The 1,153,433-nt window shown below is 35.8% G+C and overlaps 2 protein-coding genes, 2 long non-coding RNA genes and 4 pseudogenes across 7 annotated transcripts, besides 8 other annotated features; 3 read left to right on the plus strand and 5 right to left on the minus strand.

Moving 5' to 3' along the window:
- Positions 1 to 81,922: 81,922 nt before the first annotated feature.
- Positions 81,923 to 644,160, plus strand: CNBD1 (cyclic nucleotide binding domain containing 1). Of its 4 annotated transcripts, none has more exons than NM_173538.3 (11): positions 81,923 to 82,091; positions 103,050 to 103,119; positions 120,589 to 120,702; positions 155,104 to 155,262; positions 421,501 to 421,646; positions 452,427 to 452,620; positions 500,186 to 500,323; positions 502,047 to 502,179; positions 567,193 to 567,302; positions 569,144 to 569,294; positions 598,128 to 598,367. In NM_173538.3, the coding sequence occupies exons 1-11, from the start codon at positions 82,004 to 82,006 to the stop codon at positions 598,133 to 598,135; spliced, it is 1,311 nt and encodes a 436-aa protein (NP_775809.1). In that variant the 5' UTR covers positions 81,923 to 82,003; the 3' UTR covers positions 598,136 to 598,367. The 4 variants fall into 4 exon arrangements, with proteins under 4 accessions (NP_775809.1, XP_047277367.1, XP_024302850.1 ...); XM_017013149.2 differs by lacking the exon at positions 598,128 to 598,367 and adding an exon at positions 644,054 to 644,160 and having other exon boundaries at positions 81,947 to 82,091; XM_047421411.1 differs by lacking the exons at positions 103,050 to 103,119; positions 567,193 to 567,302; positions 569,144 to 569,294; positions 598,128 to 598,367 and having other exon boundaries at positions 502,047 to 502,634.
- Positions 184,061 to 184,562: an enhancer, noted in NCBI's record as "NANOG hESC enhancer chr8:87980781-87981282 (GRCh37/hg19 assembly coordinates)". NCBI's record gives its function as "activates a minimal SCP1, AML or CMV promoter by ChIP-STARR-seq in naive H9 embryonic stem cells {active_cell/tissue: H9 hESC(naive)}" and the evidence as "EXISTENCE:reporter gene assay evidence [ECO:0000049][PMID:30033119]".
- Positions 356,114 to 356,615: an enhancer, noted in NCBI's record as "NANOG hESC enhancer chr8:88152834-88153335 (GRCh37/hg19 assembly coordinates)". NCBI's record gives its function as "activates a minimal SCP1, AML or CMV promoter by ChIP-STARR-seq in primed H9 embryonic stem cells {active_cell/tissue: H9 hESC(primed)}" and the evidence as "EXISTENCE:reporter gene assay evidence [ECO:0000049][PMID:30033119]".
- Positions 411,923 to 412,424: an enhancer, noted in NCBI's record as "NANOG hESC enhancer chr8:88208643-88209144 (GRCh37/hg19 assembly coordinates)". NCBI's record gives its function as "activates a minimal SCP1, AML or CMV promoter by ChIP-STARR-seq in naive H9 embryonic stem cells {active_cell/tissue: H9 hESC(naive)}" and the evidence as "EXISTENCE:reporter gene assay evidence [ECO:0000049][PMID:30033119]".
- Positions 558,101 to 558,616: an enhancer, noted in NCBI's record as "OCT4-NANOG hESC enhancer chr8:88354821-88355336 (GRCh37/hg19 assembly coordinates)". NCBI's record gives its function as "activates a minimal SCP1, AML or CMV promoter by ChIP-STARR-seq in primed H9 embryonic stem cells {active_cell/tissue: H9 hESC(primed)}" and the evidence as "EXISTENCE:reporter gene assay evidence [ECO:0000049][PMID:30033119]".
- Positions 641,147 to 641,648: an enhancer, noted in NCBI's record as "H3K27ac hESC enhancer chr8:88437867-88438368 (GRCh37/hg19 assembly coordinates)". NCBI's record gives its function as "activates a minimal SCP1, AML or CMV promoter by ChIP-STARR-seq in primed H9 embryonic stem cells {active_cell/tissue: H9 hESC(primed)}" and the evidence as "EXISTENCE:reporter gene assay evidence [ECO:0000049][PMID:30033119]".
- On the minus strand, positions 791,317 to 792,040 carry VTA1P2 (vesicle trafficking 1 pseudogene 2; annotated as a pseudogene).
- On the minus strand, positions 813,989 to 817,127 carry IARS2P1 (IARS2 pseudogene 1; annotated as a pseudogene).
- Positions 823,195 to 823,919: an enhancer, noted in NCBI's record as "NANOG hESC enhancer chr8:88619915-88620639 (GRCh37/hg19 assembly coordinates)". NCBI's record gives its function as "activates a minimal SCP1, AML or CMV promoter by ChIP-STARR-seq in primed H9 embryonic stem cells {active_cell/tissue: H9 hESC(primed)}" and the evidence as "EXISTENCE:reporter gene assay evidence [ECO:0000049][PMID:30033119]".
- Positions 825,281 to 883,939, plus strand: LOC105375626 (uncharacterized). The gene is made up of 3 exons (XR_928380.2): positions 825,281 to 825,362; positions 826,047 to 826,086; positions 883,878 to 883,939. It is a non-coding gene; the product is annotated as an uncharacterized LOC105375626 (long non-coding RNA).
- Positions 840,642 to 841,214: an enhancer, noted in NCBI's record as "NANOG-H3K27ac-H3K4me1 hESC enhancer chr8:88637362-88637934 (GRCh37/hg19 assembly coordinates)". NCBI's record gives its function as "activates a minimal SCP1, AML or CMV promoter by ChIP-STARR-seq in naive H9 embryonic stem cells {active_cell/tissue: H9 hESC(naive)}" and the evidence as "EXISTENCE:reporter gene assay evidence [ECO:0000049][PMID:30033119]".
- Positions 966,870 to 967,371: an enhancer, noted in NCBI's record as "NANOG hESC enhancer chr8:88763590-88764091 (GRCh37/hg19 assembly coordinates)". NCBI's record gives its function as "activates a minimal SCP1, AML or CMV promoter by ChIP-STARR-seq in naive and primed H9 embryonic stem cells {active_cell/tissue: H9 hESC(naive and primed)}" and the evidence as "EXISTENCE:reporter gene assay evidence [ECO:0000049][PMID:30033119]".
- On the minus strand, positions 1,003,732 to 1,005,218 carry SOX5P1 (SOX5 pseudogene 1; annotated as a pseudogene).
- Positions 1,083,118 to 1,083,937, plus strand: LOC100419762 (zinc finger protein 773 pseudogene; annotated as a pseudogene).
- Positions 1,086,255 to 1,089,523, minus strand: DCAF4L2 (DDB1 and CUL4 associated factor 4 like 2). Its single transcript, NM_152418.4, has one exon. It carries the CDS (start codon positions 1,089,477 to 1,089,479, stop codon positions 1,088,292 to 1,088,294), a length of 1,188 nt encoding a protein of 395 aa, NP_689631.1. The 5' UTR covers positions 1,089,480 to 1,089,523; the 3' UTR covers positions 1,086,255 to 1,088,291.
- Positions 1,089,524 to 1,141,188: 51,665 nt separating this feature from the next.
- Positions 1,141,189 to 1,141,809, minus strand: LOC124901972 (uncharacterized). The gene is made up of 2 exons (XR_007060995.1): positions 1,141,654 to 1,141,809; positions 1,141,189 to 1,141,565 (listed from the first exon to the last, which is right to left on the minus strand). It is a non-coding gene; the product is annotated as an uncharacterized LOC124901972 (long non-coding RNA).
- Between the last annotated feature and the right edge of the window lie 11,624 nt (positions 1,141,810 to 1,153,433).

The raw sequence follows: 1,153,433 nt of genomic DNA on the forward strand, positions 1-1,153,433 counted from the left end.
GGAAATCTTACGTGGAAGAGATATATAACAGCTATTGAACACAGCTCCAAAAAATTTTTACTCTAATAATATATGATCAAAGCTATATTCTTAGTAACATTCCTAGTAGAAAATAATTATAATTTTGAATGGAACAACAAGGAATGGAAGCAAATGGAAAATTCAACATCAGAAGCTAGACAAATAAGACAAAGTTCAATAAAGAAGAAACAAAATGTAACAGATAAAATAATGAATTATGTTCCTAAGTATTTTATTATTATCATGCTACTGATTTGTGTACATTGATTTTGTATCCTGAAACTTTACTGAATTTATTTATCAGATTTGGAGGCTTTTTAGGGTCTTTATGGTTTTCTAGGTATATCATCAGCAAACAGCAACAGTTTGACTTCCTCTTTTCCAGTTTGGATGCCCTTTATATTTTTATCTTGTCTGATTGCTCTGGAAGGAGGAAAAAGATCTCTATAAGAAAAACTACAAAACACTGCTGATCATAAATGACACAAACAAATGGAAACAGCTTCCATGCTCTGGATGGGTAGAATCAATATTGTGTAAATTACCATACTGCCAAAAGCAATCTACAGATTCAGTGCAATTCCAATCAAAATACTATCATCATTCTTCACAGAACTAAAAAAAAAAAAAAAAAATCCTAAAATTCATATGGAACCAAAAAAGAGCCTGCATAGCCAAAGCAAGACCAAAAAGAACAAATCTGGAGGCATCACATTACCTGGCTTCGAACTATATAATACAAGGCTATAGTTATCAAAATAGCATGGTACTGGTATAAAAATAAGCACGTGTAATTTCCCTATTAGAGAAGTTTTCTCATTTCTTTTTCAGGGGCTTGTGGTCTCTTGCTTCCTCTGTTGTCTGTCTGTGGTACTGCAACAAGCTGATGAGCTCTCTTTTGTTTTCTGAGGTTCTAGGCATCTAAAGTATGCCAGTTCTGTAAGCAATCCGAATCAGACAAGACAGAAACCAGTTTGTTGAACAGCCCTTCAGAAAGTTGGAACATTGAATACTTGTTCCACTCTTCTCTTTTGTTCCCAAGGGAGAAGCTACTAGCTGGGTAATTTCTCCTGATCTCAGTGAGCTGTGGCAGCTTCTGTCTGTGGCATTACAATTTTTCCGGTAGTGCCATAAGCTGCTGAGCTCTGTGTTGTTTTCAGCAGCTCCAGGCATCCCAAGTAATAGCAATTCCTTATAATTGCTGAGTCAGGCGAGACAGAAACCAGCACCTCAGGCACCCCCTTGAAAATTAATTTCTACTCTTCCTTTCTCTCTCAAGGAGAAGTTTCAAATTGGGATTTTACTCCCATTGCCCTGTGCTAGCTTGGGGAAGGGGCTGGCATGGCTGAAATAAAATGACTCTTCTTACCCATTTTAATGCAGCTATTCTTGGTTTTGGGCTTGTCTGGGGTACTGTGACTTCCTAACTCGTTTCTGCAGTTCTCATAGAGGTTTTTTGGGGCACATATTGTTGTTGATTTGGTGTCTGTATGAAGGAATGAGGGCTTGGGTTTCTTATTCTTCCATGTTACTCACTTTGTCCTTATTTTTTTTTTCAGCTCAAATCTTAGTAGATATATTTGGCTCTCTTTATCTTTCTTTTCTGAGATTCTCAATTCCTTTCTTGCTGGACACTACGAACTCCTAGGTGTCACACTTCTCTAAGCACTGCTTGTTTCCCTTGTAGAATTCCCTTGATCTTTTAAAATCTTACCTGTTGGCATTGTCTCTTTATACTCTTCTTCTTTTGGAATTGGACATTTATGCTTGAAATCTTAGTTCAGCTAGATACATAGATTGGGGGGTTGTAATTCTTCTCATAGGCTTTCTTCTTTCTCACCATCATGACACAGTGTATTCTATCTTAGCCTGAAATGCCATTTCCCTTTAAGTCCCTGCTTAGTGTTCCCTCTCTTCCCCACCATATGCACTTTCCTTTTTGCCACCAGCCAAATTCTAGGCTCAAAGTAGCATTTTATAAATATGAGTCAAACAAAGAAGGGAAAGAAAAATAAATAAAAGAAAAAAGAGAAGAAAGAGAAGGTGAGAGCACAGGTAGCAAATGGCAGAGTTCAAGTTTAAATCTAGATCTTCCAAATACAAATATTGCTCTTTCCAATATGCTATTCATTTCCTAGCCCAAATATGCCTCCTTGGGGAGTGGGTTTTACTTTTTATATTTCTAATATCATTCGATGTATATAATTCATTATTGACTTTAGTTTTTCAGGGAGACATTTTCTAACCTCATCCTGGAAGTCTGAGATTACATCTTACCTGAATTTTTTAAATCTTCTATCAACTAAATAAATTGACTGCCTTAACAAATTTTGTTGACTATGCCCCTTAATTATATCAAACATTTCTTAGTGATTCTAGCCAGATCAGCTACCATATTGTGCCTCAATATAGTCAGCTAGCTCTTCTTTCTTTCTTTCATTCATTAATTAATTCAACTGATATTGTATACTTTCTAAGTGATAAGGAGATAATGAACACTGAGTGTCACAGGAAATGAAACAGAGCCAATGTCACCATTTAAGGAGTTAAGATTGAGTTTGGTGGAAAGTCAGGCAAACCATTTTTAAAAATACTACCAGATGGTGGTATCTGCTATGGAGAAAAAAGACTAGAACTTGGAAATAGAATTTGAGGTTGGAAACAGAAGGCTGCTCACTGAGATGGGAAGGGCCAAAGACCTATCTGAAGGTAACATTTGAATTGGGGCTTGAGTGAAGTAAGGGAGGAAACTGTGGATTTCTTCATGCAGGAGGAATAGCAAATGCAGTTAATTAGTATGCTTGGTATGTCTGAAGATATGGAAGAGATCAGGGTGTCTTAAATGAAGTAAGTGAAGGACAGTGGAAGTTGAGGGGTAACCAAGGGCCAGAGCAAGCAGTAAATGGTAAGCCTCATAAGGGTTTTGGATATTTCCAACATATCAATTTTCCCTCCCTAATGGATGATTTTTATTGGCATACAGATATCTTCCTTATTAACAAAGAAGCAAAACAAACAAATGATTTTCCATTGACCTCACAGTTTTCTTTGTTTTTTTTTTCTCATTTTTAAGTTACCATTCAGTACAACATTTGTTTAATACACTTGCTCCTATCTCCATTAATACACCAGAGGTCAAGCCACCATATGTCTTACCTAGCTGGACTACTACAATAGTTTCCATTTGGTCTTCCTGACTCCATTCTTCCCAATACATTGGCCTGAACCATCACCTTCTTCTATTCTCTACAAAGCAGCCAGATTAATTGTATGCATTTTCTAGTCCTGCTGTAACAAATCAACACAAACTTAGTAGCTTGAGACAATACAACCTTATTATCTTATAGTTCAATGTTTTAGAAGTCTAAGATGGGTCTCACCAAGATGGTGAAAAGACTTTGTTCAGTTTCTCTGCATTTTCCATCTTCTAGAGCCCACCTGCATTCCTTGGCTCCTGGCCCCCTTTATCTGTCTTCAAGGCTAGCAATGGTGAGTGAAATCCTTCTAGTGTCAAATTACTTTGACCTCCTTTTCTGCCTCCTTCTTCCAGTTTCAGGGATCCTGTAATAACACTGGATACCCCTGGATAATCCAAGTAATCTCCCTATTTTAAAGTCATCTGTTTAGCAGCTTTAATTCCTTTATACCATTTAAGATAACATATTCACAGGTTGTAGGGATTAATGTGTGGTCATCTTTGGAGGCCATATTCAGCCTACCACATTAATCTTTTTTTTTTTTTTTTTTGAGAAATCATCTTGCTCTGTTGCCCAGGCTGGCGTGCAATGGCATGATCTCAGTTTACTGCAGCCTCTACCTCCTGGGCTTAGGTTATCCTCCCACCTTAGCCTCCCAAATGCCTGGGACTACAGGTGCTACACCAGCATGCCCAGATAATTTTTGGTACTTTTTTGTTGAGATAGGGTTTCACTGTGTTGCTCAGTATGGTGTCCAACTCCTGGACTCAAGTGATCCACCCGCCTTGTCCTCCCAAAGTGTTAGGATTACAGGCGTGAGCCACTGCACCTGGCCTATATTAATTCTTTGAAATGTAAGATAGATCATATCACTTCCCTGCTCAAACCCCTCAGGACTTCGTAGAAACTCACAAGTCTTACAATGGTTTAGAAAGTTCAACATGACCTGGCCTCCCTGGCTGCAGGGTGGGGACCAGGGTGAGGTGAAGGAGGTATGTAGGGCACAAATTTGCAGCCAATGCAGCTGATGCTTCTCTCAAGTTATATTAGACTTGGATTTCTCACCTCATCTGCTGTCTTTCCTCGAGCTAACTCTACTCTATCCATAGTGGCCAGTATGTTGCTCCTTGAGCAACCAAGCACATTCTTGCTTCAGTGCCTTTACATTGCTGTTTCTTCAGAGCTCTGGGACATTCTTCTAGGCATTGGGCATAGCTTAATTTCTCACTTCATTTAAATCTCTTGTCAAATGTCACCTTCCCTGAAAAGCCTTTTTTGACAATTTCATTTGAAGTACAGCCTCATCACTTTCTAACCCCCTTACTCTGTTTCATTTTTTTCCCTCTTAGTGCTTATCACCCTGGGTATCATATTATTCTTTATTTGTTTTTCATTTTTTCTACTAGAACAGAAGTGCCATGAAGACAGAGTCTTTGCCTTACTTACTGTTTTAAAATTACCAGGGTCTAGGACAGTGTCTGGCATATAGAAGATGCTCACTAAATATTTGTTAAATGAAAACAAAGATATGGAAAATGTATTTCTATGAATGACAATGGAAACATTCAAGTGCTTTCTGTGAGCCAGGCACTGTTCTAAAAACTCTAAGTGTATTAACTGATTTTATCTTCTCAATGTTTTCAGATGAGAAAATGGGCATGGAAAGACCAAGTAACTTGACAAACTCACACAACTAGTAGTTAGGACTGCATCTGAATCAAGATATTGTGGCTCTAGAAGCCAACGCTTTTACATGTGTATGTTCTGATTGTATTTTTACTCTTTATGATTACTATCGGATGTTAAAAATGAATATATACTGCAGTATACTATTAAATTTTACAATTTGATGACTGCTTTAAACATGTTAACAACTTATTTACTTGAATAATCTTTAATATTATTGAAAGTTTTATTAGGAGTTTCTGGGTAAAAGTATGGGAGAGGGAAAATTTACTAAGCATTTATTAATTTGTCTAGCTCAGATTGTTAAAGCAGATTAAATATTGCTTTCATTCGGGTGCATTCATTGGAAATGTACTTTTAAACTGACTATTCTTTTTTCCAGTAAATTTAGAATTAGGGAATAGTAGGAGCAACTCATGTAGATAAGCTGTGCAAGGTGGCACAGGATGGCAAACCAGGCAAGGGCTAATTTTATAAATCCTTAAAAATATGAAATAAAATTATTCTCAATAAGTAAGAGTGTTGAATTTAAAGAGATGTGTGCCAGATGGCCTGATGGAAATTCAGCACCATTTTCCCTCTCCTGTGTTTTCCCCTGAATTCTTGGTAATAACATTTTCCCAAATCTGTGCCAGTAGGGTTCTGGATTAGATTCCACCTAGGAGAGGCTCTTGAGCAAGATTTGGAAGGCAGAAGAGCACCAGAAGCCATGAATGTTCCTGCAGGCAGGTTCATGGGTCTCAGCAGATGGGATATGTGACATTCTGCCAGCAGCTTCCCAGCATCCTCTGGTGCATCACAAACTTTGAGGCTTCAGGCAGCTGAGCTCACTGGTGGTGGTGGCCTGTGAGCCTGCACGTCCTCATTTCTGGAAAATCAGTGGAGGTTTTTTCTGACTTTTGCTGTCCCAACCCTGTAACGGGTTTTATAAACCTCTAACTTACTTTATTAAATTTATTTCTGCATGAACTACCTGCAGTGGCTTCCGTTTTCCTGACCTGAATGCTAATTGCTACACATACATTTTCTTAGGAAAAATATTTTTTTATAAAAAATGTGTTTTATAGTTTTTCTTCCATCATCGGATATTAATTAATTAATTTATTTATTTATTTATGTTATTTTTTTTTTTTTTTGAGACGGAGTCTCGCTCTGTCGCCCAGGCCGGAGTGCAGTGGCGCGATCTCCGCTCACAAGCTCTGCCTCCCGGGTTCACGCCATTCTCCTGCCCAGCCTCCCGAGTATCTGGGACTACAGGCGCCCGCCACTACGCCTGGCTAATTTTTTTGTATTTTTAGTAGAGACGGGGTTTCACCGTGTTATCCAGGATGGTCTCGATCTCCTGACCTCGTGATCCGCCCGCCTCGGCCTCCCAAAGTGCTGGGATTACAGGCGTGAGCCACCGCGCCCGGCCCAGATATTAAATTTTTTTTCAGAAAATGAGTGGAATCATTAGTGTCAATTATTGCCTTAAAATATTCCACTGGGGTTGTTAAAATAGGTAAAGCAAATCAGTTATTCAATAATTAATATTTATTATTAATATTTAAACTTGTTTGGTACTCTTAGCTTGTGAAATAAAGTTGAGGGAGATTTCCTTGGCAGGTAAGCATTGGCAGATTTGCAACCCAAAGAAGTGGAAGTACTCTTCAGAATTATTTGGATACAAATAATCTCTTCCTCAAACGCAGATATCTGCTCTGTCTCCCAATTCTTCTGGCCACTCCTACTTTCTACCAAGTTCTATGCTAGTAAACAAAGGATAGAATCATACAGACTCATCTTTGTATAGCGCTTTCAGTTTACGAGGCATGCCCCATACATTGCATCATTGGATCCCCACAAATTTAAGCTCAATTCCTGTGGGTTTCCACAATTTCCTATACTTTCCCTTATTATAGCACTTATGCATTACATTTAAAAATTTCATGTCTCTTCTACCACCCCTAGATTTCAAACCCTTTGAGAACATGAATTCTGTCCTTTAAATTAATATTTAGTTTTTTGTTGTTGGTATAAATCATGTCCTAATGATCATTGTTAGCCCTATCCTAGGGCCAAGCTCCTAGCAGATGGTCAGAAAGGATATATTTAATAGCTGAATGTAAGTGGCTGAGACTGAGTTGATGTGAAACATTTTGGATTCTAAAACCCATAACTTTTTAATGATGCCACTTTACTTCTCATTCAAAATATATTTATAATACCCCAAAGAATGGGTAAAATAATCGAAGAAAAAATAAGCTCCTAACATATTTTATGTAAACTACTTGGCATAACCAAAAAAAGCAGAGGGAGGAATCTGGTTTTATTATTGTTTTTAACAGGTATTAACCCCAGTATACCTTTTCAGTCACATGTTCCTTACTTCTCCAAGTATTCCATGCTATCCAATCACTGAATTATAGGGAAATGAGTAACAAAAATAATTCATGTTCTGTGCCTGGAAGACTTGACACAAGCTTTGTTTTAAATGGTTTGTCTGAAAAATTCAAGGAAGCATAGAAAAAGTGGTGGCAGATGGAGTGGTTTATTTTGAGCCGAATTTTAGGCAATCTTTGTGTTGATGAATAAAAGTTATTTATTCTGGAACACTACTATGTGAAGAGTTATACTAGTTTCGAGGAGACGAATATGCATTAGATGTGGTTTTTATCCTCAAGGAGTGCACCCCCTTGTGGAATAGTCGGTTATTTGACAGGTACAGGAAGGTGTGAAGTGTTGAAGAGCGAACAAAGTAAATGATGGATTTTGATATTTAAAAATGCTCTTTATACTAAGATTGTGCTGGAAGAAATATCCCCTGGATGTCAGGCCAACAGAGACAGAATCAAGGAATAGAAGAGAATGATGGTCCTTCTACCAATCACCTGCTTCTAGGTATAAAGTACAGCTTACTGCAGAGGTCATTGCCTTCAGAGTTAGGCATCAGTTCTGAAAATTGAAGACTCAGAGGTGAAACGGTGAAGTGATAAGTGAAAACTCAGATATAAGTAGCAGAAATAAGATTAAAATCCCAGTTTCCAGAGTACCAGTTTAATGTCATTTCTAATACTTTGCACTCTTTGGACTTTTTTAGACTTCAGGCGTAAGAATTTCAATTCCCACACCTACGTTTTCCCCAAGCAAGATTAGCAAGATTATTCCACATACAGAGAAATTCATTACTAAGTCAGCTGCCCAACTTCTTTTTAAGGTAAAGATAAATTAATGTAAATCTTCCTGTCCTTCTTATTGCAGATAAGAATGAATGCATATGAAAAGTATGTTTATTCATTTAAATGTTTAGTTTGTAGGCATAGTGTCCAAGAATGGGCATTGGAGTGGGTGGGAAATGTGTTAAAGTAAAGGTGACTTGGATTCAGGAATAAGATTCCTTCATGAATGCAAGGCAATTTGATATTTTTCTCTTATACTGAACTGAATTCATGCAGGTGTGTATGCTAATATTACATATTTTGGTTTATATATCTAAAGTATAGAAATTTTAAAAATTAGACATCATCTTAATTATACCAGTCAAAAAAATTTGCCTAATTTAAACCAGTATATTTTTTTCCAAAGCAGAGTGACTTTTTATTTTGGTAGATGTTTCTTACCAGATAAATCACACATTCATCAAGAATTGCTGTGATTGCCTCACAGAGATGAAAAAAAAAAAAAAAACTTGCCCTAAATTAAAAATAAAATCTATCTACTTTAATTGTAAAATGGGAATGATTACTACTATTTACTGATTACTTAAATATTCATGAGAAAGAGTCTCCAAATTTAGATGGCTGTATATTTAAAGATAAGGGTGTGCTCATATTTCTTATAAGGAGATAGAGTTAATTCTTATCCCCATGGTGGAGCTCCCAGACAGCGTGGCAGATGCCTTTGTTGATTTCTGTACATTTAAAAGGTAATGAGTAGCAGTGAGGGAGTTTCTCTCTGAGTCAAATGGAGTGGATCAGGATGATTTGCCTTGGATGCACAGAAATAATTTATTTTGTTACTCCTTTTCATCGGACATGACACCTCAAATATTGAATGTATGAATTCTGAAAATTGATATATCTATTTAGGCTTTAAAAAATCTCCACATAGAGAAGAACTGAACACTGCCAGGTGCCTGGGGGAAATTCTGGTATTACTTGGAAAATATTGGAAGGAAGGGCAGAAAGATCTCCTTCTACCCGACACACCATGGATGGCTTGTTGTTTCGATGCCTGAGTGTCAGAGCTGGAGTGAACTCTGGGCATAATCAAATCCAAGCTATAATTTTACTGATAACGAATTGAAGACTCAGAGAGGTGAAGTGGTGAAATGATAAGCAAAAAGTCAGGCATAATTAGCAGAAATAAGATCAAAATCCACGTGTCCAGAGTCCCAGTTTAATGTCATTTCTGATACTTTGCAGTCTTTGGACCTTTTTTGACATTAGGCATAATAGTTTCAAATCCCACATCTAGCTTTCCCCCAAGCAAGATGAAAAGATGTGTCTCTGCTCACAGAATCCCTTCCTATGACCTTTATCCCAGTCTACTTTCTGACCCTGTTGGCTTACTCCTCTTTCCCTTGGAAAAAAAAAAAAAAAGAAAACCTGCCACCTCACTATAAATTTGCCTTAGAGATTGCCACTTAGTTCATTTACAAATAAGATGGGATGGGATGAGAGGGATGGAAAGGTGAAAAGAAGAGAAGGCCACTCATCCTCTTACTGACATGGATGTTTTGTCATTTTTTGGTCAGTATTTTTTTTTTCTGCATATTACTCTCACTTCTCCTACTAGGTTTTGTGCATTTGGAGGGCAACTGTGATGACATTTCGTCTGTTTTCTGTTTTTTTTGGCAGAACACCATGAATATAGTAAGTTTCGGTACATTTTGGGGTAGTTCCTTCAATCGAGGCAGCAGGCAGAAGACATAACACTGCTGAGACAAGCTCAGTATGATTCTGTGGTCTAACCAAGTCATAAAGCAAAGGACACATTTTAATTAATCTACCTTCCAGCTGATAAAATCTTCTAATGAGCCATGTGCCATCTCAGAAAATTATAGCATGTATGGTCCAAAATTTGATCAGGAACACAAACAGACCACTCAACATATATTAAACAGAAAAGGACTCAATACAGGTAACTAGATGCTTTCAAAACCATTGGCAGGGTTAGAGGCATGAAACAGAATGTGACCACTTACTCTCAAGTGTTCTAGTTTCCAGAAAGTCTCTGGAATCATAAGAAACTATTGGTTATGTTCCGAGCTGCCTCCACAACTGAGCTAGGTGATTCTCGAAAAACCACCCAGAAACCGATGCAAAATATCCCATTTGCTGAAGCCCACAAGTTTGTGACTGTCTTTTCTAATGGAGAAACAACAATACAGTTTCTGTTTCTTTTGCCTCTCAAACTTCATGCAAGCGCCTCTGGCTGGCACATTCTAACCTGGAACCCTGATGATAAGAATTTTGAAAAAAATGCTGCTTCCAGGCTTCTAGTGTCTAGAAATAGAGAGAGCATTGGGAAAGGTGGGTAGAAATGGTGTCATTTCTAAAGACAGTCCAATACATACACGTTTCTTCAGCTTTTAATTCTTTTGTTTTCACCATTTTTTTAATCTACTAATTAAAAAAAAAAAATCCTTGGGTGTGTGTTATTTATTCATCTGATGAGTTCAGTATGTAACTGACATACACATGACATAGTTGTTTTTTTTCAGGAAGAGTAGTTTGAGGAACTGTTTATCAGTATATTGTATAAGAGTGAACATGGTATTTGGGTAATAGAACAAATTCTTCAAATAAAAAAATGTTATGACTATACTCTGACAAAAACTTACCTCAGGGATATATTTTGGCTTGAGAGAATTTTATTTTTAAATGGAAAGTGTGAAGAATGCAAATCACTTTTTAAGCTATTCAATTTGCTTTTGGGAGAGACTGACTTTGGGGTCAGAGTTTTAGAATAACTTAGTAGTATGCTTATAAATGTATGATCTTTCTTTACTTATACCAATGACAATTATCTAAACATGATCCATACGTCAAACACTTACACAGTAATAAATAAAAAACTGCTGATACTTGATGAAAAGAAAAAGCTTTTTTTGTAGAAATGATACTGTTTTCCACCCACTAATAATTACCTCCCTTTGCAAATATTTAGAAATCTACATATTTCAATATTATCAACACATGAAAGTTAAACATGTTTTATTTCCTAGAGATTTTATCATTTTGGCCAGGGATAGTGGCTCATGTTTGTAATCCCAGAACTTTGGGAGGCTAAGGATCGCTTGAGCCCAGGAGTTTGAGACTAGCCTGGGCAAGATAGTGAGATCTTGTCTCTACAAAAAATAAAAAATTATCCAGGTGTGGTGTCGTATGCTGTGGTTTCAGCTACTCAGGAGGCTGAGGTGGGTGGATTACTTGAGCCTACAAGGTCGAAGCTGCAGTGAGCCGTGATCGCACCACGGCACTCCAGCCTGGGTAATAGAGCGAGACTATGTCTCGAAAAAAAGACAGAATATGTCATTTCATCATGGATTTAGGAAGAGAGCCACCAAGAAAGGTGAGACTACCTTTATGAATAACAATTATCTGTAAATAGGGAGGGAAATAAAAAAATGATATCCTTCTTTCATTGTTATTCTTGGAAACATTTTACATTTATAGGCATGATAGGATAAAATGTATTGATATTTTACTGATCACAGCACACCACATTGGCTGGCCTCTAATTGTCAGTAACAGGTTAGGGAGATTATGTCTGTAAATACTGCATAGGAGGTCTAGATACAAGTTCAGTAAATGGTGCTGGGATAACTGGCTAGCCATATGTAGAAGATTGGAGCTGGACCCCTTCTTAATACCATATACAAAAATAAACTCAAGATGGATTAAAGACTTAAATGTAAAGCCCAAAACTATAAAAACCCTGGAAGACAACCTAGGCAATACCATCCTGGACATAGGAACAGGCAAAGATTTCATGACAAAGCCACCAAAAGCAATCACAACAAATGCAAAAATTGACAAGTAGGATCTAATTAAACTTAAAACTTCTGCACAGCAAAGAAAACTATCAACAGAGTAAACAGACAACCTACAGAATAGGAAAGAAAATGTTTGAAAACTATGCTTCTGATAAGAAACTTAATCATATTTACAAGAGAAAAACAAGGAACCTCATTAAAAAGTGGGAAAAGGACATGAACAGACGCTTCTCAAAAGAAGACATACATGGCTGGGTGCGATGGCTCATGCCTGTAATCCCAACACTTTGGGAGGCTGAGGTGGGTGGATCATGAGGTCAAGAGATAGAGACAATCCTGCCCAACCAACATGGTGAAACCCCGACTCTACTAAAAATACAAAAATTAGCTGGGTGTGATGGTGCATGCCTGTAGTCCCAGCTACTCGGGAGGCTGAGGCAGAAGGAACACTTGGACCCGGGAGGTGATGGTTGCAGTGAGCTGAGATTGCTCCACTGCACTCCAGCCTGGCAACAGAGCGAGACTCCATCTTAATAATAATAATAAAAGACATACATGCAACCAACAAGCATATGATAAAAAGCTCAATATCACTGTTCATCATCAGAAAGAAGCAAATCAAATTGACAATGAGATATCATCTCATATCAGCCAGGTTTGTAATTATTAAAAAGTAAAAAAATAAGAGATGCTAGCAAGATTGCAGAGAAAAGGGAACACTTATACACTGTTGGTGGGAATGTAAATGAGTTCAAACATTGTGGAAAGCAGTATGGCGATTCCTCAAAGAGCTAAAAGCAGAAGTACCATTGGACTCAGCAATCCTGTTAGTGGGTATATACCCAGAGGAATACAAATCATTCTACCATAAAGACACATGCACGCGAATGTTCATTGCAGCACTGTTCACAATAGCAAAGACGTGGATTAACCTAAATGCTCATCAATGACAGATTGGATAAAGAAATATACACCATGTAATACTATGCAGCCATAAAAAAGAACAAGATTATATCTTTTGTGGGAGCATGGATGGAGCAGGAGGCTATCATCCTTAGCAAACTAACACAGGAACAGAAAACTAAGTACTATAAGTATTTAGTTTTCTATATAACTGGGAGATAAATGATATAAGTGGGAGATAAATGATAAGAACTTATGAACACAAAGAAGGAAACAACAGACAGTGGGGTCTACTTGAGGTGGGAGGGTGGGAGGAGGGAGGGGAGCAGAAAAGATAACTACTCGGTACTGGGATTAATACCTGAGTGATGAAATAATCTGTACAAGAAACCTCGTGACACAACTTTGCCTATATAACAAACCTGCACATGTACAACTAAACCTAAAATAAAAGTTGAAACTAAATAAGTAAAAACAAAGTAAAAAGATAGCCTGTGATTATGTTAAAGATAGCAATAGTAAGTGGTACTATACAGAGGAAATATATTTAAAAGATAATTTTCCTGGAAAGAGGCAAGAATTACCAAATGGCTATTGGAATCAGTAGTTGCAATTAGCATCGATTTCTTCATCAGATCAAAGTTTCAGTCCATTTTCTTTTGCAAAAGGCAAAGTCCCCAGTTTCATGATCTATACATTTGTAATAATAATAGCTCCACCTAACCTGTGGAGCTATTGTGAGGATTAAATGCATGTGAAGTAATGGTACATAGCGAATAAAACCATCATGACAGACACAGAAACCAGAAGAAAGGAAAAAGTCTTATGCTTTAGTACTTTTGCTGACACTTCTTTTCTGCTGTTTGAACAAGTAGCCCCACGTTTCCATTTTGCACTGAGACCCACGAGTCCCGCTCATATCCACTCTTTCTCTTTCATTGCCATTGCCACTCTCCCTGCACCCGCGTCTTTGTAGCAGGTTTCTACCTGGCCTCCCTGTCACCACATTCTTCCTTATCTCCATGGTGTACATCATTTGTCATTTGCCATTAATATAAGTGGATATTATTATTATAACTACTAGTAGGACTTTCAATAATATGATAAAATAAGTAGCATTAATAACGTGAGTTGCCAAGAATAACTATGACTTATGTGAATGACTACTATAGTGAAAATAAGTTAAATGTTATGGTGCTAATGTGCTAATGCAGGGTTTAGAATGAATTTCTGTGCAAATTTGTAAGTATATGTAAAAATGTACAAGTGAAGAGTATTCTGAATAAAAGCACCAATATTAAATTCATGACATGTGCCCTCAAAGTGCTTTGGATGTTGCTTGGGTGTTAGGCCTCTTAAATCAAGATATAAACCAAGAAGATAACTTGAGATCCAAGGAGAGCCAGTGCAATATGGTAAGAAACAGACTTCAGGATAGGAAAGGTTAGTGCTTAAATCCCCTGCTCCACCAGTACCACATGATGACCTTGGAGGAATTGCTTAACCTCTGAATGTCAATTCTTTCTTAAATTTTTTTTCCAAAAAAAAACTTCCTAAAAATTCCTACCATCTCCTTCATAGAGCTATTTTAAGTGCTGTGTTAGATAACACATGCAAATTTACAAATATGTTGCCTGGGAAAGAGAAAATGCAATAAACTGTAGTTATTACCACAGCAACAATGATGTAAAAAATAACTGGTAAATTTTTGACATTTTCCTGGATGTTGGGATATTAGACCATCCGTATAAAATCATATTTTTAAAACAGCTTAGCAAAGAAAAGGTTTTTGCAAGATGATAGATCTTTACGTGCAAGAAGGAATGTATGTCACATCTCTGGATTATGAACAAAGATCCTGGAAATGGAATTTGATGACAGCATGCTATTGAAACTATAAGTGGAATTTTCTTTCCTTTCCCTTTCTAAAATACCTAGTCATTTCAGTGAATCCACCAATCTGGACAACTTATTAATTCAATGTAGCAATGGGTATATATATGTGAGGAAGGGGTATATATAAGTTTACATGTGTGTTTGTGAGCAATAGTATTTCTCCATTTGGCCCTTTCCCCTTCCCCTGATGATTCTCCACTCTTCTCTGTCTCATCAGGGATGCCTGAATTCAGCTCCAAGTACCATATGCCTGAGCTTCTTTCCCTCTAGTTTTCATTTGGTTCAGCCAGTGGTCTCCCATGGCAGGAGGTGGAAGAGTGGGAGAAGAGTGAGGTTGAAGTATTTATTTTCTCCCACCCTTCTCTTCCTACAGACATTCTCTTTGGTCTGTTTAGCTGTGGCTACTTTCCTTTACTTATGGACACAACTCCCATTAGTCTCATTCCTACTGTAACAGATATCACCAAGTTCAAATAGCACAGATTTTCATTTTGCCCCTTCAGGACTAAGGTGGTTAATGACTTTCTTCTGTTGCTGGTCCCTGGGTTCCCTATACTCTGCACTGGTAATTTGTCCCTTTGAAGACTATTTATACCCTGAATCTGTCATCTGTTTTCTACTAGGTCCCTAACTGTTAAAAGTGTTTGTGTGTGTTTATTTGTGTGTATTTCACAAAGAAAGAGAGGGGAAAAGGATGATAATTAACTTATCTGTAACCAGTCGAAGTCTGTGGCCTTTTGAGACTTGCATTAATCACTTCTTACCAATATGTCACATTGCAAAGACTATCAGAAATAACAGGGAAGAAAGAAACAGAAATATAAAAAAAGAGGGAAAAAAACAGAAAAAGGAAGGGAAAATGTCTTACATTTTAATTAAATAAAAAAAACCGCTCACTATTTGACTTTTTTTTGAGTTGCAGAAATTCTTTATATATGTTTTAGATATATGCTGGATACAAACTCTTGGTAAGATATATATTTTGTAAATACTTTCTCCAAGTGTATAGTTTGTCTAGTCATTTACTATTATTTTACTTTATTCAAGGGGTACTTGTGCAGGTTTGTGACATGGGTATATTGTGTGATGCTGAGGTTTGGGCTTCTAATGATACTGTTGTCCATGTGGTGAACATAGTACCTGACAGGTAGTTTTTCAATCCTTGCCTCCTCCCTTCTTCCCCACTTTTGGAATCCCCAGTGTTTATTATTCCCATCTTGGTGACCATGTGTACCCAAAGTTTAGCTCCTACTTATAAATGAGAACATCTGATATTTAGTTTTCTGTTCCTGTGTTCACTTAGGATAATAGCCTCCAGCTGTATCCATGCTGCTGCAAAGGACACGATTTCATATTTTTATGGCTGCATAGTATTCCATGGCATATATGTACTACATTTCTTTTATCCAGTCCATTGTTGATAGTCACCTAGGTCCATGTCTTTGCTGTTGTGTATAGTGCTGCAATGACCATGGGAGTACCTGTGTCTTTTTGAGAGAACAAATTATTTTCCTTTGGGTATATACCCAGTAATCGCACTGCTAAATCAAATGGTAATTCTATTTTTAGTTTTATGAGAACTCTCTGACGAACTGCTTTTCACAGGAGCTGAACTAATTTTTATTCCCATCAGCAGTGTACAAGTGTTCCTTCTTCTTCATAACCTTGCTAACATCTCTTATTTTTTGACAGATGTTGAAAAATAATAGCCATTCTGACTGATGTGAGATGATATCTCACTGTGGTTTTGATTTGCATCTCTCTGATGATTAATGATGCTGAGCATTTTTTCATGTTTGTTGACTGCTTGTATGCCTTCTTTTGAGAAGTGTCATTTCATATTCTTTCCACAATTTTGATGGGGTTATTTGAAAAAAACACTTACAATTCTAATAATGGGATCATTAATAGTTAAAGCAACAATATAAAGATGTTAGATTGGAAAAATACTAGGTCTGTTCATTGTCAGAGAGGTCTCCAGAAGAAATGGTGAATTGCTATCTTTTTCAAGAGATTTTTCAGTAGCAAACAGCATCTTAAAAAAAAAAACAAACCAAACAGTTAATCTTTCCCATGATTTTCAATCTTTCCGTGATTGAAGAATTGTGAATGAGAACAGTAGTAATCTTTAGTCATTTAACTTCTGGAAACAGTAGGAAAAATCTGGATATAACTCTTCAGGTCAAGGTGGTCTTTATTTGTTTTGAAATACATTAACTCACACAACTGAGCTCAGATTAATAAGTGATTTCTAAATAGTAGAGGCTCCATTTGTTAAGAGGATCATGGAAACAAAAAGTATGTTTAATACATTTCACCTATACCCTGCTGCCAGAAGCTGATTAGAAAAACCTAAATGATAATATAAATACAAACGAAGAAGTAAGCATACCTTGCCTATCCACATCACATCTCATGAGGGAAAATGTATATTCTGTGTAAGAATACTTTCTTGGAAGAACAGACTAAGAAAATTTATATAAACAGAATCAGATTTTCCTTTCAAGACACTATAAAAGAAGGTTGATTTACATAAAATATTTTTGGTCCAAGATAAAAAAGATATTTTAGAATACAGACTTAGAATATAGCAATAAATGCTATGCAGAGATTATTTTTCCTTAAGTCTAAATGTTTTGTATGGGTAAATGGGACTGTGGGTTTGTGAGATTTTTCATGACCAAACTTCAAGTCTTTCTCTGTGCCAAGTAAATGATCCCTAGCCTAGGAATATTTCTGCTTGAAAAGTTCATTTTAAGCGATATTTTCTAAGATGTGAACCCTACTTAGTCCTGGATAAGGCTATACAGTGACTACTGATTTGTTTTTGTTTCATCTTTGATAAAGACTGATTTAGAAAAGTGGAAAAGATATCATTAAAAGGAGAGATAAATTTGTTACAAAAGACGCTTTGTTGCATAGAATCAATCTCTCTCTCTCTCTCTCTCAAAATGAGTAGGAAGGTAAAATTTGGTTTCAAACACCTCTTTCTCTCCTTAATAGTCCACAAGGATTTAGCCTCTAAATTTCTGTTGATGAAATTTTAGCTGTACCAAATTTTAATGGAAATGGAGTCTTCAATATGACACTTGATTAACTATTTTTCCCAAAGCTTTGTCTTTCAGTCTTGGTAGAGTTTGGAGGAGAAGAGTTTACCAGTGTTGAAGTACATTAGAATTTGGAAAGTCAACAGTCACCATACCTATCTCCTTTATGATTTTATAGATTTCTATTACATTCCTTTTGGCTTTCACTTGTCTAATTAGAAATTATTCATTTTTTAAAAATATAAATTTTGCAGAATAATTTTTATCATTCACTTGAAGATTTTATTTGATCTTCTCTTTATTCAATTTATTAACACCCTACTTATACAGCATTATAGGGTGTTTTATGTTTGTTTCTGATTATTACAATTTTTGAAGAGTTAGATTTCTGCTTGGTTGTCTTTTTCTGATTAGAAGAATATTTACTTATGAGATATTTTTTACCATGTATTAATTGAACATTATGTGCTATGTATATTTTTAATATATTGAAAATTTCCATAATATAATAATATATATTTTATATTATAATCCATTAAAAGTCAGAAAGTATTCTTATATTGAAAATTTCCATAATATAATAATATATATTTTATATTATAATCCATTAAAAGTCAGAAAGTATTCTTATTTAGCTCTAAATATACAATTTTTGCAAGCATATATTTTTATCTACATGTTTAATAGATTTTTTTGGATGGTAATACTGTATTGTAATGTGGATATGAAAGTATATTTCTACAACTGAAAGGAACAAATTTGAAGACATTTTCTACAATGATTCAGTTAAAATTTACCTCTAGTTAGATTGTTTTAAAAAGTCTCTTGCGCACACCAACATGGCACATGTATGTATATGTAACAAACCTGCACGTTGTGCACATGTACCCTAAAACTTAAAGTATAATAAAAAAAAGCCTCTTGCATATTTCTTCAGTTTTGTCTGTGTAAACATAGCCTCAGTTTAAGAATTTTGGTCCTACTTTTCCTTCACTTTTCATAATGTATATACAAGCAGCACTACAAAGAAGTTACAAAAATATTTTCTTCTTATGTGCCTAATAAAAAGTAGAAATAATCCCAAGAGTCTGATTTTCAGAGCCCGTGTTACAAGGTGCTTTTTCTTATTTGAACATAAATTAGATTGTGTGTGTAAAATTTTTCTAAACTTCTATTTCATTCCTTTTTGTTACCTTGAAAATGTTTGTTTGTTTTTACAATTTCAGGTACTTTAAGCCTAGTTACCAAATGATATGAGATTTTCCTAAAATTTATTATATTTACGAACTCCATATCTTGAAGATATAGAAAACCAACCTTATAGGCACTTTAAAAAGGAGTTGCTTTATCACAGCCTTTAAAGAAGAAACTTTTCATTTTTAGAAGATTGAGAACATAGCAACCACTTGAAATATTTCAGTTTACTCTCATTATATTATTTTTCATTTAATTCACATAAAATTATAATTCTAAAATTATTTTAATTTGATGCTCAGTTATATTATATTTAACAATCTGTAGTATGTTTTAATTCATATTGGATAAATCATGTAATCTTAATTTTATTTATCTTATAACATTTTCATTAAAAATAATACTCATTAATTGTAGAAAATTTGGAAATAAAGGTTACTGGGAAAAATATATAAAAGGTTGATAACATTTTAATTCCTGGGTATACTTGTTAACTTTCTGTCTCGTTGATCTGTCTAACGTTGACAGTGGGGTGTTAAAGTCTCCCATTATTATTGTGTGGGAGTCTAAGTCTCTTTGTAGGTCACTCAGGACTTGCTTTATGAATCTGGGTGCTCCTGTATTGGGTGCATATATATTTAGGATAGTTAGCTCTTCTTGTTGAATTGATCCCTTTACCATTATGTAATGGCCTTCTTTGTCTCTTTTGATCTTTTTTGGTTTAAAGTCTGTTTTATCAGAGACTAGGATTGCAACCCCTGCCTTTTTTTGTTTTCCATTTGCTTGGTAGATCTTCCTCCATCCTTTTATTTTGAGCCTATGTGTGTCTCTGCACATGAGATGGGTTTCCTGAATACAGCACACTGATGGGTCTTGACTCTTTATCCAATTTGCCAGTCTGTGTCTTTTAATTGGAGCATTTAGTCCATTTACATTTAAAGTTAATATTGTTATGTGTGAATTTGATCCTGTCATGATGATGTTAGCTGGTTATTTTGCTCGTTAGTTGGTGCAGTTTGTTCCTAGTCTCGATGGTCTTTACATTTTGGCATGATTTTGCAGTGGCTGGTACCGGTTGTTCCTTTCCATGTTTAGTGCTTCCTTCAGGAGCTCTTTTAGGGCAGGCCTGGTGGTGACAAAATCTCTCAGCATTTGCTTGTCTGTAAAGGATTTTATTTCTCCTTCACTTATGAAGCTTAGTTTGGCTGGATATGAAATTCTGGGTTGAAAATTCTTTTCTTTGAGAATGTTGAATATTGGCCCCCACTCTCTTCTGGCTCGTAGAGTTTCTGCCGAGAGATCTGCTGTTAGTCTGATGGGCTTCCCTTTGTGGGTAACCCGACCTTTCTCTCTCGCTGCCCTTAACATTTTTTCCTTCATTTCACCTTTGGTGAATCTGACAATGATGTGTCTTGGAGTTGCTCTTCTCGAGGAGAATCTTTGTGGCGTTCTCTGTATTTCCTGAATCAGAATGTTGGCCTGCCTTGCTAGATTGGGGAAGTTCTCCTGGATAATATCCTGCAGAGTGTTTTCCAACTTGGTTCCATTCTCCCCATCACTTGCGGGTACACCAATCAGATGTAGATTTGGTCTTTTCACATAGTCCCATATTTCTTGGAGGCTTTGTTCATTTCTTTTTATTCTTTTTTCTCTAAACTTCCCTTCTTGCTTCATTTCATTCATTTCATCTTCCATCACTGATACCCTTTCTTCCAGTTGATCGCATCGGCTCCTGAGGCTTCTGCATTCTTCACGTAGTTCTCGAGCCTTGGTTTTCAGCTCCATCAGCTCCTTTAAGCACTTCTCTGTATTGGTTATTCCAGTTATACATTTGTCTAAATTTTTTTCAAAGTTTTTAACGTCTTTATCCTTGATGAACATTGATGCAAAAATCCTCAATAAAATACTGGCAAAACGAATCCAGCAGCACATCAAAAAGCTTATCCACCATGATCAAGTGGGCTTCATCCCTGGGATGCAAGGCTGGTTCAATATACACAAATCAATAAATGTAATCCAGCATATAAACAGAATCGAAGACAAAAACCACATGATTATCTCAATAGATGCAGAAAAGGCCTTTGACAAAATTCAACAACCTTCGTGCTAAAAACTCTCAATAAATTAGGTATTGATGGGACTTATTTCAAAATAATAAGAGCTATCTAAGACAAACCCACAGCCAATATCATACTGAATGGGCAAAAACTGGAAACATTCCCTTTGAAAACTGGCACAAGACAGGGATGCCCTCTCTCACCACTCCTATTCAACATAGTGTTGGAAGTTCTGGCCAGGGCAATTAGGCAGGAGAAGGAAATAAAGTGTATTCAATTAGGAAAAGAGGAAGTCAAATTGTCCCTATTTGCAGATGACATGATTGTATATCTAGAAAACTCCATTGTATCAGCCCAAAATCTCCTTAAGCTGATAAGCAACTTCAGCAAAGTCTCAGGATACAAAATCAATGTACAAAAATCACAAGCATTCTTATATACCAATAACAGACAAACAGAGAGCCAAATCATGAGTGAACTCCCATTCACAATTGCTTCAAAGAGAATAAAATACCTAGGAATCCCACTTACAAGGGATGTGAAGGACCTCTTCAAGGAGAACTACAAACCACTGCTCAAGGAAATAAAAGAGGATACAAACAAATGGAAGAACATTCCATGCTCATGGGTAGGGAGAATCAATAGTGTGAAAATGGCCATACTGCCCAAGGTAATTTATAGATTCAACGCCATCCCCATCAAGCTACCAATGACTTTCTTCACAGAATTGGAAAAAACTAAAGTTCCTATGGAACCAAAAAAGAACCCGCATCACCAAGTCAATCCTAAGCCAAAAGAACAAAGCTGGAGGCATCACACTACCTGACTTCAAACTATACTACAAGGCTACAGTAACCAAAACAGCATGCTACTGGTACCAAAACAGAGATATAGATCAATGGAACAGAACAGAGCCCTCAGAAATAACTCCGCATATCTACAACTATCTGATCTTTGACGAACCTGAGAAAAACAAGCAATGGGGAAAGGATTCCCTATTTAATAAATGGTGCTGGGAAAACCGGCTAGCCATATGTAGAAAGCTGAAACTGGATCCCTTCCTTACACCTTATACAAAAATTAATTCAAGATGGATTAAAGACTTAAATGTTAGACTTAAAACCATAAAAACCCTAGAAGAAAACCTAGGCATTACCATTCAGGACATAGGCATGGGCAAGGACTTCATGTCTAAAACACCAAAAGCAATGGCAACAAAAGCCAAAATTGACAAATGGGATCTAAGTAAACTAAAGAGCTTCTGCACAGCAAAAGAAACTACCATCAGAGTGAACAGGCAACCTACAAAATGGGAGAAAATTTTTGCAACCTACTCATCTGACAAAGGGCTAATATCCAGAATCTACAATGAACTCAAACAAATTTACAAGAGAAAAACAAACAACTCCATCAAAAAGTGGGCAAAGGACATGAACAGACACTTCTCAAAAGAAGACATTTATGCAGCCAAAAAACACATGAAAAAATGCTCACCATCACTGGCCATCAGAGAAATGCAAATCAAAACCACAATGAGATACCATCTCACACCAGTTAGAATGGTGATCATTAAAAAGTCAGGAAACAACAGGTGCTGGAGAGGATGTGGAGAAATAGGAACACTTTTACACTGTTGGTGGGACTGTAAACTAGTTCAACCATTGTGGAAGTCAGTGTGGCGATTCCTCAGGGATCTAGAACTGGAAATACCATTTGACCCAGCCATCCCATTACTGGGTATATACCCAAAGGACTATAAATCATGCTGCTATAAAGACACATGCACATGTATGTTTATTGTGGCACTATTCACAATAGCAAAGACTTGGAACCAACCCAAATGTCCAACAATGATAGACTGGATTAAGAAAGTGTGGCATATATACACCATGGAATACTATGCAGCCATAAAAATTGATGAGCTCATGTCCTTTGTAGGGACATGGATGCAATTGGAAGTCATCCTTCTCAGTAAACTATCGCAAGGACAAAAAACCAAACACCGCATGTTCTCACTCATAGGTGGAAATTGAACAATGAGAACACATGGACACAGGAAGGGGAACATCACACTCTGGGGACTGTTGTGGGGTTGGGGGAGTGGGGAGGGATAGCATTAGGAGATACACCAGCATGGCACATGTATACATATGCAACTAACCTGCACATTGTGCACATGTACCCTAAAACTTAAAGCATAATAAAAATAAAAATTGAAAAAAAAAGTTGATAACATTTTAAAGTGATTAATAAAGTGAACATTTATTTTAAAGAAAAATGTTTATGTAATGGATAATAGATGGATGCAGATCCAGGCTTTTTAAGATAAATGGACATGACCAGGTTAAGAACACAGGTGGCCTTTTTGATTTTCCATTTTTCTAATGTGTCTTATAATGGCAATTAAACAAACTAAAATGTTTTAGTGTTGGTTTGATGCAACCATAATTAAGTAAACTCCATTTAAGAAAGCTTATATAATTAAAGAAAAGATCTTTTAAAAACCTTTATTATGTTAGCAAAGAAATCATGGGCTTTACTGGTTCAACAACTTTGATATTCTAACTCATGGAAAATTCTACATTATATCATTTGTAGACCATTATGCAAATGAAAGTAAATCTTTTGTAGTAGGTTCTTAGAAAGCAGATGAGGACAAGTATTGAACAGGAAAATTAAAAAAACAAATCCATTCACTTATCTAATAAAAGAAATAATAGAGCATCTCTTATGTTGTAGATTTTGGTGGATTTGTGCTCAAGTTTAAAGCTTCATTCAAACAACAAAAAATTCAAAGTCAATTCTAATATGATACATAAAAAGAAGAAAGTAATTCACAGCTAAACTTAATATGAAACAATGGAAGACTGCTATGAAGACTCCCATCTATTAATATTATAAGGATAAATTCTAATTTCTGTATATAAAAATGTGTACATAGCTAACAAGATGACTAATAACTAATTATTTTTAATTTGCTTATGAGGATTTGCTAGAAAAAAATTAAAGTTAAACTCAAACATAAGTTCAACAAATTTTCTCCACAATAAAGGCAATGAACCAAAGAATAAAGCTGTGGTCAGTAACGTATTAATTAATGGGATGATTGTTCAGTACTGAACAATTGTAAATGTTCATTGTAAATGTTCAATATGATACTAAAGACAAAATATGAAGATACGATATTCTCTTAAAAACTCAATAAAAGCTATGTAGACAGAAAGTTGTTACGTAGTTACCAGTGTTAATTTCCTCTTTAATTCTCTTCACTAGAGAGGAAAGAAATACCTTCTTGAGGGACAAAAAATAACAAGTTAAAAGAATAGCTTTGGTCATCCATAATTATGGCTATCTATAAGGGATGAATGTTAAATTCTTTAAAAAATGTAAAAATGAATTTTTAATAATTTCCAAATATATTTTGTTGGAACATTGGATGCAGTTCGATACATCATGAATTTTCCCTACCAGTCTCATGACTATACTATGAAATGTCAAGCCAAAGAATTACACTGTAAATGTGAACATGTTCAATAGTAGCCCATCTGAGATATGAAATCCTTATGATTTTCTTCTTTTACCCTCTTTGATTAGTTTGGAATTGGGGGAGAAAGTTGCTGTTTCTCATTGCCGATTTTAAAAAGTAAAATTCCCTATTTTGCCAATGGAGGACATTAAGAATAATTGTGTATTTTCTTATTTTTTCTTTCACATCGTGGTTGTGATTTTTTTGTTTTGTTTTATTTTGCTTTGATCTGTTGCTGTCCATTCAAAAGATTGGTTTTGGTCATTTGTTCTCCAGAGATTCAGGAGAAGCAAAATAATTCTTTAAAAATCTTCATAGGAAATCATATATGCATAAACTTTTAGAGTTGGATGCAGACATGCTACCAAGCTATTCACCAAATATGTAAGTCCTCTCCAAAAGTTTCCATTAATTCATATGGTTGCTCAAAAACACTGATTAAATATTTCAGATGACGTAGATGCTAGTGAATCAGTCAAGATATAACCCCTGTTCTAAATGAGGAGTTTCCAGTCCAATGGAAAGACAGATAGTTACTGCAAATGTAATAATGTGTAAAAAATGATTAGCATTAGTTCCAGGGTATTATGATGGCATTAAGAAAATTACCTAATCCTCTATGTGTCTGGTGATGGGAGGGCTTCTGCATTCAGTTTTCAATAGAAATATTTAAGACTATCAATCTTCCTCTCAGCACTACTTCAGCTTTATTACATAATTTCTAAAGCAAGTTATTTTCATTGTTATTTTCCAGATGGCTTGCAGTTTATTTTTTATGTATATTTTGACCCAACAGTTCTCAAGTGGTATGTTTTTCTTTTCTAGTTTTGTTATTAATTTCTAGTTTTATTTTTTGTGATAAAGTGTATATTGCTTTTACTATTTCTACTTTTCAGAATTTGAGTTTTTGCCTAATAAATGAACAAATTTTATTAATATTTCATAGCTGTGTAATAAGTAGGTATTGTCTCTTTTCATGATATAAAGGTTGAACACACAGGGATTCTATGCTACATTATTAACAATGTTTTTTAGGATTCCTATATTTTTACTTATTTTTGTCCACTTGATATATCAAGGATGAGAGAGGTGAATTCATACTCCTTACTACTGAGACATTTGGCTATTTCTCTTTATATATCCTATACTTATTGTGTATATATTGTTGCTATGTTATTTAATCATAACTGTAATTCTGAGTTGTGGATTGCACACATTTTGTTATTGAGCATACTTCTTTGTATAGTTTATGCTTTTTATATTTGTGTTTCAAATAAAAATGATCAGGATAACTTTTCTTTTTGTTTTCATTTGCCTTGTATGTATTTGTCCATCTTTTAAATTTTTACCTCTCTGATTCATTGTAGGAGTCTTTGTGAACCAAACTAATAAGTGGTCTTAGCCATTGATGTAAAAGATATATTTGATGCTATGTATTTCATCATATTTTTGTAATTAAATTTTTTTTGTTTTTATTTATTTTTATAACAATTTTTATAACTCTTGCAATATGGCTTGAATTTGTTCTTTGCTGCTTTCTTTTTTTGTGTAATTTATAATTTGTAATAATTTATTTGTAATTATTATAATTTTTCCCCTAATAGTTACAGTTCTAACCGTACATTTATACAATGCAATTAGTTTGCTATTTCTTAGTAATGTCTACTGACTCCTTACTTGTGATTAATAATAGCATTATAATAAAATAATCAAATTATATTTCTACATTTTCCCACCTTAGCTCTTTCCTTTCCACATTGATTTTCATTAAGAATATTACTTTTCTTTGTTTTTATATTGTATTTTTAATTATTTTCAAACTTCAGGTATAAGTACTGGGTTTATCTATTTTAAATGACTCTTTCTTGCCCCTCCCCAGCTACAAAAGATATGAAGATCATCTTGATATTAGCTTGATTAGCTTAAGAAATGCCTTGGTGTTGAATGTGTTATCTTTATTTTTTTTCCCCTGGGATACCTTGTGTGACTTCATAGATTTAAGCCTTTTTAAATTTTGGGGTAATTTTCTTAAATACATTTATTTTTCTTTGTTGTTATGTTGAATTTCTTCTTCAATATAAATTTCTTTTCCACATCAATTTTGTATATATTGGGATCGCATTTCTCTTTCACGTGTTATGATTTTCTGTCTAATCACTTAACTGTACTTACTTTCTCATTTCGCTTCCTTTTCCTAATCCTGTTTTCCGTGTCCTTTACTGTGTTTGTGGCAGCATTTACTGCTTTTGTCTGCTTCCCCTGTGGACCTCATTTCTATGATGGAATTGCCTTTTTCCCCTTCTAAGTTCTGCCATATTGTGTTTTACCTTTTACTGTTTTTTCACAATTTCTCCCCTGAGTTCATTTCTCTGTTTTGAGTTTTTATATTTATTTATTTATTTATTTATTTATTTATTTATTTATTTTTGGGACAAAATCTCACTGTGTCGCCAGGCAGGAGTGCAGTGGTGCGATCTCGGCTCACTGCAGCCTCCACCTCCTGGGTTCCAGAGATTCTCCTGCCTCAGCCCCCCAAGTAGCTGGGATTACAGGCATGTACCACCACACCCAACTAATTTTTATATTTTTATTAAAGATGGAGTTTCACCATGTTTGCCAGGATAATCTCGATCTCTTGACCTCGTGATCCGCCCGCCTTGGCCTCCCAGAGTGCTGGGATTAAAAGGCATGGGCTACCGCACCCGGCCATGTTTTGATTTTTTGGAGCTATTTATTCATTACATTAAGAAATTCATAGTGATACTTATAATTTTCATTTTGTTCTCATCAATACTTTCTGGTACATTACTCATTTTTCTTGTTCTTTCAGTTTTTAAATTTTCTTTTGGTAGGTTAGTAAAGATCTTGTACAAAGTCCTTGCATATGACTACTCATTTTATTTATAGAGGTAGATTGTACTTGGACTACATATTTTCCAGGGGTTCATACGAGAGAGACCAAGGTATTTTTTTTTATTTTATTATTATTATACTTTAAGTTTTAGGGTACATGTGCATAATGTGCAGGTTGGTTACATATGTATACATGTGCCATGTTGGTGTGCTGCACCCAGGAACTCGTCATTTAGCATTAGGTATATCTCCAAGGTAATTTTGTACGCTGGTAGAGCTTCTCACTACATCACATGTGTGTGAGCAAGGTATTTTATGGCCGACTTCTTCCCAGTCATCTAAGATTGGCAGCTTCAAGGTGACTCATGATTCAGTCTCTTTATTTCAACCTTTCTCAGCAACAGACTCTGCCTCCTGAAGATACAGTCTGCCTGTGCAATTCCTCACTCTTCTGTGCTTCCAGCCTCTCTTTAATGACAAGCCATTTTGGAGATGCTCCGACAGTGTTCTATGTGCTCTGTTTTTGTAGCCCCCAGATTTCTCTTACTTTCAGACAGAAGGAGTTGTCTTTCAAGATTATTTTTCCTCCTTGTTTTTGAGTAATTTCTGAGAAGAGAGGGGGTAAGCACCATTTTAAAGTCAGAAGTCTCGTGTTCACTGTGGACCTTCCTTATCTAAACCTCCTGCTTCACTTTTTGCAAATCTGATGCCATGATTACTTGTCTACACTTATTGATCCATCAATGTATGCACAGTGTTGTATTGTGAAGCAGTTATTAGGTTGATGCAAAAGTAATCGCTGTTTTTGCCATTACTTTTGATGGCAAAATGTAAACCTTTAGAGTGTTTACAGCTGTGCCTGGAACAGTAGATATTTGACAAATGTAGCTATCATCATCATCAACAACAACATCATCATTTCACTCTTGCTGTGTGTGTTTCCTTCATTAATAATGAGTATAAATACTAATAGGAACCTCTGTTCACTGGGAAAGCTTTTGAAGACAGCTAAAAAGGGGGTGATCAAATTATAAATTCATCAAATTCTAAAAGGTTAACATTTATGAATCTTTTTAACACTTTTTAAAGGCCTTCACAAGTCCTGAAATAACAAGATCTATGCAGAGGTCTTTGTGCTTCAGTCTTAGTCTAGTTCTACCTGGGGCTTATATCTAGCAGTCAATGCTTCCTTATTGTTTTCTGTTTTTCATTTTCATTTTGAGAAAGCATAGGTACATGTGGAAATCTGAGGCCAATTGTGAGAGGTTACTGATTACTTTGATTACTTAATCAAAAGAGGAAAACAAATATGAAAGCGTGTTGCTTGGGAGAACTATTTTATAATTGCTACGGAAGTGAAGTCTAAAGTTGTCATATTGCATTTTAAAATCTAGTTCTTCCTCCTAACAACTTTAGTTCCTTTAAAATAGCTAACTCACAGGAATGGTGCAAGATATAATTGAGAGGTAATTAAAATCAAGTTTTAATGTAAGGTTTTGAAGAAATGATGTTGAATACTAATTTGCTATAGAATATTCTGAGCATTTAAAAGATGCTTAAGAAAGCCAAATGTTTCAAATTTACCCTTGATTTGATAATGTCGAAATGGAATACATCAACAAGGAAGATTTTTAAGTAAGGAGTGACAGGGAAACTTCAAAATTAAAATGATTAATAGAAAGACAATCATATTAGATGAATATCCAAGCATTTTAGAGTAGAAGTTACATTATTTATTCTTTTTGAAATGATTTTATTACACATCTCCTGGTACAGGGATCATCAATGTTTATTGTGAGTTCAGTAATCACATTACCTATTGAAGAAAGTCATGGATTAACTGACTCTTAAAGTTATAAAGTTCCCTAAAATCATCCAGTACAATAATTCTCCTTACAATACTCCTAGCAGGCAGTAATTTAGCCTTTGTTTAAATTTCCATGTGCAAAGCAGACCAGTCTAATTTAAGGCATTTGTAATTGTTACAGAAATTCATTGGATTAAAATTTGTGTCCCTATTACTTAAACCCTTGCAATCAATCTTTTCCTCTTCTGCCACGTTAAGTACAGTCACTTTCCCACTGACACAAGAGGCATTACTATGTAATAAACATGAGCTTTGGGTCACTCAGTCCTGAATTAATACGTTCTATGTTCTGTTTGCTAGTGGCATAATGGTTCATTAATTATTCTGTCTCATATGACTCTGTGGCTATCTTTGATTGAAGTATGTTGTTCTTATTTTGCCACAGTGGAATCATGGCTGTTTTTGCTCAGAGTGGTGAGCATAGTACTTGGCAAAATGTAGGGTACTCATGTAATGTCTGTCCACAGTAGATGATCAATTGATTCATTATTAGTTCATGGGAATCATTTGAAGTTATTTGATGTACAACTTGACTTCAACCTGAAGTCTCTATCTAGAGATATTTGCCATGATATGCAATCCATATTCATTATGAGACAACCTTATTCTTGCCATTTTCCTAACATGTAATAACCATCTCCTTCTCTCTACCTTCTCAGATACTGTTTTTCTTCAAGGCCCAATTCAAATTCCATTATTTTCTCAGGCCTGTCTTTAGTGCTGACATTCTTAGAACTCTCCAAATTGATAGCACTTTTCTGGATTGGTTCTCTAATTCTTAATAAGCTAGCTTTTAAAATTTAATATTCTAAGCGCATTTGTTTTCTTTCATCTTTCAAGTGAGAGATTTTGTGTGATATAGCATCTTAATCTTTAACACTGGAAGGTCCTGAAATATCATCTTATTTATTAAAGAACATTTCAAGAATATTCAATTTAGTTTTCATTTAATTATAAGTAAAGATAGCAACACTAACCACATCTCACCTTAGTGGGCTCAAGCTTGTGCAGCTGAGCCCCTTCTGATGCCTTTGCAGACTTGTCTAGGTTTATAGAACAGTTGCACCTTTGGGTTTAACAGTTTTTTAGGTCATTGTGGAGGCTGATCATATGGCATGATTAGACCAGAACCAAATGAAATCTTGTCATATACAGTGCCATATTGATGGGCAGCCAGTAATTGAGGTGCTGCCTGGAGATAGAGTGAAGTCCTCTCCAACACTGGTGGTTGGATCACCTGGTTTTGATCCTGAGGATGCAGGTGGTAGGAGGTTTTGGGTGAGTGAATTCCAAGCAGGCAACATGTAAGAACTGAGCAACTGAAATAGGGACTGTTTCTTGGCCCACAAACTAGACTCTTTCCTAGTAGTAGGCACTTTTCCTTTTTAGGCATCTTCTCTGGAGTGAATTCTGTGGTTTACATGGCTCCTTGTGGTGAACCCCAATACTTGCTCTCTGCTTCCATTCCCATTCCCTGTCACTTCAATTTTAATATTCTTTTATTATTTTCCCCAGTAGATAATGAAGACCCCAGTGGATTATTATTAGCAAATGAAAACTGGATATCAAGAAGGGCAAAATCTTCAACCTTATCAGCAGGTGAGGGGAAATAATTACACTCTATTATTCTAATGCAGTAGACAGAAGAACAACTAAAGCAATTAAGTTTCCATCTTACAGAAAACTGAATAAGATACTGCCACATTTTTTGATATGCTTATAAATTTAAAAAATTAAGTTCATGAGTGTTATGTATCTGTTATCTAACTCTATGTATCTATGTATCTCTCTATCATCTACCTATGTATCTAAACTATTGTCTTTTAGTATCTACCCTCTGATCATACAACATAAGAGTGTACTATATGTATTTTTGGAATATAATTTTTAGATTATTTTCATTAGCATTAGTAGCTTCTGCCTGTCAAGGAAACTGGGAATTTTGGCATAGAAAAATATCTTAGAAAGCACTTTATAACTGTTTTACATACATAATCCATATTAGTAGCAACTGTTCCCAATGGCCATCCAGAATAATTTGGGTCATTTATTTATAATTTCAATGAAACAGACATTATTTTTTAAGAATACAGTCTGTTTAGATCTCCTTGAATCATCCTGATTTCCTAAGATTGTATATATGGGATTCAAACAATTTTTTGTTTGAGTTACTTATCTTGAGCATATCTTCAACTTCGAAATATCAGTTGCTGAAGACAACACAAACCGTGGTGTTTTGACCTGGTTAATGGTGGTGGCCCCAGACTCACATCTTAAGAAACTGAGAAGACAAACTTTCTGTGATCAGGCCACAGCTTTCAAACTTTCTCTGGCTTCCATAAAATATTTCTCTATGAACTTCTGGACATAAAGGAAGATACTATATATATTATATATATTACTTACATATAATATTATATATTACTTATATATAATATTATATATTACTTATATAATAATACTATTTATATAGTACTATTGGCTATAGTAGTACTAATATAATATATAGTATACTAACTATATGCTAATGTTATTTATTATATAATTACATATTATATGATATGTATAATATTTTATATATTATATATTCACTTTGGAATTCAGTCATGGTTGATTAAAATTGTGTTATTTTATTTGGGATTTAGTTTTCTATTTCTTTTTATATTTTCTTAAGGCTTTCATCAGTGAACATTTTAAAATAAAATTTATATTCAAGCTTAAGCAAAGATTGATACATACTTAAAAAATTTAAATATTGGATTTGAATGATCTAACCTAATTTTTCTTTTTCCAGAAAGAGTTTATGTAAAAATATACCACATAGAATAACTAAAAAAATAAGCAAGTGATACCTTATCTGAGCTCAAAATATCTGTTTCTTTGCAAATGGATAAAGGATTTATTATGTAAGTTTGATGGGTTTGGGGGCACAGAACTCAAAAAGGTTTTGTTTTTTTTTTTAATATCAGAAGGCAATACTGTTTCTGAAAACTGTAGGAAAAGGATTTATAATGCCTTGCCAGAAAGCCTTTTTCCCTGAATGTGCACTTATGTGCTTTGTTGTACAGCAAATCTCCAAGAGTGTCTCTTAATGCTCATTGACATACTAGTTCTCAACAGCACAGGCATACTTATCATGTTTTCTGAGTAAAACCTTGGTTTTATAATATATCTGAAACCAAATATATGTCCTCATGATGACTTGCAGTGGCTTATCTGTAATGATTGCAATTTTTTTCTTGTAAAAAATATCATTTTGGGTTGGGTGTGTTGGCTCACGCCTGTAATCCCAGCACTTTGGGAGGCCAAGGTGGGCTGATCGCCTGAGGTCAGGAGTTTGAGACCAGCCTGGCCAACATAGCAAGACCCTGTCTCTACTAAAAATACAACAATTAGCCGGCATGGTGGTGGGTACCTGTAATTTCAGCTACTTAGGAGGCTGAGGTAGGAGAATCGCTTGAAACCCAGGCAGCAGAGGTTGCAGTGAGCTGAGATCGCGCCAGTGCACTCCAGCCTGGGTGACAAAGTGAGACTCCATTTCAAAAACAAAACAAAATAAACCTTATGAATCTTTAATATATTTATGCTACATGTTAGTTCTTGTTTTTGAAGTATAATGCATATTTGTGAGCAAATGTATTTTAAAATGCCCTTAGAGTTAGTGGTAAGCTCATTCCCAAAATGCCTATTTGTAAGGTTTGATATAGTCTTTAAAATTTGTATCTATAGAAATGTGAGGATAAAAATATATTTTAATACTTTTTTCTTTATTTTTGACCTTTAAAAATTCTCAATGAATAAGCTGATGAGACATAAATTAAAGGTTTTGTTGGCATATAGCAATGAATGAACAGATGTGTAACCTAAAATAGGGAGTGACATTGTTGGGTCCATTTAGTCACCATGGAAAAACAGATTTACATGTTTAACTTCCCCAAATGGAACAAATTCCTTCTTCTCTCACTGTGACTTTTAATTATCAGATTCCAGCTCCATTTTCACTAACGTTGGGCTCCGCTTAGGGCATTGTCCCTACAAATGCCTGAGGGGATTGGAAGCTTGGGAGTTATTATAGTCATTGATCAATGTAGTCAAGAGTTTTTCCATAAAAGAGCAGCTTTTGACTGGTTTCATTACTAAACTTTGTTTCTATGTAGGGAGCAATGCCTTAATCCTTTTCTTTGACTGTCACTTTGAAACACATCAATTGAAAAATATTTTTTTGGAGTCCCTCCATGTTATAGAATTTATCTATGTGGATAAGAAGCAGGGAAGGGAATGATGGTATGAGGAAACCCCAAGTTGAAAAGGGTGATTTTCCTCCTTTTTATGGATCTCACAGGATGGAGGGGAGACAAGGCTAAATGAATAGTTGCCATCCACTGCAATTGATAAGTGCTATAATAGCAACATGCTACAAGTGACCTCTGCCTGGGGGAGAGAAGAGAGGATCCACAGGGGGAGTTTTTCCTGGAAAAGTTTTGTATTAATAGTAATTTAAAAGTGAGTCAGAAGCAAATTGAGTCTGCGAAAGAAGACACAGAATCTTCTACATAGTTTAACAAGAAATGTATTGGCAATAGTTACTAATAATAGGTGTAAAATAATAGATTGGGATGTGATCTATTTCTCTTTTTGTAAACTTTACAATATTTCACATATTTAATATGGTGCTTGCCTATCCCTGTGTCTTATGATTTCTGTTTGTTTTCTTTCTTTTATAGATTATAGCACCTTGAGGACAGAGACTTTATGTTTCTAACTACCCATCCCAGCATCATCTAGTTCATTCCTATGCTGAACAGCCCCTAACACATTGCCTAAATAAATACTAACATTATATGTGTGCAATGAAGTATTCTTTTGCTAAAAGCAAAACTTTCATATGGTCTTACAATAAGCCACTTGTAAGACTAGTTTTAAATAATTACTGATACAAATGCTGCCACTGCCCCCAAAGAAACCTGAATAAAATTATGTTAGGCTGCACTAATTTCAGTGTCAAGCTATTTAACTCTGCTGATAGTCATTTTTTTAAAGATCTTTTGATCTTTAAATTGAGAGAGTTGAACTAAATAATCTTTTAGATATCTTCTAGTTTAATATTCTAAGATTCTAGTAAATATATTGTGTTTGGTCAGGTGTGGTGGCTCATGCCTGTAATCCCAACATTTTCAGAGGCTGAGGTGGGCGGATCACTTGAGGTCAGGAGTTCAAGACCAGCTTGGCCAACATGGTGAAACCCCATCTCTACTAAAAATACAAAATTAGCTGGGCATGGTGGTGCACACCTGTAATCACAGCTACTCGGGAGGCTGAGGCAGGAGAATCACTTGAACCTGGGAGGCAGAGGTTACAGTGAGCTGAGATTGCACCATTGCACTCCAGCCTGGGTGAGAGAGCGAAACTCCATATCAAAAAAACAAAAACAAAGGAACACACACACACACACACATATATATATATAAAATATACATATTTATATATAAATATATATTATATATATTATATATTATATATATAATATATTATATATAATATATATTATATTATATATAATATAATATATATTATACATTATATATAATACATATTATATAATATATAATATATATTCATATATTATATATATTTATATAATATATATTATATATTATATATTATATTATATATTATATATATAATATATATTATATATTATATATTATATTATATATTATATATATAATATATATTATATATTATATATTATATTATATATTATATATATAATATATATTATATATTATATATATAATATATTATATATATTATATATATTATATATTATACATTATATATAATGTATATATACATAATTTACATATATTATTTGCTTTGTGAAATTTAAATTATAGCTTAAAAAATAATGTGAAAATAACACACAGATTTGTATTCTCTGGTGTTTATAAGAAAGAGAAGTGTGAATCATCTTAAAAATGAATGTCTATAGTGCTTTATGAATTACTTTCACAAAAGTGACTTCATTTCTCATTGATGTAGATATTGTTATTAAGTGTGGCTTTATATGTTAAGTAACTCATACAAACTTCCTCTGTAGAAAGCAGACAGGTTTTTTCCTGTCAAACCAATGCTGGTGCCTCAGATGACTAAACCCTAAAGATACTGTAAGTCTGCCTTTACTGTCAGTGAAAGCTCTTGTTTTCCCTTTCACTTCTTTTTTCTCTTTTCCAAAGTGAATATTCTGCTGTGAAGAATGTTTAGCTCCCATGGTGATTTCTAAATGCAGTGTCTGCTGCACTGATGTGGCTGGATGCACACAGGATAGAGGATGCTATCAAGAGCTGATAAAACCCTTTCTAGAAATAGAGAAGAAATATTTATAAGCTTCTGGGGATATCATCAAGAAATTCTTCCAGGGCAGGGAATTAGGTCATTGGTGAAGAACAGATTTTGCCAAGACACAGTTTACTGCGGGGTGGGGCACTGATAACAATATTCTGAAACATTATAAACTCTTTTCCCTAGAAAAGAATTGTATATTTTAACAGATTGCTGGAGCAGATGGAGATATGACATTCACTACTATAATTTACATTAACATGCTACAAGACAGATTTGCCTTAATCAAAAAAAGCCTAAACCACTTCAAAGATTCAGAAACAGCTTTTCATCAGTTCATTTCATCTCATTGAAACTTGATTTAATTTAGTCAATTTTGAAAAAAAAAGACACACTATAAATGTACACCAGGTACAATGATATACTGTAGCAAAATCCTTTGAAATGTTTCATCTTCTAAAAATTTAATTCATAAAAATGATGATGTCTTGTTGCCAAATATGTCTGTTTATTTCATGATGATGTTGCCTGCTTACTGAAATAGAACAGTAAATGATGTATTGCATCTGCTTCAGGAAACAGTAACATTTAAACATCTGTCTAGTATTGTCACATATGTTTACACCTGTACTAATTTTTTTCTTTAGTCCTGTGTCCTCATTTTAATGGAGTTAAAATGTTTGTTTTGTGTATACTCCATCAATTAAACACAGAACTTTCTATACTTGACTTTGATTATGTATGCCTCACCTCCGAAAACCCAATCTAATTCAAGCAAATTATTTGGCCAGCATTAGTAGCCTGTTTAGACCAAAATTAGTTGTTCTATATAATTGTGTTTCTTATAATACATTCTCAATACATATTAGTTGATTTTGGTTTACTTCTTTTTGATTGGGCATATCACCTAAAGTTTAGCTAAATGAAGTTTCTTGGACTTTAGAGTTAACGATGGGCTAGGAATACATTTCTCAGTTTAAACTTAGAATATAGTACACACAATGTTTGGGGGGTGTCTCAGAAATATGTAGCTGTTTCATAGTGTAGTTTTAATTGCTGTTTCACAATGACCTTAAATTAATTTGCACAATAATGAACTCTGGAATTTATTAAGTTGAAATACGAAAATCCATTTGTAGTAGTTGATTACTATCAAAAGAAAATGTATATCCAAAAGTCACATGCACTTTTATTCTCTATTGCATACAAACTCATTTTTATTCAATCAGTTGAATCTTGTATTTGCATTATCTTTTTTAAAACAAAGCAAGATTTGTGAACTTTGATGCAAACAATGACAGGTGGTGAGTCAGAATAAGACTAAGTAAATTAGTGTGTCCAAGTCAATTTCACATATGGTCTGAGCTTTTATGAAGCTGTGCATAGCTCCACGATAATATGTAAAAACTTCTAGCACTTTATATAAGGAAGCTATTAATTATCACCAACCAGAGGAAAATGTTTTCATGAAACAAAGAATTAACAAGATGACAAAACTCACAACTCTTTCAAGGACTTGGATAGAAAATGAGGTATGTTCTGAATAATCGTTAGGCGATAAGGAAACATGGTTTTCCTGCCTAGAGTCACAGAATATTTCTGTTTAAGAAGTCATATTTTAAATGAGTGAAAGAGAAAAATCCCTGAAGTATCAATTAGAGTAGCAACATTACTTTTTATGGCATATGCTAATAAACTATCTTTAAGTGCATTTTTTAAGTATAACCAGGACATCAAGGATTGGAGTCAAACAAAAATCTGTTTTTCTAAGCAGTGGAACCTAGAACATGATCAAAGAAAATATGGAAGGGAAATGATTTGGGGCTTTATAAGGAAATATGGACCAGTGTAAGGATGATTAAAGAAAGCTGCAAGGCAGAATCCCCAATTAAATCCTTTAATTTAAAGGAGAAATGTCTGAGTTAATGTTATAATGATTGTGGTGAGACCCCGCCCCACAGACAGTGAATTAAGAAAGGCTAGAGAAAGGAGAAAAAACAATTTAGTGGTACAACCTGGTGCTTCCATTGGCTAATCCTCTCCCATCACATTTATTAAGCACAACACAAATTGTAGTCATTATTATTGTTAAATAAAAAGAAGACTTCATATAGGGATTGTATGGATGATTACAGATAAATGGGTAAAATTTTTGCACCATATGTAATGTGTGTCCGTGTGGGTGTATGGGGTGTATATTGGAAACAGGTGGGTTGGAAAGAAAAATGGGTGGAGGTTTGATATGGTTTGGCTGTGTCCCTACCCACATCTCATTAACAATTGTAATCGGACCCGTAATCCCTACCTGTGGAGGGAGGGAGATGATTGGATTATGGGGCAGTTTCCTGCATGCCGTTCTCGTAACAGTAAGTTCTCACGAGATTTGATGGTTTTATAAGACGCCCTTTTTCCTTCGCTTCTTCCTCTCTCTCTTGCAACCTCGTGAAGAAGGCGTTTGTTTCCCTTTCACCTCGCACCGTGATTGTGAGTTTCCTCAGGTCTCCCTAGCCATGTGCAACTGTGAGTCAATTAAACCTCTTAAACCTAATTTTATAAACTACCCAGTCTCTGGTATTTCTTTGTAGCAGCGTGAGAAAGGTCTAATACAATTTAAAGGGTGAGTACCCTGGGGCTCTATCTGCTATAATATTTGGGGTAAATGAGAGCTATGGTGGATGTTATATGATAATCATTCTCTTCCCAATGCACAATTCCTCTTTCTGTAAAGAGCCAGAGACTGAAGATGCATTTAAGCTGTTGCCTCCTTATTGGCATCTCTGCAATTTCTCCGTTTTTTCATTGACTCTGATGTTGGACATGATAAAAATTTCTTGTGAAATGCTTACCATTTCTTCTTCTATAGCTGCTTTAATGTTTGGCTAAAGGTAGTTATTTTGTTATCCCCGGAAGAGTAATACATAATTCTGAACTGGGCGTATGTCACTTAACCAAGAATTGTTTCCAACTGTCAACTAAATACAAACTGATTTAGGTATACTGCTTCTTTAAAGTGTTTGTCACAGCACATACAATATCTCAATTGTTATTTATTTTATTGCATAAGTATTCTGAATTTTTAGTTTTTGGTCTGAAACATTTGGTTTAGTCCTTCACTGTCGATTTCTCCTCCAAAGCTGCTAATGCTAACATTACAATAGTAGGCTATCCAAATGGTGATGGTGATCTATCTATCTGCTTATCACCTACCTATCTAATATTCAATGTGAAGAAATCCACACAAATATCACTATAAATTAATGCATGAGCTGTCCATTATAAAGAATATTAATATTGATTAATAAGAAGGCAACAGTCAAACATCCTGCATTTAACTAGTTTGTAGGTTTGTGTTCTTGGGAAAATTGCTAACCCTTTGTGGGCTTTGGTTTTAAGAGTGTAAGAAGGTACAAGATAGTAGAATCATGATGATGTGGAAATGGGAAAAAGATGACTTAAGGAAGGTTTGGTAAACTTGATTGGATAGGATTTAAAGATGTTAGATAAGGAATAGTTCACGGGAGGTGTGTGTTTATGTGTGTGTCTGTGTATTTCCATGTGAACATGGATAGGGTTGGGATGGAGAGAAGGGTCATGGGAATGGACATAACTATCTTCAAATGTTTGAAAAACTGGTACCTGAATGAGGGATTAGATTGTTTTTGTAGTAGGAAAAAAAAAACCCAGCTTTTCCCAGTAGGTAGAATTAACAGAGATAACTCGTTGTTGTTGTTGTTGTTCAATATAATCACTGACAGACTTATTCTTATCCTAAGATAGAATGTTCAGATATAAGCTGGGCAAGCACTTGAATCATTGATAGTGGGGCACTTGTGAGTATGGACTTTGGTTTAGACAGACGTCAATTTGAAAACTAGCTCTAATACTCACTAGTTTTATGACTTTTGGCAAATTCCTTAGTAGCTCTCAGGTTTATTTTCCAATTTTATAACATGAGAGATGACATATATATTAACCACTCGACTTTTTGTGAGATTTAAAAGAGGTAATTACTCAGCAAAGCAAGTACTCAATAAGTTTTTATATTTAGGAATGAGTGACTTAAGGATTGCATGGGAGGGTGTTTGGCTGTCCTGTAGATAAATAAGAATAAAACCCAAATATGGCCGATCTCACCACCCTAAAGATTCACATCAATATGAAAAAAAGTAATTTAATGCACATTTTTAGATAACTCAAACAATACAAAAAGACATAATATAAAAAATAAGTTTCCCGTCTCTTCAATTCTTTTACCTATGGTACCCACTAACATGAATCCTCCCAGAAAACTTTTAGGTTTTGCATAGAAAGTTTAGGATGCTTTTGGATGCCTTTGGTTGCAAGCAACAGAAAGCTCAGCTTAAACTGGCTTAAATAATAGTTTACAAATGTATAAAACTAAAATGTTTAGAAGAAGGAGAAGTTTAAGGCAAGGGTTTAAAATGAGGGCCCTGGGTCTCAGCTTTTGGGGTTCTCAACTTTCTTCTTCATATATTGGGCCTGTTTTGGGTTTGGCTTCCCTTATGGTTAAAAAAATCAAACAACTGTAGCAGCTCCGAATTGTTCAGACAGAGAAAACACCTTTTACAGAGAACTCTAAGCAAAAGTTGTAATATTCACCCTGATTGCTAGAGTCTGTTTTAGTTCAGATGCCCCTACATGAACTAGTCTCTGTGGCCAGGGGATTGGCATTGCTCATTGGATGATACTAAATTATCTATTGTACCCATGAAGTTGGGGGACAACTTAGCTTTTCCAGAACAACATGAGCCCCACATTAACTGGGGACATTTGGAAGGTGGAAAGTAGGATATGGAAGATGGTAAGGTGTTCTAGTTATATATTACTACATGCAAAACCGCCCCAAAGTTATGTGGTTTAAAACAATTGCCACTTTATCAGGCTCACTGATTCTGTGTGTCAGGAATCTGGAAAAGTCAAAGTGAGAATAGCTTTTCTTTCTAATGTCTGCAGTGTCATCTGGGAATATTTAAAAGGCTGGGGGATGAAATCTTTAGAAGGTTTCTTCACTTATGTTTCTGGAACCTGGGCTGGAGAGAAAGAATTCCAGGGAACGAAGTAGAAGTTTTATGACCTTTTCTGACAGAGTCACAGAAGTCACAGTCCACTTCCATTGCATCATTGCAGTGACTTCTGTTGGTCACTAGCAAATCACTAAGGAGCTCAGATTTAAGGGGCAGGGGATTAGACTCCACTTCTTGATGAGAGATGGCAAGGTCACTTGTCAGAAGAATAAATAGGATGGAAGATAATCATGAAAAGTTTAGGTAATAAATCTGCCACCAGAAACAACCAACTAATGAACATTACATGCATTTGTTATTCTTTAAAAAGCTTACCAATGCAACAATGCTGCACAATGTGCTTTTTCCCCCTTAATATTTAATCTTAGAAATTTCTCCCATATTTACTCTAGATCAACCTTATTCATTCTAATGGCTTCAGGGAATTCTATTTTATATATATATATATATATATATATATATACATTTTTTTTTTTTTGAGATGAAGTTTTGTTCTGTCACCCAGGCTGGAGTGCAGTGGTGCGATCTCGGCTCACTTCAACCTCCGCCTCCCTGGTTCAAGCAATTCTTTGGCCTCAACCTCCCTAGTAGCTGGGATTACAGGCACATGTCACCCCTCCTGGCTAATTTTTGTATTTTTAGTAGAGACAGGGTTTTGCCATGTTGGCCGGGCTTGTTTCGAACTCCTGACCTCAGGTCATCCACCTGCCTCGGCCTCCCAAAATGCTGGGATTACAGGCGTGAGCCACCACGCCTGGCCAAATCTATCTTTTTTTAAAAAACTACTTTCACACTGATGAACATTTAGATTATTGTAATTTTTTGCTACTAGAAACTGTGCTGCGATGAAGATCCTTTCAGATATTTTTACATACTTCTGCAAAATTAACCTTAGGATAAATTCTTAGAAATGTAATTGTTGAGTCAAAGCATATGTGCTTTTAAATTTGTGATAGATATTGCCAAGTTGCCTTTCCAAAGGCTGTGTTAATTTACATTTTCATCAACAGTGAATGAAAGTACCTTGTCCACTTTGATCTATGTTTGGTATCATCCAACTTTAACATTTTTACCAGTCTTATAGATGGAAAATAGTATCTTATTGTTGTTTTGATTTAAATTTCTTTATAGTTGAGCGAGGCTGAGAATTGTTCCCTGAGTTTATTGGCCTTTAAAGTTTTCTTTTTGTTGGGCAGTGGGGAGGTGATTATCTGTTCGTATTATCTTTTCTTATTCATGTGAACCTTGTTCAAAATAAAAAGAAATTAACCTTTGGTCTGTTGTATATTTCACACTTTCACCCATTCTGTCATCTGCTTAAGGTATTTATTTGCCATAAAATGCTTTTAATTTCCTATAATTTAAGTTATTAATCTTATACATTTTAATGCATGGGTTATATCTAAGTTTTTCTTATTAAAATTATAAATATATATATTCCCATTTCTTCTCTAGAACATTAATGACTTCATTTCTATGTTTAAATTTTGATACATCTACAATTTGTTTCTACTACTGCTTCATTGATGAGGAAAACATAGCCCAATGAAAATAATTGACTACCTTTAGTTACACAGCTAGTGAGTGGCAGAGCCAGAAAAAGAACCACACATGTCTAGAGTCTACTATTTTCACTAACAGAAAAGACAGAATCCATTTTGGAAAGTTTAAGTGGCAAAGGAATTTATTAATGAAGCTTGCATAGCTCACAGAATCTCTAGGAGAGCCACAGAGGTGCCATGGAAATTTGGCGGTCATGATTGCCCAATCATACCTTGGGGCTTCTGTAATGATGACACCATTGCTATTGCTGCTCTTTGCAGGTGACAAGTGGGGCCGGACACCAGAGGCTCTTTTACTAATGCTCCCAGGAACCAAATGCTTTTGCTATGTCACCATCCAGAAGATCAGTTCCCTAAAGTGCAGCCTCTGTCTTACCTTGCTTAATTGCAAATCTAACTGCATATGGTGCATTTGATTGGCAAAACCTAGGCCACATGGTAATACATTAGGTGCAAGGGAGCCTGAAAATGCAGAAAGTTGGACTTAAAATATGGGAAAATACCAAAATGCAACAAGGGTGTTAAAAGATTTTTGGCTGTTGCCTTTAGGATGCAGATGAGACAAATAGTCCTCATGATAGACTTTTTGAGCTGAATAACTTGGCTGAGGTTATGCTTTTAGAATTTAGCATGAGGAGAGTTAATTCACATATGATTTAGTTATTTTTACCCAAAGCTAAATATTTGAAACTTAGATCCAATTTAATACACCCTTGGTAAGCATCTATCATGAAGCAAGCCCTGTGATGCTGTCCACATTCACTGGAGTTGAAAGAATTCTTTTATATCCTGTAATAAAATTTTCAAGTTATATAGTTTAGTATTCAGGGAGAGGATGAGAAAACACAATTGTTCATATTAAAAGCATCTAATTTTGGCAATTTCCTACTGGTCTTTTGAACCAAAGTATATTTACTTGCTGCCATAAAATGATTGAAAACAGCCATAAAGAGAGAAATTACACATATAAAATGAAATAAAAATGATGAATCTCTTAAAGCAGGCTACCTGTATATTGAATTATTGAATGAAAAAAAGTACTGATAGTATACATAACACCTTTAAACAATACTTTGTAGAGCTTTGTAGAACTACTGAACACGAAATATTTTTGAGAATTTTTAGCCTCACAGGTCATGCTTCAGACATTCAGTTGGCATATGAGGTTTTTTAACCTTATATTTATTACTTTGATTACTTTCATTTGCTACTTTGAGTACTTTTCTGTAAACATGAACAGTTCTTAAAGGGCATCACATCCAGGTACATGGAAATAGAAATAGTCTGAATGCGATAAGAAGCTCTAATCACCTTTGGCTTTCCTTAATCTTCATGAAAAGCTATTTCAGAATTGAATATCTTTTGATTAAAAATGATTCTAATCAACTCTATTACCAACTCTAACATAGAAGTATTTCAAAGTAGATGAAATAAAACAAAATAATTCCACATATCTCTTTAATTTCCAGTTGTATATATTTTTATTGGGAAAGTGTACAGATGTGGGTCTGTAATGATCAGGTATACAGCTGGATGTAGAGGAAGGGGAGGAGGAGAGGAAACAGAATTAAGTCACAACATGTAACTTATAAAAATCACATTCTACCTTTAACATAAAATCATTATCTTAATAAGGATTCTGGCAGGGTGCAGTGACTCATGCCTACAATCCCAGCTCTTTGGGAGGCCAAAATGGAAAGATTGCTTGAGGTCAGGAGCTTGAGATCAGCCTGGGCAACAAAGCAAGACCTTGTCTCTAAAAAATAATTTTAAAAATATTTTAAATCTGTCAGAGTGTCACAGGTAGGAAGTGGATGCCACATAAGCCAAGCAGGGCTGTGTATTCATCCAGCCTTGTGACTTACATTCCAGAGAGATGTGTCAGGCAAAATGGTGACAAAGGGTCCAGAATTACTACTGTTTGAGTAAGACTGCTGAAATGGTTTTGGATTTTGTCCATAGTACAACCATTTTGGTGGTATTTCCACATAGTAGCCTGTGATGAAAGTGTTCCAGACACTGAGAGCACCTATTTGAAATGACTAAGGTTGGAGAAAAGGGAAGAGTGAGTCTACATGCTCAAAATACATTAATCATTCAGAAGGATAGGCTAGAACTGGATAGTTCCAATTGCATTCCACTGCATAGCTCTCAGAAGAGTGATAATACATAGTCGTAGATAAAACGGACTGGTGCTTTTTGCGTTCTAGATTCTGTGGCCCATCTGCAGGTCCATCTACTCATTCAGTCCTCATAGTGACCTTATAAGAATGGTGCTTTTATTATTCTTGTTAAAGAGATGGGGAAACACATTATTCAAGAGTTTAAAAACACATGATCTTAGTTCATTCCTTCTGCTGTGACAAAACACCACAGACTGGGTAATTTAGAAATACTAAATTTATTTCTCACAGTTCTGGATGTTGGGAAATCCAAAATCAAGGTGCTGTCAGGTTGGGTGTCTGTTAAGGGTCTAAGATGCTTATTATCTCTGCTTCCAAGATGGCGCCTTGAATGCTGTGTCCTCATATGGCAGGAGGGCAAAAAGAGCTTAGGGTGGCCGGCTGTGGTGGCTCACGCCTGTAATCCCAGCACTTTGGGAGGCTGAGGTGGGCGGATCACGAGGTCAAGAGATCGAGACCATCCTGGCCAACATGGTGAAACCCTGTCTCTACTAAAAATACAAAAATTAGCTGGGTGTAGTGGCATGCACCTATAATCCCAGCTACTTGGGAGGCTGAGGCAGGAGAATCATTTGAACCTGGGAGTTGGAGGTTGCAGTGAGCTGAGATCGCGCCATTGTACTCCAGCCTGGCAACAGAGGAGTGAGACACTGTCTCAAAAAAAAAAAAGGTTCCTATCCCATTTATGAGGGCTCTACTGGGATTTAAATCCAGCTTTATAAAACTGCAGAACTCTAGCTCCAAACTACTAACTTCACTGCTCTTTCAAAAGCATACTTTTATGTAATAAATGTATCATTACTCTAAATCTCAAAAAGTAGGACAGAAAAAAAAAAAGAAATAAAATGCTTCCACTTGGAAAGCTAAAAAGTTAGTCCCTGGAAAGAATAGATTATTCTAAATAAGCTGTCTTCTGTACTGAGTATTTATTCGTTTATTCATTTGATTAATATTTACTAAACATACACTATATGCCAGATCCTCTGCATAAATTTGATAATTTTTTTTTCAAGGCTTAAAAATCACTAGTTGCTCTTTTTATCATAAAGATTAAGATCTAAAATTCTTGGTTTTCATTGCAGGTTTATCTTTCTCTAACTCTTTTCTGTTTTTTACCTTTTAAAACAACCAGTTCCCGGATATTACGGTTCCCATAACATTTAGTGCTCTTCCATTCCTCCACACATTGGCAGATTCAGCTTCCTCTGCCCAGTTCCTTTTCTCAAAGAGATTGTAGTCTAATAGACATAAAAACAAATAAGTATGATTGAATGTCATAGATAACATAATGCAGGTCTAATCAGAGAAAAATGAGACCAAAAGTAAAAAGTAGTCATAAGTATCAGAATACAAGTAATAAGGGCTGGGGATGAGGTTGGCATTTCCTGAAAAGAAAATCTTCATGAGATAGAAGCTTGAATTGAGTCTTCAAAGGCAAATAGATCCTTCTCAGGAAGACTGAAGGTAGTGAATGCGCGGAGACACTAAGCAGTGCTTGTGTGGGATATGCACAGGGCTAGGGACAAGGTCCTGGGCGGAGGCAGCTGGATCTGAAAATGTGCAGAGGCATAGGCATGGAAGATCACTCAGTGTTATGGGAACTGTGAAATCAAGGAACTGGATGTTTTAAAAGGTAAAAAAAAAAAAAAATAAAAAAAAGGAAAGACTGAAAGATAAACTTAAAAGGAAACCAAGAGTTTGGAGCTTAATCTGTATGATGAAAAGAGCCACTGCTGAGTTTTAAGCCATGAAAAAAATATGATTAAATTTATCTTCCAGAAATATCACTGATATATGAAGGATGAATTTGAATTGTGGGAGAAGTAGTATGGAAATTTAGCCTAGAAAGGAGAGGATAGATGGGAGAAATATTCAGTAAGCATAAAAATAAATGGATAAATTCACTCTCGCCATGCTCTTCCCTGCCAAACCAAACCAAACCAAACGTTGTGACTGTTCCTCACCTAACTATAATTAATGCAGCACAATGCCTGGCAAATAATAGATGCTCAGTTTGGCTCAGAATTATGACCTTGGGGGTAATTTGAAGGAAAAAAATAATTGTTTAGTGGAATGAATTTTAAAATAATCTTGAGGCATAGTGAAAACCTTAACACATTATTCTGTACAATCTTTATTACTTATTCCTGAGAAGTATACTATCAAGATGAAAGAGAACAAAATGACAAACAAATATATTACATTGGTTCTCCAAATGTCACTATAGGTGTCCAATAATAAGAAATAGAAAGGAACTTAAAATAATCAATTTGTGACTTTGTTTGCAAAAGAATCCCTTTGAAAATAGCTTTTGAGTAAATAACCTTTTATAGCTAACCACTTTGGGAAATATTGTTTTCTATTACAAAATCACTTTTGGACCTGAGAGAAATAAAAGATTTAACCTATCTTAGAATCATAATTGTAAGTCTTCATATGGTACTAGTTGTGTTCTCGAAATGTATCCCCCAGCTATGTCAAAAATTGTATTTGTTTTAAAAGTGAAAAATGCCTCTGAATTACAATGGAAAACCTAATTCCAATTCTCACTTATAAATGCCTGCATATCTGTTATTGTACTGTTGTTTATCAGTGAGAATGATATTGCATTGTGGGAAAATAGGTCAGGGTTTTTAGTGAGTACATAACAGCTAAAAAAGAATAAAGTTTACTAATTGTTATCTACATTCAAGTTATGCTAGCAAATAATCATTGCTTGGAGCGAATACATGACTCCCTCTGGACTCAAAGGGTATAGCCATTCAACAAGTGGGAAATTGAGCTTTTAGGTCTGCTTTCATATAATGCATAATGGAACCAAGAAGCAGCAGTATTCCTGCCTTAGTACTTTCTGAAATCACCTCAAAATTCTAATAATTCGTGATTTGAAACTAATGGTCTGTTCACGGTGTGACCTTTTTCCTATGTTGCAAGCAGATAAAAAAAGTTAATTGTAAGAAACCAGACATATTTCCATAACAAAAGAATAAACATATTTATATAGTCACCTGACCAGGCTAAAGACATTTTCTCAGTGCTTATCAAGGTCGGGATTTTATCTTGCTTTTCCTTTAGGACTTTATGTTAACAGGTTGCATTTTGAATTTTCATCTTTAATCATTCTTTCTTACCTGACCTACAGATACACTCATGTTTTGCCTATCTCAAATTTCCTTCCCCAAAGATTTTTCTTCTATTACCTACAGTTAATATTGCCCCCTCTCTTGTTTTTCCTTTACTGCCACAATTTTTCCCTCTGACTCCTTATTTCTGGGAGAAACAAGAGTTATCTGTCTTTGAAACATCAAAACTGAGTCATTTCAACTTCTTCACCTTCAAGATTTACTTCCAATCAGTCACATAGTTTATACATGTTTACGTATCAATTTTTTCATGCCTGTCCTCTTATTTTTAACCTTGCTGTCCAATAGACAACATTCCTAATGTGGGATCTGGATTGTTGTAATTGCCTCCTAACTGGTTTCTTTTCAGAAATCTTTCCCTTTAATCCTTTCTAAACAGAGCTGTAGTAATAATCCTCCTAAAGGTCGGCTTTGAGAATGTAATCTCTATGTTAATAATAATACTACTCAACAACAAAATCCAATCGATTCTTATTTACTAAGCATTCACAACCCTTCAAATTCTGACCCAAATTACACCCACTGCTGTTTCCCCGACTTTTCTCCTTTCTACTCCTATGTGCCAGTTTTCTCATGTTATTCACTCTGTCCCACACCACAGGCTTTTCCATCTCTATGCTTTTCTGTATGTTCTTTTCTTTATCAGAAATCCCATCAACTCCAGTCTTTGCTAGTAGAAATATTATCTATTATTTAAGGCTCAACCTAAATCCCATCTTCTCTATAATTCTTTCTTTGGTTCCCTGATAGGTCACCTCTCTCCTATGAACTGAGTTTTGAAAAATGTTTTTTGTTTGTTTGTTTTTTGTAAAGGCAAGGTATCCGGACAAAAAATTTCTTCTGATTCAGTTATTTTCTTCTGTATAAGTTCATTAATTCTTAATGTTAATGCCCATTAAAGTTCATTAATATTTATTTGTAGAGACAGGCTGATTGCATTTGGTTGGACTAAAAAAATTTAGTTGTAAATGGAATTTTTTGGATACATTATAGTCATTGATCTACATAAGCTCCTGACTTGTTTTCTTTATTACTCTTCATCCCCATTTCCTTTTGCCATTTTCCTGTTCTCCTGTAATGAGTGCAAAGTATATCTTCACTAATGTCTTCTTAGAAGGTATGTACTGCTGCTCATGTGCAAATATATTTAATTTTAATAGATTCTGCTCTACTTCTTGTTTTCTTATGTTTTCATCTATATTGCTCTGTGAAAATATAGTTCATTTATTCTAACTAATGCCTAGTACTCCATGCAGGGTTGTTTTTCAGTTGTTATGCATGTGCATGGTCATACAGGTTGTTCAACTATAGAACTGACTTCATATGGATTGGCAAATATCTCTGCTTAGGGTCTCCTAAAGCCTCCTCCACTGGATCTCTGGATCTCTCCACAATCCAGCATCTACAGGGTTAACACTAAACCCTCCCCCACTTTTCTTTTTGGAAGGGGAGGTGAAAGGTGTCCAGGACGCTGCTTCAGTGCCAAGGCTGGTATTCATTTTGATTGCTTTGAGCATCATTCCTGACTGCTGTGAATCCACCACATTCTGATGATTTGTTCTTCTAGTGACAGACAGCTAGATTGTCTCCAACTGTCTGCCACCTCAACTTTCTGCCACCGCCAACTTTCTGCCTGATGAACATCTTTCTGCATATCCCTCTGGATATGTGTGAGAATTTGGGATATATCATTAGATACAGAAAGTCTGGGTCATATGTTACACTTATCCTTAATTTGATCAAATAATGTCAAGTACTATGGAGGTGTAAGGATGTGGGAACCCTATGTGCTACTGATGGGGATGGAGATTAAAAGTTTATTTCTCTCTCCTCTAGCAATCTTGTAGCTCTGCTCCCCAAGGCTATTCAGGAATACATTTTTATTTCGTTTCAGTGCTCAGTCACCAGCTAGGGACAGTGTAGTTGAAACTGGGTTGCTGACCCATCTGCATTCTCATGAAAACAAGGAAATGAAGGCAGCCCAGGAAAAGCAACTTTCTTTTGAGCAGTGCGGTGGAATTTTTACATACAGTCATGCATTGCTTTATGACAGGAATACGTTCTGAGAAATGTGTTGTTAGGCAATTTTGTCATTGTGCAAACATCATAGAGAGGACTTACCTAAACCTATATGGTATAGCCTACCACACATCTAGCCTATATGGTATAGCCCATGGCTCCTAGGCTACAAACCTGCACTGCATGCTACTGTACTGAATAATTCGGGCAATTGTAACACAATGGTAAATATTTGTGTATCTAAGAACATCTAAACATAGAAAAGGGTATGGTTACAATAAAAATACACGATAAATAATAAGAAAAAGGTACACCTGTAGAGGGCACTTACCATGAATGGAGCTTGTAGGACTGAAAGTTGCTCTAGTGAGTCAGTGAGTGAGTGGTGAGTGAATGTGAAGCCCTACAACATTACAGTATGCTACTGTAGACGATATAAACGCTGTACACTTAAGCTACACTCACTTAATAAATTTTTTTAATAATAACCTCTTACTGGAACTTTTTACTTTACAAACTTTTGAATGTTTTTAACTTTTTCACTCTTTTGTAATAACACCTAGCTTAAAACACAAACACATCGTGCAGCTGTACAAAAGTATTTTTTCTTTCTATCCTTATTCTGTAAGCTTTTTTTTCCTACTTAAACACTTTTAAATTTACCATTTGCTTTCTAAACTGTTCATTAGAAACTGAGACACAAACACAGACATTAGCCTAGGCCTATGCAGGGCCAGGACCATCAGTGTCACTGTCTTCCAGCTCCACGTCTTGTCCCACTGGAAGGGCTTCAGGGGCAATACCCATGGAGCTGTCATCTCCTATGATAACAACGCCTCCTTCTAGAATGCCTTCTGAAGGAACTGCTTGAGGCTGTTTTACAGTTAACTCTTCTTTTAATAAGTAGAAAGAGTACACTCTGAAATAATAATGTAGTATAGTAAATATATATTTACTTGAGTAAACCAGTAACATATTCACTTATTATCATTACTCCACTTATTATATACCATACATGATTGTATGTGCTATATTTTTATATGACTGGCAGCACGGTAGGTTTGTTAACACAAGCACTACCACAAACATGAGAGTAATGCATTGCACTACAATATTATGATGGCTGCAACACCACCAGGTGGTAAAAATTCTTCACCTCCATTATAATCTTATGGGACTACTGTCATATATGTGGTCCCTCATTGCTCCAATTGTTTTGCAGCTCATGACTGTATATTCTAATGGAAAGAACTTAGTCACATTGTCACAATTAACTGTAAGAGAGGATAAGAAATGTAATCTCTAATTGTCTTGCCATGTGCCCAGCTAAAACTATACTATATTTAAAAAGGAAGTAGATTTCATATATTAATTAGAAATCTGCATGCCAATTTAAAAATTGAGGTTTCTCTTTGCTGATTTTCAGAAGTTATTTATATATTAAATGGGTGGGTACTTTATAAGATAATGCTGAATGAGCTTTAGTTGTAGAAAGTTGGTAAGTCTCTTATGAAGAAATACAGACCCTGTGCAGGAAAGAGCTAACTCAGCAGTCCAGGATGGCTCACACTTTGCACATTCCCAAGAAAAGCTGGTTTCTAGGAAAAACCTTTGGTCAGCTCTTAGGAGATGAGTTCAGAGCACTTGGAATAAACTGCTGGATATGAGTGTTTTTGTATGCCTGAGGCCATGGGCCATGAGATACTAGTTTGATCAGACAATTTATGCAAAAATATGATTTATGGTGAACATTTGTGGTCACTCTGTTGAGTGCTACAGTCTGAGTAGCTGAGGTCAGTTATACAAGTATTGTGTGCCTGTGTTACTGACTGCCTCTAAAAATCCTGTACACTGGCTGGGTGCGGTGGCTCACGCCTGTAATCCCAGCACTTTGGGAGGCTGAGGCGGTGGATCACCTGAGGTCAGGCATTCAAGACCAGCCTGACCAACATGGAGAAACCCCGTCTCTACTGAAAATACAAAATTAGCCGGGAGTGTTGGTGCATGCCTGTAATCCCAGCTACTCGGGAGGCTGAGGCAGTAGAATTGCTTGAACCCGGGAGGTAGAGGTTGTGGTGAGCCAAGATTGCGCCATTGCACTCCAGCCTGGGTAACAAGAGCGAAACTCTGTCTTAAAAAAAAAAAAAAAAATCTTATACACCAAGGCTTGAGTGAGTTTCCCTGATTGGAAACACTGAATACATGTTGTCACACATTGCTGCCAGGAGAATTAAATGCATCTGTCAACTTCACTGAGAGAAGACACTTATAAGCTTGTGTTTTGTTTCTCCTAGAGTTTGCTTCATAAGCCTTTTTCTTTTGTTGATTTCAACTGATGTCCTTTTGCTGTAATAAAGAGTAGCTGAGTATAATATCCTTTCTGAATCTAGTGATCTTCCTACTGAATCATCAAGCCTGAGGGCCATCTTGGGAACACCTGACACAGACCCAAATTTCATCTCTGAAATAAAAGAAGTTCAGTACTTTAAAATACTTATAACCAAATGCATAAATGTATACGATTTCAGAAAAATGTCCTCCCCCATCCTTTTAAAAAAGTTTCTGAGAATAAATTGGGTATCTGAGAAAGTTGCATTAAGTCTTTCAAAACACAAGAATACTCTGTAACTGAGTGAATCTGTCATTGAGTCACATTTAAAATGTTTACAGCATTAAATATATCAATTGATCTTGTTTAGAGTCAAATTGATCAAGATTCAGCAACTGAAGTTGTAGGGGTTGGGGGGGTACACTGTCAAGCACCACTTTGCCATACTTGATAAGACCTATTGTTCACTGCTTGAGAGAGCTACCTCAAGGAAAGAATTGGAAAAATAACACCCTTTTACTATGACAAGTAGAGTTGGCATGGAAACATTGTTATAATATGTTGGCATGGTAACCACCCTCTCCATGGTCCTGAAGGACCAGAGGAGTAGGGCTTGACATTTTGGCACATTATTTAGGACGTTGCTGATCCCTGATTCAACTCAATACTTTTATTTTGGGTTCTTATTTATTTTTCTATTTATATTATCCTGAAAAAATTCTGCTTATGGATATTACTCTTAACTTGATCATCTAGCACAATCATTTTTCCATGGAAATTGCCTTAGAAGTCATTGAATTTATTTATATAGTGGTCATAAAAAGTTTTTCTCTTGAAATAATTCCCATTGGCCAAATAGTCTACTTCCTATTATCCATGTTTATTTTCACTCCATTAAAATGTACTCATTTAATGATATCAGATATAAAACACACTGCACAATTATTGTGTTTAACTTCCAGGTACCATTGAAATTTTATTATTTAGGTAGCAGAAATAAAACTGAATGCTTGGGTAAATAGAAGCCAGTACTGGCAAACACTCATTGCACACTCAGTTTATCATAACTATTAAAAATTTGGGAGTAATGGAGGGAAATAAAAACAGAATATAAGCTGCCTATTAACCTTCAAGATGATAATTTAGTGATTTATTAGCTGTTTAGTCTGTTTTAGATTGAACCATATAAAATTACCATTTTTGTAAGTAAAAAATGAGTGATTATTAGCAATTACAAACAGTTCAACCCAATATTTTTCTGATCCTTTTTAGGGTGTAGTGATACAGTGTGATTCTTAAGCAATTAAGTCATCTGATTGACAGAATTTATATCTGAGTCATCTTTAATACCTACACTATGTCTTGAAGATGGTGTTTCATATAATACATATTTGTAGAAATATTTGTGATTTATCTGGCTGTCAAACATCAGTTTCCATTTCTAATGGCACTCTGTCTTTGTTTTGTGAAATTACCTCTCTCTCATTATGGGCAATCTTGGTGGGAGGTAATACTGGTGATGACTGCACACCGTGAAGCTGAAGTATTGAGACTCTCCTTCTCCTTGCCAGTTAATGGGCCCATGACATAAGCCAGGTCAAATGAATGCCTGGAAAACTAAAAATCTAGATAATAATGTAGGAGTTGGAAGAGTGGTCAGGTTAGCAACAAAGTAATCACCAGACATTTTATGCTCTGACTGAACCTTTGGTTTCTGCCTCTTGTTCCTCTGTAGCTCCTTGGCACCTGCCCACTTTTCAGCATGACCTTCTAGCAATTCTGTGAGCTTTCCAATATACTTCCTATGAGTTACTTTTATTTTAAATTTGAATTTGTTTCAGTTGCATATAATAAAGAACCATACTGATGGAATATTTATTGTTTTACTCATTGACTCATATGCATAAGTCAGAAATAAAAAATGCATAAATAAATAAATCACTATGAAGTGTAAAGAAAATGCTGATTATCCAATAGCCCTCCCCAAATGCCAACTTTCCCTCTAAAGCAATCCTTACAGAAAAATCTCAGAGGAATAAGCTACTACTCAGCTATTTTGAAGAATAATTTTTTTTGAGATTTTTTACAGTGACCTCTTTTTGCTATCTACTTCTGTCAGCTAAAAATCGACAAGAGATAGATTACAAATAATTCAAAACAACTGAATGATTAATTCCTACTTCTTAACATACAATTAATCATTTATTAGACATTTATTGAGTACTTACTATGTGCCCAGCATTATACTTTGCCCTGTAGAAACAAGGTTAAATAAATAATAAATGATTATTACAATGTATCTGCACTAAGGAGAAATCAGTCTAGTCATGGGGAGAGAAATACACAGAATGAAATAGAGTAAGTTCTGTGTTTGAGTTTTGGCCAATGCAATGAGAGTCTAATGGAGGAAAACCTACATGTCTGTGAAAGAGGAAACTACATATGTCAAAGCAGAGAAAATGATACTTGGGTTCACTATTGAAAGAGAGGAAATTTTTACAAATGGGAGGAACAAGAGGTAAGAGGATAAAGTTGATTAGTCATAGGAGTATGATAAAGTTGCTCAGTCATTGCATGTAATAGGTATATCATCGATACAAAATTTAGTGACAATACAGAAATTTTTAAATGGATAAGAAGGTTGATAAGTTGTGCAGGTTACACTGACATTTTAAATTAACTATGATTTTTGAGGATTCTTACTCTCCCTTTTATTAATCCAATAACCAAATTGTGAATTTAAGTCAAGAAATTCTTTTGGCTATGTTTTACAAGAACAACGCAAACATTCCTGCAATGAAAAGAAACCCTGCAATGTAAATAAAACTCAGAAGCTTACTTAATCTGAAAATGGAATTATCTGTTTTGAACAATACTGAATTTGAATGTGACACTTGACGTTCCTTTTCTGTTTTTATCTCAGAAGACACACTTGTTCTCATACTTCTATCGTTTAGGCTAGCTAAATTATCAATTTTACATGGTTTGTATATCTATCCCCAGCAAACTTGAGCCAAAGAGGAGTCATTTAAAAATAAGTGTGGTTCATTTCCCTGAACTCAGCCTTGAGTATATGTAATTCTAGAGCAAGAGGGAGGGAACTAGGAAGCATTGATTCACAGATGTTGCTATGCTGTCATCATGATGCTTCTAATGTTCCAATGCAGTATTTACTGAGCAATCAGAAAATGCCTATCTTTCCCCTTATTTAATTCACCTGGATCAAACATATGTAAGGACTGTAATGTTCTTCATTATTAACAGATACAGTCTATACTCATTTTTTTTTTACCCTGTTCCTTTCTGCCTTCTGTGATGTAAGAGTTTTGTCTAGCGAAAATCACCTTTAACTTCAGCCTTATTTAAACCTTTGCATAAAACACAAATCATATGAAGAGACTGTAAGACTTTTGTCAGTAAGAATGGAAAGCTTTAGTTACAATGACTATATTAAGTACAGCTGTTCACCTTGGGAAAGAGGAAATTAGATGAGGCCGTGGTGAGAAGGACAGCTCATGCGAAAATGTCTCAGATAATTTTTATTTATACTCTAGTAATATGGGACAGCTCTCCTCTTAATTATGGGCTACATTGGAATAAATCCTCAGACTGGAGCATTATGGTTATTGTTGGGATGCCAATTGTCACCCTTACTCTTAAGAGTGTTGCGGATCCTGTGTAGAACATAGTTATTGAGCTACAAACATCCAGCCATGAGGGGAGAGTGGGATGATTTACTCCAAGTGGGATGATTTCCAAGGGTCACGAGTTAAGGGAGAGAAAACCACATCAATCAATGGCCACCCTGTAATTTGTTTATTGTCCAAGAAAGAACTGAAGCTTTTTATTACACCAGTTTTATTCAGTTGAGTTTAACACTATTGTATTAGGCCGTCCCTCTGTTCAAATGATAGAAAAGGACTAGTGACCCTAGGAAAAGAGAATTATTAGCTTCCTACTGGGGACAGAGGAGGATAAAAAGAACTGTGAGAAAAAAGTAGTCACAGTAGGGTCTTTTTGGAACAAACCATCTAAAGGTATCTTTCTTAGCTTCCACATTTGCCTTCATGGGGGAGCTTCATGTGTGCAATATTTACCCAATGTTGGTGTTTGGTGAGCATGCCCTAGTGAAAGGCAGTTAGAGTTTCAGTTACCCAGAGAACCAACTCTTGGGCAGAGACAATATGGATCTATGTTTAGATAGATGTTGATAACTCAGCCAATAACAAAGACAGAGGGGATTTCTAGAGAGAGTGATATAGTCTAGACTTGATCACATATTTGGGGAATAGGAGAGATATTGCAACCTTGCCATCTTCTAATAGAGATATCTCTTCCATTTCTTTTTCTTCTGGAGCAATGTAATATATTTTCACTGATCATCTTACAAGATTAGTTAGAAAAAACTCTAAAATAGATTTTTCAAACACTTCTCTATGAAAACTTTCAATTTGTTCTGAAACTTAGACAACCTGTCTCAATTTGTTCTAAAATTGCTAGTATCTTCCTTTTGAATGCAAAATTAAGAAAAAACAAATCTAACATTTAGTTTTTTTTAAATTTCTGGTCAAAATTGTCTTTAAAATTTTACTTACAATTCATTTATTTTAGGTTTTATGATTCTACTTTTGTCATGTTGTAATAAAGAATATAATAGCAGGAAATTAAAGAGTTTTTGACAAATAGAATTTCTGTACTTTGAGTTAACAAATAAATGGTCTCTTGTTTTCTTCTCTCTCACTTATTTTTTGGAAAACATGCTGTATTAGTCTGCTTGAGCTACTATAACAAAATACCATAGACCTAGTAGTTAAACAACAAAAATTTACTTCTTTACAGTTTAGGAGGCTAGAAGTCCCAGATCAAGGTCCAGCAGAATTATTTTATAATGAGGACTTTCTTCCTGTCTTCTCTGTTTCATCAAGTATCAGTGGGAGAGAGACAGAGAGATAAAGAGAGAAAACGAGAGAAAGAGAGAGCAACAGAGAGCAAGGAAGAAAGCTCTCTCTAGTGTTGTCTTATAAAGGCACACTGGGAATTAGGGCTTCAACATATAAATTCATGTAGGACACATTGAGTCCATGACACGTAGTATACCTTCATATCTTTATCTTAGATGAAATTCAGGCCTATTCTGATCCTCTTTAAAACACCTTTTCTCTTTGATTCTTTTAGCAAATGCTTATATTAATTTAACTTTCTGCATTCTTTTGCTAGGCCGTTCTTGTTTGTGCTTTGCATTATACTCGATGTTGGTTGGAAGACATGGTCTCTGTTTGAGAAGAAGTTGCATCAGTTGAATTATTATAATTAACATTTACTTCAGAATTACTATGAAGATAGAATAATTTAATGTTGGTGGAAGCACTTTGTAAATTGTCAGGTGTTATATGCAGATGGTTCCCAGTTTATGATGGCTTGACTTTACATGGGTTTGTTTGATTATAACCCCATTATAAGTAAAGGAGCATCTGTGCATGTAAAGCAGTACTGCTATATTATTTAATAAAGGCCTGTTGATATGAACAATGATTTTTTGGATATAATTTCAAAAGTATAGGCAAAAAAAGTAAAAATAGACAAGTGGTATTACATTAAACTAAAAAGCTTCTGAGTAACATAGGAAACAATCAACAGGGCAAAAAGACAACCTATGAAGTGGGAGAATATATTTACAAACCATACATCTGATAAGGAGTTTATAGTCAAAATAAATAAGGAGCTCAGACATTTCAATAGTAAGAAATAAACAAACAAAAAACAATTAAAATATGGGCAGGACGGGCAGAGCAAGATAGCCAAATGGAAGACTCCACTGATCATCCCCCTTGAAAAAACAGCAAATGTAACAACTATCTACACACAAAAAATTACCATCATAAGAACCAAAAGTCAGGTGAGCTCTCACAGTATCTGGTTTTAACTTCATATTGTTGAAAGAGGCACTGAAGAAGGTAGGAAAGACAGTCTTGAATCACAGATGTCATCTCGCTCCCATTCTGTGGCAGTGGTTGTGTGGCATGGAGAGAGAATATGTGTTTCGGAGAAGGAGAGTGCAGCAATTGTGAGACGTTGCATTGAACTCAGTGCTGCCCAGTCACAACAGAAAGTGAAACTGAGCTGAACTCAGCTGATGCATGTCCACAGAGGGCATATTTAAAACAGCCCTACCCAGAGAAGAATCATCCATCCCAGTGGTCAGAATGTGAGTTCCAGCAAGCCTTGCCACTTCAAGCTAAAGTACTCTGGGACCATAAATAAACTTGAAAGGTAGTCTAGGACACAAGGACTGCAACTTCTGGGTTAGTCCTAGTATCAAACTGGGCTTAGAGCCAGTGGACCTAGCGGGGGTTGGCGGGGGGGGGGGGGTCACATGACCTACCGAGACATCATCAGGCTGGCTAAGGGAGTGCTTGCAACCCCCCCTTCCAACCTCAGGCTGCACAGCTTGTGGCTCCAAAAGAGACCCCTTCTTCTGCTGAGCAGAGGAGAGGGAGACAAAAGAGGACTTTGTCTTGCATCTTGGATACTGGCTCCACTACAGTAGGATACAGTACCAGTCAGAGTTGTGAGGTCCCCTTCCCAGGCTCTAGCTCCAAGATAGCATTTCTAGACACGCCCTGAGCCAGAAAAGGGAAGGACCTACTCCTGGCAGGACCCAACATCTGCTGACTAAAGAGCCCTTGGGCCCTCAGTAACCAGCAGTGATACTGAAGTAGTACTCAGTGGACATTGTATGAGTCTCTGAGACTCGCTGGCTTCAGGTGAGACTCAGCTGTTGTGGCTATGAGGAGAGACTTCTTCTGCTTGAGTAAAGTAGAAGGAAAAGTAAAAGAGGATTTTGTCTTGTACCTTTTGTACCAGCTCGGCCACAGAGGTGTACAGCATCAAGTAGGCTCTTGGGGTCCCTAATTCTAGGCCTTGGCTTGTGGATGGCACTTCTGGACCTGCCCTGGGTGAGAGGGGAGCCTACTTCCCTGAAGGGTGAGTCCCAGTCAAGGCACCATTCACTATAATCTGACTGAAAAGCCATTTGGCCTTAAGTAAACCTTGATAGTAGCCTGGCAGTATGCCCCATGGGCTTGTGGTGGTGGTGGCCATAGATGAGGCTCCTCTGCCTGTGGAAAGGGGAGGGAAAAGTGGGAAAGACTGAATGCATCTCGTGGTTTGAATGCCAGCTCAGCTGCATTTCAGTATGGAACACGAGGTAGACTTTTAAGATTTTTGGCTCCAGTCTCTGGCTCCTTGAGGGCACATCTGGACCTACCCAGGGTGTGGGGCAACTTGGTTCCCTGAAAGGAAGGACACAAGCATGGGCTGGCTTCACCATCTACTGATTGTAGCAACATAGGTCCCTCAGCAAACATAGGCAGTAGCCCAAGTGGTGTTCACAGCAGGCCTTGGGTGAGACTTAGTGCTATGCTGGCTCAGGTCTGACACAGTAAAGTCCCAGTGTTGATGGCCACAAAGATGCTTCTGTATCTCTCCCCAAGCTCCAGGCAGCTCAGCACAGAAAGAGAGACTCCATATGTTTTGGAGAAAGTAAAATAAGAGAACAAGAGTCTCTGACTGGTAATCTAGAGAATTCTTCCAGATGTTATCCAAGGTACTGCTATGAATCTGCAAGAACCACAGCATTACTGGGCTTGAGGTGCCCCATAAGGCATACATGGCTTAGATCACAATACTGAAGTCCTTTTTGAATACCTGGAAATCCTTCTCAAGAAGGACAGGTATAAAGAAGCCTAGACTATGAAGACTACAATAAATACCTAATTCTTCAATGCCCAGAAACAGATGAACATCCGCAAGCATCAGGACCATCCAGGACTACATGTCCTCACCCAATGAAGTAAATAAGCCACCAGAGGCCAATTCTAGAGAAAGAGATACGTGACACTTCCGATAAAGAATTCAAAGTAGCTCTGTTGAGGAAACTCAAAGAAATTGAAGATAACCCAGAGAAGGAATTCAGAATTCTATCAAATAAATGTGTGAAAGAGATTGAAATAATTAAAAAGAATTAAGTAGAAATTCTGTGGTTGAAAAATGCAATTGACATAGTAAAGAATGCATCAGTCTTTTAATAGCAGAATGAATATGCAAAAGAAAGAATTAGTGACTCTGATGACAGACTATTTTAAAACACACAGAGGAGACAAAAGAAAAAAAAAAGCACGCCTAGAATCTAGAATCTAGAAAATATTCTCAAAGGGTAAAACTTTTTATTATTATACTTCTAGGGTACATGTGCACAACGTGCAGGTTTGAAACATAGGTATACATGTGCCATGTTGGTTTGCTGCACCCATCAACACATCATTTACATTAGGTATTTCTCCTAATGATATCCCTCCCCCAGTCCCCACCCCCTAACAGGCCCTGGTGTGTGATGTTCCCCGCCCTGTGTCCAAGTGTTCTCATTGTTCAATTCCCACCTATGAGTGAGAACATGCAGTGTTTGGTTTTCTGTCCTTATGATAGTTTGCTGAGAATGATGGTTTCCAGCTTCATCCATGTCCCTGCAAAGGACATGACCTCATCTTCTCAAAGGGTAAATCTAAGAACTATTGGCCTCGAAGAGGAAATAGAGAAAGAGATAGGGGTAGGAAGTTTATTCAAAGGTATAATAACAGATAACTTCCCAAACTTAGGGAGATATATCAATATCCAAGTACAAGAGGTTATAGAGCACCAGCAGATTTAACCCCCCAAAAAACTACCTCAAGGTGTTAAGTAATCAAACTCCCAAAGGTCAAGGTTAAAGAAAGGATCTAAAAGCAGCAAGAGAAAAACAGATAATGCACAATGGCACTCCAATATGTCTGGCAGCAGAATTTTCAGTGGAAACCTTACAGGCTGGGAGAGTGTGGCATGACATATTTAAAGTGCTGAAGGAAAAAAACCTTCACCCTAGAAAGGTGTATCCAGTGAAAATGTCCTTCAAATGTGAGGGAGAAATACAGACTTTCCCAGACAAAGAAAAGTTGAGGGATTTCATCAATACCAGACCTATCCTACAAGAAACGCTAAAGGGAGCCATTCAGTCTGAAAGAAAAGGACGCTAATGAGTGATAAGAAATCATCTGAAGGCACAAAACTCACTGGTAATAGTGAGCACACAGAAAAACACAGGATATTATATAAGTGTGTAACTGTAGTGTGTCAACTACTCAAGTAGAAAGACAAAAAGATGAAGCAATCAAAAATAACTACAGCAACTCTTCAATATATGTACAGTACAATAAGATATAAATAGAAACAACAAAATGTTAAAAAGCTGGGGGACAAAGTTCAGATGTAGACTTTTAATTCGTTTTCTTTTTGCTTGTTTATGCAAGCAGTATTAAGTTGTTATCAGCCTAAAATAATGGGTTACAAGATAATAGCAAGCCTCATGGAAACCTCAAATCAAAAATCATATAATGGATACACAAAAAATAAAAAGCAAGAAATTAAATTATACCACCAGAAAAAAATCACCTTCACTGAAAGGAAGACAGGAAGAAACAAAGGAAGAAAGAGAAGACCAGAAAACAAATAAGAAAATGGCAGGAGTAAGCTCTTACTTATCAATAATAACAATGTAAATTGACAAACTTTCCAATAAAAAGACATTGAGTAGCTGAATGAATTAGAAAACAAAGCCTGACAATCTGTTGCTTACAAGAAACACACTTCACCTATAAAGTCGCACATAGACTGAAAATAAAGGAATGGAAAAAGATATTCTACGCAAATGAAAACCAAAAGAGAACAGGAGTAGCTATACTTATATCAGACAGAATAGATTTCAAAACAAATAATTTTAGAAGAGATAAAGATCATTATATAATGATAAGCAGGTCAATTCAGCAAGAGAATATAATTGCAAATATATATGTACCCAACACTGGATCACTCAGATTTATAAAGTAAATATTATTAGAGCTGAAGAGAAAGATAGGCTGTAATACAATAACAACTGGAGACTTCAACATCCCACTTTCAGCACTGGAAAGATCTTCCAGACAGAAAATCAGCAAAGAAACATTGGATTTAATTTGCACTGTAGATCAAATGGACCTAATAGATATTTACAGGACATTTCATCCAATGGCTGCAGAATACACAATCTTATCCTCAACACATGGATTATTCTCAAGGACAGACTATATGTTAGGTTACAAACAAGCCCTAAAACATTCAAAACATTGAAATAATATCAAGTACCTTCTCTGTCCATGGTGGACTACCACTAGAAATCAACAAGAGGAATTTAAATGAGAGGAATTTAGAAACTACAAACACATGGAAATTAAACAATATGCTCCAAGAATAACCAGTCAGTCAATGAAGAAATTAAGAAGGAAATTGATCAATTTCTTGAAACAAAAGATAATAGAAGCACAACATACCAAATCCTATGGGATACAGTGAAGGCAGTACTAAGAGGGAAGCTTATAGGTATAAGTGTCTACATCAAAAATAGGAAAAACTTCAAATAACCTTATGATGCATCTTAAAGAACTGGAAAAGCAAGAGCAAATCAAACTCAAAATTAGAATAAAGATCAGAACAAAAATAAATGAATTTGAAATGAAGAAAACTATACCAAAGATCAATGAAACAAAAAGCTGCTTTTTAGAAAGATAAACAAAATTGATAAACCTTTAGCCAGACTAAGAAAGATAGAAGACCCAAATAAATAAAATCAGGGATGAAAAAGGAGACATTACAACTGATACTGCAGACATTCAAAGATCATTAGTAGCTATTATGAGAAACTATATGCCAATAAATTCAAAAATCTAAACGAAATGGACAAATTCCTAGTCACATGCAACCTACCAAGATTGATTCATGAAGAAACCAAAAACCTGAATAGAACAATAACAAGTAAAGAGATTGAAGCTGTAATAAAAAGTCTCCTAGCAAAGAAAATCCTGGGAACCAATGGCCTCACTGCTGAATTTTACCAAACATTTAAAGAAGAACTAATACAAATCCTACTCAAAGTATTCTGAAAAATAGAGGAGGAGGAAATACCTTCAAACTCATTCTATGAGGCCAGTATTCTCCTGATACCAAAACCAGGCAAAGATGCATAAGAAAGAAAGGAAGGAAGGAAGGAAGAAAGAAAGAGAAAGAAGGAAAGGAAGGAAGGAAAGAAAGGAAAGAGAGAAAGAACGAAGGAAGGAAGGAAGGAGAAAAGAAAGAAAGAAATAAAGAAAGCTAAGGCTAATATCTGAGAGGGAGAGAGAGAGAGGGAAGGAGGGAGGGAGGGAGGAAGGAAGGAAGGAAACAGGAAGGAAAAAAGTAAGGAAAAAGAAAGGAAGAAAAAGGAAGAGGAAAGGGAGGGAGGGAGGGAGGGCTAATATATCTGATGAATATTTATTCAAAGATCTGGCTGGGTGCTTTAGCTCATGCCTGTAATCCCAGCACTTTGGGAGGCTGAGGTGGGAGGATCGCCTGAGGTCAGGAGTTCGAGATTAGCCTGGCCGACATAGTGAAACCCCATCTCTACTAAAAATACAAAAATTAGCTGGGCGTGGTGGCAGGCGCCTGTAATTCTAGCTACTCAGGAGGCTGAGGCAGGAGAATTGCTTGACCCTGGGAGGTGGAGATTGCAGTGAGCTGAGATCGCTGCCACTGCACTCCAGCCTTGGTGACAAGAGTGAAACTCTATCTCAATTAAAAAAAAAATTGATGCAAAGATCCCCAACAAAATACTATCAAATCACATTCAGCTGCACAATAAAAGGATCATATTTCATGACCAAGTGGGATTTATTCCAAGGATACAAGAATGATTCCACATATGCAAATCAATCAATGTGATACATTGTATCAAGAGAATAAAGGACAAAAACCACATGATCATTTCAATTGATGCTGAAAAAGCATTTGATAAAATTCAACATCCCTTCATAATAAAAACCCTGAAAAAACTGGGTATACAAGGGATACACCTCAACATGATAAAAGCCATAAATGACAGATCTGCAGCTAATATACTGAATGGGGAAAAAACTGAAAGCCTTTCCTCTAAGAGCTGGAACATGACAAGGAAGCCCACTGTCAATAATGCTGTTATTCAACATAGTACTGGAGGTCCTAGCTAAAGCAATCAGACAAGAGAAAAATATAAAGGGCATCCAAATTGGAAAGAAAGAAGTCAAATTATCCTTGTTTGCAGATTATATGATCTTGTATTTGGAAAAACCTAAAGACTCCACCAAAAAAACTATTAGAACTGATAAACAAATTCAGTAAAGTTGTAGGATAGAAAATCAAGATACAAAAATCAGTAGCATTTCTATTTGCCGATAGGGAACGATCTGGGTGGGAGGATTGGGGAGATGTTGATAAAAGGATACCAAATTTTAGTTAGAAGAAATACATTCAAGAGATCTATTGTATAACGTAACTAGAGTTAATAATTATCTATGTATTTGAAAATTCCTAAGAGAGTAGATTTTGTCTTCTCACTGCAAATAAATGTAAGGTAGCACATAGCTTAACTAGTTTGATTCAGCCATTCTACAGTGTATGCATATTTCAGAACATTATTTTGTATACCATAAATATAGATAATTTTTATTTTTCAATTGAAAATGAATACATAATAACAAAAAGCCAATTCTGAATAAAATTATACAATTTTGAACCCTTGGGAGCAAAGTTATCTTTGGTCTGTAGATGCGTTCTCGATGGGTTAAGAATTTTTTTTTTTTTTTTCATTTTAGAGACAGGATCTCACTCTGTTACCCAGGCTGCAGTGAAGTGGTGCAATCATGTCTTACTGAAGCCTCAAACTCCTGGGTTCAAGTGATACTCCTGCCTCAGCCTCCCAAAGTGCTGGGATTAAAAGCATGAGCCACCATGCCTGGCCGAGGGAAAATATTTTTAAAGTGTCCATTATGTGCTATGCTTTGTTTTACGGACTAGAGACATAATAAGAAATAAGAAATGCCTTCAAAGAGTTGTAGGCAAGATGATGTGGGCCTAATTGCCTATGAGGTATTGGAAGTGATTCTTTTGTCCCATAGGGGTCCTCCACAGAAAGGGATCAGTTCAATTAGGCCTTTGAAGATAGTGGTCATAATCTGTTCTCTTCATTTCAGAACAGATATTCTCCCAGAGACAAGCTAACATTCTACATTTTCCTGTGGGCTTGTTTTGTACCTAACTTGGCTCTTTGGGTGCAGTGAAGTTGTTCTCCTGACTGCAATACTAGCTCTTTCTCTATGCCTTATCTGCTTTTGATTCTCTCTCATGTCAGTTGTGTGCTTTTGTCTGCTAATTATTTGGCTGTAATTAACAACTAAGTCATTTTTTCTGATTTATGCCACAACTGACTTTTACCACATGACCCACCCCCATCATCCCAGGGACCTAATCTTGTTCCTGATCTTACAATAATGAGTGGATTGCAAATTCGCTATCACTTTTTCCTTGGTGGTGCTTATTTCACAGTTCAGTTCTTGACCCAAAGCATCAGATCACCCCAAAGAATAATTGTAACTGTGGAGATAACACATACTCATGTATTTAGGTAGTGATGGTTCCTTGAATACTTAAGCACAATTTTATTTTCTTCACTTTACTGTGTCGTAAGATTATAATTTAAATAGGTACATATATTAACCGGAAGCCAGATTATGTACAGAAAAGAGTATATTACATCTTTTATTTAATTACATTATTCTGAAAGTTCAGATGCTTATTTGTGTTTTATTATGTTTGTATTCACTTATGAAAATAATCATATAGTAATTGGCATAAGAAGTATATTTTTTAAAGAAATACATTCTCTATCAAATTCTTTGAGGACATGCCTAACCATTCCTGAATAATAGCTTTTTTATCTTAAATTTATTCCAGCCTTCTACTCCTACATGAAGAATGTTGCTTAGAATTGGAGGAAGGCTGATCTGTCTTCTAGGATCAGAATCATACATTGAAAACATAAAAGAAGAGAGGGGCCACATATTAAAGTGATGGACATTGTTGATACATATAGTTAATTAGAGCTATCATTCTCTTGGATACTTTCAGTCACTCCAACAGTAGTCATAGATGGCATCATAAAATCAAATATTTTCAGTAGTCCATTACACAAATGATAGGGAGTATGTCAGTGTGTGAGTCGGCCTCAGTTGGACTGGCGTGTAACTACTACACAGAGAGCAGTGTAAACTTGGTTATAATAAGTTCCTTCAGAAGTCTTGGGTTCCATTGGTGGAACCTTGTGCTAGTAAATAAATCTATTTGACTTGTTTTGAGTCTTTCTGGTGCAAACTCTTGTCTGGATACCCATTCCCTTCTAGCCTGCTCATCCTGCAAGTTTCCATATCTTTCTACCTCAACCCATGGAAAGAACTTGTGATGACTATTCTCCTCATTTAACAACTTTCCTGCTATAATGCTCCCTGGATTCTACTGAGAAAAGAAGACTTACTTATCGTATTTAATGTTTTTTCCATCTATATAATTTCAATTCAAAAATTAAGTACTTCCTAGGTATATCTTTGTTATGAAGATATTCCAGTGCTGAAGAGTGCTGCAATGCCTGTTAAATCAGTTTGTCCATAAGTAGTAATTCTAAAACCATTAAGTCTTATAACATAATCTCTTTTAATCTAAAATTATATATTGTTTGGATTCTCATTTGCCTTAGATATTTGTTCTGATGCTTTCAACCCATTCTGAAACTTGCTATTATTGTAGTGAGTGTAATACTGACAATTCACTAAAACTGTAAATGCTCTTGGGAAAGAAAAAATATACAATGGCTTCTTTTTGATAAGAACTCAAATTCAGTGGCCTAAATTTATCGGTATTTTTTTTGTTTTTTAACTTTTTATGAATAGACAGATGTGGCTGGAACCTAACAGCAATTCCAGACAGTTTTGACAATTTACCAGGAGACTGTAGAATGACTTTGATGCTTTTGAAAATATAGCTAAGAACAGATATCTCAACTGGGGTCATCATCAGTCAACTGTTCAGCTTGACAGTCTTTTTCAATGTTTAGTCAAGACAGTATTGAACTAGCTTTTTTCTTTGAAAAATTTTTATGATATTTTCCCCAGAGCACCTGCTTTTAAAACTTAAAAATGTATGTGGTATTCTAAATTTGGGGCTCAAAACATGTCTTAGATTTGATTTCAGTTCAATAAGGATAATTTAATATGAAGTAAGTGAGTATAAAATTGAGAATCTGTTTAAGATTTTAAATGATTCATATAGTAATACATTCTTAGCAATGATTGGTGCTAATACAGGCTCACTTATTTTTTCTTTGCTATGTAGCTCTTTCAAAACATTTATAGCCATCATCATCATCATCATCATCATCATCATACCCAAGAAACTTTAAGATCTAATTACATGCAGCTGTATGTAAAACTTTTAAAAGCAAGTGAGGTCAGGCATGGTGGCTCATGCATGTAGTCCCAGCACTTTGGGAGGCCGGGGCAGACAGATCACTTGAGGCAATTTCAAGACCAGCCTGGGCAACATGGTAAAACCCTATCTCTGCTAAAAACACAAAAATTAGCTGGGCATGGTGGTGTGTCCCTGTAGTCCCAGATAGGAGGCTGAGGTATGAGAATCATTTGAACTCAGGAGGTTGAGATTGCTGTGAGCCAAGATCACACCACTGCACTCCAGCCTGGATGACAGAGTGAGACTCTGTATCCAAAAAAAAAAAAAAAAAGAAAGAAAGTTAAAAAAAAAAAAGCAAGTGATTTCTCATTTTTTGAGCAGTTAACAATCTAAGAAAAACATTGCTGTAGGTTATTTTAATGCATCTGCATTGCAATAGGACAATAGTGATGGGTGCCAAGTGTCTCCCTCCATTTCACTGTGAAGCCACACCATGGCTAAGTGGAAGACAGCAAGTTTCAGTACACAATTCATTTTCATTGTTCAAGAAAGAAGTGCATTCAAGTTTAAAGATAAATCTCATAATCTTGGTTACTCCTTAAAAAGGCATAATAGAATATTACTTACATCCTTTGAATTTGCTAAGAAGCACCTGACACAAAAGCATTGTGATGAAACTACATACAAAAATAGTAGTTACTATCTTTGAAAAGATAGATTTCATCAAGTATGATAAAATACAGCAAGGGTTCTGGTGAGATTTGGAGATCCTTAGGGAAGCTTTCTTCTTAAACAACTAACCAACCATTTGGAATGATGATATGTCATATCTCACACACACATATATATGATATACATACATACTATATCCATATACAGTAGTCCCCCCTAATTCATGGAGCTGGGGGGAACTACTGTGTATGGATTCCAAGACCCCCAGTGGATCAAACCACTGGTAGTAACCTGTATATAGTAAGTTTTTTTCCTATACATACTTACCTATGATAAATTTATAAACTAGGTATAGTAAGAGATTAACAACAATAAGTAATATTTAAAACAATTATACTATAATCCAAAGTTATGTGAATGTGGTCTCTCTCTCAAAGTATCTTATTATATCTTACTTACCCTTCTTCTTGTGACTGTCTATCTGATAACCAAGATGGCTACTAAATGACCATTGGGTAGGTAGTTTATACAGCAGAGATATGTTGGGCAAAGGGATGATTCATGTCTTAGATGGAATGGAGTGGGATGATGTGAGATTTCACTACTCTATGCAGAAAGACCTGCAATTTAAAATATATAAATTGTTTATTTTAGAATTCTGGAATTTTCCATTTAATATTTTTGTACCACAGTTGCCCATGGGTAAATGAAACCATGAAAAGCAAAAGTACAGATAAGGGTGGACCACTGTGTGTGTGTGTGTGTGTGTGTGTGTGTGTGTGTGTGTGTGTGTGTGTGTGTGTGTGTGATTGGACATAAGCTCCAGGAGAACAGTGTGCCCTTGGGAAAGGCAGCATTTTCTGTCACTAGACTAAACCTGTTGCTGGAGCAACAGGTCTTCCCTTGAAGGAGGATTGTGGTTGTGGATCTTCATGTTCACAAATGTAATGCTAGTGAGACAATTTAGCTCATTATCTTTGGACAGTGCTGATTAGAAGAAACAAATGAGAAGGGAAGAGTTGCCACATTAACGATGCCATATAATCACTGACCAAAAATTTTTTAAAAATACTAAAATCAGAAAGAATTATGTCAAATTAAAGAATGAGTCCATTTGATAAATTCTGACAGCTGTATACACCTTAAGAGCTTCCTAAGGCACTATTGTAGCCCTGTAGTATAATGTTCTTGATGATAATCCTGAATCAAGAAGTCAAAAACATCTATTCAGCAGCAACTCCCCTCAACAAATTAATTAATTAGTTAATATTAATTAATTAGCTAATATTTTAGAAAGACTTCCATTTAAAACTGTGAAACATTTAAAAATGTTTTGGTGCTTTACAATGTAAGTTAAATTACCTAGATAAGTTTCATATTGGGGTCTTTCTATCTCCTTATGATGCTATTATCTGAACTAGGTGTCCCAGCTTTGTGGTACACAGAATCAGTGGACAAAGTAGCCTGTCCTTAGGAGCAGAGCAAGAACCCAGGGCTGGGGTAAGATTCCAGAGCTGAGCTACTTGTGAAAGTGCCAAATTCAGACTGATAATCTAGTAAGGGGAAAAAAATAGAGAAAGAGAGAGAGAGCGATCACGCAGAACTGATGAAGAAAGGGATGGGCGCTCATAGGGGCCTCTGGTACAGTTTGCATACCAAGCTTGCATAGGATGCAGAATACATTAACAAGAGCTGGATTAAGAACATATTATAAATTATGCTATGAAATGAAGCAAAAGTAGTATATTAATGTTTTAGGGCTGCTATAACCAAGTACCAAAAACCAGAGGGCTTAAAACAACAGATGTTGGCTGTTTTATAATTCTGGTCATTAGAAGTCTGAAATCAAGATGTAGACAGTGCCATGCTCTCTCTTTTGGCTCTAAGAGAGTCTCTTTTTGCTTCTTCTGGCTTCTGGTGTTTGCTAGCAATCCTTGATGTATGTCGGTGTATAGTTACATCACTCTAGCCACATGGTTAATTTTCTCCCTGTGTACCTTTTTTTTTTTTTTTTTTTGAGACAGGGTGTCACTCTGTCCTTCAGGCTGGAGTGCAGTGGTGTGATCATAACTTACTGCAGCCTCACACTCCTGGGCTGAAGTGAGGACTGCAGGTGTGCATCACCTTGCCTGGCTAATTTTTTAAAAATTGTAGAGATGGGGTCTTGCCCGGACTGATCTCAAACTCCTTGTCTCAGGTGATCTTCCCACCTTAGCCTCCCAAAGTGCTGGGATTATAGGCATGAGCCACCACACCTGGCCATCCCTGTGTGTCTTCATGTCATCTTCCCTCTGTGACTGTCTCTATGTCTAAATTTCCCCTTTTTATAATGACACCAGTCATATTAGATTAGAGACCACATGACAGACCTCATTTTAACTTGAGTATCTCCTTAAATACCTTATTTCCAAACAAGAAGGTCATATTCTGAAGTACCAGGGGTTAGGACTCAACAGGATTCTCATCAGTCCTATTCCACATGCTTTAAATTTTGCACAGAATTCTCTCAGATTTTGCCATTGTGTTGTCTATCACTATTAATTTTTGATACTAAACATTTTGTCTTTTAAAGTATTTTTATGACTATTTTACTGAGAATTTGGAAGAAATATACAGGAGTTTGTATTCAGATACTATTTTGAATGGTGTTATTGTTCTGTTTTCCTGAATGTGTTTTGGATGGTGATTTGGTAGTTTCCCTTAATATGTTTAGGGAGTCTATTTAGAAAAAAAGTGGAAATTGGATAAGTTAAAAGATCAGCAATGAGATGATGAGATGGATTTGTACTGTGTTACTGTGTAAGTTCAAATCCCTATAATAAATCCCTTATTCCATATATCTCCTACTGGTTTTGCTTCTCTGATCAAACCCTGACTAATGTGGAGGATAGAGGAAGCAGCAGTTCAAGCTCTGAAAAACAGATAGATGTTTTTTTCTAGAATCATGCACAATTTTGAAGGCCAATTTGATATATCACAGAAAACAGATAAAGCATCAGAGTTGATGTGTTCCTAAGCTATGTTTCCGCCAGATTTCTGTGGGTAGCTCTTCCTTTATTTGACCTAATAAAGTCAGATATTTGCTTCAACTAAGCCATTTGCCATTGCCTATAAATCTGTCCTATGTTTGTTGCAGATACCATGTAACAAAATGATTAATAAAAATATTCAGGCCGGGCGTGGTGACTCACGCCTGTAATCCCAGCACTTTGGGAGGCCAAGGCGGGCGGATCATGAGGTCAGGAGATTGAGACCATATTGGCTAACACGGTGAAACCTCATCTCTACTAAAAGATACCAAAAATTAGCCGGGCATGGTGGCAGGTGCCTGTAGTCCCAGCTACTTGGGAGGCTGAGGCAGGAGAATGGCATGAACCCAGGAGGCAGAGGTTGCAGTGAGCCGAGATCATGCCACTGCACTCCAGCCTGGGTGACAGAGTGAGACTCTGTCTCAAAAAAAAAAAAAAAAAAAAAATTTAGATGATCATTAGTGACCTTTTACCACTGGTATGTGACCTATAGTTTACTAACACATAAACACATAGGCATGTTTTTTTGTTCAAAGATATTGTGTCTAACAAGTACTAAAATAGAGTTTCAAACAATAGCAGCAAACAACAACAAAAACCTGGAAAAGTATAATGGTAACAGGCTTTTCTTCTGAACCATAAAAATGTAACTAATAGTTCTCTGGTGAAAAAATGCACTACAATGGATATTTACCTAAGTAACATTTTATGCCAAAACAGCACAATGATTTATAACATTATAGGCCATCTCTGAAGTTGTCACAGGACACCTCGTGAAGATAGTGTACTGTGTGGTACAAATTATAGTGATTTGTGGAAGTGTAGAGAAGAAGACTAGAGCAATAAAGAAAGAAGAATAATGTTCTTCCTTGAATCATGGGGGAAAAGCACAGCTCAGCACTTGTCCCCAGGCAACTTTGAGTAATAGCACAGTGCATTGAAGTTCAAGTCTCTGAAATGTCGAGAGTCTAAATGACAATGGGATTACATTAGAAAAAAAAAATCAAGATGACAAATGGCTCATTTGACGTTGTGAATGGTATCTTCATTAAAGTCACTTATGGTGTAAACTGGGAAGCACTGCAAGTGGTTGGGTGAAGAGGGAAATAATATTCACTCATGAAATAAGTGAGGAAAAGGATACTAATCAAGAGGCAGAAAAACGATTTGTGATCAGGGCTTCAATCATGACTCCTACACTAATTTATTATTTGACTTTCAGAAAATTGAACCTTGGTTGGATGAAGTAGTGAGTCCAATTCTGTTTGTTGCACAGGAGAAAATGAGAATTATATTCAGAAAACAGAAGGCACACATCAGTTTCACCCGAAGAAGGAGAAAATGCCTTAGGCCATTTCCAGGCTCTGCGAATGCTGCCATGTCTGTATCTTACTTCTCTGGCCACATGCTCCCACAAACTATAAAGTGAGAATATGTAAGGAATGGGTAGGATTGTACAAAACAATTACATGTCATGCACACCTGTGTGATACTTCTAAAATGCATCTTTAGGCAGTTGTGAATATAGTTAAGTGCATCTTTGAGAATGTCTGTGTCATACTAAAGAAAATGCAAGAAAGGGAGAAATGAAAGAGAAAGGGACGTTAATTTTTGTCCTTGTATGGTTCACATCCTCCCAGGTATAAAGCAGATATTGTGCTTTTAAGTTTAAATGAATTTTAAGCACTTGCAGAGCAAACTGTTGTGAATTCAAAGTAACGTATCTGCAGAAATGTTGAGGGAGAAAATAGATTATGAATCTTAAGAACGCATGCCAGTCAGTATTCACAGCATACAAGGGCAATCAGCTAATGTACTTCTTTGTAAGAACACGTACTCTCTTAAATAGGGGCTTCCTTCTAACAAGAGACAGTGACATTTAAAATAGGCCTGAGAAAATAATTGTTGAACACATTTTCCTTTGCTTGAACTATGCTGAACCAACAGGCTATGGAGTCAGCCCAAGTTTGAATGCTGAAACTGCATTTCAATGCAGCTGGAAGATCTGAGAAATTATTTTAACATCACCAAAAATTTATTTCCAAATTTATAAAATGGGAATAGTATCAATTTCTGCCTCATAGACTTTCATGAAAATTAAATTAGAAGATAATGCATGGAAATCACTTGGCTTGGCAATTAGGTTATAGTCTACAGATGTTATTGATCATTTGATTATTACTCTTATGAGAAGGAAAATTTGAAGAGAAATGCTATGAATTAGCTTTCTCTCAGCATGTTCTTAAGGTTAATTTTGATCAAATATACTCAAGCTTGTTTATAAGTAGAGCACAAATGCTTTCGTGACTTTCTGAGTGAATTTTGAACACATATTAAAATACTAGGACACTTCAGAATCTAGTAAAATGCATGGCTTAATGTACTGTCGTGGTTAAAATTCTTGGTAATGTAAACATTTTGTACTCTTTATTTTGTTTAGGAAAAAGCCAACTTCAATAAGGAGACTCCATCTGTTTGTGAGTGTCTATAGAGGGAAAGAATTTTAAAAGTCAGGAAGAGAAGATATTTTAAAAGTTTTGTGATATGTTGAATGTGTTTCAAGTAATTTTATCTAAAAACCAGCATGGGATCTGCTAATGCCATCAAATCTGACAAGAGTTTTTAATCTCAGTAGTTACCCCAACTACATAGTTGTTATAATGTTTAATTATTCCCTTGGACAGTAGATTTCATTTGGATGTTGTTTTCGTTTACAAACATCTACAGTTGATAACATCCTGAACATTTTAAACAACCATCCTCTGGTATTAATATACTCTTTCTTTCTTGCTGAATACATTTCTCATAAAAAGGGTTTATCGAAAGTATTATTTTGATTCAGTTGGTTAAGACTACTAAGAGTCACTGAGAAAGATAGTTTATTTGCATGCTGTAAGAAAGCACTTGGTATTATCACATCTTTTGGAAAATACCCTCAGTTTTAAAAAATCACATTGCATCTGGTTACATCTTCATGGCACTTTTTATATTAAAATGACACTCTTACTTATAAATGAGATACCAAAATTCTGGGTACTTCCTAAAGGATATACACAGGAAAAACAATTGTTGGGATTCATGGGTAAAGCACAGCTTAATTATTTTGTGGAAGGAGAGATGAGCAGATATCCTATTTCTTGTCTTTTCCTAATCTACTTTCATGAACTCCCAAGAATCCCTTTTCACATCCTCTTTTGGTCCATTTGTTACAGGTTAAAAGTAAGACCTTCTCTGCCCTTTATGATATTTTCAAGTTAATTACCTCATTGTACCTCAATTTTCTTATCTATAAAATAGGAGTAATAAATTGTACCTGCTTTATAGGGTTGTGAGGGCTAAATATGTGTGGAGTATCTAAATCACTGCCTTGCAAAAATCTACCCAATAAATATTGGCTGAATTCTTATCTTCATTATCATCATCATCATTAGGGTCTCTGTTTTGGTTAGTGTACCTGCAGCTATTCCAACACGGAAGGCAGCACCCAAGGAATCTTGTAACTCATTCTTCTCCCAGCCTCCACTGTTCATCAACCATTCCCTCTTGTTCTTCCCTATTACCCAGCCCTAGCTGAGACCATCATCATAACACCCTTGAACTATTCTAACAGCCTCTGGAAGGGTCCACTTTCTTTCTTCAATTTATGCTTCACTTTGTCCCAGAGTTCCAGCTCTGAAACAGAATAGATGATCCCGTCATGAGATCCAGGCAGGAACCACCTCACTGGCCACCTTCCTTTACATATATAAATCTTTCCATACTTTAGATAATTATTTCCCAATGGCTTAACCTGGAGTCTTTAAAATACAGACAAATGAATTAATGCAGCTCTGATCCTCCACATGTATTCGTTACTGGGAAGACCAGATCTCACCATCTTCTGAATGTTATTTTCATTCAGAAAATTTCTGTACTACAATGCAGGCAGGGCACGCAGTGTCATTTTCAGCAACATCAGTGGAACATGAGGCCATTATCTCAGTGAACCAACTCAGAAAGACAAATACTGTATATTTTCACTTATAAACAGTAGCTAAATAAGGGGTATACGTGGATATAGAGTGCAAACTAATAGACACTGGATACTTGGAAGGGTGGAAGGGAAATGGATGATGAGAAATTACTTAATGAGTACAATGTTTATAATTTAGGTGATGGAATATACATAATTAAGGTGATGGACATGCTAAAAGACCCGACTTCATACTATGCAAAATATCCATGTAACAATATTACACTAGTACTCCTTAAATTTGTACAAATAAAAATGAAGATGATTGCACATCTTTAAGTCAAGGAATCAGTGTGACCAGGACAAACTTAGGTTCAAATTCTAGTTTTACTGCATTCCAACTCTATAGTTTTCATTTTCAGAGCCTCATTTTCCTCATCTGTAAAGTGGGATCATAATAGCTATCTTCAAAATTATTGTGAAAAATATCTGAAAATTTGAAATTGCATAAGCCATTAGCAAACGCAAAAATGGATTGTTAAGCAGTGTCTCAGAAAATAAAGACGAAAATACTAAACAAATTAGGAGAATTTATAATGAGGATTTCTGTAATTTTGTAATAATAACAAGGGGATTTTTTCTAAGTATGTAATAGAAGTCAGAAGGTATGAAAGAAAAAAGTTGATAAATTTAACTACAAAATAATTTTTTAAATAACCACAAATAAAAAAGCATAAATCCAGAGGTCAAATGCAGAATATGGAAAAACTGTTAGCAACCTACAAAGCGTTCATTTCTTTACTGTGTAAAGGCTTGAAAATCAGTAAGAAAAAAATAACAATTCAAGAAAAAAATAGGCAAAAGATATGCGTGATAGTAAACCGACAAAATAGAAATGGCTCTTAAACATTTAAGATGCTCATTCTTACTCCTAACAAGACAAAATGCAAATTAAAGTAACAAGTTGGCTGGGCGTGGTGGCTCATGCCTATGATCCCAACACTTTGGGAGGCTGAGGCTAGAGGATCACTTGAGCCTAGTTTGAGACAAGCCTGGCCACCATGGCAAAACCCTATTTTTATAAAAAACACAAAAATTAGCCAGGTGTGGTGGCATGCACCTGTAGTCCCAACTACTCGGGAGGCTGAGGTAGGAGGATTGCTTAAGTCCAGGAGGTCAAGGCAGCAGTTATTTGAGATCATGCCACTGCACTCCAGCCTGGGCAACAGTTGGATCCTGCCTCAAAAAAAAAACCAAAAAACAAACAAACAAAACAAACAAACAACAAAAAAAGTAAGTCACAAGTTGGATACCAAGGATTAATAAGGTGGCTATTGGTCTAGTGTTGAAGTTGTAGACAAAGAGGCCTTCTCACACATCGCCACCTTTGGGATAAATTGGTACACCTTATAGAGAGAAATGTGGTAATATTGATCAAAATTTACAATGCACATTTACTTTGACCCAGCAATCTCACTGCTAGAAAAATGACCTATAGATATATCCATACACATACAAAGTAAAATAAATACACAGATAAATATTAACTGTCACACTACTAACAATTTGGAAACAACTTGAGTATCCATCATAATGGGATTGATACCTCATGATACAGATAAATATAAGTATTTTATAATAGCACTTAACTAAGAAGAGCACAAAGATGGGCATAATAGCACTTAACTAAGATGAGCACAAATAAATATTTTATAATAGCACTTAACTAAGATGAGGCAGGCCTATATATACTGCTGTGAAAAAACTGTTCAAGATATATTAACTATGAATATATATATATGTATCAATGTATGGAATTTGTAAAAAGAGAAGTATGCAGGTTTATGGTTCTGTATGCATAGATTATATCTGAGGAATGAATTTATATAGCTGGATAATAAGAATAGAAAGATTTTTTACTATGTATAAATATCATTTTTAAACTCGGATTTCTATTATATGCATGTATTGCCTAGTCAAAACATAAATAAAAATAAAAGCAACTTAAATGTTACAAAAACTTTTATCAGCAGCCCATCTGAGGAAATGTGTATCCTGCTAGTACTTTTTGGTAACATTTGCTGATATAATATGTCTGCTTGTGTCTTCTGGATACTTCATAGGATAATAACATACATGTAAAAATACTGTGGAGTCTGCTATACTCAATTAATTGTATCACATCAGTTGTTGCTGGAACCCTTAGTCAAGAATGTCTAATGTATTTTCTATGTCCTGGTTATTATTTTTTTGTTGTTGTTCTTATTTTCTAGTTTCTGAATCACATGCTGAGCTACTTCAGTGTTCCAAGTGAGTCCTCATCTCATTTTGGTATATGCCAGTCCTTGTTGCACTGGCTGCTTTCTTGTACCTTAGCTTGATATGCCAATTGCAGAGAGAAAGGAAAGGAACTGGAATTCTTTTCGGAATGTATATTATATGTCAAGCACTGCAATAAATGTTTTGCATGTTTAATGTGATGTAACATTTATAATCATCATCATAATTAAGTAGTCACTTTACTTATTTACAGTCCTCTCAATAACGCTATGAAGTTATTCTCACTCCTATAATTTTAAAAATGAGAAAACAGGGCTTAGTTAAATTAAATGACTTAACCAAGGGGTCACACCAAAGAGGTCTGGCTCAATATGGCTTCAAAGCCTCTCAGCTCTATCCTGTACTGTGCTGTCTTCCGCCTCACACTCTAAGTACTGACATACTCGAAATTCTATTTTAAAAATACAATGACTTTCTAGTATAATATTTCAGGCTTTTATCAAATATATTTTATATAGCTAATTCTATGTAAAATTTCATTGCTTTATAAAAAGCAAGGATATCAAAAAATGTAATTTTCCTTGGATGTGAATATACTCTGAAATTACTCTTTCAAAATGCCTTCTGTGTGTGAATATCTTCTCCATTAACCTCAAAGTGACCAAAACCCTCTTGCTTTTGCTAGGACTTTTTGAAGCCAGTCTTAAAATGTTCTTGTACTCCCCCCAAAACTTAAATTTAACTAACATTTAATTTTTACTGAAAAAAATCTATATTTTTGGAGTGATGGAGTGATTTTTTATATTGCAAAAATCGCTAGAAATCCTCTCCAAATAATTTGTTTCTTCCCCTAAAAGCCTGTCTATGATTACTGCCCACTTTTTCTCTCACTCTCTTCTCCTACTCCTTATTCTCTAGGCTGACCTGTCTTTTATATTATTTCTAAAAAGTATCTCAACTTGTCTACCCTACTTCACAAACTAAAACTGCAGTGTGTACAACTTCAACAAACTAAAAGCCTCCATTTTATACCCTTTTTTTCTCCTGCAGACCCCAGAATGATCTAAATTTACCTTACTCCATCTGTATTGATTATATTGTGAGATTGTTTCCTATTAATAGATTTCCACAGTTTTAGGATTCTGAAATATCTTCTGGGATATGTCTCCTGAGAGCCTATCTGCCAGTGCTCAGGAGAAGTTTTGGACTTTTGCTTGTTGTCTCTTTGGGCTTTGCCATTTAAACATTACATGCATCAGCTACGGGTTATAAAAGCATTGGAACTATGCTTAGTTAACATTTATCCAGTGAAATGACTTGGGTATAACATATGTTATACTTGTGTATCTTCAGACCAACAGGGACATTGTTTTGGAAAATCTTTTGAGATCTCTTAATAAAATTATGCCAGTTATCTTAATTTGACATATCTTTTCTAATAAATAGAGTTAAAAATATAATACCAGAATTAAACACTCAAAATCAAAATAGGGCATATTTGATATATTAAATATGTTAATAGTGTCTAGAAATGTTAATAGACACTAGAATAGTATCTAGAAATAGTGTCATGGTAAATTTCGTTATTATTATTATTGGTTTTTGCAATACAGAATGAATACTTAAGGTACATCCTGAAAAATGAACCTGTAATATACTACTGGTGACTGTGTAGCAGGAATAAATGGAACTCATATTAAATATACTTTTAAAAAAATATTTAAAGTATTAAAAATATTTATGCTCTGGTTTCTCTTCAGAATGACTTTATCTTTTTGTCTTTTACTAAAGTATTAAAAATATTTAATCCATATGAGTTTTTCAAAGTTTACTTCAGCAATAGTAATATTACTAATAAAAATGGAGTTATTACTATAGGTACTGTGCTAGGACCTTTTTTCATTATTTAATATTCATAATATTTGTATGAGGTATTATCATTACCCCTGCATAGATCAGGATATTGAGGCCAAGGTGGATTAAGTGACTTCTCCAAGATAATTTTGTAAGTAAGTGGTTGGGAAACAATTAGACTTTACTGTCCAGGCATTGGTAAACAATGTAATACAGCTATCTCTCAAAGACAAATTGTGTGATTATGTTATTATTCTTTGAATGAATTTCAAAAGAATTCAGAATACATTGAAAAGCCTAGCAAAAAACATTTAGGAGAGCTGAATTTGTGATTTGATGGATTTTCTCTGGACATATATCAGCAGGTACTAGCAGATGCTCACACGCAATTATGAATATTACAGAGACTTAGATAAAATTCAGTAAGCTATTTTAGTTGTTTATTTTGCTATTTACTCCTTAATGTTCTTGTTTACTTGCATTGTCACTTCTCATTTTTTCTTTAAAATTATTTTCAAGCAAGGTCCAGGTTGATATGAACTACGATATTATATGGCATTCAGTGTGTAAAGTTTATTACATATGAAATACAGAAAAGAGAAAGGTGAAAATATGGAAAAGCAGGAAGATAACTAGAAAATAAATAAAAATAAGAACTGCTAACTTGGAATCAGAGAGGAAATCGGTCATCACAATTTTAGGGCCTTAGGAAACTTCCTCTCTTACATTTGTTTGATTAGAACTGTTCGTCAGAGAAAAAAAGCATTTTATATAGTCCCTTCTGCTTAACATCCATGAAAAATTCACGTCTTCATTTCTTTGGGTTTTAAATGTGCGACTAGGAAGAGAATGGATCTAGAAAACCTGTGGAATGATGGCAGTAGGGATTACCAACAAGGGGACAGTTGGAATGGCAAGGAACCATTCTGAAGTGGGAGCTAGGCAGGTGGCTAGTGTGGAAGGAATGCAAGATGAAGAATAGTGATGTGGCCGGGTGTGGTGGTTCATGCCTGTAATCCTAGCACTTTGGGAGACCAAGGCAGGCAGATCACCAGAGGTCGGGAGTTCAAGATCAGCCTGGCTAACATGGTGAAACCGTGTCTCTACTAAATATACAAAATCAGCTGGGCGTGGTGGCACCTGCCTGTAATCCCAGCTACCCGGGAGGCTGAGGCAGGAGAATCACTTGAACCCGGGAGGTGGAGGTTGGAATGAGTCAGAATTGAGCCACTGCACTCCAGCCTGGGTGACAGAGTGAGACTTGGTCTCCAGAAAAAAAAAAAACAATAGTGATGAGACTCAACAACAAAATTGAGTCTATGGTGAGTTTGGAGTTTGTAAAACTGGAAATAGGAAAATACATTCAATTGAAAAGTTATAACCTGAGTAAATTTATTGTGCAGATATAATTTAATAGAAACTGTTGCAAAATAAATTTGTTACTTTTGTAACATAATTAATGTTTTCTATTCTAGTTATTAATGTTATCTAGATGAAGTTGCTCCAGAAATGGTTGGTTTACACTCTGCTAGTCCAGTTCAGGTATCAGACAGCCACAGTCCTTTTGTATATTACCTGATGAAATGGGGGAGTTCCCTGATTCCCCTCACAGAATGTGTGACAGGGCTGTGGTTTGCCTGCTTGGTTGGTCATCGCTGCTGCTCAAACCCTGTGGGGAGGGGGAGCACACAGACGGACAGGTGCAGGAGCCCAAGTGGGCATTGTGTTGCAGTGTGCCCTTGTAGCCCTACCCTCCATGGATGGCTTGATGTTAACAAGCTCAATGGACCCTCTGCCTTTTCACAAGGGTAGAGGGCCAGTGTGATAGCTTTCTGTATCCTGAATTCTTGCCCAGCATCCCAGAAGTACTGGGTCACACATGGGCTTGAAGGAAGAACTCAGGGTTTTATTGAGTGGTGGAGGTGGCTCTCAGCAGGATGGATGGGGAGCTGGAAGGGGGATGGAGTGGGAAAATGATCTTCCCCTGGAGTTTGGCCGTACAGTGGCTGAACTCCTCTCAGTGTTCAGATGTTCCTCCTTTTCTCACTTTCTCTGCCTGTCATTCTGCCATTCATCTATTTGTCTCATCTCTTCGTCTGCTTCTGGAGCCTGGGATTCAGGGTTTATATGGGTACAGGATAGGGTGTGTTGCAGGCCAAAAGGCAACTTTTTAGGTGCAAAAACAGGAATGCCTGTCCCAATCTAGGGCCGCAGGTCTCCAGGCTTGAGGGTGGGGCCTTTACTGGGGAACTGCCCTCTTCTACCCAGTGTTTCCCTGTCTCCTGTCCGTATCACTCTAACAGTTATGATACCAGGACCCTATTTCTAAAGGCCTTGGAAGATAATACACAGCATCAAAAGATACATTAGTTAGGATTGTAAACCCTAGCCATTGTAACTATCCTTAATTATTGTGAAGCAGCAGAAAATAACAAAAAAACATGTTCCACACTCTAGCAGAATATAGTTAAATGTAAGCTGGGGTGGGTTTATTGGTGTATGATAATTAGAAGGGATGGTTTACCCTATAAATGTGGCCATGAAGAACAGTATAAATATGCTATCTCTGTTACTGCTGGTACAGAAAGGGCCTGTGATACCCAGTGTAAACATTTGGTAGGCAGGAAAAGGGCTCTGGACTATGGAAGACCAAGGAAGTGAATACTTTCATTTCACCTAGACTCATGAGTGCTGTTGATTCTGCTGTATCAGCCTTGTGGGCTACAGTTTCCTTCTTCATTATTGCTACTCTCTATAGCTCATAAAGTCCTCCTTATGATTTCCACTGGACTAAAATGTAGCATAGTTCTTCCTGGTCTAGATGACACTCTTGGAAATGCACAAACAATGGATAAGAACTATGAACAAGAAGATTCCGTAGGATTCAACCTATCAGAGAGGACCTTGAAGTTCTGCTTTATGAGCCTGCAGGCAAAGAGTGATCATTTGCCTCTCAAGCAGCCTCTGGTCATCTATCTGCCTTTGAGCCATCAAGATGCCGATGTCTTCTCTTCCAGCAGCTATTTTGTCTCACATGACAGCTATTAACAATGTGCCTCCTCCTCCACTTCACAGTATACCAAGTGAGTGGGAAATACTTTGATGCTCTTATTCACCTACCATTGTTTTCAGCGGTTCTTACCCCAGCTATGAAAATTGGGGGTATTTCAGGGTTGATAGGGACATTGGGAATCTTATTGACAGTGCTGAAGAATGGAAAGAACATAGATGTGTAAATCCTGCTTGGTCTACTTGAAGTCATTTCAGTACTCTAGGTCTTAAGTATTTTTTCTCTGTAAAATGAGGATCTTTACGAACTCTTAGAGCTTCAGATACATTGAAATATTTCTAAAGATGAAAGAAAACAAAGATTTAGAGAGGCCACATGTTCCACCAGCTATCAGGTTCCTTTTTCTAGCAGATCTTCTACTCCCTACCAAGAGTTGGTCCTACTACGCTTAATGGGATAATTAATACTTAATATTCTCTAGGAGAATTCTCATTTCAATTTGACAAGGAAAAAAAGATAATTCCTACTATTCTGACTGTGAAATTTATTCCTATTTAACTTTTTTATTTTCTAGTCTTACTTATAAGAATTAAGTATAGAACTAGATATTTCAAAGTTTATATAATTGACAGTATTTTCTCATTTTATGTAATTAGTCTAAACCTATAACGTTTTCTTAAGATTGTAAACACTTCTCATGGCCATCGAATTTATAAGATCTATTATTTGAACACCATCATTCTGACTAGCAATATGTATGAGTTCCAGTGTTAGTTAAGATTTTTAAAAAATATCTGGATAACAAAGGTAATACTTGTGATCCTTTTCAACTTCAATAAAGCATTAACTCTTATTTTATTATTCATTGGGCAGATTTATAGTATTGATTTGAAGAAGCTAAGCCATCCATCCTTTTCCCTTCCTGTGAAAGTTAATTTCTCCAAATACATTTTAAAAAATTAATGCTCATAGTCTCCAGGTTAAAAGGTATAACAGGTGGCAGTTGATACTCCTTGAAGGGGTACACTGATGTCTTGAATAGTGTTAGACAAAATCCTTATGTTAAACAAAATTAATTCCATTTGTATTATAGTGAAAATAATCTTGCATCTGGTCAAAGTTTTCTATTTCTACTTGAGTGGAAATAAGAATTAAGTGCAATTTTGCTGAAGAAACACAGCTTCTACTATTCATGTTTTATTTGTGAAAAAGAAAATAAAAGTCACCATAAAATAATATTTTTAAAAAGCCCAGGAAACTCGGTAGCTGGGAGTTAAAAGATCAAATTAATTTAGAATCAATGAGATGAGATTTGTGCTACCCTCTGTAGTGCCTCCCAAGGACACTTAACTTCTGTGAAGTGATTAAAAGACGAAAAATCAGCAGCAATTTAGATCTCAGAACTGAATAGAGCATAATGGAAAGCGGTGGAGCTCCCAGTGTTCCTTTAGAGGTTCGCACTTGATGTTTCTATGTCTGCAACTTCTCTTTGAGGACGTGCCCTGCTTGCCTTAATAACTGTGTCTTTTTGCTAACTGTAGCAAGACAATAATTTTCCTTAGCAAGCACTGATTGTCTCACTGCTGAAACAATGATCTCATGGAAGCCAATGTGTAATGAATGCTTTCAATTTATGAAATGACTGAACCTGAATTACAAAGGATATATAAATGAGTTTTAAATGCAGTGGGCATAAATAGGAATGCACATTTACATACCTAAAAAGAAAATCCAGCCATTGTATACATCCTTGATACTTTGTATTTGTTGAGTTAGGTTGGATTTAGTGACTCATATTCACCTTCTCTGTAAGTATTTATTTATTTATTTATTCATTTTTATTTATTTTTGAGATGAAGTCTTGCTCTGTTGCCCAGGCTGGAGTGCAGTGGCACGATCTCAGCTCACCACAACCTCCGCCTCCTGGGTTCAAGCGATTATCCTGCCTCAGCCTCTTGAGTAGCTGGGACTACAGGTGTGCCTGGCTAATTTTTGTATTTTTAGTAGAGATGGGGTTTCACTGTGTTGGCCAGGCTGGTCTCTATCTCCTCACCTCGTGATCTGCCCCCCTCAGCCTCCCAAAGTGCTAGGATTTACAGGCGTGAGCTACCACGCCCCGGCTGTCTGTATTTATATGTGAATATTGTTAATTGAGTGCTTTCTGTAGTTAGTATGTAAACATTTAGCACGTTATGTTATTTCATGTATTTCTTACAAGAACTCTATGTCTTCGGTGGACAGAATTAACGGTCCCAGTGATATCCATGCCTTAATTCACAAAACTTATGAATAGGTTATACTACATGTTAGGGGGAATTGAGGCTGCACATGCAATTAAAGCAGCTAATTGGCTCCACTTGAGATGGGAGAATATTCCGGTTTGTCTGGGTACCAGCCACAATTGTGAGAGCCCTTATAAGCAAAAGAGGAAGGCGAGAGAGTCAGAATGATATGTGAGAAAGACTCGACTGGCCCTTGCTGGCTTTGAAGATGGAGGGGGGACAAAAGCCAAGGAATTCAGGCAGCCTCTAGAAGCAGGGAAAGGCAAAGAAATGGATTCTCCCCTAGCGTCTCCAGAAGAATTGCAGTCCTGCTGATGTGATTTTAGCCCAGTGAAATCAGGTTCAGAGTTCTCATTTCCAGAACTGTTAGATAATACGTTTTTATTTTTTTAAGCCACTAAGGCAGTGGCAATCTTTTACAGCAGCAATATAAAATTAATACGTGTTCCAGTTTACACTTAAGGATAATAAGGCTTAGGTTTCATACTAAGGTTCACACAGATGTTAAGTAGCAGAGGCTCCTCGTAGCGTCATCTGTGTAAACAAACTCTACTCACAACAACAACAAAGCTGGCAGCATTCCGGGTTGCCCCTTACCTCCTGCCCTGAATTTCTTGCCCATTTGGCTACTTAAATGCTATTAATATATGGGAGGCAACATGTCACACATCTTCAAACCCTCCTCCACTGCTATCTTGTTGACTCTGAAATTCAGACTCAGACACTTCAAGTAGTTAAGCTTCTTGAGCTAGTTTGCTGCTTGTGGTTCTTTCTTCTTTGAAACTTTCAAGTCTTTTCCTTCTCTGGTCTCTTTGACTTCTGTCTCAGGATTCTTCACAGTTTGCTAACCTTAAGGGAGGAATGAATGTTCTCAAAAGCAGAAGAGCTGTTCCACTTTTCATTCTGGATGAGAATTATTTTAAAAACATCATAGCTAACAAACTGTACAGTTTTACCACCTAAGTGAAATGGCATCTGGTTTAAGTACACACATGACCCATTATTTTTATAAGTTGATTTCCTGAAGAGATAGAAAAAAAGAAAAAAAAATTCTTATTTTAAAAAATTTTTAATGGAAGGCAAGAAGCTGTCCTTCACCGTTTGGTTTATGGTCCAGTTAACTTCCTTTGTTGGGATAAATTTGCTGCTACTCTATTTTCTTCACACTAATTAGGCTTATTCTTCTGAGGAAGAATGGGTTTAAAAATATGCTTTACATTTTGACTACTGGTTGACTTGAAAAAAAAATTTCTGTGCTTTTCCAGTTCCAAAAATGTTTTAATTCACCAGACATTTCTAGGTATCTTTCATTTATTCCAACATATGAGTTGGAAAAAAAAAAGCATTCAAGATAAGACCAGAGACACATCAAGAAATTTAGAAACAAGATAGTACTCTTTTTTTTTTTTTTTCTGAGACGGAATCTCGCTCTGTCGCCCAGGCTGGAGTGCAGTGGCGTGATTTCATTTCACTGCAAACTCTGCCTCCTGAGTTCACGCCATTCTCCTGCCTCAGTCTCCTGAATATCTGGGACTACAGTATATGTTAGTCGCAGCCACGCCTGGCTAATTTTTTTGTATTTTTTTAGTAGAGACGGGCTTTCACCGTGTTGGCCAGAATGGTCTCGATCTCCTGACCTCGTGATCCACCCGCCTCGGCCTCTCAAAGTGCTGGGATTACAGATGTGAGCCACCGCGCCTGGCCAACACGATAGTACTCTTAAGCGAATGTTTTTCTTCGCTCTTTTTCATTTTATGGCTTTACATTTACTGCAAATCTGAAAACACTGTGTCATCATTCCTAAGCGTTCAAAGGCGTTTTCTATAATTTGAGAGTTTTTCAGTTCTTTGGTAGCCAAGGATTAAAGGTATATATTTGAAAAAGTGAATATTGTACCATTTAAAAGTTTTAAACCATTCAAATCCTAGGAATGCAGGTAAGAAAAAAAGGAGGCTTGTCAGTGACGAAGAAAAACAGGGAAGTGGGTTGTATAATGTATAAAGAAACCAAGTTTAAGGAAAAGAAAGAACTAAAATAAATAAGAATGAAAATTCCAAGAAGGAGTAAAAGGTGGGAAAAAGGTTGAATGTTTGTGTCCATTTCTGTGTCTATATAATCAATGATAGTCCCAATGGAATGTGCCATCATAAAATTCAGAAGTATTGAAAAATTTTTTTCCTCACCTTAATTTTTTAGGATAAAAGTCAAATTTTTAATCCCAAGGAGAAAAGATGGATGTTTTATTGTAAAGCAAACATTTAGTATTTTTTTCCTACTACTGTTATAACTATTTTGATGTACTTTTTGTCAAACCATTTTGAGTGGCGTTTAGAAATTAAGCTATGGGAACTTAAATGTGAGCTTGATGGTACCTGGGACTTCAGGCAGGAAACAGGAAATGGTGAAGTAAATTGCAGTGCCTTGCAAATCACATCTCCACTAGATGTCAGGCTAGGTCTCCTCTGAGTCTCAGGCTACTGCTCTATCTGCCTATATCAGAGATTAGTCCTGTTATTAGTTCCATGTTACCAATCCTTCAGACAACTGAAGATGCTGGTCCTCCAGCATCTTTCACAGAACTGATCTCTGGTCTTCCTTCCAACATATACTGTGAACTAGATTTACTTGTCTGATAGGACGATTAAACTTTTTGATAACTTTAACTCTACACTCAAAAGCTGTCAGGGTCCTACTCTCCTTTAAAACTTACATTACAATCTATTTTCCACAATCTGGCATTTAAATCTTTCATGATTAAGCTAAAATCTGTCTCTTGTGTTCTAGATCTCATTCTTCCATCTATGTAACTCTCCACTACAGCTAAAACACTTTGTTATTCCTTAAGCCTATCTGCCAATACTGATTAGAGGTACAGGAAGATTTCAAAGGTTAAACATTCAGATGGACACACTTGGCAAATATGTAAAGTTACAGCTTTCCATAAGGACACTGTTAGGGGTTCCCCTTCTGTGGAAGAAGTCCCCAGATGCCTAGGCTGCATCCCACACAGCCAGCCCTCTTTGGCCACCTATATAGTAGCTCAGGTTCAAGGTAGTGAGAGTCACATAGGGCAGATGCTGAATTGCCCTGGCTTAAAACCCTCATAAACCATCGTTTTTAATAAAAATTCCAAAGGCACTTCTTCCAAGTTTCCTGTAAGAAATCTCTCAATTACTAGAGTTAAAGTACTCAGCGTAGCTCATTTCAGTGACTGCTCATCAGGTATTCGTACATCATCTGTAGTGCTTTCTAGTCCAAATGCAAGTCATCAATCCAAGATCATTGTTATCATAAGCAATGTTGCCTAGCAACACTGTTAACTCTACCTTAATCTGGCCTATAAGGAACAGAGCTGGAGAGTTATCATGCTGACAGGAAAAATATTCCCTTAATTACACCATCATAATCTTCACCATATTGTCATGCCTTAGCTCATGTTTCCTGTGTTTGGGGTTCCCTTTGCTCTTCCTTTATTTGTTCTTATCATTTCAGTTCTTCAGAGTTTTCCTAAATTACTTTAATCTCCACAAAGACTCTCCTGGCTTTTCCAGTATGAAGAAATTATATATACTATTTTAATGTATTTGTATTTATTAATTATAATCACATTTTATATAATCACATTTATAAAATTTTTATGTAGTCACTATAGAGGCAGAAGTAGGATTATTGGATCATATGGTAATTCTATTGTTAATATTTTGAGGAACTTTCATACTGCTTTCCAAAATGACTATATTAATTTACATTCTCACCAACAGTATATCAGGGTTCCCTTTCCTCCACTTTCTCTCTAACACTTATCTTTAGATTTTTGATAGTAGCCATGTTAACAGGTACGGAGTGGTATCTCGCTGTGGATTTAATTTGTATTTCCCTGATGATTAGAGATATTGACTTTTTTTTGTTGGCCATTCATGGGTCTTATTCTGAAAAATGTCTGTTCAGGCCCTTTGCCCATTTTTCAAGTTGGACTATGTGTTTGCTTGTTACTGAATTGTTTGAGTTCCCTATATATTTTGGATATTACCCCCTTATCATAGGTATAATTTGCAAATATAGTCTCCATTCTGTGGGTTGTCTCTTCACTCTGTTGTTTCCTTTTCTGTGCAGAAGCTTTGTAGAGTGATGTAATCTCATTTATCTACATTGACTTTTGTTCCCTGTGTATATGAGAAAGCTGAGGCAGGAGGATCGCTTGAGCCCAGGAATTTGAGGTGAATTTCAGTAAGCTACGATCATGCTACTGCACTCCAGCCTGAGCAACAGCACAAGGCCCTGTTTTTGTTGTTGTTGTTGTTGTTGTTTTAGTTTTTTTTTTTTTTTGAGATGGAGTTTCACTCTTGTTGCCCAGACTGGAGTGCAGTGGCACGATCTTGGTTCACCGTAACTTCTGCCTCCCGGGTTCAAGAGATTCACCTGCCTCAGCCTCCCAGGTAGCTGGGATTACAGGCATGCGCCACCACACCCGGCTAATTTTGTATTTTTAGTAGAGACGGGGTTTCTCCCTGTTGATCAGGCTTGTCTCAAACTCCCAACCTCGGGTGATCTGCCCGCCTCGGCCTCCCAAAGTGCTAGGATTACAGGTGTGAGCCACCACACCTGGCCAAGACCCTGTTTTTTTTAAAAAAGGATTAATTTGTGGAGAATTGACATATTTATAATATTGAGTCTTCCTACTCAATAACTGGTATCTTTACAATGCTCAGTCTTCCTACTTCTCAGGCTGAATGGCTCACACCTGTAATCCCAGCACTTTGGGAGGCTGAGATGGGAGGATCCCTGGAGGCCAGGAGTTTGAGACTAGCCTTGGCAACATAGTGAGACCCTGTTTCTACCAAAAAACAAATCCATAAGTAAATAAATCTTCCCCTTGAATTTATGTAAGTGTTCTTGCATGCCACTAAATAAAATTTATTCCTGGGTATTTTATCTTTTTTCTATTATGAATGATATCTTTTTCTAACTGTAAAGTCAGTATGTGAGAAATATTAAATTTAAATTTTTAAAAAGCTTTTGAAATAATCATAATCTTACAGATGTTGGAAGTTCAGATTAAAGGAACTTATTTTTCTAGAGCAATTTGACATTCCGTCATCCCCATATTTCAGTGTGTATTTTTAAAAAAACATTGTTACATAATTACAATACAACTATCAAGATCAGGAAAATTAACATTGATACATTACTGTAATCTAATCCTTGGACCCCATTCAAATTTGGTCAGTTGTTCTGATAATGTCCTTTCTAGTAAAACAATCCAATTCAAAATCTCATGTTTTTCTGGTCAATGTGTCTGTTTTATGCCAGCACCATACTGTTATGATAGCTTTGTATTTTGAAATCAGACAGTGTGATAGTTTTAGCTTTGTTCTTTTTTCTTCAGATTGCTTTGACTCTTTAGGATCTTGCTGTCTTGTCTCTTCAATTCTTTCAGTCTGGAATAGTTTCTCAGTTTTCCTTGACTTTCATGACCTTGATACTGGGAGACAACAAAGCAGTTATTTTGTAGAATATCTTTCAATTTGGTTTGTTTGATATTTCCTCATGATTAGATTTGAGGTAGACATCTTTGTCAGCAATATCACAGGAGTTATTTCATGTTCTCCTTCCATCTTATCAGGGGCCATATGATCTCAGTTTGCCCCACTCTTGATGATATTCACTTTAATAATGATTAAGGTATTACATAGAGAGCTTTCCAGTTGTAAATGTACTCTTTTCTCTTTTTAAATTAATATGTTTTGTGAAGATGTATTTTAAGGTGTATAAATATTCCATTTCTCATGAAATATTAAATTAAATACATTGACCGTTCTTTATTTGGGTTAAAAAATAAAAATTAAATATAGGAACTCTGGGGTTTCTATTTTATTCAAAGAGTTTTAAGGAGTTATTTTTATTATATATTTTGATCACATTGTTCATAGTTTGGACAGTGGGAGCCACTTCAAGTTGGTTTGAGCATTTCTTTGCTTCTGACACAATGGGATTTTTCAAGCTCTTTTCATACTTTCTTTGTCTTATCCCTGGAATCAGACATTTTCCCTAAGAGCCCTGTTTTGTTTTAATGAAAATTTAAGATCTGGGTGCTCTGTGCATCATTGATCTTAGGATGCCATTACTCCCAGGCCCTCTCAGTGGACAGATCTAGGGAATACAAATTCACATTTATATTTGTTTGTAAATCAATTTATATATATATATATATATATATATATATATATATGTATTAAAAATTGTGAGTTTACACTGATTTCTTTAATCCTAATGCAGCACCACAGGCTCATTCTTATCTTCTCCCTTTCTGTATTTCTAACTCCCATCTCTGAAGTGATAAAGCTTTCTCCTATTAGCTTTAACATAACACTTTTGAGTAGTTTCCTTGTTTGTAATCTATCTTCCATATTCACTGCCATCCATTCTGACATTTAGCTCTGGGACACTCCCTCTGTCTCACACCTCGCAGCTGTCCTCCTTACCTGGTTGTTCTGAGACTCTGCACAGTCCCACCTTAATGTGGATGCCCTCCACACCCTGGTCTTGGATGCTGTGATACCTTACCTTTCACCCTACCTACTCCTGGTATAGATGTCTACCATCTGCTGCTGTCACATTGGTTTTAGGACTCACTGTTCGAGGAAAAAGGCAAGCTATTGAATTAGTTACTTCTGGAATAAGCCACTTTGGCAAGTACTCTAATGGGTTTCTGGTCTATGTACTTTTTTTAAATCTATATAATTACAATAATAGCAAACACTGATTTGTATCTTTCTTTCTAATTTCTAAATCTTGTGCATTTCTTTTATTAAATTGTGTCCTTTGGTACTTTCAGAAATTTGTAGCACTAGTATATATCTTTATCTCGTTCCTGAATTTATTGCTATTGCCTCTGGTGTTTCAACATTAAACATGATTCTGTCTTTTGGTTTGATCTACTTACCAGCTTAAAAAAAATAAACTTTTTTCAATTTAAGCTGCTAAGAACTATGTTGAATTTTACTGGATACTTTTTCTGTATTTAGGGAGATTATAATTTTAAAAATTTCAACTTATTGTGGAAAATTATATTGCTATATTCTCTAATTGAATTTTCTTTGATTATTTGGATAAATCTTACTTTGTTGTATGATCTTTGTTAATATGTTGCCGGGCACTATACCCTCGTATATATTTTTGGAAAATATTCATGTGTATTTGTGAGATTAATCTCTGGTTTCCTTTTTCATGTTTTGTCATATTTGCATCTAATTGTTTTGCTTGCTTCATCAAATAAATTTGAAAGCTTTTCTATGTTTCAATATTTAACAAGCATATGTATTGTCTCTTCCATGAAGATTTGATGGAATCCACTGTGATAATGCCTTGTTTGATACCTGTGTGTGTGTGTTTGTGTGTGTGTGTGTGTGTGTGTGTGTGTTTGTGGTGGAGGAAAACTGCTTTGAGATTATTCCCCATTTTTTTCAAGGCAATTAATTTACTTAGGCTTTTCTCTTTTTTCTAATGTCAAATATAAGTAATATACATTTTCCTTAAAAAATCATTTTTGTTTAGTTTCAGTTTTTTTGACCTTACATCTTTGTGTAAAACCTTCTTTTCTGATTTCTTTTTAATGATATATACTGTTAGTTAGTTCCCAGTTTTCTTATGTTGAGTACTTAAGCTATTCTTTTTGTTTAGATATGCCTGTGGTTTACTTTTTCCTTTCCAAAGAACCAGCTCTTGATTTTTACTTTCTATATTTTTTCTGTTTTATAAATTTATTCATTGCTTTTCTTTGTTTTCTCCTTTCCATTTTTCTTATGTATTTTAATTTTCTTGTACTACTTGAGTTAAAAGCTAATTTTTTATTTTATTCTATCTTCTTGTAATATCAGTCATTTTTTTCTTCAGAGAAATACATATTTTAACTATATTCCATAGGTTCATGAAAGGCTTCACTATTTTTACTTTATATTTTATAGTTTTAGTTTTAATATCCTCTTTTGATTTAAGAATAAAATTTGGTACATGATTAATATATGTAAAATCTACATCCTTAGTGATTCATTTCCTATTTGATTTTTGTTTGACAACAAAGGGAAGTTATTGGGGTTTATTTTGCCTCCATTTATACCTGCAATTTTTGCTTTATGAATTTTGATGGTATATAATCTGAGAACAAAAATGTTTAATAGTTTGATTCTATACCTAAATCAAATGTCTATTTCTTGATTTATCAACTTTAGAAAATGCATATTTATAACCTAGTATGAAATGAGAAAAATTTCCCTCTTCACATGTTGATTTTGTTGCAACAAATATTTAAGTCTTTGGTCAGTTATATTCATATCTTTAAATGTTATTAAATATTATTTTTAATATTTCTTAAACTGTAACTATTAATTATCTACTTTGTAAGGGAATATGTACAGATATATATTACATTTTCTCCTCTGCTGAAACTTCACATTTGTTACTCATTATTTATACTATCTCCATTATAATCTATGAATAAGTTATTTATGTTAATGTTTACAAAATTTGCCTACACTTTATTAGTACATTTTGCATCCTATTTAAGTCTTAGTTGTATGGGTATGTGATTTCTTCACCCAGTGCTTACTAGGCGAAATTTGATATCCAAATAATATCTCTGAGGTTTCATATTTATTAGTTGGGGAATAAAATTCATGAGTCACATTTTTTTCTTCCCTGAGGTTGCCCTACTCTTTGCCAGGACATTGCTGTGGAGAAGTCTGTGACCAAAGTTTTTCACACTTGGAGAAGGCTTCCTCTTTTGGCTTGCTGCTAAAATAATTCTTTATCTTTGAAATATGGTAACAATTAGCTGCTAATCGAGTAACACCTAGAACATCTAATCTTTTTGTAAATCATGTATCATGATTTCTCTTTGCCTTTCTGGGTCATCGTATTATATTTAATTCTCCAGATTCAAGTGTTTATATAAGAAAAGTATTATTGCATTATATCTTTGAGCATTTTTTGTCTACTCTTATTTCTGTTTGCTTACTCAGAAATCATTTTTACATATAGTATCTGCTCCCTATTTTCATTTGTTATTTTCTCCTTTCTTTATGTGTTTCCTATTTATTTGAATGTGTTAGCCTCTGTGTCTATGGCTATATTTTCTTAAATCTTTGTCATTTTTGCAGTTTCCCATGTGGATTTTATTTCTGTCATTATTTTATCTTCCTCTTATTTCCTGAATATTGCCTGCTTGTAATTTCTTTCTGTTTTCCTATTTATGGTTAATGCCATGTAATTTTGTTTTTCTTTCATCAAAGCTGTGTGTGTGTGTGTGTGTGTGTGTGAGAGAGAGAGAGAGAGAGAGAGAGACGGAGAAGCACAGATTTTTGCTTATTTCCTGGCATAATTATTATTCTAGTGCATACTGCATACTATTTGATTTTTATTTGCTATTATAAATTAATCATTTTTACCTTTTCCCTTAGAGCATATTGTGCTTAGGTTCCAGGATTATTAAATAGTGGTTATTTTTTGAAGATAGATTACTTGTTAGAAAATAAATGGTGGTGGAGAGTGCACTAGTTCAGCAGACAGATTGAATTTTCTTGTATGTTAATGTTGAACACTTTTCATCAACTTTGTTCTGTTCTCTTCCCTAAACAATATGCTCCTAATTTGTGCTGTCATCGTTTAAATTCCAAAGGTTCTGTGTAGTTATTTGGCCATGATCTATTTCTTTTCAGTGACTGAGATCAGCTGCTTCTATGTTGATTGCCACTTAACATTGTCCTCTGTATTATCACAACTTTATTCTGAAAAAAAAAAAAAAATGAGTGTTATGTGGAACCGTTGTTTAACCCCGCCTTTCATGAATGTCACTGGTTCAAGGATATCCCCTTAGTCTGTCCATGTCTGAACATCTTCCCATTTCAAGTAAGGTTTAGTGGCTGCATCCTTCAGAGCTGTATCAGCTTCCCCTGGAGAACTCTTCCTATTTCCTCAAACAAGACCAGTATGCATTTTCTCTTGTACCTCTTTTACAGTTTATTGATGTTTCACTATTTGGTTGATATTATTCAGAATTCATAGTTAGAAAATATGGTTAATCCTCAGTTTTACTGAAGATCAGGCTTCTTCCTCTAACTTTTATGTTTTACTCTTTATGTTATTTAGTGGGCTGTTTGTCATGATGAATAGATTTTTAATGCCAAAAAAATGACATTGACTTGATGTTCAATCTCATGTAGATGGGAGATAAAATAATTAAAATATGATCTTCTGCAAGAAGCAGGGTGTTTTTAGATTTTTGAAAGTATTCCTTTAATAACATTTTTACTTCCACTTATCTGTCTTTGTTATTTTTTCTTGATTTGATTTTCATTGCATACAACTGATTCTCACCTGACAAATTAGAGTCACATTATTATTATTTATTCATTATAATTTACTAAATATTATTTAAATCCAATCATTATGATAAGTTCTAGTGTTTTGGTTCAAGATGAATAGAAAATGGACCCTGTTCTAAGGGGAGCATCATAAATCTGAAGAAACATAGATATAAATTAAAAAGTCATAAAGAAAGATATTATTTGCTTTAGTGCAACTATTCTTGTGGTGCTGTAAGAGCACAATGGAAAAGACATTTACCTTTTTCTATGGAAGACGAGTTTCAAAAAGTGTCACTGGTTAATTTCTGAGGTGGATCTAAAAGTATGGATGAGTTTTTTAAGTTGAGTAATGATCCAAAGAGAATATAATATCAAAAAGACAAGATATGTTCATGGAGCACCCAGAACATGCGTTGTTGAAAGATGGCGAGAATGAGGGCAGGTGCTGTGGCTCATGCCTGTAATTCCAGCACTTTGGGAGGCCAAGGCGGGTGGATCATGAGGTCAGGAGATCGAGACTATCCTGGCTAACATGGTGAAACCCTCTCTCTATTAAAAATACAAAAAAATTAGCTGGACATGGTGGCGGGCGCCTGTAGTCCCAGCTGCTCGGGAGACTGAGGCAGGAGAATGACGTTAACCCAGGAGGCGGAGGTTGCAGTGAGCCGAGATTGTGCCACTGCACTCCAGCCTGGGCGACAGAGCGAGAGTCCGTCAAAAAAAAAAGGAAAAAAGAAAGACGGAGAGAATGGGGGAGGAACTTAGAGGGTGGTGTTCAATGAGGTCACAGAAGTTAATTTAGGTACAATTATAAAAAGAATGTATTACATACAAAGGGATTTAAAGCAAGAAAGTTTAACAATCACATTAGAATTTTAGAAAGTACTGTGAGAGTAGACTGGAGGATGTGTTGGGGAGGAAGAAGCTGAACTCAGGGACATTAGTTAGGCCATTATTGTAGTATTACAGATGAGATTCAAAGAGAACCTGAAATAAGATATTGAGCTGTGGCAAGCATGTGAATAATACTACTTCACAATGTACATGTCACACAGCCCTACTTGGTGACTTCTGATTAACGATCCTTATTGTCATTGGGATTACAGGAGACACACAGTCAGTCTTTTGTTTCTGAGGTTTCCCTGTGCAGACTCAACCAACTTGGGATCGAACATATTAGAAAAAATAAAAAAAAACGTAATACTACAATAAAAATAACATAAAATACAAAACAATACAGTATAACACTATTTAAATAGGATTTATATTGTATTAGGTATTAAAAGTGATCTAGAGAAGATTTATACTATATGGGAAGATGTGCATAGGTTATCTGAAAATATTATGCCATTTTATATGAAAGACTTGAGCATCTATGGATTTTTGTACTGGAGGGGTGAAAGAGGTGTCCTAGAACCAACACCCCATGGATATTGATGGACAACTGTATTTTGAAAATATTTAGGATATATTTCAAAAGAGATGGAATTGACAGTCTTTATAACACTTTGGTCCTGAAGAGGAAAGGGTAGAATAAGATCTCAAGATTGGTTATAGATACAACAACAAAAAGAGAAAACTTCAGGCCAATAACCTTTATGAACAGCAATGAAAAAATCCTCAACAAAATATCGGCAAACCCAATCCAGCAGCACATCAAAAGCTTATCCACCATGATCAAGGAGGCTTCATCTCTGGGATGCAAGGTTGGTTCAACATATGCAAATCAAGAAATATGATTCATCACATAAACAGAACTAAAGACAAAAACCACATGATTATCTCAATAGATGCAGAAAAAGGCTTTTGATAAAATTCAACATCCCTTCATGTTAAAAACTCTCAATAAACTAGATGTTGAAGGAACATACCTCAAAATGATAAGAACCCTATATGAAAAACCCACAGCCAACATCATACTGAATGGGCAAAAGCTGGCAGCATTCCTCTTGAATACCAGCACAAGACAAGGATGCCCTCTCTCACCACTCCTATTCAACACAGTATTGGAAGTTCTGGCCAGGGCAATCAGGCAAGAGAAGGAAATAAAGGGTATTCAAATAGTAAGAGAGGAAGTAAAACTATCCCTGTTTGCAGATGACATAATTCTATATCTAGAAAACCCTGTTGTCTCAATCCCAAAGCTTCTCAAGCTTATAAGCAAAGTCTCAGGATACAGAATCAATGTGCAAAAATTGCTAGCATTCCTATACGCCAACAACAGGCAAGCAGAGAGCCAAATCATGAGTGAATTCCCATTAACAATTGCCACAGAAAGAATAAAATACCTAGGAATACAGCTAACAAGGGAGGTAAAAGATCTCTACAAGGAGAACTATAAACAACTGCTCAAATAAATCAGAAATGACACAAACAAATGGAAAACCATTCCATGCTCATAGATAGGACAGATAAATATCATTAAAATGGCCATCTGCCCAAAGCAATTTATAGATTCAATGCTATTGCCATTAAACTGCCATTCGCATTCTTCACAAAATTAGAAAAAACTATTTAAAAATTCATATAGAATCAAAAAAGAGCCTCAATAGCCAGGCAATCTTAAGCAAAAAGAAAAAAGCTGGAGCCATCACTCTACATGACTTCAAACTATACTGCAGGGCTACAGTAACCAAAACAGCATGGTACCAGTACAAGAACAGACACATAGACCAATGGAACAGAGTAGTGAACCCAAAAATAAGTCCACACATCTATAACTATCTGATCTTCAACAAGCCTGACAAAAATAGGTAATGGGAAAAAGATTCCCTATTCAATACTGGGAATAGGGAAAACTGGGTACTGGGAAAACTGGCTAGCTATAAGCAGAAAATTGAAAGTGGACCCCTTTTTTACACTATATTCAATAATTAACTTAATATGGATTAAAGATTTAAATGTAAAACTCCAAACTATAAAAACCCTGTAAGACAACCTAGGCAATACCATTCAGAGGCATGGGCAAAGATTTCATGATGAAGATGCCAAAAGCAATTGCAACAAAAGCAAAATTGACAAATGAGATCTAATTAAACTAGAGTTTCTTCACAGCAAAAGAAACTGTCAGCAGAGTAAACACACAGCCTACAGAATGGGAGAAAAATTTTGCAAACTATGCATCTGACAAAGGTCTAATATCTAGCATCTATAAGGAACTTAAACAAATTTACAAGAAAAAAACAACCGCATTAAAAAGTGGGCAAAGGACATGAACAGACATTTCTCAAAAGAAGACATAAATGTGGCCAACAATCATATGGAAAAAAGCTCAACATCACTGGTCATTAGAGAAATGCAAATCAAACCACTGAGACACCATCTCACACCAGTCAGAATAGCTGTTATTAAAAAGTAAAAAAATAACAGATGCTGGTGAGGTTGTAGAGAAAAAAGAACACTTACACCCTGTTGGTGGGACTGTAAATCAGCTCAACCATTGTGGAAGACAGTGTGGCAATTCCTCAAAGACCTAAAGACAGAAATACCACTGAACCTAGCAATCCCATTATTTGGGTATATACCCAAATGAATATAAATCATTGTATTATAAAGACACATGCACATATATGTTCACTGCAGCACCATTCACAATAGCAAAGACATGGACTCAACCTAAATGCCCATCAATGATAGACTGGGTAAAGAAAATGTGGTACATAAATACCATGGAATACTATGCAGCCATAAAAAAGAATAAGATTATGTCCTTCACAGGGACATGGATGGATTTCGAGGCCATCATCCTTAGCAAACAAACTCAGGAACAGAACACCAAATACCACGTGTTTTCACTTGTAAGTGGGAGCTAAGAGATGAGAACACATGGACACATAGAGGGGAACAACATACACTGAGACTTACTGGAGGGTGGAAGGTGGGAGGAAGGATAGGACCAGAAAAAATAACTAATGGATACTAGGCTTAATATCTGGGTGATGAAATAATGCATATAACAAACCACCATGATACACGTTTACCTATATAACAAAACTGCACAACCTGCATGTTCCCTGGAACTTAAAAGTTAAAAAAAAAAAATAGATTGGTGACAAAGTTATTATAATTGGTAGGGATTTTCTTAATCCAGACAAAATTCAGGAGAGGATCATGTTTTATATGGCAAAATAAACATGGGAGAAATTTTGAGTGAAGTTTTGGTTATCTTGAGTTTGCTTTTCCTGGGCAACATTCACGTGAATATTAGTGGAGCACTGGTTAGAGATCTGGGCTGGAGAGTTTGATTTGAGAATCTTAAGATCAATGTGATCATTGAAGACATGAATGCAGATAAGATTATGCAAAAAGAGGATCTAAGCTGAGAAGAGAAGACAAGGGTAATGAGAATGGATTCTTGGCCAACGTCAATGCTTAACGGAAGAAGATAGCATTCAATGGAGCAGTCTAATAATGGGAAAGCAAGAAAGGAGAGAATGGTGTCACAAAAACCCAGTAAGAAGAAACTTCAGTATCAAACATCACACAGGGCGTAGTAAGATGAAGACTGAAAGGAGGTTATTTGACTAGAATCTAAAAGGTCTCTGATGATCTTAATGAAAAAAATTTCAAAAAATATGAAGAAGATTAATTATAGTAGATGGAAGAGTAAATTTGGGTTGGGGAAATAGAAAAGATAAACGTAGATTATTTTTTCCAAAAATGCTGGGTATAAAGAGAAGTTATTTTGATAATTTGTTGTAAAACATTGCCCCTTTCGGCTGGGCGCGGTGGCTCACGCCTGTAATCCCAGCACTTTGGGAGGCCGAGGTGGGCGGATCACGAGGTCAGGAGATCGAGACCATCCCGGCTAAAACGGTGAAACCCCGTCTCTACTAAAAAATACAAAAAATTAGCCGGGCGTAGTGGCGGGCGCCTGTAGTCCCAGCTACTTGGGAGGCTGAGGCAGGAGAATGGCGTGAACCCGGGAGGCGGAGCTTGCAGTGAGCCGAGATCCCGCCACTGCACTCCAGCCTGGGCGACAGAGCGAGACTCCGTCTCAAAACAAAACAAAACAAAACAAAACAAAAAAACCTTGCCCCTTTCCGTTTCATGTGTCCCCACCACTCCCCCACTGCCCCCATTTTCTCTTCTCAGGTAATACAGTTCTATTTTAACATCTTAACCCACCCAGTCAATGAACAGGGACAATCTAGGCCCACTTGGGAATTGTCTCTGTCAGTGTGCCAGCATTTATTAATAGAAAACTTTGACTGGGCATTATTCTTTTGCCTCTGAAGGTTTATTTAGTCACCCTTTTTGGGTGCCTTATGTCTATCTAATATTATATTATTTAAAGAAAAATTACCTTTGAGATTTTAGAAAACAAAAACTAGTTGAAAAATGGGTAGATACACTATGAACCATTAACATAGGTATGTTTAGTGACCTCACTAGATAGGTTTAGACTTATTTTAAAACATACTCCTCCCTGTAATTAAATCACTAATCCAAGTATATAGGAAGACTTAGTCATGCTTATTGTCTCTGAAGGATCCTTTTCTTTATTTTCTCCCATCCAGCTTCTTGTTCAGTACTTCAGTCCTATGCTAGAATTCACCTTCTGCTTATTATTGTATAAGGGTTGCTATTCTTACTACAAAAGTTTGTTGCCAGTATTTCTGTTGCTATGGCTGCTGAACTGCTTCTTTGTGCTCTAAAAATCATATTAAGCAAGGTTCCATTTATCATTGGATTAATTATTAGAGTATGTACTCCAACTACTTTGAAGCCATTTTACACTGTGTTTTCCAGCTAACTCTGCTCTGACATTTCCGCAGGATCATTGTGATATTTTTTTCTAGGGCTATGCTGTCCATCTCTTTCTTGCCTCCTAGCCACTCAGATAAGCCTGGTCTCTGAGTAAATTGTGGCTATGTATTTACAGAATTTCTAAGCCTTCACTTATTCTATTGCTTCCTCTTAGCTTTTTGCAAAGGGTATTTATATACCTCTTAAAGGAAAGCTTGTTGGGGAAAAATAGTTTAGTTACGTTTAACACAAAAAACATTTCTAACTTCCATCACATGCATACTTAATTTACTATATGCACACATATGAAGATATATCTACCTTAAATAATCATTAACACATATAAATGATCATCAATATAACATTCAAACAAAACATTGGAATTTAGTTCTTCTATTCCAATAATATACAGTGGGCCTTATATCAATAAAGATAATCGGTTTTTTAATTTCTCAATGGGTTCCTAGTTAAAGATTAATTTTCTAACCCCTTTCCAGCCCTCTTTCAAATATACTCTAGTCTAAACCCTTGATTTTAACCGTGTTATAGGGTTAAGTCTTTTCTGCTTCTGTCAAAAGCCAGGCTAAGGCAAATCCATCAGGAAAAACAAGACTGGAAAACAAATGTAAACTTTATACTCTTTGAACCTCTTTAAACTTTATCCCTGTATTAAATTTGATCACAAGAAAAGCTCAACATCTGGTCTTTACAAAGTTACAATTTCATGTTGAAACCTTTGGCTTTTTTTCTTTTTAATGAAACTGCTTTCAAAGGCAAGATCCATTATGTTGCTCAACACCCTCCACGGAAAGAGCCTTGCAACAAATACCTCTCAGAACTGAGGATCAGCAAAGAGATGTTTTGATGAATTAAAGTGTTCTTCTACTAGGCTGTGAGTGCTATCCAGCCCATTCTATTTTTGAGTTTACTTGGCTGTTCCAAGCCTACTATGAAGCCTTGACCTCTACTGCTATAGCTTTTCTCAGGCAATGTTAATGTTAGATAAAAAGCAAAGTAGTAGTTTAATCCTTCTATTCTTTGCTAGCAATTCTTAATCTTATCTTCTCTGTTCTATAAGTCTTATTTTTTTGTCACCTGCTTTAAATGAAGGATAAAGAATATTTACTTTTTTAAAGCCTCTCTTTTTTGGTCAGAATTCCTTAAACCTTGACCTTTTTCCAAATCTCTGTGGCACCATCTCCCTTTCCTGTCCCTATCATTCATCAGAGCTATTACTGACACTCTTCTTGAACACCATTAGAAAAACAGGCTAAATGAATACTTCATAGAAGTTCCTTCCTAATCTATGTATATAAAAATCTATGATTAAGATTTTATATATCAGAAATATTACTAGACTAAAAGGTAGTTTAGATATATGTAAGCTGACAGCTTGGTTCATTTAAAATAAATTATTCCATATGACGCTAACACACAATTTGGTAACTTTTTTGTTTCTTAAGGCTTACCTGAGCAATGTGGGTAAGAAAATGCCTAAATCATGTAATCAGTATTTCCAAGTTTATTATGATATGATTTATATGATATGATATGGATATATATGATATGATATGGATAACAATCAGTTGTCTGCTTAAATTTCCCTTATTTCAATTTCTTATTTAGAAAAGCAGTATTTGTTATTGGTGATTAAAACCAATTTGTTATTGGTGATTAATCTAAAGGATCACAAAATTTTTATACCAAGTCAAATTTAATGATTCAGAAAACTAGAAGTAAAAACAGATAAGTTTGGATGTCAAATTCCAATTCTTCATAATTAGAATGTGGTCAATGAATGCACTTTTTAACGTTTGAGAAATACATTAAACCACTGATTTTCTCAATAACTTTTCACTAAAGAAAGGAGTAATATGCCTAAGTGAGTATTTATTATTTTTTTTTACAACAGTTCTAATAGCACTCATTCTTCTGCAGTAAGCAGAAGCCCATCACTGTAAAGATGCTATAATATGCAATGCTCTATCTTCCTTTCCATCTAATTTGAAGGATGTCCGCCCATTCTGGCACTGAAGAAGAATGACAATTAGTTTGCTTTTTGGCTATGATTACTATCTTTCTGCTCTTAAAGACTCCTTTATGATTTGCTTACATTTGATCTTTAGAAGGAATTGCAAACTGAATCCAGACACTAGAAGGTGCTCTGAAGAGGGGGAACAAAAGATGGGGACCTGCGTAGGATTGAATAGGCCGACATAAGTAGGATTGAATCGAAGGGCAAGAGTGAAAGTGAGAGACCAAATTAAGAAAACTCTTACTCGAATTGTCATGTCTGAAGTTCTGGAACCAGTTCATCTTGTAACAGTGTTGGATAGGGATTCTGCATGGCTTGCTTTAAGAGAAGTGACATTATATGAACACAGACAAACTTCAGCATTTACTGGAAATAAAAAAAAATGCCAGACCAGATTTGACATCAATAAAAAACATTAAATTCTTTCCTCACCTTAATCACCCTATGCAGTTCTACTTGTGTATTAAACAAAGACTGTTAATACCTCACTTCCATAGTCACTGAATTCTTTCACTATGATGAATGTTTGCAATTAAACTCTATTTACACACTTGCTTAATAAGATTATGGAAAATTACTCAAATTTTTAATTGATTTTTTTTCAGACTTGAAAAAGTCTAAGCACATTAATTATGGCCAGTTGAATGCATTATGCCACATTAGAGGACAACACAGGTAAGCTATTCATGCATTTCTTTTTCTGTCATTCAAATGAATATGAGTATTTTTGTTTTAGGGATAAAGTATAGTAATAAACCATTGCTGGCTCTCAGAGGTACCTGATTTATCACACAGATAAAAACAGTTGAAAACCTGGGGGTTATTTCTTCAGATTGAAGGGGCAGAATATATATGTCACATCTTAAGGAAACAATTTAGTGTGAAACAAACATAACTCATTCCTAGCTGGCTCTTTGTAGTACTTAAAAAGCAGTCATAAGGGGAAAAAGCCTTAAGTGGTTGAAAACACACATACTGAATGAAATAAGTACCTGAGCAGTGAATAGGGAATGCCTCATTGAAATATACTGGAACCAGAGAACTAGGAAATATCACTGTTCAAAGCTCAGGATTCCTAAGATGTGTAATACTTGAAGATTTAATTTTAAGAGATCTATTTCCTTGACAACTCCTTTCTCCAAGTTGGGTTTTTGGAATTATAAAACTGGTTATTTCCTTCCATATGCATCAGTGTCCATCCACCCTCTTACCTTCCTTCACTCATCCTTCATGGGACTGTTGAGGAAGGCCTTAGGTTTACAGAGTTTTCTCTCTCTACTTTAAAACATCTCCAAGTCACATCCTTGTACTTTGCAATCCATTTCAAATTATTTTTATACTGTTGTCTATTTTCTCATTTCTTCTGTCTCAGAGAGAGAGAAGAAGGCATGCAACTTTGATATTGCTTGGATTTCTGTCAAGAGGGATCATTTTCCCCTGTGCATTGCTGCCTCCTCCTTGCACCCAGTGCCTTTCGACATGGAGTAAAGAATGAAGTCCACACACTCCCGAGACCTATTGCCTGATGTGAATCCTGTCTCAGCCACTTACCCTCTGTGTGACTTTAGACTGCTTACTACATTTCTCTGCCTTGGTTTTTTCATTGGTAAAATGGAGATAACAGTACTCACTTTAAAGGGTTACTAGGATGATTAAATGAGCCTAATATATGTAAATAGCGTCTGGCACATAGTAAGGGTTCCAGAAGTGTTAGTTATTTTTATTATTTTTGTTATGCAAAAAAGCTCATCCAATATTTTAAGTGTCTTGAAAAATTTTAACATCCAAGCTTTGAATCTATCTTATATGTTGGTCCCTTTTCTAATGCATGAGATGCTAATCAAGGCTTTGAATGTCCTTTTTGCTTTCATTTTCGTTTTGCTTTCTGGCCCAGACGCATTTCATTTTTCAAAATACTTCTAGTTTTTTTTTCTCTTTGGGGGGTCATAATAAGAGAGCTTGAATCATCTAGAGCTAGTTCTCTCAAAGTATCCCCTCTAAATAAATGTGATCAGCCTTACTCTTCCTGGATTGAATCATTCCTCTTGGGTGGTGTCGTCTTGTGAGACAATTATCTCATTCAGGTCCAATCTGGCTGTACTGCCTGACTCCCTCTAGTAAGTCTTATGTTTACTATGTCTTTTGTTAGAAACCCAAATCCTGAAATTGTTGGATGTGTTCTTTTGGAGCACTGGTACACACCAGGGGCCTGGGGGAACAGGTTTTAAGGTATGTGTATATAGGTTTTGCATCATTCTGTTAGAAATACAATATATAGTTACAAATACAAAATCAGATAGGAAGATAAATATTTATTTGGAATGAGGATAAAATTACAACAAATTAATAAAAGCTTGGAAGTTCAGGTCCCTTTTCTCACTTGACATTTCTTTAGACAATTTACCAGAAATACATTCACAGGAATTATTTAAAAACTTCAGAATTCAAGTGATGTCAACAAATTGAGAGGCAATTTAGGAAAAATGTATTTCTCCATATTATTAGTTCTTTATGTATTATAGATGAAAAGTGACCAATAAATTACACTTTTCCCCTATAATAAAAATAGAAAGGCTGAGAATTAAATGATTCAAGGTTTTAAATTTTTGTACATAGAACTCACAAAGGGCATTAGTTTTGATTCTAAAAAGTTTCTTCTGTTAGAATAAAGGCAGTAGGTTGGTATATTATCCTGGGATTTTTTATTGAAGATAAAATAAAAAATTAATAACAAAGGGGGGATGATATCACTTTGGATTTCTAAATTTTTGAGTGCAAATTTTTCATCCTAGTAGACTACAAGCTCCATGAAGGCAGATTTATTTTATTTATTTTAGTGCTTCCTACTCCTTGACATTTGGCATAGAGTTCAATGTTTTGCACTGGATTTTATTTTGATGTTCAGTAGAAATAAATATCTTCTGATGATTCAAAAAAATGTACAAGAGTTTTCTGTGTTGATTATAAATAAGTTAGGATAGATATGGATTTATAGTGTTTTTTTAACTATTGTCTGGAGAGCGGATTATTTTTAAATATTTTAATCGGGAAGTCTTAATTATATACATTTTTGTGATAAAATATGTTTTTGTATATGTATACAATGTGGAATAATTAAATCAATATGTTTAATATATCCATCACTTCTCTTACTTTTTTGTGATGAGACATTTGAAATTTGCTCTTCTGGCTATTATATAAACAATACATTTTTATTAACTTTAGTCACCCTGTTGTGCAATAGATCTTAAAATCTTTTTACTCCTGTTTAATTGAATCTTTATACCCTTTCGTCAACATCTCCACATTCCTCCCCAGCAACCTGGCTCCTAGTAACCACCATTCTACTCTCTGCTTCCACGACTTTCATGTTTTCAGATTCCACCTCTATGTGAGATCATATGGTATATGTCTTTCGGTGCCTGCTCTATCTTACTTAGCATAATGTCCTTGATGTTATTCATGTTGTTGCAGAAGAATTTTCTTCTTTTTAAGACCGAACAGTATTCCACTGTGCATAAGTACCACATTTTTTTAGCCGTTTATTCACTGATGGACATTTAGGTTGATTTCACATTTTGGCTATTGTGAACAGTGCTGCCATAAACATGGGAATGCAGATATCTCTTCCACATATTGATTTCAGTTTCTTTGGATACATACCCAGAAGTGAGATTCCTGCATCATATGTTAATTCTATTTTTAGTCTTTCTGAGGAAACTCCATACTGTTTTCCATAATGGCTGTACTATTTTACATTCCCACTAACAATGTACCTGTATGAGGGTTCCTTTCAGTTCAGGTCCTCATCAGCACTTACCTTTCTTTTTGATAACAGCCATTCTAACAGATATGAGGTAATATCTCACTGTGGCTTTAGTTTTCATTTCCCCATTGATTAGTGCTATCAAGCATTTGTTATTTTTTTTTTCATGAACACATTGGCTATACATATGTCTTCTTTGGTAAAGTAGGTGTTCAAAAACTCTGTCCATTTTTAATTGTTTTTTTTTCCCTTGCTACTGAGTTGAGTTCCTTGTATATTTGGATATTAATTCCTTATTTGATATATAGTTTGCAAATATTTTCTCTCATTCTGTAGGTTGTTTCTTCACTTCGTTGATTGTTTCCTTGGTTGTGCAGAAGCTTTTAGTTTGATGTAATCTCATTTGATTGTTTTTGCTTTTGTTGCCTGTGCTTTCAGGTCATACTCAAAAAATCGTTGCTTAGACCAATGTCATGGAACTTTTCCCCTATGTTTTATCCTAGCAGTTCTATGTTTAAGTTTTAGATCTTTTGTATTTAATCATTTTGAGTTTATTTTTGTATATGGTGAGAGATAAGGGTCTAATTTCATTCTTCTGCTGTGGATATCCAGTTTTTTAAAGCACCACTTATTAGACAGACTGTCCTTTTTCCATTGTGTGTTCTTGGCAATTTTGTCAAAAATCAATTTATTATAACTGTGGGTTTATTTCTGGGTTTTCTATCCTGTTCCATTGATCAGTATGTCTGTTTTTATACCAGCATCATACTCTTTTGATTATACTAGCTGTATAATATATTTTGAATTCAGGGAGTGAGATGCCTTTGGCTTTGCTCTTTTTGCTTGAGACTCTTTTGGCTGTTTGGGGTCTTTAGTAGTTCCATGCAAATTTCAGAATTGTTTTTTCTATTTTTGTGAAGATGACATTGGAATTGTGATACAGTTTGCCTTGAATCTGTAGATCACTTTTGGTAGTATGGACATTTTAACAATATTAATTCTTCTAATCAGTGAACATGGATATCCTTCTATTTACGTTTTCAATTTCTTTCATTAGTGTTTCAGTATACAGATCTTTAAACTTTTTTGGTTAAATTCACACCTAAGTAATCTATTTTTGTTGTTGCTATAGTAAATAGAATTATTTTTCTAGGATTTTTTTGGGTGGTTTGTATATAGAAGCATGACTAATTTTTGTACGTTGATTTTGTATATCCTGCAACTTTACTGAATTTATTTATTCTAATAGCTTTTGGTGGAGTCTCTAGGCTTTTATACTTATAAGATCCATATTGTCTGCAAATAGAGAGTTTCCCTGCTTCCTTCCCTATTGGGCTGTATTTTTTTTCTTTATTTTGCCTAATTGCTCTGGCTAAAACTTTCAATACTGTGTTGAAAAGAAGTAGTGAAAGTGGGCATACTTGTCTTGTTCTTGATCTTAGATGAAAAATTTTCAACTTTTCACCTTTGAGTATAGTGTTAACTGTAGGCTTATCATATATGGCCTTTATTGTGTTTAGGTTCATTCCTTCTGTTGAGGGTTTTTATTATTAACAAAGGTCAAATACTTATAAAAACTATAACCCATGAACAGTTGGATACTTATAAAAACTATCACCTGTGAACAGCTTTTAGCCCAAAGTCCATTTATAAATTAATTGTCAAGCATTCAGAATTTTCCAAAGACACAATATGATAGAATCATAGAATTGTAGAACAGGAAGTCAACTCAATCATCTAGTGGAAACTCTTTAACCTAAATATGATTGTTAATCATCGTTATTTAAAACAAAAGAACTAACTGACAAAGTCATAGAGTACCCAATTTTCCCTCATTTGCTCAAAATATATCTGAAATGTTATGCTTTTATAATAAAGAAGAAAATAACATTTTAAGATTTATAGTAAATCTTTAATGAAAAAATTAAAAATTGAGTAGTTTCTCATTGTTTCAGTACATTTAATTAGAAAAGTATTAAGAGTTCGATAGAGACAATTATGATGATTTTAAGGAGGTTCCTGGAAAACCCTTTACAGTATATTCGTTATTAATTTTTGTTTCAAAATATCTTACTTTCCTTTTTCTTCCCTTTTTTCACTCACAGGATGTTGGTGAGAACCTTTCTTTTTCTTAATGAGAATGTTTTGATAATTCTGTTGGCTTTCCGGACATAATTAGACATGTATTTTTGTCTTAAGAAATAAAGAAATGAAGAGATAGGGGACTTTTATTTTTATGGATATAAAGTTTGGAAGAGAAAGGAAAGGGAGGAGAGCTTTAAAAGGATGGTTTATGTACACATAAAAGAAATGATCTGAGCTTCGAGCCATTAAACATTGCTTTGTCTGGAATGAAGCCATTTTTTATTTTGAGGTTTCCTCTGATGACCACTAGCTGGCACTCTCAATCCAGAACAGCCCTGTCTTTTGGGATGGCAGAAAATGTGGGCAGAGATAGGTGGGATCTTACATTTATTCAATAGGTTGTTAACAAGTTGGAGGCTTATAATTCAAGGCATGCCTATTCATAATGTTTTACCTAACGTGTACACTCTTATAGCCAATTGTTTAGGCGGGATTTTCTACCTAGGGCAGTACCTTCACTAGGGAGCATTTGAAATGTATACACATTTATAGTTATTACCACGACTAGAAGGAAGTGGGGGATTTTAAACCTTTAGTGATGTGAAGTAAAATCTTGCACACTGTCCCAACCAAAATGTCAATAATCCTCCTTCTCCCATCTTCCCTTCCCCTTAAGGAACACTGGTCTAGATGATATTATCTTAAACTTACTCAAATTAGAGGAGTTGCTATAGATAATCGCTAGGATTTCATTAACCTTCAGATTTCCCTAGATCTTGATTTCAGAAACAAATCATTCTTTCCTGAAAACTTGCTTTCTTTCTCTATTTCTATCCATATCACTACAGTTAGCCTGTAAACTCCTGGAAAAAAAAGCAACCCTATTAGTTTGGTGCTCTTGAGAGTTTTTATTGCTTATTTCAGTGCATGATACATAGCTGACATTCAAAAAATACTTGTGGAATGCCTGCATTTACCCAGTAATTAAAGTATGAAAATCTTGCAGGCATGTTTTGTTACCTTTTCTCTTTATTTCTCCATGTGTTATAATTAGATTCTGCTGTTCCATTGTATCTCTATTGTTTATCACTCATTTTTTAATCTACTACTCCACTCTAGCTTTTATTACCTGAATCCAGGACTACCAAACTTATAAGTGGAATTACATTCTCAAATCTCTTCTCATCTTAATTCCACATTATGTACTACAAGTTAAATCTATTTTATTCATATATTTTAATAGATTAATTTTTTTTTTTTTTTTTTTTTTTTTTTTTTTTTTTTTGAGACGGAGTCTCGCTCTGTCGCCCAGGCCGGACTGCGGACTGCAGTGGCGCAATCTCGGCTCACTGCAAGCTCCGCTTCCCGGGTTCACGCCATTCTCCTGCCTCAGCCTCCCGAGTAGCTGGGACTACAGGCGCCCGCCACCGCGCCCGGCTAATTTTTTGTATTTTTAGTAGAGACGGGGTTTCACCTTGTTAGCCAGGATGGTCTCGATCTCCTGACCTCATGATCCACCCGCCTCGGCCTCCCGAAGTGCTGGGATTACAGGCGTGAGCCACCGCGCCCGGCCAATAGATTAATTTTTGAATAATTTTGGCTTTACAAAAAAATTGAGTAGAAAGTATAATTTCCATACATACCTTGACCCCTCCTTCCTAGTTTCCCATATGATCAATATCTTGCAGAAGCATGGTATATATGTTGCAATTTTTAGCCGATGTTGTTATTTACTATTAACTAAAGCCCATTTACATTAGGAATTACTGTTTGTGTTGAACATTGCAGGGCTTTTGACAAGTATATAATGACATGGAACAACCATTCCATGTAATGACGTGTGTTCAATGTTACAGAATAATTTTACTACTCTAAAAATCTTCTGCTCCATCTCTTCTCCCTCCCTTCTCCCTATCCTCAACCCCTGACAACCACTGATTTTTTTCCTCTGTTTCCATAATTTTGCCTTTTTTAGAATGTCATATAGTTGGAATAATACTGTATATATTATTTTCAGATTGCCTTCTGTCTTAGTCTGTTTTCTATTGCTATAAAAGAATATCAGAGATTAGATAATTTATAAAGAAAATAAATTTATTTCTCACACTTCTGGAGGCTGGGAAGTCAAAGGGCATGAGACTCGCATCTGGCAAGGGTGATCTAATGGTATAAGAGTGGAAGGCGAAAGCAAGCTTTTGAAAGATAGAGAAGATAGAGAAAGACACCAAGGACTAGACTTGCTTTATATCAATCTCATGATAATTAACCTTCTAATGTGATAATGGCATTAATTCATAAGTCATACCCTCATGACTCAATCACCTTTATTAAGCCCCACCTTACAACACTGTGGCACTGGGGATTAAGTTTCAAAAGCATGAATTTTGGGGGGCACATTTAAACCACAGCAGCTTCCTTCACTAAACAATATGTATTTAAATTTTTTTCTCTGTGTGTGTGTGCATGGTGTGTGTGTGTGTGTGTGTGTGTGTGTTTGGCTTGATAGCTCATTCCTTTTATTGCTGAATAATATTTATTGTATGGATATACCACAGTGTTTTTATCCATTCACTTATTGAAGCACATCTTGGTTGCTTTCAAGTTTTAGCAATTACAAATAAAGCTGCTATGAACATTTATGTGCAGGTTTTTGTGTGAACATGGGTTTTTGGGAAAATACCAAGGAGCATGCTTGCTGAATCATATGATAAGCTTATGCTTAGCTTTATAAGAAACTAGCAAACCGTTCCAACGTGGCTGTACCATTTTGTATTCCCACCCAAAATGAGTGAGTTTCTTTTGCTCCATAACCTCATCATCATTTGTGTTGTTGGTGTTTTGAATATTAGGCATTCTAGTAAATGTGTAGTGGTATCTTGTTGCTTTAGTTTGTAATTCCCTAATGACATATGATGTTTATCATCTTTTCATAAGCTAATTTCCACCTGTATGTCTTCTTGGATGAGGATCTGTTCAGATTCTGTCTGTTTTAAAATTGGTTTCTTTGTTTTCTTATTGTTGAGTTTTAAGAGTTCTTTGTAGATTTTGGATGCCAGCTATTTATCAAATATGTGTTTTGCAAATAGTTTCTACTATTTCTATGTCATTTCTGTGTCTTCTTTGGAGAAATGTTTATTCATGTCCTTTGCACATTTTTTAATTGTGTTGTTTGGTTTTCTATTGAGTTGTATGAGTTCTTTATACATTTTAAATATTAATCCCTTATCAGATATATTTTGGTTTTCAAATATTTTTCCCAAGTAGAGGCTACTATTGAGTTTATTTTTGTGTATGGCATAAGATAGGGGTACAATTTCATTCTTTTCCCATTTTAAAATTCATAAGGAAACATAAAGGACCCCAAATAGTAAAAACAATTCTGAGAAAGGAAAACAACGTTGGAGGCATTCTATTTCTAATTTTAATTATTTTTTAAAAATTATTTTTATGTATTGTTTTTAAATTGGTATATAATAACTGTACATGTTTGGGGGTACATGTGATACCCCCAATCTTTATAAAAGTACCAATGGCATTCTTCACAGAGTACCAATAGTACTTCGTTAAAGATTGCATTGAATCTGTATATTGGTTTGGATAATATGAACATTCTAACAATATTAATTTTTCTGATCCAGGGATGTCTTTGGGGCAGTGTATATCTTTCTATTTATTTGTGTCATCTGAAATTTCATCACTGTTTTATAATTTTCAGTGTACAGATCTTTCACCTTCTTGGTTTAATTTATTACTAAATTGGGTTTTTTTGATACTATCATAAAGGGGATTGCTTTCTTGATTCCTTTTTCATTTGTGTTGTTATTTGTGTATAAAAATCTACTAATTTTTTATTGACTTTGTATCCTGTAAATTTACTGAATTCCTTCATTAGTTAAAAAATCATAATTATTAAAATTAAAAACTCAAGACCACTCTTTGCAGCTTCCTGTCAGCTAGATTTGGCCATAAGACAGTGAGTGTTCTTGCCAACAGAATGGGAAAAGTAGTTGTAGAAATTCTGCAACATGAGTTAATCACAAAAGAAGATTGATACCTAAAGTATGTAAATAATTGCTACAAATAACCCAATAGAAAAATGGGAAATTGCTATGAATAGAAAATCATCAAAAAAAATTAAAATGGCCAATAAATTCATGGAATACAAATTAAACAAGACACAAATTTCATCCATAAAATATCAACTACTATAAAAGTTTGATAACTTCAAGTCTTGGTGAGAATGTGGGAAAAGATCTGCTCTCATATGCTGCTGGAAAAGTGGCAGATGTATAGGGAGAATCACCAGAACCAATTTCGTGGGCATGTGACTTATGCTCCAAAGGGCCTCATGCTCTGCTGTCATCATCTTGAAATGCTTAGTAATTTTTGAACAAGCTGCTCACATTTTCATTTTGCACTGGGCCCCGCAAATTATATAGCTGGTCTTGAAACTCACCAAATCAGCCATGATGCAATGAAAAAACAAAAAGTACCTCAATATTTGAAACATATGGGTGTTTAATACAGAAATCTAGTTACCAAAGAGTTAAAAGATCCAAAAGAGGAGGGTGAGTTAACACAAATAAGTAACTGCGCAAAGTGGCTACTACCCTAAGACGGGGGCCTTGAAAGAGCAGACATGGTATGGAGTATGAAAAGAGGCTCTGGGATTGTCTAGGAGGAACCACCCAGATAGGCTAGAACTGCTAAGAAGGGACCAGAAAGCAGATAGTGAGTCTACCCAAGAATGGCTAAAGATAGTGGGTCTACCCAAGAATGCAGATAGTGAGTCTACCCATGAATGGCTGAAGGCAGAGGAACACAGCCAATTCCAGAAATGTCACCAGTAACAGGATAAAGAGAAAGCAAAAATATAATGTTTTTTTCCTCTTCTGATTTCTAGTCTACTACCTGCGCCTTCTATTGGCAAAATCTAATAGGATAAGACAGTTGGCAAGGAAGCCTATGAAGTGCAGTTTGCTAATTCCCAGACTCAACATTCCAGAACGGATAGAGAGTGCATTATGTGTTTATAATTAACTATTACATGCCCAGTACCCTAAAAGTACCTCTTAGTATTTTACCCCAGAGAAGCACCCACACATAAATAGGAAGGCATTTACAAGGGTGTTCACTGCAGCATTTTTTTTGAGATAGAAAAAAATGAAACAACTTTAGTGTTCATCATTAGGGGAATAGTTAAATAAAGTATGGCATATTAATACCATGAAATATTATGAAGAAGTTAAAAAGAATGACATATCTATTTGTTCAAATATGGGCAGGTCTCTAAGTCATGTTGTGGATGGGAAAAAAGTAAGTTGCAGATAGATTTTATAATATGGTATATCTTTTGTATACAAAGACCACACACGTAAACATAAATCTGTAAATATCTACTGGTTCACTGAAATGTATATAAAGACACAAAAAAGATTAAAAGAATATTCACTGATTTAACATGGGTTTTCTCTGAGGGTGGTGAAAAAGTTCAATGTTAAGTGATGGTCAGAATAGTGGTCAAAATAAAATTCAAAGTAACTTACATTGTTTTCAATTTTACAAGAGATTTTTCTCTTGCTTGTATACTCTTTGAATTACTAATTTAAAAAGAAATGAATACTCAGATTCAAGACTTACTATAAAGCTACAGCAATCAAGACAGTGTGGTATTAGCAAAATAGACAAGTGGATCAATTAAACAGAATACAGAGCTCATGAATAGACCCACACAAATATGTCAACTGATCTTTAACAAAGGAGCAAGCCAATTGAATGGAGAAAGTTTGGATTTTCAATAAATGATACTGAAACAACTGGATATCCATATCCAATAAATATATGTGTCTAGGCAGAGACCTTACATTATTCACAAAATTAACTCAAAATGGATCATAGACCTAAATTTAAAATGCAAAAGTATAAAACCATATAAGATAACAAAGAAAAATTCTAGGTAACGTTGGGTTTGGTGATGACTTCTTAGGTAATACACCAAAAGCATGACTGATGAAAGATAAAATGATTAAGCTGAACTTCCTTAAAATTTAAATCTTCTGCTCTGTCAAAGACACTGTTAGAAGAATAAAAAGGCAATGCAATTTACCTGTGTAACAAACCTGCACGTGTACCCCTGAACCTGAAATAAAAGTAAAAAAATAGAAATAAAAAATGTGGTTTATATACCCAATGGAATACTATTCAGCCCTAAAGAAGAATGAGATCTTGCCATTTGCTACAACATAGATGAACCCAGAGGCCCTTATGTTAAGTTAAATAAGCCAGACACAGAAAGTAAAATACTACATCATCCCACTTATATGTGAAATTTAAAAAAACGCAAATACAGAGATAGAGAACAGTGGTTACTAGGGGCAAGGGTGAAGGGAGGAAATGGGGAGATGTAGGTCAGAGGATACAAAGTAGAATATATGTAGGATGAACAAGTGAAGAGATCTAATATACGATATGAGGATTATAGGTAATAACATTGCACTGTATTTGGAATTCATGCTAAATGAGTAGATTTTAGCTGTTCTTGCCACAAAAAAAAAATGGGTAACTATATGAAATGATGGATATGTTAATTTGCTTCCCTATAGAAATCTTTTTATTATCTGTATGTATTCTAGAACATCATGTTGTACACTTAAATATATACAGTAAAAATAAAATTTAAAGATACTAAAAATATATGTAATTTTCAATTTGAGAATTTTCACTTAGTTCTTCAAGTTTGACTGGCTATTCCTGATATTCTCTTGTTATTAATCATCATTGTGATTCCCTCCTTTATTTTCATAAAGATTTTATATATAACTTTTATATTTTATATCTAACATAGAGTAATTTATAGGCTTAGGGATATAAATCTGATGTTGTTGCTGCTGGCTTGCGCTTATGGCAGCTTGTCTTTCCAGGTGATCTTTCTGTGAAAGATTTGCTTATTAACATGTAATAGTAACATGTGGCCTAAATTATGAAAAATTCTTCAACAGAGAATTTATATCTATCTCTTCCTAGGGTCAGTGTGCACCATCAAGCTAAGCTACTCCATTCTCCTTCAAGAGTCCTTCCACAAAGATGGCTGGGCTCCCCTCCTTGTTCCTTGGTCATGGCTCAATTCCTCCCACCCATGCTCCTTCGTATCAGTGACTGCCTTCAGCACACCCTACCCCTCCTCTCTGCCCATTGGTCACATCTCAAGTATCCACTCACTTTCCCCCCTCTTTTCTTGCAATGTGGTGGGCCTTTGAGACCTAGGTCACCTTTCATAAGACCAATAATGCACCAGAAATTTGTTATGCAGGATATGTGCAACAACAGGGCTCTTTAGAGAATTAAGACTGCCATGCTGCAAAAACCTTGAAGATTTTTTTTCTTTTTTTGCATTTTGGCATGTGTGCGTATAAGGTATGTTCTAAGGTATAAGGTATGTTCTTCTAAGGTATAAGATACGTTCTACACTACAGGAATATGAGTGCCAGATATTTCCTTTTTAATAGTTCTGTTCTCATGATAAAAGTTTTTCCTGAGTCTGTGTCTAGGTAGTTTTTAATAAAGAAATCTTTCTCATAACTAGATTTTTTCAGTCTTAATCGCATTTAACATGACAGGCATTGCATTTGTATGTATTGCTACAGGAAGATTTGATCGTGACTCACATTCTTGTCCTTTTTTCCATTAAAAGTGAGGCTTCTAGCCCTGTGATTTTAATAAAATTTTTAAACTGTCTGATATCTAAATGCTGTACATTCTGTACCTGGATTTACATTAACAATTAACATTTTTACTTGCCTAATAGACTATAAACAGTGGGCCTGAAGTTTTACTTTTATTATTTCTAGCTACTATAACAATCCTAAAGATAGGAAGTCCTTTTCTAAAGATAAAAAAAAATGAAAGGTTTAAATACTTCATATAAGGTTACAGGACTTCAGTTTTATATGCAAATCAGATATTGATTCTCAAAGTAGGGAGAACTTAAGTTAGTTATTTCAGGGGAAGTAAACCTTTTATGACTGATCAATATCTCTCTAAGAGGTTTACATTCAATCTTGCAGTTAACTTTGTCAAACAGATCTTTAAATTTTCCTTCAGAACTTTATGAAAATGAAAAGTTTGAGATTAATCTTAATATTTAATTGCAATGGCATGTGGAACTTCTTTGAAAAAATATAATTTTGAAGGCATAAAATCATTGGCTAATGAGCTTTGTCCATGAATAAGGCTAGAAACTCACATTTCCAAAAAATTTTTAAATAAGAACAGAAGAGACTGAATAGCATGAAACTTTGTAGTGGCCTAATGTTAAATACACTGACATTTTTATGGAATGTTTATTTTTCAACTCATTGTAATAAAAGGATGACATACATTATGAAAATGTGTTTATATATGCAATATGCATATTGTATATATAAAATATAGAGTCAGCTTAATTCATACCAAATTGTACCTGCCTCCTTTATCAGGATATCACTTATATTTCTTTTAATTTTCATCAAATACATGTGTAGATGCTATGATATTTGTAAGACAAATTCAGGAGGAAACAATATATAAGTGAATGAATATATTCAACTTTTATGATTTGCCTTAGTTAACTTAAAATAAAAAATGTGAATTGCCTCGGGCAAACACATAAATATAATTAATCAATAAATATCTTATTAAAAGCTTATTATGTTTTCAGACCTGTGAGCAAAACTGAATGAGATGCAGAAGAAATATTGTATTAGGGTATTTCGGGCTGCTATAGATAAACACTAAATCTCAGTAGCTTTGCACAATATAATTTTATTTCTTTCCCACATAATGCTATAAAGGGGTGCTTTTCATTGACAGTTTGTTCTTTTAGTTTAGGAACTCAGGCCTCTACCAAACATTTGCTCTTCAGTCTTTATTGTGTGGCTTCCAGGGCCACCTTGGTCCTCTGCATCAAGCTGGATGGGAAAAGGACATTGAGAATCTTATGTGGAAGGATCTTTTTTGGCACATCCTTCTGCCTTCTCTTTCATATTCCACTGGGTAGAACTCAGCCATGAGAACATCGAGTAGACTAGCCTAGACCAGGGGAAGGGTGATCACTTAAAGCCTTTGGTAGTATTCCCTGACTGTATGACGTGTTACTTCCTGCCTTCTCTAATAGATTTTGCCTCTGATGAGAAATGGAAGACCCTTAATCTTAGAGCAAGACAATTGGAATGTGTTCACTCATTTTTCTACTTTATATAAGCGTAGGCAGGTAATTTAAACTTTATATGCATCATTTCCTTATCCATAAAATGACAAATACATTTCTAAATAATAATACATCCAAATCTAATATAGTCAGTGATTTTATATCTACCTTAAAGTCTTCTGTATGCTCCTCCAAACTTTATCTACTTTTTGGGTACACAGCTAGACTACATTTACCAACCTCCCTTGTAGTTAGAGAGACTGCATTTATCTTCAAATATAGTCACATTGGGTGTCAGAGCTTTAATATATACCTTTTTGGGAGTTGGGGGGGGAGCCATACAATCCATAGCAGTTATTAACATTTAAAAATAAGTCATTTTTACATGAGAGTACAGATCTCTGACTTCTGTAGAAAACTACAGGATCTGAATACACTGAACTTCTTTTAATACATGAGAAAAATGGTCTTAAGGGTGAGGTCACAGGTCCCTCCATGTGGGCATGCTCTTTTCAGCTTACCACAGTTCCCACCTTATGACACTTGCTTGGACACGATAAGCATTTAATTTTATAATCCCTGTATATAGAGAATCCTGAAAGTGTTCTAGAGTTCTGCTGTGTAAACCTATATATTTTGAATGTATTTCCCTTTCATCTGCTTGAGGAAGTTGGAGTTATTTTCTTATAGATGAGTTTATTGCAGGTAAGCTTCAATGAAGTGGCAACTTCTTTGTCCATGGGTAGGATTTACTCATAGCCTGGTAAATCACGAAAAACATCTTCAGGACAGAATTGAAGGGTCAGATAGGTATTTAGGTCCATGATCTACTCTCCAACTCTACCATAATGCTAAACATTTCTTTGTCCCTAGCATGCTAATTATTTTATGTTTCCCCTCAGCTACTTCTATATTCCATATTTAGATACATTTATTTACAGATTTCACATGGTTTTAGACAATAATACTTTTCTACTGAACACACAGACATATGTTGTTGTTTCAATGAGACCCTCAGAAGTAGGAATATGTTCCACATTACATTTTTGGGACATAGAATATAAATTATAGCATTACAGGCCATTTAGGGGCTCAATCTGAAAAATCATGTCATCTCTAGCTCTAGCATTTGACTCTTCCATTTCAACCTTCCACGTATTTCACTTCTTGGACACACTACTTTTGGAGACCCAGATCATAGACACTGAATCCATGTACATTACCCACCACATCTTGGAAATTCTTGAGAATTAGGTGAAGGAGGCAGCTAACTAAGGTTATACACATAAAGTGTATAAGTGTAACTAAGGTTATACACATAAAAAATGACTTGGGTAAAAGTCTTAGTATTTGGAAATAAATTTTTTATCCACTCCAAAGATGATCTATCCAGAGCACAAATTGGAATAGGATTCCAAATTTTGTAGTATAGGCTGCATATGTCTACACTTTTGTACTTCTTTGGACCTCAGTATCTTTTCAGGAACAAAATGGGTAGGAGTATCTAGTTAATACAGTTATGTAAGATGCATATACATTACTTAGAAGAGTGCCTGGCACATAGCAAGAACTAATGTGTTTTATTAAATGGGGGACAGAATATCCCAGAGGTTAAAATAATGGGTTTTGGAGTCAATTTAGTTTTCATTTGTACCGTATATCCTCCACTTCTTAGTTATATGAATTAGGCAAATTATTAAGGTTGCAGTTTCTTTTTGTGCAGAAGGGTCAATAAAGTATCTCAAATAAAGTATATTGTCAGGTTATATAAATGTGCAATAATACAAAACAGTGTAAAAGATCTTAGTACAATGATTCGAATATAACAAGTATCCAGTGAAAAACAGGTAGATGTGTAAAACAGATGATTGTAGAATGTGAGTTACAAACAGAATTTTTTTTTTTTTCCTGGGAAGCCTCTAATAAATCAGTGGTCAGATTTTAAAAAGATTCGATGCTTGGTGAATGTATCTATACACTGTGAGAAAGTGAATAAAAATGCCTAATATAGAAAATTACATCATATTGTGTTGTTTGAATCAATTATGTTACATGAAATAAGATTTTTAAAGTCTATAGAATTTGTCTTGTGTAAAGCATCAATATGGTGTTTTAGGAACATTATCCAAGAGAAGAAAAAGCTGTTATAAATATTTCAGAATGTGTTGTTATTATTTACAATGAAAATGAAAAAGACTTTTTAAAAAAGCCTTCTCTTGAGGATTTTGTTGTTCATTGTCATGCGGCAACTATTGGCTAAGATGTTTGTCAGTGTTCAATTTGAAGTATGATAATTTTTTATAATTATTGAAATAAGCTCTCAAGATGAATGTTTAGCATTTTTTAAAAAATTGACCAACTTTTCATGGTGTTGTCAATTGAAAATTGAATTAGGTGGATTTTCCAGAAACAAATATCATTACCTAACATTTAATGACAATGCTATTCTCTGAATCTTGCTTATTGGCATTTTTGGTATTTGCCATGAATCAAGGTGTAGCTACATATAAGAGTCATCCTGAGGAATAGATTTAAAAAAGAGAAGCCCACCCAGGGCTCTACTGTTGGAGTTTATGATTATCAATAAATGGATCAGAAATTTTTACTTACAAAAAGCATCGTAGGTAATTTCAGTGATCTGAATTTGGAAAATGCTCATCTTTTGTTCTTGTAACATATCTTTATTCTAGACCTAAAAAATACTGCCTGCGATTTTAACACATGATGGCAAAGATTCAAATAAATACTCTCTCTAGTAATGTAGATGTAAACTATTTTAAATAATTTCAGGGGGATTTTAATTCTGTAGTACATTATATAAAACTTTAATCAATTATAGAAATATGAGTTTTAAAAAGACTGAACTTCAAAAATTAAATTTTTGACATTGACATTATCATACATTATCATACATTTTGTATTTCTTAAAATGTTTCTCACTGAGATTTGGATATTTTTAAAGCACAAAATATTTATATTTTATATTTTTGTTAGTTGCTTCTTAGACTAAATAGTATAGAATTGATACGTATATATTGAGTTAAAAATCTTTCTCTTGGAAGCTGTTATCCTATGACACTTACAATTTAATTTCTCTCTTCTTTTTAAGCCGGAGTATGAGCAATATCTTATCAGCTCACGATACATTTATGAAGCAATATCCTAAAGTATTCCTGCACCAAAAACCCAGACTTCCTAAACTTTTCAAACAGGAGGAACAAAGGTAATGATACCTTCTTTTGAAAGCAAGGTTGATGGGTGTGTATGAGTGTGCTTGTGCTCACACAAGTTGAACTCAAAACTGAAAATATTTGACCAGTTTCAGTCAAATATTTAGTGTGGAGGGCTAGGGAGCAGCCAAGGAAACAGAAATTAGTTGGTAAGGGTAAATTCAATTTTTGTTCAGCAAAAATACGTGTCCACTGCTAAAGATCATATTTATTTAAACTTTTTATCAAAGAATTGTTGCCTTTTACTAATGAACGGCAGTGTTTATGAAAGGGATTAAAATATTCTACAGGGTTTCATGAGAAACTTCCCAATGGAAATGATTAGAGTGTTTGTGGGTGGAGGATATTTGGAGGTGTGTCATGTATCAAGGTATAAATCACAAAGTCATGGGGCACTGAAAGGCATTTGTGAAGCCTTTTTTACTGGGCTCCTGCTTCTAGGTGGACCTACATTTAGATGTGCTTTATGTATTTTTAAAGTCAAAGAATGAGATTACTTAAGGGTGTTGCGGAAGGTGTAACTGCCCTCTCAGTAAAGGATGAAGGTAGATTGCCAGATCACATTGTGATGCAGCTCCTCTCAAATTGTCCCTGGCTCCAGTGGAACTGTAAGTGTCTTATATCAGTGCAGTACCAGATCTAGAAAGGCATTTTCACTTCCTGGATATAGTTGTCTTTGTTGTTCCTTAAGTATCTTATAGTGGATATGGAAACCTCCTACTCCATACTATTCAAGTAGAGTTGATCTGTTCACATCCTTGGCTACCCCACTGCCATACTCCCTAATAACTTCTATTGCCATATCTGTAAGACTGTATTTTGCTTGTGTGTTTGCTAGTCAGTATTTTTATTTCTGACATTTAGCAGAGGGACTGACCTGTAATTGTGAATAGTAGATGTGTGTTGCCCCATGGGCAAACTGCTTACTGGCTGTGTAAGGGAGCTGATCAAGAATATGTTTTCATTTATTTATATCAATGATACAAATGTAAAAATTCAAACAAAATTATTGTAACAAATATGTCTCCAGGGGTTGGAAGATATCAGCATGAGAGACATAGATCTATTTCATTATCCTATACCTTTCTTTTCTTTATAGCCATAGGGCAGTATTATGTAAAACATACCATATTAGTTGACTGGGAAAAATCTCTGGGAGATGGAGTTGCTCTGCCTTTTCAAGAACAATTCTGTTAAATTAATAAAATCTTTTGAAAACAGAGATTCAAATATAACTTTTTCCAAGACTGTATCTATCATGTAGATCAAACTACATCCCTAGATGTACATACATCTGGAATGATCATACAATGCTTATACTGTGATTTATCAAGTTAACATCACTCTAAAAATATCTGATAAAAATACTTTGTACTTTTTGATTCCAAGTATACTCAATTTCTATTCTAATCTTGTTGATTAGAAAGAGACCTGTAAATGTAGCTCTGTCTATAGAATAAGGGACCAAGAGCTTTTATGGATAGCTGATATGATCATCTTGCCCTCATATTTATTCATTAATCTACCAGCAGTGGTCTGCTTCTTTAGTTAAGACATTAAACTTTGAGAGGACTTCAGGGAGGCACCCAGTGGCTGTCAACATACTTGGTAATGAAATACCATCTTCATATTTTTAAGAAAAGAGACAGATCCCAAATGTGTTTTAACAGTAAAACTGTGGTTTAAATGTGAAAATAAAGAGTGGACTGCCAAATACACAAGAACTAGGACGATACACTATACTAATTAAGATTTGTTTAAGTGTCTGAAAAGCCAATAAAATTAGCTTAAGAATCAAGGGGAATTTTAAGAATCACATTTTAGAAATGTTTTGCTGTAGAGCTAACTTCACCATTAAATGATGGCATTGGGACTCAGTTTCCTCTGTATCTCTGCCTCCTCTTTGCTGGGTTGGTTTCATCGTCACACATCATGTAATAGGTCTGGGAAGACCACATTCATTTATTTTACTGTTCAGGTGAGAATGGAGGTGTTCTGAAACAGGCCCAGCAGGAGATTCACTGAAATCTCTAAATTATATCATATCCCTGTATTGTCACTGTTGTGAATTTGCCAATCTTGAACCACATGCCCACCTGAAGAGTGGGGAATATTGTTGACACTATATGAAGCACATGGGATAAGATTAGAAGAGAGAAAGTGGAAGCTCAGAAGAAAATTAGGGGCCGGGCGTGGTGGCTCACACCTGTAATCCCAGCACTTTGGTAGGCCAAGGCGGGCAGATCACCTGAAGTTGGGAGTTTGAGACCATCCTGGCCAACATGGTGAAACCCTGCCTCTACTAAAATACAAAAAATTAGCCGGGCATGGTGGTGGGCACCTGTAATCCCAGCTACTTGGGAGGCTGAGGCAGGGGAATCACTTGAACCCAGGAGGCGGAGGTTGCAGTGAGCCAAGATTGCGCCACTGCACTCCAGCCTGGAGACAGAGCATGACTCTATCTAAAAAAAAAACAAAAACAAAAAAACAAAAAAAAACCCCTTAAACTGAATTAAATAGAATTTCCTAAAGTATATTAAGAAAATTGTGAATTTTCTTCTAAGCTTAGTATACATAGTTCCCACATTCAGTGTGATATATCTATAGATACCCTGATGATTGAAACTCAGCTTATGTAAATCCAAGAAATTTTTAAAGGAATAAAACTGATGAGGAAACTTTCATGTTAGCAGACATGAAATACCTACACTGTTAACATTTACACTATTACAGTTATTGATCAACAATATTTACCTGTTATCATTGTCATATATTTAACACTGTAATTCATTTAACACAAATATTATGTGACAGCTACAACAGCAAGTAAGGCACCTGCCTGGTTGTGGGCAGCTGGTGATGCCAGGTCATTTGATAAATATTGAAGGAAGACAGTCATGTTCAAGGAGAGTAGGAGAAATGCTACATAGAAATGTTAAGTCCATGTGGAGCAAGGCACACAGATGAAAATAAGCAGAAGACCTGGCTGAGACGTTGAGAAACAATTCTATATGGGCAAAAATTGAAGAATAGGATAAGAAGATGAAGTATTGCTTGGGACTTTGATCATTATTTAAAATTTATTTTATTCATGGATTGATAAGAAGGTAAAATTTTGGTATATTCATATATGTAGGAAATCAAATAGAAAAGAATCTGTGTTGTTTTAAAAAGAACACTCAGTGTTGACCCAGAAGACTTGGTTTTGTGTTTTTGTTTCACTCAATAGCAGAAACATGACTTTGAAGAAAGAAGTCTGTTAACTCACACTCAGGTTTTACTCAGAAAAGGGCAGACAATATTAATCCCCTACTTCAGAGTTATGCATTGAAAAAACTTTTAAATTGTGCTAGTTTTCATTATTATCATGCACTATAAATGGCAATGATGTTTTATGTACATTATACCATCTGTCAAGAAATTGACCTTTTTTCAAACAGATTAAACAACCGCAACAAAAAGAGGCAAACTTCACCTTATATAAAGTACCAGTATGTTTAAAGGGGGCTGTGAAATGAAATGATTTCCATATTCCAATGGCCAGATGAAATTAACAATGTTGTGATTATCATCATAAGAATTCTTTTTTTTTTTTTTTTTGTGCTGAGGGCAGGAGTGCAGTGGCCTGATCTCGGCTCACTGCAACCTCCGCCTCCCAGGTTCAAGTGATTCTCCAGCCTCAGCCTCCTGGGACTACAGGCACCCGCCACTACGCCCAGCTAATTTTTGTATTTTTAGTAGCGACGAGGTTTCACCATGTTGGCTAGGATGGTCTGGATCTCTTGACCTCGTGATCTGCCCGCCTTGGCCTCTCAAAGTGCTGGGATTACAGGCGTGAGCCACTGCGCGGGGCCAAGAATTCTTTTTGATGATACTGTACAATAATTGACTTACCTGTTCCCAATAAACATAATGGTCATTTTTTTTAAAACAACAACAACAAAATGTGATTGCCATTTTGAGCCATCTTAACTCATTACAGAAAGATGGGCCATAATCCAGATTTACATCTATATCTTATATTTAGAATACATAATTGTAAAGGTACTAATTTAAACAAAATGCTAGTTTTTATGTAAATAGGGAGCCCTTTTGCTTTCCACATATTCTATGCTTATTTTAGAACTTTCTTTTTCACAAAAATTATAACTTCACTAACTTTTGATATTTTCATTTACTTTTTAATGACAGTCTTGGAAGTATCGTAAAGCTAGATGGTTTCCTGAGAATAGTGCAGTTAAAGGGAATTTGGTAAATAGTTTACATTTTTTAAATGTAATTGTAACTTTCTACACTTGAAAAATTCCTAAATAAACATTGCAGTGTGGTTTTTTTTTTATTATACTTTCAGTTCTAGGGTACATGTGCACAACGTGCAGGTTTGTTACATATGTATACATGTGCCATGTTGGTGTGCAACATTGCAGTGATTTTTACTCAGAATATGTAAACTGCAGCTCAATCTGTTTGCCTTTGAACATTTACTCAAATTTATACTCTCCAAACTTTATTGTCAGTACTATGATGAGAAATATTTTTAAAATCTGAGAACCCTGGCTTAAGATAGAAAGTTATGATGCTTGTAGTTTAAATACATAGAAGAGAAACATTCTGCCGTCAAGAAATCTTCCGATTTTGTGTTAAATTGGACAGTATAACCACCCTTTTCTATATTGACATCCAACTGTTTCTTTTATTAATTAATCCAATTACTTACCAAGTAGCTATTATATAGCAGGCACTGTGCTAGTGTAGAGTAAGATGAATGTGGTCCTTGCTCCTCTAGAGTTTATGAGTCAGATCTTCTCAAGGGAGACAGCCTTAAGCAATAATCCTGCTAATAATAATTTAAGCACGATTTGTCTTCATGAATTCATCTTTCAGTTTTTAGATCGGATCATGAATTAGTCCAGGCTTTTAGTTGTAATCGAAATTGGACTCAAAGGAACATAAGTTCCTCTGAGGAACATTAAAAAAAAGTTGCCTATTGATTCGCCTAACCTACTGGAGGATGGGAAAAGCCAGCCTTAGAGAAAAGGGATACAAGATCTGGAGTGCTTGTCGGACTCTCTACTTCTCATCCCTGCTCATATTTGTAGATTATCCCAATTCCCTCTTGGTGATTGTGACCTTTCTCCGTGTGGCAGGGAACATGGTTACCAGGAACTTTGAACTTGTAACACCTGTAACACTGGAGAGAAAAAGGAATTTTTTTCAACCAGAATAATCCTGAAAAAGGATTGAGATTGGCTGCCCAGTGGCATAGAACCTGTTAGCAAAAGAAATGGGGGAGGGGGAGCATCCTGCACAAAGAAGATAGCCACTGTAAACAATGAGTGCTTTCCTAGGTGTAAGATAAATTAATACATATAGTCACAGTAAAATTGCTACATTGTTTACTTCAATACATTTAATATCTACCCTTTAAGCAATAAGAAAAGACATAGATTTTTAATCAATGTGTGTTTAGGTCAGTTTATGTCAGGAGTGAAAAAGAAATGAAGTGGAGTCATTGTCTGGGGTAATACCCAAGGTTTGTTCCATGACCACGGAAAACTAGGACGTGGACACAACAGAGTGAGGTTAAGAGCAGAGGTTTAATAGACAAAAGAAAGGGAAAAGTTCTCTCCTGCAGAGAGACGGGGTCCCAAGTGGGTCTTCTGGTCCCCAGTGAAGTGCAGGAGGTTTTATAGATGAGCTTGAGGAGGTGGTGTTTGATTTACACAGGGCACAAAAAATTGGTCGGATCAGGTATGCTATTTACATAACACGAAGAACTGGTTAGGATTAGTTGTGCTGTTTGCATATCCCACGAAGAAGCTGGCTACCTCACCCTAATCTTTTATTATGCAAAAGGATTCTCTACCTCACCATGTTGCCTGCTTTTCTACTGTACATGTGGTGACAAAGAAAAGGGAAGATGGAGCCTCCATGTTGAACATACCTGGTTTCCAGGTAGCCCTTTTCTATTGGCACAGCTGTTGGCATTCACCCATGCAAGCTTTTAGCTTGCTTATCTATGTTTGCAGCTGGATTACTTTCAGGCTGCTCTTTGTTAGAAAAGAAATTATTTGGGGGCTGCTTTTTGTTAAAAGGCAAGCCTTGCTGAGGACTCCTTCACCCTCACTATCTGCCTAAATAATTTCTTTTTAGCTCCCATATCAAAAGTTTAAGGAAATGTTAGTAATTGAGGAAACAAATAGTAAGCATCCAAAGAATTATGGAAACCTTTGTTAAAAATGTATTTATTCAAAATGTGGCTTTTTATTGATACATAGTAGATGTATGTATTTTTGGACATGTGATATTTTGATAAATTTATATTGTGTATAATAATCAAATCATGGTAGTTGAAATATTTATTACCTTAAACATTTATCTATGCTGGGAACATTTGAATTATTCTCTACTAGCTATTTTGAAATATACAGTAGATTATTGCTTACTGTAGTCACAAAGAAAGAAGTGATATTATCCTTGTTCATAAATGACATGAGCTTATATTTAGAAAACCTTAAAGATTCCATCAAAAACTGTTAGAAATGATAAAATAATTCAATAAAATTGCAGGATACAAGAGCAACGTAAAAAATCAGTAGCATTTATATATGCCAACAGCAAACAATCTGAAAAAGAAATCAAGAAAGCAATCCCATTTACAATAGACACAAAAATTGTAAAATGCCTAGGAAAATATTTAACCAAAGAAGTTAAAGATCTCTACTAGGAAAACTATAAATTTTAATGCTGATGAAAAAAATTAAAGAGGACACAAAAAAGTAAGAAGATATTCCATGCCCCGGACTGCAAGAATAATATTATTAAAATGTCAGTATTACGCAAAATGTGACATTTTTATGGGGGTGGAAATTGAAGTATTTACAAAGAAGGCTGCTTACTTGTTATAATTTTATTTGACTTTTATAAAAATGTTATCAGATTTTGACCATTTTAGTTCCAGAAGGGGTTAGTCAGCATTAAAATATCAAAAAAATTTTAAAAAATTCAGATTAACTTTAACAATGTATAGTATTTGTACTAGATTGGTAGATATTAGGCAAAATGTTTATCAATGAGGGGTACATTTTTCTAAAGGGTGCAGACCAAAAATAATGTGGCAGAAGCTAAGGGGAAACCAATGATGTATTTGAATTATTAGCTATAATACTTCTTCCAATATGCAGTCATGCACTGCATAACAACATTTCAGCCAACAGTGGATCACATATACCATGGTGGTCCCATAAAATTAAAATGGGGCTGAAAAATTACCTATCACTCAGGGACTTCATAGCTGCCTGTAATGTCATACTTTAACATATTACTTATGTTTTTATGATGATGTCAATGTAAACAAATCTATTGTGCTGCCAGTTATATAAAAATATAGCACACACAATTATGTATAGTACATAATACTTGATAATGATGACTAAAGACTATATTATTTATGTATTTACTATAACTTTTATTGTTATTTTAGAGTGTATTTATTCTATTTATATTTTAAAAAAAAGGTTAATTGTAAAACAACCTCAGACAGTCCCTTCAGGAGGGATTCCAGAAGAAGGCATTGTTATCATAGGAAATGACAGCTCTGTGTGTGTTATTGTCCCTGAAGACCTTCCAGGGGGACAAGACATGGGTGTGGAAGACAGTGATATCAATGATCCTGACCCTGTATAGGCCTAGGCTAATGTTTGTAATTGTGTATGTGTAACAACAACAAAAAGAGCTTAAAAAGTAAAAATAAAAATAAAAAATTTTAAAAATAGAAAAATGCTTATAGGATAAAGATAGAAACAAAGAGCATATTTTTGTACAGCTGTACAATGTGTGTTTTAAGCTAAGTGTTTTTGCAAGAGTAAAGACATTAAACACAATGAAAAATCTTATAAAGTCAAAATGTTACAATAAGCAAAGGGTAATTTGTTATTGAAGAAAGAAAAATATTTTACAAATAAATCTAGTGTAGCCTAAGTGTACAGTGTTTTTAAATTCTGTATTCACATACAGTAATGTCCTACTCACTCACTGACTCACCCAGAGCAACTTCCACTACTGCAGGCTCCATTTAAGGGAAGTGCCCTTTACAGATATACCATTTTACATTGTTAATCCTGTATTTTAATTTAGCTCTACCTTTTTTGTGTTTAGATATGCTTAGATACGTAAATACTTACCATTGTTATCGGGGGAACCTGCCCCCGATAATTCTTCATTATTTCACATAGGTTATTTTCTATTTTCCCTAAGTGTTGGCTGGTCTGAGAAATAAAGGGAAAAAGCACAAAAGAGAGAAATTTTAAAGCTGGGTGTCTGGGGGAGACATCACATGTCGGCGGGTTCTGTGATGCCCCCTGAGCCATAAAACAAGCAAGTTTTTATTAGCAATTTTCAAAGGGGAGGGAATGCACAAATAGGGTGTTGTTCACAGAGATCACATGCTTCAAGGGCAACAAAAGATCACAAGGCAGAAGGTCAGAGCGAAACTAGCATCACTAATGAAGTAGACTTGTCCCGCTGTGCACGCATTGTCAGGGTTCAAGAGCAGAGAACCTGTCTGAGTAGAATTCGCCAGGCTGGAATTTCCTAATCCTAGCAAGCGTGGGGGTGCTGCAGGAGACTAGGGTGTGTTTCATCCCTATCTACATCTGCATAAGGCAGAACCTCCCAGGGCAGCCATTTTAGAGGCCCCGCCCTGGGAATGCATTCTTTTCCCAGGGTTGTTAATTATTAATATTCCTTACTGGGGAAATAATTCAGTGATATTTCTCTTACCCGTTTTCAGTCATAAGAGAAATATGGCTCTGTCCCACCCAGCCCACAGGCAGCCAGACTTTAAGATTATTTCCCTTGTTCCCTGAAAATCGCTGTTATCCTGTTCTTAAGGTGCCCAGATTTGTTATTGTTCAAACACACATGCTTTACAATTTGTTCAGTTAACGCAATCATCACAGGGTCCTGAGGCGACATACATCCTCCTCAGTTTATGCAGATGACAGGATTAAGAGATTAAAATAAAGACAGACATAGGAAATCACAAGAGTATTGATTGGGGAAGTGATGAATGTCCATGAAATCTTCACAATTTATGTTCTTCTGCCATGGCTTCAGCCAGTCCCTCCGTTCAGGGTCCCTGACTTCCCGCAACACATTGTGTTGCAATTGCTTATAATATTTGGTACAGTAACATGCTGTACAGGTTTGTCGCCTAGAAGCCATAGGCTATACCATATTAGCTTAGGTGTATAGCAGGCTATACCATTTATGTTTGTGTAAGCACGCTCTATGATGTTTACCCAATGACAGAATTTCCAAATGATGCATTTCTCAGAAAGTATCCCTATCATTAGTCAACATATGACTGTATTCAGATTACTCAATTAATCAAAATGAAAGTTGGTTAATTTTGAAGAAAATGTTAAATTAAAAGTCAGATATATAATATTAAGTGAAGAAGTTTCTTTTTGTAAAGAGTTAAAAGCAAAAATGAAAAAAATCTTGAATGATATCTACCTAATCTACACTTCCCTTAAGCTATATACTTAACAAAATCAATATTATTTTATCTAAAGTGCACTCTCAGAAAGAAAAAAGAGCAGAATAGTTGATTAATATGAATTGAATGCTTGAGCAAATGTATCAAATGGAATAGTAAAGAAGAAACATGCTTAACTCAAAATGGCACATGTCTAGCATAGAAAAAAGATTGTAATTATAACCGCCCAATGGGTTCTTCTTGCCTGTTGCCCAGATAGAGCCAATTTATCAAGGCAGGGAAATTGCAGTAGAGAGTTTAATACACGCAGAGCCACCTGAACAGGGAACCACAGTTGTATTATTACTCAAATCAGTTTCTCAGAGAATTTGGGGGCTAGGGTTTCTCAAAGGTAGTTTGGGGGAAGGGTTGTGGGTGGTTAGGAAATGAGTGCTTGCTACTGATTGATTGTGGATGCAACCATAGGAATGTGGGAAATGGTCCTCCTGTGTGCTGAGTAGCTTCTGGGTGGGGCCACAGGAGCAGTTGGTGGGTCCTGGTAGAGCCATAGGTCACTGGACATGCAAAAAGCCTGAAAAGACATATCAAAAGGCCAATTTTAGATTCTACAATAGTGATGTTACCTTCAGGTATAATTGGAGAAGTTGCACGTCTTGTGACCTCCAGCATAGTGGCTGGGAATTGCTTATGTCTACACCTTAGCTGAATTCAGTCTCCTCTATCCTCCTAGGTTTGTGGTCTCCCATTAGCTTTACAAATGCAGTTGAGTTTTGGGGAAGGGCTATTATCATTTAAACTATAAACTAAATATCTCCCAAAGTTAGCTCGGCCCATGCCCAGGAACAATTAAGGGCAGCTTGAAGGCCAAAGGCAAGATGAGTGTTGCCCAGATCAAACTTCCTTCAGTGCCATAATTTTCTGTTATAATTTTTGCAATGGTGGTTTCATAATGATATATTCATATACAATTAACTTTCCAGACAAGATGTGTAAGAACTCTTTGGAAATTCAGATGAGTACTGGAATCCAGCTAATAATTAAGAGTGCATTAGAGTGAATGTGCATTGCCTTGACATATAGTGTCTATTTTGCCACTCAGTAACTATATGACTTTGGAGAAGTCAATCTATCTGGGCATTAGTTACCTTATATCAAAAATAAAATGCTCGGGTAGATGACAGTCAATTCTCCTTTTAGCTCTATTAATCTAAGGTTCCATTTTCTAGTTGATGTTACAGATACTGTAGGGAGAGAAATATATGTAATGAAGATAATATTTTTGTATTAACTTTTGATGTATCTTCCCTTATGAGTATTTCCTTCCCTGTATCCCATGTGCCATCATGGTCTCAGAGAAAAGAGCAGGAAAAATATTACTTTAAGTAGGAGGAAGATATAAAATGGAGGTGTTACTGGTGGCAAATCTGTTCGGGTCTGCAGCAACCTCAATGCTTGTCTCCTCAGGAGAGAGAATTTGACTAAGGGGCATGAGGCAGAAGGAGAGACTGAGGCAAGTTTTAGAGCAGGAGTGAAAGTGTATTAAAAAGTTTCAGAGCAGGAATGAAAAGACGTAAAGTACACCTGGAAGAGGGCCAAGTGGGCAACAGGAGAGATCAAGTGCACTGTTTGACCTTTGACTTGGGGTTTTATACGCTGGCATACTTCTGGGGTCTTGCATTCCTTCTCCCCTGGTTCTTCCCTTGGGGTGGGCTGTCTGCATCCACACTGGCCTGCTAGCACTTGGGAGGTGAGCATGCACAGTGTGTTTACTAGAGTTGTATGCGTGCTCTCTTGAGGCATTCTTCCCTTACCACTTGAGTGTCCCTAGAAAGTCATATACCTGTTAAACTCTGCCATTTTACCTCATTATGTGTACGTGTAAGTCTACTTCACCCAATTCCTGGGATCTTATTGGAAAACTGCTGATTACTAGTTTCAGGTTTTTTTCTATCTTTTGGGAGCCTGCCTTTCTCTGGTGCTGGCTGCAACATTATTATTTTATTTTTTATTTTTTTTTTGAAATAGAATCTCACTCTGTCACCCAAGCTGGAGTGCAGTGGTGCAAACTTGGCTCACTGCAACCTCTGTCTTCTGGGTTCAAGCCATTCTCCTGCCTCATCCTCCTGAGTAGCTGGGATTACAGGTACCCACCACCATGCCCAGCTAACTTTTTTTTTTTTTTTTTGAGACAAGATCTCACTCTGTCACCCAGACTGGAGTGCAGTGGCACAATCTTGGCTCACTGCACCCTCCACCTCCTGGGTTCTAGTGATTCTCATGCCCCAGCCTGTCAAGTAGCTGGGACTACAGGCAAGCACCACCGTGCCCAGCTAATTTATGTATTTTTTAGTAGAGATGGGGTTTCACCATGTTGGCCAGGCTGGTCTTGGTCTCTTGACATTGTGATCCAGCCTGGTGACAGAGCGAGACTCTGTCTCAAAAAAGAAAAAAAAAGAATATCTAGATAGTTATTGAGGAAGCTGCACCTTCTAGGACAATGATAATCAACTTGAACTACATATTAGAATCACCTTAGGAGTTTTGAAAAATACTAATGCCAGATCTGTGTCCACTGACATTATGTAAATTGGAGTCCTTGGCTTCAGGCTAGGACCTTAGTAATTAAAAAATAACTTTTAGGTGATTATTGAAAATTACTGCTGTACAGGAAGACCTAAATTGGGCTCAACAGAACATTCAACATGAAGAGAGAATAGTACAGAACTGGTGGAGACAGATGTCTTGTGATCTACCTCGAGTTAGTGCCATTAGATCCACTTGGTCTGTGTCTAGCTTGCACTGAGGGGGTCTAGAATTTCCCATGAACACTGGTAAGGGTAGAGTGAGTTGCCAGTAGGACTGATGGGTGGTAGGACTCTGGGGAGGGGAAGACCAAGCTGCTGAGTCAGGAATCTGATGACGTGAGGAGAAGAGAGTTAAGAGTGGATGCAGAAGCAGAAAAATCCATTCATTCCTAAGTAGATACCAATCCAGAGCCAACCTGCTGGCCACTCTGCAACAGGAACATGATGATGATCAGCTGATAGCTTCCTCTCTCCAACTACAATCATGTAAGCAATCCAGCCCTCCCCCAACACACACCCAAACCAAGTCCAGAAAAAGATATGAAATTTACAGAAAATTGTTAAAACAGCCTTTATTTACCTGACAGAAACAAAGTTATTCTAAATTATACTTTTTCAAATTAGTGAGACTGAGATACCATAAAATGGTATTGGAGGAAGAGGATCTGTGAGCTCATGAGAAAGTTTTAGTTTCTTTATAGAAAGTAAACTATTTTCTTTGTACATCTTAGCATTTAAGTAAATTTTCAATACCACTAATCTATTTAGCTATTAAAATACTTATTTAAACTATATCCTTTTAAAGGGGAATAGAGTAAAATGCCTTTTAAATATGAGAAGCTGCAGAGGATACTGTCTCTTTAAAACATGCAATCCTAATTGCCCACCTCTCAGGATGCATAATGGTTGTAGCATAGTTAGCACGGATTCTGTCATGACTTAAAAAAAAATTTGTAAACATGCTTTCTTAAAGATGCATCATACACTCTTCTTTTAGTGAATGGAAGTGTTTGACAGAAAAACACCTGTGTAAGCAAACTTTGAGAATATGTTATTAGAACATGTTTCTTTCCTCACTGGTTCATATTACACAGGTTTACATCTGCTGCTACAAAAGGTAAGTGTAAGCATGCTGATATGATTTGGTTCTGTCCCCACCCAAGTCTCATCCTGAATTGTAGCTCCCACAATTCCCATGTGTTGTGGGGAGGACCTGGTGGGAGATTATTGAATCATGGGAGCCGTTTCCCCCATACTGTTCTCATGGTAATGAATAAGTCTCATGAGATCTGATGGTTTTATAAGGGGTTTCCCCTTCTGCTTGGCTCTAATTCTGTCTTCTGTGCTGCCACATAAGACATGCCTTTTGCCTTCTGCCATGATTGTGAGGCCTCCCCAGCCAGATGGAACTGTGAGTCCATCAAATCTCTTTTTATTTATAAATTACCCAGTCTTGGGTATGTCTTTATCTGCAGTGTGAAAACAAACTAATACACATGCTATCTTTCTTTAAAAAAAAAAAAAAAAAGATTTAGGGAGTAAAAGTGCAATTTTGTGTAGGCATCACCCACATAGTGTACACTGTACCCATTACATAGTTTCTTTTTCCTAGCCCCGCCTTTCTGAGTCTCCAATGACTATTATTTCACTCTATGTTCATGTGAACACATTATTTAGCTTCTACTTGTAAGAACATGTGGTATTTGATTTTCTGTTTCTGAAAATATCATGCTTTTTTTTTTAAAAAAAAAGAGAAAGGCAATTGGAACTTTAATTTTGCCCCTATAAAAATGAAATGTCATGTATCAACAAGACTGAAAAATAAACAATCCTCTCATGCCCTCAGCAGTTAACCCTAACTATAGAAGACAAAACGATGTAAACAAAGAAATACACATAGGATTCATTCATATTGGGATCCAGAAATACATATTGTGGATGACAGTGGCATACACACTCCTTTTGGTGTTAAGAGGAAACCTTTAGACAAATTAAATATGTAACAGTTTATTTGAGCAAAGAATGATTCATGAATCAGGCAGTACTCAAAACTAGAAGAGGTTTGGAGAGCCCCAACCAGCCATGTGAGCAGTGAGTTCTTATAGGCCAAACAAGGGAGCAAAGTGTAGAAATTACCTGATTGACCAGTAAGGTATCTGCCTTATTTGCAAATGGTGTGATAAAACATCTGCCTTTATAGCACGATTCAATCAGTTGACTCCCTGTGATTGGCTGAAGCTTAGCTGTTTGTGATTGGCTAAAATCCAGCTGTTTGTTACAAAACGTATACTCCTGAGTTAGGTTTCTGTTTGTTTACACACAAAGTTAAGTTGTGGTTTGTTGATTAGGAACTCAAAGTACTGAGACAGCCTCAGGCTAGTGGCCTCCTGCTTGTTTAATTTAACAATGGGAATTTATTATTAAAAGGTAATTATTAACTATTTAGAGGTAGAATTACTAGGCAGTCAATGACAGAAAGCTGACTTTGCTGTCAAAGTGACTTTCAATAAACTTCAGATTAGTGTTTTTCAAACTTTAATATGTGCACAGATCTCCTGGGGAGCTTATTAAAATGCAGATTCCAATTCAGAGGGTCTTGAGTGTGGCCTGAGATTCTGTGTTTCTAACAAGCTACCAGCTGATCCTAATGATACTGGTTCATGGACCACAATTTGAACAGCAAGTTTACTGTTTGATATGTTTCTTTTTCTTTCAGAATGTGAAAAAAAAAAGTCACCAAACTGTAACTTTTCTATTGGGAAAAGTTTCTACTGGGAGAATTTAGCCCACATTTTAAAGCATTAATTCATTCATCTAAGGGCTTATTTCAATGAGATAAACTACAAAGCTGTGTATGATCTTTGGTCATAATATACTTGATTTATTAAATTTAGCAACCAATCGCATGTTGCACTTAATGTGCATAGCATGTCTGTTTGAAATTTTTTTGGTATATTTTAATTTAGGATCTTTTAAAGAAGTCCAACCAGTAGTTATTATCTTAAAAAGTTCCATTTTAATTAGGTACTAAATCAGATAAGAAAAAGAGAGAAAGAGGTAGCTTGCTAAGTTTAGGAGTTTCCAGGCTTGTAACTTAACCAGGTAATGGTAGTATTTTGTAAAATCATTTTCTCTTAGTTTGTGTTATATAACTTACAATAATTTGGAAGGCAGCTATGGCCACCACTATACCACCAACACAGAACTTAATAATTTGAACAGAGGAGAACAAAAGAATTTTGGCAATGTGCATATTGTATGCTCCCTCTCCCACTAGCCCCAGAACTCCACTGGCTACTCTCTAATATGCCAAAGGCAGCCTGACCCAAGGAAGTCTGTTGGGAATGTTTCTCATGGGCTCAGAAGTCTGTATGCTCAGTCACCCAAATTGCCAGTCATACCAAAAGCTGTCAAAGTACGTTTTAGGCAAAAAATTGATACATAAGTTTGGATTTTAGATTCTAAAGAGGCTAGGACATCCCAATTGCTCGAATTAAAGAATTTTACTGAGAATTTTACTTCTGGATCTAAAAGCAGTAAACATGTAGCTTTGATCTGGGTTAAAATGATGAAGGGCTTCTCTGTAATACTCATTTTTTTTTCCCAAACACATTTTAAGACAATCATTGGTATAGTGTATGCATAGTCTAGATGGCCTATAAATTCTCTCTAAATGTGTGAGAGCAGAAAATGTTCAAAAGTAAAGATGAATATTTGGAGATGAAGCAACTGAAAACCTAGAGCAAATGGATTCTGATAGACTTAAAAAAAATCTCTGCAAAATTGCATTTTGAACTTGTGAGTCCCTTTTGAGTTTTTGCACTTAATTTCTTTCTCTAGCATAGCTGAAATTACCCATATGATACAGCTACATCTAAGTGTACTTATTTCATGCTAGTGTGGATCTGGCCTCAGGATAAATAATAAATGTTTGAACCATAGGCTCTTTGAAAATATGTATTTAACATTAGAATAAATGAAATTATTCTTGTTATGACTATAAAACCCATATTTTCTCTGAGCTCCAAGGTCTGTTGAATGAGATGCTCCTTGTGTTTTTTTTTAAGTCAGCCCTATAGTTATTGTTTTACCAATTTATTCTAAAAAATAAAAATAAAACTTACACTATCTGAAAAGAAACCTCACAATAATACTGTATTAGTCTGTTCTCACACTGCTAATAAAGACACAACTGAGACTTGGTAATTTTTAAAGCAAAGAGTTTTCATTGACTCACAGTTCCACATGGCTGAGGAGGCCTCATGATCATGGTGGAAGATCAAGGGACATCTTACATTGTGGGAGGCAAGACAGAATGAGAGCAAAGTAAAAGGGGAAATGCTTTATAAAACCATCAGATCTCCTGACACTTATTCACTACCACAAGAACAGTATGGGGGAAACTACCTCCATGATTCAATTATCTCCCACCAGGTCTCTCCTACAACACATGGGAATTATGGGAACTACAATTCAAGATGAGAGTTGGGTGGGGATTCAGCCAAACTATGTCAAATAACCTGTCATTTGTTTATTCAGTAAGACAATATACACTGAGCACCAACTGTGTGCTAAGTGCAAGTCAGAGAGGGCCTCTGTGCTCAGAGCTTGGTGGTGCTGACAGGGTCTGAGTAAGAGGTGGTAAGTGCAGTGTAGGGGGTGTCAGAGGAAGACTTCAGGGCAGGGGTAGTTGCATTGAGAGTGCTTACATTGAGGGCAGATGGTGTACTGGAAGATCAGAGAAGCAGAGGAGGCTTTCTTGAGGAAGGAATGTTTAAGTTGAAGGATAAGAGTTGTCCAGAAGAAGAGAAAGATTATCTGAGGCAAAAAGAACCATATCTGATAATTCTTCATGTTGTTGATTATCTAAATGCTGTCAAAGCCACCTTAGCTGATACTCTAATTGCCCAAGTTGGTAGTTGTCACCAGAAACTTGTTGAAAAAATTTTTTTCAAAACCTTTAAATGATCTCCCCCATGGGTGTCAAGATGGGAGTGATGGCTTGAGGTGGGAGAGGAGACAAAAAGGAAGAAAGGAAGAGAAAGAGAAGAAAGAGAAATAAAAAAGGCAAGGCGAGGGAGAAGTGGACATGCCAGGTCATAGGAGCAATATTTGGACCTTTTGGAAGTTTTATGAAGGAAGGAAGAAGAAAGTTTGTATTAATAGAAATCTAACATTGTCTCTGCCATGCTTTGGTCTTGTCCTTTGTACCCCAAATTAACCCCTCTACCATGACATAAAAAGGAAAGCCTGGATGGCTTGGGGTATTATTGTAGCCAAGTGATGACAATTTGTACAAATTGGCTACAGGCATAAGATTTGCTTGCAGTAAAGTGGAAAGTTACAAGAAAGTTTCAAGTCTGAGTTAAAAAAAAATCCACTTATGATGATAACTGCCACTGAGTAATGGTAGATTATGCTAAAAGGAAGGTACTTTCGTTTTATGCTTCCTTCCTGATTGCTTTGGTTTGAAGCATCTGGGTATAGGTGCTGAGAAGGGGTGAATTGCTCTGCCTGGTAGAGATGTTCTAATTTAGAGTCACGGAGCAACCAGGAGTGAAGAAATTCAGAGAAAAAGAGGACAGGAAGGAAGCAAGAGGAGCCAGGAAATGATTGAAGAAAGGTATGCACTAAGTAAGGAGAAACTACAATGTTGGGGATGGGGGTGAGAACATTTTAAAAAAGAACTGTTAATGGATTTCAAGTATGTTGTAATATGTGATACTGTTACCAGAAGGAGGGCCTTGAGAGTGAGTTCTCCAGGTCCTTGGCGTTTTTAACAAAGAATTGGACAAAACACACAAATAAGGTAACAAAGGAACAAAACAGCGAAGGCAGTGATTTAATAAAGCGAGAAAGCACTCCACAGGGTGGGAGTGGACCCGAGCAGGCGGCTCAAGGGCCCAGTTACAAAGTTTTCTAAGTTTGAAGTACTCCTTTTGAAGTCCCTATCAGTTATCCTTGTCTCGATGAAGGTCTTGTCTGTGGCTAATTAAAGGCTGAGGTGAATTGGAGTCCTATGCAGATGAAGGGATGGTCCCCGCTTGGCCCACAGCCATTCCAGGGCACCTTCCCTTTCTATCTGAGACATGGTGGAAGGGAGGGTTGTAGGGAGAGTAGCCTTTGATCCTTGCTACTTGGGCATGGGGAGATACGGTTTTTCCTTTTAGTTTAACTTTTGGAAGCTGGTGTTAATTGGTCTTAGGGTCCCTGCCCCTAGACCCAGGTGTTTTCCTTTTGACCCAGCTTTGGGAAATCAGCACAGATTGGACTCAGATTCCCCGCCCCCAGCCTTTGGTGTTTTCTCTTTTAAGAAGTCAGCACAAATTGGCCTTAGATTCCTTGCCTCCAGACCCCATTCTCCTGCCTCAATGCAACATCTCTTCAGGATATCCTCAGTATTTGGTAAATTCTAATTTCAAGTGCTCTGCATGGTTGCTTTCATTTAGTTCAGTTTTGTTGAGAAAATATTAGGAAAAGTTGGATTCATTTCTGGGTAAACAAGCCATAGAATAAAGAGAGCATTTAAAGAAGAATCATAGAAGGACAGGTGACATCAGAACAGAATATTCTGGGGAACTGCTGAAAGGGAGAGCTTTACACTTTCATGGATTTCCATGGGACTGTATCAAGACCCTAAGGGACCAATGAGTCCCAGCTGGCATGACCATATGCAATGAAGGGAGAAAAGCCCATCTTTGATTTAAAAGTAGTAAGTTCCATTCAATTCAATTCAAAATGATATCGTTCAAAGTTTGTAAATTTCAGGTTTTGTTACTATTGGTGGCAGGAAATGTACCTCCCTATGTCCTTAAATTGGAGCTTCTATTGTCCCAATTAGATGCCCCATTCATTACTTAGCACTATGGGACTAAAATCTACTTGAGAAGTTTGCAATGAAAGGAAAAAGAAATTCTGAAAATTCACAGGCCATATTTTCTGTAAGTCTTGCTTGAGTGACCATATACCTGAATGGCTAGAACGATGTTTTTTCATTATTTCTCAACAATTAGTAATAATTGTAGGTAGAGAGCATTTGAACCAAGGCAAATTGTCTACAGAATGTGGAAATGGGGTTGAAAAAGGAGCTAGATGAGAGTCATCAAGATGAGGGTGTAGGAACTCCACGAATAGCTAATTTAGGAATGCTAAACAAAATCAAAGATCCGTTAAAATTAGATAATGTAGATTTGTAATTATCCAGGTGTGTCACTAATTCAGCAATGTTCTGTGGGTGGAAAAAGTAGAGTGGTTAAAGTGGAAAATGGAAATTATTCATTCCTGGGAGCTGAGACAGTGAAGACAATGAATATTTTTTTGCCTGACAGGAGTTCAACAAATGTTTCTGAATTGAATTATAAATAGAAGGAATTTAGGCTATAAGTGAAAATGGAACATGATATTTGATGATTATTTTATAAATACTTATTAATATATTGCTATATATTAAAGCTTGTCTTAAGATTATCCCAACTCTTTAATTTGCTTCTTTAATTTGAATTTGTACTTAGGAAGTAAATCTGTATCGTAATAATCATCTCTGAACAAGTTGACTTTCTTGCATGTTTCTATAGCTTGTCATATATTCTGGAAAATGTATTGCTACTTTAGCCTAAAGAATACATGTAAGTCCAACTGTTGATTTTTAGCTGTATATTTTTCTATTGCATTTTTGGAAATGTAAAGAGAAGACCTTGAGTTTGGCACAGACATTAATTTAGTAGAAACCGGGGAAATATTGCTTACCTCTCTCTAACCTTAAAATATTCTTTCTTATATTATAAGAGATGACAGGATTTCAATATTGACTGTCAAGAGTTTATGATGGAACTTGTCTTGGACTCCTCAATTTTAACCTTGGATGTGTTTGGGAATGTGTGGGACAAAGTCAGCACTCTTGGTTAGCAAAAGACAAAGCCTGGAATTTGCCAACTTATATCCTGGAGCGAGAATTTACCCATAGTTATTTCCCTCGTTTGGTACTAGTGATAATTAAGCTAAGCTTAACAGATGGAGTTAACTTAGTGTACTTAGTGTGACTGAATTTAATTAGTATTTTTATGAGTGAGGCTCACTTCAGTTTTTATTTTTAAAAATGATGGAAGAATCTTACAGCAAACATCTTTAGAAAGAGTCTGTATATTACTCTGGTTCTAATTACTACCTAGTAAAATATATACGGGCTTACCAAAAAGTGTGTGTGTGTGTGTGTGTGTGTGTGTGTGTGTGTGTGTGTGTCCCTGTCTGTATGTGATGGTGGGATTGGGGGTAAAGGCAGTAAAGAAAGATTTTGGGAACTGATAAAGGAAAAAAGTTTGTAAGAGCTATAATACAGGAATATATGCACTTTGGGAGGCCAAGGTGGGTGGATCACTCGAGGTCATGAGTTTGTGATCAGCCTTGCTAACATGGTGAAACACCCTCTCTACTGAAAAAAATACCAAAAAAAAAAAAAAAAAAGAATTAGCCAGGTGTGGTAGAGGGCACCTGTAATCCTGTGTCTGGAGTTGGTTCCTGCTGGTGGGTTCGTAGTCTCGCTGACTTCAAGAATGGAGCCACGGAACTTGGCAGTGAGTGTTACAGCTCTTAAAGATGGCAGGAACCCAAAGAGGGAGTGGTAGCAAGGTTTATTGCGAAGAGTGAAAGGACAAAGCTTCCACAGGGTAAAAGGAACCCAAGTTGTTTGCTGCTGCTGGCTGGGGTGACCAGCTTTTATTCCCTTATTGTCCCCTCCCATGTTCCATTTCTGTCCTATCAGAGTGCGCTTTTTTCAATCCTCCCCATGATTGGCTACTTTTAGAATCCTGCTGATTGGTGAGTTTTACAGAGCGCTGATTGGTGCATTTTACAATCCTCTCATAAGACAGGAAAGTTCTCCAAGTCCCCACTTGACCCAGGAAGTCCAGCTGGCCTCACCTCTCAATCTCCCCTCTCAACTGCTGTTGAGAACTGGGCAATGACTGCTCTAGCTACTTCCTGCTGGATAGGGGTGAAGAAGGGGCCCTGCAGTTGTAGTGTCCTCCAGAGGGGAACTCTTTAGACCAGTCAAAGGGCCAGTGGGTCGGTCCAGGTGTCCTCAGTAGAAGTTTTGAGTTGAGCTCATTTGGGGTTCCAGTTGTAAGACCATCTGTAGCTTGATGGCCTTGATCCTGGGGGAAACAAATTTGACAAGGAGGTTAAAAATACAGGGCCTAAAGGCAAGTAATACCAAGATGGCTGTCATGGGACCTAGAAAGGGGAGACGCCATGTCACCCAACTCCAGAGGTTGGTGTCAGAGTTTGAAAGGCATTGTCTGATTTCAGAAGCCTTTTCCTGTAAACACCAGGTGGGTCTCATACTATCCCTGACTGGTTGGTGTAAAAACAACACTCTTTCCCCTAAGAAGGTGCAGAGTACTCCCCTCTCAGCAGTGAGGAGGTCCAGGCCCCAGCAGTCTTGGAGAGTCACCGCTGCCAAAGACTCCACCTGGGATTGCAGAGTAAGGACAGACCCTGTCATTTCCCATAAACTGTATGAGAAATCCTTTGAGAGTGTGTGGTAGTAGGATAATGAAGTAGATAAACTGGCTATTCTGGCTTCTGTAGCAGTAGCCATTCCTAACTGTGTAAGTAGGGGTATTAGTTTTATGGCCCTCTACTGATAGACTTGAGCTTTGAGGGGCACTGATAGGGTCTGATTTCCTGGGGCAATGTCAATGTTGGGACTTAGGAAGACTAAGGTTCAGGTGCCTGTGCAGTTGGTGGGGAGGAAGATATAGGCTGAAGTTCCACATAAGAATATGCCTTGGCTGGGTAGACAGAACTGGTTGTATATGTTAAAGAGGTGTGTGAGTTTGTTGTTTTCATTTTCCCATACTCCTAGAGTACTTGCCAAGGTAGCTCTGGTGAGCAGCTGGAAAGGGGTGTTGGGAGCAAACTGAGTGGCTCTGTATTCTATTTTCCCATTGGAGAAAAAACCATTTTGTATTTACTAGGAACCATTCAAGAGAGTAACTGAAAGAGGGGATAAGAAGGCATTCATTAGTGGGGGAGGCGCTGCTGCAGGGGGTCCAGGGGTGAATGGTCATGCAGGGAGTATGCTTGCCATTACAAAACCCAGACTGTTTGTTAAACAGGGAGAAGGTGATGATTTTTGGGGGCCCTGAGAAGCAGACAAGCTGTTTGAGTGGACCTGTTTAGGTGACTCTGAAGTTACTATGATCAGTTGGGGCTTGAAGTTGTAGGGTGTAATTACATTGATGGGATAGTAGGTGCCCCAGGGGCAGGCCTGGTAACAGGTTGTGTTGGATGCATAAAGGGGCTTGGAAAGTTAAGACAGTAAACATGGTTGATGTGATTAGGATTTTCGTCCTGGCAGGAGCTACAGTATATAGTCCTACTGCAAAGAGTATGGTTAGTATACTGCTTAATAATGTAATGATACAATAAAATGATTCCATCAAAGGGACAAGGAGAGGTGTTAAAGATTACATAGGTTTTCACTTATATTTTTTAAGTAGGAAGGGGTTTTTCCTCAGGATAAGCTGTAGGAGCCTTTTGAGTCTGGGATATTTCCTTCTGAAATAGGAGACGTAAGTCCTCCAATAATTCACAGGTGTATCGAGGCTGGTCTGGCTGATTTTGGGACTCCTGAGCTGATGGTCTTGCAGGTTCCTCAGGGGGTGTCCAAAGTTTAACTCGGGTGTGGTGAATCCAAGATTCCACTCTTGCCACCTTAACTGCAGTGGAAGTAGAGAGGATTACTGAGTATGGTCCTTCCCACAAGTAATCCATAGATGGGGAGGTAGAGGGAAGGGACTTGACCAATACTAGATCTCCTGGTTGGAACAGCTCTGTTCCCTTGTCTCTGTGACATCCTTCATTTAGGGTTTTAAGGTTTTGTTGATATCTTGCCAAAGAAGTTATATCCTTGACCAAGTTGGCCGTTTCCTGATCAAGTAGGAAGTCATTTGTGAGAAAATGTCATCCATACAGCATTTCATATGGACTTACCCCCATTTTGTGAAGAGAATTTCGGATTCTCGACAAGGCCATGGGCAAGAGAATAGGACATGGGAGATGAGTTTCTTGTGTTAGTTTCCTTAAGTGCCTCTTGAGTATTTCATTTACCTCCTTGACCTTCCCTGAGGATTGTGGTCTCCAGGCACAGTGAAGGTTATATTGTATCCCTAGCGCCCTGGAAATTCCCTGAGTTACCATGACTTTAAAAGCCAGACCATTGTCACTTTGTAAGCTTTGGGGGAGCCCAAATCTAGGAATTATTTCATGAATTAGGACTTTAACTACTTCCTGAGCCTTCTCTGTTTGCAGGCTTCTATCCAATTTGTGAAGGTATCAACGCAGACCAACAAGTATTGAAATCCCCTTGACTTAGGCATATGGGTGAAGTCTCACTGCCAGTTGTCTCCGGGATAGTGCCCTATTTTTTGTTCCCCTAGAGGGGCCTTATGAGGGACCAAGGGATTATTGTTTTGGCACACATCACAGGCTTTGACAACTTGTCAGATGGTCTGTAGGAGATTTGGCCCTGTAAATAGGGATTTGGCCATTTGATGAGTGTTCTCAATACCCATATGAAAAGTTTGGTGGAGAGTCTTAAGTATTTTCCACTGGCTGGCTTTGGGTATGAGTACCTTACTCTCTTCTGTCATTAACCACCCTGAGGGGAGAAAACTATCCCCCTGTGAAAGTCCCCATTCTTTTTCAGTCGGGAAATACTGGGGCTTAATCTCTTGGAGAGGGTTGTTCCATACCAAGGGTCCTTCCATAGGTATTTCTAATGGGAAGTTCTGCCTGGCAGCAATTTTGGCGTCAGCGTCTGCCCAATGGTTTTCTTCTGCCTTTTCTCCTTCACCATTTTGATGGCTTTGGCAGTGTAAGACTGCCACCTCTTTGGGTTTTTGCACTGCATGCAATAACTCCATGATTTCTTTGTAGTATTTAATGGGGGTTCCCTCAGAGGTAAGGAACTCCCTTTCTTTCCATATTGTACCATGGGCATGTAGGATTAGAGAAGCATACTTGCTATCTGTAGACACATTTATTCTTTTTTCCCTTCTCAGTTCTAAGGTTCAGGTAAGCACCAGTAGTTCTGCTAACTGGGCGCTGGTCCCTGGGGGAAGAGGCTTACTTTCAAGTACTGTTACATCACTAACTATGGCATAACCTGCCCTTCATATCCCACTCTCCACAAATGAACTTCCATTGGTATATAGGTTAAGGTCAGGATTAGCTAAAGGGACTTCTAAGAGATTCTCTCAGGCAGCATAAGTCTGGGCAACAGTTTGTTGGTAGTCATGCTCGATTGGTTCCCCATCCTCTGGGAGAAAAATAGCAGGGTTGAAGGCTGCACACATGCGAATTTGAAGCATCAGTCCCTCAAGGAGTAGTGCTTGGTATCTAAGCAGGCAGTTGTCTGATAGTCATAAATTTCCTTTGGCAACTAGTATGCCATTTACATCATGAGTAGTCTAGATGGTGAGATCCTTTCCTTGTATTATTTTGATAGCCTTTGATACTAAGATGGCCATTCCTGCAACTATCCGTAAACAGTGAGGCCAGCCGTTTGCTACTACATCAATTTCCTTACTTAGGTATGCAACTGGCTGTGAGGTTGTCACACAAGTCTGAGTAAGGACTCCAAGAGCTATTCCCACTCTCTCTGTGACATATAAAGAGAAGTTTTGTCCTGTGGGAAGGCTTAAGGCTGGAGCTTGTACTAGGGCCTACTTTAAGGTTTTGAAGGCTGTTTCCATCTCTGGTTCCCATTCTCCTAGATGAGTATTTGCCCTCTGGGTCTCCTTGATTAGAGTATAGAGTGGCCTGGCCATCTCGCTGTATCCAGGGATCCATAGTTGGCAAAAGCCAGTGATCCCAAAGAACCCCCGCAACTGTTTTAATGTCTTACAGCAAGGACAAGCCAGTATAGGCTGTATTTGTTCTTTGCTGAGGTCTCTGCTTCCTCTGGCTAAGATTAGGCCTAGATATTTGACTTGTTGTAGGCAGAGCTGGGTGTTTAATTTAGATGCCTTGTACCCTTGATTAGCTAGAAAGGTCAAGAGATCTAGAGTAGCCTGCTGGCAGGAGGCTTCCGAACTGGGAGCCAAAAGTAATTCATCCACATACTGAAGGACCAGAGTGCCTGGACTTGAGAAATGGCCTAGATCTTGGGCCAGTGCATGACCAAACAGATGAGGGCTATCCCTAAATCCTTGGGACAAGACTGTCCACATAAGTTGGGACATGTGGTCTGTGGGATCCTCAAAGGCAAAGAGAAACTGGGAGTCAGAGTGCAGAGGAATGCAGAAGAAGGCATCCTTGAGGTCCAGAACAGTGAACCATTCTGCTTCCTCTGGTATTTGAGAGAGCGGGGTATAGAGGTTGGTTACAGCTGGATATAGCGGAATTACTCCCTCATTGATGAGTCTAAGATTTTGCACTAGTCTCCATTGACTGTTCAGTTTTTGTTCTCCTAGAATTGGGGTGTTGCAGGGACTCCTGCATTTTCTTACTAAGCCTTGAACTTTTAAATGTTTAACAATATCCTGTAATCCTTTACAAACTTCAGGGCTTAGGGGATATTGCCTTTGTAAGGAAAAGCGGTGGGGTCTTTTAGTCTGATTTGGATTGGGTGGGCATTTTTTGCCCTTCTGAATTGTCCTTCCAAGTCCTAGACTTCAGGGTTGTTTCCCTCCTCAAGTAGGGGACAACAAATGGGTAACTTATTCCCCATATTCATGTAGATAATAGCTCCAGCTTTGGCTAATATGTCCCTCCCTAATAAGGGTGTGGGACTTTCAGGCATAACAAGAAAGGCATGTGAAAAGAGCAAAGTCTCCTTACAACTGAGGAGGTGGGAGAAATACCTGGTTACAGGCTGTCCCGGGATTCCTCAGATGGTAATGGACCTTGAGGACAAGGTCCAGGGCAGGAGATTAACACTGATAAGGCCACGCCAGTGTCCAGGAAGAAGTCAATTTCCTGGCCCTCAGTGGTTAAACTTACCTGGGGCTCAGTGAGGGTGATGACATGAGCTGGCACTTGCCCTGAGGACCCTCAGTCCTGTTGTTGGATCATCTGGTTGGGGGCTTCTGGCCCAGAGAACCTTTGTCCTCTTGGGCTGTGCACCTTCCAGTGATTGCCTCGGCATAGTGGACATGGGCAAGGGGGTGGCTTATTTCTCATTGCACATTTTTTTTTAAGTGTCCTTGCAAGCCACACTGATAACAAGCCCTACTAGGTGATTGGCCTACTCCGTTTTCTGTCTTTTCTGAACCACAAAGGTTTGTTTGTCTGAGGGCCATGACTAAGGCTGTGGCCTTTCTCTTATCTTGCTTTTCCTTTTCAGCCTGTTCCTTCCTCTTTGTCCCTATTATAGAACACCAAGGTTGCCAGGTTTAATAATGCCTCCAAATTTTGTTCAGGGCCCAGGACTAGCTTTCGGAGGTTTCTCCTGGTACCTGTGGCTGATTCGGTAATAAGCTTATCTTTTAGGATCAATTGACCCTCAAGGGAGTCAGGTTACAGGGGAGTATATTTTCTTAAGGCCTCCCCTAGCTGCTTGAGGAAAGCAGTAAGATTTTCTTCCTTTCCCTGAGTTATGGTGGACATCATTGAATAATTCATGGGCTTTTTACTAATTCTACTTAGTCCTTCTAGAACACAGGTCAACAGATGTTTGAGACTCCAGTCTCCATGATCTGAGTCTAGGTCCCAATGGGGATCAATACTGGGGACAGCTTGCTGACCAGTAGGGAGTTTGTCCCTTTCTTTGGCTGTCATTCTGTCATTTACTTAAGATACCAGGTATCTCCAAAGTCTCGGGCTGCAGCTAAAGCCACATTCTTTTCATTAAAGGCCAGGGTTTGATCTAATAATAGCATGACACCTCTCCAAGTGAGGTCGAAGGTTTGCCCTAGACCCTGTAGGACATCTATATCCCTATCAGGATTATCTGAAAACTTCCCCAGGTCTACCTTGATCTGCTTTAAGTCAGAGAGGGAGAAAGGGACACGTATCCATGTTGGGCCAAATTCCCCTCCCCCTACAGCTTGAAGGGGACATAACCGATAGCCCAGGGGGTTTTTTGGTCCCTTGGAGATTTCTTTGCTTGTCTCCTTCTGGGTGGGGGAGATTAGAGGAGGCTTATCACTAACAGGAAGGGGAGCTGTAGGGAGGCTAGGATATGAAGGTAAACTGAGAGGTCCTCCTGTGGGATGTAGATTGCAAACTTTGCATAGTTGTGGATTATCCTTCAATGAAAGGAAAGCTTGGACATAAGGTATTTCACTCCATTTGCCTTCCCTCTTACAGAAAAGGTCAAGCTGCAGGAAAGCTGTAATTTATACTTCCCTTAGGTGGCCATTTTTTTTCCATCAGAGAGAGAATATTGGGGCCAGGCCATAGTGCAGAAAAAAAATAAGCAGCTTCTTTTTCAGGGCTTGAGGGTCAAATTGTTCCCAATGGATTCATTTCAAGGGTGAGCTTCTTGATGCCTGAGTGTTTCCCATCTGAAAGAAAAAAAACTGCCTATGGTTTTGTTCTGTTTTTTTTTTCTTCCCCGCCCAATAACCTGCAATGGTCCCTGGACCCTGCTGTTTGGAATAGTTGCGCTCACTGAAGCAGCAGCGGAAACACTTGTTTTCCTCCTAGATCACAAAGAGGACCAAGGAAGGTCGTATTTAGTGGCCCTTACCGACACATTCTCGAAAACCTGCACCCTTGCCTTTCCTCTTAGACCACAAAGAGGACGGAGAAAGGTCGGAGTGGAGGGCCATACCCTGAGGGAGGGAAGGGATCTCCAGCATTGGAAGAGTGATGCCTTTTGTCCTCACTTCTTATCATATGGATAGGAAGGATATACCCCCCAATTTTGGAGTCTATAATTTCTGAGGCTCTCCATATCCTAGCTTCGGGAATAACCTTTTACTCTTAAGCATCTCTTGGAGAAGTCTTACTTATATAAGACTGGTCATAGTAGCCAAGTTTGTATACAAAACAAAAAACCGAACAAACTTAACAAAAATCCAATTCACTACAGACTAGAAAAATGAAAAAACAAAACACACAAACTCCCCCCAAAGTCTTTGTGGTACATACATATAATGAAATCTCATAAAGCAGTAAAATGAATGAATTAGTCATTAAATCTCATGTACACAATGTTGAATACAACAAGAAAAGCAAGTTACAGAATCCATAAGAATCACTTCATTTCTATAAAGTTTAAAATATAAAAAACTAAAATGGTCTTTGTAAATGAATACATATATCTTTGATAAATCTGTAATGAAAACCAAGAGAATACTAGCAACAAAATTCAGGATAATGGTTACTTATCTTGGAATGAGGGACATGTCACCTAGAGAAATAGTTGTACAGTAGCTGGTAAGGTTCCATTTTTAAAAACCTGGGTGGGTACATTAAGATTCATTTTTGTTACTCTTTAACTTGCAATATATTATGAATATTCTTTTTTATTTGTTTAATAATTAATATAAACAATACCAAAAACCTTAAAATGTCAACATCAGAGAAAGGAAAAATTGCCTTTTTAATTACTAGTTCTATAGTGTAACAATCCAATTGAGTACATTATTTTATGTATCTCTATTATTTATCTGGAATAAAAATTAATCCATAAATAATTGGATGTTATGCCAAAATGCATGAACAGATTCATAGTCTATTCATATATTGTACAGTGGCTACTTGATAGGATAAAAACATTTTTAAACAAAAATTTAGTATCTATAGAAGTTTATTTTACAGGAGAATGCCTGATACCTTCTCCCTGGAATATTCTTTGTCTAGCTCCTTTTCATTTTTTTATGTCTCAGCTTAAATCCTTCTGTCCCTGACATATAACATCTTTTCCTGGCAAGCAAAGTAGGTCCCCCATTTTTATATTGTAATGGTACCTATGATTATTTTTCACAACACATATAAATTTTCATATTATTTTTAACAGCTTTAAATTACATATTTATGGAACTGATTATTCTATCAGTGCCTTCGTGCATTCATATGTAAGGAACATAACGACAGAAGTATGGCTGATTTTTGTATATTGAACTTTTATACCAATTTTATTGTCAGTTATAATATCTGTGGATTCTTTTGGATATTCCATATATAAGATCACGTCATCTGCAAAAAATAACAGCTTTACTTGTCCTTTCCAATTCTTACATTTTGTAGTTATTTTAATTTTAATGCTTAGGACCTTCACTAGAATGTTGAATCAATTAAAGCAATATCCATGACGTTTCTGATTCCAGGGGCAAAGTTTTCAAAATTTCACCTTCAGTATAATATTTGCTGTATTTTGTGTAAATAATTTTGTCATATTAAGTTTCATTTCTCTTTCTAGTTTGCTAACAGTTTGTATTACAAATAGATATTGAACCATATGAGGTGTTTTTTTAGATACCCATTATTTTTTCCTTACGTATTTTGTTAATGGGTTAAATAACAATCCTGGAATAGTATTCCTGATATATTCCCAAATAGCGTAGGCTTTGTTATCTTCTAAAATTATCCCTGGATTTAGTGTTAATATTTTGTTTAGAAATTTTGCATCTATAATCAGTGACACTGGCTTGTAATCTTCCTTTCTGGTAATTTCCTTACCTGCTATTGATATCAAGGCTAGGCTGGCCTCATAAAACTTGCTGGAAACTACATATGACTTTTGTATTTTTCTGGAAGCATTTGGGTTTGTTTGTTTGTTTATTTATTTATTTATTTATTTATTTATTTATTTTGAGACAGAGTCTTGCTTTGTTGCCCAGGCTGGAGTGCAATGGCGTGATCTCAGCTCACTGCAAGCTCCACCTCCTGGGTTCACACCACTCACCTGCCTCAGTGTCCCGAGTAGCTGGGACTACAGGCACCCACCACCATGCCTGGCTAATTTTTTTGTATTTTTAGTAGAGACAGGGTTTCACTGTGTTAGCTAGGATGGTCTCGATCTCCTGACCTCGTAATCCACCTGCCTGGTCCTCCCAAAGTGCTGGGATTACAGGCATGAGCCGACATGCCTGGCTGGGTTTATTTATTAAGAGTTTGTTAGAATTCACCAATAGGACCATTTTGACAAGGAGTTTTCTTTGTAGGAAGGTTCTTAGTTGTATTCTTTAAAATATTTGAACAATTAAAATGTTATATTTCTACTTGTGTCAGTTTGGTAATTTGTAGTTTTGTAAGTATTTGTTCATCTAAATTTTCAAATTTATTGGCATGAAGTTTTCATAATATAATCTTTCTATCTTTTTCTATCTGTGGGATCTGTGTTGAAGTCTTCTTTTCCATTTCTGATGTAATTTATGTCTGCCTTTTCTGTTTTTGTTCTCAAAAATTTTTTGCCAAATTTATTATACATTATTTTTGCAAGATTATTAGATTTCTAAATAACTAAATTTTGGTTTTATTACTCTAACAATTTTTATCCTTTATTATATATTTCCTTATACTTATTTTGAGTATAACTTACTCTTTCTTTTTCTCATTTTTTGAGATCTGATCTTAGCTCATGAATTATCAGCTTTTCTTTTTTAAAAAACATGCATTTGGGGCTGAGCATAGTGACTCATGCCTGTAATCCTAGCACTTTGGGAGGTGGAGGCAGGAGTGGATCACTTTGAGCTCAGGAGTTTGAGACTAACCTGGCCAACATGGCAAAAACCATCTCTTAAAAAAAATTAGCTGGGCATTGGTGTTTTGCACCTGTAGTACCAGCTACTTGGGAGGGTGAGGTGGGAGGATTGCATGAGCTGGGAGGCAGAGGTTGCAGTGAGCTGAGATCATGCCATTGCACTCCATCCTGGGTGACAAAGATCCCTTCTCAAAAAAAAATGCATTTAAAGCAATATATTTCTTTCTAATTTGTTTTATCTGTGCCTCTTTATTACTAACTGAAAAATCCTTAAGATAGCCAACTGAAAAGGGAGAGCTACGTAATATAGCTTATTACTAAAGAAAAAGGGAAAAAATTTTTCTATGCAACCACAGTGATCATTCAAATTATAAAATTAAAAACTCCTAATTACATTAGATACAGAAATATTATCACACATACAAGTAACATGACAATACAAATGTTATGTATTTTGGAAAAATCTTATCATGGAACATGTAGAATTTGTTTGGAAAAAAATCTATATGGATTGAGGCCAGGCATGGTGGCTAACACCTGTAATCCCAGCACTTTGAGAGGCAGAGGTGGGTGGATCACGAGGTCAGGAGAACAAGACCATCCTGGCTAACACTGTGAAACCCCATCTCTACTAAAAATGCAAAAAACAATTAGCCAGGTGTGGTGGTAGGCGCCTGTAGTCCCAGCTACTCAGGAGGCTGAGGCAGGAGAATGGTGTGAACCCAGGAGGCAGAGCTTGCAGTGAGCTGAGATCGTACCACTGCACTCCAGCCTAGGTGACAGAGCAAGACTCCATCTCAAAAAAAAAAAAAAAAAAATCTATAGGGATTAAGAATAATCTAAAGAATTAGGTTACCAAATTAGACTTACAGGAATCAGATTTTACCCAGTATCAAGTTTTATTAAAAATTCAAAGGTACAGGTAATTGTGAAAAGCAGAAGGATGCAAAAAGTTTTTCCAGCTCTACTAGCTGTGAGAGTTTAGAAAATTTATATAAACTCTTTTAGTTACAATTTCCTTATTTTATAAACTGAGGATAATATTGCCTACTCACATGGTGTATTGTGTATTCATCTGTTCTCACACTGCTAATAAAGATATACCTGAGACTGAGTAATTTATAAAGGAAAGAGGTTTAGTTGACTAACAGTTCCACATGGCTGAGGTAGGACTCACAATCATGGTAGAAGGTGGAGGAGGGGCAAAGTCACATCTTACATGGCAGCAGGCAAAGACAGAACTTGTGTAGGAGAACTGTCCTTTATAAAACCATCAGATCTCATGAGACTTACTATCATGAGAACAGCATGGGAAAGACCTGCCCCCATGATTCAGATACCTCCCACTGGGTCCCTCCCACAACACGTGGGAATTAAGGAGCTACAATTCAAGATGGGATTTGGGTGGGGACACAGCTAAACCATATCATTCTGACTCTGGCCCCTCCAAAATCTCATGTCCTCCCATTTCAAAACCAATTGTACCTTCCCAACAGTCCCCCAAAGTCTTAACTCATTTCAGCATTAACTCAGAAGTCCAGAGTCCAAAGTCTCATCTGAGACAAGGCAGGTCCCTTCTGCCTATGAGACTCTGAAATCTAGGCAGAGGTTCCCAAACCTCAATTTTTGACTTCTGTGCACCTGCAGGCTCAACACCATGTGTAAACTTGCACCCTCTGAAGCAACGGTTTGACCTCTACGTTGGCCCCTTTTGGCCATGGCTGGGACACAGGGCACCAAGTCCTGAGACTGCACAAAGCAGCAAGGCTCTGGGCGAGACCCATGAAACCATTTTTTCCTCCTAGGCCCTGTGGCTTGTGATGGTGGGGGCTGCCATGAAGATCTCTGACATGGCCTGGAGACATTTTCCCCATTGTCTTGGAGAGTAACATTTGGCACCTTGTTACTTATGCAAATTTCTGCAGCCACCTTGAATTTCTCCTCAGAAAATAGGTTTTTCTTTTCTACTGCATTTTCAGGCTGCAAATTTTCTGAACTTTTATGCTCTGCTTCCCTTTTAAACATAAGTTCCAATTCCAAACCATATCTTTGTGAATACATAAAGCTGAATGCATTTAATAGCACCCAAATCAGCTCTTGAACACTTTGCAGCATAGAAATTTCTTCTGCTAGATACTCTAAATCATCTCCCTCAAGTTCAAAGTGCTATAGATCTCTAGGGAAGATGCAAAATGCTGCCAGTCTCTGCTAAAACATAGCAAGAGTCACCTTTATTTAAGTTTCTGACAAGTTCCTCATCTCCATCTGAGACCAACTCAGCCTAGACTTTTTTGCCCATATCACTATCAGCATTTTGCTCAAAGCCATTTGACAAGTCTCTAGGAAGTTACAAAATTTCCCACATCCTCTTGTCTTCTTCTGAGCCTTCCAAACTGTTGCAAACTCTGCCTGTTACCCAGTTCCGAAGTCACTTCCACACTTTACTGGTACCAATTTACTGTATTCATCTGTTCTTACACTGCTAATAAAGACATACCCAAAACTGGGAAATTTATAAAGGAAAGAGGTTTAATAGACTCACAGTTCCACATGGCTGGGGAGGCCTCACAATCATGTTCAAAGGCAAATGAGCAAAGTCATGTCTTACATAGGAGCAGGCAAATAGAGACCTTGTGTAGGCGAACTCTCCTTTATAAAACCATCAGATCTTGTGAGACTTACTCACTATCATGAGAACAGTCCAGGAAAGATCTGCCCCCATGATTCCTTTATCTCCCACTGGGTCCCTCTTGTGATACATGGGAATTATGGGAGCTACAATTCAAGATGAGATTTGGGTGGGGACACAGCCAAACCATATCACATGGTTAGTGTTAACAGGATGATGTGCATATAAGGTTACCAGAGTAGCCAGCACATTTAAGAATGCAACAAGTTATATATTAATGTGATAATTTAGTATTGCTGTTATGATTCCACATATCTTATATTTAATTTTAATCTTCCTATGTATATAATTAAAGGTCTATTATCAAGATGTAATCCAGATTCATTTCTGCAACCTGCCTTACTATTTTTTTCTTAAACACAGACAGCACTTGTTGTATTTCTCGCCTATGAGTTTTCAATGACCTTTTAATAGAAATGCTTAATTCTAGAAATATGAATGGAAAATGGTCATTTATTTGTACATCTCTTAGGGATTTAGGTGTATAACATACCATAGCACAAGAATAAGATATGGTGGCTATCTTCCAAGATGTTTATAGATTACCAGTGGTAAATAAAAGTTAAATAATATAATTTTATCCTTGGTGCTAAAAAAAAACACTGAAAAACAAATGTGTGAGTATAAATGATGTTAGCCATTGACTTGAAATATTTTCCTAAATAACATAAGCCTAATATATTATGAAAGGTGTTTCAATTGCTCAGGACAGTTATAATACATATAATCAAATTCTATACATTGAAAATATTTCATATATTCCAAGTTCTACATGTAACAGAATGACATATATAACTGTACTATGGAGATTGAAACATTCTAATGCATTTAAAAAGAATATGTTCTGAAAATGACAAATTTTCTCAAAACAGTGCATTTATACTCCTGCAATATAGTAAAAGTCCCTGTAAATAATTTTTATGCAGTATACAACAGCATAAAATACTATATTTTCTTGTTCAGGGAACTCAATGAAGGCAAAGAGGAAAGTCAACATCAACAACCTGATGATTCTAACAATATAGCTGTCCATGTTCAGAGAGCACATGGTGGCCATATTTTATATAGACCAAAAAGAGCCACAGAGAAATTTGAAGAATTCCTAGCTATCTTAAAGAAATTGTAAGTATTTAAAATATATTCCTTCTTCTAATTGAGTAATTCTTTTGAATGGCTTTATTTTTTAAAGTTTATTGTTTGTGGGTAAGTGTACTTTAGTTATGATACAGCACTCATGGTTGATTCAGGAGAGATGGACACACTGGAGACTTTGTTTCTATATAAATACAGTCTTCATGAATTCAGTCTTCAATGGTGTATCACGGATATAATGCTAAACTTGTGACCCATTATTTTAAAATTAAACTGCAAGCAAAATATATATTATTTACTGATATTTCAAAATTCTGTTAAAGATGTCCTTAGCTTGGGTTATCGGAAGGCTCTTCACAAACTGTCTTCCTCATCCAGGAGTCTTTAAATAAACTTACCACATGTTACTTTTTTTTTTTTTTTTTTTGAGACTGTTGCTCTTGTGCCCCAGGCTGGAGTGCAATGGCACAGTTTCGGCTCACTGCAACCTCTGCTTCAATGGCGCAATCTCAACTCACTGCAACCTCCGCCTCCTGGGTTCAAGTGATTCTCCTGCCTCAGCCCCCCAAGTAGCTGGGATTACAGGCACCTGCCACCACGCCTGGCTAATTTTTGTATTTTTAGTAGGGACAGGGTTTCACCATGTTGGCCAGGGTGGTCTCGAACTCCTGACCTCAGGTGATCTGCCTGCCTCGGCCTCCCTCGGCCTGGGATTACAGGTGTGAGCTTCCGCACCCGGCCCCATTCCTTTTAATTTTCTAGAATACTTTGTGCTCTGATAGGGACACAACTGCCTGAAGAAGGAGGGGTGTGGAGGAGAAGATTAAATCTGAGTGTAGGCTGATTACCAAAGATGGTATTGGATTTGTGAATAAAATTAAACGAGTACCATGAAAATTATAGAAGAAAATCTTAACCACCTGTCATAGGGGAGTAAAATTAAACTTGTAAGCTGAAAAAATAGGAAATTCAACTAGAATATGTGATATTAGAATTGAGATTGATAACAGGAACAAAACCAAAAGTGTCAAGACTAGGAATGTTTTCAGAAAAAAATCAATAGCAGGGAATGAGTAATTAAAAATTTGACATTTATGTTCTGAAGAATGAACTTTTTCTTTGTTTAGATACAAAAATACCATTGTGGTATAACTGCCTACAGTATACAGTACAGTAACATGTTTTGCAGGTTTGTAGCCTAGGAACAACAGGCTATACCAGCTGGCCTAGGTGTGTAGTAGACTACACGATCCAGGTTTAAGTGTACTCTATGATGTTTACAGAATGACAAAATCGCATGATGACAGATTTCTCAGAATGTATCCCCGTTGTTAAGTGACACATGACTATGATTGCAAATTTGAGGAAATATGATCAGAGCTTCCAGAAAATTTGAGAATGGTCAGATTTTTATACTCTTAACTTATAATAACAAAAAGGAAACAATGAATACTAATCACTTTTTAGTAAAGCAGGTATGAGGGAATTATAGAAGGAAATCTTAACCACCTGTCATAGAAGAGTAAAATTAAACTTGTAAGCTGAAAAAATTAGGAAATTCAACTAGAATATGCTCACTAAATTCGTTAAAAATATTCTTTAAGTGGTAGAAAATCGCTAAAACACTGAAAGTGATCTAAGGCATACTATGCTACAATCACTTTAATTCCATTAAACTCTAATGTTGATTAATATTGCATCAGATTCCAAAATTTTAGTTTCCAGAAACCCATGAATCACTCTGCTGATTTCAGGTTGTGCTGGGCTGTAAGAGTTTTAATGGCAGTGGTAATTCCTGTCTTTTTTACTATAGTGAGATAGCAGTTTCCAGATAACAAAGTTTCTGATCTGAGATGTGGGAGGTCAGTAACAGGGACTTCCAAGCAGCTATGATTCTGCACTGCAATGTCAAAATACCAGGAGGTAAATCTAGGTCAATGTCAGGATGGAAACTACAAATGGGTAAGAAGCCTAGTACCTTCTTAACAGTGGACTACCGCGAAAAGCAGGAGCCATGGTAGAAGGTGGTCCAAGCACAGTGAATAATAGACAAGTTACTTTACTTTGCTACATTCTTTTGTGGACCTCCATGGATGCTATTTAATGGCCTGTTTCCAAACACCCAGGACAATAGATGTTGGGTCAGTATCAGTTTCCAGAACCCACTTCCTCACTCATGTGTGAGAAAATGGATGAGTAGAGAAGATCCTGATGTACTATACGTCCCCCCTTTCAGTGGCTCAGAATTGGGCAGCCAGGACTTTGACATGGCAAAACTCACTGCTGTCAATGGGTGGGCTGTGACAGCCACCAAATTACAGTAGGAGAGTAAATGAGAAGGAAATTCATTTTTATGAGATGTTTAATATTAACAGAAAGCCTTAAGCTCTCTATAAAAAATTTGTGATTTAATCCTCACATCAATGCTTTGAGGTAGCTATGACAAACTATTAATAGTAAGTAAAAGATCAATGTATGCACTAAATCCACAATCTATGTTTGTTCTATAGCACATGCCTTTTCTCTCCTCTTCTCCTTGGGACACTAATGTATTAGCTTCTTATTGTTCTGTAATTAATTAACATAAACTTAGTGGCTTACAACAACATAATTTAGTATCTCTCAGGGTGAGGTTTATCTGGTCCTCTGCTCAGTGTCTCACAGATCATCAGAGTGTCCACTGGGCTGTGACCATTTCTGGAGCATAGGATCCTCTTCCAAGCTCAAATGGTTGTTGGCAGGATTCAGTTCCTTGTGGTTGTAGGACTGACATCCCCACTTTCATGATGGCTTTCAGCAGGGGGCCCCTCTTTCTACTAGAGACTCCCTAGATCCTTGCCATGTGGCACTTTCTCAAGCTCTGTTAGCAACACAAAAGCTTAAATTTTCAAAGCTAGCAAGGGAGAGTCTGTTTCTCTCTCTGTTATTCTGACTAGGTGAAGTGTGATATAACCTAATCAGGGGCCTATATATCCCATCGGGTTTTGCAGTATTCCCAAATCATAGATTCTGCCCCCACTCCCAACATTTAAGGAAAGGGGATTGGGTGTTCCCTTAGTCACATTTAGTAACATCATCAGTCTATTTCTGACTCTGTTAATTGCATTAGCAATGGGGTTGTATGCTTTATAAACACAACACTAAAGTAATTCAATTAAAATCTATTTATTGATGGATAAGTTGTCAGGTCTGTGGCCTTTTGTTTATCTCTGACTAATTAAACCATGATCAGATTGACGGGCTGTTTAAGTGATGTTATCTAATGAACTTTTGAAAATGTTACCTTCTATACTTTAAAACTTTTCACTTTGTCACCCTGACTAAAATTAAAAAAAAAAAAACATTTTGAGTCACAGTAACTTTTTAAATAAATGCAGGCTGGGCGCAGTGGCTCACACCTGTAATCCCAGCACTTTGGGAAGCCAAGGAGTGTGGATCATGAGGTCAAGAGATGGAAACCATCCTGGCCAACCTGGTGAAACTCCATCTCTATTAAAAATACAAAAATTAGCTGGGTGTGGTGGCATGTGCCTATAGTCCCAGCTACTCGGGAGGCTGAGGCAGGAATTGCTTGAACGCGGGAGGCGAGCCGAGATTGGGCCACTGCACTCCAGCCTGGTGACAGAGCAAGACTCCATCTCAAAAAAAAAAAAAAAAAAAAAAAAAGAAATGCAAAGATATCTGATAAGATTAAGATACTATTACCTATTGATAACTTGGTGTGCTATAGCTTAATCATGTTAATTACATCTTAACTTCCACTTCATGTCAGCAGCTCTGAGTAAATACTGATAGATGGGAAAAATAATAAATAATTTTGAAACATTAAAATCATTGGGAGAGGCATTAAAATCATGGGGGTGGTGCCACCATAAAGGAGAGATTTGAGCAACCAGAGGATTACTAAACAGACAGTGGGAGGGAGAGAGGAGACAGAGTGAGAAAAAGAGAGTTGGGAGGCCCCTTTTTAAAATTTTGTTTTTTAAGGCATATCAGATTGAATATAAGCTTATCATGTGTATTAGTTAGGATTTTGGATCATAAGCAACAGAAACTGACTCTGGTTCATTAAAACAATCACAATAAACAAAAAGGGAAGGGGGGACAGATGGAAGAATATCAGGTAGCTCTCAGAATAGAAGAACAACAACTAGATGCTGGAGATACAAACTCTAAGGCAACTCTGGAAGTCTCTTCAAGGTACAACACTGGAATCAATCAGTTACAACTACTTGCATTTGGGAGTTACTAGGCTCACAGCTTAATTTCAGGGATAGGGAGTCAGATTGTTGTAGTTTATTTTTATACCCACCCTTGAATAAATGCTGAGGGAGAAGTGCCCTTTGACAGGCAGTTTTACTGAGTTTACATGCAATTGGCAAAGGGGCAGCATTTCAAAAGAGAAAATATTTCAGAAGAAGGGGGAAATGATGATAAGTAAAGAATATTAAAATCTAGGAACTGAAACATGACTTAGAATTTTAGTTTCTAAATAATTTTGACTCATTTTATTTTTCATCCATTAATTAATGAATCCAACATACACTTTTGAACTCCTCTATGTTTCTGTCAGTATTCCTGGTATTGGGACTGTGGGAACACACAATATCTTTGCCCTCATGGAGCTTACATTCTAATGTAAGAGATACTAAACACATATGTATTCTGTCAGTTAGTGATAAGTGCTAGGAAGAAAAGCTAATGCAGAATAAGGGGATAGAGAATGATGGAAATGATCAGAGAAGTCAGATTTTATGAAACAGGAGAAAGAGGAGAGAGAGACAATTAAATACCTTGAAGAAGTGCATTCTAGGGAAAGAAAACACAAGTGCAAGAGCCCAGGTATTGCAACATGGTCTGCAAATAGAAAAACAAATTACAAAAAATAAAAACCATAATAATTGGGAAGAAAGTCATTGTTGTGAAAGTGCATGAGTCAAATGGGAGACCTGGTGGAAATAGTGCTTCAGAGGTAGCCAGGGACCAGATTATCATTTAGGGTCTCATAGCCCATGAAGGGATTTTAACCTTGGTGTGACTGGCATGTTATGATTTACATGGCAAAAGGTCATGTGTGGATGCCAAAAGGAGTTTCAGAGTGACCTGTTAGAGTGCTGTGAAATTTGTCTAGGTGAAAGATGACAGTGGCCCATATTCTGTGTTAGGGATTTAGATTTGACATGAAGAATTTGATTTTCTCTCTCTTTTTAAGACATGAGCAGGACTGAACAGACAGTCCTTGAAGCAAATCAGGTTCATTGCTCAGTTTGACCACTAACATGATGGAGAATCCTGGGCAAATCATCTGATGCTCTCACATGTTGGTATTTGATTGCAGTGCTTATAACAACACTGGCTTTTAAAATGCAATTATAAAATACTATGGTAAAAATAATTGGTTTCTTCATAAATGACTAATTTCTGGGGAAAAAAAGTTATGTTTGTATGTATTTGTGGGAGCTGTGGAAAGGGTAGGAGAAGAGAGGGACTTATAAATGAGCTGTGAAATGCAGATTAAGATCCTCTGAGAAAACTTGGCCCGATTGTTTTTTCTTCTACTTTCTCCAATTAACGATGTTTCCTTTGAGCGAATGAGGCATCTGAAGATCATTATGTTTCAGTAGAGCAGTGATGCAAAGCCACTTCTCAGGAATGACTCAGAGGAATTGCTCCCTGGAAGAACATCAGGGTTTTTGCCTTTTAGATTCAGGCTGTTTAAAATCCAAATGCAATATGGTTCTTATGCTGTCGTCCTCTGGTGAAATGGCACATAAGATGGGGAATTGCAGTCTCAAACTATATTTAAGGGCTGCATGCTGATCAAAGAAAAACACTTTGTGGGGCTATTAATTTGTGAAAAATACAGTATTTTGGAGGAAAACCGCACTTCAATGGAGTGGAAGGGGGATTCATATCTAGAAAAGAAAGTTTCCATTTGAACTTAAAAGGGAACATAGGTTAATAAAGAACGGTGTGGATACTGAAAGTAATTTATATTTCTGACACAAATGGTGATCATTTATGACAGAAGAATGGGAAATAAAGGAAGAGAATTATTTGTGTTAAAATGAGTTAGCAAAGGACAGAAATTAAAAACTCATTGACAGTAGACTGGTATTCTAAAAGCGTGTCACGCTGAATCTTCTTGTTCTGTCTGCGGCAGCTAGATTGAAAGTTACATTTGGGATGTACATGTTGCAAAATGCCTGGCCTGCAGAGTCAGAAAGAACTGTGTTCTCAACTGGACTCCTCTAATCATTAGTTGTATGATCTTGGGCAAATTTCTACCTCCAAAAATTTTATTCACAAAGTTAGAATGTAAAGCCCCAAACATATTACTTCGTCCATTTTAGGCCCTATGTGAATGTCAATCTCCCCTCTCCCAAAGAATGTTACATACTGTGATTGCTTTTTAACAAAAGACTTTGCTATGTTCTTGCTATAGTTGAATTATAAAGGGGTTCCTTGTGTCTCTGAATAATAATGTGTTTCATTTTTAATATATTCAAGAAAGAATATTCAAATTTCTCCTACAACTTATGAATAAATAACAGCTATTACTTCTTTATCATATATTTGCATTAGTTTACAAAGTTGCCCGGAAAATTTTCATACAGCAGTTTAAGAAACTACTATTTGATCATATATTAAGTAGTATTCAAAAACAATTGTATCTTGATACCTTTGTTCTATTGTTTAGACATAAGCAAACATCTATTATAATATTTCTTATAAAAATTATTTTTTCACTGTATAGATGTATTATTTCAGCATAGATGTGACTATTAAAGCTGAGGCTTCTTGTTTTCGGTGACATAGTTTTGCCTCTTATTTTTCCATAGAAATGTCTTAGTAAGTATTTAGTGTAAGTTCTTTCTTATTAATACTAGGTTTATAAGTGTAACAGAACGTACTTGTCATGCAGTGAGACTTGAGAATCTTATGACTCTATTGGGAATTTTTATCATGTGTTGTATTACAGATTTAATAACAATGGAACACAAAGTCTTTTAAGAATATTTCTTGTAACAACTATCTGTTGAACTATCACAAAAATCCATGATTTCATTAAAAGATTTAATGTCTGACTGTACAAAAATATTACTTGCCTTCCTCATGCAGTTATTCTTATAGAGTATTAAAGTCATCTTGAATGGTAGTGCTACATTTATCAAAATGACTTAGTTTCACATACATGCAATTGTGTTTTATATGTATGAGCAGAATGCTTTTGTACTCGAGGATTTACCTCATGATATGAAGAACCATTTTAGAGAAACATAGATAATTAAGTCCAGGCTCAAGTCATACAATATCTAGAAAATTTTGGCAAGATTTGGTTGTTTCTAGTAGAGTGTGGGTCTGCATGGTCACTGTTCTCAGTCAAACCCTGGGTCTATCTGCAGAGAAGTAATAAACAACTTGGCAGTCTTTAAAAACCTGGAACATAATTCCTTATTTGTCTCTCCTCTTTCATCCACTGAACATTTAGTCTAAGAAAATGGTGGTTTAGTTGGTTTAATATTCAAAGGTGATATTATAATAGGCTTGGTTTGGCTAAAGAGATGAAAATGTGGTCAGATGTCCTTAGTACGTTTGCAGTATCCATTTGTGGTTCTGAGGAAATGTGTGTGTGACTCTACCTATTTGATGGCTTACATAAAATTTGGTTTCCAAATGAGCCACTAAATTGGGCTCATTGTACAGCAAGGTCCATCAGTGTATGGTTAAATGTTCTTTCTTCTTCATTAGATATTTGTCAACTAGACTGATGTGAAATCTACGTTGGACAAAAATTCTTCCCTGGAGCATTCATGCTCAATTTCATTTTTTTGTAAACTGATAATATTACCATATTCTTGTTAAAAGTTTCCAAACACTACTTTTCACTTTTTATTTTTTTATTTTTGTGGGTACATAGTAGATGTATATATTTATGGGGCACATGAGATGTTTTGATACAGGCATACAATGAATAATAATGACATCATGGAGAATGGGGTGTTCGTGCCCTCAGGCATTTATCCTTTGTGTTACAAACATTCCAATTATACTCTTTTAGTTATTTTAAAATTACAATTAAATTATTGACTATAGTCATCCTGTTATGCTATCAAATAGTGGGTCTTATTTATTCTATTTTTTTGGTATCTTTTAGCCATCCCTACCTCCTCCCAACCACCCTGCTACCCTTCCCAGACTCTGGTAACCATACTTCTACACTCTATGTTCATGAGTTCAATTGTTTTGATTTTTATATCCCACAAATAAGTGAGACCATGTGATGTTTGTCTTTCTGTGCCTGGCTTATTTCATTTAATATAATGACCTCCAGTTCCATCCATGTTGTTGCAAATAACAGGATCTCATTATTACGTATGGATGAATGGTACTCCATTGTGTATATGTACCACATTTTCTTTATCCATTCTTCTGTTGATGGACACTTAGGCTGCTTCCAAATCTTGGCTACTGTGAACAGTGCTGCAATAAATGTGGGAATAGAGATATCTCTTCAATATACTGATTTCCTTTCTTTGGGGTATATACACAGCAGTGGGATTGCTGGATCATATACCTCTAATTTTAGTTTTTTGAGGAACCTCAATACTGTTATTCACAGTTCTTGTACTAATTTAGATTCCCACCAACAGTATACAAGGGTTCCCTTTTCTCCGCATCCTCACCAGCATTTGTTATTGCCTATCTTTTGGATATAAACCATTTAAACTAGAGTGAGATGACACCTCATTGTAGTTTTGATTTGCATTTATCTTATGATCAATGATTTTGAACATCTTTTCATATGCCTATTTGCCATTTGCATGTCATTTTTTTGAGAAACACCTATTCATATCTTTTGCCCAATTTTAAATCAGATTATTAAATTCTTTCTTACAGAGTTTTTTGAGCTTCTTATCTATTCTGGTTATTAATCCCTTGTCAGAGGGGTAGTTTGCAAATATTTTCCCCCATTCTGTTGATTGTCTCTTCACTTTGTTGATTGTTTCCCTCACTGTGCGTAAACTTTACAACTTGATGTGATCTCATTTGTCCATTTTTGCTTTGGTTGCCTGTGCTTGCGGGTTATTACTGAAGAAAATTTTTGCCCAAACCAACGTCCTGGAGTTTTCCAATGTTTCATAGTAGTTTCATAGTTTGTGTTCTTAGATTTAAGACTCTAATCCATTTTGATTTGATTTTTGTATATGGGGAGAAATAGGGGTCTAGTTGTTCTGCATGTGAATATCTAGTTTTCCCAGCACATTTTGTTGAAGAGATTGTCCTTTCCTCAGTGTATTTCTTGGTACCGTTGTCAAAAATGAGCTCACTGTATATATATGGATTTATTTGTGGGTTCTCTGTTCTGTTTCTTTGGTCTGTGTTTCTGTTTTTATGCCAGTAACATGCCATTTTGTTTACTATAGCTCTGTAGTATAATTTAAAGTCAAGTAATGTGATTCTTCTGGTTTTGTTCCTTTTGCTTAGGATAACTTCAGCTATGCAGGATCTTTTGTGGTTCCATATAAATTTTAGGATTATTTTTTCTCTTTCTGTGAAGAATGCCATTGGTATTTTGATAGAGATTGCATTGAATCTGTAGATTGCTTTGGGTAGTAAGGACATCTTAACAATATTGATTCTGCTAATACATGAACATGGAATATCTTTCCATTTTTGGTGTCCTCTTCAATTTCTTTCATCAGTGTTATATAGTTTTCTTTATAGATATATTTCACATATTAGTTAATTCCTGGGTATTTAATTGTATTCGTGGCTATAGTAAATGGGATTACTTTTTTGATTTGTTTTTCAAATTGTTGATTTTTGTATTTTGATTTTGTATCTTGCAGTTTTACTGAATTTGTTCATCAGTTCTAATCATTTTAGGGGGGAGTCTTTAGGTTTTTCCAAATATAAGATCATATTGTCTACAAATAAAAATAATTTGACTTTTTCTTTTGCAGGTTAGATGCCCTTTATTTTTTTTCTTTTGTGTGATTGCTCTTGCTAGGACTTCCAGTACTGTGTTAACAGTGGTGAAAGTGGAGATCTTTGTCATGTTCCAGATCTTAGAGAAAAAGCTTCACTTTTTATCCCATTCAGTATGTACCAGCATGGGTCTGTCATATATAGCTTATATTATGTTGAGATGTATTCCTTTTATACCCAGTTTTTTGAGGGTTTTTTATTATGAAGAGATGTTATACTTCATCAAATGCTTTTTTTTTTTTTTTTTTTTTTTTTTTGAGATGGAGTCTCGCTCTGTCCCCCAGGCTGGAGTGCAGTGGTGTGATCTCAGCTCACTGCAACCTCTGCCTCCCGGGTTTTTTTTTTTTTTTTTTTTTTTTTTTGAGATGGAGTCTCGCTCTGTCCCCCAGGCTGGAGTGCAGTGGTGTGATCTCAGCTCACTGCAACCTCTGCCTCCCGGGTTTAAGCAATTCTCTGCCTCAGCTTCCAGAGTAGCTGGGATTACAGGTGCGTGCCACCACGCCTGGCAAATTTTTGTATTTTTAGTAGAGACAGTTTCACCATTGGTTTCACCATTTGGCCAGGCTGGTCTTGAACTCCTCACCTCATGATCCACCTGTCTCAGCCTCCCAAAGTGCTGGAATTACAGGCATGAGCCACTGTGCCCAGCCTATCAACTGCTTTTTAGGTATCAATTAAAACAATTATATGATTTTTGCCCTTCATTCTGTTGATATGATGTATCACATTGATTGATTTGCATATGTTGAACTACCCTTGCATCCCTGGGATAAGTCTCACTTGGTCATGATGAATGATATTTTTAATGCATTGTTGTGTTTAGTTTGCTAGTATTTTGTTGAGGATTTTCACAGCAGTGTTCATCAGAGATGTTGGCCTGTAGTTTCTTTTTTTAATGTGTCTTTGTCTGGTTTTGGTATCAGAGTAATACTGGCTTTGAGAATGAGTTTGGAAGTGTGCCATTGTCCCCTGTTTTTCAGAATAGTTTGAGTAGGATTGGTACTAGTGCTTCTTTAAATGTTTGATATAATTCAGCAGTGAAGTCAGGTCCTGGGCTTTTCTTTACTGGGAGACTTTTTATTACAGATTTGATCTTTTTACTTATTATTGATCTGTTCAGTTTTTGGATTTCTTCCTGTTTCAATCTTAGTAAGTTTTATGTGTCTAGGAGTGTGTTCATTTCTCCTAGATTTTCCAATGTATTTTATGTGTTCATTTATTCTGTGTTCATTTATTCTATATATTCCAAAGGATCATAGTGACTACTAATGATCCTTTGAATTTCTGCAGTATCAGATGCAATGTTCCCTTTTTCATCCCTGATTAAACATTACTTTTCTACTGTTTGCTTTTTGATATCACAAATTTAATAACTTTACAGTAAATTCTTGTTTTTAAGTTTTCAGCACTTAGGATTCTTATTTGAAAGCAACAGAAGCTGATTCTTAAGCTAAAAGAAAAATTATTAAATTCGTAGTTATTTACAATGATTTTCTTAAAATAGATTTAATATCAGGTAAAAGTACAGATAATGCAACTATTCTTGATCTTTTTAGCTACATTCAGTTTTGGCAAGAATATAATAGATAGGCTGGGCACGGTGGCTCATGCTTGTAATCCCAGCACTTTGGGAGGCCGAGGCAGGCAGATCACCTGAGGTTAGGAGCTTAAGACCAGCCTGGCCCACGTGGTGAAACTCCATCTCTACTAAAAGTAGCTGGGTGTGGTGGTGGGCACCTGTAATCCCAGCTATTCTGGAGGCTGAGACAGGAGAATCACTTGAACCTGGGAGGCAGAGGTTTCAGTGAGCCGAGATCATGCCACTGCACTCCAGCCTGGGTGACAGAGCGAGGCTCCGTCTCACAAAAAAAAAAAAAAAAAAAAAAAAAAAAAAAAAAAAAAGATATTGCCCCTACCAGTAAATATTAGCTTTTAAATTATTTTATTTTTAATTTTATAGAACAACAAAAGACATCTTGTTTAATTTACAGTTATTTTAATTTGCCTTTCTTTGTTTCCTTGTTAAGCTAAATTTTCTTTAATCATTTATTAGCTATTTGTATTTATTCACGTTGCTGTTGTGAAAAGAAAAAAAAATCTTGGGATTCCCAAATCACTAAGCCAAAGGGAAAAATCAAGCTGGGAAGTACTTAGGGCAAACCTGCTCCACTGTATTCCTAAAAAAGATAGCTACTAAGATTAAAAAGCTGCATACCTCCCTCACAATTGGTCCACAAGGAAATTCCTTGCAGACAAAGGACAAACAGAACTCAGCAGAAACCCTTTGCTCACTGAGATAAATGCATATCTAATTGCTTCCTTTGGAAAGGAATCAGAAATTCAAAATAATATAACCATTTGTCTTCCATCTACCTATGACCTGGAAGCCCCCTCCCCACTTTGAGTTGTCCTACTTTTCTGCGCCAAACCAATGTCCATTTTAACACATATTGATTGATGTCTCATATCTCCCTATAACATACAAAACCCAAGCTGTTCCCTGACCACTTTGGGCACATGTTGTCAAGACTTCCTGAGGCTGTGCCACAGGTGCATCCTTAACCTTGGCAAAATAAACTTTCTAAATTGACTGAGACCTGTCTCAGTTATTTCGGGTTCACAGTGTGAATTATCTGATAGTGGATTTTGCCTATATTTTCTACTGTGCTTTAATTATGTACTGCTGATATACAGAGCTATCTATATTTTATATAGATATATTACAGTATAGACATAGTACCATTTATGGAATGGAGAATAAAATTTTTCAGAAAAATATTTTACCTAATATATTTATCCAATATATATTTGCTGGTCATGTGAAAATTTAACAAATATCAAATGAAAAAGAAAGAATATATATGTGTGTGTACCTATATATCATATATAACATGTTATTAAATGTATAAGCATTTTTATTAAAGTATAATTTATATATAATAAAAATGTATATTTTAAACTGTGCAGTTTGATAACTTTTGATACATGTATAAAGGTGTGATATAAACCATTTGTGATATAAACTGTGCGATGTGATAACTTTTGACACGTGTAAATCTGTGGTATAAACCATCACCGCAATTTAGATAATGAACATAATCAAATTGCTCCCAAGAGTTTCCTTGCAACTTTTGTCATTCTTTCCTCTTGTGTGTCCTTGTGCCCACCCTCTGTTCCAAGCAACCACTTATCTGCTTTCTGTCAGTAAACTTTATTTTATATTTTGGGAGGGAATTAAATAGCATTAATTAATACATGGAATTAAATAGTATTATTATTTTTTAGTCTAGCGTTTTTCACTCGGCATAATTATTTGGATCTTGATCCATGTTGTGTTGCATAACAATAGTTATTCCTTTTTCTTTCTGAATAGCAATCCACTGTATGAATATACCATAGTTTATCTAAGTATATGTTGATGAACATTTGTGGCTATTATGAATGAAGCTGCCATGAACATTTATTTATAAGTCTTAGTGTGAGCATGTGCCTTCATCTCTCTTGAGTAAATACTTAGAAAAGAAACAACTTAATAATTGGGTAGGAAAAACTTAATCATATGTTAAACTTCTGAAGCAACTGCCAAACTGTTTTTCAAAATGGTTGTATCATTAGGTATAGATAATAATTGTCTATGAATGTCAAAATGTCCTATGGTAGTCACAGTGAAAAACACAATTAACAAAGAAATTTGGTCACCTCTGTGATTTACAATGACCTAACACAATAACCCTAATTATGATTGATAACACAACCTCAGACATCAGAACTCTAGAAATCCCGTACAATTTTGGAACACATTTTAACATTTTTCACTAAAATATGGCCTGAAGATCAAACACCACCTTACTCCAACAATCCTATGCAGGCCGAGCACGGTGGCTCATGCCTGTAATCCCAGCACTTTGGGAGGCCGAGGTGGGTGGATCGCCTGAGATCAGGAGTTCAAGACTAGCCTGGCCAACATAGTGTGACCCCTGTCTCTACAACAATACAAAAATTAGCCAGGCATGATGGTGGGTGCCTGTAATCCCAGCTACTCAGGAGGCTGAGGCGGAAAAATCACTTGAACCCAGGAGGTGGAGGTTGCAGTGAGCCAAGATCGTGCTACTGCACTCCAGCCTAGGTGACAGAGCGAGACTCTGTCTCAAAAAAATAAAAAAATCCTATGTAACTAAACATGTTAAATAATCCTGTTTATCACTCCTTTGGACACTCCAGGGGCTCTCTTTAGCATTGAAATGCTAGGGATTAGGAAAGACAATTTCGAAGCTTTATAGGCTTAACACACTTAATAGGATTTCAGGTTATTATAAGTCATCCATTTAAATCATGACTCAAAGTGAAAAACTTTATTCACTAAAAGGGAAGACTTAGTCTTCCAAACAATTTATCTCATGTCCTTCCCTTCTTTTGTCAGTATTTTATTCACAAAGCAAACAAAAATCTTTCATTGCATGAAAATCTTGACAAAGAGAAAGCAACATTTCACCCTTGCATTAGTCTATTAATGTCAACCCCAATTCTTTAAAAAATAAAACCTTACAGACAAATCCATTTAATCTTAATCAGTTTGACCATGAGCTGAGATTCTTATAAATCTTTTATAACACTTCATAAGTTTTTGTTAAAGAGCATATTAGTTCCTAAGGAAAACCTTGTTGTGTTTTTATTTTAATGTTCAATTTACAGAAAAACCAAATAATACTCTTTTGAATTTAGTCAATATGTTCACACACAGATTTTCTCTTTAAAAGATCAATTTTTACAAACCTTGCATAACTTGTTTTAGCCATTAGCTTTATCTTATCTAATTTAAAACAATCCTTTAATCCTCTGAACGAGATGAAAATTTACATTCCGTGTTCTTATATTCTTTTACTAAAGACACATTTTACTCTCCTTACACACTTTGTATGTAAATCTATTTTCAGTAGACTCCACTACATGTTATAATGGTAGCTCTTAGCAATTTTTAATTTTGAAATACCTGGTAAGTTATTTTAGTTACATACTTAGATGCAGATAAGGTCTGACTATTTTCAGCATAGCTAGGAGCATGGCATATGTCCCCAGGCCTTACCAAACTGTAAAGCAGGAAAGTTGAACAATTTTCTTCTTTTTCTTTAATTATACTTTAAGTTATAGGGTACATGTGCACAACGTGCAGGTTTGTTACATATGTATATATGTGCCATGTTGGTGTGCTGCACCCATTAACTTGTCATTTACATTAGGTATATCTCCTAATGCAATCCCTCCCCCCTCCCCCCACTCCATGACAGGCCCCAGTGTGTGATGTTCCCCACCCTGTGTCCAAGTGTTCTCATTGTTCATTTCCCACCGATGAGTGAGAACATGCGGTGTTTGGTGTTCTGTCCTTGCAATAGTTTGCTGAGAATGATGGTTTCCAGCTTCATCCACGTCCCTACAAAGGACATGAACTCATCATTTTTTATGGCTGCATAGTATTCATGGTGTATATGTGCTACATTTTCTTAATCCAGTATATCATTGATGGACATTTGGGATGGTTCCAAGTCTTTGCTATTGTGAATAGTGCCCCAAAAAACATACGTGTGCATGTGTCTTTATAGCAGCATGATTGATAATCCTTTGGGTATATACCCAGTAATGGGATGCCTGGGTCAAATGGTATTTCTAGTTCTAGATCCCTGAGGAATAGCCACACTGTCTTCCACCATGGTTGAACTAGTTTACAGTCCCACCAACAGTGTAAAAGTGTTCCTATTTCTCCACATCCTCTCCAGCACCTGTTGTTTCCTGACTTGTTAATGATTGCCATTCTAACTGATGTGAGATGGTATCTCATTGTGGTTTTGATTTGCATTTCTCTAATGGCCAGTGATGATGAGCAGTTTTTCATATGTCTGTTGGCTGCATAAATATCTTCTTTTGAGAAGTGTCTCTTCATATCCTTTGCCCACTTTTTGATGGGGTTGTTTGATTTTTCCTTGTAAATTCAAAGTTCTATGTAGATTCTGCATGTTAACCCTTTGTCAGATGGGTAGTTTGTAAAAATTGTCTCTTGTTCTGTAGGTTGCCTGTTCGCACTGATGGTAGTTTCTTTTGCTGTGCAGAAGCTCTTTAGTTTAATTGGATCCCATTTGTCAGTTTTGGCTTTTGTTGCCATTGCTTTTGGTGTTTTAGTCATGAAGTCCTTGCCCATGCCTATATCCTGAATGGTATTGCCTAGGTTTTCTTCTAGGGTTTTTATGGTTTTAGGTCTAACATGTAAGTCTTTAATCCATCTTGAATTAATTTTTGTATAAGGTGTAAGGAAGGGATCCAGTTTCAGCTTTCTACATATGGCTAGCCGGTTTTCCCAGCACCATTTATTAAATAGGGAATCCTTTCCCCATTGCTTGTTTTTCTCAGGTTCGTCAAAGATCAGATAGTTGTAGATATGCGGAGTTATTTCTGAGGGCTCTGTTCTGTTCCATTGATCTATATCTCTGTTTTGGTACCAGTACCATGCTGTTTTGGTTACTGTAGCCTTGTAGTATAGTTTGAAGTCAGGTAGCATGATGCCTCCAGCTTTGTTCTTTTGGCTTAGGATTGTCTTGGCTATGTGTGCTCTTTTTTGGTTCCATATCAACTTTAAAGTAGTTTTTTCCAATTCTGTGAAGAAAGTCATTGGTAGCTTGATGGGGATGGCATTGAATCTATAAATTACCTTGGGCAGTATGACCATTTTCACGACATTGATTCTTTCTATCCATGAGCATGGAATGTTCTTCTATTTGTTTGTGTCCTTTTTTATTTCACTGAGCAGTGGTTTGTAGTTCTCCTTGAAGATGTCCTTCATATCCCTTGTAAGTTGGATTCCTAGGTATTTTATTCCCTTTGAAGCAATTGTGAATGGGAGTTCATTCATGATTTGGCTCTGTTTTTCTGTTATTGGTGTATAGGAATGCTTGTGATTTTTGCACATTGATTTGGTATCCTGAGACTTTGCTGAAGTGACTTATCAGCTTAAGGAGATTTTGGGCTGAGATGATGGGTTTTTATAAATATACAATCATGTCATCTGCAAACAGGGACAATTTGACTTCCTCTTTTCCTAATTGAATACCCTCTATTTCTTTCTCCTGCCTGATTGCCCTAGCCAGAACTTCCAACACTCTGTTGAACAGGAGTGGCGAAAGAGGGCATCCCTGTCTTGTGCCAGTTTTCAAAGGCAATGCTTCCAGTTTTTGCCCATTCAGTATGATATTGGCTGTGGGTCTGTCATAAATAGCTCTTATTATTTTGAGATATGTCCCATCAATACCTAGTTTATTGAGAGTTTTTAGCATGAAGGGCTGTTGAATTTCACCAAAGGCTTTTTCTGCATCTGTTGAAATAATCGTGTGTTTTGTCTTTGGTTCTGTTTATATGATGGATTACGTTTATTGATTGCTGTATGTTGAACTAGCCTTGCATCCCAGGGATGAAGCCAACTTGATTGTGGTGGATAAGCTTTTTGATGAGCTGCTGGATTCAGTTTGCCAGTATTTTACTGAAGATTTTTGCATCGATGTTCATCAGGGATATTGATCTAAAATTATGTTTTTTTTGTTGTGTCTCTGCCAGGCTTTGGTATCAGGATGATGCTGGCCTCATAAAATGAGTTAGGGAGGATTCCCTCTTTTTCTATTGATTGGAAGCATTTCAGAAGGAATGGTACCAGCTCCTCTTTGTACCTCTGGTAGAATTCGGCTGTGAATCCAGCTGGTCCTGGACTTTTTTTGGTTGGTAGGCTATTAATTATTGCCTCAATTTCAGATCCTGTTATTGGTCTATTCAGGGATTCAACTTCTTCCTGGTTTAGTCTTGGGAGGGTGTATGTGTCCAGAAATTTATCCATTTCTTCTAGATTTTCTAGTTTATTTGCATGGAGGTGTTTATAGTATTCTCTGATGGTAGTTTGTATTTCTGTGGGATTGGTGGTGATATCCCCTTTATCATTTTTTATTGCAGCTATTTGATTCTTCTCTCTTTTCTTCTTTATTAGTTTTTCTAGCAGTCTATCAATTTTGTTGATCTTTTCAAAAAACCAGCTCTGGGTTCATCGATTTTTTGTAGGATTTTTTTGTGTCTCTATCTCCTTCAGTTTTGCTCTGATCTTAGTTATTTCTTACCTTCTGCTAGCTTTTGAATGTGTTTGCCCTTGCTTCTCTAGTTCTTTTAATTGTGAAGTTAGGGTGTCAATTTTAGATCTTTCCTGCTTTCTCTTGTGCGCATTTAGTGCTATAAATTTCCCTCTACACACTGCTTTAAATGTGTCCTAGAGATTCTGGTATTTGTGTCTTTGTTCACATTAGTTTCAAAGAATATCTTTATTTCTGCCTTCATTTCATTATGTACCCAGTAGTCATTCAGGAGCAGGTTGTTCAGTTTCCAGGTAGTTAAGTGGTTTTGAGTGAGTTTCTTAATCCTGAGTTCTAGTTTGATTGCATTGTGGTCTGAGAGACAGTTTGTTATAATTTCTGTTCTTTTACATTTGCTGAGGAGTGCTTTACTTCCTACTATGTGGTCAATTTTGGAATAGGTCAGATGTGCTGCTGAGAAAAGAGTGTATATTCTGTTGATTTGGCATGGAGAGTTCTGTAGGTGTCTATTAGGTCCTCATTGCAGAGCTGAGTTCAATTCCTGGATATCCACATTAACTTCCTGTCTTGTTGTCTGTTTAATGTTGACAGTTGGGTGTTAAAGTCTCCCATTATTATTGTGTGGGAGTCTAAGTCTCTTTGTTGGTCTCTAGGGACTTGCTTTATGAATCTGGGTGCTCCTGTATTGGGTGCATATATATTTAGGGTAGTTAGCTCTTCTTGTTGAATTGATCTCTTTACCATTAGGTAACGGCCTTCTTTGTCTCTTTTGGTCTTTATTGGTTTAAAGTCTGTTTTATCAGAGACTAGGATTGCAACCCCTGCTTTTTTTTGTTTTCCATTTCCTTGGTAAATCTTCCCCCATCCCTTTATTTTCAGCCTATGTGTGTCTCTGCACATGAGATGGGTCTCCTGAATACAGCACACTGATAGGTCTTGACTCTTTATCCAATTTGTCAGTATGTGTCTTTTATTTGGAGCATTTAGCCCATTTACATTTAAGATTAATATTGTTATGTGTGAATTTGATCCTGTCATTATGATATTAGCTGGTTACTTTACTCATTAGTTGGTTATTTTACTCATTAGTTGATGCAGTTTGTTCCTAGTGTCAATGGTCTTTACAATTTGGCATGTTTTTGCAGTGGCTGGTACCGGTTGTTCTTTTCCATGTTTAGTTCTTCCTCCAGGAGTTCTTGTAAAGCAGGCCTGGTGGTGACAGAATCTCTCTGCATTTGTTTGTCTCTAAAGGATTTTATTTCTCCTTCACTTATGAAGCTTATTTTGACTGGATATGAAATTCTGGGTTGAAAATTCTTTTCTTTAAGAATGTTGAATATTGGCCTCCACTCTCTTATGGCTTGTACAGTTTCTGCCAAGAGATCCACTGTTAGTCTGATGGGCTTCCCTTTGTGGGTAACCCAACCTTTCTCTCTGGCTGCCCTTAACATTTTTTCCTTCATTTCAATTTTGGTGAATCTGACAATTATATGTCTTGGAGTTGTTCTTCTTAGTGAATATCTTCATGGCGTTCTCTGTATTTCCTGAATTTGATTGTTGGCCTGCCTTGCTAGGTTGAGGAAGTTCTCCTCAATAATATCCTGAAGAGTGTTTTCCAGCTTGGTTCCATTCTCCCCGTCACTTTCAGGTACACCAATGAGATGTAGATTTGGTCTTTTCACATAGTCCCATATTTCTTGGAGGCTTTCTTCATTTCTTTTTATTCTCTTTTCTCTAAAGTTCCCTTCTCACTTCATTTCATTGATTTGATCTTCAGTCACTGATACCCTTTCTTCCACTTGATTGAATCGGCTACTAAAGCTTGTGCATGCATCACATAGTTCTTGTGCCATGGTTTTCAGCTCCATCAGGTCATTTAAGGTCTTCTCTATGCTGTTTATTCTAGTTAGCCATTCATCTAATCTTTTTTCAAGGTTTTTAGCTTCCTTGCGATGGGCTCAAACATCCTCCTTTAGCTCAGAGAAGTTTGTTATTACTGATCATCTGAAGCCTTCTTCTCTCCACTCGTCAAAGTCATTCTCCATCTAGCTGTGTTCCGTTGTTGGCGAGGAGCTTTGTTCCTTTGGAGAGAAGAGGGGCTCTGATTTTCAGAATTTTCAGCTTTTCTTCTCTGGTTTCTCCCCATCGTTGTTGTTTTATCTACCTTTGGTCTTTGATGATGGTGACCTACCGATGTGGCCAAATGGGAACAGCTCCAGTCTACAGCTCCCAGTGTAAGCAATGCACAAGATGGGTGATTTGTGCATTTCCAACTGAGGTACCAGGTTCATCTCACTGGAGCTTGTCGGATAGTGGGTGCAGCCCACAGAGTGTGAGCCAAAGCAGGGTGGGGCATCGCCTCACCCAGGAAGCACAAGGGGTCAGGGAATTCCCTTTACTAGCCAAGGGAAGCCATGACAGATAGTACCTGGAAAATCAGGACACTCCCACTCTAATACTGCACTTTTCCAAGAGTCTTAGCAAACGGCACACCAGGAGATTATATCCCGCTCCTGGCTCAGAGGGTCCCACACCCACAGAGCCTCACTCACTGCTAGCACAGCAGTCTGAGATCGAACTGCAAGGTGGCAGTGAGGCTGGGGGAGGGGCGTCCACTGTCACTGAGGCTTGAGTAGGTAAACAAAGTGGCCGGGAAGCTTGAACTGGGTGGAGCCCACCTCAGCTCAAGGAAGCCTGCCTACCTCTGTAGACTCCACCTCTCGGGGCAGTGCATAGCTGAACAAAAGACAGCAGAAACTTCTGCAGACTTAAACGTCCCTGTCTGACAGCTTTGAACAGAGTAGTGGTTCTCCCAGCACGGAGCTGGAGATCTGAGAATGGACAGACTGCCTCCTCAAGTGGGTCCCTGATCCCTGAGTAGCCTAACTGGGAGACATCTCCCAGTGGGGGCCAAGTGACACCTCATACAGCTGGATGCCCCTCTGAGACGAAGCTTCCAGAGGAAGGATCAGGCAGCAACATCTTCCATTCTGCAATATTTGCTGTTCTGCAGTCTCCGCTGGTGATACCCAGGCAAACAGGTTGTGGAGTGGACCTCCAGCAAACTCCAACAGACCTGCAGCTCAGGGTCCTGACTGTTAGAAGGAAAACTAACAAACAGAACAATTTTCAAAAGCCAAAGCAGTTTATGACCTTAAAGCCTTTCACCAACCTAGTTTCTGACTTGCATAATTTAGACCATGTCTACATTTTGAAGACATTTCTACTTTTATTTTACCAATAATTTTAAAGCTAGCCTGTTTATATATAGCAATATATGTTGTTATAACATATGACAGTAAGTGTACAAATAAACACATCTAGACATGTATACATACACAAATGAAGATCCAATAGCTTGGAACCCTAGCCATAAGATAGCACTACAAGCTTACCAGTTTTACTTTGTTTGCCCCAATAGACAATCCAATGAAGGCTGTGAACCAAAATTTCAGGTAAATTGGTTTCTATGACAGTTTGATTTTTAAAAGCCAAACTTCCCCAGACTCCAAAGAACACTGGGGCCAAACAGCACCAAAGGAGAACATCACAAGTTAAAACAGGCCCCCTGCTTAGAACAGCAGCACAAAACCCTGGATACATGCAATGCAATCTTACTTTCCTATTCAACAGTAAACTCCAGATTCCATACAATATTGGGGCCAAACAGTATTGTAACTGTGAGAGAAAATTCTAAGGAGGGTTTAGTACTAGACCTCAGAACCTCTGCCAAGGGCATCCCGTTTGGAGAGGTGGAGGTCCAGAGGATCCCCTGGGATGTCCCCCTGTGGGATCCAACCTTAGAGTGTCAGATGTCTCTGACCTTAGGTAGGCACTAGTGCTGCTTTGTCTTCTCCCTCCAGAGGCAATGGCCTACCACGATCTTTGTAAGGCCATGCTTTCTCAGGCTTCCTGTTCCACCAGAGTGACAGCCATGAAGTAAAAGGCATTGCAGCTTTATTTTTCTTTCAAAATAGTTGATCTAAGCACTTGATTTTCTTTAAGCCAATCAGAGCTCTTTTATATAAACATCATACACATAACACATGTGTAACTACACAGACTGAAGGAGATTCAGTACTTGTAAGATTTTTCATGTGCCAATCTCCTATTTGCATTGCTAACCCTAGGGGTGGAGCACTTCAAGAACCAGGTCTAGGAAAACATGCAGGCAGGTTCTATGGCCTAATAAGTAGGAATAGCTGGAAGACAAGAACAGATTTTGAGAGGGATACATCCACTTGTAATCCCTGGCACTCCATGAGGAAAACAGAGGTTTTTTTCAAAAATGAATCAATGATGCCTCCTTTGTTTTCCCAAGAAGTCCCAGGACTTCAGAGGTTATCTTGGGGCCCTTCATGTGTGCAATAAGAATGGTAAGACAAAAATGGAGACTAATTCAGTCGACTGATAAAACCTTTTTCCAGAAAAAGAAGATCCATGAGAAAAGACATACAGGCCTTTTAAATATACCTATAGCTTTGATAACCATGGACATCTACTTTTAAATAAGCTAACTTTTAACTATAGCACCCCTTTTTAAAGTCATTTTAAATCTCTTATTTCCTGACTTTAGCCATGCCAAATGGCCATTTGAATTCTTGGAGGGGCAGAGAATACAGTGATTTTTATCCTTCCTGCTACCAGTTTGCACAGAGAAAGAGAAGTCAGAGGCCGGGCACAGTGGCTTACACCTGTAATCCCAGCACTTTGGGAGGCTGAGGCGGGCACATCACGAGGTCAGGAGATCAAGACCATCCTGGCTAACACGGTGAAACACCGTCTCTACTAAAAATACAAAAAACTTAGCTGGGTGTGATGGCAGGTGCCTGTAGTCCCAGCTATTCGAGAGGCTGAGGCAGGAGAATGGCATGAACCTGGGAGGAAGAGCTTGCAGTGAGCTGAGATGGTGCCACGACACTCCAGCCTGGGCAACAGAGCAAGACTCCATCTCAAAAAAAACACAAAAAACAAAAAACAAAACAGAAGCTAGAAATCTGACTGGCAAGAACCTTTACCCTTTTGCTGGCATGTCAGGCTTCTGGGTTCCCTTCCCCTGAGACATGGAGTGCTTTGACCCTGGAGTCCTGTGAAGGGGAAAAAGCTATTTTCTTTCTCCAGCCTGAGGGTCAAAGGAGTCCAGTGATTTAGGATACACTTGAGGAGTGCAGGCTGAAAATGATTCACTGGTTACCCATCTGGAAAGAGGAGTAAAAGGCTTCCCTTTGTTCCTCTCTCTTCCTAGCGAATACCCGGGGTATGTGACAGGGAGAAAAGGCATCCCTCTTAATTATTTCGACCTTATATCCCTGAGTTCCGGTGACCTGTGCAGGTGCTGACCATGGGTGCAAGTGCAACCTTCACCCATGAAGTTGGAGGCATAGCTGACAGGCATGCACCTGAGCAGAGCCTAAGCCTCCCACTCTCCGTCACATTTGAGTTCCCTAGACCCTATCTATGCCATGTATGTAAGCATGATATTCCCATCCATGAAGCAGGAGGCCTAATTGTCAGGAATTAGTCATGCTCACCTGCACTGTGCCCTTCGACTCCCGCTGTCATCTGCCTCAGGTCTATTGTTCCATTCCAGGGCTTCAAACTGAAGCTTCGGAGAAAAAGGTGCCTCAGGGGGGTGTATGAACCCATTAAATTGGTCCCAGATAGCCCTTGCCAAATTGCAGCTAGCAACTGGCAGGGGCTGCTCTACCATTGCCTCCCTATCACAAGTAGGTGAAGCTGTGGGGCCAAGTCCTCCTCAAACAAGGGAGAGAGAAAGGGAGTCCCAGTAACTGGGGACCTGGCCTACGAAGGTGACAACTAAGAGATTGGGTTTTTCCTGAGATGCCCTTCACGGTCATGCTAAGAGAGGAGGCGGACCTAGGTTGGAGAAGAGAACTGAAAGGCCTGCTCAAGTCCAGGAGGAGGTCCAACCTCCTTTCCTTGATCCCTAGAATCACCCTAGCTCCTGGATGGCAATGACAGTCTGAACCACCAGAGTCAACGAAAGGAACCCTGGGACCAGTCAGTCCTGCTGCACCATTTGGGAGATGGCAATCTGGACCTTGCCACCCATGTCTCAGGGACAGTCTGCCCTCCAATGATCTACATTTGCAGCAGTTGACAGGTGCATTGTGAGGACTCTGAGGTTTGTGAGCCTGCAAGTTGGTTATTAGAGCCTCTGTCTTTTTCTTGTGTCTCCTTCCCTCTCTTGGGCCTCCCAATCCTATTTTAAAAGGCCAAGGTGGCCACTTCCAGAGGTCCTCTATAGTACTCTCTGGTCGTATGGCCTGTTTCTGTAGCTTCCTCCTGATATCAGGGGCTGAAGTCCCCTCTTAGATTTCTGAGGAAGGCAGTGGGACTCTCATCCAATCCCTGGTCTACCATGGATAGCCCAGTGCAATCAAGAGGTCTAGTCCCAGTCCCTTGCAAGCCATCCAATATGCACACCTGTAAGGGCTTCCTTTTCCATTCTCCCGTTTCATCATTGGGGTCCCATTTAGTGTTCTCCAATGGTACTGCTATTCTTCCAACTAGATAAGGCTCATCCCCTTCCCTGGTCCTATATAAGATGTAAAGCTTATCCTAAAAATTCTCTGCCACTTGCAGGGTGGCCTGCTTTTCAGCAGTGGTCAGGGTTTGATGCAAAAGTAACATGACATCCTTCCATGAGAGTTCAAATAGTTAGGTTAAGTTCTGGAAGGCCAATATATGCCTGTCAGGGCCATCTGAAAACCTGCTTGGATCCCCCTTAATTTGCTGTAAGCCCTGAAGAGAAAAGGGGACCCGAATCTAAATGGGACCGTGTTTACCACACATCTGTTGTAGGAGCAGGAGTGAGACTGGGACCTGCCTAAAATGACTTCTAAGATGAGGCAAGCTTGGAAGAGAACCTGGATAGGGAGGAGTGAAGGGAGCTGATTCCCCTGCTGAAGGTACCACTGGGGTTTGTTTCCCCAGTTCCCTGGGATTGACCCTTGCAGCCTCTCCTGAGATGGTCACTAGGAAGGCTGAATCAATCCCACAACGTTGGCAAAGATCTGGGTTACACTACAAGGCAAAGAAAAATAGTCCAAGGTCCCTTCACATAAGGGACGTTGGACTATTTGCCCTCGTGTTTATGGAAAAGCTTTCTTCTTGAGGCAATGCTTCTTTTCTGTGCCTCAAGGTGCTTAGACCTAAGTTGTCAACCAAGTAAATTACAAGAACATTTTTACCACAAGTTTACATACAGATACCAAGACATACTTTTCTTTGTCTGTGCTACTCTTAACCTTATATTATATACTTTCAATGACTAAGCCAAATGCTCATTCTACACAGTAGTATCTTTGTTTGGCAACATTCTTAACATTTTAATATTGTATATAAAAGAAGAACCATGACAGCATGAGAAAAAAGAAAGAAACAATAATAGGAAAGACTAAGGTCCTAGCGCGGACACCCTAATGGGCAGTCAGGGATTGGAATTAGTCCAGGGGCCTTTGGATAACACCAAGGTGTAGCCTCAGCCAGATACTCTCAGTTGCTCCAGGACCTCCATCCAGTCCCAAGTGACTGCTAGACCTCCATGAAGTGAAACTGGGTTGGAACAAAACCAACATTCCCAACACCAGAGAGTGATGGGGGATTAACAGTGTCCTCCCCAGCAAGCCTGTCCTCCTTAAGTCTGGCAACCATGCTAGTCATTTTTAACTGGCTAAGAGTCCAGTGTTTTTTCTTCATTTTGGCTATTATGGAGTTTAGAGACTCCAAAAAAAAAGGACAGAAAGCAAATTCACTTTTACTCACCCTTCCTGCAGATGAGCCCTCAAAATGTTACGGGATCTTTGGGGGGTGGATTTTCTGGCCGGAAACCTCTGTGGCTGCGGGTGGCTTTGCCTGACTTCTTGTTCTGTATGCAGGAAGAAAGAGGTATGAAGACAAGCGAAGGGTGAACAAGATGAAGATGAGCTTTATTGAGTGTTCCAACAGCTCAGAGGAGACCTGCAGCAGGTAGCTCCTCTCATAGGCAGATCATCCGTGGAGCCTTCAGTTCTCAACAGAGAGGAGGCCCTGGAGAGGGTGGCTTCTCTCTGCTTGTGGTCATCCCATTGTCTCCAGCTATCAGCAGAGAGGGTACCTCCTCTCTGCAGCTGGTCCTCCTGTCCTGTCTCTGCCTTCTTCATCCTCTGGTTGTCCTCTGCCCTTCTCTGGCTGAGCCCAGGGCTTTTATGGACCTCAAAGGGGAGGAAGTGCCTGCTGATTGGTCCATGGTTGGCCATGGGTGGGCCCAGAAGAGCCATAATGAGTCCCCACTCTGGTCTGCAGGACCAGCAGTCTGGCCCCCAGCCTTCGGGACCTCCTTGGCCTGAAGGTGGGGGTTCACTGGGAACCTGCCCCCTTCTACCCAGGAATCAATCTGCCTCCAGGGGCCAGGCCAGGAATTAATCAGCCTCCTGGTGCCAGTCATGGCCCAGGGGCTCTTCCCCAACTCCCACTCCAAGACTGGAGCGGGTGCTGGTGTGTCCGGAATTGGTTGCTTCCGGTCGGTTCTTGGTCTCACTGACTTCAAGAATGAAGCCGTGGACCCTTGTGGTGAGTGTTACAGTTCTTAAAGATGGTGTATCCGGAGTTTATTCCTTCAGATGTTCAGATGTGTCTGGACTTTCTTCCTTCTGGTGGGTTCTTGCTGACTTCAGAGGTGAAGCCGCAGACCTTTGCAGTGAGTGTTACAGCTCTTAAAGGTGGCACATCCAGAGTTGTTCATTCCTCCCGGTGGGTTCATCGTCTCACTGGCTTCAGGACTGAAGCTGCAGACCTTTGCGGTGAGTGTTACAGCTCTTAAAGGTGGCGCGTCTGGAGTTGTTAGTTCCTCCGGATAGGTTTGTGGTCTTGCTAGCTTCAGGAGTGAAGCTGCAGACGTTTGTGGTGAGTGTTACAGCTCATAAAGGTAGTGCAGACCGAAAGAGTGAGCAGCAGCAAGAGTTTTTGAGAAGAGCAAAAGAACAAAGCTTCCACAGCATGGAAGAGGACCCTAGGGGGTTGCTGTTGCTGGCTTGTGTGGTCTGCTTTTATTCCCTTATTTGGCCCCACGCACATCTTGCTGATTGGTCCATCTTACAGAGAGCTGATCAGTCCATTTTACAGAGTGCTGATTGGTCCGTTTTACAGAGTGCTGATTGGTGTATTTACAAACCTTTAGCTAGACACAGAGCACTGATTGGTGCATTTACAATCCTTAGCTAGACAGAAAAGTTCTCCAAGTCCCCACCTGACCCAGAAGCCCACCCGGCTTCACCTCTCACCAGGAGTGGAGAGAGGCCAGGCAGCCAGACCAGACACCCTTGAGCCTGCAGAAAAAGTGCGTGTGGGGGGTCCTTCCTGGGGCTTCCAAGGGTATAAGCTGCAGAGACACCTGGTCCTGTGCCTAGGAGGGTGGCTGAAGCCACACCCAGGAAGGCAGATCTTGCTTGCTGCGGGCCCTACCCAAAGAGCACAAGAAGGCTCGGATACACAGCTGCAGTTTGGATGGCTATAGTCCTGCCCAGGAGGGCCAGGCTCCTGTCTGCTCTGTAAAGCAGGAGACTTGGGTTTGCAGCTGTGGTTTGGGTGCAACCCGGGAGCTCTGGTCCCAACTCAGAAGGGGCGGGGCTCCCACTGGCTTCATGGAGTGTGCAGCACCAACTGAGCCTCCCTTCTGCAGCCAGTGTCATGTCTTCTGCCATCAATGTCTTCTATCTCAGAGATTCTTTCCTCAGCTGTCTGCTAATGAGACCATCAAAAGCATTCTTTCTTTTACAGTGTTTATTTCTAACATTTTTTAAATTCTTTCTCAGAATTTTATCACTTCTTATATTTTCCATCTGTTCTTGCATGTTGCCTACTCTTTTTAATAAGGCCATTAGCATAGTAATCATAGTTTAAAAAGATTCCTGGTCTGGTAATTCCAACATTCCTGTCATATCTCACTCTGAATCCGTTGCTTGTTCAGTTTTTTTTTTTTTTTTAACCTGCAGTTTTGTTGTTGTTGTTTTTGCCTGCTAGTAGCTCTGTAATTTTTTGTTGAAAGGTAGATATTGAGATACTGGGTAAAAGAAACTGCAGTAAATAGGCCTTTGATAATAGCGGTAAGGTGTAGGGAGAAAGAAAGTGTTTTATAGCCCTGTGATTAAGTCTCAGTTTTTGGTGAGCTTGTGGGCCTGGACTGGGAATGTTACATGTGCTTCTGAGTATTTTTCCCCCTCCCCTTAGGTGGGACAGAATGGCTAGAGTGGGTTGAAGTTGAGCATTTGCCTTCCTCCTGGTGGATTTGGCTCGTCTGACAAAACCCTATTCTGTTAGGCTTTTGTAAAATAGTTTATTTTGAGGACACACCTTGTTAAGAAAACCGTATTGCTCTGGGTTATTTCAAACCATTTTTTTGTTTTGTTTTGTTTTTTACCACTCACCCGGTTGGAAGCTTGAAAGGATTTTTCTCCTATACTCATCATGAGGGCCTGATAAGGTTCTGGGGGTAAAATTCACAAAAATGTGAATTGCCCCCACCCTTGCTCAAGCATGAGTGGGTCCTCTGGAGTTTCTAATACCTAAAGAAAGAGTAAACACTGAATAAAAATGTATTTTCTCTTTTAGAGACAAGACAATCAAAATCTGAATTTTACTTTGTAAATCAAAGAGAACGACTAAGGCAACTCTCAATCATTTTAGGAGGTTTATCCGCCAAAGTTAAGGACGTGCACCAGGGAGGCAGGTCTATGCCTTTCTCCAAAGATGATTTTGAAGGCCTCAGTATTCAAAGGAGAAGGGCAGATATTTGGGGAAGAGAAATATTTTTTAAAAGATTCAGTAGATAAAAGGACAGAATGGTTGCATCCTTTTGAGTCTTTGATCAGCCTTTCACTTAATATACAGTTTTCCTGTGAGAGGGTGGTAGAGGAAATAGTTACTCATAACTTAGTGTGGCTTAGTGAATCTGCATTTTTTGTAAGACAACATAGACAATAGGGCAGAGGAAGCAATCAGATACGCATTTATCTCAGGTGAGTGGAGGAATGACTTTGAGTTCTATCTTTTGTCCTGCACCTGTGAAGATAAGCTATCAATTTACATTGACAAGGTGAAATTCAGCAGAACTGTTTGAGGGTAGAGATCTTGGAGCCCACAAGGAATTTTCTTGTGGGCAAATTGTGAGGGAAGTATGTAGCTTTTTATTTTTGTAGCCATCTTATTTAGGAACAAAATGGGAGACAGTTTTGTGTGATCCAGTTCCCAGCTCGAATTTTCCTTTGGTTTAAGTGAGTTTGGGGTCCCAAGATTTATTTTCCTTTCACAACTTATTTACTGTTTTTTTTCTCTGCATTTTCTCATTTTCTTTTAAATGTTATGTTTGCTTTATGTTAACTGTATTTATTGAGTCTTATTGTGTTTTTTAAAATCTAACTATAAAGCTCATTTAAAAACAACTTTTCCACAGATAAATAATACATTAAACAAATAAGAACGCAGATATTTTGATTGAAGAGATGAAATTTGTAAACTTTTCTATTCTGTTATTTCCCCATTTTTTGCAGTGTCTTTATAAACACTCCTTCAGAACCTTCTTTGAAAACCACTACCAGTGGCAAATCCATCAATCCTTTTCTTTGTGATTTTGTCCCATGTTTTAATGTTTAGGAAATTTTACTTAACAGTGAACTAATTGGTACTACTGTTAAGCTTTTCCTTATACCACTGAATGTTTGATACTTTGAATCTCTGAAATAAACTGAGAATGGACAGATTACCAGTAGAAAAGGCATACAAATTTATTATGTGCATACACATGGAGTCTCACAAACTATAAGGCTCAATATTATATTATAATATTACCTATTACAATATGTATTTTTGAGTTATTGTCTAATACAAATTAATAATGTGGAATACAGTCATCTAAATTTTTTTCTCCTATTCAACTAAGGACTAGTGTTTTATATATATATATACACACACACACACACACACACACACACATATATATAGTGTGTGTGCGTGCATGTGTATAAATCCTAAAATCAATATCACTAGTACTTTAAACAATCATTTTTAACTTAGATTTACTCCTATTTTTAAACTTGCATTTCTTTTCATTTTTTTTCTGCCTGAAATATATTAATATTTTCATTATTGTGGTCTGCTGATGGCAAATTCTTTCAGATTTTATTTGTTCAGAAAATGCCTTTATTTTCTTTTCATTCTTGAATGTTTTTGCTGAATATAGAATTCTAGTTTGGCAGTCATTTTTATTTACAACTATATGGCTTTGTTTCAACTACAAACTCAGTTATCAGTCTTTCTGTTATTCCATTGAAAATAATAAGACTCTTTAACCTAGCTCATTTTTAACCCAGTTGTTTTGAAAAATTCTTAACCATTTACTTACTAAATATCCCTCTAATAAGCTATCTTTCCCTACTCCTTCTGGAATTTCACTTAGTAATATGTTAGCACTTCTAATTATGTCCTATGTGTCTTATTTTTTTCTGTTCTTATGATTTTGTCTCATCATGCTTCAGTTTATGTTTTCTTTTGCTCTTATTTCTTGCTCACCAATTCCCCTTTTAGCTAGGACTTATCTGGTGTGTTAATCTCATTCACGGAGTTCTTTTTTTCAATTTTTATTTTAGATTTAGGGGTAAATGTGCAAGTTTGTTACATGGGTATATTGTATAGTGCTGAAGTTTCAGGTATGAATGATCTGTCACCCAGTTTTACTAAGCATAGTAATCAATAGGTTTTCAACCCTTCCCCTCTTCTCTCCCTCCCACCTGTAGTAGTCCACAGTGTCCATTGTTGCCATCTTTAAGTTCCTATGTATGTAGTGTTTAGCTTCCTCTTATAATTGAGAACATGCAGCATTTCATTTTCTATTCCTGCCTTAATTCACTTAGAATTTATGACCTCCAGCTGCATCCATGTTGTTGCAAAGGACATGGTTTCATTCTTTTTTATGGCTGTGTGGCATTTCATTGTTTACACATACCACCTTTTCTTTATCCAATCCACCACTGAAGGGCACCTAGGTTGATTCCATGTCTTGGCTGTTGTTGTTCACAGAATTATTAATTTCAGTTATACGTTTATCATTTCTCAAGGCTTTCAATGGATTCTTTTTTACAGATTACAGTTCTTTGCCAAAAATCTTCATGTTATCTTTAATGTCCTTGGACATTTCAATTATAATTATTAATTTGTGATGCAGTTTTATCACATTTTAAATATATACTTTATTCTGTGTATTAGTTTGTTTTCATACTGCTATAAAGAACTATCTGAGACTGGGCAACTTATAAAGAAAATAGGTTTAATTGTCTCATACTTCCACATGGCTGGGGAGGCCTCAGGAAACTTATACTCATGGCAGAAGGCAAAGGGGAAGGAAGGCACATATTACATGGCGGTGGGTAAGGGGCCAGGGAGTGGACTGCCAAACATTTTTATACCATCAGATCTTGTGAGAACTCACTCACTATTATGAGAAGAGCATGGGGAAACCATGCTCATGATTCAATTGCCTCCCACCAGGTACCTCAACAAATGGGGATTGCAATTTGAGATGAGATTTGGGTGGAGATGAAAAGCCAAATCATATCATTCTGTTTCACTGAAATTTGTTTAGTCTTATGCTGATTTCATATTGATTTAAAAATAGCTTTAGTTTTATGTTATCTTTGGATAACTGATGAGACAATTTATTACTATTCCGAAAATGTATTATATATTTAAAATAGAAACTTCCTCACTCAAGAACATGGTGTATATTTTGCATTTATTTTAGTCTTTTTTACTCAATACAGTTCCATAGAGTTTCTATACTTTTTTTGAGGTAATTCCTAGTTTTTATATCGTTTTGTGAATATTTTGTGAATAGGATTATTTTCTTATTATATTTTCTAACTAAGCATTGTTAGGATATGTAAAAGCTATTTCACTAGCTCTCTCTATATTTGTAACCAACTGCCTCAATGAACACATATTAATTCTAAACATTTCAATTGTTTTTCTTTTATTTATTTTTAAGTAAACAATGCAATCTGGGAATAATTATCATTTTATCTCTCACATAGATATATTTTATTTTCATTTATTATCTTAATGCATTAAATAGAACTTTTTTTTTTTGAGACAGGGTCTCATTCTGTTGCCCAGGCTGGAGTGCAGTGGCATGATCTCGGCTCACTGCAACCTCTGCCTCCTGGGTTCAAGCAGTTCTCTGCCTCAGCCTCCCAAGTAGCTGGGATTACAGGTGCCCGCCACCATGCCTGGCTAATTTTTGAATTTTTAGTAGAGACGGGGTTTCACCATCTTGGCCAGGCTGATCTTGAACTCCTGACCTCGTGATCCACCCACCTCGGCCTCCCAAAGTGCTGGGATTACAGGCTTGAGCCACCGTGCCTGGCCTAAATAGAACATTTTTAAACATAGTATTAAATAATTATGACAATAGTGAGCAGTTTTTTAATGTATTTTGTTTTAATAGTATGCTTCTAGTGATTTACCATATTGTGTGATGTAGGCTCTTGGTTTAAGGGAAGAAAAATGTAAGAGTAGAAGCATACTTGTCAAAAAGTCTTGAGTTGAAAATCTAAAATCTAACTTGCAACTTTGTAGATATAACATCATGAATAATTTATCTAACCTGAGTCTCTTCATTTTTAAAAAGGTGAAGCATTTAGCTAGTTCTTAGGATGCTTATGAAACTTAAGGAGATAGTGCATATGAAGTACTTAAATGTACAAAATTATGCACATAATAGGTAAGATACACAGACACACACACACACATCTTCACCATTTTTCACTCTGCTTTATGCCTCAACCATGTGACTTTTACAAACTGCATCAGCTGTACTTTCTGACCATCTAGTTTCTGGTTGGATTTAATACAATGGAAGACACCAGAACATATTACAGGTGAAAAGAGGGTGAGGTCTGAGTTATTATTCCCTGGTTCCTTTCTTGCCTGTTAGACGAGGTTGGCTGTTATCCTATTGCCAAATGCCATAGTAGTCCCTCTTCTGCAACTGTAGCCCTCTCAGGACATCAAGGACCCATATTTTCCGTTGTACTTTCAGGCTTACAGACAACTTCTTGCTGTCCCCTCATCCCCTCGTTGACTTCCCTCACCACTTCCTATTTACTTTTGTAAATAATTTCTTCATTAAAAATCCACTTAAGTGTCCCTTCTGAGGGTGTAATCATCTTGTTTGATGAATCTATGTAAGCATATATAACATTTCCAAACAACCCTAGAGTGCTAAACCAGATCCATACTGTTTGGCTCCTACCTACTCTAGAATTGTATTCTGACCACTGGCCTTGACAAGTCATCTGTAGTTTTCTGATTGGGCTGCTATTTCATGTGCCTGTGCTAATGCTCTTTCCTCTGCTTTGAATGTCTCTTCTATCCACTTTTCAATTTCTTCTCTGAAGTCTTTTCTGATACACTAGGTAAAAATTTACAGTTATCTTTTAAACATCTATCTATACATGGAATTTTATATAGAATTTTCTCATAGTAATGCAGTAATAATTTATTTTATTTGCATGATCAAAAGTTGTACTTTTGTTATTAAACTGGAATCTCTGTAAAGGATGTGGCCTTGTCTTTTCATCATTGTTTTTGCCATGGCTTACATATAATTCATGGCACAGTAGGTACTGAAGAAATGTTTACATAATAAATGACTCTAGCTATTATTATTAGGAGTTAGCTCATACAATTTATGTTAGAATTGAAATATTGTGAGAAAGGTTGTAAGCTTCATCATGCAGAAGTTGTGTTTAGTGTGAAAGTAGGGCTTATGTATTTTCAATGCCCTGACATGTTTTTGTAGCAAGTTGACACATTGCTTTTGTACTACCAGGTGGAATTCCACAGAGCTTAAACCAGACAGGGATTAACAACAGTTTGAGCTGTCTGAGAGCACTATTGACTCTTTTTCCAGTAGCATTGAAACAGGAAAAGGAGGGGATAAAAGAAAATTTAATTATTGCACTATTTTAAAAGCAGTAATTTGCTGATTTCGGAGAGTGACTTGATACTGTGGAATTTTGATTTTCTCCAGTGCTCACATAGAAAAGAGTAAGGCATTAATAAATATTTATTGACTATTGTACAAATAAAAATTTAATCTTCTAATAAAAATTTAATCTTCTAGGAGGATTTTTTTTACAATGGAAAATATACCCCAAACGGTTACTAAGAGGATGGGGAATGTTTTGTCCTGTAATTATAATGATAAATGTTCAAAAATGTAATTACAGTTTTATTTTATAATTATGACAAATGTACATATGAAGAAATATTCAGCTTCATAAGTAGTCAAGGAAATACAAATTAAAACTATCAGGAAATATGATTATATGCCCAACAAGTTGAAAAAAAATTCAGAAGTGGGAAAATAAAAATTTTTGTTAAGGATATGATGCTATAGCTGTTACATGCTAATTTTGGGAGTATAAATCCATACAATTACTTTGAGAAACAACATTACCTAATGTAGATAAACATTCCCATAGTTATAATTCACCCTTATGCCTGTAGTACCACAGAGCAACTATGTATGTAGTTGCATATGTGTGCTATACAATACTTGTGCATATATGTACCAAGAGACACAAGATTATTCACAATAGCATTGTTTATGATAAATTGCTATTCACAATAGAATGGTTGTAAATTGTAGCCTATCCACACAATAGAATGCTATATTATGGTGAATGGACTAAGACAATAATACATGCCTATCATCATATTTGAACCTCAGAATGTTACATGTTAAATTTAAAGGTGAGAAGCAAATTATGGTTAATAATGTGCAACATGATTCCATTTGTATCAAATTTGAAAATAAGTAATACCAAATATAATATTATTTAGGAATATAAATACACATGATGAATTATAAAGAAAATCAAATTTCTTGGAAATGTTCTATTCTTAAGCTGGATAATGTATGTTTATGTTCGGTTTCTTTTTAGTTTATTATTTCAAATTTACATGTGCATTATGTTTCATCCATATCTTTTACATATCATATAGGATTTTTAAAAATTATGTAAATAACCTTAAAATAAGTCTATTCCCATTTACAAATGCAAACACTAAAAATCCATTAAAGGCAGGGCTAATGTGTTTGGAAAAAATCTATTGGGAAACTCCTTTAGGCACAGATAAAATGAAAATATTCTCTGTGTTCAACAAAATTACCTTAGTGTATACAGCAGATTTTCTTGTTTACATTTTAAAAAATATTTTATTTTTAATTGACAAATAATAGTTGTATTTTGTATGGCTTACAGTGTGATGTTTTGAAGCATGTATACGTTGTGGAATGATTGAATTAGGTAAATTAATATATCTGTCATCTCACATAGTTATCATTTCTTTGTGGTAGAACATTTAAAACCACTCTTTTTAGCAATTTAAAATGTACAATACATTATTATTAACTGTGCAATAGACAACCAGAACCTTCCTGTCTAATGAAATTTTGTACCCTTTGATCAACATCTCTTCCTGTCTACCACTGTCCCCATCCCCACCTTCAGCTTCCAGTGACCACCATTCTACTGTCTACTTATATGTTTGACTTTTTTAGATTTTGCATATAGGTGAGATCATTGAGTATTTAACTTTTTGTGCCTGGTTTATTTCACTTAGCACAATGCACTCTACATTCACCTATGTTGTTATAAATGACAGAATTTTCTTCTTTTTTTAAGGCATAATAGTGTTCCATTTCGTGTATATACCACTTAAAAAATTCATTTATCCATTGATGAGCACTTCAGTTGTTTCTATATCTTGACTATTGTGAATAATGCTGCAATGAATGTGGGAGTGCAGTTATCTCTTTGACGTGCTGATTTCCATTCCGTTGGAGATATACTCAAAAGTGGGATTGCTGGGTCAAATAATAATTCTATTTTTAGTTTTTTGGAGAACCCTCATCTGTTTTCCAAAATGTCTGTCATAATTTATATTACCACCAGCAACGTACAAGGAGTTCTCTTTTCTCCCCATTCTTACCAACACTTGGTTATCTTTTTTCTTTTTGATAATAACCATTTTAACAGGTGTGAGGTGATATTTCATTTTGGTTTTAATTTATATTTTTCTGATGGTTAGTAATGCTGAATATTTTTTTCATACCTGTTGACCACGCATATTTTTTTTGAAAAATGTCTATCCCAGTCCTTTGCCTATGTTTTTTAAATAGGGATACTTGTTTTCTCATTGAGTAATTTGAGTTTCTTATATATTTGAATATTAGCACCTTACCTGATTTATGATTTGCAAATATTTTCTCTCAGTCTGTGGGTTGTGCATTGACCTTTTTTTTTTTTTTTTTTTTTGCTGTGGATAAGCTTTTTAGTTTGATGCAAGCTCATTTGTCTATTTTTGCTTTTGTCGTCTAGACTTTTTGGGTAACATTAAGGAAATCACTATCCAGACCAATGTCACGGAGCTTTCCCCTATATTTTCTTCTTGTGGTTTTATAGTCTTAGTTCTTACATTTAAGTCTTTAATCCATTTTGAGTTGATTTTCATATAAGGGATGAGATAAGGGTTCAACTTTATTATTCTGCATGTGGATATCCAGTTTTCTAAACACCATTTATTAAAGAGACCTTCCTTTCTCCAAGATTGCTTTGGCTGTTGGAGATCTTTTGTAATTCCACATAAATATTAGAATAGTTTTTTTCTATTTCTGTGAAGAATGGCTTTGTAATTTTGATAGGGATTGAATTTAATCCCTAGATTGTTTTGGGTAGTATGGATACTCTCACAATATTAATTCTTCCCATTCATGAACATAGAATATCTTTCCATTTATTTGTGTTTTCTTTCACCAGTGTCCTGTAGTTTTCAGTATATAGATCTTTCATGTCCTTAGTTAAATTTACTTCTAAATATTTCATTTTATTTTCTGATGCTTTTATAAATGCTATTGCTTTCTTAAGTTCTTTTATAAATAGTTTTTAGAAAGTAGAAATGATACTGATTGCTTTATGTTGGTTTTGTGACCTACTAATTTACTAAGTTTGCTTATGAGTTTTAACAACTTTTTTTTGGAATCCTTAGGATTATCAATAAGATCATTCTATCGGCAAACAGAAACAATTTTACTTTTTCCTTTCCTATTTCAATGTCTTTTATTTCTTTCTCTTGCAAAATTGCTCTGTCTAGAATTTCCATTACTATGCTGAACAGAAGTGGTGAGAGTGGATATTCTTGTTTTATTCCTGATCTTAGGGGAAAAGTCTTCAATTTTTCACCCTTGAGAATAATATTAGCTGTTGCCTTGTCACCTATGGCCTTTATAGTGTTGGGGAACATTTCTTTAAAAATTCCAACAAATTCTTTGGGTTTCCTGGATCTGGATTTCTATTTCCTTTCTCAGGCTATGCCATTATTTCTTTCAATATAATTTTTGTGTCATCCAATCTTTCTTCTCATTCTGATACACTAATTATTCATATGTCATCCACTTGATGGTGTCCCATAAGTCTCTTTCCTGTTTTCACTCTTTATTCTTTTTCTCTTCTTTGCTCCTCAGATTGGAAGATTTCCAGTGATCTATCTTTGAGTTGACTGATTATTTCTTCTGCAACTGACAAACATTTAACTAGGTTAGCTAAGAAGCAATGAGAGAAGACTCAAGTAAAATCAGAAATCAAAGAGGAGACATTACAACTGCTAACACAGAAGTAAAGAGAATTAATTTAATTATGAGACTAGTATAAAAATTATACAACAAAAAATTGGATAACCTAGAACAAAATTCATCAGATAAATTCCTGGAAAAATAAAACCTTTGAAGACTGAATCATGAATAAATCAGAAAACTGAACAGACCAATAATGAGTAAGTAGATTGAAACAGGAATAAAAGGTCTGCTATCAAAGAAAAACTTAGGACCAGGTGGCTTCATGGCTGAATTTTACCAAACATTTGAAGAACTAATACCAATCATTCTCACACTCTTTCAAAAACTAAAGAGAAGTGAATACTTCCAAACCATTTTAAGAGATGAGTATTATCATGATACCAAATCCAGACAAAAACACAACAATAAAAGGAAGCTACAGGCAAATATCCCTGATGAACATAGGTGCAAAAATACTCAACAATATACTAGTAAACTAAACTCAACAGTACATTAAAGAGATAATTTACTATGTCCTCTTTATATTAAAGTAATCTGTATGGCTTATGAATTACATTTTAATGTCTACTTTCAAAAGATTGGAATGTACTGTATCACTCTCCTTATTTTCTTGCCATTTGACCTATGCTTATCACTTATGTGCTTTTTCTTATATTTTAGTAAATAATTTATAGGAAAAAAATCCACTTTTTACTAAAATCAACTTCAAACCATTAATCTCGTTTACAGAAAGCCAATTTCTATGTTGACTTTTATGTGTCAGTGTGGGTGAGCTTTCCATTGAGAAAACAACAACAATATTATTCAGAATAAGGAACACTCTTTAATCTTACCCTCTAAAAACAAAGATAAATGAGATAGCAGATAATTTAGACAGTCTGAAAAAATTTTTGTCTCTAATTTAAAGTTAAGATTGACCACAGCTTTTATGTGAAATTTGATTTATAAAATATTGTGGATTTGATACTCCTAATAATGCTTTTTACATTTGTAAAGGACATGCTTTTATCTTTTTTTTTTTTTTTTTTTTTTTTTGAGGCGAAGTTTCGCTCTTGTTGCCCAGGCTGGAGTGCAATGGCGCGATCTTGGCTCACTGCAACCTCCGCATCCCGGGTTCAAGCAATTCTCCTGCCTCAGCCTTCAGAGTAGCTGGGATAACAGGCATGCTCCAACACGCCTGGCTAATTTTTGTATTTTTAGTAGAGATGGGGTTTCTCCATGTTGGTCTCGAACTCCCGACCTCAGGCGATCCACCTGCCTCAGCCTCCCAAAGTGCTGGGATTATGGGCGTGACCCACCATCTCCAGCTGGACATGCTTTATATTTTAATAACTGATTATAACACTCAATGTAGCAAATTAATGATTTTTTTCTGGAAAAAAGTATAATCTATGCCACAGTCTAGGCATATTTTAAAGTTGACTGTATATAGCTGAACATTCCAAGTAATGAGTTATACAATGTAACTTTTCATGGTAGTAATGTTAAGATTATGTCGTAATGTTAAGATTATGACTTGTAATGTTAAGACTAGTAATGTTAAGATTATGACTTAAAAAATTTACATTTTGAGTCAATCAGGGAGTTATTCACAAAATCAAAATTTTCAAAAAGTTTATATTTTCCCTTTGTAGTCTCCATTTTTCTTATTAGTCACTGAAGAACAAGAGTATTTGTCTTCTTGTGTAGTTTTATTATGGGCAATATATTTTCCTTTTTTAAAATTAAAAGAATAAAGACTATAATAAATAACACTGAGGGCTGGATGTGGTGGCTCATGCTTGTAATCCTGGCTCTTTGGGAGGCCAAAATTGGCAGATCACTTGAGCCCAAGAGTTTGAGACCAGTCTGGGCAACATGGAGAAAAATCATCTCTACAAAAAAAAAAAAAAAAAAAAAAAAAAGGCAAAAACAATTTAGCCTGCCATGGTGGCACTCACCAGTTAATACCAGCTACTTCACAGGCTGAGGTGGGACTTTGCTTAGCCTAGCAAAGTCGAGACTGTAGTGAGCCGTGATCTACTTCAGCCTGGGTGGCAGAATAAGACCCCATTTCCAAAAAATAAAAAAAATTAAAATTCACACTGAGTATGTAATTCCAAATGATTTCTCTCAAAGAAATATTTCTGGATAAATAAATATTACAGACAAATTAGCTGTTCAGTATAAAAAACAGATTTTTATTTAGAAATAATATGTCCCCATATAAGAAGTCCCATAAGGTATGTTCTTCTACAAACATTATGTCAAAGGCTACCTGTGATCTCAAAGCATCAGCTTGACCACCTGTCATTTATTTCTCAGGTTAAATGCTGTTTTATGAAGAAATGATGATATAAGAGCAATATGATAACATCGTAGATCCTTTCAATGTTGTTGAAAAATGTGACAGAAAAAATATTTTAGATTGAATTACTTTACTTATAATAAAGAATTGAGCTTCTACAAATGCATATTAATCAGTTTTTGCTAATTTAAGTGATTTTGTTACTTTTAAGTTTTAAAAGGCAGATTTATCAACAGCTCTCAAATACTTGCTTTTTTCTGTTATGACTACTTTCTTTTGGTCATCTTCATGCATGCTTGAAGTTTTAGGATTCATAACATTTGGAAATGTATCACTTTAAAGAATGAGGGAAGTCACACAGTGTACCATAATTCTTTTTGGTGCTTCAGTGACTAATATGGTGAGTGTTTCCCAGACCTCCAAGGTGCTTATTTCCTTGACTGGGAGAAGTATTGCTTGCTGCTGGCTTTCAGCCACCAGCTCTGAGCAAGAGTACTATCCAGCCAAGCTTATGCCCTCTCTGACATCTAATGACTGGGTCACAGGGTGAGTGGTATTTTATGCCATATTTACTGTACACATTTATCCACTTCCTTAGTGCATATCTGGCTCACTGCTCTGTATTTACACCTCAATGTGACTTTATTTCCAGATTTAAAACATATTTCGAGAAAGCATACAAAATTCACCAACTCAGGTGAATACACAGTTTGATAGAGTTTATTTTAGAGATAAAGTTTATTCTAATAGCTTTGAAAATGACTTCACTCATGTATTGTAGAATCATTAAGAGTCAAAGGGATTGCTTACTTTTTTTGGTTACACTTTGCCGTGTTTTAGGAAGCAAATTATTTGCTGTACTGGTATTAAGGGATTTGCAAAAATCTCAGGATGTAGACTAATAATAAAAGCTGACATTTATTGAGCTTTACATTTATTGCATTTAATATTCATAATCATGTAATTAGGTAGACATTATTATTTTTACCATTTTAACAGATGGGTAAACCCGAGTTTGCTAATATTTACTTGGGACTTAGATCTGGAGCACAAACTTAGGATATTCTGGTAGCAAAGACTCTTCTCTCAACCACTGCTTCTTAAATAATAGTGATCTGCAGAACTTAATACACATATGCCCATAACCTCCCACATACCCACACATGGAGACAGACTTTCACAGTGTGTGTACAAGAGGGGTGTGGTTATAGCAATTTGGTTGGAAAATTGGGCAAGCTTTGGAAGCTTTTTACAGAAAGTTAAGAAACATCAACATTCTATTTAAAAGTAGAGAATATAATTTGGATATGACACAGACTATGGAAAGACTCTGGCATTATTCTTTGTGTGTGTGTGTGTCTGTGTGCGTGCGCGCGCGCATTGTGTACTCACACACATTCAAGAATGCCCAAGTATTATGGCAGAGATTCCAAGTTACATGGGTTTTAGATACCACTGAACTGTAACATCACTATATTTTTCTTATGAAGTCCTCTATGGCCTTCATTTGCTATATTTTCCCCAAATTTCTGGTTTTTCCCTCTCTCTAATTTCTAGAGTTTTTAGTTTCCTTTTTACCATGTTCTCTTGGTAACATCACAATTCTCTTATTACCCAGATTCTGGTCTTTAACCTAAGAATTACTGAGCTATAATTTATATAAAGTGAAATCCCCCTTTAAAGTGTCCAGTTTGATGGATTTTGGCAATGTGTACAATTATATAACCATCACCGCAATCAAGAGACAGAGTTTTATGCCCCTTTGCAGTACATCTTCCTGAAACCTTGGCCCTTTTTGTCATCAGAGTTTGACCTTCACTAGAATTTCATTTAAACAGAATCATATAGTGTGAAGTTGTATGTGCTAGACTTCATTTTAATCATAATATTTAAATTTATTCCTGTTGTTGCATGCCTCAATATTTCATTCCTTTTTATTGCTTAGTAGCATTCCATAGTATGGATATACTGTAATTTGTTCATCCATTAGACAAGTTATGGTCATTTGAACTGTTTCTAGTATCTGACTATTGTGAATAATGATTTTATGAACATTCTTGGACAATTTTATGTGGACATCTGTTGTCTGTTCACAGTTGTACTCTGGGTTAACACACAGAAGTGGGATTCCCGGGTCATACTATGTTATGTTTTACTTAATAAGAAACTGACTTACCATTTTCTAACGGAGGTGTACCAAGTTTCACTACTGTTGGCAATGTGTGAGAATTCCAGTTGCTCCACATCCTGACCAAAACAGAATTGCCAGTCCATTAAATTTTACCCATTCCTGTGAATGGATATGTTATTTTACTATGGATTTAATTTTCATTTCTTTAATAATTAATGATGTTGAACATGTTTTATGGGCTTATTTGCCACTTATATGTCTTTTGTGCCCATTAAAACTTCTTTGTATATCTTCTTCTTATTGACTTTTATGAATTTTTTATGTACTCTGGAAACAAGCAATTAGTCATGCATTTTCTGCAAATATTTTCTATCAGTTTGTGGCTTGTCTTTTTACTTCCTTGTGTCTTTCAAAGAGCAAAAGGTTTTAATATGTCACAAAATTTTCTCTTATATTTCATTCTAGAGATTTTAGGGTTTTAGCTCTTCATGTAAGCCTGTGATCCATTTTAATTGGCTATTTAACTTTTGTGTATGGTGTGGATAAGTGTTGAGGTTCCTTTATTTCCATGCAAATAGGCAGTATGATTTGTTGCAAAGTCTATTTCTCCCCATTGAATTATCTTTGTAAGTTTGTCAAAAATTGATTCATAAAAGAACTATGAGTCTATTTCTGAATTATATTTTATGTTATGTAAATCCAAATGTTGATTCCTATGCCAGCATAACATTTTGTCATGATTACAATGGCTTTTATTAAGCTTTAAAATCAGGGAGTGTGAGTTATCCCATCTTACCTTCTTTTCAAAATTGTTTTGCCTTTTCTAAGTCCCCTCTGTCTATGTAAGTATTAGAATCCTCTTGATGATTAGTACACAACAAGCCTGCTGAGGTTTTGATTGGGATTATGTAAAACTGGGATTAATTTTTGGAGAATTGACATTCTAACAAAGCTAATCCATTAGCATATTATCTTTCTCCACTTATTTAGATATTATTTAATTTTGTGTTTTATAACTTTAAAAGTATGAGTTTCTTAAAAAAAGTAATTTTGACATTTATTTTAGATTCAGGGAGCACATGTTCAGGTTTGTTACATGGGCATATTGTATGATGCTGAGTGATATGGTTTGGGTGTGTCCTCACCCAAATCTCATCTTGAATTCTCACATGTTATGAGAGGGACCCCATGGGGAGGTAATTGTATCATGGGGGCAGGCTTTTCCTGTGCTGTTCTCATGATAGTGAATAAGTCTCACAAGATCTGATGGTTTTAAAAAGGGGAGTTTCCCTGCACAATCTCTCTTCTCTTGTCTGCTGCCATGTCAGACATGCCTTTCACCTTCTGCCATGATTGAGGCCGTGTGGAACTTTAAGTCCATTAAACCTCTTTCTTTTGTAAATTGCCCAGTCTCAGATATGTCTTTATCAGCAGCATGATGCAGTAAATTGGTACCAGTAGAGTGGGGCACTGCTGAAAATATACCCAAAAAAGTGAAAGCAACTTTGGAACTGGGTAACAGGCAGAGGTTGAAACAGTTTGGAGGGCTCAGAAGAAGACAGAAAAATGTGAGAAAGTTTGGAACTTCCTAAAGACTTGTAGAATGGCTTTTCCCAAAATGCTGATAGTGATATGGACAATAAAGTCCAGACTAAGGTGGTCTTAGACAGAAAGGAGGAACTTTTTGGGAACTAGAGCAAAGACAACTCTTGTTATGTTTTAGCAAAGAGACTGGTGATATTTTGTACCTGCTCTAGAGATCTGTGGAACTTTGAACTCAAGAGAGATGATTTTGGGTATCTGGCAGAAGAAATTTCTAAGCAGCAAAGCATTCAAGAGGTGAATTGGGTGCTGTTAAAAGCATTCAGTTTTATAAGGGAAGAAGAGTATAAAAGTTTGAAAAATTTGCAGCCTGACAATTTGATAGAAAAGAAAATCCCATTTTCTGAGGAGAAATTCAAGCCAATTGCAGAAATGTGCCTAGTAATGAGAGGTTTAGCATTTGTTCATCACCAAAACAATGGAGAGAATGTCTCCAGGGCATGTCAGAGACTTTTGTGTCAGCCTCTCCCATCACAGGCTCAGAGGACTAGGAGAAAAAAACGGTTTCATGGGCTGGGCCCAGGGTCCCTCTGCTGTGTTCAGTTTAGGGACTTGGCACCCTGCATCCCAGCCTCTCCAGCCATGACTAAAAGTGGCAAACATAGAGCTTGGGCTGTGGCTTCAGAGGGTAAAAGCCCCAGGCCTTGGCAGCTTCCACATGATATTGAGTCTGTGAGTGCACAGAAGTCAAGACCCAAGGTTTGGAAACCTCCACCTATATTTCACAGGATGTGTAGAAACACCTAGATACCCAGGCAGAAGTTTGCCACAGGGGTGGGGCCCTTATGGAGAATCTCTCTTAGGGCAGAGGAAGGGAAATGTGGGGTTGGAGCCCCAACACAGAGTCCCTACTGGGGCGCAATCTAGTGGAGCTGTGAGAAGAGGGCCATCATCCTGCAGACCCCAGAAAGGTAGATCCACCAACATCTTGCACTGTGTGTCTGGAAAAGCTGCAGACACTCAATGCCAGCCTGTGAAAGCAGCCAAGAGGGGGCTTATACCCTGCAAAGCCATAGGGACAGAGCTGCTCAAGGCTGTGGGAGCCCACCTCTTGCATCAGTGTGACCTGTATGTGAGACATGGAGTCAAAGGAGATCATTTTAAAGCTTTAGGATTTGACTGCCCCACTGGACTTTGGACTTGCATGAGGCCTGCAGCACCTTTGTTTTGGCCAATTTCTCCCATTTGGAATGGGTATATTTACCCAAGGCCCATACCCCCATTGTATCTAGGAAGTAACTAACTAGATTTTGATTTTACAGGCTCATAGGCAGAAGGGACTTCCCTTGTCTCAAGTGAGACTTTAGACTGTGAACTTTTGAGTTAATGGTGAAATGAGTTAAGACTTTGGGGGACTGTTGGGAAGGCATGATTGGCTTTGAAATTGGTGAGGACATGAGATTTGGGAGGGGTCGGGGTGGAATGACATGGTTTGGCTGTGTCCCCATCCAAATCTCATCTTGAATTCCCACATGTTGTGGGAGGGATCCAGTGGGAGGTAATTGAATCATGGGGGCAGGTCTTTCGTGTGCTTTACTTGTGATAGTGAATAAGTCTCATAAGATCTGATAGTTTTAAAAAGGAGATTTTCCCTTCCCAAGCTGTCTTCTCTTGTCTGCTGCCAAGTGAGACATGCCTTTCACCTTCTGCCATGATTATGAGGCCTCCCCAGCCATGTGGAACTTTAAGTCCATTAAACCTTTCTTTTGTAAACTGCCCGGTCTTGGGTATGTCTTTGTCAGCAGTGTGAAAGCAGGCTAATACATTAAGGTTTGGGTTATTGATCTCATTACCCAGGTAGTGAGCATATTACCCACTAGCCAGTTTTTCAACCCATGGTGCCTTCCCTTCCTCCTGCCTAGTAGCTGATAGTTGTTTCCATCTTTACATCCATGTATACTCAATGTGTAGTTTCCATTTATAAGTGAGAAACATGCAATATTTTATTTTCTGTTCTTGCATCAATTCACTTAGGATTATGGGCTCAAGCTGCATCCATGTTGCTACAAATGACATGGTTTTATTATTTCTTTATGGATGCATAGTATTCCATGATGTGGGTGTGTACTACATTTCCTTTAACCAGTACACCATTGAATAACACTGCAATGAACATGTAAGTGCATGTGTCTTTTTGGTAGAATAATTTGTTTTCTTTGGGTATATACTCAGAAATGGGTTTGCTAGATTGAATGGTAGCTCTCCTTTAAGTTCTTTGAGATATCTCCAAACTACATTCAACAGTGAGTGAACTAACTTGCATTCCCACCAACAATGGTTAAGCCTTCCCCTTTTTCCACAGCCTCACCAGTACCTGTTATTTTGGTACTTTTATAATAGCTATTATGACTGGTGTAATATATCACCTCATTGTTTTTTTGTTATTGTTGCTTGTTTTTTCCTGAGATGGGAGTCTTGCTATGTTGCCCAGGCTGGAGTGCTGTGGTGCAATATCGGCTCACCGCAACCTCTACCTCCTGAGTTCAAGCAATTCTCCTGCCTCAGCCTCCCAAGTACCTGAGATTACAGTGCACACCATCACGTCCATCTAATTTTCCTATTTTTAGTAGAGATAGGGTTTCACCATGTTGGCTAGCCTGGTCTCGAACTCCTGACTTCGTGATCTGCCTGCCTCAGCCTCCCAAAGTGCTGCGATTACAGGCATGATCCACCATGCCCAGCCCTCACTGTGGTTTTGATTTGTATTTCTCTGACAATTAGTGATGATGAGCAGTTTTATATGTTTATTGGCCATTTGTATGTCTTCTTTTAAGAAGTATCTGTTCATGTTCTCTGCCCATTTTTCTAATGGGGTTTTTCTTTTTTGCTTGTTGAATTGTTTAAATTCCTTATAGATTCTGGATATTAGAACTTTGATGGATGCATAGTTCACAAATATTTTTTTCCCATTCTGTAGGTTCTGTTTACTCTTTTAGTAGTTTCTTACGCTGTGCAGAAGCTCTTTAATTTAATTAGGTTCCAGTTGACAATTTTTGTTTTTGTTGTAATTGCTTTTGGGGACTTATTCAAAAACTCTTTGCCAAAGCTAGCATTGAAAAGGATATTTCCTAAATTTTCTGGTAGGATTTTTATAGTTTGAGGTATTACATTTAAATCTTTAATCCATCTTGAGTTTATTTTTGTATATGATGATTGGTAGGGGTCCAACTTTGTTCTTCTGCTTATGGATAGCGAGTTATTCCAGCACCATATGTTGAACAGGATGTTCTTACCTATTGCTTATTTTTGTCCACTCTGTTGAAGATCACCTGGTTGTAGATGTACAGCTATTTCTGAGTTCTCTATTCTGTTCCATTGGTTGATGTGTCTGTTTTTGTGTAGTACCATGCTGTTTTGGTTGCTTTAGCCTTATAGTATAGTTTGAAGTTGGGTAGTAGGATACCTCCAGCTTTGTTCTTCTTGCTTAGGATTGCTTTGGCTATTCCACTTCATTTTTGGTTGCATATAAATTCTAGAATAGTGTTTTTCTATTTCTATGAAAAAATGACATAGGTAGTTTGACAGGAATAGCATTGAATCTGTAAATTATTTTGGGTAGTGTGGCCATTTTAATAACATTGATTTTTCTAATCCATGAACATGGAATGTTTTTCCATTTATTTGTCTCATCTCTGATTTCTTTCATCAGTGTTTAATTCTCCTTGTAGAGATCTTTTACATCCTTGGTTAGCTGCATTCCTAGGTATTTCATTTTCTTTGTGGTAACTATAAATGAGGTTGTGTTTCTTATTTTGACTCTCAGCTTGAACCTTATTGGACATAGAAATGCTACTAATTTTTGTAGACTGATTTTGTATCCTGAGACTACTGAAGTTGTTTATCAGTTCTAGGGGCCTTTTGGCAGTCTTTAGCATTTTGTAGGTATAGAATCATAATGTCAATAAAGAGAGACAGTTGGGCTTCCTTTCCTGTTTAGGTGCATATTATTTCTTTCTCTTGTCCAATTGCTTTGGCTAGGACTTCCAGTACTATGTTGAATAGGAGTGGTGAGAGTGGGCTTCCTTGTCTTGTTCCAGTTCTCAAGAGAAATGGTTTCAGTTTTTGCCAATTCTGTATGATGTTGGCTGTGGGTTTGTCATAGATGGCTCTTATTATTTTGAAGTGTGTGCCTTCAATTCCTCGTCTGTTGGGAGTTTGTATCATAATGGAGAATTGGATTTTATCCAAAGCTTTTCTGTGTCTATTGAGAATAATTTTTTCTTTTAATTCTGTTTATGTTGTGAATCACATTTATTGATTTGTGTATGTTAAACCAGCATTGTATCCCAGAAATAAAGCCTACTTACTTGATCATGGTGTATTAACTTTCTCATTTACTGCTGGATTTGGTTTGCTAGTATTTTGTTCAGAACTTTTGTGTCTATGTTCATCAGAGATATTGACCTGAAGTTTCCATTTGTGTTGTCAGTCTTCCCGATTTTGGTATCAGGCTGACGCTAGCTTAATATAATGAGCAGGAAGGAAACTCTCCTTCATTTTTTGTAACAGTCTCAGGAGGATTGGTACCATTTCTTCTTTGTACATATGGTAGAATTTGGCTGTGAATCAATCTGGTCCAGGGCATTTTTGGTTGATAGGTTTTTTTTTTTTTTTTTTATTACTGATTCAATTTTGAAATTCACTATTGGTCTATTTAGGTTTTCACTTTCTTCCTGATTCAATTTCCAGAGGTTGTATGTTTCCAGGAACTTATCTATTTCCACTAGGTTTTCTAATTTGCGTGCATTCAGTTGGTCATAATAGTCTCTGAGGATCTTTTGTGTTTTTTGGGATCAGTTATAATGTCACTTTTGTCATTTCTATTAAAAATTATTTTTATTTTTTGTGGGTACATGGTGTATATATTTATGGAGTACATGAGATATTTTAATATAGGCACAAAATACATAATAATCATATCAGAGGTATCCATCAGGTGGGGTATGCATCACCTCAAGTATTTATTCTTTCTCTGTGTTACAAACCATCCAATCCAATTATACTGTTTTAATTATTTTAAAATGTACAATAAATTATTGTTGACTGTGGCCACCCTGTTGTGCTATGAAAGACTAGATTTTATTCATTCTATCTAACTATATTTTCGTATCCTTTAACCATCCCACATCCCCCCCTTTCCCAGCCTATGATATTCATTATTCTCTTCTCTACCTCCATTGATGCAATTGTCTTAATTTTTAGCTTCCACAAATAAGTGAGAACATGTGAAGTTTGTTTTTCTGTGCCTGGCTTATTTCACTTAATATAATGACTTCCAGTTCCATCCAAGTTGAAAACGACAGGATCTCATCCTTTTTTATGGCTGAATAGTACTCCATTGTGTCCAGGTATCACATTTTCTTTATCCATTTTTTTGTTGATGGATAATTAGATTGCTTCAAAATCTTGACTGTTGTGAATAGTGCTGCAAAAAACATGAGATCACAGGGAATGATGGCTCATACCTGTAACCCCAGCACTTTGGGAGGCTAAGGTGGTTAGGATTGTTTGAACTTTGGAGTTTGAGACAAGCACAGGCAACATAGTGAGATTGTGACTCTACTAAACATTAAAAAAATCAGCCAGGCATGGTGACGTGTGCCTGTAGTGCCAACTACTCAGGAAGCTGAGGTGAGAGGATCATTTGAGCCTGGGAGATCAAAGCTGCAGTGATCTCAGATCAAGGCTGCAGTGAGCTGCGATCATGCCACTGCAGCCCAGCCTGGGAGACAAAGCAAGACAGCATCTCAAAACAAATAAATACATACATACATACATACATACATACATACATAGGTATGCAGATATCTCTTTGATATGCTGACTTCCTTTCTTTTGGGTATATACCTAGGTGTGGGACTGCTAGAAATAGAATGGTAGTTTCTAGTTTTAGTTTTTATTTTATTTTATTTTTTAATTTTTTTCAGATGGAGTCTCGCTCTGTTGCCCAGGCTAGAGTGCAGTGGCACGATCCTGGCTCACTGCAACCTCTGCCTCCCAGGTTCAAGTGATTCTCCTGTCTCAGCCTCCCAAGTAGCTGGGATTACAGGCACATGCCACCATGCCCAGCTAATTTTTTGTATTTTAGTAGAGATGGGGTTTCACCATGTTGCCCAGGCTGGTCTCTAACTCCTGAGCTCAGGCAATCCACCCACCTCGGCCTCCCAAAGTGTTAGGATTACAGGCATGAGCCACCATGCCTGGCTAGTTTTAGTTTTTATACTGTTCTTTATAGTGCTTGTACTAATTTACAATTCCCATCAACAGTGTACGAGGGTTCCCTTTTCTCCACATCCTTGCCAGCATTCAGCATTTATTATTGCCTCTCCTTTGAATAAAAGCCATTTTAACTGGGAAGGTAGGACAGCCCATTGTAGTTTTGATTTGCATTTTTCTGATGACCAATCATGTTGAGCATTTTTTCATACACCTATTTGCCATGTGTGTATCTTCTTATGATAAATGTCTAATCCGATCTTTTGCCAGTTTTAAAATCAGATTATTAGATTCTTTGCTATAGAATTGTTCAAGTTTCTTATATATTTTGGTTATTAATCCCATGTCAGATGGGTAGTTTGCAAATATTTTATTCCATTCTGTGGGTTGTCTTTTCACTTTGCTGATTGTTTCCTTTGCTGTGCAGAAGCTTTATAACTTGACATTATTTCATTTGTCCATTTTGCTTCGGTTGTCTGTGTTTGTGGAATATTACTTGAGATCTTTGCCTAGACCAGCGTCCTAGATAGTTTCTCCAATGCTTTCCTGTAGTAGTTCCATGGTTTATGTTCTTAGATTTAAATCTTTAATTCATTTTGATTGGTTTTTGTTTATAGTGAGAAGAGTTCAGTTTCATTTTTCTGCATATGGACATACAGTTTTCCCAATACCTTTTATTGAAGAGATTGTCCTTTCCCAATGTATGTTTTTGGCATCTTTATAAAAAATGAGTTCAGTGTAGGTGTGTGAATTTGTTTCTGGGTTGTCTATTCTGTTTCATTGGTCTATGTGTCTGCTTTTATGCCAGTACCAGGCTGTTTTGGTTACTATAGCTCTGTAGTATAATTTGAAGTCAGGTAATGTGATTCCTTCAATTTTGTTCTTTTCACTCAGGATATCTTTCACTATTCTGGGTCTTTTGTTGTTTCATATAAATTTTCTGATTGCTTTTTCTATTTTTGTGAAGAATTTAATATGTGTTTTGATAGAAATCACATTGAATCTATAGATTGCTTTAGGTAGTGTGACATTTTAACAATAATGATTCTTCCCATCCATGAACATGGAATATCTTTTTCATTTTTGGTGTCCTCTTAAATTTCTTTCAACAATGTTTTATAGTTTTCATTTTAGAGGTCTTTCACTCTTTGGTAAATTTCTATGTATTTAGTTTTATGTGTGGCTATTGTACATGGGATTACTTTTTTGATTTCTGTTTCAGATTGTTTACTGTCATTATATAGAAATACTACAAAATTTTGTTCATTTTGCATCCTGAAACTTTACTGAATTTATCAGTTCTGATAATTTGGGTGGTGGTAGTCTTTAGGTGTTTCCAAATATAAGATTATATCATCTGCAAACAATGATAATTTGACTTCTTCCTTTGGAAATTGGATGCCCTTTATTTCTTTATCTTATGTGATTGCTCTGTCTACGATTCCTAGTATTATGTTGAATGACAGTGGTGAAAGTGGGCATCCTTTCATATTCCAGATCTTAAAGGAAAGGATTTCAGTTTTTCCTCATTTAATGTGATACCAGCTGTGTGTCTGTCATATATGGTTTTTATTTTTGTCATTTATGATTGTACTTATTCAGATATTCTCTCTCTGACACACACTCTCTCTGTCTCTCTCTCTCTCTCTCTTTTGTTAATCTAGTTAGTGCTCTGCCAATCTTATTCATTCTGTTGAAGAACCACCCTTGGTTTCATTGATATTTGTGTGGAATTTTGTGTCTCAATATTGTTCAGTTCTTTTCCAGTTTTAGTTATTTCTTTTCTTCTGCTAGCTTTGGAATTGGTCTACTATTTTCCCCCTCCAGTTCTTCTAGGTGCATTAAGTTAGATTGTTACTTTGCAATCTTTCTAACTTCTTGATGAAGGTGTTTAGTTCTGTAAACTTCTCTTAACATTACTTGAGCTGTGTCCCAAAGATTTGGTAAGTTGTGCCCTACTTTCATTAATTTCAATGAATTTTTTGATTTCTGCCTTAATTTTGTTGTTCAGCCAGAAGTTATTCAGGAGCAAATGTTCAAGTTCCATGTATTTGTGTAGTTTTGAGAGATCTTCTTGATATTGATTCTATTTTTATTGCACTGTTGTAAAGAGTGTGCTTAGTATGAGTTCAATTTTCTTGAATTTATTGAGACTTGCTTTATGACTGAGCATGTAGTTGATCTTAGAATGTGTTCTGTGTGCAGATGAGAAGAATGTATATTATGTGATTGTTGCTGAATTATTCTGTAGATATCCATTTTGTCCAGTTGACTGAGTGTAAATTTTGAGTCTAGATGTTCTTTCTTAGTTTTCTGCCTCAGTGTTCTGTGTAACACTCAGGGGAGTGTTGAAGTCTCCCACTATTATTGTGTAGCTGTCTAAGTCTTTTCATAGGTCAAGGATAACTTGTTTTATTACTCTGGGTGTTCCAATGTTGGGTGCATATATGTTTAGTATAGTTAAGTCTTTTTTTTTAAAATTATACGCCTTATCGTTAGGTAATGCCCTTTTTTGTTCTTTTTAATTTTTGTTGGTTTTAAATCTCTTTTATCTGATATAATAATACCAACTCCTGCTATTTTTGTTTTAGCCTGTGAGTATCATTAAATATAACATGGGCCTTTTGAAGATAGCAGACAGTTGGGTCTTATCTTTTTATTCAGGTTGCCACTCTATGTCTTAAATGAAGCATTTAGACCATTTTCATTCAGAGTTAGTATTGATATACGAAATTTTGATCCTATCATCATGTTGTTAGTTGGTTGTTTTGTAAATTTGATTGTGTAGTTTTTTTTTAAGTGTCTGTGGCCTGCGCTTAAGTGTGTCCTTGTGGTAGCAAGTGTCATTCTTCTGAATCCATGCTTAACATTCCCTTAAGAGCCTCTCATGAGGCTGATCTAGTTGTTAGGAATTCTCTTAGACTCTACTTGTCTGAGAAGGATTATCTCTCCTTCACTTATGAAACTTACTTTGGCAGGATATGAAATTCCTATTTGGAATTTCTTTTCTTTAAGGATGCTGAAAATAGGGTCACAATTTCTGGCTTGTAAGGTCTGCTGCTAGTCTGATTGGGTCCCCTTCGTATGTGCCTTGACCCTTCTCTCTAGATGCCTTTAAGATTTTTATTTTCACATTTACTTTGGCGAAATCTGAAAGGCACTATATGCCTTGGTGATAGTCATCTTATATAGTACCTACCAGAGGTTCTCTGTATTTCTTGAATTTGCATGTCAACCTCTTTATTGAAATTATGGAAATTTTCATGGACCATGTCTTCAAATATATTTTCCAAGTTGCTTACTCTCTCTCCTTCTCTCTTAGGAATGCCAATGTGTTGTAGGTTTGGTCTCTTTATATAATCCAATATTTCTTGGAGATTTTATTCATTTTTTAAAATTGTTTTTTCTTTATTTTTGTCTGAGTGCACTGACTTGAAGAACCAGTCTTCAAGCTCTCAGATTTTTTTTTTTCAGCTTGGTCTATTTTTCTGTTAATACTGCTGAATACATTATGAACATTTTTATTGAATTTTTTTCAATTCCAGAAGAGCAATGTTGTTCTTCCTTAAAATGGCTTTCTTTCATCTCTTTTATCTCATGGATTGTTTTACTAGAGTCCTGGGATTGGGTTTCAACTTTCTCTTGAATCTCAATGGGCTTCCTTTTCTTCCTGATTCTGAATTCTATTTTTGTCATTTCAGTCATTTCAGTCTGGTTAAGAACAATCGCTGGGCAGCTAGTGGGCTCATTTGGAGGTAAGGGGACATTGTAGCTTTTTAAATTGCTAGAGTTTTTGTGCTGCTTATAGCTCATCTGAGAAGGCTGGTGTTCTTTACTGTGGTGTAATTTGAGTAGACTCAATTGCTTCATTTCTGGATGCTTTCAGAGGGACAAGGCTCTGTATGGGATCTTTATTTGTGGCTGGATTCTAGCCTTTGGTATCACAGGGGTGTGTATTAAAAGAATATTTTTGGTGTTGCAGCTTGGGCTGTGATCCAGTAGATGCTGTTTTAGAGTAGTGACCAGCAGATAGGCTGTTATTCAGCCACATGGCTCTTTTATATTTCCTTGCATTAACAGCCATGCTCTTTGGTGGAGGAAGAGAGAGATGACCTCATCACTATGTCTGCTCCTGGGCCTTGAGGGATCCCTCTCTGATCACTGGTGCTGTACCTGTGCACTTCCTTTGTTAGATGTTCTGGACTACAGGGCTCTATTGGGTAGAGGTCGTGGCAGGGAGGTAGGCCACACCTTTTCCAGCCCAGCCCAGTACAGGGAGGCCCATCCTGCTCCTGCACCAGTCAATGATCCTGCATGTTTCATCCCTCTCAGTACTCTGACAGTGGAGGCTCCTCCCCAACTCTGGTGCCATCCACAAATCTTTGCTCAGCATTCCCAAGATGCCTGTCACAGCCCTGGGGCAATGGGATCAGGCCATAGCTCCATCCTTCAGACCCTTGGAGTTGAGCTGCAACTGTGCTGAGGAATCTGAAGTGATACTAGGTCACTGGGAAACTACTCGGGGAGCAAATCACCCAGGCTGGACAGCAAAGTCTGTGATGTGCACAAAAGGCCCTGGTAGGGACTGGTGGGCAGGAGGGCCTATAGAACAGATGTGCCACAGTCCTTGGGTAAGCCAGCCCCACTGTCTCCTGGCCAGGTGGACAGCTGGGGCTAGAGCTAATTGGAGAGAGATGTGGAATCCTGGGGGATAGGGTGCCTATGGGCACAAAGGCCTCTGGCTCCATCTGTCTCTGCCTACTCTCTGGGAAGATTAGCCTGCTATTTCAAATGTCCATGAGGGACACTGGTTCCCTTGTAGCTAGCATCCCCATGGTCCACAGCAAGAGTGGGTTCTTTCTCTGTCCCTTGACCCACTCTTTTCCCAGAATCCATTCAGGGCTGGAAACTAGCTCTAACATTTGAGTACCCCAGCAGGGTCCCCAGCTTCCTTTCTCTTCAGCCTCAATGTGTGTGTCGCTTCTCCGTCAACTCTCGGTGTTTTCTGTCTGAAGATCTGCTCAAAGTAGGTTGGTTTTGTTGATATTTTGGTCACTCTCAGTGGGAGTGGCACTTCCTGCCTTTTGTTAAGTGCCATGAATAAAATAAGCCACATGCTTTGATAAAGAATAATAATAGGAGTGGAGGATATAGGTTGTGTGCTACGTATGGGTCAAGGAAGAGGCCTTTTTGGGGCTGTGATAATTAAGCTGGAATCTGAAGGGGGACAAAGAGCCCTCTTCATGAATAGCAAAATGAAGGAACAACTTGTATGAGGATCTTTAGATGAGAATGCTTTTAGAGGCATCAAATAACTGAGAGGAGGCTTATAAAGCTTGGTGGGGATGCAGGTGGAACAAAATAAGTTTGAAGAACTAGGCAGGATTTAGGTCAAGTAGGGATTTGTGGACAATTGTAGGAAACACAATTTCTGGCTTAATGGATGAGGAGATAAGAATACATAAATATTTATGAAACAGAATGGGAAGTTCTACAGTGGAGGCAGAAACCATGAACCAGGGGCAGGCATGCTTTTAATTTAAACGTTAAGATAGTAAATGTCTGTTGCAACTACTCGATTCTGCATTATACTGCAGAAACAGACATGGTAAATCAACAAGTGAGAGTGGCTGTGTTCCCAACAAACTAGTTACAAAAACAGTGAGTGGCTGGATATGGCCCATAGGCCATAGATTCCTGACCCCTGACATAAACCAAGAGTTCTTGCCTCTAATTCTGACTCAGGATAAAAATCACAGAGTTGGAAATTCAGGTAGAGTTTTGAAGGGTAAGAAGTGTTTTAGTAAAAAGAAAAATAAGGGGATTATATACCAGATAGAGCAAAGCACAAGGACATTAAAGGGAATATACTATTATTGCTGGGGTAGCAAAACTGGGGCATATTTGGACAGCAGTGTGTGTATGGGTGGTGTGTGTGTGTGTGTGTGTGTGAGAGAGAGAGAGAGACAGAGAGTCAAAAACACAATGGAATGATAAAAATGAAACTGGTCAGGCTGGCGTTCTGAAAAACATACAAAGACATTGGACTTAACTGAAAGGCAGATTCCTAAAATATTTCATTACCATGCTTACATTTAAATGTTGAGTGACATTCATGTGAAAGATGAATTGGAATTGGACAACAGTAGAAGTATTTTTCTTGTCAAAAATCCCCAATGGCTTTCTGTTTCTTGCCAAATAAGTCTAAATCCCTATCGATATTAAGACCTGCCATGATTTCCACTTATACCCCCAGTCTAATTTTATTTGCTCTCATTTTCCCAAGAGAGAAAGCCCCTCCCTAAGACTGATTTCCACCTGGTAATTTGGCTTCTGTTATCTAAAGGATCAGCTTCTCCTGTTTATTATTTTATTTTTTTTAATAAATTCAGAAAGCATTTCTAGATGTTTCCTAAGGCTATTTTCTCCCACCCTGGATCTCTTCCGTTGACTGTGATTCATGTTTTGGGCACCTAGCTATGCAAGGTCTTATTTGTGCTTCTGTTGTATGTTTCATATGTCTCACCAGGATTGTAAACTTCTTGAGCAGAGAAATCATTGCTTCCTATAAAAAGGGCTTGTTTTAATGCTGAGGATGCTGAGAATTCTCAATAAACATTAATTGATGTAAACATCAATAACATTGAAAATTCTATCTGAGCACAAACTAATGCAAAACTAGTTTATAAACCTGATCAATGTTTTCATTAGGATTTCTAAAACATTCCTCACATTGCTGTTTAATATTTATACATCAATTATTTGTACCTTACAATATTATAGTAGCAGGCTGAATATTAAGTTTTACACTTTCTGTTTCCAGTTTTTAAAATCGACATATTTTTTACCTTTGGGCAGAAAGAAGTGTTCTGTCTTAAATAGTGATGAAGTTATAGTGGGAGAGGATATTAAGCAGAATAGCAAGTGTCACAAAGTTGGTACAATGAAAGCACAATGAGTTCAGAGTTTAAACAACTATGTATTTACTACTTTAGCCCATTTGGGCTGCTATAACAAAGTACTATAGACTGGGTTGCAGATAAACAATGACAATGTATTTATTACTACAGTTCTGGAAGCTGGGAAGTCCAAGACTAAAGCACTGGCAGATTTGGTGTCTGGTGAGGACCAGCTTTATAATTCATAGATGGTACCTTTTTGGTTGTGTCCTTACATGATAGAAAAGGCAAGACATTTCTTCTGTAAGGACATTAATCCCATTTATAAAGATTTTGCCCTCTGACCTAATCATCTCTAGAAAGCCCTACCTTCTAATCCCATCATCTTGAAGATTAGGTTTTAGATTATTTATTTGGAGGGGATCACAAACATTCAGACCATAGCAAAATTTACAGCTGAAATACTTGTTCTAGGACCCTAAGTTACTTGCTACCTTTAGAATGGAGTACATACTGTGTAATTAACAGACATGAACAGTGTTGTTTCTTTTTACCTTTGTGGGGATTGCAGTGCCATATTTAGAGAAGACAGATTTAAGCAGAAAATTATGAAGACTCCTTTTGGAACACTTAAAAAATTTCCAAAAATACAAGTTGAACCTCTTGAGCATCATTGCTGTTTTCATCTTGCTCTTCAGTCCTCTAGGGTGTACACTAGGAGGAAGTTGTCTTCTATCATTGCCTTGGAAAGGTAATTAGACATGATAAATTTGTCAGTATTCACAATCCTTTGATTTGGTATTTCAGACTTTTAGTCCTCCTTGAAAAAGATTAAGCCATTAATCGCCAATGGTTCCTCATTTATCTGAGAAATAGTGTTCAGAGAAATATCACCTCTGAGGCTGTTTACCTACTGGACATGAAATAGGGCCTGTAAAAGTGGGGCACATTCACTGACTTGATTACCTTTCCCATGGCCCAATGTAGCAGGGCTTGTAAAAACCACAGGAGACAGCAGATGTCTTCTGATATGACCTTTATTGCAGTAGCCTTCAGGTTCCTAAGGAGTTACCACTGGGAGGATTAACAGTATTTTCCCTGCTTATTTGACTTCCTGAGTCACAAATTTCCTTCAGACCCAGCGGGTGGCTGTTCTTTTAGTAGGGCCTAATTTTTCTTGGTGGAAAGGTTATGCTTTCCTTATAGTATGAATTCTCCCCTATAAGAAGCTCCCACTATGTGCAGCTCAGAGTAAACTGGGACAATTTAGTTTAACGTTCCTTGTTAAACACATTTCTGTCCTTTAAGTGCTGAGAGTGAGCCCATAATGTACTCGGGATTCCTTTCTTACATGCCCATGTTATAGCACAAAGGCAAATACATTTCATAAAATACTGGTTTGTTGCAGTTGATTCTTGTTACTTGCAACCATTCTGGTCTACAAAGTCATTGGTGATACTAACCATTGCCCTTAAGGAAAATTCAGGGTTAGGTCCCTTGCAGTCACAATGTTCTCATAACTACATAACCTAGTTTTGTGTGTGTTTCTGTTTTTTTTTTTTAATATATATTGCTGATTTATTAACATTGAACTCACAGCTGGCAACACCATAATTCATGCCTGAATTAAGTTTATGTAATGCATGTACTTTCTCCATAAGGCACATCACGGTCTTCTTGTGCTGAGGAACACTAGGTAGGACTTCAGCACTATGCTAGGGCCATTTTTACACGGTGAAATCACCAGCAAAAAGCACAAAAAATGCAAAAAAACTGGCAGCAAATAGATCTTGAAAAGGACACTTGTTTATGAGAGCTGAAGAAGAAGGCACAATGTTGTTTTTTTCAGCTTCAGCTGGGGTCCTGTGCATTGGGCAATTCAAGGTCTTTCCCTTCTACCTATATCCACAAATCACTGTGAAAACACCTTGTGTATTGATTATGGGGCTACAAATAAATTTTAGAAAGTAGGTGAATTCATGAATACAGAATCTGAAAATAATGAGGACAACTGTATATCACTGGCCCCATGTTTGATTTTAAATTTATAGCACTCTACATCTTTTGAATGATTTGGAAATACATGTTTTTCGAATTGCTCAACCCTGAAACAGATCAACCAGATCAACCAGTGGGTGTGTCCCATCTAGTTTTTATGCCCTTCCATCCACATTTTACAGGTAGATTTATGTCTACAAATGAGTCTTGCCTTATGCTGGACCCTCAAAGCATCCCACAATCCACCTCTGTGTAACTGTGTTTTATTGGAATGTGATTCAATGAACTCATTATAAAATGGAAAACGAATTCCTCATCCCATTTTTGACCTTTTTGCCCACTATCTATGTGGACTTTGGTCAATTGTAATCACAAGAGCTATCTGCTATCAATATTTAAATGTCCATGCCATTGATATCATCAACTTTCTGAACATTCTGAGTTAATGTCAGCTTTCGGAAGAGTGACCGAAGGGCAGGGAAGGTTGACATTCACGGCTTCTTTTTGCTTTGATTTTCTAGCTCTTTTGCCTCTTCTCTCTCACCCAATAGCTAAGGTTCTTCCCCTCTTGGGGTCCAGAAGGAGAGTGGATTAAGAGAAAAGGCAGCCTTGGGCTGGTAGGATCTAGTGACCTGGACTTGTCCTCTGGTTATGGTGACTTCCTATGTTACTTGTTTTCTTCTAGGGCTTCTGTGGGTTTCTCAGATATTTCCCTACTGGGAACCTCCATGCACAGTTACAATAATGTGAGCAATGCATCTACTAGCTGCAGTTGTTGCTTTTAAACTTCAGTCAGATTTTCCTACCTTGCCCATCCATTCCAGATAGTTCTCTTGGCTCCTGGCTGATTTTTTCCTGAAAGAACACCCACTCTGTGGTATTTAAAAAAAAAAAAAAAGTCTTTTATTTCAAAGGGCAGTACTTCCCAAAGTAGTTTAATCTCTTTCCTTCTGCCCTTCCCCCGGTTGAGATCCCACCATTTTGCCTTTAGATTTCTTAAGCACATAGCAGACACTAATCCCTTATTTCCTCAAACTTCAGAGGATACATATAAAACTCTAAAGTTTATCTTTTGAATTCCTTTTCACTTGGCTTGAGATAAAATTGGATATTTCTTTCCTTTTTCTGCAGTGGGGAGAAAGCTGAAAATAGTTCAGTGATGCTCTTCAAAGCATCAGTGTTATTCCTTTATTAATTATAGATGGACATTGGCCCATGGGGCAGAACCAGGGGCACAGTTGCTTAGCGTGTTGCGCCCACATATTCTGCAACATTGCAAAGCATTATTTTGCTGGCCTTAGACTGAATTTTATCAATATTATTTTTTATTTTTTTTCCTAGGAAAAGGTCATGGGTTCTGTATTTATCAGATATTCTTTAAGTTCTTAATTTTTGGTTTTCCATAAGTAAAGTAATAAGGCATTGATATGGTTCGGCTCTGTGTCCCCATCCAAATCTTGTCTTGAATTGTAATCCTAATAATCACCATATGCTGAGAGAGGGACCCAGGTTGGAGGTGATTGGATCATGGGGGCATTTTTCCCCATGATGTTCTCATGATAGTGAGTTCTTAGGAGATCTGATGGTTTTTTAAGGCAATTTTCCCTGTTCTTGTACACTCTCTGTAGGCTGTCACCATGTAAGATGTGCCTCTTCCCCTTCTGCCATGATTATGTTACTTGAGGCCTCCCCAGCCATGTGGGACTGTGAATTAATTAAACCTATTTTCTTTATAAATTACCTAGTCTTGGATGTTACTTTATAGCAGTGTGAGAACAGACTCTAATACAAGTATGGTCTCTGGAACCAGATAGCCTACATGCAAATGAGACTTAGAGCAAATTATATAATCTCATTTTACCTTAGTTTTCTCATATGTAGTTAAGTGAATAACAGAACCTTGCTTATATTATTGTTGTGAAGATAACACTAAAAAAAGCACTTAGAACAGGTTTGGCCCATGATAACATTAAATGTTAGATATTATGCCTGGGAATATATTCTGGTTGTTTGCATAATTGAATAGCATCTTAGCTAGATCTAAGTTAATTATTGGATCTCACTTTCATTCTTTTAGAACTTTTTAATGTTGTTCCATCATCTTATGGCATTTATTGTTACATTACAGATTTGATGTCACCCTAGCTATTTCTCTCCTTTGTAGGTAATTTGCTTTTGCTACCTATATATTTGAAGAATTTTTTTCTTTGAAGTTTATCCATATAAGTAGACTAGGTCTCAATATTGAGCATTATAAATCAAATTTTCCTGCTACCTGCTGTTTTTTATCTATTGTTTTCAATCTTCATAATTAACCCTTCACTTTAGAAACATTTTTCTACATTTTATCTTTGAATATTTTTCCTCTTCCATTTATTGAATTCTCCCATTGTGAACAAACAATTATCATTATATTGGACAGTCCTTGCTTTCTATTATTCTCTATCTTATGTCTTCATTCTTTTTTTCTTAAGCCTTTCATGTGTCATTATTCATTTTTTACTTATGTCTGTTCTGTTATTGCTTTTATTTTATTTACATAGAGATGCTGATTAGGTGATTAATTTGTTTTCTTAGGTCTGCAGTGTCTCCATCTCATTCTCTTTTTTATGGAATCTGGTGTCTTAGGTTGTATTATAGTGTAAGTTAATAAGTAGGACTCTTCTCCAGTTTTTTGTGTTATATTTTCTTCCTGGTTGAATTATTCATATTTATTTAAGTTTTGCTTTATTTTTTGGAAGAGGATATGTGCCTCTACACTCTCTAGATAAGTTACTGTTTCTTTTCCTTTTGACCATGTATGTGCATATCAGATAAAGTAGTGTATTTGTGCTCTAATGGAGCCTATGTGACTTTTTGGTCTTTTTACGCTGTATTTGAGGCCAGCTGTTCTTTCTAATGAGCTAAAGTTGAATGAGCTAAACTTCAGCTAATGAGCTAAAGTTGAATATGTGTTTATTTAATTAATTCAATCATTCATTTCTGTAATCACTCATTTTTTCACTTTTTCAATAGCCTGGGATCATGCATAATTAAGGATGAACTCAGCAGAGGGAATGCTCAGTTTTTTTCTTTGAATATTTCAAAGTGTTTTACCTTCTGAGATTCTTTATTAATGTCTTTAACTGGGGTTCATTTCAATTCAGTTGGGAAGATATTTCCCATTGTGACATATCACAGATTTTTTCCCTCTCTGTGTGTTTCAATCTAATGAGTATCAATGAAGTGTTCACTACTTTAGGAAGTCACCTTTGTCTTTCACTTCTCTGTTTAAACTTATTGTTCTCAGTAGTGTTTTCAAAATGTTCTTTCTTTCATTTTTTCATTTGTTGATACCACTCTTGGAGGCTGAAGTCAGAGGTAGGAACCTCCTAAATGTGCCATTGTACTTTTCTATAGAAATGTTATTTACTTTAATGGAAATTCACATACAAATGGTTTAGGCTCCAAGTCCTTGCCTCTTTTCTCTCATACCTTATATCTAATCTAATAGGAATCCCAGCTGGGAAGACCTTCAAAACAGTGTGTCCAGAATCTAATCCAATCACTTCTTTTTACCTCCACTGACAAAAATTTGGGCAGGGTCACCAGCATCTCTCTCATACTTCATTTTCATAGGCTTCTAATTGGTCCTGGCTTTTATCCTTTATCCCCTATAGATTGTTCTTCGCATAGTGGCCAGGGTGGTTTTTTACAACAATTAATCAGATTATATCTGTCTTCTGTTCCAAAGCCTAGGAGAGTAAAAGCCAGAGTCCTTTCGATATCCCACAGTGTGGTACATGTTTTTCCCTCCCACATGACTTCACACGTAATACTCTGGCAATAACCCAGCCCTTCATTCTATTCCAGGCATGTGGTCTTCTTGCTGTTTCTCAAAAATGCAAAATGTACCATCTCCTTTGCACTTACTCTTACTCATGCTGAAACCTTTTTTTTTTTTTCAAATATCCCATGCTAAGTTCTCATTCAAGGTTTTAATCAAACATCATATGTTCAGTAAGGCCTATTCTTGTCAGTTGACTTAAACTTTCAACCTGTTCTCCCAACTCTGCCTTCTTCATCCCTCTTACCCTTATTTTTTTCTTTTTCCTTATCACTTATTACTAACATACTTATGTAATTTATTTGATTATGTTTCTTGTTTATCTGTCTCCTCTTTCTAAAATGTAAATTCTGTGAGCTCAAGTCTCTATGTCTTTCTTGTTGACTGTGGTATTCCAGGTGACTAGAAAAGTTTCTGGCATGTATTATGTTTGTAAAAAAATATTTATTGACTATTTTAGGTAATTAGTCATTTCTTCCCTAGAAAAGATGATAAGAAAATTATACTCGAACACCTTTTCCCTTGAAGCAATGACCACCAGTTCATGTCCATGAAACTTGGCAGAGGGCACAGTTCTCTTTCTCTTATTTTCATTTTGGAAGAAGTCCAGATCTGTTGGAATGCTTGAAAATAAAAGGAATACTTTTACAGCAGAGATCTGAAAAACAATATTAAAAATCTCATTGGTTAATATTATCTTTTGTAGATATGAAGGGATATATTTAAAACATTTTGTGATTGTTCCATGTTGTATGGTTCTTGGTATTTTAAAATATTTGTCTCACAGGTTTTAAAAATGAATGATAATAAATTGATTAAAAGGACAGAATGATTCCTGATTTTGCAATATCCTAAAATACCTAGATTATTAGAATATGTGATTACTTGTTATTTCATCATGATGATAATAAAAGGGAGGCAGGGGAGCATGGAAGGAACAGTTTAAGACTTGGGTAGGTCTTAGCAAAAAATGTCATCTGCTACTTAATCACTATATGTGTTACCCTTGGCATGTTACTTAAATATTGTGAATTTTGTCAGTCCTTCTTTGTCAAGTAGGAGATAACAAAACTTTATCAGTCAAATAGAAAAGCAGAAACCACTTTATCAAGAAAAGATAAATCCCTTTATTTTATTTTATTTTTTTTAAAGAGGGCGTTTAACCTAGGGCATTGAGAACACAGGTACTAGAGGATATGAGAAGCCAAATAACAAAAAGTTAGCCAACCCAAAAATTACAACAAGAAGGACAAAGGGAGAAGGAGGAAATAGCAGTCTGTGAACTAGGGTCACCTGCTGGCTGTGGTAACAGTGGGCTGGATCACATGGGACAAATGTCAACTGGGAGACTAACCACTGCAGGAGATTGTACCTAAGGAAAAGTGTGGGCAGAAATACTCTGGATTCTCCTTTCTCTTGTACTCTAGTCTCCTACCAGGACCTTTGAAAATCCAGTCCTCACCAGAAGTCTGCTGACAGCAAGAACCATAGGGAAAGAACAAGGAATGAATCTAGTAACACACAGGTCAAGAATCAGCAAAAAAACCTTCAGAATTAAACGTGACATACCGTATATATATATGAAGTGTATTACTGTGCTTTTCACATAGTGAATATCAATGAACTATTGGTGCAATGATTTATAAATTGCTGGAGACCGCATAATTTATAAACAAAAGAGGTTTAATTGGCTCATAGTTCTGCACAGAAAACAGAGTGCCAGCATCTGCTCAGCTTCTGGGGAGGCCTCAGGAAGCTTTCATTCATGGGAGAAGGTGAAGTGGGAGCAGGCACTTCTCATGGTGAAGGCAGGAGTAAGATGCACTCAAAGTTATAGTTTGTTGATCCCCTACTATATGAAAACCACAGTAATGTGCATTGTCTTTTCCTTTGTGTTTGCATGGATCAATTTTAAACACAATTTTAACCTTTAAAAACGTGTAACTTATTTGTAAAATTTCTCATATGTGTAAATATAAACATTTTATATTACTCATTATTGCACTCACACCCTTACTTTGTCCTAGTCAATTCTATTTTTGCAAATTAGTATTTATCTAAAAAAAAAAAACCCTGTAATTTTACTCTGAAATCACAGAGCACAAAAATCTAAGTGCTTATTTTACCAAATATAATTAAAGACAATACTGAGAATCAATCCATATACTCTACCAACACAAGCACAGGATAGATACGCTATCTAGGAGTTGTTTCTGGCAGAAAAATATCATATGCTACAGGAAGGGGTAAGAAGGAACCTAAAACTAGGTTTTAGGTTTTAATTCGAACAATATAATGAATTGTCTTACATGTTATTTAAGCAAGGGTGCTCTTTGTAATTCATACCACTCTCAAGACTGAGCCTTTTGAAATTCAAACCATTCATTGTTGAACTTTGATACTTTAAAATACCACTGAAGTTAAAAAAATGGGTGGTGATAAAATAAAAATCTGTTTCATTTGGGCAGGCATCACAAAAATTGTCTTGGATAATTCAAACCCAAGACACATTCCAAAATGCAATAGTTTGCTGCATGATTTAATTCATGTAATATAAGATACTTGAAGATTTTTTTTTTTTTAATCGTTAAGTCTTAAATATTGAAAAAGAAAGTCTCAGCAGGGCACGGTGGCTCACGCTTGTAATCCCAGCACTTTGGGAGGCCGAGGCGGGTGGATCATGAGGTCAGGAGATCGAGACCATGGTGAAACCCGGTCTCTACTAAAAATATAAAAATTAGCCGGGCACGGTGGCGGGCGCCTGTAGTCCCAGCTACTCTGGAGGCTGAGGCAGGAGAATGGCGTGAACCCAGGAGGCAGAGCTTGCGGTGAGCTGAGATCACGCCACTGCACTCCAGCCTGGGCAACAGAGCGAGACTCCGTCTCAAAAAAAAAAAAGTCTCAGGTCACCAAATCTATATTTTGTGATAAGGAGAAGCAAAATTTGAAATAATTTAACTTAATATTTCTCCTAGTTAAAACACAGTAGAAGTCATGGTTGATAGTGTATTGACTGCTGTCACTCACATCAGAAATGAAACATTAATTCCATAATTCGTATCCATGTTTTTGCACTTCTGCTTGCCTATTTATTAAGAAATATATATATTTCTTTTGACCTAGGAATTCAGTAGGATTATCATGTGAAAAATTGTGCCAGACATGTTAAACAGGCAAGGAAGACTTTATTAAAGATTATTGCAACAAAGGAAAGAAATTGAACTCAAGTCTATTGAAACAAAAAGTAGGAGAGTTTTTAAGTTCTGAGGTGAGCTACTGGAAAAGGACTAAAGGTCATTAGGGATGAGGGCCTGTGTGATTACGCTATCTGTGTTTGCTAATTGGTGCTTATGGAAGAGCCTGGGAGATGGGGTGCTCTATCTTTCCTGATGAATGTAATTCAAAGGGATCACTCCCAGGTGTTTGAAAAATACATTTCTGGGTTGTAAAACTGAAAGAGGCTGGGAGAAGATTTGTATCTCAGGGGGCAGAGAAAGGATTTATGGTTGCAAGTTTTCTAGAGTAAATGCTCTAAGAAAAGGGAGGAAACATGTCTAAAATTCAGTCATGCTGAGGAACATTGAGGCCATCTTGGTCAACAGATTCTACAGGCACCATTTTGGAGTTGAGATGTACATTAAAGGAAAGATGGAGCAAGCATCTCTTTTCCCTAAATTCTGCTGGTTTCTGATTGACCATTTTTACTTTTTCACTCTAAATCGGGGGAAAAAAGTGTCCTCCTCTCCTAAGGTCTCTCTCTTCTCTGTCCCTTCAGCCCTTACTTTAGTTCTAGGTGACCTTTATGGAAGGTGATAATATTTCCAAAACAGAAGGCATCACTTGCCCCAATTTCCTATAATTATAACAAGTATAAAATAAATTAACCAAGAAAAGGATGTATTAGGCCATTTTTGCATTACTATAAAGAAGTACCTGAGACTGGGTAATTTATAAAGAAAAGAGGTTTAATTGGCTTATAGTTCTGCAGGCTATACAGGAAACATAGTGCCAGCATCTGCTCAGCTTTTGGGGAGGCCTCATGAAGCTTTTATTTATGAAGGAAGGTGAAGTGGGAGTAGGCACTCCTCATGGTCAAAGCAGGAGTGAGAGAGTAGGGGGTAAGAGAGGTAGGTGCCACACACTTTAAAGACCAGATCTCACAAGAACTCACCAGGTATCATGAAGCAGCACCATACCAGGCCTCACTTCCGGCATTAGAGATTACAATTCAACATGAGATCTGGGCAGGGACAGATACTCAAACCATATCAGATGACAACTCCTCCTCTTTAATCTCCTCCTCTTCCTGCCTTGAATGTTTCTCTCCATAATGTAAGTTAATATTTATCTAAGGTAAGATAAAGCTATTTAAACATTATGACTTTCTTATGTTAGTACGTAATTGAACATTGTACAATAAAACTTCTTATTGGCCGGGTGCCGCGGCTCACGCCTGTAATCCCAGGACTTTGGGAGGCCAAGATAGGTGGATCACCTGAGGTCAGGATTTCAAGACCAGCCTGGCCAACATGGCAAAACTCTGTCTCTACTAAAAATACAAAAATTAGCCAGGCGTGGTGGTGGGCGCCTGTAATCCTAGCTACTTGGGAGGCTGAGGCAGGAGAATCTCTTGAACCCAGGAGGCGGAGGTTGCAGTGAACCAAGATCACGCCATTGCATTCCAGCCTGGGTGACAAGAGTGAAACTCCATCTCAGAAAAAAAAAAAAAAAATTTAAAACTTATTACTGATTTTCCTAAATGTATTTTCCCCATTTATTTTCACCTTTTCATACTGTAGAGAATGCCAAAATATTAATCTCATTGGAGATTTGATCCTCAACAAACTATAAGATATTTACAGTACTTAAAAAATCCATAAGCTCTTATTTTTATTTTTTTTAACTTGTGCATACCTTTGTATTATGTGATCCATTTTCCATTGGTTTATATTTTATCTTTCAGATGTAAAAAGTATATTTTGAGCCCTCAGTGCTATGTTTTAGCAGCTGAAGTATGAACTTTGCCCTTTTTGAACTGGTAATTCTATTTTTTTTCCCACTAAGATAAGTTTTCTTTGTTTCTTTCCTATGTTACTGATGGTATTTCATCACCTGAATAAATGCTTCCCATCTTGATTTTAATTTTCTTTCAGCAGATGAAATTAAGTCACTTACTATACTTCAGTGGAATTAGAACACTTTTATTACAGACAAATGTATTTTAGATAACATTCTTAAAGTTTTCCTTAAAAATTTACAAAAGAATGTTTAGATTTCTGTTGAGATGTTTGTCATACATTAATATTTGTTTTTACTAAATTTACTATGTATTTATTAAATTTTCAAACATCTAGATAAGAAGTTGAGCAGATTGATTTACTGTTTTTTGTCCTTTATAGGACATTGCTCACAAGATCATTAAATGACTCCAAAAACGTAATTCATGTATGGGTAATTATAAGTGATACTTGAGGTGAGGGATAAAAAAAGAACTAGTCCTAACAAATTAATATTTTTGTCTGCATGCTCATATTGTTTTCATACGGATTTTAAAATTACTCTGGTTTGACATTTTACATTGAAGTTTTGGAATTTTATCTATACTGACTACTTCTATGAAATTGAGATATTTCTCTTACCAAATACTGGTTTGCAATGTATATCATTAATTTATTGTTTTTTCCAGTGCCAATTCAGGGCTAATATAATGGGTGGCTATTAAGTCCTACATGTGTTCTGAGGTTCTCTCAGTTGTTTTTAACGTAATCTTTATCTGAATCTATTTACATTAGTTTCTAAGCATATGCTTTAGTGTTCTGTAAGTTTTATGGGTTCTTTGTTACATGCTTAATTTAGTTTTAGAAGCACTAAATATGGGAATCTGGAAGTGAATATCACAGTACTGATTTTCTCAGATGTTTTACACAGTAATTACTCTTCTTAACTATAACCTTTGCATTTTTTGGCCGGGGTGGGTCTTAGAAGTCCTTTCTGCAGAATTTATCCAGTAAAAGTTAGTTTTTGGATAGCCTGGGGTTTACTTTTAATGCATGTCTGAATGCTCAGTTTTGATAAGTCAAATATATCCTTGCATCTAAGTCCCTGCTGAGTGAAAGGTTTTGCTACAGCTAAAAGTCTGAGAAGAAAAGCAGAAATCATCAGGGAGTTAGCTTGATGCATGAAAGACCCACAGGAAACAAAACTGAGTTGATGTTACCAATAGGAGCAATTAAGAAAGAATGGTTTTGTGCCAGAATGTTCCTGTAAGCTTATTTGAGGAATCACTATTTCTTTCTTTTACCAAACAACCTTTGTTCATCTTCCTTATAAATAAAACATTCTATTCATATTGCTAAAAAAAGTAGTTTGCTTGGGTACAAAAAAGGAGTTTTTTGCTCACATTTTGAATAAACTTAGATACTTTCTTATTCAGTCTGATAATCTTTGTCTTTTCATTGTGACATTTATTCAGTTTATTATTTAATATAATTATAATTTGGGTTGAAATTTTTCATATAACTATTGGTTTTTTATTTGAACTACCATTATTGTTCTTTTTTACTTTACCATTTTCTTGGTTTCTTTCCTGATCATTTTCTGGCGAGCTACATATTTTTTTATTTCCCCAGAAATTACTAAATATCTCTTTAATTTACTAGAGTCTATGATAAATTAGTGCCTTTATACTTCTAGAAAATTATAATAAGCTTAAAATAGTTTAATGCCTTTCAATTCTCTTTGCCTTCTGCTCTTTTTCTGCCATTTAATTTAATTCTACATATATTTTCACACTCCCAAACCATTATTTTTTATTTTATTTTATTTTTATTTTTTTGAGACAGAATCTCACTCTGTCGCCCAGGCTGGAGTGCAGTGGAGTGATCTCAGCTCACTGCAACCTCTGCCTTCTGGGTTCAAGGGATTCTTCTGCCTCAGCCTCCCGAGTAACTGAGACTACAGGCACGTGCCACAACACCCGGCTAATTTTTTTTATTTTTAGTAGAGATGGGGTTTCACCATGTTAGCCAGGATGGTCTCAATCTCCTGACCTCATGATCTGCCCACCTCAGCCTCTCAAAGTGTGCTGGGTTTACAGGCATGAGCCACCACACCTGGCCCCCCAAAACATTATTACTATTGTTTTATACAGTTACTATTCATTTAAATTCACCCATACATTTACCCTTTCTTGTACTCTTCATTTCCTCCTGCATTTCTATGACTTAATATGAGGTCAGTTTTCTTCTGCCGGAAGAACTTTTAGTATTTCTTTATAGCTCACATCTTCTGGTGACAAATTCTCTTGGCTTTTGTTTATCTTAAGCATCTTCATTTTATCTTTATTTCTAGAGGATATAAGAGAATTCTAAGATGCAATAATTTTGTTAAGTTCTTTAAAGATGTCAGCCTACCATCTTCAGGTGGCCTTTGCTGCTGCTTCTCTTTCTTCTCTTCCTCCTGTTCCTCATCCTTCTTTTGTCTTCTTTTTTTGAAATGTCACCTAATAGTTTTATTTGGCTGTTTGAAGGGAATATCCTCTCCTACCTCTGTGGCTACTTTTAGGTTTTTCTCCTTATCTTTAATTTTTGGAATTATTTTTTTCCCAAAATTTGTTGTTTCTTGATCCTTCAAGTTAATAAAATTCAATGAAGTTACAGCTTGTGGTCTTTCATTAGTTTTGGGGAAGAAAACCAGACATAGGCTTCTCAAATATTCTTCCTACCTTTTTCCCCCCACTTCCCTTGGTACTTCAAATGCATGTGTTAGATGTATAGACAATGGTTCATGTGTTCCTGACACGATTTTTTTTTCTTATTCTTTCATCTCTCCAAGCTTCAGTCTGACATTGGTCTGTCTTCCAATTTTCTAATGCTTTGTTTTATATCTAATATGTGGTTAAATCCATCTACTAGGTTCTTTTTTTCTGTGCTTGTATTTTTATTTCTAGATTTTATATTTTACTCTTTAAAAAAATGAACTCCATGCCAGGCATGGTGGCTCATGCCTGTAATGCCAGCACTTTGGGATTCCAGGCGGGTGGATCACCTGAGGTCAGGAGTTCAAGACTAGACTTGCCAACATGGTGAAACCCTATCTCTACTAAAAATACAAAAATCCAGGCCTGATGGTACATGCCTGTAATCCCAGCTAGTTAGGAGGCTGAGGCAGGAGAATTGCTTGAACCTGGGAGGCAGAGGTTACAGTGAGCCGTGATCACGCCACTACACTGCAGCCTGGGCAACAGAGCGAAACTCTGTCTCAAAAATGGAAAACAAAAAACTCCCATTCTGTGATAAAATTCTCCATGTTTTCACTTGTTTTCTTGAACACTGAAAACATTTTTTTTTAAATTGATATCTGAAACTTCCAATGTCTGATTTCCTTGTAGGTGTGTTTCTAGTCCAGATTTTTTTCTTTATATTTGATGACTTGTTTTCTTCTCCTACTAGTATTTATTAGTAAATTGGACATTGAGTGTGAAATGTTATAGAGATTCTGGATGATGGTATCTTCCTTTGGAGAGGATTTAATTCTTTTCTGGCAGAGAGAATGGAAACATGTTATCTTGTTGCAATCATAGTTGGAGAATCTATGGCTCATTGAGCCTTTCTAGGGTCTTGCTCTGTTTATTTTGTCCCTAAAGTGTACTTTTGTAGGGTTTTCAGTTTAAAAAAATGGATGTTTATTAGAGTTTGGTTTTTTTTTTTTTTTCAGTCCCTAAATCCCAATATTTACTCTCACAGCACTGTGCAACTAAAGAATTCTCTGCTTAGATTGTATCCTCTTAGGTTTATTTTCTGCTTGACTCTTTGGCCTCCACCCTCGTGTAGCTTATTAATCATCAAATGCCTTGAGGGGAAAAGTGGCAAAGACCATTTGGGTTGCCTCTGTTAGTTTCCACTTGGCAGCATTTTGACCCATTGTCTATCTTGGTTGTGTTTGATACATTCAAAATATTGTCTTTTGTTTATTTGTTCTTGTTGAAAAATCATAAAAGTTGGATAATTTTATTTTTTCTTGTTTTGGAGGTAGGGGTGTGGGGCTGTTATCTGAGACAAGCCACTTTATCATAAGCAGGAACATAAGTACTTATTAAAATCTTCATCTAAAAATGTTGTAAAAAAATCTTTATAAATGAATTAAATCTTTATTTTATTCTCATTTGAATAATAAAAAGCATTTTAATTTAAGAAAAACATTATATAGAAAGAACACATTTTCTTCTTTTCTACTTTAGGAGTTTTAAGATTAGATATTGTCAGTTTGTTACAGTACACTAATTTAAAAAACAAACATGAGGCTCATATTGTTTTTATGGAAGACTAATTGAAACTCTGGAGAAGATAAACAAAAATATTAGAAGAATAGCTCCGATAATTGATACTAAGAATAATTTTACATGGAATAATTTGTGCTTGAAGGGGGAAAACAGATTAATTGGAGTTTAAGAGCTAAAGAACATCTGGGAACTTTGTTTTGTATAAATACAAAACAATTTACATTTTTATACAAAACACAGAAAATCCTACTATAAATAAAATGATGAAGGTGAAATTCTCTAGGGGACATGTAGCTCTGTTGTAGGACAAGTTCATTGTGGTTTGAATTTATAAGTTAGAAAGAACTAGAAAGTCACTAAGTGAACACTGAAAAATGGCTTCTTTAAGAGCCGATAAATGAGTAGGAAATTTTTGTCCATTTGATAGTAGAGGTCATTAGGTCATTGGTTGCAGAAATGTTGGCAATTTTGTTGGTTGTACTTGTGGTTGTTGATTATTGTGGGAGCAGGGTTGAAGACTAAGCTCTGATTTTTTATCTTACCCAAATTCCTGCCTAAGAGGTCTAGGGAGTCATGCCCCACAAACCACAAATTCTCATCAGATGGGTTTTATTTAACCCTATATATTTTGACTTACTTTTGAACCTAACTCTAGCATAATATTATGAGACAAGGAAAAAAATATTTAACCCAAAATATATTTCCTTACCATACCTTAACATTGCCCTGCAAAGTCTCTGGTGGGAAGAATCCACATTCTATAGAGAAACCCCTACCCCTTTTGTTTTCCGGCCTTCCTTCCCAGATCCAGGAAATAATCAACTAAGAGCCAGTCACCCTTTTAAGTCCTATAAAAAACAATTTACAACCTGCTGTCTCTAAAGTCTGCTATCTAAGAGCTTCCTCTGAACAATAAAACTTGGTCTCCACAGTCCTTTACCTTTAACCTGAACATTCCTTTCTATCAATACCAGGTCTTCAGACAACTTCAACCAATTGTCAACCAGAAAATGTTCAAATTTACCTATAGCCTGGAAGCCCCCACTTTGAGTTGTCCTGCCTTTCCAAACCAAACCAGTGTATTTCTTAAATGTATTTGATTGATAACTCATGCATCCTAAAATACATAAAACCAAGCTGTACCCCAATCACCCTGGGCACATGTTCTCAGGACCTCCTGAGGGCTATGTCATAGGCCATGGTCACTCATATTTGGCTCAGAATAAATTCCTTCAAATATTTTACAGAGTTTGACTCTTTTTGTCAACAATATAAAGAGAGGCTGGCGCCTAATGTGCGGCCTCAGAGAAGACTCAAGACCCCAAAGGAGTTGACTGAAAGTGGAGCTAAGGTACAAGCAGGGGCCCATTGAAGCCCCACTGAATTCAAGCTCCTCCTCCAGTAGAACTGGTAAGTCCTTCTGACCCCAGGACCTCCCTTAGGTTAAACGTCCTTGATTTATTCTAAGCTGGTTTTCCCTAGGAAGTTGTTGTTAAAGGATCCTAATGCAAGTTTGGAGGTGCATTTCTAAAGGGTCTTCTCAATTGCTTTTCTCTCAGAATTAACTAAGAATAAGGAGAAAACAAGTAGAATGACCCCCTTTTGAGCACTTCTCAAAAGGGGTTCTCAAAAGAGGTTTATGGCACCTCCACTTGAAGTAATATGGTCTTTGTGCACAGTTTACTTTCAGAAAAAAAGTCCTAGGGTTGACCTGCAAACTGTAGAGTTTCTATTCTAAGTTATCTTTCTCTATTTTCTTTTCTGCTTGCTTTAAATCTGCTGTTACTTTTCTACTGAGATTAAAAAAAATAATAATAACCGCTGTTTGGATCTAACAGTTTTTTTTTCTTTGTTTTGTTTTGTTTTTTGTTTTTTGTTTTTTTTTTGCAAGCCAGAAAATTTATATTCATCTCATGGCTAAAGTACTAAAGTAAAGCTATAGGATCTTTGTGTTTGTATGTGTATGTATGTATATATGCATGTGTATATTTAAAGGCCTTTATAAATTCTATAATGTTATGTTTAATTGGCAGTTAAATGTTTTAATTTCCCTCTGGCACACCGAACTTTTTCTCCTTATACCTTATCATGTAAATTTTGCTATCTAATCTTCACCTGAGTTATTTCCTTTAATATGCAAATTTGGGGCTATTTAGCTAACTACTGCCTAGGGTGATGCAACATATTATCAAAAATATAAAAGTCTAAAATAAAAAAAAAAGGAAAACAAAAGTCTTTTCTAAATCTATAAAATACTTGTATCAGAATGCCTAATTACATCTACATGTTTATGTGTGTGTATACAATATTTTCACTACTAAAAATATATGAAGAGCTCTAATCAACTGGCTTTAAAAAAGCACTCAAATCAAATACAGAAAACAAAAAAAAACCAGAAGAGTAGTCAAATGTTTTTTCAAGTTCATGTGACTTAAGTAAAATCTTTACTAAATAAACCAGCATTAAAATTATCAGTAAATAATATCAGCAATGTCTTTAGAATTGTTAGCAGTTTTTTTTTTTTGCATCTGTTGATCAAGTAGTTTAATGTTTATTCCTGTAGAATACTATAAGATTTGCCATAAGAGTTATAAACGATAAAACCCAGCCCAAGACAGAATGATCTTTGCTTGTATATGCTTATAAAATATTGTTGGCTTAAATGAAAACAACTGCATACTGAGTTATTGGTATAAATACCCTTAAAACTAACCATAAGCTTTATTACTAAAGTAAATATCTGAAATTCACAGCTATAAAAAGGGTTTATAGAAAAATATATTAAATATTTGCTATCACAGTTTTTTGTAAATAATCTAGGTAAACTACAAGATTAATTGGGTAAGTGTAATGAAATAAAATCTTGTAAACAAACTTGTCATAATTTAGGATCTAAGGTTATTATTTGATATAAGTATCTGGGTAATTTGTAATTTAAAAATTATAGGAATACTTTTTTAACATTCTTATTAGAGGTAAAATATCTTTGTCTAATCCAAACCTTATTTAAGTGTTAGGTTTAAAACAAGGTAAAAAAAAAAAATCAGGAAATAATAGATGCAAAGAAAGTTAAAGATGTAGAAAGATATTTTTGGTAAAGAATGTAAAAAGAAAAATTATTTTATACAAAAAAGAATCTTGTATGGTGAATTTTTGCCCTAAAATAAAATAACTGCGTTGTTCAAGGAAGAAAGATATTTGGGGTAAAACAAAAAGTCTAACCATTGTGAATGATCTATGTAAGTCATAATAAGGTTAGTAAAATGAATTTATAAGGGGCTTGTGTAATTCAGTTGGCTATAATTAAAAAGAAATCATAATCTTTCTAGAAATTGATATTTAATACTAAAAAACGTACATGAATACAAAACTAAATAATTGGTTAAAACAAGATTTTATTACAAATATTGACTTTTTGTGGGGGAGGGGGCGAACGGAGTCTTGCTGTGTTGCCCAGGCTGGAGGCTGGAGTGCAGTGGCACGATCTTGGCTCACTGCAAGCTCCACCTCCCAGGTTCATGCCATTCTCTTGCATCAGCCTCCCGAGTAGCTGGTACTACAGGCACCTGCTACCATGCCCAGCTAACTTTTTTTTGTATTTTTAGTAGAGACAGGGTTTCATCGTGTTAGTCAGGATGGTCTCCGTCTCCTGACCTTGTGATCTGCCTGCCTCAGCCTCCCAAAGTGCTGGAATTACAGGCGTGATCCATCATGCCCAGCGAAATACTGGCTTATTTTTAATGCAAAAAGTTTTTAAGTTTTTAAATTCTATAATCTGTTTAACATTTTTCAGATTGAGATCTTTAAAGCACTACTCTCTTTTAAAAAAGTCTTAAATGATGACTTTCTCCTTCACCTTTTGTTGGCTCCTGTAACTTTTACTAATCTAAGGGAAAAAAATTGTTTTTGAAAACAGGCAAATATAGCATATTTTAGACATGCCTTTTGGCTCACGCCTGTAATCCCAGCACTTTGGGAGGCCGAGGCGGGTGGATCACTTCAGGTCAGGAGTTTGAGACACAGACTAACCAACATGGTGAAACCCCATCTCTACTAACAGTACAAAAATTAGACTGGTGTGGTGGTGGGTACCTGTAATCTCAGCTACTTGGAAGGCTGAGGTAGGAGAATTGCTTGAACCCAGGAGGCAGAGGTTGCAGCAAGCTGAGATTGTAACACTGCACTTAGCCTGGGAAATAGTGAGAATCCGTCTCAAAAAAAAAAAAAAAAAAAAAAAAAGCCTTTTATTCTGCATAGCTGTTATACCTCTATCTTTATATGTATCACGTGGAAGTAATATTTCACTTTCAAACTAAATAAAATAGCTCTAATCAAATAACTTAAAAATGTAAGTGCTTATCAGATTGGCAAAAGCTAGCTCAGATGCCTCTTAATTTATATAACCTTAGTAATCTTTATTAAAAATTAATTTGGTACATTTAATCTCAAAACTCTCCAGTAATTTAAAATTCTTAAAGTCATGTTTAAACCTTCAGGATTTTTCGCACCACTGGAAATTTGGGTTACTAAAAAGTTAAAATAATAAAAGCATAAAATAAGCTTTTGTTAAAATTTTATTAAAATTTTATAAAATACAAGGATGTCAATTTTCAATAAATGTAAGGTTTTTGGTTAAGAAACTGTTTAAAACTTGCTTTAAAATAAAGGAAATTATACAGATAAAATTAAATGAAAAAAAAAAAAAACTATCTAGGGCAACAACACCCTAAGCCCTATGGTTATCAAGAAAATAGTTGATATAGGGAAAGGGCAAAACCATGTAACTATTTAAAAACCAAAGGGTGTAATGTTAAGGAATTGTTTCATTTTGTAGATTAGTATCATTCAGCTTCTTTAAAAAAAACTTTAGTGGATTGTAGAAATAACTACTTTAAAAACAAAATTCTTAATTTCAAATGCTTCAAAATGTAAGCCCTTGTTTGAATTAATGCAGGACCCACAGCTCATTAGTGAACAATCACTGATGCACAGGAAGCTATTCCTAAAAAAGCAATCAGCCTAGTAGGCCAGATAATGCCCATTATAAGGTCTGTTTGCCCTGAGAAGGGGATTGCCCAACGCTCCCTATAAAATACCAAGTAAAGTACCCCAGATGAAGCAGTTGACATGTTTCATATGCAAGACATGTTGGACTAGCTTTATGATAACTGGGATATCCTCCCACCTAATACGTCTGTTACCCACGTCATGGTAAATGTGGGGGTTAAAGGGGCCCCTTTTACATGGGTACCCCTCCCACAGAATCATAGGTTTATTTAAGAAGCCTTATCAAATCTGCTATCCCCCATAGGTCATACAGATGCAACCCCCTGCTGGGAACCCCGACCCTTTTCACCAGAAAAGGTAAAATTGGTCTGGGGGTAAAACGGCTTTCTGGAACCAGAGCACAAAAACATACAGGTTAATAGAATTATAAAATGTAAGATGTTTAAACAAGATTTATGTAAGTTAGTCATAACCACTTTTACTTAAATGCCTTATAAAAATAGGTACTATATCTAACTGGGAATGTTTTCCCCTTTCTAATACTATAAAACCAAAGACATGTAAATCTGCTCATGTAAATTCTCCGCTGCATAGCCTTTTGTGTGGAGCATTTATTGGGGCTAATGGCAAAAACCGTAAGTATTTTTCGGTAACAATGACTGAGCTAGAGAATTTCTACTTGATGGGGCATTTACTGCTTTGCTATGGAATATTAACTAAAGCTATCCCTATATTAATGGAAGTAATGTTTCCCAAAAAGTTCCATAATAAAATAAAAATGGTTTACATGAAATCTTGCTACCTGATAAGCAAAAAGCCTCTTTTCTAAAACTAATTGTAAGGAGTTGCTAAACTCCAGTGCCTAATAGCTCTCGTGAGCTGTTTGGTCTGTAAATGGCATTTCCAAGGTAAACAAACATCTCGTTTCAAAAGCTGCTGCTCTGGTTAAAGAAGGATTAAAATATATGTATATATATTTTCTTTTATTTGGGGAAAGTATGTTTTTATAGGCAAATTTCCCTTTCTAAGTCCTCCAGAATTCAGATTGTAGTTTTATGGCAATATAGTTGTCTGCATAAGTTCAATAATAATTTTTTAAAAAACAAAGGCACTCGTTATTTTATAAAGACTGAAACTAAAATAACCTATTTTTAGGTAAAGTTTCAGTAAAACCAACTTTAAAAAAATTCTGGCCGGGAACAGTGGCTCACGCCTATAATCCCAGCACTTTGGGAGGCTGAGGCAGGCAGATCACCTGAGGTCAGGAGTTCAAGACCAGCCTGACCAACATGGAGAAACCCCATCTCTACTGAAAATGCAAAATTAGCCAGGCATGGTGGCGCATGCCTGTAATCCCAGCTACTCGGGAGGCTGAGGCAGAAGAATCGCTTGAACCTGGGAAGCAGAGGTTGTGGTGAGCCAAGATTGTGCCATTGCACTCCAGCCTGGGCAACGAGAGCAAAACTGTGTCTCAAAAACAAAACAAAAAACAAAACAAAAAAATTGTTGCAAATCAATTTCTTACTACATTTTATACAAATAATCAGGCAAACATAATAAGCCTAAAACTTACCTTGCACACAAATTGACCTTGCTATAATATTCTCTTTAATAAAAAAGGTGGCTAAAAAAAATTGTTTCAAAGGCAAAGCATAACACTTAATACTGGATTTCAGCCTTAACTTTTTTTAAGTACAAATTAAATCATTATTTCTTGGCATAATAATCCTCTAAAAAGTACTACATTATAATTTTTCTTCATATTTTTAGTTGGTACCCTAAAGGAGTAGGTTCCTTTTCCTGGTCTAACATACAAATTACTATTATAGCTGTCAAACTATAAATGTTATTTATCTCTTTTTGTTTTACTTCCAAAAAAACCAAGATCATGGTATTCTAAAGACCAGAGATACAAATCTCCCTCATTTGGCATCCTACTGGGCCCAGATCTGTTCCACTGCTAATGCTCTGTTGCTAAAACTATACAAGCCGCCTCCCTCTAGGCCCAGGGACTATTGCAGAAGAGGTAGGCACGTAAGATTGTAAGGGCCAGTTTTAAGGGATAAAATTAAAACAAAATCAAACCCTCCAAATCAAAAAGGGGGTACTAAAAATGCCTAAACCGCTGGTAAAACAATTTGGTTGCCTTTTAAACTGTTATGTGTCACTTTTGCATCCACCCCAACCATAAAAATTTTCTGCTTACTATAAAATTAAAGGAAAATATTTACTAACAGGATAAAATACCTTGTAACAAAGTCTCCTGGGTATAATACTCCCAATTATGAGTTGTAAAAATAAATCTATCTATATATATTTAATTTTTCAGAACAGTGCTTATGTTTGTATGGCTAATTGCTGTAAGTCTGTAACAAAAACCAAGCTCACACACAACAGCTCAACACATAAAAGTTAAAACAAGTCAGTCTTACAGCTTTTCCTTTTGGTTTTTCTATCTGCCTTTTTACTTAAAACAATAGTTTAAAAAAGTCACAAATGCCTGTCCACATCCATTTTTATCTGGCCTAAAACAATTAATTGGCTATAAGTCTTTTAACTCTTAAGGCCCTCAGCTATAGGAAGTCCTGCCAAGAAAAAAATGACACTGTAGATTTATATAACTTTCCCTGTAACAAAACCTTTTCTCTCCCAAATACCAGTATATGGTGCAATACAAAAGTGGGGAGAAAAATAGATTTGTCTATTGTTAACAAGTCTATAACAATTTAAACACCAAGAACCAGGCATTTCTTGCATTTAATTTATACCCTCCTCAGGATGCTATATCTATAAAGATAAATTAGCCAGAGGAAAAGATTAAATTTGGCTGGGTGCGGTGGCTCACACTTGTCATCCCAGCACTTTGGGAGGCCGAGGTGGGCGGATCACCTAACGTCGGGAGTTCGAGACCAGCCTGGCCAGCATAGTGAAACCCTGTCTCTACTAAAAATACAAAAATTAGCCGGATGTGGTGGCAGGCACCTGTAATCCCAGCTACTCGGGAAGCTGAGGCAGGAGAATCGCTTGAACCCAGGAGGCAGAGGTTGCAGTGAGCCGAGATTGCGCCACTGTCACTTCAGTCTGGGCAACAGAGTGAGACTCCATCTCAAAAAAAGAAAAGATTACATTTATTAAATTCTAATTTAATGTTGGTCCTACAATTCTCAAGTAAGATTTATCAAAAGATCCAAATAACCCTTAATAAGGAAGGGAAACACATTGTAAGTCTAATCAAAAATATAATAATGCATATGGGTTTTTTCTGGCTCATTAGTTTGTTTATTGCCCTCTATTTCTACCTGTAACCTTGGATGCCCAAACCTTCACTATCTTTATCATATTACTATATTAACATTAAACATTTTCTTGTAAATGTTATGCCAAATGCAGCAGAAGAAAAGGCACGATTAAAGACTCGAATCATAATAGCTCAAAAAATCTGATCTAGGATTTTTTTTTTAAACAAACCCTAGGCCTGACTCCATCTCACCCCTTAAACAATTGGCTATTACATCACATCAGACCATGTCCTCCCCCATTATTCAAATCACTAATATTTAAAACTATTACCACCAATCAGACTACATGGGAATAAGCATTCCTAGTGCCATGAAACCTCACCAAATGACCAAATCAAACACCCCTAGGAATAAGCCTCCTAGTGCTGTGGGAACCGATGCTGTTTAGTTGGCCTGCAGGTGCATTCTGTGGAAAGCTTTTTGGCCAAGAGTGGGGACTAAGGACTAAGCTCTTATTTTTTTTATCTTACCCAAATTCCTACCTAAGGGGTCTATGGAGTCATGTCCTACAAACCATAAATTCTCATCAGATGGGTTTTATTTAACCCTATATATTGTGACTTACTTTTCAATCTAACTCTGGCATAACATTATGAGACAGGGAAAAAAAATGTTTAACCCCAAAATATATTTCCTTGCCATACCTTAAAATTGCCCTGCAAAGTCACTTGTGGAAAGAATCCACATTCTATAGAGAATCCCCTTGCCCCTTTGTTTTATTTCCTTCCTTCTCAGATCCAGGAGATAATCAACTAAGAGCTAGACATGATTTAAGTCCAATGAAAAACCATTTACAACCTGTTATCTCTAAAGTCTGCTATCCAAAAAGCTTCCTCTGCACAATAAAACTTGGCCTCCACAATCCTTTATCTTTAACCTGAACATTCCTCTCTATCCATCCCAGATCTTCAGACAACCTCAACCAATTGTCAACCAGAAAATGTTCAAATTTCCCTATAGCCTGGAAGCCCCTGCTTTTGAGTTGTCCCGCCTTTCTAAACCAAACCAGTGTATTTCTTAAATGTATTTGATTAATGTCTCATGCATCCTAAAATACATAAACCAAGCTGTAACCCAATCACCTTGGGCACGTGTTCTCAAGACCTCCTGACGGCTATGTCATGGGCCATGGTCACTCATATTTGGTTCAGAATAAATCTCTTCAAATATTTTAGAGTTTCACTCTTTTCATCAATAATGTTAAATATTTTTTTTTTATTCTGACCAAGTACTTGTATAAATGTTTGTTCAGTAAATTTTCTCATTGTCTGGGAATACTTTTGTAGCAATTCTATTATCCTATTATATTTCAGTGCATTGTTCATACCATATAGATACAAGAAATGTGTATGAATAATAAGATGCTATTTGGGAGCAATCTTTCTTCCAAATTTGAACTAATTTGAACTACTGACATACATTTTAGTTTTTTAGTATTCTGTTGGCTACATTTGCTTATCAAAGGTTAAAATTTGGATTCATTGATTTATACCAGTAGTTCTCAGCTATGGACTAAGTGCCTCCAAGGCACATTTCACAATACCTGGAGACACTTTTTCTTGTTTGCACAAAGGAGAAGTTCCCATTGACACTTGTAGGGTAGAGGCCAGATGCTGTTTTATACTTCAAAGTGCACAGGGGAGCCCATTACAACAAAGCTTTATCCTGCCCAAAATGTCAGTTATGTCAGGGTTGAGGAACTCTGATCTAAAGATAAAAATAATATGAATAAAAATGTAAAGAAAATACACATAAATGCAGTTACTCAAATTAGTAGGCATTATGAGTGTCTAGTATTTACCAGATTTGTGCTTATTCAAAGGTGAATGTAGATCTATGTGAGAGATAAAACACACAAATATACATTTTTAATAGATAAGTATTTTTATGAAAAATAATTTATTTATATCAGAAATGACAGTAACAGATAGGCGAGGAATTTGTGCATGTAAATAGCATACCCATGTTTGAACTTACAGATTAAGCATAAAATGCATCTCATGGAATGTCTTGGGTGGAGATGAATAGAGGCCTGCATCACGGGTAGTAAAAGAATTTACTGAAACAGCAGTGAGTTAAATAAAGCAAGTTTATTAGAGAGAAAGTACTTTGCAAGGAAGCAACGGGCAACACAGCGGAGAAGGGAATGTCTGCAAAGAGGCAGGGGCTGGAGGAAAGTTTTACAGGGTCATGGTGCTAGGACTACTTGCATGGAGTGAGGCATTTGGGAACAGGATATTGTGCCACTGGGTTTTTTGTGGTTAGCTGTCTCCAAACAATTGTTCTCCCCTCCCTGGGGCCCCTCTTTGTTGTTAAGTTATCAGGACTCCACATGAAATATTTAGCAGTCATCTGTAATACAATTTACTGTGGAGAACTGTGAAATGGGAAGGTTATATTTTTCTGTTGGTGAAAAGAGAAATAGGAGATTGCTTCAAAATGGGGTAGCCTACCATAAAGAAATGAAAATACTGGAAGCTTTATGCTTTCAAGTGTGTGCTTGACACTTCAGATGACCTTGATTACATTTTGTTTACTCTGCCCTTAAATTTATTAAATCTACAAATTTCCAATTGCGTACACATTTATACTTTAGCTTTTCTGTAACCACTATTACTGAAACCATGGTAATGAAATCATCTTTGTTAGAATTCTGTAGATTGTCAAATAAACTTCAGAAAAAGTGAGTCTAATTGCAAGTTGATTCTCAAATATCAACTGATAATGGTTGCTGGAAGCATTTTAATATTTTATTAGATGGAGACAGTTTGAAATTTAAAGACAACTTGAACTTGCTTGCTTGAAGTCACAAAATTTGCATTCCAAATTTGAAAGAATGGAGGTAAGAAAGGAGGCAGTTTAGGAAGAGAACACTATCATGAACCCAGGTGCTTTCAACTATCATAGTATTTAAACCTTACTGTAACTATTTTAAGTGGATATTATTATCATCATTATATAAAAGGAAATGAGACTAATTGTTCTCAGTGTCCAGCTCCTAACTAGGGAGGTAGCTTGAATTCAGTTCCTTTGAAATGAAAGTTACTGGTCTTTCCTCATATGCTCCTTCTTTTTGACAGAATTTATACTAATGTTCATGACTTCATTGAATCTATTTTGCATGAGTGATTTTGCTGAAGGTAACAGATGAAAAATACACACACATTGCTGATGAGGGGCTCCTAAAGCAGACTTGATGAATCCATAAGATGGAACACAGTTAACAAGTTAAGAATAAACATAGAATATTCCATTAAAATATACCTTTAAATTTGAAATATGTAAAATAATAATCTAGTGTAATTAGATAATTTAAAACCTCTATTTTTATTTTATTTACCTCGGTGAGGCTTTTGGAATCTGAAAAATGTATCACATCCAAATAGTATTTTACATTTTGACTTTTTGCATTATTTCCTTATCTGTAGAGACCACATCCAAATAGTATTTTACATTTTGACTTTTTGCATTATTTCCTTATCTGTAGAGACCCTTAATACTACTAATTTTTCCAAATGTATAATTATGTCATATATTTCTTTAAGTCAAATTTTAATTCAAGTATCAAATTATCATTTTAACCAGCTCTTCCTTGTGTTCCTGGATACCCATCAGGCTTAATCACACTGAGTTAGAATCCCTAACCACTATCTTAATGAGTGAACCTGCTTTGTTAGTGTGGCTGGATGTCTTGGCTTGCCAGAAAACCTTGGCTTTATCATTTTAAAAGTTTGTTCTGACTTCTTAGAAAGTGTTATTTGAGTTACATGGTTTGATTGTTTATTAAAACAGTATTATAAATGCAGTTTAGCTTCAAATTATACATTTTATTTGTGTTAAAGACTAGAATACCTCTGACTCATTTCGTATTGAAAGAGACCTAGCCGGCCAGGCGTGGTGGCTCATGCCTGTAATCCCAGAACTTTGGGAGGCCGAGGCGGGTGGATCACGAGGTCTGGAGATCAAGACCATCCTGGCTAACACGGTGAAACCCCGTCTCTACTAAAAATTAAAAAAAAATTAGCCTGACCTGGTGGCAGGCACCTGTAATCTCAGATACTTGGGAGGCTGAGGCAGGAGAATGGTGTGAACCCAGGAGGCAGTGCTTGCAGTGAGCCGAGATCACACCACTGCACTCCAGCCTGGGTGACAGAGCGAGACTCCATCTCAAAAAAAAAGAAAAAAAAAAAAAAAAGCTATCCAGGAATCATTAGAGTTTACAAAATATAGGGATTTTTAAAATTTATTTTATTTTATTTATTTTTATAATTTATTTTATTTATCTTTTGAGAGGGAGTCTCACTGTGTCTCCCAGGCTGGAGTGCAGTGGCATGATCTTGGCTCACTGCAACCTTTGCCTCCCAGGTTGAAGCCAATTCTCATGCCTCAGCCTCCCAAGTAGCTGGGATTACAGATGTGTGCCACCATGCCTGGCTAATTTTTTATATTTTTGGTAGAGACTGGGTTTCACCATATTGGCCAGGCTGGTCTCAAACTCCTGACCTCAAATGATCCACCCACCTCGGCCTCCCAAACTGCTGGGATTATAGGCATGAGCCACCACACCCAGCCAGGAATAACTTTTTAGAGTAAAAAAAAGTAATTGATTATTTTTGGTTTTTGTAGAAGTAATAAGACATTTTGATACTTTCAACTTCATTTATTTTCTGTGTTGTTTTAAAGACTTCTTCTCCTAGATAACGAGATAATTTTGTAACTTTGCTGATTCTGCATCAGTTGCCATGGTTTTTGATTGGTGCTTTACTACCTAAGACTGTACAAATAACAATAATCCCAAGAAACTGTTTTTTGAGAATAAAATTTTATTAATTAAATGCTCAAGTTAAAGCATTTAAAAATAACTTTCCTGAGTGCATAGAAACTGACTAAGAATCAGACAAAGAGGCTAACATCTTTCTGTGTATATTAGGCCAAATTGTTGGGTGAGATGAATGAAATTCAGAATAAGGAGGATTGAGAGGTGAAGCCAGCTGGGCGTCTGGGTAGGGTGGGGACTTGGAGAACTTTTGTGTCTAGCTAAAGGATTGTAAATGCACCAATCAGCGCTCTGTGTCTAAAGGATTGTAAACGCACCAATCAGCACTCCGTAAAATGGACCAATCAGCACTCTGTAAAATGGACCAATCAGCGCTCTGTAAAATGGACCAATCCCCAGGATGTGGGTGGGGCCAAATAAGGGAATAAAAGCTGGCCACCCCAGCCAGCTGGGGCAACCTGGGTCCCCTTCCACTCTGTGGAAGGGTTGTTCTTTTGCTTTTCACAATAAATCTTGCTGCTGCTCACTCTTTGGGTCCACACAACCTTTGTGAGCTATAACACTCTCTGCGAAGGTCTGTGGCTTTACTCCTGAAGTCAGGAAGACAACAAACCCAGTGAGTGGAACAAACAACTCCGGACAGGTAACCTTTAAGAGCTGTAACACTCACTGTGAAGATCTGCAGCTTTACTCTTGAAATCAGCGAGACCGCGAACCCACCAGGTGGAACAAACAAGTCTGGATATGCCACCTGTAAGAGCTGTAACACTCACTGTGAAGGTCTGTGGCTTTACTCCTGAAGTCAGCAAGACAACGAACCCAGTGGGTGGAACAGACAACTCCGGACAGGCAACCTTTAAGAGCTGTAACACTCACTGTGAAGAAGATCTGCGGCTTCACTCCTGAGGTCGGTGAGACCACGAACCCACCGGAAGGAAGAAACTCCGGACACACCATCTTTAAGAACTGTAATACTCACCACGACTGTCTGCGGCTTCATTCTTGAAGTCAGCGAGACCAAGAACCCACCGGAAGGAACCAATTCAGGACACAGGATGAATTGATGAGGATGGAGGAAAGGGAAATAGTTCAACTCTGTGAGCTCATGTTATAACTGATATGTTTTCTTCTACAGGAAACATTTTCTAAATTCTCTAAGAGGAATGCCATTATGTTTTAAAATAGGTTTATGGGATGTTAACTTTTTTCTTCCAAATCACCTTCTATTTAAGGTCAAATGTTTTGCTTATTTTTTGAATTAGAAGAAATAAATGCCACAGAAGCATTCTTTTTAAAAGGTTCTTTTCAATAGCATACAAATCAAAGAGATCTACCTATACTGTATTAATGGGAGGACCAAATTCTGTCTTTATACTGATAGCTACCTTATAATCAGTAGAGCTAAAATGGTTGTGACTGAAGAGTTTTTCTTTTCTTTTCTCTCCGTTTCTCCCCTTTTCCTCCCTGCTCCTTTCTTCCTTCCCTTCTTGCTTCCTTCCCTTCTCCCTCCCTCCCTCTCTCCCTCCCTCCCTTCTTCCCTTTCTTTCCTATTGCTAAGAATACAAAGAACCCCTGCTTATTAAAAGTTACTTTGAGGGAAAAATGTGATATTTCTATTCTTAAAAAAAGTAGGTAAGCAAAATCTATTCTAAATTCTGCCTAATCTTCAGATTATTGGTTTATATTTCAAAATAAAATATGGGAATATTTTATGATTTTCTCTTCTCTTTTTAAAAAATAACTAGTCATTTTATATTAGAACAAAAATTCACCAAACAAGATCCTTTCTCTAAAAAAATTTTCTTTTCTTTATAACCTTCCTTATCAAAAATACATCTTTGTTTTCATAACTTCCTTCAAATCTCTTTCCCGTACTTACTAGTTCCTTACTACCTTGTTTCATAAATAACCTTTTCAAGCTGATAATTTGAATTATACGTAGGTATTTTTCCCAATAACTCAGGAAGTTCAGCAAACAACATTAAATTAGTCTCATTTGTCAGAGAAGACACACAAACCAAGATCATTTCATTTTGGCTGGGTTTCTATGCCAAACCTTGACACCTCAAAATATCCAGCAAAGACAAACATAACACCCGGACAAAAATGTATGCTGACAGTTCTGAAGAAGTTTCTATTTTTATTGTATCAATAATTTTAAAGCCACCTTGTTTGTTAAAAATTTCCTTAAGTCATGTGAACTTGAAAAATACTTTGGGCTTAACTTATGAGTGCTTTTTTTTTAATAAGCCAATTTGGTAAACGCAATATATAACATAATAAATGTACGTACATAAATACTTCTGATAGTAATACAAACTCACCAGTTTAGAGGCTACTTTTGTTTGCTCAATAGGTAATGCAATGAAGACTGTGAACCAACATTTTGGGTAAAACAGCTCCCATGGCAGTTTTATTTTTATTTTTATTTATTTATTTATTTTGAGATGGAATCTTGCTCTGTTGCCAGGCTGGAGTGCAGTGGCGTGATCTCGGCTCACTGCAACCACCGTCTCCTGGGTTCAAGTGATTTTCCTGCCTCAGCCTCCTGAGTAGCTGGAACTACAGGCCTGCACCACCATGCCCAGCTAATTTTTATATTTTTAGTAGAGATGGGGTTTCACCATGTTGACCAGGATGGTCTTGATCTATTGACCTCGTGAGCTGTCCGCCTCGGCCTCCCAAAGTGCTGGGATTATAGGCATGAGCCACCGTGCCTGGCCTGGCAGTTTGATTTTTAAAGGCCAAACCTCTTCAGACTCCAAAGACCACTGGGTCCAAAAAGTACCACAGAAGAACATCACCTGGAATCTATTAAACAGGAGGCCCAACCCTTTTTAGTATAGCAACATAAAAGCCTAAATACACGGGACTCCGTCCCACTTTCTCATTCAACAGCAATCTCCAGATTCCAAAGAATATTGGGGCCAAACAGTATCACAAAGAACATCAGTTTACCAAATTCTAATTTCCCATTACTGTATCAAACATAAAGTCATCAAAACACAATCCAACTGCTGCAGCAACAAACAAGCTCCAAGTGTGTCCAAACGGAAACAGTCGGTATGCTTCCTCTCTCTCTCAGTTGGGCCTGATCAGCTGCAAACAAAAATTCCTTACGAATTTCTCAATTGAGAGGAGCCCATCCCAGTGTCTGGTACCCACAAAAGACATTCACTTCCCTGGACACACACACACACACAACACACAACACACAATTACAAGCATGTCCCCAAGTGTATCCATACTGAAACAGCCAGGGTGCATTCCTCTCTCAGTCAGTTAGGCTTGTTCAACTTGCAAATGGAAATTCCTTTAAAAATTTGAGAAATTGAGAGCAGATCCTGCTACCTGGGCCCACAAAGGACACACACACCTATCCAGATGCAGGTGCCAATTTTCAAAGGCAGCTCTTCTGAGGCAATCAGGAATGTGGTTGGGGCCAGATGCAATGGGGCCGGAGAGAGACAGAAACTTGCTTCCAGCCAAAATTGGGCAAGCAGCTATTTAGGAGATCTTCTAAGACTCCCAGTCCTTGGCAGCTGAACCATGAGCAATGCTTTTCAAGTCAGGGAATGAAAATCTATTACCAGAACACCAGGAGTTCAATCTAGGTCCTGCTGCTCACTGCACAGAAGGCCAATCACTGAGACAATAAGTATTGCCAAGGAGGAAGGCTTTAATCAGGTGATGCAGCTGAGAAGAAAGGAGAACAGTCTCAAATCCATCTCCCTGACTGATTAAAACTAGGGGTTTATATAGCAGGTAAGAAATGTAACAATGTGTAAGAAAACAGGAACTAAGGAGGGGTAAGAAAGCAATTATGATAAATGCAGGGGGCCTGATGTCTCATTGTCTGGATGTGGTGATCTGATGATTTTCAATTATTTGGTACCTTTTTTGAGAAGCCTAAGTGTTGTTTCCTAAGGAAGGAACTCAGATAAAACAAATGTAAGTTTCAAGCTTTAAGACCAGCAGGGTCAATTTCTGTTCATCTACAAAAACTGTTTATATACAAAAACCATTGACTTGGTTTCACCAATTTATTTTCTCTGCAACAAGGTGTACAAGGCTTCCCTTTTCTCTACATCCTTTCTAACACTTGTTACATTTTGACTTTGATATTAGCCATCCTAACAAGTGTGAGGTGATATCTCTTTGCTTTGGATTGACACATTTAAAAAGAATGCTTTTAGCATTATTTAAACTTATATTTATTCTAACTTACTACATTAGCAAAACATTTAGTCTTCAATAGAAGGTGATTTGGGAGAAAAAAGGAATTATTTGTCCCTAAATTGTTTCCATGATAATGTGTTTCTACTCCAATTCCTCAATCTCCCTCATTTTTACTCTCCATTTGAAATCTGTGTGTGTTCCAATTAAAAGTATTCTTTCAGACCAATATACGTGAAAAGTGGAGCATAGTGCAGTATTATGTAGGAGAAGCCAAACAAGCAAACAAGTAAACAACAAAGGAATCACAGTCATGGTAATTTTCAGCACTTAGTTGTAAGTAATATTTTCAAAGGCTTACTAATTTAAATACTGAATATAGAGTCAACCAAACTTATTCCAATTTTTGGGTGGTTATCATTTTGTGTAGTTATGTCACATAGACACATTGGGAAATGGGGAGGTAAAGCAGTGTAGAGAAGACAAAATCCCTCATGTGCTCTCATAGAAAGGTAATAAAATCTAAAATTGATAAATTGCAAGATAATAAATTATGTATATAATTTAGAAATCTGGTAATGCCAGAAACCAAAGCAGATAAAGCAGTAAAAAGTGATTGCCTTTTATGAGAGACGAGAGGAGGAGTGAGAAAGGGCCTCACACTATTTTGTTAAAAGTCTTAAATAATATTTGAGGAAAAAAAATGGATCACTGGGAGAAAAGATATTTATGGAAAATAATTATGTTATTATTTTACATCTTTATTTGTTAATTAGATTTTTGGTGTGATTGTCAATATTTATAAGCTTCTGAGGTTTTGCTTTTAATATGTATTTTTATTTTGAGGGTACATTTCCTAAAATGCAAAGGCACATATAGGTGCCTATGACAGGCACATATACGTGTGTTCAGCATTTTATATAGTAATGAAGTCACAAATATAGTCAATTGAAAGTAAAAATGAAATAAATTTAGATATGCTTTTTAAAAGTGAATTCTGTACTCTGTTCATTGAATTTAACACATCTGCTCAGTTTTCAAAATTATTGTAATCACACAACAGAAATGATTAGTAAAGATAAACATTTCAAAAATGTTATTTTAAAATGCTTGATGGCACTAACTTTTTTTTAAAGCAGCTTGGTAACTTTTATGGCTGCTAGATTTAATAGGAGTCACCATGGAAACTGTCTCACAATGCTTTGCAGTTGAATGAGATATAAAATACCCATTTAAAAACATAAACACTTTGACAGCTGTAAGAATATTTACATTTTCTCAAATTATGATGTAATGGTATTGCTAAGGGAATGGAGAAATAAGCATTAAAACAGAAGATACTCTTGGAATTCTTATGAACTACTCAGGAACTTTGGTTTATCTTTATAGATTTTTCCTACTTTTTGAAAGATAGTGAAAGATTAGAAAAAATCATAAAATTCAAGACATTCTGTCCAAGTATTTAGAAATCACTTGCTCCTTTTCACTCCTTTATCTCCATGCTACATATCCTTTTGCTCTTTTTTTAATCTTCTCTTCCTAATCTGCCTGACACTTTATATCTTCTAAAATTTTTTTAAATTAAAAATAGACAGTGTATTTTAATGATCTTCAGGATTTATTCAGGGATGCACTGTATCATTACTGTTCTTAGTAAAAATTGACATGTTTGCTTCATTATCTGAAGCAGGATGTGCAGTGATTCAGCTAGAACTCAGGATAAGATGGAGGGACACACAGCTCCAGCCATAACATCTGTGTTCAAGGCAGAAAGGGAAAGGGTGATGACAGCCATGTCTCCTCCTCCCCTTCTCCCCCCTCCCCTCTCCTCCCTCTCCTCCCTCTCCTCCCCTCTCCTCCTTCCCCTCCCCTCTCCTCCCCACCTCCTCCTCCCCCCCTCCTCCTGCCCCCCTTCCCCCTCCTCCCCCTCTTCCTCTCCCCCCTTCTTTCTCCTTCTTTCTTTCTCCTTTTTTTGTAATCTGGAAAAAAAATTCTTCCAGAAGCCCTCTTCACCAAGCAGATTTCTGATTATGTTTCACAGTTGGGTTTTATAGATGCTCCCAGATTAAAGAAGTTAAAAAAATTAAACACGACTTTTCAGCATCGATATATAATTAAAAATGGCAAGGGAATAGGGGGTTAGAAATGGCATTTCTATAGTCAGTCTGAAGTGTCTTTCTCAGTGAATTAAGGATGGAAAAATGGTGAAGGCAGTGTGTCTTAAACACAAGTAACATTTTTGCAAAAAGCACTTAATTATTGCCTTGGAGTACACCACATCATGGAAATGTTGCACATAACTCGTGTGTGCAACATTGCTTTCATAGTAAGGCAAGTAAAGCATCAAACTGAGGTTCAGAGAGATCAGTGGAGTTGTTGCTACACTTCAGCCTGTTTATCATGCCTCCTTATCAGTAGGGCTCATTTTGATTAGTGGCTAGAATTGAGAGAAGCCTATGCAAGCATTTTCCACTATTTTTTCAGAATTATAATTTAGGAGCTACTCATACTCCAGGATGATCTCATCCATTCCCATTGCTTTAAATTTAGCATCTGTATTCTGCAATTAAATCTGTTCCTTTTCTGGGGTTATCTGTCTCAGTGAATGACAATATTCCTGTTCGTTGGCCCCAGACAGAAAAGTTAATACACTCTTAAATCTCATTCCTCCATTAGTATTGACATCCAATTAGTCACTAAACCCTTCCTTTACGTTCTTATCATTTATTTATTTTTGAGATGGAGTCTCGCTCTATCACCCAGGCTGGAGTTCAGTGGTGCCATCTTGGTTCACCATAAACTCCACCCCCCAGGTTCAAGCCATTCTCTAGCCTCAGCCTCCTGAGTAGCTGGGATTACAGGCATGCACCACCACACCCAGCTAATTTTTGTATTTTTGGTAGAGACAGGGTTTCATCATGTTGGCCAGGCTGGTCTTGAACTTCTGAAGTCAGGTGATCCTCCCCCCTCAGCCTCCCAAACTGCTGGGAATTACAGGCATGAGCCACAGTGCCCAGCCTAACCCTTCCTTTATATATCTCTAAACAAAATTTTGTTTCAACTTTGTTTGAAGACAACATCTTTCTCTTTGAAAGAAGGTTCTTAATGGCTGCATACATTTAATGGTATGGATCTTGCCTAATCTAGTCAGTTTTTTAAAATTTTATTGGAATCCAAAATTATATGCAATTCACCCTTGAACAATGTGGGGGGTAGGGGCGTTGACCACCTGTGCAGTTGAAAATCTGCATAGAACTTTTGACTCCCCTCAAACTTAATTACTAAGAGCCTATTGTTGATCGGAAGCCTTACTAATTATATAAACAGTCAACAAACATATTTTTATGTTACATGTGTTATATTCTATATTCTTACACTAAAGTAAGCTAGAGAAAAGAAAACGCTATTAAGAAGATCATAGGAAAGAAAAAATATATTTACTATTAAGTGGAAGTGAATCATCATAAAAGTCTTCATTCTTACTGTTTTCCCACTGAATGGGCTGAGGAGCAGGAGAAAGAGGAGGAGTTACTTTTGCTGTCTCAGGGGTGGCACAGGCAGAAAAGGTGGAGGATGTGGAAGGGGAGGCAGAAGAGACAGGGATACTCTGTAACTTCACAGAAATACATTGTAATTTTTGTCTTCCTTTTTTCTCCAAAAATGTTTCTATATGTTACCAATCATTCTTCCACCATTTGCTTTAGTTTCATTGCCCATATTGTAGAAAGATCAATGTCATAAAAGAGTAAAAATCAGTCTTGAGTAAATCAGACTCCTTCTGCCAGATTGTCTGATGTTAATTTGTTTTCTGGCACTGCTTCTTTTACATCTTCCTCATTGTCACTGATTTGGAAGCACTTATCCTCCCATCTTCTGTTAATTCTTCTGGTGTGGTGTCTACTAGCTCTTGATTTTCGTCAAGATTCATATCTTGAAACCCTTCATCCCACTCCCTCTTTGCTGTATCGACAATCTCTTTCACAGTTTCCTTGATTGACTCTATCATAAACCCTGTGAAGTCATACACAACATCTGTACACATGTTTTTCCAGCAGGAATTTATTGTTTCAGGCTTGATGACCTTTACAGCTTTTTAAATAACAATGATGGCATCTTCAGTAGTGTAATTTTCCCAGACTTTCCAACATTCTTTATATCAGGGTTTTCTTCCACAGTATTGACAATTTCTTACGCAGAGTACCATGTGTAATAAGCCTTAAACGTCCTGATGAGCCCCTTGATCTAAAGGTTGAATTAGAGACATTGTGTTTGGGGGCAAGTAGACCACTTCAGTGCCTTTGGTGTAGAACTCATGAAGTTCTGGGTCACCAAGGTCATTGTTCAATAACAATAGAGCTTTAAAAGGCAATTTCTTACTGACAAGGTAATTCTTGACTTCGGGGACAAGGTATTGATGAAATCAGTCCAGAAAAAGTGTTCTTGTTGTCCAGGCCTTCTTTTTGTACAACCAGGACTGGTAGCTGATGTTTATCTTTTCCCCTCAGGGATCAGAGATTAGCAGCTTTATAGATAAAGGCAGTACTGATTATAAACCCAAATGAATTGCACAAAACTGTAGAGTTAGCCTGCCCCTTCCTGTCTTAAATCGTGGTGCTCATTTATCTTCCTTACTAATAAATATACTTTCTGACATTTTCTTCCAGCATAGGGCACTTTTGTCTTAAAACCTTTTTCAGGTACATATATCATTTCTCCTCAATGCTTTTCTTAATGGCTTCTGGAATTTGTCTGTTGTCTCTTGGTCAACAGAAGCTGCTTCTCCTGTTAACTTGACGTTTTTTAAGCCAAACCTCTTTCTAAAATATCAAACCATCCTTTGCTGGCATTATATTTATTAGTTTTTTTCTTTCACCTTTCTTTTGCTTTAGGTTGTCACATAATGACTTAGCTTTTTCTTGAATCATATTAGAGCTTATAGGTATGCTTTTCTTATGGCTGTCCTGCATCCACAAAAAAAAGCTGTGTTTTTAATATGATATAAAAAGGTATTTCATAAAAAGAGCAAGGTTTTCATGTTGCTAGTGTGGCTGCAGTGAGAGCTTCAGTAATTTTCTTTTTTCCATTTATTTACAATGATCCTTATGCTGTATTCATTTATCTTGAAATGTCAGGCAACTGCAGCTACAGACCTCATTTTATGATTACATATTGAGCAACTCAACTTTTAATTGTAATAATTTGACTTTTCTCTGCTTCTTGGGAGTGCTCCCAAGGTATCATAATATCATTCAAGGTTTATGGTATTGCACTAAACATGAAAAATGTGCAAGAACTATGACAGACCACTTTTTACTGTGATAAAGCAGCCTACTGGAGAGAACTGCTCATGAGGCAATGGTTAGAATCACCTGGTGTTTTAAGCTAATACTGGCAACTCTTGAGCTCATCTCAACAGCAACAGGAGGCAGCTACACAATTATTACAGTAGCATGGTATGTACTACAGTTAATTTTATACAGTTAAAATTTAATACTGAATCTTTGTATTTATTTACATGTCTATTAACTGTGATGGTGCCATGTAGGTATGATCTGTTCATGTGTGTAAGTTTTGGTAAATTTTAACATTTTATAATTTGTGTATATTTTGTGGTAGTAAATGATAACATAGACTCGTATATAATATCTACATATATTATTTGCATGCATGACATACTTAAACTTTCTTAAATTTTTTTATGTTCCTAGGCTACATAGTTCATCTGCTTTTTGATTTATCACAAATCTCCAGACAAATTTAGTATATTTGTTTTTTAAAACTCATGTACAAGTGGACCTGTACAGTTCAAATTCATGTTGTTCAAGGATCAACTATATACATATATATAGATTTGGATGCGACCTTGTAATTCAGATATGTACAATTTAAGTTCTTAGATGGTCAATGTACATCTCTGGATAATTTTTTTTCTGGAATTTATGCGGATTTTTTAGTTTTTTTGACATTTTTTGCTGTATGTTTACATTTGAACAACTTGACTGGAATAGGATTTGGAAGGGGAGTTGTCATAATTTTTAACCAAATGTTCCTTTTTTATAAATATTATTTTATTGTCTTTTGGCAAGATATGTTTGAAACCAGACTAGTTTTTTCAAAGTTTATGCCATCTTTATTTCCTTAATTAAATGAATTATTTTATGTTTTTATTTTAAATGCAGGGGGTGCACATGCATGTTTGTTACATGTGTATATTGTGTAATAATGGGGATTGGGCTTCTAGTATAACTGTAACCCAAATATTGAATATTGGATACAGTGTTCAGTTGGATAGTCTTACATTTCCTTTCTCATTGGATACAATGTTCAACATTAGATTGGATATTTTTGGAGTCCCCAGTGATGTTAGCCTCATGAAATAAATTAGGAAGATTTTAATCATTGCAATGCTTTAGAATAGTTTAAATAACAAACTTTCTTAAACTTTATTACATATACTTCAATTTTTATTAAAGTATACATGTGCATAGCTTAAAATGTAAAACGGTAGTACAAGGTTCAAAGCAGATACAATCTTTTGACCTTATTCACAAGGGCAATTTCTCAGATGCCAACTCTATTAATGCTGTCTTCTTTTTATTCTGTGTTTCTAAATAAAATACTTGAATGTGTTTGTGGCAGTTATGATGAGGTTTGGCTTTAATACAGATCACAAATGGCAGTGGCTTATATAAAACAGAACTTTGCTTCTCTGTCATATAAATGTCTGGAGGGTGGATAGTCCAGGCAATGTATGGCAGCCCGGCTCCATGGAGTTCTCCATGGATGTTTCTATCTTGTGGCTCAGTAGAACATGTCCTGTATTGCTAATGTTACCTTATAGACCAAGTGGCTGCTTCAGCTCCAGATGTTACATTCCAGCTAGCAGAAAGAAGAATGAGATGAAGAATTCCCTGGCTGCCTTTTAAGGAAGATGCTGGGAAACTAATACCTGACATATCTACAGGCCAGAACTCAGTCATGTGACTGTAAACACCTAGGAGCAAGAGAAGTAGGGAAACGCAGCCTTGCACCTCCATAGCCCATTGCTGTGGAGAAGGGGAGATAGAGATTAGAGGATAGGGAGTGATTTTCCATTTTTATTTCTTGATTTTGCAATTCTAGACATTTTCTATTAACATGTTATGAAAATGTAGGATTGGGATCTCTTACATCCATTAAATTCCAAGTCTTGATCCTTCTCCTCACCATTTATGTTTCTTCCTCGTATTTTAAAAAATTAAATCTCTATTTATTGTTCACTATTATTTTTACAGAGTAAAGATTGGTCACGGCCAGGCACGGTGGCTCACGCCTGTAATCCCAGCACTTTGGGAGGCCGAGGCGGGCGGATCACGAGGTCAGGAGATCGAGACCATCCTGGCTGACATGGTGAAACCCCATCTCTACTGAAAATACAAAAAATTAGCCAGGCGTGGTGGTGGGCGCCTGTAGTCCCAGCTGCTTGGGAAGCTGAGGCAGGAGAATGGCTTGAACCCAGGAGGCGGAGCTTGCAGTGAGCAGAGATTGTGCCACTGCACTCCAGCCTGGGCGACAGAGCGAGACTGCATCTCTAAAAAAAAAAAAAAAAAAAAAAAAAGATTGGTCACAGGTGTTCCGTATAGTTTTACATTTCCTTTCTCATACAATTTTTGTTTTTCCTGGAGATAATAAGTACTTTTCATTTATTCACTTGTTTCTATATCTGTCATTGATTTGTCTTTCAATTGTTCAAATAAAAGTAAAACTCTAATAATAAAGTCCAATATATCAGATAACATATCATTTTTTTCCCTAGAAGCCACCTGGAGGCCTCTGCCCTCTTGCTTTATTCTACACTAGATGTTCTCTAGGCCTGTTACACAGCTGTCATCCTAAGATTTTCTTTGCCTTCATCCTGTGAAGTCCCTTCCAATTTTACTTGTGAAGACAAACCTTTTTGGCAAATGATGTCTCTTCTTCTCGCTTCATTTACTTCTTAATACTGAAGGCAGGATTTCTCTGTAAACTTCTAGGAATTTGTAAATTTTTTGCGACCTCGAATATAAAAATATGTATTTTACCTCTCACATTTAATTATTAGCTTGGCTGGTCATAGAATTCTAGAGTTCAAAATAATTTTATCTTGGAATTTTGTTTCCTTACTTTTTAGGTTCCAGGTTGCTTTTCTGGAGTTTGATGCCATTGTAATTCACAATTCTTTAAAAGTGCCTATTTTTTAAAAAACGGTATTTATTCTGGAAGCTTTTAGGATTTTTTTTCTAGAGTTCTGAAGCTTTGCAGTGATATACTTCTATATAAACTTTTTCCATTCATTTTCCTGAACATTTGATTGTCTTCATCAGTGTCTAAGTCATATCCATGGGTATAAAAAAATTATTATTTCAGTGATAATCATCTTGCTTTCCATTTTTCAGAAACTCATTAAGCATTAGCATTCTTCTTCTGGAATTCATAATAAACATTGGCTCTCCTAAATTGATTATATGATTTTTTCTTATATTTTCCAGTTTATCCTTTTTTGGTTCTCCTTTTTAAGATGAAAATTTTTTCAGCTTTGTCTTCCAACTCTTCTACTGAATTTATACTTCTACCAAAATTTTAAGTTCCAACAATTTTTTGTTATCAAAGTATTTATTAGTGTCCTTTTATTATTTTAAGAATTTAATATTTTGGTTTTTTTGGGCTACTGATAATTAAAACTTTTGTATCCTAACCCTTTATGTAACATTTCTGATTCTTCAAAAACTTTGTTTTGATGTTTGTGTTTTTGTTGCTGTCTTTCACAGTGGAAACTTTTCCAAACTATATGATGTCTTCATATTTAAGAGTGAGACAATAAAATGTTCATTCAAAATTGTGCTTTCAGGCCTCATATAGGATGAAATAGCTGGTTACTGAGGAATTTCAGTGTCTATGTTATTTTCTAAAGCTTAGTATAAACTTTCAGTCTCCCATCTGGTGGTGGAATGGGTCAAAGTCTCACACCAAGTTTTCATGGGGCCTGATGATAGAGAGGTGAATGAGGATCTCACAGTTTGACTTGCACTTAAATCTCTGTCTTCAGTAACATGCCTCACTTTGTCTTCTGCTGTCCAGAGCCTCCACAAATTGTAAATATCTTGGTGTCATCTACAATTGAAAAGGAGGTAGCCATGTTGATATGTGGGTTTGGAGGGGGACTTTAGAGAACTAATATTTAGGCTCAAGTTAATCAATATCTTTTTTATTCAGCAGGCTATAACCTCCTGATGGCTTCTTCCTGCCCAGCACAGACAAAGCCAAGTCACTGAGTTTAATTGACGCGAGACTGGCTACACCATGTAGGAGACAGAGTTATTACACAAATCAATTTTTCCAAAAATTCAGAGGCTAGGGTTTTTCAAGGATACTTTGGTGAGCAAAGGGATGATGATGTGGAAAAATGGTCCTCTTCTGGATGGGGCCACAGGATAACTGGTGGGTCTGGGTGAAGCCATCTCTCCAGACATGCAAAAACCTGCAAAAGACAGCTCAAGAGGCCAATCTTAGGTTCTACAATAGTGATGTTATCTGCAGGAGTAATTATGGGAGTTACAAATCTTGCAACCTCCAGAATAGTGGCTGGTAATTGTATTCAGGCTCCTCACATCTTCCTAATGTATTGGCCATTCATTACCTTTACAAAGGTAGTTTAGTTTTGAGGAAGGGCTATTATTATTTAAATTATAAACTAAATGTCTTCCAAAGTTAGCTTGGCCCAAGCCCTCTAGTAATTAAGAAGAATTTGGAGGTTAAAGGCAAGATGGGAGTTGGTTAGATCAGATCTCTTTCAGTATCATAATTTTCTCACTGTTGTAATTTTTGCAAAGGTGGTTTCTAGGTCACTCCACTTTCCACCATTGCCTTCAGTGATACCCATTGCTGCCTCTGATTCTTAAGCTTCTGTGGCCCTTTGAGTTGCAAATCTTTTACTCTTGCAGGCTTCCTTCCCACTATAGGCTGTTAGCAGAACTCAGAAAGCTGAAGCATTCAATTATTATTATCCATCATCTTTTCATTTTCCAAAACTGTAATGACCTCTTTTTTCTGCTATTAATGTCTCTTCTATTATCTCTGTGTGTTTGGCTTAATATATCTTTTTAAATTCTTTGCCTTTTATTTTAGTATATTTCAGGAGGAGTGAACATAACACATTTCTTCAACCTATGTTTAATTGGAGGTTGATTATACATTAAATATGCTAACTTTAATATTCTATGGTTTTTATGGGTATAAAACATTTTAGAATTTATAAGTATATTTTCTACCCTTTCCTATATTTGCCTTCCTAATTTACTCAGTGGATCATATATTTATTCAGTATGTTTGTACTCAAAAGTTTTGATCTTTTCCTTAGCTATCATTATAGCCCTTTTGTCATTACTGTTTCTGATGATATATTATTTCCCCATGGTTTTTTGGGGGGGTTGGATTTACTAGAGGTTTATCTATTTTATTGTCCCTTTCTAAGAAACTGCTTTTTGGTTTTATTTCTCACTTCCAGTTTCTTTTGTTAAAAAAAATGTATGTGTAGCCACCCAACAGGTTCACCTTGCCAGCTGCCTAGATAGAGCCAATTTATTGAGATAGGGGAATTGCAATAGAGAATGAGTTATTCATGCAGGGCTGGCTGTGCTGGAGACCAGAGTTTTGTAATTACTCAAATTAGTCTCCTCGAGAATTTGGGGATTGACATTTTTAAGGACAATTTGTTGGATAGGGGCCAGTGAACTGGAGTGCTGACTGGTTGGGTTGGAAATGACTCCCTATGGAGATGGAGTCTCCATAGGGTTGGAGATGACTGGTTGGGTTGGAGATAACTCCCTATGGATATCAATCCCTATGATTTCATAGGGAGTCAATGCTGTCTTCTGCACTGAGTCAGTTCTTGGGTGGGGAGCCACAAGACCAGATGAGTCAGTTTACTGATCTGGGTGGTGACAGCTGATCCATCAAATACAGGGTCTGCAAAATATCTCAAACACTGATCTTTGGTTCCAAAATAGTGATGTTATCTCCAGGAGCAATTTGGGGAAGGTCAAAATCTTGTAGCCTCCAACTGTATGACTCCTAAACCATAATCTCTAATCTTGTGGGTAATTTGTTTGTTCTACAAAGACAGTCTAGTTCCCAGGAGGAAGGGGGGTTTTTTGAGACAGATTGTTACTGTCTTTGTTTCAAACTGTAAACTAAGTTCTTCCCATAGTTAATTTGGGCTATGCCCAGGAATGGACAAGGACAGCTTGGAGATTAAAAGCAAGATGGAGTTGGTTAGGTCAGATTTCTTTGACTGTAATTTTTTCAGTTACAATTTTGCAATGGTGAATTCATGTGTATTTACAAATGCATTTACTTTGTGCTTTGTTGTAATGAATTCTTTTTCTTTTTTTTTTTTTTTTTTGAGACAGAGTCTTGCTTTGTCGCCCAGTCTGGAGTGCAGTGGTGCGATCTTGGCTCACTACAAGCTCCGCCTTCCAGGTTAATGCCATTCTCCTGCCTCAGCCTCCCATGTAGCTGGGACTACAGGTGCCTGCCACCACGCCTGGATAATTTTTTTGTATTTTTAGTAGAGATGGGGTTTCATGGTGTTAGCCAGGATGGTCTCCATCTCCTGACCTCGTGATCCACCCTCCTTGGCCTCCCAAAGTGCTGGGATGACAGGCGTGAGCCACTGCGTCTGGCCTGTAATGAATTCTTAACATGAAATTTTCTTAGGTTTATTTTGTGTGTTTTTTAAAATTATTGAGTTGAATATTTAATTTATTTTTAATATTTATTATTCAATAATAAATATAATAAAGCTTTTAAATTTTCTACTAGGATATGATAAAATAAGTGTTTCATTAGGAAGCATTCCTCCCATTATTAATTTATATGTTGTATGTCATTACACTTTCTAGTTAAAATAATTTATTGCCTCAGATTACAAAAGTAATTGCAAACTTGTTTTTAAAATACTTAAATATAGAAAAATGATTATATTAGTCTGGTGCAGTAGTAATTGCAGTTTTTGCCATTTAAAAGTAATAGCAAAAACTGCAATTACTTTTCACCAGCCTAATATATTTTTAGTGAGGTTCCAAGCAATAAAAGGTATGTAAATAGAAAATAGTATAGCCTGAAGCTGTAAGAACTACTATGAAGCCAGATAAAGAAAGATAAACGGTTAGGGAATGACAGGAGGGGTAGGGGAGACATGTTTAGCTATGGTGTTCAGAAAAGGCCTAGGAATGTGACATTTGAAAAGATAACTTATGGATATCCCTGAGCAATGTGAGCATTTGGGTGTAGGGGGTTGTGGTGCAGAACTAAGGGAATAGCCAGTGTAAAAGTCTCAGGCAGAAACTAGGTTATTTGCACAAAAGCAACCACGTCGGTGTGAAATAAGTATGGTGAGGGAGGAGAAAAATGTTCTTAGATGAGAGATAAAAGGTGATTGGGGGCAGATTATTTGACAATCCATAGAAAGCTGGACTTGAAAACCATCTATGGTCACACCTGTAATCCCAGCACTTTGGGAAGCCAAGGCAGGCGGATCATGAGGTCAGGAGATCGAGACCATCCTGGCTAACACGGTGAAACCCCGTCTCTACTAAAAAATACAAAAAATTAGCCGGGCATGGTGGTGGGTGCCTGTAGTCCCAGCTACTTGGGAGGCTGAGGCAGGAGAATGGCGTGAACCTGGGAGGCGGAGCTTGCAGTGAGCCAAGATCATGCCACTGCACTCCAGCCCGAGCGACAGAGCAAGACTCCGTCTCAAAAAAAATAAGAAAACCATCTATGGGTATTGAGCAGGAGAGGGAATGCTCTGACCTAAGTATGGTTAGTGTTGTGTTTGTTACTGGGTGGACTAGATATCATGCTGCAGGAATAAAGAAAGCAGGGACACCAGGTAGAAGAATATTCTAGTAATCTAGGAGAGTGATGACGAAGGTGACTTTATTAAGTTTGAACCTACACTAGAGATGGTGAGAAGTAGTCAGGTTTACCATCTGATTTGTGGGTGGAGAGGATTTGCTAATAAATTGAATTTGGGGCCTATGCAAAAGAGAGTTAAAGTTACTGCTCAACTTTTCGGCCTGTGCTCTTTGGTGCTTTTGTTTACTAAGAGGAAGATGGGTTGGCCAAAGGCAGAGTTTTTGGTGTCAGATAAATCAATAAATCTGTCTTAGATACTAACTTTGAATTTGTCTATTAAATATATCCCAGTGGAGAAATTGCTTTGACCATGGAATATAAGCATCTGGAGCTCAGGTGAGGGCCTGAGGCAAAGATACAAATGAGCCATCAGCCCAGGGATAGTGTTAAAACCACGGTCTTGAAAAGAACTGCCTGCAGGTATTCTGTAGTGGTGTCTGCCTTTCTGTAGATAAAGAAAGGCAGAACGGGGCTAAGTAATAAACTATATACAATGATGCTGTGAGTATGAATTGATTGCCATTTGGGGGTTGATAATTATATTTGGAAAGATGAGGTAGTTGGTGATTTCAACAAAAGTTAAATGATGGGGAAGAAATATTGACCAGAATAGATTAAAGAGCGACTGGACAATCAGGAGCCAGCAAGACCCCTTTTGGAGAGTTTTCTGTGAAATAATACTTAAAAATATTTTATGGTCAACAGAGTGTGTTATATTCATCTGTTTTCAGAGCAAAAAGTTGGAAGTAGATAATTGGTTATATGTTTTCACTAACAATTATGTGTTATAAATAATTATACAATAAACATGTAAATATATAAATATAATATGTAAAATATGGTAGATTGTATTATAAATATGCTTGTTATATTTTTATAAATTCCTCTAAATTGTATAGATATAATTTTAATCTTAGAAATTATATCTATATACAGATTTATAATGCACATAAATACACTTATGTACATATGTGCATATGTGTGCTGTGTGTGTTGTTGTGGGTGGAACTAGCTGGGGCTGATGTTATGGGCAATAAAGGAATTTGCCAAGACAGCTGTAGGTAAGGAAAGGCAGATTTATTAGAGAAAGTATGAAGATATGTTGCAATGCTGCAACAGGCAGCACAGCAGAGAAGGGGCTGTCTGCAGAGGCAGGGGCCAGTGGGAAATGTTACAGGGTCATGCTGGAGGGGGTTATGTGTGGAACAGGTTGTTGTGCCAATGGAATGAGGTGGTTGTACCTGTAGGTTGTTTGCAATTAGCCTTCTCTCAGAGCAATTGTTCATTTTTCTCCCCAATCTAGGACCCTCCCTGACCTGGGCTTCCCTCCTCATAGTTGCTTACTCATCAGGACTCCATGTGTGTATAATACACATATCTATAAAGTCTGATATAATGAGAGAGATTAATGACAATTATTCACAATAATTTTGGTTGTATTAATTTCTCCTTATATTTTGCTATGTATATAGAATTCTTGATTCAACACATTTTGTCTGTAAACCATATATATGTTCCACTAATGTTTCTGAATTTTTGATATTTAGTTCTGATATCAAATGTCAGTCTCACTCCCTTTACTCAGTGGCCTTTGGGCTCTGATACTAGGTCAGTCCCCTGGAACTCTGGTTCCCTCAGCTGCGTGGGAAACAGCTCTGCTATATGCTCATCACATAGGAGCTGTAGCTAACCAGCAGTATCCAGAATCAGAAGACTCATCACTGTCTCTGCCCAATCATTCCTTAATCACCCAGATAACCCAGTTGTTTGCATTCTTCCTTACTCTCTGCCAGTCCCCGGTTAATGTTCTCAGGCTCCCTCTTACCTCTCGATGTTTCTAAAAACTCATTATTTCTTTAGCGTAGCAACAGCAAGAAATCTGGTATTTCATTTCTTTGCTATTTCATCCCTGCCCTGGTCATACTTCCTCCCCATCCCACTGTCAGAAAGAAGTTGGTTTCAGGCTTTCCCCTTCCTCTCTGTGATATTTTACTTCTACCTTGGACTTTATTGCTTTAATGTCTTTGGTAGAAAGAGCCACACATGGTGAAATAATCTCTATGATCTGAGTCATTATTTGTGTCCTTTATATGTTAATGCAAGATAGATGGCTTTAGAAAGGACTTTAGTTTTATTTTCAAGACTTAATATTTCTTCAAAATTTTATTTTGGTTTTCTACAGAAGCATATTTACATTGAAGCTAATGAAAATTGAGCTTCACAGTCTGTTCACATGATCATATGTTTTTGTGGGTTTTTTTTTTGTTTTTTTGCAAAAGTGCATTATTTTTGTATTATTTTTATTAAAGAGAGATAATGTTATATAAGTGTCAGATTCCACAAAATCTGGATATATCCTTGGATAAGTTAAATGGTTGTTTTTTCCTTCCCTCCCTTCCTTCCTTTTGAAATAGTTTAGGGTCATTGGTCATGTTTTCTGGGGTGTTATCTGAGCTTGTGGTCTCATGACCGAGAATATTAAGGAGCATAGACACGGACGCCAGAGTGAGGTTAGAGCAAAAGTTTAATAAGCAAAAGAAGACAGCTCTCCATAGCAGAGGGATCCTGGACAAGTTGACATTTTACAGTGGAATGCCAACTTTTATAAGAAACTCCTCTCATCTCTGTAGCTGTTTGAGTAACTTTTCTTATGTGAAAAGCTGTCTGTACAACTCTCCCCATCTTTACAGCTGTGGGATGTCTCTAGGTAAGCACAAGCATAGCTTTTCTTGTTTATATAATTGTGGGTTTGTTTTAGGTCAGTTCCCCTCCCCTTCCTGTGCAAGCTACTATGAAGCCTGCCATAGTCATGTCTGAAAAAGGGAGGAACATTTTGCCTGGGAGCCCACTAATCACAAAAAGAACAAAAGGCTTCTATGCGGGACCTTGGCTGCCTGGCCTACTTATCTGTACAGCTGCAGCCTGAGTTTTCTTCAGGCTGCTGTATTTTTGCCTGTAGCTGTGATTTTTCAGAGCTGCTTCTCCAACTAGCCATAGTTGTCTGCCTAACTGATTTTTCCTTTTCTTCTCCCTCATTACCCCCCACTTCAGGATAAGAGACCCTAACTGCTGTTAGGAAGGTCAGGCAATGGTATTTCTAGATACTTCCTGATGGAGAGGGGTGTTGTGTCGAGAACACCAGCTAGGGTTTCTTCTGGGCCTGGTTCAAAGGTCCTTGGAAGAATGGCATGTCCATGTGGGGTTCCATTTGCAGCACTACTTGGAGTTTAATAGCCTCTAGGTGAGAGGAAACAATTCCGGTTATAGCATTGAGTATACAGGGTCCAAACTTAACACAAGACATACAAGAAAAAGAGGTCCCAGTAAAGGAGAGCTAACTAGGTCTAAAAAGAAGACTGGAATCTTTCAAGAAGGGATTGTAGCTACCTGGGACTGAAGCCTGCTCTTTCTCTTAATGTGTCAATGATTCTAATTTGATTCTTAAGCACCTGTAAGTTTTATTCCAATTGGCTAGAGGTGTTGATCCAAAAGGAACATGCTTCATTTAAGAGTACACAGGTCTTTGGGAGGCGGAGGCGGGCGGATCACGAGGTCAGGAGATCAAGACCATCCTGGCTAACATGGTAAAACCCCGTCTCTACTAAAAATACAAAAAATTAGCCGGGCGTGGTGGCAGGTGCCTGGAGTCCCAGTTACTCGGGAGGCTGAGGCAGGAGAATGGCGTGAACCCGGTAGGCGGAGCTTGCAGTGAGCTAAGATTGCGCCACTGCACTCCAGCCTGGGCGACAGAGCAAGACTCCGTCTCAAAAAAAAAAAAAAAAAAAACAGTACACATGTGCCGGCCAGGCATGGTGGCTCACGCCTATAATCCCAGCACTTTAGGAGTCCGACGTGGGCAGATCACGAGGTCAGGACATTGAGACCATCCTGGCGAACATCGTGAAACCCCGTCTCTACTGAAAATACAAAAAATTAGCCAGCCATGGTGGCGCACGCCTGTAGTCCCAGCTATTCAGGAAGCTGAGGCAGGGGAATCGCTTGAATCTGGGGGGCGGAGGTTGCAGTGAGCCAAGGTCGTGCCACTGCACTCCAGCCTGGGAGACAGAACAAGACTTCCTCTCATAAAAAAAAAAAAAAAAAAAAAAAAGAGTGCACAGGTGCCCCCCTACTTTGGCTGTAAAAACATCTAGGGCTCATCTATTTTGCATTACCACTGCGGCTAGAGAGTTTATGGATTGTTGTTGTGCCTCTTTGGCTCCTACTGATGTCTTCCACCCTTGTTGCATCATAATAGAGATATTAAGTACTGATCTCTCAAAAAGAGAAATACCAGCAAATCAAAATAGGCCTCTGGCTATAGCATGTCCCATTCCTGGTTTTTCCAGTATAGGATTGTTGTGTGCATGTCCTCCCCAGTCCTCTCTCTCAGTTAGATCTCCATACCATGTTATGGAAGTAATAGACCTCTGTGTTTAGTGTACCTGAGATAGGGTACTTTCTAGAAAGGAGCACAGATTATGAATTCCATCAGATGATGTTGCCATGTCAGTGGAGTTTAAAAATAATAGGTCGGGGACCACTGCCACTATAGTGCATGTTCCCCTCCAATGCCTAGGGAGAATTAGGTGTAACCAGGAACCACAGAGAAAATAAAGCCCTGTCCCTTGAAGGGAGGATTCTAGGTTGTGATGTGTAAGAGATGCAGCTAGTCTTTGCATCCGCTTCATAAAGAGGTTCCCCTTATATCTAATGGGAGCATCTTTGATATAGGGATAAAAATACAAAGTATAGTCATTTATGGTGCCATTTGGGACTCTACACACTAGGTGGGAAGGATCCTGCTGACAGATGGAGCTTTGGAAGATAATATGTCCTGACCAGTATCTCAGTTGATTCTTAATGCAGGCGCTCTCAGTCCAGACATCTCCTTTTCGCCCACTAGTGTGTAGGTTATTACTAGTATCAAATATCTTACAGGGGTCTGGGATTCCCTGAGGTGGCATATTTGGAAAGGACCGTGTGTTATTTGCTATTCTGATGTAATACTGGTAAGAGGAGTTACGCAGGGGCTGCCGCTCAAATTTAGAATCACAGTTAGGAGGCGTGGATGGGTTTTTTAAGTTTTTCAACATTTTATCTCACGTGTTAGATTAGCTTTCTCCTTTTTTTACCCTCCAGACCTCCTCACTTTTAGAGATTGTAAGTGTAATGTTGCAGTATTTGAGATTTCCCGGGTATGGCACTTTTCCTCTGCTTTCAAAGCAGAGGGAGGCATCTGCTATCATTCTATCAACTTCACCTAGTCTAAGGATGTGTCTTATCCCCAGGGGATGTGTGTTCCTGGGTAGAATTAAAAGTGCTCCCATATCAAGTTCCATTTATACCTGACAAGTTCTTGATGGTTAAGGGCAAAGCTATCAAAGGGAACCCCAGGACTATGAGTTAAGGATCATCAAGAAGCCTCCCAGTTTCAGTGTTATTAAACTGAGCAAATTGTTCAGGGAAAACCCAGCAATTAGTCTTGCTGTATAGATGAGCAATGGCTGGTACTGTTCGGGTCAAAGACTAAAAAGCATTCCTGCCTCTAACAGTGAATGCTACTAAGCTTGACAGAAACAAATTTGCCTCTTATCTGTTACTGCCATCCCTGCAATGAAGATAATAACTAAGCAAAATATTACAGAAGTGAGACTGTCTGTCTGCTTTTCCACTCAGGAGGTGCCACAGGGTGTAACCCTACTGCAAAAGCAAAGTAAGCAAAATAATTCCTGCAAGTATGGTGTAGTTAATGATTTCCATCTGAGTTTCTATTTGTCAAAATATTGGATTTTCCTCTGGGGGGGTCTATGGAGTTATGAATTTGGTCCCATGGATAATCAAAGTCCCCCTATAAATTTGCATCAAAAAGAAGCTGCAATACCTGACAGCAGATCTCAAAAGGAAAAGTGGAAATAACTGAAAGAATCTGGTAGGGTAAAGGTGGGATTGAGTTAGATGGGTAGTCCTCACTCATTTACTTATCTTTTCTAATTTTCAGTGTAAGGTGCCTGACTTCTTCACATTGGTACCTGGGATGCTCTTCTGGGATGTCAGGGGCTGCTTTCTCTGCTTTCCAGGCTTTGACTTGAGTGTGATAAATCCAAGAGTTGATACCTGCAACCTTAACCTTTGAGAGAGTAGAGAGGAGGACAGTGTAAGGTCTTTGCAAATCGGGGTCTAGAGAAGGGGAAAGAGAGGGAAGAGTCTTCACTAACACCAAGTCTTCTGGGTTAAATAAGGGCAGTCCTATTTCTTGGGGGTTCAGCTTCCAATGGTTGTTTTCATTCCTATTGGAAGTGGGCAAGGAGGTTATATATTTAGCTAATTCAGAAGTTTCCTTGTCAAATAGAAAATCATTGGTAAGAAAAGGCCAACCACACATTATTTCAAAAGGGCTTAAATCCAATTTGGAGGCAGTGCTTCTCACCTGTAGTAAAGCCACGGGACGAAGAGTAACCCAAGGGAGGTGAGTTTCTTGAGAGAGCTTCCTCAGGTACCTCTTAATGACATCATTTGTTTTTTCTATTTTTCATAAAGACTGTGGTCTCGAGGCACAATGTAGATGGTATTATATGCCCAGTGCTTTTGGGTAACAGACATCTTAAATGAGGGGTCCAATGTCACTTTGGAGGTACTTCAGGAGTCCAAAACAAGAAGTTATCTCATTAATTAGTACTCTTACCACCTCAGAGGACTTTTCTATTTGACATGGAAATGCCTCCACCCAGTTAATCAAGATGTCTATCTATACTAAAAGATATGGAATGCCCCTTACTTTTGGCACATGGGTGAAGTCTATCCTCCAGTCTTCTGCCAGATAACTTCCTATCCTTTGAATTTGGTGGGGAAGGAGCTGCCTGTTGAGGGGATTATTTTTAAGGCAAGTTTCACAAGCATTAACAAGCTGACCATTTTTAGTAGGTTTTCCCCCCAAAACAATCTTTGGGTGCATTGATAAGTCTTATCCCCACCTAGGTGAAAGGTTTGGTGAAGGAGTTTAAGAACTTTTCACTGACTAGAGGCTGGCAAGTGGACTTTACTGTGCTCTGAGTGTAACCATCCCGAGGGCTGAAAAGTGTATCCTTGAGATGTGGCTTATTCTATTTCTGCAGAAGAATACTGAGGTCTTACTTCTCTTATGGAGCCCTCCCAGATTACAGGGGTCTCAAATGTGTCAGATCTCCTGGGTCTTTTTGCTGCTGATTTGGCTGCTTGATCTGCTAGTCTATTTCCCTCAGTTATGTCATCCACACCCTTCTCATGTACTCTGCAATGCATTACTGCCACTTCCTACAGAAGGAAAATTGAGGATGAAGTCTGCCTATTTCCTGATGAATTTAATGGAAGATCCATTAACAGTGAGGAGGTGTCTTTCCTTCCAGATATCAGCATGGACATGGAGAACCAGGAAAGCATAGTTAGAATCAGTATAAATGTTAACTGCCTTTCCTTTGCTTTATTTGAGCATCCTTCTGAGAGCAACTAGCTCAGCTAGTTGAGCACTGATGCCCAGTGAGAGATGTGCACTCTCAATAATGACATTCAGGGTGACTACTGAATACCCTGCCTTATGGGTTTCTTGTTCTGTGAAGGAACTTCCATCTGTGAAGACAGTCCAATCTGGATTTTCTAGGGGAGTTTCTCTGAGATCCTCCCTGGCTTCATAGGTTTGTACTACTATCTGTTCACAATCATGTTCAGGTTCTCTGGTTTCCTCTGAGAGGAAAGTGCAGGGTTTAGGCAAGGGCACATTTTTAACTGAACTGCAGATCCTCTAGCAGCAAGGTTTGATATTTGAGGAGGTGATTGTTTGTTAGCCAGAGACTCCCTTTAGAGGATAGCAGTCCTGCTGTATTATGTGGAGTATAAAGAGTTAAATTATTCTCCATGGTTAACTTGGTGGCCTCTGGCACCAGAAGAGCCACTGTGGCACCTTTAGCCACCAAATCAAGCCCCTTACTTAGGTAACTGACAGACTGCTGGGATGGACCTTGGGCCTGAGTTAAAACTCCCAAGGCTATTTCTTTCCTTCTGAGACATAAGGATTGAATGCCTTTCCTATGGGAAGACTAAGGGCCAGTGCTTTAAGTAAGGCTTGCTTTAGCTAGTTAAAGGATTTTTGGGCCTCAGATTCCCAGGTTAAGAGAGTGAGTTTTAGCACCTGAGTGTCTTTTATAGGGTGATACAAAGGGTGAGCAATTTCACCATACCTGGGTATCCACAATCTGCAAAGGCCTGTAGTACCCAAAAATATTCTTAGCTGTTTGAGGATTTGGGAAAGGGGAAAGGAGGTAATGGGCTTAATCTTCTCTTTGCCCAATGTTCTAGTTCCCTCTGACAGGAGTAAACCTAGGTACTTCACTGAGGTTTGACAAAGCTGAGCCTTAAATTTTGAAACCTTATATCCTCTCTTAGCTAGGAAATTAAGAAGAGCTTCAGTGCCTTCCTGAGAAGCCTTCTCAGATGAGGTACAGTGGAGAATATCATCAGCATTGTAAAATTTTAATGTGAGGATGAGACAACTAAGAGAGATCTCTCAAAATTGCCTGCCCAAACAAGTGAGGGCTGTCTCAGAATCCTTGAGGCAGCACTGTCCAGGTTAGTTGGGCAGTCTGGCCAGAGGGATCTTTGAAGGCAAACAGGTATTGAGAGTCAGGGTGCAACTAAATGTAGAAGAAGGTATTCTTTAGGTCTAAAACCATGAAACATTTAGATCCCTCAGATACTTGGGTTAGCAGAGTATAGAGATTAATAATCACCCAATTAATTCGAACCACAGCCTCATTAATGAGATGTAGGTCCTGAACTAGCTTACATTCCCCACTGGGTTTCTGCACTCCTAATATTGGATGTTGCAGGGGCTGTTGCAGGGCCTAAGGAGGCCTTGTGCTTTTAAGTTATCCATGATGATATCTAGTCCTTTTTCAGCTTCTGGCTGTAGGGGGTATTGTTTCTGCTTAGGAAAAGAAGTGGAATCCTTAAGGTGAATCTGGACTGGTATAGCGATTGTTCAGCCAATCTTTCCCTGAATTACCCATACCTGTAAGTTAATATTGGTTTCCACTAAGAGGAGATAAAGAGTTTGTTCTGAAGCCATTAGGATGGCAGCTCACATATGGGCTAGAATATCCCTGCCTAGCAAAGGAGTGAGACTTTCAGGCATAATTAAAAAGGCATGGATAAAAGCAGGTTCCTCCAACTACAGCTGAGGGTCTGAGAAAAATTTCAAGTTAAGGGCTTCCCTGAGATGTCCATCACAGTCATGCTAGGGGAGGAGGGAATGCCTGGATTGGAGAGGAGAACCAAAAGACTGGCTCCAGTGTCCAGAAGGAAGTCTACTTTCTTGCCTTCCACCTCCAGAATCACCCAGGGCTCCTGGATAGTGAGGGCAGTTTGAGCTTCTGGAGTCAAGGATCTTTGCCAAGACCAGCTCGGCTGGGGAGACCCTAACCCAGCAGCACTAGAGGAATTAAAGACACACACACAGAAATATAGAGGTGTGGAGTGGGAAATCAGGGGTCTCACAGCCTTTAGAGCTGAGAGCCTTGAACAGAGATTTACCCACGTATTTATTAACAGCAAGCCAGTGATAAGCATTGTTTCTATAGATTATAGATTAACTAAAAATATTCCTTATGGGAAACAAAGGGATGGGCTGAAATAAAGGGATGAGTTTGGCTAGTAATCTGCAGCAGGAGCATGTCCTTAAGGCACAGATCGCTCATGCTATTGTTTGTGGTTTAAGAACGCCTTTAAGTGGTTTTCCACCCTGGGTGGACCAGGTGTTCTTTGCCTTCATTCTGGTAAACCCACAACCTTCCAGCATGGGCATCATGGCCATCACGAACATGTCACAGTGCTGCAGAGATTTTTGTTTATGGCCAGTTTTGTGGCCAATTTATGGCCAGATTTTGGGGGACCTGTTCCCAACAGATCTAAGTCCCAGGATCCATCAGTCCTGCTGGACCATCTGTGAGACTGGCCTTGGACTTGGTGATTTATGCCTCCAGGGACAGTCCAACCTCCAGTGGTCCCCACCACAAGCTAGATAGGGTCAAGGTGGCTTCTTTTTGTTGCCTGGGCACTCCCTTTTGAAATGTCCTGGCTTACCACACTGGTAACAATTTGCAGGCGTACCCTGGGGATCCTGGAGTTTATAGGCCTGTAAAGCAAGCACTAGTGCCTGTGTCTCTCTCTTGTACTTCCTCTCTTTTTCCTGGGCCTCTTCCTGGTCCCTGTTGTAAAAGACCAAGGTGGCCATGCTCAGGAGATTTTTCTGAGGTGCTACTCAGTCCTATAGCCTGCTTCCATAGCTTCCTTCTGATATCAGGGGTTGTCTGATTAGTAAACTTGTTTTTTAATATTAACTGCCCCTCAATTGAATCAGGAGATAGAGAGATCTGTTTCAGTAAAGCTTCCCTCAGACTTTCCATAAAGGCCAAGGAATTTTCATCTGGTTTTTGATCTATCATAGATAGCTTAGAGTAGTTAAGCGATTTGGCCCTGATCCTTTATAAGCATTCCAGTATGCACATTAGAAAGTGTTTTCTTTCCCACTCATGTATAGGATCACTGGGGTTCCAATTAGTATTCTTAAGGGGTACTGCCTCACTCCCTGTTGGAAATGGAGTTTCTTGTTCCTGTTATTGTTCTCTAATCCCCCTTCCAGTTTCTTCCAAGTTCTTTAGTTCCCCTTCTTGGATGAGGAGGTTTTCTTTGGCTATAGGAGACATGTTGTTTATCCCAACTTTTCTGCTGCCTGTAAGGTTACCTGTTTCTCCACAGCAGTCAGGGTTTGGATTAGAAGAACATAACATCTCTCCATGTATGATCAAATACTTGGGTTACTTTTGGAAAGCCTCTATATATCAGGGTCATCAGAGAACCTTCCCAGGTCTCCCTTTATTTGCCTAAGTTCTTGTAGTAAAAAGGGAACTTGAACCATAGTGGCATCATATCCACTGGGCATTTCTTGCAGGCATAATAGTGAAGTCAAGGGAGTTGGAGGCTTTGGAGTGGATGGTGCTGGAATGGCCGATGATATAGCTGGAGGGGGCCCAAGATAAGGGGTGGGGGGTTTGAGGGGCTGAGGCACTCAGAAGTTTTCTTTGATGGTTTTCCAGGAATTAGTTTCTCTGATTTTGGGGAATCATCCACTATGTGCCTGCCTGATATGACTGCTTAAAGAGCTGGATCAATTGTGCAATGCTTACAAAGATTTGGGTTGTGTCGCAGGACAAAGAAAGCCAGTACATAGGGAACTTTGAATCATTTGCCCTCCTGTCTGCAGACAAAATCTAATTGTTGGATAGTATTAAAATTAACACTTCCCTCAAGAGGCCAGGCCTGTCTGCCCTGCAGTTGGTAATAAGGCCACGCTCTTGTACAAAAGAATATGAGCCACTTTTTCTTCAGGGTCTGATGATAAAAGCAATCCCAGTGTCTCTGGCTGTACTTGAGAGGAGTGCAGGCTGAGGATGGTTTTTTACCCATCTAGAAAGAGAAAAGAGAAGGCATTCCTTAGTCTCTTTCCTTTCTTTTGGAGTGACCCAGCATGGAGAAAAAGACAGAAGGGGTGTCCCCCCTCTCCCCTTCTCTCTTTGGTTGTCTGGGTCCTGGTAACCTTTGTAGATGCTGCCCATGAATGCAAGTGTGACCTTTTTTTCATGGATCCCGAGGAGCTAGTTAGCAGGAATAGTCAGGCTTATCTGCTGAAGTCCCTAGCTCTCTGCTGGTGCTTCCCCTTTAACTCCCTTGCGTGACTGGTATGGATCCCAGGTCTCCCAGGTATATGGATCCTGGGAAAAAACTGTATAATAGTTGTACTTGGGCAAAGCCCCCTAATGGAGGGAATGTTCTAGCTCTAAATACCTATATTCAGGTATTTTGGCCCAGACTAAAGTACTCATTCCTAAACAATGGGTCCGATTGGCTTCCAAACATAAAACCCCTCTTTCTTTTAGATGCCATTGCAATTGGATGCAGAATGGATGCCTTAAAAGAATGTAGGAATTGAATGGCTGTCTTCCTTCAGATGGAGACAGCGTGGAGGCTAAAATCTGCCTTTCAAGGGCAATTTCCACCACACTGTCAAAGACATAGTTTCTCCATTCACAGATAAGACATGGAGCCAGATGTCTGATAGAAAGGTGCAGATGAGAGAAGAGTTGGGAAATTATAGATTTTGGACAAAGGACTAATAAGTCTCCCCAGGGAAAAATCCCATCTGACTAGTTGGTATGACAGAGATTGGAACACTAAAAAGTAGCTCTGACTCCAATTACTCTCCAGACAAAGGTTAGAAAGGGAAGTTTGGGGCTGTCCCCACAACATGCCTCCCCACAAGAAAAAAATAATCCATCTCATAGAGAGACTGTCTAGTTATGCTGCACAGTGCTGGCTTCTCACATGGAAAAAGAGACAGCTTAATTAATATTCCCCCCATCCAACCCCATTGAGGGCTATCATTGAGAGATAAATAGGTCTTTAGATCCAAGTCTTGGAATCTCCCTGTTTCAAGAAAATCACAGAGACAGCAATTCCTTGAAATACATTCTTGATTACTAAGGCCCCAGCTGACTTTACCCAACAGGATTATATGCCCAGGTTGTAAAAACACTTGCAATATTGCATTCAAAGAAGGAATAGGAGACATGATAGCCGCAAAACGAAAGGAAGAAAATGCAACAGAAAACTCTGGAAGTCCTGGTGCCAATACCCAGCAGGCTGTCAGGGACTGGAGTTAGTCCAAGGGCCTCCAGGTTACACCGAAGTGTAGCCTTGGCCAAAAACCTTTGGTTGCCTGAGGACCTCCTTCCAGCCCCATGCAATGGCTAGGTCCTCCACAAAAGGGAACTTGATTGGAACACAGCCAACATTCCCAACAACCAAGGGTGAGCAGGGTTGATAAAGTCCTCTCAAGAAAGCCTGTCCCCTGAGTCTTGTAAGACTGGAAGTTACCCTATTGGCTTTTAACTGACTGATGGGCCAGTGTGTTTTTTTCACTCTTGAGAGAACAAAACTGAGAACGAGAAGCCTCAGAAATAAAAGTCAAGAGTTAAGAGTTTGCTCCTACTCACTCTTTCGATGGATCCCAGGCAAGCCCACACTAATAAAACAGTATAGGGTCACTGATTACGTTGTCTGGGATGTTATTCAAGCTTGTGGTCTCATGACTAAGAAAATTAAGAAGTGTAGACATGAACACAAGGGTGAGGTTAGAACAAAAGTTTAATAAGCAAAAGAAGAAAGCTCTCCACAGCAGAGAGGGGTCCTGGACGGGTTGCCATTTTACAGTTGAATGCTAAAGCTTTTATGAGAAACTTCTCTCATCTCTGTTGCTGTTTGAGTAACTTCTCTTATCTGAAAAGCTGTCTGTACAACTCCCCCTATCTATGCAACTGTGGGACATTCCTAGGTAGGCACAAAGCATAGCTTCTCTTGTTTATATAATTGTGGGTTTGCTTTAGGTAAGTCCCCCCCTTCCCTCCCTGTGCAAGCTCCCATGAAACCCACCATGTTAATGTCTGAAAAGGGGAGGGAATGTTTTCCTGGGAGCCCACTAATTACACAAAGAACAAAAGGCTTCTATGCTGGACCTTGCCTGCCTGGCCTGCTTATCTGTACATCTGCAGTCTGAGTTTTCCTCAGGCTGCTCTATTTTTGCCTGTAGCTGTGATTTTTCAGGCAGGCTGCTTCTCTGAGGACTAGCCTTAGTTGTCTACCGAACTGGTTTTTTCTTCTACCTCACTTCCTTCCTTCCTTCTTTTTTCTTTCTTTTCTTCCTTCCTTTTCTCCTTCCTTCTACCCCACCTTTCTCTTTCACTCTCTGCTTCCCTTTCTTTTCATCCATCCCTTCCTTCCTTCCCTCCCTCTCTCTTTCCTTCCTTCCTCCCTCCCTCCCTCCTTCCCTCCCTGCTTGACCTTTCCTTCCTTCCTTCCTTCCTTCCTTCCTTCCTTCCTTCCTTCCTTCCTTCCTTCCTTCCTTCCAAAAACTTCAGGATACTAAAACAATAATGATAATGAGAACAACTATAGGTAATATTTGTGGAGCACTTACTATGAGCCAGGAACTGCTAGTTTGCAAAAATCAACAATCAATGTAGTAAGTCCTACTATTATCCCCACTTTACAGATAAAGAGTCCTAGATACAGAGAGATCTAACAGCTTGCCCAATATGTCATAGAATAGGTAGATGTAACAGAAGCATTGTTAGCCTATACAGAGCCTTTGGGCAGTTTATATAAAAGCATCTCTACCTCTAACTGCAGGAATGACAAAAGGCACTCCTTTCCATGGTCATGTGGCCCCATATCAGGGCACACTGCTGGGCTGGGAGATGAGGAATGGCTGCCAGGCTCCTACTGCACTTTTGCCCTGGTTCCATGGGGGCAACACACAACTGTACAGCCTTACAGTCCCTAGACTTAAATACAAGGAATATTAAATGAAAATGTTAATAGCATTGACACTCATATTAAAAATATTATCTTAGAAATTCATTAGTTTACTAAAGCTGTTAGAATAAAACATTTCAGGAAGGTGTATATCATCAATATAAATACGGGTTATAAACCAACAGTATTTTAATATATGAGCAATAAATAATCACAAGATTTAATAAATACAAATCTATTTTTACTAGCCATTATCATCCAGAAATATTCTTGACCAAAAAAGTCCCTCAACTAGAATATATGTGAACTATGTGAAGGTAATTATAATATTTTAAAGAGATAAAATTAGAATTTAATTATATTGACTGATTATATAATACTTCTAATTAGAAAGATTATATATTTTAGAGGTAGAATTTTTTTTTACCAAATTAAAATATATAAAATTTGAACAGATTCACATCACAACTAGAAGACTTAATTTATAAAATAGCAAAACAAGTTTGCACAAATATTTAAAAATATTAAGACAACTATTTGGTAGGTGGAATTCTAAGAAAGCCCTCATGATCTGTCCTTTGTGTTACATCTGTATAACTTCCTCCCTTTGTGTGTGGATGGAACCTGTGATTTGCTTCCAACCAAAAGAGTGTGGCAAAGTTGATACAATGTTACTTCTATTATTATATTTCATAAGACTTAATCTTACCTGACTGGGGAGGAAGACCATCCACCTTGAAGTAGCAACCTGCCATGTTGTGACTACTTATGGAAAGGGCCATGTATTCGTTCGTCCTCATGCTTCTGTGAAGAAATACCTGAGACTGGGTAATTTACAAAGGAAAGAGGTTTAATTGACTCACTTCCACAGGGCGGGGGAGGCCTCAGGAAACTTACAGTCATGGTGGAAAAGGAAGCAAACACGTTCTTCTTCACATGGCAGCAGGAAAAAGGAATGCAGAATGAAGGTGGGAAAGGCCCCTTACTTTAATAAAACCATCAGATCTTGTAAGAACTCCATCAGTATCATGAGAACAGCATGGGAGTCATCACCACCATGATTCAATTACTTCCCACTGGGCCCCTGCCATGATATATGGAATTATAGGAACTACAATTCAAGATATTTCAGTGGGGACACAGCCAAACCATACCATTCTGCCCCTGGCCCCTTCCACATGTCATGTCCTCACATTTCAAAACACAATCATGGTTGGGCGCAGTGGCCCATCCCTGTAATCCCAACACTTTGGGAGGGCAAGGTGGGTGGATCACTTGAAGTCAGAAGTTTGAGACCAGCATGGCCAACATGGTGAAACCCTGTCCCTACTAATAATACAAAAATTAGCTGGGCATGGTGGTACATACCTGTAATCCCAGCTACTCAGGAGGCTGAGGCAGGAGAATCACTTGAACCTGGGAGACAGAGGTTGCAGTGAGCCAAGATCATGTCACTTCACTCCAGCCTGGGCAACAGCACAAGACTCCATCTAAAAAACAGATAAACAAAGACACACACACACACACAATCGTGCCTTCCCAAAAGTACCCCTAATGTCTTAACTCATTCAAGCATTAACTCAAAAGTCCAAGTTCAAAGTGTCATTTAAGACAAAGCAAGTCCCTTTTGCTTATGAGCCTGTAAAACCAAAAGCAAATTAATTACTTACTAGATACAATGGGGATACAGGCATTGAGGAAATACACCCATTCCAAATGAGAGAAATTGACCAAAACAAAAAGACTAGAGGCCCCATGCAAGTCCAGAATCCAAATAGCAGAGTCATTAAACAATAAAGTTCCAAAATGATCTCCTTTGACTCCACGTGTCACAGCCAGGTCATGCTGAGGCAAGAGGTGGGCTCCCAAAGCCTCGGGCAGCTCCACCCCTGTTGCTTTGCGTACAATCCTCAGTCCCAGCTGCTTTCACAGCTGGTGTTGAGTGTCTTTAGCTTTTCCAGGCATGTGGTGCAAGCTGTCAGTGGATCTACCCTTCTGCGATCTGGAGGACAGTGGCCCTCTTCTCACAGCTCCACTAGGCAGTGTTCCAGTTGGGACTCTGTGTGGGGATTCCAACCCCACATTTCCTTTCTGCACTGCCCCAGCAGAGGTTTTCCATGAGGGCTCCACCTCTGCAGCATAATTCTGCCTGGACATCCAGGCATTTCCATACATCCTCTGAAATCTAGGTGGAGGTTCCCAAACCTCAATTCTTGTCTTCTGCACAACTGCAGGACCAACACCACATGAATTCTTCTAAGGCTGGGGGCTTGCCTTCTCTGAAGCAATATCCTCAGCTGTACCTTGGTCCCTTTAACCATGGCTGGAGTGGCTGATATGCAGTCCCAAGGCTGCACGCAGTAGGAAGGCCCTGGACCCAGTCCATGTAACCATCTTTCCTTCCTGGGTCTGTGATGGGAAGGACTTCCCTGTGATGGGAAGGTCTCTGACATGCCCTGCAAACATTTTCCCTATTGTTTTGGAGATTAACATTTGGCTTATTGTTACTTATGCAAATTTATGCAGCAGGCTTGAATTTCTCCCCAGAAAATGGGGTTTTCTTTTCTATTGCATCATCAGTCTGCAAATTTTTGATAATTTTATGCTCTGTCACCTCTTAAACACTTTACTAGTTAGAAATTTCTTCCACCAGATACCCCAAATCATCTCTCTCAAGCTCAATGTTTCACAGATCTCTAGGGCAGGGGCAAAAAGCTGCCAGTCTCTTTGCTAAGCACAGCAAGAGTCACCTTTGCTCTAGCTCCCAACAAGTTTCTCATCTCCATCTGAGACCACCAAAGCCTTGACTTTATTGTCCATATCACTGTTAGCAGTTTGGGCAAAGTCATTCAGTAAGTCTCTAGGACATTCCAAACTTCCCCACAGCTTCCTGTCTTCTGAGCTTTCAAAGTCTCTAGGAACTTCCAAACATTCCAACATTTTCCTGTTTTCTTCTGAGCCCTCTAAACTATTTCAACCTCTGCCTATTACCTATTTCCAAAGTTTCTTCCACATTTTCAAGCTCCTTATAGCAGCACCCTACTTCTGGTACAAATTTACTGTATTAGTTTCTTCTCATGCTGTTATGAAGAAATACCTGAGACTGGGTAATTTATAAAGGAAAGAGGATAACTTGACTCACAGTTCTGCAGAGCTGGGGAGGCCTCAGGAAACTTAAAATCATGATGGAAGGGGAAGCAAACACATCCTTCTTCACATGGTGGCAGCAAGGAGAAGTGCAGAGTGAAGGAGGTTGGGGAAGCCCCTTATAAAACCATCAGATCTTGTGAGAACTCACTCACTATCACAAGAATAGCATGGAGATAGCCACTCCCATGATTCAATTACCTCCCACTGGGTTCCTCCCATAATATGTGGCAATCATGGGAACTATAATTCAAAATTAGATTTTGGCGTGGGCACAGCCAGACCATATCAGGCCACATGGCAGTGCACTGTTGGTGACCTCTAGGTTCTGAGGACAGCCTTTACTTGAGATCCAGTGGGAAACTGGCTCAGTCAAGGGAAGGTACCCCTTGTCCTGATCTCTGTGGCCTCATTAGTTTGGCAGCCTGTGCTAACAAAGCTGAAAGCTGCTAAGAGGTCAGGACAACTCCCAGGCCTTAGAAGCCTGCCCTAGGGGGACACAGCATCTGGACCCTCTGCCCTGGGGTGACTCCTCCCAAGAATAGTTCCTGGGAAGTTGCCCAGCCCTTCACTGGCCACACAGATGCAAGAAAACAAGTTTTGCTGACAACTTGAATGAATCTGGAAGTGTAGTTCTCCCTAGTTAAGCCTCCAGATGAGAATCTAGCCCAACTGACACCTTGATGTTAGCCTTGTGAAACCATGAGCAGAGGATCCAGTTAAACCGTGCCTGAACTCTTGATCTATAGGAACTGGGGCACAATAAATACGTTATTTTAAGCTGCTAAGTTTGTGGCAATTCATTATGCAGCAATAGAAAAAGAATACAGAAATTATAGAAACATTAAAGTCCTATATTACAGCAACTCTTACTGAAAATACAAGTATTGGTGCATGGACAGGTAGATCAATGGAAGAGATAATTTCAACTTTAATTTTATTATAGGAGATAACCTAGTATATTACAAAACATCACAAATTACATTTAAGTATCCACTCATGCCTGGTGTACTATTTACTCCTTTTCTCCATTTGGGAATCACGGATACATCACTGAAATAAATAACAGGCAGATTAGGCCCATTGTATTGTGAAAGTTCAAATCACAGGAAAGCTAAAATAAAGCATTTTTCAAATCTTAGTCCATTCTAAGCTTGAGAGTGATAAAAATAGGTCAGAGAGAAAAAGCCTACATGAATATTTAAAAACCGATCATCACAATTTTACAACTAAAATAAAATTTTTAAAATTAAAAGAATGTTTTCATTAAATATGAAAAAGTTTAATATATATATTATATAGGGAGCAAATCCAATCTGTAAATTAAAGTGGGTGCAGAGCATAACTTACAAATGATAAAATGCAACTAGTAATTGTTATATTGTAGCATTTTTGCTTATGGAGGAAGAAGCTGGTCACCAATAAATATTCCTTACTTTGGTCAAAGCCTGAGGAGCATGAGTAGTGGGCAACTCAGGACTGACCCTCAGAAAGTTAGTGACCTGGCTCATCATGACAGCCCAGATTTCAATGGTAGTGAAAGTCAAATTATTCTTTTAATATAAAATTCCTTTTCAAAATGCCAAGTGCATGATTGTCAAGCTGGTAATCAAACTTTCTGTGGCTGTTTGCAATGAGCAATGTCCTTGCTTCTCTTGTACCATTGGAAAAAATTCTTCTGCTCAACACTCACCAATCGGTGCTGGCTTGCTTGAACTTTGTGTCATGCAAGTGACAAGCAGGATTCTGTGAGATAAGAAGTAACTAAATAAGATTAGTGTCCTTAATCAGGACTAATCAATCATTTCAAGTGGAAAATTTATTTGGATTTGAGTGACCTGAAGTGCATTAACAGCAGATTCCATAATAATACAGCAAATGGTCATATTTTTACAATGCTCTACGATCCCCATAAGGAGCTAATTTACTTTTTTCCTTCTGAATTTTTCTAATCATAAAGATTCAATCCTCTGTCCCCACTGACTTCCCAGAATGGCTTTCATATGCATTTACATTCATGTTAAATGTGTGAATTGTTTTAATGGCACTTCTTTCACAACTTGAAATAATTATTTTGGTTGAGTTCACCATGCTTCAATATGTTGTGTTTGCCCCATTCTGAGATTTGTTTAAGAGTGTAGGGTAAGCTGATGACATTTCAAATAGCCTAATTTGTCTTTGTATACTGTATGTTCCAATCAAGGACATTTCAAAGAATATGAAAATTGTGTCAGAAAATATGTTATCAATATACAATCAATGTGTAAAGTGTAGAGGCACGTTTTTCCCCAATATTAATAGTTATTTTAAAAAAGGAGCTCTGGCAGAGGGTCACATGATTCTCCTAATAGCTTTCTCTGCAGGCGTCTCCATAATTATTCTACCCTGTGGTATGCCCTGTCAGTACAGCTAAGTATGACAGAGCCAATGAAGTGATCAATGCTTTTCAGGATCTCTTTTCAACTGAGCAATGAATGATTGCTGAGTGCAGATAGTTGTCCATTGGTGAGTACTCTCATTAGTGACATTAAGCCTGTGACACCAGTGAATGAAAAGTGAACTGAGGTTGTTGATGGTCAGCAAGTCAGCTCCCGGCAAGTGAAATATTCATTCAAAATTATTAGCCAACTACTGAGGTCTGCAATGACAACTAGGGTTACTTTCAATTTCTATGTAGGTTTATATTTTATTAGTTATTCAAGGTAAAGTTAATTTCAATGAATAATTCTTGACAGTGGCAGCTTTTTTCAGTACTGTCATTTTAGGCTTGAAAAAACAAAAGGACAAATCACTGCCTGAGTGTGTATGTGAGTTTGTTGTATGTTTGCATGTAAGTGAGCTTTGTCATCTTCCTAGGAGGTACTTACATTATTAAGAAAAAATGGACATTTTTTAACAGCTAATATTTTGATTGCTTACTATAAACCATGTACTCTATTAAAATGCTTTGTACAGCCAGATGCAGTGGCTCACACCTGTAATCCCGGCACTTTGTGAGGCCAAGGTGGGTGAATCACCTGAGGTCAGGAGTTCGAGACCAGCCTGACCAACATGGAGAAACCCTGTCTCTACTGAAAATACAAAATCAGCTGGGCATGGTGGCACATTTCTGTAATCCCAGCTACTTAGGAAGGCTGAGGCAGGAGAATCCCTTGAACTCGGGAGGCAGCGATTGCGGTGAGCCAAGATCACCGTTGCACTCCAGCCTGAGCCACAAGAGCGAAACTCCATCTGAAAAAAAAAAAATGCTTTGTACATTATACTTTATTTTCTCCTTAAATTTAATAGGATTTAATGTGAGCCATGGGGCTTTGGTTAAAAGTATATTGAAATTCCGCAATTCAAAATGGAGAAGATAGGTCTTAATAGTAATGCATATTAAAAAAAAAGTTAGGATTTTAGCTAAATATAATCATAGTACAAGCCGTCTACTGGTGTGGTTGTCAAGAAAATTAACATATAGCTGCGTTATTAGTATAACAACTGAAAAATAAGAACTATAGTGCAGATCAGACCCCTGCAAAGCAAGTATTCACTTTTGGTTGTGTATTTTTAATGGGAGACTGGTAAATTGGCCAACTACTGAGGTCTGCAATGACAACTACTATTGTAGCCCACTTGGATGAAAGTAACCATATGGTGGGTACTCAAGCAACCCTATCATATGATGAACAGTTCAAGTAACTTTGGAACTTAGCTACAGAAAATACATATAAATCCCATGAAAGGTATCTTCAAGCACATTTACACCTGTTCAACACAGGGACTGTGTTCCTGGAAAGAGGAGTGTGGATTTCATCAGCATTATAAGAATTGGAACAATATGGTCCATATAGATATCTATGGATATCCAATTGCCCCAGCACCATTTATTGAAAAGACCATGAATTTTTCAATGCTCTGAAGTACCAACTTTGCTCTAGATAAAACAGTGATGTATTCAAGTGTTTAGTTCTGGGCTCTATTTTCTTGCCTGATCTAGTTGTGTAGTTTTATGCTGACATTGTATCACCTCAGTTACTTAACTTTTTAATTAGGCTTGATATCTGATAATATTGTGAAACCTTGTTCTTTGACTCTTGAGAGTCATAGCTGTTCTGGACCCTCGAATCACTATATAAAGGTTAGAATAAGATGATTTTGAGGGGAATATTTGGGATTTTAATCAGGGTTCTATTATCTATATATTTATTTGAGGAAAATTGACATATTTTCAGTATTGAGTCTTCCAATCCAAGTTTATTCATCCATTTATTTAAAACTTCAAAAACTTCTCTCAATAGAGTTTATAATTTTCTGAAAGGAGGATTTACATATATCTTTTGTTGAATTATTTCTAGCAGTTTTATATTTTGATGCTATTATAAATGATATATTTAAAAATTTTTATTTTTTATTTACTTATTGCTACTTTATAGAAATGCAATTGATTTTTGTATACTGACCTTATTTCTAACACTTTGCTAAACTCACTTGTTAAATCAAAAATTTATCTGTCATTTTGTAGGTTTCTCTTATATACAATCATATTATCTGTGAAATGTTGAAAGCTGTATTCCTTCTTTCTAATCTTTATACCCTTTTTCCCCTAGCATTGTTACTACACTGGCTTCTACCTTCAGTAAAATGTTACTCTTGGCAATCAGCATAGAGTTGTGGTTCTCTCCATAACCTAAAAACAACCTTTATTACAGACGTTAGTCTACTGACATTTGCCAATATTCCTAACATATCTGATTTAAATAAATAATCTCGCTTTCTTTTTATCTTTTGTATATTAGATTTTTCTTCCATCTTGTTATCTTTTGTATATTTTTATTATATGGTTATCCAATTTTCAGCTTAAAAATATAGATTATTTTACTATCATTTTGTTTCTGTAGAATTCTTCTCAATTTATCAAAGTATAATGCGAATTGATACTTTTATTTTCTTTCTGAGTAAGGAAGGGGCTTAGAACACATTAAATCCACTGTCTTCTTTGTTGAATTACATGTTACTTTTCTGTCTTTTAATTTTTTTATATTTTAAAATTTAAAGGATGTTATTGTTTTATAAAGTCAATATTACATTTTTTTGACCTTTGTTTCTAGTCATCTCTCCAATTTTATTTGTCTGAAGGAGCACCTTTTTAATATTTCTCTTAGCTCAGATATTCTAGTAACCCACCTTCCTAGTTTTTGTTTGTCTGAAAATGTTATTATTTACTTTTACTTTTAAAGGATACTTTCTCTGGCTGTAGAATTCTAGATTGTGTCCTAGTGTAGGTGCCATATTATTTATCTTATTTTGAATTTAATTGGCTTTTAAAATCTGTAATTTATCATCTTTCATCACTTTAGTACAACAGACATTAATTTAAAATTTGCTTCTGTTCCATTCACTCTCTTTTCTTCTTCTAGAACAAAATTACATGTATGTTAGACCTTCTCAACTTATCCCCTGTGTCTCTTATCCTCTAGATGTTTCATCAATTGTCTCTCCATATTGCAATATGGCAATAATTTTAAAAATAAGTTTTGGCTCAGAAATTCTCCATCTATGTTTATTCTGTTGTTGCTTCAATCTGTTTGGTTCTTAATTTGGTGGTGTCTTTCAGTCTTGTAATTTCATCTCTTCCATATGTTTCTTATAGATTTTCTAGTTCTTTGAAGAAGCTCTAATTTTGTCTTTTATATCCTTGAAACATGGTAAGTATAGTTTATTTTACAGCATATGTCTGTTTAATATTTAGAATTCTTAAGAATTTGTTTCTATTGTCTGTTTTTCTGTTGTTTTGTTTATAATGTCTTTCTTCTCTTGGGCCTGATTATTTATTTATGTGACAAGTCACTGTATTTGAAAAATTCTGGAAATATTTTGATGGCAGTGATGTTATCTTTCTCCAGAGAGGATTTACATTGCTTCTGATGGACTTCAAATAGCACCAGAAATTTGGATTTCTTAATACAGTTTAAGGAATTGATATTATCTAATGTTGGATGTAGTCCCTCTGTGGCATTATTTCTAGTTTGCCCTTATTATGAGAATGCAGTTCTTTGAGGAACCAAACCAATTTGTGGGAATATTTACTAGGCACACTCTTAGCAGGCATGATTTCCAATCTTTGTTCTCCCTTTTCCATTTAAAAACATCAGAAACTGACAGATTTATAAGGGGAAGGCAACTCCGAATAGTGGGTTTACTTTTCTTCATGGCATTATTAGCCCTCTAATGCCTTTATGTAAATATTTTTATGTTTTGTCCAAGTCTTGAAGTTGTCCTCCCAATTTTCTACCAGCCTTAGGAGAAAACTGGGACTTGCTCAAAGACACACACCTATAAATAGGAGAGTTGGCGCTCAAACCCAGTTCACTGTAGCTCTAAAGTCCATCTTCTTAACCTATATGTGATACTTTCCCACTACATGGTTGTTGATAAGTTTCAAAGAACAATGCACAATGATTCCTAGATGTCACCAGAGAAGTACGGATGATTAGAGACTATGAACACCAATATAGTCTTGTAGCAACATTTGACAGTTAATAGTAGCCAGAGTTAGACTTCATTCTTTTAGGTTTAGTGACCCAGTGTTGTCAGCATGACAGTGATTTAAATTCTCAGACATAGTCACAATACTAGGTTCATGAAAGGTAATGTGCAAGTCAGAATGCCAGTGTATCAATGTATAATTTAAAAAATTAAGCTATCCTGAACATTGGAAGGTTTATGTGAGACAACTAGTGATTTCTATGACTGTTGATAAATGATTGAAACAAAGATGAACTGGAATCAGAAGGTTCTATGTAATCAGAATTATGAAATCAGAATAAGAATTATTCAGATGTTACATAGTTACACTACCCCAGTCTCCAGTCATGAGTTCTTAAATCCATGGACCAGGACATCCTCTCCTCTACATGAGTGAGTGCTGCCACCTTATTAATTTTGAAGTTTCCCTTTTCAGTGTGCTAAGATAGCCAACCCCTTTTTAAATCAGTCTTGCCTCTATGAAGAAATATCCAGAACACTTTGGAGATTTGGATATTCTAAAACTTTTCAATTAAATAATGAATTACACTCTTATTTTAGTTTTGGAATAGTCAAATATATTGATTGTGTAGGAAGACTTTTTTTAAACAATAATTCAGTGTGCATCTTTATACAATTCCAGATAGGTGTTATACACATTGTTCTTGTCTGATATATACTGAGAAAATCAAGTATTTAGAATTTTATAAATTCTGTAAAAATTGCTTCAATTAGAATATAATTTAATATTTTGAAAACTAATAGTTTCAAAAATTGTGATTAAAGTCATATGGATGTATATCCTTGTGTAAGTTAAAATTATCATTAAATATTTATTTTAATTTTACTTCCTATAATTATTACAATCACCGATGTAATTACTTCTTTATATATTCAAGTTAGACATTTGGCTTTTCAGGATTTTGTTTGTAAAGAAAAAGCTTTGGAGTAGATGATATTGAAGATATGTTCCTGATCTAAAATTTCACAACTACTTCATTAATACAGATTAGGAAGAAAGTCATTCTACTGGCTGCATTTTAAATTTAGGTACAATGCACATGTGTGCTGCCATCATTAGTTAGGGCTGGGTGTAGAAGCATCGCCTCTTCCATATAATGATGCACTTGAGAGCTGAGCTCAATTGTTTAGAGATAGAATGTTAAATATGTCTACGTCTGGTGCTTATAGATTAACAAAGTTTAAATATTGACAATTTGACCATATTTTTTTCCAGCAAATAAACTTGGAAAAAAGTTGGAGAAAGAATACAAAGATAAAGAACACACATTTTTCTCATGCCTTAAAAATGCAGTTCCACCCTTATAATTGTGCAGTTATTATTATGGAATTACTTATTCTCATGGCAGCCTTTTGACTTTGCTATTGAAATTTTAAATCCCCTGTTGCTACCGGGAAGCATTTATTATACGCAAGTATAACATTTTTCCTTTGATTTTTGAAGATGTTGTTTATAAAAATTTCATGAGATACAGTGTTTCTATACACATTTTAATATTTGAAAACTTTTTAATGAACCAAATACGGAAGGTTTCAGGGCAAAAGCAAGTTATCTTGGTCATAAATATTTCAATCTTTTTTCACCATTTTCCAGTGTAAGTATAAGCATTTCTTTTAGAGATTTTAGAACATTCTTTGCATTTTTCAGTCTTCACAAATTAAAATGACTGAACAATGGCCATCTGCTTTAACTCAGTACTTAACTTATAATCTTGTATTTTTAAAACTTGTCTCTTTAAAGTGCGATTGATCTCCATTAACGTATTATTTCTCTGTGTATTTTTTTCATGTTTCACAATATACTTAGTGTTTCCACCTGAGAAGACCAAAGACTATCCTTTGATTTTCATGCTCCTCTACAATAGCTGAAACTAGTTTGACCTAAGAGTAGTTAGCACTTGAGTTTTTCTTGAAAATAATTATCTAAAAAATAATAGCCAAATAACTTATATTCTAAAAACAGGCACACTTAATCTCCTTTACAACTCTAGCAAATCAGATTTTGAACATACGTTAAGCATTCTGAGGTGTGGGCAAGTAATCATCTGTTCTTTCAGTATTTAATTGCTTTTTTAATTGCAACTGTGATTTTGACCTCCAATATAAAGCAAGCATGACTTACTGGGTTACTCAGACAGCAGCAGAAGTGCTTGTAGATGAATGTTATCTTACTCATCAAATTCTGACAAAGTGTTTAGTTAATTTACAAACCACTTGCACACAGAGAGACACTTAAAAATGTGTTTTCAATGAATGGATCTAATAAAATTTTAGGTAATATATAATTACAATGGTAAAAATACTGTTTTGTTTTTTCATTTCGGAAGTATTAAGGGGTAATGAAAGGAAATATCAATTGCTTTTCCACTTTAACCCAATTTAATCTTTACAACAAATCTTTTAATTGGGTTTTATGTAAAGAAACAATACCAAGGCTCCAGGTGATTAAATACGTCACCAGTATGTCAATGTTTCTCAGTGTGTATGTGTTTAGGCCAAGGTTTGAGCCTGGACGTGTCTTGTTAATAATCTTGCTTGTGTTTTGGTAAGCTAATTTTAAGTATTTTCTAAAAGCAAGGGATATATAGTAAATAAGTACATCCATAAAATTAACAAATCAGAGGAAAGATAATTTGTCAGAATCTGTTTAGGATGTAACCTGTTTAGGTAGAGCATTATTAAAGTACATTTGAGGAATCTACAGATAGAATTGCTATTTTCTCTTTCCTTTCTCAACCAAGTCACCTGCCCTCCATCATTCCTTTCTCCTCCTAAAGCCTCTCTCAGCCAAGAGGGAAGTGCTCTGGAACTTTGTTGTACCCTTGGAGGAGGTAAAGCCTCAGAGCTCTTAAGCTAATCCAAGACACTCTCATACAGAAAGAAAAATAGTAAGCACCTTTTGGTACTTCAGTGCCTATGAATAGAGCAAGTTCAGAAACTATCTTGAACAAAACTGCATGCTGCATGTGACGTAGGAACTAATAGAGATATGGTTGAGGTGAGGAAAAGGGACAAGTCTTTGTTTCTATAAACTACACCTGCTAATTTGGTGCTAAGATGAAGCCATTTTTAGGATGAATAAACACATCTCTGCTTTGTAAACGTACCCGTTTATACATTTTTTTGTATTACTTGATAGCTTTGGTATTATTTCATCATTTATCTGTTATTGTTACCCTGGCTGCCTCTGCTGTTGTTACTGTTTTGAAAAGTAACTTGAATAATTATGACCAGGAAATTTTGGCAATGCCTATGTCAAGCAGTGGCAGATATAGTCATGGCTACATAATTAACATTTTGATCAATGACAGGCTGCATATATGATAGTTGTCCCATAAGGTTTTAACACTGTATTTTTACTGTAACCTTTTCTATGTTTAGATATGTTTAGCTACACAAATACTTACCATTACATTACATTTGCCTACAGTGTTTAGTACAGTAACATGATATACAGGTTTATAGTCCAGGAGCAATAGGCTATACCATATAGCCTAGGTGTATAGTAGGATATACCATCTAGGTTTGCGTAAGGATATTCTATGATGTTCACACAAAGACAAAATTGCCTAACAAGGAATTTCTCAGAAGCTATTTCCATCATTAAGCAATGCATGACTGTATAGTGAACCGTGAAAACTTGGAATATAAAAATGTTAGGAATCTACTGGAGTTGCCATTCTTGCTCCACCTTGTCTTTTTCTTGTAAATTTTTAGTGCTTCTGTAATTTAGCATTTTAGTTATGGATAAATTTCATATGGGCATATAATACATTTACCTTTTTACAATTTAATTTTTGATTTGTTTGTACACTGTGCTCAAATGTTCCAAATACCTTTGTTCATGAATCCAGTTACTCATTCATAATAGTGTGATACATACACAGCTACCCAAATCCTACCCCAAATCCTAGGAGAATTCCCATGTGGTTCTGTTCAGTTTTATTTTGGTTGAAGGCTGAGGTTTTCATCTGGTGTCTAAACAAATGAATAATCCTCCACTCTCATGTCAGAGAGTGTCAGATAGCTGGATACTCAAAGGTTTAATAAATTAGTGGGTATCCACATTTCTGGACATTTGAGCACAGTATCTCCTTTACTTAGTCCTGGTGAGGAAAGATCCTTCTTCCATTGTCACTTCATGGATCCTGCTCCGTTCACTTGTTCCTGTCTGGCTGAATTGTCATTCTGTCACCACCTCTTCCTTTTATAACTCTAGTCCTACCCCGCATATATCTATAATATTCTCTCTTGACTAGCATTAGTGTTTTTTGGGTCTTATTTTTGTGTGGGATGGGGAAGAGGAGAAACCACCTTTGGAATTGTTGAAGGAAAAGGTGGAAGTAAGAGAAATAAACATAAAATACACGGATTGTTAATTACAGATAAGATCCTACACATACTTGTTCAACAAATATTTATCAAATGCCTGTTACTACTCAAAAATATATTTAAATGCTGAGAATGGCACACTTTTAAAAAAGACAAGTTCTCTGCTCTCTCAAAAATACTATGTATGACTTTGAGGGAAATTGTGAGAAAAAGAGATTTTTTTTTCCTAAGTGTAATGGGACATTATTATAGATTTTTGAGCTGTGGAATTATATGGCTTATAGTATGTTTTTGGAGGATTAGTTTAGGCTATAAGGAGCAGAAGTGATAGCTGGATTAGATTGGGAGGGGTGATTAAGGGAAATACAATCAAAGGTAATTACCTTGCTTTTGGCATTTATTAACCCAAGCAGTAAATATTTGTTAAGTAGCTACTATGTACCCCTAGGCACCAGCAGTAAATATTTTAGTGCTGACCTCATTACCCAGAGCCTTGATGTTTTCACCATATTAATAAGGAAGAGCACATCCCTAGTTTTTATTATGATTCCAAGGTATTAAAGAATATTATATTAAATATGTGAAATGGGATAGGATAATGTTTACTGTTCTCATTTGAATATTTATTCTCTTCAATTGTTGATTAGTTAATTATTCTTTGGAAGAGAAATTTCGACTGATGATTAAAAAAACAGTTTTTTAAAAAAGGCAAAGAACTTCTGTGGAATGACTCTTTTCTGTGGTGGTTTTTGAACCAAAATACAGTAGTCCAAATGTTTTAGTGAATGTTTAATCTATTTTATGTATTTTTGCATATTTTCATGGTTATTCAATATATAAATTTCTCAAGGTTTATAAAATGAAAATGCAATTTTTCACCACTTTCTAAAATTTTCAAATATTTATAGTATTTTTAATTCACACACTACTGCATACTATAGTTCTACATGTGGCAATGGAGCCTCAACTTTGCTCATTGCTGCAATTCAGACATTTCTGAGAATCCTTAACAAAACTCTTGAAAAGGCTCCATTCATTAGCAGGCTTTGTGTGAGACACTGAGAGGTTTTCTGGTAAAAGTCAAACATACCCACACAAAAACTAATTCTAAAAGTAGGGAGAATTAGGCAAGACAGTCTTAATATTGATTTCTGGTAATGGCAAAATGCATATTATTCATTTATGTTTTCTCATTCAGACCATTAAAAACTCATGTAACAGATTTCAATGGAGGTGATTTGAGGTAGGGTGGTGGTAGTGGAATGAATATATTAATCTTGACTTCTAATTTGATTGCACTGTGGTTTGAGAGACTGTTGTTATTTCAGTTCTTTTGCAGTTGCTGAGGAATATTTTACTCCTGATTATGTGATCAGTTTTAGAGTAAGTGTCATGTGGCGATAAGAAGAATGTATATTCTGTTGTTTTGGGGTGGAGAGTTATGTAGATATCTATCAAGTCCACTTGATCTAGAGCTGAGTTCAGGTCCTGAATATCTTTGTTAATTTTCTGTCTCAATGATCTGTCTAATATTGTCAGTGGGGTATTAAAATCTCCCACTATACTTGTGTGGGAGTCTATGTCTCTTTATAGGTCTCTAAGAACTTGCTTTATGAATCTGGGTGCTCCTGTGTTGGGGGCATATATATTTAGGACACTTAGTTCTTATTGTTGAATTGAACCTTTTACCATTATGTAATGCCCTTCTTTGTCTTTCTTGACATTTATTGGTTTGAAATCTGTTTTGTCAGAAATTAGGATTGCAACCCCGGCTTTTTTGTTTCCTCTTTGCTTGTTAAATTTTCCTCCATTCCTTTATTTTGAACCTATGTGTGTCTTTGCGTGTAAGATGTGTCCCTTGAAGACAGCATACTGATGTGTCTTGGCTCTTCATCCAGCTTGCCATTATGTGTCTTTTAACCAGTTGTCCTATTTACATATAAAGTAAGTATTATTATGTGTGAATTTGATCCTGTCATCATGATGCTAGCTGTTTATTTTGCAGACTTGTTTATGTGGTTGCTTCATAGTGTCACTGGTTTGTCTATTTTGTTTATTGTTTTTTGTAGTGACTGATAACAGTTTTTCCTTTCCACTTTTAGTGCTTCCTTTAGGAGCTCTTGCAAGGCAGGCCTGGTGGTGAAGAATTTCCTTAGCATTTGCTTGACTGAAAAGTATCTTATTTCTCTTTCACTTATGAAGCTTAGTTTGGCCAGATATGAACTTCTGGATTGGAAATTCTTTCATTTAAGAATGTTGAATATTGGCTCCCAATCTCTTCTGGCTAGTAGGGTTTCTGCTGAGAGGTCTTCCGTTAGTCTGATGGGGTTCTATTTGTAGGTGACCTGGCCTTTTTTTTTTGGTTGCCCTTGATATTTTTTTTTCCATTTGACCTTGGGGAACCTGATGATTATGTGTCTTGGGGTTGATTTTCTCGTGTAGGATCTTACTGGGATTATCTGCATTTCCTGAATTTAAATGTTGACCTGTCTTTCTAGGTTGAGGAAGTTCTCCTGGATGATATCTTGTAGTATGTTTTCCAACTTGGTTCCACTCTCCCTGTCTCTTTCAGGCACCCCAATCTGTCATAGGTTTGGTGTCTTTACATAATTCCATATTTCTCAGAGGTTTTGTTCTTTTCTTTCCATTCTGTATTTTTTTTTCTATTCTTGTCTGTGTGTCCTATTCCAGAAAGATAGTCTTCAAGTTCTGCGATTCCTTCCTCTGCTTGTTGTATTCTGCTACTGATACTTGTGATTGAATTGTGAAGTTCTCAGGTCCATCAGGTCAGTTATCTTCTTCTCTAAACTGGGTATTCTGGCAGTCAGCTCCTGTATTTTTTTAATCATGATTCTTAGCTCCTTTGCATTGGGTTACAACATGCCACTTTAGCTCAGTAAAGTTTGTTATTACTCACCTTGTGAAGCCTACTTCTGTCAATTCAGCCATTTTAGCCTCAGCCCACTTCTGTGCCCTTGCCGGAGAGGTATTGTAGTCATCTGGAGAAGAGGCATTCTGGCTTTTTGAGTTTTTACATTTTTACATTGATTCGTTCTTATCTTTGTGAGCTTATCCACTTTTGATCTTTGAGGTTGCTGACCTTTGAATAAGGTTTTCATGAGGTCTTTGTTATGGATGTTGTGTTGTTGTTGTTTTCTGTTTGTTTTTCTTTTAACAGTCAGGCCATTGTTCCATAGGGCTGCTGCTGTTTGCTGCTGTTTCCACTCCAGACCATAGTTGCCTTAGTTTTTCTCATACCCGGATGTATCACTAGTGAAGGCTGCAAAGTGGCAAAGATGGCAGCCTGCTCCTTCCTCTGGAAGCTCTGTCCCAGTGGAGTACTGATGTGTTGCCAGCCTGAACATCCCTGTAGGAGGTGTCTGGAGGCCCCCAATGAGAGGGCTCACCTAGTCAAGAGGAACAGGATCAGGGACCTTCCTAAAGAAGCAGTCTGGGCCGGGTGCAGTGGCTCATACCTGTAATCCCAGCACTTTGGGAGGCTGAGGTGGGCAGATCACGAGGTCAGGAGATTGAGACCATCCTGGTTAACATGATGAAACCCCGTCTCTACTAAAAACACAAAAAAATTAGCCAGGCGTGGTGGTGGGCGCCGTAGTCCCAGCTACTCGGGAGGCTGAGGCAGGAGAATGGTGTGAACCTGGGAGGCAGAGCTTGCAGTGAGCCGAGATCGCGCCACTGCACTCCAGCCTGGGTGACAGAGCGAGACTCCATCTCAAAAAAAAAAAAAAAAGGCAGCAGTCTGGCTGCTTTTTGGTAGAGCAGGTGTGCTGCACTGGGGGTTGTTGGGAGGGGAGCCATTTGTTGTTACATTTGGACTCTCCAAAGCTGGCAGGCTGGAATGACTGAGTTGACCAAACCACAGAGATGGTGGCCACACCCTCCCCCTGGGAACATGGTCCCATCTCAGGCAGACTCCAGCCTGTTGCCATTGGCTGGCTGGAATTCCAAGCCAGTGGGTCTTAACTTGTGAGGTGCTGTGAAATTTGGGCCTGCAGAATGATGCTGCTTGGCTCTCTGGATTCTTCCCCATTCCTAGGGATATGTACAGACAGATCTCCCACCTTTTTGGGGATCCTGGGGCTGGAGTATGTAAAACTCCAGGATCTCTGTGTGTGCCTAAGCAACTGCTCTGCTGAGACTCCACACAGCAATATGTATCGAATCCAAGGCCCTGGTGCCATGGGCTCACAAGGGGATCTCCTGATATATGGGTTGCAAAGATCGGTGAGAGAAGTGTGGTTTCCTGGGTGAGGTCACACAATCACCTGCTGCTTCCCTTGGCTGGGAGTCAGGGCTCTTTTGGCTGTGTACCACTCCTGGGTGGACTATCACCCCACCCTGCTTTTCTTCATTCTCCGTGGGTCAGCTTGTTTGCCTAATCAGTCCCAAGGTGAGAACCTGGATATTTCAGTTGAAGGCACTGAATTCACTTGCCTCTTTCATTCCTCTCCATGAGTGCCACAGACTGAAGCTGCTTCTAATCAGCCATCTTGCAGAAACCACTAGTTTCATTTCTTTAGCATTAGGAATTGAATTTCAGTATAATTTAGTGGTTAGAAGCAGAGATCTTGGCTCTTTCAATTATTTAATCTGTCTTTTTGGAAAAAGTACATAGCTTCTGTCTGTTTTAGTTTGCTCATCCATATATGGGGTTAGTAGTACTACTTATCTCTTAGGCATATTATGAATATTAAATAAGTTATTTGTAAAACTCCTGGAGCACTATGGCACATAGTGAGCATATATGAAGTTAATCACTCATTTAAAAATATTTTTTCTATGAGAAGAAAAGTCTCTTTTATTTGTATATCCTCAATTACTAGTGAGGTAAATCATATAGGATGCCCATATGTTTACTAGTGAGGTAAAACATATAGGATGCCCATGCAGTTCTTTATTGAACTGCTTGTATGAAACCAACCCAATAGTCCCATAGATAGATAGTTTTTTTCTAAACAAAGAAATCGATCCCACTGGTCTTAAAGCTCAAAACTTGCATTTGTTTTATCTGAGTTCCTTCCTTAGGAAACAAACTTCAGGTCTCTCACCAAAAAAAGTATAAAAAATTGAAACTCTCCTGATTACCACATCCAGACAGTGAGATGCTGGAGTCCTCATTCATCATGATTGCTTCTTTTTCCCTCCCTAGTTCCTGTTTTTGTTGTTTTTTTCAGACATTGTTAAATTTCTTCCCTACTATATAAACTCCTAGCTTTAGTGAGTCAGGGAAGTCAATTTGAAGTTGAGCTTCTATCTCTTTGGCCATAGCACCTGATTAAAGCCTTCTTCCTTGGCAATAATCATTGTGTCCCTGATTGGCTTTCCATGAGATGAGCAGCAGGACCTAGGCTGAACCCCTAGTGTCTTGGTAAAATGTACATGGGTGTTTGGCGAATGTTTTAATCTTTTTATTTTTGTTTTTAATAGCTCTCTCAGCTTTCTGTGAGGTGAGCAATGGTGCCTAGACTGAACCCCTGGGGTTTTGGTAAAATGTACATGGGAGTTTGGGAAATATTATTATCTTTTTATTTTTGTCTTTAATAGCTCTCTGAGTGAGAGAGACTCCTTTAGCCCTTGCATCTAACTTCTGTTTTTCAAATTTCCATTGGCATACTAAAGAAAAATATTATACATACACTAGTGGTGTAAATCAGGATACATTACATATGAAGCAATTTCAATTATGTTTCTGAAATAGTGCAGATGGGATAAGAGTGAGGAAGGCAGAGATTTACCACCTATATAAGAAAAGCTCTAATATATCCAGCATGAAGTGGGTGAGAACTACAGAGGAGGTTGAGTGACAAGGCAGGAAGTAGATTTTATTAAACTTCAGAGGAATGCCCTGATTTCTAGAGTCTGCACAGAGTGTTGATACCATAATGGTAATCACAACCTATATCTGGATGATATGGTAATAGGGCCTGATATAATGTAGTCCTAGCATATGGTCACTCTACAAATAGGACTTTTGACTGGTGCTATTGGTGGCCTATATTTTTTATTACTTAAATTATTTAGGTCTCCTAATTGCAATAAAATATTAAATAGTGTAATGGAACTTTTTTTTTTTTGAGACAGAGTCTCACACTGTTGCCCAGGCTTGAGTGCAGTATCATGATCTTGGCTCACTGCAACCTCCACCTCCTGGGTTCAAGCGATTCTCCTGCCTCAGCCTCCTGGGTAGCTGGGACTACAGGCATGCCCCACCATGTCTGGATAATTTTTTGTATTTTTAGTAGAGATGGGGTTTCATCGTGTTAGCCAGGATAGTCTCGATCTCCTGACCTTGTGATCTGCTTGCCTTGGCCTCCCAAAGTGCTGGGATTACAGGCGTGAGCCACCACACCCGGCTGAACTATTAATTACATTAGCTAACCACTCACCTATTTAAACACAATAAAGCTCTCTGTGTCATATGTCAGGAAAATGTAACTGAGAGATTTATTTGAGAAATTCAAAGGACAAGCATTCATGATAAATAATACAGAAATTATATGAATTGACTTATCCAAGACTGTCTTGCATCATTGCACATGATATAAATGAGGAATTGAACATTCTGAAAATTTTGACTTTGTTGACATTAAAAAGCTATTTAATATTTGCTTGTTGAAAATATCACCAAAATAATTTGTTGACAAAGCAAATCAGAGTTTATTGCTTACCATGGAAAGGGAAACATTTACTTTGATAGAGTTTTAGTAGTGTCTCAGAAGAGGGAGGGCAAAGGAAGGATATTTTTGAGGCCTTGAGGGACCTGGCTTAAAAAGGATCTTTTCAATGTTGGAACTCGCCTTAATCAGTTTGGGCTGCTATAACAAATTACCATAGATGGAGCGACTTAAACAACAAACTTGTATTTCTCACTGTTCTGGAGATTTAAAGTCCTAGGTCGGGCTGTCAGCAGGGTGGGATTCTTAGTGAGGGTTCTCTTCCCGGTTTATGAATGGCTATCTTCTTGCTGTGGCCTCACATGGCAGAAAGACGGCTAACTAGCTCTTAGGCCTCTTCTTCTTCTTCTTCTTTTTTTTTTTTTTTTTTATTATACTTTAAGTTCAATGTGCACAATGTGCAGGTTTGTTACATATGTATACATGTACCATGTTGGTTTGCTGCACCCATTAACTCGTCATTTACATTAGGTATTTCTCCTAATGCTATCCCTCCCCCCTCCCCCATCCCTCTACCGCATGACAGGCCCTGGTTTATGATGTTCCCCACCCTGTGTCCAAGTGTTCTTGTTGTTCAATTCCCACCTATGAGTGAGAACATGTGGCGTTTGGTTTTCTGTCATAGCGAGAGTTTGCTGAGAATGATGGTTTCCAGCTTCATCCATGTCCCTACAAAGGACATGAACTCATCCTTTTTTATGGCTGCATAGTATTCCATGATGTATATATGCCAGATTTTCTTAATCCAGTCTATCATTGATGGACATTTGGGTTGGTTCCAAGTCTTTGCTATTGTGAATAGTGCTGCAATAAACACACGTGTGCATGTGTCTTTATAGTATCATGATTTATAATCCTTTGGGTATATACCCACTAATGGGATCACTGGGTCAAATGGTATTTCTAAAAGGACACTAATCCCATTCATAGGGGCTTCAACTTCATGACTTAATAACCTCCCAAAGGTCTCACTTCCAAATGTCATCACATTAAAATTAGACCTTCAATGTGTACATTTTGGGAGAACACAAACCTTCAGTCTATTGTAGGAGTTCATTAGAATTGGGCAAGCTTCAGGATATAATATTTTAAAAGTGATAGACCCAGAGAAGCAAGGATTTTGAGGCAAGAGTTCCTAAATGAGCCTTGGCCAGTCAATAAGACTAGGTGGGCTGTCCACTATTTTTAGATGAGTACTTTCAAAAGGTTCCTGAAAGAACAATTGAATATTTCTGCAATTTTACTTTCCTGGGAACAGATTGCTAAAATAATAAAATAATGTTAATGTCAGTGTAAAGCTGTGTGAATGTTGCTAGTTTTATTTCTCAAAGCAGTACATTTGTAGATAAAATATCTATTTCAAGCAATGTAACAAGGAACAAATGCCACGAGAATAATTTAACAGACCTAGGAGCCAATGCAGAGACCAGACTCTGGTTTTAATGTCTCCTCTACAAAAATAAACATTATTTGTTTGAGGGGAATCATTGCATTTGATCCATTACTTCCTTATCAAAGATACTCATATGCTTGATTTTCTCCATTTACGAGGAGTTTGCTGCAGTTGGAAACAGAGGACTGAAAGGGACTAATAGAGTCTTGATGGCTTTGGCTCTTTTGTTTGTGTTTAAGAGCATCACAGGAAAAGAAAATTAGGGAGATTTTAGTATTAAAAAGAGCTGTAACTTTTCAAAAGCTATTCAGGCATGATTTAGAGTTGATCCAGAATATAAATAAAGTGATATCCAATGACAGCAGTCAAATAATATGGTCTATAGGTATATATAGTGTTTGCTCTCAGTAGTTTATTAAGAATCATTTTTAATATCAACTTTATGCATAATTTATTTACAATTATTTCATCCAATTAAAGTAAATAAATTGATACACCACCAATATTAGACAAAACTGTGTTACTCCCAAAAAGTTTCATTATGCCCATAGGCAGTCTATCCCCCCCTTTTTTTCTAGACCCAGGAAACTACCAATTTTTTTTTTTGGTCAGTATGATTAGTTTCCAATTTTAAGACATTCTGTATAAATTGAGTCTTACAAAATAATTTCACAGTGTCTAGTTTTTTTCACTCAGCATGCAGATTTTAATGTCATCCAAGTTTTGTGGTAATCTGTTACTTTTTAATAATGAATAGTTTTTTATTGTTATGATAATACAATTTTTTTTCATTCATTGTGCATTTGGGTTGATTTCAATTTTGGATAGTGAATAAAGGTGTTATGAAGATTTATGTAAATGTTTTCATAGAGCCGTAGGGCTAGAATGGCTAGATTGTATAGAAGGAGTAATTTTTATAAATATTTTAAGAAATAATCAAATTGTTTTCTAATGTGGCAGTACCATTTTACATTTCCATTATCAGTATATGAGAGTCTCAGTTACCTTCATATTTTCACCAACACTTAGTATTGTCAGTCTTTTTAATATAGCTATTCTAATAAATGTGTAGTAGCATCACATTAAAAATTTAATTTGCAGTTCTCTCATAATCCTTGATATTGAGAATCTTTTCGTGGACATATTGACATTTGTATATTTTTTCGCTTATTGATTTATCTTTTGTGTATCTGTACAAAACTTTGGCCCACTTTTTATATAGTTGTTTCTTTTTTTATTGAGTTAGAAGGACTTCTTATTGAACACACATATTTTGTCTCACAAATGTATTGCAAATATTTTTCCAATTCTGTGGCTTGCATTTTAATTTTTTAAAAAAGATCTTTTAAATAGCGGGATACTTTTATTGTAATAAAGTTTAATTTTTCAGGGTTTTCTGTTATGCTTTGTGATATTTGTGTTGTAATTAAGAAATACTTGGCTAACAATAGATGCAAAGATTTTTCTCATTTTTTTCTTCCAGTTTTAAGTTTTAAATTTAGATTTCTGTTCCATTTTGGGTTAATTTTTGGATACAATGTGAAGTAAATGTCAGTGTTCATTGTTTCCATATTGATATTCATTAGTTCCAAAAATATTTGTTGAAAACTATTTTCCTTTCCCTATTAACATTTCTCGTCATCCTTGTCAAAAATCAATTGAGCCTACATTTCTGGGTCTACTTCATTTATGTGTGTATCTGTCCTTTCATGAATACCACATTGTCTCGATTGGTGTAGTTTTATAATAAGCCTGGCAATCAGATATGGTAAGTCTTCCACCTTTGTTCTTTTTCAAAATTACTTTGGATTTTCTAGGTCAGTGTAATACTTAAAAATTGATTTTTAGGTCTGGGTATGGTGGCTCACACCTGTAATCCCAGCACTTTGGGAGGCCGAGGCAGGTGGATGACAAGGTCAGGAGTTTGAGACCAGCTTGGCTAACATGGTGAAACCCCGTCTCTACTAATAACGCAAAAATTAGCTGGGCGTGGTGGCACACACCTGTAATCCCAGCTGAGGGATAGCGAATCACTTGAACCCGGGAGGTGGAGGTTGCAGTGAGCCAAGATTGTGCCATTGCACTCCAGCCTGGGTGAAAGAGTGAAGCTCCATCTCAAAAAAAAAAAAAATAGATTTTTGATTTCCCTTTTACTTTCTGCAAATGATTATTTAGGATTTGAATCATTTTTTAGTTAAATATGTTGTAGACTTTGCCAGTGTTGTGAACTTGTTCTGTAGTCTTCTTTATGGAAAGATTTTAAATTATAATTTATTTATCTTAATAGATATTGGACTATATACTTCTCTGAGCTAAGGTAGTTTGAGTCTTTCATTAAGTTTGTCCATTTCACTAAATCTTCAAAATGTTTTTTGGTCAATGTTAATAATATTCACTTAATATTATTTTTAATATCTGTAGGATCTGTAGTGACTATTTTTTCTCTCATTCTTGATATCAGTAGTTTGCTTCTTTTTTCCCCTTGTCATTGTGTCTAAAAGTTTGCCAATTTTTAAATCTTTCACCCATTTTTTTTTGCTTTCATATATTTTCTCTTTTCAATTACATTTATTTTCTTCTTTCCTCTTGTTTTGTGTTTAATTTGCTCTTCATTATCTTATTTCTTAAGGTGGAGGTTTACATTATTGATTTGGAACTTTTATTGTTTTTTAAAATAAGCATTTAGTCTTCTAAATGTTTCTCTAAATACTTATTTAGCTTCATCCTATTGTTTTTGATATGTTGTGTTATCATTTTCATTTTTTCCATAATATTTTCTAATCTTTCCTTATTGATTCTTCTTGACAAATGGGTTATTTAGAAGTGTTTAATTTTTACTTATTTGAGAATTTTCTAGCTATCTTTCTGGTGTGTATTTCTAGTTGAATTCCCTTGAGATAAGAGAACATACTTCACATGATGTGTTTTTTCAGAATTTTGTTTAGGCTTGTTTCATGCCTACAATATCAATTATCTTAGTGAATGTACCATGTGCATTTGAAAAAACAGTGCATTCTGCTGTTATTGGGTGGACTATTTTTTGTTTTTTTTGTTTTTGTTTTTTTTTTTTTGAGATGGAGTCTTGCTCTGCCTCCAGGCTGGAGTGCAGTGGCGCGACCTCGGCTCACTGCAAGCTTCGCCTCCCTGGTTCAAGCGATTCTCCTGCCGCAGCCTCCTGAGTAGCTGGGATAACAGGCGCGCCACCACACCCAGCTAATTTTTTTTCATATTTTTAGTAGAAACGGGGTTTCACTATGTTGGCCAGGATGGTCTCGATCTCTTGACCTCGTGATCTGCCTGCCTCGGCCTCCCAAAGTGCTGGGATTACATGCATGAGCCACCACGCCTGGCCTGGATGGACTGTTTTATAAATGAAAATTAATTCAAATAGGCTGATAATGTTGTTCAGGTGTCAATTTAGTCTCTAATTTTTCTGTCTATGCATTACTTAGATTATTGATAGAGGATTAATTGTAGTTTGTTTATTCCTCCTTGCAGTTCTATCAGTTTTTGCTTCGTGCATTTTAAAACTCTGCTGTTAGATGAATACACACTTAACATAGCAGCGTCTTCTTGGTGAATTGATTGTCAGGCCTCTGAGCCCAAGCTAAGCCATCATCACCCCTGTGACTTGCACGTATACATCCAGATGACCTGGAGCAACTGAAGAACCACAAAGATGACATTTCACCATTGTGATTTGTTCCTGCCCCACCCCAATTAATCAATCGACCTTGTGACATTCCCCCCGGACAATGAGTCACATGATCTCCCCACCCTGCACCTTGTGACCCACACCCCTGCCCGCAAGAGATAACCACCTTTAACTGTAATTTTCCACTACCTACCCAAATCCTATAAAACTGCCCCACCCCTATCTCCCTTTGCTGACTATTTTTTTGGACTCAGCCCACTTGCACCCAAGTGAAATAAACAGCCTTGTTGCTCACACAAAGCCTGTTGGTGGACTCTCTTCACAGGGATGTGCATGACACTGATCACTTTATAGTCATGTAATGTCCTTCTTTATCTTGACAATATTCCTTGTTTTGTTGTCTGCTTCACCTGCATTAACATCTGCCCGAGCTTGCTTTTTATTAATGTTTGAATGGTATAGTTTTTTTCTTTTCATTTTATTTTTAAACTATTTATGTCTTTATATTTAAGTGGGTTTCTTATACACTGCATACAACTGAACCCTGTGTGTGTGTGTGTGTGTGTTTTAATTCAATCAGATAATCTCTGTACTTTAATTTAGGTGTTTAGACCATATACATTTAATGTATCACTGTGGTTGAATTTAAATCTACCATCTCTTTGGTTGTTTTCAAAATGTTCCATCTGTTTATTCTTTGGTTTTCTTTTTCTCAATTTAGGTCTCCTTTTGGATTGATTTTAAAATGATTCCATTTTAAATGATTCTATTGCCTCATTGGTTTATTAAATCTTTACAAAAACTTTTTAGTGGCTACTTAGAATTGACAATATGCAACTTTAATTTATTACACTCTACCTTCAAATAATATCACCTCACATGTTGTGTTTGAAAACTAAGCTCTGATTTTTTCTTATCTTGCCCAAATTCCTATCTAAGGGGTCTGGGGAGTCATGCCCTACAAACCATAAATTCTCATCAGATGGGTTTTATTTAACACTATATATCATGACTTACTTTCCAGTCTCACCCTGGCATAACACTATGTGACAAAGAAGAAAATCAAAATATTTTATTCCCAAACATGTTTCTTTGCGATATTTTAAAATGGCGCTACTAAGCCGTCCTTTGTGGGAACAAATTTGCACCTGTATATAATCTCTATTAACATAGCTAGATCTTTTTCTTCCAGGCCCTCCTAATCCTGAAGAGATTAACTAAGAGTCTAGCACCTTTTAAAGGTCTGAACAGGAAACATTTGTCATCTATTACCTCTATGGGCAGCCACTATAAGACTTCAAAAGAACCTTGGTCTCCACAATCTTTTATCTTAACCTGAATATTTCCTTTCTATTGATCCCAGGTCTTCAGACAAACTCAACCAACTGTCAACCAAAAATTCTTTCAATTTACCTATAGCCTGGACTCCCCACCCTCTTCCCCTGCTTTTGACTTCTGGACCAAACCAATGTATTTCTTTTTTTTTTTTTTTTTTTTTGAGACGGAGTCTGACTCTGTGTCCCAGGCTGGAGTGCGGTGGCTGGATCTCGGCTAAGTGCAAGCTCCGCCTCCCGGGTTCACTCCATTCTCCTGCCTCAGCCTCCCAAGTAGCTGGGACTACAGTCGCCTACCACCACACCCGGCTAATTTTTTGTGTTTTTAGTAGAGACAGGGTTTTACCATGTTAGCCAGGATGGTCTTGATCTCATGACCTCGTGATCCGCCTGCCTCGGCCTCCCAAAGTGCTGGGATTACAGGCTTGAGCCACCGCGCCTGGCCAAACCAATGTATTTCTTAAGTGTATTTGATTGGTGTCTCATGCTGCCCTAAAATGTATAAAAACAACCTGCATCCTGACCACCTTGGGCACATGTTCTCAGGACCTCCTGAGGGCTATGTCATGGCCCATGGTCACTCATATTTGGCTCAGAATAAATCTCTTCAAATGTTTTACAGAATTTGATTCTTTTCATTGACATGTTAAAGGATTACAACAGTATATTTCCACTTATCTATAATTTATACCACTGTTTTCATGTTTCATTGTATATATGTTGTAAAACCCAAAATACTTTAATATTATTTTTGCTTTAAACAGTAGTGTCTTATAAAGACATTTTTAAAAAGTTTTAAAATCTGTATCTTTATTATTTTATCATTCCCAGAACTCTTCATTTCTTTATTTAGATTCAGTTTCTGTCTGGTATTATAATCCTTCTACTGGAAAAAATTGAGTTAATATTTCTTGTAGCACAGGCATGCTGACAATGGATTCTCTCAGCCTTTATCTGAAATTATGTTTAACCTTTGTTTCTTCTTTGCTTTGAGAGATGTTCCCACTAATAAAGAAGTCTGGATGAACAGGTTTTTTTTTCTTCTGCACTTGAAATATGTCATCCCATTGTGTTTTGATTTGCATAATTTTTGATGAAAAGTTACTGTATTGTATGTAAAATATTCCTGTATTGTATGAAATGGGTCATTTTTTTCTGTCTGCTTTCAAGATTTTCACTTTTAAAACCTTTTCTTTAGTCTTCGTATGATGTATTTAGTTTTCTTTCTTTTTTTCTTTTCTTTTTTTTTTTGAGATGGAGTTTCACTCTTGTTGCCCAGGCTGGAGTGCAATGGCACAATCTCAGCTCACTGCAACCTCTGCCTCCCAGGTTCAAGGGATTCTCCTGCCTCAGTCTCCTGAATAGCTGGGATTCAGGCATGTGCCACCATGCCCAGCTAATTTTGTATTTTTAGTTGAGACGGGGTTTTTCCATGTTGGTCAGGCTGGTCTCGAACTCCCAACCTCAGGTGATCCACCTGCCTCAGTCTCCCAAAGTGCTGGATTACAGGCGTGAGCCACTACGCCCAGCCGTATTTAGTTTTCTTTTTAAACAATACTTATGTTGTGTTTTTTTCTAAGCCTTTTAAATGTGTACTTTGATTCCTTTAGTTATTTTTGAAGAATTCCCAGTCATTATCTTTTCAAGTATTTCTTCTGCCCCATTCTCTTTCTCTTCCCCTTTTGAGATTTCAATTACATGTGTATTTGATGGTTTGCAATTCATCCACAGATCCTGCATGCTGTTGATCCCATCAAAGGCATTCTTCTTATCTGTTACCATGCTTTTTATTTCTATAATCACTGCATTAATCATATGGATCATATGTGGGCCTGATTCTTCCTATTGCCTTGTCTTCTAGTAGTGTGCTGTTTTTCCTTGCTTTGTTGTGTTTCTCAAATTTTGTACTTGATAAGCTGATGGTATGTATAAGATACATACACATGTATATGTATATGTATACATATAAATAAAATTTATTGAGTCTTTTTTTTATTTGTGTCTAGAAGTGGGGCTAATTTCTCTCTTTGTTCAGTTTTTATCATGAGGGATTGAGCTAATATAGTCAGAAGTTGAGCTAGTTTTATTTATTTATTTTTATTCTTATGGTTATCCTCAGTGCACTGCTGATTTCAAATTCCTCTAGTGTTGTCTTTTACTTAGAGTGGCAGCTGAGTAGCAAGTTTTCCTCAATATTCCTCTTACAACCTCAGCTTTAGGGTTCCCCTGTGAGTCTGTGCCTGTGAGAGGTTCTTTTCTTTTCCCATGTTCTTGTACTTTTCTCAGCAGGAGACTTCTGTTACTTGCTTCCTGTTGCTTGCTAGCCTTGTGTTGGTGGGTGTAGGGCCATTCTCTGCTACCTGGGTTCAGCCTCAGTCTTAGGCAGGTCCCTGGGCTTCAGAGATGGTACTTTCTCAGTGATTCTGGCCCTAATCCAGCTAGGATTAGGGTTTATTTGTCTCCTTACCTTAGTTTGCAGTTGTAATGGGTCCCCACCTACATGCTTTTACCCTTGGGCTTAAGCTTTTGTTTCATAATAGGGATAGGGCAAAGGGATCATGCTTTCCCTCAGTGTCTGTTCCTTCCCTTTTTCAGGTCTTTTAGTGAGGGAGCTTTTGTAATTTCAGCAATGGGTCTCTCATCTAAGTTCCTGGTGAGATCCCTGGAGAAGAGTTTGTGAATGGGTTTGAATTCTTGAATCTGAGGCTCTGAAGGGTTTTATAATCTCATTCTAGCTCACACTCATCCCCTTTTAGAAATTCAATAATACTTTTTAGCTGGGTTTTTCTTACTGGGTTATAAAGCACCCAGTGCCTCTTCCTCGCATGCTCTGTCTGCCTCAGCTTATGCTCCTCTGTCCTTGGAGACACCTGACTTTTCTTAGGTATCAGACAAGATTTTTGCTGAGTAACCCCAGCCCTCTGATTTATGCAAGAAAAGTTATGCTTTTGAAGATTAGCTTTTTCTGATTGTTAGAAGGTGGGAGAGGCATTCTTTCCAGCTTTTTACTTGCTAAGCCAAATGCAAATACAATTTTGAGAAGTAGAAAAAGAAAGTATATTGGCAAAAGTCTACAGGCTCAGAAAAGACATTATGTTGTAATAAGTATATGAAGATATTGCTGAAACAATGATAACTGTGTTAAGATTTTCAGATGTTTTCCCTAGAGCAATGTGAATATTATAAACCTGCTTTTAAAGGCCAAAATACTATTTATTTTCAAAATGATGATTTTGTGAAAAATGAAAAAAAATTTAAATTATGTGATTATTTACTGAAAATACAAATGATAAAATTGATTTTAATCTATAAAACAAAACAAAATATTATAATGCTATATTTCTTATAGTAGGTATTTAGTTTTTGAGTAATCCTTAAGGGATGGCTAGGTAGATCCTTTACGAGTTCATTAATTATTGCCTTCATTTGAAAGCTTCAGTTGCATGTAACAGAAAATCCAACTTAAACTACCTTAAATAGAAAAGTGAATGTGCTTTCTCATAAAGACAAGAAACTAAAGACAGTAAGATTTTATGCAAAGATTGAACCAGAGGTTTATAATGTTTAACAGGACTCCAGTGATATTCCTCTGAACCAGTCATTGTCCCCAAGAGGATGCAGTGTACTTCTTGGATTGATTTAAATTACAGGACTCTTTCCTGGAAGTGGCAGTTAATTCAACTTCCTGAGAATGAAACATATTGTAAATGAATATCAGGAATATGTATGAGGCAAAAAAAAAAAAAAAATGTTAGTGAGGCACTCCCCAGTATCTATTCTACACACACACACATATATATATACGTATATATATATATACATATATATATACGTATATATATATATATATTTTTTATTGCCCAATACATATAAAACACCAAACTAGACATATTGGGTGTTTGGAGGGGATGAAGAGAAATCACTGTTTACTTTTAAAAACTAGAGCAAAATATGAGAAAGCATTTTGTTGAAGAACGTTGTAAGAAAAATGATTCAGAGATTCCTCTATTGAAGTACATTCTTTTTTTTTTTTTTTTTTGAGTTGGAGTCTCACTCTGTCGCCCAGGCTGGAGTGCAGTGGCGCGATCTCGGCTCACTGCAAACTCCGCCTCCCGGGTTCACGCCATTCTCCTGCCTCAGCCTCCCGAGTAGCTGGGACTACAGGCGCCAGCCACCACGCCCGGCTATTTTTTTTTTGTATTTTTAGTAGAGACGGGGTTTCACCGTGTTATCCAGGATGGTCTCGATCCCCTGACCTCGTGATCCGCCCGCCTCGGCCTCCCAAAGTGCTGGGATTACAGGCGTGAGCCACTGTGCCCAGCCATGAAGTACATTCTTGAGAATCTCAGGATTTTAGAGCTTGGAATTACCTGAGAGATCACTGAGTTTACCTTTCTCATTTTACAGATGAGGTAATGGAGACCACAGATGCTAAATGACTTGCAAAGGTCATGCGGTCAGCAGGTGGTGAATCCTAGGCAAGAACATATTTTTGGCTTTGAGACTGCAGCTCTTTCCATTACTCCATATTTATTTTGAAACAGAGAAAAAAATTCTGATTAGCTTATATGCACATAAAGTCATTTGTCACCATAGAATAGCCTTACTGCAGTAATACATTGATGGCAAAAGTTCCATCCTCCTTTTCAAAGGCCTAGTTTGTATGTGTGTCTGCTTATGAATGTAACTTTAGATTAAAGTGCTTATTAGTTTTTTTCCCCTTTGTTTCAAAGACATTTTTCAAATGTTTTACCTTTGACACTGCCACCTGCCCACACTTATGAATATTAAATAATGTTAGAGGTTAATGCACTACTAATGATAGGTTGTTGTAACTCAATTGGACCCTCTTGGCAAGAAATGCTCAATAAAATGCTCTTTCTACAGCAAAACTAAGTGGTCCTGGTTATATCCTGTGTGATTGAGGAAAATAGGATTTTATTTTGGTATATCTGTGTGACATATATGTCTTTCAGGATAATATAAAAAGAGTATGTATGACTTTTATAAATCATTTATGAGTTTACCACTTTTCATAGATATTACTCTTTTAGTAGTGCTTGTTTTTAAAATATCATGCCAAGTAATTTAACTTTTAATATTGTTAAATTGAAAAATTTTAAAATCACAATGAAATTGTTTTACATGTTAATTATAGTAATAGTAGCTATATTATGATAAAGATTATTAGGAAGAATCTAAATTTTGACATTGGTTTTACTAGTTTTCTATTACTAAAAGGTTTCATTAATTCTACTTCTCTTTATAATAAAGGTAAAAGTGTATTTTAAAAAGAATGGCCTGTAAACTAAGTCTTTTTGAAAATATATCAAAATACAGAATGTGATATAACAGCAGAAATTGAGCACTGTTATTGCTCTTGGAATTTTGGTGTGTAAAAGTAAAACTGAAAGAGAATCTCTATCTTTAAAAAACTGACAATCTGTTAGAAGAAATATGGCATGAACATATAAATAACTATACACAGACAAATGTGATATGAACTGTATGAGTAATACCCAGTAACTTCAGAATACAAAGGAGAAGAGATGACTTTGACTAAGAAGATTTACGGGAAGCTTCATAAAGAATAAACTAGTTGGGCTAGGCTTTACAAATGCTTAGTTGATAAAAAAGAGAAACAAAAGATGTAAAGGCAAGAAAGATCACAGCATTTCAGGGAAAGGCAGAAAATATCATTTGGTGGGAGAGATGGATCTATGAAGTGAAGTCAATGGAATTAGAGATTGAAAAAAGGGTAATTTGACTAGGAATAGTGGACCACAGACATGATTCTGTAGCTAATGCTGGTTATTAAAAGTATGAGCTTGAGAGCTCATAGTCATATAATCTAAATATACTTTAAGAATAATTTTTTTGTAACTAGATATAGGATGGACTTGAATATGTGTGTTAGTTTAGAAAGGCATAGAAAAAAATCTAATGATGTTATCACGTATTCCAAGCAAGAGATAATAAATTCAGTTCTGGCACCAGAAAATGGAAAAGAGGTTAAATATAATTAGCATTATAGAAATTGACTTGGCAAGACATTGTGACTAACTAATGGTTTGTCTGGATTTGTTGGGGATTAAGAGACATATTTGAGAAAAGGTGTCCGTTACTTTAAGGAAGGTTGGAAGACGGAAGACTAAACAAGATATTGAGTTAGTGATTTGAAGATGCTTCTTTCAATAAAGAAATTTTCTCAATTGTATAGAGTCATAGGGGTGAGACTATATTATAAAGAATTGAGGGGTAACTGAAAGGTGAGAAAATGGCTTTGGAATTATACTTTACTTTTTTTTCTCAAAGAATTTAACTTTTTATTTCCTTCTGTTTAAGTTTTTATACTATTGGATTATTAGTGTTGAAATGCTACTTGTTCATACAAAATGTCTTTCATTAGTAACATGTAGGTATTTGATAATACAGCTAATAAATTCCTGAAAAATTAGATATTCAGATACCCAGCCTTAGCTTACATATATGAATAGGGAATTCAGGTTGGACAATATTTCTATTTCTCCTATTTTATTGTATTTCCATGAATACAAATGTAAAAAGAGTACACCTTTATACCATTTCTATTTTTAATTACTTAGTTCTTCTGGCACACCCTTTCAAAGAATGTAATGTTTCTATTTCACTTAATTGCTGTTTAATTAATATGCAGTTCATAAGTGAGGAGGATAAATGTAATAATTCACAAAAGATAAGTAAGCCAAACACTGTTTGTTCATTCCTTCTGGGCTATGATTTGAGAATATGCAGGACAATACACGTTTTATAAAGATTCAAATGAGATTATTTCCTTTGGTGATTCTCTAATATATTGTCTCTTAAGAATGCTAACTTATTTTGAATGACTGTCTTGTGTGGCAAAAATAACCTTCTAAGTTAAGAGTATATAATGATAGATGACTTAATAGTACAGTGTTCACCAATATCCTATGATGATGAGGAAGTGATTGGAAAGACAGTAATCCATCTGGATATAGTCATTTTCAATATCCTACTGAATTAACGACTATGCATTTTTAGTGGAACACATTTATATTTGGATGTAGTGGATGTAAGTGTCTACAACAGCATTCTTAACTTTCTGATCTTCAAAATTAATTTTAGTAGAAGACTTGGTTTTTCCAAAAGCTATCTTCATTTGTCTGTAAAATCTACACTGAATGAACTCGTGTAATAAATTTACTGATTGAATTTGATTAATTTATTTAATTTTTCTCTTTAGAAATTTTCTTCTAAATCAGGTAATTTAAACAATTAGATTGAGTTTGTTACATATTTTTAAAAATAGTTAAATGGAAACATTGTAATATTATCACAATTAATTTGTTATTTAAATGATAGCTTATGACACATTAAACTTTTTCTAGTGCTGGGATTCTTTTTAGAAAGTTAGGCTGTGCACGGTGGCTCACACCTGTAATCCCAGCACTTTGGGAGGCCAAGACAGGTGGATCACCTGAGGTCAAGAGTTCGAGACAAGCCTGGCCAACATGTGAAACCCTGTCTCTATGAAAAATATAAAAATTAGCCGGGCATGGTGCTGGGCACCTGTAATCCCAGCTACTCGGGAGGCTGAGGCAGGAGAATCACTTGAACTCAGGAGGTAGAGGTTGCAGTGAGGTGAGGTAGTGCTACTACACTCCAGCCTGGGTGACAGAGTGAGACTCTGTCTCAAAAAAAAAAAAAAAAAAAAAGTTAATCTAGCCTCATAGAGTCTTTTGGAACCTATCTGGCTTGTAGTTACTTGGCAGATATATTTTCTTTAAGCCAATATGCCCAGTCCTGTATTTAGACATACAGTTTATGGCCTAATTCTTACATAGGTTACAACAAATTCCTTTCCTTAGGACAATTCTATAAAGTCTTCTACCAGTTTCATCTCCCTTTTAAGATGACATAACTGCACACATGTAGCATTGCTATGGAGGAATATACTCAGTATGGTGAGAATCAGTCATCTGGTTACTTCCATCTCTAACATCAACTCCAGAATATATGCTAAACTCTTCTTGTGAATCCTTGTCATCTAATAGCCCTGTGCTCATTTTGTCTCAGGGAACTAGGCTTTTTAAGTCATCTTGACTCTTGAGTCTTTTTCTATAATCCATGTTCAATAGCTCAGCAAACAAATTCTCAGAATTCCATGGATCTTAAATGTCAACCAAGATAAAAAATAAAGGGAGTTCCATTTTCTTCAGGGACTGGGTGACTAAATGTAAATGATCAGGAAATACAGTCTTGAGAGTTGTTTTACTGTTTACTAGCAGAATAGTTATGACTCCAGATCCTGTATCCTTCATGTGTAAAGGAGGTAGAGCAATTTTACATAAATTTTTTTTTGCATTAAAGGTGGCATTTTATGTAAAAGCACACACACACACGTTCAGCAATTATGAAATATATAGGACATGTGTGTCTATAAGTATACCTATAAATATGCGTAGGAAAAAGTCCTCCAAAAATGATAATACTTGTAGAGGATTTATAGTTCATGAAGTGCTTTTCTAAATACTATATTGTTATTATGCGTTATATTAATTTAATTTTTACATATAACAAATGCAGATGGTTATATTTATTTCATATTAATCTGAAGAAAAAACTATGACAAAGAAAATTTAAATATGGAGGAGCAAAGACATAGCAAGAGAAATAGTCAGGATAGAAATTTAGATCTACTTATTTCACCTCTAACTCTAGTCTGCCTTCTATCTGGGAAGAACAACTTGGCTTTATCTATTTCCAGTAATAGGGAAGTTCTTGCTTGTCCCATGTCTTTAGTTCAGTTTTAGTATTTATTTCTGTGATCAATTTATGGCTGCAGATTCCATTTACAATAGGACTTTGATGAACCCAGGGATTCCATAATACTGGCTCAGTGTGTGTGTGTGTGTGTGTGTGTATGTATGTGTGTGTGTGTATATATATGTGTGTGTGTGTATATGTGTGTGTATGTATGTATGTATGTGTGTGTGTATATATATACACATATGTGTGTGTGTGTATATATATACACATATGTGTGTGTGTATATATATGTGTGTGTGTGTATGTGTGTGTATGTATGTATGTGTGTGTATATATATATATACACATATGTGTGTGTGTGTATATATATATGTATTTCCCCTCTCCTATCTATTTTGCTGTTCATTTTTATCTTCTCTGTTGGCTCCTCTTCCTGTATCTGACTGCTAAATATTGGTACTTTTCAGAGCTAATTATTTTACTTTTTAAAAAAAATTCTCTTCAGTTTTTGCTAGGTCACCAATGATTTAGATAAGAATCTATATGTCATCACCTCACAGATTTGTAACGCCAGCTGGTACCTCTCTTCTGAGCTCCAGATCCATTTATCAATTCTGAAATTTGATGTCTCACAACCTCCCACATTCAAAATCTCCAAAACTTAGCTCATGAACTCTCCAAAACCCCTTTGAATTCGAAATTGCTCCTCCCACAGTTGCAAAAGCCAGAAACCTGGGCGTTACCACTATTTCTTCTCCTTTCATATCTACTCCTTCCAATTCATCACTAAGTCTTTGGCTTTTTCCTCCTGATTGTATCAGGGACTAAGGATTTTTAATGTATGAATAAACACAATCTTTTCTTCTCCCTCTGACTTCTAGAATAGATGTATGCTTATTTCTTTTGTGAACTCTTGGCAACTTATTTACTGTATAGAACTTAGGAAAATGGCTAATTCTTGCAGGAAATGCAATAAAGGATCCCTGAGTCTTTCCATTCGTGGGAAACTTGGGTTGTTGAGAGCTAATTTTTCGGCCACCTTTGTGCGGCAACGGACAGATGAGAATGGAAATGCTGATGAACATTACCTGCTAGGAGGAGATGAATAAGTAGCATGGCGTTGTGTGGTGGTTAGGGAGTGGGCCCTGTGACTGTGAGAGAGCTGTGTGTTGAGAGGAAAATCTGGCTGCCAATGTTGAAACTTGAGTTGTAAGGCAGTTTACTGGCAGAATTCGTTCCTACCCAGAGTACCTCAATCTTTCTTTTCACTTGAGGCCTTCAACTGATTGGATGAGGCCTACTGACATTATGAGTATGACCTACTTTTCTCAAAGTCTACTGATATAAAAGTTAATAATATCTAAGAAATACCTTCACAGTAACGCCGAGATTGCTGTTTGACCAAATGACGGGTTACTATTGCCTAGTCAAGTTGACATATACAATCAACCATGACAGAGAGGATCTATTCTATTTTCACCTGATTCAGTTCCAGTAATTATTTTTTTGTATCTTATATCCTAGAGATCTCTCAGGGTTTCTTCCCTCAGCCCCAGATCTTCTCCCATACTTATATATAAGAAACGTCTTCCATTTCCTATGTCTCAGTTTGAATGTAGCTTTATCAGAGGAGTCTCTACTTTTCTAAGGATTAGGTCAATTCCTCTGTTAGATGCTTCCATAGAACCCTCTGCTAATCATTTGTTTAAAATCTCTGTTCCTTTCTAGGAACAGAGAACACAATAGGCATGCAGTAACTATTAAAGTAATGGCTGGATCTACCTTAGAACACACTTAACCTGCACTGTTGGTTCCATAGCTTTCTGCTTTGCTGAGAGTGACATCTATGGCAATTTTCTCTATCCTCCTCACCCCTTAATTACAAGTTGAGAAGCTATGTTTGTGGGTGGGGCAGGTCCACTGAATGACTATGTTGGATATTGAGATAAGCAAACAGACTAAAGGCTTAGGTTGCGCACAACGCTCACTTTATCACTTTTTAGCTTTTTCTTCTCTCTTTCCCGTAGCAGCTGGTACAATTAGAGGGAACAGAGGCTATTGGCATAGCTTGGGCCCCAGGTAGGAGGGGCCCAAGCTTGGCATAAATATTAGAATAAGCTCTTCTGTGAAGCTCTTCTCAGGCTTTAGAGCACATGGTTTTTAAAATTTTTTTATTTTTGTATTATTATTTTTTTAACTCTTACTTTCCTTGATTTTTTTTCTTTAATGCTTTTTTTTTTTTCCCTGTCCAGGTTCATGTTAGCATATGAACTAAAAAATATCAAAAAGGAAGAAGGACTGCTGTATTGTCATGTTGGCAGATTTATTCATTTCATATTGACAATGCTAATTTATTATACTTTCAAACCCATCTTGCCCTCAGGGATGTTAGATGATCTGGTTCCACTGCTATTAAATGCTTGCTCCTGTAAACTTTGTGGACATAGAGGCTGAGGGAACCCAATAATTTAATCCAGAAGTCAAATTATCAGGCGCCTTTGCCCAGTGGTGTTTCTGTTAAATTCACAAAAATAATTTATGGGCCAGGTGCAGTGGCTCACGCCTGTAATCCTAGCACTTTGGGAGGCCGAGGCAGGTGGATCACCTGAGGTCAGGAGTTCAAGACCAGCCTGGCCAACATGGTGAAACCCTGTCTCTACTAAAAATACAAAAAATTAGCTGGGCATGGTGAAAGTCACCTGTAATCCCAGCTATTTTGGAGGCTGAGGCAGGAGAATCGCTTGAACCTGGGAGGCAGAGGTTGCAATGAGCCGAGATCACGCCGTGGCACACCAGCCTGAGCAACAAGAGCGAAGCTCCTTCTCAAAAAAAACAAAGTAATAATTTATGCATTGTGAGGAGATGCCTATAACCTACTAAACATCATATTCACAATAGCATGGCCTCTTCACCTAAAGTGTGAAACCTTCAGATTAAAGCAAGGTTAATTACGTTTTCTACAGTGTCATATTTCTACAAAGTACAAAATGCAAAGCAAAATAACCCAGAAGCTAGGAATGAGAATTTTTATTCTTTTTTTAGGACTAAGACGTTGGTTAGTTTTGATTTGAATTCCTGGAAAACCTAGTGCTTTCTTAAGATAATACACTTGACAGCCTTTATTAAACATACTAAATAGATTAGAAGATAAGTTTGTGCATAAGTCTGTGCTTGTTTTGGATAGTTTCCTATTTGAGTGTTGTCTTTTTTCTAATATTCCTTCACTCTGACTAGATTAGATGTCTCTCTTCTCTCCTATTATAACAATCAATAAATAGCTGTTATTTTTTACTCATGATTTTGCATCATATTTACTAGAGTATGTGTCTACGTCCTCTTTTAACTGCCTGTTGGCAATTGCCTGTTGCATCTTATTCACTGAGCAACTAGGCCTATGGCAAACAATCAATTATTAGCATCTGAATGACCATATATATATATCTGTTCTCGTCTTTTTTTTTGAGACGGAGTCTCGCTCTGTCGCCCAGGCTGGAGAGCCGTGGCACGATCTCGGCTCACTGAAAGCTCTGCCTCCTGGGTTTGTGCCATTCTCCTGCCTTAGCCTCCCGAGTAGCTGGGACTACAGGTGCCCGCCACCACACCTGGCTATTTTTTTGTATTTTTAGTAGAGACGGGGGTCTCACTGTGTTAGCCAGGATGGTCTCGATCTCCTGACCTCGTGATCTGCCCGCCTTGGCCTCCCAAAATGTTGGGATTACAGGCATGAGCCACAACGCCCGGCCCTGTTATTGTCTTTAAAATACCCTGTGCTTCCTTTCTTAACTGAATGTAACCTCAGAGGAAGTTAGGTAACAGATGTTAGGTAATTGGGCATTCTCTGCCCCTGGAATCATCCTTACACTCTGAGGCATTCAGGCCTTTCCATGTACAGGGACTATTTTGTAGGAAATGAAACACAGTGGCTGTATTAGCTTGGGCTGCCACAACAAATACCATAGACTGGGCAACTTAAACAATAGAAATTTATGTTTTCACAATTCTGGAGACTGGGAAGTTTAAGTTCAATGTGCCATCTGACTAGATGAAGTCCCTATTTGTGGCTTATAGCCGGCCTTCTCCCTATGTCATCACATAGTGGAGACAGAAAGAAGAATAGCTCTCTGGTGTCTTTTTTTTTTTTTTTTTTTTTAATAAGAACACTAATTTTATCAGATTAGCACCACCCCCAACCTTATGACCTAATTTAACCTTAATTACCACCCTACTCCAAATACAGTCACGTTGGTTGTTAAAAGTTTCAACCTGAATTTTAGGGTAAACAATTAGATCCATAGTGGGGAATTGAAGAATTTTTAATATAATTTCAATTTTTAATGCTGGAAAGCATGATTACATATGAAGCAAACTCAGCAAAATGGCCAATGCACACCAGGCCACTTTCCTTCCACACATGCCTGCCTTTTAGCTGAGAAGAGGATAAGGAAAGCAAAATGCGTGTTCCATCCAGTTCTAGAAGTTAGATGTTGACTTTCAGAATACAAACCAGAAAACAGGTTCAGGGTGGGAGAAAAGCTCACAGAACAGAGATGAGAGGCTTTGCTGCTTCTGACTCTGCTCATTTTTCTTCCCTTTTTTTTTTTTTACCTTTTCCTCTCCACACCTTTAGCCTGCAAAGCTCTACATGGTAATATTAGCAGATTAAAAGGAAATTTGAGAGAAGACAAGTTTAAATGCCAGAAAGCAGTGAAGCACTGGATAAAGTGTTAATCAAAGCAAGCAAGAAGCAGCAGCTCAGGATATACTTGGAAGCAGACACAGCTTCCTTAACTACATAGCTTTCTCTTCGTTTGACATTTTTATTTCCAGAGTACTACTTGAGCCTCAAAAGCTTGCTTTTTAGTGAGGAAAAAAATTAAAAGGTTTATTCAACCTTTTAGGGTGAAGGAAAATGTTGAGTTCTCTGAGCATTTCCTTGTGCAATGAGTCTTGTATATCTAAACCACTTTGGTTTCCTGTTTTAATCTTGGCTTTGATATCACATGGTCCTTTTTAAAATATATATTTATATTGTTTAAAACTAATTTTTGAATTTTCATTTGGTTTCAAAAATGAATCTAAGGACTGGAAAATTTTCTACAATTTACAAAAGAAGAAACTGAGGTTCGTAGTTTATGTAGTGTGCATGAGATCACGTGTCTCCAAGTGGTTAAGGCCATGATTCATATCCAAGAGTGACTGACTCCAAAGACTGTGTTGTCTTTTCATATAAAATACTTCGATGTGTACCAAGAAAAACATTTATGTTTCTTCACTTGACAAGCACAAGTCCTGTCTTTATAAACCATTAGAAATAATTATAGCCTTCACAGTGGGGCAGAAAGCAGTTTTCTACTTTGATGTATGTCTTGTAGGGAAGAATAACATTTTAACTATGATTTTGACTTTGTTCTTCATTAGTTTACCTCATGTTGAGCATTTTGTCATGCTGATTCCCTCTGAAGATTTTTAATGCAATGCGTGGTGCCACAAATTTGATTAGAGTAACTGGCATTTGATTGTGCCTTGGCTCAAACTTTCCTCCTTAGTGCCCCAGGTGCTAGTTTTTCAGATTCCTGCAGTAATCAGGAACTAAGGAGATTTGCACTCTTGACACCCTAACAGGTAAATTAACTTCGTGATCTGTCAGATTCCACTGGAGTCATCATAATTCTGACTGTTGTGACATACAATCCTTGTAATGTTTTCTAAGTGGTTTGAAGATGGATGGCACATAAATATGTATGTCTAAAGATGAGTATAACATTGTTATGCTTCCCTTTGCATATTTGCTATAGGAAAAAAACACTCATTTTGTCAAAAATTCTCAAGAATGATCAACAACTTTTACTGCAAAATAGTGTAATATGCTATATAATTGTTACTTAAGAATTTCTAAAACAAAGTTACATAACTCATGAATATTTTACGTGGAAGGCATATGATGCTGGAAAGACTTGGGGGCAAATATTGGCTTTTCAACATACTGGCTGTCTAGGCACAAGTAAGTCTGAGTTTACTCACTTTTAGAAAGTTTAAGATAAAGTTTTAGGCTTTATTTTTAACAAATATTACTAGACTACTAACTACACAAGGCACTGTGCCAAATATTTTAAATAAAATAGTGAACAAAATAGAGAGGTAGCCCCACTCTGATATGGCTTACAGTTGTAAATTTTAGTTGAATAAACAAATAAATGTTACACAATGTGACAAGTTCTATGATGTGTAGTATGAGGTGTCCTGGGAGCAAGTGAAATTAATCCCAGCTGGGGTTAAGACTTAAAACATGAGCATAAATTAGCTAAGTAGTGAGAGAGAGTGTATTACCAAAGACATGAAGCTCTTTAGAGGTAGGCAGAAGCAAGATTATGTGGAAATCAGAATACATATTAGGAGTTTGGACTATATCCAAAGATCAAACAGAAGCCACATAGAGTTTGATTTATTCATTTGTTAATTCAACAACTGTTCATCAACAAATGTATTAGACACTACTTTTGGTTCTAGGAACATAGTAATAAAAAAAAAAAAAAAACTCCTGGGCCAGGCGCAGTGGCTCATGCGTGTAATCTCAGCACTTTGGGAGGCCGAGGCGGGTGGATCATGAGGTCAGGAGTTTGAGACCAGCCTGGCAACATGGTGAAATCCTGTCTCTACTAAAAATACAAAAAAATTAGCCAGGCGTGGTGGCACACGCCTGTAATCCCAGCTACTCGGGAGGCTAAGGCAGGAGAATAGTTTGAATCTGGGAGGCAGGGGTTGCAGTGAGCTAAGATCATGCCATTGCACTCCAGCCTGGGACAGAGCAAGACTGTGTCTCAAAAAAAAAAAAAAAAAAAAAAAAAACAAAACTCCAAATTTTGACCCTTATGCTTATATGCCACTGTGAAAAGACAACCTCAATATAAAAAATACATGATTATATTTGAAGGAAGAATATCAGCGCTATTGTAGAAAATGTTGTTGTTGTTTTAAAAATGGAGAAAGGCTAGGGGTTTGTCAGTTTAGAAAAAAATAATCTAGAATGGCTGCAGCACAGTGAGCAGGTAGGAGAGTGATAGCAAAAGAGCCTGAGATGTCACCAGAGGCCTCTGTGGGACAGATCACTGTAAAGACTTAAACTTTTACTGTAAGTGAAATGGAAAGCCTTTGAACATTTTTTGGCGGGTAAATAATATTATCTGATTTATACTTCAAAGGAATCACTTGGCTATTGATTTAGGAACAATAGTAGGGTGGCAATGGTAGATGTCGAAAATCAATTAGAGGGCCGTCGTCAATGCTAAGATGAGTGATGATGACCAGGATGAATTTGACTGGCTTCAAAGGCAAGTAGTGGAAATATTCTTGGATATATTTTTAGGTTAGATCATTTAATTATTTCCTAACATGTTGAATGTGAGTGACAAAATAGAACATTCAAGGAAGACACTCCCAATTTTTGTTTATCTGAACAATTGGAAGTTTGAAATTCCCAATAATAAGATAAGAAAGAAAACAGTTTAAACATGTTTGTATGATATAAGGTTAAGAGTTCAGATTTTGACATAATCATCTTTGAGATGTCTAACAGACTCTTAAGTGGAGAATTTAAATAGGCAGTTGGGTAAAGTATTTGGAATTCAGAGAAAGTAGCTATAAATTTGGAAATTTTTAAAGCAACTAGATTAGATGGCATTGCCAAGGATCATTCTGTGTCCGTATGCTTGTGGGTAGAGAATAGAAGTGGCAAACCCTATTTGTGGCAAACTCTTAATGTTAAGAAGTCTGGAGGAAGAGGAAGAGTCAGAAAAACAGCCTAAAAAGAAGTGTCCAGTTAGGTAAGAGAATACCAGGAGAGGATATTTTCTTGGAAGGCAAGTGTGAACAGTGATCTTAAGAGGAATGAATGTCAAATTCTTCTGAAAGTCTGGGTAACTTGAAGACTGAAAATTAACCATAGCATCGAGCAATTTGGGGCCGTTGGTGATGCTAACAAAAGAAGTTTCAGTGGTGTTAGGGAGATGGCTTCTGGTTCTAGAGCCTTGTTGTCATGCTAGCTAATCTGTGGATAACAAGAATAATATCTAGATAAAATATTTTAAATATTTTAAAAGAAAATATTTGACGAAACTGAATAATGACCAGAAACAGGCAAAAACTAAAGAGCAATTAACCCTTGAAAAATGAAACTATTTCAAATGAGGTGTGTGTGTTTGCTTGTGTGTGTATTGTCTCATAGTACTTCTCAATCTGAATGGGGATAACAGAAAGCCAAGGTTTTGTTTGTTTGTTTGTTTTTGGAGACAGAGTCACACTCCATTGCCGGGGCTGGAGTGCAGTGGTGCAGTCTTGGCTAACTGCAGCCTCCACCTCCCAAGTTCAAGCAATTCTGTCTCAGCCTTCTGAGTAGCTGGGGTTACAGGCACCTACTACCATGCCTGGCTAATTTCTGTATTTTCAATAGAGATGGGGTTTCACCATCTCTTGATGCTGGTCTTGAATTCTTGTCTTCAAGTGATCCTCCTGCCTTGGCCTCCCAACGTGCTGGGATTACAGGTGTGAGCCACCATGCCTGGCCAGAAAGCCAAATTTTAAAGCCTTATTTTGTTAGAGGACTAAGTTCAGAGCTGACAGAGTGGCTGGAAAATTTAAATGGGAAGTTTACAGAGGGAACGGTCTCTAAAATCTGTATAAAAACTACCAAAATCCTTGTCTTCCTATTGAACCACCCATGTAGGGAAGATTCCAATTTTAGTAAAACCAGCATCCAGAAAGAGAAATAAATGAAACAAAACAAAACGAAAAACTTCAGTTCCTGGCCACTGGGGGAGAAAGATTTTAGTTTGAATCTAACTGCCTGCTAGGCAAAATCTCAACACCTTTCAGATAAAAGTTACTAAATCCAGAGAATCTACAATATTTCTAACACAATTTCAAGGATAAAATAAAATTTATTAGGTGTAAAGTAGCTGGGAAAAGTTACTTAATAAAAATATCAGTCAGCAGAAACTCTAAGATGATCAAGATGTTGTAAGTAGTAGACAAGGCCTTTTTATCAGGTATTGTTAACATCTTCAAAAACCAAAGGAAAAACATAATTATAGTGAATGAACAGGTGGGAAATCTTACTTGAGAAAGTGTGGGAAAGAACCAAATGGAAATTCTAGAATTAAAAACAAATATAGAGAAAAAGCAGGCATTTCACAAATATAAAAGAGCCAATATCTGAGGAGGATACAACTATAAATATATATATATATGTCTAATAATTATATACCTAATAACACAACTTGAAAATACATGAAGAAAAACTGACAGAACTAAAAGGGAGAAATAGACAAAACCGTAATTGGAGACTTTACACATTTCTCAGTAAATTATGGAACAACTTGACAAAATGTCAATAATAATGTTGAAGACATGAATGGTTTTATCTACCACATTTATCATATTAACATTTATAGAACATGACAACTGCAGAATTGACAGTCTTTTAAAGCATATATGGAATTTTATAGAGATAGAATGTATGCTAGAATATTAAGAAATCTCAATAAAAATTCATGTTCCTTGTCCATAATGAAATTAAATAAGAAATCAAGGTAATCATAGAAGAAGTATAAGGCAGTGCTTTGAGGGGACAATTTGCTGTTATGATGCAGCTGGAGGTGAAGTGGGATCAGTAGATTTAATTTTTTTTTTTTTTTTTTGAGACAGAGTCTTGCTCTGTCACCCAGGCTGGAGTGCAGTGGTGCGATCTTGGCTCACTGCAACCTCCACCTCCCGGGTTCAAGTGATTCTCCTGCCTCAGCCTCTTGAGTAGCTGGGATTATAGGCGCCCGCCACCATGTCTGGCTAATTTTTATATTTTTAGTAGAGATGGGGTTTCACTATGTTAACCAGGATGGTCTCGATCTCCTGACTTCGTGATCTGCCCGCCTCGGCCTCCCAAAGTGCTGGGATTACAGGTGTGAACCACTTCGTCCGGCCCAGAATTTTTTATGTTGATGGACATAACTGATTGGTGAGAGTAAACTTGGTGTAAGAAAGAGGAGACTTGGAGGTCTCTGAGTGGGCATGGGTACAGGAGCAGACATAGTTTACTTACAGTAACATGAGAAGGAAGGCAGTTTACATGTGTAAAGATACTGGAAGATAGATAGCATGGCGAGAATTCGTATGAATTCACATTTTATGTCTGCCAGATAAGTGATCCAACCAGATTTGTGGTTTTAGAAGGCCATTGTAATTATAGTTTGGAGCAATTATTTTGTGGGCAAGATTGCAGGTAGCCATACTATTAGGAGATGGCTATAAGCCAAGTAAGACATGATGATGGCAAGAAATAGTTAATAGTGTGTAAACAACTCTGACATTTGAAAGACATTTGGAATGTGGAGGCAGCAGGACTTTTTTTTGTTGTTTGTTTGTTTTTGAGACAGAGTCTCACTCTGTTGCCCAGGCTGGAGTGCAGTGGCGCGATTTCGGCTCACTGCAAGCTCTGCCTCCCGGGTTCACGCCGTTCTCTTGCCTCGGTGTCCTGAGCAGCTGGGACTACAGGCACCTGCCAAAACGCCCGGCTAATTTTTTTGTATTTTTAGTAGAGACGGGGTTTCACTGTATTAGCCAGGATGGTCTCAATCTCCTGACTTCGTGATCCGCCCGCCTCAGCTTCCCAAAGTGCTGGGGTTACAGGTGTGAGCCACAGCGCTCGGCCACAGGACTTGTTAAATGATAAAAGAGACAATATAGGGAGAGAGGGATTCAGAGGAACTGAAGAAAATTCCCAGGAGTTTGATTCAGGCAATTTGTTTTAAGGTGGTAGCGTTTACTAAGATAGAATGCTTAAGAAAGAGCAAAGTTGAAAAGAAGATGATGAGTTTAGTCTTAGAAATGATTGGTAAATAGATTTAAAGTTTCACCAAAGGATCTGTGCTGAAGGTAGCATTTGCCAAATATCAGCATACAGATGGTAACTGCCACCAGCTATGTGGTTGTTGAGATCTCCAAGAAGAGGTATGGTGAGTAGGATGGGAAAGAAATGGAAAAAAGAAGGGAATGGAAGGTCTACAAAAAGCCTTGATTTATTAAATAATTATTCTGGGCCATGCACTCTTTAATAAGTTGTTTTTACATCTTAATATATTTCATCCTCACAAAAATGCTATGAGACATGTATGCTTATTCCATTTTACAAGTCACTAAATAGAGAAAGATGATTGTATTAGTCTTTTCTCATGGTGCTAATAAAGACATACCTAGGACTTGGTAATTTATAAGGAAAGAGGTTTAATTGACTCACAGTTCTGCAGGGCTAGAGAGGCCTCAGAAAACTTACAGTCACGGCAGAAGGGGAAGCAAATATGTCCTTCTTCACATGGCAGCAGCAAGGAAAAGTGCAGCGTGAAGTTGGGGAAAAGCCCCTTACAAAACCAGCAGATCTTGTGAGAACTCACTCACTATCATGAGAATAGCATGGAGGTAACCATCCCATGATTCAGTTACTTCCCACTGGGTCCCACCCACGACACATGGGGATTATGGGAATTACAGTTCAAAATGAGTTTTGGGTGGGGACACAGCCAAACCATAGCAATGATCTTTAAAAATGTAGACAAAATGGATCTGAAAGTAAAAGGAACATTACAAGAGTATGATGACCCTGAAGTCACAGACAGTTTGAAGAAGGAGACCAGGTCCTCTGCTGAGAGTAAGAGGAAATTGCTGTGATACAAGAGTCAAGGGAAATGAGAATTTAAATGTGCAGTTTAATTGCTGTGGGTGCTAGAAGATGAGACAGATTGATGAGACATACTATAGGCCCTGTTTATTATAGAGACCATGATGGTCATGGTCAGCCATGATTGATGTTTTGCTAAGCATGTAACCAAATGAAAAAGACACAGTGGGAATATGGACTTTGGCAAAGAATCGGATGAGGTAATAAACTATGTTGAAAGGTAAAAACAGAAAAAGCTAATAAGAATATAAAAATGTTGTCATGGACTGGAGGTCCTAGCAAGTTTAAAAGGCAAGTTTAATGGCAGTTGCTGAACAAAAGAGTCAAGATATTTGGAAGTTGCTATCTGAAGCAGGGTCTTTGCATTTAATATTTTAAAACTGGAGCACTTCTGAATGATGGCAAATTCCAAGAATGGCTGTGAGAATAAATAGAAGTAAAAGCAACAGGAAATGAGGATGTCAAAGACATGCATAGATAGTCTACTGAATTACTTGCTTCCAGGGATCAGAAATGCCAGATTCTGGCAGGACTTGGTATGGAGACAAAACTGGGAGGAGGAGACAAATATTCAGTGATTGAGGTGGAGGCAGAATAAGTTGGTTGATGAGACCAATGAGGTGGAATAAAGATCTGTGCCCCATTTCCAAAGAAAAGAGGCTTTTATGGGAGAGTAAAGGACTGATGGTCTAAAAGAGCTAGTGTGGAGAGTACTAAGCCCACCTCCTCACCTTGGTATCTGGTCCATAGTAAGAACTGAAGAAAACAGAACTATTGTTTCAGTCTTGCCTTTTCTTTGTATATATTTATATGACTTTTCATTTATCTTTTTATAAATATAAACACTATTATGTGCCATAGAGTGAAGCAGAATTTTCTCCCAAGGGAACTAATATGTGCTTGATTTACAAAATAGAAATCATTATGAATTGTATGCCTTACTAAATAATTCTGTAATTATATGTTATGAAACAACTTAAAGGTGTGATGCAAAGGAAAGAATTGTCATCCAATAAATGGAGTTTAATAATTTTTATTTCACGGTATGAAATTTTATATAGTTTTTTATGTTAGAGGTACAGCAGGTGAAAGTAGGTTTTATTTGATTTTAAGGATCTAAACGGTTTTAATTATACAACAGAATGTCTCAGAAAACATGACCATTTTCAAATACTTTTGATGAGGAGATGGGTTTTTTTTAATTTAAAGGCAAATACACAGGGTTTTGGCTATATCAAAATTGTGAAATACCAGTTAGCTTAGGATAACTTTATCATCTTTGAAAATGATGAAAGTAATTAATACACTTCTTTTTAAAACCACATGTAATTTTTGAGAATAGATGACTATTTCAAATAGTCATGTGAAACTTCTCTTAAAATTAAAATAGATATTAGTGAAAGAGTCATAAATGCAGGCTTTCACTTTATTGGACACAAAATATAGAAGACATGGAAATGTGTTGGGATAATGGTATGATCTTAGGGTAGGTAGGAATGCTATAAATATGAAATTATCCCATATCTTTGTCCAAGCTTTGTGGCACTTTCTTCCATATCCTGGATGTCATACTTTTTCACCAGGGTCTTCACAGCTTTTTCAGCCCTTGATAAACCCTTCTGTTTGAAAGCAGGTGGTTGCCCCTCTGTCACCTGGAAAAGACGTGGGCTTTCTCAGTCTGAAGATGGTATTCACTGGGAAAAAAGCATGGCCTCCCACCTGACAAAGAGTATAGCTGCTGTGCCTTCATTCTACAGATTATATATTTAGGCTAAGCCTTTTTTTTTTGGATTGGATCTTGGACATTATAGATTAAGTTTCTTGGACTTATTTTAGTTGTCAGTTCTAACTCTAATGATGCTCAGGCCCAGTTTGCTTCCCTTTTTTCCTGATCCTGAGAGGAGGTCTCGGTATCTTCACAGCTGAGCAGTCATTGTCAGTGCACATTTTGTGATTTTTGTCATTTGGGGATTTTCTTTGCCACATAGTTACAGAATTTGATTTAGCAATTGGGACCACAGGCAAACCATATCTTTGATAACGCTGACCCTTGACAAGTCATCATCCTACAAAATAAATTACAGGGAAAACAGTTCTTATTCCAGTGTTCCCTTATCAAACTCTACATCAGAGTTAGCTGTGAGTGATTTCTACTTTTAGTATTGGAGATGAATATTAGATATTTTCTTTTTCTTTCTTTCCTTTCTTTTCTTCTTTTTTCTTCCTTTCCATTCCTTTCCATTCCTTTCCTTTCCTTTTCTTTTTCTTTTCTTTTCTTTTCTTTCTTTTCTTTCTTTGGCAGAGTCTTACTCTGTTGCCCAGGCAGGAGCACATTGGCATCATCTCATCTCACTGAAACCTCTCCCTCCTGGGTTCAAGCAATTCTCATGTCTCAGCCACCGGAATAGCTGGTTACAGGCACCTGCCACCATGCCCAGCTAATTTTTGTATTTTTGTAGAGCTGGGGTTTCACCAAGCAGGACAGGCTGGTCTAGAACTCCTGACTTCAAGTGATCCACCTGCCTCAGCCTCCTCAAGTGTGGGAATTACAGGCATGAGCCACTGCACTCAGACAATATTCGATGTTTCTATAGATAATTCAGTTACTTTATAATCAAATAATGATTATTAATTTTTCTGATATTCTAGAGCCATCTTGAACTTTTCACTATTTTAATTAAACTTCTGTATCCATGTGCTTCTCTACCCTTTTTTGGTTCCCTCCTTCCTATCTTTGAGCTTCCATGATAAGAATACAAACCACACTTAACTATGTTTTCCCCAACCTCACTGGATGTTCTCCTGGTTTTCATTGTTGGCTTTTATCCTAAACACATACTTTTAATGTAGATGTTCTCCACTACTCCATCCTGGGCTGCTTCTGTTTATTTATTTATTTATTTTTTATTTTGAGACCAGGTTTCTCTCTGTCACCCAGGCTGGAGTGCAGTGGTGTGATCTCGGCTTACTGCAACCTCCACCTCCCAAGTTCAAGCAGTTCTCTGCCTCAACCTCCCGAGTAGCTGGGATTACAGGCACCCACCACCGTGCCCGGCTAATTTTTTGTATTTTTAGTAGAGATGGGGCTTCACCATCTTGGCCAGGTTGATCTTGAACTCCTGACCTTGTGATCCACCTGCCTCGGCCTCCCAAAGTGCCGGGATTACAGACGTGAGCCACCGCACCCGGCCTGTTTTTATGTTTTTATATACTTTTCACTGATGTCTTAAAAGTAGCATGTCCAGAACTAAACTCTTGGTTTTATTCCCAAAATCTAGATTGTGCTTGTGCTTAGAGAGTAAATCTCTTAACACCTGCCTACAAGAAGGCATATAATGTCTCTGCTGCCACCTCTCCTGTTTCCTTCCAACTTTCCACTTGCTCCGTAGGTTCTAGTAACGTTAACCTTTGTTCATTTCTTGAACATTAGGAAGCACATTAATACTTCAGGACACTGTCCATCCTGAACTCTTTGCTCACCATGCTCTTTCTTTAGGTCTCATCTTAAATAAGACGTCCTCAGAGAGCCTATTCCAGCTACTCATCTACATTTATCAACTCACACACCCATTAGTCTCTATTTCAACATCCTTTGTTTCTTAACAGTACTAATGACTCTAGTTTGCAATTATTTTGTTTTATCTATGAGAATATGTTTCAGAAAGGTAGAATCACATTGCTCTAGTATATCCTTGTATCCCTATTACCTAATTTAGTGCCTGGTGAATATACAATAAATATTTGAGTGACTGCATCTTAAGAATTTCTTTTGTTAAAATCACTCCCTTTTAGTTGTCTATGTATGCTGTGGCATTAGCTTCAGTGAAGTATCTGACCAATGGCACTAGTCTAGACTTAGAACTGATCTCCTGGGAAGGCCCAAAACTCTGCCTGGCAACAGCATATTTCAACCTATACCCAGCAGCATACCCATAGGGCCTGATCAGTTTGAATTCCCTTAAAGTCTACCTGTTATCAATTCATTTTAAACTGCATGTGTATCTATCTCTTCAAATAGTATGCTTACCTATCCCTCTATTTGTTTGTTTCATTTAGAAATGAAATACAATCATAATCTTTATAGTATTATATAGTACTCATAAATAATTAGTTTCCTAATTGGCAGAGGGATTCTCCTTCTCTCCATTAATGACATGATAGTTTTGAAAATAGATAGTTCCTGACAGCTGTATATCAAGAGTTTATTTGTGGGTAGAGTGACATTACACTCATATTTCCCATAAAAGTTATATAATATATGTGGTTATTAGGCTTCTCATCTAGTCCTCAAGCTAGTTCTTAAAGCCTATTGAATATTCTTAAAGTGAAATCGTAATACTACAATTTCAAACAATATATTATTTATAATGTTATAATGTTTGGTATTCTATAAAAAATAGGGATCTGAAGTCAAATTTGGATGTACAATATATTACATTCATTCCAGCAGTCAGTAGTTCTCAGGCAGGTATATAACAGAATCATTCATGGAGCTTTTAAAGTATACAAGTTACTAGGTCCAATGTGGGAGATTATAAATTAGTGAATCTGCATTGTGACATGATATTTATGCATTGTTTAAAAGCTTCACAGGTGACTCTAATACACATCTCTTAAGAACCAACATTCAGGGAATTTGCTCTTGAAATTTTCCAAATCCATGAATTAAAAGAAGGTGTGTTGGAGGAAGGGGTTTTAAGGCTTTTCACTATGTGAATGTCAAGGAAGTCCTAATTTGGGAAATGCGATAATTTTATTTTCCTATCTTACTTTACATATCTGGAATTTTCAGGTTACTTACCTTTTCTTTACCTGGAATCTAGACCTATAGTCATGATAATAATGGCTTTCTTGTTTGTAGGGGAATGCTTTATAACTCACCTCGGTTTATAATGAAATATTCTTCTTGTATTTCAGTTCCTTTAATCTCTTGGTCTATATTATGGCCAAACAACTCTCATGGCCTCTACTAGAACAAAATGTAGTCCTTCGTGAATAACAAAAATAGCATTTGGTAAAAGTTATTTATACAGCTGATAAAATGTTATTCTAATTTGCCCTTGACTTTGTTCTGCTTATATACTATTATTTTTAACTGACTGAGAAAGTTAATATATTCAGTTTATCCAAATACATAATCAGAACTAGATTTAATTGCAGGAAAATTTGGAATATAGGAAAATATCAAAGAGGTTAAGATGAATTTTATGACATCTCACCACCGGGAAATAATTTTATATTGTTTCTTATTGAGGGAAAAAAATAAAGGCTGAGATTAAACCCTAAGTGTATCCAGCCGGTAGGGGGCAGTTCTTCTAATTCATAGGACTATTTTGTCTTTAAATTTAGCACTCGGAGGGTCCCTTTCCTTGACCTTTGACATCAGTATTTATGCACCAGATGGATAATATTTTTGTGTGAGGCAGCTTTGGCACCCTTTGGCTAAGATACGGAAATAATATATATTTATTAATACCTGATGGCATAAAAATAGTTACCATAATTCAACTCATCTAACTATTATCATTATATAGACCTCTGTTAGTAACCTGAACTACTTGGAAAATTTAAAAGTCAGGGTTTGTTTCTTTCTTTCTTTCTTTCTTTTTTTTTTTTTTTTGAGGCAGAGTCTCACTCTGTCGCCCAGGCTGGAGTAAAATGGCTTGATCTTGGCTCACTGCAAGCTCCGCCTCCTGGGTTCACGCCATTCTCCTGCCTCAGCCTCCCGAGTAGCTGGGACTACAGGCGCCCGCCACCACACCCGGCTAATTTTTTGTATTTTTAGTAGAGACAGGGTCTCACCGTGTTAGCCAGGATGGTCTTGATCTCCTGACCTTGTGATCTGCCTGCCTCAGCCTCCCAAAGTGCTGGGATTACAAGTGTGAGCCACCGTGCCCAGCCAAGTCAGAGTTTTTTGTACACAGAATCCTGAGCTACATAGGCTTGAAGATAATTCGTACTGGAAATGAACAAAAATATCACTGTCCTGCAATTTGTTTATAGTTTGCCTCTTCCCCAGGCCTTCTTTTTCCTGATATTCCAATTTTGCTTCTTTCAGACATCTGAGAAAACAGCTAAACCATTTGCCACTGCCAGTGAGTCTGTGCATATTCTTATCTTGGCTACTTTTCTTCCCACACACAGTGAATGAATGACCTGATGGACTGAAGCTCAGCCCATCGGGAGGATTATCCCTCACAGTTGTCCTCAGGGGCACCCTGAGTGAGGCTATGATGCAGAAACAGTGCTTTCAAAAGGTGTATCATTTCTGCTACAAATGGCATGCACTTGCTTTATAATGCTAGGGTTCCTCCCTTTAAGTGTCCTATTGGGGCCTGCAAAGATTCCACACTGAATTATACATAAGTGACCTCTACACATTGAATCTGCTGCTGTGTGGCCTAAGCATATTGGCAGCCTGGGCCTGCTACCATACCCTTTCTTGCTCTGGACCCCACCCAAAAATGACCTTCTGCATCACCTAATGAATGGGTCAGAGCAATAATACACGCTGCCTCCAACATCCGAAGAGGCCTACAAGATGTTGAGATTCTTTCTTTGTGATGGGTGGCACGGGTGTAATAGCTTGTCGTTTACATTGGAGGAGTTGTCTCAGCAAGCCCCAGGCCAGTGAACCTCTGAAAACTTTATGCATATAGCAAATATCCCCTGCCCTCCGGAGCATGTTGCTGACCAAGGGCATCCCGAGTACATGCCACTTCTGTTCATCAAGCATAATTTACAAAATATCATCAACATAATGGACTTATTTGATGTTCTTTGGAGTATTCAGTTCCTTTTAGACTATCTTGTGATAGAAGGTTAAACTAAGCCCTGGGGCAAATCAACAAATGTATTTATTATCCACCACATGTGAATGTAAACTGTTTTTAATTCCCCTTCCTAATGGATATGGAAAAGGATGCATTTGTCAGATCAATAGCTTCATGTAACATACCAGAGATTATGGGAATGCATTCTAGTAAAGATACCACATCTGGTATGTCATCTGCATTACAGCTACCATGTTTTCAGTGGCCCATTTTCACTTGCCATGACCTATCTGTATTTTATATATTTTTTTGCAGGTGACAGACTGGTAAAATAAATTGAGATATAATGAGAGCTATCACTTCTGCACCTCAGAGGCTAAAACTAATCTCTGCAATTAACCCTAGGATGTTATATTTTTTGATTTACTAACGTGGTCTGTTTCAGGGACTTGCACTTGGCTTTTCCTGTAACAATAACCTTTATACCACTGGACAAAGAATCAGTGTGAGGGTTCTGACAGCTGTTAAGTATGTCCATCCCATCTGTACATTCAGGGACTGGGGAAATGACAACCAAGTAGGCCCATGTACCCAGCAGAAAATTTTAAAAAACTTAGAACTGAGAAAAACCTAATGGAAAACCGTGGCCAGCACTCTGGTTATTATCTGATCTCATAATGTCGTTATCTGCTCAAATCCTGTATCCTATCCACAACCTTTAAAATATGTAGGTATTCCCCTTTTCTCAGTGTGTACTTACCTTGTTGCACAGCCTCTTTGGAGATGGACTTGGGGAGTCACTTCTGTATGTACCTGCCAGGGAATTGCAGTTATTCCTCAAATAGATCTGACCTCTCTCAGTTGATGCAGCCTTGGTTTGAGAACTGGCTCAGGGTTGAGAACTGGGAAAGGGATTGACTTTCCATTGAGGAAGCTGGTCAGCCTTTTGTTTATTTATTCGTGATCTCTTTGGGTTATATAGTAAGTAGTACTCTCGTTCAGTGCTCATGTATCCTTTCTCTAGGAACACCATAGTCTATGAGCATTTCCATGGATCCCTGTGGGTTAGGACACCCCCCTCCCGCCCCCTGCATCCTGCCATTAAGACTTTGCACTTGTTACAGTAATTACTCCCACCTTGCTGCTGACAATTAAGTACTGTTACATGTCTCTGATATTTGGGGAAGCCATTATCTCCATTACTACCAGGGAGCTCAGTTCTGCAACTTTATCTCCTACCTACAGAGCACGTACAACTACAGAGTTTTCAAAAATGTTGGTACCTCCGTCACCAAGACCTCCCTTATTGTTTCCGTAAACAGATTGTAAACAGATTGTCTCCTGGACACTTCTGCAGAACTGAGTCAGGTGGAGGGTCTTTCAGTCTCCTATAATGGGTTGACTCTAGCATGTCCACTTCTCTGTGCTTTTGATTCTTCCATCATCTGCCTGCTCACTCTTGAATCTCTCCCATATTTAATGTGGGCCATTGTCTTCTCTGAGCTTCTTATGGAGCATTGTTTTTAGTGCATCTCTAAGCATCATTGCCAGGGCGTTCAATTTTGAGTCATGGGATAGTGCCCTGTTTTTGCCAACCTTTCATCTATCCAGTTCCCCTATCTAATAAGGCCTTGATTTTGTCATGTGAGCATTGTCTAAGCTGTGAATCCTGCCTTCTCTAATGTTCTGTAACTTTCACAATTAAGTCCTAGTCTTGGTGTTCAGCTTGATTAGCCCTTCAAGTGTGGTAGATGAGGGTTTCTCTAAACCCTGACAGAGAAGCCCTCAGATTTCCACACTTTGCTTCATATGGTTGATTAGTGATTGGAGCCTGTTGTTTCTCTCTCTAAAGCAAAAGTTGCTCTCAGGAATAGTCACTCAATTGCACACTAATTTTGCAGTTCCTATTTTTTCCCCTTATCTTTCAAACACCAATGATAACACATACACTGGTGCATCTGTAACCTATATCTTGTATCATCCATCACAGGTGAACATTTCAGCAATTGTCCTGCTTCATCATGCCAGGGACTATCAGATGACACTTTGTCCAGTGGTGGGGACTTTATTGCATCTGGCTACTGAGAAATTCAGTTTTAGAATCCCATCCTTAAAGAGTCTACTTCCTAAGGTACTCCTGGCACTAGCTGTCTTATGTCAGGTTTCCTAGCAGGGGGGCTTGATGAAGGGATTCCTTTGTGAGGCAGGGTTCTCAGAAAACAACCTGTAAAGAAGTAAGGGAAGATCAGGATGGGGGAAGAAGCTAGGACATGATATGGTCTCAAGAGAAGTACAGTTCAACCTGATCCCATAGGGAGCTCTGAAGTATAAATTGCATCATAGAGACTGTCCTCTCCAGAAGCAAAAGATCTGGGCATCGGTCAGTCATCAGCCAAGGGCAGCCCACAGGCAGAGGGTGGATGCAGGATCACCTGGGCATCCCTGGGCAAGAGGCTAATGCCAGTCAAGGGCAATTCTTCAGAGAAGAGTTCCAGTGTGAGCCATGGGCAGTAGGTAGGGGATGCATAAGCAGCCATTAAGAGGGATTGGATGGGGACACCTATAGCATCTGCTACACGTCACCTCATGTTAGAATACTGAAAAATAAATTACTATTAGTAGGTCAGCTTTTGGAGTTTTACAGACCTGCATTCATTTGGGCAAGATAATTAACCTTTCTGACTGTTTCCTCTACAGTAAAACAGGAATAATAACTCAGCTTAAATTTGAAAGGGTTTAAGCGAGGATGAATTTGTGAAGTCTCCAGTAGAGTACTTGCTTTATAATGGGTGCTAAATTAATGTTATTATGTTGACAAAGAAAGTAGAACTTGGCTATTTACCAAGAAAATAATATGTATGTTTATCTAATTCTATTTAACACAGAAAGCTAATTGATATCTTTTACTTACCTCAAAAAGAAATGATGGGCCGGGCACGGTGACTCACGCCTGTAATCCCAGCACTTTGGGAGGCCCAGGCGGGCGGATCATGAGGTCAGGAGATCTAGACCATCCTGGCTAACACGGTGAGACCCCGTCTCTACTAAAAATACAAAAAATTAGCCAGGTGTGGTGGCAGGCGCCTGTAGTCCCAGCTACTCGGGAGGCTGAGGCAGGAGAATGGCGTGAACCTGGGAGGTGGAGCTTGCAGTGAGCCGAGATCGCGCCACTGTACTTCAACATGGGAGACAGTGAGACTCTGTCTCAAAAAAAAAAAGAAAAGAAAGAAATAGAAATGATGGCACTATGCCTCTTAGTTCATTTGCAAAATAAATTAATGTCATAATAATGCTGTATTAATCTCACATGTAAGAATAAAAGTATAATATTTAAAATGAGGTATTATATATGCATTAATCAATATGATTAATATTCAGAGAAAGTGAGCTACTATTAGAATTTCCTTTCAACATACTACTCAGTAATTTTTGAAAAGGTTATTGATGAAATGATACATGTGCATTAAATGAAATTGCTCACACACAAATAAATATCTCTATACATTCAGATATATATTGGCACAATTGGCCCAGCATTTGCTGAACATAAGTGATTCAGTAAATTACATTAGAGTATACAATGATTGCTTCTTGACTATTTTTCTCTTCTTTTGTTGTCATTTCATCTCCTGAAGATTGACTAATTTTTTTGTTTTTTTGAGATGGAGTCTCACTCTGTTGCCCAGGCTAGAGTGCAGTGGCTTGATCTTGTCTCACTACAACCTCCGCCTCCCAGGTTCCAGTGATTCTCCTGCCTCAGCTTTCCAGGTAGCTGGGTTTACAGGCACATGCCACCACACTCGGCTAATTTTTGTATTTTTAGTAGAGATGGGGTTTCACCATGTTGGCCTGGCTGGTCTTGAACTCCTGACCTCAGGTGACCGCCCAGTGTGGCCTCCCAAATTGCTGGGATTACAGGCATGACCCATTGCTCCCAGCTGCCAATGATTGACATTTGTCTGTTGATTCTTATTTATCTAATTCCTTTTGGTAGATGAACCTTTGCAAGTACCGTGTCTGCTGTTCTTGGGTTTCTTCATTTAATTCTGAGGGCGTTTGCATTTAGGGAATGACACTGATTTACTTAATTGCTTTGGTATACCCTTTATAACTACTACTTGTGTCTCTTTGACACAAGAACACACATGTTCACGTTCATCAGGGGCATGATTCCTATTGTTAACTACTTCCCTTTAGGAGGTTGTCTTCTAGGTAAGCATATTTCTTTTATGCTTATCAAATATGAAATAAATATACAACCAACTCAATAGAATGTCATAGGCTAATATGGTACCACAGAATGAAGCAATTATAAAGTTAAGCTGCATAATGAGGTTACTTTTGGAGAATATTGGACCTTAATGGCAATTTAATCAACTTAACCTGCTTTACCAGAGATGATATGCAACAGCTAATATATTGAGCCATCAATAGATGGAGATAGAAACTGAATCTGTAAACATTTGCTTTGCAAAACCACATTCATCTCAGGCAAATAACCTTTTTTCACTTAAACAATTACTTTAGACAATAGCAACAATTTAAAAACTGAGATACATGCAGTACTTATCACAATAAAATCAGTATCTCTATTTTTAAAACCATTTCGAACAGTAATGTGAATTTTTTGGGAATATATGTCTAAGCTTGTCTCCATTTGTTGTGTAGATTAAGGTATTTACCATATTTTATGTTAATATTAATCATTTTACAATCATTTTCATTATGTTTGTCCTATAATTACATAAATAAGAATGAAAATGGGCAGATTTTCAAGTTGCTCACTATTTCTATTTTTCATCCAAAAGAATAGTGCAATGAGGAGTCCATACCTGATAGACATGTGGAAATATAGCTGGACACATTTATGGAGTGGCAGTCAATGACAAGGCACAAATACATAGTGTTATGACATGGGAAATAGTTCTTAAGGTTGAAGTTCCCACTAGAGAGCTTGTGGTGTAGACACTTAGAATTGAGAGCCTAAAAAAGATGGTATGATAAGAGCAGGTTTCACCTACTGAGTACTATCTTTTCTCATGTTTTCTGTACCTCGTATCTCTCGTATCTCTAAAAGGTCAAAGATACTGCATAAGCCCTCTGGAAGCTACCTCTTCCCAAGTCTCCATATTCACACTGCTTTTGATTAATCGATCCGTTTACCTTCTCACTGTGCATCGGGCCTTCTGTCATTGTTTCCCTTTATATCCAGCTCATCATTACAAATACCTTCAATGCCAGTACAATCCTTAGATCATCCTAACCTATGAAACTCAAACTCTGAGTGAATCCACTATCTCTTCCCTTGGAACACTCTCTTCACTTGCTTCTGTGCATTTTCCTAACTCACTGGCCATTTTTAAAATTTTAGCCTCTTTTGATGACTTTGTTTTTTCTCTATTAAACCTACAAATTTTGTCCTGGTCTCCTTCTCTTCTTTGTCTGTCTGTCTATATTCCTTTGCTATTTTATTCTATTCTCATGTCTTTTTTTTTTTTTTTTTTTTTTTTGAGACAGAGTCTTGCTTCGTCACCTAGGCTGGAGTACAAGGGCATAAACATGACTCACTACAGCCTCAAGATCCTGGGCTCAAGTGATCCTCTCAGCTCATGCTCTTGACTAGCTGGGACTACAGGCATGCACCACCACACCTGGCTAATTTTTGTGGTTTTTAAAGTCTTTTTGGTAGAGATGGAGTCTCACTGTGTTGCCCAGGCTGGTCTTGAACTCCTGGGCTCAAGTGATTCTCCTGCCTCAGCCTCCCATAGTGTTGGGATTACAGGCATAAGCCACTGCACCTGGTGCTCATGTCTTATATAATCTTTTTTTAAGTTACCAGAGTTATGTATTTAATTGCTTTTTATTGTCACGTTGATTTGGATATCTCACATATTTCAGAATTAACAGGTTCAATTTCATCCTCTGTCAGTCAAATCTGTGTTCCTCATCTCCTCCCCACCTAGTCCTCCAATTTCAGTAAATGACATTAATCTGAAGGCTTGAAATATAAAACAGAGGATGATATTTGAGATTTACTTTTCTTCATGTCTAAGCTGGTTAGGCCTGAGGTCAACTGCAATGTGCCAGGAGAGTTCTATATTAACACTACTCAAAATAACAACCTTTCAACATCTCCCACCTCAGAACAATACACACACACTCCCCTTTACCTCTTCAGGGCCCCTATTTTCTTAACAGTTCTTATTAAGTCTATTATTATATTTCTTATTTACTTACTCTTTCTGTTTTTCTTACCAGAACTTTTGAGGGCAGACAATCTGTCTTTTGGCTATTTGTCTTCATCCCCTACCACGGTGTATGGCACATAAACATCACGAAATAAATAGCTTTGAATGGCGAATTAACCATCTTATATCTACTTGAACATCATTTATAAGAACCACTGGGGCCAGGTGTGGTGGCTCACGCCTGTAATCTCAGCACTTTGGGAGGCCAAGGCGGGTGGATCACGAAGTCAGGAGTTCGAGACCAGCCTGGCCAACATGGTGAAACCTCATCTCTACTAAAAAAATGCAAAAATTAGCTGGATGTGGTAGCAGGTGCCTATAATCCCAGCTACTCAGGAGGCTGAGGGACGAGAATTGCTTAAACCCAGGAGGCAGAGGTTGCAGTGAGCCGAGACCGTGCCACTGCACTCCAGCCTGAGCAACAGAGCAAGATTCCGTCTCAAAAAAAAAAAAAAAAAGAACTGAGAACACATCAGATATGGATAATGAACCTAGGATAGTTGGACATGATGAGAGACACTTACTAGTTATTGACTACAAAAGAGTAGCCAAGAGAAACTGAGAGCAGCCTCACTCTAGGGACATCTTATTTCCAAAAAGACAAGCATGACTGATCAGTTTCCTCTTTTTATTTACTGCTGGTCTTTCATTATATGCTTCACAAAGTACAGGGAAGAACAATGTTTTACTGGCAGAGTTAGAAATCAAGATAAGGAGTGAGAACTAAGATAAATTGCAAAGACTCAACTATTAGTGTAGACCTTGGACAGCTAGCTAAAAGAATACAGCCTGGTGAATTGGAGACAAAAGGTACTCCAAATATTTGGCTAAAATTTTGCAAATATATTTGGGTTACTTAATTCATTTGAAGTGTTTAAGTCAAATTATAAATCACATTCTATTTATTTAAAAATATTTATTGAGGACCTACCATGTAATAAGAACTTAGGATATATCATCAATGAACAAAACAAACTTTTCTGCCCTAGTGGTATTTATATTCTGGGGTAAAGACAATAATAAACCATAAAATATGTTAGAATATGTTAAGCATAATTTAAAAAATAGAGCAGTATGGCTGGGCACGGTGCCTCACACCTGTAATCTCAGCACTTTGGGAGGCCGAGGCGGGCGGATCATGAGGTCAGGAGATTGAGACCAGCCTGGCCAACATGGTGAAACCCCATCTCTACTAAAAATACAAAAAATTAGCCAGGCGTGGTGGCATGCACCTGTAGACCCAGTTACTCAGGAGGCTGAGGCAGGAGAATTGCTTGAACTCAGGAGGCGGAGGTTGCAGTGAGCCAAGATTGCACAACTGCCCTCCAGCCTGGGCGACAGAGCGAGACTCTGTCTCAAAAAAAAAAAAAAAAAAAAAAAATAGAGCGGTACAACGGTATATGAGAATACCGCTGGTATTGTAGGTGGAGGTGCATGGTTCATGTATGTAAATAGGAGGGTCAGGGTGAATTTCACTGAGAAAATATTATTTGAGAAAATTTGAAGGAGTGAACTGTGCTGATAACTGAGAAATTAATCCACCTGGCAGAAGGCACAATCAGTAGAGAAATTCAAAGGCAAGAGCAGGTTTAGTCAGTTTCTAGCGAGAGCAAAGAGGTTAGTAGGTAGCTGGAATACAGTGAACAGGACATGGGATCATAGAGATAAGGTATAAGTACCTTGTTTTTTTGTGCTGAGTGAAGGTACCTTGGCATGATTTGGGATCAAATGAACGTTCGTTATATATTCTCCTCTTAGTGGTTCCACTGGCTAATATTGGAAAGATCTCTTGTCACTTTTGCCTTCACATTTACACTTTATAATTTAACACACCTGGGAAAGGCACAATTATATGCTTCATTAGTTTCCTGACCTAATATTTGGCAGAAGGCCCTACATATTTTTCTTTATACTTTATTTTCATCGAAATTCTTTGAAACTTTATTCAGAGAAGTAGGTAAAAGCCTCAGGCATAGGCTTACACAGTTTCATTTTTATCTTTTACATCTAAACTCACACAATTATCCATAAGCTCTATCATTTATGCACTTTCATTTAACAAACATGTATTCAGCACCTACTGTATGCCAAGTACTGTCAAATGTATATGTGAGAACACAGGCCTTTTTTGGTTCCATATGAATTTTAAGATTTTTTTTTCTAATTTTATGAAAAATGACAGCGGTATTTTGATAGAGATTGAATCAAATCTGTAGATTTCTTTGAGAAATATGGTCATATTAATTCTGATCCATGACCATCGGATGTTTTTCTGTTTCTTTGTGTCACCTTCAATTTCTTTCATCACTTTTCTGTAGTTTTTCTTGTAGATACCTTTTACTTCTTGGGTTAAATTAATTCTTAGGGTTTTTTTTTTGGTAGTTATTGTAAGTGGGATAGCTTGCTTGATTTTTTCTTGTCTAGATAATTATTGGTGTGTAGAAATGGTACTGATTTTTGTACATTGATTTTGTATACTGCAACTTTACTCACTTCACTTATCAAACCTAGGAGTCTTTTTGGTGGAGTCTTTGGATTTTTGTAGATATAAGGTCATATCATCAGCAAAGTGGGACAATTTGATGTCCTCTTCTCCAAATTGCATGCCTTTTATTTTTTTCTCTTGCCTGATTGCTCTTGCTAGGACTCCCAGAATTACGTCGAATAGGAGTGGTGAAGGTGGACATTGTTGTCTTGTTCCAGTCCTTAGAGGAAATAATTTCAGTCCTTTTCCATTAAATATGATGTTAGCTATAGATTTGTCATATATGACCTTTATTATTTCAAGGTATGTTCCTTCTATGTCTAGTTTGTTGAGAGTTTTTATAGTGAAGGGATGTTGAAATTTTTCAAATGCTTTTTCTTTATCTATTGAGATCATCATATGGTTTTTGTCCATTTTGTTGATGTGATATATCATATTTATTTATTTGCATATGTTGAACTATCCTTGCATCCCTGGCATAAATACCACCTGATTATGGTGTGTTATCTTTTTGATGTACTGTTAGTGGTTTGCTGGTATTTTGTTGAGAATCTTTGTGTTTAAGTTCATCAGGAATATTGGCCCATAGTTTTCTTTTTTGTTGTTGTGTTCTCATCTGAATTTGGTATCAGGATAATGCTGGCCTCATAAAATGAGTTAGGGAAAATTACCTCCTTTTTGATAATTTTAAAATAGTTTCAGGAGAATTAGTATTAGTTCTTTGTATATTTGTTAGAATTTGTCTGTGATTCCATCTGGTTCTGGGCTTTTCTTTTTTGAGAGACTGTTACTGATTCAATCTTGCTACTCGTTATTGGTCTGTTCAGGTTTTCTATTACTTCCTGATTCAATCGTGGTAGGCTGTGTGTTTCAAGGAATCTATCCATTTCCTCAAGGTTTTCCATTTTGTCAGTGTATAGTTGTTCATGACAGTCTCTGATGATCTTTTGTATTTCTGTGGTATCAGTTGAAATGCCTCCTTTTTCCTTTCTGATATTGTTTATTTGCATCTTCTCTCTTCTCTCTTGGTTAGTCTAGCTAGTGTTAATGTACATCTTGTTGAAGAAATAACTTTTTATTTTCTTGAGTATTGATTTGTAGTCTATTTTGTTCAGTTTTGCTCTGATTTCTGTTATTTCTTTCCTTCTGCTAATTTTGGGTTTGGTTTGTTCTTGCTTTTCTAGTTCCTTGTGGTACAGTGTTAGATTGTTCGTTTGCCCCAATCTTTTTGCTTTTTTGATACAGGTATTTATTGCTATAAACTTCCCTGTTAGCACTGTTTTTGCTGTATCTCACAGGTTTTGTTATGCTGTTTTCATTTTCATTTGTTTAAAGTAATTTCTTATGTTGAATAACATTTAATGGTTATTTTATTAGGAATTTATCTGTCTATGTTAATGAGAGCTATTAGTCTCTATTTTTGTTTTTGTTTTGTAGATATTTTGTCAGGTTTTAGCATCAGATTTGTGCTGGGCACATACATCAGTTGGCAAGTGTTTCCTCTAATTTTCTGAAAGCACTTGTTATAAGATTTGTGTTAATTGTTTCCCTTAAATGTTGATAATATTTTACTATCTGGGCATGTACTTTCATTGTGGGGAGGTTTTTATATTAAATTCAGTTTGATTAATACATACAGAGTTATTCAGATTTTTTATTTAATCTAGTTTCAAGTTTTATTTTCTTTCAGATATTATAGTAATTTAACCAGTTGTAAAAGGCCCTACAGTTAAAAGACCAAACTTGAAAGGCTAAATATTAAAAACACAAACTACAAGTTATTTCCATGAAATCAGTCAAATCATGAAATAAATTTTGTGCAAATACTAAGGAAATATATACATCTATATAAATATTAGAAAAAATAAAATTAGACTACAAAATTGTATTAGGAAATAAGAGTGTATTTAGCACTCTTAAATAAAAATGTATTTATTAAAATTATTTTTATTGACAGGTCATAATTTTATACATTTATGAGGTACAATGTGATGTTTTGATATATATATGCAATGTAGGATAATTAATTCAAGCCAATTGACATATTAGTCAACTTGCAAACCTATCATTTTTTATGGGGAAATTAAACTTGTAATTTACTCTTCTAGTTATTTTGAAATATACATTATTATTGACTATTGTCACCCTGCTATGCAGTATATCACAAACCCCCCATTCATCTAAAGCTTTGTACCCTTTGATCAGCAATTACCCATTTGTTCCCTCCCTGTACTCCCAATCAGCTCTTGGTAACTACCATTCTATTCTCTACTTCTATGAGTTCAACTTTCTTAGATTTCACATATAAGTAAGACAATGTGGTATCTGTCTTTCTGTGCCTGTCATATTTCATTTATAATAATGTCTTCCAGATTAATTCAAATGTTGTCACAAATAACAGGGGACCCCCACCCTTTTTAAGGCTGTATAGTATTGTGTGTGTGTATATATATATACACACACATATGACATATAATTTATTGTCATATATATATATATGACAGATACTTTATCCTTTCATCTGCTGATGAACACTTAGGTTGTTCCTATATCTTGGCTGTTGTGAATCATTTTGCAGTGAACATGGGAATGCTGGTATCTCTTTAATGTATTGATTTTGGTTCCTTTGGGTGTATACTCAGAAGTAGAATTACTGGGTCATATGGTAGTTCTATTTTTAGTTTTTTGAGGAACCTCCATACCATTTTTCATAACATTTCTTTTAATTTACATTCCCACCAACAGTGTTCAAGAGTTCCCTTTTCTCTGTATTCTCACCAAACCTTATCTTTCATCTTTTTGATAAAAGCCATTCTAAAGGCGTGAGATAATATCTCGTTTTTAATTTGCATTTTTCTATAGTGATGCTGAACATTTTTTCATGCATCTGGTGGAAATTTGTATGTCTTCTTTGAGAAATTTCTGCTCAGGAACTTTGCCCATTTTAAAATTGGCTTTATTGGTATTGAGTTGAGTTTATTACATACTTTGGATATTAACTTACCAGGTGTATGGTTTATAAATATTTTCTCTAATTCTGTGGATTGCCTCTTCAGTCTGTTAATTATTTTTATTTTGTGCAGATCTTTTTAGTTTGATGCCATCACTTTCGTCTATTTGTGCTTTCATTGCCTGTGTTTTAGGAGTCGTAGCCAAAAAAACTGTTGCCCAGACCAATGTCATTTAGCATTCCAGGCCAATGTCATTTAGCATTCCCCCTATTTTATTCGAGTAGTTTTACAATTTCAGGACCTATATTTAAGTCATTAATCCATTTTGAGTTGACTTTTATATAAGGGGTGAGATAAAGGTCCAATTTCATTCCTTTGCATGTGGATATTCAGCTTTCCCAAGAGCATAATCTGAAGACAGTGTTTTTCCCCATTTTGTACTCTCAGCACCTTTGTTGAAAATCAGTTAACCATAGATGTATGGGCTTGTTTCTAGGCTCACTGTCCTATTTGACTGATGATGTAGCTGTGTTATGCTGTTTTGATTACTATAGCTTTGTAATTTGTTTTCAAATCTAGTAATGTGATGCTTCCAGCTTTGTTCTTTTGGGTCAAGATTGCTTTGACTTCAGGACCTTTTGTGATTCCATACAAACTTTAGGATTGTATTTTCTATTTCTTTGAAGAAATGCATTGGAATTTTGACAGAGAATGCATTGAATTTATAAATCACTTTGGGCAGTATGAACTTGAATTACACTTTAGACCAAATATACCTAACACACATAAAGAATATTCCACTCAACAGTAGCATAATATACCATAATGTACTTTCTTCTCAAGTGCACACAGAACATTCTCCAGGCATATATATGTTAGGTCAGAAGACAAATTTTAACAAATTTAAAAGTATTTAAATTATATCAAGTGTGGCAATGGTATGAAACTAGAAATCAGTAACAAGAAAAATCTTGGAAAAATACACAAATATGTGGAAATTAAACACGATGCTCCTAAACAACCTGTAGGTCACAGAAGTAATCAAAAAGGAAATAAATATCTTGAGACAAATGGAAACATAAACATAAACATAACACATCCCCAAATTATGGAATGCAGCAAAAGCAGTCCTAATAAGGACATTTATAGCATTTAATGCTTATATCAAAAAAGAAAGATCTCAAATAAATAATCTAATGTTAAGCCTCAGGAAACTAGAAAAAGATGAAAAAACCAAGTCCATAATTAGCAAAAACAAGAAAATAGTAAAAACCAGAGCAGATCTAAATGAAATAGAGACTAGGAAACAATAGAAAAATCAACAAAATGAAGAGTTGGTTTTTTGAAAAGGTAAACAATATGGACAAATTGTTAGATTAAGTAGGGAAGAAAGATGACTCAACTAAATAAAATTAGAAATATAAGAGCACACATTATAACTGATATTACAGGAACAATTGTGAACAATTAATAACTAATTGGATAATCTAGAAGAAATTGATAAATTTCTAGACACATGGACCCTACCAAGACTGAAACCTGAAGAAATAGAAAATCTGAGAACAATGTAAAATAAGAATGAATCAGTAATAAGAATTCTTCAATTAAAAGAAAACATCCTTGATTGGATGGCTTCACTGCTAAATTCACTCACACATTCAAAGAAGATCTGATGCCAATTATTGAAAATTTCCAAAAAAATGAAATGGAGGGAATACTTCTAAATTCTTTTTATGAGGCTGGAATTACACTGACAAAAAAGACAAGGACACTACAAGAAAAATATTTATAGGCAATTATTTCTGATGAAATAATGCAACTTATTCTCACCTTGAGTTCAGTTTGAGAATTGAACTCAAACACATTACTTCAAAGACTCATTTTCAAGTGCACACAGCACATTCTCCAGACATATGTTAGGTTGCAAGACAAATCTTAATAAATTTAAGAAGATTCAAATTATATCAGGTGTCTCTGTGTGTGGCAATGGTATGAAACTAGAAATCAATAACAAGAAAAATCTTGGAAAATACATAAATATGTGGAAATTAATAATTACCACAATAAAGTGGTATTTGTCATTGGAATACAAAGATGGCTCAACATATGCAGATCAGTAAATGTGATACACAACATTAATAAAATGAAAGATGAAAATTATATGACCATTTAATGGACATAGAAAAATCATTTGACAAAATTCAACACCCTTTTATGGAAAAAGTTTTCAACAGCTTAGATATAGAGGGAGTGTACCTCAACCCAATAAAGGCCATATATGACAAACTTGTAGGTAGCATCATTCTCAATGGTGAGAAGTTAAAAGCTTTTCCTTCAATGTCAGAAATAAGATAAGGATGCCCACTCTCACCACCTGTATTCATTATAGTACTGGAAGTCCTAGCCAGAGCAATTAGGCAAGAGAAAGAAATACAAGCATCCGAGTAGGGAAGAAAGAAGTAAAATTGTCTGTATTTGTTGATGACATGATCTTATATAGAGAAAACCCTAAAGATACCCCTAAAGAATTTGTTACAATTAAAATTGAATTAAGTAAAGTTACAGGATACAATATTATTACACAAAATTAATAGTGTTTGTATATACTAATAACAAATTATCTGAAAAGGAAGTTAGGCAAACAGTTCCATTTACAATAGCAACAAAAATTAAATACTTAGTTCTAAATTCAGCAAAGGAAGTAAAAGTCCTGTACAACAAAAACACTGACGAAAAAGTTAAAGAAGACACAAATAAATTGAAAGATATCCTGTGTTCATGATATATAAAAATTAATATTGTGAAAATGTCTGTACTACCCAAAGTGATTTATAAATTTGATGCAATCTCTATCAAAATGCCAATATCATTTTTCACAGTAATAAAAAAATCAATATTAAATTTGTATGGAAACACCACAAATACCCAAAACAATCTTGAGCAAAAAGAACAAAGTGGAGGCATCACACTTCCTGATTTCAAACCATATTATAAAGAACTTATAATCAAAATAGCATGGCGCCTGCATACAAACAGGCATATCGGCCAATAAAACAGTATCCAAAACCCATAAATATGCCCATGCATTTATAGTCAAAATATTTTTGTGTCAGTTTTGATGGCTACATTTTTCATTAATTTGACCATTCCATCTGAATAGTCAAATTCACTACAAAAATGTTATTCACAAATTTCTTATTTTTTAAATTACTGAAGTTCCTCTTTCCTGATTATTAAAAATTTGTGTTGTCTCTCATTCTTTCCTTTTAAAATAGCTTGTTGAGGTATAATAACCAAACAATAGGCTGTTCATATTAAAAGTATATAGTTTAATAAGTGTTGAGATATATGATAAATGAACACTACAATTCAGGTAATGAACATTCCCATCACTTCCTCATTTCCTCATATCTCTTTTTAATCCCTCCGTCCTAACTGTCCCAATACCACTCCTTTTTCTAGACAAAGCCTAATCTCATTTCTATTGCTATATAGATCAGTTTCCATTTCCTAAAATTTATATAAAGGAATCATATATTATTCTTTTGTTTGATTTCTTTTACTCAGCAAAATTATTATGAGATTTATATATGTTGCTGCATGTATCATTTGTTCCTTCCTTTTTATTTCTGAGTAATATTCTATTGTATGAATACATCACCATTTGTCTATCCAACATATTGTGGGTGGGCATTTCAATTGTTTATAGTTTCTGGCTATTACACATAAAGTGTTCTGAACATTCATGAACAAGTCTATTTAAAGACATGTGCTTTCATTTCTCTGGAGTAAATACCTAGGAGTGGAATAGTTTCTCCTATGGCAAGTGTATGTTTAACTATTTAAGAATTTGCCAAAGAGCTTTCCAAAGTGGTTGTACCACTTTACATTCCAGAAGGCAGTATATAAAAACTCTGGTCTCTCCACATCCTTAGTCTTTTTAAATATAGCCATTCTTGTGATATCCCTTTGTGGTTTGAATTTGCATTTTCCTAGTGATAACTGGTGTTGAGCATCTTTCAGTGTATTCATTTCCCATCTGAACCTTTTACTTGTACAAATCTTTGTCGGTTCAAATCTTATGTCCATTTGTTTTTTAAACTGTTTTTTAAATTACTGAGTTCTGATAAATTTTTATATATTATGGCTATATCTCCTTTATCAAATATGTAATTTGCAAATATTTTCTCCCAGTATGACCTATATGTTCATTCTCTAAATACAATCATTTTTGAAGAGTAGAAGTTTTAAATTTTGATGAAGTTTAACAGTTTTTTTTATGGATTGCACATTTGCATTTTATCATAGCAATTTTTGCCTAACTCAAAGACACAAGGAATTTCTCCAATGTATTATTCTAGAAGTTTTATAGTTTTAGGCATTCCAGTTAGGTTTATGATCTATTTTGAGTTAATTTTTATATGGTGTGAGCTGTGGGTTGAAGTTTATTATTTTGTATATAGATATCCAGTGGTTCCAGAACTATTTATTGAAAAACTATTATTTTCTCTACTGAATTGCCTTTGCATCTTTGTAGAAAATTTGTTCATAAATGATTGAGTCAATTTTGGGGGTCTTGTTGTGAAGACAGGGTAATAGATGAGTGAAACAAATAGTGACGCAAACTCATCTATTCCCCTGTCTTTACAACAAGACTACACTGGCTTGCTTACCATAGCTTTATAATAAATAAGTAATGTTTGTCCTCCAAAATTGCTCTTATTTTTCAAAATCATTTTGGATATTCTAGGTCCTTTGAATTTCCATATGTATGTTAGAATTAGGTTGTCAACTGCTAGAAATCCTGCTGGTATTTTGATTGGAGGTGCATTCAATTTGTAGATCAATTTTGGGAGAATTGAAATATTAATACTGTGGAGATTTCCAACATACGAACACAATATAGCTCTCCATTTATTTTAGGTCCTCTCTAATTTCTGTCAGCAATGTTTTTAGTTTTTAATGTTTAAGTCTTGTACATCTTTTGTCAGATTTATCCCTAAGTATTTTATAAATTTTATGCTACTTTAAATTGTATTAAAAATTTTCACTATCTGGACGTTCATTGTTACAGTATGGAAATAAAATTGATTTATGTGTATTAATCTTGAATTCTACAACCTTACCAAAATCACATATTAATTCCAGTGGATTTTTTCATAGGTTTCTTTGGATTTTCTCCATGGACAATTATGTTGTCTGCGAATAAAGACAATTTTATTTCTTCTTTACTGTCTCTATATCACTTTTTCTTGACTTTATGTCTTAGCTAGAACCTCCACTTCAATGTTTAACAAGAGTGATGAGAACAGACATTTGTTTCCTATATCCTGATATTAATGGAAAAGCATACAATCTTTTATCATTAAGTATTTCAGCTGTAGGTGATACGGACAGGAGGCAGATAAATACTGGGTAGAAGAGGATGGTTCCCCAGCAAAGGCCCCACCTTAAATCCTGGAAACCCACAGCCCTAAATGGGAACAGGCATTTATCTTTTCATGTCCCAAAGTTGCCTTTTGGTCTGCCATGCCCGCCTATCCTGTACCCATATAAACCCCAAACCCCCGGCTCCACGAGGAGACAAACAGAAGAGCAGAAGAATAGCAGAATGGCACGATAAAGAGAAGAGAAGGAGTGTCTGAATGTCGAGAGGAGTTTGGCTGGGGATAGTCAGGGGAAGATAATCTTCCCACTCCATTACATTTCCAGCTCCCTATCCATCCCTCTGAGAGCCACCTCCACCACTCAATAAAACCCCTGCATTCATCCTTCAAGTATGTGTGTGACCTGATTCTTCCTGGAAGCCGAACAAGTACCTGGGTACCAAGAAGGCACTGAGCTGGTTAACACTTAAGCCATCCCGGATGGCAAGGCTAAAAGAGGATACTGTAAGACAGGCCCACTTGGGCTTTGGGAGTTGCAGACACTCAACCCTGGATGCTGCCATAGGGCTGGAGCTCAGGGGCACACACCTTAGCTCCGGCACCTGCCCTCCTGCATGCTCCCTCTCGTGAAGGGGGTTTGAGCAGGGCATGGTGGCTGAACAGATGAGCCACACCCCTGTTGCAAGTTCTGTGAGGGACGTCAGGGAACTCGCCTATTTCACAGGTTTTTCACAGATCCCCTTTATCAAGTTAAGGTAGAATTCTTTTCTTTTGCTAGTTTGTTGAAAGTTTTGAACTGTGATGGATAATGGATTTGACAAATACCTTTTCTGTTTCTATGAAGATAATCGTATAGTCTCTATTCTTTAGTTTGTTAATTTGGTGAATTACACTGATTGATTTTCAAATATTAAACCACTTTGTATCCTTGGGAAAAACCCCACCTGGTCACAGTATATTGTCTTTTTATATATTGTTGGATTTGCTTTCCTAATATGGTGTTAAGAATTTTGCTATGTTCAGCCGGGTGCAGTGGCTCATGCCTTTAATCCTAGCACTTTGGGAGGCTGAGGTGGGTGGATCATGAGGTCAGGAAATCCAGACCATCCTGGCCAACATGGTGAAACCCCGTCTCCACTTAAAAAAAAAAAAAAAAATTAGCCGGGATTGGTGGCATGCACCTGTAGTCCCAGCTACTCAGGAGGCTTGAGCCCGGGAGACTGAGGTTGCAGTGAGCCGAGATCGCCCCACTGTACTCCAGCCTGAGCCACAGAGCAAGACTCTGCCTCAAAAAAAAAAAAAAAAAAAAAAGAATTTTGCTATCTTCAGAAGGATATGAATCTGTAATTTTCTTTTTTGGTAATATCTTTGTGGATGGTATCAGAATCATTCTAGTTTCACAGAGTGTGTTGAAAATATTCCCTCCTTTTCAATGTCCTGAAATAATTTTAGTAAAATTAATACTACTTCTTCCTAAAATGTTGGTAGGGTTTACCAGAAAGCCATCTGGGCCAAAAGTCGTCTTTGTGGGAAGATCTTTAGCTACAAGTTACATTTCATCTATATATCTATGTGTATCTATCTACCTATTTATCTCTCTGTTATCAATCATTATGCAGGTTATTGATTTTTTTCTGGATTGAATTTTGGTACTTTGTGTCTTTTAAGAAATCGTCATTTTTACTCAGTTGTCTCATTTGTTCTTGATCAATCTGCTGAGAGGTTTATTTGTTGGTCTTTTCTAAGACTCAACTTTTGGTTTTCTTAATTTTCTCTTTAGGTTATCTGTTTTCTATTTTATTAGTTTTTCCTCTGATCATTTTTTTCCTTTTTGTTTTTCAAGATGTAGCTTTAGGTCATTGGATTTAGACTTTACTTTTTTAATGTAAGCATTTAAAGATATCTATTTCTTTCTAAGCAATGTTTTAGCTCTATCCATAATTTAGGTTATGTTGTTATTTTTATTCAGTCTCACATATTTAAACATTTCTCTCTCTCTTTTTTGTTTTTTTGACCCATGGATATTTTGTGAAAGTGTTATTGTATTAGTCCATTCTCACACTGCTGATAAAGACATACCCAAGACTGGGGAAATTTAGAAAAGAAAGAGGTTTAATTGACCTACAGATTCACGTGGCTGGGGAAGCCTCACAATCATGGTGGAAGGCAAGGAGGAGCAAGTCATGTCTTAAATGGATGGCAGCAGGCAGAGAGAGAACTTGTGCAGGGGAGCTCCCCCTTATATAATCATCAGATCTCATGAGAGCTATTCACTATCATGAGAGCAGCACAGTAAAGGCCTGCCCCCATGATTCAATTACCTCCCACCAGTTCCCTCCCACAACACATGGGAATTCAAGATGAGATTTGGTGGGGACACAGCCAAACCATATCAGTGATTTTTAAAAATTGTTAAATATTTGATTTTTATCTTAGCTACATTATTATTCTTGATTTCTCAATAATCCCATTATGGTTAGAGCACATATTTTGTGCAATTCCAGTATTTCAAAATATACTGAGACTTATTTTATGGTTCAACATACAGTGCATCTTGATGAATTTTCCATCTGCTCTTGAAAAGAATGTGTACTCTGAAGGCTTTGAGTATAGTGTTGTATAATTTTCAGCCAAGTCATAGTGGATAATAATGTTATTCGGCCCTTCTTTGTCCTTTCTCATTTTTTCTGGTTGTCTTTTAAAAATTCCTGAGAGGCTGGGTGTGGTGGTTCACACCTCTAATTCTAGCACTTTGGGAGGCCAAGATAGGTGAATTAATTGAGCCCAGGAGGTCAAGACCAGCTTGGGCAACATGGTGAGACACCGTCTTTACAAAAAATACAACAAAATGGCTGGGTATGGTGGTAGGCACCTGTTTCCCAGCTACTCGGGAGGCTGAGGTGGGAGGATTGCTTGAGCCTGGGAGGCAGAGGTTGCAATGAGCTGAGATCACCTTACTGCACTGTAGCTCAGGCCACAGAACAAGATCCTGTCTCAAAAAAAAAAAAAAAAATTCCTGAGAAAGGATAATTCAACTATCCAAATATGATTGTAAATTTGTCTAGCTCTCTTTTTATTAATTTTGTCCATTTTTTTGTTTATGTATTTTGGGGCTCTGTTAGATATGTGCATATCTATGATTTTATGTCTTGTGAAATCACTATTTTATCATTATGAAATGTTCTTCCTTTGCCTTAAGTTGCTATATATTATTAATATAACAACTCCAGCCTTCTTACCCGGTTTACATAATATGTATCTGTCCATTCTTTTCCTTTTAATCTATCTGCATTTTAAAATTTAAACTGTACCTCTTGCAGAATAGTTATGTCTTGCTTTTCCAAATATTAAAAAAAATCTGCATTCCTAATTGGAATCCTTAGTTCATTTGCATTCAATGAAATTTTCGTGTGCTTGGATTTTTGTCTACCACTTCACTACTTGTTTTATATTTTTACTACTTTTTATTTCTCTGGTATTTGTTTTCTGACTTTTTTGAGTTAATTGCATTTTTACAAAAATATTTTACTCTAATTTATCTATTTGCTTTAAAATTATACTACTTTGGAACATTTAAAATGGTTGCTCCAAGGCATAAAATACACATTTTTAACTTTTCACACCCCACTGGGAAATGTAAAAACCTTGCAATCATATAGGTCATTTTTTCTCACTCCATTTTGGCTATCATTGTCATATATAGTACATCTATACATGATATACTTGTATATGTCAGATTTACATGTTTTTACTTTTCTCATTAAGCATTTAAAGCTATTTCCTTATAAACATTGCTGTAGTTGTATCTCATTATTTATAATATGCTATTTTTTATAATTCAATATAAAACATTTTGCATCTCTCTTGAGAGTTTCTTTGATTCGTACATCTTTTTGATCCATAGATTTTTTTGTTTTTGTTTTAAAACATTGGAACACACATACACACAATAATTTTTGTTGTAAATAGTGATGTGTTATCAAATTATGAAAAAAAATAATTGTGTTTAACCACCTCAACTCAACTTCTGATGCTCTTATTTTCTCTATAAGACCTGAGATTTCATTTGGTATCACCTCTCTTCATTGAAAAAGACTTTCTTCATGATTTCTTATAGTGTTAGTCTGCTGAGGATGAATATTCTTTGTGCTAGTTTGTTTCAAGACTGACTTTGTTTCCCTTCATTCTTGTAGGATATTTTCACTGGATTTATAATTCTTAGTTCTCAGTTTTATGTTGTAGCACTTTAAACATTGCTACAGTTTCTTCTGGCCTCTATTTTTTGTTTGCCTTATTTTTATATGTATGTAATGTGTCTTGGGGCACTGCTTTTAAGATTTTTATGCCATTTTTTCAACACCTAAAATTAATTACTACATAATTAATATTTGTTTCCATATTATACCTTGCTTCATATGTTAAAAAAACTAACAATATATAATACATATAATTAATGGCACTAATAACTTTTAAAATAGCCATAACAACATTTTAGTAAGTTTGATATCTCTTGGGACATTACTAATTGTGTTAACATTATTACTAATTGTGATAATACCTAATGTGTGTCTAGAAAGCCTTGTTAATTCATTTGACTTTGAGTTAATAAAGTGAATATTTCTTTGTGAAAAAGATTAAATTTATAAGACAGAGAAAAGAAAAAGATTTTTATGCCATTTTGGAAGTTCAGTGGTTTGACTCTGACATGCTTGGACATAATTTTTTTTATTTACCCTGTATGGGGCTTGCTGAGATTCTTAAAACTGTGAATTATGTCTTCCACAAAATTTTGGAAGTTTCTCACCACTATTTCTTATATATCAAGATATATATTTATGTATAATATATAATGTAATATATGATATATGTAAGATATATATCTAATATATATGATATATCTTATATATATCATATATAGTTTCATTTATATATATTTGCATATATATGGAATTATATATAGGTTCATTTGCATATATATGGAAATATATATATCATTCAATTTGCATATATATATGTGTATATATATACATATATATATACACACACATATATATATATAGTTCCATTTCCTCTCTCCTCTCATTTTGGGACTCAAATTACATGAAACACATGGTTTTGATAAAGTCCTACAAGTCACTCAGGTTCTATGAAATCATTCTCAATCTTTTTTCTGCTTTCTCTAAATTGAACAATATTTATTGAGCTCTCTTCAAGCCCACTGTTTTTTTCTTCTGTAAATCTAATTGACTTCTAATCCCTAAAGGATGTATATTTTAAAAAATGATCTTATACTTTTTAGTTCTATAATTTTTATTTGATTGATTTTTATATCTTCCACTTTTCTGCTAAGATTCCTTTTTTTTCATTAATTATAAGCATGTTTTTAAATAGTTTTTGACAATGGTCATACTTGCTACTTTAAAAATTCCTTTCTGCCAGTTCCAGCATCTGTGACATCTTAGTTTCAATGTATGTTGTCTTTTCTCTTGTGTATGAGTCATTTTTTCTGTTCCTCACATATCTAATAACTTTGACTTGTATCCTCAACATTGTGAAGTCACTGGAGTCATTTGCCTGTGTTTCTAAAATATTAACCTTTGACTCACACTCTAAACTCCATCTTTCCTGTAGTAGCAGAAACTGAAAGCTCTGATTGGTGTTTTAGCCTTAGCTATGTGTATCAGTCAGTTTGAGCTGCTACAATAAATTACCATAAGGTAGGTATAATTATCCCCCATCATGGAAAAGTCAAAGCATGGGCCACTCTCCTGGGTTGTTCCCTTCACTCAAGTTTTCTCTTCCCTTCGGGCCCTTCTGTGGGTTCATGTTCATTTTCTACTAGGTGGGGTGCTTGCACTGATTAATAGCCTGAAATATTTGCCTTCTTATTGATTGTTATACAACCTCTTTTAAAGTAAAAAAAAAAAAAGCATATTGCACAGAGAAGTGGATTTAAAATTTTTTTTATGAATGAGCTATATAATTATGTTGATTCAGGCAATCAAAACTCATTGGACTTCAATTCTGATAATTAGGAAATGTTTGATCTTGTATATTGAGAGAATGGGGAAGCTATTTGTTGCGTGTAATTTAACCTTTTGACTCATATTTTCCCTGGAGGCTCTAATGGTAGAGCACTCAGAAGTATTTGGTTTAGTTCCTATCTCAAAATTGCTGTCTAATAAAACACTTCAGTTTCTGCTTTATACTTCCATTGATTGGTGTTAAAATTGGCTTAGGAATACCAAACATTACAGTGTTTGAATTCGAAACATATAATCTTGTTATTGGAAAAAGCATATTTACTTTTAAATGTGTTCATAAAACATATTGGAAAAGGGCTACTAACTGTGCAATTTAGTGTGAACTGTGTGACTAATTTGTTTAAAATGTAAATGCAAAGTATTTGAATGTAATTATTGACTGTCAAATTGATGATTACTGATTAATATTATTCATCAATGCACAATAGTTAACATGGATACCAAATTAGTTATAAAATCAGGAAGCTGTGACTTTGGAAAAGGGAGGAGATCAGTACAGATTGATGTTTTAGGAAAAAAACTTCCAGTTTCGTAAAATGTCGTTAGCAACAAAAAAGAGTATATAGTGTACACCAATATATGTTCTTTCAGTTGCTTTGTTTCTTAATATAACTTTTATTGTTAAGTTCTGCGTTTCTAATTTGACAGTATTCTTCAGGGAAAGAATCAAAAGGAAATTCTAAAAGAATTTCAGAAAACTTTTTTAATTGTTCAGAACTTATTGTAATTGCCTTTTAAAATTCAGATTCACCTTTGTTAATTAGATTACCTTTTTTTTTTTTTTTTTTTTTTTTTTGAGATGGAGTCTCGCTGTGTCACCCAGGCTGGAGTGCAGTGGCTCTGTCTTGGCTAACTGCAAGCTCCGCCTCCTGGGTTCACACCATTTTCCTGCCTCAGCCTCCCGAGTAGCTGGGACTACAGGCGCCAGTCACCATGCCAGGCTAATATTTTTGAATTTTTTTTTTTTAGTAGAGATGGGTTTCACTGTGTTAGCCAGGATGATCTCCATCTCCTGACTTCGTGATCTGCCCGCCTCAGCCTCCCAAAGTGCTGGGATTACAGGCGTGAGCCACCACGCCCAGCCAGATTCCAATTTTAATCTTGAAAACAAACTTAAAAAATTCTGCGCTATTGTTAACAGGAAATTTTGAGGCTTATAGTGTTTATTAATGTTCACACTTAGAGTTAGGTCATTAAAAATACTTACTTTATACTTTCCTAAAAATGTATTTTGATGTTTATTCCAGTACGTAAATTTTCCATTTATAATGAGAAACACAAAATTGAGTCTGATTTCTAGATCATTTTGGTTGTTAAAACTACTCTTATACCACATGTGAATGGAAGTTACAGTAAAAGGTACATAGTGAATAGGGCAATCACAAATATAGTACTGTCTATTAGAACATTTGATAAAGATGGTAATGAATATATATATATGAGATATATAAAATCAAATATACTAAGAGATGGAAAAGCAAATGTATTTAACAAATCAAATATATACCACTGATGTTCTATAAAATGACTACCTACTGAAAATCTTCAAAAATAAACCTCAAAGTAATCTTTTCCTTGCTTTAACAAATTTCATGTAGATATTGCTTTAGCAAATGTCATGGTAGATTACCAAATAAGTATTAAACATGTGTTGCTAGTGTATATTTTGATGATGCTCATCTTTGCCTAATAAAGCAATACATTTAAGGGGAAAAATGTTTGTCATCCTAGATCAAAGGCATCTAATATGTATAATATATATGCTATATAAACACATATATTCTATATATAATATCTATGCAATATATATTACATATTATATATCCTATATATAATATAATGCATATAATATATATGCAATTTAAAATGATTAGCATCCTAAAACTATTTATGATCCAGATCTGATCCAACATATATATAATATAGTGGATATAATATATATGCAATTTAAAATGATTAGCATCCTAAAACTATTTATGATCCAGATCTGATCCAACCTTTCAGTTAAAAGTTATATAATCTTACACCTCCTATTTAGTACTAATGCATTGTGTAGCTCCATGTTAGTGGGTTAAGACAAGGAATACATAGCAAAGCAATTAACTAACAATCAATCAATTAAAGTCAGTGGTATGTATGGATAAAGTTTGGAAGTGCCTGTGTGGTTAGTTGTTCAAAAACCTATAATAGAGTATAGGCTGTTAGCTTCCAACGTCTTGATGGCATAGGTTTTATCCTTCACTTAAAATCCAACTTTTTTTGCTTGGAGAAGATAGAATAGTTGAGAAGGTAACAATTAATACCCAAAAATAAAATCTGAAGAAGCAACTCAAAAGCAATGGAAGTATTCATAAGGGAATACTTGATTCTTACTGAGCTATTGGTTCTCTGCTTTCCATGTCTGTCTAGGCCAGTACTTATTTTCATGGTTAATTTACATCTCAGTGACTCCATATTTTTAGAAGTAATCATAATTTAATTCCAAAGGCAAAATACTAATATGAAATGTGGTATGATTCCTTGAATAACACATGTAATTACTTTTAACATCTCAATTAATGTGGAAGATACAGGTAGATTTTTATGGGAAATTTATAGGCTTAGAAAGCTATAATTCATTTTATTAATAGAATATGTGAGCAAGAAGCATACATTTTGCTTATTTATTGATTTTTTTACTTCCTTATTTTTATATTATATATAAATTATATATTATATTTATATTATATATAAATTATATATTATATTTATATTATATATAAATTATATATTATATTTATATTATATATAAATTATATATTATATTTATATTATATATAAATTATATATTATATTTATATTATATATAAATTATATATTATATTTATAATATATATAAATTATATATTATATTTATAATATATATAAATTATATATTATATTTATAATATATATAAATTATATATTATATTTATATTATATATAAATTATATATTATATTTATATTATATATAAATTATATATTATATTTATATTATATATAAATTATATATTATATTTATATTATATATAAATTATATATTATATTTATATTATATATAAATTATATATTATATTTATATTCTATGTAAATTATATATTATATTTATATTCTATGTAAATTATATATATTTATATTCTATGTAAATTATATATATTTATATTCTATGTAAATTATATATATTATATTTATATTCTATGTAAATTATATATATTATATTTATATTCTATGTAAATTATATATATTTATATTATATGTAAATTATATATATTATATTTTTATTATATATAAATTATATATATATTTTTATTCTATATAAATTATATATATTATATTTTTATTCTATATAAATTATATATATATTATATTTATATTCTATATAAATTACATATTATACTGCTGGAGTTCAGTGGCTCTATCTTGGCTAACTGCAAGCTCCGCCTCCTGGGTTCACACTATTCTCCTGCCTCAGCCTCCCGAGTAGCTGGGACTACAGGCGCCAGCCACCATGCCAGGCTAATATTTTTGAATTTTTTTTTTTAGTAGAGATGGGTTTCACTGTGTTAGCCAGGATGATCTCCATCTCCTGACTTCGTGATCCGCCCGCCTCAGCCTCCCAAAGTGCTGGGATTACAGGCGTGAGCCACCGCGGCCGGCCAGATTCCAATTTTAATCTTGAAAACAAACTTATAACACGTTATAAACACGTTATGTTAGTGTTTCCATGGGAACACCTGAGAGGAGCACCTGGCCAAAACCAAGGAGTCAGGGAAGATTTCCTGAAAGACGTGCCACCTTGTCTCGTTAAATGTTAAAGGAGGAGCAGTGGTTATTGATTTATTGATTTTTTTACTTCCTTATTTAATAAGAAATATCAAATTAAAGCATTATAGTGAATTGGAATGGGAAAGCATATGAACGGGAAAAGTTTGATTCAAAACAGTTATAAGGATGGGATGTAGAAGGATCTCTGCTCCAGAGAGAAGCTATGAAATAATAAGAGGGAAAACTACTTAGGACCTGTGTGTCTTCCATGAGGTAGTGGAATGAAGAACTTTTCAGAGTTTCTGCCATAATTATGGTTATGATTCTTCATTTTGTTCTTGAAGCCCTTGGGGGGAAAAAAGGAGAAGCATAATCTTTATTATATTTCAAATTTAACCTCATTACATAAAACCCCAAAATATCTAATTCGGATTATTTCTTAAAATGTCAATTCTTTTCCCTGATAGTTACCAGATAGGTTAGTTGACCCAGAGAATGAGGAAAGGCACAAAAGTCCTGTTTTTCTTGGTCTCTCATCAATCCAAGAACACAGAGGGATAATTTTTGTCTTCCTATTTGTTCAGTTTTTGAATCAACAACTTTCATTTAGAACTGGAGTTCCTACTATTACACTGAATATAGTGAAGGAGGTTACCAACTGAGTGCAGTACAATTTGAGAACTTTGATGCACAAGAATTCAGGAATGTGGGAATCCAGTTGTAATCTAAGCTCTCTACCCAGATGCCTCATTCAGTGGGCAGTGGTGACCATTTGCTGTCCTTCTGCTGAATTCCTGTCAAAGATCCTTGTCAGCAACCGAAAAGAAACAAGGCAAATTCATTTATGGGTAACTTCTCTGTTTGCAAGCATCACTTCTTACCATCCCTGTGTTACAGATAAACTTACTGCACAAACGCAGTGGTCTTTATCTGCTCCTGCTGTTTAGTGGAAATAGTGTTTTCTCAATCTCTTCTGGGTTAACCACTGCTCCTCCTTTAACATTTAGTGAGACAAGGTGGCACGTCTTTCAGGAAATCTTCCCTGACTCCTTGGTTTTGGCCAGGTGCTCCTCTCGGGTGTTCCCATGGAAACACTAACATAACGTGTTTATAACTATCTGTCTTGGGGACTGTTGTCCACTGAACTATAAATTGCATAAGGTCAGGGAATATGTCTTCACTTTTGGATTTCCATCGTCCAGGATTGATCCTGGGCAATAAAGGATTCACGATAAAGCCCTGGTGAATGAATCAACAAATGAATTTCAATAAATGATGTACTTAAAAGGCAAATTAACTATGATATATTTTAGGAGGCTTTATTGAGTAAAAGTGATTGAGCTTTCCCATGAATGCATCATTTGAATAACAATTTTTAAATTAACAGGTTAGAGAAGAGGAGATAATTTAGCAGCTATTGGTTGGCATAGTGGCCTCTTTTGTCGTAATTTTTCATTCAAATTCTTGTTCTTGTTGTGAAAGGATGATATTGTGAAGGTGTACACCCTTTATTTTTATAATCCCTGCAATTCCTTTGTTTATTTCTTAGTTCTTTATTTTCAAACTAGGCCTTGGCTTTAAAGCCCTGCCATGGAAAGGAAGGTGATAGCAGAAATTCAAAGTAAAACAGAAAAAGTCATAGGTTTTATTACTCTTATTACATCACAAAAATAGATAATAAACTCTCATAGGACTGGTTGAAGAAAGGATAACACCTAACTAGAGTAGGTATTGTGAAACAATTGTGTCTCAGGAAGGAACCTGTTTCTATTTCTATTACATTGAGTTCTAACCACACAAACAAATCTTCAGACTTATTTAGGGATCTGAGGGCAGAAAGAGAACCCAGGAAGCCAGTGCAGTCCTCGTTTCATATTTCCCTGTGCCATGTGATCAAGGTTTGATAGCAGAGGAATACACTGACTAATTGGCATGTATGGGCAGAGAGAACTTGGGAACAGCCACCTTGACTGCTGCTGCCTAGAGTGGTGTCAGGGAGCAGGTGAGGTTTTTAGTTGAGTTGGAGGGCTTGGCTTGAAGGTGTCTCATGGTAGATGGAAGAGGCAGCCATAAATGATAGCACAACCAAGCCGAAGGACCGGAAGAAATGGGTGGAAAAATTGATGCCAGCAAAGACTAGGGGTCAAAGGCCTCCTCCACAAGTTGTTGATGTTGTAAGACAGCCTCTCCTCTGTAGACACTGAATGTCAAAGCTTCCCCTGAGAAAAGATCAAGGAAACTGTGCAGCTTTAACTTGTACCTCAACTGACTATGATGAACATATTGACTTGATGCTATCTACCTTTATTTGGAATGGAGGCTTGAATTACAGAATAATTTTCAGAGAGATCAAAAGTTACATTTGCAGTTCTGACTTCTTAGTGTGACATTATCTTACTCATTATATTAGTTTCACCAAGATCCAGTTCTCTAAAATGAAAAGGAAAAAAAAATTGTAATAACTTCAAGATGGGGATCCATCTTCTGTGTCCCACACAGAATAGTCCATTAATGCTGACAAACATATTTTCCCATTTATTGCCAACAACATGTTATTTCAGGACTTTATATTGTGTATGTTAAATTTCTGTCTCTGTCTCTCTTCTCTCTCTCTCTCTCTCTGTCTCTCATACACACACACCTTGTACAATATAGCTCACCTTACTGAAATAACAAATAATGTGAAAATGTTATGTATTCGATCAAAGCCACAAAATAAATTGCAGAGATAGGTTATAGATTGAGGTCTATCTCCCTTCAGAGATTTTGTACTTCTCATTTATTATTGTGACCTGAAAGAATTGATACTTCCTCAAACATAACCTTGTTACTTTTTTCTTACTAATTGCTGGCAAATGATAAAACCTTCAGCTTGCAGATGACTTCTAAAAAACAGTGAATGGAAAAGAGCCTTGATGGCTTAAGTAATCTGTTAATAGTAAAAAGATTGATTTATTATAATATTGTTATTTATTGAAGTCATGAGATGGCAGGAGAGAGTACAATGGGGTATTGAATTTTTATCTAGAGAAAGAAGGCATTGTGTTATAAATTTTTTAAGTTCAATTTTTTAAATTACAGTACTATATCAAGATTCAGTTAGAAGTATTAAAAATTCAAAGATTCAGCCATTTCAGTTGTCAAGCATGTAGAATCGCAAACTTTAATAAGAAAAAAAGTTTATCAAAAGATGAAATGGCAAGAAGCCCTAGAGTAGGCATAACTGGTGACAGTATGTGTGGTGTCATTACCACATTCCTCTGCAGGATGCCACACATTCCAGTCCCTTGTCTTTCCATCATTAAATAATACATAGTGACTTTTTTGGGTCTCCTAAATCTTTTGTTTTCTTTAGCGAATATTAAGTTGTAAAAAAAGACCATAAAAGGAACATGTTTCCTAAAGTTTTTACTTCTGAACATTAATAAAATATTCTGTCAACGTTGTTAATTATTTTTATTTTTAAACATGTAAAGGTTGTGCAGTTCACACATGGTATTTACTATTGGATTTTGTAGAATCAATTTACTTAGTAGAAATACCCTTAGTTTGTAAACAAGTCATCTAATTTTCATTTAGCTATATAAGTACCACATAAAAATTGATTATTCTCTTATAAAATCCTACGGTGACTTATTTCAGCATTCTATATTTCCAGTGATATGATGTAGAAATCAATGCTGTTGTTACTAACTTAATGGAAGTATAAGAGTTGCATTTGATGTTGATTTCTATGTTCCATGAAGAGGAAGAGACTGTGTAAACATATATGTTCTTACACTGTCAATATATATGTTGACAGAATATTATAAAAGGTTAGTTCAATTACTGTGCAGACCTATATTCTAAATTATCAGCAAATCACAGCACACAGCCAATTCTCCTAACTATAGGCAATGTCCGTTTAAGACAGCTGTTTTTCCAACCATTTTTAATATTTTCTGGGTTTAGGAATTTTCCAAGTCCTCTTAAGTACAGCTTATTTCAGTGGTTGATTTTTTTTTGGTCTCTATGTGTAATATTTTCAAATAACAATAACTCCAAAGGGTGAAGATATAAAAGATTTGTAATAATATTAAGCAAATGAAGAGCAGCAGACGTATTATTAACATGACATATAAAATGGACAGGATAAATTAGAAAAGGTCCTATAGGAGCACTCATAAAAGTTTTCATCTAGCCTTTTGCCCAATTATATTTTATATTCTGAAAGAATGGAAACAATCTCTCTTAAAATTTTATAGCACTCAGGGCCTATACTAAATCTTTCATATGTTTTCAAATTATTCATTTGCAAAAATTAAATTTATACTGTAATTATTTCTTTAAAATTGGGTAGACTCAACCAGTGGCAGTGGTTTTAAAAAGACTCCTTAACTGTGAAACAGAATTCATTGCATAAAATACATTGGAACATTCACATTCAGTTATTACGACACTAGTCTTTCACTTGAATGTGTCTGTTTATGAATTTATTTGTCAAGAAATTTTTGAAATCTATTTGGTGAAAGTAGAGAAGAGAGAAAAAGGATAACAGATGAGGTTACCAGGGAACGTTATGAAAAGAAGGTTGTGTTTGGGAGAGGTGTGAAAATTTGGAAGAGTGATTATGGCAAATAAGAAAGACTGCTATTTGGAGATGAGTAAAATTCTGTGAAGAAAAGTGAGGTTGGGAATAATCAGTAATGAAGTCCTTTGCCACAATTTTATGTATTTTTCCAAAAGCTTCAAGTAAGAGCAGATAAAATGAACTGCAGGTTTTTCCACAGATAACCTGTGAAGGGTAGGATTGGGGACCGTTTGGTTGAAATATTTAGTTACGAGATTTAAGGTGGATATAGAATTACATGAAGACAGGCTTGTTTTAACATTACAATATATAACTAAACTGTAGTGTAATTAGGCTAAATACATTTAACTCTTCATAAGGTTATGAGAATGTTTAGAAATAAAACATAAAACATAAAAATTACATTAAATTGGTACTAAATCTTACATAGTGCCATATTTATCTACATATGCAAAAGTGTACATTGTGTCTCTCTCCTACATTCATAATTATACAGAATTAATCAGTTTGTGATATCTTACTTTTTGCTTCAAATCAATCATTAATTTTGAAGAACTTTAGATTAAAAATGAATAGGCTTCTGTAGATACACTAAAATGTCGGATTCTGGTGAACATTTTCACAATCTTGGCTGTTTGGCCAGTTTTTAACAAACCTGGAGTTTTTTTGTTGTGCTCGTTGTTCGTGAGATTTTCGTGTGTCTGTGTATGCATTCATTCAACAAATGTTGAGTTTCTGTTAGGTAGCAGACATAATTCTAGACATCCTGAATATAGTTGTGAACAAAACAAACCTAGTGTCTGTTCTCAATCTTAGGATCTGATTCTAAATTAGGGGCTCTGTAAATAATTAATCACTTACAAGTCAAACCGTTTAATTACTTGGGTACCTTGTTTATTATAGTTAATAGCTTTTACTTGGCCTTTGCACCTGGGGTCATCCTAGCTCCACTAGAAACAGGCAACTCAATTGAATTACAGCAGGTTCACCTGCTTTTGTAGCTATGGTATAGCTAACCTTTAATTCCTAACATCAAGTCTTCATATTCTTTTCTCTACAGTATGCCAAGGGATGTCTGAAACCTTAATTCTTTGAAGTGGGCATGACATTGGTTCTAAGTTTGGGCTAACTAACCCACCATACCATTATGAATGTAGTGAGCTTTTCAAGCCGGCAGATTGTCTGCTAAGGGCACCTACATCAACACATTTAGTTCACTCAAGTCCCCTCAAACTCAATATGTACAAATATGCTGTAGTGTTTGTTATTAAACATGCACAGATTTCCATTTATATCAGTCTGATCAAAATAATTTACTTCCATATGTGGTTATTTTAGACATTATTTAAAGAATGTAAAGTAATCCTGAAAATGTCAAATGAGTATTACAATAACTTCACAAGGCTATTGATTCTTTCTGATGAATATACTTATTTGTCTTATAAAATTTATACTTATTATTAAGGAATCAGAGCATTTAAAAAATAGATTTTTAATTATTGTACAAAGCAATTAAATATCCAAACCTGTGTTGAATCAGGACTGTGAGTGATCTTAGTATGTGAAATAGTAATGTTTTCTGATGGCCAGAACTACATCATCTCTATTGGGAGTTCACTGTCTTGTTTGTTACATGGAGAATAAAATCTTTTATATGTAATTTTTAAAAAACATTATTTTAAGACAAAACCTTAGTTTTACTTTTTGCAGTGCTGCAGAATAAATTCTGATAAAACAACTGTTAAAGGGTCCCTATGATAAAATAACACTGCGTCCTGGGTAAATTATGACAAATACAAAGTTTACTGCACTTCAAGAATTGCTAAAATAAGTTAAATCTTAAAGGTGCCTAAAATAAAATGAAATGATAAAATAAAGCAGTTTGTTCTGAAGGAAAGTGCATATTTCAGTGGTGTGATGGAAAGATAAATCCATGGGAGTCCAGCAATATAGAGAAGCTGAATTTGAAATTCCTACGTTAAGCTTGGAACCTTGAAGGGACAAAAGTGTTCTCCGGTTGATAAAACCTTCTAAAACCAGAAAGGGCAAATGCAAATTCAAATTCAAGAGAAAACATCTTTCATTTGGTTCCAAACCAATCTCACAGATTATATTTTAAAATGAGTTTACTTTAGGAAACACAATTACTAAGCATGGCAGAGAATAAGTCACCATGGTTGATATATAGGGAAACAACAATAGACTTATTTCCCCCAATGACTTCAGATATTGGAATGATCAAATTTAAGATATAAATTACTTTGAAACATATAAAGGGATAAAAATAAAATGGAACTGATATAATTACAGGAAACAATCAATAATGTCTTGGTAGGTTTAAAAACTATCCCAATAGAAATTTTAGATGCAAAAAAATGTAATTGTAGAATCCCAGCACTTCGGGAGGCCGAGGCAGGTGGATCACCTGAGGTCAGGAGTTCAAGACCAGTGTGACCAACATGGAGAAACACCATCTCTACTAAAAATACAAAATTAGACAGGCATGATGGCATGCACCTGTAATCCCAGCTACTTGGGAGGCTGAGGAAGGAGAATGGCTTGAATCCAGGAGGCAGAGCTTGCAGTGAGCCAAATTGCGCCATTGCACTCCAGCCTGGGCAAGGAGAGCGAAACTATGCCTCAAAAAAAAAAAAAAAAAAATACTTGAGTGAAAAAGATAGATAAAGTTTAGTAGAGAGATAGGAAAATGGATGATAGAGTTTTGGGAGCTAACCAGAATGTAATACAAAACATAAAAGGAAGTAGAATATAAAAGAGTGGTTAAGAAATATGTATGCTAAAAGGAACAGTAACAAATATCTAACTGGAGTTCTAGAGGACAGAATAAAGAAAATGGCAGAATGACAATATTTGCAAATATAATGGGTGATGATATTCCAGAAGTAACAAAAAATTTATAGCATATGCTATTAAGGTGTCAAAAGAAATTTTTATTTAGGTGCTTTTTAGTAAGTTTGAAGAACAAAGACAGAATGAAAATTGTCAAAGCAGCCAGTGAGAAAATACACATCAATTACAACAGAATGACAAATAGATTGGGAGTGGATAGCTTAAGAGTAAAATGAAAACTAAAGAACAATAGATTAATAATCTTTCAAATATGAAGAAAAATTAATGTCAACTTTAGAATTTGTACCTGTCAAAAATATCTTTCATGGATGAAGGCAAAATAAATATCTTTTTAGATATGCAACATTTAACACATGTTAACCAAAGAAACTTTTAAAATACGTATTTTGGAAAGAAATGAAATAACCCCAGATCCCAGGTTTGAGATACAAAATAAAAATCATAGGCAAATAATCTAGATAACATAATGTAAATAAAATACTGTTTGTATAAAGTAATAATGATAAGTATGAGAACAATTATTTTTAATTAAATACAAAAGGAAAGAGAATAATGAAAAACCATAGCATATAAGATGGGATTGATTAGATTTCAAGTGTTGGAAAATCCTTTTACTATTTGTGAGAGGGTTTATAATCCTTCTTGACTTTAAATGTGTTAAACCAAAATATTAACATATCTGCAACAAGAAAGAACAGAACACTATAGAGAAGGGTTGAGGATTTCTGGGTTGTCGACCTTTGGGGATCCTTTTATCCCTATTTCAGTTCATGGTGTACCAGACTTTCCCATTTAACAGTCCCAATTTATACTTAACTGGTGTGTTCAACAGAAGTTAACAGTCTGCAGGATCATATTTTACTTTCTACTTTTGGCTACCTCAGCTATATTATCATTATTATAGAAAAATATTGGTTGTATTTTATATCTCAGGATAAAAATTTAGAGATTAGGACTTATTTTCATTCCTTCTTTGACTCTGCATTGGAAGGTGAAGTCCTGTCTCCAAATATTTTCGAATTCTTTTTCAATATAAATGGTGTTTAGATTCTACGTTGCTAAAACTTAATAGTGCCCAGTGTCCTCTGTTCATTTTAGAATTACATAAGTTTTACAATTATAATTATAGACTTTTCTTTCTTCCAAGTGAGATAAAATGTCTTGCTAGTGCTTACTCTCCTAAAATTATAATATATTTGCATACAAATAAAATTGTTATGACTGTTGGAATTATTTTAAAAATGTTAATCAAATTATCTATACTAGAACTGGTAACCCAGTTACATATTTGTGTCTACACCTTTACTTTTTCAACTGCATAATATGTGTTATGACACTTGCCTTGAGGACACCAATGAAATGGATATTTCTAAGTCGTTTCTCCAAAGTCTTTAGTCCTAAGTGTCAAATTGTGCTCTCAACTTAATTTATTTTGTTTAGTAATTCATTGAGCCCTATGGCTTTAAATATCATCTTTATGCTGGTAAACATAAAAGGCATAAACTTGAATTCCCCTCCCCTACCCATCCTGTAGTACTGACCTCTCCATTTGGTGAGCAGTGCTGAGCCATTATCCTACTTATTCCAGCCACAGCATAGGAATTTTCCATGGTTCCTCTTTTTCTCTTACTCCTGTCCACATTAGCAAGTCCTATTAAGTATGCATTCAAACAAACAATGTCTTGAATCTTTTAATTTTTCCATCTTATTATGACTACCTTAGTGCAAAACACTATCATCTGTCACCTAGCTCACTGTAATAACCTCCTACTGATTTCTCTGCTTCTACTCAGGCTTTCCTCAATCATTTATTTTTTAACCAAGGTATGTGTATATATATGTATCTATGATTTAAAAATACATTAAAGACACAAATCAAATTATGTTCATTATCTGCTTTAAATCTGCCAGTGGCTTTCTATGATACTTAAAATAAAATTGGAATCAGTTGCTTGTCTGCAAAATCCTCCCTTCCATACCATTTCCTCCATCACCACCATGCCATCAGTGCTAGCTGTTCCTTCTTTCAATTCTCTCCCTCATCTTTTTAAGACTGACCCTCTTGTCATTAAGATCTCAGACTAATGTAATTTCTTAGAGGCTTTTCTGACTACTAGAGTTACCTAGTCACTCTGTACTAAATGCCTTATTTTTTCTCTATGTGATATGTTATTATTTATTTTTATCTCTGTATATCTCTCTATCATCTATGTAATACCCCCTAATTTCCAGAATATAACATCCATGAGAGCAGCAGCAACCTCATCACTATTTTTCACACAAGCCATTAGAATACTACCTGGGCTTTTGATGGTGCTCATTAAATATCTCTTGTATACATGAAGGACATACTTTTCTGCTGTTTTGAATTAATACTTTATTTTTTTTTTACTTATGTAGCAAATTTTGTTAATGTGATTGCTTATTGATAATGGCTAGTGGTCTTATCATCCAAGAATTTAAAATATATATATTTCTGACTACATTTGTAAATGTCTTATTCAATATTTAAATTAACTTAAACCTTCTTGAAATAATGCTCAGAGTAATTTCTACTAAATTGGTTGAACTTTGAGAGCTTCTAAAACCTGCACATGAATAGTAATTTATTTCTGTCTAGTCCAAAGTTGTTTGAATATGACATGATTTAGCCTATTTTTTTAGTACATGGGATGCTTCATAACTTCAAGAATAATAAATTTTAATTTTGAGCACCCTAGCCCAAAAAAAGGAAACTGTCAGCACTGATCTAGTTTTTAGTGAATTCCCCTGCAATGAAGGACTGATTGGGTTGTGGTTTTAAAGCTACATTAATTCTGTTTCTAACTCTTTTACTTTCTATTTTTTAGGAGTATTTGTTACAGGTTTTCATATCTTTAGTATAAATTATCTTTCTTTATGCAGGATACCTTTCTGAAAAGGGTCCGTTTAAAATTTCTAGGCAATGTATTTTTCTTTTAGCATGTTAAATTAGAGTTTTTTAAAAAGTGTATGTATTGAAGAAAATACACTGTCAAATAGGAGATATTCATATATGCATTCCAATAGCAATCAGTTGAACTTTTGAATAAGTACTGTAGAAAAATATTTTTCTGAATGGTGCTTTTACAAATTAAATTCATATAAATGATTCAGATTTTTTACCTTCAACCTTGTCAGGATTTAAAGTATTCTCTTTTTCTGTTTCCTTTTGGTTTCATCTTAGGTAGTAGTCTTTATAAAGGCATTTACATTTTTCAAAAACTTTCTTGCCTTAGAGATGGCGTGATTTGTCATTAAATTAATTGGAACTACTATATGTTGAACTTGATCGTAAACATGTGTACAAAATTATACTTTTAAATTTGGTGATTTACCATGGCAAATCCTATGAAGTAGGTTTATTAATATTGTTGTCATTATTTATTTTACAGAACAGAGATTCAAATGGGTTAATGACTTTTCTGGCAAGATATAACTATGAAGAGGCAGAATTAGATTTGCATTCAGGCTGTTCTGTGGCAGAGAAGGGGAATACTAATCTAGAAACAGGCATAGACTAACGTGCTGTGATGTTTAATTTAACTATGGAACACAGAGCTCCTGGGGAGAGCACTGACAGGCAACCCACCAAGCTTTTGTAAGTCATGTGCTGCCAAAATTCCCCTGCCCTGATGAAGAGGGATCTGGATCCAACTCAAAATAATATGGTAGGAGCCTTAGTCACATATTCAGACCTGAGTATAAAGGATAAAAACAAATAAATTTGAGCCTATATTTTCAGAAGTCTCTGTAAGCTAGGTGATAAGTTATGACTGTTATGATACTACAGCTGCTACTACTCATAGGGGATTAGTTGCCAAGAAAAGAACAAACAAACAAACAAACAAAAAACTCAGGCAATCTCCCTATCTGATGAAACAATTCATTTCACTGCAAAAGGAATGAGGTCCCAGTTTTCTCACCATTCCCACCACAGTCATGAGAATTCATATCACAAAGGTGGTGGTCTACAGATTCTCTTACATGCTTTGAATCAATGGGGCACACAACTTGAATACCTAGGCTCAGAAATCTAGAGGTTGAAATGTCTTTTATTTCTTTCTGTACGTAGGTAGGATATGTTATTTCTTTGTTATTACTGCTAAATATATAGTGTGTATTGATGGTGATCACATTTAACATTGAGTGTACTGATTTCATAAAGGAAAAAAAGAATACCTGGGTGGTTTGTCACTGTACTAGAGGAGAGATGGGCCTCCCCTGGATTGAGGATTATAGTCAGACTATTGGCAAGAATTTTTTGAAATGGCATTATGACATTTTTTTCGAGATGAAGGGTTGCATAATTTTGTGTTGTCACGTGATTGGAAGTGGTGAAGATGCATTTATAGTGAATCCAAATAGGAAGGTGATGTTAAATAAGAGGCATCCTTGGCACTCTGTGCACAGGAAGAAATGTATGTGTGTTGGAAATCCAAGGGTAGAATATCCATCATAGTGTCTGCCATTTTCACATGCTGCCCCCTATCCTGATTCAGTTGGTGGCTACAGATAAACATGTTTAAATTTCAGGTATCTTGACTCTCTTGAGCATATATAATTGGACTTGGGGATGAGACCCTGATCTAAGGTAGGGAGTTCATAGACTGACCTACAGAGCATGACGTGGACTCTTGTAAAGGGATATGATGTGTCTTTCTCTTAGCAAGTCAAACTAGAAAAAAAATAGTTTAAATCAGGCTGTAATGAGAATAGAAGGTGAAATGATGGAGCAGATTTACGGAATAAGGATCAATGGCCATTGGTCATCCCAAATCATGAGAAAATAGAAGATAATTAATAAGGAAAAATAATAAGGTAGAGGCTGGGTGCGGTGGCTCACGCCTGTAATCCCAGCACTTTGGGAGGTGGAGGAGGGCGGATCATGAGGTCAGGAGATCGAGACCATCCTGGCTAATACGGTAAAACCACGTCTTTACCAAAAAAATATAAAAACTTAGCCTGGCGTGGTGGCGGGCACCTGTAGTCCCAGCTACTGGGGAGTCTGAGGCAGGAGAATGGCGTGAACCCGGGAGGCGGAGCTTGCAGTGAGCCGAGATGGCACCACTGCACGCCAGCCTGGGTGACAGAGCAAGACTCTGTCAAAAAACAAAAACAAAAACAAAAACAAAAATCAGGTAGAAAACAGCTTTGTAGGATGGAAAAGAACAAGGCAGGTATTTGATTTAGAAAGCCCATATCATTAGGAATAGAGAAACATTTGGTTACAAAAAATGACCGTACAATAGAGTGAAGGTCTATATGGCTTTTCACTGCTGTTGAAGTCTGTAGAGTTCATTGAATCCTAAATAGTGTTTCAGTACCAGTTCCTGTGAAGCTAAACCATATTAGATTAATATTCTTTGTTTCTTTTTGAATGAGCTAATATTCCTTTCCTCTCAAGAAAGAGAACTAAATCTGAATTGCTTAATTTAAACCCACAATTTATTTAAAGATTTTGTCAAAGAAAAAGTGCATTGGATAGAATGAAACAGGCAAGGAACGTTTTATTCAATTGTAATAGAGGTCAAAATTATTGCAGTAATGGAGATTGAACTCAACTCCTTTGAAACAAAAGGCAGGTCGATTTTTAAGCTCTGGGGTGAGCTAATGGAAAAGTACTACAGAATGTTGTGGGGAGGTTGTCAATGTGATTAGCCCATTTGTGTTTGCTAATTGATACTTTTTGAAGTTAGGCCCCTACTCCCAAACAGAGACTAGCAGATAGGGGCTGTGTCTTTCTTGATGATTATATTTCAAAGAGATAGCTCTTGGGTGCTTGAGAAGGACATTTCTGGGTTGTAAAATAACAAAGAGGCTGGGGAAAAAATTACATCTCAAGAAGCAGAGAAAGAATTTACAGTTGTAAGTGTTCTAAAATAAATGCTTTAGGAAAAAGAAGGTCGGGGCCTATCTTCAGGAAGAAGCCTATCTAAAGTTTGGCTAAGCTGAGGTAACTTTAAGGTTAATGCTGTCTTCTTCAATTACCAGAGGAATTCACAGATCTAAAAGGTGTTGCCAACCAAACTTCAGAATGGCAGGAAGCAGAAAGACTGCAGGTACCTTGGTGGCCAGAAGTCTGTATGTTTTCCCCAATACACCATCATTAAGATGTCATCGTTTTCTGTCCTTTGAAAATTACCAGGAGCATCCTTTGACCCAATTTAGATGGGGTGCGTACATATTCATTCATTCATCTGACAAATACCAAGTATCTACAATCTACCAGATACTGTTCTAAGCACTAGGGATATGTTTATCAGTGAACAAAATGTTCAAAATTCTCCATACTAATGAAACTCACATTCTAGTGGGAAAGCAACATATAGTAACCAAAATAAGTAATACAAGTATATAGCATGTAGATGGTGTTGTTTTGTAAGCAATACAAGTATATAGTATGTAGATGGTGTTAAGTTTTGCAAAGAAAATTAAAGCAAGGAAGGGGAATATACCACATCTACAATGTTATAGTCCAATGTATGGACCCCTAGCCACTCTGGGGCTATTCCATGCATATTCTCTGGGCAATTGCTAGGTATGAGACAACACTTATGACATGGGGAAATAACCAAATTGGTGTATGTTACACCCTTTTGACTTCTATTTCTATGCTATACAGGCTCATTATTTACCATTAATTTGCAAATTAACTGTCTTAATTTAAGATAATTAAATGCATATTAAAAATATTTTGAAAGGCTGTATTATAACATACTAGTATTGGTTTACTAATTTAGTTGATTGGAAGGTTATGGGTCATATTTTGGTCTATACTTCTTCATATTTTGTACATTTTCATCAATGGGCATATTTTTACCTTGATAATTAGAAAATTTTTGATACTTTAAAAGTTTAGCTTCTTATATAACTTAATCATCATCATTATAATAATCACTTTTAGTACTAAGCACTTTCTTTTTTATCATCTTATTTAAAACCTCAAAAATGAGTCTAGGGAAGTTGAGGCTAGAATATAAAAGACCTAGTATGCACATTAAAGTTTTGACAATAAGAGAAAATTGAAAGTGTTTAATGTGAAGACTGGCATTATAATATTTATTTTGAAAAAAATTAAAAAAACCTGTAAGTTACACCCAGAGTGGAATGATTTGGGGAGGAACTGGAGTTGACTATGGTATTGATGGAGGGAGACATGAGTATAGTTACAGAGGGAAGGAAATAGTAGGGCTTTGCTAAAGAGAAAGGCTAAGGAGACATTTTGGAACGAATGATAACCAATATTTCATTTAACTCACACTTCTGTAACAGGGGTGTCCAATCTTTTGGCTTTTATGGGCCACATTGGAAGAAGAATTGTCTTTGGCCACACAGAAAATACATTAACAATAATGATAGCTGATGAGCTAAAAAAAAAAAAAAAAATCTCAAAAAAATCTCATAACGTTTTAAGAAAGTTTACAAATTTGTGTTGGGCCATAGTTAAAGTCATCCTGGGCTGCATGTGGCCCACAGGCTGTGGGCTGGACAAGGCTGGTATCGAACCAACCTTATATTCCTGAGTGAGAGGGCTCTAGACTGAAAACTCCCAAGCCCTCTTGATACTGAGCTGTCCATCATCCCCAAATTCCAAATGCCTATATGGATGAACTCCATCCTCACATGTGTTTCACATTTTTACAGTGGGATTTCTATTATTTTTATATATTTATTTTGCAAATTATAGTAAAAATTTATCAGTTTTAAAAACAAAAGGAAATAGTTGAAAAACAAAGGTCTGCAAGTTGATTGAAATACTATACTTTTGCTGTAGGGGAGCCATTGTAGTTTTAGGAAGTTGTGTTATATTAGTTTCACCTCCATTAAGGCTTTTAACCCAGAAATTCCTCTTTTTAAATAATATCAAAACAATTTCCAGTAAATAAACACTAGGTGCAAGGAAAATAATTATATTAGTATGATTTCCTTCAAATTTGTTGAGAAAGGAGGCTCCATAGCCTTCGTTCTACAGATGATCAACTTTGAAAAACAGTGGTAATGTGGCTGTATGCTCGCATATGTCTTTTAATTGACTAGTTAGCTATTTACTTTTCTGCTTGTTGATGACTTTCCTAATTGAATAGAAAAGCTATAGTTACCCACCACAATATAAAATATTGAAAGGTGATGGAGAAAAAGCACTTTACTAGTCTCTTGGGAAAGAAAATTGCATATTGTGTCTGTAATTATTTTGCTCTCTGAAGAAATATATCAGACTGCCATTTCTACATCAATTTTCTGGATATCGTGGGACCCATTATTTTAATGTCAACAGAAACAAGCTCTTGTAGAGTTTCTCTGCCTTTTCTATGCTCCAGTTAACCTGAGGGACCTTTAAGCTATAATTTATAGAGAAAGACAACAGCATAACACAAATGAGTTAGAGATTGATTTGTAAGTCATGTAAGGCATGCAGAGTAACAAATCGTGGACCAAGGCAATGCAGATCAGAAAAGAAAAGAAAAATCTGCACTCATCACACTACCTAAAAGTGGACATGTAATGGGACGTTGATTTAATAAATGTCACGAAATTTCAAATAGACCAATACTTAAAGCCTGTATGAGAAATATAACTAATTGTTTATCCATTCAATGGCTACTTATAGCTCAACTATAATGGGGTCAGACACTGTGCTGTGCAATGGAGATACATGAGTGAGCAGAGTAGATGTGGCTTCTGCACTTACATAGGATTGAAAATGAAATAATCAATGGTGATAACATTTGTAGACTATACTTTGAGAGCTGTACAAGAACATCTCATTTCTTTTTGGGAGACCGTAGAACAAAAGTGCATGAAAAATAAGTAAGGTGGTTAAGTAAGCAGAAGGTTTAGGGAGCATTGGAAAGAGGTAAAATTATATGGGAAGGCCAGAGAGACAAGTAGTGGCACGGAACTGAAGGAAGTTCAGGATGGCTAGAATATGGCAAGTGTTGAGACGAGTGGAGAGCCAGGCAGGCGGCAGGCAGCAGGCTTTGTATGACCTGTTAAATTACAACTGACACCCAAATAAGTCCAAGTGCATTCGTCTTTCTAGGATTATTTATCAAATTCCTACATTTTTTCAAGCTGTTTAAGATACAAAGATTAAAAAAGAACGATTTTTTAACCTATCGCATCTCCAATTTGGTGTAATAGAAAGTGAAATAAAAGGATGACAGTAATACAGAGTAAAAAGTGATATGAATGTAAAAGCCAGAAGCTGCTAAAGAAACAGAAGAAGGAAAGTCAGGAGGAAGGTCTAGAGCCTGAGAAAGACTTAAGAGGTGATTCTTGGGTTGAGTCTTAAAGGCCATCGGAAGCTGGTGAAGCAGAGGAGGGAAGAACAGTTGAGGCAGTAGTACCGACGTGTCCAGTGGCTTAGAAGCACAAGGAACAAGATTTGTTCAGAACTGCAAGGGGAATGCTTTTATTACAGTAGCATTTGTCAAAGTGTGCCTCAGTAAACAATCTGCAAGAGGATCTGGAGACACTCTGTGTACTTCTTGGAAAGTTACAATGCCTATTAGTGCAGTAAGGGATCTGAAAATATCCACAGTGGGGAGTGCTGTTTAACTTTATTTCATATGGTGTTTTTCAGAACAATTTGACCACAGAATTTCCTCTACTGTCTTCTTTTAGTTTAAAACCTATTAACATTCATTAAATACACCTTGAAGTTGATATTAGAACCTAGACTGGGTGGTGGAGGAGGTCAGAGGATGGGGCTACAGAAGGTCAGATCATGAAGACCTTGGTCTGCCAGGCAGATCGTTAGTGTAGAACGCACCCATTTCCTTCCAGGTGAAAGGTACTCCATTGATGTGGCACATCCAACTTTACTCACTCCACGCTAATGGGGTTGTGGGGAGTGATTCATATGAAAGGTAAATTTAGGAGGAGTTAAATGAGAGTATCATAGCTGTACCATTCCTCCTCTTGGAGTGTGCTGCCAGCTGGGAGCACCTGCTCCAGGTGGGAAGATTTGCTCTAGTTCAGCACCACCTGGGTCTGGGAGGGCAATTTTCCTCTTTTGGGATTCAATATTAAGAGGTGCATTTGACTGTAAGAATAAACAATATTTCCAACATAGTTTCATTGGCAATAAGGGAGATGTCTTAGTTAGCCATTCCTCATTCATTGTTTTATTTCTCAATCTCTTCAACATTTTTTATAGGCAAGGAGGTGATATGTGTTGACCTTCATGAGATCCAGATATTGAGGATTTTGTCTTTATCCTGTAGATAATTGGGAACCACTAAAGTATTTTAACAGAGGAGTGACATTGCCAGATTTGCATTTGACGGCTTAGATAGCAGTGTAGAAGATATATTAAAGGAGGAATAAATAGAGTCTGAGAAACCAATCTAAAAGGACAGCAGTAATCCAGACAAGAATTAATCAGATCTTGAACTACATCAATGGTAGCAATTCATTGGAGAAGGGGATGAATATGGAATACACATAGGAGGTTGAATGAACAGAATTAGGAGACTGATTAGATGTATGATATTTGAGAGAGACAATCTAGCACAACTCTCAGATTTCTGAATAGAGCTGGTTTGCATTAATTTTGGTGGAAATGAAAAACTAGTTCTAGCAGACTGAGTGGGCATGCCTTAGGAATCCAACTGGAGATGTCTAGGTGTTTGTTGTATATACCTGTCTGCATTCCAGAGACATTTATAGTCTAGAAATACAGACATGGCAGTTGTTGATTAATTCGTGGTACTCAATGTCATGACATCAATCAGGTTCTTTAGGAGGGTGTGTGGAACAAGAATACTACCCAGTATCAATACTGAATACTTATTACATGCCCACTATGTACCAGCATTACATTAAACACTTTACACACATGCTCTCATTTAATTCTCATGAAAACTTTTTAAGGTGAGCACTATTACACTATTATCATCACTTTCCAAATGAAACTTGGGAAAACAGACGGACTAGAAATGGCATCCTAGGAACACTAACATTTACGGGGCAGTTGAAGGGAAGAAATAAACAGTAAGAAAAGAAAAAGTGGTTGAAGAGAAAATAACTTTTAACACGAAGCATGGTGCTGAAATAAAAGAAGAACTGGTCAACAATTTCAAATACTTCATAGATGTGAAATAGAAGCTGAAGAGTTTCCACTTGATTTGGCAACTAGGAATCATATTTATTGTGTTCATAAACCTTCCCATGATATATAATATATACACACACACATATGTCACTCTGTCACCCAGGCTGGAGTGTGCTGCTATGATCTCTACTTACTGCAACCTCTGCCTCCTGAGTTCAAACGATTCTCGTGCCTCAGCCTTCCATGTAGCTGGAATTACAGGCACGTACCATCATACCCGGCTACATTTTTTTATTTTTAATAGAAGCGGATTTTGTCATGTTGGCCAGGCTGGTCTCAACCCCTGACCTCAAGTGATTAGCCCACCTTGGCCTCCCAAAATGATGGATTTGCAGCCGTGAGCCACCGCACCTGGCCTCCCATGATACTTTAAAAATACTTGATAAAATACACTTGTATTCAGTAACATACACAGATGGTCTTTGTGGTTTGCTATTTTAATTATTTTTTACAGGGGACGTATATTCAGAGAGTTTTGCTATGCAATGCTCTTTGACAAATTTAACTTTATTCAGGGTTGGGGGTTAAGCCTGCTATGGGATTAAAGAACAGAAAACCACAGGGCTCTCATTCTCTTATTGTTTCTTCTATTAAGGGTCAAATTCAGGAGCATAGTGTACAATAGCAATTATTCGTCAGAAACTCAGTTCCCTGTTAGAATTCTACTCAGAAAGTAAATAGAAAAAAAGGAGAATTCTATATGCATTTGGGGGAAGAGACATGGTCGATGACCTAGAATTTGATGAAAATCACCTACCTGAGAGTCAGATTGATTATTAAATAAATTAGCACCAATCAAAACTTCTAAGGCACAGAGCTAAATGAGCTTATGACCCTGTACATTGAGGGAGTTATTAGGATGCTAAATCTTAGAACAAGTCTCTGCATGCATGAGTTTTAATGAAGCAGATGTACAAGCAGATGAACATTATTTTAAGAAGCAATCCTCTCCAAAAAACAAGATAATATTGTAGTTTTATCAGCAATTGTTTACATACCACTTGATTTCTAGATTTAACGCTGATTAACAATGCACTTTCTTTTATAATCTACTTTTTTATCATTGGTCTGGCTAATTTATAAGATTTTGTGTCTGTGTGTTCCTTCTGAAAACAGTAGAAAAATGATATTGTAACAATAAATATGGAGCTTACACAATGGGAAACAAGGAAGAGAAATCTTAACATCAATGGCAGAGTTAATGTAGAATTGCAGAATGCAGGCCCAAAGTAATAAGGATAAGGTGACAATCTTGATCTGGTTAAGAGATATATAGTACCTCACGCATTATGACTGTCCTGTTACTTGGAGTCGTTGACAACTGACTAAACATAGGGACACATTTGGTATTCTTTTGCATTCAGCAGAATGCAGCAGAATAAGCTTGGCAGATATAAAAAAACATTTATGTTCCTCCTTCTGCCCTTCTCCATCCCCTTTTGAAGTGCCTATACACAGGGGCTTTGCCTGGGGATTTCCCAGGGCTCCTCCTGCCAAACAAGCTCAGGCAGGGCAGAGGGGTCTCAAAATCCTGAGGACTTGGTTGTGAATTTGGAGTCTGAATTATTTATCTGTTTTCATTCCTAGCACATTTGCCTATTTTTTTCTTTTATTCAAAACAGTCTATTTAATTTCTGAAATGCAAAAGAATGTTTGGCATGGATAAATAGCTGTGATTTCTCTCTCTGATAAATCTTGCAATGTTAGAGTTTACCAAAGAGAACCCACATATTCTTGTCAGTAGCATGGGCTTTGGAGTCAGGCGACTAATTCTAGATTTACTGCTTATTGCTCATATGAGTATGAGCAAGTTACTATACTACTGATTCTTTTTTTAATGTCTAAAATTGAGTTAATAATGTTTAGTATATATTCATGAAAAATATAAGGAGTTATTGTGTACAAAGTGCATAAGACAGTGTCTAATCCTCAGAAGACACTCAATAAAGGGAGTCTACCTTAGAGTTGAGCTGTCTTGAGTCCAACTACCTGGGATAAAGTCTGGACTCCATACCTAGCAGCTATGACTTTTGCTAAGTTATATAACATTTCTCTGCCTCCATTTCCTTGTTTGCTAAGAGGGATTCATAATAGGGTCTACTGTGTAAGTTCATGAGAAGATTAAGTGAGTTACTACATAAAGCTCTTAGAACAGTGCTAGACATAGTAAAATCTTAATAAATGTTTTTGATGAAATTGATTATATAAAAATTACTATCAGCATGCAGTGCTGTCAAAGGTATAATGGAAAACTATAATGAAAACTTGATTTCTATCCAAGGAGCTTGTGCTAAACAGCAAATGTGTTCATTTTTAAGGGTTCACTTTCCTTTCCTCATTACTTTTGAACTCTGTTCATTACATTTGAACTTTGTCTAGTGCTTTGAAATGTGAAGATCAACATAATTTTAATGATCTCATCAACTTTATGCAGTAGATACCCCTCTGAGCCTGGGGGAGATGGGAGTTTAAATCCAGAGACAGACATGTCTGTGGTCTTACAGCAAAGTAATGGATGCTCTGGTACTGTGTTTATGGACTTTTTACACTGAGTCCACTGCTTAGTCTGATTAGTTCACAGTCCTTCATAAAGAATGTGAGCATGCTATCCATCCAAGGGTTTATATAAACTACAAAGACAGCAAGCAAGAACTAAAACAGAACCATTTTTAATGCACACTTTTTATTGTTAATGCAAGCGACATCATGCAGAAAATAACATATCTCATTTTCCAAGCAATTTAATGGTCTTCCAGTTATCATTTGACAGGATCAAGCTATAAATCTGTTTTTATACAATTTGAGGAAGGCTTATGGAATCCATTATTTATTTCATTTTTTTGTAAGATCTAAGTAATATTTTTTGTAGTTAATGAGCTGCCAAACATTTAGTTTTCTTAGTAAAATCTGAGTATATCATTTTACTTGTTGAATTTTGATGGATACTTATTTGCATTAGATTATAAAAGGTTAATACTGAATTTCAAATCAGTGCAGAGTCAGTTTCTATTAGTACCTGCCATCATCCTTGCTAGTGCATAATCCTTCAGGCTATATAAACACCAGTGGCCTTTCTTGATTTAAATGAAGCAGAGAAACATTGTTTTAGTTCAGCCCTAAAACTGAACCCCTCATATAATTTCTAGGAGTTTTCATGGGATATAAAAAGAGAATGGGGCTGATTCAGATATTCTTCTAGCTCTTATGGAAGGTAAAATTAAAACAATAAAGTTATAATTAATGAAATACAACATTGTGCAATGGAGAGTAGAGCTCTTGCGATAGCTCCTTTGTCTTGGAGGGCTCTCTGTGCCTGGGGTGGGATAGGATGGGAGGGGAAGCTTTTGCACTTAGATGACTTTCTTCACTTTTGGGGCATGATAAATCTGTGTCCCACCTTTTAAGGTAGTGATGCTGGATGACCAGTATCACATCTGCTATAGTTGGACTGCTGGTGTGGAAATTGCTCTTTTGGACTCAGTTTCTGATGTTATCTGAGTAGCACCTCTGCAGCCAACCTAAGGCAAGAGGTCTACCCCTGGAAAGCATCCTGGCTGTGTCAGGGCTGCCAGTTCTTGGGTCTGCATTTCTGCTTCCAAAATTGCTTGTGCACTTATTCCTGGCTGTTGGGAGCTGCTTCTCATCAGACCACTGCACAAGGTGTCATTTCAACTAATGATATAGTAGCATTTATATTTAAAGGGGGTGGATATATTTTTAATATTTTAACAGATACATAGCTTTTTTTTTTTCCAGAAACAACCATACACACCAACCAATACAGACAATGACAACAAGGCTCTCCATTAGGATGAAGCCTCATATCTGATGTTTAAGTCCAGAAAATGTCATTCCTAGATATATATACACAGATGTGTTTTTGTATGAGTAAATTATCAAGTAAACTATAATTTTTAATATTTGGAAGATGATTATCATATCATTTGAAGTGCTTTTCACTGTAAGTTACTTTTATGGAAATAGTATTGTGAAAAAACTTATTTCTTAATGCAACTTATAAGAACAAATTCTTATGTATTTTAATTTTATTTTTAAAAACTATATTTTTCTGAAATATGTTATAAAATATGTTAAAATATGTCTGTCACAGGTATAGATTATTAAAAAATAATAAAGCTTTTATCTGCTTTTTACAATACATTTTTCTTTGGCTGTAGTCTATAATATCATTTTATCATAAAACAAAGCCCATCAACACTATCTAAAACTAGTACTGAAAAAGAAAAACTGGTATATAGAAATTCTCTATGACTTCGTTTGTTTCAGAGTAGCATTTGACATAAAGGTCAACATTGACTAAGCCCTTGCATTATCAATATATTCTTCCAGAAAAATTTTGGCAACAACATAAAACAATAGGATGTTTTAAAATTATTAATAATTTCATAATCTGCTTTAAAGATAGTCTTTGAGGAAGACTTTCTCTAAGGAAATACCTTTAAAAGTCAAAATAAAAATCTGTAATCCTATCTGCATGGTAGAATCAAAAGGCACTGAGTCTTGAACTAATAAGGGATAGGGGGAGGATTCTTGAAGTACATGAAACTTCATTTATACTATTTTTAAAAAAAACAGAAAATACCATAACCAGACACAGTGCCCCATGCCAGTTACAAACTCCAGGATGTATTATCGTGGAGAACACTCTTTGATGATTGGCTATGTAAAGGTGAAAGTGGATTACACATTTTGGAACTACAACAGGGTGTATTTTCTATGACACAAACATCTCGTGTTAAGGAATTGGCTTAACTGTTCTAACAAAAAGGTCTTAAAATGAAGTGGCATCATCAATGTTGTCTTCATTGTTATCATCATCATCATCATCTAGATTTTATTTTTCTCTTGTGTGACAGATTAGAGAAAAGAGGTTTGGGCTGGAGGGAGCCAATTCTTCATGAGGATATTCAAGGACTAAATTTGCTTCCATTATGTTGCTCTGTCATTTCCTGGGATATGGTCCTGGAGTCAAGGGAGAATGACAGGTTACCTTCACATATGTTTTCTAGCCTGCAAGCAAAAAAGAAAGAGTGGAAGTGAAAGGAAAACAGTTTACCCTTTATGCATATAATATGGAAGTTACCCACATCACCTTCATTTAGTGGAATGGCAAGAACTTACAATCGTAGATGCAACCAGCTGGAAGGGAAGCAGCTATGGCACAGCTAACGCTTGCAGATAGTTCTACCACAAAAATTATGAAAGGAAGACTGATACTTCACAATCTGTTCTACACTTCTTAATAACAAAGCAAGGTTGAAGAATATCAAAAAGGACTAATAAAATTATAAAATATGGATGACCTGTTTAATAAAATAAATAGAGAAGGTGGACAGCAAAATTATTAAACAGAACAATTAAGTACACATAAAATCAGTCTAAAGTTTTAAAAATAGGAAAGATAGAGATCTTGAATTGTTAGAAATAATAAATTTGATGAGTTTTAGGTTGACTGAAGAATTCTCTGAAGATTTTAAACCAATTTCTACAGTACTCAGTATAACTTATTCAGACAATGTATTTTGTCAGATATGCCTTACAAAAGTAATTCAACTTATGTAAGCACATATCCACATCTAAGTACTGAAGAAAATAATGTCATATTGTTAAAACAGAGTACACATTTCACTAGTTTATTCAACATGGTAAAGCTCTTGAACAAAAAAGGTCTTTCTAAAACACAATCTTAGATTCTTATTTTTTGCCTACTTCTTTTGCATGAATTAGAAATGTAAAATCGAGAGTAAAACTAAAGACAAAAATATGATGATAATACGATTTCATTAGATTATGAAACAATTTCAAACTTACGTCTTGGTGTGGGAGAATTACTCTGAACAGGGACTCTTCATGGAGTCCAGAGATACTGGGAGTCTTCAAACACATGCAAAGTCTTTCTAAAACATAATCTTAGATTAATATTTTTTGCCTGCTTCTCCTTTTGCATGAATTAGAAATTTAAAATCAAGAAAAAACTAAATAGAGCATAGAAGAATTTTTCTAAATTTGGATAATAATGCTTAGATATAATTAATACTCAGAATATGTTGAAACAGAAAATGATAAATGATTGTACATTGCAGCTAATAGTATTTCACCATTTAATTATTCAATTTATTAAAGCTTTGTGATGGTAAAATTGTATTTAATCACTAAGGTTTATTTTCTTGCTGCTCTCACCATTTTAAATATTTGAAAATGTCTGCTTTAAGTATCTGCATAAGTTGGAGAAATATTAACTAGCATAAAGTTTATTTTTTAATTTTAAAATGATGCTGATGATAATTTTGTGGTAGTTGTTTTCCCTGTTGATCATAAATTGATAAAAACATAGAGGTTTTGGATTTAATAAGAGACAGATGCTGTCTGAATCCATTTGTGCTGCTATAACAAAATATCTTAACTGGATAATTTGTAAAAAACATAAATTAATTTTTCCACAGCTATGTAAGCTGGAAAGCCCAGATTAAGGTGCTGCCTGGTGAAGGCCTGATCTCTCTGCTCCCAAAATTGTGTGTCTTGATGCTGCTTCCTCTGGACAAAAGGAATGCTGTCTTCATGTGACAGAAGGCAGAAGGGCAAAAGGGAGGGAAGTGCTATGGTTTGAATGTGTTGCCTCCAGAATTCAGGTGTTGCCAACGTGATGGTAGTAAGAAGAGAGACCTTTAAGAGGTAATTAGGTCACAAGGACTCCTTCCCTCCTGAATTGGATTAGGTCCCCTTATAAAAAGACTTGATAGAAAGAGTTTGTCTCATTTTTCCTTTCTGCTTTCTGCACCATGTGGGGCCCAGCATTCCTGTCCTCCAAAAGATGTAGCTTTCAAAGCACCATTTTGGGGGCAGAGAGAGCAGCCTTCACCACATACCAAAGTACACAGTCTTAGGTATTAATATTTTGTTATAGCAGCACAAATGAACTAAGACAGATGTTTTCTTGATTAGAAAGATGAAAAAGTAGATTGAACTAACAAATGTACAATATTTTGGTATTAATAACATCTCATTTCTGAGATAAGCTTTGTAACATAATTTGAAATCAGGAAGTGTGATGTCCCCAGCTTTGTTTTTCTTGCTCAAGATTGCTTTGCCTATTCAGGATATTTTCTGCTTCCATATGAATTTTAGAATTGTTTTTTCCATTTCTGTAAAAAAAAAAATTAGAATTTTGATAGAGATTGCATTGAATCTGCAGATCACTTCAGGTCATATGAATAATTTAATATTAATTTCTTCAACCCATGAATACAAGGTATCTTTCCATTTATTTGTGTCTTCTTCAATTTCCTATTCAATGTGTACAGTTTTCTTACCTCCTTGGTTAAATTTATTCCTAAGTATTTAAAATATTAAATATTTTTTTGTTGCTGTTGTAATTGACATTTTTTAAAATTTCTTTTTTTCAGATATTTTGTTAGTGTATGAAAATGCAACTGATATTTGTAGGTTGATTTTGTTTCCTGCAAATTTATTGAATTTGCTTATTAGTTCTAACAGTTTTTTTGTTGGCGTCTTTAGGGTTTTTTTTAAATATAAGATTATGTCATCTGCAAAAAGATAATTTTACTTTCTTATTTGGATGTCTTTAATTTCTTTTTCTTGTATAATTGCTCTCATTAAAACTTTTACTATTATGTTGAAGACAGGTGAGCATCCTTGTATTGTTTTTGATCTTAGAGAAAAAGTTTTCCACATTTTACTGCTGAGTCTAAAGTTAGAGGTGGTCCTGTGATATATGGTCTTTATTGTATTGAGATACTTTCCTCCTGTACCTAATTTGTTGAGAATTTCTATTTTTGAAAGAATGCCTAGTTTTGTAAAACGCTTTTTCAGCATTTATTGAATTGATCATATTATTTTTATCCTTTATTCTGTTACTGTGGTATATTACATTGTTGATTTGCATATATTGAATCATCTTTGCACCTCAGGGATAAATCCCACTTAATTATGTTTTGTGATCTTTTTAATATGCTATTGAATATGGTTTGCTGATATTTCATTGAGTTTTTTTGCATCCATGTTTATTAGTGGTAATGGCCTGTAATTTTATTTTTTTGTAAAGTCTTTGTCTTTGCTATCAGGGTAATGCTGGCCTCCTCAAATAAGTTTGGAAGTGTTGTCTCTTCAATTGTTTGAAAGCAGTTGAGAAAGATTGGTATTAATTTTTTTTAATGGTTGGTAAAATTCACCATTGAAGTCATTTGACCCTAGATGTTTTTTCCTTTTTGTTGGGAGGTGTTTAATTACTGAGTCAATTTCTTTACTCATTGATTAATCTCCTCAGATTTTCTATTTCTCCATGAATCAGTTCTGGTAGGTTCTATTTTTCTAGAAATGTATCCATTCTTGTAGCTTATACAATTTGTTGGCATATAATTGTTTACAGTAGTTTTTTTATGATCTTTTGTATTTCTGTGGTATCAGTCGTAATGTCTCCTCTTTAATTTATAATTTTATTTGAATCTTCTTTTTCTTTAGTCCATCTAAAGTTTCATAAATTTTGTTTATCTTGTTAAAAAATCTCCTACTTTCATTGCTTTTTTCTGTTGTTTTGCTAGTCTCTGTGTCATTTACATATGCTCTAATATTTATTACTCTCTTCCTTCTGCTAACTTTGGGCTCAGTTTTTTCCTTTCCACATTCCTTGAGGTATGAAGGTAGTTTATTTATTTGAGATCTTTTGTTTTACTTAATGTATGCATTGATAGCTACTATTTTTTTTCTTAGAACTACTTTTGCTGCATCTTATAAGTTTGATATTTTGTGTTTCCATTTTCATAAGTCACAAGATTTTTTTTTTACTTCTCTTTTGATATTTTCTTTTACCCATTGGTTGTTCAGGAGTGTGCTGTTTATTTCCACATATTGTGAATTTTCCATTTTTTCCTATTTTCATCCTATCATGATCTGAAAAGATACTTGATTAAATTCAGTCTCCTTAAATTTGTTCATAATTATTTGTGGCCTAACGTATGATTTATTCTGAACAATGCTCTGTGTGCACTTAAGAAAAACATGTATTCTGCTGCTATTAAATGGAATGTTCTGTGTATGTCTGTAACTCCATTTGGTCTGTAATGTTCAAATCTGCTGTTTCTTTATTGATTTTCTGCCTGAAAGATCTATCTAATAGTGAAAATGGGGTATTATAGTCCCCTACTGTTATTATATTGCTGTCCAATTCTTCTTTCAGTTGTTAATATTTGCTTTATATACTTAGGTGTTCTGATGTTGGGTGAATATATATTTACAATTATGTCCTCTCAATGGATCGACACTTTTGTTATTATAAAATGACCTTGTTTGTCTCTTGTGACAGTTTCTGACTTAAAATCTATCTTGCTTGTTACAAGCGCAGCCACCCTTGCTTTCTTTTGGTTAAGATTTGCATTGAGTAGGTTTTTCCATCCCTTCACTTTCAGCCTATGTGTCCTTAAAGCTAAAGTGATTTTCTAGTAGGCGCATATAGTTGGATCTCGTGTTTTATGATCAGCCACTCTGTGTACCAAGACTCATTCATAACTCCTTCTTTACCCTAGCACTCACAATGAATAAGTCACTAAATTCTGTCTAAACTTTTTTATTTTTTTGCATTACCACTTGGTTTTTATTTATGGACGTTCACCTATTGTTTATTTGCCGTCATATATAAAGCATTATTATAAACAAATTTTTTGTCTACATTTTTATGTCCTAAATATATCTCTCTAGAAGTAAAATTTCAAAGTCAGAGGATATGAACTTGTGGAGCAAAATACAGTTTCTAGGCATTGTGAAATTATAAAAATGAATAAACCGTGACTCTGAGATCTACATTCACGTATTGAATTGTCATTTTGAAGGCCTTATAAGGGCATCTTCTACCATATCTGAAATAAAACTAACTCTTGGTTTCCTCTGCTGATCTGTCCCACTAATAAAACCTCTTAAACTGTTCTTTTTCCCTTCCTCTCTCTCAATAAATGAGACTAGGAATTATCCAGATGAGTAAGTGACAAACCTAAGCATCATACTTGATGCTCATACATTCTGTCCCTTTTACACCACTGTATCAGTAAGTCTTTTCAGGTCCATCTCCAATATATATCTTGGATCTGTCTGCTTGGTTCCATTTTTACTGATGTCGCTTGTCTCCAGGTCACCATAGCTTCTCGCTTTGATACTTCAATAGCCTCCTTGGCAGGTTTGTATCTTCCACTACTTCTGCATGCCAGCCTAGTATTTACATAGCTGCTGAAATGCTCTTTTCAAAACACAAACTGATTTCATTTGTTGCCCCATTAATCTGTTTATTGACTTAGCATTGCTCTTCAAATAGAATCTAAACTCCTTAACAATGTTACACATGGCCTGAGGGATCTGGCCCAGCTCAGTTTCTCAATGTTCATTATTTCCAAAGTCCAGCCCTTCTCACAGTTCTCTGGCTCTTTCACTTTCTTGTCAGTTCCTCTTTGTTCCTCAGGTTTTCTGATATTTGCACATGTTTGTTTCTATTTGGACAGTTCTTTCCTAACTAGGCTTGTTACAAAATTTTATGACAGCCTCCGTTGCATATTTTGTTTACCCTTGCATTTCTCTGAGAGATGCCTGCTATGAACACCCTATGTCAGGCATTCTGCAACCCCACCACAAACTCATAATTGTTCTATTTTCCAGTATAGTATGTAACTATATATTTAATTTTTTTATTACAAAGGGAATTATATCCTATGCTCATTCTGTCATTTTGAACAGTTCTCAAAGTTATTGCTGAAGCTTAACCAAAATGAATGTAGATAGCAATGTGACCATATAAAATATTTTACATTTTTGATTGTAGAAATAATATGTTTATTGCAAAAGAAAGTAAAAAATACATGGAAATATTAGGATAAAGTAATATTTACCTTAAATCCCACAACTTTGATATTGTAACCATTAACACCTCTGTGCCTACCCTTTCAAATTTTTATTTTTATATTCAATCAAGCACATTTATACTTAAATAATTGAGGTTATAACAAACATTCTTTGTTTCTACGGACATTTCTTTGACACGTGTATAATCTGCAGTGATCAAATCAGGGTACTTAGTATATCGAACACCTCAAACATTGATCATTTTTTTGTGTCAGAAACATTCAAAATCTGCTTTCTAGCTATTTGAAATTATACAGTAAATTGTTATGATCATCCTTCAATTATACAGTAAATTGTTGTTATGATCATTCTATACATCCTTCAGTGTATAGAACACTAGAACATTTTTTGTTGTTGTTGTTTTGTTTTTAGATGGAGTCTCGCTCTGTCACCCAGGCTCGAGTGCACCAAATATCAAAATTTTAAATAGACAGAATTTTTATGACACTGCATTTTTTTTCAGTGGGTTTAACTTCCTAGCATCCCATGCTTTCTGAACCACCTGGTGGTCTGGTTCTCGCAAGGTGGATTTATAAGAGTTGACAATGGTATGTGAACCAACTGGATAATGCAGGGCTTTATACATACTCATGTTTTTTTATTATATAATTTTTATTAAGAGGTTTTATTTTCCACTTGGATCAAAATATGGGAGGATATTTGGTAAGTAAATATAGTCATGTGTCACTTAACAGGAGTAATTCTGAGAAATGAATTATTAGGTGCATTTTTATTGTGCCATTTTATTGGCATTATTATTGTGCCAATGTCATAGGGTATACTTTACACAAACCTGATAATACAGCCTAATACATACCTAGGCTATATAACATAGCTATTGCTCCTAGATTGCAAATCTCTCCAGTATGTTACTATAGGTTATTGTAACACAATGGTAAGTATTTATGTATCTAAACATAGAAAAGATACAGTAAAATATGGTATTATAAACTCATGGGATCACTGCTATATGTGTATCCCATCATTGACCAAAATGTTGTTATGCAGTGCATGTGCATGACTGTATATGTATGCACAGTTTTATTTTTGCTTCAGTTTGCCTTCTGGATCCACACTGGCATTGCTATGGATCCACATGGCACTGCTAGAAGAATAAATATATGAACACATTTAAACATCCATAAAGTATGATTGCGTATCTATTTAAATTAGTTTTTTATTTTTATTTTATGGGTTCATAGTAAAAGAATGTATTTATGGGTTAAATGAGATATTTTGACACAGGCATGCAACACATAATAATCACATCAGGGTAAATAATGTATCCATCACCTCAAGCATTTATTCTTTGTGTTATGAACAATCCAATATACTCTTTCAGTTATTTTTAAATGTACCATTAAATTATTTTTGACTATAGTCACCCTATTGTGCTATCAAATACTAGGTCTTATTTATCCTTTCCATTTTTGTATACCCATTAACCATCCCTACTTCCCCACCCCCGACTCCCTCTGCTACCCTTCCCAGCCTTTGGTAACCATCCTTCTATTCTCTATCTCCATGAGTTCAATTGTTTTGATTTTTAGCTCCCACAAATAAGTGATAACATGCAGTTTGTCTTTCTGTGCCTCCCTTATTTCACTTAACATAATGACCTCCAGTTCCATCCATGTTGTTGAAAATGACAGGATCTCATTCTTCTTTTATGGATGAACAGTACTCCACTGTGTATATGTGCCACATTTTTAAAATTCATCTGTTGATGGACACTTCAGTTGCTCCCTAATCTTGGCTATTGTAAATAGTACTGCAATAAACATGGGCATACAGATATCTCTTCAATATACTAATTTTCTTTCTTTTAGGTATACACCCAGGAGTGGGGTCGCTGGATTGTGTAGTAGCACCCTTTTTAGCTTTTTGAAAAATCTCCAAACCACTCTCCATAGTGGTTGTACTACTTTACATTCCCATTAACAGCATAACAGGGTTCCCTTTTCTCCATGTCCTCACCAGCATTTCTTACAGCTTTTGGATAAAAGCCATTTTAACTGGGGTGAGGTGATATGTCATTGTAGTTTTGATTTGCATTTCTCTGATGATCACTGATGTTGAGGGCCTTTTCATACACATTTTCCATTTGTATGTCTTCAGATATTGAGAAATATCTATTCAGATCTTTTGACCATTTTTAATCAGATTATTAGGTTTTTACTTACAGAATTGTTTGAGCTTATATATTCTGGTTATTAATCCCCTGCAGATATTTTCTCCCATTCTTTGGGTTGATACTTCTTTTTGTTCATTGTTTCCTTTGCTGTGCAAAAGCTTTTTAACTTGATGTGATTCCGTTTGTCCACTTTTGCTTTGGTTGACTGTCCTCGTGGGGTATTACTCAAGAAATCTTCGCCCACCCTAACCTCCTCGAGATTTTCACCAATGTTTTCTTGTAGTAGTTTCATAGCTTGAGGTCTTAGAGTTAAGTCTTCAACCTATTTTGATTTTATTTTTGTATACAGTGAGATTTAGGAGTCTAATTTCATTTTTCTGCATATGGATATCCAGTTTTCCCAACACCATTTATTGAAGAGACTGTCCTTTCCCTAATGTATGTTCTTGACACCTTTATTGATTATGAATTTACTGTAGATGTGTGGATTTCTTTTTGGGTTCTCTACTGTTACATTGGTCTATGTGTTTGATTTTATGCCAGTACCATGCCATTTTGGTTACTATAATTCTGTAGTATAACTTGAAATCAGGTAATGTGATTCTTCCAGTTTTGTTCTTTTTGCTTAGGATAGCTTTGGCTATTGTAGGTCTTTTTGTGGTTCCATATAAATTTAAGAATTGTTTTTCCTGTTTATGTGAATAATGTCATTAGTATTTTGATAGGGAATGTATTGAGTTTGTAGATGTAGATTGCTTTGTGTATTTATGGACATTTTAACAATTTTGATTCTTCTAATCCAACATGGAATATATTTCAATTTTTTGGCCTCTTAAATTTCTTTTATCAATGTTTTACAGTTTTCATTGTAGAGAACTTTCACTTCTTTAGTTAATTCCTAGGTATATTTTAACTTTATTTGTAGCTATTGTAAATATGATTATTTTCTGGATTTCTTTTTCAGACTGTTCTCTGTTAGCATATAGAAATGCTACTGATTTGTGTGTGTTGATTTTATAACCTGCAACTTTACTAAATTTGTTTATCAGTTCTAATAGTTTTTTGGCAGAGTCTTTATATAAGATTATATATATTCCAAATATAAGATTATATCATCTGCAAACAAAGATAATTTGACTTCTTCCTTTTCAATTTGGATACCCTTAATAAACTTTCTCTTATCTGATCGCTCTAGCTAGAACTTCCACTACTATGTTGAAAAACAGTGGTGAAAGTGGGGATTCTTGTTATGTTCCCAATCTTGGAGGAAAGGCTTGCAGTTTTTCCCAATCTTGGAGGAAAGGCTTGCAGTTTTTCCCCATTCAGTATGATACTAGCTATGGGTCTGTCATACGTGGCTTTCATTATGTTGAAGGCATGTTCCTTCTACACCTAGTTTTTTGGTTTTTGTTATGTTGAGGCATGTTCTTTCTATACCCAGTTTCCTTGTATACCCAGCTTTTTGAGTATACCTATCTTGAAGGGATGTTGAATTTTATCAAATGCTTTTTCAGCATCGATTGAAATGATCACATGTTTTTTCCCATCATTCTGTTGATATGATATATTACATTGATTTATTCTTGCATATGTTTAACCATTCTTGCATCCCTGGATAAATCCCACTTGGTCATGATGAATGATCTTCTTACGGTGTTGTTGAATTTGGTTTGCTAGTATTTACTTGAGGATTTTGCACCAATATTCATCGGAGATATTGGTCTGTAGGTTTTTTTGTGTATGTGATGTGTCTTTGTCTGGTTTTGGTATCTGGGTGATACTGGCTTCACAGAATGAGTTTAGAAGTATTCCATCCTCCTCTATTTTTTGTAATAGTTTGAGTAGGATTGGTATTAGTGCTTCTTTAATTGTTTAGTATTAATAGAATTCAGCAGTGAAGATATCAGGTCTCAGGCTTTTCTTTGCTGGGAGACATTTTAATATGGCTTTGATTTCATTACTTTTTGTTCTGTACAGCTTTTCGATTTATTCCTGGTTCAATCTTGGTAGGTTGTGTGTCTCTAGGAATTTTGTCATATCTTCTAGATTTTGCAATATGTTGGTGGCATATAGTTCCTCAGAGTAGCCACTACTGATGCTTTGAATTTCTGTGGTATTGGTTGTAATATCTCCTTTTTATCTTTGATTTTATTTGGGTCTTCTCTCTTTTTTTCTTAGTCTGGCCAAAGGTTTGTCCATTTTATCTTTAAAAAAAAACCAACTTTTTGTTTTGTTGATCTTTTATATTGTTTCCTTGGTTCAATTTTATTTATCTCTGCTCCAATTTTTATTATTTCTTTTTTTCTATTAATTTTGGGTTTTGTTTGTTCTTGCTTTTCTAGTTCTTTAAGATACATCACTAGGTTGTTTATTTGAAGTTTTTCTTTTTCTTTTTCTTTCTTTTTTTTTCTTTTTTGAGGCAGAGTCTAGCTCTGTCTCCCAGGCTGGAGTGCAGTGACATGATCTCAGCTCACTGAAACCTTCATCTCCTGGGTTCAAGCAATTCTCTGCCTCAGCCTCCCAAGTAGCTGGGATTACAGGTGCCCACCACCACGCCTGGCTAATTTTTCTTTTTTTTGCTAGAAATGGGGTTTCACCATCTTGGCCAGGCTGATCTTGAACTCCTGACCTCGTGATCCACCTGTTTTGGCCTCCCAAAGTGCTGGGATTACAGGCATGAGCCACCGCGCCTGGGCTGAAGATTTTCTTCGCTTTTGACTTACAGCTATACACTTCCTTCTTGGTACTACTTTCACTGTATCCCAAAGGTTTTGTGTGTTGTGTTTCCATTATCATTTGTTTCATGAAATTCTTCAATTTTCTTCTTAATTTCTTCAATGATTCAATGGACATTCAGGAGCATATTGTTTAATTTCCATGTGTTTGTATAGTTTCCAAAATTCTTCTTGTTATTAACAAGAAGAATTCTTGTTAATAATAATAAGAATTCTTCTTGTTATTAACTGGCTTTCTTTCATTGTGGTCGAAGAAGATGCTTGAAATTATTTCAGTTTTTCTGAATGTTTTAAGACTGGTTTTGTGACCTACATATGGTCACATGTCAAGAATAATCCATATCTTGAGGTAAAGAATGTTTATTCTACAGCTATTGGATGAAATGCTCTGTAAATATCTACTGGGTCTCTTTGGTCTATAGTGCAGACTAAACCCGATCTTTCTTTGTTGATTTTCTGTCTGGAAGATCTGTTCAATGCTGAAAGTGGGTGTTGAAGTCTCCAGGTATTGTTGTTTGAGGTCTCTCTCTCTCTCTCTCTTTAGCTCTAATAATATTTGCTTTATATATCTTGGTGCTCCAATGTTACGTGTATATATATTTACAATTATTATATATTCTTGCTGAATTGACCTGTTTATCATTATATAATGATCTTCTTTGTCTCTTGTATTTTTTGTCTTAAAATTTATTTTGTCTGATATAAGTATAACTACTCCTGTTCTTTTTTTCATTTCCATTGGCATAGAATATCTTTTTCCATTCCTTTATTTTCAGTCTGTGTGTATCTTTATAATTGAAGTGTGTTTCTTGTAGGCAACAGATTGGGTTTTTCTTTTTACTGTCCATTCAGACATTCTATGTATTTTTATTAGCGTATATAGTTCATTTACATTCAATGTTATTATTGATAACTAAGGATCTAATTCCTTCCATTTTGTTATTTGTTTTCCGGTTATTTTGTGGCCTTTCTCTTCCTTCTTTCTTTTCTCCCTTTTAGTGAAGGGGATTTTTCTCTGGTCATATGATTTAATTTTTTGCCTTATATTTTTGTGTATTTGTTGTATATTTTTTACTTGAGGTTACCATCAGGATTGTAAATACTACCTTATAACCATTATTTTAAACTGGTAACAACTTAACATTGCTTGGATAAACATACAAATTAACTATGAAGCAAAAAGAAAAGTAAAAAACACTACACTTATCTTTGTCTTCCCACTTTTTAACTTTTTGTTATTTCTATTTATATCTCATTGTAATGTCTATGTCTTGAGAAGTTGTAGTTGTTTTTGATTGGTTCATTATTTGGTTTTACTACTTAAAATAAGAGGAGTTTACACACCACAATTACGGTGTTATAATATTCTGTGTTTTTCTGTGTACTTACTATTGCCAATGAGTTTTATACCTTCAGATGATTTCTTATTGCTCATTAACTTTCTTTTCTTTCTGATTGAAGTACTCCCTTTAGCATTTCTTGTAGCATAGGTCTGGTGTTGATAAAATCCCTCAGCTTTTGTTTGCGTGAGAAAGTCTTTATTTCTCTGTCATGTTTGAAGGATATTTTCACTGAATATACTATTCTAGGGTAAAAAGTTTTTTCCTTCGGCATTTTCAATATGTCATACCTGTAAGGTTTCCACTGAAATGTCTGCTGCCAGACCTATTGGAGCTCCATTATATGTTATTTTTTTTTTTCGTTGCTTTTAGTATCCTTTCTTTACCTTTGGGAGTTTGATTATTAAATGCCTTTAATTAATCTTCTTTCAGTAAAATCTGCTTGGTGTTCTATAACCTTCTTGTACATGGATATTGATAACTTTCTCTAGGTTTGGAAAGTTTCTGTTATTATTTCTTTGAGTAAGCTTTCTATCATTATCTCTTTCTCTGCCTTCTCTTCGGGGCCAATAACTCTTAGATTTGCTCTTTTGATTCTATCTTATAAATCTTGTAGGCATGCTTGTTTCTTTTTATTTATTTATTTATTATTATTATTATTTTTGATGGAGTCTCACTCTGTCACCAGGCTGGAGTGCAGTGGCACGATCTCGGCTCACTGCAACCTCCACCTCCTAGGTTCAAGCAATTCTCCTGCCTCAGCCTCCCGAGTGGCTGGGACTATAGGCGCACACCACCAGGCCCAGCTAATTTTTGTATTTTTTAGTAGAGATGGGGTTTCACCATGTTGGCCTGGATGGTCTCGATCTCTTGACCTCGTTATCTGCCCGCCTCGGCCTCCCAAAGTGTCAGGATTACAGACGTGAGCCACCACGCCTGGCCTCTTTTTTATTCTTTTTTCTTTTGTCTTCTCTGTGTATTTTCAAATAACCTGTGTTCAAGCTCACGAATTCTTTCTTTGGCTGATAAATTCTGTTATTAATAGATTTCTGATGCATTCTTCAGTATGCCAGTTGTATTGTTTAACTCTAAAATTTCTTCTTGATTATCTTTAATTATTTCAATCTCTGTTAAATGTATCTGATAGAATTCTGAATTCCTTCTCTGTGTTATCTTTAATTTCTTTAAGTTTCCTCAAATCAGCTATTTTGAATTCTTTGTCTGAAAGGTCACATATCTCTGTATTTCTGAGATTGGTCCCTGGTGCCTTTTTTAGTTCTGTCAGGTCATCTTATCCTGGATGGTCTTGATGCCTGTTGATATTTGTTGGTGTCTGGGCATTGAAGAGTTGGGTATTTATTGTAGTCTTTGCAATCTGGGCTTCTTTTTTTAACTTGTCCTTATTTGGAAGCTTTTTCAGGTATTGAAAAGGACTTGGGTGTTGTGATCTAAGCCATGCCTTCATTAGGGGAACCCCAAGCCCAGTAATGCTGTGGTTCTTGCAGACTCATAGAGGTACTGCCTTGGTGGTCATGGATAAGTTCAGGAAGAATTCTCTGGATTCCCAGGCAGACTCTTGTTCTCTTCCGTAATTTCTCCCAAATCAGTGAAGTCTTCCTCTCTGTGCTGAGCTGCCTGGTGTGGAGACTAGAGTGACACAAGCAACCCTGTGGCCACTAACACTAGGATTGCACTGGGTCAGGCCTGAAGCCAGCACAGTACTAGGTCTCACTCAAGGCCCTCTGATAACACACCCTGGCTACTGCCTGTGTTTGCTCAAGGCCCTATGTCTCTACAGTCTCAGGTGGTAAAGCCAACTAGGCTTGTTTCCTTCGCTTCAGGGTGTTGAGTTTCCCCAGGCTTTGTTGAGCCAAGGCCTTGAACTGGGGACCACAAGTGCCTCCTTGGTGCTCTGTCTCACTGTGGCCAAGCTGGTATCTAAGGTGCAAGCAAAGTCTCCTTTACTTTATCTTCTGCTTTTCTTAAGCAGAAGGAGTCTCTCTCCAGAGTCACCACAGCTGGGAATATGCTGGGTCTTATCTGAAGTCAGCACATCTCAGAGTCTCACCTAAGACCCATGGTGTACTGCCTGGGTATTATTGCTGCAGTTATTCAGGACCCAAGCTCTCTTCAGTCAGCAAGTGATGAATCCTGCCAGGACTAGGTCACTCCCTTCGAGGCAAGAAGTTCCCTTCTGGCCCAGGGTTTGTCTAGAAATGTCATCCAAGAGCTAAGGCCTTGAATGGGAGCTTTGTAGCTCTGCCCCCTGAGTGGCCATCAAGAAGCAAGACAATAGTCTTCTTTATTCTTCCCTTTCCTCTTCTCAGGCTGAAGGAAGGGGTCTCTTTTGGAGCCATCAGTTGTATTGCCTGGGGTTGGCCATAGCAGTTGTGCATGCACTCTTTTAGCTGCCTTCTGGGTGTCTCAGTTATTGCCTGCCCCCCAAGCTCGCTGGCTCCAAGCCAAGGTCAGTAATTGGAATTTTAGTCCTTGTGTCCTAGACTGTGTTTCAAGTTTATTTAGAGTCCTAGAGCATTTCAGTCTATGGTGGCCAGGCTTACTGGAACTCAAGTTCTGAGTGCTGGGATGGGTGATTCTCCTCTGGCTAGGGCGGGTCTGAATACCCCCTCCATTGGTGGGGGTCAGCTGAGTTCAGCCCAGTTTTGTCTTCTGCTGTGATAGGGCAGCACTGAGTTTAATGCAAGGTCTCACAATCACTGCACTGTACCTCTCCCAAGTGCAGTGATGCCACGTGACCGCTGCAGGGGCAGGGTGGGTGATGGGAGGGGTTGGCATTGACAATTCAAGACTGTCTTTTCTACCCTCTTCTGTGGTTCTTTGAACAATATGAAGTTAAAACCAGGTACTGTGAGTGCTCACCTGATTTTGGTTCTCATGAAGGTGCTTTTTTGTGTAGATAGTTGTTGAGTTTGGTGCTCCTGCAGTGAGGATGATTGGTGGGGCCATCTTGCTCTCCCCCCTCTGTATATCTTTATTATGTTCTTTAGTATTGAATTCAAATAACAAACCCAGTAATAGGCTTAATTAAATCATATTTGCATTCAATATCATCTGCCAAGGAATATGTCAGTTGTTAACTCAGAATGAAACTGATTTTTCATAATTCTTACTAGGGATATTTCCTCACTTTTCAGTTTTAAGTTAGTATTTTTTTTTTTTTTTTTGAGATGGAGTTTCACTCTTCTTACCCAGGCTGGAGTGCAGTGGCACAATCTCGGCTCACTGCAACCCTCTGCCTCCCGGGTTCAAGCAATTCTGCTGCCCCAGCCTCCCGATTAGCTGGGATTACAGGCGTGGCCCACCACGCCCGGCTAAATTTTTTTTTTTTTTTTTCATTAGAGACGAGGTTTCTCCATGTTGGCCAGGCTGCTCAAACTCCCAACCACAGGTGATCTGCCCGCCTCAGCCTTCCAAAGTGCTGGGATTACAGGCGTGAGCCACCGTGCCTGGCTTTGCTAGTATTTTTAATACAAAGGATACTTTTTGTTTATTCTTATTATTTCTGGCTTCATATTTTATGAAAGTAAATCAAGATAACTATAAACAATAGTCATTTAAATAGAATACTTTAAAAATACATTATCTTTTATAATCTTCCTTAGAGAGAATGACAGGATTAGGAAGAAAATGATATCTAGAACCAGGTTTAAGCCATGTCTGACACTGCCAGTATGATCTTGAAATCTGAGGCTCATGTTCTTTAACTAAATAATAAGAAAATACCAACTATATAAATGTACAGAGTTGTTACTAAGGTTAAATGAGGCAATGTAAGTAAACCTGCACTGAAAAATTTAAAGGTTATTCAAATGTTAATTATTTTTATTGTTTTATGTATTCATTTCTTTCCCTTGGAGCAAATAGAGAAAATTAAAGGGATATAAAGTGGAAGAAAAATGTAAAAGGCAACCTTTAGGAAGAAATCATCATGATCCAATTGCAATTGTATAGATAGTTTTGCCACTTACCAAGAATAGACTCTTGCTATATCAGTGGTTTTATTCCCAAGGAATCTCACAGTGTTGAAAACTAATTTATAAAATAATTGTTCCAATATGGAAAAAAATTGGGAGATGGAGAATTTCATCCTCTAAGTGATGGAAGTATTTTTTCTTCAAGAATTTTAATACTGAAGTTTTTTTATTAGCACAATTGCATAGTTCTAAATTCTACACATTACTGAACAAATCGAGCATTGATAATGCACATCAGCATCTGCTCAAAAATGTCTTTTATTTTCCTAAAACCACTGACACAGAGATTAACACAGTGCTGCTTATAAATTCTTTTTCACACATTTTTATGATAAATAAAACACAAAGCACTCAAGATAAATTTTATTTTTACCCAGAAGTTCTAACTTTTTGTTTTAATTGCATTTTAACTAGTACTTATGAGATAGATGCAATTAAGTTCTTATTAATTGATAATGTTACATTAAATAAATATCTATTTTTTAATGTTTTAATGTAGAAGAATTGCATGAATTGTAAAATAATCATAGTTTTCTAACATATTAGAAAGAAGAAAGCTATGAGGAGAATTTTAACAAATAGTAGGTTTGGCTTTGCCTGGCATGAGTGTGGGTAGTTGTGGAAAGGTACATAAAGAAGATATATAATGTAATGTTGTATGAACAGACATCAAAGTACAATTTACTTGCTTTGAGCAAATTGTCATGAAGCTTAAAAGCAATGTGGAGGAACTTACTAGCAAGTGGAACTATCTTAAGAAAAAAGGTGAAATAATAATTCCTTCAATAAAAATCTATTGAGCACGTTCTAAATGCCAGACACTCTTCATAGTACAGAACTTAATACAGACCATCTTCATTCTGTGTTTATTCCAGTGGGAGGTAACTGACAATACAAAGAGGAAAATACGTAATGTATTGGAACATGATTAGTGTTATGAATGAGTTCAGGGATGAGTCCTGACAAGAGTAGAGGTGGATAATTCAGTTGTATTTAGAAATACTCTGAGAAAGCCTCAATGAGAAGTTGACATTTGAGCAGAAACATGAAGGAGGAGAGGGGGCATGCAATGCAGATATCTGGAGAAAGAATATTTGAAGCAGACAAAATTGGAAATGCAAAAATCCCAAGTCGAGAGTTTGCTTGGTATATGAGAGGGATGGAAAGAAGGCCAACATGATGACTAAATGGAAATGGAAAAGTGGGAAAGCTTTAGATGCAGTCGGAGAGATAGTTTGGCCCATTGTAAAACCTCAGCCATTTTTACTTGGAGTCTGATGGAATCTAGCGACAAACCTGACTTCCATTGCCTGGCATAGTACAGTATTGAGCAAAGGTGTAAACAGAGGGAATATTTAAGAGAGTACTACATTAATCCAGGTAAACAGTGAGGATTGAACTAGGCTTGTAATAGTAGCAGGATGAAAAGTGGTAATATTCCCTTGATGCTACCTTCAAAATATGTCCAGAATACACAGGGCTTTCACAGAACCCAAAGGTAGAGTTTCACCTTGATGGCAATAGATACCTAGAACCAAGATCTTGAACATTTCTTCTACAGAAAAGTAACTGAATCCCTGAATAGCTTTTGCTTGTTTGTTTGTTTGTTTGTTTGAGACGGAGTCTCACCCTTGTTGCCCAGGCTGGAGTGCAATGACGTGATCTCGGCTCACCGCAACCTCTGCCTCCTGGGTTCAAGCGATTCTCCTGCCTCAGCCTCCCAAGTAGCAGCTGAGACTACAGGTGCGTGCCACCATGCCCAGCTAATTTTTGTATTTTTAGTAGAGATGGGGTTTCACCATGTTGGCCAGGATAGTCTCGATCTCTTGACCTCGTGATCCACCCGCCTTGGCCTCCCAAAATAGTTTTTATAAAACAGAAGGATTTAAAGACTTCAATTGAATAATTGAGTAAAAATATGCAGGAAACTTCGAAGAAACATTTTTATCATATTTGGAGTTAATTGGAGATAAAAGATATTCATAAAATAATGTATAGAATTCGCTTTAAAAACTGCAGTTTTAAAACATTAGATATAAGTACCATTTAAATATGATTATGACTTTAAAGAATTATCTTGAAGGTATTATTTTAAATGGCTGTCTAATTTTTGCTCTCTTAAAGAAGAGTCTAAATGTAGATCTTCTACTCAGTATAAATAAAAGGAAAACATGGTTAAATGCCCTCTAAAATAAGGAATTCAGAGTATCAACTGAAATTAAGGCTGTTGAAGCAGAAATAACTTGATAAATGTTTAATGGAAGCCAAATGTAAGGATTGATCCAGGAAGGCATAGCAACAAGTCTTGGCACGACCCAGAGTTGGCTACAAGTTGGAAGGGTTTTATTAAAGTTTAAGAGAAGAAACAGGACTCCTTATATTGGAGTTGTCCTTTTACACTGAAGGTGCAATATAGAGTTTATAATCATTCACTACAGATTGCAACATATAGGCTAAAATGTCTACATACAAGATAATCAGTAAAATTTCATGATGCAAAAAATCAAATCAGCATCGTTTTTAATGTCAGGATTTCATACATTAATCAGTATGTCAAAAACTGGAGTAACTCCGATAAGATTATTTACTAACAAACAGGATGTCACCATGAATCACAAGACATTTCCCAGGAGGGCTAATTTGGAAGCTTGCCAGATATGATCTGTAGGTTATCAGTAGTTAATGTAAAGGATTTATTTTTTGTATGAAGAGTGAGACATGTAAATAGAAAACGGTATAAAAGAGTTCAAAGAAGGAAGCACGAAGTGAAAACTTAAATTTCTGAATTGCTTGTCTGCAAATAGAAGCCAAGATACACATGAGACTGCCCAGGAAATGCATATAGAAAAAAAAATACCCAAGCCATGATTACTATATTTCCTGCAAATATTAGAAAAGTTAGTGTGGAGAAAAACTGAAACTATTCATTATATTTTAAGCATGAATTGGTTGTTTGCAGAAATCATGAATAAATATATTCTATAAACATATTTTCCATGTATTTTGGAAAATACATATTATATATTTTTATCACCTTTTACTCAATTATGACTTTGTATCATTTCTGAAAGTAGTTTCACCAAAATAAGCCTAATACGTTACTGTGTGTTGTCTTGTATTATTTTCTCACCTATTATTGGCATACTCCAGTTTTAACTTTAGATAAAACAATATATCATGGCATTTCATGCTTTCACCTGTACAATGACTAAGATAAATAGTTGGATGTGTCAAAAAGTAACTCCGGAGGTGGTGTGAGCCTGAAATTTACATATTTTTGTTATATATTAAAGAATATATAATTTAAAACAATACCTATAATTTAATCACATATTTGATAATGTAAAGATGAATCTGTACCAATTAAAACTTAGAATTTTTTAGCAAAGAAACCTACCCCTTATTCCACCTGGACTAAAAAAGAAGGAAGGAATGGGAATGAGGGAGGAGTGTGTGTTTGACTCTCAGGCAGTCCATATTTTATGTACTAGGGAATGGGGAAGGAAGTTAGGATATAATTTTGCAGAATAGTGCACTTCAACTAACAATATTGTTTGCAGCTCCACTCCTATTTTTTATTGATTTTATTTGCTGTAAACAAGTATCGAGGGTCTTTGGGGTTCCACAAAGCAGATGGGCCACCATCTCTGCTGCAGCTGCCTCTCCTAATCCTGCTCTGGGCTTTGAATTTCTCCACTCTGCAATCTGTCTATGCTCTTCTATTCACTTTCTTCCCCCAGAAACGTGCTGCACACTCATCAACTGATAACGTCCTCCCTTACCTCCTTGATGTTTTTATCATTATTTTTATATTTCTATCATCATTTTAAAGAGTCATTTTGAGAGGAGAGTGATGAACAGATCTATGTCTGCAGGTTGAATCAAAAGCATCTATTCCTTTTTAAAAATATATTTTCTTAAGTTATGAATACACAATAACTGCACATATATACAGTATGCAACTTAATACATTTGACATGTGTACACATCTGTGAAACCATAGTTACAATTGAGATAGTATATAATATACAAATAACAGCTCCATCTCCTCACAAAGATTCCTTGTGCATCTCTACAATTTCAAATTTTATTTCTTTATTAGAAATATGGCCCTGCAAATTATCTGTCTTCTTGGGTGAGACTCAGAAGTTTGTCAATAATTCTGTCCATTTCATTGAATTTATTGGCATAAAGTTGTTCAAAATATTCACTGGTTAATATTTTGATATCCAAATAGTCTGTAAAGCTGTCACCTCCCTCACTCCTAGTGTTAGTAATTGTGTTTTTACTACTGTATGTCTTCTCAGTGTGGCTACAGGTTTTTCAAAATTATTGATCTTCAAAAAACCAACTTATGCTTTCATTAAAATCTGTTGATTTCTGAGGTTTTTTCCTTGATTTCTACTCTGATACTTAACACTCTGTTTATTTTGCTTAATTTAGATTTAATTTTTCTTCTTTTTCTAGGGTTACAGGTGAAAGCTGAGGTCCTTGATTCTTAGAACTTTCTTCTTTCTAATATAGGCATTTTGTGGTATATTTTTCCTTTTCATGTGTAAATTGGTTTACGTGGTATTTATTTTTTCTCAACTTTTATTTCAGATTCAGGGGATACATGTGCAGGTTTTTTCCATGAGTACATTGTGTGTTACTAGCGTTTGTTGTACACATGATTTTGTCACCCAGGTAGTGAGCATAGTATCTGATAGGTAGTTTTTTGACCTTCACCCTGCTCCTAACATCTCACTTGAAGTATGCCCCAGTGTCTACTTTTCCCATCTTTGTGTTCATGTGTACTCAATATTTAGTTCCCATTTATAAATGAGAACTGTGGTATTTGGATTTCTGATCCTATGTTAGTTCACTTAGGATAATGGCCTTCACCTATATCCATGTTACTGCAAAGGACATGATCTCATTCTTTTTTATGGCTGCATAGTATTCCATGGTGTATATATACCATATTTTCTTTATCCAGTTTACCATTGATGGGTATTTAGGTTGATTCCATGTCTTTGCTACTGTAAACAGCACTGTGATAGACATATGTGTGCATGTCTTTATGGTAGAATTATTTATATTCCTTTGGGTATATATCTAATAATGGAATTACTGGGTTGAATGATAATTCTGTTTTAGTTTCTTTCAGATATTACCAAACCATTTTACACAATAGCTGAAATAATTACATTCCCACCAACAGGGTGCAAGAATTCCCTTTTCTCCACAACCTTTCCAGCATTTGTTATTTTTTGACTTTTTAATGATAGCCATTCTGACTGATACGAGATGGTATCTCATCGTGGTTTTGATTTGCATTTCTCTAATAGCTGGTGATGTTGAGCATTTTTTCATATGTTTGCTGCCTGAATGTATGTCTTCTTTTGAGAAGTGTCTGTTCATGTCTTCTGCCCATTTTTAAATGGGGTTGTTTGCTTTTGCTTGTTGAATTGTTTAAGTACCTAATAGTTTCTGGATATTAGAACTTTGTCTGAAGCATAGTTTGCAAGTATTTTCTCCCATTTAGTAGGTTTTCTGCCTATTCAGCTGATAATTTCTTTCTTTCTTTGTCCTGTGCAGAACCTCTTTGGTTTAATTAGGTTACACTTATGTATTTTTGTTTTGTTACAATTGCTTTTGGAGACTTTGACATGAAATTTTTGCTAAGTCCTATGTTCAGAATGTCATTTCCTAGTTTTTTCTAGGGTTCTTACAATTTAGGGTCTTACATTTAAGTCTTTAATTGATTTTGAGTTGATTTTTGAATATGGTGAAAGGGCAGGGTCCAGTTTTAGTCTAACTTACATGGCTAGACAGTTATCCCAGCACCATTTATTGAATAGTGAGTCTTTTCCCTACTGCTTATTTTTGTTGACTTTGTCAAAGAACAGATGGTTGTAGGTGCACAGCTTTATGTCTGGGCTTTCTAGTCTCTTTTGTAGGTATATGTGTCTGTTTTTATATCAGTACCATGCTGTTTTGGTTGCTGTAGGCTTGTAGTTTGAAATCAGGTAGTGTGATACCTTCAGCTTTGTTTTCTTTTGTTTGTTTGTTTGTTTGTTTTTGCGCTGTTTGTTTTTTTTTTTTTTTTTTGCTAATGATGGCTATATTATTTTCCCACATTTGTATTGTTTTACCACTTTCTTTGGATTGAGTTTCAGACTCCTCTTGTATCTCGATGAGTTTTCTTGCCATCCAGATTCTGAATTCTATGTCTGTTGTTCCAGCCATTTCAGTCTGGTTTAGGATCATTGCTGGGGAGCTAATGTGGTCATCTAGAGGTAAGAAGACACTCTGGCTTTTAGAGTTGCCAGAATTCTTGTACTAGTTCTTTTTCATCTGTATGGGCTGATAGTCCTTTAATCTTTGAAGTTGCTGTCCTTTAGGTAGGGCTTTTTGCTTTTGTATTCTATGATACTCTTGAGGATTTGATTGTGGTACATGTTGGGTTTAGTTGATTGGTTTCATTTCTGGATGCTTTCAGGGGGACAAAGCTCAGTTCAGCATTGCTGGGCTGTATGCTCTAACCCTGGGGGCACTAGGACCAGGCCTATCACTTTGTTCTGTGGCACTTTGGGGTCAAACACCTGCTACACTAGAGAGCCTGGGGCATTCCCAGTTCACTGGCGACAACACTCCAATAAGGGCTGCCAGCAAAGCACTGCAGTAGAATGGCAGGGAGTGCCATACACGTGTGCACTGCAGCAGAGGTAATGGGTCTGTGCTCACCACTGGGGTGGCGGGGGCCACAGATGATTGTGGCCAATGGGGTGACAGAAGGGGCTGCACGCATGTGCTCACGGGTTGGCTGTTGGGGGTAGTGTGCACCAGTGGGAGAATGCTGCAGGCAGGTTTGTGCCAGCAGGGATTCATCTGCAAAAGTGCTCTGATAGGAATGTAATAGGCAGTGAGCAAAAGAGCTAGCACCATGGCTGACGGCAAACTTTTTAGTGGGGCAGCTGAGGCTGGGTGGCAAATGGGTTTGGCCAGGCAGGACCTTGGAAGACACCAGCAGACAGAGGACCATTCAGATCAGACTGACCGCATGGGAAAGACAGCCCTGCTCTCTGCAGGCCCAGCTGCTAATAAACGCTAAAGCCACCTAGAGGAGGAGTATGGCAAGCCTTAGTTGTGGACACCCATGACAGTGCTCCTCTCCAGCCTTTCCCACGCCAAACCCTCTGGGCTTCATGCAGACTGGAGTTCTATCTTGTCCATCTCTCCTGGCAGTTTTCCCTGCCAACTCTAATGTCCATGGGGGTCATGGGGTCTCCTGCAGCTAGGATCCTGGAGGTCTATGGCTAGAGTGGGCTGCTCCATGCTTATTTCACTCACCCTTTCCCTAGAAGCCACTGGGGGCCAGGAAGGAGTCTGGTGCTTGGCAACCTAACTTCCTCCCCTTTCAGCCTCCGGGTCTACATCCTCCCTATATCCACTCCCAACACCTGCTTTCTGAAGATCTATTCAGAGTCTGCTGGTGTACTTGATGGCATGGTCTCTCTCAGTGGGAGAAGCTCTTCCTGGCTGTGTCTGTCAGCCATCTTGGCTATTTCCTTGTATATTTTCTTATAGCTACTATTTTAGTTGCATCTCCAAGTTTTAATATGTTGCATTTTCATTTTAATTTATTTTAAAGTATTTTAAAATTATCTTTTGAGTTTTTTATTTGACTTCTGGATTTTCATAAATATGTTATTTTCCGAATATATTTGGGAAATTTTCAGAGAACTTTGTTACTGATTTCTAAATTAATTATATTGTGGTCTAAGGATATACTTTGTATGATTTTTACAAATATACTGAGGTTTGTCTTATGGTATATAATACAGTATTGATAAATGTTCCACATACAATCAAAAAGAATGTATATTCTGCTCTTTTTTGAGGTGATTGTTTTATAAATATCAATGAGATTAAATTCAAGCCTTCTATAACCTTACTGTTTTTCTATTTTTCTATCAATTCTTGAAAAATGATGTTGAAATTTGACTACACTTGCATATTTTTTCCGTTTCTCTCTGCAGTTTTATTAGTATTTACTTCTTCGCGTAGTAATTTTTTATTGGGTGCCAGTTATTTTAATTTTACCTTGGTGGCTGCTGAACATGTTTATATCATCATACATAGTGTGAACTTTGTTCCAAAATTAGTTAAGTTTATTGGAAACACACTGATACTTTCAAATCTTGCTTTTAGATATTGTTAGGCAGGATCAGCACAGCATTTAGTCTATGGCACATTTTTTTCCTAATGCATAGGTAAAACTCATATGTGGTCTATCCTATTTCCTGTGAATTATAAGGTTTCTACTCTGCTTTTTAGAAACAAGAACTATTCCCAGGTCTGTGTGAGCTCCAGATATTGTTCCCTCTAATCTTTTTAGGTGCTTCAGTTTCCGGTCCATGATAGTTTCTTCACATGTGAGCAATGATAAATACTCATTAATAATTCAACAGATTCTTTTTGAAAATCTCTGGTGCTCTCTCTCCCTCTCTGCATTTTTCTCCTCTACAATAATTTTCTCTGGGAACTCTGACCCACGTAAGTTCCTTTGACTGTCTCCTCAGTTATGTCTCCTCAATTAAGGAAACTGTCTGGATTCCCTCGTCCCATTCTTTATCATAGAAATTTTCTCTCTTCTGTATACTAGAGAAATCATAGTTTTTAACTTTATTTGTTCCTCGTTTCCAAGGTTTACTGTTTGTCTTTGCCTGATGTTCAATATCTGCAAAACAATTATTTTGCATATGTTGTCTCTTTTTTAGATGTTTCCAGCAGGTATTTAAATCTATACTTGTTAATCCATATTTAACAGAAACCTACGCCAAAATGTATTTATTCTAATTTTAATTTTTTTCTATAGTAATTTGGATTGACATATAATTAAATACCTATTTGATATTCTTACTTGGCGTATCTCATTTTCCATATCTAAAGCTGAACTCTTGTTCATTCTACTAAAGTTTTTCTTCTGCAGCCTTCCTCATCTCAATAAATTCTGCATAATATTTATAATTTCATAAACCAGTAAACTGGCAGTCTTCAAAGATTTCTTCTCTCTTTAGCCAATCTAATCAAGCACCAAAAATATTTCTTGACCATCTCCTGAATTTACAACCATCATTCCAGCTCCATTCTCTACCCTATTCCTAGTTATTATCCTTTTCCATATCTACTTCAAACTTCTCCAAAGTTAAAAGAAACAATAAACAAACAAACAACAAAAATAAATGAGAGAATTCTTCTAAAGACAGTTGTATACACTGCTGGGAGAAACTAAATATAAGCAGCTCTTTATATCTTATTTTAATCAATGAACCACAATATAATGTACCTACTTATAATTTATTAAAAATTTAATTCCTATTTTAAATTTCTTTTTGAATTCTTATTTTAACTTATTTATTTAAATAAAAATTCCCATTTTAAATTTATTATTGAAATATATAGTGTAAGTAATTTTTTAAAAATGGTTTGAGGGACTACTACAAACGCATGCATATGGCAAGATTGTTAAAATGGAAACAAGGAAGCAAAAGTTATGGACAAAAGGAAGGGAGATATACTAACCACCTTAGCTGACCTAGCTGATCTGTCGTAGCATTAAATTTAGCTTAGAGATTTTTGGGCATCCCAAAAGCAATAGAAGTGGATTAATTATCATTGATTTGATAAATCAATTCTTCAAGTATCAATTTTTCCTACCAAGAAGAAAATATTGAAGTACATAATTGACAATATTATGCAACATATTTGTTTTTCTCTTTTACTCAGTATCTAAGGCATTTTCCCTATATTGCCATTTTAAAAATCAATCTCCAAAAAGGCAACATTTTTATATTGAAAAATTAAAAGATTTATATAGCTATATCTCAATATATATCTGCACATATCTATCTATATGCCAAATATTAAAACATAGCTATATAAATATTTAAATTATGTATATATTTATTCCTATATCTATCTACCTATCTATCCATCTGATCCATGTGATTTTTTTGTCTTTGCTATGCAGATATTTTCCCATAAATGATGGAAGAATAAGAGTTTTTGAAGTTTATGTTTGTAAATTACCATGGTTCTAACTTTATATGAGGATAGAGCATATCTTAAAATATATGCTAAAGAGGGAATAATATATTTCATATATCCTTCTCTTTTTTTTTTTTTGGCTAGCATTTTGACAGTAACTAAATATTGTCACCAGTTTAAGACACCAAACATAACAGATTATTTTGGACTGGAAAAATTTCAAACCAGCATTATCAGTCAGCAATCCTGACAAAGAAAGCCCCTCAAGTCATCATTGTTTGTAATAGCAATGACACCAGTGTTAACTCCTATGGAAGGACAAATTGCTTGCCTAACTTTGAATTGCACTGCCTTTTTCTTGACCCTTAAGTTCACTAAATATATTCCAAACTAATTTTAATAACCTGATCTGGAGTTGCTAATTACATAATTCATTATAATATCTCTCTAACTGATTTCAGCACATTGGTTTTACAATACCCTAATCCATCCTCCTCTCTGTAGCCAGACTGAACTTTCAAAATGTAAATCTGCCCAGTAATTCCTCTTAATAAAATCCTTGGATGACTTTATTTTTCCTAATGACAATGTCTAAAATTCTTAACAAGGTTTATAATGCCTTCTAGGATTTTGCCCTGCCTATCATCTTAGCTTCAATATATGTCCAATTTCCTCATTGCTCTCTCTGCTCCAACCACACTGAACTTTCATTCCCAAGTGTTTCTTGAATACTTGATTCTGGATCTTTGTACAAGGAATTTTTTATTCCTGAAACACTGATATATCCTCTCTTTCCCCACTGCCAACTTATTCTTCAGATGTCAGTTCATACACCACGATCTCTGGGAAACATTTGCGAATGTCTCTGCTCCCCTAGACTAGATTACGTCTCTCCACTACTTTCCATGACACATAGTACTCTGCCTTTTATATCTCTTTCACATGCATAAGTTGTGTTTAATGTATGACTTCCCTTTTGAATTTTAAATTGTGTGAGGCAAGGACAAGGTCTGTCTCTATCTTTGTTATATGCCAGTGTTTGGATTATTACCTGAAAATTAACCATTGCACAAAACTATTTGCTGAATAAATAAATGAAGGAGGCTCGGTGCGGTGGTTCACACCAGCAATCCCAGCACTTTCAGAGGCCAAGGTGTGTGGATCACCTGAGGTCACGAGTTCGAGACCAGCCTGGCCAACATGGCGAAACCCCATCTCTACTAAAAATACAAAAATTAGGTGTGGTAGCAGGTGCCTGTAATCCCAGCTACTTGGGAGACCGAGGTAAGAGAATCACCTGAACTAGGGAGGTGGAGGTTGCAGTGAGCCGAGATTATGCCACTACAAGATCACGATGATCATGCCACTGCACTCCAGCCTGGGCAACAGAGAGACTCCATCTCAAAAAAAAAAAAAAATAAAAATAAAAAATAAGTAAATAAATAAATGAAGGAATGAACAGACAGTAAAGCGTCTTTTTTTTTTTTTTTTTGGTTGATTTAAAACATCTAACATGTAGGTAGAAGCTATTGTTTGACTTCTGAACCTGACATGTAGTTATTGTAAACTTTTGAGCACAAGAAAAAGATAAATAGTGTGATTATATGAAGAATAATTAAGATTTCCAACAGAATGGTGTTCGTTTTTTTTTCACAGAGAAATGCAGCTTATCAACTTTTTTGTGTGTAGTAGAAGCAGCTTCTTCAAATGTCTAAGTACAAAAGATGTAGAAAACCTTCAATAAAATTAGTTCAAAGCATCTGTGTATTTCAGTAATCTGTGATTATTGTGTTTATGGCTGCTGAGTGTGTTCAGGAAGTGAGATTACAGGTGACTTTTGAAGTGTTTTGAGAACTTACTTATACCCTTTTTTGTGTGGCTATTGTTAACCACTCAGATCTTATGAACCGAGTTTGTGATGGATGCTAAGGAAGTGCTCTTTGATGAAGTACCTTGCCTAAGGATTTTCATAATTTTCAAGTTTGGCATCGGAACTATAAACATGTAGATAAAATAAGCGTGTTTTATGACCCAACCCCCCTTTAAAAACTGTGCAGTTGGCAGACAAGCCTATTATTTTCTTCAATTTTCTTCTGCTGAAATGAAAGGAAATATGCTACTATAGTATTCTGGTGGGTATACCATGTCCTTTAATTCCTCTCTCTCTACAAGAAAAAAGCCCAGCTATCCTCCCCAAACAACAAAAGGAAGCATGTAAAAAAATTAGTAATCTATTTTCTAATTATAAGAGGTTTTTTAAGCTTGAAAAGAAGAGTTAAATTTGTTGGCATTAACCTTTCAATTTTCAATGGTGTATAGGAATAGCAGAGAGAACCAAAAGCGTGCTGTGCCTCTGATGTGTGCACTCCGCGAATGACCAAACCCAATTTCTGGAAAAACTGATAATGATCAGCATTTGTCATATGAATCTGGATGATCAAATAAAATCAATTGTTATTCTGTTCATTCATCCTTGACTGATTAGGGAATTCAAATGGAAAGTCAGACAGAAGGTGATGTGCATATTAATGATTAATTATTCAAGAAATACTTCAAGTACACACTGTATTCCAGGAAAAGAATTTTACAGTAGGTTGCTTGAAAACATGCAGGAAAAAGGGATACATAGAAAAAAATGATATTTGAGAAGAAAGTCACATTTTTAACAGTTTTAAATAATTTCATAACAGCCACAATGCTGCTTCTAAAACTATTAAGAAGGTCCAAGAGCTTGCCTGTGTGCATCCTTTAATTAAAATGAACTTTTCAGGTGGATTTTTCTATCCCATTAATCTGTGGCTCATAGAACATTTGGTCAAATGTCACATACTTGCTAAGGTCCAGGGATTTTAGCTGTACAATTTCTGAATATGTTCATGTACCCCCAAACATATGCTATCAAATTTCAGCAAGTTTTTTGGATCCTTGAGGAACTCACATGGCTGGGTGTGCAGGATACATTTTCTAGGGACATATATATCCAAACGTAGGAGACTCCCAGTTGTTCTGTTCCCAGCTGATGACCTAAATTTTCATTTCTACCATTATTTTTCCAGGTTGTAAATCTGAGCTGATTCCTCCATGCCATCTGATTCAAGCTCATAATTTTACCATTCTCTGTGTGCCTTATTCCATATTCTTTTTTGTCCATTACTACCCTCTTTCGCTCCGAGTTCAATGTCTTATATATTTTTAATCCAGCTTCATTAATGGGTCTATTTTCTTACTGTTTCTTTTGTGTAATAACTTGATCTTAACTCAGAGGTAGACTTACCCTGAAGGTAATGACGCTTAAGCTTTAGGCTTGCCATTTAATTTGCATGTGTCACTTTGAAGGCCCTTAAAGAGGCTCTAGAAATATATTCACATGCTTGTAAGTTTCTGTAATATTTGTAAGAGTAAGACATTTTCACTATAGTCATGTGTTTTTCCTTTGCCTGCTGTGTTAGTCAGGATTCTCCAGAGGTACAGAACCAATAGGAGGTACATATGTAGATATAGATACATGTACCTATATCTAAATAGATATAGATACATGTACGTATATCTATTTAGATATAGGTACATGTATCTATATCTATTTAGATATAGATATAGATACATATATGTGTATCTGTATGAAAGATATATATATGTATCTAATGAAAGCTAATTCTCCTTAATAAACTCTGTTATAGTTTATTAAGGAGAATTAGCTTTCACTATTATACAGCAAAGCCCTACCATGTGCCATCTGTAAGCTGGGGAAAGAAAAAGCCAGTAGTGGCTCAGTCCAAATCTGAAAACCTCAAAACCAGGAAAGCCAACAGTGTAGACTTCAGTCTATAGCAGAAGGCCCAAGAGTCCCCAGGAAGATGCTGGTGCAAGTCCCAGAGTCCAAAGGCCAAAGACTGGGAATCTGAGGTTCAAGGGCAGGAGAAGTGGAAGGAAGCATCAGGCATGCAAAGACAGAGAGAACTAGGGGAATCAGCAAGCAAAATTATCCCCATTCTTCCACCAGCTTTGTTCTAGCTGCACTGGCAGCAGATAGGATGGTGCCCACCCAAATTGAGGGTGGGTCTTCCTCTCCCATTCCACCAACTCAAATGTCAGTCTTCTCTGGTAACACCTTCAGAGACACCCCCAGAAACAATACATTGCCAGCCATCTAGGCATTGCTCGATGCAGTCAAGTTGACACCTAATATTAACCATCACACCTGTCAACTTTTTTTCTTATACTCAGTTTTCATGGCACCTGGTGTTGGAGTTGGGTTGAGCATTTTAAGGATCCAGTTTAGGGAAAGTTAAATTAGAGATACATTTCATTTGAGTCTAGTGGGATATAAATTTTAGTTCTTAGTCATTGCTGTATGTGCAATTATTGTTAGCTGTGCTAGTGTAGAAATGCCTATCAAGAAACACCCCGACTGCCCACTGTGTGGACCCAGCAGCATCTTGACACGAAGTAACAGGGCTTATAGCTACCTGGCACCAGAAGCGTTTGGGCACAGAAGTGGCATATACTTTTAAAAGTGGAGAGAGAATCAAAATCTGTGGAAAACCTTTCTAAATCTCCTAGCGCATATATGAAAGAAATTCAGATAGAGATTTTCCTAAATTTGACAAGAATTCTAAAAATTTATATAACATTACCAATAATTGGTTGTGAATCTAAAGGAAATATTTCTATGTTATTGAGAATAATTTTAAAAAATATATCAACCAAGCTAGAGGGAAGAGTCTGTTCTATCAAAATGATAAAAAATTGTTGTCATACAAAGGGGTGAAAATATTTTTAAGTTCAATTTAAAAAGTAAGAAAAATAAGTAGAATGGAGTGACATAGACAACTAATTCATAAAATTATAATTTTTTTCTAGATTTGATGATGTTTTAAAATTATCCAGCTTTTCAAACTTTGTGATTTGTTGTACTTTCTTCTTTTTCTAAATAATTATTCACATTTGCACCAAATTTGTAATTTATAAATTTGTATTCTTTTTAATTTATTGTATGTCAGATCCAATAAACCTGGAACATCTCCTGCCCTAACTCAATTAGCCCCAATAACTCAAAATAAGTGGAAATCACTATAATAAAAATTTGATTTAATGTAGGGGCTAAAGTGGATGGAAATCTACGCTCTGGAATGAGACTCCCTGAGATAAAAATTCTTGCTCCACAACTTATTATTCTGTGACCTTGGGCAAGTTACTCAGCATATCTAAACCTCAGCTTTCTCATTTAAAAAGGAGACTGGATTAGAAAGCGTAATTCCTTGATGCTCTTTATAACTGTGTGATAGTAACATGAAACATAGTGAGTAACCAACTAATTAAAATTAGTATGCATGTTGAAAACCTTGGATTCCCTGTAATTTCACATCAGCCCTATGGATTCCTAATTGTTCTTTCAGGTATGTGTAGAGTAAGAAGAAGTCTAGTGTGGCAACTGACCTACCTGTCCATTCTTTTAACTAGCATAGTCCCGCTTTTATTAACTTCATTTACACTCTAAGCTTTAGTTTGAACAAGGTGCTCTGTGTCTGTATATGTGTGTTCATATGTGTATTTGAATACAACTGCCCTTGCCCAATCCTTCTATCACAAGAATCATGTGATAACATTAGTGAAAATATTACAAACAGAAAATAAGTGGTAATCGCTTCTCTATTTGACTTCAATCTTATATGTAGGAAGGATGGAAGGATATGTTTTTATTTAAAATAAAACAAAATAACCACAGAAAATTCTTCCTTCTAGATCAGAGATTAAGCATTCAATGAAAATAGAAAATTAACAAGAAGTGATTGAGAGAAACATAAGCTTCCCCAAATTCTCAGGGATATTAAAGGATTATCAAGTTTCCCATAGCATATGGGACTGAGCCTCATGTTAATATTTGGTTATTTATATTTGACCAATATTAAAAGAATGTGTAAACTCAAACAGCAGGAGGACTTGGATAAAGAGCTAACACTGGCATTTTATGTATAGCTCCCCAAAGACTTGCTTTATTGATTTAGTATTTTTAATTGTACTTTTTAATTAGAAAAAAATCACATTTTAATAATTGCTACTCATAATTGCCAGACAGAATAATCTTAGTCCGTCTTTAATTTGACAGCTTTTCAAATGAATGAATCAGTTTCATCCCCAAATAAATTCACTTCCAATTAAAAGTTGATTGTTTTATGACAGGACATAGAGATATTTTCTTTGATTCTTACATGTCATTGAGAAGTAACAATAATCAGCATCTCTGAAATTTCCTTTCACTTATAGAGACCCAAGCCTTCTGGCAATTTTCCATGAATGAAGTCTTTCTTGTAATCAAGATATTCCTGTTTTATTAATTTTTTTCTTTTATATTTGTCTGCGTAAGAACAGGGAACTGTCTTAACAGAATTTCTAATACCTAGGTGGTCAGATATTCCTTCAAATTAAACAAATTTGATGTCTTAAAACTAAGTGTAACAAATAAATAAATAAATAAAGAGAATGTTCAGCTCCTTTGCTAAGCTATACCCAGTAATTTAGAATAAGAGTTTAACGGATAAAATAAAATAAGCAATAGTTACTATTTCATGTATATCCTAGTGCAGGGGTCCCTAACCCTGGGCCATAGACTGATACAGTGTCTCCTAAGGAACAGGGCCACACAGCAGGAGGTGAATACCAGCAAGGGAGGGAAGCTGAGCTCCGCCTCCTGTCAAGTCGGCAAATTAGATTTTCATGGGAGCATGAGCCTTATTGTGAACTGCTTACATAAGGGATCTAGGCTATGTGTGCCTTATGAGAATCTAATGATTAATGCGCTTGAATCATCACAAAAAATGGTCTCCACTAAACCAGTCCCTAGTACCAAAATGGTTGGGGAACAATGGCCTAGTGTACAGTTCTCTTGTTTTGAAAGAAGAAGAAACCAGGCAATAGAAATAACTGGTGCGATAAATTGACACTTGAAAAGCAGGTAGTTAAGGGGAACAATGTTTAAGAAGGCAGTGAGTTTTGAATCATTAAGACTTGTAAAGCTGAGTGTCTAAAGTGAACATTTTAATTATGGCATGTTTCAGTTGTAAAAATAGATCATTAAGAATCACTTATAATCTTGGCCCTAGGATAGGTATTTTGGATATATTCTTAATTATGTAACCAAATGCCTAATAATATGTCACCAGTATTGTAGATTTCTGTTGCCACCTAAAATTCTGCATTATATGCCTGATTCTACAATAAACTAACCAATATCCCCTTTGGAAAATATAAGGCTTTAACCATTTCTTTATTACTGAATACTTATTTTTAATTTTTAATATTTTGACTAATGTTAATATGTGTATCTTTCTACATAGAATATTTTAATTCCATTTTAAATGAGTAAATTGTATGTTTCCCCTCCTTATTCTGTAGTTCACTAATTTATCCTGAGGGACTGGAGTTATTTGATTTACATTCAGGTTTTGTGTATGTGTGTTTTGTGTGCATATGTATGTATGTGCATTTGCAACATGATTTGTTCTTCATGTAGTGTCTTTTTTTGTTGTTTTTTGTTTTGTTTGTTTGTTTGTTTTGTTGAGACAGAGTCTCGCCCTGTCATCCAGGCTGGAGTGCAATGGCTCAATCTCGACTCACTGCAACCTCCGCCTCCTGGGTTCAAGCAATTCTCTTGCCTCAGCCTCCCGAGTAGCTGGGATTACAGGCGCCTTCCACCACACCCAACTAATTTTTTATATTTTTAGTAGAGACAGGGTTTCACCACGTTGGCTGGGCTGGTTTCGAACTCCTGACCTCATGATCCACCCACCTCAGCATCCCAAAGTCCTGGGATTACAGGCATGAGCCACCATGCCCGGCCCGTTTAGTATTTTTTAGTGTTTTAATTTCTTTGAGAAAATTGATTTTTTTTTTTTTTTTTTTCTGAGATGGAGTCTCACTCTGTCACACAGGCTGGAGGGCAGTGGCACAATCTTGGCTGTCTGCAACCTCCACCTCCCAGGTTCGAGTGATTCTTCTGCCTCAGCCTCCCAAATAACTGGGATTACAGGTGCATGCCATCACACCTGGCTAATTTTGTAGTTTTAGTAGAGACAGGGTTTCACCATGTTGGCCAGGCTGGTCTTGAACTCCTGACCTCAAGTGATCCACCCACCTTGGCCTCCCAAAGTGCTGGGATTACAGGCGTAAGTCACCATGCCCAGCTGAATATTGACTTTTTGATCCTCAGTTTAAATATTGTTTTTTTTTTTTTTTTAATTTTTATTTTTGAGACAGAGTCTTGCTCTGTTGCCCAGGCTAGAGTGCAATGGTGCAATCTCGGCTCACTGCGACCTCTGCCTCTTGGATTCCAGCAATTCTCCTGCCTTAGCCTCCTGAGTAGCTGGGACTACAGGTATGCACCACCACACCTGCTAATTTTTGTATTGTTAGTGGCGACAGGGTTTCACCATGTTGGCCACACTGGTCTCGAACTCCTGACCTCAAGTGATCTGCCTGCTTTGGCCTCCCAAAGTGCTGGGATTACAGGCATGAGCTACCACGCCCGACTTAAATATTGCTTCTTATAGCATACTTCTTCACTGATTTCTTCCCTTGCTTGTACCTGAGAGTTCTGATTTACTGTTGTTTTTTTGGCACGCATCCTACCCAAGTTAATGGCTTTTTTTATGTGTTCTGTAATATAAATTGATTATGTTACTTCAGAATTTTGAGCATATTCAAATCAGTTATTCCCCTACCCACTGCCACAGGACATAATCAATCCTTTTGAACACTTATACTCCCTCACAGGTAGAAAAATTTGGGGTGGAGTAACTCTGGAAGACTAAGCATCTTTACTAAGAGCCTAAGCCCTTAAGAAAGGCCATGTAAATCAGCTAGGAGGGGGAACTAAACTTTGTGTTAGTCTCAACATTTAAATTGAACAGAAATTGTTTGTATCAGAAGATATGATATTTTTAAGAGACAAGAGCAAAGATTTTTTGGTTTTGTTTTGGGTTACTCTTCAACTGAGCAGATTAGAGATTGTTAGAAAGATTAGATAAGTTGCAGAAAAATGCAAAAGCTCCCTTTCCTTTGTACATCTGAGTAAATGTGAGTAATTAGTATTAGGGGTATAGAAACCTTAAGAGAGTCCTAAGCAATTTTTCATGGCCTCACAGATGTTCACTAAAGTAGTCAAAGTCTCTTCTTATCAGCAAGAAGTGTGAAGAATTGCCTGAGAGTGAAAAGTCAACAGATTTGCAAGAGCTTTAGAACACCAAGGTCATGAGTACCTACAACTGGGAACACTGAGCAATTCAGTGGATGTCAGCACAGATGCCAAAGGCTATACATGATAATTACAGCTCAGCAGATGCCACCCCACATGGATACTAATGATCAGAAGCCAGATACCACTTGGTATGACTATAAGCCCCTAGGTTTGAGGTGATCACTGGGAGAGGAAAGAGAAGAAACGACAACCTGAAATTATTTTGTTTCCCACTGAAATGCCTGAAATCTCTGGAATACACTAAAATTTTGCTTTTGGCCGTCAGCTGGAATTGGGTCTAGAAATAGATAGAAAGGTGAATTAATGAAAATATAAAGGGAATAGTATTTTTTATACACCACTGTATGTGGTCTGATAACTCATAATAAGGATAATTTGGCCGTCAGCTGGAATTGGGTCTAGAAATAGATAGAAAGGTGAATTAATGAAAATATAAAGGGAATAGTATTTTTTATACACCACTGTATGTGGTCTGGATAACTCATAATAAGGATAATTTTAATAATGACACAATTGAAGAAAGAGCTACTGTTAGTAATACCTTGGGGACTGCAGTTTATGAAACACCTCTCAATGTATGACTTTTTGCTAATCTAGTTTTATTCACTGAAGTATTTCCTACAGTGAGAGTGTGCCAGGAAGCACTGGTAAGAAAGGAATGGGTACAATGTGTGTAAACGGTGTGCCTGACAATTTAGAAGACTAGAGGTTAAGAGAGATGTGAAAGCCAAATTTAGAGAAGTGAAAGCCAATTTTTCATACCTGAATGTTTTTATTTATCCTCCCAAGGATGATACACACAGGGGTGTATGTTAGACTCAAGAGGTTTAATTTCAGAGTTGCAGAGTTGCTGCTGATCATTTACCAGAGTGTAGCCTGGGAAAGCCTTAAGACCAGGGCCAAATAAGTTAATACAAACAAGGGAGAAAGGTGGTAACAGGAGGTGAAATGGGTGTTTCTAGCACTTCTGTTTCTCCATGGCCCAAATCAGGCATTCTAAATACGTTCTTGGATACTCATGTAGAAAGTCAGAAGGAAGGTGAAAAATAGAAATTGATCAGGAATGATATTTCCAGAAAAAGATTATAGTAGTTATATAAAATAATATTTTTTATTTTTGAGTTAGAATATGTAAATTACAAGCCCATTCATTCATCAAAATGATAAAGAGCTGTAACTTTTGAGTGACTTTAATCTTTTCTGTTAGTCAATAGTGTTTATCAGATATTTTTATTGTCCCTCCCTCAGGTTTCATGTGCACTTCCCTAACCCCTTGTCATTAGGTGCTTGAGATACAGGTTGACCTTTATCTGTGGGAGAAAATTGTAGGTATTGCTGTAGATCGGAGAGATTCAAGAGTCAATGTTGAGTGCAGGACTTTGAGAATGGTGGAGTGAAAACCTCTGTGAAACTGTTCCTTTATGAAAGCAATGAAATGCTAGAAAAAATTGTCAAAATAAAATTTTTCAAAACCTGGAAATTAGTCAAATGTTTGCAACAATATACATTTATTCAACAAAAGTAGCAGAGCCTAGGTAAGAAAAGCAGAACATTTTTATATTGACTTGTTTTAATCTTCCTTTTTCCAATTATGTGATAGCCTTGAATCATAGCAGCTATGAAAGCCAGCAGGCTTGCAGCCACTGGAGGAGACAGCTGGTGAGGAACTCCTCACAAAGCTCCACTCTGAGAGCATACCACAATGTGACTTATCTACCAGCTCCATGGAAAAACCCCATTCACAGGGCGTTGTTGTTATTTGACCCTGGGAAGGAGAGAAAAGCTTATTTCCAGAGTTCCCCTATTATATTATTCGAAATGTTTAGTTTTCAACAAAAATTATGATACATGCAAAGAAATAGCAAAGGTATCCCATATATGGAAACAAAAAAAAGCAGTTAACAGCAAACAATATCCCGAGGACATTCAAATGCTGAACTTAGCAGACAAAGATTTTAAATCAACTATTATGATTAGAAACAAGTAAGTAAAGGAAACCATGTCCAAAGAGTTCAAGAAAAGCATGACAACACACAACTTTTGCCAATCAGCAGAAGTTTTTATAGAAATATTTGAAGCATTTACAGAAATATTTGAACAATTATTAGATGACAAGTGAGATAAATTAGTGGATATTTCTGTGGCTATACACTGCAGGGAATATGGACTTTACAGAATTAGAGGAAAGTATGACTGTATTAGGCCAGTCTTGCATTGCCATAAATAAATACCTGAGACTGGATAATTTATAAAGAAAAGGGGTTTAATTGGCTCACAGTTCTGCAGGCTTTACAGGAAGCCTGGTGCGGGCATCTGCTCAGCTTCTAGGGAAGCCTCAGGAAGGTTACAATCATCTTGCAAGGTGAAAGGGCAATAGGCATGTCACAGGGTGAAAGCAGGAGCAAGCGAAAATGTAGAGGGGGAGGTGCCCCACACTCTTAAATGACCAGATCTCATGTGAACTCAGAAGGAAAGCTCCCTTACCACTGAGAGCATGGCCCAAGCCATTTGTGAGGAATCCACTCCCAGGATCCAAACACCTCGCGGGGATGACATTTCAACATGAGATTTGGGCAGGGACAAATATCCAAACTACATCAATGGCAATGGTGTCTCAACACGTACAGAATGAGAGAAAGTGCCACAAAATTAAAAAGCGACAAACAGAGATTCTGGAATTGAAAAGTAAGTAACTAAAATTAAAACAAAAAACTACTAGTGGAGTTCAACAACAGATTTGAGTTGCCAAAAGGAAGGTTCAGTAAGCTCGAAGATACATCAGTTAAGATTATCTAGTCAGAAGAATAGAAAGAAAAACAACACAAATTTGGAGGTAAGTATACACTCTTGCAGCCATTACCAAAATCTATGCTATGTACATATCCATCACCTGCAATAGTTTCTTCTTATGTTCTTTATTATTATTTTTTTGTGATAAGAACACTTCACATAAAATCTGCCCTCTTAGCCAATGTTTAAAGTACACAATACTGTATTGTTAACTGTAGGCACTATGCTGTACAGTAGATTGCTAGAATTTCTTCATCTTCCGTAACTGAAAATTTGTACCTTTTGACAAATAACTTTCTGTTTCCTTCTCCTCACAAGATTCCCCTCATTTTAGAGCAGGGGTTTTACACACCAAATTGTCAACAATGAGTATTTCTTGGTGAAGATTTGGTGGGTGTTCAGTCAGTAGGTGTACCTTCCATTTTAACTTTACATATACCTGTATTGTTTTATTTTTAAAAATAATTAATGTAAATAACACTTATAACAAAAATGACCAAGATGAAAACTAGTGGCTCTCAGATGCTGTTAACTTTGGAGAGACACTCTGATCATAGATTTTGGTAATGGTTGCACGAGTGTATACTTACCTCCAAATTCATCAAGTTGTCTACCTTAAATATGTACAGCTTTTTGTATGTCAGTCATATCCCAATAAAATGGTTTTTAAAATAAAAAAAATAAAAACAATACAAAATGTGAATACAGCCTCAGAGACCTGTGGGCTACCATCCATTGTACCAGCACAAAGATAATGGGAATCCCAGATGAATAGGAGAGAAAAAAGAGCAGAGAATATTTAAAGCAAGAATGGCTCAAAACCTCCCAACCTGAGGGAAACTGTTAATCTACTCACAGAAGAAATCAGTGAACTCCGAGTAGTAGAAACACAAAAAGCTCCATACCTAAAAACATCACAGTCAGTGTTCAAATTAGAAGAAACATAGAATACTGAAAGCAGCAAGAGAAAATAACTCATGCTGTGAAATGAATGCTCACAAAAATGGAACGAATTTTCATAACATACTTGAAGTGCTAAAAGAAATAAATGAAATAGAGAATAAAAAATGAATAAGAAAAAACAATTAGTTCTTTAAAAAGATCAACAAAATAGAAAAATTTACCTAGGCTGACTAAGAAAAAAGCAAAGAGAAGACTCAAATGACTAAAATGAGTAATGAAATGGAGGACATCTCTAATTATCCTGCAGAAATAAAAAAGATTATACAGGAATCCTGTAATAAACCGTATGCTAACAATGATGTAACCTAGAATTAAAGGAAACATTTCTAGAAATAAACAAATTACCAAAATTGACTCAAGAATAAAAATGAACTCCAAAGTAACCTATAACAAAGATTAAATTGCCAAGTAAAGAACACTTCTCACAAAGCAAATGCCAGTCCTAGATGGTTTCACTGGTAATTTCTGCCAAACTCTTAAGGAACTAAAAACAATTCTTCACAAAATCTTTCAAAAAATAGAAAAGGGAGAAACACATCCCAACTCGTTCTATGAAGCTAGCCTGATACCAAAACCAAATAAAGGGATCAGAAGAAAACAAAACTACAAGCCAATGTCCCTTATGAATATTGATGCAAATATTCTCAACAAAATAGTAGCAAACTAAATCCAGAAACATATAAAAAACATTCCATCAGGACCAAATGGAATTTATTCCAGTAATGCAGGGTCGCTCTAACATCTAATAATCAACAAATGTAATATACCATATTATTAGAATAAAAAAACCACATGATTTTCTTTATAAATATGAAAAAACTGACAAAATCCAACACCCATTCATGATGAAAAAAAGTACTCAACATAATAAGAACAGAAGAGAACTTCCTTAATCTAATAAACAGCATCAGTGGAAAACTCACAGCTAACTTGAAGAAAGACTGAATGATTTCTGTTGAATAGCAGGAAAATACAAAGATATCTACTCTGGCCACTTATATGTAACATTATAGTGAATGTTCTAGTTAAGACAGTCATTCATGAGAAAGAAGTAAAAGTCATCAGAATGGAAAAGGAAACTAAAACTATCTCTGTTTGCAAATGATATGATTTTGCATATAGAAAATCCAAAAGAATCTAGTGGATTCAATTTAAATAATAAACACATTCAGCAGTGTTTCAGGATACAAGATCAATATACAAATATCAAATCTACACACCATCAATGAAAAATCCAAAAATGAAATGCGGAAAACAAAACCATTTAGAATACCCTCAAAGACATAAAATACTTAGAAATGAATTTAAGAAAAATGTACAAGACTTGTACACTAATAAAACTGTTGAAGGTAAAGACGGTCCAAGTAAATGAAAAGATATGTTCAGAGGTTGAAAAACTTAATTTTTAAAAAAAATTATTTATTTTTTGAGATGCAGTCTCATTCTGTCGCCCAGGCTGGAGTGCAGTGACACAATCTTGGCTCACTGTCTCCCAGGTTCAAGCCATTCTCCTGCCTCAGCCTCCTGAGTAACTGGGTTTACAGGAGCCTGCCACCACACCTAGCTAGTTTTTGTATTTTTAATAGAGAAAGGGGAAAAAACTTAATATTGGTAACAGACATCCAACATAGTTTGTTTGATAGAAGTTCAGCATTTAAAATACAAAATAGACATCATTTTGAAAATGTAATAACAAATATATGTAGGCAAATATATAAGCCAAGAGAAGCTGGAATACGCAAACCCAGTAGCTGACAAGATAAAATTGAAGGAAAATTTTCAGAAGGAATGAAGATAGACTTTATGTACTGGTAAAAGCAACGATTATTTTCATCAGATAACATCAGTTTAAAATATGTTAACACAGTAACTGACTGAATTCTGGGGAGCAATAGATAAGTCCATAATAGCAATATTAATCCAAATACCTCAGAAATATATAGACCAAATTGATAGAAAACATACAATACAAGGAAAGATACAGAAGATTAGAATAATAACCAGTAATAAATTATAATATGGATCATGGTTAAAAACATTGTCAGGAACTTAGAAGAGCTGGAGAGAGAGAACGTGGAGCAGCAAGTATCAGAATAGCTGATAAAACAACAAGCCCAAATGCAAGTAATAGTCAAGTCTTTAATCACTTACTGTGAAGGAATAAGCAAGAATCTCAAACTGGAGGTAGCACTGACCTCATGTTACATCCACCTGCCCCATGAGCGTATGCACCAATTACGGGTCGGGTAGATTAGTACTAACATAATGGCTGTCTGACTGTTGAGGGAGCTCTGAGGAAAGACTTTTGCAGTTTTATAGACCTGGGGGTTGGGGTGAGGTCTGGGGCAAGGCTAGAAGTGGAAAATGCCTGAGTACTGAATGAGTCCGAATGCAGAAAGTGTTTTCAAGATCCTCCAACAAGGAGAATTCCAAATAGAAGGCCTCGACTAGGAATGCAGATGAGCATGAGAGCATGGCTGGCCAGGAAGCTGAGTTCTTGACTGCAATTCCTGTCAGAGACTGCAGTGCACTGGCTGTGTAGCCAGTCTGGTGTGGGGAGGGCAACTTTCCCCCATGAGGCCTGCCAGCTAAAGCCATTATAATTGCTTGTGGTTGTACCTGAAAAATCACAAAAAATTTTTGACCATGGGCTGAAACTCTCAAACATACAATTCAAGGCCAAACTGAACCCTGCCACTTAGTTCTGTCACTGACTAGACATGAGATCTTGAGTAAGTTATTTAACAATTCTGTGCATGAGTTTTTCTATTCGTTGAATGGGAATACGCTTGGTAAAGGAAGTATACTGATATAATATATTTTATCTACAGAAAGAATATCAGACACATAGTGTTATAAATTTGTTAGCACTTGTTTATATGCATACATAGGCACAAACACACATGTATCCATGCATATCTATATTATGAATATATCTGATGTACATACATACTATTATACATTTTTATTGTATATGTGTTTATATATGTACACACTTACACAAACAAATGATTTTTGTACCTAACAAATGCACATACACATTCTTTCAGATTTAAATGAAATATTTACAAAATTTGGCCATTTGATATGCTGCACTTTATCTCTGTGTCAGTTCACTTCCCATTGGCTAGAATTCAGTCACATGGTGACAACAGAATGATTCTGAAATGCATTCTAGCTGTGTAACTAGAGATAGAAGGAACCCATTTTTGAACAGTTAGCATCTCTTCTGTAGTTTGCCTCTTTCTAGTTACCAACTACTATGCATACCCTTTTTCAACACATATATTAACTCTTTCACCAAAAGAAAAAACAGAAAGTTTCACTAGTTACGCATTTCAAAGTCCAGAATTTTAGAGGACATACCCTCCTCCCCATCAAGAATGAATATGTATATTTCTGGTCTGCTAACATAAAAACCAGAAATATGATTATTTGTTGCTATCCCCTTACACGATACACAATAGCAGAGCCAGGAATAGGCTATTACAATAAAAACTCACACTAAGAAAAAAGGAAGAAATGGAAACACATTACAGTCATTGATTCAGAGCAACATTGCTGTTTTGCTGGGCTAGTATTGTAAAATCCTCCACCCTAACAGTACTGGAAGTTTTAAAAATTAGACCTTAGATCTGTTTTTTGGGAGGAACACCTGGCTCCACTACCTGGGAGGTTTTGTCTTATCTTTTGACCTGTTGGACAAATGTAAGAACACTGGAGATCATGTTCCCTTTGAAGGATGAGGAGTGTGGCACAATTTCTTTTGGTTTGCAAGTTCAATGAGTCAAAACTTTTTTTGGAGCATAATATTAGGTATTTCAGTGGTACAGATGCTTCAAAAACATAACAGAATTTGTATCTATTTGTTTTCAGTATCTTCTATGAGGCAGCAGCCAAAGCCAAGGTTATGTTGTAGACATTGTTTTTAAGTTGTTTCTAATTTCTGTGCTTATTCCTTGTGCCCATCTCTCTCTTAATGGAGGCTACTTTAAGGCCTTCTGAAAAGGTAGGCTTGGATGGGAAGGCCAAACTATTTCATCAGACCTTTGCCATAGGGTTAAGCACCTTTATTTAACTGAGAAGACTTTCAAGTCTTTTCTTGCTACATGGGATGAGGAAGTACTGGGCTTTTTATAACCATGTCCCACTTTTCTAGAGCCTCTCTATTCCCTTTCATTTATACTTGAAAACTGATCAAACTTGAATCAGTTAATAATACATTGCTACAAACAAGCAGAACTAAGCAAACAAAACAGAATAACTTTCTGGCTCTTTCCAGCTACTTTCTATGAAGTAGCAAGTTTTCTAGGCACTTGATCTGCCTTACAAATGATTGCAGGCAACTAATAAATGTATTACCACTAAAATAAACAAAAAAAGAAAAACCTCTGTCTTTACAGCCTGTGATATTATTTCCTTGCCACCTCCTGTTTGGCTGCTAAGTCAATGGCACATATTTTAGGTTTTGGTTATGATATCATGCCATTTCTAATACGAATTATTTCTTATTGCATCTGAAGAACAAATTTGTAAATGACATTAGGTAGGGAGCAAGTTTTCTCAAAACTATTTCTCAGGACTGTATACTAAGCTAGTATTTTTAAACTTTTTTTTTTTTGCTACAACCCAAAACAAAAAACACAATTTATATCATTCTATAAACACACACAGACATAAACCTGTATGCATACACATGGATACCAGATGGGCCAACACTATGTCATATCTAAACTGGGACTATTACTGTCAAACCCATATGTGTGGTATGGGTATCTGAAATTCCCTTTATGATGCTAAATTGGTTTTTCACATGAAATTTTAAAAATTTGCTTGAAAACTGCTGAGCATTTTGTATTTTTAGTAGAGACAGGGTTTCACCATGTTGGCCAGGATAGTCTTGATCTCCTGACCTCGTGATCCACCCGCCTCGGCCTCCCAAAGTGCTAGGATTACAGGCGTGAGCCACCACGCCTGGCCAACTGCTGAGTATTTTGAAATGGTATTTATGACAGCTAGGTTAGTCCTTTGAGACATCAGATTGATAGGAATTTTATATCCTGATTTAGTGTTACATTTATTGAAGAGTTTTAATGATTAAAAATAAATAATAAATACCATGTATTATATGATAATCATGTTTCATTTAAAAGTACATACGTATCTTTTCACTTAACGATTTATACCCTTAAGTGTTAAAGTATATTTCCATTTGATCTAACTTTAATAGTACTTAAAAGAATTAAGAATAAACAGTGGAAACAACATTAATCTTTTTAATATCTAAAAGAGGTCTTTATTACTATTATAATAACTACTGATAAGAGATGCAACTTTACAATAGGAGTACTGAGTTTTCTATTTAAAAAGAAGTTTTCTATTTAAAAAGAAATTTTCTATTTAAAAAGGCATTGTGTAATTTCCTAAAGTTTGAAGTATTGTGAAAGCGCATCTTAATGTCGGAAGGGTAACAAATCCTAAAGTTGATTAGTAAGAAAAAATAGAATAGCATCACAGTTCTTTTTTAAAAACCCTTAACTAAACAGAAAATACAAATTTGGAAACTTAAAAATTAAGGATCTGTTTGTTTCTTTGCATTTATGCCATGGTCTCTGAATTTGTATTTTTTTTTTTTTTTGAGGCCCATTCACAGGACGCCATATGAACACAAAACTGTGTGGAAGTTCCTGAAAACAATTCCAGATTTAACCTTTCAGCTAAATGATAAGCATCTGAAAACACTTAGTAAGACTGTCTTTTCCGAAACCTGGTTGAAAGGCAGCACAGGTAATAGACTAATGTGGGATAAATTTGGCGAGATAAAATGCAGGCCACTGTTTCGAGTTCTTTATCATTATAATGCTTATAATTTCACTTAACAATTTCAGTTGACATGGTAAAAATGTACTATTTGGGTGTGTTTCATTTGTAAGTTTATAAGTAGTGAAATGAATAACATCTCACATTTTAGTACTTAGAGTTTAAGATATATACTTGTGTTTCTCTGCCTGGAGCATGACTCAGAATTACCCAGTGATCACATTGAGACCCATATTGTCGGGTTTAAACATCAGAATTTCTGGTTCAGTAGGTATAGGATGAGGCCTCAATTTCATTTATAATACCTCAGGTGATGCCACCAGTGCAGGGACCACACTTGTGGAACCAATATCTGAGATACACATTTAGTAACAATATAGTGTTGATTTTCATAGGTAAAACAGCAGATAGTCAACATGATTATTTGACTAAGTCAGATACTAACCCAGATATAGGGAAAAAAGCCTCTCTAGATAGATTTTCATTTCCCAATTTTAGCTTTTGGTCCCTTCATGAAGGATTTAGTGGATATATTAATAGACTTGTTATATTTTAATTACGGGGGCTAGGCATATAATTTAATACATTCTTTATGTCAGAAGCATCCCTTTTTGTTCCTCAGAAAAATAAATGAAGGAAGATATTGCTATTATTATTCTCCACAGATGAGGACCCCGAGGCACAAATATCACACAGAGCATTCTTGCTTAGAATCGAGTTTCAAACACACTTCAGCCTAATTCTAACTTGTTCTCTGTGTATTATGTCACTGTTAGTACAAACTGGTTTATCAAGATCATGACATTTAAAACTTAACTGGAATTTTAAAGAATATGTGTCTATTGAAAAAATTTACATATTTCCAGAGTTTTCCCTCCATGGTCTTCTTTCATAATTAGTTCCATTTAATCTGTGATCAAGCAATGAAAAATAAATCAAAGGAATTTTAAAGGGGATAAAATAATTTTGAAAGGGAATAAAGGACAAACATTCAACATTGCTTTGCTATTAGATTGAGGATAGTAATTAAAACTTAATTTGTTTTATAAATCACTGAAAACATATTTGTAACAGTAAAAAATATGGGAACAATCTAAATGTCCTTGAATAGAAGATTGGCTATACATATTTTGATATATCTATTATATAGAATTCTAGACAGTGATTAAAAAGAATGAACTAGATTTATATATATTGATATGGAAACATTAAAGAGTAAATAGAATAATTGCAAATTATATTAATAACACATTTATGAAAAAATCTAAATTTATGCACATAGACACACACACACACACACACACATAAACATATATCTTTTTAAACTATACAAGTGGGTCCAGAAGGACATTTCAAAAATACATATTTTTAAAAATTGTTGCCTTAGTGTAGGGGAGTGAAATTGAGGGGTGATAAAGGGCTAAAATTAACTCTTTCTTCTACATATATTTGAGTTGGTTTTATTCTCTCACAATGTGTTTATTTATTTGTTAATATTTGTAATTATACATTTATTTTTTTCAAACATTTTCTAAAATTAAAATTAGAAACAAACATTTAATTTGATGGCACCTTAACTCACGTGATTGACGATTAAAATATGAATTTTCAATCTTTCACAAGTGTCAGGTATTCCAACTTGCATTTCAATAGGGTGTACTTTCAACACTTAAAAATTAGGAGACTCTGTGTTTACACCTACCTGTGTCAAAATCCCTCTCAAGTTTTTAAAGCATTTAGTTCCGACAGCTCAGATCTGTTTCACTACCAAAGAAGTCAACTCATTAAATATATGACCTTTGTAGATTTCTTTGTTCATCCAGTTTAGTAAAAAGGCCCAACTAGGTGTCTGTCTCTCTCCTTTTTCTTTATTCATGTATGTGTTTCCCTCCCTCTGCTATTATTTAAACTATTCCTTCTAGTAGCCCCTCATCACCAGGCTGCTGACTTTCAATCTGCTGCTGGGGCTTCCATTTCTCTGGTGCAATTCCACACAGCTGTTTGTACCTTCTGGTCTCTTTTCTGGCCACTAGTTCTTAAAGCCTCATTATTTAATAAAGCTTCCTAAACTTACCATTATTCACTAAGCCTCTTGATCATTCAGGTTTTATAAATAATCGAACAGTAATAGGAAAACAATATTATATTTCTAAGTAGTGAATAAAACACATTATGTGTGTCTAAGTTAAAATGCTACAAAAAATGATTACTATATTATTATATTATTTACTGACTATATTAATATTACTATATATGAGTACTTATATTAAAATTACTGTATGTAATGTATTTTACATATAGTCATCTCTCTATATACATGTGTACGTAGATATAATTTACTGAAGTCAAATGGAAGGATTTTTCATTAGATCACATTTTTATGGCCTGAACAAGGGACATTTTTATGATTGATAACCTAAAGCTCATGAAAACTAAAAGAATTGCCAGTTTAGTTACTAACCTGTAACAATATCCCAGATCAAACTTTTATTATCTAGCTTTATGTTAATATTAAAACCCATTTCTATAAAATAATGTTTTTCTCTTTTATATCTATGTCACCTTGACTGTTTTCTTTGTGTAGTCCTTTGTCTTACAGTATTATTTCTCTTCTATTTCTTTCACTTTATTTCATTCTGTAACCCACTTTTATGAGATTGTATCTCAAAAACTCCGTAATTCCTCATTTTCATTAAATTGTATATTTACTTTTAATGCTGAAAATATTTTTATATTACTAAGGTTCTAACATTTCTTTAACCTGCATAGATTTTATTTTCTGTTGTGGTTTATATTTTATTTAACAACTAAAAATATGGTAGCTAAATCTCATGAAATATGTAGTGGGCATCTTTTCTAGACATCAATTAACCATAATTCAAATAATTTATTCTTATAATAGAAGAAATAAAATCTTTAGCTGAGATTTAGTATAAATCCAGTCTTTATGTAGACTCATCAAGAAAAAAAGGAGATCCAAGAGAAACCCAGGAAAGGAAGGCTTCACTGCTGAATTTTACCAAATATTTTAAAAAGAATTAATATCAATTATTCTGACACTCTTCCAAAAATTGAATAGGAGGGTATATTCCCAGACTAATTTTATGAGGCCAGCATTACCCTGACACTAAAGGCAGACAAGTTAAATGAATTCAGTAAAATTGCAGGATACAAAATCAACATACAAAAATTAGTAGTGTTTCTCTACTAATAAAATATTCAAAAAGGAAAATAAGCAAACAATTCCATTTATGAATAACAATAAAAAATTACTTAGGTGTAAATCTAATCAAGGAAGTGAAAGACCTGTAAACTGTAAACTAGAAAATATTGATAAAAGAAATTGAGAAAAATAGTAATAAATAGAAAGCTGTGCTTTCTATGCTCATGGGTTGAAAAAATTAATATTGTTAAAATGCTCATACTAGTCAAATTGATCTATAGATTCAGTGCATTCCCTATCAAAATTCCAGGACATTTTTCACAGAAATAGAAAAACAATTCTTAAATTCATATGGAACCACAAAAGAACCCAAATGGCCAAAACAATTCTGAGCAAAAAGAACAAAGCTAGAGGCATCACACTCTCTGATTTCAAAATACACTGAAAAGTGATTATAATAAAAACACAAGGCAATGGCATAAAAACAGATATGTTGATATGATAAGGCTTTGTGTCCCCACCCAAATCTTATCTTGAATTGCATTGCCCATAATCTTCCCAAATCCCCACGTGTTCAGGGAGAAACCAGGTGGAGGTAACTAAATCATGAGGGCAGTCACCCCCATGCAGTTCTCATGATACTGAGTGAGTTCTCATGGGATCTGATGGTTTTATAAGGTGCTCTTCCCACTTTACTTGAGTTTTGACAAAGGTGCTAAAAACACTCAACAGAGAAAGGACAGTCTCTTTAATGAATGGTGTTGGAGATAAATGGTGTTTGAATTTATGAGTGACGACTTACAGTATCTGTAGAAGAAATTTCTAAGCAACAAAGTGATCAAGATATGGTCTGGCTATTTCTAACATCCTATGTTCAGATAAGGGAGCAAAGAAATGACTTAAAGTTGGAAGTTCTCTTTAAAGGGAAAGCAGAGCATGAGAGTTTTGAAAATTTGCAGCCTACCCATATAACAGCAACAACAAGAACAAAAAAGCTATTATGGGTGGAAGAATCCAAGAAGGCTGTGGAGCAACCACTTGTTAGAAATATTTGTGTGACTAAAAAAGAGCTAGGTGCTGATAGCCAAGACAGTGGGAAAAAGGCTTCAAAGGCATTTCAGAGATCTCCTAGGTAGACACTCCTATGATAGGCCCAGAGGCTAAGGATGAAACAATGGTTTTGTGGGCCTGGCACAGAACCCTGCTGCCCTGCATAGCCTCAGGATGCTGCTCCTTACATGCCAGCCACTCCAGCTGCAACTCAAAGGGGCCCATATATAGCTTGGGATGCCCCTCTGGAGGGTACAAGCCATAAGCTTTGGTGGTTTCCATGTAGTGTTAAGCCTGTGGGCATGTAGACTGCAACAGTGAAGAAGGCTTGGCAGCCTCTGCCAAGATTTCAATGGGTGTATGAGAAAACCTAGATGCCCAGGCAGAAGCCTGCTACAGGAGTAGAGCCCTCACAGAGAACCTCTACTAGGGTTATGCAAAAGGGAAATGTGGGATTGAAGGTCCTACACAGAGTCCTCACTAAGGCACTACCTAGTTGGACCTGTGGGAAGGGCACTACTGTTCTCTAGACCCCAGCATGTTAGATCTACTGGCAGCTTGCACTCTGCACCTGGAAAAGCTGCAGCTACTCAACTCCTACCCCTGAGAGCAACCTCAGGGGCCATACCCTGCAGAGACATGGGGGCAGAGCTATTCAAGGCCTTGGGAGCCCACCACTTGTACCAGTGTGCTCCAGATTTGGGACACAGAGTCAAAGGAAGTTAATTTTGAGTTTTAAGACTTAAGCCTTGCTGGGCTTCAGATTTGCTTGAGGCCTATAGCCTCTTTCTTTTGGTCAATTTATCCCTTTTGGAATGGGAATGTTTTTCCATTGCCTGTTTCCCCATTGTATCTTGGAAGTAAATAGTACTTTTTGATTTTATAGGCTCATAGGTGGGAGGAACATGGATTCAAACTCAGATAAGACCTTGGACTTGGGACTTTTGAGTTAATGATGGAGCAAGTTAAGACTTTTGGGGACTGTTGAGATGGGATAATTTTATTTTGGAATGTGAGAAGAATATGAGATTTGGGGGCCAGGGGCAGAATGATATAATTTGGACATCCCCTCCAAATCTCATGTTGAGATATAATCCCTAGTGTTGGAGATGTGGCCTTGTGCAAGGTTTCTGGTTCTTGGGGGTGGGTCCCTTGTGACTTGGTACTGTCCTCATGATAGTGAGTGAGTTCTCACAAGATCTGGTTGTTTAAATGTGTATGGCACCTCCCCTTATTCTCTCTCCTGCTCCTTCTCTCTCCATGTGATGCGTCTGCTTCCATTTTACCTTCTACTATGAGTAAAATCTCCTTGAGGCTTCCTCAGAAGCTGAGCAGATACCAGCACCTGCCATGCTCATGCAGCCTGCAGAGCCATGAGCCAATTAAACCTCTTTTCTTTATAAATGACCCAGTCTCATGTGTTTCTTTATAGCAATGCATGAATGACCTAACACATGCTATATTATAGAAACTCATATAACTTAGATATAATGAACAAGTTCAGATACAAACTATCATAATTGACTCAAAGGAAGGATAACTTGAAGAAGGATAACTAAAATAAATTAATGTATTAAATTGGTAACTTAATATTCTCACAAAGAAAATCCCTGACCCACATGGATTAATAATGAAGTCTATCTAGTACTTAAAGGAGAATTTAGAGCACAAGCAATGAACAGTTAAGAATAAAAATTAATTTATAAAAATGAAATTAAGAAATTCAGTTCAATTTGCCAATAACATCAAAAATATAACCTGCTTAGGAATAAATTGTACAAATGAAGTGCAAGACTTGTACATTGAAAACTATAAAACATTGTTGAAAGAAATTAAATAGAAAGTAATCCAATATTCATTGATCTACATAATTAATATTGATAAGATAGCAATACTATTTATATTGATCTACAGATTCAACACAATCCCTAACAGAAATACCAATTGTCTTTTTTTTGCAGAAGTTAATAAATTGATCCTAAAATTCATATAGAAATTTAGGAGATGCAAAACAGCCACAATATATTGAAAACAAATGATAAAGTTGAAGGACTCACACTTCTCTATTTCAAAACTTACTACAAACCTATAGTAACATAAAAGTGTGATATTGGCATAAATATATAGAGAGATCAATGGAACAGATTGAGTCCAGAAATAATGTTTTAACTTGATGGTCTATTGGTTTTAGACAAGGTTACTAAGACAATTCAGTGGTGGAAAGAAAACTCTTTTCAACAAATTATGCTTGGAGACCTAAATATCAAGATGCTAAATAATGAAGGTAGACCCCTAATTTACAACATACACAAAAAATTACCAAACATGAATCAAGGATATAAAGGTAATAATTAAAACTATAAAACTTTTAGAAGAAAAACTTAAGAATCTTCATAATCACAGGTTAAGCCATGTGTTTTTACACATAACACTGACAGTACAAGAGACAAAGAAAAAATTGAATAATTTGGACCTTATAAAAATTAAAATATTTTGAGCTTCAAAGAATAGAATCAATAAGGCAAAAATGCAGCCCTTGAAATGGAACACAGTACTTGCAAATCATATATCTAATAAGGGTCTCATGTCCAGAATATGAATAACTTGTAAACCTGAGTAACAAGAAGACAATTAACCCAATTTCGAAAATGAGTATATTAGCTGAATAGATACATTTTCAGAGAAGATATAAAAATAGCCAATAAGCACATAAAAATGTCCAACATTATTGTCATTAAGCAATTCCAAATAAAAATTACAATGGCATACTACTCCATCCCCACTAACATGATTAAAATATAAAAGAAAGTATTAAGCGTTGGTATGGATGTAGAGAAGTTGGAACTCATACATTTGTCTTGGGATTGTAAGATGAAGCCACTTTGTAAAACACTTTGGCAATTCCTCAAATATTAACCATAATGTTACATTTGCCCCATGTATTAGTCTGTTCTCACACTCCTAATAAAGACATACCTGAGACTGGATAATTTATAAAGGAAAGAAGTTTAATGGACTCACAGTTCCACATGGTTGGGGAAGCCTCAAAATCATGGTGGAGAGTGAAGGGGAAGCAAGACACATCTTACATGGTGGCAGACAAGAGAGAATGAGACCCAAGTGAAAGGAGAAACCCGTTATGAAACCATCAGATCTCATGAGACTTATTCACTACCATGACAACAGTATGGGAGAAACAACCCCATGATTCAAATATCTCACACTGAGTCCCTCCCACAACACATGGGAATTATGGGAGCTACAATTCAAGATACAATTTAGGTGGGGACACAGTCAAACCATACCATTTCACTCCTGGCCCCTCCCAAATCTCATGTCCTCACTTTTCAAAACCAATCATGTCTTCCCAACAATCTCCCAAAGTCTTAACTCATTTCAGCATTAACGCAAAAGTCCACAGTCCAAAGTCTCATCTGAGACAAGGCAAGTCCCGTCCACCTGTGAGCCTGTAAAATCAAAAGCAAATTTCTTACTTCCTAGATACAATCAGGGTACAGGCATTAGGTAAATACAGCTGTTCCAAATGGGAGAAATTGGCCAAAACCAAGGGGCTAAAGGCCCCATGCAAGTCCAAAATGCAGCTGGGCAGTCAAATCTTAAAGCTTCAGAATGATCTCCTTTAACTCTATGTCTCACATCCAGGTCACACTGATACAAGAGGTGGGTTCCCATATCTTGGGCAGCTCCACCCCTGTGGCTTTGCAGGATCCCAGCTACTTTCATGGGCTAGTGTTGAGTGTCTGCAGTTGTTCTTTTCTGTCACATCATCAGAATGCAAATTTTTTGAATTGTTATGCTCTGTTTTCCTTTTAAAACTGAATGCTTTTAACAGCACCCAAGTCACCTCTTGAATGCTTTGCTGATACCCTAAATCATCTTCCTCAAGCTCAAAGTTCCACAGTCCTCTAGGGCGGGGGCAAAATGCTGCCAGTCTCTGCTAAAACATAGCAAGAGTCACCTTTTCTCCAGTTCCCAACAAGTTATTTATCTCCATCTGAGACCACCTTAGCCTGGATTTTATTGTCCATATCACTCTCAGCATTTTGGTTCCAAACTTTTCCACATTTTCCTGTCTTCTTCTGAGCCCTCCAAACTGTTCTAATCTCTACCTGTTACCCAGTTTCAAAATCTTTTCCACATTTTCGGGTATCTTTACAACAGCACCCCACTCTACCAGTATCAATTTACTTTATTAGTCTGTTCTTAAGCTGCTAATAAAGACATGTCTGAGACTGGGTAATTTATAAAAGAAAGAGATTTAATAAACTTATGGTTCCATGTGACTAGCGAGGCCTCACAATCATGGCAGAGGGCAAAGTTGAAGCAAGACACATCACACATGGCAGCAGGCAACAGAGAATGAGAGCCAAGCGAAAATGGAAACCCCTTCTAAAACCGTCAGCTCTTGTGAGACTTACTGCCATGAGAACAGTATGGGGGAAACTGCCCCCATGATTCAGTTATCTCCCACCTGGTCCCTCCCACAACACTTGGGAATTATGGGAGCTACAATTCAAGATGAGATTTGGGTGAGGACACAGTTAAACCATATCACCCCAGAATTCCACTCCTAAATACACATCTAAGAAATGAAAATATACATTAATGCCAAACTTATATACAAATGTTTATAGCAGTATTATTCACAGTAGCCATTATGTGGAAAAAGACCAAATTTACATCAATGAGTGAAGAAACTTTTAAAAAATATGTGCATATCATTATAATAGAAAATTTTGGGGTGAAAAAAGTGATGAACTACTAATACATGCCAAAACTTGTGTAGACCTTGAAACCATTATGATAAAGAAGCCAGTCACAAAAGGCCACGTGTTTATGACTGCTTTTATATGAAATCTCCAGAATAGGCCAATTCATTTGGACATCAAGTAACATAGTGGTTGCCACCTTTGGGATATGAGGTAAGGGACATTATTGCTGATGCATAAGGTGGGCGGATCACGAGGTCAGGAGATCGAGATCATCCTGGCTAACATGGTGAAACCCTGTCCCTACTAAAAAAATACAAAAAATTAGCTGGGCATGGTGGCGGGTGCCTGTAGTCCCAGCTACTCCAGAGGCTGAGGCAGGAGAATGGTGTGAACCCGGGAGGCGGAGCTTGCAGTAAGCCGAGATGGCGCCACTGCACTCCAGCCTGGGCGACAGAGTGAGACTCCTTCTCAAAAAAAAAAAAAAAAAGAGTTTCTTTTGGGAATGATAAAAGTATTCTAACGTTAGATTGTGACGAGATTCAATGTATCTTTACATATAGTAAAATTCAACGGAATTGTACATTTTAAAAGGGTGAATTTCATTGAATTGTATCTTTAAGCCTTTTAAAAAATTGGGATAATGTTAATCTTTTAGAGTGTACAATTCAGTGACATTTAGCACATTAAAAATATTTTGGAACCATCACAGCATCCAGTTCCCCCAAAATTTCTATCATCCTAAAATGGAAGCCCATGCCCATTAAGCAATCACTCACCATTCCCCTAAACCCTGGTAGCCACTAGCCTGTTCTCTATTTCTATGGTTTTATTTATTCTGAACATTTTGCATGAATGGAATCATACAATATGTGACCTTTTGTGTTGAGTTCTTTCGCTTAACATAGTGTTTTCGTGGTTTATCTGCATTGCATTATGTACTTCATTGTACCTCATGAGCTGTTAATTGTTTCTTTAATAGCTGAATAATATCCTCTTATGTAAGCTATTTTTAAAATGCTTTTTAAAAATCAATTGGAGACCAATGGACACCAATAATGCAAGCCAGCTCCTAGAGAGCCCTGTGATTGAAATCAATTTCTTTTAATAAATTTGTTTAATATGAAAAGAGAAATACAAAAGAAATTTTAAAAATCCACTAGAAATGGGTTAGCTGAGACAAACTCTTTCTGTGAAATGATTTAAACAAAGTTAAGTAAAATGAAAAATTAGCATATCAGAGACATCAGTATGCCACCATACATTGAATATATCATACACGTACACTACACAACTTCAGAAATATAATTTACCTGTGTTTTCCCACTCCCCTCAGAAAGCACCTTTGCATAACATACTGTGTGGAATTCTGTCATATGAGAAAGAAATTTATTTCTTATAGATTTTCTATAATCTCTTATATTAGAGTAACAGTATTTTATGATGTGTACATTCCTTTTACTACCATTAATCCTTTGATAGACAATCCTCTTAGCTGTGCAGGATAAAGCTCACTGTCCCTTTCTTATGTTTGAGGACTCTGAGTTTCAAAATCTTACTAGTTCTACACCAGTGAAGGGTAGAAGCAAGCCTTTTGAGTCTGGGTCTTCTGAAGCCAACCTTTAGCTTTGTTTTACCCTTTTCCATGAATTACATTTTTCCATGAATAAAATTAAGCTATAGTATCAAGGAAACTTGTTTGTTAACATGTATCATCAAAGAGCCTTCACTAGAATAATATGTGGCATTAATTGATACAGGTTTTGATGGGTAATCTAAAATATCTTTGCTGAAATACTGGCTTATAGAAATCAGTGCCATTGCTTTTACGATCTTTTCTAGTGTGAGAACAGTCTTGCATGGTGATGCTAATTCTCTCCCTGTTATCTGTTATCAGGAGAATGGCTCTTGATGTAATATGTCCTTTTTATGGCACTGGCCTGAATTTAATGTTCAATGTAAATTTTAATCTTTTAAATGTCTGCAAAATAAACTCTTTTTTATGAAAGTGACACCAATAAGAGAGTGAAGATGATTTTTAATGGCAAAGGAAAATAATAAATATGTGTTTATTTTAAAACTTAGAGCATTGAAAAATGTGATTATATGGCACATTATAAATAGACCAAAAGTCAAAAGAAGATGTAAAATAAACTTCTAATAAGATGTATTGGCTAAAAATCTTGTGTTTTATGGGAAAATGAATCAAATCGTCACTCAGTTTTGTACCCATAAGGGGATACAGTTTTATCCCCAAGTAATTGGAGATTTAGTAAAATTGACACATTTAGGATTAAAATGTGGTATGACTTAATATTAGAATCAGAATGAGGATTTCAGAAAAATATTGTGAGTCATTATGTACTTCAATCAAAATCTAATCTAGACAACAAACATGGAAAAAATAAGATTGCATAACAATTATTGGTGAATTTTAAGGTAGATATTTTTTATTAAGCTTTTTTTTTTTTTTTAAATAGCCACAGGGACTGTTAAATGTTAATGTCTGAAGTTAAAATAACTTTTTCACTGGAGAGAAAAAAGTTTGACTTTAATAGCCAACTATTCATGATATTTATTATCAGAAAGAATGACTGAAGAAACCAATTCTAAAGCTCATATTATTGTTTTTGTAGATTATTCTCAAGATTGACTGGCTTATACTAGAAATCTTGAAAAGCCAATTCATCTGGTTATCCAGGGATATATTTTAAAATCCGTAAAAAGTGGAGAAACCATCTGGACTTTATATTTATTGAGAATTGGTATTTAAACAAATTTTAAAAGACCTTTCTGAGATTTTTGTTTGTTTTAGTAGAAGGGCGTTTCATAGCAAATTTTAAAAGCTTGATGGTATATAACTTGGAGTCAGAAAAAACACCTTCTTTTGGTGGTATAGGTGCTTTGATTTATTTTTAGAGGTAAAAAATTCTTAGCTCTTCCACCCGAATACCTATGGGTGTAAGAACCATAATACTTTCTTCAGGCATGTGGGGGCTTCTTCAATATCCCAAAGCTATTTGTTCCTCCCCACTCCTGGCAGGGCTGACTCTAACACACACATGCTCTTGATCTGAAACATAATTTAATCTGCAGTGGTTAGACATAATAGTTACTCAAAAAATAGTTGATAGGTGAATCTATGCATTAACTAGCATTGGAGGTAATTTCCAACAATGTAAACTTTAATACGCAGTACTGATCTAAAGTTCATTCAGGAACAAAATATTTATTGCTAGATGATAATCTGAAATAGATGTAGTTCATGCATTCTTCCAGATAAACTAATGATTATCATTCAATTATAATGCTGAATTCTATGGCCACATATCACGGTGCCATTCTTTTGACCTTCCCATGTAAAAGTGATTTTTAAATTCTTAGAAATAGTCTATTATGCCTGGTAAAGGGTATTCTATTAATTACTTTTGTGAAAATCTTAGTTATGTTTATACTAAAGTGTAAACTTTTGGGAGAAATATATTCAATGTTATTGAGAATTTTTATAGTTACTAAATCCTGTAACTGATCATATTTCCTCTTATATGTTGGCTATTAGAAAGCCTTTAAAAACTATTTGATTTTAAATAGATATGATATTGTTTTGATATAAATTTTAAAAGATTGAAATGTTTTAAAAGTAAGGAAAATGGAGCTAAAATTGTCCCTGTATCCAGCATTACCTCCTTGAAAATATATAGAATTTCACAGAATATGTTTTGTAATTTAATATTATTCTTGCCTTCATCAGTTTTTCCTATGTTTATCTTCACTGTATTTCATTAACTTTTTAAACAATATTATCTGTATTTTTGTATGCTCACAAGATAAATCCTTTTAGATAACAAATGAAATCCTTTACTGAAAAAAGTCAAAGGCTTTGATTTTAATATGTGTTGTTATGCATAATAAGAAACTGTTTTCCTTCTCTGGAAATTTTTAATGTAAACAAAATATTTGAAGAAATTATAAAAAATAACAATCTGTATATATTTTTAAATCTGACTTCAAATTGATACATGAGGCTTAGACATACGTGTGTCATTTGATAACTGTCTTAAATATCTAAATATAAATCAAAAAGCATTTTCATTACTTCGACTATAAAAACACAAATTCAGTAAGTACTTCAAATCTTGGAAGAATAACTTGAAAACTACAATAAGTATTATAAAAGGTAAGGATGAATGTGACTGAACTTGAAGAAAATGTGGGACATAAATGAAAACAGACTCTCATCAGCACATAGGTCCTCTACATGTGGACGTGATTACACAGAGATGTGTAAAGTCTTACTGATAACAGTGTGGTCTTGAAATACTTAAATACCCTTCAAGACAAATTATACCTTCAGCTTAACCACAAATCAATGAATACATCCTAATGACAGGATGTCTAAAGACCATATATATGTATATATAGCCAGAATATATATGCATATATATAGCCAGAATACTCCTATAGTAACTCTAAGTACACAGTGATGATCAGCAAGTGATAAAATACTAAATACAGACTTGGAGCTTAGCTGAACAGTTGGATGGACAAGTCATGAACAACTGAAATTCGTAATTAAATAAGAAACACAGTTTCTAAACTGTTCAATATTTATTGTTCATGCTTACTGTTTGGAATCAGGCATATCTACATTAGTTTTGAACCAAACAATGTTAAAATAGTCACATGCTTATACAATCACTTACGGGAATAATAAGAGTTAACTATATTTTGGGTACCCTTCACATACTTCTTAATATTTTGACTCATTAGTATCTTAATAGATGTCCATTCACTAGTTCATATATTTTACAAGTCTAAAAAATTCATATTATTATACTAAAAAATAATAGGCAATAAAAAAGTTTAATTATCATAAATTCCTATAAACTTTGGGATTAAACTTTTAAAGTTAAGCAAAATAACATTTTTGAAAATGTTTTAGTGATTTTTTAAAGGATTAATAATTAATAGGTTGTTACAATCATTTGTGTATTATAAAATTATAAATTATTCCTTTATGCAATCGCCAATAATATTTAACTATTTTTTAAAGTAACTTAATGCTATGAATATGATGAATTCACTTAATGCTATGAATATGATGAATTCTCATTTCCGTGTTTATTCCCTCTGCAATTGGCTTCATTGAGAGGGTCGATTTTAAAAGTTTGCAATGTTCGTAGTTTGCCTTACCAATAGTCCTCTGACCAGTCACCTCAAGCCAGGATGATTTAGTGATATCCTTTTAGGGAGAGCAAGTCCAGAAGAAGACCAGCATCTGACAAAGGTCCTTTATGAACAATTTGATTCATTCTTGTCTCTGCAACTTCACTTTCTTTCTGTCCCTTACAAGAGTTCTCCTGGAACCTCCCCTAACTGTCCAAGTTTTTTTTTTTTTTTTTCATTTTTTTGATGAGAGCTTTAATTCATTGCTGTGATTCAACTTTAATGTATATGCTTCTGATTTTCAAATTCATAGGTTTTTAGACCTTACCTCAGCTCAACATTCACATAATTGAACTGCTAATATTTCTGCAAACACCACTTTTGAATAACTGCATATTTTTGTCATACAGATATGTTATACTTGATCAATCTTTTTAAAAAGGTTGTACATATTTTCCTATCATGAATACTGTGGTCCTGAATATATACTTACAGTAACTTTTACTTGTATTTTGGATTATTTATTTATGACAGATTTCTAAAGTTAAAAGTAATGAATCAAAATGTGGGTATATTTTAATATCTCGATAGTTGTCTACAAATGATCAGAAATATATCATCCCAGTGTTACATGAGAATGCCACTATTGCTGCATTCTAAATTTTAAGGCTTTGGTAATTTAAATGTTGAAAAATCACCCTCTCCCCATATTTGAGAGTCACTCCTGACTGTGGCTGTCCTGGCCAAGCAGGCTGCCCCTTTTCTTTCTCCATCCTTATTTTTGGTGTTTCTTGTCACTTTTCTGTTAAACTCCAGTGTTCTCTCTTGGATAATGTATTTGAGGTATGGTTTTCTCATACATTATTTTGGTTCTTATAAGTGGATAAGTTGTCTATGAGATGCTTCTAGTCAGCCATCTTAAACCAGTCATACTTCATTTTAAAAATTAGCACTGTTTTTATTCTAATTGAACATTGTGTAATTGGTTATTTAAAACATAATTCCAATTTCCAGTGCTCTCCTAAGTGTGTCCTAACCTGCTTTTAAGTGAATTCTTTAAAATACTTTTTCCTGTACTGTGCTTCTGACAAACTGGGTAATTCACTGTTCTTTATCAACCTTCCTAGCTTGATTGAAGTCCATCAAGTACTCCATGTTACCTGCTTCTGGTCTTGTTCATTTGATTTCCTACTATACAAATATTTTTCCTTCCATATCTGTCAATCAAAATTGTATCTACATTTCAAGATCCATCATAAATGCTTCTTTTTCATAAAGTCATTCCATATATTTCCCACCAGACACAATTTATTTCTTCTCCAGACCTTCATATCATTTTATGTACTCATTTAAGGATGTTTGCCTTGTATTGCCTCTTATAATTATATACTTTGTAATTTTCACAATACCAGAAGAGTATTTATTTTTATTTTGGAACAGAGAGTATCAATATTTGAAGGCTATTTCAATAGACGCTCTGAGCTCAAAATAAAATGAAATAAATTTCTTTACATCCCGTCCAGTTAGCTGTGTAATATTTACGTATTTGCTTTTTTAATCTCAAAATAAATATCCAGTTTTATTTGCCTGCTGTCTTCTACAAGTTATTGCATTATTCTAAGCGAGGTTATTAGACTTGTGTCTTAAAATAACTACTCCTGGTACCTTAGAAGAGGAAAAATTGGACCTATGCAAAATAATCCCATTTCCAAAGATTCTTTAATATAATAAAAGCTATGAAAAGGCCATTTTATTGCTTTGTTATCTTATCTCTGCAATCATTTAGACCTTATAAAGAGATTCCATAAATTAATCCATCTGGCTTAAAATTTATATAACTTTCTTATATTTTTCCTAGGCTTCCATCTAAGGGCCTGAGAAGAAAATTGACCATCATAGAGTTTTATCTTATTCCTCAATAGACAGAATTCTAAGGAAAAAAAAAGAGTTGATCTTCAAATATTTTATAAAATTCTTTGGAGAGAAATACTGTAGGGGATCATTAATTAAGCTTTCATTTATTCGACGAGTGTTTTTGCTAAATGCCTAAAATTATCTAGGCTGTGTGATATGAGCTGGAGATACAGAGAGCAGTCAGTTTCTTCTCTCAAGAGGTTACAGTCTACTGGCAGAGACTGAAAACAAAGAGTGCCATGGCAAAAATTCTGTGAAGAAAGATCCCAGAGGAGGCCTGTTAATTAGGTTGGATGGGGGCAGGGCTGAGGTCAGAAAAGGCTTCCCTGGTAGATAGATAACAGTTAAACTCAATTTTATAGGGCAAGGAGGGATTCACCACTGACAATATGACCTTATTCATCCAATTATAGTTCCTTGAAACTTTTAAGTCCTTCTAGAATGGCTGATTTTAGCTGAAGGTCTTTGTACCAGAGAGTGGGAAATGTTTAGCAAGATTCACAATCATGTTTGCTTTAATCAGACTTTGTAATTGGCCGTTAACCTTTCAAAAAGTCACTATCAAAATGATTAATTAAACTTTCTCTAACTAGTATTTTTAATTCTTTTTAATGCCTTCTGTTCATTAATAGAAGTATAGTTAAGAGCTATTTTCAAATATGGGGTCCTGCATTAGGGGTTTCACAAGTCCTCATGAGAATGGTTCTTTGATTTTTCATGTAATAGAAACTAGGTATATAAATACTTTTATGAAACTTATTCCTAACCAACTTGATTTTGATAAATTACTTTTGCAAAGTCTGGGAATCATTATTTAATGGGCTGGAAATCAGTATTGTTTCCTTATTGTCTGATTTTTCTTTTTTTTTTTTTTCAACAAACCACTTTTATTATAAAAATTTCCAGACTTACATAAAAACCCCTGTGACCCCATCAACCAGTTTCAATAGCCATCAAGTTTGCCATACGTATTTAATCTATCCTCCCTTTACCTCCCCACCTTTTTGCTTTTTGGCTGAAGTTTTTTTTTTTAATTTTTATTTATTTATTTATTTATTTTTTATTATTTAAGTTTTAGGGTACATGTGCACATTGTGCAGGTTAGTTACATACGTATACATGTGCCATGCTGGTGTGCTGCACCCACTAACTCATCATCTAGCATTAGGTATATCTCCCAATGCTATCCCTCGCCCCTCCCCCGACCCCACAACAGTTCCCAGAGTGTGGTGTTCCCCTTCCTGTGTCCATGTGATCTCATTGTTCAATTCCCACCTATGAGTGAGAATATGCAGTGTTTGGTTTTTTGTTCTTGCGATAGTTTACTGAGAATGATGGTTTCCAATGTCATCCATGTCCCTACAAAGGACATGAACTCATCCTTTTTTATGGCTACATAGTGTTCCATGGTGTATATGTGCCACATTTTCTTAATCCAGTCTATCATTGTTGGACATTTGGGTTGGTTCCAAGTCTTTGCTATTGTGAATAATGCCGCAATAAACATACGTGTGCATGTGTCTTTATAGCAGCATGATTCATAGTCCTTTGGGTATATACCCAGTAATGGGATGGCTGGGTCAAATGGTATTTCCAGTTCTAGATCCCTGAGGAATCGCCACACTGACTTCCACAATGGTTGAACTAGTTTACAGTCCCACCAACAGTGTAAAAGTGTTCCTATTTCTCCACATTCTCTCCAGCACCTGTTGCTTCCTGACTTTTTAATGATCGCCATTCTAACTGGTGTGAGATGGTATCTCATTGTGGTTTTGATTTGCATTTCTCTGATGGCCAGTGACGGTGAGCATTTTTTCATGTGTTTTTTGGCTGCATAAATGTCTTCTTTTGAGAAGTGTCTGTTCATGTCCTTCACCCACTTTTTGATGGGGTTGTTTGTTTTTTTCTTGTAAATTTGTTTGAGTTCATTGTAGATTCTGGATATTACCCCTTTGTCAGATGGGTAGGTTGCGAAAATTTTCTCCCATTTTGTAGGTTGCCTGTTCACTCTGATGGTAGTTTCTTTTGCTGTGCAGAAGCTCTTTAGTTTAATTAGATCCCATTTGTCAATTTTGTCTTTTGTTGCCATTGCTTTTGGTGTTTTAGACATGAAGTCCTTGCCCATGCCTATGTCCTGAATGGTAATGCCTAGGTTTTCTTCTAGGGTTTTTATGGTTTTAGGTCTAATGTTTAAGTCTTTAATCCATCTTGAATTGATTTTTGTATAAGGCGTAAGGAAGGGATCCAGTTTCAGCTTTCTACATATGGCTAGCCAGTTTTCCCAGCACCATTTATTAAATAGGGAATCCTTTCCCCATTGCTTGTTTTTCTCAGGTTTGTCAAAGATCAGATAGTTGTAGATGTGCGGTGTTATTTCTGAGGGCTCTGTTCTGTTCCATTGATCTATATCTCTGTTTAGGTACCAGTACCATGCTGTTTTGGTTACTGTAGCCTTGTAGTATAGTTTGAAGTCAGGTAGTGTGATGCCTCCAGCTTTGTTCTTTTGGCTCAGGATTGACTTGGCGATGCGGGCTCTTTTTTGGTTCCATATGAACTTTAAAGTAGTTTTTTCCAATTCTGTGAAGAAAGTCATTGGTAGCTTGATGGGGATGGCATTGAATCTGTAAATTACCTTGGGCAGTATGGCCATTTTCATGATATTGATTCTTCCTACCCATGAGCATGGAATGTTCTTCCATTTGTTTGTATCCTCTATTATTTCATTGAGCAGTGGTTTGTAATTCTCCTTGAAGAGGTCCTTCACATCCCTTGTAAGTTGGATTCCTGGGTATTTTATTCTCTTTGAAGCAATTGTGAATGGGAGTTCACTCGTGATTTGGCTCTCTGTTTGTCTGTTGTTGGTGTATAGGAATGCTTGTGATTTTTGCACATTGATTTTGTATCCTGAGACTTTGCTGAAGTTGCTTATCAGCTTAAGGAGATTTTGGGCTGAGACAATGGGGTTTTCTAGATATACAATCATGTCATCTGCAAACAGGGACAATTTGACTTCCTCTTTTCCTAATTGAATACCCTTTATTTCCTTCTCCTGCCTAATTGCCCTGGCCAGAACTTCCAACACTATGTTGAATAGGAGTGGTGAGAGAGGGCATCCCTGTCTTGTGCCAGTTTTCAAAGGGAATGCTTCCAGTTTTTGCCCATTCAGTATGATATTGGCTGTGGGTTTGTCATAGCTCTTATTATTTTGAAATATGTCCCATCAATACCTAATTTATTGAGAGTTTTTAGCATGAAGGGTTGTTGAATTTTGTCAAAGGCCTTTTCTGCATCTATTGAGATAATCATGTGGTTTTTGTCTTTGGTTCTGTTTATATGCTGGATTACATTTATTGATTTGCGTATATTGAACCAGCCTTGTATCCCAGGGATGAAGCCCACTTGATCATGGTGGATAAGCTTTTTGAGGTGCTGCTGGATTCGGTTTGCCAGTATGTTATTGAGGATTTTTGCATCAATGTTCATCAAGGATATTGATCTAAAATTCTCTTTTTTGGTTGTGTCTCTGCTCGGCTTTGGTATCAGAATGATGCTGGCCTCATAAAATGAGTTAGGGAGGATTCCCTCTTTTTCTATTGATTGGAATAGTTTCAGAAGGAATGGTACCAGTTCCTCCTTGTACCTCTGGTAGAATTCAGCTGTGAATCCATCTGGTCCAGGACTCTTTTTGGTTGGTAAGCTATTGATTATTGCCACAATTTCAGCTCCTGTTATTGGTCTATTCAGAGATTCAACTTCTTCCTGGTTTAGTCTTGGGAGAGTGTATGTGTCAAGGAATGTATCCATTTCTTCTAGATTTTCTAGTTTATTTGCGTAGAGGTGTTTGTAGTATTCTCTGATGGTAGTTTGTATTTCTGTGGGATCGGTGGTGATATCCCCTTTACCATTTTTTATTGCATCTGTTTGATTCTTCTCTCTTTTTTTCTTTATTAGTCTTGCTAGTGGTCTATCAATTTTGTTGATCCTTTCAAAAAACCAGCTCCTGGATTCATTAATTTTTTGAAGGGCTTTTTGTGTCTCTATTTCCTTCAGTTCTGCTCTGATTTTAGTTATTTCTTGCCTTCTGCTAGCTTTTGAATGTGTTTGCTCGTGCTTTTCTAGTTCTTTTAATTGTGATGTTAGGGTGTCAATTTTGGATCTTTCCTGCTTTCTCTTGTGAGCATTTAGTGCTATAAATTTCCCTCTACACACTGCTTTGAATGCGTCCCAGAGATTCTGGTATGTTGTGTCTTTGTTCTCGTTGGTTTCAAAGAACATCTTTATTTCTGCCTTCATTTCGTTATGTACCCAGTAGTCATTCAGGAGCAGGTTGTTCAGTTTCCATGTAGTTGAGCAGTTTTGAGTGAGATTCTTAATCCTGAGTTCTAGTTTGATTGCACTGTGGTCTGAGAGATAGTTTGTTGTAATTTCTGTTCTTTTGCATTTTCTGAGGAGAGCTTTACTTCCAACTATGTGGTCAATTTTGGAATAGGTGTGGTGTGGTGCTGAAAAAAATGTATATTCTGTTGATTTGGGTGGAGAGTTCTGTAGATGTCTATTAGGTCCGCTTGGTGCAGAGCTGAGTTCAATTCCTGGGTATCCTTGTTGACTTTCTGTCTCGTTGATCTGTCTAATGTTGACAGTGGGGTGTTAAAGTCTCCCATTATTAATGTGTGGGAATCTGAGTCTCTTTGTAGGTCACTCAGAACTTGCTTTATGAATCTGGGTGCTCCTCTATTGGGTGCATATATATTTAGGATAGTTAGCTCTTCTTGTTGAATTGATCCCTTTACCATTATGTAATGGCCTTCTTTGTCTCTTTTGATCTTTGTTGGTTTGAAGTCTGTTTTATCAGAGACTAGGATTGCAACCCCTGCCTTTTTTTGTTTTCCATTGGCTTGGTAGATCTTCCTCCATCCTTTTATTTTGAGCCCATGTGTGTCTCTGCACATGAGATGGGTTTCCTGAATACAGCACAGTGATGGGTCTTGACTCTTTATCCAATTTGCCAGTCTGTGTCTTTTAATTGGAGCATTTAGTCCATTTACATTTAAAGTTAATAGTGTTATGTGTGAATTTGATCCTGTCATTATGATGTTAGCTGGTGATTTTGCTCGTTAGTTGATGCAGTTTCTTCCTAGTCTCGATGGTCTTTACATTTTGGCATGATTTTGCAGTGGCTGGTACCGGTTGTTCCTTTCCATGTTTAGCGCTTCCTTCAGGAGCTCTTTTAGGGCAGGCCTGGTGGTGACAAAATCTTTCAGCATTTGCTTGTCTGTAAAGTATTTTATTTCTCCTTCACTTATGAAGCTTAGTTTGGCTGGATATGAAATTCTGGGTTGAAAATTCTTTTCTTTAAGAATGTTGAATATTGGCCCCCACTCTCTTCTGGCTTGTAGGGTTTCTGCCGAGAGATCCGCTGTTAGTCTGATGGGCTTCCCTTTGAGGGTAACCCGACCTTTCTCTCTGGCTGCCCTTAACATTTTTTCCTTCATTTCAACTTTGGTGAATCTGACAATGATGTGTCTTGGAGTTGCTCTTCTCGAGGAGTATCTTTGTGGCGTTCTCTGTATTTCCTGAATCTGAACATTGGCCTGCCTTGCTAGATTGGGGAAATTCTCCTGGATAATATCCTGCAGAGTGTTTTCTAACTTGGTTCCATTCTCCCCATCACTTTCAGGTACACCAGTCAGACGTAGATTTGGTCTTTTCACATAGTCCCATATTTCTTGGAGGCTTTGCTCATTTCTTTTTATTCTTTTTTCTCTAAACTTCCCTTCTCGCTTCATTTCATTCATTTCATTTTCCATCACTGATACCCTTTCTTCCAGTTGATCGCATCGGCTCCTGAGGCTTCTGCATTCTTCCCGTAGTTCTCGAGCCTTGGTTTTCAGCTCCATCAGCTCCTTTAAGCACTTCTCTGTATTGGTTATTCTAGTTATACATTCTTCTAAATTTTTTTCAAAGTTTTCTACTTCTTTGCCTTTGGTTTGAATGTCCTCCCATAGCTCAGAGTAATTTGATCGTCTGAAGCCTTCTTCTCTCAGCTCGTCAAAGTCCTTCTCCGTCCAGCTTTGTTCCGTTGCTGGTGATGAGCTGCATTCCTTTGGAGGAGGAGAGGCACTCTGATTTTTAGAGTTTCCAGTTTTTCTGTTCTGTTTTTTCCCCATCTTTGTGGTTTTATCTACTTTTGGTCTTTGATGATGGTGATGTACAGATGGGTTTTTGGTGTGGATGTCCTTTCTGTTTGTTAGTTTTCCTTCTAACACACAGGACCCTCAGCTGCAGGTCTGTTGGAGTACCCTGCGGTGTGAGGTGTCAGTGTGCCCCTGCTGGGGGGTGCCTCCCAGTTAGGCTGCTCGGGGGTCAGGGGTCAGGGACCCACTTGAGGAGGCAGTCCGCCCGTTCTCAGATCTCCAGCTGCGTGCTGGGAGAACCACTGCTCTCTTCAAAGCTGTCAGACAGGGACATTTAAGTCTGCAGAAGTTACTGCTGTCTTTTTGTTTGTCTGTGCCCTGCCCCCAGAGGTGGAGCCTACAGAGGCAGGCAGGCCTCCTTGAGCTGTGGTGGGCTCCACCCAGTTCGAGCTTCCAGGCTGTGTTGTTTACCTAATCAAGCCTGGGCAATGGCGGGCGCCCCTCCTCCAGCCTCGCTGCTGCCTTGCAGTTTGATCTCAGACTGCTATGCTAGCAATCAGCGAGACTCTGTGGGGTAGGACCCTCCGAGCCAGGTGGGGGATATAATCTCATGGTGCGCCGTTTTTTAAGCCCGTCGGAAAAGCGCGGTATTCGGGTGGGAGTGACCCGATTTTCCCGATTTTCCAGGTGCGGTCCCTCACCCCTTTCTTTGATTAGGAAAGGGAACTCCCTGACCCCTTGTGCTTCCTCAGTGAGGCAATGCCTCGCCCTGCTTTGGCTCGCACATGGTGCGCGCACCCACTGACCTGCGCCCGCTGTCTGGCACTCCCTAGTGAGATGAACCCGGTACCTCAGATGGAAATGCAGAAATCACCCGTCTTCTGCATCGCTCAGGCTGGGAGCTGTAGACCGCAGCTGTTCCTATTCGGCCATCTTGGCTCCTCCCCCCGATTTTTCTTAAATGCTGGTTTTTTTTTTAAATACATGAAATCGTTTTATGTATTTTGAATATTTGAATGAGGAATCCATGCTATTTGTTTCTTCTCACAGGTTAAAAATTTCAAATGCTTATATTTAGCTTGCATTATTAACAAATGTCTCTTTTCTCACAATTCATACATTTAACACCACTTTGTGCTCTGTTAGTAATATTTTAATTGTTCTTTGACACCTTAATTAGATAGTAATCTTTTTTAGACAATTTTATAGTATTTTAATAATTTGTCTATAAATTTTGGGATTATGTCAAATACTCTTTGAATTCTATTTTGAGAAGCTTTTGTAAATTCAGTTTCAGCCAAATTTTATACTTTTCTCTGAACTCTTCATTTTAACTCCATTTACAATGTTAAATTTTTTGTTTGAATAAGGATCATTTTCCTTTTTTATTCTCCCCTAGTACATCTATACAGAAGTCAACCAAAATTTCGTCTCACTCTGCATATATGTCTGAAATTAAAAAAAAACTTTTATTTTCAAATTTCTTCTCAAATAATTTTGATAGATTTATGAATATGCCAACTATGTTAATTTAAGGAAATAATTGAGGGTCAATTTCTGAACTCTCTTACAAATAATGTATTAGTCCGTTTTCACGCTGCTGTAAAGGAATACCTGAGACTGGGTAATTTATAAAGAAAAGAGTTTTAATTGCCTCATGGTACCACAGTCTGTATAGGAGCCATGATGCTGGCATCTGCTTAACTTCTGGGGAGGCCTCAGGAAACTAACAATCATGGCAGAAGGCAAAATGGGAGCCAAGACTTTATATAGCTGAGAGCAGGAGGAACAGAGAGAAGAGGGAGGTGCCACATAGTTTTAAACAATGGGATTTCATGAAAAATCTATCACTAGAACAGCATCGAGAGGATGGTGCTAAACCATTCATGAATGATTCACACCCATGATCCAATCACCTCCCACGGAGGCCACATCTCCAACACTGGGGATTACAATTCGACAGGAGATTTGGGCAGCGACACAGATCCAAACCATATCGAATGGTAAGAATTATTTTAATTCCCATTGAGGTTGTTTATAAAATCTATAAAACTAACATACATTTGTAGGTATATATTTATCTATATATACATTTTATACATACACATCACTACTTAAATATGCACGTACAGCACACACACAGAGCACTCATATGTATGTATGTTTGTATGTGTGTGTGTGTCCTTCAGATGTTAGAACACATTTGAAAACTTCCAGAAATTAATGTACTTTGTAACTTTTGACAAGTTATTTTATCATTCTGAGCCTTGGTTTCTTCATCTGCAATATGCAGTAACAATGTATGGTTTTCTGGGTTATTGGAATAATTAGTGTTAGAACACCTAGCACAGTGCATGACAAATATTTAATGCTTGGTACATGATATTTACTCTTCATGGCATGTTTGGTATATATGAATAACAGGAATAGCTGTTTCTAGATTTAAGAAATCTAGATTAAGAGGTTGCTTCTTAAGGAGTCATTTATTTAGGAATAGCCAATCAACCCACTTGTCATTAAGATCTGAAAACATTAACTTCTATTTTATGGAGAATATCTAGTGAAAGGTATACTTAGAGTTCTAATCAAGAACTATTATTTTGCTCAATAATTAACAATGTCTTTCTTTATAAGTATTTAAAAAGAGACTTGTTTTTAAAGTCTCAGGAAACTTACATTCATGGCAGACGGCGAAATGGGAGCCAGCATTTCATATGGCTGAGAGCTGAAGGAAGAGAGAGTAGGGGAGGTGCCACATAAGTCATTCTCTTATGAACAAGTAACTAATACTACCAAATCTCTTTCTAGACTTGTTTTTGTATTATAATGTTTATATCATAAACATGTATTCATAGGCAGACATATATTTACTTTTATTTTAAACTTTTTAAGTGAACATATATTACTTTGTAATGTATTTTTTAACTGAAAATGTCACATGCTAAATAACACACTGTAGTCTTATTTTATCATAATTGAAACACTATCTCTAAGCAATATATTTCAAGAATGAGACAGAGAGGGGAGGGGAAGAAAGAATTCTATGTCAAATTACAAAGACTAGTATAGTCATGTGGAACTGCCACTGGGTGTCTTCAAATACTGGCTCTACCACTACTAGCTCATCAAGCTTGGGAAGGATGTTTAATTTTTCCCTGCTTTCAGTTTCCTCAGTTGTAAAGTTGAAGCAATCACAGTGCCTGACTCATAGGGTTATAATATGTTTAGAATAGTGTCTCTCATATAATAAAATGTTCAAAACAAAGAAAGTCAAACAATATTTGCTGTCATCTTGTGAACAGATTTTTTTCTCTAGTTTTTTTCTCCACTATATTTGCATAAGCTTCCATTTAATTGACATATCATAGCATCAGGATATTTCACCCCTAAACACTTCAGAGTGTATCTAGGATTCAATATTTGTTTCTGACACTTTATTTTTTAAGGCAAAATTTATATACAGTGATGTGCATATGTATACCTTAAATGTATCACTTGATGAGTTTAGACAAATACTGTATCCCAGATCCTTAGCAAGATACAGAACTTTACTATCACCCTAAAAGTTCTCTTTATATTTCTTCCCAGTCAGTCTGTTGTCTGTCCCATAGGGGCAATGGCTCTCTATTTCTTTTTTTAAATTCTCACTATGAATTGAATTCACATGAATCATTTAAAACTTTGTAATGAAGTCAGACAGCATGTACCCTTTTGTGAAAACTTTATTCCAATCAACATAATGCTTCTGAGATTTATCCATGTTGTATGAATCAATAGTTCATTCCTTTTCATAGCTGAGTAGTATTCCATTGCATGGACATACAAGAGCTTCTTTACACATTTTCTTCCAGAGGGACACCTGAGATTTTTATAGAGTTCAGCTATTATGATAAAGCTGCTAGTAACATCCTTGTACAAGTCCTTTTTGGACATCTACTTTCATTCCTCCTGAGCAAATACCTAAGAATGAATTACTGGGACATACGTTAGATGTATGTTTCATTTTATAAAAAACTGCCAGATATTTTTACAGAGTAATTGTATAATTTATACTCCCAGTAACAATGTGTGAGAATTCTAGATGTTTCACATCTATGCCAATATTTGATTCTTTCAGTTTTTAAACTTTTGGCTATTGCAGTCTCCCTCTTCTGTTTCCAAATAAATGCGCTTATTCAAAAATTCTGATTTGTATAAGTATGGGTGATTCTTATTTTTTCTTGTGCCTTTTCAGTAAGTTTAATTTTGTAAAAGCATTTTTAGCAATAAATTCAGCATTTTACAAAATTAAAAAATAAATTTAGCTAAAAAACGTTATATAAATACTTGTCAATGTTGTGTAAATGATTACAGTACTTGTAGCTTGCGATATAATTTCAGGGACTTCTTTACATTAAAATGCAAATATACTGTATCCCAAACCAACTTGAGTAAAGATAATGGTTTCAGGGAAATGTGTTGGATGATGAAAGAAATAATCTGAACTATGATGAAGAAACTAAAAGAGAAGAGTCATGTGAGATATTTGAATATTTATGCTTTTTAAATTAAACACAGTTTTTCCGAAGTAATAGTATGTAATATGAGGTTTTTAACATTATTGTTAACTAATTTAATTATTATTATTAGATACAGTCTTTTTCATCTACATGTTTAAAATTTCACTAATTTAAATTGGCCAAAACTTTTAAGATAATGTTTGCATTGGTAAAATTTGGTTATGTATATTAGTTTTAAAATTCATTTAAACCCTTTAATAGTAACTACAACAACATAAAATTATTATATTCAATGAATAATTGACAAAATAATACGTTTAAAATACATGTAGATAACTTAGCATGACAATCTTTGATCTGGACGTTGATCCTAGGAGTATATGATTCTCCCATAATTACACAATGAATGTAACACTGGGACTAAAAATCAGTCCTTCTCCTGCCTTCTAGACTAGCATTTGATCCATTTATTATACAGGCACTCCTCAGAGAAATTTCAGGTTTAGTTTCAGAGCACTGCAACAAAATGAATATCACGATAATGTGAGTCACACAGATTTTTTGGTTTCCCAGTGCATATAAAACTTATGTTTGCATTATCGTGTAGTCTATTAAGCAGTGATTGCATTATGTTTAAAAATATATATACCTTAATTTAAAATACTTAATTGCTAAAAAATACTAATGACTACGTGAACCTTCAGTGAATCCTAATCTTTTTCTAGTGGAGGGTCTTGCCTCAATGTTGATGGCTGCTGGCTATTCAGGCTGGAGGGTGCTGAAGATATGGGTGGTTGCAGCAAATTCTCTCTCTCTCTCTCCTTTTAGAGATAGTCTTGTTGTTTTTGCCAAGGCTGAACTTGAACTCCGGGGCTCAAGTGATTCTCCCACCTCAGTCTCCCAAGTAGCTGGGACTTCAGGCACACAACACCATGCCCAGTTTGGCTGTGGCAATTTCTTAAGAAGATGGCAATGAAGTTTTCTGCATCAATTGACTCTTCCTTTTACAAAAGACTTATCTGTAGCATGTAATGCTGTTTGATAGCATTTTACCCACAAAACATTTCAAAATTTGAGTAAGTTCTCTCAAACCCTGCCAACTGCTTTATCAACTAAGTTTATGTTACATTCAAAATCTTTTTTAAAATTCAGTGTTCACAACCTACTCATTAGAAGTAGATTTCATCTAAAGAAACCACTTTCTTTGTTCATCCATAAGAAGCAACTCCTTATTTGGTTTAAGTTTTACCATGTGATTGCAGCAATTCAGTCACATCTGTAAGTAAGCTCTACTTTTAATTCTAGTTATCTTGCTCTTTCCACCACATCTGCAGTTTCCTCCTCCACCAAAGCCTTGAACCCCTCAAAGTCATCCTTGAGGGTTGGAATCAACTTTTCCAAACTCCTGTTAGTGTTGATATTTTGACCTCCTCTCATGAATCACAAATGTTCTTAATGGCATCTAGAATAATGAATCTTTTCCAGAATGTCCAGTTTACTTTGCCCAGCTCCATCAGAATAATTATGTCTATGGTAGCTATAGACTTATGAAATGTATTTCTTAAATAATAAAACTTAAAAGTTGAAATTACCTCTTGATTGATAGGTTGCAGAATGAATGTTGTGTTAGCAGGCAGGAAAACAATATTCATTTACTTACACAATTCCGTCAGAGTTCTTGGGTGACCAGATGCATTGTCAATGAGCAGTAGTATTTTGAAAGGAGTCTTTTTTCTGAGTAGTTGATCTCAACAGTGGGCTTCAAATATTCATTATAGAATGCTATAAAAAGATATGTTGTCATCTAGGCTTGGTTGTTCCATTTATAGAGCACAGGCAGAGTAGATTTAGCATAATTGTTCAGGGCCCTAGAATTTTTGGGATGGTAAAGGAGTAGTGGCTTCAACTTAATGTCACCAGCTGCATGTCACAGTCAGCTGACCTGCATGTCACCATCACGAGCTGTATGTCATCATCAACCTCTCCTTTGAAACTTTGAAACCAGGAATTGACTTCTTCTCTCTTTTAGCTATAAAAGTACTAGATGGCATCTTCTTACAATAGAATGCTGTTTCATCTACATTGAAAATCTGTTTAGTGTAACCACCTTTATCAATGACCTCAGCTAGTGTTCTGGATAACTTGATGCAACTTCTATATCAGCACTTGCTGTTTCACCTTGCACTTTATGTTATAGATATGTCTTCTATCTTTAAACCTCATGAACCAAACTCTGCTAGCTCTCAGCTTTTCATCTGGAGCTTCCTCACCCTCTCTTAACTTTCATGAAATTGAACAGAAATAGGGCCTTGTTCTGGATTAGGTTTCATTTAAGAGAATGTTGTGGCTGGTTTCATCTATCCAGACCAGTAAAACTTTCTCAGTATAGCAATGAGGCTGTTTTGCTTACTTAGTGTGTTCACTGGAATAGCACTTTTAAATTTCTACAAGAACTGTTCCTTTGCATTCACAACTTGGCTTACTATTTGGTGTAAAAGGCGTAGTATTCAGCATATTTCATCTTTCAACGAGCCTTCCTTACTCAGGTTAATCATTTCTAGCTGTTGATTCAAAGTAAGAGACACATGACTCTTCCTTTGACTTGAACACTTAGAGGATATTTTAGAGCTATTAATTGGCCTAATTTTAACATTGTTGTGTTTCAGGGAGTAGAAAGGCCTGAGGACAGGGAGAGAGATGGGGAAACAGCCATTGAATAGGGCAGTCCAAACACACACAACATTTACCAATTAAGTTCATTATCTTATATGTGCATAGTTTGCGGTGCCCAAAACAATTACATCAATGGTAACATCAATGATCACTGATCACAGATCACAACAGATATAATAATAATGAAAAAGTTTGAAATATTGTGAGAATTACCAAAATGTGACACAGAAACACAAAGTGAGCACATGCTGTTGGAAAAATGGTGCTGATAGACTTGCTAGATGCAAAGTTGCACGAATCTTTGATGTATAAAAAATGCCATATCTGTGAAGCACTGAAAAGCAAAGCACAGTAAAACAAGATATGCTTGTATTGTGTTGCCTAGAAGGAGGTCTAGTTTAAGCTCAGACATCCAAGCAAGAACAACCTTTACTTTAAAGAAGCATGAAAATCACTCCCCCATGGTCACTGTGTATGAATTGTGACTAAGAAAGTCACACTAATAAGCACTCAGAAAAAAAGCAGACATGGCAAGCATTTGATGACTTTTAGGACATTAAAAAAAATGATTGGCCCTGAAAATGCAATTTGTAAAGTTTCTAATTCTTTCAAGTTCATAAGCAAAGTGTAAGAAAATATCTCCTGACAGCACTTGAGTAATTTGCTTCAATCTTATGAAGTAATGTAAATAAGAAATGGAGAAAGACACCATCCCACTCTTACCCCCTTATTCTTCAAAGGCTTCAGAAGAACTGGAATTAATTTAAGTTGCATTAGAAATATTCACAAATGAGTATGTCTTTCAGATGTACAGGCACACAGTTTAACTTTAGGAATTGGGGTTGGATGACAGTTTTTAGAGATTTATGTAAGAGTAGGACAGATATGGGAAAAACTCTTCTTTCTAGTAATAATCAGCCACCCTCTCCAAACTGTCTCCATTATTAAGTTCTATAAGTGATTGTCATCATGTCCAGAGCAAAGATAAATGAAAATTAAGGGTAGGTATATATTGTTATTTATATAAAATAGGAAAAATGGCATTTTGTGTATGGGAGGCTCATAAACATTAAAAAACATTCAAGGGCTTTTCTGGTCCCATTTTTCTCACAATGTCTCAAATCTATTAATAATTATATGTAACCATGTTTTCTTCCACTAGAACCCATCAGTTCTGTGAGAGGATAGCTACTATATGTAATTGTCTGAAAAGAATACTCCAAATGTATAAACATGCCTTTGTTATTCTTGTTACTTGAGTAAACTATTTGAAAATGCCTATTACATTAAATTCACTGTTACAGAATACACTGAAAGAAATACGTTGAAAGTACCGTAAGTGTAATATATATATTAGTCATATCTATATCAAGGAGCCTGAGCACACAGTATATATTTTTTGGCTTTGTTTTTTTCAGTGGTTGCAAATGATGGATTTTATGTAATACTGAAAGGCCTAGCTCGACCTCAAACAAACGTGTATAAAAATCTGATTGAAGGAAGTGATTCACCAGACTCGTTCATATCTCAGAGTTTCCACAGCTTCATTTGGAGTGAAGAATTCAAAAACTCTACACTTGCTGAGATGTACCTACCTTCATATGACTCAATGGTAAGAGATGAGTATTTGCTTTTTCCACAAGCAACAAGGTAACGGGCTTTTGTAAAACTTTATCTCTTCCAGACATTAAGATCCAATATCTTTAGAGTCCTGAAATATTTACGATAATATAGCCTTTAAAATATAAATGATATTATTAATACTTACATTTGATTAAACATTTTTGATAAAGGATGCCTTCAACAGCATCTGACCACTGGCAGGGTTTGTGTGGTGTATTTGGTAACAGACAAGGTTGATGTGGCTGGATCCCTGAAAGAAGGATAATAGTAGTTTCAGATAAGTGAGAGGGAATAGGTGATTTGAGGAGGGAGAGACAGGAAGACTAATTGATTATGAAAGACCTTTAAATCAAGTCAAGAATGTATGTTTATTATGTTTGTCTCAAGAGCAATGCTAAGATAGTCAAGTAGTTAATTACATTACAATCAGAAATTCTTAATTGAGGAAAATCTTTTGCATCTATATAATATTTCAAGACTATTAGCTGGTCAAAAATTAAAAGTTCCATATCTTTCCGAATCTCTGGATACTCCACATGGGATAGAGGTCTGAATTGACTAGAATTGTGGCTGATAGTCAGTTCTCAATTTAGGGTGATCAAGATGTTCAGAGTAGAAAAGAGTCAAAGAACCAATTAAAACCAAATAATTTAGCATTATGGGGTACAATCAGAAAAATCCAGAACTAATATCATATTCAAGAGAAATAAGCATGGATCATATCCAGAAAGAATGACAAGGATAAAAATGAACAAGCCTATAAAAGTATATTATTCATCTCACATGAATGAATGATGTTTCTGATTGTCTTCTTGTTAGGGATGGAAAACAATGCATTTGCCATGTCAGTGACCACATATAATGGACCTAATGCTATTTTAGTCTGCTCTAGCAAATATGCCACGTTTAGCACAACAGCTGTAATTAGGGCTTCAAAGACCGATTTTTTTTTTTTAATGTTCAAACTCATGTATTAAATGGGGATATGATGGGAATCACCAGATCTGCATTCTGCTTTAGGTCTTTAGGAGCAGTACTAATTTCTGGCATTCCACCTGAGATGTGATATGGTTTTCAATTTCCTATCTTGGCCAGAGTGGGGGAAAGGGTAGAGAGAAGTTTCAGAGGCTTCCACTTAATCTTTACTGTGATAGCTCTTACTGCACAGGCCAAGAAACCAATGTGGAAACTCTACCCACTACCAAGTATCCATTTAAATTTTGCTTTTAGGGACCATGGATATTGCCCATGGGGTAGGCTTATGGACCCAGTGAAGCCACTGGGAAACAGACCCAAACCAAAACTTTACTTTTTAGGAATTCTGCCTGTTTATTCTCTGTAACAGGTGACCATGATGACATTTTGTGTATCAAGGCTTTAATGTCACTATCTCAAATTTTACAGCTCCACTTCTCCATCAGGGCCCTAGCCTTAGCATAAAATAATAATAAAAAAATACTTGCAGAGGTTGAGACTGCTATAGCAGAGCTCCAGAGAAGATAAATATGAATATATTTATATCTATGTGCATATCTATCTCTCTATCATGTATGTATCTGTCTACCTACCTACCTACCAATTATCTACCTACCTACCGGCCTATTTATATACCAAGTCAGATTCTCAGATTTTTCTGCCCTCTAACTGTTGAAAATGAGATTTTCTTTATGTGCTGCCAAAGAACCCTGGGATTAGATCATTCATCTTAAATGGGTGATTAATTTTCCTCTTCCTTTTATTGTATTCCTTTAGTGCACTGAGAGCTCCCAGCAGCAATCATCCTATGCCATGGTCCTTATAAATACTCATTCTACAATATCTCAGACGTCTGAGATATTGTACCTTCCAGTACATTCCCTTCTACTAGTACCTAATGCCTGCTTAACATCATTAAAATTTTATCAGTGGTACTGATACAACTGGTCAGAGACTACCAGTACTCCAGTGATGGATTTGTATTGCTAGCTGGCTGGCAGGCAGTTAAGCTCTAAATCCAGTATTTTTTCTAGTTTAATAAAATTTTTTGAAAAAATGAAAAGATAGAAATCAAGGCAGACAATTTTAACTTGCAGCAACTCTGTGGTTTTTGTTGTTGTTTAAGTTTGCAGAAGGACAAGTATATGATTACTGATAAACTTATTTCACATTGCTAAAAATTTAAAGTATCCTTGCTAACCCTGTCCCCTGTAGAAATTATGAGTTTAGCTGGTGTTATGAAACATGCTGCTCTTTCCCTATTTTAAAAATTTGCCTTTTTGTGTATTTACTTAGTGGGCCTTTTTCAAATAAAAATATTACTATTTCCAAAGATTTGTGTCTAGGAGAGTTTTGTAGTTTTGCACACATAAAGGGCTATATTTTTCTTTCTCCCTTTTTTGGCTTTATAAAAAAACATTATTTGCTTTTTTATTGAGTTTCAACAGAGAACCGAACAACTAAGAAGAAGAAAAAAGTTATAACATTTTCACTCTTCAATTTCACCCTCCAACAGTTTGGTAAACTAATGGGCATCATTTGAGTATAACAAACATAAGGTGAAAAACATCTAATCCAAGGATCAAATTTATTTCTCATGAGATAATGTATAGTTGTGAATAAAAATTGTTAAAGCTCCAAGCATCTGCTGTTCTAACTCTTTACTACACCCTGGACGAAAAATAAGTGCAGTATAAATGTACAGTGAAACAATTTTTTTTTTGCTTTTCTCAACATAGATTTACACATTGAAGCTGAAAGCTTTTTCATTAGAGTTGATTATATAAGGAAAGAGATAAAAAATTACACATTTATTTACAAGATCACCAACTTAATGCTTCTAAGTAGCTTTAAAATCTTTCATTAATTTTATTTTTCCAATTAGTCTTACAACTTTTAAAATTATAATAATAAATTCAAATTTCTTAGAGACATCTCAGCATAAATATAGTATGGTCTGTGCCAAAACACACACACACACACACACACACACACACACACACACAGACACAAACATGCACTTCTATATTTCATATTTATATACTTCTATATTCAACATATATTACTATCTGCAGTTAAACATATTTTACTAAAATCTATTTTTGCTATGATTAAATTTAGCAAAATTATAAAAGCAAATTATTAAGTTGAAGATTCTCAATAATTATTAAAAGAACTTTCTAGTTTGTTAAAGTAGTTTTCTTTGAAATACATTTGGAATTATGTGGAAAAAACTGATAAAAATATATTAATATATTCAACAGGCAGGGCCCAGTGAGGGTAAATTATAAAATAGTAATTTTTTTTTACACCAAAGTTTTCAAACAAGTGGTGTAGTATTACTCTTCCATGATACCTGGATCTTAGCACCTCAATCAGATCCTAGGTATTAATGAATAACCTCACTCTTTTTGGTCTTACAAATTCCAGTCCTGTCTTTATATCAAATTTTCAAACTTTCATGCTTGATACTCAGCTTATGCCTTATTGTGCCATAGAATCCAGCAGTGGGAAGAATAGTTTAAATTGGTCTATTCCCCTTTCTTACTTTGCATACTCTTTTACTCACTAGCTTGGTTTTCTGGCTCTTTCCAGTCAGGAAAGGAAGGAGGCTGGGAATTAAAGGCAAAATGGTAATGGGACCTTATGTGATTGGATGTCCAAATATAGGCTCGTTTTCTCAGGGTGTTTCCCCTCCTGCAGTTCCCTGGAGCTGGTGTTGCCTCCTAGAGGGCTTTTTAATACCGTACCCTTGATCCCTGGCTTCAGGCAGTGACCACTTGAATCGCTTTTTAGGGTCAAAATTCATCTCTCCAGGAGGTTCTCCAGGGTTGTTCCCTTTTCGTACAGTTTAGCTGGATACTTTTTGTGGGTCCCCCCAGTTGATGGGCTAGGGAAAGTTTCAAGTTTACTCCACTAAATTGCTGTGTCCTCACTCTGAGCCCAGAGGTCACTGGGAGTGGAGGAAAAAGAAAACTTCAGGACTCTAAAAATTGTCATGAAGCAGGTATCTTTCAATCTTTGCTGCCAACTTCCTGATCTCATTTCTCAAGAGGATCTTGAATTTACAGTTGAAGGAGTTTGTACTCATTTGAGACAGTAGTTGAAATTATGGACTTTGAATCTTATACTTAAAATAGCATTGGGCACAAAAATCTGTATTTGGAAGATTTTTTTTTTTTTTTTTTTTTTTGAGGAGTCTCGCTCTGTCGCCCAGGCTGGAGTGCAGTGGCGCGATCTCGGCTCACTGCAAGCTCTGCCTCCCGGGTTCACGTCATTCTCCTGCTTCAGCCTCCCCAGTAGCTGGGACTACAGGGGCCTGCCACCACGCCTGGCTAATTTTTTTTGTATTTTTAGTAGAGACGGGGTTTCACCGTGTTAGCCAGGATCGTCTTGATCTCCTGACCTCGTGATCCACCCGCCTCGGCCTCCCAAAGTGCTGGGATTACAGGCGTGAGCCACTGCACCCCGCCCATGGAAGATTTTTGAATGGATAACAATGAAAGTGTCTAGCAGGGTGTCACATACTAACGCAGGAAAAATAATTATAGGTTCACTGCTTTGGTCTAGGAGTGAGATTACAAAGGCAGGGAATACACAGTGATTAAATTCTTAGTTTGTGCCTATGTAAAAAAATAGTTTAAGTAATAGGATATCAATACCTATTAAAAAAACAAAATGATACTTATTTGTGATCATTTTGGAAGCTATAATAATACCATTTATTTTCTTGGTAAGATAAGAAAAGGCAATGGTTCTACCTCTCTTTGTAAGTGTATAAGTTGGGGAACCAGAGATAATAAGCATATGTAGAGAATGTAAATAAAAAATAAAATTCTAAGCCCCCAGCCAACTGAATAGACCCCTCGTCTTAGCCAAGAACATTACAAAGTTAACCTGAAAAACTAGTTGAGGACATAATTGCCAGGGGGGTCAGACATTCCTCATTATACCCTCTTGCTTTTGGTATTCAGGCACAACTGACCAGCATTAATGTTAAAACAGAGACCTTAAGACTGACAAAACACTCTTTGTAGCCATAAAATGCCAACATGACAGATGGCAGGCCCTGGAAGATATTGAAGTATTTTACCCCAAAATATATTTCTTTGACATATTTTGAAATGGCCCTGAAAAGCTGTCTCTTGTGGGGAAAATCAATATTCTATAGAAAATCGCCTTCCCTTTCCAGGTCTTTTTCCTGATACAAGAGAAAATTAGCTAAGAATCTGGCACCTTTTTAAGTCTGATATGAAACATTTACAATCTATTATGTCTGAAGCCTGCTACCTGGAGGCTTCATCTGCATAATAAGAACTTTGGTAGCCACAACCCTTTATATTAATGCAGATCCTTTATATTAATTAACCCTTTATATTAATTAACCCTCTTCTATTGATTCAGGGTCTTTAGATAATAGCTTAACTCTTTCAACTAATTGCCACTCAGAATGTCTGTGAATCCACCTATGACTTAGAAGGCCCCTCTTCAAGTTGTCCCACCTTTCCAGATAGAACCAATGCACATCTTACATGTAATGATTGAGGTTTTATGCCTCCTTAAAATGTATAACACCAAGCTGTAGTTCAACCACCTTGGGCACATGTTCTTAAGACCTCTTGAGACTTTGCCTTGTGCCACAGTCATTTATATTTGGCTCAGAATAAATCACTTCAAATATCTCAGAGTTTAACTTTTTTCATAGACAATAATTTAATTGCTTATGGCATAAACTTAATTGTTGATATTTATATTCTTAATGGGAATAAATCCCAACTCAAAAATATTCTTTATTTTCTTGTATCAATTACTAGCTAGTCTGTCAATAACAAAACCTCTGAAAAAGGACAGGGTGGAGGGAGGAAATGTGGTAAAATCAACCTGCTGCCAGTATGTATATTTCCTTAATTTACAGTAAAGTTATTTTGAACAAATTAATCACTAAACCATCAAATCCTAACTTTTCCATTTCCCAAATACAAAATATTTCTAACCTGTGTTATCAGCACAACCTGTATTATTCAAGCTGAGGATAATGAAGCCATGAGTATTTTATGCATACTGCCCAGTACATCTGAGGTTTTATCAGATATCTAGAGAAAATTCAGAAGGCATTGATAAATGGTGGATCCAACTAAAGAAAGAATATCTCATTTCGTAAAGCAGTTGAATAGCAATTTCATCTTCAGATCCTGGATAAAACTCAACCAATTTGTTTCAAACAAGAACATATTCCAATTAATTGTAAGTTCTGCATCAAGTGACTATTGGGATATCTTGGAAGAGTAAAGGCAAAGTCATGTTTGATAAGGACAAGGAATTTAAGCTATTTGATTTTGCTGCCTCCAGATTTCTGATAATGGGTGCTGCCTGACCTTCTGAGTACGCCATTCCCTGCGGTCAGTGCTCCATATTCTTTTACTTGTCTCTTCATTATCCAACATTCTTCACAGATTCATTCCTGGTATGGTCTTACCCTGGTTCCCTAAATCTTTTACCTCATTTATTCATGGGCATTTTTGAAAGTGGTGTTTTATAGAGCATATTTTTAATATGCAACACAACTACTATAAAAAACAAAATGAACGGCAACTAGAAAAATAAGTTTTCAATTTAAGAAACACATCTAAATTATTCGTGACACAAAACAGGAGTCACAATAAAAAATCAAAACTATTTCAATTAAACAAAAATACATAAATGTCACATATCAAAACAAAAATACCATGAATCAAAACTTGTAATATATATATGCAGTGAAAAAAGACACAGAATGTGATTTGCTGTTTAGTATTGATCTATGTGTGACTGGAGTATAAAGTTTATGTTTTGTTTTTTTAATTAAAAAAAATTTTGTATAAATTTATGGGGAATATGAGCCCTGAAAATTTGAGACAGGTCTCAGTTAATTTAGAAAGTTTATTTTGCCAAAGTTAAACATGCGCACCCATGAACAGCCTCAGGTGGTCCTGATGATATCTGCCCAGGGTGTTCAGGGCACACCTTGGTTTTACACATTTTAGGGAGAGATGAGACATCAATCAACATATGTAAGAAGTACATTGGTCCCATCCAGAAAGGCGGGGACAACCTGAAGTAGGGAGGGGGCTTCCAGGTCACTGGTAGGTGAGGGACAAATGGCTGCATTTCTTTCGAGTTTCTGATAAACCTTTCCAAAGGTGACAATCAGCTATGCATCTATCTCAATGAGCAGAAGGATAACTTTGAATAGAATAGGAGGCAGGTTGGCCCTGAGAAGTTGCCAGCTTGACTTTTTCCTTTAGCTTAGTAATTCTGGAGCTCCAAGACTTTCTTTTCACAGACCCATATGCAATTTTGTTATAAGTATATAATTGAGAGTGATCAAGTCAGGGCATTTAGGGTGTCTATCTCCTGAGTATAATACATTTTTGTTTAACAATATCGTCCTCCTTGCTTATCAAATGTTGAATTTATCCCTTTTAAGTAACTGTATTTTTATACCCTTTAACCCAGTTCTCTTCATCTGCCCCTCCTCCACTTACTCATAGACATTTAAATGGTTCTTTGCTACTTCTAGATGTCCCCTGACTCATATCCCAACCCCCAGTGTTAAGATGGCTTCCTTTAAGTCAGGGATCTTATTTTTCTCTAATGCGTAGTATAAGTATGCTAGGAGCTTTTAAGGTGTTCAATAAGAATAAATTAAATTAAATCCAGTTAAATTTAATTAGACAGAGACTTCAAAATGTCAAAGATGAACTGTGAAATGAGTTTTGATTCAACTAAATTGCAACTGATAGAGGATTTAATCTATATTGATTAAAGTTCAGTTTTATTACATTTATTTTATCTAAACTGATGTTTAAAATATATGTGATTGCTTTATTCTTAAAATAAAATGTAAACATTAGAATATTCAAATGTTCAAAACTAAAATGTCAATCAGGAAATATTTTTACTATAATAATGGAATTGGAACTTAACATCTAATTGTCTCTCCGATCATCGAAACATTTAATACAGATAGCTTGTAATATATTTATAACATGAAGCTATTTCTTAATCATCACAACATGTAGTTGCCTTTTGTTTTCATCAAGAGTTAAAATGTGTGCTGTAACTAAAAACAAACATTGGGTCATAGTAAATTTACTACTGTTTAAACATAAATTAGAGAAAAAGTAAAAATTATACTTTGTGTAAAATTTTTACAACTCTTGTATTATAAGAGCAATAAAAGAGATATGTTTATTGGTACATAGTAAGTCTGTTTACCAACGCTTTTTTAATAACATCATAAAATAAGAGGACTTCACATATAAACATTAACTCCGATATTTCATTTCAGAAACATACACTTAAATACAATTGAAGCTTTTGTTTCTTTACATCTTCCCATTTTTTTAATATAACTGTTTCTTATTTTACTACATTTATGAAGACATCAAAATATAATCAAGCTTGCTGTTGTTTATCTCATGATATTAAGTATTGTATTTGGAGATTAAATAATTTCAACTTTATGTAAGATTAAAAAAAAGTGTTATATTTGAAGGTAGGAAAATAAGTATAGTTTCTGGTTTATGGATGTTTGCATGCCTTCTGTGAAGCGCCTGATATTGTGTACTCGTTTTACTTTTGTTTTCTTTGTCTTTTTACCTATTAATTTATAAGACTTTTGATTATAGTAGTGATATAATTTTTTAATATACGTGTTGCAAATATGATTTTTAAATATATTGTTGATATTCTCACTTTATCATTCTTTTATTATTATGGATATATTGTTTTTTTCTTTATTGATGTTTGCTTTCCCATTATTAGCAGTATTTATGATAAGAAAACTAGTAATAATTGAGTACATACTATATGCCCATTTCATTTAAAGTACAGCAGGTTCTTGGACTAATATCTCATATCCATTGGTTTATTTTACTTTAGTGCCTATTTTATCTTCATAAAATTTTCCAGAACTACTGCCTTAAGCCGATTGTTTTCAGTTTTGGTGTTTTTTTGTAATTGCCTTGGGATTCTTTACTCCTTTAATTTTTAAATTTTTCTGACAAACACAAAATGATGAAAAGATGAGGCAAGCCTGGTCTATAATTTTTACTCTGGCAAACCTGTTCTGTAATTTTTCCATTACTTCTGGAAAAAGCTTATTTATATTCATTTCCCATGTCATAATTTCCATTATCTCTTTCTGTCATTAATTAGACTGGGAATGAGAAGCTTTTGGGTTTGCAAAACCCCAAATGGATGATGCCAATAACTATCAGAATTGTTGACAACAACATAAGCTTTGAGTATAGTCTGCAACTTTTAAATATAGATTTTATTTCTTCTCGAGACTGAAAACCATTTCATGAAAGTTGGTTAGAGAATTTGGTCTTAATCTCTGTATCAGTTAAGAGAGTTTTGGTTTTATGTTATCTAAATTACTGCTAATGACTTAAACAATAAGAATATTTTTTATCTCACAGAAAGTCTTTGAGATAGATGACTTTAGGGATTAATTTAGAACCACAACAAAATTACCTGGACACAGAGGCTCCCCTGTCTTTCCATCCTGTCCCTTTTAGAATGCTGAATTTCTTCCTCAGATTTGCACCTCAATTGTTAGCACTCTTCCAGGCATGGGAGAGCAGCACTCCCCAACCTTTTTGTCACCAGAGATCAGTGTTGTAGAAGACAATTTTTCCACGGACTAGGGGTGGGGGATGGTTTTGGGATGATTTAAGAGCATTACACTTATTGTGAACCTTATTTCTATTATTATTATATTGTAATATATAATGAAATAATTATACAACTCATCATAATGTAGAACCTATGGGAGCCCTGAGCTTGTTTTCCTGGAACTAGACGGTCCCATCTGGGGGCAACTGGAGACAGTGACACCCGAATTATGTTGCCTATGTCCAGTCTACTCCATAATCTCGTTTTGGTTACTGTCACTACAGAAAACTCTGCTTCACAAAGGTAGGATATTGGAAACAGGAGCAGGCTTTTCAGTGCTTTTGTGGCAATCTCAGGATAATCTCCACCTTGACTTTAATCCAGAACATATGGGGATTTGAAGTTGTCTCAAACATACTTTTAAGGCCACCATCATTTGTGATCTCAAGCAGTTGATTCGCTTCTAGCACGGACAAAGTCCATTCATCTGGCTTACTCTCAAATGAGTTGCAGATCCATTCCTTCCCAGTTAAGGGCTCTTTTCTGGTTTGGAAGTAATGCTCCAACTCTTTTGAAAGCTGAGAGAGGTGATCACGCACCAGCTCTGAGTAAGACGGCCCTGGCTGTGTCTCTTTCAAAATCTTTACTAATATTTGAAACATGTCAGAAATCCCAATGTTCACTCATTGCCCCATAATTCCAGTTTGGCTTTGAATGCAATTACTTTATCTGATGACTTGAACACAGTTGTCAGTCTCCCCTGGAGTGACAGATTAAATTCCTTGACCATGTTGAATGTGTCACACAAGTAAGCAAGTTTTGCGATCCATTCTGCGTCACTGAAATATGCTGCCAGGGGTGATTTTTTTTCTATAAGAAATCTCTGGAGTGGCTCTCATAACTCAAAAACTCTGGCCAGTGATCTACCTTTAGAAAGCCCTCTCATTTCTGTATGTAAGAGAAGACGTGTTTGCTCTGCATCCATTTCCTCATAGAGTTACGTGAACAGATGTGAGTTAAGGGCATTTAATGCGGTTGATACTTTTAATCACATCCTGCAAAATGTTTTTAAGTTCAGGTGACATTTTTCAGTTGTTAAGTTCAGGTGAAATGGCATTTTTCAGCTAGCCACAATTTCTGTATGGGTGACACGGTGCATGGACTCACATTCAGAAGTGACCTCATTGACCTGAGTGGTGAAACCAGAAAGCTGTCCAGTCATGGAAGCCACTTCATCCATGCATACTTACACAAAATGACCAATTTTCCTGATGTGTAATCATTCAAAGACTTTAATTGTTCTGCAGCTGTGGTGTTGTTGGTTGGCCAAAAAATTGCCCATAACATATTCTCATGCACATCCTCCTGAAAAATATATCACACAAAACCAAGAATTGTTGCCTTGTTGTCAACATTGGTAGACTCATCAATCTGGGTTGTGTACCATGGTGACTCATTAATCCTCTCTAGCAATTGTGCCTCAATATCTTCTGCTATTTCATCAATTCATCTGGTTATAGTGCTAGCTGAAAAAGGAACTTATGCCACCTTTTAAACTGCAGCCTCTCCTAAAAGTTCACAATGGATGTTTTTAGTAGCAGGTAGGATCAACCTTCACCAGTAGTAAAAGACTTCCTAGCTTTAGCAATGCAGTTAGCCACTAAGAATGATGCTGTCAGTGCAGACACATTTGATAAAGTGGTGGCCTTCAATAATTGCTTCTATTCTTTGTGTTCACATTTTTTTCTTTTGAAAAACTGCAGAGGCTTGTCTTTTAATACAGGGCGCTTGATCGCCATGTGGAGAAGCAGCTTTGAAGGTCTCATGGCTTCGTTGGATAGCCTGTTGCCACATATTATATAAAGCAGGATTGGAGAATGTGAATCACCTGTTGCAGTGAATCTGCAATTTAAGTAGGATTCTTGGTATTTTCTTTTAAATACAACTTTCTTTTGTTGGCAGTCACAGAGTCTTTTGATGTCCCCTCATTGGGTCTTTCCCCCTTTTCAAAGAAATCTTCCAGTGACATTTGGTTTTTACTCATTTTGGCTATGGTTAGCTTGTGGGCTTACCAAAACTGTGACTGAGACAAGTACACAGTGCAGGAAAGAGGCGTGAACAGAAGTGGTAAATAAAATAATGAGAGGGCCACGTATGGACTAAACTAAGTGTCAGATTCTGACTTAAAGCCTGCCACCAGATGCAACTATACAATTGAAGTATATCAACTCACTACTATAACTCCTGCCACCAGATGCAGCTTGTCACTTGCCACTCACTGATAGGGTTTTGTTATGAGTCTGCAAGCAATTGATTTATTATGGTCTCTGTGCAGTCAAACCTCTCTGCTAATGTGAATCTGTATTTGCAGCTGCTCCCCAGTACTAGCATCACTGCCTCAGCTCCACGTCAGATCATCAGGCATTAGATTCTCATAAGGAGCACACAACCTAGATCCCTCCCATGCACAGTTCACAATAGGGTTCATGCTCCTATAAGAATCTAGTGACACTACTGATCTGACAGGAGGCAGACCTCAGGAGGTAATACAAGTTATGGGGAATGGCTGTAAACATAGATGAAGCTTTTCCTGCTTGCCCATTGCTTGTGCTGTGTGGCCTGATTCTTAACAGGCCACAGAGCAGTATAAATCTGTGGCCCAGGAGTCAGGGACCCTTAGGGTAGAGGATGCTTCTTCATCATGTTTTTACCCCTTTATCTGTGGAGAAAACATTTCCACAAAATGCACAGAAGGCACAGACTCCCATTTCCATCCCATTGGCTAGACTAGGTTATAGGTCTATCTTTCAACCGCAAATTGATAAAAGTGAATATAATCACCATTATTAGTTTAAAGCAATCAATTAAGATTCAGTCCCAAGAACTAGGTTCATGATCTATGTGCACTTTGCAGCCTAATTCCTAACCAAATCAGGCTTCTGTTAGCAAGCAAAACAGGAGTGAAGTGCTATTGAGCAGATGAATATGTTTCTGATGCAAAATTCTCAGGAGTTAGTTTGACAGTATGCAAGATAACTTAATCATCCAGTAGATTAGAAAGGCTCATTATAAAAACAGGACCCTTGAACTTAAATATAAAACTTCAAACTGTTAGAAGAAATCATTGGAGAAACTCTTTGGGACATTGGCCTGAACAAAGATTTCTTGAGTAATACCCCAAAAGCACAGGCAACCAAAGCATAAATAGAGAAATGGGATCACATCAAGCTAAAAAGTTTCTGCCCAGCAAATGAAACATCAACAAAGTGGAGAGACAACCCACCAAATGGGAGAAAATATTTGCAAACCACCCATTTTAAAAGGGATTAATAACCAGAATTTATAAGGAGCTCAAACAACTCAATAGCAAAAAATGAAATAATCCAATTACAAAATGGACAAAGGATCTGAATAGCCATTTCTCGAAACAAGGCATACTAATGGCCAACAGATATATGAAAGAATGCTCAACATAATTAATCATCAAAGAAATGCAAATCAAAACTCCAACGATATGTTATCTCACTCCAATTAAAATGGCTGTTATCCAAGACAGGTAATCACAAATGTTGGCCAGGATATGGAAAAAGGGGAACTCTTGTACACTGTTGGTTGGAATGCAAATTAGTATAGGCACTATGGAGAACAGTATGGGAGTTCCTCAAAAATATAAAAACAGAACTACCATGTGATCCAGAAATCTCACTACAGAGTATATATCCAAAAGGAATGAAATCAGTATATCAAAGATACATCCGCACTCCCATGTTTATTGCAGCACTATTCACAATAGCCAAGATATGGGAGCAACATGAGTGTCCATCAACCATTGAATGAATAAAGAAATGTGGTATATGTACATAATGGGATATTATTTAGCCATAAAAAGAATGAAATCCTATCATTTACAACAACATAGATTGAACTGGAGGACATTATATCAAGTGAAATAAGCCAGGCACAGAAAGAGAAATATTGCGTGTTAGCACTCAAATGTGGGAGCTTAAGAAAAAAAACTGAACTCATGGAGATAGTGAGTGGAATGATGTTTGTCAGAGGCAGAGAAAGATAGCAGGGATTGGGGGATAAAGTGAGATGGCTAATGGGTACAAAACTACAATGGGATAGAGGAAGTAAGATGTTGTATTTGGTGGCACAATAGGGTGACTATAATCAATAATAGTTTATTGCATATTTTCAAATAACCAAAAGAATGGAATTGCAATGTTCCTAACACAAAGAAACAATAAAAGCTTGAGGTGATAGATACCCCAATTACCCTTATTTGATCTCTGTACATTGTATTCCTATATCAAAACATCACATGTACCCCATAAATATATATTACTGTTATGTACCCTTAATAATTAAAAAATTAAAATTAAATAAAAATTATAAATTATAAATACAGGACCCTTGAGATCATTAGTAAAATTTCAGAGCCCTAGTTTTTGTGATGTTTTAGGGCCCTAGTTCTTCCTAACGTTCTGAATGTTGGACATGACTGTTAGTAATACAACAGTCTTTCTTAGAAATTGGATTGAGGCCTGGGTGCATTGGCTTATGCCTGTAATCCCAGCACTTTGGGAGGCCAAGGCAGGTGGATTGCCTCAGGTCAGGAGCTTGAGACCAGTCTGGCCAATATAGTGAAACCCCATCTCTACTAAAAATACAAAAAATTAGCTGGGCATGGTGGCCGGCACCTGTAATCCCAGCTACTTGACAGGTTGAGGCAGGAGAATCACTTGAACCCGGGAGGCAGAGGTTGCAGTGAGCCAAGATTGCGCCATTGCACTCCAGCCTGTACAACAAGAGCGAAACTCTGTCTCAAAAAAGAAAAAAAAAAAAAAAGAACAAAAATTGGATTGACTACTTTTGTCTAGGTACCATTTAGGATTTATTCCTTCCAAATGCTATGGTACCATTCAGAGTCACATGACCATAAATATATTTCATCACGCTATTTTTCTAATTGTATTCTTTAGTCATTTTAGGGCCACAATGGGCAATAGGAAGTTTAGGTAAAACATTTCATTCTTCTTACACTGGCTGGGTCTCAGACACTCATCTCTTATATGAATAATTCTTCTGTATTTATCTTTTTAAAAAAATACATGTATACTTCTAAGCAAACTTTCTTTGAAGAAAGTATTTTTTTTTTCTGAGATGATGCTTATAGGTAGATTTGAAACCCATCATTGTGGAATCCATCTTGATTACTATATCTGATGGGCAGACTCATCTATTCCCACATAAATTGATAAGAATTTGAGTGTTTTTGAAGAAACAACAAACATATAAAAACATTTAAATTAGACTTAGTCCCTGGTGACCCTTCTGACATTCATTTCTATTTTTCCATTCTGTTATAATCAGAATTATATTCATTATTATGATAAATATGGTTCAACAGTGGTCCAAGATATACTAAATCTTACATCAGAAAAAGGAAAAGGCTTTTCCATTTTTAGGTTTACTTAAATGAGAAGCAAAGTGCACTTTCCCTTCATATCTAAGTATATAAAATTTGTTGACAATTGAATATCAAACAATGATAATTGACTCTCAATATTTTCCTATTGCAGTGAGAGTTTTAATATTATTCAAAATCAATTACGTTTTTATTCCAATAATTATTTTTACATGAAGAAAGACAATTTCATATCTACACTCTGTAAACTTCTTTATAATCAGAGGAGCAATTAGTTATTTTACTTAGAGAATAAATTAATTAAAACACATAATTTATTTTTCCACTGGTATTTTAGTATGGTTAACTTAACCTTAAGGAAGCACTTGAGCTGTAAACTGACGGCTCTGCTGAGAACTGGGAAAGCAAAAATGAATGCAACCTTGATCCTGTTTTCAAATTTAAAATCTAGTATATATTGTTAGTAAAGTTCTGATAGATGTCATGGGGAATCCAAAACTCAGAGGGATTTTTTCTTGCCTCTAAAGAGTTTACAGTCTGGTTGGGGGCTTAAAACATGAAAACATACACAGTAAGTGGCAAGATGAGTTAGTCTCAATTAAAGTGCTAAATTACAGGGACAGATGCTACAGGATGTCAGGGGTGGGATGAGCTGCGTGGCCAAATATGCCTACTGAGAATGGGGAGCTTGTGATGCACTGTAAAGGAAAAGTAGGGCTTGACTAAGTAGAAAGGAGAGAGGGCACATACGTTTACTGCAAAGAATCACGTTTTAAACAATGATTTAGAAATGAGTAAATGCCTGGTATGTGAAAAGTTTGGGAAATTCAGTGGACAATGAATAATAGGCAGGTCTAGAGAGAAAGGAGAGAAGAGAAAGAAAGCAGAGGTCAGACTACGTCAGATTCCTAAGGGTAGTTTAAAAAATAAGCTAAAACAGCCAAGCCAGTGGAAAGTTTGAATATATTCTCTTTTTCCCTTTACTCACTTATCAGGGCCACTCCCCACCCTTCTCTCCCTTGCCCTTTACCCCAAGACTGGCCCGGAGGATTACGTCTAAGGGCTCTTCTGCCTTCTGGCTTGCAGTTAGAGTCAGCCCGGGGAGAGAGGGAGCAGGAGACCAGAAAGAAGTAACAGAGTGGAGATCATAGTGTTTCTTCCCTGGCATCCTCTGCAGAATTGCTGGCTGAATCTAAGTCTGAAGGTTGCAGCTCCTGTCAGATGGCCCTGTCCACACAGCCCTCTGGGTCGTGAGGTCTAGAAAGCACGTCCACCTTTCATTATTTAGGCCTGCAGGAGGTGCCTGTGCCCTGCCCTTAGCCCCAGGATATTCCATCTGATTTGCCTACAACCTTAATAGGTAGTTTCTTCATTCGTTCTCATAGTACCCAAGTGCCATGTGGTATCTCTTTTCTGGTAGGTTCCTGACTGGTAGAGAGGGAAATAATGAAGGAATTGTTTTAAGAAGGTTAATATTGTGGCCGAAATAGATAGATTGACAAACTAGAACTAGGGAGAAAATTAACCAACAGAAATGAGCATTTAAGTGCCAAATCAAGGTAAAGAAAGTACAGTTGCCATTGGGAGATTGATTAGTGACCAAAAGTGATGAACAACAAAAACAACAACAAAACATTAAACATAAACTAAATAGTCATGAGGATTTCAAGAATATAAGAATTGGACGGGAATTGGAATTTAGTTACATAAAAAATCAACACGTATAGGATGAAATTTGAGTCACTAGTAAAATTCTAGTATCATACACAAAGTAGAGGATAAAGATCTCTAAATTAGAGGAGAGAAAAAGAATTTTAGATTGCAAGTTTTAGATTACATTCCTATGTTCATGGAGTAATGTCTAGTAGAACTTTGAGATGTGACTGGCATTACAGAAATAGGTCAGAAATGGAGAACAGTTTAGGAATATTCCAAATAGTAGTGACACCATGTCATCAGAGTTGATGAGTTCTCAGGCAACGCAGCCACCTAAAGTGAAGAACAGAGACCTGAGGACGAAATCCTTGGAAAAGACTCCCACTAAGCAAGCCTGAGAATAAAAAGAAGGCAGTAAGAGGAACTGAGAAAAAAATTCCAGAGAGATAGTTGGAAAAGGACTCATAGGGTAACAATTAATAAAGAGGCTATTTCAGTGCTGTGTAGCTTATCATGTGGTTCAATCAAAGCATTTCTGTTTAATAGTCAATAATTTGTGATATAATTTTTGTCATGATAAGTATTATAACATGATTAAAATAGGAAAAGGAATATTATTTCTTTGGATGGCCCAACACATCCAAGTGGTATCAACTGCTCTTCCCTCTCTGGGTTTTGGTTTCAATGTAGAGGATTCTCATCAACTGAATATTCTTCTCAGTATAGATATGCATGTAGAGGGATGGTGCTAATGACTTCACTGTAACAAAGATATGGATAATTTGGAACCCTCATTCATTATTGTTTTGCAAGTTCTTCTGGAGGAAATAAGTCAGGTGGGGATTTTCACGTATCACCTGTTCAAGCAATATGTGAAGTGCAATAGCACCCAGATCCCTCCCATCCTTAACAGACACTGGACCTTTTAAAACTATTTTTCAGCACTCCTTTTATTTAGCGTTAGGTCAGTTCCTTGCTTTTACTCTGTTTTGAGGCTACTGTAATAGAAAATGGGGCAAGAAGAATGTCATTGAAATATTTAGCTTGCTAAATTAAAAAGAAAGTAAAAGCAAAATACTTTTTTTTCCTGGTTATATTTCAGTGACTAGTTTTAATTAAAAACTCTATTCACTGATTTTTTTTAAAAAAGATTTTTACTACCTGATCTTTATGCATTCAGTATGGCCTATGTGCGAAAGAAGGGGTTTGATTATAGAACATAATGATGTAATGATATTCTGTAGAGGACAAGTCTGTCTACATGCAAAATTACTTAATGCAAGGTTACTTAAGACCCTTTGCATTTCAGTTGGATTATGTCATCTACCTTATGGATTTGCAAAAAAAAGTCGACAGAGACAACTTGTGGAAACTTGTGGAATCAAGGGACAATTGGTGTTCAGGGAAGGGAGTGGCATGGAAGATTGAGAAAGAACCACAGGAAACAAGATGTAGAGGGTCCAGTAAATAAACTCTCTGCATGTAAAAAAATGTACTGAGTAGTTATAATTTATACTTACTGTTAATAGCCTGATAAAATGATACCTGTGCAAGAAAGTAGAGCTAAGGTGTAAAAAGAGAAGAAATGATTATAGTTTTTTGAGAAAAGAGATCAGAGAAATAACAATATAACAATTTAACATATACCTGCCATTTAATATATAGATTTGATAATCTTAAATATTTGAAAAATCTATATAAATATAATCAGGTTTTTAAAAAAATACTAAAAATAAATATCTGTTGTTATAATTTTTTAGCATTTAATACAAATCTTTTCCTCAGTCATTCTGTATGTGACTCTAAGCTCACACAGTTAACAAAGGACAGGAATTGAGTCAGCTGACACATTAGAGCCAAACTGCCTAACTTCCAACATTGACCCTACCAGTTACCATCTGTGTGGCCTTAAGAATGTGCCTTAGCCTTCTGGGTCTCATTTTTCTTATTTTTTAAAATGACTATTTTAACAAACTACTTCATAGGGTAATTATGAGAATTCAGTGAGTCTTGAGCATGGTGCTTAATAGGAAGCATATTATGCCTTAAATAAAATAAGACAAAAAAGACTGATGTTGCAAGATTCATATATATATATAAAATACTCATATGATTTGCAGCTACAAATATATATATATATATATATATATATATATATATATATATATATTTTTTTTTTTTTTTTTTTTTTTTTGAGACAGGGTCTCACTCTGTCACCCAGGCTGGAGTGCAATGGTATGATCTCAGCTCACTGCAACCTCTACCTCCTGGGTTCAAGCGATTCTCCTGCCTCAGCCTCCCCAGTGGCTGGGATTACAGGCACACACCATCATGCCCAGCTAATTTTTGTATTTTTAGTAGAGATGGTGTTTCCTCATGTTGGCCAGGGTGGTCTTGAGCTCCTGGCCTCAGTGATCCACCCATCTCAGCCTCCCAGAGTGCTGGTATTACAGGTATGAGCCACTGTGCCTGGCCCAAAAATATACTTTTAAATTAAGAGAACTGTACTCATATCAAGGGGAAAAAATAATTATTTGAAGTTACATTATTTTTTAGAATGTATGTAAGTATTGAATCCAGGTGTCCTGGTTGGCTCTCCTATTGCCTAGCTATGGGAACCTGAGCAGTGAAGAGCTTCACTCGTCCCAGGTTGCTGTGAAGACTGATACAGATGAAGTGCCTGGCAGCAGAAGGTGTTCCACAATTGCCAGTAGTTTATTTCTTCTTCAACAAATCCATCCCTCTCTACCCTCTTGGGCCATGAATTCTGAGTATCAAAATTCTCTCTCCCCATATCTAAAGATCAGTGATTTGGGGGAAATTTGTTTTTAATTTGATTCTATACAGCACTTTTTTTCTTTGGGAAATGCTGTTCACATCAAGGATGTCATCTTTTCTTGGGAGAAACCATCCTGGTTAGTTTTCCCTTAAGGTTTACAATGGATATACAGTTCCAAGAGTATAAAGAGATCTTTGTCAGTTGTGAGATTATGAATCCAAGGTTCAAGGTTCTGAAGTTTTGCTGTAGTGTGAATGGCAAGGACAGTCTTTCTATGATGTTCTCATAAGATCCAATCTTCGGGTTCTAGATTGTGAAGGGGTTGTCCTCAGTGAACCACAAAAAGCTTTCTTTACCTGGTGAAAATATACTGTAACATAATAATCTACTGTTATAACATCAACACTCTTGCATGGGAAAGCTTTTATACAATCAGAAAACATTCATTGAAAATGACAATTGGGCTGGGCATGGTGGCTCATGCCTGTAATCCCAGCGCTTTGGGAGACTGAGGTGGGTGGATCACCTGAGGTCAGGAGTTTGAGACCAGCCTGGCCAACATGGTGAAACCTGTCTCTACTAAAAATAAAAAAAATTAGCCAGTGTGGTAGCAGGCACCTGTAATACCAGCCACTGGGGAGGCTGAGACAGGAGAATCGCTTGAATCCAGGAGATGGAGGTTGCAGTCAGCTGAGATTGTGCCATTACACTCCAACCTGGGCAACAAGAGCAAAACTCTATCGCAAAAAAAAAAAAAAAAGGAAATGACAATTGAATGAAATTTCTTTATAAATGTTTATGTGGCCAATCAGGTAGCCAAATGTACCTGAAGCTTTGATTGTCTTCCTGGGAATATGGAACCACACATTGGTTTTAAACTATTTCTGCAATTTATAAGTCACCTCATCAATATATTCAAATTGGATCATTTTATATTTTCCATGATAAGTCATGGAATGCAGAACCTTTAATAGCAGAAGCTTTAAGGACTCAGGAAGGACAAGGCAGCCATCCTGGTTCTCCGTGAGTCCATGCTTAACATTGGATTTATGTCCTCTTGAATACCAGTTGATTCTCCAATTTAGGTATATAGCACTGATAACTAAGGGGTTATCACAGGTAATTTGACTTAGACTGTGGAGTTCAAATTGTACACCTAAACAATTTCAGTATCAGCTGGTTTAACATGAATATCTGGAAAAGTATTTTCTTGGTATTTAATTAATTTTTGTTCTACTTGGGTTAGCATTTTTATACAAGGAAATTTGGTTACTTCTATGGTGTACAATAACATAATAACGTTAATTATGATTGACAGCATATACTCAGACATATTAGAATTTTAGAAATCCCATACAATTTTGAAACATATCTTAATATCATTCACTAAAATATAACCTGAAGATTAAACATTATTTTTATGTTGACAATGCTTCCCATGTAACTTAACTTGTTAAAGAATTCTGTTTACCTGTCTTTGGGATGCTTTAAGTGCCCTCTGTATCATCCCAAAGTTAGAGATCAGAAAAGACCATTTTGAAGCTTAAATTTGATTTTGGGAGGCCTATTAAATATGTTAAATGTTTAAAACACTTGATATTGTAAACTAGAATTCCAGGTTACCATAAGGCATTCATTTAGCCAAAATGATGACTCAAAAATTTTTTAAAAGGCAAAAACCTTTACTCATTGATAAAGGGAAGACTTAGATTTGCAAGCAGTCTGTCTTTTGTCTTTCCCTTCTTTATTTGTGTGTGTAGTGTATTTAAAAGGCAAACAAAAATTTTTCTTTTTTTTATTTCTTTTTTTTCTTTTTAAGATGGAGTCTCACTGTCTGGCACAGGCTGGGGTGCAGTGGTATGATCTCGACTCACTGCAACCACTGCAACTCCTAATCTCAAGTGATCTGCCCTCCTCAGCCTCCCAAAGTGCTTTACAGGCATGAACCACCATGCCAGGCCAAAATTTTTCATTATCTTTTAATATTACATGAAAATCTTGTTGAAGAGAGAAAGCCAAATTTCACCCTTGCACTAGTGGACTATTAATGTCAACCCCAATTTTCAGTAAACCTTGTATACAAATCTATCCAATCCTAATCAATTTGACCATAAGGTGAGATTTTTATAAACCTTTTATAACCCTTTACAAATTTTTGTTAAAGAGAAAACTTGTGCTTTAAGAAAACCCTGTTGTGCTTTTATTTACATGTCCAATTTACTGAAAAACAAATAATATCCCTTTAGTGAATATTTTCACACAGAGTGTTTTCACAAGGTTAATTTTTATATACCTTCCACAACTTGTTTAAACCTTTAGTTTATTTAATTTAAAACAATCCTTTAACCTAAACTAAGCAAACATTTACATTCTCATACCTTCTAATAATCTCTTACCAAAACACATTTCATTCTCCTTACACACCTTGTATGTAAACCTATTTTTTCAGTAGTCTCAATTACATGTTATAGTGGTAATTTTTAACAATTTTCACTTTTGGTGCATAAATTTTCTTTTATAAATCCTTTCACAACTTATACAGGCTATCTACGACATCCTTGGACTTTCTGACTTGTCCTAAACATCCCTCTTTTTAAACAACCCGTCACTTTAGGACAAGAATTTACCATGAATTATATGAATTATCTTTTCTTTATAACTTTCTTTGCATAGCAAGGAAGCATGGCTAATTCCACATATCCCTAGGCCTTATTTAGAATTTAATGTCTCCAAAATAAATTGAACAATTTTCAAAAGTTAAAGCAGTTTATGACCTTAAAGCATTTAGCAAACCTAATATCTGACCTGCATAAGTTAGACCAAATGTTTTTATTTTACTAATAATCTTTAAAGCTGTTCTTATTTCCCAAAGGTTACTAAAGTTACAACTAAAAGACATTACTGTTTTTATTTCACTTTCAAAATATTTGATTTAAGTGCTTATTTTTGTTTAAGCCAATTAATTAGCACTTTTTTATATAAACATTACATACACAACACATATGTAACTACACAGACAGACAGAACGAGATTACTACAATAGTTGTAAGATTTTTCATTTGCCTGTTTTTAAGTTTCTTAATTGGTTATTGGCTTTGGGGTGGGGTCCTTGGAAGAACAGAGCCAGGAAAGGCTCTCTGGTGCCTCCTGTTTTTCCTAAGGAGTCCAGACTGTGAGAGTTTGAATAACCGCTTTTAATTAAGCTGAGTTTTAACCACAGGACTCTTTAATAAAGTCCTTTTAAAATTTAGTATTACCTGACTTTAGATAGGCCAAATGGCTGATATTTCTCACTTTTGAACTTTACGAAAGGTAACCTTCCAGGTGCTCGGAGAAAGGAAAATTTAAGACAGTCCGTGGACAAGAAGAGAATCGACAAGGATACACAGACATTAAACCAGAAAAGACTCATTTTTTAAGCTGAGAATCAAACCTCGACTGCCACTGTGAAAGGGAAAAAATCTTAGCTACTGAGCTACAGCACAGGCTGGTCTAAATTGCCATTGCCAGTTGGAGTCTGTAGTAGTTAATTTTGAGATTGCAAAGGCTTTTAACTACTCCAGATAATTTTTAGAGCTAATTACGACCTGAACCCTAAAATTCCTGTACCCTGGAAGGCAGAGACCAAGAGAAAGTACCCCCATGTGGTTACAAGGTTAAGCTCTCAAAGACATAAAACAAGATGGAGACCTCATCAGTTTTTTTGTTTATTTCAGGGACCTGCAGCAAAGTTTGTTAGTGACCATCTTGCTGGGTCATCTTGAGCAGTGAGCTTATGGGGGCCTAAGCCCGTATTTTTTCCTAAGGTACTCCTGGACACAGAAAAACAAATTCATAGCACAAAATGCACCAGATTTATTACAGCTTAAGACTAGCCTCAGAATTCTTTTTTGCATTAATCAAAACTTTACAGGGGAGATAAAGTGATTTTTACCATTCATTCCACTGTTTTTGCACAGGGAGAGAAAAGCCAGAAATCTGACTGGTAAGAAACTCTTACCCTTTTGCCAGGATGCCAGGTTTCTGGGTTTTCTTTCCTTGAGCGGCCCTAGTGACCCAGCTCACCATACCATAGCCATGGAGGCCAACCCACAACACAGAAGAAAATCTTTTTCTTTTTTTTTCACTGTGTTGTTGTTCATTTGGAATGTTCTACTATAAGTTATCTTTAGTAAGATTTTGTCATTTCTGTAAGACTTTACTGCCTCCTAGGCCTAATGTATAAGCCAGAAGGAACTCAGTTTTCCAAAAATTGAGGATCCCATTTTTTATCTAAAATATTGGCTTTACTCTCAGGTTCTCTTCATTAACTTAGTCAATGATTTTTCCTACCTAAGCATGCAAGAAAAATGACACAAAGGGATAGAACACAAAAATCCCTGTGAATTTTTTAAAGCCAAATTTTATAACCCCTGCAATACTACTGCTTCCTACCAGTCCCTTTCTGACCCAGTCAGAGGTAAGAGACCTCTAACTAAATTCAAGACAGTTAATTCCCAAATACAATTTGTTCCCGGACCCAGTCCAGTTTCTATCATGACTTGCAAACCCAGTTTGGATGAGAAATGTGCTCAAAGAAACTCAGAGAGCTCAAAACACAAATCTGTGGAGCTCCAAAATCTGAAAGGGAGCTTACCCACGATCCCCAGCTGCTCTGAGAGATCAATGGACACAAATGGGTCCTGCAGGTACCTTGCGGGTTCAGTGCTCCTGGGGGTTGCTAGAAGCTTTACTTTGGATCCCACTTCTGACACCATCTGTTAGAAGAAAAACTTCAGCTGAATTAAATTTAATGGAGTTTAATTGAGCAATGAACCATTCATGAATCAAGCAGCCCCAGAATCACAGTGGATTCACAGAGACTCCAGCCCAGCCACATGGTGGAAGAAGTTTTATTTATAGACAAAAAAAAAAAAAAAAAAGAGAAATGACATACATAAATCGGCAGTGAGGTACAGAAACAACTGGATTGGTTACGGGTTGGCATTTGCCTTATTTGAACAGAATTTGAACACTTAGCAGTCAATGGGTGGTTAAATTATGGCCATTGGGATTGGCCAAGACTCCGTTATTGTTACAGGTGCCTACTTCTAAGTTAGGTTTTCAGTCTTGTCTGACTATTAAGCTAGGTTACAATTCATCCACAGGGACTCAAATATAGTAGTACAGAGTCCTTCTCAGGTCATATTTAGTTTGCTTTAACCGTTTCTAGTAAGTTCCTTATTAAAATGCAACATAGGCCAGGTGCAGTGGCTCACACCTATAATCCCGGCACTTCGGGAGGCTGAGGCAGGGAGATTGCTTGAGCTCAGGAGTTCAAGACTAGTCTGGCCAACATGGCAAAACTCTGTCTTTACAAAAAAAAAAAAAATACAAAAATTAGCCTGACGTGGTGGTGCATGCCTGTAGTCCCAGCTACTTTGAGGGCTGAGGAAGGAGGATCACTTGAACCCAGGAAGTTGGGGCTGCAGTGAGCCTGGATCATGCCACTGCATTCCAGCCTGGGTGACAGACTGAGACCCTGTCTAAAACACACAAACAAAACAAAACAAAAAACACAATATAAATAATTGTTGAACATTATGTTTTTATTAGATGTCGAAATATAAAAACTAGAAGCAGAATGTTAAAAACATAAGATTAAGTTTCAGGATAAGCTTTCCTCCTTTGATAGAATTACTTTCTAATTACAGGTTTCTTTTTCTTTTCTGATGTGATGTTTAATTTTATGTGTCAACTTGACTGAACTAAGAGATGCAGAGTTAGCTGGTGAATTGTTTTTTCTAGGTGTGTCTGTAAGGGTTATTTCAGAAGAGATTAGCATTTAAATAAATAGACTGAGTAAAGAAGATCACCTTCACCAATGTGGGCAGCCAACATCCAATCTACTGATAATCTGAATAAAACAAAAAGGCAGAGAAAAGGTAAATTTGCTCTCTCTGTTTGAGCTAAGACATATATCTCCTGCCCTTCAGACATCAGTGCTCCTGGTTCTGTTTTTCTGGAGAACCTTGACTAATATGCCTGCTTTGAAGAATTCCTAGTCTAAGGCAGGAATTATAAACTTTTAGCTTGGTTCTGCTACTTGAGATAAATTATTATGAAAATTTACCGCTTAGGCATCCAAAAAATATAAACACTTTAAAAGATCCTTATCTGTTCTGTTAAGTGATTGTATTCTGGTATCTTCCTTATGATCAATTCACTTTTATAGACAGTTTTAACATCTACTATGTGTTCATTTGGCAATTAATACAAAATAGTTTCTGTATTGGAGATAATGATGATGGAGTGGGAATGGGTAGAAATGCATCTGATAGCTTCAGTTTAATGCTATGAATAGAGTGACTAAAGTAAGCAAAGTTCATTGTGGGCGCAAGAAGTTGGAGCAGCAGACCCAGATTAGAGAGCTGAGGAGAGACTTCCTAGGGTTAGTGGAGCTCCTTTTATATGTGTTCCTTGTAAGATGTCACCTGGAAAGAATGATCAAAATTGTGATGGTATTATATATAGTGGTTTCAACCTTGATGATCATTCTTCCAATTAAAAATAATGTTTATATTTACTTTAGTGTCCTTGTCAACTATGATGACTACAATTTATTTCTCCTTATAAGCTTGTCATTTGTGTGAAAACCATGCATATTTGTATATAATAATACTAGCAGTTGAAACTTTTTTCTATTTTTAAGCTTTTTTTCAGATAATTTTTAAATGAATTGTTTTTGCCCACCTTTAGAACTTGGTATGCATAATTTGAATTGGGCAACATGTATAGCTAGTTGAATACATTATTCAAAATCAGGACATGCTGGCTGGCTTTGGTTCCTTAAAGAGGTGACTAAGATGTTACTCAGCCAACATGTAAATAAATACACACAGTCACAAACAAAATTGTTTTCAGTAAAATTAGGTAAGTAATTGTTTTTTTCAAAGCGTTTACATTATATTCACATAGAATAGTATGACATCCAACGAACACAGTTCTGTTATTCTTCTATTATTAGTAGAAAATAAACCAAAAATTATTTAGAGCAGGACCATGAAATTTTACCAAGGCAAACAAAATTCCTAACCTTTGGTACTTTACTCCTAAAAGAGCTTAATGGATAACATATTTTACTTATACTCAACATATAAATATAACAAGCCTGGAAATGGAATTTCCAAGGCCAAAGAAAATTAAATGTAAAACATTAGCAGGCAACAGAGAAGATATACTAAGAGGAAATTAATCAATTTTTAAAAATCTAATACTATAATTTTTAAGGTACTTTACAGTTCACAAATATCAAATCTTATTATACTCTTTTATACCATATATTACATAAAATATCACTGTTACTTTATGTTGAGTATTAAAAAGTATTTTATTTTATTTTTTTATTATACTTTAAGTTTTAGGGTACATGTGCACAACGTGCAGGTTTGTTACATATGTATACATGTGCCATGTTGGTGTGCTGCACCCATTAACTCGTCATTTAACATTAGGTATATCTCTTAATGCTATCCCTCCCCTCTCCCCCCACCCCACAACAGGCCCCGGAGTGTGATGTTCCCCTTCCTGTGTCCATGTGTTCTCTTTGTTCAATTCCCACCTATGAGTGAGAACATGTGGTGTTTGGTTTTTTTGTCCTTGCGATAGTTTGCTGAGAACGATGGTTTCCAGCTTCATCCATGTCCCTACAAAGGACATGAACTCATCATTTTTTATGGCTGCATAGTATTCCATGGTGTATATGTGCCACATTTTCTTAATCCAGTCTATCATTGTTGGACATTTGGGTTTGTTCCAAGTCTTTGCTATTGTGAATAGTGCCACAATAAACATACATGTGCGTGTGTCTTTATAGTAGCATGATTTATAATCCTTTGGGTATATACCCAGTAATGGGATGGCTGGGTCAAATAGTATTTCTAGTTCTAGATGCCTGAGGAATCACCACACTGTCTTCCACAATGGTTGAACTAGTTTACAGTCCCACCAACAGTGTAAAAGCGTTCCTATTTCTCCACATCCTCTCCAGCACCTGTTGTTTCCTGACTTTTTAGTGATCGCCATTCTAACTGGTGTGAGATGATATCTCATTGTGGTTTTGATTTTCATTCCTCTGATGACTAGTGATGATGAGCATTTTTTTCCTGTGTCTGTCAGCTGCATAAATGTCTTCTTTTGAGAAGTGTCTGTTCATATCCTTCGCCCACTTGTTGATGGGGTTGTTTGTTTTTTTCTTGTAAATTTGTTTAAGTTCTTTGTAGATTTCGGATATTAGCCCTTTGTCAGATGAGTAGATTGCAAAAATTTTCTCCCATTTTGTAGGTTGCCTGTTCACTCTGATGGTAGTTTCTTTTGCTGTGCAGAAGCTCTTTAGCTTAATTAGATCCCCTTTGTCAATTTTGGCTTTTGTTGCCATTGCTTTTGGTATCTTAGTCATGAAGTCCTTGCCCATGCCTATGTCCTGAATGGTATTGCCTAGGTTTTCTTCTAGGGTTTTTATGGTTTTAGGTCTAACATGTGAGTCTTTAATCCGTCTTGAATTAATTTTTGTATAAGGTGTAAGGAAGGGATCCAGTTTCAGCTTTCTACATATGGCTAGCCAGTTTTCCCAGCACCATTTATTAAATAGGGAATCCTTTCCCCATTGCTTGTTTTTCTCAGGTTTGTCAAAGATCAGATAGTTGTAGATATGTGGCGTTATTTCTGAGGGCTCTGTTCTGTCCCACTGGTCTATATCTCTGTTTTGGTACCAGTACCATGCTGTTTTGGTTACTGTAGCCTTGTAGTGTAGTTTGAAGTCAGATAGCGTGATGCCTCCAGCTTTGTTCTTTTGGCTTAGGATTGACTTGGCAATATGGGCTGTTTTTTGCTTAAATGTTAAAAAGTATTTTTCACATAAGATAATGGGATAATAATTTTATAGTTTTTAAAAAATTAAAGTAAATAATAGGAATTATCTGGGGACTTGATCAAATGAATGAAACTCTAGATTTGAGGATGGCAGTTTCAATCTTTGAGCTAAATCTAGGCTGCAGTCTCTTTTTCTTAATAAAGTTTTTATGGAACACAGCCACATCCATTCACTATATATCATTTATGACTGCTTTCTGCTAAAACAGCAGAGTAGAATAATTGTGACAGAAACTATATGGTCTGCAAAACTGAAAATATGTACTATATTGTCTATTACAGAAGAAGTTTGCTAATCACCTCTCTAAATGGAAACTACTGAAGAAATGAGTAAAATATTAGAAAACATTCTTGTAAACACATTGTTGATTTGGCAATAAAACAAAAAATTCCCAGAAACTTAGGTAATAATCAGTTGGATAATATCATTAATTAAAAGATTCTATTTAAGTAGCTATACAAAAGATTGAGCACTTAAGAAAAATATAGTACACTGTAAGCCAGTACTTTTGGAAGAACATTATACATTTTCTTTGAAAGATATCACAGAAGGGTTCAATATAGCTAAATTACATTCATGAACAGAAACATTCAATATCTTAAAGATAAGTGTCCCCTAATGATTTATACATTTCATGCAATTCCATTGGAAAAAAAAATCCAAACAGGTTCCTTGTGGAACTTGAAAAGGTAATTTTAAAAACTATACCAAAGAGCAAAAGGCTAAGAATACACTAGATATCCCTAAAGAAGATACTTGGGAAAGAGGAGCTTTTCCTATTAGGTATAAAAACACAAAATAAAGCTATAATAATTAATACTGGGCACTAGCGACTGATAGGTAAGCACACTGATATGTAAGCAATTCCAAAAATGAGGTCCAAGTAAAAAAAAAAAAAAATCTTTTTTTTTTTTTTTTTTTTTTTTTTTTTTGAGACAGAGTTTTGCTCTTGCTGCCCAGGCTGCAGTGCAATGGCACTATGTCGGCTCACTGCAACCTCCGCCTCCCAGGTTCAATGGATTCTCCTGCTTCAGCCTCCCAAGTAGCTGGGATTACAGGCGTGTGCCACCACCCCGGCTAATTTTGTATTTTTAGTAGAGAAGGGGTTTCTCTCCATGTTGGTCAGGCTAGTCTTGAACTTCCGACCTCAGGTGATCTGCCTACCTCGGTCTCCCAAAGTGCTGGGATTACAGGCTTGAGCTACTGCACCCAGCCACAAAAGAACTCGATGTAGAACAGTGACATGAAGAGCAGTGAGTAATGTGGGTTCATTCATTTGGGTAAGGGCAGTTGGTTATACAGACAGAAAAGATAAAACTGCATGCCTACTTTACACCATTCATAAAACTTAATTTAGGCATCACATGCCTAATGATGAAAGGAAAGACTTCGAATATTTTAGGTGCTCTTTTCTTCATGGTATCATAACAGAAAACACCTTAAGTAACAGACTTACAGAAGGAAACTATATTGATACCTGTTTAAAATCAGCAGCCATTTGTTCATCCAGAGATATTCTAAGTAAATGAAAAGACAAGGCACACACTGAGTGAAGATATCTGCATCATACACAAATGGCAAAGGATTAATACCTGGAATGTATAGTGATCAACAAATCAAAAAGGACAATATAATGAAAATTACAAAATATATAAATTGGTCTATTACAGAACAGAAACTATGAAATAAATTGGCAAGTACAAGTATGTTCAACCACTTTAGCAATCAAGGAAATGTACCATAAATAATTTGTACATTTAAAAATAAATCTCAGTAAATAACAAAAATGTACAGTGAATATTATTTCTTACACCAAATTGGCAAATGAAAAAAAATTAGACAATATATAATGATGGAGAAATTGTGAAGAAATAAACATTGGAGGTGTTCCTACTGCTGATATGAATATAAGAATTTGTGTTTTGGAAAACGGGTTGGTATTAGATGCTCTAGTGCTAACATGGCTTATAACAAAGAAATCGTATCCATAGTCATATATTTTAGAGATACTATTATATATCAAATGAGGTAACATGTACAAGAATGCTTCTATCACAATTGCTTCATAGCTAAATGCTGATAAAAATATAAATGTTCATCAACAAAAGAATGAATAAGTAATTTGAGTATAGCATACAACAATGGAAAATGAATGGACTACATTAAACATTAACATGGTTGCATATGCTACCTTTATCTAAATGGGAGAAATTTGGTTTCTTTATCCAGATAGTGGGCCCAAAGTAATTCATTTTATCATTATTTTTCAATGGATATATGATTATAAAAGTAGAGCATATAGTTAAGAAACTTAATCTCTTTAATGAATATGGAGCAAAAATAAAATTCAAAGTGTTTATTTTAACTATACACAAAAATTGTTTAATTTAGTCTGCTAGTATTTTTGTTTAGTAGTATTCTGTTTGCTTATATGTTTTAGGGTCTGGCGATACACATGTAGGTTTAACACAGGCAAATTGCGTGTTGCTGAGTCTTGGTGTATGAATGGTCCCATCACCCAGGTAGTGAGCACAGTACACAACAGGTAGCCTTCCAACCCACACCCTCCTCCTACCCACTCAAGCAGTCCCCAGGGTCTATCAGTCCCATATTTGTGTCCATGTGTATTCAATGTTTAGCTCCCACTTATGAGGAAGAACATAAAGTATTTGGTTTTCTGTTTCTTCATTAATTTACTTAGATAATGGCCTACAGATCCATTCATGTTGCTGCAAAGGACATGATTTTGTTCTTTTGTATGGTTTTGTGTTAGTTCATGGTGTATATGTACCACATTTTCTTTATCCAGTCCACCATGATGGGCATCTTGGTTGATTCCATGTCTTTGCTATTATGAATAGTACTGTGATTAACATATGAGTACATGTGTCTTTTTGGTAGAATAATTTATTTTCCTTTGGGTATATACCCAGTAGTGGGATGGTTGGGTTGAATAGTGGTTCTGTTTTAAGTTCATTGAGGAATCCCTACACTGCTCACCACAGTGGCTAATTTACATTCCCACCAGCATTGTGGGAATGTAACCTCACCAACATCTGTTGTTTTATGACTTTTTAATAATAGCCATTTTGACTGGTGTGAGATGGTATTTCATTGTGATTTTTATTTGCATTTCTCTAATAATTAGTAATGAGCATTTTAAAATATATTCACTGGTCACATGTATGTCTTCTTTTGAGAAGTGTCTGTTCATGTCCTTTGCCCATTTTTAATGGGGTTTTTGCATGTTGAATTATTTAAGTTGCATATAGGTTCTGGATATTAGATCTTTGTCATATGCATAGCTTATGAATATTTTCTCACATTCTGTATGTTGTCAGTTTACTCCGTTTATAGTTTCTTTTGTTGTGTAGAAGCTCTTTAGCTTAATTAGGTCCTACTTGTCAAGTTTTGTTTTTGTTGCAATTACCTTTGGGGACTTAGTTATAAATTATTTGCCATGGCTGATATCCAGAATGATATTTTCTAGGTTGTCCTCTAGGGTTTGTATTGTTTTAGGTTTTACATTTAAGTCTTTAATCCACCTTGAGTTAATTTTTGTATATTGTAAAAGAAATGGGTCCAGTTTCCATTTTCTTCATATGACTAGTCAGTTATCCCAGCACCATTTACTGAATAGGCAGTCCTTTCCCTATAGTTTGTTATTGTCAACTCTGTTAAGGATGGTGGCTGTAGGTATATGGCTTTATTTCTGCATTTTCTATCCTGTTCCATTGGTCTATGTATCTTCTTTTGTACTAGTACTATGCTGTTTTGGTTACTATAGCCTTATAGTATATTTTGAAGTTAGATAATGTGATGCCTCCAGCTTCGTTCTTTTTGCTTAAAATTTGTTTGGCAATTCAAGCTATTTTTTGGTTCCATATGAATTTTGTAATTGTTTTTTCTAATTCTGTGAAAAAATGATGTTGGTAGTTTCATAGGAATAGCATTGACTATAATTGCTTTGGGCCGTATGGCCATTTTAACAATATTTATTCTTGCTATCCACGAGCATGGAATATTTTTCCATTTGTTTGTGTCATCTATGATTTCTTTCAGCAGTATTTTGTAATTCTCATTGTGAAGATCTTTTACCCCCTTCATAAGCTGCATTCCTATGTGTTTTACTCCTTTGTGGCTATTGTAAATGGAATTGCTTTCCCCAGACTGAACTGGAAGAAACTGAAATCCTGAACAGACCAATAACCAGTTCCAAAATTGAATCAGCAATAAAAAACCTACTAACCAAAAATAGTCCTGGACCAGATGGATTCATAATTGAATTCTACCAGACATATAAAGTAGAGCTAGTACCATTCCTAGTGAAATTATTCCACAAAATCAAGGAGGAGGAACTTCCTGATTGTATGAAGCCAGCATCATTTTGATGCCAAATCCTGGCAGAGCTATAATGAATAAAGAAAACTTCAGGCCAATATTTCTGATGAAATAGATACAAAGATCCTCAACAAAAATACTAGCAAATTGAATCCAGCAGCACATATAAAAGTTAATTCACCACAATCAACTAGGCTTTTATTCCTGGGGTACAAGACTATCTCAACATACACAAATCAATAAATGTGATTTGCCACATAAATAGAATTAATAATAAAAACCACATGATCATCTCAATAGATGCAGAGAAAGCTTTTGATAAAATTCAACATTTCTTCATGTGAAAAACCTTCAAGAAGCATTTATGAGGAATTTAAACAAATTTACAAGGAAAAACAAACAACCTCATTAAAAAGTAGGCAAAGGACATAAACAGACACTTTTCAAAAGAAGACATATATGTGGCCAACAAGCATATGAAAAAAAACTCAACATTACTAATCATTAGAGAAATGCAGATCAAAACCACAATGAGATACCATCTCACGCCAGTCAGAATAGCTATTATTAAAAGTCAACAAATAACAGATTCTGGCAAGATTGTGAGAAAAATGGAACACTTATACATTTTTGGTTGGGAGTGTAAATTAGTTCAACCATTGTGGAAAGCAGTGTGGTGATTCCTCAAAGAGCTAAAAACTGAACTACCATTCAACCCAGCAATCCCATTACTGGGTATATAACCAAATAAATATAAATCATCCTATTTGCATTAATGTTCATCAGGAATATTGGCCTGTAGTTTCTTTATTTTTAAAAAAATTTATTTATTTATTTTTTTGGCTGTGTCCTAGTCTTGTTTTGCTGTGTGGGTAATGCTGACCTTATAGAATGAGTTTGTAAGTATTCCCTTTTCTTTTTCTTCTTCTTATTCTTCATTCTTTTTGGAAGGATTTCATAAGAGTTTATATTAGTTAGTTCCTTAAATTTTTGTTAGAATACAGCAGTGAAGCTGTAATGTCCTGGGCTTTTGTTTGATGGAGGACTTTTTATTATGGCTTTGATTTTGTTACTCATTATTTGTTTGTTGAGATTTTCTATTTCTTCATGGTTCTATCTTGGTAGGTTATATGTGTCCAGGAATTTATCCATTTTTTTCTAGGTTTCTGAATTTGTCGTTGTATAGTTGTTTGTAATTCTCTCTAATGATTCTCTGTATCTCTGTGATCTCAGTTGTTATGTCTCCTTTTTCATTTCTTATTTAATTTTGGTCTTCTCTCTTGTTTTTAAATTAATCCAGCTGAAGGTTTCTCTACTTTGTTTATCTTTTCAAAAAACCACCATTTCACTTTGTTGATCTTGTATATATTTTTTTTCAGTCTCAATTTCATTTATTTCTACTCTGATCTTTGTTATTTCCTTTCTTGCTTGCTTTTCTAGTTCCTCCATGTGCATCATTATGTTCTTTATTTGAAGTTTTTCAACTTTTTGAAACAGGTATTTACTTCTATGAACTTATCTCTTAATACTGCTTTTTCTGTATCCCACAGATGTTAATATGTTGCATGTCAATTTTCATTTGTTTCAAGGAATTTTTAAATTTTCTTCTTAAGTTATTCATTGACCTATTGGTCATTCAGGAGAATGTTGTTTAACTTCTGTGGGTTTGTGTAATTTTCGAGGTTCCTCTTGTTAGAATGGCTTTTATAAAAAAAATTCAGAGAATAACAGACGCTGTTGAGGATGTGGAGAAAGAAAAACCCTTGTACACTGTTGATGAGAATGTAAATTAGTATAGCCACTATGGAAAACAGTATAGAGGTTCCTCAGATAACTAGAAATAAAACTAACATATGCTCCCGCAATTCTACTGTTGGGTATTTACCTAAAAGAAAATAAATTAGTATATCAAAGGGATATCCACACTCCTATGCTTATTGCAGCACTATTCACAGTAGCCCAGATACAGAAGCAACCTAAGTGTCCATCAATGGATGAATGAATAAAGAAAATGTGGTATATATACACAATGGAATGTTAATCAGCCATAAAAAAATAAAATCATGTCAACTGCAACAATGTGGTTGGAAATGGAGGTGATTGTGTAACGTAAAGTAATCCAAGCACAGAAAGACAGGTATCACATGTGGGAGCTGAAAGAGTGAATCTCATAAAGATAAAATGTAGGCTGGTGGTTATCAGAGGCCAAGAAGGGTGGGGGTGATGTGTGGTGAAGAGAGGTTGATTAATGGGTACAAATACACACTTAGAATAAATAAGACCTGGTGTTTGATCAGTAGGATGATTATAGTTAACATTAATAGATTGCACATTTCAAAATAGTTAGCGGGGAATAATTAGAATGATCCTAGATAAAAAATAAATATTTAAAGTGATGGACATCCCAGTTACTCTGATTTGATTATATAAATGTATGAAATCATCACATGTATCTAAAAAATATGTGCATCTAATATGTATCAATAAATAAATGCCACATTGAAAAATTTTAAATTATTTTCACATTGAATTTAGGCTGACACAGTTATTTCAATTTATATCTCAGCTTATTCAACTGAATCTTCTTTATAAGACTATATTAAATTCAGAGTAAATGAAAATGTGAGCAATTGAATTTAGTGTTATGTGGGAGAAATGTTTTCCTTTGAATAAGACAGGAGCAATGTTTCTAGTTTATGACAAGAAAAAGTCTGTGATATTAAGCTCCCAAAATGTATCATCTTTTATACAAAATTCAGATCATATCAGAGCAGTCAATTTATACATGGATAAAGCATATAACAAATGAATGATGGTAATCCATTAAGCCAAAGGGTTTTATAACTTCAATAGCTAGTGAACATGTGGTGAGCAGTTGTGTATGAATACATATAAAGTATGCATTTAAATGTACACTCCATTAAGTTTTTAATAAACCTTATGTGCTAACTTTAAAAAATTTATGATTATTTAAATTAGTCACTAACAACTTCTTTAATTAACACTAAATTTCACATTATAACACAGAAATATTTTTAGTTCTTCATGCTCGCTCTTCCAAAAATTGTTAATATGCTTATAGTTATATTTTTTACAGTGTAACATCCAAGTATGGAGGGGCAATTCTACCAAATGATATGCTGAAATAATTATTTCCAGTGACTGAATGATGTTACCCTTATATATCAGACAGATCAATTTCCCCTAATAATAGGAAAATTTTAAAATTTCAAATAATAGTAGTACTGTAGTAGTGATTATATAACAGTAGTACAGTAACGGCAATACAGAGAACCAATAATGTTTAGAAAATTATGAAATATAGCTCAAATTATTTTATTAATTGGTTTAATTTTTAAAATATATATCTGGTTGAATTAAATATTCAATAATTCCTACTGAAATTCATGAAAATGCTGAATCATGATGGGTGACTGTTGGAATTTAGTTAATAACTAACTGGGCACATAGGAAGAAGAAACGTTCTGCCTCTTTACGATTAAGTAAGAAGCCCAAATCTACCTGAACAGAAAAGGGAGACTGTTGTTCCAGTCAATGCTGAAGGTTTTGTTTCTCTGAAACAAATTCAAAATAACAACAAACCAATGCAAATAGGAGTACTTGAGATCCACTTGAGATTCAATTCATGGTTATCAGCCAAACTGTGCTCTTGGACTAATAGGATGCAGCCTGAGCTGTTCAGGAGACTTTATGTTGTGAGTAATGTGACACTTATCCCAGTAACTTGTTTTCTCTAAGTTCTCCAGTTACTTTATCATGAATATCGTTATTCTTTGCTGATCCACTCCTTTTCTTGCACTCTTATCTTTTTATAAAGTAGTAAGTGTATAGCTCTTTAAAAGATTTTTGAAATAATTTAATTGACAAATAAGTTTTTTTTTAAATTATTATACTTTAAGTTTTAGGGTACATGTGCACAATGTGCAGGTTAGTTACATATGTATTCATGTGCCATGCTGGTGTGCTGCACCCACTAACTCGTCATCTAGCATTAGGTATATCTCCCAATGCTATCCCTCACCCCTCCCCCCACCCCACAACAGTCCCCAGAGTGATGTTCCCCTTCCTGTGTCCATGTGTTCTCATTGTTCAATTCCCACCTATGAGTGAGAATATGCGGTGTTTGGTTTTTTGTTCTTGCGATAGTTTACTGAGAATGATGATTTCCAATTTCATCCATGTCCCTACAAAAGACATGAGCTCATCATTTTTTATGGCTGCATAGTATTCCATAGTGTATATGTGCCACATTTTCTTAATCCAGTCTATCATTGTTGGACATTTGGGTTGGTTCCAAGTCTTTGCTATCGTGAATGGTGCCGCAATAAACATACGTGTGCATGTGTCTTTATAGCAGCATGATTTATAGTCCTTTGGGTATATACCCAGTAATGGGATGGCTGGGTCAAATGGTATTTCTAGTTCTAGATCCCTGAGGAATCGCCACACTGACTTCCACAGTGGTTGAACTAGTTTACAGTCCCACCAACAGTGTAAAAGTGTGCCTATTTCTCCACATCCTCTCCAGCACCTGTTGTTTCCTGACTTTTTAATGATCGCCATTCTAACTGGTGTGAGATGATATCTCATTGTGGTTTTGATTTGCATTTCTCTGATGGCCAGTGATGGTGAGCATTTTTTCTTGTTTTTTGGCTACATAAATGTCTTCTTTTGAGAAGTGTCTGTTCATGTCCTTCGCCCACTTTTTGATGGGGTTGTTTGTTTTTTTCTTGTAAATTTGTTTGAGTTCATTGTAGTTTCTGGATATTAGCCCTTTGTCAGATGAGTAGGTTGTGAAAATTTTCTCCCATTCTGTAGGTTGCCTGTTCACTCTGATGGTAGTTTCTTTTGCTGTGCAGAAGCTCTTTAGTTTAATTAGATCCCATTTGTCAATTTTGGCTTTTGTTGCCATTGCTTTTGATATTTTAGACATGAAGTCCTTGCCCATGCCTATGTCCTGAATGGTAATTTTAGCCTAGGTTTTCTTCTAGGGTTTTTATGGTTTTAGGTGTAACGTTTAAGTCTTTAATCCATCTTGAATTGATTTTTGTATAAGGTGTAAGGAAGGGATCCAGTTTCAGCTTTCTACATATGGCTAGCCAGTTTTCCCAGCACCATTTATTAAATAGGGAATCCTTTCCCCATTGCTTGTTTTTCTCAGGTTTGTCAAAGATCAGATAGCTGTAGATATGCGGCGTTATTTCTGAGGGCTGTGTTCTGTTCCATTGATCTGTATGTCTGTTTTGGTACCAGTACCATGCTGTTTTGGTTACCGTAGCCTTGTAGTATAGTTTGAAGTCTGGTAGTGTGATGCCTCCAGCTTTGTTCTTTTGGCTTAGGATTCACTTGGTGATGCGGGCTCTTTTTTGGTTCCATATGAACTTTAAAGTAGTTTTTTTCCAATTCTGTGAAGAAAGTCATTGGTGGCTTGATGGGGATAGCATTGAATCTATAAATTACCTTGGGCAGTATGGCCATTTTCACGATATTGATTCTTCCTACCCATGAGCATGGAATGTTCTTCCATTTGTTTGTATCCGCTTTTATTTCATTGAGCAGTGGTTTGTAGTTCTCCTTGAGGAGGTCCAATAGATGCAGAAAAGGCCTTTGACAAAATTCAACAACACTTCATGCTAAAAACTCTCAATAAATTAGGTATTGATGGGACGTATCTCAAAATAATAAGAGCTATCTGTGACAAACCCACAGCCAATATCATACTGAATGGGCAAAAACTGGAAGCATTCCCTTTGAAAACTGGCACAAGACAGGGATGCCCTCTCTCACCACTCCTATTCAACATAGTGTTGGAAATTCTGGCCAGGGCAATTAGGCAGGAGAAGGAAATAAAGGGTATTCAATTAGGAAAAGAGGAAGTCAAATTGTCCCTGTTTGCAGATGACATGATTGTATATCTAGAAAACCCCATTGTCTCAGCCCAAAATCTCCTTAAGCTGATAAGCAACTTCAGCAAAGTCTCAGGATACAAAATCAATGTACAAAAATCACAAGTATTCTTATACACCAATAACAGACAGAGAGCCAAATCATGAGTGAACTCCCATTCACAATTGCTTCAAAGAGAATAAAAAACCTAGGAATCCACCTTACAAGGGACCTGAAGGACAAATAAATTTTAAAAATGATACACACATATGACAAATATAACCCTCACAGTAGGAATCAATGGTAAATTCATTACTCTCATTACTATCTAATACGTATATATAGTATAGGCATTGGAGAGTCTTTGTTACTAATACATTGATATTAGTTGGCTTGCTTATCACCTACAATTAATGTCTTCCTATCTATATGTAGAAATTATTTTTCCTTGGATGTTACCAATGCCTTCCTTTTATTAAGATGCTGTCATCTTGATCCTTCTTTCAGTTTTTATTTTATTTAAGGGAAAAAATATCAAAATGAGATTCAGGCTCTTGAGGACATTTTTTCCTATTACAAGCAATAATTTATGTAGAAATTTTTGGTTTACTTTACCAGAATCTCCACCTTTATGAGAAAAGGCTTGGATGCCATGGTCTGGTTGCTTGTTCTGAATAATTTTGTTACTCACTTCATAATGCGTTGATAAGGGCAAGCAAGAAAAAACAGTCCAAACAACAGAAATGGAGAAACGGAAGTAGGTCTTGTTTAAAAGAAGCTCAGTTGCTTCAATCTATTGAATGTCAGTCTGCTTTATACCATGGTGAAGTAGCTTGCCTCAGACCAGTCCCCTTGCTGAGAACAACTATAAAAGCTGAATAACACCAAATTAATAACAGTTTGAAGGTTTTGAAGAGCAATCAAGGGAACCAAGATTAGAGTGGCTATAATTCAAGAAAGAAGGGAAATACATTATTTCGAGCCAGACATGTCCTGCTGCTTTTCCTTAGAGACATCCAACAGCTTGCAAGCATCATAAGGATAAATAAATGAGCAGAAAATAGTGAATAGAACTTACAGGAACCTTAGAATGCCAGAGCACCATGAATCTGAGTTTAGTCTACCAGGCAGTCAGGCCTTGAGGGGCCAAGATACTGAGAAAAGGGAACCAGAGAAAATGGAGCTTGAATAATTATTTTTTTTTTTTGAAATACACATCTGGTTGAATTAACTATTCAATAGTTCCTTCTTACATTTATGAAAGTGCTGAATCATGATGGGTCATTTATATATATATATATACACATATTCATATATGTATATGTATAGATTTATTATAAGGAATTAGCTCAGGTAATTATGGAGGCTGGCAAGTCCAAAATCTGCAGAGGTGATGTCCAAGTTTCAGTATGATGGCTGAAAACTGCTATAGAGCCAGAAAGAGCTAATGTACCTGTTCTCAAGCTGTCAAGGAGGATAATTCTGTCTTATTCAGGGGAAGGTCAGCCTTTTATGCTATACAGGCCTTTAACTTTTTGGATAAGACCCACCCACAGTATGGAGGGCAATCTGATTTACTCAGTCTATGTATCTAAATGTTAATCTTTACCAATTTAAATCAGAACTCATCCAAAGACATCTCCAGAGAAACACACAGAAAAATGTTTGACCAAATATTTGGACACTCCGTGATCCAGTCAAATTGACACATAAAATGAACCATCACAGAATTTGAGTAATATGTAGCTACAAATTTAAGAAGTAGAACTTTCGCCAGTCTCATGTATTTTATAGACAGAAATTAGGAGTCCTGGGTCTGTCAAGTATAAGAGGTCCTGAAAAATATGTCAGTCTATCAGTTGAAACCCAGAACCAAAACACTGTCCTAAAGACTGAAAACCAGTCTCAAAATACCTCAATTATTGGTTGGGGCCATTTAGTCTGCTCCTATACTAATTGACTGTGAGAAAAATAAAGTACCTCAGAGAAAGATGACATAGCTAGAACAATCAATGGTTTTCATACACAACATCCAGCATTGACTAAAAAGTTATCAGGAATGTCAAAACACAAGACAACATTTTTTATAAACAATAAAAAATCAGTAGAAACAAACACACAGGTAATTTAGATATTGGAGTTATTAGTTCACAATAATAATAATATTTCCAAGATCATATCTGACAATGAAAGAAACTAGAATTGTGAACAATAAATAAGAAAATGGAAGCTTCATAACTTAAAAATGTAAAATGAAATTAATAACTCAATAGATGTAGTTATTAGCAGATTAGACACTGAAGAAGAGAGTTACTAAACTGGAAAGTTGATTAGTAGAACATGTCATAAGTAAATATGAAGAAGAAAAAAGATGAATGATAGAAAAGAACATAACTTAGATATGAGAAATGAAAAATTCTGATAAGTATGCAATTAAAAGCCCAACACAAGGATAAATAAGAAATATAGTAGAAACAATATTTAGTCCTGCCTGAAGCAGTACTGATTGAAATTTTTTTCTGACTGTGGAAAGACATCTAATAACAGATTTAAGTTGCTGTATGAATTACAAGTGAAACAACCACAACTAGACACATTAAAATTAAACTAATGTAAATCAAAGGTAGTTAAAAGTCAAAGTAGACAAAAAAGAAACACACTCCAAGGTAAATTTTAATGAACTCGTAACAAATAATGAATGCCAGAGAACAATAACATATATTTTTAAAGCATTCAGGAAAAAAAGTAACTTCTGACCTAGACTTTTATAACCAGTAAAACCATCTTTTTGAATGAAGGCAAAATAACGTTGTATTCAGACAAAGAGTAAAGAAAGATCTCATTGCAAGCAAAGTTACAGTAAAAGGGATGACAAGGAGACAAACTTTGGCAGAAACAAAGTTATCCAGAATTCAAGTACAGAAAAGTAGAAAGAACTGAAGAACAAAGAAACTTCTTGGTGAATATGTGGATAAATCTAAGTATTAGCTGACTGTATAAATCAATATTATTCCTTGTGAAGTTCCTACATGTATATAGAAATAAAATACATCAGAAGAAGCAAAAACAGCAATAGAATAGTGTAAAAAAATTTTTCAATCCTTGCCTTTCTGAGAAGTGGAAAAGGTAATATAGCACTTCCTTCTTATCTGTGGTTTCACTTTCCAGTTTCAGTAACCTGAGGTCAACTTTGGTCTGAAAATTCCATTATTATGTTTAAATTTTTTTCTAAATTTATAATTTTTCTATTTAATTAATAGTTATTTTTGTTAATCTTTTATTGTGCCTAATTTATAAAGTAAACTTTATCATAGATACATATGTAAAGAAAAAAACACATATAGGATTCAGTATTATCTGCAATTTCTGCATGCAAAAACAGTCTGGAATGTATCTTCCATGCATAATGAGGGACACTGTAATTTAGGGTACACTTTAGTAAGACAAGGATGCATTGGTAATAACTAGACTAATCAACAAAATGATAATGAAAGAATATATAAGTTAAAAGAGAACAAAATATAGAAAAATATTTGATTAGCTCAAAATTTAGCAATAAGTAGGAAATGACACAAAGAAATAGAAAAATAGCAAATATTAAGATGGCAGATTTAAAAGCAAATATACATTAAACGTAAACAGACTAAATACTTTCATTAAAAAAGATTGTCATATTGCCTAAAGCAATACCCTGTATGATTACCCACCTTATTAGAAGGATACAGAAAGTTGCAAAGTAAAATAACAGATAAACCAGATTATACTAACCAGAAGGCCAAAGTAGCTGTACTATAGTAGGCAAAGTAGATTTTATTGCAAGAGCATCATTAAAAATAAAGATATTTCATAATGAGTATGAAATGTATATGCAGTAAAAATTATTACCTCAAAATATACAAGTAAATATGCTTATGTTTTATATCGAGATTATATATTTTTATATATATGTATAAATATAACTAAATATGTGTAGTGAAACCACAGATAAAAAGGAAATGCTTTATATTACCTTTTCCACTTCTCAGAAAGGCAAGGATTGAAAAATAATATATTTATATATGTATGAGGGACATAATAGGAAGCCATGCTTAGCCAACTTTTAAAGAGAAATTTATTGGCTACATTTACAAACTGATTTGATTTGTAGGTTTTACTTAGAAAGTGCATATTCATATTATCCTGAAAGATATTTTTTTTCTATAATTGAAAAGGTGATCCTCTTTGATTCAGCATATAGGTTTGGAATAAATTTATCCAGAAAATTTCTATTTAAGCATACAGACCCATCCCTCAGACAATGGAATGCGTTAGGTCCCCATCAGATTCTCACATTCAGTTAGTTCCAACTTTACCTTCCAGATATCAGTGTATAGTCCCACATTCTCCCGAAGCATGTGAAATATTATAAAATGCAATGTCTTTCTAATCTTTTCTTATCATGGTTTGGTTTTGAGAATGCACTTTTTATAAAGGCCATTGGAGTCTAAATCTTTGGAGAAAAATAATTTTTTTCAATCTGGAGCAGTGCTTATTACTCTTCTTTGGAGACTTAGACAACTTTGAGAATATAATTAAAGCTAATAGAAACTCATTCAAGAAAAATAGATGTACAAATAATCACAAACTATGGAATAATATATTAGAAGTTCAAGAAGTTCATCTATTGACGAGATTATGAGTGCCTGATCTTTGTGTTTTTGTTGGTCCATTTCATCAGCCCCTTAGAAAAGAAAAAACATGTTGTGCAAAGTTTAGAGCAAGCTACTATTTAAAAATAGTAGCTCTAATTTTACTTATGGATCTTATTTAATGTGTAAATGCCTGGAGGCTAAAAGCAATGGAAAAAATAAGGACAAAAATTATACCTATGAAATACTTCTGTTTTTCAGGAAATTGTATTTTTATAAAATGCAGTTTAGAACAAATCTCAACATTATGACTTTATTCAAAAGAAAGATTTATAGATTTACCAATTCTTATTCAGAGGGAGATTGTTCGGGTTATGTATTATTATAGAAGTTGAAAAAAAGCATGAGAATACATCATTTCTCAATAAACTTAGTTATCAATTTATTTTTCAGTAAAATAACATGAGAATTTACAAGTATGAGAAACTGTTCCATCTGTGCAACTCTACCAACTATCCCCACCAGAAGAGGATTATCTATGTAGCCTTAATAGATGATATTTTCAAAAAAATTGAGAGACTGAGCTATAAAGTAAATAGCTTTATAGTGTTGTCTCATTTAAGAACTGCTATATTTATTAAAAATTCAGAAAATACAGAATATAAAGTAGACCATGATTATTACCTGCAGTTTTCGGATATAACAACTGTAATCATCTGCTGTATATCATTTAGATATTTTATGTATATTTTTAAAGGTATCAAAACAACACATGTATGGAAGATAACTCAGCATTCTGTTTCAAAGTCACATTTTAAATTTCTTTAATAAGTGTCTAAAATTTACAAATGTAATACATACTTTCTATGGCCATTGAAACAAATACAAGGAGGTTGGAGGAAATTTTAATAAATATTCTGCCAGTTTAGCTCCATCACTATCCCCTGAACATATGAACCATATCAGCCTGACATGTATGCTTGCACATCTTCCTCTGAATTGACGCTGGCATTTAAACAACTACATACACATATGGATTACTGTTTTTCTAACTGTTCATTTTTTAAAAAACGATTTTTAATATACTATCTACTATTTGTTTTTTTCATCAGAATTCTTCTAGGCTAAGATATATATATATATATATATATATATATATATATATATATATATATATATATATATATATAACTAATTTTTACCAGTATATTAAAACTTAGACTTGGTTGAATTCCTTAAAATGTATTTATTTCTACAAGGTAGATTCTTAGGAGATGCGTTTCTGGGTAAGACACTGCATACATTTTTTAGTTTATTTTAATAGATATTGCCAGATAATTTCTCATTTTTAAAGGTTTTTACAGTTTCCAGAGTTATAAATGAAAGTTATCTCCCTAATCCTATAGGTTAGAGGACTTTAATATTTTCAATCTGGTGGATAAAAACCATGTGGTATTATGACATTAATTACAATTTTCTGTCTCCTACTGAGATTGAGCAGGTTTCTTTTGTGTGTGAGTCATTTGGTTCATCTCTTCTGGAAATAATTTTTCTTCTAAAAATATTTTTGGTATTTTTCAATAACTGTTTTGGTTATTTTCTTTGAGTCAAATTATAGATGTTTATTAGATATTTGAGGTATTATTCTTTACATTTGCCATTTTTGTAGGAAATATCCCTCACTTCATCACTTTATTTTTTTGTCATTGTACTTTTTTTCAACTTGTATATAATTAAATTTGTAATTTGAAGGAAACCTATACAATATTTTTCTTTCCTAGCCCAAGAATATAAAGATTCTCAAATATTTTAATTCTAACTTTCTGCTTGTCTGTTCTGAGTGTTTGAAAGCAATTTAAATCTCTCTTATTTTAAAAGAGTACCATATTAGTCATTCTAAAATTATTATATATCAATAATGCTATTTACATTTACCAATGTTTTTAGCTAATTATTTGCCCTCCATTTTGGATTCAGTATTGTTCTAGCTGAAATTCATCTTTTAGTCATTTGTTTCTTATAATGTCTAAAATTATTATCTTGTTTCTTTACTCTTACTCTAAATTGCTATTTCAAGTAAATAAAGAATTCTGGGTTGAATGTTATTTTTCCTGAGCACTTTTAAGATAACCATATTTACAGAACAAAATGGAAAATTATAAATATTAATACTTTTAAAAATAATTCAACTAAAATAATTGGTGTGTAAGGCGTATTGGAAGTTTTATAATTTCCTAATTATTAATATTAGGGAGTCTGATGATATTTTTTAATTAATTGAGAAAGAAAGCCTTAATATTATTCAAAGTCATGGATGATTTTTGCTTTCATAATGGCTTATTAGGTAATTCCAACTAACTCCCTAAAACAATAGATAAATTGAAAAAATTAAATGGACAATATCTGCTTGAAATTATTGCTAGCTAATGAGATCGTAAATAGGAGATCTAGCAGAGGAGAAAGATTAGGAGAATATACCAAATCCTGAGCAGGAATATAAAAGCAAATGCATCTTTCAGTTTTGTGTGTTGCTTGGTTTGGACAACTCACTTCCCTCAGCCCTGGAAAACTTGCAGCCATTATCACTTATGTATCACCGTTTTCCCATTCTTTTCAGTTTCTTCTAGAATTTCTGTTAGATATATGCTAAATGGTCTCCATCTATCTTCTGTAGCTATTACAACCCCCTTCTTATTTCCATTTCTTCTACATTTTATTCCAGAGTATTTTCTTGTATATTATCCATGTAATGAATTCTTTTTAAAATTATCTTTAATCTACAAATTATTGTGACCATTATTTACAGAAGTTTTATTTTGTTCTTTTCCAAAATACTTCTTTTTGCTTCCATCATGTCATGTTCTGATTTTTATAGTCTACACATTTTAAATATTTGTAGTTTCTTTTAGGTTGTTCAATTTTTTTCTCCTTCTTCATGGACTTCCCTTTATAGGGTTTTATTCATTTGTGTGGCTTGTAATTTTTTTTATTAAGATTTTGTCATCAGCAAGGATTGCTTTCTGTGGGAGTTCCTTTCTCTCTGAATTTATACATAAGGTTAAGTTTGTATAATACCTTCCTGGATCCTAGGAGTTTTACTAGTTGTGTACCAGGCTTTTTATTGATTTTTCAGCTTTGGGTCTTCTACTATGCATAAGTGTATGCTCTGTACTCATTCAAGTTGCAGACCTAGGTTCTTGATTTTCTAACAATTCTGTCCAGTTTCATGGCTAGATAGCCAGCTTCTATGTGGCTTTCGTAAAGTACTGGATGTAGTTCTTCCTGTCCCCACTTCACAACTGGGGCAATCCTCCAAGTTCCTAGACTTTAGGCAAGGAGGCACAATTCCAGGCTCTCACCTTGCATGGCTCTGAGTCCCATCTCCTGTTCCTACATGTACAACAAGCCTCAGAACTCAGTTCTTCAGGACCTTATTTGGGTTTGATAGGACTGTGGCTCACTTTGGCCTCAGCTGTGACTGTTTGACATTTTAAATTTCCTCTATATATTTGGACTTGCAGATTCGAGCTCAGTTATGCATTTAGCTAAAAAGAAAAATAGTCTATGGATTTGAAGTAGAAAAATGGAAGTTTTCCCATATCATCTTAGATAGGCATATCGACCTGATGTTTTCCCTAAGAAGCTCCTCAGCCTCTCATAAAAATACGCTCCTTATCCTTCACATGCCCTCCACTTTTTCCTGAGTAAATATAAATGTAGGTTCTCTGTGCAACTATATATAATATCATTATAACCTAATAACTCATGACATGTATTCTAGTAGTAACATTTTTCCATGCCTAATATTTATTGTTTACATATTAAATTAAGCAATCATCCATAAATATTAATGGTTTATATACTGTTTAACATTTTATTCATTTTTGTTATTACTGAATACTACCAACATGTGATAATAAAACAAACAGAAGATCATATATATAAGTGTACAAAATTTCTTCATTCTTTCAACTACTATTTATTGAATGGCTGCTATATTCCAAGCACTCTAATAGGCACTTTAAATCACTGAATAAAACAGAAGATTTTTTATGTTATTTTCTTCATGTCGGTGAAAAAGAATGGCCATTTCTCTTGCCTTGGGAAGTGACATCGAGCAGAAGTAGTAGGAGCCATCCATGCAGAGACAGTTTAGAACCCCCTCTTTCATAGAATGAAAGCTTGACCTACAATCCAATCCTTCACTGGCATTTTCATGTTGATGAGTGGTAATAAACATTAAATTGTCTCTGGTATTTTTACAGCTTAGCAAATGGAGTACCTTTGGGACTCTGGAAGTTATGCCTCAGAATGAATCGGAAACACAGATGTTCTCGGTGGTGACAGAAGACGATTGTGAAATTCTTAAAATCCCAGCAAAGGGATATGCAAAGATAAAGGAGGTAAGATGATATCTAATATTTTATATAAACAAAAATTGGGCATAAACTCAAGCTACATTTTGATTCTCTAGACAAAGACAGCTATATCTGTTTTATTTTTAAATTTTAATTTAACCTAGAGACCATAAAAATGTTATTTGACAAAAATCACTTAAGAGTGCTGGTGATAGGTAGGTGAGGTGTAAACAAAGGTCTCAATGAATATATTTCAGGTAATTTTTAAATACCCTTTGGCTTTTCATTAATTTTAAACTCATTAATTTATTCATTCATTCACTCACTCATTCATTCAACAAATATGTGTTTTGCATGTCCGCAGCATGTCATATGCTAAGAATACTAGAATAATAAGACAGATAATAGTACTGCTGCTTTCCCAGTCTCTGTAGTCTACTTTAAAAGGAAAAATACTTGAATGTGATTGCCATGATATTTCATAATTACAACAGATATCAAACTCAGAGCTGCATGAATAAGTGATAACAACTTATTCTGATTCCCTAATTCTGCGTTTTTAAGATAACTTCATTTACTTAAAGTTTAATAATTTATTCTCTTCTAATCAAATCCAAATTTTTTCTTGACTCCTATTTTTCCTCCTTTGGATATCAGAAGAAGTTTGTATAAATAATGAGATTGAGGCTAGGGGCGGTGGCTCATGCCTGTAATCTCAGCACTTTGGGAGGCCGAGGAGGGTGTATCACCTGAGGTGGGGAGTTCGAGCCAGCCTGACCAACATGGAGAAACCCCTTCTCTACTAAAAAGACAAAATTAGCCGGGCTTGGTGGCACATCCCTGTAATCCCAGCACTTTAGGAGACCAAGGCAGGCAGATCAGCTGAGGTCGAGAGTTCGAGACCAGCCTGACCAACATGGAGAAACCCTGTCTCTACTGAAAATACAAAATTAGCCGGACATGGTGGTGCATGCCTGTAATCCCAGCTACTCGGGAGGCTGAGGCAGGAGAATTGCTTGAACCCAGGAAGTGGAGTTTGTGGTGAGGAAAGATCGCACCATTGCACTCCAGCCTGGGCAACAAGAGTGAAACTCCGTCTCAAAAATAAATAAATAAATAAAAAATAATGGGATTCAAAGGTTTCCATGATCCTGCTGTTTCATCTTTTTTTGAATGAGCTTAAGCCAGGTGCAGGTCCTGCAGAAAGCTGGCATAAGCCATGGTTCAGTGCTCATGTGGAGTGGTGTTGAGAAGACATCCATCTTCTTGGGTCTCCAGTGGTGGGGAATTCTTGTGATTTAGTGGTCCCAGTGTCAGTAGTGCAGGTAATTCTCTCAGAATTCAACGTTATTCCAAATCCCTGATGTTTATTTGTTTTGATTTTCAGAGTGGCTAGCTTTAACAAAAAATTCTTTATGTTTTGTTTTTATTTCCCAAATATCAGTACCAGTTACTTGATTTTATCAAACACAACTTTTTAGTTTAATCTTGACTATGACAGGGTTTTTAAAAACTTCTAAAACATTTATAGAAGTATAATAAATTATGAAAGGTGAGCAAATATAATTTTAGTAAGTAGATCTGAAGATTAACATTTTAATATGTCTATGTGGCCATAGAGTGATGCTCAGATAAAATTCAAATGTATTCTATACTAACTTATATTCATATGGCCTTTATTTTACTTCTCTCACCATTTATCTATTTGCTATTTCTTTGATTTTAAATTGCCTGTTATTAAAAATTTGATAATGACATTCTGTTTTAGGAAAAAATAAAACTTGAAAATATGCAAAAGTTGAAATTAATCCGTATGTGTCCTTATTATGAGGAATGGCCTACTTTATCCATATATGAGCTAATTGCACTCCTTAAATGGAAAAAATTTCCTCCAGGTCATGGTAAGTTTAATGCAATTTAGATCATTTTGTTTGCATTCTGTTATATTATTGGAATTGAAATTCTTCATAGTTGTAATATTTTATACAATATTTCTTCATATAAATATTCTCTAATTTATTTGATAATAACATTTGAATTGGACATTTAGATTATTTCCTGCTTTTTATTAAAAATGATACTGTACTGGCTTGAAGTGTGGTCTCAGGACTAACCTTACTTTTAACATCTCTCTCTACTCCCTTTAACTGTTCCGCACTTGCTCCACCCTGACAGTTACTATAAGGGCCAAACTGAAAAGGATAAATACTAGAGGGTATAGCCACTCACACAGGAGAAAAGGAAAAAAACCATTTTTTTCTTTTCCTTTTTCCTGGGTGGATAACTATTTAAGCAGCAAGTTTGCTAATCTGTACTTGTGCTACATATATTAGCCATGGAAAAAAATAATTATGGAGAATGAGTGAGGCCTAGATAAGAGAAAGCAGCAGTGAAGCACCTACATTTTCAATATTCAGCATAGCAAGGATGCACGGATTTCCTGGATTATGTGTACACAAAAAGTGTAGGTGGTATTGAGTCATTTTGCATGATTTGTCCATCTATGAAAGCCAATTTAACAAGGGTTGCTAAACCAAGAGGAACTGTGGTAGGATGGGCCAGAGCTTTAGGTCTCTTTTGGTAAGGAAACACAATTGCTACATGAGAGACAGCCACAGATAACAGAGAGAGGATGGCGACCTCGACTCTCTTTCCTCACAGCCAGTGAAGGAGCCAGAACTTAGATTATAATGGAAGAGGAAGTGTTTGAAAGAAATACTTCTACCCCAAGTCTGCAAAGCCACAATTATAGTGAGGGACATTTTTAATTTAAGTTTGAGATTAAAGTTCTAAAACGAATGAATCTGATTGGTAAATTCTAGACAGCTACTATTTTAATAATAAAAACATGGCAGACTAGTTATGAAATCTGGCTAAGGTATCCTTTGAGGGAAACACTGTAACACAGGAAAACGAGGTTCAGCATACCAGGAGTTCTTTTACTGAAAAAAAGTAAATATCATTAGAGGCAAGTTTATGCTTTAAAAAGCAGGGATACTCTAATAAACCACTTAAATTTGGTGAGAATCTAAAACCTTTCTCGTATTTCTTCCAAATTTCCTTCTACTGCTTGCATTTATATTTTATTTATCATGTTTTTGAGATGTAGCATTTAATCCATGTTTAGTCAAATAACTATTTTTGCTCATAAATTTGAATATTTGTAATATTATGTTTTTGTTTATGACATTTTTTTCCTAATTAGTTATAAATGGCATTTTTTTAACCAAAAGTACAAATGGAAGGCAAGTAGTAAACTGACTTGTAAAAAATCGGGAATTGAATATTTCTAAATTCCCCATGTTTATTACATAGAAACAGATGAGCATCCCAGAACCAGTTTGATACCTCCAGGTCCCAGTGATTCAAGTACCTGTAATGATGATGCCTTTTTGTTCCTTCATTCATCCTTCACTGGTCTCTTTTGTTTTGGACAATTTTTTCTAACGTAGCATATTAATTCTTATAATAATTTTTCACCATATTTGCTATTTTTCATGGTTGCTTTATTTTTTATGGTTGTTTTGGATTTGTCATGGTTTTGTCACAGGTTTCCCACTTTTTATCAGAAATATCAAATTTTGATCCTTGCCTCTCTTCCATGCTTTTAATAAAAATATAATATCCAATCTTTGCCCATCTATCATTATATTAATATTTTTGAGGTGATTAGAAAAGAGGAAAGAGACCATCATAAAGATATTTTAAATTAGGGGATCCAAAAGAATTTGAAATTTGGAAAGGGGAGAATGATTATGTGTTTTAATATGTTTGATTACTAATGATAATCTGTCTCTTGATCTAAAATATCAATCAAAAGTACTAAAATTTTGCATCAAAGAGCTAAAAAGGTACTGAGACAGTTAACATACTGTTTCCTAGACTAATATTGAATTCAAGTTCTTTTTTGTAAATATCTTGAAAAATAAACGGTGGTGTTTGTTAAACTACCGATAGCATTGGACAATCTGTGAGTCTATTGAATAAGTCAAAATAATATTGTTTTCTCACCTATTCCCAAACATATAAATGTGTGGTACTTTCATAGTTTTAGAAAATATTTAACCTCCTTAGAGAAGAATGACAATTTCATCTGATAATCATCAAAGCCCTATGAGTTCTGAAAGACTGTAGTTTTTATAAATAAATATACCTACGTGAAGAATAAGTCCTGTCAAATTCATCTAATTTTCTTTTATGGTAGTGACAAACTTGATATATCAAAGAGAGGAATTGGATTATAATACTTCCTGACTGTTTAGTCAAGATTTAGTTTGAATTTTTATCAGAGAATGTAGAGAATGTAGCTCAAATTACACTTTTATTATCTGGTTTGAAAATTAGCAGTAGTATGATTTCCAAGCATAATTATGTGTGTTTTGATCTTATTTTAAGAATGTACAGTGGATAGGGTTTCAGAGGGATTTAGTTAATTATTCAAAAGCTTGATAGAGTTTAGGATTAATCCTTGGCAATCAATGAAATAAGTAAAGCTTGTATCTGACTCTATTTGCTTTGTTAACTTCTTACATCTTCCTACTTTTGCTTCATATGCCAAGGGAACCTTATTATAATGAATATGTACAGTGTTGCTTATAATTTGGGTGTGTCCAGTTTATATCACATCGGCTAAAGTCTTCCCAGTTGTTATTCTTTCAAGATGTGGCCAACTTGAAAGCGACAACCAGCTTAGGTCACTAATCAACCTGTTCCCATGTGTATCATGGATATAAGAAAAAATGGTAAACTGACTTGGCAAACATTTAACTATTTATGCATATTTTGTTGTTTTCTTGCTTATGTCAGTATGCCCCCATCTTTCTCCAGGTAGGATTTGATATAGCAAACATGTTAATTGGAAAAACTAAAAAAATTACAGCAACATATTTAGTGCAGAAAGATAAAGTATGTGAAAATCATAATAATAACAGTAATAGTCAAAATTATATCTAGTTATCTCAAACCAAATGTGGAGTGTTTCAGTCACAAAATACATAGGCTCTACATCCCTTCAATTTTTTGACATCAATCTCTTCCAGTTCAATTTACTCTTCAGGGAATCAAAAGTCTTAGTCCCATGAGACACTCTTGAGCATCCCAGAACCGGTTTGATACCTCGAGGTGCCAGTGATTCAAGTACCTGTGATGGTGATGCCTTTTTATTCCTTCATTCATCCTTCACTGGTCTCTTTTGTCTTGGACAATATTTTCTAGTGTAGCATATTAATTCTTTTAATAATTTTTCACCATATTTGTTACTTTTTATGGTTGCTTTAGGTCTTACCATATAAATTTCAATTTAGCAGAATCTACTTCAGATTTTTACTAACTTAATTCCAGTTTTAAATGTGACTCATGTAGCTCTATTTCCATTTCCTCCTTTATATGTTATTATTATTATACATATTGCATCTACATATGTTACAAATTTAACAATACATTATTATTTTATATAAAGTTATGTCTCAAAAACAAAGAAAAAAGAGATCAAATATATATTTATAGGGTTCATTATATTAGACATCATATTTACCATTTCTAGTCATTTTTATTTGTTCCTGTGGACTTGAGTTGTCATCTGATATGCTTTCCTTAGTTCAATATCAGTTTTCTCCCACCTGCTTTCTTATGCTGCTATTGGCAAATATATTATATTTCTATATGTTATAGATCCAACAACATTATACACATATTATTTCACACAATCACTCTTTATGAGTAAGAGAAGAATGGATAAGAAATATGCATTTCTCCTACCTTTTACAATTACACATTTACCTTTAGTGGTACTTTTTGATTTTTCATGTGGATTCAAATTACTATCTGGGGATGCTTGTTTGCAGCCTGAAGAACTTTTTTTAGTATTTCTTTGAGGGAGTATATGCTAGTAACAAATACTGCCAGGTTTTCTTGTACTGAGAATTTCTTCATTTCTCCTTTACTTTTGAAAGACAGCTTTGCAGGGTGTAGGATTTGAAGCTGAAATTGGGTTATTTTGTGTAAGTTAAAAATGCAATCCCACTTTCTTCTGGCTTCTATTGTTTCTGATGTGAAGACAGCTGTTAATTTTATTGGGATTCACTTATAAGTGACAAGGCTTTTGCTTGCTGGTTTCAATATTTTCTCCTTGTCTTTGGCTTAAAGAAGTTTTACCATAATGTGTCTGTTTGCTTATTTTCTTACCTAGTACTAGAATTTTCTGTCACATACTTTATAGCCCTATTTATTACTAATCTCTCTGTTTCTGACTCTCTCATATATTGTTAGCTATGCTAATCAGTTTTAAAGTTTTTCTTGTTATTCACCCACTTAGAAATAGTCTATGTCCTCTCATTGTTATTCAGGTAAAATGCAAAATCTTTAATGTAGTTTGAAAGGACATTTGTATCTGGGCCATACCTATATCTCAAAGTTTTAATTTTAATAATTCTTCTCTTTTTGTTCATGTTTCTGCCAACCTGGACTTTTATTAGTTCTTCTAGTGTCACTATCGCCATTGAGGGCTTTTACACATGTTGTTCCTTCTTCCTGGAGAAGTTACTTACCCCTCATTTCAGTATATTTACTATTGTTAAGATAATGTTTTCTGGACCAATTGAGATTCTATTGCTCTTTCTTGCTTGCAGAGATGCCTCTTTGTCTCTCTGGGGGTCAAGAAATATTTTCTGCTAAAGAGCAGATACTAAATATTAGCTTTGTAGGTCATATAGTGCCTCTGTTACATATCCGCCTCCTTCTTCTTTTTAATGCCTTTAACAGTGTAAGAATCACCCTTAGTTGTAGTGTTATAAAAAAAAATGGGCCTTGGGTCAGATTTGGTCCGCGGTCTAAAGTTTTCCAACTCCTGTCCTATCTTATTTTGTTAATCGCCTTATTTTTTGGGGTGAGGGGGCACAGGGGACAAGGTCTCATTATATTATCCAGGCTGGACTCAAACTCCTGGGCTCAAGTGATCATTCAACCTCAGCCATTCGAGTAGCTGAGACTAAAGGCACATGCCACCATGCCTGGCTTTCCTTGTATTATCTTAACACTCATTATGCTGTGTCATAATTAATAGCTTAAGGGTCAATTTGTCCACTAGACTTAAAATTTCTTTGGAATGGAACCATCTTATTTTTTAGTACCCAACAAATATCTAGAATTTGCAAGCCCTTGAAAATATTGTTGATGAGTGAATGAATATTTTGATGTCAGTGTTTACCCTTAGACCAAAGTTATGACTTTTTTCTTCCAAAAGAAAATAATTTAACTCTTTGCTGCTCAGTACATCTGGGTTGTATTAACATTTGGCATTAATTCTCTCTGTTTGAGGAAAATGCTGTCATTGATTCAATCTTAAAATATATTAATACATTTATTGATAAATCTCCTGATTAAAACACAAGCTATTGCTTTGCTATCTTTGAGTAGATGTTTTACAGAATTGCATCGTTGCAATAAATCAACCATTAATAATGCTGAAAGGCTATACTGTCTTAAACTCACAATCCTGAGAGAATAAAGGCAATTTGGATTTAAGGTGAGGTTAAATAAGGAAAACATTAGCACGGCATTAAGGACAGCAATAGTTAAAGAAGTTTGAAAGTCTGTTCTCTTCAGTGAATCACCAAGAGTAAAAGATTTGTAGAATCTATCAACTAATTTTTATTTTTGGTCATCATGTTTAATTCTCAGTATGCATGCGGCAAGCTTTCTACTACATGGGGTGTGAGAAATGGAATGATCACTGATAAATGCAATTCAAGTATAATTTCCCTCCTTCTTATTAAGTTTGTCATCATATGTATTGTTCTTATTAATACAACTGTAAGAAAAAATTTTGGTGAATGATGAATACTGTAGATTATATGGCTCAATGCCTCTTCCAAGCACTTCTAACCAACCTGTGAAAGCTAAAAACAGCTAAAGACTACATGTTCTAGAATCCTTTGTAAAAGTTTTAATTTTGATTGTGGCCTCCATTCTGCCCAGTATATATTTCTCTGCAGTATCTGGAAGAAGTCAGGAGCAGCTCTCCTTGCAACCATGGTGATGAGCATGGTGGTTCTAAAGTTCATCCCCTGTTTCACACGTGATGAGTGGCACAGAGCAGCAGGAGTGAGGTTTCCTTTAGAAGAGCTCTGTGTTGTGAGTGGGCATTTCCGCTGGCTACTCTATTTTCTTGCTCTATAGTATTGAATTCTAGTTTTATGGCCCTACTAGAGCTTCCTAACACCCTCTGATAAACGACTTTTTATTTAAGTTAGATCGCAAGAGTCTGCTGTCTGTACCTAGGAACAAAGGGCTGCGCACTGGGTGTTCATTCTACCAATGGTCTCCTTTGTGAATACCTAGTTTTTTCAACATTTTTTCATTTCAAAAATAAATTTTTTTCATAAGAAATATGAAATTTGTCTCTTCATATTTTTAACATCTGTGTACAGAACACCATGCTAGTTGCTTTTGTTGTGGCAATGAAAAGAAATACATTTTTAAATCACTTAAAGTCAGGCCGGACACAGTGGCTCACACCCATATCCTGGCACTTTGGGAGGCTGAGGTGGGCTGACCACCTGAGGTCAGGAGCTCAAGACCAGCCTGGACAACATGATGAAACCACGTCTCTGCTAAAAGAACAAAAATTAGCCAGGCACAGTGGCAGGCGCTTGTAATCCCAGCTACCTAGGAGGCTGAGGCAGGAGAATCTCTTGAACCAGGAGGCTGAGGTTGCAGTGAGCCGAGATCGTGCTGCTGCACTCCAGCCTGGGTGACAGAGCAAGACTCCATCTCAAAAAACAAAATAAAATAAAATCACTTAAAGTCAAATGCTTCAGTAACTACACTGTACTCCTTACTATGTAGGACAGTTTGTTGATCTCAAAGATTTAATAATTAGAAAAATACAAAAAGTATGATTTTTAAACAAATGAGATAGATCAAAATATGATGTCTTAAAATGATTTTCACTATCTCATGGACATATATATTATCTAACATAATAAATATCAACACACACAGTGGAAACTGAATAGGAGAGAGGATTTTTTGGATATGGTTTAACCCAAAGTAGGACTGATAATGTGAGGCAGGAAAAATAGCATAAGCCAATATATGGTTTTCAGATCTTGCTTTAGAATAGTTGATCAAACAGCCCAATTTAATCAGATGCATATTCATGAACATTGGGAGATCAGTCAGACTTTCTGTAGTCTCAGGCATTTTAAATACCATATTCATATGCTTGGGCTTTAACTTACAGATAATGTGACATCATTAAAGGTTTTGAATAACAGAAGAGACCTGAAAAAGTCAAAGTTTTAGGGGAATAGCAGAGCAATATGAGTGATAGTTGAAAGGAGAGAGGTACTAGAAAACCAGAACAATTAGGAGTCTATTTTGGTAGTACCAGAGGCAAAGAGATGAGAGGCAATGGAGATAAGAAGTAGTGGTGACAGTAATAATGGAAATAAATTAATATGAGGAATGTTTTCATTATTTGGGAGTATTGTATAGAATAGATCTTTTCAAATACATTTCCACTTCTTTGCAATGCTGACAGTCTATACATGTTGGGGATGTTCTGGTTTTTCAGATCTCTACCAGAGTGCTCTGTTGCTGCACAGATGCATATGTCTGTGGATGTCAGTTTAAACACACATCAGACACTGAGAACGGATTCTCAAGCATGGGTTGAAAGGGACCTGTGCTCTCACCCACCACCTGCAGCATTAGAACACACATTTCCTGGATTTCTCACTGTCTCCACTCCAAAGTCTTTTGTGAGTGCAGGCCACTATTTATATATGTTCAGAGGAGAGTTGCTTTTATTTTCCTACCCAGAGCCCAAGCATAAAGATAGTTTCCAGAATGACTCATTTCATGTGTGGAAAGATATTTTTAATTCACATTTTCATTGATAGTCTTCATTGACATTATTTTCCCTTTACTCTTACTTTTGTCATTAAAACTCAAGCACTTTGACTACTGCCATCTGCAAATGTTCCCAAGGCTTCTTATGGGCCTGTTTACCACTTTTTTCAGCTTTATCTGTAATATATATTTTTTTACTATGAAAGGATTTATGGTGATATTGATCATCTAAAGGTACAAATTCAGAATATATGTATTTTATTGTTTTCTAAATAATATTTATTAAGATTACTTAAATATAATCCAGTATCTCAACATAGACTTTTCTGTGACAATTTTTTTTTACAATTCAAGAATCTTCAATTTATTTGCCATGAAGCTTCTTTTTTTATAACTGTTTACTTATGATTTCATAGTATACCTTTTTGCTAGAGTAATAATTAGTAATAGAAATGTGTGATGGCTATGTAAAATTTAATGATTTCATTAACAGTCTCTGAAAAGAGCTTCTAATATTATTACCAGAGAAGCTTTAATAATTTACCTCATAACTATTATGGCTAGAAATGTCATTAAAATATAATGTTATAGTATAACAATGCACTACAGAATCACTGATTTTGTTTTCAATCAGTTTTGACTTTGACAAAGATATTTATATCTATAGAATACTTCAAACATACTTTGTAGAAAGTATATAGTTTAATTTCTTACTCAGAATTTAGCCTTCTGATTTTATTAATAATATGATAAATGTGAACAGTATATTAGTTATGTAAAGTTAAAGTACTGCTTATTTAAATAATTATCCAGCTGCTAGATAATAATTAAATTAAAATAAATTAAGAATTTATTTAATTAATTCAAATCCCTCAGAAGTAGATAAGATAAAATTAAACACCTTTTAATAATGGAACACTCATCTATTCAAATTCCCCATGAGTAGATGGAGCTTTTCATCAGTAACCCAGGCAACTACTGAAGCTCTTTATAGAGCTCTTTTCTCTACCTCTTTCTACTTCTCACAAATGACCATTGCTTCTTTATTTTGTCACAACATAAACTATATTTCCTATTATTGCAATTAACTTTTAGTATTGTGTCTCCTGACATTTAGAAGGAAAGTTGGATTTCTCTTCACCTAAAAAATAAAATTGCATAATTTCATTTTCTCACATTTGAAGCAAACTTAATATATAAAAATAAATTTGAAACTTTTTTCTCTAAGCAAACCAAATATGTGAACATTTAAATCTAGAGAAATGCTAAATTATAAATACTATTCATTTTAATAAAAGTAATTTCTACTAAAATTTCCAAAGTAGAACTTTTAAAAATGCGAACTCTTATGTTTCGCTATGAATATTATTTATAACCAAACTGTTAACAATGATTATTGCTGCTTGGTGCTATTGATTGTCTTTTTTCCTGTTTTTCTGTATATTCTAGACATTCTATAATAAGTACATATGTTTATAGCAAAATAAATAGGTACAATTATAATACAATTTGATTTCTAAAAACCTAAAACAATATTTTTAATAAAGAAGCAATTCGTATTGGATGTTGTGATCCACCATTCCTGTCTTCTACCCATAGGAGTGCATTAGCATAAGTCCTTGCCATCTTAGATTTGACAGTTTTCATGAACTTTGGCAATACATACTTTTGGGAATGCCTTCTGCATGGAAAGTTTCTTCACATTCGGAGGGATAAAATGAACAAAGATAGAGCCCAAAATAATAGAAGTAGTCAGTTAGGTATGTAGGGGAGGGAGAAAGGGGGAAGAAGTGAAAATAGAAAAGAGGTTCTTACTTGCTTCCAAATTCTAAGGCCAGGTCATTAGTGTGTAAAAGTAAATAAGGCCAAAGGGTTTCTTTGTGAATGGTGACATCTTGAGTATGTCTAACAAGAGGACATAAAGAAGCAGGATTGACTGTTGCAAAAGTAATTAGTATCTATATATATGTCTATATAATTTGGTATATATATATACACATATATATACATATATATGTGTGTGTGTGTCTATATAATTTGGTAATGCTGTCGTGACCAATGACCACTGAATTCATTTCCTTTGTATATCTGATGTCTATAAAAAGAGAAATAAGACTTTAAATCATAAAACAGGCTATAATTCATAAAGTATCATGGTGTAATAATATATGGTTTGAGGAAGTATCTTAGGCTGACACTTACAGAAATATAATGCAAGCCACATATATCATTTTAAATTTTCTAGCACATACATTTAAAAAGTAAAAAATAAGGCCAGCGTGGTGGCTCACGCCTGTAATCCTAGCACTTTGGGAGGCCGAGGCGGGCGGATCACGAAGTCGGGAAATCAAGGCCATCCTAGCTAACATGGTGAAACCCCTTCTCTACTAAAAATACAAACAAAAATTGGCCGGGCTTGGTGGCGGGTGCCTGTAGTCCCAGCTACTCCGGAGGCTGAGGCAGGAGAATGGCGTGAACCAGAGAGGTGGAGCTTGCAGTGAGCCGAGATTGTGCCACTGCAGTCCAGCCTGGGTCCGTCTCAAAAAAAAAAAAAAAAAAAAAAGGAAAAAATTAAATAATATATTTTATGTAACACATACACATAACTAATTTAATATGTGACCAACATAAAAATTACTAATTAGACACTTTATACCTTTTTCATATTTTGTTTTCATATTAAGTCTTCAAAATCCAGTGTTATTGTACACTTACAGCGTATCTCTATTTGATCTTGCCACATTTTAAATGCTCAATAGCTACATGTGGCTAGCGGCTACCCTATGGGATAGCACAGTCGTAGAACATGCAATACTCTTTCTGATACTGTAAAACAGAAAAAGAGGCAAAAATATTGGCATAACAGATATACGATATGAATTTTTAAATCTGTGTAAAGATTAACTATTATTTCTTTTTAAAATATCTTATAAATCACTTTAATAATAACTTCCTAAAAAGTGGCTAGAGCTAAGAGAGTGAACCATGTCAATAAAGGTTTGTTTTTCTTATTCTGACGTTTGAATGTCCTTAATTTGTCTGTAATCACACATTTACAGATGCATTTGTGAGAATGTGGGGTGTGTGTGTGTGTGTGTGATTATCTCAAGAAAATGAAAACATATTTACCTGTAATATTTTAATTTTCATTTTAAAATAAACTATGTTGCACTAATAAATCTGTTGAGATACCAGGATTATGAATTAAATATCTTAGATCTTAATCTTTATGGATGCTAATGGGCCTCATGAAGTGATATTTATATCTCTATATTCTATCTAGAATTCTATATTTTATCTAGAATTCTATATTCTATATATTCTCCCTACATATTCTATATATCTATATCTATATTAAGATCCTTATTAATATAGACATTAACATATTAATAAGAGCTTTATTATTAATATAGATTTGTATAAGCTGAGCTGTATTTTAAATACATCAGGAAACAATATTTACAGACATAATAATTATTTGAGAAAGTAATTTTCAAATTTTTTGTAAATCTGATTTTTATTATTGTTATTGTAACTACATTGCTTTTTTTTATTATAAAGGTAATTTTATATTCCACAAAGTTTTACCCCACTTGCAAATAGACTATGCATGTTTATAGTTTAAAAATTATATAGATTCATGGTATCATAAATTTGAAATCTTAAGTATTCCCCTCCCCTCAAGAAAATAGTATTAACTGCTTAGGTTCCCAGGGCAAAGCGCGATGGAAGACTTAAGGTATCCTTCTCTGCTTCTGAAAATGAGGGGCTACTCCTCACCCCATGATCACTACACCCTGACCCATTGAACAACATAAATGGATATTCCTTTAGCTTCAAATGTGCCTTGGTTTCTTTTTTCCCTCTTTTTTTTTTTTTTGAGATGGAGCCTCTCACTGTCGCCCAGGCTGGAGTACAGTGGAGCAATCTTGGCTCACTGCAACCTACACCTCCCGGGTTCAAGTCATTATCCTGCTTCAGCCTCCTGAGTAGCCAGGATTACAGGCTCCCACCATGAAGCCTGGCTAATTTTTTGTAGTTTTAGTAGAGATAGGGTTTCACCGTGTTGGCCAGGCTGGTCTCGAACTCCTGACCTTGTGATTTGCCTTCCTCGGCCTCCCAAAGTGCTGGGATTACAGATGTGAGCCACCATGCCCGGCCCAAATGTGCCTTGGTTTCTTTGCTTTGTCCAGAAGATTGGGTAAGGGAAAAATCAGCATTTATTGAACATCTGCTCTGTGTCAGCTACTTTCTAGTTACTTTCACACACATTGTCTCATTTACTTCTCAAAACCTCTATCAGAAAAGTATATTTGCTTTATTAATACAGAAACTCAATCTCAAACGTTTACCATTCCAAGATTAGACTTTTGGTAAATGTCATGTTTGAAATCCAGAACTGATAAATGTGAAAATAAATCTTCTTTCTGTTACATTATGAAATTTCTTCAAGAGGTTTTCTAGTGTTTGGAAAAGTCTGAAGCAACTGCCTGTGGGTTTGCAGAGGTAAGAGTATCACGACACCAGTCAGTACAAAAATCTGGGTTTTATTTATTCATTTGTAAACTCAAGCCAGTTCTCTATTCCACTTTTTCCAATTATTTGCTTTTGAGAGTCTCAGGATTATCCTTCCTTCCTCTCCTTCCACATTTTCTCCCCTGTCCCTTCTCCTGGCCATGCTTCTCTAGTCCCGACGGTCTTGTTTAGATCACAATGCGGTTTGTAGATTTTCCTTCACTCTCTCTTTCAGAAAAAAATGCCAAAATGGTGTTTTAAGAAGCTTTTATTGCTGTAATAAACAGAAAGAAATAGACATATGGTTAAAAAGCTCCTCACAGCATTCCATCTTCTCCTCCTGTTCACATAGATCTTCCTTAGTTTTCATGTAAATGAAATAAGTCTTTGGGAACATGCAGTCCTGAATTAGATCCAAATGCATTTCCCAGAAAATCATAGATTAAATGGATTTTGGATTGTTAATTTGATAAGTTAATTGGATTCCTTGTTTGTTGGAGAAGACCAGAATGAGGGCTGAAAACTCAGTCCAAATACGAGACAGAGTGAGTAATAGCTATGAAAATTGTCCCAGATCATTTGTCACCTGGGTGTATGTTAGAAAAAGGTACTACTTTCTCATGGCAGATGTGGCCCTATGCTAGGGAACACATAGTGGTAGGATCATGAGCTGGATTTCAGCCACACCACACCCTGCAGCCAGGTGTCCTTTTGCAGTGAACAACCTGCAAAATCATGTATATGCAGTGATCTTCCATCTCTCTGTTCTTTTCTCCTTCCACATATAACATTCTGAAATCATATACTTGAGCTTGGATTATAAATAGGGCCAATGGCCTAGAAATATGGAGAAAAAAATGAAAAATATAATATAGTGAAAGGGAAACATGAAGAGTTTTCTTAGCCCATTGGACACTTGGCTTAACCTGGCAAATGTTAACATGTGGAGAACATATGCAAATCAGTTATCCATAAGTCAGCATCACTTGCAGTTTAAAAAATATAAATATGATATCAAAACTCAATATTATAGTTTTATGAATTATAAAGTATTTTTAAATATTTTCAAATTGATTTTATTAATGTTATTCTCAGAAATGGAAACTATTTTAACAAAATATTTGTGTCCATGTATGTAGCCACAGAGATTAGACACAGACACAGCATGCTATAATGACAATGAATTATATCTCGATCAATAAGTATTTACAATATATAAAACCCCAAAAGTCTGGAGAGTCACCAGAACGAGTACCTGTTACTACTGATTTTAAAATCCATATTGAAAAACTTTAAAAAATCTAAAGTTATGCATTGTTCAGGTAGAAACTAGACACACTAACTTCTAAGAAGCTAAAATTTTGTAGCTATACTGGTACGTTAGGGCCACTAGCTGGTCACTTAATTGAAGACATTAGAAAATCATATAAAATGACATATATAGCTTAAGCATTTTATTTTAATTGAAAGTATTTATCATGGAGTCAGACACAATGGATAGTGCTTGTAGTCCCAGCTACTCAGGAGGCCAAGGTGGGAAGATTATTAGATGTATATGTGTGTGATACACACACACATATACACACACATTCTATTTCCAATGTTTGGAGGGTGAAGGCCTCTTATTTTAGTATGGTTCCACTGATTGGAGATCTGAATTTTTTTGTGTACTTATGAATTTTAGCATAAATTCATTTAAAGAGGGACAACAAATAAAATCTTTTGTGAAGACTAAAAATTTCTTTTGTACAATACAAAAGATGAAACAAAATGTTGGTTCTTTGAAAAAATAAATAAAATTGATAGACCATTGGCATGATTAACCAAGAAAAGAAGAGAGAAAATCCAAATAACCCCACTAAGAAACAAAACAGGAGATATTACAACTGACACCACTGAAATACAGAAGATCACTCAAGGCTACTATGAACACCTTTACATACATAAACTAGAAGACCTAGAAGAGATGGATAAATTCCTGGAAAAAATACAACCCTCCTAGCTTAAATCAGGAAGAATTAGATACCCTGAACAGACTAATAACAAGCAGCAAGATTGAAATGGTAATTTAAAAATTGCCAACAAAAAAAGTCCAGGACCAGATGGATTCACAGCAGAATTCTACCAAACATTCAAAGAATTGGTACTAATCCTTTTGAAACAATACCACAAGATAGAGAAAGAAAGAACCCTCCTTAATTTATTTTATGAAGCCAGCATCACCCTAATACCAAAACCAGGAAAAGACATAACCCAAAAAGAAAACTACAGACCAATAGCCTTGATGAACACAGATGCTAAAATCCTTAATAAAATATTTGCTAACTAAATCCAACAACATATCAAAAAGATAATCTGCCATGATAACGTGGGTTTCATACCAAAGATGCAGGGATAGTTTAGCATATGCAAGTCAATAAATGTAATACACCATATAAACAGAACGCAAGTCAATAAATGTGATACACCACATAAACAGAATTAAAAACAAAAATCACAACTAAGAGCAGAACTGAAGGAAATAGAGACACAAAAAACCCTTCAAAAAATCAATGAATCCAGGACCTGGTTTTTTGAAAAGATCAACAAAAGTGATAGACCACTAGCAAGACTGATGAAGAAAAGAGAGAAGAATCAAATAGAGGAAATAAAAAATGATAAAGGGGATATCACCACCAATCCCACAGAAATACAAACTACCATCAGAGAATAATATAAACACCTCTATGCAAATAAACTAGAAAATCTAGAAGAAATGGATAAATTCCTCGACACATATACCCGCCCAAGATTAAACCAGGAAGAATTTGAATCTCTGAATAGACCAATAACAGGCTCTGAAATTGAGGCAGTAATTAATAGCTTACCAACCAAAAAAAGTCCAGGACCAGACGGATTCACAGCCGAATTCTACCAGAGGTACAAGGAGGAGCTGGTACCATTCCTTCTGAAACTATTCCAATCAATAGAAAAAGAGGGAATCCTCCCTAACTCATTTTATGAGGCAAGCATCATCCTGATACCAAAGCCTGGCAGAGACACAACAAAAAAAGAGAATTTTAGACCAATATCCCTGATGAACATCGAAGCAAAAATCCTCAATAAAATACTGGCAAACTGAATCCAGCAGCACATCAAAAAGCTTATCCAACATGATCAAGTGGGCTTCATCGCTGGGATGCAAGGCTGGTTCAACATATGCAAATCAATGAACGTAATCCAGCATAGAAACAGAACCAATTACAAAAACCACATGATTATCTCAATAGATGCAGAAAAGGCCTTTGACAAAATTCAACAACCCTTCATGCTAAAAACTCTCAATAAATTAGGTATTGATGGGACGTATCTCAAAATAATAAGAGCTATTTATGACAAACCCACAGCCAATATCCTGAATGGGCAAAAACTGGAAGCATTCCCTTTGAAAACTGGCACAAGACAGGGATGCCCTCTCTCACCACTCCTATTCAACATAGTGTTGGAAGTTCTGGCCAGGGCAATCAGGCAGGAGAAGGAAATAAAGGGTATTCAATTAGGAAAAGAGGAAGTCAAATTGTCCCTGTTTGCTGATGACATGATTGTATATTTAGAAAACCCCATCATCTCAGCCCAAAATCTCCTTAAGCTGATAGGCAACTTCAGCAAAGTCTCAGGTTACAAAATCAATGTGCAAAAATCACAAGCATTCTTATACACCAGCAACAGACAAACAGAGAGCCAAATCATGAGTAAACTCCCAATCACAATTGCTTCAAAGAGAATAAAATACCTAGGAATCCAACTTACAAGGGATGTGAAGGACCTCTTCAAGGAGAACTACAAACCACTGCTCAAGGAAATAAAAGAGGATACAAACAAATGGAAGAACATTCCATGCTCATGGGTAGGAAGAATCAATATCGTGAAAATGGCCATACTGCCCAAGGTAATTTATAGATTCAATGCTATCCCCATCAAGCTACCAATGATTTTCTTCACAGAATTGGAAAAAACTACTTTAAAGTTCATATGGAGCCAAAAAAGAGCCTGCATTGCCAAGTCAATCCTAAGCCAAAAGAACAAAGCTGGAGGCATCATGCTACCTGACTTCAAACTATACTACAAGGCTACAGTAACCAAAACAGCATGGTACTGGTACCAAAACAGAGATATAGACCAATGGAACAGAACAGAGCCCTCAGAAATAATGCCGCATATCTACAAACATCTGATCTTTGACAAATCTGAGAAAAACAAGCAATGGGGAAAGGATTCCCTATTTAATAAATGGTGCTGGGAAAACTGGCTAGCCATATGTAGAAAGCTGAAACTGAATCCCTTCCTTACACCTTATACAAAAATTAATTCAAGATGGATTAAAGACTTAAATGTTAGACCTAAAACCATAAAAACCCTGGAAGAAAACCTAGGCAATACCATTCAGGACATAGGCATGGGCAAGGTCTTCATGTCTAAAACACAAAAAGCAATGACAACAAAAGCCAAAATTGACAAATGGGATCTAATTAACTAAAGAGCTTCTGCACAGCAAAAGAAACTACCATCAGAGTGAACAGGCAACCTACAGAATGGGAGAAAATTTTTGCAATCTACTGATCTGACAAAGAGCTAATATCCAGAATCTACAATGAACTCAAACAAATTTACAAGAAAAAAAATAAACAACCCCATCAACAAGTGGGCGAAGGATATGAACAGACACTTCTCAAAAGAAGATATTAAACAGCCAAAAGACACATGAAAAAATGCTCACCATCACTGGCCATCAGAGAAATGCAAATCAAAACCACAATGAGATATCATCTCACACCAGTTAGAATGTCGATCATTAAAAAGTCAGGAAACAACAGGTGCTGGAGAGGATATGGATAAATAGGAACACTTTTACACATTGGTGGGACTGTAAACTAGTTCAACCATTGTGGAAGTCAGTGTGGCGATTCCTCAGGGATCTAGAACTAGAAATACCATTTGACCCAGCCATCCCATTACTGGGTATATACCCAAAGGACTATAAATCATGCTGCTATAAAGACACATGCACACGTATGTTTATTGCGGCACTATTCACAATAGCAAAGACTTGGAACAAACCCAAATGTCCAACAATGATAGACTGGATTAAGAAAATGTGGCGCATATACACCATGGAATACTATGCAGCCATAAAAAATGATGAGTTCATGTCCTTTGTAGAGACATGGATGAAGCTGGAAACCATCATTCTCAGCAAACTATCACAAGGACAAAAAACCAAACACTGCATGTTCTCACTCATAGGTGGGAATTGAACAATGAGAACACATGGACACAGGAAGGGGAACATCACACACCAGGGCCTGTTGTGGGGTGGGGTGAGGGGGGAGAGATAGCATTAGGAGATATACCTAATGTTAAGTGATGAGTTAATGGGTGCAGCACACCAACATGGCACATGTATACATATGTAACAAACCTGCACCTTGTGCAAATGTACCCTAGAACTTAAAGTATAATAAAAATAAATAAATAAATAAAAATCACATAATCATTTCAATAGATGCAGAAAAAGCATTCAACAAAATCCAGCATTACTTTATTATTAAAACTCTCAGCAATGTCGGCAAACAAGGGACATATCTTAATGTAATAAAAGCCATGTATGACAAACCCACAGCCAACACAATACTGAATGGGAAAAAGTTGAAAACATTCCTTCTGAGAACTGGAACAAGAGAAGGATGCCCACTCCCACCACTCCTCTTCAACATAGTACTGGAAATCCTTATCAGAGCAATCAAGAGAAAGAAATAAAGGGCATCCAAATTGGTAAAGAGGAAGTCAAACTGCCACTGTTTGCTAACAAGATGATTGTTTACCTTGAAAACCCTAAGGATTCCTCCAGAAAGCTCCTAGAACTGATATAAGAATTCATAAGTTTCTGGGTACAAGATTAATGTGCACAAATCAGTAGCTCTTCTATACACCAACAATGACTAAGTGAAGAATAAAATCGAGAACTCAACACCTTTTACAATAGCTGCAAAAAAAGAAAAAATACTTAAGAATATACCTAACCAAGAAGTTGAAAGACCTCTACAAGGAAAACTACCAAACACTGCTGAAAGAAATAATAGGTGACATGAACAAATGGAAACAAATCCCATGCTCATGGATGGGTAGAACTGATATTGTGAAAATGACCATATTGCCAAAAACAATCTACAAATCAATGCACTTCCCATCAAAATACCACCATCATTCTTCAGAGAATTAGAAAAAACAATTCTAAAATTGATGTGGAACCAAAAAAGTGCCCACATAGCCAAAGCAAGATTAAGCAAAAAGAAGAAATCTGAGGCATCACACTACCTGATTTCAAACTATACTATAAGGCCATAGTCACCAAAACAGCATGGGATTGGTATAAAAATAGGCACATAGACCCATGGAACAGAATAGAGAACACAGAAATAAACCCAAGTACTTACAGCCAACTGAACTTCAACAAAGCAAACGAAAACATAAAGTAGGGAAAGGAACCCTCTTCAACAAATGGTGTTGGGATAATTGGCAAGCCACATGTAGGAGAATTAAACTGGATCCTCATCTCTCACCTTATACACAAATCAACTCAAAATGGATTAAAGACATAAACCTAAGACTTGAAACTATAAAAATTCTAGATGATAACATCAGGAAAACCCTTCTAGTCATTGGCTTAAACAAGGATTTCATGACCAAGAACCCAAAAGCAAATGCAGTAAAAACAAAGATAAATAGCTCGGACCTAATTAAACTAAAGAGCATTTGCACAGCAAAAGGAACAGTCAGCAGAGTAAACAGACAACCCACAGAGTGGGAGAAAATCTTCACAATCTATGCATCTGACAAAGGACTAATATCCAGAATCTACAACAAACTCAAATACAACAGTAAGAAAAAAAACCATCCCATCAAAAAGTGGTCTAAGGACATGAATAGACAATTCCCAAAAGAAGATATACAAATGTCCAACAAACATATGAAAAGATGCTCAACATCACTAATGATAAAGGAAATGCAAATCAAAACTTCAATGCGATACCACCTCACTCCTGCAAGAGTAGCCATAATCAAAAAATCAATAAAACAGTAGATGGTGGTGTGGCTGCAGGGAACACTTTTATACTGCTGGTGGGAGTGTAAACTAGTATAGCTGCTATGGAAAACAGTGTGGATATTCCTTTAAGAACTAAATGTAGAACTACCATTTGATCCAGAAATACTGCTACTGGGTATCTACTCAGAAGAAAATAAGTTATTATTCGAAAAAGATATTTGCACACGCATGTTTGTAGCAGCATGATTCACAATTGCAAAATCATGGAACCAATCCAAATGCCCATCAATCAATGAGTGGATAAAGTAGCTGTGATGATGGAATACTGCACAGTAGTATATGATGGAATACTACACAGCCATTAAAAGGAATGAGTTAACAGCATTTGTAGTGACCTGGATGAGATTGAAGACTATTATTCTAAGTGAGGTAACTCAGGATGGAAAACCAAACATCATATGTTCTCACCGATATGTCGGAACTAAGCTATGAGGACACAAAGGCATAAGAATGACACAATGGACTTTGGGGATGTGGGGGAAGAGTGGGAGGGGGGTGAGGGATAGAAGACTATAAATATGGTGCAGTGTATACTGCCTGGGTCATGGGTGCCCCAAAATCTCACAAATCACCACTAAAGAACTTAATCATATAACCAAATACCACCTGTACCCAAATAATTTACGGAAAATAAAATAAAAGTCAATGTACCCCAGGATATGGGGGAACAGAAAAAAATGTACTCAATAACTATATCTGAAATAAATAAATGACCTAACCTCAAAAATAAATAAAATGATAGGAAAAAATAAAATAATCGTAAAAATTTGTTTTGTTTTTCCCAGACTCTTATCTACATCTAAATAGAAGATATTATTTTGCAACTCAATGTTTAGATCTTTCTAACAGATTCGTCTTAGATTTCATAAAAACATAAGCCCTCTCGAACATAAAATAATTGTTGTTTTAACATTTGATTAAATATGTACTTACAATGCAAACGAAAATTGTATAAACAGAATTTGGAACAAACACAACTATTGTGAAGAACACAATTTAACTGGCATTAATTGACGTACATGAGGATATTAAAGTGTAGGACACTAGCTACAGGTATTTAATGGGACATAGGCATGGGTCATGCTTTGTAGAGTCAGGTTATTTGGCAGATTTGTAAAATGGAATCTGGTTAGGAAATTTTTGCTGAAAACTTAAGTGATCAGAACTTAGCAAGGGCTGCGTGCACTGGCTCATGCCTGTAATCCCAGCATGTTTGGAGGCTGAGGCAGGTGGATCAGCTGAGGCTGGGACTTCAAGACCAGCCTGGACAACATGGCGAAGTGTCATCTCTACTAAAAATACAAAAATTAGCTGGGCATGGAGGCACATGCCTATAATCCCAGCTACTTGGGAGGCTGAGGCAGGAGAATCGCTTGAACCTGGGAGGTGGAGGTTGCAGTGAGCCAAGATTGTGCCATTGCATTCCAGCCTGGGCAAAAGAGTGAAACTCCGTCTCAAAAAAAAAATTATATATATATATATATAACTTAGCAAGGATATTGCAAGAAAGCTTCATGGATTCTAAACTAATATCTTTCCATTTTAAGTGATGGCAGTCAAACTCAATGAAGCAAGAGAAAAAATAACAATAAACAAAATAATTTATTGGTTTATACAACTAGGAAGTTCAGGCATTTATCTTTCACTAATGCCTGTATCCACAAGTTAAACTAATCTCACTAGGATTGTATTTTCCAATCCTTTGTTCTTTTTTCACTTTGCATTAGCTTCCTTCTCCAGGAAGTTTCCCCATGTTATGGCAAAAGTAGCTACATTGTCTTTACAGCCAACAAGCGACATTATCTTTATAGCCCTGTGAAAAAGTCCCTTTTCCTGATTGTTCTAGGAAAAATCTGTTATGACTTACTGGCTGGAGTTGGGTTACATGCACACAATGAACAATTTACTTGGGCCAGGGGATGGAATTTGTTGTTCAGTTATTGCTTGGTAACAGACCTGCCCCTAGGAATTGGTAAAGTCCTTTTTGGAACCCTGGACTACCAAGAGGATGGGTGTGTCACTTGCAATTTTTACCAAAAAAATCATGTTTCATCCATCTGGGAGTCAGACATTTCATAATCTTTAAAATATTCCTGCAGCTCTCAGAATTAGTTAATAGGACTGTCTCCATTTGAGCTTGGATATGCTTTGTCTTTTTTGTGTGATTCTATTTCTTCTTTCATGTTGATATATAATGTACATATTTATGGGGTACATGTGATATTTTGACACATGCATACAATGTGTCATGATCAAATCAGTGTATTTAAAATATCCATAATCTCAAACATTTGTTATTTCTTTGTGTTAGAAACATTTCAAATCTTCTCTTCCAGCTATTTTGAAATATACAGTATATTGTTGTTAACTATAGTCACCTTACTGTGATTTGGAACACTAGAATTTGTTCCTTTTATGTAACTATAATTTTGTACCCATTAACCAGTCTCTCTTCACCCTCTCCCCTGACCCTTCCTAGCCTCTCATATTGATAATTCTACTCTGTACCTCCATGAGATCCACCTTTTTAGCTCCCACAAATGGGTGAGAACATGCAATATATGTCTTTATGTGCCTGTCTTATTTCATTTAATATACCGACCTCTAATTTTATCCATGTTGCTGCATATGACAGCATTTAGTTATTTTTTATACCTCAATCGTATTCTATTATGTATGCATGCCACATTTTCTTTATCCATTCATTTCTTGATGGACATTTACATAGATTCCATAACTTGGCTATTGTGAATAGTGCTACCTTAAGCACTAGGGTGTAGGTATCCCTTTGAAATGCTGATTTTCGTTCTTTTGGGTAAGTAGTCAGTAATAGGATTGCTGGATCATGTGATAGTTCTAATTTCAGTTTTGAGGAACCTCCATACATTTTTAAATAATGGCTTTATTTATATTCCTACCAACAATGTATAAGACTTCCCCTTTTTCTGCATTCTCATCAGCATTTGTTAATTGTCTTTTTGTAATAGCCATTAAAACTAGGATAATATAATCGGTTTCTTCTTATTACCAAATCATCTCTGCTTCTCCATGCCACTGTATCCCCAGTTATACCTGTCATTTCTTGCATTTCTTGGTACCTAATATTTTAGCTGTCTTTTATTCGGGTCAACATTTAAATTACAGATTTTCCTCCAAATTTCTCAGAGGCAGTAATGTTTCTAGTGCTATTGCTTTGTGTATTTCTATTTATAACTGCCTTCATATGATTTCGGGAAATATAATTCCCTGTGGGAATTTTCTAGAATTCCTAAATTGACTCCTGCTCAAGACTTACGATAAGAAAAGTTTTTGTAGACTTCCATAAACAAAACTCATATCTGTATATCTGTAGCTGTGTGTCTGTATCTATATCTTTATCACTTATACCTATGAATAACTATATCTACATATAAATCTGTATTTATGTCTATATATAATCAATCATCTCCTGGATAGAGTGATACCTGTAAGTGATTTCCATTTTTCAAAAGCAAGTCATACTTCTGTTATCCTCTTTCTTCTAAAAGTACCATATTGAAAGTCCTAGCCAGGGCAATCAGGCAAGAAAAAAAATAAAATAAAAGGTGTCCAAATAGGAAAAGAATAAGTCAAACTGTTTCTCTTCATGGATGAAATGATTCTGTACCTAGAAACCCCTAAAAACTTTGCCACCAGTCCCTGATAAATGACTTCAGTAGAGTTTCAAGATACAAAATCAATGTACAAAAATCAGTAGCATTTCTATATACCAATAATGTTCAAGCTGAGAACCAAATCAAGAATGCAATCCCAGACAGATATGGTGGCTCATACCTATAATTCCAGCATTTTGGGAGGCCAAAGTGAGAGGATCACTTGAGCCCAGGAGTGTATGACCAGTCCTGGCAACATAGTGAGACTCCATCTCTACAAAAAAGTTTAAAAAATTAGCTTGGTGTGGTGGCACATGCTATAGTCCCAGCACTCAGGAAGCTGAGGTGGGAAGATCACTTGACCCCAGGAGGTAGAGGGTGCATTGAGCTGTGATCATGCCACTGCACTCCAGCCTGGGTGATAGAGTACAACACTGTCTTAAAAAAATGCAATCCCATTTACAATATCCACACAAAAAAATAAATACGTAGGAAGACATCTAACCAAGGAGGTGAAAGAAAGACCTCTATAAGGAAAACTACAAAACACTACTTTAGAAAATCATAGATGACACAAACAAATGGAGAAACACTCCACCCTCATAGCTTGGAAGAATCAGTATTGTTAAAATGGCCATATTGCCCAAAACAATCTACAGTTTTAACACTATTTCTATCAAATGACCAATGTCATTTTTCACATAATTTGAAATAAGCGATTCTAAAATTTATGTGGAGCTAAAAAAGGGCCCAAATAGCCAATGCAATTTTAAGCAAAAAGAACAAAGCCAGAGGCATCACATGACCAGACTTCAAACTGTACTATAAGGCTACAGTAACCAAAACAGCATGGAACTGTACAAAACAGACACATGGACCAATGGAAAAGAATAGAGAACCTAGAAAATAAGCTACACATCTGCAACTGTCAGTCTTTGATAAAGTTGACAAAAATAAGCAATGGTACTGGGATAGCTGGCTAGCCATAAGCAGACAAAACTGGACCCCTTCTTTTCACCATATATAAAAATTAAGTCGAGATGGAGAGAAGACTGAAGCCTAAGACCTCAAAATATAAGAACCCTAGGAGAAAACCTAGGAAACAGTATTGTGGACATTGGCCTTGGGAAAGAATTTATGGCTAAATCCTCAAAAGCAATTGCAACAAAAACAAAAATTGACAAGTGGGACCTAAATTAAACTAAAAAGCTTCTGCACAACAAAAGAAACTATCAACAGAATAAACAGAACCTACAGAATGGGAGAAAATATTCACAAACAATATATCCAACAAAGGTCTGATATCTAGAATCTATAAGAAACTTAAACAATTCAACAAGCAAAAAACAAAAAAACTCACCTAAAAAGTAGACAAAAGACATAAACAGATGCTTCTTAAAGAAGACATAAATGAAGCCAACAAACATGTAAAAATGCTCAACATCACTAATTATCAGAGAAATGCAAATCAAAACAACTAGGAGATACCATCTCCCACCAGTCAGAATGGCTATTATTAAAAAGTCAAAAAATAACAGATGCTGGTGAGGCTGCAGAGAAAAGGAAATGCCTGTCCACAGTTGGTGGGAATGTAAATTAGTTTAGCCACTGTGGAAAGCAGTGTGCAGAATTTTCAAAGAAAAAATGGAACTACTAATAAACCCAACAATCCAATTATTGAGTATATATCTAAAATAAAATAAATCCTTTTAGCAAAAGGACACATGCACTTGTATGTTCATTGCAGTACTATTCACAATAGCAAATATATGAAATCAATGTAGTTCCCCATCAACAGTGTATTAGATAAAGAAAATGTGGCACATATATACCATGAAATAGTATGCAGCTATAAAAAAGAGCAAAATCATGTCATTTGCAGCAATATGAATGCAGCTGGCGGTCATTAACCTATGCAAATTAACACAGGAACTGAAACCAAATACTGCATGTTCTCACTTGTAAGTGGAAGCTAAACATTGGACACTCATGGACATAAAGGTGCCAACTGTAGACAATGGGGACTACCAGAGTGGGGAGGGAGAGAGGGGAGCAAGGATTGAAAAACTAACTATTGGATAGTATGCTTAGTACCTAGCTGACAGGATCAATTGTACCCCAAACCACAGCATCACGCGATATACCTATGTAACAAACCTGCATATATACCCCTGAATCTAAAATGAGAGTTGAAATTATGAAAAAGAAAATCTCTAATTTAGGCATTTTTCCTCTGAAAGGTGCAAATTGTAATTTTCGCAATAAAACATATATTCCCCTCCCCCCAAAAATAAAACTACTATATCGATATTTTGACATAATCTATTTTTAACAAAATGATTCCTTGTTGCAAGGTTGCAATGCTTTCATTTTAACCTTTTGTAACAATTGTGTGTGAGTTACATATGCACACATTCTCTATTCTCTTGGGGCAATTGCTGCATGATTAGTTTGATCTCTGAATATTGCCACTCTTGAATTTGTGTCAGTGGCATTTCTATACATTTTGGGTCCCAAACACATGTTAATTCAAGGCTTCCCAAGCTATGAATTAATGACAAAAATGAGCTGATCTTCAGATCCTGTGAAATATAGTGGGGTTTGACATTGCTTTTATAAAGAGAGAAAACTAAGACTCTGCTAGAGACAATCTATCTTTTCTGACTACAGCATTCTTATTTCCTATTTTAACTTTTTTGCACTTCCATATGCAAGTAAGAGCCATATGAGTAATTAATTTTCCATAATATCATATATTGATTTTTTAGCTTTAATGAAAATAGTATTTCGAGGTGTTTTTTTAAAAAACAAATCTAGCACTTTAGAAGACTCAGAAATTTCAGCTAGGAATATTCCATAAAAATTTTTTTCTAAAAACAAGAGAAATATTGGGTCAGTACAGGGCAGCCATGTCAAAGACCTGCATTTCTCTTTTGGTCTTAGATTGCCAAACTTCACAGGAGTTTTTAGGAAGATAGAGCTATGAGATTTGTATTTGCTCCCAGAAAAGTTGGGCATTTACATGCAGTTAGTATTCAACGATATATTGTTCTGCCTAAATTTCGCAAACGACATACTCTAAGTGTTTTGAATTATTTTCATTATGTAATTTTGGCTGCTTTGTGAGGGTAGTACCATTTTCTGATGTTACTTAATATTAATCCACTCTTCACTCAGAAAGATGGGCAAGGATTTTTACTAAAATACCATATACCCAACTTCTGCTTTAGAAAGGATAAAGTGATATTGAACTTGAAAAGGTTTGATGCTTTTTGCACATACTACGTTAATATTTATTTATCCATTTGTGTTTGTTGGACAAACGTTGTTTTAGAAAGAATTGCAGGGACTTATTTGGAGAAAATATTTGTCATAGAATGTAAAATGTAAATCAAATTGGAGTTACTATCCAAGAAGAAATGACATGTGTCTGAATAATGCAATGAGAGTTAGTCAAGTATTTTACACAGAACAATTTTATGTGCTTAAGCAGTTACACTCAAGAAGTACTGTGGTCTCATATTTATTCATGCCATTTCTCAAATATTTAAGACAGTTTCAAAGAGAAGAACTATAATGTATGTAACTTGAACAAATTCTTCAATAGTGAAGGAACTATCAATAGTTTTTAATGCATGGAACCATAGAATATCATTTAGCAAACTGTCTCAACCACTCATTCTGTGTCCTGCATAACAAGGGAAGTCTTTGAGAAGAAAGTGATGTTTTTTTCTTCTTCTCAGGAAGATCTGATACATTACACTGTGTTCTTATGTTCCCTTTACTAGATAGAAAAGAAAAAGAAATATGCAGCCTTTTACAATTACTTGTTCTTAAATAGAAAGATATAGAAAATAAGATTAAATGCTTATATGCATTTAATTTTTTAACATTTTACCTACTCTTTTTACATAAATGACAGTAAGGAAAACATGTCAGCAACAAAAATAATTTTTATAATAGTATACCAAGGCAAAAAATTGTGTTTACCCCCATTTTGTACCTTGCATTTTCTAGTCTAAACTGTTTTTACCTTGTGTGTTCATCTTAGAAGACTGATCACAGCAGCCTCTTCTGGAATATTGGAGAGATCCCTCCAGAGTACCAAAGCACATGTAATAATAGCATGAATGCTTTACAGTGCATAAGTTACTTGATTTGATTACATTTTCAAGAAGTAGATGATGCCAATGCTTTTTTTTTCTAATTCAGTATAATATGGGAGCTAAAACTGACAAAGATAATATAAAAAAAGATTATTTATGGATCTAAAATGTGAATATCAATATAAAAATCCTAAAAATTCTATTTGGAAACATAATCTAGCAGCACTTTAAAGAATGGCACACCCAAAACAAAGTTCATTTATTCTAGGAATTCAATAAAGCATCTCATTTTTTAAAAAAAAAGATATTACCATTTTTCACTTAAATATAAGTCAGGGGAGGAAAATCATATCCTTATCTTTATGGCAGCTAAAAAGGATTTGAGGACAGTTTCATCTATTTTTTGACACACATTCTTAATAAAATAAGAATAGATGAAAACTTTCATGATATGATAAAGTGATCTAAAAAAAGAAGTCAGCTACATTCTTACAGTAAACACCAGAACCATTGCCATGAAAGTGATGAGCTTGCTAACATTTTTAACTAAAATAGTAAATATGAAATAGTTAAAGGGGGAGGCAGTATTATTATTTTTTCTCATGATATTATCAGATTTGATTATCTATGGAAAGTCAATGACAAAATTTTTAAGAAATATAAAATTAAGTGAGGTAAAATCTTGCAAGATGAATATGTACACATTTATTTTATAATAGCTCTTTGTCAATTTTAAAGGAAGAAGAGGTTACATATATGATAGCACCCCAAATACTAAATATCTAGAAAAAAGTTACCAAGTAATATAAAGGTGCTGTATGAAACAAACAAGCAAAAAACCCTCAAATGATGTAAAATAAGACAGTTCAGACAGAACTTGTTCTTGGATAGGAAAATGCTTTGCTGCAAAGATGTCTTTTATCACTAAATTCATTAGCCCAACGTAAACTTTAAAAAATAGTAGTAGGATTTTTTGGTTGTTATATTGATTCTAATGTCTACACGGAAAATTTAACAAGCAAAAGTACTTAGAAAATACTTTCAAAATACTGAGAGATTGGAACATAAATATTTTAGTGGACAGATTAATTGAAGAACTAAGTCAGAAAGAAAAAAATGAGAATTTGGCATACAATAAAAATATTATTTAAAGAGAGTAGGGAAAATAGTGTAACAAATATTTTGTTTTAGACAAATAGTGAATAGAGGTGAATATATTCCAGCTGGATCACAAAGCTCTATACAAGCTGTGATAACACTGCTATAAAAAATTGACAGATTTATTTTCTTACCTCTGGTATCTCTGTTTGTTTGTGTTGCTAAAAAGGAATACTTGAAGCTAGGTAATTTATTTTAAAAATAGAGATTTTTTTTTTTGGCTCATGGTTCTGCAGGCCATACAAGAAGCATGGTGCAGGCATCTACTTGGCTTCTGGTGAGGACCTCAGGTTGTTTCCACTCATGACTGAAGGCAAAAGGGAACCAGAGATCACATGGTGAGAGACAAAGCAAAAGAATAGGAAGGTGCCAGGCTCATGTGGAAACTAGCAGAGTGAGAACTCACGCCTTACCCCGAAGGATGGCATTAATCTATTCATGAGGGGTCAGCCCTCATGACCCAAAAACTTCCCATTAAGCTCAACCTTCAACATTGGAGGTCAAATTTCAACATGAGTTTTGGAGGGGTAAAATATCCATAGCAGCTGGGAATGTAGGTTGGTTAATGGTTTCAAAATATAGTTAGATTGAAGGAATATCTCAGCGTTTGATAGCACAGTAGGGTGATAATAGTTTATAATTTATTGTATATTTTAAAGTAGGTAGCAGAGAAGATTTGGAATGTTCCAATCACAAAAAAGAATAAATGTTTGAGGTGATGGATTTCCTAATTACCTTGATTTGATCATTACACAATTTATGCATGTATCATAATATCACATGATGTGCCCCATGAATATATACAATTATTGTGTATTAATAAAAAATTTAAAAATCATAAAATAGGTAAAAAACATAAATTGAAATATTCATCTCAGAGTAATATACTTGATCTTAGCCAAAAGGCTGAGAAGTGATTCATCTAAGAATAATAAAAAATTAGTATTCTACATGGCAAAAGGTTTAATAAATAAAGCATAACATACAAACAGCAAGCTGTAATATTGTTGCATACATAAAAAAGAAATTGTTTTGTCATATACAAATGACTCTTACCAACGAATAGTAAAATCTCAAGGAGGTGAAGAGAAATACAATTAGAATGAAAAGATAGTTTCTAAAAGGAACAAAAATTCCTGTCTAAGTCAATTTAACTTATAATTTTGAAAATATTTAGTTTCCATTTTTTGCTTATCACACTGGCAAATTTTTGAAATTTTATTAATGTATGAAATTTTCCTAGAAGTTAGAAAACAAGAATCTTATGTAATTTAGGTAGGTGTGTCAATTGATGCAACATGTTTCAGGACTGATTTAACCAAACCTATGAAAAGTAAAAATCTGAATACTAAAACAGTGTGTGTCTAAAAGTTTATACTACCAATATAAACACACTTGTTTGTTCAGAGGTTCAAAGATAGATGTACAATAATTTCTATTACACTTTTTTTTTGCAATAGGAAACAAGTGGCCATCAAGGCACAGGTTAAATAACTTATGAAACATTCACACAGTGGGAGATTGTAGTCAATGAAAAAGAATGAGGAAGATCATAAGCAGACGTATAAGGATTTCCAATACATACTGAAAAATCAAAAAGTGCCAGAATGTGTGTAGAGATTGATTTTAGTTGTGTATCGTTATCTAGTGTATATCTATTTACAACTCCTATTTATATACAAGTATTAATCGATATGAATTTATTATTATATAAATATTCATTATATAATGGAATGCATTTTAGAATGTGACTTAAGAAGTCACAAGTACTCAAGTTTGAAGTCTAGTTGTATTATGTCCTATTTGTGAGGCCTTAGATGAATTACATAAACTTCTCTAGGTCTCATTTTTCTTCTTTGTAAAATGGGGATAATAATGATACTTATCTCAGAGGGTTGTTATAAGAAATTTTTTTGTGGGGGTGAACTGTCTGACTAGAAAATATCAGTTCTATTTATCTTCTCAAAGAAATAGCCTTGGTTTCATTAATTTTCTCCATTGATTTTTCTCTTTCGTTGATTTCTCCTTTTTTATTATTTAAATTCTTCTGTTTGTTTGGGGTTTAATTCACTCTTATAGTAGCTTAAGGAAGTAGCTCAAGTTGTTGATTTGAGACTTTTTTTTTATTTTCTAAGCTAGCCATTTAATGCTGTTCTAAGTACTGCTTTTGATGTATACACACATTTTAATATATTATCTTTTTGTTTTCATCTCACTCAAAATGCCTTCCAGTTTTCCTGTAGATTTCTCCTTGGCCCATGGTTTACTTGAAAATATCAATTTTCAAGTAAATTTTTAAATTTTATTGTTATTTGAAAATATTTAGTTACCATTTTTCTATATGTTATTATTAATTGTGTAATTATTTTGTATTTTTATACATTTTTTCATTTAGTGGCTTTGAACTTAATTCCATTTTGGCCAAAGATCATGTTTTGTATTATTTGAATTGCCTTAAGTTTATTTAGACTTGTGTTATGGCTCAGAATAGGGTCTGTGTCGATAAGTGTTCCATTACACTTTTAAAAATGTGTATTCTGGTATATTGGATGAGGTATTAGTTTTTATCAAATATTGGGTGGAAAAATTTTGGAAATTACATCTTCAAATGCCTACTTCCTCTTTTCTGAGTACACTCTAAATACATAAGATTAGGCTCACTGAATTTGTCCCATGTTTCACTGTTTCTCTGTTCTAATATGTATGTGTATATACTTGATTTTTTTTCTTCTCTGTGTCTTATTTTAGGTGAATTTCTATTGGTGTGTCTTCAAGTTCACCAATATTTTCTTCTGCAGTGTCTAATCTACTGTACATCAGAACCATTATATTTTTTATATCAGACATTTTAGTTTCCATCTCTAGAAATTTAATTTGACTCATTTTATATTATGTTTTTACTTAAAATGCTATTTTTTTCACTAACTTCATAAACATTATGGGATATGTGTTTGATAATGATTTTTATGTAATTGTCTTCTGATTCTAATATCTCTCTTATTTCTGGTTTTCTTTCAGTTAATTAATTTTTCTCTTTATTATAGATTATATACCCATGCTTCTTTGCATGCTTTGTAATTTTGCATTGGATTCCAAGCATTTAAATTTTACTTTGTTGGGTGCTGGATTAAATATGTATAAGTTTTCTTGAGCTTTGTTCTGAGACACTGTTAAGTACTCAGCAACAATTTTATATGTTCTTGTCTTGCTTTTAATCTTTCTCAGGCAGGATCAGAACAGTGTTTAGTTTAGGTCTAATTTTCCCCACTGCTGAGGAAAAACTGTTCTGCATACTCTGTCCAATACACCATACGTTTTGAAGGAGCCCCTGCGTGCACATCAGAGGTTGTTCCCTCTAATAATGCTGGATGATTATTCTCAGTTTTGGGTGCTTTCCTCACATGCAAGGATGCTCACCCAGTACAGCTTCCCAGAAACGCTGGAGGCAGTCAGTAAAGGAATTAGATAGAATTAAAGAGAATGATACTGAAATAAAACCTGGAAGACTCTCAGAGGAAGGAAGGAGATGGGGAGGGGGGGCATTGGATAATTGCAATAAATATAGAAATTGACACAATTTCAAAATATATATTGTATCAGGCTGACCAGGCAGACCCTCAGTCAGATTTCAGAGACAGGAAGGATAGTCATGGTAAGTGATATGAATCACACCTTAGCATACTCTTTCTTTGGAAGTAGCATCTTAACACTATCTTTCATGGAAGACTGATAGCCAAACTTGTAAGAGTTTTAGGAGAGCTAAGGCTCATCAGAGAAAAGAATGAGCATAATGAAATAAACTTGGAGCAAGAAATTTTTAAGCAACAAAAAGAAGAGTAAATAAAATCATGGGTTCATTAAAATGAGATCAACATAATGGTGTGTGTTTAATGCAATACTAGTATAAATCAAGGAAGGAGAGGATATTAGGAGAGAAGTGGCCCCTCAATGCTGAGAGCACATGAAGGATATTGATTGATAATGTAGCACTTGATTTCACATTTAGAATAACACTAGTTACCTTCAACAGAGAAGTTTCAGGAGGATAGTATTACAGGAGGAAGCAAGGAAGGGGGTAATAATTCAATGCTTGATGTGGAAGTAGAACTGGCTAAAATGGACAATAAAACTGGGGCCCAATAAAAGGCAATGAGCCTCATATTCCCATAGGTATTTTTACATTGTTCTAAATGCCTTGCCTATAGCAGTAATAAAACCAACAGGTAATGAATACAATTCTCTTCTCCTTTGACAATACTTGCAGAAATTTTACCTCACGTAAATGGAGTTTAGATGAGTACTCATAGAATAACCTATATGAACTTTATTTGAAGAATAAAAAATGAGGAAGCAAAAAAGTAATTTTACCTCATTGGAAAATTTCTACTATACAAAAAAGTTACAGGATAAAAGAACAAAACTATTACTAGAATTGTGTAGCAACAGGGGAAATATACTTTCTTTCAGTAACTAAATGTGTTGTTACAGAAAAGTAACATGTTTTTACCTCAATTTAAGTTTTTCCTCTTTAACATATATTGATTGAAAAATAATAATGCTCTATAAGAATAAAATTAACAGTGAAAGTAGTAGGGTTTGAATTAACCATTCAAAAAAGCGTTTCTATATAGCTCATAAATGTTCATTTTATGCTTAGATAAGTGATAAAGGTAATGTGTATGAGCCTACATAATTTATTTGATACCCTTGCATTGGATTTTGTCCTAAGTTCTTGATGTTTTAACAACAAAATTTTATCTTTTCCCGTCTCTTTTTGAGAATGGCACTATTTTAAAATGATCTGAATTTCAAAAAGTATGTCCCCTAGCTTGGAAACTTCTCAGAATAATGAATTCCAAAATCAAGTACAGACTTCACACCATCTGAACAAAAATATATTGAGTGTCTGCTGTTTGCATTGCATGACATTGTGATAGATGTTCTTTTAACTCCAAAAGAGAAAAAATTAAAAACTGACTTGAAACAAATACCTTTTAACTCTCTTATACTAGCTTAACTTTTTATTGTTTGCCTTATCAAGTTCATTATATTTCAGGCTTTGTTAAGGACATAACTAATTGTGTTTTGTGCATGATAGGAGTTGCATCCTAATCACTTAATTACATTAAGTGATTTACTTTTGTTTCTACAGTTTAGTTAAAACAAGTAATAAGATACAGTTTTTAAGCTTGAAAAATAACTTAGATTTTCAATACCTTTATAAAAATTGGCTGAAAACATTACTGAGACTATCTTCAATGGTTTCTGCAAACACATTATATGTGATGATAATTCTGGAGTTTCTGACAGAGGCAAATTATTTTGCCACGAGTTAAAATTATGTGCCACCTCCCTTAGTTCAATCATTGATTAACAGGATTTCATGTAATTTAATGGTCTTATTTTTCAAAAGAAAGTGTGTGTATGTGCACGTGTGTGTGTGGGGGGGCGGCTCAGGGTACATTTAGATGAAGAAGTCACAAAAAATACAGTAACTCAAAGGTTACACCTTAAAACCTATGTGTTTATTTATTTTTTACTGTGATAAAAAACATGAGACCTATCCTAACAAATTTTATGTGCACATTACAGCATTATCAACTGCAATCACAATGTTGCTCAGCATATCTCTCTAATATTTTCACCTTGCATAACTGAAATTTTATATTCATTGCACAGCAATTTCCCATTTCACCTTCCCTGCAGCCCCTGGCAAACAACATTCTATTTTCTGCTATCAATATGGCTATTTTAGACACCTCATATTAGTGGAATCATGCAGTATTTGTCCTCCTGTGACTGGCTTATTTCACTTAGAATAATATTCTCAAACTGCATCCATGTTGCAGAATATGAGAGTAATTCCTTCTTATTTATAGATGAATTACCACATTTTATTTACCCATTCTTTTGTCAATATCACTTAGTTTCCACCACCTGGCCATTGTGAATAATGCTACAACAGGACATAGTAGTTTTTTGAGATCCTGATTTCAATTCTTTTGAATAAATATCCAGAAGTAAGAATGCTGAATCACATGATAGTTCTATTTTTAATTTTTTGAAGAATCTTCATACTGTTTTCCATAATAGCTGCAACATTTCGCATTATCACCAACAGTATGCACGAGTTTCAATTTCAACATGTCCTTACCAATTTGTAGTTTTCTGGTTTGTGTTTGTTTGCTTGTTTGTTTGATTGTGGCCATCCCAACACCTGTAAGGCAATATCTCTTTGTGATTTTGATTTGTGTTTGTGTAATAATTAGTGATACTGAACATCTTTTCTTATACCTGTTCTACATTTGGATGTCTTTGGAGAAATATCTATTCAAATCTCTTGCCCATTTTTTAAAGGGTTTTTTGATTTTTGCTACTGAGTTATAGATGTTCCTTATATATTTTGAATATTAACCATTTATCAGGTATATAGTCTGCAAATATTTTCTCTCATTCCATAGGCTGCCTTTTTCTCTATTGATTATTTCCTTTGCTGCACAAAAACTTTTTAATTTGATATAATCTCATTTGTCTATTTTTGCTTTTTTGTGCCTGTGCTTTTGGTGTCGTATCCAAGAAATCATTGCCAAGACCAATGTCATCAGGCTTTTTTCTTTTTCTTTTTCTTTTTTTTTTTTTTTATACTTTAAGTTTTAGGGTACATGTGCACATTGTGCAGGTTAGTTACATATGTATACATGTGCCATGCTGGTGTGCTGCACCCACCACCTCGTCATCTAGCCTTAGGTATATCTCCCAATGCTATGCCTCCCCGCTCCCCCCACCCCACCACAGTCCCCAGAGTGTGATATTCCCCTTCATGTGTCCATGTGATCTCATTGTTCAATTCCCACCTATGAGTGAGAATATGCGGTGTTTGGTTTTTTGTTCTTGCGATAGTTTACTGAGAATGATGATTTCCAGTTTAATCCATGTCCCTACAAAGGACATGAACTCATCATTTTTTATGGCTGCATAGTATTCCATGGTGTAAATGTGCCACATTTTCTTAATCCAGTCTATCATTGTTGGACATTTGGGTTGTTTCCAAGTCTTTGCTATTGTGAATAATGCCGCAATAAACATACGTGTGCATGTGTCTTTACAGCAGCATGATTTATAGTCATTTGGGTATATACCCAGTAATGGGATGGCTGGGTCAAATGGTATTTCTAGTTCTAGATCCCTGAGGAATCGCCACACTGACTTCCACAATGGTTGAACTAGTTTACAGTCCCACCAACAGTGTAAAAGTGTTCCTATTTCTCCACATCCTCTCTAACACCTGTTGTTTCCTGACTTTTTAATGATTGCCATTCTAACTGGTGTGAGATGATATCTCATAGTGGTTTTGATTTGCATTTCTCTGATGGCCAGTAATGATGAGCATTTTTTCATGTGTTTTTTGGCTGCATAAATGTCTTCTTTTGAGAAGTGTCTGTTCATGTCCTTCGCCCACTTTTTGATGGGGTTGTTTGTTTTTTTCTTGTAAATTTGTTTGAGTTCATTGTAGATTCTGGATATTAGCCCTTTGTCAGATGAGTAGGTTGCGAAAATTTTCTCCCATGTTGTAGGTTGCCTGTTCACTCTGATGGTAGTTTCTTTTGCTGTGCAGAAGCTCTTTAGTTTAATTAGATCCCATTTGTCAATTTTGTCTTTTGTTGCCATTGCTTTTGGTGTTTTAGACATGAAGTCCTTGCCCATGCCTAGGTCCTGAATGGTAATGCCTAGGTTTTCTTCTAGGGTTTTTATGGTTTTAGGTCTAACGTTTAAATCTTTAATCCATCTTGAATTGATTTTTGTATAAGGTGTAAGGAAGGGATCCAGTTTCAGCTTTCTACATATGGCTAGCCAGTTTTCCCAGCACCATTTATTAAATAGGGAATCCTTTCCCCATTGCTTGTTTTTCTCAGGTTTGTCAAAGATCAGATAGTTGTAGGTATGCAGCATTATTTCTGAGGGCTCTGTTCTATTCCATTGATCTATATCTCTGTTTTGGTACCAGTACCATGCTGTTTTGGTTACTGTAGCCTTGTAGTATAGTTTGAAGTCAGGTAGTGTGATGCCTCCAGCTTTGTTCTTTTGGCTTAGGATTGACTTGGCGATGTGGGCTCTTTTTTGGTTCCATATGAACTTTAAAGTAGTTTTTTCCAATTCTGTGAAGAAAGTCATTGGTAGCTTGATGGGGATGGCATTGAATCTGTAAATTACCTTGGGCAGTACGGCCATTTTCACGATATTGATTCTTCCTACCCATGAGCATGGAATGTTCTTCCATTTGTTTGTATCCTCTTTTATTTCCTTGAGCAGTGGTTTGTAGTTCTTGAAGAGGTCCTTCACATCCCTTGTAAGTTGGATTCCTAGGTATTTTATTCTCTTTGAAGCAATTGTGAATGGGAGTTCACTCATGATTTGGCTCTCTGTTTGTCTGTTGCTGGTGTATAAGAATGCTTGTGATTTTTGTACATTGATTTTGTATCCTGAGACTTTGCTGAAGTTGCTTATCAGCTTAAGGAGATTTTGGACTGAGACGATGGGGTTTTCTAGATAAACAATCATGTCATCTGCAAACAGGGACAATTTGACTTCCTCTTTTCCTAATTGAATACCCTTTATTTCCTTCTCCTGCCTGATTGCCCTGGCCAGAACTTCCAACACTGTGTTGAATAGGAGTGGTGAGAGAGGGCATCTCTGTCTTGTGCCAGTTTTCAAAGGGAATGCTTCCAGTTTTTGCCCATTCAGTATGATATTGGCTGTGGGTTTGCCATAGATAGCTCTTATTATTTTGAAATACGTCCCATCAATACCTAATTTATTGAGAGTTTTTAGCATGAAGGGTTGTTGAATTTTGTCAAAGGCTTTTTCTGCATCTATTGAGATAATCATGTGGTTTTTGTCTTTGGCTCTTTTTATATGCTGGATTACATTTATTGATTTGCCTATATTGAACCAGCCTTGCATCCCAGGGATGAAGCCCACTTGATCATGGTGGATAAGCTTTTTGATGTGCTGCTGGATTCGGTTTGCCAGTATTTTATTGAGGATTTTTGCATCAATGTTCATCAAGGATATTGATCTAAAATTCTCTTTTTTGGTTGTGTCTCTGCCCGGCTTTGGTATCAGAATGATGCTGGCCTCATAAAATGAGTTAGGGAGGATTCCCTCTTTTTCTATTGATTGGAATAATTTCAGAAGGAATGGTACCAGTTCCTCCTTGTACCTCTGATAGAATTCGGCTGTGAATCCATCTGGTCCTGGGCTCTTTTTGGTTGGTAAACTATTGATTATTGCCCCAATTTCAGCTCCTGTTATTGGTCTATTCAGAGATTCAACTTCTTCCTGGTTTAGTCTTGGGAGAGTGTATGTGTCAAGGAATGTATCCATTTCTTCTAGATTTTCTAGTTTATTTGCGTAGAGGTGTTTGTAGTATTCTCTGATGGTAGTTTGTATTTCTGTGGGATCAGTGGTGATATCCACTTTATCATTTTTTATTGTGTCTATTTGATTCTTCTCTCTTTTTTTCTTAGTAGTCTTGCTAGCGGTCTATCAATTTTGTTGATCCTTTCAAAAAACCAGCTCCTGGATTCATTGATTTTTTGAAGGGTTTTTTGTGTCTCTATTTCCTTCAGTTCTGCTCGGATTTTAGTTATTTCTTGCCTTCTGCTAGCTTTTGAATGTGTTTGCTCTTGCTTTTCTAGTTCTTTTAATTGTGATATTAGGGTGTCAATTTTGGATCTTTCTTGCTTTCTCTTGTGGGCATTCAGTGCTATAAATTTCCCTCTACACACTGCTTTGAATGCGTCCCAGAGATTCTGGTATGTTGTGTCTTTGTTCTCGTTGGTTTCAAAGAACATCTTTATTTCTGCCTTCATTTCGTTATGTACCCAGTAGTCATTCAGGAGCAGGTTGTTCAGTTTCCATGTAGTTGGGCGGCTTTGAGTGAGATTCTTAATCCTGAGTTCTAGTTTGATTTCACTGTGGTCTGAGAGATAGTTTGTTATAATTTCTGTTCTTTTACATTTGCTGAGGAGAGCTTTACTTCCAAGTATGTGGTCAATTTTGGAATAGGTGTGGTGTGGTGCTGAAAAGAATGTATATTCTGTTGATTTGGGGTAGAGAGTTCTGTAGATGTCTATTAGGTCCGCTTGGTACAGAGCTGAGTTCAATTCCTGGGTATCCTTGTTGACTTTCTGTCTCGTTGATCTGTCTAATGTTGACAGTGGGGTGTTAAAGTCTCCCATTATTAATGTGTGGGAGTCTAAGTCTCTTTGTAGGTCACTCAGGACTTGCTTTATGAATCTGGGTGCTCCTGTATTGGGTGCATATATATTTAGGATAGTTAGCTCCTCTTGTTGAATTGATCCCTTTACCATTATGTAATGGCCTTCTTTGTCTCTTTTGATCTTTGTTGGTTTCAAGTCTGTTTTATCAGAGACTAGGATTGCAACCCCTGCCTTTTTTTGTTTTCCATTTGCTTGGTAGATCTTCCTCCATCCTTTTATTTTGAGCCCATGTGTGTCTCTGCATGTGAGATGGGTTTCCTGAATACAACACACTGATGGGTCTTGACTCTTTATCCAACTTGCCAGTCTGTGTCTTTTAATTGGAGCATTTAGTCCATTTACATTTAAAGTTTATATTGTTATGTGTGAATCTGATCCTGTCATTATGATGTTAGCTGGTGATTTTGCTCGTTAGTTGATGCAGTTTCTTCCTAGTCTCGATGGTCTTTACATTTTGGCATGATTTTGCAGCAGCTGGTACCGGTTGTTCCTTTCCATGTTTAGCGCTTCCTTCAGGAGCTCTTTTAGGGCAGGCCTGGTGGTGACAAAATCTCTCAGCATTTGCTTGTCTGTAAAGTATTTTATTTCTCCTTCACTTATGAAGCTTAGTTTGGCTGGATATGAAATTCTGGGTTGAAAATTCTTTTCTTTAAGAATGTTGAATATTGACCCCCACTCTCTTCTGGCTTGTAGGGTTTCTGCCGAGAGATCCGCTGTTAGTCTGATGGGCTTCCCTTTGAGGGTAACCCGACCTTTCTCTCTGGCTGCCCTTAACATTTTTTCCTTCATTTCAACTTTGGTGAATCTGACAATGATGTGTCTTGGAGTTGCACTTCTCGAGGAATATCTTTGTGGCGTTCTCTGTATTTCCTGAATCTGAACGTTGGCCTGCCTTGCTAGATTGGGGAAGTTCTCCTGGATAATATCCTGTAGAGTGTTTTCCAACTTGGTTCCATTCTCCCCATCACTTTCAGGTACACCAATCAGACATAGATTTGGTCTTTTCACATAGTCCCATATTTCTTGGAGGCTTTGCTCATTTCTTTTTATTCTTTTTTCTCTAACCTTCCCTTCTCGCTTCATTTCATTCATTTCATCTTCCATTGCTGATACCCTTTCTTCCAGTTGATCGCATCGGCTCCTGAGGCTTCTGCATTCTTCCCGTAGTTCTCGAGCCTTGGTTTTCAGCTCCATCAGCTCCTTTAAGCACTTCTCTGTATTGGTTATTCTAGTTATACATTCTTCTAAATTTTTTTCAAAGTTTTCAACTTCTTTGCCTTTGGTTTGAATGTCCTCCCGTAGCTCAGAGTAATTTGATCATCTGAAGCCTTCTTCTCTCAGCTCGTCAAAGTCATTCTCCATCCAGCTTTGTTCCGTTGCTGGTGAGGAACTGCGTTCCTTTGGAGGAGGAGAGGCGCTCTGCGTTTTAGAGTTTCCAGTTTTTCTGTTCTGTTTTTTCCCCATCTTTGTGGTTTTATCTACTTTTGGTCTTTGATGATGGTGATGTACAGATGGGTTTTTGGTGTGGATGTCCTTTCTGTTTGTTAGTTTTCCTTCTAACAGACAGCACCCTCAGCTGCAGATCTGTTGGAATACCCTGCCGTGTGAGGTGTCAGTGTGCCCCTGCTGGGGGGTGCCTCCCAGTTAGGCTGCTCGGGGGTCAGGGGTCAGGGACCCACTTGAGGAGGCAGTCTGCCCGTTCTCAGATCTCCAGCTGCGTGCTGGGAGAACCACTGCTCTCTTCAAAGCTGTCAGACAGGGACATTTAAGTCTGCAGAGGTTACTGCTGTCTTTTTGTTTGTCTGTGCCCTGCCCCCAGAGGTGGAGCCTACAGAGGCAGGCTGGCCTCCTTGAGCTGTGGTGGGCTCCACCCAGTTCGAGCTTCCCGGCTGCTTTGTTTACCTAAGCAAGCCTGGGCAATGGTGGGCGCCCCTCCCCCACCCTCGCTGCTGCCTTGCAGTTTGATCTCAGACTGCTGTGCTAGCAATCAGCGAGATTCCGTGGGCGTAGGATACTCCGAACCAGGTGTGGGATATAGTTTCGTGGTGCGCCGTTTTTTAAGCCGGTCTGAAAAGCGCAATATTCGGGTGGGAGTGACCCGATTTTCCAGGTGCGTCAGTCACCCCTTTTTTGACTCAGAAAGGGAACTCCCTGACCCCTTGCGCTTCCCAGGTGAGGCAGTGCCTCGCCCTGCTTCGGCTCGTGCCCGGTGCGCACACCCACTGACCTGCGCCCACTGTCTGGCACTTCCTAGTGAGATGAACCCGGTACCTCAGATGGAAATGCAGAAATCACCCGTCTTCTGCGTCGCTCACGCTGGGAGCTGTAGACCGGAGCTGTTCCTATTCGGCCATCTTGGCTCCTCCCCCTTTTCTTAGGTTTTCTTCTAGGAGTTTTACAGTTTAAAGTTTTATGTTACTATCTTTAATCCATTTTTGAGTTGATTTTTGTGTATTGTGTAAGGTAAGAGTCTGTGTGATTTTTTTTTTGCATGTTGATATCCAGTTTTTCTTTTTTTAAAAGTTTAGTTTAATTTCTGGGATACATGTGCAGAAAATGCAGGTTTGTTCCATAGGTATATATATACCATGGTGGTTTGCTGCACCTATCAACCCGTCATCTAGGTTTTAAGACCCACATGCATTAGGTGTTTGTCCTGATGCTCTCCTTCCCCGTGCCCCCAATCCCCCAACAGGCCCTGGTGTGTGATGTTCCCTCCCTGTGTCCATTGTTCGATATCCAGTTTTTCTAAAACCATTTACTGAAGAGGCTATATTTCCTTCATTGTTTATTTTTGGCACCCTTGTCAAGATCAGTTGACAACATATGTGTGAATTTTTCTGGGCTTTTTATTATGTTTAGTCTTTTAAATATAATTATTTTGTTTAATCTTTTAACTACTTTATTTAATATTTAATACTTTAATTATTGTGTATAATTTTTTAAATTATGTTTAATTTTTTTCATAATTTATTGTGTTTAATTTTTTTTCTGGGCTTTTCATTATATTTAATTGGCCTTTGTGCTAGTAACATACTGCTTTGATTACTGTAGTTCTCCAATATGTTTTGAATCAGAAACTATGAGGACTTCTTCTTTTTTATCAAGATTGTTTTGACTGCTTGGAGTCCTTTGTGATTCCATATCAATTTTAGGATTATTTTGTCTGTTTATCTATAAAATGCTATTGGGTTTTAAATACAAATTTCATCAAATCTTTAGATTACTTTGGGTATTTTGGACATTTTAACAAGACTAAGTCTTCTACTTCATAAACATAGTTTATCTTTTTATTTATTTATGCCCTCTTTAATTTTTTAACAATGTTTTATATTTTTCAGTGTGCAAGCCTTTCACTTTCATGGTAACTGTATTCATAAATATTTTATTCTTTTTGATGCTACTGTAAATTAGAACATTTTCTTAATACCATTTATGAATTAATAAAAATCTTGTCAATTATTTCTTGCATGGATCATGCTTTTCTTTTTGTATAGTCATTACCAAACCCAAGGCCATCTAGATTTTCTATCTTCTAGGAGTTATTCCTTCCTAGGAGTTTTATACTTTTCTCCTAGGAGTTTTATTTTTTTTTATTTTAAATTTAGGTCTGTTATCTATTTTGAGTTAATTTTTGTGAAAAGTATATGGTCTTTGTCTATATTCGCTCTTTTGCATGTGGATGTGCAGTTGTTCAGCACTGTTCTTTGGAAAGACTACCTACTGTACTGCCTTTGTTCTGTTTTCAAGGATCAGTTGACTATTTTTATGTGAGTTCATTTCTGGGCTTACATTGATCTATTTATCTATATCTTTTTGTTAATATCACATTGTCTTGATTACTGCAGCTCTATTGTAACTCTTAAAGTTGGCTGTGTCAGTCTTTCAACTTTGTTCTTCTTCAATATTGTATTGGCTATTCTGGGTCTTTTGCCTCTCCATACACAGTTTTGAATTAGTTTGTCAATGTCTGCAAGGTAGCTTATGGGAATTTTAATTGATATTGCATAGCATCTGTATATTATTTTGGGAAAGTCTAATATCTTAAAATATTGGAGCCTTGCATTCATGAAATATAATATCTCTCCAGTTATATAGTACTTCTTTGATATATTTTATCAGAACTTTGTAGTTTTATTCATACAGAAATACATTTTGTTAGATTTGTAACTGTTTCATTGATGGGAAGTGCTAATTTATAATTAAATAATATTATGTTTTTAATTTGAAATTCCATTTGTTTGTTGCTAGTATATAGGGAAGAATTGACTTGTGTATATTAACCTTGTATCCGCAACCCTTATATATTATCCCTTATTAGTTCCAGGAAATTTTTCTCTATTCTTTTAGATTTTCTATATAGATGATTATGTCATCAGCAAAGACAGTTTTATTTCTTACTTCCAAATCCATATATATTTTTCTCCTCTCTTGTTTTACTGCATTAGCTAGGACTTCCAGTATAATGTTAAAAGGACTAGTGAGAGGAGATATCTTTACCTTGTTCTTTATCTTAGTAGAAATACTCCTAGTTTCTTACCATTAAATATTATTTTAACTGTAGGGTTTTTGTAGATATTCTATATCAATTGGAAGAAGGTCTACTGAGAGTTTTTAATCTAGGCTTTTAATCTAGTTTTTAATCTAGATGGTCAAATTTGTGGGCATAATTAGTCATAGTATCCCATTATTTATTTTTTTAATGTTCATAAGATCTGTAGTGATGTCCCCTATTTTATTTCCCATACTGGTAATTTGTGTTCCTTCTCTCTTTTTTTTTTTTTCAGTTAGCCTGGTTAGAGGCTTATCAGTTGTATTAATCTTTTTGGAAACCAGGTTTTGGTTTTGTTGATTTTCTCTATTGATTTTCTGGTTTCAATTTTATTAATTTTGGCTCTCATTTTTACTAGTTTTATTTTTTTTCTGTTTACTTGGATTAATTTCTTCTTCCTTTCTTGATTTCTTAATGTGATTCCCCTCTAAGCATGGATTTTGCTGCATCTTATACATTTTGATAAGTTGTTTTCCTTTCAATTAGTTCAACATATTTGAAAATTTCTCTTGAGATTTTATCTTTGACCCATGTGTTGTTTAGCGGTGTGTTGTTTAAGTCTCAAAATATTTTCAGTTGTTCTGGATATCTCTTAGCTGAAGATGTCTAGATTAATTCCATTCTATTCTGAGAGAAGAAATTGTATGATTTCTTTTCTTTCACATTTTTAAGGTTGGTTTTATGGGCTGAAATGTGGTGTATCTTTGTGAATGTTCTATGTTCAGATAAGAATATGTATGCTGCTGTTAATGGATTAAGTAGATTATAGATGTCAATTTTACCAAATGATTGATGATGTTGTTGAGTTAAAATATGAATTAGAATTTAACTGTGAAATACATATATATAAAATGTACATAATAGATTAATATTAGATATAAATTAGGTTTCTCATAGCCAACATATAGTTGGGTCTTGATTCTTTGATTCACTCTGACAATGTCTGTCTTTTAATTGGTGCATTTATATCATTGATATTCAAAGTGATTATTGATATAGTTGCTCTAATATTTACCATATTTGTTAGTTTTCTTTTTTTATTCTTTATTTTTTTACTTTAAGTTCGAGGATACATGTGCAGAACATGAAGGTTTGTTACACAGGTATACATATGCCATTGTGGTTTGCTGCACCTATCAACCCATTCCTTAGATTTTAAGTCCGACATGCATTAGCTATCTGTCCTGAGGCTTTCCCACCCCTTGCACCCCGCTGACAGGTCCAGGTGTGTGTTGTTCCCCGATGTGTGTCCATGTGTTCTAATTGTTCAGCTCCCACTTATGAGTGAGAACATGCAGTGTTTGGTTTTCTGTACTTGTGTGAGTTTGTTGAGGTTGATGGCTTCCAGTTTCATCAAAGTCCCTGCAAAGGACATGATCTCATTCCTTTCTGTAGCTGCATAGTATTCCATGGTGTATACATACCGCATTTTCTTTATACAGTCCATCATTGATGGGCATTTGGGTTGGTTCCATGTGTTTGCTATTGTGAATAGTGCTGCAATAAACATATGTGTGCATGTATCTTTATAATAGAATGATTTCTGTCCCTCTGGTTATATACCCAGTAATGGGATTGCTGGATCAAATGATATTTCTAGTTCTAGATCCTTAAATTATCACCACACTGTCTTCCACAATGGTTGAATTAATTTACATTCCCACCAGCAATGTAAAAGCATTTGTCTTTCTCCACAGCCTCACCAGCATCTATTGTTGGTTTACTTTTTAATAATTGCCATTCTGACTGGCATGAAGTGGTATCTCACTGTGGTTTTGATATGCATTTCTCTAATGATTAGTGATGTCGAGCTTTTTTTCATATGTTTGTTGGTCGCATAAATGTCTTCTTTTGAGAAGTGTCTGTTCATATCATTTACCCACTTTTTGATGGGGTTTTGTTTTTTTCTTGTAAATTTGTTTAAATTCCCTGTAAATTCTGTATATTAGACATTTGTCAAATGGGTAGATTGCAAAAATTTTCTCCCATTCTGTAGGTTGCATGTTCACTCTGATGATAGATTCTTTTGCTGTACAGAAGCTCTTTAGTTTAAGGCTGGGCGTTGGGGCTCATACTTGTAATCCCAGCACTTTGGAAGTCTGAGGCAGGTGGATCGTTTGAGGTCAGGAGTTCGAGATCAGCCTGGCCAACATGGGGAAACCCCGTCTCTATTAAAAATACAAAAATTAGCTGGGCGTGGTTGTGGGCACCTGTAATTCCAGTTATTCTGGAGGCTGAGTCAGGAGAATCGCTTGAACGCAGGAGGCGGAGGTTGCAGTGAGCTGAAATTGTGCCATTGCACTCCAGCCTGTGGGACAGAGGGAAACTCTGTCTAAAGAAAAAAAAAAAAAAAAGAAACTCTTTAGTTTAATTAGGTCCCATTTGTCAGTTTTAGCGTTTGTTGTAATTGCTTTTAGCGATTTCATAATAAAAGATTTACCCATGCCTATTTCCTGAATGGTATTGCCTAGGTTTTCTTCTAGGGTTTTTATGGTTTGGAGTTTTACATTTAAGTCTTTAATCCATCTTGAGTTAATTTTTGCATAAGGTTTAAGGAAGGGATCCAGTTTCAGTTTTCTGCATATGCCTGGCCAGTTTTTGCAGCACTGTTTATTGTAGGGAATCCTTTCCCCATTGCTTGATTTTATTAGGTTTGTCGAATATCAGATGGTTGTAGATATGTGGTCTTATTTCTGAGGTCTCTATTATGTTTCATTGGTCTGTATGTCTGTTTTTGTACAAGTACCATGCTGTTTTGGTTACTGTAGACTTGTGGCATAGTTTGAAGTCAGGTGATGCCTCCAGCTTTGTTCTTTTTGCTTAGGATTGCCTTTGCTATGCAGGCCGTTTTTTGGTTCCATATGAATTTTAAAGTAGTTTTTTCTAATTCTGGAAGAATATCAATGGTAGTTTGATGGGAATAATATTGAATATATAAATTACTTTGGGCAGTATGGTCATTTTCATGATCTTGATTCTTCCCATCTATGAGGATGGAATGTTTCTCCATTTGTTTGTGATCTCTCTTATTTCCTTGAGCAGTGGTTTGTAGTTCTCCTTGAAGAGGTTCTTCATGTCCCTTGTTAGATGTATCTCTAGGTATTTTATTCTCTTCATAGCAATTGTGAATGGGAGTTCATTCATGATTTTGCTCTCTGCTTGTTGATTGTTGATGTATAGGAATGCTTGTCATTTTTGCACATTGATTTTGTATCCTGAGACTTTGCTGAAGTTGCTTATCAGCTTAAGGAGTTTTTGGGATGAGACAATGGATGTTTTTCTAAATATACTATCATGTTGTCTGCAAACAGAGACAATTTTACTTCCTCTCTTTCTATTTGAATATCCTTTATTTCTTTCTCTTGCCTGATTACCCTGGCCAGAACTTCCAATACTATGTTGAATAAGAGTGGTGAGAGAGGGCATCCCTGTCTTGTGCCAGCTTTCAAAGGGAATACTACCAGCTTTTGCCCATTCAGTATGATATTGGCTGTGGGTTTGTCATAAATAGCTCTTATTATTTTGAGATATGTTCCATCAATACCTAGTTTATTGAGAGTTTTCAACATGAAGTGATGTTGAATTTTATTGAAGGCCTTTTCTGTACCTATTGAGATAATCATGTGGTTTTTGTCATTAGTTATGTTTATGTGATGGATTATGTTTATTGATGTTAAACCAGCCTTGCATCTCAGGGATGAAGCCGACTTGATCATGGTGGATAAGCTTTTTGATGTGCTTCTGGATTTGGTTTGCCAGCATTTTATTGAGGATTTTCGCACCAGTGTTTATCAGGGATATTGGCCTGAAGTTTTCTTTTTTTTGTTGTGTTCCTGCCAGGTTTTGGTATCAGAATGATCTTGGCCTCATAAAATGAGTTAGGGAGGAGTCCCTCCTTTTCAATAGTTTGAAATAGTTCCTGAAAGAATGGTACCAGCTCCTCTTTTTACCTCTGGTTGAATTCGGCTGTTAATCCATCTGGTCCTGGGTTTTTTGTTTCTTTGTTTTTTGGTCGGTAGGCTGTTTATTACTGCCTGAATTTCAGAACTTGTTATTGGTGTATTCAGGGATTTAATTTCTTCCTGGTTTAGTCTTGGGAGGGTGTATGTGTCCAAGAATTTATTCATTTCTTCTAGATTTTCTAGTTTGTTTGCATAGAGGTGTTTATACCATTCTCTGATGGTAGCTTGTATTTCTTTGGGTCAGTGTTGATATCCCCTTTATCAATTTTTATTGTGTCTATTTGATTCTTCTCTCTTTTCTTCTTTATTAGTCTAGCTAGCAACCTATTTTTTAATTTTTTCAAAAAAAACAGCTCCTGGATTCATTGATTTTTTTGAAGGATTTTCTGTGTCTCTATCTCCTTCAGTTCCACTCTGATCTCAGTCATTTCCTGTCTCCTGCTAGCTTTTGGATTTCTTTGCTCTTGCTTCTCTAGTTCTTTTCATTATGATATTAGGGTGTTGATTTGAGATATCTCTAGGTTTCCGATGTGGGCATTTAGTGCTATAAATTTCCCTCTTAACAGTGCTTTAGCTGCATCTCAGAGATTCTGGTATGTTTTTCTGTTTTTATTTGTTTCAAAGAACTTGATTTCTGCCTTAATTTTGTTATTTACCCAGTAGTCATTCAGGAGCAAGTTGTTCAATTTCTATGTAGTTGTGTGGTTTTGAGTGAGTTTTCTTTTTTCTTTTCTTTTCTTTTTTCTTTTCTTTTTTTTTTTTTAAGATGGAGTCTCGCTCTGTTGCCAGGCCATAGTGCAGTGCAGTGGCGCAATCTCAGCTCACTGCAATCTCCACCTCCTGGATTCAAGTGATTCTCCTGCCTCAGCCTCCAGAGCCGCTGGGACTACAGGTGCCCACCACCATGCCCAGCTAATTTTTTGTACTTTTAGTAGAGACGGGGTTTCCACCATTTTGGCCAGGATGGTCTCAGTCTCTTGACCTCATGATCCACCCACCTCGGCCTCCCAAAGTGCTGGGATTACATGCATGAGCCACTGTGCCCAGCCAAGTTTCTTGATCCTGAGTTCTAATTTGATTGCACTATGGTCTGAGAGACTGTTATGATTTCAGTTCTTTTGCATTTGCTGAGGAGCGTTTTACTTCCAATTATGTGGTCGATTTTAGAGTAAGTGTCATGTGGCACTGAGAATAATGTATATTCTGTTCTTTTGTGATGGAGAGTTCTGTAGGTATCTATTAGGTCCACTTGATACAGAGCTGAGTTTGAATCCTGAATATCCTCGTTAATTTTCTGTCTTGTTAATCTGTCTAATATTGACAGTGGGGTGTTAAAGTCTCCTACTATTACTGTGTGGGAGACTAAGTCTCTTTGTAGGTCTCTAAGAACTTGTTTTATGAATCTGGGTGCTCCTGTATTGGGTGTATATATATTTAGAATACTTAACTCTTCTTGTTGAATTGATCCCTTTATCATTATGTAATGCCCTTTTTTGTATTTTTTGATCTTTGTTGATTAAAAGTCTGTTTTATCAGAGACTAGGGTTTCCACCTTTGCTTTTTTCTGCTCTCCATTTTTTTGGTAAATTTTCCTCCATCCCTTTATTTTGAGCCTACGTGTGTCTTTGCACGTAAGAGGGGTCTCTTGAATATAGCACACCAATGGGTCTTGACTCTTTATCCAATTTGTCAGTCTGTGTCTTTTAATTGGGCCATTTAGCTTATTTACATTTAAGGTTAATATGGTTATGTGTGAATTTTATCATGTCGTCATGACACTGGCTGGTTATTTTGCACACTAGTAGATGCAGTTTCTTCATAGTGTCACTGGTCTTTATATTTTTTGTGTGTTTTGCAGAGCCTGGTACTGGTTTTTCCTTTCCATATTTAGTGCTTCCTTCAGGAACTCTTGCAAGGCAGGCCTGGTGGTGATGAATTCCCTCAGCATTTGCTTGTCTGAAAAGGATTTTATTTCTCCTTTGCTTCTGAAGCTTAGTTTGGCTGGATATGGGTTGAAAATTCTTTTATTTAAGAATGTTGAATATTGGCCCCACTCTCTTCTGGCTTGTAGGTTTTCTGCTGAGAGATCCACTATCAGTCTGATAGCCTTCCCTTTGTAGGTGACCTGACCTTTCTCTCTGGCTGCCCTTAACATTTTTTCACTCATTTCAACCTTGGAGAATCTGATGATTATGTGTCTTGGGGTTGATCTTCTCATGGAGTGTCTTAGTGGAGTTCTCTTTATTTCCTTAATTTGAATGTTGGCTTGTCTTCCTAGGTTGGGGAAGTTCTTCTGGATAATATTCTGAAGTGTGCTTTCCAACTTGGTTCCATTCTCCCTGTCCCTTTCAGGTACTCCAGTTAGTTGTAGGTTCAGTCTTTTGATATAGTCTCATGTTTCTTGAAGGTTTTTTTCATTCCTTTTCCCCTTTTTTCCTCTAATCTTGTCTGCCTGCCTTATTTCAGCCAGATGGTCTTCCGTCTGATATTCTTCCTTCTAATTGATCAATTTGGCTATTGATCCTTGTGTATGCTTCATGAAGTTCTTGTGCTGTGGTTTTCAGCTCCATCAGGTCATTTATGTTTCTCTCTAGACTGGTAATTCCAGTTAGCAGCTCCTCTAACATTTTGTCAAGGTTCTCAGCTTTTTTGCATAGGTTTAGAACATGCTCCTTTACCTCAGTGAAGTTTGTTATTACCCACCTTCTGAAGCCTACTTCTATCAATTCTTCCATCTTATCCCCTGTCCAGTTCTGCACCCTTGCTTGAGAGGTATTATGATCATTTAGAGAAGAGCCACTCTGGCCTTTTGGATTTTCAGTGTTTTTTCATTGATTCTTTCTCATCTTTTTGAGTTTGTCTAGTTTCAGTCTTTGAAGCTACTGACCCTTGGATGAGGTTTTTTTGGTGACTTTTTTTGTTGATGCTGCTGTCATTGCTTTCTGATTGTTTGTTTTTCTTTCAATAGTCAGGCCCCTCTTCTGTAGGGCTGCTGCGGTTTGCTGGGGGTTCACTTCAGGTCCTATTCATCTAGTTTACTCCCACACATTGAGATGTCACTCAAGGAGGCTGGAGAACAGCAAAGATGGGTGCCTGCTCCTTCCTCTGCGATCTCTGACCTTGAGGGGCACAGACCTGATACCAGTAGGAATGCTTCTGTATAGGATGTCTGATAATCCCTGTTGTGGGATCTTACCCAGCTTGGTGGGATGGGAAGAAGGACCCATTTAACAAGGCACTTTGGCTGTCCCTTGGTGGAGGGTGTTTGCTGTGCTGGGGGGAAACACACTCATCTGGGCTGCCCGGAGTTATCAGAGCTAGGAGGAGGAAAGATTAAGTCTGCTGGTTTGTGGGGACTTCTGCTACCCCTCCAACTAGGTCCTCAGACCCAGGGAGATCAGAGTTCTGTCCCTGAGCTTCTAGCTGGAGTTGGATTTCCTACAGGGAGGCCCTGCAGCCACAGTGTTGGCTGCCACCCCTCCCCCAAGGAGCTCAGATGGCTTAGACTGCAGGCAGCTTCAGCAGTGGTGATGGCCATTCCCTCCCCCTGGCTTAGGCCAATTCTAGCTGAGTGGCTGTTGAGAATCTGTGTGGCTCCATGGTGGTGACCCAAGGCCCTGGTGACATGGGCTTTTGAGTGTGATCTTCCAATCTGTTGGTTGCACACTTTTGTGGAAAAACCACAGTTTTCCAGGCTGGGCAGCACACTCACTCATTGCCTCCCTTGGCTGGGGGTGGGGGCTCTCAGGTGTCCCGTGTGGCTCTCAGGTGAGCTGTTGCACCACAGTGTTCTTTCTTCCTCTTCGTGGATCATGCCAGCCACCTAGTCAGTTCTAATGACAGAACCTGAATACCTCGGTTGCTGGGTGCAGGATTTGCATGCTGCTTTGTATCTTTCCAATGGGATTCTTTGATTGCTGCTGCTTCTAGTCAGCCATCTTGACCCCACCCACCAATATTTGTTAGTTTTCTATTTGTCACCCTTGTTTTTCTATTTTTGTCTTCTATATTGTCTTTGACTTTCCTAATTTTATTATTTTATATGATTTAATTTTTTATGTCCTCACTGAGCATATCAGGTGTACTTAAAAGAAATTAGAGGTTGCCTTAAAGTTTGCAATATACACTTAAACCTAATCTGATTCTAATTTCAAATAATACTATACCACTTCACAGAAAGTGTGAGTACCTTTAAGTAACGTTATAAGAATGAAATAATCTATTCCCTCTCTTCCTTTATATCATTGCCATAATGAATTTTGCTTATACATAAGCATAAATATCTATTATCTGACAGTCTTCCTTTCATTATATAGATATGAGTTTCTGTTTTATATCATTTTCCTTTTCTCTAAATATTTCTTTTAATATTTCTTGCAAGGCAGGTCTGACAGCAACAAATTCTCTCATTTGTTGATAAATTAATTGTTTCCTCGTTACTTTTGAAGGATAATTTTTCAGGTTACAGAATTCAAGGTTGGTGATTTTGTTGTTGTTGTTGTTGTTTTGTTTTGTTTTGTTTTTCAACATGTTAAATATTTTACTCCAACCTCTTCTTGTATGCATGATTTCTGAGAAGTCAGATGTAATTCTCCTCTATAGGTAACGTATTTTTTATTCTCTGCTTTCTTTCATTTTTTCTTTGTTTTTTTTTTTCTAGTTTGAAAAGTATATAGTTAGATATGTTTTGTTGTTATTTGGTAGGTTGGGTTTTCATTTTTGTTTTTGCAGCTATCTTGTTTGGTGTTTTTTGAGCTTCCTGGATCTGTGGTTTGATCTTTGACGTTCATTTGAAGAAATTTTCAGTCATGTTAATATGTCTTGTAATTTTTCTTTGTAGCCTGACATGATGTACTGGATAGAAGACACTACTATAAATAGACCTTTAGTAATGTGGTTGTAAGGTGTGTGGGTGAGGGGAAGTGCTCTTAATCCTATACTCAGACCTCAGTGTTTTAGTAAGCCCATGTCTCTGAACTGTAAACTTCACATGTGCTTCACAGTTTTCTCTTCCTTTAGGTGGGACCAGAGGCCTAAAATGGGCTACAGTTTGGTATTTCCTTTCCTCCAAGTGGAAAGCTAGAGTTAGAGTTGAATATTTTTCTTCCTTCAGGTCAAGCAGATTAGAGTTCGATTAAACCATTTCTCTTGAGAGAAGATCTTGTTAAGGAGAATGAAATGCTCTGAAGTATTTCAAATTGTTCTTCCCCTCCCCTCACTGGAAGAACCAAGTGATTACTATCTGATACTTACTATAAGTACATGCTAAAACTCCAGGATGTAAAAACTCATAAAAATTCGAGCATCATAGTAATGGGTTCTCCCTGGAGTTTTTGTGTCTCAGGCTTGCCCACACCAAGCTCCAACAATTTGTCAGTTACAATTCAGGTTTCCCTACGCTCGCGTCATTTCCCATGGAAATTTCAGCTTATGGGTTTCTGCTCTGTTAAGTTTTGATTGTCTGTTTTGTGTATCAATCTCTCCAATTTCTGGGGCAGTGGTTTTCTCTGTGACCTCACTTTTTTTAAGGATGTATGAAGAGTTGCTGATATTTCAGTTTGTTCAGCATTTTGCTTGTTATTAAGATGAAGTGGTGACTTCCAAGCTTCTTATATACTGGATCAGGAACCATAAATCTCATTTTGTTAATTTTTTAAAGTGATGTGCTTTGATTTCCTTCAGGTTTTCTTTTCTGTATTTTTAATATATATTTCCTTTTTTCCTTTGGTTACTGTGGGGCTTACATAAAACACCTTATAGTTATAACTGTCTATTTAAAACTGATAACAATTTAAGTGCAATTACATACAATGAGTCTACACTTTTACTCTTCTCCCTTCTCACATTTATGTTACTGATGCTGTTTATTTATTAACGTATTTCTATAATTATAATTTTTATTCATTTTGCTTTTAACTTCTATACCAAAATTAATAGTGATTTATGCATCAGTGTTATAGTATTACAGTATTCTATTTTTGTCTTTATAGTAATCTTTACCTGTGATTTTTATAATTTCATATGCTTTCATGTTGTGGTTTAGCATCTTTTCAATTTAACTTGAAGGACTCCCTTTAGCATGTTTTGCCTAAGGCAGGTCTAGTTATAATAACCTCGCTTAGCTTTGTCTGGAAACATCCCTCTCGTTTTCATTTTCGAAGGATAGTTTTGCTGCATCTAATTATATTTGTTGATGGCACTTTTCTTTCAACATTGAATATGTTATATCTTCTTCTGACCTTCAATGTTTCTGCTGAGAAATCTGCTGATGGTCGTATGGAGGTTTCCTAGTAGGTGATAATTCATATTTTTCTTGCTGCTTTCAAAATTAACTCTGTCTTTGACTTTTGACAATTTGCCTATCAAAATCAAATTGTCTTTGATTCTGTGTCTGTATGGGTGTGGAGTTCTTTTGATTTATTTTATTTGGGAGGCATTGGGCTTCCTGAATCTGGATGTCCACTTCTTTCCCCAGGTTTGGAAAGTTTTCAGCCCTTATGTCTTTACATAAACTTTCTGTTTCTTTCTCTCTCTTCTCCTTTGGGAACTCTCATAATGCACATGTTGGTCACCTTGATGATATCCATAAATCATTTAATTTTTCTTCACTCTTTTACTCTTTTTCTGTTGTTGTTTTTTTTCCTTTTGCTTGTTATTAAGCTTTTCTGTCAGGAAAATTTCAAATTACCTATCTTCAAGTTCACTGATTAATTTGCTTTATAAAGTCTGCTGTTAATCCCCTCTAGTGAATTTTTAATTCAGATATTCTATTCCTGAGTTGTAACATTTGATTCTTTTTTATATTTTCTCTTTATCAAAATTTTTATTTTGTTCACATATTGTTTTTCTTAGCTTGCTTATGATTATTTTGAATTTTTTGTTGGGTAACTCCTATACCGCCATTTCTTTAGTGTCAGTTTCTGAAGTTTTATTTATTTATTTATATCTTGATTCATCAGTTTTCCCATTTTTTTCATGTTTCTTATAAATATGTGTTAGTATCTGCGTATTTGAAAATACAACTATCTATCTCTTTAATTTTTCATACATACGTTCATACAGGGAAGGACTTTTATCACTTAGCCTGGCAAGAGATTCTTTGGGCTTCTCAAGCCTTTTCTTTAGATGTATCTTCTTGGACTTGTGCTTGTAAATTTCTAATTCAAGATATTTTCTATTTTTGGTTTTTCCCCTTAGGCACTCATAACCTCTTGCTCTCCCTAGTGTCTGCTTGTTGTAGCACTGGTCCTCTGGAGAAGCAGAATGCTTCCCAGCTCTTTTTTTCTCAATGACACCCAGATATCTAGAGTATGCTGGGTCTCATCAGTGCTCTGAGAGAGATGAGACAATGTCTGTTCCTCTGGCAGCTCCTGTCTTCTTTAAAAGTGTGAACATTGAATGTATGTTTCAGTCTTTTTTTCCATCCCTAGGGGGAAACTGGTTGCTGGGAGTTTTCTCTTAATCACATAGTGCTGTGCTGGGGGTAGAAACACTATGACAAGAGGGTAGTGTAAACTCTTCTAATAGTCTTCTGCTATGGTTTGAATCTTTGCCATCTACAAAATTCATGTTAAAATGTTATTGCTGTTGTAATAGTATTAAGAGGTGGAATGTTTAAGAAGTAATTGAATCATGAGGGCTCCACCCTCTTTGATGGGATTGGTGCAATCATAAATGGGCAAGCCCAATCCCTCTTGCTCTCTCTTTTCCTTTTGCTCTGATCTCTTGTGAAGAAAAGTGTTTCCTGTCCTCTGGAGGATGTAGCAACAAGACATAATCTTGGAAGTAGAGAGCAAAACCTTACCAGACACCAAACTTTCTGGTGCTTTGATATTGGTCTTATCAGCTTCCAGAATTGTGAAAAAATGTGTTTCTGCTCTTTATAAATTACCCAGTCTTAGATATTCTATTATAGCAGTACGAAACAGACTAAGAATCTATGTGGTGGTTTCATGTTCACTCAGATACAGAAGCCTCTTAATGGATTTCTGGGTTTCTTACAAACAAAACTCATCTGGGCTTGGCGCAGTGGCTCACGCCTGTAATCCTAGCACTTTGGGAGGCCGAGGCGGGCAGATCACAAGGTCAGGAGATCCAGACCATCCTGGCTAACACGGCGAAACCCTGTTTCTACTAAAAATACAAAAAATTAGCCGGGCATGGTGGCAGGCATCTGTAGTCCCAGCTACTTGAGAGGCTGAGGCAGGAGAATGGCCAGAACCCAGGAGGCAGAGCTTGCAGTGAGCTGAGATTGTGCCACTGCACTCCAGCCTGGGCAACAGAGCAAGACTCCATCTCAAAAAGAAAAAAAAAAAAAAGAAAACTCATCTGTGTACTCTTGTTGAATTAGTGTCTCCATGGGAGGAGTAAGAGTCTGGTGCTTCCTATTCCACTGTCTTGTTTGAAACCAATTTATTTGTATTCTTTAATTAGAGTATATTTCTCTCAGTTACTACATTATGAATCAGTTATTTTAAAATTATTTTAGAAAATGTAATTATGTTATCTAATTATGAAAATAATGTAAACATTATGTATACATTTGAGAAAAACTATTGGGGGAACCAGCCCCCAATATTTCAACATAGTTTCTTTCTGTTTTCCCTAAGTGTCAGCCAGTCTGAGAAATAAAGAGAAAGGGTATAAAGAGAGGTAATTTTACAGCTGGGCCTCTGAGGGTGCCATCACATATTGGTAGGGCCGTGATGGCGACCTCGAGCTACAAAATCAGCAGGTTTTTATTAGGGATTTCAGAAGGGGAGGGGGCACACGAACAGGGAGTAGGTCACAAGGATCACATGCTTCAAAGGGCCATAAAGATCACAAGGCAAGGGCAAAATTAGAATTACTGATGAGGGTCCATGTCCCACTGTGCACGCATTGTCTTGATAAACATCTTAACAGTAAACAGGGTTTGAGAGCAGAGAACCGGTCTGACTAGAATTCACCAGGCTGGAATTTCCCAATCCTAGCAAGCCTGAGGGTACTGCAGGAGACCAGGGCATATTTCAGTCCTTCTCTCGACTGCATAAGACAGACACTCCCAGAGCTGCCATCTATAGACCTACCCCCAGGAATGCATTCCTTCCCCAGGGTTATTCCTTGCTGCAAAAAGAATTCAGCGATATTTCTCCTACTTGCTTTCTGCAAGAAGAAAAATATGGCTGTATTCTGCCCAACCACGCAGGCAGTCAGACCTTATGGTTATCTTTCCTTGTTCCTGGAAAATTGCAGTTATTCCGTTCTTTTTTAGGGTGCACTGATTTCATATTGTTCAAACACACATGTTTTACGGTCAGATTTCATGTTGTTCAAACACACGTTTTACAAACAATTGGTACAGTTAACACAATCATCACAGGGTCCTGAGGTGACATACATCCTCAGCTTACAAAAATGATGAGATTAAGTGATTAAAGACAGGCGTAAGAAATTATTAAAGTATTAATTTTGGGAACTAATAAATGTCCATGAAATCTTCACAACTTAATTCTTCTGCCATGGCTTCAGCCGGTCCCTCCATTCGGGGTCCCTGACTTCCCGCAACAAAAAACAGATTATAAAACATGTAACTTATAACTATACTCTTGTCAACATCTCCTGTTAACCTTTCCTATGTGTTGTTTAGGCTTTCAATTAAGGAGCAGAGAGCTTTTGTACATTTTAACAAAGTTGAATACTATAAAGTTAGTGGAACACTTTTTCATTGCACATTGAAAAGTGAGCATATTTCTATCAGTAATCATTTTAAAAAATATTAACTTATTGGCAGTATAATATATTCTATGGGTTTTCATAATTTAATCATTTACCTTTTGATTACCATTTACATTGCCTAAAATGTCTGAAATACAGTTTTGTATACTTAATATATAAATATGTAGATATTTACCTGATTTTTTTCCTAAGAAAATTTTGTACAATTAATGGTATTTCCTCAATGTGTATAAATATATCATACTTGATACATATTATAAATTACTTCCTATAAAAGCTCTAACAACTTTTTCATGCTCTTTGCTTAGGTTTTGATTTGAGCACTAGATAGTCAATATTCTAATGTATAGAATGGTATGTAGTTTGTAACAGAGGAAGTGTCATAAATCAGTGGGAAAAGGCCAGTAATTTTTAAAATAAAATGTGTTAGAAAATTATCTGTACAAACAGGAAAAATAATCAAGTTATTTAACCCAACATAATGTGTCAAAAATTATTTCAAATGAACTAGTTATTAATGAAATATCAATAGGAAGAAAATATGGGTAAGCAATTTTTATTCAGTGGTTCTATATACAAAATAATGAGATTAAGGGTAAAATAATAGTTTCAGAATAATCAAAAATACTATTACAAAAGAGATGTATTAAGAAGGAGTTTACAAAGTCTAATAAGAAAAACATGAACATTTCAGTTTAAAAATAGAAATGGATTTTATCATATCATTTTAAGATTGTTTCAAAAAATAATTTTTAAAAATTTTCACTGTTATTTACTGTCACTATTGTGTACAGAAATGAAGGTTGGGTCACCAATATCTGTATGAAATATGATTTTACATATAGTGATCGAATTCATTTGAGTTTAAATAACCAAGATGTAATAAAATAAATCTCTTTACTACAAATGGTTTACCTGCCCCTGTGTAGACTACTTTAATGTAAACCAAGCAGAATATGTCTTGAATCTAAATTAATTATTGTGAAATTAATCAGGTACGTCATTATTTCACATAACAAAAAAATTACTCATACTGTACACTTGGTACAAGTGAGTGAATGCGTTGCATGGTACCATCCATGTACTTCCTTTGACCAGTTCAATTAATAGTAGTTATTCATCTCTGAAACAATGCTGCTTAAATAATTGAACTGAAATCATTATAGGTAGTTAGGCAGTGTTAGGATGAGGTAACTAATCAGTGTATAATATTTAAATGGACAGTTACCCTGGTTAACTAGAATGTATGACTAAATATGATTACAGAAACTGAAAACATAGAAACTTCTCCTTTTGACACAAATATGAAAATATTTTCCTTCTATTGATTTTGCGCTAGTTATAGTGCACTGTGCCTTACACATTAAGTTAGAGTATCTCTTTTGATGCTCTAACAAACTCTGTGACACAAAGTCATTTAACTACTTCAGCTAAAATAGAATTTTGATTCAGAATGTCAGGCTGAACATACTTTCCCTAGCACACAATATCTTATTGAAATGAAGCATATACACTTATCTATTTAAGTACATCCTTCCATGTGTATTTAGATTCAACATAGTGCTAGAAAAACTGAAGGGTTATATTAGTGAATCACACATATTTTTGGAACTTGGTAATCATACAATTCTTATGTTATTTGAAACATTTCCCTTTTAATGTTTCTACTTGCTTAGCATCTAATCAGTCATTTGGTACTGCTATCTAAATTCTTTTTTGGTGCTCTACCCCTTCTGCATAGCCAGAAGTCCCCCAAGTATCAGTCACTTGACTTCGTTTATTTTGACTGTGGTGTCTAAATGCAATTGACTTTGGGTCAATTGTCAGTCTTTTCCTTAAAACCTTCCCTCTGACTACATCAACAAGAATCAATTTTCATTTCAGGCAATCAATAAGTCATAATTTATATAATCAACAATAATTGTTCAAAATAATGAGAAGTATCACTTAAATGGTGTCAGAATTGTAGATTCGAAACTGAACTAAGCAAGAAAATTAATGAAAATGCAAGCTCTTTATGAAATAAACATAAAAAAGACTTAAAAATTAAATTGGAATATCAAAAACATAAAATTCCACCAAAACTAGTTGTGATTTCAACAGAGTATCAATAAAAATCTTGATGAGTACACCCAGAGTAATTAAGTCTGTTGACTACTGAAAATAAAAAGAAGTTAAGGAGTATTTCTACCTTGCATAAAGAGGTGACTAATTAATTTCTAAATTTTGATTAAAATAAACTGATATTCAAATGCATAGTTCTTTGAAATGGAAATATATTGGTTGTGTTACAGTTTCATGGCCCTGATTATAATATAAAAAGTCATGTTTTGTTTAATTTTCTTTTTTTTTCTTTTTTTTGTGGGGGGGACAGAGTTTCACTCTTGTTGCCCAGGCTGGAATGCAATGGCGAGATCTTGGCTTACCACAGCCTCTGCCTCCCTGATTTAAGTGATTCTCCTGCCTCAGCCTCCCAAGTAGCTGAGATTACAGGCATGCGCCACCACGCTCAGCTAATTTTGTATTTTTAGTAGAGATGGGGTTTCTCCATGTTGGGTAGGCTTGTCTTGAACTCCCGACCTCCAGGTGATCCGCCCACCTCAGCCTCCCAAAGTGCTGGTATCACAGGTGTGAGCCACCGTGCCTGGCCATTATACTTAATTTTCTTCATAAAATTTGAGAATCCAGGTTTGATATGTGTTTAATATTAATTTAATAATACTTTTATTAATTATATTTTTTCTAAAATTTCTATTTGGTTATTTTTTGTAATCCAATTGGCCAATTATGAATCTCTTTTTCTTCCATAAGTGTAGTCTTATATTTGCTATTTCATCATTGTGATGTCTCTATCTATGTGTATATTCGCTACACATAGAAAGTATACATATATATACACAAAAATGTATAATAGTGTGTCTGCATATATATATATGTATGTAGACATGTTTTTAAGAGTATAGTGACTATGTGCTGATATACTAATATATTTGCTAATAGAGCATGTATTTCATTGAGAGTTTATATTCCCTAAAATAGCATCTTATTATATAGAGAGATTCTTTGAAGCTTGGGATAAGGTTAATTCATTCAGAAATAATTTATTTTCCTTTATTCCAAGCATTCAGAGTCACTAAAACCCAGTATGGTTTGAAAATGAATGTTTAGTTAAAGGATTTTATTGCCTCACAGGTGGTATGGACTCTAGCCCCAATATCATGAGTGAGAAATTTTCAGAGACTTGCTACCTTTTTGTTTTTTCATTTAATTCAGAGCCAGGACCAAGAGAGGAAAATATCTCCAGGAGCTCTTTCTCTGAGGTGGGCTTTTTCCACTTCACCCACTGAGAGTATTGCTCTTTGGGGGCTTATGTAGGAGGATTTCCACATTTGATCTTTCACACGTACTTTGCTACTGCCTCCAGGGCTTTCTTACCCACCGCCAGACAGATACAACTGTACACTTTCTTTTTATTAATGTTTTTTGATAAATTCTGTTGCTGTTCTGCCACCTCATATAGTTTTAAATATTTTATCCAGAATTTTTAGGAGGACTACTTGGGGAAGGGTTTCAGAAAAATCTAAGCCACCATATTCTGAGCTTTTCCTTATGCTCAAGAAAACCTTTGTTTAATGTTGAGATTCTTGAGAATATGCATTCTTCCAACAAATATTTGTTGAGTGCCTATATGTAGATACATAAGTGAACAAAAGATAAATATCCTTGCCTTGATGGAGCTTGCATCCTAATGGCTAGAAAATATAATATACAATAAGTATAAGCAATAAACAAATCAATAACTTATACAATAAGTATAAGCAATAAACAAATCAATAACTTAGATGGCAACACACACCTTGGGGATAGCAACAGAGAAGGATGAAAAGCTAGAAGGAGCAGTATAGAGTAGTCACGGTGATCTCATTGAGAATGTGAGATTTGGGCAAAGATTTAAAGTTGGTAAGAAAGATGAGGTAAATGTATGGTTTAATTGGTTATTGGGCTGGACATCAAATCTGGATAATCTCTTCTTCCTTGATCTGTAGATGGCTCCATAGACATAGCATTTGTCTTACATTGCCTGCTGAGAAGGGGAGAAAGGGGTAAATGTGGGAGCAATAGATAGTAAGAGGGGATCTCTAATACCAAATATTGCCCTTCTTCACCTTCCCTATTTTGCAGTGAGTAACCATATTCTGATAATTTCTGTGACTAATTCTATAAATATATTATTTTAGTAAGTTCTTTGGAAGTCTCTGAGGCATATTCAAAATTTAATTTTTTAATTTGTATTTCTCTAGATTTCCTCAGGTTTGTCTATAACTGTTTTCCAAATCACACATTTCTAACATTAGATAAGTGTACATTTATTTTTTTCTTATGCCAAGTGACAGGTACTTAATATACAAGGGATATTTTGTGTATAGTATTCATTCTTTAGGAGAACAACCTCTTTAAATGTGCCACAGAATTCAGAAGGCATTGTATAATTGGAAATTAATCAAAACTTCATTCTTCTCAGATGCACTTATCTTTAAGAATTTGCTCTACAGGGCTATAAATGCTATCTATATTTATCTGCAAATAAATATACATTTTTAATAATAAAGAAGTAGTGTTTAATATTGGGTAAAGTATTGATGTTTACATGGTATTCGCATTGGTATGGACTGTTACAGAGATGTAAAGCCCTTTCTAACCAAGTTATTTCTTAACATTTTTAAAGCAAACTATATATATTTGGAAGGAGAATATATTCAGAAAACATTCTCAAAAGGGAAAATAAAGTTCAAAGATAACATTAATTGGTACTATTACTTTATACTTTTCTTCCTTTAGTAGTCTATCTTTACAAGGAGAGGAATCCATTCAGCTAATGGATGTCGTGCTCAAAGTTGCCTCGGCATTGTCCATCCTGAGATATATTCCTGTTCCAAACCTGTTTTGGTATGTTAGACTAGTAGGCTGAGGTTTATCTTAAAATAAGAGGATGTCCTTTAATAATCTCTCTAATCATTAGTTTCTATTTAAACTGAGACCTTCACTATCCCAGTGCTGATGCTAATAGCCAGTAGGGAATTATTCTTCTTATCGTAACTTCTTCTGGCTTAATTTAGAATTAGAATAAAATGATTTTATTAGACTTGGGACTATTTCTGGGCGTATGATAAACAACAGAAAGAAAAGGAACAAGGCCTGATGTTTAATTTCTGTGAATCCTTCTGATATTCTTCTTTTCCTTTGCCTTAAGATAAAATCAAGTTTGTTCTTTTCATAATGATCTAATGCTTTCAGGTCTTCCGAGTCTGAGTCTTGATAAGGGTCTTTAAATATTACTTTTAACTACAAGTTCCACTACATTTTGTAAACATAAATGAATATGACCTTGAGATAATAATAAATAAAATTTTGTCTATATAGTTCATGATTAAGTCTTTTCATTTAAAAATGTGTTACAATCCTGCAGATCATCGTATGTTATTTGTCATTTTCTATATAAGGGAGGAGGAAAGGGTATCCAAACAACATTTATCTTGACAGCATAAGTTCTTAAAAATGGAAAACATGATCAGAGGCTGAATGAGTAAAATTAGGAACAACAATCAGGGTAGGGAGTAATTGCATGATTCTGTTTCTAGTCCAAAATAGTAATATTAATATTTAAATGTTCTTATTTAAGTGTGAAGATACAATTTTTTTTTGAGGCGGAGTCTCACTCTGTCGCTCAGGTGGGAGTGCAGTGTCATGAGCTCAGCTCACTGCAACCTCTGCTTCCTGGGTTCAAGCTATTCCCCTGCCTCAGCCTTCCGATTAGCTGGAATTACAGGTGCGCGCCACCAGGCCCAACTAGTTTTTGTATTTTTAGTAGAGACGAGGTTTCGCCATGTTGGCCAGGTGTTCTCAAACTCCTGACCTCAGATGATCTGCCCGCCTCGGCCTCCCAAAGTGCTGGGATTACAGGCGTGAGCCACCGCGCCTGACCAGAATATATGATTTTTATATGTATTTGAATTCAAGTTTTTTGCCTAGGTCAGGAGGGTTTTGCTGTATTGTCTTCATTGAGATGAATATTTGCTATGGTTATCATAAAGACCATAGACAATGATTCGAGTAGCCAGTTCCCCCTCTAGGGAATGAGACTGCGTCATAGATTTTGCAACAATGGTTTGGGTTTTCCAATTTTGTCTTGACTTCAACACAAAGAAAAATTCCTGTGGCCTTATTCCTCTTTGTTGTTATATATACTTCTCTGTGACCTACATAGGGTTTGACTTCCAAGAATTATAGTAGTACAGGTCTCATAGTTAAAAATAATGGATTTCTTTGGTACATGTTTAAGTGCATTATTTCCTTATCTATAACAATTGCTAGGAGCTTCTATGCCTTTCTTTATATCCTTGCTGATTGACTAAAAGAAGATACATAGTTTCTACTATCATATGTTTTGGTGGAAGAGTTCCTCTTACTTTTAAGAGAAAAATCTGTGAGAAAATATTTCACATAATTCTACGCATACGTTATACTTTTACATTGTAATATAATTTTAATATCATTTTCTGCTGTAAAAAAAGACAACAGAAGAGTTACCATAAATTTTTATTTAAACAAAATAAATGATTGACAACAGTAGAATAACCTTTTAATTTTTTATTATAAATATTGAAGTAACTATTACATGAGGAGAAAAAGATAGACTATCCTCATAATTATGCCAACAAAATTATTGAATCCCACTTCATTTATCTTGAAGTACTTATTCCATTGTATGTTGATGTTTATTTTTTGCTGGTGGTAAATTATATTTAACAATTGTTACCGTGTTATTTTAGCCATAATTTTTAAAGAATTATGCTGTGCTCTAATTTCTTTACTATTTTGGTAACATCAATAATTTTTATTATGTTGATATATGCTCTTTTATGCTAGAAAACAAATAGGGATGCCTTCAAGTGATCAAAAAACTTGTTTTTGATAGTTTATATACTTTATAAAATTATGATAAAGTTGTATATGTGTCTTTATATTTAGGTTACTACTGCTGTGTTTAAAGTTTTCAGAATTAAATATTGATATGTTTCAGATTTCATAACGTAGAAAATATTTTGAAATACTAATTTTAATTTATATATTGCCAAGTATTTAAATCATGATGATAATTTAAAATGTTATGTAGATCAAGGGATTTTTATTTTAATACGTTGATAGTTACAAAGTTATAATAGAATTCACCTTCAAATGTATCTTGGCCTTAGAGTGACTTTACAAGTTTGAAAGAATAATGATAATAACATCGATTTATTGTAATAACATGATATTGTGTTATACTGTGTACCAGGCAACATGCTAAATACTTTATATGCCCCATGTGGTTTATATAAGGCTTAAAGTAAGGACTCCTAATTAATTTTTCCATTTTAAAGATGAAAAATTTGAAGCTCAGAGGGGTTATGTCATTTATCTAAGGTGACATAGGAAGTAGCGGAGTAGGTTCAAACTGGGCCAATGTGGCCTCAAAGCCCTTGTTTTAACTGCTACTATAATCAGTAGAGTGTTAGTACAGCCCAAGATATAGGCTCTGGAAAGTGAATTTTCAAATATTTATCAATATTGTGGGTTTGTTATTAAACTATCAGAAATTTCAAATGAGCCATGGTGGAAATATTTAGACCTTGGAACTCAGCAAATGCTACAGATCAAGGTTTCTTCTATATTCCCCTTTCCTTCCTGCATTGTACAGTATACTAGCATATCAGTGCCTTTACTGCCAAAGTCTTGTCAGTGTTTGCAATATTACATGTATTATGTTAGAGATATAAATACTGGGCGTAATCTTTTACATCTTGTATTAAGTACTGTCTATAAACTGGAATCTATTAAGAAACTTACTATTAATAGTTATTGAATTAAATACATTAACTTTTGTTGCTAAAATATCTAAAATAATTTATTAAAGACAAGAATGTGTGAAATGAACTATCTCTCTTCTTTTCAGTGATAGTGGAAAGTGGAAATATAATTTCTTTTGTGGGTTATATTAACTCTGGATGCTGTAACATTTATAGAAGTATTATAGGATTTGTGAAACTACGATCAAATAAAGTGGTAAGTTTTCAACATGTATTCTTTTTAATCAATTAATCTACTCTAAAGAATAGTGTCAGATACCTTTTCATGTACTTACTAGACATTTATTTGTATTACTTTGTGAAATTTCTATTCAATTTTTTGAAATTTTTGTGTTTGTTTTTGGTTTAGTTATAAGATATAAGAATATAAGTTGTAAGATATATTGATTTGTAAGATATACAAATGATCAATGAACACAGTAAAATATGCTTCACGTTCTTATTCATTAGAGAAATGCAAGTTAAAACCATAGCCAGGTACTACTACAAACATACCAGATTGGCTAAGATGCACTTAATCATTTGACCTAATTCCACTCCAGATAGTTTCTCCAGAGAAGTGAAAACATATGTCTACACGAAGACTTATATGAATCCTAGGGCTGGGCACAGTGGCTCATGTCTGTAATCCCAGCACTTTGAGAGGCCGAGGCGGGCGGATCACGAGATCAGGAGATCGAGACCATCCTGGCCAACATGGCAAAACCCTGTCTTTACTAAAAAATACAAAAATTAGCTGGGTGTGGTGGTGCACACCTGTAGTCCCAGGTACTCAGGAGGCTGAGGCAGAAGAATCGCTTGAACCTGGAAGGCGGAGGTTGCAGTGAGCCAAGATTGTGCCACTGCACTCCAGCCTGGCTACAGAGCAAGACTCTGTCTCAAAAAAAAAAAAAAAAAACTTATATGAATTCTTACAAACTAAAAACTGGAAGTAGTCCACGTATCCACTGACAGTTGAATGAATAGAAATGTTACAGTATATTTATACTATGAAATGCCACATAGCAGTAAAAATAATTATGGATACTTGTAAGAATCTCAAACATACTATGTAGGGCCAAAATGCCAAACCTGAATGAGCATGTTCTATATAATTCCATTTTTATGAAGTTCTAGAACAGGCAAAAATATATAATTACTGTGGTAGAAAAGTTAGAACTAATCATTAGTTGGTCAGGGAGACTTCAATGGAATTCAATTAAATATCTAAACTAACTTGAATTCTGCTGCACTAATCATATTCAGTGTAAAGATTTGCCATTTATATAGGTGCAAATATTCAAGTTATATTGGATTTGACTCCAGGTTATTTAGTAAATGCTTTAGCCTCTTCCAAGTTCTTGCCACTTTCCTACCTGAGGGCTATATTCTCTTTTATATATCTTAGTGGTCATCAACTCCTAGCAAATCTCCCCGCAAAGGTAATTTGAGGTCTCAAAATTTTCTCCAGAACCATTCATATTGAACATCCTGTAGGCCCTTCTCCACAAGGTCTCTTATTTGAACCAAAATTATAGTTCCCTGAGTCAAACTCATTTTCCATGTTTCTTTTGTACTTAAACAGAAAAGACAGGGAATAATCCCTCCTTTTTGACTTAATACCATCGGTTCTGGCCCTGGCATTTTCTGCTTATTTTCCTTCTTCCCTGTGGGTTCAACAAGAGTGCCTTGTGACTAGGGCTGATGTAACAAACAGTGGTTGACAAAACATCTTAAATGAAACTATGCTCACAAAATGATATCCTAGATCCTTGAAATGTGGAATTAGTTCAATATTTCCTAAACATCTTTGTGGATTCTAAAGGACAATGCTTTCAATTACCTTAGATATGCCTAAGTTATCTATGAATTTACTATTGCTCTAATATAATTGAAATGCTTATGTAAGTAAATTTTTCTGTAATTTAAATACAATTGCTAATTTATTTTAAATATCATTTAGTAAAATGGTTTATGAGTGAGTTTCTGATAAAAACAATACTGATTCATTATATGGAAGCAGTTGCATTAAACATCAATAATATATTTTTTTAACAGAAAAGATCTCAAAAACTTGTTTATATGGGGAAACTTAAGGAGAAGGAGTCCTTTGGTGAGATTAGCGTCCTTCTTCAAGTTCCTTTCACGTGCACAATCATTACCAAAAAAGAAGTTGAGATGGCAATCATTGAAGATAAGGACCTATTTGGTAAATGCATAAATATCTTTTAACTGTTATACCATTTTATTGGATGAGTTCTTAAATTTTTTAAATTTTTTTCCTTATTAATCAGATGCATATTTATTAAATTGGGGTTCACCTGCAAAGGATGGAGTATTTGCATAATCTCCTCCAGATCATTTCTCTCTTGGTGAATTTTGAAAAGGGCACATGTTTGTAGAGTGGGCTGGAAGGGAACTTCATTTTCATCATATAGAAAGAGGTGAGGACTTGATGCCGAGGTTTGATGCAGGGGCTGCCTGAGGCTTGGTCTCCTGGTCCTCCAGGACCACCCTGAACTGAAGTTGGAGAACCCAGGGCAACCAGCCCTGCTCTGTGTCCTGTCCTTCCTGCAACTTGCTGGACCTCACAGCTGAAAATGGGAGCCTTGTCTCATTCTCTGTGTGAGTCCTTAGGATAATGGTATAGTAATAATAATAGCAATAATAATATTAGTCTAAGTCACACAATAGTAAGTGAAAGCATTCCATTGCAGCATAAACTATAAAGAAATATTTATGGTAAGCATTCAGGGGTACTTGGTGGATCCCAGGCAGGGACCTGGGCCTCATGAGGGTACTTTAATTCTCTAGGATTTCTTTTTTTTTAATTTTATTATTATTATACTTTAAGTTTTAGGGTACATGTGCACAACGTGCAGGTTTGTTACATATGTATACATGTGCCATGTTGGTGTGCTGCACCCATTAACTCGTCATTTAGCATTAGGTATATCTCCTATTGCTATCCCTCCCCCTTCCCCCCACCCCACAACTGTCCCTGGTGTGTGATGTTCCCCTTCCTGTGTCCATGTGTTCTCATTGTTCAATTCCCACCTATGAGTGAGAACATGCGGTGTTTGGTTTTTTGTCCTTGTGATAGTTTGCTGAGAATGATAGTTTCCAGCTTCATCCATGTCCCTACAAAGGACATGAACTCATCATGTTTTATGGCTGCATAGTATTCCATGGTGTATATGTGCCACATTTTCTTAACCCAGTCTATCACTGTTGGACATTTGGGTTGGTTCCAAGTCTTTGCTATTGTGAATAGTGCCGCAATAACATACGTATGCATTTGTCTTTATAGCAGCATGATTTATAATCCTTTGGGTATAAACCCAGTAATGGGATGGCTGGGTCCATCAGAGAAATGCAAATCAAAACCACAATGAGATACCATCTCACACCAGTTAAAATGGCGATCATTAAAAAGTCAGGAAACAACAGGTGCTGGAGAGGATGTGGAGAAATAGGAACACTTTTACACTGCTGGATGAGTTTTTTAAAAGAGTAGAGATATTTCACAGACAAATTGGGATACTCAAGTGAGTGTTTGTATGTATATTATGTACAAAGACAACATAGCTATACACTGCCCCTTTTATAATATATTCTGAATTAATTGTACTGGTGTTAGAATATATTAGCAATATTTCAAAAGACTTTGTTTTGAAATTACTAAAATCTCTCTGCCACTTCCCAGGTTACCATTAATAGCAATGTTCCCTTCTTTTCTGGGACATCTTCTGGCTTTCATCTCTAAGGTCATTGCTTTTATGTTTTTGGTTCAGGTCAAGTATGTAACATCCTCAATATTTAATTAAGATCAAGCATATATGAAAATCTAAGGCTGGTAGTATATAAGACTTTATCTAAAATTTTAGAGCTCTAGTAATAATAACAGAATAATAATGCAGCCACCTGTATTCAGCCCTCCAAATACTATAAATACTCAAATTGGAAATACAATTGAGTATGAAGGAGAAATGAATAGAAGCTAATAAGTTGTAACATAATAGGATATTAAAGAAAATTGTAGATATGTACAATAAAACTGGGAGTAAAGGATGAAAGCAAAGAAATTTGTAGACATTACCATGGGTGAGAGGTATGCTTCAACAGACTAAATTGAAAGTTGTTCATGATAAACCATATAAGATTTGACTGAATACTGTTATCCTGAATTTCAATTATGTTTTATGTCTCTGACATGATTTGGATGTTTGTCCTTTCCAAATTTCATGTTGAAACGTCATCCTCAATGTTGGAGCTGCAGCCTAATGGGAGGTTTTTGGGTCAAGGAGATGGATCCTTTATGAATGGCTTAGTGTCCTTCCTGGGTAATGAGTGAGTTCTCACTCTATTAGTTCATGAAAGAGCTGGCTCTTTAAAAGTGTCTGGCATGTTTCTCTTGCTCCTTCTTTCACCATGTGACACACCTGCTCCTCTTCCATTTTCCACCATGAATAAAACCTTCCTGAGTCCTCACCAGAAGCCAAGCAGATGTTGTTGCCATGCTTGTTAGACCCTGGCAAACTGTGAGCCAAATAAACTTCTTTTCTTTATAAATTACCCAGCTTCAGATATTCATTAATGACAACACAAAACTAATACAGACGTGGGGTGTTGCTATAAAGATACATGAAAATGGGAAGCAGCTTTGGAACTGGGTAGCAAGCAGAGGTTGGAAGAGTTTGAAAGTCTCATAAGAAGACAGCAGATGAAGGAAAGTTTGAAACTACTTAGGATTTGCTAAATAGTTGTGAACAAAATACTGATAGAAGTATGGATAGTGAAGGCCAGGCTTATGAGGCCTTAGATGGAAATGAGGAATCTATTGGAAAATGGAATAAAGTGTATCCTTGCTATGCCCTAGCAAAAATCTTGGCTGCATTGTGTCCATGCCCTAAAGATTTGTGGAAAGTTAAACTTAAGAGTGGTGACCTAGGGTATCTGGTGGAAGAAATTTCTAAGCAGCAAAACATTCAAGAATTAGTGTGGGTGCATCCAACAACGTACAATCATATATGAGCATAAAAGATGACTTAACGTTGGAAATTATAATTAAAAAGGAAGCAGAGCATAAAATTTGAAAAATTCACACTCTAGCTATGTGGAAGAGAAGGAACGTGCATTTTCTAGAGAGAAATTTAAATGCACTGTGGAGCAACAACTTGCTAGAGGGATTAGCTTGACTAAAAGGGAGACAAGTGCCAATATTCAAGATAATGGGAGAAGGTCCTCAAAGGAATTTCAGAAATCTTGAAGACAGCTCCTCCCATCACAGGCCCAGATGCCTAGGAGGAAAGAATGTTTTGGGGAGCCAGGCTGAGGATACTGCTGCCCTATGCCACCTCAGGACGCTGCTCTCAGAATCTGAGCAGAGCCATCCTGGGCTCAAACAGCCCCAGATACAGCATGGGCTACTGCTCCAGAGACTGTAAGCTATAAGCCTTTGTGGCTTCCACATGGAGTTGGGTCTGCAGGTATATGAAATGCAAGAGTGAAGGAAGCTTGCTATATTCTACCTAGATTTCAGAGAATGTATCAGAAAGCCTTCCAGAGAGAAGGCTCCTGCAGGGGCCCCACAGAGAGCCTCTATAAGAGAAGTGCCAAAAGGAAATTTGGGATTGGAGCTACCACACAAAGTCCCCATTGGGGCACTGCCTAGTGAACTGTAAGAAGTGGGCTGCCACCCTCCAGACCTGAGAATGGTAGAGCCATGGGCAGCTTGCACTCTGAGCCTGGAAAAGCTACAGGCGTTTAACTCCAACCCATGAAAGAAGCCACGTGGGCTGCATCCAGCAAAGCTGCAAGGGTGGAGCTGCCCAAGGCCTTGGGAACCCATCCCTTGCACCAGTGTACCCATAATTAGAGTCAACAGAGACGATTTTGGAGCTTTAAAATTTTAATACCTGCTCTTCTGGGTTTCAGACATGCATGGGGAATGTTTCCCCTATCTTTTGTCTTATTTCTGTCTTTTGGAATGGGAATGTTTACTTGATTTCTTTAGCACCACTGTATCTTGGAAATTAATAACTTGTTTTTGGTCTTACAGGCTCATAGGTGGAAAGAATGTGTCTTGAGTCTCAGATGGAACTTTGGACTTTTGAGTTGATGCTAGAATGAGTTAAGACCAGGGGACTGTTGGGAAGGGGTGATTATATATTGCAATGTGAGAAGGACATGAGATATGGTAGGCCAGCAACAGAATGATATAGTTTGGATGTCTGTCCCCTCCAAATCTCAGGTTGAAGGGTGATCCTCATTGTTAGAGGTGGGGACTGGTGAGGGGTGTTTGTGTTATTGAGGTAGACTCCTAATAAAGGGCTTGGCTTCATCTTCATGATAATGAGTGAGTTGTTTCTCTGTGAGTTCACATGAGAGCTGGTTGTTTAAAGAAGCCTAGCAGCTCCTTTTCTCTCTCTTGCTCCCTCTCTCTCCATGTGACATGCCTGCTCCTTCTCTGCCTTCCACCATGAACAAAAGATTCCCGAGGCCTCATCAGTAGCCAAGAAGATACTGGTGCCATGCTTGTACAACTTGCAGAACTATCAGTCAAATAAACCTCTTTCCTTTATAGATTACCCAGCCTTGGGTATTCCTTCATAGCAATGCAAAACTGACTAATAGTCTCTTACAGAATGTGTTACCAATACTTGCATAACACTAACTCAAAATGAAAAAAATTAATTCAAATTCATATGTCTAATTTTAAAAGTTGTAAATCTGAAATGACATTTGTTAATTTTATTTTCTTCTGTGACATTCAAATACAACCTCCCTCAAGGTAAACATTGCTTAAAAATAATTACTAACCACCAATTAAAATGACAATATTCTCACTTAATATTTTTTCTTTTCCTATATAATAATATGTTTTTTCTTTTCCTATATAAATGATGTTAACTGGTGCAAGGCAAATACACTGTGGACTCTTTTATGTAAAACAACATTTCACACGTTGTATTATACAAAGTTCTTCAAAAAAAACAGAACCAATAGGATATATATAAATATACAAGAGGCGATCTATTATGGGGATTGGCTAATGTGATTGTAGAGTACACAAAGTCCCATGATATGCTTTCAGCAAGCTGGAGAATCAGTAAAGCCAGTGGTATAATTCAGGTTGTGTCTGAAGGTCTGAAGGGGAACTGAGGGTGTAACTCCCAGTGTGAGGCCAAAGCCTTGAAAACTGGAGAGGGCAGACAGGAGGCAGTTGTATTAAGTCCTGGAGTCTGAAGGCCAGAGCACCAGGAATCCTGGTATTCAAGAACTGGGAAAGATGGCCATCTTAGCTGAAGAAGAGATAGACAGAATTCCTCTGCCTTTTTAATCTATTCAGGCCCGCAATGGATTAGGTGTTATCTGTTTGCATTGGTGTTGGTGGATTTTCCTTAATTCATCTACTGATTCAAATGCTAATCTCTCTAAAAAACACCCTCAAAGACACATCTGGAAATGTTTTACCAGCTATCTGGGCATCCCTTAGCCCAGTCAAGGTGGCACATAAAGTTAAGTGTCACATACAAAAGTGTTTCTTTTAGTCACTTAATAGAATCTCCTTTGTCATCTGGCAGCCTAACATTCAAATACTTGGCATTGTATGGGATTTAGTAATGTTTGTGTGTGTACAAACATTTTAATTCATTCCATAGTCTGTTTTATTCCATAGTCTGCATACATCAGACTATTCCATAGTCTGAATTTCATTTTAAATTCATTCCATAGTCTGTTCATTTGAGAGTGATGTTCTAAAGCTGCTGACATGATGTGTGCCTAATTGAATATTCTCTAAATAGAAATGTGCTTGAGGACTAGATTTTGCTTGTTTTTTCAAAATTTACAAGGAAATAAAATATTGTGTTTATTTCAGAAAGCATTTTATTTCTACATTCTAATATTTCATATTCTATTCCAAGATAGTTAAATGTACATTTTAAGGGCTAGATAATTCTAATGAAAAATTAATGGTTAATTTTGCTGAAATAATTTTCACATATGAAGAACAATGATATTAATTTGCATTTAATCTGCTATATCCTATCTCCATCTACTTCATTTATTATTTGAAATATAGATCCACCTCTATGAAATAACATAGGACAGGACTCAAGAGAAAGTAAAATGAGTCTTAAATATATCAAGTTGAAGACAAATGAAAATGCTGTGCTGGAAAACTCAGCGTGAGCAAACTCTATGTTATGTCATCTTGCTATCAAGTGTTATTATTAGCTGTTATATTACATAGGTGTTAGGAATAATTTAAATTTGAGAAAGTCCACTAAAAATAAACAAAAATAAATAAAATAATTATGTTCCAATAGAATCCTCAATTATTAGTTGGTTATGTTGCCTTCACTTTCTAATTTTTCAAGAATTGTTAAAAACAGCAATTCTTTTAGAACTATAAAGGTATTACTGAAAAAATAAATTAATGCTTATCTTTCTCCAGGTATATGGGTTATACTCTCTATTTGGTCTTATGTAAATCATGTAAAGATTCAGTTCATCTTGAATGAATCAACAATATTTGGTAAATACCCAAAGAGAGCAATTCACTCACTGTACCTGTACTTCAAGATAGGTAGAATAGAATCTAGAGAATATTAAAGACTTCATAAATGTTAAATGCTCTACTGGAGAATTATATATGCAACCGTCTATATATAAAATATAGTAAGATGTATGCAGCAATTAGTTTTGTAATATTTAAAAGGACTTGAGGAGTGGCTTATTTGTTCCTTTTGGTGGTTAACTTTTGGAAGTTAGGAAATATCTTTTTTTAATCTATATGCATCCTTCTCAGACATTGCCTTGAACATCTAAATAAGAATGAGAATAGCATTATTAAGCTTAAGCAAATATAAATTTCCTCTGTTTTTCACATGCTACTGAGAATGTAGTTTATTATTATTTTTATAAAGTCAATATATCTTTGTCCAGATGCAGAGCTTATTACTCAAGTCATTTAAGGTAAAGATAATTGCAAGTCAATATAACTATTTTAATTTTACTGATGTCTTAAATTCTCATTCCACCATTAGAACAAGTGTACTACTTTTGTAATGAGAAAGAATTTCTTTTTATCTATAAAATGAATTACTGATGTTTTTTATTATATCTCATTCAACAACTTATGATTGAAAAATAAGGAATAGCTAATGTGCTTAATTTGCCATACCGAAAAGGAAAATTTCAATTCCAAGGTGTTATTGGTATAAACTATCTGAAAGTTTCTGCTTGTTTTTAAAAAGGAAGAATGCCTAAAGACTATCTCTCATAATGCTTAATACAAAGCACAGGAGGTCAGAGTTTTTACTGCAGATATATCTGTTAAGCATTTCAGGGGCAATAAATATATTCATATTCAAAAACTTCTTCCCAACACATCAGCATTTCACCTTAATGATGAGATAAGTTATAGCCAAGATTATCCTTGTTAAATTAACAAAACTAATAAAAAGGATTTAAGCTCTTGAACAGTTTGCCACAGGGAATACACGACTCTTTCCCCTTTTGCGTTTTTGCATTGTGATTTAAAATTTTGATATATGCAATTCCAAGTTAAAAATAAGATAGGGCACTTATTTTTAAATCAGATAAAAATGCTTAAAAGCATCTTCTCCTCTTATAATTTGTTATTCCTTACTAATACATGTTAAATTTTAAAAATGTAAGTTACAAAGTTGAGTGAAATGTTTTTTGAGGAAAAAATAATATTTTATTTGCAAAGCTTGACAAAATGCTAATATCTTTAATGATAAATGAGCTCTTAGAAATCAGTAGAAGGAGATTAACATTACAAGGGAAGTGAAAATAAAAAGAACAGAGGAAAATGAAATAACACAAATGTCTTACAAGGCTATGTGAAGATGATATAGCTTACCATTAATAGATGAAAAAGCAATTTCACTATAAATTACATTATCAATGCTTACAAATATTGATATCTAATGTTTATATAGTTTTAGGAAGGGAAAATCCTCAAATACTGGGAAAATTTACTCCAGTTATAGGAAATTTACTCAAAGTATAGATTTTGCATATACTTTGCCCCAGCAATTCCAGTTCATGGGGATCATTCCAACAAAATAGTTGGATGAATATATATATATATATATATTCTTGTTCACTACATAGAAAATCTTTGGCTAATATGTCATCCCCCAAGAAACTACTTATGTATCAATTGGTTTATAAAGAAATAGATGGGGGGGTAGAATTTGAAATATAAAAAGCATTGAAGTAAAAATACAAGATTTCACAAAATTCTATGTTCCTTGAATTCTTGAAAAAGAACTTTCTTTAAATGAATCAGTTTTATATTTACTCTGTGATAAGTGAAAATTATAAATGTATACACTTCAGACTTATGGAAGCACTGAGATGAAACACTTTTAATTCCACTATCCTGGCTTCTTTGTTTAAGAATGTCTGTCATTCCATGTCCTGAGATTGAGTCCAATGACAAACCATGAAAACAATTACCATGCTTACTTAAAATCTACTTCAATGACACTCTTTAGGTTACTTTTCAAAAATGAGCTTTCTCAGTCAAGTTTTTCTGATCTGCAAGGAATGTCCACTGCAATGCCTGTGAGGAGTCTCCATACATCATGAAGACCATATTTTGGTTTTGGTGAAGATGATATTAGAAACAAGGGCACAGTCTCCCTCTTTCAGTCATTAAAATCATATTGCCAAGAATGCTTGAATGAGAATACTGCAACAGGTCATTCAGTGATAACTGAGGTTTTTCAATACCAGATGTGTTTATCCAAGTTCAGGAGGAAGTGTTAGCTATTGTACACACTGCCCCTTGTTCATCCAACAGACAGTCCAAGGCAACTTGATTATCTACAAAAAAATTTAGCAAGGGAGTTTAGAAAAGTTTGTTGGGCACCTATAGCCTTTGCAGTAAACTTAGCTATTACTATAGCTAATGCTTGAGACAGATTTTTAATCATAACCTTATTTACATTTGTGCCAAGCCAATAAAGTTACATTCTACCAAAGATGGCCATTAAGAGGAATTTACACCATTTTGTCTACTCCATGGCAAGTCATGGACTGCAGTTTTTAGTAATGGAATCTTTAAGGACTCAGAAAAGACCAGGCAGCCATTCGAACCCTCTGTGAGTCCACGCTTAACATTAAATTTATATCCTTTTAGATACCAATTTTGCTTTTCCAAGTCAGGTACATATAACACTGCTTATTAAATAGGTTATTATAGGTGATTTGACTTGGATCAATCTTATGGAGTTCATTCAAATTGCATATTCTAACTTTTTTTTTGTACTTTAAGTTAAGAACGTGCAGGTTTGTTACATGTATAGACACATGCCGTGGTGGTTTGCTGTACCCATCAACCCGTCATCTATATTAGGTATTTCTCCTAATGCTATCCCTCCTCTAGTACGCCCCACCCAACAGGCCCTGGTGTGTGATGTTCCCCTCCCTGTGTCCATGTGTTCTCATTGTTCAACTCCCACTTATGAGTGGGAACATGAAGTGTTTGGTTTTCTGTTGTTGTGTTAGTTTGCTGAAAATGATGGTTTCCAGAGTTATCCATGTCCCTGCAAAGGACATGAACTCATCCTTTTTTTATGGCCACATAGTATTCCATGGTGTATATGTGCCACATTTTCTTTATCCAGTCTATCAATTGGGTTGGTTCCAAGTATCTGCTATTGTGAACAGTGCCACAATAAACATACTACATGTGCATGTGCCTTTATAGTAGAATGATTTATCATCCTTTGGGTACATACCCAGTAATGGGATTGCTGGGTCAAATGATATTTCTGGTTATAGATCCTTGAGGAATTGTCACACTGTCTTCCACAATGGTTGAACTAATTTAGACTCCCACCAACAGTGTAAAAGTGTTCCTATTTCTCCACATCCTCTCCAGCATCTGTTCATGTAAGTTTCCTAACTTTTTAATGATTGCCATTCTAACTGGCATGAGATGGTATCTCATTGTGGTTTTGATTTGCATTTCTCTAATGACCAGTGATGATGAGCTTTTTTTCATATGTTTGTTAGCTGCTAAATGTCTTCTTTTGAGGAGTGTCTGTTCATACTTTTCGCCCACTTTTTGATGGGGTTGTTTGTTTTTTTCTTGTGATTTTGTTTAAGTTCCTTGTGGATTCTGGATATTAGCCCTTTGTCAGATGGATAGATTGCAAAATTTTTCTCCCATTCTGTAGGTTGCCTGTTCACTCTGATGATAGTTTCTTTTGCTGTGCAGAAGCTCTTTAGTTTAATTAGATCACATTTGTCAATTTTGGCTTTTGTTGTCATTGCTTTTGGTGTTTTATTCATGAAGTCCTTGCCCATGCCTATGTCCTGAATGGTATTGCCTAGGAAATTTTGGTTTTTTTTTTTTTAAACGAATGAAAAAGTTTTAGACAAATCTTTGACAACCATTTGCTGGCTCAAATGTTGTTGTTTTCTAAGGTGTTTCTCAACATATTGTTTTATTCCATTAGGTATTTTATAGAGGTATTATACTGTTTTGTTAATGAGAAAACTAGCTAAACATTTTGAACATCTTGCTGACATTTAAAATTAATTTTTACTTGGAGAGATTATCTCAAAAAATATTGTATATCACATATATTTATAAGTATCTATATATATGTATATATATTCACACATCTAATGTGTGGAAAAGATAACATTACTCAGAAAACAATGATGACCTTGATATTTTAGCCTGACAATATGTGTTTGACCACTCATAAACTTTGTAAATGTTTGTTTATTTTGTAAGAAGAAGTTAATGTTTTTGCTCGAGTTTGGCTTTTAGATAATTTTTTCTCTATCAAGTGTATTAAACTGTTTTACTTTTTAATTCTTTTAAATCCAATTTGTCTTTTTATTTTATTTTTTAAATATTTTAAATTTTATTTTATGTTCAGAAGTACATGTGCAAGTTTGTTATATAGGTAAACTCATGACTCAGTGGTTTAGTGTATAGATTTTTTTGTCACCTAGGTATCAAGCCTAGTTCCCATTAGTTATTTTTCTTGATCCTCTCTCTCTTCCCACCCTCCCCCTCTCTGATAGGCCCCAGTGTGTATTGTTCCCCTTTGTGCATTCATGTGTTCTCATCATTTAGCTCCCACTTACAAGGAAAATATGCTGTATTTGGTTTTCTGTTCCTGCATTAATTTATAAGGATAATGTCCCCCAGTTCCATCCACATTCCTGCAAAGGACATGATATCATTCTTTTTTATGGCTGCATAGTATTCCATGGTGTATGTGTACCACAATTTCTTTATCCAGTCTATTGTAGATGGGCATTTAGGTTGATTCCATGTCTTTGCTATTATGAGCAGTGCTGCAGTGAACATCGCTGTGCATGTGTCTTTATAATAGAACTATTCATATTCTTTTTGGTATATACCCAGTGGTGAGATTGCTGGATCAAATGGTAGTTCTTGTTTTAGGTCTTTGAGGGGTTGCCACACTGCTTTCTATAATGGTTGAACCTAATTTACACTCGCACCAACAGTGTATAAGTGTCCCCTTTTCTCCACAACCTTGCCAGCATCTGTTATTTTTTACTTTTTAGTAATTCAGTCAAAATGGCTATTCTGACTGATGTGATGTGAGATGACATCTCATTTAGGTTTTGATTTTCTTTTCTCTAATGATTAGTGATATTGTGCTTTTTTTCATATGCTTGTTGGCCGTGTGTATGCTAAAGTATCTGTTCATGTCTTTTGCTCAGTTTTTAATGGTTTTTGTTTTTTGCTTGTACATTTGTTTAAGTTACTTATAGATTCTGGATATTAGACCTTTGTCAGATGTGTAGTTAGACCATTTTAACTTGTAGATGGCAGAGTTGATTTTAGCCCATAAAAAAGCCACAGTAAAATGTTGAATATCATGTTTTCATTTTCAGATTTGCTATACTTGAAACCACTTGTTCCACTGTAAAATGTAATCCTTTATGAATTTTATATTTATTGATTCAAAGGTTCTATGTTTACATTGCCATGCCATGTCTAACAATAAGGTCCACTTGTAAGTAGATTTATTTGTTATTGGTAACAATAATCTCACACAATTTTGATGTATTCAGGTTAAAATTTTAAGTATGATAACTTTGCTTTCCTGTTGTAGAAAGATTTTAAAATTAACATTAATATGGGTTTATGCATGCCTCTATTAAAATATAATCAGAAGCAATTATTAGATTTCCAATAAATAACTGGTTTATTGAATAATTACAACTCACAGGAAGCATTTACAAAGGAATTTTATAATGTCTCCCACATTCTTTATTATTTGTTCAAGTTGGAGAAGTTCTTTTCCTGCTCTTTGAAAACTCAATGTAATGATTTTACGATCACTCTTAAGTCATAAAATGTCCTATAAATCATTTTTAGTTGCCAAATATTCTCAGTTGGGATAATAATAAATCTAGCCTGGTAAGAAGCCAGTATCCAGACTTCATTGTAGGTTGATAGGCCAGCTATATGTGTGTATTAATTTCCTTTTGCTACATAACAAATTACCATAAATTTAGCAGCTTTAAACAATACTCATTTATCATCTCACAGTTTTGTAGGTCAGATGTCTGGGCTGGTTCAACTGCGTTCTATTCTTAGAGTTTCACATGGCTAAAATCTAAGTGTTGGCCAAGCTGTGATCTAATTTTAGGGCTGTGGAGAAGAGGTCACCTCCAAGTCCATTCAAATTGGTAGATTTCATTTCCTTGCAGCTGCAGAACTGAAATTCCTGTTTTCTTGCGGTTTTTACCTGAGGGTCACTCTCAGCCATCAGAGCCTGCTCCATCCATCTGGCCCTCTCCATCTCAGCAATGAAGAATTCCTTCTGCTGACCCTCTCTCTCGTTTTGAATCTTTCTCTTCCCTGCCAGCTGAAGAAAACTCTTTGTGTTTAAACAATTCATGTGATTGGGCTAGGCCCACCCAGATAACCTGCCTATTTTAAGGTTAACTCGTTAGTATCCTTAATTACATCTGCAAAAATCCCTGTACTGTGTAATATAACATAATCACAGGAGTAACACCATGGGCTGAAGGTCGTGGGGGCCACTTTAGAACTCTGCTACCATAGTGCTGGAGGTCAGCAGTGGGTAAGGAGAGCATGACAGGTATCTCTGCTTTCCACTGCCATCCCTAAGCTTTCTATTTATTGTTCTGATTTCTCTGCTATGAGGCAGCATGGGGTACTGGGGAGAAGAGGATGGCAAACAAATAAGAAAGGAAGTGAAAATGTTCTTAATTGTTACTGTTATAAACTGTTTTTTCACTATGTGTTTGACAGTTGTTTCAAGCTAAGCCTTTCTAGTGAGCACCTTCAAAGAGTTTTGGATATCCCTTAATATTGGGGAATATTTGCCTGTAATTCCTTAATAAGGTAGTACATTTTCCTCCCTGGGAATCCAGAGATAACTTCAGATTTCCTCTGCTGAGGGTACTTTACTCCCAGCCTCCTCTCTCACTAATATACCATTGGGACTTTATCCTGGCTGTCTTTTACACATGAGATTATATGTGGCCTACATAGGAAAGTCTACATGGGAAGACACTCCTATATTCTTTGTCCTGACAAACTTTGAGAGGGCAGGCCAATTTCTGAGCAGCCACTTATGTAGCTTGTTTGTCAACTGTCAACTAGCTTTTCTCTTACCTTCACAGGTCTCAAGGTGTAGTCAGACAATAGTGTACTCTACTGTGGCTTTTAAATTCTCAGAACGTATATAAAGCTCTCCAGGTGGGCTTTTTGAAGATCCCCTCTTTCAGTTGAGGTGATGAAGAGGTATTTCTCATTACATCCCCTTGCAGATGGTGAAGCTTAGAACAGAACTCTTCGAGAAATCTGCTTCAAAAATCTTCTATCAGTCTCTATTCTCAACATTTCAGTGTGCATGAAGGACTTGCTTTCTGCTTCTCCACATCTATTAAAAAAATTGGTACGTTGTTATGAGATGTACTGCCTTGGATTCTGAGCTGATTCTCCCACTTTTTAATTACCTTGAAGTATTCACTGTGTTCCACACATTATTCTACATACTTTATATGTTTTATCTAATCAAATGTTCACAACAACCCATTGAGAAATATGCATTTAATAGCCCTATTTTGTGGATCAGGAGAATAAAGTATAGAAAGATTAAGTGATATCAATGCTCTCTATCGAAAGGTCATGGGGGACACTTCTGTGGTTGACTGAATTGGGTTTGTTACTCATTGGGATGAGAGAGAACTATGGGGAACCATAGATTGTCTCAGCAAAAGGACATTAAAAGAATATGTTGGCCGGGAGTGGTGGCTTACGCCTATAATTCCAGCACTTTGGGAGGCAGAGGCAGGTGGATCACGAGGTCAGGAGTTTGATTACCAACATGGTGAAACCCAATCTTTCCTAAAAAGACAAAAATTAGCTGGGCATGATGATGTGCACCTGTAGTCGCAGCTACTCAGGAGGCTGAGGCAGGAGAATTGCTTGAACCCAGGAGGTGGAGGTTGCAGTGAGCCTAGATCACACCATTTCACTCCATCCTGGGTGACAGAGCGAGATTCCATCTAAAAAGAAAAGAAAAGAAAAGAAAAGAATATGTTATAGAATTTGGGTTTTGGTTGGGTGATTTGGGAAGTAGCCTAAGAATGTAGAAATTTGTTCTTGATTGAACGCTGTCAAAAAACAATATATCCCAATAAATCTTAAGTTTTGGAAGGGCAGACTAGAGTGAAGATAAATATGTAATTAATAAAAAAGTAGATTGGGCATGGCAGCTCATACCTGTAATTCCAGCATTTTAGGAGGCTGAAGTGAGAGGACTGTTTGAGGCCAGGAGATGGAGACTAGACTGGGCAACATAGTGAGACCCTGTCTGTACAAAAAATAGTAAAAAGTTAGCTGGGCATGGTGCCTCACACCTGTAGTCCCAGCTACTTGGTGGACTAAGGCAGGAGGATCCCTTGAGCCAGGAGTTTGAGGCTGCAGTGAGCTATGATCAAGCCACTTCACTCCACCCTGGGTGACAGAACAAAAACCTATCTCAAAAAGAGAGGGAGAGAGAGTGAGAGAGAGACAGAGAGAGAAAGAGAAAGATAGCACCTGCTTCTATTAGCCAAAAGAGGGGTATTTGGTATTTTGTAGGCATCAAGCTGACCTTGCTTTTGTCTGTGCTTAGACAAAATTATGAAATGACCTTGCTTGTCTCATTTTATCATGCTCATGGACAACATATCTGAGGGTTACATTCTGTGCAAATCTGCCATAGGAGAATTATGTGGCCAACTGAAAATGCCAGGCCCGCTTCCAAATGTCAGATTCGGCTTCCCTCCCCTCCTTCTTTTCCTTCTCATGACTTGCTTAATATTACAGAGCTATTAAGGGGTGCAACCAGGAATCAAACCCTAACACTCTGCCTCCAGGATCCATATTACAACAACTATACTTTACTAACAGTTTAACTGATAACTCAATAATTTTTTTAATCCATTATCCTTATGTAGTTATTTTATTCCATATATTTTAGCCATAATTGTATAAATTTTGGCTAGATTTTTGGCTAAATGATATTTAATAATGGCCTTCAATGTTCACATGTATTTAGGAAGGAAACATATTTTTCTTTTACTAGGATTCATTACATTGATATAGCTAAGAAGCCCTGAACTCAAGTGTAAGATTTGGTTTCCTAGGTCAATTCTACCATTCCGTACATGCTGTTTGAGTCATCTATGTTCTTTTTTGTGATTGAAAAGAGTTCCAGTGTATATTTATATTGTGTTTTATACTTACCTATGTAATTACCTCTGCTCATGCTCTTTATTTTTCATGTGGAACTGAATTACCACATTCTATCCTTCCTTTTCTGTCTGAAGATCTTATTTCTCATACAGCAAATCTGCAGGTGACAAGTTCTCTCAGTCTTTATTTATCTGGAAATGTCTTTATTTCTTTTTCATGTTTGAAGATTAGTTTTGTTAGATTTAGAATTCTTGGCTGATAGTCTTTTTCTTTCAGCACTTTGAGCATGTTATTCCTCCTTCTTCTGGCCTCTATAGTTTCCAATGAGAAGTTGCTGTTAGTACCATTGAGTATCATTTGTGGATGATTTGTCACTTTCCTAGTGCTGCTTTCTTTTTTTTTTATTATTATACTTTAAGTTTTAGGGTACATGTGCACAATGTGCCGGTTAGTTACATATGTATACATGCGCCATGCTGGTGTGCTGCACCCATTAACTAGTCATTTAGCATTAGGTATATCTCCTATATGCTATCCCTCCCCACTCCCCCGACCCCACAACAGTCCCCAGAGTGTGATGTTCCCCTTCCTGTGTCCATGTGTTCTCATTGTTCAATTCCCATCTATGAGTGAGAACATGCAGTGTTTGGTTTTTTGTCCCTGCAATAGTTTACTGAGAATGATGATTTCCGATTTCATCCATGTCCCTACAAAGGACATGAACTCATCATTTTTTATGGCTGCATAGTATTCCATGGTGTATATGTGCCACATTTTCTTAATCCAGTCTATCATTGTTGGACATTTGGGTTGGTTCCAAGTCTTTGCTATTGTGAATAGTGCCGCAATAAACATACGTGTGCATGTGTCTTTATAGCAGCATGATTTGTAGTCCTTTGGGTATATACCCAGTAATGGGATGGCTGGGTCAAATGGTATTTCTAGTTCTAGATCCCTGAGGAATCGCCACACTGACTTCCATAATGGTTGAATTAGTTTACAGTCCCATCAACAGTGTAAAAGTGTTCCTATTTCTCCACTACTCTCCAGCACCTGTTGTTTCCTGACTTTTTAATGATTGCCATTCTAACTGGTGTGAGATGGTATCTCATTGTGGTTTTGATTTGCATTTCTCTGATGGCCAGTGATGGTGCGCATTTTTTCATGTGTCTTTTGGCTGCATAAATGTTTTCTTTTGAGAAGTGTCTGTTCATGTCCTTTGCCCACTTTTTGATGGGGTTGTTTGTTTTTTTCTTGTAAATTTGTTTAAGTTCATTGTAGATTCTGGATATTAGCCCTTTGTCAGATGAGTAGGTTGCAAAAATTTTCTCCCATTTTGTAGGTTGCCTGTTCACTCTGATGGTAGTTTCTTTTGCTGTGCAGAAGCTCTTTAGTTTAATTAGATCCCATTTGTCAATTTTGTCTTTTGTTGCCATTGCTTTTGGTGTTTTAGACATGAAGTCCTTGCCCATGCCTATGTCCTGAATGGTAATGCCTAGGTTTTCTTCTAGGGTTTTTATGGTTTTAGGTCTAACGTTTAAGTCTTTAGTCCATCTTGAATTAATTTTTGTATAAGGTATAAGGAAGGGATCCAGTTTCAGCTTTCTACATATGGCTAGCCAGTTTTCCCAGCACCATTTATTAAATAGGGAATCCTTTCCCCATTGCTTGTTTTTCTCAGGTTTGTCAAAGATCAGATAGTTGTAGATATGCGGCGTTATTTCTGAGGGCTGTGTTCTGTTCCATTGATCTATATCTCTGTTTTGGTACCAGTACCATGCTGTTTTGGTTACTGTAGCCTTGTAGTATAGTTTGAAGTCAGGTAGTGTGATGCCTCCAGTTTTGTTCTTTCGGCTTAGGATTGACTGGGCAATGGGGGCTCTTTTTTGGTTCCATATGAACTTTAAAGTAGTTTTTTCCATTTCTGTGAGGAAAGTCATTGGTAGCTTGATGGGGATGGCATTGAATCTATAAATTACCTTGGGCAGTATGGCCATTTTCATGATATTGATTCTTCCTACCCATGAGCATGGAATGTTCTTCCATTTGTTTGTATCCTCTTTTATTTCATTGAGCAGTGGTTTGTAATTCTCCTTGAAGAGGTCCTTCACGTCCCTTGTAATTTGGATTCCTAAGTACTTCTAACTCATTTTATGAGGCCAGCATCATCCTGATACCAAAGCCAGGCAGAGACACAACCAAAAAAGAGAATTTTAGACCAATATCCTTGATTAACATTGATGCAGAAATCCTCAATAAAATACTGGCAAACTGAATCCAGCAGCACATCAAAAAGCTTATCCACTATGATCAAGTGGGCTTCATCCCTGGGATGCAAGGCTGGTTCAATATATGCAAATCAATAAATGTAATCCAGCGTATAAACAGAACCAAAGACAAAAACCACATGATTATCTCAATAGATGCAGAAAAGGCCTTTGACAAAATTCAACAACCCTTCATGCTAAAAACTCTCAATAAATTAGGTATTGACAGGACATATCTCAAAATAATAAGAGCTATCTATGACAAACCCACAGCCAATATCATACTGAATGGGCAAAAACTGGAAGCATTCCCTTTGAAAACTGGCACAAGACAGGGACGCCCTCTCTCACCACTCCTATTCAACATAGTGTTGGAAGTTCTGGCCAGGGCAATTAGGCAGGAGAAGGAAATAAAGGGTATTCAATTAGGAAAAGAGGAAGTCAAATTGTCCCTGTTTGCAGACGACATGATTGTATATCCAGAAAACCCCACTGTCTCAGCCCAAAATCTTCTTAAGCTGATAAGCAACTTCAGCCAAGTCTCAGGATACAAAATCAATGTACAAAAATCACAAGCATTCTTATACACCAATAACAGACAAACAGAGAGCCAAATCATGAGTGAACTCCCGTTCATAATTGCTTCAAAGAGAAAAAAATACCTAGTGCTGCTTTCAAGATTTTGTTTCTGTTTTTTGATAATTTATGATGGGCCCTGTTGTAGATATCTTTTAGTTTATCCTACTTGCAGTTTTCACTGAGGTTCTTAAATGTATACTTTGATGTTTCCCATCAAATGCTAGTTTTCTGTCATTATTTCTGGTTCCTCACTGGATAAAAAGTAAATACTTTATAATGTTTGTTCCCACTCCACTGATTTCCAAATTTCTTCAGAAACTCTGGGTTGATTTTCTGTTTTAGAGTCACCATAAACGTGGTCTCCAAGATTAAGTTCTTAGAAGATTATGATAGGTAGAAAAGAGTCTATGCTGTTATAAACATTGATGACATTGAAAATCAATCTAGTAATAGCTTTTTTGTTACATAATACTTTATTTGTCCACAAATAAGTGGCCTCTTTTCTGATGCTCTTACCTATCAATGATTATTAAAATTCTCAAACTTTTATGTGGCAACGTTCTTAATAATTTAAGTTCAATCACCTCATATATGGCAAATTTTCACTAGATGTCTAGAACAAATTTATTTCTGTATGTAAACTATGCTTCCTTTTTATAGATGGTATAAGCCATGGTATTTTCCACTTTTTGTGGGCTCCCAGGAAGAGCATTGTCAACTTTGCATATAACTGTGGTAGCTTCCTTTACCTAAGTAAACTCCTGTGATTTTTTTCTTCCTGTTTCTGTCTACCTTACACTTCTGTTACTTTAAGTAGTTTTAATTACATACTTATATGATATTTTTTATTATAGTAGTTAGATTATAACTTTTAAAAATTATGACCATTTCAAGTATTTGGATGGGTGAATTCTTCCAGTAATAAATAAAGGCATAGTTTACATATTTTTAAATTGGAAGTTGTGGGTTTAATTATTGGCTCTTATTTTTCTCTCAAGAAAAAAAGCAAATGTTATTGAAAAGTAGACTTTTCTGCAAATGATGATTAATGACCAATGATACTTCTACTGACCCAATGATACTTCTACTGATACTTCTAATATAGCGGTATTAGTTTAATGGTGAAGCCACCAATCACTTAGGTAATATTGAAATATATTGTTGACCCTAACCACAAGTAACATAATTTGGAGTGCTGCTAGGCAGAATTTTTTAAAGGCATTATCACAAACCCTTGCTGCATCTCTCGCTTACCTAAACATGAAACATTTTGAGACCAATAATTAGTTAAGTTTTAATTCTTAACATTCACAGGTTTTGATTTTATACTCTTGTAATTATGATGCCTTAAATGTAACTTGTTTTTCAGCAAGGACTTTAGATGACTGGTATGTAAAGTTGTAGGTTGTATATCTTCATTTAGGAAATAGTTTGTATGCTCCAAAAGTCTAATTGTCTGTAGATGAAAGAAAATTACAATAAATGTTGGCTTATAGGAATTGCCAATTCAGGCCAAAAAGCCTAACTGGTTTAGCAAACAATATTAGTCAGATATCAAGTTCAAAACAACCAAATGTTATATGAAGAAAAAGTGTATTTTTAGGATAAGTTTATATAAAATTTCAGGCCAAGTTTCTGTGTAAACCTTAAACTTCAATATTTTTAGATAGAACCCAAGTCTATGCCTGTACAAATGTAATTTTATAAACTTGTTATCACATTCTATTTCATGATTAATTTAAATATTTGTATTGCAAAATATTGCTTAATTGTTAGAAGCTACAACAGTTTTCATCTGATGAATTCAGTGTTACAGCTACTGGTAATTACAACTAGGCTTTTATAGTATATACATTTCTCTCCTTTGGTTGATTATATTGTTTGGCAAAACTAATCCCCTAAAAAATTCCTTACAAAATAATTCATCATAAAAAAAGAAAATCAGAATGTAGGCAATAATGTGCCCCATCAACATGTATATGACAGCTCTTTCCAATATATAGCATAACCACTGAAATATAATCATCATTGTGAATATTTACCGTGCACTTCATCTGTCTTTTACTGTGCAATAGTGTTTTTCTTGGGTATTTCTGATATCAAATCCTTGTGGATTGCTAAATTTTGATTTTCACTCAATTTTTAGGAAGCCTGTAATAAAATAAAATGTGTTTCCTAAGAAATTTGATAAAATTTACAGAGTTATGCACAAATGATAAAAAATACCACATTTAAGATAGTTCCTTAAATCAAGATCCTAATAAGGGCAACTTTAGTATAACAGACTATTACTGAGGATTTTCATTTTCATTGCCCGTCTTTACATACCCAGTTGGGTTCTAGACTGGTACACCTTGTATGGAAGAGATTAGTTAGAGACTGAACAACTCTCTCTTTTGTCTTCATTAGTACTGGGGCACGTTAAATTTCCCAGCCTCTCTAGCAGTTAGGTTGGAGCCATGTAACTGGCTCTGGTTAATAGAATAGAGGGAACATATTATTGCCTGGCCATGAAATATATGATTTTTCCATGATCTCACTCACTGTCTGGAAGTCAAGTACTCCAAAATAGCAGCATCACGTGATGATGAGAACCTAGACCTTGGAATTCTTTTCTTGGATGGAATTGCTCAGAAAAATAGCTTAGCTAGAAACATCTGTATTGGACTTTGTGTAAGTGACAAATAAACATTTGTTGAATTAAGCAACCAAGATTTTAGTTTGTTATAGCAACTACCAAGTGCTACACTGAGTCATACAACTGGCAAAAATGCAAGGTTTTCTGAGGAGTTCTCAAAACAAGTAATAATTTCTGGATTAGAACATAAAATAAATATGCTTTTTGTGATTATTCTTTTGTCCTTAACATTTATAAATCTTCCACTCAAAAATAATTATACAGTACATTTAGAAATGAAAATATATGTGCATAAAGAAGATATACACTATTGCATCTAAGTTTTAGTATGGTTTTGAATAGTACTATTATAAGAACAAATGTACATGAATTCAGCTCTTAGTTTTGTAATTAATGCACTTTCACAATCTCTGACAACACTGTTTTTAAAAACAGCTGATAGTTTAGTTACAAATTTCCAGGAACTTAGCAAATGTCATAGGGTAAGCTGTGTGCTGTCTGTTAACACAGAGAGAGGTAAGTGGAATTTAGCACATTTCAAAGAGAAAGCAAAAAGTTAGACAAACCAATAATCAAAATTAAATTTTGTAAACTATGTTAGATAAATGCCCACCAAGAGTTAATAGAACAAGGCTTAGAAATATCTGTAGATAAAGTTATCAGTGACTTTACTGAGAAAGTTTACAATAACCATCTTTTCCGAAGCCATAGCATTCCTTATAAGTTTTTATATATAGTTTAGGTATCACACAGATTCTATTTTCTTAGGCTATCATAGGAACCGAATCAAGGTTATTAGATTGGAATATTGGTATAGAAACCATTCCAAAGCTTCAAAGAAATGAATGAAATTCATTATGTCTTGCAAGACAAAACTTCCATCTCTTATTTTTAAAATGTCTGCTTAAATGAAATCCCCAAAAATTACTTATAGTTACCTTATATGAGAAGTTAAATTTGAGTTAAAGTTTTCAAGTTCTTTTGCAAAGGTACACTGAATTCCGTCACTAAATACTTTCCTAATATGCTTTTGGAAAATATATTCAAGATCCTATGTCTGTCTTTTCCTTTTTTCAGGCCTTGGATCTACTCAGACTATGTTGATAAAAGATAAATAGATCTCTTGCAGGAAGAATTGTACTTTCTGCGATAAAAATTTAATGGGCTAATATTTAATTATGTTGGTTGGCAAATTTAAAAATTATGCAATATGAAGGATTATAACATCAAATAAAAGCAGAGATGAACTTTTTAGTTCAAAGATTCAGCAGCTTGTTCTATCACTTACTGTAGACTGTGACTGTAAAGGAAATATAGTTTAGATGAGCTCTCAGTTCATACTGCTTCAATGCATTACCATGGGCTGGGTGGCTTAAACAACAAACGTTTATTTTCCCATAGTTTTGGAGGGCAAGAAATCCAAGATCAAGTCCCTGGCTGATCTGGTGTCTGGTGAGGGTACATTCCTGGTTTGCAAAAATAGCTGTCTTCTCCTTGTATTCTCACATGGCTGAGAATAGAGAGCAAGCTCTGACAAGGGTACTAATTCCTAAGGGCTCGGCCCTCAGCACCTAATTACTTGCCAGAAGAAACCTACTAATACCGTCACATTGGACGTTAGGATTTCAACCTATGAATTTTTGAGGGATGTAACCATTTAGCCCATGACACATGCTAACTTTTTTAACAGTAAAAACCGGCCTAAAAATAATTATCTTCTGAAAATATCCTGACAGATGTGAAACCACATAGCAACATGCTTCGCACACATTTGGACATATGTATTCATAGAGTTCTATATTTGGGTACTTCCATAGAAATCTTTAATAGCTAAAGCAGTGATTATTTACTATATTAAAGTGTTTTTCTGCATTATTTCATTTCATCTTAATGAAAATCTTAGTTAAGTTTATTAAACCCATTTTATAGGTAAGGCAACAAAGGCTTATAAAGCATAAGTAACTTGCACAAATACATAGAAATTTGTAAGTATTGGAGCCAGAATTCGGACCCAATTCTGTCCAAATCCCATCTCTTACTCAAGCTTCTTATTTTATAGATTAAAAATCAGAACCTTAGAAAGAAGAAATAATTTACTTGAGGACACATGTCTAACCACTGTTAGAGCACATCTTGGAACCCAAATATTCTGGCTCATATACAATACTAAGTGTTGATATTTGTTTGTTAAATTTATTTTTTTTCTTTTTTTTTTTTACATTTAGAAAACTCCAATTTTTATTTTTATTTCTTTATTTTATTTTATTTTATTTCTTATTTTTATTTTTCGCAGATAATTTTTGTAATTTTATTTTATTTATTTTTTTATGATTATTATTTATATTATTATTATACTTTAAGTTTTACGGTACATGTGCACATTGTGCAGGTTAGTTACATATGTATACATGTGCCATGCTGGTGCGCTGCACCCACTAACTCATCATCTAGCATTAGATATATCTCCCAATGCTATCCCTCCCCCCTCCCCACACCCCACAACAGTCCCCAGAGTGCGATATTCCCCTTCCTGTGTCCATGTGTTCTCCTTGTTCAATTCCCACCTATGAGTGAGAATATGCGGTGTTTGGTTTTTTGTTCTTGCGATAGTTTATTGAGAATGATGATTTCCAATTTCATCCATGTCCCTACAAAGGACATGAACTCATCATTTTGTATGGCTGCATAGTATTCCATGTTGTATATGTGCCACATTTTCTTAATCCAGTCTATCATTGTTGGACATTTGTGTTGGTTCCAAGTCTTTGCTATCGTGAATAATGCCGCAATAAACATACGTGTGCATGTGTCTTTATAGCAGCATGATTTATAGTCCTTTGGGTATATACCCAGTAATGGGATGGCTGGGTCAAATGGTATTTCTAGTTCTAGATCCCTGAGGAATCGCCACACTGACTTCCACAATGGTTGAACTAGTTTACAGTCCCACCAACAGTGTAAAAGTGTTCCTATTTCTCCACATCCTCTCCAGCACCTGTTGTTTCCTGACTTTTTAATGATTGCCATTCTAACTGGTGTGAGATGATATCTCACTGTGGTTTCGATTTGCATTTCTCTGATGGCCAGTGATGATGAGCATTTTTTCATGTGTTTTTTGGCTGCATAAATGTCTTCTTTTGAGAAGTGTCTGTTCATGTCCTTTGCCCACTTTTTGATGGGGTTGTTTGTTTTTTTCTTGTAAATTTGTTTGAGTTCATTGTAGATTCTGGATATTAGCCCTTTGTCAGATGAGTAGGTTGCGAAAATTTTCTCCCATTTTGTAAGTTGCCTGTTCACTCTGATGGTAGTTTCTTTTGCTGTGCAGAAGCTCTTTAGTTTAATTAGATCCCATTTGTCAATTTTGTCTTTTGTTGCCATTGCTTTTGGTGTTTTAGACATGAAGTCCTTGCCCATGCCTATGTCCTGAATGGTAATGCCTAGGTTTTCTTCTAGGGTTTTTATGGTTTTAGGACTAACGTTTAAGTCTTTAATCCATCTTGAATTGATTTTTGTATAAGGTGTAAGGAAGGGATCCAGTTTCAGCTTTCTACATATGGCTAGCCAGTTTTCCCAGCACCATTTATTAAATAGGGAATCCTTTCCCCATTTCTTGTTTTTCTCAGGTTTTTCAAAGATCAGATAGTTGTAGATATGTGGCATTATTTCTGAGGGCTCCATTCTGTTCCATTGATCTATATCTCTGTTTTGGTACCAGTACCATGCTGTTTTGGTTACTGTAGCCTTGTTGTATAGTTTGAAGTCAGGTAGTGTGATGCCTCCAGCTTTGTTCTTTTGGCTTAGGATTGACTTGGCTCTGCAGGCTCTTTTTTGGTTCCATATGAACTTTAAAGTAGTTTTTTCCAATTCTGCGAAGAAAGGCATTGGTAGCTTGATGGAGATGGCATTGAATCTGTAAATTACCTTGGGCAGTATGGACATTTTCATGATATTGATTCTTCCTACCCATGAGCATGGAATGTTCTTCCATTTGTTTGTATCCGCTTTTATTTCCTTGAGCAGTGGTTTGTAGTTCTCCTTGAAAAGGTCCTTCATATCCCTTGTAAGTTGGATTCCTAGGTATTTTATTCTCTTTGAAGCAATTGTGAATGGGAGTTCACTCATGATTTGGCTCTCTGTTTGTCTGTTGTTGGTGTATAGGAATGCTTGTGATTTTTGCACATTGATTTTGTAAACTGAGACTTTGCTGAAGTTGCTTATCAGCTTAAGGAGATTTGGGGCTGAGACAATGGGGTTTTCTAGATATACAATCATGTCATCTGCAAACAGGGACAATTTGACTTCCTCTTTTCCTAATTGAATACCCTTTATTTCCTTCTCCTGCCTAATTGCCCTGGCCAGAAGTTCCAACACTATGTTGAATAGGAGTGGTGAGAGAGGGCATCCCTGTCTTGTGAAAGTCCTGAGTGACCTACAAAGAGACTTAGACTCCCACACATTAATAATGGGAGACTTTAACACCCCACTGTCAACATTAGACAGATCAACGAGACAGAAAGTCAACAAGGATACCCAGGAATTGAACTCAGCTCTGCACCAAGCGGACCTAGTAGACATCTACAGAACTCTCCACCCCAAATCAACAAAATATACATTTTTTTCAGCACCACACCACACCTATTCCAAAATTGACCACATACTGGGAAGTAAAGCTCTCCCCAGCAAATGTAAAAGAACAGAATTTATAACAAACTATCTCTTGTTTGTTAAATTTAAAAAAAATCCATGAGAAATAGATCTTGATGACTAGAGAACTGCATTCATTTTTGATGAAGAAATAAAAGGGAAAACATTAGCAAATAATGTAATGGTCATAAAAGTGCATATTAAATTAATGATGAAACATTATTGCACTGTCAGAATACCAGTAATTTTTTTTAAGAAATACGTTTATAATATTTGTAAAATTACATTGATTGAATCTGATTGTTTTATATATAAAAAATGAAATAATTTTCTAAAAAATGAAATAAGGAAGTTGAAGTAGAATTATAAAAACACAGGTATAATACATTATCTAGAGCTTAGTAGCAAATCCTAAGCAAAATTCTGAGTAAAAGGAAAATACACGAGAAATACTTAAATATGACCAAATGATTTACCAGAAACCAGTTAGAAACATTTACCAAGTGGTAAAATCTAGATTATGACAAAAATTTCAGACATCATCCACTGGTGCCACTTGGGAGGTTTTAGATAATGCAAGACAATAATATAAACTAGTAAGGATAAACTTAGACAAAGGAACCAAATATCTGTGTTTGCTTATTATAATTACATACACAAACAAGAGTATTTATATAATTACCAGCTAAAAGATTAATATAATTTAATAATTTGTGCTAATATTTGAATATTAAAATGTCAAATGTCAAGATAGAAATGCAAAATGTAATAGCTTCTCTACCTAAATAGTATACAGTTAGAAATGGACATGATAATACTTAAAAATAAGATCATTCTTGGCACCCTTGTTGAATATCAGTTGATCATATATACATGGATTTATTTCTGTATTTTATATTGTGTTCTATTACTCTGTATGATTGTCTTTATGCAATACCATACTGTTTTGATTACTGTAGCTTTGTAAGGTATTTTCAAAGCAGGTGGTGTGATGTCTCCAACTTCATCCTTCTTTCTGCAGATTGATTTGGTTATGTGTAATTTTTTATGGTTCCATATGAAATAAAAAATTGTTTTGTCTATTTCTGAAAAAAAGCACCATTAGGATTTTAATAGAAGTTTTATTGAATCTGTAGGTCTCATTGGGTAATAGGGACATTTTAACAATATTGTCTTCCAGTCTGTGAACGTGAGATGTCTTTTCATTTGTTTGTGTTCTTTAATTTCTTTAATTGGTGTTTTGTAGTTTTCAGTAAACAAGTCTTTTACCTCCTTAGCTAAGTTTATTCTAAGTATTTTATTGTTTTTTAGGACTGTTGTAAATGGGGTTGTTTTACTAATTTAATCTCTACAAAAATAGCATTGGAAAATTGGATATCCACATTCAAGAATAAAATTGGACCCTTACCTTGCACTGTACTTAATAATCAACTAAAAATGGATTAAAGACACAAATGCAAGAATTGTAACTGTTAAACTCTTAGAAGAATACGTAGTTAAAAATATTTTCACATTTGTCTTGGCAATGACTTCATGGATGTGACACCAAAAGCACAGGCAACAAAAACAAACCAGTGAGACCACATCAAACTAGAAAACGTTTGCACAGCAAAGGAACCAATCACCAGAGCAAAGGCAACCTATAGAATGGGAGAAAATATTTGCAAACCGTGCAACTGATAAAGGATTAATCTCCAAAATATATAAGACAATATTCCATTTCAATAGCTAAAAATAATAACTCAATTTAAAAATAGGATAAAGACTTGAATATACATTTCTCTAAAAAAGACATACAAATGGCCAGCATGTGTATTTTTAAAATGTCCAATGCCACTAACAGGAAAATGCAAACAAAACCACAGTGAAATATTACCTCATACCTATTAGCATTGCTTATATTTAAAAACACAAAAGAGAAGTGTTGACAGGGATGTGGAGAAATTGGACTTTTTGCACTCTGTTAATGGGAGCACAAAATGATGTAGCCACTATGGAAAACAGAATGGAAGTCCCTTAAACAATTAACAGTAGACCATATGATCTAGCAGGCCCAGTTCTAGATATTTTCTAAAGGAATTTAAATTGGGATCTCAAAGAGATATTAGCAGTACCATGTTAATTGCAGCATTATGCATAATAGCTAATATGTGGGAAATCTATTGACAGATAAATGAATTAAAAATATGTACATAAAATGGAATGCTATTCAGCCTTAAAAAGGAAATTCTGCAATATGTAATAGGAGAGATGAGCCTTGAGGACATTATGCTACATGAAATAAGCCAGTCACAGAATCCCCAAACCTGACCACTCATACGAGGTATCTAAAATCGTCAAATTTATAGGATTAAAAAGTGGAATGGTGGTTACGAGGGGTTGAGGCATGGGAAATGGGAACCTACTAATCCATGGGCATAAAGTTTCAGTTACACAAGATGAATAAGTTCTATGGATCTGCTGTACAACATTCTACCTATAGTCAACAATATTGTATTGTACACTTAAAAATTTGTGTTGAGGGTATATCTCATGTTAAGTGTTCTTACCATGATAATATAACATTTTAAAAAATAAATAGAAGAGTGACTCAACCACAGAGAGCCAGTCTATATTAAAAAACTATAAAAATGTTATTAAATAATAGAAAACAAATATAGACATATAATTTAACATTTGATTAAAAAATGTCACCTTTTCCAAAATGTTCATGGAATTTAATATAGCTCTGTTCAGCATTTTGGCATTTCCTATGGAATTCTAGCTAACTGGTTAGATACAAAATAGGTAAGATGATTTTACATTCATATGAAACAATGACTGCCAACAATTTAGAGAAAATAATTATCAATTTAAAATATCAGCAAGAAACATAATATTACTACAGAAAACATAATTTGGTTAGAAGAGAGGATCAAATCACTCCATATAATTATAGAATTTTCCTTGTGGAAAAATGATCACTCTCAAATGTCATTAGAGGGGGTGTAAAGTGTTACATTATTTCTAGAATAAGCTCTGACAATATTATTTTTTTCTTTTAAAGCATAACCCCTCTGACTCAGCAATGTAATTTTAGGGTTCTATTCTGTAGGAAAATAATTACCAAAAATGAGTATTTATTATGTAACTTCTTGTTTGTTTGTTTGCCTTTTGCAGTGGCCTAGATCTAGAAACAACCTCAGTGAACATTAATTAAGAAAGTATTGACTAAATAATGGAATAATTGCATTCTGGAATACTATCAAACTACCAGCAATGAATTTGGTCTATTGTGACTACATATCCTGGATTCCCCAGGAAAGTCCCACTTTCGAATTGCCTTTCAAACACAGTTTTTATTAGCAGTCTTTCTTGGTTTGGATACTAAAATAAATATAGTTATCATTGCTTGATTTACCTCTGTTGATACGAAGGTTTTCTTTCAAGTGTTTCGGTATACATGTAAAGTAGTTGTAAAAAATTAAAAGTTATATGTAAATGTTTATATGACCATGCACAAAAGGATGGAAACATACTCCTCAAGTTGTCATTTTTGACTGTCAGGGTTTGGATTGAGGACCACATGTGCCTTTTGGGATTAAAAAAAATCTATAAAGCATATGTAAAAGGCAAAAAGACATTGAATAGCTGTCTTGGTTCCAAATTTATTTGAGAACTTCAAAGACCTTGTGCTTTTTTCATCTTTTAAAAATATTCCATTTTGTAATAAAGTCATTTCCTTGATGTGATTATATTATGGAGAATATCAGTTAATTTAAAAAATAACAATAGAAATGCTACAATTTCAGAAGTTATTACACATGCTTCATATTGTAGTATAGTTTCAGTTTATCTTTTCATCAGACCCATGATCTTATACCTGGTGCCATGCCCATTTGATAGTCCTTAGTAAGGGGGAAAACCGTACGTTTATTCAATACCTACCATGTGTCTGACACAATATTAGGTGCTCTAAAAATGTCTGTTATTATTTTAGAGATAAAGAACTAAGGCTTTATGCAGTTTAATTTTTCTGTCATTCCCACATGGAGGAAATATAGAGTCAATGTTAAAACTGAAGTCTGTCTGCCTTCCAGTCATTTCCACTGTAACATACTGCTGCCCATGCATTTACATTTCAGTTATTTTTAATTCTTACACTATTAATGTGTTTCTTTCTACTAGCATTGAAAGCTTTACACCACAGGAATTGTTTTCATTGGAGTTGCAATTCTCAAGTAAAAAATTAACCTGTGTTTAGAATTATGTCACCTTTCTCCACACTGCCAAATGCGCAAGAAACTATACATAGCACCAAGTTGTATTAACTTTGTTTTAAGGAAACACAACCTAAGGTTAGAAAAGATAAATGACTTCTCCAGCACCATGCTCCAAATCATGTAGAGTTAAAAATAGAATTTTGAACAAGTTAAATCCTTTTCAGCTTTTCAGTTTAGAATGCTATTTATAAGATGTCAGTGATTATCTGATTTTAGATCATGGCTATCTAAATTTTATTGTTTGCCAGGACTGGTAATGATTACAAGACATTAGTATTTTTGACTTGTTGAAAATAAGATTTTAAAAAGGCTCATTCAATTAAGAATGAGTTATGTTAGTCTGCCTTCAAAATCATTTGGCTTGTCCTTTATAGTGAACATACTGATTGAATAATATAAAATATTGAACATAAAAGGACAAGAAAAGTTTTAATTATGTGTTATTTCCATGCACCATTATCTAATGGACCCCTGCTAAATTTGGCTATTTTATCTGTAGCCATTAGATATTTTTAAGATATATGCTTCATCTTTCAACAGACATTTATTGAATATTCCATATGTGACAGGCACTCTTCTAAGAACTGAGAATAAAATACTGAACATAACCAAATTCTTGTTTTCATGAAACTTACATTATATTGGGAGAAGATCATACTTAGAAAATATATATAATATTATATGGTACATATTATACTTCAGGCAGTGGTAAGTGCTCTGAAGAAAAAGCAGATCAGAAATTAAAGTTGATGGAGAAATGATATTTTAAATGAGGGGATCAAGGCGGATCTCAGTTTGAATGTTGATTCAGTATTTCCTCCATGTAGGAATGATAGAAAAATTAAACTGCATAAAGTCTTAGTTCTTTAACTCTGAAAGACTAACAAACACTTTCAGAGCACCTAACATTGTGTCAGACACATGGTAGGTATTAAATAAATGTATGTTTTTTTCCACTTACTAAGGACTATCAAATGGGCATGGCTCCAGGTATAAGATCATGGGTCCAATAATATGACATTATACCTCAGACCTGAAGGAAGTGAAAGGTCAATAAGATAGAACAATATAGGTAGAGTGAAAAAAGAGAGTATAATGTTATCTGAGGTGGATCATGCATGGGATGACTGATGATAAGTTAGATGTAGTTGAAATGAATGAGTGAAAGGGGACATTGTAAAAGATGGAATCAGAGTAATAGCAGGGGAAAAGTAAATGTGAGACCATAGAAACTTGGTAAGGACTTTAGATTTAATTCTGAATGAAACAGAAAGGCATGAGATGATGAGATGATCTGACTTAAGTTTTCAAATAATCACTTGGGTTCTATATGCAAAATAGATTTGGGGGACAAGGACTGAAGTGAGATCATTTGGGAGGGCATTAAAAAGTCCATGTAAAAGATAATGATGGGGGTGGAGCCAAGATGCCCAAATAGGATCAGCTCCAGTCTACACCTCCCAGCTTGAGTAACGCAGAAGATGGGTGATTTCTGCATTTCCAACTGAGCTACCGGGTTCATCTCACTGGGGAGTGTTGGACGGTGGGTGCAGGACAGTGGGTGCAGCGCACCGAGTGTGAGCCAAAACAGGGCAAGGCATCGCCTCACCCGGGAAGGGCAGAGTCAGGGAATTCCCTTTCCTAGTCAAAGAAAGGGGTGACAGATGGCACCTGGAAAATCGGGTCACTGCCACCCTAATACTGCGCTTTTCCAACAGTCTTAGCAAATGGCACACCAGGAGATTATATCCTGCACATGTCTCGGAGGGTCCTACGCCCACGGATCCTTGCTCATTGCTAGCACAGCAGTCTGAGATCAAACTGCAAGGCAGCAGTGAGGCTGGGGGAGGGGCGCCCACCGTTGCCGAGGCTTGAGTAGGTAAACAAAGTGGCTGGGAAGCTGGAACTGGGTGGGGCCCACCGCAGCACAAGGAGGCCTACCTGCCTCTGTAGACTCCACCTCTGGGGGCAGGGCATAGCCAATCAAAAGGCAGCAGAAAACTCTGCAGACTTAAATGTCCCTGTCTGACAGCTTTGAAGAGAGTAGTGGTTCTCCCAGCATGCAGCTGGAGATCTGAGAACGGACAGACTGCCTCCTCAAGTGGGTCCCTGACCCCCGAGTAGCCTAACTGGGAGGCAACACCCAGTAGGGTCAGACTGACAACTCACATGGCCGGGTACTCCTCTGAGACAAAATTTCCAGAGGAACTATCAGGCAGCAACAGTTGCTGTTCACCAATATCCGCTGTTCTGCAGCCTCCACTGCTGATACCCAGGCAAACATAGTCTGGAGTGGACCTCCAGCAAACTCCAACAGACCTGCAGCTGAGGGTCCTGACTGTTAGAAGGAAAACTAACAGAAAGGACATCCACACCAAAACCCCATCTGTGCATCACCATCATCAAAGACCAAAAGTAGATAAAATCACAAAGTTGGGGAAAAAACAGAGCAAAAAAACTGGAAACTCTAAAAATCAGAGCACCTCTCCTCCTCCAAAGGAATGCAGCTCCTCACCAGCAACGGAACAAAGCTGGAATGAGAATGACTTTAACGAGTTGAGAGAAGAAGTTTTCAGACGATCAAACTACTCCGAGCTAAAGCAGGAAGTTCGAACCCATGGCAAAGAAGTTAAAAACCTTGAAAAAAAAATTAGATGAATGGCTAACGAGAATAACCAATACAGAGAAGTCCTTAAAGGACCTGATGGAGCTGAAAACCGTGGCACGAGAACTATGTGACGAATACACAAGCCTCAGTAGCCAATTCGATCAACTGGAAGAATGGGTATCAGTGATTGAAGATCAAATGAATGAAATGAAGTGAGAATTAGAGAAAAAAGAATAAAAAGAAATGAAAAAAGCCTCCAAGAAATATGGGACTATGTGAAAAGAACAAATCTACATCTGATTGCTGTACCTGAAAGTGATGGGGAGAATGGAACCAAGTTGGAAAACACTCTGCAGGATATTAACCAGGAGAACTTCCCCAATGTAGCAAGGCAGGCCAACATTCAAATTCAGGAAATACAGAGAACGCCACAAAGATACTCCTCAAGAAGAGCAACTCCAAGACACATAATTGTCAGATTCAACAAAGTTGAAATGAAGGAAAAAATATTCAGGGCAGCTAGAGAGAAAGGTGGGGTTACCCACAAAGGGAAGCCCATGAGACTAACAGCTGATCTCTCAGCAGAAACTCTGCAAGCCAGAAGAGAGTGGGGGCCAAAATTCAACATTCTTAAGAAAAGAATTTTCAACCCAGTATTTTATATCCAGCCAAACTAAGCTCCGTAAGTGAGGGAGAAATAAAATACTTTACAGACAAGGAAATGCTGAGAGATTCTGTCACCACCAGGCCTGCCCTAAAAGAGCTCCTGAAGGAAGCACTAACATGGAAAGGAACAACCGGTACCAGCCACTGCGAAAACATGCCAAATTGTAAAGACTATCGAGGTTAGGAAGAAACTGCATCAACTAATGAGCAAAATAACCAGCTAACATCGTAATGACAGGATCAAGTTCACACATAACAATATTAACCTTACATGTAAATGGGCTAAACACTCCAATTAAAAGACACAGACTGGCAAATTGGATAAAGAGCCAAGACCCATCAATGTGCTGTATTCAGGAAACCCATCTCACGTGCCGAGACACACATAGGCTCAAAATAAAAGGATGGAGGAAGATCTACCAAGCAAATGGAAAACAAAAAAAGGCAGGGGTTGCAACTCTAGTCTCTGATAAAACAGACTTTAAACCAACAAAGATCAAAAGAGACAAAGAAAGCCATTACATAATGGTAAAGGGATCAATTCAACAAGAAGAGCTAACTATCCTAAACATATATGCACCCAATACAGGAGCACCCAGGTTCATAAAGCAAGTCCTTAGAGACCAACAAAGACACTTAGACTCCCACACAATCATAATGGGAGACCTTAACACCCCACTGTCAACATTAGACAGATCAATGAGACAGAAAGTTAACAAGGATATCCAGGAACTCAACTCAACTCTGCACCAAGAGGACCTAATAGACATCTACAGAACTCTCCATCCCAAATCAGCAGAATATACATTCTTTTCAGCACCACACCACACCTATTCCAAAATTGACCACATAGTTGGAAGTAAAGCACTCCTCAGCAAGTGTAGAAAATAGAAATTATAACAAACTGTCTCTCAGACCACAGTGCAATCAAACTAGAACTCAGGATTAAGAAACTGACTCAAAACCGCTCAACTACATGGAAACTGAACAACCTGCTCCTGAATGACTACTGGGTACATAACGAAATGAAGGCAGAAATAAAGATGTTCTTTGAAACAAACGAGAACAAGGACACAACACACCAGAATCTCTGGGACACATTCAAAACTGTGTAGAGGGAAATTTATAGCACTAAATGCCCACAAGAGAAAGAAGGAAAGATCTAAAATTGACACCCTAACATCACAATTAAAAGAACTAGAGAAGCAAGAGAAAACACATTCAAAAGGTAGCAGAAGGCAAGAAATAACTAAAATCAGAGCAGAACTGAAGGAATTAGAGACACAAAAAACCCTTCAAAAAATCAATGAATCCAGGAGCTGGTTTTTTGAAAAGATCAACGAAATTGATAGACCGCTAGAAAGACTAATGAAGAAAAAAGAGAAGAATCAAATAGACACAATAAAAAATGATAAAGGGGATATCACCACCGATCCCACAGAAATACAAACTACCATCAGAGAATACTATAAACACCTCTACGCAAATAAACTAGAAAATCTAGAAGAAATGGATAAATTCCTCGACACATACACACTCCCAAGACTAAACCAGGAAGAAGCTGAATCTCTGAGTAGACCAATAACAGGCTCTGAAATTGAGGCAACAATTAATAGCTTACCAACCAAAAAAAGTCCAGGGCCAGATGAATTCACAGCCGAATTCTACCAGAGGTACAAGGAGGAGCTGGTACCATTCCTTCTGAAACTATTCCAATCAATAGAAAAAGAGGGAATCCTCCCTAACTCATTTTATGAGGCCTACATTATCCTGATACCAAAGCCGGGCAGAGACACAACAAAAAAAGACAATTTTAGACCAATATCCCTGATTAACATCGATGCAAAATCCTCAATAAAATACTGGCAAACTGAATCCAGCAGCACATCAAAAAGCTTATCCAACATGATCAAGTGGGCTTCATCCCTGTGATGCAAGGCTGATTCAACATATGCAAATCAATAATTGTAATCCAGCATATAAACAGAACCAACGACAAAAACCACATGATTATCTCAATAGATGCAGAAAAGGCCTTTGACAGAACTCAAGAGCCCTTGATGCTAAAATCTCTCAATAAATTAGGTATTGATGGGACATATCTCAAAATTATAAGAGCTATTTATGACAAACCCACAGCCAATATCATCCTGAATGGGCAAAAACTGGAAGCATTCCCTTTGAAAACTGGCACAAGACAGGGATGCCCTCTCTCACCGCTGCTATTCAACATAGTGTTGGAAGTTCTGGCCAGGGCAATCAGGCAGGAGAAGGAAATAAAGGGTATTCAATTAGGAAAAGAGGAAGTCAAATTGTCCCTGTTTGCAGATGACATGATTGTGTATCTAGAAAACCCCAGCGTCTCAGCCCAAAATCTCTTCAAGCTGATAGGCAACTTCAGGAAAGTCTCAGGATATAAAATCAATGTGCAAAAATCACAAGCATTCTTATACACCAATAACAGACAAACAGAGAGCCAAATCATGAGTGAACTCCCATTCACAATTGCTTCAAAGAGAATAAAATATCCAGGAATCCAACTTACAAGGGACATGAATTACCTCTTCAAGGAGAACTACAAACCACTGCTCGAAGTAATAAAAGAGGATACAAACAAATGGAAGAACATTCCATGCCCATGGGTAGGAAGAATCAATATCATAAAAATGGCCATACTGCCCAAGGTAATTTATAGATTCAATGCCATCCCCATCAAGATACCAATGACTTTCTTCACAGAAATGGAAAAAAACTAAAGTTCATATGGAACCAAAAAGGAGCCCGCATTGCCCAGTCAATCCTAAGCCGAAAGAACAAAACTGGAGGCATCACGCTACCTGACTTCAAACTATACTACAAGGCTACAGTAACCAAAACAGCATGGTACTGGTACCTAAACAGAGATATAGACCAATGGAACAGAACAGAGCCCTCAGAAATAATGCCACATATCTACAACAATCTGATCTTTGACAAACCTGAGAAAAACAAGCAATGGGGAAAGGATTCCCTATTTAATAAATGGTGCTGGGAAAACAGGCTAGCCATATGTAGAAAGCTGAAACTGGATCCCTTCCTTACACCTTATACAAAAATTAATTCAAGATGGATTAAAGACTTAAACGTTAGACCTAAAACCATAAAAACCCTAGGAGAAAACCTAGGCAATACCATTCAGGACATAGGCATGGGCAAGGACTTCATGTCTAAAACACCAAAAGTAATGGCAACAAAAGCCAAAATTGACAAATGGGATCTAAGTAAACTAAAGAGCTTCTGCACAGCAAAAGAAACTACCATCAGAGTGAACAGGCAACCTACAGTATGGGAAAAAATTTTTGCAATCTACTCATCTGACAAAGGGCTAATATCCAGAATCTACAATGAACTTAAACAAATTTACAAGAAAAAACCCCATCAAAAAGTGGGTGAAGGATATGAACAGACACTTCTCAAAAGAAGACATTTATGCAGCCAAAAGAAACATGAAAAAATGCTCATCATCACTGGCCATCAGAAAAATGCAAATCAAAACCATAGTGCGATATCATCTCACACCAGTTAGAATGGCGATCATTAAAAAGTCAGGAAACAAGAGGTGCTGGAGAGGATGTGGAGAAATAGGAACACTTTTGCACTGTTGGTGGGACTATAAACTAGTTCAACCATTGTGGAAGTGAGTGTGATGATTCCTCAGGGATCTAGAACTAGAAATACCATTTGACCCAGCCATCCCATTACTGGGTATATACCCGAAGGCTTATAAAACATGCTGCTATAAAGACACATGCACACATATGTTTATTGCGGCACTATTCACAATAGCAAAGACTTGGAACCAACCCAAATGTCCAACAATGATAGACTGGATTAAGAAAATATGGCACATATACACTATGTAATACTATGCAGCCATAAAAAACGATGAGTTCATATCCTTTGTAGGGAGATGGATGAAGCTGGAAACCATCATTCTCAGCAAACTATCACAAGGACAAAAAACCAAACACCGCATGTTCTCACTCATAGGTGGGAATTGAACAAAGAGAACCCATGGACACAGGAAGGGGAACATCACACACCGGGGCCTGTTGTGGGGTGGGGGAAGGGGGGAGGGATAGCATTAGGATATATACCTAATGTTAAATGAAGAGATAATTGGTGCAGCACAACAACATGGCATATGTATACATATGTGACAAACCTGCACGTTGTGCACATGTACCCTAAAACTTAAAGTATAATAAAAAAAAGAAATTTCAAATAAAAAAAAGATAACGATTGCAGATACCTCAAATTGATGCACAAATTCAATGCAGTCCCTATCAAAACCCCAGCTTGATTATTTTCAGAAAGCCACAAGCTAATCCTAAAATTCGTATGGAAACACAAGAGTTTCAGAGTTGCCAGAACAATCCTGAAAGAGAACAAAGCGGACAGACATACACCTCCCAATTTCAAAACTGACTACAAAGTGTATGTGTATTGGCAAAAGAGTAGACATGTGTAACAATGGAATATAATTGAATGTCCATAAATAAAACCTTATTTTTATGCCTAGTTGATTTTTTGACAGGTTGCTGAGATAATTCAATAGGGGAAGAATAATCTTTTCAACAAATCATGCTGGGATAATGGGATAATAGAAGACTGAAGTTGGATCCACACTTTGCACAAAAATTGACTCTAAATGGGTCGTAGAGATCATAGACTTAATTGTAAGAACTAAAACTGTACAACTCTTAGAAGAAAATTTAGAAGTAAATCTTTGTGACCTTGGGTAAAGCGAACCCTTTTCAGACACAAAAGCCCAACCAAAAAATGAAACAAAATAAAGTAATTTGGCCTTCATAAAAATCAAAAACTTTTGTGCTGCAAATGACACTATCAAGAAAGTGATGTGAATCCACAGAATGTGAGAAAATTGCAGATAATTTCTATGACAAAGACTTTATACCCAGCATGTAAAAAGAACCACAACTGTGTAATTAAAAATTAATGAAGGGCAGGAATGGGCCTTTCTCTAAAGAAGAATGGCTGATAAGCACAGAAAAAGGTACTCACTTTCACTAGTTATTAGGAAGATGAAAATCAGAACAGCAGTGAGATAAGATTTCATACCTACTATTTTGAAAAATTATAAAATATAGACAATAACAAGTGTTGTCAAAGATGTGAAAAAATTCGTGCTCTCATACATAGCTTGTGGAAATGTGAAGGGGTACAGTCACTTTGAAAACAACATGGCAGTTTCTCCACAAGTTCAACATATATTTACTATATTACTGAGCATTTCTACTTCTAGGTCTATATCCAAGAGAAGTGAAAACATATGTACATGCAAAATCTTGTACATGAATTAAAGTTTGTAACAGCATTATTCATAATAGCCAAAAATCAGAAACAACTAAAAAGTTCATTAACCGATGAAGGGATAAATTAAAATGTCATAAGCATATTCTGGAATATTCAGCAATAAGAAGGAATGAAGTCCTGATACATGAAATAATCTAGATGAACCTTGAAAACTTTTTGCTAAGTGAAAGAAGTTAGAAACAAAAAATTACATATTGTATGATTTCATTTATATGAAATGCACAGAATAGGCAAATCTGTATCAGAAAGTCGATTAGCTGTTGCTAGGCATGAGGAAGAGGGTGGAGAGGAATGAAGAGTGGCTACTAAATCATATGTGTTTCTTTTGGGGGTGACAAAAACATTCCAAATTAGATTCCAGTGATGATTGCCCAACTCTGTGAATATAATGAAAAACAATAAATTGTTCACTTCCAAATGGGTAAACTGTGTTGTACGTGACTTATATCCCAATAAAGCAGTTAATATTTTTTCTAAGAGATGATGATGTCTGGGACTAGCTTGGGAATATTGAAGGCGATGGGAAGTCTTATTCTAGATGCATCAGGGTAAACAATGACATGGCTAGCATTTAACTAGTTTTTATTTATAAAAAGAGAATTTCAAGTGGTTCTACGTAACATTTTGAAGATTTATTTAGAGGTTTTTGATGTTAGGACTGTGTGATGACTCCTAAGGCTTAGGACAGAGGAATTATAAATATGAGGATGTCATTTACTGGAATCTAAAAGATTGAAAGTAGAGTAATTTTGTGACTGGAATCAAGAGATTATTTTTAGGCATGTTAGTTCTGCAGAGACTAGAATATTACCAAGTGGATGTTCCAGTGAGCAGGGAGGCAGTAGTCCCCTATTTAGGAGAAAGCGAGAGAAATAATTTACTCTGACTGGACTCAAGCATAGGTCATACTGTGACTAGGTAATGTTTCTTGCTCTTTTGATAATATTCTCCCTCCAGAAACAGTCCATCTGTGCTGCCAATTAGATAAGATGTGACCAAGTCATCTTAATTCCTTACTAAAGAAATAAAGATCAGGATTTGAAAGTACACATATGCACTAAATTATTATTAGTCATTGCATTTTATTCAACATGAGTTCACTTTTTTTACAAAGCATCTACTCCGTAATCAGGAGTAGGCTTTGGGAATTGCAAAAGAACTATAAACCATGGTTTCTTCCCCCAAAGACATTATGGTTTGGACACAATAATAGTCTGGCTTGTGAAAATAAAAAGTAAGTGACAACCAAATGATAGAAATATAAAAGTACAAAGAGATGAATGTAGTATGTGCAATAGACTAGTGAAAGTTAAATGCCAAGATGAGTGGTTAAAATCTTAAGAACTATGCCTGAGAAGAGGGAGAGAAAACCACCCTGAACAGGCACAGTCAGAGAATGTTTATGAAATGAGACTTCTTCTAGGCTTCAAAACAGAGCAGATTTGGATACATTAATGGAAGAGAGACAGGTAATCAAAACTGGAGAGAACAAATGTGAGTGTTAGTGAAAAGATCGAATTACACATTGGCTATTTAGAAAATAGTGAATAAAAAAACACTATCCAAAGGCCAGTATCCCAAGAGCACAATATGTAATGCACTTACTTGAGTAAATGACCAGTCTGAATGGAGAAGAGAGTCCAATCAACTTCTAGTTTAAAAATAAAATAATAGTAACAATAATTTAAAAGGTACATGCTTATTTCTATGGACATGATCACAGGCTATATTTTGCCATTTGTTGATAGGGCGTAACAATCACCCACATAGAATATTTTATGAGCATGTTACACTATGGACTATTTAAAATCAGAATTGCCTTAAAGCATTACAACCTGCTTAGTGAAATAAAATAAGAAGACTCCTAACAATGCAAAGCGTTGCTAAATATCAAGTAATTGGCTTCAGTTCTTATCATAATGCATGCACAGGTGAGGGGACTGGGGAATAAAAAGAAGCAGAATAGTTCAACTTCACATATATTCAGGTCTATCTGCAATTTAAATTCAGAAATTTGAATCCCAGACACGAACCAACTTATCCTGACACTTTTCTATTTTTATCTTGTTTGTCACCATTTGCATTCTCCCCTTATTCTTTCTGTCTGTCTTCCTCAAATACACCACACACAACCCTGCCCCCACATAAAAGAATAAGTGGTGAGAAAGGTTAGCACAATTATTCCTGTTGTTTTATCTGCTTTTAACTGTATAGTCAATGCCATGGTGATAAACATCTACCCTTCTTCATAGATGCGTGTTTTGTTTTCAGAATAGTTAAGATTGTAAAATACCTGTTTTATTTTTCTAGTTAGAGAGCACCTATCCATGCATAAAAAGAAAACATAAACTCTTCTTTATTTTTTAACAAATTGTTTTAAGTTTAAGATAATTAAACTCATCTGTTTGGTTAAGTTTTATAAATGTTTAAATTTTATGGCTCTTTTTCTGCTGGTTTTTAAAAGAAAATGGGTATTTTACACTATTTTTTACTCTGGACAAAGAAAAGTCTCTGTTACTACCAAAATAAAGCAAAGCAAGATGAGACATTATTACCATTAAGTAAATTCACTAACCCACCAAATTAAGTAATTGAATTAAAGTAAAACGATAGTGTTTTAACGTTGTATCCCCACTTTGCCTGCTAAGCATAGATTGACAGCTCAAAAGCACTTCGCTTAATGTTTTTTTTACTCAAAATACAATAACATAAAGTTAAATGTATGCTTTGAACTAGGCAAATATGACTATAGAGTCCTTTTAACATGATAATAAGTAATATTAGGTGAGCATCATTCTACTCTCTACTTTCATTAGTACCACTTTTGCGTTATGTATTTTAAAGTTGCAAAAACAAGTAATCATAGATGAATTGAAATGTTATGAGGATACATAGCTTCCTGTATGCTTGTGATATTGGCATAGTATATATTTTTTGCCAGTAGTGAAAATAATGTTCTTGCTGCTACTCTGGATTTTAGAACACAAGTTATGGAGAAGAGGGAAGGGAACAATATTTGAGGAATATAGCATATGTTATATAATATATTGAAGTGTTCATTTAAGAAACATGTATTCATTTTCTAATATGTGCCAAGTAATGTGAAAATGCTACAATAAAGGTTTTAAAAAGTAGTTCTGAGTATAATAGAAGTATAAAAATATTAAAAGTATTGTTATCTTTAAAACAGTGGTACTAAACCTTTGTGTTAACTCTTCTGAGAATATTATGAAGGCTAATGATCATTCTCTCTAAAAGCAGTAGAGGGGGTGGTATCACAGGCATAAGAACACAGTATTTCCCATGCATTTTAGAAGTTCATAGAGGTTAATGCAACACAGATGATATGGTATGGCTGTATCCCCACCCAAATCTCATCTTGAATTGCAGTTCCCCTAATCCCCACGTATCATGGGAGGGACCTGGTGAGAGATAATTGAATCATGGGGGTGGTTACCTGGATTCATACTGTCAGCGTTATAGTGAGTGAGTTCTCACAGGATCTGATCATTTTATAAGGGGCTTTTCTCCTCCTTCGCTCAGTACCTCTCCTTACTGCCGCCATGTGAAGAATGACATGTTTACTTCCCCTTCTGCCATAATTGTAAGTTTCCTGAGGCCTCCCAGCCCTGAAGAACTGTGAGTCAATTAAACCTCATTCTTTTATAAATTACTCAGGCTCGGGTATGTCTTTATGAGCAGAGTGAGAAATGACTAATACAACAGATAAAGATACCACTGTCTAATGAATGACTATGTATAGAAGAGGAAATATTTGAGGAAGTTTGAATATAGCCCTTTAATGTGTTTTCCTCAATCTCATTCCTTCCTTAGGACCATTGTGACTTATGAGATACTACAGTCTTCTTCAGTTCTTTGCAGGTGTTTGTCTATAGTTTCATACAACAATCTATGCAGTTATAGCAATTAACTTTTTCCCAAACACCTTATCATTTGTTATTTAGGAATACAGAATTTCCCTTAAATTATTCTGACTTGAAATGTTACCTCCTGTCACTGAAATCTACATGCCTAACTTATAATCAGCTGCTTTTGCTGGTGGTGCCTTAAACATGTGTTATTTATAATACTATGTATGCCTGTGTTTCTTACTTCATTGGTAAGTCTTCCGTGGCACAGATATTTACCAGGAATGAGAAGAATTGACTTTTATATTTGTATTTAAATATCATTTTAATTTACATTTTCTTATGACTGTTGAATATTTCTTATATATTTATTTGATATTTTCATTTCCAGTTCTACTATAACCTATTATAGCTCTTATCTGTTTTCATTGATTTGTCCCTTTTTAATCAATTCATATTAATTTTATCATATCAGTAGTATTAAAAGTTTTCCTTTTACATATATTGGAAATAATTTCTTCAGTCCATCTATTGTCTCTTTTGTAATATTTTCAAATACCACCCCCTCGCTTAAAGTATTTAGAGCTATCATTCCCCTTCCCTCTTTGTGACTTCTTGGTTTTCTTTCTAATGTGTTATAGTTTGTTTTCTTTTTTTTTTTTTCAAGTAGTTCTTTAAATCATCTGGAACTTCTTTTCATGTAATTCATGGATTAATCCCTCCTTCAATGAATCACGTATAACTAATTTCCCAAACATGTATTTTAAAATCTATTATTTAACCTTTGGTTTTAGAGGCAAGCTTTTAAAATATAATTTTTGATCTATCTCTAGACTCTTGATTATTTGACTGTTGCTCATTTTACAGTACCAGCTTTGTATTTGTTAGAGCCACTCTTGCCTTATTTTTTTATTTTGCATATATTTTGGGTTATTCTTATGCCCTATTTCTTTCAGAGCTGCAAAGTTTATTTACACTGGAATTAGGCAAGTGATAATAATATTTATACTATTAGGAGAAAGGAACAGCCTCCCATGACTAGAAATGTTTGTATCACTTGTTCAGAATACCTACTTTCCTAGTTAGTGTGCTTCATCCATCATCTTGACCCAGTCCTGTAATAAGGCAATATTGATAAACCAAATTATCATTTGTTTTGTAAGAGTGAAATCAGTGCAAGACATGATATTCGGGCACATTTTGCCTAAGTGCTGGGAAATGTTGATGAAATATAACTTTGCCACAAAACTAAATTTACCTCTACTAATGGCAGATAGTTCATGACAAGAGACAGACATTATATCTTTCTTGAAGAGTGCTAGAAATGTAGTGAAATATATATATTTTTAATTCACAGTATTCAGAATTCATGTAGATTATCTTCCTTTTAGTGCAACATAAAATAACCACATATATGCAATTGTGGTCATGGCTTTAATTTTGCTGTTATCACAAACTGATGATTAAGTTATTATCATCTGGTATAGTCTAGCTCTTTGTTCCCACTCAAATCTCATTTTGTAGCTCCCATAATTCCCTTGTGTTGTGGGAGGGACATGGTGGTTGATGACTGAATCATGGGGGCAGGTCTTTCCCATGTTGTTCTCATGATAGTGAATGGGTCTCACAGATGTGATGGTTTCAAAAATGAGAGTTTCTCTGCACAAGCTCTCTCTTTGCCTGCTGCCATTCACGTAAGATGTGACTTGCTCCTCCTTCCCTTCTGCCATGATTATGAGGCCTCCCCAGCCATGTGGAACTGTAAGTCCAATAAACCTCTTTCATTTGTAAATTGCTCAGTCTCGGGTATATCTTTATCAGTGAAAATGGACTAATACGTCATCAATTTTCTCTAAGTTTTTAGATATCAGCATCTTTATAATATGGCCTGGATTATACCTGTGTTGTCAGCAAACACCTTTTTGCAAGGGTTCTCATGTTATATTAATAGATTTGAAATATTTTCTTATTTTCTTATAAATCTATTTTCTGGAGATATCTAAGCATTCATGTATAGATTTTGGTAAGTTTAAAAATTAGACATTTTCCATTTCTAGTACCATCCAATTTTATTCCTATTTGTTGCCAAATACAGGGCCCTCTTTTTCAGAGAAAATGGACTTCCAGAGAAAATAGAAATTCTGTAGTTCTACATGAGCCTATTTGTGGACCAGTTTGTTGATATGTACCAAAAAATGTAATAAACATTTGCTGTGTGTGTGCCTGTTTGAGTGGCATATGTTTAACCTGCATAAAAATATACATTCTGGTGATCCCTCTCAATTTTTCCAAATGCTTTTCAGCATATTTTCACTCTCAGTTGCTTACATTTCCATAAAACCGTGGATTGCTTTACATAATCCTTCTTTTTAAAAAACCTGATTCATCCTCCTTTTATTATATTCCACACATGCCTTTCATCACTGCAAGTCTCAGGGAGGCCTATATGGTTGGATATAATTCCTCTGTCTTAGAAGTTTAAATTCACCATGCCTCCCATGCTCAGTACATTAGGAAGTAAACATATTTTGCCTTAAGGCTTCTACATGCCATTTTTAAAGTTTCTCCTAGGACTTATTGGGCTTTAACTCTATTGTTAATATTGTTTTCAGAATATTTACTGACCAAGACAGGCAGTAAATCTAAAACCACTATCAGACCCACCTATTCTCCTGTGAAGAAAATTATCCCCTTAGTGGGATATTTTTTCTACTTGTCAGAGAGATTGTTATTCTTCACTGCTTAATTCTTTATTTGAATCAAGGAGATCCCCTCCCTACCCCACGCAACTCCTAGAGATTAAAGATGCAAAAAGAAAACTACTTATTTCATTTATTGATTTCATTATAATGGAACAGTATATTTCTGTTTTATTTTCATGTCTTAATTTCAGTTACTCTACCAGTTTAACCTGAGATGATTCAATAGCTGATGGTTATTTTTGTTACTATTGATTTGTTTCTTTTATGTTTAAATATGAGACATGGTACTCAATAAGTAAGAATTTTAAAACAGCTGCCAAATATGTGCTTGTCGTGAGGATACCCAGCCATGGCAGGGTTAGCCTTGGACACTGTGCATGTGCACAATAGGAATGATTTAGGGTCACTAGGACCTTTCCTGAGTCTTTTCTCTGTTCTCCCCAACACCACCCACCTCTTCATTTGTGAACATTATGAAGGAAATCACTTAATTGGAGGTAAACTTGTCTGAAATAAATCAATACAATTTTAAGAGCTTTGCCTCTGGAATGAGACTACTAGATTTCAAATCTGGGCCAGCACTTACAGTCTGAGTTATCCTGGATAATTTATGAACCTAATATAAAGCCCCTAATGCCAAAAGTTCAATCAAATGAGAGCAGGAGTGTTATTCAAAATATTTAACCCTTGGTAAAGCCTAAGCTCTGATCCATTCTAAGGAGTGCTTTTCAGAACAGGATCCTAAGGCATCCCTGACCAGTGAACCATCGTGTATTTAGCAGTGGGGCATTATGGGATCTGGAGCAGCTTAGGTGCTGGTAGGATAGTTATGGTGCTTGGACAGTGATTATTTAACTCAACTGGTGAAAAAGTATTTCAATGTTTTAACTGGTACAGCTGAACTAGAGTAACCCAGAACCATCACTGAAATTAATTATTTACATCAGATCTTTCCCAGGCACATTTTTTTTTCCTAAGGAGAAGGAAGAGCAATGACATCAGAAAATGATAAAAGGCAGGACATAACCAAGACCACTGGAAAGGGAAACAAGAATTGGAACCCCCCAAATACATGTTGTCTAATTCACAGATAATCAGTGGTCACGGCACCAGCAATATCACATTCCATAGGTTCTTCCAGGGGCAAGATCCTTCTTGAGCCTCACCTTTTGTTCCTGTCTGAGCGACTCCCGAGGATTCTCATAGATTTTGTGAACTACCAATTATCCATCTGCTAAAATCCTTTTCTACCTAAGTTAACTAGATTTATGGTTGGTGCAAAGGTAATTGCATTTTTGCCATTACTTTTAATGGCAATTACTTTTGCACCAAACTAATAATTTCTCTGATTTACAACTGAGAAGATTATTTAAAAATCTGGTACCAGGACTGGATTGCTGGAATTGATACACCTTAATGTGTAGAATTGAATTCCTGAAAGACTACCATTCTTGGGTAGAAAACTGAAAAGAAAAAATCAATATTTGGTTAAATTATTACATTCTACATTTGAAATAAGAGCAGTATCTTAAGGAACTTGTTAGAAAAATGTCAGCATGTGGCAGTGTGTTGATCAATTCTAATGGCCATCAATAAAATTTTTCAAGATAGACCCAAGTTCAGGACACAAGGAACTAACAAAAGAATGGTTTTAATAATAGATGCCATTTATCCCTGTCATTGCTATCCAAATTGACTACAAGATTGATAATTTGACTTTTTGCATTGTGGAAAATAGTCTGTAATACAAATTTAAGATCTGATATTCTGGGGTGGAAAGACAGAAGAATTCTCAAAGGAAAAAAAATTACTTATCCTCTGAGATAAGTAAAAGATAAATCTAAACTCTTAAACCTCTTGTGATACCTCTGGTTGACATAGTGATTTCAACTTTGGCTGCTTATTGCTTTTTAAAGAATAATCATGCTTTGTTGCCAGCCCCTGAAATTCTTATTTAATTAATTTATCTCAGAAAGTGGATTAGACATTGTTTCTTAAAAACATCTCTAGGTAATTTTTGAGAAATGATTCTTGTTGAAGTCTTTGGGATTGAGGCTAAAGGACAGAATCATATTCCAAGTTTTAATTTATCTCAGTTTAAAGCCATCACTTTGTGAACTAGAGAGTGATTAGTGTACAAAAGCTTGCAGTGAGGCAACAAAAATTCCTACACTCCAAAGCTACATATAAATATAATCTTTGGATATGTTTTCTAGCCAACCAAATAAACCCAAAGCAAATATATTGGAAACCTATTGAGGTTTTTAAGATAACCACATTGAAATCAATAAATCTAAATCTCACAGATGAGAACCTGAGATATTTAATTCCTAAGGCCATCCCCAATTCCCTAAATTTACATCAAAATCAAAGAGATTGCTAATGCCTTGATTCCTTCAGAAGGGGAAAGTGTCAATGCCCCTCCCATATATGGCCACAAAGGAAAAGGGGCAAAAGTTAACCACAGATGCTAGAAGCTTGGGCTGCTCTATTGGGTGACCAAGGAATGCCCTTCAGTGCTGAGAGAGACTTTTCACTGTGCCTTTGGATCCAATAGGATATGTGTTCTGTGCTAATGAACATTATGCATTGTTTATCTTTCTTGTTTTTTATGTTATTTTTTGTTGTTGTTGACTTTTTTACCAATGATGCATATTTCAGTTAGAGGTTGCTGGGCCATGAGAATCTGCATCCATGCTTAACAGAAATGTCAAAACAATATCTACCTAACCTTTAAGCTACTTGCAAATCTCAATTAGTTTTATTTGGTAAGATGTTAATGATTTTCGTAGAAGCATGGATTTTTTAAAAAAATTTAAACAAGTAAAGCTATACATAAATATTGAGTTCCTGATATCAATTATGCTTTTCCACATTAAGGAACACCAATATCATTTGATAATTAAACACAGAATAACAGGTAGGCCTGAATGATATAAGGGCCCTCTCTTCCTTGTGCACAATTGGCTTAGGAGAGGACATGTGACCTAATTCTGACTAAATAATTTCAAGGAAGGTGTATTAGTTCATTTTCATACTGTTATGAAGAAATATCCAAGACCTGGTAATCCATAAAGAAAAAGAGGTATAAAGTACTTACAGTTCTACATATCCAGGGAGACCTCACAATCATGGTGGAAGGTGAAGGAGGAATGAAGGCACATCTTACATGGTGGCAGGCAAGAGAGCAAGTGTAGGGGAACAGCCTTTTATAAAACCATCAAATCTCATGAGATGTTTTCACTGTCACGAGAATATCACAGGAAAAACCCGCCTCCATGATTCAATTACCTCCCACCGGGTCCCTCCCAAAACATGTGGAGATTATGGGAGCTATAAGTCAAGATGAGATTTGGGTGGGGACACAGTCAAACAATACCAGAAGGTTTTCACGAGCATTTCAGGAAGCATTCTTTTTCACTCTCACAAAAGAGCAGTAGTGAGCAATCAACTTAAGAAACTGCCCTGCCTCTGGATTAATGTACATCAATTAATTTCCATTTGAGGCATAAATATTAATAATTTGGGTTAGGCAATTTGGGCTTGGTGTTTTTGAATAGGTTTTCTTTTAACTATAGCTGAGATGGACATAAGGACCGAGCATGAGCAAAGGCACAGAGGCAAAATATCAATTGTGTGGGAGTCCAAACTTTATTCATTGTTTCCTCTTATAGTCTCTGATACACATTGTATCATGGTGCATGAAACTGGAAAAGCTGGCCAGGGCCAAATCTCAGGGGATTTTTTATGCCATGTTAAGGAGTTGTAATCATCCAATTTTAAATCCAGTGCCATTAAAGTGTTTTAGGGAAGTGAAATGGAAAGACTGGTACTCAGATATATGTGGAGTAGAACAAAATGTGAAAATGAGAGCAGAAAATAGAATGGAAGCAAAGCCATCTAATGGAGACTATTGCAATAGTTAAATGTAGTTTGGGGAATAAATATTGAAGAATGGAGCTACTGCTGTACAAGCACACAAGCATACTTAGTAATGTAATGTTTATATCATACAATTGTGTTATCTCTCCAAGGAAAGTATTTATGTATTTTATCATATTCAGTTAAGGAGGAATTCAAATTGACTAGCTAAATTGAATTTATTGCTTTCTTAATAAATGGCTTTTCAGGTTTCCTCATAAAGATGCTTAAAATTGGTGGAATTAGAAGCACCAACATAGAAAATAAAAAAAAAATTGATTTAATTTTTTAAAACATCACTACAGCTGATGTTTTGTCAATGTGCCTTTCAAAAATATAGTTTGAGACCCATTATTAAACACTTCTGCTGGTGAGCAAGAGGTTGGGCTGTACATCTTGTTTGCATCAGCAGTTAGTTTCATCTATTTTGGGGCACAGCATCAAGCACTATAGGGAATGGCAAGAGCATTCTCCTGAAATATATGGCACTTGTCGTAGATAGACCGAAAATGGAATATGGCCAATAGAGAGAAGAGTTACCTCCACTTATTACTTAGTTAACCTTGTTTCAATTACCCTAGTTTCAATTTCCGCGTGCTACTCCATCCCTTAACTATTTGTTCATTATCATCATAGAAGAATTAAGACAGTTTATGAAGCAGATACATTTAGGTTTTCTTTGAGATTTTCTGAATGTTGCTTTACTTCTCTCACACTGGATTTTCTCATATATAAAATGTGGCTTAATCTGTATTTTATTCTTGCACAAGGGAGGCACTCATTAAAGGGAAGTAGCTTTTTTAAAAAAATTATTATTGTAATTATATTTACGACAACAGTTACTACTACTACCGAGAACTAGAGATCAGATATTTTCTAAGTAAATCAGTAAACAACTTGACCAAAATTTCAAGATGTGTTTTTTATATGCTTCAACACAAATCATTTGAGTTTTAGCAATTCTTTTGGATCCCTGGATGCATTTCACGTAAGGAAAAATTATGATCAGGGTACCAGACCCAATCTATGAAAGCCACTCTCCCCCATGATGTGATTTGCTTACAAATAGTGCTATCTGAACAGTAAATAACCATGATTTATTGGTAAGATGTTTCTTTTAGTTTACACTTCAGATGTCCAGATCAACTGAGAGCACTATTAGAGAGAGGTTTGCTGCATGCATCCTGTTGAGGAATCCAGCAGAGAACTATCTGATGAAAGGCCATATTCAGGGAAGGTATTAGATCAAGAGAGAAGAAGGAGACAGCAGGGGAGAAACTCAGATGGAAGTTTTTATGTCAGCAAGTATAAGAGATCCAACGTGGGCAGTGGCAGGGGTAGGGAAGTGGGGATTTGTTCAAAAGTTGGAACAGCTTGTTTATGGCTCATGCAATATTGAATTAGTAGTTTTGTGATATCTAACAAACTGTAACAATTCCAAAAGTGATTGGTCATCACTTTTCATCATTGCCATGTTACCTCAGTTGGTGCTTTGATACTTAAAAAAGAAATGGTTATGTACACTTAAGTGGCAATATCCTGACCTTTTTGTTATTCTTGACAAAATTGGGTACTGAGTTTCATTTCCTGAACTTTCCCTCCACTTTTCACAGAACAAGATTTATGGTGTCGAAATCATTTGCAAGGACTAGTTATTTTTCTTGCTGCAAATTCCTTGAATTAATTAATACAACTCACGCTGGTCAAATTAGTGCTAAATTTGTTGCATGTAGAAGTGGTTCTTTTTGTTCGTTTATGTCCTGTTTGGAAAAATGGATCTGTAGTACCCACAGTGTATACATCTGTGTTTAAATTTGGGTTTAGCTGCTTGTATATTTGATTGAAAATGGAAATCCTCATATTCTCTTTCCAGTATGTAAGGATATTAGCAAATAACTATCATTTAATTTACTATCCAGATCTTCTGCTACTAGTCAGTCATCCTTTTTATTTAATCTTTTTCTGCAGGCAACAATGTTTTGCAAAACTTTCTGAAATGTGATGGAGCTACATTTTAAAATGGCATCTTTGCTTCTGTATATATATTTCTCTGTATGTACGTATCTAGGCCTCCACCAACTCACTTTTGGCAATTGCTTTGATTATAACTGGATTGAGTTATAACTGGGAAGCAGCAAGAAAGATTTTTGAGTCATAAAACTGCTATCTTATATATCAGTACTGAGTTGAAGAAAAAATAAATCATTTTCATTCATTTGGAAAGAAAATAAGTGATTCTGTCGAAAGTTGTACTTGCAGGACTTAATATACTCAACCATTGTTACAAAAAGGTGAGGGAATAGATACAAAAAAATAAATTTAGGCTTTGGACTGAGAGATTTGAGTGTAATTCCAATCTCAAGCACTTAGAAGTTATATAATTTCTTAAGGCCAGTACTTAATTTATATACTTTTTATCAATAATATGGTAAACTTTAATATTTCACCTTGTGGATTAGAAATGATGCATGTAAAGTATTTGGCAAATAGTGGCATTATTATAATTAGTATTATTTACAAACAGATGATTAAGTCAGGAAATAATGCTCCTTAGAGAATAATATTCCTAAGAGAAACACTACTACGAGATTATGTAATGCAAGCATATCCTTTGATTTTGTTACAAGATCACACATATTTACAGCATATACTTAGCAATAATTCGTAAGTGGTTTATTACTGCCTAAGACAAGGTTACCACTTTTCTTAATCTTTGATTTTTTGAAGTATTCAGATGAGTGAAAAACTACAAGGGTGATGGTCTGCAAGAGTAACACATGGAAGGAATAAAGTATGTCATAGGCATTATTCATACTGTGTACTCTTGAAAATTCCTTCCCTAGGATATGAGCATTTCTTTGGCATGAAATGTGACTAACAATGCCGATAGCACAAGGAAAGCCTATATTCAGTATTCTGTGGCTAATACACCCTGGTCACTGTTTTAGAGATTCTGAAACCAGCACAGATTCTACTGTGAGCCACATAAGAAATATTAGAATTATTGATATCTATTTCATCAGTTAAAAATTTAGCTCTGCCAAACACTAAGCATCTGTTATCTGATAACACTTAAATAGTATTCAGGGAGATTGATCATCCAGTGACAAGTTGAAATCCCTGCAGTTTTGCATCTTATTCTCAATATATTTCTCTATGGATATTGAAGCAGAGCTTGTTCTTAAATATTTATCAACCTAAAACATTACTTTGATTGCTTATATCATTTGAAATATGTATTTTCTTAATTAGATAATGATACAAACAAGAAGGAATTTAAAAGATCATTAATTTAATGATCTGTATCCAAATACATCATCTAAGCCATTGAGTCCAATCTTTGTTCATGTATAGGGAAACTTTTTTAAAGTGAAAATTGTTCATAAACATCTGTAGTATGATATTATTTTTGGTAAGTATTGGTTGACAAAATACCTAATAGAAAAAAGCTACTATAAATTCAAACATTTTAAGTAAGTTTGCATTAACCACAGTAAATTCTCAATGCATTAAAAAGTAACATGTAAATTAAATATATTCATTCACTAGAGGTAATACTCAGTTTACATATATATGTGTGTATACACACACACACACACACACACACACACACACTTTTTTTTTTTTTTTTTTGAGACAGAATCTGGCTCTGTCACCTAGGCTGGAGTTCAGTGGCACGATCTCAGCTTACTGCAACTTCTGCCTCCTGGGTTCAAGTGATTCTCCTGCCTCAGCTTCCGGAGTAGCTAGGACTACAGGCGTGTGCCACCACGCCCATCTAATTTTTGTATTTTTAGTAGAGATGGGGTTTCACCATGTTGGTCAGGCTGGTCTCAAACTGCTGACCTTGTGATCTGCCAGCCTTGGCCTCCCAAAATGCTGGGATTACAGGGGAAAGCCACCGTGCCCGGCCCTCAGTTTACATATTAATTCACATGCCACAGGTAAATAATATCTCCATGGCTGCCCATAGCCCACAGCCCCAGACTGAGAACTAGGGTATAAACCAGACTTTTAAAATGAATGTCAGTAGAGTTTGAATAATCTTTTTATTTCAAAGTATTTTGTAATTTACTCTGGAGGAAGTTATCCTTTATAGTTTTAATTATAAAATCAATGAATAACTTTTATTCTCATAATGAACTTTTTTTTTACCTGAAGGCTATCATATATACATACATACAGAAGTACACAGATCATAAGTAAATTTTTATAAAATGAACCCATCTGTTAATCACCATACTGATCACAAAACAATTAACACCCTAGAAGCCTTTCCTTAACCTCTTTCAGTTACTTACTTACTACACCTATCTGTATCTTCAAAGTTAATCACCTTTCTCACTGGTAATATTATGAGTAGGTTTTACTTGTTTTAAAATTAATATAAGAAACACAGTATATCATTTAATATATGGCCTCCTTTGTCCACTTTTGTGTTTTCAAGATTCATCCATGTTACTTATGTCAGTACTCAGTACTTAGTTTATTATTGTATAATACCCTTTTGTACGAACATACTATATGATGTTATTGATGGATATTGGTGGTGTTCTAGTTTGTGTCTATTATGAATAAATACTGTAAGGAACATTCTTGCATTCTAGTTAATGCTTTTATTGCATATATTTCAAGTGGGCCTGTATCTCAGAATGGAATTTCTAGATTATAATTAATATATATATTCAGCTTTAGTACATACTGAGAAACAATTTTTCAGATTGATTTGTATGGACTTTCACTTCAACCATCTGTTTATAAAAATTCCTGTTGCTTTCAATCCTTGTCAGCTATTGGTTTTTTCCTTTTTTCTTTTATTTTAGTAATTTGGATAAGTAGGTAACCCTATCTCACAGTTTCAATTTGTATTACCTTGCAGAATAATAAGGTTAAACAATTTTAAAATACATGTATTTGTATTATGGATATCCTCTTGAATAAGTGCCTACTTATTTACTCATTTGAATAATGACTGCTTTGTATTTTTTATTGATTTGTAGATCTTTAATTATTTATATACATGAGTTAGATTGAGCAAAATCCTCTCCCTTTTGAGTTGGCTTTTCAATTGTCTTCATGTTTTCATTAGATGAGATATTCTTAATTTTAATACAGTCCAACTTAGAATTCTTTTTGTTTTATGAATAGTATCTTTTTTGTCCTTTTAGAAATTTCTGTTCACTCCATTGTTTTCAAGATAACTTTCTGTATTATCTTCTAGATATTCTTCTTCGTTGATTATCTTTCCCCTTTAGTTACATAATCTGCCTTAACATTATTTTCTATGGTTTGAAGTCTTGGTAATTACCTCCTCAAACATTGCTTCTGCTTATTATCTCCTTTCTTCATGGTACTATAATTCTATGTTTGTCAGACCTTTTCTTACATTGTTTTCTCAGTGTTTTTCAACCTATTTTCTTCTTATGCTTCAAACTGAGCATTTTCTCCTGTGCTGTCTCCATTTCACCTTCTTATTAATCCCACCTATCAAGTTCTTCATTTCTGTTGCTTTATTTTTAGATACATATATGTGTGTGTGTGTGTGTATAGACAGATAATATTTAATTTTTTAAACTAACAAGTGAAATAACAGAATTCCAACTCACATTACTTAAACTTGATATTCTATTTAATTGAGTCATCTTTATGAACTATTTTTAAGGACTTTGGGCTGCTTTTTTCTTTTCGTCTCTCAGTATTTATGATAGTGTAGGCATACTTGTACTCATTCCTCAGTTTATCGTGCTTCATTATATCATGCTTCACAGATGTTGCATTTTTAAAACAAATTAGAGGTTGGTGACAGCCCTGCATCAAGGAAGTTTATCAGCACAAGTTTTCCAAAGTATATGCTAATTTTGTGTCTCCGTGTCACATGTTAGTAATTCTCTCAGTAGCTCAAACTTCTCATTATTATTACATCTTTTATCGTGATCTGGGATTAGTGATCTTTGATGTTACTATTGTAATTGTTTTGGGATGCAATGACCTGCATCCATATAAGACTGCAAACCTAATCAATAAATGTATGTGTTTTGACTCCCTCACCAGTTTGTCATTCCCCCATCTCTCTCTCTCTCCTCAGACCTACGTGTTCCCTAAGGCCCGACAAAATTCAAATTAGGCCAATTAATAACCATACAGTGGCCTCTTAAGTTTTCAAGTGAAAGGAAGGGTTGCATTTCTTTTACTTTAAATCAAAATGTAGAAATGATTAAGCTTAATGAGGAAGGCATGTCGAAAGCTGAGAAAGGCTGAAAGCTTTTAGCTAAATAGTAGCCATGTTTTGAATGCAAAGGAGAAGTTCTTGAAGAAAATTAAAAAGTTTTACTCCGGTAAACATGCAAATAATAAGAAAGCAACAGTTCTTACTGCTGATACAGAGAAAGCTTTAGTGGTCTGAATAGAAGATCAAATAAGCCACAACACTCCCTCAAGCCTCAGCATCTAGAGCAAGGTCCTAACTGTTCAATTCTATAAAGGCTGAGAGATGAGGAAGCTGCAGAAATTTGAAAGCTAACAGAGGTTTGTTCATGAGCTTTAAGGAAAGAAGCCATCTCCATAACATAAAACTGTAAGGTGAAGCAGCAAGTGCTGATGTAGATGCTGCAGCAAATTATCCAGGAGATATAACTAAGATCTTTGATTAAAATAGCTACAGTAAACAATAGACAAAACAGCCCAATTTTGGAAGCATATGCCATCTTCAACTTTCATAGCAGGAGAAGAGAAGTCAATGCCTGGTTTCAAAGCTTCAAATAATAGGCAGACTCTCCTGTTAGGGCCTAATAAAGCTGATGACTTCAAGTTGAAGCTAATCCTCATTTACCACTCTGAAAACCCAGGGGCTTAAGAATTAAGCTAAGGAATTAATTTGGCTGGGTGTGGTGGCTCATGCCTGTAATCCTAGCACTTTGGGAGGCTGAAGCGGGAGGATTGCCAGATCTCAGGAATTCCAGACCAGCCTGTGCAACACAGTGAAACCCCATCTCTACTAAAATAGAAAAAATTAGCCTGGTGTGGTGGTGTGTACCTGTAGTCCCAGCTACTCAGGAGGCTGAGGCAGGAGAATCGCTTGAACCCAGGAGAGGGAGGTTGTAGTGAGCCGAGATAGTGCCACTGCACTCCAGCCTGGGTGACAGAGCGAGACTCTGTTTCAAAAAAAAAAAGAATTAAGTTAAATTTATTCTTCCTGTACTACATAAATGGAACATAAAAGCCTGGATGACAGCCCATCTGTTTATAGCATGGTTCACTGAATATTTTAAGCCCAGAATTGAGACCTACTGCTCAGAAGAAAAGATTCATTTACAATGCACATAGTCAACCAAGAGCTCTGATGGAGATCCACATGCCTGCTACCACAACATTTATTCTATAGCCCAAGGATTGAAAAGTAATTTCGATTTTCAAGTCATATTATTTAAAAAATACATTTCATTAGGATATAGCTCCCATAGATAGTGATTCCTCTGATGGTTCTGAGCAAAGCAAATGAAAATCTTCTATAAAGAATTTACTATTCTGGATGCCATTAAGAATGTGGTGATTCATGGGAGGAGGCTGATATGTCAACATTAACAGGAGTAACTAAATTGCTGCAATTTCATAATAAAATTTGAATGCATGAGGTGATGCTTCTTATAAATAAGCAAAGAAAGTGGTTTCTTGAGATACATCACCTCCTGGTGAAGATGATGTGAACATTGTTGAAATCACAACAAAAAATTTAGAATATTACATAAACTTAGTGAAGCAATGACAGGATTTGAGAGGATTGACTGACAGGATTTGGGAGGATTGACTGCAGTTTTAAAAGAAGTTCTACTGTGGGTAAAATGCCATCAAACAGCATTGCTGCTACAGAGGAATCTTTTGTGAAAGGAAGAGTCAGCTGATGAGCAAATTTCATTGTTGCATTGTTGTCGTATTTTGAGAAACTGCCACAGCCACCCCAACTATTAGCAACTACCACCCTGATAAATCTGCAGCTGTTCACATCAAGGAAAGACCCTCCATCTGCAAAAAGATTATGACTCACTGAAAGCTCGGATGATTGTTAGCATTTTTTTAGCAAGAAAGTATTTTTTAATTGGTGTATGTACATTTTTTAGATATACTGCTATTGCACTTAATAGTCTATACACTGCAGTATTGTTTAAACATAACTTTTATATGCTTTGGGAAACCAAAATTTGTGTGACTCGCTTTATTATGATACTTGGGGGTCTGGAACAAAACCAGCAATAACTCCAGAAATACAAGTATGCTTGCATTTTTCATATTTCATTTCATTATTGCTTTACTTACCTGTCTCTAAGAATAGAGTGTATAGCCATCCAAGGTCAGAGGCTGTGTTTTATTTATCCTCATTTCTGGCATATAGTTGAAGCTAAACATATTTACAGAGTGAATAAACAACAGGATTTCTTACAACCCTATGTTTAACTTGTGATTCACCACAAAAGTCCACTTTTTTGCTTTCTATAGCTTTGCCCAAGCATTTCATAGGCAGGATTAACCTAGCTATATCATATATATATATATATATATATATATATATTTCATTCACACATATTTTTAAAAACTCATTCTACATTATCCTCCAAACATTGTATTATTGCCAAAAGTTGTTGATTCATATCCAACCAATTAAGCCATTTCTTGGAAATATGTTAAGTACAGTTAATGATGTCACTTATTAAAATTAAATTTATTGAAGTTTTATGTATATCCATTTATTGACAGTTTTGTAGTCTTTTCTGGCATAAGACATGTGTTGGGCTTTTTTAGATTTTTTTTTTTTACAACCATTACTATAATAATTGTATTACACCCATTGATGTTTTGTAAATTTTCACCACCAAGTTATGTACTGAAAGGGTTCATGTAAGTTCATTGTATTTTTTCATTAAGACAACAATAATATTGATATGATAAATGCCATCTTAGTGACATTCTGATATCATTTTTCAATAATAATATAATAAGTGACCATGAAGGGAATAGAAACCTAAACAATATTATTGTTTAAACAGTAAGCAATTTGTTTAAAAAAGTTTTGCTTGTACGGGAGAAGTGTTTGACATAGCTTTTTTTGTTTTTCTTATTACTACAACTGAATGAAATTTTCTAGGGATTACCTTGACATTCATTAGTGCTTTTGGGGCACAAATACCCTTTTTTGATAATCAGGAATTACTTAGTATCTCAGATTTATAATGCTAAAGTGTTTAGAAAAAAATTAAGGAACCTGAGTTTTTTTCATTTTTCACTTCAAATTAAGATGCTGTTCTCCTTCATTTTGTCTGCTTAAGGCAAACTTGGAAAATGCTAATCATTTATGTATGTAATCTCCATCATCATCTAACATCCAAATCCTTGATATATCATGTGTTTTGGTATGTGTTTTCCTTCTAAATGTTAAAACTAAGATGAAATGACATCTGTACTCAAAGCAAAATATAAAATTAACAAAAACAGAACAGTAATACTATGTCAATATATCACTTCTGGTTACTCGATATGACCAGGATTTGCTTCTCAAATGTCAGAATAAAAGAAATGTGCCTATCATGTGCAAGTGATTTTATTAAAACATGCCTATGTGTTCATGCTTTTGAAAGACACTCACCCACATGGTCCCTGTTCAAATAATTATTTCCCGAATGCACATGAGGCTAAATTTCACCAAGAAAAATCACCAAGAGAAATAGGAACTTCACTATGCTAATAGACACTATGTTTTCACATTTGTGTTTCTTGTGTTAAGCAAAAAGTGGCTGAGACAGGTGTCTCAATTGATAGATGTTTATTTAGCTAAAGTTTGAGGACTCATCCAGGAAAAACATAGTCACAGGAGCCTCTGTGACATGTACTTTTCCGAAGAAGATTTGAGGAACTTCAGTATTTAAAGGGGAAACATCAAGAAGAGGAGAAAAGAGGGAGGTAGGTTAGGCAGTGATGTAAATGATTACATTCTTGTGAGGCTCTTATATAAGACAAGGTAAACATGCGAAAAGAAGGAATAGAGAAAAAGTCAATTATGAATTTGTCTCAGGGTAGGTGGAGGGATGATTTCTGGTCCTGTCCTTGTCCTGTACCTGTGAAGATAAGCTAGTAATTGATATCTTCAGGGCGAGATACAACAGAACTCGGGTTTAGGTCTAGAATATAGGAGGGTATGTATTCTAAAAGATTTAGGGGCTCACAAGGGGCTCTCAATTGTACCTAGTGAACGATTTGTGAGAGAGACCATGTGAGGAGATATGCGGCCTTATATCCTTGTGGGAACGTGGCTTGTGGATGAGGCTATGACACAGGGTTGTGAAATTACAGCTATCTGGGAACAAAAGGAAGGCAGTATTGTGTGACTCATTTTCCAAGCTTAACTTTCCCTTTTGCATAGTGAGTTTTGGGGTCCCAAGATTCTATTTTTTCACACTTACTACTTTAAATTTCTATAGTTGTGTTTTAAAATGATTCAAGTCTTCATCCACTTAAAATATTGTTTAACTTTTAACACCTAGTGTCATTTTGCTTCAGGTATTTACCTTGGTAGATTTAATACTATGACTCAATTAAATCCCTTGAAGTTTAATTGGTGAGCCTAAAGAGCTTAGCCACTGAAGGCAAAAATGCTTAAGATATTATTATATTTACCAAGTGTTCCAAATTCTTCTTTTTTGTTTGTTTGGTTTTATTTATTGCTATTCTATCTTAAGGCATCTACAGTGTACACACTTAGAACCTACTCATCTGACAAAGGGCTAATATCCAGAATCTACAATGAACTCAAACAAATTTACAAGAAAAAAACAAGCAACCCCATCAAAAAGTGGGTGAAGGATATGAACAGACACTTCTCAAAAGAAGACATTTATGCAGCCAAAAAACACATGAAAAAATGCTCATCATCACTGGCCATCAGAGAAATGCAAATCAAAACCACAATGAGATACCATCTCACACCAGTTAGAATGGCAATCATTAAAAAGTCAGGAAACAACAGGTGCTGGAGAGGATGTGGAGAAATAGGAACACTTTTACACTGTTGGTGGGACTGTAAACTAGTTCAACCATTGTGGAAGTCAGTGTGGCGATTCCTCAGGGATCTAGAGCTAGAAATACCATTTGACCCAGCCATCCCATTACTGGGTATATACCCAAAGGATTATAAATCATGATACTATAAAGACACATGCACACATATGTTTATTGCGGCACTATTCACAATAGCAAAGACTTGGAACCAACCCAAATGTCCAACAATGATAGACTGGATTAAGAAAATGTGGCACATATACACCATGGAATACTATGCAGCCATAAAAAATGAAGAGTTCATGTCCTTTGTAGGGACATGGATGAAACTGGAAATCATCATTCTCAGCAAACTATCGCAAGGACAAAAAACCAAACACCACATGTTCTCACTCATAGGTGGGAATTGAACAATGAGAACCCATGGACACAGGAAGGGGAACATCACACTCCAGGGACTGTTGTGGGGTGGGGAGAGGTGGGAGGGATAGCATTAGGAGATATACCTAATGCTAAATGACAAGTTAATGGGTGCAGCACACCAACATGGCACATGTATACATATGTAACAAACCTGCACATTGTGCACATGTACCCTAAAACTTAAAGTATAATAATAAATAAAAAAAGAAATTAATATGTACTGGATATATGTGGGTGGAAGGTTAAGAAAGTAGGGGTTGGTTGGCATATGCTAATGCTACAACTTATATCATGTAACATATAATAACAATATATCTTCTTGTACTATTACCACAACTGTTAATTAATTAAACATTACTGGTTATCCTTGTTATGTATTTTTCTTTATAACTTTTAGTTTGTTTCAAAATTACTGGTGTGACTTGAAAACTAAAGTAAAAAACTTGTTATTTAAAAAGGATTTTTTTTACAATTTAGTATACATTATTTTTTATGCTATTTTGCAAGCTGCTTGAGGTATGTTGTTTGAATGGAGAATCCATCTTATGATAAACACAGAGCTTCACAGGCAGGATTTCCTTAAATGACTTACAGGTCTGACCTGGAACTGTTATTCCCCTCAGCCCTGAGAGAAATGGGTGGCTGGATGCTGCAGATATGTTTCTTCTGGCAGCAAGATAGCCAAAATGAAGGGGGACCTGCTCAGTGCCATTTCTGCAGATGGCAAGAAATGTGAGCAGTAGCTGGAACTCATTGCTGTATCACAAGGATCTGAGTGTATCCCCAAAGGTGCTTTACCACATGTACATTGATTTCTGCATTCTGCACCTGCTTTAGTGTATGTGGCATTAGTTTTCCCTGTAGTCGTTGTTCTCTCCAGAATTACTAAAGGAACTCTGAGAGCATATCAATTACTGGTACTCATACTCAGACTGTCTAATTCAGTAAGTCTAGGTTGAGTTCCAAGAATTTGTATTATTAAGAGTCCTAAGGTACTGCTGCTGCTGGTCTGAGCACTTTAGAACCACTGCCTCACAGAATGTTTTGGGTTCATAGGTTATTTCTGAAGATTGTCATATATTGCTCTGTGTTAGGCTCCTGAAATTTTATCTACTGGTGAAATTTCAAGTGTCCCTATCAAAGGAGCACTCTCAGAACATAGATATGCATCCTTGTAATTCTTTGAGCCTCATCATGACACTACAGTATTGTTTACTCTTCTCAGTGTTGAACAAGGCATGTTGAATGACTAGTTGTTGCAATTCCTGAAACTTGTCCTGGAAATCTAACTACACACTGGTTAAGCTTTCTTCTTCTCTTTCTATTTACTTATTTTCAAGACAGCATTAATGAGCATTCTAGATTCCTGTCCAAACTTCAAGAATTGAGAATTGTTTCCTTTCATAAAGGACTATGTTATTTAGATAAACCTCCTGCTTAAAAAGCTGTAAAAAGCTATATAAATTATCAAACGGGAATAATAAAAAGATGCAAGTAAGACAAATAGGGAAAATAGAAGTATATTACCTAAAGTGGAAAAATTAAAACCAAATAAGAATCAAAACAAATTTCAACTATATACTGCTTATAAGAAACAAATGACATAAAAATATTGGAAATAAAGTTTTTAAAAAAATCATATGGACATTAACAAAAAAAATTACATCCACACACACATACACACACAAAAATAGATTTCAAGGCGGAAAAAAGCTTTACTATAAATAAGTTGGAACACTTTCTCAATACAACAATGTTCTCAGAATTATATAACAATTTCATATTTGTATATTTTTAACAATATATCTTCAAACCAGATAAAGCAAAATTTGACAAAAACACACAAAAAATCCACAATTCTAATCAGGAATGTAATAAACCTCTTGCAATATATAATAGAATAAGAAGATAAAAATAAGTAGAAAGCTACCATCAGCAAAAATGACAAAATAAGGACCTTCAAACATTCTATTTTCTATGAAAGTGTGATAAGAACCAATGTTTTCAGTTATTTGCAAATTAACCAAGGCTTGCAGGAATCTGGAGAGCATTTATTCAAGAAAAGTGGATGAATGTGAGTGAGACCAATGAACTTTGTGGAGTTTTAGCTTGTCCTATAGCCACATTCCCTATCCAGCTCTGGGGAAGCCTTGAAAAACAACGGCTCCAATCATGGAGGAAACTGGAAGTGTGACAGTCACTGGAAAGACCAGAACAGGGTTGGAGACCCTTAAATGCCTCATTCCCAGACAAGCATCCTTCTCTTACATGTCTGGTCATTCTCTGGAAGATTCACCTTGGAAGTTTGTTGTTGTTATATGACTCAGTCCACCCAGTACAAAGCCTTTTTCCCAGGGGTGTTTGTTGAAAACAGTAAGAGGCAATTGTTTACACTGGGCACTCCTGAAGGCTGTGGATAAAAATTGAGGCAGATAATAGGGAACATTTTCCAATGCATTCTATGAGTATTACCAAAAACAGATGAAGATGTCACAAGATAAGAAAACTACAGATCAACATTTTATAAATATGGATGTAAAAATTCTCAACAAACTTAATTCTGCACCATGTAAAAAGGATTATAAACCATGTCCAAATAGAATTTATCCCAGAAATGCAGTCTGTATCTGAGGTTCAATATAATCCATGAATGTAATATCAAGTATTATTTCATAGTAATATGAATCATTGTAATACACTATGTTGATGGGATAAAGAACAAAACCCACTGTATTAGTCTGTTCTCATGCGTTTAAGAAAGACATACCAAAGACATAATTTATAAAGAAAAAGAGGTTTAATGGACTCACAGTTTCCACATGGCTGGGGAGGCCTCATAATCAAGGTGGAAGGTGAAGGAAAAGCAAAGGCACATCTTACATAGATGCAGGCAAGAGTGAATGTGGAGGGGAACTGCCCTTCATAAAACCATCAGATCTCATGAGGCCTATTCACTATCACAAGAACAGCACGGGAAAAGCTAGCCTCTACTGGGTCCCTCTCATGACATGTAGGGATTATGGGAGCTATAATTCAAGATGAGATTTGGGTGGGAACACAGCAAAACCATATTACCCACATGATCTCTTTGACGATAAAAAGTACTGACAGAACTGGAAATAAAAGGGAATTTCCTCAACCTGGTAAAAATCACCCCCTGGGAAATTTGGCAAGTAAATGGAAGAAAAGATATCCAGATTGGAATAGAATTAACATTACCTCTCACGTCTCTTTGCTGATGACATAATTGTGTATATAGAAAAATCCTACAAAATTTACATACACACAAAGCCAATTAATTATTTTGGCAATATTGCAATATGCATGATCAATATACAAAAATCAATTGTATTTCTATACACTAGCAAAGAACAGTCTAAAAATGAAATTAATAAAATTAATTTCATTTATGATAGTATCAATATACTTAGTAATTTGTATTTAAATCATACTGTATACTTAGTATCAATATTAGTATCAATATATGATAGTAACAATATACTTAGAAATATATTAAAAAATAAATGTTTAACTTGGATATGGAAAGCTACAGAATATTATTGAAATAAATTAGAGAAAACATAAATAGAAAGACATTGTATGTTTATGAATTGGAAGATTTACTATTGTTAAGATGGCAAAATTCTCTTAATTGATCTACAGATTTGCCATAATTCCTATTAAAATTCCTGCTCTCCGTTTTTGCAGAAATTGATAAACTAATCTTAAAATCAATATGAAAATACTAAGGACCCAGAACAGTCAACCATCTTGAAAAAGAATATGACACAAAGAGCACGCACACTTTCAGGGTATGCATCTGCATTAGTCATACTTGTGTGGTGCTGGTATAAGGATAGACATATGGGCTAATAGAATAATATAAGAGTCCAGAAATAAACCCACACATTTATGGTCAATTGATTTTCAACAAGAACACCAAGACAATTTCAACAAATCGTGCTGAGACAACCGAATATTCACATGCAAAATATGAATTTGGACCCCAATCTTATACCATGTAAAAAATTAAATAAAATGCATCAAAACCCTAAATTTAACAAGTCGAAAAATTCTTAGAAGGAAGCATAGATGTAAATGTTTATAACCTTGCACTAGGCAATGGTTTCCAGGATATAACACTTAAAGCACAAACAACCAAAGAAAGACTAGATAAACTGGACTTTATACAAATTAAAAACTTTTACGTTTCAAAGGACACTATCAAGAAAGTGAAAAGATGACCTACAAAAAAGGAAAAAGTATTCACAAATCACATATATGATTAGGATCTAGTTTCTAGAATATATTCAAAACTATTATACTTCAACAATAAAACAAAAATACCTTATTTAAAAATAGACAAATGATTTAAATACAAATTTCTTCAAAGTGGGAGAAAAACAAGTCATAAAACATTGTGATACCACTTTACATCCAATAGGATATCAAAATATAAAATATAGACAGTAATAAAAGTTGTGCATATGTGAAGAAATTGAAACCCTTATACATAGCTGATGAAAGTGTAAAATGATGCAGCTGTTTTGGAAAATACTTTGGCAGTCCTCAAAAAGCAAACCATTGACTTTTTATATGACTCAGCAATTCCACTTCTATGTATACACTAAAGAGAATTGAAAACATATGTCTGCACAAAAACTTTTACATGAATGTTCATAGCAGCATTACTCATAACAGTGCCAAAGTGTAAACAACCTGAATGTTCACCAACTGATGAAGAAAATATGGCATGTCCATATTATATGTATATATATATTCATTCATAAAAATTAATGAAGTACTGATTTATGCTACAAACAATAGATGAATCTTAAAATAACAAAGTCATTCACAAAAAGCTACATATTGTACGACTGCATTTGTGTAACATGTCTAGAATAGGCAAACATGTCTAGAATAGGCAAATCAGAGACACAGAAAGATTAGTGTTTGCTAGGATCTGAAAAGAAGTAGAGATGGAAAGTGAGTGATAATAGGTACAGTATTTATCTTCAGTATGAAAATGGTCTGGAATTAGATATGGTTCCACAGTTGTATGAATACACTGAAAACCACTAAACTGTACTGTTTAAAGGCGTGAATTTTATTGTGTGTATATCTTAATAAAAGACAATAAGAATGCATAAGATTTGGAGAAAATGTTGTTACATATTTATAGAAATTGTTCCTATGCCATAAAACTCATTTCAAAAAATTTCAAAAGATATAGTCATTCAGAATGTGTTGTATAGCCCAACAGTGGAGATCATCAGCAAAATCACAAGATAGCTCTGAAAAGAGTAATGAAATTGATACTGTAATCCCAGGAAGTCTTCACAATGTGAAATAGAGTATGTGACAAAGTTTGTCTATTGAATACACTGAATATTTAGTTTAAAATATTCCCACAAATGCCAATTCACTTTAAAGTATGAATTCCTGTGAATTCTATGAAAAATTTAAGGAAAACATGTCAATCCCACACAAACCCTTCTAAAGGACAAGAGAGAAAATGGTCCTAGAATTATTTAATTCGCCCATGGTAAACTTTATATTGAAACCTGATAAGGACTTTACAAAATAAGAAATTACTGGCCAACCTCATTAATAAAAATATATATTATATATATATTTATTATATGTAATATAGCAATATGTAAGTATATTGAATCCAGAAATATATAGAAAGCACTATACATAATGACCAAGTTTGATTTATTACAAAATGTAAGATTCATTTAACAATAACAAAGTGTTAATATACCTTACCACATTTACAGAATAAAAGATAGACATCATTTGATCATCACTTTTCAGACTCTTAGTTTTAATTTTTTTTGCTCAATGAACCCAGATACAATGTTATTTCTATCACTATCACTGAGGTTTCACAGCTTTGTGTAAGCACTATAATGAAAATATGTCAACTCTTGAGGGCATTCTTCTTTAGGAAAACCTGATAACAGCAGGACCTTTTAAATTACATCCTGTAGATCGATTTGACATTACTTTTTCAGCTGTCCTCCTGAGGTCTCTCGGAAGGTACAAAGAAAAGGAAACAATCATTCTTTTATGGCTATCATAATTACTGAAATGGAATCACATGGTATTTCTGCACCCTGTTTGCAAAAGCATGCCTCTTTGTTGAAATGTTGTGAGAAAAAAAGAGAAAAGTTTTATTACATGTCAAAGTTTGCTGATACTCGGAGATGACATCTTCCCACTTTGGATTCCTGTCACTTACAGTTACTTGAGGTAGAGAGAGACAACCCCATTTCAAATAAAATCTACCTACTTAACGACCACTCTCTTTCATGCTGCTATTATGCTTTTGCTATTTAAATATAATGTAATAATAATGCTTTAGGCACAACTGATTCCTAATTTTGTTTTACCTACATGTTACTTTCCCTGCTATAAATTGTTTGCTTGATTTTCTTCTTTTTTTTTTTTTGACAGTCGTTGGTATATTTATTTGAAAATTAACCTCATTAATTCATGGTCATATATCTTAACAATACAATAGAATTATAAGGCCATGTCTTATGATCCTTTTGTATCTCCCTCATAACATGTTACTGATCGTGGAGTAAGCTTTCAATAAATATTGAATTAAACTGATGACTGTTATAGAGACCTAGGCCAAACACAGGTTGGGAAAGATAAAATCAAGAATCAAAATTCTGGATAACAAAATCGGTGCAGATAGCAACTGAAAATGCTTCATAATTTTAAACATTTGGTTCTCAATAGTAGATAGATATTTTTTCAATATAGTTTGGGTTGTATTGATTCCAACAGTGTACTGGGAGCTGAGAACCAAATTTTACCTTATCTCTGCCTCTAAAATTAGGCAAGTTACATAATTCACTTAGTATCTCATTTTCCTTTTCTTTTTTATTTTTTTATTTATGTTCATTTTTTATTTTTTATTTATTTCTTTATTTTTTTATATTATACTTTAAGTTTTAGGGTACATGTGCACATTGTGCAGGTTAGTTACATAGGTATACATGTGCCATGCTGGTGTGCTGCACCCACTAACTCGTCATCTAGCATTAGGTATATCTCCCAATGCTCTCCCTCCCCCCCTCCCCCCACCCCACAACAGTCCCCAGAGTGTGATGTTCCCCTTCCTGTGTCCATGTGATCTCATTGTTCAATTCCCACCTATGAGTGAGAATATGCAGTGTTTGGTTTTTTGTTCTTGCGATAGTTTACTGAGAATGATGATTTCCGATTTCATCCATGTCCCTACAAAGGACATGAACTCATCATTTTTATGGCTGCATAGTATTCCACGGTGTATATGTGCCACATTTTCTTAATCCAGTCTATCATTGTTGGACATTTGGGTTGGTTCCAAGTCTTTGCTATTGTGAATAATGCCACAATAAACATACGTGTGCATGTGTCTTTATAGCAGCATGATTTATAGTCCTTTGGGTATATACCCAGTAATGGGATGGCTGGGTCAAATGGTATTTCTAGTTCTAGATCCCTGAGGAATCGCCACACTGACTTCCACAATGGTTGAACTAGTTTACAGTCCCACCAACAGTGTAAAAGTGTTCCTATTTCTCCACATCCTCTCCAGCACCTGTTGTTTCCTGACTTTTTAATGATCGCCATTCTAACTGGTATGAGATGGTATCTCATTGTGGTTTTGATTTGCATTTCTCTGATGGCCAGTGATGATGAGCATTTCTTCATGTGTTTTTTGGCTGCATAAATGTCTTTGTTTGAGAAGTGTCTGTTCATATCCTTCACCCACTTTTTGATGGGGCTGTTTGTTTTTTTCTTGTAAATTTGTTTGAGTTCATTGTAGATTCTGGATATTAGCCCTTTGTCAGATGAGTAGGTTGCAAAAATTTTTCCCATTTTGTAGGTTGCCTGTTCACTCTGATGGTAGTTTCTTTTGCTGTGCAGAAGCTCTTTAGTTTAATTAGATCCCATTTGTCAATTTTGTCTTTTGTTGCCATTGCTTTTGGTGTTTTAGACATGAAGTCCTTGCCCGTGCCTATGTCCTGAATGGTAATGCCTAGGTTTTCTTCCAGGGTTTTTATGGTTTAGGTCTAACGTTTAAGTCTTTAATCCATCTTGAATTGATTTTTGTATAAGGTGTAAGGAAGGGATTCAGTTTCAGCTTTCTACATATGGCTAGCCAGTTTTCCCAGCACCATTTATTAAATAGGGAATCCTTTCCCCATTGCTTGTTTTTCTCAGGTTTGTCAAAGATCAGATAGTTGCAGATATGCGGCGTTATTTCTGAGGGCTCTGTTTTGTTCCATTGATCTATAGCTCTGTTTAGGTACCAGTACCATGCTGTTTTGGTTACTGTAGCCTTGTAGTATAGTTTGAAGTCAGGTAGTGTGATGCCTCCAGCTTTGTTCTTTTGGCTTAGGATTGACTTGACGATGCGGGCTCTTTTTTGGTTCCATATGAACTTTAAAGTAGTTTTTCCCAATTCTGTGAAGAAAGGCATTGGTAGCTTGTTGGGGATGGCATTGAATCTGTAAATTACCTTGGGCAGTATGGCCATTTTCACGATACTGATTCTTCCTACCCATGAGCATGGAATGTTCTTCCGTTTGTTTGTATCCTCTTTTATTTCCTTGAGCAGCGGTTTGTAGTTCTCCTTGAAGAGGTCCTTCACATCCCTTGTAAGTTGGATTCCTAGGTATTTTATTCTCTTTGAAGCAATTGTGAAAGGGAGTTCACTCATGATTTGGCTCTCTGTTTGTCTGTTGTTGGTGTATAGGAATGCTTGTGATTTTTGCACATTGATTTTGTATCCTGAGACTTTGCTGAAGTTGCTTATCAGCTTTAAGGAGATTTTGGGCTGAGACGATGGGGTTTTCTAGATATACATTCATGTCATCTGCAAACAGGGACAATTTGACTTCCTCTTTTCCTAATTGAATACCCTTTATTTCCTTCTCCTGCCTAATTGCCCTGGCCAGAACTTCCAACACTATGTTGAATAGGAGTGGTGAGAGAGGGCATCCCTGTCTTGTGCCAGTTTTCAAAGGAAATGCTTCCAGTTTTTGCCCATTCAGTATGATATTGGCTGTGGGTTTGTCACAGATAGCTCTTATTATTTTGAAATATGTCCCATCAGTACCTACTTTATTGAGAGTTTTTAGCATGAAGGGTTGTTGAATTTTGTCAAAGGCCTTTTCTGCATCTATTGAGATAATCATGTGGTTTCTGTCTTTGGCTCTGTTTATATGCTGGATTACATTTATTGATTTGCGTATATTGAACCAGCCTTGCATCCCAGGGATGAAGCCCACTTGATCATGGTGGATAAGCTTTTTGATATGCTGCTGGATTCGGTTTGCCAGTATTTTATTGAGGATTTTTGCATCAATGTTCATCAAGGATATTGGTCTAAAATTCTCTTTTTTGGTTGTGTCTCTGCCCGGCTTTTGTATCAGAATGATGCTGGCCTCATAAAATGAGTTAGGGAGGATTCCCTCTTTTTCTATTGATTGGAATAATTTCAGAAGGAATGGTACCAGTTCCTCCTTGTACCTCTGGTAGAATTTGGCTGTGAAGCCATCTAGTCCTGGACTCTTTTTGGTTGGTAAGCTATTGATTATTGCCACAATTTCAGCTCCTGTTATTGGTCTATTCAGAGATTGAACTTCTTCCTGGTTTAGTCTTGGGAGAGTGTATGTGTCAAGGAATTTATCCATTTCTTCTAGATTTTCTAGTTTATTTGTGTAGAAGTGTTTGTAGTATTCTCTGATGGTAGTTTGTATTTCTGTGGGATTGGTGGTGATATCCCCTTTATCATTTTTTATTGCATCTATTTGACTCTTCTCCCTTTTTTCTTTATTAGTCTTGCTAGCGGTCTATCTATTTTGTTGATCCTTTCAAAATACCAGCTCCTGGATTCATTAATTTTTTGAAGGGTTTTTTGTGTCTCTATTTCCTTCAGTTCTGCTCTGATTTTAGTTACTTCTTGCCTTCTGCTAGCTTTTGAATGTGTTTGCTCGTGCTTTTCTAGTTCTTTTAATTGTGATGTTAGGGTGTCAATTTTGGATCTTTCCTGCTTTCTCTTGTGGGCATTTAGTGCTATAAGTTTCCCTCTACACACTGCTTTGAATGCGTCCCAGAGATTCTGGTATGTTGTGTCTTTGTTCTCACTGGTTTCAAAGAACATCTTTATTTCTGCCTTCATTTCGTTATGTACCCAGTAGTCATTCAGGAGCAGGTTGTTCAGTTTCCATGTAGTTGCGCGTTTTTGCTGAGATTCTTAATCCTGAGTTCTAGTTTGATTGCACTGTGGTCTGAGAGAGACCCTACAGAAGCTCTCTTCTGGCTTGTACGGTTTCTGCCAAGAGATCCGCTGTTAGTCTGATGGGCTTCCCTTTGAGGGGAACCTGACCTTTCTCTCTGGCTGCCCTTAACCTTTTTTCCTTCATTTCAACTTTGGTGAATCTGACAATTATGTGTCTTGGAGTTGCTCTTCTCCAGGAGTATCTTTGTGGCATTCTCTGTATTTCCTGAATCTGAACGTTGGCCTGCCTTGCTAGATTGGGGAAATTCTCCTGGATAATATCCTGCAGAGTGTTTTCCAACTTGGTTCCATTCTCCCCATGACTTTCAGGTACACCAATCAGACGTAGATTTGGTCTTTTCACATAGTCCCATATTTCTTGGAGGCTTTCCTCATTTCTTTTTATTCTTTTTTCTCTAAACTTTCCTTCTCGCTTCATTTCATTCATTTCATCTTCCATTGCTGATACCCTTTCTTCCAGTTGATCGCATCGGCTCCTGAGGCTTCTGCATTCTTCACGTAGTTCTCGGGCCTTGGTTTTCAGCTCCATCAGCTCCTTTAAACACTTCTCTGTATTGGTTATTCTAGTTATACATTCTTCTAAATTTTTTTCAAAGTTTTCAACTTCTTTGCCTTTGGTTTGAATGTCCTCCCGTAGCTCAGAGTAATTTGATCATCTGAAGCCTTCTTCTGTCAGCTCGTCAGTCATTCTCCGTCCAGCTTTGTTCCGTTGCTGGTGAGGAGCTGCGTTCCTTTGGAGGAGGAGAGGCGCTCTGATTTTTAGAGTTTCCAGTTTTTCTGTTCTGTTTTTTCTCCATCTTTGTGGTTTTATCTACTTTTGGTCTTTGATGATGGTGACGTACAGATGGGTTTTTGGTGTGGATGTCCTTTCTGTTTGTTAGTTTTCCTTCTAACACACAGGACCCTCAGCTGCAGGTCTGTTGGAGTACCCTGCAGTGTGAGGTGTCAGTGTGCCCCTGCTGGAGGGTGCCTCCCAGTTAGGCTGCTCGGGGGTCAGGGGTCAGGGACCCACTTGAGGAGGCAGTCTGCCCGTTCTCAGATCTCCAGCTGCGTGCTGGGAGAACCACTGCTCTCTTCAAAGCTGTCAGACAGGGACATTTAAGTCTGCAGAGGTTACTGCTGTCTTTTTGTTTGTCTGTGCCCTGCCCCCAGAGGTGGAGCCTACAGAGGCAGGCAGGCCTCCTTGAGCTGTGGTGGGCTCCACCCAGTTCGAGCTTCCCAGCTGCTTTGTTTACCTAATCAAGCCTGGGCAATGGCGGGCGCCCCTCCCCCAGCCTCACTGCTGCCTTGCAGTTTGATCTCAGACTGCTGTGCTAGCAATCAGCGAGACTCAGTGGGGCAGGACCCTCTGAGCCAGGTGCAGGATATAATCTCGTGGTGCACCGTTTTTTAAGCCCGTCGGAAAATCGCAGTATTTGGGTGGGAGTGAACGGATTCTCCAGGTGCCGTCCATCACCCCTTTCTTTGACTAGGAAAGGGAACTCCCTGAGCCCTTGTGCTTCCTGAGTGAGGCAATGCCTCGCCCTGCTTCAGCTGGCGCACGGTGCGCGCACCCACTGACCTGCGCCCGCTGTCTGGCACTCCCTAGTGAGATGAACCCGGTACCTCAGATGGAAATGCAGAAATCACCCGTCTTCTGCGTCGCTCAGGCTGGGAGCTGTAGACCGGAGCTGTTCCTATTCGGCCATCTTGGCTCTTCCCTGTTTGCTTGATTTTCTAAATTATTAAATGCAACATCATGATCGGAGTAATGTAAGGTTGGTATAAAAACTTGAATAATAATGCTAACATTTATTATGACAAAATGATGTTCCTACAGTTTCACAACCATAAAATTGAGAGAAATTCTGCACAATTCTGTGTTGTGCTTTATGTCAATTAAAAACAATAACAGAAACTTATAATGAGGTAATTATCCACTTTTACTTTTTTATCAAGCTACACAGAACTTAGCTAAAATCCTAGCAATGCCAATTGCTTAATTTTCCTGAGACATCAATTTCTCATTTGTAAAATTGTGGCGCGGCTACCTATCTGGTAGCAATTTCTGTGAGGACTACATGAAATAACGGCAATTGCAGATTCTGTGAGGTGGCACCTAGCACTTAGTGTGCATAATCAAATTTGAGTTTCCTTGGCTCACTTCTTTTACCAAAAAATTTCATTTGTGTATCCCATTGACAGACCCAAAAGGTACAGTTCCTTAATTGATTTAATTTGACCAGGGATATACCCTTAATCTAATATAAACAAATTTATAGGTGTGGATAAACCAATCATCCTTTCTCAATTAATAATATAAACTTTGTCAAATAATGGAGCCAACTGTTAGCTTCTTGAATAAAATCATGTAAACTTTGGCTTGGGGCTCCCATGTTTATTAGGTGTTATACAAGATGAGATTATGGAAGCATTGAACAGATAATGGAAGGGAAAACAAAGTCAGCAGCATGACAAGGACCTCGCAGTTCCCCCTGTAAAGAGCTAGCATCCTTCATTCCTGATATATGTGCTTTCAGACTCAATTCCCATTAGGCCATACCCTAAGAGTCTGCTACATTATCTTGTATGTCCTTTGAAACATACATCTTTTGTATGTTAGTTGGCTTGAATGTGTTCTACTCATTACAATCAAATGAGTTTGGGGTATAAAATTGTTTCACTGCTTTTAAAATTCTGTCATTTAGAGCAGTATGTATTAGTTTTCAAAATATTAAGTTACACCATGGCTTTTTATGAATATTGATTATTCAGTAGGCTGTATAAGATGGGCTAATAGGTTTACCGATATGTAGTCTGGCTTAAAACTGACATATTTACCTTAAAAGTATTAGCGCTTTCATCTATGTCTTGAATATTGAAGAAAAAATGTAATATGGAGATTACATAAGCCTAGGGAATAAAAATGATCAAAACAGTTTGCCCAACTATCTGAATGAGTTGTGCACAAAATACTATGGTCCTAAATTGAATTACTTGTTAATATTTATGTTTATATAAATAATTTAAAATGCTTTCATCACAAGTAAAAAGTGAAGTAGTTAAAGAATGAGGTTATTTTTGATTTCAAGTAAGAATAAACAAACTCTTCATTATGTCAGCAAAAATTTTGGCTCTTTCTGTGTTTTCACTCGTCTGTCTTCAGTGCATTGGCTGTAGTCCTTGGTTTTGTTTTTTCATGCATTCAAGATGCTGCTGCATGCTTTATAATTCAATAAAACCTCATCCATAACATAAAGGGCAGTTGGCCATCCTAGGTTGTTTTTGTCTCCTGGATCACAGACCTTCACCAAAGCCCCCCCAGCATACTTCCTTCTAAATCCTATTGGTTTGGTTTGGGTAGGGTAGCCTGATATACTCTCTTGTCTAAGCAGAATTATGAATGCTTTCTTTTTATTCTCATACATGCCCATACTTAAATAAGAAATTATCTACCTGCTCTTGGTTTGGGTAACATGCCTATATCTTAGGAGCATAAGATCCTCCCCCAACCAAAAAAAAGGCAAAAAAAGAAAAAAAAAAAGTCAGAAAAACAAAAACAAAAAACCCAAATATCTAGTGTTTCAGCCTCTGTCATGGAAAGTGAATCTGCCAGCGGATAAATGAATGGCTTTGAGGTAGAAAACCACTAATGTCTGCCACATGTTAAGTACTAAACAATTTCCAAATTCTGAATATAAAGTTGGACATTGTGTAAATTAGGCTAAATTACTGATGCTAAAATTTTATGGGTTGGTCTGGTTGTCTGAACTTAGAAGTACTAATGAATCAATTTAATTATTAGGGAAAATTTAATTTTGTCTACTATTTTGAAATATTGATAAAAATAGGATTAGCAATTGCTCTTTTTATGAAGATTATTTTTTTATGATATTCTAAGTGTTTTCTTCTGTTTTCATCTAGAATTAGACCCAGTGACCAAGCAACTTATGCTCCAAACAGCTAAACCAACTTTTGGCCATCTGACAGATGTAAGTAAAATGTTCAAGTTATAATAAATGTCACTCTTCATAGTAATTAAATGCAAATGTTTATTGTTTTTTAATAGCTAGTAGCCTTCCTATTAAGATAACTGTAATGTTATCTGCTCTAGAAAATAATGACATAAGACATTTGTAAATGTTTATGTAAATAAGACATTTGTAAATGGTGCATTAACCATCCACCTACTTATGTGCTTTAATTTTACTCTAAGGTACTATTTTTGGTAAAAGAGATATTTATAACATCCTTCAAAAACTTTCAGTCTGTGTCAACAAAATTACTCTTGTAATAAGCCTTACCTCAAAGAATTTTACATTTTTAAAGAGGAACATAAACATTTAAACAGATATTTCAAAGACCAGGGGTCACTTTTTTTTTTAGTTATAGTAGGTCCATTTTATATGAATAAAATATTGTAGTTTGAACAAATACACCTCATGCCAATCTCTATAAAATTCATATTAGAATATGCCCATAGAATGCATAAAGAACCACTATGCATTAGTTCATGCTAGAATATTTAATAATCTATACAAAAAAGTGACTAAAACTTTGAACAAGTTTTTAATATGATGAATATGAACAGCATTCAAGTCAATAGCTTCCATAGGAGTCTGGAGAAGCCCAGATGGCCTGATGGTATTGCTCCTCATGAAAAGAATGCAAAACCCAAATGGCCTCAGCTCTCATAGGCCATGTATATGGGTGGGTGTCTGTAAAAGGTGGCAGACTGTGATGTGTGATATAAGGATGTTAAAGAAGCCAAAAGGAGAAGGAAATGGATTGGCAGTGTACCCAAATAGGATCTGGGAGGAACAGAAATACCTAAAGGAGTTTTTAAAAGATTAAATTGTTTATAGTGTGGTGCTAAATGTCTCTGTCTCCTAACAAAATCCTTAGTGAAATCCATCTGACTCATTCTGATGTTTTCAGTGTTTCCTTATGGTTGAGTTTGAACACATGCTGAGTCTTCCTTTTTGACTAAAGTGTAGTGAGAACAGTATTTCCCCGAAAGGAGGCAACTTCAGGGTTAAAATTAGAGAGCTCATCTGATATTTGTGAATTAGGGTGCAGCTTTCAGTTGTCTTTTGGATTAAATCATCTTGATGAAAGTGCAATGAGTGTTTCCTTGCCATGGTTACCAAATGACACAAATCATGATGGTAGTTGGTGTGTGACCTCAAGAAGAGGGATGTTATAAGATGAGCATTTGCTAGTTTGTATCACAAAAATTGCATGTTCTCTGAATTTAAGTTCTAACTACTGACTCTGTTGGTACAAGTGGAACTTTGCCTGAGTCAACTGAGAGGGACAAGTTTGGAGTTGAGGGAAGATACTTTCTTTGTAGCTAAGCCATCAGACTGGGATAGGAAGCAATACTCCAAAAACGGATGTAGAAAATAGTCTCCTCAATTCCTTAGCTGGGAAAGGAGCTTAAGCCAGGAGTCAATGGAGCCCTGGCTATCTCAGGTAAATCTTCGATGTTGTCTTCCCCTTAAGATTTTTTTTTCTGGTGGGGAGGAAAGGAGAGGAAAACATGTTTTTTCTATAGGAAATGTAGCAGTGATAGATGTTACTCACCAGGATTAGTGGGGATAGGAAATGCTGAATAGGACTAACTGGCTAGAACTGCCACCCTCCTAAGAAACCTGGATTATTCCTTCCAGGGGTCCAGGCATAATGAGGATTGTGATGTATCAGGAGAGCAGACATTTGAAAGGCAGTGGAAAAAGCAAAATGAAGCAAGGAGAAAATCCTAGGTTGGAAGTGTGTCGAGAGATATGTAGAAGAAAATAGACATTTCTAATTAAATTCTTTTAAGCAGTTTGCAGTGTCAGTTTTGCAGTAAACCTTCTGTCTTCCTTCAAAGTCTTCAATTGCTCACTAATGATTTTGATTTAAATAGATTTATTTTTAAATTCTGAGTAGAAAAATGTGCCAACTCAAATTTTCAGTTTGGTGGAGGCAAGAACAGATGCCACATATTAAGCCAGCCACATCTGTGTTAAACCATGTAGCACACGAAAAATAAAAGGAAACATACTTTATTCTGGCAATATGTTAGTGATCATTCAAGTATTCAATTTTAATTGCATGTTTGTCACTGTGTTGTTTTGTGACAGTTCTTGGCTACTTTGCACTTTGCTTTTTTTTCCAGCAGGAGCGTCTGTTTCAGTACTTTGCACAAACTAGCATTATTTTAACTAAGTCCAGCAGGGTCAAAATTAAATTAGTAGGTTATATATCTCTATAAAACACCCACCTGCATATGTTATGCACTTGCTTCATACTGATCAGCAATTTTTCCACAGACATAGTGATATGGTTTGGCTGTGTCCCCACCCAAATCTCATCCTCAATTCCCACATGTTGTGGGAGGGATCCAGTGGGAGGTAATTGTTCAATTACCATGGAGGCAGGTCTTTCCCTTGCTGTTCTTGTGATAGTTAATAAGTCTCACAAACTCTGATGGTTTTAAAAAAGGGAGTTTTCCTGCAAAAGCTCTCTTCTCTTGTCTGCTGCCATGTGAGATGTGCCTTTCACCTTCCGCCATGATTGTGAGGACTCCCCAGCCACGTGGAACTGTGAGTCTAATAAACCTCTTTCTTTTGTGTATTGCCCAGTCTTGGGTATGTCTTTATCAGCAGTGCAAAAACAGACTAATATACATGGAATTATTTTGACTAGTTTATTAAATGGGGAGTTTCAGACATAGCTCAGTTTTGCCTGGATAATGATTGGATGATTAAACAAAGTCAAATTTTTATGTATGGTGCCACAAAGAGAACCTTTACCAATAAGACCTCACTCCTGCTCACCTGTTCAAATAATATTTAATTCTCCGTGTTTACTTCTAAAAATGTCATTATTTACATTTTACAATTAACCTATAATCAATCTGGAATTGATGATTGTCTATAGAGTGAATTTAAGGTGGAGGTTTTATTATCCATATCTATATTTAGTTTTCCCAGTCCCATGTGTAAAAAAAGACCATTATCTACTCACTAAACTACATTGTCACCATTGTTATAAATTAACTGACCATGTATGTATAAGTTAATGTACAAAATATTTTACAAAATAGTTGCATTTGTCTATCCTCATCTCGATGCCACAATTATTTAATTTGGGGGTTTTTATATCATTTTTGATATATTTAGTGGAGTAAATCTTCCCACTTTGTTTTTTCTCATAGCTGTCTTACCAATTCCCCTCTCCTTTGGATTTACATTTAAATTTTGGAGACAAATTGATTTGTCAATATCCACAAAAATAACCTACTGTAATTTTAAGGTTTTATTTTTATCTTTGCTTTTCATTGGTTTTACTTTGGTGAGTTTACATATTATTCTGGTTTTATTCCTACTTATTCTGTTTAGGTTTTACAGCTTTTTTGAATATAGGAATTTGTCTTTCATTAGCTTTAGAAAATTTTTGGCCAGAATTTTATCAAATAATTCTCTGCCTCATTCTTTTTGCTCTCCTTTTGGGGCTCCATTTAAACATACATGAGAAATTTTCCCTGTATGTGTTTTCCTCCTACATATTTTTGGGTATTTCTTAATCTTTTAATCTCTATTTCAGTTCTCATATTTTAATTGCTCTTCCTTCCAGCTTACTAATTCTATTTTCTGCTGTTTTCAATTTGGGATTGATCTATCTATTGAGTTCTTCATTTCCAATTATATAGATGCCAATTATCAGGTGATATTCTATATTTTTTATCCTTTTAGTCCAACTTTTCTACTATTTCTTGAACGTATTAATCAAAGTTATTTTAAATTTCTTTTCTACTAACTTTAATATCTGAATCTTTGGTGCATCAAGATATCTAATTGTATTGTTTTTCCTGGTTCTCTGTCACATAGTCTTGCTCTTCTTATACTTGGTAATTTTCAATTGAACGCTGGATATTTTGTCCAAAAATTTATCGACTTCAAATAATAACTTTGTCGTGATAGGATTATTAATGTTTTTTAGGCAATTAGAATGGGGGATTGATCACTTTAAGCAATCAGAGAAAATTGATCCCATGTCACAAGAGTGGCAAGCCTCAGTCTACTTATTCATCCCTGTTACTCTTCAGGGTTTTCAATGAGATTTGAAAATATCACCTGGGCCTCACCACTGTCAAGTCCTAAACTCTAATTTTGTTTCTTTAGGGAAGACTGATGAAATCTCAGCGTTTTTCCAACAGCTTTTGGCTTAGCTTTTGAGCCTGTTGCCCTGCACAGACATCTCGGTGGAACAATTGATCATGTGTTTGAGTCCCCTTAGAGTCTCTAATTTTGTCGTTGTAGATAGAAAAGACTACCGAAAGCTCAGCTGGTTTCTCTGTTCTCTAGCAATGTACCTCTGCTTAGGCAAATTCCTTTAGCAGTATCAGCAACAGCCCCCAAAGCAGCAGTCAGTTCCACATTGATAGTTCAACTTCTCTAGATTACCATATCTTTATAACTTCATTAAAGGCATATTTTTTCCCCCAGCTCTTCTAATTGTGCTCAGCAAAAGCAATGGTCTATCACTAACTAACCTACTCTATACAGAAGCAGAAATTCTGAATATATTTTGCTGAAAAAGATCAAATGAAACCTGTTACCTACATTAGTTTCAATATTCTCTTTGGTCCTACCACTCATTATGGATTTCTATCTGAAAGATGTGCCTAATTCAAAGTACATATTGAAGAAAATGGTTGACATTGTTTTTCCCACAAAATGATCCAAGACTGCCTATTAACCCACCAGTATCTGAAACATTGAAATAGAGTCTGCTCGGCACCCACATGTCTTTCACCACAGGAATAATTTTATGTAAGACAATTAGTTTAACTACCCTGTCTTTTAAACTGGTATATTCTGATATTTTGCCAGGGGCAAGAAGTGGCAAAACCATTTTCTCTCAACTGATACTTTGTAGAATAAATTGAGTTATTTCAAGGAAAGTATTTGGTGCCCTTGATTTGGTAAATAAATGAGGCTCAAGGAAAGCAACAGAAATAACATAGATATAAGAGTAATTGTTGACAGAATGTGAAAAAAAAAGTTTTAGCTATAGAGAGATTAAAGACCATACTTTAAATTAGGGATGACTCACTAAGTTGAAAAAGGAGCAGAGCGAATACGAAAAAAAGCATTTAAAACATTGTAAGTCAAGTTTAATATAATGGTCTACTAAAATAAAATGAATTTTACTCTAGGCATAGAATAAAACTTATTGGAAGAATAGTCATTTTAAAAGTGTGAAAAGATAGTTGGGACACTTTGTAGCTGGTGAAAAGCCATTCTGTGATTACTCTTGAACTAAATCAGATTTGTAATAGAGCAGAACAATTTGATTTCGTTTTTAAAGATAAATATCAAAAATTTTACCATAGTTATTTAAGAGATATGTAGTAAATGGGAAGGCAGATGGAAAATTAAGAAGTTTCTTCTTATTTGGGCCTTCCCTAGTCCTGAGGTTCATCTGCCAGTGAATATGTTGCTTGCTGAAATTTTCTGAAAAATCTCCATTAAAACGTATGTGTTGCCTACAAAAAAAGGGATGATTAAATCCTCTCTGAAAAAGTCTGTTTATGATGACTGTTCCAATGTCTCCCATTTCACATGACAGAAGTCAGGAGCACAGTAACATTGAAGAGGGCAACACACAGCTAGGATAACACATGCGGCCTGGAGACTGTGCTCTTGGCATTCCCTGCTTACTGGAGTTGTTGACATTTAAAGACAGAAAAGAACATGGGATAGCAAAACGGAAGAAGCTTGTAGGCGTAATGTTTCTTCACCCCACAATGCCTGTGGTATGTCTATCTTTTCCAGCTTCTTTTTTGGCACTCGATGGGTGACAAGTTACAGAGCAGACTGAACTTTCAAAATAAAGAAAGGAATTATTTTTGTTTTCTCATATTTTTTCCTATTTAGCTTATTCAAAACAAATACATGAGTCTCAATATGGAATACATGACAGGCTCCCCTCTGGGGCTTTCTGAGGTTATATTTGTTCTCCCACGACCCTCTGAAGTTTCTAACCCAGGATATTTCAAATGAATGTCAGGCACTTACATTTTTTAAAGTTTCATAAGAGATTATGCTAAAACTCCTTTCAAACTTGGGAACATTTTCCTGGCATCAATTCTAAACTTAAAAAAAAATAAACTCTTGTTGTTTGGTCCTGAAATAAAAGCCAAACTAATTTTTAAGACCCTTAGCCAAATCCAGGTTGCCTGTTTAAGTCTGTATACTTTTCTTATCTTAGCCCTTATCTTTCAAAAGATGAGGATAATCCTATTTTAGTTCCACTAGCTCTTAAATTCGTTGGTTTTGTACTGGATAAGAAAAAATAAAATAGTAATATTAGAAAAAGTCAGGAAAGATAACCCAGAAATAACCGTCACTTATTTCCACTCAGTTAAGAATCAGTGGTTGAGAAGTTTTGAAAACATACTGTTTAGCCCTTTGCTTAGATGTAAAACTTTTAAAACTCTCTTTTAAAAAACGCTTTTAAAATGTACATATTATGGAAAATATACAAAGATAAAGCTGAATATAATAAATGACTAAATTTTTGTTGAAAGTGATATTGTATCTCCTTTTATCAAGGCGTCCATATCAACACGTGAGCACACATGCATGCAGACAGGACAACCTCTAAGACAAAGTGAAAATATGCACACCACAGTGTTTTGCTGGGTGAAGCGATGTTATCTGATAGCCGTATCCATCCATATTAGATTGCTTTGGCTTTTGCTGAATTGTGTTCTGTGTGATAGCACAGCCTAATATGAGGACATTATTACCAGAAATGTCAGAGCTCTTCTGACAGTACTATAAGGATATAGGTGCAGATGAAATTTCCAATATTCTTTTTATTAAGACATATGGGACATGTTTTTCCAGTTATAGTGCCAGGAATAGGTCTTCTCCTGAATGACTACTTTGTTTTTATTTCAAGGATACTATGACCCATTAAATGAATCACTGATCCTTCTAGATCAATCCTACTGGAAAGCTTTGGCCTAAATTTGTGACCCATCTCCATCAGATGCACAGGAACGCTTGTCATGTTCTTAGTGTACTTATCTCACTTCTGACATCAGCTCATTTTCCTATCCTCATTTTCCCTCTGTTCCAATTTTTTTCAGTCAGCATATATTTTATTTCGAAGTTTTATATATATATATATATATATAAAATGTGTAGCTATATATATACACACATATGTATATATATAATAAGAAGCTCTTTTAAGATACATCTTTGAACACAATAAATAAACTGAATCCAGATTTATTACCTAGTGCCAACTATCTAATTTAAATCATTTTAACTTTAATCAATATAACCAAAATGGTATAATTTTGTGATAATATTCTTTTGATTACTAGTATGTTATTTAATTTATGGTCTCTATAAGAAATAAGAAATATAAAAATAAGATTATTACCAGATAATTTTAGAAACAGTATTTGTTTTGTTCATTTGCTTAATAATAATGTATAATAAAGGAGAATGGACTGAAGAAATAATTACACTATTAATATAATTCAGAAAATATTTCAATTAAGTAAATAAATACACTGTTATTTTTAGATATCTTTTAAATAATCTCAATAGACCAGCACTTAATTTTTTAATACAGTCAATTTATTCTATTACATTTCCAGTCATAAACATTATAATTGCAGTAGATTGTTCCAACTGTATGATACATGATTTTTAAATTGCAAACTGATGTTTTCTCCAAGAGAAATGTAGATAAAAGCTATAAACACAGAGGAAATTTCCAAAAGTCTAGTGTGACTGTGTTACTTTATATTTCTACCAAATCAATTATGAATATAAACTTTAAGAAGTGAAAAACAAATATTAGTTTACCACTTGAAAAGTACTCTGATTCTAATTTGAACAAATCTCTTTTAAAAGTATTCTTGATTTAATATTCTTTTCATGCATAATTATTGTGAGAAATTATTTTTTAATTACAGTTTTCCAGAAGAGAAAATAATCTAAAGCAAATTTACAGAATGTGGCAATGATTTATGCTTTTAAAAACAGGTTTTCAAGACATTTCCCTTATTGGAACAATTATTTTTGCATAAATAATTTAAAAACAGTAAAGAGATTCTCTATTGTTTTAATAGAAGTTTTAGTTTTGAAAAAAAACAAGGCAGCCATGCTTTTGAATTTACAATGAAACTATCATTTTTGTCATTTATTTGTGTATGTAGGATACAATATATTATTACTCATGAAATGCACAAAGTACAGACAATGAACGCAAATTGGTGAATTTATGCCTGTTATTTGATGTATAATTAATGTTGTTAGGCTTTTCTTATTGTAAATTTATTTACAATAAGAAATACAGGTACATTTATCCATAAATAAATCATGTACAAATGATAAAATCTGTATTTAATAGATAAAATCTGTATTTAATAAAATGACAGAAGAGTTTACCAAATCTATACTACTTACCTGTGTCGACAACCCCGAGAGCTAATGACCCAAAAGTTGCCACTGTAATTGTCTAAACTCTATTTAGTAGGAAATTCAAGTCACCATATGAACTATTTATTTTTTATTCCATAAACAAAAATTGACAGTCTACTATAGGACAGGTTGTATTGTTAGCCACACTGACTACATTCAGTGCTTATCACTTCTGCATATGTGATGACTTTCTAATGGCCATGAATTTATTCTCAGGACCAAAGGCTGCAATTCTAAGGAAAAATATATTTTCCTACTTTAGAATTGGATTTTTTTTCATATCTTAGAAGATTAGTGTTCTTCATATTTAGAGGGTTTACTAAAAATCCAAAGTCATTTGTTCATGTTTTTTTCCACATACTTTCACATAGTGATAAATATTTAGCTATTTTTAGATCTGTCTTTAAACTAAAATGATTCAGGATTTAATTGCATAAGAACTCTACGTATATGTATATAAGAGAGAGAAAGGGAGAGAATGGAAAAGATAGGAAGTAAAGAGAGTTTGAGCGGTGGGCTGGTAGACATAGAAATTTGCAAAATTGAACTTATAACAATGATACAGATTAACTGAATAGCAATTACAGTAATCCTGGAAGTTTGTACACATAAAAATCAAAATACCAATATGATATGACCAATGTTTGTGGCATTCCATTCTTAAAATATACTTGTAGACTTTTAGATTAAGTTATCATATGCATATAATAAAATTATACAGTTCTTAAGTGTACTGGACAATGAATTTGTATTAAGTGGCAGCACTCGCATAACCACTTCAAAGTTCCTAATATAGAATACTATTAGCACTCAAAAAGACCTCCTTCAGTTCTACTCCCAATCATTGATCTTCCTTAAAGGTAACAATTAGTCTAATTTTCTGATAAGGTTAGTTTTGCCTGTTCTTGAACTTTATATGAGTGGAACTACATACTGTGCATTATTTTGCAACAGGCTTTGCCTCGCTAATGCTACGTCTATGTAATCTATCAATCAACACTGATGTGTATAGCAGCTGTTGGTTCTTTTACATTGACAAATGATAATTCATGATGTAAACATGCTACTTTTTCATGGTACGAATATATACAATTGATTCCACCGTTTATAAGCAGTTTGTTTTCTTTTTAAGTTTTTAGTTATTAAGAATATTGCTCTGAATCCTAGTTCCAGGAAAGAACTACCTGGACTCTTCCCTGACTCTCTTTCTAAATGCAGCTATAGAGTCTGAACAGAAAGCATATCACAACTATTGACCATTCTGCAAAGTAAACAATGGGAGATAGATTGGGGAAGAAGATCAGAATTCAAAATTATACCAAACTGGCATGAGTTTACCATTTTTCTCCTTTGTTTTTCATGTTGCTTGGCCCAGTAGGTGGGCACGGCCTCAGAAGTACAAAGCAGAGTGAGGTAACTAATGCCCAAGCTTTCTGGCTAAAGACATGGGAAGAAGAACCACAGGGAACTGGAAAATACCAGAGAGATAAATGAAAGCACTCACGAAAGTGACCCCATGAATTTAAGAATTCCTAAGCTCACACTAGAGCCACACATGCATAGATTTGTTCTTCATAGGCATTAAAAAAGGCTGAAGCTGAGTCAGCAGATAAACCACCACCCTTGCTGGCCAAAGACTTTGAAAACTGAACAGACTATGAACCATAGCCCACATAGGGCATGTTGGAATTTGCAACCTAAATCTAACCAGGCTATTGCCTGTTTAAACAAAAATGTCATCATTCTCAACGGGATTGAAATAAGACCTATATATTATAATTATATAAAATACAGAATAAATTTTACTATAAAATATAAAATTAACTACACATATCCAAAATAAAATATATGTATACAGGTATATGTGTGTATGTGTTTATATAAATGTGAGTGTATTTATGTTGGTGAATACAATCATGCCATATTTGGATATGGATAATGACATATGTATTCATTCTTTTTATTCCTTATGTTTTAAGATGTATTTTTCTGACTCATTACACTGGTTTGTTCATCCAGACAAACCAGTGATGAATGAAGTGATGATAAAACAATTTCAATATTTCACTACATTTGCTGTGTGTTTGTACATATGTACCCTGTCAGATCAAGACAATTCTCTAAATTTTTGGTTTGCTGAGGGCTTTTATTAAGTGAATGTTAAATTATACAAACGGTTCTGCATTTATTATTCTGAAAGAATAATAAAATTTGTCTTTGTTATTTTAAAATAAGATTCTGATGTCTTTTCATATGTTAAAGTAACATTAGCTTATGTAATAAAATCAATTTGTTATTGTTTTGTTATAAATATGAGTTGGATATAGTAATTCCTTATTTAAAATTTTGGGATCTAAATAAGAGTGATGGCCCTGTAATTTTTGTTTCTTTAAATTTTTTCAATTTTTATTTTTAGAGATAGGATCTCAAAGTTACCCAGGCTAAAGTACAGTGGCATGGTCACAGCTCACTACAGCCTCAAACTTCTGTGCTCAAGCAATCCTTCTGCCTCAGCATCCTGAGCAGCTAGGACTACTAGTATGTACCACCATGACTGGCTAATTTTATTTTTGTAGAGACGAGGGTGTTGCTATATTGCCCAGGCTAGCCTCTAACTCCTGGGCTCAAGCAATTCTCTTGCCTTGGCTTCCTAAAGTGCTAGTATTTCAGGTATAAGCCAGCATGGCTGGCCTCTTTCTTTTAACATATTTGTCCATCTTGTACAAATGTTATACTGGATTTTAAAAATATTTTCAGAAGCTTTTAAACAATTATATGAAAGAGTATATTCTAAAATGGCATTATTTGTTTTTTAGATTTTTATAAAATTTAATTCAGGAGCCAAGTTGGCCCTGGGTCATAGGTTAAATCCTTTAATATAAAGTTATTTATATTTTAAAATGTCTTTTAATGTTGGTTCTAGTAAATTGTATTTTTCAAGAAATTTGTCCATTTACTTTCATTATTTTGTGCCTTCTATACTGTAGTAGCGAAGACTGTTTTAAGTCTTATTGTTCCTTTTTGAAGGTAACGTTTATTCTTTGACTAGTTTTAAATATTTTATTTATTTTTATTGATTTATAATACTTGTACATACTTTGGGAGTATGTATGATATTTTGATACCTGTTTACAATGAGTAATGATAAAATCATGTAATTTGGAATATCCATTACCCTAAAGGTTTATCTTTTCTTTGTGTTGGCAACATTGCAATTTTTCTCTTCTAGTTATTTTGAAATGCATAATCTATTATTCACTATAATTTCTCTCTATACTATCAAATACTAGAACTAATTCCTTCTATTTATCTGTATTTTTGTACCCCTTAACCAACTTCTATTTATCCCTTTCTTTCCACTTCCCTTCCCAGCCTTGGGTAATCACCTTTCTACTCTCTACTGCCATGAGATCCACTGTTTTAGTTCCCACACATGAGGGAAAACATGTCATATTTCTCTTTCTGTTTCTGGCTTATTTTATTTAACATAATGGAACCTCCCCTTCCATCCATGTTGCTGCAAATGACAGGATTTAATTTTTTATGGTGAAATAATATTCCATTAGGTGGATATATCGCATTTTCTTTATCCATTCATCTGCTGATGGACACAAGTTGCTTGCATATGTTGTATTATAAATAGTGCCACAGTAAACATGAGAGTTCAGATGGCTCTTCCAAATATTATTTTTTTTCTTTCGGATGTATACTCTGCAGTGGAATTGCTGGATTATATGGTAGTTACACTTTTAGATATTTTAGGAACTTCCATAATATTTTCCATAGTGTCTGTACTAATTTACATTTCTACCAACAGTGTACTAGCATTCTTCTCTCTCTCCATCCTCTTCAACACTTGTTATCTTCACTTTTTGATAAACGTCATTCTACCAAATGTGAGGTGATATCACGTTGTTTTGATTTGCATTTCCCTGATGATTACTGATGTTAGGCTTTTTTTTTTCATATACTTGTTGGCTGTTTGTATGTCTTCGCTTGATAAATATCCATTCATTTCCTTTTCCCATTTTAAAATGGGATTGTTTGTTTGTTTATTTATTTATTTACTGTTGGGTTGTTTGAGTTCCTTGTATATTCTGGATGTTAGCCCCTTGTTGGATGAATGGTTTAAAAATATTTTCTCCCATTCTGTAAGCTGTCTCTTCACTGTATTGACCATTTCCTTTATTAGGCAGAAGCTTTTTAGCTCAATATAATCAAATTTCTCTATTTCTGCGTCTGTTGCCTATGCTTTTTAAGTCTTACCCAAAATTTTTTTGCCCAGATCAGTCTCCTGTAGTGTTTCCCCAGTGTTTTCTTTTCATAGTTTTAGGTCATACATTTAAGTCTTCAATCCATTTTGAGTTGATTTTTATACATGATGAAAGATTGGGCACTAGTTTTATTCTTCTGCATATGGATATTCAGTTTTCCCAGCACTATTATTAGAGTCTGTCCTTTCCCCAGTGTATGTTCTTGGTGTCTTTGTCAACAACCAATTGGCTGTAAGTGCATGGGTTTGTTTCTGAGTTCTTTATTCTGTTCCATTGACCTATGTGTCTGTTTTTCATGCCAGTATCATGCTGTTTTGGTTATAAAAGCTTTGCAGTATAATTTGAAATCAGATAATGTGATACCTCTAGCTTTGCTCTTTTTGTTCAAGGTTGCTTTAGCTATTTGGGATCGTCTGTGGTTCCATATGGATTTAAGGATTGTTTTTTCTATCTCTGTGAAGAATGTTATTGGTATTTTGATAGGAATTGCATTGAATCTCACATTAGGTAGTATAGACATTTTTATAATATTCTTACAATCCATGAGCATGGGATACCTTTCCATTTCTTTGTGTCCTCTTTAATTTCTTTCATCAGTGTTTTATTGTTTTCCTTGTAGAGATCTTTTGCTTCTTTGGTTAAGTCTATTTCTACATAGGGCTTTTTGTAGCTATGGTAAATGGCATTGTTTTTCAACATGTTTTTTCAGATTGATTGCTGTTAGTGTGTATAAACACTACTGATTTTTGTATGTTTATTTTGTATTCTGTAAATTTACTTAATTTGTTTATTCCTTCTAACAGTTTTCTGTGGAGTAATTAGGTTTTTCTAAATATAAAGTCATGTCACCTGCAAACAAGGATAATTCGACTTCTTCCTTTCCAATATGGATGCCCCTTTATTTCTCATGCCTAATTGTTCTGGCTAGGGTTCCAGTACTATGTTGAATAGAACTGGTGAAAGTGGATGTTCTTGTCTTGTTCCAGACTTTAGTGGAAAGGCTTTCACTTTTTCCCCATGCAGTATGATATTAGCTGTGGGTTTGTCATATATGGCCTTTATTGTGTTGAGGTATGTTCCTTCTATAACCAATTTGTTAAGAGTTTTTGTCATAAAGGAATGTTGAATTTTTTCAATTCTTTTTCAGCATCTATTAAAATGATCACATGTTTATTGTTCTTGATTCCTTTGATGTGATATATCTTGTTTATTAATTTACATATGTTAAATCATCTTTGCATCTCTGGATGAATCCACTTGATCATGGTGAATGATGTTTTTAATGTGTTGTTCAATTCAGTCTTCTAGTATTTTGTTGAGGATTTTTGCATCTATGTTCATCAAGGATATTGGCCAGCAGTCTTCTGTCTTTAAATGTCCTTATCTGGTTTTGGTATCAGAGTAACACCATGTTAGTAGTATAAATTAGGAAGAATTGCCTCCTTTTAAATTTTTTGATATAGTTTGTATAGAATTGGTGTTATTTCTTCTCTAAATGTTTGGTAGAATTCATCAGTGAAGCCATCAAGTCCTGGGCTTTTCTTTGATGGGAGACTTATTACTACTCCAATCTTGGTTCTCATCATTTTTCTGTTCAGATTTTCTATTTTTTTATGGTTCAAATTTTGGTAGATTTTTGTCTTAGGTTTTCAAACTATTATGTGTCCAGATGTGACTTTCTTTAGATATCTGTCTATCTATCTATCTATCTATCTATCTATCTATCTATCTATCTATCTATAATTGGTCTTTATTTATCCATAGATGTATCTATCTAGAGATAGATCTTTATTAAGGTTAAGAGAGATTTTTGAACGCATAACTTAATATTGTTGTTAGTTTTGGGGAATCTCTACCAATAATTCTTCAAATACTTCTTCTGCTTTAATATTTTTCTTTTCTATTCCTGGGACTTTGATGTCAAGTATATTAGGCCTATTTAATATGTTTCTATAATGTAGATCCTCTTTTCTGTATTTTTTATCTTAGTTTTTCTATCTGTGGTAACTTAGATGTTTTCTGTTGATACATCTTCCAGTTTACTAATCTATACTTTTTCTAATTTTCTTTTAAATTTATAGATTCATTTCTATGATATTTATTTTTATAATTCCAGTTTTCTGGTGTATTCATTATATTTTTATCTATTAATACCATAGTTATTTAAAAATTCATTTTAATACCAATAAATGGAACTTCCAGCAGGCCCTACATGTGCAATATATACTTATAAGGGGACAAAGGGAGATTTGAAGACAGAAGAGGAAATAAAAGATGATGATATGGTGATGTAAGCAGAGGGAGAAAAGGCAATGTGATGTGGGGCCACAAACTAAGGATATAGTAGAGCTTCCAGAATCTGGAAAAGGTAAGTACATGGATGCTCTCCTAGTGCCTTTGGAGAGCGTGCATCCCTACTGACAACTTGATTTCAGTCCAGTGAAACTTATTTTAAGAGAATAATTTACCAATAAGTTAGTGGTTATTTGTTACAGGAATAATAGGAAATTAATACAGATACTTTTAGATGAATGTTGGACTTTGTATATAAAATACTTACAAAGCCTCTGAATAATATTATTTTGTTTCAGAGAGAGTATAATCTTTTTTTTTCTAGTTGGCAGAAAAGTGATGGGAAGATTACCTTGATTTAATCAAGACTGGTCTATTTTCAGATTGCCCTCTTCTAGTATATAGCCCTCTAGTGTCTCATTCAAAGCCAGGGGTTTTAACAAGGACATCTTCTCCTTCTTGGCACTATCAATTTATTAAACAGAGTTTGAAAATGTTCTCGACATCAGGGATAAAATTATTAAAGTAACAGTCCTTTTCTTCAAGGGACTCGAAATTAGACACAGACTCTAACACACCTGTGATCCAATAGCAAAACTGTTCAGTTTTATGGCAGTTCGGGAGATAGTTTGAAGTCCCTCACATCCCCATGTTTTAAATCTTTTCTCCAGATTCTGAAATTTAAAAATATTTATCTTCTCAGACTCTTTTGCTGGTAGTGATGATCATGTGGCCTTGTTCCAACCAATGACGTATTTAGAGATATTCTCTGTAGAGGGCTTGACTTTTACAGAAACAGACAATATCTCAGTAGCAGAAGGTTTTTGGCTCTTCCCATTCTTTCTGCTAGAACACAGGCTGTAACCATATTGTTAACATGTAGCACAAAAAGAGATGTTGTACCATAAAGACAGCAAGAGCCCACTTTCTGAACTACATCGGTGAATTGGACCAGTTACCTTCAGACTTTATACACATAAATTGAATCAACCTTGGATTTCTTTAAGCCATGAAACTATAAGACTTGAATGTATTCTTACTCAGAACAGGGGACTAGGAGGAAGGAACAACTAGTTTTGCTGGTAGAAATTATAAAGAAGTGTAGAGGGAGTGAAGCTACATGAAAAATGTAGTATACTATCTAAGTATAGAAGAATAAGCAGGACTTTTTATATGGTGATGGTAGGAAGTGGGGTGGTAATCTATATTTGGAGCACCACATTGAAGCATTAACTTAGTAACAAAAACACAAGGTTGAAATGAAGAGAATGTGATAGATTTATATGAGACAGGAGGCTGGGAAGTAATCTGGTGTCACATTTTGCAAGAGGCTTGATTTTTATTCATCAGAATCTCCTTCTAACTTCACTAGGATGCCATTGGGATTTTTAAGTAGGAATTTATATAATCTGTGTTTCACCCAAATAACTCGTGAAAATAGATTGGTGGTATGAGTATAGGAAGGGTTTGATGCTGGTGACTTATGCCAGGTATGCTTAGTTCAGTGGCTTCAGAACTTGTATATTGAAATGATGTAACATAAATGCAACTCTTCAGTAATATAATTTTAATATATTCTATAAACCTCCATATGGCATGAGCCTTTGATATTTTTAGAGGGATATCTATATCTATGTACAACCACAGAGGGTAAAATCAACAAGAGTCCTCCTGTTTAGAGTCTCAAGGCCTTTAGTCAGTTGCACTATTTTATTTTTCTCTTGACCTGACAGAACTCCAGTTCATTGAACTTCTGGGCACAAAACTAGAGACATCTGTTCCGTTGAACTTTTCACAATTGATATGTTAATTAAAAATGACTTTTGGCTTTTAACATTTTGTTTATTTTTCATAATATACATGCCCTGTGGCATTTCACAATGGGTGTTGTCTTATAAATATCAAATATAAATAAACAAAGCAAGCAATTCATTATTACTTCTGGAATAAAAGCTGTACATGATGTAACTCTAAGATTTTTCTTTCACCTCTTTCTGGCCAGAATATTCTTGGATTTCCTCCAGAATAAAGATCAGCTCAGTGGGATTCATGCATCTGTCACATCTGGACTATCTCAATGCAGCCTAGTCAGTGTGCACAGAGGCAATGCGAAGGTTGTAGATTGCATAAAGTGTGACAGCCTGCCTATATTTTGCAGCCAAAAGCACAAGCATATTATCCAATTTCCTACTTTCAAATGCAGGATTCTGATACATTATTTTGATTACACAAACACCAACCACCAAACAATCAGGACAAATTTAGGCCAAGCTAGAAACCATTCAACAACCCTGTAGAAGGCAGGAGAAAGTAGACCCCTACCCCTTCCTTTGGAATCATGGCTTTTAAACAAAGATGATACATAGCTTGTGAGAAAAAATAGTAGCGCTATACATAATAATAGAATAACATTGCAGAACAACAGAAACTACAATGAACTTGCCTGAGTATGTGTATGACCTGCTTGGAGGTTTTCCTCTATTTTTTTTCCTATCTAGACTCTGAAAGGGGCTATCCGGTTCTAAAAATGCTGAAGTTGGAGGAAGGGAGATCTGAGAAATAGTTGCTGTATATTTGACAATAGAATATTGGAAAAATGAGGGTTGGTGATATTTTATAGACATAGATAGATATAGATGTAGATACAGATATATGCCATGTTCCCAAAGGGCTACTTTTCATACCTCAAGATTAAGCATGATGCTTTATATTTCAAGATAGACACATAAGTACTACAGTCTGTCTGATAATACATATTTATAGATAACATTGTATATCAAGCTGAAAAATAATAAAATTTAACATTATTAGAGGAACCAAAATGATGTTTTATGCATAATTCTGTTGTAATTCTAACAGTAAAAGAAAGCAAATCTGAATTTACTGATTCATTTAATTCTCACTGTAATAGCAAAAAAACTGAATTACAAAAATAACTTGTTACAAAAATAAATGATGATACGAGATTTAATTATTCTAAATTTAATAAAACATATTAATAGGATATTTTTTAAATGGTTATAGTTTAGAAAGGATGAATATCAAACAACCAACAAGTTACTTGTTCATAAATGTTAGATTAAAATGTCAAAAGTAACCACTTATGTGTCTAAGATTTTATCTGTAGTCTTTAACAGACTTATATAGAACACTTACATTTAGAAAAGCTTTTCTTAAATTCTCAGGAATAAGAGAATTAAAAATAAATAAGAAAATTCCATCTCTTTAGTGGATTTCATAATCTATTTGAGGATAAAGTTATGTAATACCTTAATGGAGTTAAAATTTGGGCCACACTGATGTATACTTTAGTTGTTTTCTTGCCTGTGGGAGTAATTTTCTTGATCATCCACAAAACTGCTAGAAAGTCTACTAAATGGTTTACATCTATTATTTTTTTAAACTCCATGACAATCCTATGAAACATAGAGAATCATGATTCCCGTTTTGAAGATGATGAAACTGAGACTCAGAAAGATGAGGATTTATCCAAAGCTGCACAGCTGGCAGGGCTGGAAATGACACCTAAAGCCATGCTTGTCTGTCTGATTTTAGACACAATGCTTTTAACCTCTACAAATTCATTCTCTGTACTGTTTCCAAAGAAAACTGTCTAAATAAACACCTCTGATTATGACACCTTCTATGTTTTACATTTTTTTCCTGTGACTGTTCTTTGCTTATAGAATCAAAACTAAATTTCTTAACACGGTATAAAAACAGATAAGCTCCTGCCCGTTTCTCTTGCCCCTTATCTCACTTCACTGAACACTTTAAAACTCTCTTATCCTACCACACTGAATTCCTTTTAGTTGTCAATGTGCTGACTTGTGTATCTGTGTCTTTACTTACACTGCTTGCTCTGGCTTTAATATCCTGTTTTCTTTCTCTTTTTCTTTTTCTTTTTGTAACAAAATCTTGCTCTGTCACCCAGACTGAGTGCAGTGGCATGATCTTGGCTCACTCCAGCCTCCACTCCCCAGGCTCAAGCGATTTTCCCACTTCAGCCTCCCAACTAGTTAGGATGAAAGTTGTGCACCGCCCCCCATGCCCTGATAAATATTTTTTTTGTATTTTTTATAAAGATGGGGTTTTATCACCTTGCCCAGGCTGGTTTCAAATTCTTGGGCTCAAGCAATCCACCCACCTCATCCTCCCAAAGTGCTGGGATTACAGGCATGAGCCACTGCCCTTGGCCATGAATATTCTTTTTTCATTTCATAACTTGTGACATAGACTTATCCTTTAGAATAAGCTCCAGTGTCACTGGCATTAGTGAGACTTTGCTGAGCCTTGAAGTTACTGACCACTGATCACCTTCCCCATTTGCTTCTACATCATCTACATCATATGATGCAAATATTTATTGGGATGTTTTAATTTGCATATTTTCCCCTACTGTCACCAGACTATAAACTCTCTGAGAGTACGGTTTTACATGTTTAGTTCTGTTATTCCTGTATATGGCACATAATAAAATACATAGTAAATGTTTTTAAATCAATAAATTAATGATTTACTTTATAGATGAAAAAATTATTACCCATGGGTCTGGGTTACATATAGTGAGATATATAAGAGCAGCTCATATTGCTTACAGAGTACATGCAATACATGATTATAGATGATTTAGAAAGTCTTATATAGACTTGCATATTGTTAAATGCCTATCACTTCTAAAACCCATTTATTCATATCCATAGCTTATATGTGAAAGTCCAAGTGACTTAGTTGTTACTAAAAGCCCCTGCCAATTTCTCCAGCATTTGCTCCTGCTATTTATTCTTCTTTATGTTTGTATTAGGAAAGAGATTTAATTGACTCACAGTTCCACATGGCTAGGGAGGCCTCAGGAAACTTACAAACATGGCAGAAGGGGAAGCAAACATGTTCTTATTCACAAAGCAGTAGGAGAGAGAAATGCTGAGCAAAGATGAAAGAGCACTTTATAAAACCATCAGAGCTCATAAGAACTCACTCACTATCATGAGAGCAGCATGGGGGAACTGCCCCCATGATCCAATTACCTTCTACAAGGTCCCTCCCTCAACACGTGGAGTTTACCATTCAGATTACAATTCAAGATGAGATTTGGGTGGGGACACAGAGCCAGACCATATCAATGCTCTACTCATGCTGAATTGCTTGAAATTTCCTAAATACACCAAATTATTTCACACTTCTATGCCTTGCCTATGTTCCATTCTCTCATCAGCCTAAGTTCGTCTTTGAAATCCTGCCTATGTGAAACTTTATCTCAGAAGTCTTTCTTTTCCAATGCCCTCAGCACCCTTTGCTCCATGACACCCACTTGCTGTGAAGGTTTTGCTGTTTCTTATCTGTTATATTCTGCATTTGTCCCTGACATATAATTTAAATTTATATATCAGTTGTATGTAACCATTTCTTTCTACTAAAATATAAGCTGCTTGGAGAAATGTTTTAAGTCATTGGTCTCGGCAATGAATTTTTGGGCAAGACCTCAAAAGCACAGGCAACAAAAGCAAAAATAGACTCATAGGTTGACTTCAAACTAAAAAGCTTCTGGACAGCAAAGAAAATACTCAACAGAGTGACGAGGCAACCTATAGTATGGGAGAAATTATTAGCAAACTATTCAACAGGGAATTAATAATCAGAATATATAAGGAACTCAACTCAATGGCAAAAAACCCAAATAATTAAAAAAACGGGCAGATGATCTGAGTGGATATTTCACTAAAGAAGACATATGAATGGCTAACAAGTACATGAAAAAATTCTCACCATCACTAATAATCAGGGAAATGGACATAAAAATCACAATGAGGCATCATCTTCTATTTGGTAGGCTATCCTTTATCAAAAAGTCAAAGGAGACTGAGCACGGTGGCACACAGCTGTAGCCTCATGACTTGGGAGGCTGAGACAGGAGGATGATGTGAGCCCAGGAGTTCGAGTCCACCCAGGCTAACATGAGGCACCATTTCTTAATTAAAAAAAAAAGTCAGAAGATAACGAGTAATGTTGGAGAGGATGCAGAGAAAGGGGAATGCTAATATACTGTTGATGGAAATATAAATGGGTATGAAAACTATAGAAAACTGGTTTCACCACTGTTTAGTAGTGGTTGTACTACCTTTTCTAAAAAAAATTAAAAATAGATCCACTATATGATCCAGCAATCTCACTACTGGGTGTATAATCAAAGGAAAGGGACTCAGTATTTCAGAGATACCTGGGCTGCCATGTTTATTGCAGCACTATTCATAATAGCTATGATATGGAAGCAAACTAAGTGTCTATTAGTGGATGAATGGATAAAGAAAATGTTTATATATATATATGTGTGTGTGTATATATGTATATATATACACACATATATAATTTTATTTTATTCCTTTTTATGTCTGAATAATACTATAGTATATTATATAATATTCTATTGTGTATCATTCAGACTTAAAAAGGAATGAAATCCTGTCATTTGCAGCAACATAGATGGAACTGGAGATCATTATGTTAAGTGAAATAAGCCTGGCATAAAAAGACAAATATTGGGTATTTTCATTCATGTGTGGGAGCTAAAATAGTTGCGCTCATGGAGGTAGAAAGTAGAATAGTGGTTACCAAAAGCTGGGAAGGGTGGAGGGGGAATGAAGAGAGGTTGGTTAATGGGTATAAAAATACACTTAGATAGAAGGAGTAAGTTCTAGTGTTTGATAGAACAGTAGGGTGACAATAGTTAAGAATAATTTATTGTATATTTCAAAGTATCTAGGAGAGAAGATTTAGAATGTTGCCAACACAAAGAAATTATAATTATAATCATTGGAATTGTGGCTTTGAAATATTTAAATTAAGAAATTATTGATAAAAGGGAGTCAAGATTGAAGAAATTACTAGTAGATGATAGATGTCCCAATTGCCCTGATTGGATCGTTACACATTGTATGCATGTATTAAAATAGTACGTGTACCCCAAAAATATGAACAATTATTAAGCACCAATAAAAATTTTAAAAATTTGGCCGGGCGCGGTGGCTCACGCCTGTAATCCCAGCACTTTGGGAGGCCGAGGCGGGCGGATCACGAGGTCAGGAGATCGAGACCATCCCGGCTAAAACGGTGAAACCCCGTCTCTACTAAAAATACAAAAAATTAGCCGGGCGTAGTGGCGGGCGCCTGTAGTCCCAGCTACTTGGGAGGCTGAGGCAGGAGAATGGCGTGAACCCGGGAGGCGGAGCTTGCAGTGAGCCGAGGTCCCGCCACTGCACTCCAGCCTGGGCGACAGAGCGAGACTCCGTCTCAAAAAAAAAAAAAAAAAAAAAAATTTAAAAAATTTAAAAACATAAGCCACTTAAGTACAGGAAAAACATCTTCCTCTTTATATCTCTAACTTCTACTAACGTGTTAGCATGAGGTAAATGTAAAAGTCAACCTGGTACACCTGTCGTATTTTGTAAGCAGAGGTAATTACTATAAGTTTAAGACTGTTATTTTAACATAAAAACTAAGTTGATTTTATTTAGAATTATCAAAGTACAAACCAGGACATTTCTTCTAGTAATGCATTTATATATCAGTTATGCATTTAAAAAAAAAACCTCATCTCTACTAAAAATACAAAAATTAGCTGTGCATGATGGCACACGCGTGTAGTCCCAGCTACTTGGGAGGGTGAGGCAGGAGAGGTTGCAGCGAGAGGAGAGGTTGCAGTGAGCAAAGATTGTGCCACTGCACTCCAGCCTAGCAACAGAGCGAGACTCTGTCTCAAAAAAAAAATAAAAATAATAAATAAGTAAATAATAAAATAAAATAAAATAAAAAGTACACAATCTGAGGATACATGTTCTCAGAACAATTAACATTGAGTTGGTTTGGTTTCCTGTCTTGAACAAGAAAATCACATAATTCACCCACGAAATCTTTTTGTTGTCCTTATGAGCAATTTATTTGACAGTGTGTCTTTAGAAACCTATATTTTCATTATCAAACTTTCAAGTTGCATGTTCCTAGAACTTGTCAATGTCTGTCAACTGGTCCGTTTAAGGTGGGAAATGGGACTGGAAGGTGTTAGAAGATAGCAATTTTTATTTTTATTTCATATATTTTTATATTTTTGAAACCCTTATAATATATACTTATATTATTATTGTGGTAAATATAGAAAATAAATAGTATATCTGACTGAACATGGTTCGACAGCTGTTTACAAATTGAATCCCTTAGAAAATATTTTATTATAAAAAATATGTTTTGACATAATTTGGGGTTAAAAAAAGTTTTCTTTATAGACCATCTTTAATACTCTTGTCTAGAGAGATACGGTAACTTTTTCCAAAATTATGACTTACATGTTTCAATGATAAAATACACAGACACAACTGAGTTAAAATCTAAGGTCCTCCTGGCTCCCTAATATTTTCCCCTCCAACACAAAATAAAGTAAAATATTTCTACTAGAAACATCCATGTACAGAAATAACGATAAGCATATTGTTCAATGGTTCAGACATATATTTCTTTTTCCACATTCACAATGAATTTGGAAATATTAACAGATATTATCTGAATAAAATACATTACTATACTGTTTTGTCTACCATTTTGTGTATGGTTCCTTTTTAAGTTATCTGAAAAATTTGTACAGGAGTACTAGTAATTTCTTTAATCCTGACTCTCTTTTATCAATAATTTCTTAATTTAAATGTTTCAAAGCCACATTTCCAATGATTGATAATTATTTATTTATTATTAATAAATAATATTTTTTTAGCCTTGAATTTCTTTCTTACACCTCTGTTTCTTAGGTCTTTCAATGCTCTATTTTCTCACTTTGATTTTTTTAATGGTTTTATTTTTTACAGTTTTTATATGCCTACATTTTTTATTTTCAATTTATAATGCCATGTAAGTTGGGTAAATAGCCTTCAATATTATATTAATGCATCATTGCTCATTGTTGCAGATAAATGGTCTGAAGCCAGACTGATTTTATTTCTTGTATTTTATTTGTCTATTTTCTGTTTTTTCTGTCCTTTATTCCTGAGGTAATTAGTTTCACACACACACACACACACACACACACACACACACACACAAAAAAAAAAAAAAAATATGTATATATATAGAGAGAGAGATGGAGTTTCGCTCTTGTTGCCTAGGCTGGAGCAGCATGGCGCGATCTCTGCTCACTGCAACCTCCACCTCCCGGGTTCAAGCAGTTCTCCTGCCTCAGCCTCCTGAGTAGCTAGGATTACAGGCATGCACCACCACGCCCCGCTAATTGTTTGTATTTTTAGTGGAGACGGGGTTTCTCCATGTTGGTCAGGCATTGTGGGTTCTTTGATGATAAAAGTTGAACTGTTTTTCCTCGTCTCTAAGAAATGTTCCAAATCCATAGTTCCACAGTTCCATCCTAAGTTTCAAAGCTTAGGAACATTTCTTTGGTGCCTATCATTCATTCATTTATTTAACAAGTAAGTACCTACTGTGTTCCAGTCAATGCTCTGAGCACAGAGAACATAGTAGGTAGCAAAACAGGGGAAGTGCCTGCAGTCTGGTGAAGGAAACTGACAATAAACACTTAACTAAATGGTTTTGATGATTTATGCATTTACCATTGTGGGGATAAACATAGTGGAGACCCAGAATGGAGTGCCCAGCACTGGAGGATTTTAGTTTATAAAATGTAAATGGGGAAGGCCTTATGGATATGCTGACATTGAGTAGAATCCTGAAGGAATTTAGTGAATGAGCCAAACATTTTAGGGAAAAATGTTTCAAAAAGAGGGAAGAGCCACATGCAAAGATTCACCTTTTATGTGACTTGAGAACATGGTAAACAAGTTTAAAGAATAGAATAAGCCAGTGTGGCTGGCACAGAATGAGCATAGATTAAAATGGAAGGAGATTAATTCAGAAAGGTAGTGGTGGCATGTGAACACTTAGTCGTCATACTCTAACAGCTCTAATCTCTCTGTTATCTCTGGCACATGTGAAATGAATCTTGAATATCCTTGATTTACTTTTCACATTTCTAACTTTACTCTCATTCTTTTCATTTTGTTTTCTTTGCACTTTCTAATGTGTTGAGGTAAAACTTCAGTTCAGTCTTACAGTTTACCAGGGTGAATCATCAATAATATCAATTTTACTAATCATTCAATGTATAACAACATTGAAAATTTATCTAGTTGTGTTTTTAATATCTAAGAATAATATGTCAGGGAATATGTCTATCATGCTCATGATTTTTTTTTGGTTCCTGAATTTATATCCATAATTGTAGATAACACTCTAGCTTGGTAGCTGAAGTGCTTATTTTTAACTCAGATGTTAACTTTGTAGAAAATCAAGAAATGCCAGTTCTGTGTATGGGAGCTTTAGCCCTGCTGCCATGTATAAGAAGTGGGTGGCAGGGGGAGGTTGCAGAGTTTACCCTTGTCATATAGCCTGGTTCTTGAGATTTCCTTGAGACATTTATGCAGAGTGGTGGTGACATGGTGGTTTAAATTCTGACATGCTACTCTGTGTCTCTGACACAAAACCTATTCTGGGCTTATTCTGAATTCAAACTCATTTATCATTCCAATTGTGGAATTATTTAACTTTATTCTGAAGATTCATACTGAAGTCAGCACTCTGAGCATGAATAAATATTTGCAGATGCCACCTAATATATTCATTAACTGGCTGATCTCCCAAGCAAATATTTCTTCTCTAGGAAAAGTATTATTTTTCCTATCTAACATTGCAAAATGAAATTATCATTATCTTTATCAGATTCCATGTGTGTTCTGTCTTATACAACATCTTACTGGTCTGTTCTCCCCTCCTTTGCAACATGCTATCATTTTGATTTTATATTAGTACATTTTCTTCCATTTCAATGAAATCTGGGTGTGGACCAATAGTCAAAACTTGTGTTCTGCTAGCCATGTCAAATTGGAGGTATCTCAATGCATATTTTCCCTACCTAAGAATTATGCACCCTCTCCAGCTTGGGGTTCATGAACAATAGATATCAAGGACTAATTAAGCAGGAACACTTATATACTTGAGGAAGCTTTTCTTTGGATATGGTTATGAGTGGAAATGTACACTTGTCATTTCTTTAAGTGTAAGCATGTGTCAATTAAAATGGCAAAGATTGACATCAATTTTTTCTGTGTTGTTCACTGGTACTCACTTTTCCCATTTTCATTCAGAGTTCCTAATATAAATAAGCAAATCAATTTATTTTTATTCACAGCAGCAAAACATTGGTTAAATATGTTAATCTGAATACAGATGGGATTTAATACTAGGTTTTGCAAACACATACAATTATTTACTTAAATGGTATATTTTTTGGAAACTACAAGCATATTTTCCAAAGTTTCTTCCACATTATCAAATGATATGTAGGTACAGTTCTCAGAGAAGCAAAGTTCTTGGATCATAGAATTTTGAGAATTTTATCTATTACTTTCACTGTCTTTACTGTACAAAAAAATAAGTTTAAAATAATTTACTGCACATAAAATGCCTGGTAATCCAAATCCTAATAACTCTATGTCATATATATATGTATATATGTGTATATTCCTGAGAAATGGAGGTTACCAAATTCCATGAGATAACAATGTCATCATTCTTTCAAAAGAATATATGTAATGAATATTAACAAAATATATGTTTATTCAGAATTCTATGAGAGATCTGAGGTTCACAGATTTCAGTATTGTGGTATGTTCTTTTTACTGCATCATTTCTATGTTAAAAATGATATCATAAATGCCAAGTACATAGTTTCTCATTCCACGTGTATTTTTCTGGTTAGAAATAGCACAGGCGTTTTAGAGGGAGGAACCAGTAATTTAATTGGAAATATCAGTGTATTGATTGAAACAAAGAAAGATGCTCAGAATAGAGAAAATAAGATGGATTACATTATATCCATCATCTGTATTTTAGAATCTCTCATGCAGAAGGTATCAATGTATTCGTTTTCCTAGATCACAGAATAAGGACTAATGGTTAAAAGTCCTGTGATGTTTGACTTCAAGTAACCATAGACAGCATTTTATAGAACCTATATATCCAGCACTGGCCCATGCTCACCTGTGAAGTAGTAACACCCTATCGTTTGGAAGTGTTCAAGCTGGTACTGGAATGCCATATGTCAGGACTATTATAGAGGGAATTCAAATACTATAGTGCTAGAGTAAGTTATATCTAAGATTTGGTTTCAAATATTATATTTTCCCAAATTTTTCTTCTGTACAAATACCAGGGTTAAAAGTCATGTATCTTGTTTCAGGTTAGAGTAATTATTTTAAAAGCTACTTGGTGTTTTGCTTTTGCTGAACAAAAGATTCTACTGTATTTTGTTAAGTAACTTCTCTGTCTCTTTTTTGTCTCTGTGTCTCTCTATGCCTTTTTGTCTGTCTTATTCATTAACTATACTCTGAATGAGCTTCTTTATAAAATCAAAGAAATAGTACAATACAATTTTATTATTATTTACAACTTTTTAATCTGTCAGACAGTGCAACAGCTTTGTTGGAACATGAATGCTATGTTTAGATGATCAGAATCTATCCTTCTGTTATTATATTTCACTCACCAATTACTGTAAATTTTAAAAAGTGCATATGCAATTACTGTTTTATTTATTTTCCTCCAGGTGCCTCATGTTTTTCAGAGACCATATTTTGTGATAGACTTGGAATCATAGGTGATGACTGAACCACTTTAAATAGGAATAAAATTATTTAACTAACATTTGCTACCTAAGAGTAGAATCAATATCTTCAGCTCTAGATTATTTCATAGTTCCTCTAGGGTTATTTAAATAAGAATTGGAGAAATAGTATGTTAAATAAGAATTTGAGAAAAAGCATGTTGTATGAAAATGCCTTATGTAAAGAACTTCGTATAACAAAATTTGAACAAAGCTATTACAACATGTCATCTGCCAAAAAAAGACATTTGTTACTTTAAAATATCAATGTTGATTAGAATTTATCCATTTTTTTAATGGCTTTTGTTTTATTTTGTAAAAACAACCCATTGTTTAACATGAACTTTGCAAAAATTTATTCATCTCTACTTTTATATGATCAACTGTAAACTATTATTGCAGTTGACAGAGACATAGAAACAACAGTGTGACACAAACTAGCTACTTGCTCATTTAAATCTTTTTCCTTTTCTTCTGAACAAACTGCTAATTTCATTTTCTGGATTTCCTTGCGGTTTCCAGATTCCTTACTTATGATCATTCATTCTGCTTCTTCCTTTGTTTAAGCCTGGAGGCAGAGGATCTGGAGGAGGCCTCTGAAATAAAGGAGATGTTAGACAAAAAGAACGTGGATCCATGAATGGCTATTTTAAAAAGGGGCCCTTAAATACCTATTCAAAGCAGGAATATCCCTGCCAACCTACAATGGTCTGACATTAGCAGGAAATAAACATTACTGGAGTTTGTTTTGTTATAGATCTTAGCCCATTATTTCTAATAGAAGTCATATAATGCATAACTTTTATTGAACTGTATGGGAAAACATCAGTATTCAACATTAAAACATGAAATACCTACTTTTAGTGTAATTGATCTGGTTTTAAACAAGATATTTGTCTTTAGCTCACCTGAGAATTTCTCATAGATAAAAAAACACATTTATCTCTTTGTGGTATCTGACATATATTGGGAAATAAATAATTCCTTTAATTAAATTATTAAGTATGATAACTAAAGCCCAAGAACCAATCAAATGACAATTCAAAGTAGCAGATAGATGCAAAAAAGCAGTGGATTATCAACCTCAGAAACTCCTCAGGCTCAACAACATTTGAAATAGGCAACAAGGAAGTGATGGTAAAATAATAATCACAAAAATTTATCTCATTGTATCAGTTATAAAAGATAACATGCTCTGTAGTCTGGAGAGATGGCAACAGGAATCACACCTGATGATTCTGCTAGTGGGTAATGTGCACAAAACTAGTCAGGTAATACTTAATAATTTCCATATTATACTAAATTTTAAGAAAGATTTGCTTCTTAAATTTGAATTCCCATTATAGTTGTTGCAAATAATTTGACACTAGGCTTTATATATTCTCTTGATATATAAATTAAGAAAAGAATAGAAGAGAAAGGAATTGTGAGAAGAGTGAAAGAGAGAGTAATGAACACAGGAGTAAGAAGAAACACTGTAATCCCAGCACTTTGGGAGGCCGAGGTGGGTGGATCAGGTCAGGAGATTGAGACCATCCGTGCCAACATGGTGAAACCCCGTCTCTACTAAAAATACAAAAATTAGCCTGGTGTGGTGGCATGCGCCTGTAGTCCCAGCTACTCAGGAGGCTGAGGCAGGAGAATTGCCTGAACCCCAGAGGCAGAGGTTGCAGTGAGCCGAGATCGCGCCACTACACTCCAGCCTGGGCGAAAGAGCAAGACTCTGTCCCCCTCCAAAAAAATAAAATAAAAACATGATAAGAAGAAACAAAGAGAAATAGAGAAATTTAGGAATTCTAGTTTTAAAAACTTTCTAAATTAATGACTGTTATATTTATTATAATAATTATTATGAAATATATATAATGTTTAATTTCAAATGTGGAGAAAAATGAAAAACAATTATGTTTTATCCCAAATAGGTTCCCAGTCGAACAGATTGTCATGTTGAGCAGATATGACATAATTCCTTCTAAATTGTGTAAGATTGCAGTAGATGGAAAATAGACCTTTTCTTCAAGTTTTCAGGGGTAAAATGTGCTTTATCATTGAGTTGGCAAGCAACTAATTTATTTGTGTCCAAGCTTTTCTAATGATTCACTATATATCTTTACATCTATCAAAATTTGTCTTATTTTATCTTTATAAAACAAAAATATTTTCTCCACTGGAAATAAAATGTAAGAAATGACAAAATAAGTAAGTCATCAAAATAATATAGAGCCATCACAAATATACATAAGATTTATTTCTCTGAGTCAATCCCATTTAAATTGTTTACATGTATTAACAAAGGAATTGGAATTGTTAGATAAGTGCCGTAAGACCTAAAATGTAAATAGCTCTGTTATAAAGTCTCAGTTGATTTTTTTTCATGATTAGCTTTCTTTCAGCCATATATATGTGTATATACATATATATATGGAATGCGTTGGAAATATATATATGTGTATATACATATATATATACACATATGTGTGTATACAAATATATACTTATATGTGTGTATACAAATATATACATATGTGTGTATACAAATATATGCATATGTGTGTATACAAATATGCATATGTGTATACAAATGTATGCATATATGTATATACAAATGTACGCATATATGTATATACAAATATATGCATACATATATGTATATACAAATATATACATATATACAAATATATACATATATACATAAATATGTATATATAAATATGTATGTATACATATGCAACAACAACAAAAAAAGTGTAGGAGTGCTTACTCTTTGGTTTCCTACCTTTTCTTCCTTCGCTGTGTGATTCAGTCTTAAGGTCACGAGGGGAGAGGGTTTGCAAGCAAGGAAGGGTGCCTTGATGGACTTCAGGGCAGGATGTGGAGGCCCATGCACGACGAGGTGGCATCACCTGGGAAGGCTTCTTGGCACAGGTGTTGGCAGAGTGGCAGCCAGACAGAGACCTGGAGTGTCCGAACATGCACAGAGTAAGGGAGAGGGGGTCTGCTGGGCAGGGAGCGGGATTGGGCGGGGAGGTGGAGGGGCTGGTACTGGGTGTTCAAGCTGAGCAGTTTGAGGTGGTTGCAGCGCGAAAAAGGCAGAAGACCTGTCCACGCACGAGTGTGCAGAAGTTCTGCGCAGTTATGGAGTCTGTGTAGTGTAAGCAGGGAGTCTGCATAGCTACAGGGTGGGAAAGTGCAACTACTGGGAAGGGGGCTTATGCAGGATATCAAACCTGATGGAGTGAGAAGGTTGTCTGAAGGGGGATCGCCAGGAGTGGGTTGTAAATATTCAAGCCTGGTGAGGACGGTGAGTCCATAGTGTGGTTTAAGCATAATGTGGGTGCCCAAGCTTGAGTTTGTTTAGGAGGTACTCTGCATAGGGAAGGAGCAGTAACAGTGATAGCAAATTGGTTACATACAGGAAGATTAATCAAATAACTGAGTATATTAGAAATAACTTGAGCCAGGTTACTCATTATTAGAGAAATGAGTTATATAGAAAAGAATAAAAGTAAGGAAGTAAAAGAAAGCCAGAATGAACCCTGTAGTAATGCATTGGACTTATCAGTATTGCTGGATATGTGTGGACATGCTGTGTACTCTTTCTACCCATTAAGAGGGCTTGGGGTTAGTGGCCCTCCACAGCAGCGACAGCACACCTAGTAAACCACCTCTTGGATTCTGAATAACATTCTCTACTATGAAGAACTGGGGCTTCCCGAAGTAATGGCTGATTCAAGTTCCGGGGCAGGGAAAATAAAACATGAAGTATTTTCATGTTCCAAAAAGTAAGGAAATACTCAACAAATGATGGGAATATGTCAACAGGACACATAAACCAGCTGGAAGGTTTTATTCTAGACACCTCTAGTTGAGCACCAAAATAAATAATTTTGAATTATAATCCTTTGGATAAAATTAAAACACATTATTCCAAACTCATAAATAAATGAATGAATAAATGGAACATTTGAAGATAAATGGGATATTTACATAATTTCAAAGTAACTCCCCATGAACTATGTACTCATTCCAAGGAGATGAAAGCAGCATTACAGTGGAGAAGCCTGGCAGAAATCTTCTTCACCAATTTATCAAAGCTAGCATCACTAAGAATGGGATAAATTGAAATTCCACTAACTCTTGACACTATGCAATGAGAACTCAGAATCAAATCACTTCAGTTATATTTCTGTCAAAGATGTGTAACCCAAGTCTGATGACCAGGAAATATCGAACTATCCTAAAATAAAGAATATTCTACAAAATAACTGTGCTGTAATTCTCAAAAACATCAAACTCATGAAAGTCAAGGAAGGACTGTATAGAACAGTTCCAGATTAAAGGAATTTAAGAGACATGAGAACAAGATGCAGCACTTGATTCTGAATTGGATCCTTTACTTATAAATCACAGTATTGGGGCAATTGGCAAAATTCAATTGGGATCTAAGAATTAAATGATATCAGTTAATTTTCTGATTTTGACACTTGTGCTGAGTGTATGTAGGAGAATGTCACTTGTCGGAAATACTAAAGCATTTGGGAATGATGAGGTATCATGTGAGAAACTTACTCTCAAATGTTTCAAGAAAAAAATGTTCTGTTAGCATATCTTTTCAGTGAATTTGAGATAATTGGAAAGAAAAAATACCTAGAAGTTTCAGTAGATATATAATACAAAGTTAAGAAATTAACCAATAGAAGAATTAATGTTAATAATATCACAAAAAATTGTGGGTAGCAAAGGAGAAGTGGGGAGTATGTAAATGTCTTAAATTCTAATCCATTGTAGGGTGAGTCAATAGAAAAATGTATACATTTGATATTTCAAGACACAGGTTCTTAATCCCTACGGAAGGCATTATGGTAATATTATGAACACTAAACAGGAGCATATCTGTCGGCACATTTCCCAATTCTGGAATTTTCATTTTTGAGAATTCACCCACACACTGGAACACCTATGAAATGATGTGTGTGATATGCTTTTCATTGCAGCAGGATTTGTATGAGTAGAGGATTTAACTGTCCAAATGTCCATCAACAAAGTCTGATTAAATAAACTATGATATCTCCATTCAAGGATTGATATGAAGAGATTACCTAGATATTATATAATTATTATATTATTATAGAGTGTAAGTGGGAGTTAAGTGAAAAGTCAAGAAGCAAAGCAGTACACGTAATATGCAATTGTTAGTGGAATGACACTGATGAGAATAAGAATGTATATTTGTATTTGTCTATGCGGGCATAAAGAAATTTGGAAAATAAATTCTATAAGTTCAACAAGAAATAAGAATAACAGTTAACTTGGAGATATAGAAACGAACTAAAATAGGGTTAAAAGACCAAAGAGAAGAGATTTTTATTAATTACCTCATAATAAATTTCAGTTTTTAAACCATGTTGACAAGTAATCCATGAAAAAATAAATTGAAAAATTGTATATGAAAATATAGCCTAACAGAATAAGTAAAGTCTAAAAGATATATGTGGTCAGGAGAATAATGATCCCCAAAGATGTTTATGCCTTGATCCCCAGAACCTGTAAATTTGTTATCTAATATGGTAAAAGAGACTTTGCCAATGTGATTCCAGTTATGGACTTTGATATGGAGAGGTATCCAGGTGGGCCCATATGGATCCCTAAAAGTAGAGAACATTTTCTGTCTGTGGTCAGAAAGAGATGGATCTATGGAATAAAGATGAGGCTTTGAAGATGGAGAAAGGGAGCCACAGCTAATGAACATGAGTGACCCCTAGAATATGAAAAAATCAGGGAAAAAAATTTTTCCTTCTAGCCTCCAAGACGGAATGCAACCTTGCCCACACCTTGATTTTAGCTCAGTGAGGCTTCTGTTGAACTTCTAACCTGTAGAACAACAGGGTAATATATTTGTAAGGAAGGGGTCCAGTTTCACTTTTCTGCATATGGCTAGCCAGTGTTCCCAACACCGTTTATTACATAGGGAATCCTTTCCCCATTGCTTGTTTTTGTCAGGTTTGTCAAAGATGAGGTGGCATTATTTCTGAGGCCTCTGTTCTGTTCCATTGGTCTCTAGATCTGTTTTGGTACAGTATCATGCTGTTTTGGTTACTGTAGCCTTGTATTATAGTGTGAAGTCAGGTAGTGTGATGCATCCAGCTTTGTTCTTTTTGCTTAGGATTGTCTTGGCTATATGGGCTCTTTTTTGGTTCCATATGAAATTTAAAGTAGTTTTTTTCTCATTCTGTGAAGAAAGTCAATGGTAGCTTGATAGGGATAGCATTTAACCTATAAATTACTGGCCATTTTTACGATATTGATTATTCTATCCATGAGCGTGGAATGATTTTCCATTTGTTTGTGTCCTCTCTTATTTCCTTGAGCAGTGGTTTATAGTTCTCCTTGAAGAGGTCCTTCACATCCCTTATAAGTTGTATTCCTAGGTATTTTATTCTCTTTGTAGCAATTGTGAATGGGAGTTCACTCATGATTTGGCTCTCTGTTTGGCTATTATTTGTGTATAGGAAGGTTTGTGATTTTTGCACATTGATTTTGTATCCTAAGAGTTTGCTGAAGTTGCTTATCAGCTTAAGGAGATTTTGGGCTGAGATGATGGGGTTTTCTAAATATACAATCATGTCATCTGAAAACAGAGACAATTTGACTTCCTCTCTTCCTATTTGAATACCCTTTATTTCTTTCTCTTGCCTGATTGCCCTGGCCGGAACTTCCAATACTATGTTGAATAGGAGTGGTGACAGAGGACATCCTTGTCTTGTGCCAGTTGTTAAAGAGAATGCTTCCAGCTTTTGCCCATTCAGTATGATATTGGTTGTGGGTTTGTCATAAATAGTTCTTATTATTTTCAGATACGTTCCATCAATACCTAGTTTATTCAGAGTTTTTAGCATGAAGCGGTGTTGAATTTTATCGAAGGCCTTTTCTGCATCTATTGAGACAATCATGTCGTTTTTGTCATTGGTTCTGTTTATGTAAAGGATTATATTTATTGATTTGCATATGTTGAACCAGCGTTGCATCCCAGGGATGAAGCCAACTTGATGGTGGTGGATAAGTTTTTTGATGTGTTGCTGGATTTGCTTTGCCAGTATTTTATTGAGGATTTTCGCACTGATGTTCATCAGGAATATTGGCTTGAAATTTTCTTTTTTTGTTGTGTCTCTGCCAGGTTTTGGTATCAGGATGATGCTGGCCTCATAAAATGAGTTAGGGAGGAGTCCCTCTTTTTCTGTTGTTTGGAATAGTTTTAGAAGGAATGATACCAGCTCCTCTTTGTACCTCTGGTAGAATTTGGCTGTGAATCTATCTGGTTCTGGGCTTTATTTTTTTGGTTGTTAGGCTATTAATTACTGCCTCAATATCAGAACTTGTTATTGGTCTATTCAGGGATTCAACTTCTTCCTGGTTTAGTCTTGGGAGGGTATATGTTTCCAGGAATTTATCCATTTCTTCTAGATTTTCTAGTTTATTTGCGTGGAGGTGTTTAAAGTATTCTCTGATGGTAGTTTTTATTTCTGTGGGATCAGTGGTGATATCCCCTTTATCATCTTTTATTGTGGCTATTTGATTCTACTCTCCTTTCTTATTTATTAGTCTGGCTAGCAGTCTATCTATTTTGTTAATCTTTTCAAAAAACCAACTCCTAGATTCATTGATTTTTTGAAGGGTTTTTCATGTCTCTATTTCTTTCAGTTCTGCCCTGATCTTAGTTATTTCTTGTCTTCTGCTAGCTTTTGAATTTGTTTTTCCTTGCTTCTCTCATTCTTTTAATTGTGATGTTAGGGTATCAATTTTAGATCTTTCCTGCTTTCTCCTGTGGGCATTTTAGTGCTGTAAGTTTCCCTCTAAACACTGCTTTAGCTGTGTCCCAGAGATTCTGGTACATTGTGTCTTTGTTCTCATTGGTTTCAATTTTAGTATATGTGCTACTGAAGCAAGCACGTTCTCATTGGTTTCACAGAACTTATTTATTTCTGCCTTAAGTTCGTTATTTACCCAGTAGTCACTCAGAAGCAGGTTGTTCAGTTTCTATGTAGTTTTTGAGTGAGTTTCTTTTTTTTTTTTTTTTGAGGTGGAGTCTCGCTCTGTCACCCAGGCTGGAGTGCAGTGCTGCGATCTGGGCTCACTGCAAGCTCCGCCTCCTGGGTTCAGGCCATTCTTCTGCCTTAGCCTCCCGAGTAGCTGGGACTACAGGCACCCGCCACCACACCTGGCTAATTTTTTGTATTTTTAGTAGAGATGGGGTTTCACCATGTTAGCCAGGATGGTCTTGATCTCCTGACCTCGTGATCCACCTGCCTCAGCCTCCCAAAGTGCTGGGATTACAGGTGTGAACCACCGTGCCCAGCCTTGAGTTAGTTTCTTAATCCTGAGTTCTAATTTGATTGCACTGTGGTCTGCGAGACTGTTTGTTATGATTTCTGTTCTTTTGCATTTGCTGAGGAGTGTTTTACTTCCAGTTATGCGATCAATTTTAGAATAAGTGCAATGTGGTGCTGAGAAGAATGTATATTCTATTGATTTGGTGTGGAGAGTTCTGTAGAGGTCTATTAGGTCTGCTTGGTCTGGAATTGAGTTCAAGTCCTGAATATCCTTGTTAATTTTCTGTCTTGTTGATCTTTCTAATATTGACAATGGGATGTTAAAGTCTCCCACTATTATTGTGTGGGAGTCTAAATCTCTTTGTAAGTCTCTAAGAACTTGCTTTATGAATCTGGGTTCTCCTGTATGGGTGGATAGTTAGCTCTTCTGTTGCATTGATCCCTTTACCATTATGTAATGTCCTTTGTCTTTTTTGGTCTTTGTTTGTTTAAAGTCTGTTTTATCAGAGACTAGGATTGCAACCCCTGCTTTCTTTTTTTTCTCTCTCTCTCTTTTTTTTTTTTTTTGCTTTCCATTTGCTTGGTAAATATTCCTCCATCCCTTTATTTTGAGCCGATGTTTGTCTTTGCCCGTGAGATGGGTCTCCTGAATACAGCACACCACAGCCAACAACCATATGAAAAAAGCTCATCATCATTGGTCAACAGAGAAATTCAAATCAAAACCACAATGAGATACCATCTCACACCAGTTAGAATGATGATCATTAAAAAGTCAGGAAACAACAGATGATGGAGAGGATGTGGAGAAATAGGAACACCTTTACACTGTTGGTGGGAGTGTAAATTAGTTCAACCATTGTGGAAGACAGTGTGGCAATTCTTCAAGGATCTAAAACCAGAAATACCATTTGACCCAGCAATCCCATTACTGGGTATATACCTAAAGGATTATAAATTATTCTACTGTAAAGACGCATACACATGTATGTTTATTGCAGCACTATTCACAATAGCAAAGACTTGGAACCAACCCAAATGCTCATCAATGATAAACTGGATAAAGAAAATGTGGCACATATGCACCATGGAATACTATGCAGCCATAAAAAGGATGAGCTCATGTCCTTTGCAGGGACATGGATGAAGCTGGAAACCATCATTCTCAGCAAACTAACACGGGAACAGAAAACCAAACACCGCATGTTCTCCGTCATAGTGGGACTTGAACAATAAGAACACATGGACACAGGGAGGGGCACATCACACACCGGGGCCTGTCTGGGGGTGGGGGGCTAGGGGAGGGATAGCATTAGTAGAAATACCTAATGTAGATGACAGGTTGATGGGTGCAGCAAACCACCATGGCACGTGTATACCTATGTAACAAACCTACACATTCTGCACATGTATTCCAGAACTTAAAGTATAATAAAAAAAAGTTATTTTAAAAAAAGAGCTAATTACACTCAAAGCCAGAAGAACAAAAAAACCTAAGTGATACTACATCTATTATAGAAATTAAACTTGTAATAATAAAAAAAAATACTTTCCCACAATGTAAACTACAGGCCCAGATGGCTTCACTAATGAATTTCATCACATATTTAAAGAAGACATAATACCAGTAATGTACACTCTTTCAGAAAATATAGTGTATGGGGATATATCGCATACCTTATGAAGTTAGCGTTACCCTTATTCATACCTAACAATGGCAGTACAAGAAAAGAAAATTAGAAATGTCCCTCTTGAACATACATAAAAACATTTAACAAGATATTAGCAAGTCAAATATAGCCAGGTATAAAAAGGATGATATATAATAAACATGTATCATTTTTTCAGAAGTACAAGGTTGGTGTAACATTCAAAACAATCAATATAATTCACTACACTAACAGAATACAAGAGAAAAGCCATATGAACATCTCAGTAGATGCAAGAAAAAATAACAAGTCTTTAGACAAAAACTCTCAGGAAACTCAGAAGTGAAAGGAACTTTTCAATCCAATAAATTGATTAGTAGAAGGTTTAACCTAACATTACACTTAATGTTGAAATTCATTTCACCTAAGAGAAGGCAAGACTGTTACCATTTCTATTCAACATTGCACTGGAAGCCAATACAGCACAAAAGACAAGAAAAAATAAATTAAAAACATAAATTTTGGAAAGGAAGAAGTAAAACTGCCTGTTTCCAGACAACACAATTGTATATGTAGAATACCCTACTCAAATGATACTATGAGATCCATGTACAAAAAGCAGTTGTATTTTGATGTAATAGCAGAGAACAATTGGGAAAAAATAAGATAACATTTAGAGTAGTATCAGAAAATAAAACATTTAGGATTAAATCTAAAACAATATGTGCAAAACTTCACAATAAATATAAAGGAAAGGTATATAATTGCTATGCTGACAACTAGAAAACATTACTACACGAACTTAAAGGCACTGAAATAAATGAAAGATACACTGTGTTCATGGATTAACAGACTTAATATGTTTAAGATGTTCATTCTTCCAAGTTTATTTATAAACACAAAGGAATCTCTCTCAATGTTTATTTTGAAGAGACCATCAAGCTGTTTTAAAATTCAAGCAAAAAGACTAAAGATGTATAATAATCAAATAGATATTGAAAAAGAACAAAACTGGAGGATTCGCCCTTTATTTCAAGACTTACAATAAAGTTGCGATGATCAACAAAATTTCATATTGACATACACAGAGACAAGTAGCAATATGGAACAAATATAGTTCAGCAATAGACTTGCATGTGTTGTTGATAAATTTTTACAAGACTCCAGTCAATTCAAAGAGGAAAGGATAATCTTTATAACAAAATATTTCTATGGGAAATAAATGAGCTTAAACCTCTATCTTTATACAAAAAAGAAGAAAAATTCAAGACAGATCGAACATTTAAGCATAAATCCCAGAAACATAAAGATTCTAGAATAAAACATAGGAGAATATATTTATGAATTTGGTGTGGGGAATTATGTCTTAGGCAGTACAAAAAAAGTCACTGATATAAAATTTTCTAAAATTATAATGTGGGCTTCATCAATATTATCAATATCTACTATTAAGAAGACAGGATTAATATAATCAACAGCAAGATCTTAGACTGAGAAAATGTTCACAGTACATAAATATGAATAAGGATGTGTATGCAGAATGTGTAAAGTACTACTGCCTATCAACAGTAGTAAGAAAAATACCCAGTTATAAAATGGGCAAAAGACTTGACTGACACTTTGCAGAAGAAGATATGGTCATGTCCAGGAAACACATAAGGTAGTGTTCGACATTAATTATTAGGAAAATTTGATTTAAAACCACAGTTAGATATTATTTCATATTTTCAGGTATGGCTGAAATTTAAATATGATAAAAGTAAAATACAAATAAATATTTTCGTGTGGGAAAAAATGAACCATAATCATTAGCTTCACTTTATGAAAAAAATAGTAATTCAAGACAGATCAGACACATTGCACATAAAGTGCAGACCCATAAAGATTCTAGAACTAAACATAGGCAACTATAACTTTGGTGTCATGAGTTGGCATGTGACACGGTGAGGTGAGGAGCAATTGGAACTGCTATACCTTGCTGATGTTAGTATCAAATTACACAAGTTTGGAGAAATCTTTGACTATTTCCTTTAAAGTTAGACCTACATCTACCCTGTGACTCAGCATCTCCATTCCTAAATATTTAACAGAAGAGTCAAAAAGAAACACAAAAGATTTTTACAAGAATGTTCATAGCAGTCTAAGTCTTAATAATAAAATAATTGAAAGGCACAAATATTCATCAACAGGAAAATGAATCGACAAAGTGAAGTTCATTAGGATACTGGAATACTAGTAAAAAGTAACAAACTGGTACATGTAAGAACATGGAAAAATCTTGGAGACATTATTCAAAGAGAATAAAACTGGAAACACCTAAAGGATATATTGTATGATTTCTTTTAGTAAGATAGTCAATACTAAACTGTGGTGATAGAAGTCCAAAAGTAGTTGACACTGTGAAGAGAGGTTTGACTGAAAAAGGTTATAGGTTAACCTTTCAGGGGGATGGAGAGGTTCTTTATCTTGTTTTTGGTGAAGGTAACACATGTGTATACAGTAGTCAAAACTGATCTAACAGAAAATGTAAGAAAAATACATTTTATTGTATGTACTTATGCTTTAACTAAAAATAATATTGGCTGAAACATCATTTATAAAGGGGCTAGTTAGGGTAGCACCTTGATTTAGATAATTATTTTTATTCCTTGTCTATCAAATGCAGGGTACTGTGGCACTGATTGGTGAGGAATTACCTCCCACAAACCCCTAAAATAAAGAAATAGAGAAAGGGAGGAGGAAAAAATGACTATATCTTTTTCTAATTAATCAACAAATAATTTTTTGAGTATCTACTACCTCCTCTATTCTAGGCACTGGAAATAGAATGATAAATCAGATGACTCATTGCCTTCACAAAGCTTCTAGTGGGGAGAAAAACAGATAGTTCAATTCAGAGATTCTGCCTGAATTGAACAAGGGAAGTCTACACTGAGAAGATGGCATTTGAGTAGGCTTAAAGTGAATAATGGTGGAAGCCACTTGGAATTTAAGGAAAATAGATACATTTAAGAATTTATTTTGATAGTGCAGATAAATTATTTTTGCATATTATAGTTCTTTGCTTATTTTGTTCTTTTATGTAGAAATAATATAAAAATAAGAAAACTAATTATGGTTTAAAATTTCTAGTAGATCATTACACTTTGTTGAAAAAAACAGATTTGGCACAGTATAGACTTTGGAAAGTGGGAGGATCTCATTATCTAATACATGAATGAAATTCTATTCTTACAAAACCAAGTGATGGTGCTTGGAAATCCTCCATGCACTGGTCAGCATTTCTCACACATGTGAGTGGAGCTAGGATTTCCACTCCCTGCATATGTTTAGTGTGTCACCCTGGACATCTGCTAATGTTGAACATCTGTTTTCTGTTTTCATTGAAAGATGTTTAATTTGGAGTGCCAAAAAGAGATGGGGTCATTAGTTATTCTACAGTGTGAAGCTATCCAGTAAATTGTCCTTGTTTGAGGAATAATAATGTCAGAAAAGCTATATCCACTATAATTAATCCTAAAGTTTCCTTCACATTGAGAGTTATTACAGACATGAGTTTAAAAGAAAATGCCAAACTATGACGAGTCTCTGAGAAAAAACAAAAGTGATTTCATATAGTATTTATCATACAGGAATTATTGTAAACTGGTATTTTTTGAACACTTAGAAAACATGTAAGTTGTGAACACAGGAAGATACTTATGTGTCTGTAGAATTAGCTAATATTTAAATTATGCTTAGTATTGTTTGAATTCATTCATATTTTCTTGAAATGAATAGTCCATGTTGCTTACCCTCTATTAATTGGTTTATTTGATTTTTAAAAAATTAACTGTGACAAGTTATTGTCATGTTGAGCTGAAAGCTTACTATGTTAAGTAACAGACCATATTCCAGAAGAGAAATAAGCTGTTGTACATTATATGCCTTTTATATTTGTATTATATGTGACAATGTATGAAACCAGATTCACTATCATTTGAATTATTTTGATCATCAATAGGCCATAAGGTACTATTACAGGTTTTTATATGAATAGTTGGAATGTTAAGTAGTGTACCCCTTTTTCTGCTTAAGAAATATGTTTTTATATTCATATATTTAATAAAGTCCTTCTAAAATATGTAAAATGCAGTAGAAGCATAATCACATCCTTCTAAAATATAAAAATGCCCTTTTACATTTGATAACTAAAGCTCTGTGTTAGATTATTGGTAAGAAAGTTGTGGGTTTTTAATTTTTATATGCATAGTATAGACACATTTATTCAACTTGTATGTAGATTTATATTCATTCATGTTTGCAATTTGAATTTTAAAACGGTAAAACAAAAAGGATGATATACACAGAAGAAATGGAATAATGATCTTAGTGTCACATAGCAGTATAGAGATAATGTTGGTCAAATCTTTAATTTTAAAATGGGGAACAAATCTTAAAAATATCTCACCCCTCTGTTTTTTACTTGTTTACATTTTATAAAATGGTAGTGTTATTAAGATGCAAGAATGCCTGGGAAGACTTGTATGTACTTGGAGTGGGGAGGGTATGGGTGTGCCTTGCTTTATATAAACAAAGCTAAATTCTTTATATATGATGATTTGTTACTATAAGTACCAATACAACTATTTTTTATCCTGTTTTTCTGAAAGTCTCACTTTATTCTTTACATTTTTGGATTGTTCCAATAACTTACCCTATTTCTTTTTACCATGTGCCTATCCAATGCCTCTGCTATTATTTTCCAGCTGCCCAAAATTAAACATGTCAAGGCTTGCTTTTATTATAAATTTAGTGGCAAAAATCATGGTATAGAATACTAAATAATCGGAAAAAGTGCTCATTTATTCAATCTAATCTTGTGTTCCTTTGTAGGAGGATGTCAAAAATGAATATTTGAAAAAGGAACAACAAAAAGAATGGAAAGATTTCAAGGTATAATAATATATACCAACAAAATAAATAGGATAATTATTCTTTCCTTATAGTAGAATATATTAAATTAGTGATAACTTCAGAAAATATAAACATTAAGGGAAATTAAACTTTTATAATGAATGAATGTTAAAGAAAATATTTCTACTGAAAACATATTCTTTAGTCCTTTATATCTTAAAAGAGCCTGAAAATAAATTTGTAGTAAGTCCATATTTTTTCTTCCAAATTTAGAGGGAAGAAAAAATGCATTAATTACTACAGTATGCTAAGCAGTTTATGTATGTTGTCTCATTTAACACCTTTAACTATAATTGTTGCCTTTCTTATTTTATGGAAGAGGCCACTAAGGCCTGGAGAAATTAAGGAACTTGTCTGAGTAACACAAGTAGTTAATAAAACTGCCAGTAATCTGACTCAGGTTTGCCCAATTCAAACTATAATGAGTTCTTCACAATTTGTTGTGCTTTCTGCTATAGAATGCAGTTGGCAAGCGAGAATAATAAACTATTTTATAATATGTATGTCAAAGGAAGAAAATATTGACTATGGTGATTTTAATACTGCTATGGGATTAATCCAAATTTTTGGCACTTTGAAAATCTGACTACCAGAATCATCATCACCATTGACATTATGTCTCATGTCTTCACCATTGCTTATCCAACACCTTCAGTAAGGTATGCACAGTGGGTGAAACTCTTTAAAGATCTCAGTTAACTACATTTTTAAATGTATTGAGAAACAAAATAAAGATAACTTGGAGACTTTGAAGCAGCTGAGAAATACAGTCTCTTCCTGTAGTAGAATATACAAAAGGAATACAACATAAAGAGCTAAGATAATGTATTGTCTTTTAAAGAAGCACCTTCTCTTTTATTTGTTTCGCTAACACAGTAGCTTAATATGCTATGAGATACCAGACCATAAATAGAAATTAAAAATGGCAGGCAGAGATTTTAAATAGGGCATTCTTTTAAACAAATATACTCTGGTGGACTCCTTAGATAAATAGAAGGGTAATGATTTTTCAAACAGCTCCACTTTGGGCTCTGAGCCTGGAACACCATAGGTAAGTGCTGCACATCTTCAATGTGGCTTTAAGCCTCTTCCTCTCTCTGTGTCATGGGTGTGCAGAAAAGGGTAGGGACACTCACCCACTTAGTAAGAAAAAGTAGGGCAGGAAAACTTTCCAAATATTTGTTTCTGTTAAGAGGCAAACAATGAAACAAAAAGTGGGATGAATTCCCATGTTAAAACACCACCTCACATAATCATCTGCAATGATGCAATCTTTGGCAGACGGGCAGTTTGCTCTTGCCTTGATAAATTTCTAATTTTCTGTTCCTGGTAAGCTAATTCTTATGAGTTTGCACATATTATTGTAAGTCTAGGGGACCTATTTAGTTCCCATCAGGGATCTGCATTTTTCCAAATATATTAATTTACTAAAATATGAAGCCTAAGCCTATTGTTGAAATATACACATACTGTTCCTTTTACATTCTAGTTCCTCCTAAAATAAAATGTCATTTCTTTACTCCTGTATGTCATATTAAATAAATAAAGAAAACATTTTAAGACTTTCCTATTTTCCTAAGAAAACATACTAATTTCCTTTTTTAAATTACATGCAGTTTGGTAATTAATTTTGCCCCTAACAACATCTCCTGCCCTACTGAATTTCTTATGTTGAGTGAATGAACGAATGACATGCCTATCATCTTAGATGCTATTACTTCTGAAGTGGCACAGAAAAAAATGGGCAATAACTTTGTAGGTGTCACCTCCAATCTATATGGAAGTAAGTTCCCTGGCAAGTCTGGGAGCTCAAGTTTCTTCCTTTATTCAAGCTGTTGTTTCTTTAATGATACCCTGCTGTCAGTCACAGTGTCACCATATGTTTAGAAAACGATTCAGTGATCTCCTAGCTGGATACATCAGAATCTCAGATTTATTAAAGTTATTGTGAAAGCAATTTATGAAGAGCAATTTGCAGAGATTTGTCTGAAGATTGTTGCTCTTATCCCAAGTCCTAAAATCTGGATGATTTGCCCACTGTGTAAATTCACCTGAAACAGGAATTCTTGTTAAAGATGTCTTGTTACCTGGTATTTGATGATTGCTTCTTGCAGGATATCCGTTCTAGCACCAGGGATTTATCATAGAAGTCAGCCTTGATTTCTTTTCTTCCTGTAGTGTATCCATCAGGGAATATTGGAAAAACTAGACATTTAGAAAACATTTTTATGAGAGTAACTCCATCAGATTTCATAGTTTGTGGACATTACATTGCACTAACTAGAATAGATTATGAGCTTTCATGTTCATGTTTTCTAGCCTACTAGCCTTAAGCAGTATAAGTATTCTATAGCCGTTTTTCTGATTGGTTCATAAAAACTAAGAAGCTGAGAAGCAAAACTGACTGTAACTAAGAAAAAATTGAAAAGAATACGGTAAAATACATAGTTGTGCACAGTGATGTGTTAATCGATGTTTACAAAACTGTTTCCCTCTACTCCCCCAAAACTCTTGATTTGTAGCATTTTCCAGTTTTCATGTTGTAAATAATCCTGTTATAGCCACTTACATGCAGCTGGGAAGAGATGCACAGAGTCAACCCTAATGGTACTGCGAGCCCACTCCAGCACGCCACTGCTTCCAGTGAGATTGTGCACCTGTGGTGGGGGTGGAGTTAGGAGAGGTGGGGCAACCACTTAGACCTACCGTGGAAGATTAAGTAAAAGGTAGAAATTTGGAGAAAAATATCATTATTGCTAACAATAATGATATCAGTATTGCTAACAACAATATCTGTATTGCTAACAACAACAAAAACATTTCCTGGATTTGCCATATAATCTTTCTATATTTTCTTGCTGGTTCTCCTAAATTAACTTTTCCAGTGAACAGTATTTGATGTCTATGCTTCTTGTTTATTTTTTCATTTAGACAGTATATACCATGCAGTCTTGGCCCCCGATGTCCCTGCATTCTTGTCTCTAATCAACTCTTTTGCTCTTCTAAGTGAGTTTGAACTCTTCAATGAACCATTCAGCTTTTTGTGCATAATTTTCCCAAGGTTTCGCCTTTATGACCATCCTATTGAGTTTAGATTTCTTTTTTTTTTTTTTTTTTTTAAGACGGAGTCTCGCTCTGTCGCCAGGCTGGAGTGCAGTGGCACAATCTCGGCTCACTGCAAGCTCCGCCTCCCAGCTTCAAGCGATTCTTGTGCCTCACCCTCCCCAGTAGCTGGGACTACAGGCACGCGCCACCACACCCAGCTAATTTTTGTACTTTTAGTAGAGACGGGGTTTCACCATGTTGGCCAGGCTAATCTCAAACTCCTGACCTCATAATCCGCCTGCCTCGGCCCTCCCAAAGTACTGGGATTACAGGCATGAGCCACCCACACCCGGCCTTGAGTTTAGTTTTCTTACTCTTCCAGCACAAATTCTATTTTGAATCTGTTACTTGTATTTTCCTTGACTCCTCTTAACCAATTTCAGTCTTTCTTCAACCAATTCTAGTCTTCCTTCAAGCTACAACATCCACCATATTTTATAAAACATTTCCTGATTGCCCCTCACTTGCACTAATAGTCCTCTCTTAGTGAACACAGATAGTCTATAATTTACAATTAGGCACTTGGTTATGTATTGAACTAATATTGCCTAATGTTTTATATAGGTGCCTCCCATTATCTTTTAAAATATATTTTAAGGTACTTGTGAACAGAGACCATAGAAAACCAAATAGCCCTGAACCTACAGGGAAACCTAATAACAACTGAACGTTAACTTGACTATAGAACCGGAAAAAATCAGTTTGAAAAATAAATGTTTTTATAATGCTTTTATCAGGTTTTGGTTGCATAACCTTAAAATATTTGAGTCATTTTAGCAATTTGAACTAAAAATTGATAGGATGAGAACAGTAACATCTATTTTGCTTATTTGTATTCAGAATAGGGTTTTTTGGTATTTTTTGTTAAATCATCTTTGAATGAAATATTAAAGTAGTATGAATCAGAGTAGAATTATGAGTCAGAGAAGAAACCCGTTTTAGGATTAAAAAACTAAAGCATATAAAACCACTAGAAAAAAATGAGCATGAAATTACTTTTCAAAATATCTGAAGTAATCACTCCACGTTAGCTTACAAACTGTATTCAGAAATTTTTAATGTAAATATTCAATAGGTTGCAGAAATAAAAGTACAAATCATGGACTCAGCTCTGGTACTTAGCTATGAATTTCTCATGCGTTAAATGGTTTTATGCATTTAGGAAAAGGAGTCCAGTAGAAAAATCGGTAGTCTAATTTTTAGTGGGCATACTAAGTGATTAATAGTATCTGTTGCAGTTTATTAGGCTTATTTTAACCAATGTTGATACTTCTTTTCAAGAAGAGACAGCATGGTCACAATTTATTGCACATCTCCAATCCGTGCTACAAAAGCACAACTCAAATAACCCCACAGAAATACCCTCAGAACCAGGTGGGGGAGCATTCCAGAGTCCTAGCTCCTTGGGAGGCTGAGACAGGAGGATTGCATGACCAGGATTCAAGGCTGTGGTGAGCTATGATCATGCCACTGCGCTCCAGCCTAGGTGACAGAGTAGACTCCATCTCTGTAAAATAAATAAATAAATAAATAATAACCACAGAGAAAACAAAACACTCTCCACTCACTTATGTTATAGCCTATGGTAAGTTATTTCTTGTCCATAACTCCACAGCAAAAATCACATAATATTATCGAAAAAATGTTAATCATAAAATACCCAAATTCCCTAGTTGCACTTTTTTTTTCTTATTGGCACATTTGTATTAATATTCATACCAGTTCTTTTGCCCTAATATCATACCTCTTCTATATCCTTTCAAGTGTTAGAAAAAAATGAAATTAAACATCTTTTAGCCTTCCTTTTCTGGGCTATATTGCACTAGTTCCTTCAGTTAACTTTATAATTCTATTTTTCTTTTCTTTAATTATGTTGTTGCTGTCTTCTGGACCCTCGATGATTAGCATGAGACCACTAAATTAAATTTCACTTGTTATGCCTAAGTCTCTATGTAGCAAGTTATTACATTAATTGACCTGATGCCTCAGGCTGGTCTTCATGATTGAAATGGAATATATTACTATAAAGTGAAAATTTTGTTTTGCTTATTATACCAACTATTGGTTGATCTTTTTATCATAAAATTTACATTTACTTATTCTTCCCATTGAGATTATTATGAAAAGAAATATTCATCGTTAATTCCTTAAGCTATATCTATAGCTTTTAAATGGAAAATTGATGCTTTTCTTTCTTTTTTTTTTTTTTCATTCCTCTCTTCTTTTTGTGAACATTGTCTCAGGGTCGAACTTGTCCTTCTGTTTGTCTCTTCCTCTGAACGTTAGGAATTTAGGCTCCTTGAAGAGAAGGTATCTTGTTTATAGAGGCATGTACAGTATAAAAAACAGAAATGATACATAGGCAGGCCTTCAGTAAGCATGAGTTAAATGATGAAAATGAATAAATCCTTGGATAACTCGAAATACATAGAAAATAGAAGAGTCCATGGGTGGGGCTAGGGGTGTAGCAAACAGAGATTTGGCCAAGGACGCAAAGTAGCAGATATGTAGAATGAACAAGTCTAGAGAGCTAATGTATAACAGGAGGACTATAGGCAATAAAATTGGGAGACACTTGAGATTTTTGTTAAATAAGTAGATTTTAGCTGCTCTTGTCACAAAAATAGAAGTAACTATGTGAGATGATAGATATTTTAATTTGCTTCTGTATAGTAACCATTTTATTATCTATATGTATTTTATAACATCATGTTGTTAAACCTCAAATATACACAATAAAATTTATTTAAAAACAGATGAGTCATTATTTCCTGAAATGCAAAAAAGAAGAAAAACTTTCATACAATTTACTGGTATTTCTTGAGCACTACTCTGTGTCCGGCTAAGTAATCAGCAGTAAATAAAAATGAAACAGTTCCTGTTTATATAGATTTTCAGGGTCTGTCTGATGGGGAATATGAAAATTACAAAAATTATGTATCCCCAAATAAGTGTATATATAGCATTGTGAGATGTGCTCTAAAGGGTGCTGTAAAGGAAAAGAACTAGGAATATGAGGCAAAAAAATGGGTTCATCTGACAGTTTTTCCTTTGAATTATCTGAATTTCCTTAACTATCTTAAGAATAAACCTATAGTCAATGGCTATTTTAAGATAACTTATTTTTTTATTCCATTTGCTTAACACTTTTGATAATCCTTTTTTCCCCTCTTTTCTTTCATGTGTGCGAGTGGACATATATATCAGGCCTACTAAATTATTTGTAGTCATAGTTGGGCATATAAGCTCTACCCATAGAAAGATAATTCTAAATTCTCACATTCACCACTTTTCTATCAGATTAAAGTGTCTTTCAATTCAATACTAAACTTAAGATATGCCTACTAAGAGCAAACTATATATGAGGTGTTTTATTTTTCTAGCTTTACTGTTTCTTGTTTTATACTGCAACACTTCTTAAATGTTTCTATTGTGCAGCCTTTTCTTTCAGAGCTTAGATTTTTTTAGATTTTAATATATGATGTGGAACTTGTAGAGTAGTAACATTATGTAATCAAGGAACTGCATTCTACAGGGAGCATTTGTAATTCCCTTATTTTTCTGTTTGTGAAAGAAACTTTAATGTTGATGTTGTGCATTATAAATAGTAGTGTCTTATCTTGAATATATATAGTTCTGTGATTCTTCCTTCAATGTAAAACCCCAAACAAATTCCATGATTCCTAATATAAGGATGTAAGTATTTCCTCAGTTCAACTGTAATTCAAGAGTTATTTAACACAGTGTTTAATGATACAGTACATCTGTCTACATTGTACATAGGCCAAGTGTATTCATTATATGCAAAGGGCTAGTTTCCGTTTGTCACTGGTAGGAGGCTGAAAAATTCAGGGATATAAATCAGGGCATTGAGGAAGAACAGCTTAATCAGTGACAGCTAGAAAGTCACTTCATATGAAATGGATAGTGCATTATTACCACAAATATTGAGGTGAGAAGCCAGGATATTAAGCCCCAGTGGAAGAAAAGGCTTAAAGTCCTTGTAAGGATACAATGCTCTAGGGTTTGTTGTTTGTCTGGTTGAATATTTTGAATTTAGAAAACCAAGTCTGACATATATATGAAGGAAAAAATGACAAATGGTTTTATATAGCATGATTCAGCATGGAAAAGGCTAAGCCAGGCCACAAATGAATTATTTTGACAGGCACGAATTGCAATTTGGAAGTCAACACTTACACCCCAAGCAAAGGGTGGCAACGGTATTTGGCCCCTGAGACTCAATGCAATTTCTTAAGTATCAGAACAGGCAGGTAGGTTTATAAAACAGCAACCACAGGGTAGGCTCATCAACAAGAAAAAGGCTTTCTGATCTCATCCACATGGTGGGACGAGATACCTATGTAGCTAATAAAAGTCACAAAGTTGACAAGTGCTGCTTTCCAGAGTTAGGGTTGCATGGACTGGTCATTGCAGCAGGAGGCTAAGTCTGCGGGTAATCTTTAAATTTCCAATAAGTTTTAAAATAGGTTTATCTGTATATGTAAGAAAGCTGTAAGAAGGATTCACAAATACCTATTAAAATATATATTGTTATGGGCATATATGTAGAGGCACCTCTATAGCTATAACAATGTTATGCACACATTTAGAGTACTTTATTTTTGTCCTGAGTTCTATGCATTTATTGACACATTTGCCTTATATATTTTAAAGACAAAAAACGTAAACTAAGATTGCAAATATACTGTTTATTTCCAGAATAAGAAAATCATTTGCCATCTGATGAGCACTGGCTTTTCCCATCTTTGAGCACCCAAACCCAACAACTGCCTTGCTCTCTAGCCCTTACCATTACTGGCCTGCAGGTGAAACTCATCCTCAGGGCTGGACTACTTTTCTGATGCTGAGCTTTCCTGTTCTTCAACTTCTGCTTTTGATAAAAGCCATTATCATCTGGGAAATATGAATGCAGTTTCTGGAGAGAGCTGAGCCCTTCTGAGGATGAATTGCCTGGTGGGCCAAGTTTTGTCATAAGAAACCTACAGGCAATTCACACTGGAATAAGTGCCTAAGGGTGTGGGAACATGTGGACAGATTTTTTTTACCCTTTTGTGTTTAACTTGGCATTCTTTGTCCTCACCGCTCACTGTATTGTTTTATAACAATGACATCTTCTTACAGGATTCACATGACTAGGTTTTTAATAGAAAAACCTGCTGGTTTTTGTAAGATTTGGAAAGGACGGGATGGATAGGGAGGCTGTTATAAAGTTTTTGTCCATTTTCAAACCAAGCAATAAATCTAAAAAGCTCTGTGTCCAATGTAAACCACAAATGAAGAAGTGCTGAAAAGTGTTCAAATTAATTTTCCAGTGCAATGGAAAAATATACAAGTGCTATAATATCAGCTTCTGCAGTTTCCCTGTCTGCTCCCCAGGCCATTTCTCTTTCTCTCCCTCTCTCTCTCAAAAGATATGCTTTAATTTGCTGTTCACTAAGCTCATTAATTCCAATTCCTTTCTCAACTTTGTTGCCAAACAAACCTAGTCATATTGTCTAGCTAAAGAAAAATACTGAATACAACTGAGAGCGAATGATGTCCTGATACATACTCTAACATGAATCAACCATCAAGACATTATGCTAAGTGAAATAAGTCAGAAACAAAAGGACAAATACATATGATTCCACTTATATGAAGTATTTGGAAGAGTCAAATCTTTCTCAAATTCGCAGAGACAGGAGGAAAAATGGTGGTTAGCTGTGATTGGGAGGAGAGCAGAATAAGGAGGTATTATTTAGTGGATACAGAGCTTCAAATTGGAACTATGACAAGTTTGGAGGTAGACTGTGGTGACAGTTACCTGACAATGTTGATGCCACTGAACTGCACACTTAAAAAGAATGAAAATAGTAAGTTTTATGTTATGTATATTTTACCACATTGAGAGAAAGAAAAAGAATAGATGGTGGTATAAGACAACTTAATATGTTTCAGACCATTTTCTAGCACCCTATTTTTGGGAGAAGAATAATTTTCTTTTAATTTTTCTGTTTTCTCTGTCTGCAATAATTAAAACTTACTGGTGTAAGCAGAATAAGTAATAAAATGCTATAATTCCAAGTCTGACATAACACCAGCAACAAATCAATAAAACTTAACTCTGACTATCCTTAAGACTTAACCTTTTTTAAAAAAAGTGTATCTGACAAAATAAATTAGTAAGCATAAAAAGAATAAACTGAATGCCGCATCCAATTTTCCAACTCCCAACAGCATTGTCTTTATAATGGGACTTTAGTGGGAGAATATTTACAATCAATCCAGGGAAGGAGAGGATATAGGGAAGCGTGTATGTGGTTGGTGGAAGATGAAGAAAAAGAAGATTATCTCAAGAGCTTCTCACGAAATTTCAAGAGGAATTGAGATCTTATATATTCCACAAGAGAGAGGCCCTGTGCCAGCTCCCTCATAGTACCCACTGAGGCAGCACACTTCTGAGAAAATTACTGCGTGGTGCACCTGGAGAGGGTGGACTGCAGACAATGGCATCTTTGTTTTTAAACTTTATTATACTTTAAGTTTTAGGGTACATGTGCACAATGTGCAGGTTTGTTACGTATATATACATGTGCCATGTTGGTGTGCTGCACCCATTAACTCGTCATTTAGCATTAGGTATGTCTCCTAATGCTATCCCTCCCCCCTCCCCCCACCCCACGAGGGATGGCCACCCACGGTTAAGAGATCAGTGGGCTCAAAGCAAAGCATTTCAGTGACCATACAGAGAGACCAGGTATTCCTTCTCAAAGGCTTAAATTGCATCAGGCTCATAACATTGACACTATTGTGAATAGAACGTTAGCGATATCCAAGAGTGATTAAATTCAATTTCCTGTAAGTCCAGAGAGTGAATTTTTGGAGTAGATTAAATTTAATTGAGAAAAATAAAAGTAATGTTACCTTTTTGTATTCAATAGTAGCATAAATTCTGGAACCAATGAATAAGTTTACTTTCCCTGAAACACTTTTATTATGCTATCTATATAGATCAATGGTGTCTAACTTTACTTTAATAAATAGATTAATTTTGTTAAGAAATGGGAGGTATAAAATTTACAAAATATCATTTTAATTTGACTATGAAGTCAGAATTATGTTTTGTGCTAAAGTACAGTAACTTCTGTCAAACTAGTATTCTTATTTTATTGTTATTTTTCTTCTGTCCTTTTACCTGGCTTTACTGGTCTTCCTTATTTTTATTGTTTCTTTTACTGTGTGCTATTGCCAATCATTTTTGCAAGTATAGCAATATAAATAAAATATATGGAAGTATAAATGAGTTTGACATTAATTCTCCAAAAAACCTGTTACTTCTATTGGTGTCTGCTTCTGAATCCATGATTTATATTCTCCATATTGATATATTTCTCTGACATTCTGCTATCCTTTTGGTCAACACAGTTCTTCCTGTTTAGTTTTCAGTCATTATTATCAGATTATAAATTTTGGCCAGGCGCGGTGGCTCATGTCTGTAATCCCAGCACTTTGGGAGGCCCAGGCGGGAAGATCACGAGTTCAGGAGATGGAGACCATTCTGGCTAACAAGGTGAAACCCCGTCTCTACTAAAAATACAGAAAATTAGCCGGGCGTGGTGGTGGGCGCCTGTAGTCCCAGCTACTTGGGAGGCTGAGGCAGGAGAATGGCGTGAACCCGGGAGGCGGAGCTTGCTGTGAGCCGAGATCAGCGCCACTGCACTCCAGCCTGGGTGACAGAGCGAGACTCCATCTCAAAAAATAATAATAATAAGTTTTGTGGGATTTTTGAGCTATTTACTTAAACAAGATCATGCTATATTTAGAGCTTTTAATTTTATGGTAACATGAAAAGAAGACTCAATTGGATTCAAATCTGGGCTTTACAACACTGTTGAGCTGTATGACTCAACAGGCTACTTAACACTGTTTTCATAGGTTCCATATTTTCAGATTTCAAGAAACCACTCATATCTGTATGATATCATATATCTCTTTATTGTAAATCTATATATTAAGACTGCTTGTCACTTTCAGTGTTTACAGAAAAGTAATGTAAATGTATCCTAAACTATTTGGATTACCACTTTTAAGTATCCACTTACTGCAGAGAGTCATTATCTCTGTTTTTAAATAGTACTGTTTTAATTACTTAAGTTTTATGGGGAAAAAGTTAAGAAATTTCATATGTAACTTTCTGCTTTGTACCAATTGGATGGAAAAACACTCTAATGGTAGGATGTTAAGTCCAAAAAATAGTGTACCAATCCTTCAGAAGGAGAAATGTGGTATAATAAGTAAATTAACATATTGCGTACAACAGTGTAAGCTTACTGAACTAGAAACAATAACAAACACAAAATTATGCTCTAATAATAAGTACCATATTCATTATCTGAGGCCGGATACAGTTTCAGCTTAACTATATTATCCCTCTATTAAATTCATATTAACATGAATATAATTGATTTCATAGTTGTTGATGGGGCATTCATTGCAAAATATTTCTGTTCCAAAAAGTAAAATCTAATTTTATATATATTATATATTACATATGTATTAATTATATATACATATATTTAAATGACATTGTAATTATTCTTATCCTCCTAGGAGTGAGCTAGAGTTTTTTTTTTATTAAGAACTGCCTAAGTGTCCTCATCTAAGAATCAGTCAGACACTCCCCATGCTTCAGGGTGGTTATGAGCATTAAATGAGACAGTGGGCAATCAACACAAATTCATTTCTTTTGCTTGTTTATAAATGTGTTTACTCCCTATGGCTTTTATTTTATTATCTGTTTATATAAGTAAAGTAAATATGAACAAAATCAAGTATAGAACAAGATATGTTTAAAAAATATTAGTGTAATTCTTCAGATTAAGCTAAATTTTCCAATAGTACAAATGATTGCCAAAACCTCAGTAACTTTCAACAACAAAGATTCACTTCTCATTCACTTGTCTGATATTGGTTGACTGCATTGTGCTTGGATGCAGAGTATTACATTAATGGGGAGAAAAGACAGACAGTGCAGGAATGACTTGATGGCTGCTTCATACAAATGGCACACCACATGTCTCCTCGCATTGCATTGACCAAAGCAAGTTACACAGCTACCCTTGGCATCAATGTTGCAGAGAAGTCTAAGCCTCTTCCATGTAGGGCGCCATAGAGATGTACCCATGTGGCAGTCCCAAAGAGAAGCCATCAAACATTAAATTGTTTATACAAGCTAGTCCAGTAATTGAAAGAATTTATTATCTTAGCAAAATATAAAAATAAGGCAAATAATTTCTGGTTATCTGTTCAATATCAGTAACAGGAAGATAAACCAACGACCACATGTAAAAAGTTTAAGGATCTCGGAAAAAGCATGCTTTATTAATACAAAATTATATTCATTTTTCCCCATATATTTGTTTTTATTGTATTTTATTTTGTTTTTTATAGTTGATTTTTTAAATTGATTTATTATTATTATACTTTAAGTTTCAGGGTACATGTGCACAATGTGCACGTTTGTTACATATGTATACATGTGCCATGCTGGTACGCTGCACCCACTGACTCGTCATCTAGCATTAGGTATATCTCCCAATGCTGTCCCTCCCCCCTTCCCCCACCCCACAACAGTCACCAGAGTATGATGTTCCCCTTCCTGTGTCCATGTGTTCTCATTGTTCAGTTGCCACCTATGAGTGAGAATATGTGGTGTTTGGTTTTTTGTTCTTGCGATAGTTTACTGAGAATGATGATTTCCAGTTTCATCCATGTCCCTACAAAGGAAATGAACTCATCCTTTTTTATGGCTGCATAGTATTCCATGGTGTATATGTGCCACATTTTCTTAATCCAGTCTATCATTGTTGGACATTTGGGTTGGTTCCAAGTCTTTGCTATTGTGAATAGTGCCGCAATAAACATACATGTGCATGTGTCTTTATAGCAGCATGATTTATAGTCCTTTGGGTATATACCCAGTAATGGGATGGCTGGGTCAAATGGTATTTCTAGTTCTAGATCCCTGAGGAATCGCCACACTGACTTCCACAATGGTTGAACTAGTTTACAGTCCCACCAACAGTATAAAAGTGTTCCTATTTCTCCACATCCTCTCCAGCACCTGTTGTTTCCTTACTTTTTAATGATTGCCATTCTAACTGGTGTGAAATGGTATGTCATTGTGGTTTTGATTTGCATTTCTCTGATGGCCAGTGATGGTGAGCATTTTTTCACGTGTTTTTTGGCTGCATAAAAGTCTTCTTTCGAGAAGTGTCTGTTCATGTCCTTTGCACACTCTTTGATGGGGTTGTTTTTTTCTTGTAAATTTGTTTGAGTTCATTGTAGATTCTGGATATTAGCCCTTTGTCAGATGAGTAGGTTGCGAAAATTTTCTCCCATTTTGTAGGTTGCCTGTTCACTCTGATGGTAGTTTCTTTTGCTGTGCAGAAGCTCTTTAGTTTAATGAGATCTCATTTGTCAATTTTGGCTTTTATTGCCATTGCTTTTGGTGTTTTAGACATGAAGTCCTTGCCCATGCCTATGTCCTGAATGGTAATGCCTAGGTTTTCTTCTAGGGTTTTTATGGTTTTAGGTCTAATGTTTAAGTATTTAATCCATCTTGAATTGATTTTTGTATAAGGTGTAAGGAAGGGATCCAACTTCAGCTTTCTACATATGGCTAGCCAGTTTTCCCAGCACCATTAAATAGGGAATCCTTTCCCCATTGCTTGTTTTTCTCAGGTTTGTCAAAGATCAGATAGTTGTAGATATGCGGCGTTATTTCTGAGGGCTCTGTTCTGTTCCATTGATCTATATCTCTGTTTTGGTACCAGTACCATGCTGTTTTGGTTACTGTAGCCTTGTAGTATAGTTTGAAGTCAGGTAGTGTGATGCCTCCAGCTTTGTTCTTTTGGCTTAGGATTGACTTGGCGATGCGGGCTCTTTTTTGGTTCCATATGAACTTTAAAGTCGTTTTTTCCAATTCTGTGAAGAAAGTCATTGGTAGCTTGATGGGGATGGCATTGAATCTGTAAATTACCTTGGGCAGTATGGCCATTTTCATGATATTGATTCTTCCTACCCATGAGCATGGAATGTTCTTCCATTTGTTTGTATCCTCTTTTATTTCCTTGAGCAGTGGTTTGTAGTTCTCCTTGAAGAGGTCCTTCACATCCCTTGTAAGTTGGATTCCTAGGTATTTTATTCTCTTTGAAGCAATTGTGAAAGGGAGTTCACTCATGATTTGGCTCTCTGTTTGTCTGTTGTTGTATAAGAATGCTTGTGATTTTTGTACATTGATTTTGTATCCTGCCACACTTATTCCAAAATTGACCACATACTTGGAAGTAAAGCTCTCCTCAGCAAACGTAAAAGAACAGAAATTGTAACAAACTATCTCTCAGACCACAGTGCAATCAGACTAAAACTCAGGATTAAGAATCTCACTCAAAAATACTCAACTACATGGAAACTGAACAACCTGCTCCTGAATGACTACTGGGTACATAATGAAATGAAGGCAGAAATAAAGATGTTCTTTGAAACCAATGAGAACAAAGACACAACATACCAGAATCTCTGGGACACATTCAAAGCAGTGTGTAGAGGGAAATTTATAGCACTAAATGCCCACAAGAGAAAGCAGGAAAGATCCAAAATTGACACCCTAACATCACAATTAAAAGAACTAGACAAGCAAGAGCAAACACGTTCAAAAGCTAGCAGAAGGCAAGAAGTAACTAAAATCAGAGCAGAACTGAAGGAAATAGAGACACAAAAAACCCTTCAAAAAATTAATGAATCCAGGAGCTGGTTTTTTGAAAGGATCAACAAAACTGATAGACCACTAGCAAGACTAATAAAGAAAAAAAGAGAGAAGAATCAAATAGATGCAATAAAAAATGATAAAGGGGATATCACCACTGATCCCACAGAAATACAAACTACCATCAGAGAATACTACAAACACCTCTACGCAAATAAGCTAGAAAATCTAGAAGAAATGGATAAAGTCCTCGACACATACACTCTCCCAAGACTAAACCAGGAAGAAGTTGAATCTCTGAATAGACCAATAACAGGAGCTGAAATTGTGGCAATAATCAATAGCTTACCAACCAAAAAGAGTCCAGGACCAGATGGATTCACAGCTGAATTCCACCAGAGGTACAAGGAGGAACTGGTACCATTCCTTCTAAAACTATTCCAATCAATAGAAAAGAGGGAATCCTCCCTAACTCATTTTATGAGGCCAGCATCATTCTGATACCAAAGCCGGGCAGAGACACAACCAAAAAAGAGAATTTTAGACCAATATCCTTGATGAACATTGATGCAAAAATCCTCAATAAAATACTGGCAAACCGAATCCAGCAGCACATCAAAAAGCTTATCCACCATGATCAAGTGGGCTTCATCCCTGGGATGCAAGGCTGGTTCAATATATGCAAATCAATAAATGTAATCCAGCATATAAACAGAACCAAAGACAAAAACCACATGATTATCTCAATAGATGCAGAAAAGGCCTTTGACAAAATTCAACAATGCTTCATGCTAAAAACTCTCAATAAATTAGGTATTGATGGGACGTATCTCAAAATAATAAGAGCTATCTATGACAAACCCACAGCCAATATCATACTGAATGGGCAAACACTGGAAGCATTCCCTTTGAAAACTGGCACAAGACAGGGATGCCCTCTCTCACCACTCCTATTCAACATAGTGTTGGAAGTTCTGGCCAGGGCAATTAGGCAGGAGAAGGAAATAAAGTGTATTCAATTAGGAAAAGAGGAAGTCAAATTGTCCCTGTTTGCAGACGACATGATTGTATATCTGGAAAACCCCATTGTCTGAGCCCAAAATCTCCTTAAGCTGATATTTGTTTTTAAAACTTAAAAATTAGCCTCATACAGAAATAATTTATAGATATAAGCATTGAAATAGTTTCTTAAATAAAAAAATTATATAGAAATTATATTTTCTATATATTTTGCTAAGGTGAGAATTCTATCCTTAGAAGTTCTATGAATTTTTTCTGTTTTTTTCTATTTCTTTTTATATAGAATTCAAGCTAATAATACTATTATAAGCCTTAAAGTTTTAGGGTGATAGGATTAATTATTTTTAACAATCTTTTTTTCTAGGATAAGACTGTGAAAAACTCCTTGTATTATAAAGGAATTATTCCAGGCTTTGGAAAATGGGACCATTACTGCACCAGCATTCCTAGGAACCTCAAGGACACTCTAGTAAATTATTAAAAGTACCAGCTCGTAAGAAGCTGGGGATTTCAGCATGGATTATTGAATTTTTTTAGTTTTTTATTTGAAATTACTGTAATGGTCTACCAAATTGCCTTCACCTTTGTTTTTTCCTGCATATCAACTTCCTACTAATTTATTTATATAAATTAATTTTTACATTATTTTAGACAACTAAATTTTTCTTCTATTCATTTTTCAAGTTCCTTTATTAAGGCCTTGTATCATAAAAGGAGATAAAAATATCTTCCATAACAAGTTTTAAAGGGCCAAAGATTTTTAAGTAAAATGATTTCTGACACGTAAATCCTAACTAGAGATATTAAAATAAAATAACGTTCTTTGGCTTATTAGAGAAAGTACAAAATTGAAACATATTTGTTTCAAACTATTTTTAGTTTGCTTTTGCTTTTCAAAACTATGAAACAAAACAGTTTTTCTTATGTTTAGACTTGTTCACAAAGCAAAACGTATTTGTCATGCAGTTCATACTATATGTGAGCAAGGAGAGAATGTCTACCTAATATACTACCCCAAAAAAGTATTATTTCATGAATTCAAAATTACTCATGATTCTAAATTAGCCTATTTTAAAATTAATGCTACTATAAGTCTTCAATCATTATCATCACCATTTTGATACATTTTCTGTGATGTCATGAGTCCTTCCAATTCATATAACATATCCTTCTATTAAAGGGCCTACAATATCTCTTATTATTTAACCATCTGATATTCAAAATTATTATTTCTGGTTAGACTTGATTTAATGCTTCACAGTAATAGCTTATCCATACACTCTCTGGAAAACTTCTAATATAAGCATAAATAATGATAGAGATGGTAGAGATGAAAATATCAATAGAAACATAAAAATCTAATTTGGTTCATCATCCCTTGCTAGAGGCAGGAAATTTTTCTAATTTCTCAGTTGAAATAGGGTGGGTTGCAAACTGAGTTTCATACTACATGTTATCTATATAATAAAACATTTTAATAACACCATTTGACCATTCCAAATATCTTCAAATACAAAATGGTTTCAAATTCTTTCAACATTTGTAACCCAAACAAACGTAATTTGATCTAAAATCATATGAAGTTATGACACATAGAACTTTCATAAGCAGTATAAACACTTATGAAAGTGACACATGATTATTAGCAATTCCTACACCAGAGGCTACTTGTCAGGAAATTTTAAAAGATTATGTGGTAAGTGGTGAGATCAAGACCAGCTTCACGGTTATGATACCTGTGCAATAGCACAGGGCTTTGTGCTTGGAAAACCTCGTGCTAGGTTGAATGTTTTTCTGTCACCACATTGAAATTCTGAATTTATTAGTAATGCCCACCACATTTTCATATATAATTTTCATTGCTCTGGGAAAATTATATAGCTTGTCCTGAATGAGACCTACGTGATGGTTAGCCATATATGCCATATTGGGGTCTTGGGTTTTGTCCTGTCAAGCCTACATGTCACAGAGTCACAGAATGGTTTTATGTAGGCAAATGATGCCATCATATTTACGTTTTCAGAAGATCACACAAGTAGGGACACTAGAAGCAAGAACACAGTAAGAAAACCATACCAATCACTCAAGTGAGATACAATGAGAACTTGAACTAAGCCATGCTAGTGCAGTTAGATAAGTAAATGCAGATTTGGAAATATGTAGAAGAAAAAATTGAAAGGGCTTGGGCCAATCATAGGTAGAGAGGAAGCAAGAGGATTCTATTGTTTCCGCTGAGTTGCTTTTACATATATTTACCATTTAACCACTTATGATGAGAAACTCTGATTAGTTCAAATATTCTTAGATCTTCTGATAATGTAAGTGTCAAACTTATCTCTACCTCTGTTCATCCATATGTAATTCTGACAAAGGGCACTCAGAAATGTGGAGAACTATGAAAACCAGATCTATTTGGAATCTTGTAGGAATTCAAATTTAATCCAGTTGCAGATTTTAATTGTTTTCAAAGAGGATAGAGCCAGAGATCGAGCTGGAGATAGAAACCAAAAATTGTGTTATTTATAAATAATACGTGTGTGTGTGTAGATAGAGAGGCAGATAGATAGGTTTCTGGGAATTTTGTTTTTACATTTCTTCTTAAAGCAAAGAGTAACCTTTTATCAAAGGCAAATACACAATCCACTTTTGTTCTGCAACCCAATCACACTAACTTAGCCAAATATTTTCTTTCCTTAGTTATTCTCTCTTCTTTGCTATTAATGTCTTCCTCCATACTAGATAATCTACATCAGCATACAACCTTTCAGCACTCTGAGTCTTCTGATCTACAGCCATAAAAACCCCCAAATCCCTCTTTGCCAATCATGAACCCTCAGCTAACTTCACCGTTCATAGAATCCTCTTCTTTAGCACTGTCTCCATTCCCCCGTCACCCGTTCACACATACATATTATGAAATATTCAAATACATGAATACAGGAGAAAATAATGATATAAAGGATATTCATATGTTTTGTACTCCAATTTAAGAAAGAAAACTTTGTAAGCCCTCTTTCAAACAGAATTGAAATCAGTAGTTAGCTAATGCAAAAAGTTAGTTAAATTAAAAATTATGGAAAATTATATGTACATATATCTTAAACATTATAATCTTAAAACATTATGCATATTAATTTGCCAGATGTTAATGTATCAGATGAGTCCCACAATTGGGAAATTGACATTCTGCGTCTTCTTTCTAGCATGAACTACAATCAGAAGTACTGTGTACAATTTCCAAGGCTTTTTTAACAACTCAAGTAGAATAAGAACTTAAAGAAATTTTCAATGTGATCTAAAAGCAGAGAGCATCTTTATTTTTAAAGATTTTTTTTCATCTAAATCATCTAAGTGTATTATCTGGTTTAACCAACAATTGACACAGTGGCAATAGTTTAGAATTCATCATTCCTTTTCGTAAAGATTTCAAAGGTATTCAGCAAAATTTTGAAGTAAATAACATTATCTTTATTGATAATATTAATTTGTGTATTAAGTATTCAAATTATGTTTTTGCGAGTGTATTACAAGATTAAAAAGTTTGCACTTTTGTTCTGCAACCTAATCATGCTAACTTAGCCAAATATTTTCTTTCCTTGGTTATTCTCTGCTTTCTTTGTTATTAATATCTTCCTCTATACTAGGTAATCTACATCAGCATACAATCAGTTGGCTAATGCGAAAAGTTAGTTAAATTAAAAAATTATGGAAAATTATATATACATATATCTGAAACATTATAATCTTAAAACATATAATGTGTATTAATTTGTCAGATGTTAATGTATCAGATGAGTCCCATGATTGGGAAATTGACATTCTGTATCATCTTTCTGGCATGGACTACAATCAAAAGCGCTGTGTACAACGTCCAAGCTTTTTTCAACAAAATCAAACATAAAAAGAAGTCTACTTGATTTTTCCAATGAGTGTAATGGGAGCCTTCTATCTACATACACTTTAGTTTGCTTTGGTTTATTAAATTGGTTTAATCTAGTCATAGTATTAATCACTATGTTTTACATAGGATGTGGAGAGCATTGGTTAATTTGATGAATATATTAACAGTGATCAGTTAAGAAAGTCTTTGCTATAGTAATAATTAACATAAATGAGCACTTATGAACCTTCAAATGGATCAACTCATTTAATTCTCCCAACAACCTCATACAGTAAGTTCCATTATTATTCCCTACTTTACAGATAAGGAAATTGAGACACACATAGGTTAGTATTTTAGTAAACGTTAAAGTTCTTTTTTGCTGCTCAACTTGTTTCTCAATTTGTTGTTAACAGGAAGCATAAGGAAAAGGCTAGGCCATAATAAACAAACTAATTGATGTTTCCTTTGCCAAGGCCTCAGTATGTCCCTACATGAAAATAAAGCAAAGTTTTTGGCTATATCCTGTGATCTTATTCATTATGGTAACAAAGGAATTTTGTGGTTGCTGGAAGTTCGTATGATCCTTCAGCACCATCTCCAAGTTTAGATTTGTGTTTTATCTGAAAATACAGTAAAAATGGAGACTTTTACTAGCATTCTACTGCTTTTCTGTTTTAATTTCTTTTACGACATGCTGTTTCATACCTTCCCTTTATAAATAATGCAGTCCTTGGTACAGTTCTTTTAAATCTTTCATGCTTACAAAAACCATAAAAATATATCAGATCATGTACAAATTGCTGTCTGAAGGTGCTTTTCAAGCTCTTGTATTATAAATGAAATAAGATACAGGAGTTGATGCCTGTTCACATAAATAGAGAATATTGACAGTATAAAGTGGTTTGAATTGCCATGAAATTATAGAATTATAAGATAATAGATATATAAGGGCCTTGAGAAATGTTCTGTTCAAGCTGCCTGCCTTTAGGCAGGTAAACATCTGAAATACTTTGTAAAAATATTTTCTTAGTCTCTTTATGAATATCTTCAAGCAGAAAAACTCCAGAACCTACCAGAGTGCCCCATTTGAATGATTTTTGGCTTAAAAATGGGGGGGAAATGCTTTACTTATGTACAACCTCAATTGCTCTTCATTTCTTATTTGTTATTATTATACTTTAAGTTCTGGGATACATGTGCAGAATATGCAGGTTTGTTACATAGGTATACATGTGCCATGGTGGTTTGCTGCACCCATCAATCCGTCATCTACATTAGGTATTTCTCCTAATGCTATCCCTCCCCTAGCCTCCCACCCCTCAACAGGCCCCACTGTGTGATGTTCCCCTCCCTGTGTCCACGTGTTCTCATTTTCAACTCCCACTTATGAGTGAGATTGCTTTTCATTTCTATTAAACTATTATTCTTTCTTTTTTCCCCGTCCTCTTTTCATCTTTCTTTTTAGGAACTCATTGTTTTTTCTCTTCATATTTCTTTTTATTATTATTATTATTATTATACTTTAAGTTTTAGGGTACATGTGCTTGTTAGGATATCATTTTTAAAAAAGTATTTCTTAATTGTCTTTGTAAGTTTTTAGATAGTTTTAAAAATTGAATAACCAAAATGGAAAATTTTACCAATCAGTTATTGTAGAATAATGTCACACAGTAATATTGAGCTCAATCATTGTGGATTCTGGTGATTTTTAACAAAATCTAATTGAATTTCACTTTCTTTCATATATTCCCTCCCATTTTCTTCTGAACTTAGTTTTTCCATTATATTACCTATAATTTTAGGGTCTTTTATTCAGAGATCAGGGAGGCATTTTTTTTCTTTGACCTGGCCTTAATTAATATTTTCCTTTCATAAAAGGTCAACAATAATATAAATAATTTTGTTTTTTTTCAACAGTTCAGTTTTAGTTTGTACTCATGGTAACACTGATTATAATAACAGGGCTTCACATATAGTCTTCTCCTAAGTATAAACCTTTGTTTCAAAATCTTAGCATTTGAGAGCCTCAGTCCTTAGAGGAGTGTATACAAGAGGTTTGCCATGGTAAATCCTTGCTCTTATTTTTTCTTTCTCTCTTGTATTATTCACTCTGGAAAGCTAGACGTTATGTTGTAAGCAGCCCCACAGAGAGTCCTGGGGCCTCTGGGCAACAGCCACCAAGGAACTAAAAGCCTACCAACAACCAAGTGAGTGATCTGTCAAGTGCAACTTCCAGCCCCCATTGAGCCTTGAGACAGCAGCAGCCCCGGTAGACAACTTGACAACAACCTCATGAGAGACCTTGAACTAGAACCACCCAAGCCACTCCCAGTTTCTTACCCTAGGAAGAGTAGAAACAGTATATGTTTGTTGTTTTGAGCCACTAATTGTGGGGGGTAATTTGTTACAAGGCAATGATACCTAATACAGAGGTGGTTAATTCTATTTGTTTTTATATAAGCCTTTTGTTTTTTGTTTCTTTTTAAAAATATTGTATAAAGAACATGTGAAAAGTACCCATAGTTAATAGTGTAAGCATTTTATAATATACTTCTATTACCTGAAAATGAACCCCCATTTTTCTCTAGAGCATTTATGACTTTTTAAGAAAACAAAACAGAACAGTACTTTTATACGTTCAATTTCCATTCTTGTTTCCAGGAACACACCGTATGTATAAACACAAATACTACATGCAGCCCAGATGAATTAGGGCAATGTCAAAGAGTTGCATAGAAGCAAGGAAAATAATTTACAGAAAAAAAATTACGGAAAATATTTAATCAGTAGGTTAACTAGGATACAGGTAGTCAGTTCTAGAAATGCTAACAAAATAAGATTCCAATAGAACAGCTATAAAACAGAATTCTTTTTTTAAACATTATTTATTCAACAAATATTTGCTTAATGCCTATCAAGATGCCAGATAGTTATCTAGGATGTAGAAATAGAAGACCAAAAAACAAATTTCCTCTCTGGAATTTATATTATAGCACCTCTGAAAGGAAATATATACGATGGTAAAAATGATGGACTGTAGGCTTGGAGTACGTGAATTTGGGATTTACTGTTAGTATGGTAGGAAATCGCTAGAGGGCTTTGAACAAGAGGTTTTCATCAACATGATTTATATGTATGTATTTATATTTATTAATACATTGTTTTATATAATTTCTAAAAGCTCAATATTTTTACTTACTTTTAAAATAACTTGCTTTTTTAGAGAAGTTTTAGTTTCACAGCAAAATTGACAGGAAGGTGCAGAGATGTTTCCATCTATCCCTTGCTCCTACACGTGAATAGCCTCCCACTTTATCAATATCCTCCATCAGAGTGGTGCATTTGATACAATTGAACAACTGCATTGACAAATCATTTTCACTCAAAGTCTGTAGTTTAACATTAAGGTTATTCTGGTGGTGTAGTTTCTATGGATCTGGACAAATGTATAATGGCATGAATCCACCATTATAATGTCATACAGACTATTTCCACTACCCTGAAAACCTACTGTGGTTTGCCTTTTCATACCCCCTTTTCCCATAACCCCTGGAAATCACTGATCTTTTACTGTCTCTATAGCTTTGCCTTTGCCAGAATGTCACATAGTTAAAATCGTACCATATTTAGCCTTCCTTCATTTAGTAAAAGGCATTTAAGTTTCCTTTATTCCTTTTCCTGACTTGATAAATTCTTCTTTTTTTTTAGTATTCTATTGTTTTGACATAATAGTTTACATATCCATTTACCTTGAGAAGGATATTTTGATGGCTTCCAAGATTTAGTAATTAGAAATAAAGCTGTTATAAATATCTGTGTGCAAGTTTTTATGTGGATTTAAGTTTACAAGTCTTTTGGGTAAATACCAAATCACAACTACTGGATCATATGGCAAGAATGTTTAGTTGTATAAGAAACTGCCAAACAATCTTCCAAAGAAGTGATTATACCATTTTATATTTCTACCAGCAATGAATGAGGGTTTCTGTTGCTCCACATCCTTGCCAGCATTTGGTCTTTTCAGTATTCTGAATTTTCAGCATTGTAAGCGTTATGTAATAGTATATCAGTGTTGTTTTAGTTTGCATGTATCTGATGAACTATAATGTGGAACAGTTTTTATATGCTTGCTTTCTGTCTATATATCTTTTGTGGCAAGGCATTACTGAAGGGCTTTAGCCCATTTTATAAATTGGGTTGCTTATTTTCTTACTGTTGAGCTTTGAGCTTTAAGGCTTATTTGTAGATTTTGGATACTAGTCCTTTATCAGATATATCTTTTTCACATTTTCTCCAGTCTGTTATGTTTTCATTTCCTTGACAATTTCCTTCACAGAGCAGAACTTTTTCATTTTAAAGAAGTACGACTTATTCTTTCTTTCATGGATCATGCCTTTTAAGTTATAATTAGAAAGTCATCACCAAACTCAAGGTCATCTAGATTTCTTCCTATGTTATATTCTATGAGTATTATAGTTTTTATTTTATATTTTTGTTTGTAGTGCATTTTGAATTAATATTTGTTAATAAATTTGAAAGATATGTCAAATTTTTTTGGTATGTGGGTGTCCAGTTGTCCCAGCACAATTTGTTGAAAAGATTACCTTTTCTCCATTGTATTTTCTTTGCTCTTTTGTCAAAGATCAGTTGACTGTATTTATGTGGGTCTATTTCTGGGCTCTTTCTTCTGTCCCACTGATATCTCGTCTTTTTTTTTTTTTTTTTTTTTGAGCTGCAATTTCACTCTTGTTGCCCAGGCTGGAGTGCAATGGCAAGATCTTGGCTCACTGCAACCTCCACCTCCCAGGTTCAAACAATTCTCCTGCCTCAGTGTCCCAAGTAGCTGGGATTACAGGTGCACACCACCACACCCAGCTACTTTTTGTATTTTTAGTAGAGACGGGATTTTGCCATGTTGACCAGGCTGGTCTCAAACTCCTGACCTCAGGTGAACCGCCTGCCTCGGCCTCCCAAAATGCTGGGATTACAGACATGAGCCACCACGCCCTGCCATATCGTCTGTTCTTCTGCCAACACCACACTGTCTTGATTACCATAGCTTTATAGTAAGTCTTGAAGTCAGTAGATTCAGTCCTCCAACTTTTTTCTTCTCCAACTTTGTGTTGGCTGTTGTACCTTTTGACTCTATATAAACTTCAGAATCAGTTTGTCAATATCCATAAAACAACTTGCTGGGATGTTCATTGTGATTGCATTGAATCCATAATTCAACTTGCAAAGAATGAACAGATTGATACCATTGAGTCTTTCTATCCATGAACATAGAATATCTCTTCGTTTGTTTAGTTCAACTTTGATTTTTTTAATCAGAGTTTTGTAGTTTTCCTCAAATAGATTATATATGTGTGTGTATATATATATATACACACATACATACATATGTGTGTGTGTATATATATATACACACATACATACGTGTGTGTGTGCGTATATATATATATATATAGAGAGAGAGAGAGAGAGTTAGATTTATACCTAGGAATTTCTTTTGGGGGAGATGCTAATATAGATGGTATTGTGTTTTTAATTTCAAATTCCTCATGTTCATTGCTGGCATATACAAAATTGATTGTGTATTATTAACCTTGTATCCTGCAACCTTGTTATAATAGCTTATTAGTTTTAGGATGTTCTTGTTGATTCCTTCAGATTTTCTTCATAGACAATCACATCACTGTGAACAAAGGCAGTTTTATTTCTTCCTTCAAATAAGTATACTTTTTTCTTGCTCAGTAAAATGTGGAAAAAAAGTGGTGAGAGGGGGCACTCTTACCTTGTTCACAATCTTACTGCAAAAGGTTCTAGCTTCTCCCTATTATGTTAGCTGTAAGTTTTCTGTATATATTCTTTATCAAGTTGAGAAAGTTTCTCTCTGTTCCTAGTTTCCTGAGCATTTTTATGATAAATTGATATTGCATTTTGTCAGTCACTTTTTCTGCATCTATTGGTATGATCATATGATTTTTCTTCTTTTATCCATTGATGAGATGGGTTGCATCGATTGATTTCTGAATGCTGAATCTTCATTATATGCCTGTAATAAATACCACTTGGTCATGGTGTATAATTCTTTTTATACATTGTTGGATTTGATGTATTAGCACTTTGTTCAGAATTATTGCATGTAATCAATTTATATTTTAAAAGTATTTTTGGAGAAAAACTATAGAAATAATTAAAGCAAGGCAATCAGAAAGGAAGCAGCTTCAATGATTAAGGTGAGATGATATTGACCTAACTAGGGTTTTTGAGTGGAGCTGGTGAGAATTCATTAGATTAAGGATGCATTTTGATGATAGAGCTGATAGAATTTGAGGGTGGATAGATTGTGAAGTTTGAGGGAATTAAAGAAGACAAGAAGGACTCCCTAGCAAAGATTGCTCAGGATATGGTGAGATTCAAAGCTTAAATAGTTTAAATGGCCCTCTTAACTAAATAACACAACATTACAAATATAAAACTAGACCCTTATTATTGGAATGAGGTTTTGCAAACATAAGACCTTGAAACTTAGATTTCATTGGTTTCAGAGTAAAACTGTTTCTTTTAGGGTTTTGCATGAATAAGAGTGAATGGGGATATACTTTTCTGATGTGTGAAAAACTGAGGGAATAAAGAGATGTGGGTGGGAAATCAACAGTTCTGATTAGGATATATTAAATTCAAGATGCCTATAATCATCCAAAAAGAGGTATCAGTTTTGTGTTGAAAATAGATATAAGCTGGGGAGAGAAATTTGAAGGTCATTAGTTTGCAAATGGTTTTTAAATACATGCAACTTGTGATCACTTAAGAATAAGGGAGATAGAGAGAAGACTAGGACTGTGGATGGAGCCCTGGGGAAATAAATAGAAATAGGTAATCAGAGGAGGAGCCATCAGAGTGGACTGGAAAGGAAGATTCATTGAAGAAGGAGGAAAAGAGGACAGTGAACTGTCAACTCTGGTAGCCAAATGAAAATAAGTTGGGCAAGGAGGGATTTTCTTTCACTTATGTCAAACGCTACTATTAACAAACTAACAAAAAAATAAAATTCTCTTAAATGTTTTTAATGTTTTTTCCATGTTTTTTTTTCTGCTTGAAAAAAATGCAGCTTTGTACTGGAAGACTCAACACATTGTACATAAGCTTATTTTTTTAAGGAGTTTTACATTCAATACTGACACTTCTCTCCTGTCTTCTTGTCCCACTTCTTTCATCTCTAAATCTAGTTTGTTTTCTTATCACAGTGACTCTATTCTGTCACTTGAGTATACAAAAATATTCTATTTGTGAAGATTTTTAGGAAGAGTTATTTTCATTTCATTCACCTTCGTATTTCTATTTTTATAACATCAAACACCAGAGTTTGAAAAGCCTATGTAATTCTTCTCCCTCTTTGACATCCTTTTAACATTCTTATTTTTCAGAGTTTCTCATGATTCAAAACTTGTTCTCTCTGTTTCTTAATCCCATAAAATTCTTTCTTGATACTTTTCCTATATCCATTAAATTTATTTATTTAAGAATCTTACTCTTCCTGAAAATTTCACAAATAGAATAATTTTGCATACTCAAGTGACAGAATACAGTCCATTCATTGAGAAAAGAAAACAAACTAAATTTAGAGGTGAAATGGGTAAAATTCTTTTATTTCCTCAAATGTATGATTGTAGAAACAAATAAAGAGCTTAATTTATGCTTATTTTGGATTTTTAACTATTCTGTAGTTTTGTGCCTATTTTTTAACTATTTGTGGTGAGTGGGTTTTCTAATTATGAAATATTTACACAGATGAAGTATAGTAGTATTCTTTTGAACTTAAAAGAGAAAAGTAACTTCATAGGAAACCTTTGAAGTACATTATCAAACCTTTAACCTAGAAAGGAAGTAAATTGATAGTCAATTTTCAGCAACATATTGAAGTAGGCAATCAAAATTTGAGGAACTTAAAGTTGTTCTTTGAAGTCTAAGTAGATTACAGGAAGCAAATAAAGATCAGAAGATCTCTGTCCATCTTAAAGCAACCTACAAATAGGCTTAATTTCAGAAGTGCTACTCTGAATACCTGCCTCTTAAGTTCTAGTTCAGTTTCTTAAATATCCCCTCTATTTTTCAGCTATATGTTCCTTTACATTTTGCCATTTTTCCATATCTGTATTTACCCTAATATGGTCTTTTAGCTTCAACATTCCTGGCTTGACAGAGTGAAAGCATGAACTTCTATTTCCTTGCCCTCTCCTCAGACAGCTGCAAGAGGTCATTGTTCTCAGGAATTAAGTGACATTCAGGAGCTTCTAAAAGTTCCTGCCAATAAAGGGCTGTAGATAAATGTACTGCATAAGATGTGTTACATGGGAAACAGCATATGCACTCTATGTTTCCAAATAGTGAGAAGCAGCATATGTTCAACAAATATGAGCCACCCATTAGGTCGAGCTGAAATGCTCTCTCAGGAAAAGTAGACCTAAGTTACAATAAAAGTTATTTTCATCAAAACACAAAGTTATTTGTCTATTTATCTTTATGTACTTTGAATTTTAACTGTTTTTAAGATGCCCATCTATGAATCTACTGGAGCATCACATTGAAAATATTAGTCTGCACTTGGAAAACTAATTAAAAAGAAGCTGTGTTACTGAAAGTGATATTGCTCAATTAGACATCACTCTAACTCCTGCCAATGAATTAAATACCACTCTTCTGTTTTACATTTTTTCTCATTTGCCCCTCCTCCATGATAAATATTTTCTTGTTGTTTGCCCCCCTCCCTGATAAATATTTCCTCATAGTTATTATACAAATGCCTAAACACAATGAATTCAAAGCTAATTTCAAAATTTTCTTCTGAAAATTTTTTCTTCATCAGCCATTCAAATGGACTATCTTAAAAGAACTGCCTCATTTTGTTGTGGTGGTTCCCATGTTAAAAATTCCAGAAAAAAAAAAACGCTATGTCAAATTTAAATCAGATTTACCTGGGCCCAACCAAATGTGTCCAAAACATGGACTATGAAAACATGACACCTCCTACGAATTTGGAATAGGAAGAATAGTAACAAATGGTCTTCCTGGAAATTGAGAGTAGTATCAGGATGATAAGTCAATTAGTGCTGTCTACTACTAGAGTCCTGATAAAGGTAATTCCACAAAGATGAGGAAGAAAGGAAGAGAAGTGAGTTTAAGACCCAATGAGAGAATGGCAGTAATACAACTATGCTTCACGAGCAACCAGCATCCAAAACACAAATGCAATAGGATTCTCCATATCCCTATATCATCTCTTTTTCTCTTTGTATTGAAATCATTCTGTGAAAGCTTTCTGTGGCAGATTGTATTTTTCAAAGGTAACCATATCGATACAACTTTCAACCCACATGGTCTTATAATGTGAAGTTGAGATTCTTCCATCAAAAGCTCAAGTCTATGTTCCCTTTTGAGCATAGGTGGTCCTTTGCAGCTGCTTTGACCAATAGAATGCAGCAAACATGACACTCCATTATTACAGAGGGTAGGTCATAATCTGATCATAAGACTTTCATTTGCTATTCTCTCTTTCTTTTGCTCTTTCTCTTTCTTTCTCAACATGTACCTTAGGAACTCTGAACCAACATGTAAAAAGTCTTGCTACCCTGAAACTGCAATGCTTGAAACATTTAGCATGCTAGAGAGAGATCCAAGGATATCCAGCTGTTCAAATCTTCACAGAACAGGCCCCAGATATGTACATGATAAACCTTAAAAACAAACCTAGCCATGGTGAAAATTGTACTCCACCTCATGAAAGATCTTGAGGCATCACTTTGTTTTTTCACTTCCTTGGAAGTGAAGCAGGTTCCAGTCATTGCCAGTGGCTGCTTCTTGTGAAGCACCTCATTGCCTCCCTGTTATATATCACCTATTGAGTGCCAAATGGTATTCATTCTTCTCCTAATAAGGCAGGTATACGGGGTAGTGAGAATGCCTTAGAAGCTGAACAATACAAAATTCTTCTTTAACAAGCATGGCGATTAACTGGAAATGCAACTCTATTAAAAGCTTACTAGGTTGTTGAATTAATTTTATTTGGATAATTCTATTGGCTAATTAAAATCAGAAATTACATTGATACATAAATTTGGATTCTGTTCCTCTTCTGGCATTGAGCAACAAGGATGGAAGTCCTATTTATTTTTAATACTCTAGTTTAAAAGTAGTTTATTTTATCTTGGTGTATTGGAAAATTAGATACTTCAATATAAAATAGAGCTGATTTTTCATGGAAGTCTGCCCATGACTGTAACCGGGAAGGGGTGCTAAGTTGGGGTGCTTAGTTGGATTATGAAGAACAGAAGACATCCTCAATTCCTCTGACTTTTCCAAGACAGCCAAGTTGCATTTTCTAATGTGACATAGTTCAACAAACTTACCTTTCATAACTCAGCAAACATTATTTCTTTCGATCTTCAACAGTCATGGATTCCCAGCCATAGACAGGTCTCTCAATAAAAGTATATGACCATTGAAGTTGCTCTTTTCTGTCTTCTTTCAGATGGGTTAGCTTATGTCATTTATTATTATTTTTTAGAACTCCATTAAAAATCATACAAAGTAGCCATTTGGCATATAGCTTCAATCTCAGTGTGTATGATATATATCAAAAATGCCCAGTTTACCAACTGTTTTACATGCACAACATGAAATACTATGTTCTACCCAAGAAAGTAAGAATAAATATTTATAATGATAACTTAGCTAACATTTAGACTGCCAAACTTGATACTGAAGTATATATTTATATACATATGTACATGTATTTAAAGCACTCAACTGTATATATTAAGTATACATAATATTGTTTCAAGTAATTTAGTTTCTCTTATATCTATGGGACATAGGAACTATTACTATGCCAATTTACAGGGAAGGGAACTTAGGCTTATCCAAGACTAGCATGACCAACCATCTTGGTTTGTGCGGGACTGAGGAGTTTCCCAGTACAGGAGATTTTCAGTGCTACAACTGAGACCTTCCTGGGCAACCTGGGATGATTTGTTACTATATTTTCAGTTAAAACAGAGTTAAGCCCAGATTTTCTGAATCCAAAGGCCAAGAATAAGACTACTACCCTATTTCTTTTGGGATAGAGGGTATTCACTCCTTTCCACTCATTCTGACTTAATCATTTCCATAATCTTGAGCCTCTCACTTGAAATGTTCTAATTCTAGAAATCAATTTCTTTTTCAGTCAGGATTTGCTTTTGCCGGTAATCAAAACTCAACATTAGCTAGTGTAATTCAAAGAGAAAGTGTTAAGAAAGCAATAAACAGCACTAAAGGCTACAAAAATAAGATACTATCTAAGATTAATTTTTAAATTAGTTTTAAAAAGCAGCTTTATAACCTTCTTGATTCAATACTTTTTCTAAAGTAAAAAGTTCAAATCTCCACATTAGTAATGACTAAATCTGCAACCCCCTTGCTTAATATTTTTAAATTTCTCTAATAAGTACTTTAAATCTCCCAGTTATTTTTCATCCAAGCTCAGAATCCTACTCTGAGATTTTCTACTTTGCCTTGAAATGCCGTAGTTGCCTCTATGTGTAGAGAACAGATGGGGGTGGGGCCAGGCACTCCTAGATACCCCAATTCAAGCCTTAACAGTTTGATAACTGAAGCTTGGAGAGAAGTTGGAAAGGGGAATTATAACACAAGACAATTAGATCTCAGACATCACTTCTCTTAAAATCTATAGGGCAAGTCTAGTTCAACAGGGTTCCCAGCTATCTATCAATCTTTGCCTTCAGTGGTGACAAGATACTGAGCCCTGCTCCCTCTCAGTTCAGAACCTCTCCCTCACCTTTCCCCTTCCCTGAGACCAGGTTGCCAAATACCAGGTAAAGCTAGGAATTAGTTATCACCTTAACAGTGACACACCCAGGAGAAATACCCCTTTATTGTTATGGTAACTTCATGCCTCACCATGTCAGACTAGAATTATCGGCTTGACCTTCACATATACAAAAAGGTTCAATGATGTATTTTTCAAATTAAGATCAGTCATCACCCAAAGTTATACCCTGCTTCTCACCATTAGAAAAAAACTGCTACGAGGAGCATATATATATATATACACACACACACACACATATATATAATTTACATGTTGTATGTACATATATATATAAGAAGCATTTATATTTCATATATTAAATATAAATTATACTTTAATATTTACATCTATAGTATACATATATAATATATTTCTATATATTTTATATATATACTTAATTCCTGTAACAGGAAGAAGATAAATTGCTATGATTTCAGTGAAAGCATCTGGAGGAAGTTAAAAAAAACAAATTGCATTATGCTTTCAGGAAGCTTGACTTAGAAAATACGTACATTTAGCATCAGATCTTGGGGAAAGGTTTTTATTCAAGGCTATGTGGTTGTTGTTGTTGTTGCTGCTGCTGCTGTTGCTGCTGCTTTGCTTTGAGGATATGAGAGACTTGAAAATATTACTTAGGTTAAAGGAAGACAGTAGTGTTAGAGAGTGAAAGAAAGAAAGGACTTTTTGAGAGACAGGACTCACTATTTCTATTTAGAAGTCACTAGTTAGTTTTCTCTTAAATGTAACAGTTCCAGGATAGGAGCAGAGAAAAGAAAATTTGATTATTTAGGCTACAGAATTTATAGAGCACATTCAGCACAATTATATAGGAATTAAGGGGATTTGGAAAGGAAGAAATAATTATGGGCTCACCTAAAAGGTACAGGTAGAATAAAAAAGAAAGCAAGGCCAACTAAGGAACTCCTAAGCTGAGAGAAAATGAAGAACAGTGAGAACTGAAATTTCCATGCAGTCGAAGAGTATATCTAATCAGAATAAGAAAAATCAAAAGAGCTTGAAGAAGAATAGACAATGAACAGATAATGGAATATCCAAGTTTAATATTCAGAAGTTAGGACTCCTAAGAATCAAAGATTAAATTTTATTTATATATTATATTTTATTCACATGTCTATATCTACTAGAAGAGTGATGTGATCAATACATGTTTATTGAATGAAAATAATTCAATTTATTAGATTCTACAAGTATAACAAGAATTCATTTTTGATCATAGAATAAAATTTTGGAATACTGCTTTGGGGACCTTTTAATATCAAGAAACTCCAAAATTGTATTAATCCTACATGAATCAAATGTTTTCCACAGATGGTACAGTTTTACAAATTAAAAAAAAATCAAATAACAATTGCACAAGGTAAAATTCACTGTCACAGAAAATAATGACCCTGGGTTTGATATCACTCTGGAGTAAAAACCCCATCTAAATTCACATCTACCCTCTCTCAATACAGAGTATGTAGGCCATACATTTCAGCAGCTTATAAAGTTTATTTTCAGGAATGAATGCCAGTTTTAAATCAATTTTTTTTTACTTTTAATAATCACTGAACTGACTAAAAGTATTCTCCCTTAAGATTGTGGATTTTAATATATAATTTGAATAGGCAAATACAATTAAGTATTTTATTAGGATGTTTTGACCTGCAAGTGAGAAAAAACTCCTACTAAAGTGTTTACTAATAATGATATTTATTTTCTTACATAGCAGTAAATCCTCGGGTAGAAAAACTCCCAGAGTTTATAAATTCAGTGGCCAAAAACATACTATCTGTCCTTCCTGCCATTCTCAGCAGATCAACTCTGTCTTCAAAAGCTGAATTCCTTTAACAGATTTTTCCCCCTGTTAGGCCTACCAGGTTTTGTCCCCTGGATAAGGAGATGTGACCAGCCCCTGATAAAATGTAAGTCCATATGGAAAAAGGTATTCACTTTGTGTTCCTATCCTTCCCTCATCTTACAGTTTGGATTGAATAAATAAATAATATATATATATATGTAATTATAAAATTTGCAATTAAATTATAATTATAGTAAAATCAATTATTTTTATATAATTATATTCATAGAATCTCCTTTTTCTCAGGTTCTTATGATATAATGGAATCACACTAATTTAGTTGATCCATTTTTTCCTAAATATTCTCAGCCAAAAACATACATTTTATTCTCAAATAAATTTGGAAAACAAATATTGCACAGGGCACCTCATTTTTAAATGTTTTTAATTTCTTAGAGAAATTGAGGACTCTGTGGAGCTGTGGTTAAAATCATCTGTTGCAAAACTTCCCTATTAACTAATATTAACAAAAGCATATTCCTTGGAACACACCGTGGCTAGTTTAGCTCATTCCTAATATTCATTCACTGAACTTTTATATATTTGTTTAATTTCTTTCATTATGTCTTTCTAATTGAAACAGCATTTGGTTAGAAAAATTGGTCAAGTGATCTCAATTTTGCACCAAAAGTATTAATTAATTACTTCTAACTTCAGAAATAAAGGGCATTTTTAGGCAAACTAAAATAATTTATTGGAAAATTATAGGTTTTTAAACTTACATAACTAGTTTGTAATGGTTACCAGACAAAGAAATAACAATGTGGAGCAATCTTTTTTTTTTTATTAAACTTAAAACATATGCTGAAAACAGCCGGGATTTGCTTTCTAGTGCTCTCTCAAAACAAATCTGCTTTCTCTTGGATATATAAGCCAACAGAATGAAATGCTTTTCTTGGTCAAAAGCCTTATGTAATATTTCAAATTTATCCTCTGTTATACACTGAGCCATGTTACAACACAACTGCCCTCTTTTATTCAAAGTCAAGATCCTAGAGTTCTTACTCAGGGAACAAGCCTTAAAACAACCTCCAACAGCTCCAAGGGCTTTGATTGCAGATGAATTTAGACTTCTTTGACTTTTGAAGACTGAACTTGATGTTGCATTGTATAAAAGTTGTGAATTCCAGCTTATTTCTCTGCTTCCTGTCTGTAATAATTATGCACAAAATGAAACAGCTAAACAAACTTGCTTATGAGTGTTACTCATGGAATGACCCAGGACAGAGAGAGAGTGAGTGTGTGTGTGTGTGTGTGTGTGTGTGTGTGTGTGTATGTGTGTGTCTTTACACATAGCCTCCAATCTAGGTCCTATTCCTTGGTCTTTCTCCATAATTAAAATAGAAAAGGGTAGGAAAAACTGATAGAAAATCAGTCTGATGCAATGACTGGTTGGTCAATCCATTGGCATCTATCTTCCACTCTCATCCAGGTCATCTCTATTCTTCAGAGAACCAGCAATATACTGTAAAGTTGTGCCTACTAACTTCCCAATTTTTACAAAGCAATATGCATTTTTAATTTCTCTGATTTAGACCTTTCATATTTCAGCATACTATCAGGTAGGGTTCCTTCGCAATTGAACATAATTATTTCTTGTTAATTTTAGAGGAGCTAAAACGCTCCTAAATAATTCGATATAGTGTTTGTGCAAAGTATATGTTAGTTTTAGAAAACAACTAATTAGTGTACTCTTGTGCAAAATGTAGCTTTTTAAATTAATTTTTATGGAATTATGATGTCAATAATTTTCTTTTTTTGAGGAAAAATCCACTAAGAATTAACATAGTTGTAGAGCCATTGGGGAAGGCATACACCATACATACTTTAAGAAATGGAGGAAATTTGAGCAGTTTCCATATACAACCCTAATAACTCAGAGACCTCAAACTGCATCATGCTTTTAGATATTAGAGAGCGGATGGCTGATTTTACTATATACTTGCCAACACTCTAATTTATACAGGCTTAGTATAATTTAAATATGGGTTTTTTCCTACAGTTTATTTACTATTTCTAGAGCTACGTAAAACTAAGTTTTGTTCTCGAGGAATTTACTGGTTTTGTTACCCTACAAAATGGATAACTGAATAATCTGCCAAGTTATTTCATTTCAAAACAGCTTGTTCTGCTGCAAAACCCTTCAGTTCCTCCTCCCCCTCCATGACATCATTTTTAAAATTTATGTTATATACTATGTGTATTTCCCAAAGTCATCTTAATAATTATATCAGTGAAAATAAATATATTGTTTTACATAATTTTGCCTGCTAAAAGATAAAGGCTTTAATTTGTTCCTAGATATTTAATAGTCCTTTTATATGCTGCATCTATTCTTATGACTAGAAGGAAAGCAAATACCAAAGGCATGTATTTCTTCTGACCAGATGTTAGGATGTGGTGAAGAGAAGCTTATTGGTGGTAAGGATTTTCATTATTTTTTCGTTTAGACTTTGGCTCATCCAGGTGCTGGAAGTGCTAACACACACACACACATACCGCCTGATTCCTGATTTTTTTTTTTCATATGTGAATGCTATTTCTGTTAGACAGTGGTTCTCAAAGTGTAGCACTATAAACATCAATATAATATGGAACTTGCTAAAATACAAATTCTGAGGTAGCACCTCAGACTTACTAAATCAGTGAACTGGGAGTGGGGCCCCAAAATATAATATTTTAGAGAGCCCTTTAGGTGATCCTGATGCACAATCAAGATTGAGAAACACAATTGTAATAGAATTTTTTAAATTCTGGTTTTGAAAATATTTACTGTAAAGCTTACTACAAAAGATGCACCAAGGAGATATAGTGTCACAAAACTAAATTGATAGGTGGCTTTGTTATAGAAAGTATTCTATTACCACCACTGAAATTCCCCAGAAGACAGGAGGAATGTCTATTATTTCAGATATTTTATTTACAGTTCTGAACTGCTTCACTGAAAGAGACATTTTGAGGCTTTGGGGCCATTATAAGTGAAAGAATTATGGCGATAAATGATTAACTTGTAATTTTTAGATATTTCAAAATGCAGATTGTACTTTTCATGCATTCTGTTCATCAATTTTCCCCAAAGCCATAGAGAGTTTAAAAAAGCATTACCAGTTTCAGGCATCCTTATACATTTTCACACTGGAATTTATTAGCTACAAAATGTTTTGGTTCTAAAATATATTTCATATCAAAAAGAACCTGGGAGCTAAAGTCTCCACTCACATTTTTCAAAAGCTTGTTTCTTTCCTTCTATATATATATATGTCATGTATACACCACAATCTACATAAGCAAAGAGTCTTTTTCTCTTAAATCATTTGTGTCCTTTTTGGGGAAATCAGCTGTTGAAAAAATGGATTTTCAATATATTAAGATTTTTCCATGTGAATTTTTAATCTTATTAGGAAATGAACTGCCATATTGAGCTGTACCTTTCTCTAGCTATCTTATTTATTTCTCCAGGAACAGATATAGGAAATCATTTATGTAAATCTATATGCTAAAAATTGACATCACAGAGTAGTACTGTTTTTGCTAATATACCACTACAAGTTTTTAGTGATCAGTGATTAATGTAAATTAGTTTAATGCATATTCTTGCACCAAACATTAAACAAATGTTCAAATAATTATTTCATGTTTGATAAAAAGAGCTAAAAATATTGAATCTAAAGTTGACATAACATATACTGCCAGGATTGTTGTGAAGATTGATTGAGAACACAGCATTCATTGAATATGGCTTATATAAGTATATAAAAATAGCTTGATCAGATCACATAATTTTGATATAACAAAATATTGATAAGTGGAAGTATACAAATAAAAAAAAGGATTATCTGGTAAATGTGTCAAAAACATATCCATTAATAAATAATATATTTGAGAAGGGCAAAACATACAAGGCTGAATGTGTAGAATTAGAGAAGGAAGCCAATGAAGTTTGGAGGGGAAAACCCAAAAATAAATATGAAAAATATAAATTAAAAGGATTAAATATAGATTTGAATAACTATAGATTAATCAATATTAATTTATATTAGCAAGTGCTTTAAAAGCATTTGATGAATGACGCATGGTTAACAAGATATGAGATTCTACTAATATTATGTCTCAATGGAAAAAGGAAACCACCAAAGGCAACTCAAAGTATTTACTGTTAGAGGATGAAAGGCTTTCCCAGCCCTCTGGTATTTGTAGGTCTCTATTTTTAAGCCTCTCCCTTATGTTCTTAAAATCTTCAGGTTGATGTATTTCCTTCTTTTGGATTTTTTAAAATAAATGAAACAATCCCACAGAGCCAACTTTAAAAACAAGAGACTTATTAGGGTGATCAAAATAGAATATCACTATATCAGATATACAGTGTACTAGCTAAAATCATAGTATACTAGTTATTCCTGGCTATTTTTCTGAATATCTATTTTTTTGTTACTTTTGAATACTAAGGTCTGTATTTGTCTCATTATCCCTGTTGTGGTCAATCAGTTGAAAATGAGACATCATGTGTCTTTTTGTTGAAGAACAACTGGATTTCATTTCTCTTCATAGTTGATTCAGAAAGTATTTTTATGAATTCTACATTTCAGCAGCATTACTTTGAGCAGAATTTGGCCTACCATTCATGCACTAGGTGATTTGAGCATGTAATTCAGATGCTTTTCTGATGACTAACAAATACGGTATGATGGTTAATTTTATGTGTCAACTTGACTGGATCATAGGGTACCCAGTTATCTACTTAAACATTATTTCTAGATCTGTCTGTGAGAGTGTTTCCAGAAGGGATTCACGCTTGAACTGAAGGACTGAGTTAAGAGGATTGCCCTTCTCAGTGTGGGTAGGCATTATTCAAATTCGTTGAGAACCTGAATAGAACAGAAAGGTGGAAGAAGGAAGGATTTGCTGTTACTCCACCTGACTGCCTGACCCAAGACATCAATCTTCTTCTGCCCTTGGAGTTCTTGGTTCTCAAGCATTCAGACTCAAACTGGAATCTACGTCATCAGTTTTCCAGCTCTTAGGCCTCCAAACCACACCATAAGCTTTCCCAAGTCTCCAGTTTGCAGATGGCAAACTGTGGGACTTCTCAACCAATAAAACTGCTTGAGCAAATGCCTTATAAAAACTCTACACACACACACACACACACACAAACACACACACACACATCCTGTTGGTTCTGTTTCTCTCAAGAATCCTGACTAATACACGAGGAGTAGAAAGTAAAGCCATCTTTCCTGACTACATAACAGACATCACCTAATATTATTAGCTGCCTGGTCTTAATCTATAACACGGAGTCCTGGGAATATCCAGTGAGCAGAGAAACTACAGGAAAATGGTGCTTGTATTGAATCTTAGGTCTGCTCCTTTGCCTTTTACAGATAGCATAAGAGCAATGTTTGTTCTGAGGCATCTAAGTATTTTCTTATTAGAATGGCCTACATATTAAGTAAGGGAAAGGGCATTGCTGACAAGATCTCAAAGACAAAGTCCAAAGGAGAGGCAGGGGTGGTATGAAGGAGCTGAAGTGAGGAAGAGGGAAAATAAGCAGAAGTAAGCTTGGAAGTAATACTTTTTTATCATTAAAGAAGACCTTGGATTAATTAATTTTTGTTTAGTTTTCTCCATTTTAATTTTATGAAGGAGAAGAATAGAAACAATTGAAAAAAAGGCTTTAAATCCCTCATAGCCATTAAAATAGGTGGGAAAACAATGCATAACTGAGGAAAAATGCCTTCTGTAACTTACGTACAGTACTGAGCAAGTTATTTAATTTCTCTAATCCTTCATTTCTTCTATTATAAAATAGAGAAAACAATATAATTGGCTTGATAGGATTGTTATGGTATCAAATAATTAATAAAGAACTTAAATACATTCTAATGTTAGCTAATTAATTTACTCACATATTCACTTTTTATTCAACACATACAATGGCATGCTCTACCGATACACCAAGTCCTGTTAGGCCTAGGACAGATTTTCCAGAAAACAGACTTAGATAAAAATTTACATACAGGAAGTTTAATGCGAAGTGTACTTAGGTATTAAACTACATGGGAGTAAAGAAGTAGAATTGGACAGTGGGAGCCAAATATATTGCCTGCCTAAATATTACATGTATTACAATTACAGGATCATGTAATTGATTTGATAATCATAGTTAATTTCCTCATCAAGATGGTGTCTCCATTTCTTTCCTTCTGGTCTGTTAACACAAGGACACTGAAGTGAGCAGTAGCAGCCATAGCTTAAAGTTTAGAAGGATTCTTGCTGTACTCCCTAATGGAAGTGTTCTGCTTCTGAGGATCAGGAACTCTACACCAAAACAGCTCTGAGGTGCAGGAAAGGAAGATGTAGGAAAGGAAGCCCAAGTTCCCCAACTGGGTCACTGTGAGTCATTAAGTGGTGCCATTCTTAATTCTAACCCTTAGTTGCCAGCACTATGTATTCCACCCACAGGAACACCACAGAAAATAATATATATCAATTTACAATTCACATTGTTTTCTAGAGAATGGTGTCCCATCCATATAGGATGTCATCTCCAAGCCGAAGTACAAGCTGAGCCTGCAAATGGCTGTTCCATTTATCTATCAGGCAGGCAGTTTCTGAACTGAAGGGTTGTAATGGAACTAGAGGTTCTTTTGGCCATATGTCCACAGTAGCATCTCTGTTGTTTTAAAGTGAGGCTCTTGGTCTCTTCTGATATTGGATGACACACTTTGTCAGCAGATCAAGCAAGCTGAGATACTGCAGTCAGAAAAGGCAAGAAGTTATTTGAAAAATATGTGTCATTCCAGTCAAGATGAATTTCTGCCTCTTTCAGGGAGAAAGGAACCCACTGTAATGAATGAAATACTGTCTTACAGGGATAGGGCCAAATTAGGGACTCAGTATGTATATATATCTATACGTATATATATATACATATACACACACACACACACACACATATATATATATAGACAGTAGCTAAAGTGGCAAGGTTGGAAGTTATTTTGTATAAGTTCCTGCATCCCAAGGCTCCCAAGACTTAAACTCCAACTACCAGTAAAAAATATATATAATATATATATTTTTAGATGTAAAAAATATATATTATATATATATATTTTTACTGGTAGTAAATATATATATATTTAGTAGTAAATATACATACTTATATGTGTAATATATATTATATATACTATATATATATTTTATATATATATATATATATATTTTTTTTTTACTGGCAGTTGGACTTTAAGCCTTGGGATCCTTGGGACACAGGAACTTTTAAAGATGTCCCCCAAAATAACTTCCATCCTTGCTACTTTAGCTACTCTCTTAATCAGACTGTTTGCCACACTGAAGCTAGCTCATGTCAACTAGCAAAGTCATTCTATCTACTCGGTTGTTCAGTGCCTCTCCATGGAGTAATCTCACACTTCATAACCAAACCCATATATTTATCCAGACATTCCTACCCTGGTCTTTGACTCTAATCTAACATTTCTTTCCAGGCCAGTGAACAACCAGTGAAGCCATTTGTCCTTGCTCATGAACTTATATATTACTATTTCAAGCCAATTCTCTTTCATACCAAATAACTGATGACATGTGGTTTCTGAAGCTCTGCCCATTGAGAAGATTTCCCTTACCCACTATCTTTAAGCTCCTCTAGTGGAACAGCAGTTGGTATTTGGCCTGAACACATATACCATATTGAACCTTTGTGAACCAAGATTTGTATTTGTATTTTATGTTGGCCAATCATAAAAAATCCCCCATGCAACCATAGGTATAAGCTGAGTGAAAGATGCTGGTACGATAGTAGTAGATGACATGGAAATCCAGGCCACCTCTTCATGTAATTTACTTGTGCTATGACCCTGCTAATGTCAAGTAATATATGTACCAATTCCATTTTAAATATGTTGCTGCAGGGCCTGCCTAACCTCATGACTTAATGGTTGTGACAGAACCTAGCACGTGATTGACACCTGATGGCCTGAGGTTACAAGATCCCTTTCTATGAGAGCCAGTAGCATTCTAGAACCAGTTTCACATTGCCTTCTTGATTTAAACTCAGATTGGTTGTCCTTATTCTGTATCACTGAATTTTGCATTTGGATTTGTGAAAATTGGCCTGCAATTTTCTTTTCTATTTTAATCGTTTAAATGGTGATACCTAACTTTAATTCTAAAAGAATTGAAGTTAGATATCACCATGTAAGTGGTTAAAATGCCCAACTTATATTTCCCATTTTTTGCAGTCCTTGAAACTAGTTTTCAATATCATGGTCAATGTTTGTTTCTGAAGTGATTCAAAATCAACCATTGAACTCTTTGCTTGTAAAGCACTATAATATATAAATACAAGCTATTTTTAATTTGCCTAATTAAAATTATGGTGCCCATCTCTCCCATTTAATTACCGATTTATTTATTATTCATGTAAATTAATTTCAAATAGTTAACTATTGTTAACAGGCAACATGCTTCTCTTTGCTAGTCACATTAATTGTAATTTGTCTTGAGTTGTAAGTAATTCGTTTTCCACTCATATTACAAGTTTTATATCTATCGTCTTTCTGAGTATGTTTTCAGTGCCTTAAAAGACTTCTCTTATTCATTCTATCATACTTTAGTAACTGAATACATAGATGTTTAAGGGATACTTTTAGCTCCAGGTTTGTTTTTATAACTCCCCATATACTATTATTGTTGTTTGTCACTGAGCTTTCAAAGATATGAATAGGACATAACATAACTTTATCTCTTTAATAGGCTTTATTAAGCCTTTGCAAGGCATTCCGGCCAATATGTACATGTAAAAGGAAATCCATAAATTGAGAAATTCTACCAGTAACTTTGCTTTACAATACACAGAAATCCAATGGAAGTTTTCTTACTTACTTTTCCTGCATAAACCACCCACTAGTTGTATGTTGTACATGGGGAAGATATTTTTAAATAAATGACTTCTTAACTTCAGTAAGTCAAAATTCATTTAACAACTGTTATTTTGGAAAAAAATAAGTTCTTATATTATTTTATGCTTTTTTGTATATGTGTTATACTTTGATAAAAATTTTGTTTAACTCAAATAGAGTAAGGGTAATTCTAGAAAAAATATTTAATTCTGACTTGAAAATATAACTGCTTTGGAAAATTTGAGTTCTAGCCACAAAATAGTTGATGGAAGAGAGGGTTTGTGATATGGTTTGGCTCTGTGCCCCAAAGCAAATCTCATCTGGAATTGTCATCCCCACATGTCAAGGGAGGGAAATGATTGGATTATGGAAGTTGTTTCCCCCATGCTGTTCTCATGATAGTGAGTGAATTCTCACAAGATCTGATGGTTTTATAATTAGTTTTTCTGGCACTCTCACACACACTCTCTCTGGCCTGCCACCACATAATACATGCCTGCTTCCCCTTCCATCATGATTATACATTTGCTAAGGCCTCCCAGCCATATGGAACTGTGAGTCACTTAAACCACCTTTATTTATAAATTACCCATTTGATGATAGTATCTTTATAACAGTGTAAGAACACACTAATACAGTAAATTGGTACTGCAGAGAGTGTGGTACTGCTATAAAGATATACAAAAAGGTGGAAGCAACTTTGGAACTGGGTAACAAGCAGAGGTTGGAAGAGTTTGTCAGGCTTTGAAGAAGACAGGAAGATGTGGGAAAGTTTGGAACTTACTAGAGACTTGTTGAATGGTTTTGACCAAAATGCTGATAATGATGTGGACAATGAAATCCAGGCTTATTGAATGAAATCCAGGCTCAGATGGTCTCAGACGGAGATGAGGAACTTCTTGGGAACTGGAGCAATGGTGACTCTTGCTATGCTTTAACAAAGTGACTAGCAGCATTTTGCTCCTACCATAGAGATCTGTGGAACTTTGAACTTGAGAGAGATGGTCTGAAATTGGAACTTATGTTTAAAGGGGGAGCAGAACATAAAAGTTTGGAAAATTTGCAGCCTGATGATGCAATAGAAAAGAAACACCAGTTTTCTGGGGAGAAATTCAAGCCAGTTGCAGAAATTTGCGTAAGTAATGAGGAGCCAAATGTTAATCACCATGACAATGGGAAAAATGTCTCCAGGGCATTTCAGAGGTTTTCATGGCAGCCCCTCTCATCATAGGCTTCAGGGTCTAGGAGGGAAAAATGATTTAATGTGCCAGGCCCAGGGCACCCCTGCTCTGTGCAGCCTTGAGACTTGGTTCTCTGTATTCCAGCTGCTTCAGCTTTAGCCTTGACTAAAAGGGGCCAAGGTACAGCTCTGGCTGTTGCTTCAGAGGGTGCAAGCCCCAAGCCTTGGTGGCTTCCATGTGGTGTTGGGCCTGCAGGTGCACAGAAGTCAAGAATTGAAGTTTGGGAACCTCTGCCTAGATTTCAGAGGATGTATGGAAATGCCTGGATGTCCAGGCAGAAGTCTGCTACAGGGATGGAGCCCTCATGGAGAATCTATGCCAGGGCAGTGTGGAAGGGAAATGTGGGGTCGGAGCCCGCACACAGAGTCCCCAGTGGGGCACAGCCTAGTGGAGCTGTGAGAGGAGAGTCGCAGTCCTGTAGACCCCAGAATGGTAGGTCCACCAACAGCTTGCACCATGCACCTGGAAAAGCCACAGGCACTCGATGACAGCCAGAAAAGGAGCTGTCCAAGGCCATGGAGCCCACTCCTGTGTCAGCGTGCCCTGGATGTGAGACGTGGAGTTAAAAGAGATCATTTCTTACCTTTAAGATTTAATGACTACCCTGCTGTATTTCGGACTTATATGGGGCCTGTAGCCTCTTTGTTTTGGCCAATTTCTCCCACATGAAATGGGAACATTGACCCAATGCCTGTATCCCATTGTATCTTGGAAGTAACTAACTTCCTTTGGTTTTATAGGCTCATAGGCAGAAGGAGCTTGACTTATCTCAGGTGAGACTTTAGACTTGGACGTTTAAGTTAATTCTGGAATGAGTTAAGACTTTGGGGGATTGTTGGGAAGCCATAATTGGTTATAAAATGGTTATAAATTGGTTATAAAATGTATAAAGGACATGAGATTTGGGAGGGGTTGGGGCAGATGATATGGTTTGGCTCTGTGTCCCCACCCAAATCTCATCTCAATCTCCACATGTAATCCACATGTCAAGAGAGGGACCTGTAATCCCCACATGTCTAGGGAGGGAAGTGATTGGATTATGGGGACAGTCCCACCATGCTGTTCTCATGATAGTGAATAAATTCTCAGGAGATCTGATGGTTTTATAAATGGTAGTTTTTACTGCACTCTCACAACATTCTCTGTCTGGCCTGCTGCTGTTATTGGTGGCGGAGATTCAAGTTACCTCAAGTTACAGATGGAAAATTCATACATGTCTGCAGCAACTTTAGTTCTTGCCTTCTCAGAAGAAAGAATTCAACCAAGAGGCATGAAGCAGAAAAAGAGACCAAGGGAAGTTTCAGAACAGGAGTGGAAGTTTATTTAAAAGCCTTTGTAACTGGAAAGAAATGAATGAACTTTTGGAAGAGATCCAAGTGGACACCTGAAGGTCAAAGAGAGAAAAAGCAGGGCCTTTAACGTTGAACCTGGGACTTTATAGGCTTGCCTCATTCCCATGATTCTTCCTTTAGGGTGTGCTTTCTGCATGCCCAGTCCCCTCCTTACCCTTGGGAATTGAGCACAGGCAGTGTGTTTAGGGAGTTATATGCATGCCTATCTGAGGCTTTCTTCCTTTTCTTGTGGAGTGCACCAGAAGATCATACTTCGCCATTTTTGTCTCTTAATGTTCATGCACAGAAAGTTGCTTCTCCCTGGGGCCTGCCTTCAATTAACACCTTAATGTTAACATGTGTGGATCATCAGGAAATGGCCTCTCCCTGGCACTGGCTGCCAATTTTTCACTTTTAGAGAGGCAGTGCGATAATTGCCAAACCATCACCTGACATTTCTAGTGAGTGGTTAGGAGAGCCCTCTCCTGTCCCTTTCATACCTAACTACCTGTAACACTGCCATGTAAGGTGTGCCTGCTTCCCCCTTCTGCCATGATTGTAAGTTTCTTGAGGCCTCGCCAGCGTGTGGTACTGCGAGTTGATTAAACCTTCTTTGTTTATAAATTACTGAGTCTTGAGCATCATCTTTATTGCAGAGTGAGAATGGACTAATACAGCTTGTTTTCCAAATACAGATGTGTTGGATTAGCACCAGTATTTTATTGTCTAAAATATTACCATTAAAAAATATTGTTTCACAAAACCAAATTTCACCAAAGCATTCTAATCAAGTAAAAACTGTATTATTTAAAACATAGATATTGCCTGTTACTTGATATTTTCCAGTGAATTTTAGCCCTTCTTTAAAAAAATTCATTAAAGAAGTCAAGTTATATCAATTTAGAAATTTGAATGCTTCTATTTTTGCCTCTGAATTCTGTAGGATTCAGTAGTTTCTTTAAGATTCTTCTTTCTCCTTTATCCCCATTGCTATAGCATTAGCTCATTTCCCTCCAGTGTCTCTAGTAATTGTTCATAAGATTCTTACCTTCACTTTCTGTCTCTTGCAATCCAGCCTTGAGTTTTGTGTTAGGTCTTTCAGTTGTCTGTTTTTTGGACACAAGTCTGATTTTATGATGTAAATAGTCTTCCAGTTATTTACCACATAAGATAAAGTCATAATTCACTTTTGGGTTTACATGTTCTTTGCAATGTAATCCCAATTTTTATCTTTCCCATAACTCCCTTTCTCTCCTTGCACTAACTACACCTTAGACTACAATCAAGAAAAACATGGTTTTTGAATACCTTATGCTCATTTACACCTACATACATACATAAAAGAACTCTATATTTCACCTTGAGTTCAGTTTTTTTTTTTCTAATGTAAGGTACTATAAAACCTATCTCAAGTGTTATCTCTTTGTTTAATTCCTCTCTGGCTAAACCAAGCAAAAATGAATACTTTCTCTTGCTTTATTCCTATTGTATCTTGATCAGGTCTATTATATTCCATCAACATGTTTTCACTGTTTCTGCATCTTTTTTTTATCTTCTAGCATATGACCTTTCAAGGACTATAACCAGAAATGTTCTTTCTCTACATGTGCAATGACCAGCTCACGATAAACCCTAAATCAAGGGATTTTGTAACTGTTGTATCATTCATGCCAGTTTCCAGTAATCAGTTCAGCAATGTAAAATTCAGGATTTCAAGTATTTTTGTTGTTGTTGTTATTTTCTTTGTATTCAGCTGAAAGAACATTTTGCTACCCAGAACTTACACAATACAGACTTCTGATACTAGCCCTACTGTGTTGCTACTAGGTGACAAACAATACATATCCTAAAATTGCTCCTAAATCCAGATCTGACTCTGATTTCTGAGTAAACTTATTCATCCTGTTAAATACTATGAGGTCGATTACTCTAAAAATGAGCTTTGCTTTACTTTTCTTACTGATGAAATTGTCTTTCATTCAGCTTAAATATTTTGAATAGGAATAGCAGTTTTTTGTATATTTTTCACAGCACTGCGATACATATTCCTACAACAATAAACACTCAATTCTTACCTCTGTCTTCTCACTCATTATCACTGCAAATCATAACACTTTAAATGATTACCCACCTTATATTTTTGCTAAGAAAGTTTTCATAAATATTATGATTTTAAACTCCTTTCATTAAGAGTGAAAGTTTAAAATTCCAAACTTTAGATATCTAATTCTTCATAGAATGTTTACATCAAACATTATGTCATAACACCTCTTAACTATATAAAAATTAGCACAAACCGTCAGTGATTTTAGACTCACCAAATGGCTTTGAGTGGAAGATATTTCTAATTTAAGCTTTCTTTCAATAAATATATTTATTTCTTGCCATCCTTCTTTGTTATTAAAATTGCACTTTAATCCAAGCACATGATGTTTGATTACATTTTGATGGTATCTGAAGAAACCATGTAAATTCAGGTTATGAATCAAACCAATTTAATCATAACTTCCAGTTATTGTGACACCTATTTTTAGTTTGAAAAAGATTCATGGCTTTTGTAACAGAAGGTTTAAAAAATTCCCGGTGCTTTTAGACTTTTAAGACTTGCTGAAAGACTTTCAAGGCTGAACATGTATTTAGTTACCTAATGGACCTTTTCCTTTTATTTATTCTCTCAATATAGATTTAGTAGCAACTATGTGTTAGGTACTTAGTATGCAGAGGCCAACAAAGCATATGCGGTACCTGACCCAGTCTAAAAGGTAGTTGTAGACATTACATGAGAAAATAAATAATTACAAATTTTAATTTGGCATCAACAACCAACGTGGAATACCTTGGAAAACACTAGAGATGTTTTCCACATTCAAAATTAATTTTACAACAGTAGCAAGTTTTGAAGACATCCTACCATGTGAGGATTTTGTTTTGAAATTACATCAGATTATGAACATAGTTAAGATTTCCATGTGTCCTGCATAATATCAAATGGATTATTACATAAGATAAAACCAAGTTATTTTTATAATTCAAGAAACTTTCTAGATGTCATTATCTGATTTTATTTAATTTTAAGGACTTTATTATTTTAAAGAGTTTTAGGTTCACAGCAAAATTAGAAGATACAGAGATTTCCAATATGCCCCTGTGACCACACATGCATAGCCTCACCCCATTATCAGTATTCCCCACCAGAGTGGCGTATTTGTTACAATGGATGAACGTACATTGGCACATCATTATCACCCAAAGTCCACAGTTTATATTAGACTTCACTCTTAGTGTTCACATTCCATGGGTTTGGACAAATATATAATAACATGTATTCACCACTGTAGTATCATACAGAGTATTTGACTGCACTAAAAGTCACTCTCTCTCCTTAACCCCTGGCAACACTGATTCCTATAGTTTGGTCTTTTCCAGAATTTCATATAACTGGAATCATACAGTATGGCCAATGTAACAGTAGCATCATAATGTATGATTCCAATTATATAAAATTCTGGAAAAGACAAAATTATATAGTATGGTGTATAATTATACAGTATGATATATGATGTATGATGTAGTCTTTTCAGATTGTCCTCTTTAACTTAGTAAAATGCATTGAAAATGCATTGAAATTTCCTCCATATCTTTCACATGGCTTGATAGCTGCTTTTTTTAAAGCACTGGATAATATTCTATTTTATACCAGTTTATTCATCAGTTTACCTACTGAAGGACATCTTGGTTTCTTGCAAGTTTTGTCAGTTGTGAATAAAGCTGTTATAAACATCCATGTGCAGATTTTTGTGTGGACATAACTTTTCAACTCCTTTGGGTAGATACCAAGGAACTCAATTGGTGGATTGTATGGTAAGAGTATGTTTAGTTCTGTAAAAATCAAATGATCTTCCAAAGTAGCTATACCATTTGCATTCTCACCAGCAATAAATTAGAGTTTTGATTGCTCCAAACTGTTGAAAGCATTTGGTATTGTCAGTATTCTGAATTTAGCCATTTGAATTGAAGTGTAGTGGTATGTCACTGTTGTAACTTAGGCATAGGCCTAAGAACATTTTGCATTTCCCTTATGACATATAATGTAGAGCATCTGTTCATATGTTTATTTGCCATCAGTATCTCTTCTATATATCTGAAGTGCCTGTTAAGGTATTCAACGCATTTTTTATCAGGTTTTTTTTTTCTCATTATTGTTGAGCTTTGAGAGTTCTTTGCAGACTTTGGGTACAAGTACTTTATTAGATTATGTCTTTTGCAAATATGTTCTCCTGGTCTGTAGCTCATTTTCCTGTTCTCTTGACAGTGTCTTTCACAGTGTAGAATTTATAACTTTAACCAAGTCTAGCTTATCAATTCTTTCTTTTATGGTTCATCATTGTGTTGTCATATCTAAAATGTCATCACCAACCCAAGTCATCTAAATTTTCTCCTATGTTGTCTTCTAAGAGTTTTATAGTTTTATATTTTACATCTAGGTGTGTGATCCATTTTGGGTTAATCTTTGTGAAGGGTGTATGGTCTGTGTCTACATTCATTTTTTTTGTTTTTGTTTTTGTTTGTTTGTTTGTTCGTTTTTTGCATGTGAAGTCCAGTGGTTCCAGTACCATTTGTTGAAAAGACTATCTTTTCACCATTGTATTTCCTTTGCTCTTTTGTTGAAGATCAGTTGACTACACTTACATGGGTCCATTTATGTGCTCTCTGTAGTTTTCCATTGATCTATTTGTCTACTCTTTCATTAATGCCACACTGTCTTGATTACTATATTCATAGTAAAAACTAAATAAATGACAGATATTTCTTGTTCATGTATAAGAAAGCTAAATATTGTCAAGGTATTAGTTCTTTCCATTGATGCTTGCAATCATAATCAAAATCCCAGTAATTTACTTTGTACATATCAACAAACTGAGTCCAAAGTTTGGAGAAGCAAAAATCCAGAATAATAAACTCAACATTGAGTGGAAAGAACAAAGTTGGAGGACTGATACTACTTGACTTCAAGACTTACTATGTCTTTCTTAATAATTTCTTTCAACTTTTTTACCTACTTAGGCGCCATGGACCTGAGCTATAGGGAATGGCTTTAATACTGTTCCTTCAAAAGAGCCACTAATAATGGTCTACTCTAGAGATCAGGTTCATTCAATCAATGTGCACTTACTGAGTGGTTACTATGTGCTAAGCAGTGAAAAGCATCTCTGGAAAACTTTTAACGGTTCCTGGAATTTTACAACTGCATAGGCATAAGAACATTTTTAGTGGTATTTATGAGGACATTAGGGAATCCCCTAATGATTCTCAGAATTAAATAGAGTATAGCACAAGAGGGGTTGTGTGATCTAAAACTCTAGGTGAATGCCAGAATAAATATTCATTGTAATTATACTGGTGAGATGTTGATCTAGAATCAGTATTTATGAAAACAAAAAGGAAAGGATAGAATGAAAATAACACTTTGATGTAAGAAGTTATTAGAAATCATTAAGACTAATTATAGAGAGAAGATAAATAAATAATAATGTGAATTCAAGGAAAAACACAATGAAAACCACAATGAGAAAACAAAATGGAAACCATGAGAAATATAATGGCCCCCCATTTTGATTGCATTTTATTTTATTTAATATATAATCCTCTTGAAAACAGAGTTCAGATTTTCTTTGTTCTGTGTCAAATTGTGAGTTGAAATTCTAATACATTTCTAAAAACAAGAGAACACTTCCGTTATATACATTCATGTATATAGAAACGTTTTCTCAGAAACAATGCATTTCCAGACAATGCTCAGTGCCAAGAAGAGAAAAGACATAGTGATTTGAAAACAGCTGGTTATATTTATCAAGACTAGAATTCCTCTTGTGTGGTGACTTTGCCTGAATTTTCAGTTATGTAGTTAGCTAATGATATTAAAACACAATATAATGGAAAAGCCAAAAAATGTTTAATTATATAGCCAACAAATGCTATATTTGTGCCAAAAGATACGGATTTTTTCCACATCATGCATTATAAAACTATGATATCATTTAAAACAAATAGTGTGAAATAAAATGAAATAACTATTAGCATATCTTGCTGACACAAGAAATTATTGCTATTAAAGGCAGCTTGTACTTAAAAAAAGAATAAACCATCCATTATTTTTAATCACTAATATTAAGTCACAGAGACAAACAAATTGGTTTTCTCTCTACACGTGCATTTCCCATTATAATCATGGAGCATACATTTTTTTCACTGGCAGTTTGATTGCATTCAATGCTGACAGAGTGGCTTAGAATAATTTTTGAGTTATTTCCAATAAAACGAATGTGTTTCAAGGTGGATGCATGTGGTGAATAGTCATCTTGGAGTACATAAGCGGGAGAGACAACAAGAGGTCAATTATGCAATGCTAGTCTTTATTTTAATCAATAAATTTGATTTCATAAAAGTTACACTCTAAGAAGTCAAATCTTAATGCAGAATTGATGACTCACACCCACCTTTTATCTTCCAACATTCAAATGTTGTGCAAGGGTTTCCTGGACATTCTCTGTTGGCACTTATAACCTTTACAACCCATCAATGATTTCCTCAGTATTAGGGACTGAATGTCTGTAACACCAGGGTTGTACATGCAATTTAGGCCACACCGATGAGATACATTCACAGGAGTTGTGGAAGGCTGAAAAAAATAGCCTTTCTAAGGCAATAGGCTGACTGTGGAAAATCTGTGAAGCATCAAATCTCTGATTCTTTTGCAGTCAACCCGAAGCCAGTGGCAGACCTAACTTTTATAATGTGGATTTCTCCAGCCTTTACATGCATTTTGTAAATATCTAATTCCATGCATTGTATTCTCTTTCTGTGGAAAAATCAGAGATAATTTCTATAATACATATCAAAACCTGAGTCATAATATGATACTGTGTGGAGCTGAAATTTTACATAAAATTTATAAGAAGTCATTGTAGTTCGAAAATAACAAGTCCTTTGATCTGGAGTATGAGATAAATTTATGAAGTAAGGTTCAGTTGAAAATTGAAAACCCCCAAATAATATCTAACATATTAAAAATGTTTAAATAATTTTGACAAATTGTGAGTTGAAATTGTAATATATTTTTGAATGTATCTATTTTCATATGGAAAAAGCACTGTTACTGTAGATAATATGTGCTCAGTTGGGGGACACAAGTTGCTTATTATAAATTATTTTTATTTTTTTAATAAATTAAAACTAAAATATATGTTATTATTAAAGCATCTTATGCTTTCTTAATTTTATCTGTTTTGTTCTTAATTTGGTGACTGAAAGCAAACAATTGTTGTATATTCAGTAATAGTGAATTCACTAATATATTGAGCACATTGATATTTTTACTATTTTGTGTTATCCACCTTTATTCCCATGAAGCATTTGCCATAAAGGCTATTTTCTCTAATATTAAGATAGCTATGCAGCTTTTTCTTTTTATTAACAGATTATTGATAAATATCATTGAAATATGATTTTATACTCCAGGTTAAAACAAGAAATGTTGGACAGTTTAGCTCCATTTATTCCCATCCTAACTTGTGTTATTGTTCTATATTATTTTAATTCTATTTTTCCTCCACATTATTACTTTTACATAGTAAGTGTTGTTTAAAATGTGCCTACATATTTACACTTTATTCCTAGTAATTCCTACTTGCAGCCCAGGCATTCTGTTCTGAATCGCTTTCCTTGTTCCTAAAGACATTTCTTAGAATTACTTTTAATGAGGTTCTCCTGGTAACAAAATGTGTGTTTTTGTTTGTCTGAAAACATTTTTATTTTGCCTCACCTTTTGAGGGACAATTTTGTTGAGTATAAAACTCTAAATTGGTAGAGTTTTTTTTTTTTAGCATATTGAACTCTAAACTGTAAATTATTGAACTCCAATTTCCTCTATTCCTCCTCAGTCCTCCCTCACCATGAGAAAGTCAGCTACCACTTTTACTACCATTTATTTGAAAGGAAGGTATCTTTTTCCTCAGAGTGCTTTAGAGATTTTCTTTTTGCATTTTTCTTTCTGGGCTTCTTACATAAAATGCTTGGTTTTTATTTCTTCTTCTATATCTCGTCTTGAATGTATGGAATGGTGTCTTTCATCAATTCAGGAAAATTCTCAGCCATTATCTTGTCAAATATTTCCTCTGCACCATTAATCTCTTTTCTTCATCCAGAACATCAATTAAGCATATATTAAATCATTTTATTCTATTTTGTCTAAAATGCTTACTGTTTTTCACTTTTATTCTAAATCCTGGATTATTTCATTTTCTTTTTCTATAATTTATTAATTTAATTTTGTACATTAAAGTTACATCTCATTCTTTTTAAAGTTTACTGTGCCCCTTTTTAAGTTCCTATTTCCTGTTGATATTTTAGAATGTATCCACTATCTCTTCAAACATATTAAATAAAATTATTTTACTGAGACTGATAATTCTCATACATAAAGCCTTTGCTGCTTTGTTTATGCTGTCTGTGCTTTCCACTAGTTATAACCTACTCTGTTTCTTTGTTGTTCTGATTACCTTCGCCAGCCATTGTCCTGCAAGATTAGCTTTAAAATTAATTTGACACCTGGGATGAAATTCTTTCTCAGGAGGAGATTTGTATTACCTTCGTCCAGAACAACTTTAAAACATGGAAGACCTAGGGGTTTCAGACCATGTGAGAACTGGTCCATTTCTCATTCATCCTTATCCTCAGGGTGTAGGATTTTGGATACAGCTTTTGTGGAAGGACCTCCTGCTATACTCCTTTGCTTTTGTGGACATTTGGTTTTGATTTCTTGGTCCCTCTCATTTCATGAAGTTATAAAAATAAAAATTCGAGTTTTCCAGATTAGTAAATAGGTTATAGGAAGAGTGGATTTTTACCTCATTTATATCTTTAGATTCCCATTTCTACCTCAGGATTGGTTTGGTACTTTCTATTAACAGTCTTGTCAGCATTTAGAGGCTTTTAAGGACTCAGAAAGAGAAATCATCCATACTTTTGTTTTTCTCGTGATTGTTGACTAATCTCCAATTATAAGATACAGAAATCCCCCAGTTAATTATTTTTAATTGGCAGTTTAATTCTGAGGTAGGATCTATGGAAATTTTTACAATCAAAATAACACTCTTTGTGTAGGAATTATGAATGTACGCATGTGCTTTGTAATAGCTATAATTAGACTTTCCATCTGATGACTGATTTTACAGTGGAGAACATTCTTTGTCTTATGTATTTTATACTTATCTTTTTAATGATACTTTTCATTCAGTAATTCAAGTACTTACTTGCATGACATACAAAGCACTATAGCCCTGTTGGCAGGACCTAAGTCTTACTCTTATACATAATATTGCATAATGGCTAAGTGCACAACCCTGGAGCTAGAACCCTTGAATTCCGACTCTTCCACTAGCTACACTGTGACCACTACAACTCTCTGGGACACTGTTTTCTCAATTGTAAAATAAGGATACTATTTATATTATAGTTTGAAGACTAATAGAGCTAATGTAAATGAAGCAATGAAAAGTTGCCTGTCACATGATAAATATTAATCATTATTTTAAATACCTGCCACAGTAACAAGTACTGTACTTTTGGCAGAGTAGTCAATAAGTACTCGACTGGTGATATAACAGCCACAGTTATCCTAAGACTGACAAATAATTGCACAATGGTACCCCATACGTACTTTCTGAGTAATACAAATTCATCCCTTCAAATTATAACCGTCCCCAAAGGCTAGTATTAAAAGCCATGAATTTCATTTTTAAAGTGAACAAACTAGTAAACAAGTTAGAATTTGAGTCATGGTTTAAGAACGTAGTAAAGCCAGTGACACAGCTATACGTTTTCTTTAAATAACTTATGCATATAATAGATGTCATGCTTTTGGACTGTATTTAAAAAGCTCATTAAAATGTCTCTCACCCGCCTTTTGTGTATTATGAAAAAAACTTCACACAGTGCCAGAAAATCTGTTATATTTAGGATTGTGCAGAAAGTATGACTTCATGCAGCTAAAGTCCACATCTGATAAGTAAAATTAATTTCAGGCAACATCATCCAAAAACATTTAAGTGGTCATTTTGTAATTCCCTTAACCTAGTACAGATATGTCTCAGAGAACACAAAGAGAAGGCCTTTATCAGCAGTTTGTCAGTACTCACCCATAGTCATCTGTCCCATTCCAAGCCCAAGCTGTTGTTTTCTCAAGTAACATATATTTTTTCAAATATGAAAGTTTAAATAAAAGTACATAAAAGAAAATAACCATCATTCATGAACAAGGTCCCAGATAGAAATCTCATCATTGTTTACATTTTGGCAGAGAGAGACACCATAAGGAGGCAAAGAAAGATATTTTGGCCCATTTTCTTTCTGTTATATAACAATGTTCTAAACTGATAACACATTTTAACTATACTGAAATATAATTTTGGTTGCAGTTTTTAATTCCACTTAATATTACATTCCTAAGTAAGGAATGTATAAATTACATTTCTCAAAAATATTTTAATGTGGAACTTCTTTGTCCCAATACTTGCTTAAATACTTATTAGGAAACCCCCATATAGAGGTTCACTATTATTTGTTTAAAACAGACATTTACTTTTATCGTAAAGTTATATTCTCATTCCCATTTTTTCTGAGGTTTTCTAAAGGTTTGGTCACATGGTATGATTATTATATGGATTGCCTTATTTGACCTGCTGCTGTTATACATTTGGCCAATAGATTACTTCTTTCAAATCTTCATTAGGTTGGTTTTGGGTCAAATTGTCTTTTGTCATGGTATATTATCTTAATATTCTGATAAATTTAATTTAATATATGTTCATAAGGAATAATGTTCAATATATTTTAATTGGGGGCTGATTTTAATATTTTGGTATCAAGAGACTTATTAGAAAATGTCTATGGACATTTAAAAATTGTATCTGCATTCTGAATTGTATCCAAGGTTTTTAGTAGTTTCTTAGAAAAGTGATTTTCAAGCTATCAGATCTGCTGTATATGAATGGAGGCAGAATAATTTTTATTTCTTCTGTAACAAGTGAGAAAAATCTGAAAACAACTATTGAGTATTCACTGTGGAAATTATGACTAATCAGTTTCTATGTGTTCTTATTTTATATTAGTATTTTAAGTAAAATAGATATTGTTAAGAACTATGAAAGGTCTGAGGTTTTGCCCTATTCATAAGCTAAAAAGTTAATGTCTGAAAGAGTTAGTAAGCTTGAAAGGTAAGTTTCATGGAAGCTGGAAGAAGACATAAGACACTTGGGTCAGAGACACAGGATTATGCTGCTCATGACATAGCAGGCAGCATGAGCTCATGTTTTCATTCTTTTCCCCTTGCTCTTAAAATCCCGTAGGAACAACATGGAGTAGCCCAGATAGGTGTACACACTCAGTGGGTTAACATCACAGCTGATAAAACCCAGAGCTTAGAAAACACCAGGCTATTAAACAGCTTCTTGCAAACCTGCCCCATCTTTGCCTCAGAGGGTGACATTATCTTTACTTTTCTGGACAGCAAACAAATCTACCTTCTGCCTCAGAGGGAGACATCGTCTTTATCTTCCACGTTGTTCGCTATTTAAAACATCCTTGAAAAGCTGTCAGTTCTGTGACTCAGAGTAGGTCAAAAGATGCTCAGAGGATGGGCAGAAACACCTGGGGCAAATTATCTCTCAACAATTGAGGGATCAGTTTTTTACCCTAATATATTTGAAAATTGTTTCTGCAGTATGTAGTCTACCCTTTATTTGTGTTTTATCCCATTTTTACATTTAGAATGTTTTCCTTATTCCTTTCTATTTTTGTGATTACATTCAATTTCATTTTGCTTGTTTGCACAAAGAGCATAATCCTGGATGTAAATGCTCTTCATGCTACTGTCATATGCATGTGTATTCTCTGTGCATGAAATAGTTCTTCCTGTTTTTAAAAAAATATAGTTTTACCTCCAAAATATTTTGTTTTTATCTCAAGACATTTACAATTAATGACAATTAACGATGATTGAGTTTTCCTACATTATTAACTGACAGAAAAATTTGTGACCCACTGAGAATGAAATGGAGGCCTTTGAATAGTGCTTTTCTAGATGTATATACAACTTGACTTCAGCCTTAACTTTGATGTCCTTTTCCTTTCTCCCCAACATGGTTGAATATAAATAAATTAATAGACACCGATATCTTGTGCACTATGGCCAGATAGTGTAGTACAACAGAAATACTCCAAGCACTGAGCTAAGCAGTGGGGATAGAATGATAAACCAGAAAAACAGGCTATTTGCCCTTGAAAAGCTTGTACAATGGTACATAGCCTGCCTAACATTTTCTACAATTGTAATTTTGCAATATTCTTTGAGAACATTATTTATTACTTTTTTTTAGTATCTTTCTTCCTCACTGGACTGTAAGCTCCATGATAGCTTTAACTATACTGTCCATTAATATTTGTCTACCCACACGTTGCCACACTGTTATTCTCCTACCCTATACAAGCATACTTTGGAGATATTGCAGGTTTGGTTCTAAACTACTGCAATAAAGTGAGTCACACCATGTTTTTGGTTACCCCGTGCATATAAAAATTATGTTTACACTGTACTGTAGTCTATGAAGTGTGTAATAGCATTATGTCTAAAAAATGCTCATGGCTTAATTAAAAGTATTTTATTGCTAAAAAAAAATGCTGACACAGAGACACCAAGTGAACACGTTACTGAAAAAATTGTAAAGATAGATGCTAGGTACAGTGTTACTCACAAACCTTCAATTTGTAAAAAATGCAATACCTGCAAAGTGCAACAAAGTGAAGCTCAATAAACTGAGATATCCTTGTAACTCATCACATAGTAGATATCATTCTCACTGTTTGAAAATATTTAATTATCTTACATATTTTAAATATTTATAATGAGATGGCCTTGTTGCCTTAGTTTTGTACCATTTATTTAATGTTACATCTCATTTATTTGGAAAGAGTATTCCATTTTTCCAAAAAGGAAGTCTTGAAGGACTTCTATCAGATTTGTCTGAGGCTGAATCAGATGTCAAAACAAATTATTACGAATATAAATATACAGCTGATCAACATTCTGTAGTTTTCCAAGACTAAGTTAAGTGCCTTTTCTTTTTCTTAATCTCAGCACACTTGGATTATTTCCAAGAAATCTCTATTTAGCATTTATTACATGTTAACCAGAATTATGTTTTTCTAAAAAGTTATATCACTTGCCTATTTTAAAAACCTTGACTCCCTTTTCACTATAATCTATTAAATTACAAGCATGGAGTTCAAGGTTTTTCGTATTAAACCTCATAAAATTTCCTGGACTTGAGACAAACTACCACAACCATTAAACATGTGCCCTATACCCTAGCCAATAAAGGTCACCTTTACTTTTTTAACCTTATTTAAGGCTTCCATATCTTTAGCTAGCCCTATATATTGGCCTTAATCAAAGTTTTAATACTTAAATGACTGATGGGGAATGGAAATGAACGAAAATAGTATAATTACAAATTGAAGAGAACAGATAGATTGAGTATAAAGAAGAATTAAAGGAATATACATCTATAGTCTTTGTAAATAAGTTGGGATAAAATAAATAAAATGGAGAATTGAATTCACAGGAACAGGAGATTCCCCAAAATACTGAGTTTCCAGAACTATTATAAAACAAAAGAACTAAAGCAATAACAAGAAAGAAAGGCTAAAACCATCTAAGTAACAATTATTAGAGTTTTAAAAGATGTTATTCCCAAGAACAATTATGAAAACAGTAATTTGAAATTGGGCACAAAGCCATGAGTCTACAAGCAAGAGTCCCTTAGGACATTAGAAGAAATCACTATCAAATTTACAGGATTGCTACTGTATAAGTTAAAATTTATGAAAAATGCTAAAGTAATATTTTTGCCTTAAAAGGAGAAAAAAGTGGTTGCTCATTTGTGGTTGTCCACATATAGATATTAACTCCAAGCAATTTAACTCAGCAAATGCTAATTCAAATCAAAAGAATATGATTATAATGTGATCAAAGTATACTCATTTGAAATGCTTTCAGCCATGGTATATGTATTGAATAATTATAACATTAAAGAATTAAAGTAGGGACAATGAACCTTAAATTGTTTTCAGTTCATTTACCTTGGATAATATCCAAAATGTGTTGTGTTTAATTTAATTAATTTTAGTAATTAAAATTATAGCTTTTTTTAAAAAGATAAGGTGTGATGGCAAGGATATAAAAGGTATTCAGTGCATGAAGCCATGGGTTCACTAAGGATTGGCTAAAATGTTAATTTTAATGATGATCTCCATTAAATATTTGGAAAGGAAAATAATTGATTGAAAGATGGATGTGTTACAAATTTAGAGAATGTTTCAAAAAGCAGTCAGATTAAAATAGGATCACATCTCATTAATTGTGTAGCTAGACTCTAGAGCCTAAACACAGATTCTGTCAATTAATAAGTAATCAGTAACACCCGGATGAATGACGGCTGAGTATATAGAACTCAGATTCACACTCAAGATGTATAAGCTATTTGTTGGAGTTTGTTCATTGAGTGTTATCTTTGTGGAATAAATTAGTTAATGGCTGGTAATAACTATTGTTGTTCATATGCATTGTGCTTTTTTTTTTTGCAATTAACTAGAAAGAGGATTTACAATGATTTGCAAAGGAGAAAACAGGGAGTTTTGCAGAAGTAGATAGTCACAGAGATTTCCACTGTAAACCTTCATTACTACATAACTTAATATAACATCCACCCTACCCTATGCTGTTACATTGTATATAATTACCTAAGGCTTTATGCCATTCACAAACCAGGACTAAAATTAACATTCAGAATTTTAGTAGCCTGTGCCTGCACACATTAATATATATTATATTTATTTAAATATTATGTATGTTTAAATAATCTTTTGTTATCAAGTTTGTAAAATATTGCCTGATTTTGACTAAAAAGACAGAGCATTGTTGTCTTCAATTTCATCTTTGTAGAAACACTGAATTAGAGATTTTCAATAAATTGGGATATTAAATCCCTTTCATGAGAGAGCAAACATTACTCAAAAGATTTTACATTTTACTTTCTTTCTTTGCAGACCCTCCAATAGTTCTGTTTAAACAGATGTACCACAGATGTGGAAACATCTGGCAGGTCAACACTATTCTGCCATGACCATACTCAGGTTAGGATTGTGCATTTTTTGACATCTAATTGTTAAGCAAGGATCCATGCATGGAAGAAGGCATTGCTTCAAATGATATATTTCTGCTTGCTTCTCCTTTCTAAAAAATATTTCACATGTGCTCACTGGAAATATATTTTTTGTCTACAGTTATTTTGTGTGTGTTTTAGAAATGGCTATATGATTTTCAGTGTTTTTTTTTTTAAAGTAATCACCTACCCAAGTGTAAGGAACAGGTTGAATTAAAATCAATAATATATTGGTTTCAGTCACTTTCATTTCTTTTCTTGTCCTAAGAGTTTTGCAGGTCCATTCAAATTACAAGAAAATTATTTCAGTTGTACACATTTAAATATACCAAGCCATCAAATTCTTGGATCTTATTTCTTCACTTAAGTTTCATATGTCTCAGAGAAGAATGAAACTTTTTTCAACATTACATATAACCAGAGAAGAGCCTTCAACTGGCTTCTTTCTGTCATTAGCATAAACGTATAGGACAAGATATACATATAATATATGCTGTGAGTGAGTATATTTGTGGTGTTTGTAATTTTAGTTAATGTTTTTGGTAAAGGAGGGGATAGAATACTGGAAAATTAAAAAATTATAGATTTTGAAATTATATTTTTACATTACACTTTCATAAACCTAACATTAGAAATATGCAATTTTACTGTAAAGTAGCTCTACCATTTTTTATGAAGCAAGAAACACTGAGACAAAGAAAATATTTTACAAAGCTCAGAGTCTGAATATCTATAACATTTACCCAAATCAGAGCAAATTAGTAAGATTTACAGCACTTTACAGAGAGTGTTAGAAAGCCCTGAGGGAAAAAGCAGATTGTACCATTTCACTCAGTACTGGAAATTTGGGTGATATGTAGTGACAATAAGAGACTTCTCACTCCTAAAGAGACTGAGGCTGTGTGACCCCAGGGATCACTGTGCACTGTGGGAAGCTGTAAAACCCATCTAATATTTATCAAGATGTGCATTGTAATGAAAACATTCTGAAATCATACACCACACAAACAACCTCAGCCTGGATAGAATAGCAAGCCAAGGAAATGTAATGATAAGCTAGGTTCTTATGCTACATTTCTCAGCCCCATTTCTTCAGTTTCATCAGCTATTTGTTTATATTTTCTAGCCACTTTAGCATTAATCACTGAATTAGATTTATATTCAAATGTATCATGAAATACCCACGTTTTTGAGTTTCTGTTTGTTTGCTTGCTCTCCTTTAAAACATGCAGTTTTCCTGAAAAGTCTACTTTTGTTTGTGTTTAAAATAATCCACACATCTAAATTTTAATCAGGTTTCAGTAATATTAAATATTAACTCTGGTTCAGAAATGTATGGCTACTCCCCTGACTTCTGCTTGGAATCAACAAATGTAAACTGTGGGGTTTCCACTGTATTACCACAGGACAAAAGCACCCCAAATTTTCCATTACAAGGATTCATTAAAATGAGACTTTTTTCACAAAAAGATTTTTACAATGTTGCACTAAAGAGGTCTAGAAATTCACAAAATGGTCTGCATGGCAATCAGCCCACAATGGGCTTCTAATTCCTTCACCATAGAGGCCAAGGCTACTTCCAAGTTTCCAACAAGGATCTTTGCAATGTGCTTTTTCCTTTGACAGCTGTTAATTGCCATAATGCCTACAACAGCAGATGCTGGGAGTACTCCAGATGTCTTAACACAGTGGTAGGTCCATTCCTAATAATATCCATGGAGAGAGAAAGGCTGACTGAATATCTATAGGAATTTCTTAATCTCTAGTGTGTTGTTGACGTTTATGGTTCTAGTTGGGGAATCTGGCTGCTACCAAATGTGTATTTTTCACCTCTGGGTTTAAGTATCAGACTCTATTTAAATTTTTCTATTCCCATTAATTCTGTCTTTATATCTCTGTCTCAAGTCTTACTCAAATTCTCTCTCCTCTCTCCTCTCTCTCTCTCTGTCTCTCCACAAAATTTACTGAGCATTTTTTTTCCCTCCAGGTGCACTTAACTCATTCCTTCTTATCTCAGAAAATAAGAGTTTCCATCCTGTGTCCCTGTCTATATGCCAAAAATGCTCTGGACTGATGCAATCCAACATGGGATATGTTTAAAAAAAATATTGGGCCATATGGAAAGATGTCTTATCGAAATACTGAAGCAATTTACTGTTTAAAGAGTAGTTTTCCATTGGACCTATTTGGTTTTGACTGTAAGCTTGTGTGCAGAAATGTTCCTTTGGTCATTCTTTCCTCAAAAGTTATGAGAGAGGAATGAAGAAAAGACCACTTAAACCGAACTGTTGAATTCAAAAAGAGCCAAGGAAAGATAATTAGTAAAACATGCTACAGAAAACATCATAAATTGTGATACTGGGCTGGTTACAAACTTTTTTGAGGGTGTGGAAAGTGGAAGTCTCCCTCTTTTACGAAAGAAAGGAGATTCTTAAATGTTCTACTTGTGTTTTCTTCCAGTCCTAATATTTACTAATATATGGTCCAATTTTTTTGAGCTCTCTGGATTTCTACAGCTCTCATGAGCATGCCTACCTTGACATTTGATGTCACATTTCATTGATTTTTAGAAGTCATTCTTTATTTTTTATTTTTTATTTTTTTATTTTTTTAGGGTTTTTTTTATTATACTTTAAGTTTTAGGGTACACGTGCACATTGTGCAGGTTAGTTACATATGTATACATGTGCCATGCTGGTGCGCTGCACCCACTAACTCGTCATCTAGCATTAGGTATATCTCCCAATGCTATCCCTCCCCCCTCCCCCCACCCCACAACAGTCCCCAGAGTGTGATATTCCCCTTCCTGTGTCCATGTGATCTCATTGTTCAATTCCCACCTATGAGTGAGAATATGCGGTGTTTGGTTTTTTGTTCTTGTGATAGTTTACTGAGAATGATGATTTCCAATTTCATCCATGTCCCTACAAAGGACATGAACTCATCATTTTTTATGGCTGCATAGTATTCCACGGTGTATATGTGCCCCATTTTCTTAATCCAGTCTATCATTGTTGGACATTTGGGTTGGTTCCAAGTCTTTGCTATTGTGAATAATGCCGCAATAAACATATGTGTGCATGTTTCTTTAAATTTATTAAACTCCCTTGCCTTCAATCATATCAGAAGATGAAAGAGAAAAAACATGGTAAAAAGAGAAATTTTGACTCATTATTCTCCCTTCCAAAGTGAAAATAATGAAGAACAAGGAGTATAACTTTTGATTTTTTTTTGATGTGGGGAACTGCAATATTGTCTTAATTTCTTAAGGGCAGGAAAGCAACTATATGGAAATAAGCAAATTGATTTTGGCAACCAAATCTAATTAAAACAGCTGTAGAAAAAAAACCTTTAATAGACTAAAAGTAAGATCAATAACAATAGATTCTACTAATTTATGTTTATTTTGTTTAATATTAATATGCAAATTAGTGAATGGGTAGCATCATTTACTTAATGAAAACTATTTTATTTTGAATTTGGAAATACAGTTCACATTCTTCCCTGGTGTGCTCATTTGTACACTACTAATCCAGACTTTTCAATTCAGAATAGCTCTAGAATGACCTCTCAGCCACTATTTAATCACTAAGATTTTTTAAAATTTGTATTCTAAGCAAATCATCAATAGGAGGTTTTACTTTCTAAATGTTCTTTTTCTACCACTTATTTTGATACTAGCGTTGGTCTTATGAATAGTATATCTGCCCATAGGTAACCTAGGAATAGAATTGAACTGTCAGGTTATGAGGTTTAAGATAAACGTGCCATTCAAATAAAAACTACAATTATTATTTAAAGACATTTAAGATGGGAGTTGAACTAGTTGACCAGACATTAGAGAAATGTATTATATCAGAATTATCAGGACCACTGTTTTTGTTGTTGTTGTTTGTTTTTTTAAAAAGGTACCTGCACCAACCCTAGGACTCCTATTCAGAATAAAATAAGGAACTTCAAATTTAAACAAGCTTTCCAAATGGTTCTTAGGCACTGCTCATGCAGTGAGCAGCCAGTGATCTAACTGGCCTACCCTCTTTTGGGTCCAGGATAGGAATGCTGAAATTGCCAAAAGGTATCCAGTGGGTCCCATGATGAAAGCTTCTGGCTTCCCTACCATTGTCAGCTACCTTTGCCTTCCCTCCTCTTTAAATAAGAAAATAGTCCAAAGAAGGCGGTGAACTCACCCCAGCCTTCCCTTCCCTAATTGTAGTAATAATCTGAGACATTACTTGAATATTCAGCAAGAGCTGTATCACATGGTGAATGCACTACTTACAACTTCCATGCTGCTAGCTAACATGGAAATTCATAAAGGAAAATCAGACTCTCTGTCAATGAAAATAAACTTCCAGCCTCCCACAACAGGCATAAAATTGTAGACCTTATTTTCTACCACTATATTAAATTGTAGACCTTATTTTCTGCCACTATAATTTATTAAAGTTTTACATAGTTTAGCTAATATAAGGGGTACACTCTAGTAATGTGGATCCTTAATACTTAAGATTTATTAACTGAGTAACATAAATTAAGGTTTAGACCTATTTAAGTGCAAGGTCTGAGATCCTAATTTTTAAATAAATATGACTTACAACTTACATTCCTGATATATTTCCTAGTGAAGATTCTATTACTTTAATCTACTCTAATTAGGTCTTGAGAGAACAAACACTAGAGTCATAAAGATAAATAATTGCTATTAATTTTAAGTTGAAGTTACCTTGCAGTAACTGAGTGAATATTTCTTAACCATTATAATACTCCATTGAAATTCTAGGCCCTCGAGTTCTGTTGATTGTCAATTTTTGAGTAAAGTTTATGTTTTCTGATTATTCTTGCTCCTGACATATGACAAGATTGGATTTAATGTTTAACTTTTTTAGTTTGGAGGGCCAATAGAATTATATGAAAGTGCTCTCTCTGTCCTTAATGTATAATTTGTATTCCTGCTTATCTTGTGACTTTTTTATTGTGTGAATTTTTTATGATTTTTCAAAATTTTTATTATACAAAATTTCAAACATAAAAAGTAGAGAGAATTCATTATCTATATCTATATCTGTATCTATATCTATATCTATATCTATATCTATATCTATATCTATATCTATTTTGAGACAGGATCCTGCTATCACCAAGGCTGGAGTGCAGTGACACTATCACAGCTCACTGCAAACTTGACCTCCAGGGCTTGAGTAATTCTCTCACTTCAGCCTCTGGAATAGCTGGAACTACAGGTGTGCACCACTACACCCAGCTAATTTTTGTATTTCTATAGAGATGGGGTCTCACTGTGTTGCTCAGGCTGGTATATTTTCTAATTTAATGAGGAGCTCAACCTTTTACCTGCTTTCTACCGCATTCCTTTCTCCACATTCTAAGAGCAGAAATTCTAACACGGGTTAAGGACAAGATGAAATACTGGAAACTGGAATGAGATCATGGCTCAAACAAAGGTGCAGAACTAGTGGGAAGAAAGAGATGTTAAAAGTCATTTTCCATATGGATCCTTTGTTGGATCTCTTTGCATCCTCTTCCAGACTGATTTTTTTTTCTTTCCTTTGGGTCATATGCTACTGTGGACACATCATGGCATGATGTATATATATACAACAATATCTCTTCAAAGAAAAATGGGCTTTGATATTTTTCTATATTATCTGAATTAGTTTTTTACAAAACCCTTTTTGGAATGGGGTTTATTCCACATTTCAATTAAGTTATCATAATTTGTATTCAATAATCCAAAATAAATTGTATTATAGCTGTTGTTTTGCAGATCTTGTTGATACCCACCCCTGCAACACAACAGGAAAAAAGTTAATTGAAAGATGGGGATTTAGTGTAGCAGGCACCAGTAGGAACAACGGTTGGAGATTTCTCTTCAATGTTAAAATAGTTGATCAATGGAAGGACCAGACATTTAACATGGAATATAGGAGCTGAAAAAGACTTTAGACATTATCTAGTTCAGCATCTTTACTTTATAAAGTATTATCTGCAAATAGTAGGTAATTTTCCCTAAACCTGGATCAGATAATTGCCTTCTGCAAACAATTTCATGTCTAATGCTGGAGTTCATTGAATGGAATGGATGGGCTGGTTTAGGATTAATATTTCATCTGCTAAGTTAGCAAGTTCTTTATCTGAGGAAACTCAGTTTCTTCATTTCTAAAATAGGGACAAAAACAATTCTTACTTTCTAGATTTGACCTTAAGATTATTTAAGAAAAGATGTGTAAAGAATTAGAAAGTGTAGTACATGGTAAAACTCAATATGGGTTGATTGTAATTACTAATTGTATTAGATTGTTTATCCTAATTATTGTACTTTGAAATAATTGTTTTTAATTTAATTTAGGTTTAGTTTACATATTAATATTACATAAATAATAATGTAATGTTTATAAATGCCACTGTTATTGCAGTTTAATTAACAGAATTCTCTAGAGCTTACACTGGCAGAAGATCTAAGGTAGATATGCACAATGGTAAAGAGATGGAGAATTATTTTCATTCTGTTTATTTCAAAGAAAAAACTTCTTTGATTTTAATAAAAATCAAATCATTGTCAAACTGCACTGGTCATTACAAGCTATGATCTTTGCAGTGAACTTTTCTTTTTTTATATTTTTTTAAAATTATATTTTAAGTTTTAGTGTACATGTGCACAACGTGCAGGTTTGTTACATATGTATACATGTGCCATGTTGGTGTGCTGCACCCATTAACTCGTCATTTAACATTAGGTATATCTCTTAATGCTATCTCTCCCCCCTCCCCCCACCCCCCAGCAGGCCCCAGTGTGTGATGTTCCCCTTCCTGTGTCCTTGTGTTCTCATTGTTCAATTCCCACCTATGAGTGAGAACATGCGGTGTTTGGTTTTTTGTCCTTGCAATAGTTTGCTGAGAATGATGGTTTCCAGCTTCATCCATGTCCCTACAAAGGACATGAACTCATCATTTTTTATGGCTGCATAGTATTCCATGTTGTATATGTGCCACATTTTCTTAATCCAGTCTATCATTGTTGGACATTTGGGTTGGTTCCAAGTCTTTGCTATTGTGTATAGTGCCGCAATAAACATACATGTGCATGTGTCTTTATAGTAGCATGATTTATAATCCTTTGGGTATATACCCAGTAATGGGATGGCTGGGTCAAATGGTATTTCTAGTTCTAGATCCCTGAGGAATCGCCACACTGTCTTCCACAATGGTTGAACTAGTTTACAGTCCCACCAACAGTGTAAAAGTGTCCTATTTCTCCACATCCTCTCCAGCACCTGTTGTTTCCTGACTTTTTAATGATCGCCATTCTAACTGGTGTGAGATGGTATCTCATTGTGGTTTTGATTTGCATTTCTCTGATGGCCAGTGATGATGAGCGTTTTTTCTTGTGTCTTTTGGCTGCATAAACGTCTTATGTTGAGAAGTGTCTGTTCATTTCCTTCACCCACTTGTTGATGGGGTTGTTTGTTTTTTTCTTGTAAATTTGTTTGAGTTCTTTGTAAATTCTGGATATTAGCCCTTTGTCAGATGAGTAGATTGCAAAAATTTTCTCCCATTCTGTAGGTTGCCTGTTCACTCTGATGGTAGTTTCTTTTGCTGTGCAGAAGCTCTTTAGTTTAATTAGATCCCATTTGTCACTTTTGGCTTTTGTTGCCATTGCTTTTGGTGTTTTAGACATGAAGTTCTTGCCCATGCCTATGTCCTGAATGGTATTGCCTTGGTTTTCTTCTAGGGTTTTTATGGTTTTAGGTCTAACATGTAAGTCTTTAATCCATCTTGAATTAATTTTTGTATAAGGTGTAAGGAAGGGATCCAGTTTCAGCTTTCTACATATGGCTAGCCAGTTTTCCCAGCACCATTTATTAAATAGGGAGTCATTTCCCCATTTCTCGCTTTTGTCAGGTTTGTCAAAGATCAGATAGTTGTAGATATGTAGCATTGTTTCTGAGCACTCTGTTCTGTTCCATTGATCTATATCTCTGTTTTGGTACAGTACCATGCTGTTTTGGTTACTGTGGCCTTGTAGTGTAGTTTGAAGTCAGATAGCGTGATGCCTCCAGCTTTGTTCTTTTGTCTTAGGATTGACTTGGCAATGCGGGCTCTTTTTTGGTTCCATATGAACTTTAAAGTCATTTTTTCCAATTCTGTGAAGAAAGTCATTGGTAGCTTGATGGGGATGGCATTGAATCTATCAATTACCTTGGGCAGTATGGCCATTTTCATGATGTTGATTCTTCCTACCCATGAGCATGGAATGTTCTTTCATTTGTTTGTATCCACTTTTATTTCATTGAGCAGTGGTTTGTAGTTCTTCTTGAAGAGGTCCTTCACATCCCTTGTAAGGTGGATTCCTAGGTATTTTATTCTCTTTGAAGCAATTATGAATGGAAGTTCACTCATGATTTGGCTCTCTGTTTGTCTGTTATTGGTATATAAGAATGCTTGTGATTTTTGCACATTGATTTTGTATCCTGAGACTTTGCTGAAGTTGTCTATCAGCTTAAGGAGCTTTTGGGCTGAGATGATGGGGTTTTCTAGATATACAATCATGTCATCTGCAAACAGGGCCAATTTGACTTCCTCTTTTCCTAATTGAATACCCTTTATTTCCTTCTCCTGCCTGATTGCCCTGGCCAGAACTTCCAACACTATGTTGAATAGGAATGGTGAGAGAGGGCATCCCTGTCTTGTGCCAGTTTTCAAAGGGAATGCTTCCGGTTTTTGCCGATTCAGTATGATATTGGCTGTGGGTTTGTCATAGATAGCTCTTATTATTTTGAGATAATTCCCATCAATACCTAATTTATTGAGAGTTTTTAGCATGAAGGTTGTTGAATTTTGTCAAAGGCCTTTTCTGCATCTATTGAGATAATCATGTGGTTTTTGTCGTTGGTTCTGTTTATATGCTGTATTACGTTTATTGATTTGTGTATGTTGAACCAGCCTTGCATCCCAGGGATGAAGCCCACTTGATCATGGTGGATAAGCTTTTTGATGTGCTGCTGGATTCAGTTTGCCAGTATTTTATTGAGGATTTTTGCATCGATGTTCATCAGAGATATTGGTCTAAAATTCTCTTTTTTTGTTGTGTCTTTGCCAGGCTTTGGTGTCAGCATGATGTTGGCCTCATAAAATGAATTAAGGAGGATTCCCTCTTTTTCTATTGATTGGAATAGTTTCAGAAGAAATGCAGTGAATTTTTCTTAAATTGCTTTATTTTAATGAAGCTTTTTCAGCTCTTCAATGTACTTTCAAGTTTTGGAGTGTTGTTTTAAACAATTTGGTAATATGCTATTTATATTTAAGCCATTTTTCAAATTCAAAACAAAACAAGAAAATCATTGTTTTCCAAATCTTTACTTTTTCCATTTCTGTATTAAACACCGGATAATACTAGTACTCTAAATGTAATTTAATATACATTATTCAGTAGCTTGTTTATGAGGATCTACATTTTTACATTTAAAGTACATTTACTTGGCTTTTAAATCATTTTTATGTAGAAATAGTTATTTTGCTCCTAACACTGTCTTAAAATTGACCCTGTGAAAAATACACTTTCTGAAATATCTAATCTGTTTCTATATTTTAGATAATTTCAATTTTAAAAATTTGGACAAAGTTTTCATAGTATGTTAATGAGCCTAAATATCATTTTCAATTCAATTTCTCTCATTCATTCTGCCGCACACAGATTATAAACCTCTCTTTCTTTCTACCATGCTGTTTTCTGCTATTTCCACCTCTTTAGAGATTATGATACTGAGTACAATGAAACAAATTATGTTACTAGTATGTTAAATACTTCATTACACCTTAACTTTTATATCAATTGACATTTTGGTGAATTTCATAAGATATATTTCCTTAGAAATTATATTTTACTGATGTCCAAAGTAATTCAGATTTAATTGTTTCTGTTAATTCAATAAAGATTCATTTTCTTGGCACATAGTTTTCTCTATATAGTGTTTATAAGAATTAAAAAATTCCTACTAAAAGGAGTCTTCAAATGAATACTTTTGGTAAATGAAGAAACATTTTTTAGTCACTAAATTTTACAATAAAAAACAGGTTAAAACTAAAATATGGTCTACATTAAAACTAAACCTTAGTTTAGTTTTCTAAATTCAGGCAGGTTTTACAAGGATAGGCTTAAGGGATTCATTAATACTTAAGGGTTGAACAGCATTCTCAATGCTTCACTTTGGTTCAAGTCACTATTTCAAAACTAACCTTCTGTGGCCTAAGAGGCCAAGGACCATGTGAATATGAGTGGAGTTGCAGTTCACTGAATAGGGGTGGTGATGTTTCCAAAGAAGGGGTCAGTGTTAAACAAAACTAAATTGGGATCTGTTGCAGTTCATCGCTTTACTTCCCAGCCAGCACATGCATTCATACCATCCCCACCACACACATACATACAAACTATCCATAACATATACAAAAAATTATTGCCTGACATGATACAATGTGCATCATTTCCCCGAAAAGAGACAATTCAAATTCAGTTCAGACTTGAATATCCACAGGCCAATGATCTGATAGCTCACACATTCTGACATTTATTTTGCTTTATTTTGTTTTGTTGTTGGCTGTTAAATCTTGAGCCCTGTTTGTGTCATAGCTCTTTCAGTCCCACCATTTGGTCCTGAGTTCTTGTCCCATGTCCAGGAAGAATGAAGTATGCAGACAATTGGAGGGTGAGCAAGATGCACAGGAGCTTCACTGAGCAACAGAACAGCTCTCTAGAGACCCAAAGTGGGTAGCTCCTTTCCACAGGCAGTTCATCCCAATGAGTGTCCAGCTCTCAGCAGAGAAGAGACCTTCAGTGGGTAGCTCCTTCTGCAGGCAGGTCATCCTGACAAGTCAAAGAGAATGGAAGTGGATTACTGCTTCCTACAGTTGGTAGTCCTACTATCCAAGTCTGGCTGATTTGGGGGATTTTATGGGCTTAGAAGGGAGGAAATGCATGCTGATTGGTTCACGGGCAGCCACGGGCAGGCACAGAAAAAGCACCATAACTTCCCAGTGGGTCACACCCAGAACTGGCAACCCAGTCCCCAGGCTGCAGGCCCTCCCTGGCTTGAAGGTAAGGCTTCACCAGGGACCAGCCCCTTTCTACCTAGGAGCCTGTTTACCTCCTGCCACCAACAACATATGATCCATGGCACCCAGGCTGTTCCTGCCAAAGGGCACCTGCAGGCCCGCACAAAGCCACCCTCAGCCCCACCTTGGTCTCCCTCCTTGTCAGTGCCAAAGTCTGAAGGGGGCCGAGGCAGCAGAGAGCTGGTGTGTCACTGCAGCCCCAAATGCAAATGCACTCATACCTGGCTGGATCATGACAGAGCCTGGAACTAACTACAACTTTGCTCTAAAATTGGAGCAGGCACCAGGAGTGGAGAGAGGCCAAGGAGCAACAGCAGGCACTTCTGAGCCTTCAGGGGGCAGAGGGGGCTTCCCAGATACCTGAGAGTGCCGGGATGCTTGGGTCATGAGCCAGGGCTAGGCGGCTGCAGCTGCACTTGGGAGCACGGGGCTCCCACCCCATTAACTCGGTAGGGGGCTGGGCTCCTGACTGTTCCTGGCACCTACCGGCTCTGTGGAAGGCACAGCCCCAGCCATGCCTCCCCATCTGCAGCTGGCATCCCTCCAGTGGCTGTTCCAGACAGGCCACCTCCGCTATCAATAACACCATAACAATGCCTATTTTCATACCACAAGTAATTATTTAACTTCATTTTTTTTAACCACTTCTTGAGTTCTATTTTGGCATGTGAGGCTATCTAGAGTGCATGAGAAAAGTTAACTCCCTTTAACTAAAATGAATATAGCACTTGATCCATGTATGAATTCCATCTGTAATCAAAACTGCAAAGAAAATTAGCGTACAGATAATCATTTGAATAATCTAGAATTACATTTTTATATTCAATGTCTAGATAATGGGTAAAAAAATTTTGAACTTCAACTACATCAAAAACTAATTCCTTATTTGGAGTTTTTTAATATGACCTTTGCATTTGAGACACATTATATTTTTATTCTTCTTTTGAATGTCATCTTTTATAATCTTTTTGTCTTTTGTGCTTTGAAATTTTAAAATGAGTATATAAAAATAAGTCTATTTGTTATGAGGAACTTCAGATTTTTAAATGAATTTACTTTTTCTTTTCTTAGACTTTCTGCAATCATTTTTAGTCCCTACTCTGACATTTTTTTGAAGTTTTCTCTTTTTCAAGTATCTCATACTTCCCCTGATGAGGCAGAAGAGTACTCAAAGAAAATTACCCATAAAGGAGCTTTAACAAAAAGAGAAAGAAACCAAAACACAAGGAGAAAATAAGGCTTACATCAAGACTCAATCTCTATGAATCGGTCAGCAAAGATGAGAAATCCAAAAGAATATGAATATTTGTTTTTTTGACATATTTTAAAATCTCATTTCAAGTACTCATTAGTACCAAATGATGAAAGGGAAATGACTTTGAAATATATTCCTTTCAACAAAAAGAAAGGTGGGGAAGATAGGTTTCTTTGAGGACAAGATGATTCCATTTTGCAGGGATGTAATTAACTTTCATTTCAGCTTCTGCGTCTGACACCAGCTTCCCTCCACTGACACTAAATAGTGATAGTGATAGCAGCAGGCAATACTGAAAATATATCTGCTTCAGAATGCTCTTTTCTTTAAATAAATGGCACAAAGGGGCAATGGAATCTGGTGAGTGTTCGAATCACCTCTGCACCTCTCAGAGGACCATTTTGTTACAGTGGCAGGACTACTGCTAATGCATCAAAGCTCTCAGGAAATATGTCTTCATATTGACTAAGCATGCAAAATTGCGAGGGTAGTTAATGAGACAAACTCACATGATTAGGTGTAAGGCATCATTTTTTCCTCTAGCTCTTTACTTAGTAAAAACAGTCAAGACCGTTGTTTGAGTAATGAACAAAATCTCTCCTTAGCAGCGTATAGTTTTCATTTATTTTTTCTCAGTAGAAATCAGATGGTGTCCTACTTTTAATAATACGGGTTCTTTTCTTCTTCTGCTTTCTTTTTAGTCCGGCCAGACTGGAAAATGTTGGTTCACTATTGAGATTTATAAGAAACTAATTGTCTTTTCTCCTGCATTAACATACCAAGAATGACAATATAACTGTAATAGGATTCCAAATATTATTACCCCAGTAAATTGGGTTATGCCTTATATAAATACTTCAATTTGTCATGATAAAAATTCCTGAATCTAAACTAAATAAGAAAACATTACTAGTACTATTAATGACCCCTACATTTACAGTTTTATATTTTTATTTATCCCTTTTGTTTTTTGTTTTGACTGTGTTTCAGTGTTCTTTTAGGGAGCAGATTTCTATCAATAAAGCACTGATGATATTTGCTTTAGTTGTATGGTTCTCTAATGGGCTGTTATCCATTTATTGCTTTTAGTGAGAAACCATAAAAGGTGGATAAATTGCAATAACATAAACTTGAAATATCTAAGTATCCCATAAAATTACAAACATAAACACACTGATTATGAAAAATGTAAGCTATCACATGAAGCATAATCTATTATATTTCTGAGGTCATTCAATCATTTTGCATTATATCAGACATCAACATTTTTATTAATGGAAAAGTTCTTAAAATTGATAACTTTCTACTTGTTTCATAAAAATTTTAGAAAACAAACGCATTTAATTTTAATAATGAAACACCTTTATTCAGCTAATATAATATCAATCTTCTACAAGATTATAGGGTGAAGCCACTATTGATGTTTTAGGTAGCATTAAAAGGAGTAATAAAAGTAATTGAGAAGAGATGGAATTTCAAGATTTAGATTGGGCCAAAGTGAATCAAGACAAATGCTAATGTTTAACCATATTTTGAACAGCCTGCAAGATGACAAAATATCACAGAATCTGTAACTGCAATAGAAGATCTATAACTTTCAGATAGAAGTTACTATTATTTACAATTAAGTTTTCCAAAGCCTATTTCTTGTAGGATGTAGATGCAGGAATAAATAAAATAAATCTAAGTAAATAGATGAATTAGAACACCTTTTTAAATACATTTAAGAAGTATTATTTTTATCAACATCACAATTTGCCTATCAATGATTTCCAATTTCAACTCCTTCTCATCACGCAGGCCAGGTTTCATGGGAATTGGCAGATTCCAAATCCAGAGGACAGATCTAATCCATCTAGGCCATTCATGGAAATTCCGTTTCCTCACATGTGTCTGGTTTAGGGTTGAACATGAACTCCAACTGTGGTCAGTGAGATGAGATGAGAATTCTCCTTGGAGTCTTTGAAGACATGTTTCTTTTTTCTTTTCTTTTTCAAGAGACTAAAAGAAGTCAAACTCTCTTTCTCCTTTGGAGGTTGCTGTCCTGGGAAATGATACCTTGAACTACTGCAGCTATTTTGTAACTCTTAGAAGAATAAATATCCAGGGCAGATATTTGACCCTAAGGATGGAAGGGTAGACAGAGGGGAAGAAATTGGGGTTCTTGATGGGATCAATAAACTTCAGATAACACCAGGACTAGAGCCTCCTTTACTTCTGACCTTTTTCTTCAGTGACGAAAATAATGATGATAATAGTGATGATGTTCTCATTTTTCCAAGACAGTTTTAATTAGGTTTTCTGTTTTTCAATGCCAAAATATTCCTAAAAGACAATCTTCTATATGCACCAACAAACTTTTCATTAACATGAAACCAAATTAAACATGCTAAGAGCTCACAAAGTAAAAGGAAAATAAAAGATACTCAAACATTCACTCATGATTGTTTGGTGACACTACAAATAACCCAACATTCAAACACACTCCCATTTCATACACACAACCCTGAAAGGAAATAGGTCTAAGTTTAGAATCTTCCCCAAAGCATTTAGTAATGCCAAATAATCAGTTACTTGGATGGCTTTGACATAGCAGCATTTGTATTAATGTTTTGGTATTATGTAGACAAAGCAATCAGCTGATTGATTTCACTTTTTCGCCACGTGTTTTGGCATAATTAGGAATGATCTATGATAATTATGAAGTTGGTTTTGGGACCAGAATTTCAGTCTCATTACCCAATAGAAGACATTGATTGGGCTTATGTACTATATCTCATGTACTCTGTTAAGTGCTAAAATCAGAGAAGTGATTAAAACACAGCCCCAACCCTAACATCCCAATGCACAATTAAAAGTGTCAACACCAGGAAATTCTCAAGTCTTTCTCCAAGGTATGAAAAAAAGGAAATGAAGTAAATATCATGCATCTACTTCAAATATAACCTGTGTTTATAGAACAACAATCAAAGTGGAAGAAGATTGTTTAATACAAGCAAATTATTGAATTAGATTTTCATGGCTATTATATTAAAAAGACCTATGAAACCAAAATTATATAATTGGCTATGAAGTACATTTAGAATGCAAAATTATTTGAGGATGTAGTAGAAACCAGCCAACAGTGTTCTACTGTGAATGATCTGGTTCATAGCAAATTATATAATTTTGCTTCATAGATCTTTTAAATCTAATATAATAGCCATGAAAATCTAATTCAATAATTTGCTTGTATTAAAAAGCCCACTGTCAAAAAAGCTTATATTTTAACATTATCCTATAACATATGAGGATCCATTCTGGCTCACAGGCTTTTAGTTAAAAAAAAAAAAGCATGAAATGCGTTTTCAAATGATGTGTCCATAGTGTGTTGGAGTTAGAAGTGTTAGGCTATTTATTGTTGTGCTGTGCTGGAATTTGAAAGGGACAGCTGATAGAGATGTAATTAAATCTTGCCTGTTAAGTAATCTTATGAATTATTAAAATCCAGATCCTATTATTCCTTCTTATATTGTTCTTTTAAACTTCTTGTTGCCACATGTGCCACCCCCCTCAAATGTTAAGCAATTACCCTTTATAGGGTCAAAGAAGCACCTAAAGGGTCCATCTGGAAAGCTGAGATAAGGCCCCATGGTTCAGCTTAAACAGTTGTTGAACTGAGACATTAAGATCGGGTTGGGGAAGAAGCTATTACTTTGGGGCTTTCTGAATAGCTAAAAGAGATTTATTCTAGTACACTCTACATCAATTCTTGGACGCCTTTCTGTATTTTTATAAAGCTGAAGCTTTTATAAAGCTTCATTTTCATCTAACTTCCAAGTGTTTATTTGTCTTGATATGAAATGCTGGATTGAAAATTGAATACAATTTTGCAGAAGGAAATATATATATATATATATAAAAATAAATACATACACACAGCTATCTATCATCTATCTACCATTTATCTATACTTCTTGAAAAATGGCTTAACAGCCTGTGAATTTCATTAAAATAAGATGAGTAGAAATGATTTTTTTAATGCAAGCAGTCTCATACTTGAGGATTATTCTGAAGTAAAGTTTATTTTATATATTTATTTGTTCTGAGTTTTCTGGGAAAATCTCTGTATCTCCGGAGGAGAGAAAGATTTGTTTAATCAATGCTGATTTTAAAAATAATCATACAAATATTCCATGTTTTTACTCATATGTAGTAGCTAAAATATTTGAACAGGCCTAGTGCAGTGGTGCATACCTGTAGTTCCAGATACTCAGGAGGCTGAGGTGGGAGGATTGCTTGCGCCCAGGAGTTTGAGGATACAGTGAGCTATGATTGTGTCACTGCACTTAAACTGGGGTGAAGGCACGACACCATGTCTCAAAACAATTATTTTCCTTTGAACACATGGAGATAGAGAGTGGAAAAATAGAAAACAGAGATTGGGAAGAGTAAGTGGAGGAGAGATGGGGGAATGAACAGAAGTGGGTTAAAGGGTACACACATACAGTAAAATAGAAGAAATAAATTCAATTTGATAGCAGAGTGGGATGACCATACCTTAACAAATGTATTATACTTGAGTGATGGACAACCTGAATATCCTGACTTGATCATTACACATTATGTACATGTAAAAAAATTCTTATGTAATTCAGACATTTGCACAAACGGGCACTTAGTGTTATTCCATATCTTTGTAATTATGAAGCGTGCTGCAATAAACATAGGCATAAAGGTGTGTTTTTGATATGATAATTTTTTTTCCTTTGGGTTGATACCAGTAGGACTGCTGGACCAAATAGTAGATCTACTTTTAGTTCTTTGAGAAATCTCTATACTGTTTTCCACAGAGGTTGTACTAATTTACATTCCCACCAGCAGTGTATAAACATTCCCTTTTCACCACATCCGTGCCAACATCTATTGGTTTTGACTTTCTAAAAATGGCCATTCTGGGCTGGGCATAGTGGCTCACAGCTGTAATCCCAGCACTTTGGGTGGCCGAGGCAGGCAGATCACCTGAGGTCAGGAGTTTGAGACCAGCCTGGCCAACATGGTGAAACCCCCATCTCTACTAAAAATACAGAAATTAGCTTGGTGTGGTGACACTCACCTATAATCCCAGCTACTAGGGAGGCTGAGGCTGGAGGATTGCTTGAACCCAGGAGGCAGAGGTTGCACTGAGCAAAGATTGTGCCACTTCACTCCAGTCTGGGCAACAGTGTGAGAATCTATCTCAAAAAAAAAAAAAAAAAAAAAGCCATTCTGACTTGGGTAAGGTGGTATCTCATTATGGTTTTTATTTGCATTTCTCTAATGATGAGTGATGTCGAGCATTTTTTTCATGTATTTGCTGACCTATATGTCTATTCATGTCATTTGCTCACCTTTTAGCGAAACTGTTTTTTTCTTGCTGATTTGTTTGAGATCCTTGTAGAGTTTGGATATTAGTCCTTTGTCAGATGCATAGTTTGTAATCATTCTCTTATTCTGTAGCTTGTCTGTATGCTCTCATGATTATTTCTTTTGCTGTCCAGAAGGATTTGGTTTAATTAGGTCTTATTTATTTATATTTGTTTTTGTTGCATTTGCTTTGGGGATCTTTATCATAAATACTTTACTTAGGCCAATGCCCAGAAGAATTTTTTCCTAATTATCTCCTAGAATTCTTATGGTTTAAGGTTTTAGACTTAAGTCTTTATTGCATTTTGAGTTAATTTTTGTGTATGGTGAGAGATACATATCCAGTTTCATTTTTCTGCATGTGGCTATCCAATTTTCCCAACACCATTTATTGAATAGGGTGTCCCTTTCCCAATTTATGTTTCTGTTTGCTTTGTCAAAGATCAGTTGGTTGTAAGTATTTGGCTTTATTTCTGGGTGCTCTATTCTGTTTCACTGGTCTATGTGTCTACTTTTATGCCAGTAACATGCTGTTTTGTTTACTGTAGTCTCATAGTATAAGCAAAATTGGGTAAGGTAATGCCTCCAAGTTTGTTCTTTTTGCTTAGGATTGCTTTGGTTATTCAGGCTCTTTTTTGGTTCCATATTAATTTTAGGAATGTTTTTGCTAATTCCATGGAGAATAACATTGGTATTTTCATAGGAATTGCATTTAATCTGTAGATTGCTTTGGGCTATATGGTCATTTTCACAATATTGATTCTCCCAATCCTTGAACATAGGATGTATTTCCATTTGTTTGTGTCATCTACAATTTCTTTCAGGAGTGTTTTGTAGTTTTCCTTGTAAAGATCTTTCACCTCCTTGGTTAAGTATATTTCTAAGTACTTTATTTTTTTTTGTAGCTATTTAAAAAAGATATTGAGTTCTTGATTGATTGGATTCTTAGATGGGTCATTGTTGGTGCATAGCAGTGCTACTGATTTCTGTACCTTAATTTTGTAACCTAAGACTACTAAATTCATGAATCAAATCTAGGAGCCTATTGGAAGAGGCTTCGGGTTTTTCTAGGTATAAAATTAATCAAAGACAAACAGAGATAGTTTCACTTCCTCTTTTCCAATTTAGATGCTCTGGATTTCTTTGTCTTGCCTGATTGCTCTGGCTAGGATTTCCTGATATTATTATTTTTTCAGATGAGAAATCTGGAGTCTAGATAGTTTTAAGTAGTTTTTTGTTTTGTTTTGTTTTTTGAGACAGAGTCTCGCTGTGTCGCCTAGGCTGGAGTGCAATGGTGCAATCTCAGCTCACTGCAACCTCCAACTCCTGGGTTCAAACAATTTTCCTGCTTCAGCTTCCCAAGTAGCGGGGATTACAGGCACACGCTACCATGCTAGGCTAATTTTTGTATTTTTAGTAGAGACAGGGTTTCACCATATTGGCCAGACTTGTCTCGAACTCCTGACCTCATGAACCACCCATCTCAGCCTCCCAAAGTGTTGGGATTACAGTCGTGAGCCATCGCGCCCGGCCTTAAGTAGTTTTTACATTACACAGCTAGTAAGTTTTGGAATTATAACTCCAGGCCTACCATTAAAGAATGTTGTGTGTTTGCTGGAATACTTGAGAATTTTGTTTTCTGAGTATATGTGAGGTCGATGATAAAAGGCAAACATGTGATCATGTGATAATTACTAATAAAGCCATAGACATTTGATAACAAAGTATTTGTGATTATAATTATTGTTTACTTACTTTTTTCAGCATTTTAATTTTTTAAATTTTGCTGCCACAATTTCAAAACTAAGGTGGTGTGTCTTAGTTCTACTACCTTATATCAGGACCTAGAAGATCCATGCTTACTTATTTTAAATTCCTGTATGTAACCAGTCCTCATTAACATAGTATTCTCCTCACTTGTCATTCAAGTAAAAAGTCAAGCAACCTTGGTCAGGGAAAGCAAACACTTGCTAAGTTCAACTGTCTTTATGTAGTTGAAATCATGCTGGAATAGGTCAAGTTTGAATTTGACATTCTCGATGTCGTATTCACTATCCAAACTGCCTCTTTTTCACCCTCATATCCCATCTTTTTTGAGAGGAAACAGAAGATTTGTGTCTCAAAGACTGATGAAAGTTAGTATAATGGCCACAAAATTAGGTCTTTAAGACACATACAGAAAGAAAGGAAGGAACAAAGTGAGGAAGAACAAAAGAAGAAAGGAAAGAAAAGAGGAAAGAAGAAGGAAGGGAGAGGAGACTTCATGCAGTATTATTTTGAATGAGTTTTCTAATAGTAAATAAGGTTTGCCTTTTGAATGAACAGACTCAGATTTTGTGGGGTCTGAAAGTCATAAAATGTGGGCCATTTAAAAGAGAGCATGTACAGATTAAAGAATAGCATTCCCACTGCGCTTTAGCACAACTTGGCATGAGAAATTACTAATACAAAATGGCCTGTCACTAGGAGTTGGGCACTTCTGAGTAAAGCACCCTGACACTTAAGTTCCTAAAGCTTCAGCTGAGTCTGTCTCTGACTGAGGGTTAAATCCCGCCTTGAGTTTATTTAATCTCTTCTTCAAGCAAAGGAGAGAAGAAATTGAGGCCTGGAAAAGTCATATAATTCTCCCAAATTTATACAGTTATGACGGGATGGAGCTAAGTTGCCAACTTGTGTCCCTTAGACTCTAGCACCAAGGTGTTCAGCTCCTCTAGGTTCTGTCTGAAGATTTCATTACTGTTTACAAAGGAATGTTACACACTCAGCAAGGAAAGAAAAATTACACCTGGTTAACACTGGAACTTTTAACAAATATTAAAAAAAATGATGGACCAGAAATGGTCCAGATGATAATAGGATAATACGATGAATGAAGAAACTTTCTTGTTGAGGAGAAACTAAAATCTCAGTATTTACAATTACATTCATCATTCAATGTGAGAAGATAAGAAGAACTCATAAATAGCTTGAGCTTTTAAATGAAAATATTTGGTAAATAGGTAACTATTCACACAACTGTAGATAAGTAGAACAAAGGGGAAAGTCTTGATGCCTTGAAGAGATGAGTCCAGAACAAGGAAAATAAGTACCCCTTTACTCTTTGAAGTAGTGGGAGGTAAAATAATGCAATATGTTATCCTTAGAAAGGGGTTTTTTAAATGTTTTCATTGGAGGTTTAGGAATTTCGAGACATTCCTGGACACTGCCTCTCCACCTTAGACACATCTCCACCTATATCATATATTCTAGATAAAAAATTTTAAAAGGAAATATAGAAGTAAAAGCAGATTATGTTTATAGAGCAGCCCCAGGAATTGTGTCCTACAGGTACAAGTAAGGAAAAATAATAACATTCTGGTGCTAGGGATTTATTGATACATGTGGAACTAACTAAAATCAAATCAACAAAGGTTTTTCTTACACAAATAAATCCCCTGCCTGGGTACATATGTAATGGACTCATGGTGCTCTTAGAAAATCTATCTTCAAATCAATCAGAATAAACGATAGTTCATGAGTCAGAAATTCTATGATGAGACACATGTTTTGAATTTAGAATTTAGACGATTGGAAAAAATTTAGAAATTGTTATTATTTTTCTAATATCTTATCAAGTTTGAAAGACATGTTCCAACACTCAGTGTTTTGGATCAACTGCAATAATTCAAATGAATGTCATTATTTCATTCTTTCAAACAAATCTGGAAGTTATATTTTGTGAGTAACGAATAAGACAATTTTTGTTTGTTCTGACCTAACATTAGAGAAAGAGACATTCAGTTGTCACTGGTCATAATAAAAACAGAAATGCTAGTACAGAGGATGGAGTGTAATGCAAGCTCAAAAACTGTTTTTTTTTTTATTAACTTTTTATTTTTATTTTTATTTTATTATCATTATACTTTAAGTTTTAGGGTAGTGCACAATGTGCAGATTAGTTTAGTTACATAAGTATACATGTGCCATGCTGGTGTGCTGCACCCATTAACTCGTCATTAAGCATTAGGTATATCTCCTAATGCTATCCCTCCCCCCTCCCCCCACCCCACAACAGTCCCCAGAGTGTGATGTTCCCCTTCCTGTGTCCATGTGTTCTCATTGTTCAATTCCCACCTATAAGTGAGAATATGCAGTGTTTGGTTTTTTGTTCTTGCGATAGTTTACTGAGAATGATGATTTCCAATTTCATCCATGTCCCTACAAAGGACATGAACTCATCATTTTTTATGGCTGCATAGTATTCCATGTTGTATATGTGCCACATTTTATTAATCTAGTCTATCATTGTTGGACATTTGGGTTGTTTCCAAGTCTTTGCTATTGTCAAAAGTGCCGCAATAAACATACGTGTGCATGTGTCTTTATAGCAGCATGATTTATAGTCCTTTGGGTATATACCCAGTAATGGGATGGCTGGGTCAAATGGTATTTCTAGTTCTAGATCCCTGAGGAATCGCCACACTGTCTTCCACAATGGTTGAACTAGTTTACAGTCCCACCAATGTGTAAAAGTATTCCTATTTCACCACATCCTCTCCAGCACCTGTTGTTTCCTGACTTTTTAATGATTGCCATTCTAACTGGCGTGAGGTGGTATCTCATTGTGGTTTTGATTTGCATTTCTCTGATGGCCAGTGATGGTGAGCATTTTTTCATGTGTTTTTTGGCTGCATAAATGTCTTCTTTTGAGAAGTGTCTGTTCATGTCCTTTGCCCACTTTTTGATGGGGTTGTTTGTTTTTTTCTTGTAAATTTGTTTGAGTTCATTGTAGATTCTGGATATTAGCCCTTTGTCAGATGAGTAGGTTGCGAAAATTTTCTCCCATTTTGTAGGTTGCCTGTTCACTCTAATGGTAGTTTCTTTTGCTGTGCAGAAGCTCTTTAGTTTAATGAGATCCCATTTGTCAATTTTGGCTTTTGTTGCCATTGCTTTTGGTGTTTTAGACATGAAGTCCTTGCCCATGCCTGTGTCCTGAATGGTAATGCCTAGGTTTTCTTCTAGGGTTTTTATGGTTTTAGGTCTAACGTTTAAGTCTTTAATCCATCTTGAATTAATTTTTGTGTAAGGTGTAAGGAAGGGATCCAGTTTCAGCTTTCTACATATGGCTAGCCAGTTTTCCCAGCACCATTTATTAAATAGGGAATCCTTTCCCCATTTCTTGTTTTTCTCCGGTTTGTCAAAGATCAGATAGTTGTAGATATGCGGCGTTATTTCTGAGGGCTCTGTTCTGTTCCATTGATCTATATCTCTGTTTTGGTACCAGTACCATGCTGTTTTGGTTACTGTAGCCATGTAGTATAGTTTGAAGTCAGGGAGCATGATGCCTCCAGCTCTGTTCATTTGGCTTAGGATTGACTTGGCGATGAGGGCTCTTTTTTGGTTCCATATGAACTTTAAAGTAGTTTTTTCCAATTCTATGAAGAAAGTCATTGGTAGCTTGATGGGGATGGCATTGAATCTATAAATTACCTTGGGCAGTATGGCCATTTTCATGATGTTGATTCTTCCTACCCATGAGCATGGAATGTTCTTCCATTTGTTTTTATCCTCTTTTATTTCCTTGAGCAGTGGTTTGTAGTTCTCCTTGAAGAGGTCCTTCACATCCTTTGTAAGTTGGATTCCTAGGTATTTTATTCTCTTTGAAGCAATTATGAATGGGAGTTCACTCATGATTTGGCTCTCTGTCTGTTATTGGTGTATAAGAATGCTTGTGATTTTTGCACATTGATTTTGTATCCTGAGACTTTGCTGAAGTTGCTTATCAGCTTAAGGAGATTTTGGGCTGAGGCAATGGGGTTTTCTAGATATACAATCATGTCATCTGCAAACAGGGACAATTTGACTTCCTATTTTCCTAATTGAATACACTTTATTTCCTTCTCCTGCCTGATTGCCCTGGCCAGAACTTCCAACACTATGTTGAATAGGAGTGGTGAGAGAGGGCATCCCTGTCTTGTGCCAGTTTCCAAAGGGAATGCTTCCAGTGTTTGCCCATTCAGTATAATATTGGCTGTGGGTTTGTCATAGATAGCTCTTATTATTTTGAGATACGTCTCATCAATACCTAATTTACTGAGAGTGTTTAGCATGAAGTGTTCTTGAATTTTGTCAAAGGCCTTTTCTGCAACTGAGATAATCATGTGGTTTTTGTTTTTGGTTCTGTTTATATGCTGGATTACATTTATTGATTTGCCTATATTGAACCAGCCTTGCATCCCAGGGATGAAGCCCACTTGATCATGGTGGGTAAGCTTTTTGATGTGCTGCTGGATTCAGTTTGCCAGTATTTTATTGAGGATTTTTGCATCAATATTCATGAAGGATATTGGTCTAAAATTCTCTTTTTTGGTTGTGTCTCTGCCAGGCTTTGGTATCAGGATGATGCTGGCCTCATAAAATGAGTTAGGGAGGATTCCCTCTTTTTCTATTGATTGGAATAGTTCCAGAAGGAATCGTACCAGTTCCTCCTTGTACCTCTGGTAGAATTCGGCTGTGAATCCATCTGGTCCTGGACTCTTTTTGGTTGGTAAGCTATTGACTATTGCCACAATTTCAGATCCTGTTATTGGTCTATTCAGAGAGTCAACTTCTTCCTGGTTTAGTCTTGGGAGGGTGTTTGTGTTGAGGAATTTATCCATTTCTTCTAGATTTTCTAGTTTATTTGCGTAGAGGTGTTTGTAGTGTTTTCTGATGGTAGTTTGTATTTCTGTGGGATCAGTGGTGATATCACCTTTATCATTTTTTATTGCATCTATTTGATTCTTCTCTCTTTTCTTCTTTATTAGTCTTGCTAGCGGTCTATCTATTTTGTTGATCCTTTCAAAAAACCAGCTCCTGGATTCACTAATTTTTGGCGGGTTTTTTGTGTCTCTATTTCCTTCAGTTCTGCTCTGATTTTAGTTATTTCTTGCCTTCTGCTAGCTTTTGAATGTGTTTGCTCGTGCTTTTCTAGTTCTTTTAATTGTGATGTTAGGGTGTCAATTTTGGATCTTTCCTGCTTTCTCTTGTGGGCATTTAGTGCTATAAATTTCCCTCTTCACACTGCTTTGAATGCGTCCCAGAGATTCTGGTATGTTGTGTCTTTGTTCTCATTGGTTTCCAAGAACATCTTTATTTCTGCCTTCATTTCATTATGTACCCAGTAGTCATTCAGGAGCAGGTTGTTCATTTTCCATGTAGTTGAGCGGTTTTGAGTGAGTTTCTTAATCCTGAGTTCTAGTTTGATTGCACTGTGGTCTGAGAGACAGTTTGTTATAATTTCTGATCTTTTACATTTGCTGAGGAGAGCTTTACTTCCCAGTATGTGGTCAATTTTGGAATAGGTGTGGTGTGGTGCTGAAAAAATGTATATTCTGTTGATTTGGGGTGGAGAGTTCTGTAGATGTCTGTTAGGTCCGCTTGGTGCAGAGCTGAGTTCAATTCCTGGGTATCCTTGTTAACTTTCTGTCTCGTTGATCTGTCTAATGTTGACAGTGGGGTGTTAAAGTCTCCCATTGTTATTGTGTGGGAGTCTAAGTCTCTTTGTAGGTCACTCAGAACTTGCTTTATGAATCTGGGTGCTCCTGTATTGGGTGCATATATATTTAGGATAGTTTGCTCTTCTTGTTGAATTGATCCGTTTACCATTATGTAATGGCCTTCTTTGTGTCTTTTGATCTTTGTTGGTTTAAAGTCTGTTTTATCAGAGACTAGGATTGCAACGCCTGCCTTTTTTTGTTAACCAAACAAACAAGTAAGTGAATGGGTGAATTGAATAAATCCTACAAATAGAGAAAGAGTATGAGTCCTGCCTTGAAATTCTCTGTGAACTTTTAGGAACTGTGCCATGCATAGCTTCATCAACACTAATTCTTGAACTACGAACTTTCTATTATGAGACATGGAGTGGTTTTTAGGTTGCTTTGAAGAAGCCTAGGGCTCCTGGGAAAATTTTTAAGGGGTTTCATATACAATTATTCTGAATGAAGATTTAAACTTTCCAAGGAATTCATAATTTTTAAAAATGTTTTATATATTTGTTATTCTAAATAAAATTTCAACATAAAGTATTTATAATGTTTTAAAAAATGACAATCACTACAAGATCTTTGAACACATGAAACTGCTTGAGTATCTTTTTAAGGGGTCACAGAAGGAGTTTGCAAGGAGAATAAAGGAAAGATGTTAACAAGGAGGAGCTTAACTAGTTTAACCAACACAAATGCTAAAGAGATCCCATTTATCTTAATGTTTATTGAACTTTTATTTTAAATTCAAGGGTACACAGGGCTGAAGCATGGTGGAACTGCAAGGATTTACAATGATAATATAGGTTACCTCCGATTAAGTGTATTCAACAATTTGATCATGATGCATCTCAGTTTTCTATGAACACCTCTAAGCATGGCAACACAGAATGCTGACAATACCTTCTTAACAATTGCAAATTGAAGAAGATTATGAAGGAAAATAGTACTTCAAGAACCCCAAATGCTCCATTTATCTCCCAAAATATCCAGGTCATTGAGTTAAACTGCATGTTTTTATATCTTGCAATCATTTGTTTGATAATTGCCATGGTCCTTAATATTCTAAAAAATTATTCATCCCTAACCCAATTTCCTGAGCCTTTGACTATAAAAGGTCCTGACACATAATTAGGCACAGGACAACTGGTATACCAGAACCAAAACATTGAATTTACTTAATGGCAAATACTGATTCCAAAATCAGGAAGTTTTCCTGAGAAACTGAAAGCTAAAATCAGGAGATTGCATAATTTTGATGACTCTGTAAGCTTGTTAATACTCTGTTTTTTTATGTTATGAAAAAAATTAAAAATATGAATTTTCATTACATGGGGAGGAAGGGGAAAGAAATCTCCCCTTTCTTTGTTTTTTAACTTTTAATTTCAGGGATACATGTGCAGTTTTGTTACATAGGTAAACTTGTGTCATGGGGGTTTGTTGTACAGATTATTTCATCACCCACGTATTAAGTCTAATACCCATTAGTTATTTTTCCTGATCCTCCTTCTCCTCCGACACTCTACCCTCAAGTAGGCCTCAGTGTGTGTATCCATGTGTTCTCATCATTTAGCTCCCACTTTTAAGTGGGAACATGAGGTATTTGATTTTCTGTGCGTGTGTTAATTTGCTAAGGATAATGGCCTCCAGCTTCATCCATGTCCCTGCAAAGGACATGATCTTCTTCTTTTTTTATGGCTGCATACTATTCTATAGTGTAAATATGCCACATTTTCTTTACACAGTCTATCATTCATGAGCATTTAGGTTGATACCATGTCTTTGCTATTTTGAATAGTGCCGTAATGAATGTACACAAGCATGTGTCTTTACAATAGAATGATTTATATTCCTTTGGGTATATACCCAGTAGTGGGATTGCTGGGTCAAATGGTATTTCTATCTTTAGGTCTTTGAGGAATCACCATATGGTCTTTCACAATGGCTGAACTAATTTACACTCCCAGGAACAGTGTATAAGTGTTGCTTTTTCTCCTCAATCTGGCCAGCATCTGTTATTTTGTAACTTTTTATAATAGGCAGTCTGACTGGTGTGAGATGGTATCTCATTGTGGTTTTGATTTGCATTTCTCTAATGATCAGTAATGTTGAGCTTTTTTTCATATGACTGTTGGTTGCCTGCATGTCTTCTTTTGAGAAGTGTCTGTTCATGTCCTTTGCCCACTTTTTAATGGTGATTTTTTTCTTGTAAATTCGTTTAAATTCCTTATAGATGCTGAATATTAGACCTTTGTCACATGCATAATTTGAAAAAATTTTCTCCCATTCTGTAGGCTATCTGTTCACTCATTTGATATTTCCTGTACTGTGCGGAAGTTCTTTAGCTTGATTAGATCCCATTTGTCAATTTTTGCTTTTGTTGCAATTGCTTTTGGTGTCTTTGTCATAAAATCTTTGACAATTCCTATGTCCAGAATGGTATTGCCTGGGTAGAAGACCCTATTTTTATGCAAGACTGGAAGGCCTGAAGACTTTAGATTGGCAAAAAAAAAAAAAAAAAAAAATCATTTCATTTTATCTTCCAAATTCATGGATTTTGAGTGCTATATACTGATATTCTGAAGCCTGAAGTAGTAACTAAAGATTACTGGGCTAGGTTTGAGTATGATGTGTCCAATCAAACTAGAATAACTATTTCTGAAGAGAGAGAGAGAGGGAGACAGAGACAGTCACAGAGACACAGAGAGAAAGAAAGAAAGAAAGAAAGATAAAGATACTAAAGATTTCATATTATGACTCTATTATCATAACCACATGTGAACATAAATTGCCTTTTGAATAGTGAGAGGCCTGCTGAGAATTCGGTTGAGGAGTGAGAGGCATTTTGCCCCCACATATGCCATGGTTCTGATAACATTCAGCTTTTAGTAAAGCAAGACAAATTAACTCACATTATGAGTAAATCCTCTGTAGAATTTTTGTTTCAAAAAATGTAATCATATTTTCATTTTTATAGAAAACAATGCTAGTTAATGCCTTATGGATTCCATGAGATTATAGACAGAATGCTGTGAAGAACATTACAATAACTTGTAATTTAAGATTTATTGAGCACAGAAAATATGTTTCACACTGCCAACTGGCAGAATTAGATGAACCTTTTGCTTAGAGAAGTTACAAAGTAAGAGCAGTGCACATTGTTAGAGAAAGGACCTAAATGTTCATAGCTTAGCACATTAATTGTCCAAGTGGAAAATGGCTCACATTATTTCTATGAGTTCTGTGTTTTAAATTAAAAAAAATCTATTATGAATGTTATGTTAATCTTAACAACAGTACATATTAGATAATTATGAAATAAGACTTAACATTAGTTAAGAATTGACAAACTGCCTCAGATGAGTAGTAGTAAGTATTCAGTAAACACTGATTGAATACATGTTTTAATTAAATAATACAATTTTGATTACTTATTTTTGCTTAGCATTCTACTTAGATAGTTAATCTACCGCACAAAATTTTAAAATTAAAAATGACCCAATTTACGTAACTTTATAAATGTCTTATTGACTGCCCCCTAGTGGTTGTAAAACAAAAGTTAATTATCTTATTAAGAGAAAGATGACGGCCACCTTTTAACCAAAGTTTCGTTTTTATATCGAGATTATTTTGTAACCCTTCTAAGCACATTTTGCTGAAATGTACAAAAGTTTTCTGACCAATACTTCTATGTGGAGGATATGCTGCATACTCTATGAGTGTGTACAGAAAGTGAAGGTAGATAATATGTGAGCAATTAATGAAAGTGAATGACTGTTTAAATTCCATTTTAAATACAAAATTTATTAATAAAATACTATAAACTGACAATCATATTAGACACTGAGGATCCAAGCTGTCATGAAATACAAATCAATGGCAGTAAAATAATGAGCAAACTAAGTTGCTCTGGAAAGAGGATACTTAAGCTCTCCGAGACTTATGGTCTTGAGGTTAGAGGATGTGAGAAAAAGGTAAGGTTACTCACCTCCCCCGATACTGATATAAAAATTAATAATTTTAAAAAAAGATTTACTTTATAATTATGTATACTTTCACTAATCTATATGAAGGCTTCTAGCTCCATTGTTTGTTTATTGTGTTAGAATTTTTTCCAACATTGTAAAATATTTAAAACAAAAAGAAAAATTGAAAGAACTTTATAAAGGCCTTATACCCACCACCTGGATTCTATTTGACTTACTTTATCTTATACCTATCAAAGTATTCATTTTTCTATACATTTATTCATCAGCTTTTAAAAATGCATTTCAAAGTAAATTGAAAGCAACATAAGTATTTATGTTAATAAATACTTAACATTTATGTCACTAAATAGACACTTCATTTGTTCATAGTATTTTTATGCAAAGCAAAATAGATTGAAATGCATGGGTACATATTTTCTGAGTTTAGCCACAACTTCACCTCCAAAAATTTTCTCTTCCCTTCCCAATAAATTCCTGCACTCATACCTAGAAAAAAATGGACGGTTCTGATTTTTTTCTAGCATAGATTAATATTGCCTGTTTTAGCTTATCATTAAAACTGAATCACAGATATAAATTTTTTGGATGTATGGCATAATTCACTAAAGGTAATATTGTCAAGATTCATTAATGCCATTGCTCATATCAGTAGGTACTACTTTTTTTTTAATTGCTAAGTAACTTTTCTGGCCAGCGCGGTGGCTCAGGCCTGTAATCCCAGCACTTTGGGAGGCCAAGGCGGGCAGATCATGAGGTCAGGAGATTGAGACCATCCTGGCCAACAAGGTGAATCCCCATCTTTACTAAAATACAAAAAATTAGCTGGGCGTGGTGGTGTGCGTCTGTAGTCTCAGCTACTGGGGAGGCTGAGGCAGGAGAATCACTTGAACCAGGAGGCGGAGATTGCAGTGAGCCGAGATCACACCACTGCACTCCAACCTGGCAACAGAGGGAGACTCTGTCTCAAAACAAAACAAAGCAAAACAAAAGTTTCCATTTTATGAATATACCAAAGCTAGTTGTGATGTTGACAGATAAATGTCTGTGGGACTCTTGTATTTCTACACAAATAGAGCAACTGAGGCATTAACTGCTCTTTGATCCAGGCTATTTTTACAAGATGTTTGTATAGCGCACAGCCTTGGAAGATAGAGACAATGTATTTCTCCAGAGCAAAGAGCGAGCTTACTGTCAATTATAAAAGATCCAAGTTCCCTAAGCTCAGGGTTCCTAGCCCATATGCAACCCACTGTCTGTGCAGATATCATCTAGTCCTGTTCACATCACCTTCTGAGAAGCCATGGGAAAATGTTGCCACTCAAGCTACTGCTATTGCTGTGAGTAAAAACACATTATTGTCCTATGACCCAGAGTCTACTGTCTCCTACCAGCATCCATGAAACCTTGGCAGACTAATTTGTTATTTGTAAGTAAGCTAAGATCTCCGAACTTTCAAAGAAAGATTTTGACAAGCGGTAGACTTTGACATTCCCACCAACAACACATGAGAGTTCCAGGTGTGCCACAAGCTGGCCAACATTCAATGTTTTCAGTTTTTAGATTTTATCTATTCTAATAAGTATCTAGTGGTATTTGACTTTGATTTCCATTTGTATTTATTCAATAAATGATGAGGATAAAGACTTGTATGTCTTTTTTTGGGCATTCATAAATGTTCATAAAGTTTCTTGCCAGTTATTCTGCCCACCTTTTATTGTTTTATTTTTATTTATGAAAAATAAAAAATGAAGTATAGGTATAGACATAGATTGTGGATATACGTTTTGTTTGATTTGTTTTCTACAAATTCTGCCTTGCCTATTCATTTTCTTAAGGGTATATTTATTTTGATCAACAAAAGGTATTAATTTTGATATTTAATGTATCTATTTTCTTTATAAACTATATTAAGAAAAAAGAAACTTTTGCCTGCCACCAGTACACAAAATAACCTCCTATTCTTGCATTTAAAAGATGCTATCTATTTAATTGAAACTTTTACTTTGAGATAATTGAAAATTCACATGCCCTTGTAAGAAATAATACAGTGTGACCCCCTGTACCCTTTACCCCGTTTTCCTCAATGATAGCATCTTGCAATACTATAGTAAAATATCACAATTGGGACATTGATAATGGCACAGTCAAGATACAGAACGTTTCCATCATCACAAGGCTTCCTTATGTTGCTCTTTTATAATTGCCCTCACCTCTCTCCCACTTCCACTCCCTCCTAAACCCCAAACAACCAGTAATCTATTTTCCATTTTTATAACTTTGCATTTTAAAGACTGTCATATAAATGAAATCATATAATAAGCCACCTTTTAGGATTGGCTTTTACAATTAACATAATTCTCTGGAGATTCCTGGTTGTATTGTTTGTTCTTTCTTATTGCTGAGTAGTATTCCGTGATATGGTAGGACCATATGTGTTTAACCATTCACTCTGAAAAACATCTGGGTTGTTTCCAGTTTTAGACATGACTAGCAAATCTACTAAATCTACTGCAAACATTTATATGCAGGTTTTGTGAGAACATAAGTTTTTGTTTCCCTGGGTTACATACCCTCGAGTATAATTGTTGAATCATATAGTAGTTGCATGTTGAGTTTTCTTTAAGAAACAAGCAAACTACTTTTCCAGAATGGCTGAACAATTTCGCATTCCCACCAGCAATGCATGAGTGATCCAGTTTCTCTACATCCTCACCAGCATTTGTGTTGTTGCTATTTTTTTTAATTTTAGTCATTCTGAATGCTGTACAAGTGTTCTTTCTAAAAGGTAATCTGATTTTTCACACTGCTCAATTCTGTTGACATGTGCTGTTTTTAATTTTATTGTCTATACTTGGGGTATATAACATGATGTTTTGATATACATAGTGAAATAATTGCTACAGTCAAGCAAATTAACTTATATATTACCATAGTTACCTATTTTATAGTAAAAGCCCCTAAAATCTACTCTCTTAGCAAATTTTCAGTAAACAGTATTATTAACTACAGTCCTCGTAGTCCACAAATTGCATGTTTGTACCCTTTGGCCTTTATCTCCCCATTTCCTCCCCTTCCCTGTGCCTAGTAACCAAAATTCTACTTTCTGTTTCTATGTATTTGACTTTTCAAATATACTTTCAGCCATGAGCTTGAGTATGTGTCAATTTTGTCATATTAACATGATATGTGGGAGAATTCAAAAAAAGAGAAAGTTATATGAAAAATTAAAATCCATCTTAAAACTTAAACTTCCCAAGTATACTCCATTTTTCCTCTGTAGCATTTTCAGTTTGTAATTATATATTTATTATGTGACTGTGTGAAATTAGGTCATTTATTTTCTTCCCTTTTATATTGAACTTCCCCACTAGAGAGCAAGAATCCTGCCTCCTGCCTTATGCCCTGCTGCATGGCTTGTGTCTAGTATATAAGAACACCTGATAGAAATTAATAAACAATTACTGAATGTTAATATGTTTCCTAAATATGTTCATTTCTTGAATATAAAATTATTCCATAGATTATCTTAAGTAGTTGTTATGTAAATAATTGCTTAAAAACAGTGTCAGTGAGCATTATATAATGTTTAAACTTTGAATAGTGCATTAGCTTCTTTTTTATCACATATACAACAATTAGAAAGACCTGAGTTAACTCCTACTGGTCTTTAAGTATCAGAGAAAATTCTATTCTTATTCAAAATGGGGCTTTTGTTCCTTTAAAACATTTCTAAACTTTAAAACTTGAGAAGTCTGACCTCTAGTACAAATAAAAATGTCTCCTTTTTATAACTATATGTAATAGCTCTGATAGAAACGCACAGGACTTGTTCAATATTCTTTGCTTCAGACACATTACACATAAAGCTTCCCAAGAGAGAACTTACGTCTATTCTTAAAATTCCCCAATAGAAAAGATGGAGCTATGTTTTACTCTCCCATCTTAATATATGATCCATGGTACATACTTGATTTTGTCAGTTCCCTGTTTACATTTTCTTGCCCTATTGCAGTGCAGCTCTTGCCAGCATGCATATATATTGCCTGAGAGCTATTCTTGCTGGCAGTGTCTTCTTGCCATCTATATTGCAGTCTAGAAGTGCCAGAGAATGAATGCCTCTCCAAGTGTAGATCTCTAACAAAGACTAACAGCAGTTGATTTAGGAACATCACAGTTCTCTTTTGTCTTCATTGGGATAACTCTGAAGCATGTGCCCTATCCTGACTTCCAGAGTTCTTCCAGTGGTGTTGAGCTCTACTAACCAACCATATAACTTGCTTTAAAATGAATTCTTTGTTAGCTGCCTTCATTCCACATTCCTCTGCTGCTGTTTTTGAGAATCACACCCAAAATAAATTGCATCTTAATCTTTATCTCAGCTTGTTTTGGAGGAACCCAAACTAACATATAAATTCACATTTGAAGAAATAAAATTGGAGTTATTACTTTCATTCCAAATATCCCTAATTCTGATGAATGTAATGCAGTGACTTTAATGAGGGAGTCAGTACAAATAGAAAGCAGCTGTTTCCTTCCCCCCTCCCTGCTATCCTATTAAAACCACTTTGTCAATTCATCCCTCTCTGCATGAAAGCTTATGAGGTTCCCATATCTTTTATCTTCACCTTGAAGTTTAATAAATAGTTTCATATTCAACTGTTAAAGCCTACAATTTTTGTAGCCCCACATAGAGGCTGATCAGTCTCAGAAGTCTGCACTGGAGAAAGAAGTAGGGTTTCTTTCTTTCCTGTTTATCTACTTTACTGATCTCCTGTTCCTCCCACTCTTCCACTCTCTCTGCTGTCTCCAGCTCTTCAAGCTTGAAGCTGGGAAAGAGAACAAAGAATCAAATGGAATGTTAGACTGGAATGTTATAATCTGAAATGGTGCAGCTGATGCCACAGGGCCAGTTCTTCTGCTCCTTGGAGTACGGTGGGCTCCTCAGAAATCCAACCGCACCTCTTGCTGCAGACCTTACTCAGCACTCCTCTTGCCTGTGGTGATAATACAGTCTCTTACTGGCAGCTTAAAAGCTTTGCTCCTTCCATCCTTTGCCTTTCCTTCTGCATCCGACAGTACAGACCAGCCTCTTTCAACCAGATTCATCTTTCCTCAGCAGGAAGCCCTTTGGGGTGGGATCATTTTCCAAACAATCGAAGGCCAGATAGCTTCTAGAGTTCCAAGAGACCTCTGGAAATAGTACCCTTGGTTTGGGATGAGCAAAAATAGAATTCACTTCCATCAAAAGCCTCTTGGCTCTTCCTTCTATAAGGCCCACTACAGGCAGCCCAGCCTATTGGCATCGGAATTTTTTCTTTCCTTCTTTCTTTCTTTTTTTTCTTTTTTCTTTTTTTTTTTTTGACAGAGTCTCGCTCTGTCGCCCAGGCTGGAGTGCAGTGGTGCAATCTCGGCTCACTACAAGCTCCGCTTCCCGGGTTCACGCCATTCTCCTGCCTCAGCCTCCCGAGTAACTGGGACTACAGGCGCCGCCACCACACCTGGCTAATTTGCATTTTTTTTTTAGTAGAGACGGGGTTTCACAGTGTTAGCCAGAATGGTCTCGATCTCCTGACCTCGTGATCCACCCGCCTCAGCCTCCCAAAGTGCTAGGATTACAGGCGTGAGCCACCGCGCCCGGCTGGCATCGGACTTCTACAAGTGCAAGTCAACACAAAACCCTGTGCCCCCGACTGTAGGGAGTCCAAATTCTCTGAAGGTCTCTCCCCACCCGCTTGTTCCAGGTTAGTCTTCCTCCTGGCAGGAAGCACACCCAAGCTCTGTCAGAGGATTTTTACAACCTCCCAACTTGGCTCAAGGTATGGAGAAGAAAGGAAAAATCTACAGCTCTTCTCACAGAAACCCATCCTCATGGTCTTTCCTTTATTGCTCTTCTTTTTTCTCCTTGTATTGGCTTGAGGCACGTCATAGACAAAGGCTTATCTGTCTTTTGGGGTTACCCCTTAGCATGTTCTGCACAGCTGGCCTGTCAACTCGCTTTCAAATTAGTGGGTATTTAACAACCTCTCTTTGATCTCTGTAGCTCCAGCTGAAATTCTGAGACAGCAGGAAGAGTTCTCCTTTGACATTCTGCAACAATTCGAATTCACATTCTAAATTTAAAAAAAAAAACTTTTATTTATTAGGTTTTACTATATTCCAAACTTTGGGCTATATCTTGACTGACCATACATTATCAAGTTAGAATTGTCTTTTTAAATACATCATCTGATAGCTTTTTATCAGTGACACAAGTTAGGAACTCAGTTTACATGTATTTTCCATGAAATTATTTTTTAAGCATTGCAACCAACCTATAAGAATATACTGGTGAAGTATGTCTAAGGAAATGCCGGGCCATTTGCTGATATTTTAAAGAAAAGTTAGAAATGCCTTATTATAAAATGTATTGTGAGCCCTAAAATGACAAAAAGAGATATTCATGTCATATTCTGAAACTCACATTACTCACATTAGATTTATAAATTCATCACTGAATATTATTTTAAGTCTTCCACTACTTTTATGTATTTTCCATTTTTTAATTATGAATAAATATTAAAGGCATACACAATTTATTTTTAGATATAAAATTAGCTAGATCAGAATATGGCAGCTGTGTTTTAAGAAATCTTCAAAGGGCTAATATTCTCAGAGCTAATTTTGCATGAGGCAGATTAGTAACACCTGTTAATTGATTTGGCAGCTCTTTAATAATTACTCTAATAACTGGGTAAAAACTGTGGGCTAGCTCACTGCTAGTTCACTTTGTGGTTTCTCATATCAATAATACATCTTCAAAAATGTTCACATTTTGTTTAAAGCTGAAAGATTGATCCAAGTTGTGGTTGTAAAGACACTGAATCCAGAGGTATGGTGTTTATGTGCTGATATTAAGAATAATGATTTTTATAGAAACTCATAAATAAGGACACATGCATTGTCTCTTTTTCTCTCATCTCAAGTTGTGAAGCAGAGCCCTTCTCAAATCAGAAGGCTATTTAGGACATTCATCTTACTGAAAGTCAAAATGATTATTTGCCCGTGTGGGATATTGCTTTCTGATAAATAAACATGGGCTTCAGAGATTTGTAGAATTAGATATGTCACTTGGTAGTGTAATTTTTCCCCATTTCTCTTTAAATTTATAATTCCTTGAGATGTTAAAAAATCATCAATTAATTTTAAATAGTCATTTGCAGTAATATGGGAATTTATGGCATTTTTCTATAGCAAAGGCTAAAATTAGCCTTTCAATTGTAGATATTAAGTAGTCCTTTAAAAATTCATATTTATATATTATTATTTTAGTCAATAAAAATGGTTAAATGAATTTGCTTGAAAATACAATTATATGTATTCTCTGTCAATGGCTTTTCTGTGTTTACAAATAGAAAGTTGCCTTTTCTCAAACTCAGGTGGTATACTGAACCTGAATTCTAAGAGTCACACTGTGTTCTTTCTCACTTCTATCATCAGCAGTAAGGATCTGCAGTTAGAACTTACCTGACCATCTGGGTAGCACAAACACTTCTGATTGCTCTTAACTACATTATCAACTTTGCATGATATCAGCAACATTATTTTGTTTCTAGCAAAATCCTTACAAAAATAAGTGAAGCAGCTTACATCATTATTGTCTCACATTTAAGGTGTTCTAGCATTCTCAGGCCAATACATAATGAGCAAGAAGAGAAAATGAAAAATCAGTGGTATGGTTTGGCTGCGTACCCATCCAAATTTCATCTTGAATTGTAGTTCCCATAATCCCCACATGCTGTGGGAGGGACCCAGTGAGAGGTAATTGAATCATGGGGGCAGTTAGTTACCCCCATGATGTTGTCATGATAGTTAGTGAGTTCTCACAACATCTGATGGCTTTATAAGGGGTTTTTGCCACTTTGCTCAGCACTTCTCCTTCTTGTCACATGTGAAGAAGGTGCCTTGCTTCCCCTTTGCCTTCTGCCATGATTGTAAGTTTCCTGAGGCCTCCCCAGGCCTAGGGAACTGTGAGTCAATTAAATCTCTTTCCTTTATAATATACTCATTCTCAGGTATGTCTTTATTCGGAGGGTGAGAACAGACTAATACAGTAGATTGACACTGGGTAGTACAGTGCTGCTTTAAAGATACACAAAAATATGGAAGCAACTTTAGAACTGGGTAACAGGGAGAGACATTGGAAAAGTTTGGAGGGCTTAGAGGAAGACAGGAAAATGTGGGGACATTTGGAACTTCCTAGACTTGTTGAATGGCTTTGACCAAAATGCTGATAGCGATGTGGACAATGAAGTCCAGGCTGAGGTGGTCTAAGATGGACATGAGGAACTTCTTGGAAACTGGAGCAAAGATGACTTTTGTTATGCTTTAGCAAAGAGACTGGTGGAATTTTGCCCTGCCCTAGAGATCTGTGGAATTTTGAACTTGAGAGAGATAATTTAGGGTATCTGGCAGAAGAAATTTCTAAGTGGGAAATCATTCAAGAGGAAGCAGAACATAAAAGTTTGGAAAACTTGCAACCTGATGAGGCAATAGAAAAGAAAAGCCCAGTTTTTAGGGAGAAATTCAAGCCCACTGCAGAAACTTGCATAAGTAATGAGCAGCCAAATGTTAATCACCAAGACAATGGAGAAAATGTCTCTGGACATGTCTGAGACCTTCGCGGAAGCCCCTCCCCTTATAGGCCTAGAGAACTAGGAGGAAAAAATTGTTTTGTGAGCCAAGCACAAGGCCTTGCTGTTTTGTGCCCTGCATCTCAGCTGTGGCTAAAAGAGGCCAACATACAGCTCAGGCTGTTGCTTCAGAGGATGCAAGTCCCTAACCTTGGTGGCTTACATGTGGTGTTGGGCCCGAGGGGGCACAGAGGTCAAGAACTGAGATTTGGGAACCTCTGCCTAGATTTCAGAGGATGTATGGAAATGCCTGGATGTCCAGGTAGAAGTATGTGCTGAGGTGGAGCCCTCATGGAGCATCTCTGCTAGATCAATACAGATAGGAAAAGTGGGGTCAGAGGCCCCACACTGGGTCCCCACTGAGGCACTGTGTAATGAAGCCATGAGAAGAGGGCCACCATGCTCCAGGCCTCAGAATGGTAGATCCACCAACAGTTTGCACTGTGCACCTGTAAAAGCCACAGACTCAATGCCAGCCTGTGACACCAGCCAGGAGAGGGTGTGTACCCTGTAAAAGCACAGGGGTGGAGCTACCCAAATCCATAGGAACCTACCTCTTGCATCAGCCTCACCTAGATGTGAGACACGGAGTCAAAGGGGATCATTCTGGAACTTTAAGGTTTAATGACTACGCTATTGGATTTTAGACTTGCATGGGGCCTGTAGCCACTTTGTTTTGGGCAATTACTCCCATTTGGAATGGGTATCTTTGCCCAATGCCTGTACCCCCATTGTATGTAGGAAGTAACTAACTTGCTTTTGATTTTACAGGCTCATAGGTGGGAGGAAGTTGCCTTGTCTCAGATGTATCTTTGGACTTGGACTTTTGGGTTAATGCTGGAATGAGTTAAGGCTTTGGGGGACTGTTAGAAGGGCATGATTTTGTTTTGAAATGTGAGGACATGAGATCTGGGAGGGGCTAAGGGAAGAATGATATGGTTTGCCTGTGTCCCCACCCAAATCTCATGTTGAATTGTAGTTCACATAATCCTTGGGGTGGTGAGAGGTAATTGAATCATGGTGCAGTTATCCTCATGCTGTTCTTGTGATAGTGAGTTCTCACAAGGTCTGATGGTTTTATAAGGGGCTTTTCCCCCCTTTGCTCAGCACTTCTCCTTCTTGCCTCCTTGTGAAGAAGGTGCCTTGCATCCCCTTTGCTTTCTGCCATGATTGTAAGCTTCCTGAGGCCTCCCTACCCATGCTGAACTGAGTCAATTAAACCTCTTTTCTTTATATGTTACTCAGTCTCAGTTATATCTTTATTAGCAGCATGAGAACAGACTAATACAATCAGTAAGTTAAAATGGAAAATCAACACGATTTCTCTTCAGGGACTATAAAAAGAGGATCAATTTAGCCTTTGGTAGCCTGGGCCTGAGCAGCATGGTAAGAGAAGGAGGAGGAGAATGAAGAGTAGCATATGATGTTTGTTAGGCATCTACTTCACTGTCCTTTAAAAAATTAAGTAAAAATTAAAAAAAAACCTTCAGTAAGGCTTATATTAATTTTTTAAGATTTTTGTAATTTTTAAAAAAAAAATTTATGAGGCAGGGTCTCACTATGTTGCCTAGACTGGTCTCAAACTCCTGGACTCACTCAAGCAATCCTTCTGTCTCAGCCTCCCAAGGTGCTGTGATTACAGGCATTATCTACCATGCCTGGTGAAGATTTTTGTAATATAATTGATATTTTATTTGGATGTGTCAGGCATTAGTGACAGTCAAACCATGTGCAGGATACATATTGAATTCTAACAGAATTAAAGTTTCTGCTCTTATTTTCTGGTATACAGCTTAGAGAACTATCAGAAAGAGCCAAGCCCATTTTTGTCTTACATATAATTAACGTTTTGTTGACATTTGTAAAGGTGCCATTCAAAGAAAGTTGCATGCCTACTTGGCTTCTTCATATCTGGGGTTCATTTTTACAGTTATTTCTCATCACACACTCACATTGGATTTTGTGCTATTTTGCTTAAGAATATATATGTATTTCCTATTTGGCAATACAGAGTACCATAAATTTACTGGCTTAAACTCACCATCCCCCAAAACCCACAAATGAATTTATTGTCTTACAGTATTGGAGGTCAGAAGTTCAACAGAGATCCTGCCAGGCTAAGATCAAGTTATTTGCAGGGCAGGGTTCCTTTCAGAAGGCTCTATGGGAGAGTTTTTTTCTTGCCTTTTCCAGCTTCTATAGGCTGCCCTTATTTCTTGGCTCATGGCCTTTCCTTCCTCTGCAAAGCCAGGAACATTTGACTAAGTCCTTATGTCATATCTCTCTGAACTACTCTTCTGCCCTCCTCTTTTTCCACTTTTAAATTAACGTGATCAGATTGGACCCACTTGGTAATTCAGCATAATCTGCCAATCTCAAGTTTAGCCCATTAGAAACATTTATTGCATGTGCAGTCTTAATTTTCTTTTGCCATGTAAGGTAACATAATTTACAGGTTCTGGGAATTAGAGTGTGGATACCTTTGGAGGGTCATTATTTCTGCCTACCATCTCCTATATCTGCCTACCGATTAGGTTTAGCTGTGAATAATAGAGACTAAAAATAATAATGATTTAAATAAAACAAGTTTATTTTCCTATCACATAAATGTCCTAATACAATGATTAGCATTTTTATATTATAGATGTTGAAACGAATACTAATAATTTCAATGAATCATATGAACTATGGATATTATTAAAAGATGACTTTGTTTTCATTTTAACACCAGTGCAAATTTCTAAAGTAGGTTTATTCTATGTGTATATAAAGTTATTACAACCAGTCATTTTTATTAAGTTTGTAAAAAAAAATCCAGTAACAACAAAAAACTGAGTTCTAAAGGGAGACAGGAAGAGCAAAAGCAAAGATCACTTTTGAATCATTTGCATTAACATCACATAGCAACTTGTAATAATACCAATGACAAAAACATGTTTATTAGGAAGTTTTAAAAAGGTAATGAGATTTCTTGGCTATTTAAAATGCTTATGAGAAACTGAAGCCCTGAAAATACCTTAGTGGACAGGAATAATAAACTAATTATTGGAAGGTGACATTTAATAGGGATAATGTGATTTTAAAAATATGAAGAGACAGTATAAGGACATAGTATTTTAATGGAAACATCTATTTAATTTTCTTAAGCTGATAGGAGGATTTGGTGGTAGTGTAATAGCCAGATGCTAATTACAACCTAATTTGAATGAATAGCATCATATAGAGAATATTCCTTAAAAAATGTGCGGAGTGTGGCACTCTGGGCTGTTCCTTCCATACCTGAATATAAAGTACAATTCTGGACACAGTAACAAGAAGGGCACATTTAAGCTGAAACATTTCCAGAAGAGAATAAACCTGAGGATGAAAAGTCTGACACTGTGCCAGTTCTGAAATCAGAACTGTGTGTCTTGTGGAGATAAACATATAGGGAATGTGATAGCCGTCTTAAAATATCTACAGAATATCAGATAAAGAACATTTAGACCTGATCCATGTAGTCTCAAGGGACAGTTCTCAGACCAAAGAGAAAATTTTTTTTCAATTTAAAGTCAATATTTTTCTAATAACTAGAGATTTCAGGAAGTAGAATAGACTACATCAAGGGGAAGTGGATGATCCACCACAAGATTGTACCTGCATAAACTAAGAATTTATTTCCAGAAACACTTTCAGAGAAGACTTAGGGCTAATCCTCAGATGTCCTCTAAGCTTCCTTGACCAATCCCTCCTATGTTAGTACTGAGTAAAGCATGTATGCCACACTTACATATGGCATCCTTATTCTTTCTTTTTTTTTTTTGACATTCTATTTCTTAGAATTTGTTACATTCTTTTAACTAGTATACTAGAAATAGAATAATTCTGCACATTGTATTTTAGCCAATAAAAACTGAAGTATATTTTGTTTATTACTGGTGGTAGGGCATATGGTAAAGAACATATAGCATCGAACTCAGGACTTCAAATACAATTCTGTAAGCATGATAACAAGAATTATCTTCACAGCTCTCTGAAGGATTTCCTTCTTTATCTGAAATGAGAGTAACTAAGACTGACGATTTGGATAACCCATAAGACCCCCAAAAATTATGGAAAAAAGAAGCCCTAAAAATTAGGAATACATTTTGTGACAGGTAGGATGGGGGTTTATATCTATTTTGTTTGCGTAGGTACAGCTATAAAAAAACTAGCTTATATTAGGTCAATGTTTCCACCAAGAAAAAAAATTGAAAGCTAGAAAACATGCATACAACACTCACAAGACCACAACCAACAACAACAAACAATAAATAAGCTGTTTTAAGGCAGTGAAAAGAAACAATGATATTTAAGTGGCCAGGACCCCAGGAAGAAGGGAAATACATCATGGCAAGTCCCAAATTATCTGACACTTTCCCATCCAAGCATTTTCAACCAAGCAGAAAACTGCAGCTCAGTGATTTGTGCAGTCTCATAAGGCTGAGTAGGCAAAACTTGGAGTTTAGGGTTACCATGGCAGCCATCACATTAAAAGTCAAGATCCAAAACAAAGTAATGTGTAGAAGTATAAGTCTGATATTTTGTGCATTTTGTTTTCCCTCAAGGCATTCTACTGATCCCTAAAGTGTGCATAAGATACTGAGAACTTAAGCAGAAATTGACGTGTAAATGTCTAAAAAATAAATCAGGGACTTCAGTAGTCCCAAATGGATGAAGAGACAAAATTGGAGCTTATTGTTTTTCAAAGAAAATAGGCACTGGTAATCAAACCCAGACTTTCAATTGATTGGTATGCTAAGGACAACACTCTATAAGTAAGAAAAAACAAAAATAGAGAAACCTTAAAAAATAAACAACAACCAAACTGAAGCACAGTCTTTAATCAACTCAATCTCTGACTGAATTAAGGTGATTTTTTTAATCAATGTAACTGTTTTCCAAAGAAACCTAAATCTCCTCGAAATAAGATTGGCATCATTCAAAGGCTAAATTGCTTTCTTTATGCAAAATGTCCAAAATTTTATTTTAAAACACACAAGCTGTGCTAAGAGATAAAACCAAATAGCTGAAAATCAAGATGTTAAAAAAAAACACGATAAAATTAAAATTGATCTACAGGCTATTCAGATACTAGGATATTAGACACTGTGCAAATCTGGTATCAATGCATTAATGGCTAAAATGATAAAGGTACCATGAAAGCTATGATTCAAGTATTTTAAAAATAGAAGACAAGGTGGAAAGTTATACCTGAAAAGTATAATCCACAAAGAAGAATTAAATAGGAATACTAGAACTGAAAAACATCATAAATGAAGTTAAGAAATCAATAAAATGTTTAACAGCATTCTAATTAGATAGAGCAGTTGGAAAAATCCAAACTAACTCAGAGGGAGTAAAAAGGGTACAAATACAGAACTGTGCATCAGGACCAAGTAAAACATAATTATTTTTAACATATGTGTAATTCATATTCAGAAAAATGAAAACAATATTTGAAAATATAGTGACCACAACTTTTCCAAGCTAAAAAACATTAAGCCACAGATAAAAGAAGCTCTATGTCCTGTGTAAAAAGATAAATAAAATTAAAATCACAGGTAAGAATAAAAAGCTTCTAAAAGATAAACAATTGGAAGGAAGAAAGAAAATAAAGATAAGAAAGGAAAGGGCCACACTCTATAAGTAAGAACAAACAAAAATATAGAAGCCTTAAAAAATAAACAACAACAGAACTGAAGCACAGTCTTTAATCAACTCAATCTCTGACTGGATTAAGATGATTTTACCTTCAAAGGAGAAACAACACTGACAGTTGACTTTTAAACAAAAATGATCGTGGCCAGAAGAAAATGGAATGACATTTCTAAAGAGGCAAAGACAAATAAAATAACCCAGAAAAAATACTGGTCATAAGAAAAGCTAAAGAAAGACACTTTCAAGCCAATAAAAACTGAGCTAATTCATTATCTTCAATATGCCACGTGAAACTTGTGAGATTGGGGTAAAATAATGTCTGGAGGAAATTTTATACCTTAAATGCATGTTAGAAAATAAAAACAATATTTAAAATCTCTATTTTTACATTTAATTATCTATCTCCAGAAGTTTTAATTCACAGGATAAATGACATCTTCATATGACAAGGCACTGCCAGCCTATTATTTGCTGTATTTCTGATCACTAACAAAGTCCTCTAGTGTTAGATGGATATCACTTTAAGAAACTACTAAAAATGTGGGCTCAATTGCTGAATTGTCTTTGGAGTAGATTAGATTTGTTACATCTGCATTGTGATGCACTTCTACTGATGTATTAGCTGGAGTGTGTGCACTGGGAGGAATCTGTATTCTATTATAGCTCCTTTATGGCATGTGGCTTGGGTCATAAGTTGAAGATGGTGGCTGACATGGCTCAGTGGACAGATAGGTTGCTTCAGCATTTTCATTTTCTGCAATATTGTTATATTGTTATCTTCTTCAATTCCAGCAGATACTAGTTGAGGCAGCTCCCCATTCTTTAAACAAATATGAATATATTTTGCTTTTCATCTTACATACTTTCTGTGTTTCACATTTTCATCAGTGAGTTGTCCTAATATTATTATGGCATCTATTTAAAACTGTGGAGTATAAAAAGGGCTTGATCATCTTGTGAAATCACCCAGCATGATCATTGTCTGAGTATAAAAACATTTTCTAAGCATAGTTCTCCAAATGGGCAGGACTAAGTATTTTCTTGCCTAATAGCTTCATGATCACCCAACTGTTTCATAAGTATTTCTAACTGATCCATTAGCTTTGATAAAAATGTACAACTCTCAGGAGTTTTACTATCAGTCTTCATTCTGGTTTGCATTGCATAGAAACAACAGTAATAGAGCACCGCGGGGTCCGGCTTGTCATGCTCCTGAGCTGTTTTCATATGATGCTGTATGCTCTTAAACTGGGGAGGAAGTGGGGACAGTAGAGCAATCATGAACATCTCTATTCCAGAAATCACCATTTCCTCTGCAGATCATATTTTTATGAATAAAAATAAAAAACAAAAATAAGTTACTGGAATGAATAAGTGATATAGCAAAGATTTTGAATTCAGCCAATATAAAGATCCATTTTACTTGTATGTACTGGCAGTTAGAAAATCTAATTTAAGAAAAGATACCTTTACTATGGCACGATACATGAAATTTAAGATATGTAGTCAAAAAAATTACAAAATGTTTTAGAAACATTTAGAAATAAATGTAAAACCTTAAACTATATTATCAACATGGATGGGAAATAATATATTAAAGACATTACTTTTCCTGAAATTGTTCTATTGATTGATGGAAATCATAGGGGCAATTTGATAGGTTGATCCTACAATGTATATGGAATTGAATGCTCTAAGAGTAGCCAAGATGATTTGAAGACAAAGAATCAGATTAGAAACATTGTACATCTAAACATCAAGAAATGCCAGTGACTGATACAAGCTGATATTATGCAACAATAGACAAATACAGTAATGGAGATGACTAGAGCAATAGATGGCAAACCATGACCTGTGAGCTGGATTCTGCTTTTATAAATAAAGTTTTATTGGAATGGAACTATAACCATTCATTGACATATTGTCTATGGTTGCTTTTGCATTACAATGGATAAGTTGAGTAGTTGTGCAGAGACCATATGATGCACAATGCTTGAAATATTTAATATCCGTTCTTTCAGAAAGTTTGCCTGCCATGGGCTAGAGAGTTTAAAAACATACTTGAGTGCATGTTACCACTTGGCCTGTGACAAACATAACACTGCCAGTGAGGGAAGTAAGATCTTTTCAATAAATTGTACCAGGTCCTACAGAAATGCTTAGAGAAAAGGTAACTCTTGACTCACTCTTCACATCACATTCAAAACCTAATTCCAAGATTAGTTCGGATACAAATGTAAAAGGTCAAATTTTTATAATAAATATCTGAATTAATGAGATCAGAATGTATTTATAGCCTTGGGATAAACAAAGAGTTGTTAAAAAAGGAAACACTAAGAAGGAGCTATGAGTTTCTGTAAAGCAATAGTAGGCATCATTTTCAGACAAAAAAGACGCTAGATTATTTTTCAAACAACTTTGAGTCTGATCTGCCTGAAAACTGATAGCGTTTAGAACAACTTTTAAATGTGAATGAAGAAGAATGGACCCCTCATATCCCCTTCCCTTCCATTATCCTCAAAGGGTATAAGTTCAGGAAGGATGAAAAGGGCTCCTAATCACTATTATCAGTGATAAAAAATTTGTTCAATAATATGCCTGAGTTACACTATCTTGGGTGTTCTTTATTATAGGCTATATATTCCTAGCGAAGAAAAGACTGGAAATAATTTTGGCAAATCACTTGAAAGAATACATATTTCATTTCACTCCACACAACAGAGCCCATTTGGAGTATTTAATGGAACTGTTTACAGCCTACCTGAAAATCTTAAATTTGATTTTCAGCATCCCCATTTAGTTTTATCATACCATTTGCACTGCCTACTAATTCTGTGGCTGTGTGGAAGATTGTGCAAAATCCCAGTTTGTCCCTGCCTGTTGATAACACCTTTATTCAACTATTTTAAAGCTGAGTAGCAAGTGCTAGTATTTTTTACATCACTTAGAGCCAGTCTTTTCTGAAGGCAGGTGGAAAAACCATTTAAATGATATGAATATAGGAATTATTAGAAGGCTACATAAAACAAGTCTTTAAACTTCTATCAGGTGTCAGCAAACTGTTTTCTGTAAACAGCCAGAAAGTAAATATTTTAGGCTTTGCAGGCCGTATAATCTTTGTAGCAGCCATTCAACAATGCTGTATTCATGTAAAAGCAGCCATAGTAGTCATAAGTAAACAAATGGGCATTACCACGTTCCTTTATTCACAAAGACAGGTGTCTGGCTAATTTTGGGCAGTGGTCCATAGTTGCCCAATGCCTTTGCTAGGTCAATCCTGAAATTCTATCCTTCCCTTATTTTAAGATAGTGATCCTTCTTATAATATAAGGGCAACCCTATATACTACCAACTACCAAGTATAATTTTGTAGAAATTATCTTTCAAATGCAAAATGGATTTCAAAAAGAACAAAAGTAAAAAGCACTGAGAGACCTAGGCTAAATGAGGTCAATGCCAATATTTAGCATCAATTATTAGGAAAATGTATTTTTTAAAAATATTGACCAGGAACAGAAGGCAAACCTCATTGAAGAAAGACTTTTTCTGGCGTCCATGTCAACTCATTCATTAAGTCACTTACTATTCAACAAAACATTATTGTCCACTTCCTATGTCAAAGGACACTTTATACTAGGTGCTAAGGATAGGGTATTAAATACATGCCAGCCAAGATCCAGGCCTTAATGGAGTTTTTAATCTAGTAGGAAATACAGACACCAGGTAACTAATTAAAAGGGTAATTAATGCTGCTGAAGAGAAGTAGAAATACTGTGAAAGCAGATGATAGAAAATCTTATGTAGAAGGCAGGAATAGGGTGGGGTGGAGGTGCTGATAAAATATCTCTGAGTGAGTAATGCTTAAGCCATAATATTAAGTCAGAGCTGGCCAGGAGTAGAGGACTGAGGTTGAGAGGGGTAAGGGTTTTCAGGGCTTCAGTCTTGGACTTGCTGTCCATACTCTAAGGTCATACGTTTCACATTTGTATTTAATTATGATACTGAGGATAACCTTATTTCACTTAGTAAAACAGAATAAGTATTTTCCTACTGTGGCTACTGGGTGAGCATCTCAGATGCCTTAGAACAGAAATAAGGATTTATCCTTATTTCATCTTGGATGAGTTATCCTGCGCTCTTGGCCAAAATTTAACCTAGCTTCATGTTTGACCTTCATCTACTTATCAAATATAATTATTTCACTGATATTAAGTCAAAGACCATGAAAAAACTTTAGCCAGGATAAATTTTATGTTTAGGGATGAACACCCATTTGACAAGAGACAGAGAGAGACAGAAAGGAGGGAGGGTGGGAGGAAGAAAGGAAGGAAGAAATAAGAAAAGAACTGGTCTTGGTGTAGAGAGATCCTGACAAGTGACTAATAGCAGAAAAATATCTTCAAGTTTATGTCTAAAGAGGTTTAAACTGAAAATGCCACCCAAAAGGCATTTGGAGAATTGTTTTGTGAGTAAATGTCATATCTGTAGGAAAAAAAAAGACTAATAGACTCTCTGAACTGTAACAGCTTGACCGCAGTAAAATATACAGTCAATTTTTATAAGACTTATTCATAGTGCAATGGGTAAAGCTACTTGTTTCTTGATGTTACAATATTTAATACTCTGTACACTGTGGGTGATACACCACAGGTTTGCAAGACTTGGGTCAAGAGAATTGGTACAACCCTGAGACTTGCTTTATGTTTCTATCTGACATTTTCATTCAAGAGCTACGCCTGCAACTTCAGCAAATGGTGTAACATAAAAGAGCAGATATATGCATACAATTGTCATCTCTTTAATCCCACATCTTTATGGCTATGAGGGTCACAGAGGACCAGTGGTCCTGAGATACCAGATTTGATATCTATCCTCTTGGAAGACAGTCTCCTGGAGGAATTTCCACCTTTCAGATCCAGTAGACTGGACCCTAATACATCAGGGCAATTATTTTCTAAATAGAATATTAGTGCATCACTCGTAGGGGAAAATCATTGATGAGTTGATGCATATAATTAATGTAGTTTTGATATCATAAATAAGAAATGTACATTGAAGAACTGTTCATTTGTAGAAGCCAAGACACTGAGGTGACTATTTAAAATTAAGTTATTTCTATGCATGGACCACACAACAGCAATAAGCACTCAGAGAGATGGTTGACTCCTATTTCTCAGATGTCAGCTCAGTGGTCACTTATGCAGAGGAACCTTTTCTTACCTTTCAAACAAATGTGAATCTCCCACTTAAAACTTATCATAGTTTAAGGTCCTTCTCCATTCTGTAGTATTTATTATGTCAGGATCTCACTAGTATTTGAATGGTTATTTTGTGAATATCAGTGTTCCACTAAATAACATCAGTGATATAAGCATGGGCATAATGTCTAGTTTTGTCCACCTTTGTGTTCAAAAGCATTGTCTACAGTAGTACGTGATGGATATAGAAAACTATTTTTATTGAATGAATGAGTCAATGAATGGGAAATAATAATATAATAGCTGATAGATTTATAGAGGGCAAAACATATATAGGTTTAATTTGTTTTAATTTGGGGAGCAGAGTCAAAATAATCATGTTAATAAAAATATATCCACAATCAGCTTGCCTAAATTCAGCTAATTCAAAATATTAGAAACTAAATCTTTGCTTAAGAATTTTCTGGTAAAATGCAATACTCCACAAGCAAGATACTACAGTAAGTAATTAATCGTACAACTGAGTTTGCTAGATTCGGTCCATTTCTGGATCTGTCAATGAGTGGAAAAAGTTTCATAAATCCTCTTTATCAGATTAGTCCTTAGGGCTTAGTAAATAAAAACAGTGAGTAAATGACGCACGGAGGTAGGGACAGAGGAAGGAAGAGGATTTAGAGCTATAACAGTGTGGGGGATAGAGCTTGAGTTCTAGCACCAGATTGTCTGGATTCATAAACCTCTCTGCAATGAACATCAGCTGTATGTCTTATGCCACTTATTTAATCTCATTGGGGCTTCACTTTCCCCATCTCTAAAGTGGGCATGTTAATGTGCTTGCACCATTAGGCAATTTAGAGTATTAATTACAGTAACATGTGTAACGTGCTTAGAAGGCTTAGAAGTGTGTCAGTCACATTGCGTATGCACTATGCAAGGGTTAACCCTTAATTTTCCACCCTCTTTGTAGACTTGGTATACTTCAGGCCTATAGTCATGCTGTTGTTGCTCTTTTTAGAAGAAAACCCCTTTAGAACTTGACAATCTTAGAAAGAATTGAAAGTTGTAGTTCAACATTTAGGAAATACTTCAAAAAGCAGGCTTTTTTCACATAGATCCTGTTGAGTTTTAAGCATCTGAATTTTTTGTGGTAAACATTACAAGTTTTTAGGATGAATAGCAAAACTAAGAAAGTTCTTATAATTAAAATATTTCTTGGCACACCGTCTATTTCTACGTTCCAACTTCTCTATGTCTATATTTGTAATTTACAGATGATGAGAAAACAATGAGCAAGTATACGGATGCCATTACTTTTTTAAACATACATACTTATATATATTATATATTATATAAATATGTATTATATATAAATATATAATACATAATTATATATTATATATTATATGTATTTATATAATTATATAAATTATATAAATACATATATTTTATATAATTTATATATTTTATATATTATAAATATATATAATATAATTATATAAATATATTATATATTATATATTAATTATATACATAATTATATATTATATTATATATTTATATATTAATTATATACATAATTATATATTATATATATATATACATATATATGAAGATTGGGTCCTCTTAGGAGGCCATATCTGCCTCATCACCCCTCAGGGGGTCAGGATGGCCACTAGGTGGCACTCAGATTTCAAATTGCAATGCAAATTAGATAAGGTATCTAATTTCCAAAAAAGTTTATTGTCCCCAAAACTTTGCTATACTGCAGAATAGCTCTTTCTTCCCCTTTAGCTATCTAAATGTGTGGAGGTTCCACAAGATAAAGTTGAATCTTCACTGTACAATCGAATTAGTGCTCTCCCTTTTAATTACAGGTTTAAGAATATGTACGTATGGATTCTATTGCAACACAAATACTACATAATTATTTCATTTTTATTCTGTAACCAAAATGCTTTAAGTTAAGAAAGCCCCTTCAAGATATTTCAAAGATATAAGCCTTAATATCAGTACTTCAGTACTGAAACTGTAGGAAAATGTCAATTAGAAAGATTATGCATTGAAAAGTCATTTTTAAAACTTCCTGCATTCGTGTCCTGTTTTCTGCATGGATTTGTAACATTAATGGAAGTGTTTTAAACATCTAACAATGCTTACTATAATTTTTTAAAATATATGTTACCTCTCTAAAACTGTCTTATTCAAAAACCAAGCCTGATAGAAAAGAAATATGGATCTGTGAATAAGAAAGAGATTGTGGAATCATAAAGCAACTACATTGGACTTTCTGTTTAAGAATTGAATGAATTTGAACAAATTGAAAAGGAATTTTCAAATGTCAGAAAATGCCAGTATATTAAAAATTTTAAGCAAGGCATAAGCATTAAAATGGATGCTTCAATCTCAATAAATCCTCCATACCAAACCACAATGCATACAAGATTCGAGGTTTAAACTTACTGAAATCGAGGTGCATTTGACATGAGATACCTGTATTTGTAGTTTATTTATTGTCTTCAAACTTTATTAAGAACTTACTCTGTGGTAATCCCTGTTCTGTACACTGGAGATACAAAGGTTAAAATAAGGTCACAGAACACAGGTAATTTAGCTTATATTGGGTTCTATGGACATTTGTCAAGTAAAGACTTCAAATAATTTTTGAAAATAATAAGTGATAAAAGAAAAACAAACAAACAAAAAAAAACGGTCACAGGAGAGACTTTGAAGGGCTTATTTTAGGTTAAGGTATGCATGTCCAAGAGGAAAAGATCATATGAAGTTTTGCAGGGAATAGTCACCCAGCAGAAAAAAATCATCCAGTGCAAAGGCCTTGGTGAAGTGTACCAGGGTAAAATTTATTAAGGAAACTCCGGAAGAAAAGTACACTTGAGGGAAAATCAAGACTCCAATTTTGATCATGTTACATTTCAAATCCCTATTAGACCTCCAAATGGAGTTGTCAATTAAATAGTTGGGTGTGAAGCTATAGGGAAAAATTAAGAGTAGAGATTTGGAAAAGTTTAGAATGGAGATTCGTGAAGGGAAATTACCTGTTGAAAGAAAAAAAGATAAAACTTTAGGAGCAATCTTGTGATCGTGCCAACATTTGCTGCTTAGAGAGATGATAAGAACTCCGTAAAAGGAATTTGTGAATATATATTGAATTGAAATGTACATGGGATTTGTTTTAATCAGATAAGACACATAGACACAGAAATGACTGTCATGAAGAAGGAAGTTTTTGTACTCACAGATCCCTAGAAACAGGAGGCATAGCCTGCCATGCTGGGCCACGCACTAGGATTGGTTAGAAGGCAAAAGGAGTAGAGGGAAACATAGGCAAACATCTTTGTATGGTTTTAAGAGGAAGAAATGGTCAAGGCAGCGTAAATAGTCATAAGATTGGTGAGTTTGAAAATTTTTTGTGAGCTCAGGGGTTGTCCCCAGTTGTCTGGTATTTGACCCTGAGTGATTAGGGCAGGGGAATATAAATCTGAAATGTTAGAGCCCTGTGGGAACCTAATAAAGGAAGTGGTTGTGGTTTACGGGCTTTGGATTCTAAGAATTTGCTAATCCTGGTAGGGGCAGTCTCTCCCAGATCACAAAAGGTCAACAATGTCAAAGTATCAGAAAAGAAACGGAAAATAGAAAACATGATTAATACATATTGGCTGTAAAGTTAGAAGAAAATAAGTAAAGTGTGATTTTACAGCAAACAAGAAAGTTATAAAAAAGAAGAAATTGTTCCCCATGTCAAAAATGGCTTTGAGTAGGGAAAGTTGAGAGGAGAGGGGCCATTGACATTGACAACACGAATGTCCCAATGACCTTCGAGACAAATTTTAAAGGAGTTGTGGGACTGAAGCATATCAAAATGAGTTGAGGACACAATGGGCTGAGGAGCGGTGGTGAATAATTTGACACAGAATTTTGGTAAGAGGAGAACACAAAGAAATGGTGTATAAGATCACCTAGTTTTCCTTTACTGTCTAGGCCTCAAATTTTGCCTGGTGACTTCCATTTCAGAGACTCTTGGTTTTGTCAAAAGAATGTTGAATGCTAAACCCACACCCAGCCCTCTTTGCTCTCTCAGCTCCCAGAACACTGAGAGCCAGAGCAGCACAGTTGAGGTAGGATATAAGAGTCTTCTAGCCCAATAAAGATATTGGCATTTGGGGTTTCCAACAACTGGCCCTGTCAGATGATCTTCCAGTGAAGGGTAAATTGACAAGTCACACTACACATCCACAGCCTCCAAACTGGATTTAGTTCTCCACCTTTATGAGTACACAGCCAAGTACTACCTGTCATCTAAGAAACAATACTATAATGGTTAAGACGGTAGATTTTAGATCTATACTGCTTGGATTAAAATCACAGCTTTAAGCTGGGCGCTGTGGCTCACGCCTGTAATCCCAGCACTTTGGGAGGCCGGGGTGGGTGGATCACGAGGTCAGGAGATCGAGACCATCCTGGTTAACATGGTGAAACCCCATCTCTACTAAAATAAAATAAAATAAAATAATAAAAATAAAAAATTAACCAGTCATGGTGGTGGGCGCCTGTAGTCCCAGCTACTTGGGAGGCTGAGGTGGGAGAATGGCGTGAAGCCAGGAGGCGGAGCTTGCAGTGAGCCGAGATCGCACCACTGCACACGAGCCTGGGCGACAGAGTGAGACTCGTCTCAAAAAAAAAAAAAAGAAATCACAGCTTTACAATTTACTATATGGGTACCTTAGGCAAGTTGGTTAATCTATTTACACCTAATTGTTCTCATCTCTAAAATAAAGACAATAAAACTTCCTACCTCATAAAGTTGTGTGAAGTTATTGAGCAAATAGAAAAGTTCTTGATAAGCCTTAGGTCAACATCAACAATTAATATTGTTACTGTTTTATTAGTAAGATAGGAAGGAAACAGAAAGAAATAGAAGAAATTTAGAGAAAAAAGGAGAAAAAATAAAAGATGCTGAAGGAGAAAATTTTGAAAGCAAGGAGGGAAGGAAGTCATCAGTGAAAACTATGAGAGTCGTCAGAATCAAAATGGAGTCACTAGTGTTAAAACAACAACACCAAAATCTTGACAAATAGAGCCAGGGAAAGCTATGAAGAGAAGATTGTTATGCTTGCTTGCCTGATAACAAAAACTATCACAAAATGCACGGCAAATAGTACAACCTTGCACAAAGGCCATCACAATCTTACACAAATATACTTCTGCAAGGACATTTATCTATCCAACAACTGCCTGTCCAACCTCAGACTGCCATCGCCTTTATTATTGATTTTTGAAAATTGAATTACTGAGACCTGGAGCAAGATGGAGGAATAGAAGACTCCACCAATTATCACCCCACAAGGACACCACCGATTTAACAACTATCTACACACTAAAAAGGATATTCCAATGAAGCTCCGGGTGGCTCAGGGCAAAGAGAGAGAGAGACTTTGGGAGAAAGTAAGGAAAGAGAACAACAGTCTCTGCCTGGTAATCCAGATAATTTTTCCAGGGCTTGTTCATGACCATCAAGGCAGTACCTCTATGAGTCTGCAAGAACCACAGTGATACTAGGCTTGCAGTTCCCCCTAAAGCAGATACAGCTTATCCCACAACACCCAAGTCCTTTAGAATACTGGAAAGCCTCCCCACCAAGGATGGGTACAAACAAGCACCTTTGTTATTGATTTTTGTAACCAAGGATAATTATTTCAAAACAATTATTTAATCATCCTCATTTTTTTCTTTAACGTTTTTTGTCTTCCTTTCTCTGGCTGAGTACTTGCATAGTTTACGATGGCATACGTACTCCAATTGCAATGCTCTGTCCCAAATAAGTATCTTTTTCTTTCAGACAACCTCTTTCTGTTATTTAGGTTGACAACACATACCAAATAATTTCCTAGATAGAGAGGGCTTGAATTTCCAGAAGAAAAAAAATCTGAGTTCCCAGCACAAAGGACAAAATAGACACACATATTATAGTATTTTAGTAGAAGAATTGTCATTTGCACATGAAAAACTAAATTTTAAAGTGTACATTTTATAATTGAAACTTCACAAATGAGAGAGGACTTTAACCAAAAAAAGCAGTAGCTTCATAGCAAGGCTGTAGTGAGTACAAATAGTTAGTAGGGAGCAAATGAAGGTGGACCCCAGATTTCTACACTTATTGTTTATTCCAGAAGGAGGGGGCTCACCTTGAATGGTTGCTTTTAGAAGCGAGATAGTGATGACCAGGGTGCAAGTTTATAGGTGAGAAAGTATGTGCAAAAAGTACCAAAGGGAGGGCACTGATAAAATTTGACCATGGGAAAAATCTGCAGATGGACAAGCAACTTTTTATGCACACTTAAAGTAAAGAGATAGTTTTGTTGAGCAGAGTGCTACTCAGGGTTCCCCAGAGACAAAACCAATAGGAGGTGTGTGTGTATGTGTGTGTATTTACATTTATATTTATACACACACACACACACACACACACACACGTGGGGAGAGAGAGGGAGAGGGAGAGAGAGAGAGAGAGAGAGAGAGAGAGAGAGAGAGATTTTAAGGAATTGGCCCATGAGATTATGACTGGCAAGTCCAAAATCCGTAGGATAGGACAACAGGCTGAAGACTCAGGGAAGAGCCAAAGTTGTGATTCAAGTCTGAAGGCCATCTGCTGGCAGTTTTTTCTTGCCTGGGGGTGAAGAGAAGTCAGACCTCATTCTATTAAGGATTTCGACTGATTTGTTGTGGCCCACCCATATTCTGGAGGGCAATCTCCCATACTCAAAGTCCACCTATTTAAGTGTTAATCTCTTCCAAAAAACACCTTCATCCTGAATAAGTTTTGATCCAATATCTGGTACCATGTTTTAGCCAAGTTGACACATGAATCATCACACGTATTAAATCATTGCTGAAAAAGGCAAGAGGCCCTAACTTGTTCTCATAGCTTCTTACCTGAAGATCGTAACTTTTATAGACTTTTGTATCTCCTTTGCCTGAATCTCATTGCTCTGTACTTCATTACGGCTTGTATACTAGGCATCTAACATGGTAGTCAATGAACAGTAGTTGCTCAATAATATAGTATCTAGAATTAATCTGAAAATTAATCAATTATTTTCATTAATTGACCATGCATACCCTAACTACACTTCCTATAGGATGTGTAGTAAATTCTCAATATGAAAGATTATTTGTGTGAACCCAAAATATCTGAGACAGGTCTCAACCAATTTAGAAAGTTTATTTTTGCCAAGGTTAAGGATGCACTCGTGACATGCCTCAGGAGGTCCTGATGACATGTGTCCAAGGTAGTCGGGGTACAACTTGCTTCTATACATTTTAGGGAGACATGAGACACCAATCAATATGTGTAAAATGTATATTGGTTCAGTCCAGTAAGGTGGGACAACTCGAAGCAGGGCTTCCAAGTCATAGGTAGATAAGAGACAAAAGATTGCATTATTTTGAGTCCTTGATCAGCTTTTCCCTGAATACACAATTGAGTCTGGCTCAATGAACCAGTATTTTTACATAAACAACAGGGCAGAGGAAGCTATCAGATATGCATTTGTCTCAAGCGAGCAGAGGGATGACTTTCTATCCCACACCTGTGATGACAAGCTATTAGTTTACATTGCCATGGTGAAATTCAACAGAAGTGTTTTAAGGTAAAGATCGTGAGGTCCAGATGGAAATTCCTTGTGGGCAAATTGTGAGGGAGGTTATGTAACTCTTTTACCTTTTTAGCTGTCTTATTTAGGAATTAAAATGGAAGGCAGGCTCCCAGCTCGACTTTTCCCATGGCTTAGTGATTTTGGGGTACACACACTACTGCTACTACTACTACTACTACTACTACTACTACTACCACCACCACCAAGAGATATACAATTATATGCATCAGGAATTACTAACAACACACAGCTTCTCTCATTTACCCTACACAGCTTAAAAACTAATGATAACGTTTGAATTAACTGTCAAGTTTTTTAAAATGAAAGCTTTCATAAGAGGATCTGTACCTCAGCCTTCTTTTGAAAAACTGGAAGATCTATTAAGATCAACACCAGGGTGCACATGACTACTGTATTAAATTTATGTTACTGTCATAACATTACCACAAATTCAGTGCCATAGCAGAATACAATGTATTATCCTACATTTCTGCAGGTTGGAAGTCTGAATGGTTCTCAATGGAGACCCATAAGGTATTGCAGGCTTCATTCTGTTCTGTAGGCACCAGGGAAGAAGCCCATTTCTTGTTTTCTTCCAGCTTCTAGAGACTGCTTGCATTCCTTTCTCTTTCCACCTTCAAAGCCAACCATAGGCTCTGGAGTCTCGCTTACATTGCATCATTGTGACACTGACACTTCTGCCTTCCTTTTCCACATTTAAGAGCCCTTATATTTATGTTGGGCTCACCTAGATAATACAGGATAACATCTTTATTTTAAAATTAGTTGATTGCTAACCTTATTTCCATCTACTACTATAATTCTCCTTTGCCGTGTCATACAATATATTCACAGGTTCTGGGAATTAGGATATGTCATCTTTAGGGGCCATTATTCAATCTATCAAAGCCACAATGTCATGGAGACAAGGAGTAGTAGCCACTTTCCAGGCACATCACATGTGATCCACAACCCTTCCCACTCCTTTCCACTCATTTACAGGTTACTTACTTGGTCTTCATGGGCATCTGAGGTTGTGATTCCTGCTATACGCATGCATGTGCTGTGAAACACAAAGGCTTGTCTTTTAGAACCTAGTCTCATACTCAAGTTCCATGAGCCCAGGGAATATGAGAAACTTTGGAGTGACTCTTAGATTTCATTCTGAGACTCCTGGTATTTCTTTTCCCTCTTCTTATAGACCACAGTGGCAAAATCATTAGATAAGAAAACTAACATTTTTTATTACCCTCCTAGAAACCAGAAACGAAATTACTTATACGTACAGTCACAAAATTTCAGTTGACTTGAATTAGACTAAAATTGCACTTGCAACTAAAGTACCAAAGATTTAGTTGAAAGGTGAGCAGGGTCTTAGTTGCAAAGACTGAGAAGGTACCAGTATCAAAGAAATGGGAAATCTTTTGAAATATAAGCCTACCCAGTCATCCAACTGAGAACTCACATAAACAAATTATTTTTGGGGAATTACTAGAAATGATTTTTGCAGCTAGTATGGAGCTGGATGCAGTTTATGTTCAAAGGATGTTTGTTTAATGAGTAACATTTTGAAACATCTCTTGAAATAATTTGTAGGGTTTTTTTTTTGTTTTATTCCATCTTGTTTGCTTAAATTGTTTATCTGTTTGTATTACAAAGACAAAAAAAGAGAGCCTTTTTGTGATCCATTGAATCCCTGAGAGGAAAAATTATCCATATTCAGACACTTAAGAAGAAAGGGGAGAATAAATAGTAGCTTGTTATATATGACCCTATCCAGGAAGAATACTAACACTCTAAGTTTTGCACTTAATTTTGCTGCAGATCAGGCAGCCACATAATTCTCCTAATCTAAGATATGTCCAAATCAGACAGTACAATGTACATGTTCTTTTCCAATACGATTATGCACAGCAGGGACAGAAGAATACATTGTGGGGCCATTAAACTTAAATTAAAATTACACCTCAGAGTGAAATTTTGCGCTAATGTACATTACGGTACTATAGGCTGGCTTCCTTTCTTCATTGAGTTAAACATGCCCTTGGTTTCATGCTGAAATCTTCTGAGGGGAAAAAAAGCAGATCACAACATTCCCATTTTCATCTACTTTGTACAGGATAATAGCCTTGAGATAGAAACATTTTGTGAAGGTACCCCCTGGGTCTCCTGACCCAACTGTTTAGGCTCTAAGAGGCAAGAGAAGGATTTACAGTCTGCTGTTCAGTCCTTCCTATAAAGGACAAATTATAATGTGATATATTTGAAAAATGTTTTCTCCCATGATGCCTAATTACAAAGATGTAATGTAGCCATTGCTGTAAACTTTAAAAAGTTTTATGGAAGTATGTGGATTATTTAAAGTTTCTAAACATATGTTCCAAATTTTCCTTCTGGGTGATTCAAACTGGAAGCCTGTATGCTTAGTTTCTTTTGAGCCATATTTTATAATGAGATTTAAAATGGTGACTGCAATGTACATAGACCTGCCATATATATATTACCTGCATAAATATTATGAATAATTAATATTCCACGTTTTGGAAGATTCAGTCCTTACCTATAGTTATCTAGTATTTCTTCCTCATTTGTCTTTTGTCTACATATGTACATGGAATAAATAATTTTGGCTGCACAATTTAATGTGATTTCATTTCACAGGAAGTAGACTGTCTATTTGCATGTAGCTTCTTATTTGCAAATAAATGTTCTATTGTCCTAGACGAAAATGATCTGAAATAATTTTAGAATTTAACTAATTAAACTTTTCTATAAAAATGATTAAAATCTGACTTTGTCAGTTCCTCAGCTTGTAAAATCATCACTGAAAAATTTACTTGTATTAAGAGAACTGAAATGATGACTGCTTTCTTGCAAAAATTTTATCGTGTTTTTCTCTCCTCAGTTAGCTTCTATAAAATTAATTCTATGTGATGAGCCAAAAATGAGAAATAATTAGAATCAATGTTCCTTTGTCTAATAAAAGTATCCAAAATTACAATGCTATATGCAAAAAAAGTTTTCAACACATGTAAAACTTTTTGTGAGATAGTAATTTTAAAAAGCGAGCATCCAACCATGACTTTCTCCTTACTGCAATTGATTTTCCGCGCTGCCTGCAGAACTAATTTTTAAAAGATGAATATAATATGTCATCCCTCTGCTTTATGACATCAGTGTATCCTCAGATTTTACATTGTGGTAAGACAACTTTATGGCAAACCTCAGGGTTTATCAGAAAAGTTTTTTGTGCCTTACTTCCTGTAACTGGATAGGCTTGAAATCATGGACAATATATTACCCAATGAGGACACTTTTGAGAGATAAAGAGGAAATAGTTAACCCCATACTGGGACAACAGGCATAAAATGGAAATGTTTGTTGAAAGTTTACTAGTCCATTAAATAAAAAAATATATATATATATGAAAAGCAGAAGCTTATTACTTACTTAGTTTTCAACTAATTGTATATACATATGCTCAGCATGAATTTGTGACTACTTACTCCCTTTGAACCATTCCGCTAGGAGGTGAGACTATAAAGATGAATCGTCAATCCCTGCCTTTGAGACGCAAGGACAAGTACTTGTAAACTTGCTGCATTAATGCAATGGCCCACTCACTTTCTTGATACAACTCTCTCAGGAGGCACCATCACATTTCCACTCTGTCTAGCTGCTTTCCTCCTTCTCTGGCCTTACTAAATTATTAGCCTATGTCTACAGTTTATTTTACAAATACTCTCACACAGTAGGTGTTAAAAATAAATTTCATTTTAGACACAGACTAAAATTAAGAAAACATTCAATTATATTTTGTGAGGCATTAGGTAAAATGAAATCACATATGAATATTCCTTGAGGCACAGGGAATTAGAAAATATTATAAGATTTATTTTCTCTTATTTAAACTTGATGCAAGAAATGGGCATCTTATTAAAACTCATCCTATGTGGAATGCTTATAATTCATTTGGAATGCTTATAATTCATTTTCAATAATTTTTAAGGAATTTATATAAAAGTAATGTGGTGTTACAGTTGCAGGAAAAAAGTTATATTATGTACACAAAGAGTATTAGAATTTTTTGCCTTACTTCCACTCAACGTGTTTTTACAGATATATTTTACCTAATTACAGTTATAATTTTATAAAGCATTTATTCTGTAATTTTTAAAAAAATCTTTCCTTATATCATAACAGACATTTATATTTCTACATACTACTCTATTACCACAGTGCTTTCATTATATTCCAGACAGTGGATATGCTTTATTTTATATTTTATATAGTTATTTCTCTCTTTCAGGTCGCCTAAATCACTTCTATCTTGCTTTCATGTTATAAACATCAATATGGGGAACTTCTCAGTCACTATTTTATATTAACATTTTGGATGAGTTCCTTATGAAAGAATACGTTGTTATTAACCTTTTGATTTCTAAACTTTTTTCCCAAGATGATGACACTAAGTTTCATAGTGGTAAGCAATGCATAGAACACCAGTTTCAATAACTCAAGTCACAGACATATTATTTTATAATTTTTCTAATACCTTGGGGAAAATGGCACTATATTACTTTATCTTCCTTTAGTGTTTTCTGAAATGAAATATTTCTCCATACTTTTGGTCCTTTGAATTTCCTCTTTTGAGATTCCTTAATAAATGTTCTTGATTTAAAATAAGTCAAGTATAATTTCCCTACTATCTTTTTCATTTACTGGACAGGGAGATATCACTAAGGTTGATCAGGGAATATAAAACATTTTAAAAATGATTATTAATTTATTACAATGTGAAAGTATATGTATATTCTTCACTAATAATGTGAAAACATTCAATATTTCCATGAAGATTTTTTTATAAGAGTAAGTTGATTTTTTTCCACTTCCCAGTAGTAAGATAATACCATTTGTGAGAAAGCTGATTTTTAAATAATTAATTTTGCATTTAACCATTTATTGGGCCTTTTAAAGAAGTTAACTAAAAAGATGTTATTTCATATAGTTGGGTCTTACTGAAAAGGTCAATGACCAGGAGGCCTCTTCCAATAGAGAACTTGGAAAAATTATCATTTGGTTAAAGTGGTAATAAAGGTCTATGGGACACACTGCTAAAACCTCTCCTATGGTAGGAAGATGAGTACCATTAGTGGGAGATAAATAAAAAAGGCCTACCAAATTTCTGCATAACAGGCTGCACTAGTGTTTTGATTTTAAATATTACAAAACCATGACTCTGTATTATAAAGCTAACGTGTGCCATTTTGACCTGTCTTTGCCTATCTGGCCTACAGTCATCTAAATTCAGCAGCTACCTTAAGTAACATGCTGCTATCAGTTTTCTCACCCATTAAACAAGCAGTCTAGTAGTGGAGTAAGCATTGTTACCAACGTGACAAATGACTTTGTTAAGTTCTACAGTGGTGCTGGTGAGTTTGTCTTGCCATATAATGCTCAGGGTGACTGACAGGAAGTGAAGTGACATAGCTCTCAGATGGTGAGTTTAAGAGTTTCCTCATGGCCATACAAAAGGTTAAATTACTTACTTTGTTTCTATTTCAGAACAGATATAAAATAATATTTATAAAATCTATTTATTTAATTTGCAAAAAACAGCATCACTTATCACCTGTGTGCCAACCATCCCATTTGAAACACTGAATAATGTCATTATTATTTTTTAAAGACTATTTTTTATAGCAGTTTTAGGTTCACATCAGAATTGAAAGGAAGGTACACAAATTTCTCATTTATACTCTGCCCCCACATATGAGTACCTCTCCCATTATAAACATCCCCCACCAGTGTGACACATTTGTTACAACTGATGTGCCTACATTTACACAAAAATATCACACAAAGCCCATATTTTACATTACGGTTCATTCTTGGTGTTGTGTATTCTGTAGGCTTGAATGAACGTATAACGACATGTCTCTACCATTTAAGTATCATATGGACTATTTTCACTGCTCTAAAAATCTTCTGTGCTTTGCCTATTTATCCCTCCCTTCCCTTCTGACCCCCAGCAACCAAGGATCTTTTTTCTACCACTATAGTTTTATCTTTTCCCGAATGTCATATAGTTGTAATCATACAGCCTTTTCAGACTGACTTCTTTCATTTTATAATATGCATTTAAGTTTCCTCCTCTTTTCATGGCTTCATAGCTCATTGCTTTTTAGCACTGAATAATATAAGGGAACTTCTAAAAGTTTGTGGAAAAATTAAATTATAAGTTTTTTTGAAAGTATAAACTTTAATTCTCACCATAAGCTCCATCATGTTCATCTCTAAAGAACTGAGAGTCCTAGCAGTTAACCATGTTAATGGAGTCCTTTTTACATTATTAAATGAAGAAATATGAGGGCCGTTTAAAGATTTTTTCTAAGATTAGGAAACAAAAAGAAGTCAGAAGGAGCCAAATAAGGACTGTAAGGTAAATGCCTAATGATTTCCCATAGAAACTCTTGTAAAAGTGTCCTTGCTTAATGGTAAGAATGAGCGGGAAATTTGTAGTGAAGAAGTTTCTGGTGAAGCTTTTCAGGTTTTTTCTGCTAAAGCTTTGGCTTTCTCAAAACACTCATAATAACAAGATGTTACCACACTTTGGCATCCTAGAAAGTCATCAAGCAAAATGCCTTGAACATCCCCAAATACTGTTGCCATGACCTTTGCTCTTTACTGGTCAGCTTTTGCTTTGACTGGACCACTTCCACCTCTTGGTAGCCATTGCTTTGATTACATTGTGTCTTCAAGATTGCACAAGTCAAGCCGTGTTTCATCTCCTGTTACAACTCTTTGAAGAAATACTTCAGGATCTTGATCCCACTGGTTTAATATTTCCATTGAAAGCTCTGCTCTTGTTTGCAGCCGATCTGCAGACAATGGTTTTGGCACCTATCAAGTGAAAATTTGCTCAACTTTTTCAGTCACAATTGGGTAAGCTGGACCAATTGAGATGTCTATGCTGCTGGCTATTGTTTCTGCTATTAGTCATTGGTCCTCTTTAATTATGGCATAAACAGGATGAATTTTTTCCATGCAAATGGTGTGGTCTGCTGCTGCAGGCTCCATTCTCAACATTGTCTTGTCCCTTCTGAAAGCAAGTTATCCATTTGTAAACCACTGATTTCTCTGGGTTATTTTCTCAACTTTTTGTAAACCATCAATGATTTCAACATTCTTCCACCCGAGCTTCACCATAAACTTGATGTTCGTTCTTGCTTCAATTTTAGCAGAATTCATGTTGCTATATGAGCTCTTTTCAAACTAATGTATTAACATTCTTAGTGCCTCAAACTAAATCCTATTCAGACATATTATAACAAATCACTAATATGTAAGAAATTAAAAATCCATTCAAAGTTTTTCATAACATGCATTTTCCATAAACTTTTTGAATTCTCCAGATGTGCCAGAATTTATTTATTCATTCACTTACTGCAGGGCATCTTGGTTGCTTCTAAGTTTTAGAAATTAAGAATAAAGCTCCTATAAGCACTTATGTGCAGGTGTATGTGTACACGTTAAGTTTTCAACTCCTTTGGGCTGAAGGAGTATGGTTGCTGGATCGTGATGAGAATATATTTAGTTTTGTAAGAATCGGCCAAAGTGTCTTCCAAAGTGTCTGTACCATTCTGCATTCTCACCACCGATAAATGAGAGTTCCTGTTGCTCCACAGCCTCACCAGCATTTGGTGTTGTCAGTGTTCTGGATTTTGGCCCCTCTAATAGGTGTATAGTGGTATCTCATTTGTTGTTTATACCATTATTTTTGAAGTTCTCATTTGACCTTTTCCTATTCTAATTCTTCCTCTCCCTGCCTTTTTCAAGGTAAGCAAAATTCTGCAGTCAAAGGCTCTACCACTGAGCTATATCCCACACCAAAATTCTGTATTTTACATTTGTCATACTTGTGTTTTTCTTAAAAGTTTTAGCATATATGTTTCTATTATGAAGCAATATATTGTTAGTTTTGCTTGCTGTTTTTAAACTTTCAACATGAAATATTTGATACAGGAAAAACTGTATTTATTTCTTTACATGTTATACATGCATTTTCCATTACAGTGGAAAAACACCAGTGAACCCACCACTTAACACCAGAACTAGAATATCTTCAAAACCCTTGCCTTTCTACCTGTATGCTCTTTATGCCACCCTCCTAATTTTCCTTTATCAAGGCAACAACTAGCCTAAATTTTGCACTCATTAGGTTTGTTCTTTAGTTTTGTTTGTTTGTTTGTTTGTTTTTGAGACAGTCTCACTCTGTTGCCCAGGTTGGAATGCAGTGATGCAATCTTGGCTCACTGGAAACTCCGCCTCCCAGGTTCAACTGCTTCTGGTGCCTCAGCCTCCCGAGTAGCTGGGATTACAGGCGTGTGCCACCACGCCAAGCTAATTTTTGTATTTTTAGTAGAGACGGGGTTTCGCATGTTGGCCAGGCCGCTCTCAAACTCCTGACCTCAGGTGATCCATCTGCCTTGGCCTCCCAAAGTGCTGGGATTACAGGCATCAGCCACCGTGCCCAGCTAGGTTTGTCCTTTAGTTTTATGACATATAAATGTGTATGTGTATCAGTATGTGCCTTATTGTGTCCAGGACATGGTGTAGTTTTGCTTATTAGTTGTATGAAATAATGTTAGGCTGTTTGTAATCTTATGCAACTTGCTTTTTCCATTCCTTATTATTGTTCTAAGATACATCCATGTTATTTATAAGGGAAGTTAATCATTTTCACTAGTTTAATATCCTATTGGGTAATTATAATATAAACAAGTATATATGTGTAATACACAAATATGTGATATATAATATATAAAATATTATAAATTATTTTATAATATATAGTAACTGTCCCAGGAATATGACACAAAGGATATCACAAATAGCAGACATACTTTATTTCTGGGTAAAACTTGCTCTGTACCACTAACTAACTGAACACTTCCCTAGTTGAGAGGGACTGGGCAGTATGGAAACATATACTCTACTTTTCTTAGACTAGCATTCGAATAAATGATCTTTCCTAGTACACTATTTGTGGGCTCTACTATCTTCCCATTTAACTTCATTTTTAACCTTTTATTTTTCAATTGTGTAGAAAAAATATGTATCTATATACAGCTTATTATTTACAGTGAAAATCCATGTAATCATCATCCAGATCAATCAATAGAATAATGTCTCCATCTTATAAACCCTCTCTGTTTCTTAGCAATTATACTTCCAATTACACGAACATACAAAATTAATCACTATTCTAGCTTTTATAATAGTCACTTCCTCCCTTTTCTTTAACATATAACCACTTAAACATGCATAGCAAACATTTTGGGTAGGTTTATTGTAAATGTGCTCATAGTTTATGTCTGGATTTTTCACTCAAAATTACTTTTGTGAGTTTCACCCCCATTGCTGCATGTAGCTATAATTTATATATGTGCATTGCTTAATAGTATTCCCAAAGGTCAGGAAGATATTATTTAATATTTTCTTCTAATCACTTTATAATTTTACTTTTCACACTTGGATTCTGAAATGTACTTGTAATGATTTTTTGTGCATGTTGTGAGATAAGAGTCAAAATCATTTTCTTTTTTTTCATGTTTTATACCATATAGGTATTCACATTGTATATTCAATATGGTAACACCATTTATTGAAAGGATTTTTGTTTTATTTTGAGACAGGGTCTCACTCTGTCACCCAGGCTGGAGTGCAGTGGCAAAATTTCGGCTCACTACAGCCCTGACCTCTTAGGTTCAAGCAATCTGCCCACCTCAGCCTCCAGAATAGCTGGGACTACAGGCCCACACCACCACACCTGGCTAATTTTTGTATTATTTTGTAGAGACAGGGTTTCACCATGTTGTCCAGGCTGGTCTAAAACTCCTGAGCTCAAGTGATCCACCTACCTTGGCCTCCCAAAGTCCTGGATTACAGGCGTGGGTCACTGCACCATCCCTGAAAAGATTTTTCTTTCCTCATTGTTCTGGAGGGCTACTTTTGTCATAAATCAAGTGCTCCTATATGCTTGGTTATGTAGGAATCTCTATTGTGTTCCATTTACTTATTTATTCATCCTTGCACACATGCTACACAACTGCTTACAGGTTTTTTTGTATATACATCTAAATGCATGTGTATATATGTAGGTGTATATTGTTTTTCCAGGTCAGGGAATACTTTTGTTCTGCTTTTCTTACTTCTTTTGTAAATAGGATTTGACCTTTATCTTCCAGCATTTACTTTTCCACCTAAATCTTGGATTCATTTCCAATATTATAAATAATCTATTTAAAAGGCCAGTCAGTACTGTCAAGGGAATTCTTTCTCAGAGAGGCATTAACACCAAAGTGAAGTACTACTTTTGACCAGCAACTTCTGGATAAGGCGTTTTGGCAGACTAAGCTGTACATTTATAACAAGAAGGGCATTTTTCTTTGGTAGCTGGAATGACAATTACTTTATATTAACACTATTCAAAAATACTACCACCTCCTAAATTAATTAAGAATATCCCTTTAAGCTCAGTTACATCCGCAGGTACCTCTTATGGTTCTTGGAGGAGTAAAGTTGTCCAGGAAGCCATCATTAATTCATTCAACAGAGAGGTACTGGATGTCTCTTCACTTTGTAGCATTTCTTTGGTTCTTTAGCCATTCTTTTGTTTTTAAAAGTAAAGTATGTGCTGGAATACATATTTAGCCATGTGAGGAAGAACAAAAGCAAAAGAATGAAGTATTGCCTCCAAAGTTTTGGCTAATGAAGTCTGACGAGTCATTTGAGATCATGTTCATTTTCACAATGAAATCTATCTTTGATTATACTGAAATAAAAGTTAGAGTATTCTGTGCTATAAAATGTTCGTAATAGCTAACAGCTCTTCTAAGATCACATTGTTTACCTGACTCAGTATTTGCAAAATCCTACAGTTGTGTTTAGTGTATACTGATCTATGATATACCTAGCCTCTATCCTTAGCAGGGAGGAAATCTCTTTCTGGATTAGAACCCTGCCCCAACAACAACAACAAAAATAAGCAGGGTGTATTCCTAAATTTGGTCTTGCCAATCTCATCTGTGGCAGCATATAATTGAACCAATTTTCACTTCAGTGAAGACATTGGACTCAGCTACCTGCAAAGGACATCAACACTATGGAGATGCTCTTTGCTTTGATCTTGTCCTCCGCTGAAGACATCAGGCTTAGCAACATTCCTGCGTGTCTAGAATATCTGTTCTCCCTTTGCTCCAAGGGTAAGTCCATGAACAACCTCTGTCTTATAAAGTGAGGTTTTTCTTGTTGCTATATTTGCTAGCCAAAGAAGACTAAAACCACCCCTTAAGCAGGTCTTTTTCTTCCAAGTACAAATCTACTGTTTGGGCAGTATTCAGAAGAAAATGAAGACATAAAAATCTACCATCAAACCAGATGCCCAAAAATATTATTTTTTTCTGTTTTGTTTATTTGTTTGTTTTTTTAAGATGGGGTCTCGCCTCTGTCACCCAGGTTGGAGTGCAGTGGTGCAATCTCGGCTCACTGCAACCTCTGCCTCTGGGGCTCAAGCAATCCTCCCACCTCAGCCTCCCAAGTGGCTGGGACCACAGGTGTGTGCCACCATGCCCGACTGATTTTTTGCATTTCTTGTAAAGATGGGATTTCACCATGTTTCCCAGGCTGGTCTCAAACTCCTAGGCTCAAGTGATCTGCCCGCCTCAGCCTCCCAAAGTGCTGGGATTACAGGTGTGAGCCACTGCACCCAGTCCAAAATATCTCATATTTCAAGGCGTCAGGGCCCATTAATCTGAGATAAGACTTATTTTGGAAGATATTGCTCCTGGGGAAGAATATACCAGGTATCATTGCCTTGTTCCACTAATTTAACAATATGCTCAATGGTTTGGCTCTTGGTCAAGGATTCATCTTTTGTATTACAGTGAAATAAAAGAATTGAAGCACTCCAAACTCCTTGCATTTTTGTGCACCAATATATTTATCTGTCCATAATTTTGACCTTGACATTCAGTGCTGATATAGAAGTAAATTTTACCTTTTTAGACAATTTTTTGGCTGTGGTTTTAGTATCCATTGTGTTTATAAGCCACTACTGGCTGGCACAAATAATCTGTTTTCTTAGCCCTCCCATCATAGGGATAGTTATGTACCGATTTTTTCTGCTTCAACAAATTCTCTGCAGTCTGCTTCAACAAATTCTCTGCAGCTGAAAGCATCTTTATAACCACAACAGTTCCCGCTTCAAGTTTGGTCTTAAAGTTCATAACCTGAAACATTCGTGAAAATTCTGTCTTCATCCACTAAACAATCAATTGACAGGTTGTTTGAGAAGTCACACTGTTATCTTCCACAACATGAACTGGGACTGTGTAAATCAATTCTTTCCCTTTTGTCATGGTTATACAATTTGCAGGTAAAAGAGGGGAGATTTTATCAGGAATTATAGGATGAGTACAAGTACCATTTTTCAAAAATACACCTGAAAATGTTGAAATAACTTCAAATGTTTCCAAATTAGAGGTGACAGATTTTACTTTATCTGCAGCAAGTACTGTATGTAGATGTCTCCAAAATTGAAATACTTCACAACAGCATACTTTGATCCTGGAATACAGTAAACAGCATGATAAATGGAATTGTCCGGGGCTGTGTGGTCCAGACTAAAAAACTAATAGAAGAATCATCATCTTAAAGAGGTATCAACTCAGAAGAAAGCTTCGAAAGAGATAAATTTACATATATAGAATGACTGATGTTTTATTCAAATCCTGCTTTAGCCAATGCAGTCCTTGATGAGGAGATCAAAACACAGGTTTGTATGATCAATAAGCCAAGTCATTATAATATTTGATGGGAAATTATCAATATTTGGCTTCACATTTTCCATCATAGTATAGCAGCAATTATTCTATTCCTCTATTGTTCTTCAATGAATAAAGGTTGATTTCTGCTTCTCAATGGCTGCTTTAGCAAATGAACTGACTTTTCTCCCTAACTTCCACAGCTGAAAGATTCTGAGCTTTTTCATAAAGTTCTGATAATACTTTTTTTTTTTTTCAATGAGTAACCCCATAACAACCCCAGCATGGCACAAAATGTATTTGAGAACTTTTCATCATCTGGTATTGGTTGGCTATGTCTTTCAAAATATTACATTAGGCATATCTAACAGGAGGCCTATCGCTTGCAGAAGGATATCAATCATGAAGATTAAACTCTGTCTTTCCTTTCTCTTTGTCATTACTAAGGTCCTGAAAAGCCACATTTTTAGAGGTTGCTTCAATTATATTTTCAGCCAATAAACCCCAGTGGATCTTTATCTCCATGTGGGGCTGCTGGTGGCCCAGCAGCTTCTTGAAGAAGCTAGTCTGAGGCTCCATGTCCCTATATTTGTCATTATTCAGGTTCAGCAGTTGGTTCCTAGCCCTGGTGACTGAATTCAGCAGAAGCCTCACCGTCATCCCTTGCCATCCTGGCTGACAGGGAAGGTGAGGCGGCTTTCACAGATTGCAGGCAGCAGCTGGTCATCGATGGGACAGCTCCAAGGCATGGCTGGATGCCCTCAATCTCAACTCAAACACTTGGTCCTCAGGTCCTGTCCTGTCCCTGGGGAGCTGGGACCCCAGAGGATCTCTACAAGCCCTGCCTAGAGTGCACGCACTTACACGAGGGACAGAAGGAACTTCCAGTGAATTTTCCATTTCAGATATTTTATTTTTCCTCACTAAAAAATCCTATAGATTATGTTTATAGCTTTCTTTTTAATAACTATTTTGTTAATTTTTTCTACAGTTTTATGTATACTTCCAGTAGGTATTTTAAATCTTTGCTCATTACATCATCTCTTTTATTGTGGTGTTTCCATCAATTACTGGTTGCTTCAATATAGATGGAAATGAAAGTGCATGTCTTATGCATTGAAATTTTAGTTTCAACAATTACACTTTTCATACCATTAAATTCTATTTCTTTCTTTTAAAAATGTGTCTTTCCTATTATTGTTTCCTGTCACATTTTATGTCTGTTAAAAATGATTATTTTATACAATGTAAATAACTCTACTTATTAGTTTTACTCTTTTTGTTTCTGCTATTGTGCTCACATTGGCTTGTTTCTCCTATGATTTTTTTTTTTTAATGAATGAACTCAGTACCAAAAATGGTAAGTTAAGCTTAGCTAAAGTCATTCAGTACATTACTCTAAGTCAACCTGATATTTCCAAAATGGGTTTAGTAACTTATTAATTAAAACTCATGTTTAAATATTACATAACTAATTTGCTTGTTTCATATTAGGATAAGGAATATTATTTCTCAGAGGTAGAAGAAAGTTTTAGAAATCTTCTTTTGAGAGTTAATTTGGTCAAATGCAGACATGGTACCCTTTAAAAATCGATTATCTTTGATATCTTCTCTTTCTTTCTCCCCTCATCCACCTTTTCCTCACCACTTACATAATATTACCATATCTACAATATAGCTCTTAGTAGACTATTATCCCAAACAATGTTATAGTATGATTTTCATCCATAACTAACATACAGTGCTTTGCAGTTTTAAATATGCATTCACATACATTATCTTTAAAAAATCTCATTACAACTTAGTAAAACAGAAATTATTAATTCAGTATTGAAAATGATAAAACTCAGTTTAAGAGAAGTAAAATGACTTATTCATGGTCACACTCTGAGAAACACTTAGGACTTAGGACTTAAATTAATGTTTTCTAACCTCTAGTTCCGTGTATGATAATTTGATATTTCATGTTAGAAAACTTACCTATCACTTATACATCAGGTATCATCTAGTTTCAATTCTAAGACTAGTCATGAATATTTTAATCTTTGATAGTGTTAATGAGAGATTGAAATAAAATAGATCATACAAAAAATAATTTTTTTTTTTGAAACGGAGTCTCACTCTGTTGCCCAGGCTGGAGTGCAGTGGTGCAGTCTCAGCTCACTGCAAGCTCTGCCTCCCAGGTTCACGCCATTCTCCTGCCTCAGCCTCCTGCGTAGCTGGGACTACAGGCGCCCACCACCACGCCCAGCTAATTTTTTGTATTTGTAGTAGAGACGGGGTTTCACCGTGTTAGCCAGGATGGTCTCAATCTCCTGACCTCGTGATCCGCCCGCATCAGCCTCCCAAAGTGCTGGGATTACAGGCGTGAGCCACCGTGCCTGGCCACAAATAATAATCTTAAATGAACCTTTACTTAATAAATATTATGTCCCTACTATGTGTAAGACACTATACTGGATGATACAAAATATATGTAATAAAGACATACATGTCAAATCAGCAAGAATTAATTTCTTAACTCTAGTCCAGATAGCTAGTGAATAATTCCTTCTCTTTTGAGCAATATCTGATGGAATCCTATACTGTAATCAAACTCAGAGAAAACAAACTGTGGATTACAATGGCAGTCAGTTAACTGTGAAGTACTCTTCTAGTTAGTAGACTCACAGTAAGCCTTACTTACCATAAGGTTTACTGTGGTCCAGAAACCATACTTACCATAATTAGTATCAATATTAAAAACCAAGTCAATATTGTAAAGTATAGTTCTTGAGCACAGAGTAACAAAAGATTGGATAGCCTTATGTAACTATATAAGGACACGCAAGTTAATAATTTACTAGCTTAGCTAAATAATTTTATGCCAAATTGTATTTTAGTTACATTTACAAAGCAGTTTTCTGAGATTAGACTGGAGTATAAATAATGAAACATCGCTTCTAATTATTAAACATTTTCATGTCCCAAATACTGTGGAACAATTAGTATTGTTTTCCCTCATTTCCTGTATACTAAATTTTCAAACTTATATATTATTGATACAACTACAACTTTGTGTATATCTCTCTCACTGGATTTATCACATTATATTATGCTTGTTTATATGCTTTCTTTCCCCACTACAAAGACTCATATTAATCTTTGTATTTATAGTGGCTATAACAGGCCCAGGAACACAGCTGACATTCAATATTCTTGAATAAATTATAACTGAGTAAAGAAAGGAAGCCATAGATGTTTCCCAAATATTACAGAATACAAAAATGAAGCAAACTAAATTTGTAATTATGGTGATATATATTTTTTGGGGTTCTCTATCTCTTTTTTTCCTAAATTATTCAACTGTTCCCTAAATCCCTCTCAACACACACACACACACACACGTACACGCATACACAGGCACGTACATACATATACTCAGTAAAATCAAGATTAGAAACAGCAGAAACATTGATTTTAAAACTATCTCTAAACTATCTTAAAAATAAAAAAGAAAACATTTTTAAAATAAAATTTATTGATCTCTTGTAATTAGAAATGCAGTATATATAGGTTGTAGGAATCTCTTATCTGTCTCAGAGACATAATAATGGTAGACATTTTGGTATATTTTCTCCTTTTTTTCTATCTGTAGGACATTTTAAGAGAGATTATTAAGAGAGGCTAGCAATGAGTTCATCATATGATTGAACATGTTCTTGAATGAGCTTGAAGTGGATATCATTAGCTAATACTCTTGCAACAGAAAGTTTTCTTTCATTATACATGAAAATCAGTACAGTGATACTGTTTATAAAGTTATAATGAATTAATATTAACCTCACCTGTGTCCTGCACATCAATTATTAATAATGACACCAGCAATAATCTTATGTGTAGCTCATAACATACTAGTGAAACTGGCAAAAGCAGGCTTTTATATTGAGTGCCTCCACACCAACCTTTCTATACAGTGGTACCCTGACAATGATGTAGCCATGTCTGCAGTTAAACTCCCATTATATACTGATGAGAGCACATCTTTATTATTTATTTATTTATTTATTTATTTATTTATTTATTTATTTTGAGATGGAGTCCCGTTCTGTCACCAGGCTGGAGTGCAGTGGTGCGATCTCAGCTCACTGTAACCTCTGCCTCCCCGGTTCAAGCGACTCTCCTGCCTCAGCCTCCCAAGTAGCTGGGACTACAGGCACATGCCACCACGCCCAGCTAATTTTTGCATTTTTAGTAGAGACGGGGTTTCACCATGTTGGCCAGGATGGTCTCGATCTCCTGACCTTGTGCTGGGATTAGAGGCGTGAGCCACCGCACCGGTCTAAGAGCACATCCTTATAAACAGAAAAAGTTTCAAGCCTTTTCAATGGCTCTTTTGGCACACAGCAGTCAATAAATTAAGTTGAACTAAGTCCTTATAAATAGAATTTACAGTAGCTAATAATGACACAGTGAAAGTTGGCATGATCCTTTGTGCCTAGAGTTCAGCAGTGATTTGTGGGGCTTCAGGAAAGATGACAGCATGAGTTAACTTTTATGAATTTCCTTTTCACTCTACATGAAAATGAATTGTGGTATGATACTTCAACTTTAAAGAATATCAGCAAAATATGTACAGTTTTGGTAAGGTGAGAGGAGGTTTTATCAGCTAACAAAGAATTGCCCACATCGTCAGTCTTATGAGTTGTAAGTATACAATATTGTATTTCCACTGACATCCCCTGGGCTGCTGGGATGACACCTGGTGAGCATAAACAGCCTAAAGCAGGAGTGGGGAGTAAATCCCTGGAGGGTGGTGGCAGGGGGAAGGTGGGGGGGAGGGCAGGGGGGAGGGTGGCAGGGGGTGGGGGGCATACATTCTTAAAACAACAACAAAACCCAATAATGCTATTTAGTAAAACAAATAAAAAATAAGAGCAATTCTACAAAACTTGCCTAATTGAATGATTAATTTCCCATTTTTAATTGTTGTGGATTTGATTTGTGAGTTTCTCAGTATAGCTGTTATAAGAATCGTAGGCCGTAGTATTTGACTTTAGTCTTATTTTTCTTTTACTATAACATTTTCCATCCCAAAGCAGTAAAAAATGGTATGCCCTTATTTACCTGTGTCGCAGACAGGAAGAAGAGAATGGAAACACAAAGAATAGTCTTAGTTCCTCTTTGTAGCTATGGAATAATGTGGTTATTTAAAAAGCCACATCATAGGTTTTTAACCCCATTTTATCCACATTTAAAATTTTTATTGATTTCAAAGTATAATCTGAAAAAATTTAAACCAATTAACTGGGGCAGGGCTCTGCGATAACAATAGAGTGTCTTTATCACTCCTTTGTCTTTCATGGCCAATTGGAGATAATTTTGAAGGAAAATCCAACTATAAACCACCTTCGCTATTCCTCTCTTTTATAGTTGGCAACCAACCCCCATGACTTTCATTGATATTGTATGGCATTTTCCAGATTTGTTTCCTGAGAAAAATAGTTCTCTGAAATGTCAATAAAGACTTGTTTCCTGTTTTTTTTTCTTTCATTTCTATGGTTAAGTTTAGAAAACATTAAGCTATACAAAATGAATGATGCTTCTTCACTGAAAGACTTTTTATAGCCTTTAGATGCTTTGCAAGCCCCCAGGAGGTTGATAGAGCATGCACTATTTCCTAAAAGAATATGATCAAGAACTCATTTTTTTGTTTGGACAGGAGTCTGGGTGATTAGGTAAGGGACAGTATCTCAGGGGACAATAGTATCATGGAATTTTACTTTGGAAAAAAAACAACTCATCTGGGAATCAAATAATATAACTGGAAGAATCATATTATGAATAGTTATGTTTTTACTTGGATTTAGCTGCCAAAATATTTAAAAATATCTCATAAACAAAGAACATTTTTTATGATAAATATGACTGTGGAATGTTCCCTTGATTATTTTGTGATATTTTGGAAATGTTTAAAAGGTTCCCATATTTCTTAATGTTGGAAAATGGCTTCCAGTATTTCTAATATTCACAAAGTCATGTAGTCTATTTATCCTTTCCTTTGAAATTGTGAAAGTCTTCAATTGCAAGTAAAGTCAGTAAACACGTTAATCTATATCAGTGCATTTAAATGTTTTATTTTAATTTTTTGGCAATTTAAAGTGCGTATATCCATGCAGGGTTTAATGGTGTATACCTAGTAAATAAGAATACATATCTAGGACAGTTATTCTGCATGACAGCAGAGAAATGTCAAAGTAGTAAGAGTGCTAGAATTCAATCAACTATAATAAAAGCTCAAGAACAGAAAATACTCGTATTTAATAATTGCACTAATTTTACTTAATTTACCTTTCATACTAGTTAAATCTGTCATTGCAAATGTCCATGAATGACAGTTTATTTTTATTTTCTTCTTTTATTTTATTCTGATAGGATAAAAGTGGTGGTATAAGTTAAAAAATATATATGACGAGATAATATATGTAACTGTTTTACTGAACAGTTAACTTCGGTAAAATGACAGAGACATATGACTGTGACACAAAGTTATTGTTTTACATACTCAAAACATGTAATTGTACAATTTCTAAAAAATTAAGGCCTAATTACTATGCTACTTTATCTTCTTTCCACCACATCTAATTCATGTTCCTTTGCAGAGCCATGGTATTGTAGGAAATGTCTTTGTTTAGATTGGTCTAAAGATAATGACAATTATACTACCCACACCTCAAAACTATAATTTCTAAACTATCATTTCCTGGCAAGAAATCCCTTTTTAGAAACGAGTGTTGTTGGTTTTTTTTTTCATTTTTCTTTTTTAAAATCAGCCACGTACTGTATTTATTGTGAAAGCAAGTCTCTTCATTTTGATTAGTTAACAGTTTGGAATTCTAATTAAGTGCTCAAGATGAATAAAGGAACAAGTTCTTCCAGAAAATAATAATAAAAAAACAAAAATCATAAGAAAATGTCTGTATCACCTCAAAGAGAGAGGGGGAGAAATGTAGGGTTGAATCCACTTCAAAAATCCTTCTGACAAAATGACCTTTAAATAATCTACCAGTTTACAATTGATCTCTTCTGTTCAGGAGGCCCCAGGGGCTTTCCTTGATAAGATTCCACTTCAAAGCATGCAGCTTAAATTGCAAACAAAGGGAACTTACACTTCTTTAGCTTACTATGCAAGCTGGTTTTAAAATGTCCTGATCTGTATTGAACTTTACTAAATTTCTGCTCTGGTTACATCCGGCACAGCAGTCAACACATCAAGATTCATAAAAGAATGAACTACTAAAAACTTGATATCAAAAACATTGCAGGCAGTCAAAGTAGAACAGTAATTAATTACATGTCTTGCCCATCAAATAGTTATAAATAGTACATCAAAGCTTACATCGTTTGAATACAACTGAAATTTGGGTTGCACTGGGGAAAGATCCTAGGTGTCTGTCAGAGAACACGTAATTACAAAAAAAAAAGAAAAAAAAAAACCCCAAAATCAAAGGTTTCCCAAACTTAGATGTAGACTCATTTAAGAGTCACCCAAAATACTTAACCTACTCTAATCTTGAATGAAGTTGGTTTATGTTTCATTGCTCTTAATTTTTGTTAAATGATATTGATTGCTCTGAACAATGCACCTAGGATGTTGTACTTTGGGGAAGAAAAATGACATTTTCTTGATTTATTCTCAGAAGCAAGGGCATTTGGATTTTAACAAAATGTACTCATTTCAACAGTATTTGCCAACCCCAAAGTCAACCATGCTAAAACGGCAAGCTGTTACAAATAATCACAATGGCACAGAGTAGATTTATTTCTCTTTCAGTACAATTCTCTTTCAGTAAACAACTTGAACTAACAAACAAATATCTTTGAGAGCACCATAAAACTTCCATAACTTAGCTGAGGCAAATTGTTTCTATAAAAGGTGTAAGTAAAGATTTACAGTCGTTCTTATTGAGTTGCTAAGTTGCCAAGACCTGACATGTATTTACATAAAAGTTTCTTTTTTGTTGTCAAGACGTTAGACTATTAGCTTCCAAAATTCTGAAAAGAAATAAAAGCTATCATATGTACAAATGTTAAAACATATTTTCAACATGTGAGCAACAAAGTGAGTATGAAAACACCAGCTGGTCCTGTGTTCAGTGGCACTTCAATGTATCATTTCACCCTGAATTTGTCAGGTAATAAGGAAATTATAAATTTTTTTTCAGAATAGAGTTAAGTTATTGCTATTAGATTTTAAATTTAGACCCTGAATTTCTGAAATAAAATAGAATATTCGAACTAATAGATGACAACAAGAGAGAAAAAGTGAGTCTACTTTAGACAGAGTTTTCAACAGTTTCTTCTCAAGAGTATGATATTATAATGAAGACCAGAACACAAAAACTAGCCAGGAAATTTCTGAGCAAATAAAAAAGTAAGTAAAATATTTTAAAATCAATTACAATGGAAAGATGTACTATTTGGCATGAATAAGAAAATAACTTTGAGGAATTATGTTGTATGTGTCAATCAGCAAATCATCTCTAAATTTCTATCAATATTAAATTCTGATTTTGTTTGTAATAAATGCAAAACAAATTCGAGATTTCATAGTTTACTTTGTCTATTCCAATCTTGGAATATTAGGATATTCCAAGATTAGGTTGAAGGGAGAAGAATTTATTAACTTTGCCGTCAAATCAATGCAGTTACCTTTGGCAAATTGTGTATCATTGATGCCAGCAAGAAAACAATTTAAAATTTTCCTGACCAATAACCCTTAACGAACTTTAAGGTATTTGTCAGTGTTCTCCCTGCAGGAAAATTAACCAGACTTTGTAATTCTCACCATTTTCATGAAGAGATATTGTCTTCAACACCGAAAATTCTAATATGTCTCATCTTCATTCTTTCAGATTGCATCATGGACAAAAGAAATAACAGATTTCATTTGTCTCTATGGTGAGTATAGACATTTGTTTGTAGCTATATCTCACTTTTTCAGCTGAAAATGATGAGTAAATCAAATAATGAGTGACGACTTCCCTATTACTACTTTTTTTTTCTTAATAAAAACAACAAGAAACAAGATAAGGTTATGGGAAAGTAGGGGATTTTCATTGTTCACTGAAAATACTTAAAAGAATTATCCTTGGGGAAATCAGTGAATTTCTGTGTAAAGAGAGGACATCAAGTTCTGTTTTCTTTCTGTAACTGTACATCTAAGGTAAAAATGGTAATTCAAGGCCCTCATAATCATGAAGTCTCTTTCAGTAATAAGTAAAGTCTTTGTATAAATGCATATAGAAAAACGAATGAGTCACTATGGCATACTGGAATGAATGTTTTTACCAAATGCAATATTAAGCATCTCAAATTCTACCTTTATGTACAGAGTAGAAATTAGTAGATTTTTGTTCTAGCTAAAATTTTGTTTGGCAAGAAAATATTTCCAACATTTCATGAATTTCAGAAGCCTTTGAAATTTTACAGCTTAGGAATTATACCTTGATGACATTGGCATGCATATAGTGACTAAAATTGAAGAACTTTCTGCATTGAAAGACGTTACTAATTTCATCCAACTGCATGATGAAAGTAAATGAATTAACTGCCAATCCTCATTGCCTTTTTTCAAAATTCTAGAAAAACATCAAGATAATTTTACCTTACCAAAAATTGCACAGTAAGTATCACATTTTCCTCAATATTTTCTTGAAATACAATAATAGTTAATACAGTTTTCATAAAAATGATATTTTTTACAAATTAAATTTCAGAGTAATGGAAATGGAAATTAAATAGTTCCCCTAAGACATTTGTATATAGTTGTAAGATTATACCACATTGTATTGCATTTCTTTCCAAAATTATATTCTGTAGAGTATATATATTGCCTTTGTATTAACTATAGGAATAACACTATATAACAAATTCTCACTGAGTGCCTTTCAAGTGACTGGCACCAAGGTAAGTACTAGACTCAGAGCACAAAATAGATAAAAATTTTAGTTAGGGAGGTAGAGGAAAGTGAAATTGTAGATGACCAGCATTGCATATATGGGATAAAATAACACTAAAACAGAAGAACTTGTAATATCTAACACTCATAGGTTCATTTTGTAAGGTAGGAAATCATGGCTCAAATTCCCCAAGTGATAGCACATTTTGATTCTATTTCCTAATTTCTTTTTAACCTCATCACTTAAAAGGGAAAAATAATAGAAACTGTTCGAAGAAATTTCCTTGAGTCTTTTCTTTCTATTTGGAGACTTTTCATCTGCACTGAAAATGCTAATGTGTTTCATTTACCGATCATCTCTCACTCCATTGAAAACTAATATGTTTCCAGCAATGCCAAGAAGAAAACTCAGCGTTAACTCTCATAGTCCTTCCCTATATCACTATTCACAGGAGGGGTGAAATGAGCAGTTGTATTGTACTGAGGAGAGAATTATCACATTTTGTTGCATATTCAAATAGACTTGCTATATTTGGTCCAAAGGCTCAAATATTACCCTGAAATGAAATTCAGCGTCCCTGCTGATTTTTCAAGATGTGTTTTTCAAAAATTCACTTTATAGTACACAAAAAATTAATATCACTTTCAAATATAGCTTTCTCTAGGGAAGAGCTGTAACTATGACTCCTACGGAATAAATACCCTCAACTTAACTGGTCATTAGATGTCACTCCTCTTTCAAATGGATAGAGCTGAAAGAGGGTTTCTGTTTTCCTTGGCAGCAAAACCAAAATGCATCCAACAAGGAATAAAAAGACATTCAAATGGGAACTACAGATGTGTGAACCATTTGGAAAAATAACTTGCACTGAGTTAAGTGAAATTTATGAAAGTCTTTTGAACTAGACTTAGAACCACTTTTAAAGTTTATATCATTGGAAGTATTTATATTTATCTTTTACCAGATAGTTGTATATTGCCCTTAGTGGTCGCCTGTTGTTTTTCATGAATAAATTTAGCTCCTGTGAAACTGCCAGAAAGTCACTCCTGGAGATGCAAGTCTACTTGAACTACTTGAAACACAAACAATAACATGAAAAAAACTTCCTCATTCTTCCCTGGTCTTATTTTTTTTTTAATTCAATTCTCAGTTTAGAGAGAATCACCAAAAGAATTAAGAATAACAGCATCCTTATTCACTTGGAATGAGCAAGAAAATTCACTGGTCTAGTAACAAAAGGTACCGATACCTTTGTTAGGCATGTCAGTATTCCAAATTCTTTCTAATGACTCTATTTCTCTCTCTCTCTTTTTTTTTTTTTTTTTTTTTTTTTAAACTCCCAGTGTGAGTCCTAATTTCGCCTTTGGACAAGATTGAATAGTTACCATTCAAAACAGTCAATCAAATAAGCAAGTTAGGGAAACCTATGAGGTCAACATGCTTTCTCCATATGTGTTTTGTGGTAATTATATGTTGTAAAAATTAGTAGAACAGGTACAGGTCAGCACTATAATGCAGTAATGACTGCTTTGTTAAGACAAATCAATGACATCAGGGAGGAAAATAGGTTAATTTTTTGTTTGTTTTAGATGTGGTGTAACACACTAGTTAAAAGGAAATAAAACTGCCACTGTTTCTTTTGTTCTTGATGCTTATAATCTTTTTAGGTTTCTCGCCTTATGGGTTACGCTTCACTCTGAGTATTCTCTTCATTGACTAGATCTGATATATTTCAGTTCACATAACTTAAAAAAATAAAGCAAATCATGTTATTAACTTGAAAAATCTAGGCTTCCCTCAAATAAAAAATATATTTGTCATAGGATAATATAAATATTGTCTTATACTCCTAAAAATGAGTAAATGGCAGTGAAAAGTTTCTAGCTCAAATATATTACAACTATTTTTAAAAGATTGCTTTATATGCAGATTGAAAGGTCATCAGAAACTGAAAAGTGGCATTCTAATAGACAAGCATAACATTTTCAAACAGGTCTTAAATTATATGTTTGTTTTTTATGTGCTTTCATCTTTAATCCAGGAAAATTGTTCTGTGTTTCTAATTTATATTACTTAGCAGTAGGAAACTTAAAAAGAATCATAGGTTCAGTAGGCAAAGAGCAATAAGTACCCTAGCTTAAAATGAGGATTATTCAGTCACTATAGTTTTCAATATGATTTTGAAGCTCATACGCTTTTTTACAACCCAGTGTGTATGGCATTAAATTTGGGGCTTCACACATTTTAAAATACTTATGTTAAGATTAATGTCACAATAGTAATTTTAAGAAAAAGATTACCAATAAAATCTCCCAGTGGGGAAAATATAATCTATCATATCATTCTTTCTTATAATGAGGATTAAATATAAAACAGAGTGGAAGGGATTTTAGTCTACCAGAGTTTTCCGTCACTTATTTACCTAGTATTTATCATAGCTGCATAGATGCTTACTTCTCTTTTAAATCGGGTAAAGAAGCATTTTTCACTTTCCTTGGGGAAGTAGAAAAAGGGTTTGGAGATTCGTAGTGACCATTTCTTAAAGGCCACCAAGTGTTAGGTGCAGTTTGCTGCACTCTGCATGATTTGTTAGGTTTTGTTTCACCTGCTGCTTTGCTGTTTCATTTGTCACGAATTCCTTTTGGAATTTCTGCCTTAATTCTTGGTGCTCAATTTTTGTTTATTTGAGAATTTATCAAGTTTTTTTTTAAACATTTTAACTCAAGCAAAACCAGAAGACCATTGATTAATTATTCATATGAAAAATAGAAGGTAAAAACTCTAAAGGTAGGGCTTTTGGTAAAAATCTACCAATAGAAGCAGTGATAACAATAGATATACTGACAGTAGCTAACATTTAATTAAAATGTATTATATACTAGACAATTTATGAATGCTCTATTTAATTTTCCCAACCAAATTATGAGAACAGTTTCCTTTCAGAAAACTGGGGCATTGAAAGGCTAAATGAGTCCAGGTGCAGTGGCTCATGCCTGTAATCCCAACAGTTTGGGAGGCTGAGGCAGGGGAATCACTTGAGCTCAGCAGTTTGAGACCAACTTGACCAACATAGTGGGACCCCCATCTCTACAAAAAATTTAAAAAATTGGCCAGGCATGGTGGCACATGACTCTAATCCCAGCTACTCAAGAGGCTGAGGCAGGAGGATTGCTTGAGCCAGAGTGGTCAAAGCTTCAGTGAGCCGTGATCATGCCGCTTTACTCTAACCTGGTCTCATTCTGTAAGATCTTTCCTGTCTCAAAAAACAACACACACAAAAAAAATTTAAAAAAAGGCTGAACAATTTATCCACAGTCACCATTAAATACGTTTTATATACAAAAATAGTGTTAGATGCAAAGAATATTAAGGTGGAATTTTTATATTTGTAGTTCAATATTAGACATATATAAAATGTAAAGCACAGTTTTAGGCACAGGAGCTTATAGAAATTCCTTATATTACAAAAAATGCACAATCAGGTAGTGAAAACACATATATAAAGAGTTAATGAGATAGAGTCCAATGGGCAAAAATGCAGGGATGTATACAGCAAGTAAACATGGTCAGGTAGAACTTATATATGAACAACATTAAGAATATTGGCTTTAATAATTAAAGAGAACATTCTAGGTATTGTTATTCTATGTAGGAGAGAGTAAAAGGGAGCAATCAATGTTATCAATGTTTATTAGAAAGACAGTGAGGTCCATGTTTCTTTGCTAGTTGTTGGTCAGAGTTAATCTCAGTTCTAAGTGGCTACTATCAAGTCCTTGCCACGAGGCTTCTTTCATCTTTGATGCTAGCAATGGAGAGTATCTCTCACATCGAATTGCTCTCAGGATTCAAATATATCTGACTTCAGGAAGAGCCCAGTTCTTTTCTAAAGCTCACCTGATTAGTTCAAGTCCTTTAAGAAGGACGATCATCAACTGTGCCTTATAAGATAAACCAATCATGGAGTAAAATCCATTATATTCACAGTCCTCAGGGTTACATAGAGTGTGTATATCCCCAGGGGCTGGTGATCTTGGACATTGTTGTGGAGTGTATGTATGTAGCCCCCAAAATTCATATGTTGAAACCCTAACCCCCAGTGGGATGGTATTAGGAGGTGGACCCTTTGGGAAGTAATTATGTCATGAAGGTGGAGCCCTCATGATGGGATTTGTGCTCTTATAAGAAGAGACAAAAAAAGAGTTTCCTCTCTCTTTACCCTTCACCACCAGAGGATACAGCAAGAAGACAAAAATCTACAAGCTAGGAAGACAGCCCTCACCAGAATCTGACCATGCTGGCAACTTGATTTCAGACTTCCCAGCCTCCAGAACGAGAAAAAAAAAAAAAAATCTGTTGTTTAGGTCATCTGCTTTATGGTCATTTGTTATAGCAGCTGAAAACAGAGATCATTTTAAAACTCTGCCTACCACAAAGACCACTCTATAAATAATGGGTGTTGATCTTTACATACCTGTATATCTATATGAACTTCCAGGAAATAGACTTGTCTCATTAGCTACTTTATTTATTTATTTATTTATTTTTTGAGACAGTTTCGCCCTTGTTGCCCAGGCTGGAGTGCAATGGCACGGTCTTGGCTCACTGCAACCTCCGCCTCCCAGGCTCAAGCAATTCTCCTGCCCCAGCTTCCCGAGTAGCTGGGATTACAGGCATGTGCCACCATGCTCGGCTACTTTTTGTATTTTTAGTAGAGACAGGGTTTCACCATGTTGGTCAGGCTGGTCTCAAACTCCTGACCTCAGGTGATCCACCCATCTCAGCCTCCCAAAGTGCTGGGATTACAGGCGTGAGCCACCACACCTTGCCTCTACATTTTAAAAAATATAACACTTTACTTTTTAAAAATTGTAGACCTAGTTCCTAGTTCAATATTAATGCCAATGTAGTATGTTCACTTTTTAAGTTAGTGTTTCTCATAAGGAATTCTTAGTTCTATAGCACCGCCATTCCCTGAGGATAATTCTTTAAAAAAATAGACAAAATAAAATGGATGCAACTATAGATATTTATTCAACCTAGGAGAAGGCCTAATGGACACGTGGTACTTCTGTCCGTAACCAGCTATAAAAAGGATTCTAGGAAGCTCTCATCCTCCAAATACTCCTTACTATTTATAACAAATATGCCCTGCATTGCTGTCCACCATCAATATCAGTTACATTATTATTGAAATAGGAATTTGCAATGGAAAATTTAAATCAAATAATAACCATATTATAATAATAACAGAATGTTATTTGACAGGTAAATATGCCTAAAGTCTGGTCTTGTCCTGGGTAAATAACATTAAAGTAAAAAGTCCTTCATAAAGACAGTGTATGAGAGGAAATAAGTAACATCCCAAAATTCCAGTGAACACATATTTTTAAAAAGGCAGTATGTGTTGGATAACCATTAAATACAAATAGGTCAAATAATAAGGAATCATGGAGTAACCAGTCAGTTTAATGTGGATTCCTCATCTCTCTCAACCCAAATGAGCAACTGATCGTCTCCTGACTGTTCTTCATCTATGTTGTCAAAAGTGTAATATCCTGAGTTGATTTTGTTCCAAATCACACATGGAGAACAGCAGCAGAGGGTATCACTGATCAAGCCAGAGGCCTCTGACTGAGTGTCAATACTGCCATGACAGCTAGGTTATGACCATCCACCCAAGGACTCTTGTCAATGGAACTTTGCTTCTGTTGATTAAGAAAATCACTCTCCCTATTCACCTACCCTAATTAGTTTACTTTGGAAACTAATACAAATAGTATTGCACAAACATAGGCATTCTACTGATGCTTTGTTTTTTTATTGATTTTTATTTTGACCTATGTGAGTTGATTCACATTTTATTTCCAGCAAAATTCTCCATATGATATATAAAGCAGAACTTTGGAGGCTTAAGAGCTTTTTAAAAAAAAAAAAAAAAAAAAAAAAAAATATATATATATATATATATATATATATATATAGAAACAGAGTCTCTCTCTGTCACCTAGGCTGAACTCACTGTAGCCCCCAACTTCTGGGCTCAAGCAATCCCCCTGCCTCAGACCAGCCATAATAGCCTTTTGTATAAATAAGTCGATTTCTAAATGTTCCTATAATGAGAATTTTGAGCCTGCACGTAAGTGCAAAAAGTCAGCTTACCTCCTTCCGACTATATATATTTGTTTGATATGTTTTCATAACAAATTAAACTCTACACACTGTTAAGTGACACAAAATATATTTCCCACTACACTTTGTAAATGTAGCTGATGCAGAGCTATAAGACTGATTTTTGTACATTAATTTGATGTCTAGCTATATTGCTATATATTTATATTGATTCTATTAATTAGAAGATTCTTCAGGTTTTCTATGTACAATCTGTAAATAATTACATTTTTCTTCTTTACAAGTTAATATTTCAATTTTAATTTTACTATTTATTATTATTTGGTGTTACATAGTGACTTGGGGTTTCATTTCAATGTACAATAGAAGTGACGATAATGAGAACTTTGTGTTATTTCCTAATATTAAGGGAATGCATATAAAACTGTTTGCCAAAAATTATGTTTTACAGGAATTTAATAGACACTCTTTATTAAGATAAGAATATCTCCCTCCTTTTCTAACTTGCTAAGAATTATAAATGGTTGTTGCATTTTATATAAAAAATTCTGGATCTACAAAGAAGAGTGCATGTTTTTCCCCTTTTAATATGTTCCTGTGATGTAGTACACTTACTTTTTCTCTACTATTAACCTTCTGAGATATATCCAAGTTGGACATTATGTCTTTTTTCTTTCTTTTGGTAACCTTAATAATTCTGGTTTGACTCTTGTTTGTTTGTTTTATTTTCTTTCCTCTGTTGACTTTGATATTGGCTTTGGTAAAATTCTGCTGCTCTCACAGATGTGTTGAGGAATGGTCACCATTTTTGTATTCTCTGAAAAGGGGTTTGTAGAAGATTGGAATAAGTTTTCCTTTAAAACATTAGTAGAATTCATTTATAAAACCAGCTGGACCTGTCACTTTCTTTGTGGGGAGATTTTTACCTACACAACTACGTTCATGGTCATAGAATGTTTAAACAATTTCTCGATTTCTTTTTTAACCTGTTTGGTTAAGATACATTTTAATAGGAGTTTAACAGTTCTATTAATTTTTAAAATCTACTGCAAATGTTTTAATGCATTATTGTCTTTGATATTTCAGTATCATTTATACATAAAAAGAATCCCAGTTTCCATTTCTAATATTTACTTTTGACTTCTCTCTTTTTTGTTGATCACTGTTTGCCTACTTTAAAGATCTTTTCCAAATATAAACATTTGCTTTTTAAAATTCTTTCTAGTATGTCTTTGTTTTCTGCAATGTTCATTTTTGTACTTATTTTATTATCTTTATACTTCTTATTTAATTCATTTTTATTTTAAAATTTCTGGATATAGATTTGTGGCTCATTAATTTTCTTCCTGCCATTTTTTCTCATATATATATTTAAGGCTATGATTTCTTTCTGATGTATTCTTCCTGGTCACTCCTTTATACAGTTCTCACTCAGTCCTCAGTGCTATCATCACATGTAATCTGTGCTCTTAGAAAATTTATATGAACTTGTGTTTTCTTGATATGTCTGCCCTTTTATTGAACTATGAATTTTTTAAGAAGAGTCATACCTAGTTCAACTATTTATTCCTTATGCCTATGCAATTCTTGGAATATGCAAAGTTTCACTGAATATTTGTTTAATAAATTAATTAACAAAATAATGAGTATTTTTAAGTCAAGGAATTTAAGCTGTTTGGACATTACAGTATTAACACTGAAATTAAAAGTGGTTTAATAAAATATAGAAAAAAGACCTTAAAATTAAGCCTTTGATACAGCAACTTGATACATGGCAAATCAGGTAGTACAGAGCAATGAGGAAAGAAGAACTTGTACATACAATAGTGTTGGAAAATCTGGATAATAAATGTAAGAAGACACTTACATTACACTCTAACAAACATGAATCTTCTAGTAGATTTCAGACCTAACTATAAAGGTAAGAGAAAACAATATGAGAGAATGCCTTAATGAAAGAAAACATAGGAAAATACCTTCATGGTAGAGAAATCATCAAAATTTCGGAAACAAAAACCATGAGGTGAAAATGTGGTGGATTAAGTTATGTCAAATTTAAGATTTTTTTGACAGAGATAAGGATTGCTATCCTACATAACTATAAAAAAAGTGTTTTGGCCTCTCATGTAGCTAGATTGGGAAACTATGTCATTCTGGCCAGTGGAGTACAAGCAAAAATGATAGAGTTACTTCTCATCAAAGATACTTAGGTAAGATTGTAAGGTCAAACCATGCTCTTTATTTTCCCTTCCTCTGAAACAGTAAAAGCCATATTTAGATGGTAGAGCCACAGATGGAAGACTTTTAGATCCTTAAGTCTCCATTCTGAAGAGATTGTTCTGGAGACCGACCAGAATTGCAAAAAACATGGGTCACCTGTTACTGCAGCGTAGCCTGTTCCATCCTATTACACATATCAATAAAGGATACTCACTGTAACCAAAGGCTAGAAAAAGGTGACCTCATGTCTAAAACCAAAATAACTAAATAAACAATAACAACAGAAACAAAATGAACTCCTACAAGTCAACAAGAAAAATACGGGAAAACTAATAAAAACTATGGGCAATGACAGGAATGTGTAATTCAAAACAGAGAATCACCAAATGATTAATATTTGATACTCTACTTCTATAGGAAGTTTGTCAATGTAAATTTTGGAACTAAGAATGCTAAAAATAGAAAAATGCCATATGTTGGTGAGAATTTGAAAATATTGAAGGTCAAATATTCTATTGAGAGTTAAAGTTACTGCCATTCTAAAAAGTGCTCTTGCAGAACTATGTAAAACTATGTATATAACTTTGGACTCAGAAATTCCACTGCTAGGGATATATGCACATTCAATTCTAATAATTGCTTCTCATTTGTTTGTAGTAAATATCCACTCTAAGAGAAACATAATTAAAATGTAGTGGACTAAATTATAGAATATTATGCAGCAATTAGAGGCTGTACATATATATGTAGATGTATATATAATATATATACACACACTAACATAGATTATAAAAACAGTATTGTGTGAAAAAAGAAAAAATGGTTTATATGTACAAAGATCGATAACATTTATGGAATTAAAAAATATATACACACAATACAAAGCAATGTTTTATACCAAAGCCCATGAGAATTTAAAGACATAGCAAACACAATAGAGTAGTACCCATGAGGCAACAAGCAAAGGAAGTATGACATCACATGGGAATGAAGGAGAAGAAAATAAAAAGAGAAACTTCTTGATATAGATAACTATGATAATGTAGTATTAATTGGAATGTATGGTTAACTCAACAGGCTATGTGTGAGGGCAAAGAAGAAACTAAATAAAAGAATAAAATATTGAGAAATCAAGAGTACTAAGAGTCGGCTGGGCGCAGTGGCTCACGCCTGTAATCCCAGCACTTTGAGAGGCCGAGGTGGGCGGATGATGAGGTCAGGAGTTCGAGACAGGCCTGGCCAACATGGTGAAACCTGTTACTACTAAAAATACAAAAATTGGCTGGGCATGGTGGCAGGCGCCTGTAATCCCAGCTATTCGGGAGGCTGAGGCAGGAGAATGGCTTGAACCTGGGAGGTGGAAGTTGCAGTGAGCCAAGATCGCACCACTGCACTCTAGCCTGGGTGACAGAGTGAGACTCCATCTCAAAAAAAAAAAAAAAAAATGAAGAGTCAAGAAATTCCCAACTGTGGTCTTCATTTGCTTCTGATTTTTAGGCTTATGGAAATAATATGAAAAAAGAGCTCATTAAAACAAAAGGGAAGATGATAAACTAACAAAAAACTTTATTTGACCCAAATTTTTATTTTAATATTGGAAGCAACAAAGAAAGTCACTTTTTATGCTCTGTAATTCTATGTTCAATATCTTTATTGAATTACACTCCCACATTATTAAAAGTCATAAACAAATATTTCTGTATCTTAAAATTTTTCTCTTTATTCTTGTATAATCAAAAAGTAATGGGAGATAAAAATGATTTTTTAATGCACTAGAAGGTAGGTATATTAAATATAGCTTTCTTTGTTGGGGCTCATTTGCAGTAGATTTTCCCTTCCTAAATATGTTTACTAAAATGAAAGTAAAATAATAAGCAAATTCTAGTGAGTCATCTATGCAAAATAAACTAGCTTGCCTGGTGACATAAAGAAATACTAGACAGTATGTGGTTATAATTTTGCACCGATATTCAGATAAATAATCACTGCAGGAAGCACAGGTGGGGCTGGTATTCAAATTCATAAATCTTCAGGTTTTCTAATGGTATCTAATAATTCAAATTCTTAAATAGATTGTGTACTAAGTGAAAATAATGGGACAAGGCCATATTTTGTAACTTCTTGTGGATATAAGTTTGCTTGTCTGTTGCAGTAAATTTATGCCAATTTTGTGGACCATACACAGTGTGATTTGTGACAATGGCCACTAACAAAAGCTTTTATTCTAAAGAGTTTGCTAATTTTCAAAAGGGCTTTTTGAGCATGAAACTACATACCACTATTTCTTTTCAGCTTTGTGTCAAGAAAAGGTCACTTTATGGGAGTTATTGTTTATGATATGTTAACATTCACAGGAAAGAGACTATGGTTATTTTAGGATCAAGATGACAGCTATATGAAATGATAATGTAGCTATATTGGGAAATGTAATTAAACTGCCTCTGTGTGTTGAATGATAATTGCAATGAGACTGCTCAGTGAAAATTTGATGATGAGACATGAAGAAATTCAAAGTCCTACTGACTCCAATCTTATTTAGAAATACAAAATTCAACCCAGATTGGTGAAAAACATTTGGTTCTATGTAAGTGTAAAGGGAACAAACAGTTAAAAATTGTTCTTTTCTCTTAAGTCAGCAAACTGTACTTTTGACAATTGCCTTTCCCCAAACTACAGAAGTCTTTCTCCTCGTACAGTTTTGAGCAAACAACACTTCAGCCTTTTGCCCATATATCTCTCCACTGTTAGGCCCAATACAGGAAAGAAGAACCCTGCGAGTAAGTGCTGCTCCAAGAGGGGCTGAGCCTGATTCCAGCAGACTCTCCCTTTATAAAGTCCAGGTGGCCCTGGAATCAGAAGAGCCTCAAAAAGTACTGCTCTTGCCATGAGATTTGTTTTCATTGACTTAGAGATACTACAGTTTACTTCAGTGGGTTTTCTAGAGTTGAGCTACCCTTGCATTCCTGGAAGAAACCAACTTGTAAACTGCATATTATCCAATTGGTAACATATATTTTAAAATAATGTGTTAATTTTAATTGAATGCATCCCACATATAATAGCACTATGGTTTATTTTCAAGCTTATTTTCTTGAAGAACTTTTTTTATTCTCATAAACCAAAAATTTTAGCAAGCAGCTTTAAAAATTTGTCATTGCATCAAAGTGGATGGTTTTGCTGTAAAGATTTGGGTGTTATCAGTTTATTCTATGTTTGTTTATTACTTGGCAGTTTTGTTCTGGTTCTTTCTCAATTCCGATCATCTATAAATTGGATCATCTCTCTTCTCTCCACAGTTACCATCTTTCTGATCATTTTCTCCTGTATGTTTTTTCTCTTTTACTCTTAAGGAGATTCTCTATTCCCCAATATCACTGATATAATTGTATATGATATAATTATATACTTTCTCTTCTTGGTACCTCTAAAGCACATTTTAATTTGCTGTTGTTGGCTGGTGGCTCATGCCTGTAATCCCAGCACTTTGGGAGGGCAAGGCGGGCAGATCACCTGAGGTCAGGAGTTTGAAACCAGCCTGGCCAACATGACAAAACCCTGTCTGTACTAAAAATACAAAAATTAGCTGGGCATAGTGGCGCACACCAGTAATAACAAGTACTCGGGAGGCTGAGGCAGGAGAATTGCTTGAACCCGGGAGGCAGAGGTGCAGTGAGTGGGGATCATGCCACTGCACTCCAGCCTGGGCAACAGAGTGAGATTCCATCTCAAAAAAAAAAAAAAAAAAAATTAAAAACAAAATTTGCTATTGTGCTTTTAGTTGCTCTTATTCTCAATATCTGTTAACTTTTTAAAATTTTATTCTGTATCTCAAGATAGCTCTATTTTCATCTCGTTTTTCTTTGTTATGTAATATTTATTGAAGAAACATGCATATGTATTTAAAACATTTTTTTGTTTTTGTAGAAAGCCTTTACATACTTAAAATTTATTCTGCACCTATATTAAAGTCAATCACTTACTCTTTGTTGTGGTTGCCACCTAAATAATTTTTCTCCGTTTTATTCATCCTTGAAAGAATGACAACCTATACATGTCCAATTTTTGTCACTTAATGAGTGTGAATCATCTCTTTGATCAACATCACAATCAAACTGGATGCTGCCATGAGATAACCTCACACATATTTTTGTTCTATAATACATCTGTTAATGTGGCTCTCCTGGTCTGGACAGATATTTCCTTCTGCTGCCATTTCTAAGTCCTCACAGTTTAAATATGTTTCTCCATAGTTAATGTGGAGTTAAGTTATAGCTCCTCTCTAGAAATAGTGCATTACATAATTTAATTCCCAGATTATACAACTACTGCAACTCTTTCTGTAAATCTCTGCTTGGTCTCACATCCTGGATATTCCAACTACATTTATTTTTACCCATGGGCATATTCCTGAATTTTTAGGAAGGGATTTCAGAGTTTTATCTTTTAATTTAATATTTTATCAGTGGAGATTTTTAATAGAATGAAATATTTAATTTTTAAAATGATGCCGGTTCCTTCATAGTCTCTGAAGCTAAAGACAGAGGCCACTTTATCAGCTAAGGCCTGGTATCATAAAATGTGACAGACAAATTTCTAAAAGCTAAAATTGGAATTCATTCATCCTTGAAGTTCTCGAAGTCATTCTTTGATTTTTAAACAATGAATAGTTCTTTGTCTAAGCAAAACAGCATTATTAAATTACCTTCAGTAATTGAAAAGGAAGAATATTTGAGTTGCAGGAAGTCCAAAGTAAAATCATATGAAGTAAACCAAACTTATAAATACCATATGTGTGGACTCTTTAGACAATGGCTTTTGTTGGTTCTATATGAAAGTAATAGAACAGCAGTTTGTATCATTGTCTTAAGCAGAAAAAGTCTGTAACAGTTTGAAGAATTAGACAATCCTGTTTTTTTCAATAAGATACTCCCCCTTTTTATATTTTAGTAATAACATGGTTTGAATAATAAGGGAACTGGCTAAGGTTTTTGTTGTTGTTATGTTGTTTGAAAGCCGTTGAAGATCCCGTCAGCCAAACTTGGAATTTGGTCCTTGGTATACCACAGAGCCAACCAACAGCAGCAAGCAGCAGTGAATGTGAATAACAAGTTCTCTTTTTTTCTTCCCCGTGTAAGTTAACAAATCACTGTTGTCTCCAGTATACAGAACCTCAGCATTGACATTCTAGAGGTAAAATGTATTTCACATTTTGAAAAGGACCAACCCTAAGACAGTTGGTAAAGTTAAAAAAAAATACTGTCTCTGAAGTCCTTCATTGACTTTCTGAGTTTATTTTACTTCAGCCATAGTCCAGGGAATCAGTCCTTTAAGATGGACACTTCTCCAATTCTTTCCACCAGATGAGAATATATGACAATTAAGTGAAAATTGATGCTAGAGTGAATTGATTCAATGATAATTTTCCACATTCCTCACAGTCATTCTCTAGGAATCTTGGTAAAACTTACATGTGTCATACAAGAGGGAGCATGGAATACGAGAGATGTGAGTTAAAATTTTACCTTTCATTTTTATTGGGCAATATTTACATATTACTTAATTTTATGCATATTCTCAATATCTTACTTGAAGACTTTCTGTCTTTATTATGAAAATTAAGCAATAAGGGGAGGAGCCAAGATGGCCGAATAGGAACAGCTCCAGTCTACAGCTCCCAGCATGAGCGACACAGAAGACAGGTGATTTCTGCATTTCCATCTGAGGTACTGGGTTCATCTCACTAGGGAGTGCCAGACAGTGGGCGCAGGTCAGTGGGTGCGCGCACCATGGGTGAGGCGAAGCAGGGCGAGGCATTGCCTCACCTGGGAAGCGCAAGGGGTCAGGGAGTTCCCTTTCTGAGTCAAAGAAAGGGGTGACGGAGGGCACCTGGAAAATCGGGTCACTCCCACCCGAATACTGCGCTCGCACCACAAGATTATATCCCACACCTGGCTCGGAGGGTCCTACCCCACGGAGTCTCGCTGATTGCTAGCACAGCAGTCTGAGATCAAACTGCAAGGCAGCAGGGAGGCTGGGGGAGGGGCGCCCGCCATTGCCCAGGCTTGATTAGGTAAACAAAGCAGCTGGGAAGCTCGAAGTGGGTGGAGCCCACCACAGATCAAGGAGGCCTGCCTGCCTCTGTAGGCTCCACCTCTGGGGCAGGGCACAGACAAACAAAAAGACAGCAGTAACCTCTGCAGACTTAAGTGTCCCTGTCTGACAGCTTTGAAGAGAGCAGTGGTTCTCCCAGCACGCAGCTGGAGATCTGAGAACGGGCGGACTGCCTCCTCAAGTGGGTCCCTGACCCCTGACCCCCGAGCAGCCTAACTGGGAGGCACCCCCCAGCAGGGGCACACTGACACCTCACACGGCAGGGTACTCAAACAGACCTGCAGCTGAGGGTCCTCTCTGTTAGAAGGAAAACTAACAAACAGAAAGGACATCCACACCAAAAACCCATCTGTACATCACCATCATCAAAGACCAAAAGTAGATAAAACCACAAAGACGGGGAAAAAACAGAACAGAAAAACTGGAAACTCTAAAAAGCAGAGCGCCTCTCCTCCTCCAAAGGAACGCAGTTCCTCACCAGCAACGGAACAAAGCTGGATGGAGAATGACTTTGACTTTGACGAGCTGAGAGCAGAAGGCTTCAAACGATCAAATTACTCTGAGCTATGGGAGGACATTCAAACCAAAGGCAAAGAAGTTGAAAACTTTGAAAAAAATTTAGAAGAATGTATAACTAGAATAACCAATACAGAGAAGTGCTTAAAGGAGCTGATGGAGCTGAAAACCAAGGCTCGAGAACTATGTGAAGAATGCAGAAGCCTCAGGAGCCGATGCGATCAACTGGAAGAAAGGGTATCAGCGATGGAAGATGAAATGAATGACATGAAGCAAGAAGGGAAGTCTAGAGAAAAAAGAATAAAAAGAAATGAGCAAAGCCTCCAAGAAATATGGGACTATGTGAAAAGACCAAATCTACGTCTGATTGGTGTACCTGAAAGTGATGGGGAGAATGGAACCAAGTTGGAAAACACTCTGCAGGATGTTATCCAGGAGAACTTCCCCAATCTAGCAAGGCAGGCCAACGTTCAGATTCAGGAAATACAGAGAACGCCACAAAGATACTCCTGGAGAAGAGCAACTCCAAGACACATAATTGTCAGATTCACCGAAGTTGAAATGAAGGAAAAAATGTTAAGGGCAGCCAGAGAGAAAGGTCGGGTTACCCTCAAAGGGAAGCCCATCAGACTAACAGCTGATCTCTCGGCAGAAACCCTACAAGCCAGAAGAGAGTGGGGGCCAATATTCAACATTCTTAAAGAAAAGAATTTTCAACCCAGAATTTCATATCCAGCCAAACTAAGCTTCATAAGTGAAGGAGAAATAAAATACTTTACAGACAAGCAAATGCTGAGAGATTTTGTCACCACCACGCCTGCCTTACAAGAGCTCCTGAAGGAAGCACTAAACATGGAAAGGAACAACCGGTACCAGCCGCTGCAAAATCATGCCAAAATGTAAAGACCATCGAGACTAGGAAGAAACTGCATCAACTAACGAGCAAAATAACCAGCTAACATCATAATGACAGGATCAAATTCACACATAACAATATTAACTTTAAATGTAAATGGACTAAATGCTCCAACTAAAAGACACAGACTGGCAAATTGGATAAAGAGTCAAGACCCATCAGTGTGCTGTATTCAGGAAACCCATCTCACATGCAGAGACACACATAGGCTCAAAATAAAAGGATGGAGGAAGATCTACCAAGCCAATGGAAAACAAAAAAGGCAGGGGTTGCAATCCTAGTCTCTGATAAAACAGACTTTAAACCAACAAAGGTCAAAAGACACAAAGAAGGCCATTACATAATGGTAAAGGGATCAATTCAACAAGAAGAACTAACTATCCTAAATATATATGCACCCAATACAGGAGCACCAAGATTCATAAAGCAAGTCGTGAGTGACCTACAAAGAGAATTAGACTCCCACACATTAATAATGGGAGACTTTAACACACCACTGTCAACATTAGACAGATCAACGAGACAGAAAGTCAACAAGGATACCAAGGAATTGAACTCAGCTCTGCACCAAGCGGACCTAATAGACATCTACAGAACTCTCCACCCCAAATCAACAGAATATACATTTTTTCAGCACCACACCACACCTATTCCAAAATTGACCACATACTGGGAAGTAAAGCTCTCCTCAGCAAATGTAAAAGAACAGAAATTATAACAAACTATTTCTCAGACCACAGTGCGATCAAACTAGAACTCAGGATTAAGAATCTCACTCAAAACCGCTCAACTACATGGAAACTGAACAACCTGCTCCTGAATGACTACTGGGTACATAACGAAATGAAGGCAGAAATAAAGATGTTCTTGGAAACCAACGAGAACAAAGACACAACATACCAGAATCTCTGGGATGCATTCAAAGCAGTGTGTAGAGGGAAATTTATAGCACTAAATGCCCACAAGAGAAAGCAGGAAAGATCCAAAATTGACACCCTAACATCACAATTAAAAGAACTAGAAAAGCAAGAGCAAACACATTCAAAAGCTAGCAGAAGGCAAGAAATAACTAAAATCAGAGCAGAACTGAAGGAAATAGAGACACAAAAAAACCCTTCAAAAAATTAATAAATCCAGGAGCTGTTTTTTTGAAAGGATCAACAAAAGAGATAGACCGCTAGCAAGACTAATAAAGAAAAAAAGAGAGAAGAATCAAATAGACGCAATAAAAAATGACAAAGGGGATATCACCACCGATCCCACAGAAATACAAACTACCATCAGGGAATACTACAAACCCTCTATGCAAATAAACTAGAAAATCTAGAAGAAATGGATAAATTCCTGGACACATACACTCTCCCAAGACTAAACCAGGAAGAAGTTGAATCTCTGAATAGACCAATAACAGGAGTTGAAATTGTGGCAATAATCAATAGCTTACCAATCAAAAAGAGTCCAGAACCAGATGGATTCACAGCCGAATTCTACCAGAGGTACAAGGAGGAGCTGGTACCATTCCTTCTGAAACTATTCCAATCAATAGAAAAAGAGGGAATCCTCCCTAACTCATTTTATGAGGCCAGCATCATTCTGATACCAAAGCCCAGCAGAGACACAACCAAAAAAGAGAATTTTAGACCAATATCCTTGATGAACATTGATGCAAAAATCCTCAATAAAATACTGGCAAAACGAATCCAGCAACACATCAAAAAGCTTATACACCATGATCAAGTGGGCTTCATCCCTGGGATGCAAGGCTGGTTCAATATACATAAATCAATAAATGTAATCCAGCATATAAACAGAGCCAAAGACAAAAACCACATGATTATCTCAATAGATGAAGAAAAAGCCTTTGACAAAATTCAACAACCCTTCATGCTAAAAACTCTCAATAAATTAGGTATTGACGGGATGTATCTCAAAATAATAACAGCTATCTATGACAAACCCACAGCCAATATCATACTGAATGGGCAAAAACTGGAAGCATTCCCTTTGAAAACTGGCACAAGACAGAGATGCCCTCTCTCACCACTCCTATTCAACATAGTGTTGGAAGTTCTGGCCAGGGCAATTAGGCAGGAGAAGGAAATAAAGGGTATTCAATTAGGAAAAGAGGAAGTCAAATTGTCCCTGTTTGCAGATGACATGATTGTATATCTAGAAAACCCCATCGTTTCCACCCAAAATCTCCTTAAGCTGATAAGCAACTTCAGCAAAGTCTCAGGATACAAAATCAATGTACAAAAATCACAAGCATTCTTATACACCAACAACAGACAAACAGAGAGCCAAATCATGAGTGAACTCCCATTCACAATTGCTTCAAAGAGAATAAAATACCTAGGAATCCAACTTACAAGGGATGTGAAGGACCTCTTCAAGGAGAACTACAAACCACTGCTCAAGGAAATAAAAGAGGATACAAACAAATGGAAGAACATTCCATGCTCATGGGTAGGAAGAATCAATATCGTGAAAATGGCCATACTGCCCAAGGTAATTTACAGATTCAGTGCCATCCCCATCAAGCTACCAATGACTTTCTTCACAGAATTGGAAAAAAACTACTTTAAAGTTCATATGGAACCAAAAAGGAGCCCGCATTGCCAAGTCAATCCTAAGCCAAAAGAACAAAGCTGGAGGCATCACACTACCTGACTTCAAACTATACTACAAGGCTACAGTAACCAAAACAGCATGGTACTGGTACCAAAACAGAGATATAGATCAATGGAACAGAACAGAGCCCTCAGAAATAACGCCGCATATCTACAACTATCTGATCTTTGACAAACCTGAGAAAAACAAGCAATGGGGAAAGGATTCCCTATTTAATAAATGGTGCTGGGAAAACTGGCTAGCCATATGTAGAAAGCTGAAACTGGATCCCTTCCTTACACCTTATACAAAAATCAATTCAAGATGGATTAAAGACTTAAACATTAGACCTAAAGCCATAAAAGCCCTAGAAGAAAACCTAGGCAATACCATTCAGGACATAGGCATGGGCAAGGACTTCATGTCTAAAACACCAAAAGCAATGGCAACAAAAGACAAAATTGACAAATGGGATCTAATTAAACTAAAGAGCTTCTGCACAGCAAAAGAAACTACCATCAGAGTGAACAGGCAACCTACAAAATGGGAGACAATTTTCGTAACCTACTCATCTGACAAAGGGCTAATATCCAGAAGCTGCAAAGAACTCAAACAAATTTACAAGAAAAAAACAAACAACCCCATCAAAAAGTGGGCGAAGGACATGAACAGACACTTCTCATAAGAAGACATTTATGCAGCCAAAAAACACATGAACAAATGCTCATCATCACTGGCCATCAGAGAAATGCAAATCAAACCACAGTGAGATACCATCTCACACCAGTTAGAATGGCAATCATTAAAAAGTCAGGAAACAACAGGTGCTGGAGAGGATGTGGAGAAATAGGAACACTTTTACACTGTTGGTGGGACTGTAAACTAGTTCAACCACTGTGGAAGTCAGTGTGGCGATTCCTCAGGGATCTAGAACTGGAAATACCATTTGACCCAGCCATCCCATTACTGGGTATATACCCAAAGGACTATAAATCATGCTGCTATAAAGACACATGAACACGTATGTTTATTGCGGCATTATTCACAATAGCAAAGACTTGGAACCAACCCAAATGTCCAACAATGATAGACTGGATTAAGAAAATGTGGCACATATACACCGTGGAATACTATGCAGCCATAAAAAATGATGAGTTCATGTCCTTTATAGGGACATGGATGAAATTGGAAATCATCATTCTCAGTAAACTATCGAAAGAACAAAAAACCAAACACCGCATATTCTCACTCATAGGTGGGAACTGAACAATGAGATCACATGGACACTGGAAGGGGAATATCACACTCTGGGGACTGTTGTGGGGTGGGGGGAGGGGGGAGGGATAGCATCAGGAGATATACCTAATGCTAGATGACGAGTTAGTGGTTGCAGCACACCAGCATGGCGCATGTATACATATGTAACTAACCTGCACAATGTGCACATGTACCCTAAACCTTGGAAAGTATATTAAAATATATATATATATATATATATATATATATATAAAGAAAATTAAGCAATACAACAACATAGGGGAAAGTATTTGCCACTTAATAGGCACTAAAATCATTTATTTATTTTAAAATGCTTTGTGATTTTAGAACTAGAAACCCTGGATAAGAGAATATTTGAGGCAAGTAGGTAATTATATAATCTGCTTATATACAGTGGCATCCTCACTTTTAAAGACTGGGAATCTTAAGCAATTATTTTAGGGAAAAGCTTTTCTCTACTCTCTTGTAAGTACCAAAAAAAAAAAAAAACTATCATCTTAGGAAGCATTTGGGAAGTAGGTTCTTCTCTCTTTACTTCATTCACTCCTCCTCATGGAAATAAGTGACACGTATTTGCAGAAATTGAAAGAATGCAATTCTTTCAATATGTACACATAGCTCAGCCTCTTCTGCATTTCTTTTTGGCCTAGCCTGCATGTAATCCAGGTTTAACTGCTGTTTCCATGTGGAAATATTCCTGGGTCAGGGTTCAGAGCCTGATTACTAAAAAGCCGTCCAAACAGCCATCTCTCTTTGTTTCTTCTCTTAAAGCTTAATAAATGTGCGGGGGTCATTCCTCTTGGAGGTGACTAGGGATGCATCTGTCCAGCAAATGCAGTCTCTTCATGGAAACGTCTCATTGCCTAGTCTCAAGAAGTATTTCGTCATAGGGCTACATTTTAACTTACTCCTTTTTTTTTTTTTTTTTTAAGACAGGGTCCCCGCTCTGTTGCCCAGGCTAGAGTTCAGTGACAAGATCTCAGCTCACTGCAACCTCTGCCTTCCAAGCTCAAGCAATTCTCCTACCTCAGCCTCCTGAGTAGCTGGGACTGCAGGAGCAACACCATGCTGCTGGGCTATTTGTGTGTGTGTGTATACATATATATATTTCTTTTTCCTTTTCTTTTCTTTCTTTTTTCGGGGGGAGGACGGAGTCTAGCTCTGTCATCCAGACTGAAGTGTGGTGGCCCGATCTCAGCTCACTGCAAGCTCCACCTCCAAGGTTCTCCAAGTAATTCTCCTGGCTCAGCCCCCTGAGTAGCTAGGACTACAGGCACACACCACCATGCCCAGCTAATTTTTGTGTTTTCAGTAGAGACAGGGTTTCACCATGTTGGCCAGGCTGGTCTCGAACTCCTGACCTCTAGTGATAAGCCTGCCTCGGCCTTCCAAAGTGCTGGGATTACAGGCGTGAGCCACCACACCTGGCCTATTTTTCTATATTTCGTAGAGATGGGGTTTCACCACGTTGCACAGGCTGGTCTCCAACTCCTGGGCTCAAAGGATTCCTCCTCCTCCTTGGCATCCCAAAGTGCTGAGATTACAGGCGTGAGCCACCTGCCAGGCCCATTTTAACTTTACTGTTGAATTGCCATCTGATTAATGTCTATAATCCAAACAGGTTTTGAATATACATAGAGAGAAAGGGGGGCTATGATTGGTAAATGAAAACACGTTGTTTATGTTGGGAAAAAACAATTTTTTCTAAGGGTAACTCATCCAATTGGTACTATCTTATGGGCTTTGTACATCCAAGATGGATATTAAAAGGTCAGGCAATTCTTTTGGAGCCATATTTCATCAATCCGTGATTATAGAGAAGATAAATCCAAGCCCAGATATCACATAGCTTTGTGGTTTTCTCACTTTCTGTATCCTCTGAACTCATTCCAAAGAGCCAAGTGATTGTGATGGAGATTTCTAGAGCTCACAAGTAGATGAGCAAATGAGTGCATTCCAATGTTCTGAGTTTGAGAATGTATTTTGATCAAATGAGTTACGAATGGCAACATTATATTTGAAAGATAAGAATTTCTTGGCAGGGCACTGTGGCTCATGCCTGTAATGCCAGCACTTTTGGAGGCTGAGGCTGGTGGATCACAAGGTTAGGAGTTCAAGACCAGCCTGACCAACAGGGTGAAACCCCGTCTCTACTAAAAATACAAAAAAATTAGCCAGGCATAGTGGTGCGTGCCTGTAATCCCAGCTACTCAAGAGACTGAGGCAGGAGAATCGCTTGAACCTAAGAGGCAGAGATTGCAGTGAGCAGAGATCACGCCACTGCACTCCAGCCTGGGCGACAGAGTGAGACTCCATCTCAAAAAAAAAAAAAAAAAAAAAGAATTTCTTGGGAATAGATTTAATTTAAAAAATGAAGAAACGAAGATTTAATAGTAAAAACAAAAGTTTATCAGTTTAGAAGGTATAATGTCATTTTTTCTTAATCAATTAGATATTTATAGTAAAACAATGACTGCAAGTTCTTCAGTAGAAGCTGAATTCGACTAGATGAGTAGTTTTAAAATATTTTAGCAACAAAGTGTTTTTAAAAAAATATATTAAATGTCGTCATGGATAATCTATACAAACCGATGAGAAAGTGGCTAACTAAGGCTAGGTAGTTTGTGGTATTATGCCATTAGATCACCTTAGGGCCCATGAGTTCCTTCTGTGAAACATACTTCCAACATTCCATATAGCATAGTAGAAAATCAGAGTCGTGGATAGTACAGCAGGAAAAAAACACACATTCTACCTATTTTGGATCTTATTTTCTCAGATCACCATTTTCCTCTTCAATCATTATGACAATTATAAACAATTAAAAACAGCAAGACTCATAATGTGCCAAACACTAGGCCTTATATACTTTATACTTCTGATACAAAATCTGTAAAGTAATAACATAACCTTTATTAACTATTATTATTAATGGGAAAATGAGTTCACTGCAAATTTTATACAAGCCACAATTCACAAATCATTATCATAAGTGTACATTTTTTTATCTATATTACATTTTATGTAGTGGGATAATTTTAAAATTATAAACATCTTTAAGGGTCAAATAATTCTTCAGCATATCCTCCCTAAACATAACTTCAATAACGCTTAAATTGCTACATTACTACATTTTGATTTTTCAATTCTGAGCATTGTATACTCCAAGTGTCCGCAAACATTTTCATCTCAGGACCCCTTTGCACTTTAAAAATTAAGAAGGACCTCCAAAGAACTTTTCTTTAAATGGGTTATATCTATTGATTTTTTTCTGGATACCAAATGCTATTGTTTATTAAGTATCTGCAATGTGCTGGACATATTATGTCATATGTTTACATGTATCATATTTACATTAGATATTATCTCTAAACCTCACAACAACCCTTCAAGACCCATAATACCAAGTCTATATTTCAAATGGGAAATGAGCTCAGAGGGGACAAATAACTTGCTCAGGTTTCTCAGTTTCCATGGAAGTGGCACAGATAGAATCTGAACCCTGCTTGTAACTACTTGGTGAATGGAAAAGAGAAGTATATGTATATGTATATATTTACCATACTACAAATTAAAACTTAGAAATTTTACAAGTTGTTTATTACATTTTGGTGTAATAATAATGTATGCAAATTACACCAATAACATCTTTCTATGAAAAATAACAGCATTTTCTGAAACAAAAATACTTAGTAAGAAGAGTGGCTTGCTTTACATTTTTGCAAATATCTTTAATGTCTACTTAATAGAGAATAACTGGATTCTCACACCTACTTCTGTACTGTCTGTCACAAAACATTGTTTTGAAGTATATGAAGAAAATCCAGCCTCACAACGCATATACTTGAGAAAGAGAAATTCTATCACACAATTGTGGATATTTTTCTTTGATACTAAATAAAAACTAGACAATAGCACTTTCTTAACATTTAGCTGCAATTTAAAACCTGAAACTATATTAAACTCTTACATTAAAATCTACTGGTCTCTCTTGTACCTTGAGGATCTTTTACCCAAATATAGGTGATTTGATAACATGCATACATTTGGACATTTGGAAAACATTGGCTATGATGCAGGTCATCCAGTGTTGACACACTTCCCTTTTTAATATCAAAAATTCATGTTCATTAGTACCACCAGTGACCACATGTGAAAAGTCTTTAAGTATTTGGAGGCTGTCAAGTCATTAAAAAAGTTGCAAAAATTCTCATCTTTGTTTGAAAATTCAAATTTTATCACTGACAATAAATACTGTCTATTGAATTGACAGGCTCACTTTGTTTATTTTTGAGAAAATGTCTATCAAATGTCCAAATATGAATACTCATATTTGTATAGCAGTTTTTTGCTTTAATAAAAACAGCATTCCATGTAAAAGGTTTAGATCACAACTCAATTGCATAAGTACACTTTTTCAAAACAACCATTGCAGTCAGTGTCTGGGGGAAGTGTTGTATGTGGACTTACCATTTCATCCCACAGAATATTTTAAAAATGTGTACCCAATGGTTACAACGTAATAAAATTAATATTTTTACCTCATCAGGTAAATTCTTCAGTAATACTCTAAAAATTTTTTTTGAAGTATACAATGACAAGGACATCTTGGAGTCTACTCCTTTCTTTGTGTTGATGCACTGTTGATCAGCAGTTTTAACACCGTGTGCAATGGAACAGGCAAATAACACTAAGCATTATTCTAAAAATAGTGTTGAGTCCATAGACCACCTAAGAATGTCTTTGGGATTCCCCAGGGGTCTGTGTACTAAACTCAGAGAATTATCACTCTCTTCTTCTATTAAAGAGAAACACCTAAATCTGTTTTATATACCAATATATGCACACTTCTGCCTGTAACTTTCATTTTTCATTTCCCCTATCCTCCAGAAACAAATGTATGAATGTTAAAATTGTTGCTTTCACAGGGATTAAAACTTATTTAGTTTTCTCTCACTTTTTGTACAGTTTTCATGAACTATTATCTTAGCTGCACACTTCGTGTCAAATATGTAGATCTCTTCTTGCTATGTTCGAACATAATAGGAATTGTATCAGGTTCATCCTTCAGGAAGTCTCTGTAGAATTTTCTGGCCTGCTCTGAACTTAATTTGTTAAATCCTAGACTTCTCATAGAATTTGTTACCCCCGAATTGCCATTCACCATAATCTTGAGACTAACCTTCCCCATTCTCTTCTTGGTCTTTCAATTTTCTATATCCTACAGCTCTCTCTTAGATTGCTCCTTTATTTTAATGGAGTTTGTTCCAGTCACCTCCAAAGAATAGAATCATGTGATATAAATGTCTTAGACCTTGCAAGTCTACAAATTCTGAGGTACATTCAAGTCAAATATTAGTTTTCCTGGGTATGGAATACCAGATTGAAAATATCTGCCCTCAGGATCTAGAAAGCATTTCTCTGGCACCACCTACTTCTCAGACTTGGGTTGACAAACTCCGGTGCCATTTTCATTCTTGATTCTTTTCTCTCTGAACTGTGTTTAAATTTTTATTTTATTTGCTCCAAAAATGGGAAGTATTATGATAACGTGTCTTGGTGAAGGTCTTCTATTTTCTATTTTGTTGAGAATTCAGTAGGTGTTTGGTCCTGTTAGATATGAATTCTAAATTTCTCTTCAAAGAATCAATATGTCAGTGTGCTCAATTCTTTGCCCTCTACTTTTAAACTTAACTTCCTCATAAAGCAACCTTTTTCAATCATCTGCTCCACCCCGAGTCATTCCGATTACCTGCTCCACCCTGACTCATTCCAATTTCGTGCTCTGCTATAACCATTTTTCCTGCCAAACCACTCACCCCATCACTCTCTTTAAATTAGCCAATCAGAATTAGTTTAGCCTGTGCAGTCTAACCCTAGCCAATAGGGAAACGACACAGCAGCAGGGGCCACGGGTGTCAAGAATAAGAACTCCTTCCCCTCCCTTGTCCAGGTGTGCACTCACCATTGCTCCATCTGTGAGGGCGCACCCTTCTATAGAAGTAAATTGCCTTGCTGAGAAGAAAAAAAGAAAATGTGATATTTTAGTGCTATTTCTTTTGTGGCACTGAAACTTTATTTATAACAGTCCCAGGAAATATTCTTGAATCACTTTGTCACTAATGTGTTCAACTCCATTTTCTCCATTTGATTGTTTTGAAACTACTAGTATTTTGATACTGAACCACATAGACTAGTCCTGTAATACTGCTATATATTTCTTTCTGAACTGTTCATATTTTTCTTTTTCATTTGTTCTCCTTTTGCTTAATTTTGCTCAAATTTGACTTCAATACTTCTATTAGTACTTTTGTGTCTGGTAACAGGGTTTTCACATCCAAGTGCTCTTCTAAATTCTTTATAAATTATCATTTTAAATAGAACAATCTATTTAAAAGTATCCTTTTCTTATCATATGAAAACAAATTCTGCCTTACTGGTCAGGATAGTCTTTAATTTTTTTAAATTATCCTTTCATATTACTTCCTCCAAGTAGCTGGGTTTTTGTTTTTGTTTTAGCTTTCTGTCTCTGTATTTTATTAGATATTATCTATAGTAACCTTCTTCTTATATCAGGGACTACAAAATTATTAGTAGCTCTTCGTGTGTGAGAGGGCCTCTTTGGCTATCACCTTTAGAGTAAGATAACTTAGATTAATTTGGAACTGATATTGTTATTATCTTCAGTTCCTGTGTTTTGGGATTGTCAGACATCCCAGAAATGTCTTCCCCAATTTCCTGCCTGGAGGGTGTAATTTTGGCTGATAGTAATCTTTGAACCAGATGCACTAAGAAAAATAAAGATTTCAAGGTTTAGTGTGTAAATAGTCACTTAATGTCCCTATTTTGAACATAATACATCTAGCCTCCATTGTACTTGTTATCCTTCAATGCATAGATTGTCTCTTTGACAATGTCCTGAGAATTACCTACATGCTGCATTCATGGAGAGGTTGAAATAGGCCGCCCATCCAGATGAACAGAATGTAAGGGAACACAGGAAATACAACTGCTGCCAGATTGGTGAGCCTTTGGTATCAGCTCGCTTTTTAGTTTACTACAACTGTTTCTGGTTTATAGCTTTTAAAATCTGATGAGTTACTTATCCTTCATTAATCTGTTTTCCATGTTCTAAAACTGGATTGCTACTATCAGACTTTCCTCTTCATCATTATGGTTTTATATATTTTGTAAAAAATTATCTTATAAGGGCTTCTGGTGGGATTGGAGGTCAATGTTTGCATTAAAACTGCCATTTTATGCAGTAGCCAGCTAATACAGCCTTATGTACAAATGATGTTTGAATACATAAACTTTTATTATGACATACATATAGATAAGTGTATAAACCATAAGTATACATGAGTATAACCAGAAAAAGAGCCTGACCATTATTCACATACCAGTAGCCTCCTTCATATCCTGAGCCCAAAGGTAAGTATTATTTTTATATCTGTCACCACACATTTATTTAGTTATATTGACTATTTTTAAACTTTATGTAAATGGATTAATACAGTGTGTACTCTATTTTATGCTGCTCTTTTTACTCAAATTTTTTTTGTGAAAATCTTTCATACTGTAGGATATAACAATATTTGCACCCTTTCATTGTTGTATAGTTTTCCATTTATAACCCTAATAATGGGGTTTTTACTTGTTTCCCATTATGGAGTAATACACATAATGCTGCTTTTAAAGTTCTTGCCCATGACTTTTGTTGTACATGAAATTAAATTTCTTTGGCTGTATATCCAGAAGTGAAATGTCTTCCTCATAGGTGGTGTGTATTTTAAACAAAACCCTACAATTTCAAACATTTGGAACTTTTAAAGTTATTGAAATATTAAGTAAAGAATTCCAAAAGTCCTCATATAGTAATTCATCATTTCTTACACATGGAAAATAGAGTACTTTTGTTTGATTTTTATAGAGAGAAATTTTTAATACACAAGGTTTCCAAATAAAGTTACAGTGAAATGGGTAGGAGTTAAGAAATAAAAATTAATAATATTCATATGTCACTAATATGAAATGCAAATGAATTAGCATAAGAAACCTCCTCTGAAAGATGGACAAATACTAATCATATTCCAGGATATTGATTGGAATATATTTAGCATTAGGAAACACAAGCAGTTCAAATGTTTCGTAGGCTCAGGGCCTATTTCTGATAAACCAAATTCAAACTTGTAAGGAGCATAAATTCTCTTTCCAATCTTGCACATATGCAGCCTTTTGATGAATGGTAAGTTTTGGAATTTAGGGCCACAGCCTATCACCCTAATTTTACTTCCTTTTGCCATTGTTTCTTCTGCTTATATTCTGCACCTCCCAAAAATTTATTATCACAGTATCATCAAAACTTTCACTCTCATGTTTTACAAATTTTATTACTCAATATCTAGGAGGAGGAAATTATATTCCAGAATACTATATCTATATTGATAACTAAAGAAAAGAATGTAAATTTCCACATTGTCTATACATTTTTGTCATTTTGATTTGTGTTAAAAATATACCTCCTCTAATTTCACCCATTCTCTTATTAGCTAAAACTTACATTTCTCATGCATCTTGCTTTTCTCTTACAAGAAGGCCACTCACTTCCTCATTTTTTCCTTCACCATAAAGTTCAGAAGGTTCTAACATTCCTCAGGTTCCACACTGTCTTCCAACTATCACTCCTCCCATGAAACTCCAAGCACACCACCTTCTTATCCTTGTTACAATTATCTATTAGAGTCATAAGATGATGCTATTTTTAAAAGACTATAGCACCTGACTCACTTTCTTTTCACCTTCATATTCTACCATCACGAGTATATCAATATGCATGATTATCACCAACATACATCATCTAAAGTTAAGTTCCTGTAATTTAATGTTTGTTGTAGTTTAACCACCTTTCTACTTTGGTATAATTTTTATATGACCACAAACTAAACTTGATGCATTTTCCCCCATAATGTGTCCCACATATTGATACATGAAATTTCTCTTTTCACATCCTTCTTTTACCACTATTTCAATCATTCCACTGAATTCACACTTCAAATACAGGAAATCTATCAGTTTGTTAAATCTTCATAAGTATCATGCTCTTCCAGTTCCTTCAGGGCTTTCAGTTTCTTTATTTTTTTTCAGATAGTTCGGCTCTCCTTTCACTAAAACCTCATATCCCCACAACCTTCCACTGTACTTGATCTTGACAATTCCCAACCATGGTTAAAACCAATGGTCTATTTGTATTATCTGAATAAAATTATGTAATCTGGAAAAACCAATAGTTCTTAACTTCAAATAGACCCTCAACTGTTGCTTGATGGTCTTTGCACAAGTTTCTAGTTGTTTAACTTTTCTATTTTCTTCTGTGGCTAGTCTTAGCCACTTCCTTTCACTCAGCCAAACCAAACTAAACTAAACAAACAACATAAACTATCCCATTAAAAAAATGAATACTTGAAATATGCTCAAATATAACCACAGGGCCACATTTCCTGGCATCTTTTCTATAGTCTCCATCTCAAGCCAAGGTAATCTTGCCCACTTGTGTCATTGCCAAGAAACCCTTCCATTCTCCTCTGAATTTGCAACCTTATTATCTTCTCCCTTACTCACCTTCATCATTTGTTCCTGTCAATCATCCTAGAAATATGTTAAGTATCCCCCCATTCAAAAGAAAATATTAATATTTAAAATTCACCCTTGAAGAGGGAGTAACTTTACAATTGAGAAACGTGATAAACCTTACTTAAATTAGGTGACCAAGGTCAGCTCCAACAGTCATAAATCATGTTGATGGTATGTAACTTTGATGTGATATAGTGAAGTAGCACTTTACTTCTTTAGTCTTCCTTCCCCAAGCCCATGCCGTTTTAAACTATGAGGAACTGTACTGTCCTAAACTGGCAAGGTCATCCAAAACAAGGAAAGTCTGAAAAATTATCACGGTCAAGAGTAGCTAAAGATACATGATGACTAAATATAAGGTGATGTCCTGGATGGAATCTTGGACGAGAATGGGGGCATTAGGCAAAAATTAAGATAATCTGAATAAAGTATGGTCTTTCGTTAATAATAATGTCTCAGTATAGGTAACATATATACCATAAAAATGTAAGATCTTAATAATAGGTTAAACTGTGTGTATGGGGGGAGCGAGACATGGGAACTCTCTTTACTCTCTGCTCAATTTTTTGTAAATCCAAAATTATTCTAAAAACTAAAGCCTTTTAAGAAAATTAAAACGAAAAAAGTAGGTCAAGAGTTAGGCAGTTGGACATGAAACAATTACCTGTATTAATAAAGCTGATATTTATATTAGCAATTGAAGCTTAAGTCTGTGACTATAATCTATCTTCTGATTCTAAACTCCAGAATTTGTCAGAATAATGAACAAAGTACAGCTTACAATGGAAAAACCCAGGCTTCTCCATGTTAAGATACTTCCTTAAAACTTACAAGAGCAAGGGACAAAACTGACCAGACCAGAGCTGCATACTCTGGGCAGCGAGTTCTCAAGAAGTAGGAAAGAGGAAACAGATCTTATCTGCAAATGCTAATTTGTAGCCCCAAAAATGCCACTGGAATTTTTTGGGAGACGCTAGTGTGAGAGGACAGGCCAGGATTACAGCTAATCAAGGCCTCTTGACACAGAAAAAATGGCAGAATGGGATATCCCTCCGAGAGAGAAGACTGATTCCAAGAAAAAGTCTCATATGTCCCAGTTACAAAAAGAAAAAAACAGAAAAATCCCCCCTGAAGTTTCCTGATGTGAGTTCAGCTGGTAGAATCTGAACAAGGCAAGGAGAGCATCCTCCTGGAGGGAGAAACAGCGTGAGGTATCAGAACCCAAGTGTGATGAGGATAGTCACACAGACAAAGGGGTAGCAGTAGCAATGGAAAACTGGTAACATGTTAGGGGTATTTGATTTAAAAGAAAGTAACTATATAAAAGGTAATAAGAGCCATATATCTTACTATCTTACTGCAAGAGAAGAGTAACACAAAGTAGGACCATTAAACTGTAGTGATTAGCTGGCAATGGAAATACCTATGTGAAGTGAACTCATAGTTTTCATCATGTATACAGACAACATGTAAATACATATATTTAGCATAACTAGGCACCAAATTTAAGCTTATAAATACTATTTTGCATTAAAAGAAACTGAGACTCTTTGAAGAGATGACTACTTTGAGGTCAGCAGGAGGGAAAGTACAATAAGTCTGCAATATCTTGCACCACGAAGTGGAGACATTATCAAGAATGATGAGGAGAGGGCAAAAGGGCACAGGAGCCAGAATGAAAAGGATCTCACTCCCCATTTCTGGAACAAGTTGAGAATCAAGATAAATAGTGGAAGTAGTAAATTATAACTCATCAAACAATAGGAATTTGTATAGATATAAGTCAATTAATTAATTACAAGTTTAATGAATACAGTTTTATATAGCTTCAAAATATCTTCCAACAAAAATATTAAGTATAAAAAGAAAACATAACTCCACGTCATAGACATAGACAACACCACTTCAATCTAGTGATCAAAGTGGACACCATAAATAATGGGAAAAATTACAAGTGTGCCCACCTACTAGAATGAGAATATGGCATAACGTCTATTCTACTAAAGAAGTGGCACTTGACCCTAACAATGGGAAAACTGAGAGACATACTACAGAATATTTTAACTGTAATCCTCAATAAAGAAAAGATAATAAAATCAAAGAAAGACTGAGAAACTGTTTCAGAATGAATGAAAGTAAAGATTTCTGAAAACTAAAAGGAATGCATGATTTCAAACTGAATATTTTTGCTGTATTGAAGGTTATTGTGACATTTTGTAAAAGTTAAATGGGATTAGAGTTAAATGGCAATCATGTGTCAATATTAATTATGTGGTTTGATGGTTAAATTGTTACTATATAGGAGAATGTTTTTGTTTATAAGAAAAACCTACTAAGGAATTCAGAGGTGATGTGGCATCAGGTTGACAATCTACTTTCAAACAGTTCAGAAAAATAAGTGTTTTGCATTGCACTCACAAGTTTCCTTTAAGTCTGAGATTGTCTAGAAAATTTACCCCGAAGAATCTGCCTCATTCTCAGGTAAATAGTCCATTTTAATCTTATGGTTGTTAAACTTCTTAGAAGATGTGTCTCTTCCACATCCCCATTTTTATCAACCGCAGCTTGAAATTCTTCCAACAGCAATCTAACAAATTACTGTTATCTTAGAATTAACTGTTGGCATTCTTTTTTATTTTTTAAACAATTTATTTTCCTAAATCTAAAATAATACATATTCATTAAAGATAATTTGCCATTTACAGAAAAAATTAAAAGTGGAAAAACAAAACACTGTAATCTGATCATCAAAGGATGATTATAACTAAAATTTGGGCCTTTTGCCTTCTGATCATTTTATTTTGCAGAAATATACTTGCCCTCCTATCATCCTTTCTAATCATAGATATATTTGTGAAGTGAGTTTATGAGCAAGGTCTCCAGTTGCATTCTTTTCATTAACTCATGGGCTTAATTTATCTTGTTTTTTTATCTACCATTTTGTCAAAACTGCCTTTGTCAAGGTCCTCAACATTTACATAACCAAATTCATTGAGTAGTTGTCATGTCTTCTAATATTTTAATTTGACCAGTATTTACACAGCTGAAAATTAACAATTCCTTGAAATAACTTGAAATTACACCTTGCTTGGAGTGAAGTCATTCCTGTTTTTTTTTTTTTTTCTTGGTTTTTTTTTTCTTAACTGGCTGATCCTTGGATGCCCTTTCCCAGGCGCTTTTGTTGGTTCCTTCTCATAGCTCCAAATTCTAAAGGTCTGAGCATCCCAGACTTTCACGCTTGGATCTTTTCTATATTTATGTATGGATTCCTAGATGAATTATACATGAAGTTATTATGTTCTCATCCTATATAATGTATTTATGTATAATCAGTTATTTTCCATTGATTTATATGTTTATTCTTACAATATTACACTTGATTACTGTAGCTTTGTAATAAGTCTTGAAATCAAGTAATATAAGTTACACAGCATGCTTCTTTATTTTTCAAATTACTTATCTTGTTGGAGGTCCTTGTATTACCACATAAATGTTAGAATCAGCTTATTAATATTTACAAAAGAGACTACTATCATTTGAAATTTAATTTTATTGAAATTGTAAACCAATTTGGAGAAAATTAATGTTTTAACAATATTAGATTTTCTGATCAAAGACAATATGTAGTGTCATTTATTAAGGTCTTTAACTGCAAAGTTTTGCAGATTTCAGTGTTGAATTTATTTCTAGTATTACACAGTTTGGGATGTTATTATAAATGTTATTGGTTTATTAATTTCAATATTCAGTCATTTGGTTTTAGTGTTTTGGAAATGCCAAAAATCCTTATTGTCCCTGTATTCAATGAAGTTAGTAACATCCTTTCCCTATTTAGTAGCTATTTGTAGATTTGTTTATTTTTTATGTATACAATCATGTCATCTGTGAACAGTGTGTTTCTTTTTTCTTTCTAATCCACATGCTTTTATTTATTTCTCTTGTTATATATTAGTGTCTAGGTTCTGCTGTACAATAAAAATGTTTAGAGTAAGTATTCTTGTCTTGTTTGCAATCTTAGGGGAAAAGAGCTCAGTCTTTTAGCATCAAGTGTGACTTTAGCTATAAGCTTTACTTACATGATCGTTAAAAGAATGAGTAACTTTCCTTCCATTCCTACTTGGCTGAGTGATTTTATCATAAGTGTCGAATTTTTGACATTTTTTTAGTTGACCATAAGATTTTGTTCTCTTTTATTTTGACTAAATGGTAAAGTATAATGATTTACTCCTAAATATTAATCCAATATTTCATTCCATGGGGCCGAGGTGGCAGTGTGGGGGCAGGGGAGTGAACACATTTGTTCATGATATCTTATATATTGCTGTATTTGATTTATGATTATTTTAATGGTTCTTACAGCTATGTTCATGAGGGATTTTGTTTTCTTATACTGTTTCTGTCTGGTTTAAAGACCAAGATTATTCTTGCTTAATACAATGAGTAAGGAGGTATTTTAATCTCTTCTATTTTTTGCAAGATTTTATGTTAATTTTGCTATTATTTTTCATTAACTATTTTATAGCATTCACCAGCAGAGACCAGTTGGCCTGGAGTTTTCTTTAATAATAGGTTTTTAATTAAGATTACATTTTTAAAACAGATATAAGGATTTTTAAATTTTACTTCTTCTTGATTCAATTTTGGTAAATTGCATCTTTGAAAAACAACTTCTTTATTTTATCTCGGTATTAGATTTATTGATGTAAAGTCATTCATATGATTCCTTATTGTCATTAACATCTATAGAATTTATAGCATCATCTCCCTCTCATCCTGATATTGATCATTTGTCTCCTCTGTTTTACTTAATCAGTCAGATTGAGATATTTACAAATAACTAGGTTTTGCCTTCAAAGATTTTTTTAAATTATTTGTTTTTCTTGCATTGCTTTCTGTCTTTGTTATTGTAATTTCCTTTTTTCTACTTATTTTGGGCTTAATTTAGTCTTCATTAACTAACTTCTTGTGGTGTCAATTTAAGTCATTTGCTTTAGACATTTCCTGATTCTGAAAATAAGCATTAAATTATACAATTCTTTCTAACTGCTGTTTAAGTTGCACTACACATTTTTCATGTGTGGTTGTTTCATTTTTCACTAGTTTCAAAATACTCTGAAATGCTTATGTTGTTTTTTTCTCTCCATGGATTATTTTGAATTGTACGGTTTAATTTCCAAAAATTTGTGATTTTTTTCAGTTAACCCTGTTATTGACTTGTAGTTGTGATAAAAGAACATACTCTATATGATTTTAACTCTATTAAGTTATTAACAGCATATCCCAGTTTGCATTGGCCAGAATTCTAGATCACTTTAAAAAATGACATATTCTGCTGTTGTTGAGTGGGTCTATTATATTCTGATTACTTATTTATCAATAACTGAGAGATGAGTATCTAAATCTCCAATTATAATTGCAAACTGATCGATTTCTCCTGTTAGTTCTGTCCATTTTACTTAATGTATTTTAAGCTCTATTGTTAGTTGCATCCTTATTTATATCTTTTTAATAAATGCAACCTAGCTCTTTAAAGTATCCCTATATATGCTGGTAATATTTCTTTTAATCTCATATTTATGTAGTCATTACAGCTTTATTATTCTTAGTGTTTGCATGGTACACTTTTTATTCATCTTTTATTTTGAATCCATCTGTGCATTTATACATAAATGAGTTTCTTGTGACACCATATAGCTGGATCTCACTTTTAAAGGTTTAGTCTGCCAAGATTAGCCTTCTGATTGGTGTTTTTAGACCACTTACATTTAATGAAAATTTGACAAGATTTAGTTAAAATATACCTGTAATTTATTTTTTCCATATATTATTTCTGTATTTTTTTTCTATTTTCCTTTCCTTCTTTTAGAAGGAAATTTGAATTGTTTTTTGTTTTTATTATAAGTGCTTCATTTAATACCACTATTGGTTTATTAACTATACTTCTTTAATTATCTTAGTGGTCATTCTATGGTTTACAATATGCGTTTTTAGAACAAAAATGAAAATGTTACAGAACACTGATAGATTCTGGATATATTTTGAAGGTAAAGAGATGATGATCTCCTAGTGAACTGGATATTATATGTTAGAGCAATAGAGAAGGCAAAGCTGATTCCAAAGTTGTTTGTGTGAGGGACTGGAAGGATAGAGTTTCCAAATGAATGAAAAGGATAAGTGTATAGTAGGTTTGGGTTTGGATGTAGAAACCAGGAATTCTCTCAGTTTTGGACAAGTTGTTTAAAATAGACATCCAAGTGAAGAAATTAAGTACTCAAATATTAAATCAAATGTTTGGGAAACATATCTAATCTGAATTTGGGAGTTATAGCATAAGAATGTTATTTAAAGCCAGAAGACTAAACAAAGTTATCAAGATCGTGAGCGTAGGTAGACAAGAAAAGAGGAAGAAGGACTAAGCTGAAGGACTCAAGTACACATTAAACTTAAGAGAGGTGAGAAGAAACTAGTAAAGAAGACTGAGAAGAAAGTAACAGTGAGAACAAGGAAAACAGAATATGTTGTCCTAGAAAGTATTATCTCCTTTCATTGCAGGTTTCAGTCACCTGCAATGAAACTCTGCATTTATGTCCCACATTAATTAGATAGAAAGTTATGTCTGATCTACCAGTGAATATTTCTGAATGATACCTCATTTCCACTGCCTTGCTTAAAATTTCCTTTGTGTGTCAGTTGCAGCTCCCGAGGAGTTCCCCCTTGGCCTCCATGTTCCCAGTCTCTGGTTCTGTTATCCATCATTCATACTGTAGCCACAGTAGCAAGCAGTTTAAAGAAAAAAAATGTAATCAACTGTTTGCAAGTCTTTGAGAGTGTCTTATTATCCAAAAGATAAATTTGTAAGTCCTTAGTATGATTTTCAAGTTCCTTCACAATATACCTCCTAGTTATCTCAAAAATCTCAACCCCATCACTTCATCTATATCCCAACAGTATAGCCATCCCATGTATTTATCATATTTATCAATACTTCTGCCTGGAACAATTGTTTTCACACAGTCAATCTGCATTTATTCTCTCTAGTCCAATCCAACCGTCAAGTCTACTAGAAACTTTTTATTAATATCCCTAGGCAAAGATTCCCAAGAAGTTTATGCATAACTCCATTACAAGATTGTTATGGGTTAAATTGTGTCCCCCTTCCAAAAAAAAAAGTAAATTGAAATCCTAACTTTTGTTACCTGAGATTTTGAACTTATTTGGAGACAAAGTCAGCAAAGAAGTCAACAAGTTAAAATGAGGTCATTAGGATGGGCCCTAATACAATATAATTTGGAGATAGACACACACAGGTAGAATGTCATGTGAAATGAAGATAGAGATTGGAATGATACCTCTGCATGGAACATTAAAGATTGCCAGAAAACTACCAGAAACCAGGCAAGAGGCTTAGAATATATTTTCTCTCATAACCCTCAAAAGGGACTAACTCTGCCAAAACCTTGATCTTAAACTTCTAGCCTCTAGAATGTGAGACAATATATTGTGTTGTTTAAGCCATACAGTTTGTGCTGTTTTGTTACAGTAACCCTAGCAAATTAATACAAGAATATAATCCCACTTTTAGTTGTTTTTGTACCTATGTCAATGTGTACTAACATAATAATTTATTCATCACTGATCCACCAGCATTTGGTGAATATAGTAGTTTTTAAAATGGGTATCTATCTACATTAATAATACAAAAGTATTTTTGTGTATAAACACAGGGTCCTAAAGATATTTCTATTGGTCTTTGATGAAATGAAATACGTTCTTGGAAAAATAAAATTAATTATACTTGTGTGTATTATATGATTCTGTTATTTTTTAAACATTAAAACTTCATTTTGTAGCTACTTTACCCATTTCATGCAGAGACTTAATCTTTAATAGCAATGGTTACCTCTATTCAGGTACCATGTACATATAAATTAACCTTTCAGCCACTTAACAAAGGAAAAGACTATAAGCTCTTCTGTAAACCTAAAGTAAGAAAACTATATAGTAACCTAATAAAGGGACTAGAAAGCAGAGTTAAAAAAAAAACAAATAGCAAAACAGTGTACTGTAAATATCGTGAAGACTACAACAAATAAAAATGATTAACATAAAATCCCAAGGCCTCAATGCTTCAGTTTTATTAATCAGCAAGTAGAGAGGTGAGATATAGACAAGGGAAGGAAGAGTCTGATCTGAATCCTACTCAGTTCTGTTCTTCCGACATACAGACCTCCTGGACAGAAATAAAGTTAAAAGTCCCCGTGTTTGACTGGAAGAAGTTGAAAGAAATCCCCAGTATGTGACAATTTCCCTATTTCACTGTCAAGCAAATACTTTCAGAAGAAAATCCAGTGTCTTAAATGTCCCTGTCTGACAGCTTTGAAGAGAGTAGTGGTTTTCCCAGCACACAGCTGGAGATCTGAGAACAGACAGAATGCCTCCTCAAGTGGGTCCGTGACTCCCAAGTAGCCTAACTGGGAGGCACCCCCCCAGTAGGGCCAGACTGACACTTCACACGGCCGAGTACTCCTCTGAGACAAAACTTCCAGAGGAACGATCAGGCAGCCATATTTGCTGTTCACCAATATCCGCTGTTCTGCAGCCTCCGCTGCTGATACCCAGGCAAACAGGGTCTGGAGTGGACCTCCAGCAAACTCCAACAGACCTGCAGCTGAGGGTCCTGACTGTTTGTTAGAAGGAAAACTAACAAACAGAAAGGACATCCACACCAAAACCCCATCTGTATGTCACCATCATCAAAGACCAAAGGTAGATAAAACCACAAAGATGGGGAAAAAACAGAGCAGAAAAACTCTAAAAATCAGAGCACTTCTCCTCCTCCAAAGGAATGCAGCTCCTCACCAGCAATGGAACAAAGCTGGATGGAGAATGACTTTGATGAGTTGAGAGATGAAGGCTTCAGATGATCAAACTACTCCGAGCTAAAGCAGGAAGTTCGAACCCAGTCAAAGAAGTTAAAAACCTTGAAAAAAAATTAGACGAATGGCTAACTAGAATAACCAATGCAGAGAAGTCCTTAAAGGACCTGATGGAGCTGAAAACAAAGGCATGAGAACTACGTGACGAATGCACAAGCCTCAGTAGCCAATTCAATCAACTGGAAGAAAGAGTATCAGTGATGGAAGATCAAATGAATGAAATGAAGTGAGAAGAGAAGTTTAGAGAAAAAAGAATAAAAAGAAACGAACAAAGCCTCCAAGAAATATGGGACTATGTGAAGAGACCAAATCTATGTCTGATTGGTGTACCTGAAAGTGACGGGGAGAATGAAACCAAGTTGGAAAACACTCTGCAGGATATTATCCAGGAGAACTTCCTCAATCTAGCAAGGCAGGCCAACTTTCAAATTCAGGAAATACAGAGAACACCACAAAGATACTCCTCGAGAAGAGCAACTCCAAGACACATAATTGTCAGATTCACCAAAGTACACATAATTGTCAGATTCACCAAAGTTGAAATGAAGGAAAAAATGCTAAGGGCAGTCAGAGAGAAAAGTCGGGTTACCCACAAAGGGAAGCCCATCAGACTAACAGCTGATCTCTCGGCAGAAACTCTACAAGCCAGAAGAAAGTGGGGGCCAATATTCAACATTCTTAAAGAAAAGAATTTTCAAACCAGAATTTCATATCCAGCCAAAATAAGCTACATAAGTGAAGGAGAAATAAAATACTTTATAGACAAGCAAATGCTGAGAGATTTTGTCACCACCAGACCTGCCCTAAAAGAGCTCCTGAAGGAAGCACTAAACATGGAAAGGAACAACCAGTACCAGCCACTGCAAAAACATGCCAAATTGTAAAGACCATCGAGGCTAGGAAGAAAATGCATCAACTAACGAGCAAAATAACCAGCTAACGTCATAATGACAGGATCAAATTCACAGATAACAATATTAACCTTAAATATAACTGGGCTAAACATTCCAATTAAAAGACACAGACTGGCAAATTGGATAAAGAGTCAAGACCCATCAGTGTGCTGTATTCAGGAAACCCATCTCACATGCAGAGACACACATAGGCTCAAAACAAAGGGATGGAGGAAGATCTACCAAGAAAATGGAAAACAAAAAAAGGCAGGGGTTGCAATCCTAGTCTCTGATAAAACAGACTTTAAACCAACAAAAATCAAAAGAGACAAAGAAGGCCATTACATATTGGTAAAGGGATCAATTTAACAAGAAGAGCTAACTATCCTAAATATATATGCACCCAATACAGGAGCACCCAGATTCATAAAGCAAGTCCTTAGAGACCTACAAAGAGACTTAGACTCCCACACAATAATAATGGGAGACTTTAACACCCCACTGTCAACATTAGACAGATCAATGAGACAGAAAGTTAACAAGGATATCCAGGAATTGAACTCAGCTCTGCACCAAGCGAACCTAATAGACATCTACAGAACTCTCCACCCCAAATCAACAGAATAAACATTCTTTTGAGCACCACACCACACCTATTCCAAAATTGACCACATAGTTGGAAGTAAAGCACTCATCAGCAAATGTAAAAGAACAGAAATTATAACAAACTATCTCTCAGACCACAGTGCAATCAAACTAGAACTCAGGGTTAAGAAACTCACTCAAAACCGCTCAACTACATGGAAAATGAACAACCTGCTCCTGAATGACTACTGGGTACATAACGAAATGAAGGCAGAAATAAAGATGTTCTTTGAAACCAATGAGAACAAAGACACAACATACCAGAATCTCTGGGACGCATTCAAAGCAGTGTGTAGAGGGAAATTTATAGCACTAAATGCCCACAAGAGAAAGCAGGGAAGATTTAAAATTGACAACCTCACATCACAATTAAAAGGGCTAGAGAAGCAAGAGAAAACACATTCAAAAGCTAGCAGAAGACAAGAAATAACTAAGATCAGAGCAGAACTGAAGGAAATAGAGAAACAAAAAAACTCTTCCAAAAATCAATGAATCCAGGAGCTGGTTTTTTGAAAAGATCAACAAAATCGATAGACCGCTAGCAAGACCAATAAAGAAGAAAAGAGAGAAGAATCAAATAGATGCAATAAAAAATAATAAAGGGGATATCACCACCAATCACACAGAAATACAAATTACCATCAGAGAATACTATAAACACCTCTACGCAAATAAACTAGAAAATCTAGAAGAAATGGATAAATTCCTCGACACATACACACTCCCAAGACTAAACCAGGAAGAAGTTGAATCTCTGAATAGGCCAATAACAGGCTCTGAAATTGAGGCAATAATTAATAGCTTACCAACCAAAAAAAGTCCAGGACCAGATGGATTCATAGGTGAATTCTACCAGAGGTACAAGGAGGAGCTGGTACCATTCCTTCTGAAATTATTCCAATCAATAGAAAAAGAGGGAATCCTCCCTAACACATTTTATGAGGCCAGCATCATCCTGATACCAAAGCCTGGCAGAGACACAACAAAAAATGGGAATTTTAGACCAATATCCCTGATGAGCATTGATGCAACAATCCTCAATAAAGTACTGGCAAATTGAATCCAGCAGCACATCAAAAAGCGTATACACCATGATCAAGTGGGCTTCATCCCTGGGATGCAAGGCTGGTTCAACATATGCAAATCAATAAATGTAATCCAGTGTATAAACAGAGCCAACAACAAAAACCACTTGATTATCTCAATAGATGCAGGAAAGGCCTTTGACAAAATTCAACAACCTTCATGCTAAAAACTCTCAATAAATTAGGTATTGATGGGATGTATCTCAAAATAATAAGAGCTATCTATGACAAACCCACAGCCAATATCATACTGAATGGGCAAAAACTGGAAGCATTCCCTTTGAAAACTGGCACAAGACAGGGATGCCCTTTCTCACCACTCCTATTCAACATAGTGTTGGAAGTTCTGGCCAGGGCAATTAGGCAGGAGAAGGAAATAAAGGGTATTCAATTAGGAAAAGAGGAAGTCAAATTGTCCCTGTTTGCAGATGACATGATTGTATATCTAGAAAACCCCATCGTTTCCACCCAAAATCTCCTTAAGCTGATAAGCAACTTCAGCAAAGTCTCAGGATACAAAATCAATGTGCAAAAATCACAAGCATTCTTATACACCGATAACAGACAGAGAGCCAAATCATGAGTGAATTCCCATTCACAATTGCTTCAAAGAGAATAAAATACCTAGGAATCCAACTTACAAGGGATGTGAAGGATCTCTTCAAGGAGAACTACAAACCACTGCTCAATGAAATAAAAGAGGGTACAAACAAATGGAAGAACATTCCATGCTCATGGGTAGGAAGAATCAATATCATGAAAATGGCCATACTGCCCAAGGTAATTGATAGATTCAATGCCATCCCCACCAAGCTACCAATGACTTTCTTCACAGAATTGGAAAAAACTACTTTACAGTTCATATGGAACCAAAAAAGAGCCCGCATTGCCAAGTCAATCCTAAGCCAAAAGAACAAAGCTGGAGGCATCATGCTACCTGACTTCAAACTATACTACAAGGCTACAGTAACCAAAACAGCATGGTACTGGTACCAAAACAGAGATATAGACCAATAGAACAGAACAGAGCCCTCATAAATAATGCTGCATATCTACAACTATCTGATCTTTGACAAACCTGAGAAAAACAAGCAATGGGGAAAGGATTCCCTATTTAATAAATGGTGCTGGGAAAACTGGCTAGCCATATGTAGAAAGCTGAAACTGGATCCCTTCCTTACACCTTATACAAAAATTAATTCAAGATGGATTAAAGACTTAAATGTTAGACCTAAAACCATAAAAACCCTAGAAGAAAACAGAAGCAATACCATTCAGGACATAGGCATGGGCAAGGACTTCATGTCTAAAACACCAAAAGCAATGGCAACAAAAGCCAAAAGTGACAAATGGGATCTAATTAAACTAAAGAGCTTCTGCACAGCAAAAGAAACTACCATCAGAGTGAACAGGCAACCTACAGAATGGGAGAAAATTTTTGCAATCTACTCATCTGACAAAGGACTAATATCCAGAATCTACAAAGAACTCAAACAAACAAATTTACAAGAAAAAAACAAACAACCCCATCAAAAACTGGGCGAAGGATATAAACAGACACTTCTCAAAAGAAGACATTTATGCAGCTAAAAGACACATGAAAAAATGCTCATCATCACTGGCCATCAGAGAAATGCCAATCAAAACCACAATGAGATACCATCTCATACCAGTTAGAATGGCGATCATTAAAAAGTCAGGAAACAACAGGTGCTGGAGAGGATGTGGAGAAATAGGAACTTTTCTTACTTTTACACTATTGGTGGGACTGTAAACTAGTTCAACCATTGTGGATATCAGTATGGTGATTCCTCAGGGATCTAGAACTAGAAAAACCATTTGACCCAGCCATCCCATTAATGGGTATATACCCAAAGGATTATAAAACATGCTGCTATAAAGACACATGCACATGTATGTTTATTGTGGCACTATTCACAATAGCAAAGACTTGGAACCAACCCAAATGTCCAACAATGATAGACTGGATTAAGACAATGTAGCACATATACACCATGGAATACTATACAGCCATAAAAAATGATGAGTTCATGTCCTTTGTAGGGACATGGATGAAGCTGGAAACCATCATTCTCAGCAAACTATCGCAAGGACAAAAAACCAAACACCGCATGTTCTCACTCATAGGTGGGAATTGAACAATGAGAACACATGGACACAGGAAGGGGAACATCACACACTGGGCCCTGTTATGGGGTGGGGGAAGAGGGGAGGGATAGCATTAGGAGATATACCTAATGTTAAATGATGAGTTACTGGGTGCAGCACACCAACATGGCACATGTATACATATGTAACAAACCTGCACATTGTGCACATGTACCCTAAAACTTTAAGTATAATAAAAAAAAAGAAAAAAAATCCAGTGTCTAATGTGTACCAAACACTCTCTAGATGCTAGGAAAGTACCCAAGTCTCACGTAGCCTTTATTCTCATGCAGGAAATGTACAAACAAGCTCAATAAGTAAAGACATAGTAAATTTTCTCCTTTGCTACATGCAATGGAGAAAAATAAAGCTGGGTTGTCAGATACAGAATATACTGGGAAGGAATGATTGAATTTGTAGGTAAGGTAGCCAGGGAGAAGACTTCAGTAAGATTATGTTTGAGTAGAGACATAAAAGAGTTGAAAAACAGAGCCATGTTTAATCCCTCTAGGAGAAGAACATTCCAGCTAGAAGGGAAAATAAGTGCAACCATGAGAGAAGGCTTTACCTTGCATGACTAAGAAAGGATAGGAGACCATGAGAGAATGGGTAAGGTCAGAGAGGCAATGGGAGAAAAATAAATTGCGTAGACCTTGTAGCCATTGTAATGACTTCTTGCTGTTGGTATTGAAAATAAATTGAAATAGGTCAAGGATGGATATAGGCAGATAAGTTTAGAGTGCCGCAATAATGCAGGTAAAAGACAATGATGATAAATGTTTTCCAGTTCTTTTCCTGCAAGAACAATGAAGTGTGATGCATGTATTGAATCTAAACTCTATCTGGGAGCAGGCAAGAACTCACTTGAGGCCAATGCTGGTAATTTTTATCCCATTTGCAAGGTCAAGAACAAAAGTACAAGTTGATCACAATAATTTTTAGCTGCTGTTTTCAGGGATAATTCACTTGAGATTTGAGAGCCACTTAGAGCTGAATGTGGTGCTCCACAGACTTACAAACTGATAAGGCCACACAGGTCCTTAGAATACATTTTGGCCTAGGCTCCTATCCATAGGTAATTCTCTACTCAAGGAGTTTAGACAGTTTACTTTCCTCTTTGTGTTTTGTGGTTCCATTTTGTATTTGCCTTAGCAAAAAGGCTATTTATAAAATATAGAACTGAATAGATTATATTAAAGAATTATCATTGGTAAAAGAAACTTCTGAGTGACTTCTTAAATTGTTTCATTTGGCCAGTAGCAATTTTTCATAAAACCTGTAATATCATTCTTAATAATTTTTTCTGAACATTACTATGAAAAATAAATAAGAAAGTACTATGCACTTATAACCTTTTCTAAATTCCAATTAGTCATGTAAATATAGTGGGTTTTTTTTCTATCTGACCTACACTTTTCTCTTATTTGAACTTAGAAATTTAAGCTTGTTCTATTATCTTTTGAATTTATTTTCTGAAATGTCATGCCTTCCTATACTATCACTTTCTATAATGTCTACCTTTATATAGGTTCAAACACTTTTCCTGCCACATTTCTGTATTCAAAAAGAGAAAGTTAATACACTTTTATGACTGCACCTTTAAATTCTGATTTCTGCTTTTCTATAGGAAATATTTCACTAATTTATACTAACCCTAAATTTATGCGAAAACATAAACCTGTTGTATTTTTACCCTTCCCATTCCCATTCATCAGTCACCTCGAAAGCCTTTTTTATATATAATTCTTATTAAGCACTTGAGTAGATTCTTATTTTCCACAAAAGAAAATAAACTCAAGGTACAAGCAAAGAAGAGCCTAGAAAAGTGGTTCATGACAGAACAAAGCTGCTAATGACACCCTCAGTGTTAATGCTGAAACAGCATTCTTTGAATGTTGGAGATGTCTGGGAATGCAGGATTACATACCGTGAAGGTTCTTTGGTCAGCATAGTGAATGCAATGGTTCTGACTGATTAATGTATTCTTTGCCATGTCATACTCCATTACTTATCACAAAATGTGCATTTCTTGGTGCTGGTAAACATGTCGCATGTCTTACAGAAATTTTTGCTACATGGAAATGGATAAAAATACTAGGTAACATTTATTGAGAAATAAATATATGCTGCCACAAACCTGATTTTGCCATTCCTGTGCTTCGGGTACTGCATCATTTTGAGATTGTCAAAAATGCTACAAACTTCTGCCTAATTTGACCATTACTGTATTCTCCAACATTAATTCTCATTCCAATTCCCTTGTTCTCTGTGCACCAAGGCCACCTCTCAGTTGTTTAGCCAGATCACTCCATCTGGTCTGACAAGACTTGCCTATGCTATTCCCAGCACTGCAGTTTATAGAAGTGCCTTATTTTCCCCCAAATCATACAGTTAGTAATGACATATTTGACCCCAGGTCTATTTGATTCCACATATCCACCTTTTCAAACACACACAAAAGTAGATAAGTAGTGAAAGCCATAGAAATGAGTACGTGATAAAATACACATGAACTCGGTCTTCTAGAATCCTTAGAAAAAGATGCCTGACCTCTTCTTTACATATTGGTGCTATTGCTTAGAGTACTGATACAACTAACCCACAAGTCAACAAAGTGAAAATTATCATCAAGACATTATCAACTTTTGACTAAAAAGAACTTGGATGAATAAAATAATAAATTTCCTTAAATGGACTTTTAAACAATTTCTCATTATACCTAATTAACTTTTAGAAGCTATTAATTGACTGATCAATGAAAACCAATTGTTCTCACTTACCAGTGAAAATTCTTTGACAGATTACTTAATTTAATTCTTTAATGAAATAGTTTTGTTTTATGCCTGACAGTATTGGCAAGTCATCTTTTCTTCCAGGAATTCCTTTGGCTCTCCATTGTCATTAAAATCTAACTTAAACTACTTTTAATGCAGTATACTTCAGTGCTTTCTACATTTTTAACTAGTTCCGATTGGCTGATTTTTACCTTTTTTGTTGCCAGAGTCTATGTCTGTAGGATATGAAAAATCAATCCTGATAAATGTGTTATTTATCACCATTCAGGTAGAAAATAATAGTACCGCTGAATACATTTTTTTCTACTGATCTTAGTGTATTTGTGATAAAACAACCTAAAGCTCATCCTGTTCATTTACGGGTGTCCCACTTTATGTCAAGCTCTTTATCCAACCAGACTTCTTCTTCTCAGTGTCTATTCTTCAGAATCTAAATATGGTGTCCCACATGTTGAACGAGTTCTTTTTCTCCTTAACACTGTAACCTATGTTATCCATAGTCCTGTTACTAAAGTACCACTTCTTTTATCAGATTGCTTGTCAGTTATTGGGCTGAAATATTTTTCACATCAAATACATCACTTAAAGTAAGATAAAGTAAAAAAAACAATTGCAGAACTTCTTAAAAATATATCAGTGTACCTAATATTCCATAACTGTTGATTTCTAGGGAATTACTTTCTCAGTAAAACTAAATGAATTAAATCCAGACTTGTACTCTGTGTCTATACCCTGAGGCTACAAATATCTTTGAAATATCTAAGCAGAATATAATTAGAAAGGCAGAATTCTTCTCTGCCCAAAATGTTCCAGCTTCAATACAAGCATCTCTGACTAATCTCTTAATGTCTACCTCTGCTACCCTTCACCTTCCAAATTAGAGTAATCATTTTGAAACACAAATGTGAACAACTTCTGATCTCTTCACTGTTTTCACCTTCAAAATATTAGAAGAGTTTGTCATTGTTTTTAGCTGAAACCCAGTATATTTCACATCTCACACCATACTCTCTCATGCACTCTCTGGCGTCTATCACACAGCCCTTACTTTCTGAACATCAGAAACTCCCTGCCACGGGGACATTGTACATGATGTGTCCTCTTCCTGGGAAGTTTTTCTCTTACCACTAACTCTTTTGAAAGAGCACCTTCTTCTTTTAGATCTAGTTCAAACCTCAGGCTTATATTTTCAAATATATTTATTTAAACTAGGTATTCAAATACCTATATTTAGGTATTTAGGTATAGGTATTCAAATACCTATATTTGAAAATATAATATTTTTATTACCCCATTACATGTTCTTACATGATCTCAAAGCACTATGTCTATTTTCTCAAATACTTAATGTCTATTTTCTCCCACAGAGATAATCATCCATAATTAATTATCATTAATTAATTCTCTAAAATCAAGAATTGTATGTGGCCAATGAATAAATGAATTAATTAATTAACAGATAAATTTGGTTGTAATGCCATTTCTATCAAGAGAAAGTGAACCATTGATCAGGGGTAGTCACAATAGATAACAGACATGAGAAAAAGAAAAAGCAAGGACCCTGGAAACTCCATACAATACTCTATTTTTTCCACTTTGGATACTTAACCTATCTCTTTTTGGTAACTAAGATATGCTCTCAATAGCCAGAGCATAACAGAGAGAATCCATTTCACTCCAATGCTTATGATTATGACTAAGATTATAAGTTATATGCTTTTAAGATTGCCTTCATTCATGCAGTGTATAGTGAGAATTTAATTTGTAGCAAATATCTAACAGTGGATGGGAAGAAAAATGGCTTTACACACAAGAGGTTGCATGCTATAATAAAAAGAATCATAGAGTATGAAGCAAGGCCAAACTAAATTTGAATCTTTGACTTCCAGGTTGGAAATATATAAAGTCTTAGCTGAGAAACCTTTAATGAGTCATGTCACCTGGTTTATTTCTATTAAATAAGGATAACATCTATCTGCCAAAGTTATTGTAATAAAATAACACAAAAAATATTAACTCTTGAGGTGATCATAGACCGTCCAGTCATGCAAGGTATTTGCAGCTGTTTCTGTTGGGGGCTATAGATGTTAATTTTGGTATGATTTTGATAATGATGATCATATTAGAGCAGAGCTGGGTGAAACAGAATCATCTTATATATAGAATAAGAATATTTCAAGTTTTTATGTTACCAAAAATAAACAAGACGTCATAAATTTTTAAACAAATTATTGTTTTAAAATATATTTTCTCCTTGGATTTATTTGTTTATAACCATCATGGTTGATTAGTATTACAGATAAAGATTTCCATTTCTTTTATCGCACAAAGACATTTTCTCTAGATTATGCAATTATTGCAATTTCATCATTTTCTGATTATCCAGGAAAAACAAGTGATCAATACTGAGTAGCCTGAAGAAAACCAATTGAGGTAATTTAAATCAATATGTTTAACTTGCAATTATTTATACTACACATTTACAAAAACACAAAGGTTTGTTCACTGAAGCTTCATTTAGAGTGAGCAGAAATTTTGTCTAAGGATTCTATACTCGTGTTTCATTTCAAATTGGTAAAATAGAAGCTTAAATGATTTTTTATGTCTACAATGAATAATTTGTTCCACTTTCAGTTGCAAATGCATTAAAATACTTCTTTGAATATGATGGCAAATATTCATATATTAAAAGAATTCTAAACTTGTGAACATTAGGATAGATGACATTGTCCTTGAAGATAATAGAGCAATTGGGTATTTTTTATTTTTATTTTGTAATTTGAAATTGGGTAAATATTATTTTTCACTTCAGTAATTCTTTTCTGAAAATCTGATAACCCCTTATTGATGGAAAAGACTAGTGCTTAACACTGTCAACACCAATATAATAATATAGAAAAATTTAGGTGAAAATAATCTTTATAAAATCTAATTCATGAAGAATTCCCAACTAAAGAGAAGGCGAGGGGATTTTTTGAAAATGTCCCCCCAATCAGCTCTGAGGCAAAAAAGAAATTCTCTTATTTCTTGTATGTCATAATACTCTCACATATTTATACAGCACATTAGAGAATGCTTTTACATATGTTATATAATTTGATCTCTACAATGACCCTGTGAGGCAATTAAAAGAGGCTAATATTACCTCAAAGCAGTCAAGTACAATTTTAAAATTGGTTACCTGGTAAGAGAAAGGCAGAAATGCCTTTCTCTCACTCTCTTTTTTTTTTTTTTTTTTTTTTTTTTTTACAGTTAATTCAGTGATATTTCCACAATACTACAAGTCATTTTTTTCCTCCATTGGCATTTTTATATATATGCAAATGGAAGAAGAAAGATAAGCACAGCATTTTTATGTGAGAAAAAATACTGTGAAAAGTGACTTCAAAATCATCATTAAGGAGATACAGGGAAATATGCTAAAAAATGCAAATGTAATTTAAGCATATGGCCCCAAAACAAATGTAAACCTATAATATATTTAGTCTGATGATACTACCAAAATATTACAAAAATGCTTCAGGAAAGCAGCATGCCAATCATAAATCTCATAATTAATAATAAATCCCTTAATTCAAGTTTCTCATCATCACTGTTAAGCAAGAAAAAAAGTGCAGTGGATATAGATAGCCAATCTTAAAACACAGTAGACCCAAAATTGGTGACAGTGTGGCATTCAATTATTTTTCACAACCTGCATATTTCAGTTGGCTGACATCAAGTAATCATTTGAGTTGATTAAGAAGCCAGCAATGAGTTAGTGTGAGACACCATTTTGCTTATCTGATTGTGCCCATTCTGGTCATAAGATGCCTATGCATGGCAAGAAATGGAGGAGCTCTTTAATTCTCATCTTTATGAAGATAGCAAGCCAATTTGCTGAAAATGACTAAATCTAACTTCTTTGGTAAAAAATACAAATAACTTAAGCAAAACTATATACGACTCAAATATATTTTTCAATGTTTATAATTTTCAGTTCCTTTTCTCTCTGTATTGAAGATAACCATCAATTAGTATGATTAATGGAATTATTCCTGTAGAAATTCGAGTTGGGACTTCTCATGCCCTAGATTGTTCTAGACTAGTTGTTAATCTTCATTGTGTCCCACAATTTTTTATGGCAGTCTTCAATGGAAAGTTGTTTCTTTGTTTTAGGGTTCATATTTTTACTTACAGAAAATAACCTCTGAATGCTCAGTTTGTCTTAACAGTGACCTGATTAAAAGTTTACTTCCCTGAAATTCATTCATCAAAATGGTGGCAACCAGCTTTATTACTTAATCTGGCGACAACTTTTGTTAGTTGATTTAGGCATGCACACCCATTCTTCTGTTCCACAGCATATTGCCCTGCTGATAGTATCTCTACTAACCATTCTTACTTAGTAGTAATAATAGGAAGCTGTTGGAGTATATCTCTAGTTTCCAGAGGAGGCTGGCGTATGAGTCCCTGAACTGAGAGAGGAAGGTACACACTCAATGTAGGTGGGCTCCATCCAATCAGATGGGGACCCAAATAGAACAAAAAGGCAAAGGAAAAGTGAATTAGTGTGCTCTCTCTCTCGCTGTCTCTCTGTCTCTCTGTCTCTGTCTCTGTCTCTCTCTCTCTCTCTCTCTCTGTCTCTCTCTCTTTCTGTCTCCTGCTGGAGCAGAGACATCCTGTTTTTCCAACCCTTGGAAATCAGAACTTCAGCTTCTCTTGCCTTGGGGTTCTGGAACTTACCCCAGTGCCCCCAACCCCCAACTGGGTTCTCAGGCTTTCAGCCTTGAACTAAGAGTTATACAATTGGCTTTTGGCCTTTTAGACTTGGACTGAGGCAGTCACCAGCCTCCCAAATTCTCTAGTTTATAGATGGCCTGTCATGGAGCTCCTCAGCCTCCATAATTGTATGAGCCAATTCCCCTACTAAATTCTCTCTCTCAGCCGGGCGCAGTGGTTCATGCCTGTAATCCCAGCACTTTGAGAGGCTGAGGTGGGCGGATCACTTCAGGTCGGGAGTTCAAGACCAGCCTGACAATATGGAGAAACCCCGTCTCCACTAAAAATATAAAACTAGCTGGGCATGGTGGCGCATGCCTGTAATCCCAGCGACTCGGGAGGCTGAGGCAATAGAATCTCTTAAACCCAGGAGGCAGAGGTTGTGGTGAGCCAAGATTGCGCCATTTCACTCCAGCCTGGGCAACAAGAGCAAAACTCTGTCTCAAAAAAAAAAAAAAAAAGAAAAAAAAAGAAAAAAATTATCTCTCTCTCTAGATATATGTGATATATTCTGATGTATGGGTGCTAACAAAAGACACAAGGTTCTTGGGCCATTGACAAAAAGGTTAGCTAAAGGAGCAATGGAAGTAGCAAGAGTATCAGTATCTTCTCTTGCCAGTTTCTCAAGCCACAATTTCTACGTGGTCACCTAGCGAGGGCAAAGTGACACATGTTAAAGGAGAAGAACCCTGATCTTAGGGTATCTCAACATTTTATAGCAGTCAGTAAGCAAGTTATTCTTGGTTCCAGAGGGGGATTCTCTGTACCTTCTAAGGCTGTCAGCAAATCACCTCTTTGCTCCAGAAGGAAGCACTGTCTTATCTTCCAATGCTGTTCAGTATAAAAACATCCTTAGAAAGATAGTCAGGAATAACAGGTGTCAGTGCCTCTGCTCACAACATAAGCAAAAATGTGAAAGATTTGTGTAAAATATCCATTTCCCAAAAATATCCACCTCTCATTTTTACATCATCTTCTATATACCATCCTAGCTTCCTACTCCATCAGGCACTCTGATTAATATGACTGATAGGGTTTAAGATCAAATTTATGTAACTTTTTCATATAACATTTAATTAAAGATATGATCAATAGGACTCCAAGCAACAGGATGAGGTCAACCTGCAGCAGTGACATTAAGTATGCCCCTAGCATTCCGTACTCAACCAGGTGAGCAAATTTCATAAGCCATCAGGGCCTGTTTTAGGAAGCCAGATTGCTTTCTCCTGAAGTTGCTCTATTTACCTTTTCACTTTTCCTGAGGCATTAATCCAAGTACAGCAGTTTGTATTAGTAATTACACTGACTCTGCCTTGGCATGCAAGAATGCCTAGGGAAATATTATCATCCATAAAACATTCTAGGACAGTAAGTTGACACTGACTTGAATGTCTTTCATGGCCAAGGTGGTATCACCTCAACTAAAGTCAAAGACAAATTTTATACCATCATTTCTAATTGGATGACGGCCATTATAGGCATGACTTCTCTAATATATATCAAGTTAGTTATACCCCTGAAAGCTCCTGTGAGTAATCAAGTGTAGCTTCATTTTGGAGAGACCTCTGTAGTCATCTGAAGGTTCCATAATCTACTGACATTTCTTTAACACATTAAAGTCTTTTGTAACCTCACTAATGTATACATCACCATGATTTGGGAAGGAAGTCAAGTCAATGTCTGACTACTGCATAAGAAGTGCAGTATTAGGGCTGTACATGATGTCCTTAGAAATAAAGGTACTTTTACAATTATTAGAACCCCGAGTATGATCTGTCAATAGGGGGCTCGGGTTAACAGTACCTTTATTATGACCTCCCAGTCAGCTGGTAGATGTTACAGTTCCATTTATGTTCAAATAATTATGACTAAATCTTGTTTTGGATGGGATTTCCTAGGCAGAACCAGTCTACCTTTTTTGTTGTTGTCCATGCCACCATCCAGGAAGCATTTGTTCACCCAAGGAATGAATAAGCAACTGTTATGGGATTGGGGTTTGGAAAGATATCTGAAGATACTGACAGCTGTTATTACATGGAAGATAGAAGAGGCCATACTCTTCAGTTTCTGATAGCCCTTTAGGTGAGATTAGGGAGAGTGATAATCAAATTACTATCAGAGCTGTCTGACAGATGAGAGCAGTCATCTAAATTATGGCACTTGATGCTGCAGTTTAGGGGAGCCACATCAGAGTGTTTTCCTTAATGAGAAAGTCTTCAGGGGTGTTTCTGAGAGACAAGGATCATTAATGTCCCTCCCATCATCATACCTTCTGGGGTCTAAGGTTCTTCCTCCTTAGGTACCATCATTATGTTTTTCTCCTTCTATCTGCCCCAAAAATTGTTATGTCTCATTCCAGCATCTATAACTTAACGTTTTCTTCAAAATTCTCTTACTTGAACCCAGAATTTTGTTCAGAAGGGTCATGTACAAAAAGGACAAAGTTTATATAAAACTTACAGAGACACATTATGCCCACCACATTGGCCTGCACAAATCACTATTGGGAGACTTGGTGCGCAGTGTACTCAGCCAACTGATCATTATCATGATCTAGAAGCATGTCAGTTTAAAAAGAGAATCCAGTTGGCTGAACCAGAATTACTATGAATACCCTAGGTTTGTTTTGGCTGTACTCAGTTTAGTAATCAGACTGGCCTAGAGCTGCCATTAGGGGAAAAAAATATTACCCCCAGAAATTTGACCTACAATCTCCAAAATTTTAAATAGGCCTATAAAACCCTTCACCTGCTTCTGAGGACAGTTGTATTCAATGAAAAATTAAAAGTACCTTACTAAAGTATGTGGACCAGAAAGAGGTCAGGAAAATAGATTTAAATTTTATCTTTTATCCTCTTTTATTTTTGAATAAACTTTTTCAACACTAGATGAAGCCCACTGCCTATGGATGGTAGGAGGCATGAAAGGTCAATTAAATACTTTGACTATCAACTTATTGTTGAGTATCTTTTGCAATAAATAGCACATGACTGTCAGAATACAAATAATTGAGAAAGCCAAAAACATGACATAGATTAGTTTCAAAGGCCACAGTGTGGTTTAGGATTTGGTTTATATGACTGGAGTGGTAAATTATAACCGGAAAGTTGACAGTGGAATGGTATCATCAATAGCATTGAGAGGGTGTCAAAGATCTCAGGTGGTCAATATGCCAGGTGTGGGCAGAGACCATGAGCCATGCAATGTGGTTTCCCTCACAGTGAGAACAAATGCTCAGCTTCTGTCAGGAGATATAAGTCTGGCATGCAGTGGTCTCTATCTCAAACACATTGAGTCTTTCATTGAAGAAGGTCTTCCCAGACTGATGGAGCATGTGTTGCCAAGTGCAAGATGATGACAAATTCAGGAAGCAATGGTGGCAATCTTAGTGATGCAGACTCAAGCAACTTAACTTTAGTTGGGCTCATCAGAGAATGAGCCATTACTGTGGGCATCTAAATGCATGATTCAAATGGTTTGATTAGTTTCCACTATTTGTTCCCATAGTTTGCAGACCAAAGAAAAGTATCTTTAATCTGCTAGTCTTTCATTTTCCAAGTGGCAGACCAAACAGTGAGGCCACTGGCAAGAGTTCAAAGGTCATTACAAATGTAATAAGGTTCTCCAACAAGGGCACTGGCCAGAGCTGTAAGAACAGTTGAGGTCCACCCACTGACTGGAACAACCGTGTTCAATTTTGGTTCGGCCTAGCTGGCACTAAGGATGAAAGGGTATACCAAGCCAGTTTATATTCCAGTTTCAACATAGCCAAACTATCAGTGAAATAAGCCTAAGTATTCATGAAATCTCTGTGAATCAAAAAATGAACTTACAAGTATGCTCGTTCAAACCCTTATGTTGTTCATGGACTACCAATGAATAACAAAACACTGTTTTGAAAGTACTAATATAAAATATGCCTTCTCTTCAGAGTCTTATTTCAACAACTCTAAAATTCTACCATGTTTTTTCTCTGTGTTTAATCTGAAAATAATTCTACATGAATGTAAATATAAAAACTGGTTCTAAAATGTAAAATGCTACACAAACTAAATATTGATGGAAGGCACATTACTGAGGGAGGCATTTTAATGAAGTGGAAAAAATAGACTTCACAACTTAAAGTTCAAGTTAAATCTCTACAAGTTAGAAAATAGAGGTCTTGGGAATATTATGCAACTTAAATTTCTTACCTAAAAAAAAATTAGTTTAACAACTATCTAACTGATTACAATGGACAAGTATACTGAATCAACATATGTAACACACCCAGAAGAGAATCTTGAAGACTGTAGTAACATATTAATTTCTTCTTCATTCTATGTTAGTGTCATGCTAACAGAATACCTCATCCATCATCGTAAATAGAATAACATTTTTCTTCTTCCAAGTAATTCTCTGAGAAGCCCATGTAGGTTCCTGGGGTTTTACCATCTCCCCAAGAAGTATTGGTCTCTAACTGTTTCCTAGAACAACAATCAAAGCATTCAAACTCCACTATCAAAAGAAAGAAAGGGTCTTTCCTGGAGATGAACCTAGGTTCAACTATAACAGCAAATAATTACAATGCATTATGATATCTTACATTTTCACAAATCTTCATAAATCATTTCTCATACTCAAAAAACACAGAAATCCTTGGAGAATAGAATATGGCAGAGAACGTAGATTTGAAGTGGAAGAAGTATTTTAAAGTAAGTCATATTTATTTATTTTCTGAATTTACAAATTACATTGTCTATGTGTCCACACCAAATAGGAAATAAAACATGCCCTCCTCTCAAAATAAGAGCTTGATTGAAAATGTGGTCTTCTCAAATATCTCAGAATAACACATGCCTCTTTGAGAGACGTTTCTGTGAAGGGGTCAAGGAGAGACTCTATTGGCCAATAGGATGCAATTATAAAAAACAAGGGCATCATGTACTGAGAACTAAATTAAGTGATTAATTCAACATGTACTAACCAAAGTAGCATTTTATATCTGTTTTAGATATAATTTTGTATATGTCTATTTTGAAAATAATTTCACAGAATACTTGCTCAATTTGGCTAGATTTTGGAGTTGCATTCTTGCTTAAGTGGCCCAATGAATCAATTCAATTTGTCCCAAAAACTGGTTTAAGCCTATTTTATATTCTCTTGAGTTGACTAGTTCATTTGTCTGGATATAAATCTCAGTTCAAAAATATTTTTGCTGAATAAGCATCACCACTTCCTGCATCTAGCCATGACGCCAATTTCAGCAGAGATTTGAAATTAGGCAAGATAATGAAATGGACTGACAATCTGGCCCAGACTCTAATTTATAGTCTTGTTTAAAATTAAAGCTAGCTTTGTCCTTGGCCCTGAGACCAGAGAAACATGGCATGTTTAGACCTATCATTAGGCCAACCAAAATAATGTAGCAACTATATTTGTCCTTGGTATCATTTATTTTCTTTCCTTCTCTGCCTTTCTTACTGTCTCTGCCTTGACAAATCCTAGTTATGGTCTCCCTGTCCATGTGTCATATCCATGTGGGGTGCACCTCCCCATGCTGCCACTCGAACACTGCCTCTGCCCTGAGCTTGTCTTCTCCTCCCACCTCTCACAAAGATATATTTTTTCCAAAGAAAATTGCTTTAATGCATTTTTTTTAATTCCTGCTTTCCATCTATCACAGTTCTCAAGAAACAGATGCTGGGATGTAGTTTGATGTGCAAGATGTGGGATTAGCCCTTGAGAAAAGAAGGGAGAGGAAGTAGGATTAGGCAGAAAAAGAAGTTGAATTGCAAATAAAGGCCTGAAGAACCCTTGGCCAAACTAGCAGGAAACTCTGAAGCAAATCCTGTTCATCAGAGCTGTACTACATTGGACCTAAATGACTAGATCCTTATACCCCCTGTTGTTCAGTTGCCACATGATGGCTCCCCTAGGTGTTGTGAACTCTGGGACAGCTGCTCTCAGAACTGTCAGCTGGAAGCAATGTGCTGACTGCATTTCCCACAGCTGGGCAGAAATTATTCTTTGAGGGTGGGTCTAGACGGAGCATCTCTGTGTCATTCTGACTCATATGATCAAGTAGATCATACCACAGTCCTGAGGGTTAATAATTTAATTCAATGCTTTCTCAAATGTATTCCTTTGAATAGATGTTAGGAGGTATTCTGAGGAAAAAATATTTTGTGCCCAAGGAATTTTATGAAACACAAAGTTAACGGGGTTCCTTTGCTGCAGGAGTTATCCTTGTTAATTTTAACATATTAGCTACTATACAGTGAGACACCAAGAGAAAAGCTACAGTGGACATTCCCCAAATATATTTATATGCAGAAGCCTTAATTTTCTCCTAAAATAAATTTAATATCTTTTAAAACACTAATAACCTACACTGCACAACTTTAGGAAATTTTCTTACGGGACACAAGTTACAAAAAATATAAAATTTGCATTTCTCAGAAGACTTCTGAAAATAGAAGTCTTTGTTGTTTCGAGACATGGTCTCACTCTGTTGCCCAGGCTAGAGTACAATAGCACCTCAAGTGATCCTCCTGCCTGGGCTGGGATTGCAGGCATAAACCACTGTACCCAGCCTGAAAACAGAAAGTCTTAACACAGCAAGATTATTTATGTAAATGCTGTGAATGTAAGTGCCACAAAGGCGAGTGTTAAAAGGGATCCTTAAGGATATAGTTTCTTTGAAGCCATTGAAAGAAGGCTACTGTCTGCTCTATTTACAGAAAAATAAACTAGGATGAAATGAGATTCTTGCTCCAGGAAAACAGAGTAAAGTTAATACATCAGGAAAATCTAATCAATGTCTGTTGTGCTTTAGCCTTTTCCTTCGAAGAGAGTGGTCATTATACCAAAAAGTTTAGGACAAACACCACAAATAGAAAATTGGAATACCAGGACAGGTGAGAATATATTTACTAAATCTATTAATTATTGTTACCACAGTTGAAATTGCTGATAAATCAAAACTTTTGTCAGTAAATGTTGAAGAAGAGACAAAAGTTTCATTTTAGAAACCATAAATTTGTAAGCAATCTGTTGAGAGAAAAATCTGTAATATCATATCAAATAGATGGTTTGTAAACATTAAAAACATTAAAATTCTGCCACTTATTAATGATGACAAAATAACTTGATTTTATTTTTAAATTATTATTTTATTGGCAGATTAATATAATATAGGCATTGCTAAAGTTTTGTTGAACACAAGCTATTCTAGGCAGTTTATGATCTTCTGGTGAATTATATGATAAAATATTGACAGTATTAATGTTATTTTATGGATTCCTCTCTGGTAAAATAGTTTCCTAAAGAATATTGATAATTTGTTGATATTTACTTAAAGGAAATACTATATTTACATGCCACTGAACTCTGCCATGATTTTGTTTTTACGAACTTTATCTTTCCTGTTTGGCATTTCTATCAGCAACATAAATGAAAATATAGATAGCAGGCTTATCATATTCTCAAGCAACACAAAATTACAGGAAAGATCTTATGCACTGGTATTCAAAATCCAAATTAGAAAATATTACTGTAGCTAAAATCATAGCCTCAAACTGAGATCAATTTCACAGGAACATATATTAATGTATTTATTGGTCCAATAAATCCCTGGCACAAGCATATGCTGGATATGGTCAGACACTGATAAAGTTTACAGAACAAAGATTTAGAAATTTTAGTAGGTTATAATTGTAATATGTTTTAATGCTGTAAAGATGCTGTTTAAAAGCCTCACATAATGTTAGATAGAAATAATATACTTTTTCTGTTCAATGATTAAATTCAGACATATTTTACTTTGCCTTGGAAGTCCCACATCTGTAGTATATTCAGTCTTGGACGTGGTATTTTAATAAGGGGTTGGCAAACTACAAATCTTTGAGGTATAGAAACCAGGGTGTAATGGTGCTACATCAAAAAACGTTTGAAGGAACTGTTTATTTTAGCTTGGGAAGGCCAGACTAAAACATTAATATTGGTATTGGATAGGCTGTCATAAGTAAAAGGGAATAAACTTGTACTGTGATGCTTCAGAGTAAAAGATAAAGAAGGTGTTTGTATGCTTGTATATTAGTCTCCTAGGGCTGCCATACAAATTATCACAAGCTGGATGGCTTAAAGCAACAGAAATTTATTCTCTTACTGTTCTGGAGGTTGGAAGTCCAAAAGTGAGGTGTGAGCAAGCCATGCTCCCTCTGAAGGCTCTGGGGAAGAATGCTTCCTTGACTCTTCCTAGTTTTTTGTAGTTGCCAGAAATCTTTGGCATTCATTGGCTTGCAGTTGCATCTCTCTGATCTCTGCCTCTGTTGCCATATGGCATTCTCCTCTGTGTCTTCACATGGCCTTCTTATAAGGGCATGAATCACTGTATTTAGGACCCATTCTAATCCAGTATGACCTCATTTTAACTAGTTACATTTGCAAGTCTTGTACACACAACTCTTGTTGTCTACAATGATAATGGAGCACCTCATGAAGCAGTGAGCTTCCAGTTATGGAGTCAATTCAAACATAAGATGAAATTCCTAAAAGAGTCTCTAGCATGTAGGGCTGAATAACTGAACTTGACATTATGGGAGAAGTAGAACTACATTAGGTCTTTTATGAGCCTAGTGAAGTAGATTTCACCTTTCAAATATTCAGCTGAGATTCTATGATTTGTAAAGATGATAAGATGGGCAAGTGAAATATACAAAGCAAGATGAAAGGATAGTAGTAAGTAAGGTTTACAACCATTTTCTCTCCTCTTTTTTTTTCAATTTAATATTGACAGTTTCCAGATTTGCTGGTGGTGGCTGTTATCTTAATTTCAAAATTATTTCACTGAGATGTTCATGAATTTTTGACAATGAAATTGCAAGCTGCTAGAATATGGCTTAGTGTCACTTAACTGCATTTTTCTGAACTCTGTATTACTATTAAGATTAGGGAAAAAAGGTTGACAGTACTTTTAATGAAGTCCACCTCAGTGCAGTCAGTATTCACTGAGGGCCCAGCAAGAGCAGTGAACTGTCATTAACATAATTTAGTCTTTGTGGAGAAGTGATAATTCCAAAAACAAAGAAATGAAAAAATTAAATCTTCACAATGCCTTTTTATACTTTTACAAAAATGCTTTGATCTCAGACTTTCATTAAACCCTTAATCAAACGTGTTTCCGTATTTCTGACCAGAAATGCAACTTATTTCGTTAGTTGTCATTTCAAGATGCCTTCAGTCTGTGTAGTTGCTGCATACCTACACCTCTCACATTTCAATCCAGCCCTCTGAAGGGCTCGGTTAAGTTTAGATAAGCAGTGACTTCAGAAGAAAATGAAGTCATTGGCAGAAAAGTTGTTCCCAACACAATTGAGTGTAGGTATTCCTCAAAGATATTGACTCCCTTTCATAAAGTATCAAGACTACCCACAAATATATTTGAAGAAATCAACGAAGGCTTCATAGGACTTTTACCTAATATAGTTGAATAATTCTGGGGGAAATAACTTATAGGCAGAAGGATAAGGAGAATGGAAAGTAATTATGAATAAACTCCACCCAGCCAGGAGTATATTAATAAAATAATTAATAAAAGAAACATGTCCTAGCTAGGGAATTATTTGGGATCCAAGAAACCACCAAAGTCATCAATGCTTAAAAGCTGACTTATTTGTCTAAGAGGTCATTTGAAACCCAAACAGTTCACTTTGTTTATGGATTTTTCTGGATTAAGCATATCAATATTCTATTTTACTTTGCCATTCTGATACATCCCCTTTGTGCTACTCTGAGGAATATTTAGCTTCCAGAGGGTGTTAAATACCGTAGCAAGGTTTTAAAATACGTTTCACAAATATTCCTTTAACTAACAGAGAACACTTGACTTAGGGGAAAAAAAGACCAAAGATGTACATAAAACATATCTTTTAACATCTGAAAGATGAACACATGACAAAAAGAATGTAAATATATTAATTACAGTCTAATTGAGTAAAAAGTAAAGGATCTCACAAATTCTGGGATCTTTGTTTTGATCACTGACTTATCCTCAGTACCTAAAGCAGTGATGGGCATATCATAAACAATAAATATTTGTTTAATAAATGAATAAAGCCATAAGATGACATTTCATTTTAACCTGAAGGTTTTTTAATAGGCATGTTCAAAGTTAGAGCTAAGCTGTCTGCTGTAGTAAGATTTAAATATTAGAATAGCTGACCATTTGACTAACAAATATTTAAGTATTAAATGAGTAGCTCACCAAAATATTATTTAAGGTAATTTGAAGCAATTGTGGAAATCTTCAATTTTTAACTGCTATTCCTCCAGCATTGACTTAGACACTGACAGGTGTTATTATACAGCAGAGGTAGAGAATCATGACTTCCCTGTGTGGAGAACATGTTAAGGGAAAGAAACAGATAGTTTAAGCCCTCTGAATAAGACAGCATTGAATCTAAAACTTCAGGTACAAAGAGAAAAAGACAGGGTGACAGGGGGTGGAGGGCAGGGGAGAGTTGCTGAGGCAAAATGGTATAAGGGAAAGTGTGCAGTTTCTAATCCATACAGGTTTAAGTTGATTCTGATATATTCAATTTTTTTCTATAGCCTAGAGCAAGCTATATGTTTCCTAGTTTACTTATCTGTATGATGGGAATCATAATTAGTAATATCTTAGGCGGTGGTAACATGCATTAAATGAGATAATCTACATAAAGCACTTCACAGAATCCCAGCTACAGAATGTAATCTGCAAATATTAGCATTCGATATCAGCACTGTAATATGCTTGATTTGAGTAATGGTATATGCATACTGCTTTCAGCTCTCATGCCAAAATAGCAGAAGGTTGAGTGGTTTCCACGACCATCTTTGAAAATTCTTCTCCCTCTTGGTTTTGGGAAAGCCTTGTCTTGATGAACTGACGGAATAAATCTCTCTTAAATATTACATATTATGATTTTAATATATTAGCCATAATTATGGGTCAATGTTTCAATAACTTGTTTTGTTGAGTTGAAATAATAATGGAATTTATAGAAAATACAGACTACACAGGATGGAACTTTTGGTCGGAGTCAAAACTTTAAATGGATAACTTCATTCTCTTCTTCCCCACTATGCCCATTTAATGTTTTTGTTTTCCTTTGTGCTACTGTGAATATTGAGAGATAAGCCTTTTCATGTGTTGCATCACCCAAGCATATAAAATTGGTTTTCCCCCAAATATTTGAGGTTCTACAAAATTCACATTAGCATTTTATAAAGTACTTTTCTTTTAATTAAACACCCAAGTATATGCTGTAGAAAATTTATTTCACATGTAAATAACTCATTTGTACTCAACTAAATTGTCATTTGGTACAGTTTTGATATTCAAAAACTTTCTTTAATTTTATGGTGACTTTTATTTTAAATAAATTGTTTCTTTTGTTAGCCAGACATTAATCTGAATCCTCAAGGTTCAATTTCAGATGTAAATGTCAAATCCCAATGTTTGACATCAACCTTTCAAATTTCCTCCCTCACTCTCTACCTACTTAAAACATTTATACTATATAATATCAGATTCCATACCAATCGAGATTATTGGACCCAAGTTATTAAAGAATATACTCAACAAAGGTTGCTTATGATGCTACCATATTATATTATAATAACAGCCATGGTACTCCATTTTTTTTACCTTGACCAGTCTTAAACACGTCTTGTGTATCTTATGTCTCCATCAAACACACACACACACACACACGGACACACATACAACACACTGACAAATAACCAAAATAAATTTATAAGGAAATGATACCTAAAGTTATCGTAGGCAAATGTTCCCTGATGTTTTTTCTTTTCTGTTTTATCTATTTTATTCTACTTCTATCCCTTCTGTTTTATGTAAAATATAATGCTTGTTGAGAATTACCAAATTGGATTCAAGATCTACTCATTGGTCACAACAGGCATTTTAAAGTGAATGAAAAGCGAGACCAATACCAGACCCTTGCTTAACACATATTGCTAAGCAGCAACCAATCCAGTTCTTTCCATGCAGATAGACAGCTGTTATTCCAGAAACAGGAAAGCCTCCTTCTGAATAATGGCACTCAATAGCATGTCAGAATGTCTGTGGCTACCAGTGGCACATTTCTGTCCTGAAGACCAGACTGTCTTAGAACTCTGCACTCTTCCAGCTATAAGTAAGGGATAGTTCCAGTTTATGCCTGCTCTCCCAAAGTTCTATCCAGTTTAGCCCTTGTTCCATGTTTTTCATTTTAAATATTTATAATTAGTAGGCATTTTATGTTATTATTAATAGTTGCAATAGAGTGGTCTGGGACGACATGATAATACAAAGAATAGGATTCTCCAATAAGACTCACATCAATCTGAGATTTTTATATAGCATACAGATACTCAACAATTTTAAGGATATAAGCAATTGCAAATCACTGGCACAGCAGGAATGGTCCAGGTCTTCCAAGGCAGCTTCCCAGGTCCTTTCTTGCTATATAGCAGAATGCACTCTGGGGTCAAATATGCAGTCTCTAAGTGATGTGTGAGGTCATATCACGCAGAAGGAACCATTTTGGTCAGGAAACACCTTCCATTCATCCTTATATAATTACATATCTTCTGTAACATTTCTCAGGAAGCCATATCCCATAAATCAATAGTTTCCAGGTTTGCTTACCATAAGCAATTCTAGATAGATAAGACACATCCTGCTAAAAGCATTCCAAAGATAAGGACTTTCCAGCAAAAAACATTATTTTGTTTGCCAGTAGGGCTACATTACCATGTTTACAAGGAAATGTTTCAGGGTCAACCTCTTTCTCTCTCGGGCATGCCTGCCCCTGCGTAAGAGAAAATATAGATTGCAGACCAAAATATTAACCATTTACTTCCCAGATGTCCTTGATGGGCTTCCATTTTTTATATCCAGGTTCTTCCAGAGTCTTGTCTAATGACCTGTGAGATGTGTGCATCGTAACGGAGCTCTCAGTTTAACACTATGTTAAATAGGAAAGCCTGCAAAGGAAATAACTGGGCTCTCTTTTCTTGATGTTTCTAGGTTTAGCATTACTAATACTTCTCTTTCAAGAATGGCTGATGATGTGCTCTGCAACTGAAAAGGCTAGGAAAAGCTAAAACCTTCTGGTCTTCAGTGGGGGTGGAAAAGTGTTCAATGCTACTACACCTTCTAGCTATTTGGTGTACTTGTGCTGTGACCCATGCCAACTCTCTGATATGCACAAAACTGCCGTATGTCTTGTTTTTGGTGTCAGTGGGAAACGTGTCACGTTTATAAGGAATAAATGCTGAGCAGACCTACTTTAGATTGTATACAACACAAACTGTACATCTTGCTACAGATGTTTGGTCATGTATTCCATGGTTACAATCTAAAATTTATTTCATTCTTCACTAAAATTTATTTTGCAATTAGTTTTTGGTACCAATAGGAGCCTAAAAACTATATATTTAATTTTTAACAAATATAAACTTTTTACTTCTGAAGAAAATTGATATGTAATTTGCCTAATTTTTTGTCATCATTTAATACATTTAACATGCACTAAGAGATGGGGGTTGGAGTAGCAGGACACAGTGACATCACAGAACACATGAAGACAAGATTAACTGAAGAAGCATTAATGTCTAATTGAAAAGTTAGTGAATGTTTTGAGATTATCTTTTAAGGTGAGAATTTAAGTACTACTGAAGAATTCATATTTAATAATACTCTGTGAAGCAGAATTTTCATTTAGATCAAATGATAGCTTTTTTAATTAATTTTGCTCATTTACTTATGCATGTACAAATTATAAAGCAATTGCTATTAATTTGATGGCTTCATTAGCAAAAAAATGAGCATAAACATTTAGATGATACAAATTTTATATTACTTTCATTAGATGTTTCAAAGAGAAAATCTATTTAATTCCAAAAATTGGCATTTTTTCACTCAATTAATTAGATCAAATAAACCTTTTAGAATTTCATTTCATTTAAAGTAAATGTCTAATATTATTGTAAATATGTTTCTGTAATAGTTACAAAGTTTATCATTGAAGATAAAATTGTTTTTCAATGATAATATAAACACAAAACTTGGTAAATTCAGCTTCATGCATAAAGATATTATTAATAAATGAAATGTACATGAAGGTCCTAATTATATGTTAAAAATCTGAAATATTCCACCAATATAAATAGAAACCATGGTGTCAAAATTGTACATATTTTTTATCTGTATACTCACAGTGACTAAACTACAGAACTAAACTACAAATGAAGCTGATACTGAATGCAAAAAAATTTCAGAAAGAGTATTTTGCTAGAATTTTCTCTCTGCTGTTTTGTCAACAATTAGAAAATACACATAGCTGAGCCTTTGAGATGTTATCTTGTAGGTCAAAAGTGCCCTATGAATTATTAAATTTTTTATGAGTCTTCTAAATTTTAGTTGCATTTGTTCAAATTAAGTTGGAAATTTGTAATCAAACTATCTGCAAAGAGGGTAGCAAAAATTTTATAACACTCCATTTTTGAAGGTTTGAGCAAACTTTCTTGAAAACACATTTGAAAATAGACTTTTAGAAAACTTTTTCAAAAATATTAAAATTTTAGATTTATCAAGAAGCAAGAAATTGAATAAATTAAATAAGTTCTGAAATAGTATAAATTAATCATGAAATTCTATAATCACTTTGGAATAGTTTGATTCTTAGGAAGAAAATTTGAGGGAACATCTATTTTTAAATGTATAAATTGATCATTATCGGGGAACCACCCCCAATATTTCATGTAGGTTCTTTTCTATTTTGCCTAAGTGTCAGCCGGTCTGAGAAATAAAGGGAAAGAGTACAAAAGAGAAATTTTAAAGCTGGGTGTCCAGGGGAGACATCATATGTCAGCAGGTTCCATGATGTGCCCCAAGCTGCAAAACCAGCAAGTTTTTATTAGTGATTTTCAAAGGGGAGGGAGTGTACGAATAGGGTGTGGGTCACAGAGATCACCTGCTTCACAAGGCAAATGGGCACAGAGCAAGATCACAGGACCGGGGCAAAATTAAAATTGCTAATGAAGTTTCGGGCACGCATTGTCATTGATAACATCTTATCAGAAGACAGGGTTTGAGAGCAGACAACTGGTCTGACTAAAATTTACTAGGCGGGAATTTCCTCGTCCTAATAGGCCTGGGAGCATTACAGGAGACCGGGGCTTATTTCATCCCTTATCAGCAACTGTATAAGACAGACATTCCCAGAGTGGCCATTTTAGAGACCTCCCCCTAGGACGCATTCTCTTTCTCAGGGCTGTTCCTTGCTGAGAGAAAAAAATTGAGTGATATTTCTCCTATTCGCTTTGTAAGAAGAGAAATATGGCTCTGTTCCGCCTGGCTCTCAGGCAGTCAGACCTAACGGTTATCTCCCTTGTTCCCTGAACATCGCTGTTATCCTGTTCTTTTTTCAAGATGCCCAGATTTCATATTGTTTAAACACACATGCTTTAGGAACAATTTGTGCAGTTAACACAATCATCACAGGGTCCTGAGTGGACATACATCCTCAGCTTAGGAAGATGACAGGATTAAGAGATTAAAGTAAAGACAAGCGTAGGAAATCACAAGAGTATTGATTGGGGAAGTGATAAATGTCCATGAAATCTTCACAATTTATGTTCAGAGATTGCAGTAGAGACAGGTGTAAGAAATTATAAAAGTATTAATTTGGGGAACTAATAAATGTCCATGAAATCTTCACAATTTATGTTCTTCTGCCATGGCTTCAGCCAGTCCCTCCATTCTGGGTCCCTGACTTCCTGCAACAAATCATCTATACTAAAAATGTGTAAAATTGATGAAATCTGTAATTTTTCAGCATATACTTTTGACAAAACATTCAAGAGAGTCACATATAGAGAAAGCATATATAATGAAATCTTTTTTAAACAGGTCAAGAGCAAGTACTGAAAATGGTGACAAAAAGAGTATCTAGAAAAACATTTGATCTAATATTCAACATATTCAATATAAAACAAAATTAAAATTGTGATATGTTATATTAGGCAGAATTTGTTGAGTTGACAAGGTACCTATGAAGAATTATTTTCTCAATTAGAAATATTATAGTTTACAAGGTAGGATCAATTGAAAATTCAACAATTTCAAATATGTTTATCATTTTTCCAATTTTATGAAAATATTAAAAAATCATGAGGCCAAATTGAAAAAACTACATTTATTATAAAAACAAAGGAAATTAGAGAAAAATACAACCAAGCAGTTGATCAAATAATATGAATATGTATGAAAGATAAGTATTCTACTTGTGTTAATTTTTAAAGTTCAAAAATCAGTAAAGATAAAGGATTTGGGCTATAGTGTACATGAATACGCAATCTTTTAAATTTTTATTAATAACTCTATTTTTAAAAATCAATTTAAATAGAGTGATTTAATAGGCCTACCAATAAAGAACAATTTGTTGGTTATCTAATATTTCAAAACAGTAGTATTTAATATTTTTAAAGCCCTTGTTCACTCTCAAAATTTACCAGTTGGAATATATATAGAATGTGCTTAAATGTGTTCATGCAGACTATTCTGTGAAAAATATGTTTCACTGTCATAAAACACAATTATAGAGCTACCTTCTATATACTTTTTCTTGACAATTCATAATGCAGAGGAGTACAGCCATTGTTCTGGAAAGTCCTGCAGCAATTTGTTAAATTTGATATAATCAAGACGCTCCCAAATATATTTGACCACAGATATAATTACATCTAACACCTTTTAAACATTTCTAAAATCTGTGTTCTACAGAACAAATTTTGGAAAACGTAAGAAGAGCATGATCTTTATCCACTCTGGCTGGTTATCTCACTGTCATATTTCATTTGCATCTTTGTACATTCCTGAGAAACTTATCCAGCTATTACATTCACGTACTGAAAACTGCTCTCAGTAAGAAAAAAAGGTCCCAGAGAATAAAGATCTGTTAGTGATGAGTTATGTGGGAAATGTAGAAGGATATATCCATGTTATAAATAACAGCATAGAATCAAAGAGGTAGGATAAAATGACCAAATATCTTTAAACCAAATCATCTTTTAAATCAGATAAACAAAAATGAACTCCTCGAGCTCTCAGCAAGGCATGTCATGTTATTCTGTTGTAGTTTTTTGTTTGTTTGTTTCGAGACAGGATCTCGCTTTGTCACTCAGGCTGGAGTGCAGTGGTGCGATCACAGCCCAGTGCAGGCTCAAGTGATCTCCCCACCTCAGCCTCCTGAGGAGCTGGGACTACAGGTGCACATCCACCATGCCCTGCTAATTTTTAAATGTTTTTGTAGAGACAGTGTCTCCCTATGTTGCCCACTTTTCTTCTAGTTTAAGCATTAATTTTTCAAAAAAAATTGAACAAAACACTTACATTTTCATACTATGATTTCCAGAGCAAAGAGGACCTGTTGCACTATTATTCAAAAATTTGTTTACACATTTTCTCCACTCTTACTTCTTTGGTTTATTTTAGCTAAGTTCTCTGCTGGTAATAAAAGTCATCCTGAAGAAAGATACAAAGTCTAAAAGAGAACTAAGTTTTCTACAAAGTTTATAAAATGTAGCCACATGTGCAGCACGTTAATATTATAGTGTAAATTCCTTTGAAGACATTGATAGGAAAAATGTGAGCTCTTACACATTATTCGGATAGAGTATTTAATACTACCACACTATCAGCTTTCTCCTAATAACAGAAAAAAGTATAAGAAAGTAAAATTCAATTTCTGTATTTGGCCAACTTGTAAAAATTATGTAATGTTTCCTGTATGTTCATATCTAATGCCCTAAAACTACTTCAACTTTATAAAATACAATTTCCCTATTAATAATTCCATTTCTTCCTATGTGTATTGGATTATCATCATCTTGGTTTCTCTTTTCAAATGTAAATGCTCCAAAAGTCATAAAATATTAATTCATATTTATTATTCATTTATTCATTCATTCACTTTGCAGATAAAGCAATGCAGATACAAAGGAAACGATGAAGTTTTAGATTATTATATGATGAGGAAGATAGACACTTTCACACTTAAATTCAATATTATCTGTTGTATTTGAGATAGGTAACAAGTACCTTGGGATGACAGCAGAAGGAGCATATCCTTCCTTTATAAGTGAGTGCTAATTAAATATGTGGGTTTTAGTGAAAGATCACAGTCCAAGAAAGAAAACAAAATTATGAAAATGGTTGGCTGGTGTATCTGAGAAAACCATTCCTTTCAGTACTTCTACCAGTGAATCAATTGAGAGAAATGATAGATCATTCCAAACTTCTGCATCTCAGAACCCTTCACACTTTTAAACTTATTGACCCCAAAAGGCTTTTGTTTGCTTGGATTATTTCCAATGATGCACTGGCTCCAGCTCACACTGGCACTCAAGAGTTGACTTTGTGAAACTTTTTCAAACTCTCTGTTCGCTGGCATCATATAGGTTGCTTGAAATTGACCATTGTGGGAGTGTTTACTCTAGTGAAAATCAGTGCACACTATAGATCAGGTTTTTTAAAATTATTTTTGGTCTGGATATTCTGTTTTTAGGCAGTTAAAACACAACAGTCATTATATTTATTGATATTTAATGTATTAGAAATTAATACAAAACACTTTAAACACAGGAATACAAAGACACCTATTCCATTAGCCATCAAGAAAAAGATATCATTATGTGTAATGTAACCTCTAAAAACTTCACTATACACTCCCACATATGATAGTATAAAAGGCCAGTAACAAGTTAGTATTATAGACTATAGACCCTCTTTTGTCAACAGCTACTTCTGTCTTTGCCTGCTGAAGTTCCTAGAATTTGTTCTAATTTTATAAGCCTGGCTTGGGCATTATTTATTCCTCACACCCCTCTCATTGCTCTGAGGTCTCTACACTTTAATCTTCTTCTTAAAGGCTTCTTCTTCCATGCATGTCAACTAATAAAAATAAAATTTGTGGTGTACTGTCCTTCCATGTCATCAGATGGGTTCAGACATTTCCAAATTTATTTCATGATAATCTAGTATTTGTATAACATTATTTACAGTTTCTTCAAAGTAAAATTAATTATGAAAATTAAATGAGACAACAGTTGTGGGGAGGGGAAAATCTCTAATAATGCCTGAAAAAGAATAGGCATCTAGCAAGTTAATTCTTTCAGTTTTCAAATAACCAAATGCAATTTGCCAAGCTCAAAGCTAGGATCTGGGGCTACACAAATAAAGTATACAGAGTCCCATGGGCACGGTGGCTCACACCTGTAATCCCAGTACTTTGGGGGGCCAGGGCAGGTGGAACACAAGGTCAGCAGTTTGAGACCAGCCTGGCCAACACGGTGAAATGCTGTCTCTACCAAAAATATAAAAAATTAGTTGGATGTGGTGGCACGCACCTGTAATCCCAGCAATTCGGGAGGCTGAGGCAGGAGAATTGCTTGAACCTGGAAGGCAGAGGGTGTAGTGAGCCGAGATCGTGCCACTGCACTCCAGCCTAGGCAACAGAGCCAGACTCCATAAAAAAATTTTAAAAAAAATAAAAAATAAAGTATACAGAGTTCCTGCCTTCAAAAAAATAGAAAGGGAAGGCAGGTGTTCGATTAAGTAATACAGAAAATTGTTGCAGATCATTTCAGTTGGGTTTTCCTGGTTTCCTCCATTCTCAATTATCCAAATTCAAACTGCCTTAACAATAATATATTATGTCAGTTTACATAATTAAAAGTCTAGAGGCATAACAGCATCCAGAATTTCTGTCGCAAATTGAACTTCTGTCCAAATTTTGTTATTCTCTTACTTCTGCCTTCTCTTGTGTGGCTACTTTGTCTTCAGATCATTGCCAGCAGCATATATCCTTTTTCAAATTCAGTGAGATAGGGAACCTACTTCTTCATGTCTCTCCCTTGAAAATAAGAAAATTTATTTCTAAGTGGTCCCCAGGGAAATCTTTTCTCAGTTTCAAAGTCCCAAAATTATTAGTCCAGTCTTTTCCTGGAAAAAAGACAGAGACTTTTATTTGGTGGCTTACACCTGTCAGGAGCCTCTCATTAATCTGGATCAATTCCCTTAATCACATTACTGCTGCACAAAGAGGAGAGATTGAAGGTCCACTCACAGGTGCTATAATGGAACATTCCACTGGGTATAAGAGGAGTACAAAGAAGGGAATGCTAGTAGTAGTGTCTCTTGTCAATGAAAATAACTAATCCTTAGGGAGAAGTCTGAAGTGGATTAAGAAGGAGTGGGGATGTAACTATTTGCCAGGCAGACAAGGTAGGAAAAGGGACTTCAAGGATTATGGCAAGTAATGCAGGCAAACTCTGTGTTTGTAGATTTGCAAGTGGTCTGGAATACAGTACATGGTGGCATTTTTGCAGGCATTATAGCAGTTGAGGAGCCAGCAGTTTGACTGAATTAAATCATGAAAAGCCAGAGTTTGACTTTGGTCTGCAGAGCCATCAAGGATTTTCAGGGGAATAGTAAGCACATTCATATTTTATATTCATCTCTGGTGACCCTGTGGAGAATGCACTAGAGGTTGCTATGGATATGGCTGTTTGTGTGTCCCTTCAAATTTATATGTTGAAATCTAATCACTAATGTGATGGCATTAGGAGGTGGGGCCTTTAGGAGATGATTAGGTCATGAGAGTAGTGCCCTCGTGAATCAATACCCTTATATAAGAGACCCCAGGAACCTTATTTGCCCCTCCCACTATGTAAGGACACAGCAAAAGGTGCCACCTATGAATCAGAGAGTAGGTCCTCACCAGACACCAAATCTGCTAGCACCTTGATTTTGAACTTCCTAGTCTCTGAAACTGTGAAAAGTAAATTTTGTATCAAGTGCAATAAAATAAGTAAGTGTTAGTAAAGTCCTGAACTAAGGCAACAGGTGCAGGGATAAAGTTGCTCATAGTATAGAACTTCAGGAAGTGGCAGCCTATATGATGTAGAAGGTAAGAGAAGAAAAAATTAAAGGAACCTGGAGATAAGGAGTGACATTATTCAATAGCATTTTGGGATCTGGAGACAAAAAAAGATTTAAGAGAGCCTTAATATTAGAGCAGGTGGAGTTTGGAGTGGCTGCCGCACATGTGGTGGAGCTAACCAGAAAGCCACTGAATTTAAGCCTCTGAAAGTGAGGAGAAGGGGTCTGGGATGTGCCTGAGCCATTTGTCTATAGGTATTAGTTAATGGTATTAAAGACAGATTGTTTAAAAATGCTGACATGTAAAGAGTGGAGAAAGGGAGAGGGGTCCACAAAGAAAACTGGGAAGAATTTTCAGAGATATAAGTACAAGTAATAAAATTAAAAGTGACCAACATTAATTTGGTTGTTAATGAAATTTCCATCGATATTTTCTTAATTGTATAAATCAGAGAATTCAAGCTCAGAGGCAGATTATGCAAGCTCTCCCACTGTTAAACAATTCATTAGGGTAGTTTAGAGTAAACTACTTCTTTAAATAAGTTTAATGTGTTATGTCTGGTTTAGAAGGTTATATGAATCAAAGTAACTAATTTTTGTATTGTATCCTACACAATGAAGAGCACAAAACTAATTACTGTTTCATTTACTTTGCAGTCCTTTAAGTATGCAAGGCAAGAGATGGATAAAACCATCAGAATGGCCAGGTGTGGTGGCTCATGCCTGTAGTCCCAGTATTTTGGGAGGCCTAGACAGGCGGATCATGAGGTCAAGAGATCGAGACCATCCTGGCCAACATGTTGAAACCCCGGCTCTACTAGAATACAAAAAATTAGCCAGGTGTGGTGGTGCATGCCTGTAGTCCCAGCTACTCGGGAGGCTGAGGCAGAAGAATTGCTTGAACCGGGAGATAGAGGTTGCAGTGAGCTGAGATTGTGCCACTGCACTCCAGCCTGGTGACAGAATGAGACTCTGTCTCAAAAAAAATAAAAATAAAAATCAGAATTCAGTAAACCTAGATATTTTAGTTCTTATAAAATTGTCAGAAGGTACTCTTTGAACTTACTTGTTGGACAATACACTCTAAGCTCTAGGGGAAAATTGAATCTTTCTTTCTAGTTCCACTATTCCTCTACCTTTAAGGCGAAGATATTTTTGCTACAGGACTATGCTAACTGGAAAAGGAATTTTAATGGAAATAAAAAAGGGGACTACAAATGGAATGGATCTTTAACAATTGTCTCCTCTGTGGTGGTGTGTTCTCTTTGTCCTTCATGAATCTTTCTTTAAGTGTGTTCTTTTTCTGCCATTGTGTCTGGTGAAGTTAGAGCAAGTTATACCACAGGTAGAACTAGTTGTGTTGTGCAGAGGAAGGGAGGCTCAGTGTGAGATATTTTAACTATTTTTCTTTAAGCTTTCTTATCCTGTGCTATCTTTGTTTTGTTCATTTTATTTTATCTTACTATGTTTTGTAGTATTAACTAAAGTTTCTCACATATTACCTTTGATCTTCTGCAACATGATGAAGACATTCAGTGCTCACTGTTTCAAGTAACATACAATGCAAAGCAGAAATGAATCAATAACTATCATGTTTAATTTCAAAAAGCTATACTTCAAAATAGTGGGCAGAATTTGGGGACGAAGAGCAGAAAACCTCCTGCTTCCTACTGAAAGATCTTTGACAAGAAGCCCTGTGCTCTGTCTTCTTCAAAGTATGAAATCCTGGGGGTAAGGAGCAGACAAATATAAAACCCTAAAAAGCTTAGGAAGAGTGAGGCAAACTTGTGCACACATCTCTTACCTGTTCAGGGCCTGAAAGAAAGAATCTAAAGGAGAAATGACCTCATCATGACATCTACTTAGATAAGAACAGAGACACAGCTCTGTCCCATGGGCTCCTCTGCCCCATGTGGCCCCTCTTCCCCATGTGTCCTGTGTTGCAGAAACAATAGAAGGACACACATGAGGGGCATGGAAGAGGCGAGAGGTTTTGGGCATTAGCACCCAGTTTCCTTCATGCAAGTGCTGCAGTAGAACAAGAGAGGGATATCCCCCATGTACACTAAAGTGGCATGAAGTGGCAGCTGAAAATAAATCCATGAATCTAGAAGTCCTATGCAGTTAGCCATGACCAGAGAGAATCAGCCAGAGATTAGGCTCAATCTATAAAGGTATATTATGATCTTAAGGATAAATTACCTCACTCCAGGACTGGCATTACCTAAGTTCCTTGGAACTTTATTTTTTTTCCTTTGAACAAATTTCATTGTTTATTTTATTTTATTTTATTTTCCATAGGTTATTGGGGAACAAGTGATGTTTGGTAACTTACATTAATAAATTCTTCAGTGGTAATTTGTGAGATTTTGGTGCACCCATTACCCGAGCAGTATTTACTATACCCTATTTGTAGTCTTTTACCCCTTGCCCCTTTTGCACCCTTTCTCTGCATCCACAAAGTCCATTGTGTCATTCTTATGCCTTTGCATCTTCATAGCTTAGCTCCCACTTATGAGTGAGAACATACAATGTTTGGTTTCCCATTCCTGAGTTACTTCACTTAGAATAATAGTCTCCAGTCTCATCCAGGTGCCATTAATTCATTCCTTTTTATGACTGTGTAGTGTGTATATATATAAATATACATATATATATATATAGAGAGAGAGAGAGAGAGAGAGCACAGTTTCTTTACTTATTCATTGATTGATGGGTATTTGGGTTGGTTCCACATTTTTGCAATTGCGAATTGTGCTGCTATAAACATGCACGTGAAAGTATCTTTTTCGTATAATGACTTCTTTTTTTCTTGGTAGATACCCAGTAGTGGGACTCCTGGATCAAATGGTAGTTCTACTTTTAGTTAGCAGAGGGGGAAAGGGGAGGATGTGTGTATTTATCAGATTCTTTGGAACTTTAGATGCCACCTAGTGTTGCGGGAAGTTAGAGACCCCGAACGGAGGGACTGGCTGGAGCCACAGCAGAGGAACATAAATTATGAAGACTTCATTTTAATATGGACATTTATCAGTTCCCAAATAATACTTTTATAATTTCTTATGCCTGTCTTTACTTTAATCTCTTAATCGTGTTATCTTCATAAGCTGAGGATGTAAGTCACCTCAGGACCACTGTGATGATTGTGTTAACTATAGAAATTGATTGTAAAACATGAGTGTTTGAACAATATGAAATCAGTGCACCTTGAAAAAGAACATAATAACAACAATTTTTAGGGAACAAGGGAAGACAACCATAATGTCTGACTGCCTGTGGGGTCTGGCAAAAAGAGCCATATTTTTCTTCTTGCAGAGAGCCTATAAACAGACATGCGAGTAGGGAAGATATCACTAAATTCTTTTCCTAGCAAGGAAAATTAATATTAATACCCAGGGAGAGGAATGCCTTCCTGGGGGGAGGTCTGTCTTATGCGGTTGAGATAAGGACTAACATACGTCCTGGTCTCCTGCATTACCCTCAGGCTTATTAGAGTGCAGAAAAACTCTACCCTGGTAAATTTGTGGTCAGACCGATTCTCTGCTCTCAAACCCTGTTTTCTGTTGTTTAAGGTGTTTATCAAGACAATACGTGTACTGCTGAACATAGACCCTTATTAGTAGTGCTGCTTTTGCCCTTTGCCTTGTGATCTTTGTTGGACCCTTATCAGTAGTTCTCCTATTGGCCCTTTGAAGCTTGTGATCTACTCCCCATTCTTACACCCCCTCCCCTTTTGAAACCCTTAATAAAAAACTTGCTGGTTTGAGGCTTAGGTGGGCATCAGGGCCCTACTGACATGTGATGTCACCGCCAGCAGCCCAGCTGTAAAATTCCTCTCTTTGTACTCTTTCTCTTTATTTCTCAGCTGGCTGACACTTACGGAAAATAGAAAGAACCTACATTGAAATACTGGGGGTGGGTTCCCCCGATAACCTAGGTGATACAACATTGTCAGTAAGATTGGGTTTTCAACATCCAGGAAAATAGGAGCACAAGATCAAATGTAAGTTTAGGTATAGTAAAATAAATTTATGATTTCTTCATGATTGAGTTTATAAACTGAATTTCACACCAGCTACCGCTTTTGCCTTTCACAATTAGAGGATTCAAGTCCTGAAGGCAACACTAAATTAGGATACAAGAAGCATTAGATTGAGCCCTCTCTCTAATTTCAGTCAGACATGGAAGAGACAAAAGTTATCTTCACTGCACACACACAGACCAGCTTATCTCATCAGGCAGAAGTCCTCACAGAGACATGCTGCCAGAACTCGATTTTTAACAAACAGTGTACAATTTTCCTGGAGGGTTGTTCATGTGTTGTCCTCAGAACCCAGTTGGGAATAGATTGCTAGTGGGACATTAGGAATTCCTGACTCTGAGTATGGCTCATCACCAGTGAGGGAGCTGACATTACACACTGAAATGGAATACAATCTACTTGGTCCAACAGCCACTTTGTATCTTATACAGGGTACATAAAAAATTCTTTTTAAAAGCAAAAGGAAAATACCATCCTAGATGCCAGTGTCAGCAATGTTTATACTCCTGTTAACATCAAAACACTTGCCAAAAACTGAAAGATAGATAAGGTTGTTAAAAATTTATTTACATGTCTACATTGGCACCAGCTTCTTAAGAGGTATGTGTCTATGAACAAGTGTAATGCAAATATGTGTGTGAACATGTCAATATGTATGATCTTAATGTAGAAAAACATCATAATGCAAATGTTGAGTGTGAAATTGTCATTCAGTATATAAAATTATTGATAATTTAGAATCATGTTTCAAAAAGATGAAATATTTCAAGTTGAAATCCACTAATTATCATTTAATTCACTAAGAATATAGTGTATCAAAGATAACTTCTGAATTATAGTAATTTTAGTGAAAACTGCTGGCAAAAAATCTATTTTTTATATATACTTTTGCTACAGACAAAGAATAATTATCATATGATATTCCTCTTGATCTATCAAAAGGTTTCTAACTATATTCACCTGAGGATTTGAAATTGTATTCTTGATTTGAGGTTTTCCATATCTACCTGTCCCTTACAAATATAGTTCAAGATGAAGAGCAGTAAAATGGGAAAAGAATGTAACATAAAACTAAGAAAGCATTCCAAATACAGGGCCAACAGTAATCTAGTACAGCTTGGTGGAGTCCTGACCATATACGGCCCTTTCAATTTAGTTCAACTAATATTTGACTAATATATTCAGGGGACAGGTTTTAGGGGAGGCAAAAATATAAATAGATATTATCTCTGCCTAAAGGCATTTTATAGGTAGTAGTGGTAACAAATGCACAAACTCCCACATACTAGAGCAAGGGCCAATATTGAGATGTGCTTAAAGCTCTATAGGAGCCCTGCAGAACATATTATATCTTCTCCTAAGTCAGCAGTCCCTAACCTTTTCCACAGATGGGGGTTGGGGGATGGTCTGGGGATGAAACTGTCCCACCTCAGAATATTAAGCATTAGTTAGATTCTCATAAGGAGCATGCAACCTAGATCCCTTGCATGCATAGTTCACAATAGGGTACATGCTCCTTTGAGAATCTAATGCCTCAGCTGAACTGACAGGAGGCAGAGCTCAAGCCATAATGTTCACTCACCCACTGCTCACCTCCTGTTGTGCAGCCCAGTTCCTAACAGGCCACAGACCAGTACCAGTCCACAGCCCAGGGGTTGGGGACCCCTGTCTTAAATCATGCACTGAAACTCTCCAGGCAAGTGTGCATCAGCATGTGTGTCCTCCCGAATTGGCTCCATCACCCTATGCCCCACTGCCCTTCCCCGTTCCTACTGTCATGATCCAACTAGTCATCTGTTATGGATAAATGTTTATGTCTTCCCAAAATTCATATGTTGAAGCCGTAACCCCCAAGGTGATGGTATTTGGAGGTGGAACCTTGTGAGGTAATTGGAGTTTGATGACATCATGAGGATGGGGCACTCATGATGGGATTAGTACCCTTATAAGAATAGAATACTTGAATACTCTCTCTCTCCCTTTCTCTCCCTCTTTCTCTCTCTGTCTGCCTGTCTGTCTCTGTCTTGCTGTCTCCATGCTTGCAGAAAGAAGAGGTCGTGTGAGTACAGCAAGAAGGTGGCCATCTGAAACTCAAGGAGAGAACTTTCTTTAGAAACCAGCTTCCAGACTTAGAGCAGACTTCCAGCTGAGACTAGAGTGTCAGCACCCTGGTTGTTTAAGCCACTCAATTTGTGGTATTTTATAATGGCAGCTCAAGCTAAGACATGATCCAGGCACATTTGGGTACCTCACCTTGTCCTCTTTCTCTCAGATTTCCAAGCATCCTTGAAATTTACAAATGCTTCAAACAGTTGACATTTCAAACTTTCTCTCAACATTCAACTTTTCTCAGACTGATATTTGCATCACATTAGCTGTATAACCTAGCTGTGGTTCAAAAGTCTTTTACCTGATGCCAGGGAAGTACTTAATGTTAATTCTGGTATAGGATACATACTTGCCCTGTGGGTATGCCCTAGTGATGCAGAGCTAATTTTTCCAAGAGAAAATACTAGTACTGGGGGCCACTCTCTGGAAGACATTGAACAGTCACCCTTCCCTTCCACAAAAAAATGTAAGGTAAGCCAAGCCCAGGATTTATCTGTCAAGTTATAAGGGCATTTTTGGAAAAATTTAAATCTATGGAAAGGATTTCCCTCCTCTTTGTTTGAGAAATCCTATTTGGGTCAATTCCTTGGCTGACTTACATAGATTGTGTGTGAGTCAGTCTGCTGTTGGCAGGTATTTCTCCCACCCATACCATATGGGACGGTTCAATCTCTATTGGCTTGACAGTATTTTGTTCCTTTGTTTGTTTTCTAGAAATTTATTGGCATTCTTGAATAGTACTAAGTTGTAAAGAAATATTCCTAACTCTAGTATGGAGGGGTTACTATGTCAACTAATGGTGCCTAGTTTGTACTCACATTTACAAGTTAACAGCATTCTGGACAAGCATCCATGTATTACAGAGGTGAGCATATATCATATCCTAAGGGAGATTTAGTGTTTGATTTATGTGGCTCCCCACCAAGTGCAAGTGCCACAGATGGTCTTCACCACCTGCCTCTACCACCACCACCAGCACGCTTGTTATTCAGGGCCCACTCTCTTGTCTTTGCAGAAGACATTGTGTATATGAAGTAAGAAAGGCAGGGACTGATCAAAGTCTCAGGTTAGTCAAGGGACAAAGCACTCGTTTATGACCAAATGAAATAGTGACTGCCATCCAGGTCTTCCCATATAAGTCCCACTAATCTCCATGCTTATATGATCACCCATTTTCTCATCTACCCTCCCCATTCTTCTCAGAGGAATATTTTCTAGGCCGGTGGGTGCAGGGGTTTCTCTCATTTCTGTTTATTCCTACTATTCCCCTTCACCACCGAATACAGAATATCCTGGTTTCTTGAATGGGGTGTGTATATGGAGTGGAAGAAGCAAAGCAGACAAGAGAGGTAAAAGTGTACCACCTGGACAAAAATGTAGACATGATTTGATATCTTTATATTATTATGCTAGAGTTAAGAAAAGGAAGAAAGGATGTTGCAGAGAAACAAGACAACAGGATAAAAGGCACCTTGGAACAGAATGTCTGTTCTATTCAGAGTTCTAAAAATATATATCACTTTGAGTATTTTAGGTTAGGGCAAAATATTTGGATTTTATTCAAAGAATATCAGGATACTAGTAAGGTGCTTCAAGTAGACAGTGATTTATATTCTAGAAATATCACTCTGGCTGCTGAATTGAGGAGATATTTTAGAAATTAAGGGTGGAGGCAGGGTCCCACGTAGGTGGCTATTGCAATAGCCTACGTCACAGATAATGGTGCTTGTCTTTGCACTGTAACAATGGATATTAAGATATGTGGTCACATTTGAGCTGCATATTGATAACAGAATCTAAAAGGGCTTGCCTGATGAACTGGATATGAGCTATAAGGAAGAGTCAGGAATGTAGATGAATTCCTAAATATATACCTTTTTATCTGAGGAACAGGATGGAATATGGAAAAGAGGTTACATGGGAGAAAGCAGATTTGGGTGTTGGAAATCATGTGTTCCATTTTGGAAATATGTTTGAGATTCAGTTCAACATCCAAACCAAGAAGTTGAGATAAAAAGGCCAATACTCAAGCATGAGATACAAATATGAGGTACATTGGCAGATAGATACTATTTGATGTCATAAAACTCAGTGCATCACCTAAGGAGGTAACATAAATACAGAAAATAAGAGGACCAAGAATAAAGCCTGGGAAATGCCAAAATTTAAAGTTCAGATAGAAAAGTAGCCAGTGAATGCACTAGCAAAGTAGAAAGCAGACTAGGTGAGCCTAGAAATGAAATTAAACATTTCAAGAAGTAAAGGATGGTCAAACTGTCAAAACTACAGAAAGGCCAAGTAAGAAGAGGACAAGTGATTGGTAATTCCTTTTGGCAAGATGCGGGTCATTTGTGAGAACTTTCAATGGAAGAAGAGGGAAGGACAGCCTGATTTAAATAGGTCGAGAAAAAATGAGATGTGAAGAAATGCATAAAGGCAATTCCTTCAAGGAGTTTCTCTGAAGGGGAACAGAGAAGTGGAGCAGTGATTATAATAAAATGTAAGGTCAAGGGAAGGTTTAGTGTTTTGAAATTTTAAAGATGAACAATGTTAAGGAAGAATTTTATGGTAATGAGAATGATCTGGATATATGGAGAAACTGCTGCGGCAAGAGAGCAAAGTGACTTACTCTTTTCGGTTTCTAAATAGTAGACTTCTGAAACAAATTAATTCAGACATTTGAAAAAAAGATTTTGGAGAATAAAATTTTTAGATGTCCCTTAGTGAATGTTCTTGGTGTTTAACAAGAGTCTTCATTACATCCTGGCAAAGTATTAATTCACGTGATATTTTGTAACATTTTATAACTGAAGAGATGTGATGGAATGAGAAGACTTATGGGTACACTTGGTACTCTAAACATTGCTTGATTAATTCTTTAAAAATCAAATCTTATAAAGAGCCTCTAAGCTAATAAAAGATTACAACCATTTCAGAAAGGTGAGGTTAATTTAATGTCTATTGCCTTAAAAGAAATGTAGATGATGAGAGTATTTGAAAATTCACACAAATGAACGTCACAAAATTGGATAGTGAAATATGAAAATGTTACTATTGACTAAGGTAAGAGTAAGAGCTTGGGAAGTAAGAAAAACTTTCCTCAGATGGCAGACTATTAGTGTGTGGAACAGGCCACCGAAGAAACCAATAAAATCTTTAACTATGAACACAGTGAAAATGATTTAAGCTTTTTGACTATAGAGTTTACAGGTTTTAAACATTAGCTGTGTAAGTGGAAAGACCATTAAGTGCCATATGGGCTCTTTCTTTGACAAAGCATCATTTTAGCAGAGTGGAGGGTGAAAGGGAATCAGGATTTTTATTTTAAATCCAAATTGCTTTATATTTTCAAAGATATAATTAAAATATTAAACAAGTAAAATCTATCATTGTAATAATCAAGATAATAGTAGAAACAAGTTAGCCTGGAGAACTTTTATAGTATCTTGGATTAGTAAAACAATACTTGTCTGTGGTTATCAAGGCCAAGGAAGAAAAAAAAATCAATCAGAGTTATCCCCAAGACTGAAGCATTGTGGAGCTGCAAGGATTTACAATGATAAAATAGATTACCTCCGATTAAGTGTATTCAACAATTTGATCATTATGCAGCTCTGTTTTCTATGAACACCTGTAAGCATAGCAACACAGAATGCTGACAATACCTTCTTAACATTTGCAAATTGAAGAAGATCATGAAGGAAAATATTTCAGTACTTCAAAAACCCCAAACACTTCATTATCTCCAAAAATACCTAGGTCATTGAGTTAAACTGCATTTCTTTATCTCTTGCAATCATTTGGTTGATAATTGCCATGGTCCTTAATATTCTCCAAAATTATTCCTCCACAACTCAATTTCCTGACCCTTTGACTATAAAAGTTCCTGACACAAAATTAGGCACAGGATCATGGGTATACCAGAACCAAAACATATTGTGTTTACTTAATGGCAAATATTGATTCCAAAATCAGAAAGTTTTCCTGACAAATCGCAACCTAAAATCAGGAGACTGTAATTTCGATGACTCTGTAGGCTTACTAATACTCTGATTTTTTTTATGCTATGAAAAATGTTAAACATACTAATCTTCATTCCTTGGGGAGGAAGGGGAAAGAAATCTCCCCTTGCTTTTCTTTATTTTTTACTTTTATTAAGTTCAGAAGTACAAGTGCAGGTTTGTTACATAAGTAAACTTGTGTCATGGAAGTTTTTTGTACAGATCATTTCGTCACCCACTTATTAAGCCTAGTACCCGTTAGTTATCTTTCCTGATTCTCTCCCTCCTCCCACACTCCACCCTCAGGTAAGTGTGTGTTGTTCCCTTTTATGAGTTCATGTGTTCTCATCATTTAGCTCTCACTTATAAGTGAGAACATACCATATTTGGTTTTCTGTTTCTATGTTAGTTTGCTATGGATAATGGCCTCCAGCTCCACCCATGTTCCTGCAAAGGACATGATCCTGTTCTTTTTTATGATTGCATAGTATTCCATGGTCTATAAGTACCATATTTGCTCTATCCAGTCTATTATTGATGGGCATTTAGGCTGATTCCATGTCTTTGCTATTGTGAATGCTATAATGAAAATATACATGCATGTGTCTTTATGATAGAATGATTTATATTCCTTTGGGTATATACCCAGTAATGGGATTGCTGGGTGAAATGGTATCTCTGCCTTTAGGTCTTTGAGGAATTATCACACTGTCTTTCACAATGGCTGAACTAATTTACATTCCCACCAAGAGTGAATAATTGTTCATTTTTCTCCACAACCACCAGCATCTTTCATTTTTTGACTTAAGTGAAATAGAATTACCAGCCTTAAGAAAGGGCTTACAACCCAGTTTCTAAAGAGTTCATCTGATTTAAACACAGACCACAATCTCACTTACAAAGGTCAATATCTCCAAAAAGGAAGTGGACAAGAAGTGGCAGGATCAAATTGCTAGGAAATATTGAAGATCTATCAAGACCTGTAAAAAGCAAAGTGAAAAGGGTCTGTGTAACCTAGATGTCCACGCAAGAGAAATAGTGCAATAGTAGACTTCCTGGTACAACAGTTTTTGATTGCAAATCAGCTCACATGCCCTGATCAATCTGAGATGAATAGTCAAATTAATCTTAATTAAAGCTGAAGTTGCATTGGTTCAAATGTATTATTTTTTCCAGTTAGGATTTTGTCCCATAAATAACAGCAATTGAACAGAAAATATTCAAATCGAGTTGAACATAACAAGTCATGAATGTACAATATGTCCCCAGATGCCCATTCACCTCCAATCTTCTTGGTTCAATTCAGTCAGGTGCTCTGTCCAGGGAATTTTTATTGTATGGTGGTCAATTTGGAAGGTTTTTTTTCTCTGTTTCTATAACTCAGCAGCTTCAACTCTTCCTTACCCTTCATTCCAATGAGCTACTGTCGCTTTTTTTTCAAGACACAGTCCTGCCTTATTGTTATAATTATTTATTTTTAAGAAATTAAAAATGTCTTCTTAACTGTGCTAGTATTTTTATTGGGGTTAGTATTATGTTCATTGGGGCTCTGGTTACAACACTCCATAGATTCTGAGTTGTCTGTTTTTAACTTTTTTTTCCCTCAAGTTTTATCATTTTTAGTATGTAATTTTGTAGCATACAAGGTTTTAAAGAACGTGTATATTGCAACACAGTGAAAATGCCTATATAATTGAGGCTCATAAGCTGCAACAGGGTAGAGCCCAAAAAGTGAAAACACCAGAGACAGAAAAAAAAGTTACTGTTTTCCTCTAACACTGCCTCCTCTCTGAGTTTATTTGTCCTGTCCAGAACACAGGACAACGTTCTGGAATTCCTAGATTTCCATGACCCTCTGATAGGTCTTTGATTTTCTTTTTTTTTTTTCTGATGTGTGTCTTTGTGTGTGTGTGTGTGTGTGTGTGTGTGAGAGAGAGAGAGAGAGAGAGAGAGAGAGAGAGAGAGAGAGAGAGAATGGTGTTTGAAAGAACCGGAGGATAAAATAGAAGATGGCATTAGTTAGCCCTTGCTATTTTACCTAACCACACTCTGTTTAGTCAACATTTAAAGGCTGCAAATATTCACAAAGGAACTAAAGTTGTGAAGATTGGGAAATAAGACCACATTTAGACATTAAAATGTAGTCTCATATTCAACACACTTTTTCACCAAATGTAAGTGAATCATGATGATTTATTTTTATGAAGATGTTTGTATATACTTTTTAAGAATGTGAACATGCTGTTCAATTACACAAGAACCAAGAAGGGTACTTTGTCTCATATGGTTACAACAATTAACTGTTCTTTTCCCCACCTTTCACGTCTAATTCTGTGACTGTCAATAATGTTAACATCACATAATAGGCGTCTTCATACTGTCTGCATCACACAGAAAACTCTGAGCTATTTCAGAATAGAACATCTTATATATCTCTATAACACAATCTTGATATCTCTAACACAATGCTGACACAAATGTTTGTTAAATGAATCAGTAATATGAATACATAAATAAACATGCAAATATTTTGGATGCAATTACTGACCATTTCCGAATCTGTCCAGAGCTAGTATCTTACATATTGGGATCTAATACACTGCCCTCAAAGGACATCCACATCCCATAGTATTTTATGACGACCTCTATTCCAGTGCTTACTATGGTTTGTATTATATTGCATGTTGCTCTGCATATGTCCATTATCACCACTAGATGGGGAGCTTCCAAAGGTACTCTCACATGCCTTCTAGAAATTATAATGTTTTATACTTAGTAGATGTTAAATAAATATTCTCTGAACTTAGTGTCTTAATGGTATTAGAGGCAATAATTTATTTTAAAATATATCAGAAATGAAAATGTCATTAACTTTAGAATCTAGAAATCATTTTTGAATATTTGGAATTATTTCTAGATAAATGATGATTCTAGTAAGGAATTTTAATGGGCAAAATAAACTTTAAAGCATTTTTTTAAATGCTTTAAATCATAGAGTACTCATTAACTTATATAATTGGTTATCATTTATAAAACTAATACCTAATTTTAATTTTTCATAATTAAGAAACACAGGCAATACTTTTCTTAAGACAGCCTTTTAAGGTCTTCTTAAAATGTGAAGAAATAAGATGTCAGACATGTCATTTTTATAGTATCTAAATTCTCAGAGGTTATAATTAGTTAATCCTTCTTGGGAAAAAAGTATCTAATGGAAATATAGAGATGAGGAGCAATTTCTGCACAGAATAAAAATGTTTACTCCATGCATTCTGAGATGCTGTGATTCAACATGATGCAATGTTTGTGTTGGTTTTCCCTTTGTGCTCCTGTCTTTTCTTCTCTCTTCATTCCTGTAATTACGTGCTTCAGTGATTTATGTTGGCAGTATCAAATCATAGATTCTGAAGCAATAAAACTACTGCATTAGAAAGTTCTACAAATCTCCAACATCCTCTGGCAATGGATAAGTGACATTGTTGAAAAAAAGAGAAAGCTTTTCAACAGCTCTCACAAAGCAAATGACTAAGCTACTGACACATTCTATATCCTGGAAAAAAATAGACCCCAACATTAAAATGACGTTTTGCAGCATATTGACAAATTTGAAGCCACTCTTTCCGTTTCCTGTGAGATTCATTTGCTAAAATGCTTTCACTCTGCTGAAGCAAACCAAATAGAAGATTCCACAAAGAAATATGTTGAGCTTCTGGCCATCTGTGGGATGCAAACAAATGTGATCATCCATTTCGTTACCACGTAAGCTTCAATTTCATTTAAGACTGTTATTGATGGCATTAGTCAACTTAGATATTGGCCAGTTTAGAGAGTCAAATATATAAAATAGAAACACCATTCAGGTGAGATATTGGTCTTATATTGAAGAGACAATCTGGTGTGAAATGTGAATAACACATAGGTCTCAATCACCACAATGCATTAGAATCAACTGGGGAAATTTTTAAGAAAATATATATTCCCAAACTACACTCCTATGATTCCATTTCAATTGGTTGAACCTGCGACACAGGTATGCATACCTTCTAAAATGTGTCCCAGGGTTTTGAAAGTATAGCCAAATGTACAGAGACCTGAGTCACAAAAACTGAGTTCAGTAGCCATTTCAGATTTTCACTAGTTAGGAGTTTGAGAAAAGTTGTATAATTAATATATTTTAGTAAAATTTTTAATAAAAGACTTTTAAGATTTCTAACAACAGTAATGACCCTATTGCTCTACTGTAACATTAAACAAACTACCTTAACACTGCAAAGATGCTTATGAGTCAATAAAACTTGCTATTGTTAATGGCCCATCTGTGTATTTGCAACTTCAAATGTAAATGCTATCTATATCTTTAACAGAGTGAACTGCTACTAAGATTATTTAAGAAAGTACCACAAAGACCTATGCCACAATATCTAAATGTCAACTCAGAGGGGGTAAATGTTGAGGAAATCTTTGTCAGATGGCCGTCATTAGTTTTTTAGTGATTAAACAGTCCTACCTAGTGTGTATTCTGAAAAATACTATGTCACTTTTCTGCAAAAGCTAACTAGGAATACATTAACTCTTAATACTAAATATAACTGAATGCTTATGGGGAAAAATAAATTTCTGAACCTGATCACCACATTAATCTTATACAATGAAATTTTAACTTTTGTTTAAAATAAAAACTATAGGAGAATGCAATGAACCACTGCTTCTCAAATGTGTTACAGATACTTTATTAGCTGTAATAATTATACTCCACCAGGAATCTGGAACTCTGGTAAATAAGGGATTGTAGAAAATGTAAGAGAAGTATCTCCAGCAGCAGCCATTATCCAGAACCAAAGTCAGCCAGGGTTATCAGAGAGGAAAAGTGTGTTAAAACTTAATTTTGGTCAATAATAACAATATATGGCTATCATTGATGCTCTTAGTCAATCAATTACTATCAGGGGATCCAGAAATCAACACCATTGGTTAAACTGTTGGTTCATAATATCTTTACAACTGGAATTTTCTATAGCATTAATATCCTATTTTAAAATGCTAATATCACCTACTGTGTACCCACAAACATTAATTTTTTTAAGATGCTATTATCAAATGAAAATGCATACTCAAAAACCCTTCAGAAAAACTCTCCATAGATTCTGTATATCAAGAGTGAGCTTTTTAGAAAGGAAATGAACTTTTTAAGTTTTAGGGGTTATTGCATCAATTTCATAGGGGTCCAATTCTATAGGTATGCTGAGGCACATACTAACTCTAAAATATGAATGAGCTTCAGGCCACCTAGGGTTGCACAATTTGTATCCATTGCTTTTTCAACAACAAAAAAAGCAATCATTTGCAAAGCAATTTTGTCACCTACTAGATACAAATGTTCCATAAATTTAGATTTACCAGGTTGACTATGTAATGGGAAAAGCCAAGCCATTACTGGAAGTTTATGTTACTTCCAATTCTGTACTGATGCACTTCAATGAACATAAGCCACTTTTTATTATTCAAATAGTTTACTTAAGTTATTGGATCTATTTAAAAACAGAATTCTGAAAGACATTGAAAATCCAATTGTTTTTTACTACAGAAAGAAATAAAGAACTATCCACAAAGAGGCTATAAACAGAATAGAATGGAAAATAATGCTATTAAAGAAAAAAACAGAAATTTCTAGACCTACCAACATTGGTTTGTGCTTTCATGGATTATACTTATTTCTGGCCTTTTTTCCTTAAGGCGGTACCTTCTAATTTTAATTACATGTTAGAATCACCTGGGAATTTTATTAAGTAACAATTTCCAAGCCTTACCCTCAGAGATTCAGACTTAATTGGTCTAGGGTGGGCATTGGCATACTTAAAAAGTGCCTCAGGAGATTGTACTGTGAGGTTAAGATTAGAGACCATTGACTCATAGTACTGTGTGTCATTTACAGAATCTTCTACAAATCTGAAAGAGCAATATTAACCCAATAACCCAAGTGACCTGCAATAAAAATATTAAACAGGCCACCAAATGCTGTAAGGTGTTTTGGTATAAGAGCTCTTTGATCTATTTTTTAAAGACTCTTTAAATCCTACAATTATCCACATGACAAGGTAGGTTCCTGATTTAATGCCACGGCATCTGTGGTCTCCATGAGGTCTCATCTAATCAAGAGACTTTCAGGCGATACATATGTCAACAGGGAGGAAGGAAATTTAATTGTAAGAAGATACCACCTGACTTACACATGACACATCAGGCCTTTTCCTCTAGAAAAAAAAAAAAAGAATCTGAGGAACTCAAATCATATCCATCTTATGTAACAGGAAATGACTAAAGAGTATTCAAATTTTTAAACCAAAGTGTTGTGAAAATGTCACAGATTTGTACTATTCTCTATTACTGGCCTAAGATTAAGTCTCATTAGATAACAAGAAAACTCTATATAATGTCTTGAAAGTGCTATTGTTCAAGATCAGTGGGATATTTTGAGTTATATTTCTTCCTTTTGCTTCTTCACTTTATCTTACTTGTAGGCACATGCTGCCTACAAAATGATGGAGGAGGAAGGGTGGAGGAAAAGAAGGATGGGAAAGATAACGGAAAGGACCACACTGTTGTTCCAGAATAGTTTCATAGCAACCACAAAGCTGAAGGGTTTCTTTTCTGTTTTTGTTTTTGTTTGTTTAGGGCCAAAAACAAAATAACAACATCACAGGGAAGGTAGTTTCCTACATGGTAGGTTTGGTCAACATGAAATTCTAAAGTACTTTGCAAACGTAAATAAGGAAGTTTCTTTAGTGGTATTTGAGATATATAAAGCACCCCTATCAATCATTGCCCAAATTATTTTTTCAGTCATGTTAAGAATTATACCAACTTATCACTTCCCCTCCCCTTTTCAAACCCCCTTCTCCCCAGCTAGAATCCTGTTCTTGTGCCAGGAAAGAAAGCATCTAGAGCTAGTTTTAATTAACACTACCCATCCACTCCCCTTTTCCACCCACCGACATGTTTATAAATGGAGGATCAATCACAATGTCAACATAGCATTTACCCTTGTTTATTTCTCGAGAGTTACTGCTTAACATAGACTAACTATATTGTCTCCAAGCGTCCAAAAGTTCCTTAAAATTCCGAAATGCAAGACTTCTTCCCATTACTAATCTGTGAAGCCATAAAAACTATTTTCAGGCCTATTGTTGTTGTATGAAAGAATGGTTAAAATATAATTTGATCCAAATGTAGTGTTAATTTTTTAACTTATTTAACCTAAGATTTGTTGTAGGGCTTCAGTCAGGATGGTGGGGAAAATTATAAAATAAAACACAAACCTTCTTGGAAGGCCAAAAGTTTTTTGCAAAAGCCTCAGGATAGAGTTATGGATAATCCTCTTTGAGCTATAGCAAGGGTAATTAACATAGGAATGTAGAGGAGTCTACCTAAATAGCTTGTTTACTAAGTGGTTCTAAGAGTAACCTTTGCCCATGTGGGTGCATGATTGCTCTCTTTGGGGGGAAGGGGAGGAGCAGGAGAAGGCGACCAGGTTGATTACCCTCTAACGGTGCTGACTCAAAGCATTTGTCATTTAATGTGTGCTGAATAAATGCCAGGAGAGCCAGCCAGTCCAGGCTTGTTACAGCACTCTCCTAGGAGTCTGTAAGTGGCCCGGACTCTCAGCTGGACTGACAAGCATAATATCTGTGTCAGTGTACATTATTCATCCATCACTGGGTCAGGGTCTGCACAACGGACCCCCACAGTTTGTGTTAGTAGGACTTACACAGTAACTTTAAATAATCTAGGCTAGTCAAATTTTCATGCTAAATATCTCTGTATTATTCTTAAATATTGGCTAAAAATTAAACAGATATGGTTTCAGAACACTAAAAATATTCCAGTTTCTCAAACCCACCGAAACAAACAATGTCAAGGATGATTCTTTCTGGATTTAGTTTTCCAGAATTATATATTTATAATTTTACAATGAGCAGATCTTCTAAAGATGGTGGTTGCGACACCATAGAAACTCAATGGATTGATTACAGAGGAGTAAGAAGAAATTTACATTCACATGATGTTCAGACAGGGGAACTGTGGATGTCAATAAACTAACATTTGATTTTAACACTGGTAAATGAAGGGGAAGAAAACAAGCAGTTAGTATGCCTTTTTATCTTAACTGCATTATTGAGCAAAAAAAAAATGGAAAGTTTCACAGAAGTATAATAGTTAATAAATGAAGGGCTGATCAAGTATAATCATTTTGCCATAATGGATTTAAGCAAATGATTATAAGCAGTGAATGGATTTAAACATTGAATATCACTAAAAGAGAAGCAGCCAGACACTTACAGTCCTCTGGTTGGAAGAATATATCATCTGTAATGCAGTCTTACCAAAACTTCAAACCTAAAGTAAGAATCTCAATATTCAATATAGGAAATACAGAACAATAAGGGTATGTTAAATGGGGATAAAATCAGCAATCCCAAACTGGGGGGAAATTTACAGAATAAATAATACATTTTATTTAACAAATGTATTAGGAGAAAAGAGAAAGTCAGTAAATACATAGGATAAAAAATACAGGCCAGGCATGGTGGCTCATGGCTGTAATTCCAGCATTTTGGAAGGCCAAGGCAGGAGAATCACTTGAAGCCAGGAGTTCAAGACCAGCCTGGCCAACATGGCAAAACCCCATCTCTACTAAAAATATGAAAAATTAGCTGGGCATGATGGTGCATGCTGGTAGTCCCAGCTACTTGGGAGGATGAGGTAGGAGAATCACTTGAATCTGTGAGGCAGAGGTTGTGGTGAGCCGAGATCATCATGCAACTGCACCCCAGCCTGGGCAACAGAGCAAGACCCTGTCTCAAAAAACAAAACAAAACAAAACAATACAAAAAGACACAGTTACAAGTTGTAACGTGTAGATCTCATTTGGATTCTAATTCAAACAAACTGCAATAAATTAATTAATTTAATTAAGTACAAAGTATAAGGCATTTAGAAATTTCAACACTGACTTGATAGTTAAGAATATTAAGGAAATATTGCTAATTTTTAAAGAGGTGATAATTTCATTGTGGTTATTTGTAAAAGAAAAAGAGGCCTTATTTTTTAGAGATATATACTGACAAAAGAGATGCAATGATCTCATGTCTAAAATTCACTTCAAATTAACATGGGTTAGGGAATTAGGTAGAATATAAATTAAAAATGATTAGTCTTCTTTGTCCATTCATCTATTGTTAGACACTTAGGGTGATTCCATGTCTTGGCTATTATGAATAGTACTGGAATGAACATGGGGGTGCCAACATCTTTTCAATATACTGATTTGCTTTCTTTTGGATAAATATCCAGCAGTGAAATTGCTAGTTCCTATGGTAGTTCTATTTTTAGTTTTTTGAAGAACCTGCATAGTTTTTTGTTTTCCACAGTGGATGTACTGATTCACATTCCCACCAACAGTGTACAAACATTCCTTTTTCTCTACATCCTCATCAGCATGCATTCTTTTTTGTCTTTTTGATAAAAGCCATTTTAACTGGGGTGAGATGATATCTCATTGTGGTTTTGATTTGCAGTTTCTTATCATTAATGATCTTGAGCATATACACAATGGAATATTATTCAGCCATAAACAATGAGATTCTGTCATTTGCAACAACATGAGCAACAAGCAGAAGTGATTATGTTAAGTGAAATAAGCCATGCATAGAAAGACAAATATCATGTGAGAACTAAAAATATTGATCTCATGAAGATACAGTAAAATTATGGTTACCAGAAGCAGGGAAAGGTAGTAAGGAAGGTTTGGTTAGTGGGTACAATTATACAGTTAGATAGAAAGAATACAATCTGGTATTCGACAGCACAATAGGGTGACTATAGTTAACAATAATTTGGGAGACAGAGCAAGATGACTGGGAAGAAGCCTCCACTGATTGTCCTCTCTGCAGGAACACAATAATGAACAACTATCCACACAAAAAAAGCACCTTCATAAAACAAAAACATCAGATGAATGATTACAATACCTGGTTTAACTTCATATCTTGGAAAGAGGCCCTGAAGAGCATAGGAAAGATAGTCTTGAATCACTGATGCCACCCAAAGCCCATCCTCTGGGCAGTGCCTTTGTGGCAGGAAGAGAGAATGTTTGCCCTTAGGGATGGGAGAGTGCAGAAATTGTGGAGCTTTGTGTTGGAACTCAGTGCTATCCTGTCACAGCAGAAAGCAACACAAGGCAGAACTCAGTCGGCACCCACAGAAGGAGCATTTAGACAAGCCCTAGCCAGAGGGGAATCACCCATCCCAGTGGTTGGAACCTGAGTTCTGGCAAGCATTGCCACTGTGGGCAAAAGTGCTCTGGTGTTCTGAATAAATCTGAAAGGCAGTCTAGGCCACAGGTACTGCAATTTCTTGGCAAGTCCTGATGCAGCGCTGAGCTCAGAACCACGAACTTGGTGGTCACATGACCCAGTGAGATGCCAGCCAGGAAAACCAAGAAAGTGTGTGCATCACCTGTCCCCAAACCAAGGCAGAAAAATTTGCAGCTTCGAAAGAGACTCCTTCCTTCCACTTGAGAAGAGGGCAAAAAGAGTAAAGAGGACTTTGTCTTACAACTTGAATACAGCTCAGCCGCAGTAGTATAGTGTACTGGGTAGAGTACTGAGGTCCCATTCCTGGTCCTAGCTCCCAAATGGCACGTCCTGGGTCAGAAGGGAACTTGCTGCCTTGAAGGAAAAGACCAAGTCTGCAGGATTCATCATCTACTGACTAAAGAGCCCTTGGGCCCTGAATAGTCAGCCGTGATAGCCAGGCAGTACTTTCTGTGGGCCTTGGGGGAGACTCAGAGATGTGCTGGCTTCAGGTTCAACATAGCACGTTCCCAGCTGTGCTGGCTATTGAGAGAGAACACTTCTATTTGAGAAAAGGAGAGGGAAGAATAAGGGAACTTTGTCTTGCAGCTTAGGTACCAGCTCGGCCACAGTTGAGTAGAGCACCAGGCAGGCTCTTAGGGTCTCCAGTGTTAGGCTTTGGTTCTTGCATGGCATTTCTGGACCTGTTTTTGGCCAGAGAGAAGCCCATTGCCCTGCAGGGAGAGTACCAGGCCAGGCAACATTTACCACAAGCTGACTAAAGAGCCCTTGGGCCTTGAGTGAACATCAGTGGTAGCCTGATAGTACTCACCATGGTCCTGGTGCAGTAGTGGCCATGGAAAAAGACTACTTGGCTTGTGGAAAGATGAGGGAAGAGCAGGAAGGGCTTTGTCTTGTGGCTTGGGTGCCAGCTCAGCTGCAGTAGAATAGAGCAGCAAGTAGGTTCCTAAGATTTCCAAGGTAACTTTCATTTGCTCCCAGATGGCATTTCTGGACCCAGGGCAGGGGGTACTCACTGTCCTCAAAGGAAGGACATGAGCCTGGCTGGCTTTGACACCTGCTGATTGTAGAGACCTAGGCCCTTGAGTGAACATAGGTGGTAGCCAGAAAGTGGTTACCATGGGACTTGGGCAAAATACAATGCTGTGCTGGTTTCAGGTCTGATCCAGCACAATACCAGTGGTGGTGGCCATGGAGGTGCTTGTGTCATCCCCCACAGCTCCAGGCAGCTCAGCACAGAGAGAAACTCTGTTTGTTTGGGAGAGAGTAAGGGAAAAGAACAAGAGTCTTTGCCTGGTAGTCAAGGGAATTCTTCCAGGTCTTTGTCAAGACCATCAAGGTGGTACCTTTTTGAGTCTGCAAGAGCCACAGCATTATTGGGCTGGAGGTGCCCTCTAATTCAGATATGGCTACAGTGACCTAAAATTAGATTATAGCACTCAAGTTCCCTTGAATAGCTGAAAAACCTTCCTAAGGAGCATGGGTACAAACAAACTCAGACTGTGAAGACTACAATGAATACTGAAGTCTTCAACATGCAGACACTGGTGGATATTCACAAGCATGAAGACTAATCAAGAAAACATGACAACACGAAATAAACTAAATAAGGCACTAGAGACCAATCTTGGAGAAACAGAGATGTGTGACCTTTTAGACAGAGAACCCAAAATAATTGTTCTGAGAAAACTCAACCGAATTTAAGATAACACAAATAAGGAATTCAAAATCTTATCAGATAAATTAATGGAAATATTGAAATAATTTTCAAGCATCAGGCTAAAATTCTAGAACTGAAAAATATAATTGACATACAGAAGAATGCATTCAGAGTCTCTTAATAGCAGACTGTTCAAGCAGAAAAAAATTAATGAGCTCAAAAACAGGCTACTTGAAAATGCATAGTCAAAGGAGACAAATGAAAAAAGAATTAAAAGAGTGAAGCATGCATATAATATCTAGAACATAGCCTCAAAATGGTATACCTGAGAGTGTTTAGCCTTAAGGAGGAGGTAGAGAGGGAGATAGGGGTAGAAGGTTTATTCAAAGGAATAATAACAGAAAAATTCCCAAACCTAGATAGGGAAAGATACAATACTCAAGCACAAGAAGATTATAAAACACAAGGCAGATTTAACCCAAAGAAGATCACCTGGAGACATTTAATACTTGTATTAGCCCATTTTCATATTGCTATAAAAAACTACCCAAGACTGGGTAATTTATTAAGGGAAGACGTTTAATTGACTCACAGTTCAGCATGGCTGGGGAAGGCTCAGGAAACTTACAATCACAGTGAATGGCAAAGGGGAAGCAAGGCACCTTCTTCACAAGATGGCAAGGAGAAGTGCTGAACGAAGAGGGAAGAGCCCCTTATAAAACCATCAGATTTCATGAGAACTCACTCACTTTCATGAGAACAGCATGGAGGAAACCTCTCCCCTGATTCAATTACTTCCACCTGGTCTCTCCCTTGACATGTGGGGATGATAGGGATTATAGGAATTACAATGCAAGATGAAATTTGAGTGGGGATACAAAACCTAACCATATCTTTCCAACCCTGGTCCCTCCCAACTCTCATGTCCCTTTCACCTTTCAAAACCAGTCTTAATTCATTCCACCTTCAACCCAAAATTCCAAGTCCAATGTCTTACCTGAGGCAAGGTAAGTCCCTTCTGCCTATGAACCTGTAAAATCAAAAGCAAGTTAGTTACTGTCTAGATATAGTGGGGGTACAGGCGTTGGGTATATACACCCGTTCCAAATAGAAGAAATTGGCCAAAATGAAGGGGTTACAGGTCCCATGCAAGTCTGAAATCCAATAGGGCCATCAAATCTTAAAGATCTGAAATGATTTCTTTTGACTTCATGTCTTACACCCAAGTCATGCTGATGGAAGAGGTGGGTTCCCATGGTCTTAGGCAGCTCCATTCATGTGGTTTTGCAGGGTACAGCTTCACTTCCAGCTGCTTTCACAGACTGGCGTTGAGTGTCTGCCACTTTTCCACATGCACAATACAATCTGTCGGTGGATCTACCATTCTGGTGTCTGGAGGACGATGGTCCTCTTCTCACAGCTCTACTAGGCAGTGCCTCCAAGTGTGTGGCCTCCGACTCCACATCTCCTTTCTGTGCTGCCCTAGCAGAGGTTCTCCATGAGGGCTCCACCCCTGCGTCAAACTTCTGCCTGGACATCCAGGCTTTCCATATGGTCTCTAAAATCTAGGCAGAGGTTCCCAAACACCAATTCTTGACTTCTGAGTACCCACAGGCCCTACTCCATGTGGAAGCTGCCAAGGCTTGGGGTTTGCACCCTCTGAAGCAACAGCCTCAGCTCTATGTTGGCCACTTTTAGCCACAGCTGGGATGCAGGACACCAAGTCCCAAGAATGCACAATGCAGCAAGGCCCTGGCCCCAGCCCACGAAAACATTTTTTCTGCCTAGGCCTCCAGGCCTGTGATGGGAGGGACTGCTGTGAAGACTTCTGACATGCCCTGGAGACATTTTCCCCATTGTTTTGGTGATTAATGCTTGGCTTCTTATTACTTATGCAAATTTCTGCAGCCAGCTTGAATGTCTCCTCAGAAAATGGGTTTTTCTTTTCAGTCACATCATCAGACTGCAAATTATTCAAACTTTTATGCTCTCCTTCCCTTTTAAATGGAAGTTCCAATTCCAAAACATCTATTTGTGAATGTATGAAACTGAGTGATTTTAAGAGCACCCAGGTCACCTCTTGGAAGCTTTGCTGCTTAAACATCTCTTCCCCCAGATACCCTAAATCTCTCTCTCAAGTTCAAAGTTTCACAGATCTAAAGAGAAGGGGCAAAATGCAACTGGTCTCTTTGCTAAAGCATAGCAAGAATCACCTTTATTCCAGATCCCAACAAGTTTCCCATCTCTATCTGAGACCACCTCAGCCTGGACTTCATTGTCCATATCACTATCAGCATTTTGGTCAAAGCCATTCAACAAGTCTCTAGGAAGATGCAAACTTTCCCACATCTTCCTTTCTTCTTCTGAGCCCTCCAAACTGTTCCAACCTCTGCCTGTTCCCCAGTTCCAAAGTAGCTTTCACATTTTGGGGTATCTTTAGAGCAGCATCTCACTCTCTGTGGTACCAATTTACTGTATTGCTCAATTTTCATAGTGCTATAAAGAACTGACCAAGGCTGGGTAATTTATAAAGGAAAGAGGTTTAATTGACTCACAGTTCAGCATGGCTGGGGATGCCTCAGGAATCTTACAATCATGATGGAAGGTGAAGGGGAAGCAAGGCACCTTCATCACAAGGTGAACTGAAGGAAAAGTGTTGAGTGAAGGGGGAAAAGCCCCTTACAAAACCCTCAGATTAGCCAGGCGCGGTGACTCATGCCTGTAATCCCAGCACTTTGGGAGGCCAAGGCAGGCGGATCACAATGTCAGGAGTTCGAGACCAGCCTGGCCAATATGGTGAAACCCCATATCTACTAAATATACAAAAATTAGCATGGTGGTGGGCACCTGTAGTCCCAGCTACTTGGGAGGCTGAGGCATGAGAATCACTTGAACTCAGGAGGTGGAGGTTGCAGTGAGCCAAGATCATGCCAGTGCACTCCAGCCTGGGTGACAGAGTGAGACTCTGTCTAAAAAAAAAAAAAAAAAAAAAAAAACAACAACAACAACAACACAACAAAAACCATCAGACATCAGATCTCATGAGAACTCATTCACTATCACAAGGACAGCATAGGGAAAACTGCCCCCATGATTCATTTACCTCCCCCTGGTCTCTTCCTTGACATGTGGGGATTATGGGGGTTATGGGGATTATAATTCAAGATGAGATTTGGGTGGGGACTCAAAGCCTGACTATATCAATAGTCAAACACCCAAAGATTCAGGATAAAGAAAGGATCCTAAAAGAGCTAGAGAAAAAACAAAACAAACAACTAGTATACAATGAAGCTCCAATATGTCTGGCAGCAGACTTTTCAGTGGAAACCTTATGGCCAGAGGAGAGTGACCTGAGATATTTAAAGTGTGGAAGTAAAAAAACTTTTATTCTACAATAGTATATCCAGCAAAGATATCCTTCAAACATGAAGAAGAAATAAAGACTTTCCCCACTAACATAAGCTGGAGGATTTCATCAACACCAGACCCGTCTAACACGCAATGCTAAAAGTAGTTCTCCAATCTGAAAGAAAAGGACTTCAATTGGAACAAGAAATCATCTGAAGGTGGAAAATTCACTGGTAATAGTAAGTACACTTACTTGTCTAGTCAATTGTTCTGTGAACATTGCTGTTATCCTGTTCTTTTTTCAAGGTGCCCAGATTTCACATTGTTCAAACACACATGCTCTACAATTTGTGCAGTTAACGCAATCATCACAGGGTCCTGAGGCGACATACATCCTCCTCAGCTTACAAGATGACAGGATTAAGAGATTAAAGTAAAGACAGGCATAGGAAATCACAAGGGTATTGATTGGGGAAGTGATAAGTGTCCATGAAATCTTCACAATTTATGTTCAGAGATTGCAGTAAAGACAGGTGTAAGAAATTATAAAAGTATTAATTTGGTAACTAATAAATGTCCATGAAATCTTCACAATTTATGTTCTTCTGCCATGGCTTCAGCAGGTCCCTCTGTTCGGGGTTCCTGACTTCCCGCAACATTCTGTGAACTAATTGTTGACAAAATTGCAAAGATGATACATTGGGTAAAGCACAATCTCTTCAATAAACAGTACTGGGAAAACTGGACATCCATATGCAGAAGAATGAAACTAGACCCCTCTCTCTCATTATGTGCAAAAATCGAACTGAAGTGGATCAAAGACTTAAATCCAATACTTCAGACTATGAGGCTAATAAAAGAAAACATTGGGGAAACTCTCTAGGACACTGGACTGGGCAATTAGTTCTTAAGTAATACCCCATAAGCACAGGAAACCAAAGCAGAAATGGACAAATGGGATCACATCAAGTTAAAAGGCGTCTGCACAGCAAAGGAAATAATCAACAAAATGAAAAGACAACCCACAGAATGGGAGAAAATTTTTGCAAACTAATTAACCAGAATATATAAGGTGCTCAAACAACTCTATAGGAAAATATCTAATAATCTGATTTTAAAACAGGCAAAAGATATGATGACATTTCTCAAAAGAAAATATACAAAAGGCAAAGAGGTATATGAAAAGATTCCCAACTCATTGGCCATCAGAGAAATGCAAATTGAGACCACAATGAGAGACCATACAACCCCATAAAAGTTAAAATGGCTTTTATCCAAAAGACAGGCAATAACAAAGGCTGGTGAGGATATAGAGAAGAGAACCCTCATACACTGTTGGTGGCAATATAAATTAGTATGACCACTATGGCAAACGGTTTGGAGATTCCTCAAAAAAACTAAAATTTGAGCTAGCATATGATCTAGCAATCCCACTCTTAGCTATATATCCAAAAGAAAGGAAATCAGGATATCGAGAAGATATCTGTACTTCCATGTTTATTGCAGCACTATTCACAATAATCAAGGTTTGGAAGTATATAAAATGTCCATCAACAGAACGAATGGATAAAGAAAATGTGGTACATATACACAATAGATTTCTTTTCAGACATTAAAAAACAATGAGATCCTGTCATTTGCAACAACATGGATGGAACTAGAGTTCATTATGTTAGTTGAAATAAGCCAGGTACAGAAAAACAAACTTCACATGTTCTCACTTATTTGTGGAAGCTAAAAAATTAAAGCAATTAAACTCACAGAGATAGAGAATATAATGATGGTACTGGAGGTTGGGAAGGGAATTGCGAGTGGGGGAGGTGGGGTTGGCTAACGGGTGCAATACTATAGTTAGATAGAATGAATAAGATCTAGTATTTGATAGCACAACAAGTTGACTACAGTCAACAATAATTTATTGTACATTTCAAAATAAGAGTATAACTGGATTGTTTGAAACACAAAGAAAGGACAAATGCTTGGGGTGATGGATATCCCATTTACCTGATATGATTATGTACCGAATGCCTGTATCAAAATATATCATGTACCCCGTAAATATATACACCTACCATGTATCCACGAAAATAAATAATAATAATTTATTGTATATTTTAAAATAACTACAGGAGTAGAATTGGAATTTTCTTACCACAAGGAAACAATAAATGTTTAAGGGGATGGATATCCCATGTACACAGATTTGATCATTGCACATTGTATGCTTATATCAAAATATCACATGTGCACCATAAATATGCAAAAATATTATACATCAATAAAAATTTAAAAAGAAAAAAATGATTGGTCTTGGATTGGTTTTTGTTGAACTGCCTGACTGCTACATCGATTTTATTACCTTATTTTTCCTACTTGTTTAAACGTTTTATTTAAAAAATTTTATTAAAAATATTGAGCAAATTGTTCTGGGTGTAATAATATAGTCATTCATATACTAAGCATAATTGTATTATTTGATATTGCTTTAGTATTCTATAATTTAAAATAATTTCCCCAGTATTAAAAATTATCATTAATGCCATCATTGTATGTGTGGCCACTGAAGCTTCTCCTAAATAATTTACCCAAAGTTACAAATTTGGAGTCAGTTTTCCTTTCTATTTTACTCAACGTCGTAAGTTTTATAGGTGCTTTCCTGATATCGTATTTGCAATTTTTTTACTAATTTGCTTACATATAAAATAATTGTTGTGTACATTTCATATACTAGATACTATGCTAGTTGTTAGGGATTCAATGATAAGAATCAGATCTCCAGTTCAGGGAGAGACAGTCAATGGAGAAACCAAAAATCCCAAAGTAATGTAGTAAGTGTTGTGACAATGGTTAGCACACAGGGTAATAATGACAGCACTTAGAAAGCCGCAGAGTGTGAAGCTAGTGATACCTCATCTGAATCACAAATGATTGAGTGTGTTGAGGGGTAAGTACCAATAAGACATTCCAAAGACAATAGCTTGCATGAGCTTTTGGCCATGGGAGAAAAGTACCTTGTCTTTCTAGATACACCAAACAGAGCAGTTTGACTGGAGCACAGTGAGTAAGAAGGAAGCAGTGACAAACAGGTGACAGAAAAGTTACAGAGCAGGTCATGAAAGATAAGCATATCCCCCAATATAAGGAAACAGAAAACAGAAAAAGGAACAGGTTGGACTGAAGGATAATCAGGTTGTCACACCGTATGTCAAGTCTAAGTTTCTTAAGGACATCCATGGGAGAAGTTAGATGGGTCAGAAAACCAGAAGAAAGATCTAATCTAAAGACATGTTAAAATAGTTGATGGTATATAAACGGAAGTGGAGGTTTTGGATTTAATAACACAGAGTGATTTAAGATTAAATTTGGACACCTGGGAGCAGAGGAATGTGATTAATAAGGGGAAATGGAGCAGGAAGAGGAATGAGCTAAAGGCATATTTGGCTAGCTTTGAGATTGGAATTTAGCTGATCGTGCTATGAGCATTATATTCTGTGTCTACAATGGAACTCTGCAATCATGCACGTTCTTACAAACCTCTGCCAGATAGAGATCAAAGGAGATTGTAATGTTGGTCCAAAGCGACAGGAGATACATCATTGCTTCCTCAGACTAACTCTTATCTTCTCATGCATAAGACATTACTGCTTGGTTCTGGCTGATATGGCTTTGATTTGTCTAAGTCTGGAGAAATTGGCATTTGATTAACACATAATATTAATACAATGAAAACATTGTATCATATTATGCTGACTTTAGATGTACTTTGAATAACTTTTTAAATTTTATTATTTCTCTGTGAATTTTAAGAATTATTGTGAAAGATGTTTGGATATATTCAGGTCTCCATGCTTGTCAAATTCCATTTTATATTTGATTATTAATGACTCATTTCACAACGGTTCCTAAATTTAGAATCAATCACATTGAAAAATCAGATGTTTTTACTATGTACAAGGCAATATTTACAAAATGGAGAAGTATTATATGCTCAGCCGTTTTCTCTCCTCCTGTTCTGAATCCTTATGGAAGGGGGTTCTTTTAGCATAACATACACTAAGAAAAATATTCAGTAATTAGCAGGAGAAAATTTGCTTCACTCTGAAAGATCCAAACTATGCAAGCCAACTTCTAAGGAAAATTGCTAATATAAATGGACTGGAAGAATTGATCGTTGCCTCAACAGAACAGTATAAACCGGCTAAGCTCTTCGAGAATTTGTAAGAATAAAAGGTAAAATTGCAGATATAAATTCATAGTCATTCCAGTACATTATAGAGATTCCAAAATTGAGGAAAAGGATTGTGGAAATACTGGGTTGCCCCTCCCTGACCTCGTATTGCCTAATAAGCACTTTCCTCAGTATGGCTAATGAAAGCCTCTATTACAAGACAAAAATGAAAGCTCTGCCTCTTATGACAATAAAAAGATAGTTACTAAGTAATAAGCAATTACCAGAAGTGTATGTTTTGATGTAAATTTCCAGAATCTATCAGTTGTTACAGACTTTAATCTTAAATTTTACCTTTGAAATTATGACATCATTGATCAATCAAAACTACCTGAGCTGAAATGTGTAGAGTATGACATGTAATATAACCATCTGATGTTTGCTCTAGATATCTATAAAGACATTGCTCAATTTCCTCATCAGAAAAATTGAGCATCCAAGAGCACTTTTTGACCTCAGATCAGAAGTAAAAGAAAGTTCTCCTTTGTTGAACAAAAGCCTTCCTCCACATCAGGGGTCCCCAACTCCCAGGCCACAGACCAGTACCCATCCTTGGCCTGTTAGGAACCAGGCCACAGAACAGGAGGTAAGTGGTAAGCAAGTGCAGCTTCATCTGTATTTACAGACAGTTCCCATCACTGGCATTACCACCTGAGCTCAGCCTCCTGTCAGGTAAGCAGCAACATTAGATTCTTATAGGAGCTCGAACACTATTATGAACTGTACATGTGAGGGTCTAGGTTGCATGTACCTTATGAGAATCTAATGGCAGTGATGGGGACATTGTCTCTCATCACCCCCAGATGGAACCATCTAGTTGCAGGAAAATAAGCTCAGGGCTCCCACTGATTCTACATTATGGTGAATTGTATAATTATTTCACTATATATTACAGTGTAATATATAATGAAATGTAATAATAACAGAAATAAAGTGCACAATAAATGTAATGCACTTGAATCATCCAAAAACCACCCCCTGCCAACACCCAGCTACGGAAAAACTGTCTTTGATGAAACCAGTCCCTGGTGCCAAAAGTTTGGGGACTGCTGCTCTACACATTCTTACTTAATAGTATTTGTTTGTGATAGATTTGAAACTTGATACATAAAGCAATATAATGTGGAAATCATTTATACATGGCATCCATTTAAATAATTGACGACATCTACCATATCCCCTGCTCAAGACAACTATTTTCTAACCCATACAACTTTGTTACTTCATATATTAACTAATTGTGTGACAGTTATTGTATCAGCATAAAGAATTTTGGCCCAGAAGTTTTTTGTTTGGTTTTAACATTTCTTCTGTAGCATCAGTTTCTATATTAAATAATTTATCTCAAAATAGATTCATGTAGGAAAAAAAACCCCACAAATTTTAGCTCCCTAATAAGGGTAGAGAGGCCATGGCATAGAAAGCCTAGAGGAAATCGGCTGGGCACAGTGGCTCACGCCTGTAATCACAGCACTTTGGGAGGCCGAGGTGGGAGGATCACCTGAGGTCAGGAATTCAAGACAAGCCTGACCAACATGGAGAAATCCCTTCTCCACTAAAACTACAAAAAAATTAGCCGGGCGTGGTGGTGCATGCCTGTAATCCCCATCTACTCGGGAGGCTAAGGCAGGAGAAGCGCTTGAACACGGGAGGCAGAGGTTGCAGTGAGCCAAGATCGCCATTGCACTCCAGCCTAGGTGACAAGAGCAAAACTCTATCTCAAAAAAAAAAAAAAAAAAAAAGCCTAGAGGAAATCAATAGATCTCAAATTTAAGTCATTCTTGGATATTGAGATTCAAAACTATACATAAATATTTAAAGTTATTCTCAAAGGGGAAGATACATAATTAAAAAGTTAAAATTAAAAGCAAACCTATGTTAACATCTCAAATTATTTTTAAAACACTAAGAAATAGTGACAGAGAAGAAATATAAATATTTGCCAAATTGAAATCGAGGGACAATTTAATTTTTAACTTTAACAATAGCTAATGTAGACAGTGTTTGAAAGAATAAATGTATTCATATTTAAACAAGGTTGTGTTTTTTGTTCAAAGCATGGGAGAAGATTAAAGTAAACATAACTTGGAAAAGGAGAGGTTTAAAAAGAGGCATTTAGTGAAAGTTTGTTAAAAAAAAGATAAATACAAAAATAAGCTAAAGCATAAAGAGATGGCTTCTTTGAAAATAGTTGAGAAACAAACAAATGTAAATGGTTTAAATTCTTTAAAGAAATATTTTTGCAGGCTAAAAAGCAATTATCTAAATATTTATTGCTTTGAAGGAACACAATTAAAATAACTAATACATAACATTTTCATTTATTTGTTTGTTTTCATATTTTGTGTTAAAATAAACATTAGAAAAAAGACAGCACTGAATATATTAATGTCAGTAAAAAGAGTGCAATAGAAAATACTAAACTGGGTCAAGATATCATTTTATAATTTTATTAGCTGGATGACATACTCAAATGGGCCTATCTGAAGAAAAATAATAAGAAAAAACTATTTAAAAGGCAGTGAGCAGGAATAAGGAAACCAAACAACAAAGCTGGTAAAGTCTCCAGGGACTAGCCAATGAAGGAAATTGCCACCACTCTTAGTCCTAAAGAACAATTGGTATTACAGAACCTTCTCAAACCAGAAAGAATTTCAGCCATTGCCTTCACCTTAGCCAGGCAGGAAGGTAGCAGGAGGAATAAATAATTGCCTTCACTCTCCTCCTACATTGGACCCTTTATAAGTGCCTTTCATTGGCTGAAACCAAAGGTGAGAGGCAAGATTGTAGAGAAGAATTTCTGAAGGGCTCAGAACACAGTGAGGGCAGAAAAATATGAAGGGACAGATGCAGGGGGTAGGGAATAGAGAGATGGAACTTTCATTTCCTTATGTCATTCAACATCTCATCTAGCACTGTGTGTGTGTGTATGTGTGTGTGTGTGTATGCACTTGTGCATGTATGTATATAGAACCTCCTTTCCTAACTTTTGGGAAACATGAGGAGCCATCAGATAATGTATTTGGGCAGTGTGATTTCTGTCCCCAACTCAGGGAAAATGTGAAGTGCTGTCAGACAATGTATCATGGCAGTGTAATCTCAATTCAGCCATGTTCTTTCCTGGAACAGAAACTGTAATGTTAGCTGTTACCCGTAGATTTCTACTATGTAACACAATGAAATAACATAAAACACAGTTGCTACAGTTTCAAAATCTGTAGATGATCATGAGGGATAATTGAGATCACAGTATCTTTTTTCTACCATAGTTCCATATTTTCCTTATCTTCTTCCAGCATCTCAGCTAGGTGGTTTTTCATTATTGTTTAAACTGATGGGTGAATCAAATCTTTATTCCCGTAGAATCATCCAAGACTTGTTGTCCACTCTTTATCATACTGCTGTAGATTCCAATTGACTATTACTACTGAAAGTGGAAGTATTAAGAAACAATCCAATAAAATCTTTGTTTTCCCCATTGAGTAACAGCAACCTGATTTCTTCAAACAAGTTTGAATCAATCATTTTCCAGTATAGTTCCTTATATTTTCCTGTTGGCTCTTTGGTAGGAAGAATCCAATGGGGTCAAAAGTAACCTCAATTTCTAATTAAATGAAAATCTTATTCTGTTCACTAGCAGAAGTGTACTTTCCTCGACACCATGGCATCCAAATGTATATGGCTTTTGGCCAAGGAGATGGGAAGTAAAAATTGTACTAATGAGTTGTTTTATATAATAATGGAGGTTGACTCACGCCTCCTCCCCTTGATTTTCAGAACCTCAGATTTTGGTCTTCAGAAAAATAACACTATATATTGGTTTAAATATAATATTTTCAAGCATGGGTCATATTTGTCAGGAAAACAAATAACCAAATAGGATGTATTTCCTCTACAGTGAAAATAGACAAGGCAAGCCCATAAATGGTCATGCTGGTAGAAGCAATGCAGGCAGAGATGGAAGCTTTATTTTGAAATATGCATATATTCTTATAAGGACAATTTTCTGCCTCTCATCAATTTGCCATTAGGGGACTCATTGGTCCCTGCCTGGAGAGTGATGATTGGACACCCCATTGACATTTTCAATTGGCAGGTTTAACACTCAGCGGTAACAGCCATGTTTATATAGAAAGGGCATAACAAGGAAGTCAGGAGTGTTCAGGGGCAGAAGATAAACATCTTGCCCTCTGATCTCCTGTTATTGGCCAAAGTCAACTATAATCTAGAGAATACAGGAGCTTAAATTATATAGTCAGCAATGGTCAACCTTCCAGGGCAAAGGAAGGGCCTGGAGATAGGAAGACAAATAGAAAACAATTTACAATATTCAAATAACATTATAATTGTTTCCACATCAACTGCATGATTGCCATAAGTTTTATATTATGAATCAGAACAAATAAGCATAAGCATTAAAATCTGAATACATAGGATAGATTCAGGCCTCTTCTCTATTCTCCATACATGCATAATAAATCTGATAGAAAATAATGCAAATATTCATTCTTGCTACCTTTGGATGTTGTGATTATGAGTGACTTTTTTTCTAGGACATTGATTTATTTCTATTAGTTATGCTGATTTTATGTGATTACTCATGCTTAGGAAGCCTTGAGTTTGTTGTTTTGTTTTAAATAATTTTGGATCATGTCATGACATTGCTTCCATTCCAAGTTCAGATTTCTCACTTGAGAAAAAATATGTTTTTAGGTTGAGCATATATAATCCATACTGCATATGTTTCATAATCTCTCTCACCATTTCAATGTCAGTTTGAAAGTTTTAGCAAAGGTATGGGGCTCTTTTCACTGATGCTGTCACTGACTCAGCCACAAAGTTCAACTTCCTCTATTTGATCTACACTGTGGAGGTAATATGGTTTGGCTCAGTGTCCCCACCCAAATCTCACCTTGAATTGTAATCCTCATAATCCCCACAGGGGACGGCAGGACCTAGTAGGAGGTGACTGGATCATGAGCATGGTTCCCCCGTGCTGCTCTCGTGATAGTGAGTTCTCCAGAGATCTGATGGCTTTATAAGGGGCTCTTCCCCCTTCACCTGGTGCCATGTAAGACATGCCTTTGCTTCTCTCTTGCCTTCTGCCATGATTGTAAGAGATAAATCTCTTTTGAAGTCTTCCAAACAATCCCAACATTTCTCATTTTACAGATGAGGAAACAAGTTCAGCCTTGATAATGTGTCAAAAGTTTCCCATCTAGTAAGTGGCAAATATACATGACTCCCAAGCTTACAATGTTTCTTATGACCCATGTGGCCTTTGGACATACAAAATGTATCTGTTCCTTTTTTTTTTTAACAAAGAAGAGAAGACACAAGTAATATATAAACTATGACATAATATAAATACCATATAAATGCATAAAGTTTGAAAATATAAACTGAATATTTTCTTTCTCTGTATCCTCATGGAGTTTTTGAGCATCTTCTCAGAAATAAAGCTATTTACTCACCAATGTATTGGTTCACAAATATTCTATCTTAAAATCAAATCCTGACAAGTAAGGATTTCTATTCATCATTGATATTTGTTTATACTTAGCAGTCAACAAAGTAACTCATGGGTAAAAATTGGTTTACAAATCTTCACTTTAAAATGACCGTCTTATGAATTATCATTGGATTTGTAAAAGTTACTGACTTTAAGATAAGATGATAATGCTGTGAGAATGATGGAAAAACTATTTGTGACTCATGTTGTATTTTAGCAGTTTAGATAAAAATAAAATAAATCATTCTTAGATGCAGTCCTCCTATACTTGGAAAAGCATATATTTGAATAAGTATATAAAACTGAAGGCTTGAGTGTTTCAGTTTGGGTTTCCCAGAAAGCAAATTCTAAGCTAAAAAATAATATATAAGAAGTATTCTAGTCTTCTTTGGATCAAAACCTGTTGTAGCAATAAAAGGAAAAAGATTGGCTAGAGAGAGAAAATGAACATCTGCTGACCCCACTGGGAGTGCTGAAGCTAGGATGGTTGTTTAGAGTCACATTCTTTTGCTGTGATGGGGCTGGGCTTTTATACTCCCAGGGCAACCAATCATCAGGTGAGACTCATCCAGAAGACAGTCTTGTCTTTGGAAAAGGCAGCTCTTTTTAGCTGAAACAATTCCCAAAGAGGAGTGAATACTAAAGAGCTGGAAGCATAAATCCTTCAGTCTTGAAGGATGAATGTGAGCAGCAAGGCACAGCAGTCACTGCAGTCTACCTGGTGTGCTACCTAGATCCACCTGCTTACAACGAATTCTGGGGAAAGCACCATATAATGTCATAGACTTAGAATGCAAATTGCATCCTGGGAGGTGGTGCCTCATACTTTAAAATATCATCTTTAAGATACAGACAGGTGGGCTGGGCACAGTGGCTCATGCCTGTAATCCCAGCACTTTGGGAGGCTGAGGCAGGTGGATCACGAGGTCAAGAGATCGAGACCATCCTGGCCAACATGGTGAAACCCCATCTCTACTAAAAATACAAAAATTAGCTGGGCATGGTAGTACACACCTGTAGTCCCAGCTACTCAGGAGGCTAAGGTAGCAGAATTGCTTGAACCCGGGAGGCCGAGGTTGCAGTGAGCCGCAATTACACCACTGCACTCCAGCCTGGTGAGAGAGTGAGACTCCATCTCAAAAAAAAAAAAAAAAAGAAAGAAGATATAGACAGGTGGCCCTTCAGCAGAAATCCTACAATTCTATCAGACTCTCGGCTTCTATTAAGTGTTATACAAGATAATGGATCCCATGGTCTTGTGTCCACCACTGTATTTTTTTGTTTGTTTGTTTTTTGCTGTAAAGTGGGTCTTTCAGGTCAAGGTCATTTTATGTAGGATGCCATGTCAGTGAATCAAAAATTCTACAGGATCTTGGACAGTGGTACTATTTGAGACCCCGTGACCAAGGAGGGGAAACCTGTAGTGAGAAGTATCAATTTCCAACAAAATGAATCACTGCATCCCCAGTATGAAAAAAGTCCAAGGTAGTCAACTTGCCACCAAGTACTTTATTGTTCTCCTTCAGGGATGATCCTACATCAGGGACTCTGGCATTTGTTTCTGATGTTAACAAGTATAATATGAAGCACCAGCAGTAGCTAGATCAGTCTTAATGAGTAAGAGTCTGTGTTACTGGTCCCATTTGGAGTGTCCATCCCAACCACTGTGACTACTCTACTGAAGAGCTGTATCAATAACACAAAGAAGGGAACAATAGACATCGGGGCCTCCTAGAGGGTGGTGGGTGGAAGGAGGGTGAGGATCAAAAAACCATCTATCAGGTACTTTGCTTATTACCTGAATGACTAAATTGTCTGTACACCAAACTCCCATGACCCACAATGTACCCAAGTAACAAACCTGCACATGTATCCCCTGAACCTAAAATAAGAATTGGAAATGAAAAAAAAATGTTGCACCAATACTTAAGTGACTTTTAAGGAAGAGTGCTGATATCAATTGGTTGATTCATTCTAATATTGATACTCACTAAAAACAATTATGGCTACCTGGCTTATAATATTTGAGGACCATCACATGGCCTCCTGTTTTGGGATCCTATAATCCTCATTGCTGTTAGTTAAGTCCAGATCTATAGCAGGATCACCTAGAACAAATCCTAGGCAAAAGAAATCCAACAAAAGAAAGTAGTATCGCTTTCATCATATTGTTTTGGCAAATGTAATATCCTCTGCAATGTCTCATGAAGCATAGTCATGTGGTAGGTTTTCTCACCTTGTCTATAATAGAAATCCTGTAACACTCACTACTTTAAGCCTGTTGTTTTCTTCTTTGCCTTCCTCAGCAGTTCATGCATTTCAGCTCCATATAGCCTAGGCCATCCCTTTCTCAAGTGAAATATAGTGGGATTGGGAGAATACAAAAATCAAAGTGTATAAAGGAATCATATTTTTTATTATACTTTAAGTTCTGGGATACATGTGCAGAGTGTGCAGGTTTGTTACACAGGTGTACATGTGCCATGTTGGTTTGCTGCACCCATCAACCCGTCATCTACATTAGGTATTTCTCCTAATGCTATCCCTCCCCTAGCCCCCCACCCCCACAACAGGACCTGGTGTGTGATGTTCACCTCCCTGTGTCCATGTGTTCTCACTGTTCAGTTCCCACTTATGAATGAGAACCCACAGTGTTTGGTTTTCTGTTCCTGTGTTAGTTTGCTGAGAATGATGGTTTCCAGCTTCATCCATGACCCTGCAAAGGACATGAACTCATCCTTTTTTATGGCTGTTTAGTATTCCATGGTGTGTATGTGTCACGTTTTCTTTATCCAGTCTATCATTGATGGCATTTGGGTTGGTTCCAATTTGCTATTGTGAACAGTGCTGCAATAAACATATGTGTGCATGTGTCTTTATAGTAGAATGATTTATAATCCTTTGAGTATATACCCAGTAATGGGATTGCTTGGTCAAATGGAAGATCTGGTTCTAGATCCTTGAGGAAAGACCACATTGTCTTCCACAATGGTTGAACTAATTTAAACTCCCACCACAAGTGTAAAAGCATTCCTATTTCTCCACATCCTCTCCAGCATCTGTTGTTTCCTGACTTTTTAATGATCGCCATTCTAACTGGCATGAGATGGTATATCATTGTGGTTTTGATTTGCATTTCTCTAATGACCAATGATGATGAGCTTTTTTTCGTATGTTTTTTGGCCACATAAATGTCTTCTTTTGAGAAGAACAGCAAAGATTGCTGCCTGTTCCTTCCTCTGGAAGCTTTGTCCCAGGGGGCACCTGCCAGATGCCTGCTGGAGCTCTCCCGTATGAGGTGTCAGTCAACACCTGCTGGGAGGTATTTCCCCATCAGGAGGCACAGGGATCAGGGACCTACTTAAGGAGGCAGTCTGTCCCTTAGCAGAGCTTGAGCACTGTGCTGGGAGATCTGCTGCTCTCTTCAGAGCTGGCAGGCAGGAATGTCTACGTCTGCTGAAGCTGCCCCTGAAGCTGTGCCCACAGTCCCCCAGGTGCTCTGTCCCAGAAAGATGGGAGTTTTATCTATAAAACTCCCCTGACTGGGGCTGCTGCCTTTCTTTCAGAAATGCCCTGCCCAGAGAGGAGGAATCTAGAGAGACAGTCTGGCTACAGTGGCTTTGCCGCACTGCAGTGGGTTTTGCATCCAGTCTGAACTTCCCAGCAGCCTTGTTTATGAATACAAAAAGTATTCAATTAACATTGACTATAATTAATAATTTTACAATTTTTGCTCTTCAAATATACACATTCTTTTAAAAATCCATTTATTATAAGGATATACAGAAAAGTGCATTTATATATTGCTTGTCAGTATATAAATTCAAATAAATTTCCTAGGGTAAATTAGAAATTACACACTAGAATGTTTCAGATAATATTGTTTACAACACTGTAATTGTGGAAGTAACTGAGTCCAAGAAGCGTATTGGCTAAAAAAATGTTTATTCATATAATGAGATTTTTTTCAGTCATCAAAATGATATTGTAAAATATTATATGACAACATTTTAAGACACTTGTGTTATGTTCCTATTTGATAATGTAGGCTATAAGAGAGTGTGTACAGATATAGATATATATTAGCATATATTATATAGTGAAAAAATGAAGGGCCCCACCCATGTCCTGCTGATTGTTCTATTTTATGGAGCACTGATTGGTCCATTTTACAGAGTGCTGATTGGTGCACTTACAATCCTTTAGCTAGACACAGAGCACTGATTGGTGCATTTACAATCCTTTAGCTGGACACAGAGTGCTGATTGGTGTGTTTTTACAGAGTGCTGATTGGTGCATTTACAATCCTATAGCTAGACACAGAGTGCTGATTGGTGTGTTTTTACAGAGTGCTGATTGGTGCATTTACAATCCTTTAGCTAGACACAGAGCACTGATTGGTGGGTTTACAATCCTCTAGCTAGACAGAAAAGTTCTCCAAGTCCCCATTTGACCCAGGAAGTCCAGCTGGCTTCACCTCTCAATATCAATAATGTCAAATGTTACAAATAGTAAAAAGAAATAAGGATATTTTAGTCCCTTAAAATTCATTGGCCATTTTTGCAGAGCAGTTTTCATGCTACAGAAGATTTCAGGTTGCAGTGAGGAAACAGCTGGATTCATGATGAAGAGGAGAGAAAGTGTACCTAACATTCAAGTGTAACAATTCAAGAAACTGAATTGTGAAGAAAAGGAGAGAAACAGGATAACTCGTGAGAGCCACTGGATCAAAGGAGTGTTGCTTATTTTCATTTCTGTTTAAATTTTGGACTCAGTGGGTACACAGGAAGGTTTGTTACATGGGCATATTTTGTGATGCTGAGGCTTGGAGTTATGAATGATCCCATCACAAGGTGGTGCATATAATACCCAATTATTTTTTTCAGATTTTACAGATTTATTTTTAAAAAACAAAAACAAAGGTTAAAAAAGTCCTTCACAGAGCCATGCACGGTGGCTCACGCCTGTAATCCCAGCACTTTGGGAGGCTGAGGCTGGCAGTTCACAAGGGCAGGAGATCGAGACCATCCTGGCTAACATGGTGAAACCCCATCTCTACTAAAAATACAAAAAGTCAACCAGGATCTTGGCGGGTGCCTGTAGTCCCAGCTACTTGGCAGGCTGAGGCAGGAGAATGGCATGAACCCGGGAGGCAGAGCTTGCAGTGAGCCGAGATCACGCCACTGCATTCCAGCCTGGGCGACAGAGCGAGACTCCGTCTGAAAAAAAACAAACAAACAAACAAAAAAAAGTCCTTCATTTCCAACCCTGCCTGGGGTTGTGGGTGGAGAATAGAAAGGTGCCTACCCCATTCCTGCAAAGGACACCCCCAGGAGCCTGAGAAGGACACAGCAGGTCAGAGGCAGGCCCTCACCCTTCCTGCCCTGCCTCCTCAGGTAGCTCAAATTGGTGCTAGGAAGTTTTATAGGCAAAGAATCATGAGAGTGGGAGGCCAAGAGCTTACTTCTTCACATCAACAGAAACTCTAGCTGTTCTCTCCCCTTAGCAGGCTCCACCACTGGGACTCCCAGGTGGGTGGGCAGGCAGGCCAGGAAGCTCAGCCCTCTGGGCTATGTGGCCCAGCCCACCACAGCTTTCTATAATGCTCTTTGTGAAACAGGAGGGCAATCGGGAATTTCACAGTGCGGGGAGGGGTATCTGGAAAGGAAACTCTGAAGCACTGCCTCTTTCTGACCTTGCCTCTAGACTGAGGTTGCCATTCTTGGCTATTCCCCACCCCGAGGCTGAGTGGAGTCCAGAACAATGGGCTTTTTAGCCAATGCTCCACTCCCTCCTCGCTTTAGTAGTCCCCAGAGTCTATTGGTCCCATCTTTATATCCATGCGTATTCTGTAAGGTTAGCCGAGAGAAAGGAGGAGAGAGAGGGAGATTCAAGGTCAGGCGAGTAAGTTTATTAACCTGCCAGGCTGCTCCACCATAGTCAGAGGAGGCAGCCCTGAGCTTACAAAATGAGGGGTTTATATGGGGGAGAGAGAACCTGGGGTTGCCGGTTAACTTTACCACATATCATCTTGTGACTGTAGAAATTTACAAGAGGGTATAACATAGGTTTATCCACGTTTCTCGTGACCTCCCCCATGTTCCCCGGGGGGCTGTATTCAGGATTTTGCTCAGCAAGTCTGGTGACCTTGCCGTGGCGCCTAGATAAGGGTCCAGGAATGCAGCTGCAGAGTAGTCAGGGTAAGGTTCAGCTGCACTGAGGGAGGGGGATCCTGGAGCAGCTTGTCCCTAACGTATTCAATATTTAGCTCTCACTAATAAGTGAGACATGTTTGGTTTTCTGTTCCTGCGTTAATTTATTTAGGATAATGGCCTCCAGCTGCATCCATATTGCTGCAAAGGACATGATTTCACTCTTCTGATGGCTGTATAGTATTCCACGATGTATATGTAGCGATGTTTTCTTTATCCAGCCCACTGTTGAGGGACATCTAGATTGATTCCAGGTCTTTGCTAGTGTTTTTTGTTTTTAACATCAAAAGAATTTAATGTGTTTGGGGAAGGAATCAGAGGAGAAAGGGAAATTGAAGAATTGATAGCTTCAGTGGGGAAGGTGATGAATGAGAGACCCAGAAGAGAAGGAAATGAGGGAGATCTAGAGCAAACTCTTTAAATTGTAACTCAGATGAAAATAGCTGTAGACTTGTTAAAATGTATCCCATAGGTCTGGAATGCAACCTGAGATGCCCTATTTCTCACGAACTCCCAAGTGGTGCTGATGCTGCTGTTCCACAGATCACACATTAGCAAGGCACTAGACCACTGGTTCTCAAACATAGCTGTAAAAATCCCTGGGTTCTTCCCACAGAAATTTTTTCTTTTCTTTTTTCTTTTTCTTTTTTTTTTTGAGACAAGGTCTCACTCTGTTGCCCAGGCTAGAGTGCAATGGCACAATCTTGGCTCGCTGAAACCTCTTCCCCCAAGGCTCAAGTGATTCTCCTTTATTAGCTTCCCATGTAGCAGAACTACGGGCACACACCACTGCGCCTGGCTAATTTTTGTATTTTTAGTAGAGTTGGGCTTTCACCATATTTCACAGCCTGGTCTCAAACTCCTGACCTCAGATGGTCCGCTCCTCTCGGCCTCCCAAAGTGCTGGGATTACAGACATAAGCCACCGCACCCAGCCTTCCCACAGAAATTCTGATCTCATTACTGTGGGAGATTTTTACAATCCACTCTGATGAGTATAATGTGCAGCAGTGTTTGAGAACCACTAATTACTTTCTCTGTGTGAAAAAAAAATAAAAAGACTGGTCTAGATGTGAATGCCAGTGAGCAGGTGAAGGAAGAGGAGAAGGAAGTACAAATTTTTATCAAATTAATAGTATATGTATGTCTTTTGAGACAAGGTCTCACTCTGTTGCCCAGGCTGGAGTGCAGTGGCACAATCACAGCTCACTGCAGCCTTGTTCTCCCAGGCTCAAGCGATCCTCCCACCTCAGTCTCTCAAATAGCTGGAACTGTAGGTATGTACCACCATGCCTGGCTAACTTTTTTATTTTCATTTTTATAGAGATGAGGTCTCACTATGTACCTCAGGCTGGTCTTGAACTCCTGGCCTCAAGCAATCCTCCTGCCTAGGCCTCCCAAAGTGTTGGGATTACAGGTGTAAGCCACTGCACCTGGCCATATATACAATTTTTAGTAGTCCATTTTCACACTGTTATAAAGAACTACCTGAGACTGAGTGATTTAAGAAGAAAAAAGGTTTATTTGACTCACAATTCCACAGGTTTAACAGGAAGCATGACTGGGAGGCTTCAGGAAACTTACAATCATAGTGGAAGGTGAAGGGGAAGCAAGGACCTTCTTCACATGGTGGCAGGAGAGAGAGAGAGAGTGAAAGGGGAGGTGCTACACACTTTTAAACCATCAGGTCTCATGAGAACTCACTCACTATCAGGAGAACAGCAAGGGGAAAACCTGCCCCCATGATCCAATCACCTCCCACCAGGCCCCTCCTCCAATTTGACATGAGATTTAGGCAGGGACACAAAAACCAAACCATATCCTATTCTATGTCCTGTATAATAAAAAACAGCAGTGCAGGGTCCTGACACACCATTCCCCAACCCTAAATCTTTCTCCTCAGAAGCATCAATTTTCAAATCTTTTAGATGTTACTTCTGATTATTATCTTTATATATCTAAAGAAGTCTTTGTCATACTATTTATTGATTTTTTTAGCTTATCTATATTTTCCATATTATCTGGTGATTTTTCTCAAATGTCTGGTGATCACTGGATGTTCTTGCATATTAATGCAGAAGCATTGCAAAATACATTAGAAGCTTGTTGTGTGGAGGTATGGATGATAAATTGGTGGGCCTTACTAGCAGGATTCCTGGTCAAATGTTTGGCCCTTTTATTGGGAGATACCAAATATCAGCATCTGTAAATGCTGTCTTTCAGATGGTCAGTTTCCCCAGAAAGCCATTTCTGCAATTTCTATCCCTACTCCCCAGTCAGCATAGATAGGGCTGGTTGTCAGCATTCTGGGACCCAACTGGGTAGAGAAGTCTCAGGGTAGGGGAAAGGATCATTGGTATTGTGTGAGAGGGAGACAATTATTCTGATTTCATTATGGTCATAACATTCCATGAGTCTGGTGACCACAGGTTCAGTCTCCTTCTCATTCTACCTTTCCAGAATGTAAATGTCCACTTCCTGCCAGAGTAAGGGAAGTGAGGGTGGTTACCTAGTTATGTGGAGGAATGGTGTGTATGAGCTCAACTGCTCCTTGCACAGACTATCATCTACCCTTCCTATTTCAGCCATGCTCAAATCCCTCCTTGGTGATTCTACTTCTGAATACTGGCTTTCTGCTACGTGAATTTGCTTGTAAACACTTGCTTTTGTGTTTACTCTTGGTTCTCCTTATTTCTTCTTCAATTTGTCACATAGCTGTTGCCAGTCGGCTCAGTCAATGATTACTCTCACTTCTACATTCTACCTTACAACTTTTTGATGTCATATTTCATTCATCGTCACCTCCTCTGTTCTTTTTATCTGTGTGGTTATGCTGTGTTTATACTTTCACTCAAATTTTAGAGAGGCTACTGAGGTAGCAGAGATGAATGCTTTGTTTAATCAAAAGTCTTCTAGACATTTAAATTAAATAAATTAATTAATAAACATCTATTGGGTTAGGAACATGAACAAGGAAGAGGCGTGGCAAAACTGCTGCAAGGAATTTGATATAAATTATGCCAGTAAGCTTATAAATGATCATTTTTTTAAAACAAAAGCACTAAATTACAAATTAAAGTTCCAATATAGAATTAAACAATTTTTCCTTTGTCAGCACTCAAGAACAGTGAGGTTCTAGAAAGCAGCATCTTCATGGAGTGGAAGGAGCAGTTGTGGAAACAATCCTGGGTTTGGATTTCTGACTCATTTGCAGCTATGTTGCAAAAAGCAAATTATTTGAATTCTTGAAGGCCTAATTTCCTCCTCTGTAAAATTATATAAATAAAATCTATTTTATAAAACAATGGTATAGATTAGAAAAATCCTTACTATAGTGTCTAGCGCATAACTTTTCAATAAATATGTTGACATGGTTTGGCTGTGTGTCCCCACCCAAATCTCATCTGGAATTGTAATCCCCCTGTGTTGAGGGAGGAAGGTGATTGGATCATGGGGGTGGTTTCCCCGTGTTGTTCTCATGATAGTAAACGAGTTCTCATGAGATCTGATGGTGTTATAAGTGTTTGGAAGTTCCTCCTTCATTCTTCTTCTCTCTCCTGCCACCTTGTGAAGAAGGTGTCTGCTTCCCCTTCTGCCATTATTATAAGTTTCTTGAGGCCTCCCTTGCTATGTGGAACTGTGAATCAATTAAACTTCCTTCATTTGTAAATTACCCAGTGTCAGGGAAGTTCTTTCTAGCAGTGTGAAAATAAACTGAGTTGGTGCAAAATAACTGCTGTTTTGTCATTGAAAGTAATGGCAGAAACAGGCCTGGTGTGGTGGCTCACACCTGTAATGCCAGCACTTTGGGAGGCCAAGGCAGGCAGATCACCTGAGGTCGGGAGTTCAAAACCAGCCTGACCAACAAGGAGAAACCCTGTCTCTACTAAAAATACAAAATTAGCCAGGTGTGGTGGCACATGCTTGTAATCCCAGTTACTTGGGAGCCTGAGGTAGGAAAATCATTTTAACCCAGGAGGCAGAGGTTGCGGTGAGACGAGATCGCACCATTGCACTCCAGCCTGAGCAACAAGAGCGAAACTCCGTCTCAAAGACAAAAAACAAAAAACAAAAACAAAACAAAAAACAAAACAACAACAACAAAAGAAAGCAATGGCAAAAACTGTAATTACTTTTGCACCTATCTAAAATAATACATATATTAAGAGGAAATTAATAGCATTTTGGACTGTCCAGGATTACGAGTGTTCTAATCAAATGAGGTGCAAATCTAAGGGAAAAAAGGGAATTGTAGAGGTGGAAAAGCAGAACAATTTAAGTTATGTACTGTGGGCTTTTGTGGCTAGAGAAAGGGATAAAGCCACACAGGGCTTAAGGAATAGAAGAAAACAAGCAATGGGCTAAGCTGTAAATGAGCTTGAGAAGCAGATATGGTATGAAGATGAGAATGAGACTGTTAGGTACAAGGAGCTGTAGTGAGGAATTAGTGTCCTGAAGTCTAAGATTTTTCAGGTGTTTCAGTTCTGAGAGATATCAAGACTCAGGGTATGATGTTTAGAGAAGGTTCCAAAAAATGTAATGACAGTTACTCTTAAGTACAACGGAAAAGTAATTATGGGGCTGGTATGCTAAACAGCTGGCATCTGTATAGACACTAAACTCTCTCATCATGGCAACTGGAGTTAGGGATCCAGTAGACCTAAAGCATATGTTTACAATATATAAATACATATGACTCCAGTAAACCTTATCTTTTAACATTATTGACTGCATTAACCTATATTGTGCTTAGGGTATTTTTCTACTTTTCTTAAGGGTATCTAATTTTAGTGTGCACTAAACCCAGGGAACCTCTTAACCAATTCAAATTATCTGCACCAGTCCCAGAGATTCTATTTCAGTAGGTCTGGAATAGGGCAGCGGAGTCTGTATTTTTAATATGAATCACAATAACCCAGTGACTTTGACAAGGGGCTACATGTGCCAGACATTGAGAAACATTTTGATCAGGTGTGACCAGGTGAAGATTTAGCTATTCATTGTCATCTCTGTAATAAAGGAAAATACAATCTGTGCACCTCAGGGTGGTTCTGGAGATGACTAATCTCTGAGCCTCAACTAATAAATGACTGAAATGAATGTGTTTCTGCATACAATAAATCAAGCAATAGTTATGAATTTGGACTTTATCATCTGTTGAGTAACTAGATCTGCAGCTATAAGAACTAAATTTAAGTAACACGTTTGTTCAAAATGTTGCATTTTTAATTCCACAGTGAATTTTATATAAATTTGGAGGAAAGTGTGGTGGTTTGAAGAATATCAAAAACAAATATCTCTTAATTAGGAAAAAGTGATTATATCACTTTTTTTACAACAGTCCATTTATGCTTTATAATTATCCTCTAATTTCTTTTCTTTCATTTATTTGTATTTTTTATTTTTATTTTTTTAGACAGGGTCTTACTCTGTTGCCCAGGCTGGAGTGCAGTGGCATGATCTCGAGCTCATTGCAACCTCTGCCTTACGGGTTCAAGCGATTCTCCTTTCTCAGCCTCCTTAGTAGCTGAGACTACAGGCACCCACCACTGCACCCAGCTAATTTTTGTATTTTTAGTAAAGACGGGGTTTCACCATGGTGGCCAGACTGGTCTCAAAATCCTGACCTCAGGTGATACGCCCACCTTGGCCTCCCAAAGTGCTGGGATTACAGGCTTGAGCCATCACATCCAGCCTTCTTTTCTTTTAGATGAAGAGTAGAGACTAAATGATTTGCCTTCAGGTAGTCTGTAATAGTACCCTAGATCCAAATTCTGGCCTGTCTGATTCTGAATTAAAGATCATGCCTTTATAAACACCCTGTTCCACATAAAGACACACTTTCCTGAACTATTTAGCTCTGGGAAACAAATTTCTTTTATATTGTTTTGGGTTATGGCCCAGAATTATTGTAACTACTATAGCTTTAATTCTGTATTTTAACATTTGTGTACATTTTGCAGAACTTAGATATAGAAGCTGTCTAGATTATGGAAGGACACTGAACCGGGTTTCTCTATGTGTTTGTGTTTTTCTAAAAGACTTAATACAAGCCCCATGGCTTGATTTAAAAACTGCCTCCAATAGCTTGAATTGCTTTAATGTGAATATGATCTGTTATTTGAACATTTTTCACACTCACATTCTATCCATTTAGTCAGCATTAATGAGTACTTTAATCCTCAGCATATACAATATGCTAATAAATTGGCTTTGCCACACAGACAAAAACCTATATGGGTTTTCAAAAGTTCAGCAGTGAATTATTGGGTCCAGCTTAAGTCTATACTTGTAATCAAAGATTTATGTTCAGGTAAATTGCTGGCTATTTATTATGAAAAGAAAAATAGCTAGGGGTATTTCAGAAGATTAAGTAACAGTAATTATCTAACTACTTGGGAATTCAGTAAAAAGTTTCTGATAGGTTTCCAGATAAAGTGCAACAGCTTAAAGTTCAGAAACAAAATAATCAATTCTTTAGAATGTTCTGTAAGGAAAGAAAAGTGATCAGTATTATTTTTCATTTGGAAAGGATAAAGTGAGCTTCAGGGAACTGAACTGCATGTTTTGTGAGTTTCATTTTGTGGAGAAGAGATATTTATGTGATAAAAGAAGGAAAGAGAAAGGCAATTAATTTAGATCCAGTTCTAATCAAAAGTTGTTAAATCCTATTGGTAGTTTTTCTTCCTAAATATCTACCCACATTTTGAATATTTTCTGATTCTGCAAATATGACATCAAATATGAAATAAACATCCAGTCAAAAAATGAAAAGTTCTGACAAATTTGTGTATATTTAGCTTTAATGTAGACAATATATCTAAATATTTACCTAAGTTTTTTTTTTTAAATCAAACTCACCTCAGGAATATATAACTTCCAAATACTATCACATATAATTACATTTGGAAAGGGATGTGAGACGAAGAGCTGCTTTTTAAGATGGGAGATACACTATGGGATGATGAAATAATTCTGTAGGCAAAGGAACTGATGATACGGGAGAGTCTGAAATACTTGCATTGATGAGAGAAGATAAGACAGTATAAAAATGGGAGATTTGTTTTTCATAGGAACAGGGTGCAGATAATTCATTCGTTTTAGTAGAAGGTGAAGAAGTGTGTATTGTGGACGTGCAATTGGGTGAATTTAACAATAGGACAACATTTCTTCATTTCTTCCATTTTTTTCTAGTGCAATGAGATAAAAATCATTTACTAAGATATGGGAAAGGGAAGTGTAGGCTGAAGTTTTATTTGAGATGAAAAGACACAAAATAAAAATTTTAGGGAGTAGAAAAATGAATGAAATAAGGAAATGTAATAGAATAACCAGGATGAGAGCCTCATTGGGACATGTAAGCATGTTTGCTTTTGTGTATACAGCCACTTTCCTCTGTGGCTGCACAGGCCTATATCAAATGGAAAAGTAATTTTATCAAGGTTGTAGTGTTTTAGGGTAAGTCAATGGCGAGAAAGAAGAAAAGAGTATTAAAGTTGTATTAATTAGCATAATTTTAATGATGAACAATGGAATTTAAGCCCAGAAAGGAGAGCAGTAAAACCACAGGGGTGTGCTGGAAAAGTCTGGACAGTCAATGGGATTCAATGGGATGGAGATTACAGGGTTTATCATCGTTAGAGGGGAAAGGAAGTGGAAATATAGATGGTGATGATAAGAGTGAGAATTTGAAACTGAGATACTGAGAATATGTTCAAAAGTAACAGCCAGTTTTAGGTTATGGGCATGTGAATGGGTAATGAGTCAAGAAACTGAAGGGATAAAGTATTAAATGGATCAATTATATAGATACTGAAATAATCAAGGATGGGGATAAGAGTAAAATATAGTGGACCACGTTCTATAAAGTTACTAACGAATAAGAGAATAGATGAGGCCTGTTTGTCCAAAGTTTGTAGGTCACTACAACCAAAAGAGATACTTCAATATTACGTCATTCGTCAGTTCATTCAACAAATATTTATTGTAAACCGTCTATGTACTAAGGTCTCGATGTAGGTATAAAAATAAGTAAGAAAACTTTAGGTCTTATCTTAAAACAGCCAGGAAACCTTCTCTAACACACACTCTCAGTTAGGAGCTCTTGCTATTTATAGGATGTTGTCCATACTTCTAGAGTAGTGCTTATTATGTTATCATAATAATCTAGTCACATATTTCTTCCTGTAACCTGTAAGCTGCTTGAGTATAAGTGCCAGCCATATTGCCTGAAGCATAGAAATACTTAATAAATGCTTACTGAAAGACATGTTTGATACTGAAGGCCAATAATTTACCACATAATTTATCCTAGGGCCTCTCCAGCCACTTAGAAGTATAGCAAATAAACAACTTGCTACAATAGAAGATAACATTTCACTGAGATATAGGTCAAGATGAAAATCTGATCAAAAATAAAACAGACAGCTACAAATTGCACGTTTCTATCAAGACTTACAATTTGCGTCATAAAAATGAGATTGTGCTGGAAATGAGATTAGAACATGAAAAATTATTTTAGTTGGTTTCTATAAATTCTGTGATATATTAAACCTGTGGAGTCATGTGGCACTTTAAATCTAGCCTATATTGAAGTATATTTAATATTTTAATGAAGATATACAGTTCACGATCAGCTTAATCTTTCCCTTCTTGAATAATTTTCATTATCTCTCCCCAATAATCACTGGATATCATAGAAGCCACTTCCTAAAAGAAATTTTCCCTTAGACAATCCTCGGAAAGAGTAATCGCATCTGAAGCTATGGTCTGTGTATCTCCCTATCCCTTATTTCAGTCCTATCTTTTTCTAGAGCTACACCTAACTCAAGACCCAAATCATGCTGTCTTTGGAAGCTACATAGTTCACAAAATGCAAAAGAATCTTACATGAAGGAAGAACAACTCTTATGTGAGAAGAAAAGATTTTCTCTCCACAACATAAAATATTTATTCACACCACCAGTGTCTCTTTGTTCCTTTCCCATTGAGAACAAAACCCAAAATGATACTGACATTTTAGTCACACAGATGCAACTTTAAAAACACTTACCATGCAGATTAACAACTTATTTAAAAAATGATACACATATACTGAAATTGAATAATTAAGTGGAATGTAGATGATGGATGTCAGGTTTCTCACTGCTAGAGTGGAAGTTTACAGATAAGCAAAGGGAATAGGCTTGAATTATCTGTGTGATAATGGATTTGAGTTGGAAATGTGAATAGGTACAAATGGTTATAAACAGAAGTATTTATTGATATATATATATATATATATTCATATGCATTAGCATACATATATGTTTTTCCTTGCTCCTTCTGCTGAGAGTTCTTACAAGCAAAGGCACTCCAGTAGCAACAAGCTCATTTCAGACTCAAATTTTGGTTTATATTACTCCAATGAAAAGAACTACGGATTTTGGAGAAATGCTGATTCTATGGTTATGGCAGAAATTATAACAAGATGATACTGGTGTATCCTCCTTACTTCTTAAAAGTAAGGTGGTGGTTAGAACACACAAATACCTGCACACATGCACACACACACACACACACACACACACGATAAAGAGGCTTATGAAAAGGACACAGAAGCCAACTGGAAAAGTTTCCGCTGGCCAACACTGGTATTATTTGAGGGAAAGTAAAAGCAGCATTGGATTATAACCTAAAATATATAATTAAAAGATTCTTAAGCTCATATTGATACAAATAAATGATTTGATAAATAAATAAGTGGGGTAGAATAGACAACTCACCTCTGTGCAGAAAAATCAGATACTCCAACCTCAAGGAACTGGGCCATAACTGCACATAGTGACTTTCTTTCAAAGAGTGTAATACAGAAAGGAAGGAAAAAGTACTTTATAGTGGAGAAACTTGATCAACACCACCTTAGCTGGGTGATTCAGGCTGACATCAGCAAAGATAAGTCATGCTGATAGTATTCACCCTTGATAGGATATGACGAGAATGGCACTACTAAAACCCCATAACCCCAGTCTAATCAGAGAAACACCGGGCAAGTATAAATGGAAAGACGTTCTACAAAATAACTGACAAGAAATTCTCAAAATGCTTGAGGTCATTAAGAACAAGGAAAGTATAAAATACTGTCATAGTCAAGAAGAGCTTAAGAAGACATGAAAACTTGACTTAATGTGGTATCCAGGGTGGGGTCCTAGAACAGAAAAAGGACACCAACTAAAAACTAGGCAAATGTGAATAAAACAAAAAAAACAACTTTTTTTGTTAATGGTAACAAATGTACCATATGAATATAAATTTTTAACAATAGGGGAAACAAGTGGAAAGTATATGAGAACTCTGTACCATCTTTGATTTTTTCTGTAAATCTAAAACAATTCTATAATTAAAGCTCATTAAAAAATAAAGATACCTTTGAAATCATAACTCAGTAGATGTTTACAGGGGGCAGCAAGATGCAATAAAGGGCAGGAAGCTTGAATTCAACATATGATTGTTACCAATCTTATGTTGTTGAACTTTTCTGTTTGCTGAAAGTGTTTAGAGCTATAATTGGTTCCTGCATATTGATTTGATATCCAGGAATCTTGCTTAACTGTCTTGTTAACTCCAGAATTTTTTTTTTTTAATTTCCTACCCACATAATCAAACCATCTTCAGAGTATTTCTTCTTTTATCCTTTATACCGCTAAAAAAAAACGTCCCGTCTCATTGGCTGGGCCCTTTCATAAATTGCCCAGATGAATATAAGCGGTAAAAATAAGCATTCTTGTCTTGTTCCTGGCCTCAAATAAATGTTCTCAATATGGTGCTCTATTAAATATAATGATATATTAATATATTACATTCCGTTAATCAGGGAAATATGTTTTTATTTCATTCCTCTTTGGGTAACTAGGTGTTTTATTTAATAGTTAATATAATAAATGGATAGTGAATTTTTATTAACTGTCTTAACTGCCCCTATTGAGGTTATTGTCCTTTATTTTTCTAACAAAATACTTCTCCTACTTCTCAAGATGACTTCCCAAGACCAGCAGTATCAACATCATCTGATAACTTATTAGAAATGTGAATTATTATTCCTCACCCCACTTATTGAATCAGAAAATCTGGGTTGGAGGCAAGTAATCTGTATTTTAACAAGCCCACCAGGTGATTGTGATACAAGTTCAATGTATCCTTTTCGTGATACTGTGCTATATTTTATTAATGAATTTCTATAATGTAAATAATTCTGGGAATACATTGAAATTGGTCATTATACTTTATCCGTTTTACATCATGTGGACTTGAAATTCAAATTCTTATCTGGAACTTTTGTAGCTATGTACAGGAAAGAAATTTCTTTGTAGCTTCCCTGTTCTTGCCAGGTTTGGTAATCAAGTTATGTAAGCCACCTACAATAAGGTGGAGAATATTGATTCTTTTGCTTCTTTCAGGAAGATTTAGTGTAAGACTATATTATTTTTCCTTGAATATCTGAAATATTTTACTGTTGAAGCCACCAGAACCTGGAGTTTCCTTCATGGAAAAATTTTAAATCATAGTCTTTATTTGTGTGTTCTGTTTTTGTGTCAGTTTTCATAAAGTCATTTGTTATCTAGGAATTGGTTCACCTCATATACATCTTCAAACTTTGACAATTCATTATGCCATCTAATTACTTTTTACAGTATGTAGATTCTATAATTTGAGTTTTTTTCTGACATTTAAGTTCTATTTCATTAATTTCAACTCTTTACTATTTTCTTTCCTTTCCTTTGAGATTATTCTTTTTGTTGCTAAATAAGGGCTTAGCTCATTTATTTTCAACATTTCCCCCCAATAATATACATTTTGAACAATTAATTTGTCTCTGAATCACATCACCTGTGTCCCACAAGTTTTATTATGTTGTATTTTCTTTTCTTATTTATTCAGTGCTCATTAATTTATAAATCTATGACTTCTAATAGTTTTCTTCTATCATTTCTTTAGAGGTTAATGATATTGTTGTCAGAGATGTAGGCATTTGTATTTATGGACCAATATAAGATCAATTTTAAAAAACATGAGTGTGCTTAGAAAAAATATGTATTTTGGAGAATTTGTGTAATGTGTTTCACATGTGTTCATTAGGACAAATTTATTAATCATGCTATTCAAGTTCAGGGAAGTGTGCCAAATTTTTCCAATGTGATTATTGCTTGATATATTGTTTCTTTTAGTTCTCTCTTTCCCACCCCCCATTCTTTTGGGCATTTGAGGCCATTGAGGCTATGTTAGAAAATGCATTCAAACTGTTATGTCATTTTGATTAATTGTATATTTTATCATTATAAAGATACTGGTCAGGTCTAGTAGTGCTTTATACCTTAAAGGCAATCTTAACCAAGATTAGTATAGTTCCTCTAGCTTGCTTTGCTTAGCATTTACATGGTATATGTATTCATTTGTTTCCTTTCAATCTTTACTTTTTTCTTAAGTTTATAAGTTTTCTCTTTAAAAAAGCATGTGGCAGACTTATCTTTAATACACTATGACAGTCTTTTATACACATCATTTAGTCCATTTATCTCTATTGTAAATGCTTATGTTTGCATTTACATATATCACTATAGTTTGTGCTTTCAATTTGTCCTACATTTTTGTGATTCCTTGAGTCTTCTTTCTTGCATCTTTTTGATTTTTTTAATCATTTCACTTTTCTCTCTGTTGTGTTTGTTATACTACCAGAAACAAATGTCAACAGATATCTATTCATTTATATATATATATATCTAGTTCTCGATGTAGACTGTATGCAGAAAATACATTTATTTAATGAATAAATTAATGAGTATAACAACTTATCTTAGACTACACAATTAGTAAAAGGATAAATATTTTTTAAGAGTAATAAAGACTCACTAAAATTTCAACTCAAGTTTTAAATGTATCACTAAAAAGTAAATTCTTTAATCCCCAAGGAGCAGTGTTTTGTTGTAATTTATCAAAATACCTTATTGAATCTAGTAAAAACTGAAAGAAATTTCAACAGAATTATTCTATTTTATACAAAATGGTGATCATTATCATTATTTTCAATCTTTTCCAATACATTGTTAAGATAAATGCTTTTAGTATATACACAATGTTTTCAAGTGAAGTTAATTTTTTCATATTTCATGTCACATCATACAGATGCTAAATATATAGGCTTAGAATATAAGATGCAAAAAGGCATAAATGCTGTATATTCATTCAAGCGTGAACAGAGTCAATATACTGAGACTATCACCAACCATGCCTTTAGATATACGGCAAAAATGTATTAAACCCATTGCCCCAGGAAGTCCATAAAGCCAATTTCTATTGAGAATGACTAAGATTTCTGATGAAGTAGATGCTAGAGAAATAATATTTTTTTTTTTTTTTTTTTTTTTTTTTTTTGAGACGGAGTCTCGCTCTGTCGCCCAGGCCAGACTGCGGACTGCAGTGGCGCAATCTCGGCTCACTGCAAGCTCCGCTTCCCCGGGTTCACGCCATTCTCCTGCCTCAGCCTCCCGAGTAGCTGGGACTACAGGCGCCCGCCACCGCGCCCGGCTAATTTTTTGTATTTTTAGTAGAGACGGGGTTTCACCTTGTTAGCCAGGATGGTCTCGATCTCCTGACCTCATGATCCACCCGCCTCGGCCTCCCAAAGTGCTGGGATTACAGGCGTGAGCCACCGCGCCCGGCCGAGAAATAATTTTATAGAATCCTTTTAGCATATTAATATTCTAAAACACCTGCAGGACACATTATTAATGACAACGAGAGACTTTCAGATATTACTCAAATAAATCATAACATCTCTAATTGGCCTTTGGCTGTTCTCATCAATTTGGGAAAAAACATGTTTAAACCATCCCTAAATTATAAGATGTTTTACAGTCAGAGAATTTATCTGCTGATTATTTAAATGAGGAGTCATACTTACTATGCTCATGTATATTACACTGCACATTTATCCCTTGCAAAATAATATATTTTACAAGCTCATGTCAAAGTATTAATTTAAGTGATTGACTTACCAAAAGAATGCTTTGTGGAGGGAGAGGGAGAGATTTTGAGTGTCTTTTCAAAATATAAATAAAGTGTATCTTATAATTCTTTTACGTTACGTCTAAGTAAGTATAATTCAGAACAACAAGCTCTGAAACACTCGTGAAGCTAGGCAATATGTGTAAGCTGCATATTAGCAAATTTAATAATCTAGGAAAAGTCAACCCACTGAAATTTCACTCTCCTATTCTGGGTTCAATAATTACTTAAGTTTTATACTATCCCATGGCATACATTATACATTTTCTTCTCTAGTGAAACACTATTTTTCTTTACAAAAGAAAACACCAAAAACATTGATTTAAATATAATAAATGCATGTTGTATGTGCATTGAAAGAAGGTCTAAATTTGTATTACAGTAACAAGTAAATGGAAAAACGAGCATATTTCTATAGGACTATAGGAATGCAATGACCATATGTATATAAATCCCATTTTTTCATGGCAGGTATGTATTATATAACACATTGACACATAAAATGTGAACCATCCAAAAAACAAAGTATTAGGTGACATTTGATTATTTCTTTGATTATTTCTTATTAAATTTTGAATTTCATTCTTTTTCCCTTTATAATCTGATTTTCTTTCTGCCTCTGATCACTTTTACTACCACTGTATTTTCTGCAGGCTCATATTCTTCTAAGAAGAAACCAATTGTTGCAATTTCACTGGCTTCAGTGAAAGGCTTTCTTCTCACCAGGTACATTTTTGCTTGTCTATGCATGCTGAGGCTTACCTCCATGCGAATGATACAGAATTTGACATTCTAGTGCAGATGCTTCTCTGAGCTCCAAACACATATGCACAATTGCTACTTTGACATCTCTTTTCTATTTCAAACTCAACCTATTCACATCTAGAAGCATCAAAAGATAATTTTATATGTACTGACACCCAGAGTAGTCTTTTTTTGAATCCAAGTGAATAGATCAACCATCCATCTCATATCTCACGACCAGTACTTTGAGTCCTCCCCAACATCTGCTTCCCTCTCAGCTCCTTTTCCAATTCATCTCAAGATCGCGGTGACTTTACTTTTACTCCCTAAGTATTTCTCAAATTTACCTCCATATCCAGACTGCATTCAGAAATGGCATTTTCAAAATACAGCTCTCTCTTTTTTTCTTTTATGCACGTGCACGCATACACACATGCCTTGCCATTTTATGGCAAAAGGAGTGTGTTAATGGGATCATAAACATGAAATCCACTTGTATTACCATGTTCTATAACCCAGAAGTAGTTGGCCTATTCTACCAATTGAATAGTGGAATGGCATATTGAAGGGTCAACTAAGATGTCAACTCAGGGACAAAACTTTAAGGAGCTGGAGCACCCTGTCAGAATGTGGTCACTGTTGTGAACCAAAGGCTGGTATATGGTCATGTGTCTCCAATAGTTGAAATACCAGAACTTTGTCACCAAGGCTAAAAGCAGGATTGGAACCTCTCACCATCACTCTTAGAGACTCACTTGCAGAATTTATTCTTCCAATCCATTCATCCTTAGCATCTTCTAGATTACAGACTCTGACACTTAGGATAAAAATCATTGAGGTGACACAATAAGAGCTTCGCTGAACTGAACATTTGACTACCACCTGGCCATGTTGGATTCACATTCCAGTGTTCCCACAAGAAAACAATAGAATGACTAGACTATGTAACTAGAGTGATGAGAATAAATGACCTTGTTAGCATGGAACTGCTATAGGGAGAAGTGTGTCTAGAATAATGAGGGCTCAATTGGCATCACTTCCTGTTTCCACGCCTAGTAATAACTGTGATTGGATAACCAAAGTAACCATAACCTGATAAGGACAAGGCACTTATGGGCCCAAAGACTTAAATATAGGTTCAGTCCGTCTTACCAGACAGCCTGAAGTACAGGTCAACTGTGAATAAAAAGAAGTTCCAAGACCAGATGCAGCAGTGGGGATTGCATCTCTGTTTATTTGCTAACTAACTTCTTTAAAGTCTTTTTTAGGTCATTTAAATGGCTGCCATTCTGAAGAATTGGAATTGCATTGCCCTTCTTAGAGATGGAAGATTCAGTTTTCACTTGTGATACAGTTATCATAAGAGGGTATAAGCTTATCTGAAAGGTTCAGGGTGTACACTGTACCAGATCCAGTTTCCAAGTATCACCAGATCCACTCAGGGCAACTTGCTCCCTGGATCTTGGCTTCCCCTTCTGATCTATCCAACAGGAGAGATGTAATGTCAAGTTATAATCCCTGGCAACCACTGCTTTCACCTCATCTTTTTTTTAAATTATACTTTAAGTCCTGGGATACATTTCACCTTATCTTTTAACATGAATTATCTTAGCCTTTCCCAAGGACATGGACTAACCTTCAGCAATACCTCCATTAAACCCACCTCAGTTCCAGTATATACAGGTCTTACAGACAGAGTTATGATAGCTCTACCATCCCCAGAGACTTCCTAAAACAACCAAAGTAACAGAATCTGGAAGTGGTGGAAGTTAACAGTATATAGGGAAAATTTTGACTAGGGAGCAATGAGACAAGAAGGAATCTACATACCAACTACTCATTCTTCCCCAACCTGACAACAGGGATTCCATTTATTCACCCTTAACTTGAATCATGTGACTGATTAACTACCTGGGTGCTTTTGTGAGAATGTGCCCTGTTCAGAACCACATAACTCCAAACTGGCTTTCTCTTTTTTCTCATTTGTTCTTTCCCACCTCTCTTAAATCCCAGAATTATAACCCACAGTAAAGTATTAGTAAGTAAGCATTGTCTCAATCTGTTATTTAGGGAACCTGGGCTCAAAAACCTTATGAAACACGCCAAAGTCCTCTAACTTATCCCACAACCCCTGTTACCAGCAGAGGTAGCTGCTGAAACTCGAAGTATTTATAAACATAATTTATCTTTTGTTTGTTTCTTAAACAAAATGGATATCCACCTAAGGATAGGAATCATGGGGAGCCTCCAAATCCCTTTTAAAAGTCTAAAGGAACTTGTTTACTCAGCAAAGGAAGAAATATTTCCAAATATTATAAAATAATGTGCAGACACACAAGTGTTTGGCACATGTTTATCAAGGATTAAAGCATTAGTAAGTGAAAAGAGAAAGAAAAGTAGGTTGGTTTAACATTATACCATGGTAAATATTATTTTATTAAGACTCAAGGATATGAGAAAACAGAAGGATTTTCACTATGAAATATTTAAACATGTGAGGAAAATGAAATTGAAAGGGAACACATTATGTACTTCTGAAAAGTTTTGACAGAACCTCGTCAGATGCAGAAAATGAGAAAGATAGAGAAGGAAAAATACAGCCTAATGATGTACATCAAAAAATTTAGAACAGATTTTTATAAATCATATATAAAACCTGTTTAACAATTCATTAGCTAGTTCTTTTTCTCACACCTAGTTTTCTAAGTCCTTCCATTTTTCCCAGAGCTGATATGCTTGGGTATTTTGAGTATGGAACCTGTCCTGCCAAGCAAAGGATTCGCCTTATAGTCACTATTGTTAATATTAATATTTCTTGTATTTATTCTTTTTAAAACTTCAGAAGAATCTGCCAATCATTTGTAATTAACATTTATTAAGGCCTTAGCACTTTGACAAGTATGTTATTTTACCAGCCTTCATGGTGGCAAAGCAGAAACATGAAACTAAAGAGCTTATCTTACTGGCTCAAAAACACACAACCACATATTAGATCATGGATCCAATGTTCCTATTTGACAGATTAAGCCTCTGTTCTACATTCCACGTGCCGTATTTTCCAAGGATGGTCACTCAACTCAAAGGCTGTTAGTTATTTTCAATTCCAAATATAAAGATACTGAATTCTTCTTCCCAAGATCAACATACTGTATCAAAGGAGGAAGGATGTTCAAACCAATCTTGGTATCAGTCCCCCTGCCCTGCATGCCTGTTAAGAGCAGGGAATTGGGTTAAAAAGAACAAATGCTCTTAGCCCAAGGATAAAAGCATTAAGAAGTAATATCTTCAATATAATAGTTTTTGTAGGAATAATAAAAACATGATATTTTTAAATGAAAATGCTATTATATTTTTAAAATATTTTTAAAATATATATCATTACTAGAAAAAGTATTATATACAATATTTATTGACTTTCAATCAGCATTAACTATATATGTTAAGATTTTTAAATGTGGCCTTTTTCTAATTACTTATTCATGAGTTCCTCAGATAAATTTAAGTATCTACTATGTGCTACGAACTATGCTTAGTGCTAAGAATGCAGTGGCAAGCCAAGCAGCCTTGTTGCTTCCATTCATAGAAGTTACAGTCTAAGGATTACATCAGGCATAATCCGTTACAGAAGACCCAGAAGTAGCAGCAGGATTTCATAACTATTGTAAACTTGGGACTGTGATTTAACACCTTTTTTGAGAAAAAGATAGACATGTTTAGATATACCTAAAGGAATATAAATCATGCTGCTATAAAGACACATGCACACGTATGTTTACTGCAGCACTACTCACAACAGCAAAGACTTGGAACCAACCCAAATGTCCAACAATGATAGACTGGATTAAGAAAATGTGGCACATATACACCATGGAATACTATGCAGCCATAAAAAATGGTGAGTTCATGTCCTTTGTAGGGACACGGATGAAGCTGGAAACCATCATTCTCAGCAAACTATCGCAAGAACAAAAAGCCAAACACCACATGTTCTCATTCATAGGTGGGAACTGAACAATGAGAACACTTGGACACAGGAAGGGGAACATCACACACCAGGGCCTGTTGTGGGGTGGGGGGAGGGGGGAGGGATAGCATTAGGAGATATACCTAATGTAAATGACCAGTTAATGGGTGCAGCACACCAACATGGCACATGTATACATACGTAACAAACCTGCACATTGTGCACATGTACCCTAGAACTTAAAGTATAATATATATATATATATTAGTATATATATATATAAAATAGTATATATATATAAGTATATATATAATAGTGTGTATATATATATATATATATATGTATAAAAACATGTTTAGAATGTTTCTAAGAAGAATTTGGATAACTTTACTTAGTAGTCACAACAAGCCAGTCAACTAGCTGAAATTTTAAGAGGTAGGCAGTTTCCAATGCACGAGAAAAACGCAATGCAATGAAAAACTATATAATATAACTAGGGCTCAGGGTCTCAATGGACAAAACAGGGGGCTCACTAATGGACTGCTGAGCATTTGTCCTATGACCTGCTGACTACTCCCAGCTGATTTTAAGACTATTACATGCTGCAGATGTAATATTAACTGAGAAACGTTAGGGAAGTTAATTCGTGGCCTCCTAAAGAATTGGAGATCATGAAGGAAAAATATCATGATCTATTAATCTAAATAAACATTTTTGCTCTAGAAATCCTAAAGATTTTTTGTAGTGATTTGGCAGAAAGAGAAATAATAGATTTGACTCTTATAGAGTTTACACCTACTAAAATATACCTATTCTATTTGCCTTTGATTGTCTATGGTTCAGATTGAAAAACTTGACAGTTTACACCGACATAATTTGTTTGGCCTCATCTATAAACATTGGAAGTATTCTTACCACACACTCAGATGAAAAATTCAGCCCTCTTACCAGCCCAGCTTCTTGACAACCCTGCTAACTGCAAATTCAGCTCTGAGCATTAACTCTTAGCGTTGTTAAGCAGTTTTAGCTCATGCATATACAAGCTTCCCCTATTCTTAATTTTGGAGACCATTTGACTGTTTCATTAAATTTACTTTCATTCTTAATTTTATATTGCTCTTATAGGTTTATGAAAATCTTTCAGTAGTTATGAGTTTATTGCTTTTCTAGCTTTAGTATTCATCTTTGGACTTTATAATTTACCAATTTAAAGAATTGTATTGGCTTTTGCTATTTCTCTTTGTGGTAATAAAATTATATTAAGTCATAAACACTAGGCTCCTCAGTTGTTTTATCTTATTTTTAGCTTTTGTTTTTAGAATCTTTATTATTCTATTTACTATTGATGCTTTATGATTTCTGACTTTGGTTGTAACATGTTTTTTTTAAATTATTTTTCTATATTAACTAGTAACTTCTTCTGATATTAAATAAGAATGAAACAGTAGGCAAAGGGTAGGAGAAAAAAGTGAACAGGCAAAAGATAACCATAAGCAATTTAAATTACAATAACCTTTAATTTTTTAATACTCTGTAAAAAGGAAACACTGTTAAGAATATGTGCATGTGTGTGTGAGTATATATATGTGCATGTGTACATATGTTATCTATTTGTATATGTGTGCATCTACATATATACATATGTGTGTATATACAAATAAATAACACACATACACACACACACACACACACACACAAATATATGACTACCCAGATATAGACGATCACAACTCTGAAGGCAGGAAAGTAACATTGCCAACCCACTTTCCATTTGCACTGCTGCCTCCCTGACTGAGTCTTGTATCACATTTATTTGCCAGAATCTTGAAATTGCTTTCCAACTCTTCTCCCTTATTCTAGGGTGCATTCTGGCTGTTCATTGTTTAGGAAAAACTTGAACTCTGCTTAATTAGGGTTCATGTTCATGAAAGCATAATCAAAACCTAAAGAAAATTGAAGCTTCTCATCTGTCAAAACTATGCTAGGTCTAGTCGTAGACATATGATTGGTTTAAAAAATTGTATTGGCAATTTTGTTTTAATACTATTCCATTCCTTCAGAATCAGACATAATTGTTAAGTTAATAGCACTTTTGTTACTTTGGTTATATTTTCAAATCCATATTATGTCTGGCACGTTGAGTATTTTGATGTACTTTTTTGGTGGTTTAAGATAATCAAAAGTGAAACAAGAGGTTATCTACCTAGCAAATCCTACATATTCTAAATTCAGTCAAGAATTTTTTCCCAAGAAATTTATGTCCAAATAATGCTCATACAAAACTGAGTGCAGTGGCTCACACCTGTAGTTCTAGCTATTTGGAGGTCATTGAGCCTGTGAGTTCAAGACTGCAGTGAGCTATGATTGCTCCATTACACTCCAGCCTGGGTGACAGAGCAAGACCCTGTCTACATACATATTTAAATCAAAGAGGTGTAATTTAACTGCTTTGGCTCATTTAAATGTCACCAGTTGACTCACAAGTGAAAAGAATTTCTACATCATTGTGCATAAAACTGTTACTGAAATTTCTTAAATTGATTTTGCTAGCAACTGGACTCAAGAACAAGGGAAGAAAAAGGATTACTATCTATTAAACTCAGAGAACACATATATATTCATCCAACATTAATTGAGTTTTGAAAATGAATGAAAAACCTTTTTATCAATGATACTGAAGTTCTTCAATGAGGAGCAAAAGAAGTTCTACGGTAGAGTAATACAAAACCCAGTCTTCGAGGAAAAAACTTTCCTTGCATATATTGTCTCAAATATGTGTCTTTATTTTTTCAAAATCAAAATATGGCTAAAATACACTAATCCTTTATAAATAAACTCGTTAAGAAAGCTAATTTTCCTTGATTGCTTTCAGTGTTTTAACTTTTGATAGGTTAATGATTAACACTGAGCTTTCTCCAACTACATATTAAGTAACCAGAGATTGCACTGAAACACAATCTGCCACAGACAACGTTTGCACTTGAGCCCAAGTAACTTGTTAAGAGACAATAACTACTGCAGCCACAACAGCAACAACACTCTTTACAATAATAAAACAGAGTAAGCAGTCTCCAGATTGCGATAATGCAAAATTACCTGATATATGGAGAAACAAAAACACATGTTCAATTCTCAAGAGCAGAGACAATAAATGAGGATCAACCTCATGATAACCCAGACATTGAAATGAGCACATAAGGATTTAAAGCAGCTATTATAAATATATTCAAAGATAAATAAATAAATAAAAATATAAAAATCAGAGCAGAGAGGTAGAAATTTTTAAAACCCAATGAAAATCTTAGAACTAACATATGTAACATTTAAGACAAAAAAATTCACTGGACAAGCTCAATAGCAGAATGGAGATGACTGAGAAAAGAGACAGTGAAAATGAAGATAGATCCATATAAATGATCGAATCTGAAAACCAGGAAGAGCAAACAACTTTTTAAAATCAGCCTATCAAAATATCTACAATATATATAATTGATCTTCCAGAAGGAGAAGAGAGAATATAGTAGAACAATACTTTTTTAAATATATAAGAACTTATCAAATTTGATGAATGACATAAATTCACAGAATTTACAGAAAGATGTGATGAAGAACCCCATGTTCAGGTACACTGCAGTCAACCTGTGTAAAATGCAAGCTAAAGAGAAATTACTGAAAGCAGCCTGAGAAAAATGTTACTTATGAGGAATAACTATTATAGTCACTATTGTTAACACTAACATTTCTTGCATTATTCTTCTAAAAACTTAAAAACAACCTGTGAATCATTTTAAATTTATTAAGACCTTAGCACTTTGACAAGTACGCTATTTTACCAGCCTTCATGTTGGCAAAGGAGAAACATGAAACCAACGAGCTTATTTTACTGGCTCAAAAACACACAACTGCATACTAACTTTGTATCAAAAACTATGGAGGCTAAAGACAGTGGAATACCATCTTTAAACTGCTTAAAGGGAAAAAACAACTATCAATTCAGGATTCTGATTTGTCTTTTGGTCTATGAACTCAATTTGTGAATTTATATGAGGCTTCCCTGATATATTTGCATTTATATATACGTGTATTTGTCTCTGTGTGTGTATATCTATATGCACACACGTGTGTATGACTATATGCACACACGTGTGTGTATGACTATATGCACACACGTGTGTATATGCACACACGTGTGTATATGCACACACATATGTACACAATGCATATATATATACATATATGTACACACATATACATACTTACATGAATAATTCTGTATCAGACCACTAGGTGATTTATGAAAAACAATTCATGTCCTCAAAAACCTTATGGTTTAGATGAGGAGACTTGGTTCATGTTGTAAAATAAACAATTGATGATCCAAAACAGAGCTATCTCTACCAGAACCAATCCATTCTGAAAAAGTGGGATTATAAATCTGGTGAATTTCTTTTTAGCTATTATTTTCTTCATAAAAATTGTAATACTTTCCACATGCTATTTTATTTGTCCAAGTACCTTATTTCCCCGCTCTATATTCCTTCTTGGGGTTCATACAATATCTGTTATCCCAATGCTTCTTCCTGTTGCTTCATTTAATTTATTTTTCTTTTCCTTACATTTGCCAAACAATAGTTTGACAGGATGATTTTTTTATACTCACATCCTCAAGCTCTCAAAATTGTGTTTCCTGAGAAACACCTGGTGCCAGCTCAGTTCACCGCAGTTTTCATCTTTATGTTAGAAAACAAAGTATAGATTTTGTACCTCCCGGAGAGTCCTTCGTTTCCCACATGCTTTCTTTGTGCTAGTACTGCTTCTGGGATGCACTGTTTCCAGTCCCTCTCAATGCTGTGATTTCTCTCCATAGCTTCTCAGCTCTATTCCCTACTGCACAGCTTCTGCCTAATTTCAGCTCTGTTCGCAGCCTTTACCTCTAATACAAAACCTGAGGATTATAGTGTCTCCTCATTTTGCTGACTATAGAGTTGTGATCATTTTTGGTTTTGAATAACTTCCAGGAGGAGGAAGAGAGACTGTTGTTGATTTACTCAGTCACATTCCTACTAGAAGTCTACTTTTATATTTTAAAATAACTCGTTTTGACTGCTGTTTATTTATATTTCATTCTTTATCACTAAGCCTAAATAAAGTCAAACATACTCCCTTCCTTCTATGCTCCCAACAGAACTATATTACAATTTTGAGTTGAATCTGTAATCAGCATCCACATGGATATTAACCAGTTATAATTTTTAAAACAAACCAAATGACTATATCTTATTTCTTTTACTTTTTTTTACTGGATGGAGTTTATTGTCTAACTATTTTTGTTTGCTTACTAAATTTACTATGTAGCTATCACTAATTTACTCCCAAATTCTGATCTTTACTCTCAATTCAGATCTTCAGAGTTTCTTCTGAACTTCAATTTCTGAAGTTTAGAGTGAATCTACAGAGCTCAACTTACATGCCCCTTAGTGTTTTGCATTTAGCTTTCCTCTCACTTCATATGCTAATTCAGATGCCATTTGGCAATAAGCATTTTTACAAAAACAAATAACTCATTAATTTTAATTGACAAATACAAATTGTATATATTTACCCTGTATAGCATGATGTAATGTATAAACATGGGAGTGAAGATATTTCTTCAACATAGTGATTTCATTGTCTTTGGGTATACCCAATAATGGAATTGCTTTATAAACATTTTGGCTTACAAAATTTGTAGACACCTGTCAACAACTGCCACCTCCAGGCCTATTCTCATTATCTTTGTTGAAATTATGATATGTTTTAATAACTATACTATCACTTTTATAGGTTCAAATTCTTTATATATCCATTTTATTTTATACAGAGTATTACATTTCCATTATACAGTCTTTTACTTAATGTAAAATAAAAAATAAATTCTCAATTTTCTAACAAATATTTCATCTAAAATATAGTCAAAGAAGAAACATTTCAGTCAAAATAATTTTAAGGGCTTGTGACACTACCTTCTTGGTGAAATTAAATAAGTTGAAATAGAGAACTCATGAATTGTCCTAGAAAAATAAGGATTTAGGCCAATATTAACATGAAAATTTAATTAAATCAGAATAAGCCAGTCTTTCTATAATTTTGTTTTGTCTTACAATAAAGAGACATACGGTTTCTTTGTTATGACAAGTCTAATTATTTGGAGAGATCAAGTGTTTTAAAATGTTAAAATTTCACTGATAAAAGCACATCCCTTTTTTGTCATAGACAAGACTGAAATTCTACTTTGACTCCTGTATTTTCATTAAAAAAATAAAGATTATATGTGTCTGATTCTTGGACACCTCCACAGCCAACTATGTTTGCATTATCTGAATTTGAGACAAAGATACCTTTGGCAAGTATTCCCCATCCTTAAAACAATTTCACCTTTAGTATTGTATACCTGCTTGAGATCATAGAAGATGTAGGTTTTCTGTTTGTTGAATGAATGAGTAACTGAGCAAACAAATGTGGATTAAAGATTTAGACTTCTGTCATTGACTTCTCCCATAAAGATTCTGATATTGCAAAGGTATTTTCAATCCTTTGGGGATCATTTTTATACTCATGAGTTAATTTTTCTCCAATTTGTGTATTAGACATATGTTCTATTTAATTAACATATTCTGAATACATAAACAAATGTTTACATAAACAAAAGTTGCCAGGGGGTGGGAACAAGGAGAGAGGGATTCCTAACAGATGGGACTATTGATAACTAAAACTATTATTTATTGAAAGACTAATATACTTCAAGTGGAATCTTACAATTTTAAATATATTATTAAAACTGAAGTTGACAAGGTGAGCAATCAGCACTTGCTGCTATCAGAAATAAACTTAATGATGAAAAGTTATAGGCATGTTTAAGAAATAAAAGTGGAAATGATGGTTAAGAGATAAATGTTGAAAACTTCAAATGCAGCAAGATATGAACATGGATTTTGTTATTTTTGTTTTTTAATTCACATTTGATTTCTGTGATAGTATTAGAAAAAAAACCCTTTTATAAAGCTACTAAGATAATTCTTCTTTCTCTATTTTTAGCTAAAACATGAACAGAAAATGTCATTTTGTGGGAAAGTCTCCTGCCAAAGGAGTGTGGATTTTTTTTACCAATTTTGTATATATAGGGACTTTGGAGGGTCTGGTCATTCCATTTTTGTTCTTATACAAATGGCCAATGTTGCAATGACAAAATTCAACCATACTCATGATGATTACATTTACCAGCCATTAGAAACTGTATTCTTGAAGATTAAACTTTGATTCTGAAAATTTTATATAAGATGGATCATTAGTTTCCTTCTCAAAATAACTCTATCCAAGTAAAGATTTTAAATTTTTTTGTATAGAAAATTGAGGCATAGCAAAGTGAATTACTTCCAGAATTAAAAAAACAAGAATTAAAGAATATGTCTAATTTTGCCAGATAGAAATTGATAAAATTTACTTAAGGTTAGGAATCCAATGTTAATACTGCATATATATAATATGTATATAAAATATATATACTATATATGTATCTTTTGAATAATATTAATTTTTATAATATTTTAATGATAAGAATACAATTTTGAATGTCATTTGCAACATTAATTTTGCTATGAGCTCTATTAAAAAGAATTGGAGTTTTGAACTTCTGAGTCTTAAGAATGTATTTGCTATCGCAGCAACTTCCAACCACTTCTGCAAAAAAACACAGCACACTTTAATTTTGCTGGTTGTGTCTTTACTCCTGACCAGTTTAAAATTGAATCTGAAACAAAAATGATGTGGTTTAATATAACTTAGAGTTATGAAACTAACAATCTATTTTGTTATTTAATCACACAGTAATTATACCTTTTTTGGTAAATAATGTGGGGTTAATAGACATAATGGCACTTTCATTGAGAATAGGTAGTGGAGAACGTAATAATCTAAGTGATTTAGATGAAAGTGATCTTTTGGTTTTTATTGAGAAACAAAAATAAAATTCTAAGCCCGCCCAGCTGACTGAGCAGACAGTCCATTGGCCAAGGGAATCCCACAGAAACCTTGGAAGCTGAGCTGCTGGACTTGACAGGATGGGAGGTCAAACACACCTGCTTATACTCTCTCAATAGTCACCATTAGGTCTTCTTCCCTAAGGGCTAAACAGAAACCACCCTTTCAAAAGACTCCACCACTGATTTCAACCAACCTCCTGACTGCCTCTTCCTTTTGTGGTTTCAGTACAACAACCATCTGGCATTCCTTCCTGATAAAGAGACTACCTGCCACAGAGTGGTTCTGGCCAGTCTATAGAGGATACACAGTGAGGATTTTCACGTCCTCTGTTTCACCTTTTGACATCAGAGAACCAAACACTCCACCCTGGGATCATCCTAATGACATCATTTTATGCACATGCAACACACAAAGAAACACAAAGCTCACCTGTGCATGTGCGATTTCTCCTTTCATAAATATTCATGACTCCTCTTGTATAGAGGAAACCAGCCCCCAATATTTCAACGTAGGTTCTATTTTCCGTAAGTGTTGGCTGGTCTGAGAAATAAAGAGAAAGAGTACAAAGAGAGAAATTTTAGAGCTGGGCCTCTGGGGGTGTCATCACATTGGTAGGACTGTGATAACGACCCCGAGCCGCAAAACCAGCAAGTTTTTATTATGGATTTTAAAAGGGAAGGCAGTGTACGAACAGGGAGTAGGTCACAAGGATCACATGCTTCAAAGGGCAATAAAGTTCACAAGGTGAAGGCAAAATTAGAATTACCGATGAGGGTCTATGTCCCGCTGTGCACGCATTGTCTTGATAAACATCTTAACAGGAAACAGGGTTCAAGAGCAGACAACCGGTCTGACTAGAATTTACCAGGCTGGAATTTCCCAATCCTAGTAAGCCCGAGGGTGCTGCAGGAGACCAGAGTGTATTTCAGTCCTTATCTCAACCGCATAAGACAGACACTCCCAGAGTGGCATCTATAGACCTACCCCCAGGAATGCATTCCTTCCCCAGGGTCATTCCTGGCTGGGAAAAGAATTCAGTGATATTTCTCCTACTTGCACATCCGTCTATAGGCTTCCTGAGAGAAGAAAAATATGGCTGTATTCTGCCCAACCTGGCAGGCAGTCAGACCTTATGGTTGTCTTCCCTTGTTCCCTGAAAATCACTGTTATTCTGTACTTTTTCAGGGTGCACTGATTTCATATTGTTCAAACACATGTTTTACAATCCATTTGTACAACAGTGGTCCTAAGGTGACATACATTTTCAGCTTACGAAGATAACATGATTAAGAGATTAAAGTAAAGACAGGCAAAAGAAATTATAAGAGTATTGATTGGGTAAGTGATAAATGTCCATGAAATTTTCATAATTTATGTTCAGAGACTGCAGTAAAGACAGGTATAAGCAATTGTAAAAGTATTAATTTTGGGAACTGATAAATGTCCATGAAATCTTCACAATTTATATTCTTCTGCCTCAGCTCCACCCGGTCCCTCCGTTCTGGGTCCCTGGCTTCCCAAAACACCCTTGTGGCTTATTAAATATGCATATTTGGCTACCCCAATCAGCATAAATTCCTGTTCCCTTTGCTGTTCCCTCAAAGTATCTGTTTTCATCTTCTGGCCGGAGGCTATGCTATTCCCAGCCTGGTCTGAATGGCCACACAGCAGGCTGCAACACTTTGTAAGAACTAAAGCTCTCCTTTCCAAATGTATAAACCTTGACATTCTCCAGTTAACAATACTTTGATAGCATGAGTTGCCTAACTGGCTGCAAGTTAACACTGTCATCTTGTTTCCACTTAAATGGGAATAAGTGCTTCTCTTCTTGGGATGCACTAGATTGCTACAACTTGGTTATATATCCTTTATGTCATCAGGTCTAATTGTTTATGTTACTAGATTTTTTGATTGAAATAAGGAAAAAATAAGGTTGTTTTTATCTTCCTCCACTTATCTTGACACATTCATCAGAAATTTTTTTTTTTACAAGTATAGATTTCTATTATATTAAATTGCTCTTCTGAATGATATAGAATTATAGTACATTTTAGGTTTTCTTTTTTTTATTATTATTATACTTTAAGTTTTAGGGTACATGTGCACAAAGTGCAGGTTTGTTACATATGTATACATCAGGGATCTAGAACTAGAAATACCATTTGACCCAGCCATCCCATTACTGGGTATATACCCAAAGGATTATAAATCATGCTGCTGTAAGGACACATGCACACGTATGTTTATTGCGGCACTATTCACAACAGCAAAGACTTGGAACCAACCCAAATGTCCAACAATGATACACTGGATTAAGAAAATGTGGTACATATACACCATGGAATACTATGCAGCCACAAAAAATGATGAGTTCATGTCCTTTGTAGGGATGTGGATGAAGCTGGAAACCATCATTCTCAGCAAACTATCGCAAGGACAAAAAACCAGACACCACATGTTCTCACTCATAGGTGGGAATTGAACAATGAGAACACATGGACACAGGAAGGGGAACATCACACACCGGGGACTGTTGTGGGGTGGGGGGAGGGGGGAGGGATAGCATTAGGAGATATACCTAATGCTAAATGATGAGTTAATGGGTGCAGAAATCTTTTTGATTAATAATGTATTCTTTCTTGCCTGACTCTTACAACAGACTTCCCCAGGCCTAAAGCTATTTAAAATTTTGTACCCTAGTACCAAAAGGGTTAACTCATAGATACAAGATTTAAATAACAGATGCATTCTAATTGTTGTCTTCTTCCAGGTCTCATCCTTATCAATGTTTCTGTAGATTTTGCTGATATCTCTCTATTAAGTCTTCCATTATTCTTTTGTCTTTTCTTACTTCTCTGGCCCTCTAAAATTTTGGTGTTCCCTTATGTTTCTTCATACCCTTCTGTCCTTCTATTCTTATTCTATAAGTTCTCAGTGATTTTATTTTTACATAACCCCTCAGTTGCTGCCTATACATTGGTGGCTCCTAAATATGTGTTCTTAATCTAGATCTCTAAGGGCTAATTCCTTCTAGAAACTTGTAGCCAGTTATTCCATAGATATTTAAAATTTAATACAGTATTTACATCCAGACCAGAAAAGCCTTTTTCCTGGGTCTTGCACTTTAAAACATCCCACATCTCTCCTACTCCCTCTTCTTTCTCTCTTTCTCTCTCTCTCTCTCTCTCTCTCTCTCTTGCACACACACACACACACAGAGTACCAAAAAACACAAGAGTGCCTCTGTCATTTGGGATTGGCTGCTTAGTGCTGTATAGCACAACCTACCACCTTAAACATCTGTACTCCTAACACTGTAAAGTTCCCAGGTAATTTCATCTCCTCTTATCCTGTCCTGTACCTTCAAAACAAAAGGCAACTGTGTAGGAACATTCTTCTGTTAGAGTGAGAGTCAGACACGGCTTCAGACAAAAAGGATTTGAGCTGTAAAAGCAGTTAGATAAGAAAAAAAAAAGATGTAATTTTCTTGTAAAATCCCACCTCAGAATATCTAAAAGAGTAGCATATCCCAGTATTACCAAGTATCTTTTTTCTTTTTTTAAATATCTTTCTGAAGGTTCTGAGGAATTAGCATAGTATTTACAACACTTAAGGAATTATCAATATGTAGATAAAAACAATTTGCATGAAACATGACACCAATTTTTACTGACAATTAGATGAATATAGTGTCATATAAAGGCAAAAGTTTGGTTTTTGTAAAAATGTCTAATAATATCTAATTACATTTCTTAAAACTTTATTTTGTAATTTTATTTCAAAATTGTATATTTAATATACTTTACATGTAATTTTAATTATTTTGATTTTTTTGGAAAATGAACTTTTAAAATGTATATTTTTAATATTTTTTCCATTAATTCATGTTAATTTACATTTTTTATGAAGATACATTCAAACTGCACACACTTTGAAGAGAATTATATTTTATTTTCAATCATTTACATAATTCAGCGAGTACTGTTCAACATTGTGACAGTAACCAACAAGTACAAAAGTATAGCCCAGGAAAGGAAAAAGATTAAAAAGACAAGAAATAGAAATTTTCTCTGAATAAGACATATTTTTTAAGATAGCATTATAGGACTTTTTAAACAGGTTTTTTTTTTTTTTTTTTTAAGCTTAACATCTGACTTTTAGATATTTAGAAATGTAGCATGTGAGTTTCCATTTATACTCTTGCCACACGCTCGGCAAATGTTAGGTATAGGACTTTTCAAATTCCGTGTCCATAACCCAACTTAGTATCTTTTTCTTTTAAATCTACTTTGCTTCACATATTTTGTAATATATTACTCAACCCTCTACCCAATTCCTTAAGCCAGAAACCTACATGTCACTCTAATTCTTCTTCACCCCTAAAATCTAGTCAACAAATATTTCTTTTTTAATTCTGAAGTCTTTTTGTTGGGGGCAAGGCCCTTGGCCATCTGAAGTTTTGCTGAAATATCAGCTCACAATGAGGCAGATTAATAAGAAAAGATATACAAATTTATTTAACTGTGTGCACGAGGAGAATCACAGTGATTGCTCCACATCCCAATAGCGTCCAAAAGCTTATATACCATATTAAGGTCACAGAAAGACTGAGGGCTTGGATCCTGGCAAAACAGGTTATAGGACCAGGAGAAGAGGAATTCTACTAGGGGGCAATAAATGATTACTAGGGAGAATGATTGGATTGGGGAACAGAAATTTACTTATAAATAGTTCTCTTTGGAATTTAAATGATACTTGGAGACAGTCCACATTTTGTAAAATTAGGGCCCTGCAGTAGTCTGTTTTCATACTGCTAATAAAGACATACTGGAGATTGGGTAATTTATAAGGAAAAAGAGGTTTAATGGACTCACAGTTCCATGTGGCTGGGGAGGCCTCACAATCATGGTGGAAGGCAAGGAGGAGCAAGTCACATCTTACATGGCAGCAGGGAAGAGCAAGCTTGTGTAGAGGAACTCCTCTTTATAAAACCACCAGATCTTGTGAGACTTATTCACTATCATGAGAACAGCATGGGAAAGACCCATGCCCATGATTCAATTACCTCCCACTGGGTCCCTCCCATGACATGCGGGAATTGTAGGAGCTACAATTCAAGATGAGATTTGGGTGGGAACACAGCCAAACTGTATCAGGCCCATTCTGGTGTGGTTACATTCTTGGTCTTCTTTCCAGTAAAGGGTAATAAGATAACAGGGAGGGGAACAAGGACAATTGTTCTCCTTGATGGGTCAGTCCTACCTTTATGCAGACAGATGAAGAGTCTCTTCCAGCTCATGTTGATCTCTAAGGATTTTTAATTCAAAGTTCTCATTATATCAGAGAGCCACATTTTGTGGTGAAATTTCCTGTGCCCATTCAATTTTTAAAATATCTTTAGAATTCATCATCTCCTCAGAAATCTTTCTGGGCCAACCTATACAAAGCAGCCTCTTCCACCCTTCCATTCAGCAACACCCTATCTCTATTGTAAACTAAAAACAGTATCTGAAAGAGGTCTCAATCCACTTAGAGGTTTTTGTTTTTGCTTTTGTTTTGTTGTTTTGTTTTGCTTTTTGTCAAGGTTGAGAATATACCTGGAAAAGGAGACGCAAGTCATAGTAGGGTTGTAATCAAGTATTTCAGTTTGAAAATGCATTTTAACCCTTTTTTTCTAGTCTTAGAATATAATCTTGAAATGTACTTTGAAATACTCTGTTTCCTTCACTTTCTTACCAGACACTCCCTTACACCATGCATGCTTATCTAATTGGATGCTTACTTAAAATTTTCAGAGGCTAAGGGCCAGGCACGGTGGCTCACTCCTGTAATCCCAGCACTTTGGGAGGCCAAGGTGGGCGGATCACAAGGTCAGGAGATTGAGACCATCCTGGCCAACACGGTGAAACCCTGTCTCTATTAAAAATACAAAAAATTAGCTGGGCGTGGTGGCATGTGCCTGTAGTCCCAGCTACTTGGAAGGCTGAGGCAGGAGAATCGCCTGAACCCGGGAGGTGGAGGTTGCAGTGAGCCGAGACTGTGCCATTGCACTCCAGCCTGGGTGACAGAGCAAGACTCCATCTCAAAAAAAAAAAAAAATGTCAGAGGCTAATCTTGAGATAAATCAGCCATGGATACCAAGCTGCAGAACTCTCCCCAACCTGGAGATTACCTCAAGATCATTAATCTACAACCTGGCCACAACCAAGATGGCACCAGCCTGCACTCTAGGTGGACGATAACTCAAGATAGCACTCAAAACAAAACATGCAGACCTGCACCCTGCACCACTCCCTCATGTTTCCCATACCAAGTTTCCCTTTTTAAACCCCCTCAGTCATTTGAGATGGTTTTTGGATGCATGAGCCTAACCATCTCTTCAACTGCTGGCATTTGAATAAAACTTCTTTCCTTCTACCATACCTCATCTCTTGTGTATTCAGCTTTTTGATCAGTGAGTAGCTAGACCTGAGTTCAGGTACAGGATCTGTGTCCCATACTTTTTCCAGAAAGGATTTTGAGGGCTTCAGTATTTAAATGGGGAAAAAAGCAGGCCAGGAGGGGAAAGGGGAAAAAAAGGAGGGAAGGTAGTGAGATAAGTGATCACATTCCTGTCATGCCTTCACTAGCAATCATTGAATCCATATGTTACATGTGAAAGGCAGTGGTAGGAGAACAGTCAATTACGCATTCATCTCTTACTCAGTCAATCTGCATTTGTCTCAGTGGGGGCAAAAGGATAATTTCCGGTCTTGTTTTTGTCCTGTACTTGTGAAGATAAACTGTTAATTTTCATTGTTATGGTAAGGGAGTCCCCTGAAAGATATGTGCCCATCTATCTTGCAGCTGACTGTTTAGTAAGAAAAGGAAAGGCAGTTTCTTGCATGACTCAGTTTCCAGGCTTAACTTTTCCCTTCTGCATAGTGAGTTTGGGTTCCTGAGATTTTATTTTATTTTCCTTCCACACTATCTAATTTCTTCCTCATACTTATTAATTTGGAACTTATTACATTTATATACTTATTTTTCAGAGATTAATCTCTACCCCTACATGATAGTACAGGCTCCAAGTAGGTTTATCTAGCTCATCACTATATTTGTGAGGCCTAGAACACTGCCTGGTACATAAGAACAACTGAGTAAATAACTTGTTAAATTAATGAATGAATTTTCTGTGTCCACACAGATGTTTAGTGAAAAGAGAATGTCTCATTTTAGGCAACTTTTTTTTGAAGAGCAAAACATTTAGTGTGTCTGTGCAGCCCTTTTGATACACAAAGAATTTTGTTATTGGTCTTACAGCTGCATTTAGAATCTTCTTTCACTGAATGAAGAAGCATTCTCTTAAATAACTGGACTTTCTTAGCTGCAGTACTGATTAATGGCTCATTGTGCAAGCAAACTCAGGGTGATGAAAGATGCTTGAATCTTCTAAGAAGTCTCTGTTTCCCTGACAATCTTTTGGACTTTATTCTTGAAAGCCACCCATTCTTTTAATAACTCATGATCATTATTTTTCTTAAAGGTTTTCATTGTTTCAGGTCTATTTTATTATTTTAAAAGGTAATTTCTTACTAACAATAGGAAAATAATTAAATTATAAAGTTTTCAAATAAAGGTGTCCTTTAATCTTACATACGGTTTTCAAAATTATTTGACGCATGTGATAAAAGTTTTTGCTAACCAGTGTATTTTAAACTCAATGTTTCTTGACATTGGTGAAATAAACATATTATGTCAAAGAGAGTGCAAGTTACTTCTTATATTAAACACAACCTGGAAATGATACATTGATTAATGTCTGTGGTTGTAGACATGTGCGTTGTAAGTGTCTCTCCAATTGGATTCTTTGTCATAAGCAAGGGTTCTCAACATTTCTGGTGGGATTCCACTTTTTCATTTTTCTCTTCTCTATGGGGAGAATACCAGTTTTTTTCTCAATTCCTTGTTTTGACTGTATTATTTTAGTCTATAGAACAGATGGCTTTCAAATTATTGAGCTTGCTCTTGAGAAATGTCTTGAGAAATGCAAACTTAGTCAAGAAAACCTTTAAGCAATTTTTCATGTGTTTCTTTTTTTATAAAATTAGTCCATGAAACCTAGTTTTGAAAATGAATAACATGATTCATAATTAAGATAGTATAAATTCAACTTCATCTATACTTTCCTTAATGAGTAAAATACTTTATAGACAGCTGGAAAGATTTAACTGTACTAATGGTATATCAGGGATTATAAGCAAAACTTTAAAATGAATGTAAATTAGTTCAGAGAAGCAGAAGAAAGAGACATTTTAATTCTCATCAGCAAGTCATTCATTTTCTCTTAGTTTCTTTACACACTACTTTATGTTTTTGGAAATGAGTTCATCGTGCCCACATCTGAACACAGAAGCAGTGTTACTGTGCCTGCCCTTAACTCTCTCCCGTCTGTTCTCCACAATGCACACCAGTTATCTTTCTAAAACATCCTTTTTTGTATCACTTTCCTGATTAAAAATCTCAGAGACCCCAGATTCCAATGATAGCCTTCAGGGTGTGAGCTCAACTGAAGGAGTTCAACTCCTGGAAAATGTTTTATTTTTCAGTCCTAACCATATATTATTAAAAAGTCAAAACCTGGCAGGCCTCATGAGGAAAAGGTACCCTCCCCACATCAGATATGGTATAGAGCCAGGGCACTACAGTTTCCAAGGAAAGTTGCAATCAAAGACTCAGGCCCCTCTGGCCCATCCTGCTCTGCATATTTGCATTCCTGGCCCATGTGTTTCATTTCTAGATGTCTTTATCTGAGGCCTGAGCAGACGTCATCTTTAGGTACCTCTGCCAAGGCCTCCTTATGAGATAGGTGGGAAAGAGACACCTTGAAGACATTTTGCCCCAGTGGGGCCCATAATACCTCTGGCCCTTTTTCCCTGGGCTCTCTCAACAATGAGACAACTGCCATGATACCTGACCTCTCGCCCATGTGCAACACATTGGGGGAAAGTGGAACAGGAGGAGTCAGGACTTCCTCCAATATCTACTCTTGCTTGTACCATGGCAGTAAGTCATCAAAAGCTTCACCATTTCTTTCCTTTTTGGCTTCAATCAGCTAACCTGAGATCTGGCAACCCAGCTCTTTCTCCCAGCTCAGCTGAGCCCTTGATACCACTCAACACTGCCTCAGGTACCACAGCCGACTCTGCCCTGGGCACCTGCACTTCCAGTCTTGGCATTTCCCCTCTTATTTCTGTCTTTTCTTCTCATGTTCTTTCCATGATTGAATAACTCACTCAGAGGCTCATTTTCAATCTGATTTATTCTGGCAGAATTAATTGCCTCCTCCTCTGTATTCTCCTCATGTGGGTAGGTGACTGAGAAGTAATTCTTTTTAAAATAATTTACATTATAAAATTATAAAAGCAACATGGCCATGTTACAGTACATTTGAAAAAAAAGAAGAGAGTAAATAAATAGTTTTTAATTATCCTACCACCTTGAGGCAATTTTCATTATCATCTGGGAATTTATCTTTAACTCAATTGTCGTATATCCGCTATGTTTAAATAGCTAAATGGTAGTTACAGTGTAACTCCAACCACTTGTTCCTAGCCCCACCCCCACTAACAACATGCATGCAATGAACATGTCTTACTATTGATAAAACAGTCTTCAAAACCAGTGTTTCAATGACATTATAATAATTTATAGAGAACTGACATTATTTGCTAAGCTATATTGCTAATCACTTGTTTGAATTGTTGCTATCTTAGTTACATGAATGTACAAGCATGGGTGATGTAGCAGTGATGAGGACACATTGTATGAGGTAAGACCAGAGCTCAGGGTACTAATTTGAAAAACCAAGAACCTCATATACTGCCATAAAATATGAATGTGAAAAAAATGAAAATGTCAAGGCATCCCAAATTATGTAGCGGTATAGGGCTACTATGATGTATCTGTCATATTCTTGGGTCTGCATTTAGACTGTGAGAATTTCCAGGTATTTCTTTCTCCTTCTGGAGATTTACAGTCAGTCTTCAAGTTTGCTCCTCTATAAGAATGTATCTGATTTTGTTAAGAAAGTTCTTGAGAATTGCTTCTGAACATTACAAAATTGACTACCTATCAGTCTTCTTATTCATCTTTACCTGCTAATGCTGGTTTCCCACATAAGTACTCAGGGATGGCTCAGAAATAAACAACAAACAGTTGTTGGTAAAAGTCCCCTTAAAAGCTTCTCCTTGTGCTAGGACCAGAGTTACTATGGGAAAGTAAGCTTGTCTCACGTACTGTGAAAAGTCAAAGAACAAGAAAAAATTGCTTCATCGTAAAGAATATGATATAGTACCTGCGAAATGAAACTGTTTTAGCAGATGCAGAAAGAAATAGAAAATAGTTTAACAATAGTTCAAAAAATATCTATTTCTCCCGTATCGTTGAAGCCTATGCACACTGATATTTTTCCTGGCCTGTGAGCTTTTAACTATATTAAAAAATAACCCATAATATATTATAGTAAAGGTCACCTGTCTAAGTAGGTGAAAGTTATTACATCAAAATAATGACCAGGAGAACATGAAAGAAGTGAACCCAAGTTATAGGGAGAGATTTAGAAAGGCTGTAATAATTTCTTCTCACTGCCCCCTTGAGAAGGCCTGTTAATACAGGAAGGCTATAAAATGCAATTCCTTATAGTCAATACATCTAGGATACACTTCCACGTATCTAGGAGGGTGTAGGTGTGGTCCTACCTAAAAGCATAACAAACAGCTAAACAAATGACTTCTTATCACTCCAGTCAGTCAAAATGTCATTTTTTAACATAGTAGCTGTTAGTTTAGGCTCTCCTTTAAAACAAAACAAACAAACAAACAAACAAAAAACACAGTTTTGTTAAGAAAGCCAACTGGTGAAGCATTATGCGGAAGTGAGAGCAATGCTTTATTCTATTTATTCCATGACTTAATAAAATATCCAGGTTCACTATTTAGGTGACTTTTTTTATAGCAGTCGAACGAATTATACAAATGTCAAGCAAAAAGTGAGATTGTGTTGTGTCTATGACAAATATTCTATGGAGAAGCAGGCTTTACTGTTGCTGCCTTAAATGTTAGATATTTTTCAATTTAATATGTAACCTTTTCTTTCCCATCTTCTCATTATGGTCTACTAGTTCTCCATTTGTTATTTATAAGCGCGGACTTTCCTCAAATGCTCTGTATTCCACATCTCTAACTGCTTCACTAAACCTTTCTTAAAGAGCAGGGTGAGTTTGCAAGTAATTCAGAGAGGTAATCCAGAAGATGGATGATTGACCTGTGTATTACAGACAAAAATAGGATTGGTTCAGTTTTTGTTTAGACTCAACTGCTTGTCAAAGTTTTGAGGTGTTCACACTTTAACTCAAGTATTATTTAAGATCTATGGAATAAAAAAAAGCAAATATTATGCACAAAGCATTGTGCAAAAAAAAAAGACAATGATATTGAGGCAAACTAGTGCATGAGTCCAACTCCTCAGTATAAATAAACAAGCATCTTAGAATCTAGAAGTGAATGAAAATCGAAGGAATCTTGATTAATTTTCAACTCTGCAGAATATGCTACGTATGCCCCTTAACCATACTCTTCAAATAGTGACGATGAACTGAGAACATAGGTCAGGTTGTGCACAAGGTGATGGTGAGGAGCCCAGTGGGGGAAAGCAAGGGACAGAGCCTGACACCAGCTGAGCTGTATGTTTTCTGCTAGTATTACAGTGGGTTGGTGAGGGAGAATGTCAGCTGTTGCCTTTTCCATCCCCAATACCTTTTTCCTGCTTTATTTCTATTACTGACTTTATTACCGTCACTTCCCAACATTGGGAAGTCGCTACTGCTTCCGAAGACAAGTTAATATAACAATGGGTGGCTCATATATTCTAGCAACAGAAGGCCAGGGTTTAAATCTTACTCAAGCGCTTTCTACCTGTACAGCCCTGGGCAAGCCAATTAAGCTTTCTAATGCTTTCTTGTCTAAAAAATGAGGAAACAGTGTATACCTCATTTTTGGAATATTTACGTGTCTTAAAGTGTTCATAATGTCAAATTTATAGTGAGCAACTGTTAGGGGTACGATAATGCTAGTTCTCCTCTCCCTGAAGGATACCAGTGCCCATTCTTCTGAAAAAGAAGTGCCATTCATCTCCCTTGCAGAATCCTTTTCATTTTATCAATCTAGTCACCTGGGATGCCTTCTATCCTCTATGTGCAGGTCCTTTTAACTTCATGCCTGAACTATTTCAATAGTCTCTTAACTTGTCTCTGATCTCCAGGTTCTTCCCCCTCCCATCTCTCTTGTTCACTGTTGCCAGACTAATCTTTCTAAAGTGTCCTTCTGACCCTGTCATTCTGCTGCTTAGAAATAGTTAAAAGATTTCTAACAAATACAAGAAAAATTCAAAACTGCTTGCTGACACAGCAGACCAGGCCTCACCCTAATATGAACCAGATAGCATTTATTTCTTGAATCTGTTAAATTCCTGGTACTTTGCATGTATTTGCTCTAATCCTTAGAACAATATGGCAGGACAAGCACCAATTTTACAAGTAGGAAATGGAGAATCAAACAGGTTTGAGGACTGGACAAAATTCAAAAGCTAGAAGGTAGGGAAGTTTGAACTCCCATTTGGTTTTGTTCCCTATCAAGTCTGTATTCTTCATTAACACACACTAACTCCCAAACAATTGTGCCCTCACATTATACTGCCTATATATCTATATTTCATGTGTTTCCAATTATTTGGTTACATGGTGGTATCCACTATCAGACTATGGGTTCCTAGCATGGAGGGATTACAATATCTTTTTCTTCTCTGTATCTCTTGGCACTTGCCCATAACAAATAGGACACTCAGTAAAGTATATAATAAATTAATGGATCAATTAATAATTAAAGACCCCCCAAAAAAAGACATTAGGAGCAATGTAAGATGGGCTTTGAGGGCCCACTGCAACCTGAGTGCAGTGTGGGTAACTGTATTTTGATGATGGAGAAGACATTAAAAGGTGTGAGAATTGTTTGTGAAAATCTAAATGAGAGACTGAGCACTCAAATCTGTCCCCACATTTTAACTATATTTGTTTCCCTTCTTTCATACTAACAACATCTTATACTATAGTAGTTTAGCCTTTTTTTCTGTATAAAACTAGAAGTCATACATTTTAAAATTACATTATGAGTTTTGCTTCTCCTCATGTTATATTCTGTCCTTAATAATAGTTGTGAAATGTAGTAGAGTTCAATTCCCTGTGGACTTTATATGACCTTGTGACTTCATAGCTTAAGGATGGGTCCTAATTGTAGCTTTGCTTTAGAAAGAAATAGTGTCATCTGCCTGTGGAAACACAAATAACTTTTTATTACCCGACTCTGTCACTCAAAGTCTAATCGTGACCATACAGAATACAGTCCAATCCAAGGTCTAATATTTAACTTTCAATGTGTTGGGGTGGGTAGATGGATGTGGGTGTGTGGGTAGGATATCAATTTTATTTGGGTAACTGAGAAATGATGAGGGCATTAATTTCTGCAATTAGGATTTACAGGCATGTTTACAAATAATAATTTCATATCTTAAGTCAATAAAAAACAAAGTTCAACCAAATAAATTTAATTAGTCTAGTGACTCTCAAATTTAAAAAGAATAGCTAGCCCCAAGGGATTTTTCAAACTACCCTCTAATAAAAAGTAAGCTTGGTTGGTGCTTCAAAAATGTATAACTAAATTCCCTCCACCACACACACACACACACACACACACACACACACACACAATGGGATTGCTGTAGTTGAGCAATTTCTTTGCAGAGGTCTATATTTTTACATTTTTAAGCATATTAATTTCTCTTGCAGCAGAGAATTGGCAATACATCTTCTCACTATTCTTTGCCTTTCTGCAGTACAATGATTAGTGGAAAAAGTAAGGCAAAACTGCCCTTGGAAAACCAATTAATACCAGTTAAGCAGAGAAATGTTGACATTCACCTTAACTCAAAAACATTTCCCAGGCTTTGTTAACATATTTGATGATAAATAAAGGAAAAACAGAGACAAATGTAAAAAATAATCACGTAGTGACAGAAATAACAATACTAGAAGTAAAAGATAGATTCAGTATTTATTGGGACTTAGTAATTCAATTTCAGTCTCTGGAGTTTAGATTATTGATTATTTTCAGTCATAAAGAGTGAATAACTAAAATAAAAAACACCATGAAGCAGTAATGGTTATTTATCATGAGTGTAAAAATTATCTTATTTATTTTATTAGGCACTTTTCCATTCTCTTTATGAGAGGTAGTATATGTCTGCATTGCTACATAATTGGTTTCGGCTGCTAGCCATCTGACAGTTAATTATATATTGCCTGTGTTGTGGTCCTAGGAGAGGTTCCAATACCTACCAGAATCTAGTTTGAAGCAGCTCTATCATGTAGTAAGAGAGAGAGTGCCTCCTTTATGAAAGAAATATGATTGATTTGCCCTATAGACATAGTAAAATTTATCTTTACATTTAAGATATTTCCATTTTAACCCTCTGCAAAGATAATAATTAAAAATTATTTATAAACCACAAATCTTTTAAATGTATCAATTAAAAATATTTTCTTGTTACTGGTCTTAAAACTCATATTTTATGGGAGAATAATTTGTCTCATTCTTATTACCTACTCTCAGTACAATTCTGTATGTGTATGTTTCAGCAAGGAAAACATTTCTAAATATACCTAATTAAAGTCACCAATTAAAAAGAAATAAGGAAAATTATTACAGACATCCTGGGAAAAACAATAATACCACAGCTATTTTATTAAGGTAACTATATATACATATAACTTTTTATCAAACTCAGACACTCAAGAGAAAAAGGAGATATTATTAATATTAGATTAAACTACATAAAAATTGCTGTATTTATAGGCTAAAATGATCAAATACTGTTGATGTCATATGGTTAACCTATACTTACAAGGGGACAAAGGGAGAAAATAAAGAATGCCCCAAGCAAATTGGGATATGTACGTACCTTACTTTTCCTTCTGGAACTGTTTTAATTAATGAAGTATGGTACCAATCATATGAGGCTTGGTGTTGCGAATCAACTGCCTACTCTGTGCCCACGTGAGAGATGTCTATTCCACATACAGCACTTCTCCATGCTTGCTTTTGATTTATAAATGGTGAACTTACCTAACTTCCTGTCATACTTTTATGTGCTGTCAGCTCCAGCTTAAAGCAAATACACTTTCTTTGCTTGTGGCCTGTATCTCCCTTTGCCTACCTATTTCTTCTTTTAATATTCCTCTTCCTTCTGCCTGTACCCTCCCACAGTATGCTGTGCCTATCTCAGCCTTCAACTATTCTCTATTAAAATATACATGTTCAGAAGTGGAATTGGTGGATCACACAGTCATTCTGTTTTAGCTATCCAGGAAACCTCCTTCCTGGTTTTTTTTTTTTAATAATGGCTGTATTATTTGTACACCAAGAGTGTACAACACACACTCTCACCAACAGTTGTGAACTTTCACCTTTTTTTATGGTAGCCATTCTAATAGTTGAGAAGTGGTATCTTGTGGTTTTAACTTGTAACTCCCTGATGATTAGAGATATTGACTATTTTTTCATATACCTGTTGGCCTTTTGTATTTATTCTTTGAAATCAGTATGCAGAAGAGATATCTGCAGTCCCATGTTAATTGCAACATTATCTACAATAGCCAAGATTTGGAAACAAACTTAAGTGCCCATCGAAAGATGAGTGAATTTTTTAAAATGTGTTTTAAATATACATAATTGAATACTACTTAGCCTTTTGAAAGAATAAAATTCTGTCATTTCTGACAATATGGATGAATCTAGAGGATGTTATGATAAGTGAAATAAACCAGAAAGAGAAAGGCAAATATCACATAATCTCACATATATGTGGAATCTAAAAATTTGAACTCATAAAAGTAGAGATAGTAGAATGGTGGTTGTGAGGGGTGGGCAGGGTAAGGGAAATGCTGGTCAAAGGGTATAAAGTTTCAGTTAGAGAGTAGGAATGCATTCTGGTGATCAGTTGCACAGCACAGTGGCTATAGTTAATTATAATAAATTGTATATTTCAAAATTGCTGAAAGAGGGGATTTTAAATGTTCTCACTACAAAGAAATGGTAAATATGTGAGGTGATTAATATACTAATTAAAATAATTTACATAGTCCATGATGTATCCATGTATTACAGTATTACATTGTACCTCCTAAATATATACAATTATTAATTATCAATAAAAATAAAATTAAAAAAATACATGTCCACTGGCTGCAAGGACAGGCTAAGTAATTGGCTATATCATCTATTAAACTAATTTGTATAACAATATTAATGAATAATTCAAACCTAATTTGTTGCTTTACTTAGATGAAAAATTTGCATATTAACAAAACTCTTTAGTAGTCTGTAGCAAAGAAGTGATAAGCCCAGTGATGTTAAACATGTTGGTGGGCCAGGTGGTGAGGTATCTTAGAGTGAACGCATCTTTTTCACTATCTTCAAATAAAATCTTATAGATATTTGACAAAGAATAGTCAAATAATGTCAGGCTTATCATTAATTATTACTTTATGCTGTTAACAATATAGTACACAGGGCCAAGTGCAGTGGCTCATGCCTGTAATCTGAGCATTTTGGGAGGCCAAGGAAGGCGAATCACGAGGTCAGGAGTTCCAGACCAGCCTGGCCAATGTGGTGAAACCCTGTCTCTACTAAAAATAGAAAAATTAGCTGGGCATGGTGGCACACACCTGTAGTCCCAGCTACTCAGGAAGCTGAGGCAGAAGAATCGCTTAAACCCAGGAGGCAGAGGTTGCAGTGGGCCCAGACCCTGCCACTGCACTCCAGCCTGGGCAACAGAGTGAGACTCCATCTCAAAAAAACAACAACAACAACATAATACACAGACTGGTTATCATCCATGCAACCTAATGATAGAGAGACCCTAAATATTCGTATCACATTCAGGGTGTTTATTTAATACCCCATTACAAATACAACTAATTAAATTAATTTAATATGTTGGGTGACTAATTATATTTCTCTTTCCACATCTTAATATAGATGATTTCTAAATATTATAAAGGATTCCCAAGCAGGACTACTTGAAAATGTGAGCCAGGAAATCTCAGTTCCTACAGTATCAAATAAAATGGTATATTAATTTGGTAGGGCTCCCCTAATAAAGATAACAAAGTACCACAGACAGTGTGGCTTAAACAACAGGAATTTATTTTCTTAAAATTCTGGAGGCTAGATGTCAGAAATCAAGGAATTGGCAGGGTAGGTTTCTTCTGAGCCTCTCTCCTTGACTTCCAAATGGTGACCTTCCCACTGTGTCTTCACATGGTCTTCCCTCTAAATGTGTCTCCGTCCTAATGTTTTCTTCTTATAAGGACACCAGTCATATTGGATTTGGGCTCACCTTAATGATCTTATTTTAACTTAATTACCTCTTTAAAGACTCTACATCCAAATACAGTCATTCTGAAGTATGGGATATAACAGACGGTATGAGTTCATTGGTAAGGTACTATACCTATTACCAAAGGGTAGGTAGCATAGTACCTTTGGTAGTAGGTAGGGTAGTACCTTTCCAATGAAAAACATGATTTGGTTTGAAAATCGATCAGACTTTATTCCTAAACCTAGTTTACAGAAAGAGAAAAACCCATTCTGCAATATTAGTGGACATGATTATTTAAAGGCAGAAAGCACCACCAGCCCATTCTCTGTGATTGCAACTAGACAATGTAATTAAGTCATTTTAAAATCGCTGTGATATGTAGTCTCAGAAGTTGTTTTTCTGTGAAAAAAAATTCCAATAAGCAAGGAGAAATTCTAGATACCCAATGCATTTTCCAATTGATATTTAACTCAGGGCAAAAGATATAACATGATAGGGTACTGGATTTGAATGCTATCTCCATGGCAATGTTAGTTATAGTCTGACCTATAGATGACCTAATTTTTAATTTCCTTATCAATAAAATGAGGATAATTGTTTATACTTCAAAAAATTGTTTATAGGCGTTCAAGACCAGCTTGAACAGCATAGCAAGACCTCACCTCAAAAATATTAAATAACTAAACACATAAAATTTTTAAAAAGTTGTCTTGAGAATTGAACTAATGAACTAATAGTAGCAGATAGTCAAATAATGCTTGTCCCCTTCTCTTCTTTTTTACATTTAATTTGGGCAATATTCAACTGATCCTTCATACTGAAAATCAAAACAGCTTTAAGGTACCTCTTTAAAACAAGGCTTTCAGAGAATAAAGATACCCACCTATTGATAACATAGGCCTTGAGATAATCTGGCTCAGCATATACCAAAATAATATCCTGCAATATGGAGAATATAAATGTACTTTATTGTGTCTCCTCTGAAAAACAGAATTCATTGCCCATTTGTATGTTTAAAATCTGAGAGGGAAAATCCCAAGGTCAAGATAGGACACACTTTCATACAGATCACCAATAGGGAAATTAAGTAGAATGGGATAATTTGATAAGGTTCCCCCAGAAACCACAAATAAAGGCAATGCTCACACAATCATATAAATTATCCTGGAAGTGGTCTGTCCAATAAGAAAAGGGTGTTTATTACATATTGGTAATAAATAAATTATTAATGAATGAACAAGTGAGCCTGCATGGAGCTGTTCCGGTTGTGCTATATGCTTAACACATTCAGTTTCTGAGGAGCTGAGGAAAAGTCCCTAAGATGAAGTGATTAGTGCCCACATCTACCTCTGAGGGTTGATATAAAATTTCATGCCAAGTAAATGTAGCAGGAAGCCCTTTAACTTCATCTCTCCTTTTTGCTTTTACTCTGGATGATCTACTCTGTAATTGCTACAGGGCTGTAAGGGATGTTAGCCAGAAATAAAAATGCAATTTGAGTTAGAATCTAAAATCTGAGACCATGACAATGTCAAGAAAAAAACATTTCCAAAGCAAAGATCATGGTTTGATTACATTTCTATTTATTCATCATCATCCCACATAGTAATTTTTACTTATAAACATTTGAGATATGCCTATTACAGTTATGTAATGTTTCAAATTACACATAATATGGCCTGAGCTGTGTCTAAATAACCTACTGTTATAAGTTCTCTATTTGCACAATGCTGTACAATAGTTTCATGTAAGGCTTCTTTTTTATTCTTTGGTTTTCTTTTGTTTAGTTTCAGTAAAGGATGGCTTATAAAAGAACATGAGGATTTTGAAACAAAGAAATTCTCTGAGACAAAAAAAGTGCTACTTATTTCAACATAGCAAACAGAACTTCTGTAAATTGATAAAAAAAATCATTCATCCGTTTTAAGTGTGTTTTCAAAACAAGCTTTTGGCCTTTGGTCCCCACAAAACCAAACAAATATAATTCAAGTTTAACATAATTTTTTTAAATCTAGAAAAATAGTTAACTCGCTTATATGAATATTCCTGAAGCACAGAGGACAGTCCTTTTCTTTCTGAATTCCTAGATTCTAGCAGGGGTGTCTGTAATATAGAGAATGGTCAATGTTTGTTAATTTTTCTTCAATGCTGTGTTAAAAAAATAAATTTTAAGATCATTCATTTAGATTTCCCTTATAATTTACATAGTTGGATATACACAGTAAAAAAAATATTAATAATTGCTGGTTTGGGTGTTTAAAAACATTTTTTTAGAGACGGGTGTCTCACTATGTTACCCAGGCTGGATTCAAACTCCTGGGCTCAAGCAATCCTCCCACTTCAGCCTTTCAAGTAACTGGGACTACAAGTGCATGCCACCATACCCCACCTACTAATTGTTGATCTTTAAACCATCTCCCAAAGTAGAAAATCATGAAGTAATTAATGCATTGAAATTAACATTGTTTTAGAGTGCTTCAGTTACAAATGAACAAATAAAAGACATAACCTTGCAAGCTAAAAAATTTTTACAGGAAAAGATCCTTAATGTTTCACTATTTAAATTTAAGACATACTAGTATATTCATTACAAAAATTATCGAAAGGCCATTTAGCTATTTATGGATAACAACACTTTATTGAACATATCTCTTGTCATTCACGCTTCGACTAATCCTAAATCTGGAGAGAAGCAATTACAAATGCCTTCATAATTAAGAGGTAATCCAAATAGGGGAAATATTTTAACATTTAAGTACTAAAAAAATCTTTGATCTCTATTGTGCTTCAGCCACTAGCATGGTAAGATAATTGATTAGAAAACAGTGATACACACACAAGATTGATAAAACAGATACTCAAAACCTAGAAAACAAGAAAAGTGTTTAGAGATGAATTAATACGTTGTCTCCTTTTGCATTATCCTCATGTTCATTGATTCTGGGGACAGTAACAGCAAATATTTTTGATCCATTACTTTACACTTTGGGATTCTTCTTTGTTTTTAATTATATTTTGGTATTTTAAGAGAATACCTTACAACACATTGATTATGAATTCATGCTTTTATCACACAAATATTTGTTAAAAACTTACCATGTGGCAAGTGCTACTGTATATACCCCATACTTAGTACACACACACACACACACACACACGTACACACATTTAATTTATTGTCTCACATTTGTTCATAAGTGTCTCAGCATCTGTCTTTTTTTTCCTTTCTATTTTTTTTTAAGACACGGTCTCACTCTGTCTCTTGTGGAGTGCAGTGCCATGATCTTAAGCTCACTGCAGGCTTGACCTCCTGGCTCAAGCAATCCTCCCACCTCAGCCTCCCAAGGAGCTTAGGACCACAGGAGAAAGCCATCACACATGGCTTTCGTCTTATTATTTGTAGAGGCTAGTCTTGCTATGTTGCCCAGGCTGGTCTCAAACTCCTGGCCTCAACCATTCCTCCCACCTCGGTCTCCCAAAGCACTGGGATTACAGGTGTGAGCTACTGTACCCAGCCTGTTTATTCATTTAGTAACACAACAAAACTACACATTTCTGTAGAGGAGGAAATAATTTTTTATTTCTAGTAATTACTCTTGAGCATATGGGGCTACAATTAAAGAGTGATAATTGTTTAAAATACAATTACTCCAAGGAAACAGAAACATCTGAATCCCTTGCTCAAGTGACTCCCCACCTCAGTGTGTCAGGGATTATATACTAACAATTAATAAGGCAAAATACTCTTTATTAAGTACTAAGGGTATTGGTTGCAAAAAGTCAAATCCCATGTAGAACCTCTTTCCTTCTAGGTAGGCCTGAAAGGCCAAGACTCAAAGCAGAGCAAATGACTCTGTCTTTATTTTTACACCAAATCCTAAATGTGAAACCAAAGTCTTAGATCTCTATGGACATCTAAGCAGCCACCTGAGGGAAAGAACTAAAACAAAGGGAAGCACTAAATACAGGACTAACATTTCCCCAGTGCCTAGAGAGGAGTTCCTCCAGGATGCCTGACCTCGACTTCCCAAAGGCCAGTAAGATAAAGAGAAATGAATGGACAGTTCTCCTTCAGCAGAATTTACTTAGGAAAAATGAGGAACCCCATAAGGACCATTTATAATGTTGAAACTCCCTCAGCAACCTGCAATCATTAGCACAGTAGCCAATAATGACTTTAAGTCTTACCAAATCACAGTTATTCTTTGGGAGTGGAGAACAATAGGGAAATAGCAAGGGATAAAGAGGAAGTTTGAGGTTCTCCTCTGCTAAGTTTCAGTAGCTACAAAATTCATAGTAATATGAAGAAGACAGCATAAAGTCAGCAAGTAATTTAATCTTTCTTACAGATTCCTTATATATCCATGATTCTTGGAAATGTATATCACAAGGCTATATCCAAAATATATCAATGTATATGTGTCTCTAAAATATTTTAGCCAATCCATACATTTTGACTATCCAATTTCATTCATAAGAGCCCATCAGTAAGAATCCATCATGGTCATTACCAAATGTGAAGTGTTTATGCAGGTATCATTAACAAACCCCTGTTAGTAATTGCTTCTACAGTTGGTCTTTCTGCCTTTCTGACAATTCCTGGAGTGTAATTTTTCAGCTTCAGCAACTAACTGCCCCTACAGTTGAGGCTGGGATAAGCACATACATAGATAATATCACCCTGTCCATTCCCACTTTTTAAGATTACAGACATTATAACAACTACATAAAATTATATTTTACATTTATTCTCTCTTGTTTAGTTATTTTTAAAGTAGAAAAAGAGCTTCTTCAGTACCGAGAGCAGTGTCTAGCATATAGTGAGTATACAATTTTTTGAAAGAATAAATGAATCAATAAATGAAATAGACAAGAAAATATGTATAATTCAGCTTAGATTTAACTACATTTAATAAACTCATTTCACAAATACTTCTTGAGTAAATTTGGAAAGTTATCAATCACTACTTAGGCAAACCTCAACGTTGTGTTTATAACTTTTTCTTTCTTTAATTGGCTACAGAGTCAGGAATTAAAGTAGTCTCTTGAATAGCCTCTTGTATTTATATTTTATTTGTTTAAAGCCAATTATAATGCTTCTTGTCACTTTCTTAATTGAAACACTCTCTAATCTCTACTTAATTTTACAAGTATTTATCTCCAATATTTAAAGTTCAGAAAAGAATTTCCTTTTTTAATATAATTATTTTTGTTTATAAGGTTCTGTATAGTTTAAACTGTGTCATTGAGGAAGGATGCCTAGAAATCATACTGCATTAACAATATCTCATCTCTTGATGGGATATTTATAGGATCAGTAAAATGCTATCATAGTAAACATTCACCCACCACAACTCTCTTCCACCACTCCAACTTCATGCCTCCAATCTGTAAAAATTTATTTAAGACTGACGTGGATTTTAATAATTAGATTCTATTGCAAAATGTGACTATGCTCAAAATCTGTGTAAGCGACCTAAAGAAAATAAGTTTTCCTCTCCATCTCTAATTTGAAACACTGTCAATACAATTTGCAGCTAGCAAAAGCAGTACAAATATGGATATACACTAGTTTCTCCACACCATTATTTAGGATTTACTAAGTTTATTGTAAACTTTAGGATTTTCCTCTTTTAACATTATCACAAAAGAAAAAGAATGCTCTGTATTTAATAATTAGGCAATCTGAATTTCTATAATGAAATTGATATTCATATTTTTCTTAGTGTTTTATGACTTCCACCTTGCAAAAACAAATTTATCACATTTTGATAATGTCATAAAAATCATATGCAACTTACCATTTTAAATACTAATACTACTTCCAATACCATCGATAATTACTTCCAAACACTATTTATTAGATTTGGGATTTGGTCTCTGAGAAGTATCCTCACATTCTTTTAAGCAAATTTCCATCATTTTCTATTCTATGGCCCAGTAGAGCCTACAGTGAAAAAGAATATTGTTCATCAGTTTTATTTATATGAGCTATCAAATTTCCGGTGGATTTGGAGATAGTGAGAACTACTATTTCTGAGCATTTAAGTGCTTTGATGACCTTTAAACCATTAGCATTGAGAAATTTTATTGCCTTCTTGAGGACTTGGTAAGCTTTTCATCAATTTGGTACAGAGCTTACCATTTTGCTCAGTTGCAGTAAGAGTGATTCTTTTCCTGGGCTAGGAACACCAAAACTCGTGCAAGTTTATAATAGGTCTCAAACCTGTCCAGGATATTAAACTCAAAACTGATCCAGATTAAATTACAGATTTAATTCTCAAAACTGTCCGAGAGATTAAAACTACCTAATGATTTACTCTTTCAGAGCATAACAGCTATTGTTAGTTAAAGGTGAAATAAAATAATTGGTGAAAGATTCGCTTAAGTGATGACTGTCTCACACATAAGAATTCCTTAAAAAATAGAGAAAATTGATATGTATAAAAAAGCTTAATGTATTAAAAGTACAAAAACAGGTAAACACAGTCCTTTTTAAATATTAATGAAACCATTATAATTAATAGTAGTATTATTTTATCTTCAAGACAATCTGACATCTCAAGTCTTTACTTATCTCTTTTTATTTTTATTTTTAAACTGATGACTTCACAAAATGTGAGGAAAGAGAGGCTCCTATTTTTTACTGCAAATCAGTTCTAAAAGGGATAAGACACAATTTCTAGGAAGTTAATGAAGCTAAAAAGACAATGCACACTTATACATATCAAAACATGGATGAATCTCACAAATAAACACAGCATTAAGCAAAAGAAGTCAGATGCAAAAGCATACATACTATATGATTTGATTTATCTCAAATTCATATACATGCAAAACTAATCTATGATGTTAGAATCATTATAACAGTTAACTTTGGGAAAGCGGGTAGTGATTTGAAAGGCATATAAGAGAGGTTTCCAAGGTACTATTAATGCTCTATTTCTTGACCTGGATGCAAATTACAAAGTTATGTTCATTTTGTGAAAATTCATTGAACCCTTCATTTGTGATTTGTGCACATTTTTCAGTACCTGTTTTGATTAAATACTAATTTTGGATATTTTGGTGAAAATTTAACCGAGAATTTGAAGAAAAATAGGAATACATTTATGGTGTTACTAATCATTTAAAAATGCACAGAAGATACTTAAGAAGTAATTATAGACTTACAGACCATAATATCTTTCCAATATAAGAATTTAGGAAAATCAAGGGAATGTTTTTAACTATAGCTTCCTACCCTTCTCCTTCAGTCTTCCTAGTTTTGCCACTGTTTTTGTTTATACTGATAAGTCTTAATTGACTTATACCTACAGTCAGCTTTGGTTTTCTCCATTACAGTGTACAGAGAAGTGGCTCTGGTTGACAAAATTCTGTCTCCCTGTATCTCTGATCTTTCTGAGCTCCAGTTTTCCTAGGAGATCCTGATCTTCTCTATGATCAGAAAAAAAGAAAATTAAATTTTGAAGCCTAATATTAGAAAGCTTTTCTTCCCTAGAATATAAATTGAATTTTTCCCTCTTCCCCTGCAGATGGTGGTGACACCATCATATTTTCAGGAGAACACTAACATTTTCTCTATTACCCTCATGTCCCAATATTGTCCATCAGATTAATGGCAGGTGGCTCAAATAATTGGTTGAACACTTGATGCCTGAACTACTTGCTCAATAAATCTCACTTTTAGTACATTCAGAGTTTCTTTTAAAATAAATTATTTCTACATTTATTAAGTACATATCTCAAATAGAAATAGGAGAAGGCGCATGACAGAAACAGAGTAACACCACTAACTTGTCTATTGTTATATTTAAAACAGAATTGAGATGATGAAAAAATTCTTCATCTGTGTTCTAACACAGGGAAACCTGAAACTGTAGTTAAAACACTGAAAAGAATCTGATCAACTGGAAGTCTTCATTACACATATCCATAGACCCTCTTCCTTTACCTTCTGTAAGAGATTTTATTCAAGTTCACTGCTCAGGGAGTCAATTGTGCTGTCTGTACCAGTAAAATGACAAGAGAAAATCCAAAGGACACCTTCAGTTTGAAAATAAATCTAAAGGACTAGAACTCACCTCACTAAATGCACTTCTGGAAAATGTGTATTATTTCAGTCTCAGCTTCAGTTTCTACTCCTCTGTGAAGCTCTTTTCAATTATCCAGGGGCAGATGGAGTAACTGCTTCCTGGGCTCAATTAGTACCTTCCATGCTACGCATATGTTCTCTGGAACTGTTCATACTATTTCATAATTATTTGTTTCTATGTTTGTCTGAACTTGTGGGGTCTAGATTCAAATAAAATCGTGACAATGGATAATTGATCTGTGTATAATCAGTCCACATCAAGTGATTTTTTAAAAAGTTGTTGAATGAATTAATTAATAAATGATAACCAATGTTAGTTTTCAAAAAAAAATCTATCACAGAGATCATGATTTAATGGTATCCAACAGATTATTTAACAAAAAGAATTCAAAGCAAACAAAAAAGATTAAAAATCATCTTTTTCTCTGATCCATTTAGACGATGAATATATTTCCATTTCAGTTAATAAAGAAGTTTATATTTTCAACATTCTAAAAAAAGTGAATGTTTATGTTTAAGTTATTTCCATTTGAAAATCATGTAGACTTGCAGGAAGAGGTTGTCAGCAACGATTGTTCGAGACTTACATGCTCATGACTGCAGGACTGATCAATCCCAGAGATAGTAGCGCACTGGAGAGATTACCAGTGCAATGGGACATATATTTTCTAAATATGGTTTCACATCAGGCAAGTAAAACAACTAGATAAATAAAAATGTAGATAATTCAATTTTAAAAAAATGAGTACGTCATTGTCTAAAGTCTTTGTTAATTTTTATCAAAATGTATTTCCTCTTGAAAATAACTCGATCTTTTGGACTCTAGAATAAAATGAAGGGCAACCAAAGGTCATATTATTCTGTTGAATATGACACAATTGTCCACTTCCTGGCAGTATCTTTTCCTGTTCTTGTCATTTCATTTCCTCCATGCAGCTAGCCAACTTTTCTACACTTTCTTAGCTATATTACTTAAAACACACTCCTTTTTAATTCCTTTGTAAAGTAACTATCATATTCTCCATAATTCCTTTTGTATATAATATTTGTTACGTGGTCCTCAAAAAGGATATGTATGTATTAGATATTAACTACTGAATATTAGACATTATTTAGATGTTGTCCTAAAACTCAAGAAATAATAGAAAAGCCTTACATAAAATAAATTTTCTAAAATTAAATAAGCAAAGGTCATCCTAAAAATGATATTTAGAAGTACTGCACCTCAACTGAATCTAAAATCAGAAAATTGGAGAGGCTTCAAGATGGCTGACGAGAAGAATCCTCCACAAAGACAAACAAAAATAGAGAGTAAATAATCACACTTTGAAAAGATCATCTATGAGAAAACATTGGCATTCAACAGAGAAGTGACAGGAAACACCTAAAGCAAGGAAGTGGGGGGAAGCTAGGCAGCCTGCTGGCCTGGATCCACTAGGAACACGGAGAGGCTCCCCAATGCAGAAAAAAGAATATGTAAGAGACCCTCAGCAGTCCACATTCCCACAATGAACTCCTTCACTCCTAGCCAACCCTCATGGACCCTGAGACTAACATAAGAAGCTGATTGGAGACCACACAATAGAATTGCTTTAGAAAGAAAGCTCGGGCTGGGTTCCATATACCCTGCAAGTCCTAAGCAGCTACAGCATGGTGCCATTATGAGAACCAAACCTCCACCAAACTCCATTCTACTCTGGAGCCAAACAGCCCTTGCATCTCCACATTTCTGGAGCTCCACTGACATCCCTATCCACAGCCACTGCCACAGCTAGCTGCTGCTGCCAGGGCCAAAGTATGAGCACTGGCAGCAACCCCACTGGCCCCAGCAGAACAGCCACACATTTTCACATGCCCTAAGAAAAGACTTACCAGTTCACAGTCACTAGCATTGATGGCTGCCACCACCAGGGCCCAAGTGCAAACCACTGGCAGTGACCTTGCTGCCCCCAGTATCAGAACCACTTAACAGCTATAAGCCCTCTGAGCATAGGTTATATTGCCAACAGCTGCCACCTGAGGCCAAAGTACATGCTCTCCAGCCACCTACTTACGGCTGCTGCCACTAAATGTAACCCTGCCCTCCCCAGTGATAAGTCTGCAGTGCAGCTGCTGCTTTCCCCACTCAAATATTCCACCTGCATCCTGGGATCACCCTGCCCCTGACTACCATAGCCAGTGCCTGCACACACCACCAGTGACCCTGAAGCCAGGTCTGCCCAGTCCAGCTCTGTCCCTCCCAGTGCCCAAGCATGCCATCAGAGACATGGGTATCACCCAGCCCCATCCACTGCCATTGGCACCTAGGAATTCCTCCTGGGTACCTGAGGTCAGGCCCACCCAACCTGCCACTACCACCACAACTAGCACTAAGCAGCACACACCATCTGCTGGCCTAGTGACTGGCCTGACCAGCCCACTGCAACCACTAACAACACCAATGCATACCACTTGGGAGCCAGAAGGTTGCCCTGCCACTGCCATTGCCATTGCCCAAGCCACACCTGCTTGCCAGGGACTCAAGAACACACTCTCTTAACTGGCTCACTGCTACCACTAATGGCACCTGAGCAAGAATCCTAGAAGCCCAAGAATAGGCTTGCCTGGACTCACTAACACTGATGCCAGTATACAACACTCTGGGGCCCAAGGACAGTCATGCTCAGCTTACACTAACACCACTGGGGCTTGAGGACTGGGCCACCTGGCATCTTCATCGCCAGCAAGATCTCACCACAACCTCCACTAACCGACATAGCCTAAGCCCCTGAGGAAATCACAGATATGACTGACACTGTTTATAGCCAAAGAAATTGTACACAGACTACACTACTGTACATAAGCAGACTGAAAGCCAAAGTGCCCTACCCAGCCAACACCATAGATACATCTTCAAGAAAAAGTCCTCTCATATTAAAACATTTTTTTTTTTAAAAATGGAAGAAGTGACTATTATACCAGATGCACAGATATCAATGTAAGGACACAAGAAACGAAAAAACAAGAAAATATAACATTTCCAAAAGAACACAATAATTCTCCAGCAACAGATTCCAGTGAAATAGAACTTTATAAAATGTCAAAAAAAGAATTCAAAATAATGATTTTTTTAAAAGCTCAGTGGGATGCAAAAGCACAAAAGCAAACAATACAAAGAAGTCAGAACAGCAATTCAGGACATGAATGAGAAATTCATCAGGTAGAGAGAATTCATGAAAAAGATCCAAACAGAAATTCTGTAACTGAAGGATTTATGGAATGAAATAAAAAATGCACTCAAAAGATTCCATAATATATTAAATCAAGCAGAAGAATTTCATAAATGCAAATAGGTGACATAATTTAGTCAAACAAAAGTTTTAAAAAATAAAATAAATAAGAATGAACAAAGTCTACATAGCATATGGGACACAATAAAGTGACCAAATATTTTAATTTTCCATGTCCCAGAAGGCAAAGTGAAAACCAAAGGGATAGAAAACATATTTAGTGAAATAATAGCCAAAAACTTTACCAGTCTAGCATCTGGATACTGGAAGATCAGAGAACCCCAAAAATATTCAGTTCAAAAGGTCTTCTTCAAGAAATATTATAGTCAAGCTGTTAAAAGTCAAAGACAAAGAGAGAATTCTAAAAACAGCAAGAGAAAACATCTAGACATTTATAAGGGAATTTTCATCAGACTAACAGTAGATTTTTCAGCAGAAACCTTACAAGTCAGGGAGGAATTGGAAGATACATTCGAAGTGCTAAAAGGGGAAAAACAGAAACCAAAACAACAAAAACCACCCTTCAAGAGTACCACACCCAGCGAAGTTATCCTTCATAAATTAAGGAGAAATAAAGTCTTTCTCAGACAAGCAAAAGCCGAGGGAATTCATTATCTCTACACTGGCCATACTAGAAATGCTTAAGAGAGTCCTAAACCTGGAAGTGGAACAACAAAATCTACCACCGAGAAAATGCATGGAAGTATGATACTCATTGGTAGAACAAACACACAAATAAGGAAAAGAAAGAACTCAAATGCTACCACCACAGAGAACCATGAAACTACAATTATAAACAAAAACAGAAAAAGAAAGGAACAAAGGATATCTAAAACATACAAAAATGAAAGAACAAAACAGGAATAAGCTCTCATATATCAATAATAAACTTAAATGTAAATGGATTAAATTTTCCACTTAAAAGATATGGACTGGCTGAATGGATTGAACCAAAATGAACAACTATATGCTACCCACAAGAAATTCATCTCGTCAGTAAAGACATATAAACTGGAAGTCAAGGTGTGAAAAAATATATTCCAGGCAAACAGAAAATAAAAGCAAGCAGAAGTAGCTATACTTGTAACAGATAAAACAGACTTTAAGTCAGAAACAGTAAAAAGAGAAAAGAAAGTTATTATATAATGATAAAGAGATCAGTACAGGAGAAGGATATAATAATTCTAAACATATATTCACCCAACAATGAAACATCCACATATAGAAAGCAAATGTCATTAGATCTAAAGGAAGAGATGGACTCCAATACAAAAATAGTTGGGAAGCTCAACAAGCCAAATTTCAGCATTAGACAGATCATTTAGGCATAAAATTAACACAGAAACATGGGATTTTAACTGCATTTTATATCAAATGGACCTAACAGACAATTAGAAAGCATTTCCTCTAACAGCTACAGAATATACATTTTTCTAATCAACACATGGAACATTCTCCAGAATAGACTACATTAGGACACCAAACAATTCCTGACATTTTAAAATATTGAAATCTATTAAGTATCTTCTCAGACCACAATGAAATAAAACTGGAAAACAATAACAAAAGAAACTTGGGAAACTGTACAAATAAATGGGAATTAAACAACATGCTCCTGAGTGACCATTGGGTCAAGGAATAAATGAAAGAGGAATTTTAAAAACCTGGAAATACTTGAAAATCAAAACATGACACAGCAAAACCTATGGGATACATCAAAAGCATTACTAAGAGGAAAGTTTATAGCAGTAAACAACTATATCCAAAAAGTAGAAAGATTTCAAATAAACAATCTAATCATACACCTCAAGAAACTAGAAAAGCAAGAAAAAACAAGCTCAAAATTAGTAGAAGGAAAGAAATAATAAAAATCAAAGCAGAATTAAATGCAATAGAGACTTTAAAAAATACAAAGATTAGTGAAATGAAACATTGATTTTTTTTTGAAAAAATAAAAGCAATACATCACTAGCAGGACTCACCAAGAAGAGAGAAAACCCTATTTAATAAAATCAGAAATGAAAGAGACATAAGACTGATACCACAGAAATATAAAATATCATCAGAGACAATTATGAACAACTATACACTGAAAAACTGGAAAACCTAGAGGAAATAATAAATTCCTGGACACATACAGCCTACCAAGATTAAATAAGAAATAAACAGAAAACCTGAGCAGACCTATAACAAGTCATACCATTGAATCCATAATGTCTCCAAAAAAGCAAAGCCCAGAACCAGATGGCCTCACTTGCCAAATTCTACCAAACTTACAATGTAGAACTAATACCAATTCTTTTCAAACTATTCCAAAAAAAAATTTAAAAGGAATTCTCCCTAACTCATTTTATCTGGCTAGAATTACCCTGATACTAAAACCAGACAAAGATGCAACAAAAACAGAAAACTACAGGCCGATATCCCTGATAAATATAGACACAAAAATTCTCAAAATACTAGCAAAACAAATCCAACAACAAATCAAAAAGATAATATACCATGATCTCCTGGGATTCATCCCAGGGATGCAAGGACAGTTCAACATATGATAATGAATTTGATACATCATATCAACAGAATGAAAGACAAAAACCATATGATCATCTCAATAAATTGCAGAAAAAGCATTTAATAAAATTCAATGTCCCTTTATGATAAAAACTTTCAACAATGTAGATACAGAAAGAACATATTTCAACATAATTAAGGCCGTGTATAACAACCCCACACATTGAATGGGGAAAAGCTGAGAGCCTTCCCTCTAAGAAGTGGAGTAAAACAAGGATGCCCATTTTTACCCCTCCTATTCGACACAGTATTACATGTCATAGCTAGGGCAATCAGGCAAGAGAAAGAAATAAAAGGCACCCAAATCAGAAAAAAAGGAAATCAGATTGTTCCTTCTGCAGATGACAGGATCTTATAACTAGAAAAACCGAAAGACTCCACCAAAATCTCTCAGACCTGATGAATAAATTTGGTAGGGTTGCAGGATACAAAATCAACCTAGAAATATCCATAGTGTTTTTTGTTTTTTTGTTTTTGTTTTTGAGATGGAGTCTCGCTCTGTCACCCAGGCTGGAGTGCAGTGGCGCGATCTTGGCTCACTGCAAGCTCTGCCTCCCAGGTTCACACCATTCTCCTGCCTCAGCCTCCTGAGCAGCTGGGACTACAGGTGCCGGCCACCATGCCCGTCTAATTTTTTGTATTTTTTTCTTTTAGTAGAGAAGTGTTTTCACCATTTTAGCCAGGATGTTCTTGATCTCCTGACCCCATGTTCCGTGTGCCTTGGCCTCCCAAATTTCTGGGATTACAGGCGTGAACCACCCTGCTCAGCCAGAAAATATCCATAGTGTTTATATGCACCAATAATGAACCAGCTGAGAAAGAAATCAAGAAGGCAATCTCATTTGCAATAGCTACAAAAAAGGAGACATAGGAGTAAATTCAACCGCAAAGGTGAAAGTCCTCAACAAGGAAAATTACAAAACACTGATGAAATAAATGAAAAAGAACACAAAAAAAATGGAAAGTCATCCTAAGCTCATAAATCAGAAGAATGAATATCATTAACGTGACCATACTGCCCAAAGCAATCTACATATTCAATGCAATCCGTATCAAAATACCAATGACATTCATCACAGAATTAGAAAAAAAAAATCCTAATATTCATATGGAACCAAAACAGAGCTTGAATAGCCAAAGAATTCCTTAGCAAAAGGAAAAAAACTGGAGACATCACACTTTCTGACTTCAAAATATGTTCCAAGGATATAGTAACCAAAACAGCATGATACTGGTATAAAAACACATACACCAACAAAACAGAATGGAGAACTCGGAAATAAGTCAATGTCTTTACAGCCAACGGATTTGTCTTTATTATAGACATTTCTGATAGATTTTCTAGCTTTTTAAATTAGAATAAAACATACACAATACATTAAATAATTCACTGAAAAGCCATTTTAATAAAATAAAGCTATTACCAATGAGGAAATAAATCTTTCCAATGTTATATAAAAATAAGTAAAGTATAATATATTTTTCTTTTCACTGCTGTCATGGTTTAGGTGCAGAATTGCTGTATGGATTGCTTCCAAGATGTTACAGCAAAAGATACGAGAAAATTTTAACCAGAGAAATAATTTATCCATAGCATTTAATCTATATATGCTTTAATATTACAATTAAATTATTATCTAAAGTAATAGGAATCTCTGAAGATTGTCAATTTTAAACTTAAAAATAGAAAAGGATGGTAATTAGCAGTGTAATGAAGATCGTACATGGTCAGTCAATGTGATTTGCAACTTCAGAAATACAGCTTTGAAGTTAATTCAACAGTTATAAAAGAGGAAGAGTTTTAGATTACAAGTATAGCAGATAAACTTTTCCATATTATATACCATGCTTCATTGAACTGAATATCCAATGAAAGCAGAAAATATTGTAAACAAAATTTTGGTGAACATCTTAAGTCAGAATATTAAATCTTGGTCTCTTAGTCATATAAGTGTGCATTACTCCATTTTCATGCTGCTGATAAGAACATACAAAAGACTAGGCAATTTACAAAAGAAAGAAGTTTAATGGACTTACATTCTACATGGCTGGGGAGGCCTCACGATTATGGTGGAAGGTAAGGAGGAGTAAGTCACATCTTACTGGAAAGCAGCAGGCAGAAAGAGAGCTTGTGCAGAGAAACTCCATTTTTAATACCATCAGATCTCATGAGACTTATTCACTATCATGAAAACAGCACAGGAAAGACCTGCCCCCATGATTCATTTACCTCACACTGGATCCCTCCCACAACACGTGGGAATTCAAGATGAGATTTGGGTTTGGACACAGCCAAACCATACCATTCCACCCCGGCCCCTTGCAAATCTCATGTCCTCACATTTCATACCAAATGTCTTCCCAACAGTCTCCCAAAGTCTTAACTCATTACAGCATTAACTCAAAATTCCACAGTCCAAAGTCTCATCCAAGACAAAGCAAGATCCTTCAGCCTATGAGCCTGTAAAATCAAAAGTGAGTTAGTTACTTCCTAGATACAATGGGGGTACAGACATTGGGGTAAATACAGCCATTCTAAATCAGAGAAATTGGCCAAAACAAAGGGGCTACAGGCCTCATGCAAGTCCAAAATTCAGCAATGCAGTCAAATCTTAAAGCTCCAAAATGATCCCCTCTGACTCCATGTGCCATATCCAGGTCACGCTGATTCAAGAGGTGGGTTCCCATGGTCTTGGACAGATCTGCCTCTGTGGCTTTGCAGGGTACAGCCTCCCTCCTAGCTGCTTTCATGGGACGGTGTTGAGTGTTTGTGGCTTTTCTAGGAGCATGGTACAAGCTGTCAGTGGATCTACCATTCTGGGGTCTGAAGGATGGTATCCCTCTTCTCACAGATTCACTAGGCAGTGCCCCATTAGGGACTCTATGTGGGGACTCCAACCACACATTTCCCTTTCACACTGCCCTAGCAGAGGTTCTCCATGAGAGCCCCTGCAGCAAAATTCTGCCTGGACATCCAGGCATTTCCACACATCCTCTGAAATTTAGGTGGAGATTCCCAAACCTCAATTCTTGACTTCTGTGCACCTGCAGGCTCAACACCATGTAGACGCTGCCAATGCTTGGGGCTTACCCCCTTTGAAGCTATGGACCCCTGTACCTGGGCCCCTTTTAGTCACAGCTGGAGTGGCTGGGATGCAAGGCACCAAGTCCTTAGACTGCACATAGCATGGGGACCCTGTGCCCAGCCAACAAAACCATTATTTCCTCCTAGGCCTCCAGGCCTGTGATTAGAGGGGCTGCCATGAAGACCTCTGATGTGCCCTGGAGACATTTTTTTCATTGTCTTAGGGATGAACATTTGGCTCCTGATTACTTATGCAAGTTTCTGCAGTGAGCTTGAATTTATCCTCAGAAAATGGGATTTTCTTTCCTATTGCATTGTCAGGCTGCGAGTTTTTTGAACTTTTCTGCTCTGTTTCCCTTTTAAAACTGAACGCCTTTAACAGTACCCAAGTCACCTCTTGAATGCTTTGCTGCTTAGAAATTTCTTCTGCCAGATATCCTAAATCATCTCTCTCTATTTCAAAGTTCCACAAATCACTACTGCAGTGGCAAAATGCCACCAATCTCTTTGCTAAAACATAACAAGAGTCACCTTTGCTCCAGTTCCAAACAAGTTTCTCATCTCCATCTGAGACCACCTCAGCTTGAACCTTATTGTTCATATCATTATCAGCATTTTTGTCAAAACCATTCAACAAGTCTCTGGAAGTTCTAAACTTTCCCACATTTTCCTGTCTTCTGAGCCCCCCAAACTGTTCCAACCTCTGCCTACTACCCAGTTCCAAAGTTGCTTACACATTTTTGGGTATCTTTTCAGTAACACCCCACTCCTGGTACTGATTTACTGTATTATTCCTTTTTCATGCAGCTGATAAAGACAAACCTGAGACTGGGAAATTTACAAAAGAAAGAAGTTTAATGGACTTACAGTTCCACATGATGGGGGAAGCCTCAAAATCATGGCGGAAGGCAAGGAGGAGCAAGTCACATCTTACATGGATGGCAGCAGGCAAAAAGAGAGCTTGTGCAGGGAAACTCCAGTTTTTAAAACCATCAGATATCATGAGACTTATTCAGTATCACAAGACAGCACGGGAAAGACCTGCCCCCGTGTTTCAATTACCTCCCACCAGGTTCCTCCCACAACACATGGGAATTCAAGATGAGATTTGAGTGGGGACACAGTCAAACCATATCAAAGTGCATAAGTGTTTGAAGAGATTTTCTTTAAAAATAAAAATAATCATTTTTTAAAATCTTAGAATTATAGAACTCTACTAAGGTATAGACTTGATGTGTTTCTCGTAGAATGCATGTACCTTGAGTTCTTGCGATGCATGAGTTTAAGCAAGTTAAAGTAACCATCTATGTTTTTAATACACCATATTAAACTTTGGTTGAGAATGCACGGGATGAAATAAACAATGAGAAAGGGACAAAAATGACAGAGAAACAGACACTTTTTGCCTATTTTTTAAAATTTAAATAATTTTTAATTTGAAGGACAAATATATTAAACACAGGGCAAATACACCTTTGTAAGAGAGCATGGCTCCAAAAGAGTGTTGCCAACTTATTTTTGGTTGGTATGTTTTTCCTCTAGAAAAATGACATTTAATTCTTTATTTTCCTTTTTTTTTTTTTTTTTTGAATGGATGGGATTGTGGGGTAGGAGAAAAGACGTTATCCATTTTAATGTTAGAAAAAGCAGCCTCAGCTTCTACTTATAGTCTCTTTCTCTCATGTCCTCACAACCCTAGGTCTAATCTTTAAAATTCTTTTTCTCCACCTCTGTCTCAACCTCACTGTGGTTTACATATGGACAAACACACACAAACACTTACACTTATTTCTTCCTCAGCAGTATTCCATTTTTAAAAGATATAAACATAGTTCTTTTATAAAAAGAATTTGAACTTTTTAAAGAATAAGTAAAACTTCAATCCTGAAAATGATTGAACATTTTTGAAATACTGATATACTTTGGAGAATATTTTTAATAATCAAAAGTAATCTTGATTGACTTATTTTTCATCTAGGAAATGGAAATATACATCCAATCTTAGACTGAAGCAACCAAATGTAGTCACTTCGGTGCCTGCCCTTGTAACTTTATATTCATGTATTGTTATGTGATAATATAATCCATAGGCATGTGAACCAGGATATATAACCATTTTTCTTATAAATGTTAGAGGATATTAAGAGCAACTACACAATGAAGACAAAAGGAAAGAACAAGGGATTTTTCCCCCTCTACTAGATCCAGTGGGAAAAAAAATGTAGCATAGGACTTTGCTTCTATTTCCTTAAACAAATAAAATTGAGGCTATCAATGAGACATAATGAGACAGACCGGTTGATACTAAATTGACCATTTTTTGGGAAGCTCTTTCGTATCATAAACTACCTATCTAGACTGAAAGCAGCATATCTCTGGATATAAAATCAAACTTAATTCATGCCCTGTCATCTAACTGTTTTGTAGAACCTCAATTTAGAATATCCCTTCCCAGTGTGAATAATACTAGAGAGTGCTGGAAAGTACAGCCATAATACAACACAAAATTTCTATTGCCTCATACAAACAGGTACTAGGCATGAGATGGGAGGTACTAGCCATAAGATGGGGACATGGAAAACAATTTTCAAGAAACAAATACATTATGCTCCCTAGTTCGTTAATAAATTTTAAAACATGGAAATCTCACAAAACTGTTTTAGCCTGGGATTGCCTACCATTTATCCATTTGTTTACTAAAATCTGGCTGAATGTAAGGCATTATCACGACTCATTCTTTAACCTGTTTCTCAAATCTATTATGCTCTTAACTCATCTCAAAATTGCTTTGCAAATCTTTTACTCCTATGCTGTGCCATTTTGCTTTCATTGTTAATATACTTTGCCCAGTCATGCTGGATAAAATCTAAACTATAAAGTCACCTTTGATTTGACCTTCAAATTTAGCCCCACATAAATTTTTTGATGAGTTTCCCTCTTTTTATTTTTTTTTTATTTTTATTTTTAGAAGAAACAGCCGTAAAGTTCATTAAAAAAAAAAAAAAGTTGAGGGTAAGACTTCAGTGCTTGGATGTAGCAGCTGAATTACCGGCATTATTTTACCCATAGCTTATTTCAATCTCTTGTTGTTGATATTGTTGTTTGCTTGTCATATTTTTTTTTGTCTTTCCAAGCCTTTTGAGGCTGAGGTCTATTAGTCAGCTCATGTCCCAACTATTTAAGACTAACAGTTAAAGTAACAGTTAGTGTATGAGAAAGTTACCACTGGTAAGGATGAACCAGTTAGGGCTTCTTTAAGTCCTAAGGTCACAACAATCTTTTGAACCTTATCAGTTGGCTTTTCCTGCAATACGGTTTTCTTTGTCACTCCCATAATCTACATCTGGATCATCGTCTTCCTTGTCATACTCATCATAAATTTCTCCATTGATGTCCTCGGCCTCTATCTCTTCTTTGATATGTGGTTCCTCTCCTTTCACAAAAGTGCTCTGGATAACAGGCATCCCAGGCTCTGGGCTGCTGGACAAACTTGAGTGCTCTGAGGGCAGGTGAGGGGAGGGCATTCCAGCCATGGTGATGGCTCCATGGTACACAACACCAGCAGTAGCAATTGGGATCTGTGCTTGTTGCCCAACATTGAAGTACTGCCGCATCTCCTGCTGCCTGTTGTGCATGATTGCCTCGTATTCACCAACGTGCAGCTTTTTGTCATCCATGAGGCAGGTGCACTTTGGTCTAGGCTTGTACTCATAGTCAGGGTACTTCTCCAGGTGCTGCTTGCCAAGACGGGCTTGCTCCTCATATATGGCTGTTTTCTAGGTTTGTCATAGCTTTCCAGTGAGATCCCAATATCTTGCTGATGTTGGAGTCACGCATGCCAGGAAAGGCTTGAAGGATCTTTCTCTGCTCATCTTTAGCCCATATCATGAAGGCGTTCACTGGACGCTTTATGAGGGGTTCATTGCTACCACGCCCCTTGGATTCCCTATAAATTCTTGACTCTGAGACTCCAGCACTTCTATCAGAATCTCCACTCAGATCGAAATCCATCATCGCATGGCTAAATTATCCTTCTTCATTCTGTTTAACAGCCAGTTGCTGAGTCAGACCCTCCACTGTTGTTTTTTCCTTTTCTGTCCAGCAGTTATAGAGACCCAGGCTATTCACAACAGCCACCTTCCCATAAAGCACCTGTTTTTCCCGTTGAAGTTGCTCCTTCATTTGCCGAGCTTCTTGGATTGCCTTGGTGACAGCATCATGGACATTTAAGTAAATTATTGTGCTAACTCTGGCTGAAGGACTACCAAACGCTGCTGCAACACAAGCTTTGAAGGGGCCTGCCCCACTGTTTATTCTCAGAGCTGGCATATAGGGAGAGGTGGGTGATGTGGGTGATTTGCCATCAGAGGTCTTGGGTTTGGCTGATAGGTTCAGCAGCTGTGCCAGTTCATCCTGTATGCACAGCTCCTATGGCACAAATTCGAGTTTCTCTTTATTCAAATGGGTAGGAGACTGAAGAAAAGGAAAACAAAGTTCTAGGAAGATTTGGTGATAAATCTTACTGGTGAGTAAAATAAAGCTTACTGGTGGCATTATTTCATGGGATAGCTGGATACAATGCAAGGTAGAGTTTAGACCTGCATCACCAAATCCTAACAGAATAAATATTTAATAGATGGGAAGCCCATGATAAGAAGCCAAATACTGAGGAAATTAAGAGAAAGAATTGAATTTGGAGGAGTTTTGAACCAGGAAGAAAGGGAAGAGCTAGAGACATTTCCTACTAGAATACCAGGTGTATGTTATAGCATTTCATAGAGTCTCTGGATATTTGAGTTCAATAATATGCTTGGAGAAAGTAATGGAACCAACCAATGGAATATTCTATTTGTAACATATTTCTCAAACAATCTGTGATTTGGTCAAATTGATTTATTTACTATTTTGATGCTGGAGATGATGTGGAGAAATACGAACGCTTTTACACTGTTGGTGGGAGTGTAAGTTAGTTCAACCATTGTGGAAGACAGTCTGGTGATTCCTCAAGGATCTAGAACCAGAAATACCATTTGACCCAGCAATCCCATCACTGGGGATATACCCAAAGGATTATAAATCATTCTACTATAAAGACACATTCACACGTATGTTTATTGCGGCACTGTTGACAACAGCAAAGACTTGGAACCAACCCAAATGCCCATCAATGATAGACTGGAAAAGGAAAATGTGGCATATATACACCATGGAATACTATGCAGCCATAAAAAGGATGAGTTCATGTCCTTTGCAGGGACATGAATGAAACTAGAAACCATTATTCTCAGGAAACTAACGCAAGAACAGAAAACCAAACACTGCACATTCTCACTCATAGGTGGGAGTTGAACAATGGGAACATATGGACACTGGGAGGGGAACATCACATACCAGGGCCTGTCAGGGGGTGGGGGGCTAGGGGAGGGATAACATTAGGAAAAATACCTAATGTAGATGACAGGTTGATGGGTGCAGGAAACCACCATGGCATGTGTATACCTATGTAACAAACCTGCACGTTCTGCACATGTATCCCAGAACTTAAAAGTATAATAAATAAATAAACAAAAAGAAGTATTTACTGTTTCTTATATAGCTCTTGAACTTTTCTACTTGTGTCTTGGCATTCCATATTTACTGCAATCTGTTAATATTTAAACCCTACCATCTAAAAAAAAGCCTCAATGCAAATATTTAAAATCTACCTTTTTTCTGAAGATAATCAGTTTGCCCTGATTTGGAAATAACTTATTTTGGCTTTGAACACACATAAAACTTATTTTCCAATTATTGTAATACTTATGAGATAAATATATTTCATATAGTTAAAACATATGAACACTGTATTATATACATATGTGGGGTAGGTGTTATGTGTGCACAGACCTGCAATAATTCCCCTTCTACTTTGGTAAGTATTTTGAAGCCTCTTTTATCTTTATGAGTTCTCATTATCATTGTATTTCACGTTATAGATGCCTAGTAGAAATGGGTTGAATAAATGAATAAAGGAAGAAGTTAGGAATGGAATAAAGAAGAAAAGAATTCAATGGCTAGGTAAACAGTGCATCTTTAAGGACAACTAACCCACCTCTGCCATGTGAAATTTCCTTTACATTATCCTTTCCCTTCTTCTGTTGACAGTAAATATTAGGTTAAAAAGATAAGATAACTGAGAAGATGGTGGAGTAGGAAACACCAGAGACGTGTCTCTTCACCTGTACAACAATACACTGGCATGATCTGCCTGATGTAACATTTTTGGAACTCTAGATTCATTGCACATGCTCAGGGGAAGGTTCAGGCTCAGAAAAAAACCTGAGATCTCCATTTCATACCACAGGCTGATTCTCACCACAGAGACAAATTTTTACAACAACTAATAAATCAAAACATTTTACAAAATCAAATCAAAATAAAAGAACAAATCCTGGGAAAGGAGAGAATTTGATCTCCAGAGTTACCACATTATTAGATTCAAATTTCCAGTTTGCAATGATAAAAATCACAAGGCATACAAAGAAAAAGGAAAATATAACCCATTCAAGGAGAAAATAAAATAAACAAACAGAAACTTTTCCTTAAAAAAAGACCTAATGGCAGATCTACTAGACAAAGGTTTTAAAACAACTGCATTAAATGTAGTAATGATGCTCAAAGAACTTAATGAAGATGAGAAGAAAGTTAAGAAAAAAATATATAAACAAATTGGATTATCAATAAAGAGACAGAAAACATAAGGAGAAACTAAAAAGAAATCCCCAAACTGAAAAGTACAACTGAAATGAAAAATTCACTACAGAAATTCAAAAGCAGATTTGAGTAGGAAGGTAAAAGAATCACCAAACTTGAGGGTAGGATAATGGAAATTATCAAGTTTGAGGAACACACACAAAAAAAATTGAAGAAAAGTAAACAGAGCCTAAGAAACTTGTGGGACAAGATAAAACAGACCAATCTATACATTGAGGGAATTCCAGCAGAAGAAGAGAAAGAGATAAGGATAGAGAGGCTGTTTGAAGAAATAATGACCAAAAACTTCCTAAATTCAACAAAAGACATAAATATATAAGAAGCTCAAAAAAACTCCAAGTAGGATGACTTGAAAGAGACCTACACTGAGATATATTATTATCAAATTATTGAATGATGCAGAATTTTGAAAGCAACAAAACAGAAGTGACTCATCACATACAACTTCTCCTCAATCAGATTATTGGCATATTTCTCATTATAAATTTTGAAAGCCATGCTATAGACTGAATGTTTGTGTCCTTCCAAAACAAATGTGTTGAGGTCCTAATCCCCAAGATGGAATTTGGAGGTGGGTTCTTTGGGAGGTAATTAAATCATGAAGGTGGAGCTCTATTGAATGGGATTAATGGCCTTACAAGAAGAGACATAAATGAGACCATCTCTCTCTGACACGTGAAGACCAAGAAGGCAACTATCCTCAGGCAAGGAAGAGGTCCATCACCAGAACACAACCATGCTAAAACTCTGATGTCAGACTAGTCAGAAATAAATGACTTTTTTTAAGCTATCCAACTCATGGTATTTTGATATGGCAGGCCAAGCTAACTAAGACAGGGCAGAAGACAATGGGCTGACATATTCAAAGTGCCAAAAGAAAAAAAGTTTCAACCAAGAATCCTATATCTGGTAAAACTGCCCTTTAAAACATAAAAAGAAATGAAGGCATTCCTAGAAAACAAAAGCTGAGAAAGTTCATTACCACTAGACCTGCCCTGCAAAATGCTAAAAGGAGTCCTGCAGGTTGAAATAAAAAGACACTAGAGAGTAACTTTAAGCCATGTAAAGAAATAAAGATCTCAGGGAATGTGTAAGTAATTAAAAATAGCTATAATTGGGGCATTCCAAGATGGCCAAATAGGAAGAGCTCCGGTCTGCAACTCCCAGTGTGATCAACGCAGAAGATGGGTGATTTCTGCATTTCCAACTGAGATACCTGGTTCATCTCATTGGGACTGGTTGAACAGTGGGTGCAGCCCACGGAGGGTGAGCTGAAGCAGGGTAGGGCATCGCCTCACCAGGGAAATGTGAGGAGTTGGGGGATTTCCCTTTCCTAGCCAAGGGAAGCTATGACAGACCGTACCTGGAAAATCGCGACAATCCCGCCCAATTACTGTGCTTTTCCAATGGTCTTAGCAACCAGCAGACAAGGTGATTCTCTCCTGTGCCTGGCTCAGCAGCTGCCACGCCCATGGAGCCTTGCTCACTGCTAGCGCAGCAGTCTGAGATTGATCTGTGAGATGGCTGCCTGGCTGGGGGAAGGGCGTCCGCCATTGCTGAGGCTTCAGTAGGTAAACAAAGTGGCCAGGAAGCACGGATTGGGTGGAGCCCACCGCAGCTCAACAAGGCCTACTGCCTCTAGACTCCACCTCTGTGGGCAAGGCATAGATGAACAAAAGGCAGCAGACAACTTCTGCAGACTTAAACATCCCTGTCTGACAGCTCTGAAGAGAGCAGTGGTTCTCCCAGCATGGTGTTTGAGTGCTGAGAACGGGCAGACTGCCTCCTCAAGTGGGTCCCTGACCCCCACGTAGCCTAACTGGGAGACACCTCCCAGTAGGGACCGACAGACACCTCATATAGGCGGCTGCCCCTCTGGGACAAAGTTTCCAGAGGAAGGATCAGGCAGCAATATTTGCTGTTCTGCAATATTCAGTGTTCTGCACCCTCCACTGGTGATACCCAGGAAAACAGGGTCTGGAGTGGAACTCCAGCAAACTCCAACAGACCTGCAGCTGAGCGACCTGTTAGAAGGAAATCTAACAAACAGAACGGAATAGCATCAACATCAACAAAAAAATCATTTACACCAAAACCCCATCTGTAGGTCACCAACATCAAAGACCAAAGGTAGATAAAACCACAAAGATGGGAAGAAACCAGAGCAGAAAAGTTGAAAATTCTAAAAATCAGAGCATCTCTTCTCCTCCAAAGGACTGCAGTTCCTTGCCAGCAATGGAACAAAGCTGGATGGAGAAGGACTGTGATGAGTTGACAGAAGTGGGCTTCAGAAGGTCGGTAATAACAAACTCCTCTGAGCTAAAGGAGGATATTTGAACCCATTGCAAGGAAGCTAAAAATGTTGACAAAAGATTAGATGAATGGCTAACTAGAATAAACAGTGTAAAGAAGACCTTAAATGACCTGATGGAGCTGAAAACTATGGCAGGAGAACTTTGTGACGCATGCACAAGCTTGAATAGCCGATTTGATCAAGTGGAAGAAAGGGTATCAGTGACTGAAGATCAAATTAATGAAATAAAGCAAGACAAGGTGAGAGAAAAAAAGAGTAAAAAGAAATGAACAAAGCCTCCAAGAAATATGGGACTATGTGAAAAGACCAAATCTATGTTTGATTGATTACCTGAAAGTGATGGGGAGAACGGAACCAAGTTGGAAAACACTCTTCAGGATATTATCCAGGAGAACTTCCCCAACTAGTAAGGTAGGCCAACATTCAAATTCAGGAAATACAGAGAACACCACAAAGACACTCCCTGAGAAGAGCAACCCCGAGACACATAATTGTCAGATTCACCAAGGTTGAAATGAAGGAAAAAGTGTTAAGGGCAGCCAGAGAGAAAGGTCGAGTTACCCGCAAAGGGAAGCCCATCAGATTAATAGCAGATCTCTCGGCAGAAACCATAAAAGCCAGAAGAGAGTGGGGGCCAATATTCAACACTCTTAAAGAAAAGTGCTTTCAACCCAGAATTTCATATCCAGCCAAACTAAGCTTCATAAGTGAAGGAGAAATAAAATCCTTTACAGACAAGCAAATGCTGAGAGACTTTGTCACCACCAGGCCTGCCTTACAAGAGCTCCCGAAAGAAGCACAAAACATAGAAAGAAACAACCAGTACCAGCCACTGGAAAAACAGGCCAAATTGTAAAGACCATCAATGCAATGAAGAAACTGCATCAATTAATGGGCAAAATAACCGATGAACATCATAATGACAGGATCAAATTCACACATAACAATATTAACCTTAAATATAAATGGGATAAATGCCCCCAATTAAGAGGCACAGACTGGCAAATAGGACAAAGAGTCAAGACCCATCAGTGTGCTATATTCAGGAGACCCACCTCACATGCAAAGATGCACGTAGACTCAAAATAAAGGGATAGAGGAAGATCTACCAAGCAAACGGAAAGCAAAAAAAAAGCAGGGGTTGCAATCTTAGTCTCTGATAAAACAGACTTGAAACCAACAAAGATCAAAAGAGACAAAGAAGGCCATTACATAAAGGTAAAGGGATCAATTCAACAAGAAGAGGTAACTATCCTAAATATATATGCACCCAAAACAGGAGCAGCCAGATTTATAAAGGAAGTCGTCAGAGACCTAAAAAGAGACCTAGACACCCACACAATAATAATAGGAGACTTTAACTTCCCACTGTCAATATTAGACAGATCAACGAGACAGAAGGTTAACAAGGAGATCCAGGATCTGAACTCAGCTCTGCAACAAGCAGACCTAATAGAAATTTAAAGAACTCTCCACCCCAGATCAACAGAATATATATTCCTCTCAGCACCATGTCGCACTTATTCTAAAATTGACCACATAATTGGAAGGAAGCACTCTTAAAAGAACAGAAATCACATCAAACTGTCTCTCAGGCCACAGTGCAATCAAATTAGAACTCAGAATTAAGAAACTCACTCAGAACCGCATAACTACATGGAAACTGAACAACCTGCTCCTGAATGACCACTGGGTAAATAATGAAATGCAGGCAGAAATAAAGATTTTCTTTGAAATTAATGATAACACAGACACAACGTACCAGAATCTCTGGGACACATTTAAAGCAGTGTGTAGAGGGAAATTTATGGCACTAAATGCCCACAAAAGAAAGCAGGAAAGATCTAAAATCGACACCCTAACATCACAATTAAAAGAATTATGGAGGTAAGAGCAAACAAATTCAAAAGGTAGCAGAAGGCAAGAAATAACTAAGATCAGAGCAGAACTGAAAGAGATAGAGACACAAAAACCCCTTCAAAAAAATCAATGACTCCAGGAGCTGGTTTTTTGAAAAGATCAACAAAAGTGATAGACTGCTAGCAAGATTAATGGAGAAGAAAAGAGAGAAAACTCAAACAGATGCAAAAAAAAAAATGATAAAGGGGATATCACCACCGATTCTGCAGAAACACAAACTACCATCAGAGAATACTATAAACACCTCTATGCAAATAACTAGAAAATCTAGAAGAAATGGATTAATTCCTGGACACAGACACCCTCCCAAGACTAAACCTGGAAGATGTTGAATCTCTGAATAGACCAATAACAGGCTCTGAAATTGATGCAATAATTAATAGCTTACCAACCAAAAAACCTCCAGGACCAGACGGATTGACAGCCAAATTCTACCAGAGGTACAAAGAGAAGCTGGGACCATTCCTTCTGAAACTATTCCAATCAACAGAAAAAGAAGGAATCCTCGCTAACTCATTTTATGAGGCCAGCATCATCCTGATACCAAAGCCTGGCAGAGACACAACAAAAAAGAGAATTTTAGACCAATATCCCTGATGAACATTGATGCAAAAATCCTCAATAAAATACTGGCAAACCAAAGCCTGGCAGGACACAACAAAAAAGAGAATTTTAGACCAATATCCCTGATGAACATTGATGCGAAAATCCTCAATAAAATACTGGCAAACCGAATCCAGCAGCACATCAAAAAGTTTATCCACCACGATCAAGTCAGCTTCATCCCTGGGAGGCAAGGCTGGTTCAACATACACAAATCAATAAAAGTAATCCATCACATAAACAGAACCAACGACAAAAACCACATGATTATCTCAATAGATGCAGAAAAGGCCTTCAACAAAATTCAACAGTGCTTCATGCTAAAAATTCCCAATAAACTAGGTATTGATGGAATGTATCTCAAAATAATAAGAGCTATTTATGACAAACCCACAACCAATATCATACTGAATGGGCAAAAACTGGAAGCATTCCCTTTGAAAACTGGCACAAGACAAGGATGCCCTCTCTCACCACTCCTATTCAACATAGTGTTGGAAGTTCTGGCCAGGGCAATCAGGCAACAGAAACAAAGAAAGGGTATTCAATTAGGAAATGAAGAAGTCAAATTGTCCCTGTTTGCAGACAACATGGTTGTATATTTAGAAAACCCCATTGTCTCAGCCCAAAATCTCCTTAAGCTGATAAGTAACTTGAGCAAAGTCTCAGGATACAAAATCAATGTGCAAAAATCACAAGCATTCCTATACATCATTAACAGACAAACAGAGAGCCAAATCATGTGTGAACTCCCATTCACAATTGCTACAAAGAGAATAAAATACCTAGGAATCCAACTTACAAGAGATGAGAAGGACCTCTTCAAGGAGAACTACAAACCACTGCTCAAGGAAATAAAAGAGGATACAAACAAATGGAAGAATATTCCATGCTCATGGATGGGAAGAATCAGTATCGTGAAAATGGCCATACTGCCCAAAGTAATTTATAGATTCAATGCCATCCCCATCAAGCTACCAATGACTTTCTTCACAGAATTGGAAAAAACTACTTTAAAGTTCATATGGAATCCAAAAAGAGCCCACGTTGCCAAGACAATCCTAAGCAAAAAGAACAAAGCTGGAGGCATCACACTACCTGACTTCAAGCTATACTACAAGGCTATGATAATCAAAACAGCATGGTACTGGTACCAAAATAGATATATAGACCAATGGAACAGAACAGAGGCCTCAGAAATAACACGACACATCTACAACCATCTGATCTTGACAAACCTGACAAAAACAAGAAATGGAGAAAGGATTCCCTATTTAATAAATGGTGCTGGGAAAACTGGCTAGCCATATGTAGAAAGCTGAAACTGGATCCCTTCCTTGCACCTTATACAAAAATTAATTCAAGATGGATTAAAGACTTAAATGTTAGACTTAAAACCATAAAAACCCTAGAAGAAAACCTAGGCATTACCATTCAGGACATAGGCATGGGCAAGGACTTCATGACTAAAACACCAAAAGCAATGGCAACAAAAGCCAAAATAAACAAATGGGATCCAATTAAACTAAAGAGCTTCTGCACAGCAAAAGAAACTACCATCAGAGTGAACAGGCAACCTACAACATGGGAGAAAATTTTTGCAACCTACCCATCTGACAAAGGGCTAATATCCAGAATCTACAAAGAACTCAAACAAATTTACAAGAAAAAAACAAACAACCCCATCAAAAAGTGGGCAAAGGATATGAACAGATGACTCTCAAAAGAACACACCTATGCAGCCAACAGACACATGAAAAAATGCTCATCATCACTGGTCATCAGAGAAATGCAAATCAAAACAACAATGAGATACCATCTCACCCCAGTTAGAATGGCAATCATTAAACAGTCAGGAAACAAAAGATGCTGGAGTGGATGTGGAGAAATAGGAACGCTTTTACCCTGTTGGTTGGAGTGTAAATTAGTTCAACCATTATGGAAGTCAGTGTGGCGATTCCTCAAGGATCTAGAACTAGAAATACCATTTGACCCAGCCATCCCATTACTGGGTATATACCCAAAGGATTATAAATCATGCTCCTATAAAGACACATGCACATGTATGCTTATTGCAGCACTGTTCACAATAGCAAAGACTTGGAAACAACCCAAATGTCCATCAATGATAGACTGGATTAAGAAAATGTAGCACATATACACCATGGAATACTATGCAGCCATAAAAAAGGATGAGTTCAGGTCCTTTGCAGGGATATGGATGAAGCTAGAAACCATCATTCTCAGCAAACTATCACAAGGACAGAAAATGAAACACCGCATGTTCTCACTCATAGGTGGGAATTGAACAATGAGATCACTTGGACGCAGGGCAGGGAACAAACATCACACACAGGGCCCTGTCGGGGGGTTGGGAGGTTGGGGGAGGGATAGCATTAGGAGAAAAACCTAATGTAAATGATAAGTTGATGGGTGCAGCAAACCAACATGACATGTATACCTATGTAGCAAACCTGCACGTTGTGCACATGTACCATAGAACTTAAAGTATAATTTAAAAAACAATTAAAAATAGCTATAATTACTGCAAAAATAATGTGTAACTCACTTTTTGTTTTCTACATGATTTAACAAACTAAGATACTTCAAGAATTATTAGTCTAAATGCTAGTATTATTGTACCTTTGGTTTATAACCCTGCATTTCATTTTCTAGGTAACATAAGAGACTAATATGTTTTTTAAATGAGTTTATGTTTGTAGACACACAATGTATAAAGATGTAATTTTGTGACATCACCAACTGAAAGTAGTAAGGGTGGGACTGCTAATGGAGCAAAATTTTTGTATGTTCTTGATGTTAAGATGGTTTACATTTAACTTAGACTTAAGACTTTAGAATGTTAAATGCAATCCCCAAGAAAACTATAAAGAAAATAGCTAAATAATAGGAAATGAGAAAGGAATTTAAAACTTTCACTATAAAAATCAACTGAACATAAAAGAAGAGAGTAATGCAGGAAATGAGGTGGGAGAGCAGATATTAGGCATGTGGAAAACAAATAGCAAAATGACAGAAGTCACTCCATAACAGTAATACTTTAAATGTGAATGGATTAAACTGTCCTGCCCCATCAAAAAATAAAGATTGTAAGAATAAATTTTTTAAAATACCCAACTACATAGTGTCTACAAGACACTTACTTTAGATCCAAAGACACAAAAAGGTTAAAAGTGAAAAAATGCAAAAGGATATTTCATGCAAATAGTAACCAAAAGAGTGCAAGGGTAGCTATACTAATAACATACAAAACAGACTTTAAATAAAAAAAGTTTGCAAGAGACACAGAAAGACATTATATATTTTAAAAAGGTTCAATACAGCAAGAAGGTATAATAATTATAAACATTTACATGCTTAATAAGACCATCAAAATATATGAAGCAAAAAGTGAACAGTTCTATAATAATATTCAGAGACATCAATACTTCACTCTCAGAAATGGGTGGAACTCAACAGAAAATAATTAAAGATATAGAGGGCTGGAACAACACAATAAAACAACTAGATCTAACAGCCACAGAATACACATCTTCTGAAGTGCACATGAGAGATTTTCCAGGATAGACCATATGTTAGGTCACAAATTAGTTCTCAATCAATAAAATAGTAGATATCATGCAATGTGTCTTCTTCACCACAGTGGCATGAAGTTATAAATCAACAACAGAAGGAAAAATGAAAAATTTACAAATTTGTGAAAATTAAACAACATACCCTTAAACAACCTAGGATAAAAGGAGAAATCACAAGTGAAATTAGAAAATACTTAAAGAAATTAAAGTGAAAACACAATATATTAAAACTTATGAGATACAGCAAAAACAGTGCTAATGAAATTATTTATAAATATGAAAGATCATATTAAAACACAAGGAAAAATATCAAGTCAATAACCTAACTTTTAACTTAAGTAACTAGAAAAAAAAAAGCTAAACCCAAAACTAGCAGAAGAAAGTAAATAGTACAGATTAGAGCAAAGATAAATAATTAAATGTAAGAGATATAAATCTAGGAAAACAAAAGTTTGTTCTTTGAAAAGATTAATAAAATGGACAAACCTTTAGCTAGACTAAGAAAAAACGAGAGAAGACTAAAATTACTAATATCAGAAACTGGAAGCATTACTACTGATTCTACAGAAATAGAATTGTATTCTTTTTATTTCTGGAATACACTGGAAGCATTAATACTGATTCTACAGAATAAATAAATAAACTGGAAGCATTACTACTGATTCTACAGAAATAAAAAGAGTACTATGAACAATTATATGCCAACAGATCGGATAATCTAGATGAAATGAACAAATTCCTAGAAAAACATACCAATACTTAACCATGAAGAAACAGAGAATCTGAAGAACAGATAACTGATAAGGAGATTGAATCCATATTCAGAAATCTCCTAACAAAGGAAAGCCTTAGACCTGACTCTTTACCAGTGAATTTCAGCAAACATTTAAAGAACTAGTAACAATTCATCTAAAACATTTCCAAAAACATTGACGGGAAAGAAACACTCCCTAACTCATTCTATAAGACCAGCATTACCCTGGTACCAATGACAGATATCCTTTATGAACATTGACATAAAAATTGTCAAAAAAGTACTTGCAAACTAAATTTGAGAGCACATAAAATGATTATACATCTCATGAGCAAGAGATATATTTTTGGAATGTAAGGATGGTTCATGGATTAATATCAAAATTAATCAGTGTTATATACTACATCAATATAATGAAGGGAAAAAACACAAACAAGTCATCTCAATTGATGCAGAAAAAGCATTTGACAAATTCAATACTTTTACATAATAAAAGCACTCAACAAACCAGGAAAGTAATAAAAGACATATATGTAAAACTTACAGTAAACACCATACTCCATGGTGAAAGACTTAAAACTTTTCTTCCAAAATCAGGAACAAGGCAAGGGTGCCTGCTTTCACCACTTCTATTCAACATAAGACTAGAAATCCTAGCCAGAGAAATTAGTCAAGAAAAATAAATAACAGAATTATCTCTTTTCAAAAATAAAATGATGTTATATATAGAAAACCCTAAAGACAACACACATACACTTACACACACACACACGCACCCCTGCAGAAGTAGTGTGCTCCTTTGTTTATGAGAGATACATTCCAGTGCCCCCAGTGGATGCCTGAAAATGTACATAGTACCTAATTCTACATATATTATATTGTTTCCAATACATACATACCTATGATAAAATTTAATTTATAAATTAGGCACAGTAAGAGATTACCAGCAATAAGAAATAATAACTAGAACAATTATAACAATATGCCAACATCACTACTTTTTCACTAGGGGACCATTTTTTTTTTTTTTGAGGCGGAGTCTCACTCTGTCACCCAGGCTGGAGTGCAATGGCGTAATCTTGGCTCACTGCAACCTCTGCCTCTCGGGTTCAAGTAATTCTCCTGCCTCAGCCTCCCGAGTAACTGGAACTACAGGTGCCTGCCACCACACCTGGCTAATTTTTGTATTTTTAGTAGAGACAGGGATTTGCCATGTTGGCCAGGCTGGTCTCGAACTCCTGGCCTCAAGTAATCCACCTGCCTCAGCGACCATTATTAAACATAATAAGGACTACTGGAACACAAGCACTGCAATACTGTGACTGTTGGTCTGATAACCGTGATGCTACTAAGTGACTAATGAGTGGGTAACACACACAGTGTAAATATGCTGGACAAAAGGATTCTTGTCCTGGGTAGGATGGAGTAGGATGGCACAAGATATCATCAGGCTATTCAGATAGGTGTACAATTTAAAATTTGTGAATTTTTCATTTCTAGAATTTTCCATTTAATATTTTTGGACTACAGTTGACCCTAAGTAACTAAAACTATGGAAAGAAAACCACAAATAAGTGGAGGTTACTGTAATAAACAAATTCAGCAAAGTACAATAGCTGAATATAAAGTCTACACACAAAAATCAGTTGCATTTCTACACACTAACAATGAACCACCCAGAAAGGAAATTGAAAGAAAAATTCAATTTACAATAGCATCACAAAGAACTAAATGCAGTCACGCACCACATAATCTTTTGGTCAGTGACAGACCTCATAAATAATAGTGGTCTCATAAGATTTTAATATCACATTTTACTCTACTTTTTACATGTTTCCATATGTTTAGATTCACAAATACTTACCATTGTGGTACAGTTGTCTACAGTATTCAGTACAGTAAAATGTGCTCTACAGATTTGTAGCCTAGGAGCAATAAGCTATAGTGTAGGTATGTAGTAAGCTATACCATCTTGGTTTTTGTGAGTACACTCTGATGTTCACACAAGAAAATCACCAACAGAACATGTCCCTGTCATTAAGCAACACATGACTGTATTTAGGAATAAACTTAACCAAAGAAGTGATTGATTTATACAATGAAAACTGTAAAACATTGATGAATAAATTAAAGAAGATGTAAATAAATGATAAAACATCCACATTTGGGAATGGGAAGACTTAACACTGTTAAGCTGTAAATTGAAAGCAGTCTACAACTGAATGCCATCCTTGTCAAAATCCCAATGTAAAACCTATCCTAAAATTTGTATAAAATCTCAAAAGACCCCACATAACCAAAACAATCCTGAAGAAGAATCAAGTTGGAGGACTCACACTGCTTCATTTCAAAACTCACTACAAAGCTAAAGTTATCAAAACAATGTACTACTGACATAAAGACTGACATATAGACCAATAAAATAGAATAGACAGTCCAGAAATAAACTTTCCCATATATAGTTAAGGATTTCTTCAATATGGCACTAAAGGCGCAGCCAAAGGAAAAAAAAAAGGAAAAAACAGACAATTCAGACTTCTTGAAAATTTTAAAAATGTGTGCACCAAAAGACTATCAACAGAGTAAAGGGCAACCCACAGATTAGAGAAAGATAATTGTGAATGATATAAATGATAAGGGATTAATACCTAGAATACACAGAGAACTCTTAAAACTCAACAACAAAGAAAAACTCATTTCAAATATGGGTAGAGGATCCAAACAGACATTTCTCCAAAGAAGATGTACAAATGGCCAGTAAGTACATGAAAAGATGCTCAACTTCACTAATCTTTAGGAAAATGCAAACTCAAATTACAAAGAGGTACCATCTCACACCTATTAGGATGGTTACTATAACAAAATATAGAAAATAACAAATATTGGTGAGGCTATGGAGAAATTAGAACCCTTGTACACCAGTGTTGGGAATGTACAAACAGCTTCTGTAGAAACTAGTATAGTAATTTTCAAAAATAAATTAAAAATAGAACTACCATATAACCCATCAATTTTACTTCTGGCTATACACTCCAGTGAATTGAAATAAGAGTCTCAAAGAGATGATATTTTTATATCCATGTTCATAAGTAGCATTACACACAATTGCTAAAACATGAGAGCAATTCAAGTATTCATCAAGAGATAAATGAATAAGCAAAATATGATAGATACATACAATGGAATATTATATATCTTTAAAAAGGAAGCAAATTCTCGTGACCAGCCTGACCAACATGCTGAAACCCTGTCTCTACTAAAAATATAAAAAAATTAGCCAGGTATGGTGGTGGGCACCGGTAATCCCAGCTACTCAGGAGGCTGAGGCAGAAGAATCACTTGAACCTGGGAGGCAGAGGTTGCAGTGAGCTGAGATCGTGCCATTGCACTACAGCCTGGGCAACAGGAGCGAAACTCCGTCTTGGAAAAAAAAAAAAAAAAAAGGAAGCAAATTCTGATATATGCTACATATGGATGAACCTTGAGGACATTATACTAAATGAAATAAGCCTGTCACTAAAAGACAAATACTATGAGATTCCTCTTATATGAGGTAATTGGAGTAGTCAGAATCATAGAGACAGAGCATAGAGTTGTGTTGTGTTGTCAGAGGGTGGAGGCAGGAGTGAATGGGGATTTATTGTTTAATGGATATGGTGTTTCAGTTTTACATGAGAAAAAGAGTTCTGTAGATGGATAGTGGTGATTGGCTGCTCAACAATATGAATGTGCTTAATGCTACTGAGTACTAACTAGTACTGAGTACTAAGTATATGCTACTATGTAATACCACTTAAGAACTACTTAAATACTGTATTCTTAAAAATAATGAAGATAGTAAATTTTGTGTTCTGTATATTTTACCACAATAAAAAATTTGGAAAAAGAAAAGGATAACTTAATTACATAAGCAAGTTTCAAAGATTTTCCTATGGTTGCCCTTTATTATGATTAAAGTTTTTAGAATTACTTCCAGGAAAAGAACCCGACGAAGCAGTTGTGAAGTTACAAAGCCTTAGAACAAAAGTTGATTGCAATTAAAAGTGATAACTGAGGACAAAAAGGAAAGTCCATAAGTCAGTGGAGGCCTATGCATAGATTTTACCCTCTTACCATGAAGGCAAAGTAAGAAACAGAGTCCTAAAACTCATTGCAGGACAGGTCGATGAGTCTCTTTTCCATTCCACAAATTAGAAACCTAGATTTTCCACTTAGAAACAAAGATACTGACACAATACTTCAGCTGCATTATAGGAATCTTTTTGTCATCTGATCTAGGCGCTTTATGACCAGGCATAATGATATTCCTAATGAAAACATCTTATAAGCATTAAATAATCAATTTATACATTAAATTTCAGAAGATTACATGTCTAACTGGCAGACTATCCTAGGCTGCTTCTCTACGTATAGGTAGCACTCTGAGGATATGATATTACTGCCCTGTAATGGGTGGAATGCAATAGAATTAGCTCAAATTACAATGTGTAAGAAATGATCCAGGATAATGGGAATAACAGCTATACTTCGTTACATTTATAGAAAGATTTTCAATTTATAAAATATGTGTTTTGTGCCTCTGTAAGGCAAGTAGAAGAGGTATTATTAAATTCAATTTTTAATAAAATATTCTGAAGTTTAAGGAAAGGAATGTCCACATTCACAAAGTTAATGAAATCAGGAACTCAAGATATCTGTAGATGGGTTTCTGGTAAATATGATTTTGATGTCATAGCACAGATACAATTCGAATCAAAATCCAAGCAAGTTATTTAGTAGAATTTGACAAACTGATTGTAAAGTTTATATGGAGAGGAAAAAGAATCACAATGTCTGACTTTAAGACCTAGTATAAAGCTACAATAATCAAGGCAGTGCAGTATTGATGAAAGAAGAGACAAATTTATCAATGGAACAAAATAGCCCAGATAGACCCATAAAATTTAGTCAACTGATCTTTGACAAGATCCTCTGACAAAGGAACAAAGTCAATACAATGGGGCAAAGATGGTCTTTTCAACATATGGTGCTGGAACAACTGGACACCCATCTACAAAAGAAAACCAAATCCAGACACAGATCTTACATCCTTCATAAGAATTAACTCAAAGTGGAACATAGACCTAAATGGAAAACACAAGACTATAAAAACTCCTAGAAGATAACATATGAGAAAACCTATACGACCTTGGGTATTGCAATGACTCATTAGATACAATATTAAAGACACATCCATGAAATATATAATTGGTAATCTGAACTTCAAAAAAATTTAAAACTTTTGCTCTGCAAAAGATAATGTTAAGAGACTGAGAAGATAAGCCACAGGGTGGAAGAAAATATTTGCAAAAGACACATCTGATAGCAGACTATTACTCTCTCTCTCTATCTCTCTCTCTGTCTATATATATATACTTATATATATATGCACCCTCTATAACTATATATATTTATATATATAGTTTAAACTTAACAACTATATATTTGCTATATTACTACAACAATTACTATACTACACTTACTATAGTTTAAACTATATATCTATATATAGTTGTTGAGTTTAAACTATAGTAAGCATAGTATAGTAATAGTTGTTTTAGTAATATAGTAAACAAAGAACATGATTTAAAAATGGGCCATTTTGAGTTGATTTTTGTATAAGGTAAGAAATGAGGATCCAGTTTCATTCTTCTACATGTGGCTTGCCAATTATCCCAGTGACATTTGTTGAATAGGGTATCCTTTCCCCACTTTATGTTTTTGTATGCTTTGTTGAAGATCAGTTGGCTGTGAGTATTTGGCTTTATTTCTGGGTTCTCTATTCTGTTCCATTGGTCTATGTGTCCATTGTTATACCAGTACCATGCTGTTTTGGCAACAATAGCCTTGTAAGTATAGTTTGAAGCTGGGTAATGCGATGCCTCCTGATTTGTTATTTTTGTTTAGTATTGCTTTGGCTATGTGGGCTCTGTTTTTGGTTCCATATAAATTTTAGGATTGTTTTTTCTAGTTCTGTGAAGAATGTTGACAGTATTTTGATGGGAATTGCATTGAATCTGTAGATTGCTTTTGGCAGTATGGTCATTTTCACAATATTGATTCTACCCATCCATGAGCTGAAGATGGATCAAAGACTTAAATCCAAGACCTGAAACCACAAAAATTCTGGAAGATAACATCAGAAAAACTCTTCTAGACATTGGTTTGGCAAAGAGTTCATGTCCAGGAACCCAAAAGCAAATGAAACACAAACAGCAATAAATAGGACCTAATTAAATTAAAAGCTTCTGCATAGCAAAAGAAATAGCCAGCAGTGTAAACAGACAACCTGTAGAGTAGGAGAAAATATTCACAAACTATGCATCCAACAAAGGACTAATATCCAGAATCTACAAGGGACTCAAACAAATCAGCAAGAAAGAACCAAATAATCCCATGATAAGGTGGGCAAAGGACATGAATAAACAATTCTCAAAAGAAGATATACAAATAGCCAACAGACATATGAAAAGAATGCTCAAAATCATTAATTATCAGGGAGATGCAAGTTAAAGCCACAATGAGATACCACCCTACTCCTACAAGAATGACCATAATTTAAAAACAAAACAAAACAAAATGTTGGCATGGATGTGGTGAAAAGGGAATATTTCTACACTGCTAGTGGGAATGTAAACTAGTACAACCACTATGGAAAATAGCATGGAGGTTCCTTACAGAATTAAAAGTAGAACTACCATTCAATCCAGCAATCCCACTACTGGATATCTACACAAAGGAAAATAAGTCATTTTATGAAAAAGACACATGCACACGCATGTTTGTAACAGCACAATTCTCAATTGCAAAAATATGGAAGTAACCTTAATGCCTATCAACCAATGAGTGAATAAAGAAAATGATATACATACACCACAGAATACTACTCACCTGTAAAACAGAATGAAATAATGGCATTTGCAGCAACTTGGATGGAGTTGGAGACCATTATTCTAAGTGAAGTAACTCTACAATTGAAAACCAAGTATCGTACATTCTCACTTTAAATTAGGAGCTAAGCTATGAGGATGAAAAGGCATAAGAATAATACAATGGACTTTGAGGACTTGGGGTAAAGGGTGGGAGGCGGGTGAAGGATAAAAGACTACATATTGGGTACAGTGTACACTGCTGGGGTGACAAGTGTACCAACATGTCATTTAAAAAACTTATCCATGTAACCAAAACCACCTGTTGCCCAAAAACTATTGAAATAAAATAAAAATAAAAATAAATGGGCCAAAGACCTTAATAGATATCACACCAAAGAGGTACGGATGGCAAATACACACATAAAAAAAAACCCTACACACCCACTACAATGGCCAAAATCCAAAACAATACCAAATTTGTTGACAATAACAAATTCTGGTGAGGATGTAAAGCAATCAGAACTCTCATTCATTGCTGATAGGAATGCAGAATGGTACAGTCTCTTTGGAAGACTCTTTTGTGGTTCCTAACAAAACTCAACACTCTTACCATAAAATCTAGCAATTGCACTTCTTAATATTTACCCAAAGGAGTAAAAATCTATGTCCACACAAAAATCTGTACAGGAGTTTTTATAGCAGCTTTATTTATAATTGTCAAATCTTGGAAGCAACCAAGATATCCTTCAGAGGGTGAATGGATAAATAAACTCTGGCACATTCAAACAATTAAATTTTACTCTGCGCTATAAAGAAATAACCTATCAAGCTATGAAAAGACATGGAATAACTTAAATGCAGGTTACTAAGTGAAAGATGTCAATCAGAAAAGGCTACTTATTGTATGATTCAAACACTATGACATTCTGGAAAAAGCAAAACTATGAGAACAGTTTAAAAAATCAGAGTTTGACATGTGTTAGAGGCAGCACAGAGGATTTTAGGGCATTGAAATTATTCTGTATAATACTATAATGGTGAATGAACAACATTTTACATTTGTACAAACCCATAGAATGTATAACCCTAAAGTGAACTCTAGTATAAGCTATGAACTCTGGGTGATAATGATGTATCAATACAGATTTCTCAATTGTGACAAAAATACCACTCTGGTGAAGGACGCTGATAATGAGGGGAGCTATGCATGAGTGGTGGCAGGTGATATATGGGAAATCTCTATACCTTCTACTCAAATTTGCTGTGAACCTAAATGCTCTAAAAAATAAAATCGTCTATTAAAAAATACACACATATTGGAAAAGCAAGTGGAGAGTGGAACAGAGGCAGAAAAAGCAACGAGGGAAGAATTGCTTTGCAAAAGGATTTAAAATTACACTGTAAAAATATGCTGTTGCCTATCACAATAGACTGAGAAAATGAAAGACTGTAAACATATTAGGAAAAACTGAAACCACAAATACTTTACTTGATTATGTCTTTCATTTTGGATTTCTCATTGGATTAACAGCATTCTCATTAATATTATCAATATGTGATAACAATGCATTGCAGCATGAAATGAAATAAAATTAACTTAGATGAATGTAGTATCTACTCTCTAGAATCCTCGCATGTAGACAAAATACAGATGGAAGAGCATGCAAACACATGAACATTTTAATTCCAGATCAAATATGTGTTAACAATAAGAAAAACTCAACAGGACCTGAGAGTTAAGGCTTTCTTATAATTTACATGGGATTCACATGGAATGTGCAATTGCATAATATGGAAGAATTATTCTCTCCCTTATTTCACTCATTTGGTTAAAGGACCATACTGGGGTAATTTTTCAATTTTAAATGTCATTTTTGCTGTTCTTTACCATTTTCTGCCTCAATGTTGCTAGCCTCTTAACCCTCTCACACATACACTTAGTTGTCTAGGCTGTCCTACACCCACTAGTGTTATGGACACAAATAGCCTTAGCTCACAAAGATTTCCAACCAACAAAAAACTTTCTTTTAAGTTCTTTCCCCTGCTTGTTTTCTGATAAAAAATGAAATACAATGAAATGGAGATTTACTTTGTCAAGATGTGGAAACCTATTCACTCATTCACTGAAAGATATGACTTTAAAAACTTGCTCAAGTCAGGGTATAGATTTAGAAAACTGATTTTACAGTGTCGAATCTCAGCAAGACTATCTTGAGCCAATTTTCACTTTCTTAACATCTAGGGAAAAAATTATATGTTTTTATGTTTATACATACATATGTATATATATGTTTTATGTTTATACATATACATAATTTGAAGAGTGCTCTTTTGTTTTACATTTAGTGTTCTACCTATATTTTAAAACAAAATAGTTCAATTTTGGAGCTTTTCTAAATCTTTAACAATCATAAGCTGATTCCTAAATAAATTTTGTTAATGATTATTTTCTGAATACATATTTTTAAAACACACAAGGAGAAAAAAAAAAAAGCCCAAATTTAAACTTCAGCTGTAAGCTATTGGTTGGTAATCTAACATCAAGAATGCAAATACATTTACTTTAGTCAGGGACCAATGCTTATTCATACCTGACTCAGAAGCATTTGAATATGGAACACCAACTCTAGGCAAATTAACAAACTACATAGAGGTAATTTTATAAGTTACCTCTTTGTTTTCTTACATCATATTCTGAACTTACTTTGCCCTTAGTAATGCACAACTATTTCTCAGAGTATTAGACAGTCAATTTAAGATACAGTAGTTTCCCCCGAGGATACATTCCAAGACTCCCAATGGATGCCTGAAACCACAGATAATACCCAACATTTTATATAGAGTTTTCCTTATACCGACATACCTTTGATAAAGTTAAATTTACAAAAATTAGGCACAGTAACAGAGTAGCAAGTATTACTAGTAAAAAACAGAACAATTATAATAAACACTATAATAAAAGTTATATGAATGTGGTCTCTCTCTCTTAATAGCTTATTTTTCAGACCTCAGTTGACTGAGAGTAACTAAAACTAGAGAAAGTGAAATTATAGATAGGGGGAAATATTTTCAAACAAATTTTTTTGAGATGGAGACTCACTCTGTCGCCCAGGCTGGAGTGCAGTGGTGCAATCTCGGCTCACTGCAACCTCTGCCTCCCAGGTTCAAGCAATTCTCCTGCCTCAGCCTCCTGAGTAGCTGGGATCACAGGTGCATGCCACTGAGCCCAGCTAATTTTTGTACTTTTAGTAGAGGCGGGGTTTCACCATGTTGGCCATGGTTGGCCAGGCTGGTCTGAACTCCTGACCTCAAGCGATCCGCCCGCCTCAGCCTCCCAAAGTGCTGGGATTACAGAAATGAGCAACTGCGCCGGCCTATTTTCAACATTTTTTATGTGCCACTTAAAAACAAAACAAAAACATCTATTGCCAATTAAACAATGATACTCCGTCAATTGGAAGATGTAGCCTTGTATTAGTCTGTTTTCACACTACTATAAAGAACTGCCCAAGACTGGGTAATTTATAAAGCAAAGAGGTTTAATTGACTCACCATTCCACATGCCTGGGGAGGCCTCAGGAAATGTACAATCACGGCAGAAGGGGAAGCAAGCACATCTTAGGTGACGTCAAGTGAGAGAGAGAAGCGCAAGCAGAGGAAATGCCAGACGCTTATAAAACCATCACATCTCACGAGAACTCACTCACTATTATGAGGAAAGCATGGGGAAAACCGCCCTCATGATTCAATCACCTCCCACCAGGACTCTCCCTCGACACCTGCGGATTACAATTCAAGATGAGATTTCGGTGGGGATACAAAGCCTAACTGTATCAAGCCTCATTTCACAGATGTTAAAATGTGGGAAATGATGGATATCTTAGAAAATAAGAAATACTCTATTTGATAAGCCTTTTACTAGCCCTGAAATAAAGCCACAGCAATAGCAGAATTTCTGGTATTAATTTTTATATTTGTTGTAATGGCTCAGTAGTGATCAAAGTACTTTTGTGCCAGAATTGCCTATGTTCATGTAAAAATTCCCATATATAATAGGGTTATTTATTTTTATTTGAAGTCTAAGCACCCATTGTAAAGGCTACTACAGATATTGTAGTAAATTTGGAAAGTCAATATTGATAAAGCTAAAAAATCCATTTAGGTGAAACTAATAATCTTTGCTAGAGACTTCAAGTTTGCTTTTTGTAGCCAAATTTCCAGTCAGTTAAGACATGACTTTGTTATTAAGGAGATATTTGCAAGCATACTTTAAAAGTTAATAAAAATTTAATGGAATATATGAAAAATATGTTAGAATTATATGAACAATTACGTATACATACACACACATAAACACACAGTATATATAGTATATTGTGTGTATATATATGTGTGTATGAATATATATATATATATACACACACATACACACACACACACACATTCGTGGTTAAAATTTAAATCTTTGGAGGCTAAGGCAAGAGATCATTTGAGCACAGGAGTTCAAGACCACCCTGAGAAAATGGAGGGAACCTGTCTCTACAAAAAATTTTTAAAATTAGCCAGGCATGATGTCCTATGCCTATAGTCCCAGCTACTCAGGAGGCTGAGGAGGGAGGACTGCTTCAGCCTGGCAAGTTGAGGCTGCAGTGAGCAATGATTGCACCACTGTACTCCAGTCTGGGTGACAGAATGAGACTGTGTCTCAAAAAATAAAAAATAAATAAAACATTAGTGAATATAGTGAGTATTCGCATCTGTAAATATTAATTTCTATGGCTAATATTTATGAAATTGTCATATAACTCAAAATGGTTACAGAGAAACTATGTGTATCAGAGGTAAACTGCTTTCATCTTATTTAATATTCAAGTTCTAAATTTTTTGAAAAAATCATAGGTTATAATTTAAACAGATGGTGGTATGATCTTTGGAAAAGCATTCAGCCATGTTGCTGTTTAATGAGTTTGACAGGCTTGAAATTAGAGAAGCTATCAATGACTGCCAGGTTTGGCAGCAAGGAAAAATCATGGTCGATAGAATTTAAGGATTTCTTCAATACTCTTTGTCTAGAGGCCGTGCAGATTATAGTTTTAAAAATCAGTCAATAGCTTCAAAGGAAAATTTTCTCAGTCTATACAAAGATTTATGGAACTGATTATTATTTTGGTGGTGAACTGATTTCTCACTAACAAACTTTCTATAATAACCAATATTTTAGCTTTTCAGTATTTCATATTTTTAGGTATTGTCTTTGGTTTGTTTTACATTTTCGTCTCCTCGGTTAAACAGTAATGTACATATCTGTTCAAAATGATGGGTCAGCCACTTCTCAGTGTTTTGGAGGGAATCCAGCAAGGTGATGTGAACTGAGGTATTTTATAACTTGGGTCATTCACATCTAGTTCAAGAATCAGTTTTTATACTAATTGCCTGTCATTTAACATTAAGCATATATTTTACTAGAGTAAGATTGTTAAGTACGCCACTAAAAGTACATTCCATTTTTTTTTACTTTCCCTGCACTTCAGCTAACATATTTTAAATGGATTAGATGAATGTGTTTCACTATACCACATCAGAACCAAATGAGGCCATGGGGAGGCTATTACGTGCATCTGAGTTCACCTAACTTTAATGTCTTTATGATCAACCAGTAACTGAATACCCCTCAGCACCTTATGAAATTAACAGGCTGCCATTTACATGCAGTTCTAGGATAACATCAGTGGTGTATTTGTCTAATTACTTACGTTTCCAGTTCCCTCATGAACAAAGCAGGAATAATGAACCATTTTAAATAATGTAGCAGTAATGTTATAATATCCCAGTGCTTCACAGAGAACCACTTTCTCCAAATAGGAAATATAGTCTTAGCACGTATGAGACATGAGGAATCACAGATGTTTGTCACACTTTGTAGATGTGTTGGATGACATTTCATAATGCTGAGAAACGTTCCAAACTATTTTAAGAAGAAAGTAAAAAACACGCATACTGGCTTGGCATTAAAATAGTGCAGCTATGACTGAACATCTTGCTACAACCTCCAATATATCCAAAGGGGAAGGAATGAAAAAATATTACTGCACTTTTGCTGTCGTGTGGTCTTCTGCTAAATTGATCAATTCAATAAATAGCTGAGTACAGCCACATAATCACTGCTATATTGACATTTATTTTCACACATATTAAACACTGAATCCTACATGCATGTTATTTTGGTCTTTAAACAAGATGTTTAATAAATATGCCATTGTGACTTGAAATCTTGACTAATGATTTAGCTGCATTATTAAAGTATTGCACTACATATTTTAGATTTTATTAGTTACCTTCATCGAGTTGTTTAATGATGTGTTTGTTTTAAGATTTAGTCTTCATAGAAATCCAGATGATGAAAAGTAGGGGAAAGCAAGCTAAGATCATAAGAGGAAGCTAAGAAAAACTAACAGAAAATAAATTTTACAATCATTGTTATTTATATATTAGTTAAAAGCATTATTAGAAGGAAATAAGCATAGTCTAAGAAATGACCATGGCATGAACTAAAACAAGATTGAAACATATCCAGTGAATGATAATATATGGATAACTATTAATCTGAATGAATCTTGCCTAATGATGCACACTCTTGGAAACTTTAGTTAAATTAATTTTAAAATTTAAGTCATTTTCTCTTGTTATGCATCCTTATTGCCTAAAACTATAAAAATAGCTATAAAATCTCATTTTTTTCTTAAGAAAAACACAAAAAGTTCAGTTTTTTTGTGTACTCCTAAACTTTATTCTCCTGAAGGTCATTACCTTACACTGTTTCTTATCCTCTCCAAAATGTAAGATGCTTTACTTTCTTCTGAAACTTCTCTGGGTTTATTATATATTATTTAAAGGACTAAAGCCACTGCATGCTTTCTAATAACAATATTACCTGTTCTGAGTTTAGCTACCTTTTTTTGGCTATTGTAATGAGATATATTTCAATTCCTTTGCTCATTGTGCTAAACAATAGAGTTATGTTTCTGATTCCTATTCAGCTAATTAGAAAGTAGCTTCCATTTTGTCTGTTCAAAAATTTATATTGGCCGGTACAGTGGCTCACACCTGTAATCCCAGCATTTTGGGAGGCCAAGGCAAGCAAATTGCTTAAGCCTGGAGTTCAAGACCAGCCCAGGCAACATGGCGAAACCCTGTCTCTACAAAAAGTACCAGTCAGGCATAGTGACACGAGCCTGTGGTCCCAGCTACTTGGGAGGCTGAGATGGGAGGATCACTTGAGCCCAGGAGGTCGAGGCTGCAGTGAGCTGTGATCATGGCACTGCACTCCAGCCTGGGCAATGAAGTGAACAAAAATGAACAAATATGTATATTAAAGTTTCAGTGGAATTAGTTGAGGAGGAAAGATGGCAATGGCAAAAGCAGTTTTTTTTTTAATAGCCTCAAAAGAAATTAACGCAGAAAAAAAAAAGTCATTACTGCCGTAAGAGTCTCAGGGTTTATTTATATGTAAACGCTGAATCAAGAAATTGCCACATGGGTGAACTGCTATTAGTAGAAATCAGTGCCAAAGGGAACAGAGATTTATTTTATTATTCCAATTTTAAGTGATCATCATTTTATGATGTGTTCCCAGTGGATCCATAAATAGGTTTATCTGCATTGCATTTACCACACACAATAAGTGTTGCCATGGAATTTGTTTTGGTCCTATGTCACCAATTCTGAAATGCAGGATACTCAGGGGCTTCTGCTATTCTTTTTTTCCCCTCAAATTCAATTAACTATTTAATTTCAGGAACCTCTGCCTTATCTAATAATTATGTGATTTTTTAAATTCAAATTAGAATGAATACATCTAGAAAACACATGGTAAAACTTTGAATCTCAAGAGAACAACAACAATAATATCAAAAATAATTCATCTAATTTTTAAAATTTTTCGTAATATCTGAAAAAAACAGTTTCTTAAATTTATATAACGTGATAGTTTTACTGATTCATGAGAATTAAAAGTTACGGGAAAATCCCACTTACTATTTCTAGGAGACAATTTCTCCACTGATAGAGGCTGGAGAGTAGTTCCCAATACAGGATTTAATTACAGATGTATCCTAATAAACAGCAGTAATCTATATCTCATCATTTGAAATGATGTATGTCAACCCCAAACCCTCAACTAAAACTATTTATGAATGACAAGCTCATGTTAAGATGTAAAGAAAAAGTTCAAAACATATTTTGTTCTACAAAGTTCAGTTCTTAAAAACCAAGAGCCATTCTACTGGTCAGACTTTGATCAGTGGACTTTCTATAACATGTGTCTGTTATGCCTATTGAGCTATAAAATATTAAAATAATAACTTCAGCTACTAATTTAATCATAGTATAATATGTAAAAAAATTATTTGAAATAATGATTATTTGAAACTTAATGTTTACTTTTGCCTTTAAACTAGCCACTTGGCCTTTCAAGTGCCATGGCATAAGTCATGTCAGTGGGATTCTAAATTTTTATGTCTTCTAATTACAGTGATTTTAAAAAGGAGGGCAAAGAGTAAGAATCAAATTATTATTTCTATGGTCATTCTTAAGAAAAATAAAAATTTAACCATTTTATCCTATTGAGACTCTGGAATAGATGAAACATTATTTAGTTTATCACATCACAATATACCTTTGGTGTGAAAAGCAAGCCAAGATATCAATAGAAAATGATAACCTAAAATAATCTGCATATACGAGTTTAGTAGGATTATAAAACAATGATCTTCCTAACTACTCACATAAAAACTAGCCCAATCCCAAGGTGTCTTTGTTTACTTTTAAGCTCTAATTTATAATTTTATTGACCTAGAGTGAAGTTAAGGCATATCTGCTTATTGCTGCAAGCGGGTAAAAATGGCCTTACCTTTTACTTCTGTATTAGAATATGGCAAAATATACTCATTATTCTGCTTATTTCTCTAATCCACTAATAGATAGACATTTTACAACTATTTTAAGTACATAACACTCTATTGGGAAGAAAATGCCCTTACTTTTTTGACAGTATTATAGTCCATATAGTAGTTAATGTAACCACTATGCTCTCTTAAATCCTATAGTTTACAACCCATTGTCAATTTCGCTGGGAAAAAAATGTTAAAATGTAATTTTTAGAAAGAATGGTAAAATCATGACTCAAGAATGCATATGAAAATAAACACTTGTTAAAGAATTTATTTTACTAATGTCATATGAGGGACCAAGGCAGATATTATGACTGGTTTAAAGAAACAATCAAAACAGCACAAATTTGTAAGAAGTAAGGGAATATTGAGATGAATTGTAAATGGGGACAAAATTGTTCCACACTGGAAAGAAATTAATTGAAATCATTAACTTACAGGAGAGAATTTACATATCATTAGTCAATTTACAACTTACAAAGAGTTGCAAAGTAGCTCAAAGACAACAGGACTAGAATATGATAAATCTGGAAGGACATGCTACAGAAGATGCATAGTTTTCTATTGAAAGAAATTTTCCACAATATTCCCCCTATTGATTAAAAATAATCTCAAAGAAAGATTACTCTTGATCACAAAATACAAATTGTTCTCATTAGATTTAGTCTGATTATTTACATAGGTGCAGCAACAGTGTTAATTTGCTACATGGGCCTTCCTAAGTTTGCTTTGCTAAAAGTTTTTCTAAAGAATCTCAAATTGGACCTTTAAAAGCCCCTTGAGGCTTGGCAGTCAAGCTAACAACGCACCACAGGATTTTATCTATAGTACCTATTTATTTGGGTGAATTTCTTTCTTCTCAAGGTCCCTAAAATATCCTAATGTTCCTGGGACGGACAGGAAGTGACCTTCATTACTCACTTGTGAGGCTGGGAACCCTGTAAGCTACCTGCCATAACAGTTTTCCTAAGAGGGCTTTGTAAACATTGCTTTCATGAAGTCAATCTTTGTTCCTTAAAAGTGTCTGGTCATACCTGATTAAATGAGCATCAGTCTCAAATAGGACAATCCTGGCAAGTCTTTAGTTGCATAACCAAAGTTTCCAATTATGTCCTAGCATAAGGAATAACAGATTATTACTGGATTCATGCAAATAGCTACATTGCTACAAAATAAGAATATTCAATAAGAGTTTCCAAATTCTTGGCCAGGTGTGGTGGCTTACGCCTATAATCCCAGCACTTTGGGAGGCCGAGGCGGGCAGATCACAAGGTCAGGAGTTTGAAACCAGCCTGGCCATCATGGTGAAACCCCATCTCTACTAAAAATACAAAAATTAGCCGGGCATGGTGGTACACGTCTGTAGTCCCAGCTGCTTGGGAGGCTAAGGCAGGAGAATCACTTGAACCTGGGAGGCGGAGGTTGCAGTGAGCCAAGATCGTGCCACTACACTCCAGCCTGGGCGACAGAGTGAGACTTCGTCTCAAAAAAAATAAAATAAATAAAATAAAATAAAAGAGTTTCCAAATCCTGGAGAGTTTGAGTAGAAAGAATAAGATAATTCACAATGTTTTATTTTAGTTTACAAAAATGGAGTCTATTAAATTGCTGTGAGTTATAGATAGCTTAAGAAGATAGAAAAAGGCCTCTCTTCACTATTCACAATAGCAAAGACTTGGAACCAACCCAAATGTCCAACAATGATAGACTGGATTAAGAAAATATGGCACATATACACCATGGAATACTATGCAGCTATAAAAAATGATGAGTTCATGTCCTTTGTAGGGACATGGATGAAGCTGGAAACCATCATTCTCAGCAAACGATTGCAAGGACAAAAAACCGAACACCACATGTTCTCTCACTCATGGGTGGGAACTGAACAATGAGAACATATGGACACAGGAAGGGGAACATCACACACTGGGGCCTGTTGTGGGGTGGGGGGAGGGGGAAGGGATAGCATTAGGAGATATACCTAATGTTAAATGACGAGTTGATGGGTGCAGCACACCAACATGGCACATGTATACATATGTAACTAACCTGCACGTTGTGCACATGTACCCTAAAACTTAGAGTATAATTTTAAAAAAAAAGAAAGAAAAAAAAAGAAAAAGGCCTTTCTTATATATTGGTAAATAGAACATTAAAACCATACCAATAGTCCAAATAAAACTTAATCATCACTCATTAATTCATTCAATTCTATGTAATTTTTGTTCCACTGGATCTTTTGTTAGGAGTTTCATAAACTCATCTCTAAAATGACTAAAATTCTGGAATTCCTGACTCAGTTCCAGTATTATAGTCTAAAAAGCTTATTTCAGTGATGTCATCAGAAGCTCATACCCAAAAGTACCAGGCAATGCCCTTTTCCATAGGGCTCTCAAGTAGTTCATTGTTGAAGAAAAAACATCTGACCTATAATTTATTTCAGAGCTTTCAGGAAAGCATCAGAGTAAAATAACAACAAAAAATTGCCCATAGAGAACAAAAGACTTAATATGACTGTTGCTAACTTATTAGTGATAATTTTTAACAGTAAAAGATCTATTAAAAATTCATAACAAGAATAATACAGTTGACAAGAAAATTTGGTTATGTCTATGGCATGCAATACAAGATAATATAATCAATTGCAAAAAATAGATGATCATAATATTTACGGAGAAAAAATTTTGATATAAAAATAAGCCTTATCATAGAACACATTATAGGAATCTTAAAAAAAAAGCCTGACATATCATGAATAAACTAAGCATATAATAAGATATTCTAAAAATATAGCAAGGATATCAGTAAGAGGTTTACTAAATCAGTACTAGTTCTTAAACATCTGTGTATTAGTAAAACTCCATATTAAATTATTGTGAATCTCCAGTTGAAAACTACTGACATAGAAGATCCAAATTAAAGAACTGATGATTCAACCACATTAACATTTTAAAATATAACTGAAATTATGACGGCTAAAATGCACCCTTTTCAACTAACATCAGGCACAGCAGACTACTAAGTAGAAACATCCCTTGGACAGCAAGGACACTGAAAAATCTCTACGAACTTCCCATATTTCATTCAATTTCTGAAATACTTATAATAATAACATTTACCTAAGCGAACTTGGGCATCTTTTCTCATTTTATAACTCTTCCCTCACAATTCATCAATAGTAATGTATCAAATAAGCCTCATTATTTCTACTTTTTTTATAAGATAAATGAACAGAAAGAACTTTTTTTCAATTCTTTATTTTTAATTTTTGTGGGTACTAGTAGTAAGTGCATATGTTTGTGGGGTACACAAGATATTCTAATAAAAAAATGCAGTGACTAATAATCACATCAGGGTAAATGGGATATCCATCACCTCAAGCATTTTTCCTTCGAAAAGCAGAATACTTTGATCTTCCAGACGCCCTCTCATAAATCTCAAAGATAATTTTATATGTAAGATAACCTAAAAATTATTTTATTTTGTTTATAATTTGCTTTCAGAAACAAAAACAAAAATCAAAAGCTGTGAAGAGATTTTAATACTTAAGATAAAAATCAGAAATGCCTGAGAAACAGTATTATTGAGAGGTGACAGCGTGCTGGCAGTCCTCACAGCCCTCGCTCGCTCTCGGCGCCTCCTCTGCATAGGCTCCCACTTTGGCGGCACTTGAGGAGCCCTTCAGCCCACCGCTGCGCTGTGGGAGCCCCTTTGTGGGCTGGCCAAGGCCGGAGCCCACTCCCTCAGCTTGCAGGGAGGTGTGGAGGGAGAGGCGAGAGCGGGAACCAGGGCTGTGTGCGGCACTTGCGGGCCAGCTGCAGTTCCGGGTGGGCGTGGGCTTGGCGGGCCCCGCACTCGGAGCAGCCGGCTGGCCCTGCTGGCTCCAGGCAATGAGGGACTTAGCACCCGGGCCAGCGGCTGTGGAGGGTGTACTGGGTCCCCCAGCAGTGCCAGCCCACCAGCGCTGTGCTCGATTTCTCGCTGGGCCTTAGCTGCCTTCCCGTGGGGCAGGGCTTGGGACCTGCAGCCCACCATGCCTGAGCCTCCCACCCCCTCCTTGGGCTCCTGTGCCTCCGGAGCCTCCTCCACGAGCGCCACCCCCTGCTCCACGGCGCCCAGTCCCATCTACCACCCAAGGGCTGAGGAGTGCAGGCGCACAGCACGGGACTGCCAGGCAGTTCCACCTGCAGCCCCGGTGCAGGATCCACTGGGTGAAGCCAGCTGGGCTCCTGAGTCTGGTGGGGCCTTGGAGAACCTTTATGTCTAGCTCAGGGATTGTAAATACACCAATCGGCACGCTGTATCTAGCTCAAGGTTTGTAAACGCACCAATCAGCACCCTGTGTTTAGCTCAAGGTTTGTGAGTGCACCAATCGACACTCTGTATCTAGCTGCTCTGGTGGGGCCTTGGCGAACCTTTGTGTCCATACTCTGTATCTAACTAATCTGATGCCGACATGGAGAACCTTTGTATCTAGCTCAGGGATTATAAATGCACCAATCAGCACCCTGTCAAAACAGGCCACTTGGCTCTACCAATCAGCAGGATGTGGGTGGGGCCAGATAAGAGAATAAAAGCATGCTGCTCAAGCCAGCAGTGGCAACCCGCTCGGGTCCCCTTCCACACTGTGGAAGCTTTGTTCTTTCGCTCTTTGCAATAAATCTTGCTACTGCTCACTCTTTGGGTCCACACTGCTTTTATGAGCTGTAACACTCACTGTGAGGGTCCGCGGCTTCATTCTTGAAGTCAGTGAGACCAAGAACCCACCGATTCCGGACACATTATCATTCCTTTCTTTTTTTATATTTTTATCTTTTCGAGACAGGGTCTTGCTCTGTCACTCAGGCCAGAGTTCAGTGGTATGATCACAGCTCATTGCAGCCTCCCCCTGCTGGGCTTAAGCAATCCTCCCACTTTAGCCTCCTGAGTAGCTGAGACTACAGGCACACTCCACCACTCCTGGCTAATTATTTTTAAAATTTTTTTTGTAGAGATGTGGTCTCACTGTGTTGCCCAGGCTGGTCTTGAACTCCTGAGCTCAAGCAAGCCTCCTGCCTTGTCCTCCCAAAGTACTGGGATTACAGGCATAAATCAGCACACCCAGAGTGTCACTCATTTTAAAGTAACAATAAAACATTTAAAAATTAAACATAAGAAGTTAACATGAATGTAAAAAACCTAAATGAGAAACTTATTTTCTTTAAAAAGGACATCAGAAAATTGATACAAATATCGAAGGTTATTCCAGTAAAACACAGTATCTTTATTATCTAGGCATATTCCACAGGAAAATATAAGAATAATTATTTTTATTATGGCAATAAAAAGTTAGCCAAGGAAACAAGGCCATGAAAAATGAGCACATTTTACTAAGAGTTTAAAATATTTCATAGTTTTTCAAACTCAGATATTATAAATGTAGACAAATAAAATTAATTTGCAAATATTGTCTTCTATTATGCAGTTTCATATTCTGGAACAAACTGACAGTTTAGGACCAATCTCAGGGGATCCACAAGGTCAGAATTAGTTTTATGATATTACTAGAGTGTTATTAACATCAGTGTAGTCATTGTTGCTATCTTCAAATGAATACAAGTAAGCATTTAAATTTTTCATTTCAAATTTTTACACAGTAAATAAAAATAATTATCACCCACAAACTCTTTTTAGAATCCTCAATAAGCCTAAAGAGTGCAAAGGGATTCAGAGACCCAAAAAGCCACTCCTTAAGAGAAAACTACTCCAGTAATCCCAGCACTTTGGGAGGCCGAGGTGGGTGGATCACCAGGTCCAGAGATTGAGACCATCCTGGCTAACACAGTGAAACCCTGTCTCAACTAAAAATACAAAAAATTAGCCAGGCGTGGTGGCGGACACCTGTAGTCCCAGCTACTCGGGAGGCTGAGGTAGGAGAATGGTGTGAATCCTGGAGAAGGAGCTTGCAGTGAGCCAAGATAGCACCACTGCACTCCAGCCTGGTGACAGAGTGAGACTCCATCTCAAAAAAAAAAACAAACAAACAAAAAAAAAACTACTCTTTTCCTTGAAAAATAGAAGTATGTACATAGTTGTATTTCTCTGAAACTACTGTTTATAAGCATTCTCATTCCAATATATCAATTATATCTTTTAACCAAAGTAAGGTCTATTTCAGAGAAAATTGGGGGGTGGACCTCCATGAATGTTACAAACCTGCATCCTTGCAGTCCAGCATAGCTGATGAACACAGCTACTCTTTATACTAACCTCCTCAAAGGGGCAAAATGAACACATTCATTAACAGATCCGAAGATATAGTCTCTCTGTAGCATATAAATATAAAATAAGAAACAAAGCATATAAACCTAAAATTATGCTTAATGAGTATTTATCTAGTGGTGTAATGAATGAATGTACATACATTAGTTGATTTCCTTTAATGTCTGTCCAGAGTTTTAAACCATCTGAAAAGCTTAGAAATTATCTTCAAATTGACATCCTACAAAACATAATTACTGCTGAAATAACATTGTCAGGATAATGAATTAATTTGGCTAAACACAAATTTATATTTTTCACAACCTTAAACACGAACTAGAAGTAATGTTAGGTTGGTTGATCAGTAAACCTGTGTAAGTTTAATAACATACTCAAGTAGAATTAAGATTTACCTTTGTATTTAACATTAATAAATCAGGATTGATGTAGCTATTTTTATTAAAACAAAATTATTAAACTAGTCTCATTTGCCATGATTTACCTAAATTATATAAACTAGAATTCTTAAAAACATTTCCCAGTTAGTTTCAATAAGAGTCCCTTTTTTTCCCCCTTGAGACGGAGTCTCGCTCTCTCACCCAGGCTGGAGGGCAGTGGCACGATCTGGGATCACTGCAACCTCTGCCTCCCGGGTTCAAGCAATTCTCTGCCTCAGCCTCCTGAGTAGCTGGGATTACAGGCACCCGCTACCACGCCTGGCTAATTTTTGTATTTTTAGTAGAGACGGAGTTTCATCATCTTGGCCAGGCTGGTCTTAAACTCCTGACCTCGTGATCCACCCGCCTCGGCCCCACAAAATGCTGGGATTCCAAGCGTGAGCCACTGCACCCAGCCAAGAGTACCTTTTAAGTACAGCGTATAGGAAATATTAGAAGTTCAGTTCTCTTATTTGCTGGAAATTTAAAATTATTATCTCTATATAAGCACTTATTTGTTACTTTAAGCCAATCAGAATAGAGTTTTTTTGTTTAAGAGGTTTTATATCAAATTTATTAACACCATTGGATTTAGGAAAATATTATGACCTTATACAATAAGACATAAAGGCCTTTCTGAATTCCAGACTTGTAGCCAGAGACAAGGACACATCGAATTTATTCAATTTTCAACTTCTAGCCATGGGTAAAGATTAAATACAGAATAACAAAACTCAATGGTTAGTATCAAATAATTATTCCCTTTTCTTATCAATGGCTCATGTTATTTTTATTTTATTTTACTTTTAATTTTTATAGACAGGGTCTCTCTTTTTCATTCAGGCTGGAGTGAAGTAGCATGATCATAGCTCACTGCAGCCTGAAACTCCTGGACTCAAATGATCCTCCTGCCTCAGCCTCCTGAGTAGCTAGGACTACAGGTGTGCACTGCCATGCCCAGCTAATTTTTATGTATTTATGTATTTTTTTGTGGAGGCAGGTTTTGCTATGTTGTTCAGGCTTGTCTCTAACTCCTGTCCTCGAGGATTCCTATGGTCTCAGTTCCCCAAAGGGCTGGGATTACAAGCATGAGCCACTGGACCTGGCCAGTTCAACAACTGCTTTGGATCCACCTCCAGCAAATTAAACTATCCATGAAGTGCACTTGTCTAGCAATGAAGTTTGCCAGATTCTGGTGGGTGAACTCATTGGGCATCTTAGTGAAAATCCTCTAAAACTGTTCAAAGGTACTTTTCATAAAAGTTAAGTTTTTGAGATCTATTGCACAGCAGGTTGACAATAGTTAATAATAATATATTGTATATTTCAAAATAGCTAAGAGAGTAAATTTCAAATGTCTCACCACCAAAAAAAATGGCGATATGCTAGTTAGCTTGATGTAATCATTCCACATTGTATACATTTATCCAAACATCACATTGTACCCCATAAATGTATACAATTTGTCAGTGGAAAGTAATAATAAAATGTTAAATCATTTCTTGCACACAAATATGAACATGGACATGTGTTAAAGAATTTACTCATGTCATATAAGGGAACAGGCAGATATGATAGCCACTTAAAAGAATAAATCAAATAGCACAAATTTATATGGAGTAAAAAAATGTTGAGGTGAATTGCAAATGTGAAAGAGAATTTTCATCATGGGGGGGAAGGAAGTCAATTAAAATCACTACTAGGCAGGAAAGAATTTACCTAACACTTTAAAAATACCTCAAAGGCAATGGCCAGAGATAGAATCTGACAAATCTAGAAGGGTACATTATGAATAATATGTAGTTTTCCATTGGAACAAAAATTCTTTCTACAAAAGTAATTCTATATTTTATACTTATCACCAAACTGGCCTAATAAATATTGACTTGCAGAAGTATATAGGGTATCTATGTAAAACATAAGACTGTTTTGCTATTTCCACATTGGTTTATACTCACTGAGTGTAGAGAAGGTGCCCCAGGAAAGAGAGATTCACAGTTATGTAAGCCACTTTCAATCCTCTATGATATACGGCTAGGCATTAGATTAGACAAGGTACAATATCTGCATTTTTTCCCCATACCTTACAAACATCTAGTGGAGAGACCAGAAAAGATTATTGTATACAAAATACTTACCAAACTGTTTCATCCTCCACAATAATGCAAACCTAGACACAATATTAAGCTAGGAAGATCTACCTTAGTGACTGCAGGGTGTAGATTTTCCTTTCATTGTCTCTCTCTCTTTGATTGAATGTGCCAACAACCAGAAATTGTCTTCTGACCTCCACGATTCAAATTGACAAACCTTGTCCCTGTAGTCAGTATAATTCTCATCAGAATTGGTCTTTTCTAGCCCATAACTTAAAGACCCCTCTCTTCTCACGGGCCTAAGTCTCCCTTGCTAAGGTGACTGTATCGTATAATGAGTTCTTGCAATGTACCTCCAGTTAATGTGTCTGCACTTCTCTAGGTTTTTTGGAGAACAAATGGGTGGAATAGGTGGGTATTCCAGACAGCATGGTTGGCAGAACCGGTAACCATCTGGGGACAATCATGCTAAAATCCCTCCTTGTAGCTGCTGACCATACCTAAGAAAACACCATCATGATGAGTAAGTTACTTTGTGGAAGTAGATCTGAATCCATTAGCTGAGTTTGGATCCTTCGTGACTGAGAAGGTTGTGCTATTTTGTCCTGAGGCTAGCAGCACTGTTAGTGACTCTTGTATGTGCCCGTCTATCAATTTGAGCTCCTATTGTCCAATAGGAGCTCTTATCTTCCAATTTTTGACAGGAATAATGAAGGAGAGCATATATTTATTATTGATGCAGATTTATATTTTAAAGATGAAAAAGCACCATTTGGTTTATCTCTTCCTGTCTCAGGCTGCTTCATGACAACTTTTCAGGAAGCAGCCTGTTACTGAGGTCACATGCAGCTCTTCCCCATCCCGAACACAGGTTTTAAAATATGGACAGAATCACCAGATGTACATGCCCTGCAAATTAGGAATAAAGCACCATCTGCCCATGCACAGGCTTATTCTGTTTTTCATAAAGAGAGCAGTGACTTTGCCATAATTTTCCCCTTTTTTTCCATTCATATGCATGATTGGTGAGAAGCTTACATAGACTAATTCCAGGAACACAGTGAAGCTGGTAAACAAAGGAAAGCATTTGAAAAAAAAAAAGGGTCTAGACATTACATTTTCACCCCAGGGAGATTTTTTTTTTTTGTCTATTCTCTCTTATATTTGTTAAATGGCTCACAAAATCAGTGGCATTTTAAAAATTAACCTGTTTCTTAATTTCTCATAAAATTAACATATGTCTGTTGTAATAGACAAAAGTAAACAAAAAGAAAATAAAATGACTAATGTATTTCTATGATCAAAAATAAAATATTGATATATTTTCCTTTCAGGATAGATTAAGATACATAAGTAAATAATCAAATAATTATAAAATTATAAAATTAGGCCTTGCTATTTTTATATATGTTTAAAGGTTAATAATATATTGTATCAGCCACTCTTCTAAGTGTCTTACACAATGCAGTTATCCAGTAGATATTATTATGCTCATTTTATAAAAGATAATGGAGGCACATGTTCACGCTGCTGCTTAGTGGTGGAGCTGTGATCTGACCACATTCTTAAGTAATTTGCTAGGCCACACCTACATTATCAAATTCACTGGCAGATTATTTAAATGAGTGAATGCAGCATTACCTGGTATACATATTTGAACTGTTCCTTCATTATAAGGCATGTTAAGCAATAGTTTTCAAAATAAGGTAAAATCCTGACTCAAACAGTTTAAAAATAAACTTGTAATAAAGATTTTCTTTAATCCATTATGGAAGAAACTGGTGAGGTGTTCAAATCTCTTCAAAAATGAATCAAAACCACAGAGAGAACAAGAAAGAGAGATTTAGAAACCAATAATAATAAAATAAATGTGCAAATAGGAACAAAACTAGTCTTTTTCATGGTATAGGAGGGGAGTCAATTGAACCTCCAGAGGAAAAAATTGACACATCTATAGACAATAATTATTTTGCATCACTATGAATTATCTACAATTTACAGAGTTGAAAATAATTTTGGAATAAGATAATGCCGGAGGCTAAACAAAAATACATAATTTTCCATTGATCACAGATTTTCCCCTACAGATCTTTAAATTGTTTCCAGTTTTTACTATTATCAATAATCTCCAGTAAATCATTTATATATACATTTCATGCACATATTTATTAATTAGAAAATACAAATATATATATATATATACATTCCTTTTCTCAAATTACCAATACATACTACCAAATGGCCCCCAACATAGTTATAAAATCAACTCCCAAAAATGAGGCTGTAAGTGCCTATTTTTACACACACATAAAGACAGTAGATCTTAGATTCTCTGACTTTTTAATCTCCAAATTCTCATTTCACTGCAACAATGATGAAAGATGCATTTTACGCATCACAGCAAAATTAAAGTTGCAACATTTTGCAAGCTGAAAGCTTGAAAAACATTGTCTTGGGGAAAAGGACCTCTAAATATTTGAAGTCATTAAATGAATTTATCATAGAACCATGTTCTTAGAGGAGATATTAAAAGGGTACTTGGTCCATTTTATTATCTCTTTGACAAGAAAGATTACACGTAGGTTTCCCATAAACATCCACACATGCTGTCCTTCATTATTCCTGCCAATGCACACACATAGAAATATACATGGAAGATTCAGGAAGTAACCAAGAGGAAAGAAAAAGATTATTATATGAATGAATTTAGATGAATACTGACTGTATAAATAAGAATGTCTTATGGGGCTTAAAAAATACATTGAGTATTATAATACACAGTAAAAATCATAATTTGAGGGGCTAAAAATGTTAAAATGCTCTAAGGTCTTTGCATAACCAAAAATCTCCAAAAGAATATTCCAAACATTCTTGAAATACTATGTGCATTCGGTGGAATTGCATCCTCCAAAAAGATACGTTCAAGCCCTAACAGCTGGTATCTATGATTGTGACCTCATTTGGAAACAGAGTCTTTACAAATGTAACCAAGTTAAGAAGAAGTCATGTTAGTTTAGGTTAGGACCCAATCCAGTGACCAGCATCCTTAAAAGAATAGAGAAATTTGGACACAGAGACACATAAGAATGCCATATGATGATCAAGGCACAGATTGGAGTGATACATCTATGAGCAAAGGAATACGAAGGATTGCTGGCAACCACTCATATCTTGGAGAAGGGCATGGAACATTCTCCTTCAGAGCACCGAGAGGGAACCAAACATGCTGACACTTTAATCTTGGATTTCTAACCTCCAGAATTGTGGGTAAATAATTTTTTATTGTTTTAAGCCCCCCAGTTTGCGGTATTTTGTTATGGCAGCCTAGGAAACCAACTAATAAGCTATCTTGCCAAAAAAGTCTCTTGATATCTAATCTCAATATCTCATATTTAATTTTCAGCAAAATTGTACTAACCAATTTTATACACTTTAAAACTGAGCAAATTTATTCTTTTTTACAAAAAAAAAAAGCCTATTGTGAGTTTTCATAGACACTCTTAAAGAATTTATCTTAGCTCCTTTAAGTTTTTCTCATTCCTATATATCAGAGAATCCAAATTTTAGAGTATGTTTTTGTCTATTTTGTTATGTATGTTAAGTCTAGTTTAATCAGTAAAGTCAATCAAAAGCTACATTCTTCTAATTTTCCCTTTAACTTTGTTACCCCATTACTTGCCTTCAAATCCCATTAATATGTCTTCTTAAGATATAGACTCCATAGTCCACAAAGGAAAATAATTGTCATAAATCAGGAAGAATTCATAGAGTTGAGGTTTCACTTATGTCAACATAACCTCTATTCTTGATCCCAATTCATTTCTCATCAGCCAAACTTCTCAGATTTTAGATATCAGCATTAAGTTCAGAGTACAGGTGCAAAGGGTCTTCCACAATCAATCATACATTTTGAAATAATTTCCTAGTTTAGTCTGGCCGAATATACTGCTGACCTTCAGATCCATAACAAAAGAACCATTTGTTTAACCAAGATTTTGTCAGACAAGATGAAGGAATTAGCTGGAAGTCAAGAACATGACTTCTTTACTTATTAAGATTAGCAATACAAATATACAGAAGCCCAGCCAATCCACATATCACTTACAAGACTTTGTTAAGAAAATCTATAGAAAACCAAGAAAGAATATAGGATACATATAACAATATATTTTATTTGTTCCGTTATATGACATTTGTGCTGCATCATGTTTAAGGTTTTCTATAAAAACACATTTTAATCTCTTTGCAGGAGAAATAAAGAAACATCATGACACCATTTGAAAAAATAAATTGACACTTAGATTTGGCATATTTAGTCAGTTTTTAACTTCAATGCTTAGAAAGAATGGTGTTAATCTCTCTTTTCTTGTCACTGCATGCTATATAAGGAACAGCAAATTGCTTGTATAAAGTTCAAACTAAATATAAAATCGTTTTGTTCAGAACATGCCTTTACTCAGTGGTTAGGTGGCATTTTCTAAATGAGCCCTCTAAACAGTATTGAAGAAATTTTCTCTAAAAGAACATTTTCTACCACTTGAAAGGTCATTTTATCTTGAGAATTTTTCTGTCATGCTTGTGAGTGCACTATCTACCTGCTGTAGGGCTTTTTGACCTCTACCAAAAAGAAATGGGCAAATTTAATTTCTTGATCGTAACTCACACGTGCTACTCTTCCTAAGAGTCACTGTTAATGTAAGGTCATTTTATGTGGAAAATGAGTTAAAAATTTGGGTATTAAATTGCTAGAAGAGCACTTTTGATCTCTACTTTCCATCCAATAGTCTTCTATTATAAGCAAGAATAATAAAGCAATGATGAAGAGGGCATGAAAAGCACAAGAAACCAAAATGGCAGCAAGCCCCTTGAGCAGTGGTTCTCAATTCCAACTGCACATCAGAATCAGCTGGGGCATGCTGAAAAATACCAATGCCTGTGTCTCACTCCTAGAACTTTTGATTTAATTAGTCTGGGGTGGGGCCCAGGCAGTGGTATATTTAAAAGCTCCATAGTAATTCTAAAATGCAACCAGGTTTGGTACTCACTTTCTAAACTAGAAAAATTATCCTCCATTTTTTTCCTTGATCACTGAGATCTTTGACAATTTGTTGAAAGCTCTGGCCATCTCCTCCCAAGTCATACCTTAAAGCCAGGGAGATTACGGACATCCACCTCTTAATCCTTATCCAATGATGCTTTTAAAAGAATTGGGCATATGCCCAAGTCTCCCAGTGAGAATCTATAGTTTAGGGGGAAAATTAAATGGTAAAAAAATATAATAGTAGTCTGGATCCAATCAGCTCTAGAACCATTCAGTGATTTAATTAGGGGAAGGTTAATATGAATCATAACTAAAGTGATAAAAGAGTAACTGGAGCCAGGCGTGGTGGCTCACGCCTGTAATCCCAGCACTTTGGGAAGCCAAGGCGGGTGGATCACCTGAGGTCAGGAGTTCGAGACCAGCCTGGCCAACATGGCGAAACCCCATCTCTACTAAAAATACAAACATTAGTCAGGCATGGTGTCAGGTGCCTGTAATCCCAGCTACTTGGGAGGCTGAGGCAGGAGAATTGCTTGAACCCAGGAGGCAGAGGTTGTAGTGAGCCGAGATCGCACCATCGCACTCCAGCCTGGGGGACAAGAGCAAGATTCCATCTTAAAAAAAAAAAAAGAGTAACTGGAGATATAATGAAACTCTGTATGGTATCCTAGGGCTGAGGGAGAGTACATAAGGAAGGATGAACATGGAAAGAGGATCCCTCCATAAGACTAGGGTACAGAATAAGGTTGAACCCACTGGATAGCAGCAGTTTGCTAGTTTGCCAGATGATGTGGTTTGGATTTGTGTCCCCACCTAAATCTCTTGTTGAATTTTAATTCACAATGTTGAAGGAGAGGTCTGGTAGGAGGTGACTGGATCATGGAGGTGAAGGTGAACTTCCCTCTTGCTGTTCTCATGATAGTGAGTTCTCACAAGATCTGGTTGTTTAAAAGTGTGTAACACTTCCCCCTTCTCACTTTCCACCTTCTCCAGCCACATAAGATGTGCCTGCTTCCCCTTTGCCTTCCACCATAATTGTAAGTTTCCTGAGGCCTCCTCAGCCATGTTTCCTGTACAGCCTGCAGAACTGTGAATCAATTAAACCTCTTTTCTGTATAAATTACCCAGTTTCAGGTAGTTCTTTATAGCAATGTGAGAACAGACTAATACACCAGACTATAGCTGATCTGTTGTTATGGAACAGAAAGCAAGCAACACTCCAGGAAGCAGGAAAGATGGAGGAGTCACAGCTGGTGATTGAAGTGTCAGTGGAGTGGAGGCTCCAACTTGGCTGGAAACCTAGAGAACAGGATGTCCATATGGGAAGGGCTGAAAAGGGAGATCCCTAGGATACTCTGGGGCTGCAAGGTCAATGTGTATTCTGGCCGTGTGGCTATGGCGGAACTCCACTAGATGTCCCCGCACCCACACCACCAGCCAACCATATTGCATCAAGACACCATAAGCAAAGGCTTTTTTCATGCAATGTCCCTCTAGCATCTTCTTCTAAGAAAGCTTAACACTCTGTTTAGTTTTAAGAAGAAATGCATAAAGGAATTACGCAATCTATTATGACCAAGAAGGCCTTAACATTCCCCGCAGCTTCACTAAACTTTCAATAGATTTCTTCTGGACTCTAGATATCTGACTTCCCTCTTTTTAGAGCATTTCCTTTAGAAAACTTGCAGTTGTAAATTCTTTCTCTGCTCCTTTGAGATGTAAATCTTCTCTGGGCTTTTGCCAGTTTCACAACACAGGACTGTCTTTCTCAGGGACCTGGGCACCATTCCTTTGATATGTACTCATCAGGAGAAATAGCACAGCACCCATAATTCTCAGTCCTTATGGGAAGGAAAGATCCTAACTTCTCTAAGTGTAAATTAGCATATATGTGTGACGTAATCACATTGACAAGCTTCCCCCTAACTTTTCCTCCAGTACTTTTCCACCAGCTCATTCCAGCACTTAAACTCTCCCAGTTTTTGTATCTACGGAGTTCAGCTCAAGGTCCGTATCCTATTGCAGTATTCTTGAATAAAGTCTTCCTTGCCTGCTTAACATGTCCTGTTTAAAATTTTTTGAGAACTATTGCAGAGCATATATTAAAACAAAAATTTGAACCTCAGAGGCAGTAAATTGAAAACTGACACAAATGCTTTCCTTGTGTTTATTTAAAACACATGACACAAAACTGACCATTTTTATCATTGATTAAAATGTACTGAGTTGTAGTGTTTGAAGAAACATTTCCAAAGAGGACTTGATCATTTGAAAGCATAGAAGAAAAAGAGAATTTGACATCAATACAGTAAACACTAAGGAAAATTATGAATGATAGAAGGTTTGGCAGTTTTTTTCCTTCTCCATTTTGACATTTCTTCTGTTATGGTCTGAATGTTCGTGCCCTCCGAATTCACATGTTAAAATCCTAATCCTCAAGATGATATTAGGAAGTAGAGCCTTTTGAGGAGGTGGTTACGTCTTACGGCGAAGCCCTCATGAATGGGATCATTGCCCTGTAAAAGAGGTCTCAGACAGAGCTGCCTTGCCCTTTCCACCATGTGAGTACCCAGTGAGAAGGTGTCATTTATGAGGAAGTGGGCCTTCACCAGACACTAAATCTCTTGTCACCTTGATCTTTGACTTTCCAGCCTCCAGAACTGTGATAAATAAATTTCTGTTGTTTATAAGCCACCCAGTCTGTGGTATTTGTTATAGCAGCCTGAATGGACTAAGATGTTTCCTCACCAAAAGTTTTTTCTTTCTTTTTTTCTTACTGCAAAAAAAAGTCTTTATTCCGCCAGTTTTTGTAGTTTCCCTCTTGATTTTTCTTTCACTTTTTTTCCCTTCTTTGCTCTCAGTCAAATCCTATCTGCTCCATGTGCCATTCCATCAGGACCTCACTAATTGGCTATGCTATTTTTACCCAGGTGTTAATAGCTAAAATAATTATTTTCCTATTGGCATAAAAATTTTAATTTGGTGCATTGCCTTAATGCAAAAAACTGACTATGATGGACATTTCAGACACTAATGAATGAAGCATTTGGGGGCAAGGAAACATATTCAGCAGTTTTAGAATAAAATCATTAACTATATGCTTTCTTAAGGGGATGCCAAGCATTAAGTTCTAAACCAAGCTTAAAGATGAAAAGAGAAATAATCAAGTCTCACTTCCTAAATGCCTATAAAATTCTTACCAAATGTTTCTTCTGGATTCCCTGTAGTTGTCAAAACAATTATGTGGGACCTTACATTATATAAAAAACATAATATTTTATTTGTAAAATATTATAAAAATATATTTTATTTATAATATTTATACATATAATATTTTTATATAATAATTATGTGGGACCTTCACATTATATAAAAAATCATCAACCTACAACCTTATGGAGCCACCTACACTGAAGCAATGAATGTTTGTTTTAAAGCTAAGTGTGAGTTGGGACATTCAAGTTGTGCCTGTGTGCAGGTGAGCTGAATGGAGCCAATTTGAAATTTGACCAACAGTGGAAATGTTCTCAGAACGTGCTGTAGCAGGCCTTTCAAATGTGACATAGAGGTTATTAAGCCTCTATAACATCAAGAGCAAAATCCATACCAGACTAAAGAGTAAACCATAAGAACTTCCCCTATTTCACCCCAGCAAACTGCCACCTAAAGCTGCTCCAGGTGAAGAGGTATGTGCTCCTCCGTTAATTCTAAGAAAAATGACTCTACAGATTCCAATACATCAGCACACATAATTTTTATTATTTCTTTTTTGGATTCCATTCAGACCTGATACAAGTAAGGAGTAATCCTTGAAGATAACCCTTGCCATAAGGCCTCTAAATAAATGAGTGAATGGATGAGACATTTTATTTTAGCAAAAGCCTTATTGAAGAGTCATTTAACAAGATCCTTCTGCATATCTTCAATATACTTTTACTTCAGGTTTAAGCAATTCCATATAATATAGGGAGATAGGTTTCTGGAAGTAACTTCTTTGTTTTGTGGAACTTGATCTCATGTTTTGATTACCCCAACTCTTTCATTTTCTTCAACATTCACAACCTCCATAATAAGCAAAGAACATCTTTATTAGAGATGTCTATTGTGAAAAATTATGAAATGCTTTGGAACAGGGAAAAATACTACTGGGTGTCCTGTATAGCTCACTCTTTCAGGTTTTCTCAAAATGTCATTGTTTTTTAGCTAATTTTCAACTCTGTCAGTCATAGAAAACATAATGTAAATAATTATCATCTTTAGAAATGCAAAATAATAATGTTTGAGGGAGTGCAATTTATGACTGCCTATAGATAGGCTAGCTTTGCATCTGAATGTAAATTCATATCAATATTCATTATTGTCTAAATATATGTGGTCTTTAAATTCTACCTTTGAACAGCTGTATCTTATTACTTCTTTCATTAATAAATTAAGACTTTTGATATATGTTAATTCTATATTTGTTAGATTATGATTTTACCTTTGAATAAATTTATTTTTAATATCCTTTTGCATTTTTCTACAGTCCATTCTCAAGCACTTTGGTGCTATTAATCCTTTAAATGATTCACTCCACTACACCACCACCTTCCCAAAGTACCAAAAGGGAGTGCCGCTAGATTTCACCTTGGGAAGGGGGGTGTGTGGTCACAAGAGTTAAGATGTCAGGTAAAATCCCTATGTGTCAAGGGGAAAAAAAAATAGTTTGATCCCTCAGGGTAGATTATCAAAAAGGAAATCAAGACTTCTCTGCCTTTAATTACTTTACCAATGAGTCTTTTTTATTACCTTTATTTCATTTTTACCCTCTAACAAGTAGAGAAAGAGGGGATATTCAGATATATAAATATGGCAAATAAGCTGACAGGGTTGTCCATGTCAATTAAGAGTCATAAGACATTTGTGAGGGAGACAATCAGTTCTAAATCCAAGTCTGCGAGCTATCATTTAAAACTTTTACTTTAACTATCTAGGTGAAATTCAAGCTAATTTTCTAGAATAGCTCTTTGTTTCTAAGTTTGGGGTTCTATTATGCCGTCTTAAATTTATTTTTATGAAAGGAAAATAATGTGGTATTTGTACCCTATAATTTTTAAATTAAATGTTTTAAAAATGTTTTGAAAATCAAATAAAAAATCTTTAAGATTTAAAAATAAAATTTATTTGCATTCAATATTTTACAACTTTATTGTAATAGAATTTATGTTTCATAAAATTCACTCATGTAAACTACACATTTCAGTGATTTTTTTTTTTTTTTGAGACAGAGTCTCATTCTGTCACCTAGGCTGGAGTGCAGTGGCACGACCTCAGCTCACTGCAACCTCCCCCTACCGGGTTCAAGCAATTCTTCTGCCTCAGCCTCCAGAGTAGCTGGGATTACAAGCACCTGACACCATGCCGGCTAATTTTTTTTTTTTCTTTACTATTTTTTAGTAGAGACGGGGTTTTGCCATGTTGGCCAGGCTGGTCTCGAACTTCGGGCCTCAAGAAATCCACCCACCTCAGCCTCCCAAAGTGCTGGGATTACAGGCATGAGCCATGGAGCCCAGCCTCAGTGATTTTTTAAATATGTCTACAGAGTATGTTCCAAACATCACTATAAACTAATTTTACAATATCTTCATCACTCTAAAAATATAGGCAGTCATCTCCCATTTCCACCCACATGTCAACCCCAGGCAACCACTATCTACTATCTCTAAAGGAAGGGTTATCTATTCTGGACATTTGTATAAATTAAGTGATAAAATATGTAGTCTTTTATGATTGGCTTCTTTCATTTAGCATGATGTTTACCAAGTCCATCCATGTTATAGCATGTATCCGAATTTCATTCATTTTTATGGCTAAATAATAATCCCTTGTATGGATGTACTATATTTTATCTGTTTACCAGTTAATAGAAATGTAAGCTCTTTCTACTTTTTAGTTATTATATATAATGCTGCTTTGAGTGTTCTTGTAAAAGTTTTTGCACGAACATGTATTTTCCTCTCTTAGCTCTATATAACTAGAAGTGGGATTTCTTGGTCATATGGTAATTCTGTTTAACATTTTGAGGAACTACAACAGTTTGCCAAAGTGACTAACAATTTTACACTCCCACCAGCAATGTATGAGGATTCTGCGTTCTCATCAAAACATATTATTGTGTTCTGCATTCTCATCAAAACATATTATTGTGTTTTTTAATTATTATGGTAATTCTACTGAATATGTAGTGCTATCTTATTGAGGTTTTTATTTTCATTTTTCTCATAACTAAGGATGGTGAGTATCTTTACTAGTGGTGAGCATCAGTAAGCATCTCTGCTTACTGGCCTTTAATGCTCTTATAAGAAGATGGCCATATAAACACACAGACAGGTAGACTGCATGATGACAAAGGGGGTGATCAGAAGTATGCAGCTGCAAGCCAAGGAATTCCAAATATTGACAGAAAACCACAAAAAGCTAAGAAGAATCAAAGAAGGATTCCTCTATCATTTTCAGAAAAAGCATGGCCCTGCTGATACCTTGATTTAGGACTTCTAACTTCCAGAACTGTGAGAGAATAAATTTCTGTTGTTTTAAGCTGCTTTCAAGTTTGTGTTACTTTACTACAGCAGTGATAGGAGACTTACACAGATTTTGGTACCTGAAGGTGAGGTGGTATGAAAAAGATACCTATAAATTTAAGTTTGTTTCCACAATGTTGCAGTGGAATTAGATAATAGGAAGAGCCTAGAAGAGTTTTAAGTCACATGGTAGATAAAGCTTATATTGCTTTATAGGAGACTATTGGCAAAAATATGGATATTAAATGTGATTCTAGTGAGTGCTCAGGAAAAAAGGGAACTGTAGAGATAGCTATTATCATTTTAAAGAAGACATATGTCAAGAAGAGAATATTGCTACAAATATGAAAGTTGCAGGTGCTTTTGATGAGGCCTCAAATGAAAATAAGGGACATGCTATTGGAAAATGGAGGAAATAAAATGCTTGTTATAAAATGACAGAGAACTTGGCTGAATTATCTTCTATTGCTGGAAGTGATAAATTAGAATATTTAGTTGAGATTATTAAGCAAAGTGGAAGATGCAGATAGGTTGTTCTTTGCTGCTAACAGGAAAATGATAGAAAAACAAGATTAATTAAATAATGAATTATTAAGCAAAAGGAACCAGAATATGAATACTTGAAAAATTCTCAGGTCATTCATATTGCAAAAAATAAGAAAGTATGCTATGGAGAGCTGGACAACCATTTGCTAAAGAGATTAGGCATTTGACCTATGGATCCAATCAACCACATTAGCAGAAATGTTACTTGCTTAAACTACAACAACTGAGATAGGACCAAATAAGACTATCTGACAAGACCCAACTGTGTAATATCTATAAGAAACTTACTTATTTCACCTGTGAAGGCACACAGAGACTGAAAGTGAAGGAACAAAAAAAGATATTCCACACAAATGGAAACCAAAAATGAGCAGGAGTTGCCATACTTATATCAGACAAAATAGACTTTAAGTCAAAAAACATAAAAAGAGACAAAGAAGGTCATTATATAATGATAAGTTGTTGATCAATTCAGTAAGAGGATATAACAATTGTAAATATAAATGCACCCAACCCTGTAGCACCCAAATATATAGAGCAAATATTATTAGGGCTAACGAGAAAGATAGACCCCAATGCAATAATAGTTGGTGACTTCAATGCCTCATGTTCAGCACTGGACAGATTATCTAGACAGACAACAGACAAAGAAACATCAGATTTCAACTACACTACAAACCAAATGTATCTAACAGACATTTGCAGAACATTTCATCCAACAGTCACAGCATACACATTATTCTTATCAGCACATGGAACATTCTCCAGGATAGACAATATATGAAACCATAAAACAAGTCTCAAAAACTATTTTTAAAAATCAAAATCATGTAAAGACCATACCACAAAAAATAATAAACTAGAAATCAATAACAAGAGGAACTTTGGAAACTGTACAAATACATCAAAATTAGGTAACATTTTTCTGAACGACCATTGAGTCAATGAAAAAATTAAAAAAACAAAAAAATTTAGAAACAAATAAAAATGGAAAGACAATATACCTATGTGCCCAGCAAAACCTATGGGCCCAGCAAAAACAGTACTAAGAGAGAAGTATATAGCAATAGTTGCCTGGGCTGGAGAGAATATGGGAAAAAATGGGATGAAGAGAGGTTAGTTAATGGGCACAGAAATATGATAGGACAGAAGGAATATGCTCTAGTGTTTGATAGTACAATAGGATAAATGTAACTATTAATAGTTTATGGTATATTTCAAAATAGCTAGAAATGAAGATTTTGGATATTCTTAACACAAAGAAATGATAAATGTTTGAGGTGATGAATATACCAATATCCCTGATTTTATCATTACATATTATATGCATGTATCGAAGATCACATGTACCCCATAAATATGCACAATTATTACATATCAATTAAAAGGAAAAATATACATAGAATTACCATTTGATCCAGCAATTCCACTTCTGCATATATACCCAGGAGAATTGAAAGCAGGATCTCAAACAGATACTTGTCTATCTCTATTCAGAGCAGCATTATTCACAATAGCTAAAATGTGGAAGCAATTGAAGTGTCCATCAGATGAATGGGTAAGCAAAATGTGGTATATACATAAAATGCAATATATTCAACCTTAAAAAGTAAAGAAATTTTGGCACATGCTGCAACATGGATAAATCTTGAGGACATTATGTTAAGTGAAGTAAGCCTGTCAGAAAAACAAAAATACTATACTATTCCACTTAAATGAGGTATCTAGAATGGTCAAAACCATAGAGACAGTAGTATGGTGGTTGTCAGGGGTTGAGAGAAGGGAGGATTGGAGATTTAGTGCTTAAGTATAGAGTTTCAGTTTGCAAGATGAAAAGCATTATAGAGATGGATGGTGTCAACGGTTGTACAATATGCAGATACTTCACACCACTGAACTGTACATTTAAAAATGGTTAAGATGCTAAATTTTATGTTATGTGTATTTTGCCACAATAAAAAAACAGAAAACAATTTTTAAAAGAAAGGAGGAAGAGGAAGAAGAAGAAGGAGGAGGAGGAGGAGAAGGAAACCGACTTCTGTGTCATTTGGGATTCTACAGGCAGGAAATGGACCAATAGAACTACTTAGCCCCAAACAAGTGTTATCCTTCAAGAAAAAGGACGAATGTGCCAGGAGGATTACTGCTTTCACCACAGGCCCAGAAAGCACAAGCTCAGGGATCAGGGCTGCCATGCCCGTGGTCCCAGAGGCTGGGCCTACCTCCTCCATCCAGGCTAAGGGTGGGGGCTGCCTCCCAGTGTACTCAGAGGATACCGTATCAGTCACAGATTATTCCCAAACCTTGAAATCTACTGGGATTTGCCCTGCTACATTTGAGACTTGCTTGGGACTCATCATCCTCTTTTCCTTGCGATTTCAAATGGGAATGTCTATCCTACACCTGTTCCACCATTATATTTTGGAGGGAGATAATTTGTCAGGCTTCACAGGTTCACAGAGTAGAGAGAAATTTTGCCCCAGAACAAATCATACCCCAAGTCTAACTTATACTTGATTTAGGTAACAGATGAGATTTTGAACTTAGAGTTAATGATAGCATGAAGCTCATAATACAAAACTAAAACACAAAATGAGAAAGGCAACAATTAGTGAGAGTCGCAGAAATTCCATTATTTCACGAAGTAATAAAGAATATAAAATCAATTTGTTTAAAATGAGAAAAAATAAACAGTGACATCAAAAGATAATAAGGCAATCCTAATAACAAAAATATCTTATATGACTACAATAAAATAAAATTCATGACTAAATTTTTAAAACAAAGAAAACACACCTTTCAAACTTTAGAAAATACATTCCTATATATGCATGAGTGATAGAATAATTTATAATAAAATTTGATTAAAAATTTATATAAACAATAATTAAAATGCCACATAGCAAAATTCATGGGATAAAACAAAAGCAGCATTTGGAGGGAAATGCTTATTTTGGAGAAGAAATAACCAAATAATAAAGTGTTAAGCCTTCTAACTTACAACTTAGAGAAATAATAATTGTCTATATATGTGAGACAAGTCTCTCAATAAGTATGGCAAAAAATATAAATGCAAACGTAAAATGATTGGAAAGGTAAAAGAGACACTACTCACAACATTATTATTGTGCATTTGTGCCTCCCAGAATCTAAAACATCTTATTATGTTTTAGAAAGACCAATATTTAATGAATAATTGTGCTTACATGTATCTAGGTATTAGCAATAGATATTTTTATAATATGTCCATTAAAAATATACTGTCTATGATACATCAAAATTGAAAAGCACATCATGCTCAGTTTCCTAAAAATAAGGTGTCTAAGGCTTTAAATCAAAATGTAAAATTTATTTCAAAAACATTAAAGGTCTACATAAGCCATATTCAGAATAAAATGACAAAATAGGTCAATTTTTCCAAATGAATTTATAAATTTAATGAAATTCTAATCATCTCAAAAAGGTGGTGGTTCTTAGTGAATTAATATTTGATAAGTGATGCTGATGTAACTTTATCTAAATGGAAAATATATAAATAAGGAATCATAGATCGTGAGGTACTAAAAAATAAGTCACATATTAAAGACAAATATGAAAAAGAGTAGTTATACAAACTTAAAAAGAAAATATGATAAAATGGCGGCTGCGGTTGCTCACGCCTGTAATCCCAGCACTTTGGGAGGCCGAGGCGGGCGGATCACGAGGTCAGGAGATCGAGACCATACTGGCTAATACGGTGAAACCCCGTCTCTACTAAAAATATAAAAAAAAGTTAGCCGGCCATGGTGGCAGGTGCCTGTAGTCCCAGCTACTCGGGAGGCTGAGGCAGGAGAATGGCGTGAACCCGGGAGGCGGAGGTTGCAGTGAGCCGAGATCACTCCACTGCACTCCAGCCTGGGCGACAAAGCAAGACTCCGTCTCAAAAAAAAAAAAAAAAAGAAAGAAAGAAAGAAAAGAAAAGAAAATATGAGAAAATAACTGTTTTTTGCATTGGAAAAGATTACTTAAACAAAACATTTAAAAACACAATTCCATAGGAAGGAGCTGATAAAAAGCACACAGTACTAAAATTAAAATTCTCTGTACAGCATCAGACATCCATAAAAAGAAGAGACAAGCTACATAATGGGAGATAATATCTGTCATGAATATACTAACATGGGATTAACAACCACAATATATTTTAAGAAGAAACTTTCACAGAGGACAAAAATAAATAAATAAGAAAGATCAACAATGGAAAAACAAAACAGGTAATGGAAATGGGAAAGTGTCATAGGAAGAGAAACGTTATCTCCTATGAAAAAGATGCTTGGCCTCCTAATATTTTGGGAAATGCAGTCACAAGACACAGTGAAATGTCATTTCTCACACATAGATTGGCCAATGATGTAAAAATTCTGATGATACCAAAAAAAGTATTCCTAACATTAATGGTAATAGAAAAATGCTGAAACAAATAGATAAATAAATATTGTTATATTTGAGACAATTGCATCCTATAGGGTAATAAAAATATATGAACTAGAGCTATATGTGACCACATAAATAATCTTTTTTTTTTTTTTTTGAGACGGAGTCTTGCTGTGTCGCCCAGACTGGAGTGCCGTGGCGTGATCTCGGCTCACTGCAAGCTCCGCCTCCAGGGTTCACGCCATTCTCCTGCCTCAGCCTCCGGAGTAGCTGGGACTACAGGCGCCCACCACGACGCCCGGCTAGTTTTTTGTATTTTTTTTTTTTAAGTAGAGACGGGATTTCACCGTGTTAGCCAGGATGGTCTCGACCTCCTGACCTCGTGATCCGCCGGTCTCGGCCTTCCAAAGTGCTGGGATTACAGGTGTGAGCCACCGCACCCGGCTGACCACATAATCTTACAAATTTATCTTTGAGGAATATTGGCAACTTATAAAATGGATACAGACAGTATGTCACTTTATATAAGATGAATGCACATGAAAAGTCTGTCTCTATAGCATATATTAATACAATTATATGTAGCAAAAGTGTAAAGAATGCAAGAGGATAATAATCATAAATTCACTGTAATAATTACCTGTACAGGGGAGAAGGAAGAAAACAAAAGTTAAGACACAAAATGAGGGATAGAGGGGTTTCAGTTCTTTCTTTGGTTTCCAAGTGCCTATAATATTACATGTTTTGAGGACTGCTGCTTTCCACAAGATTCCAATATCCTCTTCTTCCATAGAGTAGAATTTAAGCTAGTCATATGGCTAGACTACATTAAACAATTCCTTGCAGTAAGGTGTAGACCTGTAACTTAGGCATAGCCAATAGAATGATGTATATCAGTTTCTGGCCTAAGCATTAAGAATGCAGATATGTTCCCACATTCCTCATCTCCTTTCTTTTTCCAGTGGGATTTAATTAACATGTGGTATTAACCCAACTTCAATACCAATCTTTAGATGGAGATAGTGGAGACACAAAATCAGGGAATTTGAGGACCTTCTGAATGATTGTAGGGAGAAGTCTATTATTTTACAACAGCTGCTTTGCAACAGTAATATTAGTAGTAACACAAGATGATGAAACAAACTTCTACCTTGTTTATATCATTAATTTTTGTGTCTATTTATTACAACTGTTTATGTTTAGCTAATATTATGAATTTTATGTCTAAAATATTCTATAATATAAAATGAGAAAGAGCTTAGCACATCTGCTATTCTGTTCTCAATGTCTTAAGTAATTTAATGCATTAAGCTTTAAAAATCCAAAATGTATAAAAAGAACATATAATAAAATAATTTTGTTTGTGATATGTACAGAATTTCTATAAAGTATATAAATGATTAACATTTTTTATGTATTAGCCATGAAGGTGAAAACAAATTTTAAAACCTACCAGAGATATGAAACATAACTTATTTCTAACTTATCTGACATTCCTCTCCATTAATCTCTCAGTGAAATAATAGATATAATTTTATAAATTAAACTGAACATAATTGCTTTGTTAAAAATAAATGCTAACAGACTTTAGAAATTACTGCTTCCAATTAGCAGCACGTATTTTCATTGAACAATGCAATTTATTCTACCTTTTATAAAACTGTAAAAAGAATACTTAGCAACATTGTTTTCCCGTGTTAGTCCAAAAAAAGTGATGTAGATGTCTTTTTCCTCTAATATTACTTCTATACCTTTCTTTTGGAAATGTCCATGTTTCCATTATTTGTGACTCTGTTTTCTGACTATCAAGAGGTCCCACCACCAGTGCTGTAAATGTGGGGAACTGTCTAAGGCTAAGCCTAAACATAGTGACTTTTTTCAGATGTGGGCAAATAATCTATGAAAAATTGATGTTTATTTCAGGAACTTTATATGAACACTGAAAGAAGGTGCTTTACTAATTCTTTGAGAACAGCTATAAGGAATGTATTGTATATATTGTATCCATCAGTATCCTTTCAGGAGAACAGAAGCTATCTTCATCTTTTTAAGCAGAACTGGCTCTAGGACAGGTTATTAGAGGTTTACACAGCCTTTGGAATAGCCTGAAGTAAAGGTTAAGAGGCCATTGCCAGGTCTCAGTAAAATTAGAAGTGCAGGATTTACAAGCAAGCATTCCAGTGATTTCAAATGCTGGCAGCAATAATATGGATGATTCTAACAGAATTTCAGGAAGTTAAAACTCATGTCTTAGACTGTTTCTCCTCACACAGCTGGCCACAGGTATGTGTTTTCTTTCTCTTAGTCTTTCCAACCTTTCCAAAAATATGCTACTAACTGCAACCTAACAGGAAAATTTGCTGAGAAGGAGCTAAGGAAAGTGTAGTTCCCAGATATCATCCTTATGATGTGGTAGAGAGTATGGAAGGCAACAGGAATGATGCTGCTGTAGCAACAGGAAATCTGTTACACAGAATTGGCCTACACCCATCTAGCTTCCATGGAGAGGAAGCCTGCCTGCAAGTGTATGTCATTAGAGTCATACAGAGCTGAGACATAGAATTCTAATAATATTTTTCAGCCCTGTGACTCAGCCATCTCTTAGATTACCAACTTATGTATACCAATTTGTCCTTTTATTTCATTAGTTGTTGTGCATGTGTTGAGTTTCTGTCTGTAAAAACCAAGAGAGTCCCACACAATGCAAACAGAAATAGAACAGTGTAGTGGACTATGAATTTAATATCTTCTTCCTTTGAGTATGGGCAGATAATGCCTAACAAATGAATGGTGTTTTTGTTAGCTAGAGCCACCAAAAAAAAAAAAAACCATAGACTTGGTGGCTAAAACAACAGAAATTTATTTTTGCACAGTTCTGAAGTTCTAGAAGTTTGAGATCAGGATGTCAGCATGGTTGAATTTTGATGAGGGCCATCCTCCTGACTTATAGACAGCTGACATCTCACTGTGTGCACACATGGCCTTTCTTCTGTGCATGTGTGTGGGAAGAAAGAGAGACAGCAAGCTCTGTTATGTATCTTCTTATAAGGGCACCAATTCTATTATAATGGCACCACCTTCATGAAGTAATCTAAAACTAATTATCTCTCAAAGGTCTCTCAAAATTAACAAAGGTTAATTTTGTGTTTCAACTTGTCTTGGCCATATGGTGCCCAGATAGTTGGTTAAACATTATTTCTGGTTGTATTTCTTACAGTGTTTCCAGAAGAGATTAGCATTTGAATTGGTAGACTTAGTAAAGCAGATTGTCTTCCCCCATGTGGGTTGGCATCATCAAATCTGTTGAGGGCCTGAAAAGAAGAAAAAGGTTGGGCAAGGTGGAATTTGCTCTCTCTGCCTGACTCCTGGAAGCTGAACATCAATCTTCTCTTGCACTTAGGTTGAACTTACATGATTGGCTTTCCTGGATCTCAGACCTTCAGACTCGGAATGGAGTTGACCTGGAACTACACTACCAGCTCTCCTGGGTCTCCAGCTTGCAGACAGTAGCTTGTAGGGCTTCTCAGCCTTCATAATCACATAAGCAAATTTCTTATTCTCTATACATATATACTCCTATTGGTTCTGTTTTTCTGGAGAACTTTGGCTAATGCAAGCCCTATCTCCAAATGCCATCATTTTGGGTATTAGGGCTTCCACATATGAATTTTAGGGGATACAATTTCATTCATACCATTCCACCAATAGCCCTGCAAAATTTATGTTCTTCTCACATGCACAATACATTCATTCCATCCCCAGAGCCCTAAAAGTCTTAACTCATTTCAGGATCAACTCTCAAATCTAAAGTCCAAGGTCTTATCTAAATAGATCCACACCAGTTGGGTGAGACATGAGGTACAATTCATCTTGAGGAAAAACTGCCTCCTCAGCTGTGAAACTGTGAAACCAGAACCTGTGAATTCCAAAATACCATGCTGGACAAGCAAAGAATAGACATTTCCATTCCAAAAGGGATAAATGGAAATAGGAAGAGGTGATGGCAGCCCAAGTAAGTCAAAACATAGTGAGAAAAATTCTTTTAGATTTTTTTCTTTTTCTTCTTTTTTTTTTTTTTTTTTTTTTTTTTTGAGACTGAGTCTCACTCTGTCGCCCAGGCTGGAGTGCAGTGGCATGATCTCAGCTCACTGCCGCTTCCACCTCCTGGGTTCAAGCAATTCTCCTGCCTCAGCCTCCCGAGTACCTGGGATTACAGGTGCCTGCCACTGCGCCCAGCTAATTTTTGTGTTTTTAGTGGAGATGGGGTTTCACCATATTGGCCCGGCTGGTCTCAAACTCCTGACCTCGAGTAATCCGCCCACCTCAGCCTCCCAAAGTGCTGGGATTACAGGCATGAGCCACTGCACCCAGCCAAAATTCTTTTAGATGTTTAAGGCTCAGGAATAATGCTTTTGGTCTGATGGTCTGCCTCCAGGCCAGCTGGAGTGGTAGCATCACCCCCAGAGCTCTGTGGGGCTGCCCTGACCCTTCAGGTTGGTGGGGCATAGGTCTTATTGCTACCTCCGAGGGCCGCACCCTCTGAAACTGAGGAGGAAACAGCCTTTTCCCCTAGGCCTATGTTTAGCATGGCAGACCTGGTGATGTGTAAATCACCTTTGGGGTCATTCTTCTCTTGAAGAATAACACATGTTAATGGCAGAATAGCTCTATGGTCCTGTCCTGTATAATCCAAGAAGGTCAACAGCCCCACTTCATTTCATCCCATCTCCATTTCCTTCAGTTCAAACAAGCATTGTTTCTGCTGGTACAATGCCATCTCTATTCCTGGCTTTTGCAGAGATTGATAATTAAATACAAAGTTCATACCCATGACCTCTTTTTCAAATGGTTGTTCAGCCACATGCAGTATTCTCTCAAGGACAAACTTTCTCAGTTTTTGCAATATAGATAGGCTAAAACTTTTTCAAATATCCAAGTTCTGGTTCCTTTTTGTTTAATAATTATTTCTTCAATTCATCTCTTTCCTATTGCATTGTACTATAAGCAGTCAGGAAAAGCTAAAGCACTCCTTTAACACTTTGCTTAGAAATATCCTCAACTAATATCAAAGTTTAATCACTTACAATTTTTACATCCCGTAATATACTAGAACAAGCCAAGTTCTTTGCCACTTTATTACAAGATCACCTTCCTCCAGTTTCCAATAGCATATTTCTCACTTCCACCTGAAATATAACCAGAATGGCCTTTAATACCCACATTTCTACCAATATTCTGTCACAACTATGGATGTATTCCCTAAGAGACGGAAGCTTTCTCTCCAGCTCTCCTCCTTGTTCTGAGTCCTCACTAGAATTGCATTTAATGTCCATATTTCTAGTGTGCACCAGAAAACTCTTTCAGCCGCTAGCCATCACTCAGTTCCAAAACTGTTTCCACATTTTTGGGTATTTGTTGCTGCAGCAACCCACTCCCAATACCAAAATCTGACTTCGTTTGCTTGGGCTGCCATAACAAAATTGCGTACATTGGTACTGAAACGACGGAAATTTATTTTTACACAGTTCTGAAGACTAAAACTCTGAGATCAGGGTGCCAACACGATTGGTTTCTGGTGAAAGCTCTCTTCCTCGCTTGTAGATGGCCAGTGTCTCACCGTGACCTCACACGGCCTTCCCTCAATGTGTGCACACAAAAAGAGAGAGAAAGGGAGAGAGAGAGCATGCTCTGTGGTGTCTCTACTTATAAGGGCACTAATTCTATTATGAAGGTCCCATTCTCATGACCTTATCCAAACCTAATTATCTCAGAAAGGCCCTATCTCCAAATACCAACACATTAAAGGTTAGGACTTAAACATATGTATTTTAAGGGATACAATTCAGTCCATAGCAGGTGGCCTTTTCAGAGATGACTATTCATGTCAAAAATAGCCAGAAATGTTTATTTGCACATAACAAGATTGTCTATGTAGAAACTCTGATGAAACATACAAAAAGCAGGCTTAGAATAAATAAGTAATTTTATCAAGATTGCAGGCTGTAAGATCAATACATAAAGCAATTATGTTTCCATATAAAAGCAAATAAAATACATAAGTGAAATATTAAAACAATACAGTTTCTAATAGCATTATGGTAAGGATAACTTTGGAATAAATCTGACAAATGATACTCAAGATCTATAAGCTGAAAATTGTAAAAGATTAATGTGAATAATTAAAGAAGACAAAAATAAAGAGATATTATTTGTCTATGCATTAGGAGATACAATATTCTTAGCATGTCAGTTTTCCCCAAATAAATCTATAGATTCAGGCAAACCCTTTAAAAATCTCAGCAGGCAAAAAATATCAATGAGATTTCACTTCCCACCAACTGAAATGGCTATTAAGAAAAAAGGATAATAATAAATATTGCTAGTAAGGTGGATTATATACTGTTGATGAGAATGTAAACGGTACAGTCAGTTTGGACAACAATTTAGCATTTTTTGAAAAAGTTAAACAAAAAGACCACATTTTGGGAAAAACTACACCTCAACAAATTAAAAAGAATAGAAATCATGCCATATATGCTGTCAGACTGGAGTGGAATTAAACTAGAAATCATCAACACAAAGATAGCTGAAAAATTCCAAAATACATGGAGATTAAACAACATATTTCTAAATAACGCATGTGTCAAAAAATCTCAAGAGAAATTTTAAAATATTTTAAACTAAATTAAAATACAACTTAAAAAAATTTGTGGGCTAGAGCAAAAGCAGTGCTTAGAAGAAATTTTATAGCATTGTATGAATATACAATAATAGACAAAAGATCTAAAATAGAAAAAGATCCCACCTTAGGAAAGTAGAAAGAGAAAAGCAAATTAATTCCAAATAAGCCAGAAAATAAAATAAAATTAAAGCAGGAATCAATGAAATTGAAAATAAGAAATAAATAGAAAAAATCAAGAAAACCAAAGCTGGTTATTTGAAAAGCTCAATACAATCAATAAGACTCTATCTAGTGTAAGAAAAACATAGAGAAGACACAAATTGCTAATAGAAGAAAATAAAATAGGGGACATTACTACAGATCCCATGGACATTAAAAAAGTAATAAAGGAATATTATAAACAAAACCATGGTCACAAATTTGATAACTTATGTAAAATGGACCAATTCCTTAAAAGACACATCTGTCAAAACTCACACTAGAATAGACATCTTGTATAGGCCTATGTCTATTAAAGACATTGAATCAATAATTAAACATTTTCCAAGGCAGAAAACAGTAGGTTCAGATTAATTCAGCAGTAAATTCTAAGAAGTCCTTAAGGAAGAAATTATATCGATTCTCCCCACTTTCTTCCAGAAGACAGATGCAGACGAGATATTTCCGAACTCATTCTATGAAACCAGCATTATCCTAACATCAAAACCACACAAAGAAATCACAAGAAAACTAAAGGCCAATATCTTTTATAAACATATCTGCAAAAATCCTCTATAAATTAGTAGCAAATCAATTTCAACAATGTATAAAAACAATTAAACACCATGATCAAGTAGCTTTACCCCAGGTATAAAATGAATGTTGATTTTCAACATTCAAAAATCAACTAATACAATCTATCATATTGACAGGATAGAAAAGAAAAATCACATAATTATATCAATACAATCAGAAAAGTAATAAATGAACACACAACCCCATTAATGATTTAAAAAAACTCAACAAACTAGAAATGGAGTGCAACTTCCTCAACTCATTTAAGTATATCTGCAAAAAAACTTACAGCTAATATAATGGTTAGTAGTATTAAATAAATTGAATCAATAATTAGTCATCAAAAGCAAAGCTTTCTCACTAAGTAGAAACAAGGCAAAGATGTCTTCCCTCACCACTACTACATTTCAACAGCATACTGGAAGTCCTAGCTAAAGCAATAACACAAGAAAAGGAAATAAAAGGTGTACAAATTGAGAAGGAAGAAATAAAACTTTTTTCACAGATGACATTGTTGCCTATGAAGAAAATTCTAAAGTTCAACAAAAAGACTCCTAGAATGAAAGAACAATTATAGTAATGTTGAAAAATACAAAGCTACTGTACAAAAGTCAATGTTTTTCTTATTTTTCAGCAATGAACAGGTGGAATTTGAAGGTAAGAATTACCATTTATATTAGCATGTATAAACATGAAATATTTAGGTTTAAATCTAATAAGATATGTACAAGATTTGTATGAGAAAAATTATAAACTCTGATGAAAGAAATTTTTAAAAACTAAATAAATGGAGAGATATTCCATGTTCATGAATAGGAAGATTTAATATTATCAGGATGTGAGTTCTTCTCAACTTGATCTATAAATTTAATGCAATACCAATAAAAATTCCAGCAATTTGTTTTGTGGATATCAACAAACTGATTCTAACATTTACGTGTTAGAGACAAAACCCACAATAGCTTAATCAATATTGAAGGAGAAGAACAAAGGTGGAGGACCACCAGTATCTGAATTCAAGACTTACTATAAAGCTACAATAATTAAGACAATCTGGCATTGGCAAATAATAGTCAAAGAGATCAGTGGAACAGACCAGAGAGCTCAGAAATAGACACTCATGAATGTAGTCAACTGATGTTTGACAAAGGGGCAATGGCAATATAATAGAGAAAAGATAATCTTTTCAACAAATGTTGCCGAAATAAATAGGCATCTACCTGCAAAATAATATAGACACAGACCTTACACTCTTCACAAAATTAACTGAAAATAGACCATAAGACCTAAATATAAAATATGAAACTTTAAAAATCCTTAGAAGATAACATAGGATGAAACCTAGATGACTGAGGATATGACAATGACTTTTTAGATACAACTCTGAAGGCACTCTCCTTGAAACAAAGAATTGATCATCTGAATTTTATTAAAATTAAAAAATTTATGTTTTCTGAAAGACAATGTCAAAAGAATGCGAGGATAAGATGCAAACTGGGAGAAAATATTTGCAAAAGGTTTGTCTGATAAAGGACTATTATTCAAAATACAAGAAGAATCCTTAATACTTCACAATAAATAAATAAATAAATAAATAAATAAATAAATAAATAAAAGCCAACTTAAAAATGGGCAGAAACCTCAACAGGAACTTCACCAAAGAAGATATTTAGATAGCATAAGAATATGAAAAAATGCTCACATCATTTGTCGTTAGGAAACTACCGACTAAAACAACGAGTTACCTTCACCTACCTATTGGAATGGCTAAAATTTAAAACACTGATAACACCAAATGTTAGCTAGGATGTGGAGCAGAAAGAACTCTTGCTAATTTTTGGTGGGAATACGAAATGTACAAACACTTTGTAACAAAAGATAGTTTGGCAGTTTCTTACTGAACTAAACATACTCTTACCATGTAATCCAGCAATCACACTCTTTGGCATTTACCCAAAGAGGCTGAAAACTTATGTCCACATAAGAACCTGCACACAGATATTTATATAAGGTATATTCATAATACCCAAAACTTGGAAACAAGCAAGATACCCTTCAGTAGGTAAATGGATAAAATCTGGTACATCTAGAAAATGGAATATAAATTAGTATTAAAATGAAATGAACTATCAAGCCATGAAAAGACATGGAGGAACTTTAAATATATGTTATTGAGTGAACGAAGCCAATCTGCAAAGGCTATATATACTGCATAATTATATATATGACATTTTGGGAAAGGCAAAACTATGGAGACAGTAAAAGATCAGTTGTTGCCATGGGTTATGGGGAAAAGAGGGATGAACATATGGAAAACAGGATTTTTAAAGCAGTGGAACTAATCAGTATATCAGTATAATAGTGGAAACATGTCATTACACATTTGCCAAATTCATAAACAACACCAAGAGTGAACCTTAATGTTAGCTATGGGCTTTGGGTGATAATGATGTGTCAATGTAGGTTCATAGGTGGTAACCAATATACCACTGCAGTGAGAGATTCTGATAGTGAGAGAGGTTATATATGCATGGGGAGGGGCATATATGGGAATGTTCTATACTTCCTGCTCAATTTTACTGTGGACCTAAAACTGTTATAAAAAATAAAATCTATTTTGTTAAAAACGTTAAACACATACTTAGCAATTCTACCCAACAATTCTAATCATAGGAATGTACTTAAGAGAGATGGAAATACATGTCCACACAAAGATTTACATACACATGTTCATAGCAGCATCAATAATTGATGTCAGAAATTGGAAACAAACCAAATATTTATCAACAAGCTCATGGAAAAACTAAACATGTGTATCATAGAATCGAACACTATTCAATAACAAAAGGAAGTGAAATGTTGCTTCATGCTACAACATGAGAGAACCTCAAAAACATCATGCTAAGTAAAAGAATTTCGGTGCAATACCACACATTGTATCATTCAATTTATATGAAATGTTCACAAAAGGAAAATCTAGAGAAAAAGAAAAATGATTAGTGGTTGCCTGGGGCTGGGGTTGAAAAAGAAAATTGCCAACAAACACAAGGAATATTTTGGAGCGATAACACGTTCTAAAATTGAAATTTAATGGTTGCACAACTCTATAAATTTGTTTACCTGTACAAATAAAAAGTGTGAATTTTGTGTTATGTAAATTATACCTCAATTATCATGTTAAAAAATGCCAGCAATTTTTTTTAGCAGATTACAAGCTGATTCTAAAATCCATAATGAAGTGCAAAGGACCTAGAATACCCAAACAACTTTGAAGAAGAATATATTCAGAAGGCTAACACTACCTAATTTCAAAACTATGAAACTATAGCAATTGATACAACATGATATTTGCATCGAGATAGATAAATAGATCAACAAAATTAAACAAAGAGTCCAGACTATGCCCACATATATAGAAAAATGATCCTTGACAAAATAAAAAGGCAAACCAGTGGAGAAAGGGTAGTCTTTTCAACAAATGATATTGAAACAATTGAATATTCTTACGCAAAAAGTGAACTTTGATTAATACCTTGCACAAGCACACAAAGTCAAAATTGATCATAGACCTAAATATAAAACCTAAAACTAAAAAACTTGCAGAAGAAAGCATAGGAGAAAATCTTTGCGACCTTATGTTAGGCAAGAAATTTTTAAATATGTGATATATATAAAACAAAATCCTTCAGGAGGAATACATTCCAGTGTTCTATTATACTATAGGATGACTATAGTTATGAATAATATATATTTTCTAATAGCTAGAAAGAGAATACTGAATGTTCCCAACACAAATGAAATGATAAATATTTGAGATAATGCATATAATAATCCTGATCTGACTGCTATACATTATATGTATTGCAATATCACTATGTACCCCATAAATAAGTATGATTATTCTGTGTCCATTTAAAAAATGTTTTAAGAAGAAAATATACAAAACAACTAGGCCATGAACAAATTGCTGATTGATATTAAGCAATTTAAACACATATAATCCATAAAAGAAAATAAACTGGGCTTTGTTAAATTTAAAAAACATCTGCTTTCTGAAAGACACTGGTAGGAGAATTAAAAGTTTAGCCACAAACTGGGACAAAAGTATTTGCAAAGCATAGATAGGATTAAGAGTTCATACCCAGAATATATATAGAACACTCAAAAACAAACAATGAACACACACACCCCTAAAAATAAGTCCAACAATTTGAAAAGACACTTCATCAGAAAAGATATGTTGAATTTCAAATAAACACATGAAAAGGTACTCCACATCATTAGTGATTAGAGTAAAGCAAATTTAAACTACAGTGACATACCGTTACACACCTAACTTTAAAACACTGACTATACCAAGTGTTGGTTAGGATATAAAGGAAATAGAGCTTCTTTACCAACTGGTAGAAATATGAAGTACTATAACCACTATGAAAACAGTTTGGCAGATTCTTAAAATGTTAAGCATACAACTACCAGATTATCTTGCCATGTTACTCCTAAGTATTCTCCCAAGAAGAAAGCGATGTCTACATAAAAACTTGTGCACAAATATTCATGGAAATTTTATTTGAAATAGTCAAACGCTGAACACAACAACAATGTCATCAGCAGGTGAATGGATAAACAAATTGTGGCATATTCATACAATGGACTGCTACTCAATAATGAGAAATCAACTATTTACACACTTAACATAGATGGATCAGAAAAATTATTATGCTACCAAAGGTAGATGAAAAAGAAGAGTACAAACTGTTTTATTCCGTTTTTATAAAATTCCGCAAGGTACAAACTAAACCACAGTGACAGAAGACTGATCACTGCTTGCCCAGGGAAGGGCAAGAAGAAGGCTGGGTGGGAGGAATTACAACAGAAAAGAAGCTCTAGAGAGTGAGGTAGAAGTGTATTATCTTGATGGTGATGATAGTTTTACAGCTGTATACCTATGTGAAAACTTATCACATTGTAAGATTTAAATACATGTATTTCTTATAGGTCAATTATACTGCAATAAAATGATGAGGAAATGAGGACTACAAGATAAATTTAAACAAGAGGTCAAGAGCCAGTTCAAGCAGGCCTAGAAGAGTTTTTAAGGATTTTTAAAATTTTAAGTCAAAAGGGAAATCATTAAAATACATATATATGTGTATATATATATGTGTGTATATATATGTGTGTGTATATATGTGTGTGTGTGTGTGTGTGTGTGTGTGTATATATATATATATATATAATCTTTTTTTTTTTTTTTTTTTTTTTTGAGACAGCGTCTCGCTCTGCCACCCAGGCTGGAGTGCAGTGGCGCGATCTCGGCTCACTGCAAGCTCCGCCTCCCGGGTTCAAGCCATTCTCCTGGCTCAGCCTCTCAAGTAGCTGGGACTACAGGCGCCCGACACCACGCCCGGCCTAATTTTTTTTGTATTTTTAGTAGAAATGGGATTTCACCATGTTAGCCAGGATGGTCTCGATCTCCTGACCTTGTGATCCGCCCACCTTGGCCTCCCAAAGTTCTGGGATTACAGACGTGAGCCACCGCATCCGGCCTTTTCTTTTCTTTTTTTCTTTTTTTTTTTTTTTGAGACGGAGTCTCGCTCTGTTGCCCAGGCTGGAGTGCAGTGGCGTAATCTCGCCTTACTGCAACATCCACCTTCCGGGTTCAAGCGACTCTCCTGTCTCAGGCCCCCGAGTAGCTGGGACTACAGGCCCACGCCACTACACCAGGCTAATTTTTGTACTTTTAGTAGAGACGGGGTTTCACTACGTTGGCCAGGATGGTCTCCATCTCCTGACCTCGTGATCCACCCACCTCGGCCTCCCAAAGTGCTGGGATTACAGGCGTGAGCCACCACACCAGGCCTCAACAGCCATATTTCTTAATAACAATCCTTTACTCCTCTGTAGTGTATGAGATGTTGCCTTGGGAATATGTGAATAAGTGATTTTTTTCCTCTATTAAGAATGTATGAAAAGTTTAAATTAGCAGTAAGCCAGAAGGAAAAATACACTGGAATGCAGTAATTATGAACTATCATAAACAGCTGTGCTAAAGCAGAATTTGTGTAATTAATGATAACCTAAACAGAGTATTAAAGGTTCTTGTACTGTTTTGAAGTATTAATATAAATCAAATATATAAAGCCAAGGTCTTGACTCACTCACCAATACTACAGTTTTCCATATTCTCTTTCTTGCCAATTTACTCAGAATAGCCTGTTTTCCCCAAGAACAGAGGTAAAAAGGACACATCTCCTCATGAAAGCCATTTGTAACAAGAAACAATCTTTACTTAAGAAGGAAGTAAAAAGTTCAATAAAGTAATTAGGAAGCTAAAAATGCTCTTTCAATTACACCTTTTGAAGCCTTCACTTAATGTTTTGCATCCAAAGTTGGTCGTTTATATCCTAGGCATGTGGAATTGATTTTTATCCTCAGGATACACATGCAAGGTTCTACTTACTCAAAAGATCCAGGAATTTGCAGGATTTGACTGACAAAATAAAAGCTAAAATGTTAATCCCATTGCTGACCTTTGTACTACTGCAAAAATTTGCCTTTCCTGGCATTTTAAGCTAGATAATGTTATTTGGTAATAACGTGTGCATAAAAATAGGTTCGTGTGATAATTAGCAAACAGGACTCTACCAAGTATAGATAAAATCTTAATTCTCAAGTTAAAATGGAAAAGTGTCCACTACATTTTTTAATGATATCTCAGAGCTGCCCTTTTGGGGTGGGGAGTGTCATTACACTATGTTTAAAATAAATAAACTTTTAAAAATTTTGTGTTAAAATGTCTTTAATTGATTTATTTTTATCACTGTTTTAACTTTATTAAAATCTTCATAAAACTAATTTTGAGGAATGCTAACTCTCCAAAATGTTACCAAAAAAATGCTGATAATACAAGGTTGTTTATTTATACCACAATTAGGAAGAACACTACCTCAGCACAGTGTGATAACATCTCAGTGGGGAAAAGTCAAAATTGGGGTATTTATTAAAGATATGAATTCTTGTTTAAGGTACATTATTGTAGTGGGAATAGGACTGATCACAATTCTCTTTTCATATATTTTTTAAATACTGTGGTAGCATCAACTTTTCAGTTCAATTTATATTTCAGTGTTTTAAATTTCCCTTTTTAGGGGTGGGATAAGGATTTATTCTCCAATAATTTTTGAATACCTTACCACACTTAGCACAATAGCCTTGTTCACAGTATATAATCAGTAAAGACATGTTTTAAATTACATATGAATTAAAAATAAGATTTTTATTTTCCTTTTTTATTAACTTAAAATATCACCATCAAAAAATGTTATCCTTAGTAACGTCTAAAATAACTTTGATGCGTGTTGAATTTCTCTTCAGACTTCATCAACTGGATTGAAACATTAATCTTGACTTAATCATTGTGTTTATAATCTCTATTAAATTCTAGTCGGAATAATTCAACTATGGCCTACATAACAAATCATAAAGCTCCTCTATCCAAAACCTTTGAAACCAGCATAATGAGATGTTCTTTAGTCAATATAGTGCTATGTTACTTGATGGAACTAACCAAATGCTTGATATTAAAGTATTGATACGTTATTAAGCAGTTATAAGTGATATCTGAAATCAAAGGAAACTCTTATAAAAGCAAATGAGAATTTCCTTTTATGAAAATTTCCACGAGACTAATTTAGTTACACTTAAAGTCTAACCTCACGTTTTAATCTTTGCTCCCTGGGTACCAGACTTTAGGAACAAGAGTTCTTATTTATTGAACCCATAGAAGGAATAGGAGCCATTTTTGAATACCTGATATTATTATACATTCTGGGTAACTCTTACACATCTAGTTCTTTCTATACTTAAGATTACAAATACATAACCATTGCTTTTCTTTTTTCTTTCTTTCTTGTTTTTTTTTTGAGATGGAGTATCGCTCTGTCGCCCAGGCTGGAGTGCAGTGGCACAATCTTGGCTCACTGCAACCTCCGTCTCCCGGGTTCAAGTGATTCTCCTGCCTCAGCCTACCGAGTAGCTGGGACTACAGGCATGCACCACCACACCTGGCTAATTTTTTTGTATTTTTAGTAGACACGGGGTTTCACCGTGTTGGTCAGGATGGTCTCAAATTCCTGACCTCAAATGATCCGCCCACTTCGCCCTCCCAAAGTGCTGGGATTACAGGCATGAGCCATTGCGCCTGGCCTAACAATTGCTTTTCAAAAACTGCTTTCCACATAGGACTCTTTTTCATCCTTTCTTTTTAAGACTATGAGGAGTTTCACAGAGGAAGTGGATCATCAAATATGATGCATGTTTATCTCCATTCTTCTGTTTTCAGAAGAATTTGTCTAGGCTTTCATGATGGTAATGGGGAATCAGTAGGCATAGGTTCTAGTTTTTCTTAGCTGTCACTTCTTGATTTTTTTTTTTAACTATTTTAAGCCTAAGGGAGGAGATCAGACAAGATCTGAGTTTTCCAGACTGTATCCAGCATGGAATATGTAACAAATAATTTTTCCTTCCTTAGCATAATTGCTTGAATATAATTTATACAAGACTTTTTTTAATTCCTGAAATGCTGTCATTGCATTTTTTTCTACTCAAAGACAGCATAATGAGTGATAATATCACTATTTCAAAGATAACTTTGAATTTACTCTAGTACATAAGTAAATTGTTCCAGAAGTACTAATTTATTGTGACACACATTATTACTGTCTATGACACATGAGGATGTCATATCATGGTTAAGAATCAAAGGCTTGGCCGGGCGTGGTGGCTCACGCCTGTAATCCCAGCACTTTGGGAGGCCGAGGCGGGCAGATCACCTGAGGTCGGGAGTTCGAGACCAGCCTGACCAACATGGAGAAACGCTGTCTCTATTAAAAATACAAAATTAGCCAGGCGAGGTGGCACATGCCTGTAATCCCAGCTACTAGGGAGGCTGAGGCAGGAGAATAGCTTGAATCTGGGAGGCAGAGGTTGCAGTGAGTGCAGATCACACCATTGCACTCCACCCTGGGCAACAAGAGCGAAACTCCATCTCAAAAAAAAAAAAAAAAAAAAGAATCAAAGGCTTAAATTATTTCTTAAATTATTTCTAATGCCTATGAAATCCATAGGGCCTGTGAATTTACATATTAAAATGTATCTAACATCACATGTCAAATGCAATATATGACCCACAGAAGCACACTCCAAGTAGCATGCAAAGATGTGGGTCCTGTAGTTAGCAGGGCACATGACAAGTTGTTGAGAGGTAAGGCAAAACGGAATTACAACAGCAAGCCGATTCTGCTATACCTTCCTGCAGCATCACAAAACTACATTGGATTCAAATGATAACAGTCTTCTATCACAGGAGGTTTTACTATTGCTGCAGCTAATTTGCACTTGAGTCCATTATTAGCATCTTAGTCTTCTTGCATTACTAAGAATTGTGCAGGGCCATTATGACCTGGGGTGAAATTTCTTACAATCAAGGTTTCTGTATTCTAAGAGTTTATACTTTGAACTAGTCCACTCCAGCTCAGACAAATAAGGAAAGAACACATATTAGCATATGACTAAAAAAACCTAATAATTCATTTTTGCATCAAAAATAAATTTTCCAACAAGTGTGATTGCAGTGAAGTGTAAATAACTAACATTTTAAATATAATAGGTAGGCAGAACAAATAAATGTTATCTGAATAAATAGATAGAAATCACTAGGGGAACTGTGACTATAACATCAACAATGTCAACAGAACTTTTCGTGTTCAGCTAAATTATCTAAAAAGAATTTCAAAGAAAGTCTACTCATTTCTGGCCGGGCATAGTGGCTCACGCCTGTAATCCTAGAAATTTTGGGAGGCCGAGGTGGGTGGATCACTTGAGGTCAGGAGTTCGAGACCAGCCTGGCCAACATGGTAAAATCCCATCTCCACTAAAAATACCAAAATTAGCCAGGTGTGGTGGTGGGCACCTGTAATCCCAGCTACTCAGGAGGCTGAAGCAGGACAATCACTTGAACCAGGGAGGTGGAGGTTGCAGTGAGCTGAGATTGCGCCACTGCACTCTAGCCTGGCAACAGAGCAAGACTCTGTCTTAAAAATAAAAAAGAAAAGAAGAAAGAAAGTCTACTCATTTCTATTTTCAATGGCTTCCCTCTCCATTATAGGATTAAGAGCCAGTGTTGGCAATTTTCTTTGCAATTTGACCTATCCCAGAGACTCTATTGCCTAAGGATGGTGGAGAAAAGAAAAAAGAGGTAATATGAAAGGATTAAAGGACTTATGGAAAATTGTTTATTTTCCTTTTTATTTATTATTATTATTTCTATTTATTTTTTTATTTTGAGACCCAGTTTCACTGTGTCGCCCAGGCTGGAGTGCAGTGGTGTTATCTCAGCTCACTACAACGTCCACCTCACAGGCTCAGGTGATCCTGCCACCTTAACATCCCAAGTAGCTAGGACTATAGGGGCACACCACCATGCCCAGCTAATGCTTTTGATGTTTCCCAGGCTGGTCTGGAGAAGCTGGGCTCAATCAATCTGCCGGCCTGGACCTTCCAAAGAGCTGGGATTACAGGAATGAGCCACTGTTCCTAGCAGAAAATTCTTATTCATAATGATTGCTGTTCCATGTGAGGAATTTGCCAGTCAATGTGAAGAGCATGAAGTTGTTAGGACTGAGTGTTGTTCAAAAGCATGAAGACTGTACCCCAAGAGCAATCAGAGAAGATTTTACCTGAAGGTAATATAATTGAGTGGAAGGATAGCATAAAAATTTATTACTTGGTCAAATAGCTAAAAGCACATGCTAGTACAACTAACTAAAAGTTTATATAGGCCTTAAAGATGATAGTAAAGCTTGTGATGAGGCTCGTCATTATAAAGTGCCCAGGGTTGTCATTCTTCCTGAGGGGAGAACTATATAGTTTCCTCTTATTATAAGTCATATTTTTGTAACCCTGAGAATGGCCATAAAATGACCTTACTAGATTTCAGAGTTCTTCCATGAAACAGTGTACACACCCTACCAGGCCTAATTTTCTCCATAATATAACCGATGGGAAGTGAGTTGGTGGGAATAAGAGCTTCCCAGGCTTTAATCTGTTCCTGATTTTTAACAACTCTTTTGAGGGAAAAGCAGCACATCATTTTGGAATGGATAAAAAATGGAACAGATTATGGAAACAGTCTAATAATAACCTGCACCATTTGGAATCATTAGCTAACTTACACTGCTTTAAGAGAAGGCAATATATTTTTTATCCCCATTTTAACAAAGAGAGAAATATTCTTCAGATGGCCAGCAGCAACTCAAAGAACATCACATCATACTTGATTTATTACTGAAAATCGTGGGAACAAGCCTAGTTTCTGGTCTACATGAAAATATTACTTCAACTTAAAAATCAGTTGATACTTGGTATGCTTGTTTTTCTGCAGGTACTGATATTTCACTCATTTCTACAACATTGTTTTCTTCTACTTTGAAACATTTTGGCAAATACATTCATATTTTAATAATATAATGTTTATTGACCTTTCAAAATTAGAAATTATTGTATGCACATTTTTTAAAACTCTAGAAAACAAAAAAATTAAAGTATGAAAACTTTTTTAAAAAAATAAATAGAATCCTATCTCTTACCACCAAGAGACAAATACTGTAATGAGTTAATTTTGCATATCAATTTGGCTAGTCTACGGGTGCCCAGTTGTTTGGTTACCAACTTTTCTTAGATGTTGCTGTAAGGTATTTTATATTTATAATCACTAGACTTTAATAAGGCAGATTACCCTGCATAATATGGCTGGGCCTTATCCAATCAGTTGAAGACCTTAATAGGAAAAACTGTTTTTTCAGAGAGGGAGGAACTTGGCCTCAAGACTATAACATAGAAATTCTGCCTGTTCTCAGCCTGCTGGCCTGATCTATAAAGTTCAAACTCAAGACTGCAAGTTTAAATTTTGCCTGAGTTTTCAGCTTACTGTTTTATCCTGTGGAGCTCAGACTTGCCAGCCGCCAAAATCACATAAGTCAATTCTTTAGAATAAATATCATACATTACTCTCTCTCTCTCTCTCTCTCTCTCTATATATATATATATATGAATAAATAAATAGCATATATATGATATATATGTATAGATAATTTAGATGATACATATGATATGTCTGTATATATGTATAGTAATATGTATGTATATCTGTGTATATATACATATATAGATATATATGTGTGTATGTGTATACTGCTGTTTGCTGCTGATAAATCACAACTAAGTGCCTCTCTGGTAATTGTAGTAAGCCAAAAGGTATTAACATGCAGTGCCCAAGTTTACTCCACGCATCTTGTTCCCAATGATGAGTTAAAGTGAGGGTAATGCCACAAGCCAAAGAATGCAAGAAACCACCAGAAGCTGAAAGAGTCAAGGAAGAATCCTCTTCTAGAGCCTTCAGATGGAGTGTGACCCAGCTGACATGGGATTTCAGAGGTTCAGCCTCCAGAATTGTGACAGAATAAATTTCTGTTGCTTTAAGCCAATAACTTGTTATAACAGCCTTAAGAAACTAATATCACTCCCCAAGAAAAATCTTGCATGTAACTCTATCTGAGTCTCATGCTGAGACACATGACCCAAAACAGTGGATTCCAGGAGTGGTCCTAGAAAATAAAAACAATAACATCCCCAAACATGCCATAACTGTAAAATTGTTACATTTTCACCCATGGTGAATGAGAATGGGATACTGGTGGAAGTTAATGCGTTGGTTGATGCATACGTCAGGTGCTTGGGAAATGAGCAAGGAACTGTAACTCTAATAAATCTTACAGAAATATAAAATAAGATAGTTCTTGGTGGGGGTTATTGACGTTGTGTTGGTAAATGAAGGTTGAGGGTAATTAGTCACCAATTAAAGACCTCTTTGGCAGCAGGTAAAAGCCAGAGGACCTCTTCGGTAGCATAAAAAGTGGCTTCTACATCTTGCAACCAGAAGGCAGGAAAAGCTGAAGACACAGTAAGATCTATAGCAAGATGCCCAGATATCCATGTTATCTACCACCACTACACCAGAGCCTCTCTTTCAGCTCACATTTAGAGAGATATGAGGAATACTTATACCTAGCTGAAAGAGGAGAGAAAAAGCCAAGTTTGGTTTATGGGTAGGTTGGTTCAATGTGTGGGTCCAAACCAAAAATGCATTACAGTTTCCTGTTAATGTAGCTTCCAGTTGATAAAGTTTCCCAAGTCTCATATTGAAATGTAATCCCGTGTTGGTGGTGGGGCCTGGTAGGAGATGATTGGATCATGGTGTAACACCATCCCTCCTAGTACCATCCTCACAACAGTGAGTGAAATCTCGTGAGATCTGGTTGTTTAAAAGTGTGTATCACTTCTCCCCTCACTCTCTTGCACCTGCTTTCACCACGTGATATGCTTCTACCCTCTTCACCATGATTTTAAGCTTCCAGAAGCCTCTCCAGATGTCAGCATAATGCTTCCTGTACAGCCTGCAGAAATGTGAGTCAATTAAACCTCTTTTCTTTATAAATTACCCAGTCTCAGGTATTTATTTATAGCCAAGCAAAAAGAGTCTAATACACCTGTCAAGCCACTTAAGGGAGGTACTGAAAGGGAGTGGTGAGGCAAAATATACTCAAATGGACAGAGTTTTGGGCAATCCCTTTGGTTATATACTTCGTCAGAAAGAGAAGTGTCCCAAGGTAAGAATATGCACGGATTCATTAGCACTGACAAAGGGCTTCATTTGTGGTTAGATATTAGGGTTGTGTAATGGAGATCTGTGAACATATCTATCTGAGTGAGGCCCAAGTGTGAGGATCTTTGTATCAATGTGTTAATGTCCAACAGAGTGCATCCATCATTAAGGAGCACTGAAAAACCAAGTAGACAAAATGACTCAAGTAGCTTAACACAGCTTGTCTTTTCTGTGAACCATTCCAGTGTTGACTCTATGTGCTCATGTAACTATGATAGCAGGGAAGGCTATGCCTGGGCTCAGTAATATGGTGTCACAATCATAAGGCCAATCCAGATTCTGCAACTGCTGAACATGTAATGTGCTAGTCACAGAGAAAAAAGTTAAAATTCACCAATACAGCACCATCACTTTTGAAGCAAGTACCAGACTGGTGGTGGTGGCAAGTTGACTTACACTGGATTCATTCTACTGTGGAAGGAGCAAGGATCTATCTTGACTGGAAAAACACATCTATCCCTGTATAGTCTGCCTATCCTGCCTCTAGGGCCTCAGCTAACACTAGTAGACAAAAAGTTTACAGTGTCAGATTCACCTGTACAACATTTCACAAAGTATCACCTTGAAAAAACAGATCCATTGCCAAGGCAAAAATTACACTGGACAAAGTTAATCAGTCAAGGAAAACTTTTGTCAAAGCTATTACAATTGGGGAGAGAAGACAGAACTGTCTGAATTTTACAAAAGGCAGAGTGTTTTCTGATCACTGGGGTGAGTACACTGAAAACTAAAGGAGGATGTTAGAGGGGAGGTTGATCATTGAAATTTTGAAATTTATCGAACACATTGAGTTATTCCTGAGTTTCCAAGTGTTTTTCTCTGTGATTTGGCCTCCTCTGTTTGCTAAATGGTGCTTATTAAAGGTAGGCTCTTAATCTCCCACCTAGACTAGGAGACAGTGATAATCTGTTCCTTGATGATTTTATTTCAAAGGGATGGCTCCCAGTTCCTTAAGACATTCTGGTATGTAGAACTTGCAAGAGGTTTTTTTGAAACATTTACATCTCAAAGGGGCAGGGATAAAACATACTCTTATAAGTTTTCTAAAGCAAGTGTTTTAAGAAAAGGGAGATCAGGGCCTAGAGCAGGGGTGTCCAATCTTTTGGGTTCCCTGGGCCACACTGTTAAGAACTGTCTTGGGCCACATATAAAATAACACTAAAGATAGATGACAAGCTAAACAAAAAAACTTATAATATTTTTTTAAAAGTTCACAAATTTTTGTTGGGCTGCATTCAAAGCCATCCTGGGTCACATGCAGCCCACAGGCCACAGGTTGGACAAGCTTGGCCTACAGCCTGTCTAATGTTTAATAGCTTAGGGGAACATTCTAACAAATAAACTGACGGCAAGATAGATCAACGGAATGACCTTTTTACGACTCTTAAAGACCGGCTTAGAGATACAACACTGCAAGAATAGAGAACCATCTTCCAGAATGCAGTACACATCCTAAATCAATAAATATCATATGGTATCTATGTATCAATAAATTTCATATGGTTTTCTACCCAATAGGTAGAATATCTAGGCCCAGGAACCAAAGGGTGGCAGTAGGAGACGCTCGGCTTACCATCACTCCCTGTGACTCATTTGGAGAATCTGTGATTCTTATCCTTGCAAACTTAATTCTGTGGGAAATCATGATTTACTGATTACGATTATCCAAAAGAAAATAACCTGCAATGAGGCACAGCAATTTTCCCATTCAATGTTAAGGTCCAGCACTGCTCTGTCACTTCAGGCTTCTCATGCCAAGAGACAGTTTACTACTGGCTGCAGAGCCAACAATGTACATCTCATCTCAACATGTAGCATCACATTAATAGCTTGAAATTGTCCAAAGTGGGAATACTTACACCATGAAAACTGCAAATGCTACCAATCAGGGCTCCCTGCCCATACCCCCAGAGCTGGCTATTAAACATTTACCAGCACACCATTGACAGCAGGCAAGGAAATGAGTCTCCATCACACAGGAGTAATTGACCTTAAAATCAGGAAGAGAAGGTATTTCACTGGCAATAGCAGTGTTATCTCTTTGAACTCAAAGAACCTTGACCTAGTCTGAGGGTCTTGAAAATCTCCTGATTATTTCCACGTGTCAGAGAACTAGTTATTACTCCCACACATAGCTAAGGAAAATCTCTAGATACATTTACCACAAAGTCTCTCAACCTTTTGGCCCCCAATAGTGGAAAGTTTTTTTTTTTTCTCTCTCTCTTTATTTTCCTGAAACCACCATTCTCTCCACAACAGGAAGGACAGTGGGAAGGACCATTTCCTCTAGGGAAAACTCCCTCCCTCACTCACAGGATGCGGTCATTTAGAGAGGGATTGTTTTGGGTTTGTTTTTTGTTTTGTTTGTTTTTTTTCTTGGTTTGTTTTTTGGTATGGACAAGGCAACTCCAATAGTTTTCAAGATAATTTCTGAAATCAGTGTTGTTCTGTATAAATAAAACCATGTGGGGAAAAGCAGCTCTACAGTCTAAATCTTTAGGAGAATATTTTCTCTAATTCCTCAAAAAAAAAATGTTTGGCTGAAGATAAACCCAATTTATATTACATTTTGCATCTTACTCCATAGTATCTACATTCAAAATTATCATTCTTAAATTAGGTAGGTAGTTATCTTACTTTCTTGTAACTATCTTGATAATTTTTTCTAAAACAAAGGATGGCTATTTCAGTTGATCTTCAGACAATTTGGCCACAATTACCTGTTCCCTTGCTTAAAAAATGTCCCTCTTTCACTACAAACACATACTTGAGTTTTTTCTCTCTAAAATGCATTTTTTCATGTGAAGACATCTTAGGGCATATCACAATATTATATTTAACATACTAGTTCTTTCCCCTCAAGTTCTTATAATATTGATAAATTGCAAATAATTGTATGTCAGAATGGCATATATGAAATGTATATTTTCCTATCTAAATGGATTCTTCTATGTAGTTTATGTATCAAATTGCATGTTGTATATAGGAAAATAGTAGAAAATAAATATCTCTGTATGTCTATTAATTTGGGGCAAATTCCTAGAAATGAAATTACTTTAATTTTAAAATTATGCAAAGTTCGAAAATTTTGCTACGGTCTTGCTAAGTCAACCTCTAGGAGTATCTAAATTTTACATTCCTCACAACTACGTATGGGGGCACTTTTTCCCTTTCCCATTTACAACCAAATTCTACCTTAAAAAGAAAGTGTGGTGGCAGTCATTCTGGCTCTTATAATTTAGGTTCATATAACTGCAGGAGCACTTAGGAACCATACATATTAGCACCTTCCTGGTCGCATGAAATTATCCAACTGTAGTGGTTAGGAGAGTTCTAGGTGTGTATTATGGACAGAATTGCGTCCCCAACAAATTCATATATTGAAGCCCTAACCCCCAATGTGACTGTATTTGGAAACAGAGCCTTTAAAGAGTTAATTAAGGTTAAATGAGGCCTTAAGGTTGGGGTCCTAATTCAATAGGAATGGTATCCTTATATAAAGGGGAAGAGACACCAGGATTGGACACACACAGAAAAGCCACGCGAGCACACAGCAAGAAAGGGAGTTGTCTGTAAGCCAATGAGATAGATCTCAGGAAAAACCAAACTTGCTGACAACTCGATCTTGGATTTCCAGCCTCCAAAACTGTGAAAAAATAAATGTCTATTGCTTAAGCCACCAAGTCTGTGGTATTTTGTTATGGAAGCTCTATAAGACTAATACGGTGCCTGATTATGTGGACAGGATTTCAGCCATGGCAAAAACTGCTTGGAGAGAGCCTGACCTGTTTGTTTGCAGAGTAAAGCCTAAGGAAGCACCTTTGGAACACAGTGTTTTTGTACATGGAGTGTCACATGTCAAGGCTTCCACGACAGGAATGCCTAGCCAGAAGGCCCACTCCAGTGCAACGTGTGGTCCAGTTTGAAAGATATTGTGTACATGACAGAGGCTTCTGGTTCAGAGCAAGCCTTTACCAGCACCGGAAGCTGAATAGTGGGGAGAAGCCCTTAATAAGAAAAGATGGCAGGGACTGAGTTTTGAAGAATGGCAGAGTTCACCTGTCATAAAAGCCCTTCAGATATAGGAAGGGTAAGAAGGATTTTCTGACCAGCTCAGGTCTTCTCAAGCAACAGGTCACTCACAGTGGGGAAGGGGTGCAACACAGGAGCACCAGGTGGGAGGAGGCCTTTCACATTGGACAAAGGCACTACAGAAGTCTTGAGCATCAGAAAGCCTTTAATCACAATAAATACTTGTTAAGCACCAGAGAATATATACTGAATAAAATCCTTATGAAAACAGCAAATGCAGAAAATTACTTAATCATAAATACAACTTTATCATACAGGCAAGAGTTCACACTGAAACCCCTTATACGCCAAACAACTGTGGGAATTTCCTTAGCCAGTGCTTCAACTCCACTCAACATAGAACAGTTCATATTAGAGAAAGGCCTTTCGAGTGTAGCAAATGGGAGATATCAGTTATCTGCAACCACACACCTACTAAGCACTGGAGAGTTCACACTGAAGAATTCAAAAGGGCATTTAGAATGCAGCAAATTTGGACATTTTTTCACATCTCCAGCCTCATTAAACATCAAGGTATCCATAATGAAGAAAGGCTTAATTAATGAAGTGAATGTGGGGAATTCTCTAACCATATCTCTAAGTCTCTTTCAACACCAGAGAATGCAGCAAGGTCTTATGAGTAAAGCAGATGTTGGAAATGATTTAGTAAAAAGTCCAACCTCATCTGACACCAAAAAGTTTGCTACAGAGAAAAGCCTTATGTGGGAAAAGCTTAAACCAAATGTCTGCTCTGATTCAGCAGCAGAAAATTCACAATCCAGATAGGCATTATAAATAAAATGAATTTAGGGAAAGCCTTCAGCCAAAGACTTAACTTTATTTGGAACCAGAAAGTTCACACTGGAGAAAGACTTCAGGAATGCAAGGAATGAAACAAAACCTGACACACACCAGAGAGACACTCTTTAAGTAGCCTTTACAACTAAATCTCATTCATCCAAATATGCATACTGGGGAGATTCCTATGAGTGTTGGATATATTGAACACTTTTTGGAGCTAAGTTGCATGTCCTCACCTGTCCAAGGACTTTACCAGAGTTATGTAGCCACTACTACCTGTGACAAAGTCAATTTCAACTCTACCAGCTGGCAGTTGTCCGTGGTGTGCATCAGCAAATTTCTGTGACCTCTCTCCAATTCCTGTAAGAAATTTTGAGTAGCCTAAGCCTATTAGGGGTTCCAGTTTGTGGAACCATTGTTTTACTCATAGATAAGACCCTTCTGTTTTAATTTCTTCTTAGTCATCCCATTGGTAAGGGAGGAATTCTAACTCTAGGGTTATGGAGATGGCTGGCCCCTGGACAGATGAGATTGGTAGCAGTTTATTAGCCACATAGACTCACAGCCTGAGGGAGGAGGACACTGCACATTGCACAGGGTCATACAGGTTTGCATTTGAGAACAAAGCGAACAATCAGGGAGATAGACTTTGTAGCTGTAAGATGTTAAGGTTACTCGTTTGCTGTGGGAGAATGGGATTGGCTTGTTTGGATAATTCCATGGGCCCGCAGGAACGTAAACCTGCTTGTCAGAAATAAGCAGGCACTGCGCCTAGTCCCCTTAATAAAAAGGGTTAATAGGCTAGGACACTTACCTGTCGGAACAGAGTGGGAAGGAAACATATTCATTAGGCCACCAGAGTTCCTCTTGACTTCACCAGATTTCAAGGCATTGCATAATAATAGGCCTTAATGGCTCACGCCTGTAATCCCAGCATTTTGGGAGGCCTACGCAGGTAGATCATTTGAGGTCAGGAGTTCAAGACTAGCATGGCCAACATGGTGAAACTCCTTCTCTACTAAAAAATACAAATATTAGGCAGGGTGCGGTGGCTCACACCTGTAATGCCAGCACTTCGGGAGGTCGAGGCGGGTGGATCACCTGAGGTCAAGAGTTTGAGACCAACCTGGCCAACATGGTGAAACCCCATCTCTAATAAAAATTAAAAATTAGCGAGGCGTGGTGGTGCCTGCCTGTAATCCCAGCTACTCAGGAGGTTGAGGCAGGAGAATCGCTTGAACCAGGAGGCAGAGGTTGCAGTGAGCCGAAATCATGCCACTGCACTCTAGCCTGGGTGACAGAGCAAGATACTGTCTCAAAAAAAGTAATAATAATAGGCCTTAATGCCTTAATTTTAAGTCTTATATCACCATCATCATTAGCTAACAGGACCTGAACTTGATTCTGCTTGCAGCTTGAAGGGAAGGTTTATCTTCTTCATGGACATTGTCGGTCTTAGTGATGCTTATTGATGGATTTTTCAAGTGTACATGTCATCCAACCCAAGAACAACTTGTTCCACATTGTTCTGGTTTCTGTGATAGTAACTTATTTTTAAAAATAATTAATTAATAGACTATTTTAGGGAAGTGTTAACATGAAATTGAACAGATAGTATAGACAGTATAAAAACTGAGCATATACCACTTCTCTACTCTGCAACTTACCCTATTATTAACATCTTGCATTAGTGTAGCACATTTGTTACAACTGATGAACCAATATTGATCATTATAATTAAGTGAAGCCTATAACTTACATTAGGGTTCATTCTTTGTGTTGTACAGTTCTATGAGCTTTGACACTGCATGTCATCCATCCATCATTACAGTATAATGCAGAATAATTTCACTACCCTAAAAATGCCTGCACTGCACCTATTGACCTCTTTCCCTTCCTGCTGAAATCTGGGAAACCACTAATATTTTTAACCATCTCTATGGTTTTGTCTTTTCCAGACTGCCATATAGTTGGAATTATACATATATATATATAGCATTTTGAGATTGGCTTCTTCATAAGTACTCATGATTCCTCCATGTCTTTTTGCAGCTTAATAGCTATTTTATTTTTATTACTAAGTAATATTCCATCATATAAGTATGTATACTAGTTTGTTTATCCATCACTTTTTGAGGAACATCTTGTTTGTTTCTGGTTTTTGGCATTTATAAATAAAGCTGCTATAAACAAAAATTGTACTAGAATAATGAATGAAAACAATACATAATCATTGCTTTATTTGCACTTATTTTATTTGCAAGTGAGGGTAAACAGATTCGCAAGTTACGTAGTCATTACATTTTCTTTTGTCAACTGCCCATAGCTGCTTTTGGACTTTTTTAAAAAAAATTACATCCGCAGCTAGTTCTTATTGAATGCTTACAATGTAAAAGGGACAATGTATACATCCTTTAAACCAATATCTACTTTATGATTTAGTTTTATTATCTAAGACATTTTACAAAGAAATAACAAGTACAGCTTACACAGTTTCCCCTGTCACACATCAAGTATCAAAAACTAATTTAACTGATTTCAAAAATCTATGCACCTAACCACTCTTTTGTATCTTCTCTATTGACCTATTCCTCTATCAATATGTAATATTACATTAACCTCATTTATGTCCTGACATCACCTCTAATCTACAGAATGGACATTTTAATAGTTGCCTAAAACTCAGCATTATTCTCTTCACCTAAAATTTTTTCACCTCAAATCCTCCCCATTTTAGTAAATGACACCAACCATCCACCAGTCCTAAAGTTAACAAAAAAGCTGCAATCTTTATGCTGTCTTTCACTTTCTAGATTACTCTCATCAGCAAATCTTACTAATACTACCTTCGAATGATCTTCCAATGCAATCATTTCTGATTTTTCTGATTATTTCTACTTCTCATAGTCAGGTCCAAGCCACAATCATTCCCTTTCCTGACCAACCTACAACAGTGTACTGTTTTCATATTTTTATTTTTGAGGTATTATATAAAGTGTGAAGTGTATAGACATACAAAATATGTATGTATCAAGGATCAAGAAAAAGAAAACAGCATTTCTAAAGTTTCCCCGTGTTACTTTCCAAACAATATCCTAAAAATAAAAGGGAAAAAAACAAACAATATCCTTTCTTCCTTCCACAGAGATACCTACTATTCAAACTGTAATCACCATAGATAAGTTTTTAGTGCTTTGGAACTTTAGAACTGAATCAGTTTGTACTCATTTCTACCTACATTTACAATCAACATGTTGAGATTAATCCACAGTTTCATATAGCAATTGTGCCTTATTTTATATTATGCTTTATCCAATTGTATGACTACAGCACAAATTATTTATCAATTTTAGCATATTGTAAAGTGAGATCATTTCCAGGCTTTGGCTATTAAGAAGTAGCCACTAACTTTATTACACGTTTTTTTGTTTTTTGTTTTTTTTGTCTTTTCTAGCTTATTGTTGGTAGAAAAACAGGCTAACACTTTGAATAAACATCTCACAAACTGCTGCTCCTAGATTACAAAAAGTCAAAGCCAATTATCTTTGACACTGAGCCCTTGAATCCTGACATTCAAGTCACAATAATAGAAACCGGAGCTGCTGTACCTTACATTCTGGAAGATGCCTCAACAAAAGCACGTTAAGGACTGTTTAAAACTTCTATTATTTAAAAAGATCCACCTTTCCTCCCATTGCCTATGGAAAATAATAAAAGGAGAATCTCAGAGATCTGCTATTGAGTTTGAGAAGGCCAAGTTTAATGATTCCAAAATGTAGCCTTAAAAACTTCTGGAGAGACTCAGATAAATGACCTCCCCCTCCTCTCCTCTCCCACTGGCCTCTTCAAGTACAGATGATGCATGTATTTCCGGAACCCAGGTAGGACTAGTCAAACAGTCTCATGCTTCTCTAAAAGGCTTCTGGTGTAAGCAGTTTTAATTTATTTTAGTTTTTGCCAATCTTCAGTCCTTAGAAAAGTGTTTTTTTGTTAAAAAAAAAAAAAAAGGGGGGGATAACTATTCTAAGGTATTCAACAAGAAAAGGAAATAGTTATCTTTTATGAAAAGGACTTTCAAGCTCTCTCAGCCCAGTTTAACTGAAACAACTTTACAGAACTATCTTCACATAAAACAGCACCTTACCCCTAGCAGCCGGATGGATGGGATCTACAAACACCGAACATCTCTTAAAATGCGCTCATAGAAACGGTAATACGATGCTCTTTACTTCTTTAAGTCAAATCCACGTTCCTCCGGGCTGCATCCTGAAGAATTAACCGTAGGAGAAACAATAAAGGTCCTCCCGGACAGCCATGAGCAGCCCTGGTGCTCCTCGGAAGCCCCCGAGGCGAGAAGAGAAGGCCACACTGGGAATGTCGTTCTCCGAGGCGGGGTATGGGGAGGGTATGGTTGTGAGCAGGTGGCCATGACGGAGGCTCCAGATTCTCGTGTAGCAGTCCTGGCCCACGGCCGCCACGACTCCTTCTTCTTCGTTCACATGCACGGGTAGGTAGGCGGAGTTATTCACATGACCTTCGTACTGTGTTACACATTTAGTGGCCCTCAAGTCCCACAGCTTGATAGTTCCAGTCATGTCTGATGACACCAGGAATTGGCCATCTTGGAGGATTTGCAGAGAAGTCACTGCTGAATCATGGGACAGGCAAATGGCCTTCCACCCGCTGCCTTGATTTCCACAGCGCAGATCAATGCCAAAGATCTCCCCAGAGCGACAGCCATTAAACAGCAAAGGAGTCATGATTGCAAACTGCTGGGCCAAGACATCACTGCTAGTCCCAAATGACTGCTGGTGTCCCGTCACCACGTTGGTCAACAGGACCTGCTGAGACAAGCCTGTACTGAAAGAGTGATACGCGTGGATGCTCAGGGACCAGGCACAGGACCAGGCATCAGGGATCTGGAAACTGCAAAGCATGCCAGGCCGACGCATTCCTGGGAAGCTACCTATGAACAGCGACGCTGGGAGCAGCACGGCACAGCTTGGAGTATCTGCAAGTCCCACGAAGCACAGCAGAAGGTGGGAATCCAAGTGATTCAGTGAGGCCCAGCACATAGAATTCACCTTCCGATTAGGGACGTAGAGGGTTTTGTGCGGGTATACCCGGAGCTCAGGGGTCGTCAGGCCTCGCATGGTGATGATGCCGTACTTGGAGCCTCCAGCTTCGACTTGGTTCACTGTGAAGAGCTGGTCAGTGTTGGTATTCGCCAGTATGCGGTTAAATCGGTCGCTTGCCAAAGAGGAGGGATCCCAGCTATGAATCTGGACCTTTTTCCTCTGCATGCAGCTTACACGCAGCTCGCGAGCTATACGGCAATAGTTGGCGAATCTGAGGAAACCTAGCTGGTTCTTTCGTAGCATGGAAGGTGCATTGAGTCCCACTCTGACTGTCTTTTTCTGCTTGTCTGCTTCCTCGAGCAGTCGCGGTCTTTTGCTCTCCATTTCGTTCGGCGGATGTTCTCCCTCCTGAGGGGAAGTTCTGTCCCGGGAGTAAGAGGAAGTACCGCTTCTTTACAAGCACGACTTGGCACGGAAGAACTTCCCGCTGCGCCTGCGCCTGTGCGTATGAGGTCGACCCGGACGAGATTCTTCGTCGCCTTGGCCCAAATCCCGAATGCTCTGAGGTGCCCTGACATAACTCTCGTTAGAATCGCGTGATCTGAAACAAGAGTTCCGCTGCTTCTCTCGAGTTTTCCCCTACTCAGACAGCTGCTTTTATTCATTTCTATTCCTGTTTAGAGATTCTTTTCCGACCCCTCTTACACACGTCATAATAGCTGTATGCATACATTTCTCTTATTTACTAAGAAGTGAAATTGGCCCAGCACTTTGGGAGGCCGAGGTGGGCGTATTACGAGGTCAGGAGTTCGAGACCAGCCTGGCCAATATGGTGAAACCCTGTCTCTACTAAAAATACAAAAATGAGCCGGGCATGGTGGCGCGCGCCTGTAGTCCCAGCTACTCGGGAGGCTAAAGCAGAAGAATCGCTTGAACGCAGGAGGCGAAGGTTGCAGTGAGCCGAGATAGCCCCACTGCACTTCAGCCTGGGCGACAAAGGGAGACACCGTCTCAAAAAAAAAAAATTTGAAAGTGGAGGGTTATTAGGTAGACATATATAGCTTAAGTAGATATTGACAAACCAATTACACTCTTGTCAAAATATGGCTTAAGTAGATATTGACAAACCAATTACACTCTTGTCAAAAGTGTATATATATCCTTGCCAATTCTTGTTGGTCAGTTTACATTTTAGATATAAATAATTTATAATTGTTTTTGTCTTCCTGTTGAAAGATTGCCATTATTATTATAAAATATTCCTTTTTAACTTTTATTTATTGATTGACTTTATTTTATTTTTGTGAGATGGAGTCGCGCTCTGTCGCCCAGGCTGGACTGCAGTGGCGTGATCTCGATTCACTGCAAGCTCCGCCTCCCGGGTTCACGCCATTCTCCTGCCTCAGCCTCCTGAGTAGCTGAGACTACAGGCGCCTGCCACCATGCCTGGCTAATTTTTTGTATTTTTAGTAGGGATGGAGTTTCACCATGTTAGCCAGGATGGTCTTGATATCCTGACCTTGTGATCCACCTGCCTTGGCCTCCCAAAGTGCTGGGATTACAGGCATGAGCCACTGCGCCCGACCAACTTTTATTTATTTTATTTTATTTTATTTTATTTTATTTTACTTTATTTTATTTTTTGAGACGGAGTCTCGCTCGTCACCCAGGCTGGAGTGCAATGGCTCTATCTCAGCTCGCTGCAAGCTCCACCTCCCGGGTTCAGGCCATTCTCCTGCCTCAGCCTCCCAAGTAGCTGGGACTACAGGCTCCGCCACCATGCCCGGCTAATTTTTTTGTATTTTTGGTAGAGATGGGGTTTCACCATCTTAGCCAGAATGGTCTCGATCTCCTGATCTGGTGATACACCCGCCTCAGCCTCCCAAAGTGCTGGGATTACAGGCTTGAGCCACCGCGCCTGGCCCAACTTTAATTTTTTTAAATCTGTGTTCTCTGATATTAAAGTATCCTTATCCTTAAACCCTTCTTGTCTAATATTTATATATGCAACCAAGATTTCTGGTTGATAGTGTTTGCTGTACCTTTTCTCACCTTTTACTTTCAACTTAAATTTGTTCTATTATGTAAATGGGTTCATATAAACAATACATTGCTGGTAAGTTTTTATCCAGTATAATAATTTTTACCTTTGAATGTGAGTGTCTAGGCAATTTAATGTTTTAACTAACCCCTTTAAAAATTCTTGAACAGTCTTAGATTTACAGGGAAATTACAAAGATAGTATAGAGCCTTCCCACATACTCTGCACCCAGTTTCCATATTATTAACATTTTACGCTAGAATGATAAATACATTGCACTAATAAACCAATATTGATACTTTATTAACTGAAGTCCATATTTTATTCATATTTCCTTAGTTTTTATCCAGTGGCCTGTTCCTGTTCAAGGATCCCATCCATGATATAATATTAATTATGTTCCCTTGTGCTTCTCTTGGCCATGACCTTTTCTTAGATTTTCCTTACTTTTTATATACATGACAGCATTGAGGCATATTGGTCACATATCTTATAGATGTCTCTCAATAGAGAGTTGTCTGATGTTTTTCCCATATTAACACTGGGATTTTATGTTTTTGGAAGAAGACAACAGAGGAAAATGCCATCCCATTAAGGGTGCAGACTATGGACATGACTTATTGTCATTGATGTTAACTTTGGTCACCTGAATAAGGTAGTGTTTCTTGGGTTTCTCCACTGTATGCTGTAAACATCTCCCTCTCTTTTCATACTGTACCCTTTGAAAGGAAGTAGCTTTGCATATCTATCACTTTAGGAGTAGGGATTTATGCTTTAGTTTCTTGAGGGCAGAACATGCACATCAATTATTAGGAATTATTCTATAAGGGAGATTTTTCTAGGTGTGTCTTTATTAATCTATCCATTTATTTATATAGTATGGCCTCTTGAATATTTATTTTATACTTCATTTATTTATTTGCTAAAATTGTTCCAGCTTTGGCTATTGAGAGCTCTTATGGCTCCTGTGATTGACTGCCTATAGTTAACTGCATGGTTAGCTGTACTCTAAAAGCTTGAGACCACTTGACACCAGAGCCCTTATCTTAGACTTAAATATGTGATTAAAAATTATAATCATTTTCTTACAGCTTTGATTTTGATGTACTGTATATTGCATCATTCCAAAAAAATAGACTTTGGATGTGGAAATATTTGAAGAAGAAATTGAGATTTTTTTTTAATGATAACAATTTGTATTAATAATATCTGAGAACTACCATATATTCTTAGGATTTGTAGAATCCCCAGGTAGGGTATCAAGAAGTAGAAGTAAAAGCCTTAACCATTAAATATATTTTTTTCTTGTAAATTTTTTATTTTTTTATTTCAATAGTTTTGGGGGAACAGGTGGTGTTTGGTTACATGAATAAGTTCTTTAGCGGTGATTTCTGGAATTTTGGTGCACCCATCATCTGAGCAGTGTACACTGTCCCCAGTGTATAGTCTTTTGTCCCTCGCCACCTTTGATTTTGATTTACTATATATTTTGTCATTCCAAAAAATAGATTTTGGATGTGGAAATATTTGAAGAAGAAATGGAGATTTCTAAAAACCAAACAGACACACCCACATAACTTTTGGAATGGCAAAAAAAAAAAAATGGTGATAATATGGAGTAACGCAAACTCTCATTGCTGGTAAGGATATAAAATGGTACAGCCACCTTGGAAAACAGTTTGGCAGTTTCTTAGAAAACTAAACATATTCTCACCATATGATCCAGCAATCATGCTCCTTCATATTTACCCAAAGGAATTGAAAATTTGTATTCACACAAAAACATCCACACGGATGTTTACAGCAACTTTATTCATAATTGCCAAAACTTAGAAGCAAACAAGATGTCCTTCAGTAGATGGAAGGATAAATAACAGTAGTACATCCAGGCAATGGAATATTATTCAGCACTAAAAATAAATGAGTTATGAAACCATGAAAAGACATGGAGAAAAGTTAAATGAATATTACCAAGTGAAAGAAGCCAATCTGAAAAGGCTAAATACTGTAAGATTCCAACTACATGACATTCTGTAAATGGAGAAACTATGGAGGTAGTAAAAAGGTCAGTGATTGCTAGCAATTAGAGGGCATATAAGAGAAAAGTATTTTTCTTATCTTGGTATAAAGCACAAATATAAAATGTTTATAGGGTATGAGGAGACTAACAATATCTTCTGAAGAATTATGGACAGCAGAGTCATTAATATTTGAAAATATCATTGAGGAACATCAGAATCCCTTTATAAATTTTTTCTACTTAATACTGAAACCAGAAAAGCATAGATCTTTTAAAATCTAGATATTTACTTAATTATGATGTTTATTTTTAATGAGGTGTTCTGAGTGTTAAAGGTGGTTTTAATTGTATTATCAGTCAGGCTGCAGGGAAAAAAAAACCTGGAACCTCACTTAATTTCTGCCAAAACACTGTCTTCAATTTTATAAGCTAATAATTTAGGAGAAGGGATGATAATCCTTATATGAAACAACACAGTTGCTTGAGTAGCCCGCCATTCATTTATCCTTGGCAAGACAAGGCAGGCTTCATAATCTTAAAAACTCATTTGAATGTACTGAATGAGCATCAAATTGCTTTAAGCGGGCTGTCCTGTTACAGCATAGATATATGAGCTTTCAGCTGTGTCCTTTATCCTGAGATACAGTTTGAACTGTCTTTGAAGAAATGTCCTTTTCTAATAAAACTTAAGTCCAAACTTACATTTCATTGTTCTCTTTCTCACATAATGTACTTTCTTTTAATATAATTCTAGCAGATGGATAGCATTTTTGTTATATTAATATCAATGAGTATGTTCATATAAACACATAAATAAAAATTTATAAGCATACACCTAAAGCCCAAAAGAAGAAAGGTAATTCATAAGATAAATATAAAATCCTGTGTGAGTGACTGCCTTCATTTAGCCAAAAAACATAACATGAAGAGTTGAATATATCGAAAGCTTAGATTGAGATTATATTTTGGCAGCATTAAATATATGCACCAGAATGTACACATTTTGTATATTGACTAAATAACCCTTGAATATTTTACTCAATCTAGAATTCTTTTTCTCATCTTGAGTATACTAAAATTGCTCTTATTGTCTATACTTGATTTTTGGTCAAAATATGAATCACTGTGACCTAGAAGAAAGAGAATTTTTTTTTTTTCAGATGGCGTCTCACTCTGTTGCCCAGGCTGGAGTTCAGTGGCACCACCTCAGCTCACTGCAACGTCTGCCTCCCGGGTTCAAGCGATTCTCCTGCTGCAGCCTCCAGAGTAGCTGGGATTACAGGTGCCTGCCACCATGCCCAGCTAATTTTTGTATTTTTAGTAGAGATGGCATTTCACCATGTTGGCCAGGCTGGTCTTGAACTCCTGACTTCAGGTGATCCTCCTGCCTCAGCCTCCCAAAGTGCTGAGATTACAGGCATGAGCCACTGCGCCTGTCCAGAAGAAAAGAGATTTAATTTTGAATCAAGAGACTCAATTTTGAATTCTACATCTGTCATTTAGTATTGGTAAAACATAACACAAGTAAATTTCTATGTGCCTTGCTTGGTTTTCTCATCTTGAAAATTGGGATTATAATATCTCACTACATTGTTAGCTAAAAAGATGAGTATAAATGTATGCAAAGTACTTAGCACTAGTCTCAGCACATTGCAAATATCATGCAAACATAACATTGCAAATATTATACCTAAAAGCAGTCATATTTATAAAAACATTACTATGCTTTTATATGAACTGTTACAATTTCTGCTCTAAAGCATACCCTTTTTGAAGCAAATAAAAATAGTTGGTTTTTTTTTTTTTTTACAATAATGAACCTAAGGTACAAACTAATTCACTGGCATTTCATAATGGATTAGTAGATTGTTACCTATGAAGCTTCATGTGTTTTTGATGTAATTCTTCACCCACTGACTTCTCATATTAACCAAATAGCTTACTCCAAATGAAAAGGTCACCTCTCTTGGGGATTTATTAAATTCCATGTGGGAGCTTGGAAATGCCCCAACTCTGGTTTTGCCAGATAATCTCTTTAGTAAATCTTACATCCTATTTGCTAAAATAACATGCTTTCTTTGGTGAAACAGGGAAATGAAAAGGCTGTATTTTTTTTAATTTTATTTATTTTTTATTATTATTATACTTTAAGTTTTAGGGTACATGTGCACAATGTGCAGGTTAGTTACATATGTGTACATGTGCCATGCTGGTGTGCTGCACCCAGTAACTCATCATTTAGCATTAGGTATATCTCCTAATGCTATCCCTCCCCCCTCCCCCCACCCCACAACAGTCCCCAGAGTGTGATGTTCCGCTTCCTATGTCCATGTGTTCTCATTGTTCAATTCCCATCTATGAGTCAGAACATGTGGTGTTTGGTTTTTTGTCCTTGCAATAGTTTACTGAGAAGGATGATTTCCAATTTCATCCATGTCCCTACAAAGAACATGAACTCATCATTTTTTATGGCTGCCTAGTATTCCATGGTGTATATGTGCCACATTTTCTTAATCCAGTCTATCATTGTTGGACATTTGGATTGTTTCCAAGACTTTGCTATTGTGAATAGTGCTGCAATAAACATACGTGTGCATGTGTCTTTATAGCAGCATGATTTATAGTCCTTTGGGTATATACCCAGTAATTGGATGGCTGGGTCAAATGGTATTTCTAGTTCTAGATCCCTGAGGAATCGCCACACTGACTTCCACAATGGTTGAACTAGTTTACGGTCCCACCAACAGTGTAAAAGTGTTCCTATTTCTCCACATCCTCTCCAGCACCTGTTGTTTCCTGACTTTTTAATGATTGCCATTCTAACTGGTGTGAGATGGTATCTCATCATGGTTTTGATTTGCATTTCTCTGATGGCCAGTGATGATGAGCATTTTTTCATGTGTCTTTTGGCTGCATAAATGTCTTCTTTTGAGAAGTGTCTGTTCATATCCTTTGCCCACTTTTTGATGGGGTTGTTTGTTTTTTTCTTGTATATTTTTAATAGAAATATTAAACTCAATTAAAGTAGGTATTTTTAAGTCCTAGTTCTAACAGTCTCTTGCATGTGCACACACTCACAGATACATGAAAACTTATACTCCATACATAAGCCTGTCAAATTAAATTTAAAAAATCTCACCTATAATTGATAATGATTTCATAATATTGAGACATTTTTATTTTAGAGTAATTCTTCCTCCTATATCTCTGACAAAGCACCAGACTTTTAAAAGTCTTCATAATTTAGTCTGGGAAAGATATAAGATATTGTATTTTTATTCAAGTATTAACTCAGTGGCTTTGCCTTCAACTTTATTTCTGTTTTCTGTATAATCAAAGTTGACACATACTGTTTTTTAAAAAATACCCCTTTCCCCCGAAAATATTTTTCTGGTTTCTTTTTATTTATTCTTTTAATATTAAATTTCATATTATATAGGTTGTATTTAAAATAAGGCTTAGATAAAATTCAGATATCTAGAGGAAAAGTGTCACTCTTTCTACCAGTCAAAACTCAGAAGTTTTTAGTTCGATATTCTTCAGTACTCACTTGTTGTTTTAATCATAAGACACAGAGTTGGCTCCTTATATCTGTGACTGTAATGTGTTATTCTCTTCTGATAGGCCAGTTGTTCTCAACCTTTCTTTTTTGTCTCAGTATACATATACACAGTCTCAGCAAAAAGTATGACTCATCACAGCAATGATTCTCAACAGAAAACACATGTGATTCTTGCTCCAACAATATGTTGCCTTATATCCCCAAATATACACTCTGTAATAAAATTTATATATGTATGGGGTTTTCTTTGAGGGCAGATGCTGTGACGATCAATATTTTAACTTTTGTATCTTGCTTATAAAATTAGTTGAGAAATATCTGTCCAAGGAAATTAAAGCTTTGTAGAAGCAAAAATACTCGTGGAAATCAATAAAAATCAGGGAGGATATCTTTTAGTGTAATGTCTTAAGGCTTTCATGATGTTGTCTGACAAGCCTGGGTTTAAACCCCTCATCTATCTTTTACTGATTTTACTGATTTTACTACTGAATATGTTATTTAAATAATTTAATACTCATTTCTCCAATCTGTAAAAGGTAAACAATAAAAATAATATCTACCTTTTAGAGTTGTTTTAAGGAGTAAATAATAATGTAGACATGGTTCTTGGCAAATGGTAAGTGCTACAGTGATGAAGACGAGCACAAAAGGGAGGAGAAAGATGGAATGTAAAGAGAGATTTTTTAAAAACAGAATATATTTCAGGCAAAACTATTTTTTAAAAAAGAACATATTTCAGGCAAAACTAACCTACATTGTCATAACTCAGGATACAGGCTACCCTGAGAGTGAATGTAGTGACAGAGTAGTGCATAAGGTGGAACTTTAGAGGTTTAGAAATATTTTATTTCTTGATCCAAGTGCTAGTTATGTAGGTTTCTTCAATTTTCAAAAATTCACCAAGCTGTATAATTATTATTTGAGCACTTTTTATATGTAAGCTGTACTTCAATAAAAATATTATTTAAAAAATGTTCCTGATACTCCCACCATCAACTGCTCTGTGCCTTACACATAATATTTACTGTACTCAATTAACACTTTTGCAAAGCACTGCTCACCATTCTTTAGGCTTTTTAAATTATCTTGTATTTTTAAAAAAACAGATTGTTTTCATGATTCATTTTCTCAGACCCTGCCTTTTGAATTTTTTTCCTCTAATTTTTTCATTACCAACTTAACAGCATCCTTTATCATCAAAAATGCACTGAAGAGTTATGAAACAGATTGATGTCCATCAAGGGGTTTACTTTTTAAAAAATCAGGCATTTTGATGAATAGAATCATAATTATTTAAGATAGAGCTGTCAGCAGGTGAATAAATAATATAAGTGGGGTCATAATAGCCTCATGTTTTAAAATTAAATGACATTGCTCAATGATTTGAGTTCAAAAATAATTTAAATAAAAAATATTTTGTTATGTTCAATTGCTGATTCTTCCTGAAATAAATTTCAAATCCCCCCTTGCTACATGTTTAGTTCAGAAAATTCAATTGTATGCCAAATTATGCAAAAATGTACATCTCCCACACTTAACCCATCTAAAACTCTGCTGGTGTTGTGTTGTACAAGCATGTGCACAACTGACCATTATTTGCTTTTCATTAGCCTCATACTTCAGTAAGGGAAAGATCAACACACAAAAATATCTCATTCTACATTATTGGAGTCAACAAATAGATGAGTAGGATAAACCAGACCTCCTGCCTTCTCCTCACTTCCTTTCTCTCCCACATCACTCCTCAACACACACAGGCACTCCCAAAAGAACAAGCACAAAAGGACAATTATCACATTTTAATTCCACATTCCTCCTCATTTTTGCATATAGATCTACACATATAAAAGGGTCTGCATGCCCACATGCCATATGCTAAGCAATCCTGGCTTGCAGAGACTGTGGAGTGCTTGGTGGAATTCATAGATGTGCATTTATTTAAACTTTGCAGGCTCGCATGGCTCTACAAAGTTCCTTCAGCTGCCCTTGCATTATCATTGCAATAAAAATTTCACTCCCATTCTTTGATATATTTTACAACTCAGTTGCATCCTCAACCTCTTCTGATGTTTTGAGAAACATAATTTGGATATTAAGCAGTTATCTCTGTAATCCCAACTCCAAACTGTTGTCTTCTTATCTATTTCTCTGAGCAGTTCCATCCTCAGGCTCAAGTACAAATTTATTCTGGTTTAGTGATATTATCCTCCCATCATCAAGCCATCTCACATCCTCTGCACCATCTGTTTGTGGTATGTCTTCACTACAGCATTTTCTACTAGGAGGAAAGTATTTAACTGGAGTTATTTCTTTCCTTGATAAGCACATTATTATAACTTCAAGAGACCTTGAGATTACTGTATGTCATATGTTCAGGAATATTAATATTTTTAAATGCTTCAGTGTTATTATGGTAAAACAAGGGATCATCTACCCTTTTGTTCTAGATATACATGTTTTGGCTTGTAGGCATTAACAGTATGAGTTCTGATTAAAATTCATTTTCCTGTTCTTTCCAACAGCTTAATAATTGTACATAGTCCTATAAGTGGTTGATACCATCATACTGCTGTTTCTAACTATTTCTGAGAGGAGAAAAAAACTAGATTTGATTTAGTAAACGTTGATGAAGAAATAAGGCCAATATGAAGACCATATTATAGTTTCTGTGTTAAAAATTAAGGGTAGTCCCATTCATTTAACAGTATCTCAGTTGTCCCTATAGTTCACTCAGGTGAATATACTTTGCCAAATAATAGCCAGTTGTTTTATTTGTTAGGGAATTCTCCCATTTCATTGTACTTCATCCTAAACTTTTTCCCTCTACCCAAACCTTTTTCCCTCTACCCATAAGAAGGTGGTGGGGTTTCTCATTAGCAGGCAATACCCATGACTCCCTTGTAATTTTACACACATACACACACACACACACACACACACACACACATATTTTAAATGGTTATTCTCAATGTAAACTATTAGATAATTTATGAAATTAATAGATATTTACTATATGTGTGAATTAGGGCCTCATGCTGGTAGATGTTTAAACCACTGGCTCTTAGGGGAGGAAGAAGAAAAAAACTGATTTGGCGCCTGTTAGGATTTTCATGGAGTAAATACTCCCACGATGTCCTAACAACATCACTAACATCATTGAATTGTGCAGTTGGGATGTTGTCTACAGAGGACACGTTCTGGGGCAGAAAGTATAGAAAGAAAGGTGGAGTGCACATCTGGAGGGCAAAGACACCTGGCCTATATATGAAACAATGAATTTTATAAGAGTTAAAGAGATTTAGTAGTTTAGAAGTTTTTGTGTTGAAACGTGATTTTGTTTAAAAATATTCATATTTGATTACTATGATCCAAACATACATGCCTGGGGCGCAGTGGCTCACATCTGCAATACCAGCAGTTTGGGAGGCTGAGGCAGGTGGATCACCTGAGGTCAGGAGTTCAAGACCAGCCTGGCCAACATGGCAAAAACCCCTCTCTACTAAAAATATAAAAATTAGCCAGGCATGGTGGCACACACTTGTAGTCCCAGCTACTCAGGAGGCTGAGGCACAAAAATTGCTTGAACCCAGGAGGTGGAGGTTGCAGTGAGCCGAGATCACGCCACTGTGCTCCATCCTGGGCGACAGAGTGAGACTCCATCTCAGATAAATAAATAAATAACCTTAAAAAAAGAGTACTTGACTTCTTTCAGTCTTGTATGCATTCTAAGGTCTTTCCTGTTGAGTCATATACAATTTTTGAATATATAAGGAATTTAAATAATTTAGTCATTTTTGTATGGCATTTGACAAGTGTGATCTAAGGTTAAAAAAGCATTTAAATTAATATTTCTATTTAAATTATATTTTTTAATTAATATGTAAAATTTGTAGTGTATGAGAAATTTTAAAATAGCTCATTTTGCAAATGGTGAACACTATTTTAATTTTTAGTTAATTTTGCAAAAGTAAACATGACTTGTTGATAACATAAAATTTGTATATTTTTTAGTTTAAAATATAAACTGTTTGATTTTATAATTTTTGTGATTTGATTCTAAATGAGCTGATGTAGAAGGTTCCAATCAGCCATTTACAATCACTTTCCCAAAACACTCTCATAAAGTTATAAATATTCTTTATTTCAATATGAAAATCAAAACTATATATAATTGTTACTAAACTTTTTCTTAGTATTGGCGTCTGAAATACCAGACATTTTGATATGTCAATCAATAGTTTTGATCAGAGGTGTATCAATTATGCTCCTGATAAAGAGAATTTTATTTGTGAAATACTTAATATATTTTCATTTCTATGTTTACTCTTAACTTAGTTTTTTAACACCAGTTTGATGGCAAAGGTGGATGTTTCAGTGGACCTAAAGGCAGTGTCTGCTTCTTTTGTCCTTATTATAACTTGTCACTTCAAAATCCAGGATAAATGAACAGTTTTATATACTTTATGTCATAGAATAATGTTCTACTTAACATCAAAGAATCTGAATTAAAAGTTAAAAAACACATATATTCTAATCATAAAGTAGCACATGCACAATTATTAGAAAATAATATTAAAAACAGAAAAGTAGAAACATTTAAGTAAATTTATTAAAAGATAAATAGTAATCTCACCATGAACATAAACATTTTAATATATAGTTGTTCAGTAATTCTATATTTATATACTCACATGCACATAGTTAAGTACTTCCTTTTTAAAAACATTGTTTTATGGTGTACACTGTTTTGTAGCCTCCAGCCCTATACTGTGACTATTTTACAATGGTATAAGGAATTCTTCCATAACGTAGGTTTCATTTTATATATGGTTGCCCGTTGCATGAGTAAACTATAATTTTCTTAAATAATTTCTTTTGTATTCATGAAGTAGGTAGTTTCTATTTCCTTATTTTTAGAAAAACACAGCTAATAACTATTTCTGTCTTTGTCCATTTCTGCACTGATGTCTTTGGGAAAGTATCTAGAGTATGTGTCACACACATTTTAAGACTTTTGATACATAAAACAAATTCACCTGTTAAAAATTATGCCAAACTATACTAACACCAGCAGTATCTGAGAGTTCTTGTTCCTCTGTGGGCCTTACTATTTCATCTATTTCATCTTTGTCAGTTGTATCATAGCAACTTTAGATTATTTTCTGTGTATCGATTTTTTGCGTAAGATGAAAATAGCATGGAATCATATAGCAGAGGACAAAAATTATTTCCTCTACATATACTCTTAGTAACTCTTTATGCACTCTTTATCATTAAAAGGATAAAGGATCAATTTTACCACTTTTTACCACAGTAAGTAAGGATCAAGTTTACCACATACTTTACCACAGTAAGTAAGGATCAAGTTTAACATTATTTGACGGGTGACAACTCTACAAAGTTCCCTCTCATTGCTGCACATCTTGCCACCCTTTTGTTCTGGACTATCTTTTCAAAGACATTTGTATAGGAAACAACAATTAGTTAGAGATAAGGTCTCTCTCTGAGGAACACGGAACACTTGGTAGCTATCCAAAATAATAAAGATATGTTTTCTTTTGTGGCAAAGGTTATGTAAGTTAGCTAGCATCCATTTTAAAAGAATGGGGTTTCCTAACCTGGAGTTTCCTCAGCTGTGACACAAACCCACTTGCAATGCACAGCATCCTCCTGGCCCTCCTTCATGTTGTCCCTATGGGGCATGGGTGTCAAGGGGAACCAATGCAAACATGAAGTTTATGGTGTCTGCTCTGCTGTGAACAATAAAGTCTTTTGTCTCTGTTCCAAGAGTCTTGTATTTCCTGTCAACATCTATGAAACTGTGGCAGGCTAACTTGGTAGCTTGCAATTAGGGTAAAATCTCAGGCTTTTTAGAGATCTTGACACAGTTGAGACAATCTAAGTCTTAGGGATGGACTTGAGGGAATGTATACATACTTCTAAAAACAATTTAGGCTACAGTATTTTGCTACACAAATATTTCAGTCTTTGAGTAACCTAGTTAACTTGGCACAGATAGAGAGAGAGAGGAAGGGAGTGAAAAAGGGAAGAAAAGTAGACAGGTAAAGATAAACTATATATATGTTTTGGGGACATAGATAGGTACTTGGCTCTAGTCAGAAAATTTACAATTTATTGCCAGGTACAAAAGAAACTATAACCCCTTCCTAGAGAAACAACTTAGGCACTGAGCTACCTTAATTCCTGGTTTGGAAAGGATACAAATGAAAATTAATCAATTGATCAGTAACTCAGCTAGTATCTGTATGCAGAAAAGATCACTTTTGAATATGATTTTAAAATGTACTACTTCTTAAAATGTATGTTTATACTAATAAATTTGTGTGAGACAAAAATTACCAAAAGGACTATAAATAGGCCTTTAGAGGAAATTGGATTTCCAAACTAAAGCTAATTCTAGTTTACTGTAATACTGATAGGATGAAGTAGCAGGTGTTGGCTTAGTATTTTAATTGATAAAATATATTGTGTATTTTGTACATTACTGTGTATCAATCATTGACACCAAAGGTTTCTCCTTTTATCCAGAAAAATAAGCAAGTTTCTGAGAAAATAAATTGTTAATATTTGCCATATCACTTTTGGTTTACTTATTTCCTTGTTTTGGTTTTGTTGTATGTGTGGGATTTTTTGCTTGTTGTATTGTTAAAAAATGCAGTGTCAGAAAGTATATCAATAAAATAAATGCTGAATTTTTTAAGTCAAAACTATAATAATTTATCTTTTCCCTAAACAGAAAAATAATTCAGATGCTTGCTTACTTTATCAAGGGTGTTTGGGACAGACTCATTTCCCTCAGTATTTCGGAGACTTCTCACAAAATGTAGAGCTTCTACTCACTTCAAAAAAATATTTTAAGATGAAAGAAATAAACAGAAATAAAGAATGCTGAGTATAGGTCATGTTGTGACTATATGTTTAGTGTTACATTCTGCTCCCAGAATTAATTTAGGAATTGAAGGACAAACAAAATTAGCAGTAAGCTTCATTTTTACTGTTATCATTAAATGTATCATCTTCCTCTGTTTCTCTTTAAGGTTTAGGAAGAATATATGGATGTGTTACGAATTCACAGTATGTCACCAGTTAACATCATGTTCAGGAAGGTCACTGTGCATGGAATTAGAATACCTGGGTTCTGGTTACAGTGAGGCAATGACATATATGTGTCTTTTTATCTCTCTGGGACTCATTTGTAAATTTAGAGAGATGACTTCAGTGGTTATTGACACCTTAGGTGATTATGAAACTATATGAGAAGAATATACAAAAAGCTCTACAGGTGCAGGAAGGAACAACAAATACAAACATTTTGCATGTAAATTGAGAGGGTTCATCAGCATCTCTAAATCTAGAATCCTAGTGCTAAGAAACCGTGGTGGCTGGCACCTGCAGTCCCAGCTACTCGGGAGGCTGAGGCAGGAGAATGGCGTGAACATGGGAGGCGGAGCTTGCAGTGAGCCGAGATCGTGCCACTGCACTCCAGCGTGGGCGACAGAGCGAGACTCCATCTCAAAAAAAAAAAAAGAAGCCCTTAACTAGATCATCCTTAAGGTTCCATGATCTAGCATTTAGATCTGTCCTAATAAGTCCTTGAAATATTAAATCAATCCACTAATGCTAACAAAAATTATTTCTATAACCAGAAATTGCCACTATGATTAAATCACTGAACATTAGATTAAAAATGGTCAACTGCATATCTTGGATGGTAAATATAAATAATATATCTTGTTTTACAAGAACAGTATAAAGAGCTAAAGATGTATCGTGTATAACTTGGAATTCCTTTCACTGTAATTTTCATGTTTAATATTTATAATCAATATGGAATTAGAAGCTCTCTTCCAGGAATTAATAACAAGATTAAATTTGTAATAACAATATAATAGAAAATTATCAAATGTTTGCATGCTGAATACTGAAGTAATATCTTTAGAATAGAATGTACACATTGTATATCACCATGGTATTCCAAAATCAACCAGTCTTTTGTCATTTCCAACATTTCTGAATACACAAAAGGCTAATTTATAAAATATTCTAACAACTAGAAAGCCAACTCAAAACTATTGAGTGCCTACTCAGTATAAAAGATATTAGGATCGGTGAATCAAAGTACATGTTATAATTATCTATAATTATGCGTGAAGTAAAAGATACAGATATATAAAATGCCACCATTTTACAAAAAATATCTATACTTTAGGCAGCTGCTATGTCTTCTTTTTACATACAGGGGCATACCTGAAGGAGTTCAAATAGGGAGAGCAGAAAGGAAAGGCTTTGATTTTAGCAGAGTCCTTAGGCTAGTCCTGTTAAAGAAACAAAATTTATTTGCTGTCCTGCCGAAAGGTGTATTCCTTTACCGATGGAAATTTCTTCTTTGATAATTAAAATGTGCACACCTTAAGTGTACTTTTTATTGTGATTATATGTTTGCTTTTTACTTTTCGGTTCATAATGGCTATCACCAATTAAGCAACAGTGGAAATCAACACCAAGGAAACAGACAAATGCACATTAGAACAGAAGATATTTTTTAGTAAAAGAATATAATTTTGCAATCTTAGAAGAGGGGATAATTCATTCCACCTGAAGGAATTGAGGGACACATATGGAAAGCTGGCAGTTGATCTGCGTCATGAAGAAAGACTAGGATATTCATTGGCAGAGATTATGAAAAGGAGCGTTTCATAGGGGGAAAATAATGGAGCAGGCACAAAGGAAAGCTCAGGACATTTCCAACGAATTCTAAGTTATCTGCAGCTAATGCACAAAATTTAGTGGATGGAAAGTAAAGGAAATGCAGATTGAAATTCATTTGTGATGTCTGCTAGATTTTTGCAGTGTATTCGATGCATAATGGGATACCATCAAAGGTTCTGAGCAGGCCGGGCACAGTGGCTCATGCCTGTAATCCCAGCACTTTGGGAGGCTGAGGTGGGCGGATCACTTGAGGTCAGAAGTTCGAGACCAGCCTGGCCAACGTGGCGAAACCCCATCTCTACTGAAAAATACAAAAAATTAGCCGGGTGTGGTGGCGCTTGCCTGCAGTCCCAGCTACTCGGAAGGCTGAGGCAGGAGAATCACTTGAACCTAGGAGATGGAGGTTACAGTGGGCCAAGATTGTGCCACTGCATTCCTGGGTGACAGAGCGAGACTCAGTCTCAAAAAAAAAAAAAAAAAAGAAAGAAAGAAAGAAAAAGAAAAGGTTCTGAGCAGAACACCACCGAGGAAACACTGCCTTAAGTATGATTCCTGCAACAGCCTTCACACTTACCATCTTTATGCACATTACCTAATGCCTCTGAGTATGTTTCCTCAACTGTAAACCTGAAATATTAATCATAACAATTTAATGACAGAGACAAGGTCAAAATGATTTAGCATATGTCAGATCCTAGCATAAACACAGATTCAATAAATATTATTTCCTACTTGCAAAAGTGTATGAAAAATAACTGAGATAAAACATTAAGTGGAACTTCAATTCAGCTATACATAATGATGAAAGCCTTTGAATCAAAGAAAAATAAATCATGATCACACTGATCTTTGTGTTCAATATAGTTCTTGAAAAATTAGTAGCACACATGGGCAAAGTATGGTTTTTTTGATAATATAGTAACTTTTTAAAATAAAACTATTTCACAAAAGAGAACATTCTATACTCTGGCCATGCTACATAGCATTTATGCACAATGTGTTAAACTGGCATGACCATCTGTCCAGATAAATGACTCCAACTTTAGAAAAAGAACATATATATTTCCTACAAAATCTTTAGTCTAAAGTTAAGATCTACATAAAGTTCATTGAGGCAGGAAAATGACAAAATATAAGTAATAGAAAGTAGATTTTGGTGTTTCTAGGAAAGAAGGATAGTAGTGTACAAATCAGCGATTGTTGAATATTGAGTTTTTGCTATAACAGTCTGAGACCATTCTTTTTACTCATCAGAAATCAATTGTTCTTTTACAATGTAGAATTTACAACAGTATATTTTTTATACTATAACAGCAAGCCAGCCCATGCTCACTAAATAAAACCTGTATTCACTATATGCTTCTTCTGTAGCTCATTACCTTTCAAAGTGCTATCAGTTTCAGGGAGAGCAGAGCTGTTTTCCCCTGCACAGCTTCAGAGAAAAAGGTATATTTGATGCACTTGATCACTACAGATTTCCAGTGTTGCTTAATTGGTGATGGTCATTGTGAATCCAAATGTATAAAGCAAACGCATAACCACAATTAAGAATACACTTAATGTATGCACATTTTAATTATCAAAGAAGGAAGGTCCTTTCAATAGGACAGCAAATAACATTTTGTTTCTTTACTATAAACAGGGCTAACCTAAGGACTGTACTACAGTCAAAACCTTCCCTTTCTGCTCTCCCTATTTGCCACCCCTTCCCGATGCTACTGTATGTAAAAAGAATACATATTAGCTGCCTAGGTCACTACCTGTAACCAACTCATACATTGCATACTCATATTTTGTTATTATATTCTACCTGATATCCAAAAGTGTACTTGTTGACCTGTTATCTACTTTAATCAATGTAGTTCATTAAATAAAACATGTCATTACCAAAATATCATTTCATTTCTTCTTTTTTTTTTTTTTTTTTTTTCCTGAAACAGGGTCTTGCTCTGTCACCCAGGCTAAAGTGCAGTGGCATGATCTCGGCTCACTGCAACCTCTACCTCCCAGGTTCAAGCAATCCACCCAACCTCAGCTTCCTGAGTAGCTGGAACTACAGGTGCATGCCACCACGCCTGGCTAGTTTTTGTATTTTTTGTAGAGATGGGGTTTCACCATATCACCGAGGCTAGTCTTGAACTCCTGGACTCAAGTTATCCTCCCACCTCGGCCTCCCAAAGTGATGGAATCATAGGCATGAGCCACCATGCCTGGCCTCATTTCTTTCTTCCTTTCTCTTTTTTTTTTTTTCTGGTTTTGTTGTTGTTGTTGTTGTTGTTTTTGAGACAGGTCTTGCTCTGTCATCCAGCTGGAGGGCAGTGTTGCAATCGTGGCTTCCTGCAGCCAGGACTTCCCAGGCTCAAGTGTTCCTCCCACCTCTCAGCCTCCAAAGTAGCTGGGACTACAGGCACACACCACCACACCCAGCTAACTTTTGTATTTTTGTAGAGAGTGGGTTTCACCATGTTTCCTAGGCTCATCTCATTTCTTATTAATGAATAGAAACAAATCTTAAGGAATAAAATAAGCAATACTTTTAAGCTACATAAAAGCAGGTAAAATATACACATAAAATAAGAAAAAAATAATTGCCATTTTCATGCTTGTTTCTAAAGTTTCAGAGTTTAAATTGGGCGCAATTTAGAGGAAAAACCCTCAAAATTGCATCATTTATCCAAATCTCCAGAGTCTGGAAACCTCATGGAAAGCAATGTATAAGACTGTTTTTGCTCAAGAGATTTCTGGCATTTTTGCCTGCCTCTAGAGTTAGTAATGCAAAGGAGAATAATGAATCTTCCAGAAGCTGGCACTGTCGAGTTCAATATCTGCCAGCAAACAGAGGTGCTATTGAAAAATTCCAGCCACCGGCCAGGAGCGGTAGCGTATGCCTATAATCCCAGCACTTTGGGAGGCCAAGGCGGGTGGATCACCTGAGGTCAGGAGTTCGAGACCAGCCTGACCAACGTGGAGAAACCACATCTCTACTAAAAAGACAAAATTAGCCCGGTGCGGTTGCGCATGCCTGTAATCCCAGCTACTCAGGAGGGTAAGGCAGAAGAATCGCTTGAACCCGGGAGGCAGAGTTTGCAGTGAGCCGAGATCACGCCATTGCACTCCAGCCTGGGCAACAAGAGTGAAACTCCATCTCAAAAAAAAAAAAAAAAAAAAAAATTCCAGCCTGGAGGTGAATGTTCCCAAGAGACAACCATCATTTGGCATTGTTAAACAAGGGAGTGGCCATCTTTTCCTCACAGCTTTCTTCTTTACCTCACAGGGTATCAGCAGGTATGATGCAATGAATTTGACATAATTATTAGTATCATTTTGTTGTGAATGACAAGTCTTGCTTATATTATTTTTACATAGAGATCCAGTATTGAAACCACAGAGATCTCTGGAAAACTTGCCACTGCAATGACAATTAACTGCACTAAAATTACTTCCTTTGGTTTGTTCTAAATCTACAGTTTCTCACTTTGTACATTCCTCTTGCTCTTTCTTTTGTAAACTAGCAGAGAAATTGATCAAGCTGTGAGCTCATGAAAGCAAGATAGAAAATGGAACCAAGTTCAGATTTCAATCAGGATGCTAATGAAGTTGTAAACCTTTGGATACTTCTGCCTACACATAGAAAACTTTTTATAGACTCCTCTCCATATACAAAATTTTCTTAGTGATAACATTTATGATTTTGTCAAAAGAATAAAGAACATTGAAGACATGATGAGATTCTCATTACTTTGCCAATTTTTAAAGGAATTTGGACATCAGTTAATATCTATTTGGGAGTTAGCGAGCAAGTAACTTCCTGGAAATTAGACTACAAAAGGGGAATCCCAAACTGCATCATTCCGTGTATCTGAGAAGCCTTTAGTGACAGAAACAATCTATAATGTTCTGCATGTTGCTGCTACTGAATCATAAATTTCTCATTTGCTGCTTTGTGTGAATCATTTCCATTTTTAAGAAGAGATGGATAGTCGAGCACATTTTCACATATTTCTAATCTGTGTTTTTATACTATGAAGATTCCCATCAAGATATAGTTTAGCTTCAAAAATATGGTTTAACTAGGAAATAGCTGAACTGCCTCAATAAATCAGGAAGATGAATTTTAAGAGTTATGTGAATACAATCGAAACTTGAGATTCATTTTCACAGGAAATCAATATGATATTTTTGAAGGATTAAGAAATTTGACATGAACATAAATAAAACCGGCATTTGTCATAACATTAAATAGACAAAAAGTGACACAAATTATATATAATTCTGCTTTATGAAATATATTTAATATGTGACAGATGAGGACATCCTTCTTCATTTCATGAAAACATTGCTTAATATTTTATGGAAGAGAATCCAGAGAATATATCGTGTGTGTATGCCTCTGTGTGTGTAGGGGTATATTGTGGTAATTTTTCAAAAAAATTGTTTTGTGGTTAAAAACCCTCAATATTAAAACATAATTTAAAATGCACCTTTGGGTATCTTCTTCTTTGTGCATATTATCTTGCCATTGGGAAAGTTACTAATCCAGAAAACAAAAGTTTATCATTCATCACTCACACTAAGCTTCATAGCAGATGATGGTAATTGGTAACTGGATGGTATGTGGAAGGTTTGCCATCCTAATGGAGAAAGGCGTATTTCCTAATGGAAATGTACCTAAGGGGAGTGAGGAGTGGCAATGACATTGGCTGTTCCAGCATTCATACCAAAGCACGCCTGCTTTTTCATATTGTGCCGATTCTGAAGCACAGTGTAAAATAAACATTATTTTCACTAAATTAAGATAATAAAGCCGGGTGCAGTGGCTCATGCCTGTAATCCTAGCACTTTGGGAAGCTGAGGTGGGTGGATTGCCTGAGCTCAGGAGTTTGAGACCAGCCTGGGGAACATGGTGAAACCCCATCTCTACTAAAATAAAAAAAAATTAGCCTGGTGTGGTGGCATGCGCCTGTAGTCCCAGCTACTAGGGAGGCTGAGGCAGAAGAATCACTTGAACCCAGGAGGCACAGGTTGCAGTGAGCCAAGATCGTGCCACTGTACTCCACCCTGGGCGACAGAGCAAGACTCCACCTCAAAAAAAAAAAAAAGATAATAAGACTAACCCTGATTCTCTCCTGTGCCTCAGCCATGTGTTGCTAGACAGTTAGACACTATCAGACAATCTCTCAATCAGCATGCTGCTTTAATTATGTATTAAGATGTTACCATAATGCCTGAAAGAATGTCCTCCAGAGGCACCCAAATGTTAAGTGCCTTCACAATTAATTGTCCATCTAGTGCTGCCTTATTATGTTCTTCCTTTAAAATCTCCTCAGTGTGTGTGTGTGTGTGTGTGTATATATATATATATATATATATGTTACATTATCATTCATGTGTGCATATAATACCTTGAAAACTTTTTGTGTCATTTTCATCAGTGTACATCTTCTTTCCCAAAATGCTTTATATTCTCTGTTTAGCATTCAAACACATCATTAAAAATGAAAGACTATTAAAACATGTGCATATGGAAGATTCTGGTTTACCTTAATGCCAATATCACACATTTACTTCATACTTCCTGATGGCATCTTAAGAAAATTAGTTGAAGCTGATAATGATTATTTCTATTTCATATAAAGGAAACTGTGTCATTGAGGGGAAAAAAATGTGCCCTAGCAATCTTGCTTTAAAAGATGTGTTTAGAAATGTGGACAACTAGCAAAGGTTTCAGCCTAGACTCTGGTATACTTGCTATATTACTGAGGATTGGGTTGACCTACAAGTATTGGAGAATCTTGATAACAGTGTTAGATAAACAGAATCTTTTTCTCTCTCACATGAAACTCCTAGTAGGCATTCCAAGGTGAGCATGGTGCACCACAGTGCAAGGCCCAGGCCCCTTTCTACCTAAATGACCTTGTCCCCCAGTCTAACATATGTTCTAAATACATTATCTATCATCCATTCAAAGGAAGCAAAGAAGGAGCAAGCAATCTCCATAAGCTTGCATGGGTGATTTTCGTTGGTATCTCCTTGATCAGAAATTACAGCAGCTTGGCAGGTTGAGAAATTGTCTCCATCCTGCACAGCTATATGTCCAGCCAAAAATCATGGCTCTATCACCATGAAAGAAGAGGAGAACAAATACTGGAGGACAAAGAGCAGTTTATACTACAAGCCAATGTATAGTGTGCACACATGGGACAACATAAACAAAACCTATGACCATTTAGCACCAAGAATGGAAACAATTTTTCTCTCACATATCATTTTAATAAGACAGCTATTGCATTTATGTTAATAGAGATTAATATTATCATTTCTGTAGAGCAATGCTTAAACTCAGATATCAATTCAAGAGCAGTAAGTCATATATTATTAGAAAATTAAGCTGTCTTTATGTGCTAGAAGACTGTAGCCTATTGTTTCAGTTATCTTTTTTTCATAAAAAAGCAAACAATCCCCAAATTTAGCAACTTTAAATAACACAGTTTTATTATACCTTATAATATTGTAAGTGGTCTGAACTCACCTGGGCAGTTCTGTTCCATGTGATGTTAGCTGTGGCTACAGTCATTTGGGGACTCAACTCTGCTGGTATGTCAAGATAATTCACTTAAATGTCTAGCAATTGTCTCTGGCTTTCAGCTGGTAGCTCAGCAGGGGCTGTCGATCAAGACCCAGTACCCTCCACATTCCTCTCCATGTACCTTGGGCTCCTTCCCAAATCAAGGCATGGTGCCAAGAGACAAGAAGGTAAAGCTGCTAGTCTTCTTAAGGCTTTGATTTTAAACTCTTAGAACATCACTTCTCCCACCTTCCTTGGTTAAAACCAGTCACAAGACCATTCCAGAGGGTGAAGGTTTAGGGGAAATAAGAAAAGATAAGCTACCACATTTTGATGTATGTAGAAATATGTGCATAAAGCAAGGAGAAAACTTGTTAGGGGCCATCTTTGGAGACTAATTAACAGCATATTATAGCAAAAATAATAGAAACAGGAGAGAAAATCACAGTTAATTCATTGATAAAACTAAAATCAAAAATTCTGGCCGGGCGCGGTGGCTCACGCCTGTAATCCCAGCACTTTGGGAGGCCGAGGCGGGCGGATCACGAGGTCAGGAGATCGAGACCATCCTGGCTAACAAGGTGAAACCCCGTCTCTACTAAAAATAAAAAAATTAGCCGGGCGTGGTAGCGGGCGCCTGTAGTCCCAGCTACTCGGGAGGCTGAGGCAGGAGAATGGCGTGAACCCGGGAGGCGGAGCTTGCAGTGAGCCGAGATCGCGCCACTGCACTCCAGCCTGGGCGACAGAGCGAGACTCCGTCTCAAAAAAAAAAAAAAAAAAAAAAAAAAAAAAAAAATTCTACCAGAAAGGGTTGCTTGACAGATGTGATGGTTAATATTAGATGTCAACTTAATTGAATTGAAGGACACCTAGATAGCTGGTAAAGTATTGTTTCTGGGTGTGTCTGTGAGGGTGTTGTCAGAGGAGATTGACATTTGAGTCAGTGAACTGGGAGAGGAAGACCCATCCTCAATGTGGGTGGACACTATCCAATTGGCTGCCAGAGCAGCTAGAAGAAAGCATATGGAAGAGGGTAGGATAAGCTGGCTTGCTGAGTATTCTGGCTTTCATCTTTCTCTAGCACTGGAGGCTTCCTTCCGTTCCTCCTGCTCTTGGACATCATACTCTAGGTTCTTCAGACTTTGGACACTTGGACTTAACACCAGTGGTTTGCCGGCGGCTCTCCGGCCTTTGGCCACAGACTGAAGGCTTCATTGTCAGTTTCCCTGCTTTTGAGGCTTCTCAGCTGGGACTGAGCCACTACTGACTTCTTTCTTCCCCAGCTTGCCGATAGCCTTCTGTGGGACTTCAGCTTGTGATCGTGTGAGCCAATTCTTCCTAATAAACTCTTTTATATATATCTCCCTTTCGTTCATATACATATATGTGTGTGTGTGTGTGTGTGTATGTGTGTATGTGTGTGTGAGTGTGTATATATATGTGTGTGTGTGTCTGTGTGTATACATATTTCCTATTAGTTTTTGTCCCTGTGGAGAACCCTGACTAATACAACAGATAAGGTCATTGGAAATACCCTTAGGATGTCCCATTTAGGGTCATCCACATTACAAAGATGATCCAGTTATCTTGTTTTATCAAATAAATCAATTTCTGTAAAAACAAACTGCAGTCTAGCTTACAAAAATCATTGTTTTCATCTTCATTCAATCAGCATTTACTGGGTGCCTTTTACATTCCAGAAATACATTACATGTTGGGTTTACAGGTCTTCATCGATACTTATGGTAGATTTTGAGTACATGTTATAACAGAAAATGCCAAGGTTTAGAGCACAGAGGGACACCAATTTGTGGAGATGTGGCAAGGTGGATACTGATCTATCTCACAGCGGCTTCATAGAAGAGACCAAGCAAATAAAACACATGACAGATTTTCCTTTTCACCTTTAAGGCACTGAACTAATAATACTAAGAGAAACAGGAAAGATAACGCTTTGGAAGTCTGATTTACACTTGGGTAAAGATATATTGGTCCTAGATAGTTCAGTGCTAATTCTTAGATCCATATTCAATAACAGAATTTAGGAACTTAAAACCCTGGGACAAATTTTAGATAAATTGTTTTATTACTTATATTTCCACAAGTCAAATCTCCCACATCTTGTACACCTTCTGTATTACTTATACACATACTGTGTACTCATTATCTGCAAGGATGTGATAAATGAAGTGGTGCTAATCTGTTCTATGGCTTTTCAAAGACTGATTTTTTAAAAAATCCAAGTTTTTTTAAAATAATCTAAAGAGAAAGCCCAAATCATTTGAAGCCACATGTAAAATTAGTTTCACATTTTGCCACAGGAGCACTTTGTTTTCAAGAAATAGATCTATCCTCCATGTTCCATAGGTTTTGAATCTAGGTATACAGTTTTACTTGCAAATACTGTAAGATGTATAGATACTTCTACAGGGAAAAATAATTTGTCAACCAAAATATTCAGCCATCTACTGTGAATATACATTGAGTAAATTTATTATTTGGTGTAAGAACAAAAATTGAATCTTATAAATATAGTCAATATAATATTTGGATTGTATCTTCATTAACATAAAAATTACTCTTGCCTGATACTTAGCATATGTAAGATTTTCAAATAAGAGAAAGGACAGGACTCTTAGTGGATATTCTAGCCAAAAAGAAAGGAAGATGCTGAAATGGAAAAATCATTTACTTAGCTCCAAATCTAGGAAAATGTAAATTGCCAGTGTCAATAAAGTTTACCTGTGTTTCATGTAGCCTCAGTGTGTGTGTGTGTGTGTGTGTGTGTGTGTGTGTGTATATATATATATATGTTACATTATCATTCATGGGTGCATCTAATACCTTGAAAACTTCGTTTTGTGTCATTTTCATCAGTGTACATAAATGCTATGGGATAGAAGTAATTTTAATAGATTTTGTTGTTTAAAGGACTGTTCTTTATTCTTTATTTACAGCTATGTTTTCAGGCATAAGCACCATAAATTACAGGGTCAATATTGAGCATTCAAGATAAAATCAGCTCCTTTGACCTACAGCTGCTTTCAGGCTGAAGTTTTAGTGTAAACCAAGTTTTTGTTCTATATGCAAATGCAGCTTTATTAATGTTCATTTTTCAACTTAAGATATATGATGAAATTATTCCTTGAGTTATCACATATAAATAATAAATATACATTTATACTAATAACCAGTTCTTGACAGGTTTTTCCCTTTCCCTTTTCCTGGCAGCGATCAAGTTCTCTGAAGCATACCGTACTGTTTCACAGCCAACACCAGCAACTGAATCACCCCAGATCTTTTCTTCTCTACTTTTTTCTTCTTCAAGAGAATTGAACATTTTCATTACTTACCTTCTTTACTTTCACCGTTTTTATCATTCAGAACAGTTGATTCCTTCTCTAGCAAAAAAAATCTCTGCCTTTACTCAACCATGTCTCGACTATTGCTCAACCAAATCAATCTGTACTGCATCTCAGCCAAATTAACTGTTGACAGCTTTGCACTATAAAATTTCTTCCCTCATCAGAACTAGTGTAAATTACTGTAACTTTCACCTCTCAGATCCCAGTTGTTCCCTTTGAAGTCACATAGAATAAATGGATTTTTTCTTTTAGAATAGCTTACTAGGAAGAGTAAAAGTTTTGGAATCAGACTGTGTCTGTTCAAATACCATCTCTCCTTAGCAGACATAAGACGTTGAAACAAATTACTTACCTTCTCTTTGTTTCTATTTATTTTATATGGAAAATAATAAGAGTATCTAGCTCGTATGATTATATTGAAGATTAAATGAGGATTAAGATCCTAGTACAAAGCCTAGTATATAGTATTAAAATATCAGCAACTAAATTATTGTTTTTCATATCTGTGAGATATATCATTGCAATTATTATAAACTCAACTCAATTTATCATTTTCAAAATGAATGTTCTCAGTTTTTCCAACTGTTCTTAAAGGACATACTTCAAACTTTTTTTTTTTTTTTTTTTTTTTGACGGAGTCTCTCACTGTTGCCCAGGCTGGAGTGCAGTGGTGCGATCTCGACTCACTGCAACCTCCACCTCCTGGGTTCACACCATTCTCCTGCCTCAGCCTCCGGAGTAGCTGGGACTACAGGCGCCCGCCACAACACCCGGCTAATTTTTTGTATTTTTAGTAGAGACGGGGTTTCAACGTGTTAGCCAGGATGGTCTCGATCTCCTGACCTCGTGATCCACCCGCTTCGGCCTCCCAAAGTGCTGGGATTACAGGCATGAGCTACCGCACCTGGCCCACCTTCAACTTCCTTTTTTTTTTTTGAGACGGAGTCTTGCTCTGTCGTCCAGGCTGAAGTACAGTGGCATGATCTCAGCTCATTGCAAGCTCCGCCTCCTGGGTTCACGCCATTCTCCTGCCTCAGCCTCCCGAGTAGCTGGGACTACAGGCACCCGCCACCATGCCTGGGTAATTTTTTTGTATTTTTAGTAGAGACGGGGTTTCACAGTGTTAGCCAGGATGGTCTCGATCTCCTGACCTCGTGATCCGCCCGCCTCGGCCTCCCAAAGTGCTGGGATTACAGGCGTGAGCCACTGCACCCGGCCCAATCTCTTGTACTTAAATATCTTCTTTGAATCCTGATTGTTTCATCATGCTTGTATTAGCATCCTGTCACTGCTGTAACAAATTACCACAAATTCAGTGGCTTGAAACAATACAAATGTACTGTCTTAGCGATTTGCAGGTCAGAAGCATGAAATGAGTCACTCATTTAAAATCAAGTTGGAGGCATGGCTGCATTTCTTTCTGGAAACTCTAGGGCAGATGCCATTTTCTTGTCTTTTTCAGCTTCTATAAGCTCCCTGTTTTCCTCGACTCATGGTTTTTTTCCATCTTCAAAGCCAGTGATGGCTGTTGAAGTCTTTTTCACAATCCCATATATTTCCTTTCTGATTCTTCCACCTACCTCTTCAGTCATTTAAGGGACATTGTATTATACTCAACTCAATCACATAAACCAAGATATTCTCCCTGCCTTAATTAGCAATTTTAATTCAATCTGCAACTTAATTTCCCTTTGCTATATAACCTAACATATTCATAAGTTCCAAGAATTACAATGTGGGCATTCTTGGAGGGTCTTTATTCTGTCAGCCATACCACCCAATCCTATTTTTCATTTTTATTCTTCTTTTTCATTATTTTATGTTGCCTTTGGTACCATTAATATAATTCACTATCAGTATTAGTATTTCACTCATAGTGAGAGGTTCATTGAATACTTGATTGATGTAAAAAAAATAGAGCTCACTCTCAATATTAAAGGATGAGAAGCATTTAAATAGATGGACTAGAAAAGAAAGGTCATTGGAGACAGGAGAAATTAATGAAACAATAGTAATAAGAAAGAGCAAGCTAAACATAAAGTTCTTGGGAGGAAGAGCTTCAATTTAGAAAGTGATAAAAGATAAGGAGGGATGGTTAAAATGAAGCCAATTATAGATGTCTTTAAATACCAAGTTGAAAAGATTATATGTAGTGTAATCATAACAAGCAATTGTATATAATATATAATATAAATAATTATATTTTATATAATGTAATAAGCAATTATATATGATTATTTATATTATCTTATATAATTACTTTATATAATATTTATATTATATATTATATATAATTATTTCTAATACATAATGTATACATATATACAAAGTATATATATAATATATATGTATATAATATATACATATTATATATTAGAAATAATTATTTAATTGCTTATTATGATTACGCACTATTACAATTATATATAAATTGCTTATTATGATTACACACTATATATATAAATGGTGTGCATGTATGTAAATATTTTACGTGATAACATAAAGTCTGATTTGCCAAAATTGTCTCTCCTGTGCTCACTTCAGCACCACGTACAAAAAATTGTCTCTCCTAGACAAATTTACAGTAAGCTTAAAAGTCTCCCACTATTTCTTTGGATTTAACATTCTTGTCTTTTTTAATTGATACATAATAATTGAACATATTTATGGGGTACAAGTGGTATTTTGATACATGCATACAATGTTTAATGATCAAATCATGGCAACTGGACTACCCATCACCTCATTTATCCTTTCTTCTGTTGAGAACATTGCAAATCTTCTCTTCTAGCTATTGTGAAATATACAATAAATTATTGTTGACTATAGTCACTCTACTGTACTATCAAACACTAGAACTTATTCCTTCTATCTAACATTTTTGAACCCATTAACCTACCTCTCTTTCTCCTCCATCCCCCATGCCCTTGCCAGACCCTGGTAACCACCATGCCTTACATGAGATATTCCTTACATGAGATCCATTTTTTTTTAGCCCCTACATATGAATGTTAAAGGCAAGTAGTCCTAGGGATGAGGTAAGAAGGGTAAACTATTGATACAGTAACACATATTGACATTTTCCCTACAAAAATGACTTTCTAAGTTATATCATGAAAGCATTGAGGCTGGGGATTGGATTAGGGGACTGGAAGAAGCTCATAAACAGAACTGGGACAGTGGTTGGGGAGGAGATTGAAAACAGGGGGATAATGCCAAGGACAGACAATGCCTACCTCATAATTTTGCCAATAGCTTTTCCCATTTTCAGTCAACAAGAAGCATCCACTTTTTAAAAATCAGTTACTGATATGTTAAGAACAATGTCTTTTGCTATTACTCAAGTAGGTCAGATTTGAACATGTTGAGTCTGAAATAACACAGGCAAGGACTTATCAGCCCATGTCCCATCATTTTTTCCTACATCATTATGAAAAGCTCATACACAAAACACTTGTGATGAACATTACAGTCACCTGGTGCCTGTAGGAGGAAAATACTATCATCCTTAGGGTGTTGGGATTTCAAAATATGAATTCGTTGAGGGGACAAAAACATTCAGACCACTAGCATTCCATCCCCACACCACCACCTTCAATTATATCATTCTCACATGCAAAATACATTCATTTCATCCCAACAGCCTCAAAAGTCTTAAGTCAGTACCACAAAGTCCAAGTCCAGAGTCTCATTCAAATCATCTAAATCAGATGTGAGTAAGACTCAAGGTAGGAGTCATTCTGAGGCAAATTGCTCTGTGAACCTGTGAAATCATACATATTACATGTTTTCAAAAGACAATGGTGGAGCAGGCTAACAGAATAGACATTACCATTCAAAAAAGGAGAAATAGTTAAGAAGAAAGGAGTAACAGGTTCCATGCAAGTCTGAAACCCAATAGGGCAAACAACATTAAACCTTGAGGATGAAGAATCATCTTTGGCTTGAGGTCTGCCTTCCAGGCCCACTGGAGGGAAGATTCCACCTTCCACACCCACTAAGGCAGATGCCCTGCCCCCTGAGCTTTGCCATGCAGGGGTTGGGGCCCCAAGGCTCTGGGTGTTCCTGCCTCTACAGCTTTGTTGGGCACAGCCCACACAACAGGTATTATGATTGAAGTTGTATGCCTGTGGCTCTCCTGGGCTAGAGTTGCATGCCAGTGGCTCTGCTGGTGTGGGATCTCCAGGGTGGCTCCACTCCCATGGTTGTTCTCTGCCTGTGTAGCTTACCAAGGCTCTGGAGGGCTCCATACTTTGAAATCTAGTTGGAGGTAGCCATAGCCCCAGACTCCAGCACTGCATGCACTGGTTGACACAGTGCTTCCCAGACTCCATCAATATTTGCTGTCTGTGCCTTCAGGAGGGGCAACCACCATGGCCTGAGCCATGCCGGAGCCTGCCATAACGGCAACTGGGGCAGCCAAAGAGCATGGCTACACTGCAGTTCAGGGAGCACAGCCTGAGATGTGAGGCAGTGCCAGGCAAGACATGCTAGGGTCCCTCAGGCACAGTAGCCCCTTGTTGGCATTTGAAGCTGCTCTGCTGCCCAGGCTCTTGCATTCTGGGGCTGGATGGGGGTGGCAGCCCTGATGATTTCTAAATTGCCATCATGGTCATTCTTTTATTTTCTCACTCATTAGTTCATGGCTGCTGCTTCGATGGCTGACTAATTTCATGGGATGGTCTTTGGCCACACTCTTCCTGTCCTCTTCCAAATAGGTTTCTCATTTCTTTCAATATGAACAGGTTGGAGTTTTTCAAACCTTTAATTTCTGCTGCCTTTATTTTTTGATATTTCTATTAGTCAGGGTTCTCCAGAGAAATAGAATCAATAAGATTTTGTATTACATTATATTATATTATTATACTATACTATATTTATTATAATACTATGTTATATATATTATGGAGATTTAGTATACAAATTGGCTCATGGAATTATGGAGGCTGAGAAGTTCCACCATCTGCCGTCTACAAGCTGGAGACCCAAGAAAGCCAATGGTGCAATTCAGTATTTGTCCCAAGGCCTGAGGACCAGAGCAGCTGATGGTGTAAGTCCCAGTCCAAATTTGAAGGCCGGAGAACCAAGAACACTGATATATGAGGACTGGAAAAGGTGGCTGTCCTAGCTCAAACAGAAGACAGTGAATTCTCCATTTCTGTAACTTGTTATTTATTCGGGCCCTTGGTGGATTGCATAATGCTTATCCACACTGGGGAGGGCGATCTTTACTCAGCCTACTGATTCAAATGCTATTTCTTCCGGAAACAGCCTCACAGACACATCCGGAAAAAGAGTTTCACTAGCTGTCTTGGCACTCTTATCCCAGTCAAGTTGAAAGATAAAATTAATCATTACAAACTTTTCTAATGATATTAACAGAAGTTTTTTAAAATATAAGCCCTATAATTAGGATGATCATATAATTTGTCATCTAAAATAAGCCTCCATTTCAGACTGAAAGTGCACAGTTATTATATTGAGACAAAAGGAGTAAACTAAGACTTCCTAGGACAAATTAGAACGTAAGATACCCTATGCATAACAATGGTGCAATCTGTGTGTGAAAACAAGGTTATTAAGTTTATAATCACATGTTTAGTGGAATCTCATATTGCTGATTACCATAAATGTAAAATTCTTGTATAGAGAGGGAGGGGAACAAATGTATTTTTCTAATTCCATTAATACTGTCTTAACCTTGATTTGATTGACTATTTTCAGAGGCTGGAGGAAAAATACAATATGAATTTAAGAAGCAAATCCATATTTGCCCTATGTAGTTGATATTGGAGAACAGAAGGAAGCTATCACATAAATAGCCTAGCTAAGCCTCAAGTTCAAGAATGTGTGTTCTGAGGAATGTCTTGAGAAGCATAAATTTTGGAAAACAGCCAGTGTGTGAAAACCTGCCGGAAAAATGCAAAGGAAGTCCATGGCACAGGCAGTGAGAAGGGCACAGAGAGCCTTTGATAATGCTGGAAGCTTAAACAAGCATTTGAAAGAAGTCTAGAGAAGTAAATGGGAAGGGAAAATGAGCATCATTGAATTGGAGACTTACAATAGTTGAATTTCATAGCATGTAAATTATATCCTAATAAAACTGTTAAGAAAAGAATTTTAAAATCCGTGACATAATATTTTGTTTTTATTTCATCACGGCATTTTAAATTTTAGTAACCATATTATTGTTATAAAAATTAAATCATGGACACAGTTTTTACATGATTTTTTTTGAATAATAGTGCCAGAAAACAGTGATTAATGGCTAATTGTCCTATTGAGGAACTGTAGGGACATGGCAGAGGGCTCAGTCATTGACCCAGTCCTAATCAGTAATTGTGTGCATTATTTGGATTAAGACATTTAAGGCTGCTTACCAAAATGTTCAAGTGACCCCAAGCTAAAAGACACTGCTAAGTTAATGACAGAATCAGGATTCAAAATTATATTGACCATTTAGAAAGTTCGACCAAAATCAATACAGTAAAATTAAACAGGAATATATATAAAATTCTACCACTAGTAAAAAAGGAAAAAATGAAGTTCAGTGTATCTAAGATAAAAGGAGAAATTTTTCTGTTATAGCAGACATGAAACTGAATGATTTCAAGCACAAAGGTTATTTATTTCTCATGCCACATGCCATCATGAGTTGGTAACAGGGCTCTGTGCATCAGTCACTGAGATTTAAGAGCAATGCAGCCCTCATCTCAGTCATTGTTGGTTACTGTGCCAGAAAGAAAGGAAAGTTTGCTAAAAGCCTCATCGGTTCTTAAGACTGCCATCCAGAAGTTATGCATATAACTTCCTTCCACAATCCATTAGCCAAAGAATGTCATTGAGCCACACTTAATTGCAAGGGGGCAGAGAAGTGCCATTGTATCTGTGCTCAATGGGTGGATAATCACAAATATCCACCAGTACTAATACCTATTGTAAACTGCATGAACAACAACAAAGATTAATGACTATAGTAAGCAGAATTATCAGATGATTCCCAAGTTTTCTGAATCCTAACCTCTCCCCCAGAGATACACTCTGTAATCTCCTCCCCTTGAGTGTTGCCTGGACCTGTGGGTACAAAGGATATTACCCCTATGACTGGATTATTTTTTATGACCAAGGCTGGAAAACTTTGCAGATGTAATTAAGGTTTTAAATCAATTGATTTTGAGATAATCAAAAGGGAGATTATCCTGGCTGGACCTAAGCTAATCAATTGAGCCCTTAGAAAGGACAGGGTCCTGAAAAAAAGTGATTGAAAGCATGAGAAGTATTATTCTGCTGACTTTTAAGAAGTCAATTGCCATCAGAGACAGCTAAAGACCTTAGGGCAGCCTCTTGGAGCTGGGAATGACTCCCCCAGCAAACAATAATAAAGAAAATAGGGATCTTGGTCCTATAACTGAAAGAAATAAAATTGTCTAATAACCTGAATGAGACTGGAAGAGGAAACTAAGATCTAAATGAGAACACAGTCCAGCTAATACATTTATTTCAACCTGAGCCCCTGAGAAAAGAACCGAGTTTCATCAAGTCCAGTCTATTGATCCACAGAAACTATGAGATGATTAAAAAAAAATTGTATGTAGTCTTAAGACATTAGCTTGTGGGAATTTGTTGTGCAGCATAGAAAATGAATATAATTATAAAAGAACAAGTTCATAATATATGATGTTTTAAAAGCCAACCACACAAAATACAAAGGACAATGATGATTCAATTTCGCTTTTAAAAAAGTGTATCGTGTATTTGCTTAGGAAAATAATTATGATGTCTAGACAGTTCCGAGTGGAAAAAAAAATCAAACTGTTTTTCCTCTGCTGTCACTCCATAAACAATCAACACAGAAGACTTCTGTGACCAAGTGTGTATGGGGTTTTCCCACACACACACCAAGCAAGCAATCAATTCTACAGCAGCTACTGCTGGGTGTCCTCCAGTTCAGTTCCAATACTATCTAACTGGAGACAGCTTCACATCCCACAGGGTGAGGGCTCAGTCCCACAAGACTACCCCTCACTTCTGATGTCAACTTCAAGCCCTAAGTTGTTTTACCTGGGCTTCTGACTGACTGGCTATAAATCTGGGTTCCACGACCTCTTCCTCTGGTTCAAACAATTTGCTAGAGCAGCTCATAGAACCCAGGAAACACTTACGTTTACCAGTTATTATAAAGAATATTGCGAAGGAAACAGATGAAGCAACTAATTTGGGCAAGATATGTGGGAAGGGACCTGGCGCTTCCATGCTGTTCCCACATGTGCCTCCCTCCAGGAACCTCCACATATTCAGCTGTCCGGAGGCTCTCTGAACCCTGTCCTTTTGGGTTTTTATAGAGGCTTCATTAAATAACATGGTTGATTAAACCATTAGGCATTGGTGATCAACTTACCCTTCAGCCCCTCTCCCCTCCCTGAAGTTTGGGGTGCCGGAGAGGGAGTGAAAGTCCCAACCCTCTAATCATGCTTCAGTCTTTGCCATGACCAGTCTCCATCCTGAAGCTACACTGAAGCTGCCGCCATCAGTCATGACATCAAAAAAGACATTATCATTGACATACAAAAAAGCATCACTTTGGAGATTGCAAAGATTTTAGAAGTTGAATGCAAGGATATGGGGATGAAGACAAAATATATATTTCACAATATTATAACAGTCAAACGTTAACAATTGTGGTTAACGCTGGAAGCCACTTTGTCCAATATATGCTGTCATATAATTTTGTCTTCATAATATCTTCAAGGTAATTATCTTTATTATCACGTAATTATTGTAAACCAAAAATAAAATTCTATCTCCCCAATTGACTGAATAGACCCCCTTTTTGGCCAAGGGGATTCCAAAGAAACCTGAAAAACTAGTTCAGGCCATGATGGGAAGTGAGGGATCAGACATACCTCATTATACCCTCACTCTCTTTTGAAGTTTAGACACAGCTGATCAGCATTAACATTAAAACACAGATGTTAAGACTGACACACGCTCTTTGTAGCAATAAGATACCAAATTCCAACCTGCCTCTAGTATAGCATAACATGACAGACAGCAGACCCTGAAAGAAACAAAGTATTTTACCCCAAAATATATTTCTTCGACATATTTTGAAGTGGCCCTGCAAAGCTGTCTCTTGAGAAAATTTATATTCTGTAGAGAATCCCCTTCCCTTTCCAGACCTTTTTCTGATTCTAAAGAGATTAGCTGTGGGGTTTGGCACTTTTTAAAGGTCTAAATAGGAAACATTTGTCACCTATTGCCTCTAGGGCAGCCACCTATGAGACCTTATTGCATAATATGAACTATGGTATCTGCTTCTTATTTTAATCCAGACACTACTTTCTATTGATTCCAGGTCTTTAGATAATAACTTAACTCTTTCAACCAATGGCCAATCAGAAAATCTTTGAATCCACCGATGATCTGGAAGCTCCCAACTCCCCCTTCGAAATGTCTTGCCTTTCTGGACCAAACCAAAGTATACATCACAGATATTGACTGATGTCTTATGTCTCCCTAAAACGTATAAAATCAAGCTGTTTGGGCACATGTTCTCAGGGCCTCCTAAGGCTGTGTCATAGGTTATGATCCTTATCATTGCAAAATAAACTTTGTATTGATTGATACCTGTCTATCATACTTTTGGACTTACATAATGAATCAGGTGACTATTACTTTTGTCAGGTTTTCATGTGTTTTCAAAATTTAATAGAGCAAATATGTTTTTCTTTTGTATGTAGATATCAATAAATAAAATATATTTTCATTTAAAAATATTTTGCAAATGTATGGAAGAGTAGACAGCAATTTACATTTAGGATAACCCACTGTCGACCTAAAGGAAGAAGATGAGGCAGAAAATATAATTTTTAAGTGTTTTCTTGAGCCAATATGAGAACAACTGCCCAAGAAACACTTCCAAGTTGCCTTGGGGAGTGGTCCGTTCAGCCTTTATTACAAGTAGGTTTCTAAAGGCAAAAGGAAACAAGGAGTGGGCTGAACTAAGCTGGAATTCTCATTGGTTTTCAGAAATAACATTGAATAGTGATTAGCTGTACACTGTTGAACTATAATAGGGTATGAGTTATGGTGTACAGCATTGTTAGGTTAATGTATGGCTACTTGGTGTTGGTCAATCTAAAGCCCACATAGCAAGTAGCTTCAAGAGGTGATTAGTTAGCTCAAGGGGAAGTGAGATGTTCCCATTTCAATGCCTCTCTGGGCCTGATCATTTAAAGGGGCTCATAGTTCTCAGATAAAAAGTTTCTTTTCTTTCTCAACACAAACTATGAACATGGCCACAAATCTAATGTGATCTAGCAATTAAATGAGACCATAAAATAACCTTAGCCATCTTAATCTAATATTCTAATAGTCTTTCTTGCACTGAACTGGATAGTTTGGTATGATTTATCAAATTCCATTTCCCCTTTCTTTTAGTTCACTTGTCTCAACCATATTTCCCAATCTCTCCTGAACTTTGGCATGATCCTATGAGCCCTAGTTTGTACAATGAGATTCAAAGTAACATATATCACCAGATATGTGCTAGATCTCGCACATAAAAGCCTTCCTTTCTTGATCCTTCATTATGTTCTGTCCTCCCACTGGCTAACTGGGAGGTCATGCAGGGTGCCCCTAGAAGCCTGTGTTAATGATAGCAGAATCTGGGTCTCTGAAAGGCTATTGGAGCTTAACCCGCTAAGCCATCCCAGTCATCTGTAACTGTTCTAGACAGTTACATGAATGACAGATGTATTTCTTTTGTTTTGTGTTATTATATTACACTTTAGGACTATTATTACAATTAATTGAGCACTTACTCTATGCCAGATCATCTGTTGTTGAGATTCTGTATACATTATCTGCAATCATCATCATCCTAATTTCACACATGATGAAACCAAATCTCCAGAAATTCTAGTCAATCATCTCAGATTGCTCTTCTAACTTGTTAATGACCAAACAAGGACCGGAACCCAGGTCTTTTAAAATCCAAATCTATTTAAACAATGCCTCTGCTGTATTGCCATAATTTTAGAGGGATAAAAACAAACTTGACTGAATTGAAGAAAAAGAAACCGAGAATTGCAAAATGCCCAAACATTTTCCTACTGGAAGTATTTTATGGAACTGGAGTTATATGACCTGAAGAAAATCAGCTTGAAGCACCTGAAGGCTTGCTATTTGGGAGCAGGAATATCATTGCCCTTTGCAGCAGAAGTGGGTGATCCAAGGAAGAATTTCAGTTGAACCTAAGAAATGTTCTAATAACTAAAGCTGTCCAACAGTGAGATGTATTGTCTTCATTTATTAAAGCTTCCATTCATTCAACTAACATTGTATTCACATTTTATGCTAGGCATTCCACTAGGTGCAGATGATACTAAGATGAATAAGACTTGGTTTATGTCATTAATAATTTACTTTCTAGAAGGAAAAATGCATGCAAAAAAAAAAATACTTGCAGTACAGAACAATAACTGTAATAATTGCCTGAAGTTGAAAGCAATTGGCCCTGTTTGACTTTGCTAGGGAAAATGTTCTAAAACACTGCTCTATGGAATAGTGCCTGTTTAATGAAGTTTTTGCTACTCCAAAATAAAATGGGAAAAATAAGAAACAGAGAGATATTTTCAAAAGGCTAATTTATTCTTGTTGTCAGATTATTTGCATGTTTCCTTTTTGATGTTAAATGTTCTTTTTTATGAAATGATGTGGTTGTAGCTGGTGGCTTGTTACTTGCTTTGTGTTTTATGTTAATATCTTTACTTTGCAGAATAAAACTTTAGCAACTCCATGTTGCCTCAAAAATTGTTAAATGAAATGTCACTAGCCCATTATAAGCCATAGTCTAATTTGAGCTGGATGTTGAAAGCTAAATACAAGTTTACCAGATAAATATAGGTTTTCCAGGTAGAAGTGTGTAGTCACAAAAGCACAGGGATTCAAACACTGCCTGAATTATATTGTGATCCTTAACTAATTCTCTCTTGCTGGAATATTGAATATCCCAAGGAGAGTGACAAAAACAATAAGCTGCAGAAATTGATAGGTGCCACATCACATCAACCTTTTGTACCATGCTAAATTTGATATGATTCTATAGGCAACAGGGACCTATCAAAGAAGTTTTCAGGCTGTCAGTCAGTGCAACAGTATTTTTAATATGGATCCTCAGACTGTTATTCAGTGCTCATTCCATTTTCTCTTGTACTTGAGTTTTTACAGTCTGTGATTGTGACATTTTTAGACCTGGCAAGTCTACACAATAAAAAATAACATTCATGTTAGACATCTTTTTCTCCCATATTCCAAAAACAATACTTTCTTATGGCGTTCTTGCTGACTTATTTTTAGTAGAAAAGATGTAAATAACATGATCTTGTTTATGTTTTAGAAAGAGCACAGCCTTATGTAGAAGCTGAATTGGAAAGGGACAGTACACTGGGACCAACTGGGTGATGAGTTAGAAGCCTGATGCAGCAGTGAGTTCCCTGAAGTTAAGAAGACTTGCAGCACTAAATATATCATCATGGCTCACAGTCCTTTCACTGAAATGATCCTTTCAACTCTTAAAAGGGTACATTAATTTCCAGTTTAAAGGAACATGGGCCGGGCGCGGTGGCTCATGCCTGTAATCTCGGCACTTTGGGAGGCCGAGGAGGGTGGATCACCTGAGTTTAGGAGTTTAAGACCAGCCTGGCCAACATGGTGGAATCCCGTCTCTACTAAAAATACAAAAATTAGCCGGCTGTGGGGGGTGCGCACCTGTAGTCTCAGCTATCTAGGAGGCTGAGGCAGGAGAATCATTTGAACTCTGGAGGTGGAGGTTGCAGTGAGCTGGGATTGCACCACTGCACTACAGCCTGGGTGAGAGCGAGACTCTGTGCCAAAAAAACAAAACAAAAAAAAGGAACGTGGACACTAAAAACAGATATATGTAAGAATGATCATAGTGAAAGTCACAGAAAGATTGCATTTAAATTTTTGTTCTTGCTTTCCTATTTTCTCCAGTCTGACAGATTCTGCATGTTTCTGCTTTTCCTCTCCTGTACGTTTTTTTAAAAAAGCAGCACAGGACAATTCCTGACATTATCTCTTTAAAATGTATGATATCTTCCTACACATTATGTACCCGCTTCCATGCAAACCTGACTACAGTCTACTAATGTATAGACAGTCTTATCCAGACAACATCTATATGGCAAGTTTACTAAAGTTCCTTCAGCAAAATAAATTTATAAAATAAAATAAGAACCAGAATCACAACAAATTGCCATCTCAAAAAGCCTTGGTAAATTGATACTTCAAAATAATATTGAATTTAAATCTTTGAAAGGATGTGATTTGAATGGATTTAAGCATAGCATAGCTATTCCAGGTGAGATTCATATTTAATCAATAATTTAATATTTCTTTGCTTAGAGGTGAGTTATGCTAGAAGTTTTTGTCAAACTGCAATCAGCACCATCAACAGCTTAACCTTTCCTCCATCAATTACTTCTTGATCTCTAGTACTAATAATCAAGAGGCTATTATAATTGTTTCTGGAGCCACTAAGATCTCAGTTCTTAGCAATTGATGCTAATTTTTATATTCTACAATAATTAACATTAATCTCGTTTTCTCCTCTGTTGGTTTCAACTGCTGAGAATATATAGAAACTATGGCTGATATTATAATGTACTGTCAAAATGATTTTCAGCATGCCGAATCAAGCCTAAAAATATACTGAAAATATAAATAAGTTGGTTTCTCAGTCAATGCCACAATACTTTTAATGTGGGTGTTCAAACTACTATTCAGTGTTCATGTTGTTTTTAACTTGGGTTTTACAGTAAGAGATTATTACCTTTTGAAACCTGGCATATCTACCCAGTGAAAAATAGCATTCATGTTATATATCTCTTCCTTCTTTACTTCAAAAACAATGCTTTTTCAGGATATTTCTTTATCACCTACTTCTACATAGAAAAGATAAAAATCGACAGAAATGTGCATAGCAGCCATTTTGCCAAAAAGCAGGACGCAGCAAAGGGAGGTATGAGTCAGGTCTATATTGTGCTCATTCTCTTGATGATCCCAGCATAATGAAACTAAAATCCTACATGGCAAATTCCCTGGAATTTCACATTTTGATTCTGTTCAGTCAGTAAATGTTATTTTGCTTGGTGCTTAATCTTGTTAAATAAGGAAGAAATTTCCACAAGGTTTGGTACCACATCCAAAACCAACTTTCTCATATGAACATAAACATTGACTCAACAGCTCTAAAGGTCCTGAACTTCAGGGTGTGGGATGAAACTACTTTGTGGGTTTATGTCTGGTGTTTGCTGTTTTTCAGTGTTTATGTATCAGAATCTCACCAGCAACTACGTGACATGTTGGATAAGCAAGGTGTTAAGTTGAAGTCAAAGTTTTATAACAATCTGAAAAAAGCATCATTTAAATTTAAAATAAGGGAGGCAAATACTCCTGTGTGATCTCAGTTAGGTATGTACACAAAGGTTTACAAAGGATCTTAGCTTCTCTACTTTATATAAACAGATTTTCCTTCTAAATTCACTGTGGTAATGACATGAGGTAACATATATAACCTACAAGGTCACGTTCCAACCATAATCCAACCGTTCTGGTGGCTCCATATTAGCAAGCTGTACAGTCTTTGTTTTTAACTTAATGGCCACACGTTATGCCATTTTGTGAGACACAGGTTCATTAGACCTTCTGTTCAAGAGCCTTAAGGCCACAATTCATTCTGACTCTGCAATTACCGGTGATAATTTTTATATGCAGCCAAAATTTTCAATCACAGTGGGAAGGTTTGCATAATGTGTGGCTTTTTGCTGTTCTTTCTGATAATCCCATGTTGGGGGAAAAAATCATTAAAGATGTATGCTGGAAAAGCATCCATACTGCATGTGCCAATTTACTGTTTTTCAAAAGAGCAAACTCTAGGAAAGGGAATATGGGGAAATAGAAGATATCAGCACATTTGATTTTTTTTATAAACAGTTTATGTTGGTTTGTGATAGATATAAACCAGGAGGAAGATAGCTGGTAACCTTCCTTGTTGGTTATACTACGTAAAAGCACCAGTCTTCAAAGCTTTTTAGTTCTTTGAAATATATTCACTGTAAGTTACACCTTTAGGTGAGTTCTCCTAAATATATAGTGCTTTTGAAATTAATCTTGAAAGCAACCAACTAAATTTTTAGATTATAAGTTATTGTCACTGAGCCTTTTCTACTAATTTAAGAGATGCTGAGTGGAAGTCTGTCAGGCAAGAATTTAAATCACTTCTGGCCAAAAACTTGGAGTGAATCCATTAGAAACCCGATGTTATGCAGAAACTCTAATTGGAAGACAAATAAAGAGAGAGCTATTCCTATGCAGGATCCTGGGGTTTGATTTGTAGGTTATCAGTACACGCTGACCTAGAACAGATTTTACGAGACAGAAAGAGTCTGTGCGTTTAAATAAACAAATATGAAATCATGTCAACTGACCACTGTTTTCAAAGATTACAGTCTGACACCATAAAAGCTCAAGAGACATTATTTCTACCCAGGAATTCTGTGGCTGTTGGGGTACGTTCGAAGTGCTTAAAGAAAAGAGAGGAGCTTGAAAAAATACATTGAGAGGTTGCAATATTAATTAAACTTACACGCTAAGAAGAAAGAAAAAGAGAGAGATAGAGGGAGGGTAAGAGAGAGAGACAAAGACAGAAATATGGTAGCAACAGTGAAAGCTTTCCTTGAGAGCTGAATTAAATTGTTTTGAGCAAAGTGCATGCATCCTTTAGACTGGAGGAGGAACCATGTATTAATAGTCCCAGAATTTTCGATGAGGGGAGCTCTGTGTTGACCTGCAAACCCAGAGAGGAATGAAACTGATTTATATTACACACAGCATATTTACCTTTACTCTCTAGCAGCAACAGGCCAGCAGGGCAGCCGTGTTGCTCTGATGCATAACCAGTGACTTGGGTTCCAGTCTCATGTAGGCTAGTGACTGGATAGGCCATTTCAGGTAAATCACTTAGACTTCATTGCCATCAGTTTTTCTCAGCTTTAAAATGTGGATAATACTGATTTTCAAAGACTAGGACAGGTTTAAACGATATAATATGTGACTGTTTGGGCTTTGTAATAAATATACACTATACATTTGTCAATGATTCATTAATTTTGGGAGGAAGCAGACTTTTCTGTGGAGAAAAGGCACAGACCAAAACTCTGGTAATCTTATGTTCACTGAGGGAAACAAAATGGAAGAACACCACCTGGCATATAATAATTATTAACTCTCTTCCCTGGCCTGGCAATTTCCCCATCGTAACACAGGCTACTGCCACAAATTCCTGGAATTGATTCAATGCACATGTCCTTGTTTCCAAGACCCTAAGTAAGTTGCTAGGATACCACTGGGACCTTTTAGCACTTTATTTTCCTTTTCTCAGTATACTATTGGAGAGGTACGTCCTTTTATAAATTGGAACATAATATATTCCTCAACTTGACACATAATGGCCCATAAGTCTGTGTTGCATATAACTAGCTATGTTAAATTTAACAATACTAAGTCTTTTAGGTGATAATTGTTGGATACTTTAGGCCTATATTCTTTAACAGTTTTTAGGATATGTTTCAAACACTCAGTTTTTGCTGCAAACATTTCCTCAACTACCGACAATTAGTGAATGCAAAAATGTGGTAAAGGAACAAAATTTCCAGGTAAAACTGGTGTCATTTATGTGCATATGTGTTCCAAATATTTTAATTGTGCTTCAAAAGGAGGTACTATATTATCAGGTGGATTAATAATGATATCATTTTCTAGTTTTCTCTCAAACTAAATGAATAACCATCTATGGAATCTTTAGCCCCACCCTACTTCCACTTTCTATGAAGGGAGAAAAAGGGAAGTGGACATGTTATTTAACTGTTGAACAAGTGAGTTGCCTAGCAACAAAAAACAAGTTTCAAAAGATTAGGTCAATAATGTCCAACTAAATCTAAGAGCAGTCAAACAGCATGCCCTTGGGTATCAGACCCCAGTTTGGGTTCTAAAATTCAAACATACAATCTTTACTATGTATTTTCAATAATATCAATTTATTTAAAATTGAGTTTCAAACAAAAGTCACGGCAAAATGATAAAACTAAAGTAATCCATGATAAATTCATTTCCACAGAACCTCAAAGTTGTGGATTCTCCCCTAATGTTTAGGTTCAAATTGTCCTGTACTTTCCAAGACAGGACAAGAATTTGCAGTACAGTTATTAAATGAGAGAATTCTGTTGCATTAAGGTAGTCAGCTATTTCCTCATCTGGGCAGGCTGAATCTTTCCCAGTTTAGATCAATGAGTATGTGTATGGGTCTACAGGAAGTCAAATTTACTCAGCGGCTTGTGAATTTTGAATTCACAGAAGATTTTATGGATGATGTAAAAGAGGTGATTCAAATCCCACACCCCACGTTAATTGCATTGAGTAATCTGTTTGATTTGGTTTCTTCAACCTATCCTTTGGCCACTACTAGTGGTCCCCCAGTGCCTTCCTTTGACAGCCCCTCAGCCTTTGATCTGTTGTGTGCAAAGTGTTTCATCTCTTCCCCAATTCCTCTGTCACACTCATCTAGGAACCCAGCAAGGCCTAAGGCAGTGTAGCCTGATGTTGCGACTGTATCATCCTGGGAGAAAGGGGAATCACAGCCATCACCACAAGAAGTTTAGTACCATTTCCAAGAAAAATCTCAAGTCCTAGCTTAGGTATCACCTGAACCACTTGCTGAAAAAAAATGAAAAGATCTGAGATTTGAAAAATAACTGTTTGCTAAGACATCAAAGTGAACATGACTGTTTCCTACAAGAGATGAGTCCCAGTGTCTAAAATAGCCTCTTCTCATTCTCATGTGCAATGGGATATGAATGCAGATTCACAAAGAAACTTTCTAATTAGTACACAAAGGGAAATTCTAGGAAGAGTGGAACTCATGTGAATTGCATGAAAAAAGCCATTCAGCTACCTTTGAATCATGACTTTTCCCCTAATTTCATAACCTTTTCTCTAAATTCAAAACACACAGCAAAAAGGCAACAGAAGCAAGGAAGGAAGAAACAGGCTACCTCAATAGTTGATTAAATTCCTGAGATTTTCCTACCTAGGGGGTGTTCTGGGATAAAAAACAATTTGAAGAAATAGTCAAACCCTCTGATTTAGTATAGGATTTCTCCTTTCAAATACAAAGCTTGAACTGATTCTAATGAGTGTGCTGGGAAGTGTCAAACTGAAACTGCTGATGCTTTTCTTTCCTACTCCACAGTACTTCCACATTGAGTCCTAGGTTTAAAAAAATCAGCTATTCTTTTCTATTATTTTCCTTTTTATCTTATTTAAAGGAAAACAAACAGTGAATGCTTTGAAATGAACTTGACATATTAACCATGATCATTGCTACATGCCCTGCTTTTATTTCTCAAAAGTTCACAACAGGTCTCTTCTTTCTAAGTCTCAGAAGCTGTGCTAAGCCACATAGATCACTTGAGGACTCATAGTTTAACCTTCTCCCATAATCCTAAACTAGAGTCAGACTTGAGGAATGAGATCTTGTTGGCTCTTTCCCAAGACTACATTCAAGACTACTCATCATTTGCTTAGCCTCTTCAACCAGCTTATTTCATTGTCTCTCTGGTTCACAGCAGCTTTATCTTACAACTGGCCTAAGCTGGAATTAACAAGCTGAATTTCCCAAAACACTAATCAAAACTACTTGCAGAAAACACATTATCTTCAGTTTCCTATAACTCCAAACATAGGGGAAACTAAAAAGAGCTGATTCATTTTGCATTTTCTATTTGGGTTTGTAACAGGATGTCGGAATGTCTCTAATAATATGAGCATTGTCCTTCAAGATGGTCATATCTAGATACTGAGTGCTTTCTCTAATAAAGTTCCCATTGTTAAAACTGTGAACAATGCTTTGAACATTCTGCTTTGGAATTACCTTCACTACTGATTTACATGTAATATGAGGGATATCATACTACTTTTTGACCACACCTCACAAAGGTCAAAATTTTCTCAAAGAAAATTAAATGGTGTGGTTTAGACACAAAGTTTTGAGTGTCTTTGAGAAATGATCCAGTATAACTATTCAAGACAAAGGCTGTGGAAATCTTAGACCATAGTTACGAGTCAAAACAAAAATAAAGCAAGCTGTGCCTTCCATATATGCCTGAGGCTATGTCTCCAAAAATTTCTAGTTAAGTGTAAAATGTTCAGCCAATTATTTTCTTATGCACTGCCAAAAAGTCTTATTTGATTTCGTTACTTATTTTATGTATTTATGCGTTTTATACCCAATCAACTAGTCATAATATCTGCACAGACTCAGTTTCAGGAAGATCTCTGCTTCAGACTCAGAGTATAATCATTAAGATAGTAACATAATAAAAATCCTTTCAAGAATCTTTATTACTTATTTATTCTAAAATAAATTCTTCATAATCACGATGGTTTATCTCAACTCTCTACAGAGCCTGCAAAAAGTAATAAGACTTTAAACTTCAGGTGCTTCAACACCTAAATTTCCTACAATAAAGATTTATATTTAAAAAGTCTCTTATTTTAAATGTTTAAATGTTCAAGGGTTTGGGGTACAACAGTATGAGTTATCATGTTCATGTAAAGGGATAAAATACTCTGCAGAAAAGCCAGAAGGATGTAGAATTGAATGTCAATGTCTAAGTTTTATGTGAATGAAACAGAGTGCTATGTATTGGAATGCCCTGAGGAGTGCAGGCAGCCGTAAAAAAAAAGTTTCAACAGAGAAAGTGGCCCATTTGTTGTCTGAATTACAAGGTCATTGCATTGGTCTATACAGCAAGCATCAAATTAATTACTTCTCTTTCAGATTTGACAATAAGAAGACAATAAAGCATAAGTGGTGATAGACATATATAGTTCAGTTAAATGAGACCGAATTGTACTAAATCATAACATGATCATGGTTGATTACAGCATTAACAATCCAACCATGCAAATTCATATATACAGAAAATGTACATGCACTCACATACAGAGGATGAACTATGTGATTGAGAATCTGTGGGTTATGTTTGCGTGTCACATTTCTTTAAGAAATATTAACCAAAAACACCACTCAGAGGTGAAAGAATCCTTCACCAACCAAAAAATACTCTTGCAAATGGAACACAGAAATTCTGACATTTGAACAAAAATTAAACATTGAAATGTATTAGGTCATGCCAAACATTATTGATGAATATATGTACAAACAATTTATGATGAACACTAGAAATTTTCTTGCTTGCATAATGCAAGGTATTATATCATTATTAATATCACTATTTTATCATTTGTATATAAAAGACAACAGATATCCTCTTCAAATTATTGAATTTTAAGTATTTATCTACAAAGGATTTGAAAAATTGATTCAAAAATGGTGATAGAGTATGTGTTATTATCCCGGTGTATTACTGAATGTGTCAAAATCCTTTACACACTGAATGTAAATTATCCCTAAAAATCATATTTAAAATTTGTTCCACCCTTGCTTATATTTTTGGGGTGACTGAAGCAGTCCCTGATTAGTTAGCAAGCACTTCTTTAGTATATGCTGTAAACAAAGGTCCAACCAAATTGGATCCGGTTTAGCCAATAGAAATCTAGCTGTCAAAATCTGCTCCAGCTTTCAATGTCTTAGACTTTCATTTTCTAAGTGGACATGAACCTGAAGTTTGGTCTAGTCTCCAAATAAGAAAACTGCCACTCTAAATGTGATTATCTTCATGCTGCACCCTAGTGATCATCCAGTGTGGTGTAGTAGAATGAATGCAGGATATGGAGTCAGGACACTGATAAAAATCCCGCAGATACAAAACACTCTTCAGAGATAGCTGTGTAACGTGGGGCAACTGGGTCTTCTAGATGTGTAGCTTTGGGCAACTCGTTTGCATTTCTGACCCTCTTATTTGTTTTCCAATAAAAAAAATGGAGATTTTATCATGCTTGCATAAATCTAGAATAATCCATGCCATAAAGATTAGATTTGAAATGATAGTTACTCTGATGATTAATTTTAGGTGTCAACTTGACTGGATTAAGGGATACCCAGATTGCTGGTAAGCTATTATTTCTGAGTATGCCTGTGAGAGTGTTTCCAGAAGAGACTGACATTTTCATCACTGAGCTGAATAAGGAAGATCCATCCTCACCAATGTAGTCAGGCACCACCCAATCAGCTGAGGGCCCAGATAGAACAAAAAGAGGAAGGATGAATTCTTTCTCTCTCTTCTGGAGCTGCAACACCCATCTTCTCTTGCCCTTGGATGTCAGAACTCCAGGTTCTCTAGCCTTTGGACTCTAGGACTTGCACCAGGGGCTCACCCCAGATTCTCAGGCCTCTGACCACTGACGGAGAGGTACACCATTTGCTTCCCTGGTTCTGAGGCCTTCGTACTTGAACTGAACCATGCTCTAGGCTTCCCTGGTTCTTCAGCTTGCAGACAGCAGATCACGGGACTTCTCAGCGTTTATAATTATGTGAGCTAATTCCCCTAATAAATCCCCTCTCATCTATCTATACTATTGATTCTGCCTCTCAAGAGAACCCTGCTTGATATGGTTTCCTTTTATAAAACTATTTTCTCAGTAGTAATATACTTTTTACATTCTTGAATTTATGCATTCTGCTTTTCAAAGTAATACCTACAAATGCCACACCTGAATCTCCACTGATGTCTTTGCATTACAGCTATTAATACATGTACATATATGTGTGTGTTTTATGGACTGAATATTTGTTCTCCCTAAATTCGTATGTTGAAGCCCTAGCCACCAATGCCTAACCACCAATGTGTTGGTATTTGGAGATGGGTCTCTGGGAGAAAATTAGGTTTAGATGACATCACAAGGGTGGGACCCCTATGATGGGATTAGTGTCTTTATAAGAAAAGGAAGAGAATCAAGAGCTCCCTCTCCTCCCTGCCACCTCCTGCCCCACCCTGTGAGGACACAATCAGAAGTTGGCCATCTGCAACCCAGAAAGAAAGCCCTCTGCTACCTTTATCTGGGACTTCCCAGCCTCCAAAAATATGATAAATAAATTCCTACTGCTTAAATCATCTACTCTATGGCAGCCTGAGAGAACTAAAACATAATTACACACACACACACACACACAAAGATACATACAAACACACACTCAGGTATGTGTATTTTTTTTCAAATTTAAATTTTCAAAAGGAAAAATATAATCCAAATACCCAGTATGATTTTAGCCTCTTTAATCTAGGTTTTTTTCTATATGACTTCTCTTTGGGTTTAAGGACAATCATTATTGGTCTCTTCTTGTCAGTGGAAACTTACAACGGAGAGAAGGAATTTGGATTTTATCTCACAGGTAATAAGAAGTCACTTTTCATACTTGGACAGGGAGTTAAAAATAAAGAATATTAGTCTGGCTACTCTGTGTAGGATATCCAAGGTAGATCAAATGTAAGAAGTCTAGAGGCTGCTCATGTTATTCAAGTTCAAAATGATAAATGGTAAATTAGAATTGTGCTTATAAAAATACAAATAATTGTATTGATGCTTTGGAGTTGAATGTGCCTGAGTTTAGTTCTTGCTTCCATGATGACTAGCTCTGTGGTATTAAGTCTCGACTTCACTACGTCTCAGGATTCTTCTTAAAATGGGATTAATAAAGCCAACCCACTGCAAGATTGGTATAGGGTTTTCAAAAGCCAGAGCTGTTAATAGTCAGAACTGATATTGGCAGCCAGTTCCCAATGACTAGATCTGGATCCAAGCGGGTATGGAGATTAAATGAGATGGTTAATGCTGAGTGCTGAGCAAAGTGCTTAACACATAGTACATCTGCTATTTGGCAGTTATTGCTGTTATGCACAGAAAAATTGGAGGGGGTTGGCTGTCATAATATTGAAACTGGTTGGATATAGAGAATGCATGAAAAATAAAGTTTAGAAGATTTGATATTTGAGATTTGGGCATCAAATTGAATTTGAATCTACTGGGACTATTAGGTCTTACAGTATACCAGCAGAATTTTTGGAAGAAGTGAAAAAGCATATGCAGATATGTAAAAGTCTTTCTTCTTGAAGGAAAGGTTCATAATGATCTTTATGATTTAACTGAGAATATTAATGTCATAGTTAAAAACCAAGCATTTGAAGAAGTCATAATATGATAACTTCTTGAGACAGAAAATAATAAATTTAGATAAGATGTGTTAAATTCCAGATGATTGAGAGTCTTATTAAGGACTCGGCCCGCCCACCCTCTACAAATATGAAAATATCTAACAGAATTTGAAAATATAAGAATACATGAAAGGCAAATTATTAGGGTATTATTAGAACTCAGTAGGTGATTTTATGTGTGTTTGTATAAGAAAAACCTTGGATGAAATGACTTGAAATTAGAGCAAAAGGGCTTTAGTAAATTTTATGCTTTGTATAAGCAAATTTCTATTTTATCCAAAGGAAAATTGGATTAAATAATAGAAAACAGTAGTCATACATAAAATAATATATTATTAGAGAGGTTTATTTTCTCATACACATTGTTTCCTATGTTCCACATTGATTAAATAAGAAAACATAATTAATAGCAGAATATTTGCTTGAAAATAATAACATAGTAATATTGTTAATATGTTATCACAAAAAGTGTATTGTGAAACCACAGATGTTTGATATGGTTTCAAGCATCGTTTGTTTATTATAATAAGACATTGTGTTACACTATATTAAGATATTACACTTATTAAAACAAATTCTTTCAATCTATTAATACTACACACTGAGTAAAGAAGGAGGGATTAACTCAAAAGGAGACAATTATAAAAAAATCTGAAGATGAAATATAGCTTTCAGAATTTAAAAGAAATAAAGTTGAGTTTTAAATTATCTGGGAAGACCCTATAGTTTCAAGTTAATGAAAGTAAAATGGCCTTGGCTGGGTGCGGCACTCCCAGCACTTTGGGGGGTCAAGGCAGGCGGATCACCTGAGTTCAGGAGTTCAAGACCAGCCTGGCCAACATGGCAAAACCCTATGTCTATTAAAATACAAAAATTAGTCAGGTGTGGTGGTGTGCACATGTAATCTCAGCTACTCAAGAGGCTGAGGCAGGAGAATCACTTGAACCCAGGAGGTGGAGGTTGCAGTGAGCCGAGATCACGCCATTGCACTCCAGCCTGGGTGACAGAGTGAGACTCCATCTCAAAAAAAAAGAAAGAAAGTAAAATGGTCTTAACTCATAAAAAACGCTATCTCTTCTATAGAGGAAACAAACTGGCAAACAAACTTCAATTGTTAAGATTACAAATATCTGTTTCGGGCAATGGTTTTAGATGTTTGTATAAAATAAACCCATATTTCCTTCTGGAATATGTAAATTCAAATCATTTAAATTAACATTTCCAATCCTCTCTCTATTCTATTTTTGTTTTGATGTTTTCTTTAGAAGCGTTTGTGATAGAAATGTGCTTTCCTGTAATCTGCACACCTTAATAAATACTTGTATATTGCTAATGTATATACTGCTTATATGAGATTCATATTTTAACAATGGATGTGAAATTTTATAGACTACAGACCTCAAAACCCTGAGCAGAGGCAGTCTGATTGAAAAACTACATCAACCCAATATAAGGATTGTGGCTTAGATGACGAAAATGTCTTTATATTATTAATTCAGTCACCTCATTGATTTGTCTACCTGATGACCCGTACCAAACAGACACACAACAATAAATTTGGTTCACTGAAAGCATTTTAACTAAAATTCGCCAGATGTTGGCAATCACTCATTCTCAATCCACATCTTATCTCACTGATGAAAGAAGAGAATCCCACAAGCCCTCAGCTATTCATTAACAAGTCAAGCAGCTCTCCATGGAGGCAAGCCCTTCACATGCTCCGTGGCCCTTTCTCTGATTGTAACATTTGTGCATTTTTCTTTGGCACTAAAAAAAAGAGAATTGGTCCCAGCACTTCTGAACATTTCAGGTGTTTATAAACCGCCCAAATGGGGACATGGTCGCCACTCCTCTATTCCTATTGGTGTTACTTGTCTTTTCTTTTCTTTTTTTTTTTTGAGACATTTACAATTCCTTCCCTACCCAGCGGGCAACATGGAATGACTTCCACTTCCTTAATTCCCACAGCCAGTCCTGCAAATCTCTCAGTCCACCCACCCACTACAGATGCTCAGATGTGTTACCTCTCTTCGATTCCTTATTACCTTTCACCTGAACTACTGAAAGAGCCTTCTATAAATACTCTCATAAAGCAGTTTTTTCTTGTTTCACTTGATTTTAATTAATTCATAAAGTTATATGATATATCTGGAATTAATTTTTAAGGCTAGCATAAAGTGGTACTTGAGGTTTACTTTTACATAGGGCTATCAGTTGGTCCAGCACAATTTACTGAAAAGGCTTTTCCTTCTCTATTGTATTGCTGTGTTATCATTGTAATGAAATGGAAAGACTACATAAGCATGTCTATTTTTACATTCTCTCCCCTCTTCCATCAAACTACTTGATTCTTATTTCAGTAGCACAAAGTGTTGACAACTACTAAATTTTGACTACTAAATCTTTATAGTCAGTGTTCAAGACAAGAAGTCCACCAACTGTTATTTTTCAAAATTGTTTCAACTATTTTAATTTTTTTCCCTGTCCATATAAATTTTAAGATTGGTTTGCAAATTTAATGAGTGCTTATGTAAATACAAACTTATCAAACAGTATACTTTAAATATGCGCAGTTTATTGTACATAATACTGTTTTTTTAAGTGTTGTAGGTTTTCACTTCCAGGAAGATAGAACAGATGTACTTTTCTCTATTCCTTCAACTAAACAAAATGAGAAATCTTGGGAATTATATATAAAACAAACATAAAAAGATGCTGAAAGGTAGAAAGAAGAAGGCATACCAGATAGGAAATCTGACACCTGAAGAACAACATGGTAGAGAGTTTTCTGAGTTTTCTTTTTGACTCATATATCTCAGGCTTAGAACTGAAGAAGCCGGTAACCTGGAAACATCAATGTGCAGAAACAAAAACAGTAAAATAGCAATGAAAATCAGCCGTCTCTAGCCAAATGGCCAGGAAAGGTGCAGCCCTGCAAGACAGAACATTTTTAAACAATAACCACTCCACTCAAGCGAAATTCTATAGAAAAAATTAAATTAAATTAAAAAGTGCCTCACCTCATCCATATCAGCAAAGTGTGATTGAAGAGCCTGGACTTTCATTCTTAAAGACTGTAACAAGGTAGTCTAAAACCTGCACAGAGGTGGTCAAGAACAGGCACTTAGAAAAAAATGCTTTTCATCCCCACCAGAAACTGATAAGGATCCCCTAGAATCCCTGATGAAGTGGTGTCAGAGAAGGGCTAGTGGAGACCCAGGATTATGACTGTGTAGCTGTGGTGTCACAAGGGGCCATGTGAGAATGGAAATGAGACACTAATGAGTTACTAAACCGCTTCCCGCCAGTGGGGAATAAGTGGAAGCTTATTGGGGAGCCAAAACTTCCCTGTCTGCCCACCAGTAATGAGAAGCACACTACCTCAGGCCTTAATGGATGCCAAGTGTGGAACCTGGATTTCTACCCAACCTAGCAGCAAAGGAAGCAGGGACTTCCTTCCTCTACTGGAGAGGTGTCTGAAGAAGCAAGCCAAACAGAAAGTTTAAATAAGATCTAGGATCTCATAACATAAAACCCCAAATTTCTAGTTTATATTCAAAAACACATATCATACCAAGTATCAGGAAAACATCAAACAGAATGAAAAGAAAGGAAGTCAATACATGCCAACACCCAGGTGACAGAGACGTCAAGAGTACTAAAAAGGATTATTTTTTAATTTTTATTTATTTATTTATTTATTTATTTTGGGACAGAGTCTCACTCTGTTGCCCAGGCTGGAGTGCAGTGGCACAATCTCGGCTCACTGCAACCTCCACTTCTGGGGTTCAAGCAATTCTCCTGCCTCAGCCTCCAAGTAGCTGGGATTACAGGTGCCCGCCACCACACCAAGCTAATTTTGGTATTTTTAGTAGGAATGGGGTTTCACCATGTTGGTCAGCCTGATCTCATACTCCTGACCTCAAGTGATCCACCCACCTTGGCCTCCCAAAGTGCTGGGATTACAGATGTGAGCGACCGCACCCATCCTGAAAAGGACTTTAAAGTAGCATCATAAAAATGCTTAAGTGGGTTCAAACATACAGTTAGATAAAATGAGTAAAATCTAGTATTTGATAGTACAACAGGATGACTGCGTCAACAATAATTTATTGTACATTTTAAAATAACTAAAAGAGTATAATTGGATAATAACACAAAGGATAAATGCTTGAGGTGATGGATACTCCACTTACGATGATGTGATTATTAGGCAATGTATGCCCATATCAAAATATCTCATGTACCCCATAAATATATACACCTGCTATGTACCCATAAAAATTAAATATAATTTAAAATATATATTATTGAACAACCAATTACATAGATGCTTAAAACAAGTAAAGCAATAGAAAGTCTCAGCAAAGAAACAGAAAATATACAAAAGAACCAAAAGGAAATTTCAGAGCTGAAAAATATGATTGAAATTTAGAAAGCTTTGGCCGGGCACAGTGGCTCACGCCTGTAATCCCAGCACTTTGGGAGGCCGAGGTGGGCGGATCATGAGGTCAGGAGATCGAGACCATCCTGGCTAACACTGTGAAACCCTGTCTCTACTAAAAATACAAAAAATTAGCCGGGCGGGGTGGCGGGCGCCTGTAGTCCCAGCTACTCGGGAGGCTGAGGCAGGAGACTGGAGTGAACCCAGGAGACAGAGCTTGCAGTGAGCCGAGATCACGCCACTGCACTCCAGCCTGGGCAACAGAGCAAGACTCCATCTCAACAACAACAAAAAAAGAAATTTAAAAAGCTTTATGAATGGGCTGAATAGCTGAGTGGATGGGATGGGGAAGAGTACTTGAACTGGAGACGGAAGAATAGAAAACATCCAAGGGGAAAAAAAGAAAAAATTTGGACTTGTGAAATGTATTTCCATTTTGTTCTTTGGTTCTCTAAGGCAATATTTGTTATCCAAGTTTTAAACAGATTTTGCATTTTCAATTTATGCATAATATAATTTGCTGCTACTATTTGAAAATTGTAGCGAGTGAATTTTTTACTTTAGAATTAACGTATTGTCCTATTGAAATATATTAAGGAACTGAACAATCAAATGAAGTATATGGAAAGATGAGTCTTTTGCTGAATATATGTATTTGTCAAATAAAATGTATCAAGTGATTTATTTTCTGAATAAAAATGCATAAATTCATAATTATCATTAAGAAAACACGGCCTTATGATTCAAACAATGTACACATCTGTAGTAGCAAGTTTGGGAAGCTTTTTGTAGTAGCCAGTAGGTATAGAGCCTATTTCATTAGTGAGTAAAGTGAATTTATTTTAATGAGAAAAACGACATAAACACAAAATATATGTGGCCACTGTTTCAATCTTTGAAGGCATCCTGAAATGTTTAATTAAGGATATCTATGGCCTCAGAAGTTCAAATCATGAGTAAATGGAAAATTTTTTTCTCTGACCAATTAAATTTCACTTAATGCAGCCATCAATAGCTACTATTCTCATTCTATCAAATATAATATATACCAAATAGAAGAGTCAAAATGTAACAAAAAAGGATTCAATTATGTGCTTGTTGTACAAACAGATACTTGTGGAAAACAATCTATGTGTCCCTTCGTTCCAGTTAAACCTCATTACCAGTGTTTTCGCCTCAGGAAGAAATATCCCAAAAGAGAAACCCTAAATTACTGCATTTAATAGGAAAGAGCTATAAGAGTATGCACTGGTGCAGGGGCTTACTCATGACAATTTCTGCCAAGAAATGAGCAACCAGGTATGGGGTGCACATTTAGAATCCGGTGTGCTTATTGTCATAATATTCTACTTAGCCACAAATTGCCAGTGAATGATGCTCAAGTGTCTTCTTGCAATGCTCAATGAAGCCAAGCAAGTCAGGGAAACTACTTCTCCAGTTGGATGATAAAGAAGCAATTAAATTTTTGGAAGATTGCTGTGAAATTTTTCTGGCAATGATATATTCCTGAAATGTCTGTAGAAATGTCTGTAAATCACATTTTAGAAAATAACTTCCAACTTTAAATAATGCAGCAATCCAATATTTAAAATTATTCAGAAGAAAGTACAATTTAAAGTTTTAAAAATATGTTAGAAGGTAAGACCCCAATAATCTGTTTTCCAACTTCAGTTTTAATTAAATAATATGGTTTAAAGCAGGACACACCTATGATGGAAATTCCGAAAGTAGGAATTATAAATTTCAACTTCTAATTGTCATTTTCCTTTTTGGCTTAGAAACTTGATTAAATCTATGAGGTATAAATAAAACTGAGTGCAATATAATATGCTGAGAAAATTGCCTAAATCTTACACAAACTTTTTATTGAAGTAACATTCACATATAAGTTAGCCACGTTAAAGTGAAGAATTCAGCAATATTTAGTACATTCACAATGATGTACAACCTCATCTATCTAGTCCCAAAACATTTCCATCACTCCAAAATAAAATCCCATACCCATTTAGCAGTTACTTTGCAATTTCTTCTCCCCCACCAGCACCTGACAACCACCAATCTGCTTTCTTTTACTATGGATTTACCTATTCTGGATATTTCATATAAAGGGAATCACAGAATATGAGACCTTTTGTGTCTATCTTCTTTCATTTGGAATATAGTTTTCCAGGTTCATCCATGCTGTAGCATGTGTCAGTACTTTATTTTTATGGCTGAAGGATATTTTATTCTATGTATGTACCACAATTTGTTGATCCATTCTTCTGTCAATGGACATTTGTACTCTTTCTGCTTTCTAGCTATTGTGAATAGTGTTGTTATGAACATTTGTTTACAAGCTTTTGTTCGAGTAGCTGTTTTCAATTCTTTCACGGTATATGCTTAGCTGTGGAACTGCTGGGTCATATGATAATCCTGTGTTTTACTTTTGAGAAACTGCCAAACTGTTTTTCATAGCAGCAGAACAATTTTACATTCCCACCAGAAATGCACAAGGGTTCCAATAGCTTCCTACTTCACCATTTGTTTTGTCTGAATTATAAACACTTTTTTTTTGCTCTTTGAAATCAACAATGTGTATTTAAGAAATAAAATTATAGAAAGCTTGTTATTGTTGGTCATGCCAAAAAGTAATCTAAAATATTTCTACACATATTGATATTTGTTCTTTCTTAGAATAGTTAAATATTTTTTAAAAAGAAATAATATTATTTGTGAATGAACATGGGACAATGCCAGAGTATATATTCTCCAACCTTCACAATTATCTACAAGGAGTGGTTTATGATGCTTTTTCACACTCAAGCATAATGGTGAAATGTAGAAATGATTTAATTAAAGAGAATGCCTCCATTCTGCTAAACACTAAAGTAAAAAAACAAATTGCCAAAGTCAGTGTTGCCTTTCAAGATCATTCCTTGAGAAGAGGTTTGAAATTAATCAGTGTTATACATATCAGTGGCCACCTCCATCATGTTCTACATCTTGGATTTCAAGGTTTTTTTTGCGACATGTTGAGCACCATCATCCTCCATGCCCTTGCCATCATAGGGAAATAGAAAACATGAAATTATATGAGCAAAGATGATCATAGACGTATAACGATGAGAATTTCAGATTCGGAAATATAAATGATAAGAAACATCAAAGTGGAAAAATAATCTTGCTTGAAGCTGCCAAAGTGGACTTTTAGCTTGGTACTTCCCAGGATCCTGACCTATGGAAAGTCCTCTTACCTATACAGGTTTCAGTGTATTAGGAATCTTCTTAGGAGCTGGATTCATGTGCCACAGAAAGAATGCTATATATCCTATTAATTCTTTCTGATTACAGCTTTATTTAGACCCCATTTCCAACCTCACACAGTAATCCCACAAAAGAATTGATGGGGTGAAGGTTGCATTTGAAAGGATGTTTAGCTATAAAAAGATGATATATTGCACTTGGAAAGAAACATTGGCATTATGCCACATGGGTCAAGAAGCTATATAAAATATGTGAAATATGTTAATCTCCAATTAGACTATATAAGAAATTCTGTAATTTTATTCATTATGACATTGACGATAACTCTATCTGATAAAACAAAATCTGTTGAATGCTTCTGTCATCTTCTACACTTCTGTCTACCTCTCAAAATGGCCTCTTTGGAATCCAGGATACTTTTCGAGGAATATTCAATATGCTTTTAGGCATATGCCATACTCAATCTCCCCTTTAAGCCTTTCACACACTCTAAACTAAGAAGTCCAGGATTCCCTGAAATAAGAGGTTCCCTATTCACCTTTTCCCTCGGTTAGAAACATGGTTTTATTAAAGTGGAAGGAGGTTGTAGTGAAGTGGAGAAGGCATTACAAGAAGGACCTTTAGGAAACTTGACACTGCCGAGTCAGCAGTTTTCACCTTCCTCATATTTTTCTTAGGGCTTTCCATAGCTGGAAGGTGTTTAGAGATAACCTGTTTCTGCATCCATTCTCAGGATGGTATGTACCAAAACATCTAAGAGAAGAGCAACATTTTCTACCAGTAAGTCCTCTCCAAAACAGTTCTGGGAGGTTACCCAGCACTTGGCTATTTCTACTCTATCCAGTGAATTCAAGTAAAGAATGTGAATTTGAAAATGTCAAGTAGTCTCCCAAGTCAACTAAAATCTCATCTTGCAAAAAGGTGTGAAAGTTAGTCTTTTAGCATAGAAACAACATTTTATTCCATTTACTTTGGAATTTACTTCTCTAGATAGATGGCAATGTGACTATAATCAAACAATAAACACAGCATATCAAAAGTCCATTTGAAATTTCACTCATAAAAATTTGAATTCAATTCACCTCTGCTATTTACAAAACTAAACCCCTTTTAATGTTTTCCAAATGACCGCAACAAGGGAAAACATACATACACGATCACAAAGTATTTCGAAAGCAACATGTCATCAAGGGTTGTATGAATTTTACTTACTCTTTAAAATCAGATATTTATGGGAAAATGAAATATGATATTTATTGGCCTATAATGTTTTATCAACTCATTTTGCATCATCTGTTTTGTTTGTTTTTCTATTGGTAGAGTAGGCAAATGCCACTACTAACTTCTGGTGGAATGTAGGTGACTGCAAGGCCTATTGCCACAGTATTTTGAAAATTTATTTTGAAAAATAGCACTGATAAAGCCTCTTTCAGGCAATTTTTTGATGTCAATGCCCGAACGTAAACAGCCACAAACTATATAGATACTCAGAGCACGCACATGGGTAAAACAACACCAAGGGGACTATATATCTACTTAAATTAATATGTCATTAACTTAGTCAGAAAGACCTTTAAACAAATGAATAAATTATTTCCCAAGGTAGTGAGTTCTCCAAAAGTCCCTGGAAATTAAAGTGTAGAGATTTTATTACCAACGTCCCAGACATTTTACACTGAGATATTGAACTATGAGATCTTTAAGGTCTCCAGCAACTCCAAGAGTTGATGACTGTGGAAGTACATTAAGATTAATGATTCAGGATACTAGAAATACAATTTTTACTGTTTAATTTTTCACCACCACTCTTAATCACATGAAAGCTGGCTTTCATCCATTTAGGTATACTGAAGCTGTTCTCTTGGCTGACACCAAAGATTTTGTTTAAAATTCAGTCGTTATTTCGCTACTCCATCCTCCTTGACCTTTCTGCTGTGTTGGTTACTACTGATCATCCATCCTTCTTGAAACCCACTTCCCCTAGACATCCCCATTAATATACTGTCCTTGTTCTCCTTCAGTCTTCAATGACTCCTTCCAGATTTCCTTTATCATTTCATCTTCTTATGCTGCTCTCAGTGGTGAAGCCCACTCATGTGCTCACCTTATATTAAATCTTTTCGTCATTCACTCACAAAATTCCTACTATGCCGATGGACTGTTGAATTTTAAAACTTTTAGCCCTGCCCTAATTCACTATATGTTTTTGGGTTCTTTGTTTTTGTTTTTGTTTTGAGACAGAGTCTCACTCTGTCACCTAGACTGGAGTGCAGTGGTGCAATCTTGGCTCACTGCAACCTCCGCCTCCCGGGTTCAAGAGATTCGCCCTGCCTCAGCCTCCCTAGTAGCTGGGATTACAGGCACTGCCACCATTCCTGGCTAATTTTTGTATTTTTAGTGAAGATGGGGTTTTGCCATGTTGGCCAGGCTGGTCTCAAACTCCAAACCTCAGGTGATCTGCCCACCTCGACCTCCCAAAGTGATGGGATTACAGGTGTGAGCCACCACACCCAGCCCACCATATGAGATTTAATCATGTATTTTCAACATCTTACTAAAAGATTCTACCAGGTTAGTCTGCCATAACCTCAAATTTTACCTATCCCCAATTAATCATTAATCAAGTCACTTCTTTTTTTTTTAATTTCCTTTTCTGACAGGGGCACTACCACCTATCCAGCAACACCTGGAATAGTTTTTGTCTCAGGTTCCCTCATGCCCTTTCGTGACAACTTTTTGTACTTAGCCTCTTGAATATTTCCCTTCCTCTTCATTTCCCACTTCCACAATCTTATTCAGACCATTGTTGCTTAGCAAAGCATCTACGTTTACTTTCCATTTCACAGCTAAGAGAATTTGTTCCTTTCCTGCAGGCCACACTTTATGCTTTTAAAAATCGGTCTTGGTCTGAGACAGAAGATATCTAAGACCCTAACCAAACTCTACTCAGAGATTATGTATATTGCATTATCTTGGATATAACTGTGCACGGTTGATGACTTAGAGCCAGATCAAAGAGGATAATGCTGATGAAGGAGATTCAGTCTGACTGTTGAGATGGACTTTAAAATGTGTGGCACACTGCAGTATTAGACAGGCAGTGGATCGGGGGTTGGGCATGGGCAATATAAATGGAGATAAGATCAAATACATGTAGCTCAAAGACTCCAAATCAGGGAGGCTGAGCACCAGGTAATGATCCCATCAGCAAAACTGTGATGTAGAACAAAATTCCAAAACCTTGGTGGGAGAAAGATGAGCACAAGTCCAAATCACAATGCTGGGAAGGGGCAGCAGTGGATGTGTAGTTACCAGCAAAAGAAACGTAATTTTTAAAAGGAAGAAAAACAACTTCATGACAAAAGTGGGATAAAAAAAAGACAATATTTTGTTTTTTAAAAAAAGAAAAAGAAAAACAAAAAACAGAGATAAAAGGAAGGATTAAGGCTTGGGGAAGGAGCAGAAACCCAGTTTTTAGAACAAAGGTAAAGAGGCTATAGTAGAGATTGATGGTGTGCCAGTGACTATTGGTTTGCAGAGGATAATAGCTAGTATTAATTAGACATTTACTCTATGCTAAATACTATATGTACATTAGCTCATTTCATTTCTCACCACAACCCTATGCATTAGATACTATTCCTATTCCTAGTAAGAGGTGATTAAATGAAGCCCAGAGTGTTTCAGGTACTTTGTTCAAAGTCAAAAAGCTTATAAGTGGGCAGATGGTAAACTGGGACTATGGTCTTTCTGATTCCAAAGCCTATTCCCTTAATGACCAAGCTATGCCTGCCAAAAATCTTCTCCCACAGGCAGGATTTTTTTGTGGGCATGGGGGTGGGGTGGTCCTGATAGATAAATGAAAGTAAGGTATCACATGGCCTTACCATTGGGCAGAGAGAGGAGACTGGGTTTCAGAATTTGCTTAGCCTTGTTTCTCATCGCTCATCAACTTAGAATTCTAAGCCTGTGTCCTAAGAGAAATAATCCACACATCAGGGAAGTATGTAGTGTATTCTTAAGTCTTGTCAAGGCAGAAGTAATCAGAACAGAACCATGTCAGCCCAATACTTAGTTAGCAACTTAGCTTGCCTGGTTCAAAGATCTTCTATGAATTCCCATTGAGTCAACGTCTTACTCAGTTTGGGCTGCTATAACAAAATTCCGGGCCAGGCGCAGTGACTCAGGCCTGTAATCCCAGCACTTTGGGAAGCCGAGGTGGGCAGATCACTTGAGGCCAGGAGCTCAAGACCAGCCTTGACATCATGGCGAAACCCCGTCTCTACTAAAAAACATACAAAAATTAGCCAGGCATGGTGGCACGCACCTGTGGTCTCAGGTACTCAGGAGTAGGAAGCACGAGAATCGCTTGAACCCAGGAGGCGAAGATTGTGGTGAGCTGAGATCGCACCACCGCACTCCAGCCTGGGAGACAGAGCGAAACTGTCAAAAACAAACAAACCAACCATAAATTGGGTAGTTTACATAAAACAGAAATTTATTTCTCAGAGTTCTCACGCTAGGAAGTCCAAGATCAAGGTGCTGGCAGATTTGGTGTCGGTGAGAACCTGCTTCCTCATAGATAACCATCTTCTCACTTTAACCTCATGTGGAGAAAGGGCAAAGGATCTCCCTTGAGTTTCTTTTTAAAAAGTACTCACCTCATTCATGAGGGTAGAGCTTATTACTTCCCATAGCCCTCACCTCCTAGTACCATCACCTTGGGGCTAGGATTTTAACATATAAATTTGGGGGGAGACGTAAATTCAGTTCATTGCAGGCAAGAACTTGAAGTTGAATGTTATACCTGGGCTAGGTCTTTCAGGTGTAAAGTGGAGTGGCTAGTAATTGAAAGAGAAACTCTCTTTGCAGTTATGTTAAATTTTTCATCAAACAGTATTTGAGCAACTACTATGAGCAGGGCTCTGGGTGACATAGATGATGATGATACTACTCTCCACTAACGGACAGACATGAGCATATACATTGCAACAAAGTGTGGTAGATATAAGTAATGGATTGCAAAATTAAGTAGGAAGGCACAGGGAGAATTATCTAACCAAGCCTGAGTGGGTAGAGGAAGCAAGATATTCCAGCTATTATTGCTGTGTAACAAACCATCACCAACTCAGTGGCATTAAACACAGTACCATTGAATTATACTCATGGCTTTTGTGGGTCAGGAATTTGGATAGTGCGTAGTAGGGATTTCTTGATTTTTGTTTCATGGTATTGAAACGGGAAACGTTCCCTTATCCCCATCACAGGGCATGCGATGGGGGTGTGGCTCACTTCTTCAGTGCCCCACTGCTCAAATCTCTTGGGCAAGCATGCAAACGGGCAGGTTGTAGGGCTCTGACCCCACAGCAGTGTCTGGGGTTGAATGATTAAAGCTGAAGCCCCAGTGGGCATGTGCTACAGCCTGCTTTCAGTTTAGCCATCTGTAGGCGGCTTGTGTTAGTCATCTCAATTAGATCCCCTGCCTTATCACAAGGACAGAGGGCTTTCTGTATCCCAGGGTTTCTTGCCTTGGTGTACCGGAAGAATCAGGTCACATGTGGGCTTGGAGAATGAGTGCAATGTTTTACTCAGTGGAAGTAGCTCTCAGCAGATGGGGGAGCCAGAAGGGAGATGGAGTGGGAAGGTGATTTTCCCCTGGAGTCGGGCCTCTCAGGGCCAGGCTCCCCTCTAACCGCCCCAGCCAAACTCCATGTTGATGGCCTTGTGCTCTTACACCAGTGCATTCTTCTGGACATCCAGCCACTTGTGTTTTCTTCCACCGATGTCTTCCTCTCAACATCCAGCTGCTTGTGTCTCTGCCTGCTAGGCTCTCGGGGTTTTTATAGGATTTTACAGGCACAGGATGGGGGCATGGCAGGCCAGGGTGGTCTCAGGAAATGCAACATTTGGGCATGAATACAGAAATGCCTGTGTTCAGGCATTTCTAGATCCATGGGCACAGACTCCAGAGGTGGAGCCCTAGCCAGAGATCACACCCTTCCCTTCCCAGCACTTACTCCGCCCCATTCTCGTATCAGTATCTTGTGCATGGTCTAGGAAGGTTTGAAAGATTGAGGATTAGAATCATCTAAGGCTTTGTTCCTTACATATCTAGCACATAGCTTAAGATTACTTGAAGGCTGGGCTCAATTGTGACTGTTGATTAGAGCACCTGTATTTGGCCTGAACTTTTCACGGAATAGTTTCAGGGTTGTAAGAGGGAATGTTCCTATAAAGAACCTCTCAAGAAAGACGATCTCAAGAGGTCCAGGAAGAAGCTGCTTGGACTTTTTGTGACCTCATTTCAGAAGTGAGGTGTCATGCTGTCATTCCACCACTCATTACTGAAGCAATCATAAGCTGTTACAGTAGGTAGCTAGTCAGGCATGAGCAGGGCAGGAGAGGGCTCTGCCTGACCAAGAATATCAGATGACCATCAGGTGATGGTCAGGCAGTTGTTAATCTGTCTTTCTCAAATAATTGTTCTCTATAGACAGAAAAAACCTGAAACTGGTGATCAGTAGTTTCTTGATAAGATCTCAGAAGTTGGGCAAGTGAGCTCAAGCATGTGAGGCAAAATGGCATTAAGAGGCAAAATGGCAGAGTTTAACTGGTAAATGACCTAGGAGTATTTGGCTGGTAATGGAAGAATGCCTCAAGTGAGCATGCGTACAACTCCAATAAACACACCATGCATGTTGCCCTCCCAAGCACTAGCAGGCCATTGCACAGGCAGACAGCCCACCCCAAGGGAAGAATCAGGGGAGAAGGGATGCAAGACCCCAGAAGCATGCCAACATATAAAACCCCAAGTCAAAGGTCAAACCATGCATTTGTCCTTTAAGTCGTCCACTTGGCTCTCTTCCAAGTGCACTTTCCTTCTGTTCATTCCTGCTTTAAAGCTTTTAAATAAACTTTCACTCCTGCTCTAAAACTTGCCTCAGCCTCTCCTTCTGCCTTATGCCCCTCAGTCGAATTCTTTCTTCTGAGGAGGCAAGAATTGAGGTTGCCCCAGACCCATGTGGATTCGCCACCAGTAACTCAGATAACTTCCACCATTAACAAGCCCATGTGGATTCATGGGGAAGGATATATATCCCATCTCTTGAG

Source organism: Homo sapiens, chromosome 8 (genome assembly GCF_000001405.40).
Source record: "Homo sapiens chromosome 8, GRCh38.p14 Primary Assembly".
In the NCBI taxonomy this organism is placed as follows: domain Eukaryota; kingdom Metazoa; phylum Chordata; class Mammalia; order Primates; family Hominidae; genus Homo; species Homo sapiens.

What these genes read in the sequence shown, in the direction of transcription:
- CNBD1 (XM_017013149.2), top strand. Translation starts at nt 82,004, where the DNA reads ATGCCGATGTCTTCTCTTCCAGCAGCTATTTTGTCTCACATGACAGCT. An exon ending in TCCACTTCACAGTATACCAA is followed by an intron (nt 82,092 to 103,049) that starts GTGAGTGGGAAA and finishes ATTTTTTTTCAG; the next exon opens with ACTTGAAAAAGTCTAAGCAC. An exon ending in TGAAGATAAGGACCTATTTG is followed by an intron (nt 569,295 to 644,053) that starts GTAAATGCATAA and finishes GTTTTCATCTAG; the next exon opens with AATTAGACCCAGTGACCAAG.
- DCAF4L2 (NM_152418.4), bottom strand. Translation starts at nt 1,089,479, where the DNA reads ATGGAGAGCAAAAGACCGCGACTGCTCGAGGAAGCAGACAAGCAGAAA.